Consider the following 1,153,433-nt stretch of genomic DNA (forward strand, 5'->3'; position numbering starts at 1 on the left):
TTAAAAGTGTTTTTCAAACAGTTTCATCCTGAACCTTCACTGAGAAATACATTTCATGTCAAAGTGTAGTACATATATTCATATACGTATATGAATGTATTGTGTATATATGAATATATATGAAATAAAAATTTCACAAAGCAATATTTTCCCTTATTATGGGCCAATTTACTCTACGTCCTACTCAACTCCACCGTGCGCCACTTATTTTTACTAAACCAAAAATCATGATTGGAACCCATGAAGTTTATTTCACAACCAATGGGTTGTTGTCTATAATTTGGTAAACATTGCCTTAAAGGATGGCAGGAGTGGGGGTACTTTGCACGATTAATATCACTTGATGGTTCCAGAAATTCTATGCTATAGGTGCCATTATCATCTCTGTTTTTCAGAAAAGAAGACTGAGACTTGGAGAGACTCGAGGTCATGCAGCTTTTAGGTAGTGCAATAGGGATTTGAACTCAGCACAATATGACTATGGAAAGGCCCAAGACCATGAAAAGGCACCGAGGGAGGAAACTGTCTGGGGCAATGTGCAGTTTGGCTGTAGTGTAGGGATAAGTAGGAAAATTGGGAGAGATGAGTATAAAAGGATACACATCATTATTATTTTTAAATAATTTAAGTAGAATTCGTCTCTGTCTTTAACCCTTTGTCTCATTCTTAACTTCTGCCTGGAAAATCTCCCTGCACTTTAGTCTGATTCTCCCATACCTGATTTGTAGTTATATCTATTAAGAAATACAATTCGACTCACAGGAGATAGGTAAAAACGTATGTTCTTTAATGCACAGGAAAATAGAAAAAAATTATGACACGAAGCCTGTTCTCAAAAAATCTTACTGTGCAGGCAGAACTTACATAGGTGAAATAACTACAGGTATATTAAACATACACACACACATACAGTGAAATGTTAATTTATTTTTTTAAATAAAATATGTAGGACAAATTATAGGTACACTTTGGTAGTCAATAGAGGGAGAAAACATTTCAGTTGGTTCTTGGAATGTTTAGGAAGTAGATGGGATTTGGAAGGACAATATAGAATGAAGATGTCATTTCAGGTAAGATAATGAGAAGTTGGAGCCCAGAGAATACTTGGGTAATGGGTGGTGATGGAAGGTAGAGAGATAAAGGGGATAGAAGGTGAAAGCAGCTGGAAGAGGTTAGAAGATGGCAGAGAGATTCAAGGCTGGGCCTGGGTTGTGGAGGACCATAAATGTTGTCTTAATTAAATTCTCATCTTCTATAATTAATAGTAATTGTGGACTATATAACTGATATATCTAAATGGAGAAGTTAATTCCTATATAGTAGAGAGAAAAAGTCTAAGTACAAAAACAAACCAAAAACCTAGTCTGTGTTTATAGTTTGAAAAGTTATCTGTTGCATCTTTTAAGTTAGTATTATTTAGACGAGAACACTGACATTTTGAACTGACCTGGGGACACTTCAGAGTTAATATATAGTGATTTTTGTATTTACATTTTGAAGAAATAATGAAACACTCTCATTTTTTCCCCCATGTTTCATTAAATGCCTCCTAAAGTAATGAAGCATAGTATTTTAGATTGTTGGGTTAGGGTTCTTAACAATGACTATTATTGCGACGGTAATGAAACCATGGATAACAATCATTTTCCTACTCCAAAAGTTATCATTTTAGTTCTGTGATGACTTGCTGGATTATTTGCCATTTATTTTTAATATAGTGCCTGACCAATAGAAAATAGATCTCAAAATAGCTTTTTTTGATTATTTATTCTTTACTTTCAGCACCAATAAAATGGAAAGAGTAATTCATGAAATAGATCCACTTTAGATGGCTATTTGCAGAAAGCAAAGCAAATATAAAAAGGTATCTTTAACAGCTTCCAAATTGGAAGACAACTGCCCTCACAGCTTCAATTGGAAATGTGCCTACAACAGCCTAGCACTCTCCTTCTAGGACTGGTCCAGTAGGAAAAGGATGGTTCTTGCTAATATTAAAGCATCAACTTGGTTACTAGTGGGGAGTATGTGTGATTGTGAAGAAAGTAACTAGCCATTATTTCATCTATTTTGTGTGAATACAGCTAAAAATGGTTTCACTGTCAAGCATTTATTCTCAAAATCTGTACCAGTCTGAAATATAGTCAATTCTTGTTTTTCATGATAGTTATGTTTTATAAAGTTGTTATGAACACTGAATTAGTGAATACCGAATCATTGCCCCTAGGAGAAATACAGGGTTAGGTTCCCGCGAGCCTCTGGTCACATTTTTGTCAACTGATTAATATAGAACCATGTTTTATGTGTGTTTCTGTTTAAAGACACCTTATTTAATTTATATTACCGATTCATTAACATTGAACTCTGCAGACAGAACTGTCACTCATGTTTCACAAAGCTTACTAACCTGAAGGGCTGTCCAATACACCCAAACATTGAAACCTGGAAGTGAAAGGGTAACGTGTGGAGTGTATCCCCTTCTTGTTAAAACAAATAGCAAACAAACAAAAAATGTATATGTACCTGTGTGTTTGTGTTTGCACAAGCACGCAGAACAGGGTTAAAATATAACACCAGACTGTTAGCATTATTTCAGGCCAGTAAAGGATGGAATGGGGAGACAAGTATTCACTTCATGCATCTTGTACTTTTACATGAAACATAAACATGTTTTCATAATGTAAATTTCCTACGTATTTTATAAAATTTAATTTTAAATTATTTATTTATTTATAAAAGAATAAAAGTGCCAATAAAATTAATAAGACATTGGCTCTCCTTAGCTAGGCAAAAGAAAACATAAAGAATTAAACCTAGGAGGCATTATATCTGTGACTACTAAGGAGAAGTTTTAAATTATTTAAATTAAATTAGAATTAGAAAGTAATGCTAATCGATTTGCAAATCTTGATAAAAGTTCAGTTTTATAGAAACTATAAATTATCAAAATGACTTGAGAAAAAATAGAAAACCTGGAAAAATAATAACAGTTAAAAAAATGAATAAGTTATGAAAGAATTACTTCTCCAAAGAGACTAAGCCTTGATGATTTTAGCAGCCAACACTTTTAAACAGCTGATTTCAATACCATAAAAACAGTCGAGGGAAGGAAAAACCTATAAAGCTACTTTATTCATTTCATTGAAATGGAAATATATATATAAGTGTGTGTCAAACACACACTGTGAAAAAGAATACATCTCTCACCTTGCTGGGAGAAAAGTGTGAAACTAGAGAACCAGAAACATTGAACAATGTTTGGAAGAAAAAGCAGACTGGATCAGAAGGGCATAGAAACCGGAGAAAGAAAAAATATCAGACACAGAAAAGAAATGTGCAGACTGAAACCACACTTTCCCCCATTGAAGCCCTCAGGCCACGTAAACTTGGAAAGGCTCATGTAATTCATAGAACAAAAATTGACCTTGAGTTCCAACTTGAAAAATATAACAATTTTAATCTTGTATGCATTGAATAATGTATATTAATAAACTTTATAGAACTAATAATAAATAATAAAAAAATAATAAAAATGACAGTGCTATAAGGAGAAATTGACAAACCTGCCAATATAACGGGAAACTTTTCAACTCTTGAGTAATTGATAGACGAGGCAGACAAAAAAAAATCAGAAAAGACACACAGGATTTAAATAACACAACTAATAAGTGCAATCTAATGGCCATTACTAAAATATTTATCCACGTATCTATCAGTCACGAGCCTACCAAGGAAACAGAAACCACGTTAAGTCTTTAAAATAGGAGCGAGGGGATTTAGTGCAAGAAATTGGTTACACATGTGATGGAGGAGTTGCAATAACAGATGGGTGTTGTTGAGCCGAGAGATTAGCAGCAGTGGGAAGCCACTGCCACTCCAAAGCCGGGATCAGTAATAACAGACAGCTTTTTCAAGCAGTTTTACCATAATTAGTTGGAGAGGGATTTGGGGGTCAGAGTTTGGGTTTGTTTTGCCTTTTTAAGGGATCTCTCCTCTTGCTCGTGGAGGAAGAGGCTCTGAGCCTCGTCTTCACTGCTGCTGCTGGAGGTTTGAGGTCCAGGGGGATAGCAGCTTAATGAAGAGCATATGGAGGCTCAGGTCTGCCTCTTTAATTTCTAAAAAAAATACCTAAATATATTATGTAAGGATCATTCTCTGAAACAAATCTGCAGATTGAAGCAGAAATATATTGTGTTCCAGAAAACTGTAATGTAGAAAGCCGAACACAGAGGCGTATCCTGGGGAAGTGGTTGAACTTCAAAGATGAAGGATTTCTTCAGGTATGCAGGCAGCAGTATCATAGCTCTCAACAGAGAAAGCTGTCAGGCTGGCCTCCAGCTCTCTCCAGGGTTGCTGGAGATGTTGGTGCTATGTTCTGAAGGAAAGAGCGACTGGGAACTAGCATCACACACCTTGTCTTTCAAGCACAACCAGCCACAAAACTTGGGGGTCCCAAAGCCAAATGAAAATGCGGGGCCCCTTATTTAAAAGAATACTAAGAATTTCAAGACTGTGACAACAGAACATTAAACCAAGCACAGGGTCCTTCTCAGTGAGGGACCTTGTGCAGTAGCACAGGTTGCACACTAACAAAGCCAGCCCTGCTTTCTAGTATAAAGGAAACACTCAGGCATACACACAAAATACAGTGTGAACCCTCTTCAGTAAATTATTTGGTGACATAAATCCAGAGATGAAGTCAAACATCAGAGATGACGTAGAAATGAAGACACTGCACTGGTGGTGAGCACTGAATTTATAAAAAACAAATACTAAACAACTTTGGGAATTATGGTTACAGAATATAAATATTTGACAATAAGAGGAAAAATGAAATTGCTAATGCACTTATCTAGCCCTGCAGGTAATCAGCTGATATTGCCTAAAAGTATGTTACGTATTTAATAAGACTAATCACTCCACACTCTCAATGTTTTATTTAGTATCTCTCCCTAATTTTACAGGGATCTTGCATTGGGAAGTATCTCATGGAATGGAGAAATATTTATGTGAAGTTTAAGGGATTTCATTGGCTTTACCTCGATTGATTTTTCTTCTATTAAATTCAGATAAATTACACAATACTTTTTATTAAAAATATATGACTTTTGTATCTTTATTTATTTTTAAATTAATTTTTATTGAAGTAACATTGGTTCATAACATTATATAAATTTCAGGTGTACATCATTATATTTCGACTTTTGTACAGACTACATCATGTTCACCACCAAAAGTCTAGTTGCCATCCATCACCATACACATGTGCCCCTTTACCCCTTTCGCCCTCCCCCGACCTCCCTTCCCCTCTGGTAACCACCAGTCTATTCGGTGTGTCTATGTGTTTGCTCATTGTTGTTTTATCTTCCACATATGAGTGAAATCATATGGTATTTGTCTTTCTTGATCTGATTTATTTCACTTAGCATAATACCCTCAAGCTGCATCCACGTTGTCACAAATGGGAAGATTTCATCTTTTTTATGGCTGAGTAGTATTCCATTGTGTGTTTGTATGTATGTATGTGTGTGTGTGTATGTGTGTGTATATATGTACATACACATCACATCTTTGTTATCTATTCATCCATTGATGGGCATTTAGGTTGTTTCCACATCTTTGCTATTGTGAATAATGCTGTAATGAACATAGGGGTGCATATATTTTTTCAAATTAGTGTTTTCATGTTCTTTGGATAAATACCCAGAAGTGGAATAGCTGGATCATACAGTAGTTCTATTTTTAATTTTTTGAGGACTCTCCATACTATTTTCTATAGTGGCTGCACCAATGTACATTACTACTAGTAGTGTATGAGGGTTCCCTTTTCTCCACATCTTCTCCAATACTTGTTATTTCTTCTCTTTTTAATAATAGCCATTCTGACAGATGTGAGGTGGATATCTCATTGTGGTTTTGATTTGCATTTCCCTAATAATTAGTGATGTTGAACATCTTCTCATGTGCCTGTTGGCCATCTGTATATCTTCTTTTGAAAAATGTCTGTGTAGATCCTCTGCCCATTTTTTATTTGGATTGTTTGGTTTTTTTGTTGTTGAGTTGTATGAGTTCTCTATATATTTTGGATATTAACCCCTTCTTGGATATATGATTTGCAAATATCTTCTCCCAATTGGTAGGTTGTCTTTTTGTTTCATTGATGTTTTCTTTTGCCATGCAGAAGCTTTTTAGTTTGATGTTTTCCCGTTTGTTTATTTTTTTCTTTTGTTTCCCTTGCCTGAAGAGACATACTCAAAAAGATGCTTCAGGCTCTCACCAACCACTCCCCCCCACACACAGTCCAGTTGCTTGGACAAATCTTGGACATGAGTAGCACCCAGCTGGTGAACTCTCACTTCATCACCACCTAGAAATTGGGGGTCTGGGGGATTTTATTGAGCAATTCCAGAATGCCAGGCAGCCTCTGTGTAGTCCTCTGGTGGTCCTGATACTGGAGCACCGGCTGCCCCATCTCAGGGTGCCCAGTGCTGACTGTCTCCTGCTGGACTGCCCAGACCCAGCATTGTGTGGAAAGAGGACTCTCATGGACTCCAGGTTCCCCAGGGACACAGCCAGCTCCAGGAGGGTATGCCCCCCTGGGGTGCTCTGGTTCAGTGTCATACTTGTGGCTGTGCAGCATGATCTCCAGTTCGCGATGTCAGTTCACCCAGAGCAGCCAGTGCAGTGGGAAGGCGGACCAGGTGGCGGTGCTGGGCCTCAGTGCTACATCCCTCATGGGCGAGTACAGCAAGGGTGGTTGCTTGGCCCCCAGTGGAATACTATTTGACCCTTAAAAGGAGTGAAGTAATAATACATACTACAACATGGATGAATCTTGAAAATATTATGCTAAGTAAAAGAAGGCAGTCACAAAAGACCACATATTATATGCTTCTATGTATATGAAATGTCCAGAATAGGGAAATCTGTAGAGGCAGAAAGTAGATTAGTGGTTGCCTAGGGATTGGGGGAAGGGCAGGTGGGAGGGTGATAGCCAAAGAGTATGGAGACATTTTAGGGTGGTGATGAAAATGTTCTAAAATTCACTGTGATGCTAAGTGCACAAATCTGTGAATACACTAAACACCATTGGCTGGTATAGTTTAAATGGGTGAACTGTATGGTATGTGAATCATATCTCAATAAAGTTGTAATAAACAAATATCAGAAAAAAAGAGTGTGAAGAATGTGGAAAAAATGAGAAGTTTCAGATACTATGATGAATAAATTGGGACAATGTCTGTGGAAAGCAGTTTAGTAGTACATGGTAAAATGAAAAGTCACATACTCTGTGGACGGAAATTCCACTTTTGTGTGTGTGATCTGGAGCAGTACCGCTCAATCCACCGTTAGATAAAGAGCTTGTAGCAGAATGTAAATCAGCGCATCACTTTCTTCCTCGAGAAAGTCTTTCTGTTCACTGTCAACTGAACTGAAAATTGTGCTTTGTGACCTCAGTGACCTGTTCTGTCACAGACTGCTTATCTGGCTGGGGACTGTAATCCTTTGTGGATGAACAGTCAGTTTGTGGACCACACTTTAAGTAGCCCCAGTCTAGAGAAACTTGCCCATGTGCACAAAGAAATATTATAAATAGTTACAGCATGTTATGATGGTGAAAAATTAGAAACAATCGAATATTCCATCAACAGTGAATGAATAAATAAATTGTGGAATATTGATTTAACAGATACTATACAGTCACTGAAAAGAATTTAATATATACTTATATAGGGATAAATAAAGTGTATAATTTTGAGTATAAAAAGAAAAATACAGAAGAATGTGAGGTAAGATACCATTTACATTAATAAAATATGATATTTAAATTACAAATCAATGCTCTTTTACACTCCTGGAAGGAGATATGTGTGTGCAATTTTTTTTTGATATGCTAGAAGATATATACTAGGTTCACAAGAGGGGCTACCTTTGGAGAAGACACCTTTGGGAAGGAGAGAATTCGGACTGGGAATAGAGGGCAAAGAGACTTCAATTTTATCCATAATGCTTTATTATATTTACTTTTTTAAAAAAAGGTTTAAATCAAATGTGTCAAAAATGTTAACAGCTTTCAATACTGGGTGGTTGGTTCGTGGATACTTGATATATGTTATTTGTACTTTTCTGTATTTTTAAATTTCTCAAGAAAAACAACACAATAAGGTGGCTGTACTTTTAGTAAATTGTGGCTGCACGTCACCCAGATATCTGCTCCAGTTATATTGAGAAACTGGAAGTGTGAAACTCCACCATCTGTTAAATAAAGCTTGACATCCATGGGTAGCACAGAAACATCCACGACTGACGTGGAAAGCAGATGACAGAGCAGATATAGTTGAGGACATTTAGACAACAGTAACCATTTGGGCAACAAATCCTGGAGACAAAACTCAGATTCCATCACAGAGTTGGGAGGACCATCTAGATCTTCAAGATGAAATTATCAGTGATATTGATTAAGGTTGCATATATGACTTTTCATTAATTTTTCTGCTGGGTGGGAAAAAAGGAGCTTTTTTAGCCAAATAAAACTTGTTAAAAGTGTAAGCTGTTCCAAGGAATCCGTATGTCTCTTCCAGTCTGTTATTACAGGATTAAAGTGTGGAGTGTGGGGAGGAACCCACCACCATTTGAAGAATCACAGCTTAAGCAGGCCCCCACCCACCCCCCACTAGAAATGAATTGTTTCTCTGACTCATCTTTTGTGCAAATTCATTAAAAGGCACTTATATGACTGTGAGGTTATTTCCTTGCTGAACTTTTGTGCCGGAGACCTGCTGAGAACTGACTATGGTGACAATTTCTGAAAGTAGGTGCTTGCTGTGTAAGTACTTCCCTTGGTAAATAATGCCCCAATTAATAGGTAACTGTGCAATCGCGCAGCCATTTTTTTTCCATTCAAAAAAAAAAATCAGATATACTTATATTCGAATTCCATTCATTGGTTTAAGGCAGATAAATCTACAAATCATTAAGTCACAATATTGATATCTCTATGTGATCATATTTATTAGAACTTTTAGATAAAATAAGTTTTGGGCTTTATTTATTAATTCAGTTCAACCAACTTTTATTTAGTCCTTACTAAGTGCTAGATACTTTGTAAGGTACTGAAAATGCAAAAATAGAAATTACATTTCTGACTTTTTAGGTGGTTGTCTGTCTTTAGGAAGACTGATACATAAAGACATTTACAGTTCAATAAGATATTAAAAGATAATATGACTCTGAACAATTTTAAGCCCCAAAGGGCAGGACTACTTTTTCCTTTTTCACAGCTATATTCTCAGAACTTAGCCTATTGCCTAAAGCATTGAATATATTGAATAAATACTTAGTTTATTAATGAGCAAAAGTACTGCAGAAGAGAAAGTGCTTACGATAGAAGCCCTTTTTATCAGATGTTATCAAGGACAGTTGATTAATCAAAAAGTTTGGTTGAAGTAGGTAGTCAAAGAAGAGAACACATACACACCTTAAGCATTTTATTTAAAATAAAACATCTTTTTTTGTTGTTTCTTGTTTTTTGTCAATCCTCTGAAAAAGGGCCAAGCTTTTTTGTGTCTAAGCCCACAGATTGGAAAACCGAGGCCTCCTTCTTGTATAAACCACCTCTATAACGAATCTTCTGTGACTTCCGGTTTCAATGTATTTACAGAGCAGTGAACCCAAAAAGACTCTTGTGAAGCACTCGAGTTCCCTATCCCTCTAGATTGTTCATTTTCCTCAAGTTTCACACTTGTTTTGCCTATTTAGTTTCTGCGTATTTTTTGTATTTTTGAAGACTTACCTACATTAGTCTTCTCAAAAGAGCATTCAAATTAGTTTTCAGAGAAATATATCTTTTGCCCATGCACATTTTCTTGGTTTGTGTAGCTTTAATTTAATTGTATGACTACAACAACACAAATCACTGGTCCAAGTGGTTTGAAGTGACTCTTGGTGGGCACATGCCAAGATGATGAGAGAAGCCAGCGGGAGCGCTGAAGAACACCCCAGAGGAGGCTGCCCTGGGTGTGCTGCGGCCATCACAGACAGAGGGACGAGCTGGTTAACATGGAGAGGTGGGGAGTGGAGATTGTTAAGAGAGACCATCTAATGTCAGATGAGTTGATGCCAAAGCCAAGTTTAAAAGATGATTAAGATTTGCTGGGTAGACTAGAAAGAAAGCTCTCCTCAAGAAGGGGACACTCTTGCAAAGAAACAAAGCTCTTAAGCAGGACTATGAGCTTTGGGGGAATCTGGCTTATTGGGTTGTATCCTTGTAAGAGTTCTTTTGAACAAGGAATTGCTTTTCCCAAGAGACAGATAACCAAGATTATCAACCCAATCTTTATTAAGGTGATTAACTGAGGTAATTAATATAGGTGCTATCTGCATGAACCTATTATTCACGTACCTTTCTACGGAGTTAACATTTGACTTTGCATGGGGAGGAAAGGAAGGAAGAAAGAAGAAGGTGGAGAGGGAGGAAGGGAAAATATATAAATTGATTTGATGATTGATTGATTGATACAAAATACTAATTCAAAGCAAAAATTTTCTACAAGAAAAATTCTGATCGACATGGTGCCGTACCCTGGTATGTTTATCTAGGGGTCTTTCATTTCATTAAAATTGCAAAAGCAACTTTAGAAATTATTTTGCTTGTTCCCATATGTATTCACTCTCACCCCACCCCACACACGCACACATATATATTCAATCTCTTTTTAAAAATATAATTTTATTTTAAAATATGACCATAAGATCTATCATAAGCTCATAATTTCAACATCATTATATTGTAAAAAATACAAACGATCATTATATTCTAACACCATACCTAAATTCCCATGAAGACCTTTTCCCCAGAAAAAAGGTATTTTATATGAAGGCTCATAAGATTTATAGAATATTATCATCAGATTATTAAAAAGCTGTAAAAGAGTGAGGATCATCCCTAACTGAAAGTTTTTCTTTAATTGAAAGGTCACAATTTTGTATTCCAAAGTAGGAAAGTGCATGAGCTGACCGAAAGTTTACTGTATAAATTGCTAGAATTTTTAGGTTTTTCCAGCAACTTCTTCTCTTATGATGCTTAAATTCTCCTGTCAGAAACCTTCCTCATGTTTCAAGACACCTAGTTTTTGCAGTAGGTTTTAGCAGGCCCATCTCAGATCGTACAGAAATATTTACTCCAAACCATGGAAACAAACAAATAGAAAACCAGATCATGGAAACAAATCTTCATTAAATCATCATTTTAGCTTCTAGAGTCCCTTTATTGCAACTAGAGAAGATCTGTTTTAATGCTTTCCTCAATTATTTATGGATAAGTAAGTATTTTAGTTTAATTTGTACAAAAATAAAACAGGGACATGCTCGTAAAGTTTAAAATTTCTGATGAGGAAAAACAGAGATTTCCATCCTGTCCATTTTTTACCCTTCATTTAAAAATCCTGTAGCCATTTTTCTCAGGAATTTATCTCACGTTTTAAAATAATAGTGTCAATGTTATTTCTTCATTTAAAATTTTAGATATCTGAGGATTCTTACTATGTTAGATGAGAACTTAGTTCTCTACCACCTCTCTCTCCTTTTCCCCACAATTCTCCATTGTCATCTTCATGGTTCCTATGCTGATGACTTACAAATATTATTCACAAGGGATCCACACTGTGCAATTATTATAATTCTTCGCTTGCACACCTTTTTGTTTTCCTGTAGTTAATAAATGCCTTATTTTATTTTATTTTTGTTTGCTGAGTTGGCTATGTCTGTACTGCTGATTTTTCTTTAAACTCTCCATGAGAACAGTAAAACTTCTCTGGCTAAACACCATTTCTTTTCCTTTTGGGGACATCTCTCTTGGAGTCTTCTGTTTTTCCGCTCCATTAGGGAAGCGTTGTGCTTAGATCTGCTGACTGGCTCTCATCCGGGGACTTTTCATCACCATCTTGTTGAATTCCTTTTTTTTTTTTTTTTTTTTTTGTGAGGAAGATCAGCCCTGAGCTAACATCCATGCCAATCCTCCTCTTTTTGCTGAGGAAGACCGGCCCTGAGCTAACATCTATTGCCAATCCTCCTCCTTTTTCTCCCCAAAGCCCCAGTAGATAGTTGTATGTCACAGTTGCACATCATCCTAGTTGCTGTGTGTGGGACACGGCCTCAGCATGGCCGGACAAGTGGTGCATCGGTGCGTGCCTGGGATCTGAACCCGGGCCGCCAGTAGAGGAGCGTGGGCACTCAACTGCTAAGCCACGGGGCCGGCCCCCATCTTGTGAATTCCTTTCTCCTCTCTCTCCCACATCCAAGACCCTGTTCATTAGATCACTCGTCTTTTCTCTCAGTGCACTCCCTTGCTTTGATGGAGCATATTCCCTCTCCCCCCGGAGTTCCCTGAGAAAGGTGTACAAGAAGTAAAAATTAGGAGACTGTGAAATAGGAAAATAATTTTGTTCACCTTTGTACTTTTTTCCCAGGTTGGCTGAGTACAGAATTCTGTGGTAGAAATCATTTCCTCCACAAGTTTGAACGCATGGCTTCACTGTGTTCTAGCTTTTAGTATTGTGTGAAGAAGTCCAATAACGTTATGATTCCTCATGTTTTGTATGTGACTGATTTTATTTTTTCTCTCCGTTAGCTTTTAGATTTTTTAAAAAATACACCTAGTGTTGTGAAATTTCTGGTGATGTGCCTTGGTAAGGTTTAATTTTCTTCATCATTTTGGATACTTAATGACCTCTTTCAATCTGTAAAACTCTGTCCTTCAGAGGAATTTCTTTTTAATACCATCCCCTCAATTTTCTCTTTCCCTCTATAATTCTTGATAGGCAGATGTTGGATTATCAGTCAGGAATGCATTCAGACTGCCCACAAACAAGAATAAAAAAATCAGGATTTTTCTCACATAAGAAATGTGGATAGAGGCTCAAAGATGACCAGGGACATATGTTTGTAAGATTTTTGGACTTTTCTTCATCTCTGTCAACTTAGTAAGAAAAGATGACTGCTGGCATCATATCTACTTTCCACACTAGAAAAAGGAGAAGGGAAATGGGTGAAGTACAATGCTGGCCAATTCTGTTCCCTTTAATCTGAAAAGTCAAATACTGTATAGATGGCCCTATATGGCAGACTTCCATAATAGTATCATATGGCCTCCATGAGTCCAATCACTGGCCAAAGCAATGAGATTACCATTACTGATTAAGACTGATTGCAATTCTTCCTCTGGAGGCTGGATTGGCATTTGTCTACATGAATGGGGCTTGTCAATGGTGGACTCCACTGTAGTGCAAGGACCAGCTGTTTTTGTCTGGGGACTCCCAGCACTCAAAACCTATATGTCTTTTATCTGAGAGTTATAAGTTTCCCCAATACTGAAGGATATGGGCCCCTTCCAGAAATCTCAAGAGAAAGGTGATGGAGGGCAGGGAAGAAGAGTATGGTAGGATGAAGATGGAGAGGTAAGCAAGAGCAGGATCATGCAGGATCTTGTGCTGGGAGATTATGGGAATGCAAAGATGTGCAGCACATGATCCCTGTCCTCAGGAAGGTTATAATCTCTCTGGAAGAATCATTATGAATTGAAGAAATCTTGATATAATGTAGTGCTAGAAAACTAGAGTCCATATTCTTAATTGCATTGTTTATTTTCCACTTAATAGCCTTCAAAGAAAAGGAAATGTTCTCATACCCCATGGTCACCACAATATAGCCACTATTGTGAAAGGCCAACTGGAGGTGATTGGGGATTTTTCTATGATCCATAGCTCTGGGGCAAAATGACGTGCAAATGTTCAAGCCAATTCCCCATGCCTAAGACCCAAAAACCTGTAAGGTTTCATTCCAAGTATCGAGGGAATCTTTTTTGTCACATCTCCCCATTTTATTTTTATTGAGGTCACATTTGTTTATAACATTATATAAATTTCAGGTATACATCATTATATTTTGACTTCTGTATAGATTGCACTGTGTCCACTACCAAAAGTCTAGTTGGCATCTGTCACCATACACGTGTGTTTTTTACCCCTTTCATTCTCCCCCCGTCCCCTTCTCCTCTGTTAACCCTCAATCTGTACTCTGTATCTATGTGTTAGTTTGTTTATCTTCTACTTATGAGTGAAGACATATGATAATTGTCTTTCTCCATCTGACTTATTTTGCTTAGCATAATATTCATCCATAATGTTCATCCATGGTTGTCACAAATGGCAAGATTTTGTCTTTTTTTATAGCTGAGTAGTATTCCATTGTATATATGTATATATACCACATCTTCTTTATACATTCATCCATTGATGGGCACTTACATTGCTTCCAAGTCTTGGCTATTGTGAAGAATGCTGCAATGAACAAAGGGGTGCATGTATCTTTTTGGATTAGTGTTTTTGTGTTCTTTGGATAAATACCCAGAAGTGGAATAGATGGATCATACGGTATTTCTATGTTTAATTTTTTGAGAAATCTCCATAATGTTTTCCATAAATGAATGGCTTTGGGAAAACTGGACAGCCACATGCAAGAGAATGAAAGTAGACCATTATCTTATACCATACACAAAAATTAATTAAAAATGGATTAAAGACTTGAATGTAAGACCTGAAACCATAAAACCCCTAAAAGGAAACATAGGCAGTACTCTCTTTGACATCGGTCTTAGCAGTATCTTTTTGAATATCATGTCTCCTCAGGCAAAAGAAACAAAAGAAAAAATAAACAAATGGGATTACATCAAACTAAAAAGCTTCTACATGGCAAAGGAAACCACTAACAAAATGAAAAGAAAACCTACCAACTGGTTTTGCAAATCATATATCCGATAAGGGGTTAATATTCATAACATATAAAGAAATCATACAACTCAAAACACCAACAAAAACAACCCTATCAAAAAATGAGCAGAGGATGTGAATAGATGTTTTTCCAAAGAAGACATACAGATGGCCAACAGGCACATGAAAAGGTGTTCAACATCACTAATTATTAGAGAAATGAAAATCAAAACTACAATGAGATATCACCTCACAACCATCAGAATGGCTATAATTAACAAGACAAGAAATAACAAGTGTTGGAGAGGATGTGGAAAAAAAGGAACCCTTGCTCCTGGTAGGAATGAAAATTGGTGCAGCCACAGGTCCCCTTTCCATCTCATAGGAGAATTGGCTCAAACTCTTGACTGACTACAGGGGCTGTCCATTTCAAATACATTTCAGGAACAACAGAGCCACCATATCAGCCCTGGAGAGCCTGCCTCCAGACTCTTTTCTCATGAAAGAAAAATGAACTATTTCTTTTTAGGTCACAATTATTTTTGTTTTCCATCACACTCTACTTAATCTAATCCTGTGCTATACATCATACAAGTAAAGGATTTCCTTAGTTGACGAATACTGAGCATATTATATATTTGAACATATACAAGCCAATTAATTTAAATTTTCTTAAAATATAAGATTAGAGACAAGAAAAATCTACCTTAGTACCAATTCATTTGTTTAGTAATACAATTCTGGATTTAAATAAATATCGAAAGCTTCACTTTCATAATATGATAAAATTTATTAAGATCTATTGAGTATTGAAAGATTCACAAATAGATTTTTTTTTAAGAAAAAAAATAAATGTTCTATATTCCAAAATTTAAGCTTTACCGGGGCAAGAATTTTCACCTGTTTTATTTCATAGTATCTCCCAAGGATCTCTCATTTAGTGAGAACTCAGTAAATGTTTTTGAACAAATGAATGAGCATATGTGGCAGTGCTGAGGTATTGCCAGGGTCAAGCAGAAGTTTTGTTTTACTACTATATTAAAAAATTTGGTTATTATATATCTAAATTTATATAGACATATATAATGAACACATATGCATATATAATTTATCCTTATTTTTAGTTAACATCTAATACATGTTTTAAAGTTGAATATAATTTTAAGGTGAAATTCATCAAGGAGAGTTTTCGTGGTGGAAAAAACAGTACAAGCAGAGGCTAAGGAATGAAAATACCTGACAGGATCTGTAGTTTTGAGCCTTGTAGGCCCTTATAAGCACCTGGAATTTATCTTGTGGGTAATGCGGTGGGGATGCACTGAAGGGTTTAACTAGAGCAGAGATGTGACCAGATCTGCACTTCAGATAGATGATGCTGATGGCCATGTCAGGGATGGGTTCAAAGGAGGCCAGGGGACTGGTGGAAGGCCCACTCTAAAGAAGTTTCTGTAAGACAAGAAAAGAGGATGGGATTGAGAAATATTTGGAAGACAATCCACAAGACTTAGTGATTTACTGTAGGATCAGAGTGAAGGATAAGAAGGTGTCAAGATCTCTGGGCAACTAAATGGCTTGTAGGACCACTCCTTGAGACAGAGGCTATAGGAAGAGGTTGGGGGTGAGGGTGTGAAAATGAGTTCAATTTTAAACACGATGCTCATGGGATATGTACTTGGAGATGTTTTGAACAGACAGATAAATGTAAAGTTTGCTGTAGAAGTTTATCTATAAACATATGGATAAAAATTGCCACGTATGTACTCACACACAAACACATACACACATTGTTATCCACAGCCACATGTAACTATATATTTATACGTGAAGATGCAGTGTATCTTACATACCTGTATATAGATGAATTTATCAGTTAGTACTGTTTATATAACCTTATATGAGAATTGAGTGAATGTTTAAATATTGAATTCACATATATGAAACAGAAATAACTATATATCTGTAACTTTGTATGTAGATATTTCATAGATATAGCACATACATATTGATATTCTAAAAGGTTACAATAGATAATATATTCTAGATGGTTAACTCTGGAAAGCCACAGTGGTAAAAAATGTCATATTACGAAATGCTTAAATTCAATGTTCTGCAAAACTCTTAGATTAGACACAAATATAAAGGATGAGAAATTCATGCAAAAATAGAGGAGGAAAGAAGGTACAGTGACTCAGTTGGAAGATGGGAGAATGCTGACAGGGCTGAAGCTTCTAAGGCCGTACACCAGGGCTTCACCGAGAACAGCGACTCCAGGATCCTACAGTCTCACCCAGGGTAAAACTGGGAGGCAAGTTTTGGTTGCCATATTGTGCAAGTGATTTTCAAAAATATATGCTTTCTTTTATAAGCACATTTTCTGTACTAGATATAGGGTCAAAGTTAGCATTAAATCCTAAGAGAAAACAGGGAAGAAACCTCTTATGAGCCTAGAAACAGTGTCACCTTCCTTTAAAAGCTGTTCTTTTTTGAATTTTCTACTTGTCAGCAGCATGGGACAAGGAAGATTATATTGTAGCCCCACCTTGTGGCTCTAATATGTAACATTAGGCGTAAAAAGCTAAAATCCACATTGGGAATATACATTTTCCAGTGATTTAACCTAAAATTTGTTATCTAAATCATCCCCCTTCCACTAGACCCCTCAGCTGGCATACACTACACACGCACACACATACTCTACCAGCCTTAATAATTGTTAATGACCTCACCTATCTGTGGCTTTTCCACTTTTCAGTGGGCTAAAATTTATACTTTAACAGGATTACAGTTTGGAATATAAAATTCCAATGCCTCTTCTCCACAAGTTTTTTTCTGTCCACCCCCCTCCCCAACCAAGATATCGCCCTTTTTGGAAAACTTAGTATTTAACCAGTTGAGTTTTAGAGTATTTGAAATTTTCACCTTCTCAAAAACTGAATCTTTGACTTACAGGAAATTTCTATATGGGGAGCCATGTGCATGACTAAAAAAATTTAAATTCTCAACTCTTTAGCATTTACAACGACTGTGCAAACCAGTCCACCCTCAATCCTCGTCATCCCTGAGCCCCTCACCATCGCCGGGGTGGTGGTGGAAACAACATGAGGGTCCGGCACCATCAGGCAGACAAATCACAGAATCTATAGTCATGTATCTACCATGTCCATTGATCAATATACTAAATAAAAATGAATGTAGCATGAACTGTGTTTCTATGAGAGAGACGTCAGAGATTTTGAGATGCATATCATTTATGATACTTGAGAATGTGAAGATTATTTTGCTTAGAATTCATGGTACCTTCTGAGATCAGCAAGGGTGGAGACATCTGTAGCTAATGAAATTGGAATTTTAAAGCAATATGAGTGATACACTTTGGGTTGTTTGGGACATGGCGGGGGGTAGAGATAGGCAAGCCAATAATCAATACTATTTCGTATTTAAAAAAGGAAAAGGAAATTATTGTTTTGCCATGCAAACTACAGATGATAAAGCTTGAAAGGAAACTCTTCCTGCATGGCAGCTATGACTTTCTAGGAGGGAGCGCAGATGCTGAGATTTCCATGTTTATCTAAATGAGCCCAGGATTAAAACTATCATGAAACACTGATCTAAGAATGGGGAACCCGCTGCCTACTTTAGACTCCCTATTTAAAGCCTTCATGAGGTTAGATATATATTAGAAAGTGTGTTGGTGCCAGGTCCAAAGAGAATAATCAGACCGTAAAAATGATCCCTTATTCATATTTCCAAACTGCACAAAAAATCATTTGATGTTTACATACTTTCCTCTGTGTTATGACATGTTATTTTCAGTCATACAACTCCTATATTACAATAGTTTTGTAGGACAGACCTCCTTAAGACCAAAGCTGCTATAAAATGTATTTTAAAAAATACCTTTTCCATTTTTTTCACCATGAAGGTAATAAGTTCTTAGTATAAACAAATAATTGCAAACGTTGATAAAGAGGAAAGTGAAAGTCCTCTTACGTAGAGTGAAGATTAGACATGGCTTGAAGGTGATGTGGTGATTTAAGCTCTCAGGAGCTTCACAATCTGACAGGGCCATTTTGCCGCAGCTCCAGCAGAAAGCCTGTGTCCAGACATTCGGCTTCTGCGGGCATCGCTGGGCCTGCCACTAGGGGGCAGACAAGCCTAGTTTTGTGATGGAGCCTTCTGCAAATGGGATTGAGGCTTCATATGATTTTTTGCAGATCTGACAAGGAAGAAAAAAAAAAAAACCCGAAAAACAAACCAAAAAACCTCGGCAACTTAAAACTAAAAATTAAAAAAAAAAAAAAGAAAACTGGGCTGTGTAGTTTTGCTCAATTCAATTAAAAGCCCTGACACCATACATTTTCATGAGTCTACATATGAGCAAACACCCCAGTGAAATAGAGTCTGAGGATGGGGATCCCAGGAGAGGATGAGCGAGGTGAAATGGCAGTAGGCTCCCTTGGGAAAGGACAGGGTGATATTGATACCCACAAACAGGAAGTATCATCGTGGCCCCTGTTGGAGTAAGAACATAGAGGGTAGCTTAATAAGTGGAGCCCTGGTCCAGGGTCAGCTCTCAGTGGGCTCATGGATCACACAGTGGTAGTTTTCTCGGTCTTGAAATGTATAATTGGAATGGACTTAGGTAGGTTGAAAGAAAAAATATAGGAAAGTTATACAGGAAAATGCTAAGAATAAGAAAGCTCGTGTGACCATGTTAACGCTAGACAAAGTGGACTTTAAGACAAGGAGTATTGCCAGAAGTACACAGAGGTACACATGCGAAGACAAAAGAGTCATTTCATCAGGAGAACATAACAGTCATCAATGTCTTTGCCTCAATAACGGACATATTTGCTTCAACATACTTGAAGCAAGCATTGACAGAACTAAAAGGAAAATAGAGAGCATATAATCAAAATTTGAGGCTTAACACCCTCTCTCAGAAATTGATAGAACCAGACAAATAATCAGTAAGGATATTAAAGATTCTAACAACAGTACCAACTTTGCCTTACACTCACAATGGCAGAACATTCAGTCTTTTCAAGAGAACATAAAATATTCACCAACATAGACCATATGTTGGCCCATTAAATAAGTTTCAAAAGATTACAGAGTATGTTTTCTGATGGCAGTGCAATTAAATTAAAAATCAATGACAATAATACACGTAAGAAAGCCCCAAATATTTGGAATCCACTGGGCAAAGAAGAAATCTCAAGGAAAATTGGAACATATTTCAAACTGAATAATAATAAAATACAGTATATCAAAAATTGAGGGGTGCAGCTAAGGTAGTGCTAAGTGGGAAATGCTTATATTTGAAAAGGAGATAAAGTTAACACCAATGATTTAAATACACCGTACAAAGCTAGAAACGGAATAGCATCTTAAACCTAAAGTAAGTGAAATGGAATAGTAAAAATAAGAGCAGAAATCACTGAAAAAGAAAAAAAGAGCAACAATAGAGAAAATTAAAGCCAGAAGATGGTTCTTTGAAAAGATTAATAAACTGAGAAATAGTACTATTTAAGAAAAAAAGAGAGAAAACAAAAATTACAAATATCAAGAATGAAAGATCATATCACTACGGATCCTACAATAATTGGAAGGATAGAAAGGGAATACTATGAATAACTTCATGCCAATATATTAAAAAAATTCAGATGAAAAATAAAATCTCCCAAATCTGATACAAAAGAAAGAAAATTTTACAAAGGAGATTGAATTTGCTCTAAAAACTTTCACACAAAGAAAACTTCAAACCCGGATAGTTTCACTGGTGAATTCTATCAAACATTTAAAGATGAAATCATGCCAATCTTACACAAACTCTTTCAGAGAGTAGAAGAAGAAGGAACACTTCCTAACTCACTTTATGAGGCCACCATCACCCAGCTATCAAAATCTAAAAGAAAAGATTTTACGAAAAAGAAAAATTACCGGCCAATATCCCTTAAGAACATACAAGTGAAAATCTTTAACATAAAATTAGCAAGCTGAATTCAGCAATATAAAAAAAGGAATACTTATGGAATGTATGTACTTACACTAAAAAAGTATTCTTTGTTTATCTGAAATCCAGTTTTAACCGGGTATTCTGTATTTTTACTTGATACGTCTGGTAACCCTAGGAGTTCGGGATGCCTGGACACATGCTGATGGTAATGTTCTTTAGGCTGTTGGAATGTATAGGTTGGACACAGGAGAAAGACCTGGCCCAAAGGCCAGGGCAGGACGGTCACCGTGGATTTGTTATTTTGCTAGAAAATCATTCCACAAAGTAAGCATCATCATTCAGTTTCAAACTAGTTGTGACCTAGAAATTAGTGTTCCTGAAGGAATAAAATTTTGAATATTATTTGAAATCAAAGGCTACCTCTTTGCTCCCCTTATAGCACTGAGCGTCACCCTCCAGCTGTCTTCTTACTACCAACCAGTTTGACCAAAACAGCCCACATCCAGAGGCAAGAACTGACATCTTGTCCTTGTGCCAAATGAGCTTCTGAAATCACAGGACCAAGTTAGAAAAGTGTACTGATTGTTCTTAGAAAAGTTTTCCACAGTGAACTCTGAAACAATATCTTTAAGTAGAGTATATTTCCTAACTACTCTAGGCAACAGAATTTACTAGAATATAAGTAAATATTTTGTAGTAGCAAATATTTTTAAAACCTCCAAAATTGATACATCTGTAGACAATTATAATTTAACAGGTATCCTATTACCCGATTACGGAAACATTCAAATAATTCATGATTTTATCCTAATGTTACTGAAAACAATGATCATGGGAATTTTTCATAGTAGGAGGATACTTTTTTGGGGGAAAAAGTGTACAAAGGTCACAGCCATATTTTCCAGGTTTGCCAGGGTTGTTTGTGCGTTCCTCCTGCCTTCACAGTGAAGGTGGGGTCCAGGGCCGTGTCTGGTTCCCTTCTGCATTCCCAGACCCAGCAGAGGTGCTCCGAATGCCTTTGCGTGAGCCTCATTTCCTCTGCTCTTGGTCCCACTCGCCAATACTGGACCTTCAGCCTCTGTAAATTCTCTCCCAGTTATTTCTAGGCATTACTAGAGAGTGTCTTGTATTTGCTCACAAACAAGTTCTGTTGACTCCAGCCCTGTGGCTCTGGCTTTCTATTTTCTAGCAGTTCTGCTCTGGTTGAGTCCTGGTGGCTGCGGGGAATGAGAAGGGCTCTGTGCTGATCACCGAGAAGCTCCTAACACCACGGTCCCCAGGCTCCCTCCTGGAGCTGCTGCTGCATCTGAGTTACCAGAGGGGCACCAGGTTGTCTGCTGTCCACTCTGTTCTGTGGGTGTGAAGTGGGAAGACGGAGTCTCTCCTGCTTTTGCGTAATTCTTTGTGTTCATGTCAAAGCAATGTTGTTTGTACCCAATGACTTATAGAGATTTTAGTAAATGAGCTCTCTTGCTCTCCACCATCTTTATCCCCAGTAGATAACGGTCAGTGCTAAGAGGCAACAGTGACATCTGCTGGTAAAGGGCAACGCTTTCTGCCACAACTAAGTTTTTTTGTCTTCCAGAGTTTATGAAACTCTTTGACGTCAGGTCAAGACAACACTGACCAATAAGCACAGGTCTAATCCCTGACTGGCCAGAATTATTTTATTTTTAAAGTGTTGTACTATATATTTTCCCTGTTAAGTAATGTTATTTACTATTTGAATAACATATATGGGAGATTCTAACCAAAATGGGTGAGCAGGTCAGGGAACTGCCTAGAGGACCCTGCATTTCTAGGATTTTTAAAAATTGAAAAATATTAATTTACCAGTCGTTTTGGTAATATGTAGAGCAAGTTTCAACCTACCATTCTACAAAAGCACAAAACAAACAAATGAACAACACGCCTGTACCACACTCTGCATGGTGATATAGAATGGTGATTAGATGTGTGGAGTCCAGAGCTGTAGAGACTGGGTTCAAATCCCAGCTCTGCCACTTAACTGGTACAACCTCAGGCAAGTAGCTGAATTTCTCTGTAACTCAGTTTTCTTGTCTATAAAGTGGGAATAAAGATAATAAAACCTGCCTCATAGGGTTGTCATGAGGATTAAACAAGCTAATATGTGCAAGTGCTTAGCATGGACCCTGGAATATAGTCACACTCTGTGAGTTTCAAGTATTATTATTTGATTTAAACAATGTTATGAAATGTTTCAGATTAATCCTGACTGCTTATCTGGGGAAGGGTTGGGAGTGAAATAAATAAAACAAAGAACTTCAGAAATATCAGATAGTTCATCATAATCAACATGAAAGCAAAATGGATCTTCCAGGCAATCCTAACATTTTTTTTTAAATTTGCATTTCACAGTTTTTTCTTTTTTGCTAGGAAAGATTCACCCTGAGCTACCATCTGTTGCCAATCTTCCTCTTTTTTTTCACTTTTTCTTTTTTTCCCCTCCTGAAAGCCCCGGTACATAGTTGTATATTATAGTTGTAAGTCCTTCTAGCTCTTCTTTGTGAGCGGCCACCACAGCATGGCAACTGACAGACGAGCGGTGTGGTTCTGTGCCCAGGGAACCGAACCTGGGCCACAGAAGCGGAGAACGCCGAAATTTAGCCACTAGGCCATGAGGGCTGGCTCAGGTAATCCTGACACTTACAAACTTTCTTGCAAACTTAAAACTAGAAATTATTTGCTTTTTTTAAAAGTTTTACAAATTGTTTTATTTTCACTAGCCACTGAATATACCGAAAAAAATCAAGAGAAAAAACAGAAAGTCATTTTTTGCATTGAGATAGAGTTCTCTTTCTTTTAGAATTCCAATTGAATGGTTTTATTTTATAATTTAAAAATAGCTTTATATTTTAAGTATGAACAGATATTAAATTCTAAATTAAATGTAAAACCTTAAATTAAGTATAAGCAGATGCCCAAGACCAGCATATTAAATGGCATCATTTGAATTACATTAATTGAAACTTTACCTAATACAAATAACCAATACAAGAGTGCTCCTTGATTAAGAATATTTTGTTCCCTACAGTAAGAGGCAAAAAAAAAAAAGTTGACAACAATAACAGAGAAAGTTGCCCTGTGGCCTACGCCTCTTTGTTGTTTTGAAGCGGGGGCTTGCACACATCTTGGGACCACAGCTGCGTTGGAGGTGCACAGACTCACAGAGAAGCAGAGCAGCATCCTGTCAATGTTTTTTTTAAACGAACAATATGGGGAAATTTTTTTTGCATTCTTAAGTTTTTATCAAACATATGCACAAGTAAAATTAGCAGAATTCCACACCTCCATGTGTCTAATGGAGTAATTCAGGTTGGTTTCAGAAGTACATTAAAAGACTAATATAAGAGGGCAAAAACTGACGAAGTTTGTACTAAAAGTGCCTTCAAATCTGTGTCAGGTCAAAAAGAGGCACCTCTCAAAAAATACTTGTCTTGCCAAAAAACTTGAACAACAAATTTTAATGTGTTCCAAGGACATACTCGAATAACTAACTGATAAACTGAAGTTAATCCAACTTTTATGATATTTAGATGAAAACATGGAAATGAAGGGCTTAGTGCTTTATTGTTTTTTTTGCTTTAAATATGAAGCAATTTTGATCAATTTATAAAGAATTTCATGGCAAAATACCAAAATGTCTGAGTTTATTGTTTGTTTCTAATTAAACTCATCTTCAAATGAGAAAAAAGAAGCAGCTATCTGCAGATTGGGCCCATCTACAACAGCAAATCTGGCATCAAAACACTCCAGCAGCCACTGCTCCATCCATCAGAAAATGTCTCTCTTGATTTTTTTCAGTATATTCAATGGCTAGTAAAAATAGAACAACTTGTAAACTTTTTAAAAAGCAAACAAAAATATCTCTGGATGAGATGCTTGACTAAGCACAGGCTGTCAGTTTTCTTGCACATTTAGGCCAGCCCTGAAGATGCCAGAAGAGAGACAGGAGATTGATAGAAGTACACAACGATACAAAATGCAGAATCAAAAGAAAAAGTGACTAAAAATATAACAGAGATTCTAAAAGTTTATATATATTTAAATATTATATATATAATGCATACAATATACACATATAAAATTATATATATATAACTAAATCACCATAACCTTGAAAATCTTGATGAAAAAGAGAAATTTCTAGCTAAAATGAGTTTTAGAAGTTGGCATAAGGAAAAATAGACATAGAAAATACAAATGGACTAAAAACCATTTAAATATTGATGTTGTAATATCCAAAAGCACCAAGCCAAAGAGTTTGTACAGGTGCATGCCACCAAGCTTTTAAGGGACAGGTCATCGTTGTCTTCTACGAACAGAAGTCAAGTGCTCTTTTCACCATGCCATGCAGCTATCTTTGAATATCTACTAGAAATAACAAACAATATAAATTACAACTCATATTAAAGGAATATCTCAATTTTCTTTACAACTGGTCTCTTAGAGTCTGACAGAGGTATCCCTATCCAAGGGCCTAACAGTAGCTTGGGCTTATGTCTCCTTTACTCAGACCTGGTTCATTTGAAGGAGTGAGTCCATGGCCACACCTTGAGTTAGAGCTGCTGACCCAACTAAAGCCAACAGATGAGACCACAACCTTCTTCATCTATTCAGGCACAGTTATTGATATGCAGACAGACATGCTGAGAAGTTTCTTAGCAGGAGGACTTTATGGGATCCTAATTAATTTAATAAACTGCACTTATGTACTATACCAGCTCAGCCTCACTTTCACAATATACAGCAGCAAAAATCACCTGCCAACCTTGGAACTGTGGGCTGAGTTCTTGTTAATTCATAGGTGGATCAATAAAGACAGTTTTCTAGTGGTCTTTGATATCAAACACATACATCAGCTAAACCTACTTACAGCTATGGGCCACAAAAGATGTGTGCTAACATATTCTCCGAACTAGGCAATTTTCTTATTATAGAATTATCCTTGGCCCTAATTCATCTAGATATGTAGGATAATACTGTGCTATTACTATACATTAAAATGCTTTTGAAGTTATAAACATTTATTCATTCCATAATCTTTTATATGGCCAACTATAGACTAGACCGAGTTCGAGATGCCAGGGAGAAACTGATGAACAGGACAGACAAGGTCCTTGCTTTTATCGAATTTATATTCCAATAGAAGAAGACAAACTAGTAACAAATAACACAGTTTCATATAATAAATAAAATGAAGAAAAAAAACTGGGTGATGAGTGATTTGATGGGCCTGGGGGAAGGTTAGATAGAGTGATATGGGAAGACATCTTGGAGGAGGTGGCGTTTGAACCAAAACCAAAGGTTGAGTACTTCAGAGTCATGGGAAGATCAGGCCAAACATATTCCAGACAGAACTATCAACAAGCCTCAGGGTCTAAGTTTGAATTGAGCTTGCTGTGTTCTAGAAACATCAACAACGCCAGAATACCTGGAGATACGAATGAGGGAAAGAGTACAGAGAGGTAGTTCGTGGCCCCATCACATAGGCCTCATGAGCCAAGGTGAGGAATACTGAGAAGATTGAGACATGAAGTGATGAGTTTTAATGCTAATTTATTTTAAAATAGTTTATTGTTACAAATTATTACAAGGAAGAAATGTTCCTTAGATTTCTTTCTAGGCTTAAAAGAACCTGCAATAGTCCTTTTATATGTGTCAATTTCATTCGCGATAAATGCGGGAGATTGGAGTGAAATAATTATCACAAGGTTGGTTAGTAAAAACCAATCTCCCACGACAAAATTAGTTAACAAGTTTTAGGTGGAAAAACATGGTTTTTGGCAACAAAACAATCTTAGAAAGGTGGTATCCTCTAGTAGACATTTTTAGTCTCAAAGACACATGTCAATAGTCCTGGAACTTTCTAGAACGTTTTCAAGATTACAGGAAAACTCTTTGACCTCTTTAGCAAATAGACAGATGGGAACTCACCAATAAAGACAAATGTATGAGCAGAGATTTCAACTAAATCTGTGGGTAACTAGTATGTACATTAGCTACATTTTCCTCTTATTTATCTAACAACAAGTAATGCTAGGTGAACAGTTTGTCTTCTCAAGCACCCATGTCAACAGTCTTCCATTCTCTCAAGATTTCTTGTTAAACTCTGAAAGGAGGCCTGGGGCTTCTAACTTCGTTTACATTTTCTGAATGAACAAATATGGGGTTTATAATTTACTCTTTCTGCAGATGTTTGATTTTATTCTAAGTGTAGCAGAAAGCCATTGGAAGTTTCTAAAGTAGAAGAGCAGTATGATGTAATTCATATTTTAAAAAGGTACAGTGGTATAGCTGCTGTCTGTAAAACTGATGTTAGTGGTCTAAGAGTGAAAGCAGAGAGACTGATGACGAGGTTACGGCAATTAAGTGTCAAATGGGTGACTCTGACTTGGGGTGGGTGTCGTGGTGATAAGTGATCAGCTTTGGTAAACATTTGGGGATTTGAGCCAATAGGACTTACTAATGGATTGGATGGGAACCTGGGAGAGGTGGTAGAAAGAGTGGAATCAGGAATGACTTATAAGTTTGGGGTTTGAGCAGTTGGATGAATGCTGCTAAGATTATAGGCGATGGAGAAGAGTTTGCAGGTGTGGAGCAGAATCAGAATTTCTGTTAGGTATCTGAAGTGGTCAATGAGACATCAAGATGGAGATGATTAATAGGTACTTCATTATATGTCTTTGGTAATTAGGGCATATTTCTGGGCAGATATAAATTTATTCCATAGGACTGAATGAGATTTTCTAGGGAGAGAGTGTAGATAGAAAAGAAAAGAGGACGAAGATTGAGCCCTGATGCATTTCAGCATTTACAGAACAGAAGGGCAGAAGGATCCAGCAAAATTGCCAAAAAGAAGAAGCCAACGAGGGGAAAGAATACCAGGAAAACGCAATGTCCCAGGAGACAAATGATTAAACTATAAAAAATGTGTGAGCTTGAGAGATTGCCCCTGGACAGAGGAGTCTGTGTGTTCTAGTCAGGACAGGTTCTGGGATGCCGCAGGAACAAATGGTCCAACAAACATTTATTTCTCACTCATCCTACACGTGCAGCTCAGGTTGGCTGGGCACTTTGTTCATTGTAGTCACTCAGGGACAAGGGCTGGTGGACCTTCTGTTTTGACATATACTTCCATGATTGACAGCGCAGGGGAAGAGGTACGTGGTTGTCAGGCATTGGCTCTTAAAGCTTTGCTTGGAAATGACACAGGTCACTTCCCCTCACATTTCATTGGTCAAAGGAATCAGAGCCACAGTTAACTTCAAACGAGTCCCCAAAGAAAATGAAAATGGGGTACCTGTAAACAGCCCTAGTGACTACCACCAGTAGGTTGCTGGTTTAAGCAGAACTGGGTTGGCAGTGGGGCTGTTCACCACTTATGGACGTTTAGAGGCCAGAAAAGATTTTAAAGGAGGTTCTGAGATTTATTTGCGTTTTCCCTGGCTTCAAAACTAGCTAGGATGGGTGACTTTCATCCATGTCACTTTACAGTGACAGTAGAAAATTCAGGATTGGTTAAAATTTCCAGTGCTTTCTCCTAAGAGTCGTCTCAGATGCTTAAGGACAACACCAACACTGCCTTAGGTATGAGTTCCCAGTCCACTCCCCGTGTATCAGGATCCAGTCAGGAGACCAGTATTTTAACAGAGAGAAGTTAATAGAAAGAACTGTTGACTAGATAAAAGGTGTTTAACTATAAAATGGAGTAAAAGAGAACTTTAAGGTTTAACAGGGGCTGTGACTGCAGATGGCAGTCACAAACATGGTGTCTAAGGGAAAAGTGGACAAGAAAGGAATCTGGAAACTTTGAGGAGGGCCCTGCAGGGCTGAGATTCAGACCTCTGGGCTGAAGGAGTGGTGGGTGGAGGAACACGCTGCCGCCCCTGAAAGAAGAAAGTCGCTGGAGACAACCTGCTCTGGAACCCTGAGAGCTGCAGCCACTGCATCTGCTGAACTCCTCTGGGTGGATCTCACGAGGAAAACAAAAGCAAATAAAAAGCATAGTCTTGTTGTAGGTTGAATTGTGTCCCCCCAAAAGATATATCGAAGTCCCAACCCCTGGTACCTGTGAATATGATTTTATTTGGAAATAGGGTTTTTGCAGATGTAATTAAGATATAAGACTAGATTAGGTCATGCTGGAGTAAGGTGAGTCCTTAATCCAATAGGACTGGTGTCCTCATAAGAAGAGGAGAAGAGACACAAAGTCAGATACACACAAAGGAAAGAACACCACATGAAGATACAGACACACATGGCCATGTGACGACGTGTGAGATTGGGGCAACACATTTGCAAGCCAACAGACGCCAAGGACTGCCGGAAACACCAGAAGCTGAGAGGCATGGAACAGATTCTCTTCTACAACCTTCAGAGAGAGCATGGTCCTGCAGACACTTAGCCTCCAGCATCTGGAGATGGAGGAGGACACATTTGTATCCCCTACAAATCCATTTAGCCAAAAGACCCTACATCTGAAGCAACTCCCAAATATCCAAATTAACATAAATCCTTAATCTTTTCAGCATGGCTACTAACAAATTGAACTTGAGGAGGAAAATAGAGCAGTCAATTAAAAAAAAAGAAAAAGAATGTTACATAACTACATCAACATAGCCAACACCAAAAACACCAGGCTGCTTTAGTTCTTCAAGAAAGTGCCTTCTGCTGCCTCTAACTTGCCTGGGTTGGAAATTTTTACTGCTCCCTGGACACACAGCACGTTTCCCACTAAACTAAGGGTCATTGGCAAGTCTATTTCACTCTCTTCTATTTATGTTAATGAGCTAAGTTTTAAAATGAAAAAAAGTTGGGACTTTTTTTGTTGTTGGAAACAAATTGGGACTCACTCTAGAAGACAGCTGGAGCAAGTTTGCTCAAGGAAACAACTTTAAGGAGGCTATAGAAATACAGATTCATCTCTGTTTTCCTTAAGCATGTTCATGCTCAGAATTCACAAGAGTTGACCCCACGGAGAGGGGCAGCATGAAAATTTTGGGTCTGTTAATGTACTGTGTATATTACAGGGCAATGGCTGGGTCCTGATGATGCCAGGACCCATCCTCACTAGATTAGATCCTAAAGGTTGGTCCCTAAAGACACCCACCTCTGTAATAGCAACTCCAGGTTGTTGAATGGCTACCATGCGCCAGACTCTGTACTAGGTATGGGGAATATAGTGGTAAAGCAGACAGACTTTTAGTGGGGAAGACAAGCTCCGATCAATAATTGCATGTGTGATGATCTTTCTGCATCTTGCTGTGTTTAGAGCTTCTGGAAAGCACTGGCATTCAGGTCATCCTGGGACTGGCCTGTGGTTCCTTGTTAGATCCTTAAAGGGCTCGTCTTAGTTCAAACTTGTTCTTGTGGAGCACACACATCCAAAACTCAGCATGCATCATATGGCTGCACACTGCAGGGTGTCTGATTTCCGCTGGCCACCAGGGGCTCTTTCGCCAAATCCCTGGCTGAATGTCAAATGTCCACTTCATCTATTCATCTATATCTCTTAGAAATTCATCTAAGAAAGTGCCTTGAAATCATCTGATCTTGAGTCACACCACTGTCATGCCGGGTTCTAAGGGAGCACTCTGCCAAAGGCAAAGATCTCTAAGATCTCTAATGGTAAAAGTCCATCAATAAGTGGTCACTCAAGAACCAAGTTCAGCTGCACAGGATTGGTATCCAATAAAGCATGTTGGGAGCCTGATTGAACAGACAACTCTTCAACAGGTAAACATTAAAAGAAAACTCATGAAAAAACTCGTCAGAGGGGCCAGCCCGGTGGTGTAGTGGTTAAGTACATGCGCTCCACTTCCGTGGCCTGGGGTTCGCAGGTTCGGATCCTGGGTGTGGACCTACACACCGCCTATCAAGCCATGCTGTGGCAGATGTCCCACATATAAAGTAGAGGAAGATGGGCACAGGTGTTAGCCCAGGGTCAATCTTCCTCAGCAAAAAGAGCAGGTTTGGCAACAGATGTTAGCTCAGGGCTGAACTTCCTCACACACAAAAAAACAAAAGCAACTCATCAGAAGAGCCATTCAGGGAAAAATACCCCATTTTCTGATATCAAGAGGAGATCTACGAAGTTTCAGCATTACTATCCCAAGCCCTTAAAATATGGCCTCTGTGTTTTGTGTGGCAACGTGGAGAGACAGAGCTGAAATGAACACAAGATAGTCATTAGCGGAGTCAGAAGTAGGACAGTCATGTCAAGTTTCCATTATTTTTGGAAGGAGGCGCCAAAAGACACAAGTAAAGTTTCAGGCACCAGTGAATGCTGTCAGACACTTGAAGAAGGAATACGGGATGGCTCTTAAGTTTATCATATTCTGCTCCAGAACAGCCTTCTCATTAAGACCTTTTCTGTTTTTTTAAATTGTACTGCCCCTTGGTGTGTTCAAATTGCTCTTTATCATCTGACATATTCTGACCTCCCCAAATCCAGAAATGGTATTAAATTCTATTTCATTATGCATGGCATTTTAAATATTGAGAACTTTCAGAGGGGGATCACATTAAGAAGGCTTAATTTTATGTTTAGGCCGTTACTAATGGCTTATTATAAACATAAAAGTAGGGCTCTGAGGGAAGGATACTCACATAGGGTCTTTGAGAGGATTACCATATTGATCACTTCCATAACTAAGTCCACTTAATTATTGTCTGTACTATATATTTAATACCAATAAAAGGAGATGGCCTGGTGTCAAGGTGAAGTTTGGATTCTGAAGTTAGACTTCATGGGTTTCATATTTTGGATCTGCCATTTTCCTATAGCTATGTGACCTTCAAAAGTTGTTTAAAATCACTGCATCTCATTACCTCATATGTAAAACAGGAATAATAAGAGAACCAACTTCATAGGGTGAAGTGTTATTTGTTATTAACAACACATAATGTGCAGATCTAAAAGAGCGTATTTATACCACATATAGAGCCTTTCCTCCCAACTAGGAAGGTGAGCTTATTTCAGATAGGCATGAAATCTTAAATATTTTTATTCCACACTGCCTGGCGTGGTTTTAGGCACTTGATAGTAATGCCTGACATTGCAATAGCCCTTAACAGTTTCCTTATGGCATATTATTATATGTTCAGTCTTCCCACAGACCGTGACGTAGGCAAGGAGGTATTTTTATCTCTAATTTATTATTGAGAAAACAGAAGCCTCCAGTGTTTCCATCTCTAATTTACTATTGAGAAAACAGAAGCCCCCAGAATTAAATAACTTGTCTAAGGTCATCCGGTTAGAAATATCCAGATCCAAACTCTGAACTACAGTTGTTGTTATTTCAAACTCAATGGCTGCCCCGTCCACATCACCAGCATGTTCTTTAGAAGGCTCCCTGTTAATATCTGTGGCCCGTTTTGGTTGATTGTTGGGAACACAAGGCATGGTGAACGCTGGGTGCCTGGGAAGGTTCCCCAAGGAGGATTTGTGAGACAGTGAGGATATAGTGCCTTTCCACAGTGTTCTAGACTCAGCTCTGCCCACTCGACTCACTCGACTTCAGGCACAATGCCTCTGGCACCATACCATAGCCAAAGGATAGGTCACAGAGAGAGACTGATAGCAAGAGCAGAGGCAGGTCCAAACTGGTCTCTGTTTATCCCTGCACACATGTGGAGCTGAGGTCAGTGCCCAAGGACGAGAAGAGGAAGGATGGTCGCTGCTGCTCGGACCTCAGAGCCCAGCACACTGTGCCCCTGAAGGCAACAGACCAGCTCTCATTCTTTGCTTCCAGAAAAATGGAAGAGGAGTGAGGATTTGTTTCCTAAGTCCTCACAGTAGATAAAGAGAAAAATATGGCTGCGATGCAGCTCACTGGAGAAACATATGCATGTGGCCCCAGTGTTATTTCTATTGATATGCAATGAGTTTATTCTCTGAAATAAGTTAAAGAAGTAAGCAGTAGTTGGCAACTGTCCTGCTATGTCTGAGGAGAGTAGATTATTTGCAAAGTCCTAGCATCCTCCTTGTCTCCAGTAATTTAATAAGACAAAAGCTTGAATTGTGCATAGAGCCAGCTTTAAAAATGTCAGTTACAAACAGATAACATGCCATCTCTGTTCTTGAGGAGGGAAAACGTGTTCCTGCTTTCTTCTGCTCTGTGTGTGTGTGTGTGTGTGCACGCACGTGTGTGTACACAATGCTGTGGAATGACCGCTTGGATCCTTTTGGGCAAATTTGCAGAAGTCTTTCTTCACAGTTCCCCTTTTGTCTCTCAAGGCATAGTTATTACATATTGTCCCCTTGTGGATGGAGGGTCATCCACTGCAGACAGAGTCCACCTGAGATGGAAGCCTCTAATAAATCACACATGTACAAATGCCATGTCCCAAAGACATCATCACTCAAGGCTCTGAGCTAGAATGACCCAGAATGAATAAAATGTGGTGGCTCTGCAACCTGAGACTCAAGGAGTCAAGAAGCTTACGTGCATGCAGTCATTCAGAGATAAAATGGTACCAGAAGCCAGAGATAATCCAGTTCATTCATAGCTTATAAAATTATTTTGTGGCATCGAACAGGGAACCAGAGGTGATAGAAGCCATCCCAATGAACTCAATCAAAGATAAACAAATTTTGATGTCCCCTGTAGCCTGTAAACACAAGAAATAGTGACTTAAATGTTTCTTCCCAGTCAAAACTTCTGAAATGTTCTTGACTTTGATCACTTTTCCAAGGTTGAACCTGAGGCAGTTAAACAAGTGATTTCCTAATTCAAGGCCAGGGTTGACTTCCCGGGTGTGTGATCTATGCAGTAGTCCAGGGGCCATGCTCAAAAGGGTCCCTCATTTGGTCTAATGTTCTGCTGTTGCTGTCTTGAAATTCTTAATAACGTTATCTTTGAACCTGTGTTGTGTAAGTGAAATATATTGGGACAATGGAGCGTGTGAGTGAGCAGAGGAGTTATGCACAATATGCGCGTCCGCTGCCAGTCCTTGCAGCCCTATTTACAAATAGCGTTCATGATGCTCAACGAGCAAAGAATGCTGGTGGGTCCACAAGGTGTGGGAGTTCAGTGCTTTAAGAAGTACAAGTGTTAGGTCTATGACTGGGTAAGAGGGTAAGACAGCTCCTATAGGCCATGTTTTCTGTTTGAACCAGAACTTGCTTCAGACCAGAAAGAAGGCACTGGCGTCTAATAAACACTAATGAGCAAGGAACACTATCATGTCATTTTTTACTTGTGTTACTTCCCTGAATAGGCCAATGACTGAAAATGTTGACTTGTCACCACTTGTCAAGCCACGCTGTGCTGCCATCCCATATAAAGTAGAGGAAGATGGGCATGGATGTTAGCCCAGGCCCAATCTTCCTCAGCAAAAAGAGGAGGATTGGCAGCGGATGTTAGCTCAGGGCTAATCTTCCTCACAAAAAAAAAAAAAAAGACACAAAACATGACAAATCAAGACAGAGACTGCGGAAGAAAGGAAAAAGCTTTATATTTTATTACCTTTAAAGGCATTTTTCTCCTGTTTTTTTGAACAAGAAGCCCCACATTTTCATTTTGTAATGGGCCCTGCAATTATATAGCTGACCTGCTCAAGGCCTAATAAGTGCACAGGTCCATGGTGCAAAAAGAGGCTGCACTGTGTCCACCCCAGGTAACAATGTCTGCTGAGAACACTGACCAAGAGCTCAGCTCCTTCAAAGCGCAGGTGAGTGAAGCCATTGGGCACATAGACGATAAAAACAAGGCTTCCCTGGAGTTGTCCTTTTATCATAACTGGTCTGCAAGGTTGCTTTTAGGAGGCAAGTCTTCCAGCACTCACCTCCATCTTTATACAGTCTCACACCCCCTGCTGTCTGCCCACAGGGGTGTCACTGTGATAGGACCACAGAGACCAAAGAAAATCAGGTTTGAAAGCAGTTAGGAGGGAATGGAGTGACAATATTTCTTTTTCAAATAAATATACAATAAAATAACCAAATATAGACATAGCTCTTCAAAGAACATCACTTCGAGATTTTGGCGACCTATTTGCCCCTAGTTAAAAATAAAATAAAACAGAAAGGTCAGATATAAAGGTTCAAAGGACATCTAAAACCACAGGACCGGTGATCAGTGTGCTGTGACATGGAGAGGAGGGTTAGGGAGGTTTGCAAAGGCCAAGAATAAACCACCTTTGTCGATTGAATAGAAATGAGTGAGTCATCTGTTCTCAAAGTATAGATTACCCAAACATACGATGCATTGTCTCTTCAATTACCACCAGGCAGTTGTAAGAATTTCACACAAGTCTGGATACACTTAAACTCATGGTTGGGATTAAAGCAGGATTTACAGTTAAAGAGGATTTAAAAAAATTTTTTTCAATTTAATGAAATATCAATCTGGTACAATTAGGAAGGGAGGAACAATAAACAGCTTCACAGTTTTAACTAACAATCATACATCAGTGCACAAAACAGAAAGGGCAGACTCCTGAGGACCGTCTGTGAAAAGCCAAAGGAAGTAAGAAATAGCTGCTACAATTAAATTACTTGTGTTTTTTTTTTTTGTAAGGAAGATCAGCCCTGAGCTAACATCCATGCTAATCCTCCTCTTTTTGCTGAGGAAGACCGGCCCTGAGCTAACATCTATTGCCAATCCTCCTCCTTTTTCTCCCCAAAGCCCCAGTAGATAGTTGTATGTCGTAGTTGCACCCCTTCTAGTTGCTGTATGTGGGACGCGGCCTCAGCATGGCCGGAGAAGCGATGCGTTGGTACGCGCCTGGGATCCGAACCTGAGCCGCCAGCAGCGGAGCATGCGCACTTAACCGCTAAGCCACGGGCCGGCCCCCAAATTACTTGTGTTTTTATTTTTTCTAAAAGTGGAGACTAAGACAAGCCACTCTAACGTTAAACACGATGCTATCTTTACATCTTAGTTACATCACATTTCATTTCAATCTCCTCTTATTCACACCAACTCCTCCACTCGCTGAGGTGATGAACTTGTCTGGCTTATTGTTCATAAAGGCCAGGCTAGTTGAAAATTATTTTGGGTTTCTTACTCAAATCAGATTTCAACTTTGATTTTTCAAAGGCTAATAGGTTAGTACAGTGGCCTGTTGTGTCAACAGGGCCCTAGAAAAAAATTAATCATGAAAGCAATAACCAAAGGTCAAAAGGAAGAAGCTGAAAATGCTGTAATAAAGAAATTACAGAGCCTGTTATGTGTGTTTCTAAGGCATTTTAATTCAAACGTAAAAGCATGATGAAGAAAATAAGATGATATTGCTCCATGTTGTTGCTAAAAGGGAAAAGTGACACTAGCGGGGTAGGGAAATGAATTTCAACAGCTCATGATGGCCTAATGTTCTCTAAAGAATCTAATGAAAGAGGAGAAATCCTAACAGATAGGAAGGGAAAGGAATCTCTGGCAACAAATTATGTTTTTAATGGTAGGTGAAGTTAATGCAATCAGCATTGGCTGCCATAGAGAATGCAAGCAATCATTACTTCAGCAACAAAGAATTTGAATCTCTGAACTTCTGTCAGAGTGTAAGTGTGATTACTGTTCTATTCATATGGTGAATAGAAGAAAGTAGGGATACAGAAGTTGAGAGCAATGCTGGAACAGTTTTCTTCATTCACTTAGAACTTAACCATCCTGTGCTGGTCATTAGTAAAGCTATCGAGGCGCATGAAAGTCACAAGTTGCATCATGGGACCTCAGCAAAGGAGAGAGCATGGAGGTTGTTTTACATGGTGAGTGTCTGTTTGTCTGCATGGATGGGGGGGCGTTCCTTCATGGTCTCAGGGGTGAAGACAAAGATCACGCTGGTGTAGTAAAGTTTCCCTTATGCTGGCAAGACACTTGGCACTGACCCCTGAATCTATTTGTCTTCCATAAACCAAGAAGATAGTTTAAGGAAGCATGTGATGCTGGCCCAACATTCTTTCCATAGTTTTGAAAGTCCAAAGAAGAAAACGAGGAAATTAAACATTAACCACCACCAAAAGTAAACATCAGAAGATGAAAACCTGAACAAACAAAATATAATGTATAATAAATATAACTTGATATGTAAATAATACAAGAAATATGAAAGACTGAATCTTTAAGATAACAACAACAGCAAAAAGTTGGTTCTTTTCTTCAAATAGTTTCCTGTGATATCCTTTTTTCTTAGTAGAAACTTGCTGATAAAATATTTGAACTAAATACCTGCCCAACAGAAAAACCAGTGGACAAGAAGGTGCTCAACCCATTTGAGATATCTTTTCTTACACTTGCCTACACAAACGCTTCCAACGGCTCCCCTTTGCTGGAATAATTAGATACAGACTCCTCACCAACATCTGTATTAGTTACCTATTGCTGCATAACAAATTACAACAAATTTAGTGGCTTAAAGCAACACACACTTAGGAGCAGGCCTGGTGGCATAGTGGTTAAGTTTGGCGTGCTCCACCTCGGCAGCCTGGGGTTTGTGGGTTCAGGTCCTGGGCACAGACCTACACCACTCATCAAGCCATGCAGTGGAGGTGTCCCACATACAAAATAGAGGAAGATGGGCATAGATGTTAGCTCAGGGCCAATCTTCCTCACCAAAAACAACAAAACCACCCCCACACATTTATTATCTCACAGTTTCTGTGAGTCTAGAGCTAGGAGTCCACGCACGGCTTAGCTGGTCCTCTGATCAGGGTTTCATCAGACTGAGATCAAGCTGTTGGCCACAGCTGGGTTCCCATCAGAGGCTCAGTGTGGCAGGATCCACTTCTAACCTCCCCAGGGTGTTGGCAGGAATAGTTTCCGTGTAGGCTCAGGATTCATGATTCACAGCAGCTTGCTTCTTCGGAGCTGAGGTTGGAGAGAGGGACTTCAGTCTCCCCACGATGCGCTCCTATGCTACTTTTTAGGATTCACTCATCCCCATTCTCTTCTAGATGTACATTCTTTCTTTTTTTTTTTAATATTCCAGGAAAACTGGCCTGTGTGCTATTACCTGAACATTTCCTTCAATTCTCAGCCTCCATATTTTTGCATAAATTGACCCCTCTTCCCGAAATTCCCTCTAAAAAACATCTAGCTTTGTCTAAATCCTACCCAAGGCCCGTCTCAAATGTGTGCCGTATTCCTTTTTGAAATGTAACATTTTGCTAATACTTCTCATGACACTTTTCAATCCCACCACTTAATTTTGGTTCATTTCAGAGGAATCATCTTTAAGAAGCACTGGCTGCTTCCCAAAACCTACATCCCAAGAAGAGGACTGGTCCATGGACTGAGCCCCAGACCAGGTCCTCGTGGCATTACTCCTCTCCTTTCCTCTGATTTTCCAGGCTTGTTTCATTTTCTCACTAAAGCTCTATATGACCTCCTCAGTTTGATGTAGATGCCTGGCTGTCCTGGCTGCCATGTGATTGGTTTTCCAAATACTTTCTCTGCTGCAAGTAAGACCTGCCCTTACCTGCTATGAATTGCCCTCCATTCAATCCTCTTACCTCCATTGAAAGACTTGGTTCTCATCCTCAGCTTGTCCCTTTGTTCAGGAAGTGCTCTAAATAGAGTGTGAGAATTACCTGGGGAACGCTTATAGTGCAAATCCCTGAGCCTCACTCCCAGAGTGCACATCCCATACATTCCGGTGTGGGCCCCAGGAATTTACATTTTTTTCAAGCACCATAGGGGCCTCTGATGCAGATAATCCATGATCTCACCCTGAGAAAAGGTTGTACCTATTTAACCCCACTTTCTGATTTCAAACCTTTCTCAGATTTTTAATGTTCCTTCTTCACTCTTGTCTCAATCTCAGCAGATGATTTAGCCCAGTGGTTATCAAGCTTTCCTTTATATTATAACCACTTGGGGAGCTTATAAAAATCCCAATACCCAACCCACTTCCCATACCAATTAAATCAAATCTTTTTTGGGGGGAGTTAATTATTTTTTAATCAAGGTACAAATACATACAATAAAATGCATAGATTTAAAGCATACAGTTCAATGAGTTTTGACAAATGTATTCATCTCAGTAACCCAACATCCTCATCAAGATTTAGGACTTTTACATCAACCTAGAAAGTTTCCTCTTGCTCATTTGAGTCAACATTCCCTCCCCAAAGCAACCACTATTCTAATTTTTATCCTCATAGAATTTTTTTTGCATGATCTCAATAGAATCATACAAAGTAGATTTCTTTGTTTCTGGCTTCTTTTGCTCAACATAATGGTTTTGAGATTTGTCCATGGTTGACATCAGTATTCTTTAAAATTTTGAAAATATTTACAATGCATAGTCAAATTTGAGAATCAAAATTTATCCTAATCATTTTCAACTTCATACACTGTGTTAACCTGGAGAGCTTTAAAAAATGCCAATCCTCATGCCCCTCTTCAGAGTTTATGATTTAATTGGTCTGGGGTGGGAGCCAAACATTGGTGTTCTTGAAAGCTCCCCAATTGATTCTAATTTTCTGCCAGCATTGAGAACCTCTGGACTAGCCTCAGAGATAATAAGATTCCACCCCAAGTTCATACAGATCTTCCCCATCCTTCTTTCTTATCTCAGAGGAATTGATGACCTTTCTCTTTTCCATTTGTGCTCCTGACTTAATAATAGTTACTATTTTATAAATGCTTACTATATGCTAATGGCTTTCTATATTTTTATCTCATTTATTCTTACAACATTCATGTTACCCCAGTTTGACAAATGAACAAAATGAGGTTTAAAGAGAGAAGCTGTATAGCTTGTGAAGGTAGGAGCCAGGATTCAAACATATGTTTATTATTTGCTGAGTCATACCTCCTAACTATTATCATGTCCCTGGTCCTTTAATTATCCCACTTCAATCTTTTCTTCTCCACTGGTTTTTTTATTTCCCTCAGTCAACACTAATACTTAGGTTTTTTCTACCCAAAAGAAAGAATAAACAAAAACTTTCCTTTGAACATGTCAGCCTTCAAGCTAGATCCTTATTTATTCCTATCACTCCCAAACACTTGTAACTGGCCATTTTACTTTTCCACGCGTTGCACAAACTAGCTTCAGCCCCTATCAAGTGACTGAAATGGTTCTCAGGTCACCAGTGATTTCCTAATTGTCCCATTCAATCTTTCAGCTTAGTTTTCATTCTGTTAAATTCTTGACCACTCCTTCCCCATGTTCTTTTTCATATGCTCAACTGATTGGAGAGAAGCCAGTGGGAGAGAGCTTGGTCTCAACTAGTAACTAAAACCTAAAAGAACTTAGTATTAATTAAGGTCAAATGAAGAATCAGATCCATGGTTATAGTAACAATTGCCTAATAACGATAGACAATTATAATTGCCTACTATGTACCTATCTAAGGAGCTGCACAAGATCCAAAGAGGAGAATATGAACTCCCCTCTCTTAAGATGTAGAGAATTTTGTTGATTAGAAAGACTCAAGTTTATAAAACCATTGTAGTTTATTATACTATTAAACAATTTTAAAGTGAATAAATGCTGGACTGTATGGTAAAGACTACAAGTACAGTAAGTAGTCAGAGGATAAAAAATATTCTGAGAAAGACACTCATAGAGTAGTTAGTATTTTATTAAGCCTTAAAGAAATTACAAGATTCAAGTCAGAAAGATGGGGCGAGAAGGACAGTCCCAGCAGGGACCCTGTTCCAGCAAAGGCAGTGATGAGCTCTATTTCTTGATGATGGCTTTCTCTATTCTCTGGTTTTTCTACACTCCTTTTCTTTACCACATTTCCTTTCATCTGCAATCTTCATTTCTCCCTGCTTCCATTGGTCTCCATTCTTCACATTAAAATTCCTCCTGAGCAGACTGGCAATCTCATCCTTAGCTGTGGCCATCCAGTGTAGCCCTACAGACTGCCTGGCTCTTTATCCATCTAGAAGACCCAAAACATCCCCCAGATTATACTGGGATTGGATCTAAGGATGGACAATCCAGTCACTCGTCTTCCCAACAGTTCTCTAAGTTCCCAGAAAAGCCCCTTGTCAAAGAAGTGTCTATAATACCAGATCATTTTGAAAACACTTAAAAATCATCAAATGTTCACATAGAAGCATAGCAGGTGACTCACACTGGAACAGCAATATCATATGTCCTTTTCTAAAAAGCAAAGCATTGAGTTTCTCTTAAGTTTTCCTAACTAAGATAGCTTTAATCTGGAATTGGCCTTAGACAGCGTCTCGTCCAACCTCTGCTTTTCCTAGATGGAGGCCTAGAAAGGGAATTTCCATTCCTAGCTATTTGAATTGCTTTCCAAACACTAAAATTCAGGCCTCAAACTTCTGGGACTCTCTCCACTATACCATAATGTCTTCCTCCTCACTGAAGAAATACTGTAGGAATCTGGAGGGCATTGCAATAGCTGAATTTGTTGCCTAGAAGAGCATAGATCAAAAACTTGCTTTATTTAAACAGTGCGTCTTCACTAAGAAATCCATTTGAAAGGCATTGGAAAACAAGTTAACCATTTTTTTTTTTTTAAATCAAGATAATTCACCTCATGGGAATACTGCTATCACACCAAGATGTATCATATTGTGGCCAAAGTTACAAAAAAGTTTGACAAGGCTATAAGTGGTGTTTCAAAATATATGTTTTGTTATTATTCGCATATGGTGAGGCCAACACATTAGGAGGCTATTGCCATTGAAAAGATAGTTTGCTATACTCACAGATCCCAAGAGGAAGGGGCATGGTCAGGAGGCAGCGGGAGAGGGGGGACTGTGGCAACAGCCTTTACTGTGGTTTCTGTGGGAAGGAACAGGCAAAGCAAGGGAATCAGGCTTAGGATGGCCAGTTTGAATCATCTCAGCAGGCTCTGGGGTGCAGGGGCTGCCCCTGTCCTGGGATGATTAGGGCAGGTGGATAGTGGCCCAGAGGGTGAGGGCCCAATAAAGGAGGTAGTTGGGGATATCGGCTCTGGACTGGTGGGTCTGCATTTGAAAGTACACTCTCTGGTGAGTTTATCAGCTCTAGGAATTGACCAATCCCGGGAGAGCCAGTCTCTCCTGGGTCAGCAAGACAGCAGATGTCAGAGCATCAGAATATAGAAAATAATAGATAACGGTTAATACAAATGGTCAGGAATGATGGAGAATGATAACCAGGGAAGAGAGGAACAGAATGGTCTACATTGTCACCAATGATTTGTTCCCATCTCACTCAACTCTGAGTAAGAACTAAAACTAGTTCAAATATATTACTCCTTCTTCTTCCCCCTGCCAACCCCCAACTCGATAATTAATAGCTGTCTGGAGAATGCTTCTTGAATCTGCCTTCTCTGGAGAGTTTCACAGGCTTTTTGGAGCAAGAGGCTTTAAGATGTCAGTGCTTCCTAATTAGAGTAATTCTGAGCATCCAGATTATCTGGGAAATATGCCCCATCGCCTGCTTCAAAGGAGCAATGGCAGCACATTGCAGGTGGCACCTGTGCCAGTCAAATAGCTGTGAATTTAAGTGTTGGAATCCTGTTCTATTGGGTGCTCGTTTTAAAGAAGAAAGCGCATTTCTGAATCTGGGCAAGAGACCAATTTTAAATGGGAGTTGAATTTTACTCTTACATAAGTCTTTGACTTAGGGTTGTTAAAAGACAACTTCAAGGTCCTGAATTTAAAACTTAAAACAGTCTAAATTAGTGACCTCATTTTCTAAGGTAAGTTGTTTTAAAGATATATAAATTATATTATTCTCTTTATTCAGAGATGCTTAAGATCTATATTGGTTCATATTTTATTTCATTTTATTTTCCTGAAAATGACTACTTTATACATAAAGACTTCAAGTTGTAGTAAGAAGTAATGTTTACAGTAAGACAAACATTAAAAGATAAAAAAGACAATTAGCTTATAAAAATCATCTTGTTGATGGAGCGATTTAGAGTGTTGGATTATTGTTTTCTGATAAAGCAATGGCTTCAGTCAAGCAACCCAGCCACCCCCAGCACAGAGTAGTAAGAACAGAGGCTAAAGCATTGGTCTTACACAAGTCTCCCAGGCCCTGTCTTCAGCCATATCACTTGAACCTCTCTAACTCTCAGTGTCCTCCTTTGTAAAGTGAGACCACAGGACTGGATTTTTTAACAAAAATTTTTAAATTGTGGTAAAATACACGTAACATAAAATTTACCATCATAACCCTTTTTAAGTATACAGTTGAGTGGCATTAAGTACATTCACATGGTTGTGCTACCATCACCACCGTCCATCTCCAGAACTCTTTTCATCTTGCAAAACTGAAACTCTATACCCATTAAGAACACATTTTTCCCATTCCCTCTACTTTCGGCCCCTGGCAACCTCCATTCCATTTTCTGTCTCTATGAATTTGACTACTCTAAGTATTTCATATAAGCAGAATCATACAGTATTTGTCCTTTCGTGACTGGCTTATTTCACTTAGCATAGTGTCCTCAAGCTTCGTTCATGTTGTAGCATGTGTCAGAATCTCCTTTCTTTCTAAGGCTGGATAATAGTCCATTGTACGTACATACTACGTTTTCTTTATCCATTCATCCACCTATGGACATTTGGTTGCTTCCACATTTTGGCTATTGTGAATAATGCTGCTATGAACATGGGTGTACAAATATCTCTTTGAATCACTGTTTTCAATTCTTTGGGGTGTATACCCAGAGTGAAATTGCTGGAACATATGGTAGTTCTATTATTTTTTTGAGGGTGGGAAATTTCATACTGTTTTCCATAGCAGCTGCGTCATTTTACATTTCCAGGACTGGATATTTTTAAATGTCCCTTCCATGTCTAAAATTCTAGGACCCAATACTTGTCTTTAAATAATCTCTTTAAGTCGTTTTCTCTTTACCTGGAAATCTTGATCATCAAGGGAAAATGCTCAAATGTCTTTTATCCAGAAAGCCTTTTCTGACTTCTCTTTCTCTTACTCTTGGGTTATGTTCTCTTACAGCACCCATTTACCAGGGTCAAACCCTAATAACTTTTACATTAATTGTTTATTTTTCTCGACAATGTGAGTTCCTGGAAGACAGAGACCATGTCTTATTTTTCTTTATCTCCTCAGTGCCTGATACAGAATAATCAAGCAACAAATGTCTGTCGAATGAATGTGTGGATGAATTGGAACAAAATAGGGTCAAATAATTCCAAACGATGAATTGAGGAAGTAATTAAAAATAGTAAAATGGGAGAATAATTTTTCCCTGAATGCAAAATATTTCCCTGGAGAGGCTGGGACCCAAATAATAGTGATAAGCATAATAATAAAAATACCTAACACAGTGCTGTCCCAACCATCAGTTGGGGAAGCTCTTCTCACTTGGGCTCTGGGGTGCCCAGTTTAACATTCTTTTTTTGTTTTTTTGTGAGGAAGATCAGCCCTGAGCTAACATCCGATGCCAATCCTCCTCTTTTTGCTGAGGAAGACTGGCCCTGGGCTAACATCTGTGTCCATCTTCCTCCACTTTATATGGGACGCCGCCACAGCATGGCTTGACAGGCGGTGCGTCGCTGCGCACCCGAGATCCGGGCCTTGGAACCCTGGGGCCACGGAAGCCAAGCGCCCGCCCTTCACAGCTACACCACCTGGCCGGCCCCCCGGTTTAACATTCTTGCTCCTGCTGGCTGGCATGCCCAGAGGATGGACTGGTTGTTTTCATGCCCATCAACAGGGCAGTGCAAAAGGGGCATTCAATGCCCATCCACGGTGGAATGTAGAAGGGGCTTCCTCCACGTGTCCCCACTAGGCAATAGAGAAAATTCGTCTTTGATGCTGGAAGGGACCTTAGAGTGCAATAATTCAGAGTCTTATTCCCTAGGATGATGTAGCTGAGTTGCAGAGAAGGGAAGAGGCTGTTCCCACGTCAAATGGCAAGAGGGCTGCGTCGTGGGTCTGGAGATGCAGGCACATGCTCTTCCCACAGTTACAAACTAGGTGGTTTAAAAATAGTTTGTGGAGGGCAGGCCCATAACTGGATATAGTGAAAAGACACTTCAGTGGAGGTCTCTAACTCGGAGGGCCAGAATTTAAGTTGCTTCTATCCCATACTAAATAAAAGGCTCTGACCTGTGGGCAAGCAGGGGATATTTCTGGACCCAAACAAGAAGACCGCAACCCTCCTGGGGCAAAAGCCCTCCTGCCAGGCTGTTTGTGCACCTCTGCCAATACTCCCTCTGGGCAGTTCCACGCCAACCCGCATGGAGGATGTCCAGAGATCCCCGGGAGTGGAAGCTGCTGTTCCCGTGTCGGCCTCGACGGTGCGCGAGGGAGGATGCTGTCCGTGTCTGCTGGGGCGGGACGGAGCAGGCACCCGCTCCCTGGGCTCCGAGGGGTGGGCGGGGCAGGGGCGGCGCGCGGGCCTCGGCTCCGACCGTCCAGTCGCCAGGGCGCAGCCGCGTTCCGACGGCCGCTCGGGGTGCACGGCGGCCGCGCCCGGTGCCAGGTGAGCGGCGGGGAGCGGGGCCCCGCGGGCCGGAGGGAGCTGGCTGCGGGGGCTTGCGCTGATCCGAGATTGGGGGAACACAGCCCCCGGGCACGTCCCTACGGCCAGACAGGGGGGCTGCCAGAGCAGGGGCCCCCAACTTCTCTCGGAGGCATCAGGAGCACCCCGCATCCTGGCAGGGGCAGTGGCGCATTTGGGGAAAATAAAAGCCTGGGATGGCCAGAGATTTGTCTCAGGGACGCCTGGAGAAGTTCATCTCATGCCTTTTTCACGACCAAGTGTGCGGTCTTTGGGGGCACTTTGGGGACAGAGAGCTCATCTCTGACACCGATTGATTCCACCCTCCGGATGCGTTCTTAGCTCACACTGTGTGGATGGTTCTGGGCTTTATGATTTTAGCCAAATCCAAAGACACTGCCCCCCAACCCCCGCCCCCCCCCGCCCCCAACAAACAAGCCAACAAAATCTTTCCCCCTGAAATGCCTTTCTTTTGTCCTGTTTTGTTTTGTTTGTTGCTATAGATTAAGCGAACTAGTTTAGGATTGTCTCTAAATCTCCAAATCGTATGTAAAATTTTCGTGTCCATACGTGCATTTCTCTGAGGAGAGCTTCCATAGATTTTATTTGATTCTCCCAAAGATCCAGTAGCTAAAGTCATAGCTTTGGGCCCCATCACCATGGCGAGTCCTAGCCGTCTTCAGTGTCCCCAAGTTGCGGTTCTTATTTGAAAGTTCAGACTGAGGGAAGAGTTGGGGAGAGGGCTTCCTTCAGGGTTCAGGGAGGACAACTTTCACCCACGTCACAAATTTGTCTAGGCTGGGAATTGGTCTGTTTTTCACTTGTATAAAATCAAATTAGTTTACAAATATGTAGACAAGGAAACCAAGATGAATCTTTGTGAATGAAATATCTATTCAAGTTTCTTCTTGGTAACCAAATGTGCCCCAGCTGTGAAGCTTCCAGGGTCTCTGAGGGAAGGTGAGAGGCGCAATGTTCCAAGTTTATACCCCCCTGGTCCACTGGCTGCTTGGGAAACAGAGGAGAGAATGGATGTTAACTCAGCCTTGGAGCAGCACCAGAAAACCCAGGGTGGCGGGGACGGGGAGGGGAGATGTGATGGGTTGGGGAGTTCTTGGATAAGGAGTTTACTACAAAATTAATAGATACTCTAGAAAAATTGCATTTCATCATTGATTCCACTTGTTCCCGCCAAATGGGCAAGAATGTTCTATGGATGTGAAGTAGTATATGCTGCCACTTGAATAGATTCCATTTCTGGTCCTGCCTTCTTTATCCACAGGAGCTGGGAATCCCAGTCTGTGAGGTTCTTGGGCAGCCTGGTGTTAGGACAGTGGCCCTCAAGCTGTGCGTTTCCCAAATGCTGATATCCTGCAGCTAGCCTCAAACAGTCACAATCTCTTCCCAATTTCAGAGGAAAAAATAGAGGCTAAAATGGTAAGTTTTTTCCTTTTTAAAATTTCCCCAAATCTTTGGTGCTCGCTTTTATTCGTGTGGCATCTAGTTTTGTTCACACATGTATCTGGTTATGTTGAAGCTTAATAAATCATGAATTCTAGTTATAATGAGTCCATTAGTTCTAGGTGGTCTGTAAGCTCCCTATGATTGAGATCCGCTCTTGTAGCCAAGAGTGAGGAATACACCATGTTGTTCTTGAACGTCCTTGGAGTCCTTGTGGACAGTTGGTGCTCTGGGTGGTAGCAGCGAGTTGCACAGGACTCTGGGGCTATCGAGGAAAGAAAATGCCTCCTTCTTCTTGGCTCACAGCCTGAGCAGTTTTTGTCTGCTGTTCTTAACTTCACCCCTATTTTGTAAACTCAGACCATTCTTTTGGTAAGGTTTATGGGAGAGGGGTTAAATTGCTTAGTCAACCCCTCTTCCCTAACTGGTCAGTCAGTCTTCATTAAATCCCAAGTTGAACTGTTGTTTTTCAAAACAATAAGGTGGTTGTTTCCACCTACAACCTGTCTTTTCCTGATATGATTATTGTTTAAAATGGTTCCATAACATGGCAGGGGTTTATTTGGCAATGACACAAATTAATTTTGCTCCTTACTGTAAAAGTCATTAAAAACCTAAACTTTCTATTTTTGGAACAATAGTTGCTGCTTCACTAGCCTTTCAGCACCAGATGAATTTTGCTGGTGTTACTCGCTGTTCTTTTATGTATTTAGCAAATATTTATCGAGCACCTTCTGTGTGTTGGCATCTGGGGTATGAGGTGACTTCATGTTTCTGCTTTCCAGAAGCTCACAGACAAGCAGTGTGGACTCGCATCTTGACTAGCTAAGAACTGACTTCAGGAAGGGCCACTTCAGGGACTTCCTGACTCTGACCATTCTCTTTCAGGTTTAAATTACTGCCCCCTATTCGTGCATGAGCTCGTTTAACGTGTTTGACCAAGGAAAAGGCTACCCACTGTGGTTTCCTGGCCTTGCAGCCCCTTACTGGTCAGCAGTGCCTGACTCCCATCACCCCCCGTGCTGTGTAGGTGGTAGTTCTATGAATAGCACTGCCAGTGAGAGTAAATTAACTTGACAAGAGAGAAATGTTTGCTTTCGATGGTAATACATCGTCCCAGGAGGACTGGCCTCTCCTCTTGAGGGTCCTAGCTGCCCAGTGGCAAGTTTCGCATCCCTGGGCTATTCTTTCCCCAATTCATATGGAATAAAAGTACTAAGTGTTTAAATGCACCCTAAGTGAGATCTGGAAAAGCATATTCAAGGCCAATCGACAGGGAAGGATTCTTCTAATGTTGGATTTGTTAAGTTGGGCCAGTCTGAAATACACCTCTGTACTATGCTGAGGAAAAGCTCGATAGTGTAGATTTTAGAACTAGATCATAGTAATAATAACGTCAGATCCCGATGGAGCACTTACTGTGTGCCCGGCACCCTTCAGAACACTTTATGTATATTAACTCATTTAATCCTCTCTCAATCCAGAGAGGTGGGGACTGTTATTATTGACATTTTAGCCCCCAGATCACATAATTTAGGATGTTTGATTTACTGAGCTTTTCTGGGATAAAGTCTCACTCGTTTTTGTTGTTATAGGGCACTTCTTTCCCTCTTGCCTCCTCATCATAAGAGGTGGCCCAGCCCTGCAGACAGACTGCCTGGTCTGTATCTTGGTTCACTACTAACTAGCAGTGTGACCTTGAGCAAGTCACTGCCTTCTCTGTGCCTCTGTTTCCTCATCTGTAAAATGGCGATGATGAAGCACTACCTCACCAGGTTATCATGAGGAATGAATGAATTTATGTTTATTGAAGTAAGACACTTAGAGGAGTGCTTTGCACACAGGAGGCACTATTATTTTTATTATTAGCTATTTTTTTCTTTCCAGTGTCATCTCCCAATGCCCCTAATATAGCAGCTGTGCTGAGCTGCTGAGAGCTCCCCTGGAACTCCTAAACTCTGTCATGTCTCAGTGCCTTTGCACTTGCTGTTCCCTTCACCTGGAATCCCTTTCCCTTCGTCTTGCTAGGTTCAGCTGAAATGTTCCCTCCTAAATGCCTTCCTTTCATGCCCTCTCCTGTTCTCCAAGTAGCTGCTCCTTCCCTTCTCTGTGATCTCGGTAGCCTGCTACATTCATCCATCAAAGGACTCACCCATTATCAACTACCCAGCATTATTGAGCATTTATTGTGTGCCAGTAGTATTCCAAGTTGTCTTGCTTTTTATGTGACAGCTTTTCATGTGTCTTGCTTTTTATATTGACAGCTCCATGAGGTAGGGTTATATTTTGTTAAAATTATTTCCATGTCCATCTCCCCCAGTAGACTATGATAGTGGCTCATACATCTGTGTGTGTTATTCTCTTAGTATCTCTCGGACCTGGCAGAGTCCCTCATTAATACACAGTGGGCGCTCCATACATGTCTAAGTGGATGCATTTTACCAACAGCTATTTACGTCGGAAAAAATAAACTAATTGTAAGTAACTTTTCTTTTAAATAATCTTCATGCTTTTTTTATTGCAGAAATTCACTGTCAAAATTTTAGAAAACATTGATAAGCAGGCAGAAGAAAGTGAAAATCCCACTCCTCCTGGTACCAGAGAGCTTAAGCAACTTGCTTAAGGACACACAGCTTCTCAAGCTCAGGCCTTCTGGCTTCAGAGCCCACGCTCTTAAGGCTGCATGATCCTGCTGCTCCTCAGCGTCCCCCCCAAACACCCCTACCCCTCCAACAAATTGTGTTAGCTATTAAAATGGGTTGGAAGAGCTGAAATTTGAAAATTAAATCTACCATACATATAATGTTGCAATGCGTGAGATCTACATTTAAAAAATTCCCAGTATTCAGTCTTTTCATGCCTTCACACTTCCTGTTTCATCAGTTACTTAGGGTAATCCAGATTGAAAGGCAGCACAGTGAGGTAGAAAGAGCATGGCTTCTAAGTCAGACATTGGATCCCAGCCACACCAGCAGACGTGTTACCAGGGACAGTTGCATAACCTCCCTCATTCTTAGTCTCTTCTGTAAAACAGAGATCGTGAGAAATACTTCTCAGTGTTTTGTCAAGTCTAAGGGTAACGTGGTGGTGACATGCTGGTGCTGGATTAGTGGAGGGTCTTGTTGTTAAGGCTCTCATGGTGATACCCTATGGCTTTGCCCAAACAGCAATCTGGTCAAGTTGTTTTCCACAGCTATATGTGGCTTTTTTTCCAATCCTTCATTTTAATTCTCATGGTAGTTTTAACTTTTATATTATTATTAGATGTCTTTAGTAACTTGCCTCACAGTCATTTTCTGAGAAATTCAGTCTCTTCTCCACAGGGCTCCTTTGAGATTAAAGAGAAAGAAGTGGTAAATTTAGGATGTCAGAGCAATTTTCACTTGAAAGTAGAACATTGTTTTCATTGTCCTATCATTAATGTTCTCCATTTTCCTTTATCAGCGAGTGACTTCTCAATCGATTGTATTGCCAAACTGAACTCTCTTGCATTCTTGCAAGATGAAAGGAGATGACCATGAATGAGCCGCTAGACGATGTTGCAAATGCTTCTGATTTCCCCGATTATGCAGCTGCTTTTGGAAATTGCACCAATGAGAAAATCTCACTCAAGAGGCACTACCTCCCTGTTATTTACAGCATCATCTTCCTGGTGGGCTTTCCAGGGAACGCGGTAGCAATTTCCACTTACATTTTCAAAATGCGGCCCTGGAAAAGCAGCACCATCATCATGCTGAACCTGGCCTGCACAGACCTGCTGTATCTAACCAGCCTCCCTTTCCTGATTCACTACTACGCCAGTGGCGAACACTGGATCTTTGGGGATTTCATGTGCAAGTTTATCCACTTCGGCTTCCATTTCAACCTGTACAGCAGCATCCTCTTCCTCACCTGTTTCAGCATCTTCCGCTACTTTGTGATCATTCATCCGATGAGCTGCTTTTCCATTCACAAAACTCGGTGGGCCGTGGTGGCCTGTGCTGTGGTGTGGGTCATTTCGCTGGTGGCCGTCATTCCCATGATCTTCCTGATCACATCAACCACCAGGGCCAATAGATCCGCCTGCCTTGACCTCACCAATTCGGATGACCTCACTACTATCAAGTGGTATAATCTAATTTTGACTGCAACCACTTTCTGCCTCCCCCTGCTGATCGTGACACTTTGCTATACGGTGATTATCTACACCCTAACCCAAGGACCTCGGACTCACAGCTGCCTTAAGCAGAAAGCTCGCAGGCTAACCATTCTGCTACTCCTCGTGTTTTATATATGTTTTTTACCCTTCCATATCTTGAGGGTCATTCGGATTGAATCTCGCCTGCTTTCCCTCAGCTGCTCCACAGAGACTCAGATCCACAAAGCTTACATCGTTTCTAGACCATTAACTGCCCTGAACACCTTTGGTAACCTGTTGCTGTATGTGGTGGTCAGCAGCAACTTTCAGCAGGCCATCTGCTCAATGGTGAGATGCAAAGCAAGGAGGGACTCAGAGGAGCCAAAGAACATCAGTCACTCAAACAACCCTTGATGTACTTCATTTATCAACCAAAGAGAAAAGCCTGCTGATACGTTACCTTTGACTTCTAAGAAGTCCAGAATATCTCCCTCAATGGAAGTCTTAGTAAATCTTGTGTATTCAGGTAATTGTGTGCCAAAGCCGGGCAGGGCTACTAGGAGCTCTTTGCAACGTGTTTATTGAGATCTTCCCTTGGGTAAGATGTAAGAATGGGATCCATGCATATCAGTAAAAGATTCGAATTTAAAACTGGAAGTATTGGGACTCAGGGCCGTGTCAGAGAACATCTAGGCTACCAACTTATTATGTATGTGTGGAAATTGACGTTCACCCACTTGCCTAGATCTCTCAGTAATTTATGCCGAGGTAGGAGAAAGCCCATTTTTCAGGCATAGCCACATGCTCCTTCATACTGGGCCCTATTTGTATAGAACCCCTAGACTATTCAAGCCATTATTTGTATCTTTTCCAATATTCATTATTTTTGTATTATGTATCTTTAAAAGTTTTTTTTGAACTTTCCTTCTAGATGATTAAACCACATTTTTCACCAGGCTTTAGTCAGTTTTGTAGATTAAAGCAAGCCTGCACGATACACTGGAGACAATTCAAAGATGTCAGTGCAAGTAGCTACAGATAATACCTGTAAGATATTTGGGGTATTATGTCTTTAGTGTTGTAGATCATTTTGTGTGTGTGTGTGTGGAGATCAGCCCTATGCTAGCATCCGCCAATCCTTCTTTTTTTTTTTTGCTGAGGAAGACTGGCCTTGGGCTAACATCCGTGCCCATCTTCCTCCACTTTATATGGGACGCCACCACAGCATGGTTTGCCAAGCAGTGTGTCGGTGTGTTCCCGGGATCCGAACCGGCGAACCCCGGGCCGCCACAGTGGAGTGCGTTCACTTAACTGCTTGCACCACCGGGCCGGCCTCTATTGTAGATCATTTTAAAAGCTGTTTTTGAATTTATAAAATTTATCAAGTTGTATTTGTGATTATCAACATGTCCTGGGGAAAGGGGGGCACTTTTTGGGGAACAGAAGTACTTTGAAATATCACGTATATATGGGGTGTTAAATGAAATCTAACGTTGCTTTGATTTCTGTGGGAAAGTACTCCAGGAAACACTAATTCTCTTTAGATACCTTTCCTTTAGTGATTATCATGAAAATATGATCTCTATTATAACAGCTAAAGCTATTTTTGAATTGTATATGAGCTTAATTATCGCAAAGTGTAAATATTTGAGAAAATGCGTGGATATTTAAAACCCTAGTAAATGTGTTGATACAATTAATAAACTAATTTAAAATCACTGAACAGGCTGGTAATATTTTTGTGTGAAAAAGCAGTTTTACCGCTATTATATTCCATGAAGCTTATGTTCTCCGTGTTTAGAGAATAAAAATAATTTTAAGAATCAGTTACAGAATAAGGCTGGAATAGAAGATTTAAACAGAAGAAAGGGTACCATAAGAACTCTTCCTGGTTTTCAGGTTCTTCTAGGACATTGCATCTCACTTAGAGCTAAGTGAGGATGTTCATCCTCTCTCTGCTAGGCATGCGGAGGAAGAAAGAGGGAAGCCAGTGGCTCTAAACATGAACCTTTCTGGATGATGGCACTCTCTCCACCCACCACCTTCTAAGCCATCTTCTTGGGGCCTTTCTGTGGTGTGTGGAATGAGCTATTTCACTAGGGCGCCTGACTTGCCCATGCATGCTGCTGCACGGCATGGAGTAGCATTCAGAGATCCACTTGGAACCTGGAAGCTCGGTCGGTAGCTTTCCTCTCCCCTCCCCCTAATGTCCAGCCAGCTCCTTGGCCATCACCAAAGTGGCCAGATTAGCTTTTAATCAATGCTGTTGTTAGGCTAGCCCTGAGCACAAACCCCTTTCCTTTCTATTTCTTCTTATTCCAAAGATTTCACCCACCAGAGAAAAGCCACCCCAATCTTCTTCATGTTTGTCTCAACTTGTCTCTGTAGCTTCTTTTTTCCTTTTCCTTCTTCCCACCAATTTAGAAAACAATAAATCATCTTTCTGATACTAAGTCTTCCACTGTGTCTTTGGTCCTTATTCTGCTCTTAGGGACTTGCTCCAACACTCAATCCCACTTTCTCAAATTTTTAACATTTCTACTGCCCTGGATAAGTGGCCTTAATTTTCCTTTATCTTCAAAATACCTTCCCTTGACTCAGCTGTTCTGTCATTCTCATATCTGACCTGCTCCCTGCAGTTATGGGTCAGATGCAGAAGACTGTCTGCCCTCCAGGGTTCTGCTGATGGAATATAATCACAAAGATCCAAGCTAAATTGGATTCAAAGGGTCAGTTTTATTTTCCAAAGTAAAGAGTTCTGGGCTAATTGTGTTGGAGGAAGCAGTTTGGAACTGAGGCCAAAAAAGAGATTGATGATATTTCTGAGACTAGAATGGGACTCCAATGACCTTGCCTCATACATCCAGTGGCAGGCAGAGAAAGTATAAGGACAAAAAAGACAGAGCTCTGACTATCTGCCGGAGAGGGAGCTGCCTGGTCTGCTGATCGCATGAGGACTGAAGCTCAAGTCAGCCTCACTATGCCTGAATGCAGGGAATCCAGAAAAACCTGTCCCGAACTTTGGAGACACAGTAACCCCTCCACTTTGTTTTTAGCTTTATATCGTGAAAATTTTCAAATAGTCGCAAAATTAGAGAAATTAGCAGATGACTTCACATACCCATGCCTTAATTTCACCAATAATCAACATCCTACCATTGTTATTTTATCTATCCCTTCCCACAATTTTTTGCTAGAATATTTACAAACAAATCCTGGAAAACATAGTAGTTTCACCCATAAACGCTTCAACATCAATCTCTTTCAAAACATATACAAAACCAAAACAAAATAAAAAATGGTTCATTAATATTATCTAATATCTAATCTGTATTTTCCTTCCCCTGGTTGCCTCAAAAGTGTCTATTTACAGTTGGTTTTATCAAATCAGGATCCAAACAAGGTCTATGCATTACCTTGATTGATAAGTTTATTAAATTTCTTTTAATCTATAAGAGTCACCCCTCCCTTTATTTATTGCCATTTATTTACGGAAGAAACCAAGTTGTTTGTCCTGTGGACTTTTCTACGTTGTGGGTTTGGCTGTTTGAATTCCATTTTGTTGTTTATCACGTTCCTCCATTCCCTGTATTTGCTGTGAATTGGAAGGTAGAGCTAGAGGTTGGACTAGAGGCAGATTCCTTCTTCCCTCTCTCTCTCCCTCCCTCTCTTCATTGGTACCTCCCCCCCTCCCTCCCTCCCTTCTCCCCTTCCTCCTCTCTTTTCTTTCTCAGAAGCACTTACCTGCCAGAGGAGGTGCCTAGTGTCTGACTACCCTCCATTTAATGACCGAGCGGGGGTTTTAGGATGTGTCAGCCTGATCCTTCTGTGATAAAGTTCTCCAACCTCCTTTGCCTTCATAGTGTATCCATCGGTGCTTATTGTTGTCTCCATCCACTAGGGTTTCACAATGGTGATTTTTAAAATTCTAACATTCTTCTGCTTTTGTTAGTTACAGCTTTTCTGTAAAGATCTTTGACTCATCAACTCTCTTTACCCCTTCCACTCTGAACACAGCTCCCACTGATCACACGTAGCTGCTCCTCCTCCTTTGGGAAGGTATAAGTGAGGGATGAAAAGAGTTCTGGAAGCTACATCTCCGGTATTTCCTCCACGGAAGTGTAAGTGTTGATAGAAATTTTGATAGAATTTCCTTTCCATATAGGCCAAATTTTTATCCTTGAACTCTTCAGGGTTAACAGCCGTGACTAAGATCCACAGGGTTGGAGCTGCGCCTGTCGGGAAGAAGGCCCTCAGAGGAGCTTGTCTTACTGCCTTTGTGTGTTCTCTTGGACACAGCAGGCCATTTGGGTTTTCCCTCAGAAGGCTCTGAGAAGGGATGGAACAAGATGTTAACAACTACAAAGCGGTGTACTGCTTGACGTCAAACATCACTTCTTGTTCTAATTTTGTTCTTAAATTCTACCCAGCAACACCATTCAATAAAATCCACATGATATTATACAATGATGCCAAATGATGTCAAGTGATACAAGGCCAGCAACATAAGAATGCCTGAGGGTGAGAGCCCCTTCCATTATTGAGTTCCCAGGAAGACATTAAATTATAATATGCGCTGGTCTGTTTTCTTTAAATTCTATTTTCCTTTCTGCCCTTCTATCTGATATTATCTATTGATCTGTCTTTTGTTAATCCCACCTTGTACTGTATTCAATTTGCCATTAAATCCATCCTTTGTATGCCTAATGTCAGATATTGTATTTTTTTTCATTTATAGGATGTACATTTGGTTCTCTTTATTAATTCAATCATTTTGGTGAATTTCTTTGTCTTTTAATCTATTTGTCCAATTTTTCCCATATTTTCTAGGACTGAATAATCATAGTTATTTTAAAGTTCTTATTCATCTACTCCAATAACTGAATTACTTTTTGCTCTGTTTCTATTGTCTGCCATTTTCCTCATGTTTATTATTCATGTGATCCTCTCTCCTTGCATGTCTATTAATTTTTGATTGAATGACAGAAATCGCCTATGAAAGAATCAAAGAGGCTTCCCTGAGAGGTTTTTATTTCAGATATTTTACTTTCCAACTGTAAATTTTCTATTTAATTTGACTTCTTTTCTCAAGTTTTCTCTTATTCACTAAATAAATCATATTTTCCTTTAACTCTTTAAACATTTAAATAGCTGTTTTAACATCTGTGTCTATTAAATCTAGCATCTGGTTTGTATAACTTTCCTCTGGATGCTGTAACAGATTACCACGAATTTAGTGGCTTAAAACAGCACAAACATGTTCTCTTTCAGAGGTCAGAAGTCTGAAATTGGTTTCCCTGGGTTAATGTCAAGGAAATGGCAGTCCTGCCTTACTTCTGGAAGCTCTAGAGGAGAAGCCATTTCCTTGTATTTTCCACCTTTTATAAGCCACCTGCATTCCTTGGCTCATGGTCCCGTCCATCTTCAAATCCAGCAGCATATCATCTTCAGATCTCTCTGACTTGTGCTTCTATCTGAACATTTCTCTCTAATTCTGATTCTCCTGCCTTCCTTTTATTGTAACTCTTGCGATTACATTAGGCCCACCCAGATAATCTAGGATAATCTCCTCATCTCAAAATCTGTAATTTAATCACACCTGCAAAATTCCTTTTACTATGTAACTTAATGTATTCACAGGTTCTGGGGATTAGGACGAGGACATCTTTGGAAGGCTATTATGCAGCCTACCCCAGTGATTTCTTAAAGGATAACTGGCTAAAGTAACAATAATAACAATGTAAAGTGACCTTGAAGTCAGTTTCTAATTGCTTTCTTTTTCTTGGCTACGGGACACGTTTTTCTGTTTGTGTGTCTAATGATTTTTTACTGAATACTGGATATTGTGAATAAATTATTGTAGAGACTCTAGATTATTCTATTATTGTTCTCTGAAGACTGTAGACTTTTTCTCTGATAGACCCACCAATTACTTGCTAATCACCTTGAAATTCTATTAACTTAATTTTACAATTTTTTAAGAACAGATTTGTGAAAAGCCCAAGATGTTTTCCAAGCCCTTCTAACACAACAGGACCTAATGGCCAAATTCTGTTTCTCCTGTGGTCTTGTCCAGACTTGGTTTTAGGGACTTTTTTAAAGCAGGCATAGAGTAGACTTTACTCTAGGGCATGGTCTTTACTCCTAAGGTACAGTTTTCTGCTGTCTCAGTGAAATGAGTTAATGGGATGTTAATGAGGTTTTTCCTCTCTAGTTGAACGAGAACACCGAGGTCCCTTAGCACTGCTTGACCACTAGTGTCTCTGATGCTATAACAGCCCCTTTTTGGTTAATCTCAAGTAGTCTCTCCCTGAAAACATAGCCCTTGGCCCAGGAATCATGGAGAATCTCTATATATTTCTGCCCCTACACTCCGCATGATTCCTTCATCGTTAGCGCTCCGCTTCAAATATTTTAGACATATCAACAATGTCAAACTCTGACCTCTGCCTCCTCAGCTCAGTGGGACCACCATGCTCTGCTTAGACTCCAGATCTCTTTACCACGGTCAGGAAATGATGCCTAGACAGAGAGCTAGGGTGATTGTGGGGCTCACAGTACATTGCTTTGTCTATTGTCCCATGCCCGAAAACATTGGATTCATATATTTTGTCGAGTCTTATTGTTGTTAACAGTGGGAGAGCCTCTCCATTATGTTCCACTATAATCTATCCCAAGTGAGGGAGCAGGACCCCTATGGAATGCTTCCTGCCTTTCCATTAATGCTTCTTTCTATTTACCTTTCTACAACGTGGTAGAGACTTCAATTTAAACATGGCAGTTCAATCACTGTTCTCCTCCCCAAAAATGACACTAAAATGACAATGGGAATATAACTATAAAAATATTGGAAATTTTGGAAACTGAAAAAGGATGGATGAATGGTGAAACCAAATGAAAACAAAGCTGGTAGTGGAGAGAATCCAGAGGCAGGCTTATGTATTCTGGTTGACTCCAAAATGCTCACAAATTGCAACTACCAGCCTCTGAAAGAGGGTTATAAGTGGGACTGACAATAGAAGGTTTGATTTAAAGCCCGAATAAGAAACAATTATATCCCTAGATACTTACCTTTATCCTGGACAAACCAATGACTGCCCCTTTTCCACACCAAGATAATTCTAAGCTTTTCATTCTGGGAGGTAGAACCAGAAAGACTCATGATTTGAGGACAATAGATACAATTAAAGACAATGTAAAACAGAGGTCCTAAATACTGAATAGAAACATTTGGCTCTGATAATACTGGCAACTCATGCTTACATTTCCTTGCAGAATATTTGTGCATTCTTCTCCAAGGAAATGGAAAATATAGCAATAACAGATACAACTATGTGGCACTAGCAATAAGCAGGCTGTTTTAATTGCTTTCTTCACAAACCCAGGCAGTCTGACTTCAGAGCCCACGTGTAGAACCACTACATTATGTTGACTTACACAAAAGGAGAGAAGATTCTAGACACTAACAGTCAGGGAACAGCTCAGCCTGCTCACCCACAGTGATGCCCACGAGTTGATCTGCCTTGTCAACTCAGCTTCTTAGCAACTTACTCTTCAGAAGGAGTGGACAGCCCCCAATAACGAGGCAACCGATGAACGTCTATAGTAGGAATCAGAGATGCCAAAATGAACACACAGGGAAACAGAAACACTGTAGGGAGCATAAGAAAATGTCAAAAAACCTATAATTGGTACTCTCAGAGACATCCTTAAGACAGATCAGGAGGTTCTAAAGGAATGACCATTCAAAGAACAAAAAAGGGCTCTTGGCTACTGAGCCTGGGAAATGAGTGGGGTTATGCCAAATGCCCTCCACTGAATGCCTACAACTGGATACGTGCTCTGCACCGGGAAGCTGGAAGCACTGCTGGCATCTTCCTTCAACTTATTCTGTTTGCTATCTAGAAGAAAATCTTAGAGGCCGGTAGTATATGCGGGGTTATTTCCTGCTTTCAATGTAGGTGAAGCATTCTCTGATTTTTTTAATTTTGTGTGCATTTCAGAGGTTATAGGGAAGAAGGTTTTTTAAAGTCCACCTAGAGCACCAAGTTTCTTGGAGTTGCTCTATTTCCTTATTTTTATTTTGTCTCTATGATTACATATTAGATGATGTAGGAGTATATGTTATATGATTACATAATAGCATACAAGTAGTTTTCCATGATTTGGAAATATGCTCATAGTCTGAACACATTGTTTTTCTGTCTGGAAATGCTCACTAACACTGCGTTAAAGTTTCTAAATGATGTTTTTGGATTAATCAAAGTACCTTCCACAAACATTTGAAAAATAAAATATAGATGCATAAAATATTCTTTATTCAATTTCTATCCTTGCTTTTTGAGCACAGAGATTTATAGAACAGAGGAATGTATGACCTACCTATTTAGGACTACAATATCAGTTTTAACTCCTATCCAGGTAAACTAATACCAGTACCTTTTGAACCCCTACTGTGCACAAAGTACTGGGCTATACCCTGGAGGTATAAACCTTACTAACAAACAATTCTACTTTCAAAAATACTACGATCTTGCAAACTAACTGCATTATTCATATGTGCCTTTTATGTTGAGTATTTATGTTAAGCTGCATTTACTTATCAAAACTCAATGAAATGTTTATCCAGTTCTTTTTGTCATTATAGTTTATCATTATTTTAGTCGTATTCTAAAGAGCTCAATCCAAACAGAACTTTTCAGGAACATAAATAATTATCTAAACCCTTCTTGTTAACAACCCTAAAGTGTGTTCTAAATGGTAAGTCCACAGAAATATCCTAGGGTGCTAATTGTACATGGTTAAATGGCCCCACATACCTGTTTAAATCCACCTGGGAGATGAACAATACAATAGTATTTCATATTACATACTTAATATTATCCCATTTTCAGAGGCAGTGTTATAAATATCTGAATCTTATGACAGTCAAGAAAAAAATCTACATATGTACCACAAACGATGCTCTGTGTATCAAATAACAAACTACCTCCTTCTTGCAAAACATTTTCTGATTCACATGGTCCATCTAAAAGTTTAAATAATAGTGCTGGGTTTTTTCTTTTTTTTTTTTTTTTTTTAAAGATTTTATTTATTTATTTTTTCCCCCCAAAGCCCCAGTAGATAGTTGTGTGTCACAGCTGCACATCCCTCTAGTTGCTGTATGTGGGACGCGGCCTCAGCATGGCCGGAGAAGCAGCGCGCCGGTGTGAGCCCGGGATCCGAACTCGGGTCGCCAGCAGTGGAGCGCGCTCACTTAACCACCAAGCCACGGGGCCGGCCCTGGGTTTTTTCTTTAACTTCAGGGGAAAACCCAGATATACTTATTAAAGAAATTAAAACAAGGCCAATGTTAAAGCCCTTTTCCAAATTTTAGCCATTCATGAAAACACTGCCAAAGTTCAGCTTTTGTGAATCTTTCTGCCACCACCCAGCCCAGGATAGCCAGTCCTACAACTTCTTTTTCTTATTCATGAGACACTTTGGGCACGTTATCATATAAGACTTGGATTCCCACACTTCCATGTCCATGTGTTCTTTTTCTCCCCAATGAGTGTATTAACTCCTCCAATGTATGATCACACTTACTTGTGTTTCCAGCTCCTGGCAATATGCTAAAGGTATGATACATAGAACAACGGCAAAAATGAGCCTCTTTTAGAATGAGAAATATCTGCTTTTTAATCCCAGTTCTTACTCAACCAATTTCCGGATATGGAAAATTCATGCTTAAATTGAGTCTTTGTATTGCCTTTGAAGATAATGGAAAAAAATTTCTGTTTCTGGTAACATGCTAGATTAATTCTACTATACAACATTCCAATTGGAAACAATGAAAATGGCTAAATATTTTCATAAACACCTATAAAAATGCTCACTGAGCTGGTCAGAAACTAAAGAATCCACAGAGGGAAAAAATAAATATAAAGGTGGGAAACTGGAAGACAGCAGGCAGCAAAAGCAGCAATTTTCCAAATAGTATCTACAAAATCCTGATGCTTTTGAGTCTAAGTTTCAACATCCGTGTTGAGATGAGTAGGGTGATCATACATCCTGGTTTCCCCAGGACAGTACTAGTTAATGCCTGTTGCCCTAGTGGAATTATTAACAGCATCCACTTTTGTTCTTAAAAGTGTCTAGAATGATGTATGGTCATCCTAGGTATAAGAGATAGGACATAATATATGGAACTCAAAAAGGTAGGGATCCTAATAGGAAATCTTTGCAAAACTCTGCACGTTAGTAGGCTCTGCTCTCCACATTAGACTGAATAGTAAATAAGGCTATGAAGCAGAAGGGATCACCTGTAAAATTGCCTGCATTTACTTTGACACTGGATAGAAGTAAAATGAATTTGCCCCTGAGAAATCATAGTCAGCAGCAAGCTCTCATGTAAATTTGCTTTTACCTGCATGTTAAAATTGAAGCTCAAGTGACGAATTGAATTTAAAGTGATTTCCAGATGGGTAGTACCACCAGACAACTGGCAGAAGCATATGTGAAAACTCTCTGAGGGAACACAGCTTTAACCCAGGTCTCCAAGAATTCCCATTGGTAAAGTTTCTAAGGAAAATGAGAAACACATTTAAAAAGAAATCACAAGAAATGCCAACAAAAAGGCACAATGGATAAACTACATCAGGATTAGAGGATAGGAGAATCAGACCATCAAAGATTTCATATGTGAGAAATATCAGACATAGATTGTAAAATAGAATGTCTATTTTGCCTAAAAATTAAACTTCTAGAAGTTTTGACTTCTAGAAATAGCCTATAATAAATTAAAATACAAAATTTTAATGGCTAGGTAAAACATAAGATTAGACACAGCAAAAAGAGAATTAATGAATTGGAAGTGAGATAAAAATCTCTCTGGAATGTAGCCCAAAGAAACAAGAAAATAAAAAATTGAAAGAGTTAGACCTGAAGTAGAGAGTGAGAAGGTCCAGCAATATACGAGCAGATTTTCAGAAGGAGATAAAAAAGAGAATGGGGAAAAAAACCCAAAACAGTTGGGTAATTCGGTCACAAGTCTTTATTGTATTAATTAACAAGCAAACAAGTGCATTATACAAAGGAAGGCTTTGCATAGAACAGTGGTGAAAATCTGTCATAAACTAAGGATTCTGATTAATTCAATTCTGTTTACCTGGGAGTTATAAAAGAGGAATAAATAATAAAATCAACTAATCCAAATGAAGTCAAGAAAGAAAAGGGAAAAAGAAACAGAAATTTGGGACAGATGGAGGCCATAAGATAGAAGAATAAATACAAATATGTCAGTAATCACAATGGAAAAAGAAACAGAAAAGTGGGACAGATGGAGGTCATAAGATGGAAGAATAAATACAAATATGTCAGTAATCACAATAAATGTGAACAGACTAAATATTCCAGTTAAAAAAACAAGACTATCAGACTACACTTTTAAGTAGAATAATCTATGCTCTTTTAAAGAGACACATCTAAAATATAAAACAACTTAAAATTTATGAAGAAACAAAAAATGGAACATACTTATAACAATGAAAGAAATAGAATGAGAAATTGTCTTGTCACAATAGAAGTTTATTACTCATTTTTAAAAATCAGTGTAGGTGTTCCTGATCAGAAGGTAGCTTTTGTCTACACAGCAATTCAGGGACCCAAACGCCTTTCAACACTTGACTCCTCTGTTGCCTCTGGCCTCAGAGTCTTCCTCTTAACCATACTCATCTTGACCACCTTTCTCACATTCCAATGGCAATAACTGGTCACGGTTCTCTTCAAATGGTCTGGTTGTAGATCCTCCTTATCTGGCTATTTAGGAATTAAAAGACTAGTTATTTGGTGACTGTCCCCATCCCCAATACATAAAGGCAAAGCAGATTAAAGATAACTTCAATATAAAAGCTCCTTCAGAAAAAGGAAAGGAGACAATAGTCAAGGGGATTTTGAAATCCTGCCATATAGGCATTTTGAAGACCCTGTTCCCTGACTGTGGTAGAATTTCCCTGATTAGACTCAATCCTGTTCTCTAGAAGAAACTTACTTTCCACTGTTCCCCACTGTCCAGGAGATTCTTCCTGATTCTTTCTCCTCTAAGGCAGTGGTTTCAAGCTTGAGCAAGCACCAGAATCCCCTGGAGGGCTTGACACAACACAGATTGCTGGGCTTCATCGCCAGGATTTCTGATTCAGTGAGTCTGGATAATTTGCATTTCTAACAAGTTCCTGGGTGATGGCGAGTCTGCTGGTTTGGGGACTACACTTTGGCAGAACCACTGCCCTAAGCCCCCATCTAAAATGGGCTGAAGCAATATATCCTCCTTGAGAGGGCTCTGTTTTCACTGCCAGTTTCCTGCTGGGGCAAGTTTGGAGGCATGAGTGTTATTTTATAGTCATAAGCTTTTTAAAGCCAGACTGCAGTTTATTTAGCAAGACAATTCCCACAGATACTTAGTAGGCTCCTCATCTATTTGCTTCCAGTAAATCTCACTTATGAATAACCACATTAGTTTTTCCCTGGACATAATACTCACTCTGATTTGTATCTTCGCTTTCTGCTCCCCACCTCCCACCATTGCCTCTCTCAGTGCAATGGGAGGTACCTTGAGGCCATCCCATAAAATAACCTTGAGTTGGAAAGAAATAATCTTAATCTGATTTTTGCCACAGGGTCTAATCCCTTTTTTGTAACTGAGAATTCCTAATGGATCTTTGTTGCTCGAAGTCCTTTTCATTCTAATTTTTTAATCCTGGTTAGAGTGCAGAAACAGTTAGCTTTGCCAATCCTTGAAACTCTAAATTTCTGGACTCTCTCCGTTCCTTTCCTTCTCTTCTCTCAAGCCAACCACTTATTCGTTGGACTCATCTTTTTCTTTTTATATCTTACTATGGGTAGTGAGTAGAAACCAATACACACTGATATTTCTAGCTCCTTCCAACTACTTCCTACAGAACTACACTTCTGCTAGGCACTTGATCTGCTTCCACAATTACAGAAGGTAAAGTTTTATGCTACTATGTAGTAGAGCTCTCTGTATTTCTGTCTGTCTTTATTTTTTTTCCTTGCTCCCTCCACCCATCCACTATGTCAATGTTATATATTTTAGCATTTGTTAAGGTACGTTCCCACTCCAAGATACCAATTTTGTATTGGTTAGGGTAATACTAGCTAATGAAACAAAATAGCCCAAAGATGTAGTGGCTAACACAATAGAAGTCCTTTTCTTGCTCAAGTTACTGCCCAACATAAGTGTTCCTGGTTGGCAGGCTATTTACCTACATGCAGTGATTCAAGCATCTATGTTCCATCTATCTGTGGCTTCGCTAAATCCTAGTATCCTGGAGTCCTTGCATCTTTGTGGGTGAGGAAAGAGAGAAGGCAAATGCTTCTTATATAAGTGCTGCATCACTTCTACACATATTCCGTTGGCAAGACCTAGTTGTACGGCCCCATCTAGATGCAGTGATAGGTTAACTAAGTGCTGACTGGGCAGCTACTTTCCAACAAAACTCTATCCTCTAAAAGGGGGAAGGCTTTGACAAGTTGGTGGACAGTTAGCTTTCTTTTCACAAATATAAAGGACAATACAATAACACTTTAGAAGATATAGGAGCCTATCTTTACAAATCTGGGAAGGAAAGATTTTCAAACAAGTCACAAAAAAAATACAAACCTTAAATAAATTATTGATAAATTCAACTACATAAAACTTTAATAGCTTCTATTCGTCAAAATACACCATAAAGAGAGCAAAAGTACAAGTCTCAAACTATCGTTGAAGGCTATCTGTTGAAGATATTTGCTATATAAACAACTGACCCTACATATCCAGAATATGCAGAGAACTCTTACAAGTAAATAAAAAAAACCACACAATTCAGTAGAATCATAAGTAAAAATACATAGATAGATATTTCCCAGAAAAAGTAGCACGAATGGCCCATAGATAGATGTATGGAAAGCTGCTTAAACTCGTTAGAATTCAGGGAAATGCAAAAGGAACTACAGTGAGGTGCCATTTCACATCTACCAGATTGGTAAGTGTTTGAAAGTTGGATAATACAAAGTATCAGTAAGGAGATGTAGCGAAGTGAATTCTCTTCCAGTACTGTTAGCAAAGGACGTTTATATGCTAATTTGTAAAACAGTTTGGCATTAGCTCATAAAGGTAGTGAGTACAAGGGTATTTGTTTTCTCATTCAATAGTAAACTGTATATCTAATATTTGTGTGTGGGTATATATGATCTGTTGCACAATATGAACATTTAAAACAATAATCTTTTGAAAATATGATGTAACAATTATGGAAAAGATGGTCTTGGTGGTCCCACCTTAACTGTTTTGGACACATTTTGTAACATATATTGTTTTTTCATTCTGCCTAGCTATTTAGAACTGCTGCTTTCTTCCATCCCTGTATAAGCAATGGATAACATTACTTCTTAGGCTAACGTGAAATGCCAGTCTGGACAAATCCACCTCATCATTTTAATCTTTGGAGGATTGGTGAATAAGAAAGTGAGAGTGCAGAGTAGTGAAACCTTATCCCTCCCAACATGCAGTCCCCTGGAGGAAACCCACGGAGGAAGCACACTTTCTATGTCAGGGAGGTTAATTAAGAAGAGTTGGTGTCATTTCCAATAATTACTAGGGATCAAAATTTATAGAAGGCACGACGAAGGCCTGGCAGCTGTACCAAAATAAATCTGCCTCTGACCACGCAGCCGCAGCTGTTACGTCTTAGAAGATATTTTTCAATTCACCTTGGCTTTTTGAAAGCCCAGGCATGAGCATAGCCTGATTCCTGCCAAGTTCACTGGACTTGAAAACAGGAAGAAGGGCCCCACAAAATGCTATGTGGCTCTACTCCGTGGCCTTAAAAACTGACGTGACTCATTTTCCATTTCTCAGAGGAGTGAATTTTAAAGCTTCTTCTCCAGGAGCCAGAATTTAAGGACAGAAATAAGCTCTTCTCCGTTAACTCTTCTCCGTAAACTGAAATAACTAGTTCTTATAATAAACTATAAAATGTAGCCTAAATGAGGCAGAATTTGCAACAGCGTGTGTTGAGGAGCACAGAAAAGGAGGTTGGAAAAATAAAGTGGAAGTTTGAACCTGTCTTTGTGGAACATGAGGTGAGGTGGTCCTAGAACCCGCCCCCCCAGCCCCCCAGCCTCCCCTCAGGGCAGGCCCTCCAGAAACCCCTTCAAATGCTTCACTCTGTGCACAGCAATCATTCCTTTCATCCCCCTCAGGCGAAATTTTCCTCCCTGGTTGTGTATCTTGCTTCAAATGCCAGAAACAAAACAACCACTAGAGGGCATAGAAAACCTTATGAAATAAAAGTGCCTCAGAGGAAATCCTCAGTACCTGAACAAACGAAAAGGGGGAAATGCTGTCTTAGCCAAATACAGCTGGGAAAGGCAGAAAGAATGCATTTTTTTTTAACACAATTTCATTATAAAATATGATTGTCCTTTTGGAATATGAATTAAATTTGCAAAATCATTAAATGTACATATCTTCCCATTGATGTGAAGCAATTTCTAACCTACCTTACAATTCAAATCAGCCTGCAGATATCAGTGGTTTTTTAAAATTTTCATCCAGAATGGTTCTTTATAAAAAGTAATGTAGTGGCTACTAAAGATTACAGCACTGTTGGTTTACAAAACCAATACCTTCCTAAATTTCTCTGCTTAGAAAAAATTCCAAGGGAGGCCTGAAAGAGAAGAGATGGGGTCTAGAGTGTGGAGATTATGTTGGGGAAATAGGATCCTCTGTGTTAGGAATCTGATGTGCCCTGGACTCACTGGGATATAAGGTAATGACCATGTGGCTAGCTAATCCTTTGATTGGTTGGTTTATAGACTTTGCTTGCATTGATACAGGGTGCTAGTGGTTGTCGTTGGTGGTGTTCGTCTTATATCTCTGTGTGTCTCTTTCCAGAATGTAAGAAATGCATATCAGCTTTGGAATCCTGCTTTGTGATAAAAATGTATTGCTAGATCAAGCTACAATTTCACTTGCTAACCAGATTCCCTCTGCGTCTACAGAAGTACAAATATCTCCGTATTACCAAAACCACTGTGAGCTACAAGCCAACTCTAATGAACATTGATGCATAAAGAAGACAAGAACCATCCCTGAGGCTGCACCTGCCTGGGAAAGGATGGAGAAGAGTGTGTGATCTGGAGAGGAGATGCTGAGGGAAGTTGTTTATTCCAACAGGTGATCGTTAGTTTTAAACCTGCAGGAAGAATGGAAGTCAAGGGAGGAATTGTCAAGAAAGAGTAAAAAACTTGTGAGTTATTTGGTTAAATGGAGTTTATGGCAGATTAGAAGGAAAAAGGAGAATGAAAAATGAACGAAGGGAGATACCCCATTCTAACAGAGTATATGTTGATAACATTTCAACATGGAGACTGCTTTATCTTTTGTCTTTGGGAATAAAAATTGGATGAAGTGCAGATGGAAGCTTTTGGATGAGACTCTCATCTCTAGTGACAGGTACAGTTTCCAGACCAAAGAATTCAGTGGAATCTCATCTAAAATTCCCTGGGGTGTCAGAGGAATCCCAAGTGAGCAGAAATAGTGAAGATTAAGTTTCCTCCTAAAAAGGCAGTCCTTGTGCTTCATTCTTGACTGTGTGCTTGGCTTGGCGTGTACTACAGTGATGTCATTTCAAATCAAAATTAAGAGGAACCATTAAACCACACAATAATGATGATGGTAATGATTATTATGATAGCAAATTATTTATAGTACTGGTTGTAAGCACTTTACATATATTAACTCATTTAATCCTTACAACAACCCTATGAATTAGCAATTATTATCATTATCCCCATTTTACAGATGGAACTGAAGCACAGAGAAATAAGGGACTTGTCCAAGGTCACTTAAGTAGTAAAGAGTGGAAATGGAATGGAACTCAAGCAATTCGACTTGGATCCCTGCACAAGTGAAAAAGAATACCTCATACAGAGCGAGCAGTGGACAAATGTTAGTTCTTGTTCTCTGCACACATTTTCATCCAGATTGTGCATCTTAAAATATAGAGTAGTACCTCAAATCGTTAAATTTAAGGAAACAGATCTCAACAATGTTCCTCATGTTTAAAGGAAATATTCCATAATTTTTCAGATTCCTAGTCACCTGGAAGGAGTTGTTTGGAGCAATCAGAAGAAGGCAAGTTCAGCCACTAGTGTCACCAACTCAACATCTCATCTCCTCCTTTATCTCATTCCCTCTTCTTCCTTTTCCTTTTCTAGGCCTTTCCTCATACTTACGTTGTATAAAATTTGCTCTCACCAAGAAGTTCAGAAACTTTAATAAGACTGATTTCATGCAGTGTTGAGTCTTTCTCTAAAGGCAAGTTTTCCTCCATTAATCATTTTCAAGTAGAGCTTAATTAAAAATTCTGTAACTTTGATCAAACCTAAAAAATCTCCCCAACCAGAAAAGATTGAGGGAGGATCCACGTGGCACTGTTTGTATTGGCATAGTTTGCCTATTACCATATCTCACCTCCAAATAAAACACTTTAAAATATAGATTTTATATCCAATCAAACCATATGAATTCAGGCCTGTTACTTGCCAGGTTTATCTGAGCGTAGGCCTAAAATTTCCTAATAATTTCTTTCAGATACTGCTTTAGACATTAAGAAGGTTTGAAAAAAACATTAAATAATTCCACTATTCTCACAAACATTTTCTGCTTTGGTAAATATACTTATTTTTCAGAAATATACACTATTTGTGTCAACATGTGATGGGTTTATTGTTGTCATTTTTTGATTAATAAATAAATTTAAAATTTTTTTCAGCTTTAGTTTCTAATATGCTATATATTGATAGATATTATCCACATTAACCAAAGCTCTTCTACATCCTCAGAACTTGTTTATGAGTGTAAAGTGGTCCTGAGACCAAAAAGTTTAAAGACGTCATCTTCAGACGACTGGCCTTAGTGGCCTCGACCTCAATGCCTTATCATAGGAAGGTGCTGTGCTGTAGTGCAAGGACCATGGCGTTGGAGTCTGTTGACTTGAATCTGATCATGACTCACTCGTTTACCAACTCTGTGATCTCACCTAAGTGACTTAGCATCCTGAGCCCTCCATCCCTTCACCTGTAACATGGAGATGATAATAACAACTACTTCTCAGGATGTTAGACAGCTGTGTGAATTGCCACAGATAATGTACCTAGCCCAGTGTCTGGAATATAGTAGGCAAGAAATACATAGTAGCTCCCTCTGTTTCCCTGGGTGCCTGTATCCACCCTACCGTTACATCATATTTTCTTTAAAATCTTTATTTTTCCCCCAATAGTACAACAACAACACTTGCTTATGTCTTTCTTAATTCTCTTTTCAAATCTCTCCTCGTAAGAAAATTTTCTAACCAAAATTATAGCTTACATTTATATAGTGCTTGTTGTGTGCTAGGCATGGCTCTACATATTTCATCTGTATTAATTCATTTCATCCCCACAACAAACCCAAGAGTTAGGAGCTATTATATATATAATTTTACACATTAATAAACTGAAACACAGATAGCAACTAAGATCACACAACAAGAAAGTGTTGGAGTAAGGACTTAAATTCAAGCTGTTTCCAGATCCTGTGTGCTTAACTTCTACTCATGGCACCAAAGATTCTATAATGGCACTTGAGGAACTCTGTGGGACTCCACTGGTTCTGTGTGCATCCAGTTAATATATGACTAATCACAAGTTGACTTAATCACATTAATATTTGCTCATTTTAGAAATTACAACAATGTCTTCTCTTTCTTTGCATCAATCTCTTCATTGCAAAACAGACAGACCTGCCACCATTTAAACAGTGTTGAACTAACCAACCCACTCCTGTTCTTCCAAACAACACCTCTTTGTGACTAGAGTTACTTAAACACAATCAGATAATTGCCTCTGGCAGATAAACAGAAGCATTTAATATTTTCTTTCCAAATAATTGCATTTTAATCAATTGATTGGACTAAGCCCTTGTCGTCGATTGCCACTTGACAGCCTATGTTGACCATCTTTAAATTGCCAGGTTTGGAGAGAATGGGACGTTGATATTTTTGCTTATATCGGCATGTTTGTATCCACAGATACTGGAACCTTTTTTTTTAATAACATAATTACATAAATGTCTACACACAGTGTATATACGCTCAAGTGGTAATTTCAAAACACATTGTAAATTTTAGAACAGACGCTACACAACTGCCAGAAGAGATCTGAACAAGCCATTGTTTGGTGCCATGAGAATACTTCTCTTAATTTGCTTTCTATTCTCACCTAGGTGTTAAATGACTGTTATTATTTGTGTCATCTCCAGCGCCTAATTAAGTTAATTCACAGCACCAAATATTTTTCTATGATAGGACATAACTTTTATTAGTTTCCCCAAGCTCAGTGAAAAGCTTAGATTCATAGACTGTTAAAGCTGGAGAGGCCCTGAGGGATCATCTCATTTACCCCTCTAATTTTACAGGTGGGGAAATTACCGGTATATGGTTCACAGTGGGAAAGGAGGCAGGGATCTGGAATAGGGGAAGGATGATATTTCTATTTCTTTTTCTAAATCTCCTTGCCAACTCTGGTGACCCTCTTTCTTTGGAATTCTTTTTCCTTTGTTCTGTTTTCTTTGATCTCTGTCCGTTTCTCTCAGTCTTGGTGCCATCTGAAACATTGGTCACAGTTCTGTCTCTTTCATACTGCAGAAGTTCCACTCACATGAAGCCACCACATGGAGTATTCACTTGGGGTAAGGGGGAATAATGGCATGGGGGGATTATGTCTCATGACCACATGGTAGACAAATGTAAGTTGAATATCAGATTCCTCTTTTCATACAAGTCTTTGCCCATTATGGCAAAATATGTTTCCACTTCCACCATGTTCTCTTGATCTCTTCAGCCCATACCCTCTGTTCTCTCCCAGCTCCATACTGCTTTTTTGGAGTCATAGTTCTTTAATCTGTCTCTATGTTGTTCCTGCTAGCCCATCCTCTTGAGGCCTTATTTTCTGTTAGTTGTGACTTTTAGTGTATTTTCCTAAATAAAAACAGTTCTTTCCCTAATAAGAGCTCTGGTGCCAGCAAGAAAATAATAAAAATTTTTTACCCAGTTATGTCTTAACTGAAACATATTTAAAGGGCATTTTGAACAATGAAGCAAAACTGCTTAATTCTACTAAGTAAGCTCAGGTAAGGCAACATTTGCTCTGGGAAATTAAGGAGGCAAGATTGGGGAGGAAAGCATATCAGGCAAATAGATCCACCTGGACACAAATATAGAACAAGGGGCAAACTGTAGGGCATGGAAGGTGCCTGAAGTTCACGGTTCCTATGGCAGTCAGAGAAGATGATAGGCAGGTGGATTAAGGGCAGATAGCAAAGGGTCTTTTATATCTTGCATTTAGTATGGGGAACACACAGTACCAGGGTCTGTTCCTCTGATCCTTTAACCCCTCTCCTAATCATGCTTATTCTCCATCCACTCTGGCGCTACCTTAGTCCAGGCCGCCATATCTTTTTCTCAGACTATTACTTTGTTTTGAGGTGCAGAGACACATAAGAACATGAAACATTAGGAAAATGGACTGTTAACTCAGGATAGAGTAAAAATGTGTGGAAGAGCGATAGGAAATGAGCTGAAGACACAAGCGGTGGCCAAGACTCTTTCCCAGGTTGGCTTTGCATCCACTCAACTCTCTTTTCATCCCAGATAACTAATGATCTACCCAAATCTATTTACTCAACCTCTGGGAGGAAACATTCTCACCATCAAAACCTTTCTCCCCACTCCCTTCTGAAAAACAATATGAACAATTTACAATTCTAGCAAATTTCCAATGTAGCATAAAATTTATTACAAAAATGAATATCAAAATAACAATATTTTATTGATAGAGATCAAAGAAACTAGTAGAGACACTCCACGTTTATAAGAACTGGTTTTAACAACGTTTAGTTATTCTAGACCATCTGTGCGAACATAGAAATAGCCTCATTATATGTAAACACAAAATAATAGTAGTTATTAAAATCTGATTCTCTTTGTAGTGTACTCAAACAAAATGAGAAGCAGAGAAGCTAAGGTACATTTTCTATGAATGTGGAATCAGGGAAATAATTAGACATGAAAAGAAACTGTAGAGCTTGAAAATTCTCTCTGGAATATCTAAAATTTTTATTAGAAAATCCAAGATGCCCCATAGATAAACCTAGCTATTGGTCTAACCTTAATCACTCTGCGCTGGCAACGTCCGGTACGAGGAAGTCCGCAGCTGGATTCATTGGAATCAGTAGGCTGTCTTTGGAAGTGTTCCCTGCCACACCTTGCTTTGCTGTTGTACTGATTGAGTGAGATTGTGTCTGTCAAAGTCCCTGACACCTACTAAGCCCATAGTAAATGGTAGCTTCCTGCCCTTGGTTGGGTGGGGAAAGGGCTCTACTACCTCCACTAGATTTTTACTTTCACAAGTTGTGTTTTGATTCTCATTGTGGTTGTCTGAAACATAACAACAGTTTGTTGGGTCCCTAGTCTCTGCCAGGCGCTGTACACAATATTTTTCATATTTAATTTCAATAGCCTCAGCTATTGAATGAATGCTCAAGACTATAGAATTAATGAGCTAAAGAGCCAATATTTAGTCCAGCTTCTTGGCTCTCCAAAGCTAGCCCTCTTCTTGCAGCTTTCTGTTCTCATACCATCAGCTTTTCCCTGTGGGACTTGTAAGCTAGTTAAAGAGCCGTAAAGCCTTTTCCTTGACATAGATTGAAAAAAGCTGTCCAACACTTTGAATTACCTAAGTTTGGATTTCACAGTTGAAGCATGTTTACTATTCAATCATTAGCTTTTGAAATTCCTTTGAAACAGGTAGTCCTCACTTTGCAGAAGCAAGCTGAAATCATGCAAAGTGATTTATTTTTTTATTGATGTTTTAATAGTTTTTAACATTGTGAAATTTTGAGTTGTACCTTTTTGTTTGTCCATGACCATATATATGTCTCCCTTCACCCCTTGTGCCCAACCCCCACCCCCATTGCCCCTGGTAACCACATTACAGTTTTCTCTGTCCATGTGTTGGTTTATATTCCACATATGAGTGAGATCATACAGTGTTTGTCTTTCTCTTTCTGGCTTACTTCACTTAACATAATACCCTCTAGGCCAATCCATGTTGTTGCAAATGGGACGATTTTGTCTTTTTGTATGGCTGAGTAGTATTCCATTGTATATATATACCACATTTTCTTGATCCAATCGTCAGTTGAGGGACACTTAGGTTGCTTCCACTTCTTGGCTATAGTGAATAATGCTGCAATGAACATAGGGGTGCATAAGCCTCTTTGGATTGTTGATTTCAGGTTCATTGGATAGATTCCCAGTAGTGGGATGGCTGGATCATTGGGTATCTCTATTTTTAATTCTTTGAGGAATGGACAGCCACATGCAAAAGAATGAAAGTGGACCATCTGCTATCGCCATTCACAAAAATTAACCCAAAATGGATCAAAGACCTGAAGGTGAGACCTGAAACTATAAAACTCATAGAAGAAAATATAGGCAACACACTATTTGACATTGGTCATAAAGGAATCTTTTCGGATGACATGCCTACCCAGACTAGGGAAACTACAGGAAAAATAAACAAGTGGGAATTTATCAGATTAAAGAGCTTCTATAAGACAAACAAAACCAGAATCAAGATGAACAGACAACTCACCAGCTGGGAGAGAATATTTGCAAAACATACATCTGACAAGGGGTTGATCTCCGTAATATATAAAGAACTCACACAACTGAACAACAAAAAAACAAACAACCCGATCAAAAAATGGGCAGAGGAAATGAACAGACACTTCTCCAAAGAAGATATACAGATGGCCAATAGGCACATGAAAAGATGTTCAACATCACTAATCATCAGGGAAATGCAAATCAAAACAACACTAAGATACCACCTCACGCCCGTTAGCATGGCTATAATCACCAAGACAAAAAACAACAAATGTTGGAAAGGATGTGGAGAAACAGGAACCCTTATACACAGCTGGTGGGAATGCAAACTGGTGCAGCCTCTATGGAAAACGGTATGGATATTCCTCAAAGAATTAAAAATAGAGATGCCCTATGATCCAGCCATGCAAAGTGATTTTAATAATCAATGGGAAAAATTATGATTGCTCCTTGATCTTTAAAAATTTTTCTTGAAACATTAAAAACTCTCTTATGTCAGTTGTAAACATAAAGAGAAATGATGAAAATAGTAAAACTAATATGTGTTTAGTATATTGTAATTAAAAACATTAGAAACGTTGAGAATGAAAGTGTTTTATTTCTTTGTAAAAAATGTATATCAATAGTAGTTTGAACAGTGCTTGCTTTCTTCTCATCATAGAACTTACAAAATGGAGCAAGCATCATTTCTATGCCTTGTTGAATTGTCAAACTCCTTTCTAAGCTTGGATCAGCTTTCAACGTTGTGTTCTTCGTGCCTTCAATGTCATGAACTATCTCTGAGAATTCCTTTAACGTGAAGTTTTTTTCTCAGCTTCACTTCCTCTGGGACATCTTTATGTTTTTATCACAATCACTTTCCTCATTTATGCTGATAAGTTCACTTTCATTAAATTCGTCTCATTGCATATTAAGAGTCTCTCAAATGGCAGCAGCATCAATATTCTCATGTCCAGCTATGGTTTCTATAACTCCATGTATGTTTGATTTGAATTTCGCTTCCAGTGTTATCAATTTTCATTTCTTTGTTGGCAATCTTTATTTATCAATTACCTCTTTAGATTACCTTCATTGGTAAAGGTGAATGTGTATAGACACATACAGAATACTGTAATGGGGGTATGTAAATCACTTTTAACTCTAATATAAAAATTAAAAGATATTCAGAATAACTACAAACTACAAATATGAAAATTTGTTAATGGATATACAATATAAAAAGACGTAAGTAGGACATCAATAACATAAAGGGTTGAGGGAGGAGAGGTAAAAGTGTAGAGATTTTGTGTGCAATTGGAGTTAAGTTGTTGTCGGCTTAAAATAGACAGTTGTAACTATAAGATTATGTAATCTTTTTCATGTTTTATGTAGGCCTCCTGGTAACTACAAAGAAAATATCTATAGTCAATACACAAAAGAAAAAGAGAAAGAAATCAAAGCATATCACTACAAAAAAATAAGCAAATCACAAAGGAAGATGGCAAGAGAGGAAGAGAGAGACAAAACAACCACCAATCAGGCAGAAGAAATTAACACAATGGCAATAGTAAGTCTGTATCTATCAATAATTCCTTTAAACATAAATGGATAAAGCTCTCCAATCAAAGATTTAGAGTGAAATCAGGAAGTGTGACGACTCCAGCTTTGTTCTTCTTGTCCACGATTGCTTTATCTATTCAAGGTGTTTTGCGGTTCTATACGAATGTTAGGATTTTTTTTTTCTACTTCTGTGGAAAATGCCATATGAATTTTGATATGGATTGCATTGAATCTGTAGATTGCTTTGGGTAGTATGGACATTTTAACAATATTAATTCTCCAATCAATGAACATGAGATATCTTTCCATTTATTTGTGTCTTCTTCAATTTGTTTCATAATGTTGTATAGTTTTCAGTGTATAGATCTTGCATGAATGGAAAGATTGTGTCTTCTTCAATTTCTTTCATCAATGTATAGCTCTTTCAATTCCTTGGTTAAATTTATTCCTAAGTATTTTATTCTCTTTGATGCTCTTGTAAATGATTTCAAATTATATTCAAAAGCTGTAGTAATAGAAAAGGTATGGGGGTCGCATAAAAATAGACACAAAACCAATGGAACAGAATAGAGAGCCCAGAAATAAATCCACACAGATACAGTGAACCAATCTTTGACAAAGGTGCCAAGAATACATAATGGGAAAGGGAAGTGTCTTCAAAAATGGTGTTGGAAAAACTGGATATCCAAATCAAAACAATGAAATTGGACCCTTATCTTACACCATACACAAAAATCAACTTAATATGGATTAAAGACTTAAACATAAGATCTGAAACTATAAAACTCCTAGAAGAAAGCCTAGGGGAAAAGCTTTTTGACATTGATTTTGGCAATGATTTCTTGGATATGACACCAAAAGCACAAGCAACAAAAGCAAAAATTAGACAAGTGGGACTACATCAAACTAAAAAGCTTTTGCACAACAATGGAAACAATCAACATAAGGACAAAGCAACCTATGGAATGAGAAAAAATATTTACACACCATATAGCTGATAGTGGGTTATTATCAAAAATATATAATGAACTCGTACAACTCTATGGCAAAGAAACAAATAACTCAATTTAAAAAATGGGCAAAAGACTTGAATAGACATTTTTCCAAAGGAGACACACAAATAGCCAAGAGGTATATGAAAAGATGCTCCATATCACTAATCATCAGGGAAATGCCAATCAAAATCACTATGAGATATCACCTTACGCCAGTTAGGATGGCTATTATCAAAAAAACCAAAAGACAACAAGAATTGATGAGGATGTGGAGAAAAGGGAACATTTACACACTGTTTGTGGGAATATAAAATGGTGAAGCTGCTATGGAAAACAGTATAGAGGGTCCTCAAAGAATTGAAAATAGAACTACCATATAATCCAGCAATCCCACTTCTGGATATATACCCCAAAGAACTGAAATCAGGATCTAAGTGCTATCTGCACCTCCATGTTCATTGCAGAACTATTCACAATAGCCACGGTATGGAAACAACCTAAGTGTCTGTCGATGGATGAATGGATAAAGAAAATGTGGTATATAGTCATGTTCAATGGAATACTATTCAGCCTTATAAAAGAAGGGAAGCCTGCCACTTGCGACAACATGAATGAACATGGAGGACATGCTAGGTGAAATAAGCCAATCACAGAAGAACACATACTGTATGATTCCACTTATATGACGTACCTAAAATAGTCAAACTTAAGGGAGCAGAGAATAGAATGGCAGTTACCAGAGGCCAAAGAGAGGAGAAAGTGTGGAGTTGTTCAATTGGTATAAAGTTCAGTTATGCAAGTTGAATAGTTCTAGAAATTTGCTGTACAGCATAGTGCCTGTAGTCAAGAATACTGTATCACACTCTTAAAAATTTGTGAAGCGGGTAGATCTCATGTCAAGGGTTCTTGCCAAAGAACAAAAAAAATCCCCAAAAGGGACACGAGGGAACTTGGGAGGTGTTGGATGTGTCTGTTATCTTGATTGTGGTGATGGTTGCATGGGTATATACATATGACTAAACTTATCAAATTGCATATATTAATTATGTATAGTTTATTGTATTTTAATTAGACTTCAATAAAGGTGTTTAAAAACACCCTGCTAAGTGCAGAAAAAGAAAAGCAAATTCCCTGGGGAACTTCAGAGCTTTGTTCCTGCTCTGGGTACCATGTGAAAGAGTCACCCTTAGTCTTTCACAACACAAATCTTTAAATCTGCTCTTTAGAGAATTATTTCCATGATCATGTATTTGCCCAGTTCTTGCAGTCAAAGAAAAAACTGCTTTCACTAATATTTACTTACTGCTGTTAACAGTCCTAAATTTTGAATGGCAGCTGGCCACGTCAGTGTTCACTGGGAGTTTTTATCTTCTTTTAGAGATGAATTTGTTTGACTATGTCATCCCAGACACTCTTTATGATAAGTCAAGATATTTGCTCATATAAATATTTCAGGAAGCAATACAAGGAGCCTCGGAAAGAATTCTTGAAGAAGAGATAGATTTAAATCCAGATTCTCCCCCGAGGACACTTAAATTCTTTCTTGCCATTCTTTAAACACAGTTCCAAAAGTACTTCATCAGTATAATCTCTCCAAATTTGAAGTGTTTTATGGACAGGGCCTAAAACGGGCCCCCCCAGGGGCTGACAGAATGGCTGCCCTGTCTTTAGAATGTGGCCTGTGACGGGGCATCTCGCTCTCATTGTTGTGTAGGGCCATGTTGCGATGGAACGTGGGAGAAAGCATTCAAAATTTATATCTTGGTATTTTGAAAAACCTTAATTACAAAAAAAGTGGTATTTTGACAATTCTTTCAACAATGTGGAGGAAAAGAGGTTTTATGTGCAAATCACTTATTTCTTTGATTATTCTAAGGTTCCTTGCATGTGTAGAGGATCTTGTCCCAGTGTGAGGCGAAGCACTTGGGCATTCAGGGGGAGGGAGGCGGTTCTGAGTTCCACAAGGCAGATTAGCTACAAGGATGTGCTTTAATAAAAGCAACAACAGGGGCCAAACTGCACAGTAGTGATTGTAAACTTTGTGCTTCCAAATTCTCCCAAGCTGTGGGATAGTGAAGATCCGGGCTGCCGTCTGTAAAACAAACAGGAATGGTTCCAGTTGTGTTCTCTCCTGTGCCACCTGCTTACTTCGTCAAAGGACTGAGGATAGAAAAAGTCAAATTTCAAATAAAATGCACATGTTCTCTTTTGGTAGATGGGGGGGGGGTGCATCTTGATGAGGAGGAGTGAGCTGTGTGCTTTCCCAAATGAACTTTTGCTGCAAGCCTCAATTTGTTTGTCTGGAAAATGGCAGTGCAATCATCTTCAGAGAAATTAATTGTTAGAAGTACTCTAAGTACTAAAAATAAAATTTAAAAAGGAAAAAAAGGTCCACAATAAAGCTATTAGTAAGTAAGTGTCAAAACCAGGGATAATTAAATTAATTTAACAGATATTTAATAGATAAATACTTTGTGCCAGGCAGGGCTATCTTGTATGATCGTGCAGCGTGTAGACTGCATAAAAGCACCCGGCTACTCACAAAGAAACCATATGGGCTAGCTGTGGCCATGGAGTCAGAAATGGTTTTCAGCTCTCGGGGTAAAATGGTGAACCAAATAGACAAAGCCTCTCTCCTAACAGAGCTTACATTTCTGTGGAGGACGTGGGCACGGTAGCAGGCAATTATATAACAGTGTGTTGGATGTTATGTAGATGGAGTGCCGTGGGCACACAAAAGAGGATCCTGATCCAGGTAGAGGCTTCCTGGAGAGGGTAGCGAACAGGCTGACACCAGAGGGTGAGTAGGATTTAGACAGACTCACAGACAGAATGTGGGCAATGAGAGTGTTTCAGACAGAGGGAAGGAGATTGGCAAAAACTCAAAAGTGCTACAGAGTTTGGTACTTTCAAGGCTTTGAATGAACTCCATTTTAGTTGGCGCATCAAGAGTAAGGGTAGAGAACGAGGCTGGAGAGGCAGGCAAGGGCTCGCTCATGCAGAGCTGGGTTGACCATTGTGGAGTGGTTGGAGCAGTGAGTGAATGTTTCTAAGCAGGAAGAGGGGTCAGGTGACGGGATCTGCATTTTGGAAAGACCATAAGGAGTGGCAGGTCCAGACTGATTTACGGGGAAGGAGAGGAAAGGGAGGACAGAAACGAGACCGCTCTGAATACACCCTACATTGTAATTTTTACTTTGGAGCCATGTACATACCTTATTTCAACAACATGTAAGTAAATTAAAAAGTAATTATTTAGAATTGAAAGTCAAAATGAAATGAATGGCCTTGACTATGTATCTATTTGGTGACAAAACCACACAGAGAAGAGTTATTCCAAGTGACTTTAAAAAAATAATTAATTGGTTGTCTGGCCCTAGCGGGATATACCCTGAGTAAGAAAGCACTGCAGAAAAAGTTCTGAAACTGTTTTCAGCAATCATTTTGTTGGAGGAAAAGTGAATATGATTATTCTGAGATTTTTTCTGTACAATACCAAGACATTTTGTGAACAGTATCAAATAAGTAATTATGCGAGCTTTTCAGCATAGTTGAAAGGAGATACAAATATATGATCAATGTGGTTAAATGAAAACTTTAAAGGCCTGAATTTGAATTGGAAGTATTACTATAAATTTATGCTGCATTTTTTATTTAACAAAAAATGTATTATTTCTACTATGTTCACTGAAAAGGCTAGAAACAATGACCAATCCATTTGCCGTGACACCACTAGTGCCCAGAATGTGGTCCATGTATACTAAAAGGAATCAGAAATCTTGTGAGAAACAAATTAACCTAGGTCTAAGGCAGGATATGTACAAAACGAGCCTGGAATATCTTTTCACACCAAAAGAGCCTAATTGAATTAACTCCTACTGGCCAAAGATGAGGAAATTTGACCATTAATAAGTACAATGGATTAAAACACAGTGTCTTAGTCCATTCGGGCTGCCATGACAGAAATACCATAGACTGGGTGGCTGATAAACCACAGAAATTACTCATAGTCCTGGAGGCTGAAAGTCAGAAATCATGGTGTCAGCATGCTCAGGTCTGATGAGGGCCTTCTTCTGAATTCTAGACTGCCTACTTCTCCTTGTATCCTCAGGTGGTGGAGAGCAGAGAGAGGAAGCAAGCTCTCTTGTCACTCTTATAAGGGCACTAATCCCATTCATGAGGGCTCACCTTCATGGCCACATCTAACCCTAATCACTCCCCAAAGGCCCCACCTCCTAATACTACCATATTAGGGGTAGGATTTCAAGATATGAATTTGGAGGGGACACATTCAGTCTATAACACACAGTAAATATGTTTAAATCCACGAATTCATAATGATATTAAAAAACAGTAAACAAACAAAACAAAACAACAACAAAACCCTCATTGGTCGGTATTGGAGGACGAGAATGACTGACCTAATGACCAAGGGTCCTTAAAGGCTTTAGACACAGCTGAAATCTTAGAGATGTACAGCAAGTCCCTGGAAACAGTGTTAGACCTCAGATGTAAGCAGTGTAACACACGTCTGTGGGGTTTCTGTTTTGCAATGCTTAAAAATCCCATTTACGCTCTGGGCCTGGGAGAAAGCCATTATTGCCTAAAGCATTAGGTCTCACTCACTGAGGTGACACCACCTTTCCTATTACAAATGGAACTAAAGCTCTCTTTGGGCCGCTACCAAAAATTTTCTAAGGAACATCCATCACATAAATGAGATTTCCTAATCGTTTAAGCACAAGGATTTTCCAGCATTCTAAAGAAATTGATTCCCCTCAGTTTAAATAAGAAAATGTGTCTTTCTTTTAAGATATAAACAGTGATAGCTACAGAAGTACTATATCAAACACAAAAAGGAATTTCACCCATTAAGTAATTTCCAGAGGTTGTCATTTTCTTAAAGGCCAAAAAAAAAAAAAAACTAATACAAGTTTTAGCTGATTGGGAAAATCTCGAATTTTGCTAATTTATGTCGTTGTTATTTCTTCTTTTTCCTCGAAAAATGGCAGCAAAAATAAAGAACGTTGTGAAGCTCTGTAAGGTAAAATAAAGTTACCAAGGAGAAACATATAGAGAGTTGCTAATCCTATGCGTTTAGTTGGTTAATTGATTGTTTTTTGGGCCAGCCCCCTGGCTTAGCGGTTAAGTACGCGCACTCCGCTACTGGCGGCCCGGGTTCAGATCCCAGGCGTGCACTGATGCACTGCTTCTCCGGCCATGCTGAGGCCGCGTCCCACATACAGCAACTAGAAGGATGTGCAACTATGACATACAACTATCTACTGGGGCTTTGGGGCAGAAAAAAAAGGAGGAGGATTGGCAATAGATGTTAGTTCAGAGCCGGTCCTCCTCAGCAAAAAGAGGAGGATTAGCATGGATGTTAGCTCAGGGCTGATCTTCCTCACAAAAATAAAATAAAATAAATAAATACATTGATTGTTTTTATTATATTTTTAAATGCAAGAAGAGTGACCTTAACTTGGGGATACCATAAGACATTGGGTGGCAAACCTAAGAAGTGACTCAATTTGTATTCAGAACCCTACAGACATCTTCCATTAGCCTTCGCCTTCTCCAGTTTAAGAGAGAGAGTTACTTGCACCTTAAATAGAAAAAGGACATCATCTTGCATTCTTAGTGCTCTTAATTAGTGTTTCTTACAAATCAATAAAGAAAAACAAATAAATAGAAAAAATGTGCAAGGGATGTAAAGCGGTGGTTCACAGAACGGGAAGTTGAAGGTCGGTAAGCACATCTCACTTATAGAGGGAGAAAAGAAGATGAAAACAGCAATATGTTGCCGTTTCACACCTGCCTAACAGATAGGCAAAAAATCAGAAGTCTGACCAACCGAGTCTGGGTGAGGATGTGGAGTAGCAGGAGCCCCACTCCCTGCTTGTGAGAGTAGAAATCAGCATGTGTATTTTGAAGGAGAATTTGGCATCATCTAGAAAAGCTGAATATTTTTTATTATGAGATATTTTGAGTATATAAAAAAGTAGGGAAAATATAACAAACATCTGTGCATCTACAACCCAGCATGAAAAACGCACACTGAAAATGCCCTGTATGTTTCTCCTTCTCATTCCCTTTCTCCTCCTCCCAGACAAAAACACTGTCTTGAATTTGATGTTTGTCATTCTAAAGCTATTTCACTACTTATGCACGCATCTTTACACCAAGTCCTTGAACTTTACATAAATGATATTATATTGTGTATTCCTTCCTGCAACTTGGTTGTTTTATTTTTGGTTTTTTGGGACTCATCATTACCTTTTTAGGATTTGTCCACGTATCCACTTTTCTATATATCCATGACATATGGAGCTGTAGTTTCTTCATTTTGACTTCTCATAGTGTTCCTTTGATAAATACACTGTAACTTATTTTTCAGTCCCCTACAGATGATCAATTAGTTTTATTTTACCAGGGTTTTTTGATATTATAAACAATACTGCAATAAGCATTCTTGTGTAGATACTTCCTGTGAAAGTGTGGGTGAGTTTTTCTGAGTGTGTATATACCCTAGAATGGAGTCGTTTAGCCCCAAATTTTTCAACCTTTAATATGCATTTGATTCTTTTAAAATGCAGATTCTGGTTCAGTAGGGCTGGGATGGGAACAGAGCCTCTGCATTCCCTACAAGCTCCAAGGTGATGCAAATGTCGCTGGTCCATGGACCACCTGGGGGTCTTATGAGATCTTGTAGATGTTTGCTTTCCAGGGAGCTTCTTAATACTTCCCAGTGCCCACCCATCGGCGAGCCTATAGTGTCCTCCTATATACCAGAAATGGAATTAGCCTGTTTTAATTACTCGTTAATACTGAATAGACCACTTATCACAATATAGCCTCTTCATTCAATTGAATGTAAATCATCAGGTTTTTAAGAGGTAGAATAAAGTTTCTTTACAAAATCTTAAAGTTTCCGTAAGACACACCTTGATTCTCACGCATGGGTGCAATCATATGTAAGCCTTGTCCAGGCACGGGTGCTGAGCTGTCCCTGAGCACATATAGTGCTGGTGTGAGAGGTTGTGATGACCATCGCCAGGTGAACAAAATGCTTTGTCCCTTGTCTTATATTTTATTCTCTTCACTGATTAGTGAAATGTTGTTGTTTGTGTGTGTTTTATTCTAATAAAAAGTAATTTATGCACTTGGCAATAAAAAATTAAACTGTGAAAAAGAACGAAAAGTCAATCTCTGCCCAGTCACATGATTAAGTTATATGAGATTGTCACACTCATCTTACTTGAGTTTCTTGCTCTCTTGCTGGCTTTGAGGAAGCAAACAGCCATGCTAAGGAACCCCACATGACAAAAACTGCATGCAGCCTCTAGGAGCTGATGGTGGCCCCCACTGACAGCCAGTGAGAAAGTAAAGCCCTCAGTCCTACAACCACAAGGAAGTGAATTCTGCCAACAACCATGTGAATTTGAAAGCAGATCCTTCTCCAGTCAAACCTTCAGATGAGAACACAGTCCTGCCTGCCACTTTGATTGAAGCCTTAGAGAGAACCCAACTATGCCACGCCCTGGCTCCAGACACACAGAAACTGCGAGATAATAAACATGTACTTTTCTGATCACTAAGTTTGTGATAATGTTGTTACACAGCAATAGAAAATCAATTCAATACCTTTTCATAAATGGTATATGTATGCAAAAGATTTATACAATTTTTTTGCTCCAGTCTTGGAAATTATTCAACACGGTCATATAAACATCCACTCTATTAATTGTTTTTGGCAGGAAAAGATTCACCCTGAGCTATCATCTGTTGCCAATCTCCCCCTTCTTTTTTTTTCCTCCCCAAAGCCCCAGTGCATGGTTGTATATCCTAGTTGTAAGTCCTTCTAGTTCTTCTATGTGAGCCGCCACCACAGCATGGCTACTGACAGACGGGTGGTGTGGTTCCATGACTGTGAAACGTACTCTAGTCGTGGAAGCAGTGAGAGCGCTGAACTTTAACCACTAGGCCATCAAGGCTGGCTCTATTCTGTTAATTTTTAATGGTGTCTTGTATTCCAGTGATTGAAGTTCCAAATTTTATTTAACCAGTCCCCCTTTAATGGACTTTTAGGTTGTTTTCCTGGGCCTTCAATAGATCCCATTCTGTCACCAGGAAAAATATGAAAAGTGGCTTCCAATGTCTAGAGACAGTAAACCATTTTTTAACAAATTTCTGCTGACCAGTCCTTTTTCTCTTTCTATCATTTCTTCCAGCTGAGGTTTTAATTAGGGTTACTAACCATTTCAGTTTGCTCAGGGATTTCTGGAATGCAGGACTTTCAGTGTTAAAACTGGGACAGCCCCAGGAAAAAAATGAGACAGTTGATCACCCTGTAATCCCTTTAAAAGTTCAAGTAGAAGAAAAAGGAGCCATTCTCAACAATTGCAGGCAACTTCCTCAAATCTCAGCCAACAGTGAAAGAAGTATATTCCCTCCACTTGGCAGACAGGCCCCCACATCTCAGCTTGGGGTTCCCTCTGAGGCCTCTGCTAAAAGTAGATATGCACCTGTCTTTATCCAATGAAAGAATGAAAGGAAGACTTCAGATTTTCACAACAATAGTCTACCTCTTTTTATCAGAAGAATAAACCACTCAACCTAAAAGAATAGTTATCCACACAGGGCTTGGATTATCATCTCCTAACACAGCAGCGTTCTTCTATTATCACCTAAATAAAGCTGCACCAAGCTGGAACAAATAGGCCAGGCAGAGAGAGTCTCCGAGAAATTAAAAGCTGTGAATTTTAAAGGCTTCAGGAAAGTGCTGCAGAGTGGCTGAAGCTGGAGTCAGACTGGCTAGAGGCCTTGAGCAAATGACCTCATGTCTCTGAATCTCAGTTTTCTCATCTGTATGGCCTAGTGCATGGTAGGTGGTTAATAAATACAGGTCCCACTCCTCTCCCTCTCCCAGGAGAGGACAAGTAGGTCACGCTGGATGGACAGTAGTGAACATGCATTCCCAAAGGGACAGACAAGCACATTGGAACTCAATGTCACTCAAAATATTAAGTGCCCTTGGAAAGGGGCACTGAGAGGACCCTCCAGAGAGCATGTGGCCCTGTTCCCTGCACTTGGAAAGGTGAAGAGCTAAGTTTACTGAGCACGTGTGTACTGTATCCAGAGACAGACATTGCAAATCTGCTCGGTAGCTCATTTGAGTGTTTCCACAAGGAATAGTGGCTAGGAAATGCTTTCTCATGCCCAATGGAAAGATTTCCTGCTTTAAGTTTACTACTTCATGTTGACTTATTGGTATTCAAAGCTATCGTTCTCCTTAGGAGGAAAAAGAAACCCACTTCCATATACTTGAAGACTGTAAATTAAAGCATCTTTCAGCCTTCTCTTTCTTGGACTCAAAAAACCCAATTCACATACCATTTCCTCAGGAGCAGCAAGTGTATTTGTGTGGCAGCTTTGGGCTCTCCAACCACAGCTGTCATTACACAGTCACGGTGCTCAGAGACTCCAGGAGGAAGCTGCTGCCTGTGCTTGCCAGTTCAGTGGTCAGGCTACGTGGGATAGAAAGGGGCCCCAGGCAATGGGCACCCTCCTTTTCTCCATGATACTCTTCAATAGAGACACAGATGCCTATGTGTTTGCTATTTTTATTTGTAAACGTCCTGTCTGCAGAAGGGCATTAAAAATAAAAAATTAAAAAAAAAACATATCTGTTGGGGAAGGAAAACAAAATTTTCAATTGAGAGAAATGAAAGGTTCCTGAGGATTACAGAAGGTCATTAAAGATTTTTAGAATTGACAGGAAACTAGAGTCTCACTTGTTTCACATCAGAAGGTGTTATCAAAAAGACAGCTGTGGTTAAACCACTGTTCCTGGACTGTGAGGACAAGGAAAGGAGCCAGAGAACTTGGGAGGAGCAGCAGACAGATTTCCCTTTGTCTGGGGGTTCAGACAGCAAGAAGAAACAAAGGGGGGGTAGCCTATTCTGATTCGTTCTCTACATTTTTTCCTCTTACCTCCCTCATTCCTCACTCCCACACCCTGGCTCTGAGACCTTTTAGTGATGGGCTTTCTGACCCTGCAAACCTATAATTTATATAGTCATCTTAGGAAGAAGCTAGGATTGCATCCTTGAAATGTCATTCAAGGTTTTTGCAGGAATCATTTTGGTCTCCTTGGTTACCTCAACCCATCCAGATGACGTGTGCATGTTTCACAAGTACACACTGAGAGGGGGCAGTTGAGAACTTTAAGTTTCAGGCAACAGGGTACAGACTACCCACATTCAACAGCAATAGCAGTAGAAAAGACAAACTTATATAGAGTTGGTAAGTAACTCAATAATGATGCTTATTTCCACTTTTGAATTTTTCACTGTCCTGTCATTCATTCATTTACTAGACATTTATTCAGCCCTACCCATCACGCCCCTCATGTTCCCACTTTCTTTGCAAACACCTTTAATTCCCTTGCTCCTCTGTGCCAGCCTGGTCAATACCAATACTGGAGAAACCTAATATCCACTTATCGCATTCCTGAAGCTGAGTAGCCAAACATTGGCTTAGCAAAGCACACAATTTCATGTGTTTGTCTCACTTTAATGCATGTTCATACATTTCAAATGGGCATACAATGCTGCTTGCTAATCTTATTATAGATCCCTAGCAGTCCTTTTCCATTCGTTCCCTAAACTGACTTTTAACACATTGCCCTCTACTCAAACCCTTTGCTTTCCCTACTCCCCTGGAACTCTCAACAGATGACCTTGCCCTAAAGTTCCAAGAGAAATTAGAAACAATGAAATAGGAATTCCTCCCCGTTCCCTCCACTAGATTCACCAACCTACAGAACATGAACCTAAACTCTTCACCTTGCCGTCAACTATCCCTGCTTCTGTCAACCCCATACCAACCATCCTCTCCTTCCGTCTCAAGAACTTCACTTGTCTAAGTATCCCTTCTCTCTCCTGCATCATTAGTTTCTTCTTTGTAGCAGATCATTCCAATGTGAAACAAAAGTGCCTCCAATCTTTAATACAATACCTAACAGAACCGCAAAACCCTCTCTTGACGATCTCCCTATAGCTACCAATCTATGTCCCCCCCTTACCCTCCCCGAGGAAACACTATGGAAGAGTTGTTCCGAGTTCCTGTCTTCACTCCACCCTGGCACTAACTGCTCATTCAAGTTCCCAATGCCCCTTACTTTGCCACACTCCTGCTCTATTTGTGCCTTACCTGATTTTGAAGCAGTGTTTGGTGCAATCGGCATTTCTCCTTTCTTCCAACACTTTTTCCCCTTGGCCTCTGTGATATCACGCTCTCCTGATTTTCCTTTACTTCATTGTGGCCTCTCATTCAGGCACATTTCATTCCAGTTGCTTTTGTTGACTCCTGGTCTTCTGCTTGGCCCTTAAATTTTGGAATGTTCCCGGGAATATGTCCCAAGACCCCTTCTCCTCCCAATCTATACTCTCCCTAGGTACTTCCAAGTGTCTCACTTAAAAGGCATTTATAGGATGAAAAGTCTCACATTTGTGAATATTCAGCTTTTTTAAATGCAAGACTCCTACATCTAACTGATTACTGTATACCTTTACTCAGCAACATGTCTCCCAATCTTTCCTATATTAGTAAGTGACACTTGGAACTGAAAGTCAAAAACAGGATGGAGTCCTTTTTTTTCCTCTTTCCCTTATCCCTTGTATCTAATCTGTTAGAAGGTTCTGAGGACTCATCATCCAGAACACATCCTCAATCAATCTGCTTCTCTCCATTTCTAATGCTACTATCTGAATGCAAGCTGCCATCACTACTTCTCTAGATTATTCCATTAGCCCCTCAATGATCTCCCTGCTTCCATGTGCCATACCTTGGAGCTACTGCAGGTTCAGTTCCAGACCACTGCAATAAAGAGAATATCGCAATATAGCGAGTCACATGAATTTTCTGATTTCCCAGTGCATATAAAAATTCTTTTACACTATACTGTAGTCTATTAAGTGTGCAATAGCGTTATGTCTGAAAAAACAATGTATATACCTTAACTTAAAAATACTTTATTGCTAAAAAATGCTAACCATCATCTGAGCCTTCATCGAGTCATAATCTTTTTGCTGGTGGAGAGTCTTGTAAAAAATGCAATATCTGTGAAGTACAATAAAGCGAAGTGCAGTGAAATGAGGTATGCCTGTATTACCTTTATCTTACACATAAGGAAACTAAAGCTCAAAAAGGTCAAATGACTTTATATACTCATTCAAAAATATTTCTGAGTACCTGCTTTGTGCTGCCAGATGCTTACCTAAGTTTCATGATAAATAAATGGCAGTGCCAGGTCTATCTGGCACTAAAGTCCTGTCCTCAGTCTCATACACCACATTGCTGTCAGGAACATATCAGAACACTCCCGCTAGAGCAAGAGACAAATACATAGAAAATAATCCCAGTACACAGTGTACAAATATACTGGTATGTAAATATATCATGTGCTTCCCAAAAGCAAAAATAGACTAACTCAGCCTGAGGGCTTTGGGAAGGTTTCCCAAGGGAGTCAAACTGATCTATGGGAAGTTCCCCCAAGGAGCCTGACCTCTTTTCCTTTACCAATGTGGCTTCTTCTACCCGGAATGCCTTGCAGTTCACACGCCTGGCTAAGGATTACTCAACTCTGCAAAAGCATCACCTTGTCTGGAAAGTCTTCCCTGGTCTCTCCATGTCGACTAAGGTTCCCCTTCCTCTGTGCTCCTTAGTTGTCTGGGTCTACTGTTATCATGATACTTATTACACTGTACTGCAATGTTGGGTTTATATTTATAAATAACTTTGTCAAATGCTTTCAAAAGTGTTAGGTATAATTGATAAATCTAGGTGTAGATACTTGAAAAATCCATAGGGGAAATTCTAAATATCTGACTTCTTTTGCAAAATCTGACACTCATAATCATGTTCTCCCTTACTAGCCTAAACTTCCTGAAAACAGAAGAAGTTATAAATGTTTATTGAATATGTGGTTGAATGGAAATGTAAGCTACATCAGTTCCTATACCAGTGTGGAAAACAAATGCAATCACTTCCCTTTGGTCTTCCCAAAGAATCATTTAAGACTCATTTGCCCTTCGTTGCAAGTGGTAGGGTGGTGGTGGTGACATTCCATAGGGCAAAACACAAATCTGAAACAACTTTTCTCTCTCCTCCAGGAAGTGGAGACCCTGTAATTGTGTGGCTGTGTTGCTGAGCTATCCCAGTCCTCAAAGGAAGTGAGAACTAGGTGTTTTGTTCTCATATATATACGTATTTTTTTTTTATTCAGAATGACTTGGGTTTTAGTTGTAATTGCTGTTGAAGCTCTTCATTCAAGGCTCTTCATCTGGAATGCACCTATGTTCAAACAAACAGATTTATGGATGCTTGCTTCTGCAAGGGAGACCACACACCACGGGGGCCTGCGGGCCATCTCAGTAAGAGAGTATGAGGAGGGCTTCATAACAGGATTTGGGCTTCTGCAAGGTGATTTTGGGGAGAGTACAAGGAAGCAGGGATATTCTCCGGATAGGGCACTATCAGAAAGCAGGGGTAATTCTATGATTGGATACCTTAATGAATTTTATTTGGAATCAGAAAAAATGGAGTGAAGTTAAAGCTTTAGCTAGTAAAGAAAAGGCAATCATTCAGGTTCACCAGGAGAAGGGGATGGTTTGGCCATTTCCGTGGTTTTCACCGTCCCCCTGTTTTTTGACATGATCACGGACTGGTCTTATTTTCATTCCACTTCAGCACCTTCTCTGCAGGTGGTGATCTGTGAGGTTGATTATGCTCCACAGGAGAAGACTGAGGCCTGGCTGTGAGTGCCAGATCAGCTGTTGACCATCAGGGGCTGCTTGTTCTCTTTCTCCTCGGCGCTTTATGTTATATGGGAAGACAGACAAGGCTTTCATATGGGATGATGAAGGGGAGAGGAGGTGGAGCCTACAGTGAGAAGGAGAGACCAGAACTTGAACCCCAGATAAAAGAGTGGTCCACCTTTGAGGCCACTGCCTGAGCAATGCCCATAGAATGTGCGGGGCAAAAATGGCTGCTGGGGCCTTGTTCAAGTTTCCAGAATGGCTGAGTCAGTTCTCACAAGTGATCCACTCAGTCATCAGCTGACTAGACACTTCATACTTAGAGACAGCAGGAATCAGCTGGTTTTTCAGGGGGCGACAGGCCACCAATGCCACCAGCCTTTGGTCCACCCCAGATTCTGAAGCTGGACTACTCAGGTTTAAATGCCGACACCACCACTCACTTCCTAGCTTTCCCCATCTACGCTCCATTTCCTCCTCTAACAATAGTGTACGCCTTGTAGGATTATTGCAAAGATTAAATGCATCCACACAGGTGAAATTCCTGGAACACAGCCTGGCACGTTGCTATCTATCTGTGTTAACCCTCATCCCCCAACCACACACACACACATTTCCAGAACCCCTGGGACCCCTGCAGGATAGGGAGGAGGGGCCCCTCCTACACCTGAACTTTGTGGTTAGACAAATGCAATTAGAGCTCCCGGGTGGGTCCTGGTGAGTGGACGGGTCTGTTATGTAGTAGTTGTGGAGCATGCAGGGGGCAGAGTCTGAATCTGGTAGGAGGGGTCTGAATTGCTCCTTCCAGCCCCAGGGCCCTGCATGGTGATACCTCTAAATCAGAGGTCTTGGAGCCACGTGCAGATAAACACACTCTTGAACGTAATGTGCCGTAAGTGCCATTTTTCCAGGCCTCTTTCTTCCAAATGTGCACTTTCACACACAATAGATCCCAATAAAGCCTGTAAAACTACCACAACTTTCCCATTTTAAGAAGGGACGGCTTCCAATTACAGGGAGGGGCTGTGCACAGCCAGCATTAATGCTGTAAATCAAGAGGATGGGCTGCGCATGCAGCGACTCCTTGCTTATGAGCTTTTAATGTCTTCTTCCGCCACTGTGGAATATGGTATTTACTCTCTGCCAGAGCTTTGGCTTCTGCCCTTTTACTGGCCATAAAAGTAATAGTCAATGTTTGCGCACAATGACAAATCAGACAAGGCAAATATTATACCTATGGAGTACAAATCCACCTGAACTCTTTTTGATCCCTTATCACAAGGTTATTTGGATGTGTCAGAGTTAAGAGGATTTGGTTCTTCTTCCTTATCAGTGCAAATCTTGCAAGCAAGCAGAGCAAATAGGCAAATACGGAGCTTGATTTGAGGGATACAGAGAAGGGCCTCTGTCCAACTCCCATCCTCCACAAATCCATCTCGCCCTTTGGCCTATTGCCTGATTTCAAATGCTACCCTTTGGGGGTATTTGCATTTCAAGTCATGGCAGCAACTTAAGGTGAAGGAATACACCTCTAGTAGTATAATTCGACATCAGTTAGTCTGTGGTGGAGCAACTTGCTTCAGCATGGCAGGTTGAGGCCCATGGATATCGAGCTACAATTTGCTATGCATGTGAAAGTGGATTAGGGCCCACTAGGATTTAATGATAGAGACAATTCCTTTTAGATCATGTGTCCCACTGTGACCACTACATTCTGCTTTGGCTCAGTTGCCTGCTTATGATTCTATATCTAAGCAAATAGCTGCCAACATGGATTGTGATGAAAAGAATTTAATTAGCAGCTTGATGAGAAGTCAGAAATTCTAACATCCCGCCTCCTAGGAACCTATGCCAATTCCAAGAAGCAAATTCCCAATTGGGTAGAATATCTAGGAGCTTGGAGATGGCTTTCCTAGGGCTGTGTTCTAAGGGAGGCTCATGCTCTGATCTTGGGAAAAGAAGCTGCAGACCAAAGTCAACTAGTAATCACGGCTCAACCACTATGGAAACAAAAGAATGGAACAAGATACTCCTGGAAGGATGGAGTCAAGGAGACATGACTCAAGGTCAAGAGATTCTACCTTGTCGTGAAGTCTGAAACATACCCTAAAGTACTTCATCTTAGGTAGTGAGAAATTATGAATGTGCTAATAAAGTACAGCTTTAACTCCAGGCACAATTGATTGCTTTACTCAAGAATACACAACCTGTGGGAGGTCAGCTGGAATTTTATTGGAAAATGACACATTTCAAGGCAGCTACTACATGTATTTCTGGTAGGCGAATCTCAATCAACCCACACTGCATTAATTTGTATACTGGATGTTAGAAATGGATTTTTATTGGTGAAAAATATTGACCTGTTGACTCATGTGAGAATTGTTAGAAATGCAACCCCATTGGTAAAATTCAAGGTTTCCAAGATATGTAGATGAGCTAAAATATTTTAGAGACACCCCTCCAACCCCTACATCTTGCATGGCTAGGGTATAAAACCTAGCAAGGCCTGTAGCCTGCTCTCTTAGGCATGGGCACCTGAAATCCCTAGGTGATCCTTTGTCTGGCCATCAGTTAGAAGGATTTCTGAATGGCTGACTAACTTTAGGGCCCAAAATACTGTTTCTGCAATGTTGCTGTGTTCGGCTCAAGAAAATCTTTCATGCAAAGTAAGGCCAGAAGACTTAAAAAGACTGAGATATGGAACTTCATTGAGCTTACTGAATATTTTGTGCAAATCATTTTTGCCTGCTTGCTTAATATTGATTTAATAAAAATCTTGCATGTGGATTAGCATTTATGACATGCTTTCTTTAGAATCTGGTAGTGAGGTTGGGGATGACTAGCTACCCTTTATCTACTTCAGTCATTTTTGGTCTCTACAAAACAAACAAACAAACAAAAACACAAAGTGTTGCACATGACCATTTTTTCAACTATACAAGATGTAGTTTGAAATCATTTTCTCGAAGGATAATTATATTACGCGATACGTAAATACCTTTCTAAATATAAGGATGTGTGGGAATATTTCTCTAGGGATATGGAGGACAGACAAGTGATTACAGGATGGGGTAAGAAGAAGCTTTGAGTCCTTGATGTGAAGATGGCATTGAAAGCAAGAGGAGCACTGGAGGGAGTCAGAGAGATAGGTGTTTGTCTTGGTTCTGCAACTAGGTATCTGTGGTTGGGTTTTCCTCTTGGACTTCATTATTCTCAGTAAAATAAGGAAGATGAATAGTAAAACCTCGAAGTTTCCCTCTGGTTCTCAAGTGCTATGCTCTCAGTTCCAGAAGCCCCAGAGGGTAGAAGCAAGCAGACCTCCCCACTTCTTAGGCAAGTCACCAGGAAGGTAGTTCCATCCCAACAGACTCACCTCCCTGTCTGAAGTTCAGCTAATTGGATTTGCACTTAGATGAACAATCCTCTTCAATACAGTATTATTGAAGGAGAGTGGGAAATTTTAACTATTCCCAAGCGAGTGGGAATGAATTTCATGGAATTGCTTACTTTCTGAAGCCTTGATAGTTCATGAACCAGAATGCTGACTGTTTTTCCCTGAGGGGAAAGGGAGGTGAGAAGGAGAAGAAGAGAGAGGTCATTTTGATCTATGGTACAGAACTGAGGATAGGAATGGGGGAGGGGTGTGTGCTGAGGGGAGTATAGGGCATGTGAGAGCATGAGCAGTGGTTAGTCAAAGCTTGGACATCCAAAATTTGCAGGTGTCCACGGAGTAGGAAAGAGAAATCAGGAAAGGAGAGATAACAAAGGCACATGTGGTTGCTTAGCAAATTTGCTTAGGGGTTACCTCTCCTCCCACAGGCCCAGCGCCATTACAAAAACCGCTGATGAACCCTGGACCTTGAGTTCAAGATTTCAGAGCAGAGAACTCTATTCAGAAGGGGAGAAGACTCCTCCGTCTTCAAATTCTCCAACCCTCCAGCTAGCTGCCACCTTTCCTGCAGAAGCTGCTGCTTCTTCCTTCTCTACTCTTTATTTTCATGAGCTGACTCATAGGGAAAGCCCAAGCTGGGCCTCACCCAGTTAAGGAGAGTGTGTGTGCAGAGCCATTTGGGGACGAGATCAGCTTCTCCTGCCTGCAGTTCAGAGGGAGCCTCCCTGTCTCATCTGGGCACCCCCAACAGAAGCTGACAGGCATCAAAGTTCCAGTGTTTGTGGCAATTCCAACATTCCAAACGCACTTCACAAATCTTGCTCAGAGAGCATGGGGCTGAGCAGCCTCAGAAACCCGAGTCATGGGAGAATCTTACAGTCCAGAAAGGGCAACAGCTGCCTTGTTTTCTTAGTGATCATTCAGCTGGTTACCTATCTCTTTCGCTGAGAACATCTTCCAGCAGCTTTCCATAACAAGGAGCATCAGAGGGAAATTAGAACCTTTGCATGTCTGAGCTCACTTTTATGCTTCCTGCTCACACTTTGTTGATCACTTAGTGGGTAGAGAATTCTGGATGGAAAATAATTTTCCATTATAATTTTGAGGTTGATGCTGTACTATCAGCTAGCTTGTAATGGTAGTATTGAGAGGTCTAAAGCCATTCTGACTCCTTACCCTTTGCTTTTTGTCCCTGGAGCATTTAGGGATATTTAATTACACTGTGGTGTTTTGAAATTTAGAAAGATATACCTTGGTGTTGGTGTCCTTGCTTTAATTATGGTGGAGACTCATTTTTGTCATTTCTCAGAAATTGATCGGATTTCATTGATCACTTCTCCATTTTCTCTGTTCTCCCTTCCTGGAATGCATTTATAGTTGGATGTTCTATGTCCTAACTTGATTATCTAATTTGCTTATATTTTCTTTTCCATTTTTCCAACTTTGTTTTGTTGTTATTCCACTTGGTGTTTTGTAAAAAGTATGTTTTCAATAATTTTTATGAAGTTATATTTTCATTCTCCTCAAAATACTCACTTTAGAGTTTATTCCTCACTTTTCTACCTCAGCCTATGCATTTTTGTCTTTTCAGTAGTGTCATTTCAGTCAAAAGATTCTCCGGAAAGATAAAGAAACACACCAAACAGATAAAACCCACAGACCATAAAAGTGTCTTAAAACTCTTGAAATAAACATGATACTCTTCTACTTCAATACCCCTTTGTGGCCACGTGGGTTGAAATATTCTTGTGGTTCCAGTGGCCCATATTCAAGGTTTTATCCTACCTCTAAAATTCTGATTCAACCAGAAGTATCAGGAAAGAATGGAGTTGTCACTGCATCCTCAATTGGAAGGATTATGCAATCATTGTAGCAAATCAGTGAGCAAGGCTGAACTAGTAGCTCCTTCAAGACATTGATTCAGACCATAGAAAATCAGCATTCCAGAGCACGGCAAGTGTAGAGTCATGACCCTTCTGCTCGGTTTCAGAATTATTTAAGTCACGACGCTTCATTTTCACCAACTACAGTGGATCAGAAAGGTCACTTAGAATTATCATTGCTATTGCAAACTTCCTTACTGGCAACCCAAGTTTAAAGTTTAATTATACCCATATCCAGGTACCTATACTCTGTTGACATTAATTATTGCAAGGAAATATATATATATTTTTCTCCTTTTTGCTTTCCTTTTGAGTATTAAGATCTGAATTCAGTAACTACAGAGCTGAGAATGCTTAAGCTTTTTTAGCCACAGGCAGTTCCCTATTTAAAAGATAGATTCCAAATTGGCATTTATCCCCAGTTCCACAGTTGGGGATTGGGTAGCAGCATGTAAGTGTCTCTCTGTCAGGAAAAAAGGAGCTCTTGGGGTCAAGGAGACCAGGAGAAAGCAAGGACAGAGGTTGGCAAGTTGTCTGAGAATTAAGGAGTTTCAAATATGTGCCTTTCTATCCCTGTAGACACAGTAGTAAAAGAAAAAGTGTTGGAAAGGCCCTATTCTCTCTGAGTATGAGAACTTTTTCTGTTTTGTGAGCCTGTCCACCGGGAAATCTGATTTTAGCAGGTAAATCATGTGGAAGGAGCCTTGACAGCTCTTTCTCATCCATTCCTTAACTTCACTCTGGAGATACAAATTTATTAATTTCATCAAGACCAAATATTTTCATCAGGATAATAATCAGATCCCATAACTATGCTTTCATACTTCTGGGAATTTATTTTAAGGAAATAATTCTAGGAAAGAAAATATAACTCTACCTGTCCTTTGCAGCAAAATTATTTATAATTGCAGGACCATTGAGATCAACCTTAGTGTCACACAAGGGGAATGGTAGGTAAATTATGCTATCTCCTTGATGGATTGTTAGCGATAATAATTATTAAAACCATGTTACAGTAAGAAAAGAGATTTACAGTTAAATTTTAGTGTGAAAACAAGAACACAAAATATCACCTATATCATTATTACAAATTTAAAAATGTATTCATATGGACCAGAAAGAGAAAAAAATGCAAAACCAAAAAATATTTATCAGCAGTTGCTGGTGGAAGTTCGATTGATCTCTTTTTGTTTCTCTTTTTGTTTTTTGTTTTGCAGGGAAAGTTTTGCCCTGAGCTAACATCTGCTGCCAATCTGCCTCTTTTCTTTTTTTGTTCCTTCACAAAGCCCCAGTGCATAGCTGTATATCCTAGGTGTAAGTCCTAGTTCTTCTATGAGAGCTGCTGTCACAGCATGGCTGCTGACAGATGGGTGGTGTGGTTCTGAGACCTGTAAGCAAACCTGGGCCACAGAAGCAGTGAGACCACCAGGCCATCAGGGCTGGCTGCGTCTCTCTTTGGTTTTCTTTGTCGAATTATTGTTACTATGTAGTCTGATTCTGGAACAGCTGCTCTGCAGAGAAGCAATTGCGAATCCCTGGTCTCTGACAATACTTCCTAGGTGTGTTTCATGCTCCAATAGGTCTAGGATGTTAAGCATTCCATGAAATCAACACAAAGCAAAACAAAGAAAAGATTTTGAGCAAATGAATGTTAAATCCATTTGTCCTCAAAAATGTCACTGTAGCACTCCTTAAAGCCTTCAAAATGCTAATATAGAACATGAGTCTCCCAGCAGGGAGATACATATGCAGCCTTTTCAAGACACATCAGGCCACAGATCGCCTCCCCCTCGCCGCCTCCTCAGCATTCTGTATGACCAGCGTTGTTGAGCAGGCTGTGAGTAATTTCTGGTTCTGCCTCGTGTAGTCACTTTGCTCTGACAGAACTAAGCAAGCACTTCTCCGGTGTTCGTAATGTAACATGGTAGCTGAGCAATTTCTTTTCACCTTCCAAGGTCTCACTCAAGTGTCGCATCTTCAGTGAAACCTTCCCAACCCTTCCCGCTCCCTCCGGGCAGAACTAATCCTCACTTCCACTCGGCTCCCATTCCACTTTGCCTTTTGTTGCAGCACATTGTATTCTGTGACCATTATTTGGGTCTGCTCTTCAGCTAAAAGAGTCGTCACTATGCTTCAGAATCAACTGAGAACCTTAACACCACTCAGACGCCCAGGCACCGCCCCCAGAGATTCAGTTCCGTGGAGTCTGGGGCGAGACGGCAGCACAGTCTGATTGAGGACCACGGAGCCAGGGAATCAGCTCCTCAAGGCCAGATTCAAGTTTTATTTATCTTTGTATTACTAGAGCCTGTCACTCATGGGTGGGCACAAACTTGCTAAATTAATGTGCCACAGGGAGAAAAACAAAAAAACGCTTGCTTAAAAACTAGTTATCTAATTCCTCTTAGTGAAATAATATGTTTTGATTAGCTAGATTCTTTCATTTGCCATTTTAGTTAAGGGAAGGTGGCTACCAAAGCATCTGAGAGATGAGAGGAGAAAGAACACAAAATGTCAGCAGTATGTGGGAAACCATGATGAGTGAGAAGTCCTCCACGAGAACCAAGATGTCTGAAGTTCAACATTAAGTTTTCTGTTCTGCCTCAATGCCAGACCTCGCTGTTGCTCTCCAACCTTAAGGAATGGGTATTTCAGCATAACGCTCCGCAGGTCAGCTGGTCAGGGCGTGGGCTGAGTGGACCCTCGAGTTATTGCCCAAAGGAAGATAGACCAGAGCCTGGATCAGGGCGAGGTGAGCGTGGTACTTGCCTCGGGCACCAAAAAAATTCAGTAATCTTGGTAAATACTATTTTAAGGCAATATTTTAAAAAATTGAAATGAAAGCAAAAACATCTATAATTAACAAAATATCCAAATTTTAAATAAAGACAGGATCAGTCACAGTGGTGTGCCTAACCATACCACAGCCTGAGGCAAAAGGAAAAATCAATAGTACCCTATCTTTATTTAAAACCGATATTATGTTCGTCACGGATTTTTGCATTAATTTTGGTTAATATATTGTACTAAATAGTATTTATCAAAAACTTTATCTTTCTCACTGAAGTATTTGGTGCTCCCTCGGTTTTGTGCCTGAAGCAAGTACCTCATTTGCTTCACCCTAGTCCCAACTCTCAGATGGACCCTTGGAAACTTCTCTGAAATTGGTCTTCCCACTTTGCAGAGGATGCTGTGATTGAGAACACACAATGCCCAATTAAATTCCAAGGAAGAAAGCTAACCAACAAATTCCTCTGATGTTATAGTATAAACCAACATCTATAGGCACATTATTTCTTCCAGAAGAAAACAGGTTATTTTCTGACAATAGAAGGCTTCAGACTGATCTGGGAAAGGATCCCGGCTAGACTAGCCTGCTTGATACAGACTGCGTGCAACCCTAATCTGGGGATGGTCTGGGAGTGGCAGAAATTGGAAGAGAGGGTAGTGAAACACAGCAGGCATACACCAAGGATCTGCTATAACACTGGCACATCTCTGAAACAGAAGAGCAGGGGGCTCCTATACTAGGATTGGTGTCTTGGGCACAGAACTTCAAATGCCTCAGTGCAAGGAGACTTCTGCCTTATAGCCCATGAATGTTTGTTAGGGTGAAATATAACAGGATTTGTAGGTGCAAATTTTGACTATACAACCAAAAGCAAGGAGAAAAACCACTGATGTATACTCATATCAGAGAGATCATTGCCAAGGGAAATACAAAAGAGCTGTCAAATACAGAAGTGGAATGAAGGGTTTCTGAGACTATTTTATGTGAAACTCTTTGGAATAAAATGAACTGGGGTGGCACAAGAGATTTACAGAAATTCCTGAAGTATTCTTTCCCGTGAAGTTACATTAGGATGAGGGAGTTTGGGAGACAGAATTGCTGATTTTAGGAAAAACCCAAAACAGCAGAGTCAGACCTGAAAGTGCAAAGCAGACAGAGATAGTGGGAGTCGCTGTGGGTGAAATTCAGCGACGGGAGAGCGTGTTCCCTGACACTGAGGGAAAAGATGCTATGCCCATCTTGACCCCCAGGCAGGGCGTTGTCCACTCTCTGCTGGAGCTGTGAGGCCAATAAACAGGATAGCTGCAACTCACTGGGCAGTCCTCCTCTCCTACTTAGGATCCCAGAGTTTGTAGGGAGTAGAAAAAGGTACAGGAGAGTGGGGACAGGACTACCCAGGGCTTGGGGACTCAGCAAGTCCCAGAGCCAACTGGTTAGAGCTCTGGATGTGGAGAGAGCATGCAGAGCTCCGAATGAGGAATGCTCGCTAGACAGAGCGCCCAGAGCACAAAGAGAATTGTCCTGCTCTGAATGGGATACGCAGAGAGCTTCCTGTAGAGAAGGAGCTGGCCAACCCTGTGAGGAGTGCTCTTGGCTTCAAGCCCCACCACCACCTGGAGGCTGAGCACCCAAACTTCCCCTCATAAAAAACCTGCTGGAAACTCCCATTCAGTATGAAACTAGGACCCCTAAGAAAAAAAGAGGGAATAAGAGCTGTGATAGAAGAGATCATGTGTAGGGAGTGGGAGAAATTCACTTCGTAGTTATGCTTAAATGCGCCGTTCATGGTCCACAAAACATGGATGATGCACACACATTGTTCGATGTGTATAAACCATTTCCGCACACACATTGTTCGATGTGTATAAACCATTTCCTCTTGGGGATCAACATGAACAACTACTCAGGTTCCCCAAATAGGTGATGTGTTTCTTTCTTCCACCCCCGCCCCCCCATTACTTGGGGGTAAAGATTTGAGAGGCTGATGCCCTTGCAGTGGTGGCAAAGATTTTGCTAAGAGGAGAATGTAGCAGAAAAAAAGAACAAAAACCAAAAACAACTATTGTTGGTACGTGTCAGCTGGTGGCAGAATTCCTTCCTACTGGGGTGAGGAAATTTTTTTTGTTTGTAGCAAGACACTTTGACAGATCGTTTTAATCTGAGTGAATGAGCACCCAGCCATGGCCTAGACAGTCAGGACAAACAGAGGGACTCATGTTGCTCTGCCTTGTAAAGTGGGAGATCATGTGAGTTTCAGGAAGTCGCCATGATGGATGGCACACACTGCTGGAGGATGGAGATGAAAGGAGATGCTAGAGGGAAGACTGAGAACAGGGTGAGTGCCTTTGGGGCCAAGGGAGAGAAACTCGCCAGGCTGAAACTCAGTCTAGAATAGGCTGTCCAATGCTCTATTTAAAGTTTTCTGCTGCACTTTGCTTTGCTGTCATCTCTAGCCTCACCCTCACTTACTCCACCACTGAAATCGTCACTGAAAATCTCTAAACACAAGTGGCTTTCGTGAATGATGTTTTAAAGGAAAAGCACAACAAAATCAAAAAGGGTTAGTAATCTCTGTTTGGGTTGATAGTAGGGTGAAAATGAAGTGAAATGAATAGCCACAGAATGTGAGCTTCAGGGGAAATTGAGAATGAAACTGAAATGAAATATTGAAGCAAAAAGAGACAAGAAGAAACAAAAGCCCTTGAGACCCCTTGGCCTGCGGCAGGTGGGAGATGCAGAAATGGGGAATGCAGTTCCCTCCTCATGTGAGATTGAAGCTCCACCTATCCCATTTCACTGTTACAGTAAAAAGTGACTCCTTCAGGCTGGCTGAGGGGAGGACTGACATAGAAACGAGAGCTTAAATGCCATCACGCGTCATATAATGGCATAATAGAGTTTCTTTTCCCCGAATAATAATAATGCACTTGACAAAAGGCTTTTACATGAGTAAAGAGAGTATAATTTCTGAATACTTAATGCAAAATTGCCATAGAATAAAATCATCACTAAATATGTAAATGCTCTTTACACGTGCTTATTACACCCATAACTCATCTCTTACATAATACGATCTCTGTGCCCTAATTTGTCACTTGGTCATGGGTTCCACAAATCAAAATCTGGGGCAGCTTCTCACAAAGAAGCAAGTTGATGAAATGCACAAAAAATATCTCCTTTCGCTGCTAACAGGAAGTTTCTGCATTTGGCCTTGTTGCTCTTGATCAGAGGAGGAATGATGGAGATCAGCCCCCTACAGAGAATTGACGTAACACCGGGCGGTAAAGGGCCATTTGGATTAAAGGTGAGTCCAAATATTCAGTTTCAAGTAGGGACCATCGGTCTCCATAGTCTCCTTTAAATGTAGTACTAAACAAAAGATTAAGAAATATTTTTAAAATTGCCCTTTATTCTTCGTGAACCAATTTTCTACTTTCTTATGAGGGCTGCTAAGGGACATTTATTATTTTAAAAAGAAAATAAAATGAAGCTGGCAAGAGCAGCCTCTCTTATGCTGACCCTCATTACTGTGTATTTTTTCACTTTCATCAAGGGACCTGCTATTCAAAGCACGGTCTGTGGACCTGCAGCCACCTGTGGACCAACCCAGACCATGTCCGATACTCCGAATCTCAGTCCCCACGCAGAGCTACTGCATCAGAATCTACGTTTTACCAGATTCCTGGGTGGATTGTATACACCTCTGTGGTGGTTTTATAACAGTGTCAGTTTGCTGCATTTCTCCGGTAGCACCCCAAATTAGCGTTGGCCAAAGGGCGATCTGCATGAGACTGACAAGGAGGAAGTGGGGCAGCATCCGTTGTTCTCTGAGGGTCCTCGTAGCTGCGGTGAGATATACAAATGCGTACTGTTGGGTTCCATCTTTTCCTCGCTGTTCTCCTCCACACTTAGCTCTTTTTCTGACTGACAGCCCTCCTAATCAAAGGAACTCCCAGTCCGCCTCCAGACATGGACTCAGACTTCATCAGCATCCCTTCTCCTTTCCACTGGCTTCCGAGATTTCCCAGAACGCTCCAACTTGTCCACGCAGGCCAAAGCTTCAAGAAGGTTCTTTAGTGACTTTTCTCTGATTCTTCAATTCCACTCACCGGACCTTACTTCTCAGCTCATCCCACAATTACAATAAGTCCAATTCCTAGAATAAACCCCTTACACTATAGCACTCATGGTGGTTTTGCTTTCCTGGTAGAACCCTCACTAATAATATAGTAAAGTTTGAGAAGCACTGGTCTAGGTTGCATAATGATTAACAAGAACCATTGCAAGTTACCCATTTTCAGCAAGCCCATAAGCCCGTCCCTTAGAGGGTTTATGGAACGAAGTAGGTGCTTTTCAAGCAGTGGGTCAGGGAGCGATGGAGGACTCTGGTAAATTTGGTGATTGGCTTTTGTTTATATTATTAGAACCAGTTAAGTGGAGACAGGACAGCCTAGGAAGGCTATTGTAGTCCCTTCAGCTGGTTGATTGTTCCAGCTCAGAAAAGGGAGAAGGTCAAAGGGAACTGTTCTCACTTTGAACACCTCCTTATCCTGATCTGTAAAGTTTTCCTGGTGCATTGTTGAGGATCAGCTGTGAGCTCTTTGAGTTCTGTGTTGATTAGGACTCTTTCTTTTGCAAGCAATAAAAACCAACTGAAAACCAGCCTGAGGTGGTTAAAAATACTGTTTTTTCTCACTTAACTAAAAAAAATTTCTTTTTGTTGGGGGAGGATTCAGTCGAGTTTCAGGCGTGATTTCATCCTGTGATTTAGATGATGTCATGAGGACTGAATTTCTTTCCACACCTCTGCTCTGTATCCTCCTATGTCGGCCTCATTTCTGGCAGGATTTCTTTCAATGGTTGCTGGGGACAGTTCATAGCTCTAAGTCCAATGGAACAAAAAAGCGAACACCTTCTGTCTGGTCATCCAGGAAAAAATTCTGAGATTAGCCTGATGGGACCTGATGGACTGGTTTGTATCACTTGGTTATCCATGACCCAACCACTTGGCCGGGGGAAGGGATGGTCTGATGGTCCAGGTCTAAGTCGTAGGCCTAGGTCCACCCTAGCAGCTGCAATTGGAAGAGTCTCCACCTGAAGTACCCTGCAGTCCTGGGGACTGATCACAAGCATGACAGAAGTGGTTCTTTACAGGAAGAATAAGGAATAGCTGTAGGCAAGCACAAATCACCACCACCACCATAATGAAGCCAATAGATGGCCACTTCAGGTTCATGCTGAAATACACTTTGGATTTTTCTGTATTAGGTTTCTAGAAAGGAAATATAATAGGACATCATGGTTTCTAAATTTTAAATTCATTAAATATTCGTAGTTTAAGTTTTGGGAAGTGTAGGAAAACATAAAAAAGAGAAAAAATGACAGTAATCTCACCACCAAGAGAAAATCACTGTAATCATGTAGGTGTGTAAACTTTTTTCCAAGTAATTTACTAGAGTATTTTCCATATCATTAAATGTACTTCTACACTGTGCTTTTCAATAGTTGCATAGTTTTCCATTGTATGCTTGTACTACACAACCAGTCCCATATTGAAAGATCTTTTTATTGTTTCTAAATTATGAACACTGTCTTTAAAATAATTACACAGAAATCTTTGTGAACATCTATAATAATTTCCACAGGATAAATGCCAAGCAGAGAACTTGTTGGGTTAAAAGGCATGAACATTTTCCAAATTTCCAACGTTTAGCCATCCATAAATGTTGTATCAATTTATGTTTCTATCAGATGTGCATTTTGCTGCTTCCTCAACAGTGATTATTAAAAGTATATTTTAAGCTTGCCAATTTGATAAGCAAAAATAATGTCATTTTTATTTTCCTTTGTATTACTTTGCAAAATTAAGAATACTTGTTCATATGAATGTTGGTGCTTCTGTATCTTTTTTTGTGAACTACTTCTTCAGGTCGTTTGCCTATTTTAAAAATTGGAGTATTCATCTTTTCCTGATTGTTTTGTTAAGCTCTTTGTATACTAGGGACATTAATTCTTTATAATATATGTTATAAATATTTTCCCCAGTTTAACATGTATTTTTAAATTATTTTTTAATGGAAATTCAGATATTTCCATAGACCAAACAATCTTTCTTTTTTCTTTAACACTACAGAGAAAGTAAATTAGGAGAGGCAGATAGGAAGTGTGGGGGTGAGGATGGGGTTGATTTCTATATTTTTCTTTCATTCTTCTCTACAATTTCCATTGATAAGTCTAAACAGCAGAAAAAAAAGTATAAAGGGAAGACATAGGGGGAAAGGGAAAGAATTGGCATTGAACAACTATTATATTCATTCAAAAGCGTGGAATGAAGAAAAATCTCCCAAAGTATCTGCAGAACAATCCTACCTTACGCACTTGGGCACATTTTTTTTTGAGGTCTAATTGACACAACTGTGTATTAGTTTCAGGTGTACAACACAATGATTCGATGCCTGTACATACTGCAAAATGATCACCACAACCACAAACAATCTTTACATTTATATAACTTGCCTTTAGTATCATTCTTAAAAAATGCCTCCTTCACTCCAATAAAGAGAAAAAAAACAGAAGAAAAAGTGGAAATTCCAAAGTCATTTGGCATTCCAGGCATTCTGTGCTGTTAAACAGTTATTATCTGCTGATATGAATTATACCAGTCACACTGCCATCCTTCCCAAGCTCCTTACCTAGGAAGGCAAAAGTTGTTGATAGCCATTTCTGACTACACTAATATTATTTTGCACTGTGTTTCTCATATGAATTTCGGTTTCTTTTCGTTTGGATCAATTCATTTCCAGGGATATGTGTGTCTGTTCTAGTCCCACAAACACATTGCTTAATAACCACCGCTTGGTAATATATTTTATTTCTTGCAAGTGCAAGTCACATCTTATTATTTTGATAATGTAAAATTTGACTATTTTATCATTATCTTTTTGAATACACTGTAGAATAATTTTGTCAAGCTAAACAAGTCCTTCTGAGATTTTTATTGGAATTAGTTTAAATTTATGAATTAACTTGGGGAAAAAGTATTTCTTCCCATCCAGTAGGATTTTGTACTCCTTTCTTTTTCTCAAAAAGCATCATCCCCCAAATTGAATGTGCTTTGAGCCCCATGAAGCCAAGGCACCCCTTCCTCTGACATCTAGAAATCTCAGGCCTGGGACTGACAACAGAGAAAAGCCTCATCTTTAGTCTTCCTGGCAGACCCAGTGACCCTTCTGGCATTGCCAAGGCTTTCCATTGAGGTCTGGGAAGCTCTCTGTAAAACTCTTCATAGCCAAATGAGATCTGACCTTGGAACCCCAGCCCTACCATGAGAAAGAGAGAGTAGCTACTAGCCCCTCCCCTGGTCTTCACTCTTAAAGGAAAGAAGATAATTTGCAGACACTAGGCCTAAAGCATGTTCCTCCAGGAAAGCTGGCCAGAACTCATTGTGGCAGAACTGGTCATTTTCTTCCACCTCAGAGCAAATTCTTTTAGAGCAGCAGGAAATGAAATGGTATTCACACTATCAATTACCCCAGCTGTTTACCTAATGAACTCAGCTGCAGAGACAGCCATTTTCAAGACCGAAAGAATATAATAAGCCCTTGGCAACCCTGCAGTAACAAGCACCTTGGCAAACTCAAGGTCTGAATTCACGCGATGACAGTCTAGCTGCCAGGAAGGTGCCATCCCATTATTGACTTATAATGCCATGTTATTTATTGAGATAATTATGCTTTTCTACCCCTCAGGGGCCCAGAATCAGGGAAAGTAAGCAATTTATTCTTATTCATTCAGCATGTGAGCAAATTTCAAATTAGAATAAATCTCTCCAAGATCTATTATACTACGAGGGGGCATCCTGCAGGTTTTGGTCCCTACCCCTAAATATTACAGTGGCTTAGAGTGCATTGTAGGACTCGGTGGGAAGTTGGTTCTTCTAAGTTCAGTGAAACAAATTTCTGTTTTGTCAGAGCAGTTTTGCCCGGAACTCACACTCACCGCCTGTAAATGTTAGTATCTTGTGCCTGCTCTCTGAGCATCTTTATAATATCGTATGTATTAAAATGAAATTTTAAAATAGCATTACATATATTCCCCATAACCCTGCAAAGGAGTTCTTATTGCAGATGAAGAAATGGAGGCTCAGAGTGGTTTGATGACTTCTTTGGTTGGACACAAGTTAATAATTTTCTTTTCACTGAATATAATTCACTTTTTACTTATTTAATTTCCTACCAGGCTCCCAAGTCCTTGAAATCACGCATCTTCTAGTTAGAGCTCATATAGGCTCTGGTATAGGTCCTGATATAAGGTGGGAGTTTAATAATTGTCTGTTGAATAGTGGGAAAATATTGCGCCAGAAGTCAGTAAAATGCTGGGATCCAATCTCAGTTCTAATAATTATTAGCCTGTGAACTTGGGTCTATCACTTTTCTCTGATCTTCAATTTCCTCATCTCCAAAATGAAGATAATAAAACCAAATAATACTAAACTTCTCTTTCTCTTTCTCACAGGTTTGTTGTAAGAATCAAATGAAATTTAGTGTAGGAAAGGGTTTTGAAATAAATTATATATATAGATAAAATGAAATCCATCTTACTAAATATTTCTTAATAGAAATCAACTAGATTAGAAGAGACCACTATAAATCATTGCTCTCATCCCTCTTAACATGCAGATCAGAGCCGTTTTCATGACATCAGGGTTTACCTAATCTATTCCAGTGGGCCTTTCTTTCTGATCAGCTGATCTCTAGGCTCTGGACACTTTTGAATTTGCAGTAGAAAGATCTCTGAATACAGAATCAAAATATTCAGGCTTAATACCTACTTCTCTAATAATAAACCATGTGGTCACGTTATTTAAGCCCTGGACTTCAGTTTTTATTTTCTTTTCTATAAAATAGTAGTGGTGATAGCGTTGGTTATGGCATATATGGAGGGAGGGAGTAGGGTGGGAAAGGATTTACTAGATTATCTCTAAATTATACTGCAGCTTTACTCTGCTATGATTCCATGTATGCCTTTGAGGTCTCGACATTATGGTCAAACTAGAGTTTAAAGAGAGTGGTGTGAATAAGACAGGATCCTCAGAGTTTGAGTCCTATGTATAAGCACACAGGGTCACCGATAAAGAGTGAGGATCAGGAATACTGTCTCACCTTCTGCCCCTAAAAGAAAGCATTTTACATATGGCAGCTGGGAGTAAATCCTGCCCCAGCCTTGGACCTACTTCCACGGAAGCTGGAGTTAGTTGGACTCCAAATCTATCACGAAGTACAGTCATTCCTCAGTATTTGTGGGAGATTGGTTCCAGGACACCCGTGGATACCAAAATCTGCGAATGCTCAAGTCCCTCATATGGAATGGTGTAGTATTTGCACATTCTCCAGTATACTTTAAATCATCTCTAGATTACTTATAACACCTAATACAATGTAGATGCTATGTAAATCGTTGTTATACTGCATTGTTTAGAGAATAATGACAAGAAAAAATTCTGAATATGTTTAGTACAGAAGCAACCATCACAGGCCTTTCAATCCGACATTAGTTAAATCCGTGGACACAGAACCCATGGATACCCAGGGCCAACTGTGCCTTCTAATTGGATGGCTTCCCCCTTAATGAGCTATTGGAGCTTGGGCAGCGAGGCCCTCCTGTCATGGCCTGAGTTATTGACTTCTTCAGTGGAGGAGGGTACTCAAGGGGATGTTGTCACGGGCATCCGAAGTGACTTTCTGAGGCCTAACTGTCAGCCCACTGCCGCTTTTGTCCTGCGCTGACCGTTACTCCAGTTCTTTCTCTTCCTGGAGGTGTCCCCGGCTCCTATCTTCTCATTTCCCTGATGAATACTGCCCAGAAGCTGCACCATCTCTGAGAAATTCATTACCTTTTTTGGCAGGCTTTGAACTTTGCTGTTTACTCAGAGGATGGGATCTAAAATAGAACTGGCCTACTTAGTAGTGGGAACAATACAAATTTCACAAAAATCAAAGTCCCATTTTCTATGTTGTATTTCACATGAATTCATGTGATTCACAGTAGTTGCTGTATTTTACCTTAAGAAATTGGTGCTTCGTGTGGAAAAAAATATACACTTGCAAAGTTTGCAGTGGAAATTTTCCCTGCATCAGCCATGCTCCTGCACTTCCGCGGGACCAGTTAGTTACAGACCCTGCTGAGACCTGATTCACATTCATGGTCAGAGAAAACAAGCCTCTTAAGACATCCTTGAACTTAAAGGCGAAGAAAAATGCCTTCAGCTCCAGAGTGCAGCTCAGAGCTACCAAATCTGTGAGAAAGCTGATGATGAAAGACAAAAACATTTTTTAGTCATGGATTTTATAAGCTAAACCCCAGGGATTAGTTCTTGGTGGTGGAATAATGTGAAAGGCACATGGGCAAACAGCCTGCTGAATAATTTTAATGGCCTTTCCTATGAATAAAATAGTTTTATTACTTTGTACCTTTGCTAAGGACCAGGGCGTAGGAAAAGGGAGGCAGGGCAGAAAAGATAGTTAGCTTTGACTCCAGTGGTGGAAAATATATTCCTAAAATAATCACACTGGGTTGTGGCATGTCACTGGAAGGACTATTTAAAAACAACAACAACAAACTGTAAATTACTGTGATCCAACATTAACTGGGGTCTCAGTACTGCCCGGCAACCTTATTTTTCCTTTTAGACTGCTGTCTTCATTGTTCAGGGTGGTTATTTTAAGTCTTCTCCACTTTCTCCAGGCACTCCATGTCACCTTCCCCATGGATTCCCCAAAGATGGCATTGGGTCCAAGTTCGTAGTAGAAACCAGGTCAGAACTCCCTAGACTTCTTGCCTCTCAACATGCAAACTTACCTTCACTGGTACCCCTACTAGTCAGCTAGGACTGCTGTAACAACAGACTACAAACAGTGTGGCTTAAACAACAGATATTTGTTTTCTCACAGTATTGGAGGCCCAAAGTCCAAGATCAAGGATTGGTTCCTTCTGAAGGTGCTGGTGAAGGACTTGTTTCAGTCTTCTCTCCTAAACTCTGATGGTTTGCTGGCAATGTTTGAAATTCCTTGGCTTCTCCTTCATCATCTTGATCTCTGCCTTCATCTTTATATGGTGTTCTCCTTGTACGTGCATGTCTGTGTCCAAATTTCCCCCTTATATAAGGACACTAAACGTATTGTATTAGGGACCCCCTACTCCAGGATGACCTCATCTTGACTAATTACAACTACAATGTCCTATTTCCAAATAAAGTCACATTCGGAGGCACTTGGATTAGGATGTCAGCATATGAATTTTAGGGAGACACGATTCAACCCATAACAGGTACCGATGCCTGATCTTTTCAGAAATACTCTTCCTCTTCTGTGTGACGACGCCCTGCACAGATGTTTTGGAGTCCAACCATCATGCCTCCTCAGAAACATTGCTTGATCAGGCACCACCTCTCTTTTCAATAGCTACAGTTTCTTCTTCTGTACCAACTCTTTCTAATCAGCCTTTAAACAGCTTCACTTCTTTCCCATTTCAAGAAACAACTGTAACAACAGCAGCTTTCCATGGACTTCACATCCCACTTTAGCTTTGGCCTTGCGCTGTCTTCAAATTCACAGCCCACATCAGCTCTCTCCACTCACTATCTCCTATTCACTCAGCTCAGAGACATCTGGCTTCCTCCCTCACCATGTCACTAAAACTGCTCTTGCTGAGAACAGTGGATGTCTTCTTTTTTGATAGATGTGATGGACAAGATGGGCTTCATCTTACCTGACTCTTCATCATGGCTTAATATTGGTGACCTACTCTGACATCTGGAAGCGTCACCTGTTTCAGCTTCCATGGCTCCCCAATCTGCTGACACCATATTGTCTTGGTTTTACTCATTATTGCCTAACATTTACCTTTTTAAAATTTCTGGAGGCTCTTGTGTATAGTTCTGCACTTGGTATCCAAGAAAGAAGAGCTTGGGACTGGGCAGACATTTGCCCAGCTGAGGATGTGATGAGAAATCAAGTGCCCAGGACTATTTAGCATGAGATATACATCCTGTAGCCATTTAGCAAACAGGTATAGGCTAAGTGACTACTCTCCTCTCTCAGGATAAAGGGTAAGATATCCCTGAAGTAAAATAGACACAGGTAGGCTTTCAGTGCTCCTTGCTACATGACGGTTACATGGTTCTATGATTAGCCTTACATGCGTCTGACCTTAAGGGCAAACAAGAGCACTGGTCACAGTTTTCAATAGTTCTTTGGAGGTTAACACACTGGCTTTCAGCAAGATTTGACACAGCACAGAACAAGGTGCCATGTTATTAACTACTCCAGAATTACAAATAGGTTTACAGTAGAACAGATCTGATTTGGAAACAACATAAAATGGAATGATCTATAATTTGCATTAAAAACAGATAACAAGAAAATATTGCCTTTGCCTGCAGCCTTTGTCCTAAAGGTCAAATTTATCAAATCCTCATTATTCTGGCTTTACCTCAAAGGCCCTGGGCCTTCTGTAGTTAGTCTCCTCACTTCTGTAGTCAGTGAGAGTCAAACACAGGCAGAGGTAAGACAGAGAAATGAGCTGAGATGCAGAGAAAGGAAATTCTCTGGACCTCCCTGCTGAGAGGTGATAGTCAGCCCTTCCTGGGGAGACATGGCAACCAGCCTGCAGGGTTCTGCTGCTTCAATGCAAAGACATTATCTGAAGCGTCTCCCCTGCTTACGGCTATTTCTCTTACTCTTACAGAAGTCCGTCCAGTAGCATACTTGCAATCCAGTGTTCTTCAACACCCACAGAAGACAAGACCCAAACAACTGCCATCTTTTCAAGTAGTAAAACTATCACCAGCATGCCACAGACATGGAAAGCAATATGACATAAGTACTATTTATATAAAGAGCTCCTGTGAATCAACAATACAACATAAATATCCTAGAGGAACTGGGCACAGAGCACAAACAGATAATCTACAAAAGAAGAAATGCAAATTTCTAATCTATATTGAGTAGATCCGAAAGTCACTAGTGAGCAAAGCAAAAATGAGCTTTTCGTGTCTCAGATTGGCAACGATTTGGAAAATATACATGAGTTTATGGTAAGACAAGCAAGCACTCTGGTACACTGTTAATGGAACTATCAATGGTATAACCTTTCAGGGGAGCAGTTTGGCAATATATACTAAGTGACTTCAAATGTTTCCTATCCTTTGAATCAGTCATTATCTTTCCAAGACATAGTCCAAAGGAAATAATCACACATGTAGACAAGGGTTCATGTGCAGAGAAGCTTATCACAATTAGCAAAAATTGGAAACCACATAAAGGTCTAATAAGAGAGTAATGGCTAAACAACATATGGTACATTGTGGAATATTATAAACCCATTATAAACAATGTTCACGAAGAGTATGAGAAAATGTTCAAGATATAATCTTAAGAGCACAAATTGGATAAATGGGCAAAGCTATGATTACACATTCCATAGAAGAAGAAGCCTCAGAGATATACAATTCTATGAAAAGCTGTTGAAACCTTGTAACAATCAGAACAATACAAATACAAATAAAAATGGGATACTGATTTACAGACATCAAAATAGTAGAAATTGACACAAAGTGTCACTAATGATGTGAGAACTTGAGTAATGCTGGAAAGCAAAATGGTGGTACTTAGAGAAGTTTCCTTTGTGAGGTCCCATGATCCAATAATTCCACTCACTCCTGGTTGTATATCACAAAGACATTCTTACACAGGTCCTTACAGGAACATATAAGAGATGTTTGTCATGATATTGCTTGCAGCAGCAAGAAGTTAGAGTAAGCCAAGTGTTCAACACTGGGGGAAAGAATAAGCAAAATGTAGTAAATGCATACTGTGAAGTGACAAAAATTAGATGATGTGTACCTCAATAAATCTGAAGAACATAGGAGTGAAAAAAGTAAAGACAATGAGATTTTAGTACAAATGTATATTAAAGAGCACACACATGAAGCAACACAACATATTTTTCAAGAACAGACTCATATATCAAAATCAGTAGGAAAGTATCTTCATCAGAAGGGAATAATAAAATAGTTATTATTATTATTATATTTATAATTATAATAGAAAAGGCCTTGCTGGGACTGATGTTCAGTGATGAAATCTTTGACAAATGAAAGGCATGATACATTCAACACACTGGTACCTGAGATTTTAAAAAGAAAAGAGTTGATATTCAACTCATATATCATCCAGTCCCAATTTTATAATAAATGTGCAAAAAACACTAGAAGGAAACAAAAACATTAAAATGTTAACAATGATAATCTTTGAAGGATGATTTGTTAACTGCCTTTTTTGTATTTGTAGCTAGGTGCCAAACTCTAGCCTGTAGTGTGTACAACTGTTGGGACTTGAAGAGGTTTGAGCATGGTAGGGTGAGACCGTATGACATGGGGTGAGCAAGTTAAGATTCCGTTTGAACCAGTGTTCTCATGGAAGAAGCCCAGAGCTCAAGCACAGAAGGAGCAGCAAATGTCCTCTGAAGACCCGTCCTATGGACATAAAGCTTAGGCCAAGAGAGAGAGCGGCCCCAGCTGGAAGACAAGAAGTCCTCTAGTGTGCAGTGCCTTGGTAAGAAGATTGGCCAGGGTGGCGGTGGGGCTTGCTCTCCACATTTGTGCATGAAACTCTCAGAGCGTGAGTTGCACTGAGGGTACTTTGGCAACTAGAAGACTCCAGAGCTCCAGTTCCTTAGGGAAGGGCTGTGAGAGGTCATCTAAAGAAGAGCCCAGGCGTCTCATCTTTCAGTTTTGTGGGGAGCTAATATCATGGGTGGCCAGATGAGGAAAGGGAATGGGTCAAAAGCCACAAATAATGGGCCAAGATAAACTGTGAGCATGAGTCCGGGTCCCCTGACCCCTTGGATTCCTAATACTGACTAGACATAAGAAGAAGGAGGGGACAATAATTGTTCAGAGATTTGAGAACTTGCTTTAGAGAGGAGGAGAAAAAACTAGTGACATACGAATTATTATTATTAATAGGCTTTCAGGTTGCATGAGCTGGAGAAATATGTTACATATTTTCTCTATTTTCTGAGCATTCTACTTGCAAAGAAAATTTATTGCTTTATAATGAAAAAACATTATAATAAATTAGAAAATAAAAATTTCAAGTATAAAAGAAAAACGCAGAGGCAGGTATTTCCAAGAAAAGTCCTGATAAATTATTCTTCTCGTTCTGGGCTTATACTGTCTGTGTCTGCTCTGTCATAGGCCTTGTGCTGGAGTCTGGGAAGAAGGGAAGGAAAGCACTGCCCTGCTTTCAAACAGCTCACAGTCTTGTTCTGGAAGAGTGTCTAAAAGTGGTTATTTTGATATAAGATATTTTAATTCTAGAGTTCAAGTTAAAGGAATATTTCTAGGGCTATAGATGTCACGTTGCGTGGAAGGCTGCATTCCTACCCAACCACTCTTAACAATTAAAAAGTTATACTACATATACTTTTCCTTCTGCAGCAGGAAAGAAAGAGGTCAGATTTATCATGGCATAACCATCTTCCATCTTCTTTCTGGCTAGTTTCTTGAGTCCCATAGCAACTAGCCTGTAGTCCTTACCCCACAGGTCTTCCACCCTCTTCCTTCTTCCTACATTCTGGAGCCAGGGCCAGACTTTGGTAATACTGATTGTCTCCGGTACTTCGCTTCCCTTTATCTGCCTCTTTTTCATTTCCCTGGTCTTCCTCTCCTCCCTCCCTAGTCCTCTCTCAATGCCCCCCACGGCCCATTCTGATACCCACATCCAACTTTCCACCATAGAGCCTCGCACTCCAATATCTTCTCTCCCTCCACTTTGATATTCTATCTCACAGTTATATTTGAATTTTTAAAGCACATATTTGTTATCACCAATGGATCTGTTAGGGGTGCTATATATTTTACTTATTTATTTGTTTTCTGCCTCTCCACACACTCTCTCCCACTCTTGAACCACAGTGTAAACTACACAATCAACTACACAGTGATTATTGTTTCTTATTCTCTGCTGTAGTTTCAGGTTCTAAAATCAATGCCTGGCTTATAGAGGAGGTGCTTAATATGCATTTGATGAAAGGATGAACGAATGAAAAAATGAATGGATTGAGGGAAATCATGTGGGGTAAAGGGAAGTTCCAAGCAGCCCTTACATAGGAACTGGTAGATGATTGGCCATTCCATTCACTCATTCATCAGCTATTTACAGAATACCCACTAAGTGTCACTCACTAGCACCAAGGATTCAGTGGTGAACTACACACAATTCTTGCCCTGGAGGAGCTCGCAGTCTACAAGGGAAGACAGGCCAATGGAAGCAAAATGATATGAAAAGTACTCTGAGTAACCCTGGAGTAGGAGCACAGAGGAAGGGCATCCAGTTGGGGGTTTCCATAAGGGCTTCAAATGTCTGCCTGAGGCTGAGAAGTGAGGAGAGTTCCAGAAAATAGGAGTGGAAGAGTTTGAAATAATGGCGTTTTGGGCAGAAGGAGAAACTGTGCCAAAGCTTGAAAGTGAGAGAAGATAGCATGTTCTGGGCTTGGTGCCGCACAACTCAAGGGGACTCAACGGGATGTCATTCATGTCCTGTTGTAAGTCAACAGCTCTCCCAGGCATCAACAAATATGCAGGAGCAAAGGCTGCCAGGGGCAGGGGCCAGGAGGCCACGGGAGAGCCTGGCACTTCGTAAAAGAGCTGGCTCTATCGTCAGAGAGAATAGAAGGCTTCAGGTTGGAAAGAAGGGGAGGATAGGGCTGATCTTCCTAAGAAGATGACCATGGATCAAATTGTAGAGAGCTTTCAGCAACAAGGAGGCACCCCTGACCATTTTATAGCAGCAGTGTGGCGTATGGAATACGCAGCCATGTGGGGAAATGAATATGACAACTGTTGGTGGGACTGACTGGGGGTCAGTGGCGGAGGAGGACTAGCTGAGAGTATCGAAATGGTTCAATTGTGAAGTGACTGAAGGTGTCAACCAGAATGGAGGCAGTGGGAGCAGAAACAAGGGCAAGGGTGGGTGAAGGGAGGGTTTCTGGGACCTGGTGACTAATGGTAGGCGAGAGTAAAGTAGATGTATGTGAGGAGCGTCTCTGCAAGCCTGGGCTCCAGGAGGATCATGGTGCCATGGTGGGAATGACGCAGGGAGCCAGAAGGAGGACGTGTTTGCCAACAATCAGCCGCTTGCAAGCGCCTGTCAGCCGTCTGAGCTGCTCTGTGACAACCCACATGACAAGAAATGTGTCGTGATGCAAATAACAAAAAAGGCTCAAAATACTCCTGCTCTCAGCATTTTAACAGAAGGTGAGAGATCTTACACCAAATGAACAAATCTCTAATTGTGGAATTGGTCATCTAGGAGCAAAATAAGGATATTTGGGGAGGGGAAAATAAATTTCAAAATCCCTCCAACTCGCAGTAAAATTCTTCAAATAAGATAGAGTGAATACACCTACCAGGATGGCTATAACACAAAAGATGGAAGATAAGTGCTGGTGAGGGTGTGGAGAAATTGAAACATCACTAGTGGGAAAGTAAAATGGTTTAGCTGCTGTGGAAACAGTTTGGTGGCCCCTCAAAAACATATAAATATAAAATTACCATATGACCCAGAAATTCCACTCCTAGGTGGATAGCCAAAACTGAAATCAGGGACTCAAACAGATACCTGTATGCCAGTGTTCATTGCAACATTATTCACAATAGCCAAAAGGCAGAAACAACCCACATCCTTCAACAGATAAGTGGATCAACAAAATGTGGGAGATACATACCGTGCAATATTATTCACCTTAAAAAGGAATGAAGTGCTGACACACGCTACAAAATGGATGAACCTTGAGGACATTATGCTAAGTGAAATAAGCCAGGCACAAAGGGACAAATATTGTATGATTCTATTTATGTGATTCCATTTACCTAGAATTGGCAAATTCATAGCACAATAAGTAGATTAGAGGTTACCAGGGACTGGAGAGAGAGGAGAATGGGAAGTTATTGCTTAATGCAGACAGCGTTTCTGTTTGGGGAGATGAAAAAGCTGTAGAAGTAGATAGTGGCGATGGTTACACAACATTGTGAATATAATTAATGCCACTAAATTGGACACTTAAAAGTGGTTAAAATAACAAATTCTGTATTATATATATTTTACCACAGTAAAAAAATTTTAAAAGTATGTTGACAAAATATGTGGGAAAATGTATTATAAAAGTACGTCAGGGAGTTAATATAAATACCGTGGGGTTTTTTTCTGGATTTTGTGATGTTTGAGGGAAAAATTTAAGGTTTCGTATTTTGTAATTTGTTGTGATTTCTTTTCTCATTTTGAATAAATTTTCACGTTGTAAAAAAAAAATAGAGCCAGTGAGCAGTTGATATAGTTGTAACAATACACTTGAAGAACGGCTGACTGTTGGACCTCAGTTTGTCGCGTTTAATCCCACAGCGACGTTGGGCCCGGGTCCTCTTTCCACGGGTGAGGAAAGGGAGCTCAGGAGGTAGAAGGGTTAGCCAGCAAGCTCCCAAATGGGAGTCTGATTCAGAAGCCTGTGCCTGTGGCTATCACCTCTCTTTGGAAAACTGCTACTTTAAACTATAATATGGCTGGAGAAAATAAACACTACACATATATTATTATATGCCAATAACTGAAATTTTTAGACTGGAAAGAGTAAGTTTTCCCTCTGGAAGAAAAAGCTGCCATCCCTTCCCATCCTGGCTTAGCCACTGACAAGTCATGGAGTGCTGGAAAAGCCATTTAGCTGCTCTGGGCCTCAGTGACAGCATCTGTAAGAGCCAAGTTGAGAATATTTATTGAGTGGCCACGAGGCACAAGACCCTGAATGAGGCACTGAAGGATACGGAGGCAGCGTCAACAGCTTTGCTCTCTGCGAACTCAGGATCTAGTTGAGAAGACAGAATCTAGCTGAGCAGAATGGAGAGACTCACAAACGACAGCCAAAGCCAGAGGACAGAACCATCAATTCTGTCTGGGGAGGCAACACTTGATGAAGTGTGAGAAGAAAATTGCTAGCGTATAACTGAGTCACCAGCCTTTGTTTCTTGGGGGTTCAGGGTGAGGGCTACTAGAAACAGTTAGTGAAATTGGTTTTTCTGGTTAGCTGGTTGGGTGAAGCCCCTGCTTTGCTCTCTTTCCTTCTCATTGTCTACTCGAATGATGTCAAGTGCTTGTAGGTGATTTATAGGGGATGGGAGAGGGGATGATCTATTCTCTATCCTTTGCATAGTACACGGGCAGCACACATACACACTTACTCATTCCAGAAAAGGTGAAGTGCTTTGCTTTCAGTTCTCCGTGGTAGAATGCCACCTAACAGAGCAGGAGAAGGGTAGGAGGCTAGCTGGGAGATTCTCACGTACGCTCACATCTGTGCATGCCCTTCCCACAGCCTCCCTGCCCCCACCACCCTGTGTCTCCATCCACCAGCACGTGGACTTTCTCTCACTCTCTCTCTTTCTCTCTCTCTCCCTCTCTCTCTCTGTTGTGACCCCACCCCTAAAACCTGTTTTCTTTAATTCCCTTATACCTGGGAGTCTTGACCTCCAGGATTCTCTGGCTGGCCCTTCCTCACTGTTTCTCCTCAGTCTCAGAAACCTTAGATAAGACCGGTGAGGCACTCTATTCCATTTTCCCTTTGTTTCTGCTGTTGGGTTGGTGGAAGTGGGTGTGAAGGCTCTTTGGGTCCTAAGAATGCAGGAAGCTGGAAAGGTCATTTTTACAGATAGGGATACAAAATGGCAGCCTTTTTTGTCTCTTCCTAACCTTTAATTATACCCCAAAGCCTCATTATGTGAACTTTATTTGCCTGTTATTAATTCTTGATTTTTTTCAAACTTTACCACTCAAAGGATCATAAATATAAGACTATCCCATCTCAGATACAAAGGAGAGAAGGGTATTTCTGGCAGGGAGAACAGAAGGAGCAAAGTAGAAGAGATGGGAATATACATGATACATCAATGGCATGGAAATAGTCTAATCCAACCAGCAAGTAGGGTCCCGGCAGATAGCGGCAGGAAATGAATTCTCAGCAGTAAGTTAGGGCTACTCTGTGAAAGATCTCAGGTGTTTCAATTACACATGGTGGCCTTCTTTCTGTAGTAAATGGGAGATAACAACGAAAAGGTTCTGGACAAGTGATGATATGATGTGTCCTTCTTTGGGTTAATTCTGATGGTTGTATAGAATAAATTAAAAGGGAGAGAATCTAGGAATCAATTATTTTCATTTATTCAACAAATATTTGTAAATTGCCTATAATGTCCCCGTCAGTATGCTAAACACTGAAACTAGACGGTGAACAAAATGGACAAAATTCTTGTCCTCACAGAGTTTAAAGGCTACAGGTTATAATACTGTAGGCTTGTTATGGTCTTCTATCGAGCAATGATGGTGGGAATAGATAGGAAATAGAGTATTCTGGAAGTTTAATTAACAGGATGTTGAAAGTTGGGGTATGAGAGAAGGTGGTAATATAGTTGACTGCTGTTAACTAAGGTAAGATACAGAGAATAAGAAGAAAGTTTTCTATAGATTTCAGAAGGGTATGTTATAGATGTACTAAGCATGAATATTTTATAGGGTATTTCTATGGTGGTGTCCATATGGCAGTTGGAAATGTGCCTGGAGTTTAGGAGACAGTTTGAGAACTACAGAGTTGAGAGACATCAAAATACAGGTGGCAACTAAAGCCCTGGGCAGAGATGGAGTCCTCCAGAAAGAATATGTAGTGTGAGAAGAAGAGAAATCAAAGCTCAGAACTTTTCTGAAGCTCAGAGCATGAAGCTCAGAACTTTTGACTTCAGGGTCAAAACCAAGAAATCAGTGAAAGACTGAGAGAGAGTAATCAAAGACGTAAGAGGAGAAGCAGAAGATATTGATGTTTTGGAACTCAGAGGCAAGTGGTTTAGTAAGGGATAGGTAGAGGTAAGTATGGGAGGAAGCTCAAGATGACTTAAGAGAAGGTCAGGCCAGCACAAAAGCCTTGAGAGAGCAGCTGCATTAGGGCAGAAAGATACAGTGGGGAAGCCTGATTTTACAAAAGGAGTGAAATAAAAGGGAGGTGAGGAAGTCCTAGAGGGCATTTTCCAACTCTGTATTTCTTAACTTGAGTCTAGATATACTAGAAATAGTAGTTTGCGTGCTCTGTGACTTCCTCTATGACACTTATTTGACAAAGTCCCTTTTCTATAATTTGCCCTATGAATCCCAAGAGACTAAATGTAGGGAGTGAAAAGAATCAAACTGCTTCCCAAGGCCAACAGGAAATGTCCAATTTGAGAGACGCCTTGTCCTCACTCCTCGAAGAGCTGGGTGCCTTGGATTCCCTCCCCACTGTCCATAGAAAGGACTCAAGTACTGCAGTGACTAAGTGCTAACGCAGCATCTTAGGACATGGCATGGACATGTTTCCCTCTTTCTCAGCAATACAAGGAAGTGGCCTCAGATTAAAGATAAAATTCTAATGAAGGCTTCTTTGTGGTCAAGATGACTAGAAGCTTTTTGACTGCAAAGCTGTTGAACATCATACAGAAAACTGGATCCCCTTGGACATGCCAACATCAGTATTTCTGAGGCATCATAAATCAGTAAATAATCTTTGGTTCAGAATATACTAAGTGAACCTCAGCTGAGAGCTCTTAAGTGGACAAGGCCTGCAGGAGATTTAAGGGATTAATAACTCAAACTTCCTCCAGTCCACATGATGACACAGCTTGATGCTGTCATAGGAACACCCAGTACCCCTTTTTGTTTATTGGAGTTAAATTGCCTCTTCCTTCCTCCCATGACAGTTTTCCACAAGTTTTGTGGTGAGCTTAATTTATTTGTTCAAGTCTGCCCCCTTCAGCTTTCCACAGAGGTTGCAAAATTAAAAGTTGTGGGGGGCCAGCCCCGTGGCTTGTCGGTTAAGTGCGCGTGCTCCGCTACTGGCGGCCCGGGTTCGGATCCCGGGTGTGCACTGATGCACTGCTTCTCCCGCCATGCTGAGGCCGCATCCCACATACAGCAACTAGAAGGATATGCAACTATGACGTACAACTATCTACTGGGTCTTTGGGGAAAAAAAGGAGGAGGATTGGCAATAGATGTTAGCTCAGAGCCGGTCTTCCTCAGCAAAAAGAGGAGGATTAGCATGGATGTTAGCTCAGGGCTGATCTTCCTCACAAAAAAAAAAAAAAAAAAGTTGTTGGTACCCATAACTGCCTGACCTTTTCAATTGGAAAAGTTCAGAGACTGGCCCATAGGGGCTAACAGGCAGTTCTACTAGGAGCAGCTGTTGCCTCAAAGAATCAGTGTAAATATTTCAACAGGTAAATAATCAGTCGGATATCTTGGGCCAACAAACTACAAATGTGGAGCAAGACACACGATGTCACAGGTGGAGTAAATTTAAAAGGAAAGCTACAGAAGTGACATTTTATAAGAATAAAACCTTGTCAGAAGAAGAGCTGTGAAATAGAATAATCTAAGTTCCAATAAATGGCTGCTTTTCAAGGGAACTCAATAGAACAAATGGAAGAACGTGTGAGGGCCTCCATTCATCCTGGGCTTTGCACTGTAAGTGCTACAGCATCATAGTGGCCAAATTTATTATTTAAAAACTACTCAAAAAAAGTTTTTTTTAGTCTTTAGGAGTTATTCGCCTGTTGAGTAGCCCAGTAGAAAAGAGACCGAGAAATGCTTTAGTGAATGAGGGAAAGAAAAGAAAGGCATGATTATGTGGCCTGAAAATCCCTCAAAAGTCTTGTAATCAAGAGAAATGAACAAAATGGAATGTATTGTGGCAGAAATCTTCATCATGAAAGTTCTATAAAAATAAAGGTGTGTGAGAATTGAGAGTACAGAAACACACCCATACATCCATGGGCAATTGATTTTCGACAAGGGTGCCAAGACCATTTGGTGGAGAAAAAAAGTCTCTTCAACAAATGGTGGTGGGACAACTAAATATCCACATGGAAAACAATTAAGTTGGATTCTTACCTCATATTATATACAAAAGTTCACTCAAAATGGATCAGTGACCTAAATAGAAAAGCTAAAACTATAGAACTCTTAGACAAAAACAGGGGTAAGTCTTCATGACCTTGGATTTGGCAACAGATTCTTAGATATGACACCAAAAACACAAAAAACAAAAGAAAAATAGATAAATTACACTTCATCAAAATTAAAAACTTTTGCACTTCAAAGGATGTTATCAAGAAAGTGAAAAGACAACCTACACCATGGAAGAAAACATTTGCAAATCATCTATTTGATAAGAGTTTAGTACACAGAATATGTAAAAAACATTTACAACTCAACAATAAAAAGATAAACAATCCATTTTAAAAAATGGGCAAAGGACTTGACTAGACATTTCTCCAAAGAAGCTATACAAATGGCCAACAAGCACATGAAAAGATGCTCAACATAATTAGTCATTAGGGAAATTCAAATCAAAACCACAATGAGATACCACTTTCCATTCACTAGAAAGGCTATAATAAAAAAAAGAAAAAGAAAATAACAAGTATTAGTGAGGATGTGGAGACATTGGGACCCTCGTACGTTGCTGATAGGAATATAAAAATGGTGCAGCTGCTGTGGAAATCAGTTTGGTGGCTCCTCAAAGAGTTAAACAGAATTATCATGTGACCTAGAAATTTCACTCCTAGGTATATGCTCAAAAGAATTGAAAACAGGCCCTCAAACAAATACGTGCACATTCATATTCATAGCAGCACTACTCACAGTAGCCCAAAGGTAGAAACAACACAAATGTCCATCAATGGATGGAGATAAACAAATTGTGGTATACACATATAATGGAATACTACTCAGCTATAAAAAGGAATGAAGTCCAGATATATGCTACAACAGGGATGAACCTCAAAAACATTATGCTAAGTGAAAGAAGTCAGACACAAAAGGCTACATATTGTATGATTCCATTTGTATGAGAAATTCAGAATAGGTAATCCATAGAGACAGAAAGCAAGTTGGTAGTTGCTTATGGTTTGGGGGAGGAGAGATTGAGGCCTAACTGTTTAAAGGGTATGAGGTTTCCTTTTGGGTGATGAAAATATTTTGGAACTAGATAGAGGTGGTGGTTGCACCATGTTGTGAATATACTAAATGCCACTGAGTTGTTCACTTTGAAATGGTTAATTTTATTTTATGTGAATTTCAATCCAAAATTTTTTTTAAAAAATAGAGAGGTATGGTTCATAAAATTGAAGAGTCCTGAACTCGTTACAGAATGACTTGGGCGTGCTCTTTTAGGAAACATTCAAGCCTTGTAATGTAAAGAAATGTGTTTCCACAGAGCTCGGCCCTAGGAAATATGTGAAGTGGCTTTTGAGACTTTTCCCTCCTCATTCCATGGCACAGAGGCTGTGGGTGGGTTATGGGGAGGTCTCTCTCTCACCATCAAGCTCACTTGGCTCTCTCTACCCACCCCATGCAGCAGAAGGGCCTCAGGTTACCACCTTGAACTCTCAATTTCATCCCCCCAGTAAATCTCACCTATCTTGCATGCCTTTAACTTGAGACTCCACAAAGTGACAACAGACAGTAACGGGCTTCTCAAGTAAACCAGTAAATTCATTCCTGCTATAGTATTGTACTTCTTCAAGGGGGTTAATCAGACTCATTCTTTAAGGTTTGGCCTAACCATTACCCTCTCTGGGAAGCCTTGCTAGTCTCCTTAGGCAGAATTCCTCCTTCTCTATGCTAGGTCAGCTGGTTCACGCTGTTAGTCTCACTGCGCTAGGCCATCTGTCAACACCCAGTGCCTAGCAGAGTGCCTGATCTATGAGGCAGATCAACGCAGTGCAGTTGGATTGAAAAACTCTTGCCGGGTAATATGTCTCAAACTCAGTGAAAAATGTACTTGTTCCTTAGCAATATATCCGTGTGTATGTGTGTGAGTATGAATATATTTGCTTGTGGAAGCCTTTTTATGAACATGAGTCAAATCATCTCACCAGATGACTCCTATCAATGCCTGTAGGTACATGTCTTGCTGCCACAGAATTCTTGCCCTTCAAAGAGTAAATTTATCAGTCAGAAACCAATTAATTTAACCTAATTCTGTCTTTAAAATAAATTGGGAGCTGCTTTATCTGAGGTTGGCTCTGAGATGGGGAGGGGGGGTAGGAGGGGGCTGTTGAAAAGTGTTTGACAAACAGCCAGTTGCTGGTTGCTGGAGAACCAAGGAGACCAGGAGGCAAAGGAAACCACCTACCACTCTGCACCTGGCTGTGATTCTGTCACCCAGACAGGCTAGACAGGCCATGGAGGGCTTGGAAGCTGTCAGCCTCTGGCAGCATCCTTCTGAGAGGGGAACTGGAGAAGGGGAGTGGAGAAATGCAAGAAAGGAAATGCAATCATTAAAGCAAAAATATCTTTCTATCCCCAAATCTAAAGTCAACCCAATTTACTTCAATTTTCTCGTTGTATAAACTCTGTCTGAAAAATGTCTGATTGTTCTGAAAGTGAATTCAGAAGCTTGTGTGGAATGTAGCTGGTTGCTGTGGAAGTATGAGGACACAGAAGACTAGGGGAATGAGCTGGGTCATTAGAGCATGCGTTTCAAGCACCCAGACATGGTGCTCCACAGAGCAGAGTGAGGGCCAATTTATTTAAACCAAAATTTGAGGTTTTTTACCTAAAGCTACTGCTGCTGCTGCTGCCCATAGCACACTTGGTTCTAAGAACTTCCAAAGACCTTGTAGTTTCTCTCTTCTACTAACCCTCTGTGGAGGAGCCATTTTATGTGTGTATTATGTGAATATGCTCTGCATTTGTTTTCATCGAATACTCGTGTTGGGCCTTACCCGCTCAGACCACTGGAAATCATTTCATTGTGTGGCATCCTGTTTCTTCACCTAGTTGACTCTTCTTAGGAAAGCCACTATGAAGAAAATGTTAATCAAGTTTGTGATATTGATAAGAAAAGATAAGAAGAAGCTGGAGTCCCCGGTGTGGGAGACACAGGGTAGGGTGAGCTGTCAGTAAGTGGGTACATTGTCACTACACAATTTTAAAACTATAGTAAAATCAGTCATTTTATTATAGCCATGTAGTTGCAATTCTAAACCATGTCAGTGTTAAAATAATCCTCCCTCCAGGGCCAATCAAACCATTGGCTTGAGTATAAGACCAAATTTAGCATGATCCTGAACTGCTCATTGTAAAGTATTTTTGAATGTCAAAACATGGAATATTAAGACCAAGAGGCAGTATAGGTATCATTTAATAACATCTCTTTCATTCTTCCTTCATTCCTTCTGTCATTAAACAAAAATCTGAATGGCTACTACTAGAGATGGCGTTTACCAAGACATGACCTTGCCATTGAGCAGCTTATAAGTCAGAGAAAGAGCGGTTAATGACTATCTCAAGGTCCCATGAATGCTGAGAGGCTGAGTCAAAGCAGAATCCATGATATTTTCAAACGACCTTCCTTCCCTAAGGGGTTTAGAGAAGCCAGAGCCCATGAACCACAGAAATGCCAGGCCTTGAGATACCTCCCAACCTTCCCCTCCACCAAAAAAAGTTTAAAATTTCTGGTATTTTTTACAAAAAATTTGTTCTAGGTTTTGCTTTTCCCATTTAGTATACAGATATTTCCTGGAACTTGGCAGTGGCTTCTCCATCCCCTGCAGCTTAGTATAGGGATTTTTTTTCCAGCAGCACAACTGCAAGTTCAAGTTTATGCTTCAAAGTTAGTGCTAACAGTTGTCTCCCCAGGTGCCTGAGCTGAGGCAACTCCCCCAACACCACCTCAAATGACTTTTAATTAAATCGAACTCAGTCAGTCATGACTTATGCTTTGTGCTTCTGTTTTCTACATCTAAAGTTCTATTTATAAACCATCTAGTCACATGGGCCACTGGATTTGGAACTTAATCAGAGCTTCGTATTAAGGTGTGGTTGCCCCAAACATATGCATCGCTTTCATACGAGGCAGGTTAATTAATTGCTTGTGAAGGGCCAATTGCACTTCCTCACCAGGTTGGTTGTTGATTCCATCTCAGGATGCATTTTGTCTAAAAGCCCACAGACCACTCCTTGGCCATTTCTCTTTGCTTAATGGTTAAGGTGTGTGTCGCCATCGGGGTGGGTTACAACAGCTGCCCCACGCCAGCCAGCGGCCATCAGTGACTCTAGACGTGTCCCAGGTCAATGCGCTGGGCTGTAATAACATTACAGCCTGCTGGCGGTATCAGTGTTCAAAGGTTTAGGCCCATTTCTCCTCCCATCTTGGATGGAAGCCAGCATTTAAATAAAAGAAAAAAAGAATAAGAAAAAGAAATCAAATAGAAATTCAACCACTGGAGTCAAGGGCAAGTGAAATTAATTTTAAAGGGCTGGCTTCAAGCCACAGGAACAAAGAAAGTTGAGATGGAAACTGTGCTTGAAGCTCTTGGTTAAATCGCAGCAGCTGTGGAGGAAGAGGTATATAGGGAGAAGGTGGGCAGAAATGCTTCATTTTTAGCATGCCCGGTGTACTGAAGACTAAGCCAGTGACACACTCTTTAAAATTAAAGAAAAATTGCTCCCAGAGTAGTTCTGTCTGCCTGAAATGTAAGCAAGAGGCACTAAAATCAGAGCAAACTGAGAGGGTAGTGGAAAGAAAAGCACAGCTATATCCTGCAATTCCACATTTTTCTTTTATTATTTGATTTCTCTAAAGTCATATAATTTGCACTGTATAAAGGAGATGTTCGAGTTTAGACATTACAACCCCATTTATATAATTGTATATAATTGACTGTAAACAATCTAAGATTTATTTTTTTTTTTAAAGATTTTATTTATTCAGTTTTTTCCCCCCAAAGCCCCAGTAGATAGCTGCATGTCATAGGTTCACATCCTTCTAGTTGCTGTACGTGGGACTCGGCCTCACGTTGGACGGAGAAGTGGTGCCTCGGGGCGCTCCCGGGATCCGAACCGGGGCCGCCAGCATCAGAGCGCGTGCACTTAACCGCTAAGCCACGGAGCCGGCCCCAATCTAAGATTTATTGAGAGGTGACATTGCTTTGTGGTTAGGGGAGCTGGTTCTAAAGCCAGAAGGTCTGAGTTCAAATGCTGCCTTTGCCACTTTCCAGCTGTGTGACTTCAGGCAAATCGCTTGACCTCTCTGAGCCTCAGTTTCTTAATCTGTAAAGTGGGAATCATAATAATAGTATCTAAGTCGTAGTACATAAAATGAGTGACATATGTAAGATGTGTAGGGCACTATTTGCGCATAATAAGTGCCATACAAAGGGTTTGCTGTTTGTCATTAAATGTTAATAATATTTTCAACTGCCTCTCTTAGTTATCTGTTTGATTTTCCTCAAAAATTATGAACATAAAATATTCAAGTGGGGAAAAAATTAATTTTGATCCATACTAATTGTATATACAAAAATTACTTTCAGGTAAATTGTAGGTATAAATACCAAAGTTTACACAATAAATCAAATCAAAAAAATATTTTCAGGACTGTGGTTAGGCAAAAAAAAAAAAAAAGTTTAAGCAGGACATATAAAGCATTAACCATTAAAAAAACCTGGGGGCCGGCCCCACGGCATAGCAATTGAGTGTGCGTGCTCTGCTGCTGGCGGCCCGGGTTCGGATCTGGGCGCACACTGACGCACTGCTTGTCAGGCCACACTGAGGCGGCATCCCATATAAAGTGGAGGAAGATGGGCACAGATGTTAGCCCAGGGCAGGTCTTCCTAAGCAAAAAGAGGAGGATTGGCATGGATGTTAGCTCAGGGCTGATCTTCCTCACAAAAAAAAAAAAAAGAACCTGAAAAATTTGACTACTTTAAAATGAAAAATTTCTGTTGCTTAAAAAACATGCCGAGAGAGGATAATGCAAGCTTCAGAGCGAGACAAGATAGTTGCAACACTACCAAGAACTCATCCAGAGTATGCAAAGAACTCCTACAATTCAGCAAGAAATTGTCAGACAGTACGATAGAAAATTGGACAAAAGACTTGAAGAGACACTTTACAAAAGACAACATCCAAATGCCCCATATAAAAAGGTACTCAACATCACTAGTCACCAGAGAAATTAAATGTTAACCACCTGAAAATCTCTTACATACCCAACTAGAATGGCTAAAAATAAAAAGATGAAAAACACCAAGTGCTGGTGAAGATGGAGAGCAGTTGGAACTCTTACACACTACTGGAGGGAGGGTATACGAGAACACGCGTTTTGGAAAACTGTTTGGCAGTATCTACTAAAACTGAAGCTATGTGTACCCTATGACACCAGTTACCAGAGGGGGCAAAAGCAGGGTTTCTGGAGGGCTGGTAATGTTTCATTTACTGATTTTGGTGATGATTTCAATGGTGTGTTCTTGTGAAAATTCATCGAGCTGTACACTCATGATTTGTACACTTCTTTATGTGTTATACTTCACTAAAGAAATTTTACTTAAAATTATTAAGGCTTTGGAAGTTAACAAATAAATGTGCTAAATAACAAATTTAACCCCTCAGATCTTAACATTTGGTTGTAATCTACTCACATCTAAATTGAACTGATTGTGCGTGTGTGTGTGTGTGTGTGTTACTAGAATGTGAGTTCCGTGAAGACAGGAGTTTTGACCATATGATGTGTGGCTCCTGTTTTCAGCCGCTTCAACAGTGTCTAATATGTAGTAGGCACTCAATAAATATTTGTTGAATGCATGAATAAAAAATGCCTTGCATTTGATAAATTAAAAGAAAGTTAATTTAATACTGTATTTGTGGGCCAGGAAAATGGAATGGGTTCCTTCCCAGGAGGTATAAATAATATGATTGATCTCCTTTTTATTTCCTCCAGCTAGTTTTTCTCAAGCAGCGTTCATAATTGGAGAGCATGATATATGAGTAACAATCAACAGTGGCAACCATGTGCAAGGCTATGAAACATAAAGGAAATTAATTTTGGAGCCCCTCAAGATATCTTGGTATCTATCACTTAACAGAACACATGCATTCCAGTAAGGAAAACTAAAGCAATTTCTTTGGTAATAGGAAATCTATTTTCTTATGGGACCTCTCAAAAGAAGTTGAATGGGTGTTTTCACGGAGAAATGTCCTACAATAAATGAGAGTTTGAAAAGTCTTTCTGTGGGGGCCGGCCCGATGGCATAGTGGTCAAGTTCGTGTGCTCTGCTTTGATGGCTCGGGGTTTGCAGGTTCAAATCTCGGACGCAGACATATGCACTGCTCATCAAACCATGTGTGGTGGTGTCCCACATGTAAAATAGAGGAAGATGGGCACAGATGTTAGCTCAGGGCTAACCTTCCTCACACACACACAAAAAAAGTCTTTATGTGAAGAAAGGCACAAGATGATGGTCAACTTCATGACATACTAGACATTAGAGTGCATAGAACAATGAATGTATGCCTTCTGGTCCTTGTCATTTCCACCTCATTTATTATGTATTTCCCAACTTTAGCGTTCTCTATATTCAATCAGGGAATGGATTTCTGTGAAATTCTGGCTTCCCTCCCTTCTGTTTAGGTTTGGGTATTTTCTGTACGTAATGAAGCTCAGGCATAGTAACGTGTATTAACAATGATGTCACATTCTAGCTTGAAAATCCTTCAAGTTTGAAGTCAAAAGTTGTGTGAAACAAATTTGTACTGTGGTAAATTCAAAATAGGGTAAATCGACTTTAATTTTTCTAGTGGATGAACATGCACAATTTGCACACACAGATGCTAAAGCAGTTAAGTCTGGGTGCCATCTGCGGGCCTAAGGCAACCACACATTCAGCAGTGGTCTTAGAATCTTAGGAGAGCGGGTTGGTCAGGCCAGAATCTGGATACATGTTCTGCTATTCCTGCTTAGAGAGTGACCATGGGCCAGTTTCCTCATTTGTAAAACAGAGATTAAAACTCCTAGCCTGGAGTTTTAGTGAGTTAGTGTACGTACACCACAGAGTAGAAGCTCAATAAGTAGTATCATCATCATCACCATCTGCATCCAGAAAGCCAGAAAGTAGCCAAGTACGTGAGCCCAGTGAATCCACAGTTACTGCTGGTTCCTGCCTAGATGGCACAGAACTTGCATTTAGTTTAGTTCTAGCTGAGTTAGTTTAGCAGCCTGGCCTGATGCATTAATCAGTTGGGGAGACCAGCTATTGTGGCTGCTGTTTCTGGCTCCGTCACTGAAGAGCAACTCATCTTTCCATCTGCAAAATGGGGCTGAACACCCACAGTCACTCACACCAGCCATTATTTCAACACTGCCCGTCTTGGAAACTGGCTGTGGAGTAAGCAGAATTAGCAAGGCAGTGAGGAGGTAAGAAGGCCCTTGGTTTGCTGGTTGGAAGCTGAGAGTTGGAAATAATTCTCTCTGATCTATTGCCTAAACAACACCATGAGCCAGCTGGCCTGAGAAGATAAGAGAATTGTTCTTCTCCAGGCTGGGTGATGCCATTACCTAAGAAGCAGTTGGGCAAGATGCTTAGCAGGCTGTGCTTTTACCGTGTGCCAAAGTCTGCCCGCGTTTCATCTGGATTCCAATTTTTCTCCTTTGAACATTCTAAATAAAAATTATTTTAGATCTTCCCTGGAGGAAGTAACCATAATTTCTCCAGCTCTTCTTAGACAGTTTGTTCTAAGTGTAAAGGATTGGAGCCGGTGTGGGAACAGACTTTGAATTAGCCAAATTTGAGAATGTAAAAAAAAATGCTTGTATTTTAAAAAGTGACTTGGAATCACTTTGGAAATAACAGTAGCTTTGCATAAATGCTATATTGGCCCTCAGACCCTCCTTCCTCTGTTTGTCAGTATGCCATTCTCTGCCTTAATAGAAGCAAAGGAGGACCTCTAAGAGGAAGAAGGGGAAGCAATTGGTTTTTACCTCTGCAGGATGGCAGCATAAGAATGGAATTGAGCATTGTGGTGGGTAACTTTGTGTCAACTTGGGTAGGCTGTGGTGCCCAGTTGTTTGGTCCAAGACAAATCTAGATGTTCCTGTGAAGGTATTTTTGAGATGTGATTAACAATTAAATCAATAGATACAATTTTGACACCAATTCCCATGTGTGTGTTGTCCGACACCACCGAGCAATTCTCTGACACCAGCCGGTGTCCTACAATTTAACTCAGTTCTGACACTATTCACCTGGAGATAGCATCAGGTCCCACAGGTTAAGGACTCAGTCCAGCAAGACTGTCCTCCCTTCAGATGTCAATCGCTAGTCCAGGTTGCCACCTGTACTTCTGCCCAACTGGTTGTAGATCGGAGGTTCCCACAACCCCCACCTTTAATTAATTTGCTACAGTAGTTCACAGAACTCAGAGAAACATTTTACTTACTAGATGACCAGTTTACTAGAAAAGAATATAATTCAGAACAGCCAGATGGAAGAGATACAGAGGGCGAGGTTATGTGGGAAGGAGCACAGAGCTTCTATGACATCTTCGAGCACACCGTTCTCCTTGAATCTCCACATGTTCACCAGCCCAGAAGCTCTTGCAACTTTGTCCTTCTGGGTTTTTATGGAGGCTTCATTACATAGCGATGATTGATTGAATCATTGGCCCTTGGGGATTGAACTCAAATCTCCAGCCCCTCTCCCCACTCCAGAAGTCAGGGGTGGGACTGAAAATTCCAATCTCTAATCACATGGTTGGTTCCTCTGATGACAAGCCCCCATCCTTAGGTGACCTAGGGGCATTCAAAAAGTCACTTTCTTTACACAATGTTACAAGCCAATATGACCTCAATTTAAAAAAAAAAAGCCACTTATCAATATAACGGAAGACATTTTTATGGCTCTTATCACTTAGGAAATTCCAAGGGTTTTAGGACCTCTGTGCCAGGGACAGGACAAAGATCATATATATATTTATTATAAATCACAATATCACAGTAGACTTTGAGTAAAACAGATTACCCTCCATATTGTGGGTAGGCCTCATCCAATCAGTTGGAGGCCTTAAGAGCAAAGACTGAGGTTTCTCTAAGTACGAATTCTCTCTAAGACTGCAACATAGAAACCTTGCCTGAGTTTCTAGTCTGCTGCCCTGAAGACTTTGGACTCAAGACTACAGCATCAACTCTTACTCGAGTCTCCAGCCTGCTGGCCTGCCCCACACATTTCAGACTTGCCAGTATATACATATTGAGAGAGAGGGAGAGAGAGTCCCCTATCAGTTCTGTTTCTCTGGAGAACCCTGACTGATACAAGCATTTTACTCTTATAGCAAAGGGGAGACGTGCTCTTCCCCAGCAGGTATGGCTGAAGGACTGCAAAAGGTAGCCACTCCAATACATCCCCCTCCTCTCCTTATCCCCCAGTCTACCAGTCAGACTGCAAATTCATTTTGGAAAGTCATTGAAAAAAACAACATTACCTATAGAATGCCATAGAGGTATCCTTACCCATTAGGTTGTTAGCTTGGCAAATTTCTCAGATTTGTTTGCTAGACCCTAGACCCTGAAGAGAGAGACATACTATTGACTCCTGAAAATGGAGTTATTTTCTGGTATTCACAAGCCCTGAGGGTCAGAGGCAGATAAGAGAAGTCTAAAAGGATGAAACAGGAGCTGGAATGGATGCCTAGAAGGAAGGTGAAAAGATACCAGGAAGACAATTTGGTATGTTTAATAACATTATGAATAATCAGCACTATAATATTGATAAATTCCAACCTGACCATCTAGTCACTGGGAGACAAATCCCAACTCAAGCACATCACATATGCAGCAGTGGCCAGCTGGGAGCCAAAACACTCAGGTGAAGCCCTACATCCCTGACCACTTCCAGCGATCTACTATTTACCTAAGCACGGAGCCCAGATAACCTCATTGCATTGGCCACGCTCAGGGACTTTGCTTTCTTGATATGGGAAGAGGCACTTTAGGGTCTTCCAGCTTTAAATCACTCACGCAATTTCTCCTTCCCCTAGTCTCATCCCCAGGAACCTAGACCCTATACTGCGGTGGGTTCTTTGCTTGGCAGTGAAACTTTTCCTCACAGTACTCAATATTTGGTCTCTCATCATTCTTTTTCTCTTTAAAAATAATTACCATTGATTTAGTTCCTATTCTCTTATCTTTATTTATAGCCCTTTGGAGTAAGTATTGCTTCATTTGGCAAATGAGGTAACTGAGGTTGAAAGAGCTCGCCCAAATGTTGGTGGACAGATTGGAGCCCAGCTTGGCTGAGGGCTGGTACTTGTGCTGAACCCCATGAGATTCCAGAAATGATAGACCCAAAAATGCCACAGCTGAGGAAACTTGGCCTAAGAGGGACTCTGTGGTAGGGCCCCCGTGCACAATGGGAAGTGAGAGGGGAAAGGAGTTATTTAAAATGAAAACCAAGGGCTCTTTATTCTATGAATTTAAATGCAGACATGACATTAACGGCAATGATAACCCAGGAACACTAACTCATTGCTCGTAATTAGACCTTGCACGTCTTGACTCTTTGACAGATGCAAAGAATTTCAAAATATAATTAAACTTTCTGATACCCTTGTGAGGAGGCGGCATCATATTCATTTTACAGATGGGTGAACGGAGGCCAACAGAAGACAAGTCTCTGAAAGTTAACTCATGAATCTGTGAGAAAACATTACGGAAACCCTGTGGTTCTTTACTCCTCTGTTCTCCAGCTCCAGCCAGCTCAGAGCAGTGGTCTAGAATTTATAGAGAAGGAATCAAGATTGAATGTTGTTAGGAAAACTTTCGCTCATACTTATCCATCAAAATATCTAAAGCAAATAGGTGAGGCAACAGAACAAAAGTCACTTCATATAGGCTTTAAGCCCCTGCATTAATTGCAGTGGATTTATCGAGGGTTTTTGCAAACTTGCTTGGTCATAGGATTCCCTGGTGGTATTTGTTAATGAGATACGTTTTCTGGATTCTCCTCCGGAGATTCCGATTTGGCAGGTCTACAGTGGATCCTAGGAATCTATTTTTGACAAGTTTCCAGGTAACTTTTTATAACCAAGCAGGTGTGGGAAACACTAGATTAATTTTTCTGTAAGTACCTCTAAAGCCTACTATTTATGTGCCTAGCACTGTGGTAGGTTCTGTCAGATATACTCAGAGTATAAGAAACAACCTCAAAAGTCCCTTTCTCCCCGTTATCCAATGTAATGGAGAATGCAACAAATGTTGTTTGCACACTTCCTCTACCGAAAGCCTTAGCTCTTTGGCTGGGAGCCACAGCAGTCATCAAGATGAAGAAGCCAGGAGAGACAGACAGCTAAACAATAACTGTGGTAGCATGAGATAATAATATAATAGAGGTCTGTACAAAGCATTCTGATGAGGGAGACAAGGGAGTAAATAAATCTGGCTGAAAGAAGAGAGGGGAAAGTACAGCAAGGGGAAGACCTATGAGCTGGGTTTTGAAGGAGGAATAAGAGTTTGTCCATTGGGAGCACATTACAGGGAAAACAGAATAACACGAGCAAAGAAATATAAGCATATGTGTGTGTACACATGTTTTAATCACGACTCTTTGGAGGAAGGGCAAGTGATAAGCATGATGAGAGCATGAGTCTGTGATGTGATGTAGGAAGAGCTGATTGCTAAGGGATTTTTTTAATGTCCTTGTATGTCTTGCTCATTCATTCAACAAATAGGTATTGAGTACCTGCTGGATGCCAAGCGGTGTTTTAGCTCTTGGTGATTTATCAGTTACAAACTAATTTTTCAAGATGCCTTTCCTTGTGAGTTTACATTCAAGTAGGGGGAGAAAATCAACAGACAAATAAAATATTGAGATGTCAGACGACAGTAAATGCCAAGGAGAAACAGAAGATAGAGGATAGGAAGAGGGAGTGCCTGTGGCTGTGGTTGTGCCCAGACAAGGCCTTGCTGAGAAGGTTATTTGATCTTTGCTCTGAAGGAGATGAGGAAGGGAGCCAAGTGGAGGAAGAATGTTCCAGACAGAGGGAAAAGCAAATGGAAAGGCCTTGAGCATGGAGTTTGCCTGGAGCCTCTGAGATACAGGAGGAGGCCAGCATGGCTGGAGTGGAGGAGGATGAGAGAGAGTGGTAGGAGATGAGGTTAATAAGGTGACAGTAGGCAGAGAGAAGGGGGGCCTGATTGTGAAGAGCCCTCTAAGCCATCTTGTGGATTTTTGGCTTTTATTCTGAGTGAGAAGGAAAACCACTGGATGCTTTTAAGTAGAGTGACAGGATCGGATTTTTGTTTAAAGATGTGTCACTCTGACTGCTGTGATGAGAACAGCATGTAGGGGCCAAGGACAGGTGATATGAAACCAGAGAAGAAACGACTGCAATGATCCAGGCTCCAGATGTTGGTGGCTTGGGCATGGGGTAGAAGCTGTGCAGGGGGGTACGAAATGGTAGAATGCTTGATGTCTTTTGGGATTTGTTAAAAGGGTAGATATGGTGCACGATGGAAAGAAGGAAGTTAAGGATATTGGGCCTCGTTCTAGACACTGTTGCAAGGGCATTACCTGATCTATGATTTTGTCTCTCTGGTTTTCACCTGGAGGGTAGGTGAAAGGCTATTATAACAAGCCAGGCATGAGTTAAGGAAGGTTGACCAAGACTGGGTCTCTGGGTTCCAAATACAGAATCTTGGTGAGAGAAGTTTTGGAGAAATGAGCTGCAGAATATGATGACAAATTAACTGTGTTTGGTGTGACTGGTACACGATGGAGAGAGAGTAAAAGTCAGATTCATGGCAGGAAAAAGAATGAGTTTGGCTTTGGTTTGTTGATTTTGAGATGTCTGTGATCTTTGGATGAGCAATCACTAAAAGACTATGAGCAATTTAGCTCTACCACTTGGGAAGGAGGACGTGGCTAGGAGGTTGTGGAGACAGCTAGTGATTTTGGATATTGCACACCAACTTTAAAATGAGACTTCTAGACCTTGCCAAGGATAATGATTTCTATAATATATAGTGCTATATTTCTAAATTTAAGCACCAGGGGAGCTTAGGAAATGCTTGGAGATAAAATAGTCCAGCAGAAATGAGCATGAATGTTGGGGATGGGTTGTGGGGGGAGTTGGGTGGGCTGTGAGAAATCCCCAGCCTCTTCAAAATGGTCATCCACTACAAGTAGCCTGCATTACCTGTGAGTTTTGTCTTTGCATGAGTGTAATAAACACATTCATAAATTGTCTTTGCATTTTTAAAGTATGTAACGGAGGTCCTTAGAAAAATCCACAAATAGGCCTTGAAGTCCTAATATGAGCCATATGGCATTATTTTTTCCCAGTGTGCTTACAGGATCAGAGGTTATTAATATCATAAATGTTTTCCTGATCAAGATAGGCCAAAGTGAATGGCCTTTTTACTGCAAGATGTCTGTGGTTTTGCAGTGGAGACGAATAATATATACAAATTCATGTTTTGAAGTTCCTTTGTTCGGGACGTTTGTCTCCTCAATTTGTGTACAGAGACTCATCCTTTGTTTCCCAAATGAATTAGAAGAAACGTCTGATGGAAATTTGCCATGAGCCTTATAGGATTAAACCATGGGGGAGGTTATTAATAGATTTCATTGTGGGCAACAATCTTTGCTCCAGGAAAGGTTATTAAAAAAGATCAGGCATCTCCTCAGCTTGTGAGAAGAATTCCCCATTGTCACTAACAGTGGCGTGACTATTGGCTGGAGGCAAATCCTTTTGTGTCCACCCTCTCATTTAGCTACACCAGCTCTGGAGGCCAGATCAGTTCAGAATATCCAAGAATTTTACATTTGCTAGAGAGCTGAAAACCGTACACCATATCTAAATATTGAAATTTCCATCGTAGCATAATTAAAAAATCAAAGCCACTCTAGCCCAGATAGGCGAGGCATCCTTAATTTTGGCAGCCCTAAAACAATCATCACCACCTTTGTGGGAGCTTTCACATCTATTGATCCCCCCAGTAGCCTAAAGCAGGTCACTGGGCAGAAGTGTACTGTGTTCTGGTGATCTGAGAACTTTGAAGAAGGAAATGGGAACCAGAGCTTCAGTCCTGGCTCTGTCACCAGTGGCCTCAAGCAAAAAAATCTTCCCAACGTCTATAAGCAATAATGGCCACTCTCTCTCATTCACAGGATTATGGTGAGGGGAAGTGAGACAGTATATCTAAAGTCATTTGAAAAAGAATACAGTCCTTTGATGTTTTCTCAAAGGGGAAAACAGAAAGATTTTGCTGATAATATTTGGGAGGTGAGGGAGGGAGCAACCAACTCAAGAATAGGGGAAGTTTTGTGCACACAGGGAAACACAGATAGATTCAAAGAGAGAGCAAGCCTGGCTAACTGTGGTGGGTGGCCTTCTAAAATGGCTCCCAGCAGTCCCTGTCTGCCGGTCTTCTTGCCCTTGTGGAATCTCTTTGCCTCGATTGTTGACTGAAGAGTGACTCGCTTCTAATGAACAGAAGATGGCCGAAGTGATGAGATGTCACTTCTGAGAGCAGGTTATAAGAGACTGTGACTTTTATCTTGCCTGAACTCTCTCACCCTACCTGCTGACTTTGATGAAGCCAGCTGCCATTTTGTGACCTGCCCTGTGGAGAGACTCACATAGCAAGAACCAAGGGTGGCCTCTGGCCAATAACCCACGAGGAACTGAAGTGGGAGTCTAAAAGCCATGAGAAACTGAAGCCGCCTACTACTATTGAGTGAGCTTTGAAGCAGATCCTGCCCCTTGAGCCTGGAGATAACCACAGCCCCAAGCGAAACCTTGATTGCAGTCTTGTGAGAGGTCGAGGGCTGGTGGGGCATCCAGCTCAGTCATGCCCAGATTCCTGACCCACAGAAACTGTAAGGTAATAAATGGGTATTGTATTAAGCTGCTAAGATTTGAAATCATTTCTTCCACAATAGATAACGAATACGCTGATTAAACTAGGATAACCTGGGATGGTTCTGAAGGAAAAGAAATGAAGGTTCTTATATAATGAACTGGGAAGTTTTAAACATGTGACCCAGACATGGAAGACCAGGGGGAAAAAAGGCTCTAAGAAGCACTGAGGCAGAGAATAAAGAGGGAAGTGTAGAAATAAATGACGATCAACCCAATGAGAAAAGCAGAGGCTACTTATTCAGAGCTTGCTGTACTAAGGGAGGCAGCCACCATCACTTGTGTTTGGCAGAGACTCAAGGGCAGGCAGAGGCATGGGGGAGCTTTCCAGTGGAGAAAGGGAAGGCTCCAGATGGGCCCTGGTTGGAGGCTGTGGCCTGGGGAAGCTGGAGGTGGGCTAACTAGTAGTGGGGTGTCCTGTGTGATTGATTACAGGTGCATATTTGTTTCTCTGGTTGGCCCCAAGTTGGAAGTGAGGGTAAAAATTAGGGAAGCTGTCAGTTATTTATCAAGTCCTGGCCATTTGGGGTCATTTGTTACAGGGATTATTGTTTGGTTTCCTGAATTGTTGCTAGAGATAGTGGCCTGACTTCCTTTAAGTCTGACATCACTGGCTGGCCTCCTGGGTTGCTGAGCTTAGATAATGGGCTGGTTGCTGCAGATTGTGGGTCAGAGTTCTGTTTTGCTATATGGTCTTGCCATTGTCTAGTTGTATATTCAGTCCCTCAGAAGGAAGAGTAGCTGTGAGGAAATGAGTTTCCTGAACCCAACCAAGGAGATTCCCACAAATGAACTTAAGACATCCCTAGTCACAGAAAAGGAAAGCATCAGGAGAACCTGCCACTTTTTCACAGACTCATAGATAAACCCACAGTGAGTACCACCGAGAATGGTTTTGGTGTATCGTGCTTCAGAAATCTGGACCTATGACAAGACACTGGTCCAACTCAAATTGCCTGTGACCGTGTTTCAGCCATACTTGTTATTCCTTTCGTTACCTGGATCTGATAGCAGGTTTCTACAATAGACTTTATGGTCTTTCATATCCTTTGCTCTCTGTCACGTTTCTTTCCATAGAGCCAGCATTTAAACGGACTCTTACCAAATGAGGGGTTACTTAAATGATGTTGTGCCAACCAAATAGCTATGTAGGAAAACAAGGCAACACAGAAAAAATTTTAAATGGACTCTTACCACTACATCTTTTTGTCTAGAACCAGTCCCAGGAGAGTCTTTACCTCCATGATCCTGAGCGGCAGTGTAGCTTTCTTTACTAGATCCCTTTTAATCCAATCTTTTTTCACAGTCAGACTCTGGAGAGGTTTTATTTTTTTCTTCCTTTTTCCTTGCCTTTTTACCTGCTGCTTAACTAGAAAATTACCTTCCACATAGGAAGGTAAATGCTATCTCATCCTGTTGCTAGGATAAAAATTATCTTGTAACTTTGCTCTGCTGGGCAAAAATCTACATCAGATCAACACTCACTCTTAGCAAGCTGTGACTTTCAGAAGGGGGACTAGGGTCTGGATAATAACAGCGGGGCTTGTAATCTTCCCCGTGCTAATGAGGGTCACATCCTACCTGACTTGTGGGCCTTCTGCAGAGAGAGCTAAAGCTTCTCCTTCTCTAATTAGCAACTGCTGATGGAGGGGGAAGCCTGCACCTTTAAAGGTATCCATTCTAGTGGTTTGAACAATGCAGAGAACAATTATTTGCAGGCCCAATGGCAAAGATGGTTAATTAAAACAGTGATGTTGCCGATAAGAGGAATGACAAACGGGGGTCCCTCATTAATGAGAATGGAGGCATTCTTTGCTCCCTTCTCCCCTTGCTCATCAGGAAATAGCAGAGCGGAGCCCCCAGGAGACTCCCGCTCAATTAGGCCCTGCAGGCAGTGGAAGCTGCCAAAGGCCCTCTGAAGAGAAAATTTAACCACCTAATTTGGGAGGGAAGGAGAGAGGGCACGGGCTTTAATGGAATATGCCACCGGCACTTCCAGGTCCATAGCTGATGGGCCGTGCCAGCTTGAAATTGTTCTCAAAAAGGCAGGAGTGTGGCATGAGAGAGAGATACGGGCTTTGAAGTCACACAGGCCTGTGCTGGGATCCATTCTAGCAATGTCACTCCACCTCTCAGAGCTTGTTTTCTCACTGAAAAACATAATGACAATGACCTCATCGAGTGCTGTGTGAGATTATATATGTGTGTGTAGGAGAGAGAGGGAGAGAGAGAGGGCGCACAGAGCACAGAGGTCATACAAGTAAAAACTGGCACCTTTCCTTTGCATCTCCTCATGTCTGATGGACTTTATCCCTCTCTGCTATCTCTTTTGCAGCCTGCCTCTTATGGTTGATAGGACCTGTTTACAGTGGTATACACTTTGCCCACTCACTGTTCCATTGAAAATATCCTAAAGACCTTTCTCGGGCATTTTGTGTTATTTCTTTTAGGGGCCAGCCCCTACAAACAAGAGCCATTCCTTCTCTTTCTTTATCATCTTCCTACCATCCATCCTCAACAGACCCCAAGTTGTCACATCTGAGTTGGACATCACCCCCTCCCCCACTAGCGCCAATAAGGGAGGGTCCTTGGAGGGACTCAGGGAACTAAAGAATCCTAAATCTTGCTCATTCATGTTTGGGGGAAACTTCATAGGTGCTGCCACCTTCTTCGTAAAGCAGAAGCATCTCACTATCTCCTTTTTGTTCTTTCCAACGACCCTGTGAGATCAGTAGGCTGGGAAGACTCCCAAAGTTTAATTAACTTGGCTAAAATCTAACTTTTAGGAAGAGGCAGAACTAAAGCCAGGTATTCCATTTTCTTTTTTCTGGAAATAACTAACATTGGACTCTGTATCACTTAGGATATGTTATGAAAATCTCAATGGCTTAAAACAACAAAGGTTTATTTCTCCCTGATGCTATATGTCCATCACAGGGCAGCTGGGGCTCTCCTCGCTGTCTCTCCCTGTAATCAGCTGCACTCTGTGACCCAGGCTGATGGAGCAGCTGTTCCTTGGAGTTTTGCTAACTGCCATGGCCGAGGGAAAGTCAAGCATGCTTAAGCACGCACTTGCTCTTAAAGCTTCAGCCTGGAAGTGACACATTTCACTCCACTCACATTTCATTGACCATGCCTGAGTTCAACAAGGCAGGGAAGTATAAACCTTGCAGAGAGAGGGGCAGGGATGTTGGTGACCAGTTACACTGTCTACCATCCATCCCATTGCTCTTTGTTTCAGTCCTTGGTGCTGTAGAGATGAGTGGAGATTGGAAGTGGTCTACTCACCTTAGATAGTGAATGTAGATATAGATGGAGGATTGTGGACCCCTCTTCATGCCCTTTGTTGGAAGCAGCAACAAAGGAAAGATATCAGCGGTAGTGTGTGCTTTGGAGGAGAAGGTGATACTTGAACTTGGCCATCAATAACATGTTTAAATCCTGGACTGAAAGTTAACATATTAGCAACTGCAAAAGGAGAAGCTATATGGGCTATGTTCCCACCTCTGGCCTCTTACCACAGAGAGTAAATCACTGTTCCAGGTACGAGAGTGGTCCAAAGCCACATGCCAATGTTTATGGTCTTCAATAGGAAGGCACTAATATGTCCCACTTTTTATGTTTGTTTGTTTTCTGAAAAGAAGAGAGAACTAAGTAACTTGCTAGTGAGAAAGGGCCACATTTTCTCCCTAAGAACATCAGAAATAGCATTTCTAGGTTGTTTAGTATTGATACAACAGAAGATGGCCAGGGCCTCAAGTCAAGAACCCAATGGCTGAGTTTTCCTAGAACTGGAGCTCCCCAAGGACAGGCCACATGACTTCTCCTTTGGCATCTGCAGTGCATGTTGTGTCTTCATCCCATAAAATTGGCTTGTTTGCAAAAAACAAAAAATAAGAACCCATAGCTTCTCCTTCCAGTTCTTGCAGCTTTTTCTACACAAATAAACATCAGCTATATTTACTTACCTACTTAGAGTCATACTTCACCTACTTCCAGGAGGATTTGAGGCAGGGTCCACTTTAAACTTAATATGAAATAGGAAAGCTAGAACTAAAACCAGAGCAGAGACTGCATGGTGGGAGCAAGGCAAATAGATGTTTCCACATCCCTGAAAATAGCTAACAACATTGAGCACTGACTTGACTCCATAGGTTCTAGGAGCTAGACACAAAAGGACCACGTTGGCCTCTTTGGGAGTGTCATGCATCTGACAGTCCACGTGATTATGCAGGTGAAGTGCCACTTGAGAGCTGTCCTCTCCTGCTTTGCTGGGACTACCTGCCCCCTGTCTGGAGGCTTAGGAAAGGCTGATTTATTAGTAGAATAGGTATGCACCTACCCTAGTACACCAGTCTACCCACCAACAGTGTACACAGCTCTCTCTCCATTCTGGCCCCTCCTTCCCTCCTAGCTAACTCTCATGGGGAGAAAAGAAGTCTGATCCATCTCCATGTTCAGAGGTTAGCTGAGAAGACCTTAAGTCATGACCTGATCTAGGGATTTTTGTTCAATTACATTCATCTAACATTTATTTATTGACTACATATTCAGAGCCTGGAAATACAGAGATGAAGAGGACAGAGGGTCTGAGCACGAACACCGATTGGCAGAACCATCCTAGATCCAGGCAACCAGGGCCCCCTTGCTTAGAGGGCCCACTCTGGTCCTCCTCCAGTCAAACCGCTCCCTGTGGGGAAGGATTCTGCAAGGCCAGGAGGGATGTGTGCAGTTGAAGCCTGTGACCCTCCTTCCTTCTGCTCCCTCTCCCTCACAGTGTGAGAGGGAACGGGGGATGGAAGATAGAGCAGGATGATCAGCAGGCCAGAGCCTCTATTGAAATGCTGGCCCCTTATCCTGAAAATGTGGGGATGGCCTCATGATTGGGCACTCTGGGAGGTGATGGTAGATGTTAGGTTAGAGGGGGGCAGATCCCAAGTCTAGAATGGATTTCTTTTTGCCAGCAAGGAGTTAATCCACCACTGTTACCTTTTTCTGATTGTTTGCGGGAAGATTTGATCATGAAAGGCCAATAAAAGTGTTCAAGAGTCTGATTCTCCTTGTCTATCTAAATTACCATCTCAGGAGGTAAAGCAAACCAATTTACCTTGAGGCTTTCATCAAAGAAATCCATAGACAATCCAGGAACCACATGCTAACAAGATAATGAGTCCTAAAGTAGGAAAACAAACTAAAAAGCCAAACTCAAACTAAAAGGTATTGCTTCATGATAAACTCCCACTTATTCAAGCAAAAGAATCCAAGGATAACAGTATCATGGGAAATACAAATATTGTGGTTAACTGAATGTTAGGTTAGGATTACCTGTCCTCACAGAATTAAATAGGGAAATATTAAAATTATACTAAACATAATTATATCCCTTCTTCTTTGTTGTTGACTTCACTAATTTTGGCAGGTTGCCCTTTTTTTTTTTTTAAGTTGCCAATATGTGCTTAGGGTCCCTCCTCCAAAGACTGGCTAATAAGTAGGACAAAATGTCGCCAGTGATCCCCTCCTTGTTATGACCAAAGATAGGCCCATAAGATCTTTCATTAGGGAGAGTCAGAAATGTCCCTACAGTCATGGCCTCCTGTGTATACTTCATGGCTTCATTGTTTTGTGATAGTATCTCGACATCTGATTGGACTCTTCTCAACTATTATCATTCTAGAATGTGTAGCTCACTAAAAAATTCCCTTTTAATAGAGAATTTCAATCTTCTTTGCTCTACTTTCTGTGTTGAGGGTAGGACAATAGTTGCCTACTCAACCAAAATGGTTGTCTTGCTTTTTGAGGTCCCCTACCTGAAGAATGTCCAGGTCTCTGCTATCCTTTAACTTATTCCCTTATCTTCTTAATCAATTCCATTCTTACTCACTAGATGATCCTTTTAGGCATTTTTCCCCCAGACCATTTGGGAGAATTCTCCAGGAATTTCATGTGACTAGAATAGAGGACAGATTTAAGTAGAGAGCAAGTTGGGGAGTGATGGGTCCTAAATGCTGTTCTACAGATTGGTTACCTGATCATGGAGATGAAGAGGACAGAGGGTCTCAGCATGAACACTAATTGACTGAACCATCCTAGACCCAGGCAACCAGGGCACCCCCTGCACAAAAGGCCCACTCTGGTTCTTTTCCAGTTGAGCCCCTCCCTGGAGGGAAGGATTCTGCAGGTCCAGAAGAGCTGTGTCAACAGATCACCATTGAGAAGGTTGAGGAGGGAAGTGATATGACCAGGTCTTTGAAAGGGAAGTCAGGCCCATAGGAAAGGTTTTGGAGGCTCAGAGAACAATTATTCATTATAGAACTTGGGCTTTGGGTTGAAGCAAAAGTGATTTCAAATCCTAGTTCCAATATTTATCAACTATGTATCCATTAGATGCTTGTTATTTACTTTCTCTAATACTCAATTTCCTAATTAGAAAAAGTCATAATGCCTCATAGTGTTGCTATGAAGGTTAAAATAGGCGTAAGGAACTTCTATTGGCAAATCAGATGGAACAGGTGGAAGGTCCAAACTGGGGGAGTGATTGTGGGAAGGGAGAGTAGGAGATGGACAGTGGAGATAGCATCACTAGGATAGGTAAGAGGAAATGGGGGTGACTAGGTGTTCTGCCTTGAGTGACCCCATAAGTTGTATGGCTCATGGCTGAATGGGGATTAAGGAAATACAGAAGGAAGCACAGATTTTTTCAGATGGAAAAGGAACAGATAATGAGTTTCATTTTGGATGAGTTGAATTGAGGGAGTGAGTGGAAGACATTTAGGTAAAGGTGTTCATTAGTTCACTAAAAGTAAGGCTATCTAGAGAGCACTGTCTATTTCAGACTCGTCAGAATATAGGTCATTGTGATCACTATGGGATTTGCTTAGCTTGCCCAAGAGGATAAGCTGAATTCATTCTCTTATTGATTCTTTCACCTCCTAGTTCACTCATCGAGTGTATGCTGAGTATCCACTATGTGCCAGGCTGAGTGCTATTAGACAATGGTGCACAGGCAGAAGTTGTCCTTGACCCACAGGAACTTAAGTCTAGGGTATAGGATCAAAGAGGGCACAGATGCCCCTTCCCTTCAATCCCTGGCAGCTAGGAGCCCAGGCCTGTGTACAGCTGGATGCCAGGATGCTGAGCTGGGCATGGCATGGGTAGAGCTGGTCTGTGGTTTGGGTCATGGCACAAGAGGAGGGAAGACTGTCCAGGCTGAGGGTGTCTGAGAACAGAGCAAAGTGCTGATCTGGAATAAACTGTGTAAAACACAGGACAAGAAAGGTGGAGTGTGCAGGTTCAGATGGTTGAGGGTGGAGAGATTCCCTGACATATTTCTGGGGGGCAAGGCAAGAGCCTTCTGCATGACACCTGTCACTTGGCCTGTGGATGCTAAAGAGATTGCTAAAAATATTACAGTGTTTTGGATCAGAAGGAACATATTCTTTTTTCTTTTTTTTGAGCTAACATCCATTGCCAATCCTCCTCACTTTTTTTTTTTTTTTTTTTGCTTGAGGAAGATTAGCCCTGAGCTAACATCCATGCCAATCTTCCTCTATTTTGTATGTGGGACACCACCACAACATTGCTGGTGAGTGGAGAAGGTCCACACCCAGGATACAAACCCACGAACCCAGGCCACTCAAGCGGAGTGCGTAGAACTTTAACCACTTGGCCACAAGGCCGGGCCCAGGACCCTATTTTTTTAACTTTAGCATCTAGCTTCCTGGCTTATAGAAAATTCTAGTGAATGCTTTTCAAAATGGAAAGAAGAAAGGAATACTAAAAAGAAAGGAAGGAAGGAGACATTGAAAAGAGTTAAATTAATATCATCCTGGGCTATAGATTTAGAAGATGGTAAGGAAGTTGTGGAATCTCTCCTGACCCTCTACCAAGTCATAGAAATTATTATGGAGGGTAAAAATTTGGTAATCTGAGTTTTGGGATTGTTGAAAATTATGAAAGCTTGCTCCAATGACTTTGAGTCAAATTGGTAACTAATAACACCAGGATGTGCAATGTCATAGTATGATGGTGAATGTATCATGTACCTTTTCTAAATTTCAGAATCTCACCTAGGGATGGCTTTCTCTCCTAGAGAGCAAAGAAAATGACGACATTAGGAGAGGATAGTGGCTCTTCAGCAGTGACTGAGATAATACATCGTGCTTAGCTTCTACCTTCACATGGGGAGCAATATGAGGGTGGTGGGGGGATTACTGGCTGCGACTTGCAGCTGCACTTGTGAATACTAACCATCAGTAGTGGCTTCTTAGGAGAACAGTAATATATATGCTTCTTCTTAAAACTTAACTGGCAGGCTTCCCGCAGGGCTCCTGGGAGTGATGCCCTGATTTGCAAGGACTTAATGACTTCTTGTCATCTAACACCTGTAGGCATAGAGACAGGTGGGGAGGGCATTAGCACCTGGCTGTGCCCCAGATAAAGTGAGCACCATGGATTTGTGAAGGCACTATCTTTCCTTTCCAGAAAAGAATTCCTTATGTTATGTTTATTCAATAACAGTTACCTTGATATAAAGACAGCCAGTGTTCTTACTCAGAAATATTTTTAAATGATATTCTTAAATTAAAAAAGAACCCTCCTACCTACTACAGAAGGTTACTTCATTACCTTTTTTGTGTGTATATTATGATGGGTTTAGTTAGTCATAAATTAAATTGAAACAATTGCATTTTTAGAGTCCTGATAAAATTTTCACTCCTTTAACTTTTTTCTCACTGTAATAGACATATTTACAGGAACTGATGACATCCTGAAAGCTAGCTGTCCCCATGGCTTTGAAACACCAATTTGTGAGTCCTAATTTCCTCTTTATCTTCATATCTTCTTATTTCACATGCGACAACCGTTTGAATAATTTAAATGATCAGATACATGCAAGCGTCACCCAGAAGCCTGAGGACTTTGACTTTTGAAAGTAACTCAGTAGGTCCACGTTAGGATGAGTATAACAATTTGCCTAATTTTTACTCTCTCACCTCCTTAGACATAGTTATAATAAACTATAATAACAGTATAACAACAACAATATGAATCTAAACTCCAAGATTATTTCTAATCCAGGGTTGTTACTTGAGGTGTTAAACAATCGGAAATAGGATGTGAGAAGCATATAAATGTTCCTTCAAATTACACGAAGGAAAGTCAAATAAATTTGGACGCAATCTTAACATCGATTCCAAAGAAATCATAGCCTATGAAAACAAGAGAAAATACAACAGAAAAGAAGCATAAGTAGTAGAAATCATAAAACAAGAAAACAACAGAAGATAGTAATTTATAAGTCAGTACAGTTCACAAACTAAAAGACAAAGACTCACACTACGTGAGGAAAAATTAAACTACATGTTAATTGCAAATTACAAAGAGTCAAAAATCATATTAAATGAAAGTAGAATTTAAAGCAAAAAGTATTAAATGATACAAAAGGGGTCATTTTAAATTGAATGGTAGCTCCCTTAGTAAAGAATATGGAAGTCATAAACACTAAATAGAAAATCACCAAAATATATAAGCTAAAAACTGTTATGAAATGATACACACTTATAGTGAGAGATTTTAGCGCACACTCTGTCTTTGATAAATAGTTATATATATATATGCGTTTATATGTGTGTTTATACATATGTGTAGTATAATTTAAATAATTATACACAAGGATATAGATGTAATATATAGTTATATGTATACAGTCATGCATCACTTATGACAGGATTCATCTGAAAAACATGTCATTAAGTAATTTTGTCACTGTGTGAACATCACAGAGTGTACTTACACAAACCTAGATGGTACAGCCTACTGCACACATAGGATCTATGGTGCCTATAGAACCACCATAAGATTATATGTTGTGTATGCAGTTCATCATCGACTGAAATGTCATTGTGCTGTGCATGACTGTAATTTATTTATACATATTTATATTATATAGAGAGATGTCTATATAATATATATAATTTAATAATGCAATCCATATTCTTTTCAGGTATCTATGAAATTTTTACAAAAATTGAACACATACAAAGCCCCAAAGGAACCTCAACAGAGTTTAGAAAGTAGCAACTGTGCAGGCACAATTACCTGAGCAGAAAATGTTGATTAAAAATTATAGGAGTAAAACAAGTTTGTCTCAAAATGAAGGGACACTCACAGCCAACAGTGAGAAGTTGAAATAAATTTCAATAGAAAAATTGAGTATAAGATAAACTGTCAATAAAAATGAAAGGTTAAGTATTAAGAGATAGATAAATTGGTATGATTTAAAATAAAAGATAGGGCCAGCCCGGTGGCGCAAGCAGTTAAGTTCACGCGCTCTGCTGCGGTGGCCCGGAGTTCGCCAGTTCGGATCCCAGGTGCGCACCCACGCACCACTTGGCAAGCCATGCTGTGGCAGCATCCCATATAAAGTGGAGGAAGATGGGCATGGATGTTAGCCCAGGGCCAATATTCCTCAGCAAAAAAAAAAAAAAAAAAAAAAAAGGAGGAGGATTGGCAGATGTTAGCTCAGGGCCAATCTTCCTCACAAAAAAAAAAAGATAAAAAATTAAACCAATGAAATAAAGGTTTGAAAGCCAAAAATAAAAAAAGAAAGAAAAATAAGAGGAAAAATCAAGTATAAATGTAAGATTAAAATTGAAAATGAAAATTAGGAAGTGGAAAGGTAAAGTAGAATATATAAAATATATGCCTAAATAGGAAAAGAAAAATATTATTCAAGGAATGAATACAAATTGGGAGGTTTATGAAAGAGATGAGCAAACAGAGAGAAAAGTCTGAAAAAGCAGAAAAGGAGTGAAACTTAATGGCAAAAATCTGTAGTCTTGAAATAGAAAAAAGGTGACGAAGTGCCGAATAGTGCAAAAGCAGCAGAAACAGAATCAAAGAGTTAAAAATTTAAGGTCAAACTTGTTTCTAGGAACTTTGAGCTAACACAGAGGCTTCTTACAACAATAAACAGCAGAAATGTTGGACGAAATATGCCAAAATAACTTAAAACGTAACTGAGCTCAAAAGACAGGAATGGAAATCTGCAGGTGCTGGAACAAGGAGGAAACTCAGCAGAAGGCTTCGGAGGCCAGAACGTGGGGTTCTATGGACGTCTAGGTTCCTGGAGAGCAGAGTCTGAGGTGGGGGTGTGTGAGCGGAAGGTTGACTGAGGACACACCTGTTGGCGAGGGAGGGCCGCAGGAGGGGGAGAGGCAGAGAGTGAATGGGGATGCTTTGTAGTGAAGTCCTCAGCTGATCCTACAGGGCACTTTGGACTGAGATGTCACCAGTCAAAAGACCTGGCCTTGGGGCCGGCCCAGTGGCATAGCGGTTGAGTGCACACGCTCCAGTTCGGCGGCCTGGGGTCCGCAGGTTCGGATCCCGGGCACCAACGGACACACCACTTGTCAAGCCATGCTGTGATGGTGTCCCATATAAAGTGGAGGAAGATGGGCACGGATGTTAGCCCAGGGCCAGTCTTCCTCAGCAAAAAGAGGAGGATTGGCAACAGATGTTAGCTCAGGGCTAATCTTCCTCACCAAAAAAAAAAAAAAGAAAAGAAAAAAAGACCTGGCCTTTACCTCCACAACAGCATCATTCAATACAGCCTCGTCCCAAATGTGGCATGACCTTGGGGGAGGGCAGGTCCTTGCGAGAGAGTAGCTAACACTCCCAGCATCTTGGGAAATGAGAGCTTCAGTTCAGGGTCAGGTAGGTGTTTCTGGAGAGACATATATAATTTTCTTTGATTATATGGATAACATTTATTTCAATTTTCTCACAATTCATTTAGCTGCATCTATGTAATTTTGACAATCTTCAATACATTTTCATTCCAAGTTGTTGGGAAGATACAACCAAGCAGTCCACTGTCCTCTCTCAACAGGTGAACGAAGACACTTATGTACATGCTGCTTCTGTGCAAATAAATTCATTTTAGTGATATTTATATTAGTGGAAAAATTGGAAATGACCAGAATGCCCAAAAATAGGGAAATGGTAAATTTATATGCAGCTATTAATTATATTTTCAAAGAATGGGTGTTAAGATGTTAATATATGTATTTATATTGCATGGATGGCATGATTCTGATTTCCTAAAATATTTGTTATTTAAAATTTTAGTCTAATTCCTAATGCATAAAAAATATGAAAGGAAATAGATCAAAATAATGTTGGAGTTCGACTCTCTAATTTACGGGCTTTTTAGTACCTTGTATTTTCCAAATTATCTAAGATCATATATTACTTTGTAATCATAAAAAACAATTACATTGTTTATAAAGTAAAGAAAAACTTGTGCTGAATTAGATTCCATTAATTTTAAAATTTATATTTGGTATGAAAACTGATGTGTGAGAATGAAACAGTACTATTTTGAGAACAGATTTTCAATAACATTTTGGACATTTTGCTCAATCTTATTTTCAACACTATTTTCAAACTGAATGGGGGGAAAGAAGTAAATCTTGAGGGTTCCTTAGTCCTTCTCTTATCTGAGGCTTTTCTTTCTTTTTTTTTTTGTGAGGAAGATCAGCCCTGAGCTAACATCCATGCTAATCCTCCTCTTTTTGCTGAGGAAGACTGGCCCTGAGCTAACCTCTATTGCCAATCCTCCTCCTTTTTCTCCCCAAAGCCCCAGTAGATAGTTGTATGTTGTAGTTGCACATCCTTCTAGTTGCTATATGTGGGACGCGGCCTCAGCACGGCCTGACAAGCGGTGCGTCGGTGCACGCCCGGTATCCAAACCCGGGCCGCCAGTAGCGGGGCGCGTGCACTTAACCGCTATGCCATGGGGCCGGCCCCCAAGGCTTTTTTGAAAGATGATTATTTTGATCTATTTCCTTTCATGATCTATTTCCAAAATGTTTTCCTCTCTATGTGTGTGTGTTTGTGTGTGTCTGTATGTAATTTCTACTGTCTTTTGGAGCCTTTCTTATGGCTACTTCAATTGTTCCAAGTCAAGTTCCCTTTGCATATGATTCTCACTTCATAGAGGGATGTGGTCAAATAACATTTTTCTAAGGCTCCGAATATCACTAACCTACAGCAAGGAAGGAATCCACAAATCCCACTTCTACAGAACAAAAAGAAAATGATAAATTGTGCCATTCAAGGGATTTTTGAACGAAGGAAGTTTTTCTCTACTAGAAGTTAATTTTCTCTTTCTTTGCTTATGCTATAGGGTCTAGTCATTTTTTAGAAATCTGGCAAACCATACACATTGAAATTGTGGCGAGACCCAAATTAGATTTCACTACTGTTGTTTGTGTTTTTCTTTTTCTGTTCTTTCTCTCTCTTCCCTTTTCTCCCTTCCTCCTTTTCTCCTTTCTGTCTTTTAGATTGATTTCCAAACTCCTTTGCTCCAATCTCTGTTTTCCTCTCCCACCACTTTTTCCCAAGTCTTTGCCTCATCTCTTCAGCTCCAGGGTGCTGTTCCACGTTTCACAGTGAATGTCAAGGTGCTGGGGTGGGCAGTGAATGGGAGAGTCACTAAGAACCATCCTTTTAGAAGCTTATGTGTTTGAGAGCCTGTGAAATCCTCCCTAGCCTCAGAGATTTTAAATTGTTTCGATCTATATTTTCTTTATCTTTTAGGCCTTTAAAGTTTCACATCCAATAACCAGATTTGTATCCAAAGCATGGATTTTTAGAGTTTGACAAAGCTGATCCTGTGGATTCAATTTCCATAAATCCCTTAAAGTGTTTAACCAACTTTTCTCATTTTGCAAAAATATCTAACAAAAGCACAGGGGAAAACAATTGTTCTTGACATCACAACAGTTTAATATGTTAACTTATTCATTAAATTGTGCTTCACATCAATGGAAATCCTCAGTTCTACAAACTATCATTTTTAAATAGCAATGAGGGTTGATAATGTCACAATACAATCTCCTAGTACCCGAATTCATACATATTGTTGCACAGAAACAAAAGGAAATATCTCTTAGGAGAAATAATTTACTATCTATTGAATAACTATCTTTACATTAAAATGGGGCACCAGATAGAAGTCCAGATTTTTTTCCAACATTTTTCATCTTTGATACATTAAGTGAAAAATAATGCAAGCAAAACCCAGAAAGTACTTCTGGGGGAAAAAAACAGAAGGATAAAAGAAAAGATGACCATATGATTAAAAAAATGACACGTTGGTGAGAGATAAACGTGATGAGGACTAAATCACACGAACTCTGCTTCCTTAGGACGCGGTTTTCCCCGGCAGAAACTGGGGTTTTTCAGGACTAACATCTGGCCCTTTGATGAGTTCCCACAGTGCAGCAGAACAGGTGACTCACAGAGGCTCCACTTAATGTGCCCAAGGATGACAGCACAGTCTTTTCTACAGACAACACAGGCTCAAGAAATATCTGTGCTTCTGTGTTCTCAGATCCGAGTTCTGTTACCTCGAGTCCCCGTCTGAAGTTCAGGGGCTTTTGTCTTGCAGATGTTGCTGGTGTTCAAAGCAAGGCTAATTTTCTGGAAATCTAGGCACCTCTGCAACGTAGGTTGGTACTGTCAGTGTGTGGTGAAGATAGGTCCATGTACACTCCATCCATCAGGCTACAAAACACACGGGTCTCAGAACCTGACCACTTGCACAGAAGGGCAATTCAGTTTTAGGGAGTTAGTTCAGAGGTGTCCAAGATGAATGTGCTGAGAAAATAGCTGGCTTACGTTCAGTAGAGATGGAGGAAGGGGATAAGAAGGAAGCCGTAAGTGCCTTGGAAAAAGACCCATGCATCCTTCCCAGAGATGACACAACTGCGTAGAGTCATCAGACTCAGCCAGCCCTAATACCCAGCCTGGAGATTTTCAGATGGAGTTCTGGTGCCCAGTCGAGGCACAATAACTATGGGAAAGGAAAACCTTAGAGACGCAGTTGTGATCAGACCAGGGTATTCTTTTTCTAAGTCCCACTCAGCTTCCCTTTTCATTCAACTCCTCCACCTTAGTCAGCCTTCACTTCAGTCTCTTAAACCATCCCAATGCTCTGCTCCTGTCTCAGGAGCCTCAGGCCCTTTTTGGCTCTTTCAAATGGCTAAAAGAATTATAGTCCACACGTCTCCAGCCTGCCCTTTTTCTTGAGGACAGAAACTATATATTAGTCATTTTGCTATTTTTTAGTATTTCCTGGCACATATTTAAGGCCTCATCTTTCCACTTTTGTCACACCTGCTTCCCTTTTAGAAGCCCTACTTTCCTCTATAGTTACCTCGACTCTTCCTACCCCCCACCTCTGCATGATCCCATTATACAGGACTTTCTTCTCAGCTAGAGGTCATAGTTGGAGAGGAATCAGATAGCCTTTCCGTGTGAAGGCATTAGCTTATGACAGCTTAAAGCATTTTCTCTCTCCGGCAAATGTGCAAAGGGACTCATTTAACACCAAATAAAACCTTTAAGAACCAAAGCAATAAGTTGCTGATAAAATTCCAGGGGCCTAGGGAAGCAGTAAAGAAGAAGGGAGACTTGTTGAGCAGGGGTTCTGTTGATCACTTCTTAAGCTTCACCATTCAGGCTGCTACTGAGTCTAAATATTTCTTTTTTTTTTTTTTTTTTTTTTAAAGATTTTATTTATTTATTTTTCCTCCAAAGCCCCAGTAGATAGTTGCATGTCATAGTTGCACATCCTTCCAGTTGCTGTATGTGGGACGCGGCCTCAGCATGGCCGGAGAAGCGGTGTGTTGGTGCGCACCCGGGATCCAAACCCGGGCCGCCAGCAGCGGAGCGCACGCACTTAACCGCTAAGCCACCGGGCCAGCCCAGATGGTAATAAATATTTCTAACACTGAGCTTCCCCAAGGAGTTGTGAGCACATTCCCTCAGCCTTCATTTTGAACAGTCTTTGGATCAGATGGGGTGGACATCCAGTTAGAGGTGTTGCGTGTCTCTGCTTCTCCATCTCCCCTGCAACACTGCCCATCTCTTGGACATTTCACTCCTGATAAGAGGCTCCCTCAGTGGAGGCAGGGGGGTTAAGGGCCAACTCTACCCATTTCCTTGGCATTTTCTAAGTCACTGAAGTTCCATGAGAAGGTCAAGGAGGATATAAATCAATAAATATTTAGATTTCATATTCTTGCAATACCCAATCCCAATACCCACGCTGAGCAGCATAAAGTATAGGAAAAGCTGTAAAGTCAAAAGACTGGGGCTCTGAGGAACTTTCTTGTTAGTAAACTAGAATCTTTGGGAAATCTTTCAACGTCTCTGAATCTCCACATCAAACTATCAAACGGGATAGTGAATAGAGGTTCTGTTTAACATATAAGAATGTAGCGAAGATCAAATGAGATACTAAATGTACAAATGTCTTGAAAAGCATTAAATACCATACAAAGTTATGAATTTTTAATCTTATCCTTTGCAAAACACATGACGAAACAGATGATGTTGAAAAACACTTGAAATATTTTTCAATTCCCTTTTGTGTCAGAGACTGATAGTTTTTATCAGTATTAATTTTCACATTGTTTCTTTAATAATAGAACCCTCATATTTATCAAGGCACGTGGCAATCATGAATAAAGACATTTCCTGGCCTTCTTTACAGCTAGTTGTAGCTAATGGCTAGGCTTTAGCCCATAAGATGTGACTGGAAGTGGTATGTGCAACTTCCCTCCATTTCCTTTCTGCTGTTTTCAATGTAAATGAGATGGCAGGAGCTGCAGCACCCATCTTGGACTGTGAGATGGAAGCTTGCACATTAGGATAAAGAGCAACAAGACAGAGCCTGGGTTTCTGGTCATGTCACACACCAGAGTTATCAAAGCAGTCTGTCTTTTAAGTAAGAGAGCAATAGCTTGAATCTTAATGAAGTCACTGTAGTTTTGAGTTTCTCTGTTAAGGCAGCCAAACGGGAATCCTCTCCAGTAGACTTATATTTATTTTGTAGTGATCTACGCTCACCTCCTGGCTAGGCCTATCTGGTAGACTTTCTTCCCCATATTAATACTATCTCTACTCAGACTTTTGAACAAGTCCTCGTATTTCAAACCTTTGATTAAACTGTTTATGACAGAGTTGTCTCCTTTAGATGATAAGAAACACACTTTTATAATTTAACTGATTGGTAATGTTATCAATTATTAGAGAACATATCCAAATAATTGTCAGGGCAAGTTTTTCTCTAGAAAGAGTAGCCTGCCAAAAAATTAGAAGGATATAGAATAGATAGTATGTATTTTAGTCCTTAATAATAAACATATATATACACACACACAAGGATACCTCATCCCAATCTGGTTACTGGAGCTGCCATTGCCAAGAGAAGGGAAAGAATGTCTACCTGGGAGTCCTAGGAGTCAATGGGATGTGGAACTACCAGGGGAATTCTTTTTTTTTTTGCCTCTTCTTGGGCTTTTAACACTAATGTATCTGAAATTGATTTGGTTTAGGATCTTAAGTCTGAAGGCTGCTGACTTCCCATAGATCCTTAGGCCCAGATGACTTCTGTTTGCATCACTTCTCTGAGCTTCACTCAGCATGTTGGTGTGCAGTCAATTTTCAGAGAACAAACTGCGTCCCTACCTCTTCATTTCTATCAACATAGGACCCCAAGGATATGACAAGCGCTGCTTTAGAATGAAATGATATGAGGAAGGAAACCCATGTCGGTCTTTTTAATTTGCTCAGCACTGGCCTCAGGCCAACACAAAGAGATGGTTTCTCCCCCGAACGTCCTGATATCTGGTCTCAAGTGGAGCACCATACATCATGACTTCAGCGGCAAGGCCATGGAAAGCCTTTTGATATAAATCCCGAGGTGCCTAAGGAACAGTGTGAAGTTAGCAGAGCCTGCTCCAAGTCTCAGCTATGCATGAATTCCCTGCCAAAATTTAAAATGAGTTTAAAAGAAACAATCCGAATGCTTTCTAACTTGTTTTGATTTTCCACATGACAAAATACTGGATTGTTATTGTGCATATGTGTGTGTGTGTGTGTATGTGTGTCACAGGGGCAGGCAGAAGGATAATTTGCAGTCCTGCCATTCTATGCAGAGTATTAGATCCTCACATTGAAACGTGAAGATAGAGAGAGAGAGATACTCCTTAATCCCAGCTGCAATCCTCCTTCCCTCCCTACTTTTGGAACAAATCATTGGAAAGGGAAACACTAATATTCTGTGAGCTTAATCTCTACCAACTAACAAGCAATATTTACATGGCCCTTTAACTCACCCTCATATATGGCTCAAGAATTGCCTAAAAAGTCATCAAACTCTCAGCTCATTGATGGGTCAGTGACATGGAGAGGGCTGGATTCACCCAAGGCAGCATGACTCTGGGTCACTGCTGGCTTGGTGCTGGCACACTTGTGCCACTCACAAGTGTTGGAGACAAATGCTTTTGGACAATAACAGCTGTCTTCTTCCTGACTGGCAGAAAGCTTTTATCCCATATGGAAAACATGATGGAGTTAAAAGAGCTTGCACTGTGCAGTCAGCCAGACCTAGCTACAATCCATGAGGAAGCTACTGTGTGTTTCAGTCTTCTCATTTATGAAATTGGGACTAATAATATCTACCTTGTTGTGAATAGATTTAAGGTATGAAAAGGGCCTCCCACAGTTCCTGGCATGAGTGAGGTCCCCAATCATGCCTTCCCTCCCATGACAGAGGAGGCCAAGTGTAGTGAGAGAAGGACCTAAGCCGCTTCTTCAAATGTCTCTTTGATGGAGACACTGGGCTCCCCTCCGTGCAGGCAGGCACTCCATGAATGCTTGTGGGTTGATTGACTCTCAACCCCAAAGAGAGTATTCTAAAGACTGAGCTGTGGCTTATGTAAAGCTGGCTTAAACATCAAACATGTTGGATATCAATGAAATCGGCTTTTCCATCTGATTTACGGGTTTCACTCATTTTGCCTTCAGCTCCTTGAAAGGATTGATCCAATCAATCTTTTGTGATACCTTCTACCCACTCTGATCCTTCTACTGAATGCTAGGTGAGAGCTTTCTATTCCTGCTTCCGTACGTCTCCCCGTACTATTCAACAAACTTTGTGTTATTGTAGTTGTGATTGGGAAAAGTGAAAATAAGAAGCCGTTGGCAATGCAGCACATTTTTTGGTCCAGTTTTATACACTCCAGCTTGATTTGCTGGCTGTAGCCATGGTCTCACAATAGGTAAAGTTCATGTGGGGATAAAAAGTTATCAGGCTGGAGATATTCAAGACATTAGGAAGGAGAATCTGTTTAAACTCCCTGGATAACCACCCCATTGAGTTCCGTGACTCCTGGCCTAAATCAGTTATTATTTGTTTAGTGACCTTGAATATATTTTGCGTACATGTTAGCTAAGCTCCTATTCTTTGGGCCAAATTCTTTCTAAATGTCTTTTCCCCTGTGATAGCAGAATTTCAAACTTGGCAGGGCCACACAAAAGATGACTGCTCCAAACAGGTAGAACTCTGAAAAAGTCTTTAAAAAACTAAGGTTCTGTAGCAGGAATGGAAACGTTAGACACATAGTTATCCTCTCCTTAATTTATCATTCATTCCTTACATTGAAAACAAAAATTGGTAAAGTGTGATCTCCTTAAGCATTAGTTAATAAGCACATTTTCTCCTAAATGCCCTATCAATTGTTCATTTCTCAGGGGCCACAGGCACCCCTGTTCTGAATCCACTAGCCATTTCCCTAAAAGACAGAGGAGGAAGCATGGATCAGGGCTAAGATGAGGGGCTTTGTGAAATGTGAGTCTCTAGTGACAGTCAATAGTAGGATAATCTTGTTTAAAAACAATTGCAACAACAAAACACGTTACTCTACTTATGATAGAAACCACATTCCATTAGAGTTCAAAGATGAGAGTCAACAGCCAAGTGAGGGCTGGCGGAATACCTCATCTAAGTGCTAAAAGGGACTTCTATTTCTCTCTTTAAATAGACCAATATTTCCATTACAGAGACAGTATGAAACAGATCTGTTTGAGCAGAACATCCAAGCCATAATTTGGCCTTTCATGTGTGCCTCTGTGTGTCCCAGTTGCTCAACGTATGACCTATGCTGCTGCAAAGGAGATTGCAAGGACTGTTTCCTTGCCGGAGCTTCTCTCCTTAACCTTCTAAAGTGGCCTAGATTGGATGCATTCCTATCCTATTTAATCTCACAGACTGAAAAACGTCAGGAAAAAAAGAACAAGATGGATCATCTCCACTGGATAAAGATGAAGACAAAGAGGAAGCAGGTTCCAAATTAAGCCACATACAGTCAGATGTCTTCAGAATGGTCCAATGTTCTCCAAGCTTACACCACAGAAGGCCAGTGCGCCTGCTTATCCTCCCCATCCCAAGGGAGGAGAGGGCAGGGGGTCACCATCTCACTACCTGGCTGTTGTAGTCCTCAGTGACAGCCCCCTCTGTGTTCCCACCCTCTTTAGGCCACCGGTGGCCCCTGTGCTCCCGCTGCAGCCTCCTCTCCTCTCGCCTCTTTTGCCGGTGCCTCTGGTGCTCTAGCTGCTTGGTGTGGCGGTAGCGCTGCTGGAAGAGATCTTTTGCATACTCATAAAGCTGCATGTCCAGGAAGTTTAGCTCCTCGATGCGCTGGCGGGCGCCCTCGTTGATCTCCACGTTGGAAGCCCGCGTGATGTTGAACTGCGTGAACGGGGAGATGAACTTGAGGTTGAATGTCCTCTCAAAGAGAAACTGTGTCTTCCTCTGGAATTCCGTGAGCCCGAAGAAGGCCATGTTCTTCAGGTTGTTTTTCGCGCTCTGCAACAGGATGGTGTTTCTTTCGCTCTCGTTCATGAAAGTCAAGTTGTAGCAGCCCACCAGGCTGAGGTCAGCCAGCATGCGCACTTGGCGGTTGTTGGCCAGGTTGTAGCTGCAGTCCATGAACTCCCGCAAGCTGACCCCAGACCAGTCGTCCCCAGGGTAGCAGGTAGGCAGTTCATCGGGGGTGGGGCTTCTCCCATCACACATGTGGAGGGAGGTTTTCCACGTGGCCCCTCTCTGGACGTGTTTCCACTCGCTCAGGTAACGTGACACTGGATCCCGCAACATTGTGATGTAATAGAAATTCCTGGAAGAAATTAGAGAAGAGTGTCAGTTGTTGACAATATAACTCTAGGATTCTGGACTTATGTGGTGTTTATATGAGCATTTAGTCAATGGGCTCCTCTGCCAAATGTTCCTGTGTGAGTGTTTGTCTGGATTTGCACCTATCAGACAAATGTCCCCATATGCACATGTTTCCATAAAGACGCATGGATCGGTTTTCAATACAAAGTTTGCTGGGTTTTTCCTCCCTGCACCAGTGTGAGGAGGGATGTGGTGGGGGCACTAGATCATTCTTTCATTCTGCAATTATTCAAGGATAAATTACTACTGGCAATAACAATACCTTACATTAAGAGAACACACCATGATTTTTGAAAGTTATTGCCTGTCTGATATTTTATTTGATCCTTACAACAAACCTTTGTAGTAGACATGGTACTATTTGATAAGGAAACATGCAAGGAAGTAAAGTGATTTATCCAAGGTCTTGAGACTAGAAAGGGCAAAGCTGGAAGCCAATGCTCCTTAATCTTTTCTCTTTACACTATATATATAGTATATATATGCTATTCTGGATCATGAGGTAGGTGGGCTTGGGGAAGGATGTGTTATATATGGAAACTAAACTAACATTTACTGAGCACCTTCTGTGTGCTAGGATCTCTGCTAAGTGCTTTACGGATACCAGCACAGATGATCCTCAACACGACTCTGTAAAATGGGTTTTATCATGACATCTTTTTTTTAAAAAAAGCTGAGAACACAGAGACTCAGAAAGGTGAAATATGTAGCGCAAGATCCTAAAGCAAGTTAATACTTGCAGTACAATCGAATCTAAGCCTATTTGATTTCAGAACCCCTGTGTTTTCCTGTGCACCATAGTGGTATTTTAAAAACAAAAATGGAACTACTATTTATTGAGTGCCTGTTAATTGTCAAGTGCTTTGGTTATTATAATTATAGGTCTTATCTCATCTAATGACATCTAATGGAATGTTAAGAAGAAAAATATTTTACAAATGGTTAGCTTCAGAGTGATCAGGTAAAGATCAGGGTACCTCTGGCTTAAAAGGGCAAAAGAAAGCAAGAAGAGAGTTGGAAAAGTAGACAGATAAAGACATAACAGTGGGCGTTAGAGGAAAGCAAATATCGATTCAAAAATAAGAAAAACTCTCATCATTTAAGCAGCCTACCAATGGTCTGTCCACCCGACTTCTGTCACCAGGAGTGCTCATGCAGAGCCTAGAGGTCCTTTTGACACAGAAGCCCAGAAAGGACCTACTGAGGAGCAGGTTGGACACGACACCTCCAAGCTGTCTTCAGTTCCAAGATCCCACTTCGCCCTTTTGTCCTTCCACGGAAGCCAATTTGATCCCAGTTTAATCCTAGTCCAGTCCTTGGCTCATTGAGGGGGCCAGCTCCAGAAATATAGGGTGGGTTCTATGAACTCAAGAGGACCCCTGGCCCAACAAACATAGTCCTGAAAAGTTCTGAAAAGAACACCAGGCTTCCCCGACCCCTATAGAAATGACTAAGTGCTGCAGAGAAGACTGGAGGCAAGGCTGGTGCTGAGTTGAACAGGGGATCTGCCAGGTAGGCCTGAACATGACCCAACTATACTGGATGGAAAGTACTCTTGCCCAGAGTGCCTGCCCTCAACTGGCTTGTGGAGAGCTGGGGCAAAGCTAGGTCATTTTCGCTTGATTCAGCTCAGTGTCTGCTCTTCAAAGAAGCTTGACCACTAAAATAAATACACATACATATGGATAAATGGATAGATGAATGGATGGATGGATGGATAGATAGATAGATACATAGATAGATACATAGATAGATAGATAGACAGATAATCTATTGAGTTATCTGTTGAATTGTGGTTATCACTGCATCACGTCATATTTTGTCAAACATCTGTGTTAGTGAAGGGAGCGTTGTAGGTATTACTCACCTGAATCACCTATATGCTGTTAGGGCATATGTTTGCACTTAAAGATAAATGGTGATGTGTCTTACTCTATATTTAAATCAAAGACCATTTTAACTCTGCATGGAAAAACAAAACAAAACCTGGAGGAGCTGGAGAATACCCCCCTTTATTCTCAGAGCACTCCACTCCACTGCTTGTTGAAGATCGAGGCTGTCACGTCAGGATAGGTTCTGAGTTGAAGAGAGCTGCTTTGTCACCACATTCCCAAAATCAGCTTCAGGGGAGAAATTTTATCATTGCTTGAAAATGAACAGTGAAGAGAGAAGAGGGAAAAGAAAACTGTGTCACATTTTGAGTGTGTGGGGGAAGTAAATGTCAATGGAGATGATGAGAAGCTCAACAGAGAAATTATGTCAATGGAAAAGAACAAATTCCTAATTCCCAAGGCAGAGAATCTGGCCTATAGAGGAGCTTAATAAATATATGAAGAAAAAACAAATTAATGAAGGTTTATTTTATCTTTAATGGAGATTCTTCATTCATTCAAGTCTAACTGATTGTTGCCCTTTAAGAAAAAATATTTTTTCCAAGGTTTGGGGGCAAAAGTTTTCTAATTTTGCTTTAAATTGCAATGATAAAATTTTATTTAGATAAACTCACCAAAACACTTCCCTGTGGACCAGAGGCCAAGACCCATGATGTTGCAAGCTTACTGCATGTCAGGTGTGGTGCTAAGGGCATAGCCTATTTCAAGAATCCCATGAGGTGAGCGCACATTATTATTTCCTTTTTTCACTAAGTGTTGAATAAATTCAGGACTTTGAGAGATGAAATAAGCTGCCAAAGATCATACTGACGGTAAGTTACAGAACTTGGATTTAACCCAGGTTTGGCTTACTTCAAGAAGTACTCTTAGTCACTGTATTATGAAGAGAGAAACCTCTTATTTCATAGGAAAAACTCGATCTAGTAGTACTTGCCTACTTGGTCAAGCTAAATTAGATTTTTAAAAATACATACCTAGTAAAAGCAATGGAAAAAATAAGGAATTTAAGGGTGCAATTTTTTTATGCCGACTTTTAAAAGGAATTGATGAACTATAATATTTAAAACTATACATTTACTGTATTCAGTTATTTTTAACGCCTAGCTATGACAGTTATGAAACTTCAAAATTCTAAGTACCATTTGCTTCCCTTTAAATCAGGAGGAGGACTTGACTGAATCTGCCACAGTCAGGCCAGCCTGAGCCCTTGCTTTGCCCATCACCATTTTACATCATTCTGTTGTCTTTCACTGTGACAGAACGACGGTTCCATCAGTGGAAGAAAATTTCCCAAAAGGTCAGTAGGGAAAGAAGAAAATGACTGACACAGCTTCTAGGCTTCACAAGGAAATGTTGATGATCCAGTTTTGCTCGGAGTGGATGTTACTACAGTTGAAAATTATATAACATGTCGTTATTAATCCCGCTTGGGTCCTATGGTTGAACTTGTTCACATTTCAATTCTACCAGCAGAGACTGAGTTTTATTTCACAGAACAATTGCGTAATAAATAGAGAAACAATAATAATGATGATGATGTAACTCAGGTGGGTTAAGGATGCCAAACACATCAGGACAGAAGAATCAAATCAGAGAGATCTTTGCATTGGGTCAAATAAGACCACAAATGGAAAATTTATAATTTCCATGTTAACTGGACAAAACAGAAAACACACAAAAATATTTAAGTAGAAAAGATGATTGACAATCAATTGGTAAGACTCAACCCCATTTTTGTGTCTCAAATTTAGACACGATCCATATTTTTAAAGTAATCATAAGAGTTGGAGGATTTTAGGGCTGGGAATTACCAGGGTTTGTGACATAAAAGTTAACTAGAACCTGCTCCTGGAATCTGAGAGGCTTTTGTCTCACTTGGGAAAATTGGCCACAGAGTTCCTGGTGCCTTCATTCCATTGGAAATGTACATAGTCTCAAAGCTGACTGAGACTGGCTTGGCTTAGAATGGTCTTGGTTTCAAATTTAACTTTATTCAATTTAACACTGCATTTAACAATGACTAGCCAAATTGCAGGGTGATGCTTACATGAGTAAAGTAAGTCCCAAATGTCTGCAAGTTCTACTAGCCAAATAGGTAAGAGGTCAATTTGTAGCTAAAACTCTGGCATCAGGGCATGAAAATGTACTAGTGGAACATTTATATTGATGTAGTACAAAGTCGTCCCATCTCATGGTTCTGGAACCCAGCGACTAATAGCATCTGGGTATTGCTTTAATCAGGCATATTCTTATGTATGTTTTGTATGTTCGTTTCAATCCTGCAAAGCAGTCAAAACAGAAAGTTAGAAAAATAGTAAAAATAAAACAATAGGGTAGGGGGCTGGCCCCGTGGCTTAGCGGCTAAGTGCGCGCGCTCAGCTACTGGCGGCCCGGGGTTCGGATCCCGGGCGCGCACCAACGCACCGCTGGTCAGGCCATGCTGAGGCGGAATCCCACATACAGCAACTAGAAGGATGTGCAACTATGACATACAACTATCTACTGGGGCTTTGGGGAAAAAAATGGAGGAGGATTTGTAATAGATGTTAGCTCAGAGCCGGTCTTCCTCAGCAAAAAGAGGAGGATTAGCATGGATGTTAGCTCAGGGCTGATCTTCCTCAAAAAAAAAAAAGAATGTACAGAGAGCAGAGTGGCCTAATTATATCAGGAAGTTCATGTCGTGCATTTAACTAAACTTTTTTTAATAAATGAATGAATGAAAGGAGAGCATAAGCTAGAACACGATGCTAAGGCCAAATTGTCATGGTCTCTGAAGGCAACTGTGAATTGCTAACAGGAAAAGTGCTGATTTAGAAAGATTCATTTGACAACAGTGTTTAGGAAGGACAAAGGTAGGCAGATACCAGGAGAGACATTTGGCAGCTGTGGTGAGAGACCAGCAGGGAAGAACCCAGAACCATCCGTGTTGATAAGAAAGAATCAGAGACAGATTCAAGAAACCTCATACGCCCACCTGTCATTGCTCCCTCCCCCTTCCTCATTGTCAGCTTCCTCTAAACTACCTTTTCCTCCTCCATATTTCCTTTTTCCCTTCTATCTAATCCTTCCTTTCTATTCTGCAGTGGAAAAGAGGCAGAGCTAGTACACTCATCAAAATGGTGGAATGAGGAATATAAGTCTCTGGAATCACTCTGCCTGTGGTGATTAAAAAAATATTCACTTTTATGAGTGAATTCACTTTTACGACTTGCCTAGCCAACAAAAACACGTCTGAAAGAATCTACAAAACGCTGAGTTCACAGGGGAGGTTTAACAAATATATTCCTTCTATCACTAGCTTAACCCTCATAAAATCAAGCAACAAAATTAATATCTCCACACTCCACAGTTCTGTGTTTTCAGAAAAAGCAGCTCAGGTCAGAACTCCTCCAGCCAGCCTTCTGTGATGTCCTCTGAGGAAGGGATTTCTGCCCCCCTGAAACTGTGCCTCTCCTGCTTTATCTTCATTCAGGTAACCAGTGAATGTCTTATCCCTTGAACAGGCGTTATGCTTTACTCATCTTTCGTCCCCCAGAGCATATGATACATGACCTTATGGGTCATGGATGTTCAGTTGTTCAATGTTTGTGGAATGAATAAATATATGAATTTCATCAGCCACTGTTTCAGGGATTTTGAAGGTGATGCCCCCAGAAAACTGAACTTGGTGCCTTAACCAACAGAAGTGGCCCAGGCTAATGGTTTCCCATAGCCTGGACCTTGTGAAATGTATGGGAAATAATCAATTTCTACTCCTTCCTCTTGCCCTACAGACTTTGAAATGAGTTGTCTCTACATAATCAAGTTTTGCCAGAGCTCAGTGTCTCACAAATAACACCGTGAGCGATTGTAAGGTAGACTTGGAGGCATCTGAAGGAGATCTTCGGTCCTCACCATGGATTATGCACAAACAACCAGTACATCTTACACATAAGCTGATGTGTGCATTTTCAAACTTGAAACTTCACTCCCCCTCCACCCTGCTGTACTGTGTGCTGGAGTCATTTTCCAAATGCTCAGAATAGATTTAATTTCTTGACTATCTTTAGATTCGCACACTCATTATGGGCTGCCCATTCTTCATTATCTCAATAGAGTATTATCTGCACTATACTGTATGTGATAGGGGAACTCGCAGCAGTTAGAGCTGGGCAATCACACTGCCCTTTGACACAGTGATGAAAAGGTCTTTTATTCGAGCCTTGAAAACAAATTAAGAAATTTAAGAATGATGTTCTAAGCAAATGGGAAATTGGGAACTATGATTGTTAAGTATCATAATAAAGAACTTTAGGAGGCCGACAATGGTGTGTGTCAGAGCGATTGGTTCCAAGGATGTCCAGTATTATGATGAGAAAATGGAAACATGGGCATGTTGTTATCTTACCTCACACAGAAGCCACCCAGCCCCGACCAAACTGCCATCACCTCCTCCCCCACGGTGCCCTCCAAAGCAGCCAGAGCCTTTTGGTTAAGGGATTTTTATTTTATTTACTGCCCAGAGATGTTGACTCTTTTCAGTTGGGAAAATAATGGTGAGAGGAATGCCCACAGTGCTGTCAGGAGGAGAGGGGCTCTGCATCCCTTTTCTTCACCTGTATACCTGACAACTTCAAAGAGAGAATTCTTTGGATGTAGCTGGTCTTTTTTTTTGATCATTGATCCTCCTGCACCCAGTTAGAAATGCAATGCATTGTCACTATGGAAAATATGAGCAATGCAAAACAGTAAAAAAGAAGAAAATAAAAATTACTTACAATCACTTCACTCAGATATAACCACAGGTAAATATACATATTTCTTTCTTTTACATATTTGAGATCATAATTTACATTATTTTTAACCTGTATTTTTAACTTAAAAACACAAGGTGAACATTTTTTACATTTTATTTAATATTCTTCCATAAGAGTATAATATTCCAAGTATAGATGCACCATAATTTATGTGACCAATTTCCCAGTTTTGGAGAATTAAACTGATTCTATTTGGCGGGATCCTACTATAAACAATAATCTGACAAACACCCTAAGCCATAAATATTTGTGCAGAGAATGAACTGCTAGAAGTAGAATTTCTAAATGAAGAGAACTTCCCCCATTTCATTGCCAAAATGCCAAAATATAGCCGACCACAGTCAGCATAGGAAAGGACAGGGCCATTCCATGAGGCCTAACATCATTGGGCACCAGGGGACAAGTCACCTGGAAGCCAAGGGAGGGCTGTGAAACAGGCTCCTGGCTCTGCTCCCTCCCAGCTGGACTAAGAAGGTGCCCTGCCCAATCATGAGCCTAAGATGGACATTCCAGGACGGCCAGGGTGAGGTTTGTGACATGGTGGTAAGAAAACATTCTTCCAAAAAGATTTGTTTACTTTGCACTTAATGTGCAGCTGGAATATCAAAGTAGAGACTAAACATTTGTGGAATCAAATCCCACTCATCAGCACTGCAGCTATATTAAAGCTGACATCTGGAGTAGAAAGATGGAGGTTCCTCACCCGATTATATTTGGAGCTGGTCCTCAAAGAAGCAGCCTCTTGAGAGGCAGATTTTCTGCAATGTCTAGGTGTCAGCTAACTTTAATCACGGGAAGTCACACAGGATAACTGAACTAACCAAACAAAAGCATGAAATAAGAGGCTTCTTGACATTACTGGTTATTTCTCAGTGATGATCAGTCCACCTCCCAACTTCCCTAAAGGAAGAGGTAGAATTTATCAATAAGATAAAATTTCAAATCCCATCATGTTGCTGCTTTATGTTGACATGAAACCTATGAGCCTCAAACTCACTAAAATGCCATGATTTTTGGGTGGTTGTCATATTTGCTTTCACTTTCCCCCAAATGGCTGCTGCAAGAATAAATTTCAGGGAATGCATGTTCCAGGGGCTTGTTTTTGCTATCTTGCTGAGTACAGTTCCTCCCAGTACAGTTTCGAACGTGCCAGGGAGGGTCCTGCTCTCATGCATTATTCAGGGATTTCCGTGATTATCTGGTTCAGAGGCTCCCTGCTTCCGCTGCCTCGCTGGGATTTGGGCATGAGGACATCTCAAGGTACTTTTCTCTGCAAAGCTGTGGTTTATGCATGTGGGCATCCACCTGAAGCCTGGAGCAGCCCCAGAGTGAGATAAGGCTCAATTCCGTCTTACCCGCAGCTCTAATCCCAGCCCAGCAAAGCGGAACACCAGATAGTACACTCAGATCGTGTTATTAGGCCATTCGTGTTCAGCCGTGCTCTCTTCTTAGCTAATTTCTCAGACGCTGCTTTTAGGGAATGTGAGAGTTACACAGGGTAGAGGCGACGAGGTGGCTCCATTGCAATTGTTTTGCGCTAGCCAATTTGGAAAGGAAAAGAAGTAAGTCAGGATATTTAAGAGCAAGGCGTGTGTTTCAATATTTAGGTTTTATATGTGACAGATTGACACAGATTTTCCTAAAACATCACAAGAAATAAAAAAGAAAAACCTCTGCCAGATTTTGCCATGTTCTTCTATAAAAAATTCTTCTGTGTTAGGATCTTCCTAGATTCTGCTATCCAGACTGAGCAATCACTTTAGCATATTTAACAAAATGCCTGAGAGATCCCCACTTGATTCCATCCATTGCCAGTTCTCAAAGAAAGAGTGCCTTGGAGGTCACCCCCCAGGCAATGATTAAGGAGCAAGCTAACTCAAAATACAGAAAGTTCCATGTGAAATAAGATTTGATATTAATAGCAATAATAATAATGGCTAACATTTAATAAGTGCATACTATACCCACGTACAGTTCTACGTGCTGTACTTGCAGTAAGCAATTTAGTCATCAAAACCACTCTTTGAGTTATGTAGGCTTTTAGATGATGTCTGTAATTTCACAAAGTGATGAAAGTTCTGACAGTCTCCTCCATCATCTTGCAAGCATCAGGCTGTCTTAGAGATGCAGTTTGTGACTTAATGCTGCAGTGGTCCAGGCTTTGCTGAAGTCAAAGCTCAGAAGCAAAATGAGCATCTCAGGGTTAAGGGATTTGTGTTGACCTGTGGGTGGGCAGCAGGAGATGAGAGTGAGGCAGCACATTGCAAGGTCGGGGAGACAGAGGGTGTCTAGCTCATCTCAGCCTCAGGAGTGTATGGGTCCAGAGGGTCCTCTAGATATTTACAGCTTAGAAGAAGTCCTAGAAACAATTTTCCTGAGCTCAGCATGCCACAAAACTGCACAATAAATTTACACTCAAGGAAAGGGGGTTAGAGACCAGGGGGAATTACTGCAGTTGCATTAGTTTTTAACACTCTCAAGGAATCTGGAAGCCAAAAGCTGGAGTAATCTCAGGACAATAAATAGCAACACAAAAGAATTCAGATAAAGCCAAAGCCAAAGCTCATGCAATGCCATAATTCTCTTTCTGGCTTTAAAATAGGTCTTTTTTGAAGACAATGCTACAAAGACTCAGAAATGTGTTCAAAGGAGGTTGCTGGATCCTGAAGTTGGCTATTACAAAGCCTTTATGCAGGAAGAGAAAATTCAAGAAAATGTAAGTCAAGCTCTACTCATTTGGACGGGGCATGAGTGCATAATTTCAAGCATGTTGGAAACTTCACTTAAGGTGCAGTGGAAAGAAAAGAGGTATGAAGTCAGAAAGATCTGGGTTTCAATTTCATGTCCACCTCACTCTGGTGTGACTTGGTTAGCTTATATGACCTCTGGGAGCCTTAGATTCCTCATCTAAATAGCCAAGGCATAAATGCTTCCTTCATAGGGTTGTTGGAATTGCTGAATAAGGTAATGAATATAAAGTGCTCAGCAGTAGCTGGTGTGGAGCAGATCCTCAACATACAAGCACAGCCTCCCCTTCAACAGCTTCCCTTCCTCCATGAATGTCAGAGCCTCCGAAACTACCCAAATCCAATGAAATTTTAAATATTAAACAAGCTGTGTTCATAATTAAAAAAAAATAGCTGATAGTGTTTTTCTATTTGTATGACATGTTTACAGTTTTCAAAACACTTTGCTCATCCATTATTTCATTTTATCCTCACTAAAAGATTATATCGGAGGCAGAATTTTTATAGATGAAGAAACTGATGCTCAGAGATATGAAAGGATGTTCCTGAGGTGAAACAACTCAGAAGTAGCAGAGCCGGGACTTCTCTTTTTCTTCTTCTTCAGCTACTATACTCATTTATTTGTTCATTTAAAAATACTTGTCGATTATGTCTTTCATGCCAAGCACTATGCTAGGTTCTTGGGTAAGACACAAGACACAGCCTGACTTCAAGGAGCTGACTGCGTAGTCATCTTTTGACGACCCCACACTGTTGTGTTTTGCTCTAATTAGTGACGTTAGAAAGAAAACACAAAATTATCACATTATTCTACAGTTTGGAGGTTTCACTGATGTGTACATTAGCTCATTTTCTCTTTGAAACTCATTGAAAAGGGTGACCCAGAAGAACTAGCCAGAAATGCCAAAATATGGATATACCCTCAGGTAATATTTAAAGTTATGGGAAAAAATCATCCTGAAATAATAAACTCTTATTTCTAAGTGGGCAGTGTTGTGGACTTCAATCCAGAGGCACATAAGGTCTGATCTCTCTTTTTGTGGTGCCAGTAGCCATTGATAATCATTCATCAGAGGACTGCAAAATGGTGATATTCAGATTCAATCATTTCTTCTTCATTTATCAGCTATTATGCTTCTATAAAGAGAAACTTCCCCTTATCAACTATTTGATACTTGAGGTATAGTTCATATAGCAAAGTAGATAGATGTTTGACTCATTTTATTTACAACTTTTCAAAAGAATAGGTTGCTTTCCTAGAATCTTCTAAAAGGGCCTTTTGTTTATGTTGTTTGTTTTTATATCGTTATGAGCTCACGACTCTAAACATATTGAATGAGCTTCAATACGCTACAGTCATTATCCTTACTGATGCTCAAATTATCTAATTTTTGGCCAGTAGGAGCTTATTCAAGATGGAACCAGAGTCATTCTGATACACTCTTGCAGCCATTTACGCATAGTCTTAAAGGATCTTGCACATTGCAAAAGTATTAAAAAAAAAACAAGAAAGATAGCGTTAGAGCTTGACATTTTCTACAGCTCCCAGAGAACAAAGTGACTGCTGCTCAGTATCTCATCCTGTCTCACATTACCTGTGCTCCACAGTCTTCTCCCTCACTCCCTACCAAGAGATTAACTGCTGTTTGCGCTAATTACCCCTGTGCATTGAAGGGGAAATAGACCAGATACCATCTTTAACTTTCATATGTTCTATCTAGGCCCAAACATCAGGGGTTTTCTCTTTCATTTTTCCTTCTCTTTTTACTCTTAAGCTCACAGACACAACATTTTCCTCCATGCTAGGAACAGTAGACAGGGCAAGCGATTCATTTGTGTCTAGATGCCAATGACACTCCACAGACTAACCTAGGAGAAACCAAATTATGCTGGAGGTAACAAGGAGCCCTGATCAGGTTCTCTCCAAAATCCACTTATTCACGATAATAGCCTGAGTTCCTTCCAGAAGTCTAGCTTACCACATGGACACTCAATGGGATCTTTCAGCTGTAGTGGGCTCTGAAGCACTGCTTCAATTCTGCCTGATTAATAAAGCAGTGACAGAAATTTAGAAAAATATATGCACAACATTTTAAATCCCCCAGAAAAAAAAAATCAATTCTTTCTGTCTAAACTTTGCCGTGGGGGCTTCCTTCATCAATTCAAGTATGGAGCCCAGTGACCTACTGTTGCAAATATTTTTCTTCGGGCATGGTTGAAGCACCAGAGAGGTAATAGCTTTCAACATCCATTTCTTAGAGATTTTAAAACACTCAAATGAGGACATTAATTTTCCCACTTTCCTCTGCTATATGTAAATCAGAGAAAATAATCTTTAAGATGTTCAAAATAAATGTAGCTTGGGGCTGCTCGAGGTGGCTTTTACATTTGCGCAATCAACACATGGATTAAAAATGAGGGCAGGCATCCCTTAAGAAGCAGAATAATGCAACTGTACTTCTCTTGCTCTGTGAACTTCCCTAAACATGCCCCCTCTGCATTTATTATGAATCTTGGTGATAAGAAACTGAATTTAATAATCAGAATAAAAGAAGTAGACTGTCTTTTTAAAATTGACACCGGCTACTATCTCTGAGTCCTCCATTGAAATGATGTGAAATATCCTGATGCTAATCTAAAATGAAAACCAATTCATTAGCGAGTAAACAAATGTAACCAAAAAGACAGGAAAAAAATCAACAAAAAACAGCAACAAAAAACCAGCTAAAAGCTTTTCATTGGTTTTCAGCGTAGGTTTATCATAGCCACAAGGGGGCTCTCAAATCTTTCCAAACACTAGGTAAGTGCTGAGAGCTGTTTTTCTAGTAATTAATTTCCACAAATCAATATTACCTATTAATGTACATTACAGAGACAAGCTACAGACTTCTGACACTTTACACTCAAGTTAGAGAGAGAATTTCCTATAAAAATTCTAGAGGCCTGCAGTGACTTTAAGTCAAAACGAAAAGGAGTTGCACCTGTGATTTCCTGTGGCTGCTCTAGCATAAAAAATCCCTACACTGCAAATTCCATCAAAGGTTAAAACTGAATTTGAAGCACTGTGTATGTAATGGAATACATTGACCTCTGATGGATTTTAAAGGCTCTCCGCCTCCTTCTGCCACATCATGCACCCCTAAAACAGCACTGGTGGCTGATACACAAAAGTTAAAGGGCAGTGACCCTTTCCTGGGGCAGTGGGGAGTTGCTGGGGTCATTAGTTCTGGAGGTTTTCAACTCATGCTGAGAGATTGATGGTGTTGATGGTGTTTACAGCCTGCACCACAAAAGACCATTGGAACGAGAGAGGGTATTTTAATGTTCTGTTCAAACCAGAAGACTGGGGCAGAATCTAGTGCCGCACTTGGGCAGAACGGGAGGTTTCAGCAAATATGGACAGACTGGAAACGCAGCTTTCTCCAATGCTCCGGCAGAAGAGAAAATACCATCTATCACCCCTACCACAGGGGAATATGGGAACGGAACAAAAGTGCTCCCTAAACATTCTATCTGGTTAGTTAAATATCAAAATATACTTTGTACAAACTCAGAAAGCACCTCTGAGCTTTGATATGAAATGACTTTTGAGGACTGCCTTTTCTGTAATGGTAAAGTATTCCCCAAGAAAGGTAAAGATGGTCCCAGTTCTGCCACAGGACAGGAGTACTTCCATGCCATGTTGGCGACGTATTCCTCCTTCTGGACAGCTTGTGCTCCTAGATCTTGGAACCTCGAAGAGGGGTGAGGGAGGGGGGGTGAGGGAAGAGGGAGGCACCTGCTCGGGCAGTGCAATTGTCCCCCTGATCCAAGTTTCCACACGTCATGCTCTCACATTCATTCACTTCTTGAAATTAAGAATTATCATAGAGACAATCCCTTGTTCAGGAAGGCCAGTGTTCTGCCTCTGACTCAGGCACCCAAGAGATGTGTTCTGGAAAAACAAAGTTCTCTCTCATGAAACCCTACACTGCTTGTCATATGCCCCCAACCAAATTGAACTAAACCTTGGTGTAAACTTTGTAGGTTTTAGCTAACATTTTTTAGAGTTAGTGCTTCCACAAATATAATTCCCAGTGTAGCAGTAGTCCCTCTTAATTTGCCTTAATCATTTCTTTTTAAGAATTTCAAAAGGTGCCCCCTAGGGGGCATCATGATTTTTTCCGTTTTAATCCAGACTTCCATTTAAATCCTTCCTCTTCCTCACTTTGCAAGTTACTTTTGTGCTTTCCCACATCTGTCCCAGAATACTTTCTCTCATTCGTGCACCCTCAGAAGGTTGACCTTCTAGTGAGACATCCTTTGTTAAAGCATGCCAGCCATGACCTGGGACTGAAGTTTAGTCTAGGGCATTTGTGTACAGGCAAGGGCCCAAAGCTGGATCCTGACTCAGAGCTCTGCCCCTCCAGAAGGGCGGCTAGGACTGAGGCACATCCTGTGAAGCAGGAGGATCAAGCATCAAGCAGGTAGAAACAGCCAGATCCTTAACAGATCACAGGGCATTCTGTTTTTGGACAAAGCACATCTAGCCAAGTTTAAGTATATTTTTTTGAAATACATTTTGATCTGTGTACTTAAAATAACTCAAAGTGGTAAAGAGAAGGGATTTCCCACCTCTAAGCAGAAGGCAAATGTTATAGACTGTATGTTTGTGTCCCCTTAAAATTCATATGTTGTAACTCTAACCCCCACTGGGATGGTATTAGGAGGTGTGGCCTTTGTGAGGTAATTAGGTTTAGGTAAAGTCACGAGGATGGAGCCCCCATGATGGGATTAGTGTTCTTATATGAAAAAGAGACCAGAGCTCACTCTTCCTGCCATATGAGGATAAAAGAAGATAGCTGTCTATAAACCAGGAAGAAGGCCCTCACCAGACACCAAATCTGCTGGCACCCTAATATTGAACTTTCCAGCCTCCAGAACTGTGAGAAATAAATTCCTGTTGTTTAAGCCACCCAGTCTATGGTATCTTGTTATAACAGCCTGAACTGACTATGACAGCAAATGTTGGTGTTTTAGAGAAAATAAGAGAACCTTTTCTCCACCATCCTTCCCCTCTCCTAGATCATCTGGTTACAATGGTATTTGGCCATGCTAACACCTGCTCTCTAAAGAAATTAAATGATCTGCCATGATGAGGTGGGGCTGAGGGTGAAGTTTTGGATGACTAGTCTTTCTCAGTTTAGAATTCACTAGCCCAACTGCTAGTTTTTACTAACCAACACAAAACACATTATTGGTCTCCCACTGAGAGGTGTTATGGGTTGAATTGTGTCCCCTCAAAAGATATTGAAATCCTAACCTCCAGTACCTGTGAATGTGACCTTATTTGGAAATAGGGTCTTTGTAGAGAATCAAGTTAAGATGAGGTCATTAGAGTGGGCCCTAATCCAATGTGTCTGATGTTTTTATAAAGAGGAGAATTCTGGACACAGAGACAGACAATGTGAAAAGGGAAGACAATGTGAAGACACATGGAGAAGATGGCCATATACAAGCCAAGGAAGTCTCAGGCTACCACAAGCTAGGAGAGAGGCATGGAACAGATTCTCCCTTAGAGCTCTGGGAAGGAACCAACCTTGTCAACACCTTGTTTTGGACTTCTAGACCCCAGAACTGTGAGAAAATAAATTTCTGTTGTTTAGACTACCCAGTTTGTGGTACTTTTCCTACAGCAGCCCTGGGAAACTAATTCAAGGGAGATATTTATTGGAGAAACAAATGAACATAATGGCAGGGGAAACCCACACTAGCTACCCACATTAACAAGCCTAGTTTTTATCTGTAAATATGAATGCACCATTAAGGATTATTAAACATTTGAGAAAAAAATGAATAAATAGAATAACTGCCTGGAAGAAATGGGTAATTTAAGAAAGAAAAGACAGCTTTAAAATATTGTGACTATCCTGAGAAGTTATTGCATTTATTAGACAAGAACAAGATAGTAGGAAAAAGAATAAGAAAGATTTCTTAGAAATTAATTTACACTCATATATATGTTGGGCCTGAAAAAAATCAATGCTGGGACAAATGATAGGGTCCAGGAAACCTTCCAGATGTGACAGGGACGGGGAAGATGATGAGAAATTAAATTAAGAGACAAGGAGATGGGTTCTGTAGGTCTAATATCCATCTAGAAAACATTCCTGATAGAGAGTAAAGAAAAACAAGAATCTACAGGGGAAGAAATAATAAAAGAAAAAATAGAATATTCCTCTAGTCTGAAAAAACATGAATGTTCAAATTGAAAAGGCATGTGGAATTCAGGGGGTATGAATGAAATTTTAGAACCCCAAAGATAAAAAGAATATCTATATAGCTTCGTGAGAGAAGTCACCTGAAAAGAGTTTAGACACCCGGAATAAAAATCAAATTGCCAACAATTTTCTTATTGGAACTCTGAATGCTAGAAACATTGAATCAGTGACTTCAAACTTCCAAGGGAAAATGATTTTAAACATTGAATTTTCAAATTTGTCAAATTATCAATCAAGCGTATGGGTAAAATAAAAAATATTGATATGCTAAGAAAATTTACCTCCTCTGCACTCTCTGTGTGAAAAAAGAAAATTATATTTGAGAAAACATCCCAATATAAGTAAAAAGAAAACCATAAAAAAAGAGGTGGGATCTAAGATACTGGTATTAACAGTCTGCAAGGGAAAGATTTACAAGGATGACAAGTTGGATAACTTCAAGAACATATGTGAGAGGAAAGTGATTCCCTTTCAACAAATACCAGGATTCATAGATGGAATATTTTACATAATAATGATGATAGAGGCATATAGGTCTTCTCTCCGTAAGATAAAAGAAAGGCAATTAGCAATTCCAAGAAAAACAAAAAGCTGAAAGAGAAAGTCACAACCAGTTGTGAAACAAATTAAAACATGGCACTGTTTTAAGGACTAAATGGAATGTATGAGAGGAGAATCCATTTGACTTTGATATGGGTTGGAGGAACCATTGTACATTCCCTTTTTTGTGAGTCCAATCACACCATTTGTGAATATTTACAAAGTCACATTATGCATATTGTTTATTAGCTTTTTAATTTTTCATTTTTAAAATCAGCCTACAGAACAAGTTTAGAAGCCTATGTTACATTTGTCATCCTTAAAAAATGAAATAGCCAGTTGTTTTACCAGCAAAACGAGTTTAATGGGGAATGGCAGAGGAATTGCAGTTCGGGACAAGCAGGCTATGGCAAACCATAGGCAAGACCAGAGAACAAAAAAGAGGGGTTTGCTTTTACAGAGGAAAGGAGGGAGTTGGGAGGAGCTGTTTTGAACAAAAGTCCAATGGAGGAGATAGAGTTCCAACTTCTCATTGACTGAGTGTGGTCGTTTCTCATTGACTGGGCTGTTGCTGGGTAAGGAGAAATCTTCCTTCCTCCTGCTGAGGTAAAAAAGTAAGGTTCTTCTTGTTGGGGATGAAAGGTACATCTCTTACTGTTTAGGATCTGCAGATGGCAATGGGTGGCAGCGTGTGAGAGCTCCCTGACTGCCTGACTCCATTTTAAATGAGGTTTCTTTTCTTTATTTTCACACATTGAAGACCAGAATGCAAAAGTTCACAAAAATCTTACAGAATGAAGGTAAGGCCAACAGATGTTAGAGGGTGGACTGAATTGAGGGGGGACAGAAGGAACTAAATATGCATTAATTTCCTCCTTTTCCATAGTGGAGAGTTAAGACATCTCTGGGTGATAGTGAAGGAAATTTATTCACTGAGTAACAAATCCTTGTTGAGCCCCTACATGGCAGAGGCAAGAATGGAAGCAGCACAGCAGTAAGGAGGCTGTGGTCCAGGGGTCTTATCTTTACTGGACAGTGACAATGTCAATGACAGAGTGCAGGATGCAGCATATGCTTCTCAAGAAGGAGACTTGCATGTTAATGCCTTTTGCCACTCGTGCATTCAGCCCAAATTATATCACATGGGACAGATTCTTTTCAAGTCGGATGTAGAGTTCACACCATACCCTTTTTCAGTGTTTTTTACATTTTCTCTCCTATTTTTGCTTTTATTCCTTTTTGTGAATCATAGAATAGCTGTGGGGTAGGTAAACCTGCTCTTATGCTACTATTTTTCTGGAAGTAAATTGCAAAATTTATCTTGATACCCAAATAGCCTCAGAAGCAAGGGCTTTATATATAGTTCTTCTGCCAGGCCAGAAATCAGATTAGAGAGCAGAGTTGATCTCACAGCTACTGTGGTCAGAGAAGAAGAACAGAAGGAAGAATGCCCTGCAATCACCTGAGTCCTCAGAAACTCTAATGATAGGAAGCTGATAACCCTACACCAGATTCCTTCAGGTTCAAATCTGCCAGGGTCACTGAAAACATGAAATGGTCCAGCAAATCCTAAATCAGGTATCAAAGATATGTCTCTACTGTCCAACACCAATGCCTAAGAGGTGTGTGTGTGTTCATTTTTAAATACAAAGATAATTTCTCATATTCAGAAGGAGAAAAGACACCGTGTGTGATCTTGTGATTTATAATAAGAAATATACATTTGGTCTTTCAGCTCCTGGCACACAGCTCCTAAAACCTTGGAAATTTCCTAAGTGATAAGAGCATAAAGGTGTCTTTTGTTACGTTAATGGAGTGACTTTTGGAAAGGTGGTAACCTAAGGATGGGGACTGGTTGACAGGAGAACCAATGCAATCATGTGATTAGAGAGCTGGAACTTTCAGTCTCAACCTACCCCTGTCTCCCCCTACCCCACCCAGGGAGGGGAGAGAGGCTTGAGATGGAATTCAATGCCAATGGCCAATGATTTAATCAATCATGCTTATGTAATGAAACCGCCATAAAAAACCAAAAGGACAGGCTTTGGAGAGCTTCCAGGTTGCTGAACACATGGAGACGTGGGGAGACTGGCACACTAGGAGAGGGCATGGGAGCTCCACGTCCTTTTCCATACCTTGTCTTATACATCTCTTCCATCTGTCTGTTCTTGGGTTATATCCTTTTATAATAAACCTAGTATTAATCTAGTAATCTAGTAAGTAAAATGTTTTTCTGAGTTTCGTGAGCTGCTCTAGCAAGTTAATTGAACCCAAGGAAGGGGCTGTGGGAAGCTGTTGATCAGAAGACCAGGTGACCATGTGGACTTGCAACTGGCATCTGAAGAGGGGCAAGGGAGGCAGTCTTGTGGGACTGAGCGCTTAGCCTGTGGGATCTGATGCTCTCTCCAGGTAGATATTGAGTTGAACTGTAGGACACCCAGCTGGTGTCAGAGAATTGCTTCGTGGTATGGAAAGCCCCCCACACACTGTGATTGGAATTAGAATTACATCATGATTGGTTGACAACTTTATAATGAGCAGAGCTTCACCTAATAGTTGGAGTAACCAACATCTCAAAGCCTGAAGAATAAAAGGTAAAGGTTAGCAAGCTAACAATTGTTAACAGGGAAAGTGCCCTTCTGTGTAGATCTTCATTGTCCTCATGTGCTAGTGAGGAGGAAAAAAATGTTGAAAGGTTGTTTTTGTGTGTGTGAGAAACAGTATCCAATAGTGTTTAATAACATTGTCTTGTTTTTTCGTAGTTTCATTGTTATGTATAAAGCGACACAGATTTTCCACTTAAGAGCAGCAATATGCAAGTTCCCCCCTTAAATACATTTATTGAGTTTTTTATTGATTTCATAATAGTTTATAACATTGTGAAATTTCAGTTGTACGTTATTATTTGTCAGTCACCATATAAATGTGCCCCTTCACCCCTTGTGCCCACACCTAACCCCTTCTCTCTGGTAACCACCAAACTGTTCTCTTTGTCCATGTGTTAGTTTATCTTCCACATATCAGTGAAATCATACAATGTTTGTCTTTCTCTGTCTTTCTTATTTTGCTTAAAATAATACCCTCCAGGTCCATCCATGTCGTTGCAAATGGGATGATTTTGTCTTTTTTTGATGGCTGAGTAGTATTCCATTGTGTGTGTGTGTATATATATATATATATATCACATCTTCTTTATCCAATCATCTGTTGATGGACACTTGGGTTGCTTCCATGTCTTGGCTATAGTGCATAATGCTGCAATGAACATAGGGGTGCATAACCTTCTTTGGATTGTTGATTTCAAGTTCTTTGGACAAATACCCAGTAATGGGATAGCTGGATCATAAGGTATTTCTATTTTTAATTTTTTGAGGAATCTCTGTACTGTTTTCCATAGAGGTTGCACCAGTTTACATCACCACCAGTAGTGAATGAGGGTTCCCTTTTCTCCACAACCTTTCCAACATTTGTTATTTTTTGTCTTGGTGATTACAGCCATTCTCACGGGTGTCAGGTGATATCTTAGTGTAGTTTTGATTTGCATTTCCCTGATGATTAGTGATGTTGAACATCTTATCATGTGCCTATTGGCCATCTGGAAAAATGTCTGTTCATGTCCTCTGCCCATTTTTTGATCAGGTTTTTTTTTGTTGTTCAGTTGTGTGAGTTCTTTGTATATTATGGAGATTAACTCCTTGTCAGATATATGATCTGCAAATATTTTCTCTCAGTTGGTGCGTTGTCTTTTCGTTTTGATCCTGGTTTCCTTTGGCTTGCAGAAGCTCTTCAGTCTGATAAAGTCTCACTCGTTTATTTTTTCTTTTGTTTCTCTTGTCCGAGTAGACATGGAATTAGAAAAGACCCCTCTAAGACCAATGTCAAAGAGTGTACTGCCTATATTTTCTTCTTAAAGGTTAACTTTAAGAGTCAACTTCAGAATTCTCCTCAGAAGGAGAACTGTTCTTGCTTAGTGACATATCTACATTGTGTGTGTTTTTATACAGAAGAAGCTCTGTGCTTAGCATGGATAAAGCTCTGTGCTTAGCATGGCCAGATAAAGCAAGGACTCAGATACTTTCTTGAATTTGGGGTAAGAGCAAGTAGGAAGGAAAGAGAAGTTTTGAGAGAGAAGGACAAGCATCATGGGGGAGGCATGGGGGGAAATATTGGCCAGCAGGAAGTCTCTGGTGACAGAGAGATTGAAAGATTTGAAAAACAGAGATGACTAATGTTAACTTTTAAATTGATTCCTGTGTGATTCTGTCTTGTAAGTGCTCCCCTGCCTATCCCCCGGGCCCTGATTCCAACTCTACCACCCCAGCCCACTTAGTAGACCCCAGCCTCACCCCCCCAGGCACATGCATTTTCTGGCCAAGACTCCCCCATTACCTAAGTCTCTTCTGAGCTTATTCCTTCTGATCTAATAGAAATTGAATTTGTTAGCTTGGCTGTGCCTCGGGCTTGGCACCCAGATATTCCTGGTTCCTTCACACCTCTATCTTCGATTTCAAGCCTTAATATTCTTCATATTTTAAACTTTTTTAAATTTTTAAAATTTTTTTTTATTTTATTTTCCCCCCAAAGCCCGAGTAGATAGTTGTATGTCATAGCTGCACATCCTTCTAGTTGCTGTATGTGGGACGTGGCCTCAGCATGGCCAGAGAAGCGGTGCGTCGGTGCGCGCCCAGGATCTGAACCCAGGCTGCCAGCAGCGGAGCGGGCGCACTTAACCACTAAGCCACAGGGCCGGCCCAATATTCTTCATATTTTAAACAAAATTTTCTTTTGGTGGTAAAAGACTAATTAAAATGGTAGGTATGAATGGTTATTTATTATATGTGTTCAACTTTCTAATTTGTTTTTAATGAGGTCTCCTATTCATATGTTTTTTATTCATTAATTCATTCAACAGATACTTACACACCTACCACGTTGCAGCCACTGTATGTTCTATTCTATGAAGTAATTCTCCCTTTTTGTACATTGTAATAAATGTATTTGCTTCCCAGGATAGAAATCGTTGAATAATATTAAGCTTTTCTTTGATATTCTTTTTACAAATAACTGCATTTTTCCTATTTACATAGAGCTCAAGACATTTTGAACATTTTCCAAAGATTCTTTAACACTCCAGCCAAGAAGGAGAAAAAGAATTGCTACTCTGATTCAAAGATGATTTAGGAACAGGGCCCAAATCACATCAGCTAAGTAGAAAAGCCCTTTAAAAATAGGACCATTTCTCCTCCATCCTCTTTGCCAAAGCAGCGCAGGGCGGGGTCTCCCAATGGTGCCTTATCACTTCCTAGCTAACATGCTGAACAGATATTTCCTTTGCAGCCCCGAGGTAAGTAACAAGAATGGCTTTTCATTTCTGCTGCTGGTTTTACACCAGTAAAAATGTTCATTTTACTTCATTAACAAGAAACAGATTTGTACTGTCTAGGGGCCTGCTGCTCCTTCATACAGAACATTGTTTCCTATCACTTGTCCTATACAGACCCAGCGGAGTTGGAGGTCTCTGGAGGATTTTTTTTGAGATGGCCCTCATTAGTAGTACTTAGTGTAGTGTTCTCAGCACAGAGGGCTGTAATTAAGCTGCAGGAAAATAAATTGTAATTCCTTATTTTGATGAACACACGTAATAGAAAAATTACCTAAGCTCTTTGGCTACATTTTTTGTAGTTGATTTTTTTGTGTGTTTTCTGGACAGTTTTCCATTAGGTAAAGGCCAAGTAGATTTCCTCAGCTCATAACACACACCCAAGCTCTAAGTTGGGAGAAAATTCCCCAGACTTAGGGCAACTCATATTTCCCCTCTATTTCAACTTAACGAATCCATTTTTAACGTTGTCCTATGATTTGCTCATTAGACGGCCACCACTTACTTGAAAAAATTATTTAACCTTTCTGAGCTTTACTTTCCTTGTGTCTAAATGGTGATCAAAATAGTAGCACCTCAAAGGGTTTCCTGTGAGCATTCAATGAAACACAATATGGAAAAATCTTAACACAGAGAAAGCGTTAAATGAAGGTCAGCTATTCTCATCATTCACAAGGTTTTATAATAATAATCATAATAATAAATGATAACAACCTAAACAGATACCATGGTTTGTGCCTGGTGAGGGGAGAAAATAGGTTGGCTTTCTCATTCCACCTCTTTGTCTCCCTCCCTCACTGAAGGGGTTTCTCTTAATATTGGTTAAGAGTCTGGAATATGATGGGGGCCATGTTTTCGTGATAGGAAGGGGCTACCAAACTTTCAAAGTAGGCCACCATGGTGATACCACCCTGTCCCTGCTCCTCTCATGTTGGGGAGTCAGGATGCTTCACTGTGACCTCCAGGTCTACACCATGTTCTCCAAATCAGCTTTTACTTGACTTCAGCCTTGCAGGGCATTGCATGCAGTCTCAGTACTTAATCAAGAGGAACTTTGGTTCCTGTTTGGCATATTTTCCTTGGTAAGGAACCCCAGTTGTAGCATTCTTGTGTGCTGGCCATAATCCCATCATAAGAGTACCAAAATCTCACTCCAAATCCCTGGCCCCAGGCACTGCTCCAAGCACTATGGAAACATAAACTCATGTAAACTCCATAATCCTCAGAGAGGAAGGTGTCATTATCTTTAACTTTTGGAGGATGAAGCCATGTCTAGAGAGGTTAGAGCCCCTGCCATGGAGCTTATAAGTTTTAGAACCAGCAGGTAAATCCAGGTCTGTCTGCAAAGCCGGTGTCTACAAGTCTTATATGGCTCTGTCTCATATGTACTAGGAATGATGACAAGTGCAAGGGATACTAAGATAATGAAAACACTGCCCTGCCTTCACAGAGCTCATGGTCAAGTCTAGGAGCTCAGAGTCAATACAGCTTCCCTCCAAGTATGGTCTGCAGACACCCTGCACACATGACCTGAGCTACTTCTTAATGTGGAGGTTCCTAGCCCCCTTGTCTTAGTCCATTGGAGCTGCTATAACAAAAATACCATAGACTGGGTGGCTTAAACAACAAACATTTATTTCTCACAGTTCTGGAGGTGGGAAGTACAAGATCAACAGGCTAGAAGATTGGGTGTCTAATAAGGACCACTTCCTGGTTCACAGATGGTCACCTTCTCACTGTGTTCTCACATGGCAGAAGGAATGAGAGAGCTCTCTGGGGGGTCTCTTCTAATGAGAGCACTAATCCCATTCATGAGGGCTCCACCCTCCTGACCTAATTATCTCCCAAAGGCCCCACCTCCTAATACCATCACATTGGGGGCTAGGATTTCAATATATGAGTTTGGGGGGGATACAAACATTTAGTCTGTAGTACCCCTCCTCCCCTATTCATGCTGAGTCAGAGTCCCTCTGATATGGACCTGAGGATTCTGCAATTTCTAATATGTCACCAGGTGATTCTTAAAGTAATTAAAAGTTGAAAACTACTAGTTTTAAATTTAAAAGTAAAAGATAAGACAAAATAAGAAATAGCATATTCTTAGGAAATTCCCCTAAAACATTATTCCATAAGGATGTTCTTTTTGTCAAACATATCTTCCTAATTCTTAGCCTGAATATTTTCTGGAGTTGCTTAAATCCACCAAACATAATTTTTAGTTAGGAAGAATCATGTTAGCATTGGATTACAATAAAAATTTTATTACTAGGCTTCACTTTAAAAAAAAGAGGACATTATTACAGGGCTAACAAGAACCATTACTCAAACATGATAAATGCAAAATCAGAGGTCCAAGAGCTTTTTCCTTGAGTCTAAAATATTAAGCCAATAGCTCAAATGGTTAGAGGTGAATCTATAAATCTCTTCAGATTAGCATGTATTTTTGTTTTGTTCTTTTTGTGGTTTAAAGGAGAGCCATGCCACCAGTTTAGGAAAAGTCTTTATCTTCTCATACCTCATTTGCACCCTGCAGTAGCCTGACTGTGCTCCCTTGTCTAATTCCCATGGATCATTGTCTTCATATGAATCATCAGGTTACCTCCTCACATCTAGCCTCCACTCAAAACCAGTAATAGGCTCTTGAAAGAAGTTCCCACTTCTTACTCTGATATGCAAAATTCTCTGCAATCTGGCCATTCTCATCTTTTTTTAGACTCTACTTCTTTTCAAACTTAACTTTTTTAAAGGAGTTGACCTACTTAAGATTATACATTCTCATATCTCTGCTTTCTCTTTTTCCTTTTCTCCTACAAGTGCTGAATCAGTAAGAATAGTCTGGGTTATCCGCAGTAACAAAGCAACCCCTAACTCTCAGTGGCTTAAGAAAACAAAGGCTTATTTTTTGCACAAATGGTGTGTCTACGGTGAGTTAGCACAGGGCTGGCCTCATCTTATATATTACAGAGTCAGTTGATGAAGGAGCCATTTTGTACATTGCTCAATAGAGAGGTCGGCAAGACTCAGATTGGCAATTAAATGCTCTGACCTGGAAGTGACACATGTCACTTTCGCTCTCCACTCATTCATCAGAACTAGCCACATGGGCCCATTCAACCACAGTGGAGTCAGGCTCTACAGTCCCACCAGTGGCTCAAATGGGAAAAAATATTGGTAAAAAGTGTTGATGACTAGCAAAAGACAGTACTTTTTCAAATCCTATCGCTACTAAAGGCTGAGCTCAAATACCTCCTCTGTTGCTTTTCCCACAAAGCCCAGCTGGATGGCAGTGGTGTCTTTTTCCCTTCATTCTTAGAACCTTTATTTTTTATTCCATTTATTTGGCATTGTCATATCTAAACATATTTTAAGTTATTGTTTCATGTATATATGTCTTATCTCCTCTGAGATCAGAAACTCTGTCGTTTTGGAAATCATTCACCTGATCTACCACAGTTAAGAGCACATAAAGATGTTTAATAGCATATCTACACATTGATTACTTTTCCAAATTACATTTAAAATATGGCATCTATCACATACACTTCCATTTTGTACCTATGTACATGAGAGCATTGAACTCCTTGTCTATGTAGTTTAATTCTTATGACAATCATTTCAAATACTATTTCCTTAGTTGTTGGTTTTATCAAGCACTTATATTTTATTGAACACTCATTAGATATTTTTTAATGTTTTGCATGTATCCCAAACACATAGGACAGTGCCTGACAAATCATAAGCATCCAATAAATATCTCATTGAATAATTTATTCTGTGTTCAAAATGACCCTAAAAGAAAGAATCCTCATTTTACAGATGAAGAAATTGATTGAGGCTTAGGGAAGTCTGGCAAACAGTGTAGTATAATATTCTTATAAAAATAAAGCTTCTTTTATCAAAACTATTAAAAGGATATTGTTTTGATTTAGGGTAGAATTGATATTCTCAAAACTTTTAAGTTGTTATTCTTGCTGGGTTCTTGATGACAGTCAAGAGAAGCCAACTCTAGCTAACTTAGGCAGAAGAGAAATTTTGGGGGTAGGAGGTAAATGAGAGCTTGTAAAAATGATGAACTACCTAAAGAATAGGTTCAGAAAGGAAAAGTAGGATCTAAGGGAGGCAAGGCCCAGCCGCAGTCCCACAGCAGGAAGTCTGCTGAGGAAGCCACTCCTGGTGACCTTCCCACTGGCCCCTGGCTCCCTGGCTGTGGGACTCTTCACCCTGCTGTAACTCCCTGACCATCCTCAACTCTTCTTGGACCTATGAGCCTCCTGAAGAATTGACAGGCTGATATAAGCCTGGTCGAGCCTTTTCACGTGTTTGTATCATAGATGCCCACTTGTACAAGATGGTGCCCTGCCTCTCTCCCACCTTGAGTATCCCCCAAATAAGAAGAGTAGTAAATGAACCAAATGAAAAATTTCCAATACAATTACATGGGTTGATCAGACTCCATGAGCTAGACTGGCATTCCTGACCTTGAATCAAAAACCTCTGATCAACATTTCTATCAGACATGAGAGCGTAGAAAGTGCTCCCCCATAAATGATCCCTCAGGGGTAGGTAGGACTGTTATTCTCACTTCATAATGAGAAAACAGAGTCTTAGGTAGGTTGCCTGACCAGAGCAACAACACAGAGTAACTTAGTGGAGGCAGAGCCTAAACTTAAGTCTTTCTCTTTCCAGACACTGTGTTCTTTTTACCACATAAAACTGCGTTTCAATCCATACTAGAATTCAGGGAAAATAGAAAAACTTTTATAAAAGATAGAACCAAGTTTTCTTTAGTTAGAACACTGCTTCCCAACTTCTTTCCTGTAATGGCACGTGTAGAAAATGATCACTATTGTGCAGACCTCTGGGGGAAAATGGATGAGACTGCTCAGGGAGGACATCACTTAAATCCAGATATCAGGTTCCACAGAAAGCTGAGGGCATCAGTATTTTAGATCATATTATGTTGGAAGCTCTGATATATAAAATAGCTACATGAAAAAAATTACAGAAGGTGTTTTCTAACCAATGTATCTGGTAGTATAATATTAGCTGATATAGCCCATGATCAGGGATAATCCCCAAAACACTGGTTTCATACCTACTACTGGCCAAACTGAGTGGTCAGGGCAGAGAAAGACAGGTCCACACGCTTGAAGAGCTCAGATTTTCATAGGAGACACAAAAAAGTAAACAGAAAAATACTGTATAGTGTGATGTGGCCACAAGTCAAGGAATGCCGGCAGCCACCAGAAGCTGGAAGAGGCAAGGAACAGATGCTTTCCTAGAACCTCTGCAGGGATCACAGCCCTGCTAACACCTTGATGCCTTGATTTTGGCTGACTGACTGTGCCTCCAGACACACAGTAGACCCCATGCTTGGAACTCACAGAGCCATTATGTCACGAGTAGTCAGGAAACTTCCAGAGGCTTCTACACCAACCACCTCATGGCCCCACTGTGTCAACTGTATGTGCCTACCTTCAAGATCTCCTTGCGAGCTTCGACTCTTTCATCCAAACCAGAGCTGATCAGTGATTTTTGTTTGATTTAAAAATTCTCCTTTTCAGATTTTTACCTTCCAAACTCCTCCCACAATTGTGAAAGTTCTTATTCCTACAATAAATTCCTTAATATGCACAGTGGTTTTGCTTCTCCGATTGAATCCTGACTGATCCATATACGTGAGCTGAGCTAGGCCCTAGCCAAATGCACTTGGAAGGAGGAGAAGGACATGAGCAAACGTACGAGATGGGAGAGCTAGGGGTGGCGGAGTGTGGTGACTGGTGTGGTTGAGAGAGGAAAGAGGGAGAAGCTTAGGATGACTCCTAGTTTTCTAGCTTGAGGTGGGGGGAGGGGAACGTGTGTTAGTTTCCTAGGGTTGCCATAACAAGGTACCACAAACTGAGAGTCTCAAACGAATTTATTGTGTCACAGTTCTGGGGCCAGAAGTCTGAGATCAAGGTGTCAGCAGGGCCACACTCCCTCTGAAGGTGCTAGGGAAGGATCTGTCCCAGGCCTCTCTCTCAGCTACCAGTGGTTTGCTGGCAATTGTTGGAGTTTCTTGGCTTGTAGATGTATCACCTTAATCTCTGCCTTCTGTCCACACGGTGTTTTCCCTGGGTGCGTGTCTGTGTGTTCCACTGTGCTTTATTTTAATTGCTTCTTTAATTATCAGTATCTATTAGTAGATCATATGCTCAATGATGAGAAGGCCTGGATCTATATTGTTCCCATTATGCCTCTAATACCTGGCATATCTCAATAAAATTTCTATGACTGTATGAAGATATAAATTAATTGGACTTTGATTATTCACTTTCCTGGGGCTTGGAAACATTTCAAAATTGTTTTATGAGGACTGTTTTGGTTCTGCCTATGGATGTTCTGTGAGTGAATTTACAGTGACCTGCTTGCTTATGAATCCTTGTCAGTCCCCACCAGGTTTATAAGATGGAATCAATCCCACTTCTAGCTATGGGTTGGACTTAACAACTGATATAGACATCTGTAATTTCAGGTATTTGTCAGGGAGCATAAATACTTAATAAAATCTCTTAAATAGAATTTGCGGAACATTTGCTTTGAGGATAGAACTACTCATGCCTCTAGATAAACTAAAATATATCCTTGGGTTAAGCCAAAGCATTAGAATCCTGCATACCTGGACAAAATTGTATAGCTTCTTATGGAATTTCTTTAACAAACTTTACTTGGACATAAATGTAACATTGTAACAACTTTATAGTTGTTTTAATGTTACCTAACTCACTTAGATTCACCATAAAAATATTTTTGAGGATATATGTCACATTGCATTGTGACCTCTTGTTGGTGACCCAGGGAGCAATATCAAATTACAAATTCTACTTCTTTTGGAAAATCTGTTTATTTTTATCATGTCATCAAATCGCGGTTTCCTTACCTGAAAGATGAGGACAGTAATTTATCTACATCACAGGGTTTGGGTCAAGATAAAATGGGATAATATCAACAAAATGCTTACTTAGCACAGTGCTTGGTGCATGGTAAGCAATTAATAAGTATTGATTATTTGTCACCATCATCATCATCACCATTGCTATCACCCTCTTGACATTTATGATTGGACAGCACCACGGTACCTTCCTAACCACTTCTACTAAGTAAAATTAATTTAGGGACAAAATAACCTAAACTTCATCTTAATTTTTCCTACTCTTACTTTTCCCTTGAACCAATTTCTCATTTACATATTTCTAAATATGTTTTTGTTCACACTTTTGGATGCTGGCTTATAATCTTTGTGGAACAAAGTGAGTTATTAATACATACATATGTACATACATTAGTTTTCAAAGGGCAAGATGGATCACAGAGAGGTGAAATGACTTGTACTCAAAGTAGCAAAGCAGGAGAAATTCCTGTGTTCTAAATCTTAGCTCTAGGCCTTTTTTCTCTAGAAAGCCACTGAAGCTTCTCTTTTGCAGAATTTCTATGCCATCCCATCAAAGAGTTTAATATGGTTTATGTCACATTCCATGCTACTTATTGTTGAAATAAAAGCTTTCCTTCTTGTTTGGCACAGAAACTGCATTGAAGGAAGGAAGGATGCTGAGAGTATAGATCACAACAGCAGGAAAGGAAGAAAGAATTTCTGGAGTGTTGTGTACTGCCTAGGTGACCTAAATATTGCACAGTGAACTGATTTAAGCAGGAATTTTATTATTATTTTTAAAGAAAGAAAAAGTTGATTTCTCTTTTTTCCCAAAGGTAGCTGTGATTAATCTGTGGGGGTACGAAGAGGGAGCAGCCAGACACAGAGCCCTTGAGGATTTATGGCTCTGTATGTATAATAAATATAAGTTTATAAATACATTTGTAAGCTCCAGGCTGTACCCTTAAACACTCAAGGCACCTCCCTCCTCCCTCTTTATACCACATGGCCTTAGAAGCCACATCAAGGACATTTGGGGCTACACCTGCCCTACATTTCTGTACAGAGATTGCTTTTGCTCTGTTCTGACCACTTTGGCTGCATATCTTTCCACTCCCACCACTACCACCCCCACCTCTGGCTTTACACTCATATTTTCTCCATTTAGACTTGGTAACTTGACTCTGAACCATTGCCTTGGCACAAGAGAACTGGAAACTGCGTGGGGAATACTGACACAAGCAACCGCTCCACTGCTCAGCTTTCGAGCTTACACACCCGTGTTTTAGGTGCTAGCCTCGCTCTGCCCAGGATCCCAGGATGTGCCAACAGGGACGGCCAGCCTCCTGCTAGAGTCAGAGGGAGAGATGGGTCCTACATACTTTTCCTTCAGCTAAGCTGCCCTATTGAGGGCAGGACCCACTTAATTCCCACAGTCTGTCCTGTTCTGCAGAACAGGAATCATGTAAGAAATGTCTTTTTTTGTATATTCTCCCCTACCCAAAACACACACCATCTAGAGGTATATTTCATATGACTTAATAAGTGCCTGTTTAAGCAGATTATAGAATAGAAACAGAATTACAGTTTTCCTCTCTTGCTGTCAAAGATGCTGGAATTACCCTTGCCTCAGCACAAAACTTCTTGCCTGCCCACTCTCAATATTAGATCTAAAACTATAAACAGGGGCCGCTCCCATGGCTTAGTGGTTAAGTGTGCGCGCTCCACTGCTGGTGGCCTGGGTTCAGATCCTGGGCGTGCACCAATGCACCGCTTGTCAGGCCGTGCTGTGGCGGCGTCCCACATAAACTGGAGGAAGATCGGCACGGATGTTAGCTCAGGGCCAGTCTTCCTCAGCAAAAACAGGAGGATTGGTATGGATGTTATGTCAGGGCTGATCTTCCTCACTAAATAAATAAATAAATGAATAAATAAATAAAATAAAACTATAAACAAATTCTGGTAAAATTTCAAATTTGAATATAGGCTGTTTGCCAGGAAATATTGAGTTCCAATCTGAGCTTTAACTCAGAGTCTCTTTTTGGTCTGAAAAGGGAAAAAACAAAACAAAACAAAACACATTTTCTCATCAATTTGTGCAAAGTCATTCTCATCTGCCCCTCTGGGTACAGTGAGGATTAATGGCTTCTGTTTCCTAACAATACCACTGTCCCTTCCCGGTAGTACGTTAGGGATATGGGCCCATGAGCTGCAAATGTTGCTCCAGTGGCCTTAAAGGATTAATATACCTTCCAAAGCCCTTAAGTTACTGGCACAAATCTGGCTCAAAGAGTTAATGGGCTAATTAGTTAATTGTCAACTCTGCAAAGATGAGAAGTATTGTTATTTTGCACTTTACTAAATTCTTGAGGATTAACAACTGTAGGGAGTAGATGCTAAGAGGATTTGAAAGAGGCTGGATGATGGTGACACACAATGCTGGCTCTTGTCAACAAACTCTTGTCCAGCCTATACTGGGGGAGTGAGGTGATGATGCCATTAATTATATCTCATGGGTAACTCTGACAACCAGAGCAATTGGGAAGAGACTAGATCCATCATGTAAAAGTCCTTTCCATGTGAGAGTGCCTATCCTAAAGTAAAATACAGAGTCACGTGGTACAGTAATTGTCAGTTTCCAAGTTACTGAGTGAGAGAGAGATTATGTAGTGATGGGTGAACTGGGGCCAGATTTGATCTGCAGCATAACTGGATGTGCAGAATGGTGAGGTACTTTATAGTGAGGCTTTATAATGCCACTTGAAAATATGGTTTACTTTAGAGCCAAAGAAAAGAGCATGGGTAAAGTATTTGAAAATGTGAATATTCTATGAATAAGAATGAGGTGAGACCAGCACAAGACATCTGAGTCACAGATACTATCAACAAGTGGAAGTCATTGGAAGATATTCAAATTGTTAGTTATGATCACAGATTATATAGCTCAGACAACTTGTTTCTAAGCAGAAAACTTTAAAATTGCATGAGCCTCTGGATGATTTGGGAATGTGTTCAATCCCTTAGCATACTAGTAGGTTTTGAAAAATTGGAAATCCTACAAAGAACAGTCACAGACCAAATGATGGATAATTAAGCATTCTTGGTACCACAGGAAGCATGTTTTATTTAAGGCTCTTGCCAACAAAGTAGCTAATTAGACTTTTGGAAAAAAAATGTGTACAAAGAACAGCTGAAAAGTTCTTAACTAAGTGATCTTTTGTTAAAAGGGAAAATGGCTTCAAAATGGAAAAGACACAAACACAAATGTGCAGTCACAGATATTGTGCCTGATATACTACCTGAGAAATGGAGTAGACCCTCTTGCTTGTCTATGCAATAGTCTTCTTCCTTTCTTTCATGAAAGTCCTGATTCAAGTCCTGATTTTCTTCTGGTCTCCCATCCTCTGCCCTTCCCCATGAATCAGGTAGATCCTGATAGGTCTAAGCCACTAATGATGGGTCCATTGCTGCCAAAGTGGGTAGTTTACAGGTGGGTATGTAGCCAGTTTTGTCAATGAGATGTGCGAGGATGTTTATTGGAGGGCTTCTGTTCCTTCCTGATAAATTTCATAAGTCAGAAATATCTCCTTTTCTATTGCCAGATGATGTTATACTTTGGTGTGCTTCTGTAACTACTTCAGTCATCTTGCAATTGTAAGGAGAAATACCCTTTAGATAAAGCTAACACAGACAGCGAAGAGAGAGCTGGAAGAGCTCCTGAACTTGCTATGACATACCTCTGGAAGCCCTTTCAGTGCAATGATAAATCTCATTATTTATTCCAGTTGAACTGACTTCTCTGTTGCTTGCAGCCAAAGGCACTCTACAAATCAAAAAGAAATGGTCATATCCTCACCTCTTAATAAGCATACAGTGTTACATTTAGCATAAATGTAAATGTAGCAAAAATGCTAAATGTAACTCTATACATTTATTAAGAGCATCAGCAATAGAGTCAGACACAGAGTTGGACCCTGACTCTGCCATTGACTGTATGAACTTGGATAAGTCACCTAAACTCTCTAAGCCTCAAGTTTCTGTCTATAAAGGGACAGTAACCACTATTTCCTAAGGCATTTGTAAAGATTATGTAAGACAATGCACGCAAAGTGTACTCAATAAATAATATCTGAAATACAAACATGCATACCTTCTAAAGGCAACTGGGACAGCTGTTTTCAAGTAGGAAACAAATCAAGTGAGAAAATAAACACCATTCAAGCAGCAGGATAAATAAAACTAGAAAGACATACGGTACATTGGACAGCCTCTGAGTATAGGACTTAAAGCCTATTTATTTTTTATACCCAATCCAGGATAAAGTGAAAAATATTGGTATTTTTTTCTGATCTCTTAGGAACCTGAAATCTGAGGGGAGGATCCTTGAGGAACCTAGGTAGGATCTGAGAGGTACTCAATGTTTCAGGTCATTGAGATTGTCAGCCAAGGATCAAACAATTAGACTGAGATGGAGCAGCCAGTGATGTAGATAGAACAAGAATAAATTGAATATGCTCACCCAGAAACCAAGAGAAGAAAGTGTTCATGAAGGATAGAGTGGACAACAGTGTTGAATGCTGTTAAGAGACTAAGCACTATGAGTACAGAGAAGTGAACATATGGATTTCTGTGGAGAAAGATGATGAAAACATGATTGGAGTGAGTTGAAGAGTAAATTAGGATTGAGAAAATGGAGAAAATGACTATACATACCTTTTATATTTTACTACAGCAGGATAAAAAGAAACAGGGAAGTAACTAGAGGGCTACCAAAGATGTTTTTTTCTTTCTTTCTTTTAAGATAAGATGTACTAGAACATGTCTACATGCTGATGGGAATGATGCACTAAAGAGGAAGAAATTGATGGAGCAGAGAGAAGGGAGATAATGGCAAGAATAAAGTTCTTGAGAAGGGGAGATAATGACGAGACATCTGGCCGTAGGTAGGAGCTGGGAAACTATTCCTTATAGTAAGATGAGAAGTACAGTGTGTCCAGACAGATGCAGAAACTTTGGTGAACTTGGTGATGGAAAATAAGTAGATTTCTATCTGTTGGCTTCTATCCTGGACAACATGATATAAAAGTCAAAAGACACAGAATTTCCCAGAAATGGGAAAGTGTTATACATTTACCTTGTTTCAGATTTCAAAGTTTTGACCTTGGGATAAAAGCATAGAATTCTGAGGAAGAAAAGTAGAAGTTGCTTCTATTTAGAGAACGTTCTAATAGCTCAGACGCTGAGCCACTTAGCTGAATAGCTTCTTTGGAGTAGATGCAATATAAATGTTTTGGGACCAGATAGTCACGAATTTAACAGGAAAACTAATTCTCTGGCTATTGTCTAACTACTTGGTGGCAGCACAATGTGGTAGAAAGAAAACAATTTGGGGTTAGAAGAAATGAGGTACATGACCAGCTTTAAAACTGACACACACCACGTAATATTGGAACAGTATTTTACCTTCTCTGCACTTCAATTTCGCTACGTATATATAAAATTATTATGACAATAATTTGGATCTCGCATAGTTTATATAAAAATCAAATTATATGAGAACAGCGATAATAATAATGCCCCTGATTGTAATAAGGGCTATTACTTATTGGGTGCCTTCTACGGGGCAGTCATTCTAAATTCTACTCTATGTACAGACTTTTATGGGTTGAACTCTGTCCCCTGCAAATTCATATGTTGAAGCCCTAATGCCCAGTCTCAGAATGTGACTGTATTTGGAGTCAAGGACTTTACAGAGGTGATTAAGTTAAAATGAAGTCATTTGGGTGGGCCCTAATCCAATATGACTGGTGTCCTTATAAGAAGAGGATATCTGGACACACAAAGGGCTGCACACACAGAGGAAAAGACCATGTGAGGACACAATGAGGAGGCAGCCATCTGCAAGCCAAGGAGAGAGGCCTCAAAAGAAACCAAACCTACTGATACTCTGATCTCAGACTTCCAGCCTCCAGAACTGTGAGAAAATAAATTGCTGTTGTCTAAGCCAACCAGTCTAAGGTATTTTGTTACAGCAACCCTAGCAAATGAATACATATATATATATATGTATTAGTATGTATGTATGTATATGTATTTTATATATATACATTGAGTGAGGACTCTGAGACTTAGAGAGTTTAAGTGACTTCTTTCAAGTCACATATGACAGGAAAATTCTTACAAAGTTCATATTAACTGCAGGATCCCTCTTAAAGGTAATCATAAAAAACTGAAGTCGCAGAAACAGAAATTTTTTTGAAAACTTTGTCTGTTTTCCAAAACCACACTCTTGGATTCCTAGCTTAGATGCTATGATTTCATAGCTTTTTGTTGTTGTTATTTTCAGAGCTCCAACAGCACTATCTCTTCCAAGTTTATTAGAATTTTTAAACTTCCTTCTTATTGCACCTTTTATTGGTCCTTCGTTGCAACTCTATCATTCAAACTCTATTAACCAGATTGTTTATTCTTTTGGCCTTTGTTCCCATCTCAGCTGGGATCACTCCAGGGGGTTGATGCTTGCCAGTTCTGCAATGAGGTGCTTAGATCAGAACTCTGAGTGGGTCCCCATTTACTGGGACAGCATTGCAATCAGATGGCGCCTATGACAGTGCAGCCTGGGACCACGTGGCTTTGCAAACATCTGTGCTTTCTGCTTTCTCCTGCAGCATTTCACTTCCATTAAAAGTGGATCTTCAAATCTCCCTTGTGTATCTGTGCCTGGGCACTGGGTGACTTCCAGTTGAAGGGTCAATAAATATAATTAAAAGGCTCATCCAACTGGATCTCATTCTCTGAATGCCTTCCCTTAGAGGGCCAACCCTCTCCATCTCATAAATGGATTTTTTAAAATATAAGGGCTTTGAAAGGTTGCAGATGTCCTCAGCCTATTGATTTGCATAGTTTAATGTCTGGTAAGTTGTAGTCGGGGTCCTCAAACTCATAAGGACACACCCTCACATGCAGAAAGTTAACCAATAATGTTCACTGCATTATTGCCTGTCCAATGGTCCCCTACTGAAGAAATAGTCATCTACTCAGCTCTCCTCATAGCCACGTAATAAGGCCACGACCCATCAGCAAATACCAGTGGGAGAAAAACACAGCACCAGCTGGTTTCTTGAGCAACTATTATATGACAGGGAATTTCTTTACATGCCTTAGTCCTATTTTTTACAAAAACACGGCAAGCTGCCAAATACTACTTCTCTCTCATTATTAAGGAAAGCTAAGCTTGGTGAATTTAAGTAATATATCCAAGGTCTCATTATTACAATGTGTCTGAGATTGCTCACCATTTTGAAGGCTCATGGCTTTTCATTCTATTAGATTTTTGTTCATCCAATCATCACTGACATTCCAAAAATATGAGTTTTCTTTAAAAAGTTACCCTTTGAAACTTCATTAAGTTGAATGGTGCTTTCTTATACCAACAGTCTGAGCTGCTCTCCTGCTTCAGAAGTTAAGATGTTCAGTGATCCTTTGAATTATTGGTTTATTGCCATATCATTCAAAAGAAATGACAGGATGGTTCATTTTAAAAATTTCTTTTGCGGCTGAGGTTTTGCCAAGATCTGTTTATCACTGTCATGTGGAAAAGGAAAATATGATGAGGCTTGAAACACTCAAATGTGAAGTTTCTTTTTTCCCATTCAAATAAGGGCCAGCAACAAATCAAAAGGCAAGATTTCATTTTCAGTGATTGACTTAGACAAACTTAAAGCTGAATAAATGCTGGATAAATTAAATGTGGTGACTGCTGCTTAAAATACGTGAATCTTAATGCTTCTGAAAGGTAACAGACATATTAGAAACAGATCTTCTATCAATACTAATGGTAATATCAAGGATTATGATAATGGTAATTTGAGTTAGTGTTGCCTTTTTCCTTCCCACTATCTCAAAGCCGTCAACAGATATACCAAGAAACAAAGAGCACAGCTGGACATGTACCGTGAGCACCATTGTGCTGGACCACTATGTCTCATCTCCAACAAGTAGCAGCCCCTCTAGAAAGAGCATCTCCTTGGCATTTGGTGGAGATTGCAAAGGAGTATTCAGTCAGATGCTTGTTGCCATGGGGATAAGAGTCAGGAAAAGAGCCACTCAGTGAAAACTGGTCTTCCAACATAAAACCCTTCCCTTTAGATATGATTTTCTTTGGGTTCTCTGGTGGCTAGGCTGAAAATAATTTGCAAAAAGTCAGAAACTTGAATGAATAAGAACATAACCTTTAAAAATATTTTTTATAGTTACATTCCTATTGAATTTTTGTTTGAAAAATATAAGGCAGATATTAATGAATGAGCAACAGAATCACCAAGTTTCTAAAATTTTGATAGCCTACCAGTCAAGAGAATGAAATTAGGATTCAGAGACTAGCTTCAAATCCTGTTTCTGCCACTTATTAGCTATGTGGACTTGAGGAAGTCACTTAACCTCTTTTGTCTTTAGTTTCCTCGACTATATGATGGAAATAATAATGTTTAACTTATAGAGCTATTGGAAGAAATAACAATCATAATGAATATCAAGCACATTTCAAGACTCTGGTACAAAGATGACATTAAAAATAGTAGATTTTAATATTAACATTGATTATTAATATTATTATAGTATTACGGTGATAAGACTGGATAATAATGTCATCAGTCAGTTAAAAAGGTAGGTTTATAATATACACTTCCAAAGATATTAAAGAGGATGAAAAAGAGTGAAGGGTTTGAGAGATAGCTAAACAACTTGTGCAGGAATGACTTTGACATAAATAGATTTATTGGAGAGTGGGATATTTAAGAAGAAACTAAACTGAACATTTAAAAAACCATATAGTAGGGTACTAAGGTGGAAGTCACAAATGAAAATCAATATGCTTTGCCAAATATATAAATAAGAAAATTCATCAGTTGGAAGAAGCATTGCTACAATGTGCATGTTGCTTCCATCTGGAAGAAAAATGCTAGAAAGAAACTTAATATTCATGACTGACACATTTTCTTTGTACTGTCAGTCAGCTGGAACCAAAATACACAGCTGGTTAGAAAGCCCATCTCTACTTCATGTTTCATCTGATGACCTTATACATCAAATCAAGAATTGTGGGCTGAAACAACACTCTTTATCCTAGTTTATTTTTTTCCAGAGGATGATACAGTGACCAAAATCTGCCACAATGTAGCCTGTTTCCTTTCTTCACCTTTCAAGTTCTTATCAGAAATCAACACCAGAATTCAAGAATATAAGTCCACTTATCAGCCCAAAAAATAAAGGAGAAAAAAAATACACACTTTGTCAAATATCTTATTTGCAGGCAAAATAATTTGTCAAATAGAAGATTCATTTTTGTTTTCAGAACACTGAAGTTATGTAGAAATATCTTAAAATACATTTTTTAGAAACTTGGGTATAAATATTCAGGAAATCTAAATGTTGGAAAGAATCTTCATTGTTAAAATGTGTCTATTTTTTATAGATTGTAAATTTCTGGAGTCAGAGCCAATATTTTAGTACACAGTTTCCTGGAATTGTAATCTGCATGAAGGATTATTTATCAGCTGGTTTTGCACATACATAGAACTCATTTGCCTAATTATAAGTTCAGGGCTATGCATTTTCACATAAGTGAGTGTCTAAAATTTTACTATTTAATCCGTCATCAGGGATTGAAATAAAGGAAGTGACACATGAAGGATGACACTGAAGTGTCTGGTCTCCTCAGAAAAAGAAAATCAGTGGCCATGGCCATTTGTCTGAGAGAGTGGAAGGTGTCATAAATGCAAAATCAGTAGAAACAAAAGCAGTCAGGTAAATCCCTGTTTAAATCTTCCTTAAGGATTCCATTCCTTCTTAGTGTGTCATTGTACTCAATCAATAGGAAAATATTTGGGTGGTGACAAAACTAAAATGAAATGCATTATTATCTTTAAACAATATTTTATGAGGAAGGTATTCTTAGAACCATAATAATACCCTTATTCCCTCTGGAGGTATTACTTAAAACTAGCATAGAAGTCCCAGAGCATTGTAGTGGAAATAAATTCCTAGCACTGGCCTTCTGAGAATTGACTGCAGATTTATATATCTTTGCTTGCTATGGTATGGAGCAGACTGTACAGATCCCGGACGACAGTGTGGTTGCGATCCTGCAGTATGAGAGATTTAATTAGACATAGAAGGTGCATTGCCTAATGATGGCTTTTCAAATTATCAAGGCACACACCGCAGTTCTCTGGCCCACACGCCGGAAGGAAGCGTGAGGTAAAAATCCCGTAAATCCCCTTTTGACATAATGGGATGCAGAAAAATCATGTTACCATTGGCAGGCTCACAACTTACCAACTCTCCTTCCCTAATGTCTGGGCTGTTTTGTATTTCACAGGTGATTGCTGCTTATTCTCTGTCTCCCAACTACCAGGTCTGCTGGCCACCACATTGATCAATTTAATACCTTAGTTAATTTCACCCCAGAATAATGTTTCTGTGTATAGAAGTCTAGACTCTATGGCAAGCAACAAACAACGAAGAGCTTCCAGGTAAGCAATGATATGGACGCTGGAATAATGAAGGGAGCCTCTCCAATCAAAAACCAGCCCCCACTTCCATGCCTTGTCAGTCCTGCCACCCAGGGGGAAGCAGTAATTCGAGCCCTGCTGTGAGCAGCTGTACTTCTCCATATAGCCTGTTGGAGTGGCCAGGTACAGAGAGGGTACCTCATTACCATGACTTTCGGACTGTAAGATAGAAATAATGTGAAATGAATCCTTTCAGCTAAAGGTCAGGGCTACAAGGGTATGTCGGCGGGATGCAAACTCACTTACTTCTCAGAGCTCAGCAATTTGCTTCATTTCCCTCCATCCTTCTAACTTACGAGGCCTGGATCACACATGACCAAAGAGAAGCAACTCTTGGTCACCTCAACAAATTGGTCTGGTGCCAGGAGGGAAGGAAAACTTGCTGATTAGAGAAGGATTGATGACTGCAAGTGTTTTCCAGGTATAAACCATCTGGGCAGGTGTCTTTTAAGTAAGATTAATAAACATATGTCACTGCAAGTTTCTCATTACATGAGGCATGATAATGGAGAATTAAAATTTTCAAGTCAAGCTGCCAGGCTGCCACAGAGCAAAATTTCTCTAGATAAATAAAGCCGTGCCAGCTCAGATAGGAAAAGCTGCTCATATTGCACCTGAAATATTTTATGCCCAATGTAAATAGTCCCCTTTCTCTCTGAAAAAATGAACTTAGACCAAAGGTCTCTCTGTCCAGACCAAAACACAGGTTATAGAATTTCCTCTCAATTGGCAATCTGTGCTCATATGACCAAAGCAACATCCTGGCCTCTAAGTTAATGACTGAAGCCAAGCAAGGGACTATTTTAGAGGCTCTCATCAGAAATCGGTGGCCAAGGGGCCGAAGAGATTAACAATTTCATAGGGCAACCACACAAAAGTCGAAGACTATGGTGACAAATGTACAAAGTGTTCTGTGGACACCAGAGGGGGACACACATGGTCAATTCAAAATTTAGTTTCTCCCAGAATGTCAAATGGGCCAGGTCTGTGAGCTCCCAGGGAACCATCTGAGCCATGGTTTGTGTTTCAAATTTGGGATCAAAGTGTATTTCCGTTGGACAGCTCATGTGTGTAAGTCTATCACTGATTAGTTTAAATCTTGCTATGAAACTGTGGGCAAACTCTTTTCACAAAGACTGTTAAGGGCTCAGAAAACAGAGTGTCAAATCTCCTTGTCCACAAAAGATAATTTTTAATTTTTCCATTTTCTTGAACTTGTAGTGGAATGACAATTCATTTTTCGCTTTAAATGTAGGGTAACGTGTGTGTTTGTGTGTGTATAATATATACACACATATATATGTATATAAAGTTATATGTATACATTATGCATGTACATATATAGTGCAATATATATGTTACCATATATATGGTATAGTACATGTTTGTGCATATACTATTTATATATAGAAATGTATAAGGACACAGAGAAATAACAACCATATTAATTTGCCTCATAAAACCATTATGTTGACGAAAAGTAGACAGGCAAACCCTTAACAAGGACTTACAGGAAGTCATCATTAATTTAAAACGGTTATCAGGAGCAGAACGTCAGAGATCTGAAATAACATGATGTTACTAGAGAATGGCATGAACTGTGAAATGAAAGCAGATTAAAGAGAAGGACAGACGAAGGAAGAAGTGGTCAGTGTCGTATCGTCAAGGTAAAGACACTCCTTTCTGCCCTACTTTGCCGTACACATAAAGGATTTTTGCATAACAACGAGAACGAGGGGCCGGCCCCGTGGCATAGTGGTTAAGTGGTCGCGCTCCGCTGCTGGCGGCCTGGGTTTGGGTCCCGGGAGTGCACTGAAGCACCGCTTGTCAGGCCATGCTTCGGCAGCGTCCCACATAAAGTGGAGGAAGATGGGCATGGATGTTAGCCCAGGGCCAGTCTTCCTCAGCAAAAAGAGAAGGATTGGCATGGATGTTAGCTCAGGGCTGATCTTCCTCACGCACACACACAAAAAAAGAATGAGAATGAGTGTTTTTTTCCCAGATTACATACATTATTACCTTTTAGAGCTTGGCATAGTTATGGTAACTAAATTTCATCCCATGTATCAAGTTTGATGGGTTGATGTGGCTGCCTGGACCCCTGTGTTGAGAAGGATTCTGAAGCTGTATCTGGGCTCAGAGACCAGAGATCATCAACAAATAATACCTGCTGTGGCTATAAGACAGGCAGATGGGGATTACACAACATACACTTGCCATCATTCCCTCTGTACCTAATAGGTGCTTATTACATGTTTATTATTGATAATAAAGAATGGAATATTAGCATGCAAGATGCCGGAAGACCAAAAGTCAGAAGTTAGAGGATGGCAAAAATTAGCACAGCAAGGAGAAGCTTCCTAATGAAATAGAGGTTCAACAAGGTTCAATAACTTGAAGAAATTGGCTGCTGCATGAGGAAGCCATCTCTCAACCTAAGAAGAATCTATTTTGCAGTGCAAAACTTGAGGACCTGCTATTAGAAATAGCAACTAAGGGCTAAAGGAAGAAGATTCCTTAGAAATGCACCTACTATTAGTGGTGGTGGCAGGGAGGAAAAGACCTCTAAAAACACTGTTTCATGAATAACAGTAATAATTTAGAGAATCAAAGTGTATATGCTCTCTTGTAATACTACAGAGTTTTTTTTACGGGGGAGGGAGTGGTACATTCAAGTGAAAGTTAGATAACTACTCATCAGAATTTTGTGAGGGAATTAAGTCATGAGATGGCCAGTCACTCTGAATCAAGGTGGGCACCATAATCACCTGTGGAGACAGTTATGAAGCCATATTACACAAATCTTGATGCACGGCACCCAGGAATGTGTATTTTATTATGTCCTCAAGAGATTCTGACACAGAGACAGTACTGAAAACAATGTTTTACAGAATGTCTTCTGAAGTTCAATTTGAACAGGCAAGATTTTGTAATAAATAAATAAAAATCATGTCTGTGTGAATACTTGGTACAGCACTTAGCATGCAGTAGGAACTAAATAAATACAGATTGAATCAGATTCTTAAGTTAGAATGCCTTGGATTTCCTTATTTCAAGTTTTCCCCTCATTTCTAAAAATGATTATAAGTATTGTATATAGCATGTTACTTAACATGTAGTCAGGACTCAGTAAATACTGGGTGAATTTGAATCTTGAGTTGGTTTTCAAGACTTCCTAATTTTGAGTATGATCCTCATTGAGTTAGTTCGTGGGACTTCCTAATTTTAAGTTTTTCCCTCATTTCTAACAATGATTATAGGTGTTGCATATAGTATAGAAGGATGTGCATGTGTGTGTATCATGCACACACTCATGTGTGCATGAGTGTGTATTTTAGAATCCTATTATGGAGTTAGTTTCCAGGAAACAAGACTGTACTAAACCACAAATCTTAAAAAGACAAAAGTACTTGTCCATTTTGTAGTCAGTCTTCAACAATGCTTATAACTGAAGAGGGATATCTAGTGTTTCTGCTGCTCAGACTGACATTTTCTAAAAAAAGATGAAATGATCCGAATAGGAAAAGTTGCACCTCAGAGTTCTTAACAAAGCTAATGTTTGCTTGCATTCTTTTGCTTAGGCTTAGAACCAATATCCATCCTTATTGGTTTCAGAGCTCATTTTAACTTAATTTGACTTGTGGATTATACTGTTATGTTGGAAAAACATAACACAACTTTAAAAGTCTTTCTTGAGTTTCCATTGCTGGTTAAAATGGAGTAAGCAGACCTTTCTCTGTCTCTGCTACTGAATACAACTCAAAATCTTTGACAGAAAACATGGAGTAATATTTGAGGATTCTGAAAAATCAATGATAACAGGCAGATTGGGGAAGCAAAACACATCTCAACATATCATCAAATCAGTGGGGACTTTCTTAATGTTTTTTGCCTCTGGTTTCTCTTGGCCTGGACTCAAAAGCAGTCTGAACACCCAGAGCTGCACACTGGGTACAAACAGAAAAATCTCCAACAGAAGCCTGCTTTTTATTATCTGAGGAGTGGGAAAGAGGCCCTGTGTGGGTCAGAGAGGGCAGGGGATGTCTTTGTTTTGTTTTTTTGAGGTTGTTCTCTCTTGCCCAAGCCTTCAGGCAATGCTATGGTTTAGGCAAGAGCCTAAAACTCTGAGAGGAGGAAACTTTCCCTCTGATCAGAGGAACTGTGGTCTTAAGAGCATGGACTAGGGATCCCCATTGCTTTTATTTTGCCACTTGGCCCCAGAGGAAGATTCAGGAAGTGTGTGACAGAGAAGTCAAATTAAGTCCTAGGTTTCTCCCCAGAAAGCCATGAAGTGGTGCTCTTCAGAGCAAGAGTGTATAAGAAAGATCCTAGAGAGGAAGTAGCCAAAGAAAGCAATCCCATAAAGTTTTGTATCAACTCCTGAACTCACCACCAAGCTTTCAATGAGTGGATCTGAATCTAGAGAGCTTTCCAAAGCTTTGAGAACTGAAGTATTAGATAGACAACTGCCCAGGTCCAAGACTGGCCAAGAGGAGCATCATATACATGACAGATCTGAAGAATATGGCACAGATTTTGTAAAATGAACTAACATTAGAAACACAGCACACAGAAGGTGGGTAGGAACTTTTGGCCTGAGCATAATCAGGGTAATTGCCTGCTAAACAAAAAATTCAACATTCTCCTTAGAGTCCCATAACATAACATTCAAACTCTCTGGGGTACAATCCCAAATTACTCAACATGTGAAGAATCAGGAAAATCTCAACATCTCTCAAAGATAAAGATAATCAAGAGATGCCAACCCTGAGATAAAACAGCTGTTGGAATTATCAACAAAGCCTTTAAAGCAACTATTGTAACCATGCTCCAAGAAGTAAGAGTGAACATTATTGAAATGAATGGAAAGACAGAAAGTCTCAGCAGAGATATAGGAGATATAAGGAAGATCAGATTAAAAGATTAGAATTAAAAAAACATAATACCCTAAAAAAATAAAACTCAATGAATGGACATAATAGCAGAGTGGTGATGATAGAGTGAAGTCAGTGAACTTAAAGACAGATTAACAGAAAGTATGCGATTTAAAAAATGGAGAGAAAAACATTGAAAAATTTGACCAGTATCTCAAGGATCCATGGGACAAAACCAGAAGGTATTTGTGTAATCAGAATCCCAGAATGAGAGTATAAAGTGTGGTGCAGAAAAATTACTTGAAGAAATAATGTCTGTAGACATCCAAAATTTGGTAGAAAACAAAGTTATAAGCTCATAAATCCCAAACAAGATAAACTAAAAAAATCCATACCCAGCTATATCATAATCCAACTGCTAAAGACTAAAGTCAAAGAAAAAAATCTTAAAAGCAATAAGAGAAAAGGATTGTATTACATACAGAGGAAGAATGATTCAAATGGCTGTGCGTTTCTCATAAGAAACTTGGAGGTCAGGAGGCAGAGCAATAGCATTTTTTAAATGTTTAAAGGAAAGTACTGTCAACCTAGAATTCTATATCCAGCTAAAATATGCTTCAAGAATAAAGGGGAAATGAAAACATTCTCAGAAGGAAAACTAAGAGAATATGTCAGCAGCAGCAGATCTGCTCTTAAAGACAAAATTCTTCAAAAGAAAGAGAAAGGATATCAGTGGGGAACTTGGAACTTCAGGAATGAAGGAAAAGCAACAGAAATGGTAGATATCTGACTAATACAATAAATGATTTTTCTCATCTTATTCTTTAAGTATGAATGATGGTTGAAGGCAAAGATTATAACATAGCCTGACTGGGCTTCAATGTACATAGATGATGACTGCAATGAAATGAATGAGTATGACAACAACATAAAAGGAGAAGGACAAAAGGACCTCTACGGTGGTAAAATTTCCACATTCCACTAGAAGTGATAAAATATTAATTATAAGTAGACTGTAAAATGTTATGTGTGTATATTGTAAACCTAGAAAACAATAAAAATTAATACACAAAGAAGTATTTAAATTCAATAGATAAACTAAAGTAGAATAATAAAAAATGTTCAAGTATTCTAGAAGGCAGGAATGGGGAAAGAGAAGAATGTAAAACCAAGGGAACAAACAAAAAAAACAAATAATAAAAATGGTAGACCCAGGGCCAACCCAGAGGCATAGTGGTTGGGTTCTTGCGCTTGGCTTCCGGAGCCTGGGGTACAGAGGTTCAGATTCCAGGCGCGGACCTACACACCACTCATCAAGCCATACTGTGACAACATCTCACATATAAAATAGAGGAAGATTGGCAGAGATGTTAGCTCTGGACCAATCTTCCTCACAAAAAACAAAAACAAAACCAAAAAAACAAAAAAATGGTAGACCTAAATCCAAGCATATTGATAATTACATCAAATGTAAATAGTCCACTCACCAATTAAAAGAGAAAGATCATCAGAATGGCAAAAAAGAAAAAATTCAATTATATACTAATACAACCTATTTTAAATTTTTTTGTGTGTGTGTGAGGAAGATCAGCCCCGAGCTAACATCCATGCCAATCCTCCTCCTCTTGCTGAGGAAGACCGGACCTGAGCTAACATTTTTGACGATCTTCCTCCACTTTATGTGGGATGACGCCGCCACAGCATGGCCGGAGAAGTGGTGCAGCAGTGCGTGCCTGGGATCCAAACCCAGGCCACCAACAGCGGAGCACGTGCACTTAACCGCTACTCCACGGGGACCGGGACGGCCCCCAACCTATTTTAAATATAATAGCATAGGTGATTTTCAAAGATATCCACACAAACACTAATCAAAAGAAACCTGGAGTGACTATATTAATTTCAGACACAGTAAATTTCAGGACAAAGAAAATTACCGGGGATAAAGAAGAAAATTACATAATGATAAGAGGGTCAATTCACCAAGAATACCTAATAATCCTAAATATGTATGCACCTAACAATAGTATTTCAAAAATCTTGAAGCAAAAACTGATTGAACGGAAAGGAGAAATGAACCATTCACAATTCAACACTTTCCCTTACCTATCACTATAACAAGTGGGCAGAACATTAGCAAGGATATAGAATTGAACATCATCATCGACCAATAGGATCTAATGGACATTTACAGAAGACCCCATGAAGAGCAGCACAATCACATGCTGAAAACTACAAAAGGCTGATGAAAGAAATCAAAGAACTAATAATTGACGTGACATACCGTGATCATAGAGTAGATGACTCAGTATAGTTAAGATGCCAATTTTCCTTAAATTGATCTATGCATTTAATGCAATTCCAATCAAAACCCCAGGAGGATGTCTTGTAGATATTGGCAAGCTGATTCTAAAATTTAAATGGAAATGCAAAATAGTATAGCCACGCCAAAACAATTTGGAAAAAGATCAATGTTGGAGGATTCATACTATTTAATTTTAAGACTTACTATAAACCTGTAGTAACCAAGATAGAATGGTTTTGGCAAAGGGGTAGACATATAGATCAATGGAACAGAACAGATAAGCCAGAAATAGACCCATACAAGGATGCTAAACTGATTTTTGATGAAGGTTCAAAAGCAATTCAGGAGGAAGAACAGTGTCTTCAAAAAATGGCATAGGAGCAACTGGACATCCATAAGCAAAAAAAAAAAAAAAGAACCTTGATCTAAACTTGAATCCTTATACAAAAATTAACTAAAAATGGATCATTGACTTAAATATAAAATGTAAAGCTAGAAATATAAAAATTTCTTATACAAGAAAACATAGATGAAAACCTTTCTAATGTTGGGTTAGGCAAAGAGTTCTCAGATAGAACACCAAAAGCACAATCCATAAGAAATAAATTGATAAATTGTACCTCATTAAAATTGAAAATTTTTGACAGTGCAACCAATACTGTCAAGAGAAAGATTAGACAAGCTATAAACTGGGATAAAATCTTTGCAAATTGCATGTCATACAAATAACTTGATTACAAAATACATAAAGAACTCTTACAATGCGATAATAAGACAAAGAATACAGTTTTTTTTAATGGGCAAAATATTGAACAGACATTTCAGTAAAGAAGATATACAGATGAAAATAAGCTTATGAAAAGATTCTCAACATTATTACTCATTAAATAAATGCAAATTAAAACCAAATGAAATACTACACGCCTATTAGAATGGCTAAAATAAATAAGTGCGCACACACATACATACACACATGCATAAACAATGATGCCAAGAGCTGGTAAGGATGAGAAACAACTGGAATTTTCATGTACTGCTTGTGAGAATGCAAACTGGTACAGCCACTCTGGGAAACACTTTGGCAGTTTCTTAATAAGCTAAACATACATTTACCACTCCTGTAGTAAGAACGGCCTGACCCAGCTATCTTACTCCTAAGTATTTACCCCAGAGAAATGAAAACTTAGGTTTACACAGAAACCTGTATACAAAAGTGTATAGCTGCTCAATCCATAATTGTCAAAAATTGGAAACAACCCAAACGTCATCAACAGGTGAACAAATAAACTGTGGTACAGTCATACAATGGAATATTACTCATTAATAACACAGAATAAACAATCAATATACACAACAAATTCAGTGGATCTCAAGGGAGTTATGTCAAAAGGTTACACATTGTATGACTCCATTTGCGACATTCTGAAAACGCAAAACTATAGTGATGGGGACAGATCAGTGGTTACCAGGGGTTGGATTAGGAGAAAGATTTGAATGAAAAAGAGCACTATGAGGGAGTTTTTGTTGTAGTTATGGAACTGTTTTGTGTCCAGATTGTAGAAACTATTAGAAGAACCTACACATGTGCTAAAATTCATATAATTTAAATTTACATCTAAAAAAGTCAATTTTACTGTATGTAAATTTAAAAAATAAAAAAATTTAAAAGAGTTATTTGATCATATGTCAAATTTTCCTGTTTGTAATGTTTTCCCATGCAAGTGTGTGTGTTTTCTACGTGTGTGTGTTTTGCCTCTGTGTGTAACTCTATTCACCCGTGTAACCACCAATAGGAGATCCTTACAGCCTACTGGAAGGAACACACGCTTTGGGGGCAAACCTGAATTTAAATTCTTGCCCGCAAACTTTATCCAATTATCAGTCAATATTTACTGAGCACCTCCTATATGCCAGGTATGTGCTAGGTTCTGAGAAGAGAAGGGTAAGTGAAACAGATGTTTTGATATCAAGGAATTTACAATCTTGTGAAGGAAACAAACAGTAAACAGATAAACACTGGAATAGATAAATAAAGAAGATTATAGACTGTGGTAAGTGCTATCCAGAAAATAAACAGGGTGATGAGCTACAGCAGACTGAGGGAGGGCCCGAGGGGACATTTGAGAGCTGAAGGATGACAAGGAACCATCCACACAAAGGGCTAGGGAAAGAGGCAATCCTGCTACAGGGAAAAGCCAGTGTAAGGGAGCAGAGGGAAGGAAGGGTGTGGAGAGTTCCAAGAACAATAAAGACACTGATGGGGCTGGAGTGCTACGAGGGGCAAAAAGGAGAGAGAGGAAACAGCCACGTTGTGGAATCTCGTGGACCACGGCATAAAGTCTGATTGATTTTAAGGGCAATGGGAAGCCACTGGCTTTTGTTGTTGTTTTTTGTTTTTTTAAGCAAGGGAGTAGCCATGATCTGGTTTATATTATCAATGTGACCTTTGGAAAGTTCTTAACTCTGACTCTTAGTTTCCACATACGCCAAGTGGGGATAATATCTACCAAGCAATATTTTTGTGAGAATTATATACATATGTGTATGTCTAGAATTGTGTAGGTTTTGGCAGGTGCTCAATAAAATATGGGCTTCCCTTTTTCCATTGTGTCTGCCCTCTCTCTGAGCGTATGTGTGCCCCTTTGTTGCTTTTCTGTTTGTCTGAGCCCCTCAGCTCTGTCTCTTTTTTCTGCCATTCCATCTTTTGCTTACTCTGTCTGACCTTGGAAAGAGAACCTACACAAGTCTTCCACCAGGAGCACAGTCAACTTTGCAATAGTGGGCTGGGAGACAGGCAGCTCCGATTCTGTTTGGTTAAGCCACATGTAATGGCTATTTTGGTAGATCACAACCGATTGAATTACGCTGAACCAGTTTCATGTGATTCAGCTTTGTAGCACACTAAAATGTGACCATCACTGATCCTGTTTCTTTATCTACTAGAGATTAGGTTATTTTTGAGAACCATTATGGTTCTAAATTCTGTGATTCTTATCAAGCCCATGTTCATCAAAGACACACCCATTCTCACTGGTATAAGTGAGCATTCATCTCTTTTGCACATTGCCTCGAAAACCAACAAATCGCTGGGGGGCTCTTTTCTGAGTCACAGCACCAATATACAAAAGAGCTTTTCCAAATACTGCGTCTATATCAAAAGCATTCAATCCTTGTTATCTTTTTATTTGGTAAATTTTATGGTTTCATTGCATGAAACACTATTTCTATCACTTCCTTGAGGATAGGCTTGATACAAGGTATAATGGAATTAGAGAATCAAGTGTAACTAATCCAGTCAGTTGATAAAGTTCTAGTTTTCATGTCCAATTGGAGGCACCTAATTTATAGATCCTTGAGGATAATATGTCGCATCTATAAAATGCATTTTGAACAATGCTTTTTAGCCTACTAACTAGTTGTTTGAAATAGAAATCCATTCTCCACTGCTTTTTAAGCAAAGCCAAGTCACTTTATCTGTCCACAAGCAAGAATAACATCATCACACTGAAGCGGAACACTGTCCTACAACATTGTGTGTGTGTGTGTATCACACTATATTTTAGCATATGCTATTTTATCCAGCTCTCTGCCTCTCCCTTGACACGAATAAATAGGTAAAAATTAAAAAGTTACACATCTCGAAAGCTCATTTCCTGAAGAGCAGGTTGCAACTCCTTTCCTTTTCTTCTTGTCTTTTCTATATCTGCTAACTCCACTTCTTGGAGCACCAACTTTCACCAGACAAGTCAGGTAAGTAGGTCATATTCATTTCCAAAGGGTTTTCATTACCACCATTAATCTTTCCCCAGATCCTCATGAGGAGATAAAGCATATATCAATACAAATAAACATGCAACTTATTTATTCATATCAAAGCTCCTTTTTTCTCAGCAGGAAGTGAATTTCAGCCTCAGTCTCCAATCTCCCAGTGGTGATGAATCAAAGGGCCCACAGTGGAAAGAGCTCGAAAATATTAAGATTTAGAAGGCCTCCAGGGCCTGGCTGCCCTCTGCTCTTTCTACTGAGTCTTTCTTTCTTCAGGGTGTTGTCATTAAGCTCATTGATAAGTGCTGGGGTGCAGCAGGGTGGGAGTTTCTGAAAATCAATGACACACCAAATATGATGGTTTTACAGCATCCTCTTCTCAACCCAATCAATAACAGCTTTAATGTGATCTCGTGATGCAAAGTTCTTACACACATTGCTGCCAGGCTCTGTCTGAGCACATCTCATCTTCCTATTCAAGAGTTCTCACTGTTGAAAACTGCATTGTTCATCACCCAGAAAAAGGAATTTGTTTGTATTGTCTCAAATTGCCTGACAAAGCTTCATTGGCTCCGTCCTGTCCCTACACTAAGATATCAATGCCTAAGCCATTGGAAGACTCTTTTCTTCCTTTCACAGAGAGAAGAAATACCTTTATTTTTCTAATGCTCAATAGCTATGGGTGGTGGTAAACAGTTGTGGGATTCACAATTTCTTAATAGGAAAATAGAAACTGTTTTGAATTTCAAACTCAGAGACAGAAATGAAGACAGGGCAGAAAATGCCAGAGATTGCTACAGCCTGTATAACACTTTTTAAAACATTCGATTAAAAAAATGAAAAATTCAGCCAGCCTTCTTGATGTTGAGCTGGTAGGGTGTCAATGCCCTAATAGGAGGAGAGGTGAGGAAAACAGAGTCATGACCCCGTATAGGGACAAATCAGCACAGTTCAGGAGTAAAAAGACTACCCATAGCTTTGGATTCCTAAGAAAGACACGGTCCCAACACACAGCCTTCACACACTGAGAGTAAGGGCTCACTCAGTGCCAGACATTCTGGTTTTTTTTGTGTGTGTGTGTCATATCCATGTATGTGCCTAACACTCTTAGTTCCTAAGACTCTTTGTTTCTTCAACACATAATTTGCTCTGTTTTGCCTTCATTGGATCACATAGTTCTGAATAATTTACTCAACTTATAAATTATTTCAGGTCTGGTGCCTCTGCCTGTTCTTGCAGATGAGAATTTCTGGCCTCTCAGAGTTCATCCTTCTGGCCAGAGATAGTGTCTACTCATGTTCTTTCCCTCCCTTCCTAACAGGGACCCAGAAATTCCAGCTTGAGGTATTTAGAGGGCTTCTCCTCTCTCTACTTGGAAGGAGTGATTTTAAGTGAATATCAGACAAGCCTTCAATAAAGCCCAAATTCCAAATCTCCCTTTGTACCTTCACCACTGTAGAGCTGGCTAATAGCCACTGAGCAGCTCACTGCCACATGTCCATGAGCAAGACACTAAAACTGAATAGGAACAAAGAAAATTCATTCTATCTGACAATGATGTGATGTGTACATGGCAACCATTGTGGAGAATATGGAGAAAATTGGCAATCTCAGACTCTGGGATAATTTTACTGCCTTCAGTTTCTTAAATAATTCAGTAGCCTTCTTTGCTTGAACATTAACATATATAAGCAGAGGAAATTGGGGGCAGCATCAGGGCTAGGTTGGTAAATTGATTATGTTCTCTGAAGAAAAGCATCAGACTCTGGAAAAAAACAGTATAGCTAAGACAAGCTTGAAAGTTCACAATCAATACAGATGCTAAGATATCACAAAATACGCCTTATCATTTCTATTTATTTTCCTAACAAATTTCTAAGTTATCTACAACCATTCCTGTTTCACATGAGAAGTTTATATTAAGGCTAAGTGGATATTGGACATGAGATAATTATTTGGGAACATACTTATGAAAATAAGTTTCCTTTTTCAGGGTTTTAGTCTGTGATTTTTCCTTCAAGGTTTGACAACTGACTAACAGTAATGCCAATAAACACCAACAATAACATATTTGTCTTTCCACTATAATAGCTAAGTGGAAGCAATTTTAGCTAAACATGATCATCCCTTGAAAACAAGATTTGGATTTGCGAGAAATAAAAAAAAAAGATTCACGTTTTCCCTAATAATGGGAAAGAGATTATTTTTGAGGCCCAAAGACAACATAAGTTGTTTTGAATTGAGTTTCATCTCATTATTGATCTATTTTCATTTGCCGAACTGCGGTGGAGTTACAATCTGCCCTGGTTTCCTGTTGAGGGGTTTATCTTTCCATTTTTATAGTACATGATTTTCAAAAGACTAAACTTCCAGAGCAATTTGTTTAAGAAGATACAGCTACTGAATATCAAGACCACTGAGAAACTGTCCTGAATACACTACAGCTTTTCCTGAGAACAAAGCTTTGTCCTTGGCTCTTCACCTCTGATAGCATTCTGGAGAATTTGGCTCAAGGCTGCTATGTAGAGTTGGGCAGGTTATTCACTGCACGAGGGCATCTGGCCAAGGGGTAAGGGGACTAAAATCAAGCCCATGTTCTGCTTGCTCAGCCGTGAACCCTGGTATTGGGCTGCATCCAAGTGGAAGAAGGAGTGCCTTTCACCAATTTGCACAAAGACATTTATGCACTAGTGGTGGCCCTTATTTAGCTTGGCGGCTAATATTCAGTAGGAAAACTCCAAAATGTGAAGATTAATTTTTGCTCTGTAAAGGACAGAAAGAAGAGAGAGTGTCTCCACAAGCAAGATGCAGGAATTGGAGATACGAAAGGAAGAATTCCTCATAGTCGGACAGATAAAGCTATCTGCCTCTGGATAAATCAAAATTAATTCCTTCTAGTCTCAGTTTCCTCATCAGTAAATTAGGTGGAATAATGTTTACATAGCAAGGTAAAGTGTATCATATGGTGGCTTGATAGGCCTGCAATACTTGGTGATAGTTGTTGCTGCTGCTGCTGTTTTATTGTGCTATGATTAATACCTCTTCCTTCCCTTACTCCCTAGAAAGATTGTCACTCTGCCAGAATCAGCTCATCCATACATCCACGTGCAGCTAGGAATACTCAAGAGCCAAGGACATGAGCTCAAATCCACTCTGTCTTCTGCCTGCTATACATATACAAGAGGGAGGCAGAGTCTTTCACTTTCCCTGAGAGAAGCTAGGGTGTGCTGCTGAAGACCTGACTTATTCTCCTTCTGGACTAGTTCTTAGCCAGAGGGAGACTCATGGCTGTGAACCCCTATAATTATAGGAAATATTTGAGTGTTCATGAGTCTTTGCAATCCTCTGATGGTGAGTCTCTAGCATTCACTCAATTCTGAAAGTGCCTCCCACTCAAAGGTTAAGAACATCAGCTCTAGACTAAAGAAAGTGAGGGAAGGAATTAAGGAAGATTATTTCTCCCTTATTCCAGGAAATGGAGTTCATATCTGGAATGAATGTGTCAAGAACTGGCTTGTCCAGCTCTTTGCTTCCTATTTATCTCTTACTATAAGATTCAGTTTGTCCATCCAAGGCTGCTGGTTCTTACTAATGCAGGACAATCACCCCTAACTTGAGCTGAAGCAAATACTTGGCAGAGTATCAAGAATATTTACTACTGCTTGCTATATGTGCTGTCAGCCTCTCTGCCTGGATCCTTAATCCCTACTATCCACTTTCTCTTCCCAGCTTCTTAGTCCTTGATACCTATTTTACTTTTTCTTTTTGGTATGTCCATTCTCCCCCAGTTCTAACTGTCATAGTTCCAGATCTGAGCCCTGCCGTGGGAATTGTGCCCCATGCTGGCCCCTGAGACCAATCTCTTCCATGCTTGCCCTCTGCCCACTCTGCTGTCTGATCTCCTGGTCCTAGCTCTTTGCTTTAGTCTCCTGCTCTACTCATACTGATAGGATCAAGCACAGACTTTTAAAATTAATCATGTTATTCAGCAATATATTCTAATAACCTCATTTCCATTCTGGGATTGAACAACAGGTCATTGAAGCCTGCAGTTCATGATTCATCTCGGCTTCTTTCCGGTCCCTCAACTTGAATTGCAATCTTGGTGAGCTAGACAACAAGGATTCAAATGCCCCTGCAAAAAACAGTGTTAAGGACGATCAAAGGTTTTAGTAAAGCAAATATACCTGCTTGATCTTGGGACAAGCCCAAAAGTCAAAGGGCCGTGAGTCATCTCACCTGTGTGTTCACGTGTGTTCATTGATCTGACCTCATGTTTACTCTTGCACAGTGTGTGGATCACTCTACAACTCTACGTTTTCATCTCTATTCCCTTTTTACATCCTGCATTTTCAACAACTATCACATTTGTCCTCGCATGGATTTTCTGCTAGCTCCTCATACTCAAAACGTTCAAATCCTCAATTCACTATCTTCCCCCAAAATGACCTCCAAACTCAGATGCATTTTTTACACTATAGTCAGAGTGATCTTTCCAATATGCAGCTCTGATGTAATTGCTGGTTATCTCAAAAATGCTCCAATAACATCCCATTCCCATAAAGCAAATTCCCATAGAGCGAATTCTATTTCCACTCCTATAGAAGGAATTCTCATACGACAATTCCAAACTTCTTCCATTCCTACAGAACAAATTCCAAACTTCTCAAGATGACATTCAAAACCATTGTCTGCTTGAGGAAGAAGGACGATGCTTCAGCCATCATTGCAATAACTTGGAGGGATGCTCTTCTTAATGAATGTTCATTGCATGCCCATTCATAAACATGGATGTACCTATATAACTTGATGCACCTGCATAACTTGATGCTCCTAACACCATATCTGGCTCATAGACAATACTTAATAATATCATTCTATTTCCTCATACCTGTGCCCTTAGGATAATTTTCAATATTTAACTCCAACACAGAATCTTTGATTTCTCCCTATTGATATTATAAATATATTTATATTATAATATTCTGAGTATTTGATGATCACGGCCCAACAACCACATGGCTTTTTTGCTCTGGGGTCCATTATCTTCCTCTGTCCAATATAAAATGCTCTCTTTGTTCTTCTTTAACTGGGTTTGGCTAGAGTGCAGAATAGCATTGTAATCTACCATTCATGTTCCTGGAATGCACTGGAATTAAGCATAACATAAGCCCTATTAAAATAAGGCATACCTTTACCTGTGGAAGGTGAATCTCCAGATTTGGAATGGGCAGGGGGCCAGCAGTAGCTGACCTAAGTAGCACCAATTCTGATAGCCTTGCTAAGTTTCACCTCACCCTTGAATCTCCCTCACCTTGATCAGTATGGCCTGCACCAACATCTTGGTTGCCAGATGTGTACTATTGCCTATATAAAAGTCCTGCCTATGCATGAACCCAAATATCTTCCCTTACTATCCCTTAGCAAAGCTGAAACATCATGGAATTAAAAAAAAAAGAAAGAAAGAAAGAAATGTTTCAGCAAATATGAAAGAACAAAAATATAACAAAGAACACAAAGCATAAACTTGGTCTTGATTGTACCATATAGATAGATTTGAGATAATTCATAGCTAGTATTTCACCATCACTGTTCACTGAACATCCTTGTTAGAATTAGAAGTCAAGGGGAAGATGGCCTCCTTGCAAAACACACATATGTATATATAGCACTTCCTAGTAGCCCTGCCTAAGGTCGATGCCTAATCTATTGAGGAGTTTTTTCAGTCAGGTTGTGATTATGAGCATCAAAAGCAGTCACGTCAGGATCTTCTCTTGCATGAGAGAGAATGGAATGCCTGCTGTGTAACAGGACAAAGCTGCCAAGATCTTGGAAGCCCTGGCACCTTGATGGAGGAAACCGTGAACATTTGTTTTCTGCAACTTTCCTAAAATGTACATATGCTCTCTCAATTCAGGGCTGGAATCAATAGGTTTCTCCTCCCCCAAAGCCTCAGCCATTTTTGGTCTGCTTATTTTATACTTCTATAAATAGCTGAGCGATTACATCATTAGAATGCTTATCCAGGTTTCCTGAATTCTTTCAAAAGATGACTCTTGCTTTCGATATATCATCGAATTTGCTGATCCAATGAGAGCTATTCTGCGAGTGGATTAACTACTGACTACAGTGCTACCCTTCTTTCAAAGACAACAACTGATAAAACGTGTAAACTCATCAAGACTACTCTTGATAGGGTGACCAGAACACCCACAGAAAAGACTTCTAAAGGATGTCCTCAGATCTTAGATCCCAACTCAAGCTGGATGAAAGCTAGCACTGTTTCAAACTCTTCTGTTGACTTCTGACAGTTACTACATAATAATTAATCAATTCATAATTCAGTACCAATCTATTGAGTACTCACTATGCCGTAGAATTTACTAGTTTTTTTCTAATATCTCCTTCCATTTCATCCCCACCAAGAAAATCAGGTGCTCTTTGTTTTGCGTTATAGTTTTCTATATATTGTGGAAAGCAAATTTTTGCCTTATAAACCGCTATTCGTGTGAAACATATAAAATATCCAATTAAGAATCACTTGGTTCTGTAAGGCAGGCATGTAAGTAAAACATGAAAGTGCTAGGTCTGACTTATATTTTCTAAGTTTCTGGTCATTTTAAAAATGAGAACGTGCCAGCATTAAAATTATACCCAAGAGAAATTGTTTGAGAATTGCTCAACAGCACAAAATACAATCAGGATCCATTTTCAGTTAATAAGTTCATCCACTGGAGCTCCAGTCTGGCTTCTACAAATAACTGGACTGCATCAGGCAGAGAAGCCAATATTTAGAGCCAATAGCTGTGTGCACATAGTTCTGGACAATTTATTATTCTGTACTGTAAATGGCTGGCCCATAATTCACAAGCTGAAAGTTAATGAGAATATCTGTCCCTAATACCCATAAGAAAGATAAGGACTGGTATAATGTGGTTAATCCAGGACTTCTGAGCCTTTCAAGGGCAGAAGTGAAAGCCTCTGACAGCAAAACGCAACGAGAAATATTGCACTGACCTACAGACTTCCTGTTCTCCCATCAAACCAACCCATGTGTACAGACATTAAGGAACAATTCATTCTGAATAACTGTTCCCAAAGAACTAGATCCTTTTTAATTGCTGGCATAATTAACTTAATGATATGATTATTAGCTCCAAGTAAGAAAGGGGTAGAGTAGCAATAGTAATTTATTTTTTTCTCATAACTTAGCTAGCAAAACTAGAATATATACATATAATTACAACATTTATAATATGCAAAACTACATATAAAATACATTTTCTCTATACATTCCATTCTAATATACATACTCTATTCAAAACTATATATGTGTATGTATGTGTATATATATAGATATATACATACAGAGTGGGGTGGATTGGAGTGAGAAACAAATTAAACAGGGGAAAGTCTCCCAAATGACTAATTGTTTATAAGTTTATCTGCTTTTATTACTAACCTTTAGAAAGTAAATATATGCTGGGGGTTTCATCAGAGTAGTAATAAACATTAATAATTACCAATTGACTAGAGGTTTTAAATGGTCCTTTTAAAGCAATGTGTCAGCAATACTGTGTTCCTAGCAAGCACAGAATGGATGTCTGCATTAACGGCTTCTCCTCTGTTTGGGGTTTTAAAGTCAGGGATGTTCTCAACGGTCTATCCTAATGGCCCTCTAACTCTCTTTGCTATTTCCTTGAAGGCAGTTGAAATGTCTTATAAAGAAGATGTGTTACCACTCTGTGCTGAAATGAACCTACCAAATCCCCCACCTTGAATAAAAGCAGATTGTGTGTGTGTGTGTGTGTGTGTGTGTGTGTGTGTGTGTGTGTATTGTTTTAGGTACCTGATAGCAAGGGGTTCTCCATGTGGGCCCCTCAGCCAGGAGCAGTTCTCCTCCAAGTGGTTCACGGAGGAGCAGCGTAAGTATCACCTCAGAGTTCATTAGAGCTGAAAATTCTCAGGTCCTTCCCATTGCCAATCTACTAAATTTCTGGAGTGGAGCCCAGGAATCTGTGTTTACAAGCTCTGTAGGTGATGTGTTTGCTCTCTAAAGTTTCTGAAGTATCAGTCTAGAGTTTTTCTTGACTCGATTTTGTGCTGTGAATAAAGTGGGTATAAGCAAGCAGACGGCAGAGACAAAATAACATGATTGCTGGCATTTTAGATTTTATATAAATGGCTCATAGGGTCAATGGCATTGCTTGTACACTAACCGAAGAGTCTGATATTGTTTTTTATGAAGGGCAAACTCAAGGGGTCCGAAAAAGTGGTATTAAGAGTCTTTTTTTCCCTTCCTGCATTGTGGCTTACGTGGCAGGAAAGAATTCATTTTATTCCAAGTTTAATCACACTTCAGTCAGACTACAAGAAATGGAGTTTGAGTATTCACGGTAAAATTCTGTATCCTTGAACAACTGTGTCTGAGGAGAAAAGAAGAAAAAGCTAGATAAGAATACAAAAGTGACATAGTTGGAGTTTGTGATCATTTGCTAAGAAAGGCTTATGTACGTGCTTAAATGCACCGCCTGCAAAAGGCAGGCCCCAAATCACTGTTGGTAATTACTTTTCTCCACGGTCAACTAGCTGAGGGAGTGACGCTAAGCATCCTCCCTTTTCCATAGACAGCGTTCATTCCCCTTTCGCTTAATCCGTTGCCTCCAAGGCAGTTAAGAGCAGTGTCTGCATGCTGATCAAGCGTGACCTACCTACCAAGCACCAGCAAGGTAAACAAAGAGAAGAAGTTGGAGCTAGGGATTGGAAAAGCAATGAAAGCATCTTCTCTCCACGTCCTTGGAAGAGTGTGAGTCTCTAAGACTGTTCTGTGACTGATTCGGTACATGTGTGTGGTGATGGGTTGTAATTAGTATTTTGGTGGTGAACATGATGTAATCTATGCAGAAATAGAAGTACAATGGTGTACACCTGAAATTTTTACAATGTTATAAACCAATGTTACTGCAATAAACAAAAAATTTATTAAAAAAAAAAAAAAAAAAAAAAAAGAGAGACAGGAAGCAAGGTACGGTGTGACCTCAGGGGTGTGTTCCCGTCCAGGTCCCAGCCTCATTCTTCTCAGCTAAAACGGGAGAGCAAAAATATTATGGTTTCCAAAGGCAGCAGCAGAACAAAGAAGTTACCTGATTTTAACATTAGCGCCTTCCAAGGATTCAAGGCATTCCTGATTCTAAAGCAGGCGTGGGTGATAAAGTTGTGTTGATGCTTTTCTTTTTTCACTCTTAGCTCAGAGTATGTACAGTAATTCATTTCTGGGCTGATTGAGATTTTGGCAATACATAAACCTGGCTGGCTTCATGCCACAGCCTGCATTCTGCAGTTCCCAGTCTGATTTCTTCATCCTGATCCACTCCACATGGCTTCAGGCACCATTTATCACCAAACACCACCCAGATCTCCAATGGCAGAAATTTTGTCAAAATCCATATTTGCCACAACATGCACATGCCCAGCTGTATGTCAGGGCTGCAGTTCAAGAGTTGATCAGCCCAACCTGGAAGCAGCGTACAAGATGTGTAACAGGTTACAAATGGGAGAAATTTCCTATGTTTTTGCAATTCCCACCCCCACCCCCCAAGAAAGCCACAGTTTCATAACTGCTCAATGTCACACATTTTTCCAAGCCAGTGGTAATGAGACCAAGGCAGGCAGAGTTTCTGTCAAATAGACTGAGACATAGATGATCTTCATTTTCTTAAACCTTAAGGGTGGGATGCATATGTGTATCTGTGTGTGTATGCACACATACACATGTGTGTGTACATGCGTGTTAGTCACAGTACGTCACATATAGAAGGTATTTGGTAAATGTTTGTTGAATGAATTATTGAAAATATTTGTTGAATACTTGCTATGTAACTAGCATTGTCCTGTAGTAGATGTGAAATGAGAAGACCATAGGTAGGATTTTGACGTGGGGCTCAGGATTCCAGGCATGATGGCATCACTGTAGTCGCACAGCTAATGGTTATTGATTAACTATAACTTAGTAAAGGAGCTCAAAGCATTTGATGAATAGATGCCGAAAAAATATAAGGAAATAATTATACTGTGCATAAAAATACACTAAAGTTACAAATAGCTTGAGGTGCTTCACATGTACATTAGCTCAATTCAAAAGCAAGAGATTTGCTGTACAACATGGTGCCTATAATTAGCAATATTGTATTGTGTACTTAAAAATTTAAGAGAGTAGAGCTCGTGTTAAGTGTTCTTACAATAACGGATAAAAATAAACAAATAAATGTATGTTATTCGTAGCAATTAAAAAAAAAAAGCAAGCTATTCCTGGAGTGAGTTACACCTATTTGTTAAACATATTAATTCTTTCAGATCAGTAGGGTTCTAACGGGACAAAGTTAGTGTATCATTTCTAGCAGGCAACTGGAAGAGGTCTCAAAAAATCTTGTTGAAGGGCAAATATCCTAGCTGGGAATGGCCTCATAGCTGTAAATTGTATTTTGGTGACAAAGGGGGGATTATTTTCATCAGAAAATAAAAAGGCTGAAGCTGGTTCAAGGTTACCTCAGAAATATTTGTGGTTTCTCCTCTGTGACACCCCAAAGGAAGCTTATCCTTAGGGAAAGCTGCAATTCTTTTGATGGATTACAAGTGAAAGGATTCCCCTTAAAGATGTTAGAGACTTTCCAAGTCCCACAAACAATTAGCTGCAATCATGTAATCAGTCATCTCCAAATGTTATCCCACCTACGCTCATAAAACTTCTACTTAACGATTTTGTCAGGCAACTCCCCCCAAGGGAATTTCTGCCTGAAGAAAGTAGGGGGGAAATAGACATATGCTACGAATCTTCCTAGTTAAGGGATTGAAATAACAAGCAAAAGACAATTAGCACATATAATCAGCACTTTGGAAATTTGCTGCCTTCCAGGTTTTAAAATTCTCCCTTTTAAGATGATTAACACCATACTGTCGCAATTACTTTTCAAGTGGATATAAACAGAAATTTAGCATTATATGATTTTTTCATCATTTGTTTTAGTTTGTAAACTGAGGTCCATAAATGTTTCTCACTGGATTATTAATTGTTGCCCTTTTATGTAAGTGGTAGGAAAAGAAAGGAAAATTCTAGTCTCTACGATTTTAACCTCTATTTTTGTTACTCTTTTTTCTTACAATCTCAGGGCTACAAAAAAGAATGAAGCAGAGACCAACTTGTAGTTCTGATTGATTAACAATAGGTTCTACTGCCAGTTTATGCTCAGAATGTGTACATGGAAATTTGGAAGAATTTGCCTCATATAATCAAATAAATATCAGCTTGTACCCTGATTTCATTAACTGTAACAGCATTTATTACAGTGTCATTTCTACATCTCAGATGAAGCTTTTATCTCAAAATAGAATATGTCGAGGGGCGGAGTCAAGATGGCGGCGTAGGCAGACTCTGAACTCACCTCCTCCCGTGGACACAGCCAATTTACAACTACTCGTGGAAAAATTACCCCTGAGACAGAACTGAAAACTGGATAAGAGGAACTCCTGCAACAACGGACAATCCTAACTGGGGTAGAAGAGGCAGAGACTCCCTTCTGGAGAGGAAAAACGCCGCCTTCACAAGCCGCCAGCGTCACGGCCGCCGGGAGCAGCGCACAGGTACCCAGCCTCCCTGGAGGCGCGGGGCCCTGAGCCGGGGAGCGCCCCCGCTGTGGGCATTTTGTGGACCCAGCACAATTGAGACCAGCAGCATAATATCTGACTTTGCCTGCTACTAAAGCATTGGGGAGTACCCCCAGAAAACCCGGTTCACAAAGAAACTAAAACTGGCTCTTAAAGGGCCCGCACACAAACTCACCCGTTCCAGAAAGCATCCTAAAATCACCAGAAAGAAAGGTGCACAGTGCTTCGGTGACAAGAGACTCACCTAATAGGCCCTGAGTGCATCTCGGTGAGGGGTGAGACCTCTCCAGGGACTGGGACATTGGCGGCGGCCATTGTTGTGGCCTGGTGTGAGCGTGCTGACACAGACGCCATTGGAGTTCTCCCTGAGACCTGCTAGCCCAGGGTCTGCTCCACCCGCTAGAGCACCGATTTAATCCAGCTCAGCCAGGGCAGGCAGCCCACCCTAGAGACTAGCCCCACCCAACAACAAGCCCTCAGGCAACGTGTGGGCCTGCATAGATTGGTGACTGGATTCTCTGCAGCCTGGCAACTGAGCTGACTTGAGCGGGACAGGGTGTGCACAAGGAGCGGGTGGAGAGTGTGGGGCGGTGGCAGAGTGTGTGGGGCTCCCGCCGTGGAGAGACTGGGTCCACTTGGGGAGGTCAGGGCACTCACACGGGGCAGGACTGTGTTGACTGTGTGTGTGGACCTGGGGGCGGCAGGGCTTCTCAGCCACAGAAGACTTGTACTTCTCAAAGACCCACATAGGAGGTTTGCTCCACCTTCCAAAACCTGAAACAACTGGGTGCTCCTGTGCCTGAGGCCAGCCCCACACAGCTGCAATCCTCAGAGAGCTGACAAGAGACCTAATAGGCTAGAGGCTTACAGCAATTGTAAGGCCCTGAGCCTAACAACCTGCCACGGTGGGGGCCTACTCACTTAAAAGAAATACTGCAACACAAATGTGGTATTAGAACTTGCAGCCAACTGTGCTGGGGCTCCCCACAGCTGATAAAGAGACTGAAGGGCCCACAACAACTACAAGCAGCTGAGCATTACAACAGCTGGCCAGGAGCATAACTCAGCCTCCCTGGGCACCTACAGGGAGAGCAAACAGGCCACAGCAGAAGGATACACGTAGCCCACATAGGGGTCACCCTGGAACATTGAGAACTGAGGGAAGCACACTGGAAGCCTCCTAAGCCATCACTTACATAAGGTCACCTATCCAAGAGCAGGAGACGTAGCTGACCTACCTAGTACGTGAGACACAAGCACAGGGAAAGAGGCAAAATGAAGAGGCAAAAGAATACATTCCAAGTAAGGGAACAGGACAAAACCCCAGAAAAGGAACTTAGTGAAACAGAAATGAGCAACCTACCCGACAGAGAGTTCAAACTAAGAGTGTTAAGGATGCTCACTGATCTGGGGAGAAGAATAGATGGACTCAGTGAGAATGTCAACAAAGAAATGGAAGATATAAAAAGAACCAATCAGAAATGAAGAATACAATACTGGAAATGAAAAACTCATTAGAGGGACTCAAAAGCAGAGTAGAGGATACAGAAGAACGGATCTGTGAGCTGGAAGAAAGACTAGAAGAAATTACCCAAGGTGAACAGGTAAAAGAGAAAAGAATTAAAAAGACTGAGGACAGTCTAAGGGACCTCTGGGACAACATCAAGCGCACTAACATCCGTGTTATAGGTGTCCCGGAAGGAGAAGAGCGAGACAAGGGGGCAGAGAATCTATTTCAAGAAATAATAGATGAAAACTTCCCTAACCTAAGGAAGGAAACAGACATCCAGGTACAGGAGGCACAGAGAGCCCCAAACAAGGTAAACCCAAAGAGGCCCACACCAAGACACATCATAATCAAAATGTCCAGAATTAAAGATAAAGAGAGAATCGTAAAAGCCGCAAGAGAATGTCAAGTTACATACAAAGGAAACCCCATAAGGCTATCAGCTGACTTCTCAGCAGAAACCTTACAGGCTAGAAGAGAATGGCATGATATATTTAAAGTGCTAAAAGGAAAAAACTTACAGCCAAGAATACTCTACCCAGCAAGGTTATCGTTCAAAATGGAAGGAGAGATCAAAATTTTCCCAGATAAGCAAAAATTAAAGGAGTTTGTCACCAAGAAACCAGTGTTACAAGAAATGTTAAAGGGACTGATTTAAGGGGAAAAGAGAAGACCACAAATAGGAAAAATTATCTATTTCCACGATTAGAACGTAATGGATACAAATGCACAAAAAGAGGTTGGATGTGATATCAAAAACATAAAAGGAGGGAGGAGGGTAGTTAAAGAGTACAGCTTTCAGACAGAGGTCAAACTAAAGTGACCATCAATTCTGTATAGAAGAAGAAAGGAACAGAGAAGGACTACTAAAACACTGAGGAAAAAAAAAACGTTAAAAAATGGCAGTAAGTACATACTTATCAATAGCTGCTTTAAATGTCAATGGACTAAATGCTCCAATTAAAAGGCATAGGGTGGCTGACTGGATAAAAACAAGACCCATATATATGCTGCATACAAGAGACACACTTCAGACCTAAAGACACTCACAAACTGAAAGTGAAGGGATGGAAAAAGATACTCCACGCAAATGGCAATGAAAAGAAAGCTGGGGTAGCAGTACTCATATCAGACAAAATAGACTTTAAAACAAAAACTGTAAAACGAGACAAAGAAGGGCATTACATAATGATCAAGGGAACAATCCAACAAGAGGATATAACACTTGTAAATATCTACGCACCCAATGTAGGTGCACCTAAATATATAAAGCAATTATTAACAGACATAAAAACAGAAATAGACAGTAACACAATAATAGTAGGGGACTTTAACACTCCACTTACACCAACGGATAGATCATCCAAACAGAAGATCAATAAGGAAACATTGGCCTTAAACGACACACTAGAACAGATGGACCTAGTAGATTTATACAGAGCATTCCATCCAAAAACCGAAGAATACACGTTCTTTTCAAATGCACATGGAACGTTCTCCAGGACTGATCACATATTAGGCCACAAAACAAGTCTCCATAAATTTAAGAAGATTGAAATAATACCAAGCATCTTTTCTGACCACAAAGGTATGAAACTAGAAATCAACTATAGGAAGAAAATCAGAAAAGCCACAAATACGTGGAGATTAAACAAAATGCTACTGAACAACGACTGGGTTAATGAAGAAATCAAAGAAGAAATCAAAAAATACCTGGAGACAAATGAAAATGAAAATACGACATGCCAGAATTTATGGGATACAGCAAAAGCGGTTCTAAGAGGGAAGTTTATAGCAATACAGGCCTATCTCAACAAACAAGAAAAATCTCAAATAAACAATCTAACAATGCACCTAAAGGAACTGGAAAAAGAAGAACAAACAAAGCCCAAAATCAGTAGAAGAAGGGAAATAATAAAAATCAGAGCAGAAATAAATGAAATAGAGACCAAAAACCAATAGAAAAATTAATAAAACCAAGAGCTGGTTCTTTGAAAAGATCAACAAAATAGACAAACCTTTAGCTAGACTCACCAAGAAAAAAGAGAGAAGGCACAAATAAGTAAAATCAGAAATGAAAGAGGAGAGGTTACAACAGACACCTCAGAAATACAAAAGATTATAAGAGAATACTATGAAAAACTATATGCCAACCAATTCGACAATCTGGAAGAAATGGATAAATTCTTAGAATCATACAACCTTCCAAAACTGGATCAAGAAGAAGTAGAGAATTTGAATAGACCAATCACCAGTAAGGAGATCGAAACAGTAATCACAAACCTCCCCAAAAATAAAAGTCCAGGACCAGACGGCTTCCCTGGTGAATTCTACCAAACATTCAAAGAAGACTTAATACCTATCCTTCTCAAACTCTTCCAAAAATTGAGGAGGGGGAAGCTCCTAACTCATTCTACGAAGCTGACATTACCCTGATACCAAAACCAGACAAGGACAACACAAAAAGAAAATTACAGGCCAATATCACTGATGAACATCGATGCGAAAATCCTCAACAAAATACTAGCAAATCGCATACAACAATACGTTAAAAAGATTATACACCATGATCAAGTGGGATTTATTCCAGGTATGCAGGGATGGTTTAACATTCGCAAATCAATCAACGTAATACACCACATTAATAAAATGAAGAACAAAAATCACATGATCATCTCAATAGATGCAGAGAAAGCATTTGACAAGATCCAGCATCCATTTATGATAAAAACTCTGAATAAAATGGGTATAGAAGGAAAGTATCTCAACATAATAAAGACCATATATGAGAAACCCACAGCTAATATCATCCTCAATGGTGAAAAACTGAAAGCTATCCCTCTAAGAACAGGAACCAGACAAGGATGCCCACTGTCACCACTCCTATTTAACATAGTATTGGAAGTCCTAGCCAGAGCAATCAGGCAAGAGAAAGAAATAAAAGGGATCCAAATTGGAAAGGAAGAAGTGAAACTGTCACTATTTGCAGATGACATGATTTTATATATAGAAAACCCTAAAGAATCCACCAGAAAACTTTTAGAAGTAATAAACGAATATGGTAAAGTTACAGGATACAAAATCAACATACAAAAATCAGTTGCATTTCTATACACTAACAACGAAGTAGCAGAAAGAGAAATTAAGAATACCATCCCATTTACAATTGCAACAAAAAGAATAAAATACCTAGGAATAAACTTAACCAAAGAGGTGAAAGATCTGTACACCGAAAACTATAAAACATTTCTGAAAGAAATTGAAGAAGACACAAAGAAATGGAAAGATATTCCGTGCTCTTGGATTGGAAGAATTAACATAGTTAAGATGTCCATACTTCCTAAAGCCATCTATAGATTCAATGCAATCCCTATCAAAGTTCCAACAACATTTTTCACAGAAATAGAACAAAGAATCCTAAAATTTATATGGAACAACAAAAGACCCCGAATAGCTAAAGGAATCCTGAGAAAAAAGAACAAAGCTGGAGGTATCACACTCCCTGATTTCAAAATATACTACAAAGCTATAGTAACCAAAACAGCATGGTACTGGCACAAAAACAGACACACAGATCAATGGAATAGAATCGAAAGCCCAGAAATAAACCCACACATCTATGGACAGCTAATCTTTGACAAAGGAGCCAAGAACATACAATGGGGAAAAGAAAGTCTCTTCAACAAATGGTGTTGGGAAAACTGGATAGCCATATGCCAAAAAATGAAAATAGACTCTTACCTTACACCATACACAAAAATTAACTCCAAATGGATTAAAGACTTGAATGTAAGACCTGAAACTGTGAAAGTTCTAGAAGAAAACATAGGCAGTACGCTCTTCGACATCAGTCTTAGCAACATCTTTTCAAACACCACATCTGACCGGGCAAGAGAAACAATAGAAAAAATAAACAAATGGGACTACATCAAACTAAAAAGCTTCTGCACAGCAAAGGAAACCATCAACAAAACGAAAAGACAACCTAACAATTGGGAGAAGATATTTGCAAACCATACATCTGATAAGGGCTTAATCTCCAAAATATATAAAGAACTCATGCATCTCAACAACAACAAAACTACCAACCCAATTAAAAAATGGGCAAAAGACCTGAACAGACATTTCTCCAAAGAAGATATACAGATGGCCAACAGACACATGAAAAGATGTTCAAAATCACTAACTATCAGGGAAATGCAAATCAAAACTACAATGAGATATCACCTCACGCCCGTCAGAATGGCTATAATTAACAAGACAGGAAACAACATGTGTTGGAGAGGATGTGGAGAGAAGGGAACTCCCATACACTGCTGGTGGGAGTGCAAACTGGTGCAGCCACTATGGAAAACAGTATGGAGATTCCTCAAAAAATCAACGATAGAACTACCATATGATCCAGCTATCCCACTGTTGGGTATTTATCCAAAGAACTTGAAAACACCAATTTGCAAAGGTACGTGCACCCCTGTGTTCATTGCAGCCTTATTCACGATAGCCAAGACTTGGAAGCAACCTAAGTGCCCATCAAGGGACGAATGGATAAAAAAGCTGTGGTATATATACACAATGGAATACTACTCAGCCATAAGAAACGATGAAATCCAGCCATTTGTGACAACATGGATGGACATTGAGGGCATGATGCAAAGTGAAATAAGTCAGAGGGAGAAGGTCAAATACCGTATGATTTCCTTCATTAAGTAGTAGATAATAACAACAATAAACAAACACATAGGGACAGAGATTGGATTGGTGGTTACCAGAGGGGAAGGGGGGAGGGAGGAGGGTGAAAGGGATAATTGGGTACATGTGTGTGGTGATGGGTTGTAATTAGTATTTTGGTGGTGAACATGATGTAATCTATGCAGAAATAGAAGTACAATGATGTACACCTGAAATTTTTACAATGTTATAAACCAATGTTACTGCAATAAACAAATAAAAAATGAAAAAAAAAATAGAATATGTCCTCATCTCTTTCTGAGACCTGCATCATAGTAAAACAGCTGCCAACACTCATAAAAGAAAAAAAAACTCTTTAAAACTCCGAGGCTATATTTAGTACACAAAGCTTTTGTTGAATACGTTACCATATTCTTTGTCAAACACTTGGTTCCAACATACAAGGTGAATATAAGAGAGGTACATTTTGCTAGATGGAGAAAAAGAGAGATGGCGAGAGAGAGGCACTGCTCACAGAATCCAAGGTAGTACTGCCAAACCCAAAAAATGTTCCTGGAAAAATTACAGAAATGCTGGTGCCAGAGGGATCTTACAGTCATCTAATGCAATCTCTCCACTCTAGAGAGGAGTAAACTAAGGCTGGAGCTGATAGAGATAATGTGCAGCTGTTGAGTGCTTGAAATATGGCTAGTGAGACTGAGAGGCTGAATTTTTAATTTTTGTTACTTTAAGTTCCAACTTCAATTTCAATAGGTTCATATGGCTAGTGGCTACCCTACTGGACAGCTCAGAGGTCCTTCCTATATCTTCCTCTTCAGCTGGGTTTAAAGACATGGCCAATGGGTCAAAACTCAAAAGAATTGAAAAGACAAAAGTCATTCACAATTAATGAAATCCCCAACACTTTCTGAAACCAACCACAAACATGATAGGTATTCCAGGGGAAAAGGATCAATAAAACAAAGACCTACAAAAATCAAAAACACTTGTGAGGACTTAAATTCTTCCTTGGGAGCTGAAAGGCTGAGAAAGAGCTGAAGTGGCACAAGAGAACAGCCGGGGACCAGACTTGTCATTTTGACCTCACAACTAGCAAGAATTCTGCCTGAACAGAAATGGTGTAAAGGAAAGCTTGTCGAGATGCAATCAACAATTAATATAAGGTGAGCCACTGAGCAAGATAGCAGGGTTGGAAAGACCAAGAAGATCATCCTGCCCACCTCCTTTCCTCATGATGCACGAAATCGATGCCAAGAGGATGATCGGGCAGAGGAAACTACTTAAGTATATTGGATTTTTATCGCTATGTTAGCAAGTTGGAGTATGACCTTGGGAAGCTCACTTAACTGGCTATCTCACTTGCCTCCTCTATTTAAAGAAATGATAATGAGACTTGGTTTCAGGTGCTTTGGGAAGCCCAAGATGAAAGTGTAAGATATAATCATCACTTGTTCCTTTTTCCCTTTTCCATCAGGCCATACTTCTCTCTCCTGTTAATAAGACCAATCACTTTCAAACCACAGTCTAGTTTCTTGTTATAGAATCGCTCTTTGAAAACAGTCAGGCTTAACACTTCTTTTAGCTTCTTTGAAAATATAACAATTGGAGCTAAAATTAGTGCTGTTCATGTACTCAATAGAAAAGGCTTTAAAATATTTAAAGAACAGGCACGACTACGTGAGGAAGTCTGTAGAATCTAAAGAAGTGAATGTGAGTAAACGTTGAATTAAGAATACTATGAACTATTCTTAATTAAAGTACGAATCATTGTGATTCTGTGGGTATAACTGCAAGTCTTGGTAATTTGTTCCATATCTACTATTTTTCTGCATGCCATGTTTTCCTTTAAAAATATGCTTATTTTCTAACTTCAAGGTTACCCGAGGATAATTATCTTTTTTTTTTTTTTTTTGGTGAGGAAGATCGGCCCTGAGCTAACATCCGATGGATGCCAATCCTTCTCTTTTAGCTGAGGAAGATTGGCCCTGGGCTAACATCCATGCCCATCTTCCTCTACTTTATATAGGATGCTGCCACAACATGGCTTGACAAGCAGTGTGTTGGTGCGTGCCCGGAATCCAAACCGCTGGACCCCAGGCAGCCCCAGCGGAGCACGCACACTTAACCGCTTGTGCCACCGGGCTGGCCCCAAGGATAATTATCTTTGAAAAGCATATTGTTGCAATATGACTTATGTTTTACTTTCTTGTCCAATTTTTTCCCATTTATTTATTTTTTATCTATTCAGGAAACTATATAGTGCTTGCTATATAGTCAACACTATTCTAAGCACTTTACAAATATTAACTCATTTAATCAACAAAGTTATAAGGTAGGTACCATTATCACCTCCAATTTATAGAGGGGAAACTGATGCAAAAGGAGGTTAAGAATCTTGTCCATGGAGCTCCTAATGATGGAGCTGGGATTCGAACCCAGTCAGTCTGGCTCTCTTAACCATTAGGCCACATTGCCTTAAATTAGATAGACACACGCCAAATTGAAAAATAATCTGTAAAATCAACTGGCTTGAAAAACTTTTTAGTGGTCTACATTTTTTTCTCAGTGCTGCTTCCCCACACCCTCTGTCTCTACTCGCACCTCATCTCCCAAAACTCTAAATGGACAATACATCATCTCATGTATATGAGTCACTTTGTCTCAAAAAGAGCTAAATCACCACTTGAACGAGGGCCATACCGGGAAAGAACATTGGTTCCAGTCTCTGTTTTTTATCTTTTTTATTGTTTCTGAAATTTAAAGCAGAGAAATGGAGAGAAGGCAGACTAAAAGAAAAGAAAGAGGTAGAAGGGATAAATGAAAGAGGAGAAAGAATAGTGGAAGGAATCAGGAAATGTAGGAAAGATGCAACACCTGTCAGCCTTGCAAAACCTCCTAAAATGCTCAGTTCTCACAAGATAAATTTAGTAACTGCTAATTATTTAGAGTCAGTTGACTTGAGTAGCTAAAGAACAGGTTGGACTTCAAATAAATATACCTTATTCTCCCAAAAAGAAGCAGTCTTGAATAAGGCCATTGAGCCAATGAATAATCCTTTGTTAATTTTATTCACAGGGTGCTAAGGACAAACTGAAGACTAGAGAAGAAGGCTCCAGCTGGAGTCTGCACAGAACCAGCCTACAGGAGAGATCGGTGCAACTGTAGACATCACCTTCCACTGCTGAGTAAACGCAATGTGAAAGGTTTAGGATTTGTGTCTTAACAACTCTCAATATTTAAAACATTTTTAATAACTCCTCCACTCTGATTTGATGGTATATATCTAAATATCTACATATTTTAATGGCAAGCAATATAATTTCTAATCTCGTTAGTATTTGTGTATACATATACATACACTAAAGCATAAAAATATAGTAAATATGTAGTTATATAGGTATATATGTAAATATATATTTACACACACATATATATACCATAATACTATACTCATTTAATTCATGTTTTATTAATTTTTATTTTTAAATTTATTATTTACTAGGCTCAGAGTTCAAGATACAGAATTGAGCAAACAATTTATATTTCTTTCCTCCCAAGGTCACATGGAATGACAGAAAAATGAATGCACTCTATGTGTACGTGTGTGTGTGTGTGTATCAACTTAAGTAAATCTCAAACACATGGAATCTAGTAAAAACAAGCACTTTGAAATATTATGTGTGCTCCATTCACAATATAATATTTATGTAAATGAAAACTCTCAAAACAATACTACATATTCATTCAATATATGAAATAAAAGTATGAACAGGGGCCGGCCTGGTGGCACAAGTGGTTAAGTGTGCGCATTCTGCTGCGGCAGCCCTGGGTTCGCCGGTTCGGATCCCGGGGGCACACGGACGCACCGCTTGTCAAGCCATGCTATGGCGGCATCCCATATAAAGTGGAGGAAGATGGGCACGGATGTTAGCCCAGGGCCAGTCTTCCTCAGCAAAAAGAGGAGGATTGGCAAATGTTAGCTCAGGGCTGATCTTCCTCAAAAAAAATAAAAAAGAAATAAATAAAAGAAATTAAAAAAAAGTATGAACAGATAAACTAGAAGAATGAATACCTAACTTACATGAGTGATTTCCTCTGGGAAGGAGGAAGATAAGATTGGGAAGGGACTCAAAGGGGCTTTCATCTTCATGTATTTTTTTAAATAATTATTGGAAACAAATTACAGCATTTGCTAATTCTGGGTGGTAGGCACATGGATGTTTATATTTTTCCTTACTTGAAAAAATATGGAATAATATTAATGGATATAACAGAGGTGGCATATATGCAACCCAACAACAGAAATCAAATTTGTCTTACCCAAGGGAGTCTCCAAGAGGCAACAGAGATAAGAACTGTCTTATCGAAGGAAGCCCCTGAACTAAATGAAAATATGAAATTACATATCAAAAAGAAAAGCAGGAATGGACTGGGGAGAAATCCTCAGGGTAATTAATCATATAACTGCTTAGGAAAGAGCTGGACCAGTGGATCTCCACTACAACCACATTCCCTGATAAACTGGAGCAATTCAGGGATACAGAGAAAACCCTAAAAGTTTTCAGAGAGAAAACCTAGTTTGCTTACAAAGGGAGAGGAGAAGATTGACATCAGCCTTCTCAGCAAGGGCACTGGATGCTAAAAGATAATGTTGCCAAGAATTCAAAGGACAGAAAGAAAATGAATTTTAATATAAAATTGTCTACCCATTCAATCTATAAGTGAAGTATAAAAACTCAGTAATTTTACTACTGAAAAAAAGAAGAAATGAAAGATAAACTTCTTTAGAAGGAATACAAGAAATTAAAAAGAAAAAAGAAGAAAGTAATTGAGCAATATGGAATTTAACATTTTTTAAAGTAACAGAGAGTTCATTAGACTGAGATATTTGAAAGAGTGTCCCTTAGCAATTTAATGGTTCAAGATGTATGATTTAATGATTTAAAGGTATATCATTATATTATCTTCACTATCAGTTCAAACACTCTTCTTGGTTCTATAGCAAATAAAGTTTCCCTACATAAACTTAATATTGTAAGTGCAGATTAAAAATAATATAATAATAAAAGTAATAATAGTAAAAATAATATAATAATTAAAAATAATAATAAAAGTAAAATTTAAAATCACTATTTAGACAAAGTATAAAATATTTAATTATTTTTGCAGAGCAGCATGTAAATTTTATAAAGCTTGACAAAGCAAACATAATCATTAACTAAATTAGTAGGTGGAAATAAAATAGAGGGATGAATATGAGTAGTAAATTCCTCAACTTTCACATCAGGGAGTCAATAAATTTCATATAAATGGATAAATCAAGAACTAGAAATAGGAGTATATAATTCATATCATAATTGTAACCATAAGAAGAGAAAATATTTTTTGAAAGGAACACTTAAGGAGTATAGAAAAAGAAAGCAAAGTAAAGAGAAGGAAGGAAATAATAAAGAGCAGAACACAGTGAAATAGGAAAAAAATCAACAGATGGAATTAACTAAGCTAAAATTTGGTTCTTTGAAAAGATTTAAAAAAATTTATAAACCCCTGGGCAAGATCAATCATGAAAAAAACAGAGAAAGCACAAATTTTCAATATCAGAAATAGTGGAGGAAGTCTCACTACTGATCTTTTAGATAGGAAGATTTAAAAAGAAATAATTTTATAGCAAAATATTTGACAACTTTGATGAAATAGACAAATTTCTTTCTTTTTTTTTTTTTTGTTTTGCTGAGTCAGATTCACCCTAAACTAACATCTGTTGCCAATCTTCCCCTTTTTGTATGTGAGCTGCCACCACAGCATGGCCACTGACAGATGAGTGGTGTAGGTCTCGGCCCGGGAACCAAACTCAGGTTGCCAAAGTGGAGCATGCTGAACTTAACCGCTAGGCCACTGGGGCTGGCTCTAGACAAATTTCTTGAAAAAACACCTTCTCAGGGCCGACCGCATGGCTTAGCGCTTAAGTGCACACGCTCCGCTACTAGCAGCCCGGGTTCGGATACTGGGAGTGCACCGACCCACCGCTTGTTGGGCCATGCTGAGGCAGCGTCCCACATACAGCAACTAGCAGGATGTGCAACTATGACATACAACTATCTACTGGGGCTTTGGGGAGAAAAAGGGAGAAAAAAAAAAAAGGAAGAGGATTGGCGATAGATGTTAGCTCAGGGCTGGTCTTCCTCAGCAAAAAGAGGGGGATTGACATAGATGTTAGCTCAGAGCTGATCTTCCTCCCCAAAAAAAAACAGAAACCCCTTTTCAAAATTGACACAAGAAAAGTAGAAAAGTTGAATAGCCCTAATATATATTAAAGGAAGTAAATTATAATCAAAGCCTGTCCATAAAGAAGACTTCAGCCCTGGGTAGATTAACTGGTCATTCTTTAACTCAAGGCAGAAATATCCGTTTATACAAAATGTTTTAGAAAATAGAGGAAAAGTGTATACACCTCTACACACGTTATGAGGTCAGCATAACTTTGTTACCAAAATCTGAGAGGCATTACAAGGAAAGAAAATTCCAAATCAATATTTTTCAAGAACATCAATACATACAAAATATTAGCAATTTGAAGCCACAATATACAAAAAAGATAACACAGCATGAACAAGTATGGCTTGTCCAGGGAATAGAAGATTTTTTTACTATTTGAAAATGAATCAATATAATTCACTATATTCATTAAATAAAGGAGGAAAATTATATGATCATATCAGTAGATGAAGGAAAAAATTGACAATATTTAATATCATTCATCATTTAAAAATTCCCAAATTACAAAAGTGGTTTGACAGTAGAAGTCCTTAAGTACAATTACCACAATCATAGGAAAAAGGGGGAAAAAAATCATATATCTTTTCAATAAATGAAGAAAAATCCTTGGTAAAATTGATTTATTCATGATAAATATTGTTAGTAAGCTAGAAATAAAAGAGAATTTCCTGAACCCAATCAAGAGTAGTTCCAAAAACCTAGATCAAAAACATTCTTACCAGTAAAATGTTAGAAGCAATCACTTTAAACTCAAGGGTAAGAGAAGTATGTCCACTATCTGCTTTTAGGCAAGTTGTATTAGAGGTCCTTGCTCGTGTAGTAACATGTGGAATATAAATTCAAAAATGCAAGAGCTGGAATGGGAAAAACAAAAATGTCCTTTTTCACAGATGATATAATATCTACACAGAAAATCCAAAATAATTGATAGAGATATTATTACCTTAATAAGACAGTTTAGCAATCTGGCTAGAAATAAGATCAATACACTTAATTTATACACCTTTGAAAACAATTGAGAAAATGTAGCTTTTTAAAGAAAGATAGCAGTTGAAATAGCAGCAGAAATATACAGTGTCTAAAAATCTAACAAGAGATGTAGAAGACTATTAAGGATACAATTTTACAACTTTATTGCAAGACATTAAAGAAGTCATAACTAAATGAAGAGATAAAACTTGTTCAGGGGCAGGAAGGCTCACTATCATAAAAGGTACAGTTCTCTCCAAACTTATCTAAAGATCCAAATTCCATCAGAGTTTTTTATAAAAGAAACTTACTTAGGTGATTCTGAAATGTACATTAAAAAATCAAAATAGCAAAGACTCCTAAAAAAGATGAATAGCTTGTGAAGACTTGCCCCATAATATTGATTTAAGGCTTTAGCAATTAAAACACTCTTAGATAATTACAGGGATAGATTAAAAAAAAAAAAAAAACACAGTGAAACTCAATAGAGAGACCAGATAGTTGATTTATGACAGAGATGGCAACACAAATCTCTAAGAGATGCCTCTTCAAGAACGTGCTTTGGGACAATTGGTTCGTGCCGTGAGGAAAGAAATGAAATTTGAACACTGCTTCTCACACCATTCACAAAAATTAATTCTACATGTTTTAAACATAAAAGACAAAATATTAAACTTTTTAGAAGACAATATAGGAAAATATCTTTATACTCCTGGAGATTGGAAAGAGTTTTTAAGAGTCACAAATTAAAAAAAAAGGAATTAATAGATACATTTAATTACATTAAATTAAGTACTTTTATCACCAAGAGATATTATGAAGATGGTGAAAGATAAGCCACAAACTGGGAGAAGATATTTACAACATACATAACTGACAAGGTATTTAGAATATGTACAGAAATCCTAAACATCAACATGAAAAAGACAAATGATTTAGCAGAAAAATGCACAAAAGACATGAATAAGCATCTCACATAGTGGGAAACACAAGTAATCTAAAAATTTATTTTAAATGCACAACTCAATTATTAATCAGGAAAACACAAAATAAGATCATAGCTAGATTCCATTTTACACTCACTATATTGGCAAAATAAAGGAGCTGTACACTATCAAATTTTGAAGAGTATGTGGAACAACAGAAAACTTTCCTACACTGCTAGGAGTGTTAATCGGTGTCAACACATTGGAAAACAATTTGGTATTACCTTATACTCCTAAACATGTGCACACCTTGAGGATGTGCTAATCCAGTACACAATGGTACATGAACAAGCATGGTAGTAAATAGCAAATACTTACTAAATGCTGCAAATAGCTCCAATATCCACCAAGGGAACAATGGATACACTAAAAATGGTTATAAAAAATGAATGTAGGGGCTGGCCTGGTGGCGCAAGCGGTTAAGTGCGCGTGCTCCACTGCGGCGGCCCGGGATTCACCAGTTCAGATCCTGGGAGCGCACCAACGCACTGCTTGGCAAGCCATGCTGTGGCGGCGTCCCATATAAAAAGTGGAGGAAGATGGCCATGGATGTTAGCCCACGGCCAGTCTTCCTCAGCAAAAAAAAAGAGGAGGATTGGCAGATGTTAGCTCAGGGCCAGTCTTCCTCACACACACACAAAAAAGAATGTAGCACGTGGATAAATCTTAGAAATGTATGTTGAATGATAAAAGCATCTCTGAAACGACTACATCGACTATGATACCACTATATAAACTCTAAAGAAAAGCCATGTAGTATTTAGGGAAACTTTTAGAAGTTTTAGACCTTTTAAAAAACCAAAAATTCTCTATTTCTATAATTCTAAAAATTCTATGTAATTCCTTATATATAGACATATCTTAGATCACATGTGTATATTTGTAATATGTGTATATGTATATATATTATATGTATTATACATAGGTATATATATCACATCAATTTTTTTTAAAGAGAGAAGATACAGTATACAACATATGTATACTATATATCTCTATCCTAGAAATCAGGTTTTATTCTTTCAAACACAAGATTCAAGAAACTCATTGCATTAGCTATGAATAATTACATGCCTACTTTTTTTAACATATTAGAAATCCAGGCTTCACTTAAAAATGTATTCACTTATATCAATTCCCATGTATATATAAGTGTATTAGTTTCCTAGGTCTGCCGTAACAAATTACCACAAACTTCGTGGCTTAAAACAACACAAATTTATTCTCTCACAGTTCTGGAGGCCAGAAGTCTGAAATCAGGGTGGTGTTGGGTCTGTGCTCCCTCTAGAGGCTGTAGGGCAAATTCTGTCCCTTCTGTCTCTGAGCTTCTGGTGGCTGTCTGCGTTCCTGGGCTTGTGGCTGCATGGCTCCAATCTCTGCCCCTATCTTACCAGCCCTTTCCTCTGTGTCTCTCTAATTTCCCTCTGTCTTTCTTATATAATGACAAGATTAGCTTTACAGCCCGCCCGCATAGTCCAGGATGATCTCATCTCAACATCTTTAACTTAATTACATTTGCAAAAACCTGATCTCCAAATAAAGTCATAGTCATAGGTTCCAAGTGGACATATCTTGGGTGCAGGGGCACCATTCAACCCATAACAGTAGGTAATCCACATACATTTGTTAAAATTAATAAAGAAAATCTCAATTAAAATTGGAGTTGGGAAGGTCTGTAGAGGGAGCTCTCATGCCCTACCACTCATCAATCACCCCAAACAGGAAGAGGTCAGTTACAGACCTCAACAGGAAGATGTCAGTTACTGGCCCCAACAGGAAGAGATGTACCTTGCACTCCTAAACAGGAAGCACAACTACTTTACTACTCCAGCAGGAGGAAGGAAGACTTCCTTCTTGCCCAGCAACAAGCCCAGCCAATGGAAAATGCCGCAGCTCAGCCAATGAGAAGCCCTTGTCATCTGAACTTTTACTTTCCTCCAATGAACTTTCATTTTTTCCTTGCTGAGGAATTTTGCATTTTTTCATGACTTCCTTTCTTTGTCTGGCCCTCTTTACTATAAAAGCCTTCCATGTTGTGTAACCCCTCAGATTATCTCTCTGCTTGCCTGAGGAGATGCTGCCCAATACATGAATTGTTTAATAAAGCCAATTAGATCTTCAAATTTACTAAGTTGAATTTTGTTTTTTAACACATTTTATTTTAAATATTATTTAAAAATCTGAGATAATATTCACAACATATGATGAGGGGGAAAAAAAGTTGTGTGATTCCCTTAATGCAAATATAGATAAAATATACATAGACGTCTGAAAAGGGTATGAGCCAGATTGTGATTCTCTCTGTATGGGAGAAAATAAGCAATTTTAATTTTACATTTTTTGGTATTGCTTGAAGGTGTTTCAGTGAACCTATAATTTTTTATAAATGCAAATATTTAAGCTCTTTTCACTTTAAAATGAAAATGCTATTGACATGTTTCTTTTTCATATTTTAAAATCTTCACCTACATCTCCACTTAGGTTGACAAAATTTTAAAGGTAGCTAATGATATTTCGCAGTATGCTATGTCATGGCTGGTCTCCTGCCTGTGGGGCAAAGTTTCCAGTCTTTCTTGAACATCTTCATGGTTAAATGCCTTCCAACCGAAGGCATAGGTGTTGGACTCAGACCTAAGTCCAAGGCCAGTGGAATATTTCTTTTTTAAAAAATAGCTGCTTCTTCTTTTGGTCAAAGGCATATAAAGCCTTTTAAAAGCATTATCTCATTAACAATAATACTCCTGTTGGTACAAAAAAAGAGTTATTGGGAGGAGGTATGTGGCAGTGACTTTATCTTCACTTCACTGTGAAAGATGGACAGGCATGTTGAAGAGGAAATGTGGCTTGTCAAGGTCACCCAGTGAGGAAGAGAAAGTCTAGGACTGGACCCAAGGTCATGGCCCACAGGCTTGTGTCACTGGAGAACGCAGTAGTGGAATACTGCATTTCTTATAATACCTGGTTTTCCCTGGGGCTTGTGCAGAACTAGGCAGCATGTAGAGGAGCAACTTAAAAAGAATGGTGGTTTTAGTTGGGCCATGTAACTATCACTTTTTGACTTTTTTACCAACTGCCAGCCTTGCAATGTGTGGTAATTGCTACAAGGTCTCTTCAATGGTACCAAGGTAATTTGAATATGTAAATGAGAGAGTTGGAAACTTTTGATTATTTCAACTGTCTTCCTGTTAAAGTGACAGCATTTATTATGGGCAAAATATAAAACCTGCAGTTACTAAAAACTCTTTACACAAAATAATATCTTCTTTGATTTAACTATAGAATAGCATACTCAGAGCCAAGAATTTTAATTTTGATTTATTCTCATGCTTATGGATTAGGGTAACTGATAAATCAGTTTACTTATTAACTCTGGATTACAATATCTAGGGATATTATGAATTAAATAATAAATTAAATGCAGCAAAATAAAGCGAAAGAGAGCAGAGAGGTAAATTTAGGAAAGATAAAAGTAGAAATTAACTAGAAAACTAAAAGACAATAGAGCTGAGTAAATAAAAATGTGAAATATACAGTCTTAACCAATCTGATAAAAAGAGGGAAATACAAACAATATTAGAAAAGTGGCATTACTACAGATACAAAAATGGTTTAAAAATTATAGGAGCATACTATGTACAACTTTATGCAAGTACATTTTAAAATATGCAGGAGCATACTATGTACAACTTTATGCAAGTACATTTTAAAATATGCAGGAATTAATGAAAATATAAATTACCAAAATTGATTCAAAAAGATTGAAAACACTTCAATGGATGAACGACCATAGATGAAATTAAAATTTAGACAAATCTCTATCCCTAATTTAGACTACCAACCTAGATAATTTTACAAGTGAAGACCAAAAACAGGGGAATGAAAAATACCTATCTTACCTAAACTACTCCAGAGCTTAGAAAAAGACAGAAAGTTTCTCATTCGTTCTACAATGCTTGTATAATATTGACCTCAAAACTGGACAAGGAGAGCACTCATGTACACACACACACACACTCTCCCAAAATTAATCTCATTTATGAATTAAATGCAAGAATCCTAAATAAAATATTAACAAAGTAAATCTAGCAGTGTATTGGCAAATTAATATACATATGCACTTATATGTATATATACATATATGTGTAATTATATATGTATATAATATACATATAAATGGCAAGACTTATTAGACTATATACATTGTACTTTTTTCAGTTAAAATGTGAAAAATACCTTGACTTAAACTCTTCAACAATAGTATTTATTAGTTGCACAGTATTCCATAGAAAGCACCAGTTTAAGGCAAGTTAAAGAAATGATTTATTTGTGTTGAACATAGAGTATATTTGCAGTGATATTAGGGAAGAAAACAAACACCTGACAGTTACCCATTTTATGCTGGTTTCAATAACTCCCCAAGCAACTGTGGAATCAACTGTTAATTTTCTATTTTAGTGAGAGACTAACGTGGCAGAGAGAAGAGATGGGCAGTGATAGGTAATTCTAAAGATCTGGTGAGCCAAAGTATTTAAATGTCTAGGCTATTTTTCTCCTAAACTAAAGGGTAATTGGAGAAGCAGAGGATAGGAGAGACCAGGAATGTGAGAGGGGCTACCAAATGCCAACTCAGAGGAAGACAATTAAAATGACAAGAACTTACACTATTACAGAGCAGCTAGTGCCAACCAGACTCGACCAGTTGCTATATAAAAGGAAAAAAAAAGCATGATTGCTATTAGTCATTTCACAAACATTTTTGAGGTTCTACTATAAGCCAAGCAGAGCAACAGGCAAGACACAATAACTTAATGAAGCTTGAAAATTTATGCTGTAATGGATGAGACCAGGCAAAACTTTCACGAAAAAGGAGAGTATATAAGGATTGCATGCAAAGTGGCTTAGCTCTGAGGAACTAAATACAACTGCATGAGTTAGAGTGATTGGTTCTGCAGAGGATTAGCCACAGTTAACTAATAAGCCAGCAACAAAAGCTTTTCCTTCATATTAATTGAGGACTTTTGCTTTTGGCTTGTGGTCTTCCTCTCTAACAGTATTAAAAGGTTTTGCCCCAATTCATAACACTCTACACTCCCAGGTCACAACAGTGCACAGTCCTGAGCCAACCCTGGTCAAGCAAGCATTGGATCCTCATTTTTCCATCCATACTGATTGGTCCAGGAGAGGACACAGGATCCAAGCAGGGCTATAGAAAATCTTGTCCTGGAAGTTGTATGTGGGCTTTGGAAGATACAAGTCCTCTTTATACTCTGCTTAACAAGGAAGTTGGAAATCTAAGGATGCCCATGGCCATCTTTCATCCCACATGGAGAGCACTTGTTTGTAACAGCAGAGGGTGAGGTAAATATGGAGTGAAAGAGACAAGCTAAGATGAGAGATGGTTCAAGACAAGTGCCCTACATCATGTGTGAAGGGAGATTCACTTCTAACCGTCCCACTTACGTGAGCCAATAAATTTGTTTTTTGCATTAGTTAAAATTTCTGACTCTTGCAATCAAATGCCTCTTGAATATATCTTCCTAATACCTACCTTGCTCATGAGAGACTTCCATATGTGAATGATTCATGCAACACCCTAAGCATCACCATTTTTTTTATTATACTGTCTCCAGTGGCCCTTAATCTCAATCTACCTCAACCACCACTGGACCTTTGTCATTACCCAGAACTGCACCACTATGAAATGCTATCCCTAATATCCCAATTTCTATTAATTATAGAGATACACATATTTATTAGTAGCTGGATTATGAAAAATCAACAGTGACAGATTCCATAATATATTTAGGTGTTATAAAGTTTTTAAAAGATTTTTTCTTACTTGGGGTACTAAAATTGAAAAAAACTCAAGTGTTCTATATAATTTCTAGCTAAGCATATGGCACATAAAAGAATAGATCTTGTTAATGATTTTCATTGCCCCTAATTTATTTATTTATCTTTTTTTATTATTTTTTGTGTGTGTGAGGAAGATCTGCCCTGAGTTAACATCTGCCAATCCTCCTCTTTTTTTTTTGCTGAGGAAGACTGGCCCTGGGCTAACATCCATGCCCATCTTCCTCTACTTTATATGGGATGCCGCCACAGCATGGCTTGACAAGCAGTGCATCGGTGTGCGCCCGGGATCCGAACCTGCAAACCCCGGGCCGCCGCAGCGGAGTGCATGCACTTAACCGCTTGCGCCACCAGGCTGGCCCCAGCCCCTAATTTAAAACACATGGTATTCTTATATATCAATGCGTCTTGAACCAAAATAGACAAAAAGGGAAAAGTGTATCATTCCAATCCTGCCAAAAGCTAAATATAATTGATCTTTTTTTCTTCACATTTCTTTTAGCCTTATGCTGCATTTTTAGGAAGCATATACAATTAATTGAAGCTGATGAGTGACTGAAATGTTTGAGAGCATTGGGATAATAGAGAGGTAAGGAGCTGGGCCACTGTTAATCATAACAACATCCCACTTAAAAGCCAGAATGCATCAGCAATCTGCTGTTGCCGTATTGATTTCACTTAGCCCTTCTGGATGGAATATCAGGGAGATTTTCCAACGTAGAATCAAGACAGATGGTGGGGAGGTTGGGAAAAAAATGTCTCGCAGTATAATGGAAGTCACAGCGAAGATTTTGAAAAATATTATTGTAATTCCTTGACAAACAACTGACATCAAACCAAAAACATCTATTAGTACCATGGCAAGAATCAACAGCATAAGAACTAGCATAAGAGTCTTCAGTGATGTTCACTAGCTACTTACTCTTTATCAATGATATTAGACCTTGCAGGACTATTGGTATGACTTCCTTATAAGTAGATTCCTAAAATCACTTTATAAATCAAATGATATAATACCATTAATTAGATTAGAGTTTCAGGGGAAATCTAGGCCTGAAAATGGAATTTTCAAAGTAATATTTAACTACAGAGCAAGTGTTTAAATGTTATATCTTTGAAAAAAAATGATCATTCATATTCATGAATCAAACATTTACAATGATGTCTCATGATTTCATATAAGATCAATATAAAAGCCAAAATCATGTTATTCTTGAGATGCAAAAACAATGGAAACCCAAACTCATATAGGAAACACACACCATTTTCTTTATTTGCCCCAAAGCATTGGACATAATTAGTTTAAACTAGTTAACTAAACTCTACCTTCCTTGCGTATATCTTTCACTTACTATCCTTTTCTTGATCTCTAGAATCTGAGAGGAACTAAGGTAATTGCTATTCTACGTACTTGCAAAAACTTGCCTGGTGAAAAAAAAAAATAGAATTTTGAGGTCAATGGTTTTAATCCAATTCTACTATATATTAAGTCTTTGACCTTAGACAGGTTACTTAACCTTTTAAACCTTCAATTCTTCAATGCAAAATTGGAATTACATCAAATAATGTTAAAGGTTATTAAGAAGATCAGATATATAATTATATAAAAGTGCCTGGATTAGTTCCCTTACTTTCCCTTAGTTTTGGCAAGAAAATACACTCTCTCTTTAAAGTGTAAGTGGGGCTGGATAATTTTGAAATGGGGTTTTTTGCGTCTTCAATTAGTCCAGAGCATTTCTTGGGTCTAGTCCTGATACTGGGGGATTGACTCCCTACTTATGCTCACTTTTTTTTTTAATAACTAGAGCTGACACTCTATGCCTGTAAGGAAGGCCAATTCAACCAGAAACTGCTGCTCCAACACATTGCTTGGGCTTTGTCTTTCTGCAGCAATGGAAAGCCTGAAGATGAAAGTGAGGCACCGGGAACAAGGCCAAGCAAGTAGAAGTGGGGTTCCAGCGGAATTTTGCTTCCACATCATGGCCAGCAGCCAGATGGCTACAAGAGCAATATTGGAGTCAAAGTAGAAAGTTTCAGGGGTGCTTATCAAACCACCTCAAGTGTGAGTCAAGCCAGAGACCTGTAATTTAATGCATTGAAATGAGTTCTGAGGTACTGAATATACACGAACTGTAATTGGCTCATACTGGAAATGCTTTGCCCTCCACAAAGAGCCTGACCTTGCCCTCCTCCATCATGCCAAAGCCAGTTTACTGAGGGAACTGAGACTCTGTTCAGGTTACTTTCACCACTTTTGGTGCATTGCCAAAACGTAAATGTCTCCGAGCTCTGCTCTGACACAGCTCCAGGAGAGATTTGATTCACATCTTTTAAATGAACGTGGAGTCACGTATGTCTAGCAAGATGAGGGATCATCACTTTTACAACTTGGTTGGGCACTGCCTTAAATTCTAGCACATTTTGTCACTACCATTGCTTTGTACTTTATTTGTTCCCTTTTTGCCTTCTGATCTCTTCCTACTTTCTCCTTTTGAGGTAGGTAAGTAGGTTCAGTTAATTGAGGCTATAATGTTTGAGCTGGAAGGCGCATTAGAAGATATTTATTTAAACTTCCTCATTTTTACAAAGGCCAAGAGGTCAGGAGTCTTGCAAAGGTCATGTGACTAGTGGTACAGATAGGAATAGAATTCAAATGTCTTGAAAGATCTTTTATACTTCAAAGCAACATATCTTCTCTTGGACATGAATCACACAATTTTCTGGGCACTTAGTAGACCTTCAACAATAAATGTTGGGTTAGTAGTTGTTCAACAAGTAATTGCCATGTAAGACATTTGCTCAGTAAAAAACTAGATTCCTCTGTGAAGTTGATGTAAAGCAGAAAATAATCTGATTTATATGTCATTTTCTCCCTGTTTCTCTAGATTTGAGAATTGTGAAACACAGCACAAGTGAGTAGAAAGAACTTAAGTGAAATGTGCTGGCAAATACACGGGCAACAGATTTGGTTTTGATAGGCAAATATGTTCATATTTTCCCCTTTCATCTTGCCTACTTGCCACTTCAGAAACTTCTGCCCCCTGGACTACAGTGCATTTGCTTATGCGAAGTTGATATTAAAAATCTGGTTCATCAAAAGAGGAAAAAAGACGATTGTCACAAGGGGAAGGCTTCTCAGAACTGAAGACAAGCTGCTCCTTTCCAACTGAAAATGTCAAACACTTATTCATATGGTTCTTACCAGACTTGATTTACATGAGCAACTGCCAATCCTTAACCTCCCCCTCATGCAAGTGCAAATGGGAAGCCACTAATATCGTGTTAGTTTTGTTTGATATCCTGAATAGAAAATCATTTCTTCCCTCCAGGTGGGACTTATTGATTTACCCTGTCGTTCAGTTCAAAATCTTCTAGTTTCTAAATATGTTTGTTGTTTACCTGTGGTGTTGTAAAAACATGATTATTTTCTTTATGGTTTTCTAGAAGTTTGGCTTTAAAGAAATAAACATTGCTTACAACTTCACTTGTAATTTGAATTCATATTTTCCAAGCCCAGTGAAAATTACACTCTTTACAGAAAGAGACAAAAATCAAAATAAGATAAAATTTCATTTGTACCATGCTTCCAAGCAATAATGTGGCTTGTATATTTAAATCTATGCATTTTCCTAAGAACGCAAATGTTTTAAATTTTTTACTTCTTGCCTTTACTAAATGATACATGACTTTTATAGAAATACTCTTTAAATGAGCATTCCTAGATAATAGGAGAATTAATAGAAAAATATGACATGTACATAGTTGAGGCAGATGAAAGCAAGGTTTTCAGTGAGAATGAAAAAAACAAAGAAGAAAAGAAAAAGGAACAAGCTTGGCCCTACAGAACGAGCCACTTGTTTCAGAAAGAGAAGAGGGAATCAGAAAGCATGATTTATAGTACCGTAGTTCAATAAATCATAGCCAAGAAAAAGAGTTATAAGGTACAAAACATTTCCTGTGATATACCTCTTCAAGCACCAGATTGACAAATCTTCAAAAATTAGACCCTACCCCCAAACGTATATTACAATAGAGAGCTGTCTTGAAACCTCCTGATTCACAACACCCTCATTGTCAAACTAACAAAGAAAAGACCACAAACTGTGTTTTGGTTTTATTTCATACAACACAGGGACTAAGAGCTCCAGAAAAACTATAAAGAAACATGCCCCCATTTCTCCACTTCAAAAAGAATAGAAAGATCAGTTATACTCTAAGCAGGATTTCCACTGTCATTACGGGATTTTACTCACAGTATGTAGCACTCCTACAAGAGAAGAATAAGGGATGTTTAATGGCCATGTTCTCTAGGGAAAGCTGGGTCATCTCAGAGCTCTCTCTCCCAATACAGCTGCTCAGTCCAAAGACTAACAAAGAGTCCGCACCAAGTCAATATCAGGACTGCCCCATGACTGTTCAACATCCTTAATATTTTTAAAGCGTAAATTTTGAACCTCTCACCTTTTTTCCAACTCACTTTTCCACATTAAATGACTTTCTTTTGAGATACTCCTGATGAATAACTCAGAACAAAGAATGGCTTGAGACAGCATAACAACCACTGGTTTGACGATAAGGAAACCCACCACCTGCACTAGTATTAATAAAATCAGACCTGATCATTGCTTGATTGGCAATGAAGCTGGAGAGGACTGGAGGTCTCCTCAGAGATCTCATATTCATTACTGCAGCCATATGAGGACATGTATTACCACTTTAAAAGAATCAGCCACATTTCTCTATTATCTTGGAAGATAGATAAGAAAAGGTTAGAGGGGACACAACATAATTTCCTGAGAAGATGCTCTCTCTACCCCAACACTGGCAATCTGAACTTGGTTTTATCAAGTTGCTGGTCCTTAGCATTCCCTCAATTAACATTCTGCTGGACTTAAATTGCAGCCTCATGATACTCAAGTTCATGAGCTATAGTGAAAACAGTTAGGATGTAATTTCCTACTGAAACATGTTTCATATAGAATGTGTCTTCATCTATAGCATTTTAATAGGAAAATGAAAATATCTCTAATCATGGGAATGTAACTCTATTTTATGAAAATGAACTCAGAAATTGGCATTTTCTAGGGGAAAAATGACCTCAGAAGTTAAAACAAGCCGGAATATTCCATTGAAACACCATGAACCTGAAATCGTGGTATTTAATTATGTGTTCTTGTTCCTTTAAAATATGCAGGAGTTGGAAATCTTACAGTTACGGGTAACAGAATAATGTGACTGTGGTGACCTCAAGGACATTTATTGTTAACATTCACCTGGCATATCTTTCTTCCTCCTTTCACTGTCAATCTTTCTCGGTCCTTATGTTTTCACTGTGTCATTTTATGTGTCACTTGTAAACAAAACATAGCTGAATTTTGGTTTTCTTTTATCCAAACTAATATCTCTGTATTTTATTTTATTTCATTATTTTATTTTTTTGTGAGGACAATTAGCCTTGAGCTAACATCTGTCACCAATCCTCCTCTTTTTTTGCTGAGGAAGACTGGCCCTGGGCTAACATCTGTGCCCATCTTCCTCCACTTTATATGGGACATCGTCACAGCATGGCTTGAGAAGCAATGTGTCGGTGCATGCCCAGGATCTGAACCTGTGAACCCCGGGCCGCTGAAGCGGAGCGCGCACACTTAACCGCTGCGCCACTGGGCCGGCCCCCAATATCTCTGTATTTTAAACTAGAGATTTTGTTCCTCTTATATCTATTGAGATTATTTATATATCTGGAATTATTTCTAATCATCTTATTTTGCTATTCCTATTGTTCTGATTTTATCTATGTTTCTTTTTTTTCTCCTTTTCTGCCATATTTTGGATTCAAATTTTTAAATTCCACTCCCTCACCTCCTACAACTGGTTAGGACATGACACACTCTATTTCTATTCTTTAGTAGCCACTTATATTAACTAGGATTTCCTCAGAGTAAGTGAAGCCCTTTGTACTTTTTTAACATCATCATAACTACTAGCTTCACACACCCTCTTTCAATGGGATACTGGTATAATTTCAAAGATGACAAGGCCCAGTCTTGCTTACAGAGACATGGGATATCTGTTAACCTTGTGAAACCAAGAATCACACAGAAGGCAGAGTAGCATAGGAGAGAAGCAAGTATGTCCATCATGCTCCCATACTTAGTCTGTGCTGAACTCATTCATCCATCCAGCCATGTATTTAATGAGCAGGTCTTTGCTGAGCACCTCTCATGCTATTTATACATTGCTTGATAATAAAAACAAATTGCTTTATATTTAAGGAGTTTGTCTTCGCTGACTATATTGTACATTTCAAAGGAAAAAAGACTTTGTCTTCTATTTATTTTCCATTCTGTCACTCAATGGTTCTCAAACCCTAGTGAGCATCAGAATCACCGAGTAAGTTTAACAGTCATGGGGGAGGCCTGGGGATTTGCATTTCTAACAAGCACTCTCTGAGATGAAGAGGAAGCACAATCACACTTGTATGGTCTGTCCTGTCCATTCTGCACATAGTGATGATCCATAAATGTTTGCCACGGTGAGGTAGATAGTTGCACTAGAACGGGGGGAAGTAGAAGTCTACTTGTCTACAAACCAGTAGCTCAAGTACTAGTGTACAAGTATCAGTGTACCACTAGCTCTTGATAGTGTGGTGTGCAGAATAAAAGTTAATCAAAAGTAACAGTAACCATGGTTACATTTTATCTTTATATTAGTCTGACTCATTTAATCCTATAAAGTTGTACCAAGAACCTGACTCTTTCAAAATCATCTCTGGCTGAGAAGCTCTCAGAATAGATTGGGTCAGGTAAGACAGCAAGGGAATCTTTGGGATTGTGAAAATGTTGCTCGGTGGCAAGAAAAAAAAATGCACATTAAGAGAATTTCAAGACTTTAATAACGCCACATAATGTCAAATGGCAGCCAATTATACACTTTCTAAAAGAAGACATATTTCTGGTGGCAGTAAATTGTTTTCCAGACAAAAAGTTACTTTTAAAAATAATAAAGAATGGATTGTTTCCCCTTGTGGGTTTATGTTTCAGTTGAAGGGGAAAATGCTTAATGCTAACAAAGCACCTCTGCTTAGCAACATCATAACTGCTACTTCTAACTTCCCACAATTACATACTGGCTGGTATCTGGCACTTGTTTAATCAAGTATTGTTTTCGCCCCAGTCTTATTGCCAGACACACTGAGTTGATCCATTTTGTGCACAGCTATCATCTGTTGTTCTAAGGCTGGCCTCTGCCTCCCTCTTAGAAGAGAAGGTGAAATCTTGTTGCTGTGGTTCAAGAGCTAATTTGACTTTGATCTCAAAAGCCCCATCTGTCTGGATACTACTTTTCTGCAAATTCTATTAAAAAGCAGGGCAATGGAATGCGAAAGGATGAACTAGTGATGGAGAATATCACCAAGCATATAAGCTCCTCCTTATTGACATATTAAGTTACCATATGATTAGTGAAGACATGACCAGAGCAAAGAGAGTGTTGGGCGATCTCAAATTGGTATGGAATTTTTCACACTCTTGGTTCAAAATCTGTTATTCCATCTCAACTCACAGTTGAGATTAGAGCCTTTACCTAACATTTAAAAACGGTTTGTAAATAATCTGATTGTTTTAAATATGTAACAGCATAAAAATCAAAGATTGAAAATGTATAGATTCCCCATTTGTCCCCCAGAAATTCAGTTACCCTCCTCAGAGAAGCCTTTGTCATTGTTCTCTGTGTATCTTTCCAGAACTATGCGATGCCCATATAAGGAATTCATAACCCTTTCAGCAAATATTTATTGAGCACTCAATATGTGTTGGGCATTGAATACGGTGCATACATCAGTGAACAAGAGTTACTATTCCTTGCCTTCAAGGAGCCTACATTCTAGTGTGGGGAGACAGGCAATGGATAAGATATATATGCTAATTTTGTAGTCTATTAGAAGATGATAATTACTACTGAGAAAATTCAAACAGGGAATGAGTGTGGGAAGTTTTGGGAAGGTGTAGAAATGGGTGGCAAAATTTAAGAGTGGTCAGAAAAAGCTTTACAAGTGACATTTGAACAGACTTGAAGGAGGAAAGAGAGTGAGCTCTGTGGATATTAGGGAAGAGCATTCAGGAAGAGTAAGTTTGGGAGCAAAGAGTGGGAAATTAGGTCAAGGTCCACAGTGGATCAAATCAGGCTGAGATTTGTCGCTATAATAAACCTGGCTTTTATTCTAAAGGAGATAGAGAGCCATCAGAGGGCTTTAAGCAAGGAGCGACATGATCTGACTTACATTTTGGCAGGATATCCTGGATGCTTTGTTGAGAATAACCTGAAGAGGACACCAAGAAGGACAGTGCACTAATACTGTCAAAAGATGATGACTGGTGACTTGGAGGCGGATGGCAGCAGTGGAGGTGGTGAGAAATGGTCAGATTCTGGATATACTTCGAAGGCAGAGTCAACAAGAATACACTATGGCTTGCATGTGGGCTGCAAGAGGAATTCGGGTGAGAATTAAGAATGACTCTAAGGATTTTAGCCAGAACAACTGAAAGAATGGAGGTGTCGTTACCTGAGATAGGTAGACTGAGGGAAGAATAGGTTTTGAGGGGGAAGATGAGAAGGTCAGTTTTATATATCCTCAGCTTGAGATGCTTATTAGACATCAAATTGGAGATGCTAGGCGAACAGTTGGCTATATGAGTATGAAACCAGAGAATAGATCTGAACTGGAGATAAAAATTTGAGGGTCAAAGGCAAATAGATGGTATTCAAAGCTGTGAATTTGGAGGAGACCCCAAGGAAGTGAATGTTGATAGAGAAGAGGAAGGGAAGAAGAATGCAGCCCTGGGAACCTCCGACAATTAGTAGTGAAAGAGATAAGGGGAAAAAGCAAAGAGACTGAGAAGGAGCAGCAATGGGAGGAGGAAAACCAGTGTGAGATGTCCTGGAAGCCAAGGGAAGAAACAAACGTCAAGGAGGAGGCAAGACAACTGGGTCTAATGCTGCTAAATGATTTATCAGGATCGAGGTCAATGGTAATATTGATGAGCAGAGTTTTAGTGGGACAAAAATGAATTAGAATGGATTGAGGGGTAAGAAACAGAAGAGAAACTGGAGAAAATGTGTATAGATTAAGTTTCTTGAGGAATTTTGCTGTAAGAGAAAGCCAAGAAAAGGGGTAATAACTAGAGGGAGAAAATGCGATCAAAGGAGATTTGTTGTTTTAATGGGATAAATAAAAAGCTTGTTTGAGTGCTCATGGTAACGATCTAATAAAGAGGGAAAATGTGTGTGTTTACACATATTCATTTTGTTGCTTATGATACATAGTTACACACTAATCTGAACTTTTTCCACTTAACGACAGTATTCTATCAAATTTAAGTTCTCACTGACCAGAAGATACACCATTACTATTTTACTGCTATGAAAGAAAAAAATATGCTGCCATTTAAATATGACAGGCCATTATTTGAAAGACACATCTTGATTTCAGAAATGTTAAAATGTGAAAAAAAAAAGTGCCTCTCATAAATAATGACATATGATCTGCATTTTGGTAATTTTTTCTGTCTCAATACAAAGAGAAAAGCATCTTTCATGTAAGGGTGCAGCATATTCCATTGTATCAGTGTACCATAGCTTATTTAACCAGTTCTTTTTGGGTGATGATTTACTTGTTTTCAATTCTTTGTCACTTGGTTTTAGGAGGCTTCCTTCTCTACAGAGTATAGGTGGGTTTTGGGTGGTATGTCTGAGATTCTTTCTCTCAGATGAGTTTAACCAGCTTAAACATAATTATATGATAGATACATTTAGTCTTAGCTCATCTTTTACTGCTTTACTTATTTTTTAATTACTCTATATGGTAGGAGAGAACACAGGTTCCATTTATTTAGTGCAGAGAACATGGGAAGTTTGGAAAAAGGTAAACGGGGCCTGCTCTTAAATGCTGGGGATGACAACGTTGGCTCTCTCTGCTCTTGGTTCCTCAGAATACAACATAGTGTTCTTTTTTTTGGTAAGGAAGATTGGCCCTGAGCTAACTTCTGTGCCAAACTTCTTCTGTTTTATATGTGGGTCACTGCCACAGCATGGCTTGACGAGTGGTGTATGTCCATGCCCAAGATCCGAACCCATGAACTCAGGCTGCCAAAGCAGAGCATGTTGAACTTAACCACTACACCACTGGGCCAGCCCCTACAACATAGTGTTCTGACCCAATACCTTTTGGTTCAATATCTTTTGAACAAGTGTTCACATTTTGTATTTAATGTCCTTCCTCATATATGTTGATGACTCTTTTATAGTGAATGTTTATAATGAATAAGAATGATTTAATTGGCAATAGGTATAGGTAACTTCTTTGATGAGAGTTATTGGACATGTTTCCTGATAACTTCCCAATACAATTCTCTACATTTCTGCACTTGCGTGGCTCCCTTCCCTGTCCACCCCCTACCCCACATTCAAAACACATCAGCCCTTCTCAGATTTTTAAAATAAAAATAATTTCACCTTTAGAGATTTTGTATGTTCCTCTGTTTTTTGCTGTAGATGATTTTCATCATCATGCATCTTCCTAGGCTCTTAAAAAAACTTGTGCAGGTAAATAGCACATTAGAACTTCTTGGCTAATGCACCCAGCTGAGCAGTCTACTGCATTGCACAATTGAAAGCCTGATGGCTTTACTTTTTTTGTCAACTTAATATATTATGTTCCTAATTTGAATGAGTATAAATGTCAAAATCCAGCATCCAAAATAGCCCCACAGCATCTCAACCTTCAGCTTTTGGGGAGAATGCCCGAGTTTGTTCTCTGAGATGCTTCTTAACCGCTAATGATTAGCACCTCAAAGCTTAGAGGCACTCGTGACTCCTCATCTGAAAAAAATGCCCATTAGCAGAAGCTACACTGGTGTGTGTGAATGAAGGAAAACAAATTTCTCCAGACACCATGCCCTGGCAAGAGAACCAAACGGTGGGTGTGCTGTCACTGGATCGTTCTCTGCATTAATGCTGCTCCAGGCATTGCTCATCTTAGTTTTGCATTAGCAAATAATCTTATTAAGAAGATGGTCATGATAGTGCTGATTGATGGAGAGGAAACATGCCTGGTTTAAAACACTCATAATTTATAATCAACTGTGCTTTAACAATGTAAAAATGTCATTTAAAATGCTGTGTATATTTAATCTATTTCTGAGGGAGCAATTACATCTATATGAAATTCTAGTGATTTGACTGTAACGTTCATCAAAGGATTCTCCATTTTAATTTCAGTCCCCTCCTCTTTAACAAATAGTTACTTTAATCTATAAGAACTACATTCTTGAATACTCAATGATCATTAAATGTCAGCGTCCGGATAAGGAAGGTGGGGCCAATGTAGGAACAATCATCGTTTTACCATTTCTCACTGCTAGACGTCTTTGAGCAATCCATTTTAGAATACTGTCCGGGCCGGCCCTGTGGCTTAGCAGTTGAGTGCGCGCGCTCCGCTGCTGGCGGCCCGGGTTCAGATCCCGGGTGCGCACTGACGTACCACTTCTCTGGCCATGCTGAGGCCGCGTCCCACATACAGCAACTAGAAGGATGTGCAGCTATGACATACAACTATCCACTGGGGCTTTGGGGGGAAAAAATAAAATAAATAAAATTTAAAAAAAAAAGAATACTGTCCTAAGAGGAGAGTCGATGACCAAGCTGGGAGAAAAGTCTTTTTCCCTTGCAGGAATAGTGCAGAGTATTTCCTTCAAGCAGCAAATATTGGCGAGTGCCTCCTGTGTGTTAGGCAATGTGCCAGATACTGCCAATATGTGTTGAAACGGCAGATTGGTCCCTGTCCTCGTAGAGCTCATGGTCTGAGGGAAGCGGCCAGATCATAAGTGAATAAGGGGGTTGGATTTGATTTCAAGTCAGTGAGAAGTCCCTGCAAGGTGTAAGCAACGGAGCCTCAGGATCTGATTTGCACTTCTAAACGGTTAAATCTGGCTGTTCTGTAAGCAGGGAACAGGAGGAGGGCTGAGTTGAAGCAGGGAGACTTCAAGTCCATGGCAGTGACTCAGCAAGGTACTGCGGTGGCAGTGGGTGGATTTGAAATATTCTTGAGAAACTGGCAATGCAACTTGCTATTGTTTGGGTGTGCAGGTGAAAAAGGAAGCCAGTCACAGGTCTCTTCTAAATTACAGGTTTGAGCAATGGGGCAGAGGAACCATTTCCTGAGATTAGGCAAAGGGGGCAGAAATGTATCCAGGGCCCATCATATGCCAAGAGTTTTCCTACAGCCTAATTTCCATTCTCTTTGACAATCACAAAACCTCATATGATGAAATATTATCATCCCCATATCGCTGATGAAGAAACTGAGGCTGAAAGGGGTTACATAACTTGCTTGAAGCCATTTATCTCATGAGCAATAGAGTCAGAATTCAACCCTACTCTGGCTTCTAAACTCATACTCTCCTCTCCTCTCCCCTCTGCCACTCTTGATATAGTTTAGAAGGACTTTTAAAATATGTTTTCTTCCTTTTTTCTCTTTAAATTATCTTCTCTTATGTCCTATGATAATTGGCGTTGGTCTTACTGTAAATATGGATTTCTTATAAGACATTTCAAATTCTATTAAGAATTTGGTAGGGTTATAAGGACGTCTTTAAAAACTAATTAATATTAAAGTTGCTATAGAATATATATGTATAATATACAGATATCTTTCTTGCTTATTGTCTACATCAGTACCTGGATTAAGATAGTATCTAAACTATCAAAAGAAATGTAGCTTCCTTAAATATTTAAAAAGACTAGAGAAAGTGGCTGAAAGCTGTTTTTAAAAATCTGTCACAAAAAACGATTTAGGTTCTTACTTTTTGGTAGGAACAGCCAAACACACTGAGTAAAGCAAATGGCAGACCTGGTGACCCAATTTAGTTCTAGTAATGTTTATCTAGAGCTTATTACGTGCAAGGCACTCTATTAAATTCTGAAACACCAATCACAAAATTAATTTAAAATGATTGAATATGAGCAATATCTGGAGGATTGGAAAGTGTCTGACAAATCCTCAAAAAAAATACTATGATAAAGGGCAACATGTTGAGCTGTAAGAAGATGACCAGGAGGGAGCCATGGGAATGAATGTCAGGTTTAGTTTGAGCTACAACTTTATTAATGATCTGGAAGAAGGTGTACATTTATGAAATTCCCAGATGCTACTAAATAGGGAATTGCCAAACACACCAATGAAAACAGAGATGATATCATGTGCAAAGGCTAATAATAATAGCAAGAAATAAAAGTTAGGCACACAGAAAAGATGTAACCGCCTGAAATTCCATGTTGAAAACCATCATATTCTACATAAAAAATAAAGATTCAAAAAAATAAATAAATGCTAATTAGATTGAGCATGTACCAGAGGTGAGAGAAACCAGTAAAACAATAAAATCCAAACAGACCAAGGTGTTATACATACAGAAAATGAAGAAGTTGGAAGAACAATTGCTAACCAAATAGACTAAAACTATTTTGAGATGTTTTGAGTCTAGAAAGCATAAAGTATTTTTAAAAGCCTCAAACAAGCAGTGAAACAAAAGTCAAGACTGAAATAGTTCACTGAATTAAGCATCTTATGCCAGGCAGGTTCTGCTTTGTCTTGTTTTTCGTAGTTCAGAGTGCAGGATGGCCCATACCTTCTCACTACTCTTTTGAAGGCAGAGCCTCTTTTTGCAACCATAGCAGCTGAGATGATTAGCTATTAGATGAATAGCACTACTTTTTAAAATTAGTGAAGGTTTTGTGCTCAAAGCACCTCTAGAGGTGGGGATTCCAGCCCAGAGTGGGCATTCTACTTGTTACTCTAGAGCAGAGATGCCCTCCCCACACCCCACCCCCACCACGGGCACTGTCATTAACCTCCGAAACTAGAATACTCCTTTTTTTCTCTCTGTCTCTCTGACATACTAATTTTATTATCCCAGTTTGTCCTTGGGTTAGACAATGAAAGGAGGTTTCAGCCCTTGCTCCTCAAGCACCCTCTGTGTATTCTCACAAGAGATGATTCATGGTGCTTGGTAAGACATGTATTACTCACCTAGAAAACTTAAAATTTGATGCTAAATAGATGTCTGGCTCCTTCTCTCTCTCTTTTCACTTACACCAAATGGAGGAGATAATTTCCATTACCACTAGCATTCTGTGTTATAATTTGGTTAGAAGTTGAACAGTAAGAACTATTTTTCTTTAACAGAACTAGCTTTTATTTGGCAGCAACTGTATGCTAGGCCCTTTGCACATATTAGTTTTTTTACACCCCGTAACAATCCTATGACATAAAGGTCACCAACTCCATTTTAAGAATGCACATCTTTTAACAAGATCCAGAAATCTCTCTCGCTCTCTTTCTCATTACACACACACACACACACACACACACACACACACAGAGGAAATTCAGTGAAGAAAGAACTGTCTTATCAAAAAATGGTTGTAGAACAACTGGATATCTCTCTGTAAAAAAAAAATAACAACTTTTATCCACATGTTGTACCTGTACAAAAATTAACTCAAAATGGATCATAATCCTAAGTGTAAAATCTAACACTCAAAAACTAATAGAAGAAAGCATAGCAGAAAATCCTTGTGGTCATGGTGAAGCTATGATTTCATAGATATCATCATAATCCATAAAAGAAAACATGATAAATTTTATTTACTTACAATTTTAAAATTCTGCTCTTTGAGATACTGCTAAGAGAATTAAAAGAGAAGCCAAACACTGGGAGAAAGTCTAAGTAAATCATGTACCTGACAAAGGATTTGTATCCAGAATATATAAGAACTTGTAAAACTCAATAATAAGAAAACAAATAACCCAATAAAAAATAGGCAAAAAATTTGAAGAGATGCTTTACTAAGGGAGATATATGAACAGCAAATAAGCACAAGAAAAGATACTCAACAGCATTAGTCATTAGGGAATGCAAATTGAAACCACAATCAGATACCATTACACATCTATCAGATACGTATCCCCAATACCAGACTCGGGGCCAGTGTGGAGTAAATGGGACTCCCATACACTTCTGGGGGGAACATAAAGTGGTCCAGCTGCTTTGGAAGACAGTTTCGCAGTTTCTAAAAAGTTAAACATATGCCTACTATGTGATCCCAGGTTTTTATTCAAGAGAAATAAAAACAAATGTTCATTCAGGGTTTGCATAAAATGTTCCCAGCAGCTTTATTTATAATATCCCCAAACTGGAAACAATCAAATTATCTACCAATTGTTAAACAGATAAACAAATTATATCTATACAATGAACTACTACTCAGCAACAAAAATGAATAAACCATTGATGCACACAAAATATGGATGAATCTCAAAATAATTATGTTCAGTGAAAAAAGCCAGACCAAAAAATAAAAAGTATATACTTTGTGATTTCATTCGTATAGTAGTCTCAAAAGTGAAAACTAATCTGTAGGCAGAGAAAGCAGACCAGCTTTGCCTGGATGAGTGCGGGAGGGGGGAGCCAATGAAAAGAATTACAAAAGGACGAAAGAGACTTTTGGAAGTGATGGATATGTTCACTGTCTTGACTGTTGTGTCAGATTCATAGTGCAAATATATGTCAAAATTTATCAAATTGAACATTTTAAATATGTGTAGTTTATTGTACGTCAATTATACCTCAATAAAGCTGTTTAAAAGTTACAGATATATCACCAAAGACTCCTACCTTATCCCACTCCCCCCCGCTTCCAAATATGTAATCACTATTAAAGTTGATATGTATCTACTTGATGCATTTTTTCTTACTTTTTCTACCTTTTTGTGTACCTATACAATACATACTACTGCTCTGTGTGTTTTAAGTGTACATAAATGTTAATATAATGCGCACGTTACTTTTTATCAGCTTTAATCTCTGCAGAGTGTTGTGAAAGATATATGAGCTACACTTCTGCAGCTAGACTGCCTTCTGGGAAGAAGCCAATATAATCTCAAGAGGGAAATAAAGCAGTGAAGAGAAAACTTTTTCTAAAATGGAAAAATGAGACTGAAAAAGAAAGGAAGAAACGAAAGATGTGATGAAAAACTTAAAAGAGAGGAGGCGAAAAGAAAGCCTAACAAAGTGTTTCACAATGAAACATCAAAAGAGTTCTAGAATCATAAAATAGAAATTAAAGGAATTTACGATGAGACCATTAAAAAGATCTAAAAAGAGCCCATAGGAAATGAAAGTAGGATAAAACAGAAATGTCATGGGAAATGCCTTACATAATAAACTGCTGGTTAAACAAAGACCATGTTGAAGTGTCGCGAGAAAGAAGGCACTTCCAGGCCAGGGTGTGGGGGGAGGTCCCCACAGCCTGGCTGTGAACGCACCACAGGAATTAACCAGTAAGCCCCAGCTGGAAGGTTCAGAAGACCTGCAAGGAGAGTTTATGGGTGCCAATAAAAAATGGATTGTGAGGACAGCTCAAGAGAACCAACATCTATTGAAAGTTTTATCATTCAGAATCAGCTGTAAGTGTCAGACAATCCAAAATAACAGTGGCTTAACAAGATGGACTTTGACTTCTCTCTTGCATAAAGGAAATCCAAAAGTAAGCAGTGCAGAGCTGGAAGGCCAGCTCCACAGAGCAGCAAAGAGCTGTCCAAGTGTCTTCTGCTCATTATGCCACCATCTCTAGGGTGGAGCCCTCCATCACGGTCCAGGGAGGCTGCTGAAGCACCTTATGAGGATCCCAGGATAGAGGAAGGAAGAAAGGGGAAAGAAAAAAGGGTGCACACCCACTGTTACCTCAGATTTTCTGGAACATGCCACCCAGCACTTCTGCTTTCATTTCATTGGCTGCAATTTTGTGTCATGTCCATGCCCATCTTCAAGGAAGGCTGCGAGTCGTAGTCATCATTTATAGTAGCCATGCACTAGCTAAAAATTAAGGTTCTGCCATTAAACAAGAAGAGTAGAACAGGGATATTGGGTACACAATTAGCTACAAACTCCTTTAGGCTGAGCATATATATATTTATATATTTTTAATTTTTATATAAACCCTACAAGATAAATATTATTATTCCCACTTTAGAGGTCAATAAAATGAGGTATTAAAAGTTCAAATAAATTATAGAAAGTCACAATAGGATTAAAATCTAGATCTGTCTGGCTCCAAAGTATATATTCTTTTCACTGTCAAAAATGGGAAATTGAAGAGTCATGATCCTAAGGAAAAGATTCTTGAGAAAAGTATAAATGTGAATGCAAAAAGGAGGCAGGAGACCCGAGCAGAATGATTAAAACTTTATTTTAAAAACAGGACCGTGTATTGATAATTTTATGATTTTGTTCTTTTTCATTTGTTTTATTTTTATTTTTTCTTTCTTTATTTTTTTCTCCCATTTTATTATGAAAATTTTTAAACATATAGAAAGAGTTGAAAGAATCATATAATTAACACTTATATACCCACACGCTACATTCTGTAATTAACACTTTGCTATATTTGCTTTTGTAAAAAATTATTTTATTGAGGTCATATTGGCTTATAACACTGTGTAAATTTCAGGTGTACATTATTAAATATCAGTTTCTGTATAGACTGCATCATGTTCACCACCAATATTCTAGTTTTGTTTTTTTTGCTGAGGAAGAGTCACCTTGAGCTAACATCTGTTATCAATCTTCCTCTTCTTGCTTTTGAGGAAGATTAGTCCTGAGCTAACATCTGTGCCAATCTTCCTCTATTTTTCTGTATGTGGGTCACAGCTACAGCATGGCTGCCAATGAGTGGCGTAGGTCCACACCCAGAAACTGAACCTGGGCCACCAAAGTAGAGCGCACTGAACTTAACCTCTAGGCCATGGAGCCAGCCCCAATAGTCTAGTTTTTATCTGCCACCAAACATATGTGCCCCTTGATGCCTTTTTCTCTCCCCCACCCCTTTCCCCTCAGGTAACCACTAATCTGTTCTCCTCATCCATGTCTTTGTTTATCTTCCATATACAAGCGAAATCATATGGTATTTGTCTTTCTCTATCTGGCTTATTTCACTTAACATAATATCCTCGGGGTCCATCCACTTTGTTGCAAATGCCACAATTTTGTTATTTTTAATGGCTGAGTAGTATTCCATTGTATATATATACACCACATCTTCTTTATCTATTCCTCCGTTGATGAGCACTTAGGTTCCTTCCACGTCTTGGCTATTGTGAATAATGCTGCAATGAACATAAGGATGCATAAATCTCTTTGAATTATTGATTCCATGTTCTTTGGATAAATACTCAGTAGTGGGATAGTTAGATCACATGGTATTTCTATTTTAAATTTTTTTGAGAAATCTCCATACTGTTTTCCATAGTGGCTGCACCAGTTGGCATTCCCACCAGAGTGTATGAGGGTTCCCCTTTCTCCACATCCTCACCAACCTTTGTAATGTCTTCTCTTGTTAATTGTAGCCATTCTGATGGATGTAAGGTGATGTCTCATTGTAGTTTTGATTTGCATTTCCCTAATAATTAGTGATGTCGAACATCTTTTCATGTACCTGTTGGCCATCTGTATATCTTCTTTGGAAAAATGTCTGTTCATATCCTCTGCCCATGTTTTGATCTGGTTATTTGCTTTTTTGTTGCCGAGTTGCATGAATTCTTTGCATATTTTGGAAATTATCCCTTTGTCAGATATATGATTTGCAAATATTTTCTCCCAGTTGCTGTGTTGTCTTTTCATTTTGTTCATGGTTTCCTTTGCCTTGCAAAAGCTTTTTAGTCTGATGTAGTCCCATTTGTTTATTTTTTCTTTTGTTTCCCCTGCCTGAGTAAACACGGTATTCAAAAAGATAGTGAGATATACCACAATCACAAAATGAGGAATAAAATTCACATGATCATCTCAATATATGCAGAGAAAGCATTTGACAAGATCCAACATCCATTTATGATTAAAACTCTCAATAAAATGGGTATAGAAGGAAAGTACCTCAACATAATAAAGGCCATAGATGACTAACCCACAGCCAACATCATACTTAATGGGGAAAAACTGAAAGCCATTCCTCTGAGAACAGGAACAAGACAAGGATTCCCACTCTCACCACTCTTATTTAACGTAGTACTGGAAGTTTTGGCCAGAGCAATTAGGCAAAAAAAAAAAAAAAAAAGAAATAAAAGGGATCCAAATTGGAAAGGAAAAAGTAAAACTCACTGTCTGTGGACAACATGAGTCTATATATAGAAAACCCTAAAGAATCCACCAGAAAACTGTTAGAAATAATCAACAACTACAGTAAAGTTGCAGGGTACAAACTCAACATACAAAAATCAGTTGCATTTCTATACACTAATAACAAACTAGCAGAAAGAGAAGTCAAGAATACAATCCCATTTATAACTGCAACAAAAAGAATAAAATATCTAGGAATAAATTTAACCAAGGAGGTAAAAGACCTATACACTGAAAACTATAAGATATTATTGAAAGAAATCAAAGAAGACAAAAAGAAATTGGAAAGATAGTCCATGCTCATGGATTGGAAGAATAAAGATAGTTAAAATGTTCATATTACCTAAAGCAATCTACAGATTCAATGCAATCCCAATCAGAATCCCAATGACATTCTTCATGGAAATAGAACAAAGAATCCTAAAACTTACATGAAACAACAAAAGACCCTGAATAGCCAAAGCAATCCTGAGAAAAAAGAACAAAGCTAGAAGTATCACAATCCCTGGCTTCAAAATATGCTACAAAACCGTAGTAATCAAAACAGCATGGTACTGGCAGAAAAGAAGACACACAGATGAATGGAACAGAATTGAAAGCCCAGAAATAAAACCACACATCGATAGACAGCCAGTCTTTGACAAAGAAGCCAAGAACATACAATGGAGAAAGGAAAGTCTCTTCAATAAAAGGTGTTGGAAAAACTGGACAGCCACGTGAAAAAGAGTGAAAGTAGACCGTTATCTTACACCATACACAAAAATTAACTCAAAACGGATTACAGACTTGAATGTGAGACCTGGAACCATAAAACTCCTAGAAGAAAATATAGGCAGTACACTCTTTGACATCGGTCTCAGCAGTATCATTTTTATTTTATTTTTTTTGACATTGAATACATTATTTTTAAATTTTTTACGTTTTGACCCCTGTCACCCATTTCTCCCACTCCCCACTCCCCCACCTCTGGCAACCACTAATCTGTTCTCTGAGATTGTTTATGTGTTTTTTTTTTTTAGCTTCTACATAGAAGAGAGATCATATGGTGTTTGCATTTTGCAGTCTGACATTTCACTTAGCATAATGCCTTCGAGGTCCATCCATGTTGTCACAAATAGCAAAATTTCACTCTTTTATATGGCTGAACAATATTCCATCGTATCTATGTACCACAATTTCTTTACCCATTCATCTATAAATGGACATTTAAGTCATTTCCATATCTTAGCTATTGTAAATAACGATGCAATGAACATGGGAGTGCCTATATCTTTTTGTTAGTGTTTTCATTTTCTTCTAATAAATATCCAGAAGTGGAATTGCTGGCTCATATGATAGTTCTATTTTTAATTTTTTGAGGAACCTCCATACTATTTTCCTTAGTGGATGCATCAATTTACATTCCACCAACAGTACACAAGGGTTCCCTTTTCTCCACATCCTCGCCAAAACTTACCTCTAGTGCTTTTGATAACGGCCATTCTAACAGGTGTGAGTGATAGTTCACTGTGGTTTTGATTTGCATCTCCCTGATGATTAGTGATGTTGAGCACCTTTTCAGGTACCTGTTGGCCATCTGTATCTCTTCTCAGATCTTTTGCTCATTTTTAATCAAATTTTTGGGTTTTTTGCTATTAAGTTGTATGAGTTTCCTATATATTTTGGATATTAACCCCTTATCAGATATATGATTTGCAAATATTTTCTCCCATTCAGTAGGTTGTCTTTTCATTTTGTTAATGGGTTCCTTTGTTGCGCAGGAGCTTTTTAGCTTGACGTAGTCTCACTTGTTTATTTTTTCTTTTGTTGCTCTTATTTTCGGTGTCAGATTGTTAAATAACAAATTGATAAGTGATGTCTATGAAATATTTTTGGCTTTTGTTAGTGAAAACCTGGGCCTTTAACATCTATTTTGTGTAAATTCCTAATCTCTTACTTATAAGCCAAATCCCCAATCTCTGAAAACCAAATTTTTTTTCCTTAATCATTTATTGGCAAAACGTGACTTAAACTCATGTGAGACTCTTCATATTTACTCTTTAACTTATTTTGTGTGACAGTTCATAAGTGTCACTGCAGCAATAGTAATGAGCTTGACTGCAGGCACTGCTATAAGCCCCTAGATGCTCTGTAATACCTGGTATATGTATAGTTTACCTTTAAAAGTCTGAAACTTTTTGTTTAAGAAATATTTCTGGCTGTAAGGGTTTGGAAAAGGTAATGTAGACTACATAAAAATATTTCTACCATTAAAAATCAAATAAGGTAATATCTGTGAAAATGCATGGGGATGAGTTGAGAAATTCACAAATGTGTAATATTTTACTATTAGTCCATGGCCAGATTGGCTCATTTGCCTTTAGCTTAGTAAATCAACACCTGAGGTTTGTGTTCTTCCATAAAAAGAATGTGTCTGTAAATTTATCTTGAAGATAAATTTGTTAGACATTATTATTATTAGATAAATATTGTGATTTATGCTAACATTCTAATTAGCTCAGTTCGATTTGGTTGTAGAAAAATCTTCCTCAGAGACAACACTTTATGTGTGCTTAATCCCTGAAGACTTCTGACTAGAACACAAATCACCCGCAGAGGCAAATATGAGGTCATTAAGCAGATAAAGATATAAAAATGCTGTGTCTTCTTCTAAAATAATGTCTAAGCACCTCGCACTCAGGTGATACGCACCATAAAAAACACATAAACACCTTGTTCTTCAACAAGAAGAATTATCATCAGCCTCAGTATATAGGCAATCAGCATGAGAGGGTCTTGAAGAATTTAAAACTCTGTTGCAGTCTGCTTGTTAATTCAGTTTCGAGGTCTCCGCTATCTACTCACCATGTGTCTTTCTACAAATTGTATGATTTTTCTTCAGTTCCTGCAGTGGTTATCATTGCATGGTCCCTCAATGAGCCCTTATAAAGATACGCAATGAAGAGAGAACAGGAAGATGTGCTAATATGAATTGTTCTTTTAATGACACTCTTAAATATGGGACATGAATGACATAAAACATTATTTCCTAAGTGAGCAGTAAACTTCAAAATACTACAAGGCACTTCCATGTCATCATCTTAGGAGCCAGAGGCTTATCAATACACAAGGATTATGAACAAAAGAAGAAAATCTTTATTTCCATATTGCTTTTCAACAACAAAAGAAATTTCCTTTCACAGTGCAATGTTGCCTTTTTACCATTTCCAGGATGAGGACAGAAGCAAAGGATGGTGAAATAGCAACAAAACAAGCTATCAGTGGCTTAATCAGTGATAATAACCATAGCTAACCAGCTAGGTTAGCTCACCTAAAAATAAATTAGAGAGAACATAGAAGACGCTAGCATGTTATGGAAAGGCCCCCTCTTAGTTCATTTCTTTTTCCTGACCCCCACAAACTCCAAAAGGCAAAAGAAAGCTAGTGCCAAACCCAAGGATGGTAGGAGGACGGACATGTGCTTCTCTAGCATGGATCTCCTCCCTGGGTGCTTTCAGGGGCTGCTTCAGACCAAGCAGATGCATCCTGTAGGGCTAGAGTCTCTCCTCTCTGTATTTCATTACGACCTACTACATGCAAGTTGCAGTGAGTAACACAAAAGGGAGGAAGACTGCCCTGGCCTTGTGGAGCTTATAGTCCATTTTTCTGAGATAAAAGTACAAGAACAAGACAAGTTCTATAGAAGGCAGTACACACGAGCAACAACCGGGTCTTAGAACCAGTATACACCACGGCATTTAGAGGAGAGGGAGATTATTTAGGATTCCTCAAGAAGGCAAGTGACTTCTTTTATCACTGTCTCCGGTGTCCCTGTGACCTAAAGGGAAGGCAGGAAGGAGAAGAAGTGGGGAAAAACAGGTGAGCCAGAACGGATGCTTTGGCATCTGGGGCCCCAAAGACGCACACTCCAATTCTCAGCACCTAGTCAGCAAAGGTGAGAGAGCACCCCTGAGGCCAGGGCTGCCTAGGAAGGTGCGAGTTCTTCAGCAGATAGGAGGGAAGGTAGAGACAGAGGATATTAGGGAGACTGGGTTCTCAAGGCAGTGGAGAGTGTGTGGGTATTCTTGTTCCGGGCTTAACTCAAAGAATCTCTAGGACAACTTTGTGGAAGGCAGATTCACAGTTGTAGGTAACACGATAGGTGCTAAATTATTTAACTACATTTTCTTTAGTCCTGAAAGCAAGAGCACCATAAACCTGTAGAAAGACTGATTCACTGAAAAAGCCAAGTGCAGATCACATAATGTAAAACAGTAATTATGCTGGCAATTACTCATTTTAAAGTCTAAGCAAGCTGGCTTTAATAAACCACAAACCACATATCACCAATAGTCTCCTTTTTATTACAATGAAATAGCACTTTTAAGCTTGTAATTGCTTTATAAACCTAGAAATAGAATGTTGATGAGATTATTTCCACAGGGTTCAAATATTTATGAAAATCCCAATAATTTTAAAAGTCAAAACACAAACATTACCAAAAAAAAAAACCCATAAAATAAAACAGTCTCTCCATTGCTTTTTCTATTGTCTTTAAACCAAGAATAAACTTGCCCTAATATTTGCTAGCTTCTTCAAGTAGGAGCTTCTTAGCTGCCGCTTCAAAGAGATTGTAGAGAAATTTGGATGGTATACGTCTGGGCTATTTCTAAAGGAACAAGCTTCTCTATTAAAGTGCACCTTTACTAAAGCTTTTTACTAAAAAACTTCATTGTTTAAAGAAAGATGTTATAGCTGGGAGGAGAGAGGGGATAAAAAGTGAAAGAGAAAGGAGGGGCAGATATGGCTGATGAATAAAGTGGAAATCGTAGCTACAATGGCTAATGTAGACTTTGACCAAATGTCTTAGTACGTTCAGGCTGCTATAACAAGTACCATAGTCTGGGTGGCTTAGAAACAACAGAAATTTATTTCTCACAGTTCAAAGGAAGCTGGAATTTCAAGATCAGGATGCCAGCATTGTCACGTCTGGTAAGGGTCCTTTTCCGGATTACAGACTGCTGAGTTCTCGTATCCTGACATGGTGGAGAGCAGAGAGAGGAAGCGAGCTCTCTCATGATTCCTATAAGGGCACTAATCCCATTCCATTGGTGAGGGCTCCACCCTCATGACCTCATCTAACCTTAATCACCTCCCCAAAACCCCACCTCCTAATACCATCACACTGAGGGGTAGGGTTTCAACATTTGAATTTGGGATGGTACACAAACCTTCAGTCCATAATACCAAATATAGGCATTGATTCATTCATGTCCCATTTAGCAGATTTTAATTAGGGCCTCTCCTGTGCCCAGCATTATTTTTTGGAAGTTATATCAGTAGTTATTCAATTCTTTCTCAAATTAAATCTCACATGACATCTGACTATATAAAACAGATTGAAGAGGTATTTTACAAAGCTAGGTGTATGTCATAAGTTCAAGTTTATAATCTTTATTTTGTATAGTCAGTCACCAAACAGTAAGGCTATTTTTATGAACCCTCCATTTTGAAATTTGTGGTTACAGAAGTCAGCATCCAATTTATTCTTGCCCCCTCCCTTTTACTCGTTGGTTCCATAATACAGAAAAAATCTTGATTCATGCCGAAAAGTAGTCACAGTTGGTAACAGTTCCTTAACAGCATGACAGCATGTCTTGTAATCTCATGGTACTCTTCAATTAAATAGAGGTGGGAGAAAAGCTTTGATGTGAGGTCTGCACAAAAATGATTTAACCTGGCATTTATTTATAGATTCCATAAGTCACTGCTAGAGATATAGCAGTGAGAAACTATCTTTGTCATCCTCGTGGAATTTAATTCTGGCAGGGGAGATAGACATTAAACAAAATTAATTCACAAATTATTATTTAATAATTATTATAATAAATGCTAAGGAGTGCTATTCGAGCAGGTGGCTGGGGTGCTGACCCAGACTGGGGATTGAGGAAATCTCAGGACTGGATGGCTGGTTGGATGTGGAAGCCTGGGAAGAGGGAGGTGTCAAGGACTACTGAGTGGACCCTGAGATGGGAACCCTGGGTGGAGGGGGTTTTTTCCTATCATTTTATTTTGCTGGGCAGGTGGAGTCGTATGTGCTGGCCTCCAGTGTGTTAAAATTTGGATATCACACCTCTGAGTGTATTTTACTATATTTTTAATTTACAGCTAAATGATGTATTAAAACATGAAATTTTCGCCCACACATGTGGAACTTCTAAAGCACCTCTCTGGGGTCCTCATGTCAGCTTCTCAGCAGAGATGTTTTTAGGGACACACACCAAAGTTAAGTCCAAGATCACCACTTCCAGCTTGACACCAGCAAGTTCTGTCTCATTTCTGAGTGTTGATTCCCCCTCTGTGAAATGAAAGCAATAAGGCCTACCTCACAGAGTTGTGAGGAATAAATAAAAGGAAATATGAAAGACACCTGGCACAGTACCTAGTAACTAATAGCCGCGTAATACATGTTCCATTTCAAGTTCCTTATCTCTTTCTTTATCCCTCTGCAAAACAAGAAGGAGGATACACACCTGCCAGGGTTGGTGTGAGGATTAAGTGCCATTTGCTACGTGAAAGCATGTAGAATGTGGTATACTCTCATAAAGTATTAGGGAAAAAAAAACTGGAAAACACATGAGAAATACGGTACTTCACACTTACTTGGGACCACTTGATTCTTCCCAGAACCTACTCCCTCTGAGCGCGTAATCTATCAATTATAGAAGGGCCAATGTGCTCCGCATTTGCCTACCTATGCTAGTCCCCAGTGGGCATTTGTCTGAGATTTGCTTCAGGCACCTGGACAGAAGAATCATAGGATCTGCCACACGAGTGTCCCTACTCGATGAAACTATACTTTCTTTCTCTTCCTTGACTACACGATTTTCAGATTTATAGCTTCAAAAATTGAGTGATGTACACCGCTCACAAATTACTCCCGGATATTTACTAACTTCCCATACACAAAGGACTAGATATTCTCGTGCTGCCCAATGTCCGTGTGATTTCCCACCAGAACCCCACAGTTCAGACTTTGGATTTGCTGCTGGACCCAAACGTCCTGGATGGAGGAAAGTAACACGAGGCGTTCTTCTGTTACAGTCCGGTGTTAGTTCACTGCTTTTGTGGCTAACATTTGCCTTTCTACTTGGCCCACTTACCCACGCTAATGCAGGGGTCAAGAGCATTTGCTGTCTTTACTCAAGTTTTGCTTTTCCTTTTCACTTTGCTTTTACCGTATGCTGTCCTTTAAAAGTCCGAAAACCACCTTGTGTCCTTTCTGGAACAAGAACAGATATTAAATGGCATAGAGATGGGAATATATTTAGATAGATGGATGTCTAGATAGATGCTAGACAGATAGATGCTAGGTAGATAGGCAGATAGATAGGAAGGAAGGAAGGTGATAAATAGAGTTGTGGGCAGAATTCTAAAGATGCTCCCCCCCCCCCAAAAGTCTCCTACCCTGGTTATTTAATCAAGCACTAATCTAGGTGCTGTTTTGAAGGGATTTTGCAGTGGTAATTAAAACCCCAGGTGGGCCTGATCTAATCACAGAAGCTCTTCAATCAAAGCAGAGAGATTTCTTCAGCTGATAGCAGAAGAGAAGTCAGAGATTTGAAGTTTGACGATGAGTGGGCCACGTGAGCAGAAATGCAGGTGGCAGCCAGGAGCAGAGAGCAACCCCTGGCTGACAACCAGCAATGGGACCTTATTCTTAAAACCACTAGGAACAGAATTCTGTTGGCCATGTAAATGAGCTTGGAAGCAGATCCTTTTCAGAGCCTCTAGACAACAACCCGGCCCAGCTAACACATTGATTTCGGTCTTATGAGATCCCAAAATAGAGAACCCATCTAGGTCCACCCAGACTTCTGACCTACAGAGCTGTGAGCTAAACTCGTGGTAATTTGTAATGGAGCAACATAAAACTAATACAGGTATCTACCTGTATAGACAGAAAGTCTACCTGTATAGACAGAAAGATATCACTGCCAGCATTTTGCATTAATTAAAATATTAGAGAGTTGAAATTAGTTACTCAGTGACATGTCATAGGAGGATGGTTTGGGGGTGAGTCTAGATCAAGTATACCCTCTTGGTTATTGCTAGAGACAGAATTTATGTGGTGCTCTTGGTTGTTATTTCTTCCAGAAAGATTTCAACCTCAGTTTAATCTAAAGCCAAAGATTCAAAAATTCATTTCACATGTCATTTAACAATGATGGGTTATGCTTTCAAGTAGTTTCTTTCTCCCAAGCTTTAGACTTCTAGTAGGCTCTTTTGGTTATCTGTCCAGATTAATTTCTACTTAAAAAAAGAAATCTTTCCTAATCATATCAGCCCCTCAAATGGAATGCTTGATATTATGGGACATTTGAACAATTCTAGGAAATAATAATGGGAGCTAATTCAAAAAATAAAGACAATTAAAATTTCCAGGAAAAGCAAAAAGCAATATGAGAAAAATAAAACCATGATCCACTATTTAGATCCATTTTAAACCACACTAAATAATCATAATAATATAAATATTCCTTATTGATTTTTCTCTTTTAGAACTAGCTCAGAGACAAAGCACAGAAGATTTAATTATGATTATGGAACAGAATGTAGATGTTATCAATCTGAATAATGTAAAAGCACAAAAGAACAAGTCTCAGAGCGGGAAGGAGAACAGAGCAGTAAGAGGAACCATCGTAGAAAGTGGAGGAGCAAGAAACACTGTAATGGATGGAACAAGAAATCAAGATTGACATATAACATGTTTCTTAAAACCCAACACGAACCAATAAAAAAATAAACATCTTGATATAACTATGTTTCAAATTGTGGAGGGAAGGCAGGAAGTGGTATAAGTGGGTACAATCATTAACTTTCATAATGGGAAATAGGTAATGTTTCAATTAGTAGGATTTTGATCTTACCTAGAGATAGAGCAGTCACTGCTAGAAGAAACAAACAGCTAAAGATGGTTAATAATGGTTGCCTTTCGGAGATGGTACAAGGAATGGTAAGGAGTCAGGAAGGGAACTATTATGTGTGTTCTTAAGTTTTAAATTAGAAATATTTCAAGAATTCAACATAAAAAAGAACAGATAACATAATCAACATCAAAGTACACTCAGCTTTATCAAATTTAGTATTTTCCCTTATTTGCTCCAGATTTCTTCTAAATTAAAAAACGTTAAAATGTTTTTTAATTAAAAAAAAGTAAAATACAACTGAAGAACCCAATGTACCTCTCTCATCCAGAGTTAAAGACTAGCTGAGGCCGGTGTTTCATTTCCTTGAATGTTTTGTTTTTCCTTTCATATGTATAAATCCATAGCATACACAGTATTATTTTGCATATTTTTAAACTTTAAATTACCAATTTGCCAATTTTTCCTTCAATATTATTTCTTTGAGATTTAGCCATGTTGATACCTGTAGCTCTGCTCCATTTGGGATGTTTGTTTGGTTTTGCTGTTTAGTATATTTAGCAAAATGCTATTTGCATCTTGTGACTACTCTATAAATTATTTATTAATTTTTCCATTAATGGACAGGTGGGCTGTTTCCAAATCTTCACCTTTATAAACAATCATGGATCTCCTTATATCTATTTGCGTATTGATACATATGTGCAAGGCTATTCTAGGCTAGGTAGCTAGCAGTGAGTTGCTAGACAGGAAGGCATGCACAACCTCAATGTTATCACATCTTATACTCACTTATCTACGGTAGCGATGCCAGCGAAAATTCCTACCAGCAACACATGTGTGTTCCTGTAGCTTCACAATCTTTCCAACTCTTGGCATTCTCAAACATTTTAATTTTGTGTACTTGATGACGTAAAATGACATGGCTTTGCTTTATTCTTCCTTCCTCTGGCCACTAGTAAGGAGAGCATCTTCTTATATGTTTATTGGATGTTTGGGTTTCCTCTTTTGTGAATATCCTCCTCCTACACTTCGCTCAATTTTCAATTCTGTTGTTTGTTTTTTCTTGGTAATATGTAGAAGTTATCTATACACTCAGGATACTAATCCTCTGTTGTAATATACATTACACATATCTTTTTCTAGATTGTCTTTCCACTGGGTGTGTGATGTATTTTTATATAGAAGTTATACATTTTAATATAGCCTAATTTATCCATCTTTTCCTTTCAAGTTTGTAGGGTTTTGTACCTTAAGAAATCTCTCCCTACCCAGAGGTCATAAAATATCCTCTGATATTTTCTTCCAAAAATTTTAATGTGTTTCATTTTCACATATAATTCTTTAATCCACATGGAAACTATCCAGGGCCTAGTGTGAGGTAAGGGTCTAATTTTGTCCTTGTGGATAACCAGTTATCCAAGCATTACTTCTTGACTTGCCCATTCCTTCACCATTGACATATATGCTACCCCTGTCATACCAAGTTTCCATACACGTGGAGGAGGTTTCTAGGCTCTGTGTTCTGTCCTAGTAATCATTTATTTTTCATCATTAGGTCTTCTGAAATATTTATTTTAACCATCTATGTATATTAACTTCAAAATAATGAACACTAATAAAAATAGGAAATCTAGGGAGACGGCCTCATGGCGTAGTGGTTGAGTCTGGTGCCCTCTGCTTCAGCGGCCCAGGTTTGCGGGTTCAGATCTCAGGCGCAGGCGTACACCACTCATCAGGCCATGCTGCGGCTGTGACCCACACACAAAGTAGAGGAAGACTGGCACAGATATTAGCTCAGAGCGAATCTTCCTCACCAAAAAAAAAAAAAAAAAAAACCTAATATTTTTTACTCTAAAAGTATAGAATTTTTACTTTTCTTTTGAAAGTGCTTTCAGTAAAACCACGGCTGGCTGCTTCTACCAAAGCACCACTTAAAGCTAATTACTTTTACAAATAGTCACAAAACTGTTGAACACACATGACTTGGAGAATATATTTTATTTAAAACATTGGGTAAATGACTGAAGTGCGTAATCTGCTCCCTTGGTATAAAACAAGATTCATATAAGGGAGGTGTTCAGGATCTATTCTTGGACAGGAGTTATAAACAGACTCTAATGCATCTTTTGGAGCCATTAAGCCTTGCCAGGTAAATAATGTGTGTTTTAAATATTCCTGAATCTATATTTACAGTCATATGATAAATGGTAATGGCTCCAAAGAGAAACGTTAAGATCTAATGGACATTTAAAACAGCTCCTCAATATGTATTTATGCAAGGGACCCAAAGAGACTCAAAAGCAGTTTAGTTCTATTTGATCAATGGCGATTAATGGTTTTGAAAGATGTAGAATATTTAGAGTCCAGATTTAAAACTCCTCTAACAAGCAGGCTTGCAAGCTTATGGTTATAAATGCTTCTTTGTAGCTTGGGACAGATGCGGAATTTTGAAAATATCCCATTACCATCACACCAAAAAAAGGCCAAGAAAATTTAGCACAGAAAAAGATGACATTTCACAATAGTAAAGTTGTGGTACCAAACAAGGAAAGCTGGTGCATCCTTTTTATATCCTGAAATGGATTTTCATTTTATGTTACTCAGTAGGAGTCATTTTAAAGACCATTTCTTCTGAAAATAAGCTTTGAAGCTTTACTGTTTTTAAAAATCTCATTTGATTCAGTTTGCACAGGCCATGGTTTCTATTTCTGTTCTTTTCTCCCTTTAGAATCACTTACATTTCCATTGCATCGTTTGAATGAAAGAATCAAATCACGCCTACTGAATCCTTTAAATGACCTGGATGTGTGGGGGGAGAGAGGATGTCCTAGAATCAGAATTTGCATCAGATTCTTGGAAAGCCTTTATTGGCTAAAAAGTGTCAGGGAACCGGGGGGACATTTGGAAGCTATCCAACAGTTGTCTATCAATGTATGAAATGGAGTCACCTTGACTGATTTGGATGGTAAGCCAACACTTCTTACTCTGGAAAAATGGCTATTTGACACTCCCAAAGCATTAAGGTGCAGTCTTGGTAGCTAATTCATTCTCTCACTATCTGGCCACACAACCCTCACCCTGGAATAATAGAGACTGTATGCTTTTGCTTGGGTGAGCTAATATCTCATTGAGTTCAGCACGTAGAATTCCCATCTAACAGAGTCTATCATTACAAAACTCAAAATTCCATAGCTCCAAATAATCAAATGATGCCCAACCCATCTGTTCCCTGCTTTACTGGCGTTCTAAGTTCTTACAAGACTGTCACATCAGGAACTATCTACAAAGATAGTGGTGTCAAGAAAGATAAATCTGTATCTCTTAGTGTTCATTAGTGTTCATGCCCTAAAACTCTGTTTAATTCTCTCTGCCATTCACCTTAGTTCAATTCAGTTCGATTTAGCCATTTTTCGTGAATCTAGGCAGTCCTTACACAATCCCCAATCTATAGTTCACTGAGTGAAGTGAAGAAAGATCAGGACCAGGTCATACAAATAGACAAGAAATGAAATCAGACCATTCCTGGCTTATGTATCTTTGGACAAATATGCCATATTAAAGTAAAGCATCTGTTATCCCAGAAAACTGGAGTTCTACCCAATTCATATATTTTATATTCTACTGAGGCAGAGAATCATAAGAAATCCTAACTTCACACATAGAATACTAAGTGATCTACTCAATCTATTGCAATTATACTCAATGTCATTCTTTATACAGGATATACCAGAGATGATAAAACAATTCAGGTTGCTCACAATCTGGATTATAAACTCACAAGGTAGGGATATAAATAAATATGGAGTCATAAAGAATAACCCACAGGGAGAGTGTGGCACAAAATATATTGGGAAACACACGGAAAGTCTGGAATGAGATGCACAATGACACATAAATAGAAAATATGTGGGAAGGCAGCCCCAAAAAAAGTCCTATGGATATGCAGGTGCTTAATGGATGGTGGCTTAATACAGAGACATCTTTAGAAGTTAGGAGAAAAAATATATGTATGCAAAGTAGAAACTAAGAGGTTCTTAGAAGGACATGAAATGACAAAAGCCAGAGAAAATGAAGACAGGCAAAGATGAGGACCATCTTGTCATAAGTGCTCATATTCTGCTTTCATATAGAGAATTATTTAATATATAAATGTTTCCCACATAAAAAATGATTCATCTCAATGTAAAATGTTTATTTCTTCTTATTTTATTACCACATATTACTTTATTAATAAATTATACATATATTTTGGAACTTATGCATTATGTATCATTAGAGTGCCTGGTTACTTTATTTTCACCACATAATTTTGTGACTGCTGGGTGTTCTGGCTGGCCAGGGTCTGAGAAGTTGGGAGAGTGGGTCATTCATGTTGGGCTATTAGGGAATATAGGCAGAGGTGTGGTCAACTAGGGGGAGACAGGCCAGACTGAGGTTACCAGCCAGTGCAGGTAAAGATCTAAGAAAGATGCCAAAGCTGAGTATGGAACACAGGTCACTCATCTCCCTTTGGACTGGGCAGGTTACGCACAAGGTGGGTTCAGATGCGGGACAGACTTAGGACAAAAGGTAATTTTTGTTGGTGAGATTAGTAAAAGACCAGTCAAGGTATGGAATCATTGAGAAATCTGAGAAAAATGTGCTATTCTGATACCAGCGTGGTCCATCCAGGTCCAACTGGCTAAGTTCACCCTGAGATGGCTCTCGAGGGATAATTCGTTTAGGCCTGGTTTCCCAAGGGTGAGGTACATTCAGCTTCCATCCAGAATTCTCCATGAGGTCCTCAGCACCACTGGGGAAGCATTTCTCTGCACACAGAGAACTTCCTGTGCCTCACTGGGGGTCTCTGAGCTTGGATTTGAGAGGGGCAGTTGCTTGGGAAGCAGCACCTGGCAGGAGGTGGAAGTATGACATGGGGGTCAGCCCACTGCAGTGGGGTCAGCCTGCTTCTCTTCAAGGCCAAAGGAGCCTGGAGGTGGACTGTGCCTGGTGCGTAGTAGGTGTTTAATAAACATTTGTTGAATTGCATATGAAAGAATGAGTTACCTACCTAATCTGCATATTTATTTGCAGAGAGAATCCCCACTGTTACTCATGTTCACCAGAGAAAGCCCAAGGCGTGATGGAGCCCAGTTTTACCGCTTTAGCCTTGGGACCTGAAGCAGTCAGTTCTGGGTGGACTGTGCTCAGAAAGCCTAGCTGGTGGGTGTGAGGTTCAGGGGTGATCCAGAGCCAGCTGCCTTCAGGCCCCCAAATGCATGTGGCCAGTTCAGGCTGAGACCTACACTATGTTTAAATATCTACATTTATTGTTAGCTGACACTGCTTAATACTTCATCCTATTTCCTTTGGCTGTCTTCTTAGCCATTTTCAAAATCTTGAATTATACATTTAGTAGGCTAATCATATATAGTGGGAAAATTAGAACAACAGTCATTGCAATAGTAACTAATACCACCAAGAGATTATTTACTATGCACCAGAATTATTTTGGCTACTGTACTTACCTTACCTCTCCAAGGGATTGAGAAGCAGCATGGAGTTGCAGTTAACGATGGAGACCGTAGACAGGTTCAAATACGGCTCTGCCACTTAAAGCCCTTTGTTTGAATTATAAATTATTTTCTTTACATCTTCTCCAAGTTACAAAATGGTAATTATAATAAGGAAGATGGAGCTTTCTATTTCAATTTACCACTTCACATAGATATTAAAATTAAACAGTATCTTAAAATGCTTCACCTTGAGTAATCTATTTGACATTTATTGATTGCTTACAGTCTGAGCTCAGGCTGCTACAACAAAGTACCACAGACTGGGTGGCTTAAACAACAAACATTTATTTCTCACAGTTCTGGAGGCTGGAAGTGTGTGTGAACATGAGAGAGAACGTAAGAGGGGGACACATGGAGCTGGGAAGGTGAAGAGATGATGTTTAGGAATAGGGTGTGGGAAGGGTATCCAAACATTTTCTCTCCTATCCTTTCTTCCATCCTATCAACAACTGAATAGCGTCTGCTTTGTAACATCACCTTTCCATGCCCTTGTCCCTCATTGATAGGCTTATCATTTTGCATCTCTTCCGATAATTTGTTGTGCTGGAAAACTGCTCCCCATATGAGTTGAAGAGAACAATCACATTCCTCCAGCTCAGTTGGTGTGGTCTGGGCCAGGATCCTTGGGTCCTTAAGCACTGAGCTGTTCTTCCCCTGGGGAATCCACATCTCTCCGGAGAGAACCAGGCTCTGGGCTGTGTATGAGGGTTGCTTAGTTAAATAAAAGCCTGACTTATGTGAGTGGAGAAGGCAAAGGCCATATGAGGAAGGAAAGAGAGAGGACAGCAGTATCAGCGATGGGAGAAGAAGTGAAGGAATTGCTAAGCAAATTGAATATTGTTGATATCATGTATCAATACTTTTCTGACCTTCCTCAGTGAGCCAATTAGCCTGACAGAGGCCAGAGAAAGAGATGGGTGCATTCTCAAATTGGACTATGCATGCCTTGCAAAGTCAGAATACTATTATTGAAAAATCCATGTTATATGCTATAAATACAAGGTCCAGACTTTCTTATGGTCTCATGTTTTTCAGAAACCTAATCCAAGGTCGTTAGCCATGCTCAGATAATTATGGGAAAAAAGTAAAGTGGCTTCTAAATGCAATGTTTATTCATTTTACATATACTGTGAAGTAGCAAACACATAAACAAGAGTCCTGGAATGATTTCTGGCCACTATTTTCTTGAACTCACGACACCAGCACTTAGTGTTTTTCTGCAGACTGGCTGAAAGGTTCACAAATCCAATATCCCCAGGAGTTATTTCATTAGATTTCCTCACTTTAAAGCCCATCTGGATGCCCTCATTCCTTTGCAACTCTTATTGACTGACGCTGATTATGCCATCAGCAAACCTCACTAACTCCAGCTCTTCATTTAGATCATTAATGGTCAATAGAGGGCCTGAGATGGTTCACTATTAACTTCTTTTCATTCAGAGGACTTTGTTTTTCACCGCATGCTTAGCTTGGCTTTCTACAGGAGAAAGAAGTGGAAAGTGAAATAAACAAATCCTGGATCCTACATTCTTCCTACATGTACATGAGCCCTAGGATTGTCAGGGCATCTCTACATGGCTGAACACACAAGAGTGCAGAGGAGAACATGTCCAGTGTGTTTGGCTCCCAGTGCACGCATGTAGAAGCCAGAAGGAGGTATGGCCAACATGAAGCACAGCCACAGCCTGCCACAGTACTTCTCCAGTGTCACCTCTTGGTCTCAGGCTGGCTGGATGCATCACAATGTCATGGGGAGGACTGACAAATGCAGATTTATGGGTCCCACCACAGAGATACTGATACAGTAGAACTGAAGTGGAGCTCAGGAGTCTTTTTTTTTTTTTTTTAAGCTACTTCTGTGATTTTAACGCAAAGCCAAGTTTGAGAACTGCTATTAAGGGAAGGTTTCAACATCTCTCCACTGCTCTAAAGTGCCACGGGTTAGAATGAGAAGGAAGATTATCTGTTGGTGCAGCCAGAACTGCTCAGTCCTGTGAGCGTTCTGAGCAGGTTAATAATTTGTCACTCCTCTAAACTAGTACTTCCTCTAAACTAACCGTCTTTAAATACGTTTTTTTACATTTATTTGTGGAAGAGGCAGAATGTTGCGCAGGGGATGGAAGGAGATGATGGGTTGTTGGGGACAGTGGTCAGCTTTACCTTCCTTGTCCTGAGAAATTCAGCTCTGGTCCCAGAGGTATAGGCCCCCCTGTTCCCCTTAGCAAGACAAAAGACCTGCAATTAAACAGACCTCCTGTCTTCAGAAGAAATTTACTTGACCATTAGTTGTTACCAAAGCCTGCCTCTTGGGGGCCTCAATACCAGCCCATTAAACTCATCATCTATACTTCTTAACTAACACAGTACTTTCCCTAGTCAATATAAGATTTTTCCTTGCTGTTACATTTCCAGTGATGTCTTAGCTTCCTGAGATGTTTTTCATGCCTTTTGGTTCAGAGACACAGTCTACTAACAGCTCTGCCTGCTCCTCAGTCCATCTCTGGGTATAACACATGACCCCAAACACAGCTTCCAGGGACCACCTGCTCATTTTCTGAGGGTGTGATCCTGGGAGAAGAGAAGCATGCTCATTTCCTTTCTGCTCTGTGGAGACAGATGTACTGAAAGAGGTAAGTTTCCTTATTTGTAAAGAGTAAAATGACAACTTAAGATTATATTTTGTGAGAAGTGCCGCAAGGAAAGGAGCCAATGGATTATTCTGAAAGAAAAGATTCCTAGATGCGCCTGGACTTGACAATTTCTTGTTCTGAAAGTGGAGAACTAGCTAGATATCTAGGAGGGAAAGAGGAAAAGAGAATAAGGACTAGGGAGAAGTGTCTGTCTCTGTCATCTTCCTTTGGCTGAAATAAGCAAGAGTTTAATGATGAGACCTATAGCTGGAGATTCAACGAGACCACCGTCACCTGTGCAGGTGTGCAGAGCACCAGTAGAGCGGATGGACAGATGCCTGAGTGAATTGCTGGAGCCTGAGCAGGCTGCTGAGCAGAAGGCGGCTCCTCATCTGTCGGGACTGATGGGAGAGTATGATTTTCTGCCTGCCTGTTAGGTTTCTCCTGCACTGCCGGCGAGGGCTTGCTTTGGGGAAAGAATGCATGAAGCAGCTCCCTGAGAAGGTAAGTCATGTAGAGGACCATGAGGCTTAAGCTGGAAGCCACCCACCTTCGAGTTTCACACGTGGGCGTACGGAAGGGCCAACAACATCTGGGTGCGAGGGAGGAGCACTGAGAGGCTGGGATGGCCCAGTGAGTTCCAGTGTCTTTTTGCAGCACCCTTACGTAATTTTTGATTTCAAACACTCTCAGGAAGGAAAATATGCTAAAATGCACAGTATTCCACAAATGATATCATCTGGAAGAATTTGAGTAAAAATCGCATTGACAGAAGAGTTAACCTGAATCATTATTTTGGCTAGTTTTACCCTTCTAAAAGTTATTGTTGCACTGGTTCATATGCAATTTTAAAAGTCCTAAGAAGTTAGAGGGAAAGGAGGGATGAAGAGACAGAGCACAGAGGATTTTTAGAGCAGGGAAATAATTCTGTATGATACAATAATGGTGGATAAATGACATTATACATTTGTCCAGACTTATGGAATGCACAACACCAAGAGTGAACCCTAACATAAACTATGGATTTTGGATAATAATGACATGTCAACATAGAGTCATTGATTGTAATGAATGTACCACTCTGGTGGGGGATGTTGATACTGGAGGAGGCTATGTATGTGTGGGGCTGAGGGGTATATGGGAAATTTCTGTACTTTTCACTCAGTTTTCCTGTGAACCTAAAATTGCTCTAAAAAATAAAGTCTATTTTTTAAAATACCCTAATAGAGTTTTTTTTAACAAGATTACTTGCTTAGACAGTTTCTGAAAAGAGGCCAGATAACACCCCCAGGGAATCCCAGGCAACTTGGGCCCTTAAAAGCTCCCTTCCCGTCCCTGATAGAGATCTCAGGTTGCCTATAAAGCTTAATTGCAGGTTCAGACACTTAGGAACTTGGGGGAGTTTAATTTCTCTCTCTTTTAGTCCTCTGACACAAATCTCCCTGAGGTCTGGTGTCCCAGTTTTTACAGTTTTCTCCCTCTCCCTCGTACCTGGCTTCTTCTCTGCTAAGTCCCATGAGATTGACTCTTCAGATGGCCTGGACCTGGTTTCTTACTCTATCTGCTCTTCAGCCCAGGCCATAGAGAATCCAACTCAAGAGCAACATCTTAATTCCAATACAGAATTTTGGACAGATTGCTTCTACATAGATTCAACAATCTAAATTTCTGATCTTTGCTCCTCATCAAATTATAACTTACTAGTCTATAATTATCTCTCCACTTTAGGCATCCACATCAATTTGACTGATCTGACTACTGATGTTTGCCCTAGACAAGCTGTTTAGGGCAGGCTAGCTTGAAAATGAGTCCTACTATCCTGACTAGATCTAGACTGTGGAGAACAAAAAGACTTCCAGGTTGAGATTTATTCTGGAGGTCGAGGGCAGAGACCATAGGAGTGTCAGGTGCAGAATCCCATCTAATCTGTGTAAGGTTGACCAGAGACATGGCTCACTGTCTGCTGATATTATATACCCCTGACGTTTTTTGTTTTGGGGCAGGTTGTGGAGTTGCTTGAGATATTTGGGGCTAATTAGAAATGGCTTCTTGGAACTACTTTGAGGGCAAGGACTAATAACAACATGTTTAAACCAAGTTCTTTGGTACAGAAGATATCTAACATTCTTTGTTAAGTGCCCCCATAGTGAAGAAAGTAATCCCAACAAATCCAGCAAACAGAACACAATAGAGCATTTGTCAGGAAGTAGTGGTAACATTGATGCCTGTGAATTTGCTGCATTTTCTTTGTTATCCCACTTTAAACATATGAAAATATTTGCAGCAATTTTATGCTGAACAAAAAGCAAGCGCTCAATCAGGCTAAGTGCCTCTGATGAGAGCATAACATTATTTTCATTCTCCATTTTTAATTAGGATGCACCGGAAAATTACAGGTTGGTTACTCTTCTCACAACTTTAACAAATGCAGATGAGTAGAGCTACTTCTCAGGTTGACACTGAAAGTTCTCAGTGCCGTTTGTTAAATACAGATCTTAAGCAAGCCAAGTAAAAGCATCAATGATGAGCAAGGCCATGTCAATAGATCATTTAGAAAAGTTAGTCTTTAGTGGAAGCTATCTCATAGATATACATGGTTCACTATTTGGAGACAGAAACTCTTCCTGGTAAAAGAGCTTATGCCCAGTAGTAGAAATTAATTTTAACATTAACGTAAGCAAATATGCACAATATACATAAACATTTTAAACCTGGAAGAGACCAGGCCTTAGAGATTCTATAGTTCAATCATTTTATTAGACAAAGAAAGAAGTTTTAGGCTAGTTGAATAGGCTAACTCAAAGTTACAGAGCAGAAAATAACAATAATAATAGCATCTCATGACTTTCACAGTTTAAAAACATTCCTGCTAGGGAAATTGAGGCTCACAGAATTTAATTGACTTGCCCAGGTCACTTACCCACTTCATCTTTCACTTCTTTTGCTCCATGTCCAGCTAATATGCCTTGTAAACTTGAATACTCTTGGTATTTCATGGGAGATATTTAAAAGTCCCTCAACGAGATTTAAATCTAATGATCTTTATTTTATTTCTCTTGGCCACTTTCTGAAATCAAAAGATTGAATGCTCCAAAGTCTTTTTTTTCTGTATATACAAGAAAGTGATTTGTTTAGTAGGTTTTCAATAGAGAAATGGGCAGCAGGTTTGATACAGCTGTTCTGATGCCCAAGGTGGCAGCAGCAAGAAAGGAGTGGACAATCCTCATTGTATCCTGGTAGTTTCAACATTATACTTTAAAAGTAAGGTAAGAATATGTCTTATTGGTTAATATGATGCATTTGGTTCATTTGCACACTCATTGACAGTATTTCCTTTAAAAATTGTCAACTGAACTACCTGGAAATATTGTCCCCAAAAGGCCACTTTGAACATGGAACCACCAGAAGAGTTTACTTGAAAGGCTCCAAAGACTGTGAATAAAGGCAGGAAAATCCTTGCAGATAAACCAGATTCATTTTGCATTATCTTACTAGGATGACTACAGACAGCTTTTGACATAAGAAGAATGGACTACATGTTCTTTCGTGGTCTCTTCTACATTTACGATTCTTCTTCACAACTAAAATGGAACAAACAACAAATATAGCCTCTAACTGATTTCACCTATATATTTAATGCCATAGATATTGCATAGCCACACTTACTGTTCTTCTCACCATCTTCCTCTTCACAGCCTCTCTCTGTCCATCTGCCTGTGAAGTCCAATGATCACCTTGATCCAGCCTCTACCCTTACATCCATTGTCTATACTCTATACTGTTTCCTTCGCCTCTCCTTGCCTATAGGTAATTCTTGCATATTTCTTGTCTTCCTCATTAAATTATAAATAATTTCATCATGGGAGTCCTTTTTATTTCCACCAAATGTCCAGTATCCGGTAGAGTGCTCTGAGTATTAAATTTTGACTGACTTTCCTTCTCAGCTCTGTGAGTTCCATAGCATTGGATTTTATTTTTGCTCCCAGAAAAAAAAAAAATCTAAGGCAAGTTAAATATGTATATTTAACCACTTCCAATGGTTATTTAAAATCCAGCCTATTCTAATTTTATTCTTAAATACCATAATTAGGATTTGTCTATACATATGTAGAATCTCAATGAGCTACCACATTATTCCATTAGTCACTCTCTACTTCTTCAGACCAGTAATTAACATTTCACCTGTCTCAAATTGCGCCTGGTGTCTTAGATGAAATGAAAACAAAGTGAAACGCTGGTTTTAATAATACACCATGCCAGTTCTCATGACAGAAATGTTGTGACTTTGATAAGTATAGTACTTCTTTTGTTAGATGGTAATTTTGATCGATAGATCAACTCAACTATTTAAAATAGCTGACTATTATCCAACATGATTCTTCCCCCAAAATCAGCTAAAATAAAATTGTTCTACTTATTATGATGATCAAAACGACTCTGTGAGTAAACCATTCACTCTTAAATTGTGACCATGTCATTCCAGGAGGTGAATTTCCACCAGCTCAATTGTTTCTTCTGGTGAACTAAATGAGACCCGGATGTCCCAATGCCCTTGCCTTATACGAGTAAGGAGTTTACACTCATTAAGTCATTATCTAGCCTAATGATTAAACCCAATGAAAGAAGAGTGAATCATTCGCTTTAGGGGAAGTGTGTCATCTATTTTAGGACAAAAGGAAACAATTTTGCAAGTGACCTTTTCCAGGGCAACATGCAGTTCCTTTGGGGCCGGAGGAATTAAGGTCTCTTCTTCCTTACAGTGAATAATTTTCCTCCTCCCCTACACAGACCTAGATACAGTCAGGTGACAAGCAAAGGACTCCAGTTGTTTCTTTTAGCTTTAGGAATAACAGATTTACTAATTTAGGTTTCATGTATTAAGATAAAAATCAGCATCCACAAAAATGTTGACAACAAACATGATAGGCTGTTTGAATAAAAAGAATTGAAAACAAATAATGTAAAGCTTTGGATATAACTATAAAAAAACAAATATGAAATAAATGCTCAGGTCCTGAGCAAGGGAGATATGTCTTAGGTACATACAAATGAAAAATAGTTTAGGAGCCTAGAGTGTCAATAAGTTCAATAAGATTCAGCAAAAACTATTGTCACCAAAGAAACTAATGCAATCTTAGTCTGCTGCTCAGCAGAAATAAAGTGTTTAAAAGAAGTTATGCAATAAACTGGCACTTTTAAGCACGGATTAGGCTATAGATGGTATTTGTGTTTGCTTCTGTGTATCACAGTTTAAAAAGTATAAAAACATATTATACCAGTCTCTGGAGAATATCAGAGTATAATATAAAAATACTCCAAAAACAAATGAAATAACCCATCACTCTACCATCCAAAGATAACTAGTAGCTAGTAGAATTCTGTGTTCAAAACCATTTTCCCTTATAGTTTTAGTTTAAAGACATTTTACCATTGTCTTCAAGCATGCGTTATTTGCTGATAAGACCTCTTTTAGTGGCTAGCTGTACTTTTGTTTAAATTTTCTTTTTACCTGGGAACTTTTAGGATATTTTCTTTATTTTTAGTGTTCTGAAATTTCACATTGATATGTCTAACTGTGGGCATTACCTCATTTGTCCTATTCAACACTCAGTGGAAACCTAACTGGAAGGATCTTGGCTCTGTTTAGCTCTAAAAATTTTCTTGCATTGTCTCTTTTCTGGTTTCTCCTGCTATATTTTCTCTTCTCTTTTGGTGGCACTTTTAATTGTCACATGTTTAAGTGAATGGGTCGATTTTAATGTCTCTAATATTTTATCTCATATTTTCCTACTGTTAGACTTTTATATTTTTGTGATGTATTTTCCTTTTTTTATACACTTATTAATTTCTAAAGGTACTTTTTTCCCTTCTTTCTCTTGTTCATGATATCTTGTTCTTATTTTACGATGTATTATCTTCTCAAATCTCCCTAAATATAATAGTTATAGTTATTGTAAGTTGTCTTCTGCTTCTTGAATTTCCTGTTTTCTCTAGGGCAGTTTTTCCATGTTCTTTTTCTTTTTTTTAAAATGCTGCATTCTTCTTTAAGTGTTGGAAGATTCTAATTGGCCATTTATATTTAAGGACTAGGAAATAAATAGAGGGGCTGCCTGAGAGGTGTGTGTGTGTCTGTGGACTGCACTTTTTCATTACGTTTTAGTTTAAGTGTGAGCAGATCTTGAACTCACTGTCAGGCTAGGGGTCTCTTCTAATTGCTAAATGAGGCAGGCTTTACTCTCATCTGCCAACACCCATGTTGGCTGTCCTAATTCTTCCCAGATGTTAGTTCTGCTTCCTCAGAGAAAAACTCTCTAATTTTTTGCTCAGGTTTAAAGGTTAGTTGTACAGTTAATTGTACTATTGTAAAAGAGCACAAGCAAGATAGATGCAAGCAGATCAGAAGACCTTTGGTAAATATCCACTTTTCTACCTCACTTCCCATTCCTGTCTAAAAACCATCCCTGGGGTTCTGCCAGGCTGATCAGCTCTTTCCTCTGTTGTCACCCAATCAGTGTATTATAGATGCTGGGACTTCCTCCTCTCTGATTTATCAGAGCACATTCTTCCATCCGTTTTCTGTCTTCTAGTGTGATAGTCAGTTTTACGTATCAATTTGGCTAGGCTTCAGTTCCCAGTTATTCAATCAAACACCAGTCTAGCAGTTGCTGTGAAGGTATTTGTAGAGAAGATTAAAAATACCACATCAATTGACTTTAAATAAGGGAGATTATCCTAGATAATCTGGGTGGGCCTGATTCAATTAGTTTAAAGCCCTTAGAGCAGAGCTGAGGCTTCCTTGAGAGAGAAGGTATTCTACCTGTTGACAGCAGCTTCAGTCTATGCCTGAGAGTTCCAGTCTGCCCTTCTCGACAGCCTGGCCTGCGGACTTCCAACCTGCCTAGTGAGCCACGATAGTTATATAAGACAGTTCCTTGCAATTAATCTCTTAATATATATCTCTTATTATTTCTCTGGTTGGACCCTGACATCTAGAAATCTGTTGAACTCTCTCACCCACTCAGAGACTCCAATCCCTATATAGTTCTCTTTACTGTTATAGATTTATACTACTAATTTTTTTTTTTTTTTTGAGGAAGATCAGCCCTGAGCTAACATCTGCCAATCCTCCTCTTTTTGCTGAGGAAGACTGGCCCTGGGCTAACATCCCAGTGCCCATCTTCCTCCACTTTATATGGGACGCTGCCACAGCATGGCTTGATAAGCAGTGTGTCGGTGCGCACCCAGGATCTGAACTGGCAAACCCCGGGCCGCCGCAGCGGAGTGAGCACACTTGACTGCTTGCGCCACTGGGCCGGCCCCTATACTACTAAATTTTAATAAATTATTGTGAAGAAAGAAGATATGAACATATATTCTAAGTCTACCACTTGGTGCCAGAAGCCTCTGATTATTTAATTCACTCACTGGTTTTGGATAGGTAGGTTTTTCCAAGTTTTCAACATCATCATTGTTATTATTACTATTAATGCTGTGCTGCACATCACTATGTATGAACTTTGTACGTCTCAATATTTCTTCACGCTAACCTCCTATAAGAGGAATTCTTGGATCAAAGGGTAAGCATGTTTTAAAATCTTTTGTTAGATATTGCCAAATTCTCCTGCAGGAATTTTATGCCTATTTCTCACTCCCACCTGCCATGTGTGAGAGTGGCCATCAAACTTTCCTAGGGGCCATGGAAGTGGAACACCTTCAAATGAGACTGTCGATTTCAAAGGATAGAATCAGAAGATGTCCTACATTCAGAAGAACTAGGTGTGGTTGACCTAGAGAAGACTCAGGTGGTATACGAGAGCAGTCATCAATATTTTGCCTCAAAGGAGTAAACCAGGACCAACAAACAGAATCTAAACAGAGAGAGATTTTTTTTCCTGGCCAACAGGAGAAAGAACATTAAATAAAAAATAATTTAAAAAGAAGATGGTAGTATCCTTAGATGAAATTGGTTTTCTCATCATTGGTCCTGTTCAAGCACTTAGCTGGTATGGTACCAAGCATCAAACAGCTGGGCCTTTGAACCAAAAGACTTTTAAGGATACTTCCAACCCGGAGCTTCTAGGTGTCTGTGTTTCTGTGCAGACTAATGTGTGTGTGTGTATGTGTGTATCCCTTATTTTGATATATCAAGTTGTTTTTTCCTTCCATGAGATTTAAAACTATGGCCAGGGAAAGAAGATATGACTGCCCGCAAATATGAGAAGGATTTTATTGCTCAAGATCAGTTGCTTTTAGAGTTTTAGGTCTGTAGGTTATAAACAGTTGTGAGGGCTGCAATGAATGTGTATTAAGGATCAAATCTGGGCCTGTGTAACTTTAATTTAAAGATGAGTCTGTGACAGGTCTAGAGCCAACTTCCAAATCAAAGATGTTCAGAGATTAAGAATGTGAATGTGAAAGCAGTCCATTCTGGCTTTAACATTCTTGAGGGATGGTCTCACACTAGCTCTGGCTAATTTCCCCCAAATGGTGCTTAGCCAATCATCATTTTACCAAGAGCATAAATAGCTGAAGCAATTTGGATTGTGCTGTAACTCCAATGCAACTCTAAAGAATCTGGTTAACTTTTTTTAAATGGCATAACAAAGTCACATATTTTGACATTAAAGAAGGTTGTTCTACGTTTATAAATGAAGTTGGGATCTGTTCCCCTATTTTTATTAAATGGGACAATAAGCTCTCTTGTCTTCACCTGTAGAGTAGAGAAAGCAGCCTTATCCACACAAAAGTGAGGTAATAAACGCAGGGTGAACTTCATCTCAAAGAACTAAAATGAAATTGTGGATTGGGGGTCATTGTTCCTGAGTGTGAAACCTAATTTTTCAAATGGGGATTATCATTTGGCCACAAATGGCCTCTTCAAGCAAAAATTCCAAAATGAGCTTGGTAAAATATAGACCGTGCCACGTCCCTCAAATAGTGCATTAGAAAATGCACCAGTCGAACAACATATTTTCTCCTACATAGTGATTTTTGAGAGTAGTAATTGGATTTGCATAATCCTGAATACAAGACATCAGATAAATAAAACACAAAAGAATTAATAGGAGACCAAAATTAGTAAATAAGTGAATGGAAAAATATACATTTTTGTTTACTCATTTGATCAATAATAGCTATGCCAGAAAAAGAAAAGAAGTGAAAAATGAACATCTGTTATTCCATGAAACATCATTAATATTCATATAGAAATAGTCGCTCCTGAATCATTCAGTATGGAATCTTAATGTAGTTTAATTATTTTCATCTTCAAGATTTGCACAAGCTCCCTGAAAGCAATCTGTGATTAAAGTTCCCAACAGATTCAGGAATCTGTAGCCGTCCTAATAGTGGCAAGTGTCCTTGAATAGACTATAAAATTGGCAAGGCTCTCAAGGCTACATAATTCTGCAGAAATTATTTCTTTCCTAGAAATATTTGTTCTTTGAATGAATCTGAAAATTTCAATCTTAGATGATTACTGAATGACCAATCTTCCGCATTCCAAGTACTAGTCTTTCTCTTAGCCATAGTAAATGTGATTTAGCTCAGTCAGGGCAGTAGGAGTAAAAGTACACCGTGTTTAGGCTTAGGCTCAAGTTTGAACCTTCCTTCTCTCACTTGCAAGTTGTGTGACCTTGAGTGTACTTCTCAAGTTTATTGTTTAACTTCTGCCTTCGTTTTTTTCTTCTGTAGAGTCAGAATATTAATACCTATCTAATTGTGATTGATTAGGGTAAAGTTAAATGAGATGAAATAGTCCCTCAATTAAGAGTTAGTTAAGAGCAGATACTCATGTAAGAGTTAATTTCTTTAGGGCACACATTCACCAAACTTGCTATTTTTCTTTAAAAATCTTCTCTTTGCTGAGTCATTGTTCCAATGATATAGGATGAGAAAAGGAAAAGAAAAAAAAAGGACAGAAAGAAAAGAAATAAAAAAGAGAAAAAGAAAAACTAAGCAGAATTGCCTGATCTGGCTAGTAAACTCAAAATATGCTAGGCCAATTTTGCCATCTTACAAAGTCAAAAATTTAAATTATCATGTGTTTGTTTAAATTCCAACCAATTGTCCCTTCCTTCTGTTCTCTATATATGACTACCAGTAGTAGGAAAAGATACAACGGGGTTCCTTCATTGGTCAACAATTTGAGAGACTATGGTGTTCAAATGAGCGAGGGTAGGGGCATATAGGAGCTGGCTATCAGTCTTACATTTAACACCCCACTTTAAATCCCTTACTTTCACTAGCCTGTCACAAGAGCAGTCATTTACACATGGCCCTCTGACAACTTATCAATCACGAGACAGCAGCAAATTAAATATTTTGGCTGAAAACACCCCCTCCTTATGTCAGGACACGTTAATTTGAAATGAACATTTTGCTGAGATGTGAAATAAAGCAGATCCATTAAAGGCTACTAGTCATGTGTTTTCATTTATTACTTTCTGATGTAGTATTTGCTGTTGTGCAGACACAGTAATAGTTGACCCGTGTGATGGATTCTCCACGGGACAGGAAGGGGACTGGAAATTCTAGAGGGCCTGCTGTGTGCCAAGGACCATGTTAGACACTTTACTTTTTATGTTTCCCTGTAATAATCTATTAAGTAGGCATTTATTCCCAACTTTGGAATTGAAAAATTTGAAACCTATCATTGTTGACAAGTGACAATAAGAAGAATAAAAGCCATGTTCAGATCTTTTTCCTTATATCTCTTGTGGGCATTCATTTCATAAGGGACAAGACTTTCCCATGTGTTTGGAATGGATTTTCTTATTTTCCTATCCCTAGGTAATTTCCATGCAGAGTAATGATCTCTGCACAGTGGCACTTTGAAAAGTGATCCAAAAAACGCATTTCAACAATTTCAGAAGTCCTTGACAGTGCTTGAAGGGTACCCTCTATCCAGGTAAATGAAGGTAAACATTACAAGATGCCAGAGCCAAGAGTACTTCCTCAGTATTCCTTCATGGTGTGGGAAATGACTTTCATTTCAGATGATCCATGAAGGTCCTAGGGAGCACACTAGAGATGTATGTGTTGTATTTATAAAATAACCTATTATCTGGTTTCAAATACCAAGTTGGAAGGGAGTCATGCAATAGTGTGTAGAAAAGCTTTTGTTATGAAAACTCAAAATACCAATCTATCAAACAAAGATGACTTGATTGCATTTCAAATAGTAAATCATACACAGCATACAATGTCTGCATATAAATTATAACCTGAGTAATGAAACCAAATCTCTAGTATTCTCGTACTTGTGCCTAATATTTGGAGTCCATCAGTTTTTGTTTCCAGTATTTTTTTTCTTAAGAATGACTTTTTCCTTTAAGTTTCTATTTCATTTCATTCAAAGATTCATTCATGCTTTTAAATCTAATATTGTAAGATGGGATGGTATGAAGCCCCCTTTGTAAGGACTGAGTCAAACACCTCAAATCTATGATGTAGCAATTTTTAGTGCTTTAGAGGGGCTTTCTGCCCACAGCACCCATCACAGGTTTTATTCACTGTAGTTCAAAACATGAGCAACTAAAGGACACCTAGCCTTTCTCAAAATGGGCCAATTTTCCCTGCTTGTACCCCCTCTCCTGTGAATCTTCAACCTAGTAGCAAGAATATGATATAACTAAATTATTGACTTTGATACAAAATCAAAGCTGGATGATGCATATTATAATAAAAAAGGAAGTGCATGTGGCCACCATCATCTGAAGTTAATATTACGTATCTTGACAAACAAACTTCAGGATGCTGAACAAAGAAAGAATAACCAAAGAAGCAGCCTTTCTCTTTATAGGAATAAGATGAACCAAAAATTGTACTGCATATCCTTCATACTTGTAAAGTAAGTACCCTATTTCTATATGGCAATCAACCACACAACCAAGGACAAAAGAATTCCCACAAATACAACTGATGGTCTTAATGACTAAGAACCAAAATTAACCCATTTTTTTGGAGATGCTTTTACTAGGTATAAGCTATGAAAGTGTGCCTGTCCTTATTCGCATCACTGACAGCATAGTTGGGAATATAGGGCGTGTACATAAACTACACCAGAATATAGGTTATAATAAAGCTAAATTTGCTACCAATCAGTAACTTAGGAACTTAGATGAGGGCCAGATATAGGAAATAAAGAAGAGCCTGGATTTTAGTGCCCAACAAATTTGAATCTAAATTCCAGTTCCTCCACTGACTAGCTGCCAGAGATTAGTGATACCTACCCTCCAGGACCCCTAAGAGGATTGGGAGTGATAATCTTTTGCTTGGTGCTGACCACGTGTACTGAGCTAACCCTTATAGATGCCATTTTATTTAACCCTCTGAACAACCCTGAAGTGTTATAGAAGGTTGTAAAATGTGCCCCATTTTACATAAGATGAAAATAGGACTCAGAGAAATCAAATAACTTGCCCAGGTCACACAATTGGTAAGCGGCAGAACACAGTCAAATGCTAAAGCATGAATCAACAACAACTGCTCTTCACTGTCTCATCACCAGCTTTCTCACGGGAAATACAAGGACCTAGCACAGGCCCTGGAGATCATAGGTGCTCTATAAATGGTGGCTCTTTGGACTGGGGTGATAGGAAAGTCTTTAAGGAGGGAAGAATTTCAGCTGGATTTGGAAGCATAAGCAAGATTCAAATTAACAGGCAGCAGTAGGAGGATGCTTAAATTTGGGGGGTCTTGGGTAAACAAGGATTGGCAAAGCATCCTTGGTTTGTCCTAAGCCAACCACAGTGGCTAGATGAAGGTATATGCCAGGGACTAGTGGGGCCCTTTGCATGGTGATGGCAGCTTATTTAATGAAGACTATAAACATATTACATCACACATGACCTATTTAAGGTCACCATAGAGGAGAGAGAGTTCATACACAACTGACAGACGCATAACTTCAAAATCACTCATTTACAAAAACACACTTAAATTCAGAGGTTGTGAATTTGACAGCTGATAGGGTTAGAATAAACCCCTCTATCAAGTGAGCATCTCTCCTCTAATATTCCTTTAGCAGTATCCTTCAAGACCTGAAAAGGTGGGGGCAGCAATTAAAAACAGAAGGAAGAAAGTACGTTCAATCTACCATCCTTTGGATCCACCCTAAATTAATCCTACCTCTTCATGCCATCAGCTGGATTAAGCCGCATCAATTACAAATAACAAATTCCATTAAAAAATACAAACAAATTTTATTTGCACATAAAGGAACAGCATCCAACCGAGCTCGCACAGCCTAGCTTAGTGCCACCAGGGGGAAGTTTGAACGGTTTTGGCCGACAAAATTGGAGCCAGAGTCAATTCCTTTCATAGACCTATTATCCAAATGGTGCGAATGAGGACTAAACCAGTGTTTGACTATCTCATTCACTGTTTTAGCCAATTTTTAGTGAGAAATTGCACTGTCAGTCATTGTGCCTCACTGGCTTTTTCTTCTTCATTTATTCCCCTAAAAAGACAGAGGGTCTCAATCCTTGACATCCTCCCAACATTTTACTACTCTATTCCCAATGCCACCAACCAGTACGGCAGCCCTTGTCCAGGATAATATTTAGATACATCCAGCCCATCATGCGAACTGCCTTTTGGATTGACATGCACACTACCAGATCATTTTAGAGATGGAAAGTGCTTCAAATTTTTCAGATTCGTATGTGAGTTGGAAATATGTAATCATTTCCGCCCTTCATTTCCTACAAATCTGAAATACCAAAGTGAGCTCAACTCTGGGCATGTTTAGAGACATTCTGCATATTGTAGTCATTCTTTAAATTCACCCTGTCTAGATGTGTTACAAACATAAGTTGCCCAAATTCAAAGTAATTGACTTTCAGCTAACTGTGATCAAATAACAAAAAAAGAACATGCCATATGTTACAGCATGAAAACCCACCCTAAATTCAGAAGTTTCCACCCCAAGGAAACTTTGAATAGCCTGCCTTGAAACCACACACGTATTCTACTGTGGATAAAAATAATGCATTCACTGGGGGAGGAGAGTGTAAATTTGTCTCACTGCACAGATTATTTTTTTAACAGAATTATTTTGTCTATTTGTTATACTGAAAATATTCACAAAATGAACATCTTACCATCATATTTGTACAAAGAAAATAAAGGTTCTTCTGGCTGTTTCAGAATACATTTGGTATTTGTTCAGCGTTTCTTTAGCGAAAAGGAGAAAAGAGAGACTGGAGGGATAGGAGCAGCAAGCATGCATAAATTAAATTGCACTTTTATCTCCAGTGAATATTAAATACCAAAACCCACATTTTAATATATCTGATTATCACATGTACTGAACTCCACAATGGGGAATACTGTAAAAAGTAACTATAGACCATAGATGCCAAATAAAATGTATCTATACCATACGGCTATGAAACCAATCCTCAACACCGACGTTATACAGAGTTATCTTCTAAGTCTATTTCCGTAATGGAAAAATGAAGCTCTAGAGCTATAATTTTACATAGGGACAATGATTAGAAGACTGGAACAAACATATGGCACTTTAGCTTTTCTTGACTGTAAGCGTGCTTGCTTTATCAAAGAGCTTTTTCTATTTTATTATTTAGTTGCACAGATCATGAGCTTGCTGATGGAAGAGGCTGTCTTGTGCATTCAGTGTCTTAGGAATGGAAGTTATTAGATGTACTAAATTAAAACAACAAAAACAGCAATAAAAAAACGACTATCAATCCTTCTCAGACGCGCCTAGCCAACACAAGATAGAACATTAAACCCGAATAGGTTCAGTTACCTTGCATTCAGTAGAAAACTACAATAACTCAAGACAGTTTTTAGGTGGCTTTGGCCTCTGAGCAGTATGTACTAAGCACCATTTCAGCACTATTTACACAGGTAATAAACCATAATTATTAAAGGGGAATAAATGCATTGCTGTGGGCTAAACCACAATCTGGTCTTCCCATCAATAAAAATATCTTTTCACTTGTGACAGTTATTTTCTTGGCTCGAAAGGTCACCATTTGCCTGAATAAATAGGTGAAGAGGAAGCTTTTCAAGCTGTGTTTATAAGGAAAATGAGACCCCAAATTGGAGGAGACGTGTATGGTAATGAGAAAGTGTGATGATGAGTTGTGTGTAACTGCAGTCAAACGCCTTCCCCCTCGTATGAAAATTTAATGATGGGTTACTTTTCCAGCGGGAAAGTAATAACCTAGGTGAGGAAAGTTGTACATTCCAAAAATGAAATTATTTTCAGTTTTAAAATATAACCCCAATGCTCTATACCTGCAATTTTGTCTGCCACTTTCATTAACCTAGCACATAGAATGAACATCTCATTCTCTGAATTACTCTCTGGCCCTTACAATTTGGCAGGGAGTTAGCCACCATGACATGGATGCGGATCACATTTCTTAGCTCATTGGAAGTTCTGGCAAATTATTCTGGGCAAATGAGGGAAAATAAGAATGAAATGCAGTAGTTATCATCTTTCCCCTGGTGTGTCTGTGTTTAAGAGATGATATTTGATCTGCATGAGGTATAATTCTCCTTCTTTTCCCTTTTAACCCCATCATGGAATAGGTATACTGTTAGTAGGTGGACATAAAGCATACACGTCACACTCCTACAGAATGGAAGATCTCAACTGCACAATGCCTCAAATATTGCTGACGCTCAGCATATGTTAATTGAATTAGTGAATTAATATCATGTTTGTGCTCTATGTAGTATCTAACACAGATACTACACGCTTGTAGGATGGAACCCACAACATAAATAACTGATTATAAATATAAATTTGTGCTTGTGATATAAACTTGAGTAAAGCTACAAAATACAATGTGGACTTTGTCCTTCCATGTTCCCATGCCAGATATTAATACTCCTTCCACAAGCACAATCAGTCGTCCTATTTCCATCTTTCTTATGACAAAAAAGCAAGAATGAGGTAATAAGAGAAATAAACTACCTGCATGTAATCCTTTTGATTTAAGTAAATAATCAATTTCTGCTCTATTTAGTGCCAAAATGATTGGTTTGACCTGCATTATTACTTTTCATTGGTTTGTTTTGGAATCATGGCAGAGAGAATAACAGATAAATAACACTTATCTATTAAAAATAGAAGACTGTCAGATTAAGAGAACCAGCCCCTGACAAATAGACCACTTCTGTGTGCTGTGTGCTGAATACTCATTTTATGTATTGATCATTTTTTTCCACCCATATGTCTTTGCTGAAAGCTAAAGAACCAAATAAAAAATGCTGTGCAAATATGTTTGTGTTATGTGTGCATACGTGTGTATATATATATATATGTATTTATCATATATACTATACACACTCATACAGCATTTTTCTACTGTGACTGTCCGAGCAACCAACTCTTAAATCATCTAGTAACTTCTTGCTTGGATGGGTCTTCTGATGGCATCCTTGTTGTCATATGCCACTGTGAATTGCATTGTAATTAGCTGTACATTTCATGTCACGGAGCTGCACTACCGAGTGATAACAGGTTAGGGCTGTCAGTTCAAGTGTCAAGAGTATGAAAGGATATTAAGTGCAGAGATGACAACACAATGGGAATACTTGAAATCCAGGAGACATTCAAAGTTTGGTCCTCTATCAAGCAACAGGCTACCTTTGCAAGAGAATCTATTTCTAGGATCCACTGGCCCACCAATATGTGCATACTGAGAACTTTGTTCTGAGGCTTGTGTTTTGGAGAAGCCTCTAAAATTATACACACAAGTCCCCCAGCCCTGACTCCACTTACATTTCTGACTGCAAATGAAGACTTCATTTCAAAAGTATTGGATGGTATCATATATTAATGCCAACATTTTATTTAGCTACTTAAAATAGTTCAAAAATTAGACATCTCCTATTGTCCCGCATGTGGTGTCCCTGGATAAACAGAAATGTAGTATAAAATAGACCACCTTTTGGAACATCCATGTAGAAACCAGTGAAAAGTGACATTATGAAAAAAATCAAAATACAAAAGAGAGACTAAGAGAAAAGATAATTATTTTTCCCAGATTCCTATAAATTATATATAATAGAAAATATAGAACTTTTTATTCTGATCAAAATAGTTTAGTTATTGAGGCAACAAATGCATGTGTAAAATCAAGATTTAATCAGTGCCACCCAAACCCACTTTATCCAAAATTACAATTGCTAAACTATCTCTGGATAGGTAAATATTAAAGGACTTGTAGAATGTGACTTAGCTCTCAACTTAACCTTCCAGGTTTCCCAGCATACAAAGATCATTTCAATTAGAGAGGTATGTAGAGTAATGTGGCATAGAAATGCCTACTTCTGCTAAAAACAAACACTAGCCTTCAAGTCCATCCATCCACGTTTCAATTGTTTTCAGATTCTCTGTGGTTGGTAATTCTTATACCCCAAAGTTTTTACAAACTGAAGATAGAAGTAATTGTGTTCTATTATTCTAAATGACTTAGGAATTGTTTAAGTTTTGTTTTTGTTATCATTACAGAAGGTTTTCCCCCCTACAGAAAAATGTAAGACTCTTGTGTAAGCAAATGATGGTCCAGTAACACCAATAGAAATTAAACACATGATGAGAGAGTATTTCCCCAGGACTGAAGATCATTTCACAACCATGTAATGACTTAGCCAAATAAACCCAAATCTATTAGCAGAAGTGGCTACCAATCTTGTTTCCCAGTGCTTTGGCTAGCACCTGCTTGGAACAAAATGACAACAAGTGAATTATGAATGTATTAAACCAATGATGAAATAATACCTGCTACCATTCATGCTCTTACGATGTCTTAATGAGCATGCAATAAACAGGAGATTGCTTTAGAGACTGTCACCATCAGTAAAAATTCTGCAAGGCACACTAAGGTTTAATTAAAACATCTAAATGTGGGAGAGAAACACAATTTGATAGATACATTTGAATATCATAGCATTGTCACTGAGCTTTTGTAATGAGATTAGATTCCTTCTTTAATTGACATTTCCAACTGAGGCACGAGTAAGACAGATTTAATGGGAGTAGTTATATATAGCTGGACTCTAGTAGGATGAACAAGTATTTGACATTTAAGTATTGTAAACGATGCATTATATGTTCCCCTCACTAACGCACTATCAATGTGAAGAAGGATAAGCAGATACTTTAAATATACAAGGCACAGAGAATAGCACAAGTGATGCAAATAAACCTCATGACAACACTGTTGCATCAAACAAATCTTCACGAAATCACTTCCATTCAATGCACATATGGTCTTATATAAAAAAGGAAAAAGCCTCACATAGACTCTCTAAAGGTAATTTAATTTCTGTGTATAAAAAGGAATGGGAGGATATAAAGTTGCTTCTAAAAGTGTGTCAAGGATTTTTTTTTAATAACACTAATAAGGTGCTTTTCTGGAATTATTTTCATTTGGCACTAACAAAAGACATGGGAAAAATCCATCAACTAACGCAAAGTTACATCATGATCAAGATAAAAGAAATAAACCCATCATTTATTTCAAAACATCAGTATGAGAGCTTCTTTCTTTATTGGCCTTTAATGAGGTCTCCACCATGAATTCACCTTAAGCACTTTAGTTTAATGAACAACATTTGCTATTATGAAGTCTCTTTTGTATCAGGTCTAAAATCCAGGTACCGCAGCTCCAGGAACTATGCACCGTCCACTGCATTCAGTTCTCTAAGAGTCACTGCAGCCTCTGGAGTCAAAGTCATTCCCTTCCATCTGCCCAATTACAGCTGGAGCTCCTCTGATAATTCAGCACGTCCCAAAGAATCATTGTGTTCCTACAAATCTTTAAACAAAACTGCATAGGAACAAAGGATAGACCAAACATAGGAATAAAACATTTAGCTTCAGGAGGCAAGGTTTTACTGAGCATGATGAATATAAAGAGAAAATAAATGATATGAAGACTGTATGCTTTAAAAAGATGTTATGATGCTACTTAAATATTTATGTACAAACACAATTTCAGTGAGTTTAGTATGTATTTGTGAATACAAAGTCATATATTTATTTGTAAATACATACATGTCTGCCTATGGACAGGCATCCTTAACATCTAGATTGAGCCTTGAGTATTAATTAACTTTTTTGGAGAGGAAAAATAATTAGTAAATTTATGAATTTTGTTTTATTAGTGCCCAAAATATTTTTGAAGCTCCCACTGTGGTCCGGACACAAAGATAAATAATACATTTCATTGGTCTCCAGCAGCTCAGTCTATGGGATAGATAAGAATATACTCAAGCAATTACATTAAATAGACCCTTGATTTTGCTTGGGTAGTCAGCCCAGGCTTTGCGCAAGGGCTAATGCTGAACTGAATACTAAAAGATGAGGAGCCATTTTTCACACAGATGGTGTGGAAGAGAAAGGAGAAAAGGAGATATCTAAATGAGGCATGAAAGAACAAGGGCTATTCAATAAATGGCCAGACGGGGCTGGCCCCTGGCTGAGTGGTTAAAGTTCTGCACACTCTGCTTGGGCAGCCTGGGTTTGTGGGCCTGGATCCTGGGTGCAGACCTACACCACTCGTCAGCCATGCTGTGGAGGCATCCCACATACAAGATAGAGGAAGATTGGCACAGATGTTAGCTCAGGGCGAATCTTCCTCACCAAAAAAAATAAAATAAAATAAAAACAAATGGCCCCAAGTCAGCAACTTCAGACTTATTCAGTGGTTTAAAAGTGGGCTACATAGAATCTCTCAGTGCAAGAGAAGCAGGGCAGGAAAGGGAAGAACAAGTGTTGGGGTTTCTGTCCCCCACCCCTGAGATCAACTGGAGCAGCCCCATTTCATTCATTTTTCATATCAGGTTTTAAATTGGATTTCCTTTGAAGTAGTCTGCTGCTAAGAAAATATATTGGAAAATTATTTCATTAGAAGCACATGGCCCATGGCGGGGCACCCTGGGGGTGATACTAAAAAGAATCTCTGTTAATTAAGAGACTTACATGCCCACTGAAGAGGTTTGGACTTTAATCTAGGGCAATAAGGCCAAGGAAGGGTGTAATCAGATTAGTGATATGATCAGTTTGGCTTTTTTTGGAAGGTAAGTTTAGTAGCAGCAGGATGGATGATGGTTTGCAGTGGGGGTAGAACGACAGAAGCTAAGAGATCCTGAGAGTCTAGAGCAAAGGAATCTCGGATGGAGAGATGTGTTGTCAGGCATTTGATCGGGGGGATGAGAGAGAAAGAACAGTCTACATCAATTTCCCAGATTTGACAAAAGTGACTGGTTGAAAAGAGATGTCATAATTCCTTATTTCACAAAGCATTCTTACCTTCATCAACATAAAGCATATTTTGGGGGCCTAGTTTTATTTCTAACACTCATGCATCTAGCCAATCCAAACAAAATTTATATGATCAAGTGTTATTATTCTTAATTGGAGCCAAAATTGTGTAGAACCCATATAAGCAGAGCCCACTATCCCAACTAGACAAAGGAGGCAACTACCTATATGGCACATTGTGATGATTTCAGGAAAAAACAACATAATGATGGTAAGTAGTTCCCCCTCTCATTTTACAGATTTTTAAACTGAGACCCAGAACACTTAAATACCTTATCCAAAATCATATAGCTGTTTGTGGTGAAGCCAGCATTCCAAATCATGTTTACGTAGCGCCAACGTCATCATGCTCTTTCTCTATCCTCTCCCACCCTACCTACACACTCCCAACTCTTCCCTATTATTTTTCATTATGCCTGGCATTCCAGCAATGACTTTTATGAAGTATAGAGTCTCCTGGAAATTTAAATATCCCTGAAGTGTGAAGAAAAGTATGCCCAGGGTTGGAGAAGGGGATGGTTGTACCAAGATGATGGGTCAGCCTCTAGTGCAACAGTCTTCTTCACAAGTTGGCTATGGTGGCCCATGAAGATATGACCAAGAGCTGTGGTCTTACCTCTTAGGAATATGGTGATGCTAAAACCTACCTCGGCTGTGCTAGTATCTTGTCTATGCCTCTGTTGAAATATATTCTACTGTACCTGTATAATGGAAGTGTCGTCTTCCCTGTGACCCTAGATTGGAGTGCTCTAAAGGATCTTAGTTCATCCCAGAAGAGGAGTCACTGAGTGCTTCACTGCCTGGCTTCTAATAACATTTAGCCTAAACTCATTCTCCCTACCCTCTCAGAGGAGTCTTCTGATCACATAGAGCTTACAAATATGCAGGAGGATTGACAGGTTACATTTATCCATATTGCAGGGGTTCTAATGCAGTGTAATATCTTTTGGGTTGTGGGGAGGTGTTGCTGATCCATGTGGTGATGAGATGACAAGATTCATGGATGCCATCAAGAAGCACAAAATTCGCTAAGAGGCCAAGGATTATGCAGCAGCCTGCTTGGGTCAGTTGTCCCCCAGAAAGAGACGCTGGGTGGGCCGAGGGCATTTCATAAAAACTTTCCCCATCCATAAACACTGGCATCTCCCAGGCAGTGACCTGTCCTGGAGGGCTGTGCTGGGTTGTGCTCAGGGGCTCTTTCCTCACAACCCAGAGCTGTATTCCTTTTCCCTCCCTTGCATTCCTTCCTCATGTTTCTACCACCTCTGCTTTTAGGTTGGAATAGGGCCTTTGGGGTCTTGGGAACTCCATTTCTTATTACGCCAAAACTCTCCCAATGGATTCCAATGCTCGCAAGGCCAGTACCTAGTGTCTTGGACCTTTTGATTCCATTATTGGATCCCAGCACATACCACATCTTTAAATGTTTGACGAATGAATGTATGACGTCTACCTCAAAGAAAGAAATGACAAAGAACAATCTGCTGCTGCCTACAGCATGGTTGCCACAGTAACCAGTGGGTGACCTCCATGAAAGAAGGTGTCTGTGGGGGCAGAAAGCTAGGGAAGAGCAGCATTTCGAGTGAGTTCCTCATAGGAAAACAAAAAGGAAGCACACCACAAAGAGTGGAGAGCAGCAGCAAGTGTTATGGATAACTATCTTTGGCTGGGCTTTGCAGCAATTGCTGAGGCGGGTTGGGATTTGAACATTCGAGTGGGTGTGAGTTGTGGGAGGGATAGGGAATGTGGGAGTTAATAAAGGCACCACATATGCACAGCTGAAGGTGTCTGTGTAGTCCTTTTACATTAAGAATCCATGTGGTTGCTGGGGGGAAGGGTAGGGAGGAGTTCCTTGTGTAGGCTCTTCGGGTGAGGCAGGCAAGGATGCTGCACCGGGCTTTAAACAAGCCTGGTCAGAACTTAAGGAGATGCTCATGTTTCTCAACATTAATTAATATTAATTAGTTAGTTCAATCATGAGTCAACTTTTGACCATTAAGATGCTCAGAACACAAAGATCAGTGCTGGTCCTAGCCAAGAGCCTAATAAGGAAACAGGTTGGTATCTGAAGATGATATCTCTATGTGGAAGCAAAATAACAAGCACAGAAGAACTTTGCTGAGGCCAGCCAGATGGGTGAGAGTGTGGCGAGGAAGAGAGCAGAGCCACAGCACATTGCGACCTACAGAAGCGACTTCTTTGTTCCATGACCAGTTAAGGAAATAGGTGTGATTTTCCTATCATCTCCACACTCAGGGTGAGTGTGGGGCTGACATTTTAATAAATTATTTTATAAAGAACAAAGCATCCATTTGAAATTCTGCTTTCTTTGTTCACTCTTCCTAAGGCTGTGAGGGCTGCACTAATATCTGAATTGATAAGAAAAATAAATAAATGATGAAGTGCATAGTGTGGTAATTAGCAGGTGCACAGTTAATGAAGTAAACCAGAATTTGAATCAAAGCAACTTGATATTATTGTCAATTCTTGGTGCTCTTGAGTTCAGAAGGCCAACCTTGCTTTTATCTGGTTTTAAGTATCAGCCAGAATGCTATAATAATATATTATAAATAGGAGTATTACCAAATATCGTAGGCTCGCGTCCTAAAAATATTTCTCTATGTTAAAGAACTCAGTATGAAACAATAAATAAATAAACATTTTGACCAAGTACAATATTCACTTAAATTTGAAATGAGATTTATGTGAGTCTCGTATGACTCAAGTTCTCAAGGAGAGAAAAGAGATGTAATCAAATATTTACAACACAATGTCAAAAGACATAAGAGAATTGAGCGCAAAGTGATATGGGCACAGAGCTGCTAATAATGTCTGAAAATAAATCTCTTTTAAAAAGAAATACGACATAGGGAATGAAAATGATATATAACCTTCTCTTTCACTTTAGTTTTTCTTGAACAAAAAAAAAATATGTGATATATATGTGTATATATGAAATGAAATTTAAAATGCCAAAAGGCATTCATGACCATAGTAGGAAGACCAGCCATTCACGTTCTGTTTAATAGAGAGGCTTTCAGTCCAGCCAGGAGCCACATCTGCTGGCAAAAAGTGGGGCAGACGCAAAGCCAACCAAAATGTCAACAAAAATCTGACTCACTTACCTCCTCTTTTAATGGTATTTCTTACCTTACATATTTATCCATCTTTGTTGGTAGAGAACAGGTATCCTATAATAATGCAAATCAACCCAAACAACCTGCTTTAATACAGTAAACTCTGACTCTCAAAAGACAAAAATGTAGATGTTCTTGTATTTTACTTCCATATAATGTAATCTAAGACCAGGTTGATGTGTCAAGCAATTTTTTCTTTTAATCTGAAAATTTCCCGAACCAACCATAGAGATGACCCATGCTCTGCCTCAGATATGCTGCACACATCATGATGCAGTATTGGACCCAAAGCAAATATAAAGCCAACTTTTCCCTACTACGACTTTGCCCCTCCTCCTGTTTCTAGTTCACTTGGAGAGATTTTCTAACTAAGAAAAGCTGCTGACCACCACACCCAAGAAGAGGGTTTTGGAAGAACCAAAATAACTTTTTGAGGAACAAATCACAGCCATCTAAATTACTCCTCTGACAGAGTAATGGATCTTACAGATGAAAGAGAGCAGAAAGTGTCATTTATCTTGACTTCAGAAGGCTTGTCAACTTTTCTTGGTCTTTTCTGAAGAACACAATCATAAATAATTTAGAAAATTGTGACTTAGACCTCAAAAACTTTGAGGTAGACAACCACAGCCTGAGAATGAGGATTTTAAAAAAAAAGTTGTCTGTGTCTCTTGGGAGTAGAATGGGAATCATAAAGCGATTTATCAAGGAAATTTATTGAGACTGGTACTACCTACAAATTGATATGAGTGATTCAGATCTTAGATAATTCTTCATTTAATTCAGTAAGTATACATTTGTTTAATGGAACTGTAATGGGGTTAAACATTGCACTGGGCATGTCAGCTGTGATGTTTGCACTCTGAGAGCTGGCTTCTGGTTCAAGAAGCTCTTCCCCCATAGAGCTTGTTATGGGTTGAATTGTGTCCCCCGAAAAGTTCATAATTTAAATTCCTAACCCCAGTAGCTTAGAATGTGACTGTATTTGGAGATACAGTCTTTAAAGAGGTAATTAACTTAAAATGAGGTGAGCTCTAATCCAATATGACTGGCATCCTTCTAGGAAATTTGGACACAGACACACACAGAGGGAAGATGATGTGAAGACACAGGGAGAAGATGGCTATCTACAAACCATGGAGAGAAGCCTGGAATAGATCCTTCCCTCACAGTTCTCAGAAGGAACCAACCCTACCAACACCTCAATCTTAGACTTCTAGCCTCTAGAATTGAGAGTAAATAAATTTCTGCTGTTTAAGCCACCCACTCTGTGGCACTTTGTTACAGCAGCCCTAGCAAACTCCTCCAGAGCCCTGTGCCAAGAAGCAGTTCTGTGTTCCCTGTGGTGCACAGGTGGTGCTTACTAGACCAGGGATTAGCAAGTGATGTGAAGGTAACTCGTCTATAGGCTGATTGACCCTATTAGGTGGCCAAGAGCACAGCTCTCAGCCCAACTGGACAATGATAGTGAGCTATCCAACCAGGCTGGCTCGCTCAGCATTCACACTGGTGGATACAGTAGATTGATAGTCAAAATCTACAGAAGGTGCAGACGCACACAGAAAAATACGACAGTGCAGGGAGAGAGATCATGTGGGCTGATAGTGAAAATTGGAGCAAGAGGTTACTCCCTCAAGCTGCTTCTGACTGATTTCCAAATCTGATTCCAATCCTCATTTAGCCTTACAATAATCTCTCCTGCCTTGTTCCTTTTCCTTTTCCACTTCATTTATTTATGTATTTATTTATTTACTTATTTATGGTGAGAACATTTAAGTTCTACTCTCTTAGCAAATTTCAGTTAATACAGTGTTATCAACTATAGTCACCATGTTATACATTAGATCCTCAGAACTTATTCATCGTATAGCTGAAAATTTGTACCATTTTACCAACCTCTCCCAATTTCCCCCACCCCCCAGCCCTTGGCAACCACCATTCTACTCTCTGTTTCTACAAGTATGATGTTTTTAGATTCCACATATAAGTGAGATCATACAGTATTTGTCTTTATCTGTCTGATTCATTTCACTTAGCATAATGACATCCATGTTGTCACAAATGGCAGGATTTCATTCTTCATTATGGCTGATTAATATTCCATTGTATACATATACCACATTTTCTTTATCCATTTATCCATCGATGGACACAGATTGTTTCTATGTCTTGGCTATTGTGAATAATGCTGCAATGAACATGAGAGTGCAGATGTCTCTTCAAGACAGTGATTTCATTTCCTTTGGATGTATACCTACAAGTCAGATTGCTGGATCATATGGTAGTTCTATTTTTAATTTTTTGAGAAACCTCAAAAAATTTCCACAGTAGCTGCACCAATTTACAATCCCACTAACAGTGCACCAGGGGTCTCTTTTCTCCACATCTTCAACAGCATTTGTTATCTCTTGTCTTTTTGATAATAGCCATTCTAACAGGTGTAAGGTGGTATCTCATTGTGGTTTTGATTTGCATTTCCCTGATGGTTAGTAATGTTGCGCACCTTTTCTTAAAACGTTCTTATGCAACCAAATGTCCAAGAGAGACTTGATCTTACATTGTTTTGAAATGAGAAAAACTGTTATTCCAGATGGTAGAAGGAGAAGTTTACAAATTGCAAACTAGATTTGCCTTTGGGAGAGATCATTCTTTATTTGAAAAGAAACATTTTTTCTCTTAAAAAAACTGGGACCTTTTCATTCTGCAAGTTCTGAGAAAGTTCCTGCCCATTTTACCATTTTATTCTGAGGAAGCACTATACTCAATGAAATAACCCAAATGTCCTTTCTTTAGAATGAAATAGTAAATGTATCTTTCAGTATTGGAAATTGTGTATAGAATATATATATATATTTAGAATATAGTGAAGAATTATTTCCCCTCAAAATTAGACAATATAGTTCTTGATTTTCTCAAATCTGAATTTAGCTTTAGATTTAGGGAGATCTAAATCTATAAAATTAAATTTATACTTAAAATTACAATTTACCCAAGGAATGTGTGTGTGTGTGTTGCTTTTGTTTGTTTGTTTACATTCTTATCCAAGCATTAGCTGCCCGAACGTCAGGAGTGGAGAGTGAACTCCTGCAATAAAGGCATGCAGCCTGAACTTCTCTTCATCTTAAACTGGAGGAAAGGCTGGGCACGATGCAGCAAAAGCTGGAATGGGTTATTTGGATGCTATTTTTACCATTATTTCAGACTAAGGTTAAATATGGTAAGTTAAATCCATGCATTTACCTCTGCTTTTTCCTGAAATGTGATTTTTTAAAATTTTTTTAAAACCATTAGAGAAATAAAAATGGCATAAACTCACAAGGATCTTTCTCTTGAGAAGGGGAAAGGAGACAACAGCAAGTAAGAGACATCAACTAAATTTTTTACAGCAGAGCTGAAGTATAAGTCTCTGGTGCGTGGGAGGGAGGAATGGGGATTGGGTAGGCCAAGAAGAAGTGAGCAGGTGAGCACTGCTGAACCACACAAAGGCTCTGAAATTGGAAGTGCTGTGGGCTTCTGAGGTTCTTCCTCCATCCTGAAAAAGGAACGTTTATTTCAGCTGAGACTAATTCAGAGTATGTGAACCCAGGAACATTGAGTCCATTTGAGGGCAATGGAAGAGAGGCCTAATGGAAGGACTAAGTGAAAGTCTGTTCATGAATGATGAGAAGCCTGGTCCCTTTCCCTACTCGGCTCCCACAATGCTAGCAGCCCGGCTCAACCTCCTCAGGAGGAAATTAGAGGGTTTCTCTCTCAGAAAAAGGGCCACATATATGGGGAAAAAAAGACTTAGAGAAATTGACACTTGGAGTTCATCCAGCAAAAAAAGCTAACTCACTTTGTGATAATCTCATTAGGTTATTATTACATTGCTATTAAGTATGAGCAAATATCCAGACATTTGAAGAAATCTTCCCACATGACAGAGAGAGGTAAAAACAAACTAGATTTTTTTAAAAAGGCACTTTTAGAAGAAAAAGTGATGATATAGAAAGTTAAAAAAAAAAAACTAATTGAAAAATCCTGAGATGAGAAAATATTGTGGTCATGAAACAAGAATTTGATGAGGAAGAACACTATATTAGACATTAAAATTTTAATATCAGAAATATAAAATATCAATGGGAGGATTAGAAATCTCTCAGGAACTGGAACAAAAAGTTCAAGAAACAGAAAACACACGAGAAAATATAACTAAATCAGAGGATTCACCTAGAACGACCTGGGAGAGTTGACAACCACCAAATAGGAGTTCTTGAAAAAGATAGGTGGCATACAGGAGGGAAAAGTCCAAAGAATCAATAAAGAAAATATCCTTGAAATAAAGGACATGAGTTTCTAGGTTAAATTGCCTACAAAGCAAAATGATCAACAAAAACTAACACCAAAACACATCGGAAACAAATTTCTGTTGTTTAAGCCACCCAGTCCGTGGTACTTTGTTACGGCAGCCCCAGTAAACTATTACATTTGGGAACTGCATGATGACAATTGTCCTATCGAGGACATGGAGCCAGGACACATCCTTACAGTTAGGCATTGATTTAGTTAAAGGGAACTGCCATTGTCAATCATCTTGGGAAGAGAGTAAATCCTGGTGCAGGAAATGAGCAGTCCTTGAAGTATACAAGAGAGAAGAGACTTCTGATTTGAATTCTAAAGAATTTGGGAGATGATGGGTGATGGCATTCAGGCCTGGACTCTAAGTTCTGAAAACAGTTGGAGTGTTCCCAGTAATGAGGTAAACTAGCAGCAAGGGAGTTGGCCCAGTAGATATTCTCTTAAGGTCAGATTTGGACAGAGGGGCTATCTTCTACTCATACTTATAAGCCACTCTTTGGTGATGTACTCTCATTATCCCTGTGAACTACTCTTAAATTTCATAGCCTGTTCTTCTTGCACTGGGGGTCTGATCTCAGATATTAGAAGGCATGGCCAAGGAACAGCCAGAGTGGAGCCATCAGTGGTGGACTCCTATGGAGGAGAGTTATGCTATCAGATCTTTGGCTGCACAAACAACACAATATTTTCCATTTCTGTTAGCTGCTCATTATCTAATTGGCACAGTGGGCCAAAAGGCCAAATCTCTTCCAAGGAACAATGGATTGTTCAACAGCCTGAGAAAATATCTGATTACCGGAAACAAAATTTGAGTCAAATATAATAGACAGAATAATTCAATATTTTATTTAATGAACCAAATCTCTAAACCTCCTCCATCTGTACCCGTATACCTGACATCCATCCAATAACCATAGATGACCTCTTCCTGAATGGATCTAGGATCAGTATGCCACTCATGTACCAGATGCCATCCCCTCTCCGGCACTTCCTTTCTCTCTAGCAGCATCATTTCTTCCTTCTACTGAATTATTTCCACTAGCATATATTCTTGCTACAAGATCCTATACCTTAAAAAATTTTATTCTTGATCTCACATTCCCCTCTGCTGTTCTCTGTTCCTCTTTATATTAAACTCGCTTAAAAGGATGTCTATATACACCTGCTCCGCTTTTCATCCACCATTCTCTCTTGAATCTACCTCAAATAGACTTTGTCCCTATTACACCACAAAAAATGACTTTGCCAAGGTCAACAAGGACCTCCTCTTACTCAACCTTTAAGCAGCATTAAGCACAGCTGGCCACTCCCATCTTCTTAAAGCAGTTTCTTTATTTGGTTTCCAGGACACCACATTCTCCTAATTTTTCTATTTCATCTCTGGCCTCGCTTCTTCTGAGTCTCCTTTGTTGGTTCATCCCCCTCTTTTCAGACCTCAAAATGTCGATGTGCTCCAGGGGCTCAGTTCTTTCTACATTACCTCCCTTTCTACATTTACCCTTAGGTGATCTCATACAATCCCCTGGCTTTGAAAATAATCTATAAAGTGATGGCTCTCAAATTTAGATCACTAGCCTCAATTTGTCTCCTCAACTCCACATCAGTGTATTCTATGCTCCTTAAGCCTCAATTTCCTGCTCCTCCTCCCAACCCCACTTCTCTCCCATTCTTCCCTGTCTTAAGGAACAGCAGCACAATTTTTGTTGTTGTTAGTGCCGTCGAGTGGATTCTGACTCCTAGAGACCCTGTGCACAGCAGAGCAGAACCCTGCCAGGTCCTTTTGCGCCACCCTCTCACCTTCCAGCGCTATATCAGACAATGCTCCATTGTTAGTCAGGGGGTTTTCAGTGCCAATTTTTTCAGAAGTAGGTGGCCAGGTCCTTCTTCCTAGTCTTAGCTGGGAAGCTCCGCTGAAACCTGTCTACCATGGGTGACCCTGCTAGTATTTGAAATACCGCTGGCATAGCTTTCAGCATCATAGCAACACACAGCCACCACATTATGACAACTGATAGGTGGGTGGTGTGTTTCCCTGGCCCGGAAATGAACCCTGGCGTGGCGAGGAGAGTGCCGAATCTTAACCACTAGAGCTGGCTAGTAACTCAATTGTCTAAGTCAATAAAACAGCCAAGATGACAATTCCCTACTATTTTTGCCTTAGGACATAAGGTCTTTATTATGGACCTCTTTTATTAGAGAATTTTTAAATATTTTAAAATACTACCCTTTTCAAAGCAGGACCCAGAGCAAAATAATGATATGAAAAAAAATTTTTTTGAAGTGTTAAAGAAAAAAGATTACTTCTATCCAAGTGTAGGAAAGTTGAAGAACCATGAAATTATGCATATTCTCTGGTTACCAACTTTTCAGAAATTAAAGAAGATACAGGTTTAAACCATCACTGGAGAGACTGAGAGGCATGAGGGAGGGCTTCTTCCATGTGAGCGCAGATGGGTCCTGACTAGAAATAGGCCACTAAGGAAGGGGCACCACATTGTCCCTCCAAGCGCTTACAAGACTTGAGTAGGCAACAATCCGTTCTGGAAGATCTCAAGACACCATGTCCTCCCTGGAGGGAGGAAGAAGGATCCAATGACCTCCTGAGGGCTCAAATAACTCCTAGATTTACAGTGCACCATTACATTACCACCACATTTTGACAACACAGTGCAAAACATTTAACATTAAACCAGTCGCCACCTGGGACCTTTCTTGGCCTAGGCAAACTCAGTAGCCACACAGGCTTTACACCCAAGAAGATGTTCACACAGGTGTGTGCCGCCACATAGTTTATTCTATTTTATTTTAATACATAGTGTCCTTCAAATTTCCTTTTAAGTCTACCACAAATAACAGGTTTTAGCACATCAGGTGATATTTTGCTTCCTGAAGCATTTAAATTAATTTTCTATTACCAATGCAAATGTGTACTTTCCAATTTACCCACTGCACAATAAAACCTAATTTAAAGCAATTAATGTTCATTAATGGCCCCATCTGCATGTTTATCACTTTATCCTTAAATACTTGAGACACGGTATCCATATTTTATAGCTCACTTCCCATCAGCAAGAATTCTTATCCTCAAGGGTAAATGTAAGACTAATGTGCCAGGATCTCATATCTTTGTAAGAAAACTACATTGCCTTTTTTTGGAAAAAGCTAGATGAACAGGTTGAATGTGCACTATACCAAATGTACCTAACAGAAAAAAAGAGGGTTTGTAGGTTTGTCCTCGTATCCTCAGTTCCCTCTGTTGTCTTCCTTTTTCCCGTGAACTGGTGTGGCACAGCAGTGAGTTGCGCCGCCTGGGTTCTGCAGCCCTCTGACAGGATTTAGCCAGGAATGCGATGGAATGCAGTGGGCAGCAGCACTGTGAGGTTTTCCTACCTTCCCTGGGTTCAGTAGGGCAATGCCTTGCAAGGAATGGGCCTGCGGGCATTGAGTCTTACGACGTCACAAAGCATTCTGAGCATGCGCATTAGCATCATCCAGGCATTACTTTGCTATTTATTAATTGTATTAACTGTGCATTTGAGGACATTGCTTAATCTTTTTGAGCATCCGTTTTCTCATCCTGCCTGATTTGGTTTTTCTCAGGACTTAATACTATAACATACTAAAGGATAAAAGTATTGTGTTGTGATTAAGAGCGTGGTCTCTGCAGGTCCAGATATCCTGGGTTCAAATCCTGGCTTCACTTATCGCCAGCTATGAGTGAGTGTGTGTGAGACCCCTCTGTGCCTTAGTTTCTTCCCTGCAAAATGGGCATCATAACAGTATCTCAAAGGGTTCTTGAAAGAATTAAAATGAGTTTATATATAAATAGCTTAAAACAGAGCTTGGCAAAGAGTTAAAGACTTGGTGAACATTAGGAAACAAAAAAAAACAGTAGGTATTTTGGAAATAACAGCTATTTTTATTAAGGGCTTTTCCCTAGAGTCAGTCTGTGATGCTAAAATGTGGCTTCTGGCCTTAGAGAGAAGAATTCTGGCACAAGGGCACACGCAGGTGGCTGGTCTCACCACCCGCTCCCATCCTAGAGGAAGGCATAGTAAGTACCCCTTCTGGGACACTGTTATGGCTAAAGCCCTGAAAGCCAAATGCATATATAAATCTTGCAAAAAAAAAAGAGAGAGAAGAAAAAATGTCAATAATATGTTTACACCATTGTAACAAGAAAAGCAAATGACTTGGATGGGATAATTTTTATACTGTTGCTGAACCAAGATCAACCCATCTGATTTCTCTATTCCTAAGGAAAAAAAAAAGAAAAGTTAATAAATGTTTCCACAAGTGTGATTTCAGTGAAATTTACATTTATGAGTCATTATCATTTTGGTGGAAGGCAAAATGATATTCGGCTTGTCACTGGAGGGGCAGATGGAGATGGAGTTTAGGAAGTTGACACACTAGCTGACAGAAATGAGTAAAATTTACGTTCCCAACAACCTAATGGCAAGCAATTATCTCTGAACTAGGATAACAAATGTGTTTTTTTACCCTCAAAAAATGACATACCTTATAGAAGTTTCCAGAAGGCATATTTTCTGTAAAGAAGCAACTGCTTCTGTATTCAACATTTAGCACAAGAGTTTAATTGGATACTGACCCTTTCAGAAGATTTCGTTACAAGTTAAAGTTAGATATTAAGAGAATAGAAAAATCTACCTGAAGCTGTCTGCTACTTTCTGTTATCTATTTCTCTGTTTAAATATTGCCTTACAAATGTACTTTTACTTCATATTCAATACTATTAATAGATTTTGGCATTAGCGAAATAGAAATTACTCTTTGCACAATCCATAGTCATACTATTTTATGAGTATCATAAATAAAACAAAAACAAGTGGAAATTTGGTGTTTATCTTGGCTTAAAAGACTATCTTAGCATGAGAAAGCCCTTTTTGATTCCATGACTAAATGACATCCTACATAACAAAAAAATTGGCAAATACACCGGTGTAATTCATCCCGGATGAAATTACATAATTAAAATGTATTAATATAAACCTTTATGACAACTTAAATGTCTTATAGTGTGAATTTCAAATGTTTTGACTCATAAATTTCTTCTACATAAAAAAGTAACCAAACTAGATGCACTGTCCCATCTACAAACTGCATATCTTGAAACATGATGAAATACATATATGAATGACTTTCATTTACTTATTTTCATAAGGACATAAAATACAATTACTATTTGATAAAGAAGTAGAATTTTGAAAATTAAGTTACACAGAAAGACCAAAAATATACATTCACAACCTGTTAGAGATGGAAATGACCATAGTTATTATCTGATTCAAATCACTTAAGTTAGAAATAAGGAAGCCAAAGCTCAAAATGTTGCTGTAACATTCTAACTGTGGTATTAAATAACAGCATGGTAAAGAGAAAAAGAAAATATCTTCAGGCATTTGAAAATTAACCATAACTCTATTTTAATAGTATTAACATCTTAATCTAACAAAAATATTAGAAGAAAGGTATACCAGAAAAAAATTAGCAGGAATGTGATGTAGTTCAATCAATTGAAGGTGGTCCTGTCAGATCAAAGGAAAGAGCAGAAGAAAGGAACAGGAAGAAAAGAAATAAAACTGAGCACCTGCCACATGTCAAAATCACAGTAACATAACTTATTCAAAAAGACAGTTTAAAATCTGTCTTAATACTTGCTAGTTGGCGTCCTTGGATGAATCAGGGCCTTTGAATCTCTGATCCCACATTTCAAAGTGAAGGTAATAATACCTAGAGCTATTGTGAGGACTAAACGAGATAGAGTAAGTAAAGTATTAAATTATTCATGCAGCATCGTAAGACTATACTGTACTCTTGGATCTTCAGATGGTTCTATCACTTAATGCTCATGGCCACACCACGGCACAAAGTCAGTGGCAGAAATGGGATTCAAGTTAGCCCTGTCTAGTCCAAAACTCAAGCAATTCTCATATCTTTAGCCTCAAGACATTTGTACATATTGGTTCCTTTGCTAGCAATTCTTTCCCCACTCTCCTACAATAAATGTCCTAGTGCCTGTTAAACCCTCTTTATTCTTCACAATTCATTTTATTTTATTTTATTTTTTTGAGTGCCAACCATCTAGTTCTTTTTTTTTTTAATTTTTTGTTTATTGCAGTAAAATTGGTTTATAACATTGTATAAATTTCAGCTGTACATCATTATACTCCTATTTCTGCATAGATTATATCATGTTCACCACCCAAATACTAATTACAACCCATCACCACATACATGTACCGAATTATCCCTTTCACCCTCCTCCCTCCCCCCATCCCCTCTGGTAACCACCAATCCAATCTCTGTCTCTATGTGTTTGTTTATTGTTATTATCTACTACTTAATGAAGGAAATCATATGGTATTTGACCTTCTCCCTCTGACTTATTTCACTTTGCATAATACCATCAATGTCCATCCATGTTATCACAAATGGCTGGATTTCATCATTTCTTATGGCTGAGTAGTATTCCATTGTGTATATATACCACATCTTCTTTATCCATTCGTCCCTTGATGGGCACTTAGGTGGCTTTCAAGTCTTGGCTATTGTGAATAACGCTGCAATGAAAACAGGGGTGCGTGTATCTTTATGCATTGGTGTTTTCAAGTTCTTTGGATAAATACCCAGCAGTGGAATAGCTGGATCATATGGTAGTTCTATCGTTGATTTTTTGAGGAATCTCCATACTGTTTTCCATAGTGGCTGCACCAGTTTGCACTCCCACCAGCAGTGTATGAGAGTTCCCTTCTCTCCACATCCTCTCCAACATATGTTGTTTCCTGTCTTGTTAATTATAGCCATTCTGACGGGCGTGAGATGATATCTCATTGTAGTTTTGATTTGCATTTCCCTGATAGTTAATGATTTTGAACATCTTTTCACGTGTCTGTTGGCCATCTATATATCTTCTTTGGAGAAATGTCTGTTCAGGTCTTTTGCCCATTTTTTAATTGGGTTGGTAGTTTTTTTGTTGTTGAGATGCATGAGTTCTTTATATATTTTGGAGATTAAGCCCTTATCAGATGTATGGTTTGCAAATATCTTCTCCCAATTGCTAGGTTGTCTTTTCGTTTTGTTGATGGTTTCCTTTGCTGTGCAGAAGACTTTTAGTTTGATGTAGTCCCATTTATTTATTTTTTCTATTGTTTCTCTTGCCCGGTCAGACCTGGTGTTTGAAAAGATGTTGCTAAGACCGATGTCAAAGAGTGTACTGCCTATGTTTTCTTCTAGAAGCTTCATAGCTTCAAGTCTTACATTCAAGTCTTTAATCCATTTGGAGTTAATTTTTGTGTATGGTGTAAGGTAAGGGTCTACGTTCATTTTTTTGCATGTGGCTATCCAGTTTTCCCAACACCATTTGTTGAAGAGACTTTCTTTTCTCCATTGTATGTTCTTGGCTCCTTTGTCGAAGATTAGCTGTCCATAGATGTGTGGGTTTATTTCTGGGCTTTTGATTCTATTCCATTGATCTGTGTGTCTGTTTTTGTGCCAGTACCATGCTGTTTTGGTTACTATAGCTTTGTAGTATATTTTGAAATCAGGGAGTGTGATACCTCCAGCTTTGTTCTTTTTTCTCAGGATTCCTTTAGCTATTCGGGGTCTTTTGTTGTTCCATATAAATTTTAGGATTCTTTGTTCTATTTCTGTGAAGAATGTTGTTGAAACTTTGATAGGGATTGCATTGAATCTATAGATGGCTTTAGGAAGTATGGACATCTTAACTATGTTAATTCTTCCAATCCAAGAGCATGGAATATCTTTCCATTTCTTTGTGTCTTCTTCAATTTCTTTCAGCACTGTTTTATAGTTTTCTGTGTATAGCTCTTTCACCTCTTTGGTTAAGTTTATTCCTAGGTATTTTATTCTTTTTGTTGCAATTGTAAATGGGATGGTATTCTTAATTTCTCTTTCTGCTACTTCGTTGTTAGTGTATAGAAATGCAACTGATTTTTGTATGTTGATATTGTATCCTGCAACTTTACCATATTCGTTTATTACTTCTAAAAGTTTTCTGGTGGATTCTTTAGGGTTTTCTATACATAAAATCATGTCATCTGCAAATAGCGACTGTTTCACTTCTTCCTTTCCAATTTGGATCCCTTTTATTTCTTTCTCTTGCCTGATTGCTCTGGCTAGGACTTCCAGTACTATGTTAAATAGGAGTGATGACAGTGGGTATCCTTGTCTGGTTCCTGTTCTTAGAGGGATAGCTTTCAGCTTTTCACCATTGAGGATGATATTACCTGTGGGTTTGTCACATATGGTCTTTATTATGTTGAGGTACTTTCCTTCTATACCCACTTTATTCAGATTTTTTATCATAAATGGATGCTGCATCTTGTCAAATGCTTTCTCTGCAACTATTGAGATGATCATGTGATTTTTATTCTTCATTTTATTAATGTGGTGTATCACGTTGATTGATTTGCAAATGTTAAACTATCCCTGCATACCTGGAATAAATTGACTTGATCATGGTGTATAATCTTTTGAACGTATTGTTGTATGCGATTTGCTAGTATTTTGTTGAGGATTTTTGCATAGATGTTCATCAGTGATATTGGCCTGTAATTTTCTTTTTTTGTGTTCTCCTTGTCTGGTTTTGGTATCAGGGTAATGTCCGCTTCGTAGAATGAGTTAGGGAGCTCTGCCCCTCCTCAATTTTTTGGAAGAGTTTGAGAAGGATAGGTATTAAGTCTTCTTTGAATGTTTGGTAGAATTCACCAGGGAAGCTGTCTGGTCCTGGACTTTTATTTTTGGGGAGCTTTGTGATTACTGTCTCGATCTCCTTACTGGTGATTGGTCTATTCAAATTCTCTACTTCTTCTTGATCCAGTTTTGGAAAGTTGTATGATTCTAAGAATTTATCCATTTCTTCCAGATTGTTGAATTGGTTGGCATATAGCTTTTCACAGTATTCTCTTATAATCTTTTGTATTTCTGAGGTGTCTGTTGTAATTTCTCCTCTTTCATTTCTGATTTTACTTATTTGTGCCTTCTCTCGTTTTTTCTTGGTGAGTCTAGCTAAAGGTTTGTCAATTTTGTTGATCTTTTCAAAGAACCAGCTCTTGGTTTTATTAATTTTTCTATTTTTTTTTTTTTTTTTTTGGTCTCTATTGCATTTATTTCTGCTCTGATTTTTATTATTTCCCTTCTTCTACTGATTTTGGGCTTGGTTTGTTCTTCTTTTTCCAGTTCCTTTAGGTGCATTGTTAGATTGTCTATTTGAGATTTTTCTTGTTTGTTGAGATAGGCCTGTATCGCTATAAACTTCCCTCTTAGAACCGCTTTTGCTGTATCCCATAAATTCTGGCATGTCGTATTTTCATTTTTATTTATCTCCAGGTATTTTTTGATTTCTTCTTTGATTTCTTCATTGACCCAGTCGTTGTTCAGTAGCATTTTGTTTAATCTCCACGTATTTGTGGCTTTTCTGATTTTCTTCCTATAGTTGATTTCTAGTTTCATACCATTGTGGTCAGAAAAGATGCTTGGTATTATTACAATCTTCTTAAATTTATGGAGACTTGTTTTGTGGTCTAACATGTAATCAATCTTGGAGAATGTTCCATGTGCATTTGAAAAGAATGTGCATTCTTTGGTTTTTGGATGGAATGCTCTGTATATATCTACTAGGTCCATCTGTTCTAGTGTGTCCTTTAAGGCCAATGTTTCCTTATTGATCTTCTGTTTGGATGATCTATCCGTTGGTGTAAGTGGAGTGTTAAAGTCCCCTACTATTATTGTGTTATTGTCTATTTCTGTTTTTATATCTGTTAATAATTGCTTTATATATTTAGGTGCACCTACATTGGGTGCGTAGATATTTACAAGTGTTATACCCTCTTGTTGGATTTTTCCCTTGATCATTATGTAATGCCCTTCTTTGTCTCTTTTTACACTTTTTGTTTTAAAGTCTATTGTGTCTCATATGAGTACTGCTACCCCAGCTTTCTTTTCATTGCCATTTGCGTGGAGCATCTTTTTCCATCCCTTCACTTTCAGTTTGTGAGTGTCTTTAGGTCTGAAGTGTGTCTCTTGTTTGCAGCGTATAAATGGGTCTTGTTTTTTTTATCCAATCAGCCACCCTATGCCTTTTAATTGGAGCATTTAGTCCATTGACATTTAAAGTAGCTATTGATAAGTATGTACTTACTGCCATTTTTTAACTTTTTTTTTCTTGGTGTTTTAGTAGTCCTTCTCTGTTCCTTCCTTCTTCTATACAGAATTGATGGTCTCTTTAGTTTGACCTCTGTCTGAAAGCTGTACTCTTTAACTCCCTTCCTCCCTCCTTTTATGTTTTTGATATCATATCTAACCTCTTTTTTGTGCATTTGTATCCAGTACCCTCTTATCATGGAAATAGATAATATTTCCTATTTGTGGTCTTCCCTTTTCCCCTTAAATAAGTCTCTTTAACATTTCTTGTAGCACTGGTCTTGGCGACAAACTCCTTTAATTGTTGCTTGTCTGGGAAATTTTTTATCTCTCCTTCCATTTTGAATGATAACATTGCTGGGTAGAGTATTCTCGGTTGTAAGTTTTTTCCTTTTAGCACTTTAAATATATCATGCCACTCTCTTCTAGCCTGTAAGGTTTCTGCTGAGAAGTCAGCTGATAGCCTTATGGGGTTTCCTTTGTATGTAACTTGACTTTCTCTTGTGGTTTTTAGGATTCTCTCTTTATCTTTAATTCTGGACGTTTTGATTATGATGCGTCTTGGTGTGGGCCTCTTTGGGTTTATCTTGTTTGGGGCTCTCTGTGCTTCCTGTACCTGGATGTCTGTTTCCTTCCTTAGGTTAGGGAAGTTTTCATCTATTATTTCTTGAAATAGATTCTCTGCCCCTTTGTCTCACTCTTCTCCTTCTGCGACACCTATAACACGGATGTTAGTGCACTTGATGTTGTCCCAGAGGTCCCTTAGACTATCCTCCCCTTTTTAACTCTTTTCTCTTTTACCGGTACAGCTTGGGTAATTTCTTCTAGTCTTTCGTCCAGCTCACAGATCCGTTCTTCTGTATCCTCTACTCTACTTTTGAGTCCCTCTAGTGAATTTTTCATTTCCAGTATTGTATTCTTCATTTCTGATTGGTTCTTTTTTATATCTTCCATTTCTTTGTTGACATTCTCACTGAGTTCATCTATTCTTCTCTCCACATCAGTGAGCATCCTTAACACTCTGTTTGAACTCTCTTTTGGGTAGGTTGCTCATTTCTGTTTCACTTAGTTCCTTTTCTGGGGTTTTGTCCTGTTCCCTTACTTGGAATGTATTCCTGTGCCTCCTCATTTTGCCTCTTTCCCTGTGCTTGTGTCTACGTATTAGGTAGGTCAGCTACGTCTCCTGCTCTTGGATAGGTGACCTTATGTAAGTGATGGCTTAGGAGGCCTGCAGTGTGCTTCCCTCAGTTCTCAATGTTCCAGGGGTGACCCCTATGTGGGCTACCTGTGTCCTTCTGCTGTGGCCTGTTTGCTCTCCCTGTAGGCACCCAGGGAGGCCAAGTTATGCTCCTGGCCAGCTGTTGTAATGCTCAGCTGTTTGTAGTTGCTGTGGGCCCTTCAGTCTCTTTATCAGGTGTGGGGAGCCCCAGCACAGTTGGCTACAAGTTCTAATACCACATTTGTGTTGCAGTATTTCTTTTAAGTGAGTAGGCCCCCAGTGTGGCAGGTTGTTAGGCTCAGGGCCTTACAATTTCTATAAGCCTCCAGCCTTTAGGTCTCTTGTCAGCTCTCTGAGGATTGCAGCTGGGTGGGGCTGGCCTCAGGCATGGGAGCACTCAATTGTTTCAAGCTTTGGAAGGTGGGGAAAACCCCCTATGTGGGTCTTTGAGAAGCACAAGTCTTCTGCAGCTGACAAGCCCTGCCGCCCACAGGTCCACACACACAGTCAACACAGTCCTGCCCCATGTGAGCGCCCTGACCTCCCGAAGCAGACCAAGTCTCTCCACGGCAGGAGCCCCACACACTCCACCACTGCCCCACACTCTCCACCTGCTCCTTGTGCACGCCCTGCCCCACTGAAGTCGGCTCAGTTGCCAGGCTGCAGAGAATCCAGTCACCAATCTATGCAGGCCCACAAGTTGCCTGAGGGCTTGTTGTTGGGTGGGGCCAGTCTCTAGGGTGGGCTGCCTGTCCTGGCTGAGCTGGATTAAATCAGTGCTCTAGTGGGTGGGGCAGACCTGGGCTAGCAGGCCCCAGGGAGACTCCAATGGCTTCTGTGTCAGCACGCCCACACCCGGTCACAACAATGGCCGCCGCCAATGTCCCAGTCCCTGGAGAGGTCTCACCTCTCACAGAGATGCACTCAGGGCCTATCAGGTGAGTCTCTTTTCACCAAAGCACTGTGCACCTTTCTTTCTGGTGATTTTAGGTTGCTTTCTGAAACGGGTGAGTTTGCCGGTGGGCCCTTTAAGAGCCGGTTTTAGTTTCTTTGTGAGCCAGCTTTTCTGGGGGTACTCCCCAATGTTTTAGTAGCATGCAAAGTCAGATATTATACCGCTTGTCTCGATTGTGCTGGGTCCACAAAATGCCCCCAGCAGGGGCGCTCCCGGCTCAGGGCCCCTCTCCTCCAGGGAGGGCTGCGTGCATTTGGGCTGCTCCCGGCAGCCGTGGCCGGCTTGTGAAGGCGGCGTTTTTCCTCTCCAGAAGGGAGTTTCTGCCTCTTCCACCTCAGTTAGGATTGTCCCTTGTTGCAGGAGTTCCTCTTATCCAGTTTTCAGTTCTGTCTCAGGGGTAATTTTTCCACGAGTAGTTATAAATTGGCTGTGTCCACGGGAGGAGGTGAGTTCAGAGTCTGCCTATGCCGCCATCTTGACTTCTTTCCCACAATTCATTTTAAATATAACTTTTTCAGTGAACTGTCCCGGAGCTTCTATTATACGTTCTCTTACTATTCTGATCTTTTTCCTTTGTTGTACTTATTAATAATTAAAGTTAGTTAATTAGTTTTCTAATTATTTTTAACTACCATCTCTCTGCTAAATGGTAAGCTCCAGGAGAGCAAGGGCCATTTCTTTCTTGCTGACCATCGTGTCTCCAGTCCCTAGGGAGCTCTCTATCACAATGTAGGCATTCAATGAAAATTTGTTGGATACATCAATGAATGGGTGAATGGATAAATGAAGAATGAAGAGGAGCTTTGGATTGGCAAATATTTCTGTTTGGTTTTGTTTATTAATGACAGAATATTGAACATGAGAAAGAAGCAGTGGACAATTTTAAGATACAATAGAGCAATTATGAGAGATTGAGTAAGGTCCCTGAAAACATCAAAGGATTTAATCCAGGGCACAGGAGCAAGAATCGCCCAAGAAAAAGAGGAGGAACAATTCTGACACTGTGGTAGGAAAGGAGATGGAAAGATCATTTTGGATGCAGAAATGTTTTCAAAGGAGATCCCTTCATGGACATTCTATTCTCTGTAAAGTAGGAGGTGGCATTTACATGTGAGAGAGAGGTGAGAGGAGGAAGATAGGGTTTCGAAGAGCTTAGTGAAGAGAATGGGAGAAGGTATGAGCGAGAGACACAGAACTGCCAGGAAGCATCAAGCAAGCGTTCAGCCAAAGTTAGAGACTACGAATTTTTAATGTTACCAATTTACACTGGCTTGGGTAGTATTTTCTGCTGCACAGTTCAGCAACTAGGGTCTTGGAGACAGATGGTTAGACTCCATATAAAGCTGATAGTGATGATGATGATGTGATGACAAACGTTGACTCACTGTTATTCTGTCAAGCACTGTGCAAAGCTGTTTCTATGAATTACCTCATTTATTATACATACACACACACGCACACACAATGTTGTATATATCAATTTTTCCAGATGAGAAGATTGAGACTTCTTTTTTATACAACTTCAGTAAGGTATAATTTACATACCATAAAGTCCACCCATTGCATATGTAGAATTAAATGATTTTTTATAAATTTATAGAGTTGGCAGCCATCACCACAAGTCAGTTTTAGACAATTTTCATCACTTCAAAAAATTCCCTTGAGCCTGATTGTACTCAGTTCTGCTTCAACCCCCAAACCCAGGCAACCACCTATCCACTATCTGTCTCAATAAATTTGCCTTTTCTGGACATCTCATATAAATGAAATCAAATAATATAGTAAAATGAAATTATTTGAATTATTTCATTTTATGAAATCTAATAATATAGTCGAATTTGTTTTTTTGTGTGGCTTCTTTCACTTAGGATAATGTTTTTTGTAGTTAATTCATGCTCTAGTATGTATCAGTATTTTGTTCCTTTTTTCATTGCTGAATAGCATTTAATTATATGGGTACACCACATTTTGAAATTCATAAGCATTTGGATTGTTTCCAGTTTTGGACTATTATGAATAATGTTGCAGTGAACATTCATGTACAATTCTTTGTGTGGACATATATTTTTACTTCTCTTGTGTAGATTCCTAGAAGTAGAATTTGGAATTGCAAGGCTGTGAGGTAAGGTTATGTTTAACTTTTTAGGAACCTGCCAGAATCTTTTCCAAAGCAGATGCATCATTGTATATCCCCACCAGAAATGTATATGTCAAGTGTGTCTTCTGTATCTATTGAGATGGTCATGTGGTTTCTGTTGTTTATTTTATTTATATGGTTATTACATTGGTTGATTTTCAGATGTAAAAAACTTTGCATTCCTAAAATAAATCCCACATGCTCATGGTATATAATCCTTTTTATATGCTACGGAATTTGTTTTGCTAATATTTTGTGAAGTTTTTCTTTTTGTGATGTTTTTGTCTGGCTTTGGTATCAGGGTAATTCTGGCCTGAAAAAAAAAAATGAGGTGAGAAGTGTTTCCTTCTCATCTATATTCTGAGTTTGTAAAAATTGGTATTTCTTCTTTGAATATTTGATAGAATGCACTAATTAAGACATGAGGGGCTGGGCTTTTGTTTGTGGGAAGATTTTAAATTACTAATTAAATTTCTTTCCTTGTTCCAGTCTTTTCTTATTTTCTATTTCTTCTTGAGTCCATTTTGGTAATTTGTAAACACACAATTTTCTCCTCTTACCTTTATTATTTCCTTCCTTCTGCTTACTCTGGATTAAGTTTTCTCTTCTTTTTCTAGTTTTTTAAGGTGGAACCTTAGGTTATGGGGGTTGGAAACTTTCTCCTTTGTTGTTATAAGCATTTAGAGTTATAAATTTCCCTCTAAGCACTGCTTTAGTTGAATTCCATAATTTTCCTCTGTTTTGTTTTAGTTTTCATTCAACTCAAAATAACTTTTGATTCCCCTTTTGGTTTCTTGTTTGACTCAAGGGTTATTTAGAAGTATATTAGTACCAAAATATTTGGCACAGATGTCTTTCTGTTGTGGATCTCTAATTTAATTTTGTTGTGGTCAAAAAACATACTTTGAGTGATTTCAGTTTTTAAAAAATGTATTGAGAATTATTGCATGGCCCAGCATATAGTCTACCCTAGAGACTATTCCATTCCAAACACGTGTATTCTGCAGTCCTTGAGTGGAATGTGCTATTAAGTCAGTTAATAACATTGGTTGATAATGTTGTTCAGTCTTTTATACCCTTGCTAATTTTCTGTCGAGTTACTTGTTATATCAATTATTGGAGTGAGGTATTGAAATCTCCAACTATTATTTTTTAATTATCTATTTCTCCTTTCAGTTCTGTTATTTTTGCTTCAAGTATTTGGGGTCTCTGTTATGAGGTGTATATGCATTTATAATTGTTATATCTTTCTAATGTATTGACCTTTTAACATTATGAAATGCCTCTCTTTGTTTCTAATGATATTTATTACATTAAAGTTTATTCTGTTTGATATTAATATAACCACTCCAGATCCATTATGTTTACTGTTTCATGGTATATCTTTTTCCAATGTTTACTCTCAAGCAATTTGTGTCTTTGCATCTAAGTTGCGTCTCTTCTAGACAGCATATAGACATCACAAAACACCAAAGGAAACTTTATTTTTTTCTCCTTAATTAGCACCTTGATGATTTACATTACAATGCTAACAAAGACACCATCTACCCTAGCCAAGCAGTTGTAAGAGTAGGTAACGAGATACAGAAGTTTTAACACTGTATTCTTTGGAAAATTTGGATACTTTTCCTTTTAGGTAACTCTGCAATGTGGAATTAAATGTTTTAACTGTTCTGGGAGAACATAGATGAATGATTTTGAGTTTCTCAGTCACTTTATCTTCTTTCACTGTGGTGTTGATGACTTCAGATACCCTATTAATTCTAAGGATGCAAGGAAAATTTAAAAACATTTCACTATATCATAATATTCCTTCACTGAAATTGAAGAATGCACTTTTCTCTTTTTGCTTACAACATTGTCAGCTAGGTCACTGACTGATATACCAATAGAGCAGGTATTTTACTTTTTATCCTTAACAATTTCCTAACTCTATTGGACACTGCACTGAGAGTTATGAAAATTGCTTCTTTTCAGCCACTACACGTGGACATTTTGTCTTCTCCTTGCTTACCAACAAGATATACTCTTCTCCCAAAGTCTGTGCTTTAGAAACACTTGTAATAATATATTTCAATCTCTATGAATCCAATTGCATCTAATTCTAACCATCTAATATTCGGAAATGCACTGTTTCCATGTCACCTAGGTTATGATTTCCACTGGCTGATATGTAATAAGAAGGACACTGTGTTGATTAAAATGTCACAGGGCTGGGACTGTGGTCTGAATAAATCCATATGTCTCTGAACCTCAGGAAGGTAGGACTGAGAACTATCCAAGGAGCTGAGTGTGAGGAGCAAGATCTTGAAATGAGTAAAGGCAGACACATCTTTGTTGATCTCTACCTTGGGCAGGTTGAAGATGTCGAAGTCACCACGTCTCCTACAGACCATTCTAAAATCTCTAAGAGGACTATCCTTCTGCAATGTCATTGCTAAAATTGCTAGTGTCCAAGCAATGCATAATTATCTGACTCCAACTATGGTGAATTTATGGACTGTTTTATTCTCTTCATTTTCCTAGGCCTTTGAATTTACGTCTCGGACACCTTCATTGATTTTTGCAATCTAGGCTAGCAAGTCTACCAGCCATGCCTCATCAGGTGACGACAAGAAGCAAGAGGAAACTCCTCTTGAAACTTCGCAATCATTTATTTGATTAACCCAACAATTACAGATTTAGGATGGCTCCAATTCTGGAGATATGGCAAGTACTTAACATATAAAAGTTACTACAATTTAAAGTTACTGAAGACTGGGGGTCTCTTCTGAATTAGAGACTTGTCGCAGATAAGATGTTTCCTTATGAATAGGCTAAAATGATTTTATGTCTGTCAAACAAGGTAAAATGATGCTATGTTTTTCAAACTTTTATTATTTATCAATAACAAAAATGTTTTTATCACAATTTACAATTTCCAAAGCACTCCTATGTCCATTAATATGCTTTAATCTTATTATAATTCCAGAAGGTAGGCGTTATTGCGCTGAAATTACAGCTGAGACTTATTCTGTACAGTTAATAAGTGGCAGAATCTTGATTGGAATTCAGTTCTTCTGACGCTGTATTAATGCACTTCACACTATACAATAGAAGTTCTCTTCATTAAAAATTTAATTGTTTTGTTATTTCTTACAGCATTTGTGTGGAACAAGGGTGCATAATGATTCAGTAAATGTAAGAGAGAAAATAAACTTAATAATTGAGTTTGCAAGACATAAGGGATTAAGGAAAGTTTAGCACATCTGTAAATTAAACCCTGTCTATCCATTAAAGGGCATTATGTTGAATATTTATTGTCATGAAAACATAACCATAACATACTAAGTGGAAAAAAATTTATAAAAGAGTGTGTAAACAGATTAGACCGTCCAGAAATAGATGCACACATATACAGTCAATTAATTTATGACAAAGATGCCATTAAAATTCAGTAGGAAAAGAATTTATTTTCAATAAATAGCTCTGGAGCAACTGGATATCTGTATGAGAAAAAAATGAACCCTGCCCCATTATTGCACATCATATTTAAAAATTAACATGAAGTGGCCTATGAATCTAAATGTGAATAAAAAACAATAAAATTTCTAGGAGAAAACAGAACATCTTCGTACCTTAGGATAAGAAACAATTTCTTAATTAGTACACAAAAGCAATATACATCAAAGGAAAAATGATGTTCTAGTTTATTAAATTTAAGAACTAATTTATCAAAAGACTCCAGGAAGAGAAAGAAAAAGTAATCCAAGGAGAGAAGATATTTATAATACATATATCCAATAAAAAACTTATATATAGTATATCTCAAAAACTCCTACAAACTAATAAGAAAAAGACAAACATATTTTTAAGTTGGACAAGAGTATTAAACAAGCACTATGCAAAAGACAATATCCAAATGACAAATTAGAAAAAAATCAATATAATTAATCATCAGTGAAATGCAAATGAAAATTACCATGCAATACAACTACATTCCTTTTAGAATAGCTAAATCCAAAAGACAAATAATACCACTTGTTGGCAAGAATGTGGGGGTCACTGGAACATTCATATCTTGCTGAAGCAAGTCTAAACTGGTGCAACAACTTTGGAAAATTGTGTGTCAGTACTTTCCTAGGATCCAGCAATCATACTCCTAAGCATGTGCTCAAGAGAAACAAGTGCATATATCCATCAAAAGACATATACGAGAATGTTCACAGAAGTCTTACTCATAATAGTCAGAAACTGGAAACCACCCAATATTTATCAATAGAAGAATACATAAATAAATTGTGGTATGCAATAGAATAGTAGATAGTATTAAAAATTTAACATGTTAATGACACATGAAATAATGTGAATAAATCTCATAAGACATTATGTTGAGGAGCCAGACACAAAAAAAGTTCATGGTATTATTCCATTTGTATGAACATCAAGAATAGGCACAATTAATCAATGGTGATTGAAGTGAAAAATCATTACCTCTAGGGGAAAGGACTACAGTTGAACATCCTAGAATGCCAGGAATGTTCTTGCTCTTGTTGTGGGTAACAGTTATATGTAACTGCAAAATCAGGTGTTGCCTCAGTTTCAATGTGCTTCCTTACGGCCAATGCCTCTTAATTGTTTTATTAACAATAAAGTAGCTGGCCTGACCAGCTACAGCTATGGCGTGCTGCTTTTTCTTCACAATTGTCTGGACGGTAATTTTGAATACTGAATTTCCACTTGTTAAAACAAAGTTTTAGAACAGACACTCTTCCACGCGCGCCCCCCCCACACCTTCAAGTCTTTTTCCACATCTATTGCCAGATAAGATTCTTCAAGACTCCACTGAATACTTCTGGTGTTAGCATGACCAGAGCCAGGTAGCTTCTTTACAAAAGCTCTCTCTGCAGAAGTCACCGACAGCATCTTTAAATCACCAGCACTCACAGCAAAGCATTTTTCAAACTTCCAAAAATTTCTTTTGAAACAATGACAGGATGCACTTGGGGATACTTGCTCTAGTCAGCCTCTTATAAGTGAATGAGTTCTAGATAATGTCTTTTTCCTTCTGCTTTTTAAAATTATCCTTGCTATTTTTATAATTTTGCTTTACAATAAATAAAAATAAGGAAAGAATATGTCTCTTTTTGCTTGTACTGAATAAACATTAGAACTGACTGGGGTCTACCTTTCTTGCTTTGCTGTTTGAGCCATGTGCCAGCAAAAAAAAAGCCACAGAGACTCATGCACGTGCATTCTCTCTCCCTCCTCACCCTTCCTCCCCCACCCCCACCCCCGTTTCTCACACACATACACTCTCATACACACATAAAATTAAAGAAGTCAGAATAATCCATTTGGCCAGGACACATCTAGGTTTTGACAACACGCATCGAGTGGAGAGGCATCCCAAATATGGCTTTAGAGAAACCACGAGACTGTTTTATGTATAATGTACATGAAACGAGTTGGTCTGCTATGAAATTTAAGGTTTAGAACCCGCCTAACGCTTGGAGCTGAGGACATCAGCCCTAGTTTCTCAGTACAGCCAGTTTGTTGGAGAATCCAATCAGGATCCCTATGGCATGTTTTTTGTCCCTCATTCTCCTTCTCCCAGTCCATTCCAAAGGGCTCAGAGTGGAACATTGGCCAAAGGAAAGAGTTTTATTGTAGCCCAGTTGTTGAGCCCAGAGCCTTGGTCCCAAACACACCTCTACCATACCATCATATTTTGGTTTAATTTAGTTTCCTGGCCCTTATTCTAGTTCCAAAGTGAGCAGAAGTTTGAAATATGTTCAGAATTAGTTCCAACAATGTATTTCTACTCATTCTTTTGGAAGATGAGTTTCCCCAATAACTTCTGAACCTGAACTTTTGATTTGTGATGGGAATAAAATGAGGCTTCCCTTAATAAATGAAAGGGTATATGATTGTTATATTGCAAAGCATCCTAAGAAATCATGGATGAAAACCGTTATTGGAGAATAAATTACTAATTGCATTAGTGGTCTGCTCTGCTCAACTCAGCATATAACTTTATACCTGGCATCTAGGCCCATTACTGTAATTTATTTTTCTTGCATTTTAAAAAATATCACATGAGTTATTTTTAATAATGCTTTTTCAAAAGCAGATCAAAGACAATCTTCATAATTCTCCTAGGTTATGAACAAAGCCACAGAAATATTAGTCTAAATTGGAAGCTCTTGAAGGGATTATGTCTACTGCTATGTTTTATACATTATCTAATTTCCTCTTGGCAACCACAGATTCTGAATTATAATTGTGGTTATCATAATAACAATGAAAATGGTGACATCTATTACAACCATGAACTATGCTCAGCCCACTCCTTTGTTCTTGAGATGCAGGATCACCTTTCAGAAGATGTAGAGAGCCCTGAACAGCCTGACGCAAGGTTAACAGACAAACAAGGTTGGGAGACATTCCTCCTCTCTATCACAGTGTTGTCTGACTGTCTTTCCTTTCCCAGCCATCCCCGCCCAATTTTCAGGAACAGAATATGCATCTGGTTAGCACGGAAGGGACAACATCTGTGGGTGTTTGGCAGTTTCATTTTACTCTTTATCCACAATGCCTGGTTTTCCTCAGCACTAGCAGTCGTGATATTCATCAGTCTACAATCAGAATTTTCTTCCTGGAGACAGCTCATTACAGATATACTATAGGATCTTCGAACAATCTTGTAAATGAAAGAACTAGTTCTTTTGTACGGGCTTCCAAGAAGACTAACTATTTTGGGATAGATACAAATGAAAAAGCCTAAGCGAAAATCAGCAGTCCTCCCTTTGATAGCCTGTTCACAATTTTTGAGTAAGAATTCAAAATGATGATGATGTTTTCTATGGCACTCACCCTCCTGGAGATAAGTAATAATCTCGTGCATTCCAAACACTTTGGTATTCCCCGTTGAACTAGACTTTGAAGCACGTTTTCTAACATATTGGAAATGTCCCGTGATTTAGCCTCCTTAAGGAAAGTTGACGACCTACCCACTGTCAGGGGTTCACAGTTTCTCTAGTCCCTGTCACCATGAGTGTGTTAGGATGAGAAATTCAGATGAACTGAAAAGCATAAAGTAAGGAACTAAGATGCTCATTTAGCTCTCCCCTTATGGATATTGACAGAGAGAAAATAAAAACTTAACAATGTCCTAAGGGCTCAGGTGATCTTTTCCCTCCACTTATAAACACCTCTAAAATAACGAAAATTTCTGGTGAGCCAGTGAAGACAGTCAAGAAGTTCCTTCTCCAACATTTTGTGATGTAAACTCTTGAGGGGAAAAATTGGTACTACCCTTGTCAAATTAAATAATCACTTCAGACATGTTAACTCCAGGCTTCTTTCTAATAACAACGGCTTTAGGAACAGGCACATCTAGTATATGTAAAAGAGATAAAGATGGGATGTGTGTTCGTACACTGACGATTAAAAATGAAACATAGAGAGTCTGGGTCACTGTAGATTTCTTTTATTTCAATCAGGATATTTATTTTTTGCAAGTGGTGAATTTAAAAACAAAAATTTCAAAAGATTTTACACATTGCCTACTATTCAGCCTCTGTTTCTTTGGGAGGGAATGGAAGATAAGAATCAAGCACACACTGTGAACAGACAATTGAGTTTTCTAATTCTCTGGGTTCAAGACTGGGATGAGTAATAAAGTGAACTTCCCCTGGCTCTGCATTCACCTCAGAAAAGATTTTAGCAAACACAAGACCCCAAATAGTACTGACATTAAACATTTTTTTTAAAAAAGCATTTCTATTTTCTTGCAGAGCAAACAGTCGACCACCAGAGTTTAGTCATCAATTCATTGATGACTATTATGATGCAATTGGAATTTTGTGACACCGTATAAAGTTCTCCTCACTTCCTCTATCAGTGCTGCTTGTTTTTATGGCATTTCTAAATAGCAAACAAATATGAGGTCGAAGATGGCCCAGCAATGCCTTTTAAAATTTACAGTTTTAGAGTAATTATGAGTCCTATTTCTGACTGCAGCAATATTTTCAGAAGCTATACCCTCAAAAAGGTCCTCAGAGATTGAAGGCACAATTCACATCACAGATTACCAAGCACCTATTTGACTGAAGCCAATCTGCCTTTCAAAAAACATACAAAACAATTTGTTCTAATGCCCTGTACAGTCAAGAACAAATAGGTGAGATGCTCTCAAACTGTAAGCCTGTATATCAACAATTCAATATAAGGTGACAATGGTATTTTAGCCATCAGCACCTTTTCTTGGTGTACCAAGTGCATCAAAGAAGAGCATATCTTAAAGATCAAGAATGAGAAAGCAAAAGATGAACAGAAGGGGGAAGGAAGGGAGAGAAGGACAGGAGGGAAGGGAAGAAGAGAAAAGAAAGGAAAAAGAAGAGAAGTGAAGAGAATGGAAGGAAAGGAAACAAAAAGTGTGTTTGTGCATCTCTTCCTAGGCCTCAACCATAGTTGGAGATTTACTGATTTGATGACTGGCAGGGAGTGAATTTTCTATGTTTGAATGAGAAAGAATGGATTTACACTCAGTGAAATCTGTTTTTCTCACAGAAGATTCATTTAGCATGCCCCAGCACTACGTTTCTCAATGCTCCACAAGGCCTAATCTCTTCCTGGAGAGATGGTTGCTCCTTGAGATGAAAAGAGTTAGGAACCAGTAAGAGGGTTGGCCTGACAGGCACAGTGTCAGAACATCTGTGACAAAGGGACAAGGGCAAGAATTGGAAAAGTGCCATTGTTTCTCATCCCCATCAGGAGGCATACAGAACACTCTCACAGCTCACAGAATGTTCCCCGTGCCAAGAGGCATCCAAGGGGCCTGTGCCAACATGTCACTGCTTTCACACACGGTCCACGTCCTGCACTAGACAGCCATGACACCATGATGCTTTGGCCTGTACTTTCTGTTAGTTAACTAGAGAGCTTTCTCAATACATTTAGCCCAAGGGAAGGAAACGGTATTAAGCTTCTACTTTGTACTAGGAACTGCATACCAAATTATATATATATCTATATACACAAATGCATATGTGGGTATATATGTTATATATATACCGGTTATATACATACACAGATGTGTTTATATATATGTATATAGAGAGAGACTGTACTATAGGACTGTATTATATAAAATAGTAGACATTTAATATTATATATATGTATTATATATATACATGTACACATATATATTATACGTATACACACACACACCAGGTACATAGTAGAAATTTAATACAGTATATTTGATACATTCACAGATGTGTGTATATATGTGTATGTTTATATATAGACTGTATTATATGACTGCATTATATATAATAGAATTTCATACAGTATATATATATATATAAATATATATATACACATACATATATATGAGACTATAACAGGCATTAAGCTTCTACATATCTGATATGTGTCATGACAGTAATATATGGAGCCAAATATGGATGCATTCATTCATTCAACAGGCATTTACTGAAGACCTTCCTATGAACAAAGAATTGGACCACATACTATGGGAATAGAAAGCCAAGGAGAAGATGGTTTCTGTGGTCCAAATGAACTTAAAGCCACATGAGGGAAAAGGCATGTAAATAACTCATTGAATACAAAACAGTATGAAGCAAGTACCCTGATATAGATAAAACCAGATGCTAACAATGACTGAAGGAAGGAGGGATTATTATGACATGGTCCAAGGGCGGAAGCAGACAGGGAAATATTTCCTGGAGATGCTTTTGGGCTCGTTTTAACAGCTGAAGAAGTAAGAGTTCTGCAAGCCAAAGAGAAATGTGAGCCAGAGCATGAGATGAGGAGGGTATAGGATGCTGAGGAATGGCAAGTAGATTCACTGACCCGGAGAGGAGGGTGCAGCAAGGGAGCCAAGGCAAGGATAGCAAGAGGGACAGGTTGTCTATCGTGTGGATACCATGTTGAGTCTAGATCAGAAAATGGGGCAATAACTGATATGATCAGGGATGATCATGTAAAAGACAAGGCATTTTAACTAAGTATTGAAAGATAAATATGATTTCTATAGTCAGAACTGTGATGAAAAGAACATTCCAGAAAAAGAGGATGGCATTAGGAAAGGGGTAGAGACAAGAATGTAATGTGGACTTAGAAAATGGTGAATGGTACAGCTAGGATAAGAAACTTTTGCTCATTCCTGGCACATACTAGGAGCTCAACAAATACGTGTTGAATGAATAAATAAGTGACTGATTATAGGGAAGTAAGGGAGAAAAAAGTTTCAAAACATGGGTTGGAGTCAAACCTTGAATGCTAGACTAATAAGTCAGGGCTTAATCCAGTAGGCAATGGGGACGCCCAAAAGGATTTTAAAAGGAAGGAGTGACAGGATCAACACTGTGATCTGGAAGATGAATCTGGTATTGAGATAAAGGATGGATTAGAGAAAGGATATTAGAAAGAACAGGCTATTCCTGAATCACTTCTAAAGTTAACAGGGATTTAGGTAATAGTAGGAATTTACTGGATAGAATGAACAGAAGAAACATCAGAAAGGCAGAATTATCTACCGTTATTACATAGCTTTACCAGACTTATCCATTCAGACATAGCAGGTTGTTGCAGGACAGTAAATATATACCACAAGACCTCCAGGCCTATTTTGGCCTGGGTTTTCACCCTTTGCATCCCCTCCTGCATCATTCTTGTATTTAAGTCTTCTGACCTTTTAGCTCTATCGGCTGTTTCCAGGCAAGTTTTCACATGCCTCTTGGACTTAAAGTGAATTCTACTTCCCAATTTGATATTCAGCACTCATCCTTGTACTCTTTCTGTTCCTTGTTGTTTCAGGTAAACATAACCCTCATCCCAGTCTCAGCCACTGGACCAAAACCCCAAAAGTAACCCACTTGTTAAGAACCTACCCTATTCCTCAAGCCCTTCGGAGCTCGAGGACTCACCAAGGAAGGACTTAAAAGAGGAAGGACTTCAGTATAGATTGGATGTGGGAAGGAAATAAAAGTCAAAGATGAACTGCCTTTCAAGGTAGATCATTCATTTATAGATATTTATAGAGTTTCCACTACATGTCAGCCATAGCTCTTCATGCTTGATATAAACCAGGGAACAAAACAGCCAACATTCCTGCTCTCATGTGGCTTAACTTTTGGTGGAGGAGAGAAATAATAAACAATAAACACGATAAATGTATAAATGATGTAGTATGTTTGAAGATGTTAGGTGCTATGGAAAAAGTAGAACAGGGTATCAGGGAATAATCACTGAGGGGAGAAGTGGGGAGGATGCCATATTGAATAAAGATGTCAGAGTAGGCGTTCTTGAGGAGGGGCGATATGAGCAAAGACTTGAATGTGATGGAGGGAACTAGTCAAGTGAGTATCTGAGGGAAGAAAATCCAGGCAGAAAGAATAACAGGAGCATGTCTAGCAAGTTCAATGAACAGCAGGAAGGCCAGTATAGCTACTTCAGAGTAAGTAAGAAGAGTATGATAGGAAATGAAATGACAGTAAATCCGGAGCAAATCTTGTAGGCTTTTACAGGCCATAGTAAGGACTTTGGCTTTCACTCTGAGTGAACTAGGAGCCAGTAGATCATTTGAGCCAAGGAGTAACATGATCTGATTTACACTTTCAGGGATCACTCTGTGCATTCAGGAAAAATTATAAAGGAGCAAAGATAGAAACAGGGAGATGCATGAAGAGGCTTCGGCAGTAATCCAAGTGAGACATGACAGTGGCAATGGAGGATACAACAATGGAGGTGGTGAGAAGTGAGCAGAATTGGGATATATTTTCATGGTAGAACCAACAGGATTTCCTCCTGAGAAATTGGATAGGAAGTGATTAGATTGGATAGGAAGAGTCAAAGGGATTTGTTTGGGGTTTTTTTGCCTGAACAACTAGAAAGATGGAATCGCTATAAACTGAGAGAGAGAGGACTGGGGTTGGAGCAGACTTGTGCAGACGATTAAGAGTGCAGTTCAGCATGTGTTGAGCTTGAGATATCCATTAGAAATCCAAGTGGAGATGTTAAATAGGCAATTAAATATAGGGATCTACAGAGAAGTCTGAGGTGGAGATGTAAATTGGGAAGTGCTCAGGATATAAACTGTATGTAAATCATGAGACAAGAAGAATTCCCAAAGAGGTAAGTGTAGATGTAGTAGAGAAAAGGACCAAGGACTGGGTCTAGAGACACTCAACATTAAGAGATTGAGTAGAATAATGGTGCTGTCCCTAAGGGAATAAGAGAAAATCTGAGTGTGGTGAGAGATGGCTGGTTCGATAAATGTGTTCTATTTTATACACGTTGTGTTTGAAGTGACACTACGAAAATCAGGTGACAGCTAATGGTGTGCTGGTAAATATTTTAACAACCAGTTCCAGGTGGGGGGAGTGTAATTTGTAGTACTTACCAATTTCTCTGGTTTAAATACTCCCATCATGGCCAATTTTGAGCTACCAACTTGAAGTCAGTGAATTTAGTGACAGCTAGAAATCTAGGACTAAAGACCAAAACAAAAATTTATTAAATATATTTTGAGAAATCATCTCTAGGAAGGGGAGAATTAAAGTCATTGGAAAGGATAAAATTTTCAGAAGATATATCATGATAAATAGGAGAAAACTAAAGGTAAGATGTGTAAGAGGCTCAGATTTCCAAGTGAAGAAAGCAAAATAAGAAGGTAAAGTAAGAAGCTAAACTCCAGAAAGGTTTTTCAAGCTAGGATTATTTTGCTACTGCCGGAAAGTGTCTCTTCTTTCTTTTTTTTCTAACTTTTTCCCTGGTAGATGAAAGTATATCAGACTCAGATAAGAATTTTTCCTTTTAGCCTCTCAGAGAATGGACACAAGTTACCCATCGTATCTATATAATGATTTCAGTTTGAACTTGTTTAAGAATAACTTTACTACTTTCAGCTTTGCTTAAAATAAAATGTCATCAGAATATCTACATACTCCAACATACACACCACTTCAATTTTCCAAATGGTCACTGTAGTTTCCTAGACGTGTTACAAAATTTTTTTTAAGTCAGTTAACATTTGGTACAAGGCATTGCATTTAACAGCCAAAAGGCCTGTTACACTGATTAATACTAAGAAAAGCCATTAGGAAAAGGCAGTGTCTAGACAACTTGCTTTGCGCAACTTCATTGATAAAGAACAGAATCAAAAGAGTATGGATAATTCTTAATTATTTAGATACAAATCATGCTATGGATAACCAGAGGAAGAAGAATCTGGCCACCTACTTGTGAAAAATTGGCCATGAAAACCCTATGAATAGCAGTGGAAACCTGTCTGATATAGGGCCAGAAGGTGAGAGGATGGCACAAAAAGAGTGGGAAGGCTTGCACTTTGCTATACACGGGGTCACTAGGAATCAGAATCAACTCCATGGCACTAACAACAAATGGATAACCAGACATATGTTATAACAATCAGACATATGATACAACTTTTTAAAAGCCCTATTTAGCTTTGAGGTATAGCATACGTGTGCTAATCACATTTCTAGAATTTTTCAGGACAATCTCATTGTCCTCATAAATGTATTTGTAATTGTCACACCACGCATTCTAATTTTTTTCTTTGGAAAACATGAACACTGTTAGCAGATCTGCTTCGGGCTAAATTAAATTTAGATTCCACCCCCAGTGTCTGCCGGATGGTGGAGAGCAGCCTACCTAAGGCTAAGAATTCGTTGTAGAAAAAGAACTAAAAACTAACCCACGTGCTCATCAGGTCTGCAGGCCTAGGGAAGCTCAGCTAGTTCAAGCTTGCTATAATACGAAATGTTTTCTCAAATTATAGTTGAACGTTCGCCTTAGTTCTTAGTAGCAACTTCGAATCAAAAGAGCTGTACGTTCTCAGGACATTGAAATTATGACTTGAAAAGAAAAGAAAAAAAAAAAACTCTAGTTATTGCATTTTTCCTGGACTGAAAATCAAGTTGAAGACAGTGAATCTCTTCCAAAAGCCAAGCGCGGCCTCTGGCTTGGGGTCCTTGTGCAATCTCCCTCAGGGCCCACACACGACATGAGGACAATACAGAGACGTGCATGTTCACATAATGGATCCACTTTCATCCATATAAAGGGATGAGGAAGTCTCAAATTATTAACAGTCCAGTGCTTTTACAGCTCCCACCTACCATGCACTTATCGCTGTCAGATTTCTCCTAATTGAATTACTGAGAGCAAACCAAATGACCTTAGTTGTCCAAGCACTATTTATCATGTTTTATTTTAAATGAATTACATTATTAAAAGAAAATATTCTCTGAATCCATTTTCCATCTTATAGTAATTACATCCATGGTGTCCTAATGTTTCTGTGACTTTTAAAGAAACAATTACTAACTTTCAATGTAGACAGTGACCTTGTTTGGATGACTCTGTCCCCTCGGGTGACCTTGAGGCAAAAATTATAGAAGCATCAATTGGCAAAGTTCGCCAGCATTCAGCAAAGTATGAAAAGGGTAAGAGCTCTTCATTTCCCAGCACTGGCATTCATCATGGAAAGACACATAAAAAGAAAGGGCAAATTCCAATGACATGCATCCAATAAATTGGAGACTCTTGTCACAGTAAACGCCAATTCAGCAGTTTATAATCATGATGCATAACAAGGCTACGTTACTTATTTTTCAATTCTCGAAACTGGGGCCTTTATTACTGGTCCTTCTGTTTCTTCCTTTATATCATTGAAAATTCTAAATTTTGTCTGCTATGAGATAATCTTTCTGAGTCTGTTGAATTTCATCTTGGCTATTAGCAACAAATTCTCTTTGTAATGGCATCCAATTAAGAATAATAGATTTTGAAGAAATCTGAAAGGTCACTTAGTTCCAAGTAGACCATTGTGCAAACTGAACTAGAGAGAAAAGAAACTACCAAATTGTTTATAAACTATTTGCAAGTATAACAAACCTGGAGCTTCTCCTAGCAATTTGCATGACATTTCCTCCCCTTTAAGCTGGGAAATGGGGTCCAAATACTCTTGCCTGAACTGGAGTTAATTTCAAAACCAACAATCAAAATGAATCATCATTCCTAGATATATTTATTTATGAACTAAAAGAGTTCATAGTTCAATACAGATTGCATCAGTGAATGGAGTGTCCACACTAAGTGATGTCCTCTATCAAGCGTGATTGATTTTTTTTCAGATAGTATGAATCCTATAACCAAAGTGCATATAATAAGGTCAAACACACTTATGGAGATTTCTGCACATGTTCAGGCACTCTCACCTCAATATTATATTTCACCTAAGTAGAATATGTGAGATAGAGCAGTAACATGGAGCAAACACTGGACAAAAGGAATCATGGGTATGGGGTTAAGGTCCAGCTCTCTGACTTTTATGAATTTCATTAGACAGTCACCCAAACTCCCTGAGCCTCAATTTCCTCATTCATAAAACTATTTCTAAAGTCATGATCCTATAGATCTATGTTGCTAAAAGTAAATACCAGATTAATAGCAGGATTTTTCTCCTCCTTCTCCTAAAACAAGACAAAGCAAAGCAAAAAAACCAAAAGCAGAAAAGGCAACAAGGACACAATTGGCTTTAGTTTATAGCAGAGATGGTGCTGAATTCTCCATCTTTGCAGTACCACTCCCCCCAGCACTGTGAGAGTATTTAGCACAGTGAGAAGCACTGTGGGGTTAACCCATGCTCAGACGTTCTGATGATGCTCTGAACCCTATTGAACAACACATTTTCTGAATCTCTTCATGGTTTATCTCTAGTGACTGAAGCACACATATTAGGATTTGAACAGTTAATATATCCGGTACAGGACTGATCCAGGTTATAAGGCAGAATATTTCCTCCACATACAACAGAATTTTCTTTGAGATTACCCTTCAAATAATTTCCATTTATGAAATTACGTCACCTCTGCAGAAAGATCCACAGAGGAAAACTGTTTCTAGAGATTTCTTTTCTGAAGCATGGTTTGCCTATTTGCTATACCCACAAGCGAACAAGAGGGTTTGATCATTTTGTTTTCTTAAGTTAGATGCTCCTATGATGTTACTGATCCTAAGGTATAGCCATGGGTTTCTGCTATTGATTTTCACATCCTATGTGGAGTTGGCTGGCCGCATGTTATAAAGCCAGTCCTCACCACATCCCACCAAGAATGTTAATCAGTTTTCCAGGCTGCTTCTACTCTCTGCACTCCACCCCCTAAGGCAGTGCCCTAATCATCCCACATGAGCCCTGACAGATCTCCAAGCCTACAGGCAATGGTGGACTCCAAAGTAGACCCACTAATAAGATGAAGGTCTCCTGCCCATATAATGCTATTTCAGGCATCTCAAGGGCTTCTCTGCCTTAAAATCAAAATTCTGCTTTTCTCACTGATGATTCAAATTCCTTTAAGAGAATAAAGACATGCTTTGATTCAGTACACATTTTCTTGGGAGAGGAAACATATGTCCTGAAATTTATATAATTGACTAATCTGACATAATTGATTAATATCAAATTCCTTCCTGAGGATGGACTTGGATGGGAAGCCCCACTGGCAGGTGAAATGGGAAAACTATAATAAAAGGAGGTGGAAGACAACAAATTTGCTTCCTTTTTGCTTCATTATCATTCATAAGATGATAATAATGATGTTCATCTTATGAGGTTATTGACCTAATTAATAACAATAAACAAACACCATTTATTGGGTCTTTCAATAGTCAGAGGTAGCATCAGTGAAAATACCAAATACAGTGAAAATACCAAAAAGCCCCTCCTCTATAAAAGCAATGAGAACACTGGCAAAAATAGTAAGAATTGACTTTTTCATAACTCTGAAAGTTAGCTAAAGATTGGTAGCAATTTATAAAGCATTAAAAAAAAGGATAAATCTCATTAAGAAGAGCAGGGTTTATGGTGTTTTAAGTCGCCCTATTCCCACCCCACCCCCAGATATGCAGTACTCTAAAAACCGACAGCCACAATCACAGTTAAAGCCAGCAGTCTGGCAGCCATTGGAAGGGCCAAAATAGAGTTGGAGCATCTTCAAAGCCCCATTCCTAGAGAACTTATCGTTATTTGACTTGTTTAGCGGTTCCCTGAAAGACCCCACTTGCAAAGCTGTTTTTATATGACTTAACTTGAAGTTCACTCAATGTGAAAAGGCTTTTTCCTGGGGCGGGGTGGGGGTTGCCAAAAAAAAAAAAAATCAGAGGCAATTGTTTAACATTGCAACTACCTGAGTCAGTGGGTAACAGCTGAGACAATAGGCTAAACAAAAAGCTTGAAAGGAAAAGATGGGGAATGATATGTCCATAGGAGGTTTTGAAAAGCTCCAACACATTCATGGTAATCTCAAAGCTCACAAGCACGTGTAGGATTGTGCCTATAGCCAGGACTGTGTGCAAGCTCAGGAAGACCTAAGAAAGTCTAATCTCTTGCTAAATTTGAGGCTCTGTGCAAGCAGAAAATGAAGGCTAAGAAGGAATAGCTTAGCTGAGTGTTGAAGGTGTTTCCCACACACTGGAGCCTTTGGCAAAGACTGGGGGATTAATTAGTTCCAGGCATTTAAGGAAATCTCCGCTTAATCCTTAGCTGACCATTAAGATAACTGAGCAGAGACTTCAGTGCCCAAGCACAAAAAAGAATACAGAATTTTTTCAGAAAAGTCACTAAACAATCAATAGCAACAGCAACAAACCCTGGGGAGTGGGGAGAATCTGATTTCCAGAGTTGCCGTATTTTATTAGCTAATGTCCAGTTTTCAACAAAAAGTAGGAGACAAGCAAAAAACCAAGAAGGTATGGTCCATACACATACAAGGAAAAAAAACAATCAAAAGAAACTGTCCTTGAGGCAGGCCAAATGTTGGGACTTACAATCAAGAATTTAAATCAGCTATTTTAGAAGCGGAGTCAAGATGGCGGCGTAGGCAGACTCGGAACTCACCTCCTCCCGTGGACACGACCAATTTACAACTACTCCTGGAAAAATTACCCCTGAGACAGAACTGAAAACTGGGTAAGAGGAACTCCTGCAACAACGGACAATCCTAAGTGAGGTGGAAGAGGCAGAAACTCCCTTCCGGAGAGGAAAAATGCCGCCTTCACAAGCCGCCAGCTTCATGGCCGCAGGGAGCAGCTCACAGGTACGCAGCCTCCCTGGAGGCGCGGGGCCCTGAGCCGGGGAGCGCCCCTGCTGGGGGCATTTTGTGGACCCAGCACAAACGAGACCAGCGGCATAATATCTGACTTTGCCTGCTACTAAAACACTGGGGAGCACCCCCAGAAAACCTGGTTCACAAAGAAACTAAAACTGGCTCTTAAAGGGCCCGTGAGCAAACTCACCCGTTTCAGAAAGCATCCTAAAATCACCAGAAAGAAAGGTGCACAGTGCTGTGGTGAAAAGAGACTCACCTAATAGGCCCTGAGTGCATCTCGGTGAGGGGTGAGACCTCTCCAGGGACTGGGACATTGGTGGTGGCCATTGTTGTGGCCTGGTGTGGGCGTGCTGACTCAGACGCCATTGGAGTCTCCCTGAGGCCTGCTAGCCCAGGGTCTGCCCCACCCACTAGAGCACCGATTTAATCCAGCTAAGCTACGGCAGGCAGCCCACCCTAGAGACTGGCCCCACCCAACAACAAGCCCTCAGGCAACTTGTGGGCCTGCATAGATTGGTGACTGGATTCTCTGCAGCCTGGCAACTGAGCCGACTTGAGCAGGGCAGGATGTGCACAAGGAGCGGGTGGAGAGTGTGGGGCGGTGGCAGAGTGTGTGGGGCTCCCGCCGTGGAGAGACTGGGTCCGCTTGGGGAGGTCAGGGTGCTCAGATGGGGCAGGACTGTGTTGACTGTGTGTGTGGACCTGTGGGCGGCAGGGTTTGTCAGGGGCAGAAGACTTGTGCTTCTCAAAGACCCACATACGAGGTTTGCCCCACCTTCCAAAGCCTGAAAAGATTGCATGCTCCTGTGCCTGAGGCCAGCCCCACCCAGCTGCAATCCTCAGAGAGCTGACAAGAGACCTAATAGGCTAGAGGCTTACAGCAATTGTAAGGCCCTGAGCCTAAGAACCTGCCACACTGGGGGCCTACTCACTTAAAAGAAATACTGCAACACAAATGTGGTATTAGAACTTGTAGCCAACTGTCCTGGGGCTCCCCACACCTGATAAAGAGAGTGAAGGGCCCACAACAACTACAAGCATCTGAGCATTACAACAGCTGGCCAGGAGCATAACTCAGCCTCCCTGGGCGCCTACAGGGAGAGCAAACAGGCCACAACAGAAGGACACACGTAGCCCACATAGGGGTCACCCCTGGAGCATTGAGAACTGAGGGAAGTACACTGGAAGCCTCCTAAGGCATCACTTACATAAGGTCACCTATCCAAGAGCAGGAGACGTAGCTGACCTACCTAATACGTAGACACAAGCACAGGGAAAGAGGCAAAATGAGGAGGCAAAAGAATACATTCCAAGTAAGGGAACAGGACAAAACCCCAGAAAAGGAACTAAGTGAAACAGAAATGAACAACATACTTGACAGTTCAAACTAAGAGTGTTAAGGATGCTCACTGATCTGGGGAGAAGAATAGATGAACTCAGTGAGAATGTCAACAAACAAATGGAAGATATAAAAAAGAACCAATCAGAAATGAAGAATACAATACTGGAAATGAAAAATTCATTAGAGGGACTCAAAAGCAGAGTAGAGGATACAGAAGAATGGATCTGTGAGCTGGAAGAAAGACTTGAAGAAATTACCCAAGGTGAACAGGTAAAAGAGAAAAGAATCAAAAAGAGTGAGGACAGTCTAAGGGACCTCTGGGACAACATCAAGCACACTAACATCCATGTTTTAGGTGTCCTGGAAGGAGAAGAGCGAGACAAGGGGGCAGAGAATCTATTTCAAGAAATAATAGATGAAAACTTCCCTAACCTAAGGAAGGAAACAGACATCCAGGTACAGGAATCACAGAGAGCCCCAAACAAGATAAACCAAAAGAGGCCCACACCAAGACGCATCATAATCAAAATGTCCAGAATTAAAGATAAAGAGAGAATCCTAAAAACCACAAGAGAATGTCAAGTTACATACAAAGGAAACCTCATAAGGCTATCAGCTGACTTCTCAGCAGAAACCTTACAGGCTAGAAGAGAATGGCATGATATATTTAAAGTGCTAAAAGGAAAAAACTTACAGCCAAGAATACTCTACCCAGCAAGGTTATCATTCAAAATGGAAGGAGAGATCAAAATGTTCCCAGACAAGCAAAAAATTAAAGGAGTTTGTCACCAAGAAACCAGTGCTACAAGAAATGTTAAAGGGACTGACTTAAGGGGAAAAGGGAAGACCACAAATAGGAAAAATTATCTATTTCCATGATTAGAACGTAATGGATACAAATACACAAAAAAGAGGTTAGATATCAAAAACATAACAGGAGGGAGGAGGGGAGTTAAGAGTACAGCTTTCAGACAGAGGTCAAACTAAAGAGACCATCAATTCTGTATAGAAGAAGAAAGGAACAGAGAAGGACTACTAAAACACTGAGAAAAAAAAAAAAGTTAAAAAATGTCAGTAAGTACATACTTATCAATAGCTACTTTAAACATCAATGGACTAAATGCTCCAATTAAAAGGCATAGGGTGGCTGATTGGATAAAAAAACAAGACCCATATATATGCTGCATACAAGAGACACACTTCAGACCTAAAAACATTCACAAACTTAAAGTGAAGGGATGGAAAAAGATACTCCACGCAAATGGCAATGAAAAGAAAGCTGGGGTAGCAGTACTCATATCAGACAAAATAGACTTTAAAACAAACTGTAAAAAGAGACAAAGAAGGGCATTATATAATGATCAAGGGAACAATCCAACAAGAGGATATAACACTTGTAAATATCTACGCACCCAATGTAGGTGCACCTAAATATATAAAGCAATTATTAACAGACATAAAAACAGAAATAGACAATAATACAATAATAGTAGGGGACTTTAACACTCCACTTACACCAACGGATAGATCATCCAAACAGAAGATCAATAAGGAAACATTGGCCTTAACACACTAGAACAGATGGACCTAGTAGATGTATACAGAGCATTCCATCCAAAAACTGAAGAATACACGTTCTTTTCAAATGCACATGGAACATTCTCCAGGATTGATCACATATTAGGCCACAAAACAAGTCTCCATAAATTTAAGAAGATTGAAATAATACCAAGCATCTTTTCTGACCACAACGGTATGAAACTAGAAATCAACTATAGGAAGAAAATCAGAAAAGCCACAAATACGTGGAGATTAAACAAAATGCTACTGAACAACGACTGGGTTAATGAAGAAATCAAAGAAGAAATCAAAAAATACCTGGAGATAAATAAAAATGAAAATATGACATGCCAGAATTATTGGGATACAGCAAAAGCGGTTCTAAGAGGGAAGTTTATAGCAATACAGGCCTATCTCAACAAACAAGAAAAATCTCAAATAGACAATCTAACAATGCACCTAAAGGAACTGGAAAAAGAAGAACAAACCAAGCCCAAAATCAGTAGAAGAAGGGAAATAATAAAAATCAGAGCAGAAATAAATGAAATAGAGACCAAAAAACAATAGAAAAATTAATAAAACCAAGAGCTGGTTCTTTGAAAAGATCAACAAAATTGACAAACCTTTAGCTAGACTCACCAAGAAAAAAAGAGAGAAGGCACAAATAAGTAAAATCAGAAATGAAAGAGGAGAGGTTACAACAGACATCTCAGAAATACAAAAGATTATAAGAGAATACTATGAAAAGCTATATGCCAACCAATTCGACAATCTGGAAGAAATGGATAAATTCTTAGAATCATACAACCTTCCAAAACTGGATCAAGAAGAAGTAGAGAATTTGAATAGACCAATCACCAGTAAGGAGATCGAAACAGTAATCACAAAGCTCCCCAAAAATAAAAGTCCAGGACCAGACAGCTTCCCTGGTGAATTCTACCAAACATTCAAAGAAGACTTAATACCTATCCTTCTCAAACTCTTCCAAAAAATTGAGGAGGGGGGGAAGCTCCCTAACTCATTCTACGAAGCTGACATTACCCTGATACCAAAACCAGACAAGGACAACACAAAAAAAGAAAATTATAGGCCAATATCACTGATGAACATCGATCCAAAAATCCTCAACAAAATACTAGCACATCGCATACAACAATATGTTGAAAAGATTATACACCATGATCAAGTGGGATTTATTCCAGGGATGCAGGGATGGTTGAACATTCACAAATCAATCAACGTAATACACCACGTTAATAAAATGAAGAATAAAAATCACATGATCATCTCAATAGATGCAGAGAAAGCATTTGACAAGATCCAGCATCCATTTATGATTAAAACTCTGAATAAAATGGGTATAGAAGGAAAGTATCTCAACATAATAAAGACCATATATGAGAAACCCACAGCTAATATCATCCTCAATGGTGAAAAACTGAAAGCCATCCCTCTAAGAACAGGAACCAGACAAGGATGCCCACTGTCACCACTCCTATTTAACATAGTACTGGAAGTCCTAGCCAGAGCAATCAGGCAAGAGAAAGAAATAAAAGGGATCCAAATTGGAAAGGAAGAAGTGAAACTGTCACTATTTGCAGATGACATGATTTTATATATAGAAAACCCTAAAGAATCCACCAGAAAACTTTTAGAAGTAATAAACGAATATGGTAAAGTTGCAGGATACAAAATCAACATACAAAAATCAGTTGTATTTCTGTACACTAACAACGAAGTAGCAGAAAGAGAAATTAAGAATACCATCCCATTTACAATTGCAACAAAAAGAATAAAATACCTAGGAATAAACTTAACCAAAGAGGTGAAAGATCTGTACACCGAAAACTATAAAACATTTCTGAAAGAAATTGAAGAAGACACAAAGAAATGGAAAGATATTCCGTGCTCTTGGATTGGAAGAATTAACATAGTTAAGATGTCCATACTTCCTAAAGCCATCTATAGATTCAATGCAATCCCTATCAAAGTTCCAACAACATTCTTCACAGAAATAGAACAAAGAATCCTAAAATTTATATGGAACAACAAAAGACCCCGAATAGCTAAAGGAATCCTGAGAAAAAAGAACAAAGCTGGAGGTATCACACTCCCTGATTTCAAAATATACTACAAAGCTATAGTAACCAAAACAGCATGGTACTGGCACAAAAACAGACACACAGATCAATGGAATAGAATCGAAAGCCCAGAAATAAACCCACACATCTATGGACAGCTAATCTTTGACAAAGGAGCCAAGAACATACAATGGGGAAAAGAAAGTCTCTTCAACAAATGGTGTTGGGAAAATTGGATAGCCATATGCAAAAAAAATGAAAGTAGACCCCTACCTTACACCATACACAAAAATTAACTCCAAATGGATTAAAGACTTGCATGTAAGACCTGAAACTGTGAAGCTTCTAGAAGAAAACATAGGCAGTACGCTCTTCGACATCGGTCTTAGCAACATCTTTTCAAACACCACATCTGACCGGGCAAGAGAAACAATAGAAAAAATAAACAAATGGGACTACATCAAACTAAAAAGCTTCTGCACAGCAAAGGAAACCATCAACAAAATGAAAAGACAACCTAACAATTGGGAGAAGATATTTGCAAACCATACATCTGATAAGGGCTTAATCTCCAAAATATATAAAGAACTCATGCATCTCAACAATAAAAAAACTACCAACCCAATTAAAAAATGGGCAAAAGACCTGAACAGACATTTCTCCAAAGAAGATATACAGATGGCCAACAGACACATGAAAAGATGTTCAAAATCATTAACTATCAGTGAAATGCAAATCAAAACTACAGTGAGATATCACCTCACGCCCGTCAGAATGGCTATAATTAACAAGACAGGAAACAACATGTGTTGGAGAGGATGTGGAGAGAAGGTATACACTGCTGGTGGGAGTGCAAACTGGTGCAGCCACTATGGAAAACAGTATAGAGATTCCTCAAAAAATCAAGGATAGAACTACCATATGATCCAGCTATTCCACTGTTGGGTATTTATCCAAAGAACTTGAAAACACCAATTTGTAAAGGTACATGCACCCCTGTGTTCATTGCAGCCTTATTCACGATAGCCAAGACTTGGAAGCAACCTAAGTGCCCATCAAGGGACGAATGGATAAAGAAGATGTGGTATATATACACAATGGAATACTACTCAGCCATAAGAAATGATGAAATCCAGGCATTTGTGACAACATGGATGGACATTGAGGGTATTATGCAAAGTGAAATAAGTCAGAGGGAGAAGGTCAAATACCGTATGATTTCCTTCCTTAAGTAGTAGATAGTAACAACAATAAACAAACGCATAGGGACAGAGATTCATTGGTGGTTACCAGAGGGGAAGGGGGGAGGGAGGAGGGTGAAAGGGATAATTCGGTACATGTGTGTGGTGATGGTTTGTAATTAGTATTTGGGTGGTGAATATGATGTAATCTATGCAGAAATAGAAGTACAATGATGTACGCCTGAAAATTTTACAATATCATAAACCAATATTACTGCAATAAAGAAAAAATTAAAAAAACAAATAAATAAATCAGCTATTTTAAATATCATCAAAGAACTAAAGTAAACCACATCTAAAGAACTAAAGGAAATGTGAGAATGATGTTTCACCAAATAGAGAACATAAATGAAAAGATAGAAATTATATTAAAAAAATAGAAATTCTGGAGATTAAAAGTATGGTAAATGAAATGAAAAATTCACTATAAGAGCTCAACAGCAGATTTAAGCAGCAGAATTAAAAATTAATGATCTTTAAGATAGGTCGATTATGATTATCTAGTGTATGGAACAGAAAAAATAGAATAAAGGAAAATTAACACAGCCTAAGAGCATCAAGCAGACCAACATGTGCATAATGGGAGTCCCAAAGGGAAAGAAGAGGGCAGAAGAAAGGGACAGAACGAATATTTGAAGAATTAATGGCTGAAACATCTCAAATTTAAGGAAATCCATTAATCTGTATGTTCAATAAGATCAATAAACTCCAAGTAAAATAAACTCAAAAAGATGCACAGTTAGAAGTGACATAATCAAATGGGTGAAAGCCAATGACAAAGGGAGAACCTTGAAAGTATCAAGAGAGAAGTGACTCATCATATACAAGGGATCCTGAATAAAGACTAACAGCTGATTTCTCATCAGAAACCATAGACACCAGAAGGCAATGAGATGACATAATCACAGTGCTGAAAGGAAAAGATTGTCAACCAAGAACTCCACATCCAGCAAAACTATCCTTAAAAATGAAGTAGAAATTAAGATATTCACAGATAAAAATTGGGAGAATTCATCTGGTTGCTTTTCTGCCATACAAGAAGCCCTTCAGGCTGAAATAAAAGGATGGTAGATAGTAACTTAAATTCACATAAAGACATAAAAAACATTGGTAAATGTAACTACATAGGTAAATATAAAAGACACTATAATATTTTTGTTTGTAATTTATTTTTCCTCCTATCTGATTTAAAATACAACTGCATAGGGCCAGCCCAGGTGGCCGAGTGGTTAAGTTCGGTGCTATCTGCTTTGGTGGCCCAGATTCAGTTCCTCGGTGCAGACCTATATCACTGGTCTGTCAGTGGCCATGCTGTGGTCATGGCTCACATAAAAGAAGAGGAAGATTGCAACAGATGTTAACTCAGGGCAAATCTTCATCAGCAAAAAAAATAAATAAAAATAAAACACAACTGCATAGAGTAATACTTATAAATATGTGTTGTTGGGCACAAAATAAATAAAGATATAATTTCTATCACAATAACATAAACAAAGGGAAAGAAATGGAGCTATATAGGAGCAAAGATCTGCATACTATTGAAATTGTATTGGTATAAATCCAAACTAAAATTGAGATGTTAATTATAATTCCCAAGGCAACCACCAAGACAATAACTCAAAGAAAATATAATAAAAGAAATAACAAGAAAATTAAAATAGTACACTAAAGAATATCTATGTAACACAAAATAAGGCTATAATGGGGAAAACATAAGACACATAGAAAACAAATAGCAAAATGGCAGTGTAAACTCTACCTTATCAGTAATTTCACTTAACATAAATGAATCGAATGCTCCAATTAAGAGAAAGAGATTGGCAGAATAGATGAGGAAAAAAATGTGATCCAATTATATGTTATCTACAAGAGACACACTTTCAAAGACATAAATAGGTTGGAAGTAAAAGAGATATATCATGCAAAGAGTAACCAAAAGAGAACTGCGATAGTTATACTAATATCAGACAAAATAGAATTTAAAACAAAGATTTTTACTAGGAACAAATAAGGACATCTTATAATGATAAAAGGGTCAATCCATCAAGAAGATATAGCAATTATAAACATATGTGCACCTAACAATAGAATCCCAAAATATATGTAGCAGAAACTGATGGAATTGAAGAGAGAAATAGATAGTGCAAAAATAATAGATGGAAACCTCAATAACCCACTTTCAATAATGTATAAAACAACTCACAGATGACCAAAAAGGAAATACAAATCTTGAACAACACTATAAACTAACTTGACCTAACAGACATCTTTTGAACACCTCTCAACAACAGAAGAATATGCATTCTTCTCAAGTGCACATGGAACATTCTCCAGGATACACCATATGTTGTGCCATAAAATAAGACTCAATAATTTTAAATCTATATTACAAAAATAGAATAAATTAGAAATCAATGGCCAGGAAATCTTTTAAGTGATTTACACGCATTACTTTACTTAATTCTACAAGTATCCTATGAAGTACAGTATGATTATATAGGAGATGTATGATTAGGTATAATAATTATCCACTTATTACAGATGAAGAAACTCCAGTAGAAAGGGTTATATAACTTGCCTAAGATCAAACACTTAATAAGAAACAAAGTTGGAAGCTAAACTTAATGTCTTTGTCATGTTTGAGGTCTCAGCTTAAATGTTGCCTCATTGGGGATACTTTACACCCAATCTATACAAGGTCCTTTCTGTAATTCACTTTCACACCATCCTATTCTCTTTCTTCACAGAACTTTTCACAATGTTAAGTTATATATACATAAGATAAGTCGTGTAAACAACTCATCCTGGTTTCCTGAGTCTTTCCTAGAATCGACATTGATAGTCCCAAGTACTGGAAATCTTCTCAATCCTGGGAAAACGAGGGTAGTTGGTCACACTGAGGAATGATGAGGATAACAGTGTTTCCTCACTGATGCCACACAACTAGGTGTTCCCTTAATTAGTGATAAGAGCTATTACCAAGGAGATAAGAGTGCTTCAGCCAACCTTCTTTCCCCTGACAACCTAAGTGGCTTTTAAACCACAGGAAGGTCTCTGTGTCTATCCACTGCAAGGCACCCATCTCAGTCACCATGGAAACACCATGTAGAAACTAAACACAGATAGGATTTCAATCCATGCTTCAGAAAAAAAAAAACAGAGACTCTGTGAGAAGGTCCTACCATTTTGGGAGGAAGAGAGAATGCATTATTGTTTGTTTACGTGTTTATTCTGCCTCTTCCCAAAAGCTATTTATTCCATAAGAACAGGGTCTCACACTTTGTTTTAATATGCAGCATCTAGCAAATGCCTGGCACCTGGTGAATATTTAATAAATATTGGAACCAATGAGCATGAGACTTCTAAGGCCTTGCTCGTAATTACCATCTATTACCTGCCTTGATTTAATACCTTAATTCTCCTGCCTTAATACAAATACAAGCTAATACTTTGAACTACTCACAACATCCCAGGCATGATGTTATCTCAATTAATCAACAGAACAGGCTTTTGAGGTAATTATTCCCATTTTCCAGATGAGGAAACTGAGGATAAGAAAGATTAAATGACTTTTCTAAGACCTCAAAGATGATCTCTATTTGATATACATATGTGTGCTGTAATTTCTCAACTTCATCATCCTTGTGGCAAGAAATATTTCTGTATTCACACAGTGTAAAACACAAAATACTAAGTGTGTAACAAATGTTCCTTATGTAGACCACTTCTCCATGCCTCCAATGTTGTTTACCATAACAATTCGTAGGCTAAATATTTTTCCTCTCTGACATAAAGGGCAGAGGGGACCCCAGCTGGATCCCTCTCCAATTAATGAAGTTCCAATTAACAAAGAGTTACGTAAAGCTACAGTGGTTGTAACAATAACCTCTGAATTCACCAAGCACTAGCAAATTTTGAGTCCACAATCACATAACTAGCCAACGTTTTTTTTTTCTTCTTCTAATTTCTAAGAGGCAACCAAGGAAACCACTTTCATTCCTTTTTTTTATTTCTTATTTTATTTTATTGTCCATAACCAACATGGCTCTAAAACTTCTCCTTTTTTCTTTTGGAAGAAAATCTTCAGATGTACATGCATGACATTTAAACTACCTAAAGCTGAATACGATTTATCTTCAAACAGCAGAGAGGAGGGAGGAGAGCAGAAATCTTCAAATATATATATATTCATAGCTAGCTTCTACTGAACTCCTGCCCTTGTCAACTTGTTTAAGAACACAATTTTCCAAATGCCACTGCTTTCTGCGATTCAGGGGAGGGTAAGAGAGCTCTTTCATTTCATTAGATTTGTGTCAACTCTATTCTGGTTTCTAGCAGTAGAAACTCCTGGAAAAATATGCTGAGCTTCCCTTCAGAGCTAGGCTGCTGCAACTCTGGCACCACAAAGCACCAAAAGTAAATAAAATGGCTCACGTTGTGCTCCGGGCACAAGGGGACCTGAGAGAGAGGATGAGAAATCCAGTTGATGTGCCCAGGCTCTACCTCCAATTGCATGCTGCTGTTTTCTCAATAGTCAGAGCTGCAGCCGTGGCCAAATTGCACACTTGGATCCAAATTCTCCCCTCAGCTCTGTATAGGCAACTTCATCCAAAGTCAGTAGGTGTGGAGCGCATATCTAAAAGTGACATTTGGCAAGAGCGCCGTTTAGTTCTCTTATCGACCACATACTCACCAAGCAGTAAGTGCCTTCCTACCAATCCCTGCACAAACGTGAGCCTGTCTGCTATTATCAGATGGCACTGCTTGCTGTACAATTTCCTCAGTTTTTAAAGCTTTTTGTGTTTTGCCAGTCAGGAGCACATTTTGCAAGTCCCTGGCAAAGACAAGTGTACTTTCTTCTTGGCTTAAACACTTGTGGAAGCCAGATGAAAGAAACAGCTCTCAGGGAAAGCTTGGGATTCCATCACCTCATCGATGAAGCAGTCCTCTGCCTCTCTAGTCAGGGTTTGAAGGGATTGTGTATCCTTAATTGAAGAAGTAAAAGTGCAGAAGAGGGTAAGTGAAGAAAAGAGCTGAAGGGTTGCCTCATCTGAGGAGTATTTTCTCATCCTTTCCTCTGCTCTTCTCTCTCAGGCAAATTGTCAGTTTCCGCATCCTGTGTGTATCTCACATGGTACTGGGTGGGGGTGGGATTTACTAGGTACATAGGTATCCCACTGTCCAACGTGGGCTCCCTGAGGCAAGACCAACACAGTGTTTATCTCCATATTTCTGGAATACAACAAGGGGTCTGGCAGTTAAGGTCAAGAAACATTTATTATTTAACTACTCTGTGTTAGGCATCATATCTCCTCCCACAGATAGGATGGGGCTGCATACTTCCTCCCCTGAGGAACTTAGAATCTAGTCAGGACATGGATGAATAAGCATAACATTTATGCACAAAGTAAGCAGAGGTTACATAGAGTATGACCAGGGTGCCAAAGGGAACACAGCAGATGGGTACGTAATCCTGTGGTAGAGTCAAGAAGACTGCTGGGAGAAGACATGCCAGAGCTGAGTCCTGAAAAATAAATAGGAATTAAGTCAAGAATTAGCAGAGAGGGGAGGGAGTTCTGCGCTGGGCAGCAGTGTGAACAAAGGCAAGAGGGCATGGAACAGCATGAGTGTGCAGGGACTTACCAGTGGTATGCCCTGCAAATTTCAAGTGCCAGGCTGGGAACAGTAGGCCATTAAGACTGGAGAGGTGGGCAATGTCAAGGTTATGAAGGACCTTTTGTGTGTGTGTGTGAGAAAGATTAGCCCTGAGCTAACACCTGTTGCCAATCCTCCACTTTTTTGCTGAGGAAGACTGGCCTTGGGCTAACATCTGTGCCCATCTTCCTCTACTTTATGTGGGACATCTGCCACAGCATGGCTTGATGAGCGGTGCTCAGATCCATGCCCAGGATCTGAACCTGTGAACCCCGGGCCACCAGAAGCCAAGAGCGCAAATCCAACCACTACGCCACCAGGCCAGCCCCAGGACATTTTTGTTTTAACTTAGTCATTTTTGAGAAAGATAGACATTGAAAGATTTCAACTCTAAGAGAAACAGACTCATATCTGTATTTTAAACAGTTTAAATCGGGGACTTAATAAAGGGCATGGATTTTATTTGGGCAATACTGAAAACAGGGAGCTCAACTGATAAGCAATTTATTCCTCTTGGTGAGAGACCATGGGAGCCTATATTAGGGCAGTGTTATTAGGGCTGAGAGTCAGACTACGCAAGAAACATTGACAAGGCAGAATGTGAAGGACGTTGTGTTGGGTTAGAGGCAGGAACTGAGTGTCTTGAGATACTCATCAGGCCTTGGGCTACATGAGCTTGAAGCTCAGAGGAGTCAGAGATTAAGAGTAAATTATGTGACTCTTAAATTTATAGGAGTAGAAGGAAATCATATGGTATTTGACCTTCTCCCTCTGACTTATTTCACTTTGCATTATACCCTCAATGTCCATCCATGTTGTCACAAATGGCTGGATTTCATCGTTTCTTATGGCTGAGTAGTATTCCATTGTGTATATATACCACAGCTTCTTTATCCATTCGTCCCTTGATGGGCACTTAGGTTGCTTCCAAGTCTTGGCTATTGTGAATAACGCTGCAATGAACACAGGGGTGCATGTACCTTTGCAAATAAACAAACACATAGGGACAGAGATTGGATTGGTGGTTACCAGAGGGGAAGGGGGGAGGGAGGATGGTGAAAGGGATAATTCGGTACATGTGTGTGGTGATGGGTTGTAATTAGTATTTTGGTGGTGAACATGATGTAATCTATGCAGAAATAGAAGTATAATGATGTACACCTGAAATTTTTACAATGTTATAAACCAATAAAAAAATAAATTACAAGAAAAAAAAATTTATATGAGTAGAAATAATCCTTGAGGAAAGATATTTCCCATGAGGAACTTGTTAAAAGAGATAAGCAGTAGTTGAGAATCTTTGGGATGATAAACACTGGTTAGATGTGAGTTGGGGAGCAGGTACCTCTGAAGGTGATGAGAAGGCATTTCAGGGACCTACATGTGAGACAAAGAGTGTGAGATCCTGGAGACTCAGCAGTAGAGATTTTCACAGAAAAGGTAGAAAACAGTGTTAATGCCACATTGCAGTAAAGTCACTATAGAGTAATGTCTAATTACTCAGTGCCTAGAGCTAAGTCCATTAAAACATCTCTGGGTCTTCATGTGCTCATCCTTGAATTGAAGTAATAGACTAACGCACATCTAAATTTTCTTCCACTTTAAAGTTTGTCTAGAGTCTTCACTCTCTAATACCTTTGGAGCATACTACATTCACTCAATAAGTGCTCAACAAAGATTTCAGTCAATAATTCAGTCCTTTGAGACCAAAAGTTTTATTCTTAAGCACACAGAACTGTGTGCTGTTTGTTCCTGAATCAAGCTGAGATTTATTTTGCTTTCTGCCATTGCACTTCATTTCTGCTTTCCCTGTTGTGTCTGTACATATGCCTTCACTTTATATTCCTGCTTTTCTCTCTGGAAGTCTGAGAAACACTGGTCCCTGCCAATGCGTATGCCCATGCTGACTGATCCATGGAATGGTACCGAAATCCACTCCTCCATATTTTGACTCACTGTAGGGAAGAGGCACACAGCCAACTTTACAGCTTCCAGGGTTAGAAGAGTGACAGGAAACCAAGATGAAAGAATTGGGAAAGAATTAGAAGAGGTTCTGATTACAAGTGTGGCTTGCAGCACAGTGAGAGGAGCAACACAAACAAATGACCTGGCTGATTTCACTGTAAACATGCACATCTCATTCACGTAGTCCCAGATTTTTACATCTACTAATGTCTTGCCTAGTGTATTCAGAGGATGCACCATATGGACAGACACAATGTTTTCCTTAATCCTTAGTGTAGTGTAGAGCCTGAACTATCACAGTTCCATCACCAACACTAACAATAAAAAGAAATGGTATTGCTGCTGAAAAACAGTGATTCGCTTTCAGTATGGAAGCTGCTGAGGGTAGGGATCCTGTTTATGTTATATACTGTTCTCAGAGCTCACCAGGCAGTGACTAAACGGCAAAACCAGAAATCCCATCTTCTTTCACTGATATCATACATTTAAGCCCTTAGTGGTTGCCTAAAGTCTGTGTTTCCAAGGGTTGGTGCTCTGGAACTGCTTTGCAAAGGTATTTTGAAAGATTGAATTGCAGAAAGCAAGCAATGTTTCAACGTTCCGAAATTAAGTTATATTAGGTGATATTCTGGGGCCCCTGAAAAACAACTGTGCACCAGTTGATATTCTTGAGTTGAAACAGCTCTCCATTAGACCCAATCAATGCAACAGCCCACTCACTCCTATCTCAACTAACCTGAGCTCTAACTTGCGCGGATTTCCAGATACATCTCCATTGGGCTTGACAAATGGCAGCCCTCCCCCTCTGCTTTGGCATTCATAGTCCCTTGGTTTTATTTCAAGGAGATTTTCATGAGCACCACGGCATTGATTCTGACATCCTATCATTGCTGGAAATGTTTAAGAAATATATGACATCTCTACAAAACTGAATTGAAATTAATTGGCTTTTTGAGAAATTCGCAATGTTATCTGGAGATATCCGGAGAAAACCTTGAGTTGATGTTTAAGAAATATGACATACAACAAAGTACACTGAAGTTAATTGCATTTTAGGAATTTTGCAACATGTCTCGGTTATCAGTAGATAACTAAGATGTTACAGACTGGGGCTGAGAACCAGTCTCTAATGATAACAGAATCTTCCTGGTAGTAAGGTTGGTGCAGAGAAAAAGGAAAATGGAATAAGCAGCTATTTCTTTTTCACACAAACAACATTGTTTACTCTTAGACCTTTCTTGTTTACCTCATTAAATTTTAAGACTATTGGACAAAGTTAGTGTGTCTTATGTTCTCAGTCTTGTGAGAATGAAATTTACAGTGTTCATTGCTGTTATTTCATGATAAAAAAAAAACATTTATTATTGCTATGCCCTTTAATCTAAACAGGGCCATGGGCTGCTAAACTTTTATTTTTAGAAATAGTGAAGAATTGATAGATGATACCCAGGCACAAAGGAGAGGAAATGTCCATAATCCAGGCTAGAATAAAACCACTCCGAAGGACTGAGAAATCTTGGGAAAAGATGAGCTGTTTTGTATACATCTGGCCCTGCCCTTGAAATTAAAGGGGGCTGCTTGAAATATTACCACTCCCTTCCCAGCTCACATGATTACAAGCCAGTTCTGTAGACCTTTATTTCCTTACAGGAAATTAGCAACAACCTCTAGCTCATCTGCATCTGCACTCTCACATTTAGAATGTTTCTGCCTTGATTTTACATTTAAGAGTACTGAAAACTATTGATTTCTAATTATAATGGTGAGCTTCTAAAAAATGTAAAACTCAATAAAATGAATTTCATTCCTATCCCTATTCCAACGAGCACTATAAAAAATAAGCCCATTTAGAGAGGACTTCCCGTTTCTGAAAGTATGGCAGGCTAAATGTTCGGTTTCCCTTTGAAAGCTCCAAAACCATTGAATAAAATCATTTTTAAAACACAGCTTTTTAAAGCCATCTCAGAACTCAGGAATAAAAGAATCCCAGATGAAGTGAATCACCCAAAATGAAATAAAAGCCAGACCCCAGAGAAGTAAGCCAGAATCAAAGCCTCAGCTGTCCTGAAGGTATTGGCAGAATCTCATGACCTTGACTCTCTATTTGGATGGCTTGTCAGGGCATAGAAGGTAAGGGATAAGAGCCAGGGTTTGCTCAGAGTGAGGAAGGTATTAGAGCTCTATGTAAAGCTGAGATTCCAAAGTAGAAGAGTAAATAAAACAATCCTCACCCTCAGGAAAGGAGAGTAAGGGAACTTGCCATCATAACTTGATGCTAGGTATGAGGAAAAATAAATTTCCCTGAGAATGAGTAGTCACAAGTCAATCCTTACAGAGAATATGGGATTTGTGACCCACATTTATGCTTTCTATGTGTATTGAAAATACAGAGAAAATAATTAAATCTGCAGCCAGATTGGTAGTGCCTGAGCATCCTCTCTAGAGGAACTCAATACCAAGCAGAAGCTCTAATAGTTCTCACAGATAATTCCAAGAAGAACAAGGAAATCACAATAAAAAAGATCACAACACACACAAAAACAGCACACCAAGAACAAGAGATGGCAGAACCATCACAAAGATCTGATATTGAATATATAATAATACTCACAATGTGAAAGAATTATATTTAATATGCTCTAAGAAGTAAAAGACAAAAACATGAAAAAATAAGGTGATATTTTAGAAAACAAATCAATTTTTAAAAGAATACACTGGACTTAATAATTTTTAAAATGAAACTTAGAACTCAATAGGATAAATTAGCAAATTCAACACAGCAGAAGAGAGGATTAATAAACTTGAAGATAAATCTGAAGTAATCAAACTTCAGAGAGACAAATATTAAAACAGAAAAAAGTTAAAAAGAGATAAAGAGGATAGGCTGAGAAAGTTTGAAGTACATCAGAGGGAGCTAACACATAAAATGGAGAGAATGGAATACTGAAAAGAATAATAACTAATATTTTCAACAATTTTTGGAAGATACTAAACTCATATCCAAGATGTTCAATGATTTCCAAGCAGACTAAGCAAAAAGAAATCCGCCCCTAGACATATTGAAAGTAAAAGCGTATACACTGAACATAAAGAAGAGATATTTAAAGGAAGTAGAGGAAAAAAGGAATATCACTTACAAAGGAACAATTGTACTGATGGCTGACTTCTCAGCACAGCAAGAGATACCAGAAGATAGAGTGCAATGCATGGAGATAAAGCAACCCTCGCCCTAGAATTTCATACTCACTACAACTAACTGTCAAGAACAAGGGCAAAATAAGGACATCTTCAGAGAAGCAAAACCTGTGAGAGTTCATCACTTACAGACTATCCCTAACTGAAAATCTAGAGAGCACACTTCAGGGAGAAAGAAAATTAGCCCAGATGGAAAGTCTAAAATGCAAAATGAGATTCTCAACAACACTATGAGTAAATATATGATAAATACAAACAAACATTGATCTATAAAGTAGTTTAATTTATGAAGATTAAAAAATATAGAATGTAATAAGTGGAAAATAATAGTATTTAAATTGGGAGGGCAATGATTAAAGCTAAAGCATTCTAAGGTTTTTGTATCATTAGGGATGAGAGTAGAGTTATGATTAATTTTAAGCGGTGCTAATTATGCATGTTAAAATATCCACAGTAACCACTAAAAATGGCATAAAGAGTAAACTTCAAAAATAACTAGAGAAATAAAATTCAAAAGGAAGCAAGAAATTAGGAAAAATTTAAAAACACAGCAAGTCAGGGGCCAGCCTGGTGGCGTAGCGGTTAAGTGCATGAGCTCCGCTTCGGCGGCCTGGAGTTCGCAGGTTTGGATCCCGGGTGCACACGGATGCACCACTTGTCAAGCTATGCTGTGGTGGCATTCCACATAAAGTAGAGGAAGATGGGCACGGATGTTAGCCCAGGGCCAATCTTCCTCAGCAAAAAGAGGAGGATTGGCATCGGATGTTATTCAGGGCTAATCTTCCTCACCAAAAAAAAAAAAAAAACAAGGCAAGTCATAAATTGAACAAAAAAAGGTAAAATAAAATCCCAATGAAATAACCTATCCAGTAATTTTTAAAAAGACTATTAGAGTAGACACACACATACTTCATTTATCTATATGTATACATACATACACACAAACATACACATACACACACACACATTCTGAGCAGGTGAGAATGCAAAAGGATGAAAACAATTATGTCAAACAAATACTAACCCAAAATACAAAGAGAAGAGACTTTAAGGGGAACAAGTATGAGCAGAGATAAATAAAGTCTCTTCATAATGATAAAAAGTTTAATTAACCAGTTAGGCTAGCAATTTGAGACTTACATGAAACATAATAATGTAGCTTTGAATTATATACATTAACAATTCACAGTTATACAAGGAGAAATTGAAAAATTCACCAAGATATTGGAAGCTTTTAATACAATCTCTCATTAATTAATAGATCAGGCAAACAAAAAAGCCAGCAAGGAGATGAAGATTTGAACAGCATAAACTTGATTTAAATGGACATATAGAACATAGAACACTGCAGCAAACAACTTCAGAATATACCTTCCTTTTAAGAACATATGAACTATTTATGAAAATTGCCCACATGAAAGACCATAAAATTGATTTCTATATATTTCAAATGATTGGTATCCTATAGACTGTATTCTATAAACATAAAATAATTAGGTTAAAAATCAAAACCAAAAAGATATCTAGGACAAGAACTATATATTTGGAAATTTACAAAAAACACATGGTTCTGAAAAACACATAGATCAAAGAAGAAATCATGATGGAAAATTTTTAAATGAATTTCTGAACGATAATTAAAATACTGCATATTAAAACTTGTGGGATTCAGCTAATAAGTACTGAGGAAAATTTATAGACATATGAATGTATTAAAAAGGATCAAATCTTTAAATTAATGAGCTAAGTGAACAGGAAACAATATTTCACCCAAGTACATACTACAGCTGTAAAGTGTCATAACCATCCCCTTCTTTGGGTGACTGCTACTTTTTACTCACTTAGATGCTTCATTCCCTAAAATTATTAACTATCAAAACTTTGTTTTTGGGAAATTATATCAGTAAAAGTAAAAACGAAACATCCCACTCTTGCCTAGAGGATCTAACACTTTGACACAGAGGCAGTCTCAATTTCCAATCCAGGTGCAGAGCTTCAAATAAGGGGCTTCTAGACACAACATTCTACATCTATCTTAACTTTGTGGTTTCCAAGGAAACAGGACCTCAGATCCACTTCACAGTCTAGACTTGATATTAAACCTTTTGCACACAGCCCTGCTTTGCTTTGAGCCTATCCAAACACTGCTTTATTTAAATTTAACCTAAACTTCATTATCCCTCAAAAGCCTATAATAACCTCTATCTTTACCTTTGTGTGGTGAGATGACCCACAGTTTCCCTGGCGGGCTGTCTCCCTCATTGCAATGGCACAACAAACCTGACTTTGCTGAATAAAAGCTCATTTCTGGTGATCTCAGGCTGACTGGCTAGGTCAGGAGGCAAGGTAAAGCAAACCAAATAAACCAAAATATAAAATTATATTCTTAGCATTTGCCAAAAGAGAGTTACATAGGGAGCAATACAAAACAGGTAAATGGTAGAATCATTGGGTTGGTCTGAAAGTAAATAGGTAAGGTTTCCATTGATGATAGCTTCTTGGAGAAGGCTAGTCTTGAAGAGAGAGAGAAAGAGGTTCCCTTATGCTCTATTAAGAACAAGGAACGAGCGGCAAAAGTGCTTAAAGATAAAGCCCCCTTGCTTCTGTTTGCAGCTACACATACACTTGCAGACAGGGACAGTTCCTTATTCAATGCAAGTGGCCCACAGGGCTCCCAGAAAATTGAGTGCAGCCTGAAACAAGTGCCAAAGCACATTCTGGGACCCAGCTGCTTCCCAGGTCTAGCGCTGAGCTCTTGGGCTGTATTTTCAGCAGCGAACTGACAGTCATAAATGTCAAGCCCTGATCAACATAATCCCCTTAGTTCTTCCAGCTTAGTTCAGAGCGAGTAAAGGTGGCATCAAAAAGATTTCCTATTTCGGAAAAAAAATAATTGCTAAACTGGGATTGGCATAATATTAGCAGTATTAACGTTCTATATAGCTTTTTTTAATCTCCAGCAGGTTCAAGATTACTTAAGCATTTGTGGGAATTAGACGTCTTTGTAATCAAGACAAAACACAACATTTCGGTGCCTTTTCTGATTACTAAGTATGGTTATTTTTCAGGTAGGGGAACTAATGAGAACATATCTGGCATAATGCCGCAGTAAAAATAAATTAAAAAGTGAAGCATAATGAAGATGTAGCTCTCTCAGATCCTCAGTTTCAAGAAACCCCTGCTTCCCCTCTTGCCTTCTTCAGGGCCTATAGCTTCAACCTTGAGCAACGACAGTCATACCCACAAGGCTGGGTTGTGACTCGAACTCAGAGCACTTTAGTAAGTAAACACTGAGGAAAACTACACATAAACCAAGCACAATTGCATTTTTAATAGCTTGAAAACTATTCAGGGGCCAGCCCGGTGGCGTAGCGGTTAATTTCATGCATTCCGCTTTGGGGGCCTGGGGTTCGCCAGTTCAGATCCTGGGCACGGACCTGCTCACCGCTCATCAAGCCATGCTGAGGTGGCGTCCCACATAGAAGAGCTACAACTCTACAACTATGATATACAACTATGTACTGGGGCTTTGGGGATAAAAAAAGAAAAAGAGGAAGATTGGCAACAGATGTTAGCACAGGACCAATCTTCCTCAAAAAAAAAAAAAAGACTTCTAGTTTTCAACTTTAGATTAACTAAACTAATCCTGGGCTCTACCAGTCCATGTGTATGCTCTTCTAAACATTTGCTTTAAATGCCAAATATGTTGATTTTCTTGACTAAACCATACTGAATAAAAAGCATCCAAGTGTGTGTTATGAGAGTTGATTCTAAGTCAAATATTGAGAAATTGAAGACACAACTTTCTTTTATAGCAACAGTTTTGGTGCTTTTAATAACTCAAGATAGGTCATGCATGGACACTGCCCATCCCCAATGGGTAACCTCATCACCAAACTGCATCGACTTTGCAGAAGACGCAAAGCATACCTCACCTGCCAATCTCTACAGGTGTCAGCCTTGCCTGAAGAACATGACAACCAGCTTCTCAGAAACAGAAGGGATCTGCCAATTAACCTACCTTGTATATTTCACAGACAGGAAATTTGAAAAGGTTTCAAGTCCCAAAGTTTTGTTGTTTACACCAATCGTGCCACTGATATGTTGCTGGGGTCTGCCACCTGTCAACGTTGTCCAACCTACCCAAATAGGAAGCTGTAAGGGTGCGTGTGCCATTATTGTAGAAGATGGGGTATTAAAATAAAAAATATTCCAGCTCTTTGATTTCCTCTGATTTTGTGGGTAATACAATAACCAGAATGAGATAGCTGAAACCAATAAAATCTGATTTATAGCATTAAAGGCAATCTTTATAGCACTTATTTATGGTACATTACATCTAAAATCCAATTTCACAGGCTGCTGTTTGAAACTTTCTGTTCAATCATAAATACACTACATATACTGTACCTCAGTGCCATAGAATCAGATTATATAAATGTCTGTATCCCCAGAAGGTGTTAAAATTCGGTTACTATGGTGGTGAGTGAGCTTAACAGTAATTTCCCTAACCAACTCTTCAACCAAAAAGACCCAGTCAGCACTTGATAAATACCGAAAATGCTAGCACTACTATCATTAAACCAAAAAAAAAATCACTGCTCAGATAAGTCTACATTCTGGAATGAAATTAATTGAAAAGAAGTCAGAGAGAAATGGGGTAATTGATGATGCTGAAGGATATGTGCATTAATGTCGTGGGTACATTTTCAACCCAATGAGCAAAAGCACTTCCTTGCACGACAGCATCAACATTAAGAAGAGATGCATGGCTAAGTCTACACATGCTACTTTGGAAATATAACCTTAAGTGTCTACATTCATATACTTCAGTAGAGAAGACTATCTTCTGTTCAATTACTATAATCATTGTCAAAGAGAGGGCAAAGAATACAATCTGACTTTCAGAGAACTGTCATTTGAATCTTAAGCAACTTCACATTGGTTTAAAAAGGTTTTTGTCTTAAAAAAAAAATCAACTTGCCATACACTTTGCTTGCCACATGTTAGATAAATGTAAATGGAGAGGCTGGAATTTTTGCCTGAACTGACAAGCGAGCAGACTCTTGCTTTGTGAGAAACTGCACCCCTCGGCACTAAAGTTTTGTTTCCTAAATACATTTCAACCTCATTGTCATCCAGCAACGTGGACCATGTACCCATTCCCTAGCGTATATGCTATGCTGGTAAGTCGTTCCAGAATACAATGCAGAACTCTAATGGAAATGACAAAAGTGGCAGGAATAGTGAAAAGACTGAATACCAACATAACTAACACTTACGAAGCCTCTGGCACGTGTCAAGCATCGTACTATGCCAGGAGTGCATCGGGATTCTATGGGGCCTGAAACTAACACAATTTGAGGGTCCTCCCTAAGAAAAAAAAACACAAACTTCAAATACAAAATTAGGTTCAAAACTTAATATTATTTAGAAGGGATTTGTACAAGTGAAGGCCCGACACTTGAGCCTCAATAGCGACCTGGTAAAAGCATCTCTGGATCTTGCTCTTTATATGCCATTGCTAATCCTTACAACAGCCCAGCAAGGTGGGCATTATTCTGTGGACGATGAAGCCGAGGCTCAGCAGGATTACCCTAGATGACTGAGTTAGGAATCCATCCACTGGGATGCAAGCTCACATTCGTCTACATTGAAACCCGTGTAGACGGTTGAGTTTCAGTTTAAATTAACTGAGGTTTGGGTTGAATCACCCGGACTTCCCTGAGCTGGGATGGTATTCTTAGTTGTTCGAGCGAGCCCCCAGAGAATTCTCCACATGGAAGGATGACCTAAGCAGTGGTGCTGCAACTTGAGCATGGATTAGAATCATCTGGAAGACTTCTGAACCCACAGTTTGCTGGGGCCCACCTCCAACGTTTCTCATCCAGCAGGTCTGGGTGGAGTCTGACAATTTCCCAGGTGATGTTGATGCTGCTGGTTTGGGACCATACTTTTAACCACTAGTTTTGACCTAGACAAATTGAGTCATTTCTAACATTCTATCCATCCATTATCTTCCTCCAGTGAAACCACAATTACTGTAGCTCAGGTTTACTCTCACGAGCTCAGCTAAAATAGAGCTAAACCCCATCCCTTCATGAAAGCCTTGGGCTGGATTAACAGCAGCTGGAATCCAAAAGATGCTGACAAGTCAAAACAATAGTGATGGATTATGTTGGAAGTATAGACTAATTCTTAAAAAGCGATTCAACCATGATAAACTCAATATATTTAAATTAGCCCCACCATGTACAATTTAAAATTGCTAAGTATCTGTAGTTAATGTAAACTCACAGAAATACCCTGATTTTTTTATAAACTAATAGAAAAATAGAATCAATGAATACAGTGAGAAGCCAAAGAAAGAGAATCACCAAGTAGGGGGAAAAAAAACTAAGAGACTAAGGGCATGAAATGTCATTTGAAATTGAGTTAGTAGAGTTTAATGAAGGTATTTAAATGCATTCTACAATAGAGTACAACTTACATTATGTATTTAAGTCTGATTCAATATAATAATGATGGGCTTTTATTACAGGATAGCTATTCAGTGACGGTTATGAAATGATTGTAGACAAATTATCTCTATGACATACTACAAAAGTCACATCGATAAATTAGTTTAAGATGCCAGCACTAAGTGTATTAAGGTTCAGAAGACTTCAGTTCATTCTGAACTTATGTCTCTTGAACATGTTTACGGAAAGAAGAGATGACCTTTTTGCCACTACTAACTCATGAATTATTCTGTAGTAAGCATCCTCTGTATTTGTTCTTTCATTGGAAGCCTATGAGGCTCTTTGTTTATTCAACAAAGAATTACTGACACCTACTAGATGCCAAGGATACACAAATTAATAAGATATTGATCCAGCCTTAAAGAATTAGTCAACTACATTATTTTCTGTTTACTCTACTTGAATAAAAGAAATAGAATTAATACAACTATCCAATACATCATCTCAGAGAGAGAAAAAAATAATTTGAGCTTGGGGTTCATGGAGCTTTTCTTCTGTTAGTTCTGTATGATCTATAGAAATGGATGGTCATAGATCCACGGTTTTCTCACATAGTGATCTTTCTATTGCAAAACAGACTAATTTCTAAGAAATGTTGTAAATATGGGTCCGGGTTAGAATATTTTCTGCTTTCAGGAGCAGAGGTTTGTAGGGGTTTGTGTGCATTAGTGTTTACATAGGAATTGTTTAAAGAATAGGAATTGTTGGTAGTGCCGATAACGAGAAGAAATTAAGAGTTTTTCCAAACAGAAACATAGATATCCAGAAAAGGAACCACTGATTTTCTGAGGAACTGGTAATAACATTCAGCCTTTGATCTGATATAAAAGAAAGTTCTGCATTCTGCTAGAAAATGTACCATCAGTGGCAATAAATCTTAGCTCTGATTTCCAGTCAATTATCTAGTTTATGAATCAGTACTCAAGAAAACGATGAATTCCCAACAATTTTTATGGGATATGGGTATCTTCACATATGAGAGATTCCATAAGAAAATAAATATATGCTCTATAATATCAATTTTTGATACCATTCTTGCTTTCTAACAATGACTTCTATAAATTTATTTTTCACTTAGAATTTCATAGGCAGAGAGTTCAAAAAATACTGTTTAGCTAAAAAAAACAAAAAACTTTTCCCAACTAGTGTCAACTCTGTTTCCATTAATCTGCAATATCTGGAAATAATTCTCTTGATCCTCTCTTAAAGTTGTTAGCAGAAAGTTTTTATTGAGTATAATTAAGAGAAATCAAAAATTCCTAATAGAAGCAGATCACTTAAAAACTGCAACTGCCTTACCAAAGTCAACTTCAGGTCACATATATCAAAGGTGCCAATGTCGATATGAAACAAGCTTTTGGTACCTTCCATTTGAAGATATGCTGCCCATTTGTAGAATGCCTAGGACGACATGTCCAAATGCGCTTCACAGGTGTCACAAGGTCTTAAAACTTTTCACGCTTCAACAAAATCTTCTAACAGATTCCTCTAATTGTTGTGTTTATTCAGCTTCATTTAGTTTCAAGTTCACAGCAAGTCTCAGAACTTTGAACTAAAAGAGACCTTGAAGATGATTTAGTCTCTTCCCTTCCAGCTCCCTTTCAGATATGATTTATTGAGACCCAGAAAAGTCTAGTGATATGTCCAGTGTCTATTTCTGGGTGATGAAAGGGCCAAGACTGATTGAAACCCTGGTCACATGACTCACTGTCCATTGGCATTGCTCTCACTATGCCATTTGATCAATGATATTTCATGATGCTCTGACACCTTCTGTGGAATTACATGCTCTCAACAGCTAAGGGCATTACATCCAGTCATTTGAAGAGTATGTAAAAAGAGAAGCAGTAATTTGTACACGGAATTCTGAACTAGCTACCCTTTATGTAACTCACAGAACTATTGCTAGGATTAACTGATATAAGGTAGGTAAACTGTTAAAGCAACTGATATAAGGTAGGTAAATTGTATAAAGCACGATACAATGTAAGCATGATATAAGTCCATAAAACCTAAAATGTTGTTATATGAAAATTTCTTAAAGAAAAACCTAGATGTCTTTCCAAAGATGTCTGGAATACCATAAAATATCTATGCCAAATTTTACCCACAAATAAAATGATGGATACATTTTAAAGGTATATTATAAATAAATGTTAAGAATAATCTTATTATAAAAATGTATCTGAGGGCCGGCCCAGTGGCTTAGCGGTTAAGTGTGCGCGCTCTGCTACTGGCGGCCCGGGTTCAGATCCCGGGCACGCACCGACGCACCGCTTGTTCGGCCGTGCTGAGGCCGCGTCCCTAGCGGCCTACAGCAACTAGAAGGATGTGCAACTATGACATACAACTATCTACTGGGGCTTTGGGGAGAAAAAGGAGGAGGACTGGCAATAGATGTTAGCTCAGAGCCGGTCTTCCTCAGCAAAAAGAGGAGGATTGGCATGAATGTTAGCTCAAGGCTGATCTTCCTCACACACACACACACACACAAAAAATGTATCTGAGATGGAAACAAACCTGAAATTCAGCAAAAACTTAACCAGCATTTGTAGAAATTTGGTTGCTTTCTAACACTGTACCAAAATGTCAATTCTACCCATAATCTCACATTTTCATAATTAAAAGGAAATACATTTTAAACCACATATAAAATGATAACACATTACTTTATTTCCTGTCAGCCATTTTTATACGTATGCAATTATGAGCCTTCAATGGTCTTATAGCAGTTTATCCAGTTAATAAGAAACTGGATTCTCACAAATTAATAGACTTTTTCCCCATGAAAGATCAACTTGAAGAAAGATTCACAACATGGTAAGTTTCCATTATTCATGCTTTTTTCTCTGTCTGAAAAGCCTTCTACCCACCATCATCACCAATACCCCCTGCCCTGAGTTGCCCCCACCCTGAGTCAGCCTTGCAAATACTCACTAACCTCTTAGGACACTGTGGGGGATCAGATTGGCCACCCTAAAATGTGTCTCTTTGCCTTGGCTTGATTATTTTTAAGAACAAAAGACTCTGAAAGAAACTTTGGCCTTCCCCCTAACTGTCTAAAGGAATTTAAGATAAAAGGCCTGTCCCCACGATGGGCCATCACCATGGATAACTCTGGGTATTGATAGACTGGGAGGGTCCTTGCTAAGCCTATTCTTATCAAAGCTCTGTTTACCAAATTCTTACTTTTCCATTTCCACATGAATTGCTCCTTCCCTTTTGAAGACCCAAACCACTACTCCCAACACCCTCCTTTGTCTTCAGCTGAAGATGGTATTTAAGATGAGAGCCTCTGCCATTTTGATGAGTTACTCAGTTTTCATGGGTCTCTCCCATGTGTACATGTTATAAAGCTTTGTTTGATTTTCTCCTGTTATTCTGTCTCATTCAATTTAATTCATAGCCCAGCCAGAAGGATCCAGAGGGTAGAGGATTTGTCTTCCTCCCCTACAATACCTAACACCCTCTCCTCTACCAAGCCTTCCCTGAAACCTCTCCCTCTCTACCCAATTCTCCAAACACATAGCTCTATGTCCCGTGTTGTGCCCAAGTGATAATTTTTGTGCTTACTTATTTACTAGTCTGTCCCCCGGACTGTGAACTTGCAGATGTAGGGATACCTTACAGGTGTTTATACTCACAGCACAGGGCTTGGCACTTGCCATAGCCCATATAAGCTTGTTCAGTTTGATAAAGCTAACATTCCTCATCCAATATCTTTTTATCGACTATTTCCCACAGTGCAATTAAAAGCAGGAAATTTTAGAGACAAGCTTCTTTTGATTAATTTGTTCAACTCAGCACATGACCATAAAAAAGCAGTCAAGTATTTAATATTTAGTATTTACTGCTGAGTTTACAATAACAGCATTTTAATAGAAAATGGAATCATGCAGGCTGATAAAAAAAATCCAGAGAGCTTAAAAAAGAAAAACTTAAGTGATACTCTCAAAAGAAATAGTATATGGTGATTGAACAAAAACAAACTTTCTGATTTTTATCTTCCTGTATTTCCAGCAGTTTCTGAACACTGGAAAGAGATGCTGTACCACCACCTCAAATTAATATAGCCAAAGTTTATTTATTCATTAAATACTGAGCCAGGCCACAACCTAGGTGCCAGGGAAGCAGCATTAGCAGTGAAAAAAAACTAAGTCCCTGCTTTCAAAAAACTTAGTGGCTGTGAAGAGGCCAGACTGCCTGGGTTTGAGTCCGAGCTCTACCATGTATGAGCTGTGAGATATTCTGTAATTTACTTCACCTCTCCATGCTGCAATTTTCTAGTCTATACAATGGGAATAATACTACCTATGTCATGGAGTTGTTATAAGTATTCAGTGAGTTATTTGTAAAGTTCTTTAAAGAGTGCCTGGCATATATGATTTAAGTGTTTGACAAAATTTAAAGGTGCTTAAATTCTACCAAAAAGAGACAGACGTGAAACACATACCTATATAATAGGTCACGTGGTGATAACTGCTGTGAAGAAATTAGAGGGGCAAGGGAATAGAGGATGGAGGTCATTGCTATTTTATACCAGGTAATCTCTCCCAGAGTGCCTCTCTGATAATGTGACTTTTGAGCAGAAACCTGAACAAGTGAGGAAGGAGCTCTGCAACTTCAGGATGAGCATTACAGGAAGAGGGACCGACAAGTGAAAGAGATCTGCAGAGGAAGATGTCTTGGAGCGTTGAAAGAACCATGGGAGACTAACAAGAGGCACTGAAGCAAAGCGAGTGAGGAGGAGAATGGTCAGAGGCCAGGTCAGAGCAGGAAATCCCATAGGCCCTTGCAGGTCATAGGAAAGATCACACATTTTAATCTGCTTGAGATGAGAAACCAGTAGAGGATTTAGAATGGAAGGGGGATGTTATTGGATTTTTCTGGTAAAAGAATAACTGTGGCTGCGTGTAAGGGAGAAACTTCAAGGGGGGGAGGGGTCAAGAGTAAAAACAGGAAGATCAATGGAGAAACAACTGACTAGGTGAGAGATGATGTGTCTTTGATGAAGATGGCAGTGGAGGAGAACATAAGAAGTGGCCAGGTTAGGGTTATTTTCTAGGTGTAGTCCTCAGGATTTCCCAACTCAGGGATGTAGGGTGCGAGACAGGAGTCCAGGATGACTCCAAGCTTTTTGCAATGATGGAGTCGGTATCAGACAAGATGTGCAAACTAAGAGAAAGTTGTATCTGACACAGGTCAGATCATTTTCCTCCTCAGAAATATTCAGTGGCCCCTGCTTACTTCGTGAAGCCCAGTCCCCTGGATGTTCTATTCAAGGTCCTGCTCATTGACACCAGTCTTGTCTCCATCCGTTTTGTCCATGCTCATTTTGCTCCAGTCAAGTTTGACCCATTGCTGGTCCCCAAACCTTCACAATTTGATGATTTTTTCATTATATTCCCTTTCCTGGAAGCACTTCCTCCTCTTGTGTGCCTAAGAAAGGTTACTTAGTCCTTCAGTGATTAACTTGAAATCCCAACTCTCCGATGAAGAGATGAAGAGAGGCTCCGATGAAGCCTTCTCTGATATTGCCTGGCAGAAAGCTTTGGGCTTTGTACTCTCGTCACACATATTTCACTTCACCTTAAATTATTTGACATAGTTGTTTGTTATTCTGTTTCATTGAATAGACTGAAAGCTCTGTGAAGGTAGAGAGCATACCTTATTTATGTCAGTAGGTCCACCATTTCTAACACACTGCTTGCATTAAATAAGCATTCATATTTTTGTTGAAATAAAACTAATTTTTGTACCTCTCAAAATATCTTTTGAAATGAAAACAAGTGCTCTTTTTAAAATGTTAATTTCATAATTTTATTTTTTACTTTATCAAATAAATGTCTATTTTTAAAATTTTCTATATAATCCAACTATTCCACTTCTGGGTGTTTACCCAAAGAACAGAAAAACACAAATGCATAAAGATATACGCACCCCTATGCTCATTGCAGCATTATTCACAATAGCCAAGACTTGGTAACAACCTAAGTGCCCATCAATGGATGAATGGATAAAGAAGATGTGGTATTTATACACAATGGAATATTACTCAGCCATTAAAAGATGAAATCTTGCCATTTGCAGCAACATGGGTGGATCTTGAGGGTATTGTGCTAAGTGAAATAAGTCAGATGGAGAAAGGCAAATACTGGATGATTTCACTCATAAGTGGAAGATAAAAACCACAACAGCAACCACCAAACATTAGATTGGTGGTTATCAGAGGGAAAAGGGGAGGGAGGAGGGTGAAAGGGGTAACAGGGCACATGTGTATGGTGACACATATTAATTAGCCTTTGGGTGGTGAACATCATGTAAACTACACAGAAATTGAAATATAATGATGTACACCTGAAATTCATATAATGTTATATAAGCCAATGTTATCTCAATAAAAAAAATAAAATGCTAAAAAATGAAACTTCAGAAAAGTTTATGAGAAAACGAAAAAATGCTTTTAATTTAAAATAAATAAAACCATAAGCATTTTCATTTAAAAATAAAAAATAATATGAAAAAATTTTCTTTATTTATAAAACATTGATAGGTAAATTGGAGAAGAAAAGAAAGGAAAGGAATAATGAAAGAGAGAACTGATGTGTCTCTGGTTTTTTGTTTTTGCTTTTTAGCCTGATACATTTCTTTGGCTGATCATGTAGGTATTACCCTTGAGCTTTACATGACAAGGTTAAAATTTTTTCTATGATATCCCAGTATATAGCTCAGGCACTATGCCTTAAGTTTTTAGTACAGCTACAAGCTTCTCTGGGGAACCAGCTGTAAGGCAAAGATTTGGTACTATCTGTCTCTTCCATTTCAGAAGACTACAAATTATGTGCTTTGAGGGAAGAGGAAGTAAAACATTGATTGTATAGAACATTTCAGTAGAGTAGAAGGTATTCTAATTAACATGATAATCAACACAGGCCTTTTCATTGGAACAAATTGTATAATCGAACATTCCTTATGGATTTTGATAAACATACTTTACTCTCTGAGACATTTCAAGCTTCTGGTGCTATTTCTCTCTTCTGAACACCAGGTATACCATTAAGGCAAAAGAACAAAGGAAGAACCCAACATTAACTTATAAATTAGCTATCAATTGATTATGTAAGGGAATAACACGAGCCCCTGACTCTTCTGGGTGCTAATTAGAATAAATCATACTGGGGACACTGGAAATCAGTAATGGCCTGAGAAATCCTCTATCATTTTTGATATTCAAGCATAAGCCTCACTCTCCATCCCGAATTTTTGCTTAAAAATAAAGAAATAATTCTACCTGGGGCAGGAAGATCACTAACTTTATTATATGAAATAGTTATCTTTTATTGAGCACAAACTCTGCCAGGCATAGAACCGAACATTTTATATATAAAATCTTAATCTTCACAACAATCCAGAGGGTAGCTAATTTTATCCCCCAGTGCATAAATTGAAGCTTGGAGAGATTAAGTAATTTCCCTAAGGCTAAAGAAGTCATTAACTGTAGGAGCTGGGATTTGAACCCAGACTATCTGATGCCCAGAATCATTCCTCTATGTTACTATCTACTTCCTGAGATCCACCTATGTGCCTGTGTGCCCTGCACTGTGCTGTCTCTAGGGACACGTTGGTGAAGAACAGCACAGTAACTGCTCCCATGGAGCTTACCTAATAGCTCAAGAGAGAAAGGAAAATGGCTCCTATCATGTATCTTTCTTGAAGATTTAAGAGGAAGGCTATATTGCCCTTCCTAGTTCATTTTCCATAATCACATTTTATTAGAAAAATTAAAGTATTGTATATTTCAAATTAAAGTATGTTTTAATGGAATTATTTCCATTTTATTCACAAGTAAATTTTCATAGAATATAATGATTTTTTCACCCTGTTATATTCCTGCTTTGTAACTGAAGAAAGTGTTCCTATGATCTTGGAAATATAAAACTCTTACCTGAGAGGACCTACTACTGATGAATCTACTGGCATTTATTAGGAGGCCATGTCAGAGGAGCTCTGGTCCTGGCATTGCCATGATGGACTCGGTTCTCTACTATGAGACGTACACCATACACATTCCTCAGTTTATAACAGAGTGTTGTCAATCAACACCCCATCTATTATCTATGCTATGTAGCTCATGGAAACATTTTGCAGTGTTCTCTCTCTGAACACAGCTTCCCAAAGACATCCATACAGTCTATTTTGAAACTAAATTTTACAAAGATGTAAAAAATTAAAAATAAAAATCCTCCAAGGTAGAACCCACAGAGAAAATCTCTCTTTACAATTTGGTGCTATTCATCCAGACATTTTTATAGTCATATTCAACCAAATAGAAATCCTTGACTTCTTTTGTTGGACCATTTAAAATATTGACTCATTTGATTTTTTCAAGTTTCTTTTTTGCTTAGTCTTTAAATTTTTTTTTTTAAAGATTTTATTTATTTTATTTTTCCCCCAAAGCCCCAGTGAATAGTTGTATGTCATAGCTGCACATCCTTCTAGTTGCTGTATGTGGGACACGGCCTTAGCATGGCCAGAGAAGCAGTGTGTTGGTGCACGCCCGGGATCCGAACCCGGGCCGCCAGCAGCAGAGCGCGAGCACTTAACCGCTAAGCCATGGGGCTGGCCCAGCTTAGTCTTTAAATTTAATGGAATTTTCTCTAGAAAAAAATTCATAATATATCATTTACTTTATGCATTGTGATGGAATAGTGCCAATTATACTAGATATTCTGGTTAGTAATGTGGGGAAGAATTGGGTGTGGGAGATCATATGAACAATGTGTGGGGCCCAAGAGACTTAGGAAAATATAAGTAAGTAATATTTCATCGATAAACTCTAAGGAGTAAATAAAAAGCTATGGCTTTAATTCATCCAGACCAATAGACAGTAGTTATAAGTGAAATCTGATAGATTAAAATATGTGCCTCTAAGATGGTTCATTTACTTTAGACACGATGATTAGTGTATTGTCATATTTTTCAAAATTTAGTCATTTTTTCAAAATAATATTAATGTAGGATAGGCTCCTGTAATCCACAGGAACATTGTTAGTAATTATTTTCCATTCCTTCTACACAATATACCCCTTATCTTTAAAGGGAATAATATATCTTTACTGATAGGTAAGAACACCCTCAGGTCCCAGAACCTACAAGAACTGGAGTGGAGGCTTTTAAAATCTGTTGATAAATTATTTAGAACCGACTGAGCTAGAAATCCACCAGAAGAGAAAATATTTGGTAAATGATGTAGAAATCTTAAAAATCGTCAATACTGGAATATTTTAAAGTCACTTCCCTTTTCTTCTCCACCTCTCATATCATCCATCAGTTCTCCAAATGTCAACTTGAACCCTCTGGCCAAAGCCTGTTTCAGGGAATCTACTTGTGGAAGAGGCACAGCAGGCATTAAAGATGCCATTAAACTGACATCTGCTTCCGGACACAGGAACCTTAAATGGCCCATAAACATATAATGTGTCATGCCAACTTAAGAGATATAAAAAGACAGAAGCAAGAAAACAGAAACAAATTAAAAACATACTTAAATGAAATTTTAATTTAAATGTTTGCACATGCACACATGCACACACATTAATATGCTCGAATTGTTTTAGATTCATAGCATTGAGTACAGAATTGGAATACCATAAGCTCCATCCTGATAGTGACATATGTTTTATATTATTTTTAAAGAACTAATCCTTACACTCTTTTTGCCAGGGCATTATATTATCATTATACCAAAGCCATTTACATCTCTGCAACCTTTGATCATACAGAGAAAGGTTCTTTCCTTGATTTTTTTCCAAATAAGCCCAAACATACATATCTTATAAAACAAAATACACATCACCCAATATGCATTGTCATCTCAAAGTACTGAAATACTTTCCCCAGCACCTTGATCCAAAAGATGCTCTCACTATCTCCATCTCTAAAATACACTTGAAATTAATGGAAAGTTGAATTACACCCACTGCCTCTATTTTTAAAAATATTTTTACAAAGTAGCAAATTGTTTCTACTCTGTGAAAATGATAGATTATTGTATAGTGTGAAAAAATTAATGAGCAGATGGAATACCAACCCATGATTCATTAAAATATTGCACTGGGTTAATTCAGCAAATAAAAATGGAGAAGAGAGCAGATGGCCATTTATAGTTCTCTTGATTTCTTAAACTACTTCTTTACAGCCAGAACTGCTCTTATATTTAACTTGAAATGCACAGCTCTTACCATATGCACAGTAAGCAAGCATTCATGTGACCTCATAAACTTCTCATATAACACAGCAATGATTTTTACGATTTAGTTAAAGGAATACTATATACACTTACAGAGTAAGTTATTCCCATATCCCCAATATTCTGGGGGATAATTTGAATTTCCTAGACTTGGTAGATCCTTGCCATCGTTATCTGGTCTGAAGTAGGTTCAAGTAGGCACAGGGGTAAAATTTCACAAAAGAAAAGGATCCGCTTTATTATAAATGCTGAAGGATGCCGAGCATACATAAAATTATTACAGAGTAGGCAGTGTTTCTCCTAAGGCAACACTTTTTCCATCATACCCTAATCCTATGAGTTACTGCCTTTTAAAAAATTCTATCATTATGTAGAGCAAATGGAACTCTCACACAAATAAATTGAATCGACCACTCTGGAAAACTGTCGGGCAGTATCTATTACAACTGATCATATACATATTCTATGGCCCAGCAATTCCACTCCTAGGTGTATACCCAACAGAAATGCAAGCATGTACTCACAGAAGAGACAGATAGAATTACTATTTGTAAAAGATCGAACTGGGAAACAACCCAGATGGAATCAATATATAAATTGTGACATATTTATACAATAATATAATTTAGATATATAATATACAATGAAAATCAATGAACTCCTGCTACAAAAGTAGCATGAGTAATGTCACAATGCCACAAACATAAAGTTGAGCAAAAGAAGGCAAACACAAGAGCATAGACTGTATAATTCCATTTATATAAACATCAAAGGTTGACAGACTCACTGTGTGATGATAGAAATCAGCATATGGAGCAGCGACGGGGACAGGAGGGGACTGTTGGGGGCTGGCCAGGCTCTATTTCTGATCTGGATGGTTGTTACATAGGTAGATTCCTATTGTGAAACTGTATTGAGTCGCACACTTATGATTTGCGAACTTCTTAGTAGGTATGATAGACTTTAATTTTTTTTTTAAGTTTACTTTAGAACACTATGAACACTATGATAAATGAACACTACGAAAGAAAGAAAGAACTCTTCTATATCAGTGCCAAGTATAGTGAAGAAATTATGCCGTGATTAATAGCAAGAATTACATTGCATCAGAGTGATATAACACAAGTGATATAATACAACAATATTATTCTAAGTTTTTTTTCATAGACTTCTCCAATGTCCATATTCAAAGAAAATCCTTGGAAGCTTCACTCGATGCTTTTAACCTGTTATAGAAGATGCGTGTCATTTCCCTCAAGCATTGGACCTTCCTCCTTTTGCTGAGTATCCTAACTGTCATTTGTGAGACTCCATTCCCCAATTCTCCCCCATGTGGTTTGTGCCCAGTGATGCTCTCCCCAGCTCTGCTGCTGAGCCCTGGGTGATTCAAGCTAGTGTTTCTCTTGGGAACAATGTTTTCATTGGGGCAGGACAATTCCTTGTTGTATGGGACTGACTCATGCACTGCAGCATGGATAGCTTCCCTGGACCTTACACAAGATGCCTGTCGCCTGTAGGGTCTGAAAGGCTTAATACACACACGTATCCTGGACTTCACCACTGGTCTTCTCTATAAAACATCAGAGACAAGAGATGGGGCATAATGTCTTGTTCATTGTTATTCCACCTAAGCCCAACCATGCCTGGGTCATGTTAGCTTTTCAATAAAGGTCATTTGAATTTATTTGGCATATATTCAATGAATGTTTATTGAGTGCCTTTATGTGCTAGGCATGGTTCTTGACAGTAGGGATACAGCAGTGAATAAAACAGACCAAATCTTGCACACATTGTTTCTCTTCTGGTAAGAGAGAGAGAATGAGATGATAAAACAGTAACAAAGGAACACAAACAGAAAAACTGCAGGTAATGATAAGTGCTCTGAAGTTAGGGAAATAGGATAATGCAATAGGAATAAAGTAGAAGAGGACTGGTTGCATCAGTGGTTCTCAACCAGGGGTGATTCTGCCCCTAGGGACATTTGATGAGGCACTTTTAATTGTCACAACTGAGAGCAGGTAGTGGATAGAGGCCAAGGATGCTGCTAAACATCTCACAATGCACAAGGCAACCCCTCCCCACAAAGAATTATCCAACCCAAAATGTCTATAGCGCCGAGGTTGAGAAACTCTACTTTAGATAGAGTGATCAGGGGAGGCCTCTCTGAGGAGGTCCCATTGGAGCTAAGACCTGAATGATGATAGAGAGCCAGGTGAGCAAAGATTTGGAGAAAGAGCATTCCAAGTCAAGGGAACAACAAGTGAAAAAGTCCTGAGGTGCATATCAGTTTGGGAAGTTTGAAGAAAATAAAGAAGAGTAAAGGGACTGAACTGGGCCAGGGAGAACAATGGTACATTCTATAAAAGTTTGGGCAGGAGGCATGGACTAGATCGTTTAGCCCCTTGCAAGTTATGCTAAGGAGTTTGAATTTTATTCTAAGTACAAAGGGAAGTCCCTAAAAAGTTTTAAGCAAGGAGATGACACAATCAGATTTTAAGAAATCACCCTGGCTGTTGTCTGTAGAATGGCTTGCAGAAGGGCAAAAGTGGAAACAAGGGGTGGGTAAGAAGACTATAGCAGTTGTCCAAGAGAAATAAGATGATGGCTTGGATATACGCATGCATAGAATTGCCAAACAAGATACAGGATGTCAAGCTAAATTTGGATTTCGGATAAACATAAATAAGTTTTGTATAAGTATATCTCATGCATTATTTGGGACATACTTATACAAAAAATTACTTGTTATTTATCTGAAATCCAAATTTAACTGGGCATCTTGTATTTTTATTTGCAAATCTGGCAATGCTATGCATGAATGGATGAAGATCTGCATAAGTAAACACAGAATAATATATATTTGGAAAATGAGCCAACCTGCTACATTTTTCAAATTCAAAAATAAAAGGTTCTGCATGAATGGTTTCTGTATGTGGAAGAGGCATATGTTCAAATAGATATTGTTTCTACAGGAGATCAATTAAGGACCTAATCAATTTTTACATTTACATGTCCCTCTCATTAGTTTAAAATCTCCAACCAGCTTCAGGTTATCCATCCAGTATCTCAGTGAAAGCTGGAACATATATAATAAATTGGTTCTCGTTGCCCCCTAAGCTGTTTTCTGTTCCCATCAACCTGGAAACAAAAGTTCAAAACCTTGAGGTAGGATTCTTGCATGATTTTTATTTTTATATGTGAACTAATAAAATTTCCAAGTTCTGACAATTCTTTTGCAATTTCTCCTAAATTCAATCCTCCTTTCCAGTTTCCATAGATCCATTTTTGTCTAGATCTGATTCCTGCGCATTTCTTGCATAGTTACTGGAGTCCTCTCTCTTATTCAGTGTTGTCATCATGTCACTCAGGTTTAGACCTTCCCATGTTTCTTATCATTGTAAAGAATTGTAGACTGGTCATTCTTAGGCTGTATCAGGCCAGCAGATATCTTTAATTTGGCTCACACAGTAGTAAAAAAGAGTCAATGCTTAAAATTGAGCATTTTCTTTAAAATCTGGGTGTCTGGCTGCGTTTGAAAGATCTGAAGATCTGGCCACACCAGATGTGCATTTACTCACGGCTACAACAGCTGGAGTTGAATAGAAACTTTCTTCTTTAGCCAGAACATATAGGTCCTCACCTGCTTAGGTGACTCAGCTGGCATCTGACGTTGTGACTGGAATTGGATTACCTGGAACACCTCCCCAGCAAGCACTGGGGACCTCTGAAAGCTCTGTTCTTGTCCCCCACTTCAGTCCAAACTCTCCATTAGGCCAATAGCCCCAACAATCTCATTTGGTCCCCTGCTCCTTCACCTCCAATAGCCAGGAAAACCTGAATCCACATTTTCTCTTCTTCAATCCAGAATTCTTTGTTTTGATTTCCGATTTCAAATTGGTTCAGAGCAATCTCAACAACATTGTTCATTATTTTGATTTTCTTTCTGAAAGTTCACATGCATAGATTCCCTAGGTGTGTCTTAGGCGCTTGTCTTATCTCATCAAGATTACTCTGTCAGCTCCCTGAGGACAAGAGCCCTCCCTGCTGCTGCTTCTAGCAGTTCTGGGCATCCCAAAAGCATGTGAAAGGTTGTTGTTGCGTGAAATGACTATACTGCAATCTAATCAGCATGTAAAGAGAAAAGTGGGCCTGAATTTATTCCTTTTTCTAATGGTATATAGGTATGGACTGAAACTGGTAATTTTTCCTGAAATCAACTATTAAAAAATAGCATATAAGAAATAGAAACTAAGCCAGGTCTTTTAAAGTTTCTGCTTAAAGTAATTTAATACAGCCCCTCTATTAAATCATATTATCTCATTTTATTCCACCGATATATTTGATTCTATGACCAATAAAAACTAAAAATTTCACTCATTTTGCTCTTACTTCTTATGAGATTAGTAAAACTCAGAGATCCAATTTTCCATCGTTTTAAGAAGGCTGATTATTTAAATGTTAAAGGCTTAAAATGAGGAAATAAAGCATTCTCTGGCTTTGTATGTATCTGTTAGAAACAAAAGGAAGAGATGAGAAGCCTGAATCCTAAGAAAAAAATTTCTCACTATGTGAGCAGATATTAAAACCCAATCCTTTTAAACTGGTATGAAAAAAACAATGTTTTAAATAATTTACTTAAATCATATACCTTTAAAAAGAGTAAGATTTAAAGAGAGAGGTCTAAAAATCAATATTGCCTCAATCAAAAAAAAGTTCTTTCCACACAATAATTACTTTTAAAGAAAATTTTTTAAAGGTTCAAAGTCAAAAAACAATTAGTAAGAAATCCACTCACAGTAGGGATCAGGAAACAATCTGTGTTTTCCTAAATCAGCTCCTCTTATGTGTCCTCAGGATCACAAGGCATGACAAATTTTAAGTGGGCTCACTGCCGAGAACTCATCCATGAGGTACAACCACTTCACACGCACACACAAAATCCGAAGTGATGAATAAAGTAGCAAATATGCATGGCTAAGCTGCTTCCATTGTGCAGTCAGTTAGCGAAGATGAAAGTAATACCAATAGAGACACAAATCTTTTAGGAAAGGCTCATACATTAATATATTATGTGAAATAATGGATCGTATTCTTCATAAACTTATATACATGTGGTTTGGAAGATGCTTATTCACTAATAAATAAGAAAAAAAAAAAGATTCCCCATTCAAATTGAATCTCTGGAGGCAGTATAGAAGAATTTGGGGGAAAAAAGATTCATACAAGGACATGTTTCTGATTAGGTTAAATCATACACATTTAGTGAATAAAAATCAAAGAAAATGTGAAAAATCAGTAAACAGAGAAAATTAATTATCAGTTCAAATATAAGATGGCAGCCCTTAATTATCCAATGGAGATTATATTGTTCATTACCCAGCACAAGACTTACTGATACCAGAGCATTTGCATAGAATCCTATCATATCGAATTAGCGCTTGGAAGGGATCTTAGCGAGTGTCTAAGACCTGCTGCTCTAGAAATACCACCAGGGAAACCCCATACAGTGACTTGCCCAAGGTCACTCAATTTGTCAGTGACAGAGAAAGGGCTAAAACTTAGGCTTCCTGGTTTAGAAAAAATACCAACATTTCTTTAATTAGCTGAGCTAATTATTTGCTCTGATGGCATCTTGTTTGTTGTTGGCTTTTGGGTTTCTTTGTTTAAATGAAAGGCTAAGCTAAATAGTCTATCTCTGTTCTAAGAAAGTTTGAGAGAGGGTTAAAAGCCTCTTTAGTTAGGATTATAAAAACACTATTCCCATCAAGAGTAGACCGGGAGATATTGAGCAGGGGACAGGATTAGGAAAGTGACTCTAAGAGATTCTCAGTGTCAACCTTACCTAAATATCTCTGAGCAAAGTGAGGCCCAGAGAGGTGATGCAGCTCGTTGGTGGCAGAAATGGAACTAGAATCCAGTACACCCATGTAGTTTGGGGTTCCTTCCTCTGCACTTGGTCCTCGAGTTGCATCTTCAGGCTGATGCTTCATTGTAACACTAAAAAGGAATTCTTCATTGAATAAATTAATCATATTAAATGTAAATGCAAATACCATACTCCAAAATCTGATATAGATGATGTTTTGATTATTCATTGCTATACAGTGTGTCTATTATTGCTGTTTGCAATTAGAATGGATTAACAGCCATTGCCTTAGCATAGGCTCACTGTCTTTAATGCACCAGTGCATCATGGGCAAACAAGGACCAGGCAGCACCAACAACTCACATACTCTAGAATTAAAAGTCATGTCAACACTGGCTGAACTAATGTACGAAAACTTCATTGACTCAGACCATTTGGGTGCAATGGGGTATGAGGCGGGGGCAAGCGAATTGATAAAACACAACGTCTGAAATTAAATACTTTAAAGCAATACGAATCAATTATTTTGAAGTAGTAAAAGGAACCACTTAACTACTGCCAAGTATAAGTCCTTCAGGGCTCTTTTTAATAACTCAATAACTCATATGTAATTAGCAGACAAATTGTTTATATGCAAATGACATTAGAAAGCATTAAAAAAAATACACATTAAAAATGTGCTGTCCAGGGGGCCGGCCCGGTGGCGCAAGCGGTTAAGTGCGCGCGCTCCGCTGCGGCGGCCCAGGGTTCCCCGGTTCGGATCCCGGGCGCGCACCACGCACGGCTTGTCAAACCATGCTGTGGCGGTGTCCCATGTAAAGTGGAGGAAGATGGACACAGATGTTAGCCCAGGGCCAGTCTTCCTCAGGAAAAAGAGGAGGATTGGCGGATGTTAGCCCAGGGCCGATCTTCCTCACAAAAAAAATTTAAAAAGTGCCGTCAAATCTTATTTGTTCCAAACTTCACGTGGAAAACTTTTCCCTAAGGACAGTAGAGAGGTAAAATTTAGTCTAGTTCTACTTAAATAATAAAAAAGTCTCATCGCAATAATGCTCTTACTACTATAAGAAGTGATAATAATAGTCAAAATAATTTGCTTCCACTCCTCATAGGGAGTCCATGCGTATTTTCTAATTTGTGCCCTAAAAGAGCTCTGTGCACTGAGGGTACATAGAGGTGAAGATCTAGAAGCAACTAAGTTCCACAGCCTAGACTAGAACCCAGGTCCTCTGACTCCTGCTAAGCAACTCTTTCACTCTTCCACATCCTCTCCATGATGGAGCACAGTGCTCTGGGTTAGCCCAGATGAGCTCTAATATCATTTTTCGCCCCAGATATTGGGGCGAAATTCAGGCAAATTTGTGGGTCTATATTTCTGTGGCTTTATGGGCACTATGATCTCAAAGACAAAGGTACACATTATACATATGTGTAACTGGGGCTTAAACTCACTGGCTTTCAGGGACTCTGGATTTCCCTCCAGTGGGTTGTTTTCAGTGTTTCATGGATCAGTACCTGTGTTCAGTACCTTCAATCTTTGTTGATATGAGGTAGGCATAAATACTCAAACTATCTTTGGTTCCCCCAACTCCTTTCCCTAAACACTCAGTTTAATTTATAAAGGAAACTGAGTCAACTATCCCTTAGTCATTCTAGTGGCAAGGAAAATGGTAGCTCCCTACATACCATTAACATTACCAAGACCTAAACTCATGGATAATCTTCTCTCCTCAGGCAACAATTACTGTAGCTTCACTTCAGCAAGGATAACAGAAACTCCAAAAGAAAGAATCTTGGAGATTAATTTGTTAAATGGAGAAACACAAGCATGATAAGGACAAGTGTTTATGCTGTTAACTTATTAATAAAGAGCAAGCTTAAATAAACATGCACTATTGTTCAATTGTAGAGTCTCTTTCACCTTATCCTATATATATGTCAATATTATGTTTATTATTGACCTTACTTACATTGCTATAGATATGATCTAAAACACGACTCAGTGGGAAGTTTCCTAACAGTGAAATGTCACTTCTTAGCCTTTGAATATGATAGAAGGGAAATCTTTCGCGATTGATATGTGTGCCCATGTCTAACTTGCCAATGACAGCAAATTAGGGCAACCAAATCAACTAATAATTGATCAACATGCAGAGTTGACTAATATGCATGCAGAGGAGAAAAGAAGCCTTGAACTTTAAATAATGCTGAGAATGGATTAAATGAGCACTGCTTACATCATTCTATTAGTCTTTTATCATTGACACTTTTCAGTTTGATTTCTCACCATGCATATTCTCCACCCCAGACCTCCTGAACTACTAACTCATGGTTGCTTCAACAACAATTTGCTTACCACTATTCCTTTGCAAATGATGTTTTCTCACCTAAAATAGCCCCTTTCTCCCTTCTCTTCTCTACCTACAGAATTCTACTCATCTTTAAAGACCCAGCTTACATGTCACCTCCTCAGAGAAGCCCTAAGTAAATGTACACTCATCTATATTCACAAGCACTTTGGTCAAACCATTACTATAGCACTGATCATAATCAGTAATTACTCGTTCAGCTATTTCATCCATTAGATTGCATGTTCTTCATGGGTAGGATCACTGTGTTATTCCTTGTTATATTTCTGCTACTCCTTAGTCACCTCCACTTACACTTTTACCCCTGCCAATATGCTTCTCAGTGTCTTGCACACTGTTGGGCATCAAGTAAGTTCTGTAAATGCTTATTGACTGAACCAGAGTAGGGGTGGCCAATGGATAGTCAGGATCTAATGGGTAATTAGATTCACGTGTGTTGAAAACCCTCCTAAACATAATGTGTTGACCCAAAGTCTCAACTCCCTGACCCTTCACTTAGTCTGTAAACCGGAGTGCATGAATCTTTGTTCATCCTTTTAATGTGCTATGCATTTAGATTTCAGCTTTACATTAATTTGGGATATTAATTCCACCAGCGTTTTTGATGGAAGCTATAATTTATATCACTGAAAAACCTTTCTGCAGCTTAATATTTGGAGGTGTAAGAATACATATGACATTAAGTATTAATTAGGCAAAGAGACATGAGTAAAGAAACTGTAATGTACATAAACTTAGGGCCAAAGTTAAGGCTAAAACATTTTACAATTAAAATAGGATTAAACGAACAAGTGTCACAGGTCATGCATTAATCAGAAAGGACGTAAACCAAACCAGAGGCACACATTGCTAAAAAAATATCCTCAACTCCCTGAAACACCTATAATTATTAATTATTTATAAACAACAACTGGAAGTGTTGACATTGTATATTCCCGTAAAATGAAACATAAAATAATAATGCCTCAATCTTATACAATCCCTTCAAGTTAATGATACAATTGAAAAAAGATCCTGTGAAATTTTAGGTGAGTAGACATTGATTACCACCTAGAAATGGCATCTATTGTGTTACTATCTCAGTCTTTTCTCTCATTAAATACTGTCTCTCTTCTTGACACTAATACTATAGAGAGACAGTATGAAGTGGCCGATCCAGCCCTGAGATTTAATCTTGACATGCCACAAACTTGCTGAGTGACCCTGAGAGAGGTTTGTATTGCTCCGGCCCTAAAGTTCCCACTTTAAATAAAAGGGCTAGAATAGTTCATCTTTATTTCCTTTCAATGAATAGTCAATCATTTCTATTTCTATGGTTTATTTGATTCATTTTCTCTGCTCTTACTCCTCACTCAGACAAAAATATTGGTGGTCTGATAAAAAACAAATGCAATTCTTAGCATATTTGGTAGCTGCAAAGTCAGTTTATTAAAAATGTTATTCATTGTGATGCTTCCAGGCTCAAGTAACAGAAAGTCTAACCTCGTGCAAAAGTATTATCTCATATAATAAGATAGCCACAGTGTGGATGGGCTCAAGGTTGGGCGAAAGATATCTCTGCTCTGCTATTCTGGATGTCAGTTTCTTCTTCAGACTGTGGTAAGTTGGCTATCCTAGATTCAAGGGTATAATGGCGAAGATGAAGACCAGACTCATCATGTCAAATCTCCTGGGAAAATGTCATCCTTCTCCTCTAAGCTAACAGACGATAGTTCAGAAAAGTATCTTCTCCTTTCAGTCATATTATTAAAGTAGTTTGGCAAGTAGCTATTGAACACCTAGTACCAGTCCAGTGTGATGCTAGGAACTGTTGGTGATACAATGAAAAGAAGTATAAAGGAAAACTCACCTATATTTCCTATCATTTTTTTTCAATTTCCATGTTTATTTTGATGAAATGGAGTGAAGTAACATCAAAATGGATTTTTTAAACTAGTTCATCAATACTCCCAACAGTACATTTTGAATGATCCATCTGTCTCACCTGATTCTTCAGGATTCATTCATCACGCGTTACTTTACAGGACCTGGTTCCGTGACAGGTATTCTATTCCATTGATCTGCTGGTCTATTTTTTACCCACTAATTACTATAGCTTAATTAAATTACACATTTAATTCTTCTAGTCTTATAGAAAGTGTTATTATCTCTAGGACTAGTCCCTACATATTATTTTTCCTTTCCAAAAGTTCCGAATTGTTTCACATCTTCTTGTTCTTTAAGATAAGAACGAAGTTCCGAATATTAATCTAATTTGTAAATGGAGATAAGCTTTATGAATCTGAAAAAAACAAACATCTACGAATGACCAATATGTCTTACTGCATGTCAATGCCTTCAAGTCAATAAAGTAAAAAAAAAAAATGAAAAAAAAAAAAAGGAAAACTCATTCAGTCTTTCCTTGTGGGATCATGACTAATTCAGAAAATGAAGTCTATCTGTTTTAGAGCCGGTAAGCAAGACAGAAATACTCTTTGCATAAGGTTAATCAGTCTCTAGCTGAATCTCCAGGTACAGTCAGACAGTGTGACCTCATTCTTACTCCTAGAACAGAACAAATTCCATACTGGTAAATTCCATACTTATGATTTTTTTTAATGAATTTATTATCATAGGCTATACTGACCTTGTTCTTGAAGTGACTAAAGTTCAGCAATGCAGAATGCATTTCAGATTGCAGTGGATTGCAACCAAGGGCTATTTGAAATGCCTAGAATAAAATTTTCAGCATGATAAACATAGTAAAACACGAAAACATAATCATAGCTGCTATAGATTAAAATATGGCATAAGGTATGTACAATCCATTCCCAAACCCATTGTTCTCAGATATAACCTGTTTATGTATTGGTAAATACTGTATTACAGTCTAAAAATGTCCTATGTGATGAAATAGTAATCATAATATCCAGGCACTTGAATGTAAAGATTCATAGAGTCAAATGGTAGTATTTGTTAAAAACACTGTAATATGAATACGTCACAGAATATTTAGCCACGTCCCTATCTTATATTTCCAACAACATTATAGTAACACTCACGTGGATGCCTTCTGGAGCATATAATTGACAGTTTCTCTGTGTTGGAGACATGGTAGTAGAACTCCTCCTGGGTCATAGGGTATGCACATATTTTATTTTCATAAATGCTGCCAAATTACCTTCCTAAATGCTTGTACTAATTCCCACCAGCTGTATATGAGAGTTTTTGTTTCACTACATTCTCATAAACACACGATATGATAATACATTTTAATTTTTACCAATCTGGTGGGCAAGAAGTGGCATCTCATTTTTGTCTTCATTTGTACTTCCCAGGTTCCCAATGAGATTAAACTTAAACACTTCCTATGTTCATTAGCCGTGATAAGCCTTTCTCCTAAAAAAATGCCTATTTGTTCTGTTTGCTCATTTTCCTATTAGGATATTTTCTACTTTATATTGACTTTATAAGTTTTTCATATATATGTTGGTTCTTGTGGGTTAAAGCCTTTTATTCCTTTACTCTCATTTCATTTTTTTCCAGCTTTATTGACATATGATTGACAAATATGAATTGTGTATATATTTTGGTTGTACCATATGATATTTTAAAGGAGTATAATGTGATGATTTAATATACATATACATTCTGAAATCATTACCATAATCAAGTTAACTCATACATCCATCATCTCACATAGGAGTGCAGATATCTCTTCAAAATACTGATTTTATTTCCTTTGGATATATAACCATAAGTGGAATGCTGGATCATATGGTAGTTCTATTTTTAATTTTTTGAGAAACCTCCATATTGCTTTCCATAATGGTTGTACCAATTTACATTCCTACCAACATTATTCAAGGGTTCCCTTTTCTCCACATCCTTGTCAGCACTTGTTATCTCTTGTCTTTTGGATAACAGCCATCCTAACAGGTGTAAGGTGATATCTCATTGTGGTTTTGATTTGCATTTCCCTGATGATTAATGAAATTGAACACCTTTTCATATACCTGTTGGCCATTGGTATGTCTTCTTTGGAAAAATGTCTGTTCAGGTTCTTTGACCATTTTTTAAGCAGGTTACTTGTTTTTTTGCTGTTGATTTATAGGAGTTCCCTATATATTTTGGATACTAACCCCTCAATAGTTATACGGTTTGTAAATATTTTCTCCCAATCCATAGGTTGCCTTGTCACTCTGTTGGTTGTTTCCTTTGCTTTACAGAGCTTTTTAGTTGGATGTAGTCACACTTATTTTTGCTTTTATTGCCCATGCTTTTGATGACATATCCAAAAAATCATTGCTGGTGTCAAGGAGCTTTTCCCCTATGTTTTCTCTAGGAATTTTCTGGTTTCAGGTCTTACATTTAAATCTTTAATCCATTTTGAGTTAACTTTTGTGTACGGCATAAGATAAGGGTCCAATTTCATTCTTTTGCATGTGGCTTTCCCAACACCATTTACTGAAGAGACTATTCTTTCCCCATTGTGTATTATTGGTGCCGTTGACAAGGATTAGTTGACCATGTATTCATGGGTTTATTTCTGGGCCCTCTATTCTGTTCCATTGGTCTACATGTCTGTTTTTATACCAGTACCCTGCTGTTTGTATTACTATAGTTTTATAATAAAGAAATAAAAAGCATCCAAACCAGAAAGGAGCAAGTTAAATTGACATGATCAATCTTATGTATAGAAAATCCTAAAGATCTCACCAAAAAACTGTTAGAACTAATAAATTCAGTAAAGTTGCAGGATACAAAATCAATACACAAAAATCAGTTGTGTTTCTGTAGAGTAACACTGAATTATCTAAAAAACAAATTAAGAAAACAATCCCTTTTACAATAGCATCAAGAAGAATAGAATATTTAGGAATAAATTTAACCAAGAAGGCAAAAGATCTGCTATAGTACACTGAAATAGTACTATAGGACTGTAGTATCTGATATAGCATCTGATCAGAAAGTACCTGATATGGTACACTGAAAACTATAAGACACTGATGAAAGAAATTGAAAAAGACATAAATAGATGGAAATATATATCATGTTCATGTATTGAAAGAATTAATATTGTCAAAATGCCCATATTACCCAAAGCAATCTACAGAGTCAATGCAATCTCTATCAAAATTCCAATGGCATTTTTCACAGAAATAGAAAAAAATAATTCTAAAAGTCCTATAGAACCACCACAAAGAATCCCAAATAGCCAAAACAATCTTGAGAAAGAAGAACAAAGCTAGAGGCATCATACTTCCTGATTTCCTTTATTCTCATTTTACAGTGGTTTTGGAAGGGGAGAAGAGATGAATGTATGTGGCCAATCCACTCTGTCAGCCAGTAGTCCTGAGCTCTGCATATTTAAGACCTCTTCACTCTGTCGTACATGCTGGTTTATATACCGTAGCCGAAGCTGGAAGGTTAGCATGGCCTCTGACCTGTCCCTCCAACATATCACCCACAATGGTACTTCTAATTGCCGCTCTCATCAAAGGGACAGATGGAGAGAATGCTTTTATTCTGCAAATACATGTGGAAAATGGATATTTTCCCATGGATTTAGTAGGAAATTTAGTTACTATGAGTTCTTTAAATAATTTGGATTTTTTATTTGTTCTATTCTTGATAGGTTTGAGCACCATCCCAGAAGTCAAGCGAGTACTTATTTAGGGTCATGAGGAATAGCTTGGCTGTTTTAAAACTGGGACTGGGGATGAGGGAAGATTCAGTGTAATGAGATAGTCTGTCATTTCTGTAGATTTAATTAAGAGCTCTTTATTTTAGATTTGCCCAGATCATTTCACGGAGAAACATCCCACATTAATTCTCATGACCTTGTGCTTCCTTTTTCTTTTATTTTCATGTGTATATTGCTATGGTTTTAAAGAGTCACTCCTAGTGAAACAGGGAATTTCTTCTTGTTTTGTGACTAAATGATACTGAAGCAGTATGCCAATGAGACATTCATTATGCAAGGTGCTGAGGCAAAGAGCCCAATGATTGGTGAAGGAAATCGAGCTTCATCTTTGGTATTTTAAACTACTTTCCAAGACAGATTATAGCAGTTCACCACAAAGGAAAAACAATAGTCTCAAGTAATTTTATAAGACAAAAGAATAGCAAGTATATACTATCTTCACTTAAAAACACATAAACTGCATGCAGTCTGAGTTTTTCCCAGAGTTCCTGAATAGTAGGAGAAAAGTTCTACAAAATGCATCAGCCAGAAGTACTGTGCTAAATTGCCCAATTACTCATGCTCTATAGAAACTTTCAAAATGCAGTTCACACCACTTGCTGAACTTGTTACCTCATTTTCAATTGCAAGGAACAACAAAGTAGCTTCTTTTTCCTATTTTTGGGGAGTGAAAAACGAGTTAGGTCATAAACTATATATGTATCATTATCATTTATATCTGAAGAGGGTATAGCCAATTATATTATGTCTTGTGTGTCTGCAGGGCAACAAATAGAGGCAGGAGAAAAGTCAAGACGGTATTCGCACACAGACTGGCCATACTGATATGGAACAGACTTCAGGCTCAGGGCAGAGCAGTGGGAGGCGAGCTGGTGTTTAGGGTGCATGAGAGGCTCCTTGGGCTCAATTCTCCTCCAAAAGCCCAGAAGGAGGCTGCATCATAATGGAAGGTGATGAATTTTGGCATCAGCCATGGCTCCCCAAAACATTAGCCATTAGCAAGGCACTTAACAGTATAAGAGAAAAGGGTATGATACTTCACAGGGACTCCATGAAGACTAAGAGATACAATCCGTGTAACACGGCCAGCACAATGTGCTGCACCTAATAAGTGCACAATTCAGTTCCTTCAAATCGCTCCTTTCGTGTTACATAATGGATCCCAGTTGTTAAACTGGGTGTCATTATTATGCTGGGATGATACACTAAAGAGCAGGGCACAGTTTCAAAACCTTTGAGCAGCTATATATAGAGTGACATGATTCTGTAGGACTATCACAGACCTCCTATAGCTGTATACCCAGTAGAGCCTCTGCCAGTAAGTTCTGCCAATTGTGATCAGCCCTTCCTTCCTTTTCTTATATACTTGAGATTCTTCCTCACAAATGTAACTTGAAGCATTTTTTTCCACTGCTACAAGACTTCTTCAAGCATAAAAGTAAATATCTGAAGATGGGGCAGCTCTCTCAAAAAAAATTTCTTTTAAAGACTAATGGGTGCTCGCTTCAGCAGCACATACACTAAAATTGGAAGGATACAGAGATTAGCGTGGCCTCTCCACAAAGAGAAATTCATGAAGCATTCCATATTTTTGTCAAATGACTATGTTGTACACCTGAAACTAACATAATATTGTATGTCAACTATACTTCAATAAAAAAAATAATGACTAATAAGTGTTTATGTTATAGGAGGAGGGATAAAAAAAAAATAACTTTCAAAGCAAAACAAAAGCTGTTGCTCTGTCACCATCTAAGACACCTGGGGTCTGATTGCTTTTTAAGGTTTTCTTCACTCCTTTATAATCTACATAAGTGTGATAGGTTCACAGTTTAATCAAGAATGGCGTCTGAGACAATGCTATAGAAAGAAAGTCAGCCTCATCTAAGCCACTGCCAGACCCTGCGTCATGGGATCCTTTTTATTACAACCTCTATATAAGATGATTAGAAGTTTGACTTATTAGAAAATATTTTATTGGGGCCAGCCCGGTGGCGCAAGTGGTTAAGTGCGCGCGCTGTGCTGCGGCGGCCCGGGGTTCACAGGTTCAGATCCCGGGCGTGCACCGACGCACCACTTGGCAAGCCATGCTGTGGCGGCGTCCCATATAAAGTAGAGGAAGATGGGCATGGCCAGTCTTCCTCAGCAAAAAAAGGAGGATTGGTAGATGTTAGCTCAGGGCCGATCTTCCTCACAAAAAAAAGAAAGAAAATATTTTATTGGTTGAATTGCTAACTAGCTTTCCATCCTTAGGCTCCTTTTCTGTTCTTTTAGCTGGATCCATTGCTCAATCTAGCCCTACATCCGGGAGGCAGCTCTTGCCTTCTCTTTCTCAGCCAGACCTCAGAAACCTCCGAGTTTCTTTCTGGATCCCTGACGTCAGCCTTTGCTGCTTTCTCTCTCTGCTTCCCTGACCTTTTGTGAACCAGAAACAAGGAGCCTCTTGCAGTTCCTCTAAGATCCCTGAGTCTCCTGACCCCCCACCACCTGCCACTCGGAGGGCTCCTGGCTCCGTACTTCTGGATGAAGGATGCTCACCCCACTCACATCGTCCTCCTGCCTGTGCATGTACACAATGAAACACCATTGATAATTTTACTGAAACTCAGTTGCTAGGAAAGATTTTTGTCTGTTATGATCCTGAAAGAAAGAGATTCAACTTCCTTGATCAGACCTTTGACTATATTTTAAAAATTTGAATTGTCAAAAACAATGTGATAAAGGCTGTTTAGAAATTTTCGGGAAATAAGTCTAAATTCACTGGTTAAACATTATCTCTGATGTTCATTATCTTATTTTTAAAGAGCTACCATTTATTGAGCACTTGCTAAGGACTTGGTGCTAAGGGTTTACTTAATACAAATCATCTCATTTAATTCTTGCAAGCTAACGTTATTCTCACTGGTAATTAAGTAACATGTCCAACATATGGCCAATAACAAATACAGTGCATATCTTTGAGCCCAAGCAAGCACACCCAGGAGCCCACAACTCAAAGCCCCACACCAACACCTTCTACAATAAATAATGTATCTGTCCTTCACTTAGGTTAGACAAGTTTCAGGGTTTGTTTCCAACTATAAGTCTGGGGAGGGCCTGGGCTGAAATTCTCATAGATCTCAACTTGGGAAATATGCACAAAGGAATCGTGAATACGTGCTTTTTGATTACGATGATAATAATTAAAAATAAAATTGTATGAATGATCATATGGAATACTGATTAGACCAGTTTAAAAAAAAACCCTATCACCTCTCCACTAAAGATACATTCTAGCATCTTGATGATTTAATAGAAGATTGTTACATTGCAATTCCCAGCTGCACAAAACCTATTCTCAAGCATGATCATTATAATCTCGTGCTTTATTAAACATCTGAAAGGAATGGCATAATGGTCCTTCAAGGACAGCTCCATTAGGAAAAAAAAAAATAGAATAATCTACAGTATAATGTGTTTAAAATGCTTTTTAAAATAGTGTTGTCATTAAGGTGATCAGCACCTGGGTTATTCTCATTGAAACAGCCTGAGGTCTGCTGATTAAAGAGAGAGCTACACCTGCTTTTCTTGGCCCATTAAATGAACCAAAGATATAATCTACACATGTCTTCATGTGGTCTAGTTTCATTAGGACGAAAATCTTCAAAAACCAGTTACATATCAGTGCAATAAACCAGGTTGGGAAATAAAGGAGTGGAATGATACGTAGCTTTATGGACCAATAAAATTTAATTGACTATATATATATTCACTTAGAAATTGGTCAAAATGGCCCCAAAATTCAGTTTGATGCAAATAGAGCTGCCTTCTAAAGTCAGAACATGATTTTCTAAAAGTTCACCCTTCTTCATCTTTTCTTGGCCAAAATTGTATCAGGCATTCAGAAGGAATCTTGCCCGACAGTTGATTAATATTCCCCAATTCGCGTCTAAGATTATAGGTGGAACTCTACTGGTCTGAAAAATGAATAATAAGATTAATAAAACTTATATTTCTATTGTGACATAAAATACACAAAAAACCTTCATGTCTGTTTCCATTTCAAAATTCCCACATCAACAATATTATGATTCCCATTTTTGAGGTGAGGAAGATAAGGATCAAAAAGATTACATGATTTGCCTGAGTTGACATGAAACCTAAATGGCTAAAAGAGGATTCCAAGCCAGAACTTTGAACTGGCCCTGGGCTCTTTATACTAGGCTATCTTATTTAAGTTAAAATTTTCCCCTTACCTGGTGCTTGCCATAAGTCCCAAATCCTCCAGAACATTATTACATGCTTTGTAAATGAATCTGTAAATGGTTTGTGAAAAATGAACCTCTTAGACTCAGCAGGCAGCCGGCAGTGATAGCTGTTCTCAGCCTGCTGTGAGACTTAAGGCAAGTTAGTAAATCTCTCTGAAACTTAACTTTCTCTTCTTAATATCAAAATAATAACAGACTTGCCTTTGAGAGAATCAACGGAATAGCATATCAGAGGAACTCTCACAGCACTTGGCACAGAGTGAGTTCTCAAAAACGACTATTTAATACGCATCTCAGTTTGAGCATTTGCAGAACCTACGTGATAATTAAAGCTGTGAATGTAGTTTTTTCTTTTCAAAGATGGGATTATTGGAGGTAAAATAAGTGGAGAGTGGACTCGATGGCATGCTCATTTATAAAACAGGAAATAGAAGAGCACTGGGAAGAGAAAGAAACAGGAAAAGAGCAAAAAAGATGAAACATAAAAGAGCAAAAAAGAAAAATAATGATACCTACACATATGCACATACCAGCCTATGGATGACAATTGAATGGCCCAAAGCAGATAGAATATTTACATATTTTTTAAATCCTCCTGCCCACACTATGAAATAGCTATTGTTGTTATTGTCCCCATTTTACAGAAGAGCAAATTGAAGGACGGAGAGGTTAAGAATGTTACCCAAGTCACACAGCCAGTAGATGACAGAGCTGAGATTCAAACCGTGTCTGTCTGCCTCTAGAGGCTGTGCTCTTTTTCCTGTGCTATTCTGCTCCTTGTCTAAGCTAGGAGTCAAAGGCAGCGGAGAGGTTGAGTGGGTACTGAAAATACTCAATTACTCAACTAGGGGATCTCTGCCTTGAAGGCAAAAACCACCTGAGTGTGCTATGGTTTGGACACACCTGGCCCGGTGCAGCAGGTCACTAAAAGCTTGGGACAACGGGACCACAATGCAGACACCGTTCTTCGTGTACTTGCCAAGATTGTTGAAGGATCACTTAGGTTGAGTGGTTGTGGCTGAAAGACATGGAACTTTCCCAGCAGTCCATTCTAAACATTGGGCATGTGAGGGCTGCCCCTTCATTGAAGGCTCAGGGAGGTCTGGGAGCGCTGGCTGCAGCACCTGCCAGGCTTTCTCCTTGCCATGGCATCCTCTGGGCTTTGTCTTCGGCTATTCTTTGCCCTTCTTACTCATCAGCACGGCCACTTCAGTTCATCCATCAGTAGCTGCTTTAGGCATCTCACTACCTGCCTTACCCACGCAGACTCCAACAGGTGGCGCCCTTCAGTACCGCCACTGTAGTTGGAACCAGTTCAGACAGGGTTGTATCTTGCTAGTTATGTGACCTTTAACCTCCTTGACTATGTCTCCATCTACAGAAGTTGGCCAACAGGACTTACCTCTCAGGGTAGGTGCAAAGGTACAATGAGATTATATCTGTGAAAATACCCGGCATTCTATAAACGTTTATTGGATCTGGACATCAGTAGCAAATATTACTTTATGAACAGCTGGGCGGACTGTTTCTAGACCCTCGCTGTTGGTGACTCCATCTCAACTTTAAAGATGACCTATAAATCACCTGGATTAAGTAGTTTAAGAAATTGGATGTGACATCAGATATAGGGCCATCTCTTTTCAGCATACGCAATGATGGCATTTTGCTGTAGCCACTGCCGCCAACAAAAATGAGTGCAGCCAAAATATCCTGAGCCATTATTATATATTGTTAATGTCACTTTTAACATGGGAAAACTGCTTTTCTGTCATTTTTATGAGTAATGACTCACCTGTGCCTGGGATGCAGTCACTATTTTGGCTTTTCTCATAGAAGTGGATGTTTTGGAACACAAAACGGTTGGTATCAGAATCAGGATAGATCTGCCTCACCCGTACTGTATCGTCCAATCAAGCCTCACCAACCAGATTACAATACACTCATGTTTGCAAAACAAATAATTTTCTCAATTAGCCCAAATGTATACCCAAGCAGAATTTTTTTTTTTTAAATGATCAATGGGTAATTCTGATTGACCAAGTTAGGGATAACGAGTTCTGGCCAAATCTGAGAGTGAATATGGAAATTTGAAGATGCCCATTTAGATAACAATTTCTAGGAATGGATACGTAAGAATGAGGGTAAAACCTAAATAAAATATTGTTTATGCTGAAAAGGAACTTTATTTTAAAGCTAAGGAACTGGGGGCCATAACTCAAAACAACGTAGTTATACATCTAGTAAGTACAAAAACTAGAAATAAAACTGGAGTCTTTTTCCTCCAAGTCTAGTGTTTTTTTTAAAAAAAGCATTTAAATATAGGGGCATGAAAACCTAAGGCAGATCTATTACTTTATGAACAACCAGGTCCCTCCTACCCTAACACCAGGGAGAGCCCAGCTGTACCTCTCTCCAAATTTATGAATAGCCTAGGAAGGGCCCATGGTCAGTAGTGGGTTGATCAAAAATCCATTTCCGGGGCTGGCCTGGTTGCATAGTGGTTAAGTTCGTGCGTGCTCTGCTTTGGTGGCCTGGGGTTCGAAGGTTTGGATCCCGGGCGCAAACCTATGCACCACTTATCAAGCCATGCTGTGGCAGGCGTCCCACATATAAAGTACAGGAAGATGGGCACAGACGTTAGCCCAGGACCAACCTTCTTCAGCAAAAGAGGAGGATTGGCAATGGATGTTAGCTCAGGGTGAATCTTCCTCACCAAAAAAAATTAAAAATAAAAAAATTCATTTCCATTGTACTAAGAAGGGTCTAGATTCAAGGGGCTAAACCAGAAAGCCACCTTGACTGACCTTCAGATTCTTCCTGAAATTTTCCATTTCTCCTTAATTCATATGCACAGGAGATCAAGATAACGATCTATGGTGCTAACTTAAGGTGCCTGAAATTCCCGGCAAATAAATTGTTTGAAGCAATTTTCTCACTAAAAAATCTAGAATTTATTATCTGTCTGGTATTTATTGTCATTGACATCTGTGAAGATTTTCAAACAAGAATGTATTGTCTTCCACATCTCGCTCCAGTTCAGTGCACTGTATTCCATTCAGGACTTTTTTTTTTTTAAAGAACCATCTGTTTAAAATGACTTTATTAATGCATTTTGGTGTATTTTTTGACATGTCTACAAATTACAGATCATAAATTTTCTAATAACAAATCGTTCATAGAGCTCTAAGCAGAACCTAACATAAGAATCTAAATATAGAAGTGGTATTTACATATGTACCCAAGTAATTCATACATAATAGAAGCCGTGTTCGCTGAAACCAAGATCAGCGGTAGATGAGCTCTAACACCCAATACAATGCAGCTACAGAGTTTCCATTAGGGTCTGGGGAACTCGGCCAGGTGTAGAAAGGCTGGATTGTACTCTCATTATACATCTCTATCTTATCTCATTATTTTCTTTAAAAATATCATATTTGACTTGAAGTTTAAGGCATATGTTTTCTGGAAAGTTTGTACTCGGACCATTATTCCCTTATCATGAACAATTTGACCACTGGCCCTGTTGCCATTGGTGTTCAAAAGAGCAGAAGGAGAATTAGGTCTAATACTCTTTATTTATAAATATCCACACTGCATCTCACTTTCTTCTGCAGATTGTAGAATTCTTCAATGACCACACTCCATTAAATCCCACAGCACCTTTTCTTATCTCATGACAGGAAGTACCTAAGGGGATTGGGACTAGGATGCTGGGTTACCTGCCTAGAGTACATGAGCTGCTGATGAGAGAGGGAGGGGCCCCTATGCCTAGAAGCTGCTGAGAATGGTCTTTGTTGCCATCTTACGAGGTTCCTTCCTTAACCCCAGGCACACCCATAAGCAGATTCTGCCCAGACTCTTCGCCAGAGAACCCAAATAAAACGTTATTTGTGCAGTGAACACTGAATTTGTTACAACAGAGACAGGGGACTTCTGTTTTTAGCTATTTACATTCTAAAAATGGATGTATGTACTTGTTTGGCTATGATACTCTTATTCATCTTGTTAACTTTTACTGTTGTATATATGTACATCCCATTGTAGTTTATTTACCCAAACATGTTTAAGTCATATATATATGTTTATATATATGTATGTATTTTTTTTTAATGGAGAGCAAGATATGATACCTTCTCCATGAAATCTCATCTCTTGGCTTGGTGACACTTATACGTTTATGGTTCTCATCTATTCTGAATGGTCCTTTCTCTGTTTCTTTTTCTTGTTCCTTGTTTTCCTTCTCTTAAATGAGTATGAAATTCAAGGTTTGACCTCTCTGCCTCAATCCCTAACATATCCCCTGGGCTGTGGCACCACATTCTAATTATCTCAACATGTTCGCATCTATTTCCAGTGATCTGCCTAATCAACGTATTTGTATTTCAGTCTTCGGCATTCATTACCTAGCCTAGTCAAATGCACGTGCGCACACAGACACACACACACACACACACACACACACACACAGGACCAACTCCTCCTTCTAATTTCCCTAATGCTATTTATTGTACCACTATTCTCTGAGTCAATCAGATTCAAACCCACAGCCATCTTTAATTCTTTTCTTTCCTTCACCAAATTGTTACCATCACGGGCACTTCATGATGGGGGCAGAGTTGCATATGCTTGCTGACATGGCCTTCGTCTTTGAGTCCTCATTTAATTCACTCTGAATACTACTAAACACCTCTTTGATTGTATTAATCTTATGCATAAAATATTCACTAAGGCTCTGGAACCACCACATGAAGCTTCAATGTAATTTAATGGAATTAATCTGACACTTAAGACTCTACCAAATGTAGGTATGTCTGTGCAAGGTTACCTTTCCATTCCAACCTTTTGTTTCCTTGTTCTCCTACATACCAACAAGCCTAGAAGATGCTTTCCTATTTGTACACCTGCTCTTCTCTCAGGTTTATCCCCTTTACCTACATCTACTGAAATTTTACCCTCCTCCAAGGCTCAACTCAAACAAAATTTCTTCTGAGAAGCCTCCCATGCATACTCCTGGGAACCTCTTTTTCTGCCCCTAAACTGCTGTGGCACTCCAGACAACTCATACCACATCTATGACACAGCACCTTGATTTGTCCTCATTTGTACCTTTGTCATACTTCATCACCATAGTGTCAGCATCTTGAGATGGAAACCTTGCTTTATTGACTACTGTAGCTCTGCAAGCATCCAATACATGGCCTTGTACATAGCAGGTAAGCATATGTTGAATTTTGAACAATGGGCATTTGAGTTCCCAGGAAGAGGGAGGAGGTGCTGTAAATCAGGAAATCGAGAGATCCCAAGGTAGAATTGACAGGGGATAAGAATTGACAGGGGATAATTTAAAATAAACTGTGCATGTGGGAGTTACACAGACTCCTTCAAAGATGCTTTAAGTTTCATGAAGCCCAGGATCTTCAGTGACCCCAATGTCCACGCCCCAAGGAGAATCCACTGATTCCTAATGTCAGGCTTACCTTTCCCAGCCTCAACCTCACTCCTCTCCCTGCGGCTGGACAACTCAAACCCTTGTTAGATTCCAAGGGCCTTTGCTAAAAGCTCTGCTCCAAATCTTTATTTCAGCCATTATAACTGGGCTTATCTCTTCTTCCACCTAATACTCCAGTCTGGTAGCTGAATTCCTTTGCTTTACGCTGTGTCTATGCCTTATTAATCTTCCCTATCCCCAGTCCACTGAGTTTTAGATTCTAGTTTGTGTTTCAGTACCATCCTCACACCTCCTCCAGCATAAACTCCTACACTTGAACCTCAGCCAGGTGCCGCCTACCTGCTGAAGTAGCTCTTGATACCAAGTGCTGGCCTCCTGTAAAGCCACTGCCATGCTCCAGCCACCTATCTAGATGCCCCCATCAGTCCTTACTATGAAGTCTCCCTTGTGCTAGCTCTTGTTGGCCTGGATATCTACTTTGGCAGCCCCAGGAGATTTACTCCAAGAGCAGGCAGCTGGATGTGTGTCCACAGTGCCAAAAGCACAGTGCCCATATGGGAAGGTCTGGATTAGAGCCCTGGACCCTTGCCCTCTGACCCTTCCTGTTCTGGTTGACCTGGCTCTGACCACAGATGTGACCAGTTGGCAGGAGGCCAGCTGTAGGGAACCCAGAAACACACAGCACAAACACCATGCCCCCTTCAGAGCAGTCAGGATCAGCTACTGCCTCCAGATTCTCCTGTCCTCAGGTTACCCCATAAGGCTGTGGTCAGAAAAATACCATGGAACACACTTCAGAAAAGTGGAACATTTTTAAGAGGAAAGATATGGAAAATATCATTACAAGCCGCTATACTTCCATAATAGGTGTATAGCATGCATCTAAGCAATAAATACATGCACTTTGAATTGCTCCAAAACCATTGAAATAAACAAATTTCATTTTTAATGTGTGCAATAAAGTTTTTCCCTAGGATATCATTAAGATTGCTGTAACTTTAAAAAAAAAAAATAACAACTGACTTGTTCTGTATTCCTACAGCTCAGAATAAATAGATCAACTAACTTTAAAGTTGGCAGGTTTACAGTTCTCACAGAGAGGAGAAATTAAAGCCAAACTGAAGATAAAAAAGTAAGTATTTTTTATATTTATGAAGTCTTAAAATTACAGAGCTGAACATACAAGGTCAATACAGAGCTGGCAGAGAGCTGAAGTTAGATATTTCCTACATTAGCTTTATTTCCTGAAGTGGGAGAGTGCGATCTAGGGGGTGGAGATGTGAGCTGAGTAGTAGATGAAGGATGGGCGTGGTTCCCACGCTCTCAGCAGACTGCTCCTCCTGAGCCAACATTTACAGGTAAATCCTCAACTCAATGCTTTGGCTAAATCACTTCCCAAAGATATGTCAAAATATGATTTATGAAATATAATGTTCTCTTGAGTATTTGCAAATTATCATGTCTTTATTTTGTAATTATTCTGTGTTTATTTTCTGTAGGAGTTGCATTTCCCTACCCATCAGCTCCACAGCACGAGATCTCTGCTTTCTTTCTTTAGGGGCATAATCCCAGTGATGACAAAGCGCCTGACATGGCAGTTTCTCAATAAAAACTCACTGAATGAATGAATACATTTTTACTCCTATGACTCCCATCAAGGGAGCTCACCAACCTTAGCATCTATTCATGCTCAAAAAAATGTTTTTTCTTCTTCACTAAATATATAAGGACATCCAAGCACTGTAATTTAAGGTGTTATTTTCAAAGGTAATATTTTATCACTTTGAGACCCTGTCTCTAAAGCATGAGTAAGAATATTAATCTTCCTTGTATTTGTCTCTCTAACCACTAGAAATTTATTAACATTTAATTGTCTTGAATTTGAATTTGGTTTCCAAGAAGCTTCAAAGAATCAACACACTCTGAGTAAATCCTTGTAAGATATTAGTTTTGGATCTCAAAGGATAGTTAATTTAGCTTGTTTACATGACAGATTTGGATAGAGTTAAAGGTTAAATTCTACCTTGAAAGTCTAAATATAACTGACAGTTGATATTAATAATTTTATAATTACTGAAACTATGATTAGAATTATCTAAATATCTTCTGCTACTAAAAAGTGTCATATGATTCCTACTCATTCTTCTAGGAGAGGACCTGACTTTTGAATTTTCATTACCCCTAAAATTATCAGCTTCAAAACAGCTTTTATGAAAAGAAATTAACATAAACCTTTAAATGAGGATTTTCTGAGCTTCTTGCTCATATAAAATTCAAAGTCAACAATGAAATTACCTAAATTAATCATTCCTTCATTCACTCAAAACATAAATATTGAATGTCTGGTGTGTTTTGTTTACTATGCTAAGTTCTGAGGATGCAGAAAAATAAAACCCATGAGATACTGTCCCCATCCTTGAGGAGTGTAGTGGGGGAGTCAGTTTTTATTTGTTGATTTAATAAGCATTGGTCTTTATGAAGACAATATGACTTGGGTTCACATTAGGCTTGAAGCTTCATGAGAGTAGGAGCTAGTCTGTGCTGCTCACTGTTGAATCTCTAATGTCAGGATATTAATAAGTATGTACTAATGTGTAATGCTTTCCAAGGTGCTATAGAAAGACAAATGTAGGAACAGAGAATAACACACAGTGTGACAAGTGAGATAATAAAGGAATGCACACGTTGCTTTATTGGCTAGAATGAATGCCTAAGTCGGGCTGCACAAGCCAGAGAAGGTCTGTCAGAGAAGACACCGTCGGGATGAATTATCAGCCAGGCATGAGAGGGTATTCGAGGCAGACAGAACAGCACGTGCCAAGACGTGGAAGCATGAGATAACACGGCATACTCTAAACCCACAAACGTTTTGGTACAGCTGGCAAGGAAATTTGAAGAGTGCTGGAGATATAATCAGGATTTTTCTTATAAACTGTTACCTAGGCAAAAATAATGCATCTGCAAGAAATCTAAGTAAAAAATTACTATGGGACTAAAGTGAATTTCTCATAATTATTTAATCAAAGGATAGAGGAATTTTCCCTATATCATTTACAAAGTTTAATTAAGAGTTTTCTTTTCAAATATTAGTATTTTTTATTACTTCCAGGAAAACAGCTTAACAATTTCTATATAAGCCTGGAATCAAATGAGAGCCACAGCTGTTCCTCAGTGTAATGAGGATTTAATATTCTAATCTTCTATAATCTGAAAAAGCCAGCTTCAAAAACTGCAAACCTCGCACCACCATTTCCCCCAGTCTGATAAACTATCTCAACTGCGTACTAAAAAAACATAAATAAATTAATACACGCATCCAACCAACAAATAAATGGTAGTTCTTGGAGGCTGTAGACGTTCTTTATTTTGTATGCACACCCAGGAATAATTTCTAGTGAGTGCTTCGGGAGATTAAAACCAAAAAAACAAGGGAGGTCTGGTCGCCCTTGGAGAAATGGAGGAGAAAAAACAGCCCTCTTCCTTCGGGACAGGACTATGGGGCTGAGGAATGGTGGGGACAAGGCACAATGCGATTCATAGGAAGGCAACCAGGGCACTAGTGTATCTCAAACTCAGCTGTGTGAGGAATGACTGAAGGTCTGGGATGTTTAGGTTGAAGAATTGTGTATAAAAGGAAATAATGATAACTTGTCTTCAAGTGTTTGTAGGGAAAGTGTGATGGTTAATTTTACGTGTCAGTTTGACTGGGCCAGAGGCTGCTCAGATATTTATTTGGATAAACACTATTCTGGGTGTTTCTGTAAGAGTATTTCTGGATGCAATTAACATTTTAATCAGTAGACTGAGTAAAGCAGATTGCTCTCTCTAGTGTGGGTGGGCCTCATCCAATCAGTTGAAGGACGTGTGACGAGAACAAAAGGCTGACCCTCCCCCAGTGAAGAGAGAATTCTCCTTCTGATGGCCTTCAGACTGAATTTGGCTCTTCCTGGTTCTACAGCAGCTTCCAGCCTTTGGACTTGAGCTGGAATACCAACTCCACAGATTTTGGACCCAGCCTACATTATCATGTAAGCCAATTCCTTACAATAAATCTCTATAGATAGATACATGGCGACACAGATAGAGATAAAGAGATAGATATACATATAGATATATCTCCTATTGGTTCTGTTTCTCTGGAGAACTCTAATACAGAAAGTAACAAAGAAAGGGGAATAGCATGAGAAAACATGAAAAGTTAAGAAAGTATAAGACATTTTTGGGTGACAGTGGATAGGTCAGTTTACATGAGTAGAGTTCTTATAGGGGCATTGTGGAGAAGAAGATGGAACAATTAGATGGGAGCCATGGGACTGATTCCTTCAGGTGTCCACATCACTGGATGTCTTTGGGTGGGGTGGGGATGTAATCAGCATGATGTTTTAGGCAGATGTGTCTGAATGCAGTGCATAACCTCCTGGAGGAGACAGAGTCTGGAGACCCCAGGTCCAGTCACACGCTGAGGAAGAGTGAGCTCCTCCATACAAACCCAAGTCTGAATCAAAAGAACTGGAAAATATTTGGAGCTAAAAATTAGGTTGGCCAACCTGGCAAGGGGGAGCCACACTTCAAGCGAAAAAAAATCATTGAACAAAATGGAAGACGACTGGAATTGTCTTTCTCTAAACATCACAATTTTGCAATTTTGGCACTTTTCTGCATTTCTTCTAAATAAAGCTGCACAGTAGAAGAGAATTGTCATGACTTCTTGGGTGCCTCTGTGACAGCTTCATCTTTCAAGCAAATCTCTAGAATAAAAAAGGGATTCTCAGGCCTTAAAACACCCCATGGTATTGTAAGTCTTTTAAGCCAAAACCAAACTATAGACTAAGCAACACTAAGCCCTAAAACTGGAACCTTCCCCATTGCAGTAGGTAAACACACTACTCATAGATACACTGGGCAAACCCCAAACAACTCAGACTACAAGCGAAGAAGAGGCAAAAACAAGCAAGGTGGCAGATAAAGTAGTGAGATTATATAAAGGGCAGAATAAATTGAAATGCTCTGCAGAAATACCTAAGTTGAATTCTCATTCTCTCTCTCTCTGTAGGCCTTTCACTTTTCGGACAACAAGGGAACCACTAAGGTTAGCCTTAAAAGAAACTATTCTATCATGTTTAAGTTTCAAAAGCAGTACAAGGAAAGCAATAAGTATCACGTTAATATAGTACCTCTAATGTGTCTCTAATGAAAGATATCGACCGATGGTAGACCTCTGTTTGCAGTGCTTTTTAAGGAATAATGAAATACTAGACCAAAAGGCTGGGCAAATCCAAAAAGGAGTAAAGAGACACTAGATCGCTGATGGATTTGCTATGAGCTGATTTTGGTACCAAGTTGATGTCCTGATGTTAACAGGTGTCTGAGCCACACCTGAATTTACCTTAACCTTCACCCTCGCCCCACACCACCCAGCTGTTCTCCCCAGGGTTAATTTCTCCTAGAGAATATTTCTTGTACCTTACTGAGAAGAGCTCTCCCCAGTATCTCCTCACATCCACTCTGCTCCCACAGCGCTTGTTAATAACAGCAAGCTTTCACCTAACTTGCTCCCATAAAATAGCCCAACTGTTCCCAGGGACAATGATGCCACAAGATTTTAAGAAGTAAAACCCAGACCACTATACTTTTTGCTTCTGTAATTTAATGTTTTCTTTCTGGCATCAGCGATGGGCTACCCACATCATATTTTCCTCCTGCTATTATTTGTAAAGGAATAAACGAAGGCCACATAGCTGGAACAACTGTGGACATTGCTGGCCCTCTAGGAGTTTTCCTTGCAATGTCCCAGGCCAATGCTGAAATACGTATTCTGGGGTAAATGCCCATTGTGACTTGGAAGTTTATTTTAAATTGAATCTTTAATATGCAAATGTGAGATTCACCTGGGGCACCATAAGAATGAAATCTATCCTCCATCCTGTCTTATGCGCTTACATTAAAGGGAAGAAGAGTAATTTTTAACACACCCCTACAATGGTTTTATGCAAATTCTTCAAGCTAGGCAAATTATTTTTGTGTTAAAATTTTTCAACCCCATAAAAACAGGAGTGAATTTATGTGGCATTTTTAAACGATGTTAGGCACATTGTAAAGCTATTTCATCTCATTTATAAAGAAGAGTGAACATAAAAAGAGGCCATGGCATAATTAATAGTGAAATGATTTATAGCACCAACTCCTTCTCCATACATATTTATGTATTTTCTGTAGTCTGGTGCAAGTTCTTCTCCTCCAGACCCCCAATCCCTGCTCTTGCCACAGGAGAGAAAATAGTATCAGGCGAAACTCACAATATGGAGCTTAAATTCTCTAACACACACACATATGCGCACACACACACTTGCCCCATACTCTTATAATGGTTCCCAAACCTGGCGGCCCACTAGAATTTCCTGGAGGGCCCTAGAAAATACTAATACCTGGGTTCCACCCCCAGAAGGTCTGCTCCAATTGGCTTGGGGGCTAGTCTGGGGCATTGAGATTTTTAAAAGGTCCTAGGTGAGGCTAATGTACAGTCCAGATTGAGATCTACTACATTAAAGTATTTTAAAATAATTAGGCAAAGCTACACCATGGAATTTAAATCACCACTCTTATTTAATAACTTGAAGAGGCCATGCTGTAGGTTGTTCAATTTCTAATTCACTGTGAAATTTATGCTTTATAGCAAATTCAACAAATATTACTTGAATACCTACTATGTGCCAGGCACTACAGTAGACCCTGGAGATAAAATAATTAATAAGACAGACATGCCCTATCTTCACACAGTGTAGAGTTCAGCAGATATTTGTGGGCAGCTTTTTCTCCTCCCTGTACTTCAATTAATGTTCTACCCATTCTTGATGGTTAGACTGTAACAGGAGGCTCTTGAAGTAGGAAATGGATTTTTCTACTTGGAACTTGTTTTCAAATTTCTTACAAATACAGATGAAAACTAGTGAACTCATATACCTTTATAACAGCAATAAGAACACAGATAATAAACTGATTTGAAACTAATTAACATTTCAAAGAATCCCTCAAAGATAAATAGGAAACATTATCTCTGTATGAAGATTTGATCTTCTGTTGTGAAGTTGATGAGAGAAATAAAAGTTCAGCACAAACTATACTTACCACTCTTAAGATAATAATAGTCAGATCTCCATCAGAAGTACTGAGTTACATCACTCTTCTCCTTCCCATGATGATTGATGTGGGTTTGAGTATAATTTGAAATAAGCTCTAAAATATTTCTTAAGCTTTTCAAAAGAGTAGTTTGGACTATAAAAGATGTGCAGAATAGTAAATATGCCAGCATCATTTGTAGGATGTCATTAATTTCTCTTGACTATGTTCAGCTGAGAAGTCTGCTCACAATGGTTTGATGAGGTAAATTGAAATAATTGCTCCATTCTTACATGGGAGAACACGAGCACAATGAGCAGAGTTATCAAACTCACAATCCAAATAAGTAGCAGAAATCTGAGCAAGAATTGATTCACAAGAAAAACAAATTTTGGTCTTTTTTTTTTTTTTGTGAGGAAGATCAGCCCTGAGCTAACATCCATGCCAATCCTCCTCGTTTTGCTGAGGAAGACCAGCTCTGAGCTAACATCCGAGCCGATCTTCCTCCACTTTATGTGGGACGCCGCCACAGCATGGCCTGACAAGCGGTGAGTCGGTGCACACCCAGGATCAGAACCCGGGCCGTCAGTAGTGGAGCACGCGCGCTTAACCGCTACACCATGGGGCCAGCCCAAATTTTAGTCTTGAATAGAGCCCACCACAACTTTCTCACGGCTGACACAAGCTGCATAAATAACGCCAGCAAGACTTAGATAGCAGTATACAGAGATGTTCTCAAACATTTCTATTATATATTCACCAGGCAAGGAGTGCATTTCTCATTTTGTAATTATCAAAAATCCCTATGGATCTCTCTAGAATACCAATTTTGAAAGAAACTTCTTTATTTTTATAATTTCCAAATATTCCTTCTAGCTCAAGCTTCATTTCAAAGCAATGCATATGTGAATTTCTAACAAGGTTCATTTTTAAATAGTATAATGAACCACGCAGTATAATGCCCAAGTCACTCCCAGATAGACTGCTGAAAGTTCCAGGCCAGTAGGAGATCACTTATCACGTCCCATCAGACATCCACCGTGAAAACGGCACTGCGGAAGTTGACACAAACAATACGCATGCACGGAAGGGTAGAAAGATGAGGACTCAAAGCTGGAAGATATTCATATTTTGGATTTTTCCATATTGTGAGTCAAGAAGGAAGACTAACAATGAGTTGTCTTGAAGATCATGATAACTAATATATGATCACAATAACAAAAACGAAATAAAGAACATAATAAGATCACAAACAACTAAGATCAATAACTAAAACAAAATAAAGATAACTGACAGTGATTGACATCTGTTCAAGCCCCTACTTGATCATTTTCAATGACAAAGTGCTCACCATGTTATTAGGGAACTTGTTCTACTGTTAGACTGTTCTAGTAAAGCACTGTCTGTCTGCCATCGGTGCTCTCATACAACAGTTTCTATCTATTCATTCTTCCATATGCTAGCCATGCAAACATTTGAAGAAACTTACCATGTTTGCCATAAGTCTTCTCTTTCTGTGTTAAATTCCTCAGTTCCTGAAACACTTCATTGTATTATATAGTTTTCAGATGCCCTTCCATTAAATTCAACTACTTTGAATGCTCTCTGGTTTGTCATTATCCCTGTCAGTGAGTTAGTCTCCAAACTAGACACAATATTCCAGATTTGAGCTTACCAGTGCAAATGTCTGTGGGAATATATCCTCCCTTGTTCTGGGCACTTACGTTTTTGTTGCTATGCCATGCTGTGGACATAGGGTAAGTTTGTGGTCTACTGGACCCTCAGGGTCTTTTTTCACATCAGTCATTGTCAAGTCAAGTCAGGTCTCCCCAACTCTGAACTAGTGTAGATAAGGTTTAGAATTCAGTACTTTACATTTATTCCTGTCATATTTCATATCTGTGGTTGAAACACATCATTCCATCCTATTAAGAAAAAATTTTGATTCTGTCATCTATTCTTGGCCTTGGCCTGTTCAACATTTTTTTAAAATAACTCATGAAGACAAGTTTTAAAATTTATTTGCCATCCTTCATAGTTTATGTCTTACACAAAACTCAGAAGTATGTTTTCTACGTGTTAATGAAGCACAATTCACCCACAATTTCCTGAAATGCTACTTTGACAGAAGAATAGATCTTGAAACTGATTCCCCTTATGCAATGATTATAGAATATCCCGGTCAAGATATTAATTTGGCTTCAGATTCAAGGGAAAATATATTAATTGCAAAGTTTTTGCTCAATATTTGCATAGCTAAGAGATGGCCCATATGGAGTCAGTGGGCCCTGGAATGTTTCCATTTTTTTATATTCCTACAGATTTCAGTGCAAAGATCAAACATTTGCAGAACAATAAAGTTCATGAAATTGTTCATAATCTCTCTTCTATGGGCAGGGGCAATTGTGAAGATTACGCTTCTCTTTCTCAAAGTATGCTTTGACCCTCTTATCTCTGAGAATTGTTCTTGAGGTTGAGTGCCTATTTGGATGTTGCAATTACCCAATGGATGACTACCAAGATGAGTAGACCTATGGTACGACATGCTGGCAAGGAGATCTTAAATCAACCACACCTGGGAGAAGGAGGTAGGTAAAGTCTCTCAGGGGATTATTCTAGACTGAGTAAATCAGGTATTGACTAGTGTACTGCTGGGAATGCTGTGTCTCAGATCGTCTGGAGGGGAGGTGGGAAGAGAGATAGAGTCCTGCCTGTGAGTGGGGGTGGCATTCTCTAAAGGGAGCCAAAGTATGGATGTGTAAAGATATGCATATAGACATGTGAAGAAGCAAAAGTATAGTGTCTTTTTTCTTCATAACACTAGTTGCTAACTGAAAGCATCATTTTTATTTGATCTTGGGGTTTTTTTAATCTTATTTATCTTGTTTATTTGATTCTTTTGAGCAGGGACTCCCATCATATTTTTTTCTCTTGTGTCCTAGCATCTAGAATTGTCCAGAGAGAGGCTCTCAATTACTGTGTGTGGCCACAAGGACATGTTGACAGACAGACTGAGACAGGGTGGGACTTGAAAGTGGCAGAGAAAGGACCTAGACTATGTCCCTGAGAGAAAATCCTTATTAAAGATTGAATCTTATTAGTCCTTTTCCCATTAGTGCACACCTGAACAGCCTGAGTGGTAGTCACGTGAGCAGTGAGGGGAGAGAGTGGTAGAGGTGAATGCAGTCACTTCCACGTTTACCACTCTGCTAAAGTTCATGACAAAGAAGATAGGGCAAATATAGGTGACTGTAGTCAGGAGGTGTCAGAAAGAGACCAAGGATAAAGTGAATGCCCCTGATTGTATTAGAAGTATGACATCAAGCTCCTCTTTCCCAAATATGCCAGAAGAGGTTGACTCTTGAAAGACTGTTACTTTAATTATGTATTTACGTAATCATGAATACAACTACCAAATGAGACTACGGATTACCTTTAAGGTGACATGAATCTAACATTTTACATATAGGTGATCAATTAAAAGAGTCCATCTGACTCTATTATCATGCTGTCCAATTTCTCCCTACTCACCACAAGCGTATCCACATTGGTAGGAAAGCTACTGGATATCTTAATAAAATAAAGAGATACTGTATCTATGGGTTATGGTTTTTCCTTTCATCTGCCTGTCCAGTAACTGTATCCACAAATGTGTGGAAGTAACTTTGTCATGTCTTATTCTTAACGTGCCAAGAACCATCTCTTTCTTATGTAATTGTTCAAATATAATTTGTTAAGTATTTGTTTCAGAAGTTTTTTTTTGCCCCTCGGGATCCTTGATTCAAAAAGGTTTCAGATCTATAGATATGCATAACTAATCCACAGGAGGTAAAATATATTTGATCCAATAACGCTAAGGAAAAAAGTAAAAAAAAAACTCTCAGGAAATGCACACTATGTTACACTTTACTCCTATAGTGTTACATTTCAACTGACATAAGCAGAGCAATTGGTAAGTTGTGGAACTGCCTCTAAGTCAAAGGATACAATGAGTTGTAGTGTACCAAGAAAATCACTGCATGAATAATTTAGCACTGATGAAGACACTTTATGTGTTGGGCCCCTGGGTGACTATTTTGGGCATCCCACAGTTGCAAGTCATGGCTAACGGGCAAACATTCCTATAGATTCCATGGGGTCACACAGCATCAGTGGGTTTGAGGAGGCACCTCCCATCTGCTTGCAAGCAGACATCATATCATATATCCCATTTTCAGAGGTTTCAGTAAAGTTATTATTCCCATTTTGCATTTTTACAGCACCTATAATCAGAGCTCCCAGGCACTATACCTTGTTAATTTATTACAGCCATTTCAATTTTGCTAGTTAACTCTCAGGTCTCCCTATGTGTTAAGCCCTAAAATCAGTAGGAAGAACTGAAACTCTGAGACACTCAAACCAGTGTACATACTTAGGAACCAGAAGACCTGGGTGCCAATACTGGTTTTTCCACTAATTGGCTCTATGACTAGCGGAAGTCACTTCTTATTTCTAGGTCAAAGTCTTCTCATGGGTACAACGTCAGGACTCTAATATCCTCTTCAGCTCTAAGACTTTCTGGTTTTGTATATCAGAGCTCTCAGGAAGACGTGTCTGACAGGTATCTGTGCATAGATATGGATTAATCTGTTCCTGAGGTCACTCTTACTCTACACTCTTTAAAGGTATCATCCATCCTGGTGCTTGGCAGCTGACAGCTCCCCATGGAGGACTCCGTGTCAAATCTAATTCCTTCAGTCCTCAGAAGCAGAAATAAATAGGAATGCCTAGGGCTAATTTAGATGTCCCAAGCTAAGCAAAGGGAACTGATTCCTTCATGAGATCTATTTTAGAGTAAAAATGGTTTGCAGAGTGCAGTGAGGAAATGACATTACATTACAAGAGCATGGGGCCGGCCCCGTGGCTTAGCGGTTAAGTGCGCATGCTCCGCTATTGGCGGCCTGGGTTCGGATCCCGGGTGGGCACCCAGGCACCGCTTCTCCAGCCATGCTGAGGCCGCATCCCACATACAGCAACTAGAAGGATGTGCAACTATGACATATAACTATCTACTGGGGCTTTGGGGAAAAAAAAAGGAGGAGGATTGGCAATAGATGTTAGCTCAGAGCTGGTCTTCTTCAGCAAAAAGAGGAGGATTAGCATGGATGTTAGCTCAGGGTCGATCTTCCTCACACACACAAAAAAAAAGTTACAAGAGCATGTTAGTAATTAATGGTATAGCTTAAAATGTCAATTTAAGAGATTATCCTCAGTGAGAAATCCATTAACCAAATTTAAACAACACTGACAAGGTCCCTTTGGTTGAGGGGGAATTGGGGAATTTGGGTTACATAGAGGGGGTCAGAAAATGCAGCTAAATGTTTCTTGCCCTTCACATGGTTACCATTTAGCAGATAAAATGAATCAAACATTTCAGTGAAGGGATAAGTTAAAAAAGAAAAATAGAGAAATGTATGAACTGCCAGCATGTGACAAATAGTTGGGAAATCTTGAATAAGTTTTATACCCAAGTGCTGTAACAACCTTAGAATGGATACTCAGGGAAAGGTAGAATTTGTTTTGGAAAGTGGCTTAGAGGAAATAAGTACAAAACATACATTGGAAAGTATTTGGAAAGAAATGCAATCAGGTTGAACTTTCCAGAGTTCATTGTATATTGAGGTCTAGAGCAGTACTTACCATACAGCAAGACCCAACCTGCCGGAAAATTTCAGAACTCTGCCTGACCACTTCAAAGTTAGTTTTCAATGTCACATCACCATAAAGGAATTCTCCATAGACATTGGGTTTTAGCCAGCAGCCACTGCCCCCTTGCCTGGCCTGTCAATGACCTATACCCAACACTCCACTCCTGTTACCTATTGGAGAGACCCTGAGAGTGAAGAAATAAAGTAGATTCTTATATGGAGAAGGTCCAGTCCCTGAGCTATAGGAACATACCAAGCACATTTATGGTGTAGGCCGCAAGAGAGAGGGCTGAGGGGGGTGGGAAGCGGGAAGTGCAAAATCAGAACAGTAGTTGAGGACATTATCTAGGGAGCAGTAGTTAAGGATATTATCCAGTAGAACAAATGGATGTGTTAAGATACCAAAGGGAGCCACTGTGGCTTTCTGAACCTAGGAGTGGTTACATGAGGGAAGTCAACATCTGCTATTAATTGGCCAATTATCCATTACAGGGTTTCCCTCTTCAATTTCAGGAATACATTAAAATGGAAAAAAAACAATGAAGAACCACCTGAAGTAAATAGACTTTAAAACGAGCACGCAAATTGAGTTGTGCAAATGCCTTGGTTGGGTTAGATTTTGCAGTCATTGCAGTCATATGAGAAATACAAATTTGGGCTCAGATTAAAGTTTATAGAGAAAACTAGTAAAATAATGAATGTTAGAACAGGATATAAACTGATAGGGAATTTTTTAGGTTTATGATTTCCCTATCTCCCCACCAGTCTGCCTACAGTGTAAAGCATCTACTTTGTGTCGACCACTCTTTTTCTAGATGGCTTGGGCATCTGCTCTGTCGGGGAATACTCTGTCGAGAAATCTTGGAGGAGTAAGCCCCTCTTATGCCTGCAGTGATACCACAACCTACAGAACCATGGGAGCAGGAAAATGCTGAGATCTTGCAAAACATATAGAACAAGAGAACTGCCCAAATAGAACTCACAGACCAGTTAGAGATGCAGGATCTCCTCTAACCCAAGTCCTCTGTAACCTACCTTCACCAAGAAACAGTGGAACTCGTCAAAAAAAAAAAAAATCTACTGAAAAAATAGAACTGGTAAAAATTTAGAGATAAGAATTTTCTAATTTAAGTCTTGAACTTTCTATATGATCTAAATATTGCTAAAATCAATTTCCACATACTCAAATATTTCACTAGGATATCTCATATTTTAAAACAAAACTATTTTCCTCGCAAATTGTTAATAAATTTATAATGCAAAAGATCTCTATAATTAATATATAAGGCAGGAGAGAGGCATGGTCATCATCATCTTTTTTTTTCTTCAAAGTGTGATTAGAATTACTTCATAAATTATTCACATGTTCTACTAGAATAATAAAACGACATCTCTTCCTACATAAATCACATTACTTATTTGGAATGTGTAGTAAAGTGCCTTTAATTTGTTGTTTTGGGGCAGGCCGGGTGGCATAGTTGTTAAATTCGTGTGCTCCGCTTCGGCAGCCTGGGGTTCACGGGTTCGGATCCCGGGCGCGGACAGACGTACGACTTGTCCAGCCATGCTGTGGCGGTGTCCCACATAAAGCAGAGGAAGATGGGCATGGATGTTAGCCCAGGGCCAATCTTCATCAGCAAAAAGAGGAGGATTGGCAATGGATGTTAGCTCAGGGCTAATCTTCCTCCCTCCTCCAAAAAAAAGAAAAGAAAAAGACGTTGTTTTGATAACAGGTAAGAGAAGGCACCCAGCTCTGACTAGTGTTTGGTTCATCCTATTTTGCAGTGTACAGTGCAAGCATCCCACTTGCATTAGCATCTGCTCCATCTGCACCTCTTCTATGTGGAGGATAACCTTTAAGGCACGCCAGGCCTTCAGCAGAATTGTGAAGCTGAAGGGATGAGTCTCTTTATCTCACTCCCTCCACCTTTTCTGGTACCCTCTTTCTCCCTTGAAAGCATCACTACCCACCCACAGCTCGCACCACCATGAACCTGTATCTTATCACAAGCCTCTGCAAACAGAGGCAGACTCTCTCCCGTGCTCATTTATAAAACAGATTTCTGACATCCAACCTACCATCAAAAATTTATCAATCCTAGCATTGGTTTATTTATTAAGTGCCCTTGCTTGAGACACATTAATGAAATTAACTGATCCCGGCTAAGACAATTTTTTTCTGTTGTATTATAATTAACATTTAACTATGTGACTAGCACCCTACTAGACATTAGGTAAGTCAGTGATACAAGGGTGTATAAAACATCTTCCCTCTCCTAAGAGAAGTTTATGATCTTATGATCTATAGGGAAAGAAACAAATTTGTATAATAGAATGAAGAGCCAGCCCTGGTGATCTGGTGGTTAAGATTTGGTGCTCTCATCACTACAGCCTGGGTTTGTTTCTGGCTCAGAGAACCACACCACCCATCTGTCAGTTGTCATACTGTGGCAGCTGCGTGTTGCTGTGATGCTGAAAGCTATGCCATGACTATTTCAAATACCACCAGGGTCACCCATGGTGGACAGGTTTCATCAGAGCTTCCAGACAAAGACAGAGAGTCTAGGGAAAAGGACCTGGCCACCCAAATTGGCCATGAAAACCCTATGAGTAATAGCAGAACACTGTCTGATATAGCACTGGAAGGTGAGAGGATGGCACAAAAAGATCGGGCAGAGTTCCACTCTGCTGTACATAGGGTCAGTAGGAGTTAGAATCCACTCAATGGCACAAAAAACAACAAGATAGAAAGAATGGTTTGAACAGGGGAGCAGCACAGAGAAATAAAGGCCCAATATGAGATGAACATGGAAGTAGATGTAACTGGGAATGGGGATCCCTTTTCAATCATGGCCCATACTAGAGAGTCTTCCTTGGGTCTTGCAGGCAAGAGAGAAGTGCTTTAGCCTAACTACCAGAGTATGGGCTTCTCAACAGCTTCTCATACCATACACAGAGTGCAGTGCCTGCCCAATGCTTAAAGAATGATTTTTTAAATAAGAAGCTAAAAAGGAGGACCATCAGGTATAGGTAAGTAGAAGATTTTCTCCAAAACAGTAGGCCATTGGCATTTTTCTGAAACCACACAACTTAGATAGCCTCTGCATGTGATAGCCTTTTTTTTTTTTTTTTTGCATAATCATCCATGGAGAAAGTACTGCTCATCACAGACTCTTTGAGATCCTCTCGGACCACATTCTACCTGGCCTAAAAAGAGGATGGCAAGTATCAATCTGTCTCTCAGGGGCCATAGTTTTCCACCTTGCTCGGCCAGCTGAAGTCAGCATTCCAGGCATCTCTTTGCCTCTCCCCACCTCAAGCACAGATGGAGAACAGCCACAATCTCCAGCTGTCTGGAAAGAAAGTAACGTCCTCAGCTAAGAATGCCCTTTCTATTCCATCATTCAAGATCTGTACTGAGTTTTTCTCTAAGCATCCCTGTGTATTATGCGTGTGGAGAGAGAGCATCTTGTTTTTATGTTGTCTATAATAAATTATAAGTGTAACAGCGGGAGCTTTTTCAATACTATTTGTAAATGCAGCCAGAGGCTATTAAGTGATTGGTGTATCAAATAAATATAATTAGTAAACAGCAAAATAACATGTTTGTAAACTGCCTTTGGAAATATGTGATTAGACCAAAGACAACGATTTCTGCCAAAGCTTCTAAGTGTTTCCGAGAGATATCAGGAAAATGCTTTAACAATTCCATAACAACTTTGAAAAATTTCTATGTAAATCTGCTAAGAAGGTAGACAGTACAGTTACTGAATTCAAACTCCTTTTGAGTGCTTCATATGGAAAATGTAAGTGCAGGCGTAGGCTTAAGTGTGCATCATCATTTTTTCAGGGGAGTTAAAATGTGCTTGATTATTGACTAGAAGTTTTTAAATTGGCATTTGATGAGGTTAAGAAGAGTTATAAATATACCTCCATGTGCAGAGTGCTCTCAGGCTATAGAGTTATTCTCAATTACTAACACTTAAAATTATTCCAGCAAGTCAATCAGTTTGGAGCAAGGTGAACTCATCCCGCCCTTCTCTCTTACTGGCATTATGAAAGGGAGTTTGCTCCTTACCAGTGGTGCTTCTCATTGTCTGGCAATGGAAACTGAAGAGTCACCCAAAACCTATTGATTCTTCCTCCGACAGATGTAGAGATGCTCATGTTTGTTCCTTACTCATCCTGTCTTATCTCATACCTGATTGCTGCAACCCCCTGCTTCATTCATTTCTCACATCTCAGCCTCTCACCCCCAATCCACACTAAGTACTCTTTCAAGAACTTCACTTTTATACATGACTTCCTGGTAAAGAATCAAAGTGGATCTCTACGCATACATATCGAGCTACAAGCTTAAACTCTACCTAGCTTTCAAGATTCTCTAAAATTTAGCTCTACTCATACCTCTATAAGTTAACTTTCTACTAACCCCCAATCAAACCTTCTACTCCAGTTGGGGTAGTCTCCTAAATATCTCCCCAGGGCCCACTCCCAGCTACACCTCCATTCCTCATGTCATTCAGGACTTTCTGCCTACAATGACTTGTCTTCTAAGACCTAGATATTTTCCCACTAAGTCAGATTTCTCCATATACATCTGAGTAGGCCCAACTTTGAAATTCTATGCTTTTATGATCTGTTCTGCATTTCTCTGGTATGTTGTTCCTCTATGCATCTCTTTTTCTTGTCTCCCCAGGCACTTAGAAACTCCTTCTGGGAAAAGAGCAAATTTTACGTCTCTTGCCTCCTCCATAATGCCAATACTGGTGCTGCGCAATGAGCATATATATAATAACTGTGATGATGATGACTATGACTACAATGGTAACTAATGTATATTGATTCTTTGCTTATGTGGCAGGCCCTGTGCTATCCAATGTTAATAAATCATTGCATTTAAATTTCATAACAACCACATGGGATAGCTATGATTAAATGTGTCATTTAAAACAAGAGAAAACAGAGGCATATGAAGGTCAGTTTGATCAGCTAGTCAGTTAATCAAAACCGAATTTCAAAGAGGTAGGTATACATAATTATCCTTGAGATATTTAATAATATGGTCAGCATATTCATCTTGAGTACATTCAGAAATATATGGTTCTTAATCCTATGATCAGAGCATTCAGCCAAATTTCATGAGCATTCATTTACTCACTCATTCATTCAATATACATTAATCAAGCCACCTCTATGTGCCATTGCTAATTTCTAAGTTATGGGGATTAAAAAAATCAATAAGATATGTCCCTGCCCTCAAACAGCTCACAATCTTGGCATTCCACAAATAACATCTATAGTCTTATTTCCGTTAAGTTGGAGCCTGCAGGAGAATAGCACGGGAGGCTAGAGAAGGAGCATTTTAAAAGGAATCAAGATCCAATAGTCATTTTAAGGTCTGGATTATCAATGCTTGGTAAGGTAAAAATTAATGAGAAAGGAAAAAGGTATATAGGGAAAAGACAGATTGGGTAAGTACCTGGGAGAGCTCTAACAGAATCTTCTGGAAGAGCAAAAACTGAGTGAGGATTTCTAGAAAAATAATCTCTAGACCCTGGGGCAGTGTACTAAAGCCCATATTTATCTGTCCATAGCAGAGGTGTGAATGTGTGCAAAGACCCCAAGGCCAGATCAAATGAGACTGTGCTTCTTTCTAGTTTGGGGGCCTCTGGGGATTACTTTAATACTAAGCACTCAGTGATCATGTTTGATGGCTTCTGCAGCCTCATTTATCAAGGATCTATAGTTAAATTTAATTTTCCTGTGAGTGGAGGACAGCCATGGCAGTCAGGCTCCTTGTTGCAGATCTGTCCCCGTTGATGCCTTCTGAAGTGGAAATGATGGATGCCACATGTTCTGGCTGTGATTAAATTTGCTTTGACAAAGCAGCATGGAAATCTGATTTTCAATAGACTTCTGCATTTCACCTAGTGCTGAGTAAACAGATACAGAACATAATGCTTACATGGCTGTCAGGCCAATAGCTAATTCATTGTGCCCATCTAATCAGGATGTCCATTAAATTATTATTTGTCAATAACATGCAGGATCATTTTTGAAACTCCGAGGAATAGGAAGCTTGTTTTTAAGTAAATGAACGTGGAGGGCTTGACAATGTCTGGGGATTTTCGTGGAAGGTCCAAATAACACATCAGCCTCCATGTCCCTACCCCGCTGAAGAATCAAAGCACTATTTAAGAAGTTTTTAGTTTCACTTCGCTTGGCTCCCATTTCAGATGCAAATAACATCATCCAATTACAACAGAGAATGAAGCTACAAACATCTACACTTTAGCTCCCCAGTTTATCTTTAAAGGAGAATGAAGCAGAAAATCACATTAAGTATGCATCTTATGTTAGAACTTTTAACCTCCTGCCTAGGAAAGCTGTGTGCAGACCACCTCCTGGAAAAGGCTTCCACTTTGGGGGAAACACTGAAGGGCTGTCTCGTGAGGCAGCACAAGTGGCAGAGACTAAGTAAGTGTTAACGCTTGTTCTTCTGTCCAATCAGTGGTGAAGTATAAAATCTGGGTTCCTTGTAACATCAGGAAAGGTCCTCTTTCTTATCTAGGACAACTTTTCCCCCCTTCAGCTGTGTTCCTAAACTCGGACCTACTCACTCTCAGTATTTTTTTACTTCCTGAAGTTCAGGCCAGTGTTTTCTCACCCTTCTGTGAGCCCTTCTAGAACATCTGGGCCTCCCTCAACACTCTCCTCTTAAATCAACTCCTTGCCAAGCACCCCATCATCCTGAAATATTTGCCAATGAACGCACAGAGCTCACATCTTTCATATTACTCAGGAGCTGAAAGCGCGCAGCATATTTGCATATCCACACCAGCTGAAAGAACTTGAGCAAGTTTCTTAAGCTCTCTAAGCCTTGTATTTCTCATTGGAAAACTAATATGTATATCAAAGTGCAGTTGCAAGGATTAAATGGAATAATGTATGTGTAGAAGAAACCATTTTTTTCCCTCATTAGTTACCCCTTGTGACCCATCACATAGGAATCCCCCTCTCTCAGAAGTACAGGAACACCAGCTATCAGTCTTCTTGTTAGCTATTCTTGCCTTTCCACAGAGAAGGGGGGACTGCATGGTGAGGCCTGGCTGTTCTTTGGATCCAGCTGGAGCAGCTCCTACCCCTGCTGGGAACAGTGTGGTGTCTGGAACGGCCTACTGTTCCCTGTCTGGTTCATCAGGTTTTGGAGGTAGGTATGTTTTATTGAGGAGAGAAGAAGGGATCACAGATTGACCTCAAGTCCAAGTTGTGTTCTTCCACCCAGCTTTACCTGTAATAAAACTGATACCCCATAGTTATGTTTATTTCTCAAAGGGGAAAGGACTTCAGGAGAGAGGCAGCGCGAATTATTCATTACATACATTGCCCCAACAACGATGACGGGCACATAGCAGCTATTCCATTTCTAGTGGAATTTAATAATAAACAAGTAATTCTATGAGATACAGAACGGCGGTGATGTTTCTTGTCTCATTTAGCCTTCACAACACCCCAGGTAGGCAGATAGGGCAAATAAAATCTCCATTTCACACGTGAGGAAACTGAGTTTCATAGATGTTTGGTGATTTGCTCAAGTTCACAAAACTAGTAGGATCCAGGACAAGAAGAAGCAGGGTTTGCAGTGTGTGCTCCAGTGCACTTGCCACGAGCACACTGCTTTCTTACTTTATGGGTGTCCAGGAGGGGCAGGATCCCTACAGCAGTCCCCTGGTTCTGAAAAATCCATTGGATCTCTCAGTGTAAGCTTTCTTTACAGCTTCCATGACCTCAGGCCACTGTGCTACTTTCCTTATTCTAAAGCATTTTTGTTGCCAAAACACTAGCACCCTCAAGGAAGTTGGCATTTCCATAATGCTTACCATAAAGATGACCATGGATTAGCAGATGCCCTGTCATAGATAGAAAGATGGTCCTAGCTACAATAGCAGTAATGGATCACAGTCCACCTTGTGCCCTGCTGAACTGCACTGGGAGAGCAATAAATATAAGAAATAGTTCAAGGCTTAATGTAATTAACATGAATCGAAATTTATGCTAACACCCGGCCAACACTGTGATACCCCTAGAACACTCCTCTTCTAAAGTTTGGGCTTGTAATGATCCTACAGTGACTACTTGGAAAAGAATCAAATCTTCCACAGTATGTCTGAAAGGCAATGAAGGATCATCTGTAAAGCATAGTTTAATCCAAGGAAAATCCCATTTTTCCAAATATCAATTTGCCACCCAGTCAGGAGAATTTGAATCTCTCAGATTCTGGCTGTGCAGACAAGTTGGAAAGTTGCAAACTTTTATTTTGTTGCAAACAAATTCATTGTTTATTAGGAGAGTGACTAGAACAATGATGAGGGCAGAGAAGAGGGAGAAAGTGGAAAGAAATATGGCTAGCAATACAGATTGGACAGTTTCTGATCAGCATTGAATGCCCCTATGAAGACGAGGCATTTACAAGCCATTTGGAGCCATCTAAACCCTTGCTACTCAGTGTGGTCAATGGACCAGCAGCATGGGATTCATGTGAAACTTGTTAGAAATGCAGAATCATCAGATCTACTAAATCAGAATCTGCGTTTTCCCAAGACCTAATGCACATTAAAATTTGAGAAGCATTCACTGGTTAGGGCTTAACAGATTTTAAAATTGATAGTATCAGATCTGTTTAAAGTCATGGTGGAGGGGGGAACAGTATGGGGATAAATTATCAGTAAGGAAAGACTACACCAGGGCAGCCAATTGGGCTTCTATCATAATAGTACAGGTGAGTGATGATAAAGACCAAACTGTTGTTTGAATGGAGGGAATAGTTTTGAAAAATATATCAGAAATAGAAAGAATGGATTTGGGGACTGATCAGATAAAGAACATCTGTGTAAAGGAGGAATTAAGATGAAGTTCTAAGGCTTCCATCTTGGGTTGTCTGTCAAATAAGGGCTTGTTCAACTTGTATTCATACCTGGAACAGAGAAGGCATACATTTTATATGAGTTGAATGACTGCATACACTACTAGGCCACAGGATTTCAAATTGTGTTCCATGAACACCTAGGAATCTGAAGAGGCCTTTCAAGAAACACCATGGAAAGAAGTCAGGTGGGTAGTGCTCCAAGTCCTTACTCCCAAACTTTGTGAAACATGCAACAACAACAACATACACATCATATTTTTCTTATCTTACAAATATGATTATAATCATATAATTTGAAGATCCAACTCTAATGTCTGGCCTATTGCCCTCTGTATTCTTGGATTCATGTTATTCCTTGAGGTATTGAGACAGATAGATAAAACTTGGACACACTTGGCCTTATTATTGGCAACCTCCAGAATAATGGAGAGGAGAAGTGAGCATTGTTTAGTGTAGGCAATTTGCTCTTAGATAACTAAAAGCTAAGGGTGATTCTATCTGAATTTATGCTAAGGGAATAATTCAATAGAAGAAAGCTGTTATAAATGTAAATATATTCAATGTGATTTATCTATAACATTAAAAAAATTAAAATCACCTAAATGTCTTATAAGCAAAAATCATAAATGAAATTATGGTGCTTTTGTTTTATAGACCAATATGTAAACTTGAAAATGATAGTTATGAAGATTAAGTCTCCACATGAAAAAAAAGTCTACAATAAAAAGAAAACCAAACGATGAAGAATATAAAATGTAAGATTGCTATGGTTGCAATTTTATAAATTCATGTATGCATGTGATCGAAAGGTAGAAAGGCATATGGATAAATAAGAATGAGGTAGAATATTACAGATATCTGAATCAACAGTAAATGTCGTTGGTTCTACCTTCAAAACATATTCTGAATCCAATGCATTCTTACCACATCTACCATCACTACCTTGATCCAAGATTCCATCTCTCCCAACTGGCTTCCATATCCTCTCTTGCAATCTATTCTCTCCTCTAGTAGCTACAGTAATATTTTGTATACAAATTAGATCTTGTCGTATCCTATCCCTAAATTCTACCTATAACTTCCCGTTATACTTAGAATACAATCCAAATTTCTAACTCTGAATCAGCAGTTCTCAAATTGGCCTGAGAAGCTCAAATTTTACCATTAGCAGCAATTAAATGCCTAAAAATTATTGAGGACCCCAAAGAGCTTTTGTTTATGTGGGTTATATCTACTGTATTTTACATTAAAACTGAGAAATATTAAAAATATTAATTTACTAATTTGTTTATAAATAACAAATTATTGCTTATAAATAGCAATAATAAATCCATTGCATGTTAACATACATAACACATTTTTATGGGGAAAAAAACTATACTAACTTCCCCTAAAAAAATCAGTGAGAAGAATGGCTTTGTTTTATATTTTGCAAGTCTCTTTTAATGTCTGGCTTAAAAGAAGATGGCTACATTATCATATCTGTTTCTGCATTTGATCTGTTTTGATCTGTTATTTGGGTTGAAGGATGTGAGAAAATCTGGCCTCCCACAAATGTGTAGTTGGAAAAGGAAGAAATATTTTAATGTCATTTTCAGATAATTGCAGACATTTTTCTTTGGTACTACATGCAAACTTGATGAGTGGTTGTGTCTTCATGGTTAGCTGCAACGTGGAATCTGAAGCTTTATCAATGGACGTTTTGTAAGGTATTATGGTGAAATACATTGGTCTGTCTTGCACTTTGAATGAATCTTCTACTCGGGCATGATTTTTGACAAGACACATTGGTCATTGGAAACTGTAAGTTTATTGAACTATGTAGAACCTCCAAATGTTTACATATTTCATACACAATATAAAAAAATCACGTTTGTTAATATTACCACCAATCTCATCAGTAAAACCTTTAAGTATTAGGCACCTGTCATGGACGCCAACACAGGTTTTCCAAAAGTTCTGATTTTCTGTTGAGAGCTCAAATTTTATCATTAGCAACAAATAACGTCTTTTGCCTTTTGAAGTGATAGACTCACTTTCGAAATGATGGGTTCATTTTTGAGAAACTGTCTGCCAAATACCTAAGTCTGAATAACCATAATTTGTAAGACATTATTCAAGTAAAAATGATGTTCCGTGAAAAACATTACCAGTTCAACTCACAATCAATTGCACAGTGCTTTTCCTTGGGACAACAGTCATATTTGGGACTGCAGAAGAATTGTTTAAACTGTACTTACCATTTCATTACAATGAATGTTAAAAAGATGTGTAGTCACAGCTCAAGATCTAATGCAATTAATAATTACACTGCCTTAGCAAGGTCATTCCTAAGTGAACCTGGCATTCTGTATACCAGTCCGGAATGGCAATGAAGATACAGTGACTACTACAGTTTAGCGCTCCTGCCTTGATAGGCACTGGAACTCCACCACTGCCTTTCCATCAGGAGTGCAAATATTAACACAGCAAAATAGTTTTGACCTTGCAGACACCCCTGAAAGGTGTTGGGACCCCCAGGGGTCTGTAAGCCACACTTTGAGAACAACCCTGCCCACTTCTCCAAGGTATTTCTTACCACTCTCCTGCCTCACTCTGCCCCAGCCACACTGGCTTTCTTGCTATTTCTTGAACACACTGAGCTTCTTCCTGCCTCGGGGCAGCTACATTTACAGTTTCCTCTGTTGGTGATGCTCCTACCTGCAGTGTTTACCTGGCTGGCTCCTCCTTATCACTTCCGCTTTCTCTCCAAGATGCTTTTCCTGATCCCCCCATCCATATTAGGCTCCACCTTCCCCAGCAGAGCCTCAGGAAATTTTCCACCCCCTTAGCCTGCTCTGGTTCTTCATGTCACTCATCACTAACCAGAATCCCATCAGGCATTTATTTGCTCACTTGTTGATTATCTGCCTCTCCCACTAAAGTAGAAGCTCCATGAGAGCTAGGACTTGGTTTTATTCACCGCTACAGCTCTAATGACTAGAAAAGTGCTTGACATATCATATTCAATAAATACTTGCTTTATGAATAAATTAATTTACTTAAAAAAAATCCCTTAAATGCTGTTGCTATGTTATTTTCCAATGAATAAAAGGAGAGTCTTCTGAGTCAGTGCTGTCCAACAAAAGGATAATGTGAGCCAGAGATGTAATTTTAGATGTTGTAGCAGCCACACTAAAAAAAGTAAAAAGAAACAGATGAAAATGATTTAATAATCTATTTTATTTAACCCAATATACCCAAAATATTATGATTTCAACATGTAATCAATATAAAAATTATTACTATGTGATACTGTCTTATTTTTCTAACTAAATCTTTAAAATCTGGTGTGTATTTTACATTTACAGAACATTTCCATTCAGATTAGCCACATTTCGAGTGCTCAATAGCCACCTGTGACAAGTGGCTACTGTGTTGGAGAGCACAGTCTAAGAAAAGATGAGGGGAAACTAGACTACAGCATTTGCTTTCTCCTAAACCTAATGGAAAGAAGACAAAAAATTACAAACAGCAACAAAAAATAATAATAATATTTACCAGCAGCAACCAAATAAAGGAAGAGTCCAACTTAATACCACGAGTTTTGCAAAAGTGGCGGCCATGAATGAGGCAGAAAATTTTGTCATAGCTCCACGCTTCTAACTATCCTTACCTCGACCCTTAGAAATGATACTAGGGAAAGGAGGTGAGTTCTCAATTTGCTCAGAATTTTCACTATTGCCTCCCAATTTGGAGAGATTAGAAGGAGATGAGCAGGCAGCCAAGCCCTTAAGTATCACTGTTGGGTCTCAGCAGAAATAAAATAAATCCTGCACAGCACCACACTGATTCGAGGGAGAAATTCTAAGTCTCCACATAGCATCCAGAGTGACCTTTCTAAAATGCATTTCTGCATTCGGAAGTCAAGATGGCGGCGTAGGCAGACCCTGAACTCACCTCCTCCCGCGGACACAGCCAATTTACAACTACTCGTGGAAAAATTACCCCTGAGACAGAACTGAAAACTGGATAAGAGGAACTTCTGCAACAACGGACAATCCTAACTGAGGGAGAAGACGCAGAAACTCCCTACTGGAGAGGAAAAAACGCCGCCTTCACAAGCCGCCAGCTTCACGGCCGCAGGGAGCAGCTCACAGGTACGCAGCCTCCCTGGAGGCGCGGGGCCCTGAGCCGGGAGCACCCCCGCTGTGGGTATTTTGTGGGCGCAGCACAATCGAGACGAGTGGCATAATATCTGACTGTGCCTGCTACTAAAACATTGGGGAGTACCCCCAGAAAAGCTGGTTCACAAAGACATTAAAACCGGCTCTTAAAGGACCCACGCGCAAACGACCCATTTCAGAAAGCATCCTAAAATCACCAGAAAGAAAGGTGCACAGTGCTTTGGTGAAAAGAGACTCACCTAATAGGCCCTGTGTGCATCTCCGTGAGAGGTGAGACCTCTCCAGGGACTGGGACATTGGCAGCGACCATTGTTGTGGCCTGGTGTGGGCATGCTGACACAGACGCCATTGGAGTTCTCCCTGAGGCCTGCTAGCCCAGGGTCTGCCCCACCTGCTAGAGCTCCGATCTAATCCAGCTCAGCCAGGGCAGGCAGCCCACCCTAGAGACTGGCCCCACCCAACAACAAGCCCTCAGGCAACTTGTGGGCCTGCATAGATTGGTGACTGGATTCTCTGCAGCCTGGCAACTGAGCTGACTTCAGTGGGGCAGGGTGTGCAGAAAGATCGGGTGGAGAGTGTGGGGCGGTGGTGGAGTGTGTGGGACTCCTGCCATGGAGAGACTGGGTCCAATTCGGGAGGTCGGGGGTGCGAACATGGGGCAGGACTGCGTTGACTGTGTGTGTGGACTTGTGGGCAGCAGGGCTTGTCAGCTGCAGAAGACTTGTGCTCCTCAAAGACCCACATAGGTGGGGTTTGCTCCACCTTCCAAAGCCTGAAACAATTGGGTGCTCCTGTGCCTGAGGCCAGCCCCACCCAGCTGCAATCCTCAGAGAAGTGACGAGAGACGTAAAGGCTGGAGGCTTATAGCAATTGTAAGGCCCTGAGCCTAACAACCTGCCATGCTGGGAGCCTACTCACTTAAAAGAATACTGCAACACAAATGTGGTATTAGAACTTGCAGCCAACTGTGCTGGGGCTCCCCACACCTGATAAAGAGACTGAAGGGCCCACAACAACTACAAGCAGCTGAGCATTACAACAGCTGGCCAGGAGCATAACTTGGCCTCCCTGGGCGCCTACAGGGAGAGCAAACAGGCCACAACAGAAGAACACACATAGCCCACATAGGGGTCACCCCTGGCACATTGAGAACTGAGGGAAGCACCCGGCAGGCCTCCTAAGCCATCACTTACATAAGGTCACCTATCCAAGTGCAGGAGACGTAGCTGACCTACCTAATACATAGTCACAAGCACAGAGAAAGAGGCAAAATGAGGAGGCAAAGGAACACATTCCAAGTAAGGGAACAGGACAAAACCCCAGAAAAGGAACTAAGTGAAACAGAAATGAGCAACCTACCCGACAGAGAGTTCAAACTAAGAGTGTTAAGGATGCTCACTGTGTGGGGAGAAGAATAGATGAACTCAGTGAGAATGTCAACAAAGAAATGGAAGATATAAAAAAGAACCAATCAGAAATGAAGAATACAATACTGGAAATGAAAAATTCACTAGAGGGACTCAAAAGCAGAGTAGAGGATATAGAAGAACGCATCTGTGAGCTGGACGAAAGACTAGAAGAAATTACCCAAGCTGAACAGGTAAAAGAGAAAAGAATTAAAAAGAGTGAGGACAGTCTAAGGGACCTCTGGGACAACATCAAGTGCACTGACATCCATGTTATAGGTGTCACAGAAGGAGAAGAGTGAGAGAAAGGGGCAGAGAATCTATTTCAAGAAATAATAGATGAAAACTTCCCTAACCTAAGGAAGGAAACAGACATCTAGGTACAGGAAGCACAGAGAGCCCCAAACAAGATAAACCCAAAGAGGCCCACACCAAGACACACCATAATCAAAATGTCCAGAATTAAAGATAAAGAGAGAATCCTAAAAGCCGCAAGAGAAAGTCAAGTTACATACAAAGGAAACTTCATAAGGCTATCAGCTGACTTCTCAGCAGAAACCTTACAGGCTAGAAGAGAGTGGCATGATATATTTAAAGTGCTAAAAGGAAAAAATTACAGCCAAGAATACTCTACCCAGCAAGGTTATCATTCAAAATGGAAGGAGAGATCAAAAATTTCCCAGACAAGCAAAACTTAAAGGAGTTTGTCACCAAGAAACCAGTGCTACAAGAAATGTTAAAGGGACTGATTTAAGGGGAAAAGAGAAGACCACAAATAGGAAAAATTATCTATTTCCATGATAAGAGGGTAATGGATACAAATGCACAAAAAAGAGGTTATATATGCTATCAAAAACATAAAAGGAGGGATGAGGGGAGTTAAAGAGTAGAGCTTTCAGACAGAGGTCAAACTAAAGAGAACATCAATTCTGTATAGAAGGAGGAACAGAGAAGGACTACTAAAACACTGAGAAAAATAAAGTTAAAAAAGGGCAGTAAGTACATACTTATCAATACCTACTTTAAACATCAATGGACTAAATGCTCCAATTAAAAGGCATAGGGTGGCTGATTGAATAAAAAAACAAGACCCATATATATGCTGCATACAAGAGACACACTTCAGACCTAAAGACACTCAGAAACTGGAAGTGAAGGGATGGAAAAAGATACTCCATGCAAATGGCAATGAAAAGAAAGCTGGGGTAGCAGTACTCATATCAGACAAAATAGACTAAAACACAAACTGTAAAAAGAGACAAAGAAGGTCATTACATAATGATCAAGGAAACAATTCAACAAGAGGCTATAACACTTCTAAATACCTACGCACCCAATGTAGGTGCACCTAAATATATAAAGCAATTATTAACAGACATAAAAACAGAAATAGTAACACAATAATAGTAGGGGACTTTAACACTCCACTTACACCAACGGATAGATCATCCAAACAGAAGATCAATAAGGAAACATTGGCCTTAAATGATACACTAGAACAAATGGACCTAGTAGATATATACAGAGCGTTCCATCCAAAAACCAAAGAATACACGTTCTTTTCAAATGCACATGGAACATTCTCCAGGATTGATCACATATTAGGCCACAAAACAAGTCTCCATAAATTTAAGAAGATTGAAATAATACCAAGCATCTTTTCTGACCACAATGGTATGCAACTAGAAAACAACTAGAAAGAAAATCAGAAAAGCCACAAATACGTGGAGATTAAACAAAATGCTACTGAACAACGACTGGGTCAATGAAGAAATCAAAAATACCTGGAGACAAATGAAAATGAAAATACGACATGCCAGAATTTATGGGATACAGCAAAAGCAGTTCTAAGAGGGAAGTTTATAGCAATACAGGCCTATCTCAACAAACAAGAAAAATCTCAAATAAACAATCTAACAATGCACCTAAAGGAACTGGAAAAAGAAGAACAAACAAAGCCCAAAATCAGTAGAAGAAGGGAAATAATAAAAATCAGAGCAGAAATAAATGAAATAGAGACCAAAAAAAAATAGAAAAAATTAATAAAACCAAGAGCTGGTTCTTTGAAAAGATCAACAAAATTGACAAACCTTTAGCTAGACTCACCAAGAAAAAAAGAGAGAAGGCACAAATAAGTAAAATCAGAAATGAAAGAGGAGAGGTTACAACAGACACCTCAGAAATACAAAAGATTATAAGAGAATACTATGAAAGGCTATATGCCAACCAATTCGACAATCTGGAAGAAATGGACAAATTCTTAGAATCATACAACCTTCCAAAACTGGATCAAGAAGAAGTAGAGAATTTGAATAGACCAATCACCAGTAAGGAGATTGAAACAGTAATCACAAACCTCCCCAAAAATAAAAGTCCAGGACCAGACGGCTTCCCTGGTGAATTCTACCAAACATTCAAAGAAGACTTAATACCTATCCTTCTCAAACTCTTCCAAAAAATTGAGGAGGAGGGAAAGCTCCCTAACTCATTCTATGAAGCCGACATTACCCTGATACCAAAACCAGACAAGGACAACACAAAAAAAGAAAATTATAGGCCAATATCACTGATGAACATCGATGCAAAAATCCTCAACAAAATACTAGCAAATCGCATACAACAATACGTTAAAAAGATTATACACCATGATCAAGTGGGATTTATTCCAGGTATACAGGGATGGTTTAACATTTGCAAATCAATCAACATGATACACCACATTAATAAAATGAAGAATAAAAATCACATGATCATCTCAATAGATGCAGAGAAAGCATTTGACAAGATGCAGCATCCATTTATGATAAAAAATCTGAATAAAGTGGGTATAGAAGGAAAGTACCTCAACATAATAAAGACCATATGTGACAAACCCACAGGTAATATCATCCTCAATGGTGAAAAGCTGAAAGCTATCCCTCTAAGAACAGGAACCAGACAAGGATACCCACTGTCACCACTCCTATTTAACATAGTACTGGAAGTCCTAGCCAGAGCAATCAGGCAAGAGAAAGAAATAAAAGGGATCCAAATTGGAAAGGAAGAAGTGAAACTGTCACTATTTGCAGATGACATGATTTTATATATAGAAAACCCTAAAGAATCCACCAGAAAACTTTTAGAAGTAATAAACAAATATGGTAAAGTTGCAGGATACAAAATCAACATACAAAAATCTGTTGCATTTCTATACACTAACAACGAAGTAACAGAAAGAGAAATTAAGAATACCATCCCATTTACAATTGCAACAAAAAGAATAAAATACCTAGGAATAAACTTAACCAAAGAGGTGAAAGAGCTGTACACGGAAAACTATAAAACATTCTGAAAGAAATTGAAGAAGACACAAAGAAGTGGAAAGATATTCCGTGCTCTTGGATTGGAAGAATTAACATAGTTAAGATGTCCATACTTCCTAAAGCCATCTATAGATTCAATGCAATCCCTATCAAAGTTCCAACAACATTTTTCACAGAAATAGAACCAAGAATCCTAAAATTTATATGGAACAACAAAAGACCCCGAATAAGTAAAGGAATCCTGAGAAAAAAGAACAAAGCTGGAGGTATCACATTCCCTGATTTCAAAATATACTACAATCCTATAGTAACCAAAACAGCATGGTACTGGCACAAAAACAGACACACAGATCAATGGAATAGAATCGAAAGCCCAGAAATAAACCCACACATCTATGGACAGCTAATCTTTGACAAAGGAGCCAAGAACATACAATGGAGAAAAGAAAGTCTCTTCAACAAATGGTGTTGGGAAAACTGGACAGCCACATGCAAAAAAATGAACGTAGACCCTTACCTTATACCATACACAGAAATTAACTCCAAATGGATTAAAGACTTGAATGTAAGATCTGAAACTTTGAAACTTCTAGAAGAAAACATAGGCAGTACACTCTTCGACATCAGTCTTAGCAACATACTTTCAAGCACCATGTCTGACCAGGGAAGAGAAACAATAGAAAAAATAAACAAATGGGACTACATCAAACTAAAAAGCTTCTGCACAGCAAAGGAAACCATCAACAAAACGAAAAGACAACCTAACAATTGGGAGAAGATATTTGCAAACCATACATCTGATAAGGGCTTAATCTCCAAAATATATAAAGAACTCATGCATCTCAACAACAAAAAAACTACCAACCCAATTAAAAAATGGGCAAAAGACCTGAACAGACATTTCTCCAAAGAAGATATACAGATGGCCAACAGACACATGAAAAGATGTTCAAAATCACTAACTATCAGGGAAATGCAAATCAAAACTACAATGAGATATCACCTCACGCCCGTCAGAATGGCTATAATTAACAAGACAGGAAACAACATGTGTTGGAGAGGTTGTGGAGAGAAGGGAACTCTCATACACTGCTGGTGGGAGTGCAAACTAGTGCAGCCACTATGGAAAACAGTATGGAGATTCCTCAAAAAATCAACCATAGAACTACCATATGATCCACCAATTCCACTGTTGGGTATTTATCCAAAGAACTTGAAAACACCAATTTGCAAAGGTACATGCACCCCTGTGTTCATTGCAGCCTTATTCACAATAGCCAAGACTTGGAAGCAACCTAAGTGCCCATCAAGGGACGAATGGATAAAAAAGCTGTGGTATATATACACAATGGAATACTACTCAGCCATAAGAAACGATGAAATCCAGCCATTTGTGACAACATGGATGGACATTGAGGGCATGATGCAAAGTGAGATAAGTCAGAGGGAGAAGGTCAAATACCGTATGATTTCCTTCAGTAAGTAGTAGATAATAACAACAATAAACAAACACATAGGGACAGAGATTGGATTGGTGGTTACCAGAGGGGAAGGGGGGAGGGAGGAAGGTGAAAGGGATAATTGGGTACATGTGTGTGGTGATGGGTTGTAATTAGTATTTTGGTGGTGAACATGATGTAATCTATGCAGAAATAGAGGTACAATGATGTACACCTGAAATTTTTACAATGTTATAAACCAATGTTACTGCAATAAACAAAAAATTAAAAAAAAAAAAAAAAAAAAAAAACATAGGAAAAAAGTAGCTACTCCATGCCTGGGTGATTAAGATGTAACATGAACAAGTACCAAGACTGGCAAAGTGTTAATAAGCTATCAGAAAGACCAAGATTTTCTTCCAAAAAGCTATTTCTAATCAGCTTTGAAGAAACTAAAATGGTGTCTCTGTATATGTGTTGGGGGTAGGGGGTAAGCCAGTGAGACCCTCTTAACAAGATGGGCCAGAAGGACGTTACATGTGCAGACTGAATCTTTACACTATATGAAGGCAAATAACTAGACTGTCAATTATATAATCCAAGCACTTAGTTAATCTAATAAACTAATATTATCTCTGAGAGAATTACTAAGCAAAGAAACTCAATTCTTCTCAAATGTTGCAGAGAAGCTCTTTCAAAATCTTTGGACAGTTGTAAAAAATAGACATAGAATAACTTTCATTGTATCAAACAATATTGATGGAAAACCATTCTCTTGTGGATTGTAATTAAAATTTTACTTTGAAACAGAAAAAAAAAAAAAAAAAAAAGGTAACCAAAAAAAGCCTAAATATAACAATAAAACAATCATCAGTTTAGAGAAGTATAGGGAAGGAAGGCTGGGAGAAATCAAATAATCCTTCATTTTTCATATTGGGGGTCAAAACGTAACATCTAAATTTTCCAAGTCAAGATCTAAGTATATACGCTTATAATTTAGCATCATGCAGATAACCATCAGCAGAACGAGGAACTTCATTTTCACAACAACTTTATGAGATAAGTGCTATTATTTTGCCTACTTTATGCATGAGGAAATTGATGCACGGCAAGGTTAAGTAATCTGCTTAAAGTCTTACAGCTAATAACTCACATAGGTGGGATATAAACTCATCTGGCCTGACTCCAAAGCTTGTGTTTATATCCATTATATCATGCTGCCTGCTAAGTTATAAATGGACAAATAAAGGTCACCTACCCAAGTAAGTTGAAACCACCCAAGGGCAGAACTATTTGTTACTCATCTTCATTTACCCCTTTCAGTGGCCAGTTCATTACACTGGAACCCAATAAATGGCCACTGGTCGGACCATGCCCAGAAATATCCATTCACTTGCTCTCCCAGGGGTAGGTCAGAACACATAAGAGTTCTGTTTAGACGCAGTCATTTAAAGCATAGAGACAAGACCTACCCCAAAATAACCAATCTCTGTCCTATAATTTAGGGGAAGTGTATAGGTCACTGAGTGAAGCCATAGCTCTTCTCCAGCAGACAGACAATCAAACACCATACCAATTTCCTACAAACCAATTAGGAAAATGTTGGCGTCAATGAGAACTGAGACCACCAGTCATTATCAAAGTGATTCAAATGGAGCATTAACCATGCTTTAGACCCAGAGGATTCTCCAGGCATTTCTCTGCCCTGCCCACTAAGAATACATCTTCTGAAAGCCAGGGCAAATGAACTCTATTACCTCATGCTAAGCAAATAGCTTTAAAACAAGTGTTTTATCATTTTAGACAACTTACCAATAAAAAATAAAATAAAACAGAATGCACGTATTTGGATCATAAACTCTCTATTCTAAAGTCATTTTCAGTCAGAATGTGAAAATAAATGTTTTCTAAAGACTTGTACATAGAAAGGATAGGGATAATGTTCCAGAACATAGAAACCTGTCCTTTTTAGAAATAAGTGAAATGATTTTAGCATGAGTGCTGCTCCATAAAACAACCTGAAAACTGTAAGATGACTTTGAATGAAGGAAAGGCATTATAAAAGGTAGACTAATAAATGAGAAGTTCAAAAATGTTAATAGACGTTTCCTTTTCACATGACAGTTGCATTTAATAGGAACACTATATAGCTGAATAATTAAATTATTGCTGCCTTAATCCAGACGTTCTAATTTCTACAACTTAAATATCTAGTTAAATACCCATTTAAGATAAATAGCTACTTCTACCAAGCAAGTAATACAAAAGAATGCTTGCAGAATTTATTTTTTACCACCTCAGAGGGAGGGAGGAGAAGTGGTGGTGAGGTACATAGGCTAATATTCTTATGTGATATTTTTTATAAATAGTTTCCAAATGGCTATACATATAACATACCTAACATACTATATAGATTAAATAAATAGTACTACTTTTCTGAATATCATGCTCTAAGCTACGAAATCAACTAGTACTATTCCAACTGCTTCCCATAAAAAAGGGAATAAGAATTAATTTGTAGTCATGTCCACTCCCTCATGTAAGACATATTTAATTAATATTCAAATGGTCTTAATCAGAAAGAAATTCAGAATGGTCTAGGTTTCATTGCTTTTCTTTCTTTTTTTTTTTTTCTTTTGGTGAGTAAGATTCGCCCCAAGCTAACATCCATTACCTATCTTCCTCTTTTTATTTTATTTTTTTTTTTTGGCTCGAGGAAGATTAACCCTGAGCTAACATCTGTGCCAATCTTCATCTATTTTGTATGTGGGGTGCCTCCACAGCATGGCCGACGAGAGGAGTGGGTCCGTGCCCGGGATCCGAACCTGCAAACCCAGGCTGAGGTGGAGCACACAGAAGTTGAACCACTCGGCCACGGGGCCAGCTCCTTCATTGCTTTTCTTTTAATAAAAATCTGTTTAGGAGATAGTGTCTCCATCACAGAGAAGGAAACATTTCAAGGAAACCCAAAATGATCAGGGAAAAGAGAGACTTTAATAAAGGTACAAGGACCACCACAATTATCTAAGCTTCTACATCAAGGAAAATTTAAAAGCCCATTGTGGTCAATTTGATTATTAAGTGCTCAACAGATGTGGGAATATAGAGATGAGAAGCATAGATTAAGTAAATAGGGCAGTATCAGCCACGTAGTAAGTATATAATATAAATGTCAATGCTGTTACTATCTTCATCATCATCTAGACTAACAATTGAGTACATTATAATAATGATGCAATACAATACCTGCCAAATGGAACTCCGCACAAAGTTGAAACAGGAGTTTATAGTACTAACAGCCTCTATCTGCTTTAGGGAGTCTGGATAGTCTCTTAGAGGAGGTAGCATTTAAGATGAAAGTAGGAAGAAGCCTAAGAGTTTGCAAATACAGGATCAGAGAAAAGGCATTCTAGCATATATAAAGGCACAAAACATGAATGCACTCAGCATGTGTAGAATGAATGAAGCAGAAGTGACCACTAAAAGGTAAACAAAGCCTTCCCCTCCGGCCTATCCTTAGCAAGGATCTCACTAGCTCTAGCTCACTGCCTCAAATGATGGTCTGATCCCCACAATTTGGACTAAGGGAGTCCTCCTGGGGGCTGCATACTGGTTTGATAAATGTATTGCTTTCTTCCATTCTTATAAAGGAATTACAAGATACTCCACAGATCTTATTTTTATTAGAGCTGCATGTTAGTGATTTATTCAAGTTTATCAATATTTGGTATTCATAAACAAACGTTACATTATTCCTAAAGTTAATGCGGACTCTAGTGAAGGAGTATAGCGAGGAGGGCAGCTGCCACACCAACTGTGAAGCTCTGTCCTCCGAGGCAAAGGTGCGCATCAAGATAGATTGAATTCTTACCAAGCTTAGAAAGCATGCTTTGTTTTTAGTGCATAATCAGTGTTGCCTTGAGGTAGCTCTGACTTTCAATTGCTATTCTAGGTTTTTTATTTTAAATTACTGTTAGTTTACCTTCATCATCATTAACACTTTTTCCCTGAATTGCTTGCTACTAGACAACATCACTTGAATGTCTAATAGAATCTCAAATTTAACTTGTCAGAAATCAAACTCTTTGATTAATAACACCACCTCAAAATAACTGTCAGTCAGTCAATAAAAGGTACTTCACTCAGAGTTACTGTATTAGTCTGCTCGAGCTGCCATAACAAAATACCACAAATTGGGTGGCTTAAAAAGCAGAAATTTATTTCTCACAGTTCTGGAGGCTGGAAGTCCAAAATCAAGGTGCCAGCAGGGTTGGGTTTTATTCTGAGGACTCTTCTCTTGGCTTGTCAATGCCCATGGTATGGTTGTGTGTTCACACAGCCTCATCTCTGCATGTGTGTGGAGAGAGAGATCTCTGTCTCTTCCTCTTCTTAGAAGGCCAACAATTCTATCAGATTAGGGCCCCACACTTAAGACCTCATTTAACCTTAATTACCTCCTAAAGCCCCATCTCCAAATGTAGTCACACTGAGGGTTAGGGTTTGAACATATGAATTTGGAGGGACACAGTTCAGTCCATAGCAGTCACTTATGGTAAACTGCATCACCATTCACTCCAATGATCAGGCCAAGAAAAACCTTGAAATAGTACACCTGTCAAACTTTTTATAGCTCATATTGAATTTATCACCAGATCCTGCCAGCTCTACCTTCAATATAAAGCCTAAATCCGGTAAATTCTACCCTGCTCCACTCTCATCACCCTAGGTCAGGCCTGTGTCATTTAACCTCAGGATTATTATGATTGTTTCCTATTTGTCCTCCCTCCACCCTCATTCTACCCCTGCCCTCCCAAAATCTATTCTCTACACAGCAGGGAGAGAGATCTTTTGAAAAACAAGGAATGTCCTATCACTCTCCTACTCCGATCCCCCACTGGCTTTCCATCCCACTGAGAATGAAACCCAAATCCTTACCACATCCCACAGGCTCATGAGCAGACTTCTGACCACCTTCCAACCTCATGTCCTCCCCCGCCCCCTCACCTTGCTACAACCACACTGCACTCCTTACGCTCCTCCACACACTTCAAGAACATTCCTGTCTTGGGGCCCCTGTGCTTACTCGCCCCTCTGCCTGGGAATCTTTCCCCCACATAGTCACATGGCTCTGTTTCTCATTTCATCTCACTCAATTTAGGTCTCTGCTTGAAGATGTCCTCCTAAGAGACCACTTCCCTGTTCAGCCTACTTAAAATGCCTGCTTACCTTAGTTTGCTCCCATAGTATTTTTTACAACACATGTTATTTATACTTATGTGTTTATTTGTTTATTATCTATCTATCCCTGCTGGAATGAAAGTTTTACAAGGCAGGGAGGTTCCCCTCCCCTCGCTCTCCTCCTTCTCCTCTTCTTAATCCTCCTCTTAGTCCTCCTTGTCTTCTTCCTCCTTCTTCTTCCCACTATATTCCTTCTGCCTACACTAGTACCTAGACCATACTATCTATTTAAGTAATGTATATTGAATAAATGAATGGATTTAGGTTGTTAGAGTTTCTTGGTTAGTCTTACAAAGTAGTGATATATATTGCATCAACATTACTTTAACCCATAATTTTTCAGTAACCGAACTTTAGGATATCTATGGGTTACAATTCAAATGTAAACCATCCAATTACTCACTCCTAAACTAAAGATGCAAACCACGGGCCAGTCCCAGTGGCCTAGTGGTTAAGTTCAGCATGCTCCACTTCAGTGGCCCGGGTTCGGTTCCCGGGCATGGACCTACACCACTTGTCTGTGAGTGGTCATGCTGTGGCAGTGGCTCACATACAAAAAAAGGAAGATTGGCAACAGATGTCAGCTCAGGTCAAATCTGCCTCAGCAGAAAAAAAAAAAAAAAAAGATGCAAATCTAACACTCAAAATTTTCTCATACTTGATCATTTTGTTTTTGTTGTTATTTTTCCACTGAAAAGTAGGGCCTGAGAACATGGACCACAGAGGATATTTGAGATCCATTGTGCTAACCTGTAACAAATAAATTCTCAGCAAAAATACTAATGAACAATCCTTAATAATTGAACATAAATATGTCCTTGTTTATGTATGTGTAGTTTGTGTAAAGTATGCAATATACATTATGAACATATCTACTACCTAACGTGAAGCCCTTACCAAGACGAGGGACCATCTGAGAGCAGATGCATACCTCCTCAGATCCCAAGCAGAACACAGATGTTCTCCAATTTACCCATACAGTCTTGAAAGAAATATTCAGGGATCCTTGGATTAGAGTAATGAGATCTAGAGTCATGGCAATATATAAGAAAGATGGGTAATGATTCTGTAAATCACAATTAGATACTATGAAACATCAGGGAAATATTGCTGGAGGAGAATCCATGCCACACATCTATTCCTATTGTTTACCATGAATCTTTTCTTCAGGGAGGCTATGGCATATAATGTATGGGAATGAAGAACACAGACATGCAAGAGCCACATGACAATAGTAAAATTTCAAGACCTAAAATGTTTTGCTCTGAGCCATAGCACCTCTTGAACTCCCAACCTGAGTGAGAAGAGGCTTCAGATTATTTCAGCTTCAAATACCCTGCTTTCATTGTCCACATGTGCTTTCCTTCAGCAAATAGCTGTCTCTATTACCAAAAGTAATCTCTAAAAGGATCCCGTAGCACAATTACGCACAAACTCTGGGAGAAGAGAGGAGGACAGGGACATAAGCAAAGGCACTTGGAGAACATACAACACGAGAGGCAATATCCAAGGAAACAGAGGCAAAGTTCAGATAGTTCTCTGTTGCCTCAAAGAAATTATTGACGGTATGATGGCTCTAAAGGAAAGAGCTCAAGAAAGAAATACAAGTGTTCAAGGAATATTTAAGACAACGGAAGGAAATTAAAAGTAAGCTGGCAGAGCTCAGACAAGATGTGGAAGGAAAAGAAACATAAAAAGATACAAAAAATTAGGATTAATACACATAAAAAGAATGTCAGGATCATGGTGAAAATCACACAAAACAAAACAGAAATTAACAAAGATATTTAAATGATTATGGCAATGAGCATAAACATGAAAACAAAGAAAACTCCAAATGAGTATTATGGGTATTCAAAAAGAAGAGAACAAGTAAAGGAAAAAAAGTGTTCAATGACATAATAGAAAATCTTTCCTAAAATAAAGACTTGAATCTCTAGATCTTGTCCCAGGAAAAAATGCACAGAAAGATCAAGGCCAAAATACATTGTGGAAAGCCATTGAACTTCAAGGATAAGGAGAGATATTATATAGATATCCATCAAAGGAGGGGAAAAAGAAGGCATTTAAAAGGGGAAAAATGCAGTTTGATTTCAGATTTATCCAAAGCAACACACATTGCTATGTAATAGTTAGAAGCCCACAGAATTTCAAGGGAAAGGAAAGGTTTTAGAATAATTTTAGAATCATCCAATTGGAGTAATAGAAAACATTCTAAAGCTTTCAAGAACAAAGGGAAGACAACTTCCATGAAGCTTTCCTTAAAACCACTGAGGAGCAGTACTATCATGGCTTCTGTAGTGGAAGTTCTGCCCATAGTGTAAGAAACAAAAAAAGAAATGAGAAGTTAAAGATCAGAAAAGAGAGAGAGAGAAAACAATCCTTATTATTTATAGATGATGTAATTGACCACAAAGAAAAACCAATAGAATCAACAAACTGCTAGAACTAGTAAGAGGGTTCTGTGAAGTTGACAGATACAAGACCAAATTATAAGAACAGTAACATTTTTCTACAATAACAGTAAACTACTAGAAAATATAACTAAGAATTAAAATCCTATTTACAATAACAATAAACTTATGAAATGTCCAGGAATTTTAAAAGAATTCATAAGTCTCATGTAGAAAAATTTTAAACCTACTGAAGGACTTAAAGAAGACAATAGATGGACAGTTTATCCTCTTGGATGAGAACATCTAATATTAAGAAGTCAATCTTTCCATAATAAATCTAAAATTCGATGCAACCAAAATCAGAATTCCAGCTGAATTTTTGGTGGCTTTTGATAAACTCAATCTAAAACTTATTTTTAAATTTCAATAAAAGTTGCAAGAATAGCTAGTTCAATATCATAAAAGAAAAGCAAAAGAAGGGGCACTTGCCCTAAGAGATATTTTTAAATCATGTCAAAGTCATAGTAATAAATACAATATGATACTGGGGCAAAAAAAAATGAGACTAAATATATAATCATATCTCTTTTTAATATAATAAAATTCGTACCTTAAATCAATCGATGAATATTAGTCTGCATAGTAGGCAATGTTGGGAAAATTAACTCTCTATAGGGAGAAAAAAAACTGTATTCCCATCTAACAGTGTGTAAAAAAGTGGATTTCAAACCGAAATGTAGAAATTAAAGAAATAAAATTAATAGCAAATAAAGTAGGAGATTGTCATAACCTAGCGATGCAGAAGGACTTCTCAAACATAAGCCTCAAAGCACTGACATAAAGCAATGTTGATGGATTTGATTAAATAAAAAATAAGAATTTCTGGTCAACTAAAGACACCATGTACAAAGTTAACAAGATAGACTGGAGATGTCTGCAGTCTGACATCAATAAGAGACTCATATCTAGAATGCCCACAAATCAAAATCAAAGGAACAAAATCAAGAAGCCACCCCAAAAAACATGCTAAGTAGATGTATAGGCAAATCAACAGAGGAAGAAATTCAAAGGCTAGCGAGCTCAAACTCATTAGTATTTAGAGAAATTCAAAATAAAATAACATTAAGCCATTCCTTTAAAGCCATCAGATTGACAAAAACTGGGAAGCTGCCTAATGCCAGCTGTTGGAGGGATGTGGGAATCAAAATCCTCATGTGCTACTGATAACGTTTACACAGCTGTAGGCATTCTGGAGCACAAACTGGCTGGTTAGACAAATCACTCACGTGGACACCTCTGACCCAGCAACTCCCAGGTATAAATTCCCGAGACATTCTCACACAGTTACATGAGGGAAAGCAAATCCATCTTAGCGTGGTTAGTGGCAGCAGAAAGTTGGATACAACCTAAGTTTCCATGAATACATCCTTTAAAATATAAAATGTGGAGAGGGACACTAAGGATAAGGTGACCATGCATCTCGGTGGCCTGGGTCAGCCCCATTGTATGTCTACTGTCCTGGTGTAATTATTAACAGGGGCCTTTTTAGCCTCAAAAGTGTCCCATTTTGGAAAATCAATTCCACATAATACTATTCAGAGATAAAAGCAACAAACTAACACAGATAAAACCTAAAAATATCATGTTGAATGAAGAAGCAAGAAATTCAATGAGGTTAGTACAACGTCACTTATGTAAAATATAACACTACATGTTTTTCAAGGAAGCAAACGCATAAGCATCAAACAAATGGGATATTCATCAAACACGTTAGAATGATTATCTACGGAGTAGGGAAAGGAGAATGAAATTAGGGAGTAAAAGAGAATAAATAATAATGACAACAATAACAAAAAAATGATAATAGTTTTTTTAAAAGAGGGATTGTATCACGTGAACTAAGGAACAAGATTAACCCATCCTCTAGAACTGACACCCAAAATGACAGAGGTGGGGGGATGGCTACTGCTTAACAGAGGCAGCCAGTTATGGAACGAATCAAAGCAAAAACTTAAAAATGGAAACCTACTAGCACAAAGGCTTGAGTTGAGCATTCTATTAAATATACCGTTACAATTATGAAACCATAGAGATTAATATTAGCCAGCAAAAGGCAAATGTTATCAACTTCAGTCATGTAAAATCCAATCGTGTAACTAATAAAAATAGTGGGTGGTAGGGTATAAAAGGGTAAAAGTGTGCTAACTTCTTCATCTTTCATAGCAGGGAGTGAATAAATAAAGTCTAAATTTCAAACATGTAGGTATAACAAGCATTTTAATTTCAACTTTTAAAGTTCTTCATTAACTCATTTTTAACTTTGGGTTCTTTCAGGTTCCAATATCCCTTGTGAAGGACTTACCTGAATTTCAACTCCTTTGGGTTCATTCAGCTTCTTTTGTTAACTTCAACTAAAATTCAACTGAATAGTTGATATTAAAATTGTATATATAGTATAATACATCCTAAAGTTATTTTGATTTTATCAACCTCACTATCTGCTTAGCACGACATCTGGAATGATGCTCACCAAATGTTAGCGATGATTATGCCTGAATGTTTATGTTCATTTTCCTTGTCTCTTTGTAACTGTAAAATTTTAAGATGCTTGTAACATTTTTACAGAAACAATAAAGTTATTACTAATAAAATGAGAGGAAAATAGTGAAGAAATGTTGACAATGATGGAACTGTTCTTATTAGCTGTTAGACTCTAAAAGTAAGTAGAGATATCGGAAAAAGAATCAAGCTCTGTATGCCAAGTTTCCCAGTGCCATATATTAATTGCAGAAAACTGAAAGCAAAAATGTTATTCTGGGTGAGATCCTAGTTGTAAAACTCCACCTCCTCTTCCAGAGATCAGATCTATCTTCTTAGGATCTCAGAAAGGCATAACCCAACCAGTGTCTGGCTTACTCCACTGTTCATTACTGGAAAGGCAAAAACAAAAGAGACAGCGAATGGAAACAGTGTCCAATTTGTCATCGACAGCCAACCAGTCTCCATTCTGCTCAGGACACACATCATTACATTTTACATTAAAAGGTAAGGTTAACCAAAATAGTGTCCATGATGGATGCACCAAATTGCCATGCAGAATTCTCCGACAGAGGCTGCAGAGAAGTAGTCCTTGATATTCAAAGTTATTTGAGTTAAATGAAGTCTGACGTAGTCCCACGTGGAAATAGTAACGAGAAACATTTTTTTCAGTCTATTAAATTTAATTCATTGTGTATGTTTTCCTTCCTTATCAGCAGTTCAAATTAATTTTTCTCATTTTCAACAGGCTGACAGTCTCCCACATCTTTAAATCCAAGCACACAATATTTGCTAGGACTAGCCATACCCATGGGTGTGGAAAACAACATGTTCATTCCATTAGGTCTTAGCAAGGCTCTATCAATTACACAAAATAATTTATCCCTCGACGATCAGGTACATCTGTATCTAACTCCTCCTGTCAATTTCCATTTCAGCAGAAGAAACTGTGATGTTCTTGGGAGAGGAGTGATTGGTTTTCAATTACACACTGCTACAGGTGGAAGTCTTCTGAAAACCATAATGCCAGCATATGGATAACCTGCGTGGCAGCATAATGATATTTGTGTGTACTTTACAAATGCTTATCCAGGACTATGACAATGTCATCAGTTTCACAGGGGGCAGAAACAACATGGATTTCTCCATTCACTGATTGCATTGAGCAGTGAAATAATGATCACCATCTAAATGGAAGGGCAGCACTCAATAGGAAAATAAGTGATAACTGCAAAGAAATGCCTCTTATCCTGTTTAAGAGATGAATTAATGACAGATGCAGCCTGTAGAGGCAGCCTCCACCAGAAGTTTCCCCACTCATATATAGTGGGCGGTGAAAATGCATTTGCCATTTTATCAGGAAAACTTCTGGAATCAGAAATGCTGTTTTTGAAAATTAGTACTCATTCCAACATCTCTCCACTTCATTTTTTCGTCTGCAAAATGAGGAAGCTGATGCTTTCTCATCTTACCTCTTAAGGGTATTTGGGGGAATAATGAAAGAATAGTGTAAAAGTAGTTAGAGCTTTTGGAAGCCAAGTTCTCTGCTAATCCAAGCTATTACTGTTATTATCACCACCAACTATACAGCAGTTTCAAATACTAAATCTAAAAGCTTTTTCAGACATCTATTATTCAAATATTATAAAAAAAATTCTGCATCATTTAGCTCCTTATTAGAGGTAGGTAAACTGAGACCTAAAAGGAATAAGAAACTTCCTCAAGGACACACAGTGGCAAAGCGGGTAAAGAAACAAAAATATCGATTCTGTATGCAATATCCCACAGACACAGTGGTAAAGTGAACCTCAGAACCATTCATATCAGAGAGAATCTGAACCAGCAGCTTCTAAATTAAAAAAAATCCAATTAAAAACACCAGTCCAGCAAAAATCTTACAGAAGCCCTTTGCAGAAAGAGTATGTATAAACCATTTTTTCCTACCATTTCCTTAGTTATATTTCTTGATGTGACACATATTTTTTATCGAGAGTCAACAAGAGAGTTGTGCTTTTAGGTATATATTTTCTCTGTGTGCTTAGGAAAGGATTTTTAAAACAGTCCTCAAAACTTCATCATTAAATACCCTGAGGTCTAACCATGTGACGTAGTCTTAATTTGCAATGTATTTTTAGCATAGATGAAGGTAAATAACTATCTTCCTGCAAATGTTATTTCCCTCAATTCATTTAAATTCAAGTGTTTTCAGAGTGCTTTGCATATGTTGGTATTCTCTGGGTGATGGAGAGGGCTGTAGGGGGATGTGTGGCCAAAAGGCACGTATAAATTAGAGCCCCATGCCACAAGTGGACGACACTCAGTTCCCATGGAACATTCCAACTTACAGCCTGAGTTATACTTCGAGAATTCTTAGAAATATCTCCCAAACACAGAGCTCCACCAAAAAGGACTCATTTCTGGGAGGAGTGTGGAAGAGCACTCCCACACAGGGGCCCTCTTTCATGACCCACTCGCTGTTCTCATTAGTAGTTTTTCATTTTAATGGAAGCCTGCTTGTTCATATTTTCGCGCATGTTTTTGATGGATTTAAACCGCAGCCTGCCAATCTTCTGGGATTTCTCCCATGTGATTACACAGGATGTAAAGTAGCAATTACAAAGGAATAAATTTGTTCCACATTAAAGATATTTTCAGCTGCTTTTGGAGATCATTTAGAAAATTTTGGAAATGTTTCCATCATGTTGGATAAGCATTATTTACACCCTCTTAGGGAGGATGTCACTAAAATTTAGTACTTGAGTACATAATGCAGTACTTTGGGGCAGAGTTTTTTCATTGGGGGCAATATTTCCCAAAAGTGGCAGGCAGAGAAGCCAGACTTTCAGTTGTTTATTATTTTGAATTTTATTTTTACATTTCACAGTTTCACCTTGAAATTCTAGTATTATTTTATTACCGTTGCATAAGAATTATACAACAGAATTTTATAAATTTCATACATTTTTTGTAAGCTGTTCAATCACAAATGAACTTCTTTGAAGTTGTGATTTGACACACGCTTATAAGAAACACATTGAAAGCAAAAAAAAATGAGCCTCGTTTTCTAAGGGGGAAAAGGTCGTATTTAATTACGTTAGGTAGTTCGGGACTAGGTCGAAGCAACGAGAGCCAGGGTGCCACTGAACGTCACTAAGGGAGGCACTGTGACGGTTTGTGCCTCCCCATCCTGCTGTACCATAACCACTTTTCCCCTCTCTCTCTCATTTTATTTTGGTGCTTCCCTATTTCTGACTCTGTCTCTCTGTCACTCAATGTCTCCTTTTCCTGTCTACATCCTCAGCCTTGCTGAATTCTGCTGGCAACAGTCACTGCTAAGCAATTGCTAACACCTACTCAGATCTGCTTCAGATATCTGCAGCTTCTGAGACCCCCCCACAATAAACACTAGTCACCACAGGCACCGGCCACCGGAGAGGCAAAGAGTGTAGTAGGTACAGGTGTGTGCTGCAGTGTTTGGAGTCATGCTGCCTGGGTGCAATCCCACCTCTGTCACTATGTGACCACTGGCCAACTTATTTCACTTTGCCATGCCTTAGTTCATCTTCTGTAAAGTGAGAATAACAGGAGCAACTAATTCATAAAGTTTTTGGAATCATTAAATGTCTTCATAGACATAAAGTATTTAGCACAAATGACACATAATGAGTGCTTAGCAAACGTGAGCTATCGTTATTAGTGCAAACCCCCTCTACTCTACTACCCCATTCAGGCTGGTTTCTTTGCTGTGCTAGAACACACCATGCTCACACACACCCCTCCCAAACAACGCTCCTTTGTGCTCCCTGGGTGGAATGCCTTCTTCATGTTCTTCCAGTTATAAATACTACCCTTCCTGTTAGGGTCGCCTCTGCCGTGAGCTGTTCTTGGGATATATTACGTCACAGTGATCTCTCCCTACTTCTTCTGTATCATTTACTCTTTCATATCTTTTCATTGTTAATTAGGTACTCTAATGTGCGTTTGTCTAATTGTTGTCCACATATTCATGTTATCTTCATAGCTAGACGACAGCTCTGACCTAGGTCTCATGCGACAGATGCTGACCAATGGGTAGTTCCAAACAGATGTTGATTCACTCCTTTGTGAACAGCCTAGGGGGATTTGCTGTGCCTTTAACAACACAAAAGAGAAGCTTTCCAAATTTTCTCTTTCTTTTCTTTTCATTCAGTCTTAGCATTTAGAAAGCTATGCATGCAAGAGAGGTTCCAAACATCACACAAAATGAAGCTCATTAAAAGCACATTTAAGATACAAAGTTCTTTTGTGAACAGCATAGATAGAAGGTAGATAGGATGTATGTGCTTTAGTTCAGTTACACTCCGTTTACAGTCAATTGACCTAATCAGGAATTCCCATTCTAGGGATGGTAGCTGACACCAGTCCGACCACCCTATAGAGGAGATTCTGTTATCTGTGCCTCAATCAACACCAAAAGCTCTGCTAATTCAAAAAATGAATGTCAGAAATGAGTTTTCATTGGTGAAATTCATGGTTTGTTCGTCTGCACTAAGGATATTGGAAGTGGGTTCTCATTGGTGTTCAAGACACGTGGTTTAGCTAAAATATTTTAGAAATATTCCCGTCCTTGAATGAACAACGTATAAGAAGTACTGAGGCCTATTACTTGTACTATGAGGGCCAGAGCCTGTTCCTGTTTCCAGACCTGGCCTTGGAAGACCTCTGGTTGCATAAAGCCACCTACAGAAACTTCTATAGAATCCTTACTCTGGAATATTGCATATCTGACTCCAGCGACTCTTTCTGGCAAGGTCATAGTGGAGCTCCTAAAAGAATGGAAAGCTGGGACTTCATCAAGCTTACAGCTCAGGCTGTATGTCTTCTTTGTCCCTGCTTGCTAATAAATAGGTGTTTTAAATAATAATAATAAAAAACTTCACTTGTGAGAAAATATCGGGAGGGAACCAGTACTTTGAAGCATTTCCCTCTATATATCTAAACTTCTGATCTATTCCCATTTAGAGTGTCCAAAACTGCCAAATGAAAGAAAAGAGTGTGACATAAGTGTGCACACACATGAACAATGTAGGATACGCTGCACTTTACTAACCAGAAAGCTGTGGGAATCAAATCAATCAATCAACTCATACTTACTGAGTGCCTGCTAGGTGCCCAGAATCATGAAACTACGAGATATCAGAAATTGGCATTTCAGATATCACCTAAAATAAATCTCCAATCTGGGCAGGAACAGTAAGCTAAATGAAAACTGCAGTCTACACAGTGAGGTTAGGGTACCTGAGGGTTGCTAGGACATTGTTATTTATTATTCCAGCTTTTCTTGAAGGGGAAAAGTTAGATATCTGTCATACAGGGCCTTAACACACAGTCATGATTTATGGTCCGTGTATTTGATTATAGGTCTAAGGAGAGAAGAAAAAGGTAGAAAAAATGTAAGTAAGAGTATCAGAAGCAACATGACAAGTCTCATTTTCCTTCAAATTTTGCTTCATCCACTATTATAATTTTATGCTAGATTACAGGAGTTTTCTGGTCTGTATGTGTCATAGGTCAAGCTCACAAATTGCTCAAGTCCTAATCAGCCAGCAATTCAACTGGACTCATTTGATGCTTTATAGGACTTAAGGTTCCTACATTCATCAGGATTTCTTAGCATATCAGAAGTGCAATAGATAAAATAGGAAAACAATAAACCCTGTGTAATGTGTTGTTCTTATTTCAGGAAGAGGCAGCATGCAAGATGGCTAGAAAGAACCCAGGCTCTCTGGCAGAACTTAGTTCAAATACTGGTTCATGGGGCACTCACTATGGGCTCTAGTTAGAGTCTCCGCTCTCAATGTTTTGAATGTACTAATCCCCACAACCGCCCTGTGAGTAGGTTACTAGTATTAACCCCATTTACAGAGCACAGCACAGTCACATAATAGGCCCAAGGACAGCAGCTAACGAGTGGCAGGAGCTGGAATTGGAGCCCAGGGAGTGTGGCTCTAGAATCGGTTCTCTTTACCACAGCATCTGCTCAGAGGATGAAATGAAAGTTAACATAAAAACTCTACACAGTAGTAGGCACTCAATACATTTTACTCTACTTTCCCTTGTTTAGCAGCCAATTTTATGTGCTATGGGTGCTCAAAGAATAGACACCCATCTGTTAAGCAAACAGACCATTAGGTTCTAAACAGCAGCACAGGCACAATATACTAATGATCTCATCAGCCACAGGCACCAGAACTGTCCTGGCAGGTGCAGGTTGAGATAGTTTCTCTCTCTCTTTCTCTCTCATCCTTTCACCCCCAGAAAACATTGTATAGTCAGAAGGTGTGTGGGCTCTATTTTTTTCTATCTCTATCCATCTCCTCCCATAATTCCTTCCACCCAAACTTTCACTCTACCAAAGAAAAATTGAGATTGCCAAGACATGTCATAGGTTGTAATGCATTTCACAACGGAGGAAGCCTACAAATGGTGAAAACATTTAAATAATATAGCCACAAATTTCTTTCTTGCAAGCCAACTACAGTTATGTTTATGGATCTAATATTATTGGCAGCTATATTTTAATAGATTTTATGTTGATCCTATACAGAATCATTAGATCTATGAATGGAAAGTCTCTCTAGAAAACATATGCCACAGAGTGCTAATCCATTAAATACAGGGCTTTTCACACCATTTCCAGGATGGCAGGTAGACTTGATGTGTTGTGATGGCATTCATCCTGAGCAGTGGCTGTCACCATGGCTCAGTCATGTCCCAAGACTTGTGGTTGGTCAAAAGCAGTTTACCCTGCAGTCACCATTCTCTCTCATCTGGATTACTGCAAGAGCTTCTACCTTTAACCCCCTTCTGTGTATTCTCACCACAGCAGACAGAGTGATCCTTTTAAAACAGAAGTCATTCCACTCACAGGCATATAAGAAAAAAATTGAAGACATATAACCAAACAAAAACTTGTACATGAATGCACATAGAAGAATTATACATAATAGCCAAAAGGTGGAAACAACCCAAATGTCCATCAACTGATGAATGGATAAACACACTATGGTATATCCATATACATAATGGAATATTATTTGGCAATAAAAAGGAATGAAGTACTGATATATGCCACAACATGGATGGACCCTGAAAACCTACCACATGGATGCTAAGTGAAAGAAGCCAGTCACAAATGACAACACATTGTTCCGTTTATAGGGAACATCCAGAATAGGTAAATCCATTGAGATAGAAAGCAGATCAGGGGCAGGGAGAGGGGGACTGGGACTGACTGCTAATAGTTACATGGTTTCCTTTGGGGGTGATAAAATGTTATGAAATTAGATAGTGATGATGTTGCACAACTCTGTAAATACACTAAAAATCACCGAATTTTACACTTTAAAAGTGTGAGTTTTATGATATGTGAATTGTATCCCAATAAAGCTGTTATTAAAGAAGAAATAAAAAACAGAAGTCAGATCATGCTCTTTTTCTATTAAAACAATTCAGTGGCTCTACAGCCCATTCAGCGTAAAAGCCAATGTCCTTGCAGTAATGTCCAAGGCCTTACATGATCTGCCCTCCCATTCACATTCTGACCTCATCTCCCACTGCTCTCCCTTTTGCTCACTCAATTCCGGCCACACTGGCCTCTTGGCTCTCCTTGAACAGGTCAGCACACTCATGCCTCAGGGCCTTCTCCCAGGCTATTCATGCTGCCCAGAAGCTGATCCCCAGATAGCACAGGTCCGCTTCTTTCACCTCCTTCAAGTCTTTGCTCAAATGTCACCTCAGTGAGGACTTAACCCGCGTACTCTACTTAAAACTGCTGTCCTTACCTGCCTATCTCTCTAATTCTGTCTTATTTTTCCCAATTGCCCTTATTGCCTTTAAATCCACTAAATAATTTACTTAACTAGGATGTTTATTGTCTGTCTCCTTCCACTAGAATGTAAGCTCCATCTGGATTCAGATCTGTGGCTCTTCTATTCACATCTATACCCCCATGACCCAGAAGAGTGCCTGAGACATAGAACGTGCTCAGCAAGCACTTGTTGAAGAAATAAATGAACAATCTTTCCAATTTAATTCTCTCCATCACAAATGGTCCACACTGACCCAAATGATAGAAAATTCATAAGAATCCAGAAGAGGAGAAATCTTACTTCACACATTCTGTTGAACCAGGATTACTCAGTCTTCTCTAGATGCCACTCAATATTCCCAATCACAAATTAGAAGGAATATAACGTAAAGGAGATTTAATTCAGCTCAACCAATAATTAAGAACTGGGGACACCAGCTACACAAGAAGGGCAGGATCACTGCCCTTGTGAATTTCACACTTCATTGTAAAAGATACAAGTTGAATAAGTAACTAAAAGTACGTGACGTTACAAAGGGTTAGTATGGGTTGCTGTGGGAAGATATGACACAGGAACTCATCTGTCTAAATCTTCAGGGAATAAGATCAACAATAAACCAATAAATAAAATATTAGCGGTAGAATGAAAGTAGACCCTTACCTTACACCATACACAAAAATTAACTCCAAATGGATTAAAGAGTTGAATGTAAGACCTGAAACTATGAAACTTCTAGAAGAAAACATAGGCAGCACGCTCTTCAACATCTGTCTTAGCAACATATTTTCAAACACCATGTCTGACCGGGCAAGAGAAACAATAGAAAAAATAAACAAATGGGACTACATCAAACTAAAAAGCTTCTGCACAGCAAAGGAAACCATCAACAAAACAAAAAGACAACCTAACAATTGGGAGAAGATATTTGCAAACCATACATCTGATAAGGGCTTAATCTCCAAAATATATAAAGAACTCATGCATCTCAACAACAAAAAAGCTAACAACTCAATTAAAAAATGGGCAAAAGACCTGAACAGAAATTTCTCCAAAGAAGATATACAGATGGCCAACAGACACATGAAAAGATGTTCAAAATCATTAACTATCAGGGAAATGCAAATCAAAACTACAATGAGATATCACCTCACGCCCGTCAGAATGGCTATAATTAACAAGACAGGAAACAACATGTGTTGGAGAGGATGTGGAGAGAAGGGAACTCTCATACACAGCTGGTGGGAGTGCAAACTGGTGCAGCCTCTATGGAAAACAGTATGGAGATTCCTCAAAAAATCAAGGATAGAACTACCATATGATCCAGCTATTCCACTGTTGGGTATTTATCCAAAGAACTTGAAAACACCAATTTGTAAAGGTACATGCACCCCTGTGTTCATTGCAGCGTTATTCACAATAGCCAAGACTTGGAAGCAACCTAAGTGCCCATCAAGGGACGAATGGATAAAGAAGATGTGGTATATATACACAATGGAATACTACTCAGCCATAAGAAATGATGAAATCCAGCCATTTGTGACAACATGGATGGACATTTCGAGTATTATGCAAAGCAAAATAAGTCAGAGGGAGAAGGTCAAATACCGTATGATTTCCTTCATTAAGTAGTAGATAACAACAACAATAAACAAACACATAGAGACAGAGATTGGATTGGTGGTTACCAGAGGGGAAGGAGGGAGGGGGGAGGGCGAAAGGGATAATTCGGCACATGTGTGTGGTGATGGGTTGTAATTAGTATTTGGGTGGTGAACATGATGTAATCTATGCAGAAATAGAAGTATAATGATGTACACCTGAAATTTATACAATGTTATAAACCAATGTTACTGCAATAAACAAAAAATTAAAAAAAATATATTAGCAGTAGAAATGCTATGCAGAGAATGGAAATCTGGTGATGTAATAGGGGCTGGGTGGTGACTTTGAGTAGACAAGGAAGGTAGGCCTCTATCAAGAGGGGACATTTACTGAGACTGAAAAGACAAGAAGAAGCCAGTCTAAAGAGGCCCTGAGGTGTGTGACAAGCACGTTAAGAAGGTCAGTAAGGCTGAGCCTAAAGCCACCGGAGAAAGGAACATGTGATAGGGCTGGAGAGGTAGGCAGGGGACAGATTTGAGCCAGCTCTGAAGCCTCATGGAGGATTTGATAACATTACCCTATGGGCAATGCAAAACTGCTGCAGGGATACAAGCAGGACACAATTGACACAATCAGATTTTACTTTTAAATGATCACTTTGTGTGCTTTATGGTGAAAAAATTGTATGAGAAGTCTGAGAGTAGGAACTGGGGGAGTAGCTAGAAAGCTGTTGCAATCATATACTCAAGGGAAGATGGTTGCTTTGGCATATATGCAGGAAGCACTGTGACTTAATAAGCTATTCATTAAATGAGAGCCAGGGAGTGATTTAAAGATGGCACTAATTATGCATCAATATAGAATATCTCACAGCCTATATCCCACATTTCTCAGAGATGGTCATGAGTCTACAGGATCAACCCTCTCAGTTAATGAGTCAGAACTCACCAAGGCAGGTGGTAATATTAGCAGTCCTGTACCCACCAGACTGTGAGGTCTGCTGTAAGGGCACGCATATATGCCCTTCTGCCTACCAATGGCTCCCTTCTCCTGTCATCTGATGTGTTTCCCTTATTCATGCTCTATTTTTCTGGATGGACTGGAGATCTGCCCTTGAATACCCTAACTAACCCTTGCCACCCTACCACATGTCCTGGCCTGTGATGGAGTGATGGCAACTCCTTGCTGTCATGCCCCACGCCCTCAATCAGACCAGTTTGGGTATTCTCTCCAGACTGAGTCAAGTCCAAACTACCCCAGCTCCCTTGAACACCACCATTGGAGCAGCAAGTTACTCCCTTGGGGTAGCCCTGAATTTATGTTAGCCTCCCAGAAGGTGGTTATGTCTGGTCCTGGCTTTCTCTCCATCACCATTGACCAGTACCTCTGAGGTCCTAAGAAAGTTTACTGAAACTATCATAGGTATCAGCCCCTGCTTCAGTTGTCTGTCACTATGCAATAAGTCACCTAAAGTGGAGTGGCTTAAAAAACAACAACATATTCTTCTTATGATTCTGCAATCTGGGCTGGGCTCAACAGGGTTGTGAATTTTCTGCTCCATAAGGTGTCTTCTGGTGTTGGAACGTCTGAGATGAGTTTTCATTCATGTGTCGGGCTTCTCTCCTGGGATGGCTAGAAAAGTTGGAAAGCGGTGTGGGGGCAGGCATATCTCTTTCCGCACGGCCTCTCCATGAGGCTCATTTGGGCATTGTAGTCTCAAGTAGTCAGATCTCTTACTTGACAGCTGCTTCCAAAAGGGAAGAAGACCCAGAATGTCACGTCTGCCATATTCTGCTGGTCAAAGCCAGTCAGAAGGCTAGCCCATTTAAGGAGAGGGAACAGACCCCACCTCTTGATGAGTAAAGCAGCATGAGTATACAAGGCGGAAGGAGTTGATGGTGGCCATCTTTGGAAATAAGCTCCCAGAGCTTCACAGAGTAATTTCTAGGAACTCTCCCCACAGTCTTCACTCCATTCCCAGGAAGAATTAAATCTGCCCCAAATGAAAGGTAAAAAGAACACCAGGGATAAAATGTAGTCACTGGATTCAGGAGTGGAACATTTAGGAACAGGATAAAAAGGATTTTAGGTGGAGCGCCGCCCTGTTCTTGGAACTCTTTTTACTGTGGTGAGTGCTCTTTGGCTCACTGCCCTTTCTTCTCACCTCTTCCTCTAATCTGTCCCCAAATAGCAAGGCAGTCCTGGGACCACCTCCCACTTATGAGTCCTTCTACCCATTATGAGGCCTCTGCCCATTGCCCCTGGACGGCCTAGTTAACCAGGGAGGCTCAGCCAAGGACATCTCAGAGCAGGACTGCTCAAACCTGCCTTGTGTCCAGGCTTCATGCTGAGGGGTGAGAGGAACCACTGTCCTGTTCAGGAAGGTAGAAGCTATCTGAGAATAAGTTCAAACCTTAATGAGTTAAAAAAAAAAAAAAAGGTGCTTTGTTCCATAGGTATATTTTCCACAAATCTAGCATTAGAGGTATGCAAAAGGATGTATTCAAGAACACTAAGATTCAGGTCTTAGCCACACATGGAACTAACAATTTGCGGCCTTATGGAGTCATATCAATTACACTCCCCCTGCCTTAGGCCGGAATGATATTAGAGTCTTCATTAAATGGCTCTTTAAGTAAAGAGGCAATATGCTCTTTTCATTAAGCTCTTAATAATCTTAGCTTGAACGGGACTAAAGAAATCACTAAAGGAAGACATCAACAAAACAAAAACAATCTCTCTACCTACTCTGTGGCTATTTTCCTCATCAACTCTTTCCACCTAGGATAGAAAACCACAAACTCTCAGTGTTTAAGGCATGGTTAAAATTCCAAGGAGGTAATGGTAAAGTAAAGGCATTTTCTCTTAATGAAGTCTATTATAAAATATTGGAATAGGAGAACTACTAATTAGCCAAAAAGTAAAAAATTTTTTTAAAAGGGAGGGATATTTCCTACAGGTGGCAACAATTCTCAAAACAAAAGTCCTCATGACATAGCATCCTCTATGCTAGTACTGAAAGAGAGAGAACTTCTCATTCCATTAACAAATTCTGCACCAATAAATTCTCGAACCCATTTAATAAGAACTAGGCGTTATAAATGGGTTGTGGAAAAAACCCATCCCTCAGGGTGATTGTGGAAAAATAAATAGTATAATATCAGTCAGGAGGAGTGAAAGAGATGTTAACACAGAATAAGAAGAAAAGCGGCAGGCCGGCTAGGGGAGGAAAGAAGCAGCAGTGAGAACACGAGAAAGGGAAGGATTGGCATAAAGTGGCCAGACACACCACTGCATGCAGTCAAACTTGATTTGTCTTTATGGCAAAAATATTCCTAATTGCAATCCTGCATAACTTAATGACGGGAATACAATATGGGAAACGCATTGTTAGGCGATTTCATCATTGTGCAAACATCATAGAGTGTACTTACACAACCCTAGATGGTACAGCCTACCACACACCTAGGCGGTACTACTATCTGGTATTAATGGGACCACTATCATATATGTGGTCCATTGTTGACTAAAATGTCGTTATGAGGAGCACAGCTGTATCCTTCATATTGCTATATTCCTTACGCATGTATCAAAGAGAGGTCTCAAAGAAAGGTATCTCAACAATACTAGTTATGCTGAAACATAGATTATTAGTGGGACCAGTAGCAACATAGCAGTCAATTTTATCCCATTACCTATTTGTTAATACCCCATACTAATGGGTTTCCTCCAGTATATCTGCTGGGGCATGTGCTCAAAAGCATACTTTCTCTTTTTCTTATCCCTTCCCTTGCGTGTGTATATGTTTTTGGCGATTCTGAAACTTGGTGTTGCAAAATTCCCAATGGACACTACCTAGCTTCAGAGATTGGGATTTAGCAATCACATGGCAGTTCCAGGTATCTCTAATTGTAATAAACTCCGAAGGTTATTCTGATACACCACAAATGGAGGATCATTGGTACAGTGGAAATACTTGAACAGAAATTAAGGACAGTATGCTTGAGTCCTAATTCTCAATTAACGGCTTTTAAGCAATGACCATGAGATCTTAGGTAATTCACTCAGCTATTCGGAAAAAATTATAATAATAGTTATTCCTTATATTTGCTTAAAATATGAGATATTGACATTCATACTTTAATAAATCATAATATGTCTCCCCTATGCCTGTCTCTATCTTTTTATCATCCTACTACTCTGACTTTCAGCACATGTCATTTGAATTTAAAAACACATGACCATTATAAAAACAAGAAAGAGAGGCCAGCCCAGTGGCGTAGTGGTTAAGTTCGCATGCTCTGCTTCGGCAGCCCAGGGTTCACAGGTTTGGATCCCAGGCATGGACCTACACACCTCTCATCAAGCCATGCTGTGGTGGCGGCCAAAATACAAAATAGAGAAAGATGAGCACAGATGTTAGCTCAGGGCTAATCTACCTCAGCAAAAAGAGGAAAAATTGGCAACAGAGGTTAGCTCAGGGCCAATCTACCTCACCAAAAAAAAAAATAATAATAACAAGAAAGAGAAAGTTACTCCTTTTTTCAGAGATTTTTGGCAAAACAAAACCACAACACATTTAATATTTTGCTATTGAGTAAACGTTGTTCTTTTCATATGTTGGGATAGTGCTCATCATATATAAAGGTCAAGAGGATAACATTAATTTTTTGAACTGATGAGTGCCAATACCACTCCGAAGAAAAGTTACCCCACACTGTGCCACATACTGACACAGAAAAATATAACATTGATCCTGAGAAAGGTTGTGAAGAATAAATGCAATAATGAGTCACTTAAACCCTGTAAAACATTCTAAAACCTAGATGATTATCATTCTCAGGTATATATGTAGCAAAGTACTCTACTATGATTTTTTAAAATATTCTATTGAGAGAGGTGTCAGAGAATTACTTTGAAATCCTTGAGGGAAACCTTGAGAAGGATGACTAGAGGGATGGCCAGTATCATTAAGGTAACCTCCCTCAGAATGGACTGTTTCGGAAATGGGTATAGTCAGATCTTTGTGATTTAAAAACAAAAAGAGAGAAAAGCTGCCTGGTATCTACATATATGTCTCCAGAGGCAATGAGGGAAGAGTGGTTCTAGTTCTGAAATGGGACTAAATGAACTGAATAGCAAGAACCACGACCTTGGGACACCAAGTGAAGGGCAACTTTTTCCGAGCATGGCTCTGAGAAATTAAAGTTGTCCTCGCTCAAAAGTCAACATTGGCAGAGTGCCCTTGGCCAGTGTGGAGATGTGAATTAGCAGCATCTGTCAGAGCAGGGAGCATGATTTTGTCAACAGCCACCCAACTTGGCAGCCGCAAGCAATAACATTAGCAAACTGAACAGGATTCAATCTCTCCTCTCTTATAATGGAAATTGAACTGACCTTTTGGCCACCATTTGGACTGGATAAGCCCTCAGGTTTCATGGAAATTTTAAGAGAGGAAGGATCCCCGAAAGGGAAGATACTGTACTTCCTGTCAATATATATAAGAAGAATTCAATCAATTTTAATTTGTGTTTAAAAGTCATGGAGAAGTTCAAACTCAGTTATATACCCCCAAATATGTACTAGGGTCTCAGTAAAGGCCATTCTTCAAAAAAATAAAATTTCCTATTAGAAATGGTGAAGATATCTTGGGACTGATCATCTATCTGTAGACACTAGGACTAAAACTCTACAAGGAATAATACAGATGTAGAATGCCCAGAAAGGCAAAGTACTCAACTTGCTAAGGAGGAATTGAAGGATGTGCACCCTAACATAGGACCAAGTCAGAGTCAGGGAGGAAGACATACCTATGGCACAGACTGGTATCACACAAGAACCCTAAGCCCAGTCTCTGGCAACTGGTATATGTTCCTTAATAGAACCAGTTTTGAAGTAAAATGAGATGCTAAACTCTCTAAAGTTGGCTGAAAGAATTGAGATTTCTGTGCAGGTGCTGTAGAAAGAGTGCCACTGCCTGGCGAATGTGTGGATTTAGCAGCAAAAGCAGTGAGAATGAATGAAGGTCCTGGAGAATGTGGACTAACCAGGAAAATGACGGCATCTGTGAAATAGGAGTCGAGACACAGTAGCAGTACCGGGCAGAACAACAACAACAGCAGCAATCTGACCTATCAACAATCCACAAGTAAGAAAGGAAAAGAGAAATCAGGAGGTTTCATCCTCTAGAATATACATACACCCTTGAGAAGGATAAATGTAGAGGCCTCCAGAGTCATTAAGGTCTCTCACACAGGGAACCAGAATTGGAGCCCCAGTTACAAAGTCTGGGTTGAGACTAGACCTATTACCTTTTTCTTAAACAAGCTTTTAATTTTTCTGCTTGATATAGACTTAGAAAATAAGAGTTTAATGGAGAAATAAACCACCGGTGATGATGAAGCCTACTGAGCTACTGTGAAGATTACCATAAATGACACAGCAAGATAGTAGCCTTCATTTCCAAGGCCATACCCTCACAATATTAGGTAGCCAGGCTGACACAAATAAATGCTTGCTAAATATGATATATTTACTTACAATGGGCCATCAAGCTTTACAGATCACACACTAACAACATGGGAAGCAGAAGAGCCGTACAAGAGTGCCCAGCTGCAATTATTAGAGAAGGGTGAGATTTCCAGTGCTGGGCAAGAAAAATGTATGATATTTTCAACTCAGTTGAACTCAATTAATTTTTATGTGCCAGGCACAACTGTGTACCAAGTACCTCCAAAAGAGGCACAGACAAAGAAAACAAGGTAAGAATATAACTTGGGTGAATGCTGAATGCTATAGCCAATTACTGGGCAGAAGTTAGAGTGAGGAGTGACTAAGGAAAAGGAAGATTTGTGTTTGTTTATATCAATTACCTGGGTAAAGAGGATAGTTGGGGAAGTACCATGGGAAGATTTATTAATAAACATTAGTAATGATTCATATTGTACAATGAATTAATTCTCTGGGTGGAAGACAATAAGCAAGTGAAAAAAATGTTGCCCGGGAGATTCTTGAGACACACCTATCAGCAAGAGCAGCTGGAACTGAGAGATCTGGAAATGGGAGCAAAATGAGCACAGGCGTCATGACCATGGCTCACTGAAGGGTCTAGCATATGACTGAGTCTAGGAGAGGTCATGTGCATAGGGTTGGCTGGTGGGGTATAACAGCTAGGGTACAACTTGTCACCAGACCTGGCCCAGTGGGACCCACATGCCTGCTAGTGTGCAGGCTGGGGAGGTAGGTGGGTAGTGACAGACAATCCATTTACAAAAGATGTCACGTTTAGGGGCAGACAGCTGGGAACCTCCACTTTCACTATGCTCCTCTCAGAGTCTCATAACCATACATCTGCACTGTTCTGGGTGTTTTATGCACAGTAATACTAGAATTATAAAGTTAATAATAACCCTGTAATAGGACAATCCCCTTCCTCCCTTTGAAAACAAAGTATCTTTTCACTTTTCTGGCTCTTTCATTATTGGTAGTAAGAAATGTGTCCCTGAGTCCCTCTGATCTGCTACGGAACACTGAAACAATTACCATGGGAAGAAATACCAGATGGTATGCATATGGCTTTGGGAACAACTTTCACCAATGGTCACTTTGGGTTTTTTCTAGCTTTTCAAAATGTGTTTAGTGAACAGAAAATAATGAAACAATTCCCTCAAATAAATGGAATCTCTCTTGAATTTAATTAGCTGAAGTATAATATTCAGATTAATATGGATTTTCTTCAGAACTGGTCCAAGAAGGTAAATTATGTTAAGAACTAACTTACACCCTATTGTCTCTCGGCCTGGTTATCAAGGAAGTCATTGCGGTAAGTGTTCAGAACGGCTCACAAGCCACACACTCATGTCTTAAATACACAGTAGCAATAAGGGCCCTTGTATGGTTCACTATAGATGGCTCATCCAGGCTGTCCAGATGCAATTCAATATTGATTGCTTATACAACAAATAGCACAATATGCTCCAAGACTTGAAGCAGCATAGCCTGACTGTGTTGATACAATAATAGAAACAGTGCGTGGGGTTATCAACAAGCTTGCCTACTACCCTGCAAATGCTGTGAAAAGACCTATATTTAATGGATTACCACTCTACAGATATTCTGGGGAGTTCTATTTATAGACCAGATGATACAGGCAAACCAATAAAATGTCTCTCAAGTGACTTCATAACCATGAAATACAATTGGTTAGTACTTGGAAAGACAGAGTCTGTAACCATGTCATTTAAACATCCTCAGCATTTTCAGCACTGTAATACACATATTAATATTTTAAATGCATTCTTAGTCTGGTCAATGCAAAATAGTCATCTCATAAATCTTTCAGCATTGCAATACTGTTTTCATTTTAATCATTTTAATACCCCTAAAATTCTGCCCTACACATTTGTTTTTATTTATGACCCTTAAAAATACATTGAGGGGGGCGGAGTCAAGATGGCGGCGTAGGCAGACTCTGAACTCACCTCCTCCCGTGGACACAGCCAATTTACAACTACTCGTGGAAAAATTACCCCTGAGACAGAACTGAAAACTGGATAAGAGGAACTCCTGCAACAACGGACAATCCTAACTGGAGTAGAAGAGGCAGAGACTCCCTTCCGGAGAGGAAAAACGCCGCCTTCACAAGCCGCCAGCTTCACAGCTGCCGGGAGCAGCTCACAGGTACGCAGCCTCCCTGGAGGCGCGGGGCCCTGAGCCGGGGAGCGCCCCCGCTGTGGGCATTTTGTGGACCCAGCACAATTGAGACCAGCAGCATAATATCTGACTTTGCCTGCTACTAAAGCATTGGGTAGCACCCCCAGAAAACCCGGTTCACAAAGAAACTAAAACTGGCTCTTAAAGGGCCCGCGCACAAACTCACCCGTTCCAGAAAGCATCCTAAAATCACCAGAAAGAAAGGTGCACAGTGCTTCGGTGACAAGAGACTCACCTAATAGGCCCTGAGTGCATCTTGGTGAGGGGTGAGACCTCTCCAGGGACTGGGACATTGGCGGCGGCCATTGTTGTGGCCTGGTGTGAGCGTGCTGACACAGACGCCATTGGAGTTCTCCCTGAGACCTGCTAGCCCAGGGTCTGCTCCACCCGCTAGAGCACCGATTTAATCCAGCTCAGCCAGGGCAGGCAGCCCACCCTAGAGACTAGCCCCACCCAACAACAAGCCCTCAGGCAACGTGTGGGCCTGCATAGATTGGTGACTGGATTCTCTGCAGCCTGGCAACTGAGCTGACTTGAGCGGGGCAGGGTGTGCACAAGGAGCGGGTGGAGAGTGTGGGGCAGTGGCAGAGTGTGTGGGGCTCCCGCCGTGGAGAGACTGGGTCCACTTGGGGAGGTCGGGGCGCGCACACGGGGCAGGACTGTGTTGACTGTGTGTGTGGACCTGTGGGCGGCAGGGCTTCTCAGCCACAGAAGACTTGTACTTCTCAAAGACCCACATAGGAGGTTTGCTCCACCTTCCAAAACCTGAAACAATTGGGTGCTCCTGTGCCTGAGGCCAGCCCCACCCAGCTGCAATCCTCAGAGAGCTGACAAGAGACCTAATAGGCTAGAGGCTTACAGCAATTGTAAGGCCCTGAGCCTAACGACCTGCCACGCTGGGGGCCTACTCACTTAAAAGAAATACTGCAACACAAATGTGGTATTAGAACTTGCAGCCAACTGTGCTGGGGCTCCCCACAGCTGATAAAGAGACTGAAGGGCCCACAACAACTACAAGCAGCTGAGCATTACAACAGCTGGCCAGGAGCATAACTCAGCCTCCCTGGGAGCCTACAGGGAGAGCAAACAGGCCACAGCAGAAGGATACACATAGCCCAAATAGGGGTCACCCCTGGAACATTGAGAACTGAGGGAAGCACACTGGAAGCCTCCTAAGCCATCACTTACATAAGGTCACCTATCCAAGAGCAGGAGACGTAGCTGACCTACCTAATACGTAGACACAAGCACAGGGAAAGAGGCAAAATGAAGAGGCAAAAGAATACATTCCAAGTAAGGGAACAGGACAAAACCCCAGAAAAGGAACTTAGTGAAACAGAAATGAGCAACCTACCCGACAGAGAGTTCAAACTAAGAGTGTTAAGGATGCTCACTGATCTGGGGAGAAGAATAGATGGACTCAGTGAGAATGTCAACAAAGAAATGGAAGATATAAAAAACAACCAATCAGAAATGAAGAATACAATACTGGAAATGAAAAACTCATTAGAAGGACTCAAAAGCAGAGTAGAGGATACAGAAGAACGGATCTGTGAGCTGGAAGAAAGACTAGAAGAAATTACCCAAGTTGAACAGGTAAAAGAGAAAAGAATTAAAAAGAGTGAGGACAGTCTAAGGGACCTCTGGGACAACATCAAGCGCACTAACATCCGTGTTATAGGTGTCCCGGAAGGAGAAGAGCGAGACAAGGGGGCAGAGAATCTATTTCAAGAAATAATAGATGAAAACTTCCCTAACCTAAGGAAGGAAACAGACATCCAGGTACAGGAGGCACAGAGAGCCCCAAACAAGATAAACCCAAAGAGGCCCACACCAAGACACATCATAATCAAAATGTCCAGAATTAAAGATAAAGAGAGAATCCTAAAAGCCGCAAGAGAATGTCAAGTTACATACAAAGGAAACCCCATAAGGCTATCAGCTGACTTTTCAGCAGAAACCTTACAGGCTAGAAGAGAATGGCATGATATATTTAAAGTGCTAAAAGGAAAAAACTTACAGCCAAGAATACTCTACCCAGCAAGGTTATCGTTCAAAATGGAAGGAGAGATCAAAATTTTCCCAGATAAGCAAAAATTAAAGGAGTTTGTCACCAAGAAACCAGTGTTACAAGAAATGTTAAAGGGACTGATTTAAGGGGAAAAGAGAAGACCACAAATAGGAAAAATTATCTATTTCCACGATTAGAACGTAATGGATACAAATGCACAAAAAAGAGGTTGGATATGATATTAAAACATAAAAGGAGGGAGGAGGGTAGTTAAAGAGTACAGCTTTCAGACAGAGGTCAAACTAAAGTGACCATCAATTCTGTATAGAAGAAGTAAGGAACAGAGAAGGACTACTAAAACACTGAGAAAAAAGTTAAAAAATGGCAGTAAGTACATACTTATCAATAGCTACTTTAAATGTCAATGGACTAAATGCTCCAATTAAAAGGCATAGGGTGGCTGACTGGATAAAAAAACAAGACCCATATATATGCTGCATACAAGAGACACACTTCAGACCTAAAGACACTCACAAACTGAAAGTGAAGGGATGGAAAAAGATACTCCACGCAAATGGCAATGAAAAGAAAGCTGGGGTAGCAGTACTCATATCAGACAAAATAGACTTTAAAACAAAAACTGTAAAACGAGACAAAGAAGGGCATTACATAATGATCAAGGGAACAATCCAACAAGAGGATATAACACTTGTAAATATCTACGCACTCCAATGTAGGTGCACCTAAATATATAAAGCAATTATTAACAGACATAAAAACAGAAATAGACAGTAACACAATAATAGTAGGGGACTTTAACACTCCACTTACACCAACGGATAGATCATCCAAACAGAAGATCAATAAGGAAACATTGGCCTTAAACGACACACTAGAACAGATGGACCTAGTAGATATATACAGAGCATTCCATCCAAAAACCAAAGAATACACGTTCTTTTCAAATGCACATGGAACGTTCTCCAGGATTGATCACATATTAGGCCACAAAACAAGTCTCCATAAATTTAAGAAGATTGAAATAATACCAAGCATCTTTTCTGACCACAAAGGTATGAAACTAGAAATCAACTATAGGAAGAAAATCAGAAAAGCCACAAATACATGGAGATTAAACAAAATGCTACTGAACAACTACTGGGTTAATGAAGAAATCAAAGAAGAAATCAAAAAATACCTGGAGACAAATGAAAATGAAAATACGACATGCCAGAATTTATGGGATACAGCAAAAGCGGTTCTAAGAGGGAAGTTTATAGCAATACAGGCCTATCTCAACAAACAAGAAAAATCTCAAATAAACAATCTAAGAATGCACCTAAAGGAACTGGAAAAAGAAGAACAAACAAAGCCCAAAATCAGTAGAAGAAGGGAAATAATAAAAATCAGAGCAGAAATAAATGAAATAGGGACCAAAAAAACCATAGAAAAAATTAATAAAACCAAGAGCTGGTTCTTTGAAAAGATCAACAAAATTGACAAACCTTTAGCTAGACTCACCAAGAAAAAAAGAGAGAAGGCACAAATAAGTAAAATCAGAAATGAAAGAGGAGAGGTTACAACAGACACCTCAGAAATACAAAAGATTATAAGAGAATACTATGAAAAACTATATGCCAACCAATTCGACAATCTGGAAGAAATGGATAAATTCTTAGAATCACACAACCTTCCAAAACTGGATCAAGAAGAAGTAGAGAATTTGAATAGACCAATCACCAGTAAGGAGATCGAAACAGTAATCACAAAGCTCCCCAAAAATAAAAGTCCAGGACCAGACGGCTTCCCTGGTGAATTCTACCAAACATTCAAAGAAGACTTAATACCTATCCTTCTCAAACTCTTCCAAAAAATTGAGGAGCGGGGGAAGCTCCCTAACTCATTCTACGAAGCTGACATTACCCTGATACCAAAATCAGACAAGGACAACACAAAAAAAGAAAATTACAGGCCAATATCACTGATGAACATCGATGCGAAAATCCTCAACAAAATACTAGCAAATCGCATACAACAATACGTTAAAAAGATTATACACCATGATCAAGTGGGATTTATTCCAGGTATGCAGGGATGGTTTAACATTCGCAAATCAATCAACGTAATACACCACATTAATAAAATGAAGAACAAAAATCACATGATCATCTCAATAGATGCAGAGAAAGCATTTGACAAGATCCAGCATCCATTTATGATAAAAACTCTGAATAAAATGGGTATAGAAGGAAAGTACCTCAACATAATAAAGACCATATATGAGAAACCCACAGCTAATATCATCCTCAATGGTGAAAAGCTGAAAGCTATCCCTCTAAGAACAGGAACCAGACAAGGATGCCCACTGTCACCACTCCTATTTAACATAGTATTGGAAGTCCTAGCCAGAGCAATCAGGCAAGAGAAAGAAATAAAAGGGATCCAAATTGGAAAGGAAGAAGTGAAACTGTCACTATTTGCAGATGACATGATTTTATATATAGAAAATCCGAAAGAATCCACCAGAAAACTTTTAGAAGTAATAAACGAATATGGTAAAGTTGCAGGATATAAAATCAACATACAAAAATCAGTTGCATTTCTGTACACTAACAACGAAGTAGCAGAAAGAGAAATTAAGAATACCATCCCATTTACAATTGCAACAAAAAGAATAAAATACCTAGGAATAAACTTAACCAAAGAGGTGAAAGATCTGTACACCGAAAACTATAAAACATTTCTGAAAGAAATTGAAGAAGTCACAAAGAAATGGAAAGATATTCCGTGCTCTTGGATTGGAAGAATTAACATAGTTAAGATGTCCATACTTCCTAAAGCCATCTATAGATTCAATGCAATCCCTATCAAAGTTCCAACAACATTTTTCACAGAAATAGAACAAAGAATCCTAAAATTTATATGGAACAACAAAAGACCCCGAATAGCTAAAGGAATCCTGAGAAAAAAGAACAAAGCTGGAGGTATCACACTCCCTGATTTCAAAATATACTACAAAGCTATAGTAACCAAAACAGCATGGTACTGGCACAAAAACAGACACACAGATCAATGGAATAGAATCGAAAGCCCAGAAATAAACCCACACATCTATGGACAGCTAATCTTTGACAAAGGAGCCAAGAACATACAATGGGGAAAAGAAAGTCTCTTCAACAAATGGTGTTGGGAAAACTGGATAGCCATATGCAAAAAAATGAAAGTAGACTCTTACCTTACACCATACACAAAAATTAACTCCAAATGGATTAAAGACTTGAATGTAAGACCTGAAACTTTGAAAGTTCTAGAAGAAAACATAGGCAGTACGCTCTTCGACATCAGTCTTAGCAACATCTTTTCAAACACCACATCTGACCGGGCAAGAGAAACAATAGAAAAAATAAACAAATGGGACTACATCAAACTAAAAACTTCTGCACAGCAAAGGAAACCATCAACAAAACGAAAAGACAACCTAACAATTGGGAGAAGATATTTGCAAACCATACATCTGATAAGGGCTTAATCTCCAAAATATATAAAGAACTCATGCATCTCAACAACAACAAAACTACCAACCCAATTAAAAAATGGGCAAAAGACCTGAACAGACATTTCTCCAAAGAAGATATACAGATGGCCAACAGACACATGAAAAGATGTTCAAAATCACTAACTATCAGGGAAATGCAAATCAAAACTACAATGAGATATCACCTCACGCCCGTCAGAATGGCTATAATTAACAAGACAGGAAACAACATGTGTTGGAGAGGTTGTGGAGAGAAGGGAACTCTCATACACTGCTGGTGGGAGTGCAAACTGGTGCAGCCACTATGGAAAACAGTATGGAGATTCCTCAAAAAATCAAGGATAGAACTACCATATGATCCAGCTATTCCACTGTTGGGTATTTATCCAAAGAACTTGAAAACACCAATTTGCAAAGGTACATGCACCCCTGTGTTCATTGTAGCCTTATTCACGATAGCCAAGACTTGGAAGCAACCTAAGTGCCCATCAAGGGACGAATGGATAAAAAAGCTGTGGTATATATACACAATGGAATACTACTCAGCCATAAGAAACGATGAAATCCAGCCATTTGTGACAACATGGATGGACATTGAGGGCATGATGCGAAGTGAAATAAGTCAGAGGGAGAAGGTCAAATACCGTATGATTTCCTTCATTAAGTAGTAGATAATAACAACAATAAACAAACACATAGGGACAGAGATTGGATTGGTGGTTACCAGAGGGGAAGGGGGGAGGGAGGAGGGTGAAAGGGATAATTGGGTACATGTGTGTGGTGATGGGTTGTAATTAGTATTTTGGTGGTGAACATGATGTAATCTATGCAGAAATAGAAGTACAAAAAAAAAAAATACATTGAAAATATTTGTTTGTAGTTGAACTCCTGTGACAATTCAGACTTCAGTTCATTCTCTGAGGTTTAGGTTAGAGTGCACATGCTCCACTTTCTTCTTTAGGATCCATATGTCAGATGCCCTTATTCTTCCATAAACTGGAAACATGTAAAGCTCTAGAATTAAGATTCTGGGTCTGAACTTATTATGGATGTTTTCCTATTTAATTAAGCTCAGCTGCTGCTAAATCCAAATATGTTTTAACGAATCTAACTCCATGAACTGGTACCATTGATTATAATTATTGCCTATATAACTGAAAGATCTACTCCTCAGAAGTGTAATATACTTGTCTCCGTATGAGGCTATTTGATGCCTCTCTGGATTTGTTGTATATGTCAAGGAAGCCTCAGAGCTGAGTATGAGTGGAAGGACTGGATGGCGCCAATTTGCTCTACATAAGAAAAGAGAGTAAAATTTATTTCTGTACATAAGGAGGAAGGTGCAGAAGCGAGAAGAAGAGAGAAAAAAAGATTGGCTGAGCTACACGGAGGAGGACATTTTAAGAATAGTATTATTTGATATACTATGATATAAATACCCTTTCCCCAAAATTTCAACAAAATCTGCTCCAAATACATAAGAAGTATAGGAGTACATATGCATTCATGCACGTGTGATCTAAACAAGTTAACACCAGTGCCTGGCACTTGGGAAATCTTAAAGAAGGTTAGCTCGCATTATGATTCATATTAATATTATTTACCATTTACAATGCCACCTAAAGATACAGACTCACATAAACACACATAAGCAGTGCTACTAAAATGACTGGTTATTTTTAGAAAACAGGGAAAAATATAGGAAAAAAAAATTCCTGGCACAAAATCTTGCGAGTTTATTGTGTGTCTTGATGAATTAAGAGCCATCGAGTAACACGAAGAGCTATTTACTAACTGTAGTTTATTCTGTAAGTAGTCATTTTGCTATAAAAAGCCTGGATAAAAGCTGAAGATATAACATTAAATCATAACTTCAAAGGCAGTTCTTTAGGGACAAAAGCTAATAGAGGCCAGAAATGCTATTTCCTCTTACTTCAACATAAAGATATATCTTAGAGAACCTAAAGGAATGGTTTGGTTAATATCCCCATTGTAATATCATTTATTATTTCTCATGACTATTTCTGAGCATCACACACATTGCTAATCTGCCTCCTCAGTAAATAAGGTACACAAACCCCAAAGACCACCCTACTGTCTTAGACGTATAGTACCACATGCATACATTTTTGAAATTTTTTGTATCTATTTTCCCTAAGAAGTTAAAAAAAAAAAGAAATGCTTTTTAAGGATTCCAAAATTTTGTGGTTACTGATGCGAAACATATCCACATGTACCAAAAGGAAGATTGATGTGGAAGCATTCAAAGTGACCAAGAATATTATTTTAATTACGTGTGTCACACTTTAATAAGAAAAACTACCATATAGCTGGTGGTGATTATTCACAATATAAAAGATTTGATAGACAAAAGGTTTCATGGTCATGTTCTTACTCACCAAGTTCATTTTCCTGATCTTTATAAATAGCCAACTACTTGACGGAGATAAAGTAGAGAACAAAGGAAGCCCATCTTTGAAAACATAAGGCAGAGTTGCGAACGGACATTCAATCAGAAGTTGTGGCAGAAGTCAATGGGGAATGATGAACCAACTTACAGGCTAATTTTCAGGAACCCATTCCTCTTACTAAAGTGCCTTGATTTACAAATACCAACGCACGATCTAAATAACACCATATAGTTTGTATCATCAATAAAAAAGATTTCACCTTAGAGGCATCCGCTGATATCCTAAGAGATATCAGTTTTACAAGTATGGGAGCATATTCTCAGCATATTAAAATACAGCAGTGGAACAGATAAGTAATGTTTGTTTTTGCTAAATATGACTGAAGCACAGAAGAAAATATAAACAGTAAAATTGTCCTTTCTTACCTGTTATGGGAGAGAAGAAGCCAAGTTCACAGGGTCCATACACATCCGAAGAGAGAAAGCCGAAGGAGGAGAAAAAAAGACAAAGGATCATTTTGGGTAAAACTAAAGTGTAAGTAACAATAAAAATGAAACACTTTTCAAGAAAACCATCCCAAAAGCATCTATTGTGTGTATTTGTTCAGTTAAATAATATTTTTCTGCCAGGTAAACATGAGTTAATTTGTCTATGATGTGGTTGATCTCTCATACCACACACTCTCAGGGGGTACAGAGCTGTTTCTAATCACAACAATAGATCTACAAAACAAGTCTCACGTTTTAAACATAATTCAACTACAGAAATCTTAGCAGAAAACAGTGAACATGACTTATGATATGAATGTGACACAGTCAGCTGCAGAAACTCTGTAGTCATGTTCAAAATCACATTTAAAAGGGAATATGAGCCAAATGTAAGTAATCCAAATGCAACCCAAGATCTAATTATTTGTTCCACTTTTAAAAAATATTGATTGTAATCTCTTAAATATTCTGGGAGCCAATGCTAGGAGTCATGGCATATAGACACCAAACATAGCCTTTGCCCTTTAACATCTAATATCCTACACGAACATGACATTCATATCATATAAATGGTTGTAAGTGGAGATCACCCATGAGGTCTGCATTTGAGATCACCAGAAGGATCTCCTGAGGCCAGCCACACCAATAAGCATTAGTCTCTGTTAAAATTCTTTGTTTTTCCTTTGCAGGGATATCACACTTGGAAATGAAATTTAAGTGCAGAGTATTTTCTAAGATTATTTAGCAGTCACCTATCAAGACCTCTAAAGTGATGGCTTACAACCTCAAGCCAAGGTCAACTCAACATGTGCCCTAGGAAACCTCAAATATCCCCCATGCAATTTTACCTTTCTAAATAATGTAGCTCTACTAGAGTTTTCTTATTTTTTCCATTTTCTTATCCATTTTATTTTATTTTGGGGGAGAACAGGAAAATCCACATACAAAAAAACTCAGATCTCCATTTAGAAACAAACAAAATTCAACTCTGGTGAGTTTGAGATACTTCACAACAATCTGACCATAATTGAACAGGGTCCAGAATTATCCATCTTATCCTTATTCACCTAATGTGTATTCTTTCCAGAAAATGTCTCACCTGTTAAAGTTCCCAGTCACTCTGTCCCTTTATCCAACTTTTGCCAGATTTTACATTCCCTAAACTAGAAATCCCGCCTATTTGTGAAGTCTGACCCAACGGTATCTTAGCTACGAAATAATACCAGTCATCCTAATTTACTGCCCTTATAGTTGCAGATGTCATAGATCAGATGAAGGCTGTTCTAATTCCCCAGGCTCCCCAGCCACTGATATTAAACACTTTGTACCTCTAATCTATCTATTCAAGGGCTCCTACTGTACAGAGAATTAACAAGGAAGTATTTATACTTCTACAAAGAATTGGGGAGCTATGAGGTATCTTAGACTACGTGAACTAGGTCAAAACAACTCCATATGTGTTCATAACACTAATGTTCATTCTTTCATTCACAGCTTTCCTTCCATTCATTCATTTACTCAATAACAATTTAATGATCATTCACTATGTTCCAGGCACCTGTGTTAGGCACAAATGTTTAAAAAGGTATGAAACTAAAAAATTTCTCTCAAGGATGCTCATCTCTTGAGTGAGACAAGTAGCCTACAAAGAGACACAGTAATATAATGTAGTGAGAGACATAATAGTGAACCAAAGAAACATGTACTCCAAATTTCTCAAATTGAATATATTTACTAATCTTGAGAGTATACTTTATCCTTCCTTCACTATAAAGCTAAACATCTCTTTTAAAAATAAAAATCTGATGATGTCACAATCCTTATTTAAAATGCTTTAGCCACTCCACATGACCTTGCATGTATGGTCCATACGGCCTCAGGTGCCCTGGCTTTGTCCACCTCTCCTACCTCATCCCAAACCACTGCCCCCTTGTTCTCTGAGCTCCAAACATGTTGTCATCCTTTCAGTTTTTCAAAGATATCAGACTCTTTCCACCACTGGGCCTTTGTACCTGCTCTTCCCTCTTAGTGCAATACTCTCCTCATAAGCTCCACCTTTCATCTGGGTAATTCCTACTGACCCTTCCCATCTCTAGGATCACTTCACTGATTACCATATCCTCAAAATCTGGTCATTTCCATAGTTAAATGCATTGATAAAATCATACTCCTTTCCTTCACAACTTAGATCTCAGTTTGATTTCATATTTTCATTAGTGTGATTAACTCACTAGTGACTGTAAGTTCCATGAAATGGAGACAACACTTGCTTTTGCTTATTAATATTATCTTCAGTACCTAGTATCTGGCACACCACAAGTACTAAATAAACATTACTTATTACCAAATCTATTGATGGATTAAGAACCTCTTTTAGTGTATGGCATGCTTAAAGTAATACTAGGATAATACTAGGAACCTTTGTTGGGAGTCATCAAATAAGCCAGAAAAAAAGTAATCAGTATTTAAGGCATGGGCATAACTGAAATATACAGTTATTCTGTATATTCTCTATTTAACAATTTTTCCTAGGGTCTTTAAATGTAATGATATTAACAACCAAAAGGAACACACCCATGCAGACTAATCTCTCTGTTTAGTTTTATACTTTCCTATAGATTTCTATTTTATCTACTTATATTTAGTGTTTGATTGAACTTGAAGTAGGGAAAGACAATTGCTGTATAGGACTGAAGGAAAGTCATTTTGAAAGCTGCTCAGGATCTAGACAGATTAAGGTGCCTTAGCCCAGGAAATAACCTTAATCAAGTCATTTGATTGTTAGGGGCTTCTAACAGCTCTGCCGAGGAGACCAAACAAGAAGTTAGTCCTCGTAGGACAGAAAAACGCTATATCCAACCTGAGCTTTATGGAAAATAAAAAAAGCAGGAATGTGAATCCTAAGATATTGAAAAATATTGTCATATGAGCAGAAAATGCATTCTGTTTGGTTTCAAGGAGCCAGATTTGAAAGCTAATGATCTCAGTATCAGAACCAGCCTCCCAATCAGCCTCCACTGGGAGGTATGGCAAAGAAAGCAGATTGACAGACCAAAATAATGAGCCTGCAGTTGCCCCAGGAGAAAGGACCCTGAAGATCAGTGTTACAGGTAACCAGGAAATATCATCGCCAGTGTAGAAATAGATAACTCTCTGGGTTATTATTAATAGGAATATTTATAAAGCGTCCACAGTGTACAAGAGGTGCTGTGAATAATATATTTGAGGACAAGAAGGGAGAAAGAGGAGTATTTTGCTGAAACTTTCAGCAATAGTAACGGATCACCACCCCCACCCCCATCCCCATTTGTATTCTTTTATTTTTGGAGTTGAGGAAGCACGGAGGGTGGAGATCTAAGAGCAGAGAAGTGAGCATGTTGTGAAGAGGACAGAGGTGAGTAGGACACAGAACAAAGAAGGGAAGAAAAGAACAAAGGTGAGCGAGGTGAGAGCAGAGGCAGAGAAAGAGAATTGTGAAAAATAATTAGTTTCCCTTTAGAGCTCGTCACAGAGTGCTTTCCAGTTTCCAAAGCACTTCACACACGACTTTATCCCGCCTCACATCAAGCCTGTGAGACAGACCGTGCAGGGATCACCACCCTGGTTCTTCTTTTCTAGAAGATCCCCCAAGGCTCAGAGAGGATGCAAGTCACCCAAAGTCCCAGAACCAGCGAGCGGAGGAGCAGGATGGATCTGCATCGTTTTCAGACAGCAGAATGCATCTGGGGAGGACAACAAAGAAACTCCACATTTTGAGGTTGGTAGAGCTTGAGCCTGTGGAACTGCTGGTACTAGTAGCAGCCTGGGGGTTAAGCAGAGCTGCTTCTGGGAAAGAAGAAATCCTTTAAGTCTTATTTTTCTACTCGTAACTCATTCTGCAAACACTTACTGCAAACCTACTATGGGCCTACTCTAGAGAAAAGTGAATCCTGAATCCTCCCTAAGAAGAAAGTACCACTTCCCTCTCTGCTTACAAAGGAAGAAAAGTAAAAGCACAGCTCTTGTTGTGACTGCTTTTTGTAATCAACAAACACATTTTTCAAATTCTCATTTTACATTATAAGCTTTTCTCAACAGCCTTGACGAGAATTCTAGATCATGTGCTCTTGGATTTCAGAAAGTTTGTCTGACTTTGATTTTTTTTTTTTTTTTTTTTAAAGATTTTATTTATTCATTTTTTTCCCCCCAAAGCCGCAGTAGATAGTTGTATGTCATAGGTTCACATCCTTCTAGTTGCTGTACGTGGGACTCGGCCTCGCGTTGGACGGAGAAGTGGTGCCTCAGGGCGCGCCCGGGATCCGAACCCGGGCCGCCAGCATCAGAGCGCGCGCACTTAACCGCTAAGCCACAGAGCCGGCCCATGTCTGACTTTGATTTAATTGATGTCTAAGGCATAGGACAGAGAAGTCCGTGATGTGCTTGGTGGTTGATTCAGATCCTGAAATTTATTATGGAGAGGAAATAAAGAAATTCTCATTCCCTATTAAAACCCTAAGTCTCATGTTATAAAATAGAAAATAAGGGGTTGTAGGTGAAGAAGATATTTTTGTGATTAATCAATCTCATTTATGGTTTGGAATGAATCTAAACAAAAAGTGTCCAAATCACTTAGTTTCTCTTCGGCACACTGCCGTTTCCAAGTGTATGGAAACATTTCATTAGCACTAGGCACCGTGGGCCCCACAGTATACTGAGGCCACACTCAGCTGAACCCACAATCCAGAGCAGTCCACACAAAGATGGAGGACTGCTGATGAGTCACTTCCCAATATTGAACTAAACTTCCCCATAAACCATTTTTAAAGGGAGACTCACACCAAGATGGCAGAAGGCGGGCAGGAATGGAGGTGGGGAGGAGCGAGGTGGAGAGGGAAAGCCCCAGAGGCCTAAAGGACTCAGTGATATACAAAGAGACACTCTAAGAAACATTGCATTGTCTGCAGGACAAAGCGTCAAGTTCTCGTGGTCGGCAATACTAGTGTGATCCCGCCATTGGGTGGTCCCATATGACCAGCTCTAGCCAGCGAGATGAAAGCAGATTGCAGTGGGTCACTTCCCGGCTAAGGCCACTAAAAGCTCAAGCACAGCTCCCTCGTCTTCCTCTGCCCCTTCATGGTGATCGCAGAGGAGTTCTCCTGTTGAGATGGCGCTAACACAAGGTTGAAGCAACTGGATCACTGAGCCCGCAGGACAATTCCCGAAAAGCGTCGCCTAGACCTACAATGGCCTCTATGTGAAAGAGAAATAAGCTTTTATTATGCTAAGGAGTTTTGGATGCTGTTTTTTACACCAGTGTGACTTACTTTAACTTGACTAATTCAGTCCACTTGTCCCTATTATTAATCACCAAGTTCTCTTAATTCCATCTCATTTCTCAAATCCATCTAATTCTAACCACTGTCACTACCTTAAAGAGGGTTATCATCCCCTCTGACCTGTATTAATGGAAGAGATCTTCCCTGCCTCTGGGCTTGACCCATTCTAATCTATTCTCCTGTACAGCCAGAGTCATCTTTCTGAAGTGAAAACTGGAGCTTTTTGTTCGCTTCTCTAAAATCATTCAATGGTTCCCCATTGTTCCAAGGATAAAATGCAAACTCCTTCAAGGCCCTCCCTAATCAGACCTCTGTTTACCTCTCCATTCTCCTCTCTTGACATTCCATTCTCTATGCCTCAGTCCTATAAATATCTGCTCTCCCTGGAACTACCGAGGCATAGACTCATTATTCCTTCTTCCTAGAACACTGTTATCCACCCTGCCCAACTTTCTCTAGGGTAATTCCTGAGAAACCTGTTCAGGCAACACCTCCTTTCCTGACTTCTCAAGGCTGAATTGAGTGTTCCAGACTCAACCTCTGCTCACCCCTGTTAATGACCACTTCTTCAGAATATATAATTGCCTGTCTCATTGACACTCCTGTGCTAGAGGGAGAGCTCCTTGACACAGGGATGGTTTTCTAGTCATCACTCTATCCTCAGGGCCTAGCACACAGTAGATTTTTAACAAGTATTAGTCAAATGAATACATAAATGCATGAATGCTTAAATCCAAGATGCCTGTCTCCTAGCTTCCCTTCTCAGTTTTATTCCCTTCTTGGTTATCTCAGGCATAGAACAAAAAGTATTAGAAAGGATTTAAAGTCTGATCAATCTGGCTTTAAATTCTTCCTCTACCACTTGGAAACTGTGTGACCCCAGGTAAATAATCTAATCTTTCTTAGCCCTCAAATCTCCATTTGTGAAATGGGAGTAATCACATTTCCATTATGGAGTTGTAAAAATTGGAGTTGTGAACATAAAACAGCCACAGAGTAAGAGGTACAAAGCACACGCTAAATCTAAATGGTAGGTATAATATTATTCTTGTTATTATTATTATTATTGATCATATAAAAACTAGTCTGATGGCAGCAATGGAAATGCACTTACTTGGAATTGAGATCAGCTTTCATTTCCAGCAGGAACAAAGAGTAAACAATTATGCTGGAAATGAGTCTAAAGAACCATAGGGGGCATAATGGACTTCTCTCAACTCCCCCGCCAGATTCCTCTGTCCTCCTCATCCTTTATATTTTTCTAAATACATTAATTTTTAAGCCACTCCAAATGTTCCTTCCTTTTTTGCCTCTTACGACTGCTGCCATTACTCCCTGCATTCTCCACGTTCTTTTCTCTGGCCATTCTTAAAACTCCTCTCTGCACATTTCCCCTTTCCTATCCCTGGCCAAGAAGAAGCAGGCAATTAATGAACACAAGTAAGATTGAACAATCTATCCTCATTTAAAACACTAAGTCTTAATTCCAGGTCTACAAAAGCCTACATCAGTCATTCATTCAACACACACTGATTGAGTACCCACTGATATAGGCCTGGGGCACTGAGCTAGGGGCTATTTTTTCTCTAAGCAAACATTAGCTAGTTACAAACTACCAGCCATACCTAATTAGAATAAAATTTCTTGGAGAAAAAGTTGGTCTCCCTTCCATACTCAGTCTGTCTTGATACCCAGACAGAAAGAGGATTTTTTTGTTTTGTTTTGTTATTGTTTTTAATAAATCATGTAGCAAACTGGCAGTACAGTATTTAATTTTCAGCATGTATGAGACTTGCTTTTTAGTCATGAAAATTAGCCAGTCCTTTGATTGAACCAAAGACACCAGGGCATGCATGCATGGATGTCAGCTCTGCTGCTCTAAGAACCTGAACCAATCAACACATAAATGCATTTATCTCTTTAACCTAAGAATCTCGCAGGTGTCAATAAAGCATATTATTGAGCATTGTCACATATTAAAGGACATGGTAATTTTTTAATTTTTTAGTTTGTGTAACTTGAGGTTGTCATTGCTAATGAGGTCTAATGACCAAAATGAAAAGTCAGTTAATATTCCTCCCTTCTTCCCCTATCCCATCCCCCCCCCCACCAAACTGCCTTCCGTATAAATGAAATGAGGCAATAGTATCCTGGAGAGTGTGCTGCTCAGGAATCCCAAAGCCTTACCTTCCAGCAGCGCTAGTGAGAGTGTGATATGCAGGGGAAATCAGCCTCCGGTAGTCTCTGGGTCCTCATGAGGAAAATGGAAAGAAATGATACATGACCAATGTAGCAACTAAAAGGAGTTGATTTTTAAAAAACAACACACACAAGAAGTTGACAAGTAACTAACCTTTCTCAGTAACTCATGTCCAATACTAAAACAGCCCTGACTTTCAGAAAGTTCCTCCTTACAGTTGACTCCAACCTCGGTATGTGTGAAATGCTCTGAATTATTTAGAGGAACTCAAGGACACTATCAAATCAAGGTGTTGTCATTGTAAGCTCCACTCCATCGTCCTTTGATATGAACTCTTCCTCAGAAACTGGTTTCCCATCATTAACAGCACAAGTATATTTCCTTTTCTATGATTCAGGATACTACACCACCAATAAACCCCAGCCTAGTGAGCCACGTTTGGCAACATTCACAAGATCTAATGCACCAGCAGTAGTAAATGGTCTCAAGCAATGATTCAGGTCTTAGTTCTCTGTCTCCTTCGGCAACCCATCCACTGGATTTGTCTAGGGATCCTGCATAGCTGTGGAGGGAAATTAACCTAATTATCTGTGCTCTTGGAGTGTTAAGGCTCCAGCAAAGACAAAGATAGCTTCTCATCATGTCTGTGTCAGATTAATTGCTTAAATTTAAGAGCTTTCACAGCTATGAAGAAGCACCATTCATCCCTTTCAACAAAAGAATAGTTACCTCTTATTTTCAGATGGTAGTTGTTTTCTTCAAGTAAAAAATCTACCAGCTGCCAAGGTTACTGTGCATCTCAGCCCGTGAGGTTACGTTCTTCTAAAGCCGTTTGAATATGAAAGTTGAGAGACCAGTGTGGTGTTTGTTTGTTTCACAGTTCTACCTGCCTTTCCTCCTTTCAGCCATGTGAGGATTTTCAGATGAAGTTAAGCTAATTATCACAAGTTCTATTTCAACTTCTGAATTCCTCATTTTGGAATATGACGACAGATGTCTTTGCGCCTTACCACGTTTACCAAGGGACAAAGTTACAATGATTTCATCTGATCTTTTTTTCCTGGGACCATTGTTGAATGAGTGAAGTCCCTAATTAACTAGTACACACCATTAGTGGAACAAATGCAGAACAATTCAGGAGGGTTTTGTTTTTTCTTTATAATACTGGTCGATGGGTAATGCCACTGTTTTCTCAGGGCTATATTCTAGCCGAATAGCTTCTGCTGACATGTGCTGTAACAGACTGCTGATGGTCAAGGAGCAGGCTGAGGTTTCCAGGAAAATAAAAGAAACCTTGCAAAAACTACCTTCAAGGACATGTTACATATTTATTATCAAGCAACTAAACTATTGTGTTTGTATTAGTGCCTAAGGCCTTAAGGAAAACGTTCATTTGTGGAACCTATTTTAATAACTGCTATCAACCTCCTGTCATCTCTGTTTCGCGTGCCCAGAGCTATACAAGCACATACTGTCCTGTTAAAAGGCATTGCTTAGACCAGGGAGCAGGCTTGAAGTCATCGTCCACCTTCTTGGTCCAAAAGCAAAAAAGTAGAAGACTGAAGAGTAACAATAGCTCAGAGGATTGTACATGTTCTAAACCCGAGAATGTTCAGGATACTTTGGTATTGGATATTGGAGCGGGACTTTCCAAACGCAAAATATAAATTAAAAGGTCTATTTAGGATCAAAAAAACAGCCTCACTGGTGAGAAGATAGAGTTGTACTTTAGCCTTGAACCTGCTTTTTCTACTTAGGGAAATTCCTCTAACTGTTGACTGCTTCCCTATAAGGTAATATGTTTCAATAGCCAATCAATAGACAAAACATTTAGGATTTTGAGTTCTCATCCAAGCATTGCATTTAGCTTCTATCTGATCTTATACAATTTTTAAAAATATCCTATGCCTTAGTTTCTCATCTGAAAATTAAAAACACAAAGAGCAATCCAATGATTATTTGAAAGCAATAACTAAAACAAGTTCTAGCTAGAGACAATAATTGTTGTAGGTTACTAAGATTTTCTTTTCATCCTTTTCACATTAATTTGAACAGGCCTCCCTGGAACCAACATTCCAGAGAGGTCACAATTTCTGGGTTTCAGATTTCTTTTCATTACAGCCAAATTATTCTTCCACCTAGTGTGGTGACCAAAAACATGCAAAGAAGGCCAGATGATTAACTCATTACATTAAACTTATATTACTGTAGACTAAATGCTATTTTTTTCTTTGCATTCTCACAAAAACATCGATGCAGTAACTTTGTGTTAAGCCAAAGATATCTCCTAAATCTTATAATTAGGCCCACCCAGATTTGACACTACTCACTTCCCAGGGCCCTACACTTGCTCTTCATCTATAGACCTGTCACCAGTCCTTTTTTCTTTCTTTTTTTTTTTTTTTTGTGAGGAAGATCAGCCCTGAGCTAACATCCGATGCCAATCCTCCTCTTTTTGCCGAGGAGGACTGACCCTGGGCTAAAATCCGTGCCCATCTTCCTCCACTTTATATGGGATACTGCCACAGCATGGCTTGACAAGCGGTGCGTCAGTGCACGCCCAGGATCCGAACCTGCAAACCCTCGGGCTGCTGAAACGGAGCACACGCACTTAACAGCTATGCCACTGGGCTGGCCCCAGTCCCTTTTTCTTTTAAACATTTCCTATCCATCTGAACACAATCACTCACATCTGTTAGCTAACCTATTCAACCCTAATACCATCATCCCCATCCATCCTTTGCATCAGACACTCTCTCTAATATGAGGAGCAAGCGTCATCTTCCGCAAGCCTGTTTCATCTCACTGCGCTCCTCTCCAAACCTAACACATTGCCATCACTAACAATGTCCTGTGATTAAAGAAACTGTCACTTTGTACTGTGCTTGATGTAGAGCAGTAACATTAAGATGTGTCCAACAGGGGAAAAGAAAATTGAAGGAGGGGTGTATATAAAATGAAGAGGATTCATTGACCAGCAAAAATCAATGAAGCAAAAATGGGCCATTTTCCTCTCATTGATTTTCACTGCTCCTTGTATGTTGACAGCCATCTCTGCAACTTGCCACTCCTTTTGTAGTTCCCAGGGAGGCCCTGTGACAACATGGGAATGCTCAACACACTTGGCACGGCCCTTCCCATTCCACCAGGTTATAACAACAGACTGGAAAGAAATTCTCAGTGAGGAAACAACTACAGTTTCTCACTTAAGACTAAATTGCAGCCAACACATTCGTGAGCAACACTGTCCTCACGGATTCTGATGAAATCACACGGCGGCCCTCGCTCAGTGGCCTCTTGACTTTGTCTGGTCACGTTCTCAGTTATGCTGTCCTGTGGGAACCAAGACCTAGCCTCTTCTGGACTCAACCTCCCAGCATTCTAGAGAAATCGCATTTTACAAAAAGTGCCATCCATCATCTGCAAAAGCCAGGAAGTTTAAGTCCCTGCCAAGATCAGGGGCAGATATTCTGAGTAATTGGATGCTGCCTCTGTAACCTAACTGCCGCCCAAGCAGCTGGAGATGAGAGGTGAGGTGATGAGAAACTTTCCCGGAAGAGGCTGCGCTGCCAGACACTTCGGATTCCATCTCAGAGGCAATCAGGTGTGTGTCAAATTCCCTACCTATTTTTAAACAGCACATGCATTCTAAAACAAGTCAGCATATACTTTTTTAAGAAGTTATTTACCATGATGTGTCATGCAGTCACTTAGGCTCTAGAGAAGTCAGATAAAGATAAACTCCTTTTGATACATGCCTAGAATATGGAGGAACTCAGCCCCGGCAACAGTCATCGCCCTTTGTTTTTCTAATAAGAAAATGACCTAATGACAGCTAAGTCCCCATTTCCTTATTAGCATTCCACCAGGGGTACTCAAGGCTGTGCATTTAACTACATCAGTCAATAACAGGGCAAGAGTGCTCCTGTGTAATTAAACCTGCCCACGTTCAGACAGATATCACTAGGCAAGGTAGTAGCCACAAAATATTTACAGGGAAGTGGGAAGGGCACAAACTTGGCTTTGGAAAGGGACTTATGGTTTGAGCATGTGCTTGCAGTCCTAAATATCTAGCTGCTCTCAATGAAAGAGTAATGCTTACAAAATTGAGCCAAGAATGGCATATCGGTTAAGGTCTAGCATCTCTTAATTATAGAAACAAGATATTCTTAACATAAGCTTACTGGATGACGCCAGTGAATGAGCTGTCCCACAAGTAACCAACCACCACCTTTCCTTCCTTCTTTCTATCCTCTCTTCCTCCCTTCCTTCCACCTTCTTGCCTTTTCATTCTTCTCCTTTCCTTGCACAAACACTGATTGAATGTCTATATGTGTCAAGTCCTGTGCTAGTTTGAAGGGACACAAGTTGACGAAGGTATTACGATAGCCCTTGAGGAACTTTTCATTCTGTCTGGAGAAACAGACAGTTAAAGCAACAATATAGCATGGAGGGATAATTACAATGATAGAGGTAAACACAAGACGCTAAGAAGCACAGAGCAGGGCATCAATGTCAGTTTGATAGAATCATGGAGGCTTCTAGGAAGAGGTCTTTTCTTGACCTTAGTTTTGAAGGTTAATAAGGAATTAGCTAGATGAAGAAGGGGAAGAAAGTCAGAAAGAACAGCATCCAAAAAGGTGTAAAACATGCTATGTTCAACAGTGATTCGATTTGGCTTGAGCCAAACTGTACATATATGAGGCCAAATGAAAGAGGAATGAAGCTCAAGACATCAGCCAGAGGCAGTTACAGACCTAAAAATCTAGCATACTTAGCTAAAGAATTTGAACTTTGCCTTAAAAACTAAAAATTCATTGAAATCATTTTAGCAATTGAGGACTATAGTAGTTGAGCTTACCCTGTCTCTGGCTTTAAACTGTAGGATAGGACAGTTGTCACTTCTGAGCCCAGGCCTGCAGAAGCATCCTATATTTGTGCTCAGGATTCTGGCTGGGAGGAGCAAGCCCCAGATAGCCTCTGTCCCTTCAGCCCACGTCCTGGAATGAGCAGACCCAAACCTGTTTGCACCAAGCCCAACCAAACTCAGACAAAATCAGCCCAAACTGAATGGCTCCTACAGACCCATAAGCAAGAAAAATACATGCACGTTGCTGAGAACCCCTGAGATCTGGGCCATGTTCATTACACTGCCTTATTGTAGCAATAACTGACTGATAGAAGTACTGCGTCCATTCTCCCCACTTTTTTAACCAAAATAATAAGGTGATGGTCAACTCAGTCTTGAAAAAGAACTCATTTTAGATAAAAATAACTCTTTTGATAAGGACAATATATCCCATGTGGGAAGAAGGAAAGTATAGAGGAATGTTGAAGCTATGCTGGATAAAATCACCTTCGTCAGTGAGAAATATTAGTGTTTTGAGAGTTTAGATTGCCCAAGGAAATGAGAGAATACCGGGAGAGAGACGTTCAATCGTTCATCAGGTTTTTAAGTGAGCACTGAAGTGAACATCTACCAGAGTGCTTGCCTGGCTCATGTGAGCAGCCCACAACACCCTCAGGGTGCGTCCCCGGAAGCCGTGTTTCTACCACTTGCCCCCGCGGCCCTGGCATAAAGGACAGGAACTGAGGGTGAAAAACTCAGAGGAGGGAGAGGGAAGCCACTAAGCAGGGAAAGCTAGAACAGAGGGAAAAAATGGGGCCAAAACACAGAAAGAAGCAGAAGCTAGGAGTTATTTGGCCCCAGAGGGCAGAGTATATCCAAGATAAATTGTCTTGGTTCCTACACTTGTCTCTTCCAGTCCTCAGTCCCCACAAGGCCTGGTGGCATTTCCTGCTTTTTCACCCTGTAACTCTGAATCATCATCATAAATTCCATTTTTGCTTAAGCTCAAGTGAGATCTGTTGCTTGAAGCCAAAAGAAACTTGAGAAAAACAGGATCTACGATGTGCCATACATGCGTTAAGCATGAGGGGTACAAAGGAACCAGGACGAATAAGTGAATAGACATTTTCAAACAGTTTCTAAGTTATGATGGAAATGCAGATGCTATGGGAATACTTTCCCAGACTTGGAGGGGTCCAGAATATCATCTTGGAGGAACTGATATTTAAGCTAAATATCAGTTGAATAGCTCACCAGAGAGTGTATAATCGACAAGGTCAAATGCGATCTAGGTGGCCAGTAAGAATCTGAGAAATGGCTTCTCAGTGGAGCAAAAAAGAGCATTGGCTAAGAATGAGAGAAATTTTGTGGAATAGTCAAGACAGAAGCCAGACTGCAGTGGGCTGAAGAGAAGAGTGAAAAGGAGAAACAAGGGAGGATTCATGGCCAGGGCTTTGGAGAGAGGGGTACGTGGGAAGGAACTGAGAAGTTGTTTGTCATCGTTGTTGTCTAAGTGGGAAAGGTTTCACATTCCAGCTATGAGGCATGGGTGTCACAGACTGACACATCTAGAAGAGGACATCTTTTGTGGGCAATGATGAGCAGAAGGAACAGTACAATGAAATTGGGAAATAATGTGCCAAGAAGATAAAGATAGCCCACTCAGAATGTGCAAGTTTAGTCAAACTAAACTGTTCTTATTATAAACCAACTGCTTCGGAGGAAATTATTTTGGGGGAAGAAATGCATTGTCATCCTCAAATGGAATGCCTGAAAACTAATTACTATTCCTAACTTATTCATCCCCAATGCCTCACCAACATGATCCTTCTGTAATAGATTCATATTTCAAAATGTAGAATGAAAAAAAAATATGCCAACTAGCAATGACACAGACACAATCCTCTAGGTATAACAGCAATTGGAAAAGCGAATATGGAGAGATTTTTAACACTACTAAATTTACAGGGTTGATTTCCTTTTATAACTCTCATTTCCCAAGGGTACTGAATGTGTACCAAACAAATAATTGCAAATTTATTTTATGTTGTCTTTGAAGAATCTTCTATATGTATGTAGCATATTTGATTAAGACGTCTCTTGTTAAAATTAATTGTAGTTTTAGAGAAAGGAAAATAGTAGCACAGAAAGAGAACTACCTGTTGTGAAATTAGCAGAGCATAGAAATAAAGAAAAGTATTGCACCAACCATATTTCTTAGAACCTTAATTGGGATGTTTTTAAACCACTGCCATGACCTTGCCACCACCATCATCACTGCCATTACTACTGACACCACCATCACCACCACCACCATCACCATCATCACCACCATCATCATCATCACCACCATCACCACCACCACCATCACCATCATCATCATCACCACCACCATCACCACCACCATCACCATCATCATCACCATCATCATCATCACCACCACCATCACCACCATTACCACCACCACCATCATCACTACCACCACTTCCACCACCATCACCACTGCTATCTCTACCAATATCATCACCACCAGCTAATTTCCTAACGTGATTTCTGAACCATAAGTTACTATTTGAATCAATAATTTTAGAAATGACTCATTCAATTGCAAAAAATTCTGTGCTACTTTTTCTCCTGCAACTCCTTCCCTGCTCTGTTTGTATAAGAAATATACAAATGCAGGCCAGCGGCAGAGGGAGAAGTGGAGAATTAAGCCTCAGTGTGAGGGGTGGAGGAGCAGGACGCCAAATAACCGTGCTGCACAAATGACCTGACTTTCAAAGCACGTTGGCCTGCTACAGGATGGATTTTTGATAGGAACTTACAAAAATAGCATGTGCATCCAGGGCTTTATTTTTAATGTCCCAGCATTGATCAAAAAAAAGGGATTCAACTAAGCCAATGACGGAGAAAACTAATTTCATGGTAAAATAATTCTAAAATGTATTTAAGGTGCACTGGCAAGGCCATTTTCAAAGAAATCTGCATTACAAAACATGCAAGGGAATTGAAGACTCCATTCAGACAACCTCCAGCTGCTAAAGAAAAACTGCTATTCTTTAGCTCTTTCCCACTGTTTCATGTAAACAGTTTTATGAGGGAGAAAAAGCTTCCTTACCACAACTGCCCTTGTCAAAAGAAAGGCATAGCATGGTGTAAATATTTTGTTTTGTTTCTTTCATTAGCAAGTATTTCTTTTCTCTAGTAAAAGACATGAATAAACAAGAAGAAAATAGTGGTGCTGAAATTATTTACTAGCTTCCTTGAAGGAGATCAATATGGAAAAGTAATCGAAAATGGTCTTTTTTGGCCTTGCCAAAGAGAGGAGCTCAGTGAAGGCTTATCTTTACGTGAAGTGGTGTATTTTACATTTAATGCCGAAAGACCCAAGATAAATATTTTACTTCTTAGAAATATCTAAAATTCTAAATTATGGCTCCCATGCTTCTGCAAACAGGGCTCCATAGTACACGTACAGTAAATTTTTCTTGTTGTTTATGATAACACCTTGCCCCACCATGGGTGTTGGGTGGACTTACACTTGCAGTGGGAACTATCATTCTAACACAGCCTTATATTAGCATGTCTATTACCTGTTTTCTTTGCAGAAAAAGGAGATGTGATTGATCGCATAATGATGTACGTGTGTGTGTGTAACCTGTTAAAATTTGAATGGCCACACAAAATCATTCAATTAAATGGCCACACAACCAAATAAATGTTCCATCAGTTCAACTTCTGTGTTCTTATTCACATTTATTTCAATTTAAAGACACCCAATTTCTTGCTTTCTGGGCCTTCTCATAATTTATGAGAAAAATAAAATGCCCATTCAAGATGCCTGCACATCATGCCATATATTGTTTGTACATTTGTTTCTAAGCCTGATTTGTCATTTTTTAAACTTAAGGCTTGAAGGTATCATTTAGGATTATGCACAGCAATTTCTGACATTTTAAAATGCAAATAGCTGCCGGAAAAAAGTCAACCACAAAGTATGTTTAAAGAAAATAGAAGTTTTAATCATTAGGAAGACACAGCCCTTGGATGTTAACATAAAGAAACACAGGACTGAATAACACTGAATACACCACCCCAGGAACGGGTCTCTAGTGAAGTAAGTTCCAAATTCCTCAGTTTCGGTTGGAATCTTGACGCTGACTAGTCCTGTTTCAGTCCATACGTAGTACCCCTTGCACCAACCTTGTTCTCTGCTTTTTTTTTTTTTTTTTTTTGATTCTAGATGATCTTTATTTTTTTTTTTTCATTTTAATTTTTTTGTTTATTGCAGTAACATTGGTTTATAACATTGCAAAAATTTCAGGTGTACATCATTGTACTTCTATTTCTGCATGGACTACATCATGTTCACCACCAATGCACTAAATACAACCCATCACCACACACACGTGCGAATTATCCCTTTCACCCTCCTCCCTCCCCCCTTCCCCTCTGGTAACCACCAATCCAATCTCTGTCCCTATGTGTTTGTTTATTGTTGTTATTATCTACTACTTAATGAAGGAAATCATACGGTATTTGGCCTTCTCCCTCTGACTTATTTCACTTTGCATTATACACTCAATGTCCATCCATGTTGTCACAAATGGCTGGATTTCGTCGTTTCTTATGGCTGAGTAGTATTCCATTGTGTATATATACCACAGCTTCTTTATCCATTCGTCCTTTGATGGGCACTTAGGTTGCTTCCAAGTCTTGGCTATCGTGAATAAGGCTGCAATGAACACAGGGGTGCATGTACCTTTGCAACATCTTTTCAAACACCACATCTGACCGGGCAAGAGAAACAATAGAAAAAATAAACAAATGGGACTACATCAAACTAAAAAGCTTCTGCACAGCAAAGGAAACCATCAACAAAACAAAAAGACAACCTAACAATTGGGAGAAGATATTTGCAAACCATACATCTGATAAGGGCTTAATCTCCAAAATATATAAAGAACTCATGCATCTCAACAACAAAAGAACTACCAACCCAATTAAAAAATGGGCAAAAGACCTGAACAGACATTTCTCCAAAGAAGATATACAGATGGCCAACAGACACACGAAAAGATGTTCAAAATCACTAACTATCAGGGAAATGCAAATCAAAACTACAATGAGATATCACCTCACGCCCGTCAGAATGGCTATAATTAACAAGACAGGAAACAACATGTGTTGGAGAGGATGTGGAGAGAAGGGAACTCTCATACACTGCTGGTGGGAGTGCAAACTGGTGCAGCCACTATGGAAAACAGTATGGAGATTCCTCAAAAAATCAACGATAGAACTACCATATGATCCAGCTATTCCACTGTTGGGTATTTATCCAAAGAACTTGAAAACACCAATTTGCAAAGGTACATGTTCTCTGCTTTATTTTGCAGTGAACTTGAATGCCATGTGCATAGTTAGTACAGTGGGTCTAGAGTAGGGCTACTCAGTTTTTAAATTCTAACTGTACCCTTTAGTAGTTTATATGAATTTGGGCATAGGATTTGACTTCCCTGTCTCAAAATCCTCATTTGCAAAATGGTACCAAATAGTACCCATGAAATATAGTTTTTATGAAGACTAGATGAGTTAATATATGAAGACTACTTATCATATAGGAAATGCTAAATTCATTCTGTGGTTGTAATTATCATTTATTATAATAAAATACTATTCTTTTAAACAAATATTGTATATATTTAAGGTGAACAATCTGATATGTTTTTTTGTCATTGTGTGGTAAAAGAATTTGAAATCTACTCTCTTAGCTAATGCAGTATTACTAACTATAGTCATCATGCTCTACATTAGATCTCTAGACTTACTCATCCAGCATAACAGCAACTTTGTAACCTTTGACCAATATCCCCCCATTTCCCCCACCTCCCCGTTCCAGTAACCACCATTGTATTCTCTGCTTCTATGTATTTGACTTTTTTAGATTCCACATATAAGTGCAATCATGCAGTATTTTTCTTCCTGGGTCTAGCCTATTACACTTAGCATAATGTCCTCCAGGTTCATACATGTCGTTGCAAATGTCAGAATCTTCTTTTGTAAGGCTGAATAATATTCCACTGTATGTATATATACTACAGTTTTTTTATTCATTCATCCATTGATCAACACTTAGTTGTTTCCATATCTTGGCTATTGTGAATAATGCTGCAATGGCACCAAAAGCTTAGGCAACAAAAGCAAAAATAAATAAGTGAGATGACATCAAACTAACTAAAATGCTTCTGCACAGCAAAGGAAAAAATCAACAAAATAAAAAGGCAACATATGGATTGGAGAACATATTTTCAAACCATATATCTGATAAAAAGTTAATCCAAAGTATATAAGGAACTCCTACAACTCAATAGGAAAAAAACAACCCAGTTAAAAAATGGACAAAGGACCTGAATTGACATTTTTCCAAAAAAGACATACAAATGGCCAACAGGTGTATGAAAGGTGTTCAACATCACTAATTATCAAGGAAATTCAAATCAAAACCATGATGAGATATCATCTCACACCTGTTAGGATGGCTATTATCAAAAAGATAACAGACAAGTGCTGGCTCTGGTAAGGATGCAGAGAAAAGGGATCCTTGTACACTGTAGGTGGGAATGTAGATTGGTACAGACACTATGGAAAACAACATGGAGGTTCCTCAAAAAATTGAAAATAGAGCTACCGTATGATCCAGCAACCCCACTTCTGGGTATATACCCAAAGGAAATGAAATCAGTACCTCGAAGAGACATCTGTGCCCCCATGTTCATTGCAGCGTTATTCATAATAATTATTCAATTATTATTATTAACATGGCTATTTGTCCCTTTAGATTATAGGTTCTCTGAGGAAAAGGAACAGGCCTTGTAGATTTGTGTAGTTTACACAGTGCTTTATACATGGCAGGTGCTCAACAAATTAAACCTGTCTAGCCTCTGGTTTTCATTAGAAACTCTACTGAGGTACAGATAAAAATGACCAGGAGGACAATTATAAAAGAATAATGAGAATTCCAAAAATATCCCATTTTGCAGCATGATCTTGCTTCTCTTTTCCTGTGAGACTAATTAAAGAGAAACAGGACTAAGGACAGACTTAAGCAGAGGACGGTGCCAACTGCTAAGATGGCATTCCTACGGGTTGTCCTGCAGTCTTTTCCTTTCACATCACGTCAAATGGTGATGCTTGAGGGATACCTTTCCATTTAGAGGCAAAAAGAACACAAGAAGAGTTGGAAAGTGTAATCACATTTTGAAACTTACCATAAGCAACAAGGATGAAATTTGTGTGTGCGATACGTTGAGCTCAAGCAAGCATGGTAGACTCAGAGCAGAAAAGTTAAGTGCAACCACTGATATGCAAACAAACCCCTAGACAGACCACCGAATGTCCACCCAGACTGTGCCCCTTTCTCTGCCCAAAATGAAAAGCAGAGCATGATGTCAAGTTCAGGGAGAAAAAGCAAAAAACCTGGAAAACCACAAATTCAGTCTGAGTCTGAATAAATTTGTCTCCCATTCAACTTGCAGATGGAAGTCAGAAAGAACAAACTAAAAACATATATGGAAAGGTGAAATCATTGAAACAAAGGAAACCAGCTTCAAGTGAGACTGCATATTTTTTCTAACTTTCTTCCCTAACATTTCTTGCTAAGAAGTGTAAAAAACATCAAATTCTACTCAGGGGGCACCACCTTTTTCTTCTACCACCAGGAAGCTTTCATATGTGATGCCTGTGCCCCTCCCATAGAAGAATTTTTTTCCAATTTAAAAAATGATAACATGGTGTGTGTTATTTCTTTTCAATTATTGTTTTCATTTGAAAAACTTAAACAGAAAAATTCAAAGAAAAAAATTAAAATTATCTGTAATTCTATGGCTCAGAGACAGTATTATTAATATTCTGCCTTATTGTTTAATTTTTAAAATTATATTATTGTAAAATTGACCACAATATATGTAGAACATATGAACGTTTTAAAGAATTATAACAAAGTAAACACCTATGTCCCCACGTTGAAAAGTAGAAACCTGTACCACACCTTTGAAGCTCCTCGTTGCTCCAATTCCCATCAGACCACCCTCCTCATCATACCCCCATCCTTTCTCCCTGAGCCTAACATCTGTTTTGCCATCTGTGGGTTGCATCCCTAAATAACATATTAAAAGTTTTGTTTGTTAACTTTACACAAATGAAACCATATAGCATGTATTATCAGAGGCTTGCTTCTTTTCATTCATCATGATGTCTGTGTAAGATTCATCCACGTTAAGGCATGAGCTGAGTTTCAGTTATTTTCATTGCTGTGTAGTATCCCATTGAATGAATAGCCCCATGTATTTCTTGATTCTACCACTGATGGCCATTTGGGTTGTTTCCATGTTTTGCTGTTAAGAATATTTTTACATGTGTTTCCTGGTGTAATTATGCAAATGGTCTCTAGGGTTTCCACATAGAAGTGAGGTTGCTGGGTTCGAGTTAGGTACAGGTTCAAATTTACTAAGTAATACCAAAGTGTTTTCCAGAGTAGTTACACCAATTTTTACTCCCAATAGAAGTGGATAAGAGTCTCCATCTACAACCTAACACTTCTTGTTATCTAACTTCTTAATTTTTGCCAATTTGGTGGGTGTCTATAGTTTTAATATTGACTAACTATTGAGTTGGAGCATCTTTTTCTGTTAGCTTTGCCATTCGAGTTTCTCCCTCTGTCTCTGTGAGTGTGCATGAGTGTGAAGTGTCTTGCAATATCACAGTTTATCATGGATATTGTGGATAACTACACTCATGCATTGCTTAACAACAGGGATACATTCTGAGAAATACATCCTTAGGTGGTTTCGTCATCGTGCGAACATCATAGGGTATACTTACACAAATCTAGATGGTTTTGCCTACTACACACCTTGGCTCTATGGTACTAATCTTATGGGACCACCATGGTACATGTTGTCCATCATTGACTGAAACGTCTTCATTATGCAGCACATGACTGTATGTGCTGTTTTCAAATTAATCAAGGAAATAGGAACCTTCTCTGACCATCTATGCCTTTAAAACTTAAAATAAATATGGCAATGATTAGAAAAAAATATCATGGTCAATGGCACCACTATTGACACAATTGCCCAAATTAGAACTGGAAATCACTTTACTCCTCCCACTTTCCATTACTCTACCTTCCAGTAGGTGATCAAATTCTATTAAGGCTACTTCTTAATTCCGTCTTCTTAACTTCATTAGGTCTAGAAAACTGGCTCCTCTCCTTCCATGATGTAAATATATAGGTATGTATATATATGTTCTACTTTTTGAGAGACTTCTAGGTTGTTTCCACTTTTTAGCTACTACAAACTGGGATGTTATGAATGTTTTCGTATAACAGTGTGTAAGCATTTCTCTAGGATGTATATTAAAAAGTGGTATATAGAATTTAGGGAGTGTATGAGCATTTAAGGTTACTAAGAAATCCCAAAAGTGAATAGGGGTTGTCCGTTGCTGTCACAACCTCACGGCACTTTTTCTTTTAGTAGCTTTAGTGGGTGGATAAAGGTATCTCACCGTGTTTTTAATTTTCATTTCCCTGACTAATAATATTATTTCACATTCTATCATATGTTTGTGAGTCTCTTAATTTTCTCTTTTTTTAATTTCTATTTTTCTATTGGATTGTCTTTTTCTTACTGATTTGAGGAAGTTCTTTATGTTATCTGGATACTAGTTATTTTCCAGTTGTATGTGTTGCCAGTTTGTGGCTTGTCTTTTCACTCTGCTTACAGTGTCTTTAGATAAAGAATATCTTAATTTTAATATAGTCAAATTAAATCCTTACCTAATGGTCTATATTTTTGTGTCTTGCATTATTTGTGTCTTTAAGAAATATTTTCCCATCCTGTGGTCATAAAAATATAACCCTGTATTTTCTTCTAAACATTTTACACTTTCCTCTTTCACTTCTAAAATTTTAATCCCTTTAATTTACTTTTTGTAAGGAGATAGGCACCCAATTTCAATCACATGATTAACTAATCATTTGCCCTTATACCATTTACAATTACCGCTGTTCTGCAATGCTATCTCATTATACATAAAGCGTTCATATACACCTGGATCTACTGGGACACTACATTTTACTCCATAGTTCTACGTATCCAACCCTGTACATTGTCTAAATTGGAATATAGACTTAAATAATCCTGATTATTTGAAAGAGTTTGCCTCACCTTGTTCTTCTTCATGGGTATCTTGGGTATTCCTTGAACTTTCCTTTTTCAAATAAATTCTTTTTTAATTTTATCTCATTACACAAATACACGCAACTCTGTTGAGGTTTTTATTAAATTGGCATTGAATCTATAAATCAGCTTGGGAAAAATTAACATCTTCCTATCTAGGAGTATGATATAATGCTCCATTTATTTATATCTTTTTGCAATAAAATTTATAATCTTCTATATTTGTTCTCTAGTTCTATCTGTCTAGCCTCACACATCATCTAAATGAGAATATAATATTACAAAACTTGTTAGACTTATTTCTTGTTACTTTATATATGTTGTTACAATAACTCTTGGGCGTTCACATATAGAAACGCAACTCACTTTTACATCTTGATTTTATATCCAGAAACTTGCTAACTGTCTTATTAATTCGAGTAATTCATTTATAGATCTTTTTGAGTTTTCTACATAGATAAACTTTGAACAACGACAGTTTTGTTTCTTCTTTCCAATTCTGTTTTTCTTTGTCTTATTACTTGGCTAAAACCTCCAGTACAACATTGAATAGAAGTGGTGACAGTAGGCATTTTTATCTTGTTCTTGACCTTAAAAAGAGAGCTTTCAACATTTCAGCGTTAGGTGAATGTTTGCTGTAGGTTTTGTATAGATGCCTTTTACCAAACTAACAAAGTTTCATTATTCTCCTAGTTTGCCAAGTATTATTCTTTTTTTAGTCATAAATAGATGGCTGAGGTTTATCAAATTCTTTTTTTCCTGAGTCCATTGGGAGTCTAAAAAAATTCTTTAATATGTTTTGTGTGATATATTGTATTAATCAATTTCCTAATACTAAATAAACCTTGCATTTCTGAGATAACATTATACACTTTCTTTTTAGAAGTCTCTGGACTTCACGTGCTACAACTTTAATTAGATATTTGTACCCATATTCATGAGGATAATTTTTCTTTCTTCTAATCTACTTGCCTCCTTGCCAGGTTTCTGTATCAAGGTTACACTTGCCTCCTATAATAAGTTTGGGATTGCTCCCTCTTCTTTCTTCTTAGAAAGAGCTTGCATAACATTGGCATTACTCATTCCCCAACTATCTGGTAGAGCCACTTAGCCCTGATGTGAAGGTTCAAGGCCTCACAGATTTGGCAGAAACCGACTTTGGAGCTCACCCTCTTTGCAGAATTCCAGCTTTCACTTTAGTTTCGGTTTATTCAGATTTATTCCTTTTGTGTTAGCTCAGCAATACATTTTAAAAGATTTTTAAAATATATTTTCACCAGCCTATGGTTATTTTAATCAGGTGGTCTTTCATACTGTCAGAAATGGATATCGAAGTGGCTCTGTTCTACTAATAACATTTGACCTGTCCTTACTTCTGAGATCATGTCTACTCAAGCCCACCTACCATAGGCCATTTCTACTCTGGCATGTAGTAGAGGCTCAGGGAATGTTTATTAAGTGAACAAATGAATGCTACAACTGTGTTAAACATATTTTGTTGTTGTGCTTATCACAATACATTATAATTTTTACTTACATATTTATCACTCCTGCTGAACTGTCAGCTTTTGAAGGATATGAAGCTGTTTATATCTGTTTATATGTCTTCTTATCCCCAATGTCTAGCACATAAATATACTGAATAAATGAGTGAATAATACACAGATAAATCAATCACTGTAGTTAATTTGAATATATGTAGGTTAAATTTTACCCAGATGCTTTTTAATTTGCTGACAAATAGGTAATTAATACAGTGCAAGGAAACCAAGATGTAAATTATTGAATTCTGCAGCAATGTAAATTTACTGTCATTTAATTGGGTTTATCTCCCATTTTGTAGAGTTGCTTATGTAAATCTCAGATAATTAAAAGCCTACAGTGAGCTGTCCAATAGCACTTAGGATGCTTTTTTTGTTTCTGCCCCCAGGCATCTTGTTTTTGGCAATAGATGTCCGGCTCACACGCATTGTTTCAACATAAGTTATATTTCTTGACAAGATACTCTGAACTTGAAAGAAGGGATTCAAGTAGGCCTCTGCCGAGTAGGCACGCTGCCAGACGTACTTCCTTAACCAAAAACTACCTGGAAACAGAAGTTAGAGTCATATGAACTATCTAATTCTTAAAGCCACTATTATGTGAAGCAATGGCCTCCCATAGTTTACTACTAAGTGTAAAAATGTAAAACATCAATACTCATGCACATCTATTTCTCTGAAGAAACATAAATGCATCTTCAATAACTGAAAACATCTAGTCTTAAAGGGTGTGTAGACCCAGGGCAATGGCTGAGTGACCCTACTGTCTTCAAAGTCTGAAAACAGCTAGAGAGCTCAGAGAAGATAGACCAGTTAAATATATATTTATAAAACATTATGGAGTCCACAGAAAATATATGAGCCCTGAGAAGAAAAATGTTCCATGAGGAAGGTTAGTTACCAAACTAAAAGATATTTTTCCCCATATATAAAACCATCAACAATTTTAAATAACAAGTAGAAGAATTTCAAACAAATAAATTACTTCCATAAACTCCTTTAATTTCTTTAAATTCCTGTAAATGTCTGATAGTCTGAAGCCAGACTTCTCTGTCCATTGTTGGGTTTGCTTTCTGTTCCCACAGACTACTAATGACACAGTGGCTGAATTAAAACACACAGAAGAATGGTTCAATCCTGGGGAAAACAACATCCTTTCACAGAAATTATTTTTTGGCTGTTGTGTCACATATAATATCTTTGCTCTATCTTGAGCTCCAGGTAAAAGAATCTAATGAAATTCTCGTCTTTAATAATTGCAATATAGCTACTCAAAAACATTTAAAATAAACCAATTTGCTCATTAATTGTCATTACAGTTACAAAGAGAATCAAGCAAATAACCTTTCAAAATGTTTTTCAGGTCAGACTTCAAATCACGCCTGCAACTTTCAAACACTGAATTTTAAAAAGTGGTTTACAAATATATGCACACACTGTAACCAGTGAATTAAAGCAGATCTTAATTACACTATTATTCAATTTATCATTTTTAAGTTACAAAAGAAAATGTGAGCACTGATCAATCTCTTTACAGCCTGGAGAGCATCATTCCTGGGAAGGCGCTCTAGCCATTTGTGTGTCTAAAGCTAAGAAAGGAGCCTACTATGCAATCTTACCGAGAATTGTTGAAAATAAGAGGAAAATTAAAATCACCATTTTATCCCAATGAATATGTAGGAATGAACACACTGCAACACAGCAACAGCAGAAATACCAGAGTCCGTCTTTATTCCAAAACTGAATGCCTAGTCCTGATATCAAGGATATTAACTAACCTGTTTAGAATTGTACCAGTATTTTCAGATATATTCAGTATTTCTCCTTATTGCTTTATACTCTACCCTGATATCAGTATGACTTTCACAGTTTGTTGGGCTTTTCCGATGCAATGACCAAGATGATCTTCATTATAAGCAACTCCATGATGATCTTAACATCTCTTTTTTGAAGTCATTCACGTCTTTTGGGTTCAGAACAAGATAAAATGTATATATTTTTCTTCCTTTGCTTGATGACTCCTATACAAATTTACTTGTTTTTTCTTCCTCATTTATAATAAAACTAATAAAATTCAAATGAGTGTGAATTATAACCTTAGAAGAACACCTACTGCCACGTTCCCGTGTCACTCCCATCAAGACCAATTACAAACCGTGAGTGCTCTCCCCCTTTTCACATCACCTCTTTCTTACAAACCTCTTCATTCTGATCAGTGTCTACTGCAATCTCCATTTCCCTGATGGTTTTAATAATGTCCCAGCTCCCTCAGAATACGTATACCAGGAAATGGAAATATGATCTGGGAATTTCAAATCTCAAACCACAATTCAAAGATAATTTTTTTTTTTGTCTTGAGAACCTGACAAATGTAACAGATTGGGCAGGACAGTCTCCTAGAACCTATTCCAAATGTTAAGAAAGTCAAATCAGAGCCAGAGCACCTTGAGTCTGAAATGCAGCTGCCTGAAAAGGCTTTGTCCCTTCTCGATTACTTCCTCCTCCTTTGAGTGAGTCCGAACTTTATCTTAGCACTCAAAGAAATGGCTCCATTAGAAGAACTGAGCAGAAAATACCTAAGAAAAACTTCTTTGAGTGTTTTGTTATAAGACGGAAGAATCATAAATCAGACATCACACAGCCAATCCATACACCTTATATCATTTTGTTACTATAAGTATGATTATATGAATAAATACTTAAAATAGAAAAATACAATTTGGTATTCCTAATATGCAGTGTATTGTTGATTCCAAGTTATCAACCAGTTACCCTTGAGCAGAGTAAGGGCTCAGCAGATGTTTTTTGAATGACTAAAGGTAAGACCGCAGTGTGAGAATACAGAATACAAAACAGGAGCTGTGTTCACCTGGATAATAATAAAAGAAAACACAACGCATGCTATTAGCCAAAATAGTTCTTATATTTTTTATTCTATTTTTCCCCAGTTCCTAAAACTATATGCAATACTACAGAAAAAAAAAAAGTTATCTAGCAGAATATGGTGGAATAGGAGTATTATCAACTAGCTACTGAAACCAGCAGCTAAGGCCCTCTCAGCATTCTCATTGAGGGAAGAAAAAAAAAACTCAAAGAACACTTGACATGTTAAAAAAAAAAAAAAGAAGGTAAAGAAAAACAAATTTTACTGTGAAAAATACCTACATGCAATTTATACCTTAATTAAAATATTTTAAATCTTCTTACTCAAGAGTTTCTAATCATGAGATTTCCAAGTCTAAATTAACAGAGCTGCTTCTCCTTGATACAGAAATAGGTTCCTATTGATCAAATTCAGCAGAGGGCAAACTAAGCAGTCCTGTCTGCCCATCTGTATGTGTTCCGCTAGCTCAGAATATCCCTAAAGAGGAACAGAAGTGCTTGGAATCAATACTGTCCAATCCAATTTTTTTCAGGGCTATCAAAGAGAGTTCGGTAATTAAGAAGCAATTCCATTTAAATGTCTAGCACCTATACTATAATCAACAGGGACTCAGATGATTCTCTGTTTCTGAAATACCATTTATGTGTTCACTTTGTACACCACATTTATGTAACCGCCACATTGTCACCAAGCAAAATAACCATCTTCTCCTTCTACCACCTGAGCTGCCAGAATTTGCAAGTTCAAGGAAATCACTTTATGCTGTTTGAGGTTTGGGATTCCTTTAAAGAGGTCCATGCTAGGATTATGAAGCTTGTGATGGTAAGCATTTTTGCAATTTAAGCTAAATGTTTTAAACATAACTGTCAATCTGACCACATTCAAATGACAGAAATTTTCCCTGAAAGGGATGAATAAATAAGTGTTCGACCCCTGAAATACACTTCAGAGCAAGGATAAAATAAGAGGAGGGATTCTAACCAGGGTCATTAAGAATCAGTAACCAGGGGTCGGCCGGTGGCGCGAGCGGTTAAGTGCACGCACTGTGCTGCGGCGGCCCGGAGTTCGCCAGTTCGGATCCTGGGTGTGCACTGGTGCACCGCTTGGCAAGCCATGCTGTGGCAGCGTCCCATATAAAGTGGAGGAAGATAGGCACGGATGTTAGCCCAGGGCCAGTCTTCCTCAGTAAAAAAAGAGGAGGATTGGCAGATGTTAGCTCAGGTCTGGTCCTCCTCATGAAAAAAAAAGAGTCAGTCTCCATGTAACTGATGGAATTTAAAATTATACATATCAGCATTTTTTGCCTATTATTTTGCTACTTTATTAAAATATTGCAAATACAAATTCTAGAGATTAAAAATTGCACATACTAGGGATTGTTATGGTAATAACTCAGAAAGATTAATTTACTTCATAAACATGCAATCATTATAAATATGTATAAAGGCTACATTTCCCAAAGAAAAACTCTAGACAGCAACCAAGTACTTAATCTGAGATTGAAAAAATACCAAAAATCAGGACTACAGAGTAAAATCCATGACTCATGCCAAAAAAAATTTAGATGTAAATATAAGTAAAGTTTTATAATTTCATATAAATGAAAGACCAAGAAAACCTCATTTTAAATACCACAATCACCAGAGGAAAATAAAGCTTTTGCCAAGCTCCTAATTATATAAGTCACTTTCTCAGATGAATTTAAAATAAGACAGAAGTGAAAACTTCCTCTAAGAATTCAAAATCTAAGACTGTCAGGGTTGACAAAGTTAAGGACATGTATGACAGATATACATAATAGATATTAACAGAACATATAAATAAGATTAAATATCATATAACTCATCACCAAGAAAAATGCATTTGCTTATCACTTACGAAAATGCATTTACACATCAGTAATTTGTGTAATTTGAGGTGGAGGGTTGCTGGATTCAAATCTGGACATAATGGGCCACTTTGCCTCATCTGAAAACTGATTACAAAGGATAATGCATGTCCTGATTAATCTACTCATCTTCCTCTTTACACAGTAGAAATGATTTATAACAAAGGGTCAAAATGCTGATTATACAGCTAGATCAATCTACTCTTCTTCAGTTTTACATGGCAGTAATTATAACAAAAGGGTCAAAATACTGATTATACAATCACTCTGTACATGGTGTTCTTACTGTATTCATTCCACTCCACCCAGATAATAAGACAAAATAAATTTGTTCTTTCAAAAATTTACCTTGAAGAGTCAAGTTTTTATAATTCCATTGAAGTCTCAGAGTCCAACTAAATATGCATGTAAGAAAAAGCATTCAGAGAAGCTGACTCTTCCACAAAAGATAATACAGGAACAACTCAGAGATTATATTTAACTCAAGAGGTCCAGGTTTGCCATCAGCTTTTAAAAGATATTTTTCTACATTTTTCCACAGCAATTACACTGGCCTGATTACTTCTGTTTTGCAGAAGTACAGGCTTTCTGTTTCCATTATACAACCAGCATTTAAAGAGTTTTAAACTGACCTAAAATCTAGGAAATAACTTGACCATGGATAAATATTTCACGTTGGTTTACAAGAAAGGCAAAGTTCTAAATTATCTAATCACTAAAATTTTATTCTGAAACTATACTGAAAGTACTAAAAGTAGCCAGTTATTTGAGTTCAAGTCTTACAAGCACCTAATTTCTTTTAAACTTGTTTCATCCATCAGGCACTGGGGACACAAATGTTGCCTACACAGTAGATACTCAATAAGGGTTTTTTTTTTAATTTTGTGTTTATTGCAGTAACATTGGTTTATGACATTGTATAAATTTCAAGTGTACATCATTATACTTCTATTTCTGCATAGATTACATCATGTTCACCACCAAAATACTAATTACAACCCATCACCACACACATGTGCCGAATCATCCCTTTCGAATTCTCCCCCTTTCCCCTCCAGTAACCACCAATCCAATCTCTGTCTCTATGTGTTTGTTTGTTGTTGTTATTATCTACTACTTAATGAGGGAAATCGTACAGTATTTGACTTCTCCCTCTGACTTATTTCACTTTGCATAATACCCCCAATGTCCATCCGTGTTGTCACAAATGGCTGGATTTCATCATTTCTTATGGCTGAGTAGTATTCCATTGTGTATATATACCACATCTTCTTTATCCATTCGTCCCTTGATGGGCACTTAGGTTGCTTCCAAGTCTTGGCTATTGTGATCAATAAGGGTATGATAGACTGACGGACGCTCAATCATCCCCTTGCAGTGGTGAAAACATTATTCTATGAGATGTGGTATATATACACAATGGAATACTACTCAGCCATAAGAAACGATGAAATCCAGCCATTTGTGACAACATGGATGGACATTGAGGGTATAATGCAAAGTGAAATAAGTCAGAGGGAGAAGGTCAAATACCGTATGATTTCCTTCATTAAGTAGTAGATAATAACAACAATAAACAAACACATAGAGACAGAGATTGGATTGGTGGTTACCAGAGGGGAAGGGGGGAGGGAGGAGGGTGAAAGGGATAATTCGGTACATGTGTGTGGTGATGGGTTGTAATTAGTATTTTGGTGGTGAACATGATGTAATCTATGCAGAAATAGAAGTATAATGATGTACACCTGAAATTTTTACAATGTTATAAACCAATGTTACTGCAATAAACAAAAAATTAAAAAAAAAGAAAAATAAAAAAAAAGAAAAAAGAAAAGAAAACATTATTCTATGAAGCTAACATTTATTGGGGCTGCTCTTACCCTGTAAAGACACCTTGCTTTATTCTACTTCATTTTGACATCATGCCAAATGAATAAATTTTAAAGCAAAGTGGTCTTGCTTAATATACTTTAGTAAAATTAGTAGTCAGACTGACAGACAAAAAGGTAGAGGAGATAGCTGAGTCCTGATCCAGAGAGAAGGAAGAGGAGGAATTTACATCTCTCATCCTCCCACACAGTTAATTCCTTGAACTTCAATTTATTTCAGCCTATCAAGGATATTGTATATTCCTCTGCTTGGCTGCATGAAGACAGACATCACATTTTTTAGGGTTCAATAACATCATTCCTCAGTAATAACGGAAGTGGCAGAAATAAAATAAGAGGAGAACTACAAAATTAGCTACTAGACTCGAAGTCTTGAAATGCCAGCACTCCTGCTCTTCCTAACCTCTGTCCTCAAGATATGAGGATTCTACTGTCCATAGTGACCCACAGTCACACTGGCTGCAAATTTCTCTTTTCTAATGCAAATGAATCTCTCCATTCATTAAGAAAAACCCTAAATGATTTAGGTTGTAAGCAGAAAGCCCTGCTACTTTAGCAGACACCCATCCAAATGAAGACAGAACATCACACATGAGCAGATTTTAGTGCTATAATCGATGCAACTTAAAAACATTGATCTGACACATGTTTAATATTATGAATAATCATTGTGCTGCATGGTAATTAGGGATAAATCTAAGTCATTCACATAAATGACTAAAATTAATGTTAGGTTTACACAGCAAAATAGAATTTTCATAGTACTACAATTTTCATTAAATTACTCCCCAAATCAATGTCTGCTATCATATACAGTAGCTCTTATACCCACATTGAAAAGGCAAAGGTCTCAAATCCTAGCTCCTCATGGCTGGTGGACACTTCCACCCTGTATCACCATAGACCCCACTATGATCTCCTTAATGACCCAGAGCTGCGGCACATCAGTTCCTAACACACGCCCTAATCTCCAGATCTTTGATCCACAGGCCCTATGAAAGCACCTATTGTAACACATTCAACTGTTGACAGTATCTACTCTTGACAGCCAAAGAGGCAACATTACTAAGAAGTGGAAACCCTGGGCTCAGAAGGGCAGGAGTGAGCTAGCTGGGGGTCGGAGAGTAGAGATGAGAGCAAGAGAGAGATTCTTCTCCTTTCCTCTCAACTTCTCTCAAAGATCTTATACAATTCCTTCCAATAATACCCAACAAGGCAAGATAAGGAGCATAAAATTAAGGTGAGGAGACTCAGAAAGGGAAGTGTAGTTCTCCTTAAGACACTGTTTTCTACATCAATGTTTTGATCAAACCTGGTTCTTAACCATAGCCAGCAAAAGTTGGTCAAGAAATATTTAAATTTTCCGGACTACTCAGAGGTGGAGGTGAGAAGGATTTTTATGTGCTAGGGGGTGCTGTAATGCAATCCTAGTTTCCTGTTGTTGATGTCCAGGTGTGTAATGACTTTTGAGCCCTTTCAAATGAGCAAAGTAACCAGTGGCTAATGAGATGATATGTGGCTGCAATAAAAATATTATACTAGCACCAGTTTTCTCCTACCTCCACGTGCTACTAAAAGAACACCTCAGATACACTGTGCAGAAGAGGATTGAGGTAGGGCCCAGTCACTTTCACTTGGCAGCGTTGAGAGACAATTCTCCAAGGTGTTTCTGCACATCTTGTATCAGCTTTTGTAACGGCCTAACTTTTCAAGAGTGTTTGTATGGTAAACAGCTCTAGAAGATAAAGATAGTGTCTCCCTCCAGGGCAAAGGTTTGTCAGGTTTACACACAGTCCATTATAAAATATTGGGTTTCTGGGGCAGTCTGGTGTCGCAAAAGGTTAAGTGCGCGCGCTCTGCTGCAGCGGCCTGGGGTTCGCTGGTTCAGATCCCGGGGGCGCACTGACACACCACTTGGCAAGCCATGCTGTGGTGGCATCCCATATAAAGTGGAGGCAGATGGGCGTGGATGTTAGCCCAGGGCCAGTCTTCCTCAGCAAAAAGAGGAGGATTGGCAGATGTTAGCTCAAGGCCAATCTTCCTCACAAAAAAAAAATATATATATATTTTAAAAATAAATAAATAAGTAAAATATTGGATTTCCTACACCCAGGGGTCCTCAGATGTGCCACAAACCCACTGTGTGCACATCATCTATATGTGCCGCTCCTCATCACCCTTTGGGACTTGGTGGGTGAGAGGGCTAGGGGAAGAGGTGGGAAGAAGAGGAACCAAAGCAACCATGAAGCTCATAACATCTGTCATGCCATGAATAATAAAGTCTTTTGTCTCTGAACCAAGGGTCTCATATCTTTTGCCAGCATCCACGAAACTTTGGCAGGATAACTTGTTACCTTGCAAGTAGAGTAAAATCTCATCACTATAAGAGTAAAGTCTAATCCCTGTAGCAGGGTAGGAAGTTGCTATGGATTCTCCAGCCCCTGAAGAAAAAAATATAGGAGTATGTCTTATCCCAGTATAGGTAGTTCTGGTACTGAAGGGAGAATAAAGAGCCAGGTAAGAAAGAACTTCTCCAGACTTTGGGGACAGCCATATTGCCCCCAAATAATCTAATAATTCCCTTTATTGTACATTAGAAAAATGTATATTACTTTAAGACACAAGACTTCTTTTTATTCCTGATAGAATGGTTAGTAATTCGGATAAAACTAAAACACATTCAGAAAACTAAGATAATCTTCCTAAAACTCATTTTTATTTATTTATTTTTGTGTGTGTGTAAAGAAGATCAGCCCTGTGCTAATATCTGCCAATCTTCCTCTTTTGCTGAGGAAGACTGGCCCTGGGCTAACATCCGTGCCCATCTTCCTCCACTTTGTATGGGATGCCGCCACAGCATGGCTTGCCAAGTGGTGCGTCGGTGCACACCAAGGATCTGAACCCGCGAACCCCGGGACACTGCAGCGGTGCGCATGCACTTAACTGTTTGTGCCACCGGGCCGGCCCTCTAAAACTCATTTTTAAAAAGAAAACTACAATGACATTAAAAATCAGATTTTTTATTGCCTCATATTAATCTGCAGTCTGCCCACAAAATATTAACGTTAAGCTCAATCATTTTCCTGTCACTGTTTTTTTTTTTCTTCTTTTGAAGTGAGATTCAAATTTACAGAACCTTTATAATTCCCTGGAGTATAGAAAAATGTCTCTTTCAACACGGGTTTCTACTGCTCAGCTGTCATTTGGTTGGAGCACAAACTCAATGGTATTGTTCCAAAAGATGGCTATTTACCCTCAAGTTCTGAGCCTCTATGAATTTCACAGGTTTACTATACAGATTCTGCTGATGATTATGGTTCTCTTTGGTTAATTAACGCTCTGCAACATTTAATTTTGCATTACATAAATACCAGCAAAGAGAGTGAAAAATAAAACTAGATGCAAATTTTATGCTCATTGCAATGCACAAATTAGGCCATAGAAAAATCCCTGGCTGGACTCAGAGTTTTCTTGTGCCAACTAGAGCCTCCAAAAAAGTGTTAAATTATTTTTCGCCAATTCAACGGAGGTAAAAACGCTCACATAAAAACCAGACTAAACAAAAACAAGTCAATGAGGCTGCTACACATAAAGCTTTATACAAATGAAGGACTGTCAAAACATTTCAAAATGTCAGAAATTCATTTAGAAATTTACAGTACCTAAAAATAAAAAAAACAAAAACCCTCCAGGTATAAATTTCTTTTCTGTAAATTTAGTCCCAACCTCTCATTATCACAAAAATATCTGTCTTCTCAATTTCTAGAACCACACCTCTAATGTTAATTTGTGGAGGACAAGCAGTCTGCCAGTATCATGTCCCAAAGGTGGCCTCCTTGATCACGGTATTTGAAGATGATGGCCTAGAAGGACAAAACTGTACACAAAAACAATCAATCCTGCACAAGGCGGCTTTTCAGAATCCTTTTTAGACATGCCTAAATCAGAGATGCATTTGTGTTAGTTAATCACTGCTAATGAAGCTTGAGCAGAGAACTCAAACTTCAATATTTAGCCAAAATTCTGAAGTGCAGCATCTAAATTAAACTAATGCCATTGCTTGGAAAGCTAAGATAAGGCATTTTTACATATTCTAGATTCGATGCAAACACTCAGGCCTGGATAATATGACCATATGTGTTACCCTTTAGACCAGAGCAAAACAGAAACACAGAGATAAAACCATCCTTGCTTATATTGTAAATTCAAAATAAAAGCATATTTTGGCTTTTATCTAAGGATAAAATTATGTTATCTATGTCAACATCATTGAGGTTTTTTCTTTTTAATTGCTGAAAAATGGATAATGTGACTACCATCTATCCTTTCTTTTTTCCTCTCTAATATCAGGTGATTTTTAATATGTTGGAGGAAATAATGTTCTGTGCAATGTGAAAAAGAGCCAGAAATAAAATAAGTATAGTTGCAGCCGTAGTAGACAAAATCTGCTTCATAATATTGGTTGGTCTTTTGACATGGCAGATTGGCTGTTGGTTCCAGCTGGGGCCTTCACATGGGGGTTTGAAGAGTCCCCATTATGACTTCACAAGCCACAGCCAAGTGTTTGTCTAGCGCCAGAATACTTGATACCCGCCCAGACTGTTTTGCCAATAACATAATTTCACCTCTTTAGCAGAGATGCCAAATGCTCTATGACAGGCTACAACTGCACTTTCGCCCCATCTACTTCATAACGAGCAAGGACAGTGCCTGCCTTTCCTTCAGCAGAGAAAATATTGCTAGAGCATAATTTCTTATTAATCATAGGCTCAGTTTCTAAGGACAGTTAGCCAGAAACCTCTTGGGCAATTCATATGCTCAAGACAATCATCTCAACTTCTTGTATGACTGGTAAATATTTGTACTGAAGAATGAAAGATAGATGGCCAGTCTCCAAGACATGGGAAAAATACTCAATAGTCATTCCAATCCGGTCAGAAAAAAAAGCATAGAGGTAGGAAAGCAGGATCTCTATTCAACATAAAATGTTTAAAGACATCTTTATCTAAAAATAAGCAGATCTCACAATGATTCTATAAAAAGTCAACTATGGTGAGATATTTCACAAACATCAATGTTCTGTTGAGATGAATAGAAAAGTTTTTAAATAAGTTTCAAAACAAATCATAAAAGCTCCTAAGGCAAATACCAGTGGGAAAACAAGAAAGTAACAGTCCATCAAAAAGGCTCATAAAACTGATAAAAAGCCAGTGGTACACCCAAAAAAATGATTTTGTTTGAGCCAACTCATTTATTAGAACTACCTATCTCTTGGAGAGCAAGTTTCCAGATTCACTGAACTACCACTGAGCAAAACATTTGGTTGAGGTCAGAGTAAGGCAGGCACCACATGGAATGACTAGTGGGGTCTTTGGGAGCAGAAGGCATAAATATGGGGAAAGGACAGGAATACAAATTACTCACTAACCTGGGGCTGCTCTGTGATGTGTTTTTTAAAATCCAGACTATATATCAGTAGTTTTCATCAGTCCAATTAGAGTTTTAAAAGGAAATATACTGTAATGCATAACACTTTTATCTGCACAAAATTGTAACTTTCAAATTCTATGATCCCTTTTTATATAGGAGAAGGGCGACAGAAGCACCCAACATTGTTCACTGTCTTTGAACATGTTCCTAAGAAGTACATCTATTGTGATAAATAGCTAGATGGCCTACTACCTTCAATCTCTTTAAGAAAGAACATCCAGATTGGCAGTCTTCTGAAGATTTAAAGATAGATAGATAGATAGATAGATAGATAGATAGATAGATAGATAGATAGATATAGATATATACATATATATATACACATATGAGAGTAGGGTCTTCTGGAGATAAATATATGTATATGTGTGTGTATTTATTTATTTATTTCAGATTTAGCATGGGCCCACCCTATAAAAAGGCCTGTCTAAGTGTGTTATTTGGTAACAATGGAGCCATAGTCCATGAGGTGGAGTTGAGTAAGGGAGACAGGAGACCGAATCACAAGAAGCATCCTCTCTTATAGGTGGAACTGGAATCATGCAGACTTGCAGCAGAGACAATTTTTATTTCTCCCAGCTTGGCATAATAGATGTCATAAAGAGCATTAACAGTGTCTTCCTGGGATGAAAGAGGAGAGAGGATCTTTTTTGGACAATACTTCATACTCAGCATGACCATTCTAAAGGCTTCCAGACTATGACCATTCATTCCAAAGGTGGGAAAAAAAGACAAAATTTTACACCTAATCTAAAAATTATGCTCATGCTATGTCTGCTAAAGTGCTAGGCATGACATATAAAGATGAAGAAAACAAATATTCTCATAGTCTAATGGAGACAGGCAATTAAACTTAATTGCAATACAATCTAAGTGCTACGTAGAACCATGGAAATAAAGAGGAAGGGCACTCTGCTGGGGAGGGCTTGGGCTTTGGGTGGGAATGCTCCCCAGGGGAGGCCCTCTAGAGTTGAGTCTAGAAAATCAAATGGATGGGGAGGAAGTGAAACTGCAGGAGCATTAGATAGAGGGAAAAGGCCCAGGGGCAAAAGAGAACGTGATTCATTAGAAGCACAAGTGGCTTTAGGGTGGACAAGAATTTTTTTTTTAGTATTTCTTGGGTACCATGTATTGCAGTAGACAGAAATATCCAGAAGAAAGCTTCGTTCAGAAGACTGGCAAGAAATGAGTACTGAAAGTTAAGCCAGATGCAGACTGAGACGAGCATTGGGTGCCATTCTAAGTATTTTGGTCTTTAGTGCAGGTGATTTAAAAGCCATGGAAAATTTTTAAGCAAGGGGAAAATACGATCACATTTGCATAGGAAACAGACATTTGGTGGCATATATGGGAATGGTGACAATAGTTAATTATTTATATATAATTAAGTGGATCTATATAAGAAGCATAGAGTTTAAGACTGTAAGATGTATGTTTAGTGGGCTAATTTTTAAACACAACCCAGAAGCTTTGTGCCAAGAGAGAAAGTAAGTTATATAACCCTCAAGTTTTCAGTCCAGAACTAAAGATAAGAGGATATGGGAAGAGGAATAGCTCTGGCTTCAACCAGCTGCATTTCCTGCACCATGGACAATTAGGTGAAGAGTCTCCACAGTGGTAAAACTCAGTTGTGTCTTCAGGAAGAAGAGCACCACCTCCTCAGATTCTAATTAGGTGAAAATGAAGAAAACACTCTGGAGATAGGAGTACAGAAGCGTAGGCCTTCTGGGAGCTGAGAGTCAAGACACAAAGGGGAAGAATGGGGGAGGAGGGAGGCTGGAGGAAGGGACTGGCTTTGGACAGTTAGGAATGGGGAGAATGCGGGAAAGCTGATGACCTTGTTACATCGGTGCATTCTATCTCCAGAAACCCCTCAGCTTTAGTAAACTTGTTGAATGGGACTAAAGTAAGAGTTGATATGCTTTCCTAAATGTCCTTATCTGGGGACCAGGGGAGGCCCAGAATGGAAGATGGAATATAGAGAATGGAATGCAAGGTAACCAGATTTTTGCAAGGAGACCCAATAAGTGACTACTGCAATAGTCCAGATATTGAAGGCTGTAGCTAGGAAATGGATGAATTGCAGATTAAAGAGGTAGAAGAAACGAGGACTTGGGGAACACCTAAAAACAGAGGTGTGGAAATGAGAGGACTTCTAGGTTTCTGGCTGGATAATAAGGTCAAGGTCGATGCTAGTCTCACTAACGGAACAAAGGAATGCAGGAAAAGGACCACATTTAGAGAGCCAATTGCTTGCCTTTCTGGACTTCAGTTTCCTTTCCACATCTGTAGAATGAGGGCATTATCCTGGTGGGCCCTAACATCCATGCCAGCATTGGCTGTCTCGGCAAATAAGAATTCATCTAGAACATTCCATTTCGACTAATGGATCTCACCCACACAGCTCTCCTGGACCCATCAACATGCTTATTCTTTTCCACTGCCAAAGCTGTGGGTGAATTCAGTAAAAAAAAAAAAACCCTGGGATAGAAATAACGAAGCCCAGTTCAAGGGTGTTAGGAGTGCCACATACTCTTTTCTAAGAGGGAGGTCACAGCACAGACCTTGTCAATCATATTCCCTTATCATTATGAGAGGAGAAAAATACTCCCACTTGTAAACCTGCATCAATCTTCTCACACATAGAGAATTCTTTCATTATTAAATAGCAGCAGTCATAGAAAAGCATACATATTTGAAGGTGTTACAGTTAAGTAGGGCAATATGCATAGCAGGAGGCTGCTGATTAAATTTAGCCTCTGTTCACTGGTCTAAGAAGAAATCCTGTCCATAAAAAACAATTAACTTACTTTGAAACTCATAATTTTTCACAAAATGTATAGATGTTGGGGCTGGCCCGGCAATGTAGTGGTTAAATGCATGTGCTAAGCTTCAGCGGCCCAAGGGTTCACAGTTTGGGATCCCAGGCGCGCACCCACGCATCGCTTGTCAGGCCATGCTGTGGCGGCGTCCCATACTAAGTGGAGGAAAATGGGCACAGATGTTAGCCTAGGGCCGGTCTTCCTCAGCAAAAAGAGGAGGATTGGCATCGGATGTTAGCTCAGGGCTAATCTTCCTCACACACACACAAAAAAAGTATAGATGTTAAGGTTGATAGATGACTTACACGAATTCCATAAACAAAATGTTTTTTTATTTAAAAAATCTAACAATGTAATTTTTTAAATTATTATTTCTATCAAAGTGATATGAAGGAAAATATATAATACTGTGGACTCTCACAGGCTTATTTTAAGTCTTTAATAAGCAATGTGGTAATAATGGGTTTTAGTTGCTCTTTAAAAAAGGCATTTTAGGTTTAATAAAATACAATCTATAAAACTTCAAACTATTTTTTTAAAACATAAATGTTAAATATAAATGAATAAAACCTATTTGGTTGTCATATACTCTGGTTACCAACACTGATGTCAAGCATCACTCTGACATGCTTTTTATTCAACTGATTCTTTTAGTTCATAAAAAAATGTAATAGCTTCAGTGTTTTCTTCTTCAGTAAACACTGAGTGATACCTGGTTCAATGCTTTTCAGCACAAAATTACGCTGAAGAAAGGCCAATGTAATAGGCTTGACCTATTATTTTTACCTATTTCTTTCCAATTTCCACAACCAATTGTAGCATCCAACATCTCTAATGCAGGGTAATTCATTTCTGACTCTACAATTGACCCCTAACTGTGCCGAGGTCATTCACTATATTTGATACCCCCATTTTTTTTAACAACTTCTCCTTACATTTAGATTATGCTTTTATTTAGACAGGGTATAGGATGCTCTAAATCTTCTTATCTTCAAAGAATATGTTTACAAGCTTCAAGTGCAGTTTGAAAATGAGAAAATAAATCTTTAAAAATGCTGTTTCATCAGACGTCATCCATTCAGCCAATTTAGAAGAAACTACCAAATGAAACCTTTGGGCTCACGCCACTATCCCAAGAGATATCACATATATAAATAGCATAGTAACAATATCTGTTTTATATACCATATAATTGTATACTTGATCATGTTCAAATCCTTTTATTGTCCACAAAAAGGTAAACTCTACTGAATATATTCCTACTTAAGAAACCCTATCATTCAGGTAGCACACTGAACCCAGACAGCACAATGTAAAATGTCACTTACATACAAACTCACTTGTGTTCTACATGAATAATAAAATTTCAAGATTTTAGCATTAAGAAATTAAGATTGATTACTTAATTATTAGGCTGTTTTTGATACTCAAATTTTGTTCAGCTCACAGAAACTAGAGTGAGATCTCACTATTTAAGTCAATTTTAATTAAACATGTAATGTCCATTAGCGAGAAGTCCTCATTATAATAGAACTTCCTTTTTGGCTTGTTCCTGTATCAGGGCTCATTCCAGAATAACCAGTTAGTGCTTTGAAATATACATGCCATATGACAAAGCCTGTGACTCTGGTCATTCCCCAGAAGCCATATGGTCTAACTGTGCCAAATTGTATAGCGCTTCCCTTCAAATACTCCAACCCCATGGACCCACTGCATTAGGTTATTTATTTATTTATTTATTTATTTATTTATTTTGTGAGGAAGATCAGCCCTGAGTTAACATCCATGCTAATCCTCCTCTTTTTGCTGAGGAAGACCGGCTCTGAGCTAACATCTATTGTCAATCCTCCTCCTTTTTTTCCCCAAAGCCCCAGTAGATAGTTGTATGTCATAGTTGCACATCATTCTAGTTGCTGTATGTGGGACGCGGCCTCAGCATGGCCGGAGAAGCGGTGCGTAGGTGCGCGCCCGGGATCCAAACCCAGGCAGCCAGTGGCGGAGGGTGCGCACTTAACTGCTAAGCCACGGGTCCGGCCCCAGGTAATTTATTTTTAAATTTTGATCAAAGTCACATGCCCATGACTTAAAATGAAAGTAGCCCAGAACGATCTATAATAAAAAGAAGAGGCTCCTGCCCCACACTCTATACTTTTCTCCACCTCTCCTCATCAGTTTCTTCTAGCTGTTACAGAAATATGTAATATGGGAATAATAATAGTGTAAGTAGTGCATAGTGAGGGGTAAATGAGTATATGACAGGATCATAGTATACACAATGGAAGCATAATCTGTGATGACAATACTTTTACAGTATCAGGATGGACAATACCAAGATCTACAACAGTTATATTCTGCCCTATAACAAGAATTAAGCCTTTGCCTACAGGCTGACTCCAGAAGCTGAACACTAGTCAAGATTACGTACTTTATTATAACTGTGGGGAAATTCTTTACTTCTCTATTCAAGCAGCATATGTTTACTGAGTACCTACTATAGGCCAGACACTCTTTGACATGCTGGGAATAGAGTGGTGAACCGGACTAATAAGGTGCTTACATTCTAGCAAGGAAGAACAATAAATAAGTAAACAAATAAACAACATAATTTTAAATACAAATTGGTGTTATGGTTCCCTGTCACACACTAAGACTTCTAAAAGAAAATGTTGAAAGAATTATTCCTGGTTCTTTTTTTTTTCCACAGACCATGATTGCTCAAAATCAACCAACAGTTTAGTTTGCTTCACATTTACATGATGCTTTCCTGTATATTTTTCCTTTCTTTGTCCTTGTTGGAAGTATACATTTTTCACCTTGTCCCTAATATCATTCAATTTACTCATCCTTTCTGTTGATGGAAACCTTTCCCATTTTTCTTGAAGCCCAATAATCTCCTAATCTATTTTGGGCAGGTTATTTCATATTTGAACCATGATTTTCTTGTAAAACTTTTTTTTTGAATTTCATACGCTCTATTTCTTTATTATATTCTCAAATATCTTTATTACTGTTAATTTTACTCTTTATCATATTAAATTCATCATTTTCCCAGACTCCTACCTTGTGAAATCCTCTTTTCTCTTCTCCCATCTGGTCTCCCTGGGTGTGCTAGAGAAATGTCCTCACTGTTTTTTTGAAAGCCATAACTTTTTAGAATTCTCATCTTCTTTTTGCTACTACACATTGTCAAGGAACTTCCTAAGAGTGCATGTCTGAAATGACTTTACCTTGGCCTCCTGATTGATAATGTATTTGGATGTAGTATTCTTGGCTGAAAATCTTTCCTTTCAGATTTCAAAGTCAATGTTCCATTGAATTCTAGGATCCAGTGTGCTGATGAGCAGTCAGAGGAAAATTGGATTTTTTTTTTCTTTTAGGTAGTAAGTTTAATTCTCTCTATTAACCTTGATGTCCTAAATTTTTAAAATGATGCTGTTACTCTGCCCTATTTTCAATGTGAAAATTTGTGACAATTTTTAACTCTGGGAAATTTTCTTATATTATATAATATTTATTCCCATCAATTTTTTTTCACTTATTAATTCCTGGAATTCCTATTAGTTAAACATTGGACATTTCTTATTGACTTCTATGTCTCTCATCTCTCTCTCATGTTTCCAGTTTCTTGTCTTTTCATTTTATATTCTTGCAGACTTCCTAAATTTAATTTCTAAATCTCCTATTGTATTTTGTATACCAATAATAATTTTTTTTATTTTCAGGAGCTCTTTCCCATTCTCTAATTATTCACTTTTATAGTGTCTTGTTCCTGTTTTATGGATGTAATATCCCAAGTCTATCTAAGGACACCAATTATAAGTCTTTTATTTTCCATGTGTTCTGAACTCTGAATTGCCTGCTTTCTTTAGGGTCAGTTTTCCCATACTTTTTTGTAGGCTTTTCCTAACTAACATTGAAGACTTTCTTTAGACATCTTGTGATTCTTTGTTGTTCATTCATAATAATAATGGAGACTCTGTGGTCATGGATGAGACTTGTCAATTGGAAAATTTCACTTTAGGGTAAGCAAGTGAGTAGTAATCAATGAGGCAACGGGTCCCGAAGTACCACCATGTGGAAAGCTTTACTTTGTGGGACAATAACCCCTCCATTAGTTTCCTTGGTTCTCCTCCCCGAAAAAATATGTCCAATTTTTTTTTTTAAAGTTCACTCTCTATTTTGTATCTACCTAGAAATAAATGCTGGAGAAAAGAGGGTGGCAGTGAAGGGATTAATTAATCTACTTAGTGGTCTCTGCTTTCAGTTGCATGTCTCATTCTTTACCCCTTCTTATAGTCTCTAAGGCTACAGTCTTGCTAGGATTCTTTAGGTCAAACCACTGTAGCCTCCAGTGCCCTAGAGGCCACCTATAATCATAATATTTTAAATCAGGAAAGGCATCAGAATTCTGAACCACCTGACCACACAGATGATTTCTCAATATTCTTGAGAAGTTTCATTAGAATCACCTAGAGGCATTATTGGTCTGGAACAATTGCAAGGTCTTTGAACGGAGTCAATATATTTTTATTAAAGTGGCACTCATTGTCAACCAACTCCCCTGAATAAGAAATGTAAATAGCATTGGAATGCCCAAGTAGCTACTCTACGATGAGCTAAAGTGGGTCAAACATAAGCCAAATAAGAAAAGAGAGAGAGAGAAAGAAGGAAAAGAAAAGACAAGACTAGAAGTTATGAGATCTGGGTGTGGATTCTGGCTCCATCCCTAACTAGCTATGAGACCCTAAGTAAGTCGTTTCACCTCTCCGGACAGTATCTGTAAAACAAGAACTTCACATGAGAATAAGCAGCATGATGAAATGCTAAGTCCCAGTCTGAGATTTTTGTCAGAATATGGTTAAAATTTATGCATATAGTAATCCTATTAAATGTTCTTGTTTTACAGACCAAAGGTGGAGGAGAAAGGAAATCAAATTATTATACAACAAATAGAGTATATTGAGACACAGGAACCAGCTTGAACTGAAAACAGACATCAGTCCCTCAACACAGTGGAGTACATACTGAATGAATGAACAAGTGGCAAGAAATATACGTTTAGAGCAGTGAAACTCTTAAAAGATGAATGTTGCTGACATTTGTAAAGAGTAAAAAGTCATGACATCATAACAGAGTGTCCCCCAGCGAGTTCACTGTTGAAAGTGTTACTCCTCTCTAAGACAGGTTGGAAATTTCCAATAACATTTGTCTGTGCCTCTAACTGTCAAAGGAATTTATTGTGCATTTACACAAGCAAGAAAGAAAAATTAGAAAAGAGACCAATCCTCATACTTTTTAACATGAGAAGTATCCCCAGCAGAGTTACCGGGAAAACAAAAGTTCCCCTTAAATAATTTAAGTGCCTTTTCATCGGATATATTGAACCATCAATAGTAGTTCTCTTTTCCCTAGCATATCATGAACTGACTAGAGCAAGAAAGATACCAAATAAGAAAAGGAAAAGATTTAATCTAGCATAATAAATCTATCTTTGCATTCAAACATTCCCTTCATTTCTGAAAACAGATGTTGATAGCTCCTACCAGCCCTGTTTCTGATCACTTTTTTCCATCCCAAACAGTAATGAGGAATCAGAGTTGTCAAATCCTCTGAATTTAATCCAAGAATTAAGCACTCTTGAGTGTCCAGCGGTACAGAGCTCCTCTGGGTTGGAGATATGGTGGAGATGGTGGGGAAGAATGGAAATGAGAAAGAAACAATAACACTTTCCTTGCCTCCAGAAAATGTACAATCCTGAAGGCAAAGAGGACAAAACATTGAAGAGGCTGAATAACGAAATAAAGCAGCTGATAATGAAATTCAGCAACTAGTAAGCAACCTCAGTGAATAACAGGAACAACAAGGGACCGAGACTGGAGAAGGAAGAGATCAGTGTAGCCTGGGAAGTCAGGGCAATCTCTGGGAAGGAGGGAAAAATTAACCTCATGCAAGAGAATGGGCTTGATGTGGTTATGTGTGAAGAGGCGAGAGGCATCTTGAGTTGGTAAACTCAGCACTTAAAGAGCAGAACTAAGTAGGTTAGTAAAGGGACAAAGAGGGAAGAGACCACAGAGTGGCTTAAGTTGCTTGAGGAACACTCTTCTGACATATTTATAACTACCATGGCCTTCTAAAGCACTGCTCTGAGGCCTGTTCCCACAATGAATTTGTGAGGATACCAAGAACGGCTAAAAGAGAAAAATAGAAAAAAGTAGGCCCTTTTTGTCCCCTTTAGTATCTTCCACTTGGAACTTTATCAATAAATATATTTGAGTGTGTATTTTTGCTACTGGGTTGTATTAGTTTTTTACGGTCACCACAACAAGACAGTTGGGTGGCTTAAACAATAGAAATTTATTTTCTCACAGTTCTAGAGGCTGGAAGTCCAAGATCAAGGTGTCAGCAGGTTGGTTTCTCCTGAGGCCTCTCTCATTGGTTTGCATATGGCTGCCACCTTCTCACTGTGTCCTAGCGTGGTCTTTCCTCTGCACACACATATCCCTGGTATCTCTCTGTGTCTTCAAATTTCCTCCTCTCATAAGGACACCAGTCAGATTGAATTAAGCCCACCCTAAAGGCCTCATTTTGACTTAATAAGCTCTTTAAAGACCCTATCTCCAAATATAGTTACATTCTGAGGTACTAGGGGTTAGGGTTCCAACATATGAATTTAGGGAAAAACAACTCGATATGTTTTTTATAAGTTTTTTAATTATTAGAGAAATCACATTGATAACTGTGTAGAATATTATTAAACACAGCATGATACAATGGACATAGTTATAAATGTGAAATGTAATTTAAAAATATGGATTTACATAAAAGTACATATAAATACATTACCATTTAAACAATTCAACTCCAAAATCTTGCAAGACAGAGGAGTTACAAATTTAAACCAGGAAATGATAATGTTTATCTTCGATTTCCCTTCCATTGTACTGATGAAATATCTCAATAGATAAATTTAGTGGTAAGATAAATTTATCATTTTGATAAAACAAATGACTGTGTCTTAGAAAAATGTAAGGCAGAATAATGTAGCAGAAAGAGCCATGGATTAGGATTTGGGCATTCTACATTCTTGTTTGAGGCAGAAGAAGAGACATCTGAAAAAACAAGAAAAAAAAGAGGAATTAGGAAAGAACAATAATTTAGAAGCCAAAGAGATTAGAGATTCTAAGAAGAAGTCAGCCAAGAGTCCACTGCTGTGAACAGATCAGACAAATGAGGCTTGTGAAGACTCTATTTGACATTGCACTTTGAAGTTCACTCCTGACCTTCAGAAAAGTAATGTTAGTAAAGTCGAGACAGTTAAAGGCAGATTTAATGGGTTGAGAAGTGGATAGGATATAAAGTATAGAGATTTAGTGATTTTTTTAAGTTTGGCTTTTTTTTTTTTAAGTCTAACCACTGGAGAAATGTGGTGGTGGCTTAGGGGAAGACGGAACAAAAGGAGTCTTTTCTTTTTTTTTGTTGTTTGGTCAGATGAAACTAGAGTTTGTTTCCAGGTTTATGGAAAGGATCCCGCTTAGAAGTAGGGTTTGAAGGATCAAAGGAGTGAGGGAATTCTCCATGTATTCTTCTAACCAACGTGTGAGAACCTCCCAGCACTGTCTTTGTCATTCTCTGCCCTCAAGGGATTGGGATACAAACAATTACCCTAAGTTACTTGTTTTAATGGCCGTATGCCCAGCTGAAAAGGGCACACAGGGAAAGGAGCACCTTAGTGTCCTCGGGGAGCCTGAGAAGGCCTCTCAAAGAAGAAAAGTGGGAGCGGAGCCTTGCAGGCTGAGTAGTGTGTCAGGTTAACAAAAGAGAGGAAGCATGTCATGGAGAACAGTCTATGCAAAATCAGAGTCATGGAAAAATACAGACTCCATGGAGGAGTTCACCTTGGAATGGAATGGAGATACTTCTGTCTCGGAGAGGAAGGGAAAAAGGAAACATGGAAAATGATATGGTCAAGTTTTGAGAATGAATGGAGAAAAAATGAGGGGAATTTTTGTCTAGGGGCCTCCATTTTCTCAATTTTCTTCTTAAACCACAATAGCTGTGGGCCAAATTTAACTACCACATTTTGAATTTTCACTTTTAAAACTACCAAAGTGCTTGAAGGGATTGTTTAGCATCAAACATTCACACCCTCAGAAAAAGAGAAAATAAGATGGATTGGGTAGAGGATAGGTTTGAAACTTTACCTAGAGAGAAAGGCAAAAAATTCAAGTCAGGCAGACAAAATGGTTCCATCCATCATGACAAACAAGTCAGTTCTAGGTGCTAAAAGGCAGTATTTGATCAAGAAAGAGGACATCAAATCTAAATTTTTTCAATTAACCTTTCTTATAATTTATGAAGAGAATTAGTCAAGAAACTAATAATCTTACAGGGGAGATAAAACATGAACAAAAAATATTGGTTTGTAAATAGGAATATGATAAGTACAGAAAAGATAAGGAATGTTCAGTCTTCATAAAAGCAATCAAAGTTAATCCTATCTAGGGATCAGATCATCCAGAAAAGCTCCAGAGGAAATGTGGGAAGCTTGGGGAGAGACTCATGGATCTTAGCAGAGTTGGTAAGGTCAAGATCTGGTAAGATTAGAATCAGAGCCACAAGCAACAAGAAGGGACTGTGATAAGGAGCCACCCCTAAGACTTCCTAGTACCCTTCAGAACTAGTCTTCAAGTTTGGATGAACCTGACCTGTAAGCAGAAGCCAATCTGTCATCTGACTGGAGGGCAAAGGTACTCTTGGGAGTCATTCGGACAACTAAGCCCCAGGCTGAGGTAGCCACCAGTCAAGAAAGGCAGGGAGCTGAGACAATCACTGTGATAACTAGGTTTGATGTACAGCAAAATAAGATGAAAAAACCTGCTTGGTGTATTCATTTGCTAGGACTGCCATAAGTCCCACAGATTGGGTGGCTTAAACAACAAATTTACTTTCTCACAATTCTGGAGGCTAGAAGGCTGAGATGAAGGTGTCGGTAGGGTTGGTTTCCTCTGAGACTTCTCTCCTTGGATTGTAGATGGCCGTCTTCTCCCTGTACGTTCATATCATCTTCCCTCTGTGTATGTCTGTGTGCTCAAATTTTCTCTTCTTATAAGAATACCAGGCATATTGGATTAGGGCCCATCCTAACGACCTCATTTTAATTTAATTACCTCTCTAAAGACTCTATCTCCAAATACAGTCACATTCTGAGGTACTTGGGGTTAGAACTTCAACATGTGAATTTAGGAGGGACACAATTCAGCCCACAACAGGTGGTAATTACAGGATTTTTTTTAAAAGGCACCAAGTAATCAATCTGGTCAAAATTTAGTCATAGGCATACTTGCCTAGCTTTGGAAAATACAGCAATATTCGAATGACATTCTCCACTATATAAAGATGTCACCCTTGCTCAGCACAGGAACTAGAACACTAAGTACAACTTTGTTATAGACTCTTTCTTAACAGAACTGAGAATTTTATTATCATCCAATTATTTTACCTCAAATAAAAACATAGAACACAGAAGCAGTGAAAAAAAATGTGTTTTTTTTTTTAAAAAGAAAAAAAAATAACAAATCTAAATAGCCTGTGGCTTTGGCTAATTCCCAGCTTCATTTTTCTTACTATTCACTAGCCAAATAGGCCTACTTAGGATTTAAAGACAAAAAGAGGAAAAAGAATTGCCATGCGCTCTTCACTTATGATTTTCAACATTTTAAAAAGAGCTTAAAGACCTTTTCTTTTATATAAGTGCCAGTAATTGTCTTTATAGTTTTATTGGTATTAATTTCATACAGCTCATTTAGAATGCCAAGCCACATATGCGACATAGTAATAAAGTTATTATTACTGCATAGAGATATAATTGTAAGTAATTTTGATTCTCTCATTTTTGTCCTCTCACTTTCTTCTCATTTCTGCCCACGATTTATAAGAATGAAGATGAGTTTGCTGACCTTTCGCCAAAGAGCATTTAGCATGAAGAAACTGATGATTTCATCCTGATCATGGCCTGTGAAACTTTTATTTTCTAGCTCCATTAGCTTTTTCAGAGTAAGTCTGATTACAATATTACTGAATTACAAATAAACTTCTAAATTCAGAGGAGAATGCAAATGCTACAAAACAGTAAATAATTTAAATAATATGGAGCCCCTTTTAGCTAACGAACCATAATTCAATAAGATGGTTTTTCCTTTATTAACAATATACTACAGAAGATATTATTTAAAAGAAAAGAACAAAGGGATAAGAGGAAAAATAAAATTTCTCATCATTTGTTAAAGATGTGATGACATACATCATTAAATATAATACAATAAAGTTTCTCAGTATTAGTTCAACAAGTTAAAATACATAGTATATGTAATCTACGCCCACTGGGGCAATTTGCATATTTCTACAGGCTTCATTAGCCATAATTTCGAAGGACTTTGTGAATCTATTAATTCTTACATAAGAGAGCACACTAGCTGACCCATGGTAGGGATGAGGTACCATTTTGGCAAATATTTTAGTTTCAAATATAAAGGGAAAAAGGCAAAAAAAAATGGAAAGTCCTATTTCCAGGCCATGTGCTGGGGAGAGAGCAGAGTAATACTCTCTTCTGGGTAGAGAGATTTGAATCTGGATTCTTAAAAAGGGGAAAAAAAACACTAATTTCAAAACTTGTACTGTGGGGGGATGAGATGGGATGAGTGAGATGTATCTTTAGTGTTGACCACACCTTTGTTCTGGGAAAGACGCAGACCATTAAGTTAAACAAATGTAAAACAAAGAACATATTGGACAGTGAAAGTTTGAGAAGCTGGGGCTTTGAGGAACTAAGTTGGCCTGTAAGAGATGATTATGTAATGGGCAAGAGTTGCATCTGCAAACACAGTCTTTTGATTGGAGAAATAGTGCTTGCCAGTCATTATTTGTTCTTGTGGGCAAGTGTATGTTTTATTCAAGCTGTTTGCTCACAGGTAAGCAGAGCCTGAGAACATTCAGATGGTGGAAGATCTTTGAATAGAAACTGGACCAAGCTTGACAAAGCTCAACCTAGAATTCCAACACATGCGTTCTGTAAAAATTAAATCTACATTCAGAAATGTCTAAATTAAAGGACCTGTCCTTTGCTTTTGTAATTTAGAAGATGTGAGAAAGAAGTTTAGTAATGTAGGTCTACAGCTTTCTGGAATGTGACTGTCTTTTGGGGGAGAAAGGTTAAAACCGTACCTCTGTGAGTAGAGGATGGGATCTGAAGGGATTGGGCATTCCTACTGTCAATCATCCAGGAGAGACAGACAGCGAGACTTGGAGGGTGGGACTAAACTGAGAAGAGAGGAACTCCATCTTCTCTCTTTGTGTTGTTTTCTTAGGCCTGGACCCCAAAGAATCTACCTTAGGGGTAGACATACATTGTGGAGGAAATATGCCCTTGAAACATGGAGACAGGCAAGGAGCTGGCAAAAGAGAACCCTGTGAACAACAGGGTGACATTGTGTGGCTGAGCAGGGAAGCAGCTCCAGATGGAATGGCTGAATGGACCCATAACCTTTGAGAGGAGGCATAGCTAGTGGCAAATGAGAAATCCGTCTGGGTGGTGCACTTTCCCTGGGCCACCTCGGACTTTGTGCTGTAGGGAATGACTGGAAGTCCCAGGTGGTAAAGAGAAGAGCAGGGCCCTCTGAAACTAGCATAGAGGGCAATGGTACAGCAGCAAGAGCCTAGATGCCAACACAAGTGGATACTTGGAATGGAGGCTCTAATCATGGCGATGGTGAGGACTGAATTCTTACGCTCTGCAGTGGAACAAGGGGTCAGATAGTGCCCAGGCTGGCATCAGACGCTCATGGAGATACTGTCCTGGAAAAATATTAGATAAGGGAAGTAATGCTGAAGAATCCATAAGGGAGAGAGTTCACTTACTACAGCTTTCCAGGCAAAGGGAGCAGTCTGAGTTTAACTGTTCAGTGTGACATCATTTGTATTCCCCATGCTGGAAGGCCTGAGAGACATCTGCATTACACTTAAAATAAATAATTCCTATGAAGCCAGAAATTAGGGTTATTCTAATTTCATGGATGGGAAATTGAAAGAATGAAACTAAAAAGGGTAATACCCCAAATGAGAGCTCAATGCTTCTAACATCCACAGCTACGCTAAGACACTGGCTGCAATGCTGTCTCGGAGAGTGAATACACAGCAGGTACACTGCATCAAATTGTGAAATCACAGCGATCCACGTCAGTTTAGATTCTATGAGCGAGCCGCTAGATTTCACCATGCCTTTCCGTCAGGGTTTATTATCTGTTAAGGGGTTTAAATCTACAATAGAAAAACATTTCTGTGAAATCCAGTAACACACAGTGGTTAACCATAGCTGAGTTTTATAAACGGTGATTTCTCAACTAATACATGCTTTTCCCCAAACACAAACCCCTGCATTATTCTGATAGGAAAAAGAGTTTACCACGTCCCTATAATTTTCTATTGAACCTACAGCATATCTGCTTTACCTGGATTCTTAGAAGGTTAGGAATTTAAGCCCCCAAACCACTTTGTGATTGAAAATGTAAAGTCTTAGAGCTAAAAGGACTGGAAATACTATTTCCCTGGACTTCATATGAATACCACATATATACTAATTCAGGTTTAGCAGAGAACACTGAACTCTTGAGACACCTTTAAGATATGAAATTATCCAGGAGAGAAAGCAACAATCAATCGAATTAACAATTATTGAGTGTCAAGCCCTCCTCTCAATCTGCTAAATTTATATTACTAAATCTGCTTAAATGACTTATAGTAGCTCATTTAGTCCTTAAAAATAATGAAGCCAATAGTGTCATCATAGGGGTTAAGTTCTTTGTCCAAGATCATACAGCTGAATGGTAGAGCTGGTATGCAAAACAGGTGTTTCTACCTCCAGCACCAATGTTCTTTTCATAATATGATGCTTCTTCCATCTGTAACATTTCTGGTATTTAACCATTGTTTCTGTCAGAAAATTTTTATTCTATTCTAATCTAAATCTGATTCATTGCCATTTAAGCCTGTTTACTTGAAATCTGTTCTTGTAAAGTTTTGAAACAGCTGGTCACTGTCCTTGGTTTAAGAACTCCCTAGCATACAGTACTTAGAGATAATTAAATCTCCCATCAGCAATTTCTTCTTTTGGCTGAATAAGCCTTTTTCAATGTTTCCTTAAAAAGATTTCTTGCACCTTTAAATATCTCGCAGCATCCCCATATCATGTTGACTTTTACAGCTGGAATACCAGCACATGATTTTTTCTAGAGTCATTTATAACTCCAAGGACCAATCCTTCCCCCCAGCCCCCTCATGTTCTTTATCCAACTGTCTCTTGTTTAATGCTTAAGCAGCTTGGTTCTCCCGTTGAGCATTTTGTCCTCATTGAGTTTCATTATGTTTGCTGTGACCGTTCTCTCCAATTTGCCAAGAAGCTGCTTCTATTTCTGAGGAGCCCTGCAGATCCACCGTCCTGGTAAAATCCTTTGCCTCTTCTATTTTAGTATATGTCCCTACTTCAGAAGCACCTGTTATGGGCTAAATTGTGTCCTCCTCCCCCTTAAAATCCATATGTTGATGTCCTAACCCCCAGGTTCCTCAGAATGTAACTATGATTGGAATTAGGGCATTTAAAGGTAATTAAAGTTAAATGAAGTCATCAGGGTGGACTTTAATCAAATATGACTGGTGTCCTTATAAGAAGAGGAGATTAGGACACAGACACATGCACAGAGTAAAGACCATGTGAAGATATTATAAAAAGACAGCCATCTACAAGTTAACAAGAGACTCCTCAAAAGAAACCAACCCTACTGACACCTTGATCTCAGACTTCTAGCACCCACAATTATGAGAAAATAAATTTCTGTTGTTTAAGCCACCCAGTCTGTGGTACTTATGTCAGCCCTTGGAAACTAATACAGCTCCCTGTAATACGTCTTGTTTCACTAACTATATTATTAATTACGTGAAGAACCCCACACATGCCAATATCATGTACCCCTACCAATGAAAAGAGCACATCACTTCTGTGATATTCATGTCAAAAATGTACCAACTCAATCTATCCATGTCCAGGCATCCACCAGTCATAAATTGAGAGACACTCTACAAAATAACTAACCAGCAATCTCCAAAGTGTCAAAGTCATGAAAGCAAAGAAAGACCCAGAAGTGCCACAGAATGGAAAAAAGTAAGGAAATATGACAACTAAATGCAATGTGGGTTCCTGGATTGGATCCTGGGACCAAAAAAGGATGTTAGTGGAAAACTGGTGAAATCGGAATAAAGCCTATTCTTTAGTTAATAGCATTGTACCAATGTTGATTTCTTAGTTTTTATAAAGGTATTATTGTTATGCAAGATGTTAACATTAGGGAAAGCTGAGCAAAGTGTATATGGAAACTCTCAGTTCTATCAATACTCAGCTTGCAATATTTTTGTAATCCTAAAATTGTTTCAAAATAAAAAGTAAAATAATAATAAATGCACAATAATAAATAATATACCACAATATAAATAATAAATAGTTTATCATAATATAAAAAAATTATAAAATTATTTTTAGGTACTTAGACTATAAAATAATACACATTGTAAATAAAATAAATGAAGCAATAAATAACCACTAGGAGAGAAAAACACATATTTAATCCTCTGAAATAAACTCTATATTAAAGAAAGAAGGAGAGAAAGAAAGAGCTAATATTCATTGAGATCTACTGGACGATAAGCCCAAGCACTTAATCCTCACAACACTGTAAAATGTGACAAGTGATGAATCTAAGGTCACAGAACAAGCAAAAGACCTGAATTTCAGACCCAAGTCCTTTTAAATCCAATGCACTATGCTTGTTCTACTGGTTAGGTAATAATTTATGTCCCCACCAACTAAACATTCATGTCATCATAGCTGTTCTAACTCTGTGGTTCCCATTCTTGACTGCACATTGGAATCACTTGGGGAGCTTTAAAAACTCCTGAGGCCCAGATCCCGTCCCAGGAGATTCTGATGTAATTGTTTTGGGGTTCAACCCAATCTTAGGATTTTTAAAAATCTCCCCAGATAATTCAACGTGTAGAGAACAACAACTCTACTAGTTTATCAATGTTAAAGTCATATAGAACAGAACTAAAACTTTCCCAAAGACAGGGTAGTCATATCTATCATTTGTCAGGAGTAAGCATATAACACCAAAATCAATTAAGTTTGACTTGTGCAACATATTCTTTATGGGAACAACAGGAGAAGAAGAAATTCTTTAAAAGACACCTGGAGAACAGGGAGCAGCTTTAGAAGGGCTGTCATTAGCTAATTGCATACAGTGCCAAGAATTTAGAGGCAGTTGACTAAAGAGATAAATCTCAAAACTCTTCCAATACAGAGAAGAAAGTAGCAATCTTTTGACTAGTAGAAGTCAAATAACTTACCGTCTTTGATTTTAATTTCTTCTGGTCCCTTTAAAATGGCAAAGGGAAACTATTAAGCTATGTAAGACTCTAATTGAAAATAAACATTTTCCTACTTTTGAGTGGAATTAAAGCTGGGAAAAACTGAATAGCTTCAAGGTGAGGAATGAAAACAGAAAGCACCATCAAGAAGGCTGCAATGAGGGTATTTGGAAACCATTCTGTTTGCTGAATTGTCAGCCATGCAAGCACTTACAGACAATTACAACCTTAGAAAACAAATAAAAAGTGTGTAAGTAGGCACTTTGATACTTCTTCCTAATTATAGGGTTTACGAGCTGGATTCTAAAAACACAAATAAAGGCAATGCGAACAATAGTAACCCTGAAATGAGGTTATGAAGCTTATTAGCTTTACATAATTACACAGCTGTGACAGGTTGAAGAGACCCCCCCCCCCCGCCTGAAGCACGGTTGCTCTCCTTTTCTCTACTGGGTCTCAGAGCAAAGGTGCCACCTTTTTATTTTAGCTTTTTTAAAAAATACAATTTAGGTTGAATCATATGGAACTGCCAATATTTGACCTATGAAAATGGCAGTTCCATATTTTGAGCTACAATATGAAGCTCTCCTTCATCTCCCTTGAGTTTCTCAGGGGTACAGACTTATTTTTCCAGAGGCTTTGAAACATTCATAGCACCAACCACAAAGCTGTGAATAATAGAGCAGGCCTAGTAAAGGTGCATGCAATAAATGAAAGAAAGTCCCCTACCTATAGAGAAAGACTGTATTTTCTAACTTCTTATCAATTGAAAAGCCCCAGAAACCACCACTTGTGATATATATCCCAAATAAATTTTCATTCTTGTAATTGGCCCGGATACCAAATTACACCTGCAAATCAGCTGACTGTCTGAGGTTGGCAGAGAATGATTATTTACTATCCTTCCTGATTTGTTTGTGAAGTGCTTTGGAAAGCCAGCAGGGTTAGGAGTCATTCACTGTAATTGCACACACACAAAAAGGCTTGTAATTAACAATTTTACATATCCATGACCTACAAATGCTAATGACTGATTTTGCATTTTTTTAAATATAAGAAAGAAAATCAAGGAAAACAAGAGCCTGAGATGAACTCAGTTGTCTAAATTTTTTTTTGAAAGAAACTTGTGTATGAACTCCTATGTCACATAAATATTTTATCTTTGAAAAGTCAAATAGGGACTTAGCAGATTTTTTTCATATATGCCAGGGAGAGATTTCTCTAGGAAACTTCGTTCAAAGGAAGAGCTGCAAAGATCTTCAGGCAGCAAAATGCAGGATGCAATAATAAAAGCTCACATTTATTTAGTGCTTGCCATGTTTACTGTTCTAGTGCTTTGAATGTATTAGCTACTTAATCCTTAAAACCATCTGAAGAGGCTGGTACTGTGTTTATTTCATTTAGTGGAGAAGTGAGAGGCTTCAACGGGTCATTTGCCCAAAGCCACATGCTTCTTAAAAGGCAGAGCCTGGGCGCTGTCCCAGGTGGTCTCTCCCCCACAGCAAGTGCTCAGATTCATGACTCTCCTGCCTGACATGGTAGCTTACACCAGCCAACCACAGCTTCTCGCCCTATATCCCTCCAAAACCTGCTACACTGCATCCACAATAATATTCCAGAATTACATAACTCAGTTGTGCTTTCTTTTGATGTGTATAATAGGTTAATAGCACCTATCTTGAGTGTTGCTTGATGACAAAAAAAAAACGAGAGGCATCCATCTTCCAAACAGGCATACATTATAAGTTTCTTTTATTATGTTTATCACTTCAGGGTTTATTGCAAGTACATTGTGTAAAAGAACACTTGTCAAAAAACATTGAATGTACACTGTGTTTCTAAGTGAAATGCTAGCAAATGGCATTAGAGTTTATAATTATTTTAATGTATATGATCATGTTTTGTGTTTGGAAACCGATTAATTGAAATCATTTACAGGTATAATCATTAAACAAGAATTGGTTGGACTCACATTTTATCAAAATAAGAGTGACTATAAATTGAGACGTCTTAATTTTAATTGTAAATATTCCATTGTTCTGGAATTCATTTGTTGGGTAATGTCAATGGCATGGAAAAATTTATCTCTAATAAATGTGGTCATAGTAACTGGATTTCATAACACTGAACTAGTTGGAGAATGACGATGCTTTACAGGAAACATACACTTACAATATGAATAGTCTCTGGGGCAGTTTTGAATCCAGTCTTTATGAAGTGTAAAATTGGGATAACAGGCTTAGAGTATTTAATGCAGGTGAATAATTTGGATTATTGCAGCCAAGATACAATTGCATGTTTGGAGAATGAAGTAAGTTTGGAACCCCACAGGTTGTGTTATTATGTAGTCACCTGGAGTACTGCAGTGGCCTCATAATTGGTCTCCCTAATTCCATGTTATTTGCCCCCTGTAGTCTATTCTCAACACAGCAGCCAGTAAAAATGTAAGTTAGATTAGTTACTCTCCTGAAGTGTACCATCACAGGGAGAATAAAATATAAATTCCTTACAATGGCCAACAAGGTCCAGCCTCCGTTCTGCTCCACCACACTGGCCTCAGTGTCAGTCCTCACACTTGCCATGTGGGCTCCCATCACAGAGCCTTTGTACCTGCTGTTCCCTCTGCCTGAAATGCTCTTTCTGAAGAATTTCAAATGGCTGCTACTCTCACTTCATCCAGGTGCTCAAACGTCACCTCCCCAGAGGCCCTGGCCATCCACCCCATCTTAGAGTCACCCTCACCCACCCCACCATTCTCTCCAGGCAATTGACCCACTTTATTTCTCACTTACTTTTCACTCCCTGAGAGCATGTACCATTTGTTTATTTGTTTATTTCCTGTCTTCCTCACTAGAAAATAAATTCACTGAGGGCAGGGACTTTTTCTTGGATCCAGGATCCAGAACAGTGTTAAGCATGTAACAGGCATCCTCTAAAAATTTTCGGAATGAATGAATGAATCTGAAAAATTGAGTGAAAGTTTATGAATGAATATCCCATTTTGATATAAATTGAAATACCAGAATTAGAATGAAGATGGGACCCTCATCCTTAAGGAAAGCAGAGTTTGCAAATTTGTGGATTCTATCTGGATGACCACTTTCCCAAAACTCATAAAATCTTGGAGAAAATATATAAGCTCCTGTAAAATAAGAAAGGAAAACTTTTTGCATTTTTCTATTACCCATTGATGATTTTTGTTTCAATTATATATTTATTTCATTTTAGTGCTGTTACTTACTGTTAAATACGTATGCTTCCTTTAATGTCCACATTAGAAGTATATTACTTAACATTATGACAGTATTATATAAGGTAGGTGGTAGGGCTAGATCCTTAAGAAAGCAGGTAAAAAGGAGAAAACATACTTTAAAAGTAAAAGATAAATGGGAGTATTTATTTTTTATTACTACCTCTTGCTAGTCTGTTATTTTGGGTCCCTCCTATCATATGCTTTACTAGCTTGCATGTAATTCCAAGAGTATACACATACCTTACTTAGCAGTGGCGGATAGTGTATGCGTTCCTAGAGAGGAGCCCAAGAGAATTAGCTCTAATGCAAGTCACAGGACATGAAGTCTTCGTGGAGATGCATCACACAGTGGCAGTTGTTCCTTCATCCTCCTCAAAATCTCCTGGAATCACGACACACTTTCCACCATAGTTTCTTCCAGACACCATTCTTAACTGTTGAACATCCTGCCCATTCTGCAGGGATGTATATGTACCTTTCATAATGTCAAGGGACTTCCACCAATCCCTAATTTCCTAATAAATATTATCTTCTATTTTCTAGAACATCACTTGGAGGCCTCTCAAGCCGCTCTAAAGCCCACATTTCAACATCTAAAAGGATACTCTTGCTTTGCAGAAAATTTCACCAAAGTACAAAACACATGACAAAGAGAAAGGACACTGCAGACCAAACTACATGTGTTACAGAACCCACTCAACTCAGAATAGGGCTCATTGGCTACGAGTTTGCAGTATGATGAGCTAATGCAGTCTGGACAGGAGTCGATGGCACAGTCTGCCATAGCTCTCACAGGCTGAGAGTGCATGGCAAAGGGGATAGATTAACAGTGTGCTGTAATTCTGTTTTAATTACAAAAATACTTCTAAGATAAATAGTGCTAAAATGAATCAATGTTACGCAGGGAAGCACGAAACGTGCAATATATTCAGAAGGAGGTGACAATTGTTTCACGAACGATGAAATAAGTTACATAAAGATATGAAAAACTGAATTGTGGAGAAAATGAGCCAAGGCACAAAAACATGCATTTATTGAAATAAACATTTACTTATCTATGTGCCAAAGAGGGGCATTCAACCAATAACGAGACTTGTAAACTAGACTTATATAGATGAGAAGACATTGTTCTTGACCTTGAAGAGCTTATGACCTAGCATGAAAAATAGATATGCAAACAAACAAACAATATGTTGACTGTTTTACAACAGCTGTTTGTAAAATACTATGGGAACATGGAGGTAGGAGACATCAAATTCTCCTTGGTGAGTCAGGAACACCTCTACTAAAGATTACTAACATAGAACCTGAGGCAAGTGCACGTAATTGGGCGAATCAGGCACAGAGCACTTTCCAGGCAGAAGGAACAGCAAGTGCCAACGTGAGAAGGAAAATGGCACATTCAGGTGACTGTATGCGGTTGAGTATAGGAGAGGTCAGATCATAAAAGGTCTTATGTACTATGCTGGTGCTTTTGTAAATACTACACCACAGAACCTGGCTTTTCTCTGTCCAGGCCCAATGAAATGCAAAATGGTCAAATTTGCTCTTGTTTTTTTTTTTAATTGGCTGTTCCATTTTCTCCCTACATTTTTATGCAGCTTCAGTATTAAGGTCTCCTCTTGCTACAGATACTTGAAGGATGATTTCACATCAAACTAGAAAAGGAACTCATAATTAGCAATTTACATTTGTTGACTAATTACATTTTAACTGAAAAGCATTCACACTAAATTGTTAACAATTGAATATTTTTATGATCTTTTCCTTGCCTCTATAATTACGCAATGAAAGGCTTTTCTCCTCAATAAAGGAATTTCAGGCATCTGCCTGTTCAATTGACACTTGAAAAAAAGTCAGATTTAAAATCTGTAAAAAGCCTCAAGACAGTTAAATCAATTAAGAAGGCATTTCTGGGGGCCCTCTGTGCCCTGGTGCTGAGCTTTAGGCTTCCAAAGATGCAGGCGTGGGTCAAGGTCCTGCTGCCAGTCAGCTGGGAAGGGCTTAGTCTTCAGGAACCTGAGGCCAGCAGGTTTGGGGTATGCAGTGACTCAGGGAAGCTGGGAGTTAGAGCTGAGAAATAGGAACGTGGCACAATGCAGAGAGGCCCGCTGCTGTCTGGTAGAGTACAGAAGGCTTGTTTTCTCGTGTTTCCACACACTATCACTGCTTCTGTCCTCTCTTCCAGCCATTCCTTCTCTAGCTCAGTATTCACAACCCATGGGACACCGTCAGAACGAGCACGTGGGCTGATGGAATCATTGAACCATTTGCATTTCTTGTAGCTCCTACTAGGACACAGGCAGAGAGAGGAGGTCTGGATTGCTGATCCCAGCACTTGGGGAGAGAAGGGCTTATCTTGCCTCCCTGCTCTGAGCCTGAAACCACATTCCCAGTTTTGGATTACAACTTGTCCTGGCTAAATCCACAGCTCAGAACCCACTGAGAAAGACAGAAGACACGATTTAACATGTATGTATGTATACAACCGATCCACATTATTTGCAGATTCCATATTTGTAAAACCACTCACTCGCTAAAATTTATTTGTGACACCAAAATCAATACTCTCTGTGCTTCTGTGGTCATTGAGACTGCATGCTCAGAGTGGCAAAAAATTTGAGTTGCCCAATGTGCATGTTTCCCACTGAGGCCAAACAAGGCAATGCCCTGCCTTCTTATTTCAGGTCTCATGCTGCAAACAAGTATCTTTCTCGTGATCTATTTAGTGCCATGTTTTTTTTACATTTTTGGGCTTTTTGTTGGTAATTTTGCTGCTTAAATTGGCTCCCAAGTGTAGAGCTGAAGTGCTGTCGGGTGTTCCTAAGCATGAGAAGGCTGTGATGCGCCTTACAGAGAAAATACCTGTGTTAGATAATCTTCCTTTCAGGTATGAGTTACAATACTGTTGGTTGTGAATTCAATGTCAATGAATCAACGATAGATATTAAATAAGGTGTCTTTAAATAGAAACATACGTAAAACAAGATTGTGTATTGATCAGTTGATGAAAATCCTGGGACAGAGGCTTGCAGGAATCTAAACCTGCATTTCCCCTAGGAGCAATTAGTATTCACTAATTCAGTGTTCACAGCAACTTTATAGAACATAACTACCACAAATAATGAGAATAGATTCTCTCCATATATACATAGATACACATACAAACACATATGTATATATGTGAAATTGACTATATATACATACGTAAATATATTTATATAGTACATGTTATGTTATATGATGTTATATTTTTTTCATTATGCTGGGCCCTCTGTAGATGGCGGTCAACAAACCAGATATGGCTCCACCTGTCGTGGACATTAAAGTCTAGTAAAGCTGTAAAAGTATTAATTAGCAAGCCCCTTTGGGCTGCTGAATGGAAAGCCACATTCCCTAATCAGCTTCATCAGCAGCAAAACGATGTGTTTATCTTCATTGATTCCTCTCTCTCTCTCAACTGGCTATGAAACAGGGCAAGGAATGAGTGTTGCAATAGAATGTAAGCTCAATGGAGCAGGGGTCTTTGCTTACTTTGCTCTGAACCCCCAGTTCTTAACATGGGTACCTTGTACATAGTGGATGCTTACTAAATGAATAAATTTATTGGTCCACTAAATGTGTACCTGTTAGCTGTATAGCTGGTACCTGTAAGAAAAGAGAGCAGAAGCAAACTGCAAAATAAAACTGCAAAACATATTCACTTATCTGGTAATAATTCTAATTCCTGCCCCCTTGCTAAGAATTTTTGAATGTGTGCTGGCAGCAGAAAGGTTACCCCATGCCTCTGCTGATAAGCAAGCAGGCAGGCCCTCTGAGGGACAATGGAAATCAGTAAATGAGCTATCCAAAAAAATGTTTAGCTAGTTTCTGTTCTAAAGAATTCTTCTTTGTGACTATCCAATACATTTACGTTGTCCAATCAACCAATTTATTGAGTTCAGTTGCTCAGTAAATTTGGCCTGTATGACCAGCAATGAAAATGCTTTAAGCATTTCAGAGATGAACAATAATAGTAAATATCATTAATGAAAAAATCATCCATACATTGTTTTTGTTGTTTTTTTATTCATAACCCTAGCTTATTGACTGAAAAATTTACATCATTCCAGCTATTAATCTTAGTATTGGGCTAAATAGGGTATCCCCTAACCCAACTATGCAAATGACTAAAAAATTTAAACAGAAAAATATTTTTTTCAATTGACTGCAAATATATTTTAATGCATGCATCCCAAGACATTGGCAACACCAACTGGATGAGAAGAGGCAGTTTGGCCAGATGCCATTTTGCCACTAACTAAAAAAGCTAAGGACTGCTCTGCAAATCTCCTAAATAAAAAAGCAATCTAGTTTCTGGCAAGAAGATCAGCAATGGCCATTTCATATAAATGAATCTGTCATGATTTCATTTGTGCACAAGCTCGATCATCCAAAAGAGCAGAAACAGCAGGCCGTGGTGTGGCTTTCCTTTATCTGTTTTTGATAGACTGCTTCTCCCTTTCCTGCCCCAGATGATGACTGCCATCAATGAAAAACTGTGCTGCGAAATTGCAAGAAAATTATTCTCCATTTTAATAGTCAACCAATTTACCAAAGAGAAATTGTACCTTTTATTTTGTTAGTGCTTTACAGATACGTAACACAAGATCCAGCAAAAATGCGATCTTCTCTCACTATATCTTCATCAAAATAAGGTAAGTGGAGTATGGCAGGCTATAAAGCACAGTCTTTGCTTATTGGTATGCCCACCCGTTCCAGATCACTTGCAGGGCTGCCAGTAACAGAAGGAAGTGGCATAAACGAAACATGTCTTTTTTCAGTAAGATTCTCTTGCAAGATCCACAGAGAACATCAACCATTATTTTCTCAAGTCAATCAAAGGTCTTCTGTGCCAATATGCACATCTCGCCAGCTATGCAAGCTGGTCTTATTTCCCCCAACTCTGGCTCTTCCAGTCACGTGGTGCCTAAGCAGCTTCATTAGGCAGAACCAGCAAAGACAGAGTTCAGAAATGGTGTGCCCTTCATTCCAAATAAAAGCAGAGCACTTTATTTTTTCTTTCCCTCAAAAGGCAATGAAAATTGCTCTAGCTTAGCAAGAGGATAATGGAAGTGCATCACTGAGCTATGAGAGGCTTAAGAGTTGTATTATACTGTGTCCTTTTCATCAACACGACGTGGGGGCTCCTCACGGATTCCTGAGATTTCCCAGGCGAAGGAGTGAGATGACTTTACCTCCCTCCCTCTCCTCATCTGCTCCCACCCCATCTGTACTGAACATCATGTTCCCAGACAACTTCCCTCAGGAACTGTAATTTTCTGATTAATGCTACACTGTGAGAAGATTCAGAATGGTTGAGCAGGTCATCCCATTCCCTAAAGAGCCATAATTGTAAGGCAGCAATATCCGAGCCTGAATTGTTTCAGTTACGTGTAAAATATCCTATTTTTAAATCTACCCTTTTGTGTAGTTAATTATCATAGCTATGCAGGCTAAGTTAAGAAAAATAAAATTTGTTAAATCCTTAAGAAATGCTTTGGTTTGGGTTTTTTTTTTTTAAGGGACGGGGAGATTAATTTCTTGCTCAAATATCACAGGGTTCTAAGAAAGGCTCCATCACTTCTTATAAAATATATCATTTTTTGAACACCTAAGAGTCACTTTTGTGCAAATTGAAAACAAGGCCATTTTTATTCAGCAAGAAGTAGCACTATGTTGAGAAAGAGCACCAGAACATGAATCAATGAGTTTAAGTTGAAGTTGAAATCACAAAACTAACTAAAATTTGGCTTTGAGTAAATATACCTCTTTGGATCCCATATTTTGCATACACAAATTAAAAGGTCAGACTAAATGATGTGAAGATCCCTTCAAAGTCTAAAATTCTATTATTCTAATCAGCTAAGGAGCAATATAAATAAAATCATTTCTTAATTGTTTAACATTTAGTAAACTACAATGAAATAAATTTTCTCCTTGTAGGACTGGTCTATGTGAAAATTTTATTTTATTTTTTATTTTATCTCCTCAAACGCATTATAAAAATAGCTTCTTTCTTAAAGGTGTGACTAAACAAGGCCATTAGTTGTCAGTTTTGACTTTGCCATCCTATGAAAGAAATTTGGCTATTGTTCAGTTTAATTTATGTAACACTTTGTTGCTAGTTTTTAACATAATTGCAAACATGATATGCATTCATAATTGAAACCTAACCTCTAACGGTCTATTTTTCATCTCATCAAAAACTAGTTTTAGGAAGAAAGGAATTCCACCACAGATTTTGGTAAGTCAAATGCTAGACAGCGGCAGTAATCACAATTATTCATAGGACAACTATACTAGGCCTCATTAGCTAGTAAGGCTCTAGAAGGAGGATGTTTGCAAATGTTAGGAGATAGATTTAGACCCAAAACACAAATCATAACAATTATCACATGATATTATTCAAGCCTTCAATATCCACCAATTATTATATTATTTGCACAACTTAACCTTTATAAGTAAATTCAAGAAGGATTTGAGAAGTGAAACAAAACCAAACATGTAGTGAATACCTGAATGCTGTTGAAATTTAGTAAAAATTTCTTCTGAAAATTAAGTTTTGCTGCAATAATCTCTATAAATTCTCACATTTAATATTCTGTAAGAATTAGCAGATAGTTTGAAAATTCTTAAATGATATCGCATAAAACAACACACTGGTTTTCTATCTCTTTCACCCCCAGTCTCTTCTCTGACCACGTTTACTAAGATTATCCTTCATACCACAATGGTACCAGTTTATTTTCTGCTCATTCTAAAGATAAAATTGTGTGCTTTAACCAATTAAGTTTTACACTGTGTATACCCTTTCACTGTATTTCTAGATTACTTTCAGAAGCGTTCAAGGTCCCGTTACTCATAAATTTAAGAAACACTTTGACTAATCAATGAATAATATTCATAAAGAGATGAAACGACATTGAGTCTGAGGTTGGAATCTCAAATTCCAATTAAAAACAACGTCAGCTGATAATGAGATTAAAACACAGAAAACATCCTTTCAAAAAGGCCCTTCAAATAAGAGAAGGCTCACATAACATGCATATGTGTTCCTGTGTCTACGGCGCATTGATGGACCTGTTCTCTGGGCCTGAAACAAAGGCAGTCCATTTTCACTCTCAGGAGTAGACAGAAAGTAACAGAGGGAGAGAGTGATTTGGGAAAAGGGAAGATCAGATGCTGCACAAAGAGTCTCTCTCTATTTCATTCTTTCTACTTTCTTTCTTCAATTGTTCATTCAATAAATATTGATTAAACACTACGTCTATGGCTTATGTTTACATTTATATATATACACACACATATATATTACATATGCAAAAACATATTCCAAAATGAAAATTTGTAGTTTTAATGGAATTTATTTCCTATGAAAACTGACCATTTCAAACTGAGCTGGAGATGTTTCTCTTGAACGCCTATAAATTACTGAAAGAAAGAGATCCAATCAAAACTATCCCGTACTTTCCTCACTCATCTTCTCTGTGGCTTTTTACATTCTCTTATTGCAATAATTTAATATTGTAACAATCTCTCATTAATAATCTCTTATTAAATTCTCTTTCCTATGACTTCTATATAGATTCTCTTGATTCTCCCCTTAGCTCTCTGGACATTGCAGATGACCATTTCTATCCAAAAATCTTCTCAATCCATCTTATTCTCTAAATGTCAACATTCCCCACAATTGTATCAGCCACCCTGTTTTCTTTATACAAACTCTCCCTGGGATGTGCTCTCATCCCCAACCTTGACTTAGAATCTTTGTCTCCAATCTAGATCTGCTTCCTGGGCCCCAAAGACATTTTCAGTCCACTGGTGGACCTCTCTTCTCAGAAATACCTCATGCCTGCCACCTTCCTCTGTTTCCTAATCTATTTCTCCTTCTACACTTCCTGTCTGCATAAAGAGCTCCACCACTCCTCTGTGACCAACGCTGAAACTTCAAGTCACCTTATTCCTTCCTCTCATTCAACCCTCCCTTACTCATTTATCATCTAGTCCTGTTGTTTCTGTCTTTTTTACATTTCAACTCCATCTCCTATTCCTCCCTATTGCCACTTGCTTTGCTCACGTCCTTATTATTTCTCATTTGAATTTCTGCAACACCTAACTGATCATCCTGCCTCTAGTCAGATTTCCCACCAATTCATCTTCCAGGTTGGTAGTGGAGCGGCCTTTCTAAAACATAAATCTGAGCGTGTCACTCCTGTTCTATGCAACCTGAATGGCTCTCGTATCTTGGAAGATGAAATCTTGGTTCAATACAGAAATCAGACCTTGTGCACTTCTTTGACTCATCTTCTGCCATTCCCCTACAACCTCTTTTGGCTCCAGTCCCACCAAAATTCTTGAATTCCCACAATTTGCCATATTACATCACCCATCTGAGCATTTACAAATATCCTTCCTCTGCTTAGGATATTCTTCTCCCCATTTCAGCCTATTTAAGTCCTAAAATATTTTCCATGAAAACTCTTCTGACTCCTGTGTCTGGTTTAGAAGCACTTTCTCTGTAACCACCTGCCCCCTAACTGGCAGTGGGGACATTGGAGAAGCAGTTTTCTCACCCTCCAGATCGCTGCATAAAAATCTTCACTGAAGGTTGGGGGATCTGTATTCTACTCTTCTCCAAACAAAATCTTTTGCCTTTTATTCATCAAATGTCAAAACTGGTTGATATCTTCAACACACAGACCATTTTTAAAAATGATTTTTTTTGCTTGTTCTGGAATATCTTATTGTGCATCTTAGTTTTACCCTTGACTCTAGTTGACCTTCACTTGGTTGATTTTTTTGCCTAAATCCCACCAATGATGGTGTGTGTGTTTTCTGATAATGAAGTCAAAGAATTTTATTCTGGAAATTCAATATCCTCATTCCTAGCTATGAGCACCAGAGTTTGTATAAAATTTCAAATTGTGTAGCAAAGCATTTCTCACTAAGAATTTTTTTTTTAAGAATTATTGTTTTATTCTCCTATCATTTCTTAACTATAGTGAATTTGGAAAATATGACCTTCATAATGTAACTAAAGTTAGACCACCATGATTAGCATTTAAATGTATTTGCTTGCAGTTTTTTTTTATCTATATTCCTATTTTAACAAGGTGATACTATTCTCTATGCATGTGCTACTTATTTAATAGAATGTTACAAGGCACTTCTTGTATCATTAAATATTACATCTAAATGTGGCTAACTAATATTTCATTGGATACAATTAGAATAATTTGGCTAACAATAATTATGATTAACAAACCATAATTTGACACTTCCCTACTATAGACGTTTAATTTTTTTCAATTTTTCACAATTGGAGGTAACACTGCAACAAATATCCCAACAGTACACTAGAGTGTTCTTTCACAATTTCTCCCCAGGACAAAGGTTTTTGTTTTTTAAAATCATTATCAATTTGTTAGGTAACATGAGGCATCTCATTATGGTTTTAATTTTTATTTCTTGAGTATCAGCGAAGTTGTACATGTTTTTACATGCTTATTAATTTGTATTCCTTTGGAAAATTGCTTGCTCATTTCTTCTGCCCATTTTCAATTGGTAAATTTGAATTTACTTACTGATTTGTAAAACACTTTAATATTATATTACATTATAGTATAATATCATGGATCTCAATCAACTGATGCATGTTTTGTAAGTGTTTTTCACAATTTGCCATTTGCTTTTCAACTTTGTGCAGGGTATCTTTTGAGTCTTTTGATTTATAGAAGCTGTAAATATTTATGTAGTCAAATCCATCATTATTTTCATTGCTCCTTTCACTGCTTTTATATACAGAACGTCTTTCTACACACAAATATGAGGAAAATATTAACCTTATGGTGTTTTTATGATTTCTTTTCCTTTTGTTTTTTTTTTACACTTAACCCTGTAATCCATCTGGCATTCACACTGAAATACTCTTTGAGGTGAAAATGGAACTTTTTTTCCCCATTAAAATTATCCTCATGTCTACTTATTGAATAAACCTTTATTTTTGCACTTATTTTTAAGACTATATTATCATAGACTATTTTATTTTGTGTAATAGACCCTTTTAGGATCTTTCTGTTTCTGGATTCATTTTCAGATCTTACTGATTTTGTGTCCTTGAACAAGTCAGTTCACTTCTTGATGTCTAATTCCATTATCTGCAAAACACAGCTAGATCTACCTGCAGATCATTTTAAAGGTTACAGATGATTCTTATGAAATGCTTATCACAGCACATGGAAAGTTAGAAGCTCACAATAAATAGAAGTTCCTACTTATTGTTTTATTCTATTTTTTTTTTTTTTCGTGAGGAAGATCAGCCCTGAGCTAACATCCATGCCAATCCTCCACTTTTTGCTGAGGAAGACTGGCCCTGAGCTAACATCTGTGCCTATCTTCCTCCACTTTATGTGGGACACCTCCACAGCATGGCCTGACAAGTGGTGCCTCGGTGCGCGCCCCGGATCTGAACCCGGCCACCAGCAGCGGAGCGCGCACACTTAACCGCTACACCATGGGGCCCACCCGTATTGTTTTATTTTTTAGTGATCTACATCTTTTCTTGTGCCAGTACCACAATGACAAACACATTTTGAAATTTACCATTTGCTCTGACACATCAGCCACGAGAAAACTCTGACATGTTTACCTACCACATAAACATAACTATCAACACTCTCCACCCAGGTGTCATAAATTTAACAAATATTTGAGCACCTACAATGTGCAAGACACTGTATTAGGCATTGCTTCTGTTATGCACAATGTAAATGCAATATTTGTTTATTCAATCAAGCATTTATTAGCTCCTGCTATGATCAGACACATTGCTAGGGACTGAATACAAGCGTGGGCTATTTTGTCCGAATTCCCCATACAAATCTGACCCTGTGCACGTCAGATATGAACAAATGTTCCCATTTGAGGAATTCATTGAGATAATTTCCCTTCAATATTCAACTCAAACACCTTTTCTTTCATGAAGTCTTCCCTGATTTCTCCATTTTGTTTACTTGGAATCCTCTTGCTGTTTCTCTTCATTTCTCCTTTATAGTAGCCCAAGTGGCACATTTCTCTGGCCTCCCAGAGCATTTGCACAAAGTTCTATTAGAGGATTTTTGTCTCGAAGCTGTGTTTATCTGTACACCCACGTGTCTCTCATCCCCTTGGATTCTCTCCTCCTCAAGGTCAGAGCTATATCTTTTTCACATTTTTATCCCTAGCAAACCACCACCCATTCAGTAATGAGTACATACAAATGATGCTCAGTTTCTTTCCTCATTCAAGATGTGTTAGTTGAATGAACTTATCATATTGCATCTCATATTTTAGCTACATGTATATATGTGCAACGTGTTCCGGGTTGGGGAATAGTTTTTATTCATTTTTGTATATCCAACTAGATCATATTGGTCCTCATGTAGTGAAGCATAAATATTGCACTTTACTTATATACCATCTATTTTGAAATATGAATACTGGGGGAAGAATAGGACATACTTACCATTATCAGTATTGAAAACAATACTAAAAATCCCAAATATTATCAATATTTAAGTTTGAGTTGTAACTGAATTCTGAGTCTTGAAATTTTATTTAACTCCTAGAACTCTTGTTATCTCCATCATTTACTAAATATTTTTTATTATTGTCTTTTATCATTTCACTTATTATTTAAATTCAGTATAATTCTTGAACTTTTCAAATGTTCAGATCTTATCCTCCCATCTACAATGTAATGGAAGTTCCTTACAGACAAGGACAATTTCTTAGTCTGCTTTACATGTCCCACAGCACCCAGCACAGTGTCTTGATCTTCCTAGGTCATCAAAACTCTTATTTATTGATTTAAGTAATTAGCATTTTACTCAGGGATATATTTAACAGATTACCAAAGCGATTACAACCTATCCAGCCCGGTGTTCTAGAATCAATTTTGTTCTCAGAACCCCACAGCCCTGACTTACTTATTCAATAAGTAATTTTGAGGGCGTGAAAGACACTGTGCCAGGCATGGGATATAAAAAACAAACATCTGTTGAGCTACTATATGCACTTGATATTGGGTGCTTCACATGGTCTTGCTCATTTAATGATCACAACTCTATGAGATGGATATTATGATGATTCGCATCTCACCAGTAAACAAACAAAGTTTAATAAAGCTGCCTAATTTAAACAGGTAATGAATTGCTGAGCAAAGATATTATTCCAATCTAACATCTTAACCATTATGCTATACTGCCTATAGAGGTATATAAGGATTTATCACTGAAGAGACAAATTATGGTGTATCTTTCACCAGATGAAATTGATAGAAACTTTATAAATAGCTCTTCCCTTTTAAGCTTAAAATTTCACAAAGAATATTTTGTTTCAATGTGAAGAAATTATTGCATTAAGTTTTAATATTAACAAATATATCCATTTCGAAGATGTTCCCTGGATTTAGAGTCAGATACTATAAAATAATGTAACATTTTATAAATCACTACACTGTAGAATGTTAATACAAATATCTAGAGGCTGAAGTGGAGCATAATTATTAGGATACAGCTTCCACTGAAATCAAGACAACTGTATTTCAAATGTACAGTTGTATATCTATCTTGTCTGTAGAAAATGTTTAATAAGTGTTGACCTAATGAGTCAATATGGAAAAAGTACATAAGCGATTTCCTCCACAACATCCCAAGAAAAGAATATGGACTGTGCCAAATCAAAAAGCTATTTAGAGTAACTTCTAACAACTAAAGATTCTAAATATCTGATTTGCACCTTTATCTAACTCAGAGATCTGCATTCTCTCTACCTGCTAGGGCATGAAGGCATGCTATACTTACATAAATTGTCAGTGTTGCTCTTTTATATTTTACAATTCTTGTTGCCTGAAAAGAACGCTAACTGCATTTTTAAAAATCAAGCTATTCCAAAGAAAATTGAGAATAAATATAGAGTCAATTCTTACCTTCCTGTTAGACTTGTCTAGGCCAAACAGCTCCCTGGTTCTGAAATGCAAATGATAGCTAAAACATCCTGCTAATCCCAAAGTTCCAATGCAAGATGGATATACATGGCACTTCAGTGTTCCAGTTTATAGCTAATGGATAGCACTGGTATTTTCACAGACATGACAACAAACTAAGTGCTACAATTTCATGAAGCTAAACAAAAGGTAGAGGAATAGGTAATAGTTGTGTTCACTAGAAATTGAGAAGAAAGAAATCAGTATCATTGAGCCTAAGAATTATGGCACAAGGTCTTTTACTCTTCAAAGTACTAGTTGAATGTTTTCTATTTTCATATTAAGGAGCTGTCACAATTATCTGTGTGTGATACCAGATTAATGTCTGAATAAAAATATTAAACCAATTAGAAAAGGCTGAGATTGTAATTAAACTGAACTAAGCCAAAATAAACACAACAGTTTAATGCCATTAGTACTCTAGCTCCTTAAACAGTTGTAGAACCTAGCATAAAAGGATTACAAATTTCAAAGAAATTAAATTAATCACATAACTGAAAAGTGAATTGGAAAAAGAAAATCCCAAACTCTTATTAAACAAACGTGAGAATTTTATTTTTTATTGGTCTAAGTTTCCAAAGTTGGAAGGTTCCCTTTCTTGCTGGCGAAGTAAATTCGTTCAAAACTCACCCCTGAGAGGTTATAAATGTGAATGACTCTTTAAAAAGTAACTAAAGACTATACCAAGTGCACTTGGAGGAAAATGTAAGCAATTCTCAGAAATCCTATTATTCCTCCAAACATGTCCCTTTTGTAGTGCAGGCCTTTGAACGCCAGTGGAAACAATTATTCCAAAGATTCCTGTCTTACTATGCCATAGGCAATCTTCTTCCATAAGAAAGGCAATTTACACCTGCAAAGGAGGTAGAAAATGCAGCAACGCTGTGAATGTACTTACTATGTAAGAAAAAGGGTTTGTCGTGTGCTACCAAGAAAGATCATTATTAAGAAGTACTTAAGTCTGGTAGACAGCTCTTGAATCTGATTTTACTCCGTTAACTGATGTTCCTTGTGTATCTACTAGAAGCAAGGCATGGTGCTAGATCCAAAAGGTACAAAAATGAAAAGATAATGGATCCTTCCATCTAGGAGTTCCCATCAACCATGACTAAACATGGTAACATCACATCTCCACATATTGCACCACCTTCATATCGTTTATCCCCCCAAAATAAAACACTAACAGTTATTAATATTACAAATGTCAATCAATTAAAAATTTACGCAGCTGTCTGTATGAACTAAGTTTTCAAACGTTTGTACAAATGATGGTATACACCATAAAATACAGAAAGAGCCCTAAACTTGGAAAAAGAAAAAATACATATACAAAATTTGGCTCCTCAGATGTTCCCTGCCCTTGGGTGTCTCTGGATATAGTACAGCATTTTATTACCCAACCTTGCTTCCCGCAGCACTCCACTGTCCTCTAATTCACTGTGGCTTTAGTGTGAGGTGTTGCTACACTGTTGCTGTTTTTAAGGCGCTGACATTTTGTGAGCTTCTTGGCCCTTGGCCGGATTTGGTATGAAGAATGCCTCAATTTTTCCTTCCAAACTTTTCTTCCTATGTTGCTTTATAAAATGTCTTCCATCCCTCTCATGCCACAATTTTCACTTACTCAAGATTTTTTTCCCAATCCTTCAACACACTGACAGACGAGAGACTGCAACAAAAAGTTCAGAAATATATCAGCCCACTCTTTAAAATGTTAAGTAATGTCTCTCACTGTCTTCAAGTAAAAGGGGAATATTGAGCCAGGTCTCTCCAGGACAGGCACTGCCTCCTGAGAGCATATTAGACTCTTTCAGAAACTACCTTATAATTTTTGGGTCACACAGTATAACACTAAATTGTATCCTGGGGGCATATAAGGCACAGAGCAGCCTCCAAAGGAATTCCTCTTCTTCCTAGGGAATAAGGGTTTTTTCCCCCCCTAAAATGAAATCATTGGAGGATGACTTCCTCAGTCTTTTATATGGGATTTGGAAAGACTGCTAAGTGTTAAAAGGTATGGACTTTTAGAAATGTTTTTAATTGCATATGAACAACAGATGCTGAAAGACATCACTATTCTGCAGAAACAGTTCATTTTAAAATAAATCAATTAGAAGACGTTACTGAAGACAAATAAAAATATCGAGATATTTCTCATTTATATTCAAAGCTAAGGATTAGGAGAACAACCCAATTACTCATCCAATCTGCCCATTTAAGCACCTGTCAACTAAAGGGATTAATATGCCTTATGTTTATGGAATTAGGGGCAGCTCTGTCACAGTCTTTGCCTGAGAATCATTAACAAACACATTTTCTAAGTACGTATTAACATTTCTTAGCTGTCACTACTGTAACAACCCTGGTACAAGCTAATGAAAGCATTCAACATTCTCAGCTACATTATTGTACATAGAAGGTAATGCCTCCCCCCAAAAAAAGACAGTTGCTCCCCCCACCTAAAAACAAAAACAAGCCAGTTGTTGCAAATACCCAATTCATAGAAACTAATTATTCTCTCATATTCTCACAGGGATTTTTTTCTACTTGAAGAGACAAATTAAAACAAGTGTGGGAAGGAAATGATTAAGTCACAAAAGTATAAAAACGTAGAGAACTATATAATGTAGAATCTGAGTTACCAGAAATACCATATGTAGCATCTGTAAACGATTATCACTCTCAGATGGTAGCAACACCTGCTTTGGCTCTGGTTTTGGTGTGAAACTCTGAAACAAAGGTATTGATACTTTACTCAGTCTATTTGAGGATAAGTAAACCACTTTGGCAGTGATTTCCTTCCATTCACAAGTGGAATAAATATATAATAAATGTGCCATACGTATGCAAATAATTTGATTGTTATATAAGTATTCAAATCACACAAAAATAATCAATAATAAAAACAAACAAAGCAATTAAATATTGGCAAAAGACCTGAATAGACACTTCACCAAAGAAGATGTATGAATGGCCAATAAGTTCATGAAAAGAAGCTCCTCATCATTAGTCAACAGGGAAATGGAAATGAAAACTGTAATGAGATCCTCTTCACGCCCACTAGAATGGCTGAAATGGCAGACTGACGTCAGTGAGGACATGCGGCAACTGGAAATCTCATACATTGCTGGTGAGAATATCAAAAGGGTAAATCCATTTTGGAAACTTACTTTCTTAAAAAGCTAACTTGTGCCTACCCTATGATCCAGGGATTTCACTCCTAGGTGTTCCCCAAGAGAGAGGAAAACATATATCCACAAAAAGATGTATATAAGAATATGCACTGCAGTTTCATTCAAAAGAGCCCCCAAACTAGAAACAACCCAAATGTTTATCAATAGGAGAATGCATAAACAAGTTATATATTCATATAATGGAATACCACTCAGCAATGAAAAGCACTGAAGTACTGACACATGCAACAACGTGGGTGAGTGTCAAAAATATGTTGCAGAAAAGAGGCAAGACACAAAAGAGTACTTATTCTAGGATTCCATTCATCTGGAGTTCTATAACAGGGAAAACAAATCTTTGGTGATAGAAGTCAGAGTAATTTTTTCTCTGGGAGACAGGGGATTTACTGCAAAGGGGCACAAGGAACTTTCTGGGGTGATATAAATGTTCAATATTTTAATTGGAGTGTGAATTACGTGAGTGTTTATGGTTGTCAAAAGTCATCCAATTGCACACTTAAAATTGTACGTTTTGTTGCATGCAAATTATGCCTCAATAAACAAATACAGACCTAAAAATTGTCAGTCACATTTACATTGACCACTTCAAACAATCCAATGATAATAACTAAAACTTATATAGTTGTATATATGCCAGACTGTTCTAAGCAGTTTACATATATTATCTCACTTAACCTACCTAAAAATCTTATGAAGTAATGCTATTGTTATCCTCATTATATACATAAGGATCTGAGGGGCTAAGTAATTTGACCCAAGGTCTCATAGGTTATACATCCACATATCTTATGTAGAAAGTTAATAGGTCTAAACATATCTTACACCAACTTCAAAGAGTCCTAAGTAGTTCAGAGAGTTTGGGCTGATGAGATCTTTAACTCACAAACTACTGAATTAGTATTATAAATGGTTACATGGTAAATAAAAAAGTCATTATAAAGTATTTCGGATTCATGAATGTGTATGTTTATGACAATTATAACTCTCAACAAATAAAGCTATACAAAACTGAGAAACGATAGTTTTTACCAAGATTCATTGAGTACACTCAGGCACTTTCAGCCTGTAGAGGCAGGACAGATGGGCGTAGCTCTGGGACAGTTATCAGTTTACTAAGGGACATCCAGCAAGGAGTCCTGATACAGCTGGCATTTTGAATGGTGACTTGGATGATGAGAAAACAAAGAATGCTTATTAAGTCGGTATTGACACCCAAATCGGAGGGCTGAGAGGGTCGGACACAGTTTCAAACGACCCCTACAAGTGGGACTGAAAATAGGATGATGCTCAATTGCAACAAAGATAAATCTTTTCAATTAGGGAAAGAAAAAAACCCATGAGGTACAAAAAAGAGGAAAGTCTTCTGATAAAAGATTCCCAGTAAAAGGAGGGTGCAGCCTCTTATGTACTCTCCCAGTCTCCACATCATTTTAATTACTCTGATGTCTTCCCTATACTTGCTTAAAATAACTAAACATTTAATAATCAATTTATTTTAAGTTAGAGATACTCAGTTTCACATTCAAATAATTTCATTCCAGAAAAGCGTGCTTAAAAAAAATTTTTTTTTTAGATTTTAGCTCTTTACACCGTCTGTTTCTATCTTCATTATCTTGCAAATTAACACTCTGGGTTTGGAAAGCAGGGGGTGGGTTACTCCTAGGAGGAGGGAAAGAAGACGCCCTGAAATCCTGATGGAGTATAACTCAAGGACATCACAGTGACAAGATGTGACGGGAGGAACAAAGTATACAAGCCACAATGTATTTTCCTGCTCCTGAGTTTGTCAGAGAATTATCCTAATCTCCCAGTTCCAAAACCACAAAGCCCTGCACCATTGGTGGGATTTTCCTTCAGCCATTCAATCTCAATGCATCTTCCCTTGTCACTCCTTCCTGTGACCTCATCTTCCCATCAGCATCCTTTCCTAATACGCTCCTGTTATTAGGTCTCTAATTACAGCCATTACCAACTCCCCAGTTCGCATCAACTGTGACAAATTCCTGCTATCACCCCTCTAATTATATCCATTACCCACTTCCCTATCCACACTAACCAATTAATTAGTTAATCAGTTAACAAACATGAAGTTCATACCTATCAAGGCACATTACTAGATACTGGTGGGGGAGGGGAATAAAAATTTGTATGTGACACTTTTCCCCAGATTCAAGGAATGTACAGTCTATTTAGGGAGTCAAGAGTATGCGTGTGTGTGGTTTGGTGTGTGTGTGTGATTTCAGCACTACCAAATCAAAGGGAGCATTTCTGCTGTGTTGAAATGAGCAGAGGCAGCCCTCGTTGAAGAGATGGAGGACTTGAGCTTCCCTGTCAGAAGGAAGAGCAGAGTTCAAATTTGTGAGTCTGTGAGTTGTGTAAACAAAACCCAGAGGTGGAAATGATAAGGCCAGTCTCCCCTGAAAAGAAAGTTTGAGTCCTGGAGCAGACAGTCACAGAGCTGAAGCAGTAGATTAGGCCAGATCACTGAGGAAAGACCTTAAATAGCAGGGCGTAGAATTTTTACTTATTCTGTAGGCACAATGAGTCAATGACTCAATGGATATTGCACCCCCTACAGTACACCCACAAGTAAACTTATTAAACTTGGGTCTCCCAATCCTAAATCAGAAGCCAATCTGGGCCAGCACTGTGGCTTAGTGGTTAAGTGTGAGTGCTCTGCTACTGGCAGCCCGGGTTTGGATCCCGGGCACGCACCGATGCACTGCTTGTCCAGCCATGCTGAGGCCACGTCCCACATACAGCAACTAGAAGGATGTGCAACTATGACATACAACTATCTACTGGGGCTTTGGGGAAAAAAAAAGGAGGAGGATTGGCAATAGATGTTAGCTCAGAGCCGGTCTTTCTCAGCAAAAAGAGGAGCTCAGGGCTGATCTTCCTCACACAAAAAAATAAAAAAAAATAAAAAAAAGAAGCCAATCTATTGACAGCCCTTGAGAAGAGGAACGGCATGGCAATGGCTTCAACCAGTGGACAGGGGTGACTCTTGGATACCTCCAGGCCCATCTCCCCTCTGGCAACTATCAGGATCTTCTATAATGGGTAGGGCTCTGGCTAACACTAAAGTATTTTCTTTGTATTTGTACAATGCAACTATAAACAGACAATATAAGAGATATTTATATAAATTAAGGACCTCTTTCAGTGCAAACTTATAAAACTCTCAGCGAAAATTTCATAATGCACAGAGGCAGTGGACTGTAGTGTAAAGGTGATTCAATTTTCTCATCTATAAAATAAAAGGGTTAGACTAACTCTAACATCTCTTTGAGTTTAAAAGGGTCTATTTTATCTCTGTAATCTCACTCACATTTTAAATTTGTTGCTAATTAAAAATTATTAATAGTCCTTTGAAAACAAAAAACTAGCTGTTATTTTGCTCTAATTACAATTTTAAATTTAAGATATACCTTAATGTCTAATACTAATATGGAAAAGATGGGTCAAAGTTAGACAGGTATTCAGAAACTTGAATAGATGTGAGTATTAGTTATCTATTTTTGTGTAACAAATTACCACAAATGTGGTAATAAATGTGGCTTAAAACAACACACATTTATTATCTGGAAGTTTCTGGGGGTCAGGAGTCTGGGAACAGTATACTGCGTCCTCACTTAGGGTCTCACAAGGCTGTAACTATGCTGTCAGCCAGGCTGCATTCATTTCTGAAGCTCAGGGTCCTCTTCCAAGCTCATGTGGTAGTTGGTAACATCCAGTCCCTGAAATGCCTATCTACTTGCCGGATGTCTCAGTTCCGAGAGGCTGTCTTCACTTCCAGGTCACATGGCCTTCTCTGTTGGTCTCTCACAACATCAGGGCCAAGCAGGAGAATCTGGCACTCCCATGTTCTTAGACAAAGTCTTACATAATATAAAATATCCACAGGAGGGACATCCTATCACCTTTGCTAAATTGTATTTGCTAGAAGCAAGTCACAACTTCTACCCACTGCTGAAGGGCAGTGGATTATATAAGGGCATGACTCACTGGGGGTTCACCTGAGGATGTGTTTCCAAAATGTGAAATGTAAAACAATTGTATTACTACAGCAACCTAACTTCCTTCAGTCAATTAAGAAAACAATTTTTAATGGATACTTAAGAACTAAAATGAGAATGGAAGGATGCTATTGGAAAACTTTAGTAGCCATGACAAGAAGAAGAGTAAAAAGCATATGCTCAGCGCTTCTATGTAATGGGCATTGTACACATATTATTACATTTAATACTCACAATAAGTCTATGAGGTGGGATTACTATCCCCATCTTACAGTAAGAAAAGTGAAGCAAATATAGGTTAAGTGGCTTGCAGGAGTCCACACAACTAACCTGCTCAGAACCCATAAATTCAGCTTCCTGTTCAGCAGCAAAGGGAATGTCTAGTGGTTTTGTAAATCTAACAACTAGATTACTCAGCAAATCATTATAGCCCCAAGCCTCAGTTTTCTCGTCTATAAAAAGGGGAAGATAATGATACCTGGTCTAGAAATCTACTAATGTTGCTGTGAGGATAAAAAGATAATAGAATATGTAAAGCACTTCACTCAAAAACTGACAGCTGGTAAATGCTTGATACATGGTATCATTGCTGTTCTATTGTAAGTTTGAGTAAACTCTAAAATATTATATATATAAGTACAGGTACAGGTAAGGATGATGAATTCGATGGCTTCTTATGTTTTATTTGTTTTTATTGGCAGGAAATTTTCAGGAATCTTTAGTAATCAGCCCACTACATTCCTATGGTTAAAAGGCCCTGGAGGAATAAAGAAGAATAAATATTCCATCTATCTTTCTGTAGGAGAAGCAATAAAACTCTCTTATCCACAAATAAATTGAAATGTAAAAGACTTTTTTTAACAATTCATATTGGTGGTTCAGAGACGTGGCCTGCTTATATGCTTGATAAGAATGTTTGAGTTAGCCTTTGTTAAAATGTCAAATATTAAGAGAGACAAAAATGGATTATTCAAAAGAATGAATGGATCAAAGAAAAAAAACAAGATATTCAGAAATATTTAATAATATGCTAGTAACATTACAGGACATTATAAAAGGTAAGTCATCCTTAATAAGTCTACAATGTGCCTTAAAATTAGATACTATATTGTAAATTGTCTGGTCTAAAAAGGCAGTTATTTCTGAGACAAGCAATGACTACATATTTCCCCTTGAATTCCTTGGCTTTACTTTTGCTATACACTTGTTTTTCATTTTTAAGTATTCCTAGTCAATAAATGTTGTCACCATTTATAAGTGTTGACTTACCATAGGGGATACTCGCAAATAGGCATTCATTGCTCTTGCCCAAAGGCCACCTTTAGAATAGAGGCAGGAGGAACAAAAGCAGTGCTGGGCTGGTAAATGTTTAACAAACAGTCTCTGGGGGGGAACTGCTCGTCAATTGCCATGGCCAATTTCAAGCTAGGAATAGGATGCCACCACTGATTGCAAGGTGGGAAGAGGTGGCTCCGGCACAGGGCCCTAATGGAAAGATCAAAAGGAAGCCATCAACAGGACAATAAAATTCAGTTTAAAGTAGTACAACCTATATATCTATATGCTGAGGCTTTGGAATTTGCAAACTGGGCTGAGCAACATTAACTTGGGAGACTTCTAGAGGAAGTATAGGACTTTTCAAAGGGAAGGACTGGAAAGAAACTAATTAAACATACTACATATTCTATAAACGTTCTCTCAGGTAATCCTTGATTAACCACAGAAGGTAGGTATCATTTCCCCCATTTTACAGATAAGAAAACAGAGGCTCAAGCAAATGTCTTCATAGCTAGTAAGTGGCGGATCCTTCCATCCTTTCGTCCCTTCAGTACCTCTTCCCCACTTTTCTTCCTTTCTTTCTCTTTCCTTTCTTCCCTCCCTCTTTCCCTCTCTCCCTCCTTCTATCCCTTATGGCCCTCCTCTACTAAATACTCATCTAGTGTTTACTATGCCCAAGACCGTGTGCCTAGAACCAAGCATGTAAAAGTAAATAAGTAAATGTAAAAAAACTCCTGTCTTCAAGGAGTCAACACTATTGAGACTGGGAGAGGTCAAGACAGACAAAAAACAGTTTTAATGAGATAAGTGCAATGATAGCAATGTGAATAGGCATGCTGGGATAGAGCACATGAGGTAGGGGCCACTACTGAAGTCAATATTCAAAGTCCAGTTTCTGGGTGCTTTCTGTTAATGCATTGAGAGTCTGACATGCTGGGAGGAAAGAGCCACATGGGACCCGAAAGAGAGAGAGAAAATATATTCATATTGTAACAGCAGACTTAGCACTAAACCACCAACTTAGAATTGAGAATAGAGTTTAGTCTGCCATTAAAGATAAATTTGACTTAACTAGTTCGTTTATTACAAAATAGAAACAATTACAGTTGCTAGAAACTTCACAGGGATGCTGCAATAGTAATAAACACTCCTCTTTGTTGTTCTCCAGAAGTACTATAAAAAATTTTTATAATAGTATTATTACAAAAAAATAATTTATCTTTTAACTCAGATACTGGAAAAAGAAATAGAGTCTCTCCAACATCCTCTGGAGCAAACAGAAATTTTCCAAATAATATAAGTGCTTTAGCCAGAAGCATTCCATTTGAGATGACTACAAAGCAATAAATGAACAAATGAAAACAATAGAAAGATCTTCTTGGTGTAAATAGGGAGAGGCAGTGATTATCTTAACAGTTCACCCAACTTCACTACTTATTTTTTTTTTCCTACAGTTAATAAAAGAAATCCATTAGTTTTCACACTGTATATAAAACTGAATGATTCTGAGAATTTGCTAGTACAATTCGCTCACCTTTGTGTATATTTTTTCTTCAAAAGACCTAAGCCTCACTTCGTACAAAAATGAGTTTGAATTTGCAGTATTCTTATACTATTCTGTATCATAGTACTAGACAATGTACCATAAGGCAGGGAAAACTCAGATAATAAGATCACATTCTAAGCTCTTTATTACAAAGATTATTGGCAAAAAGCTATATTCATGCCTTTCTTCACGTCTGCACAATGAGGATTATACAATTTTATACAAACCATATTTCTACTAGATATGCTCCATGTCACCTCTAAAGTTAATTTATCAAACTTTAGGTGTAGTTTTACGAAAATGATATCATGCTGATTTAAAACTGAGACTACAAAAGATACAAGAGCCCCAACCCTGTTGAGAGTCAAAACGAGGGCCGGCCCTGTGGCTTGGTGGTTAAGTGCGCGCGCTGCAATGCTGGCGGCCCGGGTTCGGATCCCGGGTGCGCATCGAGGCACCACTTCTCCGTCCATCCTGAGGCCGAGTCCCACATGCCGCAACTAGAAGGATGTGCAGCTATGACGTACAACTGTCTGCTGGGGCTTTGGGGGGAAAAAATAAAATAAATAAAATCTTAAAAAAAAAAAAAAAAGTCTCAGAACTTAAAACACACAGTTTAAAAAAAAAAAAAAAAAAACGAAAGCAGGACAGCAGTTCAGATTGGAAGAGAAGCTTAATCCCCAGCTAGAGCCTGAAAAAGGGGCCATACCCACTTATCCCAGGATGCACTAGAGCCCTAAATACTACTGAACTCTTGATTACCAGCTGTGGCCATTCCATTCTAGAACAAATCAGGAAAACCGGCTGAGCCTGTCTCCAACTAAAGCGCTCCTCTCAGTGGACATTAAGGGCCACAGGCACAGCGATGGAGAAGCTCACGTGGTAAAGACGCAGAGCTGCAGCTACAACCAGACATCTGGTTTACCCTGCTTCTTCAGAGCAGGTAGAGAGAGAAAGCTGAGAGCACAGAGGTTACAATCTGCCAAGACAGGTTGAGAATATAGAAAAAAAGCATATTCCAGTTGCTCTATATTTGCCTAATCATTTAAAATCGACACATTATACAAAATTTCATAGGACATATGACTAAGATCATTCCTTCTCCACACTGGAGGTCAACTGATCCTTTCAGAACCCACATATGCTTACGTAACCCTTATGCTTTAAACTCCTGATGGGCCTCCTACTGCTTGTAGGGTAATGACCAAAACCATGGACATTGCCTTCAAGTCCCTGAGGGTCTGCTTTCTTCTACCTCCAGCCTCTTCTCATATCAATCTCCCCTGTACTTACTGCTCTTCAGCCATAACAGTTATTTTCAGTTCTTTAAATATGCCATACTCTTATCCTGACAAAGGGCCTTTGCACAAGCTGTGCACCCATTTGGTATACTCAAAACTCTCCCCTACCCCCATTCCAACCTCATTCACCAAGTTAATTCCCACTAATCCTTCAGATTTCAGATCACGTGTCACTTCTTCAGGACACTATTATTTCCTTCAAACTCACTCTCTAGGTAAGGAATATTTGTTACAGGCTTTCATTGAATTGTGTTCCTCTCCTCCAAGTCCTATTTGTTTCATTAGCGTAGCTAATTATTAAGAGTCCACCCCTGTTGTGGATTAGGACACGGGCTTCATCCTCTCCCTGCTCATCATTGCATCTCCATCACTGACCATCATGCCTGGCACAGAGGAGATATTCAGTAATCATTTATTAACTGGATTAGTTAATCAATCAGTCCTTTCTTGTGCGGTAGGACCCAGGTCAAAGGACAGATTATAGTAGAGCCTCACTGGAAATTTGTAAGGCAGTCAGCCTACAAGTACGTATTGAAGTAAATTATGTATACCACATACAAAATGCGTAATGAAGTATTGATCTGTGACTGTAGTCTTTCTTCTGAAGTAGAGAGAGCGAATAAAGATGTCAGAAGAGAATGATGAAGGGAGGGGAATGGACAAAGCTGGGAAAGCAGTTGGAGCAGCAGAGAGTGGATGTTATTCGTTCAAGTCGAACTGTAAACACATTGTACTAACCCATCTTCACATTTGTGCAACATAGTTCAAGTTACAGACACATTCCACACCCGTTATTTCACTCTTTATTCTCTTTCCTCTCAACAATCAGGCGAGGTGGGCAGGGTAGGTATTATTCATATCCATTTTAAGAATGATTAAGTGATCTTAAGGAATGATTTCTCTAAAAGCTCAGAGGAAAAGCCAGGGCTTGAACAGGTCTTCAATGCCTGGCTCCCTTCTCTTCCCACACACAGCGCTAATTCACAAGTGTGTCCTATTACTTGCTCTGAGAAAATGTAAAACTATTCTTATTTTCAAAAAGGAATTTCAGCAGATTCCCTTATTGAGATTGCAGGAATGAAATTCTGTCCCTCATGAACCACTAAACTTGAGGAGGAGGGGAAGCTATGGATGCAACTCATTTATTCATTTGGCCTTCTACCTAATATTTACAGTGAATTCTCATTATTCACAGTAGTTATGTTCCAAAAAGTCACTGCAAACACTGAAATAGCAAATATCGAATCACTGCTCCTAGGAGAAATAGAGGATTAAGTTCCTATGAGTCTGTGGGCACAACATTTTCATCACTAATCAATACATTACTTTGTTTTATGTGTGTTTCTGTTTAAAGACACCTCATTTTAATGTATATTCTTGATTCATTAACATTGAATTCACGGCCCACAGCACTGTAGATCATGCCTGAACAAGCCTTATTTAACACACGTATTTTCTCCATAAGGCACATCACGGCCTTCTTGCACATAGCGACACCAGATAGCCCTACAGCATGATGTTTGGGGGTCATTTTAAACAAGAAAATCACCAACAAAATGCACAAAATGTGAAAAATGGGGCACTAAATAGACTCCTAAAAGGACATTTATTTACAGTATATAAGCTGAAACAATAATGCAGAGTGTCACCCTGTTTGACCCCAGGAATATGCATTTCAGGTGACAAATTTTGTGCTGCTCTGTGCATGTCTGTGAATGACCATTAAAGCTCCCCAAAGGGCCGGCCCCATGGCTTAGCAGTTAAGTGCGCGCGCTCTGCTGCTGGCAGCCTGGGTTGGGATCCTGGGCACGCACCGATGCACCGCTTGTCAGGCCATGCTGAGGCCGCGTCCAACATAAAGTGGAGGAAGATCGGCCTGGTTGTTAGCTCAGAGCCAGTCTTCCTCGACAAAAAGAGGAGGATTGGCATGGATGTTAGCTCAGGGCTGATCTTCCTCACACACACACAAAAAAAAAGCTCCATGAGTGTTTATTTTGAGGGTTCAAATAAATGCCAGCACGTAGGTGAATTCTCAAATACAGAATCCACGAATAATGAAGATCAACTGTATTTGAGCTCCTCAAGGTGCAAGATGATGGGGATACATAGCCAAAAAAAATAGGTCTCTTAACTTACATATACTGAGAGTAAAAAATAACCAATAAGAATGCAATTCTATCGAGTGAGCCTAGAGGAAGAAGTACACCCTGAAAATGAAGGTATTTGCTGGACTTCTTCGTGGGAGTAAGGAGGAGGGGGAATTGGAGAGGAGGTCCAAAAGATTACATGGACAGAGATGTGCACTGTGGCTAGGGCGTTAGGCATTGGGGATCAGTGAGGAAAAAAGTAAAACATGGGGTAAAGAAGCAAGGAACATGTGTGTGAATGCAATGGAACTAGAACTTTAGCCTCTCGATGATGGGGAACAAATGACAGGTTTTAAGCCATGCAGTGATTGGAAATTTCAAAAAATAAGTTGGCGATGTTAAGGAAGCCGAACTGCATAGGATTGGGGGAGGACAGAGACTGGTGGCCAGTTAAGAGGCTGTTGCAAAAGTCAGCCCAGATGTGATACAGCCTGAACTGGAACAGCTGTGGGGAAAGGGGAATGAACCCTTAAACCTCAAACAAAGGGTCAACATTGATTTACCGTTGAGGTAAAATCAACAGGGTTTGGTGACAGATTGAGTGTGGTAGATGAGAGAAAGGGAAGAATCTGTCGAAGATTGGAAGAATGATCTAAGATTATTGCACGGTACCTTTAAAGATCTCAAATATTTTTAATATCTATGAGCCCTTGTATGCAGATTGTGACCCTCTCATGGAAGGAGATGATTCAGTTCATGCTTATTGAACTGAATTAACTATCTTATACAATATTTTGAGTGTAACTAAAATTACAGATAATTTTAAATAAAAAAGAGTTAGTTTGTATCAATACCAAAAACATTCTTAAATTTCACTGAAATTAAAATTAAAAGAAAAATAAATTATTTCAGCCCTGAAGAGACATTGTCATTGATACTATAAAAAAGGGTAGGAAGCAAGAAAAGAAATTACAAACCAAGTTCAAAAGTGACAGTTTGGTTTTTGGTGACCTCTTAGCTATCTGCCTCTTTGCTGAGTTTGTCTTCAGTAAGCATAAAATTATTTAAAATATTATGTTTTCTCCTGGAATGTGGAAAGAGTAATGGCTTAGAGACAGGAAACCAGAGTTCAAACCTTGATTTTGTCACTGTTAAAATCTTGGCCAAGTCCCTTCTATCTAGTCTTGAGTTTCCTCATTCATAAAATAAAGGGTTTCAGCTAGATGGTTTTTAAGGTCTCCTCCATTTCTTATAATCTTTCATCCATGGTGCTAATTAAGAGCTTAAATATTATACAGTTATATTCTCATACATAGTGCTTTTCATAGAGGAAAGGTAAGTTTAGGGGATGGGAATTCAGTAATTACCTTACTAGATAAATGCATAGATAATTTTTTTTTAAATGCTAGGCCTTGGTGTGTTCCATACAGAGAAAAAAATCCTGTATATATCCACTGTGGTAGGTGTTTAAAATAATTAAAAATTGTTTATATCAATTTGGTGTACATATCTATCTCTAACCTAGAAATTTATTGAAAATTTAACAATTCATAAGATTTCCACAAAGCTTTCCCAGCTATGTTAGGTTAAGGATGTAGCTAATGGTAAGAAGTTTCGGGAACTTTTAAAAAGTATAGGATGAATGACATGTTTTCCTTTTCTATTGTCAGAAATTTTAGGTATAACCACATTTTTCATCAGCTCTAGGCCTACTGGCCCATTCTAATTTGAAGGTTTGTTTACACAACCTGCTTTGTTTACAGAGGCCTTTGAAATTATTTTAGTTAATTATTCCTTATAAGTACCATCTTGTTTAGTAAATTAATATTGCCTTAGCATATTCATGAAGAATATATTTATTAGGCATAAATATGATGGCAATTCTTCAGAAACTATATGACACACCATCTTTGTGAATATTAAACTCTTCTAATTACAATCCATGGACTTACTACTCTTAGAACCATGTCTAACTTATTACTCAAATAACTCAATATGGCTATTTTGATTCATTCTGGATACCCATATAGAATTCTTTCACTCCAAGGTTAAACTTCGTACATGCAAATGTAACACACACTAATTTGGATGTGACCAAAAGTACTTGATTAAATACCTTGAGGTTTATTTTCCAGCAAACAAACCACAGATAAATCTACAGCAGTCAAGGCAGACCAGAGGGTAGCTGACAGCTTAAAGGCCAAATGGTTGTTTTATATCAGAATGGGTGGTAAATCCACTGCTGGGGGCTCTATGGCTCTACAACTCAGAGGCCAAGGCTACACCAGATGGCCAGCAATCAAGAGGCCTGGCACAGTCACCTGCAAATGGTCCCTAATGCAAAAAGTGGGAGAAAAGACAGGCTTTATGAACTCCCTGTTAGAGCATCATGTAAAGCTTCTGCACATTGGTCAATCCAAAATAAATAAATAAATGAACAGACAAGCAAAAAAATAGTGATGCGTGAAAGCTTTACTCTTAGTAATTGACTGATTTTGCGTGGGTAGACAATATTTGGGGCCTTGAGGTAACTGGAGTGATTCAGTTGGTCTCTGACTGTAAACATGTTTTTCTCTTAATGTAGAATAGAGTACAATGCAAAATTTAAGAACTCTACATAAAACACCAGTCTCCCCACTGAATTCTGTTCAACATGGATTTTGGCTGTATTATAATCCTCTGCATTCTAATCCATCTTTCTGATTGCCAAAAGAAAATGTTTTAACCAACATGCACAGACGGATGATAAATAGCGGCATGACAAGAATGATTCCTGTACAGAACAGCATGATGGTTCAACCACCTAATCTTCTATGTAGACAAAGTGTTTAAATGACTAACTTTGCAAGTGTGGATTATTTGCTTTGAAGATCATCCATGGTTAATTTAAAAATCTGAATCACTCAACATAGTCCTGATTATCTTTTCACAATGTTCAAGTTTATACTCAGGGAACACCAACTGATCACGGTCTTAGACAAACATAATAAGGATGATATAAAAGGATGATTTTTCAAAAGTCATATAATGCATTCCAAAGCTATATACTAATGTATTATCTATAGCACGGCTTCTTTTCAATGCAGAAGACTGTCAAGAGTTACCTTCATTTGAAAAAGAGGCAAAAGGCTTTAAAATAAAGAAAGCATTACAAAAACAGAATCAACTTATAACTGTTTCTTAAGCATTTGCCTCTGGTCTTGCACTGTGCTGAGTAATATAACAGACAAGAAAAAAATGGTAAAAGATATACATCTGTGATAAGGAAGTTAGAATCTTATTGGACAAGAAGACTTACATACACTAAAAAAATTATAGCATCTTACACGGCTGAACATTAGTAATCAAAGTAAGCTTACCGTTTATAGACAGTAGGGCTACAGAAATTCAGGAAAGACAAGATCATTGTAAGCAGGGTTAATCAGGGAAGATTTCTTGCAGGGTATGGATCATGGAGATGCCCTGGAAGGAAAATCTCCTACTTCCTTCCTTCACCCAGATCACCTGGCACAGTAAAAGGATCACATAACAAGTTTCTGAATTTAACTGAAGGGAATATAGAGTTTTCAATAACAAAATAGAAGTGAGAGAACATTCAAGCCAAGAGAGCAACATGAAGAAAGCAGTGAAAAGAGTAACAAGTCAATATCACCTATATAGTATTTTTGCTAAAATCTTTAACTGGTATAGAATCATGAGGAAACCATCAGACAAATCCAAATAGACAAACATCCTACAAAACACTGGATGTGTACTCTTCAAAAATACCTATGCCATGAGAGACAAAACATCACACAGGAGTTTTCTAGATTAAAGGATACTAAAGAGACATAACTACCTAATGCAATGCAATTCCTTGACCAGATCCTGGAGAGAGTTAAAACAGTTATACAGGACTTTTTTCCCCCCAAAGTTGGAGAAACGTGAATATAGACCGCATTTTAGATAATATTACCAAATCAGCGCTGAATTCTTGGACGTGATCATGATTGTGTAGGAGAACGTCCCTATTTTTAAGAGACGCAGCTGATGTATTTAGGGGTGATGTATCATGTCTGCAACGTGGTCTCAAATGGTTCCGTAAAAAAACAAATCTATAAATAAACACACACCCACGAAGAGAGAGATAAAGCAAATGTGGCTTTGGTGAATCTTAGTGAAATAAATAGTTGTGTGAGAGAAATGAGTCAGATGGGACTAGATTAGGTGGATGGATGGCACTGAGAAGTGACGGGACTGGGACTAAGATCTGTGAATAGGGAAGGAGTGAACAACTGATGGAGATCTTTGAATTACAAAATGAGGAACTTAGCCTTGACTTGGAAAAATGATAAGGACACAGAGTACACAATAGCCTTTGGCTTAAAAGTAAAACAATGACTTTACACATCAGGAAAATAAATATGGCAGCACTTGGCAGAAAGCACTAAAAAAAGGAATGATTTGAAGGTCAATTAGAAGAGTCTCTCATAATAACCAAAGGGACATAATAAAAGCTTGAATGAAGCAGAAGAATGAAAAGGCAAGGATAGATCCAGGAATCAGGAGGAAATATAGGTGTAGATGGATTGTTTACACGGATGATGAATTAATCTAGGATTGTTTTCCTCACCAGCCTCCCCCAAAACCTAAGGCAGACCTCATCATCTCTGCTGGTTCCACTAGAACTTGACCGTGGCAAGACTCCACTCTGGCTGAGCTCTTTCACACAGGATTCAAAGCCTCAACCACAAGTAACCTCCAATAAGCAGCAAGCTTTGGGAGAACACGGACTGTATCTGTCTAGTTTAACATCAATGCCCAGCATCTACACACAAATCAAAGGGAAAGTAACAAACCGGAATCAAAGGAGAGGATGCGGTCAAAAATGCCTGTGAGATCGCCGATATGGAGGCTGAGAGAAGTGGAGACATCTGGAAGAAGAGCTCGCTTGGAGTGAAGGCATTATTATCCATGTTATTTCAGAGGTAAGAGTATGTCAGTGGAATGGAGAAGTCCCAGGTTATATCAGGAACTGTCTGCAGCAACAGTTTTCTTCTCAGATTGTTTTTGGTATGGCTTTGTTTAAAATACAGTAGATACAGTTACATACTTAGTTTGTTTGACTTCCTGTCAAATCAATATTTATTCATACAAATCAATCTTGTGGCTTTGTCCCTGAAAGCATTTGGTCACTCTGTGTCACTATAAAGCAACTTGCAAAGGTTTTTTCTCCAATGGATCTTTTCTTTTCCTACACAATTTATTTCTGTTCTTCTCTTTTCTTATTACCTAATTCATTTTTGTTTAGATTTTAATTTCTTTACAGACAAATCATGCTAGAACTTTGATTTGTGTATTTTTCTGCATGCATTATATGTACAAAAATAAGAGCTCAGATGGACCTGGGTTTAGAATCCTGGATCAGCTACCTGCTAGATAAATGACTTGGACAAGTTATTTAACTTCTAGAAAATGGATATACCAATACACACTTCATACATATCTTAATTAAATAAGATAATTCATGCAAATTATAGTACCTGAAAAAGAGTAAGCATTGAAAAAATAATTATTGTTACTACAATAATTGTCCTTGGTATTAATTATACTTCACCAAATAAGATAACAATCCTGTGACCAATGATAGCACTACTATACACTTACAGATTAAGAGATGGACACAGAGTTTCAAAGAACAAATTTTGAGGACCATTGTCCAAACCCTCTAATTCCATCAATGTCCATAGAGACTAAGTAACCTCTGTAAGTAACACAGCTTATACATGGTAGAGATCCAGTCCATCCAGGGTCTTTTGTCTTCCAAGCCAGGGATTGCTTTACCCACTTTCTCACAGTGCTTTACCCACTATCCAGCTGGAGAAGAGCTGGAATTACTACCACTATGCTTTTAACACATTCCTACAACCCATGCTATGCTGCAATGCGAACAAGTTAGCAAAGAAGAATGTTAATTGAGGTCTTATGAACATGAAATAGTTGCGGGCAGAGAAAGACTTAATCTTTTTAAGGGCAATGAAGTGTTTTTTAACAAATATTGACACATATTCTTTTTTGGAGCTAGAATTTCTCCCTAGGGAAAACTTATTTTATTTTATTTTTATTTATTTATTTTTTGTGTGAGGAAGACTGGCCCTGAGCTAACAGCCATTGCCAATCCTCCTCTTTTTGCTGAGGAAGATTGGCCTTGGGCTAACATCCATGCCCATCTTCCTCTACTTTATATGGGACGCTGCCACAGCATGGCTTGATAAGTGGTGCATTGGTCCACGCCCAGGATCCAAACCTGTGAACCCGCAGGCTGCCGAAGCAGAGCGCGTGACCTTAATCGCTACACCACCTGGCCAGCCCTGTAGGGAAAACTTATTTTAATCTGGAAAGAACCACTTTAATAGCCCTTTTTAATTATAGGAATCCAAAGCAAGTTCCCAATGCTTTACCTTTGGGACTTAAACTTAACTAGAATCTGAGCTTGAGTTAGTAAGTGGATGGAATTGCTTTGTGCTTCACCCATAGCCATTGGTATAAGAGGTTAGAGGCTGTCGAAAAGGGGTTGAACACATTTGCATCTTAGGGGTCTTCTGGGATGAAAGGTATTGAGAACTCAAAGCCTTCTCTCTGATGCTCAGTGTCACTGAACCCTGTTGAGTTAGCCCTGACTAAAGCCAAGTTGGAGAAGCTCCTGAGATCAAATTTACCTCTGGCTAGGCATAACACAAGGGTAGGGAAGGAGCACTCCCACCCACAGCCACAGCCACAGCAGTGGACAGGGCTACTTAGCAATAGCAAAAACTCTTGTCGGCAAAGGAAGCAATACTCCCAACTGCCTGGACTTCATGGAAGACAAGACCAATGAGGACTGGCCTTTGGTTTTCAGTAACCACCCTTGACAGTCTTGGATATAACATAGCAGGAGTTCCTGAGGAGGAGCAAAACTAGACTCAGTGCAGGTAAGGCAGGAGCTCAGGGTTATCATTTGAATGCCAAAATAAATATACCTTTATTTGTAGTCACAAGCTGAAAGACTAAGGACACCTCACTGTAACATCATATAGGTTATATTAATAGAATCATCTATGGCTCAGTTGGAGACCCCTTTCCACAAATATAACTTCAAGGTCTCAAAGAGCCTCCACCTTTCATGGTTCACTTCTGCCTCTAGTAGCTTATGGAGTTCTCAAGAGGTGTCCCTGTGTGGTCCAAGCTCCCCCAGGTGCTGTCTCAGTGCCACCTCTGGGCTGCTGTGAGCCACCATTTGCCCTGGACTGTCTTCCTTTCTTCAGTGTTTCTTCTCAGGCTGCTCTGGGGCACAGGAACCCTGCCCCAGATAGTTGATGCTCTCTCAGGCTGCACTGACCTGCCTTACATGGCTCAGGGCTCCCCCAGGCTTGCGCTTCATCCTGACCTCTGATCTCCTTCAGACACTATCTGTCCACTAACATTCACCCCGAGGCTAACTCGCTGCTCTTGCCACTTTGTGTTCACCTCTCTTGGCCAAATAGGAACGGCTCCCTTCCTCTGTGTTCTCCTCTCTTTGAGAGGTCGCACTACAGAGCTGTTTGGTCCCCAGGATTTGATCCTTTTAGGTTTTACACCAATAGGTGTTCACCCCTCAGGTTGTGTACAAACTATCAAGGGCCTGGCAAAGAGTGGGATCAATGAACAACCTCAGAAACACAACACCCCTTTGAGCTTCAGCCTCTGTTGCCAAGTGGCTCACTGTTCCAGAAACTTCTTTTCCCAGGATGGATTCTTATAATCTCCTTTGTAAGGACTCTTCTTTCTGAGTCCCTCTCTCCCATTCTCACTCCATCCATCACCTCTCAGACTTGCCTCTATGTGGCTGAATGTCAATGTGTATCACTGACACTGAGGTGGTTTTTTCTACATTAGGTCCCTTAGCCCCATACAAAGCAGTTGGTATAAATATACATCATGGTATGGGGGTGGATTGTTGGCCTTTCACGTCTAGTCTGTAGATTCATCAAGGATATGCTATTATATGCACACTCATACACACAAACACACAAAGCAAAAAATTTAAAAATATATCTATGTATTCTTTCACTTTCATGTACATTAATAGAAAGTACCAAAAAAGAAAATAAAACTAAATTATAAATTAATCCTAGATTGAGGGAAGTAGCAAGTAGAGAGAAGAAATGTCCTTAATTATGTAGTTCTTTATAACTTTGACATTATTTGTCAGATGCAAATATTGATCTGAGAAGTAAACCAGCATGATCAGCCATAAACATTAACTGATGTCTGCTACCTACAAAGTTAACTTTATTATATTCACCCTTTACTGGAAGTGCATGGCCCCTGGGCTTCAATTACTAAAGCAATATGACCAAGTTTGACGGTTATGCTAGTTATAGTATCATAAATCTTACTAAAACTCATTAACTTTCTATATTGATACATAGTCCTTGACTCTAAAGAAAGAAAGGAAGTTTCAGTAAGAATGTAAGAAGACTTGACTTAGGTAATGGAGTTTACCAAGGTATTTTTTTCAGAATATCATTATCAGAATACAGGCAATATTTTCTCAATCATATTCAGTAACGACTTAATAACACTGCATGTTTGTGGAGTATGTAGTTAACAAGACATGTTCATTTAAAGTCATATCTCTTTTATAAAGGAAGAAACGTAGTTGCAATGAGATAAAAGTGAATTTCTCAGAGTCACAGAGTATGGCGTAAGACCTAAAATTAAATTTCAATATGATGTGCTGCCTTGACATCTGGTAAAATTGGGGGGGCCTTGAATGACTAACTGGAACTTCCTCTCTCCACTCTGCATCCATAGAAAAGGTCCTCTAGCCAAACAACCCTCCTTATCAAAGGGCCCAAGCATGGTTCTTGCTCCTCTCTGAGGAGCAGGTTTCAGTTCCCTGCCAGTGCACAAAATTGTTCAAACAAGCCAATCACATCCTCCCCCAGGAGCCAGGAGACACCCTACCTTCTTGATACTACCAAGCCTGCCTCCCACGCTCCTGGATGTTCATTCTCTTCCTGAGTGCAACCCCTGTGTGACCCTGCGTGGTGCAATGTCCTCCTCCCCAGGCTGTGAGTATATATAACTAAGAAACTGCTCTCAATCTCATCTGTCCAGCGTTAGGTGTCCTGTGTTTGGCCATCCCCATCCCCATTGGGTGAGAAATGCCTCACTCACCAACCAGGTGGAGAGGAGGCAATCAAAACACAGAGCAAGCGCATGGCAGAGAGGCTCCAGGCCAAGCTTTCTAGCCCCACAACCACAGCTATTCCACTCCTCAGAGCCATCCCCACACATGATGACAGTCAGCACTTAGTGAGAAATTTCTATGTGCCACACTCTGTGGTGAGCTCTTTACATGTATTATCTCATTTAAGCCTCACAACTATCCGTGAGGTAGGTATTATCACTCTTCCCATTTTACAGACAACGAGATTAAAGCACAAAGTTGAGTACCCAGCTAGTGAGTAATGAAGCTGAGAGCCCAGAGCCTGCACTTTTAACCCCACTACCAAAAGAACTATTCACCTCAATATGAATGAGTCCTCTGGTAAATGGATTTCATGGAAACAATCTGTCACCAGATGAAAAGAGCTGAAAAATATAAGTTTATGAATACAAAGTTGGGTTTTCAAAGGGGGTAGGTCTTTGCTGTGGGATTCATAACTCCCGCTAGACTTCCGGAAGTTGGAAGAGGGCAGGGATGGTGTCTCATTAACTGCTGTATGCCCAGCACATTGGACAGCACCTGGTACTCGGTTACCTCAAGTACCAGGTGCTTGAATGCCTCAAGTCCATTCTTCAGTAATATTCTTCACCTCATTTGTGGAAACATGATTAGGAGTTCTCTGTTCTTGTTCTAATCTTCCCCAATATTGTTAAATAACATGAACAAGACTAACTTTATAAGTGACAATTCAGCCTATTAATCCCATCAAAACTTAGCAAATAAAGTAAAATAGGCTTTCTTTGGAGATTTCCCAGCTGTAAAGGAGGAAAAATTCTACCAGGTATTTTATTGTATCTCTCCTTCTGTTAACCTAAGTTTCATGTTATTCTATAATAAAATGTTTGTCTGATTTTGACTAACTCTGGTCTTTAACACACTGCTTTGTATACCTATTCTGGATTTTCTCTCCCTCTTCAATGGTGTCACTTTTTCATCACAGTCACTTAATTTCCTTGTTCTTTTTATAACAATGCTGAAATTGTTTTGACTGAAGATGTGCATCAGATGGAAACAGCACAGATGTCAGCACCTGTATGCTAAGTCTGTGCCTTAATGTATAATTTGGCTCATTATTTTACATATTTTACATCCATATTAGGAATTGTTGCTTCTTTATTTGGAGAAAATATCTGAAGAACTACTGCCTTTATTTCTTTTGTAGAACTCCTGTTATTCGTTAGTGCTCATAACTCTGTGCCTGGGAGATCTCATTAAATACAGCAAAAATACTTGAGAACTACCACCAATAATTACATATGTGTGTGTGTGTTTTTCATTTAACATTAAGCTACATTTTCTTAAAAAGAACAACCCCTTAACTTTGAAAAGTCAAAGTTTCTAGGGAAAGGGAGAGAGGATAAGAGGGAATAAATATGCATTTACAGAGAATGTACTACATTCCAGGAATTTACAATATTTCTATGACTTCCTCACAATAATTCTGTGACATTGGTACTGTTCTCCCCATTTTATAGATGAGGAGCTAGAGCTTCATAAAGGCTAAGGAACTTGCTAAAGATTATAGATAATGACATAATCAATAAATGTCATAGATGCTGGTAAAAGACAGAACAAGGATTCAATACCTGGTATGTCAGGCTCTTGCCATGCTACTAGGCTTGGATATTTTTGAAGCAATGCAATTTCTTCCTAACAAATCGTTATAGTCCATTTTGAGAGCATGACATACCAATGTCATGTGAATGTGACACTAAAGAACAAACGTATCTCTGGATTGAATCACTTTGACATCTGACTGCTTGACATGAAGGATAACACAATGACTCCCAAGCACTTGTCTGTTTACCATGAGCCCCTTACAAGAGTTTACAGTAACAAATTAGCATCTGTAGTTAATAATCCAAAAGCAATTTTAGATATCAATCCATAAAAAGCACAAATGTATTTGTAGCATATTTGCACATTTGTTCTACAAAAGATAAAATACACTTGTATCCTAGTTAAGCTATAGAGGCAAGTTTATTTTTCTTTACTTAGCTTAGTCCCTAAGATATTATTATCCACCCTTTTTAACTCCATCTACTCTTATGACTCGAGTCACACCACCTACTTGGTGGAAGCCTAGATTTTGTTGATCATTTGGAGTTCCATATGCTTCTGCGGGCATGGTTACCATACTGCCTGACTTGCAAAGTTCAGAAAACAGATTAATAAGGAAATGAAATGCCAGGAACTCAAAATACTGAAGACAAAATATGTAAATAAACCCAGAGAGAAATGTTGGCTGAAATTGTCATTGAAATATAGCCTGAAAAACATATACACACAGAGAAGCTTTTCTCTTCACAGGGCCTCTGGCATCACTAATTGGATGCTAGTATCACAAACAGTAATAGTTATAAAGAAAATTTTCACCAGTAACATCTAAGTTGTCTAAGTCTATGGAATATATTTTCCACATCAAGTAAATACCAGCATTCAATTTTCATTCAAGGTCAAGTGTAGTTAGTATATTACAATTTTCTAGAGTTTAGGTGGCACATGTTAATTGGCTTTTATTTCATGTTGAGAGATTTTAATAGCAATAAAGACAAATAATTGGGAACCAAAATAAGCACCCTGCTATACACACTGACCCAGGTCATGGGCTTGAAGATAGAGATTCTTAGAGAGATCATGATCATTTATTAAATGTGCTTTACTATAGAGCAATTTGACCCACTCAGGAAGATTAATTCATTCAAAGACTATTTTTTTGGACATCCATCTTTATACTCTCCTAAGCATTGGGATACAGCAGAAACAACTGAGATATAGCAAAAATAACCACAGAAGATTCCTACCCTCAAAGTACTTATATTGTAGGATGCAGAGTGGAGGTAGACAATAAAAAGAAAACAAGGAAGCGAGATCATTAAAGATTATGACAAAGGCTATAAAGAAAATGAACCAAGTGATGGGAAGCAACTAGGAGTCAGAGGTGAGTGGATGAAGGGGCAGGTCTTTATGGAGTGGTCAGGCAATGCCTACTGAGAAGGTGGCATTTTTGCTAAGTCTTGAAGAATGAGAAGAAACAAGGAAAGGGAAGAGCCAGAAGAATGGCACGTGGAGCAGAGGGAAGTGCAAATGCAAAGACCTTGAAGCAAGAAAGAGCTTTCTACGTTCATAGAAAAGAGAGGGTGCCAATGTGGCTAGAATGTGGTGGCTTATGATGAAGTTGAAGAGGTAGGCAGGGACAGATCTTCCTTGTGTGACGTGGAAGACTTAGAAATGATAAAGATAGGTAAAAGTTCCTTGTGACTTGGTTCACATATAAAATTAATGCAGTCTGTCTGGGCCAGCTAGTGAGTTAGAAGAAAAAAATAATAATAAAATTTTAGAATTGGAGGGGAATTCATGGATTATCTATTCCACCCCTTGTTAAGGCCCAGAGAAGGGACAGTAGGGTCAGTGAGGAGAGAAATCAGGACTCCAGGTTCTCTGAAGTCTAGTGACATTTTCTTGATGTCCACAGGCTTAGGGTTTTTACCACTTGAGACTCTAATGGTTTTATTCTCGTCCTTGTCCCAGAGCAAACATCTACTGGCTGCAGACAGCTGTTTTTGAAGATGGAAATTAAAAAGAACAAGAGAGCAATACCACAGGCCTACAGGACAAATGTCTTGAAGGCCCTCACGATTTGCTCTTTCTTAGAAAAACTACAGCTTGGAACAGGCTCTACAGAAGGGGGCAGGGACAAAGATTCAGCGAGTGCCTCAAAAAGGAGAAATTTGATGAAATGACAGAGAATGGGAAATCCCACAAGATGAAATAGCCTTAAGCAGCAGAAATCATTAGCTAAAGTTGGAAAAGACATGAAGTTTGCCAGAGATATAAAATAAATATATGAAAAACACATTAAAGATAACCTTAACAAATTCAATATTAAAAGAAATCTCCAACTTTTTTGTGTGTGCGTGAGGGAGATCAGCCCTGAGCTAACATCCATGCTAATCCTCCTCTTTTTGCTGAGGAAGACCGGCTCTGAGCTAACATCTATTGCCAATCCTCCTCCTTTTTTTCTCCCCAAAGCCCCAGTAGATAGTTGTATGTCATAGTTGCATATCCTTCTAGTTGCTGTATGTGGGACACGGCCTCAGCATGGCCGGAGAAGCCGTGCGTCGGTGTGCGCTCAGGATCTGAACCTGGGCCTCCAGAAGCGGAGTGCATGCACTTAACCGCTAAGCCACCAGGCCAGCCCCAGAGATCTCCAATTATTGATTGTCCATTAGGTCAGATTCTCTTCCCAATGTATTTTAAAACCCTTTTTAGTTCTTTTTTTGACTAACCAATACAAACAAACAAAAAATACTATAGAGAGTAAAACAATAATATAAGGACACATGGTAGGATACTTACTTCAGGAAAAGATTAATATGTGTTAAGACAGGCCCTCTCTTTCTGGAGAGTCTGAGCTTGGACTGGTCTGCTCAAGGTGTTTACCTGCTTGGGGGCAAGAAGCTGGACCAAATAACTTTATAAGTAATGCTCCTTCTAAAAAAACTAATTCATTTTGTTCTCCCTGAATGCATAGCGTGATTAACAGGGTCAAAATTCTATAAGAGAGAAGGAAAGCAGATTTAAACTAACATCATGACAAAATAAGATAGCTGCAACTCAGAAGTTGTGATAGTCAGACACAGCAGTGTTTTTAATGTCGATATCAGTGTGTCAGGCAAACCATGATTTGTATACCCCCAGGATTACATTTGGAAAAACCCAGCCATTTATTTCAATCAAATTGATGAGAAGAGACACGATTGAAATAAGCAGAGAATGCTTGAGGAAGATTTTGCTTAACACTCACAGCTTCACATAAAAGAGTCCTCTTACATCTCCTTAAATCACATATTTGTTAACAACATGAACAAAAATTTAAATGGCCCGGTTTTCAAACTGGTGAGGAATGCAAGTAATGAGACACAGAAAATAGAAAGCTCACCCTTCAGAAAACTTCATATCAATGTTAGATTGACAAATTATTTAAGCAACAATTGCTATTTATATTCATTCTTATTCTTGTAATAAAAATAATATATAGCCAAAATCCTTTTTAAAAATATGTTTTTAAGAAATGTATATATATTGCTATGCAATTTATGTGTACACTATGCATGGTCTCCAAATGTTGGAATATTTGAAGACCATGAACTTTAGTTTCAGGAAGCTATCTTTAGTGGGTTGAATGGTGGCCCTCAAAATGATATGTCCACATCCTAACCTCCAGGAACCTATGAATGTGATCTTATTTGGAAAAAGGGTCTTTGTAGACATAATTAGAGATCTCAAGATGAGATCATCTTGGATTATTCAAGTGAGTCCTAAATCCAATGACAAGTGTCCTTATAAGAGACACCCAGAGGAGCAATGTGGAGAGAAGGAGAGAGGGCTGTGCCAAGATGGAGACAGAGACTGGAGTGAGGCAGCCACAAGCCAAAGGACGCCTGGAGCCACCAGAAGCTGAAGAGGCAAGGAAGGCGTTTCCTCTAGAGCCTTCAGAGGGAGCACAGCTCTGCCCCCACCTTGACTTTGGACTTCTGGTCTCCAAAACTGTGAGAGAACAAATTCCCTTGTTGTAAGCCACCAAGTTTGTGGTAATTCATTATTGTAGCCCTAGAAAACTAACATAGTGTCTTTCTGCTCTTTTTCTTAAGGACTATAAAAGCACTACTGTGACATTAAAGAAAGGTTTGACCAGAAGATCAAGACCAATCATCTATATGCTCAACAACCTAATATAACAGGTATTTTTATTTTAGCATACTCCTGTTGACCCTTTGTCTGTATACTTACACTGTTGTACTCAAATTGAGCATGTGATGTTTCATTGTCCTTTTTTCACTAAACACCACATCATAAGCATTTTCATTGTGTCTATAATGGTCTTCAAATGTATTTTAATTTCTGTATAAATTCCACTGAATTTATGCACCATATATTACTTTAATATTTTGCAAGTTTTGAAGATCGGGACTGATGGTTATATTACTAACAAATGATTTTCAACAATGGTCAGACACAAGACCTAGATATTTTTGATGCAAAAAAATATATATATCACTTGAATCGTGCACAGAGAACCAACAGTCAATCACCTAACAAGTATTTCTTGAGCATCTACTAAGTATAGGCACTGTTCCAGGTCTTAGGAATGTTGCGAACATGAAGGAATATGAAGAAAGTATATGGGCTTTTGCTTTATATGACAGACAAAAGGCGAACTCATAAAACAGTTAACACGTTTTATAAATACAGTAAACTGATAAAATTGATCAACAAAGAAGGAATAGAACTCTTAGCAAACTAGAAATGGAAAGGGACTTCCCAAAGATAATAGAAGGCAGCTCTCAAAACTCTACAGCAAACTTCATGCTTCATTGGTAAAATGTTAGGAGCATCTCCTTTAAAACCAGCAAGAACAAAATAATATTGTCTGTCACCACTTTGACTTAACATTGTACCAGAAGTCCTAAAAGCACTAAAAGACGAGGAAAAGAAAATACAGGATTGAAAAAAAGAAAACTAGAATAATTTGCAAATCATGTGACTAACTCTATAGAAAACCCTCCAAATATGTACAGACAAATTATTAGAACGAATGAATTTAGCAAGAAGGCTGGATATAAGACATTAGGGTACCATACAATTTCTTAAAGAAGGTACAGAAAGCATAGTTATAAAAGAAAAAACTATGATTTTGACTATGTAAAAATTAATCATTTCTCATTAAGACACCATAGAATAACATTGGTAACAAATGAAATCGATATTTCCACATATATTGCTTGCTAGGAATTAATATTAGAAATGTATAAAGAAGAACCACATGTTGTTAAGGAAATAAAAAACAACCATTAGAAAAATGGGCAAAAAAATTGAACTGGTCTTTCATGGAAGAGATAACTCAAATAGAAAATAAACATGTTAAAAGATGTTTAGCAATCAGAAAAAAGCCAGCTAAGACCACCATGAAATATCAATTTATATACATTAGATTGGCAACAATTCTAAAGGCTTATAATAGCATGTGTTCATGACGTGGAGTGGAGTAGAGTAACATGTAACCCGATATCCAATGCCAAGAGGATGACTAAATCAAACTACACTATGTTCACACAAAATGGAATACTACACAGCAATGAAAATGAATGGAAATACAGCTATGCAGAGCAGAAATGACACAGAAACAATTTCAAGTGGAAAGAAAACAAACTGCATAAAATAACATAGATTATATTATATTTATAATGCTCAAAATTCAGCAAAACTAAATAATATATTGCTTAGTAATATATGCATAAAGTAATAATAATAAATATTTTTAAAATAGGAATGATGAAGAAAAATCCATAACACTGATTACCCTTGAGGGAATCAGGAGATATAAGATTTTAGTGGAACACATAAACAAGTTCAGTAGTAATGGTAATATTCTAGTTCTTAAGCTAGATAATTTGTTCATGGGTTTTGATATTATTGTTATGCTTTACGACTTACTTATATGTTACATAAATTTTTCATGTATTGCAAATGTTACATAACTTTTTTTTTTTTAGATTTTATTTATTTATATTTTCCCCCCAAAGCCCCAGTCGATAGTTGTGTGTCATAGCTGCACATCCTTCTAGTTGCTGTATGTGGGACGCGGCCTCAGCATGGCCGGAGAAGCGGTGCGTCGGTGCGAGCCCGGGATCCGAACCCGGGTCGCCAGCAGTGGAGCGCGCTCACTTAACCACCAAGCCACGGGGCCGGCCCTACATAACTTTTTTTAAAGAAAAAGTAGGAATAAATGAAAGACCTGACAAAATTTCATTGTTCTAAGGGGAGAAAAAAAAGTTGCAAACAAACAATTACAATATATTGCTGCCGAAAATAAAGCTAACTGTAGACCACTAGGTCTATATACATATAGTTTTCTATATATAGTTTTCAACCCTGGCTGTACATTACAATCACTTGGGGTGGTGGAGATTTTTAAAAAGAGCAAACCCCACCTGAGATCAAATAAATCGAAATTTATGGGGCTGGAAACCAGTCATCAATTTGTTTCCTTTCTTTTGTGTTTACTTCCACCATTTGCCAGATGATTCTAATGTGAAGCCAGGGTGACAAATCACTGATCGACATGAAGCATCTTATTTTCTGTTGAGAAACTGAGGCGAGAGAGAAGTGACTCCTATATTAGCAGAGCTTCAAACCATCCACTAACTCGTCAATATGATTAAACTGTCACGAAATATCACCAAACTTCTACTAAAACTAAAAAATGGGGGTGGAACGAGCACAACATTAAAAAAAGATCTCCTTCTGAAAATAGTCCCCAGTGCTCTGGCATTCTAGCTCTCCCCACACATTTTCTCCAGGCGAAAATTATATAAAGCCTCCTCTTTTGTTCCCTCCCTTTCTTGAGTGGGGGGGCGGGCCCACCCTGCTTTAGACCCTGTGCTCCACTTCGTGCTTATTGAAGTGCAGCAGAGCCCTAGAAATCACCCTGAAGAGGTGTCTAACAGCCTCATCCCCGCGCTTATCAGTCTTTTTGTGCAACTGCTGCCCAGATGACAGGGGCCAGTGAGGTGCTGACAAATGTACAGGGCTGGCTAGAAGGAGCACAGATAAAAAATATAACTTTCAGCATCTTCTTTCCCTAGGCTTTGCCCAGAAAGTCTTCAGTGACGGCTCAAACGATGGCCATATCGTGGGATGCCAGACCGTACTCACACCAAGTCATCAGACCACTGTTAACAACACCTTAGGCAATTGGGTATATTAAGGCATCTGCTTTCTGCTTCACTGTGCAGAAAACTGGGGAAGGAGGGGGTGAGCTTTTGATTCAGTAACCAAATATCCTTCTGCCCATTCTCCTGCAGTCAGTTCTGACAGGGAATCAGCCCATCGCCGCTAGGGAGTTTTGCTCAAAGTATTTTTGGTCCCTCTCTCTAACATGCTGCAGGAGGGTTAGCCCCCACTAATGGAGAATTTGGTTTCTGTTCTAGGGGAAGAAATTATCGTGCTGAAATGCACTGGGTCCACATCATCTTTCCATGATTATGAGTGCACACACACCCCACTTCCACGCCCCCTCCCCAAACACACAACCTCAAGGACTCACCATTTTTCTCTCACAGACTTAATCCTTCCAACTCCAAACACAGTACCCTGTGATGGAATTGTACGTCTCTCCTAGATCCCAGTGATATTAAGATAAATGTTTCCTGGGGTGAAACATGTCCTTTACACATGTACGCCAAGAAATAGGAATTAGCAAGTTTGTAAAGACTTAGATTGTTATTAATATAAACATTGGCAGGTGTCAACAGTTTTGATGTGTCCTGCTCTTGAACCTTTACGAAACGCTTACAATATCCTAACTAACTTACTTGAAGTTAGTCTCCTTTTATTTCCCTGGCAAACCCAGAATGCTTTGTCTAAACTCAAAAACAAAAGAGAAAGAGAAAAATGGATGGAATAATCCCCAACAGACAAATTCTATATAATTGATAGTTGACTAAGAAGAGAAAATGCAGAAATATGACTGACAAAAATCGAATTTTTACTCAGTTTTATTATGTTTCTGTTAAAATGAAGAATTATATTGTAGATCCTGAATTATACCATGTAATTTAAAATGAAGGAGAAAATTATGGTTTTTTAAAAGCTCTAAACATCAGGCTTGCTGGCTGGACTCTGGATTAATGCCTGTGATGTGAGAGGACTTTTTTTCATTGAACGTGTCTACCAGCTGGATTGAAAACATGCTTCTTCAAATATAGTAAAGCTTAATATAATAGGTATTGATATACGATGTTCTTTGCTACAAGGCAGCCTTCTTTTTATACTAAGCTCTGAAAATGTTGTTATTTATAAGCACCGCATCTTCAATCCAAATAGGCTGGCCCTGTGACTGGGGAGCCCTTTATTCTGGAGTGGGTAATAGGTTTCAGCCTGCAAGTGCAGAAGGAGAACCTCAATTTAGTGAACTATTGTGCATAACAAAGGAGAGAGAAACTTAGCGTGTCTGAGGAAGGCAAAAAAGAAGTAGCCAGCAATGCTAGGCTCTGTGTGGGGTGGGGCGGGTGGGGGTGGGGGTGAAGCAACCATAGGGAACCTGGACCAAAACCAAGTAGGAAATTTGGGGGGTTTTTTGGAGGGAAATATTGTGCTCTGTGAACTCTCTTTGACCTCATACATCTAAGGGAAAAAAACTAAAAATCGTGAAATCATTGTTAACATCTAAGAGGTGGACCCGTCTTAAAAAACCAGAAAAAGAGCTAGTAAGAACTGAGAAGCAGGAAATTAGGACTTTGTCTTAGAAAATAAGCATAGTAAGATTGTACCAGCATCACAGTCATCAGCTACGATTTGAGTCAAGTGAGGATCAATATTTAATTAAACACAGTAAGCACAGGGAACAAAACATGCAGACATCAGATTTGCAAAAATAAATTTGAACCCTATCATCCTGCAATCAAAAGATTTAAAAATGCAAGCACTCTTATCATTCATTTTTCAATAAATATTGTTTTTATAATATCACCGTTATCTAAGAATATAATCTTAGCATTATATAAAGCTTTACCATCTAGAATTAAGGTATTTGTTTTACTTTAGCTTTTCTTTTACAAAAATATTTTTAAATATCACTACTAATCTACATTATAACAAGTATCTTCCTTCATACAACAGGAAAACGCAAATTGTAATTATTTGCAGCTCAGTTTAGCAACTTATTCTTTAAAGTCATGTTTCTTAAGTGATGGTTCTTGGACCACTCATTCCAGAATCATCTGGGGTACTGATGTCTGGGTCTCACCCCCAGAATTCTGATGTAATGGATCTGGGGTCCAGCCCAGGCATGGGGAATTTTTTAAATTCTCGCTAGGAAATTTTGATGTGCACTCAAGATTCAGAGCCACTTCTCTAGACTCACTAAAGAAGAATTTCTGGGCATGGGCCCTAGAATCTGCAGCCTTATAAGGTCCTCGGTGATTCCTAAACACAATAAATTATAAGAATATGAAAAAATGTTTTTGATTTACACGTACCTGAAAAGGATTCAAAGATATTCAAGTGTATAACAAAATTTAGTATCCTCCATTCCTTTAGTCCCTCCCCAGAGAAGGAACAGAACTAATTCAGTAGTAGATACGATCATTTTAAATATCTCTGTAAAATGCCTTAGTGTTTCCAAAGGATTTCTTTGTAATTTATCTCATTTAATATGACAACAACTTTGTGAGGTAGTCATGTTATGTTCCTCATTTTATGAGTTATGATCCTCATTTTTAAACGTTAGCAAATTTAGGTTTAGGGGTTTTGACGGACCCAGAGTGAATTAGCTAGCAAGCTGTAAAATTGGAACACAAAAATCCCAATTTCTTCCTGAAATATCTGCTCTTTCTCCTATATGCCTGATGACCACATATTTTAGAAAGAAATCATAGTTCTGGGCCTGATAAAGGTACTAAACTTGAAAATATTCACACTTCATACTCATGGCCTCTTCTTCCTGTTTAGACACTTACAAATAATCGTTTTAGAAACAATAACATTTACATAGTGCCTGCTACCTGTCACAGTCAACAAAGTGTTTTCACAAGGAAAAGTCATAGAATATAAACCGAATAATGTTAACAAGTATAGTTTTGAACTCCTTATTTATAGACCTTTTGTTTTTACCCATGACTCCCCAATGCCTAGAACAGAGCAGAAAAAGAGAAAGAATCCGATCAATACGTATTAAATGAGGTCAAGCCTAATACTGGTACCCTGTCTCACACCGTTTTGGTCAGGCTGGCACCGAACATTTGAAAAGAACACTACAAGAACATTCATAGCCACAAAACACATCCTTTTAGATTGATTTTGTACCCTGCAACTTTGCTGTAGTTGTTGATTATTTCTAATAGTTTTCCAACAGATTCTTCAGGGTTTTCTATATATAAAATCATGTCATCTGCAAATAGTGAGAGTTTCACTTCTTCATTACCTATTTGGATTCCTTTTATTCCTTTTTCTTGCCTAATTGCTCTGGCCAAAACCTCCAGTACTATGTTGAACAGGAGTGGTGAGAGTGGGCAGCCCTGCCTCGTTCCTGTTCTCAGAGGAATGGCTTTCAGTCTTTCCTCGTTGAGTATGATGTTGGCTGTGGGTTTGTCATAAATAGCCTTTATTTAGGCTTCTATTCCCATTTTGTTGAGAGTTTTTATCATAAATGGATGTTGTATCTTGTCAAATGCCTTCTCTGCGTCTATTGAGATGACCATGTGGTTTTTATTCTTTGTTTTGTTGATGTAATGTATCACGTTGATTGATTTGCGGATGTTGAACCATCCCTGCGTCTCTGGTATAAACCCCCCTTGATCATGGTGTGTGATCTTTTTAATGTATTGCTGTATTCGGTTTGCCAATATTTTGTTGAGGATTTTTGCATCTATGTTCATCAGCGATATTGGCCTGTAATTTTCTTTCTTCCTATTGTCTTTGTCTGGTTTTGGTATCAGGGTGATGTTGGCCTCGTAGAATGATTTAGGAAGTGTTCCATCTTCCTCTATTTTTTGGAATAGTTTGAGAAGGATGGGTATTAAATCTTCTTTGAATGTTTTGTAAAATTCACCGGAGAAGCCATCTGGTTCTGGACTTGTATTTTTTTGGGATGTTTTTGATTACTATTTCAATCTCTTTACTTGTGATTGGTCTATTCAGATTCTCCATTTCTTCTTGGTTCAGTTTTGGGAGCTTGTATGAGTCTAAGAATTTATCCATTTCTTCTAGATTGTCCAATTTGTTGGCATATAATTTCTCATAGCATTCTCTTATAATCCTCTGTATTTCCATGGTATCGTTGTAATTTCTCCTCTTTCATTTCTAATTTTATTTACTTGGGCCTTTTCTCTTTTTTTCTTAGTAAGCCTGGCTAAGAGTTTGCCGATTTTGTTTATTTTCTCAAAGAACCAACTCTTTGTGTCATTAATCCTTTCTACTGTTTTTTTTGGTCTCAATTTCATTTATTTCTCCTCTGATTTTTATTATTTCTCTCCTTCTCCTGACTTTGGGCTTTGTTTGTTCTTCTTTTTCTAGTTCTGTTAGGTGTAATTTAAGGTTGCTTATTTGGGCTTTTTCTTGTTTGTTAAGGTGGGCTTGTATCGCTATGAGTTTCCCTCTCAGGACTGCTTTTGCTGCATCCCATATGGTTTGGTACGGCATATTTTCATTCTCATTTGTTTCCAGATAGTTTTTGATTTCTCCTTTAATTTCATCAATGATCCATTGGTTGTTCAGTAGCATGTTGTTTAATCTCCACATTTTTGTCACTTTCCCAGTTTTTTTTTTTTTTTGTGGTTCATTTCCAGTTTCATAGCATTATGGTCTGAAAAGATGCTTGTTATGATTTCAATCTTCTTAAATTTATTGAGGCTTGCTTTGTTTCCCAACATATGGTCTATCCTTGAGAATGTTCCATGCGTGCTTGAGAAGAATGTGTAGTCAGCTGTTTTTGGATGGAGTGCTCTGTATATGTCTACTAGGTCCATCTCATCCAGTTTTTCATTTAAGTCTACTATTTCTTTATTGACTTTTTGTCTGGATGATCTATCCATTGATGTAAGTGGGGTATTAAGATCCCCTACTATTATTGTGTTGTTGTTAATGTCTCCTTTTAGGTATGTTAATAGTTGCTTTATGTACATCGGTGCTCCTAAGTTGGGTGCATATATATTTATAAGTGATATATCTTCTTGGTGGAGTGTCCCTTTTATCATTATATATTTCCCTTCTTTGTCTTTCGTAACCTGTTTTATCTTGAAGTCTACTTTGTCTGATATGAGTATGGCAACACCTGCTTTCTTGTGTTTGCCATTAGCTTGGAGTATTGTCTTCCATCCTTTCACTCTGAGCCTGTGCTTGTCTTTAGTGCTGAGATGTGTTTCCTGGAGGCAGCATATTGTTGGGTCTTGCTTTTAATCCATCCTGCCACTCTGTATCTTTTGATTGGAGAGTTAAATCCATTTACATTTAGGGTAATTATTGATATATGAGGGCGTAATGTTGCTGTTTTGTCACTTATTTTCTGGTTCTTTTGCGTTTTCTTTGTTTCTTGTCCCATTTGTTTTGGACTGCCAATTCAGTTTGGTTGTTCTGTCTTATGACTCTTCTAGTTTTCTCTTTGTTTATCCTATGTGGTTTTGTTTCATTTATTTGTTTAGTGGTTACCTTGAGGTTTGTGTAAAAAATCTTGTGTATGAGATATTCCATTATCTGATGGCCTCCTATTTCCTTATACTAAGTCAATTCAATCACTTTCCTCTTCCCCTTCTAAGTCGTTCTTGTTATACCTTATTCTATCTTGTGTTGTGGCTGTGTGTTTACAGTGATGAGGTTAAATTTATTTTTGGTGAATTCCTTCCTTTGATCCTTGATTTTAGTATTTAAGTGGTTGCTAACCTATTCCGGTAAAGATCTACTATTTTTTTGAGTTTATCTACCTATTTTTCTCCTTGCTCCAAGCTTTGTATTCCCTTTCTCTTCTTTTTTTCAGGCCTGAGGGCCTTCTTGAGTATTTCTTGTAGTGGGGGTCTCGTGGCCACGAACTCCCTTAGCTTTTGTTTATCTGGGAGAGTTACTATTTCTCCATCATATTTGAAGGATATTTTTGCTGGATAGAGTATTCTTGGCTGAATGTTTTTGTCTTTCAGTATTTTGAATATATCATTCCAGTCTCTCCTGGCCTGTAAAGTTTCTGTTGAGAAATCCTCCGGGAGCCTGATGGGAGTTCCTTTGTACGTTATTTTTTGTTTTTGTCTAGCTGCCCTTAACATTGTTTCTTTGTCATTGACTCTGGCTAACCTTACCACTAGGTGTCGTGGAGTGGGCCTTTGCCTGTTGGTATATTTAGGCGACCTGTTGGCTTCGCTTACTGGTATTTCTTGCTCCTTCCCCAGATTTGGGAAATTCTCAGCTATTATTTCCTTGAATAGGCTCTCTGTTCCTCTTTCCCTCTCTTCTCCCTCAGGAATACCTATAATTCTTATGTTACATTTCCTAATAGAGTCAGATATTTCTCAGAGACTTTCTTCATTTCTTTTTAGTCTTAGTTCTCTCTCTTCTTCCATCTGGAGCATATCTATATTCCTATCCTCTAAAATGCTAATTCTTTCCTCCATATTGTCAGCTCTGTTCTTCAAAGATTCCAGGTTCTCCTTTATCTCCTTCATTGTGTTCTTCATCTCCTTCAGCCCTGACTGGTTTTTCTTTACGATTTCAATTTCTTTTGTGAAGAAACTCCTAATCTCATTGAATTGTTTGTCTGTGTTGTCTCGTATTTTGTTGAGTGTTTTTATGATAGCTATTTTGAAATCTCTGTCGTGTAGATTATGGATTTCTGTGTCTTCAGGGTTAGTTTCTGGGTGCTTGTCATTTTCCTTCTGGTCTGGTGATTTCATGTATCTTTGCATTGTGGTTCCTGTGTTGCCTTTGTTTTTCCTCATCCTGGAAATCTCTGGTTGCAATTTCTACCCACTCCTGCTGTGTGCTGGTAAAGGGCTGTGTAATCTAAGCCCCCTGTGCTCTGCCTTGGTTTTTCCGCTGCTGCAATTCGCGGGTTGGATGGCTTGGTCTGGTCTGGTCAGCTGAGCTGCAGGGTCCAGTTTGCAGGGAGGGGGGGGCTCTCTCTTTTGCCCTCTGGGTCCCTGGCATGGGGGGCTTCTCATTCGCCCCTCATTATCCACTCTCTGGGGTGCTCGGATGTTGATGGTAGCCCTCTGGCTCTTCTGAGTCCTCTGTGTGGGAGTTTCCCACTGGCTGAGAGAGCCCGAAGAGCTATGGTTTCCCTGCAGAGAGCCACCCCTACCTGCTCTCTGGGAGCCGCGGGGATCGCTGATCTGATGGGGAGGGAGAGGCGTTCTCCTTACCTCTCCCCACTTCCTCTGGGGGCCCAGCACGTTCCACTCTCAGATGTGCAGCAGTGTGGAACTTTCCGATCTAGCTTTTCACTGTCTGGGATTCCGGTGTTGGTCTGTGACTGTTCCTTTTGTTGTATCTTATCGGGGGAAGAGTTCACAGGAAAGCTCACTCCGCCATGATGCTGACGTCACTCCAAAACACATCCTATTAGATTAAACCACACCCAGAATCTCCATGTGGCACAAGGGTGGCATATTCTGAAAAGGAGTGTGTTACGGTGGAATATTTGAGAGTCGAGTAAGGGGGAGTTTGCTTCCCAGCTCCAGCAAACTACATCTAAAATATCTCTGCCTGGACTTCTGTCATTTGACACATGGACATTCTGACCCAAAACTTAGCCCAAACTTGACCTAGCAAAAGAGAGTGTCGAGTCCAACTACACAGGATCCCTTTGGAGGGAAAGGAAGAATCTGTTTCAAAGAATGTGTAGCATGTCCCTTTAAATAAGTACTTATAAATTCCAAAAAACAGTTTATCAGCCCTTGGCAATTCTGTATTATATAATGTTTACTACCTAGAAGGGAGATTATGACTAAGTTTTAAAATAAATTGAGATAATCTATTCCTTCCTCTTGGTCTGACATAATCCTGTGTTACGTCTAGGATAAGCAGAAACAACCATTGACTTAAAGTCTTAAAATATTTTTCTTCCAATATTTTCTCTTCTCCTTTTTTTTATTGTGGTAAAATATACATAACATAAGATTTACCAATTTAACCATTTTTAGTGTACAGTTTAGTGGCATTTAGTATATTCACAATGCTGTGCAACCATCACCCTATCCATTTCCAAAACTTGCTCATCATCTGAAACAGAAACTCTGTATTCATTAAGCAATAACTCTTTGCCCTCTGCCACCAGTCCCTTGTAACCTCTTTTCTTTCTGTCTCTATGAGTTTGCTTATTCTAGCTACCTCATACAAGTGGAATCATACAAAATTTGTCCTTTTGAGTCTGGCTTATTTCACTTAGCATAATGTCTTTAAGATTCATCCATGTTGTAGTATGTATCAGAATATCATTCCTTTTTAAGGCTGAATAATATCCCATTGTATGTATATACCACAATTTGTTTAACCATTCATCTGTCGATGGACATTTGAGCTCTTTCTATCTTTTGGCTATTTTGAATAATGCTGCAATGAACACGGGTGTACAAGTATCTGTTTGAGTTCCTAAATTCAACTCTTTCGGGCATATGCCTGGAAGTGGAATTACTGGATCCTATGGTAGCTCCACTTTTAATTTTTTGAGGAGTCACCAAACAAACTATTTTCCGTGGTCACTACACCATATTACACTCCCTCAAGCAATGCAGAAGGGTTCCAATTTCTCCACGTCCTAGCCAACATTTCTTTTTCTTTTTTTTTTTTTTACAGCCATCCTAATGGGTATGCTTCCAAAATTTTTATAAACTGTTTTCAAGCATGTTGAGTAAAATAAATTCTTAATTCATTTAACATCCAATATTCACCAAAATAAAAATTAAAAAGGCTATTTTATGAGGGTGGATTTTCTTTTCTTATATTTTTCTTTTATGTTACAGTTTTTAACAGTAATGCCAATGAGGAGGAGAATACCATGTCGTCTCTTTCTCTATTTCCCAAAATATATCAAAATTGATTATATAATGTTTATTGAGCCCTAAAACTTGCTGAATGGAACACATACAAATAAAGGGACACTTTTCCTCTCATCCATAACTTGACAAAGTATCATGATAAAAAATACCTCAATCTTTTGACTCTTCCATTCTCTCTGAATTTTATGATTAAGGGGTATTTCATGGTGATATTCTGAAAAGGCTGATAGCTGCTGTTGGATACCTGTAACCACACAAGCATTCAGAAGATAAGGCTTTAGGAGGATGCATAGTAAGGTGAATGTTGTACAGATTGGGGTAAATGCCTTTGGATTTAGCAATCCAGTTTCACTGGGAAATTAATATTTTTGTTGTGGCAGAGAAGGCTAGCTGTCTACCACAATCCTTTCCCCTCTGCCATGTTTCCCAGTGCTCTTGCAGCTGTGTGTGGTCATGCAATTAGTCCTTGCCAATTAAGTCTGAGGGAATGATGCGTGCCACTTCTGGGTCAAGAATCTTTTCTTTGGGGCCGGCCCAGTGGCCTAGTGCTTAAGCCTGCGCACTCCGCTGCGGTGGCCCAGAGTTCAGATCCCGGGCGCACACCGATGCACCACTTGTCAAGCCATGCTGTGGCAGTGTCCCATATAAAGTGGAGGAAGATGGGCACGGATGTTAGCCAGGGCCAGTCTTCCTCAGCAAAAAGAGGAGGATTCATGACAAATGTTAGCTCAGGGCTGATGTTTCTTGCAAAAAAAAAAAAAAAAAACAAGAATCTTTTCTTTAAATTTTAGTTTTAAAATAACTATAGATTCACAGGAAGTTGCAAGAAAAACTGTACAAGAAGATTCCATGCCCCCTTCACCCAGCCTTTCCCGCTGGTAACATCCTGCATAACTCTAAAAAGCTAGAAATTGACATTTGTACAATCCATAGTATGTGTTCAGATTTATCAGCATTCGTTTGTGTGTGTGTATGTGTGTAGTTCCATGCAATTTGACCACATGTGTAGCTTCATGTAACGGTAGCAGTACCACCCTAATCAAATCACAGAACCGTCCTGTCACCATGCTACACTTTTCTGGTCACAATCTCCCTCTCTCATCCCTAACCCCTGCCAACCATTAATCTGTTCTCTACATCTATAATTTTGCTATCTCAAGAATGTCTTATAAATGGAATCATTCAGTATGTAATCTTTTAGGACCAGCTTTTTTCACTCAGCATAATGCCTTTAAGATTCATCGAATTTGTTGCATATATCAATAGTTTATTGCTTTTTATTGCTGAGTAGTATCCCATAGTACGGATCTGTCACTGTTTAACTATTAACCCACTGAACGACATGTGGGTTGTTTCCAAATTTCAGCTATTATAAATAATAAAGCTGCTTATAAACATTGCACATTGGGGCCAGCCCAGTGGTGTAGTGGTTAAGTTCTTGAGCTCATCTTTGGCGGCCTGGGGTTTCATGGGTTCGGATCCCAGGCACAGACCTGTACACTGCTCACCAGGTCATGCTGTGGTGGCGTCCCATATACAAAATAGAGGAAGATGGGCACGCTCAGGGCTAATCTTCCAGCAAAAAGAGGAGGATTGGCAACAGATGTTAGCTCAGGGCCGATCTTCCTCACAAAACAAACAAACAAAAAACATTGCACATGTGTTTTCATTTCTCTGGGATAAATGTCCATGAGCTAAGCATTTTCATAAGCAGGTATGCCTCTTCCACTGTCTTTTTTCCTTCCACCAGTGGGATGCAAACGACGACAGGGCACTAGGCAGGACAGAGAGAGTCACAGAACGGAAGGAGCCTGGATTCTGAATCACTGAGTGAAGGAGAGCCTCGTATGGCTCAGGAATACTCCCCTTAGACTGTTCAATAAACTAGAAATAAACTTTTATTGTGTTTGGGTCTGTTACAGCAGTTCAGCCTATCTCATCTTATACCACTAACAAACTAAACAATCCCAACTAATACAATACATTCTAACCTAGAATTAAATCTATTTTCTGTAAATAAATTATATCCAATAAGAATATTTTTTAATTTTAACTATTTTGTTAGAAATCTTTATAAAACATTATTTATGTGATTTATTTATTTAGAAAATAAAATCATCATTACCGAATAATCACAGCAGTAATATGGGCTGTGCAGGTAATCCCTACATGAGATGACCCCCAAGAGAGTGGCTTATTCGATTCTGGGTTTCATTTGTCTCCCTCTAATATTATTCTTCCACCAGATTTAACATGCAGCTTCTGCTCTCCTGTTCCCTAGCACAGTGGTTCTCAAACCTGAGCTGCATCAGGATCACCTGGAGGGCTTGCTACACCCAAACTGCCTCGCCCACTGTAGGGGCACTAGCCTGAGTGCCCTTTAACAGCCATCTGTCCTTCTGGCCCCCTTCTGAGCAGGATGCCCAGCTGTTGGGATTTGTAACAATGCTGGGCCTGACCAGCCCGATCTTACCCTATCTCACTCAAAGAACATCACGTCCTAAAGTAACACAATGTCCCTCCACGTGAGTTACTGTTCCTGGGAATGCTGGCCATACCAGGGACAGCCTGTCTTGGCAAGCATATAGCCTTTGTGCCCCCGCCTATATAAGCAACCCCCTCTCCACCCATGGTTGCGGGTGTACACTTCCATCCAGCCAGCCACTAGTGGACATCCCTGTAAGTAACTCCCAATAAACCTATATGTCTTGTTTGCCATCTCCAGGTCTTTTCCTCCATCTCTCCACAACCTATCCCACACTGCTTACCCAACCGGGTGTGTGGCCAGACACCCACCCCCAGAGTTTCTGGTTCATTTGCACTTTTAACAAATATCCCAAATGATGCTGAAGCTATTGGTCTAGCAACTCCATTTTGAGAACCACTGACCTAAAAAATCAGAAAAATCAACTTCCAATGTTTTTCAAATATCTGCAGCAAGACACTGAAAAACTTCATGAGTGTGTCTCTAATGCGTAAGTTGCATCTGGGAGCCAGACTTTCTAGCACCCACTTTGGCTACAGAGGAACTGGATTTTGCTGTTGTTTGTTTTGTTTTTCACTTGCTTCCAGCTTCTCATGGAATCTTGGCAGTCAGACCTTAAAGATTGTCTAGTCAAACCTCTTCCCAAAGCAAGAATCTCCTCTACATCCAAAATAAGCCAGCAGCCACTTTCTGTTTTTAGAACTTCCAGGGAAGGTCACTTACCCTTGCATTGTTTTCAAAGAGCTGAGGCTGTCAGCTGGGAAAAGGCTAGTTGGGTGTTACTTTAAAATGATGTGAAGGATCCAAAACTCAGACATGGGAGGATGAAATCATCTTAGCTCTCCCTAACAGCTTTTTAAAAGGAATCTTTAAAAAGTTCTTTTTTTTCTATTATACATTATTCAGAGTAAGGGGAAATAAAGTCATTTTTAAAAAGCCAAAAACATTTTTATAGTAGGATCAGCAGACCCTTGTGATAAAGTAAAGCCTCAGGAGATTGGGCTGGAATCAGAGTCTTCTACAGATGACTAATGTCACTTAATTACTGTTAGCCCGGACTTCTTCATTTGCAATACGGGGATAAAAGCATGCCTCTTACTACTCACAGGTGCACCACATCAAATAATGTACATCAAAGCACTCTCTAAACTGGGATAATCAACCCGTTAGCTATTAATAGCCTAATTATTCATATTATCATTTTAATTAATATACCATTCTTACATAATGTTTCCTATAATATTTTAGTCTCTTGTTTAAGCACTCAAATATCTGGTATATAAATACGCTTTTCCTTCCTCTTGCACTTTTTTTTAATTATACATAAACATCATAAATCAGGGCTGTCTCTGTCTCCCAAGAATTTCAAAATAACTGTGATGTTCCTACCTCTCTTAACCTCTCTACAGCTGTTCATAAAGATGGCTGCCCCAAACTCAAGCCTACCCACCTTGGTATCCATAGAAGCCTAGCTTGACAGGATATTAGCAGCTCTCTTTCTGATAGCAGGTGATAGAAATTTTTTCAGTGCCCTCCCCTGCCTCCTCCTGCCTGTATTAATATCAGAGATTTGCCTCGCTTCTCTGCTCCTTTCCCACAACCAGCTTGAAGGTCAAATCTTCCTCAAAGCCCTAGACGGATTCAACACTAATCCCATTTGTCCTGCACCCCAACAAAAGAGCACTGAGAAAGACATTTCCCCATTCCCCTATTTTTGTCACTAGGTCCTACAAAATATCCAAAGGATGCCCACCCGTTTGGCCCAGGTGCTCAGGTATACTGGGCCTTTTTGTTCCCTCCCTACCAAGTGGAGTCTCTTTTCACTTGAAACATCAAAGCTCTTTTAACCTCAAAGTGGAGTCTCTTTTAACCACCCCAGGAAGGTCCCTAGCTGTGTCTCTTTTGGATTGTGCCAGCACCCAATCCTTCAACAATGGGTCTAGCCCCCGCTCTCCCAGACTCTGCTTGGGAGTAGCTATGGCCAGGCATACTATTCACTTCATCCCTACCCTGTCGTCCTGAAGTGTGTCCTCTCTATCTGGACGACCTAGACCAAGTCACTTCCCAGACTTGCCCTTGGACTCAGCCCTGCCCAGTGGTGGGATGGTGGCTCTAGTGTGTCCCTGTCCCTCTACCCCATGCCCACTCCTGTCTTCATTGCTGGCTTGTCCTCTGCTGAGCCTTCCCTGGGCCCAGGTTGGAGGGGCTTTACCAACCCCCAGTGGGGACTAGTTATGGATAGAATTGTTTTGCAACTTGTTATCTTTGGAGGTGTTAATCCGTTTTCTGCTGCTCTACCTTATTAGGCCAAAGCTCTGCAGTTTTACAGTGCCTTCAGCATGTTCAGACCAATGGCAGAAAGAACTCCAGAATCTGTGTGCTGTCCCCCATCCATTGCAGCCCAACCACTGGTGGCCATTCCTGACAACTTATGTGTCAATGAGAAGACCCATCAATGTCATTCACTGAAGGCTTGTTAAAGTCAAATTGCTGGGCCCCACTCCCAGAGTTGCTGATTCATTTGCATTTCTAACAAGTTTCCCCGAAGCTGGTCAGAGAACCAGTTAATGGCTACAAGAAAAACTTTAATGAGAAACAAAGGTTTTCTAAAAGTGTACTGATTAATTAATCTGCCTATATAACTAGACAGTTTTCCACATTCCTACACAGAAATCCAATCCAAAAATTTTAAAAGCAAATGTGTTTATGAAAAACTGTTCAATACTCTGATTGCCAGTCAGTTCTGGAGCACAAATAATCCTGTCAAATGTACAAGCAGTTTTAGGAGGAAAAAGGTGACCATGGGTAAAGCTGCCTCAAAAGTACATTCATTCACATTAACCATCATAATTTGTTTCTAGTAAAAATAAAGAATCTCATTCATCTAGTTAGGTCCTTCCCAAGCCCCATGCCCCAAACACTGTACCATCCCCCTGATGGCAAAGATGAAGTCAGCACCAAGGACCTACTAATGCAGCCATCAGAACTAGTGTGATCCCTACTTAACATTTTTCTTTTCATTTTGCAAAATTTCAAACCTAGAGAATATTATAATAAACACCAATGTACCCTAGATTCATCAGTTATTTTTTGCCACATTTGCTTTCTCTATATATATTTTTTCTTCCTTGCTTAATCATTTGAAGGTTGATTGCAGACATCAAATTGCATATTCTAAGAATAAAAATATTTTCCTAAATATCTACAGAATCATTATTACACCTAAGAAAACTAACGTTAATTCAATTTATGATCCAATATACAATCTATATTCAAATTGTTCCAATTGCTCCCAAAGCCCCAAAACGCCTTTGGTAGTTTTCTCTCCCTTTTATTTTTAATCCAGCATCCAAATTTCATGCATTGCATTTCATTGTTAGGTCTCCCTAATCTTTTTAATTTAAATATTCCCTCTGCTTTTTTTGTGTTTCATGATATTAATGTTTTTAAAGAATCTAGGCCAGCTGTCTGTCACAATGTCCCACTTTCTGGATTTTTCTGATTGTTCCCTCATGATTAGATTTGGTTTAACGTATTTGGCATGAACATTATCTAGGTGATATTACATCAAATAAGGAGACATATGATACCAGATTGTTCTACTACTGGGGATACAAAAGTTTGATCACATGGATAAGGTGATTTCCACTGTACACATACATTTGGTATTTTGTAATAGATAAGTAATCTGTGAGAAGATACTTTGAACCATGTGAATATCCTGTTCCCCACCACCTTTCTCCAAAAGGTTTAGTATCCCCTGACCATCCTTGACTTGTCAATTATCGAATTGGGGATTGCAACACTGAAATTTTCTTATTCTATCTTTTCTTCTATATCTATTAGTTAGCATTCTTCTGTAAAAAAGGGATCTATATATAAACAAATATGAGATATAGTGATATGTCACTGTAGACTCATGCTTTTACTTTTTGTTTAATGTGCTACAATCCATTATTATAATTATTCTTTTTTGATGTTCAAATTGTCCAGATTTGGCTAGTTATATCTACTTCATGCCAATTCCTAAAGGTGGACACATTCTCACTTTGGTTAATTTTTTGTTGAGTTGCTTAAATTTTTCAAAGGACTCTCATTTTAAATGGATTTTGATATTTTCTATGAGAAACTATTTACATAGTTTAGGTAGGTGGGTTAATTATTGATCATCTGAAGGAAGCTTGAATCAGAATAGTCAGGGTAGTACACTTGGAAGTACTGACATACCATATGGCTTTATATGTGGTAGCAAGTAGTTCTTTAATTCAATTTTAAAGGGGTTTATTTCAGGGTATTTTATTTAAATAAAACTATTAATTCTAAGAGTAAAGAGGTATTAAAAATTAACCACAATCTCACAACTCTTACATTACCTTTTCTTTTCTATTTTAAGTCACCTCTATACATTTTACATTATTGTCATAATAATTACACACATTATTATTTGTTGTTTTCATCTAACAAACAATAACATTTTTTAATTTTTCAGAGGGACCAGACATAAACTTGAAGATACATGGAGTTTCACATCATATATTGTAAAACCAAATCCTATCACAGGCTAAATTTCTTAATTATTAATTAATTTTTAATGACATAGATACATGACAGAAAAAGGAAGTCAAAGAGTACAGGATGGAATATAATGAAATGACATTTTCCTTCTATTCAAGACCCTGTCTGTCCTTCCTCAAAGTCATCTACTTTTCACAGCTTCTTGTGTTTCCTTCCAGAAATTTCAAATTCATAAAAATAAGTGTAGGTGAACCCTCTGTTGCTGTCATTGCTAAACAAATTGGAATTTACAGCAACCAGTGTTCTGCATTTGACTGGTTCCCTGAACCAAATTTGAGAAACTTTTCACGTCAGAACACCCCAGTCAGCTAACTCACTTTAATGGACATATGCCTAGTTCTTTACTGTGTAGTTAGACCATAATTTATTTAACCAGTTCCATATTGATTGACAGTTTTCATTTCTTTATTTGCTTGTTTTTTACTGTTGCAAGCAATTGTGTAACAAACATAACTGTACATATATCTTTGGGCACATGTGAGAGTATGCATTTAGAATAAATATCTAGTAGTAAAATGACTTGGTCAAAAGATCAGGGTATATTTTATTTTGAGAGATACTGTCAGTAGGTATGAAAGTTATCTCTTCCCCTACACCCTTGGTAATACTATAGAGTAGCAAAATTCTAATCTCTGCCATATGCCAATGTGGTAAGTAAAAGTTAAGTTTAATTTCTTTAAATATGAGATGAGCATTTCTCATCTTCATAACCCTCTATATTTTTTGTCAATCTCCATCTCTGTGATTTTCCATTGATTTGTATGTCTGTCCTTTATGAGTTTGTAAGAAGTCTTTATAAATGAGGAAATTAGAGCTTTGTCAGTTGCAGCAGTGAAAGGATATCTTTTTCCCTAGTTTGATTCGTTATGGTATATTTTCCATATGTAGTCAAATTGATCACTATCTTGTTATATGACTTATTGGTTAGGAAAGCTTTCCCCACTTGTTATTAAAAACAGTTTGGTAACATTTTCTTCTAGTACTTTTATGTTTTCATAGTTTTATATTATAGTACTTTATCCATGGAAATTGGGTGTAAAGAATGATTGAAGCTAACTTTTTTTTTCCCAAGTGGCTAGCCAGGCTGTCACAATACCATTTATTGAATTGTCCCCACTAATCTGAAATGTCAACCATATTCCACACTAAATTCTCCCATGTATTTGAACCTATGTCTAGACTCCATTTGGTTCCACTAATTTGTCTCTCTGTTGCTATAACAGAACTGTTTTCATTACAGAAGATTTAAGTATGTACTGGGTCTAGTAGGCACCCCCTCCCTTTCCACTTAGAGTTGAAGACTTGGGCTCTAGGGTCACACTACCTGGGTCCAAACTCTGCCTCTGCTACTTACTGTGAGAACTTTGACAAGTTATCTAAATTCTTTGTGCCTCCATTTCCTCATCTGTAATGAGGATAGTAATAACAATTGCCCCATAGGGCTGTTAGCAGGCATAACCGATATAATTCATACAGAATGCTTACAATCATGCCTGGTAAAGAGTAAGTTTTTAATAAATGTTAACTTTTTCCTTCCAGAAAATTTTCTGGCTATTCTCAGATTTTTATTTCTCCATATGAATATCAGGATTGATTTGCCAATTTTCAAACATTCTGCAGTAGCCAGCTTCCAAGATAGTCCCCAGTGATTCATGGCTCCTAGAATTCCTGCTCTTGGGTAGTCTTCTCTCACATTAACTGGGACTGAGCTATGTAACCAAGAGGACATTGCAGAAATGACAGTGTGTGACATGCAAAGCTAGGTCACAAAAGGCATTGCTGCTTCCACCTTATCCTCTCTCTTGGATCACTAGCTCTGGGAGAAGCCAGCTACCATGTTGTAAAGACATTTAAGAAGCCTCTGGAGAGAGACTCACATGGAAGGAACTGAAGCTTCCTGCCAACAACCATGGCCACGAGAGTGAACTATAGTGGAAGCAAATCTTCCAGCCCAAGTCAAGCCTTCAAATGAACACAGCCTTGGCTGCAACATCATGAGAGACTCCAGCCCAGAACCACCCAACTAAGTAGCTTCCACATTCCTGACACACATAAACTGTGTGAAATAATAAACACTCGTTGTTTTAAGTGACTAAGTTTGAGTTAATTTTGTTATGCAGCGATATATAACTAATACATCTTCCTATTAGCAATTTACTGGAAAGGCATTGAATTTATAGACTCATTTATAGAAACTGACCTCTTTGCAATATTGAACATTCATATGCAAGTAGAACTTCTGTCTTTCCATTGAGTCAAGATTTTTTTTTTAAATCCAGTAGATATTTTAAGTCTTATTCATCTACATCTGGTACATTTCCCTTATTATTTTTGTTGCTATTATATTTCCTTCTATTTTATTCTCTAAATGGTATTGATACTATCAATTTTAATGCTATTAATCTTCTGTTAACTTTGTAACCAGCCAACTTGCCGAATTTTGCCATTTTTCTAGTAGCTAGACAACTGATTGGGATTTTTCAAGTGTATAATCATATCAATTCAAATAATGATAATTTTGTCTCATATTTTCCTTTTTATAGCTATTATTTCCTTATAGCTATTATTTTGTAATTGCATTAGCTGAAGTAATAAATATTAGCCCTAAAAATGTGTTATGCCAGAAGACATTATAAACCATCAGTATTTATCAGTTTGATTTCTTCCGTTATTCTGAATATTCTAATAGTCAAAGACTGCCACCTTCCCCAATTTGGTTGAAATGCTTAACATTTTTATTTAATAACATTCCATTTTTAATACACATGTTAATAATTAATTTTTTAATTACACTAAATCAAACCTTACTTTCAAGTTCTTAGTAATATGACTAAAAAATGTAAGAGATGACAGTCATTGTTGTCACAGTTCACTATCTGTCATTTATTAGCCTTAATCCTACTTGACCTTTAACCAAAAGACTTAATTATCCTTCTAACCCAAGGAAAGTAGATATCAGAACTACAGAAACAAACAAAAACGTGCTTCTAAATGAAAAAGGTTAAAATTTAGAGGGAGCAACATCTTGACATTGCTTAGGAAAATAAAATCTTCCCAAACAAATTTTTCTTTTAATAACTTTCAAAAGTAATGCAATTTCTGAAATATTTAAGTTGAAAGATGATTTCAAGATGGAACAGGATAGGGAGGAAGCAATGGGGAGCATTTTTGAGACCCAGGAAAATGAGAATGCTAGAGGGGAACTGATAAATTGATTTTTAATAGTGTTAAAACCTTGCAAACCCTCTCTCCTCATTGTACTGCACTAAGAGAATACACTAGCAGGTGTTAAAACACCCTCCAAGGATTTTCAATTTTATTATTATATTCATGTGAAGGAAAGGAAAGCCAAAATAACACCTAGGTAAGTAAAAGGTTCATTATTACCTAGAGTTGCTTAGTGTCAATTTTTTCCTTATCTACGTTTCACAGAAGAACATCTAGCACTTTATGCAGAAGGCAAAATCAACATATAAGTTTAGTGTTGGAGACCCCACATTTTACAGATTCTAATTCTGGAAACATTATCTTGCATATAAATGATAATTCTGCTTGAAAAGACCCTCTTCTGTGCTTTACAGACGAATGTTATGCCAAGACTTTCCAAAGTAACTTATCACAATGCCAGATTTATAAGCAGGTTTGATCAACACTAGCAGAATCATCTCACACCAAACATTACAGGATTTACAAGACTACAGACTGTGACGGTAACATGTAAGCCGGCTTTTTCTGTGCTTAACTTGGAACCACAGATGTGTTCAGCTCACAATTTTCAAGTTTTAACATCTGTTGTGAGCATGATGAAAAACAACAGGCTTGGGAAATTGGATTTGTTTCAACACTAATTTCAGAGGCCTGACTCGATATAGCTACAGGAGTGATATGAATAATGGCAAGAACAAGAAAACTATTTAAACCAGGTGAGGAAATTTGTGATTGTTGGGACTCTGCAGATTTGGAGTCTACAGTTAGGACGCTGCAGAATATTCTTTACAAATACCCAGCTATTCCCTTCAGAAGCGCAGTGTAAGATTTATTGCAGCACCTTCATCAACAACTAAGGAGAACGGGTTTCATCTTCACTTTCTATACCATCTGAACTGGGATTATATGATTTCCTTTGAAACAAATACTCTGTTGATTTTCTGTACCCCCTATCACAACTCCAGTCAACATTTAAACCAACAACGTTACGTATTTGGTTTTTATATGAATAGATTCTCCTTAGTCTTTGCTTAGCAAACATATCAAGGTCTTAGCATTAACAATTCAGACACATTTTCCTTGTAAAATTTTCTCTTCCTCTTTTATTTCTGCTGAACTGAAATCAACAAGGCGGCTTAAATTTTTGTCTTTCGTTGCAACAAAGTACAACAACACATATTTGGAAAATAAACTTGCTTTAAAGAAAGATGATTGGCAAGCTACAACTTGTACCAGGCTGCACCAGCAATATACTTTCAGGAGTGGAATGAATCTCAATCTTCATGGGCTTGAAATCTAATACCCCTGGATATTTCCTTTTTCAGGAGGTGTTGTGACATTCTATTTAAATTTTTGAAAATGATATGCAGCACTTTTGGAGAAAGTTGTTTGGAAAAGGAGAGAAAAAAACTTAAGCCAAGAACAATATAACTCCAAAACAAACAAAAAACCATCACATTAACTTCCTTAAAAATATAGAACCCGCAGACACACTTGACTCTTGATTTGCTTATTTGAAATTATGGAGAAAAGCTGAAAACCTGAGAACAGGTTGTTTTATTTTTTGACTTTAACTTATCAGACCAATCCCCATTAATAACTCAGAAAATTGCACTAATACTTTAAGATTATTGCAAATTCAGAAGAAAATTAAAGTCAAACATTGGACTGAATATGAAATCAAATCTTTCATTTAAGTTTACAAATTTCTGTTTACAGGGAGCATAACGTTTATGGTGTCAACGGTCAGTCAAGGACAGAGTGTTATAAATTGTCATGAAATTTTAATTTTGTAAACCCTAAACTTATTGAATCTCTTTCCCTGTTGGTTGTCTGTATTCAAAACATCCCTGACTTGTATCCATGACATAATCAAAAAAACTCAACTGCCACATGTGACTAAGGACACTTTGACTAGTTATTAGGCTTTTCTTCACTTTTATTCCTCTTTGAAAAATATGTCAAATCTTCAAGAGCAGTGTGGCCTGAAGAGATCTAGACATAAAGAGACGGCTGTTCCTGTAAGTGCCCACCACTCTGAAGAGTGCCTTGGCAAATCAGTGGAGAGCTTTCTGAAGGTGGGCTATTCTAACTACCCTGGATGCTGGTTCTCTGGTGGCAAAGTAGATGCCTGCAGCCCTTGTGAAGACAAGTTCAAGTCCCTCTGTGGGCGAGCCTTTTACAACACAACATTTAGCAATTTTTCATTGAATCCACAAGTACGGACGTTCATTTCAATAACCTTGACAAATAGTTCTTTGGGAAAAAAAGCTATGGAAGGCATATTTGCCAATTATGTGACAATCAGAGTTAAGTTTCATCTTACATGGTTAGTCATTGATTAGTACTATTTCAAATGCTGAAGTACTTTGAGGCACATTCCCTCAGACCCTCTAAACATGATACAACCATGGCTTTCAGTGTTATGTGAATAGCTAACACATTCTGATGCTGAGTAATTGGAACTATAATAATAGATCCTAGACCTCACTCTAATGGATTTTGAATGTTACACCTCCCTAGACGGCTTTCTCTTTTGCAGAATCTATATCCAACACTCTTGAATTTTCCAGTAGAGTGCTGCTGTAATACTGCATAAAAACAAGTGTTAGTGGTTTTCCATGACCTATAGATTTTCTGAGACAAGCACCTCCTCCCACAGTTTTGCTGACTCCATTGGTAAGAATTCTCTCATTGCATATTATTGACATTGAAGTTTACTTACTTCTTCAACAAATACTTACTGAGTGCTTTCTCTACACCAAAGAGTGTGCTAGGTGCTAGAGAAGGAGGATGGATAAAAGATTTATACTCCTTGCCTTAATGGGCCCAAAGCCAATTGGGAGATAGCAATAATTAAAGAATAGCTCTTCAGTATAAGCATTCTGGAATGGAAATCACGTAGTGTGAGCACCCAGCCTAGTCGTGATGGAAGAGGCAAAATGAAGAAGGGAGTCAGGTAAATTATCTGGAGGGAGTGTCATTTAATTGGGATCTAGAAGGTGATTGGGAAAAAAGAGATACACCAAAAGAAGGCAGAAAATAGGAGTGGAATTTTTCCTAACCACAGACATGTATAATCATGTTCTGTTCCTCTGAATTCTAAGGCCAAAAACAATGTGGTATTACTGCCCAGCATCTTTCCTAATTATACTATTAATATCTATTAATGCTAACTGTGGTCCAGTCAGAAGGAAGGAATTTATTATAGATTCCAAATATCAGGCAATCCCACAGTATAAAATTTAAAAATTCCCCCAAACTGCAAAGTTGGAATATGTACACAGGGATGCTTTCATCAGGCTACTGGTTTCATTTATGAAATTCAATTGTCTGAACAATGACTGATGAAACAATAATAATTTAATCAAGCCTGGGTCTTAGGTGGAAAAGAAATAGCAAAAGAACATAATGAGGCACGAATATGATTGGGATAAATGGTCAACCATTACATACTTTTGTTGGCAATGCCATCATATGTTTCTTGACAGAATGGAAGCTTGGGCAGGGAAGAAGGCTATATCAGTTATCTATTTCTGCACCACAAATTACCACTAAACTTAGCAGCTTAAAACAATGCCCACTTGTTATCTCATAGCTTCTGTGGATCAGGAATCCAGGCACAGCTTATCTGGATCTTCTGCTTTGAAGGTGTCAAAGCTGGGGTATCATCTGTAGCCTTGACTTTAGGAGGACCCACTTCAAGCTTAGGTAGTTGTTTGCAGGATTGAGTTCCTTACTGATTGTGGGCTGGAAGCCACCCTCAGTTCCTTGCCATAGGGACATCTCCAACGTGACAGCTTGTTTCATCAAATCATATAAGCAGAGAAACCAATAGAGTCCACTATCAAGATAAAAGTTACGATCTCTTATAACCTAATCAGGAAGTGACAATCCTTCGCTGTTACTATATTCTGTATGTTAGAAGAAAGTTACTCAAGGGGAGAAGATTACATAAGGCCATTAATACCAGGAGGCTAGGGGGACCATGTAAGAGGCTGTCTGCCTTGCAGGATGATTGATGGTCCCACTTTTAGTGTGTCTCAGGTCAGCGTAAAGTATGCTTAAGTTTTAGCACATTTCCAATTCTCTAGCAAGAATACACAAACATGGAATTATAATACCTGTTTTTCTTGGCTTTATTTTTTTAAGCCTTGCAGGACATTTGGTCCTATCCAAAATGTTCAATAATACATTTTGGACAGGAACAAATGTCATAATACATTTGGTCCGTGCCCAAATGTACTTGATATTTGGTCCTGTCCAAAATGTGCATAAGACATTTGGTCCATCAGACATTTGGTCCACACCAAAAAGTCCTTGATATCTGGTTATATTTGGTTTTGTCTAAAACAGTCAGGGAGATATTTGGTCTATGCCAAAAGATCCTTGATATTTGGTCCTGTCCAAAACCATTTGGCATGGACCAAATATGCTGATGGATGTTTTGGACAGGACCAAATATCAAGGACCTTTTGGTGTGGACCAAATGTCTTATGGACATTTTGGATAGGACCAAATGTTTGCTAATCTTTTAAAGTAATATTTAGCAAGGTCACAAGCATAGCTGCTTCCAACAGAGAATTTTATCACAGATAAGCAATCAAAAATACCTTACTTTCTCCATATAGGATAGAAATGTATGACATGGTAAACACTGTCCTCCAGTACACATGAAGGAAACAGTAGGAAATGTAAATGGTAAATATGGGTGTGGCAAAAATGAATTCTACTGGCCAAATAAAATTCTTGCATACCTACTGGCTTTTGAAATCCATTGGCAACATAACATTCTCATATTATTCCAATAAATATTAGGCACTGTGTACATGCACACACACTTAAAAATTAATCTAGTCACTAAGACAAACATGCTTTAGAAAAAAGCTGTCTAGCCTGATAAGAACAGTGCTCTGAAACTAAAATATGAATAGGAATATTTCAGGTAAATTGTTAGAGGCTATATTTTGTTTTCTAAGTAATTGCATTTCTCAAGGATTGATGATAGCCTTATGAAAAACAAGGCACTATGAGCTTACTTTAAGGAAGATTTCTCCCGGAGGCTGCCTAATTCAATGTCGATAGATTTCTAAAACAAAACAAACATCAAAATGTCTCTTAGCACCCCTCACTCTAGTGTGTTTCTCAGATGCTGCCTTAATCCGTGCTGTGGGGTGAGATTATTACTAACCTAAATGTTTCTTCAACATGAAACCTGAAGATAATTTTACTAGAAAATGTGACCATGTTCTACTACTTTTGTTCAAATCTGATCCTCACACAATTGAAAAAGAATTTCCTGTTTTGTCTTATTATTTACATGTGGACAAGCAAATAATAAGAGAGAAAGCCAAAATTTCATGCTATAAGATACCTCATCTATCTATGGGCAAAACAGGCATTTGTGTAATATCCCAAATAAGCAGATTCATCACATTGATCTTAGGACGGTATTCTAGAAGACCAATGACATTGTTCACAAGCAATGACCTGCATTAAACAGAAACATCCAATGTGAAAGTAACATCAAAAGGAGGAACTGAAATACAAACCAAACACTTCTTTGCAATAGAGGACACTTCAGGGTCAGTGTATGCTACTAACAACCACAGGAGATAGTACAAATTCAATAAACCTACCAAAATGCAATATACTCACTCACGGTATTTAAAAAGTCGCCAGTCAATAACAAAGAGAAAGAGCAATGGCTATGCATAACCAAATCTATAAATATTCATTGGGCAGGATAGTGTCCTTGGATACAAAGATCATAAACTTTGGTGTCCCAAATTTCTATCAACTACCAACTGTCTGACCTTGGGCAGCAAGTCTTCTAAATAATCTGGGAAATGACAATTATACCTACTTCTCAGAAGATACTTAAATAAGCATCCCTTTCCTTCTGATTATTTCTATAGTTTTTTCAGTTTCTTTTCATTATAAGTAAAATGTATGAGTAAGGAAAGATTATACTGATTGTTGAAGAATTAGTTAGAAAAATTACTATATTCTTTGATCCCCAATTTCCTCATCTGTAAAATGAGGATGAAAATAATGCCTATCTTAGGACAACCTTATAGAGTTCTTATGAAGATTAAAGTGTTAATATTTTTAAAAAGCTTCATCTGGCACCTACATACACACACCTATATAACATATACTATATAGGTGTATGTTCAATAAACTAAAAATAAATAAAACACAATGAATGGATGAATAAAGGATACTATGAATAAGGAGTTACAGGAAAGAAATAAGGGGAGTGGAAAGATAATTAAAAGTTTAAGAGCTAGAAGGAAAAGATAATGGGAGATGTGGTCATGAGAATAATAACCTTGCTCCCCTCCCCAGCAAAGATGTCAATGTCCTATCTCCAGAACCTAGGAATATGTTATATAATATGGCAAAGGTGGATTAAGGTTGCTAATCAACTGACCTTAAAACAGAGATCATCCTGGATCATCCAGGTGGACCCAATGTAATCACAAGGGTCCTTAAGAGTGGAAGAGAGAGGCCTAAGGGGAAGTCAGAGTGATGCAATGTGAGGACTGGACCTTCCATTGCTGGCTTTGAAGATGGAAGAGGGCCACAAGCCAAGGAATGTGGGAAGTTTCTAGAAGCTGGAAAAGGCAAGAAAATGTATACTCCCCTTAAGCCTCAAGAAAAGAATGAAGCCTTGTCAACACCTTGATTTTAGCCCAGTGAGACAAGTGTTGGAATTTTGACCTATAGCTACTACATTTGTTTTGTTTTAAGCCATTAAGTCTGTAGTATTTGTTACAACAGCAATTGGAAACTAATACAGGAAGGGTGAGGAGTAACAAGATAGCATATCTCTCAGGCCAAAAAGGAACAAACTAATGAATCTGGTTGTCTTTGACGCTGAAGAGTAAGAAACCCCTTTTATTAATACACAATTCCCTTTGGATGAAAGGAAAGGTTCCATGACCCTTGGCTAGTTTGGCTGTTATGACAAATCCCTTTAAGAGAAAAGAAAAGCAGTGCAATATTGAGAACAGACTACAGATGTAGAGTCTGAACGGCATTTAGCCCTGAAATACTTAGAAATCCTTTCAGAAGTATATCAGTTATCTCTAAATTAGAGTCACAGATGGAAGCATTTCTTCCTGAGTAACACAAAGCCCAACAACAGTGAGAAGAACAGAATTGTGCCCAGATAAATGATCTGCACTTGACACAGCATGGCCTCTCTCTAGATAGGGTGAAATTTTTAGCTGATAATTAAGCACCAAATGAACCATTTGAAAATTTCAGTGCCATGAGCAGAAGAAAATTAAATTAAATCAGAATTAACGTATTAGGTCTGGGTTGAGTAAAGACAGATTATTGCTTTGTCTGGATTCTGTCTTGTTAAGGAGAAGCTATTCTTCAAAATATCTAACTCTAAAACACAATTGATAGGATGATATTAGCAAGTAAACATGATAATTGAATCATTTAAGTTCAAACTAATGTGCAACAGAATGTTCTATTAGTTACAAGAGCAATGCTTCAAGGGAACTATATGAATGTGTTTGTTATTCAGTTCAACTCAACACCTACTGTTGAGCCAGGCATAATATTAGATGCTTAAACTTTAAAACTAATAAGATACAGTCCTTACCCTTCATGGAATTCATAGTCTAGAGGAAGGAGATGTGGTAAACAAATAAATATAATAATATGCAAAGAAATACAAACTGCCATTGAATCTCAAATCATGAGAGTCCAAATTTGGAAAGTAACCATTTGCCCATAGATGCCTCAATCTGTGAATGACAGAGTTTTTTTAAAAATTTAAATCAATAAGTTCTTAATATTATTTTCACCATAGATCCCTCCGTGAATCTGATGAAAATCATGGACCTTTTTTGGATAGAAGACTAATGAGTCTGGTTGTCACTGATGCTGAAGAATAAGAAACCCCTTCTATTAGTACATAATTACCTTTGGATAAAAGAAAAGTTCAATGGTGGAGAGAGGGTAACAAATACAAACATATTCACACATGGATGCATTCAATTTCAGAATGTTCATCTGAACTCCTGATTCAGAGCATCCTATATCAACTGAAGATATGTAAGTTACAAATCATCTCTACATATGGTAATTAAAATTGACACACTAAATAATTATCTTAAGCAAAGTTTATAAAAAATTTTATACTAATGGTACAGAAGAATGAAAATGCATCCCATGGAGTTCGGGAGCCCTCCCAAACTTCCAAGCAAGACGTATTCTCAAAGTTTCAATTTTTAGTTTTTACAAGTCCACAAGAATTTTTAGCCAATTCCATAACATATTCACTTTTTATTATAAAAAAATGGTTTAATTACATTTAAGAAATACTTACTATAGCCCTCCAATCTCTATTTCTCAGCCCCCATATCTCTCCAAAAGAAAAAATTTTTTTCTAGTAAAGTTGACACCACAGGTAGATATGCAAAGCGTCGTATTCACCCTAGGGCTTCACAATACCCCAGGGCACATTACCATACATCCCCAGGGTAAGAGTACCTCAGATTGAAAAGAACCATGAAGAATTTGTTAGAGTGGTCTCTTCATGAAAAGGAATTTGTACATAATATAATTTACAAAATATAATAAATTTATATATGGGCTATATCCAACATACTGAAAACTATCCACATATATGTAGGCACATATACTTATAAACTGCTTCATTTTAAGGTTCACATGGTGCAACGTTGCCCACATGAAGAAAAACTAGTCCTTCTACAGAATGAAATAAGAGCCCTTCCCAAGATAGACAAGAAGCATTCCTCAAGTTTAAAATAAAGTGATTTTTAATTGGATTAAAATTTTAAATTTATTTTATTGTTTTAATCTGTATGTTAAAAATGTAATTTAAAAATTAGCACCATTAATATTTTAACCCACTTTTTAAACATAGTAAATGTTTTTGAAAGCCATACATCAGATTTTTTCTTCCCCATTTGAAAACTGGCCAAATTCTGCACACACATCTAAATGAAAAGGAGAACATTTTATAGATTACTTTTGTCCTATAGAAAATGAATGGCATTTTCCCCTAACACTGCAGAGGCCTACTTGGGAATAAATGGCTGATTTTTTCACATATAACCAGAAAAGAATGAATTACAAAGACTTTTTTGTTAGTTTAGCCATTATGTCTGAGAATGAAACACCCAACATTTCTCTAAAAAATAATCTGGAAGCTAAGAAAATCCAAAACATTTTTTTTTTCTTTTTTGCAAACATTAACTTAAAAATGGAATTAGTGGGGCCAGTCCTAGGCATAGTGGTTAAGTTCGGCACGCTCCACTTTGGCAGCCCAGGTTCGTGGGTTCAGATCCTGAGCACGAACCTACACCACACAACAGCCATGCTGTGGTGGCAACCCACATACAAAGTAGAGGAAGACTGGCACAGACGTTAGCTCAGGGAAAATCTTCCTCAGAAAAATAAAAAGAATGGAATTAGTGATAAGTATATATCCATTCAAAAACATTCACTGAGGGGCCGGCCCGGTGGCGTAGCGGTAAAGTTCACACGTTCCTCTTCGGTGGTCCAGGGTTCGCTGGTTCAGATCCTGGGTGTGGATCTACTCACTGCTCATCAAGCCATGCTGAGGTGGTGTCCCACATAGAAGAACTATAACTCTACAACTATGATATACAACTATGTATTGGGGCTTTGGGGAGAAAAAAGAAAAAAAAGGAGGAAGATTAGCAACAGATGTTACAGCAGGGCCAATGTTCCTCAAGAAAACAAAAAAGAAACTAAAAAAAAATAAAATGTTAAAAAAAAATTTCACTGAACATCTATTACACAGCACTGTGTTAGGCCATGAGACCAGAGTTATAAAATGCACTGTGATGTGCAGGCAGAGTACAGCATTTGATCTGAGAAACAGACACGTAAACAAAACACCATGGGAGAAGTGTTGGCATGCTTAGGAAACCTTAGACTGATTCCAAGGACCCCAGCCATGCCCACCTATTTCTGCACATCTCAGTACCTAGGGCAGCAGTGTGCCTGCCTCTGCAGTGTGATTGTTGTCAGAATCAAATCAACCTAGCTAACACTGACTGCTTGGTCCCTCTGTGCCAGGTAATCTGCTAGGCGCTTCACATACGCTACCCCATACAATCTTCACATCATCCTTATGAGGTAGGGATTATTATCATCTTCACTTTATATTTGAAGAAAATACAGCTTAGAGAGGTTAACACACCCAAGGGTACACAAGGTAAATGACAGAGCTTAAGTTTGTACCCTGGTCCATCTCCTTCCAAATCCTCTGCCCTGAATCAACCAGCAGCTGCCCCCTAACGTGTACGGTGTCGTTTGGATTGTGCTGCTTTTTCTTTTCACATACTGAATTTGTTTCTGCAACCAGCTCCAAGTCCAGGACCTCCGGGTGACATGTTGTCCACTTCTTAGATCCTGACAGAGCTCTCTGTGATTTAGCAACACGTGGCTTAATGATAAATGATCTTTTTCCAACATACTCAATATACAATAGTCAACAAGGACATAATAACAGCAATTTTTAAAAGAAAAAGGAAAAACTAATTCATAAAAAGGGAGACTGTAAAACACTGCACAGAGCTTTGTGGTCCACATTATTCATCATACCCCGCTGGACAGAAAGAGCTAGGACTCCTGTCCTGGATATGAGAGTTTGTTCTTCATCAGCAAACTTGTCAACCACAATTCTGCTCTCTGGAAAGACGTTCTTGATCCTTTCTCTTCCAGAGTCTGTGGTTATACCCACAAGGAGCATCATCCTTTTCCACTGTCCTCCAAATCCACACATGAGATGACTATTAAGAAACCCCTTTTCAAGATTTGAATAGTAACCCATTGTTAGTTCAAATTGAAGAGGGGTGGTGAGGGGAGAGCTGAGGATTGTTTTAGGAGATGAAAAGTCATATGTGAGTTTCTTTGGCAAGCCACCTCTTCAATAACTTAATAAACTCTTGGTCTAGTTGATGCCTAGATAATCTTTACTTCTGGGAACTGCAGTCTCCCTACCACAGGCTTTGGGCCCTGCCCATCCTTTGTCTTTCAGTTTAGAGGCCTCTACTTTGAGGCAATCAGAAACCATAGCCTTGGGCAGGGAAGGACCCCCAGAATGCCTTCTTTTCCCTCAGGCCTGATCACCTTGCAGGTCCACATGCTTAAAGAGAGGATTTGGGAGATCCTGACAGCTCAGGCTCATTTCGATTCCCGTTAAACATCCACGTCCCTGCCTCTGCTTGCTTTAGGGAGAGAATGTGGCTTTTTAATCAACTGACACAGATTTCGGGCCCTAGCCAAAGATGGTATCTTTTCAAAAAACTAATTATTCTTGTGCCTCTTTTTTTTTTTTAAAATAGATCACCTTCAGCTCCATATTTTCTCTTTCTTGTAGGTTTCACCAAAGGCTCCACAGAGGACCCAGCACACTCAGCATCCTGAGTTTTCCTACTATTTCCCTAAAGCCCTAGCCTTGGCAGGCACAGAACATCTAGATCCCAACGTACAACAGGCAGCAGTTTAACTGCCTGTTTTGCAAACACATAACAAAAATCACCCATTTTTGAACCCAGAAATAAAGGGCGACTCCCTACCCCTTGACTATCCAAGACCCCAAAAGCAAGGAGCCTTGTTTTCAAAGAGAATTTCAACATAATAACGTTCCTCCAGAAATGTAGATGGAACCCATACAGGTACCGCCATTCCCTCCTGAATCCTGCTACATAACAAGAAAGGGGTACCAGTAGTGTAGCCTGCAACTAAAGAGTTGAAGAGAGAAACACTAGAGTAACTGACACCTACGAAGCTGACACCTAAGCTGGCAGGAGGCAGCCCTAAAGCTGGAGATTTCATACCCCATAACCCCAGGAATTAGAAGCACCAGAAATCTCTGAAAGTAGGGAACTATATGGACAGGGAACCATACGGACAGCTGACAGATATTGGTAATATCAGGTCTCCAGATCCTCTCTCTCCAACTCTTCCTGGACAGGTGACTGCCTCTCTCATGCTTCAGCAGAAAACTGGCAGATTACTCTGGAGGTATTGAAAGAGAAGGGCTCTGAACTCCGGTAAGTACTGTACCCCGAAAACCAGGGAGATGTGAAAATCTACAAAGAACTCTGGGCAGCCCCAAAGTTCTCTTCCCTCACTAGCTCCCAGAATACTGCAGCCATGCATGTACCTCCCCTGTGAACTGACAACCCAAGAGAAAAAGACCTACACATCCTGAAAGTTGGCAGTCCCCCAACAACATGGCTCATCAGTCACTTTTAAGTTTTCCAATTAGCCTTTTCATGTCTCACCCTTAGACAGCAATTTCAGCCAAAGACCGCCAAACATTTAAGGAATTCCCGTAAAAAAACTGAGGCCCAAAGTAATCAAAATAAAACAGGAACCTAGAGGTAGCAAAGATAATGAAGAATAAATCTGTAAAATTCTATTATAAATATCCCTAGAGGCATAAGAAAAGGTATCGCATCTATAAAAAAGAGAAAGGAGATTATAAAAATATTCAGGAAACAAGTGTTCCCAGTGGTCTGATGTCCCCAACAGAAAAGAATTCTTAAAAATTATAATTTGATAGCACAAATTAAAAAATTAACTAAAGGGTTGGAAAATAAAGTTGAGGAAATCCTCCAGAAAAATAAGTCAAATAATTGGAAAAGGGGGAAATTATAAGGAAATTAGGTAATCATCCAGAAATTCCTACTTGCAAAAACATATGCTCCAGAAAAAAAGAGAAAATGGAGAAGGAGAAATTAACAAAGAAGAAGATTTTTTTATTGTTCCAGATTCTAGAAGATGAATTTCCAAAATGAGAGAACTCATTGAATGCCTAGCTAAAAGAATGAAAAAATACCTACCCCAACGCACATCATCTAATGCACATTATCTAATTCGTCATCTATTGCACCTCATCATGAAATATCAGAACACTGGAAACTACAATGTTCCAAGTGAGAAGAGGTGAGGTCACAACATAGGATCAGAAATGAGAACATCCTCAGATACCTCAATATCACCATTGGAAACTAGAAACAATCAAAACGTGTTTTCCAAGTCAGAGTAGGAGAAAATTTTATATCCCATGAACCCTTTCTCAGGATGATACTAGAGGATGTGTCCCACCAAAATGAGGAAGTAAACTTAGAAAAAGGGAATCAAGGAAATAAGGGATTCACGATAAGCGATAGGTCATGGGAATTGCTGGCATAATGGAGCACAGAGACTCTGAAATGAAGCTGACAGCAAAATCCAGAAGAAATTTCTTCAAGAGAAAAATAAAACTGATCAATTATTTCATATGTTTGGATGTACTGAGAAGAGATTCATACTTCTGTCAGAATTGAGAATAATGTAGTAACTGGTCATAGAAAACTGATCAAAGGAGAAATGAGACAACTATTAATTTCAGGAAGAAGAAAAGGTTACGCAATTATACTATGTTTCTCGGCTGATCTGTGAGTAATAGTTTTTAAAATAGTACAATCCCAAAGATTGCCTTAATAATATTACAATAATAACTTTAAACGTTTGTACATGTAAATTCAGGATGAAGACGTAAGGCTAAAGTCTTATCTTTCTTCTATAACAGTATATCAATTTTCTAGAGCTATGTGACATAAGAAAACATATATTGGCCTCTGCTCCTGGTTCCTGGCAGAGCTCTTAAAACCCTTGTAATTTCCTAAGTGATAAAAGCACTAGGAGCATCTTTTGTGCTAATATTTGGTCTTTGACCCCAGTTCCTGACACAGAGCTCCTGAATCCCTTGGAATTTCCTGATAGGAGTATCTTGTTCTAATGAGCTTCAGGATGGGGGCTGGTCACCAGAAAGACCAAGCCATGATTAGATGCTTAGAATTTTCCACCTCGCCCTTCATGCTCTGGGAAGGGGAGAGGGACTGGAGATTGACTTAATGATCCATAACGCCTACACAATAAAGCTCCTGTGCTCGAGACCCTTTCAGCTTCTGTCCCTGTGGAGTTGGGGTGTGTCTTCACCCTCCTGGTAGGTGAATGTGTTCACCAACCCAGAAGCTCTCTAAACCTTGTACTTTTGAGATATTTATGGAGACTTCATGACGCCCCTCCTTGGATTTGACTGTTTGCCAGCTCACAGAACTCAGGGAAACATTTCCTTACATTTACTAAATATGATAAAGGATATAGCTGAACAGCCAGATGAAGAGATACACAGTGTCACAGAGAATTGCTTGGGGTGGTAAAAAACAAAAGCCACACATTTGGCGTCAGAAGTGTTGTGAGTGTGGTAGTGTGAGAGTAAAGCAGAAACACAAGAGGAGTGTGTTTTTCCTACTTGGGCTGCCATAACAAATACCACAGGCTGGGAGGCTTAAACAACAGAAATTTATTTCCTCACAGTTGTGGAGGCTAGAAGTCTGAGATGAGGGTGTCAGCAGGGTTGGTTTCATTCCAAAGCCTCTCTCCTTGGCTTGTAGATGGCCAGTTTCTTCAGGTGTCTCCACATGGTCTTCCCCTTGTGAATGTTCCTGTCCTAATCTCCTCTTCTTATAAGGACACCAGTCAGATTGGATTAGGGTCCACCCTAAGGGCTTCATTTTGACTTAATCACCTCTTTAAAGGCCCTGTCTCTAAATATAGCCACACTCTGACATATTGGAGGTTAGGGCTTCAATACACAAATTTTGTGAGGGCACAATTCAGCCCATAACAACCAGTAGGTCAGTAGATAATAATCTAAAACTGAAAAATCGTGATATTAGAAACATGGAGGCAAATAGCAGAAGAAGCTCAAAGAATTCAAAGTAGTTGTCTCTGCAGAGTGGGGAATCAGGTGAACAGAGGATGAAAAGGAATTACTTTCCTGTTATAAGTCTTATAGAACTAGTTGTCTTTTTTAAAAGCATATATTTAAATATACTAAAAATAAAGAAATTGGAATATTTCAATATAAAAATAATTACTAAAAGGTGATTAATAACCAAAAATATATCATTACCAATTAGTCAAAACTTTTAGCTTATTACCAGATGCTTGGGGTGCGATAATTTATGACATTCAAAGCACAAATAACTAAGAAAATGGTAATAAACTAACCAGAACTCACAGAGTTTTAAAATGTCAAACACTTAGGTTTATTACTTCCCAGGCACCAATAATCTAAAGAAAGGCCAAGTCTATAAGACAGCGTGAGCCTGATCAAAGAAGAGATTATTCTACCTCTGACATACACGCAAGGAGTATTTTTCTTTGTTTTCTATACATCTTTTGAAAAAAACAAGAGAGTCAATTATGCAAGCCATTAATATCCTATCAAAGAAGACTCTATCAAAGATGCTGGGGGAAATAAATCTAGAGAGAAGCATTATACCAATCCCCATCTGATTTATAAAACTACGCTCTGTAGGCAGCAACTTAGTTGACTGGGGCCATGAGTACCAGCCCAAACTGCTCCCTCATAGATGCCTTATTCCGGAAGTTAGAATCACCATGGAAATCTTCACCCAGCTGTAGCTAAAAGGGAGTTGGTGTGGGCAGTAAGTAGAGTCCTATTTACAGTGGTACCAGAGAAACAAAGACACAAGGGATGAAAAGGGAGGCTCATGCTATTGGGACAAGCTATTGCGCTGCTCAGTTGGCACAGCAGTCAAGCATGTCACTGGGGCCACAATACCACCCAGGCTGATCACTGAGGTCTGTTCAATCCACTGATTGAATGTCTGGTATGGTATTTATGGTAAATATACCATCACTTGGGACACCCCCTGTTCAAAAACAGGCCTGAGTGACTCCAGAGACTTTTCAACGTCTTTAAACCTGCAAGTGTTCCTGTGACAGCGTACTCTGAATATGGTTTCTATCTTATTGGTTGGAACAGTCCCAAGGCTCTCCTGCTTATGGGGATGGCCCTCAATAAGCATATGACACCTCCTGCACCAGCCACCCCCAATTAGCAACAACCAACACTCTCTCACATCAACAAGATCCTCAGCCCCCGTGGGACGTCAAGATGCCCAGAGCTGTCCACTGGCCAATATGCACACAAGTTTTGGGCGGTGTTGGGTGGTGCTTTCTAAGGTCTTTGAGTTCCTTGAATACCTGTCCTCCCCTGCCACTCACCAACACATGGCAGAGCCATGAAGCATCAAGTAGGTACTTGAACAACTATAAAGAACTTATACCTACTGTAATATAGTTTTGGGGATTTTTTAAATGCTGTTTTGATCCAATTTTGAGACACTGGCTAGAGGCCAGTCAACTCTCCTTCTTGCCCAGCTAATTAAGTCCATATCCCAGCCATTTCCCTTATCAGGCTCTCACATCTTGGGCTACGATGCACCTGTCCTAATTGCTCCAGGGCCACTAGGGACAGTTGGGATGGCCCTGAGCCCACAGAATTATTCAAATTATCGAATTCACAGAGAACCCATGAAACCTAGCTAACTCCACTCCACTTGCCATGCATAAGCTGCCCCGTGCAGCTCCATGTCGTTGTTATCCTGTCCCTGGGAACAACCCCCTGTGTAGCCCTGCCTGGCAGCCTGCTCTTCTTTGGAGCTGTAAGTAACAAAGAGTTCAGCCTTCATCTATCCGAGGGTCAATGTGCTCCGTTCCACCATCAAAAGAATCTTTAAACTTTATAAAGTGACTACCCCCAAATCCACATCTTACAGAATTTGCTTATAATGACATACTGCATCCTTCTACTCCAGACACAATGAAGGCTTCCATCCCTGACAATTTCTTCTGCAAATCCCAGAACTACTGTTACTCCAAAAGCTTGTCAGCAGCTGGGGAAAGCTACAGGCTTCCCCAAAGCCCTCAGTCCAGTCCAGTACCACAGACATCCAAGAAGAGAGGAGAGACTTGGCACCCAGGCTGTTCCCCTCCCCCCAGGTCACCTTTTCTTTGCTTGTACCTGACCTTTACCACAAGTCTTAACAGTAGACAACTCTACAGTTATACTTTAGGTTAATGATCTGCCAAGAAAGGACGCAAGTATTCAGCGGAAGCCGCCCTGCACCCTTTACCCTGAATTATAAACACGGAATCTTTGCAGAAAGCCTCCTCTGCTTTGATTCTGAGCTCAGCTGTCATACATGCAATTATGGTCCTAAATATCAGCGGATGACCCAAAATAAGTACCAGCAATGTGCCTGCATTTCCATTTCCTTTGCTCAAGTAGATGTCAAATAAATGTTGACTTATGTGGCACTGACAGAACATATAAATGGGCAACTACGAAGTCAATGCATATTTGAGATACTAAGCAATCCCCTGCACAAAATGTGAAAAGCCTTCAATTTTGTTTTGTTGCAATCCCTTAAGACATAGTGGCATTCTCCAAATTCTCACAGATCGAGCAGAATGTTTTCAAATGAGATGTCCAAAGAGGGCCTCTAACGATTAAGGGAAACTACAGCCAGTAGCAGAGCAAGACAGAATGCCCACCTAAAACAAGAGGACATTTTAAATGGTGCCAGGCACACTCTAAATCCTCGGGAGAAAGAATGATGTATCTAAACTTCGTCAGGCTCCACAAAGACTGTCAAGAGGCAAATTAAACAGATTGTTAGAGTTTTATAGATGACAAAAGTGAAATCAAAAAGGTGAAGAGACTTCCTCAAGGTCACCAGTTAGTTGGTAGTAAAACTAGAGCTGGAACTAAGATCCAAAATTTACAAAGTCTGCAAGAGCCATGTATACGCAGACCTTCAGTACTGTGATGTATTATACAAAACTGTCATGTACCTTTAAGAGTAACAAAATTTAAAATTATAATAGAAAACTTGGGGAAAAGACACCTGAAACATGAAAGAAAGTAATCAAATACATCAGATGTGTTTAAAATTATGGATCTTCATGAATAGAGTAAATTGGATGATATTCAATATTATTACTTGAGTATAGTTTTCCCATTGTCTCTAGTCTATAATCCACTTAGTATACAAGGTTCCTTCCAAGTTCATTATCACTATGGAATTTTAAGCCACTGATCTCTTCTTAGATCTTTTCTTTCTTACAATAATTTCAAACTAAATTAAGCATTTTAAAAATACAGTTTTGTGTATATATTACCATATCTTATGATGCATAGTGAATACAGGAGGGAAAAGATTTTAACATACAAAACCACTTCTTACTAACATTAAAGTCTGTCAATTTAAACAAATTTCACAAAGTCTTAAAAACTTTCTCAACCAATTTAAATGACCAAATTTAGCCCCTCAAAGAATAACCCTTACTTCCAGACTCCTTTCATAGTCCCAGTAGTTAATGTTAAATTTTTAAGATTGTGTAAAAATATTACCTTACCTCGGAAAACTCTGAAGGGGTATCATTTATCTGAGTTGCATTTGTAAAGCAATATTTATCAAAAATACTTCTTAAAGCCTAGCACTAGACATAATCTGTCCTTTTATTTGTAAAGTCAGCCCTCTAAATGATGCATTTAAAAAAGCAGTAAAACATACTTTTCATTAAATGTCTGAGAATGTTACCATACACCCATGATTTTACTAGTGAATAAGTGACCGATGGAAATTTTCTCTAGATAATTAAAATCCAAAGCTCTGGGATTTAAATAAATTATCAGTCCTAAAATAATATACCCAAGCTATAGAGTAATAAAATTAAAATAAGGTAATGTTATTAGTTTTCTAGGGGTGCCATAACAAAGTACCACAGACTATGTGGCTTAAACAACAGAAATTTATTGTCTCACAATTCTGGAGCCTGGAAATCTGAAATATAGTCATGTGCCACATAACGACCTTTCAGTCAATGAAAGAAACATATACAATGGTGGTCCCATAAGATTAGTACCATATACCCTAGGTGTGTAGTAGGCTATCTCATCTAGATTTGTGTAAGTACACCCTATGATGTTCGTGCAACCATGAGATCACCCAATGACACATTTCTCAGAACATAGCCCCGTTAAGTGATGCATGACTTTAAAGGTGTTGGCAGGATTAGCTCCTTCTGAAGGCTAAGGGAGAATCCCTTTCAGCCCTCTCTCCTAGTTTCTGGTAGCCTCAGGCATTCCTCGGATTGTAGATGGTGTTCTTGTGTCTTCACATCATCTTCCCTCTATATGTGCCTCTGTGTTCAGATTTCCCCTTCCTAGAAAGACACAGTCATTAGATTAAGGTCCTAATGATCTCATCTTAACCTGATCATCTGCAAAAAATCGATTTCCAAATAAGGTCACATTCACACGTACTGAGGGTTAGGACTCCAATATATCTTTTGGGAGGGGGACACGATTCAACCCATAACAGGTACTAACTAAATATCATGAAATCCCACAGCACTGGCAATCTTTTCCCTTAGAATTCTTTAATTTACCAAAATTAAGTAAAAGGGTACTTTATGCCCCTATCCTAAAGATATTTATGAGGCCATCAATCCTATTGGTGAAGCTACTAGCCACATAATAAAGCTTTTGAAGATGTCTAAAGGAGGAGTTTCTGCAACTTCTGTCAGCCTATTCGTGCTCAACAGCTGCCTCTGTCAGTTTCCTCCTGGCATCTAGCTTTCTACCCTCTACTGCTGCAATTCTTTGTGGCAAGCAAAGAGGCACAGAGGATTGATTACATATCCCTCAGTTTCTCAGTGTGGTTCACTTAAAGGAGACTTGTCACCTCACATCCTTTATGGAAAGAGGTAGGTTACAAGAAGAAGACCCAATTTAAATCCAAATGGTATTCATGTGGCAAATATTTATTGAGTTCTTATGAGGCCAGGCACTGTTTTTGATGTTGAATGAAATGGACAAAAATCCCTGCCCTTATGACATTTATATTCTACTGGGGAAGGGCATAGAAAATAAACAAATTAAGATGTAAAATATACAGCATGTTAGGTGGTTATAAATGCTATACAAAATAAAGAAGGAAGGAAAATAGAAAGTGCCAGAAGGCAGCAGATTGCAGCTTGAAGTAGATTCTTCAGAGAAGGTGATGCTGAGTGAAGACAGAAAGGATGCTGGGAGCAAACACTCTCAGCAGAAGGAATAGGAAGAGGAAAGACCCTGAGGAGAGTTTGTGTTCCAGGAACAGCAAGGAGGCCAGTGTCTCTGGAACAGAGTGAAGCGGCCGCTAGAAGATTCAAAGTAGAGGGATTGAAGAACATTTTTTTCTTAGTATTCTATTGCATTAAATAAGAAAGCCAAAAGAAAACAACCGTATATTTCTTTTTAAAAAAGTTGAATTTACTAGACAGTGCCCAAAAAAGAATGCTGATTACTCATCATAACCAGGAAAAGATGAGAAGAAGTAATCATGGAAAACTAGGACCTAGACCAAGGAAATGGTCCTTGCTGCATACCCCAGCCCCGGGAAGGGGTCAAAAATCTATATTATAGGATCCAAAGGTGTGAGGCAAACATCAGTCTGGTAGGGACCATCATCAGTGCCAAACTGACCTGCCATGATGGGCCTCAGCACAGAGGCAGCAGGATCACCAAGGCATCAAAGGTTTTAGACAACAGATTGATCCAAGATCCCACTCACTCTGGGAAATCGGGGTCCCAGCATCCTCGCTCTTCCCTGACTCTGGGATGCTGGGACCAGCCTGAAACCCTCCAACTAGCTCCTGGGCCAGGCATGTAAAAGTCAGCTCAAATGCCATCATGAATAAAAATAAATAAAACACTCTAATGCCAGAGAAAAATCAAAATGGGAATCAGCATTGTGATGAAGCTCAACCCAATCTCAAAGATAAAACGGCCCATTTTCAAACTTTCTGTGTTTCTTTGTCAGCTCTCTGTACACATTTATGCCTCAGCACTGCCTATTTCCATAACAACACTGCTATGCACAAATGTGAAGAGCGAGTAAAACTAGAACTGAATGTTCTCACATCTCAATGAAAACTTTGGGGTGGGAGACAATATAACACAAAGCACTGTGAAGGTCTGGAATCTCTTCCTCCAACAGTCCCCTTTGGGTCAAAAAACACATTCAAATGTACTTGGAGCTATGAATGAGAAGTAAACAACAATTTCAGAATCCAAAGGGGAAGAACATAAGACAAGCATTTTGCTAAGAAAACAGTAAGTAAAAGATCAAAGTGTTCATGTAGGCATGAGAGTGACTTTTCAGGACAAAAGAAGGAGGGTTCCACATGAAGCTGCATATTAATTCTCCAAAACACAGCACCAAGACACGATGTCATGGGGTTCTCCAATAGATTTCTTTCTTTTCAAAAGGAGTCATTTGAGGAGTAACCAAAAACCCCGCCGCCCTTGCCATTGAAGCACTCAACGGCAAACGTCATCAGAAGCCAAAACCACAGACTCATATCTGATGTCCTCAGAGAACAAAGGAAAGCACTTTCTGAGGCATAAATCTTGTTTTTCCAATGTCAGAGAGCTCTGGTATTGGTAAAATTTCTGACTCCCAGCAAAAAGTTATAGACTGACTGTTCTCAAGTCCATAAAACCAAATCTTAAAATGTACCTGCAAAAGTCCTAACAAGTTTGATAATTATTGCTTCTGGTGTTGACATTGTAATGTTGAGGCTAAAGGTAGATTTTTATTCTAGTGTGGCTCAACAATTAAAAGCAAAGGACATGGAGTGATTGGAACCCTCATACACTGCTGTTGGGAGTGGAAATTGGTGCAGCTGCTGTGGGAAACAGTCTGGCAGTTCCTCAAAAGATGAAACATAGAGTTCCCATATGACTCGCAATTCCATTTCTAGGTATATACCCAAGAGAAAAGAAAACATACACCCCTGCAAAAATATGTACATGAATGTTCATAGCAGCATTATTGATAATAGCCAAAACATACAAACAACCTAAACATTCATCAACCGATGAGTGGATAAACTGTGGTATCTCCATACAGAGGAATATTATTCGACAATAAAATGAAGTATCAATACATGCTACAACATGGATGAACCTTGAAAACATGGGTAAAGAAGCTAGTTACAAAAGATTACATATTTTTTATTCCGTTTATATGAAAAGTCTATAATAGGCAAATCCATCGAGACAGAAAGTAGATTAGTGGTTGTCAAGTGATGGGGGAGGTTGGAGGGAAATGGAGAGTGACTGCTAATGGACACGGGGTTTCTTTTTGGGTTGATGAAAATGTTCTAAAATTGATTGTGGTGATGATTGTACAACTCTGTGAAGAACTAAAAACCAATGAACTATATACTTTCAATGGATGAATTGTATGGTATATCTCAATAAAGCTATTATTTTAAAAAGTGAAGGACAAATATTAAGCTGGAATTAACATTATCCTTTGTGAATATCTGTATGCCAAAAATTGTTTTTTCTTTGAATATCATCATTAGAACTTGGACTTAACAGGTAACCAACATCTAAAGAGTGATTCTTTGTGACTTAAGAATGCCTGTCCATTTTTTCCATGTTGCTTTATATATAATATAGAAAGTTGGGAAAAAAGAGAAGGGGGTAGGCGTGTTTGTTCATATGAGGAGAAGAAATGTCCAGAAGCCAGAAAAGTAGCATCTGCTCCTGTTGGCTGTGACTAAAATTAAGCTCTAATTTAGCTTTCAGCTAAAATTATCATAATTGAAATAAAACTAACAAACTGGATGTGACTTGCAATTTTCTCATCATTTAGGGGAGAAGAGGCCAAACGGTCAGTTCTGAATAATGGGCTTCTCCCCTGAAGGGTGGCCTTATGGTTTTGGATGGACAAAGACTCTCTCCATTGATCGAACTACACTTCTTCCCAGATGCTCCAAATCCATGATAAATAAATTGTATTTGGAGAAAACCCAAGGAAGCAATGGAGATGAGCACTCTAGGATAGCTTGGAACCTAACGAAATTGTTTTTTTCTATATTTGACTATTCTTTTTTGGTTCTTTCTTAAGGAGAGACTTGCACACACTCGCAATCATACTCACATACCCACACACACTCACACACACACACCAATAGGGTGTGTGTGTATAATCTTATTCCTATAGTGATCCTCAAGTTCTAGTTTAAGAAAACAAAACAGCACTTATCACAAATATGTGCTCCAAATATGTATTCAATACAAATTGTAAATATTAACACAATAACGATGATTTTAAAAATACAACCAGAAGTGAGCACTCCAGGGTTCTGGAAAGAAGCCAAGTGCTGAAGTATGTCTGGCTTGTTCCACAATGGTGTCAACTCCTCGTTTTCTTACAAAAGGAAAAAAGGGAACATGGTTTTATTATAAAGAAAACCCACTGACTTCATACACAGCTTGGAAAAAGTCACATCTCTCTTGGGTATCTATTTTACCTATTCAAAGGACTAGCAAGCTTGCCATTGAAAATTCAGAGGAATACAAATATGCTCAGCTGAAAGATACTAAGTCTGTGAAAATACATATTCATATGATGAACACAAATAGTCCTTTATAAACAAAATGGCATTTTCATTTGTTATATTGGGTGACAAGGAAAATCAAGTAAAAAGAAAAGAAATTAAAGCATACACATGGGGAAATTACCCTATATTATAGAAAGCTTTAATTTCATCATGAGCTTTGAAACATTCTGGATGAAAGATTTGTCGGATTTTTTTCATGTTTAATTTCTGAAAGAGTATCTTACCTAAAAACCTAAATGCAGGGGGCCAGCCCTGTGGCGCAAGTAGTTAAGTGCATGCGCTCCGCTGCAGCAGCCCAGAGTTTGCCAGTTCAGATCCCTGGCGTGCACCGACACACCGCTTCTCAAGCCACGTTGTGGCGGCGTCCCATATAAAGTAGAGGAAGATGGGCATGGATGTTAGTCCAGGGCCAGTCTTCCTCAGCAAAAAAAGAGGAGGATTGGCAGGTGTTAGCTCAGGGCCGATCTTCCTCACAAAAAATAAATACATAAATAAATAAAATAAAAACCTAAATGCAAACTATGGCAGAGTTATCATTCTGAATGTAAATAAAGTGTTTAAAAGCATATTCTTACACTTCAAGTAATAGATCCCTAGCCATCAGGTTAAATAATGTGTTATGTTTATTCTTATTTATTCTGAAACTATTAATAATAATTGGCTATATTTAAACTTTTCTATTTCCACAGAAATGATAATGGTCTGTTTCTTTTTCTTTGTAATGGCTTGGGTCATAACCAACCAATATCAGTTGTCAAGATCTTAGAGAAATATGTCTGAACCTCCCAGGAATAATTAATCTAAATCCTCTGTGCAGACACTGAGTGTAGTATGATATGAGTCACTGATTTTCTCCTCTACAGTTGATATATTCAGCAAGAAGAAAGACTTCTTGTTTAGTAGCAATCGTACTTTATTTTTTCCCAAGGTCAAATACATTTAGATAAGATTTGTTCATCCACAGACAGATCTAATGCTAGACTTCAGAAATTTAAGAATTTCTGATACATTCTGCTTTGTTGACATTTGTGTATTATTGATGTATTTTATTTGTTTTTGGCTTTTGTTGCCTAATTTATGTATTTATGATACTTTGAAATATACATATGAAAGAGTATGTGAAAATGTATAAATGTAATTGTATAGTTTAAGGAACAGTAATAAAATCAAATACTTGCATCTGACTCTCAGACCAAGAAGCAGAACATTCCCATACATCTTAAAATTATTTTTACTACTTTTGTATATAACCTTAAACAATTCATAGTTTGATTTTACCTGTTCTTATACTTTACTTAAATGGAATAACACTAATTATACTCTCTTCTGAGAAATTTTTTTTCATTCCACAATATGTTTTTGAAATTCATCCATGTTGATGAGTGTAGCTATTGTTTATGATGTTAGTTTATTTTTCACACAAAATATCAACCCCATCCAAAGATGTATACGGTAGTCCCCCCTTATCTGCAGTTTTGCTTTCCAAAGCTTCAGTTACTCATGGTCAAGTATGGTCTGAAAATATTAAATAGAAAATTCGAAAAATAAATAATTCATAAGTTGTAAATTGTGCACCATTCTACGTAGTGTGATGAAACCTCGTGCCCTCCTGCTCTGTCCCGCTGGGGATGTGAATCATCCCTTTGTCCAGAGGATCCACACTATATATGCTACCCACCCTAGTCACTTAGTAGCCATCTAGGTTATCAGATTGAATGTCTGGGTAACACAGTGCTTGTGTTCAAGGTGCCCTTATTTTACTTAACAGTGGCCCCAAAACACAAGAATAATGATGCTGGCAATTCAGATATGCCAAAGAGAAGCCATAAAGTGCTTTCTTTAAGTGAAGAGGTAAAAGTTCTCAACTTAACGAGGAAAGAAAAAAAATCCTATACTGAGGTTGCTAAGATCTATGGTAACTTTTATTACAGTACATTAATTGTTCTACCTTATTATTAGTCATTGTTAATCTCCCACTGTGCCTAATTTATAAATTAAACTTTATCATAGGTATGTATGCATAGAAAAAAACGTAGTATATGTATGGTGTGGTACTATCTTTGGTTCAGGGATCTATTGGGGGTCTTGGAATGTAGCCCCTGTGGATAAGAGGGGACTACTGTAGACTGATTTGCCTCTTTGGAATAGAATAAGCATTAGATGACTGGGCCCAGTCTGTTGAACCCAGCAATGTTGATTCACATGACGTCAAAGACATGAAGTATATAGTTCTCCATTTCTCTCTTTCTTCCTCTTCCTCTGCACCCCACCCTGACATCCCCCCTCCAAAAAAAGCCGTTTCTTGTGGATCTACTCCAGTTTTTCTTATCTTGGAATGCTTAGAACAACAACAACAAAAAATACAGCATTAGGATTCAGAAAACAGGTAGAGCCAACTGAGAAAATGCTAAAAAAAATTTTTGCTGTATAGTTCTTTTCTCCTGCTCAATCATACCACCAGAAATAGCTAGCAACAGCTGCATCTTGCCACCTGGTTCTTACCTCCTAGTGACCACATTGCTAAAGGAAGGTTTGCAAGAAAGCGTGAAGCTAGCCTTGAGCTGCTAGAAGAAGATATGTTTGAGTTAGAGCAGAAGTGAATGAAAATGCTATCCTCTTAACAGCTGCCCCAGAGACTTGGGTTTGGGAAAATATCTTGATAGGTTAATCGATGGACTGGTGAAAATCCGAGAGTGTGGATCTGCAGAAGTGAAGGTTAAATTTTTTCTAATACTTAGCATTAGAAAGAATCATAAATTGGGGGTATTAGGAGAAGAGTTGGGAAAAAGAGAGGAGCCAGGAAGTTGACGTAAGGCTGGAGCAACATTTGGGGTAAAGGTACTCAGGAAAAGTATTCCTGATGATGGGATAGATGAGTGATTTTTAAGAAAAGGTATGGAAAATAATAAAGTTAAATTTATTTACATTGTTGGATACAAATCTCCCAACATTGTAGTAAAATGTGTTATAAACAACAACTGCCTTGTGTGAGTGGTTTTCCTTCTGGAAATTAAATAAGAGAATGAATTTCACATCTGGGTTGATGTGAGGAGAACAAAAACAGCAAGCATGGCATGTAAATATGACCCATAAACCGCTAAACCTCTGAAAACAGGAGATTGGAAACAGAGGTGAACCTGAGAACCACACTTGTATTTCAGCCTGGAAAAGGCCAAAAAGCTTGGGGAGGGTTTTGGACACATGCTTCGCATGCAGTGGTGGTTCAAGTCAATCTTATCTACAACTAAAGAGACAAGGAGACTCCAATTGACGCCTGGGTGGGGTAGAATAAGAATATATTGACCTCCTTCTGGGAACATCATAAAATTAGAAAACAAGGCAAGATTATGAACCATAAGGTGCTATTTCTGTGACACAAGGTAAGAAAGTAATAGGAGTTCAGAAAGGGAATACATCAGCTAGGAGCAGAATATTTGAAACCATCATGCAGGACATAAATTTGTACCAGACTTGCGAAGAATCTCTGGCACCTAGGAAGATGGGCAGAAAGAGGGAGGACATTGTGGGGAGGAAATGGAGAAGAACTGCATGAACATATTCATACATAAATGAGAACTGACTATGACTGAATGAAATCAGTGCTAAATGGAGGTATAAATAATATGGGGAAATCCAGAGAAAGGGATGGTTAATTTTGTCTGACAGAAGAGCTCTCTAAAGAGGTAGCTTTAGAGCCCTTAAGAATGATAAGGATTTAAATGGGACAGACAATGGAGGAGAATTTCTGTTTCTCACAAGATAGCAGATAAAATAAACTTCCTAAAAATGTTGGATAAAATTCTTTTTTAAAAAATCCATTCTTGAGCTAGCCCTGATGGCTAAGTTCCATGTGCTCTGCTTCTCCGGCCCAGGTTCAGTTCCTGGCCACGGAACCACACCACTCACCTGTCAGTAGCCATGCTGTGGCAGCGGCTCACACAGAAGAACCAGAAAAACTTAGAACTATACACAACTATGTACTGGGGCTTTGAGGGGGAAAAAAAGAAGAAAAAAGGAGGAATATTGGCAACAGATGTTAGCTTAGGGCAAATCTTCCCCTGCAAAAATAATAATAATAATAATCCATTCTAGTGCATGGCTGAGCTTGCAAGACAGTAAGAAAACAAAGGAAATCCTAGGAAGATAATAGAAACCAAAAATCCAAGGAGGTAAGCAGGCTCTCAATTCAGCAACTATCCTAAGGCACTTTCCAGTTCCCAGTAACCTAGACTGAAAGCAGTCTATAGGCAAACACTACCCAAAAGGAAAGTGATATTGTTGTTTATACTAACTTATATTAACTTAAAATGTATTTACATTTGAAGGCAATAAGAAATTTTAGTGAAAATGAAAATAAGTACATAATGCTAAAAGATTCAATCCTCCAGGAAGATGTAATAATTCTAAACTTGTATACAGCTAATAACATAAATTCCAAATAAATAAAGCAATATTTGACAGAACTAAAGAAAGAACTTGAAAGATTCAATATAATATCGGGAGATTTTTAACAGAGATCATTCAGTAACTAACTGACGACATAGAACAAGAACAGCTACAAGTAAACTAAAACAGATATAAAACAATTTGAATGAAATTTATAAACTTAATATAATTTATACACATAATTTATACACATACATCTGTGGAACATTTATAAATACTGATCAAATACCAGGCCATAAAATGTCGGTACATATTTCAAGTGATGGATATTATACATCTCACGTTCTATAACCACAATAATGTAATCAAGTGAAAAACCAGTAAGAAAGAAAACTAGAATAAAATATCATGCTTGGTGATTTTTTAAATATATAAATAACTCACAGGACAAATAATGAACTGTAATGGAACCTGGAAAATATTACATATCAAAACCTGATAAATCCAACTAAATCATTACTTAGAAAGAAATTTATAAATGTAAATGTTTGTATTAGAAAGGAAGGGCTGGGCCAGCCCTGGAGGCCTAGTGGTTTAGTTCAGCATGCTCCACTTCAGCAGCCTGGTTCGGTTCCCAGGTGTGGACCTACACCACTCGTCTATCAGTGGCTATGTTGTGGTGGCAGGTCACATACAAAAAGAGGAAGATTGGTAGCAGATGTTAGCTCAGGGTGAATCTTCCTCAGCAAAAAAAAAAAAAAAAAAAAGGGCTGAATATTATTGGGCTAAGCATCCAATTTAAGAATTAACAGAAAAAAAGCCAAAGAAGTTGAAAGGCAGTGTCGAGTCAGGTTGTAATGTGCTGGATGGAGAACTAGGAAGCTCTATTTTACTCTCCAGCTAATACAGAATGTGTGTGCTTTTCGGGAGGGGATATGTGTTGTACCAGCTGGGAATCTTTGTGTTGTAGATGACAAAAAAAAACAACTCAAAGTGGATTAAACAAAAAAAAGGAAGTTACTGGTTGATGAAAATGAAAAGGCCAACAGAGATTTATTTAGGGGCTCAAACAGTACACCCAGAACCCACTCCCTCTCCGTCGTGAAGCCCCCACTCCTCCACACTGGCTTTATTCTCAAGTTCTACTTCGGGGCTAGATGGTTGCCAAGATCCACAGACCCACATCTTCCCTGGATTTACACAGTCCCAGAAATACCTCACTGTATCTCACGTGCCATCTCTGAATCAATTACTCTGGACAGGACATTGCAAAATGTTCTATTTGGGCAGGCCTGAATCATGTCCACCTCAAATATATGGACCTCAAATATATGATATGTGTGCAGAAGAGAGAGTGTGGTTTCTCAAAGAAAAGCCAGTTTCCTTTTAACAAGACGGGTGATGGATTCCTTCCAGCCGAGAAATGAATCACCATTTCCACCTGCTTTAAACCCATGTTTCCTGTGTTTCCTGTGACAACTCCGGTGGTAGCAGCAAAGAAGGGGTGGAGCGGTGGCCTCTTTGCTTTGACCAACTTCATCTCCTACCTTGTCCTCTTCGTTTAAGACTTCTGGAAAGTGTCCCCCCCAGAGTGCCAAAGTTTAAATTTCACTTGTGTTGATGACTTGAGAGATACGTGTATTCTGGCATCCACAGTTACAGAGGCTGTGGCAGATGAAATGAGAGGACAGAAATGAGAGAACAGATAGGATATCAACATTACCAAGGTTTGTCATTAAGCCTCACAAATCTACCTTCTCTGGCAATCCCTGACAATGAGCTAGAGTTAGATACTTGAATTCCTTTCATAAATGTGATACATAATATGGTGGTATGTTACACCTTAGTGTCAAATATGAAAACTAGTCATCAAATTTACTCATTAGGATACTTTTCGTTTATTTGTCTTCTTGGTTTCGTTAGAGTTATCTGGACCTAAGGTAAAAATATTGTTGAATTTCCACTTATAAATCTGATTACATGATTTTGAGGGTTTTTTGTTTTTTTTTTTTTTTTGGTGAGGGGTGGTTATAGGGATCCACTTAGTTCATACTGGGAAGGGTAGGTGCAGCACAAAACAACATAATAATTGCCAGGAACCCTCTAGCTTCCAACAAAACAAAAATATTTTTATAAGTGAACTATAGTTAAGTGAATATCAAAGGTAACCCTGTAAGGAAAAAGAACTCAAAAGGGAAGAACTCAAAAAAATGTCTCATGCAATGTGGAGAGTGTGTGAATATAGATGTGCACGTGTTTTTGTGTGCATGTGTGTGTGTGTGTGTGCGTGTGTGTGTGTGTGTAAAGAGGGGGAGGGGAGAAAGGGAGGCAGCCACAAACCTCCCTTCATTGTCCTTGTTAATTGTAGGGATAACATGGGCACCTCCCATTTCTTTCATCACTGGCTGGAAGAGTTAACTCGTTTTCTCCAGCTCATCTATATTCTGAATCCTTCCAATTTCCTATCTGTACCCAAAAAGTGGAGACATCCCTTCAGCCTGCTGCAATCCTAGGACTTTCAAGCAAAGGATAGATTCATTGACAATGGAAGCATAGGGTCCTCACAACACAATGATAAACAAAATTTCGTTTCAATGATGTTTAAATTATTCTAATGTCACTGAAGAAGATTGCTCTCTCTGTTGGGTATATGTGTATATACATATATGTATATGTACGCACGTGTATGTGTATATGTTTGTGTTTATATTTAAATGTTTGAAGAAAGATAATCAGCCTGACAAAATGCAAAGAACATCTTCAAAGAGAAAGACCTTCTGAGTACTGGTCACTATAGATATGTATATATTGGGGAGAGAAGGGGCTTATAAACAACAGAAATGTATTTCTCACAATTCTGGAGGCTGGAAGTTCAAGCTCAGAGTGCCAGCATGGTCAGGTTCTGATGAAAGCCCTCTGTCAGGCTGCAGACTGCCCACTTCTCTCGGTGTCCTCATATGATGGAAGGGGCATATTTTTTTTAATATAGATTTGAAGAGCAGATTTTAAAAATACAGATTTTAATAGCAGAAAGAAGAAAATAAAACCCTCTAAGATCTACCACCCAGGAACAATCACTGCAGATAATTCAAGGATATCTTTCCTTATTTTATGCATTTAGAAACATTTTATTTATCTGAAGTATATTTAATTACATACTATATACTACTGTACATAAGTTTTGTAATCTACTTTCCCACTTAATATTTTTCACTATTGATTTTCTCTAACAATATTCCTCTCATTTAAAGTCTGTTACTATGGTTAAAAATAAAGACATTAATGTGTTTTTAAATTTTAAAACAGTGAATGCAGAGTTGATTAGGAACATATGTTCTTATTTAATTTTTTATCAAAATTTAATTCAAATGATAAAGCACAGAGAGAATATGTGATTGACAAACTCTGGACTTTTCACCAAAACAACTACTCTTTAACTCAGTCATTTTTAATCTTGTTTAAGCCACAGACCTCTTTGAGAATCCAGTAAAAGCTTTGATCCTCTCTCCAGAAAAACACACATGCATGCAACATTTTGCAAACTATTTCAAAGAGTCTGTATTAAACCCATCTATGGAACCCCAGTTAGCTACAGAACTTGGTTTAAGTACCCTCGCATATGTGAAAATTTTGCTGCTAAATAAACTAACCTTACTCAGAACAGGAATTCAATGAAATATTTCTAATAAATCAGCATCAACCTTTTAAAATGTTACATTTACATTTTTATACAGTTAAAAATGAAGCCTCCAGTCATTTTGATCATCATCGATGGTGACTATCATCTTCCAATTAGATAGTATTTATTGAGCACTATCTATGTGCCATGCTCAGCATGGAACCAAGCAGATGCTAAAATAGATGCCCCCTCCCTCAAAATGTGTAACTGAGAAAAACAAACAATAAAAACCAGAAGGTGATGAACGCTAAATTAAAAATAGGTCAAAGTGCTATGCCATCCCAGTGCCTAACCTAGAACAATATTAGAATAAAATTTGAGGAAAATAAATATTTGAAAACTATGCCAAGTGTATATTTGACCAGAAAATTAACTTAGAAAATATTTTGAATTAGTTTTTCCACAGTTGAAGACTGTGTAAATATTTTGTACAAATATAGAGGAAACATGACAAATATAATTTTTCTTTCCTTCCCTCTAGACAAAGGTTAATTTTCCTAATCTTTCCCACAAATTCCTTGGGTTCCTATCAGTAAAACTCTCTTCAGTCAACATATGTATGCAATTTTGCTATTGTAACGGACTATATTATGCAGGCCACAAGACAGCAAAATTGTCACGGACAGAATCTTCACTTCCTAGAATAGATGCATATTTATGAAGCTGTGAACTTGAAAAGAACAAGCTAATCTTAACCAAACATGGCTGTTGAGAGGGGTTCTTGCTGGGTCCCAGACGTAAGAGTGTACAGGAAGAAAATAGGAATGGAATGGAAATGGAAACAAGAATGAAAATGGCACCTCAGAAATTACCTTAGCCTCTAACTTCCCGAAGTTAATGTCTTGCACTATCTTTTACATATGTCTGCCGCCTGATGCAATACCTACTAATTAATTACAGAAAGAGAAGAGGAAAGAATGCTGATTATTTTAATGCCCTTTATATTAATTTCTAAGCTGTCTACAACTCAGATGCCTTATCTTGGATATTGGGTTCCCCGTATTTTCTGTTTTCCTAATGCCTCACATCTACAGCATTGTCTTGGTACCAGCAATAAATATTTTCTGCCTAATTATAATTATTTGAATAAGAAGAACTGAAATGAATCTCAATTACTCTTCTCGTAGGATAATGAATACCAAATTCGAAGATCATCAGAAATGCTTTCAACAAAGCAGTATAGAAGGCATCGATTGTATTCCTTTTATTGTAACGTCTAATGTCAGTTAAGTAAAATGAAAATGATCTAAGAAATCAGTCCCCTAAATATAAGAATAACTATCTTCTTAAAAATTGAAAAGTGTCTATCAAGTGTTACACTAACATTTTAATAAATGCTTTCTCTAATCTTACTGATCACCATATTAAAGTAGTAGTTAAATGCCATTACTTCTCGGTATTGATACCCTCGACTCTTCATCTTATCTCTCTCTTTAAAATAAATTAGTTCTTCATTTCTCAACAACTGATGGAAGTAATGTGAATCCAAAAAGCAGCAATTATGCAAAAACTAAAGTCAAAACAGTTTTCTTTTTTTTTCCCCCTCTCTAACAGCTTGTAAGCATAATTAATCAAATCAAGCTTCCCTCTCGTGGAGAACTGTAATTTCAAAAAGCAAATTATAGCATTCTTGCAATAGCACATATAGAGTATATTAAGAAAATATGTATATAAAGTAGGAGTTTGTTATTGGTAATAAATTTTATTTTATTAAATCCCACTCTGCATCATGAATATTCATATTATACATACTGCCCATTGAAGGAGCTATCTCATTATTAGGAACTTTGAATAACTCAAAACAATAAATTAAAACATTTCCTGTGTCACAGTAAATCAATCAAAAGAACAAAATTAATGGACACCTCATCCTCAGAAATAATCTCAAACACATCTAATGTGCTATATTAGTAAGTATACTTTGGTGGGTGTTTTTAACAGACTCATTGCACACATGTAAAAACAAAAAGTAGCATTAAAAAAATAACTGTCGATAGTGTTCCATAATGTCCGCAATTAGGATATTACCAACTTCTAGTGAGATAAGCTTTTTTTTCAATTTTTCCGGGGAATAAGATTTAATAATTACTCCTATTGTTTGCAGAAATATATGGACATCACTCCCTCAGTTTTGAAGATTCGCTATGTCTACGTGTCTAAATAATTGCCAAAGATAACAAATGCAGGCAAAACAGTGAAATAGTAATTTGCTACCCAAGATATGATATTAAAGAGAGCACTTTCTTTCATTGAAGCATATCTTAAAACCCTTCCTCTTTCTTAAAGCCTTTCTAGGCTAATTGAATGTATAAGATTTACAGAAAATTTATGGCTTACTACCACTCTTTCCCATATAATTATTCCCCTGGCAGTTATAATGCTATTAAATCATCTATTTGATGTATGCATTTTTTATTTTAACATTGATTGAACTGTCTGCATCTTCCCTGTATTTATTTGAATCAATGTGTCCTGTCTACTCTGTACCTAACCCAGGACGAGCTCCAAATAAGGCACTTGCAAAAGCTGCCTGGTATAAATGATGACGATGACAATCATTTGTTAAGGTAAAGATTTCTTATCATCTAGAACCCAGTTTTATAGGGAGGTAAATATATTTTCTCCTAAAAGTGAAGAGCTTATTTATTTGGGTTAAACACTTCCTGATGGAAATCCTGGAACACAAAAAGAAGCTATCGACTTGCACACTGAAGAAAGAAGGGCATATGTGCAGAGGAAGCAGACAAGCTTCCTGAAAGAAGAAACTGACTCAAAGAGAAAAGTCCCTCACCAGCAGTCAACGGGACTCTTGCGGTGCTCCTGGAAAGGAGAAACTACCAACGAGCACTTTTGCTCTAAGAGGGACAGTATTTAACTCACCTTCATACAGATCATCTGAAGCAAAAATCATTCAAACTCATTTTCACTAAGAGGGAATAATAAACCATGAACTAGATAACAATTCATAGCAAGGCATGGAACAAACCAATCTTGAATCAATTAGGAAAAATGTCCAAGGTATATTATGTATATTCTTGTGGGGTACATGTAGATTGCAGTACAAACCACTAATAATTATTTTTATGTATAACAATTGCTAAGGATATTAAATTAGGTATTATTTACATGAGATTTGGTATTAGATTCTAAAATCAGTTACATATTATTTTATATAAATATGATCATGTAAAAGATCTTACATTATTTTCGTTTTCATATATATTACAAATCCCATATGCAATATGCATATTTACACAGTATAATCTGTACAGATGCTAAAGCATAAATTGTATAATTTCTGCAAATACAGTTGTCTAAAATTTGATGAGAAGAATAAAGAATTATGCAAGTTAGAAAACTCCATAAATGATGCATTTTATGTGTTCTTTGTTTTTCAACAAAAATTTGCTATCAAAGTATACTGTTCATAAATATAAAAATTAAAACATTCATGAAGTACCTTAAAACTAGATGTTTACTTAGGGGATAAATTTTTCAGAAATATTTATAAATATATCAAGCAAATATGAACGATAATATTTGACAACCAAGTTTATCATTGTCAATAGTGTTCCCATAAAATTTTTTTTCCAAATAAAAAAGCCATTAGGTTTTCCAGCCATAACAAGATCCAGGTACACAATATCCTTGAGAATTACTTTCAGAGAAATTATTAGATACCTCTGATCTCTTGATAAATCAATAAATGTGGAAACATGGAAAATTCAGAGCAGGAAAATTATTAGAAAAACATCCAGTGGTGACTGTCATGTAATTAAGTTTTGAAGACTTCCAACCTATAGATCTTATTCTCTGTCCTCTTCCCCAGGCAATCAATGAGTTCACAGTGCCCTCCAAAGACATCCTTGGTTCCAAAATGATCAATCTTCCACTCTCCCACCATCATCAGCCCCATTAACTAAGGCAGGTCTCCATTAGATGATCACTTGATTAGACCTTGGCACTAATGTATAACAAATAATTAAATGCTCCTTAGGTCTAATCATGTCTCTGATGCAAAGAAAGGCATTTTAAATCAAATAAAAATCTAAATGGAGAATTAGAGAGAAAATATCTAGAACCAGAAGAGACTCTAAAGCCCTTTGCTGTTTATTCTAGATGAGATGCAACTCCACCCTCAAAATAATCCACTAAGGAATATAATTCATCAATGACTAAATAGTAATATAAATGCCAATTAAAATGGAATCTGCACTAGGTAGAAAACATGCACCAAAGTTGAATATATTTGAAAGCTGCAAATTACATTTTTAAGCTAAATCTTCCTAGGTCTATTCATTAAAATCTCATGAGAATCTGATAAAACATTACAAAACAAAGTGAGAAAAAATCATGGTGAAAATAAGTGCAAAACCCTAACTCAATTCTTTCACAGATTTATCATTTTTTCAAATTCCTACATACTACCATATTTTCTCAGTTCTCAGATATCCTTCCAGTGCCATACAGGCTTTCACTCTTATCCAGACTGCGTTTCCCTCTCCATTTTGTTTGTTTATGTTCCTCAAGGTCAAGGATTCTTCACTCATCCCCACAAGGCCACAGCATGGCTCATGCAATAACTATTTGTTATTGAAACGAATGCAGCATTTCACCCTCAGTTGGAAAGTGGGCTAACCATTTTTCGAAAAAGCAACGATAGCCCCATTTCCTTCCCATACGACTAGATTGGAAATGACAGTGTGCAGCCATTAAGGTCACAACACAGAAGAATGAGAGTTGGCCCAGTTCTCTAAGGCCCCCTCTAGATATAAAGTTCTCTGATTCTTCAATAAAAGAGTGAATTTAGATCTTGCTCTTTCCTGGCCCTGTGAATTTAATATTCACAAAATTATTAAAATAGAGCATAGATCTTTATAGAATTTTAGGCATCAAAATGTATCTGAAATAATAGTATTAAACTATATTTTAACAGAATTAGTGTCTTTTTTAAATGATAGAAATTTCTAACTCAACATTCCAGATGGAAATTTCTAATTCAACATTGCAGAGTAGTGGTCAGAAAACTTTTACTGTAAAGGGCCAGATAATGAATATTTTAGGCATTGTGGATCATATAGTCTCTATCATAACTACTCAACTCTACCTTTGTAGCACCGAAATAGTCATAAGTAATATGCAAATGAATGGGCATGGTTGTGTTCCAATAAAAGTTCATTTACAAAATCAGGAAGTGGGCCAGATTAGGTCTGAGGGCTGTAGCTTGCCAACCCCTGTTCTCAGACAAAATTATAGGCTTATAGAACCTTAGAAAAAGAGTTAGCACTACAGATTATCTAGTTTAGCAACTTTTCTTGTAATCAAATTATTATATAGCAATGATTGCCTTTGTAAAATACACATTTCATTGAAGAGAATTTCTAAACAAAAAGAAGAAAGAAGAAAGCAAAAGTCAGTTCTATTCTCTACACTGAGATTGCTACTGTTAACGCTTTGGTATTTGTCCTTCTAGTCATTATGTGTAAATCTCATATGTATAAATTTCACATTTTTTTCACATTACACATGTATTTTCCTGTAAAGTAACTATCACACTACACATGCAATTTTGTGAACCATTTATCTAACTTCTCATAAGCATTTACTCACATCCTTAAATAATCTTCAAGAGTATAATTCTAAAAGGCTACATAATTTTATCATCAGCTGCATATACCATAAGTTATTTAATCAGTCCCTTAATACTAGACATTCTTTTCCAGTTGCTATGCTATTATAAATAACTAGACAATGGAATCTCCTTGTGCATAAATTTCCGTATGACAATCTGATTACTTCCCTATGGTAAATTCCTAGAAAGGAAATTGTGAAGTCAAAAAGTATGAAAAACATATTTTTTTAAATTTTGTAGCTTTTGATACATATTGCCAGATTGCTCTCTTGGGTGGATTTATCAACTTACACCTCCATCACCAGTGAACTGCAATACCCATTGCCATGCAATCTTATGATGTTCTTTCTTTTTCTGATTTTGGCTAATTTGATATGCTTAATATGCTATCATATTATAATTTAACATGCATTAAAGACTGGACATTTTTCCTAATTTTGGAAAATTATTTCTTATTTTGTGCATTTCAGCTCTCCCTTGAAAGGCAAGGAAAATACCGAGGTTCAGAGGGGTTAAATGTTGTCTCAGGGTCACAAATTTAGAGAAAGACAGATCCAGACGCAGAAGTCAAGTCTTTGGCTGATAGGCCAAAGCTCTTCCCATTGCACTTTGCTACCCCCACATTACCCATCTATAGCCTGTACATTTGGATCAGTCCATCAGGACCCGAAAATCATTTCCAGTTCATCTTATTACTTAGGGTTCGAGTGCAAGATAACCAATAAACTTTCTTTTTCCTTTGTTCTTTCTTCTTACTAAAGTGTTTCAGACCAAGGTCTTACTGTAAAAGCAAATTTTATAGTGAGTTGGTTTATGTTTTTTTTAATTTAATTTGCATATTGAAGAAGGATTAAAAGTTAACATTGTGAATAAATATATCAGATACAATATTTATTTCCAATGTCATATGCTTTGTTCTTAGAGATGACCACACATCTTGGTTTGGCCAGGGACTACCTCAGTTAACACCTCTTATCCAGTATAATAATTAACTGCGCCCTCTTTCATTCTCAGAAATTTTCCCATTTGGAAGAGAATGTTAATCATAGGTGTTCTTGAGAACCACTGCATAGCAAAAGCAAGTGTCTCTTTCTTCTAGAACACTAGACTTTACTGACTTCTTTGTAATGGTGCTTCTGGTATTTTTCAACATCTATGCAAAGTATAGTCTAATCAACATTCTAAAAAATATTTCTCATGAAGTCATTATAGTTACTAATATTAAAAATCTTTCAAAGTAAATTAAATGATTCATTTTGATCATTAATTAATTTTTAGTTTTGCAACCTAATAGAGAAAACATGATTATTTTGTGAACAGATTGAGGTATACATATTTTTTTATCTAAGACCATAAAGTGACTTGATAAAAAGACCCCAGATACGTAATAAATATTCATTTTCTCTAAATTTTTTTTCATGAAAGAATGACTAATCTCTTCCACTAACTTAAGAGTTCTGGAAATTTCTATAGATGAGTGATTTCATATCACAATTTGGAATATTTTAGTTGTCTTGTCTGGGTTATCCCATTACTATCTTCCTTCAAAATATCAATGTCACAGTGATTTTTTTCTTCAATGCAAACCTGAGTATGCCACTGTGCTAAATGCTTCATGGGCTCCTGGTAGCCTTCATACTAAAGTGCAATTTCTAGCTTATTCCCCAAGTCCTTTCATAATTTGGACTTGCTGCCTCTATAGCCTTACCCTTTGACACTCTACCTAACAACCACTGCGTGCTTTCTCATGTTATTGTGCTTTCCTCACTCTGTTCCATGGTCCTAGGATGCCCTTCACAATCAGTCCCATTTGGTGGCCATTTTCTCTATGCATGGTGACTTTTACATATCTTTCTAGACTTTGCTCAGGTGGCACCATCTGCGGGAAGCACTCTATGAACAGGATCTGGTACCACTTCTCTGAGTTCCTTCTCTGAAAAATCCCAAATAACAACTAACACATATTTATTCAGCGTCAGCTATGTACAGGCATTGTGCTAGATGCCAAGGAATGCAGCTTGAATAAGACAGACACAATCCTACCTTCATGGAGTCTTACATTCTAAACTTACATTATGTCGCCATATTTTCATTGTTGCTTTACTTGGTTACCTTAGCCAATAGATTGCAAACTCCATGCAAGAAGAGACTATCTTGCTTGTCTTTGAATTTCCCAGGGCCTGGACTAAGGCTTGGAATTTAGTAGGAGTTTATCCTACCAAAAGAAATAGCCCAAAGAAACACGACATCTGGACTTCTAGTTTCTCCGGGGTAAAAAAATCAGAAACAATTATTAAAACAGAAGAGCTGGGTGAATTAGTATGTTTAAACTTCAAGCTTACTTAAAAAATCAAATATTTCAAAATATATTTTTCTCTACCATTATTGAACTTACTGGTTGAAAAGGCATATTGCTTTTCCCTCATCTCCAATAGGTGTTGCTAATCTTCATGTTTTTTTCCTGTAATATGAAATTTCTTCCACTTAATTCCAGGTGTTTGGTAGAAGTGAAAACTGCCACGACAATGAATAGGTACTCAGCTTCACTTCTGCTGAGCTGTTAGTTCCTGCCCTTAAAATTGGTAGGGGACACAAAGGTCAAACACGATAACCTCGTTCCTTGTGACAGGTCAACTAATATCTATAAAGTTGAAATGGAGTTCTGTAATAAAAAATTTTTGCAATTACTATAGAACAATTTGGGTGCTGCTTTGTCTTGACTTAGGTAGCAGACTATTAGAGATGTCTCTGGATTCACAGAATGTGCACAAGAAGAGGGCAAAGCACTCAGCCTTAGAGGACCCTCTGTGAAATGAACAAATACAAACCTGTGTTTGAACTGAGAGCTAGTGTTCTTTGTCAATGAGCCTAAGGAGAAAACGTACCTTACAACTCTCATCTCAGCATAAAGCCTTCTAATAACCTGTAATTGTAGGTTTTTTTGCCTTTCCCATTTCCATTTCTCCATTTACTTCCTCCCACTATGTACTACGTGTTTTGTGTGTGCACATGCAAACCCATGGTCATACTTACTTCCTCCCACTATGTACTACGTGTTTTGTGTGTGCACATGCAAACTCATGGTCATACGAGTGCAAACACACCTCTGTTCACCTCATTTGAAACTTTCTATTTCCTCTTTATGGAAAATCCTGACACCTTAGCATTTAAGCACACCAAAGAAGAATCCGTGAAATAACCGCTGTTCAACAAGGTATCTCTCTATGTTTAAATTTAACTTGAGCATTTCAGTAATTGTCTAAACACATCATATCTAACCAGCTAAAATAAGAAATTAATCACTTCCCCATCCTAATCCAGAGTACATTAATAGAACAGCCAAATTAGCAGGTGTCTCTAAGAAATTTCCATTTAAAATAGGTGTAGCTTTGTAAATAATGTTGAATGAAAAGTTTAAACTTGGAAATAAGTGATTCCATTCATTTATTCATTCAAAATACACGTGTTGAGCATGTACTGAATACAAGGTTATGTGGTAGGCATTGTGGAGAATAGGAGAAGCTGAATCAGCAATAAATTGTTACCAAGGAGCTCCTCCTCCAGTAGGCAAGATTAGGAATGCCAGTAGAAGTGATGATAAAGTGTTCTAGGAATGCAGATCAGGCATGAGCATGGCACACTGGGGGGATTAGAAATGACTTCGTCTGGGACACAGCTTTTGTCTAGATGCTCAAAGGTTGTTACAGATGAGGGAGAGCAACATGACTCTTAGAAGAAGAGCATCAGGACAGGCAGGAAGTAAGCAAAGCAAAATACAGAGAATTAATTCCATTTGCATGAATCACTGACAGAAGGAACACTCAGGACTAACACTGGCAAACTAGATTTGGGCCAAATCATGGTGCACCTTGAACACCAAGCAAAGAACTTTATTTACTTTAACTACACTCTATCGGAAAACCACTGAAGTTTTTTGAGCAAGGATCCAGCGTTCGGCTTCAGCTTAGTTAATTTGATAGAAGAAGAGATATTTCTTCCTCTGAGAAGAGTGGAAAAAAAGAAAACAGGTGAACTATAGAGAAATTTAGAGGTAGAAAGAGGGAAGTCAAGAAAACCACCTAAATTTTTACAGTAAAATAAGTTGGTCATTGCAGAAAGCAAGTAGATATGGATGAAGTTACAATCCAATGCTGAAAGGGAGTATGATTATAAAGACTTGTGGATTTATTAGGAATATGTTAGAGTAAGAGGAAAGTTAAAAAAGCGTTTGTTGGAAATACAGTTGAGAAGGTAGATAGGAGCCAGTCTATGATAAGCCATTGAACAAAATGCTAAGAACTCTGACTTTAATACAGTGTAGAATAGGAAGACAATTCCTCTACCCTCTAGGTCCTTCTGGCTGGCCTAAGAATTAAATTGACATGAGACAGAATAACAAAGAAAATCAAACCAAGCTTTATAACATGCATACACGGGAAAAACCCAGGAAAGCTGAGTAACTCAGTAGAATAGCCGAGGTTGCCACTTAGATACCATCTTCAGCTAAAGACAAAGGAGGATGTCGGGGGTGGGGAGAATCAGTTTTGGGAGAGTACCAGAAAAGCACAGTAAACAAGAGTAAGGTTATTATGCAGATTTAAGTTCTTGCCTTCCGCATTGATAAGAATTGCTAGAGATAAGGTCATCCTCCTCTTCCTTGTACAGAGAGGGAGACATCTTTACAAATGGAGGTTTCCCTGACAAATGTGAATGTCTCTTACAAAGGGTAACTTCTGTGTGGTTTCAGAGTTTCTCCCATGTCTGCAGTTTTTTAAAAATAACCAGCCCAAAATAATCCTCACGTCAAAGAGACACATCTTGAGATGGCAAATTTTGCTCCCCTACAACAGCAAGTCAGGGGAATATAGCATAACATGATCAAATGTGCATTTAGGAAGATGACCCTAGTAGAGGCATTGAGGATAAAGAGGAGAGGGGATAAACCGGAGACAATAAGACCAGTTTGCAGGCTAATGCAATCAACTAGGTGAGAGAAGAGGATATTCAATTAATTGTGTTAATAAAACAAAGCATAATCAGTTTAGAATATGGAGAAGGGTAGATCCAGCAAAAGTAGCGAAAGTGTTCCTTGTAAAACATTTCAATGAAACTATATAACTTAAAGACATTTCATATTATAAATAGATGCAAATTGGAAAACATTTGAACCCATTCACTCAAAGTAGGCAAAAAAAGGAATTTCAGGGTAAGGGAATCATGATCTTAGCCCTTTAAAGTCACTCTAATAGCTACGTAAATAGCAAATTATTTTATTAATTCTATAATAAAAAAATATCTTGGAAAATGTTGATATTTTCTAAACACTGGGAATTTTGTGCCAGCTTTTCTCTCCATAGTTCTGCAGTTCACAAAGAAACGCAGACTGCCATTGACTTCCAGGAGTCTTTTCTTGAGGGTTATCTAGGTATCTAAAAAAGATTAGCTATTCCAAGAATCCATTTTTAAATCTCTAAGTCTAAACTCTCACTAAGCTAGAAGGAATGGGAGCTGATCATTCCTCTAGGGAAAAGCTGATAGATATTTTTTATTTTAATACTATAAATTTAAAGGAATCACAAGGCCATTGAAGAAATCCTTTTAAGAATATAGAGTATAAATGGAATTCTATAGCATATGGGTCATTCAGGTATTTACAGTTCAGAGCAATGCTGTCCAATAGTGATACCGGCTCAACACAAAGTTGACATAAAGGAAGCTATATTGTAGAAAAGCAACCCTATTGTAACTTTCAATGACCTCTGATTAACTAACCCAGACAAGCTCTGTAGATTTTATGGCCCCTCCCAACTGCTATAAGTTGATAACTTTGTTCTTTTGAGCTCCTTAGGAATGTGATGACCCCCGGGCAGAGAGTCTATGCTGATAGCCATCATCAATGACAACTGAAAGATCAGGGTATAGGGCATTGCTCCAGTCTCTGATGCATATCAAGTAAAACAAAAGACTAGCAGGAACTAGGAACAGACGTCTGCCCCAACCTGGTAATCAGATGGATGCCACCACCCTGAGATCAGATAGATGCCACCACTCGGAGACCAGCTGCCTCCCCCATCTGGAGACCAGTCCCATATACAACTAGCCTGTAGTCTTTGTTCTGTAAGATGGTTCTTTTGGACATTAGTTGGCCATCTTCCCCCTCGCGAGCAAGCTGTAATAAAAAGTCCTTTCTCTCCTACCACCTTGCCTCTTGACTATTGGCATGTCTTGCGGCGAGCAGATGACTCCCGCCCTTGGGCGGTGTCGGGGGAAGAGGGAGAATCTCCCTCTGCCCTTTCCCTTAAGGTTCTTCTGGCTGGCCAAATAATTAACAAGACAGGTTAGCAGGAGAAAATAATACCAAGTTTATTAACATGTATACATGGGAGAAACTCAGAAATGAGCAACTCGTCCCTCTGTCTAGGCTGCTTGCTTAAGTATTGCAGCTAAAGGCGAGGAACGTGTTGGGGGTGGGTAGTGGCCTGGGACTTCAGAGGGCAGGAGGACAATTCTTTTCAAGGTCATCTATAGATAATGTGGTCAGGGAGAGACAGAGTTTTTGATAAAAGAGGCTTGGTGCCTTTGCTGTTGTAACCTCTATCCTACATTATCTTTATAGCCATCATGATAGAAGATCTGTTCCAGGAAGGAGCCACCATGTCAAATTCTTTAGGCAGTTAGTGGGAGAGGTCAAATGTCCCTCAGAGAAAACAATCAAGGTAAAGAGATATATTTTAGGATGGCCAAATCTTGATCTCCCACAGCGGTAACAATAGGACTTTCTGAAATGATGGAAATGTTCTATGTTCACATTATTCAATACAGTAGCCACTAACCACATGTAGCTACTGAGCACTTGAAATGTGGCCAGTGTGACTAAGAAACCAAATTTTGAATTTTATTTAAATTTAAATTTAAATAAGTACATTTGGCTGGCTCCTGTGTCGAGGGCTCAGGTCTAGACTAAACTATGGGCACACCCTTGGAAACCCAATCCCAAGGATTTGATAACAGCAGAAAATTCTATTAACATGTCTCCAAAGGAAGAAAAGTAGGTCCTCCATTAGCAATTTGTTTATGGGAAATCAGAGCCTCTCCTATTTGTGTAACTACAGTCATTCTTTAATGACACTGAGCTAATCAAACCATGATGGTTCCCATTGCAAACTCAAGCCAGCAGCTCACATCAGATATCCTTGTTAGCGCATGCTAATGCTTTCCATTTTATACTTACTAAACACCAAAACCTTCCACAGAACAAAAAGTATAAATACAAAGTTCAATAAAGCCTGGCAGGCTTTTAATAAGACACATGGGAACATACTAATCCAGATTTCTGTAGGCAGATACATCATAAAAGGTTAATCAAAGTGCTGGGCAATGTGGTAACATCTGTATCAGGCTCAGCATTATTTTTTTTTAAAGAGAGCTCAACATCTGCACTGTGGGCCAGGACTGCTCCTTGGGGAAAACCTTGAGCCTTAAAACAGAAAGATTTGCAACTGCATCAACTGTTGTTATGTTAACATGGCTTCTCTTCAGCAACCACTTCTAAATCAGGATGACACTTGGGGGAACAAAAGGAAAACACCTCTATGTTCAGATATTGAATATTTTTCTTTGTAAAAAAAAAAACTTAAGTGAACGTAAACTATTAAAGATATATTATCTCTGTTAAAAAAGGAAAATATTTGAGATATTATTATCATCAAATTAATAAGGTTTAAATGGAAGTATTTTCATTCTACTTATTATATGTAACCTGTTTAAAAGGTACAAAATACCTGGCTACAGCCATCTGGTCAAACAGCTGGAGTGTAAAGCCTGTCCATTGATTACCCTCTCGTGATTGTTACCACGACCCTGGTTTTAACCATGTGGGAGATCAAGATTTGGCCACCCTGAAATATATCTCTTTACCTTGATTGTTTTCTCTTATGGACATTTGACCTCCCCCACTAACTGCCTAAAAAATTTGACGTAGTAACTCCTTCCTGGAACAGATCTTCTGTCTGATAGCTGTAATATAATGTAAAATAGATGTTACAATAGGAAAGGCACCAACAAGCCCATCTAATTGGAAGTTCTGTCTCTCTGGCCACATTCTCTGGATGGCCCTGAGAGGAGTTGCCAGACACACATTTACGTTTATAAGGGAAATCTCCATTTGTAAAGGTATCTCCCTCTCTGTATTGGGAAGAGGGGGAATGACCTCATTTCTAGAAACTTATCCATGTGGAAATTGAGGCCTTAAGTCTGCATAATAACCTTACTCTTGTTTACTGTGCTTTAGTGGTAATCTCCTGTAACTGACTCCCCCCACCCCCAACATCCTCCTTTGTCTTTAGCTGAACATGGTATTTAAGATGAGAATTTCTGCTTTTGTGCTGAGAAATGCAATATCCCTGGTTTCTCCCATGTATACATGTTATTAAACTTGGTATTATTTTCTCCTGCTAACCTGTCTTGTTAATTATTTGGCCAGCCATAAGAACCTTAAGGGAAAGGGCAGAGGGGGATTCTCCCTCTTCCCCCACAACCACATACTATTTATTAAAAAAACAACTGATTACAAAAATCCAATTGTTTTGTTTCTTGCTATGACTCCTTTAAAATAACTCTCATTCTATTCACACAACTAACAAAGGAAAATTTAAATTACAAAGAAACACAGCAATGATATTAAGGATCAGGCCTGGTTTCCATCACATGCCTTCATTCTATGTGGTATTTACAACATATAAATACATGCTCCTCAATTAGGGAAAAAAAGCCCTCTTTGATTACCAACATCCAAATTTTTATTACCTTAAACATACAGTCCATAACATCAGAGTATTTCTAAAGAATCTGAAAAGTAAAGTTGCCCTACAAATGGTCAGAGAATAAAACAACCTCCTTTAGGCTATTTCATGTAAGTATATAAGCTTATAATTGCAGTCTTCTTTCACAAACTCTAATTTGAATACTATTTCCACCAATTTCTTCACCCATCTATATTGTTCTATTTAGGTTAACTCCACTGGGATAAGAAAATGACCGTTTTTGTTTCTGTTTTTTTATTTTCACTTAAGGTATTGCTTGTAAACCAAGAAATAACATTGTAGTAACTGCAGCCACATTGATTTATTACTTTATACCATAAATTAGGAATATAAATGCACAGACGTATTGCTGAAATATCAACAGAAGGGGTTCAAGATACCTATATAGAAACTGTTCTGAAACCAACCTAAATATTGTATTAGTAACAAATAATGATCATAATATCAGTTCCCTAAATAACCATTCACATTAGAATAATGTATATAATTCTCTGTAAAGAATTCTCACTGTAAAGAATCTTGCCTACAGACAAGAAGGAATAAATGCCAAAACAAGCATTACCAAATCCATTTAAGTTTGAAAACCCAAGAAAGGTAACGCCACTCCTCTAGATGTTAATAGTGCCATTATTGGCTCCCTAAGCCACAATAGATCTTATATCTTGAACTATAATTTAAACATACTGCCACCACCATACAACCTCAAGACTCCTGAAAATGCCAAGAAAAGTTTATAGACAGCTAATATCCTCTGTCGCCCCCTTTCCTCAATCTGGGGAATTTCTTTTTTTTTTTTTTTTAAAGATTTTATTTATTCAGTTTTTTTCCCCCCAAAGCCCCAGTAGACAGTTGTACGTCATAGGTTCACATCCTTCTAGTTGCTGTACGTGGGACCCGGCCTCGCGTTGGACGGAGAAGCGGTGCCTCGGGGCGCTCCCGGGATCCGAACCCGGGCCGCCAGCATCAGAGCGCGCGCACCTAACCGCCAAGCCACGGGGCCGGCCCCAATCTGGGGAATTTCTAATGAGATGAAGTTGGCCTCAGTTTCCTGTGAACACCTTACATCTCAGCCTCCAGTATTCTGCATCACGGAGACAGTGGTTTCTGGACAATATCCAGTTTATTTTCTTACCAATATTCTCCAAAGGTGATATCAAAATTAATCCTAAACAGCTTAACAGCTGGTTGTGACCTGAATATCTGATAATCATGTCTTCATAATATTGCTAAAGAAAAATATTTAATATTTTTAAATATTGCATTAATGACAACATAGTGACTCTGGATAAATACCCCTCTACAGGCAAACCTGTGAAGGGTACATATGTACATGTGTATGTGTGTGTATTATCTGGTGTGAGCTTATATGCATTATATGTGTACATGTATGTATGTACACATATGGAAATTTCTTATGAGAGTCACCTAGAAATCAGGTCATCTAAGATCACTATATGAAAATATGATGCTTTCTGTCTCTCTATACCTGAAGGAGTCCGTGAAAAGTTAAGTTGGATATACCCAACTGTTGTGTCTAAATCTACCAAGGGTTGTTCCCTTGCTCTGAACTTTAAAAATTAGGCCTAAGATCATAGAAAAGCTCTAAAAGCACCAGTACTGGAGCAGAAGACTATTAGCAGCCCTGACCTGCAGAAACTGTTATTAGATTTGCTATTTTTTTCAGAAGAAATATCAAATAACTGTTACATAAAATCTCCAAAATATATTGAATGATTAAGCTCCTAACGGAACTTAATTGGTTAATAATTTTACAAGTTGTTCTTGCTCTATTTCAAGGCACTACTGTTTCATAAATATCTATATTACCTTTTATTAATAATATAAATCTTGATTTGGTGGAGAAGGGTGTCATACCTTCTTAATATCTCTACATTCTCTCAGTTTTAAAGAGAAACCGCAGGACATCATTATCACTGAAGGTCATCATCCATTAGTTGTAAAATAAACCTGTGGCTTGAAAATTAGGACATGATAATATAACATATAAAAGCAGCAATTCAGGTTTAGCATAAATTATTTTGTCTGTGCAATATTTTAAGTTCTTTAGAATTTTCATTCTAAAATTTGAAATCATTTGAAATGGAACAAAACAGAAAAATTGTTTTTCTTTTATAGTTGATAATTAGGAAGAAGATTAAAGTTATTCTAATAATCTTGCTATTTATTCACCAAGTTCAATTCTGCATTAGAATGAGTTCGCCTTGGGGACAGAGATTTTATCTCTCTTGGTCCCCAGTGCCTATATGGTGTCCGGCACAGTGGCGAGCTCAATAAATATTTGTCAATCTATTGACTTTATTTATTTAGCTGAAGTATTCTGTATATAGTTTTGTACTTTTAACAGAAATTTAACTAAAAGTAAGAATTTAAAATACATATATTTCTTTCTATAGATTAAAAAATGTCCTGAATAATCAAAAACGGTTTGGCTTTAGCAAAGCATTTTTAATTTAAATGGCTGTTTTTAATAACAAACATTTGAACAGACATAACCCCCTAAATCCATGATGAATCAATGTATGGCTTGGAGGAGGACTAAAATTAAAATTACTTTAACAAGATTTACCTTGTTAAAATAAAATAACTGCCTATCACTGCCTTTTAGGTAGAAATACTAAATGAATACCAAAAATATCAAAATTAAATATCACTTGAAAGTAACATAAACTTGCTAAAATTATACATATGTACTTCTCTGACTTTTGATGACTTCATATTAGCATTATATGCCAGTGGTCCTATATTGGCTTACATTGAACACCATTCTCAAATAAGTTAACAAGTCTTTTATAATGAAAGTGTGCCATGATATGGGAATTATATTTCAAAACTCCTCTTAGATATTTACAATCTCAGAAGTCAAGATTTTCTAAACATATTTAATCACACACACAAAAAAACTGTAGCACAATTCTTAGCATCTTGCAATATAACTTTCCATGGAACACCAGTTTGACAAATGAAACAGAGTATGTACTCAATAAAGACTCAATGGTACGAACAAGAACGTGCTTTCTGCCAAAAAAACAATCACTGGCATCTTTCTGGATGGTGAATCAGATCATTCTTTTACATCAATTTCATTTGAATGGAATCCTACCTAGATGAGCCTTTCAAAATCAATTACGTTTTTGTTTTAATTTCCCTAGCAGTATTTCTTTTTCCAGTTTTAAGTCATTAACAGAAAGCTCCATCATAGCACAAAGCAATATTTCAATAACTCTTCTCATCACTAGATCAAGAAACTTTTTATCTTCTGAGAATACAATTTTTTGAATAAATGCATTTATCTTATTCACTTGTCAGGACCATCAATGTTTTTACAAAGAACAAAGTTTATTATCAAACTAAATCCCAATCAGACACTTTAAATTCCCAACAAGATTTCTCTACCTTCCCCCTAACACATTGATTTTTCTTATTTCCTAGTCCACACTCAAGAAGATAACAGTTCCCATCATATCTCAATACATGGGCCACACCAAGGCTGCTGAGAAGTCAGGAGAGCCTCTTTCTAGCTCCTCACACAACCACTAACCTTTGTCACCAACACTAACTAAGACTAAAGCTGGCAGCATCTAGCCTTTATTCTTGTATCATGACCATTTATTCATTTAACAAATATTTATTGAGCATCTACTATATGCCAGACACTGTTATAGGCCTGGGGATACAGTAGTGAATGAAACACATAGGGCCTTCATAGGGCCCACTTTCAATGAGAGAAACAGATTGTAAACAAAATAAATAAGTAAAATATATAGTATGTGATATTAGTAAATGTTAAAAATAAAAGAAAAATAGGAAACATAGAGGGATATAAAATGTCACGGGTAGGAGTTTGAAAATTTGTAAAGAGTGATCAGGAAAGTCCTCACTGAAAAGATGACTTTTGAATAGATGATGAGAAAGAAAGCAAGGGAAAAAGTGGAGCACATAGCTGGGAAGAGGACATTATTTAGCAAGTGCAAAGGCCCTGAGGTAGAATGTGCTTGGCCTGTGAGAAGAATAGTGGGGAGGTTATGTGGCTGGAGCTAGAAGGACAAAGGAACCCACATTATATGGGGCTTTACAGGTCATTGTAAGGACTTTAGCTTTTTCTCTAAGGGAGATGGGAAGTCACAGGTGGGTTTTGAGCAGAGGATTGACATGCTTTCACTTCTATTTTAATGGGATACTCTGGCTCCTTCAATGCGAATAGACTCAGAGTAGGGGGAGAGTAGAAGTAGGGAGGGCAATTCAAAGGCTACTTCCTCCTAATCCAGGCATTAGAGAGACGATGGTAGCATTAGCTACAGCAGTGGCAGTAGGAGGTACATGAAAGATAGATGAATAACTGAGGTTTGGGCAGTTCTTGACTCTCTCCTCTTACTGTGGCAGATGCCTTGAATAATAAATCTACTGAGGAGGTCAATCGCCCATTTGAATTTGTACTTCTTTGAAATGCCTTTTTATTCCTTTCTGCTACCATTTTGGATACAAATCTTCTGCTCCTCCTCAGATCCCCGCCTCTGAGAGCCCACTAACACCACTGGGGTCCAGCCAGTCACTAGCTCTGCATGTGTCAGGCCATCCCCCTGGTCACTACTGTGCTGGGCTGACCGGGTATATGCTCAGAGTTTTTGGGTCCTTTGTTACTTCCAGGCTAGAGCGCAACTCCTCAATGAGGAACTCGAGAATTGACATCTGGAGGAGCCATGAAAGCCGTCTAATGACGCACTCACAAAGCTAACCGCCCATTGGGCAAGCATTGACCAATAGGAAACAAGACACAGAAGGGCTCTAGGCAGATAAATTCCCCCTCCCACCTCCCTCCCACGGACTTCTCCAAGCGGCGTTCTCCTTGTACCTCCTCTGAGAAGTCCCATATGCTGAGCAAATGCACCTGGACCTGCTGTGTCTTATTTTGACCACATCACTTCAATCGCATCACATCTTCCCTTGCTTCTCTTCCTTTAATCCTCACCGTTGCTAACCTGGGTCTGCACCTCACAAATAAAGCATTAGCACTTTAATCCTGCCTCAGATTCTACTTTCTTGGGAAAGTGGGCTAAGAGAGCCATCAACTTGTCAGACTTCTTTGATTATTTTTTTCTTTAATTTTTTATTGCGGTAACATTGATTTATAACACTATATAAATTTCAGGTGTTCATCACTATATTTCGAATTCTGTGTAGACTACATTGTGTTCACAACCCAAAGTCTAGTTGCCATTCGTCACCGTACACACGTGCCCTTTTATTCCTTTCACCCTCCCTCCTCCCCCCTTTCCCTCCAGTAACCACCAATCTATTCTCTTTGATTATTATTATTATGTTCACATGTCATATACATTGGAAATAACTTCTCAAGCTATGGCCTATGTCTTTGTAGCCTCTGTCATACTCAATTTTTTCATTTTTATGTAGCCAAAGTGTTTTCTTTAATAGCTTCTAGACTTCTTGTCTTGGCTAGAAAGTTCTCCACAATCTGCACGTTAACACATGAACTATTAATTTTCTTCTAGAATTTTATTTTTAAATTTAAATCTTTTACTCAACTGAAATTAATTTTATATATGTATGAAGTAATGGTACCAATTTATTGTGATTTCCAGTTGTGTGAGCACAATTTATTAAATAAATCGTCCTTTTCATAGTGAAATAAAATGTCAGCTTAATCAGATATGAAGTTTCCATATATACTGAAATCTATTTCAGGATACTTAGTCTAGTCTACCCATCTATTTCCACACCATATTGTTGTTTTTACAGTTGTTTTATAGTATGTTTTGGTATCTGGTAAGAAAAATGACTCTTCATTATTCTTTTTCATATTTTAATCTTTTCTCAAATATTTATTGTTCCTAACCTGGAAAGTTTTTTTTATTTAATTCTAAAAATAACTTGAAATTTTAAGTGAAATTGCATTTAATTTACATATTATGAATAGGATATTAGTCCTTTAGTTTATGTCTTATTTTATATCCTTCAATACTACCTTATGATTTCATTCATACGAATTATGTGATATTCTTGGTAAAATTATCCCTAAGTATTTTACATTTTTTGTCATTCCTGTGCCTGAGATACTTTTACTATTTCCATTTTTAAGTGGTTTTTAGTATAAAAAATTTTTACTGTTTTTCTTATAATCAGGATCTTTATAAAGTTCCCTCATCAAGTCTAGTCACTTTTACTAGCATATCTTAGGGTTTCTAGGCATAGAAAAAATATCTTCAGGAAAAAAAGATCTTACTTTTTCTTTATATTTATAGCTATTATTTTATTTTCATGACTTTTTGCATTTACTTCAACCTACAAAACAAGGTTAAGTAATAACAGCAATAGAAGACATCCTTTTTTGGAACAACCAAAGACCCTGAATAGCCAAAGCAATCCTGTGAAAAAAAGAATAACGCTGGAGACATCACACTCCCTGATTTCAAAGTATACTACAAAGCTGTAGTAATCAAAACACTATGGTACGGACAGGAAAACAAACACATAGATCCATGGAACAGAATCGAGAGCCCAGAAATAAGCCCTACATTTATGGACAGATAATTTTTGACAAAGGAGCTGAGAACAGACAATGAAGAAAGGAAAGGCTCTTCAATAAATAGTGTTGGGAAAACTGGACAGCCACATGCAGAAGAATGAAAGTGGACCATTATGTTACACTATACACAAAAATTAATTCAAGATGGGTTAAAGACTTGAATATAAGATCTGAAACCATAAAAATCCTAGAAGAAAACATAGGTAGTACACTCTTTGACATCAGTCTTAGCAGTATCTTTTTGAATATGTCTCCTCAGGCAAGGGAAACAAAAGCAAAAATAAACACATGGGACTATATCAAACTAAGAAGCTTCTGCACAGAAAAAGAAAGCATCAACAAAATGAGAGGACAACATATTGATTAGGAGAAGATATTTGCAAATCATATATCAGATAATGGGTTAATATCCAAAAATATATAAAGAACTCATACAACTCAACAACAAAAAAAACCCAAACAATCCAATTAAGAAATGGACAGAGGGCCCGCCCCCTGGCATAGCAGTTAAGCGCAGGCGCTCTGCTGCTAGCGGCCTGGGTTCGGATCACAGGCGTGCACCGATGCACCTCTTGTCAGGCCATGTTGTGGCGGCGTCCCATATAAAGTGGAGGAAGATGGGCACGGATGTTAGCTCAGGGCCTGTCTTCCTCAGCAAAAAGAGGAGGATTGGCATGGATGTTAGCTCAGGGCTGATCTTCCCACTAAATAAATAAATAAATAAAATAAAATAAATGGACAGAGGATCTGAACAGACATTTCTCCAAAGATATACAGATGGCCAACAGGCACAAGAAAAGATGTTCAACATCAATTGCAAGGGAAATGCAAATCAAAACAACAATGAGATATCACCTCATGCCCGTCAGAATGGCTATTATTAAAAAGACAAGAAATAACAAGTGTTGGAGAGGATGTGGGAAAAGGAAACCCTCATATACTGCTGGTGGGAATGTCAACCGGTACAGCCACTCTGGAAAACAGTATGGAGATTACTCAAAAAATTAAAAATAAGGGCCAGCCCAGTGGCGTAGTGGTTAAGTGCGTGCGCTCCACTTTGGCAGCCCAGGGTTTGTAGGTTCAGATCCTGGGCATGCACCAATGCACGCACTGATGCACCACTTGTCAAGCCAGGCTGTGGCAGCGTCCCATATAAAAGAGAGGAAGATGGGCACCGATGTTAGCCCAGGGCCAATCTTCCTCAGCAAAAAGAGGAGGATTGGCGTCGGATGTTAGCTCAGGGCTGATCTTCCTCACAAAAGAAAAAAAATTAAAAATAGAACTACCATATGGTCCTGCTATTCCACTTCTTGCTATTTATCCAAAGGATACAAAAACACTAATTTTTAAAGATATTTGCATTCCTATGTTTAGTGCAGCATTATTCACAATAGCCAAGACTTGGAAACAACCTAAGTGCCCATCAACAGATGAATGGATAAAGAAGATGTGGTATATATATGTACAACAGAATACTACTCAGTCATAAAAAAAGATGAAATCTTGCCATTTGCAACAACATGGATGGACTTTGAGGGTATTATGCTAAGTGAAATAAGTCAGACGAAGAAAGACAAATACTATATGATTGCACTTATATGTGAAAGATAAACAAACAACAACAACAAACACAAAGATACAGAGAACAGATTGGTGGTTACCAGAAGGGAAAGGGGTAGGGGGAGGGTAAAAGGGGTAAAAAGGCACATTCGTACAGTGACTGATGGCAACTAGACTTATAAAAGAGAAAGAAGGGATCCTTTTCTCTATCCTGATTTCAATGAATATGAACTTAGTGTTTTACTATTTAGGATGATGTTTGCTATTGGTCTTAGTAAATAGTCTTTATCATACTATAGTATTTTCCTTTTTTTCCCATTTTGCTTAATTTTTTATTAGGGATGGCTGCTAAATTTGTCAGAAACATTTTCAAAGAATGTATGGATTTTTCTCCTTTAATGGGTTGATGCAGTAAATTATATTAATAGTTTTCCAGATACCCAATCCATCCTTATATTCCTAGAATTAACCCTAGGTGGTCATCATGCATATTTTTTAATACATTACTGCATTGCTGGATTCTAGCTGGTAACATTTGGAATAATCTAGTCCAAAATACAAATATTTTTTTAAATAATCACCATAATAAACTATAAAAAACCTATTTAAACCCGAGTTTTTTATAATTTAAAAGGTAAAATAAAATGTAAACCAACCCATAAGAACAAATTCATATGTACATACCTATAACAAAGGGAAAAGTCGACAACAGAGAACATAATTTTCAAATTGAGTTCAGAGAAGAATGACATCAGTGGTTCTCAAACTTAAGCATGGATCAAAATCACTCCAAGGACTTGTTAAAACACAGATTGGCAGGCCCCACGCCCCCAAAGTTTCTCATTCTGTAAATCCAGGGGGATGCCTAAGAATTTGCATTTCTAACAAGTTTCCAAATTGTGCTGATGCTGCTGGTCCAGGGACTACATTTTGAGAACCTCTGCAGCATAGCACTCGAAACTTAAAACTTTCTAATTGCTTAAACTTTGAAGCTTCAGCCTCAACATCTGAAAAATGGAGATAACCGTCATTCCTCATAGGATTACTGTGAGAATTAGACAATCTAGTGCATGCAAAGGATTTAAACGAGCCTAGCACATAGTAAACATTAAATAAATTGTTAGTTGTTGTCATTTCTCACTAAGAAAGTAAAGAATTAAAGAATAAAGAGGAAGAGGGAGAGGGAAGGAATAAGAGCTAGGAAGGAAGGCAAACACAACATCCAATGCCTGTTAACGATTGCTATTTTATGTCAATATCTAACGTAAAAATTAATGGCAAGAAGAATCAAATTAAGAGAAGAGTAGGAACACTCGTCTCTGTGAGGACAAAAAATACTGTAATGATTTTCAGTAGAGACTCTTAAATTCCCTGAAAAGAAAAATAAAATAAGTCATCAATGTTACTTTAAATTTGATGTTAGGTATTATTCCATTTTGAAATTTTCGCTAAATTACTTTCCACATATAGCTCAATATTAAGTAATGACTTTCATTAAGCTATATGTGGATAATGCTCTTTAAAGATCTTAAAATATCTCTGAAGAGATAATGTTCCTTAAGGATCCTAAAATAGCCAAATATTAAAATATTTCAAGGTATTATATAAGATTTTCCTGTATATTTTTATGGTTGAGGCTACTTGAAATGAGGTAAATCAGATTTATTTCATAGATATTAAACATTTGGAAGTGCACTTTAATTAAAAAGATTCATTTCGATTTTTAATTAGGAATTGGATAGGGACTTGTAGGATGTTATATAGAAGCTCATCTAATTTACTTTTATGAGAAAACGTTGGGGATTAGGGAATATGACTGTTGGAGTCAATTTCTACTGTCATGCCTTGGCCACAAAAATCTCTTTGTACTCTGAGGTCCTCCTGAGAAGAGGCTGTGCCCAGGAGGTGCTGCCATGGGAGCTGGGGGATTCGATTTCTCTCCCAGATCTCTCTTGCCTGCTTCACACAGCTCAGTCTGGCAACTCCTCCTCACAACACACACACATACACATACCATCTCTCCTCAGGCATAAAGACAGGCTTTTGTACTGTCCTGAAATCAGGAGAGTTAAGTGTTAAAACTCCGAGTCTTCCTCTCCACTCAGCTGCCAGGGCAATGGAGCCAAGCATCTATAAGCATATCTCCCATCAAGAGAGTGAAGGGGCCTTTTCTGAGGAGCGTGAATTGCCCAAGAGAAAAGACTTAAGGATCCTAAACTAAATTTTTGGAATGAACATTTACTTAGCTATAATCAGTGTGAAGTCTTTGGAGTATATCATATCCTACTGGATATCTTTCCTGTTATCCTTTTATCATATTGATCTAGATATTCTACTTATATGTGTTTTAAAAAATATAGTCTATAGCAATTTGGGGATCTGCTGTTTCACTTAATGTATTGTGAACATTTTTACATCATGTTAAATATTATTTGGTATTATTTTAAATGGCTACATCCACAAGCCTCCACCTCCCCCACACATACACCCAGAGCTTTCAATCATTTTAGGTAGGGAGAAAATAGGAGGACATTCTAAATGAGAGTGATTTAAGGGTTAAAGGATTAAGACTTAAATAGTTCAATGAGAAGAAGAGAGAGAGGTTAAAATAAAGGATAAGAAGGAGAGAACTAACTGGTTAAGCTACCCAGAAAGCAACTCACTCTGCTCTGTGAGATTGCCATATATCAGACAATGTCAGCCTCAAGATGGAGTGGCCAACTTGGCCACTCCCTGGGAAGAATGAAGCCAACACCAAGGAAAACAGAACTGAGCCACAGAAAAGAGGAGGACAGCAGGAGTTGATAACTTGATTAAGGCCTGGATCTATCCATGCCTGAAGCTAAAGAACCATAAGAATTTGCCAGTCATATGAGTACAGCAATTCCCCTTTTGGCTTAAACTGATTTGAGATGAGTTTCTGTCACTTACAGCTAAAAGACACCTTGTTCTTGGGGGCCACCTCATGGCCTAGTGGTTAAGTTCGGCACACTCTGCTTCAGTGGCCCAGGTTTGGTTCCCGGGTGTGGACCTACACCACCTGTAGGCGGCCATGCTGTGGCAGCAACCCACATACAAAACAGAGGAAGATTGGCACAGATGTTAGCTCAGGGCAAATCTTCCTCAAGCAAAAAGAGGAAGATTGGCAACGGATGTTAGCTCAGGGTGAATAAAATAGACACCTTATCCTTTAATTAAACTTCAACTCTTTTATCTCCAAACAAACTAGAAAAACTCTCAAATCCACAATACACCTATCAAATTCATCATTATTTAGAGTAATGGTAAATATTGTGTGAAGTAATTCGAGTTACTCCTCAGAACACTAATTTCTCTCACCAAGGCAGACAACTACTAGAACCTAAGAGCTCAATTCCCTATTCTGTACCACTTTATTAAACAACATGTAATATGTGGTGATATTTTCCATTTTTTCAAAGGCTAAATGGCCCTTATAGTGAAAGCTGATTGTAGTTTCATAGTTTAACATTGTGAATTCCGAAGAAGAATAAATAGCACTAAGGAACAAGTATCTTTTAGTTTTACTCTAAATTTACTCTCTGAAAGTAAAATTATTGCTAAAGATTATATCTTTAAGAGGATCAGAAGTGTCACTGCTCCTTGAAATTTATGTGCTGGGGAACATGAGGATGATAAATCATCGGTATATCAGAGTTGTAGATCTTCCAGCTGAATCACATTGAAGAGGTGCTCCAAGTTCTGTCACCCAGCCTCCTGTTCTTTCCTCACAGGTTTATTATCACATACTATCAGGACCTTACCAAAGCCAAAGGTTCATGCAGTGGTGAAGTGCAAGACTAACAAGTAAAAACATACATTCAGTCTTAGAGCTGTCATATATTAAGATATACATAGCAAACATACATTACCATTGCCTGAAAATCCCAATTTTCCAAAAAAGATGATCAGTATTCTCTCTACAGGAACTGTGATAGAGAAACATCCAACCAAGCATCAACTGGGGGAAACATGGTTTAATATTAGCCAAGAGGTTTTAAGACAAGGACATTGCTCATCATTGCTCTTAGGTTAAAGGGAGCCAGCTCCATAATTCTTTTCACAATCTCCATCTTCCCACTAAGGTTTGGGGGAAAAAATAAATATAATGAAAATGTATGTTTTCAGGAAGGTATGCCTGAACTTAAATAAATAAACTATTTATTTTAGAGTAAGCCACCATCTATTAATTGTGAATAATCTATACCCTCTATAACTTTGCTAGTCAAAGTGTGACACAAACCAGTAACACGAACTAGACCTGGGAGCCTGTTAGAAATGCAGAGCCTCAGGTCCCACTACAGATGTACTGAATCAGAATCCAAATTCTAACAAGTTCCCAAGATAATTTGTGTTCATGTTAAAGTTTAAAAAGCACTGATCTATAAGGAGCAAATCACAGAAATTCCTCAAAAACATCATTTTGTCTGAAAAAAAACCAAATCATAGAAAATTATACACATCAATACCCATTTCGAGACTACAAAACGAACAAAACTAAATGGTATATTGTTTAGAGATTCAAATTTACGTGATAAAAGTAAAAATTAAAAAGCAATTTAGGACATTGGTTACCTCTAGGGGTGAAGGAGGTACAGAGATGGAGTAGGAAAAGAAGACAAGATAAGACAACAGTATTGTTCTCGTTCATAATTGAACGGGTGGATTCACAGGTGTTCCTGTTATTATTATGCTACATATACTTTGTATATTCAAATATTACATAACGAACATTTTCAAAAGTGAAGAAACATAACCTCAACTAGAATGAAAATAATGTTTTGTAGTCATAACAGCTTTTGCACAGACCAGGTATAGGAGAATTGAAAAGGACTCACTTAGCAGCTTGTAGAGCAAGAAGAAAAATAATTTAATTCAGATGGGTATTTAAGAATGCTTTGTTACTTAAGAGTGGAAATGTAACAAATAACGAATACATAAATACACTGATAGATCAAATATTTGCTTGCATTTTTCTTCAAGGAAAAAGAAACCTACCCAGCATCACTAACATCTCTCCGAAACGTGAGAAGCAAATGGTGAGTCTGGGACAGCAGATGCCTGGAACACAGTGAAGAAGAGATATTCAAGAGATGCTGAGCCAGGTTATCCATCAGGGACTTTTGGAACGAGGGAGAGCTGTAGAGTGAATGGATAAGCCAGCCAACAATGATGCCCTCAGGGAACCAGACATGTGTTCCTCATTTGCAATTTTGCATTAAAGAATAACACATTTTAAAAATCCATGCTCACGACAACCCTTTGTGTAAACCCTGAATTGTAACACTCTGCTTGCAAGGAAAGCAACCTGAGTCCACAAATACGCCTCCAGTTTTCATGATACACATCCTAACCTGCACGTTGTTTCACAAACTTGCTTTCAGGTCTGGTGCCTCACGAGAAAGTGAATCTTCAAACCATGGATCCCATGTTTCTCACAAAAACTTTACATGAAATTTATATACTCTTTAACATACATAGAGCTCCCTAATCCTGACATTGAGAGGCAGAGGCGAACCTAAATAGATATTGTGATCAGAAGATGTAGGTTTAATTCCTGGCATCCCATGGCATGGGGAAAAACCATTGGGTAAGTTGGCTCACCCCACTAAACCTCATGCATTCCTCATTGGTTAACTGAGTAAACCAAGCTTTTCCCCTGTCCTGTGGACCCAATATTCAATAGGCATAGATGTATCTCCTGAAACATCTTCTCTGATCTTCACCTACGTCACTATTTCTCAACTTCTTGAATATTGACTTTCACCTATTGTTAGTTTGTGCTTCTGCCAAAGCACATCCAGCTGGACTCCTTCTGGCCATCTGACCTTGACTGGACTTCCTGACCACTGACCTTCTCTTTCTTCCATGGGATACTGACTCCAGAAGAGTCACCTCATCCTTCCACGCTATTCAGATCTTCCCATGCCTATGCATAATTGGCCCCAGGGTGAGGACTCACAGCATGCTTTATTCCTGTTTTTGCAAACCAGATTAGGTGTGCAAAGCAGGTGTGAAGGCACTTTGAAGAGTCTAGAATAGTTACTGAGAAGAATTAGGAGATTAAAATACAGCAGAGATTAACCTATCTGAAGGATTTATAAAATTTATTAAAATGAATGATTTTTCCCACTTATCACAGAATTTTAGAACTTCACATTAGTATTATCAAAACCAGAAGTCATAAGTCCAGCTATATCACCAAATGGACCCACTAGAAGATTCTTATTACAAATCTTCTTAAGCTTTTCCTGTAGCATTGATTAGATATGATCTTAATTTCCATGAGAACAACAGTTATGCAAAATACGATGACCATAGTTACTTAACGCTTTATGAGGGAAGTCCAAAAGAATTCAAAGCTCCAAGTAACCTTGGAGAGAATCCAATATAACTCCTTTGTTTTCCATTTTTGGAAATATGCTTATGATCATATAACTACTACTAGAACCAGAACTAGAATCCAAGTCTCTGTCTAAATATAATTCCAGTAATTTTATGATGTCTAGTAAGTGCTTCTGAATGCAGGCAATTTAACCACTTCAGACTGGTGACAACTAATGCTATTTTTAAAGCCATCAGGACCAAAATTTCACAATGGTCCTCAGAATTCTGTTGTAGTGCTAGAGTGATATTACTATGGGTCTTTCTCCTCATAGTTCTCTAAATCACTCTTATTGCAATTTTACCTATTTTCTTTTGTTGGTACTGAAAAACGCATGCACATTTGTTTTTATTCCTCACCACTGCAACACTCAGATTTATGAGAAATTGGCTGGTTTTCTTCACACAGCTCAAGGCATTAACCATCCTTAAAGATAAAAATTCCTGTTGCTACCCTGGAGTATGCTAAATAGAGCTGCCCTTAAGAGAAGCAGTATTATCAGAATACAATGTTATAAACCAATGTCACTGCAATAAACAAAAAATTTAAAAAAAAAAGAAACCAATCCAGTCGGCCCTCCATATCCCCAGGTTCCACATCCGTGGATTCAACCAACCACGGATTGAAAGGCCTACGATGGTCACATCTGTACTGAACACATACAGACTTTTTTTTCTTGTCATTATTCCCTAAACAATACAGTGTAACAGCTATTTACATAGCATTTACATTGTATTAGGTATTATAAGTAACCTAGAGATGATTTAAAGTATATGGGAAGATCTGCGTAGGCTATATGCAAATACTACATCATTTTATATAAGGGACTTGAGCATCCGAGGATTTTGGTATCTGTGGGGGGTCCTGGAACCAATTCCCCATGGATTTCAAGGGATGACTATACCTACAATTGAGAGCACTTGTACTTGTTACTTTGATGTGAATCTTATATTGAAACCACCATTTGTTTTATAAAGATATGGTATCTGAATATGTGTGGTTTGTCTCTCTGGATTGTCAGTCACGTGGACCTCTTATTCTATTTCAATATTAGCTCTTGCTTCAGAAAATAACTATCATATTGAAGTACACCAGTCTAAATTTTGCTTAGGCCACAAAGCCTCTTTTCAGATAGACTATACTAGACCTATCCTCCAGGTTACTCTCCAGCTAAAAATACATCTAGCAGGTTTTGTGTTATGTGATACAAGACAGACAAAAGTATAATTCATTTTATATTGATTTCAAAATATATACTCTCCCACAACTCTCTGATTGTTCAAACAATTTAGTGAAAACCTACTTTTCTATTTCATTTGCTGCTGAATGGAACACATCCTGAATTTATCACCTCTTCTCTCTTTACAGTGAGTCCCTCAAGTTAATCAATCAATCCATTTACAGTATAATTCCTGATAGATTACAGTTACACATCACTTCACTGATAGGAATAATAAAGCTAGAATGGAGAAATGGTAGATATTTTTTAAGTGGACAGAAAAACAAAAGGTTTCATTGGCGATTTTTGGCAAATATATCTTCAAAGACTAGAATATGCAGCCAAAATGAAATGGTTCATTTCTCAAAGAAAAAACATTTCATCACAGCCATTAACCACCAGGTAAGAGACATGTCAAAAAAGAAAATTTCAGTGACACATCACTTTTGCAGAACCATCCGGGAGCTAATACTGTGCACAAAACAAGCTTCGTGTTGACAGACAATAAGAACCAGCCAGTGTAATATATTGTCAAGCTACTGATTGAGGGCACCAAGGCAAAGAACTGACAAACCCAGAAGCTATGTCCGCAAACAATTGAAGCCACAAGAGCAAAAACTGACAACATTTTAGGGAGTTGTGCTTCCCCTGCCATTCGTTATACAATTTAATAATTTTCCAAAATGTATTAGATCTCTTACAAAAGTAAAATATGAATAATCTTTAAAAAATTAAGTTAAAGTGGCACAAAAATATGGTTTTATGAGATGACACTGAGAAGAAACCCTTATGTACCAAACAACTGAAGACACAATGGAGAATTTCCAACCACCACCAAATTATGCTTGACAGAATGAAAGAAACACACTGATTGAATGTCAATGACTACCCTTTTTGCGTGACATTCAAAAGACAAAAGAGGAGTTATGAGATAAAGAAGGCAAGAAAGAAGAAAGGAGAACAAAGCAGGGAAGAAAGCAGATTGGCGGCTAACAGAAACAGCAGAATTCATTGGCAGGAATGGCCACGGCTAGGGTCTAGATAAATCCTACTTAGCTTTTAGTTCTAAAATTGGCAATTCACTTTCTGAAACAAGCCTTGTCTGGCCCCTCTAAACAAGATTAAATTTTCCTCATAACACTTTCAGGGTGCTCTCATACACCCTGAAATGCACCCTTTGTATTGTTTATAATTTGCATAATTATTTGTTTAATGTTTATAGTCTCCTACCGCTTAATTATAAGATCCATAATGATAGAAACCATATCTATCTCCAAATCCACACTACGTAGCATATAGTATATATGCTCAACAAATACTAGAATAAATGAATTAAATATAATCATTAACGTAACTATTTGGAGAGGCAGCATAGCATAAGGATTAAAGGCAAAAACTCTGGAGCCTGACTACCTGGATTTGAACTCCGTTTCTGCCATTCACTATCCATATGAATTTTGGCAAGTTTCTTAACCTGTGACTTTTTGTTTTCTCGGTGCCAAATGAGGTTAATAATGGTACTTTCCTCACAGGGTTATGGAAATTAAAGTCATCAATATTTGTGAAGTATTTAAAACAGTGAATAGTCATATTAATCACTATATTAGTATTAGTTAAATAATTACATTTGAATGTTAATAAAACATATTTGTAAACAATAAGAATTGAATTTTTAAATACGTTAACTGTGCATCCAACTTTGGTATTCCCTAGTTCAACAGACACTACTACCAACAACACGACATGCTCTAACCAATATAATTGTAAAGAGCAAAAGTAAAATTCCTCCACTGAGATTTCAAATAACTTGTTAAAAATTACCTCTAAGTGCCCAAACAATAACAAGTAATATGCAGGAAAAGCCATAAAAATGGATGAGAGAGTGACATCAGCAAAAATGGAGGAGTAAAGATCTCCAAAAATTCTCTCTCCATAAAAGCAAAGAGAAAATTGGCAAAAATTGTCAAAAACAACTTTCTCAGGGCCGGCCCCATGGCATGGCAGTTAAGCGTGTGTGCTCCGCTGCTGGTGGCCCAGGTTCGGATCCTGGGCGCACATCGATGCACTGCTTGTCAGGCCATGCTGTGGCAGCGTCCCAGATAAAGTGGAGGAAGATGGGCACCGATGTTAGCTCAGGGCCAGTCTTCCTCAGCAAAAAAAGAGGAGGATTGGCATGGATGTTAGCTCAGGGCTGATCTCTCTCACCAAAAAAAAAAAAGAAACCTTTCTCAGAACTCTGCAAATTAACCAAATGCTTGCAAGAACCTGGGAAGCATTTCTTCAAGAAGAACAGCTAAATATCAACAAGAATGTGGAGGCATTTTGACTTGCCATCCCCTGCCCTCCAGCTCACATTTGGGTTGAAAATCAGCAGCTGGCAGCCACCAGAGGGAAACTGGAGCTCTTTCAAGGCTATATTCCCAAAGAATTGTCATTATTTGACCTGGGTGGTGCTTCTCTGGAAAATCCCCCTTGAAAGTCTTTCTGTATTTGACCTGACTCAAAGCTTACCCAATGCAAAAACACTTTTCCCAAAAATACTTTTCTCTTGAAGGTGTGGGAGATCAAGATTTGGCCACCCTGAAATATATCTCTTTACCTTGATTGTTTTCTCTGAGGGACATTTGACCTCCCCCAATGCCTAAAGAATTTGACATGGTGGCTCCTTCCTGGAACAGATCTTCTATCATGATGGCTATAAAGATAATGTAGGATAGAGGTTACAATAGCAAAGGCACCAAGCCTCTTTTATCAAAAAACTCTGTCTCTCCCTGACCACATTATCTATAGCTGACCCCAAAAAGAATTGTCCTCCTGCCCTCTGAAGTCCCAGGCCACTACCCACCCCCAACACGCTCCTCGCCTTTAGCTGCAATACTTAAGCAAGCAGCTTAGACAGAGGGACGAGTTGCTCATTTCTGAGTTTCTCCCATGTATACATGTTATTAAACTTGGTATTATTTTCTCCCGCTAACCTGTCTTGTTGATTATTTGGCCAGCCATAAGAACCTTAAGGAAAAGGGCAGAGGGAGATTCTCCCTCTTCCCCCGACAAAGGTGTTTGTCAATAGCAATTACAGAAAATTGTCCAAGTTTGTGGCAGCCTGAGGCGGTAGACAACAGCTGGGGAAAATAATAGACTAACTAAAAAGCCTAAAAGGAAATTCTGGGGAATGAGACATCCATGGGGGCTTTGAAAAGCTCCAACATATTCCTGGGAAACTAGAAGGCCATGAACATTTGTAGGGCTGTGCCTATGTCCAGGGCTGAATGTATGCTCAGGAATGACACATGAGGCTCTTCTGGCTCATCTGAAGGCTCTGTGCGAGCAGGAAGTGAAGACTAAGACAGAGTTGTAAACTGCCTAGCTGAGTGTTGAAGCTGTGCCCCAACATGCACAAGGACCTCCTAGGCAAAGACTAGGAGACTCATTGGTTCAAGGCATTTAAGAAAATCCCTGTCCAATCATTTGCTAAACTAAGAAGAAACTTCACAGGCCACATAAAACAAAAAATATAGACTTTACAGTATTGGTTCAGAAAAATCACTAAACAACAAACAAAAAACTACTACAACAAACAGTAACGATAACAAATCCTGAAGAAGGGGGAAGGAATATGATTTCCAGATTTTCCCATTATATTTAAAATGTTTAATTTTCATCAAAAAAATTGTGAGACATGAAAAGAAACAAGAAAGTATGATGCAAACACAGGAAAAAAAATCAATCAATAGAAACTGTCTCTGAGGCAGGCCACATGTTGGACTTACTACAAAGACTTTAAATCAGCTATTTTAAATACGGTCCAAGAACTAAAAGAAACCATATCTAAAGAAATAAAGGAAAGTCGGAGAATGATGTCCTAAGTAAGGTGAGATAGAAATTATGAAAGAGATAGAAATTATGAAAAAGGACCAAATAGACATGTTGGAGGTTGAAAACTACAATAACTGAAATGAAAAATTCACTAGAGGGGCTCAACATTAGATTTGAGCAGGAAGAAAAACAAATCAGTGAACCTGAAGATAAGTCAATTGAAATTATCCAGTCTGAGTAACAGACAAAGAATGAAGAAAAATGAAGCAGAGTCTCAGAGACCTGTGGGACACTGTCAAGCATACCAACATATGCACATGGTATGACCCAAAAGGAAAGGAGAGAGAGAAAGAATATTTGAAGAAATAATTGCCCAAAACTTCCCAAATTTAATGAAAAACGTTAATCTACACACAAGAAACACAACAAATTCCAAGTAGGATAAATGCAAAGAGATTCACACCTAGACACATCATAATTAAACATTCAAAAGAAAAAGATAGAATCTTGAAAGCACTGAGAAGCAGCTCATCACATACAAGGGATCCTCAATGAGATTAACAGCCAGTTTCTCATCAGAGACCATGAAGGCTAAAAAGCAGTGGGATGACATATTCAATGCACTGAAAGAAAAAGAAACTGTCAAACTAGCATTCTATGTCCAACAAAACTATCCGTCAAAAATGAAGTTGAAATTAAGGCATTTGCAGATAAACAAAAACTGAGACGATTCATCACTAGCAGACCTACCTTATAAGAAACACTAAAGGGAGCCCTTCAGGCTGAAACGAAGGACATTAGAGGGTAACAGAAAGAAAGAAAGAGAGAGAGAGAGGCAGAGACAGAAAGACAGACAGAAAGAATGAATACTGGTAAAGGAAACTATATAAGTAAATATAAAAGACAGCATAAATGTATTTTTGTTGGTGATATTTCGCTTGTTCCTATCTGATTTAAAATGCAACTTCATAAAGAAATACATATATAATGAGAACAGCACAAAAAAGGGAGTGGGAAATGGAGCTATATAGAAGTAAAGTTGATTTACAATACTGATATTAAGTTGGTATTAATCCAAACTACATTGTTATAAATTATTACGTTAATTGTAATCCCCAGGGCAACCACTAAGAAAATAATTCAAAAATATGTAGTAAAAGAAATGACAAGGGAATTAAAATAGTACACTAGAAAATATCTATTGAACACAAAAGAAAGCAGTAAAGGAGGAATAGAGGAACAAAAACGACAAGACATATAGAAAACTAAAAACTAAAAACAATCTTTGCCTTTAATTGGAGTGTTCAGTCCATTTACATTTAATGTAATTACTGATATAGTAGGATTTACTTCAAAAGAAAGTTGGAATGACTACTAATATCGGATAAAATAGATTTTAAGACAAAAATTGTTACTACAAACAAAGCAGGATATATTACAATGATAAAAGAGTCAATCCATGAAGAAAATATATGAAATTATTAGAAATTATATGAAAATATAAGAAATTATAAACATAGACAAACTTAACAGAGCCCCAAAATACACGAAGCAAAAACTGACGGAAATGAAGGGAGAAATAGATAATTCAACAATAACAGTTGGAGACTTCAATATCCCACTTTCAATAATGGATAGAACAACTAGATAAAAAATGAAGGCACAGAAAATTTTGAACACTATAAACACACTAGACCTAACAGACATCTATAGAACGCTCCACACAACACCACCAGAATAGACATTCTCCCCAAGTACACAGGAAACATACTTCAGGATATACCATATGTTAGGACATAAAGCAAGTCTCATAAATTTTAAAGGATTAAAATCATCATGTGTATTCTCTGACCACAACTAAGTTAAATAAGTAATACCTATTCACTCTTTAATATAAGTGGAGACACTCTGAGGTAGAGAATGAGCCTCATCCGGGGCTTCTTGTTCCTGGTGTTTCCTTACATGGAATGCCTCCCTCTACTCTTCTGCTGATCTAAATTCTATCCATCTATGTTGGGATATAGGGTGGGTTACTCTAACAGGAAGACTCAAAATAACAATGGCTTAAACAAGATATTAGTTTATTTCTCTTACATATAAAATTCTCAGCTGGCATGATGACTCTCTTTGATGTGAGTGACAGAGGCTCAGGCTTCTTCTATCTTGTTATCTGCTATAGTCACATGACTCCAATATCATCGCCCAAGATCGCTGCTCCACCTCCTAGCTATTTTATCTGTGTCCCACCCACTAAGATTGACAAAAAGTAGTAATGAGTGGGCATACTTTTCGGCTCAATCACATGATCTAGAAACTACACACACAGTTCTACTTACAACCCATTGTACAGAACTTGGTCCCATGGCCACATGTAGATGCCGGAGGCCTGAGAAGTGTAGCCGTCAACTGGGCAGCTAAATTCTATTCCTACCTAACAAGGGAAGAACAGATATTGGGGAACACTAGCAGTCTCAGCCACACCATCCCTCAAGTCTCCACTCAAGTTCCATGTCCTCCAAGGAGCTCAAAGACTACTCAAGCTTTCTTACATTTCTGAAATTACTCTACAAACAATCAGTTAATATGACACTTTGAAAGTCAGTTATTCTCTGATTGTTTCACGCATGTCTAGTCTGTCTGTTCCTCCGTTTATGTTGTAAGGTCTTTGAGAATAGAATCCATACCCTAGGCTGCTTTCGACTCACTTCACTGCCTCCATGGTGCCTGGGACAGTGTTGGAAATATACTGGGTACTACTATATTATTACTTGATGGTTAAAGTAAAACGGGTAAAATACCTGAAGAACACAAAATTACATTAACATTTCAATAAATGTGTTCTGAAAAGGTATTGAAAATGTGATTACTGAAACTCATGAGTAAATTGATAACTTGTAGTTCCTCCTAAATACAGCTAAAATCATTTATAAGGCTTTGAATAAGGTTAGATAACCTATTTCTTATATCATTGTAACCATTAAAAAAAAAACTAAGGTTAAAATTACAGCTGATTCGTTTTATTCACAGCTGATTAATTACAAGACTTGATCAAAATTAAGCAGTTGATGTGAAACTTCAAAAGAAATTATTGATTCTTCTCATGAGTAATAGCCAATTAAAACAGTATGGTGCAAGACTGCTCTAGTTCTTAGTATTCTAATTTTGGATTTTTTTGTCTTCATTTTTTTAAACAAAGAACATTATATAAAGACTTCAAATTAGCTCTTGGCTTTTCCTTTTCAATATCAACCACTTACCAACTGCCAATCATTTTGCTGAACCTTCTTTAAAAAAGAGTTTTGCCAGTGGCAACGCAAATGAAGAGAGATGATGAGATAATCATAGCAAAATCTCACTCCAGTGTGCTGCCTTTTCTTCCCTGATGAAAACCCCACAGGGCACTGTTACATGGGAAAAGGACATGATGATTCAAACACGGGAAACTGTTTCTTGTCGTACAAACAAAATACGAGAGCCCCTAAAAGATGAGGCTTCTGAACAAAACAAGTTTAGAGTATTAAGATTGTTGTAGGTCTTGAATTCCAGACATCCTACTGGCAGTTCTACTTTTGGGGGGAAATTGAAATATGGAGCTTATTATATAAATGGCAGATTCCAAGAAGGATCTCCTAAGACATGGTAGCCATGTCTTTAGAATATCTCCTATATTAAGTAATTCATTATTATTTAAGAAAAATTAAAAGCACAAGGCTATCAGAATTAGTCCATGCACTGAAGGTTCTTGAAGTCTCTACATAAGTCATTTCATTTTCCATTCCCAGAAACTAAGTACTTTTTTCCATAGCTGACCACAGTCCAAACAGTCTATTGCTGTATGTTTTTCAATTATTATGAAAATAGTATTCTGGCATTAAAGGAAAGTAACTTACCCATTAGTCTATCACCTAAATATAACTGTCTTCATATTTGCATTGTCTCCTAGCCTTTATTCATGTTTTTCCATAGCTGTAATTATAATAGTATAAATATGATTTTATGTTCTATTTTCTTCACTTTGAATTTGTGACATTTTCATGTTGATATATAATCATCACAGTTATAATTTTAATGAATGCATATACTCCATTTAATTAGTACAATATACTTAACCATCACTCTTTCAGGGACATTTGCAGAATCTGTCACCTTTCTGAAGACTTGTGTTTTTTGAAAGACGGTATTTGCTGAGCATCTACTCCAGGCTCCACATTATAAGAGAAGTGGTGAGAAATACCCAGAAGGATAACACATGATCCCTGATTGCAACCAAGTTATACAGCAGATGAGATAAGACAAAAGCAGAGGATAAAACTCAAGCAAGACTTCAGGGGAAAGCTAGATCCCTTGAGCTAGTCAAGGAAGGCTCCATCGGGTAGGTTGAACTTGTGTGGGGCCTGGAAATATGAAGAGAGAGTGTTTGGATGGGTAGAGAGATGTAGGAAGGACATTCTAGAAAGGGAAAAAGGTTATTTGAATATGTCAAAACAGGAGCTTTGGCAAGAGTGGTGAAATCTTCCCCAGGTTGCAGCAGGATTAGACCTGTAGACATTTCATCCATTCCAGTTGTGAGGCTAATGGGATTTAGGAACAGAGAACTGGGTAGGTGACTCACTCTCTTGGCAGTGTTTGTCCAACAAGAGTGGGGAGGGAGACAAAGACTCATAGGTAATTTCTCTCTTACCAATGTGTCCCTTAGCTCTTTTCCTTCATCATGTAGTTTCATTAAAATCACTGCAATACATAGGTGTAGCTCACAACATAATTAGGGTAAAACCACTTGATGGTCTATTTTTTAGGAATTAAAATATGAAGAATATCACAACATGGAAAATATTCACTATATATCGCTAAGTAGAACACCAAATATAAAATTGCATTTAAACCACTATCATATAAAAGCAAATACGGACATAAAAATAAAAATGACTATATTTGGGTCTTGGATTATAACTTAACCTAAGGAAGGAGGTAAAAGGATCAGAGGCCCCCTTCTCATGGAGAGTTGGTTGATCAAGATTATAGAAATTATTTTTTGATAGAAATCTCGATGTATACCTCCAATGAAATGAAATAACTAACCTCTATACAGCATCTTATACAAGATATTTTCACATGCTTTACTGTATTGAGTCCTCACAACAACTGTGAGGTAAATACGGTGAATATTTATATTAGTCCCATTTTCTAAATATAGAAACTAAGGCTCAGAAAGTTTCCAACTTGCTGAGCATCACACATCCAGTAAGGTGCTGAACTAGATAGAGCTCCTGGCCAGGTTTAGGTACGTGCTCAATAAATGTTTCCTGGGTGTTGAAGGTTAAAGCTAATTGGTGGGAAAGATTAGGCAATGGGATCAGAGAGTGGCTTTATGGTTCCAGATATCTGGCCTGTTGGGAGCAGGGTACCAGTCAGGGTAGTGTTCTGGGTCCTGCCAGCAACTGAGGGCAGCCAGAGGCTATCCAGGCATGATGGGATCAACAAGGCATGATGGAACCGTCGGCTGATCCTAATGGAAGCAAGCCAACTCACTCCTACCCCACATCCACAAGGCTATGTCCAGGCTGGGCTTAACAGGCATGAAGAAGGGCCAGCCCGGTGGTGCAAGCGGTTAAGTGCACGCGCTCCGCTGTGGCGGCCCGGGGTTCGCATGTTGGGATCCCCGGCGTGCACCGACGCACCGCTTATCAAGCCATGCTGTGACAGCGTCCCATATAAAGTGGAGGAAGATGGGCACGGATGTTAGCCCAGGGCCAGTCTTCCTCACCAAAAAAAAGAGGAGGATTAGCACTGGATGTTAGCTCAGGGCTTATCTTCCTTAAAAAAAGAAAAAAAAAGGCATGAAGAAACTTTGCAAACCTAATAATATGTATGCTTGGGAATTAATTCAGAACCACCACCACCACACAAAAAAAAAGAAGAATGTTACTGGCATTTAGATTATTTAACTTCACAGCTACTGACATTTCAGAAAAGCCATGATTGTCACCTGGAGCCTTACATAAAAGCTAGAGAAAACAAAGGAACACAACTTTAGTAAACAAAGATTTCAAAGAAGAATGCTTTTAACCAAAATGATAGCTTATGGATGTGTTTCAGTCCTTTTACATACTGAATTTTTACTCTAAATACATATCCATTCTTAACATCATGTAGGTAACTAGAGAAAATGTGATACTTTTACTTTAGAAACATTTTTCTATTCATTAGAAATTTCAACAGAAATGGGGAAAAAATGAATACATGGAAATTCTCTGAAAATGCACTGCCTGTTACTGTATGACTCAAATTCCCCCAAATAATTATTGGTAGGGTCCATTGCCATCTAGTTGTGTAAACATAAATGAGCCCAAGATAACACCCAAAGCTCAAAGAGTAATGACAAAGGTGGAAGAGATGGTCTAGTCAGGCATGAAATTGATTTTATAATAATACATATCTGTTGCCTTCCACATGCTAAGTAAATAATTCTGAAGCAGGGGGTAAAGATAATAAAAACAAAATCATTAACTGCTTCTACTAAATCAAACACAGAAAGAAACCCATTGCCATGTTGACCCTGAAGCCTGTTTAATGGCTAATTAAAGCAATTATTTTCATCATGACACAGCCCTTAATCATAGGTACCTTCAGAGCTGTGGGAGAGTTTGGCTGGTAACCTTGTTGGGAGTGGGCTTTCTACTATACCCCCCAAGTTTACATGGAAAATATGGGAGACACTGCGCTCAGGAGAGGAGGACAGTGGGGCATGAACCCAGTGCTGGAGCCAGGAACCGAATCATAGACCCCGCAATCTGACCCTTGAAGGCAGGCTTAAGATGACGTACTCTAACTCTTTAGTTGTTTTGTTTTTTTTTTAAAGGACTAAGTTAGCTAATTGCAGATAATGGAAGTTTATGGCCAGCTTTAAAAAGTCACCTGGAATGTCATTATGTCATTTATGTTCCCACAGCTCAGCCTGGTTGATTAGAAAATAATTCTACAGAGAGCAGAATTTCTGGTTCAATGCCCAGGTGGGTCGGTTAGCTATACTCAGTCCCTTGGCCCCACAACTCATCATTTTTCCACCCAGCTATTTTCAAATGTGAGGCTTTTATCCAAAAGGAATCACAAAAGAGAATATGGAGAGAAAAAGAATGTTATAAATTTTTACAAATTCCAGCAATATCTCCAGAAAAGCTCTGAGCAACTGCTTTATTAGTGGTGTCTGCCCACATCCATGAGCACATGTGAAGTAACATCTAGTGTTTTTTTGTCTTCCTACCACCCCACTCTTCTTTTCAAAGCTGTTCCTCTCCTTATCCCAATGTAGTTCCCAGGGACAATGCCCTGTCCCTGGGAACATTGGTCCTTGGTCCTAAATGACTGAACCTCCTGGTCTCAGCTGGTTGGTTAAGAGGTCGACACCTTTCCAAAACTGAGCCAAACAGAAATCCTTGCCTGGGATTTTTGAAATTGGATTCAGAGAACACCTGTAAGTCTGTCCTTCTTGGTGATGGAAGCAGTCAGACTTAGAATTTAGGAGTTGCTCGTGGCCATAGTTTGCCCCTCTATGGAGGAAATTTGGCTTTAGTGAGAAGCAGTGAGGCCTCCACACAGAGAGAAGTAGAGACAGAAGGTGGAAGCAAAGGGCCTGGCAGCATTCGACGGACCCCCCAGCTCTGGTTGTGCCTGAGGCTGGGCTCCATCTGTACCCTCCTATTGTTTTATTTTATAACATTTCTTGGATTCCAAGTGCTGCTAAATTCCTTTGTTTTTGCCTCAATGAGTTTGAGTTGAGTTTCTGTCACTTGCAATCCAAATAATAGTATGCACTCATCTAAAGGCAATAAATCAAAACAAGAGAATGTCACTTTTAGTTCTGGTATTGACTCCATGTACCAGTCTGGATAGGAGACTATGCTGCAGTAAAAAACAACCCCAATATTAGTAGCTTAAAATAACAAAGAATTAGTTCTAAGTGACTATATGTCCCTGTTTGCTCAGGACAGTTCTGGTTTATGCCTCTTGTCTCAACCAAATTATTAATAGAGCCTCCTCTAAATCTCAGAAGTGTTCTGGTTTGAATGAAAAATTATATGGTCACATTATTTATTTCTCTCTTATCCTACCTATTCAATACACGAGGCCCAGGCTGATAGAATGGTCACTATCTGGGATATTGCCAGTCCACATAGTAGAGGGAAAAGAGAGTTCTAGTGTCTTAAACTAGAATTAAATGCTCCAGACTAGAAATGTCATCTAGAAGCATCATGTCCGCTAACAACTCATTGGCCAGAGCTAGTCACAGCCCCACCTCATCGTGAGGGGCCAAGAACTCAAATTATTTGGTGAACAGTACTAATGACTTCCAAACTCAAACTCTCTCTTATTGTATATTTTTAAATCTACAATTCTTACTCATCTTTTCTAATGGACTATTATGTAGGTCCTTAGATTAGATTAGATTATTTTAACTTATTCTTCCTTTTCCAAATTTATCTCTGTGACAACCTGCATTATTTCATATGACATTAATTGGACGCCTTTTTGTTAAACATGGTGCTAACCCTTGAAGGATAACATGATGAATAAGACATGATCCCTGCCCCCAGAAACTTAAAGCACTTTTTAGTATTCTTTAGAGTATCTTTTAGTTCATTATACCAGTAATTTACTAAGTGATTCCTTTATGAACTGCCAGAGTTAATATCCCCAAGGTATGGTTCACTCACCTGGTAAGACCTACTAAAGAAAATCTCTATGCAAATTTAATATAGTTTATTCTCCTAATTTAATTTTAACTGTATATCTTATATTCTTTTACAATGAAAACTCTTATCTTAATTAAATAATCATAATACAAAAAATCCTAATATAAAGCGCTTTCAATGTCCCTTACACAGAATTGACTTTCCCATTATACCTAGTGGAACTCCCTCCCCCATCCAGAATTTTCTGTCTACTACTACTAGGGCACTCAAAACTTAACATTTCTTGTTATGACTAAAGCTGAAACTACTTCAAGATGTTCTTATTCTTGTTGCGTAAACTGTAAACAGGAATTGGGGCGGAGGAATTCATACACTTCTTGCCAGAGATGCAAAAGCAGAAAATGTGCATCTGGTGTCAGAACTGGAACTTGAAGTACGTTATTTCGCAGAGTATTCTATAAGGTGGTGAGCTGTTACATTATTAGTGCTATATTTTAACAACATTATGAGTGAAATGGGCTTTTATGGACCAGTCTAGAGACCTCATCACCATTTATAGGCAGAAATATGTTTTAAATTCCAAGCAACTAAGTTATACATTGACTTTCAGAATACTATTTCATAAGTTGGTTCATCTGAATTCTACATGTACTAAATAAGGATAATTGGGTGAGATGTCCAAATAAATCCTTTCTTTAAAGTGCATTACTCTTTATCATGGCTGTATTATATACTTTCAACACCTGGGCCTCAATCATTTAACCAACGTGTACTGAGCACCTCCTATGAGCAAGAGAATATTCTAGGTGCTAGTGATATGTTAGTGAGCAAGAGAGAGAGATTGTCTATCATCATCTTGGTATTATCTCTGCTCCCTTCTGCAGATTCTCTGCATTGCAGAGAACCCTGAAACCAGATTCTTCAGAATGCCCTTCCCAGCATGGCACCAGGTTAGTGTCAGCCAAAGAGAGGTGCCCACTGGGATTTGGACATCTCTGGCGGCAGTTGCAGGCAGAGTCATGGGCAAAAGTCTCATTCTTGAGAATCCCTAAGATCAGCAGAGGCAGTTCCCACTGAGACTGGGAGATTTGTGGAGACAGCTTCTGGGTAGGTTCCTACAAGTCAACAGCACCCAATCATCTGCTTCCACGACCTTCTAGAGTGGTGTAAGCCTCTAGTTCCTTGCATAAAGCCCTTCCTATTTGGATCACCTGGGTGGCTTCTGTTGCCCCCTACCCCAAATGACTGATAGAGCAAGGCAAACACAGTCCACGCCTTTACATGCTCACATCTCACGGAGAAGAGAGACATTTAATAACTGATTACACACATAATTATGCGATTGTCAGTGGTGTGTGGTAGCCAGCTTTTACCAGTTATCAGAGCTGTTTGCTAAATTTTCAGAATTTTACAAGCCAGTCATTAAACATAGTCAACACTAAAAATTAAATTATACAAACTTTCAATTAATTATATGAAAAACAAAAGTAATAAATACGTTAAGCTCACCATTTCCTAATTAATTTACTATTTTCTATGCTCTTGAAGTTACTTAAATACATATTTGCATCTTTATGGTGCAAATCCTATATAACAGTTTGCTACTGTGCATCTTCTCAATTCTGCATTCAATGATGTCACATTGGTAGCTTGATATCACCATGCTGGGAGCATTTACACCACTGAAATCAGTAAACACTACAAATCAGGGCATCCCCTACTCAACAGAGCTGGTTGTTAAACATTTACCAAAACATCACTAGTAATTGTGATAAGTATCAGAAATATAAGTACATACTATCATAAAACGGGGAGACTCCACCACAACCAGGGGTCTCAAAGAAACTTCCTGAAGGAAGTGATACTTGAGTTGAGAAACACAAGTCAGTTAGGTTTAGGGGTAGGGAAGAGCATTCTGGGAAAAGGAAAAGCATATATAAACTCTGTGAGGAGGGAAAGATCTCGGTCCTGGCAAACAACTGAAAAGCTGACAGGGATCAAATGCAAAGAGAGAGTGTACGTCATTTAGCTCCATTCTGTTCAACCTTCCTGTCTTGCCAGTCACCATGGTCTGCCTTACAGTGCTGTTATCTGTGCATTTCTTATCCCTGTCATTCAACACACAATTTTGGTAAAAGACAGATCATGTCTTCTTTATCTTCCCATTGCCAGGTGCCTACCACAGCTCCTTACATACCCTGAGCATATTTCTAAATGAATGATTGAATGAATCCTCATAACACTAAACTCAGTAAACATAAATATTCAAATCCCCAGAAATGAAGATTAAATTCATAATTCAACTTATTTAATTAAATTAAGCAAAAATAATAGGATTTAAGTGAAAAGGCACAATCTAATGTATATAAGCACTAACTTTAAGTTATAAAAAACCAAAACTTAAATAATAACTTGAATGTATTCAACTTAAACAAAAATATTAAAGGATGATGGGTGTATTAGTCTGCTTGGGCTGCCATAACAAAATACCATAGACCAGGGGCTTATACAACAGGAATTTATTTCTCACAATTCTGGAGGCTGAGAAGTCCAAGATCAAGGTACTAGAAGGTAGGTTTCATTTTGAGGCCTCTTCTCTTGGCTTGTAGACAGCTGTTGTCTCACCATGTGCTCACATGACCTCTTCTGTGTGTACAAGTGGACAAAGAGAGAGATCTCTCATATCTCCTCCTCTTTTATAAGGACACCAGCCCTATCTGTCAGATCAGGGCTTCACCCTCATGACCTCACTTAATCTTAATCACCCCCTTACAGGCCCTATTTCCAATGTAGTCACATGGGGATTAAGACTTCATCATGTAAATGTGGGAGCGGGGACAGAATTCAGTCCATAGCAATATGGTTTAATATAAGAACATATATCAGATATTTTGTTCGAGGATACAAAAAAATCCTTTCTAAAATTACATCAATAATCATGGTAGCCATTACTGGATATGGATATAAGATAGTCTCTATTATACAAAACTGAAATATTCCAACTTGAAATGGTATAATTTAGTTATACCATTATGTTATATATACTACATCTTGTATATTATATATAACGACATGAAAAATTTGAAGTAATATAACCCTACACACACACACACACACACACACACACACACACACACACTTTAAAAACTATCCATGAATCACATCCCTTCAAAGCTGGCAGTTGAATAAGTTGACCACAGACAGCATCTCTTTCATTCCTACAAGGCAGCAGCACTTTGGCTGGTAAGCAGAAATATCAGAAATGAAAGTATCCCATGAAACACATGGGGCTTTGTAGCCTAGGAACATTCCTGAATGATTTTGTGACTATTGTACTATTATTTTAATGTTCAGCGCTATTATAATCTATAATTGTTTTTATATCCCATAACAACATCCCAAAATGCATTGAATAGTGATGCTGTTAAATGTGCCCCCCAAATCAAAAGCCACAGAGTGAAATCAGATGTGACAAAAAGCTATGAAAAGGATCAAAGTTTTATAGTTTATTTATTCATGTGTTATTTTTATGTTATTTGATATACATAAAAAGTATATTTAAAAGTAAAATTACACTACAATTGTGGTAAATTTATGAAGTCTGGGAACACATCCCCCTGCATTATGATTTATTACAATAGGAAAATTAGCGTTGAATTATGTGAGTTTTGAAAAACGCAAGGTCTTTATGAACCTATTCCTCACATAAAATGTGACTGCCTCATGCATACAACTGAGAAGCATGGACATCTCTGAACCCCGAGGCAGGGCGGGGGGAGCCACCGTGCTGCTTTCCATGAAACATTTGTCCTGCCTGTTCAGAAATGTACATCTCTGTGATTATTTAAATAATACATAATAGAAAAATTGTATCCACTTCCTAGAAGTAGCACCAGGTTGGAATTGAGAAAATAATATAGTGAATTCTAGATCCAAAGGAAAGTTGTCTTTAGCTCTACCTGAGCTTTTGTTCTCAAGTCATTTGATATGTGAGACACACCTCCACCCAGAATCATTAATGTGCAATTTTGCCAGGAAGCAAGGGGATAAGCAAGATTATCTGATGTCTTTTGCAGTCTGATAAATGTAGGTAATTGTTGGCAGTTCAAAACACAGCTATGTTAGATTTCATCTTTTGTTGAGCCTAGCCCCTCTGCTCTAATCAACTACCTCAGCCAGTTGGAGAATCATCTGATAAACCTTGTTGGTCTCTGGCTCTCTGCACACAATCCCTTCCTCCCAGCAAGACTGATCAGAATGCAGCCAAGAGCAACCAGACTATGTTTTCGGGTCAATGGTGGGAGCCCAGCTACACCTGGTTATCTGTCTTAAAGCCTGATTCTTTCTCCACCCCTAACTCTTCCCTTGATAAGCCCATTCCTTTGAGCTCTTTCATGGCCTCAATACCCAGATCTATTTCATATCCATTCCTTCCTATCAGTAAGGTCCTCACACGTTCATCACAAAAGTAACCAATTTCCCAGCAGGGCCAATGTGACCACTGCAAACTCCCTCCCCCCAAACACACAGACACACACAATTTTTGATATTTCAGCCTAACAGAATTTCTCACTCTAACTGGAACCACCTTGCAAATGTTATAATATAGCACTTACAAAATCAGTCTCAGACTCTAAATACAAAACAGTTTATATTAGCATGAAGAAAATTAAAAGATGCAACCTAATAGTTGAGTTCATTATGTTACTTAAGGTAACCACATGGTATTTCCACTGTACAGTGCCTTGACAAAGTCTGGCAGATTTTTAATAACATAGAAGCTATTAATGCAGTCAGAAGAACAGATTTTCTTCTTTCCCACTGAGAAAAAGCAGAAAGGAAAATACTTAAGTATAAACCAGAGGAGGCTTAGTTAAACTTAAAGATTTAGAAATTACTATATGGGATTAGGTGAAGAAATCTAAAATATTCTTTCCTCTTGATATGTAAGAAGAGAAATGGCTGTCTATCAGGATTGCTTAGAAAATACAATGCAAGACAGCCAGACTGACAGTTCCTTTGAGGCAGGCTCCATATTTATTTTGTTCACTTTTGATATATCAGTAACTGGAATGTATGTGGCATACAGATATTTACTGAACAGACATTCAAACAATATTTGTTGAGGGGCCGGCCTGGTGACACAAGCAGTTGAGTGCGCGCAATCTGCTGCGGCGGCCCGGGGTTCACCGGTTCTGATCCCGGGTGCGCACCGATGCACCACTTGGCAAGCCATGCTGCGGCAGCATCCCATATAAAGTGGAGGAAGATGGGCATGGATGTTGGCCCAGGCCAGTCTTCCTCAGCAAAAAAAAAGAGGAGGATTGGCAGATGTTGGCACAGGGCTGATCTTCCTCACAAAAAAAAAAAATTGTTGAAAGATTGAATGCCTCATCAAAATCTGAAGTCAAATATGTTATAGTGTATCCATTTTAGCCAATCCTCATAACTGTTGAAAGTGAGAGAGATCTTAGAAATCTAAAGTGATGTGTCCACAGTCAAACGGTGGCAGACCTGAAACTTGGGTCTCTCAGTCCTGAGTCCTGTGAATTAAACAACCATGGAACTCTGTCCAAGGAAGAAGAATTAACAACTTATATTCTCCCCAGAACGTCAGAAGAATCAACATATGAGTGCCCTGAGTCTCAATAATGGGCAGTAGATTCAGATCAACCAAACTAAACACTTTGTGTCCACTACTAGCCAAGCATTACAGTGGTGCTCTTGCATACATGGTTATTATGTAAACATCTAGACTATTCTGTGAGGTACAGATTGTTATCTCCATTTTTGGGACAAAGAAAAAGCCACAGAGAAGTTAAGCAAACTGCCTAATGTTCCTCAGTTAGTAGAGATTTGAAGCTAGATATTTTGATTCTGCTTCAGTTCTCCTTCTACCATATCTTGAGAAACCATCAAATTCAATGAACGATTAAATGAAATAACCATCTATTTCATTATCCAGATGAGGACACTTTTTGAGAATGAAAGGGCTATGACAGCAAGCATAAACTGCCTCTGTCTTGCACAAAATTGGAGAAAGATCACCCTGGTCCTGTCCTTTGATCCTTCCCTTCAACAGAGCATGTCTGCAAGTTCACTTTAATCCTAAATCACTGCATCATAAAGCTTGACTGCTTTCGGATCAGCCTATGTGTCTGCGGTTCTTACAATTCCTAAGTAGGAATTTTCACTTTGCATACTATAAAAGTAGCTGGAGTGTTTGAAGGGATTCTAAGTGAATCAGAGTCAATAGTGTTGTGGTGTATTAATTAAACTAGGATTGCTTAAAGAAAGTCCATTTGTATTCAAAATTCCCAAGGAACAGTAAACCCTTTTCCTGTTTAGGGTGATATCAATAGTGCTTTGCAGGGGAACTGAGAGAGGGATGGAAGTAGGTTAGATGCTAAGACTCCAATTTCTTACACAGCACTGCAATGTCATTCTATATTTATATAATGGCTTTGGGTTGGGAATTGGAAAAGAAGGGGTTATTAGCTGGGTAGCTTCTCAGTGAATGGTAGAAAATGTCAATTTCCACTTATTATTGCTTAATTAGAACTTTGTAAAAGTTATTTTCAGATTTCAGCATTTTGAAATGTCAACTTGTAACACTTGCAAATAATTTTTAAAAACCTGTGCAAACTAAGCCTTACACCTTTGCCTTTTAGAAATAACCCGTGGTGACACTGGGCTGCTCTGGAGAACTGCAAAGCCTCTCATCTCCCCAGAGCTCACTTCCTTGTGCTGTAAAATAAAGCTGAGAAAAGGCTTGAATTGGAGTTCCACAGGATGAGTTCAGAGTCCATCAGTTTACTTTCTTCAGCCATCCGTGAGGGTCTAACTCCACTTAATTATAGACAGGGTGTCTTTAAAGAGAGACCAGGTTAATCATTCCATTCATCCTAATTTTCTTTATATTTTTCACCTGCTAATAATTATCTTTTTTTTCCTCACCTTCATTTCAGTAGAGCCCAATAGTTCAACAGCCCTTCTCAATGTCTCAGGGATGAAGGTACCTAGTTGTGATGTAGTTGACATCTTACTTCTGAAACATTCCTGAATGATAGTTGTGATTCACCATTCTGATGACCTTCATTCATCCTAGATAAACACCACAAGGGATAAATCTTCTCACTGTCATAGTAATGTACATCTACTTTCTAAGATGATTCTAGGACTCTCATTGCACCTTTATAAATGCAGTTGATCCTGCTCTCAGTTTCTTCTGTGAGAAACTTGGTTCAGGCGACCTGTGTACTTGCTGTAAATCCCTAACACATTCACCAGACCTGACTGAAGTGGATTAGTCTAAGACCATAAAATACCTTTATTTTCATATTTCAATGTCAAAAAAAAATCAGGGACCACTTTCCCTACCCACAGCCTTACAGATTTCTATCTTCACACCACTTACCAAGCTTTGAAGAATAGCATTTGAAAGACCCAGAAGTTCAAATGCTTCAGTCCCCCAACTTTGTAGATAAGAAAGCTAAACCCAAACAGGGCTGAGTGACTCAGGCACAATCATTCAGCTGCCAGAGCTGAAGAAAACACGTTTCCTGTGCCTTCCACTTCACCATGCCATCTCCTCACTCTCACTGTGTTCTCTTGTATTCATAGACATTTAATACTGAAAAATCTATTATCAGGGATATTTGCTAACATTTTAAAAACAGCAGTGTACAACCAATTTTATTTTTTCATTCACAGCTCCATATCCCCTTTTTCAATCAGTGCTTTCCTATATCTCATTTTAGTCCAACAATTTGAACCATTACTTACAAATATATACCTAAAAAATTGTACTACTTTAAAGTGTTTATATTAGCTTTCCAACTACTAAATGATCAATTTCTGTTGTATTTTATTAAACTTATTGGTATTTACTAATGAATTTCTGTGAGACTAAATATAAAATTTTTAGGGTACAACTCAAAGACCTTTTGAAAGTAATGGATTTGTTAAATTGAATAAGCTTCAAAAAAATAATAGCCCCAAATATATGAATTTCTGTTCTTGTAAATAAACCCCATTTGGCTTTTAAGCCCAGGATATCACCCTTTGTAAAGGGTATTCAAATAAGAGGCAAACAGACCAAACTATAAGAGAATTCACTCAATGAAAAGAAAATACTTGTAAGGCCACTCGAGCCAGGAATCTAAGAAAGGAGCTGCCAAACGATTTAAGCAAGGACATCAAAGAATATTCACATATAGTAGTAGTATTGAATTTTTTGCTTTGTTTTAAATGGTGATAGTAACAAAAGATACAATAAATGAAAGGCTCAGATTTTTGACTCACTTTGTGTATCTACAGAATTCAGAACAATATAATCATCACCCAAGTGATGGAACAACCAAGAAAGTAATATTTTATGGAAAATATTGCTATGCATCCAAATCGTGGTTTAATACAGCCATGGGTTTAAACCTTATATTGTAATACAAATTCAATTGGAACTAATAAACAAGAACAAAATTTTACCCCTCCTCTTTATCTAGGGCAACTCTCTGACAGAGATGCCAATCAATGGTTACTTTTTTTCCCTAATTGAACAACTGCAAGTAGAAAAGGGAGAAGTAAGATGGATGGAAAATACAAAATTAAATGATCAAAGTTAAATGTTTGTAAAGACATGAGCTAGAAAGAACCAAAGAAAAATTAAAAGGATGATATATTAGAGTGGTGGCTTTCAGATGTTAAAGCCTGTCTTTATAGTTAAGTTAGAAAACTTGAAGGAAATACAAAATATTCTCCATGGCTCTTAAAATATCGAAGAATCTCTACTGGTACAACTCAAATCTGAATTGGATTTCTCTAGATTTTGCATCCAATCAGTCCCAAAGTCCTATCATTCTCATATCCTAAGATCTTTTGAATCTATCCCATTGCTCTTCCCAGAGCCACTGTGTGCTCCCACATCTTTCTCTGTCTCACTTGGAATACCACAATAGTCACCTAGCTGACCCTGTATGTGGTAGCCAGAGGGCCCTATCTAAATTTGGTCCCATCCATCCTTGCTAAAAATCCTCTGAAGGCTCTTCATCATCTTTAGGATAAGGTTCAGGTGCCTGAACATATCTTACAAGACATGCCATAATTTGTCCCTCTCCCTACATTTTCACCCCAGATTCCACCATGCCCTGCCTTCCCCAGCCCCAAAAATAACAAACACACACTTTCTGCTTTCCAGATATGCAAATACACAGAACACAGCATGCTTTCTCCTCTCCCTGAGTTCTTGCACATGCAATTCCCTATATGTAGAGGGCCCTTCCCCCCACTATATCTGCTGGGTGGACTTAGCTCAAATATCTCTCCTGTGAAGCTTACCCAGACTTGCCCAGTGGGTGTGAGGCACATCTTCATTTGTGCGCCCAGAGTGCTTTTTACAGACTCTACAATGCACTCATTATAATGTATATTTTCTCCTTCTAGTCTATAAGCCCCTATATGGAGGGAACCATGCCATGCTCATCTCTATTTCTCAAGTTCTTAGCACAGTAACTGACATAGAATGGTGACTTAATTAATGGTTGATGAATGAATGGATTTAGTTAGACCATTATTCATTCAATATTGAATAAATATCTCTTTAATATCTACTATATTTCAGACACTGTATTGGGGATATACTAACAAAAAGGCATGGTCTCTATGATCAAGAAACAGTCCTAATAAACGGTAGGGAAAAGGAAATTGCCTATACCAAGGGCCACTAAGTGCAACTGCTTTGACATATATGATCTCATTTAATCCTTATTCTGACTGCATGAAGGGGTGTCAATCCCCCTGCACAGATAGGCTCTGAGAGCTTAACAAATTGTTGAGGCTCATACAGTTGATCCCAGAGCCAGAATTTCAATACAATTCTACCCAGCTCCAAAGCCCATACCCCTTTCTTCTGTGTCTTTGAATTTTTCTAATGTTTACATTCCTTGGGTTCTTTGTTGTTGATTTGTTTTTTTACATCTGACATGAGAACGGGGAAGCAGATAATAAGATGACCTTGCTCAGCTCACTCTGTAGCAGTGATTCTGAGACCATTCCATCCAGGACTTAGAAGCAGGCATTGCCAGATGCTGTACTGTCAGTTCTATGAATGTTTCCATTTTCCGGTTTCCTTCAGAGAATTGAACAATAGACATACTAAATCCACTATGATCTCATCCAGACTTCAATAAAGAACTATTACTTCAAAACCTCTAAGTCCTGAGGCTGGACCACTGTATTTAAATGATATAGTGAATTGCCAAAATCAAATGGAATTTAATATTTTATGACAATGATTAAAATATTGATGATAGCAATGACAATATTAACAACAAAAATGATTGCAGAGACATCCCTGCAAAATTCAATGGCACTCAAAGAAAAAAGTAAAGAAAAAATTACATTTGTCTCTTGGGTTCATTATCCCAGTAAAATAGCGGCTCTTGTAACACAGAGATTTCCATCTTTAAATCTCCTGTGGAATGTATTTCCTACTGTTCTCTTGAATGCCCCAGTGCTGTCAATAGGCCTCACTTTTCTTTTGTTCTTTCCTTTACTCCCATATTTATGCCTGTGAGCATTTCAAGCTTAATATCACCAGAAGCTTTATTTATATTTTTTTACTACAAATATTTATATAGTTCGTGGTAAGTATCACACATTGTTAGAAGCATTTTACAAATATTAATTCATTTAATCTTCGCAACATTGCTATGAAGTAGCTACTATTATTATCTCCATATTATTAATGAAGAAACTGAAGGGAAAAACTTTAAGTCACTTGCCATGGGTCACAAAATTGATAAGTGGGCAGAGCAAGGGTTCAGACCCAGGCAGTCTGGCAGCTAGAGTCTTTATTCTAACCACCAGGCTAGGCTGTCTCTCAGATAAATATGATGATCCATATAGCAATCCTCAAAAGGAATATCAGCATGGATCATTGGAAAACTGCAAATAATATCTGAATAATCTTTGGCTTTGAATCATACAGCTTTATATTCCAGGAGCTATTGTGAGACTAATTAATTGCCTCCTGTGGATACGCAGTAGGTAGATGGTGAAGGCTCTTCTGGGACCAAGGGTACTAAGATTAGGAAAGGGGCATTCTCTGATCTCTGGATAAACCCATTAATCTCAAGGTTCCAGGACCATTGCTCAATTAAGGACAGACAAGAGGTGCTAAACACCTGCCTCCAGAAGGATCCCAAAAGCTTTTGAAAAAGGCTGTCCTCGGGAGTAAGTCCACTCATGCTGAGAATGTGGTTATGACATTAATTCAACAGAAAAAGAAAGCCCTTTTGAGAAATGCTCCACTTTAAATTAAACCAGATACCAAAGGAAGAATATCAACCACAAACAGGGTGACCATCTATTTCCATTTCCCCGGGACAATACCAGATTTCACCTGTGGTCCAGCCATAAATATTCATAGCACGCTCTTTCACTCTCAAAAGCATACTGGTTTGGGTGATAAAATATGTCACAACCTTCACCATGGATAAACAAGTGTTGGTTGTAACTCTTAATACATCCAGGGGAGAACTATCTCTGCAGATAAGCATGCACAGCTTATCTAAAAATCTCTAAACTTAGCATATCTGTTTCTCAAATCTTCATCTTCAATTCAATTCAATTACTAAATCACTTTCACCATCCTAACCAGGGAAAAATTAACAACAACAAAAAATACTTCTTAATTATGTAACAACCTGTACAAAGCCCCATAAAGGCATGAAAGACATGGTCCCTGCTCTCCAGGGGTGCACCATTCGCTGGATAAGTAGAGGCTGAAGATCCATTGCAGCCCCCCATCATGCAGCCAGCGCTGTGCTAAACTCTGTGAGCACACTACCGAATCCTCACAGCAGCCCTGTGAGACGGGAATCAGTATTCTCTTTTTAGAAAAAGAAAAACTGAGGCTCAGAGGTCATTGTTGAACTGATAAAGTATATTAATAATTTGGACACTTTTGAAATAAGGTGAAATTTTTAGCTCCCCTCTCTACCACACTTTTGAGATGATGCAATGTTTTAATATACACGTGACAAGAGTCTTCAAGATCTGTACAACCCTGAATTTCATTTATTATACAGTGGAACTCCATTCCCTCTCTAGTACCAATTCTGCATGCATATATCACCTGAGGAAACACCAGGCTAAGGTATGGCCTGACAGCACTACCACTGTCTATACAACAGCATTTGTGCAAGCATTTGAATATTTAGTTGCTTTTTCCTTTTCTGTTTTTATACAGCAGAGTGCAAGACAGAAAAATGAAAATGTTAACAATTTAGGAAATGTGTGTTATCGTTAAGCATGCCAAAAGCAAGACATCAAAAGCTCATGATACATGAGTTGGTCAATTGTGAGTTTATTTGTGAAGCAAATAGCAATTATCTGATGATATACATGAAATGATGGAACTAGGGTCAAACATTGTGTCTACAATTTGAAGTGTAAGGGTAGAGAAAATGGAGATATTTGTAAATTTGTGAATTAAGAATCAATATCAGAAAAGTATTTAAGTGATTCGGATGCAAAGAGAAACTCAGAAATCACTAGCTCAGTTGATATGGATAAAGTTTCCTACAGATTTCTTATCAAGAGAAGATGAAGGTTAGTTTCAACTTTTCCCAGCACATTTTGTATGAAAGTCAGTAAATCCCCGTAAAGTCAGCATCAAAATTGCCTGCTGAATCCCCTGAAAAATTACAACCAGAAAGCTTGCCCCACTGTTAAAATACATTTCTTCTGTCTCCTAAAGTCACGCCAAGTAAATTAAGAGATCTAAAACCTTAGGTAGGAAATTATTTTTAAAATAAATTCACATTACACATATTTAATGCTTAATATAGTTTTTAGTACATTAGACAAACATACATACATGGTAAAATTTGAAAAGAAAAACCTAGGGCCTACATACCATACTTGATGCCATAATTAGGGATTTTATAACATTTTCACTTCTATCTCCTGTCTCTCCTCAGCTGCCTGCTATTAACCTGCTGGTCTGTGTTACTCAGCTTTTGTACTTGTTTCCATCCTTGTTTTCAGGGAGACATTCTGTAATAAAAATGGATAAAAACTGTTTGCTCTCACAGTAAGCCTGTGGTAGAGGAGGCCCCATGGCCCTAGTTTAGACCACGAACTTCCTGCGGGTAGAGATTCATTCGTCTCAGAGACTTCAGTGCTTTGCCCTGTTCCAGCTAGGTGGCGGATATTAATTGCTTGTTGAATGAATTTTTAAAAGAGTCTAAAAAGTTAAGAATACTTCCAAAAGTAAGAAAAACAGAATGTCTTTTCCAACCTAACTTTCACTATTTACTTTGACTCACTCTTTTTGCAATTGGTTTTTAAACAGCTGAAATCCACTTATAATTCTCGCTGAATGTTGGCTTTCTATTCATGCTATGAAAAAAGCTACAAGGTCAGGAATCAACCTAGTCAGCTTTTTTCTTCTGGTTTTCAGAACATACAGTCTTCTCTTTTCTGGAACAACTTGAAGTTCCTTCTTCTAAGACAAATTTTTTCCTTTGAGGCAGAAAGTCTCCTTTCTTTGGTTCCTCCAAGCTAGACAGTTTCTGAGCTGCTCTCTGGAGTCTGCCCATCCCTTTGAGGTTTTCCACATCTTTATACCTTAGAGGCCTAACATGACATCACTTTCTTCAGCTGATTCCAACTGAGTTCTTCCAGCGGCAACTGTGAAGATTAACTACAAATTGTCTTTTTAAAGGGCCAGGCTTTTTGGAAGTAAGGTAGATTGCTAAGCACTAATCAGGAGGGCTGTCCACTAAGTATTTGTTAAAAGGAAAAAGTATATTACAGAGCAATATGCCCTTTTGTGGAAAAATTATATTGATAATAATCTGTTTCCATCCAGAAAATTGAAGGATACTTTCCAAATATTGGAATTAAGGGCAAGACTTGCCCTTTTCACTTTCCGCACTTGTACAATGTTTGAAAGTTTAACAATAAGCACATATTTCTTTTGTAATTAAAGCAATAAAGCAGAAGTGGTTAGGTTTTCAGTAGGTGATGCCTTCTATATGCAGGGTCCTGTCCTAGACACCAGACATACAGAGATAAATTAAGTGTGGCCCCACCACAGAAGAGTTCACTATCTCAGGGAAATGCACACACACAATCAGCAATACTATCATCATTTTGATCTGGAACCATAGGAGTAAATAAATATTAGCTATTTAATACCTAGAAAGAAAATAATGTACTCACTGGTGCCACTGAATCCTGTAAAGGAATTTACAGGGAAAAGAAAGATGAAAAGTCAGCTGGTTTTTGGTGGAACATACACACGCTCTCTAGACAATAAGGGCTGGATTCAAATCCTTGCTACATCTTATACCCTCCATTAGACATCAAGCAAATCACCTAACCTCTTAGAGCAGTGGTTCTCAAAATCTAATATGCAAAGTCTAATATATGAAAAGATGATTGTAAAAATATGCAGATTCCTGGAGAATATCTCTGGAGTTTCTGATTCATTAGGTCTTGGACAGGGCCCAGGAAACTGCATTTCAACAAACACCACCGATGATTCTGGTGCAGATGATCCACGGATCACACTCTGACAAACATTGGCGGGGAGCCCCAGTTTCGCCATCTGAAAACACATGTTAATGCCTACCTTCTTTAGGTTTCTGTGGCACACAAATCAAACCTAATAAGGGTGGTTCTATTTTTCTATAACCTAGAAGTCTGTAAAGATGCTTTTGAGATGTAGATGGAAACAGCTGGAAGCCAATCCTCTCTGCAATGGGAGTTTTTCAACTGCCCAACAACTAGTCAGATTTTCCAAAGCATGGAGGAGTTGGAGGCTGTATCAGTTTCCTAGAGCTACTGTAACAAATTACCATAAACTTGGTGACTTAAAACAACAGAAATTTATTCTCTCACATTTCTGAAGGCTGGAAGTTCAAAATCAAGGTGTCGGCAGGGCCACATTCCTCTGAAGGCTCTAGCGGAGAATTCTTGCTTGCCTCTTACATCTTTACATGGCCTTATCCTCTGGGCTTCTCTTCTATCTCTTATAAGGACACTTGTCATTGGATTTAGGGCCCACACAGGTAATCAAGGGTGATCTCATCTCAAGATCCTTAATTTAATTATACCTGCAAAGATACTTTTTCCAAATAAGGTCACATTTGTAGGTTCCAAGAGTTAGGACATGGACATATCTTTTTGAGGGCCACCCTTCAACCCACTACAGGGGTTTAATGGGTTTTTTTCTCTCTCTGGTTCTATAACCTGACCTCTGCAGAAGTAATTCAGTTTCTAGATCATCTTTCATCCTGCACAAACTGTAGAGCCCCAGACATGGCATACAGCCTCTATCTCCACATTTAAAAAACATTTTTTTATTGTGGTAAAATATCCATAATATAAAATATACCATTTTAACCATTTTAAGTATACAGTTCAATGGCATTAAGTACATTCATATTGTTGTGTAAACATCACCACCATCCACCTCCAGAACTTTCCCATCATCCCAAACTGAACTCCTTAAATATATATATCCCTTAAATAATAACTTCACATTTCACCCTTCCCCTACCTCCTGGTAACCTCTAATCTACTTTCTGTCTCTAGAAATTTCACTACTTTAGGTACCTCATATAAGTAGAATCATACAGTATTTGTCCTTTTGTGGCTGGCTTATTTCACTTAGCATAATGTCCTCAAGGTTCATCCATGTTGTAGCATGTGTAAGAACTTCATTCCTTTTTAAGGCTGAATAATACTCCATTGTATGTATATACCACACTTTGTTTATTCATTCATCATTGATGGACATTTGTGTTGCTTCCACCTTTTGGCTAGTGTAAATAATGCTGCCCTAATCTAATTGTCTCTAAATTTTGACATGGAAAAAGTTCACCCACAGAAGGCTGTTGTGTATGCAGCAGATTTTATTGGAGCAATGAAGACATTTATATTGCAAAGAAATAAACAACCTAAATTTGGGTATCAAGACAAACTGTCCTTACAAAGTCCTTTGGCCCTTTCTGCCAACTCTGTTTCCACTTCTCTGTCAGTTTTCCAGCCACTTTCTCCCTTCCCTCTCCTTCCTCTCTCCTCCTACTCCTTTTCTCTCTTCCCTTCTAACCTCAAATGTCTGTTCATCATGTATTCAGGGTGATTTAGCTACCTTTTATCAGCTCGTCTTCTGTCAACCTTTTTTCTCAGGGTCTCAATTTGCAGCATCAATTGGTTTAAGGGCATTTTCCTAGGCAAAGTCCACTGCCTCCCAAGAGGGATTTCTGGAGCCCACTGTTAAGATAATAGATTTCCTCCCTGCTATGTTACACTTGAACACAAGTGTAGACAAATGTAGAAATGTAGCTTTGTGACACAAATGTAGAAAAGCAGCTAGTTGAAAATGGAAGACAGGAGGATGAGAAAGAGAACAAACAGGGTTCCAGATGAAGAGTTCAGCAGATGAATGAGAACGAAAGTTGATTTCAGGGGAGAGAGGAAAGAGAAGACCAAGGACAATGATCCTTCAGAAGACAGGAGGAAGAATGCAGCTAGCAATTGAGAAAACTGTCAAGAAATCCATAAAAGGTTATAAATGTATTGATTGATAGGCTAAATAGCCACATCAATTAGACTAGATGGTAAATGTGAAGATTAGTCAGGCAAAAGATCAAGACAACTACACTAGTATAGGCTACTATAGAATTTATATGTGTATGTGTTCAGAAAAAGGAAGGAAGGAAGGGAGGAAGGGAGGGAGGGAGGAAGGAGGGAGGGAGAGAGGGAGGGAGGAAGGGAGGGAGGAAGGAGCGAGGGAGAGAGGGAGGAAGGAAGGCAGGAAGGCAGGAAGGAGGACTGAAGGACTGGAAAGTGGTTCTGCGGTGCAGCATGAGAAAGAAAAGTTCTTCTGGAAGATTTTTCTTAAAAGTTAATATTTTAAATATTACCACAGGAAAAGAAAACATCTGATTGGCTTTCCAAAATGTGGCCCTTCCCGCCACGGAGAAATGAAATACAAAAGAATCTCTCTAAAATCTGTCTAAATCTCTACACACCCTCACGAAAACATGAATACTTTGCTCTAGCCTTTTCTTTTTGTGCAACCCAGTCCTCTAGGTTTGTTTTTAGCACACGCTAAGCGAAATCAATTACCATTCCCAAGAAATAGTCCCACTGAAAAATTATTTTTGAAGCCTGTCACATCTTTTACACTATCTGGCCCATAAAATTATAAATCCTCTCCCAATGGAAATCCATTCCAATGCGAGGAAGAAGCCCAAGTTCTATGCAGTACAATCTTCTCCAGGGATCTGAAGACAATTTCACTCTTCTGTTTTTAAATATCTTGAAAAGTCCTTACATTTGCTTGAGAGGGCAGATTGATGTTCCCTCCACACACACACATACAAAGGAAATAAACACAGTGAATTTAGAGGAGCTACAGGGGCAGCTTCTGTGGTAAATATTTCAATCAAGTCTATATTTGTAAACCTTTTTTGAAGTATCTGCCTTAAAATCATATAATCTAAAAACCAGGATAAAGAAATCGACTTCAATAAGCCATATCATCCCTGATTCCACAGGACTGCCCCCAGGCCAGAGCAAAAAGGTAGCTGCCTAACCATTTTTTAAAATAACCATGGCAACTGTCCTTGATAATGTATTTCAATGTTTCGACCTATTAGCATCAAAAAGTTCATCTCGATAGCTAACCTAATTTTCTTCAATTGCAAAATGATATCATTCGCAGGCAAGGAGGGAAGAAAAGAACAAAGAATTCTGAGTCAGAGAACTTGGTTTCTCATCCTATATTTGCTGGGTAACTTCATGCTAATTATGGGTCTCTGTTTCCTAACTGTTAAATTACTGGACTAGATGGTCTTTACAGATATGGCTCTGCTCTATGAGAGAGAAACTAACTGGTTACCACAGGCCAAACAAAACAGTCATTCATATATGTATGTAAGATACACATATGATTAGTAGTTTAGGTAGCTTTCTTTCACTCAGACTGACCAATCCTAATCTTTTTTAACATTTCCAAAACTCTATTCAGCTTGTTTGTTCTTATAGAGAATAATATTTTTGACATATTAACTGATGCGGTTTTTCCTTCTATATTTCCTATTAGCCCAGGACACTCCTCCAGTCTCACGTTATTGCAATCTAGGAGACAGGTAGGCATTTGAGAGTTTCTATTTCAGAGAAGAACCAAAGAAGCAAATTCTTGACTTTTGCATCTAAAAAGCCAAGAACTAGCATGGACAAGAGACTTACTTGGAAGAAGAATATGCTGTTTCCCAACCCAACAGGAGACTACTTCAGTTCGCATGGGGTGTCTAGGAACACTAGATCAGCCTAGGGAGTACCGCATGGGTGAGGAGGTGGCTCCAAGGGAGATCTAGACCCTGCAGACCTTATAATCAGAACAAAGAAGGTTTGCAGCATGCTGTAGTGACCAACACATAGGGTCCAGGGAGAGGACCAGAGTGGACCCTCATGTCTTGGCATCTGCAAGGTCCCTCCAAATTAGTTGGAACTACGAAAAAGTGGCAACCATGAGCTGACCGAGGAAACTCTGAATTGACAACTATTATCTTGAATTGTCAAAACACTTGAAATGGAAAAAATTAAGTTACATCTATCGGAGCCCCTAAGGCTGTGGTCTTAATACCATACCTCTTGTGCTCTTCTCTGACTGATTCAATTCTCTGAATCTTGCATAAGTAGGAAGGTCCAAACTAGACATGATGACTGAGGAGCCGGCTCTTAAGTCGAGTCTGAGAATAATCTTTTGTTTGCAATGCCATATTGTTGATTCCAAATCAGCATTGGAAGCCTGATTTCGATCATCTGAGATGATTTAGCAATAGCACACATAGTTAGTGCCACAATAGCTGATCTCATTCGTCTAAGCAGGTTATGAAGTAAAATTTCACTGCTGCTGGAAGAGATTAAAATTAATGTTCAGTACATGCTGTGACTTCCTAGCATAGACAAGTAAATAACATTTAAAGTTAATAGGTAGTAGCAGCAACAACTATTTTACTTTCAAACACAGTTATACCTACCTTAGAGAGAAAATGTAATATATCCAGATTTCCCTCGAGGGAAACTGACAACAGTTCATTATCTATGTACGGAATATATCATATTTGGCAGACTTCTGTTATGGGCCACCCATAGACTTCAATCCCTAGTGGAATGCACCTCAATAATTAGCACCAGAGGCTTCAAATTTCAATTCTATTTCTTCTGGTAAGAGTTTAAAACTAGCTTGTATAATCCTCTTCCCAACTGTGAATTACCTAGAACTAGATGAAGAACAGTTGTTATTTTTCCCCTTTGATTAATACCAAAATAGATGGAATGCATCACAACTCAATGTGCTTTGTATTGTGATAGCATTAAGCATTTCTGATTCATCACAATGACATCTCCTATTCCTGTAAAGCTTTTAGGAAATCAATTGCATCAGTTAGAAGTAAATTAGCACAGCTTCTTGATTGCTTTAACATAGTGGTCATAATTACAGAAAAAACAAAAATTCCCTTTTCATACAAAAGACCTCCACTCTGCAATTGCTACCAGGATTTCTATTACAAAACTGATTTTGATACAATAAGTTTATTTTAGCATAAAGTCATTAGAACAAAGTAATCACTTCATCAACCCCCCTCCCGACTCAGTACACCTAAGAGGTTTTCTAACGCCACAGAGCTGCAGTTCAAGAGTGTGCACTATTGAATTCATATCATTGCATTCACAACGGCGGAGGCTAAAAAGAAAAAATCCTACAGCTCTGAATAATTACTGTTTTTTCATTGACCCTGCATGTAAGGGTGATGTAATGTCCCCAAAGGGACGGTTAAAATACTGTACTAAAGTTCAGACGAGCTTTTTAAAGCAGCTTTATTATCTTTCTACATTCATTTTAATTCGAACAAATTAAAATTCTCAATGTGCTCTTTTTCACTTTGTTTATCCTGAAGGCCACAGCTCTCAACATAAAGGCTTATCAGGAGATAATGACATTTCCAGAATCTAGGCAGATCCCTCCTCTCCACCTCCCTAAAAAAAAAAAGTGAAAAGTTTCTAAGGGATTAGTGGATACAGCTAAGCCAATTTATTTTCAACCTAGGTACTCAGATAAGTCAAATATAAGTGTGATAATATTAACCAATTTGGCGAGCATCCTGGGGAAAATTTAAACTCACAATTTTTTTAAAGAGCATCTAATATCTTCCAAAGAACTACTAATTTGTATGTAAAGATGTTCATACTTAAAATAAAAGCTGTTGTGACTGGATGTAGCTGAAAAGACACCACAGTCCCACCCCCAGTATGCTCACAAATTTAAATGATTGTCTAATTACACCAGCAGCAGCTATTAGCAGCCTTGTCAATTATTTAAAACTCTGACAGCTTTGTCGTTCCAAAAAGAGCTATCCTATTCCCAAAGGGCCAGTCAATAGAGTGGTATCAAGGTAGTTTAACAAAAAGTTTCATTAGTCAAAATAAAATTCAACAACCATGGTAGATCAACATAGCTTAGTATGGCTGAGCATTATGCTGAGCATCTTGAGAATATCAAAGACGTTTAAAATATGATCCATGCCCTTAAGGATCTTATAGTTTGCTAAGAAAACCAAGAACAATCAAGAAACAATCAGCAAATAAAAATGGAATTTTTGCACTAATATTTGTCATATAGATCTTCACTGTCCCATACAGCAGCCACTAGCTACCTATGGCTCTTAGCACTTGAAATGTGTCTAGTCTAAATTGAGATACGCTGTAAATGTAAAATACACACTAGATTTCAAAGACTTAATACAAAAAAAGGATATAAAATATCTTAATAATTTTGTATCAATCACATGTTAAAGTAAGTATCTTGATATATTGGGTTAAATAAAGCATGTCAAAATTAATTTCAACTGTTTCTTCTTTTGTAAACATGGCTACTAGAAAAACAAAAATTACATACGTGAGTTGCATTTGTGGTTTCTATTCTTTTTCTCCTGGACAGTGATGGTATAGATTACAAGTACAAGTAGAGTTCGGAAAATTCATGGAGGGCTGGCGTTTAAAGGATCCAGAGGACTTTGGTAGATGGAGTTAGGAGGGAGACATGTTCCAGGCGGTAGCTGCAATGTTAAATTCTAGGGGAAGAGAGGAGATTGGCCTGGAAGTGCATTTGAGGGTTTGGATATTTGGGTTATGACCAAGTTTTGGGGTCAGGCAGAGGGGCATACACACACACTTTTCCTAACTTCTCATCTTACCTCTGGTGCACTTTATAAGCAAACTCAATGTATGGAGATACCACAGAGAAGTATAAGGTAAGTTTCTAAAATCTTCAGTGGGAAATCAATAAGTTGAGATCCTATCTGCCATTCCCGAAAGTAACCTTGGTAAATGATTTACCATCTCTGCCTCTGATTACGTCCACGGTCCCTTAATATTAAGAAATTTCTCATGTTTTTCTTAATGCCTATGTTATGTATTGACCTTAAGAATTTCCTGCCAATAAGTGCTTGAAGAACATCACATACCAAACAGATAGATATCACTCTAGGATCATAGTCAGCCAACCCTGAGACTGGCTTCTCAGTCATCAGTTGAAGCTCCTGTTCTCCACAAGAGCTAGTTCAAACATTATACTGTCTTTGACCATCCTTCCTCACCCTCCCTGCACTCTCTTACATGGCCTAATCTCCAATCTCATAGAGACAAACTACAAACCTATATCCAGCAAACCTTTTCTTGCTCCCTTTCCTTGTTACACTGGTGAAGGGACAAGGATCCTTGAATAATGACGCTTCTGGGGCCCTAACCTATGCCCTTTTCTCTTTTTACCCTCCTTTCCCTTCCTAGACCAGTGATCCTCAAACTTTTGATCACATATACCTACTAAAATGATATTGAAAAACTCTCTCATATCTTTAAGTTGACATCCAAAAATTACCACATAACTTCACACAGGATATCATTGGCAAACGATATAAAGCCTTCATTTTGTAAATTTTCTAACATTTAAAAATATAACTGTTACTTCATTCTTTTAAACATGTCCAGTGTTTAAAACGTGTTAAATCACCCTAGTGATTTCATTCCCACCTTCATACAGTTAAAAAATACATGAATAAGCTCTTCTTTAACATTAGAAAACGTTACATCATTCCTTTTTCTCTTGGAATTCATAATTCTGTTCTACTTCTCCAACAAAATTTCAACCCAATGTAATATATTTTATGCTTAAAAGTCTTTTATTGATCACCTTATCATACATCTCTGCAAAAAAATACGTTGGTGAATTTAATTTTTTTTAATCTCCTGGGACTATAAGTTTCCAAGTGATAACATTTTTCTTCTGGATTGAGTTCTCATTAAATTACCACTATACACAATTGATAAACACAATGTAACATATTTTATATTTTGACAGATATTTATTAATTATACAAAACAGAATTTAGATGGAACTATTAATTAAAATTGTTTTTATTATTTTCAATTATTTCATGAGTGCATGGATAATATAACTTATTGCTAGAATGAGACAATGTTCTGCATCAAGTTTATTCCTGTTTTTCATTTTTTATGTAAATGTCTAGAATATTTTTTACATATATAGGTAGATAGAAATGGAAGGAGTTTTACTATAGCAATGTCATTCAATTCTCTAAACTCCTTCTGAGTTATATGCCAAAAATCAGTGATCTGTATCAAAAATTACTTTTAATGATCTGTCAGCTGACAGTTCTATTAGGCATTCCTTTCAATTCATGGAAAGAAAAAACAACAACAACAACAGAAAGTACCTGAGTTGCAAAAGGATTTATTATCCATTTGAGTCACTCACTTTCTCCACATAAATGCTATTGCTTTTGTGGGGGGCCACAGAGGCACCATGGCAAGTAGGAATAAATTGCAGGCCAGCCCTTCTTTTGTCAATGGGAAAAGAACTCCGTAAAAGGAGATGTGGGGAAGAAGAACCTACTTGACCACAGAAGGATTCTCAGGAATATTGATCTTAGGAAGACAACATATGGAAGTTGAGGACCTAGCAATTGGATTCCCTTAAAATTATCTGTGTGCCCACATAAGCCTTGGAGTCCTTATGTACCCCCAGAAGTACATGTACCTTAGTTTGAAGACCACTGCTGTAGGCCTTTCACTGATTCCTATAGTTCAACGACAATATGTCTAAATGCTGATAACTCTCAAACGTATATCAGTCCACTCTCCTGAGATTCAGAACCACCTATCTATCTACTGACCGATTGGCCATCCTAACTCATAGACATTCCTGGCTCTATCCACTTGTCTCTATCCCCCCCTGCACTTACCCATGTTTTCTTGCCTGGAATGCCATATTAACATTCTCACTAACTCGTCTCCCTACATCCAGTCTTATTTCCTTCCCACTCATTATCCACACTACAGCTAGAATGGATAAAATAAAAGGATAGAATAAAATTGGATCATGTTCTGACTCTCCTTAAAATCTTTAGTGGTGTCTCAGCATTTAGGATAAAGTACAAACTCCTTTATTATGACTCACAAGGCAATCCAAATCTCCTGGAGCATCTCTGCCACTTTTCTTAACACTCTAAACTCCAGCCAGTCTGGACTTCTTTCCATTTTTCCAAGGCTACAGGACCTACATACATGCTCTTTCCTCTGTCCCCTTTGCCTAACTCCTATTTAAATGAAAGTCTTAATTTAACTGTTATTTCTTCCAGGAAGCCTTCCCTGATCTCTGTGTTAGGTTAGATGCAGAGAATGCTCCTGTGATATTTTTATTCCTCTGTCACAGCATGTATCACATGTTGCTGAAGCAACCTGTTTAATGCTTCATTTCACCTTGAGACTCTCAACTTTACACTGCAAGGACCATATCAATCTTACATACCTAGTACTGAACCTTAAATATTTTCTATATCTAGTACTGAGCCTGAAATATTGTGGGTGCTACATAAATGAATACTTGGTGAATAAAAACATTTTCTTATTAATTCATAACCATAATTTTATTATCTGTATATTCATCATTCCCTAACCCAAAATTCGTTTGAAATATGTCATTCTCCATTATCACATGAAGCCAAGTTCAGAGTTCCTTTCTGATGACTCATAAAAGCATCAACTATTTCAAAGTAACTAAATATAGAGATCTAAGTACGAAGAGTTTGCTTGTCTATTGTTTAAAGGTGCTGTTAAGGAAAAAGCCAGCTCTTTTGAAAGGACACTAATGGTAGCTTTTACCAGATAGAATCAGGTTAGCCATCTACATGAATCCAAGTAGGGAATTTCATTGTAAAGGTTTTCCTTCCCTGAATATTCTAAAGAGGCTTAAAATAGAAGTTATTAATTTCTGACAAATTTCCATATATTATATTCATGTCTGCCTTGCCTCTTATATATAAACTCTTTGTGTGATAACATTCATTATTTTTATCTGCATGCTCACAGTAATTGACTATTAAGTATTTCAAATTTCTTTTGTACAGTGAAAATTACCAAAAACAAATGTACAATTGGCTTTAATAAAACAAATGAGTGCATTGCAAAAAGTAATGTATTTGCTAAGAATACAGTTAAATTGTTTTCTCTAACAGTGTTTGCCTTATTAAACCACCCATCACAATTGCCTTTATGGATAGCATCTTTCCTATAAAGTAGTGCAACATGATAAGCCAACTGCTGCTAAGTGATCAATTTCATTTATGTAGCCAGATGAAGGGATGTCTCTCCTATCAACACTCTAAGGCATAAGACAATCACCAAGGGAATTCTTTGATAATCAATAAGCATCAGTCATGAAAAAGAGTTAACTTTCGTAATAACCATTTCCATGCTATGCTTTCATGTACTCACTGGTCTCTATGTAGATACTGAGGACCCGATATCTGCACAAACTTTCTCAACTTCAATGTCTTTGTGATTTCTGTTCTGTATTCTATCCTGAGTAGTTTTATGAATTCTATTTTTGAGTCAGGTTGCCTGAAGAGATTTTTTAAGTATAAGATCTCCCACAAAAGGTAGAGAATATTGAGCTCCCAATATTCTTTCCTCAGACCTTTGCACTGCCCTATTTCCTCATCCTCACAAAGATATAATCATTTTGTCATTTTTCTAGGTCTAAACTTTGCCGTTGTATTTTCCATTTCCTCATATTGTGCTGCCAATCCTTACCACTTATCCTGTGTCACCCAGGCATCATTGTAATCATCTTACAATCTAGATCATTTTTATCCTTTCTCTTCACATCGGCACCAAATAGAACCAACGCTTGGCAAATATTCATCTATTCATTCATTTCACAAATATCTATTGAAAGCACACCATCTAGTACGAACAAGCACAGTGCTCGGTACTGGGGTGAAACAGTGATCAGAGGAGACTTCAACCCTGACCTCAAGGAGCTACCAGCCTAGCAGAGGGGACAGACACACAATAAACAGGTAACTATACATAATTTGAGATCATAAGTGTTGTAAACTAAAATGGTTCTGTGCCAGAAAATAAGGAAGGAGATAAGATCTACTTTTAGCAGGAGGTTGAGGAAAAGCCTCTTGGAATTAATTACATTTAATCTGAAACCTAAAAAATGAGGTCTCAGTAGCAAAGGGGAGAGAGACACAAAATAAGTTTGGAATGATAGACCAAAGAGCCTTGTAGGCCATAGTAAGGAGATTACAGTTCATCTAAGAGGCAAAAATCAGATTTAACTTGAAAAAAGAAGGCACTTTTGGCTGAAGAATGGGTGAAAGGTGGCAAGATTGGGAGCAGAGAGAGTTAGGGGGCTGTGGCAGTAGCCCAAATAAGGGACTATGTGGTGTGGCTTAGGATGCTGATGATAGAAATAGACAGTAATAGAAGGTTTTGAGATATATAGAAGGTAAAAGCTATAGATTTTGGTGATAAATTGAATGGGAGAAGTGACAGGGATGAATTAAGGATGAGTCCCAGTGTTTTCCTCAACAACTGGACAGATGGTCATAGTCCTGACTGAGATAAGGAAGATTGAGAGAGGAACAGATTTGGAGGAGGATGGAACCCAAGGTTCCATTTTGGGCATGTTAAGCTTGACAAGCCTGTAAGACCATCAACTGCAGATGTCAAGATGGCAGTTGGAGACAATATTAAATTAACAAGTAGAGAGTGATATCTATTAGAGAAAGTGTAGAGACAGAGGGGGGAAAAGGGCCCAGTTTTAGCCAACAGGAACACCAAAATTTTGAGGCAAAGTAATGAAAAATCATCAAGTGAGATAAGAATAAACCAGAAGAGTCTGAGCTTAAAGAAGCCAAAATGAGACAGTGTTTCAAGAAGGTAGTGGTCAACTGAATCCAGAGCTGAGTGATGTCTGAGAACAAAAAAAGCAAAGATGTGGCCACTGAATTAGGCCATGTGAAGGTCATTCATGACCTCAGCAGTTACAGCTGAGTGTTGAAGTTAAAAACAAGATTTTGGAGGTGAAGCATTAGAGATAATATGTGTAGACAGTTTTCTAAAGAGGGTGATTACTAAGAAAACAGGAATGGAGCAGATGTTCAAGGGGAATAGAAGGCCAAAAATTTTAGGTTTGTTTTTATACACTTACTGGTAATGAGGAAGAGATCAATGATGCAAGGAGAAGGGATAAGTTAGAGAAGGAAATTCCTGCAGAAGACAGAAAATTAGGACTAGAATCCAGTGGAAAGTAAAAGAACTGACTTTTACAGGAAGAGGAGAGATATTTCGTCTATTGTACTAAGAGGGAGGAATAATGCAAGTGAGTTTATAGATTTGGTAATGAGAAGACAAATAAGTGTCTTCCCGATTGCTTCTATCTTCTCAATGATGTAAGAAGCAAGGTCACTAGCTGTAAGAGAAGTGGGAAGAAGAGGTCTGAGAGGTTTGAGGAGAGCAGATGATAGGACACAGCCATTTCAAGAAGTGGGGAAGGGAGTCTACTAGAGAAATATAGTAGGATAGCAGTTGTGTGCTGGCTCTTGATGTTTGTGACCCTGCATTTAAAATTAAACCAGGCAGCCCTCCTGTGTGTTTTTTCTTCAGGAATATTCAGCTGCTGGGGTGGTGACAAGGAGATGGTGAATGACAGATTCAAGATGTCAGAGTTTTTCTAGAGATAAATAACAGAGGAAGAAAGGTAAAAGAAACTGAGGGATTTTTCAAGGAAGTTATTAGGTACACAACCGTGGAATCTAAGCTGGGTAAGGAGGAAAACAAAGAGAGTGTGGTGGAGGTGATGAATGGACAGTGAGCATGTATCGTGGGGGGCAGTAGAAAAGATGATTGGGAAGGTAGAAGAACCAAGTTGGATGAGTGAATGGGTGTTATAGTCACTGAGACTAGAACAATGACAGGGTTTGGGGAGGGAATAAGACTGAATTAGGAGCTAAAATCTTCAATGAATGAAGGATGATCAGGAGATCAGTAGATGACAGCATGGATTTGGATGAAGCTGGTATACCTATGTGTTGTAACACTTAAAGGAACAGTAGGAAAAAACAAGGAAAAAATCCATGCCTCCCCACACTTTTTTTTTTTTTTAACATTTCATTGAAACTTTTTTATTGGCCTTTTAGACAGAAACAGGGTCACAGAGGATGACCCTATCATACTTCCTCAAGAACCAGTGCATGGCCTCCTCTTTCCTGATTTTGTGTTTGACCCCTAAGCAGCCTGTCCTGCATTTGAGGTACTCAGGCTATGAGTGAGAAGACAGTTTCTACTTGATGGCGCTATAGAGAAGCCCATCTTCAAACACCAACTGACTGCCTACTCGACATAGTACAAATCCTTGTTATCTTGCGGCTCAACCATAGAACTTCTTAAAAGCCAAATTTCCAGACAGTCCTCTAATATACATTTTTCTATTAGTGATCATAATGATGAAATATCCAGTATCCACCCATACATTCAGATATATTTTTTTCCCATATTGTACAAACAGTTTGGGAAACTACCTCTTTTCTGCTTAACAATATATCGTAAAGATTTTCCAACAACATTAAATATTCTTCTACAACAAGATTGTAATAAATTCATTGTATTACACTGGATAAATTAGCTGAGATTTATTTAAGCAATGTGCTGTTATTATATGTCTAGGTTGTTTCCAAATTTGGGATATTACAAACAATGCTGTAATGAACATCCATAGGCATGAATCTTTGAAGATATCTCTAATTATTATTACCTATAATAAATCCCTTGAAGTAGTATTATTTGGTCATAGAAAATGGATGTTTTTAAGGTTTTTGCGACATATCATCCAACTATCTTCAAAGATCGTTTGTATAAGCGGCATCTTAGCCTTCCCTTGTACCTTGCCAAGCTTGGGTATATTCTTTGTTTCCTTCCTTTCTTTCTTTTTATAGATGAAAAAACAAGGACCCAAAAGGAAGATTCTTGCTTATAAGTCAGCATCCATTCCAGAACCTGGGTGTGCTGATGTGCCAAGGCCTGTCCGTTCCGCCATGCAGTAGGTAACAACATTCCCTGCACACACTAAGATGCCTTCCTCTAGCTTCTTTCTGTTCCTGCATCCTAAATGCTAATTACCTTCCCTGCTGTCACTTGACCATGTCAAACCTTTACACAAAATCTCCTCAAAGCTCCCTGGATTAAATTTAAATTCCTTCACAATTTTTATTTCCTATTCACAGACTTGCTCAGACCCCATCCCTAATCTCCTAGAACCAAGCCATTATTAGCTTGGTTCCCAACTTCTCCAAATCCCCCACTCCCATCAAATTTAATTTCTGGAGGAAAGCTTCTGGGGAAACACAAATCGCTATCATTTCATCTTTTTCTATTGTGTTTCATTATCTCTTTTATTATTTTCCCTATTTCCTTCTATGCTTTCCCTCTTCCTCATAACTGGTTTCATTTTGATTTGTTAGGTATCTTTGCCAGTCCTCATCACTGTATCTCTTTCCATTTCAGATTTATTTTGCTGGAGCTCTTCAAACTATAGTATCTTTCTTAGGTATTTCAAACCCTTTATGGTAAAATGAATGCTCTATACTTGTCAAGTTCAAAACTACATTTCCCACTGGCTATTGCTTTCATTAGGACAGTAATAGTTACTACACAAAACTAATGGATTATAAAAAGAACAAAGAACCAATATTGCAATATTATAATATCCTACCCATTCCAGTAGACATGACAAGCCTTTTGCATGGGTATATTATATAGCTTAAAAAGAAAAGGGTCTTTTTCTGGATGGAAATTCTACTCTTGATAGCCTGATAGTGGTCCCACTTACGACAGAAGTTAGAACTTCATTCTATTGTAATTTTCTGTTTTCCAATTTGTAGGAAAAAGAAATATTTCTATACCACAATTAGAGGAAAATACATTATTTAAATAAAATCCAGTGCTACAATAAGGGAAAACAGATGTATCAATCAAGCAATAGATTCTTCTGCATTGTCATTCAAAAAGAATGCCTAAAATGCTTATCAAAATTATGGAATTAATTCTGTAAAATTTTCTTGTTTGGTATACATAAAATAAGCAGACCTCTTCTTTGGCTGACCAAGATGATGCACAGTATAAAAGATACTGGGCCTAAATACTCCAACACATCCACCCTGGGATCAGGTTGGCCAATTCCCTTCCCACCAACTTTTTTACCCAAGTCTGTCAGAACCCCTAGACCAGTCAACAGCATCTCCGCCCCTTCTCCTTGTGGTCATCTTTCGGCACTGCCTCAAGGGTAATCATCTTTAGATACCAATCATTTTTCCCTTCCCATCTTCTTACTGCTTTTCCCTTCCTCCTGGATCCTCCCACAGCCAATTCCCCTCCAATCCTTGTCTCTGGGCTCTCTGGAAACACCCCTGCCCACCCTCACTCTCCCCCCCACACTCCTGCATATTTTTAAGCTTATCTCAGAATGCTGGGATTCCTCCCAACCCTATCCAGGTCCTGCTTTTCTCAGAATTCGTTTTCCCCTTTTAGCCATCTCTAGTGGAGACTGCTCACTCTCTCACACCCTGTACACAAGCATTCTGTGCAGCATTTTCTCTGCCATTTCCAAGCAATACTTCTCCACCCTTGTATCACACTTCTGCTCCTCAGAGGCTCATGGCATCTGCCTATCCCATCTCCAACACCTTCTTTACCTCGTTATTATGATCCTATGATCACTCTCACAACCGATGAGGGCTTTGGCATCTTTCTCTAGTCCTCAACTCTGCCATCCATCTGAACACTTCTTTAGCAACCCACTTCGACAGCCACTGTTGGATGTTGTCATCTCTCAAGCTACCCCACCTCTGTCATCATTTTATACGGCAAATTCACACTCTCAGAGTCTCCACACAATCTCCTGACATTCCGTTTTCTCACTTGTACACCTTAAACCTCCCTCCTGCGTCTACAAGCTCTAACTTTCCAAATCAAGAATAAATCAAAATCTACCACACCCCTCTTCGGTCCAACTAGCTATGTTCACCCCCATTACACCCAAGCGGACAAACACAGCTGGAAACAGCACACAATCATTCTTGTTGGTGCCATCAATGTTTTAATTTCCAATTTTAGGAGGAAAAACAGCTTTTATTTGCCCCTTATGACAGGGGCCTAGGCTGGCTTCAGAGGGCCTTAATCCCCCTTTATTCTCTATCATCACTCCTCATCAAAGCCTCTCCCCCACATAAATATATACTCTAAGTAAAAATAGTGAGAATATGCAAGTGCAGCTTCTAGAAAATACCCTAGTTTCTTGCTACTCTAGGTTAAGTGCACGGACCTGTAGCACTTAGGTGCTTGTAAGAAATTGAGGATATCAAGCCCTACCCAAGACCTAATAAGTCAAAATCTGCATATTAACAAGATCCCCAAATGATCCACAAACACATTAAAGCTTATGAAAAGTACTGCCCTTTACTCCAATCCCTCCCCCAGCACACACACACTATGTAGAAACTATGGGGGCTTCACTGGAACAGTCCCTTCCCTGCACTCCTAACTGACTACTTCCATCTTACTCTTTACAGTTCTTTTTCCACCTCACCTGGATTAGATGGCCTTACCACCTCCTTTATAGACAAGATGTAGGTCATCAGGTGCTCGCTCCCTCAGCTTCTTAATCCCCAACCTCCAAATTTGTCAATCTCCACAAGTATCCTCATCTCTTTCTGTTCATCTTGGATTCCCCTCCTATCCACAGTAATCCCTCCTCTCCCTCCTATTCCCTTCAGGATCTTGCTCCATGAAGTAACCTCCCTTCTCCACTGTGTCAGGAATCCATTGGTCTTTACTCTTGACTGGCCCCATCATCTCAGCCTGAAAACATGCTCAGATACTGCCCACCTTTTACAAAGCTTCTCTTGACCTTGAATCCCCCTTTAAATATCACCTTGTCATTCTCTTTAATTCCGTTTTCTTGAAAGATGCCTACACTCGTGCCTCCACTTTCTCTGTTCCCATCCTATCTTCCCTTGGCTTCCATGCAGCTCTCCTACTCTTCGCTGGATATTGGCCTCCACCATAGTTCCACCCTTGGACCTCATCTTCTCACATGGCTCAGCCTCCCTGCCCAGTTTCCTCAGCTCTAAAGGCTTCAACTACAATTTCAGACTGATTGACTCCTAAATCTGCATCTCCAGACCCATATTTCACCCACAGGGCTGGATAGTTACACTTGGAACCTCGAATTCAACCAAAAACTGAATTTATCTTTTGTCCCATTAAATCAATCCACTGATCCCCATCTGGCTGATGATCATATCATCTATACAGTTTCCAAACCAGCACTTTGAGAGTTTTCTAAGGCTTCTCCATCACCTCCTGTTTCTCTCTTCATTCCCATTATCACTGCCTGTTTAACTTTACATCCCTTTTCACATGGATTAAAACAATGGATTCTTAAATTGTTTCCCTGCCAATCCACCTTCTACACTGTGCCCAAAGAGATGACCAACCTGGTCACATCACTACTCTGCTCAGGGTCCTTCAACAACTCACCATTACCCATAGGATAAAGTTCAAATCCCTTAATATGACATGGAAGACCTTTCAAAATCCTACCTCTGATAATTTGTTAGACTCTTTTCCTTAAAGGATCCAACATGCTCTTCCTATACTCTAGTCATGTTGAGTTACTTGCATTTTCTGAACATACCACATGCTTTCCCAACTCTATCCCTGCTGTTGAGACTACTCTCTCCCAGCAGGTTACCTCATACTCATCAATTCAGACACAGCTCTAATGTTGCCCCTCTATGAATTGTCTCCTTGCCCTAGCCCCTCAAGCAGAGTTCAGCACCTCTCCTGGTGTGCTCTCTTTGCAAATTATATATCCTTTTATTTTAGCACTTATATCTCTGTGGTACTAAGAGCCTAAATGGGGTCTCCTCTTGAGACAGGGAGACCCTAGAAGGCTGTAAATTATCTTCTATTCTAGTCTTTATATTCCCACTATCTAGCCTTTATGCACTGAATTGTGTCCCCCCAAAATTCATATATTGACCCTAACCCCTCAACGTAGTGGCATTTGGAGGTGGGGCCTTTGGGAGGTAATCAGATTTAGATGAAGTAACAAGGGTGGGGTCCTCATGATTGGATTAGTGACCTTATAAGAAGAGGCACCAGAGATCTTGCTTCCTCTGTCTCTGTTTCTGTCTCTGTCTCTGTCTCTGTCTATGTCTCTGTCTCTCTCTCTGCCATGTGAGGACACTAAAAAGATGGCTGTCTGCAAGCCAAGAAGAGATCCTTACAAGGAACGAAATCTGCTGCCGCCTTGATCTTGGATGTCCCAGCCTCTAGAACTATGAGAAATAAATGTCCGTTATTTAATGCACCCAGGCTATGGTATTGTGTTGTAGCTCCTCAAGCTGACTAATACACCAGAACATTTCTCAGCTCATAGAAGGTAGTACAATAAATGATTATTGAATGGCCACACGTTTACACAGGAGTGAAAAACGCAACGTGCCATCCAACAACAAAGTGACAAGCCTCACAAAATCAGAGGAAAAGAAGCAGTACCTCTCCTGGGTTTACAGCATAGAACATGGCACGCAAACGGAACTGATAATTTTGCTTTTGGGTATATTTGTGGCTACAGAAAAGAGCAAAACCAAACCTTGAAGTGGCTTAAGTTTTGGTTCTCTGTCGCCTCCTGAAACTCTTCCTAAATTCAAAAAGCATCTTCTCCCAGTTCTTGTCTGAGCTGCATGTCTCCCAGAACCTCTGCCTTCTCAAGATGCCCTCTCCACCCACACTGCTCCCCCCACACCAACACCCACACTCCTCTGTGACAATGGCTTCTCCTGAACTCATCGCTCCCTCTCCCTGGTCCCTCTTCCTCCTTCCTGGGCTGGCTAGAGAACTAGTATGGTTGAGTTTTAGCATTTAATTACATTCTCTTTTATAATATTGATATGTCTTTTTGCAATTGACTTTTTCTCCACCTGAATGAGAAGTTCCTTGAAGGCAGGGACAACACTTAATATTTTCTGTGTGTCTACTCTAGCACTAAACACAACACTAATTATGTGGTATAGAGTTTCATGAAATGCATTAGAATGGGGTCAGTAAACTGCGGCTCACAGGCCAAAATGGGCCCACTGCCTGTTTTTGTCTGACCCACAAGCTAAGAATATTTTTCACATTTCTAATTGGTTGCAAAAAAACACAAAATGAAAAGAAGAATATTCATGGCATGTGAAAATTAAATGAAATTCAAATTTCAGTATCCATACATAAAGTTGTGTTGGAACCCAGCCACACTTAGTCATGTATGTCTTGTCTGTGTCTGCTCTCATGTCACAACAGTGGCTAAGTAGTTGCAACAGAGACCATATGGCCCACAAAGCCTGAAATATTTACTATTTTATCCTTTATAGACAAAGTTTGCTAATCTCTGCATTAGAAAGTTGAAGCAATGAATTAAGTTCACTAAGATTGTTGAAATATTTCCCCCAAAATACCTTCCCCCCAAAAGAAACACTTAAAAATGAGTAAGTAAAGAAAAAAATTACGAGTCTTCTCTTGGCATACCCAATTGCGGAACTGCCCATGGCATAATCTGATGCTGTGAGATCACAGAGCAACTTGAATTTAGCAGAGAAGGTCATGTCCCTGTATCATTGTGCACTAAAAATCTGTCTAAATGTGAAGCAGTAAGCAGTGAAGGCATCCTGAACATTCCTTACCTAGACAATCTATATTGAAATTAATGTAAGAAGACATAAAAGAGCTGTGTTTCCAGCAGTTTAAACCCATGTTGTGCAGAAGGAATATGAATCATGGATTGGAAACAATGAAGCTTCTTGTCTAATTAATCATTTTTATGCACTTGTCTTTCACTGCAGGATAGAGATCAGTAAAAAATGACTCAAAAGAGCTGAAACTTCCATAGCTGCCTCTGCCTCCCACAACACTGTGAATAAATGAAAGTTAAAGCCAGTGGTGTCACAGCACAGAGATACTTTGATCAAACGATGAGAAATGCAGAACTTGGAGACTTGACTAAGTTAACAAAGTGCTGCCTTTACCTCATTGTAACATCTGTACTTGTCCAACCAGGGCCATATAGGTGCCAACACATTAACTCCATCGCCTTCCTACCTGAAATCTCAGCTTAATTAGGACCATTTATCAAAATGACACCTGTTTTCGAGGCCAGATCAAATTGATTACCGTCGTTCTGCTGGATCTCCACAAATGCTGTGTCAAGTATCTATTTTTAGAGCGAAAGATGGGTAAATATTTATCCCAAAGTTTGTAGTGAATACAGGATGTTGACAAAAAACATATATATCTGACACATGAAAAACATCCATACTTAAAAAGTAAAATCATATTTTTACTTTTGCATGGAACATGCAAAATATGGGATCCTGCAAAATCAATGTTTTAGGGCTTATTCTTTCAAAGACATTGGCTAAAAGCAGTTCTAGCTTGTGCCAAGATAAAGTGACTAATTCCAACAACCATGGATTTAACTGGCCACAATGTTAAATATAATAAAAATATTTATGCAGACAGAACACTAACTAGATAAAGTCACCATGAAGCATCAAGATTACTCAATTAATATGAATGATGTTAAGATGAGCTGACTCCAATCAATAAAACCCACTGTTAAAATGCTTTAAAAAATATCCTTTCATATCTTGGTTTGATATTTCATTTTACTGTATGTATGTGTCACACATGTGCATTCATACCAAGGTGTCTAACCTAGATTAAGGCCTCCAAAGAATAACTGTGCCATTATATTTCTGTAAATAGAAAAATATTACACTATGCATGACAGAAATTGAAACGATAAAGTCTATTGTCCCATTTAAATGGTATGTGTTTAGAAGAGAGTTCATATTTTTTAACAAAAATATAAACAACAACAACAAAACAAAAGATAATGTAATGCCTTAATTTCCTCATCTAAATCCTGAAACTGTTCAAGGTATTTCCCATTTGAAATATACGTAAATCTAGTTGTTAGTTGTTTTTAAATGCTCTAAATTCCTTAAGTTAGTCCATCAAATCCATTTTTAAGAGTGCCATGCCCTCTCCAAACTAAAGTGACACTCTGCTTGGGTCTTCATTTAATCTTCATTATTGCCACTACCATACCCAGACTCAACAAAAAGCATTTACCAAAGATCAGCCAAGTAAACCAAATTTCCCAACATATTATCCCAGGACTCACTATAATAAATGATTATGTGCTTGTCAGCTACTTTTCTAAAAAGTCTCCTTGCTCTTTTAGGTTCCCTTCTTATTTTTTACCCCAGTTGAAGTACATTTTCTCCTCTTGCTTAAATCTTAAGATACTTAAAATCATCCATGTTAGTTATTCACAAAGAGAAAATAGAGATATGAAAACCAAAAAATCTAGGTAAATAGAATTGCCAGACAAAGGGCTAATATGAAAGAAAAGTAGCAGTCAGTTTGTAAACTGATCACTTATGAAAACAGGAGAGTAAAGTTATTAAAATGAAATGTTATATCAGTGGTATCCTGATGCAAACAGGGATGGATGTACAAAGAACTTTAAGATAGACTGCTTTCCTTTTCCAGCACTGCTCCTTCTATTAAAGAAAAAAAAAAAAGAGGGACAAATTCAACATAATTACCTAAAATAATCCTATCTATGCAGTGAGAAAAATACTAAAATGTATGATGTTCATTTCCAGTAAAAATGTTCCACGTTGGGAAGAAACATGGCTTTTAGAATATTGAAGTCTTCTTAATCTGTGGACTTTGGAAATTATTTGATAATTCATGAAAAGGTTTCCAAAAGGAATATTTCCAGAATACCTCATTGTTTGCACCTCCTAGTGTAGGTAATCTGTAATAACAGCATCAGCATTTCTACATACTTATGTCCCCCAGATAATTTAAATAGGCCAAAGTGGATTCAATACACATTTACCTCTCAAATGGCCTTGCATATAAGTATACCTGTCAGGTATGACCAATTAAGTCTACTGTCTACAAAGGATATCCATGACCAAAATTCACATTTTAAGCTCCCAAAATACTTAACACACTTGGAGAAAACGGTTTATTCTTAGTGACTCCCTCAATTGCCAACTTACAAGCTAATATATTGCTGTGCATAAACCATGCATTCAACTTCAGAATAATTCAATTACCCTTTGGAAAAATTAAATGCAGTCCCAGTAACAATGCAAACATGCTCTACTTAAACATAAAAGCCTGCCCAAATTATTTAAGAATAGCCTAAAAGAAATCTAAGTAAATGGATGACGGAGAGGACATTCATTTTTAGAGAGTGTAAGATTCTTACCAGAAGAACCCTGTAGAAAGATCACTGGTCTAAGGAATCAGGAAACAATTAGTTGACCCCGTAACCTTGGGCTAAGCACTGGCTATCTCTAACCCAATGTTCCTTTATCCTAAAACAAAGATAATTTATATTCTGTCTAGAACATAGGACTGTGAACATACATAAAAATGAAGGTTTTGTTAATTTCTAATAGGTGCCAAACAGCTAATCTCAAACTCGTCATGTTAGAATTTGGTACAAGCTTCAAGATTTTACTCTTCCCTGTCCAAACCAGCAGTGCACATGAGGGGGCTCCGGAGTCTCATTTGCAATCATTAGCCTTAAGAACCACAAGATAACTGAAAGCACCGTAGAGGATAATAAGCTGACATAGAAATTAGAACATCTTGAAAACCCACAGGTAACATGTAAAAGGAGTTATGGGTGCCACTACGATGGACAGCTTGCTGCTATGGGGCTGAGTCACGCTCTTATACATTCAGTTAATTTATACTCTGCAAAAAGGAAAAGAGGAGAGGAAAGAGAAGAATCTAAGTGATTGAAATATTCTGCTTCAGATTACATCAAGAACTAGCTTCCATCTGAAAGAAATTGCCATGGCTTAGAGAGATTGGAGTCCCTCAATCAGATATCCAAGGATAGTATTTCTGATCTTTTATGGTAGAACTATTAGGGTCAGTTATATAGTTATTGCCAAAAATTGTAGTGTATAGGTTATTGCAACATCTAAGAAATTTTCTTCCTTCTACTACCACCCCCCAAGTTAGACACAAATAAAGGAATAACCTAAAAAATGAAAAACAGAAAAGTTTTTCCCTGCACCCATTCCAGAAAGAACATCCAAGGGGTTATTTTGCATCACCACAAAGTATAGGTATACTGTTCTGAAAGCAATTGCTCTGGCCCCATCCATAAATGTCTATACTAGAGATGGTTCTTGGATTCAGGCCCAGACCGGGGCATCAGAAAGACACTCTGCATACCTCAACCCTGCCAACTCCAATGTGGAAATTAGCCAAATGGTGTCAATGGCGGTTTGAGCCACTGGGGGGGGCAACCATGTTACAAAAAGCATTGGAACAGGTTGTCTTATTCTAGAGTTGGGGGCTGTGCTGTCCAATGCAACAAGAAGGCCTGTGTGTCACCTGTGTGTCCAATACAACAAGAAGGCCTGTGTGAGGCCTGTTTGTCACCTCAGCAGCAGGGCATTTGCTAGACAGCCACCAACACACTTCCTATTGCAAAATAAGGGTGACTCATCATCCATCCATCTCTGCTTCCCTCCTCCCACTTCGCTCACGACTTATCCCATTCTTATCCTGATTGGATTACACAACTGACACACTAATACTGAACATCAAACCAGAAAGAAAATTGTTTACTTTGATGAAATAAAATATTCCAAGACAAGTATGGCTTACAACAATAAGAGGCTACTTAACACACAAATGCATTCTACAAGTCATAAACAAATACTAGGGCATATTACATGGTTACACTCCATTTCTAAACCAAAACACATAACACCTTCAGTTTTGCAGTTTCAAGAGATGACACTGCCAGAGAAGCTCCTGGCTTGACCCCTTTTACCAAGTTCGTATCCATAAACACCACTGAAACAGACATCACAAGCCACAAGAAGAGTCATCCCTTCCACAAAAAGGAGTCCTATCATTAAACCATGTGAGTGGAAGCACGCTTCCAGATAAATGAGAAATTAATTTCTAAGAGGAAAGGAAGGGCAATCCATGAAATTAATGGCATAGAAGTCCCAAGTTTTAAACTACCTAATTATGCATCTAAAATTCGCAAACACACAATACTTCTCTGTAAATAAATTCATTTTCATTATTCCACTACTAATTCAGCTATTGGGGCAATTACTAGTTGTTAGGCCTGAATAATATGTTTCTGTTTAAACGGTAGTGCTCTAGGAGAGAAATCCTCCAGGAAGGAGGTAAAACGACCAAGCCCGTTTACCTAGTATGAGTTCAGTGGGCAATTTTCATTAAAGAAAGTTTGGGACTGGTGTTAGCTTACACTGATCTTGTTAACTCCTTGCCTGGATATTGACCTTGCTCTAACTATTTTGCCTCTGGTTTTCTCTGAGCTTTACGATGTTCTTTAATTTCCTGTGCTATTAATCTTCAGCCCAAGGAAAGTGGAGCTGATGCTGTACCACAAGAAATGTTGCTCATCACCTTTCCATGCAGACATCCTGTAGCATCTTATAAGGTCTGGAAATTATTAAAGTCCATTTCAAGGCCTTTACTCCTTTGTCTTACGTGATTTGTGTCTTGTTAGAAAGGAAATAAATTTATTCCCTGTTACATCATAGAGTGTCTAAAAGGAAAATCATATTTACTTCAGCATCTCTAGATTGTCTTATGAACTTTTAAACAAAGAATCGAGATTGGCATTTTATGGTTGCCCACGGAAAAATAACCTCGATTTTATCCAATCCCAGCGTCAATTTCACCACCTGTATTTCAGAATTTGAGCAATTTTAAAGTCAACATGCTACGGTTTATTGTTCAAGCATCTAGAATCAATTATAAAATTAAAAATTACACCTAAGTTATCACCCTAAAATAAAATTTAATATTACAGTAGTCCCTCCTCATTCACAGTTTTGCTTTCCGCGGTTTCAGCTACCCCCGGGGCAACCTCGGTCAGAAAGTATTAAATAGAAAATTTCAGAAATAAACAATTCATAAGTTTTAAATTGAGTGCTGTTCTGAGTAGCATGATGAAATCTCACACCGTCCTGCTCCATCCCACATGGGACGTGAATCTTGTCTTTGGCCAACGTATCCACGCTGTATACACTAGCCACCCCTTAGTCACTTAGAAGCTACCTTGGTTATCAGATCAACTGTATCGGTATCACAGTGCTTATGTTTAAGTAACCCTAATTTTACCTAATAATGGCCCCAAAGCGCAAGAGTAGTGATGCTGGCAGTTCAGACATGCCAAAGAGAAGCCATCAAGTGCTTCCTTTAAGTGAAAATGTGAAAGGTCTTGACTTAATAAGGAAAGAAAAAAAATCATATGCTGAGGTTGCTAAGATCTATGGTAACTTTTATTACCAAATATTGTTATAATTGTTCTATTTTATTATTAGTTGTTGTTAATCTCTTACGGTGCCTAACACAAACTTAATCATAGGTATGTATGTTTAGGAAAAAACATAGTATATATAGGGTCTGGTACTACCTGCGGTTTCAGGCATCCACTGGGGGTCTTGGAACGTATTCCCCATGGATAAGGGAGGACTACTGTATAATCAAAGTCGATTGGTCTTTTTCCATTTTGAGAGGGAGAATATAATTATTTTTTTCAGTCATCCATGCTAAAGAGACAAATAACCTGATGTAGGGGCTACATCTTATTCATCTTTGTATCCCATCACCCCAGTACATGGAATCTGTCTATAGCCTCTCTCCCTCCGATCCATGAGATTTTTGGAAGCATCTCTTACCTTGCTAGACTCTGGAGGCCACCAGTTTATCCATGCCACTCCTTGCTGTTGGCACCATGTCTTTCCTCTACTGTTTGCTGCCTGCTGAATGAACCTTATTTAGGGCATTTACCTGAGTCCATTCCTCAAAATCCTGCCTCCTCCCATAATACTACAGTTCAATAGAATTTGGATAACAAATTAACTCCACTAATATTTGTTGGAATCCATCATGAGCATTGTTCTCGGTGCCTGGAACACCATAGTATTTAAGACAATTACAATCCCTAGCTTGAATTCCACAGATAGGAATAAGCCATAAGCAATGAAACAAATAAATGACAATTTCAGGGAGTGGTGATCACCTAGCAATGTTCCAGGATTGGTACTGCTTTTCCGTGACCAGTGATTTGAGTAATAGTCATAAGTACCCCAGACAGATAGATGGTAATTTGATTATTATTTCCCAAAAAGACTTTCCCTGACCCTAACTGCTTTCCAATCCATCAAAAAAGAAGCGTGTCACTAACTGGTTTCCCATCAACAAACAGCACCTATTTTCCCAAAAATGTTTTTGTTTTTTTTGTTTTGTTTTATGGTGGTGGGAAGGCAGGAAAAGCATTTGAGACACAGTGAAGGAGAATTTTCATTTTTATTAGCTGTTCCTGTCTGTTCATTTCAACCTAATGTGTAATAATATTTAAGATGTTCAAATGTTAAAATATTTTAAGTCCATCAGTCAGGATTGTAGCAGGAATAGAAGGAACACTTGGACCCAGTAACATGAGGGAAATTGAGGAAAGGGACTTCCTACAAATACAAATCCGGGTGCAGGGCAAATAGGGAAGGTGCACGGATGGTGCACTACCCTGAGACCAGTGACAGTGGGGCTGTCACCACCACAGGCCTGAAGGGAAAGATGTGGAGTGGTTATGGGGACCTGGAGCAAGCCTATGTGTGGAGAGAGCTGCCTGATAGGTGCTATGACCTTGGGTCAAGGGGCAAAGCCAGCCCATGACAACCCTTGACTTCACGTTTCCCCCTCTCTCCATCTCCTACTGATGCTCCCCATTGGCCAAACTCAACAGTAAGTCAGAGGTCAAGGAATGCCTTGGCATGGTCTGTACAGGTCAGCTTCCCAGGTGTTATGGACTAAATGTTTGTGTCCCCTCAAAATTCATATGCTGAAGCCCTAACTCTCAATGTGATGGTATTTGGAGGTGGGGTCTTTGGGAGGTAAATAGGGTCGAATGAGGTCATGAGAGTGGGGCCCTCACTATGGGATTACACCAGGAGACACTAGAGAGTTTGCTCTCTCTCCACACCCATGCACCAAGAAAAGGCCGTGTGAACACACATTGAGAAGGCTCCCATCTGCAAGCCAGGAAAAGAGCCCTCACCAAACACCAAATCCTGCTGAACCCTGAGCCTGGACTTTCCAGCCTCCACAACTGTGAGAAAATAAATCTCTGTTGTTTACACCACCCAGTCTATTTTATTTTGTTATGCAGCCTGAACTGACTAATATACCAGGAGACAAAGCAGGCAGAGAAGGGCAAAAAGTGAGTCTCGAGAGGCAGGCAGACAATACTCGGCATGGTCAGATGTATTTTATAAATTAAAAGTTATCACTAGCAGGGCCGGCCTGGTGGCATAGTGGTTAAGTTCACATGCTCTTCTTCGGCGGCCTGGGGTTCACAGGTTTGGATCCCAGGAGCAGACCTACAGACTGCTCATCAAGCCATGCTGTGGCGGTGTCCCATATACAAAATGGAGGAAGATTGGCACAGATGTTAGCAAAGTGACAATCTTCCTCAAGCAAAAAGAGGAGAATTGGCAACAGATTTTACCTCAGGGCCAATCTTCCTCACCAAAAAAAGAAAAAAAAAGTTATCAGATAATGGCTCAAAGTATGGGCTTGTTGATATTTTAATTATTAATTCAGTCAGATAACATGTTATTGCTAAATATGTTGTGTATTGAATACACCTAAATCCACCTAAAGAAAGAAGCCTTCATCAATTTTCCTTTGCCAGCTGGCAAATACTTAACAGTCAAGTAAAAACTTTTAAAGGAGTTGGCAAAACAAATGCTCATTTGTGCTCTGGTATTATTACAGTTTTAAGAATATTTTTTGATATTTAATATCCTTCTTTTTTTTTTTTTTTGAGGAAGATTCGCCCTGAGCTAACATCTGTTGCCAGTCTTCCTCCTTTTTTCCTTTTTTCCCCCCAAAACCCCAGTAGATAGTTGTATGTCATAGTTGTACACCCTTCTAGTTGCTCTACATGGGATGCCACTTCACCATGGCTTGATGAGTGGTGAGTAGGTCCACACCCAGGATCTGAACCAGCGAACTCCCAGCCGCCGAAGTGGAGTGTGCAAACTTAACCACGGGGCCATCTCCTGATATTTAATTTCTTAATGAGATGAGTGTTTTATGTTGGACTGTCATGGTTTCAGGAACCATACATTTACCCCCAAACAGGATGCTTCAACCCTGAGGCATAAAAAAATGGGAAAATCATGACACTGCCAGACCACATTAATTTCAACAATTACAGAATTAAATTCATGAAGCTAGTGGAACAGCCTTAAAATTTTACATCATATGGCATAGCTATCTAATATGTGAATTTACAGAAGCCCAGGGCCAGATAAAATGTCACAGATTTATTAGGGGATATAAAACTATTAACAGGAAAAGAAGTTAAAGTTTCTTTAAAGTTTTTTTTTTTTAAGATGAAATGTCTGTATGGAGCAGATCACCACAAACAACCTAGTTAGCTCAAATAAGTTGATAGTTTAGAGAAACAGAAAATCACCACCATTTCTAATTAAAGCTCTTTAAGAGGCAGAAAAACGAAAGGTGACTTTAGATGTCTCTGAGATAACTGCTCTACCTTACACCCTTAAAAAAATGTCTTTCTTTACAACTTAAAAGCCAAGAAAACAAATCAGAAAATTTAAAACTTTAATGATGCTTTAAAATTGTCTATTTAAAAAGGTCTTTCAAGAATATTTTCCCTCAAGATGATCTTTCACAAAAATCTTAAAAATGTATCTAATACCATGTTTATTATCTGCAGAGAAAGGATGACAAATAAAATTTATTAAGCAACTATTATGTGCCAAATTCTATGTTGGCTGCTTTACATATATCATTTCATCTCATCCTAACAACCACTCTCCAAGATAAACATTATTTTCACCATCTCATAAAGGCATCTGCAGTCTGCTTTGTCCATCTCCAATTCACCAGAACCTAAAAGAGTGCATGGTACCTAGGCGGAACTCGATAATTGTTCTTGGAATGAATGAATATATGAATGAATGAATGATGCTATTAAAGTTTAAGAATCCTACCTATGGTAATAGGATTACCTATGAGCTCATATTTGTCTATCTCCATCATCCATGCTTTTATCAACATGCCATGTTGAAAGAATAGGGTTCAAAATACAGTGGCAGGAAATAATCACCACAAAATATTGTTCTCAGGAAATGCAACCTCTATCACCTCTAGCAATATGTTCATGTTATTTAGATGATGTTCCATCTGTAAAATACTTTCACAGGGATGATAAAACTATATTGGAAGGGAAAATGAACAAGAGAGAAGGAAAGAAAAACGCCAAGAATTTCACAGGGCAATTATCTAAGGTGGGAACTTTAGGCAGAGGTGAAAAAGAAAAAGACCATCTGGGAGCCAGGTAAGCTATTCAAGATAGTATTGTTCTGGAAACTTATACTTATATGTAAGGTCTTAATTTAGGCAGACTATTCCAGGGGAAGATGTATGGGAACTTTCCAGAGGTCACAGCTGGTCCCAGAGCACCCTCATGTGAAAAGAAGCAGCTCTATAAAGGGATGGCTTGGGGAGCCACTGGTGCCTTTGTGGGAAAAAGAAAATGGCACACCAGACTCAACCATGAGCTCTAGGTCCTTGACTAAAAATGTCCATTGAAAAGTAGTGGGCTGGGGACTGGAGGGAAAATCAAAGCTGGCAATAAAGACTGTCCCGCCAAGAGCAGCCAAAGCCGTGATGAAGAAAGAATGGTGCACATTCATACTTGGTTCAGCATCAGGAAAGCCCATCTGTGAAGTGATGGACAGCAGCAAATAATATCAGACAGCACAAGACAAAAATACTCAGAAGCTCCTTAAACTGCAGCCCTTTAACAGATGCCTTCCTAATTAAGTGGGGCCATGCCGCATTTCTTCCTCGCAGTCTCCATCTCCGGCTAGTTCCTGCGTTTAAACATATCTTTAATGCTTGTCGTCTCCCCACATGGCAACAAGTGACTTGGGTATCTGACATTCCGTAACTGGCAGTTCCTGGAGGATATGTGAGGTCCTAGAAACAGCCACATTAGGAGAGAGAGAAAGACGTTGTACGCAGACATTCTCTGCCAGATCTCATCCCTCGGCCCCTCCAGGTCTTTCAACCTTTCTCCACCCTGCTCTCTGCCCTGATGCTCACATGTATGGACGACGGCAAGGGACCCTCTTCCCCCCCGCTGCCACTTGGAGTTGGCAGATGGAGAGCCCTGGCAGGAGACTAGAAGGAGGGAGGAGACCGAGGCCTGGGTATTTATTCTCCTGGCTCCTACCCTGCGAGGTCCCCTCTTGCTGCTGTGTCCCTCACCTGACAGTCATTGGTCCTCCTCAGGTGGCCTGCTCTACACAGCTCTCTCTCCTCTGGTTTCAGTATCCTCCTCCATCCCGCCTCCCTCCCTGGTCTCTGTATCTGTGGACAAACAGATGGTGAAGAGCATGGCTGCTGCTGGTCCTGAGTCCCTGAATTATCTGTAGATCTTCTATTCTGTATCTCTATAAGGAGTCATTCATACACGAATTCACCTTGAATTATTTTAACTTGAGAGTACCATCTCCTTCATATCTTTCATATTAGTACCTTGACTCATATAAATTTATTCATTCATTCATCAAATATTTATTAAATACCTATTGTGTGCCAGGCATTATTCTATGTGCTGGAAATACAGCAGTAAATAAGACGGGCAAAGAAATATATATACACACATGTGTATACAAATATATACACATATATACATATACATACACTACGTATATACATATGTATACATATACATATACCATGTATATATATACATACACATGTATATACATATGTATACACATACACACACACATATATAGTCACACACACAAACACACACACCTACTGCTTCTCCACAGTATAACATAGTTATTAACAGTACAAACTCTGAAGTTAAACTATCTGGTTTCAAATTCCTGCACTATTCTTAATTAACTGTAAGATTTGGCAAGAATTTACTTAACCTCTCTGTGCCTCGGTTTATTCATTTGTAAAATAAAAGATCAGATATATAGTTAGATGGATGGATGATAGGATCTACTTCCCTAGGTTGCTGAGAGGACTGAGTAAGATAATACAAGTGAAGGCCTTAGTGATAAGTGCCCAATAATCCCTGAATAAATGCAGATATCTTTTATTATCTCCTGGAACCTACCTTCTGACATAGGGGGATAGATGAGTATCAGTTTTACCAGTCTCAATTACACCATAAATAGGCAATGAAGACCTTGAGCACAGTACTTTAATTCTCTGAGATTCAGTTTTCTCGTCCATTAAATAAGGAAAATAAACCCTACCCTGCAGTTTGGGGAAGAATTAAATTAGACTGTATATGTAACACACCTAACACAATGTGTCACTCAATAAGTGCTCACTGTCTTCTATCCCTTTACCCCTTAATTCAGATCTCTTGCTCTTAGACTAGATATGATGTTCAAATCGGCTTCTCTCCTGGACTGAACCCTGGAAAATTGCTGGCTTCAGTCTTGCTCCCCGGCATCCCACAACTGCACCAAGGCAGGAGAGCACAGGCATTTGGAGAATTGGGTGACTAGGGCCCCAGAAACACATCCTGGAGTTGCAGGCAGAGCAAGAATTAGAGGGTGGAGACATAGGCAGTTCTGTAGGCAGAGAGGACCAAGGTATCAGGGACCCAGGGGCAGGAGTATGGAGGGCAGGGAAAACAAGGCAAGAGTCGACAGAAAATTAGACTGTTGTGCTAATTGTGTTTTCTTTTCCTTCCCTTTTGTTTTCCCTCTATTTTTAGTGAAAGTTCCTTTGAAAATGGTAACCTATCTTAGTGTGCTAAGAGAAAACAGGAAGTGGCAGACTAGCAACGCTGAGGCCAGGATAGTAGATGCTAACAGAGGTCACCTCTATGGTGGGAGGGGGGACTAGGATGGAGGCAGCCTTCAACTCTCTCTAGGAGGAGCTGTTTGCCAGATTGCGTGCCCCACCACCACCTCTCCCAACCCCTTCCACCCCGTGATGACACATCATTTCTCAGCAAAGGAAAAATCTAAAGCAAATATGGGAATACATTAGCTCGTGTTGTTGAGTCATAGGTGTCTCATGTTATTTTCTATACTTCTTTGTATGTATGAAATATTATAAAAATTAAGATAAAACTCCACCTTGGGAAAGAATCAGAATTTTCAACAAATGGTAAGCACAATAATATTCCTCTAATTATTATTTATCAGAGAGAGGAAAAAATGTAGGAAATCTTTAGTGGCCAATATTGAGGCTCAGTGACTCATGGAGCGCCCATTCAGTAGAATATTATGCAGTCAGTAAAAGGACTGCTTATAGTGTAGGGTTATGTGAAAAAGTAGAACCAAAAATTTATATGCAATACAAACAAATAAAATACACTAGAATGTCAGCATTGATTGCCCAGAAATTGCACAATAATGGTAACAGTTAATATTTACTATGTATGTAGTATGCTTTATTTTATGTTGTTCATGTAAGTTAACTTACATAATTCTCAGAACCCCATGATTAAATACTACTATTATTCCCATTTTATGAATGAGGAAACTGAGAAGTTAAAGAACTTGTGAAACATTATACAATTTGCAAGTGGTAGAAATGGGATTTGAGCACAGGCAGTTAGTTCTAGAAGCATGCTCTTAACTGCTATGCTATACCACCTCCCATAAACAGGCTAACAATAACAATAGCTACCAATTGTGAAGGGCAGCAATCATCTCGGTTAATCTCACAACAACCCTCTGTGTAGATATTATTAACCCCATTAAAAAGATGAAAAACTCAGCATTAGAGTGGGCTAAGTGGTTCATCCAAAGACACAAAGCCAGGAACTGAGAAATCAAATCACAACCCACATCCTAATCATGGCACTATACGTTAATTCTTCTTTGTACCATTTTCTAAATCTTCTACAATGAGCACATATTACTTTGATAAAAAAAATAAAGGAAAAAAAGAACAAAAAAATCCAAAAGAAAAGCTACTACTTTTAACAACAAAAAAATTTAAACTACAAAGTAACATAACATTTTAGATAAAAAACAAAGTTTAAACCCCCATTTTATAGCTTCCTAATAAGTCTTTTTTAATATTCATTTCTCACATTACTGTAAAAGAGTCCATACAATTTTATACCACCAAGAAATAATTTTGACTGGTAACTCTTGGGAAAGGCAAAATGTCTTTATATGATTAGTTGGATAAACCCACTGCCATCGGCAGTTCACATCTAAAATTCAATTTAATGGAATGACCAATGATTTTCTCTCCAAGTTATCCAAGTTGTGTCTCATTACCCATTAACAACCAAGAATTACTAATCGCTGAGTGAACTGAAAGCCATACATAGGCACAGATGCATCACTAAAACAGAGTCCTGCTTCCTTGGAGAATACTGCTTATACGTGGCATCACAAATTGGACAAAACGGGTCCATGATATTTTGAAGCTGCTGTTGTGATGCAGACGGAAAGAGATATGAACGGCCTGAAAAGCAAGCTGCTTTTATCACCATCCGTGCACTATCCCAAAACCTTGCTCCAGCTCTGAACACCCCCATGCTCCCACTCCAGTAAAATGGGTCTCGAGGTAGAGTAGGGGTGACGGAAGGGGTGGGGATTAGACACAATTTGTCAGACTAACTGCATAAAGGCTGGTACCAAATATCTACCACTGCTCAGCCCACCATTCTAGGCAGCATGTCTCTCTGTTTCTCAAAATTCAGTTGTATTTCAATGGTTTAAACCTCAAATTCTTAATTTTATTCTTAAAGTTATAATGGTCTTTATTTACTTTCAAAAAATAAACCTCTTTGCTTGATTACCTTTTTAAAATTTTAGAGATAGATATTTCTACTATTTGTGGTCTCCTAATTATGCTAACTGGAGAGATATTCAGGTCATAAGGTTACCTAATGGGAGCTCCAGGCTCAGTTAAATTTCAGCCAGCTCTGGGCCCTCAATAATGTACATCCACAATATTTAACAAATTCCTCTAAAATAATGGTTCCGGGGGATAGGTGGCCTACCCTTAGAGGCTAATCCAGTTAATACAGCTTTATAAGCAATAAAGCTTTTTTAAAAAAAATTTAATAAGATGGTAAATTTTATTTACCAGAACTCCAGGGATCTGGAGGAAACAGATCAGCACGGCGGGGCTACTCCCCAAGAGAGCAGCAGTCAGAAATGAGGTGAGATTATACTTCATGGGGCCTTGGTAGGGTACATGAGCATGTACCCTCATGTAATTCCTCCTTACCACCGCCTCCACCCACCCCATCACCAAATGAAATCTTGCAAAAGTTACTGACTCACAAAAATGTGGAGCATGAGTAGATTTCTTCTAGAAATGGTCCAAACGTAGAATTCTAGATTCTGGCCTGACTGGTGCAGACTTATAAACGAGTGACACATGGTTTATAAGATTATACAGTTAGAACATAGCTACAAAAATACAAACTCCAGAAACAAAAGAACAGAGAGTAAAACTCTAGGAGAGTTTGTTAATGACCTCGAGTTAGGAAACGATATCTTAAAGAAGAAACTAAAAGGAAAAGATTGATAAAATAGGTTAATTAAATGTAAAAATTACAGTTCAACCAAAGACATCATTTTTAAAAAGTGAATAGAGAAACCATAGATTAGGGAAAATATCTTTGTTATACATGTAGCAAAGGATTAGAACCCAGAATATATAAAGAATTCTTACAAATCAATAAGAGAAAGATCACCACTGTTGTGGACTGAATGTTCGTACCCCCTTAAATTCATATGTTGAAATCCCAACCCCCAATGTGATAGTATTAGGAGGTGGAGCCTTTGGAAGGCAAGTAGGTCAAAAGGGTACAGTCCTCATGAATGAGATTAGTGCCCTTTAAAAGGGACCCCAGAGGGGCCAGCCCAGTGGCATAGTGGGTAAGTTCAGCGAGCTCCGCTATGGCAGCCAGAGGTTCACGGGTTCAGATCCCAGGCACGGACCTACAGCACTCATCAAGCCATGCTGTGGTGGCAACTCACATACAAAGTAGAGGAAGATGGGCTCAGATGTTAGCTCAGGGACAATCTTCCTCAAGCAAAAAGAGGAGGACTGGCAACAGGTGTTAGCTCAGGGCCAATCTTCCTCACAAAAAAATAAAAATAGGGACCCCAGAGAGCTCTCTTGCTCTCTCTCCACCACGTGAGGACACAAAAAGAAGTCGGCAGTCTGCAACCTGGAAGAGGGCCCTCACCAGAACCCGACCATGCTGGCACCCTGATCTCAGATTTCCAGCCTCCAGAACTGTTAGAAATAAATTTCCATTGTTTATAAGCCACCCAGTCCATGGTATATTTGTTACAGCAAACTGAACGAAGACAACCACCAAAAAGGCAAAGGCTATTAAAAAATAATTCATTGAAGAAAAAACTTAAATGACCAGTAATCATATGAAAAGATGATTAACCTTATTAGTTATCAAGAAAGAGTTAATAAAAAATATGAGACACTATTTTATATGCACCAGACTGACAACTAAAATTAAAATTAAAAAGTCTAACAATACCACTGCTGGTAAGGATATGGAGCAACTAGAATTCTTATACACTGTTGATGCAAGCATAAACTGAGCAATTTGGCAATGTTTAGTCAAGTTAAAGATACGTATGCCCTATGACCCAGCAATTCTACTCCTAGGTAGAGGCCCTAGAGAAAATCTCAGATGTGTGTACATGGAAACGCGTACTGCATCATCTGTTTTTGGAAAATCTAAATGCTCATCAACAAGAGAAAAGGTAAATAAAATCTGTTAAATTCATACAATGCAAGCATATAGTGCAATAAAAATAAACCATATCTATATGTATTAACGTGATCAATCTCTAAAATACAATGTTAAGCTAAAAAGTGGATTGTGAAAGTATAGCAGGCATCATGATGTCTTTTATATTAAGTTTTTAAAATATGCAAAACGATCATCTCATTTTTTTAGATATGCATGTATAATGTAGTAAAAGTATAAAAATATGCAGAAAATGATCACACCAAACTCAAGTTAGTGATTGCACCTGGGAGAAAGGTCATGAGGAGGTTCCACAGGGATCTTCAACTGTTTTTGTCAGGTTTTATGCCTTAAACTGAGGATTTAAGGATGTTGTTAATATTATTCTCTGTACTTCTTTATAGGTATAAAATATTTAACAATAAAAAACAGAGTAAAAGAACCCCACTAATCAAGGTAGGTGTAGTGGGTGAAATGAAAATATAGAGGACGTATAGCATATGACACATATACTCTGTAATAGTATTTCAGTATCAGAATATCCAAACTTAGCATTTGGGACCCATTTGTAAAAGTGAATGCATTTTGCTTATCTCTGAAAATGACTAAATGTATATAACTTAAGCATGTATGTACTAGATCCACACACAAAAGAGATTCCAGGAATTTTCCTAAGTTTCTCTTCTTTTGTAGGGGGGCACCGTTTTTGAGTGATTCAGATACACACTGAGACTCACTATTCACTGACGTCAAAATGTCCTGCGCTGAGGCAGGAGTCAGTTATGCATCACAGAGCAGGGGACGTTAATTACCATGGTCTTCACCTTAACTGCCATATCACAGGTAGGAAAAGGGAGGCCCCACAGAAGCACAATGCAGAATCTTTAGGTCTGGATAGAACAAATGGTTATGAATATATTCCCAGCAAATTCGGAGAAAAGGGCAAAGGAGCACAGCGACCACATAAAGAATAATATATGTGGACACATTAGTGGTGCCCATGAATCACACCCTTTTCATGGCGACACGATGGGAAATAGATGACAAGTACATGTATAAGTGGGCCAAAATTTTAAGGAAAATCTGTGGCTGTCTTATGAAAACCCCAACGGGTTAAATTGGATTTTTTTCCTTTGAAAAGTCAATATTTGGATTTGTGAAGTCCAAGATAAGCCAGTACAAAATAGCATAAAAATCCCTTGACCTAACTCACAGTTTATACATTAAGTCAAACTAAAAATAAGTTATCAGCTGCTCTGTCAGTATAGAAAAATCAATATTTTCCTATCATACCATCTGCTTTAGCAGTGCAAGTTAATAAATTTGGCTGGTGAAATTTTCTCCTCTCTTTGGATTCGGGAGAGAGAAAATATATTTTCAATAGTTAATCTAGTCACTTACTATATAGAGCAATGAAAAATGAAATACTATTATTTGAACATGTGAGTTTGCCATGTTTGATAATAGAATTCTGCACTGCTGAAGTCACAAGCCTGTATTACATCTGTGATTCAGTGCACTCTGCCCCAGTCCTCCTGCTTCCCAACTTCTTGCCCCCTTTGCCCCCCAAAAAAGCATCAGCCAATCAAGAGAATAAAATAACCCAAACTCTAGGAAATAACTTAACATTTGGGACCTGTTTTCAAACGTGAATGTATTTTGTTTTTCTCTGAAAATGTAAAATTGGCTACATTTATATAACTTGAACACATATGGGCTAGATTTACAAATAGAGTCAGAGAATTTTCCTAATTTTCTCGAATTTCATAGGAAGACTTTTTTTTATACTCTTTTTTTTTTTTTTTTTTTTTTTTTTTTTTGGTGAGGAAGATTGTCGCTGAGCTAACATCTGTGCCAATCCTCCTCCATTTTGTATGTGGAACGCCTCCACAGCATGGCTTGATGAGTGGTATAGGTCCATGTCCAGGATCCAAACTTGCAAACCCTGGCCCACCAAAGCAGAACATGCGAACCCAACCACTATGCCACCGGGCCATCCCCTGTAAGAAGACATTCTTATTGACACACACCCACTGACATTCATCATACCTTGATAATATGTACCTTGTGAAGAAAATAAGTTAAATATGACTTTAACTTTTAAACCACAGACAAATAATCCAAAATGGAAATAGACTTTTATAGGAATTTTCAAAACAATGAAATACATATTGCGTACCTACTTCATGCCTAGCATATATAATGACTTCATGTTTTCTTATATGTGCTGCTATAATACCCAGGCATTAAAACTGTTGCCAGTATTTCAATTCAATTCCTCTTTTATAATATTTCAAAAATTCTACCAAAAGCTTTCTTTTAATTTTTACCCTAGAGATATTTTCCTATTAATGTGCCTGGCAGCAACGGACCAGTCAGATAAAAGGTCCTTTTGATGTAAGTTTTTAAGTTAGTACAGTATATCCAAATTGGATCATCCTAATCATGAAAGACTCTGGTTTGAGAAATTGTGAAATTAACAGAACTTTCTTGCTTCTGGTATACTCTACGATGTAAAGAAAATTGTCTAGCCATTCTGTAACTTTCTTTCCAGTTGCCGTTTATCTCATCCTCTGGGGTTGTTGAGAATTAATATCTATAAAAGCTTTTGTGTTTTCTTGACAAAAAGAGAGTAAATGAAAGAAAAGCAGCAGTACATCACTGCAATGTGTAGACATTTAGGTAGTTCTGTGAAACCTGAATGTAAAATTTTAAGTTTCCCAGAAACACAATATAAAGACAGCCACCTATGGTGCCGTACTTCCACAAGAAAATAGCATCCTCTTTATTATCTTTTTTTTGTCCTACAGGAGAAAAATATAAATATTTTTGGAGTAAGAAAGTATCTAATAAAATAGTAAAAAGCAATATATTTAAAGGTTTTCAACATGTTCACAATATAAAAGACATTTAGACGATACATAACTCCATTCTCTGAAAATTGGAGCAGCTAATTCAGTCCTGCGAAGTACTGAACTGGGATTCAACAAGCCTGTTGTACATCTACTTATGTAAACATGAAAGAGTAAGCTGAGAATTGCGGCCATGGTGTAATCACTAGAGGTGGTCACGGTGACCCAACTCCAGAGGTACTGTGGACCACGGTTTAGAGCAGGATGGGTGGGTGAGGCAAGACTGGCTGAGAACTGATAGCGGTAAGGTTTCCGGAAGCCCAAGACTCAGAAGTTTATCCTACCAGCCAAATAATAAAAATAAAGATAATAATAACCATAATGTTGATGATGACATAAACAGGCAATTAAGTTGGTGTCATAGAAGAAAAAACACAGGAAGACATTTGTTCTCCTTGACTTCTACTAAGGCTATGGGAATGTGAGTAGGGGGTTGCCAAATAATTAGGAGACCCAAGATCATATCTCAGGACACGCCAAAGATGACAAAATTGACTGATTCCACAGTGACTAGCAGTGAAGTACACTCTCTTGGAAGGTTATAAGGAAAAATCCCGTCTCTTCCTAGTAACCACAAGTTGGGTAAAGGACATTCAATGTTTGAAACTTTAGAAACACGAAAATACTTTGAAATAAAGACATTTGGCTTACATTTGTCACTTCCTTATTTCCAAATATAAATTATTTTCTGCTTTTGAAACTTTTTCTGAAAACTTGTCCCAAGCATTGGCAAGGGTTTGGGCATACCAAAACAGAACACATAGAGAAAGAGAGATATCCCAACCAAAGCAGTATTCCATAAGACCATCCAGTCAACAAAAATTTATTGAGCACCTACTGTATTCTATAGCAGTGAACAAGGCAAACAGGGCTGTTCTCATAGAGGTACAATCTACTAAGGGGAGGCAGCCAATGAACAAACAAATAAATAGGCATGATATTTTCAGACAGTGACAATTCAACAAAGGAAATTAAGAAGGACAATGCGACCAAGTCTGGCAAGAGGTAATGCTGCATCACTGTATATAGGGTGGTCACAAAAGCCCCTCTGAACTGGAGCCAAGACCTGAACACTAAGGAGGCGGCAGAGTAATGGCAAGTACAATATCCCTAGGCTGGATCAAGATTGGAGTATTTGAGGATGTAAAAGCCTGGGTGGGTGAGTGGCATGAGAAGAGGTCAGGAAGATGGCAGGGGCCACATGGGGAACCTGTAGAAGAGCCTGCTGACAACGCATAGTCAAATGTTATTTATTTGCTACAAATTCTCCCCAAAAGACACCAGCTACTTTTGCAACTGTTAGACTCACTATTCCTAAATCCAGCTATTCTCATGGATCCTTGTCCATAACAGATGATGGGCTTGGGGAAGAGTCTAGGAATAAACAATAACCGAGTGATTTTTTTCTCACAGGCAACCAGTAAATAGTTGGAAAGCAACAACCACATGTTACATGATGGTGCCCTTATACAGCATTTATTCAATGACCTCAGGCCTTCTCTACAAAATCCAGCATGGTTGAGTGGCAAGAACACTGGCCTACAAGTTCTAGCATGAGCCCTGCCATTGCGAACCCATGATTTCTGTAAACTGGTTAACATCTCATTTTCTCAATTCCCTCACTTGTAAGAGCAAGGGATTGTATAGGTAATCTGTCTTTTCATCTTTACTACTACATTGACTTCAACATTACATCTCTATTGCTATAGTCAATCCGTACCCAAAACTTGCTTATTTATAGTTTAAAAGCCTAATTTAGTATTGTGTCTCAAGCCAAATTAAAAAATCAGAAATAATCTGTTATACAATTTTGGAGAGTACATAAACTCGTGAGGTTAATAAGGGGCTCAGTGAAGCAGTAATTTAAAAAACAGTAGCTTAAGTTCCTAAAAAGTGTTCCTGCTAATTTCTCTACATGTTCTATATTTCTAACATGTTTGTACATGGAAAAAGTCTGCCTTATTATCTGTGGTATTAACAACTATTCCCAAAATAATGGAAGTAAACAAAGAACAATAATAATTCTCAGTTCACCTAGTGCCCTTTTAGCTGAGGATATCAAAGTACATTATTTACATAAAAGCAAATAAAAGGATTACCACCACTTAGCACTGGCTAATGCGTTTTGAGTAAAACATCAAAGGAAAATTCCATACCATCCTTACACAATGGTTCCTCCCAACCTCAAATGCATTATATAAAAAACAAAGTTATTAATCCTCAGACCTCAACAATAATCAGCCTAGTCATCAAAAGGAAAGAAAACATTTTATTCTAAAATCCTTGATACTACTTAGTCTCTGAAGAATCAGTTGAACCCTAGGAAATTAGGCAGGATGTTAAAATGTTAAACGTACATTTCTAGTAATCTCATTTCTTATAATTCATCTTACAGAAATAATTGCTTAAATATGCGCATATCTAGAGACAAGGGAGCTCAGTGCAGCACTGCAAGTAATAGCAAAAATTCAGACACAGCCTAAAAGTCCACCAATAGCAAAATGATTCAATAAGGTGTGACCTATACATATAATAGATCCTTTGTAGCCATGAAAAGAATGATTTTTTAATGGGAAAACATCTACAATATATTAAATGAAAAATGCAAGTTGAAGACCAATATAGTATTTAGCATGAATGAATGTAGGAGGGAAATCAAGAATATGTGGAGAAAGGCATTTTAATATTTTATTATTTTAGAATTATAAAAGTAATATATACTTTTGAAATATTCAAAAAATAAAGCCACAGATGAAACTATAGCAGTGGTTTGGTATATGTCATCTATTCTGTTTTTTTAATGATCTGCCAATATCTGCACATTTTTAATCAGATTTAAATCTTTTGACACATATTAATCTAAAACTTGCTTTTAAGCCTTCAAACCACCCTCTTTTAATAATCATATGACAGTTTATAGTGTGAATGTACCGAAACTTATTCAACTGGTCTCTTTTTGATGGATATGAATATCTAGCTTGCTTCCTTTTTTTTTTGCTTTACAATCATATGTAATATTTTAAGCTATGGGTATGAATATAGATACTATACAGATAGCAATCTCTGAGATATGAGATTAGAGGGATGTATAGAGACTGGCTTATTTCATTTCCTTATATAATACCAAAAAAGGGGTAGAATTCTGAGTGGTATCTCCTAATTTCATGTATTTTTCAGATACTTTCAATTTGAACCCTACTTTGAACTCAACTTCACTAGGAAAGTATGCAAGACTAAATCCACTGCCTGTGTTTCCCTCTAAGCTTCATCCAAGGTATTTGGATACAGTATATGGCTTCTAGCATCCTTCCCACATCAAGAAGTCAGCTTATAAGAAAGGAGTCCCAGTAAGAAGGGGGCGTGAAGCTCTAATTTGGAAATACAGAAAGCAGATGGTAGAAATAAATTAATTTCAAAACAGATTAAATCTAGTCTAGAATAGTTTAACAGTATGGGGTTTATATTAAAAGGAAGGATCAAGCCCAAAATGCCTCATAAGGAGAAATGTGGCTGGCACCATAAATAAAAGACAGACTAAAATGAATGAAGGAGTGAATGGATTGGATTAATGAGTTGGATGAATGGGAGAAAGCCTTTATCATTGATCAGTCTCTTGAATCTTCTCCACAACCTATGATGAATTTGCCTCCTAAATTCATCTCGGAGCTTATCACACGCTAAAAAAGATCTCTGACAAATCAGATGCATAACAATAAAGAGCAGAACTGAGAATTTCCAGAAACTGTTCCAGTCTTTCTACTCTGGTGACCTGAGTAATTTCCACAATAAGCAAGTCAGTTCTAAATCCTCAGCAAATCCAGCAGGATTGGAGTATCTAATCTTTGAGATCGGTTCCTAAAATCTTGAGAAGTGAAAATTCCTTGGGAGTTCTTGGGATAGTAGACATAATGGAAAGAAAGTAACACAGATCAGAGTTGTCTGCCTTCTTAGGGGAATCCTGAAAGGAAAAGTTGTAGTTGGATGGGAGTGGCTGTTCTAATTCAATATGTTTGGGTTGTATCAGGGATCCTGAAGTGTAGATTATCATAGGGCAGTGAGCAAGGTGCCACAGCACCATGAGATGGAGGATATGACCTGCAATATCAATTTGAGATGGGACAGCAGTGTCAATGGTTGTAGATGGTTAGGGTAGGGAATTAGGACTGAGGCATTTGATGAAATCTGTGCAGTGACATAAAGAGGAAGTGGATTGCAGAGGGGAGAGAAGCTAGAAAGCATTAAAACCTTTGATCAGGAATTTCGAATGGATGTGAGGAGTACCTGAACAAGGAAAAGACATTTCCTCTTCACCCCCTTTCATCATTTCATGGGGTATCAAGGCATTAAAATGCAGTTCTCTGGTGTGATTCATTATAACAAGTTTCATTGGTGTCAGAACAATTCATTTTTTAAAAGACATTAAAAAGAGGATTTAGGGGATGAAATAATCTTCTATAGCCACTGCAATGTATCATGGTACTCAGCAATACGCAGGTGTTAATCTTAGAGTGCTTATTTTAAAACACATCTATGTTTTAGAACCATCTATGAGATGGTTTGGCTGTTTAAACTCACCACGATTTTGATTTTAACTGTTTGTTTCATTTTATTTCACAATATACAAATTCTTAATTTTAAGGTCACAATTCCTTTGATACAAGCATCCAGTATTTGTGCCAAATTATTATATACATATATGTATATGCACATAATACATATACAAACAAGTATTTTTTGTGCATTTGCAACATTGGACAAGTTCAATGAATATATAGAGGGAAATCTATTTTATACTGAAACCTGAAATGAAACTGTGCTACTCTTATTACCTAATAAATATTAAATATCTACCCTTATTGACTTCATGAAAAAAGCATTCATACAGTTTCCACATGGTGCTTGCTTAGTGTTACAAAAGCAAGCAAGACAGAGAGTCCTCAGCTCATTATGTAGTATCTTTCCATTCATATTTGAAGCTTACAGTCTAACAATAGTGCTAACACTATTGTTAAACGTATATTATATGTTTCATAGAGCCATGTACCTTGAGCACTGGAAGGATCCTGTACAAGAAGAATTAAAAATTAATGTAGCATCATTCATGCAACGGCACCAAAACACAACTCTCCATAAAAATGATGGATTCTCACTTTCTTATATCAATTTCTAAATATTTCTATTCTGTTAAATTTCTTGTGGATTTCACAAGTAAAGACCAATATTAGTCACAGAAACCTGGAGTGGAAGATATCATTATTCTAACTAGCCTAATCTAGGATGGCTTCTTCCATGCAAGGGATTTAGAAATTTGAAATGGAAACTAATTGGAAAGCAGATCTGCTCTCATCTGAATTTCTGATGATGCCATTTTTCAGGTCAAGCTTCCTTTTAGGTAAGGAATTTTGCCCCTTATATCAGGTCCCAAACAGCTCCATCTACTTAGCCACCATCATCAGAAATTCTAAGACACACCGGAGCTCAGAGTGAAACAGTGCATCTGCATACAGCCATCTGAGGGATGCACACCCAGTCCTATGCACAGCTGGGATGTGGTAATAGATGCTTGGAAGGCTGTCATTTATCAATTGTGTCTCTAATCTCAGAGATAACCAGGAAGAATACCTTGGCCACCTGTCACGAACTCACAGCATAAGTTTTCTGGCCTGGGCTTTGTCCCGACAGGCCCATAGGTAGCACCAGAACACATACAAAAAGGGAATGGTGGGATCACAATAGGGATAGGGATGAAAGAAAGATATAGTCCAAGGCAAAGTTGGATCATATATTGAACAAAAGGTAACTTGTGAAAAATTCGAAATGAGAGACATCCTGGATCGGACATAAGGTATACCCTGTAGTCATCCATTCAATAAATACAGCCAAGCACTGTTCTAAGTACTTAAAATACATTAGTGAGCAAAACATAGATCTTTGCCCTTGTGTAGCTTGGGGAAGACATACAAAAGCAAGAGATATAATAAATAAGAAAATAATATAGTTATAAAATAATAAATAATATGATAAGCAGAATAAGGAGAATTAGGCATGCCAGGATTTGGAGGGGAGGGGGGGAAGATGCCAAGTTGTAACTTTAGATAGGATAGTCAAGTTAGGCCTTACTGTGAGAATATGACATTTGAGCATAAACTTAAGGAAGACTTAAGGGAATTAACCATGTGAATATCCAGGGGAGGAGCTGTCCAGGTAGAAGGAGCTGCCAGTGCAAAGTCCTAAGGCAGGAGCATGCCAGGTCTGTTGAAAAAGGCCTGGGTGGCTACAGTTAAGAAAGTAGGGGAGAGAGTGGGAGGAGATGAGATCACAAAGGTAGCAGGACTCAGATCATGTGGGCCTTGAGAACCATTGTAGGGGTACGGATTTTACTGGGAGGGAAATGGGCAGCCATTAGAGTTGACCATATAGAGCTCCAATGATTAAGTCCACTTGCTGGCTCCACCCCCAAATATGGAAAACATTTTTGGGACATTGGGGCAAAGAGCTGAAATATCTTTGCAAATTCCAGTTCTAATACTTTATCTTAAGCGAAGTAAATTTTAAGCGAGTGTATGGAACTAAGCATGGTGTGTAGTTTTTGAAGACGTTTTATTCGGAGACTTGAAACACGTGGATGTAATTCATTATTGGTGTCAAAAATATTTTTCTATTCCTAGAAGAGGCATAGAAGACTGTTAATCTGAGAAAGTTTAATTTTAATCTTATTCTCATTTGGCCTGCTAGTAAACTATTCAAATAATCCTATTAAACAAGAATCTGCATGTCCTTTGACTCTGATACTGGCTAAAGGGCATTACTAGGCTTTTCTCTAACAAAAATTAATAAAATTGTCAGTGGGTTGTTTCCTGGTAGGTCTATCTTCTAAATTTCAGGTCTAATTTTAAGATAAAGTATATTACAATTTGCAAGAGTCTCAGCCTTGTCTTAGAACAAGCTATAGTCTAGCTTTTAAAATTAAAAATGAAATGATATACACAGAAGTGATGCAGAAATCAGAACCAAAAAAATCAATGGCTAATATTCAGTTATTAAAATGAATTAATGCTGACTAGGCACTTGGCTACATAATAGCCCACTAATTCCCACCCAGTGAGCTTATAATTAATTTTGAAAATAATATAATTGAGATCCCAGGGACAATATGTAACTATCAAGAGATCCTATGTGGTTGTTCCCTTTTTAAGTAAATCAAACTACACCTCTATACAAAAATCTCGCCTTCCCTATAATTGTTCAGTCATATACACAGAGACTACAATTTCATGTTGCCAAAGCCCTATTTTAACTCAATAAAGCAAATTAATTTACATATTGTTAATGATTAGGTATACTTTAGCCCTAAAAGCCAAAGAAAGTTCCCAGGATCTACTTATCAAATATATTCAGATCATCTGTCCTATCATCAATGAACCAGTCCTTGGTGAATCATACAGATCCATCTGGAGGTCACATGGAGAAGAGTAATACAGTAGTCTCCCTTTATTCTCCGTTTTGCTTTCCACAGTTTCAGTTACTCCCAGTCAACTGTGGTCCAAAAATATTAAATGGAAAATTCCAGAGATAAACAATTCTTAAGTTTTAAACTGCACACCGTTCTGAGTAGCATGATGAAATATCATCAAGTCATCCTGCTCTGTCTCACCTGGGACATGAATCATCCCTTTGTCCAGAGGATCCACACTGTATACACTACCTGCCCATTAGCCACTTAGTAGCCATCTCGGTTATCAGATCGACTGTCGCAGTATCATAGTGCTTGTGTTCAAGTAACCCTTACTTTACTTAATAATGGCCCAACAGCGCAAGAGTAGTGATGCTGGCAATTCAGATACGCCAAAGCGAAGCCATAAGGTGCTTCCTTTAAATGAAAAGGTGAAAGTTCTTGATTTAATAAGGAAAGAAAAAAAATCATATGCTGAGGTTGCTAAAATCTATGGTAACTTTTATTACAGTATATTGTTATAATAGATCAATTTATTATTACAATAACAATATTATTATTGTTGTTAATCTCTTACTGTGCCAAATTTACAAATTAAATTTTATCATAGGTATGTATGTATAGGAAAAAACACAGTATACATAGGGTTAGTACTATTTGCCATTTCAGGCATCCAGTGGGGGTCTTGGACCATATCCTCCATGGATGGGGGGGACTACTGTAGATCCAGTGACATAAGCCTCATGATAGTGCAGAAACACTAGTCAGGAAGTTGCATTTTGGAGCAAGGATGGCACTTCCTAACCCTGAGAAACAAAGGCTGTGATAGGATGGGCAGCTGGCCATTGAGAGGGCTATGGGAGAAGCCACATCCTTGGAGACCAGCCAGATTTCAACTCAAGGTAAGGAGATGGGTAAAATATTTGGAGATGTGAAAGGAATAGAGAAAGAGAAGAGTGGAGGGTTGATTCATAAAGACAATAGTTTAGGCATGATGAGTGACCAGAGGAGCTTGTGTTTGTAACTCTGATCAAAGGAAAACAGGCATGTGGAGCATGAATATATTTAGCCCCACAGTATTTGGGAGTCATGAACAACCAGACTTGAAAAAACTCCACTGTGGCCCACATCACATGCCCAGGAGCTACGGTGTGAAGCTGGACTTTGATTTTCCTAGCGTCCACTGCAGGGGTCGTTGGTAGCAATGAGCAAATATAAGCCACATGGTAGGTTGTTTGCACATCTGGTTGGCACTTCCCAAAGCTGGGCCCACTGCTGTCACTCTCAATGGCTTCATGATTGACAGAGGTCAGACAATGAATGGGTGAGCCACGAGGCTAATGCTGATTCTTATATCTTGGAACCAGTGGTGGCTGGGGATGACCTGCTAGTACAGGAAGCCTGTTCACCCGTCTGTCCCCTTTACACCTTGGACTCTTGAGTGCCCAGAGTTCCTCTGTCCTCTCCTCAGGACCCTGGATCCTTGGGCAGATTTTCTGGTGTGTGTTTGGCACTTCATGCCTGTTTGCACTCTCTCTTGTGCCTTTTCTCTCCTACTTTATATTTTTATAGTTTTCTTCTAGATGCTGTTTTGCTTAACTGTAGACTTAACATAGACTTAAACACATAGACTGTTTTGTTGTATGTAATTCGCGACATAAAAGACAGAAGTTTCTTTCTTTCTTACATAAAAGTAATCCAGGGAGGCAATTCAGAGCTGGTATGAAGCTTCATGGTGTCATCAGGTTTCCTAGTACATGGCTTCCACCCTCAAGATCATGATGTCTGAGTTGCAGGCCAGGAGAAAAGTCAGAACGGAGAAAGGCATTCAACTGAGTCAGGTCCCTTTAACCAATGTTCTCAAAAGCCTCACTCAACACTTGACTCACAACTCACCATCCAGAATTGTTACATGGCCACATCTAGCTGCAAGGAAGACTGAGAAAAACCATCTGTCTCAGATGGCAGTATGGATAGCTTAATATTGGGGTCCTGTAACAAGGAAAGAAGGAGAAATGATTAGTGGGTAGAAACTGGCTGTGTCTGCCACATCTGTGGAGCTCTGCTTCACTTGTGATCCTCTTGAGAAAGACACCTCCGAGATCTTCCATGCTCACCTAGGATAGCTCTCCCCAGATGGGCACTACTGTGCTATAGGGTGAGGATTCACACCATTGTCTTCCTAAGTCCTTGCTCCGAGCTGCACAGTTACCAAAGTCACCAACCATCATCAATATGGTCCTCAAGACAGGGAAATCATTCATCAGTTTTATGGCCTTGGAAAGTTATTTATTCTCTCTATGCTATTTAGCATCAACTGTACAAGAGAATAATAAATACCTACGGTATAGGGCCATTGTGGGGATTTTGGTCAACACAGTACATTTTCCCTTCCTGTCTGATTTACCTTCCAGACAGTAGAGAGTCAAGGGGACATATTGAGGAGGGGCATTTAGGGAGACGCCAATCAAAAACCCAACAGACAATATACATGGGTCAAAATCCAAATAAGCAAGGCAAAGAGAGACAGACCAGCTTAGAAACCAAAGTGATGAGGACAGCAGACACCCTCTAAGAGGAGAGATTTGAATAGGAAGGTAGGAGGCAGGCCCTAGCAATTCTGTGGCCCACCAGTGGTGGCTGCCTCAGCCTTTTATAGGGATTGCAGAGAGGAAGCAGTTAATGTGTCGACCCAGCGTGACACTCCGTACTAAATCACTCTTCACTTTCCCTCACATCTATGCTCTCAGGAACACACTGGAAGAGTACAAAATTATGCCTTATACTTCAGGAAAAAGCACACAAGTAAAAGCAGATCTAAAATAGAAAGAAATCATTTGGTTCCTGAGATTGATGAACTCAAGCCTATTCTTAAGAGCAAAAATAAAATTGCTTTAAACTAACATTCATCAAGAGCATATTTTACTATGTGCCACGCACTGCTCAAAATATTCTGGGTGCTTTATTTCATTTAATCTCATAATAACTTTATGTGAGGGATACAATAATATCCCTGTTTGGCAAACAAGGAAACTGAGGCACAGATGGGTTAAATTACTTTAAGCAGTCTATGAACACCTGGAATGACTGGGGGCTGGGTGACAATTTATGGAAATGGACCAAGTGATGCTTTTCAGGCACTGGCTCTACCACAAATCCTCAATGATATTGACCACCTGGCAAGGAACTCACATCCAACCTTATAACCCTAAAAAACAAAGTCCAGAGTGATCATCCAGGGCCATGTTTTATATCAAGCAATAGAGCCCCACGCACAGTGCTGCTTGCAGTTACTCACAACGAAGTCGTAGTTCCTTCCTGACAGAATTTATGCACACACTTGAAGATATGTAGGGCTGTGAAGATGGATTAAGCATGCCACTGGGAGTGCACTTATGCACAGAAATGAGAAGATGCTCTGGAAAGGATAAACTATTTCTGCAAAGAGTTTTTTTTTTAAACCTTCGAAGCTATACAGTAGTTCCTTTTATCAAGCAAAAGCTCAAAGATGGCATTAAAGATTTTCTCTGTTATTCATTGCTATTTTCAGGAAGCAGGGAAGTCTGCAAAAAACATGTTTCATCTTCCAATTTGACATCCTCAAATAATATAATTTCCTACGTGGGTCTGTTAATGTTATTTTTGTTTCCCTTTTTAGTTTTGACATTTCAAAAAGAAAATCCTTGAAACTAATAGACGAATCTTGAACTAGTAACAGAGAAAGCATCATTTTTCCGCCAACATATTGCTCTCTTGAAGGAATCAATAAAATTGCATTTTAAAATAACCATCACACATAATATTCACATTAATTCCATGAGTAGCACACGACCTCTAAGTTTAATCAATAACAAAATGTTAATTAAAGTTTGGAAATGGGATCAATTTACCTAATAGGAATGATAGATAACTGTTATAAGAAAGGCTAAAGGGAATAAAAAGAAATGGGGAACATAATAAGATGGATTTTCTGAGTAAAAAGATAAGTCTAGAAAATAGAGACTTCCATATTTCCCTGGGTTTATAATTGACAAAATGCACCAAAGGAATTATTTTAAAAATTCAGAGACCAGGACTAAATATCTTCAAACGTATTCTGTCTTTTTTACATCTCACTTTTTGGTTTGGTTCCATGGCAATCAGGTGTAGGCAGACACAATACACTTCCTGTGAGCAGATTTTTGGGTCGTCTTCATTTTACAATATTATAGGGATAATGAGATGAGGACGCCAGGGAAGCAATTGCAATCTGTGAAATGGCAGCAAGTAAAGGGGACCAAAGCTTTCAGAATGGGCTGGGGAAAACCCTCCTCATAGAATTGTTGTGCAGATTAAAGGAGAATTATATAAAGCTCTGAGCACAGTGCCTAGCACACTGTAAATGTCCCATAGCTCATGTCTATTGTTATTATTACTGAAAAGCAACAAAATTATTCCTAGAATGCACATTTTGAAGCTTCATCGGCTCCTCAAGGAGTTCCACATAATGAAGTAGCAGATTACCAAGTGTATTAATTAGCTCTGGTGTCCTGAAAGAGTTTATTCAATTTCCAAAATAATAAGATGGCTAGAAAGGGGCTTGATGAAATCCCATAAGAAATTTCACTACCCCTGTTTCTATATGCCCTGTACACTTAAACAATGCACACTCAAATATAAATGCCAACTCTAAGACATAGGCTAGGTCATTATTGTTTTCAGCCTCTCTTTCTCTCTCTCTTTGATTTCTTTTTAAAATCTCTAACATCTTCTCCAGTTTTGAAGGGGGTGCCCATAATCGGTATCATCCTAAACATTTAAGACATATCCACAACACAGTCTCTAACCTCTTCAAATCGATTCCCATTCTGAGAGTTCAGCATTTTTGTTTAACCCGAATTTCTCCATCACCTGTTCACAGCTGTCTTAGAAAACTCACACCAAAGCTCCCTTCACTATTCATATCCTCTGTCTTTATGCAACCACCTGTTCCCGTGTTTTAGTTATTTACACTACCTTAATGACAGTTGCAAGAAATACAGAATAAAGTACCCATTGGGAACTTGAAAATGCTGGTTGAATGGAATTGAACTGTCTAGCAACGTTCCTTCTGATTTCTTTAAACTTTCAGTAGATGATTCTACCCCAGCAATAAAAATATGAGCAATTTTGTTAGTGACAGAGTAGAGGAGGGAAAATCCATTGGGTTCATCTGATCCCACCTAAAACCTAAGAAGAGAGATCTCTGGGCCATGGCTCTCTCATTTGGCTCTAAACAGAAACGTGGAGCCAAAGGCATCAAAGGACCAGAGGAAGCACTAGAGATAGGACTGGAGTGGAAGCAATGGACTTGACACTTCTGTAATCTGCTGAGAGAGGAGTACGCAGCATTGAAGGGGGCAGGATATTCCAAGACCTCTTGGAAGACTCTTAATGCCATAATACTTCTGGGAGAGCTCAGAAAAACTTTCCCTCAACCTTGCCACATATTGTCCCATTTTTCAGTTCTTCCCAACCTTATGCTCATTCTAATTGAATATAATTCCATACTAATTTGCTATCAATATTGCCTTTTAAAAATCATCATATTTGGTCAACATTATAACCCTTGATGAACACATTCATATCTCTACTTTAGTACTAATGATAACAGTAACATGTCAGGCACTTTTCTAAGCACTTTCATTATCTCATTTAATCCTCACAGCAATGCTAAGTGAAATAAGCCAGACAGAGAAAGACAAATGCTGCACAGTATCATTTATATGTGGAATCTAAAAAAAGAGTCAAATTCATAGAAACAGAGAGTAGAAAGGTGGTTGCCAGGGACTGGGAATGGGGAAATAAAGAGAGGTTGGTAACAGGGTACAAACTTTCAGCTATGAGATGAATAAGGTCTGAGGATCTGACTTATATGAATGAGGTGACTACAGTTGATAACAGTGCATTATATAATTGACATTTGCTGAGAGAGTGGAACTTCAATATTCTTACCAAAAATATGTGAGGTGATGGATGTGTTAATTAACTAAATGGAAGGAATCCTTTCACAATGTATACATATATCAAATCACTATGATGTGCACTTTAAATATCTTACAATTTTCTCAATTATACCTCATTAAAGCTGAAATTTTTTTTTTAATCCTCATACCAATTCTACAAAGCGGGCACTACTGGTTTTATCATTCAACAGAGGATAAGTACGTTGCCTAAGGCCACAATGAGAAAATGCTAGAGCTAGATTTGAACCCAGCTCTCTGGCTCCTGAACGTGCGCTGGGTGAGTCACTCAGCCAAAGTCACAGAGTGAGCAATAAGATTCAAACCTGGTGATCTGACCTCAGGCTCAATATTCCCTCTGCTACCCTGAGCTACCTTTTGCTCTCCCTCTCTCAAAGTGATGCTCCCTTTTTCTTTCTATTTGCCTAACTCTACTTCTGTTTCAAGAAACGACTTACATCCATCCACTTTATTTAACTCAGCTAGCTTTCGTACAGCACCTTTCATTAACAAAGCACTGGTTGACTCATTGAAGAAAAGATCCTCTTTCCTCATATTTTTGGCCACTTGAATTACACATGTATATTCATTCATTCAATCAACAAATAATTTTAAATATCTGCTAGTGGTAGGCACTGTGCTAAGCCCTGAGACACAAAATTGAATAAGACAGACAGAGTCACACTCTGATTGGCAAGATGATGAGTAAAATACAGATGCTAAAACAAGAAGTAATGACACAAGAGGCAATATGCACGTATAGAGAGGTAATTAACCCAGACTGAGTTGTCAGGGAGGAAAAACACTACTTACTGTAGGAGTTGGAGGGTTAATTGAAGTCATTCAGGTATGGGACTAGGGAAGAAACAGAATGCACAGGGACTAAGCGTGCCTGGTCATGGAGGTGAGAGGACTATAATACCTTCAGAGAATGACAAGTATGTAGTGTAGTAGGGCTGAAAGACACAACTCCTGTGTGTATGTGCAGGGTGGGGGTGGAAGGCTGGAATATAAGGCAATTGGAAGCACTGAAGGAAGGTCTTTGTGCTGGGATTGACTTGATCCAAGTTGCATTTTAGAAAGATCATTCTGGCGGTAAGGTGGAGACCAGCCAGGAAGTGAGCAAGTCTAGAGGCAGAAAGACCAACCAGAAGGCACCCTGAATGGCAATGGTGTGGACTGGGGATGTGGCAGTGAAGTAGTGAGGTGAGTGGAACTGAGAAGTTTTTGGAAAACAGAAAGAGAAAGTCACAGAGATTGATTGGACACAGGAATGAAGAAGAAGGAGGAATCAAGGATAATGCCCACGCTTCCGGCTTAATGGTGGGGCGGCATGAATGGCCTCTCAACAAACTTGGACCAGCCTTCAAAACCCATCATGTCTGGGTCGTGGCCACTTCTCCCCCCCACCTAGTTTAGTGTCACTCGCCAGACTGCCCTTCTGTACGCTCCTGCAGACCTCAAGTTTGTTCCCACCTTTAGGTCTTTTCACTAGCTTTTCCCTGTGCCTAAAGTAGACTCTCCCCAGATCTTTACATTGCTGGTTCATTCTTGTCACTCAGGTCCCTACTGAATGCCACATTCTTAAGGGAACTTCCTTGACCACTCTGTTATTTTACCTTACAGTACTTCTCACTATCTGTATTTAGTTTCTTTGTTACTTATTACCTACTTATTGCTGTCTCCCCACTTCTATGTCTATGCTCTATGACAGCAAGAAGCTTGTTTTGTTCATTGCTGAATCTCCAACATCTCAAACAGCACCTAGCAGATGGTAAGTACTCAGTAAATACTTGTTGAATGAATAAATAAATGAGTGGGCACTCATAGCGACAGTAGGCTCGGGAGGCATGAAGAGTTCAATTTTGACGTGAAGTACTAGAGGGGTATTACCAATAAAAGTATGGGTCTCCATCTGGAAGGTAGTTACTATGCAGCTCAGAACAGAGTCTGTGCCTGAGAATGGATTCAGTCATCAACATAGAGATGGTAACTGAATCCATGAGACTGAAAGAGAATGCCCAGGCAGACAGCAAGAAAGAAGGCAAGGGAGAATTGCACCTAGAACAGTACCTGGCACACAGTAAATACTTAGTATTCATTGCACAAATTAACAAATGAGTGAATGGATATATTATAGTTACTTGCACACACATGTGATCTTATATACCACTATCTAAATTTCATTTGGACATCAAGTTTGACTATTTATCTTTTTAACACTTATGGTCTACTATACGGTTCAATAAATGCCAGGTGAGGAAATTCACAATATATTATGAATTTTTATCACCATTTTATTCCCTCGCTGAGTCCAGAAGATTTGAGTGAATGTTTGATGGATTGTATCATTGCTCACAAATATCCACTCTCCCCTCTTGCCACTGACCCACCCCTGACCCGTGGAATTGGCCATGTGATTTGCTTCAGCCAATGGCCTATGAGCAGACATGATGTACATCACATCATGTCATGGCTTTAAATCCAATTGTGTAGTCAATTCAGCCTCTTGGGTCACACTCACTGCCAGGAGATGTTACAAATAGGAGCTGCTTCTTTCAGTCTGTGTTCCAGAATGATAATACTCATGGAATAGACCCACAATCATCTGGCAGCCTGGACAAAAGCCACAGCAAATCCACAGCCACAAGTAACACAAGTAAGAAGCAAATTTTTGCTGGTGTAAACCACTGAGCTTTGAGGGTTATTACTGCAGCAAAAGTTGATTGATTCTTGGACTCCCGGAAGACATTAAATGCCTCTGGGATGAAAGTAAGGGAGTGTGAACCTCATAGACAAGGATCTCATAGATAAATTTCTTATAAAATAACTCTCCTGAGGAATAGCCCTACCTCTCTGCCTAGAAGGGAGTTCAAGTCAAGAGGATGCGATTTTTACATTACTCAGTAGAACTGAAAACTAACGGATGAATATTCCAGGAATCTATATTCATTACTAAATGGGATTCAATTTGCATCTGCTATTGTAGACTTTATTATGACCCCTATGGTCTGTTTCCCTATCTTGCATTCAGCCCCCACTTGCCAACTCTGTTTTGGATGTTTTCATTTTTAAGGCTACAGTACTTAAGCCCCTCTGGAAGAAAACTCGATGAAACTATAAACATAAAGAAGTATTAAAATTAAAATAATGATAATTGAATAATAAATTTTCATTTCTTTTACAGTCCTATAATTCATACAGATTTAATCAAGTCATGAAATTTTATTTATAGAAAATTTTAGATGAAAAATAAACTGAAATACATTTTCCATTCTTGCTTAATTAAAATGATTCCCTCAAATAAGACAATATAAATGTTTGTATTAAGAAGCTTATTGTTGCTGGCTATAGCTACATATTTTTTATGATGTGACAATAAGGATCTTACCATTGTATCAAAAGTTAAATAAAATATGAAATAGTATATTGGGAGAAAGCTTTCAAATTAGCATACAAGTAACCTAGACTCTCACATCCATATCCTTTAATGAACTCCTCCAATTATGGACAATAAATATCCTAAATGGAGTCATCTGGTAACAATAATAACAATACTTATTGATAACTATAATGATAAAGCAAACTTACAAAGAAAATGGGTTAAGAATTACTTTGCAGTGATTCATAGTTTACAGAGGAAAAGAAATGCCATTCTGAAGAGTAATATGCCAGAGGTCATACACGGCACTTTATACATATTCCCTTTTGTTAACAATATCTAAATAAGAAGCATGACATTACCTCTGTCTTACTGATGAGGTAAATGACCCAAAAAAGATTAAGAAACTTGACCAAGGTTTTACTTAATTTTCTAGAAATTTTACTCCGATTTTGAAACAAAAACAATGTTATATATAAATTATAATGAAGACTGATATTTAACTTTATCTAAAAATTACTGTGGATATCATACTTACTAAACTATAACCCTATATATCATACCACATCAAGTTCTCTAAAGTTGGTTATAAACCCACAGAATATATGGTAAACAACATTTGTGATAGGATTTAAGTGATCATCCCAGGGATGTGGGCAAGTTGCAACTCCCATGACCCAGTGCTGCAGAAGGAAGGGAAAAACACCAGAAAATAGACATATAACTGTTTTTATACCATACATACTGTAAGTCATTCTGTGTATAACCAGCAGCACTCTGCAAATGAAATGAGGGGAACTTGAATGGCTAAAATTTGGCGGTTGCCGGAAGAGGATCAACATAGATACCAATCTCTGCTTAGAAGAATGTAAGCTCATTCACAGGTATTCATTATCGATGGAGGGAAAGAAATTGTCACTGAATTCTGCTACTTGGGTAGCAAGCTCTTTGACAGCAGCTTGACAGATAAAGAAGTAGCCAGCCAAATCAGAAAAGTCAACATGTCCTTCAGCAGGCTGGAGACAGAACAGAACACCAACATGGCATTGATCTACCAATCAAAGGGTAGTTCCTGATGTCAAATCCACCATGTGTCAAGGTAGTTGAGATCTGCCATCAATAACACATTTAGAGTCTTGCAAACTGGTCATAAGAACACTGAGCCATGCTTCACTAAGGAGAGTCACGCAGCCAACAATCGAGTGCCAGGACCTATTATGTAACCCAATGTGAAGCCACAGGGCACTGTGGTCACATCACAGGAAACCTGGGCTTTGGAATCAGATAGACCTGGATCCTAAACTGGCTCTGCCACTTAGTAACTGGGAGATCCTGGGCAAATTGTTTGGCACTCTGAGTCTCAATTTCCTCATCTGTAAAATGGGGATAATGCCTTACCTTTCTGGCAAAGAATCAATGAGAAAGCATAGGTAAGATGTCTGGCATTTAGAAAGTGCTCAGTAAATGACAGTTATTTATGTTATTAATCATTTGATCAGCTTGGTAGTGGTGCTCTCAGCAGTATTTTTACTCTTAACCAAACATGGGATAGAAATGTGATATCACAAAAGTTGCTGCAAGGTGAACAGAATTCAGGCAAGTACAAAAGACAGCAGAAAAATGTTTTAAAGGCACACGGAAGCACAACCTCAAAGAGTGTGCTTTTCTCTGCAAAATGCTGATAAGCAGTAGCTGGTGCTGCCACCAAGCTAGAAAACGTGTTAGGATGCCTCCCTTGTAGCAACGGTATTAGATAGATTGTGAGAACGAAAGCTTGGGCCCCTAGTAAATCAGATCTGATCATAGTTAAGAGAGTCCTGTGCCACAAGCCAAGAAACAGTTTTCATAGCAAATTACATCGCAGAAACTGTTAATCACAGTCGCCTCTTCAATCACATCCACCCTCACGGCTAGCACATCACGGGTAGCATCGTCTTTGAACCTGAAGGACAATAAAATGAAAATGCTCCATCGGTCCATTGTGAATAAAAGTGAAGAACAGACACTGAGAGTTATGAGTATTCACACATAGACCTAAAAAAGGAAAAGAGACCTATATATTAGAAAGTCAGATTAGAAATAGATATTTGAAGGAACATTCAGGAAAAAAAAATGTAGCTTCCCTCAGAGAAGTGTTTTACACATTTCCCCACAGAGTCAAAAATAATAGAAAATGGTGACCCTGATGTACACGATTTACTTGGATTTTCAAATATCTTTAGATTAAGGCTGTAAGTTCTAGGGTGTTTTATACCCACACACAAAGGTCTCTTTAGTGGAAAGGCAACCAGACATTACTTTGAATCACATCAAACTTTCAAGACCCGTTGACGTAACCACCACCGGGTGCATAATAATGTAAAGTCAAAGTTTGAACTTGTGTACGTGTGCCATAGGCTCAGCAGGAGAAAGGTCACCAGAGACAGGTTAAAGAAACATTCAGTCCTCGCCTACAATCACATGGGCTGTCTCCTTCAGAATTCCTGCTGGTCAGGGAGATGCAACAGGGCAAATTCTAATGAAATCCCAGAGCTCCGCCGTTCTCAGACTGTGAACCTTAGATGATGGAGCATGTATTCTTTGTGCTCTGAGCCATCTTACTTTTCTTCTTTCTTTTTTCACAAAGGGAACACACTTTGGGAGACCTCGTCTGTTTTCACTGCACATAAGAAAGGTGATGCCTCAAGAAAAAACAGCCAGACTAGTTTGCTCACTGTCAGGAGGAAAATAATTATATATACACGTATATATCTATGTGTGTATACACACAAATATATATACATGTATCCATATACATGTATGCATGCACACATATGTATATGTGTGTTTGTGTATATACACATACACTCATTATATACATACAGTCATGCGCCACATAATGATGTTTCAGTCAACAATGGACCACATATACGACACTGCTCCCATAAGATTAGTACCATACAGCCTAGGTGTATAGCAGCCTATAACATCTAGGTTTGTGTAAGTACACTCTATGATGTTTGCACAACAATGAAATTGCCTAACGATGCATTTCTCAGAACATATCCCCATTGTTAAGTGACATGTGACTGTATATACATATATAATATATACACATAAAATATATACACACGTACATATAAACTCATATACACAGATGTACATAGACATACTTATATATATGTACTCATACACACATATACATACAGTATATGACTTCATTTAGACCTACTCCACTTTTTTATCATCTCTGCCCAATTTGGGAGGAGCAAATGGACTCTATATGTGTGAACAAATGTTTCCAACTGCAAACATCACATGGTAAATGCCCTCACATGATCAAAAGCAGGTTCAGCAAAAACAAACAGAAAGAGACATGGAGTCAAATTCAGAATGCTAAATAATTTCAAGAGCCTTTATTTTCTCCGCCTCTAAATTCAAGCAAAATATGTGATTTTGGAATTGAACAACTGCTACTGAAAAAATTAAGTGGAGTATATATTTGTGTGTTTTTGTATACCGCCCAGGTGCTCAATCTATTAATATGTAAGAAAATGCAACAAACTTACATAGGTAAAGCTCACCATGATTAAAAATCATAACGATAAGAATGTATGTTTTTACAGCAATTTAGAATGTACGCAATGCTGTCCCTCAGCTGTGGGACAGTGAGGAGGCAGCTGTAGCGCCAAAGACAGAATAACAGACACGCAGCCAATCGGCTCAGTCTGAGTCCCCGCTTTGCCTCTCACCAGCTCTGGAATATGGGCAACGAAGTTCCTCTTCTCTAAAATGCAGATAATCATACCTACTTTTCCAGGTAGCTATGAGGCATAAATAAGAAAACACTTGGTAAACGTTAAAGTACTCTACAAATAAGAAATAGAAACACACAATCTTTATAACTACTCTAAAGTGGATGGGACAGGCATTATTATCCCAATTTCACAGTAAGAAACTCAGCATGGTCACATGACAGACAAACAGCGTACTACAACCACCACATTGGTGACTGACTGATCCTAGCTTGCTTCTTTTAAAGTACAATTCTTCATTTTGATTATTAGTTATTAAGATCATATATTTTAAATTATGTTTGAAACAAACCACAAATACATAATTTCTTCAAATCCATGTTTTTACAGTATCATGATGCGCTATGTAATATATCCAAAACATTTAAAGAAATTAGTTTTAAACTGTGAAAGTGAAAAATGTTGCACAAATATTTATTTTTGTTCATTCATTCAATAAATTCGTTGAATATATACCACGTTCTGTACCCCATGCCAGGACTCTGGGGGTTTAGCAGAGAAGATAAGATCCCTGCCCTCATGGAGTTTGTATTCTCCTGGAAAAGTCAGTAATCAACTAAAAAACAAGAAAGGGACATAATGTGGTAAGTGTGCTGAAGGAAATAAATGGAGGGGGGGTGAGAGAGAGAATATCTGAGGCTAAGGTGGAAAGGGAGCGAGGAAGGACATGCTAGAACAGATGGTGGGAGATGTGACCTTGGCAGGAAGATCTGAAGGACTAGAAGGGCAGCCTAGTGAAATCATGGAGGAAGAATGTTTCATGCAGAAGGAGCATCAAAAAAAGGCAGGAAAAGATTTAGTTGGAGACCAGTTAGCAGGTTATCAGAGGAGTCCAGGGGAGAGAGGATGGAGTCTCATCTAGAACCATTGTGGCAGAGACCGAAAGCAGTGGATGGAGTAGAGAGATATTTTGGGAGTAGAACCACCTAGACTTGGGGATGGATTGGATGTGTGGGATGAGAGAAAGGGAAGATACAAACTTTGCATTTGAGAACCTGGGACAATGTTTTGTAGGTAATAATTAGAAAAGATAAGATTAGATATCTAGTTGAGGAGAGAAAAATCTAGATACAATAAAAGGCATGTTAGGATACTTTTTTATTATTATTATTTTTAATTGTGGAAAAATACACATAACATAAATTTTACCATCTTAACCATTTTTAAGTGTACGGTTCAGTGGCATTAAGTACATCCACATTGTTGTGAAACCATCACCACCATCCATCTCCAGGACTCTTTTCATCTTGCAAAACTGAAACTCTGTATCCATTAAACAATAACTCCCCATCCCCACCTCTTCTCTGCCCCTGGTGACCACCATTCTACTTTCTGTCTCTATGAATTTGACTACTCTAAGTACTTCATATAAGTGGAATCATATAGTATTTGCCCTTTCATGACTGGCTTATTTCATTTAGCATAATGCCCTCAAGTTTCATCCATAGTGTAGCATGTGTCAGAATTCCCTTTAGAGAAGATATATTTGTGATGTGGCCCTTGAAACACTAATGGAGCCTGAAGCAAGGTCTATCTGGGCCTCAAACTGAAAGACGCAGAGAGGAGCTGTGTTCAGCTAGGCTCTCTCATGGAGTTATAATTGAAAGAGGATGGGGGCTAATACATAACCCTTAGAACTGGTGAGGAGAACTGATAAACACTTCCAGGTACCCACAGCAATTTCCCCTAAGACACATTGAGTAAAGTGAAGATCATCCAGAGACTTCTCCACCTGAAGCATCTAAGTGTCTCTGAGTCACTGGCACTGGGATGTGACCCTGTGGAAATCAACATGTTTCATTTTAGTCTCTCTCACTGAACATGAGGCTGGACCTAGACAATAGCAAAGTTGAAGAAAAAGCAACTTCTACACAAGTTTTCCCCCCAAAGGCTTTAAAATAGCACTCTGTAATTTCCAAGCTTATATTTCAATTCAATCATTTTCCAAGAAAATGGAGGTTATCAGAATCATTGTTATTATCCACAACATTTGGTAACAGAAAAACAACAGGGCCATGTCCATGTTCGCCCCTATTGCCATCTAGAATCAGCTCTCAAACAATTTCTATCACTTCTTTAATTCACCCAGGAGGACCCTACTGACAACAGCTATCCTCCACAAAATGGAAATTCTTAATCTCCAAATAGTGGATAAAGAAAGAAATTGCAGAAGACTTTGAAAAGGAAGCTAACAATTTCGGTTTGAGTGACTGGACTGGCTATTTTTCTGCTATTCTGTTTGATTTGATTCCTAATCTCACAAAGTTCTGTAGTTCAGACGAGAGCCTTCAGAGATAAGAAGGTAAGACTGTGACATTATTTTACAACTAAATACTAGTAGGAGGAATTTTGTTAAAAGGATTTTATTTGCTTACTCACAACAGGTATATTACATTTGATGTTTTGTCTGCTGCAGATTGCAAAGAATTCTATGCCTTTCATCATAACAGGTACTGAATAAGAAGAAAAGGAAAAGTAAAGAATCAAGTTCTTTACAATCTGCAGCAGATATAACAGCAAATGTAGTATAATTAAACTAAAACAAAATCAATACTCCTCTTCACTAACATTGTACTTCACAAACTGAAGAATATTATCCATGAATATCTAATTGCAGTTTTTCCCTCATGAAGTTCTATTTTGAAACCTCTGCCAAACTGAAATTGAGCTCCCTGATCACATTAGTGAGCAGAATTATTTTAGGAATAAAGGATTCTTGTTTTAGATCATTAAGACATTGCCTTTATGGCCCAGCATACTTTCAGCAATTGCTGGAATCACTGTGCCCCAGAAGTCATAATGAATCGCAGGGTTCAACATCATTTTAGGAAAAGTCAAGGGCTGACAATACAGCAAAGCCTCAGAAACTCAAATTAACTGAATGGATCAATTCATGAAAAATGTTATTTTGGAAATCTTTTATATGAACAGCATGGTCTAGTCTCAAGAGGTGTAGATCGATAGCCCCAAATGCTAAGTCTGATGTTCTGATTCCTTCACCACCTAGTTGTGTGGTTACATGAGTCCCCGAAATTCCAGGCTGCAGCTTCTCATCTAACAAAATTTCTTTTCCTAACTCATAGGCTTAAAGAGCAGATCAAACAAAACAGGGTAGGTGTAAGAGCTTTTACAGCCAGAAATTACTAAACCTATAGGGTATTATTAAGTAAAAATAACTACTGAGTAAAAATCATCAAGTAAAAATCCTGTGGTAGCCTACAGTAAAAATAAATAGATAAACTGAAACAAACCAGGACAGAGGTGTGGATATAAATCCAGAAGCTCTTTTTAAGTCTAGAGAAACAGTTTCCAAGGGGTGGGAGTTTAGAGGCGTGGATTCCGTTCTGGGAGAGGCTAGAGTGATCACAAGAGTTCTGAAATGGAAGTGAACATCTCCATCTCGGATCAGCCTTCCGGGGCCTATCACACCTCCTGTGTAGTTTCAAGACAGGGATTTCCTTGGGCCGGCCCCGTGGCTTAGCGGTTAAGTGCGTGCACTCCGCTACTGGCGGCCCGGGGTTCGGATCCCGGGCGCACACCGACGCACCGCTTCTCCAGCCACCGACGCACTGCTTCTCCAGCCATGCTGAGGCCGCGTCCCACATACAGCAACCAGAATATGCAACTATGACATACAACTATCTAGTGGGCTTTGGGGATAAAAAAGGAGGAGGACTGGCAACAGATGTTAGCTCAGAGCTAGTCTTCCTCAGCAAAAAAAAGAGGAGGATTAGCATGGATGTTAGCTCAGGGCTGATCTTCCTCACCAAAAAAAAAAAAAAAAAAAAGACAGGGATTTCCAGCAAGAGATTCTGAAAAGCATACCATCTGCAACTCTGCTGGAGAAGGTCTGTGAAGATGCCGGAGGACAGCAAGATAACTTGGAAGCTTCTGGCTACTGAACTCAAACAAGGCAGAAAAATCTCTACTGTCTTGAGGAAAATATTTGGAGGAAAGTTTTTCCAGTCATTGCTAACTATGATAATTGCATCTGACATTTTAGGAGCACGACTCAATAGCTAAAACATGTAAATGTAAATGACTTGCAGTAAGAAATATAAACGGGCATACGTTCAAAAACCAATTGCTTCTCTCCTGAGGAAATGTGCCTCCAAAGTTTCTCAAAGTTGCAAGTTAAAAAAAAAATCTGAAATATACCATGGATTTTGAGCAGGAACCTTTTTTTCAAATATAGTACCAAATATTACAGAAAACGAAATCTCTAATTTCGATTATATTGAGTAACTTTTGTAATACAATAACAAGTATTTCTCTACTACATGCAGAGTATATTTAACAACTGAAATCCAGTCAGCCACTATGTTCACTAAATAACAAATGCATGTGATAATAGAACATTAATATTAGCATCTGAAGGAGAATTTTTTTTTATTGAGGTAACATTGGTTTATAACATTATATAAGTTTCAGGTGAACATCATTATGTTTCCACTTCTGTATACACTACATTGTATTTAACACCAAAAGTCTGGTTTCTATCTATCACCATACACGTGCCCCTTTATCCCTTTTGCTCTCCCCCCAGCCCCATTCTCCTCTGGTAACCACCAATCTGTTTTCTGTATCTATGTTTTTGTTGTTGTTTGGTATTTTTTTCTGTCTTCCACATATGAGTGAAATCATATGGTGATTTGTCTTTCTCTGTCTGACTTATTTTGCTTAGCATAATACCCTCAAGGTTCATCCATGTTGTCACAAATGGTAAGATTTCATCTTTTTTAATGGCTGAGTAGTATTCCATTGTATATATATACCACATCTTCTTTACCTATTCATCCATCAATGGGCGCTTAGGATGTTTCCATGTCTTGGCTATTATAAATAATACTGCAATAAACATAGGAGTGCACATATCTTTCTGAATTAGTGTTTTTGTATTCTTTGGATAAATACCCAGAAGTGGTATCCATAGTTCTATGATCCAGCTATTCTATTTTTAATAGTAGTTCTATTTTTAATTTTTTGAGGTATCTCCATACTGTTCTCCATAGTGGCTGCACCAGTTTACAATCTCTATCAAAATCCCAACAATATTTTTCACAAAAATAGAACAAAGAATCTTAAAACTTATGTGGAACAACAAAAGGCTCCAAATAGCCAAAGCAATCCTGAGAAAAAAGAACAAAGTTGAAGGTATCACACTCCCTGATTTCAAAGTACACTGCAAAGCTATAGTAATCAAAACAGCATGGCACTAGCAGAAAGACAGACACACAGATCAATGGAACAGAATTGAGAGCCCAGAAATAAGCCTACACATCTATGGACAGCTAATTTTTGACAAAGGAGCCAAAAACATACAATGGAGAAAGGAAAGTCTCTTCAATAAATGGTGCTGGGAAAACTGGACAGCCACATGCAAAAAAATGAAAGTATACCATTATCTTACACCATACACAAAAATTAACTCAAAATGGATGAAAGACATAAATGTAAGACCTGAAACCATTAAACTCGTAGAAGAAAACACAGGCTGTATGCTCTTCAACATCAGTCTTAGCAATATCTTTTGCAATATGTCTCCTCAAGCAAAGGAAATAAAAGCAAAAATTAAAAAAATGGGACAACATCAAACTAAAAAGCTTTTGTACAGCAAAGGAAACCATCAACAAAACAAAAAGGCAACTTACTGATCGGGAGAACATATTTGCAAATCATACATCCAATAGGGGGTTAATATCCAAAATACATAAAGAACTCAGACTACTCAACAAAAAAACAAACGACCCAATCAAAAAATGGCAAAAGGATCTGAATAGACATTTTTCCAAAGAAGATGTAAAGATGGCGAACAGGGACATGAAAAGACGTTCGACATCACTAATTATTAGGGAAGTGCAAATCAAAACCACAATGAGATATAACTTCATGCCTGTCAGAATAGCTATTATTAAAAAGACAAAAAATAAGTATTGGAGAGGATGTGGAGAAAAGGAAGCCCGGGCCGGCCCCGTGGCTTAGCGGTTAAGTGCGCGCGCTCCGCTGCTGGCGGCCTGGGTTCGGATCCCGGGCGCGCACCGATGCACCGCTTCTCCGGCCATGCTGAGGCCGTGTCCCACATACAGCAACTAGAAGGATGTGCAGCTATGACATACAACTATCTACTGGGGCTTTGGGGGGAAAAAACAAATAAATAAAATTATTAAAAAAAAAAAAGAAAAGGAAACCCTTGTACCCTGCTGGTGAGAATGTTATTTTTAAAAAATTAAGTATGTCATGGTAAATGAACTCTCCATAGCACCATACCAAATGTAGTCATAATTCTGTTTCCATATACCTGTTTATAAACTATCCACATAAGAAAGAAATAAATGAAGGAGGGAAGAAGGGAACAAAAAAAGGCAGGCAAGCAAGCTTTATATTTGATGCTTTGATACAATTGTTGTGGTTAGTTTAAATCTTAGACTCACCACTTGAAAGCTATGAACAAATTATTTAATGTCTTTAAGTCTTAGGGCCTTAATCTGCAGTAGAATAAAGGTAGGAAAGGTACCTGCCTCATAGAATTGTTATGAGGACTAAATAAATTACTCCATGTACAAGACTTGGCTCGGTGCCAGCTACATATAGGTACTCAATCATTCTTATAGTTTATATGTCAAATGCTTGCTATAAAGTAATTAATCTCATGGTTTTCAAGATTCTATTGATATCAAGAACAGTTGAAAAGGTTTTATAAATATTTATTAACCTTTTCTTTTTGTTATGGTTCTACTAGTACACGTTTTCATTTAATGAAGAAAACATTCACAAAATTACCTTTTCCCTTTTAACGGTTACACGGCATAGTAATTTAACTAATTTTTTTATGTTAATCTCTGATTGATTTAATCCCCTATTCCAGCTTTTTTATATCATCCACAACCTAAAATGAGCATCCTTTGCACAATTTCCTGATTTTTCTTTAGCACATATCCCTAGAAATAGTACTATTAGTTCTAAAGAACCATATATTCTGGTATACACTGCCAGATTTTTCTCTGAAGTTTGGACTAACTTTCACTTCCTCTAATAGTGAATGACAATGCCAGTTTCTCCACAGCCTCCCAATAAATGGACATTATCACTATTTTAACACTTACCAATCTGATGATATTAAAATCTGTTTCCGTGTATTTATCTTCCAGTGAATTGAGCATATCTTCATATGCTTTCAACTTTGTTCATCCTTAACTGTGAGAATTTCCTCTTCAAGCCTTTTGACTGTTTTCCTATTATTTCTCTTTCTAATGAGCTGTTCATCTTTTCCTTAATGATTTAGAAAAAAATTTTATACAAGTATATTTATCAGAACTGGGTTTGTGTGTGTGTCTGGCAGAAACACAAATACAAACAATCACAAGCAAAGAAAGGGAATTTCTGGTAAATGTAACTACAATGCAGGAGGAGCACTGAGGTGCCAATCTCGGGGCTGACTGGCACCAGCAAATCGAATGGCACCAGGACTTTCTCCGCATCCACTTGTCTTACCTCTGCTTTTCTTGTGCACATTGTCTTAATTCTCTTCATTTCTTTTTTTTTTTAATTGCGGTCATATTGGTTTATAACATTGTGTAATTTCAGGTGGACCTTGAGGGTGTTATGTTAAGCGAAATAAGCCAGACAGAGAAAGACAAACACCATGTGATTTCACTCCTATGTGGAAGATAAATAAACACACGGATAAAGAGAAAAGATTAGTGGTTACCAGAGAAAAAGGCAGTGGCAGGGAGGGCGAAAGGGGTCAAGGGGCACATATGTGTGGTGACACATAAAAACTAGACTATTGGGGGTGAGCAAGATGCAGTCTATACAGAAACCCTTTCTTACTTCTGTCTTTCCAGAAGGAACCCCTAAAGTTTTATGAATAAAAGCTACTTTTTTATTTTCAAAAGCAACCCAAAAAATGTAATTGAGGTGGAAGAGTTCTAACAATAAGGCTCAATATCAGAGAAGGGAGATAGGAATAATTTTCACTCTCCTCCCAGTAGGAAGCTGACAAATATGGCAGAAGGCATCAAGCTGCCGGCTGAGAGAGCCACAGTGTAGCACAAGGCATGTGACCATCTGCTTTGGAGCCCCTCACTACTGCACACAACGTGTGTTTTTTTGGTTGGCTGATTTGGGGGTGCATGTCTGTGTGTGTGTGTGTAGTTAAAAAGTCACATAATTGCATCCTAAAATCAGGAAACATAAAACATATACATAAGGGTTTGGAAGGTAGGAAAGAATAATACATAATAAATTAATTTCATTTCAAAACTAATGGAAGACATAGACAACTATAATCTCAGCCAGACTGTGGTGAGTACTGTTTTAGAGATGCCAAGTAAAAGGTGATAATATTGAGATAAATTGGTTTGACCCTGTACATTGGCCCTAGGGAGATGAAGGGGCCATGGGTGACCTCTGCAAGATTCTGAACTCCATGAATGCAGGGACCATGTCTATCTCATTCACCACAGGGTCCCCAGCACCTAGCACAGAGCCTGGTAGATGTAGGCACTGGTAAGTATGTGTTGAATGAATGACTGGATAAATAACAATTTCAAGATTATGAGCCCACAGAGTGAAAAGATAGCATTACCAGGTACTTCAATGGAAAATACAAAGATGATGCTGGTTTGCAGCAGGCAGAATGGGAAGGATAGAGTCTGGTGACTGATGCAGTGAGTTTGCTGATGTTTTTGCAGAATACAGAGTTAATAGTGATCTTCAACAGTACAGTCTTATTAGAGTGGTGAAAGAACTCAGTTTAAATGGGATTCAAACTATTAAAAATATAGTCTGGATTTCTTTTTTCAAAGACACTTTGTCCAGAACACACTCATACTCAACTCTCACTTTTCTATCCACTACAACGGAGACTTTATCCACGCAGCTTTACCATCTTATTTTACTACTTAGTCGAGTTTGCATTTCCCAGTCTGGAAATTTCACTGTTCAAACCTGTTTCTTTATTACCTCTGTAAAAATATGAGAGTTTCTGCAGATAGTGTTTTATTAATCCACTAACTTCACCCACTGAAAAACTCATTTATTTCCTTAGTGTTAGCCACTCTCTCCATTTCTTAGTATTTGGCTCAAAGCCAATATAATTCAGCTTTTAAAATGTTCCTCTATACAAAACCTGGTCAATAACTGTTAGAAATCTAAATGAAAGATCCAGCTTTAGTTTTAACTTCATCAGACGTGTGCTTCATGAGGCAATAGTGTCTTTCCCCAGAGGAGAATGCCAACCTTCCATATTCTCTACTCCTGCCTGTAAAGAAGTATTCCTGGTCTGCAAAAGAGCAAGAACAGAGCTATTTCCTGGGCCTCTGATGGGAATGATACTTGGAAACAGAGAGATTCACTCCAAACTAAGAGATCTCAGGTAGAATGTGTCCCCAGTGGACTGTGTGGTAATCAGCCTAACTTACTGAAGGACATTTTCAGAACATTTTCCACCCTCAAAGAGACTGACAGCCAGGACATTTGCCCCAAAATGAAACCTAAGATCTGCTTTGCAAAGAATTTACTAATGCATATTATTGTTCCAGGGCAGGAGTGGGTGTCCCCAAAGTGAAGTCCTCCTTCTTCTGGCATTTGAACAAGCATGGCATATCCCGTACACCCTCAAGTGCAGTCTGCCAGTTAAAACTCCCCATCCATCTACACAGAGCTCAAAGTCAGCCCTCCTCACAGGGAAGAGGCCTGAAGGATAAAAGTCCCAATGAATCACCAAAGAAACCCATGCTGCCTACCTATTTTTAACCCAAACTTGTTTTTCATTCTTTATTCTTTTATATTTTTAATTGGGAAAAATTCTGAACATGTACAAAGGTAGAGAGTCCTCCCCATGTACCCCAAAAGTATTAATTCATGGCCAATCTCATTCCCTATATACCCCAACCTACTTCCCCAATCCACGAAATTGTTTAGAAATTCCCATTCTACTACTCCATCATTAAACATTTAGGTTTGTATCTCTAAAAGACAAGGATTCCCCTTTTAAATCAAAACCACAATACCTAAGTCACAGCACCCCAAAATCAACAATTCCTTGATATCATCACTCAGTGTATGCACACTTGATTGTCCTATAAATTATCCTTTTAAAAATAAAATTTGTTTATTTGAATCGGTACCAAAACAAGGAGGATGCATTATGATTGGTTGATAAGTCTCTTGGTTTCTTATAGTCTAAAGATTTCCTCTCTGTCTCCTTTTTAATTCTCTACAAATTAAATTTGTTGATGAAATCACATTGTTTGTCCTGTAGAGTTTCTTAAAGTCTGGATTTTGCTGACTGCCTACCCACGGTGTCACTTAACATACTCCTTTATTGTCCATATTTCCTGTACATTGATAGATTTCTTGGAATCTTGATATGATACTAGCTTTTTTTTTGTCTTTTTTTGGCAAGACCACTTCAAACATGATGGGTGTACTTCCATCAGGGGATACATAATGTCTGGTTGTCTCTCTTTTTGCAAAGTTGGCAGCCATTGATAATCAGGGCCAAAATCAAGTCATTCATTAGAGTCACATAAAGGTGATATTCTCATTCTACCGTTCCTTCTTCATTCATTATCTGGAATACTTCTATAAAGATAAGCTTCCTCTCATCAAATATTTGGTTATCTTGGGTACTGTTTATATAAGAAAGGCAAGATAAATGCTAAATTCTTTCCCTTTATTCACCAGTTTCAAAAAAAAATGAGTTTTGCATCTTACAAAAGTGATCCATGAATTTTGGGCAGCTTTTTGGTGGGGGTAGTTGTTTGTTTTATTATGAATCCATGGATTTAAACATATTTGATATGTTTAAATTCATTGTAGGTATTCTTTTTGATGTGTAAACTGTCCCAGCTTTGTCCAGCAGGAGCCTATACAAGTTGACTCCTGAATCCATTTGACACCACCCTAGCATCTTTGATAGCTGCCTTGCTTTCTACAATGACAAGATATCATAGGTTCATCTTGTATATTTCTTAGCCCTGACCAGAGAATCAGCCATTTCTTCAAGGAATTCTTTCATTTTAGTGAAAGACGGTATTTAGAGACAACAACATAGGTGCTGGGGGGTGTTCATTCTTACTGGGTTGGTCACTGTTTCTGCAGTATTTGGTGGAGACAGCTAGTAATACATACATACAATCATGCAGGAATGCATACATACACATAAATACATGCACATATATACACAAAATACCTCATGAGTTCATAATGATACTTCCAATTCAAAATCAGAACTACAGAACTTTAACTTAATCTCATTCATCTCATATCTCTTAAAACCCATCCTTCATGCCAAAAATCCCAGTCCTCAATAATACCAACATAATTACTAGTTTTCTCTATTGTATATTGTACAAACAACAGTCTTGGAATACTAATTTTGAGACTACCATCAACAATATAATTGCTGAAAACAGTTTAAGATTTTTTGCAATTAGTTTCATCCTTGGGGCACATCTATTTAAGGATATACAGATCATGGTGTTTTAAAGCACTTGGAAAAGTTCGTCCCTATGTGGTTATGTTGCCAACTGAATATACAATCAAATGCATTTATTTCATTTTATTACTGATTTTGGGAGATTATCTTTGAAAATTTAATTTTGTATTATAATTACATAAAACATATACATGGTTCCAAAGTCAAATTTACAAAAGAACATAACTTTATTCCCTCTCTCCCCAAAAGCTAACTTCTTAAATTTCATGGTTTATCCTTCCATTTCTTAAAATATAAGCACATGTGTATATATCTCCCCTTTCTCAGTAAATAGCATCAAACTATACACACTTTTTTCACCTTGCCTTTTTTTTAACCTAACAATATATCCCATAGATCACTCCAAAAATATATAGAGAGAGATCTTCCTAATATCTTTTTTATAGTATCACAGTACTCCATTCTGAAGATGTTCCATAATTTATTCAACCAGTCCCCTATTGGGACTGGTCGGGTTATTTCCAATCTTTTACAACTACAAATAGTGCTGCAAACATAGCCTTGATCATACATATTTTCATACTTTTGCCATTTCCTACAAGTGGGTAGTCCTTCATTTTAAAATATAAACAGAGAAATAAATGTCATCAAAAAATTTAAAAATAAAAAGCAAAACATAAGCAGACTGAGGGGTAGGGAGATTAAAAACTGACTCCAGAGGAAGTGAAAACAATAATTTCAAAATCTAATTAGCATCCTCAGAATCAAGAGGATATTGCAGTTATAAAGTGAGAATAAACTGCTTTGAAAATGTGAGATATGAGAAAACAAGAGTGAAATTAGATTTTATTTTAGCCAAATTCAATAGAAAGCCTGGAATATTAAATTGAAAAAAGTCTGACAAAATATAGAACTAATAGTCAAAAAGGTTAAAAATATGACAGAAAAGTTAATAGGCTTAGAGGATCAATTCAGATCCCACAACTATCTATTTTCCAGGGAAAGAGAACAAAGAAGGAAAGAGGAGGAAATAATTTTTTTTTAATAGACAAAATCTTCCCAAAGTTGATGACAGGACTGAAAAGACCCACCAAGTGTCAAACAGATCACAAACTGATCTGTTTGTGAAATTATGAACCCCAAAGAAAAAGAAAAATATTTTTAAATTCTCAAAAAAAGGAAAAAAACTACTATGAACGGAGAAGAATCAGACTGGTATCAGACTGCTCATAAACAATACTGGATGATAGAAAAAAAATGTACTATTACCTTCCAAGTTCCAAGGGAAACTTAGTTCAAGCCCCTATATCTGCTCCCACCGAAACATTCATTTTAAAGTAAATGTTAAATAAGAAGACAAAATACTTTTTTTAAGTTCTTTTTTTTTTTGTTTTGCTGGGAAAGATTCGCCATGAGCTAACAACTGTTGCCAATCTTCCTCTCTTTTTTTTTTCCCTCCCCAAAGCCCCAGGACATAGTTGTAAATTCTACTTATAAGTCCTTCCAGTTCTTCTATGTGAGCTGTGGCCACAGCATGCCTACTGACAGAGGAGTGATGTGGTTCCACGCCCAGGAACCAAACCCGGGCCGCCAAAGCCAAGTGCGTCGAACTTTAACCACTAGGCCGTCACGGCTGCTCCAAAATAAAGACATTTATAATAACGTAAGGACACAGGCATGTATTCCCCCACCCATACACCCTTTATGAGAAAATTACAAAAGGACTCAAAGAAACGGAGCACAGAGGATCCAAGAAAGAAGTAAACTAACCCAGCAATGCCATGAAAAGAAATCCTAAGATGACAGATGTGCCAACCAAAAATAACGTCTTTAAGATGAGAACAGTGTCTATTTAATAAAACCCATAATTTTTAAACTGGAAGACTTAATGGTATGGGGAAGAAGGCTTATATTCATGGTGACAACAAGCACAAAGCAAAACCACTAGAAACTCCAGGAAAAATAGGAAGTTATGCCGTAAAGCCATGGTCTAAATTTGAAGCAAACTGAAACTTTGGCCTGATTCTGAGGAACTAATACAGAATTTTTAAAGAGACAGAGGGAAATATCCTTTTGAATGTAATTCTTGGACATTCTCCCTTGAGAAACAAGAGTTCAGTTCCACAGGATTACATTCTTCTCCAAAGGTCAAATCATATGGTTGATTCTACAGTAAATAACACTTACTTGATCATAATTTATAAATGTCGTTTACTGGTTTTCAGTTTTCAACTATTTAAATATATAAATCCTGATAATATAAAAGTAATTAAACTAAGGGTGGAAAGAGAGAAAGTCGTCTAAAGATGTTAATTTTATATTAAAGTTAGAAACTCCAACTGAAGATCTAAAAATAATATAGATGGGTATAGGAGGTCAAAGGTACAAACTTCTAGTTATAAGATAAATAAGTCCTGGGGATATAATGTACAGGGTGGTGACTATAGTTAATAATACTGTATTGTATATTTGAAAGTTGCTAAGAGAGTAGATCTTAAAAGTTCTCACCACAAGAAAAAAAAATGTGTAACAATGTTTGGTGACGGATGCTAACTAGACTCATTGTGATCATTTTGCAATATACACAAACATTGAATCATTATGTTGTACACCTGAAACTAATATAATGTTATAGTCAATTATATCTCAATTAAAAAATTTAAAAAACATAAAAATAAAAAACCAAAAAATTATATATATTATAAAATAATATATATATAAAATTTTGGAGGGGAGAGAGGTAAATGTGTGAGATAAATTCCTCTCCTATGATTGGGATTCACTAGATACTGTCTAAAGTTGATAAATATAAATAAAATATAAATTTTAAAAAATTCACTAGATATTGTCTGAAGTTCACAAATATAAATAAAATAGTATAAATGTATAAACAGAAAAATCTGGAGGCGATTGTCTCTGGGGAGTAGTACTGGAGTTAGAAAGCCATGTACTTTTCATTTAATACCATTCTGCACACTTAGAATTTTTTCATAATGATACTTTAATTAAAAATAAGAGAATGAATAAATACATGTGAGCTGGTATTTATATGCTTTCATTTGCAATGTTTCCCAGAGCATTGAGGAACTGATCTGCTGAAAACCTTCTAAGAGTGGTGTTAACAGGTGATAATTTACTGTCATGACCAAAACACGGTGTGACAAGCATCATTTACCCAGAGCTAACACACTCTCCTTGGAGCTTGCTCAGCATCCTTCTGTACATCACTCTCTTGCTCTCTTTTCCATTTAACTGATCATAATAACAATAATTAAAATACATTACTATCTCTTATATATTGTCTTTATTATATGATCCCTTTTCTGTACTTAAAATTCAAGTGAGTGGAATAATTTACATTTCTTTCACAGAAAGTGAAATTAAGTTGTTTAATTTGGGAAGCTATTCCCAGTTGATTTTTCTCTTATTTACTAGTTGGCAATTAAAATGAAAATGATCTCTCTTTCTTTTTTTTATCGCGGTAACATTGGTTTATAACATCATATAAATTTCAGGTGTACATCATTATATTTCCATTTCTGTGTAGACTACATCACGTTCACCACTCAAAGACTAATTACCATCCATCACCATACACATGTGACCAGTCACCCCTTTCACCCTCCTCCCTCCCCACTTGCCCCGGGTAACCACCAATCTAATCTCTTTATCTATGGGTTTGCTTCTTGTTGTTGTTGTTGTTGTTTTTATCTTCTATTTATGAGTGATCTTTTACCAAGATCAGCATCCTTACAACTACTCATTTGTACTCTTTATCAGATAGATTGTTTATCTCTGTTTCATTTAGTTCTTTTTCTGAGGATTTGTCCTGTTCCCTTGTCTGTAACATATTCCTTTGTATCCTCATTTTGCCTATTTCTCTGTGCTTATATCTAAGGTAGATCAGCTATATCTCCCAATCTTGGGAAAGTGACCTTATGTAAGAGATGCCTCTTGAGGCCCAGCAGTGTGCTTCCCTCTCATCACCAGTTCCAAATGTTCCAGGAGTGTCTCCTGTGTGGGATACATGTGTCCTTCTGTTGTGGTGGATTGCTCTTACTGCAGGTGCATGGGGAGGCTAGGCTGTCACCCTGGCCCAGCTGGTTGGAAGGCTCAGCCGCATGTGGCTGCTATGGTCCCTTCAATCACTTTATTGGGTGGGAGGAGCCCTAGAACAGTTGGTTGCAAGGTCTAATAGCACATTCCTGCTGCAGTTTTGCTGTTAAGTGAATAGGTCCCCAGCACGACTGGTTGCTAGGCTCAGGGGCTCACAATTGATATAGGCCTCAGGTCTGCAAGGCTGTTGTCAGCACTCTCAGGAGTGCAGCTGGGTGGGGCCAGCCCCAGGTGTGAAAGCACACAATTGTTTCAGGCTTTGGTAGGCAGGGCAGATCCCCTATGTGGCTATTTGAGAAGCACAAGTCTGCTGCAGCTGACTTGCCCCACTGCCTGCAGGCCTACGCACCCACTCAACACAGTCCTGCCCCATGAGCATGCCCTGCCTTGCCGAAGCAGACCCACTCACCCTGCTGAAGAGGTCCCACATGCTCCACCAAGGCAGGCCCACCTCTCGCACATGGCACATGTCCTACCTCGCAGAGGTGGAACCACTCGCCCTGCTGCAGAAGTCTCACACACCCTACCTATGTGGGCCCACACGTTGCCCCAGGGCTTGCTGGTGGGTGGGGCCAGTCCCTAGGGTGGGCTGCCTACCCTGGCTGAGCTGGATTAAATTGGTGCTGTGGTGGGTGGGGCAAACCCCTGCACTAACAGGCCAGGGGAAGAACTGCAATGGCATCTGCCAGCGTCTGTGTCAGCACGCCTGTACTAGGTCACAATAATGGCTGCCACCAATGTCTCAGTCCCTCGGGAGGTGGTCTCAGCCGCCTCCTGTCTCCCTTAGATGCACCCAGAGCCTATCAAGTGAGTCTCTTTCACCAAAGGATTGTGTACCTTTCTTTCTGGTGATTTTGTGTTGCTTTCCAGATGGGTGAATTTGTGCATGGGCCCTTTGAGAGCAGGCTTTTCTTTCTCTTATGTTTGACAGCTTTTCTGGGGGTATACCCCATTGTTTTTAATAGTCAGCAAAGCCAGATATTATGAGACTCATCTCAGTTGTGCTGAGTTCAAAAGCTGCTTATTGTGGCAAAGCTCTCCCGCTCTGATCCCTCACTCCTCCAGGAAAATCTACGTACCTTAGGACTGCTCCTGGCCATGAAGCACTGTGGCTAGAATGTAGCTTTTTCCTCTCCAAAAAGGTATTTCTGCCTCTTCCACCTCAGTCAGCCTTATAAATGGTTGTGGGGGTTCTTTTATCCAGTTTCCAGTTCTCTCTCAGGGGTAATTGTTCCATGAGTAGTTGTAAATTAGTTGTGTCCATAGGAAGAGGTGAGTTCACAGTCCTCCTATGCCACCATCTTACCAGCAATCTCCCTCTCTCCCTCTTTCTTGAACTAAATAAATATTATTGTCTTCTAGATCCCATTTTTTTTCTAATCTGAGAATTCATTTCTTCAAAGAAGCCAAGTCTTCCTTGTCCTTGGAGAAATCCTTTTCTTCTACCACATTAGGCAATGTTTGCTTGAGTATTCAATGATTCCACCCCTATAATAAGTTTTATCTCCTTGATAAGTATATAAATGATACTGATCTTTCTGTAGTTCCCAAGTTCTTTATAGATGGGAGTTAATGTTAGAAAATTTCTGGTATTCAGACACAATGATATATCAACTCACATACTTTGACAAATACGTTACAAACTTTATCCTTGAATTAATTCAAGACCTTTGGTTTTATTGCATCAGTTCTTTGATTAGAGTGATTTGAATTCCCACTAAGGTCTTATTTTATAACTGTGTTACAGTGGAAAAGTCCCTGTGAGACTCAGTTTCTTCCTCCATAAAATAAAAATGATACCACCAATTGCACAGAGTTACATCCCTGACCACTCTATCTAAAATGACATCTCCCTCTTTCTCTTTCTCCTTTTATCTGATATATTTTTCTTAATCATAGCACTTATCTCTATCTGCTATTACTCTGTATATCTATTCCTTGTTTACTACCTGTCTCCCATACTGGATTGTAAGTTTCTTGAGGATAGGGCTCCATCTGTTTTGTTCACATCTATATCTGCAGCCTTTAAAATAATGCTTAGCACATAGCAGCTGCTCAATAAATGTTTCTTGAATGAATGGTTGAATGAGGAGTTATTGCTGAATGGTAGAAATGAGACAACATATGTAAAATGCGTGGTACTGTTAGGAGGTAAATACTCATTAAGTTGTCTGAACCCCACTACTTCATAAGCAGAACTACTAAGTTTATTTGTTTGTTTGTTTATTGCCTAGGGGCAACATGAAAAAAATTACTAAGAAACTAAGGGCTCCATGAACAGATGAAGCTTGGAAACCTCTACTGTACAAGTTACAGACACACCACACTATCGCACAAAGAGCCGAAAATAAAACTATTAATTTGCCAAGAAGTTCTAATATATTGTGAGATTGGCTGGAGGCCCACTGAGAGAAGAATATTGTCAAAGAATAAAGATATTCAAGAAACCAGAGAAGCCGGAGCAAGCTTTTTGGACGCTGAATCAAAGAGTGTGCAAATGAAACCCTCAGAAGGTATTCCATTCCACAAGAACAACCCTGCAACTGGGCCATGCTTACCTATGAACAAAGAAAGAAAGAAAAGGCATTTTGAACACACCATGCCAACTCCAAACTGTGAAACTACTCATGCAGGACAGATGCAAGAGGTGGGCGATGAGAAGAGGTAAACAGAGGAAGAGGAGGGAGGAGACTGATAATAAATTTGTGGAAATTCAGGATTTCATGTATTTTGCCCTCAACCACCTTCTGTAAGGTTTCATATTAATAAAATAATATCGGCTTTTTAATTCAACATCTGAGCTTTTCCTGTGATACCTTATCCTAAAACTATGTGATTTAGTGGTGTTAACCAAAAATGTTAGTTCTACATTTCTTCATTAAAAGGTATTCATCTAATCTATATGTAGATATATTTACAGTATCTCTTATTATAGTCTGGCCTGAGATTAAATCTTTCCCAATCCTTTTTTTAAAATAATTTTAATACAATTTCATTGGCCCACATGTGTGTGTGAGTGTGTGTATGTTTTAAAAACTATAAACCCTTTAATTATTCCTATTTTTCAGAGATTCAACACAGTTCCCTCCACCAAGTTTCTGTGCTACATCAAGGCCTCACTTGCTGTCACTTGTCTAACTAATCATTTTGGGTTTTTTTAGGTTTCCAGAATATAAAAGCATTCACACCACCACCACTTATCCCCCAGGCCCCCGATCCCATGCCTATCAGTTACATAGTTAAATGGGTTCACTATTTTCTCCTCCGCATGTTCCTCCTCCATAGCACTGAGTTCCCCTTGACAGTGCCAGTGAGGCCTTTATCAATCTGTGTCTTAAGTTTTTCCTTACTCATCAGCTTTTCTCCAGTTGTTAGCTTTTAAAAAAATCCTCCATTTTTAAACTTCAGGAGATCTGCAAACTTAAGACAATTCCTTGGCTGCATCTTTGCTCCGGCAGGAACAGCTCACTAACAGGATCACATGAAATGACTTATTTTCAGGCAAGACGAAGAAAATGTAAGTAGGCTGAACTGCACCGATACCAAGCTGCTGTTCTCCATTTACAGTTTTCTCAGGGCTGGCCCCGTGGCTTAGCAGTTAAGTGCACACGCTCCGCTGCTGGCGACCCGGGTTCCGATCCCGGGCACGCACCGAGGCACCGCTTCTCTGGCCATGCTGAGGCCGCGTCCCGCATGCAGCAGCTAGAAGGATGTACAGCTATGACATACAGCTATCTACTGGGGCTTTGGGGGTAAAATAAATAAATAAATAAAATCTATAAAATAAAATAAAGTTTTCTCTTCCCTTGGAGGCAGCAGGCCGGGTTCAAATGCTAGCATCACCATTTATTAACTTGTCACCTTACGAAGGTCACTGAAACTTCCTGATTCCCAGTGTCCTCATCTGTAAGATGGTGACAATAATACCTTTTTCAGCTGATGGTGAAGATCGAATATAAATGAGTGACAGGTAGTAAACAGCATATAGTAAGTGTCTTCTTTCCCTTTTCCCTTCTTGTGGTGTTTACTCTTGATAGCGTTAATTGTTAATCAATTAAACACTTAAGTTATCAGTATGGATTATGTGATGGTCCTGAAACAATACAAGCGGAAACATTAAAATACAAATCAGGTCGTTTTATTTTTATCATAAGCAAGTTTTAACTCTTCCTCATAGCCATGCTCCCATCCTTCACCAATACTATAGACAATAATTTTAACTAGGCAGGTTAACAAAAATATGCTAAATAAGGAAAACAGGCTTATTTAGACAGCTACTCTTGTTTCTGAGCACTTCTTTCCTCATCTTGTGTCCCTACAGATTTTGAGAGCTAGCTCATTGTTGGAAGGAGATCAGCAGAGAGCATGTGCAGTATTAAAAATACTCCTGTTGGAGCCTGGAGCTGGCGTGATGGATTATATAGTTGCTCAAGGTTCCTTTCCACTCTGTGAGTCCATAACTCTACCAAGACAACTTCTAAAATTCCAATGCTACCAAACAATTTTCCTACAGCAGTATTATTTAAATAAGGGACTTTGATTTATATGGAAAAGGCAGGATTGTCCTCAGTCTAAACCAGAATGAGAGAAAAACACTGCACTGGAAATCAGAAACTTAGAATTAAAACCCCACTTCACTGATCATCGGTCACCTGATCTGAAAAATGTGGGCTGAGCTCAGCAAACTCTTATATTTCACTTCAACTTTGAAATTCCGATTCTGGGATAAGGTTACTGCCCATCACAGTGCTAGGTAAAACAGCAGGCCATAAATAAAGACGTGAGAACCACTACACCTTCAGAAGTGGTCTGTAACTTTCAGCACTGGTTATCTCTGAGAGAGGGCTGGGGGTGGAGAACAATAATTAAAGAAACAAAAAACAGACATGGATTAGGATCATTAGATTCTTCCTGCTCTCTATTCTAAAATAGTAACTTTAAATAATTGGTCAAAGATGTGACTTTGTGTACCAGAAACATTCAGAAAAGGACTCACGTATGTCTTAAAGATAATGATCCTTCATATCAATAATGCTGTTTTCTTTGGGGGCTCAGAAATTATCCAAACTGCTGGCTGCCTTAGCCATATTTCCTTCTAGACAGCACATACACTTCCTCCTCGCAAGCCCTAGAGAATGGTTAATTAGCACCATCATAGGCCCAAAATAAATAGAAGACTAGTCCTCACTGTCTAAAGGCCCAGATTATTTTAATATTCCAAGAGTAACCAAGGCAACCAGAGTTTAAGAAACATAACATTACTGCCAATAAAACTTTCTGATTTGTTTGATTTTGTAAGACAGTTATTCATTAAAACTGAAAAAAAAAATGATGTTAAGTTTTAATGACAGTTGGAAAAATTTTCAGTATTAACTTCCAGCTTTGTAATCTAACTAAACTCACACCAATAAAATCTTAATCATCATCGAGCACTTCACATGTACACACACACGCACACATGCATGCACAGTATATTTATATATCAGAGATACCACATCTTTAGGCATATATTTATAAATAGGCCCAAAGAGAAATTTCCATAGAAATGTTCATTTCCGTAAACATCCTCCCATACTGCATGACACTTGTGTATAACATTTTAATTAATTACCTATTCATGAAACACTTGGGTACTTGCATGATTCAGCATGGTTAATGCAGTGTTAGCGTGAGGACATAGTAAAGATTGTCTAATAAACCCTTCCTCAAGATGTTTCGTATTTGCAAAGCACTGCAGCTCAGTAAGTGACCCAGCGGCCTCGCAGAGATGCTCCGATCTGTCTGCACAAGATCCAGCCTCTTCCATCACTGTTTGGTTTAGGCCAGGAGAGCCACATGGGAGATCCTCAGGCTACGAGGAAAGAGAGTGAAAGCATACAGTACTCTGCAGCCCCCAGAAGCCAACTCAAAAATAGATCCGTGTCCTTCCTCCTGAACAAATACTGGAATTATGATTGCTGTGGAGAAATACTCTGAAGAGGGGAAAGAAGAGTTAAAGATGTCCCTTTCCTAATAATTGCTACCATTTATTCAGGCCTACTGTGGGCCAGCTCTGTGCACTCTACAGACTTTATCTGATACATTCTCCAACCTCCCTGCGAAATATGCATGAAAACTCCAGTTTTCTGATGGGAAGCCTGGAGCTCAGGTAGATAAGGGGCAGGGACCTGAACCCTAGTTTCTGCAGCTTCAAAGACTGCCCCTTTGCTTCTCCTTTAAAGGAACTAAGTTAAGAAATCTATACCGTTAAGAAAGATTTTTACATTCCTAGTTGATAGACATGAGAGGTTTTGAGAGCTTCACTCATCCATTCACCCTATCTCAGTCCAAGAAGCTTAGAGGAGGGAGAGTTTCCCCCACAAGGTGTTGGCTGACCACTCAGAGACCTGTGAGGCTGTACCAGTGAGCTGGGGGGTTAGAGAAGGAAGTGGGTGGTCAGAGTAGTCTAGTGGTTTGTTGTCCATCAAAGGGTCCCATAGAAGAGATAGGACAGAAGTGGGTAAACAATTGCCACAAATTTCTTCACAACCACTCCATCCTTTGGGTAGTGGACATTAGTGGTTGCATGTTTCTTTTGTGTTTTGCTTTGCTTTACTTTGCTTTGCTTTGTCTATCCAACCTTCTCTTTGGGTGGGTAGGTAGGGCGTTATCTCTAATTATGTTCAGTCTTGGTGGAACTCATTACCCCATTTCCCATTACCAAAGCCATAGTTGGAGCCCAGCCCCTCCCTACTACCCAGGGGCCAGTGCCTGGGGGTGCGAGAGAGATAAACCCCTCCTACTACCCAAGGCCATGGTATGGGTGTGTGAGATAATTCACCCTCTCCCCATTTCCCAGGGGCCAGGGCCAGGTTGTCTGAGAGAGATAACCCCCTTCTCACTATCCGAGGTGTGTGGCCTTGGCTCTGCCAATGAGATATTCCAGCCCAGGCTTTGCTTTGAAGCAAAACTGGAGGAGTGGTCAGCCTTTATTCATGGCAGCTACAGAAGTGTCTGGTGGCAGCCACATCTTTGTCTAGCAGTGACAAAGATCTGTCTATACTGTCCCTGCCAAAAGATGAGGGACTGCCTTCTCAGGACCTGCTGTGTATGTTCTTCAAATCTGGTTCTTCAGCTCCCATAAATTCTGCGAGCCCCCAGTAGCTTACAAAAAGGCATTTTTCTGCTTAAGGCAGCCAGCATTGGTTTCTGTTACTTGCAATCAAGCAAAGGACTCACACACAAACACACACACACACACACCTCTATGCTGTGGTAGATTGTATTATTGTTCTTAAATGTTGACCAAGAGGGCTTTAACATTCCCCTCAGCTTTATAAACTTTAGACAGACTTCTTCCTGACTCTAGGCCCCTGACCTCCCGTTTCTTAGAAACATTTACTTTAGAAAACTTGTAACTGTAAATTCTTTCTCTGCCCCTTTGAGATGTAAACCTTTTTAAAAGCCTCTTGCCAGTTTTGCAACCCAGGAACGTTTCGCAAGGACCTGGGAGCCATCTCTTTGAAATGCAATCCTCAAGGAAGTTAGGGCCCTTATCTCCCAGTCTCTGTGGGAGGGCAGAGTGCAGGAGCCTAACTCAGGTGGGTGCCTTGCTCCAAGTTGTAAAACTATCTCTTGTCATGAAGATAGGAGAAAATTTACTTGTTCTTTTGGTAAGGCCAACTAGCAAACACAGATGGCCAACAATCCCCCTGCTCCCACTCCAGCTCTTAAAAACCCTCCTTCCCTTTGTTTCAGTGGAGTTGAGTGCAGGCTGTGTTCAGGTCTCTTTCTCCTATTACAATAGCCTTGAGTAAAGTCTTCCTTGCCTGGTGAACTTTGTCCAGTGTTAATTTTGCTTTGACAATATTCACTGCCCCTCCCTAAGAGAGAACCATATTCCTCCCCCCACTGACACCAGGTTTGGCCCATGAACTTGCTCTGGTCAATGAAAAGTGAGCTGAAGGAATACACTACTTCCAGGAAAAAGCTCTGGGACCTAGCCTGTAGTTTGCCCAGTCTTCCCTTTCCCAGACAGAGGCTGATCCATCCATCTGAGATCTCAGGTGAAGACAACAGGAGCACAATAGAGCTGATCCATGTGTGCACATGCAGCACGAGCACGGGCATCCTGGCAGTTGTAAGCCACTGAGACGTTGGTATCATTTGTTACCACAGCACAGCCAGCAGTCTTCACTAGTCACATACCCTTTCTGGCATTTGGCACTGCAAAAGGGACACTCTGGACTGAACCAATTGTCTCCTGGAAGCCTGCCCTCTTACATTGCCTTCCATAAACTGGTGGTGAGCTTCAGAAGTCCTCCTGGACAGGGCACTCCAGAGGGAGTGCAGGGCAAACCATGGGCTTTAAAAGCAGCACATGTACTGCACCAAACGAGGTAAGCGTGTACGAACAAGACGCCAACAGAGGCCTCAGGACACTCTCAGGTGATGTTTCAAGGAAGCCTTTTTGCAATGTTATTCTACTCAGGGGCCGGCCCTGTGGCCTAGCGGTTAAGTGCGTGCGCTCCGCTGCTGGCGGCCTGGGTTCGGATCCCAGGTGTGCACCGATGCACCGCTTGTCAGGCCATGCTGTGGCGGCGTCCCACATAAAGTGGAGGAAGATGGGCACGGATGTTAGCTTAGGGCCAGTCTTCCTCAGCAAAAAGAGGAGGATTGGCAGGGATGTTAGCTTAGGGCTGATCTTCCTCACAAAAAAAGAAAAAAAAAATTCTGCTCACATTCTCCTTAAAGGAATTTTGAAAAAAATTATGCACCCTCTTTACATATTATTAAATTGTCTCCCAAAATTTTTCATCGTAAGTTTAAAGTTAAATTTTTGTTAATAGGAGAAATGAAATATCAAATATTTTATAAGTCAAAATAAGATGATCAACTTTGAAATCAATATTTCATGACATGCTTTGATAAAACAGGTTTTAACTATTAAATTGAAAACTAAATCTAAAAGGAACCACATGAAATATGTATTTTTGGTTTTATCCAATATATCTTTAAAACTTTGTTAGTCCTGGAAAACATGAATGTTATTTTTTTAAAAATTGGCACCACTAACCTGTTTTGCAAAGCCCAGCTTCATCCTCATCAGAAATATATGTAAGATACAGAAAAGCAAGAAACCCACCAGGTTTAAGTTTCCCTGATTAATAGGAAAACTAATATTTCTAATCATTTTTTTTTGGTGCATGGGAGGTTTCTAATCCTGGGGCAAATGTACTATATTAACACTTTAGCTGGGTGAACAGTAGGCCTTTGTTTTGTAAAGTGAGAGAAGGAATATGCAAAGCAGACACTTTCTCAGGCAATTTTAGAAAGGAATAAATGTGGAAGTTGAGAACCAAAACTATCCATGCCTGAGTACGCTTGGAAAGTGTGCCTGCCCCCTTGAAGAATACGTTTTATATACATATAAAACACAGTTGGTGTGTATGTGACAAGAAGCAGATGGGCAAGCTAACTCCCATGGGTGCTTTCTGGATTGACAAAACAAGTTTGAGCAGACAGCCTATTCCCATTTGAAGTGACTCTTCCCCAAAACTGAGAGGAAGGCCTCACTGCAATGGCACCCACAGCAGCTGCACCAGGAATCATTTCTGAAGCACCACTGACGACGAGAACTGTGTTCCCAGAACTCAAATCATGTATCTTAGAATGCCAACAAGATCATAAAATGTTTTCCCAGTCCTATACATATTTAAGAACTCGTGGGTAATATATCTAAACTCTACTAAAAAGACCCCTGCTAGCAACTACACTTTTGAGTAAAGAACTGTCAACACTGGCAGATTCAGAACTTCTGCTGAGAAGAATTTACCACAACAGAGTGATCTAAGTACATCATGTCACGCAGTAGTAGTTTAATAATGATATATTCCCAGGCTAGGGGGAGAAAAGGTTTTTTATTAAGCTATGGATACATTAAATATCACTATAAATTAATCCTATAATATTATTACAATGGCATTTTCTGAACAGAGCACTATAGTTCAACAAACCACCTGGGGAGGCAGCAAGGAAAATATTATATACTGGTCTGGTTTTCAAAAAAAAAAAAAAAACTATCTCAGAAAGGCTTGCATACCAAAATGCACTGAAATGGCACAGAAAAAAAATATCATATTTATATGCCCACTGCCCCATGAAAGCAGCAAGTTACTCCAAACACCAAAGAACAGCTCCATAAAATCAATAACTCTCCTCCTTTCTTAAGAATTGATGACTATGATGATTCTAGTCTTGTTAGAAGTTTGGGGTCACATCCTAAAATAAGGTTTTATACATGTTGACATCAGATTATTTGGAAGATCTCTGATTTATTCAGTAGCTGTAATGATTTAATCATACATTTCTTTTGGGAAAGGGGTGAGGTAGAACAACAAAAAAAAGCCACATTACTGTTTATATGGAAAAGCATTAATAATAACCAAATGCAATGGTTAATTACCATATCAAACATAAACTAAACAACATAATCCAAACACAAAATATGAAAAAGAACTGCTAGATAACATAAAATGCATTGCCTTTCATCTTAACTGTGATAAATTTTTAATGGGACAGACCTCTTTGTACCGCAATCAACTTTGATTTAATAAAGTGAAACCACATAGTATACCAATTGTTTATCAAATAGAATTCTTCATACCACATTTCATTGCATTTTCCATTATATTATGCGCTTGAATTCCTTCAAGTACTGCCTCTGTGATCTCTTCCCTACCTCTCCTCTGACCTTCCAGACTTAAAGATTCTAGTCCTGGATAAGAACGTCCACATAGCTATTTTTCCTGCATTTCCAAACTAAAAGGTCCAAAACCAGACTGAGGTGCCTTGCCCACAACTTGTTTTTTCTTCCTATATTCAGTTGCCCCTTCGCCTACCTATTTACTCCCTTAGGATCCTCTTCAACTCTCCCATTTTCACACTCTTTATCCAGACATTTGACGAGGGCTCCAAGTTTCTCACACACTGAACCATTCTACTCAACAATTCAATTCATTCTTTTACATTCCCATTACTCCACCTTTCCTCCTTTTTTGTCTTTTGACCTTTGTACTTTCATCTCATTGGATGGATGTTGGAATTTAGGAATCCATCCTCCACATCACTTAAATTTTCTCTCATTTTTTTCCGTATTTTTATCTCTGCTGCATTCTGGAAAAATTCCTTAGGTTGATCTTTCAAATCACTAGTTTATTATTAAGCTGTTTCCAGGCTGTTACATAGCCTATCAGCTATGTTTTCATTTTAATAATTTTATTGTGTATTTCCAAGATCTCTAAATGGGTTCTTCATAAGTGTCTATTATTCTGTAAATGCTTGTTTTGGTTGTAAAAATGTGAAGACATTTATCACCCTGAAGATACTAAATATGTTCATTTTAAAGTCTTTTTTCAGGTTTCTCTATTTCCTCAGGAAATAGAGTTTGTGCTGAGTAATTGTGATCTCTTTCATGATAGTGGCCTTCCTCAGGTCTTTTAATTCCTACTGACTTCCTCTTTTGTGTGAGAAAATTTCCCCTGTGCTCTATGCTTAACCCCATCTGCTTCCTTCTTTTAGCAGAGATATATATTTGTCGGTTTTATAATCTTCCCTTTTACATGTTTTTCTGAGTTTGATGTGGGAAGGGAGGATTTCAGTATATGCTTTCTTTATCAATCTTGAACTCAAGGTCTCATCAGCTATTCAGGGGATTTTGGCAATAGCCTCCTAAGTCATCTCTTCTTCCCCGGCCTCCTAAGTTACACTGCAACCAGGGCTATCTTCAAAGGTTCTGCTAAAGACCTGACCATTGAGTTTGGTGTTATTCTTTCACCTAAAGAGCAGTAAAACGTGTTCCTAGATCCTTCCCTCAAGAACTCTGTTGTATGGATCTTAGCAGAGACTATAAAGGGTAAACTCCCTAAATTTTAGCCCCATCTCCTTTTCCAACACACTTCCCTACTGCATCTCTTCACAAACACTACCCTCTAACCATCCCAACTACTCAGATTCTACACCATTTCATGCTTCCCCGCCTTTGCTGAAGCTCAATTCACTTCCACATCCCACTCACTTGCCAAGATCCAGATAAAATCCTGCTATCTCTTCTATGAAACCTTCCATAGATTATGGACATTTCATTATCTGGGCCTCCATAAGATATTACCCATATCCTTATTAGTGTACTTATCTCATTGTGCCTTAAGGCATTAGAATCCCCAATGAGGCCATAAAATCTTGAGGTGAAGGTTATTTGTTATTTCTTTCCATATTTCAAGCAGCACCTAGAACAATGTTCAGCATATAATAGGCACTCAACAACTTTATTTTAAATAACAGATGACCCCTGTTCCAATGACCAGAAATTCTATTTGGAAAATATATATTCATAAAATTAAATTCAAGGAATTAAAGGAAGTGAAGACATTCAAACTAGATTCAGTATCATAGCTTTAGATTGTAGGAAAAAGAAATTTCCTCTTCTTGAAATTCTGAACCTGCACCAGCCCCAAGTACCTCCTTCCTTTCTAAAAAGCCCCCAGTGATAGCCCAGTCCTTTGGGTTCTAGTGCATGCCCGCACGCCTCTTTCATTGCATTTACCACCCTAAAGTGCAACAGTCTGTGTATCCGTCTACCCCACTAGATTATATCCCCTCTGAGAGCAGAAACCAGATACAGTGTTTATCAGAGAATAAATAAAAGTATGTTAACTAAATAAATGCTTAAATACCACATTTTCCCTTATATGTCCTCAGAATAGTCCTGAGCTATAAGGAAAGCTGTTATTATTCTCATTTTCCAATAGATAAACCAGAGCAAATGGAAGTTAAATGAACTCATGGTCACAGGAGAAATGAACTTGGTAGCATAATTTAGATCTTCTTGAAATTAATCACCACCTTTCTGTATACTCTTACATAATACAATGCATCCATGGTCAGGAATGTAAGAATGGGACAACTTGGATCTCTTTACAGAAAGGAAATAGCCCTCACAATAACATAATGATTAAGCTGACCTTTATAACCCACAGAGTTCTGTTTCATCCATTCACTCAATTCTGAGAGCTTCCAGAACGTAACTAATATTATAAACAAAGTAGTCATCCATACACTGATTAGCACAGCATCATCATTTCTACGTGCCCAGGACAACCATATTAATTTAACCTGTTCAGAAGGACTTTAAAAAGCTATCAACATCACCAGATTTAGTGTATGTTAATTTCTACCACATTCAGCATTTTCATTACACACAACATCCTCTACTAAAAACAAGATGCTTCTCCTAAAACCTCACATAGCTATTTAGATTTTCACTTATTATTGCTCTTATTATTCATTTTATTAGCCATTTATTGAGTGTTTACTATGTGCCAGGTATGTTGCTAGGGGCTACATAAATCATCTCATTTACTCCTCATAAAAATATTATGAATTAGGTACTATCATGACTGCATTTTAAAAATGAGAACTGGGGCTCACAGATATAATATGCCCAAGGTCATGCAGCTAATAAGAGATGGAGCTTGGAATAGTTCCTAGTCCTTTCTGGTGCCTCAGTCCTGGCTCCTACCGACTACAGACACTGCTTCACATTAGTGTCCACTTGAAGGATATATTTGATCAGATATTCTCATAAGTTTGACATTATCATCAAATTGAACTGTATGAAATTGCTATATTTGTAGATCAAAAGTGGCCAAATGGTTCAACCTAATACAACGAACTTAAGACATTAATATCTGCAGCTTTTATGTATTATTTTCTTTTTATTTTGTATAGTATATGTACTTAATGAATCCTGAAATCATTATTACAAATTACAGTATAACCATTAAGACATAAACTCCAGTCAGTCCTTTTAGTAATTCCCCAATTCTGATTGCAGATTGATTATATGAGAGACATAGTGGAAATACGTGGCCAGGAATTCTCCCCCTAAGAAAATCCTTTCCAGATTAGCACATGCTAGAGCTACGGACAACGACTGGTTTCTGCAAATCGGCAATGATTTATTCATATGGTATCTTCATTTCCCTTACAATGCAAACAGAAAGACTAAAAATTCTAAGAAAAGAGAATAAAATAAAATAAATGCTAGCATTTGCTAGCATTTGGGAGCAAATACTCCCTTTGGCAAGAGTTCAAAAACAAGGGCATTTATGCAATTCACTCTCCTCTTTTTCACCTTCATTGATCCTTGTGTCTTTCCTTCCTGTCTTAGAGGAAAAAGTGTCCTGCTTCTCCAAGAACTAATCCTCCCATTTGTGCTCTTTATCCCAACCTCCTCTGCAAATTCTCCCCTGTCTGTATCCTCCGCTGCTTCCTCCCTCCCTCCTGGCTTTAGCTCTCAGATCAAACACAACATGCTCAGTTCTCTTGTATCTGCAGACACACAACCCCTTCCCTCAGAACTCTCCTTCCCTTCTTTCTCTTCTCTTCCTGCCAAAAGGATTAACCAAGTGATACGTTCTACCTATACGTCCTCACCTCCCACCCACTCATCATCCCAAAGCAGCTTGGCTGTTGCTCTCACTTCCCTGAAATCCTTCTCAGGGATGTCACCAGTGACCCCCCAATGACTGGTCCCTTCCTACTTGATCTCTCCCTAGCTTGTGTTAATGTTGTCTCTTCCCTCCTCGAACGCTCTCTCTCAGACTCATTAATACTAAACTTTCCAGGTTGTCTTCCTACCTCTATGACTGCTCCTCTCCAAGCCTTCCTTCTTTCTCTGTCTTATTTACAGGTTTCTTCCTTGCCCTTTTTTCCAAGAGTTCAAGCTTCTCCTCATTTTTCTTCTAACTTTACTCTCCCCTTCTCTTCCCAATATATCCCGGGATGTGGACCCGGGATATATTTGAAGTGGACCTCAAAATGCTCAAAGCCACATTAGCTTTTCAGTCCTCAAACCCACTTCTTTTTGCCCTAAATTAGATCCAGTCCATCTCCCAAGCAGAAATTACTCAGTCATTTTGAAATCCTTTCCTTACCTTCTTCTGCAGCCTCATCTCTTATCACCACTCGTATGCAGTCAAGCAATCATGGAGACACACCAGAGTCCTCATCCTGGATGGCCCCAGCTTTTATCTTTATACATATTGTTTCCTTCACTTAATATAGCCCTTAAGCTTCAGATTTCTGCTTGTCACATACTTTGTGACACTTTCTCTACTCTTCCTAAGAATATTCATTTCCTCCTCAAGGTTCCCAAAGCACTTTGTATATAATTTACAGCTTTATAATTTTTTATTATTATTTTTATTTTATTATAATTATTAAATTTTTTCTGGTACAGTTTATATATAACCCTATTCAGAGGTAAGGGCTTATATTAAGTGATTTTGTTCGGTCCCTTGAACACTAATAATTTATTACTTAAGACACCAAAAAATAATTCCAAGAGGTAATTAACATTTTTATTTTATTTTTTTCCTCCTGAAATAAATATCTTATCACAAAATATGACCCTTTAAGATTCTTATCCAGAGAAGGTTACCTCCACTGAACAATAAAACAGCTTCTCTTGAGAACACCCATCAGTTTCCCAAGTCAGCCAACTGCTCACCACTGCTTTCTTAACTCCTCCTTTAACAGTCCAAAATGACAAATTAATGCACAGCTCCCTGGGCAAACACTTCACTGCTTTCTGAAATGTCAGTGTAGAGGCCTATTCCTACTTGGTTTTGCCTCATTTTAAACCAATAGAAATATCTCTTCCTGCCAGCTTACCTTTTGTTTTATAAAATTCTTTTTCTCCTTTCTTATTTTTCAGGATATAATTTCTGTGCTAAACTTTCCCTAATTTCTAAACTTTTGGGAGTAAAAATCTCTATAATTTCATTATCCTGTTGAATGGCAGAAAGAAGAAACTGAGTTCCAAGTAAGGTGGCAATAAAAAATGCAACCTGGAAGAATTGCAGCCAAAGACTTTCCCAACGATAACATTTACTAAATGGCATCAAATACTAAGGAAATAAGAAAGTAGGGTAGTGATTAAAGACATTATTATCTAACTTTAATCCTCATCAAAACCCTTCAAGGTAAATGTCATTATCCTTTTTAAACAGATCAATAAACTGAGGTTCAGAGAAGTTCAGAAATTGCCCAGGGTCACCCAGATAATAAATGGGAGCTTCCTGCCATATGTGGGAGCGACCTGAAGTAATTTTCACAGGAAAAACTGACCAGCCTGAAGGTCACTGCCTCTGCTCAGTGGCATGTGCTTCCTGGTGAGGCACCATTATTCCCATAAGAGATTGTCAGGTCTATCCTCTGCCTGCATTCACACTGCACACTGTGCTAAGAGCCTTAACAGGTTTTTCCATTTAAGTACTGAATGAGTTATGAACGGGGCAATACTATTTATTGCCCTACAGATAAGGAAACAAAGCTCAGGACCTAGAGTTCAGGAACGAACCCGATGTCTCCCAGTTGGTGGAGCTGACTAACTGCTGCCTCCTTTGACTGTCGACATGGCCAACACTGCCCTAAACCGGCAGGACCCTGCCTGAGAATATCACTAGGAACTCGGCTCTACCACTCTGAAATTTGATTGTAACATGTCATATTCAATCCAATCGGTCTTCTAGGTGTTCTAAAACATATCCTCCTATCGTGCCACCTAATCAGAGAGCCGCGTACCTTTAACTCTCTGGATTTCTCATAGCAATGCCTGCCCTCACTGAGCCACCTTTGGGTTTTCAGCCACTGTTTGCACTGAGGGACACTGTGAGAAACAGCAGGTGCAGTGGTAAAGCACCCTTGGTCTGAAACCAGGCTGCTAGGCTCCAATCCCAGGTCTGCCATGTACTTTGTGAATTAGGTGAGTCACTTAGACTCTCTGTGTCTCAACTTACTCACCTGTAAAATGGGGATTATGGCCCCACCTATCTCCAAGAGCTTCTTCGATTATTTAGTGAGTTAACACCTATAGAGTGCTCAGAATAGTGCCTATGACATAATAAAGTTCAACAAATATTAGCTGGATGTTTTCCAGATTGTTAGATGACTCCATATTGTGAGAAGAGAGAAACAGAGGGAAAATCATGAGAACGTAGCTTCACAGAAGCTGAAGGGAAGGCATGTTTAAAGCAGTGAAAAATTATGTTCCTGATCCTTTCAAAGGTCACTTTATTAGTCTGCTCAGGCTGCTATAAAAATACCACAGACTAGGTGACTTAAACAACAGAAATTTATTTTCTCACAGTTCTAGAGGCTGAAAAGTCCAAGATCAAGATACCAGCAGGGTTGGTGTCTGGTGAGAGCTCTCCCCTTGGGTTGCAGACAGACGCCTTCTTTCTCTGGGTTCCCATGGCCTTTCCTCAGTGCGTGTGCACAGGGAGAGAGACCTCGAGCTCTCTGATGTTTCCCCTTGTAAGGACACTAATCCTATTAGATCAGGGCCCCACCCTTATGGCCTCAATTAACCTTAATTACCTCCTCAGAGCCCCCATCTCCAAATACAGCCACAAAGGGAGTTGAGCTTCCACTCATGAATTCTGGGGGGACACAAACATTCATCCATAACAGTCACTGAAAAAGCTACCTTTGGGTTTGGCTAAAAGGAGGTCTTCGGTGAGCTTTAAAAAACGTTTTCATGACTCTATAACTTATTCACCAAACAATGTAGCATGTTTATGATTCCTCTCTATTTATTCAGGGAAACATTTTTGGAAGATTAAATGCAATCCTAAATTTCATATATTTTGACAGAAAAATAGCATGATAAGTTACAGATCAAGATAAACTAACCATACTTATGTTGTTGGCCATGGAAGATAGAAGTACTTGGTATATACAGAAATATTTTTCCTGTTATCAGTTTTTTGTTATTAAAAGTTACTGCCAGTCTTAGCCTTTAAAAAAAATCTTCAACCTTTTTTAAAGGAAAACTTGCCAGAATAGCATGGACATGAATTTTCATTGTATAAATTATCCCAATCAAAATTTGTATTAACCTCTGACATCTTCATCCTCCACTAGTGCTGAATCTAGGGCTAATTAATACCTATTTAAGCATTCATGTTTTGCCCTAGAGGCAAAGATAAACTTGTCCACAAGGCAAGAATGCATTTGCCCAATAGTAAATCTCAACGAGGAGAATCTCTTTGGGGATCTCTTTTAATTTTATAAAACATTTTGTATAAAATATAACAATAGCAAAAAAAATTTGGAGAACATACAAAGGGAAAAAAATTCATGATATCACCTCTATTAGGTAATCATTACTGTTATTTGGGCTTTTCCTTCAAGTTTTTTTCTATGTGTATTTTTATAAAACTTTAATTATGGCATATACATAATTTTATATTCTGTTTTTCTCAACACTACTATAAGCATTTTTAAAGTTGGTACATAGCCATATATATATATATATATATATATATATATATATATATATACACACATGGTTCTCTGGTTAGGTGGCATATATATATATATATATATATATACACACACACACACACACACATGTGTATGTGTGTAGCCATATATATATGTAATACACATGTATTGACCACACAATATATAACTGAAAGATTAACTTAACCATTTCCATGGTGGCAAACATTAATATTGCTTCTAGTCTTCATAACTTGAAATAACATTATGATGAACATTTTCCTGCATATACCTTTTCCTACCTTTGTATTATTTTCTTAGGTTTAATTTCCAAAGGTAAAATTGGAGGTCTATGGGTATAAATATTTATATGACTCTTGAGACATATTCTCAAACTGCCTCTAAAAGGGCTGTACCAATTTTACTGCCACCAATAATCTAGGTGAGTAATCAGTGTCACTAGACCCTGATTCTCAATAGGAAAAAGTTCTCGTATCACAGTAGGCAAGAAATAAAATAAGTACTTTGCTGTGTTAATTTTTACTTCCTTTATTACAGAGAATATCTTTCTTCTCATGGTTATTTTCCAGTTTTACTTTGCCTTTGTGAGTCATCTATTCATTATATTTATCTATTCTTCTATTAGAACCCTCACTTTTTTTCGTTGATTTGTATGAGGTCATCTCCTTTACTCATAAAAACATTTCATACTAAAAGTAAGAATATTAGACGGATCCTTGCCATTTTGCTGATGTTATACTAAGCTGAATAGTGACATCACAGTCACCAATAAACAGAAATTAAAATATTTTAGGAACACTTCACCGAGTTCTGAGATTATTTGAGGGACAATGTGGAGGCTGTAAAAGTCTTTACTTTCGCTGAAACTTACCTGTTATAATTATACTTATCTTTTAAAATTAAAATAAAGAGTTATTTTACAAACATGGCAGGCCAGCCAATTAAAGACAAATTTTTCTTATTTCTTATCCCTCCCTGACCTTGAATTGTTGAAACAATTCAATGAATGCAAATAAAACTGATGATTCTGCCACTCTAAAACTGATGCTTACACTAAATCTCAAATTGCCTGACATTATTTAATATAAGCATTATTATTAATCACCTCCATGCACGGAAAAATTACTAAGTGCCTGATAGTGTGTGAAGTGTTTTAGATAAATTATCTCATTTTATTCTCAAAACAAACTTTTGAGGTGGGTATTAGCTGCTCCACTTTACAACTGAGAAAACATGGGTTCAGAATGGCTAACCACCCAGCCAAGGCCAGTCAGCCCGCAGGTGATGGAGAGGGATGCAAACCCAGGGCCTGTGGCCCTCACCACTCAGCATCCGGCCTTATATTAATGCAGCCCTCGCCATGGCAATATTCTGTACTAATAGTGATGAAAAAAACTCCGCAATGCACATTTTATCCATTTAGCACATATCTTCTGGTTGGAAATTCCTCAAATGATACCTCAAGGTTAACACCACTGATTTCATGTCTAAAGTTTAGCCTCTTTAACTTACTAAAATTTAAAACAGAATTTTTCATACTGGTAGTTTTAATAGCAGAAATAACATTTATATAAATATTATAAAATTCTCAAATTAAATACTTTGCTTGCTTTTGACATATTTTGCATACAGAACATTAGGTTGATCCGGGTAAACTATATGTTCCTGGGAACTGACCCAATTGCCACATCTTCTCACCATTTTCAGAGGAAGTACAATCCACCTCCCATACAGTAGAGGAAAGGATGGGTACAAGAACTCCAGCCCAGCTGGTGGGGAGATGTCCCGAGTGGAAACCAAGGTGTCTCTCCAGCAGAATATCCCTGGCAGCCAACGGATTTAGTAGGTTATTCTCAATGTTTGGTAATCTACACTCTGATCCTGATGATTGAACTAGTGCTTCTGAACTGTAATTCATCTTACATGCTCTAATCAGTAACAACTCAACACCTGTAACGAGGGCTAACAGGATCAAGGCAGCGTCTAGGCCACTGTGGAGAAGACACAGACAAGATCCACACGCTGCCTTCAAGGGCTTTACAATTTAGAGGTGTGTGTGAATGTGTGTGTCCACGTGCTCATGCTGGGCAGGGATGTGAGTAGAGTAAGACTTGTATACAAGGTAAATACCTTAAGTCAGGTACCCCAATGCACCTGGAGATTCAAATGAAGGTGAGAGAGCACCCAAATGGGGGAATAGGAAAAAGCTTCAAGAGGAGATGGTATTCTAGGTGCCACTGAAGAGTGGTTGACAATTTAACAGGTAGCAAAGGGAAAGAGGGAGGCGATTTCAAGGAAAGGAATCAGTATGAGTTAAACTGAGGATGCAGGAAAGTGCAGAGTGTTTTTGGAGAATCATAAGCAGTTGGGCTGGGCTAGAGCACAGAGTATGTGTATGAGAATTGTGAGAACTAAGGCTGGAAAAGGACAGGAGAGCCAAGTCATGGATGACCTTGACTGCCTGAGGCAAGCTTTGGAGATTTAATTGAGAGAAGCCATTGGAGGTTTTTGAGCAAGAGAGCAATAAGATCAGAAATGCAACTTACAAATGGAATAGATCACATAGGGAATCAAATAGAAGCAGATAAAACAGCCTGGTGTTAGGGAATGTAGAAAAAAAAAGGAAGGGGCCAATTAGACATATATTCTAATATCTCAGCTAGAAAGAGCAGGAGTCTGAAATAGGGAGTGGCAATAATAACAAAAACAAGACTTGAGAAACATTTTATCCCATAAAGTCTCAGTGTTTGTGGCTACCTGGATACAGGGGAAATGGCGAGTCAAAGGAACTTTATACCTTGACGTTGAGAGATGGAAAAGAAATAAAGTACTCAAGAGCAGATTGTTTTGGAGATAAATAGATGATTAGATAAATTTTGAATATGGTGATTGTTATGGGTTGAACTGTGCCTCCTCCTCCCTGAAAAGATATGTTGAAGTTCTAACCCCCAGTATCTCAGAATGCGACCTTATTTGGAAATAGAGTCGTTGCAGGTGTAATTAGTTAAGATGAGGTCATCCTGGAGTAGAGTGGGCCCTTAATCCAATATGACTGGTGTCCTGATAAGAAGAGAAGAGAGAGACACAGGGAGGCGAAAGCCATGTGAAGAGACAGACATACGCAAGGAAGATGGCCATGGACAGTTGAGGCAGAGATTGGAGTCATGCAGCTGCAAACTAAGGAATGCCAAGGATTGCTGTCAAACATCAGAAGCCAGAAGAGGCAGAGAAAGATTCTCTCCTACAGGTTTCAGAGGGAGCATGGCTCTGTAGACACCTTGATTGCAGACTTCCGACCTCCAGAACTGTGAGACAACATATATCTGGTGTTTTAAGCCAACCACTTCATGGTACTTTGTCATGGCAGCCCTAGGAAATTAATACAGTGATTTTTAAAAATAATACTTACTGTATTTTTTTTTGTAAATGCACAAGAGTCACCTATGATCCCTGCACCAAACGGTAGCCACTGTTGACAGTAGGTGTATATCCACCCAGACTGTGTGTGTGTGTGTGTGTGTGTGTGTGTGTGTGTATAATTTTAAAAATGGAATCTGCATTGTTCATACTATTTTCTATTCAGATATTCTTTTTTTTTTTTTTTTTTAATTTTTTGTTTATTGCAGTAACATTGGTTTATAACATTGTAAAAATTTCAGGTGTACATCATTGTACCTCTATTTCTGCATAGATTACATCATGTTCACCACCAAAATACTAATTACAACCCATCACCACACACATGTACCCAATTATCCCTTTCACCCTCCTCCCTCCCCCCTTCCCCTCTGGTAACCACCAATCCAATCTCTGTCCCTATGTGTTTGTTTATTGTTGTTATTATCTACTACTTAATGAAGGAAATCATACGGTATTTGACCTTCTCCCTCTGACTTATTTCACTTTGCATCATGCCCTCAATGTCCATCCATGTTGTCACAAATGGCTGGATTTCATCGTTTCTTATGGCTGAGTAGTATTCCATTGTGTATATATACCACAGCTTCTTTATCCATTCGTCCCTTGATGGGCACTTAGGTTGCTTCCAAGTCTTGGCTATTGTGAATAAGGCTGCAATGAACACAGGGGTGCATGTACCTTTGCAAATTGGTGTTTTCAAGTTCTTTGGATAAATACCCAACAGTGGAATAGCTGGATCATATGGTAGTTCTATCGTTGATTTTTTGAGGAATCTCCATACTGTTTTCCATAGTGGCTGCACCAGTTTGCACTCCCACCAGCAGTGTATGAGAGTTCCCTTCTCTCCACAACCTCTCCAACACATGTTGTTTCCTGTCTTGTTAATTATAGCCATTCTGACGGGCGTGAGGTGATATCTCATTGTAGTTTTGATTTGCATTTCCCTGATAGTTAGTGATTTTGAACATTTTTTCATGTGTCTGTTGGCCATCTGTATATCTTCTTTGGAGAAATGTCTGTTCAGGTCTTTTGCCCATTTTTTAATTGGGTTGGTAGTTTTTTTGTTGTTGAGATGCATGAGTTCTTTATATATTTTGGAGATTAAGCCCTTATCAGATGTATGGTTTGCAAATATCTTCTCCCAATTGTTAGGTTGTCTTTTCGTTTTGTTGATGGTTTCCTTTGCTGTGCAGAAGCTTTTTAGTTTGATGTAGTCCCATTTGTTTATTTTTCCTATTGTTTCTCTTGCCCGGTCAGATGTGGTGTTTGAAAAGATGTTGCTAAGACTGATGTCGAAGAGCGTACTGCCTATGTTTTCTTCTAGAACTTTCACAGTTTCAGGTCTTACATTCAAGTCTTTAATCCATTTGGAGTTAATTTTTGTGTATGGTGTAAGGTAAGAGTCTACTTTCATTTTTTTGCATATGGCTATCCAGTTTTCCCAACACCATTTGTTGAAGAGACTTTCTTTTCCCCATTGTATGTTCTTGGCTCCTTTGTCAAAGATTAGCTGTCCATAGATGTGTGGGTTTATTTCTGGGCTTTCGATTCTATTCCATTGATCTGTGTGTCTGTTTTTGTGCCAGTACCATGCTGTTTTGGTTACTATAGCTTTGTAGTATATTTTGAAATCAGGGAGTGTGATACCTCCAGCTTTGTTCTTTTTTCTCAGGATTCCTTTAGCTATTCGGGGTCTTTTGTTGTTCCATATAAATTTTAGGATTCTTTGTTCTATTTCTGTGAAAAATGTTGTTGGAACTTTGATAGGGATTGCATTGAATCTATAGATGGCTTTAGGAAGTATGGACATCTTAACTATGTTAATTCTTCCAATCCAAGAGCACGGAATATCTTTCCATTTCTTTGTGTCTTCTTCAATTTCTTTCAGAAATGTTTTATAGTTTTCGTGTACAGATCTTTCACCTCTTTGGTTAAGTTTATTCCTAGGTATTTTATTCTTTTGTTGCAATTGTAAATGGGATGGTATTCTTAATTTCTCTTTCTGCTACTTTGTTGTTAGTGTACAGAAATGCAACTGATTTTTGTATGTTGATTTTGTATCCTGCAACTTTCCCATATTCGTTTATTACTTCTAAAAGTTTTCTGGTGGATTCTTTAGGGTTTTCTATATATAAAATCATGTCATCTGCAAATAGTGACAGTTTCACTTCTTCCTTTCCAATTTGGATCCCTTTTATTTCTTTCTCTTGCCTGATTGCTCTGGCTAGGACTTCCAATACTATGTTAAATAGGAGTGGTGACAGTGGGCATCCTTGTCTGGTTCCTGTTCTTAGAGGGATAGCTTTCAGTTTTTCACCATTGAGGATGATATTAGCTGTGGGTTTCTCATATATGGTCTTTATTATGTTGAGGTACTTTCCTTCTATACCCATTTTATTCAGAGTTTTTATCATAAATGGATGCTGGATCTTGTCAAATGCTTTCTCTGCATCTATTGAGATGATCATGTGATTTTTGTTCTTCATTTTATTAATGTGGTGTATTACGTTGATTGATTTGCGAATGTTAAACCATCCCTGCATACCTGGAATAAATCCCACTTGATCATGGTGTATAATCTTTTTAACGTATTGTTGTATGCGATTTGCTAGTATTTTGTTGAGGATTTTTGCATCGATGTTCATCAGTGATATTGGCCTGTAATTTTCTTTTTTTGTGTTGTCCTTGTCTGGTTTTGGTATCAGGGTAATGTCAGCTTCGTAGAATGAGTTAGGGAGCTTCCCCCCCTCCTCAATTTTTTGGAAGAGTTTGAGAAGGATAGGTATTAAGTCTTCTTTGAATGTTTGGTAGAATTCACCAGGGAAGCTGTCTGGTCCTGGACTTTTATTTTTGGGGAGGTTTTTGATTACTGTTTCGATCTCCTTACTGGTGATTGGTCTATTCAAATTCTCTTCTTCTTCTTGATCCAGTTTTGGAAGGTTGTATGATTCTAAGAATTTATCCATTTCTTCCAGATTGTCGAATTGGTTGGCATATAGTTTTTCATAGTATTCTCTTATAATCTTTTGTATTTCTGAGGTGTCTGTTGTAACCTCTCCTCTTTCATTTCTGATTTTACTTATTTGTGCCTTCTCTCTTTTTTTCTTGGTGAGTCTAGCTAAAGGTTTGTCTATTTTGTTGATCTTTTCAAAGAACCAGCTCTTGGTTTTATTAATTTTTCTATTGTTTTTTGGTCTCTATTTCATTTATTTCTGCTCTGATTTTTATTATTTCCCTTCTTCTACTGATTTTGGGCTTGGTTTGTTCTTCTTTTTCCAGTTCCTTTAGGTGCATTGTTAGATTGTTTATTTGAGATTTTTCTTGTTTGTTGAGATAGGCCTGTATTGCTATAAACTTCCCTCTTAGAACCGCTTTTGCTGTATCCCATAAATTCTGGTATGTCGTATTTTCATTTTCATTTGTCTCCAGGTATTTTTTGATTTCTTCTTTGATTTCTTCATTAACCCAGTCGTTGTTCAGTAGCATTTTGTTTAATCTCCATGTATTTGTGGCTTTTCTGATTTTCTTCCTATAGTTGATTTCTAGTTTCATGCCTTTGTGGTCAGAAAAGATGCTTGGTATTATTTCAATCTTCTTAAATTTATGGAGACTTGTTTTGTGGCCTAATATGTGATCAATCCTGGAGAACGTTCCATGTGCATTTGAAAAGAACGTGTATTCTTCGGTTTTTGGATGGAATGCTCTGTATATATCTACTAGGTCCATCTGTTCTAGTGTGTCGTTTAAGGCCAATGTTTCCTTATTGATCTTCTGTTTGGATGATCTATCCGTTGGTGTAAGTGGAGTGTTAAAGTCCCCTACTATTATTGTGTTACTGTCTATTTCTGTTTTTATGTCTGTTAATAATTGCTTTATATATTTAGGTGCACCTACATTGGGTGCGTAGATATTTACAAGTGTTATATCCTCTTGTCGGATTGTTCCCTTGATCATTATGTAATGCCCTTCTTTGTCTCGTTTTACAGTTTTTGTTTTAAAGTCTATTTTGTCTGATATGAGTACTGCTACCCCAGCTTTCTTTTCATTGCCATTTGCGTGGAGTATCTTTTTCCATCCCTTCACTTTCAGTTTGTGAGTGTCTTTAGGTCTGAAGTGTGTCTCTTGTATGCAGCATATATATGGGTCTTGTTTTTATCCAGTCAGCCACCCTATGCCTTTTAATTGGAGCATTTAGTCCATTGACGTTTAAAGTAGCTATTGATAAGTATGTACTTACTGCCATTTTTTAACTTTTTTTTTTTTTTTTTTTTTTTCCTCAGTGTTTTAGTAGTCCTTCTCTGTTCCTTTCTTCTTCTATACAGGATTGATGGTCACTTTAGTTTGACCTCTGTCTGAAAGCTGTACTCTTTAACTACCCTCCTCCCTCCTTTTATGTTTTTGATATCATATCCAACCTCTTTTTTGTGCATTTGTATCCATTACGTTCTAATCGTGGAAATAGATAATTTTTCCTATTTGTGGTCTTCTCTTTTCCCCTTAAATCAGTCCCTTTAACATTTCTTGTAACACTGGTTTCTTGGTGACAAACTCCTTTAATTTTTGCTTATCTGGGAAAATTTTGATCTCTCCTTCCATTTTGAATGATAACCTTGCTGGGTAGAGTATTCTTGGCTGTAAGTTTTTCCTTTTAGCACTTTAAATATATCATGCCATTCTCTTCTAGCCTGTAAGGTTTCTGCTGAGAAGTCAGCTGATAGCCTTATGGGGTTTCCTTTGTATGTAACTTGACATTCTCTTGCGGCTTTTAGGATTCTCTCTTTATCTTTAATTCTGGACATTCTGATTATGATGTGTCTTGGTGTGGGCCTCTTTGGGTTTATCTTGTTTGGGGCTCTCTGTGCCTCCTGTACCTGGATGTCTGTTTCCTTCCTTAGGTTAGGGAAGTTTTCATCTATTATTTCTTGAAATAGATTCTCTGCCCCCTTGTCTCGCTCTTCTCCTTCCGGGACACCTATAACACGGATGTTAGTGCGCTTTGATGTTGTCCCAGAGGTCCCTTAGACTGTCCTCTTTCTTTTTAATTCTTTTCTCTTTTACCTGTTCACCTTGGGTAATTTCTTCTAGTCTTTCTTCCAGCTCACAGATCCGTTCTTCTGTATCCTCTACTCTGCTTTTGAGTCCCTCTAATGAGTTTTTCATTTCCAGTATTGTATTCTTCATTTCTGCTTGGTTCTTTTTATATCTTCCATTTCTTTGTTGACATTCTCACTGAGTCCATCTATTCTTCTCCCCAGATCAGTGAGCATCCTTAACACTCTTAGTTTGAACTCTCTGTCGGGTAGGTTGCTCATTTCTGTTTCACTAAGTTCCTTTTCTGGGGTTTTGTCCTGTTCCCTTACTTGGAATGTATTCTTTTGCCTCTTCATTTTGCCTCTTTCCCTGTGCTTGTGTCTACGTATTAGGTAGGTCAGCTACGTCTCCTGCTCTTGGATAGGTGACCTTATGTAAGTGATGGCTTAGGAGGCTTCCAGTGTGCTTCCCTCAGTTCTCAATGTTCCAGGGGTGACCCCTAAGTGGGCTACGTGTATCCTTCTGCTGTGGCCTGTTTGCTCTCCCTGTAGGCGCCCAGGGAGGCTGAGTTATGCTCCTGGCCAGCTGTTGTAATGCTCAGCTGCTTGTAGTTGTTGTGGGCCCTTCAGTCTCTTTATCAGCTGTGGGGAGCCCCAGCACAGTTGGCTGCAAGTTCTAATACCACATTTGTGTTGCAGTATTTCTTTTAAGTGAGTAGGCCCCCACCGTGGCAGGTTGTTAGGCTCAGGGCCTTACAATTGCTGTAAGCCTCTAGCCTATTAGGTCTCTTGTCAGCTCTCTGAGGATTGCAGCTGGGAGGGGCTGGCCTCAGGCACAGGAGCACCCAATTGTTTCAGGTTTTGGAAGGTGGAGCAAACCTCCTATGTGGGTCTTTGAGAAGTACAAGTCTTCTGTGGCTGAGAAGCCCTGCCGCCCACAGGTCCACACACACAGTCAACACAGTCCTGCCCGTGTGAGAGCCCCGACCTCCCCAAGTGGACCCAGTCTCTCCACGGCGGGAGCCCCACACACTCTGCCACCGCCCCACACTCTCCACCCGCTCCTTGTGCACACCCTGCCCCGCTCAAGTCAGCTCAGTTGCCAGGCTGCAGAGAATCCAGTCACCAATCTATGCAGGCCCACACGTTGCCTGAGGGCTTGTTGTTGGGTGGGGCTAGTCTCTAGGGTGGGCTGCCTGCCCTGGCTGAGCTGGATTAAATCGGTGCTCTAGCGGGTGGGGCAGACCCTGGGCTAGCAGGTCTCAGGGAGAACTCCAATGGCGTCTGTGTCAGCACGCTCACACCAGGCCACAATGGCCGCCGCCAATGTCCCAGTCCCTGGAGAGGTCTCACCCCTCACCGAGATGCACTCAGGGCCTATTAGGTGAGTCTCTTGTCACCGAAGCACCGTGCACCTTTCTTTCTGGTGATTTTAGGATGCTTTCTGGAACGGGTGAGTTTGTGCGCGGGCCCTTTAAGAGCCAGTTTTAGTTTCTTTGTGAACCGGGTTTTCTGGGGGTACTCCCCAATGCTTTAGTAGCAGGCAAAGTCAGATATTATGCTGCTGGTCTCAATTGTGCTGGGTCCACAAAATGCCCACAGCGGGGGCGCTCCCCGGCTCAGGGCCCCGCGCCTCCAGGGAGGCTGCGTACCTGTGAGCTGCTCGCGGCGGCCGTGAAGCTGGCGGCTTGTGAAGGTGGCGTTTTTCCTCTCCAGAAGGGAGTCTCTGCCTCTTCTACCCCAGTTAGGATTGTCCGTTGTTGCAGGAGTTCCTCTTATCCAGTTTTCAGTTCTGTCTCAGGGGTAATTTTTCCACGAGTAGTTGTAAATTGGCTGTGTCCACGGGAGGAGGTGAGTTCAGAGTCTGCCTACGCCGCCATCTTGACTCCCACTGTTCTATTCAGATATTCTTTATTTAGCTGACTGGCTAGTATTATATCACACGGATATCCCACAATTTAATCAATTTCCTATTGATGGACATCTTTAGTGTCTATGAGGCATCTACTTAGAATATATTCAAGCCATTAACCTATGCCAAAGGGAAATGGTGATAGATTTGCTATCCACACTTCCTCACTCAAGTTCCCCTTAAGAATATGGAGATAGATAAGTACATACACACACACACACACACACACACACACACACACACACATACAGGGTTTGGTACATTCAGATCTTTTACTTAGATTCTTCATCATAAATTTTCAGAAAGAGAATTCAAAAGAGGATCAGAGTGCCTGAGAGGGTCCCTCATGGGCATCTAGCCTAGGGCAACATGAGGACAGAAAGTTGGAGTGTCCTGCCCAAAGTCACAGGGAGAAGCACGTGGACAGGGCCCCAATCTCATTTGCAATGCTATTACTGCTCAATGAGCTGCTTTTATGACACAGGAACTATTTTTAAAACTGGTGTGGACCTTCCTCTAGAGCTTCTAGATAAAGCGTAGACCTTCTCCAGAAATCTATTTCTGTTTCACTAGTTTTTAAAAACCCGAATATATTCTATCAAAATTCCACCCCTAGTGAAACTAGTTGTCTTCCAAAGACTGTCTTCAGATAACTAGTTGTTTTGAGACAACATGTCTCATCCTCCATGGACTGATTGAGTCATTCTCAGACATCTTAAGAAAAAATGTATTCTAAATTACATGTATAGGCATTATTCAGCTACAGATGAACAATCTTTGCAGCTCTTCATGGAAGTTTGCCAGGTTCTTCAAATCGCTATAATTGTAAAATATAAAGTTGTACACTGTATTCTGTCATGGACATAATAAAAAGCTGTCTTTTCAGGGGAGGATTAGCTAATTTTTAAAATATACATTATATTTTCTTTAATTGATCCAAATAAGATGTTTGCTTTTCAAAAATCAGACTAGGGTGCTGTCATGGGTTCATCTTTCGGTTCACTCCTCTCTGATGCCCTGGCAGCTTTAGCACACAGACTGGATTTTCTCACTTGAGGCAGATCTATAATTCTTATTGTGAATGCAAGTCACTTTAAAATGAGGTGACTTAGTATCCTGATACAGGAAAATGGGGAGTCACACTATTGTGGCTACAATGAAAAAAGAAAGAAAGCTATAAAAATGAGGACACTTTTAAAAAATGATCATGAACTACTTTCATAATAAAAAATAAACTTTCATTTTGTGTGCTCTGACATAAAGCATAATGAAGCAGGCACTAACAGTTCACAGTGATCTAAAAATCACTAAGAATAGTTTTCTACTGTAACAAAAAGGTGTTATTTTTAGCACCTCAGAGCCAGATCATCAATAATTGGCATTCTAATTTGAAAGTCATCAGGATCTGTTTGTTTAAATGATCTTTGATCAATTCCCTGCCAAGTCTAGTTTGTTTCCCTGCCCTTCAACCACAGTTTCCTATTCCATTTTCCAAATTATACACTATATTTCATCATGAAGGCTAAATTTTCTTAAAGAAACAACTGAATTCTGCTTTTTGTTTTGGTGCCAATTCTTTTTCTTTGCATCTAATAAAGTGGATGCGTTTTCTCTGTCTTCCTTGCATCTCATACATACCTAAAGAATATTTTTTGTCATTTTTGGTGCATTTCACCTTCTAGTCACCATATGTTTCCTGGTTTTATCCTTACATGCCTTCATTGGTTTGCCTTATTTCTGGTTTAATACTCCTCTCTAATCCTTACTCTTTTGGGCATTTCAAATCTGCAGCTCTGTGCAGCGACCCAGGTCCCACCTTGTCCTCTTCGTCCCCTTGCCACCCTTACAAGTGTTGCTTTAAGAAATGTTATAAACCAATGTTACCGCAATAAAAATATATATATATTAAAAAAATAATCTAGTTTGCATGGATCCTTCCACTTAGAGGTCCTTTTCTTATATTTTATTATAGCTTACTGAAGTTTACTTTCCTGAAATTCATTTTCTTTAGATTGCTGTTTTCACTTCTTTGATGTTTACACAAAGACTACCAATCTTTAAATGCATTTTCTTAATTAACTGAAATGTTCATTAAAGAAATAGCTTTTGTAGGCAGGTCAGAGGTCAATAGTAGCTAAATACCAGCACAACCTCACCTCTGGTTTTTGCTCTCTCTCACCAGACCCCAGCAAGAGGTGTTTCTACCTACCTATATTCCAGATACACTCTCCTGCCTTTAATCCATTAACTGTGCTATAATCCTCTCGTTAAATAAACAGTTTTGTCCCATACGCACTTAGGATGACAGTGAGTCTTCAGTCTCATTATGACTTATCAAGACAGCTGAAATCTGGCCACATCTGTAAGAGATAGTTAATAAACTAGTCAAAGGGCAGGTTGGCTATCCATAAGTGATTCTGAGTAAACTGAAAAATAAAGGGTAAAAAACATACAGCCTTAATTTATCACTGAAAGTGGATTTCTTACAAATGACACTTCCTACAGAGATTAATAATTAAGTCAATCCTTTATTATGTGCTCCATTGATCACTATCAAGAATGACAAAACCTATTTGCCCTTTTTTCAATTAAAATATGTGGAAGTAAGTACAGAAATTTGAGAAAACGAAAGTTTGACTTTGAAAAGGCCCCTCAACCATACCTAGTCACTTTGTTGGCTTTTCTTCACCTCTCAGCATCTCAATTCCTTATCTGGAAATACAGTGAACTTTTCTAGCGGTGTTGATGATAGATGGTACACTGACCTTCGGCAGCTTGGTTCTCCCAGTTCTGCCGCTTTCCACTTGATTCACGGTTCAACTCCATTTAACAATTCAACACTAGCTAATGCAGTTGTTTCCTTATTAACGGCACTAGGCCCTGTGTTCTCTGAATTTTTTAAACTAACTTTAAATAAACCAGAACATACTTGAAAAACAAATTTTCCAAGAGATTTCTGCACAAAGTGACTACACCTGGGCATGAATTAGTTTATAAAATTGTTTTTGTCCCAGGCTAGTGCGAGAGCCCTGGGAAGTAAAGACAAGCGGGCACAAGAAGGAGACATAATCTCTGTGACATGATTTATAACTGTATCTTGAAGAATCCCAAAAATATATTAGAGAACATCTGTCAGATGTTTCTGTTTGATTTCTTTAAACATAAAGGTTTTCTAATATATTTAAATTTCTACTTTTTAAAAAGAATTTTGTATACAACCAATTTCAGGATCACATCTAGTCCATAAGGTACATAAATTGAGATCTTGTTACACATGACTATTTGATAGTGAACACAACCTGAAGAAAAATTGGGGTCTCTAGACTTCTCACCTTGAATTCTGTCTCCTGTTTATCTCTTATTTCTGGTGGCGATCTTCTATGCATCAAATAAAAGTGACACGTGTTTTTCTACAACTTAGAATTGCCAGCTTCATAGAATTATGTGACTAATGGGTCATTACATTTGCGTATTAAAACTTTAGCCACTGATATTTCTGATAACTACTTTTTGTTGTATACTTAGCAATCTTAATATAATCACGTAATGGGTCTCCAGTATTGAATATGTTCTAATAAACTGAGAGATGCACGCAGGTAAAAATTATGAATATGCTATGTACCAGATTTTAACATATATTATTATTAATTCTCACAACAACTCTGTATAATAAATATTTTATCCTCCATGAACGGATGAAGAAATAGAGGCTAATAAATTAAACTAGCTTGCCAAAGTCATATGGTTAGTAATAGCAGAGCTGGGATTTGAACTCCACTGTGTCTAATTTCAAAGCTTTTCACTATATCATGCTGCCTTTATTTTCAATTAGGTTTAGGACTCCCTAAGTTCATGGAAGACACACATACCATAAATTAAAATCAACAGTACACTGAAAACCTGATTTTAACTAACAGCTTTTGGACAAAACATTTTCCTAATGTTAATAAGAAAAACACTGACTCATCTAACTTCTGTTTTGTCAAGCGCTTCCCTCTATCACCCAAGCCCATTACGATGCTGGTAAGCACTAATGTGAACAGAAGGTAGACAACAGGCAGAGACAGAAGAGAAACAGAGGGTCTGAATAATCTACAATGGGGCAACCATCTCTAAACAATCAAGAGTAAACTGAATTAAATGATCTGTTTAGAATCTGTCTAGAAAGGGAAAATAATCCATTTTCAATCACAAGGAACAGTCTTTCTTATTTTTTCAGTAAACTGTATTCATTTTAAAAGTGAAAAATGATCTCAAGTACTTCAATCATACTAAGTATTTTTAGACATTTCTTCAACTTAAATAATTTAAAGATTCAACTCTAATCACTTGCAGTAAACTACTTAACAAGTATTTAAGGTTATCCTTGAAACCACTCTGTCTGTTAATATATACATAGCAGATCATTTGCCTAAATATAGAGTGAGTGAGGAACATTTATGTATCCAAGTTTTTGTTTTGATCTCTGAAAAGTTTTTGGGAGCTCTGTAAATTTTGAGAGCTTATTATCTTATTTCATAGTGATATTGGCTTCATTATGCAATGAGAGTGACGCATTCAATCGCTGCTATCGATAGGATCTGTGTTCATCCATAGAGACATTTCAAATGAAGTGAAAAACATTTGCAGACTACATTACGTTATGATAGTGAATGATTTTAAAAGATGTCAAGTTCTGCTTAAGGAGTTTTATATGAAATAGCATTTATATTAGAGAAAGGTTTGGGGGAGGTGAAAGATGTAAGTCGTCAGAAATTTCATTTATTTTTAAATACAATTAAGCTCTCAGAAAGCATCAGCACTTTAACTTTGAAATATCTTTTTTTAAAGACATTACTGAAATATCATATTACTGTTTCTTGATTTTCTAATGCACCTCTGAAAATGAATTCGCTTTAATAAATGGGAGGATATGTGAAGAAAAACAGACTAGAAGCACGAAGGAAGGATAAAATGTTTAATTGCATTAATTGTACTTTCATGATATGCCATTGTTTCTGACATATATTTACCACATTTATAAACTTCTAGACAATACTAAGACGTGGTCATGTGCATCAGAATTGTCTGTAGCCAAAATTCACATACCTTTTCGTCACAGGTAAATCGAAGTGCAATATATACTCTTCTGATTGTGCAAAGTATCATCCACGTCCTTGTGAATATTTTATTTCCTGTAATATCATCAGTTTACACTTTGGTTAAGGGCTGAAATAACTGCCTTAGAAGTTATTGACTTGATACCAGATTCTCTTCAATGAGTCTCATTTTACCTACACTAATCCTGGAATTTAGATGCAAAATAATAAATTACTTCTTTGGAAAAAGTGTTTTCCAGGAGAATGACCTATCCAAAAGTGGGAAATAACAATACTACTAAAAATATGTGATTATTTTCATATATTTTTCATAGAATACAATCTTTTTTTAAATGACCTAAACACCAATTTTAATGGAAATTGATAACTATATTGATCTGTGCTGTCACTCATTTCCTTCTAGTATACTAATGGATAAAAATACAACTTGAAAATATTCATTTCTTCAGGCTCAAAGCAGATACTTGGTTTAAGGTCTAAGTAATACACCCAAAAAATGCACTAAACATTATGTGCCTTGTGAACAGAGACATTACTTGCTTATTTTTGTATTTTTCATAGCGCTCAGCAGAGTTCTACTAACACATGATAAGCAATTACTATTTTGTTAAATTGAGAAGTAAAAATAAATATATAAACTTTGTAAATCTTGTTTATGTTACACATGCTAAGTTCTATGCAAAACTCAAGAAGAAAAATTACTCCTTACTATGAACATTATTTATAAAAAATGATAATTTGCTTACATCTAATAAATTATTTTAATTTATAATGTGTGTTTTTGCTGAATCTTTCAATACTTCAGGAAAAAAGTTTTTATTCCCAACTGACAATAGGGAGCAGCAGCTCATCCTTAATTCATTAAGCGCCATTTTTTACCCGCTTACATTTGTCAAATTATAGGATTCATTATAACAGGGATGTAGAGTTATGGCTTTAGCTCTTTTTGTTCTAATCCTTTTTTCATGTATTCTTTCTTTTGATTTGTGACCTTCATTATCAAGAGAGCTCACTTAATGCTTTCAGTTCAGTTCCAGAAGGATAAGCAGTCAGATACTGTAGGAATTATTTTACATACCATAGTTATTAAGATGATTACTCAGACAAATTATATTAATATCCAAGGCTCTCCAATACTTCGAGGAAAAAGAAAATGCTTCTTTATCAGAATTTTTCCTTTAGCATAGAGAATACATTCTTAACCATTTACAGTTAAAATCCCCAGTTGTAAGTTTCCTCCGCCAAGTAGAAATGCATTATGGTTGGTTTAGACATAGATCACCTAGTTCATACATTTCCTTTTTTTCTGATTGTAAAATAATGTATTCTGATTTCACTAAATTTAGAAAATAGAAAATGTATAAATTAAATAAAATCACCCGTAATCCCACATACCCAGAAATAACCACATCATTTTAATGTTTCCTTCATCTTTTTTCTATTCACATTAAAGGTGTTTTGTGTATGTAAATTTGCGATTATTCTACATTTATAATTTTATATCATTTTCACCTAACACTATATCATGAGTACTTCCCCTGTAATTAAATATTCTTCAAAAGCGTTATTTTAATTTTAGCAGAATATAAATGTACCATAACTTATTTTAACATCCCTTTACTAAAACTTTACAAAATGCAAACTAATCTAGAGTGACAGAAAGCTAATCAGTGGTTGCTGTGGGTGAGGGAAAGATAGGACAAGGGAGAAAAATTTTAAAGAGGTGCAAGGAAACTTTTGGAGATGACAGATATGTTCATCATCTTGGTTGTGGTGACGGTTTCATGGTACATACATATGTCAAAACGTATCAAATTTTATATACTTTATTCACAGTTATCGTATGTCAACTATGGTTCAATAAAACTGATAAAAATTTTAAAAACTTCTCTCATTGTTGCACACTATTTTGGTTCCAATGTTTAGCCATTATAAATAAAGTGTTAACAAATATAATTCACCACTTTATTTCAAAGAAAATATAACTTTGTACATTTAAAGATTATTCATAGATTTGATGAAGAGATATTTCAATTCTTGTGCAATTCACAACAGATTTTATTAAATTTTTCTGAAACTCATTTTACTAAAATATTTGCTACACCTCTTAAGTTTAGGACTAAAAAGCATTTGGGGCAAAATTAGGTAAACTGTTAATTGCTATCATTAGAGCTCACATTCATTGAAGACTTTCCATGAGCTAGACACTGTATTAGCATTTTACATTACACAGCAATTATCTTCTTACTTGTTTCTTTCAATAAAAATAGGCAAAATGAAGTAAAAATATGACAATACTAAGTAATGAGGTCAGGAAGAATCTTACCTACAGAATCCAAAGTCCTTCGGATATGTTCAGCATTGTTCCTCTAGATGTCAAGAAACAAAATCTCCAGAGGGGTGAATGGATAAACTATGCATTCATACAATGAAATGCAATAAAAAGGAATAAACTACTGATACCTGCAATAACATGGATGATGATCCTCCAAAACATTATGGTGAGTGAGGAAAGCCAGACACAAATGAGTACATGTTGTATGGTTCCATCTATATGAAGCCTAAGAACAGGAAAATCTAATCTATAGCTACAGAAGTCAGAAGGAGGTTGATCTATGGGGTGACGATGGAGAAGATGTCAATTAAAAGGGGCATGAAGGAACTTCCAGGAAATGGCTACACAGGTATATATATTTGTCAAAACTCACACTAAACATATAAGATCGTGCATTTTATTATACATTACTAATTCTCATTAAAGAAATTTGGAATAAAATAAATCTCTGGAAAGCTAAGAATTAACTTTAAAATGATTCCAATCCATTGCTCATACCTTTTGCTTAATATGACCCTGACTTACATTCAATGAATCCCACTGGATACCGGAACAACCACCACCACCTGAATGGCATATAACCAATGATGATGCTGAGGAGAAAGGATTTCCTTTTCACTATTAAAAGAATTAAAATTAGATGAGGAAACCTATTTCAAATTCAAATACCCTACTTGAAATAAGCTAATCAGATCATTTAAAATCCAATTTAAAGGCCGGAGGTAAAAATGAACATAATGCCAAAGAATCACAGAACCTTCTAACCTCCCTCTAAAATTAGCCTATCATGGTCCACTTTGAAGCAGCATGTCGTGTGGTTAAACAGTTTTCATATTGGAATTGTTTTCTTCCAGAAACACAGCCAAAGCTCGCTCCCTGTATATTTTACCCATTGCATCTAATTCTGCCCTAGTTAGCAACCCCCTCTTCCACGGCAGCCCTAGGGATATCTGCCAATAGCAAGTAAATTTCCTTTAAGTTCCTGTATAATCAGACCAAGTGATTCCCTCAACTGTTCCTCATACAGCACGATTTTATTTTTATTTTTTTTTTTTAAAGATTTTATTTATTCATTTTTTTCCCCCCAAAGCCCCAGTAGATAGTTGTATGTCATAGGTTCACATCCTTCTAGTTGCTGTACGTGGGACTCGGCCTCGCGTTGGACGGAGAAGTGGTGCCTCGGGGCGCTCCCGGGATCCGAACCCGGGCTGCCAGCATCAGAGCGCACGCACTTAACCGCTAAGCCACGGAGCCGGCCCTACAGCACGATTTTAAGTTACCTCACCATTCTACTTTTAAAAGATATGTCCCAGAACAGACTTACGATTCCCTACGTGGTCTGATCTGAACAGAGAGTAGCTGAGTTCTACATTCATTCATCCATACCTCTATTTCATGTTTTAAAAAAAGAAAAGGGAAGGAAATCTCTCAGTGATAATCAAAGCCCTCATGCTCCCCATAATGTGAGAATGAAGGCAGAAGACAGACACACCCAGGATTCTCCCATAAAACTGCTAAGAGAGGTGGTAGGTCGAACTCAACATACAAAGTAACTGAGGTTTCAGGAGCATGACTGGGGTCTCACTATAAAGCTTCCTTCCAGAATGGTCTTTTGGAAGTTTCCTCAGCAAAGTCAGGCCTCACAGGTGCCCTTCCCCTGCTGAACTCTTTTTGAGTAATGCAGCACACTGTTGAACAACTTGTCATCCCAATGCTTGTGTCAGAGAGAATGGTTACGAGAATATCCAGCTCCCAATAGACAACTGGCCAATATGGGATGGAAGGAAAGAAAAAATTACTAATTCTAGTATAAAATGGGCCTCTTCCATAAAGAGGATCCTTATTGGCCTTGGATAAGAAATCTATTATATGCAACTCTGCAGTAATCAATGACAACATTTGTTTTCCTGGAGAACCAACATTGAAGGGAAATAGAGAGATATTCTACAAACCCAAAGGAGTAACTGTTAAGGACAATCAGGAGAAAAACATCCAAACTCTGTGATTACTGAGAAGAATTTCTTTGCAATTTTCACCCCCAACAAAATGCTTACGTGTCTGTAATTTTTTTAAAAAATAGTAATAAATTAAAGAAATAGACTATAACAAGAAACAGACAAATAAATAACATGAAAGGGTTTGGAAGATTACAATGAACAGAATTAGTACAATTAAAACCTATAAAATAGATAAAACCAAAACCTCAAAATGAAAAGAGAAAAAATATTATACTGCTAAAAAGATAAATGGGTAAAAAATAATAATCAGAAAAAAAGAGCAAAATAAAAAATATCAAGGGGCCGGCCCAGTGGTGCAGCAGTTAAGTGCGTGCACTCGGCTTCGGTGGCCCCGGGTTCACGGGTTCGGATCCCAGGCGCGCACTGACGCACCGCTCATCAAGCCACGCTGTGGCGGCGTCCCATATAAAATAAAGGAAGATGGGCACGGATGTTAGCCCAGGGCCAGTCTTCCTCGGCAAAAAGAGAAGGATTGGCATGGATGTTAGCTCAGGGCTGATAGTCCTCACAAAAAAAAAAAAATATATATCAAAGATAGAAAAATATCCCAAGCAATAAGTGAACTAACAAACTAAGACAAACAACCTGAAGGAGAATAAATGGAAACGGTTTCAATCAATAGAACAGATTCTTTAAATAGTAAAGTAAGATATACACTTCTCTTAGATGCACTTAAGAACGTGTTTTGAGTTCATTGTAAAGGCAGGAGATCTCCTGCAGATCTGACCTTCCAAGACTTACAGTTCCTGGCAAAGGATTTCAAGACAGTTTTAATGGAAAGCTGAGGGCAGTGAACTGATGAAAGCCTAGAAAAGATCACAAACAGCACACTTCTCCTGGGAGATGCTCACCCAAGCCCTGACATCAACTGGCCCTCAAATACCTTGCTTGTAGGTAGGGAGAGGGAAGTGAGAGAATGACTAAAATGCAGCTAGCTGAGATGGGCTGCAGGGCCATAGCAGGGAGTTTGGGGGTTTGGCAAATTGCTTAAACATTTCGAATATCTACAGGGAGTGAGGCATCAGACAGCAGGAGGTTGAAAATTTGAGAGCAGTGATACTCGAAGGAGGAAGTTCCAGGCTAGACAGGAGAGGATAAAGAGCTCAGAGAAAGCTGCAGAGAAATTCATTAAATGTAAATCCTTTTATAAGCAATTTTTAATGCAATACTACAGAGCTCACTGTAAAGCCCATGGCTTAACCAATAGGGCCAATAATGAATACAGATTTGGAGATATAGTTGCTCCTGGCATTACTTCAAGAAAAAGGAATCAGGGAAAGACAAGTTTACAATGGTTGGTTAGGTAAGTTATTTCTCCCCATGTTATTCACCCCATGTTCTGGAGACCCTAAAACCTTCTCCAACTAGGATCTGGTAACCCCTCTCCAATGACAGCATATATAATTAATCACTTTCCCAGAAATGACATTTTGCCTGTAGAACAACATAATTTATTTTAATGGTAGTAAATCCTAACCCATGCAAAGAGTCTAATTGGGGCCAGCCTGGTGGCATAATGGTTAAGTTCACACGCTCCGCCTCGGCAGCCCGGGGTTCGCAGGCTCAGATCCCGGGTGCGGACCTACACACCACTTATCAAGCCATGCTGTGGCAGGCATCCCACATATAAAGTAGAGGAACATGGGCACAGTTAGCCCAGGGCCAATCTCCCTCAGCAAGAAGAGGAGCATTGGCAACAGATGTTAGCTTAGGGCTGATCTGCCTTACCAAAAAAAAAAAAAAAAAAGTCTAATTAACCTCTCAGGCATGGTTCCTTCTGGGTCAATTCAAAGTAGTAGCCAAGAGTATTCCCAATGTCTCTTAATAGTCTAGGGTTCCAGGCCACCTTAAGTGGAGGGTGGAGCTCCCTCCCTATACACACACGTGCCCTTTCAACTGAAGCACAGCAGTTCTGCTATTATCTCCTTCAAAATTCCTAAATAACAAAAAAAGATTCCCTGCCAAATAAAGTTTGGAAAACCCTAGGATAAGTCATTGTATTTACCAAGAAGTTACCATCCTTCTCTCCAAAATTACATATTCTTCATTTTTGGTGGAAATATCTTTAGAATTCTTTGCTATTATTTTCTCCTCTCAAACTACAGAGCTAGATGAGTCAGTCTAACACTCTGCATAAAGAACTGCAATTTAAGACACACTGTATTACTTTGCTAGGGCTGCCTTAACAAAGTACCACAAACCAGGTGGCTTAAACAACAGAAATCTATTGTCTCACAGTTCTGGATTCTAGAAGTCTGAGATTGAGCTATTGGTAGAGTTGGTTCCTTCTGTGGGCTGTGAGGGAAAGATCTGTTCTAGGTTTCTCTCCTGGGCTTGTAGATGGCTGTCTTCGTGCTCACAGGGAGAATGCCATTCTTGGAAAAGACCCTATTTTCAAATCAGGTCACATTCTGAGTAGTAAAGTGGGGGGTGGGGGGAGCATTGTAATATATGGATTTTAGGGTGACACCCATAACACATACCATTGTACATATGACCACTGTTGTTACTCAAGATAATGATTCAGATGAATTTTTAAAGATAGGACTAAATCCTCCAAATTAACTTTGATTCTTGGTTCCCAGTCATTCTTGGTTCCATACCAAGCGAACAAAGAGACAGATCGCAGGGACTTTAAATGACTTTACTGTAATATCACCACAAGAGTCAGAATAGACCATATTTCAACAACTCAAACTCCAAATTATGTAAAAAAACTATGCTGTAGCTTCTACCCTCTGTAATTTAGTTGTCAGATTATCTGGATGCAACCGTGCCTGCCATTGCTTCCTCCTTGAGAAGTAAGAAATTATCTTCTTGCAAAAACCAAACAATCATGGCCAGAATAAACCACTCTCAATATTGCCTACAACACCACCAAAATTGTCATTTTCAAGAACAACTTTGAAGGAGATATTATAGAAAGTGAGACAGAGAAAATTTTATTTCCAGAATTATTCTGAGGAAAAGCACAGAAAAAAAAATACTTTGATGACCCTCTTAGAATGAAAGGAAAGATCCCAGGCACACTCAAATTAAAAAATGACTGTTATTAAGCTTTATGCATCAAACAAGGAGGGGAATGTGTGTAGCTCTTAGCAGAGAGAGGGAATAGGAATGAGGGGAAGACAGAGGAGAGACAGGGGCAGGGAAAGTGGAGAATGTGGAGACGTAGGGAGGCTGCATGGCATAAGAGGTAATTCCCACGTGAACCCCCGAATCGCCAGTCAACTAAGAAATGGAAGTGGGCATTCTGGGGACTTGAAAGGAGCTAGGAGCTGAGCTTTGCATCTACAGGGGCAAAACCACTAAGCACACTCCTGGAGGAGCCAGGTAGGGAGGAGTACCTCAGCTGACATCTGGGCTACAGAAATAGCTTCTTCTATCTAGTTATCTCAGGATGAACTTTAAGGCTAACCCACCCTGGGCGCATCAAGATACAGCACTGCTCAAAGACAAGGACTGTCCATGAGAGGACATCTATGGGATGAACAATCAGAAAATCCCTGCCCTGGAAATATTCTGGGCCACCACATTGCTAGTACCTCATGAGACACAACCTAACATATAATCAACTCTACTAGTTATAAGCATGTTCAAAGCTGCTTTTAGAAGAAAGTTCTGATCATACCTGTGGGTCCTTCTGCAGCCAGGAAGCTTACACATTAACTAGAAAATACAGGTAAAGCATTTACATTTCCACAACAAAATGTTGGTTTTCCTACCATAGCACAGTACCTGACATAAGTAAGCACTCGATAAATGTGCATCAGAATCAATACAGGAATGTTCACACAATACAGATTCCCAGCCCCCAGCCCAAACATACTGACTCAGAAACTCAGGGATAGGGTTGGGTATACACATTTAAGTGATTCTGTGGTAGTAGGTGTGGGGATCTTATTTCAAAACCTCTAGGAATATGCTAGCTGTCAGCTCCTCGTGCTTCTCTACGCTTGAACTCTAAAGCAGTGCAAATCACCAAAACATTACATGTCTAGTTGGCCTCACTTGGCTTCCTAATCAATCAACGGGCACACAAGGCATAGATGAAAACAAGAAAATGTGTGAAATCTTTCAAGGAGAGTGCCTAGAATAAGAGCAGAACTAAGGACACGTATCTAAATAACACCAGAATTTGAAGGGCATCTGAAGCAAAAAGAGAAGTTTAGAAAGACACAAAAGAGAATAGTCAGAGAGATAAAAGGAGACTCAGGAAAGCCTGATAACAGATAGCTTCAAACAGTCATTAATTGATCACATAAAGGAATAGCAAGTATCCGTTGGAATTAGCATATTAGATGTCATTAGCAACTTCAGCAAGAGCAATTCTACTGGAGTGGTAGAGTTTGAAAGCCAACTGCAGTACACTGAAGAGTGAACAGACAGTAAGGAGACTAGAAGCAAGTGCAGAAGAGTTGAGAAGTTGGAATAAGATGGAACAGAGTGAGACATGCTCAGTGAAGATGAATAACAATAACTTGAGAGACACTTGAGATCCTTTCAAAGAAAGGAGATATTAGGGATTCAGAAGGAAGAGGTCACTGTTGATGGAGCAAATACACAGAGGAGGTGAGAGATCGGAGCAAGGGCTCAGGTGGGTGGCTTGGTAGGAAACAGAGAGCCAGACACTTCATTGTCTTTGACTGGAGAAAATAAGATGAGTGGAATGTAGCCAAATTTTTAGGTGGAAGTGGGAAGAAGTGAGGATAACCTTGATAGATCTGATTTTCTTGATGTAGCAGAAAACAAAGGCCATTTGTTGAGAATGAGAAGTAGGAGTTGGAGGGGAGACGTTGAAGGGGGAGCCTAGAGAGGTGAAACTTTGGACTCATTACCAATGAGAGAATAAGTAAAAGGATAAAGTGACGACATTGAGGCTCAGCTGATCCAGAATCCCATGATCATGTCATGGCAAGATCCTGCACAGTTGTGTGATTTTCTCCAACAGGGTTCAGCAAATAGGGTGAGGGTGACAGGAAGCAAACTGTAGCATCAACCCTGATTCCAGAATTTGCAGAGTGGGATACAGCAGAAGGATAAGTGTAGCACAGCTAAAGATGCTGGTGAAAGAATAGTTTGGATGATAAACCATATAGCCTCTACTAGGTTGGGAAGGAACAGAGGTCAAGAGGGGACTAATTGGTAGATGAGGCAAAAGGAGAGAGGCTAAGAGATTAATGGTCTACTTGAAGTCAACGAGCAGGTATAGTGGAAGTGGAATCATGAGAGAGGAAGGAAGGAAGCACATGCACTTACAGAACTAAAATTAAATAGCCATGGTCATTGGCTAAAATGGCCTAACAGAACTTTGTCCACATGCTGTTACTTGTGTAATTCTACCAAGTCAATTATAGATGACCACATTAAGTGATTCTGCATATGTTATAAAAACTGCAATTGAAGATCCTACCGTCATGTTGCTTATTTTTGTTTTGTTTATACCATCCCTTATACTATGCAGGATTTGGGTGGTTTTTATACAAAGTTACAAAAATGTACCATGATAGAATAAATTTAAAATAAGTAAGAGAGATGGAGCAATGGGTTAATAAAGCTAAGCAAATGAGATGGAACTGGAATTGAGATTGGTCTATGAAGCTTAATGCTCCCTAAATTAAGATCAATGCAATAAATTCTTCTTAGAATTTGGTGCCATTTAAAAGTGTCCTCCTAACACACTAGTATACTTCCTACTTTTAAACAAGGAGAGTCATTTAACTCATCACATTTCCATTTGGATCTTGACTCCAGCAAACTTGGAAGTAAATATTTTCCCCAGTTGTAATAACTATCCTTAACCCAGGTTTTTCTATTAAAACTAATACCTGCCTTCATTATTTATATCTTGCTCTTTATCTTTGATCTAATAGATTTTTCTGGAATTTTTAATTGCATGCCACTTCAAACACTGTTGGAATAGGTGCAACATAAATTATAAGTAAATATTCAGACATCTCACTCCTAATAGTACTCCAGATAACCACTGAACCTTTACTTAAAACTGCTAGCTCCAGGGCCGGCCCCGTGGCTTAGCAGTTAAGTGCGCGCGCTCTGCTGCTGCCGGACCAGGTTCGGATCCCGGGCGTGCACCAACACACTGCTTCTCCAGCCATGCTGAGGCCGTGTCCCACATACAGCAACTAGAAGGATGTGCAGCTATGACATACAACTATCTACTGGGCTTTGGGGGAACAAAATAAATAAATAAAAATTATAAAAAAAAAAAAAAAAAAAACTGCTAGCTCCATACTTAATTTCAAACCCTAAAAATCATTTCTCAAGTTATCTCACTCTAAAATCATCTATCTTACTTTTCTACATATGGCAGAATGTGACAAAGTGAAATATCCTCCATGAGTTTGGCATATCACTACATTTATTAGTCTATATTCAGGAATGGAGTATCAGTGATAACATTGTGTACATTAAACCTGTAATAAGTTTTATTGCTTATCAGCACTCTGTACTACCTGCCACTATTTATTTGTATCCTGTCATCTAAAGCAAAAATCTTTAATAGCCAGTACTAAGTCAGGTGTGGTTAGGTAACAAAACCGCTTATTTACACCCTGTCTTAATGCAGATGACTCAATAAATCATTAAAATATGTCTTTACCTGGTTATGCCTCTGGCGTGTGACCCACTGGCCTCTGGCTCAAGTGTAGAAATTCAAGGCTAACCACAAATACCATACCAAAGAATTATGCATTGTCACTGATGTTAGATGTTTATAGGCTTTTTAGGTCAAAGTTGCTTATACATTCCATTACTGAAAAAGAATAAAACAATATCTACCTTATTTTTTCTCTTTGTCTTATTTTATTTATCTATTTCACATCTATTCAATTAAACAAGGAATGGGAAGGGCCAAAATAGGGAAGGAGGCTGGGGGGGCCCGTGAAGCTTGGCTAAATGATTTTGTCCACTGGGACCTTTAATGCCTGGAATCAGCTCTCCCATTAATGTCTCCAGTGGTCTCCTTCTCCTAAAGGATGGCCCTCTTGAGATGGTTAATAACTTCACACCTAAAATCGCTGTTCCTGGCTATTCAGTGGAACAACAGACTAGAAATTGCCATCAAGAGAGCAATAAGCCCCACTTCTAAAAACTATTAAGGAAAGCTCCTGAACATTTTACTTTCTTTTCTTTTTAATATCTGGGATGATTCAGTCCCTATATGACAAATATGAGAGCTTAAATCCATGATCTTCAACAGGCTTAACCTTATGCTATCGGTCAAACCTCCGAATCAGCCCATGCATGCGACAACTAACATTTCAATAAGCTCCTTCATTTTTAATTTTCTAAAACAACCAGGTGGTCCTTTTCTATAATGTTTCCAAAAGGGAGGCACAATAGAAGACCCTTATCTACACTATTTTGAACTCTCAACAAACTAGCTTCTCTGGAGAAAGCTTCAAAAGGAGTTTTTCCACCATATAAATCTTTTATGTGCATCCCTCACTCATGAAAATTAAGGGATAGCTGGTATAAAGTCAATCAGAGCCATAACAGCTTTGCCCTTTTCACAAAAGATATAATACCCAACTCCTTTGGCAATAAACCCTAGTTGATAATTCCAGACCCCTTCAAGGGAAGAGAATTTATATTTACTCCAGTCACACTCAATGCCAGATTTCCAGGAGTGGTTTTCCTCAATAATGGAAACTAGTTGAGAAGAGTCTCATGAGTTGACATGAAACAGTTCAAAATAAACTAACCAGTACAAAAAGCCTGAGCATTGGCTCCAATTTTCCCTTTCAAAAACCTTTTCTGATACCTTTACCAAAAAAAAAATCACCCATTCACAAGACCATTTGTCCAACACTCACTTGAGTACTGAATTAAAAACTCCATTCAATCCGAATCCTTTTTACTCACCAGTTCATGGTAGGTGAGGAAATCTATTGCATTTGAATAATATGTGCTTGCTCTATTATTTAAGAATACCCAATTCTTCTAAAACAGATAAGCACAACAAATGGAACATAAGAAACTCAAGAAATGTTACGCATAGATAATAAGTAAGCTAATAGCTTAAGAGAAGAGGCAAAATTTATAGGATGAATTAAGTATAGATAATGAGCACCTTGTGAGACACAGACATGTGATGTGTTAAATATAGATAGTAAGTTAGTAACCTGTAAGACATGTTAAAGATAGAATAAATGGAATGTGTGATGGAACAAGTAAAAGTATTACTTTTTGATTGGAAGGTTCAGCAAGACCAAGTCATAAAGCAAAATCACACCATTCTGGGCTGACAACTATGTTATCCTTAAATCACTATCAAATATGGGTCAGTTCTGGCCTCACAAGTGCTCTCTTCAAAAGAATGCAGATAAAACCCAAAGATGTTCAGTAGTAGGCTAACTGGCAAGATAAGGCTATCGGCAGGTGTACTTGCCCTTGCATGTGTCTGATGGAGCAAGTGTGTCCCCCAAGACACCTCTACCTGGTAGGGACCCCTTCCTCAAACCCCTCTTGTCCTCATAACCACACCACCAGTTTGGAGGCTGATGCAGTAAAGAAAGAGATAAGATATATAAATATTGTATAACCCAGAATTCAGGTCGTGGGTTTCCTTTCATCCCACTTCCATACTCTCCTAAGTGCATTAACTCACCCCATCTTTTTCCTCTTGATTCTCATTATATGTTCTAAATTGATTTAATAAACCATGTGATTGCAGTGTCTTAATTTTGTTGGTGAGTTTTTCTGTTCAGTGGTCTCTGGTAGTATATTGGGAGACTACCATTGCATCAGTGTAATTTCCCATACAAGTGAGTGGGGAAATATATTAGGTTAAGTGGAAAATATGCAACATATTTGGTTAGAGGGTTTGCAAAAGTATAATCACAGGATTATATTAATTGAAATATAACATATCACAATGACAGATTTAGAAGAACATGTCCGAACATTGTTTTGTGACAACTGAAGATAACAGTCAAAGACAAAAGTGTGAAGAAGCAAATGCATATAGCCAAGTGTCTGGGCTTCTGAGACCAGATGCAAATGCAGATAGGTAGGTGTACCGGCTCCTGAGACCAAATCCTGGCTCCACCACTTCCTATCTTTGTGACCTTGGGCAAATTTCCTCTCTGTGCCTTAATTTCCTCATTTGCAAAATAGGCATAACAATAGTATTAAAATAAATAATAGTAACCCCTACCTGAAAGGGTTATTTTGACAATTAAAGGAATTACCAGTATGTAAATCTCTTACAACAGCCAGATCATAGGAAATGCTTTATATTTTTTAGCTATTGAAAAACAAAGAATGAAAGTTAGAAAGTATGACCAAAGGGAACAAACTCTTGTAATGACAACGGGTTGCACAAACATTACTTCTCATTCACAGTAATGAGACTCTTCTCATGCTAATGCCATTATAATGGGTAAAAATCACAGCATATAAAGCAATAGTAAGTAACCAATATAGAGTAACATGTAGTCTTGTGAGTTCCTCTTCAGAGTTGGAATGGATTTTAGGAGGGCTTGAGTACAGGACAAAGAGTGAGTTCATTTGGGGAAGGGCTTGGGTGGTAAATGAAAGGTGACTCAGCAGCTAGAAAACTGGGGCCCAGGACCAGTGGCGCCTCCAAATAGAGTGACCACAGCCAATAAAAATAAGCCAAGTGTACATGAATCTCATGAACTCATACTCATACTCATAACCACTGCTACCAGGAAGAGACCTTGGATGAGAGGAGAAGTGAGCTCAGTCTTTCAGTGGCTGTTATGAACTGGCCTGGGCTATGGGCAATGGTGGCCATCCGCTGCCTCATTTGCTTTCTCCACTCTTTGGTGGCATCACAGAACTTCTAGCTACCTAGAGGGAAGGAGAATGGTCACAAGGTGTTAACATACATTATAATCCAATAATAGCAATGAGTATGCCTTTTCTACAGACATGTCCATTCTGCACCTCTCAGGGTGACACTCACCTCAAATCATCCTAGCCTCCCTCTACATTGGCTTGGCTCCTTGATAAGCCTCTAATAAACTGTACCAAGGAGCCCATAAAATCTACCTGGTTGGATCTACCTGGTTGGATATATCTCAATTCAGCTAAATTAATTATGCCTAAATTCAAAGTATTAGTAAATCAGCAACTCTGAAATTGCATACTTTTAAAACCCCAAAGGGAAATGAAAGCATTTCTAAAACCTTAGGGTAGTTGGGAATACACTTACAAATAACTTAAAATATTCTCCAGATAAGTGTGCAAATGAATTTAAATCCTCTGTGACCAGTTTTAACAGCATCTATTTTAGGAGGTCTGGTATTTGGAAAATGAAATTCTTGGTGCCCAAGTTTTATTAGTCATTTTCTCTATCCAGCCCAGGCCAGATAATTTCATAATAGGTCAATGGGTCTCCATCAGTTTTGGAGCCTCCTATGTTCATCACAAAGCTTATTCATCCAGATGACACTGACCTGCTACATCTTAATGTATAACTTTCTAATGTTCTTATAATACATGTCCTTTAGCTACGTCAGCCTCACATATTTTATACATTCTAACTAATTTTGTCATGTTAGGCCTCCTGTGTACCAGAGCTGGCAATGGTTCTGCCAAGCTCCATGCATAGAATTTAAATTGAAAAAAAAAAATGCTTATAATTGTGTATTTTTCATGAAGAAGCATAGTTGCTTACGTCACAGGAAGAAATACCAAGTTAAATGGATTTTTTCTTCAAAAAAATTAACATTTATAGATTTTTGTCTCCTGATAAAATTTGAAAAATTCAGAAAAATATAATAAAGAAAATAAAAGTTGTCCAAAATATCTCTAACCAGAGACAAACAGTTTTAACAATATGATGTTTAGAAAACAAATTGGAGAAAATTACAAACATACATTTATATATTTTTTAGATAACAGGAGTCAGAGCATACAGAATATTTTATAAACTGCTTTTTCAGTTATTAATATATTGTGAGCATTTTTTTCATACCCTTAAAATATTCAAGAATATGCTTTAAATGACTGCAAAAACTGCACAGTCCTTGAATTCGTCTCCTAGGGCTGCCATAACAAAGTACCCCAAACTGGGTGGCTTAAAACAATAGAAATTTATTCTTTCACAGGTCTGGAGGCTAGAAATCTGAAATCGACACCTTGCCATGCTGCCTCTGAAATCCATTAGGGAATCCTTCCTCGCCTTCTTCCTAGCTTCAGGTGTTGCTGGAAATCTTGGACATTCCTGGGCTTGTAGCAGCATAACTCCAATCCTTGCCTTACTTGTCACCTGTGTGTCTCTCTGTCTTCACATGGCCATCCTCTCATAAGGACACCACTCATATTGGATTAGGCGCCCACCCTACTCCAGTATGACCTCATCTTAACTAATTATATCTGCAACCACCCTATTTCCAAATAAAGTCACATTCTGAGGTACTAAGAGTCAGTATGACAACGTATTTTCTGGGAGAGCAACCTCTACAAGTCCCATATGGTAGAACACAGTTTCTTTTATATTCTTTTTTATTTCTTTGTTATTATATTTAAAGCCACAAGTTGTCTGTAAAAGTAATTTTAATCGCGATGTAATATTTCAGGACTCATTAGTCCTCACAACAACCTCATACCCATTTTACAGAGTGAAAATTGAACAGAAATATTCAATAACTGCCCAAGGGCACTCAGATCTACATGGAAGAGCTGCCAGGCCTTCTGGTTCCAGAGTCTTTGGGATTAACCATACTCTAATAGGAAATGGGGTAACTCAATGCAAATTTCATTTAATCAAGGGGCCAAAATGATTGATCACTGAGTAATCAGGCATTCTTTACCTCAATCCTTAAGTATTTTAGACCATCTTAAAATTTACCTTCCCTTAAAATTTGTCTTGAATCTCAATTCTGCTATCCTAAACTCTAATAATACAACAATATCTGGCATCCAAATCTATACAATTTATAAAATGCATCAATATCTATTGTATTTAATTCTATTTAACGAAGAGAGGTTATAATTGTTAGCATACTTAGTAAGATCATTCTGGATAAAAATAGTACTCTCTTTTTCCCAGCTTTCTTCTAATGTCTCCCATTATTTTAAATTCCTTTAAATAGCTTTTATAGCCTGAATTAAATTAATTGGCAGTTATTTAATGCTATTTTACTATTTCTAAAGAGATTAATTTTTATTATATTTTATAGCTATATGAAGCACTAGAGACTATGGATTTATTTTATGTTATAATTTTGCTGAATTCTTATTACTTTAATAGTTTTTAGTTGATTTCTCAGGGTTTTCTATATACATAATCATGTATGCATTTAGTAATATAATTTATTCATCTAATCCTTCATATTTTTTCCACTCATAGTCCTGAGGCAAGCATCTCTAATACTGTTAATTCAGAGTATTGATAGAAGGCATTTCAACATTTTTCCTAGTTCTCTCTTCATAACTTCTCCTTTTCCAGGTTAGAAGTCTCTACTTCCTTCCTCTGGTTTTCATCATCATTTTTTCTTTTGGTGTCTGTATTAGTTTGCTAGGGCTGCCATAACAGTACCACAGACAAGGTGAAATAAACAACAGAAATGTATTTCTTCACAGTTCTGGAGGCTAGAAGTCCAAGATCAAGAAGTTGGCAGGGTTGGTTTCATTCTGAAGCCTTTTTCTTTAGCTTGTAGATGGCCATCTTCCCCCTTTGTCTTCACACGGTCTTCCCTCTGTCTGTGTCCTAATCTCCTCTTCTGATAAGGACACCAGTCATATTGGATTAGGACCCCCTGCAATGACCTCCTTTAACCTTAATTACTTCTTTAAAGGCCCTTTCTCCAAATACAATCACATTCTGAGGTACCAGGGTTAAGACTTCAACATATGAATTTGGGGGAAACACAATTCAGCCCACAACAGAGTCCCTATCCTTCACAGATTTTTCTCAATCTATTTTCCAGATTCATGCAGTCTATTACATGTTTTTAATTCAATCACTTAGTGTTACAGTTTACAACTAACGTAAATCTTTACTTCAGTGCTCTAAGCCTATCCTTTGTAGCCTGTCTTCTTTTCGGGCATTCCTGCAGCATTTCCACATGCTGCAGTCATTCATCATCACTGCATATTTTTATAGATATTATGTCTTCTTTTCTGTCTTCTCAAGTGGGTATCATCATTCAATCTTATCTCTTTGTGGTTCTTGATATTTGTTTTCCACCTCTACCGGTGCAAAGGCCTGGTCCTGCAAACGTGTTCTTCCTCATCGGTATTAAAATACTTTCACAGTGATATCTGTTTTTTTTATTTTAAATTTTCATTTATTGTTTTCCAAGGTTATTTTCCCTTTGTGATACTTACTATGATTTTCGTAATTCTTCTGCTATCATTTTGATATGTTTAGACCACAGGGGGCATTTTACAATGTTAATCCTTTCTGCATTTTCCTGGAAGTCCTTGTCTTATGAAATATTCAGGCCAAAATAGTCTTTCATGCTACAGGAATCAGGACTCTTAGAACTCCATTCACAACGACTCTCAAAGCACTTAAGGAGGTAAGAAGCAAGGAGAGAGAAAGGGAAGAGAATTACATTACTAATACCTACTACATCCTAGAAACTTCATTTCACAACCTCATTTAATAGCCAATCCTAAAAATTGGATTAAATTATCTATCTCATTTTACAGATGAGTCAATTGAGGCTCAGGGAACATAATGACTTTCTCAAATTCATATATGTAGTAAATGATAAAGCTCAGAGTCAAAATTAATTTGTATACTCCAAAACCTATGCTTTTCCCATGACTTCATACAAACTCCCATCAATCCTCCAATACATTTTTACCTAACTTCAAGTTCCCCTGAGCCTCTCTGAATAAGTAGAAAGATGAGAATACAATTCAGGAGCCAACAAAATTACAATAGGATGGTGGTTCTGCCACCTGCACCTCTTCAGCCTTCCTCTTTAATCAACAGTTTAAAATAGTGGTGTGCAGGCATTCCTTGGAAAATTTATTGCAATTTAGCACTTGCTATGATGAGTGAGCCAGCAGATATTTGAAAGTTCAGTTCAACAAGCATGTATTGAGCACTTTCTGTAAGCCAGACACCATGCCAGTTGCTTAGAATACATGGGTGAATAGGACAGCCATGTGCCATTGGAAAACTCATGGTTTGGGAATTGAGTAGGGAGGGGTGACTGCCACACATTAAACATATTTTGGAGAGTTTGCCACACTGTTGTTCCCTCCTCAAAGAACCTGCCCCAGGCTACATCTCTACTGATTAGGAGACAACCGTGTGCACCTCATCACCAGGATACTCCCTCCCACCACCCCTACACCCCAATTGGGTCATGTCAGGTGAGCTAGTCAGATTTCTCAGCCGAAAATTTATAATTAGGCCTATAAGAAGCAAGTCAGGTAGTAGCAGTGTAAAAGATGCCAATAAATGAAGAGAACATGCAGTTGTGTCAACGAAGGAGAACTAGGGTTCATGCACTCCTGCTGCCCAGTTCCCGAAGTTCACCAGACTCTTCCTGGCACCTATCGTTCTACTGTCCGCTTTCCAGAGATGTTGCTGTGGCTTGTCAGCATCTTAAATAAACACCACTCTAAGTGTGAGCTAGTTAGATTGATTTCTGTCACTTGGAAGTAGGCGAGCTCCAACTACTGCAAAAATGTAACTATAATGTGATAAACACTGTGACAGACATATTCAACAGGGTTCCATGTTTATGCCAAGAAAGAGCCCCTGACCCAGCCTCAACAGACGGCACCTCAACTGAGTCCTGAAAAACTTGTAGGCTGAACAAAGGGACAGAGGTGGAGGGAGGGAGATGAGGCCCCAGGTAGGTACAAGGTCAAGGAGGAACAATTCCTATGGTTACCTAACTATTAAGCCAGATCATCAGAAAGCCACATATCTGGGCAATTCAGTCAAAAATATATATTGATTGCCTACCATGAACCAGCATGCTATAGAAATAGGTAAAACTAGAGTCCTTGTACTAAAGGAAGTCACAGCCCTGTGCCAACAGCTTTGCTCTCCACACAAAGACTTATGAGAAGTCAATGCCTATTTATTAGGCCTTGGGTGATGGTATTTTGTGAGAGGAACAGTGTTTTGTTTATTTGGGGATTTTTACACCCTTTTATATCTTATTAGAATCAACATTATACTAATAGCTATTACTGACACAGTTCTTTATATATGCCAGGTACTTTTGTAAGCACTTTACAAGTATTAACTCATGTAATTCTCACAACTCTATAATGCAGGTACTATTATTATCCCCATTTTACAGATGAGCAGACTGAGGCACAAAAATGGTAAGTAACTTTCCCCACAGCTAGTAAGTAGAAGAACCAGGATATGTACCCAGCAATGTGAGGATCCACATTTTTAACCAATATTCCACACTGCTTTTAATAATAATAAAGCAAATAGGAATAAAATTAAAATTACCCACACTTTCATAAATTTTTTTTCATTTTATTATGTTCTCTTGTAGAACTCACAATAAGGATACAAAGCTGATCACTGACTAGATACTACTTAGTATCTTCTTTAATTTAGCAATGCCTCAAAATTGCCTAATCTGCTGATCTTCATAATTATCATTTTAATGGGGAGATAATATTCCACCAATTTGTTTAAGAAAGTCATTAATCCTTTCCTGTCATACTTTGTATGTTTTTCCTCAATCTGTTTACTGGGAAGTGAGCTTTCCAAGGTCCTAGAAAGCCAGGTGCTAAGACACTGCTCAGTGACAACTGGGCTCTGAGTCGGCTTTCTCCCCATAGATGAAGCTGCGACCTTGAGGAGGCTGAGTTTGGCTCAAGAACCAGGAAAGCTTGATATTTGTAAATGCCTCCTTAAATTTAAGGGAATCAACTTCTGGGTAATTTATCCCTGGTTGGTGATTTAAGCCCCGAGTATAAAAGAGCTGAGGGGCAGTAAGACTGGAGCTTCTCAGATCTGAAGGGACCCCACGGGGTCCACCAGTGCCACCAGCAGCAGCCCCAACACCCACTCCTCACTAGGAGCTCTGCAGACAGGAGACAGCCATTGGAACCACTGCCTCTGCTCCTGCTCTGTGTAACCTCCTCATCCCAATAAAAGCCCGCATCCTCAGCCAAATAAATCAGGAGCATAACAGTGCTTACAGTGGTGTGTGCATGTCCATGGTATTTCTGCCAACCCAGACCCACAGAAACTCTGCCTCTTCTTTCTCATTTTATTTGTTATGTTGTTCTCACTGTACACGTTTCACATTTTTAACATAGATAAATCTTTCAGGCTTTCCTTGTGCTTTCTTTTTTCCCTTCATATTTTGGAAAGTATCATTCTTTCCAAGGTACTCAAACATGCCCAATTTTATATCATCCCAAAGTTTATATTATTTTTTATGTTTAACCACTGAATCCAGCTGCAACATAGTTTGTTACATAATATGAGATATAGCTCTAAAAGAGTTTGCCGTGTTTCTAGATGTTGTTGGGAAACTGGTTATTAGATGAGTATTCCTCTCCCATTGTTCTGTGATAACTACTACTTCACACATTCATTTCATAGACATAATTGTATCAATTTCTGGGGCTTTCTGCCCAATTTATGTATATTTCTAGCTATGCATCAATAGATACAGTTTTAATTATTGTTTCTAACATGGTTTATATCTGGGACTAATGCCACCTCATCACTATTCTTCTTCAGTAATATTTCTGGAATCCTGTGGGGTTTTTTTCAGAAGGTTTTACAATGATTTTTGTCAAGAAAAGCCCTAGTAGATTTTTTATTCTTAAATTTATAAATTAACTTGATAAAAATTTACAGTCTTTACAATATTCATTCTTATTCAGGAAACATTTTTCTATTCATTCGCACTTTAATTATGTCTCTAATGAAGTGCTGTAGTTTTCTTGATACAGGTCACAATGATCCCTAACGAAGCTAATTCCTAAGTGTTTTCTATCTCTGTCACTATAGTAAATGAATTTTTTTCATTATATTCTTTAGTCACTCACAGCTGATATACCAAAATCTGCTTTACGGAGGTGATGTAAATAACAGTCTTCTGAAGAATGTTTCTATATCTTCCACAAAGCCATTGTGAAAACATTGTTTGTGATGTCATCTCATGTCCCTTTAAGCAGTAAATTCCTTCCTAAGGTCAGAAAAAGGAGGGGTTTTTTTCCTGAGACAAACTTAACCCAATGACAAAGGCCCTCTAAGTATTTTATTTTTTGTCTTAGCAGCCAAGACATTAAAAGTTGAAGTTCATGTTTAACTGCACAAATGAACTAAACTTAGATGCCTGGCACACACATTTTTCTATTCCTTTTAATTGGTTCTCGTTTTATTCATATTTTTAATTGTCGTATTTTAATTCTGTAATCCACCTCAAATTGTCTTTGGAGGTAGGCAGTTAGCTTAGGAAGGTTATGTACCTTAATATGCACATTCAGAAGTAATTAAGCTATATGATAATTGAAAAGTATTGTTCATCTGTTCCTAATTATATATGCTAGAAACGGAGTAATCAACCTTTTTCCTTCAGGACACACTGTAAATCTACTCCTTTGTATGCCACTCAAGAAAGCATTTACAGAACATGAGAGTGATCCCCTGGGTCACCTTGAGTCCTCTTTACTTTAAAAGAAAAATATAATCATTTTTCATAAACTTTGGTACTTCCAATATTTTTAGTAATAAATCATTTATGGTACAACTTAACAACTGGACAATGTGCAGCAAACAGCATGTCATCAAGACACAGCTGGGACAGAAATGGGTGAGGAATGGGGAGAAAATGCTTTTGGAGAAGTTCCTTGACAAGGTTAAGTCAGTCATGCACAGTTCTTGAACCATACTTCTGATGTCTTTACCGTACCCTTTAGGAAAATTAGCCACTCTTTATTCTGAGTTCTGATCACCCTTTATAATTACTCCATTTCCTCCAAGGAAGACATTCCTGCCCCCACAGGCTTGCCTTATCCCTTTATTGTGCTCCCACTGCACCTATGTTAAGGCACATCCCCTGTTACATGACAGTTGTCCATTTTTTAATCTGTCCACCGTAAGTTCCTTGAGACCAGGGACAATGTCTGATTCACCTTTTCATCTCCAGTGCCTAGCACAGTACCCTGCACTTCCAACCTACTCACATCGTATCTCAGTTGTTCAGATTGTTGTCTCCCATCAAGAAAGACAGCATTTATCAGCAGGGCCTTAGCCACCTCTGCATGCCCACACTTGTCCTATTACTGAACATTAAGTGTAAGGACTTAATAAATATTGGTTGTTGTGCACCTTCACCATTTGTACCTTCCTATTCCAGCTTTCTGGGGCTACTTTTGGATCTTCATTCCCAGGTTCTTCCCTGGTCCCTCTCAACCTTTCTGACACCTCAAACTCACTAACACCAGTGTAACTTATTGTACTGCCTCCAACCATTCTCCAGAACAGAACCAGAGGATATCAGATTCTGAATAAATGTAAGTAGTTCTCCTAAAGTGGAAAGAAGCTTTAGACACAACACAGGCCAATCTGTCTACAAATGAGGCCCCTCCCACATGTAAGCAATGCATAACCTTTTGGAAACCATAATAATTATCCCCTAATGCATCCTCCTCCCTGCCCATCTCATCAAAACCACAAGCAGTCTGAAATAGGCTAACCCTCCTTTGTGAATGTGGGTTGTCTCCTTGAGAAACCTTTATTTCTCGAAACCTATCTACTCACATACTGACATATGACCTGCTGAGTCATAGTTTGTTTCTGGATTCAACGGTCCAGCTCACATTCAACTGTCAGATTTTAATTCCTGTGAGGTCACCCATTCACTAGAAAATCTCGTGTATCCGACAAAGGTAGGGACAGAGCTGTCTCTCACAAGGGAAGTTGTCAGATAACAGAATCTCGGTCGCTTTGGCATAAAGGCTTAAAATAAAAAATTATTTTAGATAGAAAACTACAAATATTATTCACATTTCTACTTCCATAAAGAGAGAATGCTAAATGTTTCTTAATAACTGTAAGCGAATGATATACACAAAAGGAGTGAAAGTCATAGGACTTAACCTTTCATAGAATGCTGCCCTCTGACCTCCTTACTATCCTGGAGTTCCTATGCTACCCTATCCCAATGAGATACTGAAGGGTGAGGAGCTTTTGCCCTTTTCCGCAGAGCGATATTTGGGTTCTTCCATCTCTTTCTTTAATTTCCTATCACCACTTCTTTTCTATCTTATTTCTATTTTCTGTTCTCTTCTCTCCCCTCTGTCCCTTTCCTTCTTAGTTCACCATAGTCCCGAAAAAGTCAACAGCTTAGAAGTTTGACTTGAGGAATTATATGTCCACAGTCTTCTGGAGCATGTCATTCTTCAGCACCCTTTGCTCATGGTTCTACCACCACGGACCTCCTGGCCCTCCAGTGCCAGGCTCTCTACTTTCCCCTCCAACTCTACTTTTATCATTTTTCTTGACTTCAACATTCACAAGGATACTCCATCCAACATCTTGTTCCCACCATTCTTCCACCTCCTTAGCTCCAATGATCATGTCTTGCCCTACCTCAAGCACCCAGTCACATAGATCATACAAGTAACATCACCCACTCTAGCACCTCTACTTCAAAAACTCTGTTCTCTGACCATCATCTCCCATAGTCCAGCACACTCACACCAGCACCTACTACAATTCCCCAGCAAGATCTCTACCATGAACCCTAACACATACTATTGACCCTACCACTTTTCTTATTATCTATCACCCACCCTTGTAGCCTCGCTTGTCTCCTAACCACCCTAAATTACAGGATCTGGCACTATAAATGCTCCCTTGCAAATATGCATAACTCCCTGGCTCCTCCCTTGGTAAAACTCTAATCCTGGTTAAACCCAACTGTGCACTTCCTCCATGCCTCCACCAGAGCAGCTTAATGTTGCTGAAGAAAATCACAGAATCATGCTAACTGGACTGGTTTCAAATTTATAATCACAGGTCTCAAAACAGAACTCAATATTGCCAGACTGCTTACTTCTCTAGGAAATTTGTTTTCCCAACTTCTGAGATAATTATTCACACTTTCTCTGCTCTCCTCAAATTTCCAACATTTCTTCCTCTCCTCCCCACTCTCAGCTAATGACCTTGCTTCGTACTTCATAGAGAAAAGAGATGCAGTGAGATTATAGCAACCTTGTCTTTCAACTATCAATTCACTAACCTTCCTGTATCTATATTCAAAGACTCTGCCTTCATTTCGTTAAAAACGGAAGAAGATAGATGAGATCCTGTGTTCTGTGATCAGATCATCTCTCATCTTCTTAAAAACATCACTCCTACAATCATCCCTCTTTGCTTTATCATTCCTGTTAGCATTCAAACATGGCTCAGCATCTCTCACAAAGTTGCAGTCAAGCTGTTGGCCAAGGCTGTAGTCTCTGAACACTAGACAGGGGCTGAAGGATCCCCTGCCGAGCTCACTCACACTGCTATTGGCAGGAGGTTTCAGTTCCTTGCCGTATGGGCCTTTCTACAATGCTGCTGAGAACACTGCTTTACCTAGAGCAAGTGATGAGACAGAGAAGAGAGAGAGAGAAAACACCAAAACAGAAGCCACAATCCTTTTATAACCTAACCTCAGAAACGGCATCTCATCCCTTCGGCTGTATTCTTTTTTTTTTTTTTTTTTTTTGTGAGGAAGGTCAGCCCTGAGCTAACATCCATGCTAATCCTCCTCTTTTTGCTGAGGAAGACCGGCTCTGAGCTAACATCTATTGCCAATCCTCCTCCTTTTTTTCCCCAAAGCCCCAGTAGATAGTTGTATGTCATAGTTGGACATCATTCTAGTTGCTGCATGTGAGACGCGGCCTCAGCATGGCCGGAGAAGCAGTGTGTTGGTGGCGCCCAGGATCCGAACCAGGGCCGCCAGTAGCGGAGCACACGCACTTAACCGCTAAGCCACGGGGCCGGCCCCCCTTCGGCTGTATTCTATTCATTAGAATCAAATCACTAAAGTCGATCTAGAGGCAGAGAGAGCAATTAAGCTTTACCTCTTGAAGAGCAGAGTAGAAGAGAATTTATGAACATATTTGTAAAATCATCACTGTTTAAGAATTTAAAGTAATTGTAAAAGCGGTACTGAATAAAAAATAATTTCCTCAGTCCACCATATATTCAGGGCCTTCTATACACTGCCCTACATCAATCCCAATATTGCCCTTTTCAATATCTCTTCAGCCAATTCAACCCTTTGCTATGTGCCTTGTTCATTCCTGAAAATATTCACACTCTTTCTTTTAGTATATCTTCTTCGGAACTTTTATATATGGTTCTGAATACAATACCGTGAATTGACTTAAATGTTGTGATGTAAATATTTCCAAGCCATTTTGTCTATGACTTACATAACTATGATTTCATTCCTTGAGAGCCAGGACCAAGGCTTCTCCTCAATCTATATCCCCATAGTGCCTGGTATTGGGCTATGCACAACCATGAATGAATCAATCGATCTAGCTGGCTAGCTAGCTATAGAAAGAAAATGACTTCAAAATAATATTAGGTATTATTATATCTCTCTTGTCAACCAATCAATGTTTTTACATTGTTTAATTTATAAGGAATTGGCTGTCTCAGGTTTTGCTTGGTGCCACAGCTCTACAACCCCTCCTTTTTCTCTTTCCCTCCTCCTTCATCCATATCTTCCTGTAGTTCAGAACCGGCTGACTTGAAGGTTTAGTCCCACTCCAATCTCTGGAACCAATCCACAGTCCTGACCACGGATGTGAGAGCACTGATTAGTCTAATCCCGTGATTAGTCTCATCCACTAATCTAATCCACTGATTAGTCTCAACTTGGTCTCGCACTTGTACTCTGATCACTGGCTTCCACACTGCTTCAGAACCCACTTTGTACCATTTTTATGCTTTTGACTAACTAGATTCTTTGTCCTATGTTTGAGTTCCATTCTTGATAACTGCTTTAAGGATCCTCGGAGATTTGTTTTAATCACATATGGTAAGAAAAGCAGACACAGAAATGACTGTCACGAAGGAAGAAGTTTTCAATACTCACAGACCCCTAGAGACAGGAGGCAGGGCATACCACATGGGAAAGTACCAGGGTCGGTCAGGAAGCAGGGGAAGCAGGGGGAAAACCTGGGCCTTTATTGTGGCTTCTGGGGGAAGGAAAGAGTGAGGCAGGGTAAGCAGGTTTAGCACTGCTAGTTTGAATAATTTCAGCAGGCTGTAGGGGGTAGGGACTGTCCTGAGTTGTCTGGTACCTGGCCCAGGGGTGATTAAGGCAGGGGGGACAGTGGCCTGGAGTATAAGAGTTTGACAAAAGAAGTGGTTGGGGGTATGGGCTGTGGATTGGTTGGTTTGCATATGGAAGGCACGCTCATTTACTGTCTCTAGGAATTAGCTAACCCTGGAAAAGCAATCTCTCCAGGGTCAACAAGGCCCCAGATGTCAAAGTATGAAATACAAAAGCTATCAATTGTGGTTATTACAGTAACCCACCTAGGTCTACCTTGGTTCTGCCTTGCTCCTGCCGGTACTCTTACCACCTGCCCAGATACACACAATATTAGCACAGCCTAGGGATTAAGAGATATGGTTCTGAAATCAGATACATTTGGGTTAAAATACCTAACTGCTCCACCAATGATTAGTTTTGCAACCATGGGCAAGTCACTTAATATCCCTAAACCTCGTTTTCTCATCTGTATAATGGAGAGGATAATAGTACCCACTTAATGCAGGTACTTACATACATAAAGCACTTTGCCTAGAGCAGAGTAAGTTATCAAAATGTGACAGCAATAATTACTATTTCTTCTCCCTCTGGATTTCCCTGAAACTGTATTGTATGTGATTGATACATAGTAGACACTCAATAAATGTATGCTGAAGTTGACTGAACCAACAAAGGAATGAATGAAAAAAATCAATGAAAAGTCCCAGTTCTTTGACCAATCATAGAAATGCAACACTTTCAGCAGATGTCAGTTAGAATAATTGATAGGCTAGAACTTAGAAGTGAGGCCTGGATTTGAAGTCTAGCTTTACAATTTAATCCCACATGTCTCTCTAAAACAGGATGGAGATACAATTGGTAGCCTCTCCAACATGCATCCCCCTTTCCCTTGCTGAGAGAGCCCCGATTTTGTTCTGCTATCCACTTGTGATTCAGGGAAGGGCAATCCTATCCCCATCCTCAGGGACAAATCCTGGAGGTCCCATTCTCATTGCCAGTGACTGGTTTACAGATGGGAATGTAGCCCTTTCTACTCTAGTCTTGTCTGTTTGGCCAGAAATTCTGCCTGAAGAGCTGCAGACTTCTTGCAACCATGAGAGAGGCACCCTGTGGCCCAAGTCAGAAAGCTCAGGGCGGCAGGGTAAAGATGTGAAAAACCCCTGGGTCCTCAGTAAAATAACAATAGCTAACATTTAATAAGTGCTTACTATACTTCACGTATTCTCGTAAATGTCTGTGTGCGTTAACTCAAATGATCCTCATCACTAATACCAGGTAGGAATGTTTTTATCACTGTTTTACAGATTGAGAAACTGAGGCCTAAAGAATTTATGCAATTTGTGCAAGGTCACATAGTAATAAGTGGTAGAGTCAGGATTTAAACCCATAGTTGGGCTTCAGACTTATGTTCTTTGCCTTTTTGCTTTACTACATCTGGAAAACGCTATTGAGACAGAATCAACCACTTCTCTCTGGGCATGTTATGAGATTTAAAATGTCTTATTATTGAGCCAATTTGGACTTCAGTTTTTGTTAAGTTTAGCTGATGGCATCCTAATAAATATACTCAAATTCTTGAGGAGACTTCTATATGCCTCATAGGGTTGTTGTTAAGAGTTCAATAAATGATAATGCCCCCTCTCTTCTTCTGGATCACCTCCTACTGCCAGTCATCACACCTCTCATGGTTTTCCATCAGCTTACTGAACCTCTTCCAAGACTCCACTCCAACCCAGGAGCTGTGTGTACTTCTAGGTCTCCACCCATACAAATATGTGTATCCTCCTGGAAGTGCTAGGCACACCTCACGTATGAAAACCAACTCATTACTAAGCAAAATCATTCTGCTAATAGATCTTTATTATAATGCAAACTCTAGATTCTGGAAGATTTTATTTTCTATTCTAAAGTAACTTCTTGTTTTCTTTGTAATTAGCCGCAAAACCAAGTATGTAGTGAATAGCTCGGTGGATTATCACATCCTAAATCAGCTTAAATGAAGAAGAGTTACATTCTCAGCTCACTTTCAGGACATATTAACTGATAGCTATAATTTATAGCTGTCAGATGAAAATAATGATAAAGTCATGAATACAAAATTTAAAATACCAATTTTAGGATAACTTCCTCAAAAGGGTGAAGCAATGGAAAAAAAAAAAACACTTGTGCATCTTGATCTGTGCCAAATCCCTGGAAAAAAGGTTTCCTGATAGTCTAAGGAACAGACTTATGCATTTCAATAAGACTTTTATGATATATTATGTCCTGTTTTAAAAGAAACTGCTCATTACTCTAACAAATTGTTGAGCGGAATGTGTAGTTTGCATAGTTTTCAACTGCATCTTTGTCATTCCCAATTTTTGAAACTCTCTGTAAAAGCTGAATTATATATTCATTGCATTTCCAAAATCCAACTTTCCTTCCTTTTCCATTCTATATCAAAAGGCTTCTCACCATCAATATAAATTTAAATTTGTATAATATTTTATACTTTACAAAGTGTCTTCAGAGTCATTTCCTTAACCCACAACAACTCTAAAAATGGAGATAGGATGCGTATTTTTACCCAAATTGTCCAATAAATTAGTAAATTTATGTATGCTTGCTTGCTTTCACTCTTTCATTTATTCAGTCAACATTTATTTGACAGCCATTATGTACCAGGCACTATTCTAGGCACTGAGGATGCAGAAGAGAAGAAAACCATCACCATCTTCAGGAAACTCACATTTTGGCAGGAAGGCCACACAATAAATAAGTAAACAAATAAATGAAGAAGCCTGGATTCAAACTCTGGTTGCTTGATTACAAATTTAGAGCTCTTTTCAGGATACCACTCTGCCTCCCTGGTCCAAATTAGCTGATGCAAAAATCCTCTTTGCCATGATTTTGGCAGTTTGATTTCTTGGACTCAAATCTCTTTGGGTTTCTCAATGGTCTCAGATTTTTCCCACTCCTTCAAAGAAATTCAGTGCACAACTGTCAAAACAGTGTTTAAAAACTACCACATTCAGAGCACTATTAAATTCGGTTAGGGAAGACCATCCCCTATCCCCCCAAAACAAGAGAAACATGGATTTAAAAATTAACTTTGAAAAGGAGACATGGGGCTGGTCTGGTGGTATAGTGGTTAAGTTCACACGTTCTGCTCCGGCAGCCCAGGGTTTGCCGGCTCGGATCCTGGGCGCAGACCTATTCACCGCTCATCAAGCCATGCTGAGGCAGCATCCCATACAGAAGAACTAGAAGGACCTATAACTAGAATATACAACTATGTACTGGGGCTTTGGGGAGAAAAAAGAAAAAGAGAAAGATTGGCAACAGGTGTTAGCTCAGGGCCAATCTCCCTCAAAAAAAAGGTCATTTTTTTAAAAAAAGGAGATATATACATACCAGGAAAAATATATACACATAAAATTTTAAAGTATAAATTAATACCTTGCAAGAATCTACTCATTTGGTTAGCAGTTGTCTGGCTACACAGTGTTTCATAGGCCAGTATTTCAAACGACTCCCCTTTGCCTGTTTTCCATCTCACAGCACTCGAGAGTAGGTTAACTTGTTCCATGTATCATTAGTAATTCATGGCTTATTTGTGAAAGTGCAGGGACAGCACTACTACAGACCTAATACAATGAATATCTTATTAGGAAGAAATTAACAAATGAATTGTTGCCAATCGATAGGTGTTGAGGAGAAAATTACAATGATAGTAAAGCCTAAATAATTTATACACAATATTGATTTTTTCATTACATTAATTATTCTTTACAACACATATAAGGACCTTGGAGAATAAAACTTTTAAAGCATAGAAATTTATCTGCAATGGTGTTGTAGGCTTAAGCCTGAATTTAAAAGGTAAAGAATGGGCCATGAGAGTTGACAAATATTTTTAGATTAAAAATGCATCAGATAGGGCCAGCCCCGTGGCTTAGTGGTTAAGTGCGCGCGCTCCGCTGCTAGCGGCCCGGGTTTGGATCCCGGGCGCTCACCGAGGCACCGCTTCTCCGGCCATGCTGAGGCCGCGTCCCACATACAGCAACTAGAAGGATGTGCAACTATGATGTACAACTATCTACTGGGGCTTTGGGGGAAAAATAAATAAAAAATTTAAAAAAATAAAAAAATAAAATAATAAATGCATCAGATAAATTTGATACTTCCAAGGTACCTAAGTTCCTTCATGTTGTCAGATGTTTTTTATACATAATACTTTTGATACTTATTTATCAATAGAAGTACTGATACTTATTTATAAACAGAAGTATTGATCAATAGAAATATTAGAAATAGAACTATCCATTGATCCACCTCTTTCATCGCATATACGGAAGACACGATGACAAACTCAATGGTGCTATGTGGGAAAGAAAACCTCCCCTGACACCTCTCCCACATTCTTTAAGGCAATTGGACTTAAATCCAGTGGAAGAGTGCAGGCTCCTTAGAGCTAGTAACTTTCATAGCCAGCAGAAAACAATTCCTGAGGCAATTTTATCATGGCAAGTAAGTTTCATACAGAGGCTAGGGCCTGAAGATGATCCTTGTGTTTACAGATCATTGCTAAGTCTAGCCATGTCACGAAATGGTATCCCAGAGAACAAAAGTGTGCAAAGGGGGGCTGTGAAAAAGAGGATGGAGGTTGGTATGTTCACGGATGACGTTGTTCCCAGCAACTCAAAATGCCCTCCTATGGATGCGAGAAATGAACTTAACGCACATGCACCAATCCCAATAGATGTACTCGGAGCAGATACTGCACTGAATATTGTTTTTGTCATCTACAAATACATATGTTGAATAGTGTTTTGCTCGTGGCATTTTGACTCTTGGAAATAAAGCAGTGAATTGATAGTTATTCTGTCACGTTTTCTCAGATACCAACTTTACTGAACTATTTTTCAGTATCTAATGTTAGGAGATTCCATGTTCATAATTTTATGCACAGAGAGGTGCATGTATGTATACTTTCAAGCATATCATATCTCCCCCAAAATAAATATGGAAACAGTGTTTCAAAAATCCTTTCAAATTAAAATTAGAAACATTATAATAGTTTCAAATGTGATACAATTTTTTTCTTCCCTCACATTTTACCTTCAGAGACTTTTAGCCATATAAATATTACTTTTAATGTTCTTAACAGTCTTGGAAGAAATATCTAAGCAACAGAAAGCATCTCATCTCATAAACATGCTACAGCCAGTTTTGCAAACTGTTTTGTCATGCCTTAACTAATATTCTTACATAACTTCAAATTCATAAAATACCACACACAGATAGAAAATGTGTGTTGTATACTATGCATCGAATTACAGATCTAACTGCCTAAATCTGTCACTATTACCAGCTGATTCTGGGGTACTAAGGTGACAAAACACTTGAATTTAGCGTTATTTTTATAACTCAGCAAAAAGTCACTTGTCTATGGTGACTGCTCCATTGCTGAGCACTGTTTGCTGCGTTAACCATTCCTTAGGTGGAGGCTAATGGTCCATACAGAAAACATGCAGTACAGGTACGAAAAGAAAGGGTATTTACGTGTAGAACTGAACGGGGCATTCATAAAATGAATTAGAAGAAATATTTTAAGGCACTGTGCTAGTTATTCTTCATTTTCATCCGTCCCACCCCTGCAACTCCAAATCTATTCTCCATCTTTCTCTGCCTTGCTGAAAGGTATGGAGCATATCAACTAGCTCTCTTTTTCTTTAGCTTCCAGGTGGACGCAGCCAATGAAAGACAATGGAAGGAGATGGACTGGTGGGAGGAGAAAGGGTCAAGATATTTCCTCCCCCAGCCCTTCCTCTCTGCCTCAGCTCCATACTTCTGGCAGTAGCGGCTTTTTACAAACAGCTCCTATGAGGAAGCCCTTCCTACCACTGAGACTGTAGCTCCTGTCAGGCTCTCGCCGACAGTGGATGCTGACAAGATGGGTTCTCTCCCTCTTCCACTTCAGGCCCAGGAAGGGTTAACAGTTTCCCCTTGTTACTAGTTGCAAGGTACCTCAGGTCCAATGTTGGTGCCTCTACCCCATCCATACCTCTGTAACTAGTCCTTCTGCAATCCCAGAGTGTGCCCCTGCTTGCTGCCAGGATCCTAACTAATACAGCTCCAATGTTTTAAAACAGCAACCTTCTACAAAAAAAGGATGTATAAGTAAATTAAAAAAACCATCAGCAGCATTTAAATACACCGGCGCTCCGAGTCAGACAGCCTCCTGGATAGTTGATTACTTCCCATAAATGTACTAATGAGACAAACATTGCATACAAGATAAATTTCTGACCTCTACTTTCAATATTACCTTCTTTCTGATTCAGTTCTTTTAGGACTTCATTCTTCACCTTGACTACCTCTGTCCCTCTTCTGTCCCTCCTCTGTAGCATCCTTCTAATTTACACTCTACATTATCACTGTCTGTTCTCTCTGCCTCGGCATGTCACCTTGTTCTCCACTGTACTATCAGGATCTTAACCTTCAGATTTGCACACACACGGTAAGTTACCGCATATCTATGTTTAAAGTCACGTTGACTATTCTTTCTAGGTCTGTTTTCACTTTTGAAGTAAAGCTATTAAAATTCTACAAGTTCCTAATTAGAGTCCACAAAATATAGAAGCTATCATCCAGGTTTGCAGTCAGACATCCATAACCTTGAATTCTTTGGAAGAACTACTCTGTAAAATCGAATAAACAAATATGGAGGACATCAAGGTGGTGAGCATTTCTACTCTCTTGGGTTTATAAAGAAACTAGAATGCAGGGGGCACCATGAACGTACAGTGTTAAGTGCAAGGTTCTGACAACAAATGACAGGGTACTTACCAATAAAAGCATGGGAAGATGTTAATAATCACAATGAACTACAAATATTTATGTGCCCACAGGCAACTAATGCAATTTCACCGTAGGATTGCTTCATTTATGAATTTAATTGTATGTGTTTAAACATTTTTGTTGCTGTTTCATTAATTTCCCATAGAAAAATAACATCATATGCTAAAGAAAAGAAAGACTGCAAGTTTCCATCTAATTGCATTCATTAAGTGCCCACCAAGTGTCAATGGTATCCTAAGAATTAACAGTTGCTTTTATCATTTATGGCTTTTCTCTCGCATCACAGCTTGCAAGTTCATTCTTGCATCATTCAAGATGAAAAGTTACAGATTCAAAAAGGATAGTACAGGTTCACCTATCATTTTATTTTTATACAAAACAGTATGGATATATAGGATGAGTTCCATGACAAAATAATAATGGCTGACTCTTATATGAGTCAGGCTCTGTCCAAAGAGTGCCATGTGTATTATCACCATGAGATAGTACTATTATTCCCCCCATCTTCCAGAGAAGGAAATTGAAGGAGAGAGCAGGTAACTAACCTATTCAGGGTTCTGTGACAGTAAGTGGTTGAGCCAGATTAAAATCCAGCTAGTCTGACTTCACAGCTCATGCTCTTAAACATTATTGTAGTTACATTCATCAATTGGGCATCAGCACAATTTTCAGTGATTTTCAGGGGCTGATAAATTTGTCACTGATTTCTTCCAATGTCTCTGGAGGACTTTTTTCCTAACTCAGGGTCTCCTCCCACTGCTCTCCAGTCTCACAATCTCTAACTACAACCACCTCGACCACCTGACTTGGGACCAGTAGTAATCCAGAGTCTACATTATTTATACTTTTCTCATCCTCCCATCCTACATCAAAGTTTCCATGCTCTCCATTAAGGCTGATTTTTACCTAAAATGTGAATGAATGATGAGATTAACCCTCCCAAGAGGCAAGTACATCTGTTTGTACCCAAAAGAACTTCTGATTTTTGGCATACTGTCTAAGAGGAGAAATCTTCTTGAAAGGTCCAATAAACCTTGGCCTCTGTACTTACTTTTGCTCCTCTTCTAGAGAATCAGAGGAGTTGACATCTTGCTAATTATGGAAAGCCACTACTAACAATTAGAATTTGCACCTAAAATAAGAGTTACGCTACAAAATGTTTGATGATTCCATCTTTTAAAGAATCACAATCTTGTTAAGTTATGCTGATATTTTTACAAGGTATTCTAGAACATACCATATATTTTTAGCTGACATGTATTAAGCATCTTCTATAGGTCAGTCTTTGTGCTGGGAACTTCACCTGTGTTTTACTGACCAACTGTATTTGCTAGCGGAAGATATAAACAAATAATATTATCTAAGATAAATGTTTAGTACACTTTCCAACAAAATGTAGTTAAATGCTGAGCTATAATTAAAACAAAGTTATATCAGTCAATTAAAATCAACAGAGAATTCATACATGATATCTATAATTTATCAAACAAGATAATTGATTACTACAAAACATTAATTTGGTTTCCCCATTTAATTGTTTTCATACTAAACCTATTTCTTGGCCCAATAATTTATTTCATGACTCTTAAAATCACAATAAGATTTGCCAGTCTCAATTAAACCTGTTTAATTCATTATCAAGCATAAATAACTTCCAAATGCCATAAGCTTCTGATTGTCCTTAGTCAAAATGAGATGATAATAATTAGCTTTTGAGAATAATAATATGAGTCTAAGATTAAGCAAATCCACATTGTTAGTGACTAAATTTACCTAGCTTCCAATTATTAAAGGAACATTTATATTTCTCTAACATCAACTCTTTCAAAAATCCCAAGGTGGGCCGGCCCCGTGGCTTGGTGGTTGAGTGAGCGCGCTCCACTGCTGGCGACCCGGGTTCGGATCCCGGGCTCGCACCGACGCGCTGCTTCTCCGGCCATGCTGAGGCCGCGTCCCACGTACAGCAACTAGAAGGATGTGCAGCTATGACACACAACTATCTACTGGGGCTTTGGGGGGAAAAAATAAATAAATAAAATCTTTAAAAAAAAATAAAAAATCCCAAGGTAACCAGCCAGAAAAAGGCAGAAAAATAAATCATCTATTACCATTTACTACTTCCAGTTTTATCTTCACAACTCAAAAAACTGAATGGGTTTAATTTGACCTTCTTCTGATTTATAGCAAATATTTGTGGTTTGAACCAGAAGCAGTACTGTAAGAGATCCCGTAATGAACACATAAGTGGCTATGGCATATAGACAGAACAATCTCTTATCTCCTTAGTCTTACACTGCACACAAACCTGATGGTGAAAATTAACCTTCTTTGCAGTTCAACATTTCTAATTAGAAGAGACATCAAAAAGATTATGCTTTAGAAAGCACTATGGGCCATAATATTCTAGATAGTCTTTGAAACAGAGTTCTGCAGCCTCCTTATATATTTTAGCCTGCTGCCTAAAGGAAAAGCAATAACCAGATGATGTTTTAAAGTGGTTATGGCTTTTTGTGGCAAGTTGTGTTATATTTTCTCATCTTACCTTTTTATACTTATTATTAAGAAGCAGACGTTCTAGTACACAGGACCTATTTACTGCGCTTGGCCCTGAATGCATAAAGCAGTCTATGCCATCAGACCATGCTTTACCAAAAGTTCCCTTAGTAGAATATTTACAAATGTTTGAGAACTGACTAGTTCATTTATGATCCCTTTTTTCGGAAGTTGATTTTGTTTTCTCTGCATAGGGCAGGAGAGGGGAAAAGAAGGAAGATACTCTGAACTCAGCTTAGATTAGAACACAAAACTCTAAAATAAAAGGCCATACAGGGTAAGCCCTTCCCCAGAAAGAAATTCCTTTCATAACATCAGTGGTTAATCAGCCATGGCTAAAGTTTTCACCGCCGGGGAGCACACCACTTCACAAAAGAGTTCATTCTCATTTTAGACAGTTATAAATTTTATGAAGTTCTTTCTTACTCTGAGTTGATATCCTTATCCCATTTATCCTAGTTCCGTCCTCTGGAGAAATACAAAATAAGTCTCCTCCATCTTCCACATCTTCCTCCTTTGAGCATTTGAAGGCAACTTTTATGCCTCTTTATTTTCCCCATCTCTATATTAAATATTATCAGTTCTTTCAATTATTCTACATATGACATGGTTCCCAGATGCTGCAAATAAATTGGTGTTGTAGTTTGGCTTAAAAATGTTCCCAAATGGAATGCAAAGAAGAGATCTGAAGTGTCATTTATTTCTCACTTATTTACACCTATATAACTGAAACAACTAGAAGGACTGTCCAGAACCCAATGGTCCACCCAGGAGCCATATCTATGCTAGCTCTCCTTCTTGTGATAACAGACACACACACACACACACACACACACACACAGAGTCATGGGGATGGTTCTGTGATGTAAAGTGGGTTGGAGAGCCTCGTCTCCTTGGCCACACTGATTGGCTGAAAGAATAGTGACAAGTTCCAAGCTGGACTAATCAGAGTCATTCCTCAAGATTTCAAACTGGAACTCAGACAAGGCCTGTTTTCCTCTTGGCTTATGGAGCTATTAGATATGATAGCCATTTACCCACTTAGTGGCATAAGCCAATTTGGTAGAATGAAGGCAATACGCAAAGGAGTGTAGGGAGAGAAACCCCAAATCTCCAGTTGCAGTCATTCTTGAAACCAACTCTACCCCTACCTTTCCTGTGGTCTGGTTATTTAAGCCAATAATTCCTCTCTGGCTAAATTAAGTTAAAGTTAGGTTTGTATCATTCACAACACAGAGCGTCCTATCTAATTCAATATTCATAAGGTTCCAACTACCCTAACAAGACCAATAAAATGTGGGTCATAAAAGAGAAAAACTGCCATCCCACCCTACAGAAGGTATACATTAAATCTCTTCCCAGCATTTCAGAGATACTCTTATAAGAGCGATACTCACCAAAGAAGATCAAGGTCTATCTTCCTTGATAGCCTAAGCTCCACAGGGCTGACACTATTCGTTCAAAACCGTATTCCTAGAACTATCACAGTGCCTGGCACATAGGAAGTGCTTACGACACTCTCCGCTATACTTTTCGTAGTAAACAGAAGAAACAGTAGGCAAAACATTGAATATAAATTACCAAAATGAAGATACCAGTTCCCTGGGGAAACCTTAGATGTATCATTTCACCTCCTTAGAGTTAAATTACCCACTTACAGTATAAATTGTGGGACTAGATTATCTCTTCAGTCTTTTTAACCCATGGAAAAAAAATGCTGTGATTCTATCCACACTCAACAATGGTAAAGAAGTCTTCTAAAGACCTGGGCATGCAGATAAAGGGGAAATACACAGTAATAAAGGAGGAAGCATAAAGATAATAAGAAAGAATAACCTACCAAAGAAGTAATTGGGGGAAAAAAGCAAAACAATAATAATAGGAAGAAATCATCAGTAATATGATAAAAGAAGTCATTCAGATGTGCCATCTTCCTATTAGCTTCCTATCTTATTCTAACCAATTTCTGTGATCAGAAATGCCCTCTGCACAAGATCCTAACTGCCAGCCCCAGAGCTTTGCCCCTTCCAGGGCCCACATAATCCATATGATGGCTCCTTCAACCTCACCATGCATCTCCTTTCAGAGCTGGCTTCTCGCTTCTACCTTTAGTGCTAGATGTTCCTACCTCCTCTCTCACCATTCCAGACAGTTTTTCTTGTCACCAACAGAATAAATACCCAATTATATCCTATGTCCTCCATCCCTGTTCCCATCCTGTCCCCTGCAATGACTGATGCCGAAATGTTCATAATTTTCTGTTTATTTCTTAACTTTGGAACTTAGGATTCTGTTTTGATACAAATAATCATACAACAGCATCTCTATAAATTAAGGTGACCCATTTACACTGAGCTGCTCTAAGGAACTGACCTCAGATCTTTTTTGTGCAAGAAAGCCTTGATTAGGGAAAATATTATTATCACAATTAACAACTAATGTCTTAGTATTACTGTATACCTGCATATTAAGTATTAAGTACCACATATTGGCATATTATACTATGCATAGATACTACGCTAAGCATTTCGCATGCATTTGGTCATTCAGTTCTCATAACACCTCTACGAGAGAAGCACTAATTATTACCTATGCTTTAAAGATGCAGAAGCTGAGGCTCAGAAAGCGTAACTGACTCCTGGTTACACAGCTAGTAAGCACAAAAGCCATATCCCTCTGACTCCAGAGTCTTTGCTCTTACCATTACATGACCCACAAGGGCACTGATTCTTGTGAGAAATGGAGAGGGGGTGCCTTGGGGGGGATCAAAAGCAAAGAGATTAGGGAACTAAAATCAACATGATCTAGTCTCAATTTTGCTTAGAGTCAGCCCTATTTGAAGAAGAACCTTGGTCCCATTATGTAGCAATAGATTATCTGCCATTTTGCATTGTGGAAATGTACCTTCCATTATCCAGACTAATCTAGTTGACTGTAGAATGCTATACACAGACATTCCAATGACAGACAAGTAATTCAATCTTCTCTGTGAGGAAGATGCTACTGAACATCTCTTCAACTTTTTCCCTATAGCTTTTGATGCAGGACACCTCACATAAACCACAACTATTCCATTCTACCACATCTAGAGAAGAAAAGTAATTGAGAAGGGGAGAGTGGAGGAGGAGGAAAAGGAAGAAGGATCATAAAAAGTGGTACCAAAAAAACATACTATCACAAAAATTAAAAAGAAAAAGCAAGCCAGTGCAGCGTGATTATCTGATAACTTGTGATTCAGGGAGTAATGAGTGTTCATGGTCCATCGCTAAACAAAGAAAATCATTTGACTGTGCAATAGAAACCATATGTTTAAATAGCCAAGGTGGAATTTTCCTACGTCACAGAGTAGACAGATATTGAGAATTTCCTATAAAAGTGAGATCTTACTGCTGTAATCTATGCAGGGTCTGTAGCAGCAGCATCATTTCATCACTAAGCAATAATCCAATTATTTTTAGATTCCATAATTTCTAATTCCTTCAAAATCTTCATCTATCCACTATGGCTTTTATATACATTGGTAGAAAATAATGCTGATCCCCATTGAAGAGCCATTACATGTTTCTATTTGATAATCAAAGACTCTAGTTTTAGTGAAATGGAAACTGGACATCAGACCAGCAAACTCTTGGGGTCAATCAAGAGTTAAAACATAAAGGTCTAAATATAAAAAGTACAATTTGAGGTGAAAAGTAGCAGAGATTGTCTCTCACTGAAATAATAGTCTTGTATGTCAGAAAGTTTGGAAGTAATACTTAATTGAAAAACTGTTTTAAGCTAAAATAGAGTGGCAGGATCTAAAATACTACACAATTAGAAATCTTTAAAAGTAAAAGGTCCTTAAAATATACTAAGGAAGGAGTCTAATGCCTTCATTCCCACCCAGCCCAAACAGTTTCTTATTCTAACCAACTTCCTTTAAACAGTGAAAGGAGCAAGGAGGAGAGAAAGTATTTGAAAAATTGCCAGAATAAAAAATCCCATAATGAAATTTTGCTCATTCTTGGAGAAATGAGGTAGAATTAGATGCTTCAGTGGTGGTGAATTCCAGAATCTGGGTAGCTTCCAGTAAATGAAGCTTTCCATAATGTCAAATGCAAAAGCTATCTGATATCAACACATTGAGCTTGAGCTTTTAAATTCCTACTTCCTTACACCAAATTGCTTGAAACCTTTAAGATAAAAACTTCAATATACACCTTTCCAAGCTTTTAATATTTTAGTCCCTTGAGCAAACACGTCAGATTAATCTTCAAATTGCAATGGACAGAAAGAACATTCAATCAAATTCTTAAGTCCATGCCTCTCTCAAAAGATGTTAATAATGTAAGCAGTTTCATTGGTAGTAAGATTTCAAACTTTCCTAATTCTCAGCAGTATTACTATTTAAAAGTGGGGGGTGGGGCAGAGAAAGCCATTCTATCCTGAGGGATTTTACCTATTATATTCTTGTACCCACTTAGCATTTAGCACACTGCCAGGCACACAGTAGGCATTTAACAAATACTTTGGAATGAGTTGGTGGACTGTCGTGGGGAGAGTGGAAATCTTGCTGCGAACAGCATGAGTCCAAATCCTGGCATTGCTCAGCAACAAAGACAATCTCCAGAATTAGGGTTATCGAGGTAGAGCAGGAATTTTGAAAGTGTATCTTCAAATCGGCATCCAGAGGATTGTTTCCTGAGCTGGCACGCAGCCACCCAAGAGCCACTTATAGAGGGATTAGACTCGTCTCTGGCTTCAGCATGCCTGGAAAACTCCCGCCCTGCCTCTCTACGCCAAGCTCCCCTGCCTTTTACTAGGTTTGGGTTTCCACTCACAGAACTTAGGTATAAGATTTGCCCTCGCTGGTCTAACCCAGGCTTTCTCGCCATTCTACGGTTTTCCCAGCGTCCGCTCCGAGGGAGGCCACACTGTGCTAGGCACAAGGAAGGACACACACGACGGCTCCGGACACCTTTGAAGGTGAAAGTGGGGCGGCGGGAAGCGATGGGGAGTGGGGAGGAGCGAGTTCAAGACCAGGGCACTATCCAGAGGTTTCTTATCCCTCTCCCAAAACCAATGCCCCAATCCCTGGAAGACGCTGGGGAACCCCCAGCACGCCCAGGGAGCGCAGGGCCGCCCGGGGTCGGGACTGGGTGAGAGGGGCAGGAAGCGACACGGGGCAGGGGACAGTACCTGGTGTGGCTGTGGTTGCGGGGACAGTCTTTCTTCTCCATGATGGCCGGCACACAGTTGGTGAGCTCCGTCCAGTCGGCGTGCAGCCCGCAGCTCCAGCCGGTGGAGAAGCGGGAGAAGAGCCACGTCTCCTTCTTGCCCGGTCGGTGGCAGGTGCACTTCTTCTGGCCCGCTTTGCAGCTACACGGCTGCTCCAGCCGGATGTTCTTCACCAGGTGCCGGCCGAACGTGGTGCCCCCGGTCTTCTGGATGTGCAGGAACACGATCACGTCGCGCCCTTTGATGTTGAAATCCACGAAGCGGGTCAGGTCCTTCAGGGTGAAGTTAAAGCGCGGCACGAACCGGGGCAGGGAGCCGTTCTCGGGGGCCTCGGGGTCCGGCTCCTCTTCTTCCGTTTCCTCTTCCTCCTCAGGGTCTCCCGGCTCCTGGTCCTCGTCCTCCGGCGCCGCGACCCCCCGCAGCCCCGCGGGCGGCCCCCGGGGCGGTGGGGGCAGCTGGGGCCGCCGCTCCCACTCCTCGAGCGGCGCCTGTGCCCGGCGGGCGGGCGCCGGGGCGGCAGGCTGGCCGGCCTCCCCCGCGCGGGGCTGCTCCCCGAAGTTGGCACAGGAGCTGGTGCAGGAGGGGGACACGTACTGGTACATGATGACCACGAAGAGGAGAGTGAGCACCGGCGTCAGCAGCCACTTGTTGAACCTTTCATCCATGGTCCCGCTCTCAGGCCGGCAGACGAAGCGGCGGCGGCAGCGGCGCGGACAGGCGCCGGCTCGGAAGTTTCGGGGACTCCGGGGCGCGGCTCCGAGCCCGCCGCTCCTCCATGCCCCTGACGCCGAGGCGTGCGGCTGGCTGGCGGCCCCGCGGCACTCGGGGGCTGGCGGAGCCCGGGCCTGCGAGCCGAACGGGGAGGCGGGCGCCGGCGCGCGGCTGCGGCTGCGGCGTGGGGCGCCCTGCGCTCCCGGGGGCGCCCGGCTCGGCCGGCTCCCTGCTCCCGCCCGGGCGCGGCGCGCGCTCTCAGGCGACGCGGGGCATCCCGCCGCCGGCGCTCAGGCGCTGGGGAGCGCGGCTCGGGTCCTGGACCTGCCCCGGGCGGCCGGGCAGCTGGGCAGCTGCGGCCGCGAGCGCAGGGGCTGCATGAGGCTCGCCAGGGCGCCGGCCAAGGGCGAAGGCGCGGCCCGGCCCCGCCGCCCCGGCCGGCCGCGGGCACCGCGCCCCGCACGCGCGCCCGGCGCCTCTGCCCTCAGGGCGCGGGGCGCGGGAGCCGCGAGGGCGGACAGCGCCCGCCGCAAGTTTGCCGAGAAGCCCCCGCGGCGGCTGCGGGCGAGGCGCCTGTGCGGAGCCGCCTCTCCGGGCGAGTCGCACTGCTGCTCCGGGTCGGTCCGCCCAGGCGCGGGCACGCAGACACACTCGCACACACTGGCTGGCACCGCCACAACCCGCCAGCCGGTGTGACAGGAGCCTTGCTACCCGCAGCAAAAACCTGCCCTAGGTACGGAGCATGCGCCAAAGCCTTCTCCAGCCCCGGAGGAGTTTCCAGGGGAGGAGTCGCTGCTCCGCGGGGCTCCGAGGAGGCAGCGGGGGTGGGAATCCCTTCAGCCCAGAGCGAGGATAGATTTGGGGGAAAGGCAAAGGCGGAGCGAGGAGAGGCCCGAGGAGAGCGTCGCTGGCGCTGATCTGAGACCTCCAAAGCCGCAGTTTCTCAGTCTGAGTGGACAGACATCTGGCCGGCCTATTTGCAGGGATAACACCTGCACGCTGCTGGGCGGACCCACCCAAATAGGACTTCACACGAGTTGGCTGGTCCCTTGTCGGCAGGGGAAATTGGCTCCAGCCTGCTTTTAATTTCTACCCAAGACATTCTAACTGGTGCTCAAGTTTTATTTCAGTCCTTCCTTAACTACAAATTTGGTGTGCCCAACTCTACAACTTTTTTCAACCAGCATCCAGTCATCAATGATCCATTAGGCGCCTACTGTATATCAGGCTCTGTGTTCCACACACACTTCATTTCTTCCAGCACCAGACCATCCAGCCCACAACCATGCAGTTCTTAAAACATAAGAGGAGTTTATGGGTCAGCTCCTAAAATCCATCCTACTAATACACATTGAGCTCCTAAATGTGCAAGATTCTCTCCTTCCTCCCAATATAGACAGTGAGACCTACACTTAACTGTATTTCATAAGCTAAATAAACTCTTGTTTATGTGCAGATGTTTTTTAAAACTTTATTTTTCAAGCATCTAAATTTTGCATTTACCTGAGAACCAAATCTTTGTTTAATAATAGTTTCTGTTTTTCAGATAATGAATAGGTGTACCATCCAATTGAAGTAACTGCCCCTCCACAATCCCTGGACCTGCTTGACCCAAGAGGAGAGTGGCAGTATATTGAAGGTGGAGACAATGCAGCTGGATTCCCCGGTGCAAGCAAACATGTCCCTCCTGGCCACGCTGCCAGTCCCAGTCCACCACACCTGGCATTCCATGCCGTCATAGCAGCCAAGCTTCCCACCAGGCCTTTTTAAGGATCTATGCGATACTTGTCTCTTCCTGAGACACTGTGATGATCCTTTCCATTTGTCCCTTTCACGGCTATCAGTGAAGATCCAGATCTCTTTCAGGGATGCTAATGCTTTCCCATAGAAGTTATTTTTATTGTTCTAGGCAGGTGAGATTCTTCTCAACAGAGCTTCCCTCCTCTGCTTCCTTTCCTCTTTTCAACTCTATAAACAACCACAAACAGTGCCCTTCCTGATCCTGTATGACCCTATATTAGTAAGAAAGGTGTTGGGTAAGATGAGTCAGCTTCTTTAAAGCTTACTTGATTCTATTTCTTTTTCTCTCACTTAAAGTTTAAAATCCTATCAATGGCATCACACTACTCTCCAAAGCAAGAAATTGATAGAACAAAAACCCAATAAAACCCACCAATTGTTTCCTGAGTGCATCTAGCTAATGGTGGTGCCTATTTTAAAAAACATACCTTTGCTTTGGCAAAGTAAAAATTCATTATATTTTTATATTACTTTATTTGAGAAATTTCTCATTTTCTATAAAAACACTTGATATCACATGGATAAATATAACCTTGTTAGCTACCCAAATGCATAACCTGAGTGCTGGTGGCAATATGTATAGTAGAAAGCACTTTCCTAGCCATTATCTCATTTGCTTCTCAGAACAATACTCTAAGGAGAAAAGAGAAGTATAATATACCATTTCAGAGATGAGGAAACTGAACCAAGGAAAACCAGGTGAAAGCACAGCCAGGATTAGAAGCCACTAACATCCCTGAAACACATTCAAATCGCCATTGAAGAAATCCAATGAACACAAACAACAGAGCCCGTAATTCCTCTATCCCCTCTTGAGACTCTGATTCAAGAGGCAGGAAGAGACAACAGAATTGCAATAGAACAATTAAATTATTTTCCCTCTCCTTCTGGCTTTATAGGCAAAGCTGAGAAATCTCTACATCTCGCAGTATTTTGGCACCTCGTCTGTGAGTTTCCAGATAAACAGGGGAAAGACAATAACAATCTTAACATGATTATATCATTGTCAAAAGATGTTATTTAGGAGAATTTCAGAAGAAGAGATTAGAACAAATACAACAGCTATGTTGCTAATAAAATGCCTGTTTCCATAAATAAGTGCACCTTTAACCCTTTTTGAAGAACATTATTCCAGAAGATGTTTTTGCTTTCAGCAAAATAACTAATGGATCACCACCATTTCCTTGAGGTAACCACAAGGAAAGCAATACATAGAATCAAACAATTACATAGATAATTCAGGCATGTACCCAAGTGTTCGTTTTTAATGATAGGTAACTGTGGTTGTGTAAACACAGTCTGTCCCAGATGTGGTCTCCCTATTACAGTTGTGGAACTTGGTGGGAACCTAATCAAAGCTCTTAAATCACGCAATAAACAGGCTTCCTTATCTAGAAGGGCAGACCTCACATTCAGGGGAAAATGAATAGAAACTTTCTAAAATTGAATGCTCTCCAGGTGAAAAGAAAAAACATGTTTGCATTCAGCCTACTATAGTTACTCCACGATGACACCAGCTGGCAATTGTTTCTGCCTAACAGATTGCAGCTACTATGATTCCTACACCAATTATTAAAATAATAAAAATAATGTTTTCAAAGAGCTTTCTTCCACTTCCTTTGCCAGTCTAGCAATGAGCTTAACACTATCTGGGAAGCAATTTGTTCACCTAATTTTATGCCTTAATAAGCTTTACTACAATTATTTTCTTGCCTGATTCTTTCTCTGCCTTCCCTTTAGTACTCTTCCTCCCTGTTCTTCTCAGATGTTCTCAAACCCGTTAACAACATTGCACTCCCCTGGAATTCAAACTTTTGATTAGAACAGTCCCCATTTAATCAAGTTCAATTGGGAGATAAAATTGCATCTCAACTTCTCTATTTTCCCTTTGGTGCCAGAAACTGCCTTTGAGAACGTTGAGGAAACCCTGGAGAGATTAACAACCCAAACAATCACACAGAATAATTTTGGATCGTCTGCATTTGCACACAGGAAGATATAGATATGAATGCTCCTCCATACAGATGAAAAACAAAATAGAATATGTAAGTCAATGGCAGTGTGAATCTCTCCTTCAAGAATACAAAGTGCTCTTATACACTGAAATGACGTTTTTTTCATTTTTGTAAACAAACCAAAAAAAAAAGCCCCCACGGTAAGCAGTTTTACAGATAATCAGCAAAGCAGTAGCTTTCTTTTTCCTGAGGAAGTTAAGCAGATGAGTTTGTATAGGCAGGGCAAACTGCAGAAAGAACTGATATACACTGAATGTATTCCAGTTCACTACATGATTGTAACTTTGGGGCACTCATAACCCTACATACTGCTTCACACAAAGTTCTATTTATATGAACAATTCATTCTTTGCTTTATTGTATAATACTTACAAGTGATGAATGGAAACTATGCTACCTGTATGCATGATGTATTCATTAACTCAGTATAGTGTAAGCAGTTGCAATGATCTTTTCATAGTCGATATTCACTTATTTCTTCAACAAGACCTTGTTAAGCACTTTCTGTATTCCGGGTGCTGTTCTGAGTGCTTTGGATACAACATTAAACAAGACCAGTAAGGATCCTGCCTTCATATATCTTACATTCCAATGGTGGAAACATAAATAATGAATAAGTACACAAGATTCATTCATTTAATCCAAAGATTATTTGCATTATTGACCCCCTACTAGGTACCAGGTACTTTTGGATATTTGGGATACATTAGTGAACACCGAAGACAATAATTTTTGCCCTTAAGAGTTTAAATGCCAGCAGGGTAAAATAACCAGGCCTTGTAGACCATTGTAAGAATTTTACTCTGAAAGAAATGGGGAAGCACTGCAGGATTTTAACAGTTTTAAACGAGTCATTTTGACTGTTTTGTTGAGAACAGACTGTAAGAAAGCAAGTGTAGAAGCAGGAAAACCAGGTAAGTGGCTATTCGGTAACGAAGACAGACTGGTAGCAGAGGAGGTGGTAGCAAGTGGTCACACTGCTTGCATTTTTAAGACAGAACCATCAGTGTTTCCTGGTAGATTGAATATGGGGTATAAGAGGAGGGGAGAGCCAAGGATGATGCCAAGGTTTAGGGCCTATGCAACTGGAAGGACAGAGTTGCCATCAACTAGGATATCAACTGAGATCATTACAAGTGCTATCGGGGTAAATAAGGAGGGTGATGTGACAAAGAATAAACAGCAGCAGTGGAGAGAAGGAGGTAGTCCTTTCCATTGGGCAGTCAGAAAAGACTGTTGCTATACAGAGGCAAAAGGGCTGAGCCCTGAAGGATTAGAATGAACCACCCATGCCAAACATCCTGGAGAAGAGCTTTCTAAGCAGAACAACAGCAAGTGCAAATGTCCAGAGTAGGAAAGACCCTGGTGGGCTCAAGGTAGAGAAAGGACATTAGACAGGGTGGTTGGGGGCAGATCATTCAGAGCCATGATAACGGGTACGAAGGAGCACTGGGAGAATTTTAAGCGAGGAAATATGACTGATAGACGTTAAAAACTCACTCGGCTCCATGAAGAATGGATTAGGATTAGGAAGGATAAGAAAGAAGGCAGAGAAACCAGTTAGGAGGCTAGTGCAGTTTTCCAGGCAAGAGATGATGAGGGCTTAGACGAGGATGGGAGCAAGGGAGAAAATAATTTATAGTCATGAGTCCACAAACTCGACATGCAACAATATAAATTTATTCATTTTCTAATAACAGAATGAAATTTTGCCATTAAAATTCCATTTCCTGAGATAGAGGAAAATGAAAAGCATCCAACTTAAGTTAGCTCAGTCACTTCTCAGTTAATCTCTGTCTCTTTGGGGTTATAGTCAAGTTCATGCTTCTCCCCTGCCCTTTCTCTTGCCTTCCTCTAGGGTGACCTAAGCTAAAGGAGTTTATGTAGCATCTTTGCACTGGCTGAAGGAGATGTGGTCTGTGGGGAGTATCCTGTTCCCACAGCCCTCCCCCCACGTGTAGTTAGTCTCCTCTGGACTCAGATGTAGGTCTTGATTTCTGCTGGATCATCTGATGCCCTGTTATACCCTCAGCCATCATGTCCACATGATCTGCACCTTACTCAACTGAATCAATAGGCCTTTTCTATCTGCCAGTGCATTCAGCTTTTCTATGGCCTTTTCTCAGGGGCATGTTTGCACATAAAGCAGTCATTTTCAACCCCATCAGACCCAACACTCATTTTTTGGGTTGAACAAATATTTTGAAATAATCCCTTTAATAATCTCAACTTAAATGTCATAGATATAGAACCAACCTACACACATAATTTTGCAAAATTAACATAAAATGCCCTAATTGTAATGTAGAGGAGATATAAAAAGAAAGTAATTAATGATAGAACACTGTACGTTTCAACACGTAAATGCTCAGACCTGCCTAGAGTAGACAACATAAAGAAGTGGCCAGATGTTTGTGTCTCTTAAATAACTTGTTCGGACATAAGAGAAGGAAGATCAGAAGCCACGCCTTTCAAGAAGAAATTGAAAGAGCAGAGGTATTAGTGGATACTAGAATTAAAAACAGTGGTAGGATAAGAATAGACTTGACTTATAAATATACATATGATAAGAAAAAGAGGGGAATAACCTTAAATGAAGCAGAGATCACACACCAACACAAATTACAGATTTTTGGAGTGAAGAAAACAGGGAAGTATGATTCTCATAAATGAGCTAGGTTTTCTTTTTAAATCTCAGGTCAAAATACTTCTCTATAATATAAAATATCTCAAAAAACATACTTTCCATCTTGAAATCCTACTACACATCAAAGCTAATCTGATTTCTGAACGTAGTGGAATATTTGAAAGGCACATGGAGGCAAGACAATTCTATCATTGTAACCACAAATACATGCCAATAGAGATTCCCCATCATTGTGAGAAGCCCAAACACCCTCCTAGGCATGAATGCCACCCCCACTGAGAATCTAGTAACTACCCTTCCTTTCCTCAGTCAAAATAAATCAGTTTGGGAGAGATAAAAGGCCAAATCAGTACAGATTTTTTATCACTCAGTCAGATTTGGCTTTGGATAGATAAAGCCACACTTCTAAACTTTTTTAAATTGTTCCCATTTTTTTCTTAAAAAGTTTGATTTTGCTTTTGAAACCAAGACTTGCAGACATTAATTACCCAAGGCCGCATAGCTAGTAAGTGACAGTACTTAGATTTGAAGTAGGTGGTCTGACTCGGAGAGAAGTGACTGGATTCAAGATAGATGCTGGAAGCCTAATCAATAGGACTTGCTGAAAGATTGGATAAGGGGGAGTGAACAAGGGATGAATCAAAGATGATTCTGAGGTTTGTCATTTGAGCTACTGGAAGGCTGACAATTCTATTTACTGAAAAGGGGGAAATGAGAGAGAAACCGGCTAGGAGGCTGGGGATTCAGGAAGGGTGAATTCTGAGTTCTGCTTTGGATAACTTAAGTGTAAAATACTAATGAGACAGCCAGCCAAATGGAGATATCAAACAGCTGGATATCAGATATGACTAGATAGGAGATAAAATTGTGGTGGTTTTACTACCATAGGTAACACATAACATGAGTGCTCTGTAAATATTTGTTGAAAGAATCTGTGAAAGACTAAGTAAGCAATTACTGTGGTCCAAGAGAGAAATGAGACGCAAACAAAAAGAATGGCAGTAGAGCAAAAGAGCAGAAATTTGAGAAACATTCCAGAGGTAGAATCAATAGGATCTAGTAACTAAGTATGAAGAGGCGAGAGAGGAGGAAATTGAGGATGACTCAACGTAACCTAGCTTGGAAAGCTACATGGATGGTAATGTCATTAATGTGGGAGGAGAAATAGATGAAGGATTGGGAGGGAAAATCAATGTAGATAATTATTAGTTTTCTCAGCAAATTAAAATGTTTGCATTTTTCAAATGGGTTTGAGCTTCAAATAGTTTACATTTCATTTTAAGGAAGCAGGCTTTAAAAATATACTTTCATTTTTCTGCAGCAAGACAGATAACCTTAGTTTAATTATTAGCTTTGGAAAGAAAAGTCTAGGTAGAAGTATATTTTGTAAAGACTATTTTTTCTTTCCTAATGTTTCATATGATAAATCAGGATGCAATCCTCCTCTTTTCTACATTGGCAATGAATTTTATCCTCTCTCCCTCTCAATCTCTCTCTCTCTTGCTGTCGATAGATAGACAGACAGACAGATAGATACATACATACATACATACATACATACATACATACATACATACATAGAAAGATAGATAGATAGATAGATAGATAGATAGATAGATAGATAGATAGATAGATAGGTAGATAGATGTAGCTCTATCTCTATCTCTCTATCTATCTCTCTATATCATAAGAAATCAAGTATCTGAAGCAGGCTCTAGGAGACACTGTGGTAGTTGTTCTTTGTCCCCTTAGGATGGCATTTTCCAACAACACAGAAAGATAATCTGTAGCCTCCCTGAGGGCAGACTTTAATTTGGACTTTATCTTTTTAAAGCACTTCCACAGTGCTTCACACTTAATAGGTATATGAATAAATGTTCTTTGAATAAGTTAAGAAATAAATATGCTCTCCTTTTCAATTGCCAGATGAGTTTCCACAGACTCCCTCGCTCACATATGCCTAGCCTCAAACCCCTGACACTTCTTGCTCGTGTCTTATCTAAGGTAGAAATGAGCATTGACTCCCTTGGCAAATCATTCAATTGTGTTCCTCTTACTGATAACAGTCTTTTTAGTACGGCCTTTTGCTACCGTTTCAACTAATGTTCCTGTGGTCTGCTGAATTATACCAAAAAAAACACAAAATTCTATTACATGTATGTGAATATATGTATTCATTTATCAAAAAGACTGGCCACCTTGCAACGGAAGCATATTACCTATCAGGCAAAATTATTTTCGCTATCTTCTAATGATTATTATATAGAATATTATTATCTTCAAAACTGTCATAATTATTTCCTTTTTTCCCCCTGAGGAATCAGGCAGTAAATACTTATTGGCCTCAGATCATTTTCTTAAAGTTTTGAATTCTGCTTATTATTGTTCTAGTTTTCTATTTTATCAAGAAAGCATATTCTAAATGTAAAAATAAAACAGTTTAATGTGGCTATCAACCTGCCTACCCAAACCCAAGTCAAGGTCCTACACACAACCTCAGAAGTGCATATCCATTTTTATTCAGTTAATTAATGTAAGTATTTGTTTTTAAAATCATGCTGTGAAATGCATGGTTTTTTTAATCCAATTAATTCTTAATTGTGCTCCAGACACCCAAACTCAATATACTTTTTTGCACAAAAAGTCGTTTCACAACAGTTGCTCTTTCATTTCTCCTCCCTCCATAGAACATAGCTGTCTACTGATCATTCTTTCCTGTGAATTGCTCTTAAGCATTTAATGCTAATTCTTCCCAACTATTGTTAGTTAAATGTTGCTCTTGTGATTTTATAAGGCAATGATACATCATTTAAGCTCTAACTCTAAGGTGCTGTCCTAATGTAGCAAATGCAAAAACATCTCATTCTTTTGAAAAAAAGGAAATTGAAACATCTGTCTTTCTGGGCCTTTGTTGTGAGAAGTTCTCTTTGCTAAAAGCACAAAATGGCAGAGCAAGACAAAATGATCATGTGCTTCACATGTTGGCTCCTTATCCGTAGCAAGTGCACCACCCAAGGAGGAGAGGGCTGAGGAGGTTTGTTTGCTTGTGGAGAGTTAACACCAACACTAGATCTTTGACTACTTCTCTTCCCTGGGTCTGTTTTACCAGCTCCTCTTCTACCACTTATCCGTGTATGCGTATGTTATCTGTCTAGCCTCTACTATCACTCTACTATACTCCAATGGCAAAGACCCATACCTCCCCACCACACACACACACACACACACACACACACTTTCTATTCCTGGCAGCCTTCCATCAGGAATACTTTTCCACATCCTGTCCACCTGATTATCCAGCTTACCTTTCCACACTCCAGCTGAAACATTTCCTCTTCTGTAAAGCGATTTGGACACTCCATAATCCTTCTGTTACAAGTAAAGTTAATTATTCCTTCCTCTGTTCCACCTCACTGCAGTTATGTAGCTCTATTCCCATACTGGGTATTTAAATTATGTTTATATGACTGACTCTTAAGTGAGATTGTGAACTCCTTGTGGGCAGGCACTATTGATTATTAATATCTGTATTTATCCAGCTGAGGTAGGCAGAATTCCAAGGTGACTCCCAATGGCCCTTGCCCTTGTACAGTCCCATTCTGTTGAGTGTGGGCAGAAGCTGTGATTATGTTATGTTATATGGCAAAAGGGAGATAATCCTGGTTGCAACTGAGTCCTTTCACAGCAGAAAGTTTTCTCCAGCTGGCTGCAGAGGACGAAGCCAGAGAGATTCATTCCTGCTGACCTGGAAGAAGCAGCAATAGTCATGTGGTGAAATGCCCGTGGGGACTATGTGGCAAGGAATTGCAAGCAGCCTCTAGGAGCTGAGAGCAGTCCCTGACCAACAGCCTTCAAACCTCAATCACACAGCCTCAAGAAGCCGAATTCTGCCAAAACCTGAATGAGCTTGGAAACAGATTCTTCCTCAGCACCCTCAAATAGGAAGTTGACCCAGCTGACCCTTGATTTTAGCATTGTGAGACCCTGAGCAGAGAACCCAGCCATGACATACATGCCTGGACTTATGACCTACAGAACTATGACCTACAAACTGCATTGTTATAGGTCACTATGTTTATGGTAATTTGTTACATTGCAATGGAAAGTAATACACAAGCCCACTGTCTGTACATACGGAAATATTGGCTGGTTAGTTGTTGGGTTGATGGTTTGAATTAATAAATAAAGTTATGGAAGGAAGGAAGGAAGGAGAAAAAGAGAAGGGAGAAAGAAACATACTATTTAGAAAAAGGGTTTGTACTGTGGCTCATTCAAGTGCAAATGAATTTTCTGGGAATGAATAGACAATTTCTTAGAATGATTGATGGGTCTTTCTGAGCTGAACAAGTGTGGCAGACATATTAAGTCTGCTTAGATTAGTTTTTTTCTGTTCATGTTTCCTAACTTCCATCCCATTCCTCATCCCTAATCTATCCTTGCCCATTTTGTCATCCCTATGCTGACCCCAACTTGTCTGGTGAAAAGGAAAAACACAGCCCTAACAACTATGAGCTGGTAGCTGATCTAGTTTTGACTAGCTGGGCCATTGTGTTTTCCTGTTGAATATAAACAGCTTCACATAATGTCAACATCAGGAGAGGACTCTCCATGATTATGAACAAGACAAAAACAGGACCACTCTGTAAACAGGCCTGAACAGAGATCAAAACAAAGACACTGTGCAATCACAAAACGACCAAACATCTCCATCTCCCAGAAAATATGAATGACAACTGCTTCTTTTCCAATGACAACTTTAGCTCTGCTCTATTCCTCCTGCCCCCTAAATAAGAAGTACTAAGATAGTCACTTACCTAATTGTCCTGCTTTCTGAAAGACCCAATCCAAACCTCTGCTCCTTTGAATCCTCCCTTTTGGGAGGATTAACACATGCCCAAATCTTACAGTAAGTCCCTTCTAACTTCCTCTTCTCAAGACAATCCATGGGTCCCCATGGTGTGTTGTCTCCTTAGCTACAGCAAGCGATAAACTCATCTTCCTTTTACTACGAGTCTGTTCCTGGTGGTCTCTAGCTGATGGGCCTCCACAGAGGTGAGGATGTCTATGGTAAACACTTTTTGGATGCAATGCCATCAATGTCTAATGATTCATCGTTGGGGCATGTCAAAGTCAGAATAGCTGAATCTAAAAGTTTGCATCAAATAGTCAAGCACTCCCTTCTCCTAAGCTTAGGGCACTTGAGACTTATCTACAACCGCAAGCTCTCAGGAGCTGGTTTCCCTTGTCCAATAATGACCAAACGCAGGAGATGACTGACTATCACAGTGGTGACTCAGCATCAAATTAGGATTGCAGTTAATCCGATCATGCATCATGTCCAAATTCAGTTCCCTTGCTCCTTCCTCATTCCCAAGCCCCCAAAACTCTCTACCCCAAAAGCCACAGTGCACAAACCATGCTTGACTCTGCGTTGGTCCCTATTCCTAAGGGGTAAGAGGGGAAGAAATTCCCTGAGCAAGCTTCAGAGCACATAAAGCATATAGGTTTGGATTGAGGCCAAGGGCAGGAGTTTAATTGTTGTTAATTTTATTTGGGGAGAAACTTAGCTTGTAGCTATGAATTTTTCTCAGAATGAAGACTTATGATAGAATCAAACAGGTAAATATGTGATGAACAGGACTCAAGATAGGCAGGTGAGCTAGGCTCAGATTTGATTGACAATCAAATGTCTGTTCCAGGTAAACATACAAGGAAAGGCTGGGAAGGATGGGGTAGGGTGAGTCTTTGAGTTTTGACTCTATTGGATGAACAATAGAACCATGTTGGGAGCTCTAAAAAAATTCTACTATCCAGGCTGCATCCCAGACCAATTAAATCAGGATCTGGGCATCATAATTTTTTAAATTCCCCGAGTGATTCCACTGGCAAGCCAAGGTTGAGGACCACTGCTCTAAACAAAAGACTGGAGCCTTTTCCCCCATTTGGCCCTGCTCCTGGCTGGCCCTTCTTGCAAATAAAAGGTCCAGGCTTTTCCAGGTGGGTGTTGATTTCCAAGCTGACTATTGATTCCTCCAAGAATCAGTTTGATGACCTTGTTCATGGTGGATAACAGCACTAAGTTTTAGAAATCCAAAGGCTCAGCAGAAAGGGATGGTTGTTTCTCTGAGAGTGGGTTATGGATTTCTCTATGGCCTCATATGTTTTTCATCAAATTGGGGAGCTAGAGCCTGAAAGCTTGATGCCCCACTGGATTGTGGGCTACTCAGGGGCAGAGTCTATGCCTTCCCTTCTTTGGATTAGTTCTAGTACCTAGTTCAATGACTGCCACTCAAGAGGTGCTTCTTGTCTAACTGAATGAATGAATCAATGATTTTTACCTGGGTCTCTCTCCTTTTTCTGTGCCACACCCTCCACTGGGTTATGCATAATTGCCATAGGTGATCTGAGCTCTGTGACTACTCCTTTCACTCTTTTGTCAAAGTTTCTCAAAGCTCAGGCTTAGGCCCTCTTCTCTTCTCACTCTAAACCCTCTTCACCAAAAGCCTCACCTGTGCCCCTCGCATTAACCTACCACTCATACAGCAGTGACTCCAAGACCTCTCTGCATCTCCAATCCAAACCTCTCCCCTCAACTGCACCTGCGTGTAGCCAAGTGCCTTCTCAATATCTCTAACTGGGTGCTTTACTAACATCTCCAACTCAACATGTCCATAACGAAATCCATGATGTTTCCCTTGGGTGTGCCCCAAGTCAATGGCAAAACCATCTTAAGCCAGAAACCTGAGAGTCATCCCTGACAATTCTTCTTCCTCACCCCTCATAGGCAATCCATTTTCAAATCCTATAGATTTTTATCTTCTAAATACTTCTCAGAATATTTTTCTTTCCATTAGCATGATAAGCTACTATTATCCCCTGCTTTGGCTCACAATTCTAACTGGTCTCCCTGTTTCTGCATCTTTCGATCTATTCTATACCTTGAAGTTGTAACACTCTTTTCACATATCTGATCATATCATTCCCCTGTTTACAATACCTCAGGAGCTTCTCATTGCTTTTAAGATAATGACCTAAATCCTTAACTGGCCCTCAAGACTCTTCCCATTCCCACCTTGCCCTCCCCTCGTTCTCTGCACTATAGTCACACTGGTCTTCTTTTATTATCTAGAATTCACCATGAATATTGCATCCTGCCTCAGGACCTTTGCACATACTGTTTCTCTACTAGAACACGACTTCCTCCCCCCAGTTCAACAAGTTAATTTCTACTCATCCATCAGATCTCAGTGCAAATATCACTTCTTCAGAGAAATTCTTCTTGATCCATTCCACCACTATATCTAATCCTTCTCTTATGTAGCACTTCCTTTCTAGCACCATATATCTTCATCCCATAACATTTTAGCTATCTTTAATTATACATTTATTTGTATATTACTTGATTAATTTCCATCTTCTTTACTAGACATATGTTCCAAAGGGCAGTGATGATGCTTTCACTCATCATTGTGACTCTACTGGCTAGGATAGCGCCTGGCACAAGGTAGACACTTAATAAATATTTGCTGAATGAATGAATCTAGACTTTCTGAATATCCATACCCTTCTTGTCTCAAGAGACTGACATTTTACTCTGTCTTGATGTGCATATATTAGGAAGACTGACATTCCCCTTTTTGACAAGAGACAGCTCAATTTGTATTTGGACAGAGGAAGTTAATAAAGTCTTCTTGCGTTTTTAGGATGCCTGTTTATTGTGTCCTAAAGTCTCTTTTTCCTTTTTAGCCTCTTGTGTCTTAGGTGTATTATCTGCCCCTATAGACTCTCCAGAATCCCTCACTAACTCTTCTAGAAGTGGCTTAGTACAAATGTCACTTGTGAACTAGAGACTAATTTATTACTGTATCCCTAGTAACCTCTAGGGGGCACCAAAAATAATAGTTATTTCAGCCAAGTCCTCTAAAGGAATTTGCTCAACGTTCTCTAAAATAGCAAAAAGAAAGCAAGTTTGTATAACACCATATGCTACAGGGTTATATTTATAATATCCCTTTTCTGTGTTCTGAGATAAGGCATGAGTCTACTCTCCCTGTTGGCTCTGCCTAAATGCCTCTCCTTGACTCCTTGGGGCTTCCCAAATGTTTTCCCTGCACCATCCATTACTATAGAGGGCCATGAATGAGCATCCCAAGTGGTTTGGGTCAAGCTTAAAATGGCTTACTGCAAACAGCAACTTTCTTGGCAAAGCTTGTATTTATCTTAGAAACTTTATGCAAATGCTTTGTTTTATTCCATAAAATATTCTAGTATGCTTTAATTTTAAAATATTTTGCCCACAACACTTTGACGAAAAGTGATACGCCCAAATGGTATGCCTATCTTGTAGTTTTGCATAACCCTTGACACAACTCTCCACAAGCTGCTATATATACACCAGTTTTGCAACAATGCTGTGAAGTTACAGTATATATTCATTTTTAAACATTAATTATATCATATACACAAAAGTGTACATGACATATAAGTACAGTTTTAAAAATCCACCACCTGGGCCGGTCCCATGGCTTAGCGGTTAAGTGCGCGCGCTCCGCTGCTGGCGGCCCGGGTTCGGATCCTGGGCGCGCACCGACACACCGCTTCTCCGGCCATGCTGATGCCATGTCCCACATACCTCAACTGGAAGGATGTGCAGCTATGACATACAACTATCTACTGGGGCTTTGGGGGAAAATAAATAAATAAATAAAATCTTTAAAAAAAACAAAATCCACCAACAAGCTTAAGATATAAAATATTATCTGTATCTTTGAAGCCCTGTTATTCCTACCTAAACTTCCCTTCCTTTCCATCTCTTCAAAGATGTATAAAGTTTACTTCTTAAACTTTGTGTTAACATTCTCTATTTTTTTATATTTTAACACTATACGTACATCTTTCAACAACATGTTCTATTTTATCTGCTTTTTAACTTTGTGTAAGGGGACTCATCCTGTACATATTTTTCTCTGACTTGGTTTTTCACTAATCACTGTGTTTTTTAAGATTAATCTATGTTTATATATATAGTTATTGTTCACTCATTTTCTCTGGGTTACTATTATTTCTTCCAAGCAGTGTCTCAATCAGAATTTCTCTTCTTACTTCTTGCCAGAGGGCACAGGGACAATATGAAAACTGAGAAATGTGTACAGCCATAAGTATCCATTCTTTCCACAACGGAAATATGGAAAGTGCCTCTAATTATCACTTCAGGTTACTTACATTTTCTGATTCTGGAGTAATTTGCATTTCACAATTCTTCTTTTTATTTAAGACAAAGATAGATAACAGCATGGACTCCCTTCTGTTCAGATAAAAATCTTGAGAATGACAGTTTTGCTGTCTTTCACTTCCACACAATTTTATTTTGTAAATATATTTCCCAAATGGATGAGCACCTATTATAATTTAGTTATTGAAATACAAATAGTATCCTCTAAAGAATTTCTTGATTACTTTTCCATCTTGCTTGTTTTAGAACTATATTGACGATTGCAATTTGTTATTACCAATGTTACCTTTCAATGTTATACTATGAGAAGGAAATTTTACCCACAAAAGAGCTCTATAAAAATAACTCACGAATTATAAAATAAGATGCAAGTAAAAAACTACATTTGATGAGCCAGGCATGCACTGTTCCATAGATGTTGACTGAGGATCTGCTAAATGTACTGACCCAGGATCTAGCTGGGACTCAGAGATGGATAGAACAGGGTCTCTTCATAGGAAGGGCTCGCACTCTCTCAGCAGAGAGAGACCTGCCTATGTGGCTCTAATACTAGGCAGTGAGTGATGAGGGACTTGAAAGAGCTGCCAACAAAGTGCAGGAATAGGAATTAAAGAGAAAATAATTTCCAGCCGGGGAGTCAGAGAAGGCTTTAAGGGTAAGACGGCATTTAAACTTGGGAAGGCTGGTTGGATTTTGACAGCCGAGGGGAACGGAAATGATACAGGACATTAAGGCTGAGACGGTGCAAGTACAAGTGCAGAGGAAAGAAGGGGCAAAAAGTTCAGGAAGCAGTGAATAGTCTCATCTGGCTGTAGGAGAGAATTTAGAGGACAGGAAAGGAAATGATTCCCCTTTTTTAATAATTTTTGTCATGCTGTTTCTTCTTTGGGTCTTAGTGAGTCACCTCTGCTCTTACCTAATGCCCAGCTACTTGTGGTGACATAACAGATGCACAGACGCACACACACACATATGCAATCTGACTTTTTCAGTAGTTTGGTTGGAAATGTAGATATGGGAATTACATCATGCACCCCATAGCAACAAATCTTCATTTTACATGTCCTGTCCTCCAGAAGTCCCAGGTACCCTTTAGCTCCACACTTCTGCAGACCTACCCTCCTCTTCCCTCTCCCATCCCCCTGATGGCTATTGCCTCTCTAGTAGATTTTTCCTTCTTTATTTTCCTTCCCTTTTTATCATGAAGAGCCATCTGGCTTTCAGTTTCTCCAGTTTTTCTTCCTACCCAGGAGCAAAGAAGGCCTGGTAGCTTCAGAAAACAGGAAGAGGAGGAAGATAAGGAGAAAAAGAGAGAGGAAGAGGAGATGGAGAGGGGAAAGAAAAGGAAGAAGGACAAAGAGAGGAAAGAAAGGTAACTAATTTCTTCCTAGAAAGATGGTAGGGCGAGGATATAAAAATGTACACTTTAAATTTTCTCTGAACAGTCACAAAACTTGATTTAATCTCCAGCATTCAGACAATGTAGATGAATTGGAGGGCATCAGGATCCTCCAAGTATCCAACAACATTCGTTGATATTATGACTTCAATACTGGTATCACGTTTTCATTTTTAAAAATCCTCCACTAGTTGTCTCTACCATCATTCTGGTTTGTTTATGCTGGATTCCTACCACTCCATTTGCAATAGCCTTTGCTGTCCTTTACTTTCTACCACATACATTGCTTCTTGCTGATTTTTCCCATGGGTGACATAGTCAAGCAGACCATGTTTTGAATATTCAATGCTCAATGTGTGCAATGAAAACCTAGAACAAGAGAAACAGCTGTCAACAACTCTACAAAATTCTGTTTCTTGGATTAAGATCATAGGATACACCTGCAGATAAATGTTATTACATCTTTTTTTCCTTTGCGTACACGTATTAAGCAAAGACATATTGTAGTCATTGATTCCCACAAACTCTGTTAATAACCGACAGCATGAGGTGCGTGCAAGTGGAAGGTAGTTAAGCACAACCTGCTACTGCCAAGAACAGTCCCCTGGAGCCTCTCCTACCTAATCGTTTACTCTTACAAATACACAAGACAAGAAAGTCAGTGCAGAACTAATGTAAAACCCAGGGGGCAGAAAGCAATAGGAAACTCAACTACTTAAGCTTCCTGACTCTCTGGGGGAAATCACTTCTCAACAATTACAGAACATTTTGCTAGCTTCATCTCCTCCAAGCCAAGAAACACAATAGTTTTTGATTAATAAGCAAAAGAGAAAGTGGAAATGGTGAAATTAAAATAGCAAACTTTGCATTATATTTGTTGATTAAGTAATGGTCTATTCCTTTTTCTTAGAACAGCCTACTAAAGAATTTACACATCCATTTGGAAATATGGACTTTCCAAATTCAAAGAGAGTGCTTTATATAATACCAAGTTTTAGACATCTTCAATGGGAGACATCATTATTGGTTATCATCGTTTCAAAATATATATTATCCAGCTGCTATGCCTAAAAAGGCATTCCTTGGCTGAAGTTGACTTATTAAGAATATCAAAGACACCCAGGAAACTTGGGAATCACCAACTAGTAAATTGTTATCACTTTTATGACTTGTGGCATTGTTGGAGGAGGTCATTGAGAGGATGTGACCACTGGTTGACCCATGTGAGCTGGACCTGGGCAACTGGAGGCTCCACACCTCCTCTCTGGTCCTTGGAATGTACATTCCACCCACCGTTCCCACAGTAGGAGCCATTTCAAGGACACAGCCGTGAGAGAGGAAGATGTTGTTGAGACCATGTGGACTGAATTCGTGACTGAACCCAGTTCAGGCCTCTACATAAACTTTGAAGATTTTGGCAGGTGTTTGTGGAGATCTGCTTGTCTTGCAGCTGCCCATAACAAGCCTCAAAGTAAATTCCCTTGCTTATTAAAACTGTCCCCTACCAATCTGAAGTGGTCTGCCTCTTTCTCTGGTCTCTCTGTGTATGGAGGCCAGTTTCAGATTTCAACTGGGGAACTCCCAAGATTTTGAACCGATAGGTCTGTGTGTACATGTACTAACCTAAGAAAAAGGGTCTTAGCTGTTGCAAGATCTGAAGAAAACAGGATATTTACGGAAATTGTTAAGGAAAAATCACTTTGTCCATGAATAAATATTCTCTTGATATGAGAGGCTGGGTGATGTACTAGAAAAAGCACCTGGCTTGGAGTTAGACAAGACCAGGCTCTCTCACTGGCTGAGCGATCTTGATTGAGGGAATAAACACCTTCGCTTCTGTAACATGGAGACAGTCCTCCCCATATCCTATATCACAGTGGGATTGAAAGGTTTGGAAGAGTGGACCTTTGAAAAATGTCTGTTCCCCTTTTTCCTCTCTTTGCTATCCTTGACCAGTTAGCATGTTCCAAACATTTCCATTTTCTTGGTAAAGAATGAAAAACTTGTCTCTCGAGTGAAACTAATTTCTGCACAATGTTGGAAAATGCTCAAAGCAGCACAGCAGCCTTTAGTTGGGAGTACTTGTGTTTGCTTGATTGCTTGATATGGGAGCAAAGGAGAGAGCTTCAAGATTGGTGTGATTTTTATTCTGCCAAGAGAAAACCAGAAGATCCTTTATCTTCCCTTCTCCTCATTCAGAAAACAAACTTAGGTCTAATATTCAATTATATTTAACGACTCGGAGAATGGGACGAAGACAGTATGTGACAATACTGAAGGTTTCCATCTTTGTTCTGAATCCTCCATTTAAGGAACAGACTGACACCAGGGATATATAGTCTAGAAAACTGAGATTCTCCTGAGGAAAATGACTGCATATTTCAGGTAAACACTATGGAACTGAATTCTGTGAGTGCTTTTAGGCAAAGTGTTAAAAGCAAATAAGAACTTGATCATTGTCCCTTTATGTCTTTTATAATTTTATGTCCACCATAGATATCATGAATATTTCCAAAGTATTCAATTCAGTAAGATATTCTCCATTTTTGAGCCATTCTGTAAAGATCATAAATATTAGATTATCCCACATTTTTTGTCCCACTCCCTAGTGGGACATTTTGGCAAAATATTTATATTGAAATAATAAAATTTCTGTAGGGACAAGTCCATCACTGGTCCAACAGATCACATTCAGTAGAGAATATGAAACCATTGGCACAGATCTTGTTCCAACTTCAGCCTTAAATGTTCACACATATAATTCTCAATACACCCTTTTGCATTTCAAATAGTTAAGTTTTTCCTCACTTTTTTACCTGACTCAAAATACGCTGAGTGCTTTTATTTATTCATTACTTTTTTTAATTGTGGTAAAATGAATATAACATAAAACTGGTGTGACCTTGAGTAAGTCACTTGACCTTTCCTATTTCTCAGATTTTTCTCATTATTTGGATTCCAAACTCTGCCATTTATGCCCTAAATCTTTACATGGAGATATGGACTAATCAAGAATTCAGCTGACCCTACAATTCTACAGGGCTTCTGGACCTAGTCTTTAGTACAAAAGCCTCAAAGACTTGCCTTTGGTGGATATATTACATAAGTATCTAGAGACGACAGATTATGGCTTAATTCATTCTTCCACCACCACAAAGTGCAGGCCACCAGCACTTTGTTGACAATCTGGAGGAAACTCTCACTGACCATTTCCCCACCTCATCACCATAACCAACTCCATGTTCATTTCCTTCAAGCCTCTGTTGCTTACAGCCCCACTCCTTGTTCCAATTGATACTGGTATTTTGGGTGCAAGGAACATAGAGTCAGTTCACTTCATATTAGATGGAAATAAGGAGACTGTGAAGCTCAGTCACATTAGAATCCAGAAGTCAAACAACCAGTCCTCATGAGAGAACAGGAAGCTTAGCTGAGGTGACTCATAAAGGCTGATTCCTTTCCTAGGGCTGCCATAACAAAGTCACAAACTGAGTGGCTTACAACAACAGAAATGCATCATCTCATAGTTCTGGAGGCTAGAAGTCAGAAATCAATGTGTCTGAAACCTGTAAGGGAGAATTCTTCCTTGCCTCTTCCTAGCTTCTGGTTGTTTGCTGGCAATCCTTGGCATTTCTTGGCTTGCAGCTTCAGTGCTTCAATCTCTGCCTCCATTGTCACATGGCATCTTTCCCTTGTGTATCTATGTCTTCACATGGTGTTCTTCTTCTCTTCTTATAAGGACACCAGTCATATTAGATAAGGGCCCACCCTAACGACCTCATCTTAACTTGATTACATCTGCAAAGACCCTATTTCACAATAAAGTCACACTCACAGGTACTAGGGGTTAGGACTTCAACACATCTTTTGGGAGACACAACTCAACCCATAACAGAGACTGACCTGGATGGTTGTTTAGGACCAGCTCTAGCAACTAGTTTACCTTGCTGCCATCTCAAGGAACAAGATTTTGTTGCAGTATTCCCCTATTGACATGCTTCAGCTTCTTTATTTTCATCTTTTTAAGAATTTTGTTCCATCCACCAACTGCTCAGCTTTCCCTGAATCTCACATTCTAAATCAATGAGAGAATATGATTATTCTAATGAGATGCCTACTCTTCTCTTGTGCAAAACCCTCAATCCCAATCACCACTAAGGTCTTTGACAAGTCTATATATTCAGGAAACCTGGGTAAGGTGTCCCCACCTATTTGTTACCTCAGCTGTGGCCAAGGGAACAAGTTGTGAGATGTCACTACAGTCACTTACACTTATGCAATCATCTAGGGCTACTTTGCTTAGCAAGGGACCCTGTGCAGGAAACGATTGGCTGTCCAGAACACAAAAAAAGCTTTTAAGTATAGAATAAAATTTTTCATAATTTAATAATTTTTATAATTCTAAGTTTCATCTTAGAAATTTATGCCTAATACTTTAAGAATGTAAGTTATGAAATTTAAAGAATTCATACATGCACCATAAATCCACCTTGCCAGAGAGATGTATCATGATATAAATTTAACATACAATGCAGTTATTCATAACTATCTGTATGTTAATGCTGCTTAGGGAATCATAATTTTTAATTACTTGAATTTTACACATTTAAATTTGCATATATATTATTATATTAGTTCAGCTTTAAAGACTATATATGTACTATATATATGTGAAACATTATAATGTGTATGTGTATAATTATAATTGAACTCAAGGGATCCCCATAATGATTCAATAAAAGAGAGGAAAAAAATCAAAGCCAAACGCAATAAATCCATTTTAATTATATGTTTAATAGCTGTGGCTGCAGGGTTTTTTATACATATTCATTCATGTGTGCCTTTTATATTTTGCATTGACTTGAAAGCTGTTTCTTCGATGTTTTATATTTATGACCCATGTAAATCAACTCAGTTGAAAATTTTACATATTCAAATTAATGTGAAAAGATATAAGATGTTCATTTTCATTATTGAAAAGTAATTTTTACATGTTCACCATAGTTATGCTCAATATAAGCGATTGCATGGACTCAACGATTAAAGGACTGTAACTTAAATGCTCTGGTTAAAATCATGAAATTGATAAGTTGTTATATAAAAACGTTTTTGAGAAGAAAGTATTTAACTCATAAGGGACTCTTTAGTCTACCAATTTGAAATGCTATAATCAGAGTGCGATTTATTATATTTCCCAAAGCGTGAATCAAATATCCTGATTTCTTGATAATGTTTTGGTTTTCGTTATTAGTGTATTTTTGTTTTACTACATTTGAAATATATGAGGGTTTGATTTTAATAGGCATATGAGCCTCAACCATCATTTGGTTAAAGCTGAATATAATACTAGAACTTGGGCAATATGTCTTTCCTAAACTCTCTGGAAATTCTGTATCCAGAAATTGCAGTGGTGCATTCAATAGCAGCAAATGGAGAATAATGTTACTGCTCGTTTTTGCTTGAGTCTGGTGTAGTCTCCATTTATACATGGCATGAGAGAGCCATCTACAGAAAGTTTACAGAAAGTTGAGAAAAGAACTGTCTTCTACAATAAGAACAGAAAGTCTGAGCATGTCTGTTAAGAGACATCACTCTGGGGTGACATGTTAACCATTCTGCCGTCACACAGTGGACATGGGATTGGAGCCTGGAATGGGCTCAGACAATATTAGGCAGCTCTTGGAGGGACTTAAAACCACTTTGTCATAGTAATACAGGCCAACATTCACTCTGGTCTAAGGTCCACAAAGATCTGATGTCAGGCCAGGAAAAGCAGGCAATCACCAAGAGTCTGGGACAGTAAAATCAGGAAGCAAGCCATGGTTTTGACACAGGACGCCTTGGGCCAGCATGAAAAGGACTGTTTAAGACTCTATCTTATCTTTGAGGCAGTTTCCCTCCAAGATCATGAACCCCAAATTTCTGAGGAGGTGCTGCTTTTTTTTGGTGGAAATGTGAGTACAACTTCGTCAGAATTTTGGTAGCTTCTCTGTTAACTGGTGTCAGCTGCTCTCTCCTGGCTCCCTGACATTTGTTTTGGTGGAGTCTTGGAGAAATGGCTCTGTGAGCACATTTGCTTTAACAGTTATTTTTATGACTGGCTATTTATCTTTCACCCGAACTGGACTGAACCCCTTAAGGGTAGGGTTTTTTTATTTGTTTTTTGTTTGGTTTGGTTATTAGTTTGTATATTCGGTTGACTGGTTGGTTGGTTGGTTGGTTGGTGGGTGAGTAGGTGGGTCAGTCGGTTGGTTTATCATTGAATCCCCACGGGTTTGCTCAGGGCTTGTAGTAGGGGTTCAATAAATGTTGAATGAATGAACCCTTGCATCAATGAATGGAAGTGCCTCCCTATTATGCCTAAATCTAGAGTGATCCAAGACCTGAACATTGACAGGGTAGGCATGACAGCCATACCAAATAAACTAAAAGCTCAATACAAACAATGCTTGCTATGTAAATGCATCTTCAAGTCCCCTAGTTCTCCTTCTCACTAGATTGCTGTCCCCATGCCCCTTTGATATAGAAACTTTAGAGGAGCAGAAATAATCAAAATGATACTATTTAATATAAATGATAGTGAACACTTACTGAGGGTCATGTGCTTGAGGTAGCAACTATTATTTTGCCTATTCTACAGATTCATTCATTCAAAAATTATTTGATATATTTATACATTTTTCAATAATATTTACCTGGTTTTGATAATTGTGCTATGGTTATGTAAGATGTTAACATTTGGGGATGATGGGTGAAGGGTAAATGGAACTCCATGTTACTTTTGCAACTTTTTTGTAAGTTTGAAAATTTTTCAAAATGAAAAGTTAAAAAAAAAAAGGCATTATTTTGAGCACTCTCTGGGCTAAGTGGTGTTCTAAGCCCTGGGGACAGAGTGTGAAAAGAACCAAGTCCCTGTTCATGGAATTTAGAAACTGAGACAGGGCACTTACTCTAGAGCCCATATTCATAGTCATTAAGCTATAGTACACTCATAATATCATATAAGGAAAATTAAGTATGTTGTGCAGGAAAACTGAATTGTGCAAATAGAATGCAGGGAATAACTTGTATGGATAGGGGTTATGATTCATTTATAAATATCATGAGACAGAAATGGCACCAAATGATGTTGTTAGGATCAAATCTCATTTTAAGCTCTCTCCTAGCTTATAATATATTTGACTTTTTATTTTGAAAAATTTTAATTATACAAAAAACTTGAAAGAATAGTACAAATGAACTTCTATAAATTCTTCACTTAGTTTCAACAATTTTAACATGTTGCCAAATATATGCACCTTTTTTTTGAATCATTTGAAAGTATGTTACATTTTAAACTTCATGCATCTCCTAAAAATAAGTCTATTTCTCCTATATAACCACAGTTTTCTTATCACGACTATGAAAACAATCCTACGATTTAACTAAATATCCAGTTTATATTCAAATTTCCTCCCAGTTTTCCCCAAAATGTCCCTAATAGCTATTTGTTTTTTCAAACAGGGATCCAATCAAAGCTCACACATTGTATTTTGTTTTTATGTCTCTTGAATCTCTTTTAATCTAGGATGGCACCGTCATTTCTCCCCTTAGGACATTAACCTTCAAAAGTTCAGACCAGTTTTATTGTAGAATGACCCCACACCCTGAACATTCAATTGTTTCTCGTAATGTTGTTTAACTTGTTCCTCTCTTCCCTGATTTCCTGAAAAGTGGAAGATAGTTTTAGAGATTTGAATAGACTCAGGTTTAACATTTTGGCTAAAAATACTTCATAAGTGATGTTGTGTACATCTGATTGCACCTCATCAGAGGACACATGACATCACGTTGTTCACTCTATGGGATAATATATTTGATCATTCGGTTAAGGCAGTGTCCCCAGATCACTCTTGTACAGATACAGTTTTCCCTTTGCAATGAATAAGTAAACTCTGGGGTGATATTTTGGCACTGTTCAAATGTAACGTTCCCCAAAATCATTATACCCAATGGTTTCAGGATCTATTCATGAGTCATGTCTGAATCAAGTATTACATTGAGGGTTTCAAATGATGGTTTTCTGATGTTACCATCCCTTCTACATTTATTAGCTTTCCTTCTCCCATCACTTCCATTCCTATCCCTTCTCCCCCACTTTCTTATCATTATGGAACTAAGAATATTTTTTATTCAATGCACTATAATTAATTACTGTCATCTTTCATTTCAGATTATCATAAATTTGGCTAGTGGGAGACTCCTCAAGCTTTCTTGCCTATTTGAATTGCAGCTCATCACTCGACTCTTATTTTATAACTTTTTATCTCTGAAGTATTCTTTACTGGGAGTATTAAGTGCCCCCTTTCCCTATTCTCCTATTGTGTGTTGCTTACATCTCCATTATCATAATTAACATTTTTGCATGATAATTATTTATAGGTTTCTCTCTCCACTAACCTCTAAGGAGACCTGAGAGAAGAGACATATTTATACTTGATATCCCCAATACTCAGCATAGTGCCTGGTGAATACGTATTCTGACTGATGGAATGAATCGATGATTTCTCTTGTCTGGCTTATCATTCCTCTTCAAGTTTTTTCTCTTTTTTTTTCCTTTGTTTTTCTTTTTTCCTATTTTCTTTTATTTCAGTTTTATGGAGGTATAACTGACATATATAATTGTAAGATATTTAAAGTATACATCATGGTGATTTGATACACGTATACATTATGAAAGGATTCCCCCATCTACTTAATTAACACATCCATTACCTCAAATATTCATCTTTCTTTCTTCCTTTGTTTCCTTCTTCTTGTAAGTTTGTAAGTAAGAACATTTAAGTTCTACTCTTTTAGCAAATTTCAGTTGTACAATACAGCGTTATCAACTATAGTCACCACGTTATACATTAGATGCTCAGACCTTATTCATCTTATAGCTGAAAGCTTGTACCCTTTTGCCAACCTCTCCCTACTTCCCCCACTCCTCAGCCCCTAGCAACCACTCTTCTACTCTCTGTTTCTCCGAGTTTGACTTTCTTTTCCCTTTGTTTTTAGATTTCACATATAAGTGATACCATGCAGCAGTTGTCTTTCTCTGGCTTATTTCACTTAGCATAATGCCCTCAAGGTCTATCCATGTTGTCGCAAATGGCAGGATTTCCTTCTTTCTCATGGTTAAATAATATTCCATTGTGTGTGTGTGTGTGTGTGTGTGTGTGTGTGTGTGTGTATATATATATAGCACATCTTCTTTATCCATTCATTCACTGATGGACACTTAGGTTGCTCTCCTTTTACCGTGTCTTGGTTCCATACTTATTACACTATCAAGGGGCAAGACTATTTTGCAAGAGGAAGAATAACGTCTTTGGGAGTTTTAAAGATATGGTGCCTGTCTAAAACATCCAGTGATGTCCTTATGGAGCTTTTTCAGATCTTTTCTATGTAGTCCAAGAACTTCAGACTCAAGCACTTATGCTACTTTCTTATTGGTCTCCCTTAGTTCCCAGGTAAATCACTGGGATCAGAAAATGAAGGTGATGACAATGTCCTATTTCTAGTTTTCTGTGACATAGCAAAGAACTTTTCTTGATAATAAGGCTTTGTGCTCTGGACTGTATAAGAATCCTCAGTTCCAACCAATTACTGACCCAATTAAAGGCATATTTTAGTGCCACAATTGATAGTAACCAATTTTAAAGGATAAATTAACATTCCTTTCTTACAGAATTGAACTGCCTCACGGTTAATAATTTAGGTGAATAATTTCTGATGAACACTGCCTGAAATGGCTTCTACAACTGGCACAATACCATTATCAGTGACAAAATGCTGATGTCTTCTTTTACCTCCACAAAACCACAAACGATGTTTCTCTCCCAGCAATTAATCATGGACTAGTTGGATATCACTATCAGGGACTTTTTTTTTTTTTTTGAGGAAGATTAGCCCTGAGCTAACATCTGTTGCCAATCTTCCTCTTTTTTGCTGAGGAAGATTGGCTCTGGTCTACCATCCGTGCCCATCTTCCTCCACTTTATATGGTACACCGCCACAGCATGGCTTGATAAGTGGTGCATCTATCTGCACCCAGGATCTGAACCTGCGAACCCTGGGCCGCCAAAGTGGAGCACACGAACTTAACCGTACGCCACCTGGCTGGCCCACTATCAGGGACTTTTTAAACTGAGTCAACAAAAAATAATAGCTAACAGTAGTTTATGGAGTACTCTATACTTTCAGAGTGCTTTCAAATACCTTATTTTATTTTAATCTTCTTCAAAAACATCCACGTTTTGAGCCCAGATCCATATATCCAATTATCCATAAGCTATCTCCATTTGGATTCCTCACAAGTGCCTCAAACTCAATATGTGCCAAACTCACCAGTTCTCCTGGCTCAATGAATGCCAATACTATCTACCAACTTGCCCAAGCCAGAGTTCTGAGGATCATCACTCACATCACTATTTCTTTAATGTGTCCTTCCCCCAAACATTCAATCAACAAAGATTTTTCATTCTGACTTCCTAATATTTTGAAATCTGCCCATCTCCTTGCCACACTGCACCTCAAATTCAGTATGTCCAACACTGAAATCATCTCTTCTCCTAAAATCTGTTCCATCTTCTCGGTGAATAGAACCACATCCATCCAGTTGTCAAAGCCAGAAAACTGTATGTCAGTCCGGATCCCTCATACTCCATATAAACCAGACATGCATGTGAGTTTCTTCTTTTCCAGCCCGACTCCAGTGCCTTGGTGACTCTTCATCCTCTCTTACTTGAACTATTTCAATCATCTCTTTACCAGTCTTTGGGGCTCAAGTTACTTCATATTGCTGCAGAGTAATCTTTCTATCACATATGTCTGATAATACACTCCTCACTTTAAACTATTCCCAAAAGTAGCATAGACTTATGGTTCAAAACAAATAAAACTAATTTATTTGGTAAGAATTAATATTAGTGGTTAGTTTTGGGGAGAAAGCTATTGGTATTAGGAGGCAGGAGGGGTACAGCCAATATGTACCACTTTTTAATCCTAGTGGAAATTACATGAGTGTGACAGATATATGAAAATTCATTGAGCTGTACAAGTATGATGTGGGCACTTTTCTGTATATATGTTTTTCTTCAATTAAAAAGTTAATTAAAAAACACAAGCGATTGATCAGCCAGTTATCCTCATATCAGTTTTGAGCAACAGCTTCAGTTTTTTATAAACCACTTCATCATGGTGAGTTTCATTTTTAATCACTTTCAGAACCAAAAGTGTTCTGGTCTCAATAGTTATCATCACTGACCAGCAGAAAGTCACACACTCATCCTTATTTATTACAGATAGTTGGGATCTATCGATTTGTTTTATGACATTGTGATAATGTGCCACCTCGCTGTGAAACAGTCTCTCTTCCAATGGGCAACAGTTCCTCCACTCTAGGGGATGATTCCTGTCATTTTTGCCATCACACTTGTTTAATGCCTCTGTGAGGCAGTTCTGTGAGACAGAGAGACATTTTGGTATCACTAGCATCAATATGCTGATACAGGCTCAACTCCATGCCAGCTGGTATTACTATTCAACTCTTCCAGCGTGGCTGAATTAGAGATAAATATGAAAGCCAAATGCTTAAATACAAATCCAGACAAAACAGCAGAGAAACTGGTAAGCAAAGAGACACCTTCTGAGTCAATGGCAGAAATTATTCTGATATTTTGAATTATAGGAACTTGGAACATAAATTTTAGGTGAAGATATGACTTATAATTCTCAGTAGGATTTAATAAAAATTCACATTATTGTTCCCACCAATTTGGGAAATGTATGAATAGAAAACTCTGCTACATGAGCACTAAAGTTATAACAATAAGAAAGTTAATCTCATAAAGCATCTATTAATGATAAAATACATTATAACTGTAATATAATATAACAAATATATAATATGATAATGTAATTATATATTTGCATTTTAGGGCCTACCATGTACTAGGTATGCATAAGGCATTTTAAAATAGACATTATTTTATTTAATGTAGTTTTACATATATTTCTTGTGATGTATCACAATGAAGTAAAATCAGTGAGAAGTTCATCTAAGTCAGTGCTACTGTTCTGAGTTTTTATCCTCTCTTTGTTGTTTTTTGAGTATCCATAAAGTGCCCACATTGGCAGTTTAAACTTAATTATTATAGTCACATATGTTAATATATTAACATAATGCACGAAAACCCCTATGTCCTGAATCCAGCTCCCTAGTAGCCACCTGTCAGGAAATTTTGCCACATCTGACTGATGTTCTCCATCCAGTCATAATGTAACCTCTGGTCCATATTTACCTATTGCCTAGCCTCCTCCAAGGTGTTTCTGAGAAGTACATCCATATGCATCCCGTCTATCTTTAGAAGCATCAGGCCCAGATGTTCTGGATGCCAAATGATTCAAAATTTTAAAAATCTCTGAGACATGACACCAGAGGGCTAGTCTAGTGGGTGGTTATACAGTTCAAGGGAGGAAGCAGGATCACTGAGCTAAAGGTGTTGATGTGAGGAGACAAGGCTAAACTACATGGAAAAGAGTATAGAAGCCAAGGATGGATAACACAGGGACCTTGTTAAGCAGAATAACCTGTGCCCTCTCAGGATATGCTCCAGGTCCCTTTTTCTTCCAGTGTAGTTGCAACTGGGAGTCGTGAATGACCTTTGAACAGACCAAACAGCTCTTTCAAACAGAACTCCAGCATCTCTAGCTTAGGTTTGGAAATGCATTCACACTAAATTAAAAATGAATGATGTCAGATGAACAGTGGAAGCGGAAATGAGAAGAGGGAAGAGAAAACAGAAAGATACTGTGCCCCAAAGTGAAATGGAGACAAAAATGAAAATAAATAAAAAGGTTTACCAAGTGTGATGACATTGTAAAACCTCCTCTCACGTTCTCTCCATCTCTCTGCCCCCTCAGTATCTCCATCTGACATAATATACACAAAAAATAAACTCCTTATTTGATGTGCTACTTAAACTGCCTCCATGCTTCTTGCTTTCTTTTCTAGAATCCCCCCTTGGTAATTCTAGAGCTGAAATATGCACTCTGAACCAGATGAGAGGGTAAATGGGAAGAATGAATTTCTCTGGTCTTCCTTTTGCTAGGCAAGAATAATCAAATTTTGGCTTTTGAAATGAAACAAATTGTTATTTGATTATATTAAGATCAGCTGCTGGGTCAGGAGGATTTTTAAACCAAAATTATACAAATGACGTACATTTTCTTGGCTCATGATACTTGATACAACTAATTTTAGACAGTGATTTTTAGCACTTGCAGCTGCAAATATAACAGATTCAAGATAACAATCAACACTAAATTTTGATATTTTGCTACTTCTGAATTATAGTATTTTTGAAATAAAGGCACTTCTTAATTTACTGCAATTTGACTTTCAAGTGATTCTTCAACCAATTAAACACACATTATGGTACTTATATTAGACTAGAAGACATTTACTTATGGTAGACAGTCCATTTCCTTATGTTGCCTTACAAATTATCCTCTGGCTTCTAGAATCTCACTTCCTCTAGTTTCCAGGCTAATTCACTGCCTCCAAATGAAACACTGAAAGTAGAAAGGATACACAGGTATAACAAACAGCCTGTTGTCTATACAATACAATACACATCACTCCCTGATTCCTTAGTAAGAGAATCCTGATTTTGTTGGGAGAGATAGGGAAAATGTGCCCAGCTATCAAATTACATTTCCCAGACTCTCATCATGCAAGAGATGGCCAGGTGGCAGAGAACAGCTAATGAGAGATCAGAGAAAGTCATTTGATAGGGCTTCCGGGAAAGTTTATTAAACACAGCCAACTCAATTGGCACCCAGGTTTTGCCTTTTGTCCTTTCTGTTTCCTCTTCCTCCTGCCAGAAATATATAAATGATGCCTGGAGATACAGGAGCCATCTGTGATGATGAGGTTAAAATCCACACACTAAAGATGGCAGAACAAAAAGACACAAAAGATTCATCACATTTGAGCTGTCATAGCAGCTCCAGACTGCTTATTTCCAGTTTCACGAGACAAAATACAATCTCTTACTAGTTTAAGTTACTCTTTGGGGGGTGTTGATATTGTCAGCCTAACTCAATCTAAGTGATAGATTGAGAGATAATGTGAGTGAAGCACTGACAGAGGGACAAAAACAAAGGAGAGTGCCTTGTACTTACACAATTATGGAAATTATTTGCTTGAGTAGCTCATAAATTAGCTGTGGAATTAGTTTCAAAGTTTGTGTTTTAAAAAGACTTTAATTAGGGAAAAGCAAATCAAGACCACAATGAGATATCACCTCACCCCCATTAGGATGGCTACCAAAAAGAAAACAGAAACACTTGTATACTGTTGGTGGGAACGTAAAATGCTACAGCCACTATGGAAAACAGTATGGTGGTTCCTCAAAAAATTTTAAATAGAATTTGCATATGATCCAGCAATTCTACTTCTGGGTATATATCCAAAAGAATTGAAAGCAGGGACTCCAAGAGACACCTGTATTCATAGCAGCTTTATTCACAATAGCCAAAAGATGGAAGCAACCCAAGTGTCCAACAGTAGATGAAAGGATAAACAAAATGTGGTACATCCATACAATGGAATATTACTCAACCTTAAAAAGGAAGGAAATTCTGACACATGCTGTAGCATGCATGAACCTTGAGGACATTATGCTCAATGAAATAAGCCAGCCATAAAAAGACAAATACTGCATGATTCCACTTATATGAGGTAACCAGAGTAGTCAAATTCACAAGGACAGAAAGTAGAATGGTGGTTGCCAGGGGCTGGAAGAAGGGAGAAGTGGGAAGTTTTTGTTTAATGGATACAGAGTTTCAGTTTTGCAAAATGAAAAAGTTCTGGAGATTGGTTGCACAACAATGCGAATGTACTTAACACTACTGAACTATACACTTAAAAATGGCTGAGATGGTAAATTTTATATTATGTGTATTTTACCACAACTAAAAAAAATATTTTTACCAGTTGTAGCATCTGATAAGTATATATCTACCGAAGAGGGCCTTTCTAGGATGTTTGTTTAAATAGGTAAATTCTGGAATGTTTGTTTAAAAAATTAACTTCATTGCTTTATAGTCATTTTGTGTATTCTTTCCATTGAAAGCACTGAAAATAACTGACAAAAAGAAAAACCAAATATTGTAGAGAAGTTACAATTCTATTTCATTCCTCATTTAATAGTCAGGAAATATTAGCTGAGCACTTACTATGAGCTAAACCCCATGCAAGGACTAGAGATCCATGGTGACTAAGACATTATCTCTATATCCCAGTAGAATAGAAAAGGCGTGGGCTTTGCTGTCAGACCAGATGCAAAAAAAGAAAGTGAATTCTAGCCAAAGCATGCCAAAGGTATAACATGCACATAAGCAGAGTACTGTACACGAAAGGGCTTGGTAAGTTGAGAGAAGGGAAAATAATTTTAAGAATAAGGAATATGGTAACGAGATTGAGGACAAACATGTATAAGTAAAATAGAGTCAGAGTGTTAACTTAAAAGTTTTTCTTAAACACAAGGAAAATAAAATATCTATAGAAAGATTCCCTAAAAACTTACATATTCTAGGAGAGAGAATTTCTAATCAGCATAATAGGACTTAGAACACCAGCAGAGGATCTTCTAGAAAATGAAAAAGCCATGGCCAATATCCAACTAAACATTTAAAATCTAAAAGTGTGTCAAGCAGTATATGTGTAAGGAATTTCAATTTAATTCTATAGGCAATGGAGAAGCATGAGTTTTTTAAACAAGATATTGACATAATTTGTTTTGCTTTTTATACTACTTTGTAAAAATTATGAACTATATCACTAACAAGTGAAATCCATGTACTGGCCACATTTCTTAAGCAGATTGTTAACCAATATCTCTGAATCTCGCTGTGGGCCCATCTTTGGTCTCTTCTTTTTTCTCACCCAGAGATAATCAATATACGGAATTTTGTTAATCATTCCCTTGATTTCATTAGAGTTGGCATATATCCTTAAAGGTTATATCATTAGTACCATTTGGTTTTGAATCTTATGTAACAGAGTCTTAGTATATGTATTCTTTTGTGACTTGCTTTTTCATTGACATTATGTTTTTGAGATTCATCCATGTTTATCTATATTCTTCTGACTCATTTATTGTCGCTGCTGTTTAGTATCCCATTGAACAAATAAGCCACAATTTATTTTGTCATTCTACTTCAATGGGCATTTGAGCTGTGTCCAGTTTTTTGTTATTACAAACAATAATTCCATAAGCTTTCTTGTACAGGTTTCCTGCGGAACTTTCTCTAGAGCAAAGGTTGGCATACTATGGCCCATGGGCCGAATATGGAGAACCCACAAGTTCAGAATGGTTTTCACATTTTTAAATTTAAAAAAAAGCAAACGAAGAATAATATTTCATAATGTGTGAAAATATACAATTCAGTGCCCATAAATAAAGTTTTTTGGAACATATGCACGTCCATCTGTTTACCTATTGTCTATGGCTGCATTCATGCTACAATGGCAAAGCTGTCGTCTAAGTCGTCTATACTTCCTTCAAAGCATAGTCATACCACCTATTCTGTGAGGCTTTTCTTGAGACTGCCTCCTCCTTTATTTCCTGTCATATTTCTTGTGACCTGCAATCCTTTAGCTCTTGTCACATAAAACTTCTCCTTATATGTAATTTACTTTTTATGTACTGTACCACCTTCCCAACCAAATGACAAAGTCACTTACTGTTTGAGACCATGTTTCGTGATATAAATGTAAAGCAGCTGCTCTATAAATACTTATTTTTGTTGTTAATAATCATGATAGTACTTTTCAGATGCTTCCCTAGGGACTGAAAGAATTTGTGTAGCTTCTTAAAGTGCTGGATTTAAACTCAGGAAATAATTTTAATGAGAAAATTTGCTAAAGCTGTTTGTTCATTTATCTGTTCAAAAATATTTCTTAAAAATGTATCTTCTTCTCCTGGACTTCCATAGAATTTTATTAACTTTTCTTGTAATAATGTATTGGATTATGTTCTTATATCCTTACTATACCATAAGCCCTTTGAAGACATTGACTGTTTTATTCATCTCAGTCTTCTTTACCAATATATGATACAGTCACCTTCCCATAGATGATATACAATATATTTTGAATGAATTAATGAGTTTGTGCACATAACTGTACTAACCTCTACTGGAAGATGTAAAAGCAGAACATATGTTTCTTTGTCTTCCACCAACATGTTTCAATCCTATATGTTTTGTTGAAGAAACAAATAATAGAAGCAACAGAATACTGACTTAGGAACCTTTGAACACATAACTATAAAATACTGACTGTGTATGTAAGTATAGAAGGTTGTCGTTACATAGCAGATTTCAAGTATTTATACCATCCTAAATGATTAATTTAAAAATTATATATTTCTCATGGGACCAGCCCGGTGGTGCAAGCGGTTAAGTGTGCGCACTCCACTGCGGTGGCCCGGGGTTCACCGGTTCAGATCTCGGGTGCGCACCAACGCAGCGCTTGTCAGGCCATGCTGTGGCGGCGTCCCATATAAAGTGGAGGAAGATGGGCGCGGATGTTAGCCCAGGGCCAGTCTTCCTCAGCAAAAAAGAGGAGGATTGGCAGATGTTAGCACAGGGCTGATCTCCTCACAAAAAAAGAAAAAAAAATTAAAAAAAAATTATATATTTCTCATACTTAATTTGCTATTTGAAAGTCACTGGATTTCATCAAATTAAAAAAATTTTCATCAAACATTCTTGGAGTTAGACATTTGTGAGGCACATGTAATCTATTTTAAATAAAATATGCAAACTTATAAATAGCAAATCTACTTTCACTTAAATAAAAGAAACTAAACCATTACTCATTTGATTATGATTTTGGTATAATCTTGCTTAGGGAGTAGAAATATAACAAATTATATAAGTCTATAAATTCTTCCCAACTAGAATGGAGCAAAGGACACTTCTGTGTCTTTAAAATATTCAAATAAAAAAGTGAGAATAGGGTCTTTCTTATACTAACGGAAATCAGGAAGACTTACATGGTGCTTTTTAAAAATCCATTTCAGCTGTGGGACTTTATTTAGGTGGAGAAAATTAAAGTTTTATTACATTATATGATAATTTGGCAGTAACTTTACCCTCACGTAGCACCACTATTTTCATTAAATAAAGTCTATGCTGTACCTTAAAAAAAATTTCAAGATGATTTATTCTATTAAACACAATATTCTTATCATAAAACACTCATTAATCACTTCTTCCACATAAAAGGAAAACTTCTATCATCATCAATTCTCATTCATAAATCCTAATGTGAATACTTTGAATAACATTTTGCTAAAAAATATAAAAGTACAATTCTGTTCCTGAACTACACTCAGTTCATAGCCAATCTGTGCCAAAAGCTTATTGACAATGGATGTTAGAATACTTGGCTGCCTCACTAACTTGAATGACCTTTGCTGAGTTACTCAATTTTTGCATTTTAGTTTTTCTATCTGTACACAGAAATTACATAGAGAAAAGACCTTAAATATCAGTCCTACTCTTTTGTTCTACAGATGAGGAAACAAGTCCAGGGATGACCCATGTGAGGAATATTTCAAACTCACTTAAATTTCTAGGAAAATACTATGTAAGTTAAAGTGTATAATAATTATGTAATTAAATGACCCTAAATTAGATTAATTTCATTCTCTTTAAAAGAGAAATGTAGCATTCCTAACTATTCTGAACTCAAATATACTAGAATGTATATTAACATACATTTTAGTAGTGTCCTTTAACATTGTATTTTATGTGACTTTTTATATGGCAAATCATTTCTTAAAGATTTGCGACCTATCAGATATGGTGACATTTAAGACATTCACTGTCAATATTTTATTTCCTTCATCCCACAATTTCAGTCAAAAATTTAGTCCAAAAATAAGTGGAAATGAAGAGTTAATTAAAGCAAATACTTGTAAAAGACTCATAATATATTTTTCAATTATGCTCCTAGATAGAAATTAAGCTCCTTATTCACCCACCTTTGCTTTCTGCCTACCTATCCATAAAATAAGGAGTCTTCAATATTTATGGAGCCCCAATAACATGGATTGTGCTAGGTACTGCAAGGGATGCTAAAAATGAATAAGACATGAGCCCTCAGGGAATTTCATCCCTAGTAGGAGAAATAATTAAGAACTGTATTCAAACTCTAAAGTGAGAATTATAAGCAGTATATGACAGTTAAAATAAAGAGTTTATGGGAATTTAAAGGAGGGAGAGATCACACCAAGTAAGATAAATCAGCAAATGAAAGCTAAACTTAGGAAGTGAGACCTGAGCAGCATTTCCACAGCAGGGTCTTTTAAGGAAAAGTATACACTAAGCAAATGAGGGGAAATTAAAAACAGTGGAGTGCTCACGTTTAGGCAACTTCAAGAGATCCAGATTCCCTACAGGGAAAGGGAGTAATAGGAGAAAAAAAAAGAATGGATCAGTGCATCCTCCTAAACTATCTTCTCAGCTGCTGCTTCTCTTTACCATATATTTTAATATTTATAACGAATTTACTCTCTTCTGAATAGAAAAAGAATCAATCCTGACTAGGAGTCAGAATCTTGAGGCTCCACCTCTGCCCAGTTAAATAAAACTGAACATTTTGATTTGATGAATCATATGTACTGGAAAGCCAGTTAACTCGGTTGCAAGGTTTTGTCCTTGAGCCTCATGTACTAAGTGCATGAGCTTTGGGGTCAGTGCTTGGCTGAAATGGAGACTCAGTCACAGCTGTGTGATTTAGGCTGATAATGACCAAAGCAACTATCACTCTTCTACGCATTTTCACCTGTAATCCTGAAAAATCAGCTTTTCTCAAACTTTAATGCGCACAAATATCACCTGAGGTTCCTGTTAAACTGGGGATTCGGCTTCAGTCGGTCTAGGATGGGGCCCGAGAGGCTGCATTTCTAATGAGCTCACAGGTGATGCTGACGCTGCTGGTCTGTGGACCACTTTTGAGGCCCGCAAAGGCTAAAGGCGTGGTTCCCAGCCAGCAGTATCAGCGTCAGCTGGGAACTTGACAGACGTGAAATACAAATTCTTGGACCCCACACCAGACCTACTGAATCAGAAACGCTGGCATGAGGCCCAGCACCGTGTGTTTTAACAAGCCCTCCAGGTGACGTCACTGGTTTTAGCACATGATTGTACACTGGAATCACCTGGGTTGGGGGGAGGGTTAAATACTAGTGACGACCGAATCTCACCCCCACATTCCCCTGTAATTGGTGCGTGGTGTGGTCTGGGCATGGGGCTTTCTACAGGCTCTACCTGGTGAATAATATGCAATAAAATTTGAGAATTCCGTGACGTAGGTCCTTGAACTCTAATGGGCCTTACTTTCGGCCTGTGTAAACGCGGATAATATGCACACTGGTTCCAGCCTTCGCTTCCAGATTTTGGCATCTCCAGCCTGCCTTAGCCGGCCGCAATCCCAGTTCGGTCTCGGGGAGCCCCCCCTCCCGCCCTATGCCCCACAACCTCTGTCTGAGAACGGGAGGTCCCGCTTGCCGACGCGTCCCAGCATCAGCCACTCCGCTCCGCATCCCGGCGCCGCGCGCACCTACGTGGCTCAGTGCTGGGATCGCGTCTGCCGGCGGGGGCGCCCAGGACGGCGCCAGAGCGGGACGCGCATGCGCCTGGCGCAAGCCAAGCCCCGTCCAGAGTAACGGACTCGAGCTCCCCCCACCGGAAGTGGGCGTCCGCGCGGCGGGAGGAGCTGGCTGTAGCGTGGCGGCTGCGGGCTGTGGGCGCCGGGTCCGAGGGGCTCGCGCTTCCCTCTCCGCGGGATGGCAAAGGCAGCCAATGTGGCGCGGCTGCTCTTGGGCTCCTCGACGCTGTGGCTCTTGCTGCTCGGCTTTGGGACGGCCTCCGCGTCCAAGGCGGTGACGGCCCACTTGGCCGCGAAGTGGCCCGAGACCCCGCTGCTGCTGGAGGCCAGGTGGGTGCGGGCCGGACCGTCTGGCGAGCCCAGCGCGGAGGGAAGGTCCGGCGGGGCCAGGGGCGCGCTGGGACCCTGAGGGCCCCTCGGACGCCGACTCTTCGCCGGCCCCGGGCGCGGGATCCTTGCACCGCTGCTCCAGGCGCCCTCGTGCTTGGCCCTCGAGCATCACCTCCGCTGCTACCCCGCGCGCAGCACTCAGCTTGCAGTTCTTTTCCCCCGCAGTTCCTCCTTTGCCTCATCCACGGTTTTTAAAATTGAGGGGCTTTTGTTTAATTCTTTTAGATTTTGTTAGCATTTACGAAAGAAAAGGAAGAATGGGAGGTGGAATGTGGCGTTTAATGCAAGCACTTCAATTGATGTAGGCAGTTCTTTTTAGGAAAATGGTACTTGAAGCAGCTAGTTTCGTAATGATAACATCATTGGGTCAGCTCCTAGGCTTCCTGTGGAGAAGACACTTTCCCGCACGTTATTATCTCTTGCCAAAACTCCTCCACTGGAGTTAGTTCATAACGTATCATTTACCGTGCAGAAACAAAACCTGTAGCTATTGAATTTTGCTCTATTTCAGTAGTTAAAATTTGAAAGCTCTTTCCTTTAGCCAACATGAAGTTTTCACGCCAGTTGCTTTTGTCCGTTCACGAAGCAACAGCTTATGGTCCTAAAAAGAGACTCTGTCACCCACATTACGTTTCATATATAATGTACTAAAAGTGTTTTTTTAATTGAGATATAATTGACATAACGTTGTATTCGTTTCAGGTGTTCAACATAATGACTAGATATTTGTATATATTGTGAAATGATCATCACAATAAGTCTCGTTAACAACCTTCGCCATATATAGTTAGAAAAATTTTCTTTTCTTGTGATGGGAACTTTTAAGATCTACTCTCTTAGCAACTTTAAGATACAGTCATCCCACCATATCCGTGGGAGATTGGTTCCAGGAACCCCTGCAGATACCAAAATCCACTGATGCTCAAGTCCCGTGTATAAAATGGTGTAGTACAATGAATATCATGATATTGTTAACCATAGTCACCGTGCTGGACATTATATCCCGATGACATTTATTTTATAATTGAAAGTTTGTACCTATTGACCACCTTCACTTATTTCACCCACTTGTCTGCCTGCCTCTGGCAACCATCAATTTGTTCTCTGTATATGAGCTTTTTTCTTTTTTTTTTTTTTTGAGATTCTAATATAAGCGAGATCATATGATATTTGTCTTTCTCTGTCTGACTTATTTCACTTAGTATAATGCCCTCATGGGCTATCCATGTTGTCACAAATGGCAGGATTTCCTTCTCCTTTTATGGCTGATTAATATTTCATTGTATATATATGCCACATTATCCATTCATCCATCAGTGGACACTTAGGTTGTTTCCATATTTTGGCTATTGTAAATAATGCTACAGTGAACATAGGAGTGCTCATATCTTTTCAAGTTAGTGTTTTCACATCCTTTGGATAAATACCCAGAAGTGGAATTGCTGGATCATATGGTGGTTCTTTTTAAAATTTTTTGAGGAACCTGCATACTGTTTTCTATAGTGGCTGCACCACTTTACATTCCCACCAACAGTGTACAGGGTTCCCTTTTCTCCACATCCTCGTGAACACTTGTTATTGCTTGTCTTTTTGCTAATAGCCATTCTAAACACGTGTGAGGTGGTATCTCATTGTAATTTTGATTTGCATTTCGCTGATGATTAATGATCTTGAGCACCTTTTCTTTTTCTTTTTTTTTGCTGAGGAAGATTCGCCCTGAGCTAACATCTGTTGCCAGTCTTCCTCTATTTTGTATGTGAGCCGCCATCACAGCATGGCCACTGATAGACAAGTGGTGTGGGTCTGGGTTTGGTTCCTGAGCATGGCTGCTGAAACAGAGCACTCTGAACTTAACCACTAGGCCACCAGGGGTGGCCCTTGAGCACCTTTTCATTTACCTGTTGACAATGTGTATGTCTTCTTTGGAAAAATGTCTATTCAGATCCTCTGCCCATTTTTTTAATTGGATCATTTTTTTTGCTATTGAGTTGTATATTTTGGATATTAACTCCTTGTCAGATATATGATTTGCAAGTATTTTCTCCCATTTAGATAGGTTGCCGTTTCATTTTGTTGATGATTTCTTTCACTGTGCAGAGTTTTTAGTTTGATGTAGTCCCACTTGTTTATTTTTACTTCTGTTGCCTTTGCTTTTCCTATCAAATCCAAAAAATCATCGCCAAGAATGATGTCTAGGAGCTTACTACCTATGTTTTCTTCTAGGAGTTTTATCGTTTTAGGTCTTAGTTTCAAGTCTTTAATCCATTTTAAGTTGTTTTTTGTGTATAGTGTAAGACGGTGGTCCAGTTTCATTCTTTTGCGTGTGAGTGTCCAGTTTTCCCAACACCATTTATTGAAGAGACTGTCCTTTCCCCCTTGTGTGTTTTTGGCTCCTTTGTCATAAATTAATTCACCATACATACGTGGGTTATTTCTGGACTCTCTATTCTCTTTCATTGATCTATGTGTCTGTTTTTATGCCAGTACCATACTGTTTTGATTATTATAGCTTTGTAATATACTTTGAAATCAGAGAATCTGATGTCTCTAGCTTTGTTTTTTCTCAAGGTTGCTTTGGCTAATTGAGGTTTTTTGTGGTTACAAACAAATTTAGGATTGTTTGTTCTATTTCTGTGAAAAATGGCATTGGAATTTTGATAGGGGTTGCGTTGAATCTGTGGATTGCTTTTGGGTTGTACTGACATTTTAACAAAGTTAATTCTTCCAATCTGTGAGCACAGAGTATCGTTCCATTTATTTCTGTCTTCAGTTTCTTTCATCAGTGTGTTATAGTTTTCAGTGTACAGGTCTTTCACCACCTTGGTTAAATTTATTCCTAGGTTTTTTTTTTTTTTCCTGATAGAATTGTTTTCTTAATTTCTCTTTCTGATAATTCTTATTAGTGTATAGAAACAAAACAAATTTTTGTTTATTGATTTTGTATCCTGCCACTTTACTGCATTTGTTAGTTGTAACCATTTTTTGGTGGCCTCTTTTAGGGTTTCTATATATTATTTTACATCATTTGCAAATAGTGATGGTTTTACTTCTTCCCTTCTGATTTGGATGCCATTTATTTCTTTTTCTTGCCTAATTGCTCTGGCTAGGACTTCAAGTACTAGGTTGAATAAAAGTAGTGAGAGTGGGCATCTTTGTCTTGTTTCTGATATTGGAGGAAGAGCTTTTAGCTCTTCACTGTTAGCTATGGTATTACCTATGGACTTGTCATATATAGCCTTTATTGTGTTGAGGTACATTCCCTCTATATCCACTTTGTTGAGAGTTTTTATCATAAATGGGTATTGAATTTTGTCAAATGTTTTTTCTGCATCTATTGATGATCATATGATTTTTATCCTTCATTTTGTTAGTGTTTCACATTGATTTGGAGATGTTGAACCATCCATGCATTCCTGTAATAAATCCCACTTGACTATGGTGTATGATCCTTTTAATGTGTTGTTGAATTTGGTTCGCTAATATTTTGTTGAGGATCGAGCGTCTATGTTCATCAGATATTGGCGTAATTATCTGGTGGTGTTCTTGTCTGGTTTTGGTATCAGGGTAATGCTGGCCTCATAAAATGAGTTTGGAAGTATTCCTTCCCCTTCTGTTTTTTGGAAGAGTTTGAGAAGAATTCGTATTCTTTAAATGTTTGGTAGAATTCACCAGTGAAGCCGTCTAGTCCTGGACTTTTGTTTGTTGAGAGGTTTTCCTTACTGATTCAATCTCCTTACTAGTAATTGATCTGTTCAGATTTTCTGTTTCTTTATGAGTCAATCCTGGTAGGTTGTATGTTTCTAGGAATTTATCCATTTCTTATAGGTTCTCCAATTTGTAGGTGTATAATTGTTCATAGTAGTCTCTTATGATCGTTTCTATTTCTTTCATATCAGATGTAATAAAACAGTTTTACTTGAATAAAAGATTCTAGCTTAAATATGTTCCTTTCCTCTATCTTTTCCCTAGTTTCTCCCAGAGCTTGCATGGATCTGATCCCGTACTCAGTTCCAAATCAGCCTAGCTTCTTGCAACACTAGACTGGTAGTTGCAGTGTTGTCCTGATTTCTACTTGCCTCAAGAGTCTTAGAGCTGGAACTCTGTAGAATGCTCCTTAAAGGTCCTTCACTATCTAGCTGCAGTCTGTTGTACCAATCTCATCGCTTGTAGTGGATTGAATGGCAGATCCCAAAAAGATATGTCCACATTCTAACCCCTGAACCTGTGAATGTTACTTTATTTGGAAAGTGGATCTTTGCAGATGTAAAGTTAAGGGTCTTTGTGTGTGTGTGTGTGTGTGTGTGTGTGTGTGTGTGTGTTTATTGTGGTAACATTGGTTTATAACATTGTATAAATTTCAGGTGTACATCATTATACTTCTGTTTCTGCATGGATTACATCATGTTCACCACCCAAATACTAATTACAATCCATCACCACACACATGTGCCTAATTATCCCTTTCACCCTCCTCCCTCCCCCCTTCCCCTCTGGTAACCATCAGTCCAGTCTCTGTCTCTATGTGTTTGTTTGTCGTTGTTATCTGCTACTTAATGAGTGAGATCATATGGTATTTGACCTTCTCCCTCTGACTTATTCCACTTTGCATAATACCCTCAGTGTCCATCCGTGTTGTCACAAATGGCTGGATTTCATCATTTCTTATGGCTGAGTAGTATTCCATTGTGTATATGTACCATATCATCTTTATCCATTTGTCCCTTGATGGGTACTTAGGTTGTTTCCAAGTCTTGGCTATTGTGAATATAAGTTAAGGGTCTTGACATAAGATATCATGAATTATCTGGATGGGTGCTAAATCCAGTGCCATTTTAAGAGACAGAGGAGAAGACCCAGACAAGAAGGAGAAGGCCATGTGAACAGAGGCAGAGATTGGATTGATGTAGCCACAAGCCAATGAACGAACACCAGAAGCCTCCAGAAGCTGGAAGAGGCAAAGAAAAATTCTCCCCTAGAGCCTTTGGAGGGAGCATTGCCCTACTAGTACCTTGATGTTGGGCTTCTGGCCTCCAAACTGTGAGACAGTAAGTTTCTGTTGTTTTAAGTCAACAAGTTTTTGGTAATTTGTTACAGCAGCCCTAGGAAACTAATACAGATTTGGTAACTTGAAGTGGGTGCTGCTGTAACAAATACCTAAAAATGTAGAAATAGCTGTTGAATGGGGCAGAAGGTGGAAGAGTTTTGAGAAATTTGGTAGAAGCAGCTTAGATTGTCTTGAGAAGACTGTTGGCAGAAATATAGACATTAAAGGTGATTCTGGTAAAGACTTAGAAGAAAGTGAGCCTGGTCGAAAAAGCTTCTGTCATCTTAGAGAATACTTAAATCATCATGAATAGAATGTTGGTAGAAATATGAACATTAAAGGCACTTCTGGCAAGGACTCAGAAGGAAATGAGGGATGTGTTATTGGAAATGAAGAAAGATGACTCTTGTTATATAGTGGCAGAAAACTGGCTGAGTTGGATTCTAAAGTTGTGTGGAAAACAGAACTTGCAAGCGATGAACTTAGATAGTTAGCCGAGGAGATTTCCAAGCAAAGTATTAAAGATGTCACCTGGTTTTTCCTTACTGCTTATAGTAAAATGCAAGAAGAAAGAGAGAAATTGAAGAAGGAACTGTTAAAGAAAAAGGAATCAGCATTTGATAATTTGGGAGGGTCTCAGCCTATTCAGATTGCAGAGGATGCTAAAAATTAGGAAACTCATTGTTGAGAATGCATGCTCTGGAAAGAAGGCCAGATGTTTTGCTGTGTAGGTTAGGTGTGTGGCTCATGGATCCACTCATCTATCTCAGCAGAAGCCAGGAACAGAGATGGGCTTATCTAGGAAGGATCTGTTGAGGATCCTTGTGTAATAGCATGACCCTGCTGAGATACACGAGAGACACACAAGGATTTTGATTATGTTGTATCAGGAGAAACACTGCCAGCTTGGCTCAGAAGGGACAGAGACAGGATGAAAAGAGAGAAGGCTGTCAGACTTCCACAATTGTATAGGCAGGAAATTGACAGATAGAACTACTTGGCTGCAAGCCTGTGCTACCCTGGGGCTGATTCGATGATGTAGTGGTTAAGTTCACCCGCTCCGCTTCTGCAGCCTGGGGTTCACAGGTTCGGATCCTGGGTGCGGACCTATGCACTGCTTATCAAGCCACGCTGTGGCAGGTGTCCCACATATAAAGTAGAGGAAGATGGGCACGGATGTTAGCCCAGGGCCAATCTTCCTCAGCCAAGGGAGGAGGATTGGCAACAGATGTTAGCTCAGGGCTAGTCTTCCTCACCAAAAAAAAAAAGTGCTACCCTTCAAGGAAAAGGAAGAATAACACTAAGGGCAGAGCCTTGGCAGGCAGCACAGAGGGTAGAGCAATAAGCCATAAGCCACAGAGAATTATGCTCAGGGCTTGAAACCTAATAGAATTTGTTCTGCTGGATTTGACACTTGCTTGGGACAGATGACTCCTTCATTCTTTCTAATTTCTCCCTTTTGAAATTGGGATGTCTGTCTTTGGAATTTGGAGGAATGCCTGTCTCACCAGTGCATTTTGGAAGCAGATTTGTTTTCTAGTTTCACAGCTCCACATACAGGGAAGAATTTTGCCCCAGGATGGATCATAGCCAGGGTCTCACTCGTACCTTGTTTAGATGATCTACATGATGAGATTTGAGACTTCTGATGATATTTACTTGAGCCTTTGGATTTAGAGATGATGTTATAGTGGGTTGAGATTACATTGGGGGATGTTGGGATGGGGTGAATGTATTTTGTATATGGGACAAACGTGGATTTTAGGGAGCCAGAGACTGGAATGTAGTGGCTTGAAAGGTGGCCTCTGCAAAAGACAAATCCACATTCTAACCTCTGGAACCTGTTGTGTTTACCTTGACAAAAAATAGAATCCAGATTTTTGGCCTCCAGAACTGTGAGAGAATAAATTTCTCTTGTTTTAAGCCACTAAGTTTGTGGTAACTTATTGTGATAGCCCTAGGAAAGTAATATAACACTCTACTACAATCTTTTCCTCATTGATACCTTATTTGTGGACATATTACTCTCTCTTTGCCTGATCCTTTCCCCTGATAAAACAAACATATTATGTTCTCATAACATTTGGTCAATACTTTTGTAATAATCTTTATTGTAAGCATTTGAGCATGGCCCTCTGATGGTTACTGTGTAGGAAACAAAGATGAATAAGGTATGTCCCTTACCTCAAGAAGTTTATAATTTAGTACTGTTTACTAGGGATGATTATAGGCTGATGAGCTTAAATTTTTACAACACATATACCCTAACTTATACATTTAAACTGCATTCATTCCACTGCTGTTGCTCTTGGTGAAAATATTGTTTGGAATTCCACTTATAATTACTGTCATGCTCTTTAGTACATATAAAAACACCCTCTATAGAAATAATTTTTTTTCTCTGTGGTAGAATTTTTTGGGGGAAACATTGTTATTTGGAACTAAATATTGTATAAGACAAGTGAACAAATTGGAAATGGCAGTTTTTTGGGGTTTTCCCTTTTTTAAACTGTGACCAAAGGTAATATCTTATCTTTTGGCAGGTGAGGCACTGATTTAGATGGTCTCTCAAAGATATTTCCTTCTCTAAGATTAATGATGAGTTACTGACAAATTGCCCTGAAAGTAATTCCAGAAGAGTTCCAAAAGTGCTTAGAGCAGTGGTATATTGAAGGAATAAATGTAAGTGAATACTTTCTTAAAGTGATCACTTAAGTATGAAGGATCATACTTAGATGTATGCATTCTGGCATGTGGAAGAAGTGTTTTACCTTTGGTTGCACAGTATACGAGCACGTCTATAGTTGTTTCGTCAAGTCACTTGGGTATTAAATGTTGCTCCCTGCTTTTCTTTAGGTTTTGTACCATCCCTGCCCTTTTCAGGTCACATCCTATTTAGTGTTTCCCTTTGCTTCCTCTGCTTTTAGCTTCTTTTCTTTTTCGTTGAGTTGGATGCCATTAATAGCAAGAGTTGTTGTCAAGTTACTTATTGCTTTAAATTCCTATGCTTGTCATCTTTATGTTGATGAATTAATCAGTTTTTCTCACCTCCTTTTCCCCCTTTGGTGACCATTTCAGACTCACAACGGTGTTACTCTGCATGTGTCTTGGATATCCTCAACACTTTCCATTTATATTATGCATTAGTTGAAGTTTACCAAGGCTAGAGAGAAAGATAAGGTGGGCGATAACAAAGAGTCTGTACCATCTATTTGGTGGCTGTTTTCTTTCTGGTTCAAATAGTTGAATCTACTTGTTTTAGATGTCTTGCACTTTGTTCTATACAGGGCTGAATAACCTTTCACTTATTTCATTGTTTCCAAAAGATTTTAAATGGCTTTGGCCATTTTTTCTTACCTGTACTCTGTGGAAAAATAGAAGTTTCTTTGGTCTTCAAGGCAAAAGACCTAATGTGATACACTGACTTCCTATTAATTTTTTTATTATTAAGGTAGTTTGTTTTAAATAATAGATTTTGTCCACAAATAAGTAGCTAAGTAAAAATAATAAGTGATATGACTTTTCGAAAGTGTTTATAGAATCAGTTTTTGTGAAAAACAGGCAGTCTGTTTTATTTTATTTTTTTTTCTTTTTGCCTTTAACACTCTCTTCATTGCCATTAAATTATACTTCTCAGTGGTATTTCACATGGAGAAACAAAATAAATTATCCATTTTTTAGTTGTAGCAAGTAATGAGGAAAATTCAGAAATAATTTCTCATGCAGTCTTTTCTGGTCATGATTATATGCTTGTAGTTGAAAATGATACCTCAGGTAAGAGTCATCAATTTGTTCTCTTTCTGTGTTATTATAAATGGAAATCAGTAACTTGACATTAGTTTTTAGAGCTTTTTGTTTTTACCATATGTTATAATTTGGTTCTAAAATACAGTTTATAGTATCTAAACCATTTTTCATTTCTATCTAGTAACTGATTACTTTTTTTTTAATAGTGAATTTATGGCAGAAGAAAGTAATGAAAAATTTTGGCAGTTTTTGGAAACTGTGAAAGAATTAGCAATTTATAAGCAAACAGGTAGGTGATATGTCTATTTTAACTTATAAGATTTGTATTTATGTGCATACATTGGGTATATTTATTGTTTTTAATGGTAAAGGTTAAATGTAAATGCTTAATTGGATTAGTAAATCCAAATACTAATTTGAAAGTTGTTTTAATGGAAACTATTCTGAGCATCCATTTCCAAAAATATAAGGCTTTGATACTTTATTATGAGGAAACTCATATAATTAGCAATGTTTGGATATTGCATTATAATCAAGAAGTAGAAATTGTTGAATTATGGTTTTCTTTTTACCTAGATTTCTTTGAAATAATATTAGTTCTGCATCTAGTAATACTGAATTTTTTTTTGCCAGACTGCTTTTACTCTTAAACTCTTAAAGAGATTTTTAATACTTACCCTCAACAAGTCAGGTAACCTGTGTGCTTTCATTTCACTATCTAGAAAATGGAGTTAGTCATTCCTACTTTTTTAATATATATGAGAATGTATATATATGTGTGTGTGTGTGTATATATATGTATATACACACATGCACATATAAATATCTTTAGAATGAACAAGTATTTATTAATGTGTTTCTCAGAGAAGGTCAGTAGATTAAAGATACTGAAATTAGGTTTTAGCGGCCGAGACCAAAAGGTCGATTATTAATTATTATAAAGAAAGATTAGTTATTTTCCTATCTCTACAGAGAATAGAATAAATTATATTAACATGGAATCCCTCAAGAGGGAATTCTTTAGCCTTTTAGACATAGAGAAAACTTCTTTACTGTGGTGATTAAAGAGTTTATGATTTTATCCCTGAGTGTAAATGTATGATAAACAACAGTTTTGAATGTTTTAAGTGTTCTTTTACTGGAATCTGTTTGGCTCAAGTGTCCTTGAAGTTCAGCAATTTTATGATTTCATGAGATAGGTTTAAAAAAATAAAGAGAACAAACATGCCTTTAATGATATTTTAAACCGAAATATTTCCAAAAACAGGTAAATTTTGCTCTGTCAAAAAAATTGTACTGAAAAGCTTATTTAACAATCATTATTTGAGTCACAAGAAATACTATGCACTGCTTTAGATCCTGGGAATACAAAGATGAATAAATGTGATCTGTGTTCTCTGGACTTTGTAGTATGATGGACACAGCAAGACAGCTAAGTGTACTGTTAGGTGATAAGAGCTTTAATAGGGATATGCATAACACGGGAGCACATAAAAAAGGCACCTAGTCAGTATTTCAGAGAGAGCAGGGCAGCCTTTCCAGTGGTGAATGCTGGAGTTGAGTTTGGATGATAGGATTTAGCCAGCTGGTAGGGAAGGGAGAAGAGCAGAAGAGACAGGAAGGAAATGTGCAGAGGACCTTTGGCCACTTAGAAATCTATTTTCAAATCAATGGGAAATTGTTGTTTGTTGCCTTTATATTTGTCCTGGTGATTTTAGTTTTGGTATTTGAGGTAAGAATAGGCTAGATTAATATGTCAGGTTTTCATGATAGTTAAAAAATCCAACACCAGATTTCCTGGTTCACACCTAAAATCCTGAGTATATCTAGCCCAAATCTGTTGTTCTCAGTACATGCTTTATGGCCTTATTCAGTGCCACTTTCCATTGGAAAAACAATGTTGGAAATTACTCTTGTAAATTTTGAACTCTTATTAAATATATCAGCGTATTTTTTACCTAATGAAATGGCATACCTGGACAAGCTGGTGGCAGATCATTAATAAGTTGGAATTTAAGCTCAGGAATACCTAAGCTCTACTTTAAGCATATACTGTAGGAGGTATGTGTATTTCAGGGTTGAACCTAAAAGAAATTGTGTTAAATAAGAATTACTAACAATGAAAATATAATTCTATTGAACTTAGAGTGGTGAGAGTCAGATGCATATGCTGGGTCATTGCTGACCTTGTTAGGTGTAGGAAAGAATGGTGTATAGGAATTAAATATGTTAACAACTATCAGATTTTACTGAATTTGTTTTCAAGACATTATCCTAGAGGAAACGTTTTATATCCTCAGTTACTGGTAATTTTTTAGGTTATCGAATTTCCATGAGACCCTCTAAACACTCTTTACTGAGGAGTAATTCCGGTGATCTACTTGCCTAAAAAAGTTGTAAATATTGAACATTTAATTTTTTTAATTCAGTTACTAGTTTCATGCCATTTAGTGATAACACTTTATGTGCCAGCAAAGTAAGACCTTTTAAACATTGAATTCCCTGTTTCTTAACCATTTTATGTGGTTCTGCCACAGAGTTATGTATTTATTGATGCCTCAAGATTCAAATGGCATCATATTAGCTAACCTGTCTAGTTTTGTATGGTGAGTTGGAAATGTCAGCCAAGATTTTTCTGACTCCCAAGTCCCTATTTATTTTTACTTCTCCACATGCTCAGCATTTAAGAATCTCGTTCTCAGGTCCTTGAGGATATTAATGGTTTCTACACAAGTCAAGTTGCTTGTATATTTCAATGGAAAGATTGTCAGAAAATGTTATGACATTGCTAACTCAAAGTGGGTTTGGGATAGGAAGATGATTGCAGTTTGGATGTGTCACATTTGAAATGCTTGTGGAATATCCAAGTAAAGATAGCCAATAAGCTGATATATGAGTAAGAGATTTAGGGGGAAAAAAAAGAATCTAGGCTAAAGAGTAGGATTTGGGAGTTATCAACTCAAGAAGGTAATTGAAGTTATAGGGAGAAGGTATAGAATGAGAAGAAAATAGGTCCCAAGGGCAGAACCCTAAAGAACACCAATGTTTAAACTATAACCGGGGGAAGACACAGAATAGAGACCTAAGGAGTGCTGTAGAGGTAGGTGTGAAAACCTGGAAAGTGTGATGTCATGAAAGCCAGGAAAATATTAAGTGGTAAGTGACAGATGTTATCAAATACTATAGACAGATGAAGTAATATGAATATTAAGCTTTTAACAACAGAAAAATTATTGGTGGCTTTGGTGAGAGCGATTTCACTGGTATGGAAATCAAAACTACAGTAGGTTGAGCCATGACTAGAAGTTGAGGAAGTCGATATAAGTATTGTTAAGTCTTTCAGAATTGACTGTGAAGCACATAAGATGAATCAGTAGCTGACTGAAGGCTACTGCTGCTTTTTTCTCCATTTTTGAAGATGAGAGTGATTTATATATCTTAAATTCCAGTAGGCAAAAATAGAGTAAAAGGTGAGGTTGAAGATAAAGGAAGGATATTGAAAGGGTAAAATTATCATCAGCAGGTTAGTTGGTGAGCATGAAGTTAGTTGTTTTAAAACATCAGTCCAATGCATCCATCTCATGATTGAGACAATCATGTAACTAAGCCTTAGTTACAGATGTTTCCTTTCTATAAACCCTTGAATCCTGCATCCGTCACTATATTAGAGACAACCTTAACAGTGACCTTGACAAAATTTGATGTCTGTTGTCACACACTACTCTCATTTGTTTATGTTGACTCTCTTCTCTGTTTTCATGGATAACCAGTCCCCTTTTGACTGAGGTAGTCTTATTTTAGATATGTTATTACACTAATTTTGGCTATTTTCTTGTTGGCCCTATAGCTATTATGTTTTTTTAAAGATAACATCTCTTCTCTGATCTGTTTTGTGAATTGCTTTTACTGTTGAAGGTGAATCTTATTTGCATTACTTTTTGATTCTTGTGGGGAAACTCACCATAACTTCCTGAGAAGTCACCTATAGGTTGTTAAAGAAGTAAGAGTGAATATGCACACCTACTCTCATATGATGACTCTTTAAAGTTACTGGACTAGAAAAGTATTACTGCCTAGAATGAAGAGACCTATTCAATTCTTAAATATTAATTCGAAAAATGTATTGAATACCTATTTTGTGTGTCAAGAATGGAAAGGTACCATTGAAAGGCTAGAAAAGATTCCTGCCTTCACAGTTTATAGCTTAATGGAAAGGACAGCATTAAGCAAGTAATTATACAAATATTTTTAATTACAGTTTTGAGCCTTGATCTAGAGATGGTATAGAGTCTCATCAGAGTGTATAGCAGGATCTTAGGAGGTCAGGGAAAACTCTTTCTAAAACAAATGACATTTAAGCTGAGATTTGCTGAATAGAAGTTGGCTTAACATGCACCCCCTACCCTCCTGCAGTTCATCCCAAAGCAATAATGTGTGAAGGCCCTAAGTTGTTAGCCTCCTCTTTCTTTAGATAGTCTCTGTTGGTTCCCTATAAGCAGTATTGAAATGACTAGTGATCCTTTCTTCCCCTCACCACCATCTGATTTAGTTCACAAATATTCTTTCTTTTTTTTTTTTTGGTGAAGAAGATTGCCCTTGAGCTAACATCTGTTGCCAGTCTTCCTCTTTTTTTTTGTTTGAGGAAGATTGTCCCTAAGCTAACATCTGTGTCAGTCTTCCTCTATTTTGTATGTGGGATGCCGCCAGAGTGTGGCTTGATGAGCAGTGTGTAGGTCTGTGCCTGGGATCCAAACTGGCAAACCCCAGGCTGCCACAGCAGGGCGTGCAAACTCAAGCACTGCGCCACCAGGCTGGCCCCTACAAGTATTCTTAGTCTTTATCTTTGTATGCATAAGTATGCATAATCCTCTACCACTTGCTTTGTTGGCTTCAATGATATTCTTTTATTCCCAGCTGATATTGATGAGGAATTGCTGAGCTTGTTTTACTTTCCACCTAATTTCCCTGTTGTAGCATTTTTGTTAGTGGTATATTTTCCGTATCACCAGAGCATACAACATTTACAGTCTTTTGTAAATCTTAACTCCTTAATTTAGTCTTATTTCTACAGTTAAGTATAGTCAGAGCTCACCATCAAACTTTATGCTGCAGTTTCTTCAATTATTTCTTGGTTATATAAAGTTTGCTCTCTCGTTGACACCTCATGAATAACTCCTAGGAATAAGGGCCTTGAGTTCTTCACATACATAACTATTTATGTGTGAATGTTAAACTTCAGATTTTTAACTTTAGGGTCCCATAGTTTTACTAGAAAATGTTGCAGGGCTGACCATTCTGAGTCTTTATTCTTAGATGTGTAGATTCATTACTCCTTTTAATTCTGGAGAGTTTTCTTGGGTTATAGTTTTCTTTGTTCATTCGGTTCTAGTCCCTTGATTTTCCACTTTAGGGTTACAATTATATATATTGTAGATCTCCTTTGCCTGACTTCTGTATCTGTCATTTCTCTCAAGTCTTTTTTTTCATCTTCTCCTCTTCTTTTTATTTCTGTTTCATTTTCTTCACATTTTCCCTGCATATTCTCTGTTTCTTTTACTCTGTTTTCCATGCTGTCTTTTTATTCTTGTGTTATTTCTAATTTAGTCTGTATTTTCTAGGTTTTTTGGTTCTTTCCTCAGTTCTTTCAGAAATATTTTCATATCCCCCTGTTCCCTGTTTTTTGGTCATCTCATGTCTGACCTTTTTATCAAGAGCTGTAAAGTCGCTGAGATTTTTATGCTACTTGCAAGCTAAAAACTTAGCTTCTCACGGTTTCAAAGATCAGATACACATATGACATGTGACATGAGACTTCTGGATCAGAGCTGGAAGACTTTATAGCTGACCAGGGGAATCTCTTGAGTGGCCCGTAGCTCTCTTATCAGCCCGGACCCACTACAATAACTCTGAGTCTTTCTACTGTCATCTTTGAAAGGATGTAAGGTTGACATGATAGACTGTAGGGGTGATTGAATCATAAGGTGGTTGTAGTTCTGCATTATGTGCTTCATCCTCTCATCTGCCAAGCAAACCAAAGTTCTAATGATTTGCTGGCCTTCTGACCATGGTGGTCACAAATTTCCTTCCTTTCTCCCTCGGCTTAGGTGTGCATCTCTGTACCTGTTGTCTCAAGACAAACCTTACTGTAACCCAAGACAGGTCTTTGTACTTGGCACAGTGGAGTGGACTTGAAGCTGACAGAACAATTGATGAGGAAGTCCATTTGCGTGGAGGAGAGTTAACAACTAAGACATCATTTGGGCAAATGCTTGTGAATCTACTGCCCAGTTCTTAGCCTGTAACCTCCCCCTTGTTTTCTTTTCATTAACAGGCTATAAAGTGGAGGAGCATTTATTGACTGATTGACCATAGAATTTTGTCATAATGTCCGCTATCAATTTACAAGGACTTCCCTCAAATCCTGTTAATTGGCCTGTGGGGCTGGGCCTTTTCTCCTCCAAAAATCCATGTATCGGTTATCATTCCATCTTTGTTGTCAAATCTGTCAAGTACTGTGAAGGATCTGAGATTTTACCCTACTTGCATGCTAGCAGATTAGTTTCATGAATGCTGCGGAAGACATGAGACCCCTGGATCAGAGACAAAAGACTTTTACTCAAAGCAGAAGCAATAACCATGATGTCCACATATTTGTGCTGGTTCCCTGAGCCCTGGTTCACATAGGACAACATAGACTGCCACATGACACCTGCACCATGAATGGGTTGCAGTAAGTAGAGGAACCAAGGGAGAGCCCAGTGCCTTTTAAACAAGTAGTAAACATTATAGCAATCAACAAACAATCCAGTCTCCCTTGCCTCCCCCAAGTGTCTCCTTCCAGTCAACATCCTTTTTCTTCCTCCTAGAAGGAGAATCTCTGGTCTTACGTGCCACTTTTGTCTTTCCTTTTCACATCAGGGAACTCGGATCTATGGGTAACTGTTCTGGATCTACCCCAAATCTGTTCTTTTGTGTGAAAAGTTTCCATCAGTTGGTAGCCAGTGCCAAGGACTAAGGAGAGAAGAAATGACCAGGGAATGTCCAGGGACCAACCTATGGATATCTGTACCAGCTAAACTCTAGAGCTGCTCTGTTGTTACCTTACCACCTCTAGCTGGCAGTGGAATGGTACTGCATTTTTCTTACACAGTGGCAACCATGCAGACAATGATTATACTCAGAGCAGTGTAGAGAAAAGAAAGGGACAAAAAAAGATCATTCTCTCCCTGCTTGTCTCCATTAGAGCCACCAGGCCCTCTTCAGCTCTTAGGCTGGCATTCTCTTCTGCCCTCTCCCATCCAAATGAACTCTGTCCCCCAAGGAGTGTCCAAGAGTTTTTAAATTAAATTGTCAGATTCATCCTTCTCTTTTGTGTCTATGTAATCTTTGGAGATGGGTTTAAAGGAGGGAACCAGCAGTTCAGGTTAGTTTGTTCCAGACAAGAAGACATTTCTCTTGTTCTTTAAGGTCTGGTTCAAATTCTGTCTCGTAAAGTATTCTGGACACATTAATTACGCTTGGCCATGTGTACCAATTCTCAGTAGAATTTATTCATACATGTAATTCAAAATGTATTAGCTGTCATATTGTTCTTTAATTTTTTTGTGCTATACTTAGTCTCCTCTTAAGTTGTAGGTAGGCCCTGTATCTTTTCTGTGTATTATAACTTCACAACCTTGGAGTGAATTGGTCTGATATGCTGGCATCTTCCAAATAGATTTTAATGGCAAGATAATTTTCACCTGGTCTTGTATTGATTGCTTGGACTTCACTGGAAGATATAAATGAAATTAATATAACAGAGATCTTGATTTTCCATTTTTCTCTAACACTATCCATAACCAAACTTAAGATATGATTATATGATGTTAAGTTAGCTTTACAGTGAGAGATGTGCCATTGTGTTGAGTATGAAATAATAACATTCTTTTCTTTTGAATTCTTTTTATAGAATCAGATTATTCTTATTACAACTTAATCCTGAAGAAAGCTGGACAATTCTTAGACGATTTACATATCAATCTCTTAAAATTTGCTTTCTCTATAAGGGCATACTCTCCAGCTATTCAGATGTTTCAACAGGTATGTAAAATTACCCAAACTATATTTGACAAAGAAGCATGCTAGTAATGTACATAAATCTATCTTAATGTGAATGTCTTTGGTTCAAAAGGATCTAAAAACTTATAATACCTGGTTCCATAGCCTATCGTTGATTATATTGTCGTTGTTATCATTGGTTATAATATAATTGAATATATTATGTTATTTTTTATTTGGGATAAGGAAATTATGAGGAAAAATCACTATTGAAATGCACTATAATTAAAATTTTAATTGAATGGAACTTTTTCAACAACTTTGAAGCATGTGTTTCCTACTATAAAGTTGATTTTGTTAAAATATTTGATTCTGCCTGCATATAGATATTTTTTTACTTTAATTAGGGCAATAACTTAATAGTAGTTGCTGAGTTATTTTAATCAAAGTAATGTGTGAGTTTTTTGAATCATATTGTAATTATCAACTACTTTAGCTAAATATAATCTTTGAAATTTTAGATTGCAGCTGATGAGCCACCACCAGATGGCTGTGATGCATTTGTGGTTATCCATAAGAAGCACACTTGTAAAATTAATGAGATTAAAAAGCTGCTGAAGAAGGCTACTTCAAGGTACATTAATGGTAGCCTGTAGTGAAAGAAGTGGTTTATAAAACTAGATGGTGGTTGAAATAGCAGAAATTTCTTATAATACAAAATTTTAATATTTGAAGACATTGTGTATTAAAGAATGTGCTCTGTGTTGAAAAACTGAATATATCTGAGCTGGTAGTCTAAGTCCTTTCCTAAAATATGTAAGTGCTTTCAATATTTGTCCTGATTAGCCTTTGATTTTAGAATATAAATTATATCAAAATACTATAAAAAAATATGAGATACATGTTTTATATAAACAAAAATTGGTTTTTCAAATAAACACACAAAACTGTAGATTTATTTGGACTATATCTCTTTAAATATAAATTGTGTACCTTGGGAATAAGAAATTAATAATAAAAACAATAATATGGATTTGCTTTTTTTTTTGTGAGGAAGATCGGCCCTGAGTTAACATCTGCCAATCCTCCTCTTTTTGCTGAGGAAGACTGGCCCTGAGCTAACATCCGTGCCTGTCTTCCTCCACTTTATATGGGACGCCGCCACAGCATGGCTCGCCAAGCGGTGCGTCTGTGCATGCCTGGGATCTGAACCAGTGAACCCCAGGCCGCCTCAGCGGAACATGCGCACTTAACCACTTGCGCCACCGGGCCAGCCCCTGGATTTGCTTTTTTATAATGTATTACTCAACATTTTTTTTTTTTTTTTTTTTTTTACTTCTTCCAGGTATTTAATACAAATGAATACAGGATGTAGGAAGGAAATTATTAATTTATTAGTTACTTTTACAGAGTAATACCTACCAGTGTATGTTTTACTGCCTAATTGTTTATTCTTTAAAAAGTATTCATTGTTTCTCTAATTTTGAAAGAGCACTTTATATATTAAACAGTAATATATATTTAGTAATTCATACTAATACTTCTCTTATTTGTTGGAAACCTTTTCTAATATTTTCTTATTTCATACTAACTTTAATATACAGAAAGCTTTTATTTTTATGTAGCCATATTTTTCTTTTATGTATGTTTTATACTTACACAGTTTTTCCCAAATCTGAGTGAGAGATTTCACTAAACTTTTCCAGGAGCTTTCTCAAAGTTTTTCCTCTTACCCTAAACTTTTAATCCATCTGTAAATTGTTTTCATCAGAAGGTAGGGATCCAGTCAGATCTTTGCTGATCAGGTGGCTAGTCAGTTATTATATTCATTATATTTATGTTACGGTCTATGTTATAGCTATTTGTTCTGTACCGTTATCTGTTTCTTGTAGCAGGGCCATGCTGTTTTAGTATTTATTGCTTTATAGTATGTTCTAGTATCTCACAGGATAATTTCCTCTTCACTGCTGCTTTTTTCCCCCCAAAATTTCTTCGCTTTTTGTTCTTGTTGATGCTTTCAAACTAACATTAGAGTTCTTTTTCTCCTGCCAACTTGCCTCTCTAAAGAGCCTGGGTAGGGTTTTAATTAGAATTATATTAAATCTATTGGTTAATTTAAGAATTTAAATCTTTATTATATTCAATCTCTCAATAGATAACATGGTGCCTTCTGTTCATACTTTCTTTTAAAACTTTAAAGTTTTATAATTTTCTATGTTTTTAAAATCAGAAATAATTGTTTTATCAATTTTTTTTTTTTACCTATTGAGATAAATACAAAGTTTTTCTTATTGCACATATTATATATTATGGTGATATATTTTGAAATAGACCTTCTTTGCATTTCTAGGGAAAACTATTTGTTAATGATGTGGGATTATCTTAATTTCTGTTCAATTAAGATTGCTTATGTTTTTATTAAAATTCATGTTTCTATTTTTAATAAGTGAGATTAGATTTTATTTAAATTAATGTTTTTCCACTATTATTATGCCATTTTTATTTGCCAAATTATTTTGCCATTTTTTTCCATCAGAGTCATTCTAGCTTCATATAGTGAATTAGGCAACCATGTTATTCTGTAAGAGTTAATATAGCATAGAAATTATCTATTCCTTTATAGCATTAATAGACTAACTATGAAATTGTCAACCCTAGTGTGTTTTTTTTCCTTTCCTAGTGTGTTTTTACAGGTAATTGTGGTAACTTTTAAAATTTATTATATTGTTATTGATTTCTGGCGTCTGACTTTATAATTTTCTTATAGAAACTAATATTAAATTAAAATCAAGTTAAATATTAAATCTAAAATTAAATTAAGATTTACCAAAAAAACCCATTAACATCAAGCTTTTGGGATGGGCAACTTGGCATGGACCCTGTGAGTCCTTGCATGTTCTTGCTTGGTCTGACCAGTAAAAAATGCAAGACCCTGACCGCTCTTTACCTGAGCAATTTCTTAGGGTTGTATTTGCAGCGAGCAACCTTGAGGAATGAGGTAACGTTTCTCTTTGGAAAGAATAGCAGGCTTGTTTACTGCTTGCTACAAAACAGTGGTTTCCCAAGTACAGTGTTCCTCAGCTGCAGCATACACCTGCTGTTTGTGGAGTATCCACTTAGGTCCATATTTTGTTACCCTCTGTGGAAGTTGAGGGGGGCAGGCATAATGCTCATGCTGCTTGTATGCCATGAGCGGTAAAGTCCTTTGTCTTTGAGACCAAGAGTCTCATGTCTTCTGCCAGAATCCATGAAATGAAAAAAGGCTAACTTATTACTTTGTAAGTAGGGCAAAATCAAACCTTAGACCTCTTACAGTTCTTGACAGTTTTAGAAACAAAGGTGGGACATTGACAGACACATGACTTTCTGGAAGAAGAAGGACAGGGGTCCCGTGTGTTGGAGAGACAGAAGCTCAACATTTAAATTTCTTTCCTACTGCTCCCCTCTCTGCCTGCCATTCTGCACTCCCTGTGCTCCTTGCTAGGTGATAGCAGTCTTCTGATAACTGTTACTGTAGCCCTGACACATGCCTACACAATTCAGTGTGCTTTTATTGTTTTGGCTCCCGCATCTGAATGTGTAACTGGTATTGATATTGTACATGGTATACGGTGAATGCTGTGAGTGCTCTTCAAGTCTAGAGGGAGACATTCTCATTCAGGGACTACCACATGACTTGTACTGTCTACTCCCAAGTGGTCCAGCAGAAACAACATAGAATCCCAGGAAGAGAAAGGGAAAATCATACCTTTAAGTTACAGACTTCATGACTGCTGAACACCCAAGGAGGCAGTTTCCAAGTACGACAGCACCACCTGCCAGACTCAGCCATCCAGTACACCCCTTTTTAAAAAGAGCTGCTCTTAGGGGTTACTAAGCGCTTGTTGAAACCGGACGCCTGACTCAGGGAAGACTTGTGACTCGAACATCTGATGTTTACATTCTGGCATTGGTCTACTAGGATTCAATGACTAACGAGATGGGAGGGACCCAGCAAGTCTCTCTGGTCAAATGGAAATGGTATATTCAAGAGCTAAGTTGCTTCAACCTAGCACAATCTTAGGTTTACAAGAAAAAGTGGCAACTACCCCTTTGGGACAAACCGTATGGTCCATTCCACTACCTGAAGTAAAGTTTCTGGCTCAATGGGGCCTCAGTTCCCAGTGCTTTCCCTTAATGCCTGGGCCAGGTTACTGATATGTTCACCGAAGTTGAAAGCTGGTGGTGTCTTTGGGCCTCTGCTGCTGTTCATCCAAGCTCCGGCTACGTAAGACCAAAAGCAGATGTGGTCACTCCATTCAAGGCAGAATTCAAGGCAGTCCTCATATCCCTGACCAATCTCTGACCTCTTGATGAAGCTTCCTACATTTATACTGACTCTTAGGCTATTGCCGATGGCCTACCTCTCTGATCCGCCACTTGGAAGACTACCAGCTGGCAGACTAAAGTACCACTCTTTGGGACTGTACACTGTAAGAATAAAATGCAGCTGCCAATATGACAGTCTGGGTTACTTCTGTAGATGCACACAGTCCAGGCCCATTCTCTGATGGGTCTGAATGGAGTCAAGCTGCTTATCAAGACTGCAGCATCCAGATTGCTGCCATTGCTACCTGGAGCCACCATTGCATAGGAAAGAAAACACATTTACCATTAAAACTGGGAGCACAATAAAGGACTATTTGTTTCTGATGTAAAATCTACCACAGTATACCCGACTTGTAACTTCTGCCCAGAAATGGTTTATTTGTCTTGTGGTAAAGGAGTCCACATTGCACTGGACCCCCACCCACTCCTGGCAAACTGACTATGTCAGACCTTGGATCCTGTTCTCAGTGCTCCCATTGGTGCCTCATCACTATTGATACTTTTTCAGGTTATGCTTTTGCTATTTAAGTCTAATCAGCTAACTCTAGCCATAGCACGTGAACTTGAAACTAAACTGTTATATTTCTGGCTTTCCAGATCATCTACAGTCTGACAGTTACACACATTATTTCACAGAGGGCAGCAACATTAGGTCAACAGTCAAAGTATTCAGTGGACATTCCACGTTCTGTACCATCCACAGGAATCTGGTTTTGTGAGCACACTGGAATGGCCTCTTCAAAAATTAATTAAAAAAGACTGAGTTAATGATCTAAAGACCTTAGTAGGGCAGTTTGATCTCTGAATGTGACCATCCTCAGAAAGGTTTCATCTCTTAGCTACCTCCTGTGAAATGATAAGATGAAAGAGGTAGGAGATTACATAGACCTATTCAGGATTCTGCCCTGATCATTGCTGGGCATGGCGCATCCTTCCTTCCCCCAACAGCAACCTGAGATCAGCCTGGTTGGTTCAGGCTCCATATGCTAGCCCAGCCAGAAAGGGCTTAAGGGATTCAAACTTTGATTTTGGTCCAGCTCCCTGGATTGTTTTGTTGGAAAGACGTGGTCCTAGATCGTGAAGATAACCACTTGGTTGAGTTCACTGCTTACTAAGTCGTCCTACACTGGCCCATACAGGCCAAGGTGGGGACATAATAGGTCTTTGTAAACTTTGTAAAAATGCCCTTCTCACTTGGACCTGACTCTTCCAGATGAAAGAAAGGTCTGGGTGTAAATAGAGGATGATTAGCAAATAGGTGAAATTGTAGGTATTGGGATGGGACACATCAATTTCAGGGCTATTGAGGGAGAACCTCAACCCTAACACCTTACCTTAGGCCCTGGAGGGTGCAGGAAGGGGAAAAATTAATTTTATCTTTGATCCTAGATCCAGCACAGCAGCCAAAACAATCATATGGTCTGCCTGAGTCAACCAGCAGCTGTGGCTGGCAATCTGATCTGCTGCTAGGTTTGTCATCTCCTCTATGTGCTATGTGAACATGGCCAGTCCTGCTCCATCACTTGTGCCCGACTCACATCAGTAGCAGCTCCTGAGCATAGATTTCCCCTCCCCTAAATTCGTGTATAAACGTGTGGATTGGCACAACCTTGTTTTAATCTTAATGATACAAATTCATATACTTCTGTTCCCTGAGCAGTCTTAGGTAATGCCGTGTATGGTGATTGAGGCTGCAACTACTAGGTGCAAGTTTAACAATTTTGGAACTGGAGTGATGTGTGCCACTTTCAGATTATGTTTGTATTTGGGGCAAGTGGGCACAGGCTGTTTCCACTGGAGATGGAGGTTGCTTTTTTGGCCTATTTATTGCCCCCAGTAAATGTTTGCAATGACAGCAAAGATCAGCAGGTTGCTATAAACTCTCTTGTGCAGGTTGTACTACATCTTATCTGTCTGAGATAGGACATACTTATCCCCTTGGGACTTATTCACAGTTGGCTGAATCTGGGACCCAGTGGGTATGGTTGAGATTCATACTGCAGTTGGGTCTCATTCTGCTGCTTGGAGTCCTGTTGATAGTAGCCTTAATTAAGTGCTGTATGAGACAAATTGAACACATCTAGTCTCATCCTCTGTTGGTCATCAGAAAGGCTGATGAGTAGCATAGTCATAAAAATTTGAGTTTGGTCAAGAATTTGTCAAGCCAAAGGGTGGATTGTTGAGAGGCACTCTGCCATAGCCCCTGAATGTCTTTCTGGGTATGTCAAGACTGCAAGGCCTTGACTGCTCTTTACCCAGGCCGTTTCTCAGGGTTGTTTGCAGCAAGTGACTTTGAGGGATGAGTTAATGTCTCCCTCTGGGACAAAGAGCAGGTTGCTTACTGCTTATTATAAAATGATGGGTTCCCCAAGCTCAGTGTTCCTTAGCTGTGATGCATAGCCTCTGCGTGAGTAGCATTCTTTTGGGTCCATTTTCATTTCTGTGGAATATGGGGGCCATGGGGATCTGATGCAAACATGCTAATGCTCATGTTGCTTTTGTGCCATGAGTAGTAAAGTTCTCTGATTCTGACCTAGGAGTCTCATGTCTTCTGCCAGAATCCATGAAACAGTAAAAGGCAAACTTAATAGCTTGTAAGTAAAGTGAAATCAATTCCCTAGCTTGACAGAAGCTATATATAGCATTAGGTTAATACATTTTTTTCTTTCGGTTTTTCTGAGGTTCTTATGAACCTCAGCCATATAATTCTTGGTTTATGACACACTATCAACATTGGTCCATGGTGGTCCATTAAGTAATTTATGTATTTAATATTATTAAATTATTTAATGAAATAATTTATGTATTTACATATGTATTTACAGTAGCATGAGTGTTTTAATTTTTTCCTCTCTGTAGACATCTTTCTCATTCCTAAATTTTCTTCAGTTTTCCTTTTTTTTTTTCCAGATTAGATTTTTATGTGTGTTTTTTTAAAGAAATACTGATAGATTTATATTCTACCTGTTTTGTTGTTGTTCTAATCTAGTACTTTTTGCATTCATATTATTTGCTTCTTTTTGCTTTGGTTAAGCTAAACACTTGGTTTATTGTCCTTTTCCTCTTTTCAATCATAACACATTTAGGGCATCAAAGTTGCCTTTCTTTATTATGTGGTATTCTTATTCTCATTTTCCCATTTTCCTTAAAAAAAAAACACCTCCTTAATAGTAGTTTTATTTCCTTGTTCGGGGCATGGGGAGAAAGTTATACTCCCTTAGGATGGTAATGATTGTTGTTACTTTCTCCCAAATATATAAATCACATTTTAGTATAATATGTGTCAAGTTTTGGGGCAGATCCAGACCGTGGATCTTCAAACCATGAAATAGCAAGTAGGGAAGAGTTGAAGAAATATTCTGCCTTTTTTTTTTTTTTGGTGAGAAAGAGTAGCCCTGAGCTAACATCTGTGCCCATCTTCCTCTATTTTGTATGTGGGTCACCACCACAGCATGGCTTGATGAGTGGTGTAGGTCTGCACCCAGAATCTGAACCCACGAACCTGGGCCACCAAAGCGGAGCATGCCAAACTTAACCACTACACCACTGGGCTGGCCCTTGCCTTTCTTTTTGACTAGTACATTGTTGTGTTTCAAGTGGTAAGGTATTATGTTTTAATTAGTAAGGCTGACCATCAGTTATGATTCTAAGTTAGACTGTGTAGATTTTATAGTTAGTGGGTTTTGCTCCCAAATTATGGTATAAGGTTGCTGTTAGTTTTCAACTTCGTTAAGAGTTTTTGTCTTTTTCTGTGTCTTTGAAAATATTACTGGAGATTCTGAGAAATGTAGTCTTAGGGACTGCTTTTGAAATGCACTTCAAATCAGCATGACTCTCTTCTTTGTAACTGTAAACTTTTTGTCCAAAATGGAAAGCTGTATTTTTAAAGTAAGAAAAAAAAATTATATGTGGTCATTATAAAAGAATTGCAGTACTTCAGAAAAATGCAAAGTAGAAAGGGAAAATGATCCATAATGCTGTTAACAGTTTGGTATGTTCTTTTCTTTTTTAATGCATGTATTCACATGCAAATATATTCTTTTTTTTTTTTACCCAACATGGGATTGTGCTATAAAGGGTATCTTAGAACCTTCCTCCACTAAATTATACATCCTTATATGCCTTACATATAAATAAATATATATATAGGTATGCTTTGTCATTATGAAGCAGGACCCATATGTATTGTTTGTTGTATTTCCACCTGACACATAGTAGATGCTCAAAAATATTTATCGAATAATACTATAATCAAATGAACAAGTACATTTAATTACCCCACCCCTTGTGATGGATATAAGGTATTTTACATTTTTCTTCTATTATAAACACTGTCTATTTGAATGTCCTTGTACATATATCTTTATACAGTAATCTTGACGTTGTCTTAGATAAATTTCTACAACTAGAATCACTGGGTAAATAAGTATGCATTTTAAATTGGTACACACTTAAGAATTCTTCTTCAGAAAGCTGGTTATGTTTTACACTCCATTTCTAACATTTTCACCAATGCTAATTTGTATTATCTCCCTTTATAATCTTAGTCAATTCAATAAGTAAAAATTTCTGTTTTTAAGTGTAATCTATACAATTGTTAAAGACTGTGTCTTTTACCCAGTAATTCTCTATAGGTGTAGGGTAGTTTTTTTTTTTACCTCTGCTATATCCAAGGAGTTCCTGAATTAATCATAGAAGCAAACTTTGAAAGGTAGTGTGTATGGGTGTAGGAAGGTGCCCTCTGTTACAGACTCATAAACAAATGGTAGATGAGCCCTTACCTTTGTCTCTGGAAAAGATTCCATTTCTAATAATTTTCTCTTTTATATTCAACCTCAAGGTTTATCTACTAGCATTGTTTCTAATGCAACCTTTTCAATAACCAACAGTAGTCAAGTATTTGGAAACATTATCTTTTAGACTAATATTAAAATTTAAGATACCCTATATAAATTACTAAATGTACTGCTACAGTACTGATTTGATAAAAATCATTTTTTAAATGATAATCTATTTGATTTAGTGCCATTTGAGTTCCAAGATATCAGTTAAAATTAATGAGAATGGTTTTAATAATTTCATCTAGTTTAAGATTCTTTTTTACTTCTCTTTTTAAATGTGAAGTATGATTTTAGTGTTATATTCTTTTGCTTTTATTAACAGGATCCTATAAAGAATGGCAACTACTTCGGTGTCTCTTGTTTTGTACATGCATGTCTCTTAATCTGTTGCAGAAGAGATTAATAGTGAGGTCAGATCTTATTTTGGGCTGATAAAATTCTATTTGTTTTATGTTTCAAATATCCAAATATTGACAGTAATATTTTAAAAATCAATTCTTGTGTTAAATAGTAATCATTAAATCAAATGAAAGTAGATGAATATATAAAACTTTTATACTTCAAAAAAGTTTATTAAAATCAGCAAGTGTATGAGTGTGTGTACGTGCTATAAGAGCCAAGCTGTAAACCACTGTAAAGACGCTTGAATTGACGTAATTTTATAAACTTGAAATAAACACAATACTCCATACTGATGTCAAGTAATGTCACAAACGTTAAGCCAAATAATTAGTGGAAAGTTTTCATTATTCTGTTAGTAAGATTTGTTGAGCACTTGAGTGATTTTGATTTAAAGTGAGTTAAGTCAATAGTTAGGAACAATAGTAATTCAGCCATTTTTTAAATGTAAAAGTTAGTTTATCTCCATTGGCAGGTCTTATTCTGTAAGAATTAAACAAAATAGAAATTTGAATCTCTCTATTGGAAGATATAATCTATATATGTGCATTTTCTAGCCATATCAGAAAACTAAATAGTTACCTTATTTACCATAGAAAAGATGTCATAGAAACTATGTCTCTAAATAAGTTTATCGTGAATATTATAGTAATATTTCTCGTGGAATAACAGTGTTTATCACCAAAAGATTTTATTAATTTTAGTTAGCTCAAATAAGTAATAGAATATTATTTTTGAATTTTCATATTTAAATTTATACTTCTTAGTAAAAAGACTCAATTTCCATTTTAAATTTTAATTTTGAGACTTTTCATTCTTACTGTGTGCAGGTTAATATGTAACTACTGTGGGAGAATTTAAAAATGTAAAGACAATATTATCTACTTCTGCCTACAAAATAATTTTCCTTACATACAAAACAACATAATAAACATAATAAGATATGATGTGATAAAAACATGCTGTGAAATTTTATACTTATATGTCAATAAATGAAAAAAATCCTATACACATCTAGTGTATGAAACCTGAGAGAATCAATAGAAAGTGACTTAAAATTTCAGTATGTTCATCTGAGTGCAGAATTTGTCCTTTTAATTTTTTGATGCATTTTATGTTAACTTACACCAAAAGTACATGTTCCCAATGTATTAAGTTTAAATGTTAAAAATTAGAATAGTACAGCATGTACATGTAGCAAATTATAAGATTCTCTTTTATTCTAGACTTCTAGAGCTTCTCCCCAGAGGCAACCAGTGCTATCGAGTTCTTGTATATCCTTCTAGAAATAGTCAAGGTATATATCATCATAATTACATAGATAAACACCTCCTACTTTTATCATTAATGGTGATATACCATGCAACATTTAGTTCCTTCCTTTTTTCCCTTGACAGTGTTCTTGATGGATATTGTAGGTAAGTGGAGGTTTGCAAGAGTGAGAGAAAGAAGATCATTTCTTGAGCACCAATTTTATGCTTTATGCTCTGCTAGATGATTTGCAAGTCACTTTGGTAAATCCACAGGACACTCCTAGGAAGTAGCTGGAATTCCTCCTCTTGAACAGATGAAGAAGTAGGCCCAAGAGAGATCAAATCACTTGCCCAGGGTCACAAAGCTAATAAATAGTTAAGCTAGAACTGGAATCCAATTCTGCCTAATTTCAAAACCCAGAGTCTTTTCACTAGCATGCTGTAGCATTGCTATTCATGTCCTTTTTCCCTCTCTCCTTTTCTTAGTATTTGCTGTTTGAGGGTAGTAAATGACAAAGATTATAGAGATCTGAATTCATTAAATAAAAGGTTATTTCTCAACTCTTTTGTTATTCTTAGCTTTATTATTTCTTCTTTTTTTTTTCTACCTATGTAAATTGTTAAAAGATGTGGGCTTAGAAATTCCGTAGACGTGAGATGAAATTCTGGCTTTCTATTTGATCTTCTCCTGAATATTTAACTTGTCTGAGTCTCAGCAACTGTAAAAGTTCAAGTAAATGACAATGACTATCTAAAGGAATTATTGTGAGGATAGAATTTACTAATATATGTAAAGAATCAAGCACAGTGCCTGGCTAAAAGGTATCAGTCTGTTAATGATGATAGGGCCAGACCCCAGGACTTTTCTGTTTCTTCGATTATCCTTGAAGATTTACTGAGTTGTTATTCATATTAAGTGCTGATAATCTTTGTACCATATAGTGCCTTTTTTTTTTTTAAATATTTGGAACTTGTTTCAGAAAATGTGAGCTATAATGAAAAATTATATTCTTCTAGTTGAAGAAAATATAAATTTTATTTCATTGAAAAATATGTTGCTCTTATATTTTATGGTTTAAAGATAGTGAACCTTGTTGGAAGATAAATATTTTTAATATTCAATTTTGGGTTAACCAAATTTCTTTTTTTTCTTTTCTGTCATTTAATAGAAGTTATGTGCACAGTCACCACAAGAAATTTAAATTCTTTTTTTGTGATTATTTATATATAAATATAGATATATAATATATATTCCTGTAAGTTGTTTGGTAAGCAGAAATTACAAAGTGGCATCATATATTTCTCATACGCTCTTTACTTGCAAGTCTTTTAAAAGTTTGTGTTTTGTTTTCATTTTAGGCCCAGACCATATCTGTTTAAAGGAGATCATAAATTTCCTACAAACAAAGAGAACTTACCAGTGATTATTCTCTATGCAGAAATGGGTACCAGAGCATTTGGTAAATTTCACACAGTATTGTCTGAAAAAGCTCAAAATGGGGAAATTCTGTATGTTCTTCGGCATTATATTCAGGTACCTGTTTGTTTTATCCAAGATTATTTTGGCTATAAAAAGTATGTTTTATGATAATTTCCTTACTAGATTTTACGTAATAATTTCCACCAGAACAGTTATTTAAAAATTAGCGCAACTATCAAATGTGAATTTTATGTGGAAAAATATATTGGGATTCTATGTCTTTTCTGGGAGTATCATGTTTATATTCCTTTCCCTTATCATATATCTGGGACATATTTAAAACTTGGATAAAAAACAAAACCATACTTCAATAACATGTGTATAATATTTGCTAGGATTCGTAAGTAGTTATTTTTGATGAAAATATACCCCAATGAGGAAATCTGATTTACTTGATATATTGATAGTATATATTAGTTCAAAGTGCTAAGCATGGTATAGGAATGTTCTTAACTCTATTTCTTTGGACAGCTGACTACTTTCTTATTCAAGTTTCTGGTCAAATGTGTTGTATTATCCCCCACTTTCCCAACCTCTCATTGCTATCACACTCTATTGCATTATTCTGTTTTAATGACTTTGTAGCACTTATTACTGTATCTCAAATTTTCTCTCTTTAACACCTGCACCCCCCCGGCATACACACAACCAAACTCGCACACATTCACGCTAGAATATAATAGCCATTAGAGGAAGGACTTTGCTTCGTTTACTGCTACATTCCCAACATGGAAAGAGTGTTTTACTTTGCATTTCCCAAAATATTAATGATTTGCATATTAATGTTTAAGATAATAAAAGCATTACAAATATACTTGTTAATTGCCTACCCATATCCTTTGCCTGTTTTTATATTGGATTTTTGGTGTGTTTTTTCCCTCATTTATAGATTTTTAAAAATATATTCTGAAAACTAATCTTTTCTTCCATACTTTGCAAACATCTTCTAGTGTATTTCTGGTCTTCTAGTATTAAAGAAAATTATTTATGACATCTTTTGTTCAGCACAAGTGTTAATTGTGATGTAGTCAAAATTATCCAACTTTTCTTTAATGGTTTCCTTCATAATGTTATAAAGACATTCTTCTATATTATCTTGGGAGAATTAAAATGCTGTTCTTTATACTTTGATCTTTAATCCATTTGGAATGTATTTGAATATGTTGTGAGGTAGAGATATAATTCTAGTTTTTCTGTATGGAAAATCCTTGGTCCCCAAATAATTCATTGAACAGTTAACTCTTTATTCTGTGCCATCATATACTAAGTTTTCATACAGGCATGTATGTTTTTAGACTCTATTCTAGTCCAATAATTTGTCTATTCTGCACAAATATAACATCATTTTAATCACAGTAGCTTTAAAATCTAGAGGAATTTTGAGAAAGAAGAACAAAGCTGGAGGCATCACACTTCCTGATTTCAAACTATATTAAAAAACTATAGTAATTAGAACAGTATGGTATTGGCATAAAAATAGACACATAGATCAATGGAACAGAATAGAGTCAAGAAATAAACCCATACATATATGATCAACTAATATTTGACAAGGGAGCCAAGAATACTCAGTGGGGAATAGATAGTCTCGTCAATAAACGGTGCTGGGAAAACTGAATAATCACACGCGAAAGAATGAAACTAGACCCCCTATCTTACACCACTCACAAAAATTAACTCAAAATGGATTAAAAACTTGTGTAAAACCTGAAACCATAAAACTCCCAGAAGAAAACATAGGGAAAAAGCTCCATGACGTTGGTCTTGTCAATGATTTTTTGGATTTGATACCAAAAGCACAGGCAACAAAAGCAAAAATAAAGAAGTGGGATTACATCAAGCTAAAAAGCATCTGCACAGCAAAGGAAACCATCAACCAAATGAAAAGGCAACCTATTGAATCTATATCTGATAAGGGATTAATATCCAAAATATATAAGAAACTCATACAACTCAAAAGAAAAAAAATCCAATTAAAAATTGGACAAAGGACCTGAATAGACATTTTTCCAAAGGAGACATACAAATGGCCAATAGGTACATGAAAAGGTGTTGAACATCACTAATCATCAGGGAAATGTAAATCAAAAGCACAATGAGATACTACCTCACACCTGTTAGAAGGGCTGTTATGAAAAAGACAAGAGATAAGTGTTGGTGAGGATGTGGAGAAAAGGGAACCCTTGTCTAACATTGGTGGGAATGTACATTGGTGCAGTCACCATAGAAAATAGTATGGAAGTTCCTCAAAAAGTTAAAAATAGAACTTCCATATGATCCAGCAATTCCAATTCTGGGTATATATCCCAAAGAAATGAAATCACCATCTGAAAAAGATAACTGCACTATCGTGTTCATTGCAGTGTTACTTACAATAGCAAGACATGGGTGCAACCTAAGTGACCATCAATGGATGGATGGATAAAGAAAATATATGTATATAACACACACACGCACATATATATATGTATACACACACACATGTATAATGGAATATATTGGAATATATATGTATTGGAATGTGGTGTGTGTATATATATATATATGATACGTGTATATTAGAATTATAATGGAATATTATTCAACCTTAAAAAAGAAGGAAATCCTGCCATTTGCAACAACGTGAATGGACCTTGAGGGTATTATTCTAAGTGAAATAAGTCAGACAGAGAAAGACAAATACTGTATGATATCACTTATATGTGGAATCCAAAAGAAAACCAAACTTATAAACATAGAGGACAGATGGTTGATTGCAGGGAGTGTGGGGGGGATGATGGTCGAAGATGGTAAAGGTTCAAACTTCTAGTTTTAGGATAAACAAGTTCTATGGATGTAATGTATAGCATGGTGACTATAGTTAACAATACTATACTGTATATTTAAAAGTTTCTGAGAGAGTAGATCTTAAAAATTCTCACCACAAGAAAAAAACCTGTAACTATGTGAGGTATGGATGTTAACTAAACTTATTGTGGTAATCATTTCATAATATATACATATATCAAATCATTATGTTGTACACCTTAAACTAATACAATGTTATATATCAATTATATCAGAATAGTAATGGAAGTGGGAGATCGAACTATATGTTTATCTTTTTAAAAAATGTCCCCCAGGTGATTCTAATATGCCCCCACAGGTGATATGCTCATCTATTGAGAATCAGTGTCCCAAGTTATTCTTTGGAGAATGTGACCATTAAATATACTTCTGTGAAATCATACTAGCCTACTCTTTGGGCACTTTGTAGCATCAAATTATAGCCTTCTATTTAATGAATGACATATTGCACATTCAAAATAGTTATATTGTAAATCTAGTCAATATGTAATTTTAATAAAAATGGACTTATTTATGCTGCCTTTTGAACAGATGCCTTTTTGTAGGGAAAGAAGAAATAGAAAAATGAAGAAAGATTCGTCTCACCAGTTGATTTAGCTTATTAGCATTTTTGGTGTGCAAATCCAAACTTACTAAACTATAACTCAATTTTATATTAATACATTTTCAAATGGAGAAAGTAAATATGAATTTAATAAACATTTATCTTTATGACCGAGGAGCTAATATTATCCAGAACTGATAATGGAAATTGGTTATATCAAATTGCATTTCTTTTCTGAACTGTAACAAGATATGTGGACTTAGAGCTTCAATTTGCTTAGCTACTAACTGATTGTCTTTTGAGGGGATAGTCAAAATGTATTTTTAAATTGAGCTGTATGAAATTGAAAACCCCTTAAAAGATTTTCAACTTTGTCAGATTACTATAATTATAAACCACCTAGTTGCCTTATGCTATCTTTCATTATAGCATGTGCCTGAGAAATTAGCAAATTAAATTTTAGTGTGGGCAGCAATGTTAAATACTTGTCTGCATATCTGAAACTAATTCTTACATCATCTTATTTGGAAATAGAACAGTCCAGGAATAGTCACTCTGGTCCTGTGCTTACTTTTAAGGCTAGAGGAGAAGTTTAGAGTGGAAAGAAGAGTATAAAAAGAGTAATACCCTATTAAGGTTCTCCTTCCCTCTGATCTCACCTCTTCCTCTATCACGTTTGGGATTGCACAACTGCCCCTGTGCCAACCTGAATTAACCAAAGACACATAAGGTCTTTGAGGGAGTTTGCTGAGCACTAAGTTAAACTAGTTTCCTGACCTGGGAAAGAATATGCCAAATGATAGTGAGTGTAGCACAACTGATAAGAATTTCAGTCTGGAAGCTAGAAAGAACCTTGGACATCTTTTTAAAATATTATGTATATTCATCCAGGTTGCTTACCTTTTGAAAAAATGTGGTGAGTTCTCTTCCTTGGTGGGGTAATCTCTAGAAGTACATTTTATATTTCACCTTTATAGAAAGGGGGAAATTAGGTACCAAAATTCTGATCATAAATAGTTCAGACAACCCAGTTTTAGGCAATTTTTGCCCTTCATTGCAAGAATAGATATTAATTTCTGGCATTTGGTATATTTTAATCATTGAGAAACATGAAGAAAATTAATCAGGTTGTTCAAGGCACTGAGTTTTTTTTGTCTCCTTTTCTTCTACTTTCCAGTATTTGCTTTTGGCAACAGTCTAGTTGTCCTACATCTAGACAATTGCAAATGAATAACGTTTGCTGGGTTAGCAAATCTTGCGTAGTTCCCCAAAAGGAGTACAGTTTTGTTGAAACTTGATTGTATTGGATCCTCTGTTAATTAACTCATGGGAGAGATGGGAAGATTACCGTGTATAACCAAAAAAAATCAGATATGTCTTCATTGTAAAAGGGTAATTAAAACAGTAGAGTTATGACAGAGCTTTTAGAAAGTAAACAAGTCATCATTGACCAAATAAATTCTGGTTCCTTGATAGACTATCTAGAGAAAGTATAAATAGCCCTCAAATAATAATATTAGTGATTTATCCTAATGTCCTAATGCACAGTCATACTGAATATAAAAGAAGATGTTTGGCTAAATATTTTCTCTTTTTTAAAATAAATGTGTTTGAACAGAAACCAGTCTCACAGAAAACGTACTTATCTGGCTATGGTGTGGAGCTAGCAATCAAGAGTACAGAATACAAAGCATTGGATGATACCCAAGTTAAAAGTAAGTTTTCTTTCTGTACTTGAGTAGAATGAAAATTTGGAGGCTTACACACTTTGTTTTTAAAAAATTTAATGACTGTAATCCTACACATGTTAATTTGAGGCTGGAGAATTTAATTTGAGGTTTGGAATTTAATTTTAAACTAAAAAATATATTTCATATTGTGCTCTCAAAAACTTCTTTAAAAAATGCAAATAGCATGTTATTTTGCTTATACCTAGTGGCTTCCCAACCGTTTAAGCAACATATAAAAAATGATAATATATGTAAGGTACAATGAGGCAATAGGTGAGGCTGCTTGTGGCTAGAGGTGACTGGCCCATGCTGTGCCCAGCCACCTCTGGGTGGGGGGTCAGCTTTCTAAGGGGATCAGTAGCTCAGAAAACCTGAAATATATGGGTAACATAGTGCCTTAGGAAGCTTTGTCTGAAGGATTTCTTTATAATGCAGTTAGGATGATGGTGTTGTGTTGTTGGTTTTTTTTTTTTTTGAACTGAGATGGGAGAGACCTGTGAATTGTTTGTTTAGATGAGGTAAATTGATTAGATTTGTGGTCTGCAAACCAATTATCTGTCTGTAGTTCTATGTTCTAAATGCATGCTTACAGATTGAACTTCTTATGATGAAAATATGACTTTGTGACTCCACTGTTAAAATCTCTTAGTGGCTCCTTGTAACCTCCCTCATGAATTCAAGTATGATAGCATAAAAAAGAAAGCTTTTCAGGGGTCCAGCCCAATGGCCTAGTTGGTAAGTTCGGTGCAGTCCACTTCGGTGGCCCAGGTTTGGTTCCTGGGTGCAGACGTGCACCACTCATTGGCGGCCATGCTGTGGCAGCAACCCACATAGAAAATAGAGGAAGATTGGCGCAGATATTAGTTCAGGGTGAATCTTCCTCAAGCAAAAAGGGAAGATTGGCAATGGATGTTAGCTCAGGGCAAATCTTCCTCAGCAAAAAAAAAAAAAAAAAAAGAAAGAAAGCTTTTCACATTCTGGCTTCTTTCTTCCTTATCACCCTCCCTCAGCCCTCTCTCATTTGTACCCTCTGGTCTTGCAACACTAAACTGCTATACAGAAGAATTTTCTGTTCCCTGGATACCTCCATGTTGGGCTCTGAGCCAAGCCTTCATCACCACTGTAGAGTACTTTCATCTCTTAGCATAATTGGTTCCTTCTGCCTGAAACCTTCCTCCATCTCCCACCTCTTTCATTTCATCTAAGGACTGCTCATCTATATATATCATATATATGTCATATATATCATCTGTATATATGTATAGATGATATATGAGAGTCATATATATCAGTCAGTACCTCTGAGATGGCTGCCTATCTTCCTGCTCTGTCAGAGGATAGTTTTCCCTTTTCTATATCCCATATATTCTGTGCTTTCTCTCATAAAAGTTTTACACACTCTATTAAAATTATCTATTTGTCTCTCTCCTTTTCCATCAAGCGGAGTTTGTGTCTTTGACATCTCTCCTCCTGGTGTCTGTGCTGGCAGGCATCAGGCATCATCCTAGGCAGTCGATAAATGTTTGCCTGATGGCTGAATGAAAGGGAGCAAAAGGAAGATGAGATCAGAGCACCCAGGGTTTCAGTTGTGGTCCCAGAGATGCCGACTGCAGAAGAGTAGGAGGGGAGAGGTGGACTTCATGAGCTCTGGTACACTGATGGAGAGCAGCGCAGGCTGTAGGAAGTCACAGATTCTTACAGTCCCAGAGTACCCTTCACATAGACCACTCAGCTCACTATATATTATAATTATTAGATAAGTAAAGGAGAAGAGAAAGGGAAGGAAAAGGAATATAAAATAGTATGCCCTTATTCTTTGAGGCCATGAGTTTTGGTGTCTTTCTGAAGGTTTCCTGATTAATTTTATAGCCGTCAGAAATACGCATTCGCTCCTATGTTTGTTAGGGTGTGTATCTCTTGCCTGGCTTAAGAGCTGAACCCAAGATTTGTTGCAGGCCCTTTGGTTTATCATTTAGGTTATAAAATAGAACTTGACTATGAAATTGTCTATAGAGCCTTTATTATAGTTGTTACATATTTAATACTCACGCCCATTTAAAGAGACCACTCTCAGGAATACATCATGTGCACTTGCATGTGTCATTAAGCTCATCCATGAAGGAAAAACAAGGTGAAACACATGAAATTTGATTTCATTTTGAGTTCTTCTAATTTTTGATTATAAATTCCTTTCCCAGTCTGAAACTATGTTTTGTTTTTGTTTCCAAAATATAGCTGTGACTAATACTACTGTAGATGATGAGACTGAAACAAAAGAAGTTCAGGGATTTCTGTTTGGGAAACTAAAGTAAGTCTGAATTGAAATGAAATTGTATTACTATACGCTTAAGTTTGTTCTTAAAGGAATTAATTCAGTATGCTGCGTTGGTATATGTTTCACATTTTTAAAATATACATATAATTGTTTTTATTACAAAAGTAGGGCTGGCCCAGTGGTGTAGTGGGTTAACTTCGCACGCTCCACTTCAGCGGCCCGGGGTTCACAGGTTTGGATCCCGGGTGCAGACCTACACACCGCTTATCAAGCCATGCTGTGGCAGGCGTCCCACATATAAAGTAGAGGAAGATGGGCACAGATGTTAGGTCAGGGCCAGTCTTCCTCAGCAAAAAGAGGAGTATTGGCAACAGATGTTAGCTCAGGGCTCATCTTCCTCACCAAAAAACAGTAATACGTGGTTAATACAAAAAAGCACAAAATTGAAAATAATCACTAATTCCACAGGATGATGAGTATGGTTAGAAAAATAGGAATTGAAAATAATCAAAGTTTTCTCTGGCAAAAAACTGAAACAAAGCTTTATAGAATCTTTTACAGATCTAATGGGTTACAAAAATCATGGTTAATATTGGATCTTTAGCATGCAAAAATCAAAATTTTTATGACTCAAAAGACGAGATTTATTTCCCTAAATTTCTGTGACACGGATTAGTATATTAAAAACCTTTTAACATTTGATCTTAATTTCATATACTACTATAAGTAACCTTTCAAAAATTAAAATTGTGCCCCCCTCCTTCTTTTTTCCTGCATCACTGATTGAAGACAAGGAATAGGATGGTGAGTGCTCTCTGAATACTCATGAATGGGGATCGTTATGGTTTTGTGTGTGCTTTCCTTTATTTACAGGAGAAAGTTTGTCATTCCATTAAAAATACAAAACTAATTAAAAGTAAAGGACTATTTTTATTAATACTAAATAAGAACTAAACATATTACAAATATTTATAAAGGGCACCAAGGTCAATTCTCCTAATGAGTAGATAAGAGTAGAGTGAGGGGAACATTTTTGGAGACTATGCTAATTTATACAGATGACTGAGTTATATTTCTTAAGTATATTGGCCAAGCGGTATACTAGTGGCCTTAAAAAGTTAATGCGTCTTACAAAACGGATTTACTCTCCGTAAGGTTTTTATTTAGTGGATGACAATACATTTTTATTCCATTTTCAGCTGTGTCTCAACATCTTCGAATCCATACTTCTATTCTTTTTTAAACATATCCTTTTATGGGAATAAATTATTCATCTTCCAAAAGGCCTTTGGAACTCTGGGATGTTAGTTTTTTGAAAGAGGGAAATACTCAAAGTTAGTTTTTACACAATTACTCAATTGATTTAGGCAAAAACCCTTTGCTTTGAGTTATTTTATGAATAATGTATTTTTGCCTGAATTACATAAATAATTGTAGCAGTAAAATTATCATTAAGGTTATGATTAAATATGAAAAGCAATATAATAGCTCTTATAAACTTAATATTACTCTGTAACTTAAAATATTGAGAAAGGAGGGGTTAATCTAATTAACAGTGAACTTTTCAGAATAAGTTCTATTGTTTTTTCACTATAAGATTGGTCATAGTCTTGATTCATTTTCAAAATGTGGTCCCACATTGTAATAAAATTGCAAGATATTGTCATTGTAGAATATTTATTGTTAACTATAAGATTGATGCATTTCTCTATATATGTTCTGTATATTTATTTTTCATTTCACTTTTTGAAAGCTTCATTTCTCTTTACTGTTGAAAATATGTGTTTTATAAGTTGTGCTGTTAGCTAGATAAAAATTTTTTTAAAAGAATTCTATTTAAATTTGAAATGGCACTATGTCTTGATTTCATGGGAGATAGAAGAAAGAAGATTATGGTTTAGGTTATATGTGTAGTAAAATGTCATTCTACTACATTATTATTTGGCACCCTTTAAAAGATATCTGGATGTATTTAGTAATAGGCAAAATTTATTAATTTTTTAAAAATTAATTTCTTAAGTTAATTAAAATAAACTTAAATTAAAAATTAAGTTTTTTAAAAGTTCCAAGATGAAACTTCTCAGAACTAAACTCTAAGATTGTATGGAAGCATTAGTGTCTCTCCTTCTGAAATAGTTTTTGTTTTAAATTATAAAAACAATACTTGTGGTTTATAAAATGTTAAAATAAAAAGTATATATCAGGGGCCGGCCCCGTGGCTTAGTGGTTAAGTGAGCGCGCTCCACTGCTGGCGACCCGGGTTCGGATCCCGGGCTCACACCGACGCGCTGCTTCTCCGGCCATGCTGAGGCCGCGTCCCACATACAGCAACTAGAAGGATGTGCAGCTATGACACACAGCTATCTACTGGGGCTTTGGGGGGAAAAAATAAATAAATAAAATCTTAAAAAAAAATAAATAAAAAGAAGTAAAAATTCTTTTCAAAAAAAAAGTATATATCATAAAACCTAAGAATTCTGCCCTCACCCTTGGATCCCCTATAGGTAATGTTAACATGTTAACAATTGAGAGTACATCCCTCTAGGTTTTGTTTTGTTTTGTTTTGTTTCCTATATTGAAAAAAGTAGACGTATATATCTCCCTCATTATTTTTATGTGCTGAGAATATAGCTCCATCACAATTTATTATTATTTTAATGATGAACAATTTCTGTATAATTATTTGGAAGAGTTAATTTCAAAAATATACTGCTTGTATAATGATTTGTATTAGGTGATGATAATTAACATTACTTAATATTCTAATACAGAGAAAGATATTCAGATCTTAAAGATAATCTGACAGCATTCCAAAAATACCTGATTGAGAGTAACAAAGAAATGATGCCTTTGAAAGTCTGGGAACTACAAGGTATAGTATTTTGGTACTTTAACACAGCGTTTTGATAACTGATCTCTGTTTTGTTAAATAAGCTTTTATGTGACATGATATAAATTATTTCATAGACAATAATAATTACTAGTGATGTGAATAATGTAAGTTATTACATTACTTTTTATGAAAATATATATTTAATTAAAAGGTTCTCTATCAAGCAAATCATATTTTTATGTTTGTAAGACTTGATTATATGATTAGATAATTATCTAATCATTTTTAAAGTGTACATGATGTATCTTATAGGTTCATCTTCAAGTATTAAATCACATTTCAGAGAATCTATAACATTGGTTAAAAATCCTGATTAGTAGGTCAGGAGAAATCAGAACTAAATCTTAGTTTTCTTCTCTTTAAAATTTTGATCTTGATAGACCATTGCATGTTTCACTGTTAGCTTAGAGCAGCTTCTGTTCTGACATCCTATAGGCAGATATTTTGTGACCAAAATTTAGTTTGGATTGAACTGTAAGTCCTTTTCAGTTTGTAATTTTTTTGAGTTATTTGTAATTTTTAATAGGTCATGGGGACATGTCATTTTTTGGGTAATCCATAACTTTTATGACATGTCTCATCAACTTTTTTAATGTAACAGCTTATTGAGATATAATTGACATACTGTACAATTCACCCATTTAAAGTATACCATTCAATGAGTTTTGAGTATATTGTCCAAGTTCTTTAACTGTCACCACAGTCAATTTTACAGTATTTTCATCACCCCTAAAAGAAACTAATGGGGGCTGGCCCAGTGGCATAGCAGTTAAGTTCACGCCCTCCACTTCAGTGGCTTGTGGTTTGCTGGTTCGGATACTGGGCACAGACCTACACACCGCTCAGCAAACCATGCTGAGGCGGCGTCCCACATAGAGCAACTAGAAGGATGTACGACTATGACATACAACTATCTACTGGGGCTTTGGAGAGAAAAAAGGAAAAAAGGAGGAAGGTTGGCAACAGATGTTAGGTCAGGGCCAATCTTCTTCTTCAAAAAAAAAACAGTTAAAAAAAAAGAAAGAAACTAATGTACCCATTAAGAGTCACTCCCCATTTCCTCCGAACTCCTCCAGCTGTAGGCAAGCACCAATCTACTTTCTTCTCCTTCAAAATATTCTCAAAGCGACCCATAATTTAGAAAATTGTTAAGTGAAAGGGTACTTTTGAAGGCTTATAAACAGATCATACATAGCCAGTTTAGTTTTAATTAACTTCCCTAATACCTGTGTAAGATATATTTGAGTGGACTGGAAACAGGAAGTCTAGTTAAGACATCATTGAAATAGTGTTATGAGAGATTGAACTATGTGGTAAAAGGCATAGAAAAAAAGGCTGGATTTGGCAAATATTTAAGAGGTAAAAGGAGTCAAAGATGACTTTAAGATTTCCAGCTTTGAACCTGAGCGGAGAGAATATAAAATATGTAAGGTGGTTTTGAGGCTGAATATGGGGCCCAGAAATAATGAGACCAGCGTTAAAAAGAATGACTTAAAGTGACTGTGACGTATCCAGATGACAGGGCCAGTGATGGGGTGAATATCAAGTCCTTCAGCTGAAAGGAGAGGATTTAAAAAGTTGAAAATCTTAGCACAAAGGTTTTGAAAGGAGGGGGTGCTAACTGAAAGCATAGAGTGACCAAATCGGTGCATGAGGGAGAGTGCTGTGGGCCCTTCCACACGGGGGAAGTAGAGCCCGGGAAGAAGCCATGGTGGAATGAGAAATGGAAGAGCGCATGATAGAAGCTAACGGGGATAGATCTTTAAGAAAGAGAAAGTGATCAGTACTTTTTCTTTTCTTTTTTTTTTGGTTGATTCAATAAATATTTATTGAATGTCTACTAGGTGTCAGTCGTGTCCCTATATCCATGGTTTTATAATTGTTGACTGGGACCTACAATACGAAATATATTTTGTTATCAAGCCCCATACACAGTGTATAATATATGAATACATAGATATGCTTAAAACTAAATGCTTCAGCATACAATATTTATGTTTACTACATTTTATTCACTCTGACAAAACTTTTTTTTTTTCTCGTGAGGAAGGTTAGCTCTGAGGTAACATCCGATGCCAACCCTCCTCTTTTTTCTAAGGAAGATTGGCCCTGGGCTAACATCTGTGCCCATCTTCCTCGACTTTATATGGGACACCGCCACAGCATGGCTTGATAAACAGTGCATTGGTCCGCGCCCGGGGTCCGAACCTGCAAACTCCTGGCCACCGCAGTGGAGCACATGCACTTAACTGCTACACCACCTGGCCGGCCCCTGACAAAACTTTTTTATTCTATCCTGTTCATTAGAAAAAAAAATGTTTCCCATTAATCTGATTTCACTACTAACTAATGGGATCCAACTGACATTTTGAAAAACACTAGATTCTGAAGATAAAATGATCAGCTAAAATAGATACCATGTTTCTTCAAAGGTTCTTAGAGAAACATAAATCAAATAATTTTAAAAACCAGTGTTTAGAGCTAAACATCTAATAGCAGGGACACGTCCTGATTCCAAATTACAAAAATATAAGGTAGAACATTAAAAATAAAAACCAATATAAAAATTACCATTGTAATTGCTGCAAAGTAAAGGTATGTGGACTTAAGAAGGGTACATGCCAGGAAGATCTGAACTGGGTGGGGTGGTGGGGAGGGAAAGGGAACAGAAGGGGAGGCTTCTTCAACAAGTAGTGATTGAGATCTGAGGAAGGGTTGGAATAAATTTGAAGGTGGGTTATTTAGAGAGAATATCAGAGATCTTTTGAGAGGTTGGAAATGGAGGGTGAAGGGGGAGATGTCAAGAACAACTGCTAGATTCATGGTTTGCCCAGCTGGATGGACAGTGGTGGTATTTGCTGAAAAGAGATGACTAAAGAGGACAGATTTGGGCAAAGATGGGGCGGGACTATCACCAATTTGTTATTAAACATGCTGCTTTTGAAGTGTCCAAGTGGTAAGACAATTAAATATGGGAATCTGGATTTCAGAAGGCAAAGTCTAGGACTTAAATAACAATTTGAGTCATCTAGGTAAGGAACAGTTTAGAAAAAATGTTAATAAAATCTGATAACAGCATATTAATTTACTTGTTATTTATACTCTGATGTCATGAGTGAATTTTCAGGGGCTTCCAAATAAATTGTGTGCAGAAAATTGGTCAAGTGAAGGAGAATTACATTCATGTTATTAAAAGTTTTGAAAGACTAATTGTGCTATCAAACCTGAGTAAAAGATAGTTGTCCATGAAGATGATGATGATGATTGACGATGATAAAAATATTAGCCAATATTATGTGTCTGGCACGGTATTAGGCTCTTTATATGCATTATCCTAATTAATTTTTAAGAACTTAACTGAGGTAGATATCCCACTTTTCCAGATGAGGAAACTAAGAAATGAACACACAGAATAATTAGTCCAAGGTCACAGGGTCACAAATCTAATAAACCACAAATCAGAGATACTTAAAATGAGTAGGTCTGTCTCATTTTAGAGCCTAAATTCTTTCTTCCCCACTATATTTTACTATTTTTGCGTATAACATTGTACAGCCAACTACTGTCTGGCAAGGTCTTTGATCAATCATTTGCTTTCCTCAAAAGAAATACTCTTTTATGAATTGTTACACCATATCAATCGTATTAAATTTTCTCACCTAAAAAATCATACATTCCTAAATATATACACAACAATTAAAAATTATGTGGCTTGTAAATGCCTTTAATAGCAATAGAATAATAAGAAACTTACATAAAGGATCTTATTTGTAGTTTTACTATTCATTCATCTTTATTGAGCATCTACTTATATATCAGGTACTTTTTTTTTTTTTTTGCCGAGATCATTTAAGTTCTACTCTCTTAGCAAATTTCAGTTATGCAATACAGTATTATCGACTATAGTCACCATGTTACACATTAGATCCTCAGACCTCATTCATCTCATAGCTGAAAGTTTATACACTTTTACTAGCCTCTTCCTATTTCCCCCAGCCCCTGGCAACCACTTTTCTACTCTGTTTCTGTGAGTTAGACTATTTTTTTAGATTCTATATATAAGTGATACTATGTAGTATCTGTCTTTGTCTGGCTTATTTCACTTAGCATAATGCCTCCAGGTTCACCCAGGTTGTCTGAAATAGCAGAATTCCCCCTCCTTTTTTACGACTGAATAATATTCCGTTGTGTATATACACTACATTGTCTTTATCCATTCATCTCTTGACAGAAGCTTAGGTTGTTTCCATACCTTGGCTATTGTGAATAATGCTGCAGTGAACATGGGAGTACAGCTCTCTCTTCAAAATAGTGATTTCATTTCCCTTGGATATATACCCAGAAGTGGGACTGCAGGGTCATATGGTAGTGCTATTTTTAATTTCTTGAGGAATCTCCATGATGTTTTCCATAGTGTCTATACCAGTTTACATGAGTTCCTTGTATATTTTAGATAGTAACCCCTTATCAGATCTATGATTTGCAGATATTTTATCCCATTCCATAGATTGCCTTTTCATTATGTTAATGATTTCCTTCCTGTGCAGAAGCTTTTGTATGTATATACGAGTATGGTATAGTCGCACTTGTTTGTTTTTGCTTCTATTGTCTTTGTTTTTGGTGTCAAACCCAAAAAGTCATTGCCAAGACCAATGTCGAGGAGCTTACCCCTATGTTTTTTAGGATTTTTATGGTTTCAAGTCTTTGTTTTTGTTTTAATATAATTTTATTTATTTATTTATTTTTTCCCCCCACAGCCCCAGTAGATAGTTGTATGTCATAGCTGCACATCCTTCTAGTTGCTGTATGTGGGACGCGGCCTCAGCATGGCCAGAGAAGCGATGTGTCAGTGTGCGCCCGGGATCCGAACCCGGGCCGCCAGCAGCGGAGCGCGCTCACTTAACCGCTAAGCCACAGGGCCGGCCCCTGTAGTTTCAAGTCTTAAGTTCAATTCTTGAATCCATTTTGAGTTGATTTTTGTGAGTGGTGAAAGATAGGGGTCCAGTTTCATTCTTTTGCATGTCGATATCCAGTTTTCCCAGCACCATTTATTGAATAAAAAGTCAGTACTTTTTCTTTGCAGGAAATGATCCTATTGCAAAAGGATCCTGGTAAGATAAGGACTGAAAAATGTCCACATTATGTTTGGCCATTAGGAGATGGTAGTGAGCACTGGTGGTCACTGCAGTGCTGGGGGCTGGAAACATGCTGAGGTCCATTGAGGAAATTCTATTTAAAGTTATTCAGCTGGGAAGTGATATAGAGCTGAAATTTGAACCCTGGTCTGTTAGACTCTACCATCCCATGGAAGCTACCCTAAGAAAATCTTTTTCTAGGCTTTGACTCCAAGCTGATCCACCACTTCATACTGAGAACGTGGAAACAAAACTAGCCTTGTTACGGTACATTGGTTATTGTACTAGGATTTGCTAAGCTGAGATTCCACCTCTAGTGAAATGTTAAAGAGAAACAATATGCTTCACTATTAGGTAATGAAGGAATTCAGTTTTAAAATCTTTTCTGACTCTTGACAAAGTAATGAGACTAAGATTACTGCTTCTAACATATTGGAGACTGACTCCAGTAAGCCACACACATTTTCCTTTCCAGAGAACTGTCATTTCAGGTAAAATAATGCTGAGTTTAGGATTTTATTTTTATTGTAGTATAAAGGTAGAAGAGAGTTGAAAGAGAAAGGGAATGTTTCATAATTTATAGAGTTAAACACATTTGGTCTTTCTTTAACTTCTTTTCAGAATTGGCTCTTTAAAGCTTTTCCTTCCTTTTGTTATTCTTTTTATCAAAGCTTCTTGCTGCATGTTTTGTTTAACCTAAGTATAGAAAAAACAGCTTTGCATCAGCGTTTCATATCTCTCTTTTTGAAGTAATACTGTAATTTTTGGAAAACAAGTAATAGGTATTAAGTGATAATTACTCATTCATACAAAGGTAAGGCTTCCCTTAATTGGACGTTAAGTGATAGCTTTCCATTTAAAACTTTTGAAAAATGCTAAATATAAGAGTAAGAATGTTAACATGTCTGTATATGAATATATGGCAAGAAGGGTTGAGTAAATTATTTAAATTACATGAAAATGTCTATAAAGTTCTGACATTATGCTAGAATCCTTAATGATATTTTTTTCCTTCCAGATCTTAGTTTTCAAGCAGCTTCTCGAATAATGTCCACTCCGGTTTATGATGCCGTAAAATTAATGAAAGACATTTCACAGAACTTCCCCATAAGAGCCAGGTACATTAAAGTTTATTGGTTTGATTATAGCCAGAACTCTTTTCATTAAATAAATTTTATGAAAATAGCTGATTTAATTTAACATAATGATGTCTGTTAATTCTAGTATGTATAGTGTTTATGAAATCAAGGCCTTTCTTCATTATGTATGTTGAGTTTTTTACTAGAGCAATATTGGCTTCTGCATGCATGTGTGTACATACTACAGAATAGAACTTGAATTAGAGGCAAATGGAAAGGAAAAAATAATTTATTTTAAAAATTATTTAAACGTAAACAGTGAAATGTGGTAATCAAGAAAAATCTTGTTTAAACAATAAATAATAAAGGAGTATTTTTCTCTTTCCCATATGGAAAATGATGAAAAGTATTATTCTAAATAGATTTATGCCCAGAGTATGGCCAAATCATGTTCTTGCCCTTTCAGATTCCAAACAATTAGTAATGGCTTAATTGTATGGAATATTTTCTGAAATTCTTTTTTGCCAATTGGATATCTAATTGAACTGCTTCCAGAAATATTGATGTTACACTAAACACATCTTCAGTTCAGTACATAATACGTTTGCATATCTAAAAGTAACCAGTACATACAATTCAAGTTACCATGTATTGTAAGGATTTGCAAAATAGCAAGATGTTGATGCATTTGTATTCTAGTTAGGAATGACAGAATATAAAATTGTAAGCAACCAGTAAAATATAAAATAAGTTAGCTTATACTGAAGACATACAACATGTGACAAGTACAACAATAGTGTTTTATTGAGAGGAATTGGAGAGCATCCTTGTGCTTTCAGCATCCCTTCATAAGCAGTGGATGATTGCTAGGCCTCTGTTGTCTCAAACACTATTTTGTACATTTATCACAGAACAAATTACTGAATCTTAAATCTAGATATTCTTTACCTTTGTAAAACAAATAAATAGTACCTAATTGGCCACAAGAGACCAAGAATCTTTTAATAGTGCACTGAAAATAGAGAGGTTGTCACCTGATTTATAGATTAAGAATGAATATATTGATATATTCATATCAATATATTTATATCAATATATATAAAACTGCCTCTTTTAGGCAATTTTAAAGTCAAGAATTTGAGAAGTCAGTATTTATATACTAAAACATGAAATCTATATATGTGAGTGTAAATGTATATGTTTAAGCCACACTGCTGTTAAGTAACAGTAGCTTTTGAAATTACTAGATCAAATACAAATAAAGTAAAATAATTTTAGTTTTAAGAAGACACTTGCTTTGCTCTTTTAACTGTAAGTCAGGGGTTCTGTTGCTAGACTCTGCTCTTAATTTGTGGTTGGTCATTAAAAAAATTTGCACACTATGCTAACACTGCTTAATGGCTAAATTGTAGGCTTAAGCCTGCCTCTGAAGCCGTTCAGTAGACAGTCAGTAACTGTTGAAATATTTACTAAATGAACGAAAAATTTGCATTGTCAAATTTTCAGTTGTAATTTCTCCCAAATGCTGCCAAATTTTCAAAGATGATACACACTTACTGTGGATTGTTTTAAGATACACCTCTCTGCCTGAGTTTAAGTAAAAACAGAACTTTGAATTAATAGTCTTTTAATTTTTAAATCATTTTCATGTATGCATAAAATTGACATATATGTATAACTAATAAGCATTTTTAGGAGTTAGCAAGTCAAATACAGTTAACAGACTTAAAAACATTTCTGCTCTGTCTTCAAATTATAAGGGAGTTATAAGCTCTTCAAGAGTGAGTGTGTGAAGTCAGTATTACCGGTATTTTAGGACTTATATACTTTGGTAAAGATCCCAGGTTAACTGAAATTCTTGATGTACAAATATTCCGAAAATTGCCTGTTTGCGTTGACACATATGATGACTTTGGTAATTTCATACAAAATTTCCCTTTATGGGCAAAACAACACAAAATAGCATTTTCAATCAAATGTTTTTGAAAAATAAGTACCATTTAGTGGTAAACAAGGTCTGACAATATTTAGTACATAAAGTTAGTGCACATGAACTTTTTTTTTTTTTTTTTTTGTGAGGAGATCAGCCCTGAGCTAACATCTGCCAATCCTCTTTTTTTGCTGAGGAAGACTGGCCCTGGGCTAACATCCGTGCCCATCTTCCTCCACTTTATATGGGACACTGCCACAGCATGGCTTGTCAAGCGGTGCGTCGGTGCGCGCCCGCGATCCGAACCGGTGAACCCTGGGCCGCCACAGCGGAGCGCATACACTTAACTGCTTGCGACACCGGGCTGGCCCCAGTGCACATGAACTTTTGATGATCTCTATTCCACCCTAATCAAATACCCTTGTCAAATGAAAGCCATAGCACCACTTGTCAAATCTGCTATAATGGGAGTGTACACCTGTCACTCATGAAGCCTTTAGAGTTTTTAATTTCTTACAGAAAGTATTATATTACATTGACTTATAGGTTAGTCCTAAACATTTAAGGAAGAATGAATTATATCAATATTTATTTTCCCAGATCTCTGACCAGAATTGCTGTAAATCAACATATGAGAGAAGAAATACAGGAAAATCAAAAGGTTTGTTTGAATTCTTCTTTTAAAAAATTTATTACGCTAATATCACTATTTCAGACTTTGGATGTAATTTTCATACAAAAAATAAAAACAGCTGCAAACTTCTTATCTGTATTCAAAGCAGAAAGAGGCAGGAAGATGGTATCAACCACATTCATCCTCATGAAAGCCTTCCTTGAACACTTCAGCCAACTTTGACTTTCATCTCATTGGCCAAAATTTTGTGATGTGGCTATCCCTAGCAGCAACGGAGGCTAGCAAGTTAGTGTTTACTTTTCTAGTAATTGAGGGAAGCAGAGAAGTAGGTTAGGGATGGTGCTAGATTAGCCAGCCAAGAGTGCCTGTCACACTGAGACAGAGTAAGTTCTCAATAAATGTCAGCTGTTTTGATGACAAACAACTACAGTGACGATAATGAAGTAGACGCATAGTTCATTGGAGCATGGGTGTTAGGAATCATGACACATCATCCCTACCCAGGATGTTCTTTACCCCACTGACCCCCTCACAAATTCTTGGTTATCCTTCAAAACTGAGTTGTGGTATTAACTCCTTTCTGTAATTTTCCTAATTGCTCTTACCATTCTTAAAGCTGAATGGATTGTCTTCTTATAAGAGCTCCTGTATTTATTTGTTTGAATGATGCCACCTGCAATAAGAAAGGAAGAGAAGGTGGGAAAGAAAAAGGAGGAAAAAGAAAGGAATGCCAGAATGTTAGTGACTTCACACAATCCAATTTATTTTTTGCTTATTTAACAGTCCAAGGCGGTGTTCCTGGTCATCAGAGTTTTGCTCTATGTGGTGATTTAGAGTACAGAGGCTGGAGGGTTTCACAAGGTTAAAGAGGAAATATTGTGGGAATAAAAGAGATAATTGGAAGGACTGAAGATCCAAATCACCAAATGGGATCATTTCAAAGGTAGACCTAGACCAGTGTGATGACATAATCATGGGGTGACAGCCAGAGCTAGTTGCTGAAGTAGAGTGGAAGTGAAAGTTAGTAGAAATGAGTAAATCAGGAAACTCTGAATCTAGGGCCTTGAATGAATACAGTATGTGGCACACAGCATTCCCTCAGAAATGTTTATTGAATTGAAAACTTCTGAATGTTTAAATGTCATCTATAATACATTTTATATTTAGCAATATGTAGTTTTTAAGATGTTGTATATATTGTAGCAGTTATTAATATCCCAGTGTGTAAACTGAGATCTAGTGATTTCTTCTGGGTCACAAGACAGAATCAGAATTTGTGCCCTGACCTCCGGTTCATTTCAGAACCATTTAATAAGTGTTCAAGTGCTAAACACCTTGCCAAGTGATTGGAAAACAGAGACATTTGAGAAGACTAAGAAATTTGACCTAGTCACCTGTCGTCTAAAGATTCCTTGATGACTCCTATTTCCAGAAGAACAACATACAAAATGCTAGAGAGATGTATTTAAATAAAACCAGGTGGGTAAGGAGAGTCTGGTGTAGACTGTCAGCTCCCCCACAAAAATCCCTGGAAAACCTGTTGATCAAGCAAAGCTGAGTTTAGTAAACGGTGCAGTCAGGGAGAACAGCACCTTGCTAGAACTTTGTTAGTGTCTCAAAAGGAGGATGTTAGAGTAGATTATTTCTAGGGTTCTGGGTCTCTGTTCAAGTGGTTTAAGTTGGGTCTTTCAAGGTGAGGAGTTGTTTGGGATTGGGTAAAGTTTGTCACATGGTAGTTTATTATTCGTGAACACAAAAGTGATGGTTTGGATGAGCAAACTGTTGTCTGCTAAGCAAGCTCTTTGCCCAGATGAGATAACTCTCCAGATTTATAAACCAGACTGTTCTAGATTTGCCTGGAAAAATAGGTTTGCAAGAATTTCCTGAAGCAAATGGTTCTTTATTCATTTATAGCTTTATCTTCCTGGATAAGAATTTCCTGTAATAATTAAGAGATGTTGGCCCAGGTGATCTCAGTTCTCAGTCACAGTCGTTGAAATATATTGACATAGGTGGTCTCATTTCTCACTGGGAAGGCAGGAGATGATTCAAGAGGTAGATGATAGCTAGACAGAAGAGTGGGGAGAGACAGTGTTACTTTCCCTATAGTGCTTTATGACCAAAGGTTTGTTATTACTAGTAGGTAGCAAGTCATAGGAAAGGACTATGCTTAGTCCGAGCTTACAATTTAAGCTCGATTTATTTGCAGATGGAAAACATGAATTTCTGAGATGGATTATGTTATTGTTCACAAATAGTCACTGTCTTCTCTCTGTTGGAGGATTCTTCTTCTCTGCCCCTGTGATGTTGGTTGATGCCATGTGATTTTCTTTAGCTAATGTAAAATGAGTAGATACATATGTCATATCCAAGCAGAAGCCTTGAGTGCAACTGTATTGTTTGGTTGCCATCTTGCTTCTGTTATCTATCACAAGAGGCACGTCCCTGCTGCCCTGGTCTCGCTTCTGAAATGAAAAAGGCCCTGGAACAGAGCCAAAGAGCACCTGAACCTGTGAATATGTGATGTGAGCAACAAATAAATGTTTCTTGTAGTAAGCCATGTGTGATTTTGGGATTCTTTATATTAGGAACTTGGTTATAGTAACAACCATCAAATATATTAAATTTTATGTTACTTTTTCATTTGTTAAATCATATTTTACCTTATGCTCTAGAAACTATAAAAAAAAATCTTCTATGTTTGAAAGAAATCCAGAAATAATTCTGGAAATAGAATGAAACAAACAGTGATTTTAGGAATATTAAAAGAAGTGGAAGAATAAAATAGCTGTAAAAGAAATGAGAGCAGAAGTTCTAGGCTCAATTGCTAGTTACTACCTTTCAGAAAGTCATCTTTTACAAACGTCTTCTGTAAAATGTAACTAATTATACAGTATAAATTACAACAATCTTTGAACATATTTTGTAAATATATACGACTATAAGATGGCAGAAATAGTGGAAACAGTCAAAATGATGAGTTTAAGGTTAAAGTTATTAAAAAAGGTTATTCTAATATTGCATTTTAAAATATCTTTTATTTACATTATCTAGAATTCTCTCAATCCTAGTATTTTCTCCATCCCCTCATTTTTTCAGTAATTATTTGGATCTTTAAAATTTTAGTGTCATCTTTATTATTTGCATAACTTAGTATTTTGTTATCAACTTGGCTAGAGAGGCTGGTTGTAGTTCATTTTATTTAGCCATATCATATTATGAATCAAAGCTGGCCTAAGTTGACACTTTGTTATTCAATTAAGAATATAGCGATTGGTTCCAATAAGAATATGACTGCAGTCCAATTCAAAACGGTCCCATTTATTCTCCTTACAATCATACATAGCAACAAAGAGAATGAGTGAAATTCATACGTAGCAGCAAGGAGAATGAAATAACATTTTTAGCAAAACTAGCAGAAAGCAGAACCCCACCAACTCTAGATTTGGTGCGTGCTGGAAAATGCCCAACACCAGTAGAGCTGAAGTGTAAAGCTTGCAGTCGTGGGGAGGGGAAGAAGGGAAAGGTGCAGGGGGTCCTTGCAGTGACAGCCCCAGAAATCATCAGCAAGTAGTCATACTCAGAGAGAGAGCTCCACTCTGAGTAGGAGTGTATGGACAGGACTAAAAACAAGCAGGAGAGGGCACGTGTGCTGAGGGAGGTAGAGAGAGAAGTCATGCAGAGTGCATGGAAGTGGCAGATTTAGGAAAACTCGGCTAGTAAGAGAGGGGACGGCTCACCCAAAAGACAAGGGCAGTATCCTCTTGTGGCAAAATGAAGAAAAAAAGTGGCTGGTGATCAGAACCTTTGAACAAGGTTAATATTTGAGAATCTAAGGAAGATTGCCTGCATTAGGTGACTCAACTTAAACTGTTGATCACTGTAAGGAAACTTCAAGCCAAGAAACGGAGAACTGATTTTATCCCTTGCTCTCCAAAACAATCTCCCCTGCTAATATCTGGTCCCAGAAAATCTAAGTGATTCAAATATCATTAATCAAAAAGGTAAAGCTACTACATCCATGTAAAGATCTTACTGTATAAGGGGGAGAAAAAGCAGCAAAACTACATTGTAGATGAAGAAACCTCACTAAGCAGAGAAAAATTGCAATACAACATTTGGACGTGTGCTTAAAAGGTTAATGAAGCTGAGAAGCCACATGCAATGCAGAAATACGGTAATTGACAGTAAAGATGGACAGAGAATAAGCAGTGATGCCCAGACAGCAATGGAATGTGAAACCAGAACAGGAACAACTTTTCAAAGGTATAGAAAGTAAAGATAAAACCATTTGAGAAATAAAAACAAATTACAAGTGGCTCAAGGGAGAACTGACCTTATAGAAAACACAGTGGAACACATAGTAGATAGGAATAAGAAATGCAAAGAAAGAAAAACAAATAGATAGAAAGGATTCAAGAGAAAACGATAAATAAAAGGCAAGTAAAGGAAATCCAGCATTCCTATCCTAGAGTCCCTGAAACAGAAAAATGAAACAGACAGAACATGCTTAAAGCTACAAGTAGAAAATTTTCTGAAATAAAAGAAGACCTGAATCTACATATTAAGAGGGTACACTGTATAATTGGGAAAATTAACCAAGAATGGTCAAAACAAAGACATAGGCTATTGAACTTTATAGGAAATAAAGGGAATTATTTGTACATTTAATAAAAGATCATAAGGAAAGAAAATCAGATTGGCATCAGACTTCTCAAAAACATTCAATAACAAGAAACAGTGGAGCTCCACCTACAAGATGTTTAAGGAAAGAAAAACTGTCCTTCAAGCTGTCTTTCAGGTAGACATGGATATATGGGCTACAAAAATGTTGAACATCAAGAATTCAGGGAATATTGCTCTCAGGAGCACTTGCTGAGGAATTTCTTCCAACCAGGAACTGATTGAAGATACTTTGGCAGAATAACTGCCTATTGGGCCTTGAATGTGTTTATTGTACAACTAAAACTAAAAGGAAGGTGAGGGAATGGGTGATAGTGTAGTATGCAAATAGCACCTACTCTGACAATGATAAAATATTGCTACTAATAAAAATAGAGAGGAGGTAGAAAATAGAGTAAACTTGCTGATTGCCTTAACTCAAATACTTGGGAATCAAAGGGTATGATTAAAGCTGAAAAGTCAAGCAATAGAAGCCTAAACATATTTAAAGTACATAGTTAACTGCTAATGAATATAAAACTATTGAGTAAAATTAAGCTGTGCAAGAGAAGGAGAGGCAGCAGGAGGAGGTTAGAAGCTAATTTTGTTGTTTGTAACAAAATCATTAGATATCATTTAAAGAAAGAGATGACCGAGCGTATTACATGAAGATACAAGTTTAATAGTAATTATTGGAACAAAAGTCTAAATCTTCCCAAGTATGAAAAGAACTTAACACACACACAAAAAAAGAAAACAAACCATTTGTGAAAGACGTTTTAAAAATACATTTAGAAAGAGTAAATACAGCATGAAAGAATGACAATTGAGGCTAACCATATCTGTGAAATCAATAAAATGGAAATAAGCTTAGCTAACATGTTAGCAAAATTTTTCAGTGTGGATCATTAGGCAGATACAATGTATGTGAAATAAAAACTCTTAAAGTAATTAAGAAATGTTAAAAACTAAAGGCTGGGCAAAGGTGTACCAGTCAAATACTGCGTTGTAGGGGTAGTGATCTTAATACCCTCAAGCTAAATTTAGGCCTAAAAACATTAATGAGCAAAAAATGGCCCTTTGTAATACTAAGGCACAATGAAAATATAGCAATTACTAATATCCTTATCTCAAAACACTGTAGCAACATTCATGAAACAAACTGCTGGAGATGGAGGGAGAAAGAGAGTTTACCTCTCTAAGATTGATGAAATAGTCAAAAAATAAGTAAAGATATAGGAGACGAAACAACATTAGTAATGTGATAGGTCTTATGGATATATAACAAATTTTGTATACTGTTAATAGAGAAAATATGCCTTTTTACAAGTTTTTATGGAGTAATAATGACAAAAAAATCCAGAAAGTAGATATTATAGAAAAAAACATTCAGTGCAATCAAACTAGAAATCAATAACAAAATCAGAAAAAAAGGGCTTATTCACTTGGAGATTAAAGGCTCTGTGTACTCTTAAGTAGAGGGGAAAATAAAATACATATCAAAATTGAAATATTTCATGATAACATTTAAAAACACAAGATATTAGAATCTTTGGGACACAAATAAAACAAAGTTCAGAGAAAAGCCTCAAATTTTTACATCAGTAAAAATGCAAGAATAAAAATACATGAATATAGGACCTAAAAAGTTAGGAAAAGAGCAATCAAGAAAACCAAGAAAGCAGGAGAAATTAATACAGATAAAAATTAATACATTACAAGACAAAAATAGTAAAACTAAAGATTTAAAAGGGTAATATAATCAAATGAAGTTTATCTGCGGAATGCAAGGATGGTTCAACATGGGGAAATCTATTCATATAATATCATCATTAGATCTTAGTTGTAAAGTAGTATGATCATCTCCATAGATGCTGAAAAGCATTTTAAAAAATTCAAGACCTATTCCTGATTGTAAAAAAACACTTTATAAGGGAATTGATTATACTTCCTTAATGTGATTGAAAGTGTGTGCCTGTGTATTTGTGTTTATCTCAGCTTAAAAACCAGCATCTTACTAATTAAAAAATACTAGGGGCATTGTATTATTTTATTAGTTAGTCAAGAGAAATATGTTAAAAGTATAAACATTGGGAAAAAATAAGGTGTAAGAGAATCAACTGAAAAACCAAAAACTATAGATAGAAACGTGTATTAGTCTGCTCAGGCTGCCGCAGACTGAGTGGCTTAAACAATAAAAATTTATTTTCCCACAGTTCTGGAGGCCGTAAGTCCCAGATCATGGTTTTGGCAGATTCTGTTTCTGGTGAGAACTCTCTTCCTGGCTTATATACAGATGGCCAGCTTCTTGCTATTTCTTCACATGGCTTTTCCTCTGTGCACACGCAGTGCACCACCCTTATGACCTCATTTCACCTTAAGTACTTCCCTGAAGGCCCCATGTCCAAATACAGTCACATTGGGGTTAGGGCTTCAACATTTGAATTTAGGGGGGAACATACTTCAGTCCACAACAAAAGGTAAATAGGTTATACAATATATAAAAATCAGTAGGCTCCAATAACAACTATTGAGAAGATAATAATGTAAGAAAAGGCTCCATTTGCAATAGCAACACAAACAGTATCTAGGAATAAACTAAACAAGTATAAAGGGAAAAATTTGAAACACTCTTTGAGAGCTATTGAAAAACATACATGGAGAGGGAGTTAAGATGGCGGCGTAGGCAGACTCGGAACTCACCTCCTCCCGTGGACACAGCCAATTTACAACTACTCGTGGAAAAATTACCCCTGAGACAGAACTGAAAACTGGATAAGAGGAACTCCTGCAACAACGGACAATCCTAACTGAGGTGGAAGAGGCAGAGACTCCCTTCTGGAGAGGAAAAACGCCGCCTTCACAAGCCGCCAGCTTCCCGGCCGCCGGGAGCAGCTCACAGGTACGCAGCCTCCTTGGAGGCGGGGGGCCCTGAGCCGGGGAGCGCCCCCGCTGTGGGCATTTTGTGGACCCAGCACAATCGAGACCAGCGGCATAATATCTGACTTTGCCTGCTACTAAAGCATTGGGGAACACCCCCAGAAAACCCGGTTCACAAAGAAACTAAAACTGGCTCTTAAAGGGCCCGCGCGCAAACTCACCCGTTTCAGAAAGCATCCTAAAATCACCAGAAAGAAAGGTGCACAGTGCTGCGGTGAAAAGAGACTCACCTAATAGGCCCTGAGTGCATCTCGGTGAGGGGTGAGACCTCTCCAGGGACTGGGACATTGGCGGCAGCCATTGTTGTGGCCTGGTGTGGGCGTGCTGACACAGACGCCATTGGAGTTCTCCCTGAGGCCTGCTAGCCCAGGGTCTGCCCCACCAGCTAGAGCACTGATTTAATCCAGCTCAGCCAGGGCAGGCAGCCCACCCTAGAGACTGGCCCCACCCAACAACAAGCCCTCAGGCAACTTGTGGGCCTGCATAGATTGGTGACTGGATTCTCTGCAGCCTGGCAACTGAGCCGACTTGAGCAGGGCAGGGTGTGCACAAGGAGCGGGTGGAGAGTGTGGGGGGGGTGGCGGAGTGTGTGGGCCTCCCGCCATGGAGAGACTGGGTCCGCTTGGGGAGGTCGGGGCGCTCACACGGGGCAGGACTGTGTTGACTGTGTGTGGACCTGTGGGCGGCAGGGTTTGTCAGCTGCGGAAGACTTGTGCTTCTCAAAGACCCACACAGGGGGTTTGCCCCACCTTCCAAAGCCTGAAACGATTGGGTGCTCCTGTGCCTGAGGCCAGCCCCACCCAGCTGCAATCCTCAGAGAGCTGACAAGAGACCTAATAGGCTAGAGGCTTACAGCAGTTGTAAGGCCCTGAGCCTAACAACCTGCTATGCTGGGGGCCTACTCACTTAAAAGAAATACTGCAACACAAATGTGGTATTAGAACTTGCAGCCAACTGTGCTGGGGCTCCCCACACCTGATAAAGAGACTGAAGGGCCCACAACAACTACAAGCAGCTGAGCATTACAACAGCTGGCCAGGTGCATAACTCAGCCTCCCTGGGCACCTACAGGGAGAGCAAACAGGCCACAACAGAAGGACACACGTAGCCCACATAGGGGTCACCCCTGGAACATTGAGAACTGAGGGAAGCACACTGGAAGCCTCCGAAGGCATCACTTACATAAGGTCACCTATCCAAGAGCAGGAGACGTAGCTGACCTACCTAATACGTAGACACAAGCACAGGGAAAGAGGCAAAATGAGGAGGCAAAAGAATACATTCCAAGTAAGGGAACAGGACAAAACCCCAGAAAAGGAACTAAGTGAAACAGAAATGAGCAACCTACCTGACAGAGAGTTCAAACTAAGGGTGTTAAGGATGCTCACAGATCTGGGGAGAAGAATGGATGAACTCAGTGAGAATGTCAACAAAGAAATGGAAGATATAAAAAAGAACCAATCAGAAATGAAGAATACAATACTGGAAATGAAAAATTCATTAGAGGGACTCAAAAGCAGAGTAGAGGATACAGAAGAACGGATCTGTGAACTGGACGAAAGACTAGAAAAAATTATCCAAGGTGAACAGGTAAAAGAGAAAAGAATTAAAAAGAGTGAAGACAGTCTAAGGGACCTCTGGGACAACATCAAGCGCACTAACATCCGTGTTATAGGTGTCCCGGAAGGAGAAGAGCGAGACAAGGGGGCAGAGAATCTATTTCAAGAAATAATAGATGAAAACTTCCCTAACCTAAGGAAGGAAACAGACATCCAGGTACAGGAAGCACAGAGAGCCCCAAACAAGATAAACCCAAAGAGGCCCACACCAAGACACATCATAATCAAAATGTCCAGAATTAAAGAGAGAATCCTAAAAGCCACAAGACAATCTCAAGTTACGTACAAAGGAAACCCCATAAGGCTATCAGCTGACTTCTCAGCAGAAACCTTACAGGCTAGAAGAGAATGGCATGATATATTTAAAGTGCTAAAAGGAAAAAACTTACAGCCAAGAATACTCTACCCAGCAAGGTTATCATCACCCAGCAAGGTTATCATTCAAAATGGAAGGAGAGATCAAAATTTTCCCAGATAAGCAAAAATTAGAGTTTGTCACCAAAAAACCAGTGCTACAAGAAATGTTAAAGGGACTGATTTAAGGGGAAAAGAGAAGACCACAAATAGGAAAAATTATCTATTTCCATGATTAGAACATAATGGATACAAATACACAAAAAAGAGGTTAGATATGATATCAAAAACATAGGGAGGAGGGGAGTTAAGAGTACAGCTTTCAGATAGAGGTCAGACTAAAGTGACCATCAATTCTGTATAGAAGAAGAAAGGAACAGAGAAGGACAACTAAAACACTGAGAAAAAAAAAAAAAGTTAAAAAATGACAGTAAGTACATACCTATCAATAGCTACTTTAAACATCAATGGACTAAATGCTCCAATTAAAAGGCATAGGGTGGCTGACTGGATAAAAAAACAAGACCCATATATATGCTGCATACAAGAGACACACTTCAGACCTAAAGACACTCACAAACTGAAAGTGAAGGGATGGAAAAAGATACTCCACGCAAATGGCAATGAAAAGAAAGCTGGGGTAGCAGTACTCATATCAGACAAAATAGACTTTAAAACAAAAACTGTAAAAAGAGACAAAGAAGGGCATTACATAATGATCAAGGGAACAATCCAACAAGAGGATATAACACTTGTAAATATCTACACACCCAATGTAGGTGCACCTAAATATATAAAGCAATTATTAACAGACATAAAAACAGAAATAGACAGTAACACAATAATAGTAGGGGACTTTAACACTCCACTTACAGCAGTGGATAGATCATCCAAACAGAAGATCAATAAGGAAACATTGGCCTTAAACGACACACTAGAACAGATGGACCTAGTAGATATATACAGAGCATTCCATCCAAAAACCGAAGAATACACGTTCTTTTCAAATGCACATGGAACGTTCTCCAGGATTGATCACATGTTAGGCCACAAAACAAGTCTCCATAAATTTAAGAAGATTGAAATAATACCAAGCATCTTTTCTGACCACAATGGTATGAAACTAGAAATCAATTATAGGAAGAAAATCAGAAAAGCCACAAATACGTGGAGATTAAACAAAATGCTACTGAACAATGACTGGGTTAACGAAGAAATCAAAGAAGAAATCAAAAAATACCTGGAGACAAATGAAAATGAAAATACGACATGCCAGAATTTATGGGATACAGCAAAAGCGGTTCTAAGAGGGAAGTTTATAGCGATACAGGCCTATCTCAACAAACAAGAAAAATCTCAAATAAACAATCTAACAATGCACCTAAAGGAACTGGAAAAAGAAGAACAAACCAAGCCCAAAATCAGTAGAAGAAGGGAAATAATAAAAATCAGAGCAGAAATAAATGAAATAGAGACAAAAAAAAACAATAGAAAAATTAATAAAACCAAGAGCTGGTTCTTTGAAAAGGTCAACAAAATTGACAAATCTTTAGCTAGACTCACCAAGAAAAAAAGAGAGAAGTCACAAATAAGTAAAATCAGAAATGAAAGAGGAGAGGTTACGACAGACACCTCAGAAATACAAAAGATTATAAGAGAATACTATGAAAAGCTATATGCCAACCAATTCGACAATCTGGAAGAAATGGATAAATTCTTAGAATCATACAACCTTCCAAAACTGGATCAAGAAGAAGTAGAGAATTTGAATAGACCAATCACCAGTAAGGAGATTGAAACAGTAATCACAAACCTCCCCAAAAATAAAAGTCCAGGACCAGACGGCTTCCCTGGTGAATTCTACCAAACATTCAAAGAAGACTTAATACCTATCCTTCTCAAACTCTTCCAAAAAATTGAGGAGGGGGGGAAGCTCCCTACCTCATTCTACGAAGCTGACATTACCCTGATACCAAAACCAGACAAGGACAACACGAAAAAAGAAAATTACAGGCCAATATCACTGATGAACATCGATGCAAAAATCCTCAACAAAATACTATCAAATCGCATACAACAATATGTTAAAAAGATTATACACCATGATCAAGTGGGATTTATTCCAGGGATGCAGGGATGGTTTAACATTCGCAAATCAATCAACGTAATACACCACATTAATAAAATGAAGAATAAAAATCACATGATCATCTCAATAGATGCAGAGAAAGCATTTGACAAGATACAGCATCCATTTATGATAAAAACTCTGAATAAAATGGGTATAGAAGGAAAGTATCTCAACATAATAAAGACCATATATGAGAAACCCACAGCTAATATCATCCTCAATGGTGAAAAACTGAAAGCCATCCCTCTAAGAACAGGAACCAGACAAGGATGCCCACTGTCACCACTCCTATTTAACATAGTACTGGAAGTCCTAGCCAGAGCAATCAGGCAAGAGAAAGAAATAAAAGGGATCCAAATTGGAAAGGAAGAAGTGAAACTGTCACTATTTGCAGATGACATGATTTTATATATAGAAAACCCTAAAGAATCCACCAGAAAACTTTTAGAAGTAATAAACGAATATGGTAAAGTTGCAGGATACAAAATCAACATACAAAAATCAGTTGCATTTCTGTACACTAACAACGAAGTAGCAGAAAGAGAAATTAAGAATACCATCCCATTTACGATTGCAACAAAAAGAATAAAATACCTAGGAATAAACTTAACCAAAGAGGTGAAAGATCTGTACACCGAAAACTATAAAACATTTCTGAAAGAAATTGAAGAAGACACAAAGAAATGGAAAGATATTCCGTGCTCTTGGATTGGAAGAATTAACATAGTTAAGATGTCCATACTTCCTAAAGCCATCTATAGATTCAATGCAATCCCTATCAAAGTTCCAACAACATTTTTCACAGAAATAGAACAAAGAATCCTAAAATTTATATGGAACAACAAAAGACCCCGAATAGCTAAAGGAATCCTGAGAAAAAAGAACAAAGCTGGAGGTATCACACTCCCTGATTTCAAAATATACTACAAAGCTATAGTAACCAAAACAGCATGGTAGTGGCACAAAAACAGACACACAGATCAATGGAATAGAATCGAAAGCCCGGAAATAAACCCACACATCTATGGACAGCTAATCTTTGACAAAGGAGCCAAGAACATACAATGGGGAAAAGAAAGTCTCTTCAACAAATGGTGTTGGGAAAACTGGATAGCCATATGCAAAAAAATGAAAGTAGACCCTTACCTTACACCATACACAAAAATTAACTCCAAATGTATTAAAGACTTGAATGTAAGACCTGAAACTGTGAAACTTCTAGAGGAAAACATAGGCAGTACGCTCTTTGACGTCGGTCTTAGCAACATCTTTTCAAACACCACGTCTGACCGGGCAAGAGAAACAATAGAAAAAATAAACAAATGGGACTACATCAAACTAAAAAGCTTCTGCACAGCAAAGGAAACCATCAGCAAAACGAAAAGACAACCTAACAATTGGGAGAAGATATTTGCAAACCATACTTCTGATAAGGGCTTAATCTCCAAAATATATAAAGAACTCCTGCATCTTAACAACAAAAAAACTACCAACCCAATTAAAAAATGGGCAAAAGACCTGAACAGACATTTCTCCAAAGAAGATATACAGATGGCCAACAGACACATGAAAAGATGTTCAAAATCACTAACTATCAGGGAAGTGCAAATCAAAACTACAATGAGATATCACCTCACGCCCGTCAGAATGGCTATAATTAACAAGTCAGGAAACAACATGTGTTGGAGAGGATGTGGAGAGAAGGGAACTCTCATACACTGCTGGTGGGAATGCAAACTGGTGCAGCCACTATGGAAAACAGTATGGAGATTCCTCAAAAAATCAACGATAGAACTACCATATGATCCAGCTATTCCACTGTTGGGTATTTATCCAAAGAACTTGAAAACACCAATTTGTAAAGGTACTTGCACCCCTGTGTTCATTGCAGCGTTATTCACAATAGCCAAGACTTGGAAGCAACCTAAGTGCCCATCAAGGGACAAATGGATAAAGAAGCTGTGGTATATATACACAATGGAATACTACTCAGCCATAAGAAACGATGAAATCCAGCCATTTGTGACAACATGGATGGACATTGAGGGTATAATGCAAAGTGAAATAAGTCAGAGGGAGAAGGTCAAATACCATATGATTTCCTTCATTAAGTAGTAGATAATAACAACAATAAACAAACACATAGGGACAGAGATTGGATTGGTGGTTACCAGAGGGGAAGTGGGGAGGGAGGAGGGTGAAAGGGATACTTCAGCACATGTGTGTGGTGATGGGTTGTAATTAGTATTTGGGTGGTGAACATGATGTAATCTATGCAAAAATAGAAGTACAATGATGTACACCTGAAATTTTTTACAATGTCATAAACCTATGTTACTGCAATAAACAAAAATTAAAAAAGAAAAACATACATGTTCTTGTATTAGAAGATTACATGAAATCAATTCTAAGTTAATTTATGAATGTAATCAGAACCTAATAAAAATACCAACAGTTTCTTTTTTTCCTGAAACTTCATGCAATGAGTCTGAAAATTCATGTGGAAAAAATAATCCAAGAATAATAGGAATACTCTGAAAAATTAAAAGAGCAATAGGGACCTGCTCCATGTGGGTACCAGCACAGGCTGTTCATGCTGTCATGGACTGTCACTCTTTGTGCTGGCCACCAGCTGCTCCAACCCAATCAGCACTATTGGGCCACCCACTGCCATCACCTTTTCCACGTCTCATCATTTGGAATTAGCAGTGAAACAATTTTGAAATAAGCTTTGATTTCTGAGCAAGAAAGCATGAATTTAATCAGCAAGCTAAATAATCCTGACATTGTTTATGGTCATCTTGTTTAGCTGCCTCTTTCGGAGCACACTGAGAGAAAGACAGGGATGGTAATGGCTTTCAGGTTATTAATCTCAGGTAAATGTGTTTGGACTAGTAGTCGTGTTACCCACTACCACGTGGGGTGTGTGGAAGGTCACTAAACAAACTGGAGTTCCAACCTTGGAGAAGAGGGTGGTTGTGACTGGAAGGTCAGAAAATCTTGGAGTGTCTCTTGCAGTGTTACTGAACGTGGATTGGGCACATGAATGCCCTGGAAGTATGTCACTGCCACAACATCTCATCCGTACACACCAAGGAGTACAATTCCTGCAAAACATGTAAACAGTTTACACACAAAAAAGAGATAATAGTGGTCTTTAAATATATAGAAAGATGATCTGTCTTCACTCATAAGAGAAATACAGATCGGAATTAAACTGAGACACCAGATTTTAAAAATTCAAAAATTTGATACTGCACTGTGTTGGCAAGCCTATCTTTCTTTTGTGTAAGAAAGCAGGGAAAGCAAGATATATATTTGTATGTATTAGTGTTGCGTAAAGGGACACCAGAAGGATGAGCAAGAAATTTTGAAAAAAATATGGTTACCTCTGTGGGCCACGGATAAGGGCTGGGAGACAGAGAGGAAGGTGCCGGAACGAGCACAAGAATTCTTTGTGTGTAGATTTTTATATAGTTCTGACTTTGGACTCATGCAAAGATTATTCAGAAGATATTATGACTATGCTGAAGTTGTATGAGTGAATTTGGATTTGGTTTTATTCAGGAGGCAGCTGCTTTAACTCCAAAGTATAACCAATTTCCCTTTGAAGTTCATAATTCTTATTATTTTGCTCAAAGACTGTCCAGAATCTACTTTTGGTGATTTTAAATTCAGTGTCAATCCAATGTGTCTGTTATTGTTTACTGTAAGAACTGTTAAATTATAATCCATAGCATTTTTTGTTTGGGGGGAAAAATGGAGATATGGTCAGGTGGTCCGGTAACTTTTTTTTTTTTTTTTTTGCTTCAGCAATGTGAAACAGATTGTTTCAATTCAATAATTACATAATAAACCAAATGCAGATATTCAAATATAAAACCCAAATAAAAGATTACACCTAATCCAAATAAAAGCTTATGCCTTTTTTAATTATGTAAACTAATTACTTAGAATGTGTGAAAATTTTAGAGTTTTAGAGAAATTCCCTAGATTAGAATATCCTCTCCAAAAGTTTTTCTGTAAAACTTTTTTTTAGAATCTTTTCTCTCATCACTCATCCTGAAAAAAACAAAAAACCGTCCTATATTAAGATTTACATCTGATTTGACTTCAAATTTTAAGTTCAGAATGCACCTAGTATCAGCTTAGCGACCTCCAGACATGTTTATAAACCAGTTTACCATTATGAAGCTCAACCAGTCTTCTGAGATCCAATTAGTTGGAGTTTTTTTAGCTTCAGGTAATGGCCCACCTCCATTGGTCGTTAAAGGGGTACACTGCAATACATTATTCCGTCTTTTTTTGAATGAGGTCATATTTCTCTACAGGGATTTGTATCTGCTTCTGCTCAAAGCCTGAGAGCTCTCCCATCTTAATTCCACTTTAAATAAAAAGCCTGTATATATTTTTTGGACCTTAAAAATAGTGTGAAATCAAGCCTCAAAGTCATATGAAGCTAAACCAGATGCCATGAGTTGTTATGGAAGATTTGTTCTTCCTCCACCAGGAACCACGGTGAGATGGGCAAGTGTCTGTGCTATTTCTGCAGGGCATTTTGTTTTCTAGGTCACCTTTTCATTTTGAGTGTAGCACTTATTTGTGTGCACAAGAGTATCTCTGACTCTACTCCCTGCCCCGTGTGGGCCCCAAGCTTTGCCTCCTGCTGAGACTGGCCCTTAAAAACCCAAGCTTTAGGCCACCTAGGAAGCCCGAGAGATTTCCTCAGGACAGAGCCCTCAGTGTTTGTTACATCCTTGGACTCGTATTCCCACTTCTTCTCTGCCCTTAGACGAAGTCTTTACTTTTAAAAGCTGAATCATTCATTTAGAGGGCATTGTTAATGTTTTAATCTAGCGTTTTTGATGTTTTCTACATTTTAGTAGGAGGATTTCAGGTTCTCTGGTTCATCATATAGCTAGAAACTTTATTCTTACCTCTTGATTTGAGAAACACTGCCTTAAATCTGCCTTAAATTATACACTCAGGGTAATTTGCCAGGATTTAAGACTGCTCTTCTGAGGGGTAGGAGAAAGAATTTGTCAGCACCAGTCTCTAGTAGACTGACAGTATTTCAGCAATCAAGTTCACTGAGTTCAATTTATTACCCTTTTTTGAGCATCTTCTTTGTTCAAGGCACTGTGCCTGGCATAGAAATTCTTGAGGCAATCAGCAATTTAGTGTGGGTCTGTGTGCTTGATATGCTTTCTACTTAGAGTGGAGGTGCCTAAAATGATGAAGTGCTGGAGAGAGCTTGAGACAGTGTGTATGATGGTTCAATGCAAGTTTGGGGAAAATTGGCAGTGAATTCACTAGGCATCTGTAGATTTTGAAGTTAGAATGCAGATTTCTTAGAATAAGTAACTATTTGATCAAAAGGCACAGAAATAGCTGAAGACAAATCAAAATTTTACCTATGAACCTTCAAAGTTTCTCGTATTAAGGTTTAATCTCTTGCCAGTATTCTATAGTAATCAAGTGGAAATATTTTCTATCCTGTTTCTCCCCTCCCTTCTCTGTATGTATCTCACCTGTCATGGTGAGTGATAACCATACAGAAAAATTCACCTCTGTCAAGCTTTCTCTGAATCTCTTCAAGTTAGTTGCATCATCTGCCTGTCCAGAATAATTTATACACATCTCTATTAGGTCACTTATCATGTGATGTTATTGAAATACACTATTTTAAAATTGTTTTTCCTCCTAAACCAATTTGCCTACCCAGATAATAGTAATGATAAAAGCTTCATTTGTGAGTATTGTATATGTGACTAGACTCAGGTATATATTACATTTAAACTTTATAACAAACTTGTGAGATAGATATGAGTACTCCATTTTACAGATGAGGAAACTGAGACTTATGGAAGCTAAGTAAATTTGCCCAAATCTTACTACTAGTAAGTAGCAAGACACTAGGATTTAAAGCAGATCTAACTCCCTCACCACCGTCTTAATAACTAAGCTGTACTGGCAAGGACATTACCTTTTAACTTTTGTTACTGCTCCGGCGAGCACTCGGGAAGTCTTTACTGAATGGAAAGACAGTGAACGTTGAAACACTGCTTTAATGGAATCCTTTATGGAGGGACCTCCAAATATTTACACATACACCAAAGTTTTGAGTCCAAGGGATATCAAGGATATCAAGGAAAGTGCCAACTATCAAATTCTAAGTGTGCACGCACATACACACACACACACGCAATATAAAATGTAGTAGGCATGCAGTCCTTGTAGCATTAGAACTTTAATAGCACATATTGCAAAATCAAAATATTCAGGTTTTTGTGTCTCTAACCTATCGTAAGAGTCCTATCACTTAGATGAGGGGTGGGCAGACTACTGCCCACCTATAGGCCAAATCTGGCCTGCCACCTGTTTTTATAAATAAATGTTTTGTTGAAACATAGTCATGCCCGTGTGTTTACATGTTGTCTGTGGCTGCTTTCATGCTACAAGAGCAGAGCTGACTGGTTGCAAGAGAGATGATATGGCTGGCAAAGCGTAAAATATAGACTGTCTGACTACAGAAAGTTTGCCGACTCCTGACATGGGTAACTATTGTTATGTGACTTGGTTAACTCTTTTTCTGCTCTATTTCAAGAATCTTCACTATAGATTCGAAATTCAGCCAGGCGATGCTTGCCTATTTATAAATGGACTTCGTGTTGATATGGATACTTATGATCCTTTTAGGTAAGTATGGAATTTTGAATTATTGATACAAACTAACTATGGTTTATATAGAGGTAAATATTGTCCTCAAGTTAGTATTTGTCAAAATGCAAATAATCACTTTAAAGGTAAAGTAAATAAATGTTTTTGATTGTGCAAAACAACTCTATTTTGGTAGAATACTCTCTTAAGTCTTAGAATGTCAAAACTGGGAGAGACCTTGGAGACATTTGTTCAGATGTGAAACTGAAGTTCCTGAATCTTAGACCTGGTACTTATCCCGTTGTTTGAAACTGTCTTTCATTGAATAGTAGGTTTATTCTTTAGTGGGAAGTGCCTTGGGACTGGACTGAGCAGCCAGGGAGCTCTCCCCTCCAGAAAGGAACTGAAAGGAACACGAGATGTTTCCCTAGAAGAAAGAAATCAACAGGAAGAATTTAAAGTACTTGTATCTGTCAGAAAAGAAATTTGAAGTTATAGAAGGCAGGGTGCTATCTATTTCCTTATGTCAAAAAAAAAAAATCTTCAAAACTGCTCTAGGGCAGAATTAGAAAGTCTTTTATTTATCATGGCCATTGGCCCATAAATTAAAGGCATGGGCCGAACAGAAGAGAAATCTAATTGAGTTTATTTTACTTTTAAAGAGAAGCATAAAGGTACTTTAAAAATTAATATTTAGGGGCCAGTCCTGTGGCTTAGTGGTTGAAGTTCAGTGCATTCTGCTTCAGTGGCCCGGGTCAACAGGTTCAGATCCCCATTGCAGACTTGTCAGCCAGGCTGTGGCGGCGACCCACATACGAAATAGAGGAAGACTGACAAAGATGTTAGCTCAGGGCTAATCTTCCTCAAGCAAAAAAAGAGGAGGATTGGCAGTGAATGTTAGAGGAAATCTTCCTCAGCAAAAACTATAAATAAGTAATATTTAGAATATAAGATAAATTTAGTAAACAATACTTTAGTTCAGATATTCAGTTTTAATTCAATTGAATGTACTTTGTATATTGTATATTTTAACTTAATTAAATGTTTATTTTATTTTAAGTTTGGAAATATATAGGAAAATACAGGAAAGATTGAGAAGTAGAGTAGTTCAGTTGGGGGTTTTCTCTTTATTTAGTTGAATTCTTGGACCTAGTGTTGGAGAAATGATAACCTAAGATAGATATATATGATAAGTACTACACATAGAAAGGGTAAAGCAGTTGTTAGCTCCTGGTCTGTAGACTTCAGAGGGACAAAAATTATATCTGTGCTAAGAAAAAGTGAACACGGGTTTAAAAGAGAGAGTGAAATGGTATGTAGATTTTGGAACGTTTTCTGTGGCAGTGTATGGGGAAATTTTCAAAGCAGGAACTTTTTGACAGGTAATTTAGAAGGCTGTAGGTTATTCAGGAAATACAACCCCCTTGGCTCCTCCACCTGGTAATTAGTCATCAGCAGGATGTGTGATACATTTTTGTTCTTCATTGATGTGATCACTAGTTGCAGCTACTATAATTCCCTTAAAGGATGAAAAGAAAGTATGTGAGGATATTTATATCTTTTGACATTTTTAGCACAAAATAAACAATCAAAGAGGTTCTCAGAAAAAGATCAGAACATGTAGAATAAAATCAGTGTGAAGAGATTGATGAATGGAAGAAAATGATGCAGGAGAGAGGGGAGGAGGGAAAATGTCAAATTACTGAAGTTACACCTGGATCGAGGGAGAGGTCCTGTGCAACTGGTACTTCAGAATTGTCCACTTGGGGAAGAAAGTGAGTGGGTAATTATTCTGCACTTCCTTCCTATCTCCTGTCTCTCCTTGCGTTTTGGGGTTGTGGTGATACCATGCCCCATGGCCTAGCCCTTCTTCCTCTGATCCTGGAAGTAGTGGGAGGAGCCACAGGCTCCCTGGGTCAGGTCAGCATTGGTTCAGTCAAGACTCTGCCAAGCCTACGTGTGGTCCCCAAAGGAGGCCAAGACAGTGGGAGGTGGGGCAGTGACCAGGGAGAAAGACGGGTAGGACTAAGTAAATTTGGGGAGTTCCATAAATGGTGTCTTATATATCTACTTTAGAGCTGCTAACATCTTTGTCTCTAAGCAGTCACCTTAGCCACAGACTTGACCAGACAGAAACTGGTACAAATTGAATATTACTCATTTTATTAGTTTGTTAGTTTGTCTGTTCCTACTTAAGTAGTGTCACTACAGTATTACTACCAGAAAGAAAGAATAGCCAAGGTGTCTTGATATCCCCACTTCTGTAGTTTTTTCTGTATCTTAATAAAGTTATCTGGCTCAGAATTCTTTTGAGCTCTTGATAAATATATATTTGTAATGCAAGCAACATTAAAATTCAATATTAGAAAATGAATTCACTATTAAAATTCAATTCAGTAAATATCTGAGTGCCTACTATGCTATAGAAACTGCTAGCTATTGGGGGTAGTGGTGAACAAGACAGAAATAAGTGAAATTTACAGTCTAATGGGATAACTGATATTAAATAAATAATTCGAGTGTGATAAGGTTTATAAAAAAGAAAGTGCAGTGCTTTAGCAGTGTATCACTCCAGAGATTTAAACTAGTTCTTGATGAAACATGGGGACAGTGGATATCAGATCTTTTCAAGGAAGTGATATTTAAGCTAAGACTTAAAGGATGAATCAGGCAAAGTGAAGATTGAAGATTCTTCAAGCATGGCATATGTGAGAAAATGAAGAGTCTAGTATGGCCAGACTGTGGGATGAGGAGGAGCTGGAAGAAGCTGAGGTCACACGGGTGGGCAAGGATCAGATTGTGGAACATGGTTTTGGATTTTGGCCTTTTATCTGAAGGGCAGGAGAAGCCAGTGAAGGGTTCTAAGCAAATCTAAAGATAGTAACTATTTAAAAGAGAAGCATGAGAAATGATTTTAATTATTTCAAAATTCATAGATACAACGAAATTTCCTGATAAATTAACCTGGCATATTAAAGAACTGGTTTTTTAAAATCAGTATCCAAAATTTAAGATTTGAGAAGAGCTAGGAAGAAACTAATGCTTGTTGAGGAGCAACTGTGCGCCCAGTAGTAAATTATTTTAATCCTAATACCTTATAAAGTGATTATTACTATTGTCTTTTTATAGATGGGGAAACGCAGACTCAGAGAGATCTCACGCAGATAGGAACACAGCTAGCAAATAATAGGATTTGAAATCTCATGCCCTTTCCAGTGTACCATGTAACTCCACCTAGTTTTTCTGTTGGTGGGTTTCCTTAGAAGCTAGGTTGAGATAACAAAGATGAGAGTTACAAGACCTCTGGGGAATATTAAAATTCTATTACACAAAAAAATCAATAAACGTCATTTAATTTTTAAAATGGAGAAAACATCGGCAAAGCAATCCAAAATTCTTGTTTTACAAATGAGAAAATTTAAACTAAAGGGGTTAAGAATTTCAAGAAGCCACATGTGACGTAGTGTTAAAGCCTAGATTAAATCTTATTATTAGATTGGTAATTTGTGATATTTAAGCTAGTGCTCTTTATCACACTCATCTCCTAATAGGTCTGGAGGCTGGTAAAAAGTTTGCTTTGTAAAGCAGTGGTCAAAACTGTCTAGGATACAGAGGTGCACAGCTGAAGTCATACAGGCCAGCTTGAAATACTTATGAGACAGCTTTCTTAAGAGTTCAGATATTAGATCTCTACTGTGTGTGTGTGTGTGTGTGTGTGTGTGTGTGTGTGTGTGTGTGTGTGTGTGTGTGTGTGTGTGTGTGTGTGTGTGTGTGTGTGTGTGTGTGTGTGTGTGTGTGTGTGTGTGTGTGTGTGTGTGTGTGTGTGTGAGGAAGATTAGCCCTGAGCTAACATCTGTTGCCAATCCTCCTCTTTTTGCTGAGGAAGATTGGCCTTGAGCTAACATCCGTGCCCATTTTCCTCTACTTTATATGTGGGACGCCTGCCATAGCATGGCTTGATAAGCAGTGCGTAGATCCACACCCGGGCTCCGAACCTGCGAACCCCAGGACACCGAAGCGGAGCGCGCGAACTTAAACCACTACACCACCGGGCTAGCCTCTAGATCTCTACTTTTTAAATGGAGATCTCTATAATCCTCCCTGAGCACTGTATTTTGAAATCCATATTTTGCTTTATTCTGATTCTATTCATTTCTGAAAGGCGAAATAATTTTCATGACTCAATTTTTTAATGAAGCACTTAGGTTGAATATTATAAGTGTGAATTTTTTTTTTTTTTTTTTTTTTGTGAGGAGATCAGCCCTGTGCTAACATCCGCCAATCCTCCTCTTTTTTTGCTGAGGAAGACTGCCCTGGGCTAACATCTGTGCCCATCTTCCTCCACTTTATATGGGATGCCGCCACAGCATGGCTTGCCAAGCAGTGCGTCGGTGCGCGCCCGGGATCCGAACCAGCGAACCCCGGGCCGCCGCAGCGGAGCGCGCGCACCTAACCGCTTGCGCCACCGGGCCGGCCCCTATAAGTGTGAATTTTAACACTTGGTTTCAAAAAGTAATAAAATTTCTCCTTGCCTAGTAAATTTTTACCTTTTCAGACATTTTTACCTTTTACTACAGTCCATAAAGCCTTATCTTTACAGATACAGGGAAGCACTGCATTCCTATAGCACTCATATCCCAGCTCTGAGACTCCACTAGATGAGGGACCTGGGCAGGAGACTTCACCTGTCTTAGCCTCAGGTGCAGCATTTGAACTTCCTGAGGTGGTCATGAGACTCGGAGGAGCTCTGTTTGAAAAGTACTTGACACTTACCTGGCACACAGTACAAGCTTGATAGTAGTTTGAAGAGTCAAATTGCACACACTTTTTGTCAATAGGGTAATTTTTGACGATGTTTTTATTTTTAGCAGTAACACTTTCTGTCATGTTTGAGCTATCACATTATTATATAAGTAGAAATTTTAATATGTATTCTAAACAGATGTGAACTTTCATGCTTTAATGAGGCTTCCTCTGTATTAAAATTGTATATTTTAGGTTATGTTTCATGTTGTTTTTGTAGAAGATTTATCAAAAGAGTGACCTAATACATTTTTCCCTTCATTTTTGGCTTGCTCAGGGGTGAGCATATCCTCACTTTTTTGGCAAGGAATATAATAAAGATAACTTGTTTTATCTTTTAAATAGTAAGATTTTGTTACCACTAAAAGAACAAAACAAAACAAAAAAACCTCAATATAAGTTTACCCTGGATAACTGATTAGAAGAACTTCTTGTCTTATTTGTTAATGAGTTTAATTTCATAATATATTTTCTTGCTATTAATGAAAATACGAATGAAACTTGATTCTAATGCTCTGAGAAAGCTATAAACTTTAAAGGATTTTTTTTTAATTTTGGCAAGTTGGAATAAAACATTTCTTTGCTTTTAACCAAAGTCTTTTGGATATGCTGAAACTAGAAGGAAAAATGATGAATGGCCTTCACAATCTTGGGATCAATGGAGAAGATATGAGCAAATTTTTAAAATTAAATTCACATGTTTGGGACTCTACTTATGCATTAGACATTAGGCATTCTTCTATAATGGTAAGTGCTCATGTAATTCCTTGTTTAAATCCTTTAGTAGATATAAGACTTAACATAAAACCAAGTACTGGCGGGCTTTAGAATAAATTTAAGTATTTTGAAATAGGTTGTAGGAGGACCCAGTGAGAAGAAAAAGTAAAAATATAGACTCATCCCCTCTCACTCTTGGACTTCTTTCCCCCTCCTTGTGTTCTCTGTATTCCCTCGCAAGAACACCCACTTCCTCTCTTTAAGTATCTTTCCATTAAATATGAAAACAAAGCAAACAAGAACAACAAAGTAATCACGTGAACAACAGCAATAATGAAACACAAAATAGTTAAAATCTGAGGATATAGGACTACCACCTTAATGTAATGAAAGTCTTGCCTAGACAACTTGCAGCGGCCTCCTCACATTCTGGTCTATGTGTTAGAGCCTGAGTGAATTCTTCACAATCCGATCACATCGCTCTCCCTTGCCTAAAGCATAAAACAGTCCTTGCTGTGGCCTGTGAAGCTGTAAATGGCCTAGTCCCTTTTTTCATTTCTTAGACTGGGAAATATTCTTTTCACCATATCCCTTGTCTCTTGCTTGGAAAGCAGTTTTTCCTCCCTCTATCCAGTCAGTTCCTACTCTTCTTTTCAGAGTTAAGCTCCAAACAATACTTCCTGAGAGAAGCTTCTCCTAACTATCCAGATTAGGTGATTTTTTCATGTAGAGACGTACCTCGGAGATATTGCAGGTTTAGTTCCAGGCCACCACAAAAAAGTGAATATCACAGTAAATCAAGTGCCACAGATTTTTTGATTTCCTAATGCATATAAAAGTTATGTTTACACTATAGTCTATTAAGTGTTCATAGCATTATGTCTAAAAAAATAATGTACATACCTTAATTTAAAAATACTTTATGGCTAAAAAATGCTAACCATCATCTGAGCCTTCAGCAAGTCGTAATGTTTTTGTTGGTGGAGGGTCTTACCTTGCTGTTGATGGCCGCTGACTGATCAGGGTGTGCTTGCTGAAGGTTAGAGTGGCTGTGGCAATTTCTTAAGATAAAACAACAATGAAGTTTGCATCAATTGACTCTTCCTTTCACAATTTCTCTGTAGCATTTGATGCTATTTGATAGTATTTTACCTACAGTAGAACTTCTTTCAAAATTGGAGCCAGTCCTCTCACACTCTGCCACTGCTTTATCAACTAAATTTATGTAATGTTCTAGATCTTTTGTTGTCATTTCAACAATCTTCATCAGGAGTAGATTCCATCTCAAGAAACCACTTTCTTTGCTCATCCAGAAGAAGCAACTCTTCATCTGTTAAAGTTTTATCATGAGATTGCAGCAATTCAGTGAGGTCTTCAGGCTCCACTTCTAATTCTAGTTCTCCTGCTATTTCCACCACATCCGCACTTACTTCTTCCACTTAAGTCTTGAAGCCTCAAAGTCATCCATGAGGGTTGGAATTAATTACTGTTGATATTTTGGCCTCTTCCCACGAATCACAAATGTTCTTAATGGCATCTAGAATGGTGAATCCTTTTCAGAAGGTTTTCAAATGATTTTGCCCAGATCCATCAGAGGAATCACTGGCTATGGCAGCTGTAGCCTTACAAAGTGTATTTCTTAAAGAATAAGAGTTGAGAGTCAAAATTACTCCTTGATCCACGGGCTGCAGAATGATGTTGTGTTAGCAGGCATGAAAACAACATTAATCTCATTGTACATCTCCATTAGAGCTCTTGGGTGACCAGGTGGATTGTCAGTAAGCAGTAATATTTTGAAAGGAATCTTTTTCTGAGCAGCAGTTCTCAACAGTTGGCTCACAATATTCAGTAAACCATGTTGTAAACAGATGTGCTGTCAGCCAGGGTTATGGTTCCATTTATAGAGCACAGGTAGAGTAGCTTTAGACCCTAATTCTTAAGGGTCCTAGGATTTTTGGAGTGGTGAATGAGCATGGGCTTCAACTTAAAGTCACTAGCTGCATTAGCTCCTAATAAGAGAGTCAGCCTGTCCTTTGAAGCTTTGAAGCCAGGTATTAACTTCTTTCTAGCTATGCAAGTCCTAGATGGCATCTTCTCCCATTATAAGGCTGTTTTATCTACATTGAAAATCTGTTGTTCAGTGTAAACACCTGATTAATTATCTTAGCTAGATCTTCTGGATAACTTGGTGTAGCTTCTACATCAGCACTTGCTTCTTTACCTTCCTTACTAAGGACATGTCTTCCTCACTAAAATTAATCATTTCTAGCTTTTGACTTAAAGTGAGAGATGTGCAACTCTTCCTTTCACTTCAATACTTAGAGGCCATCATAGGGTTATTAATTGGCGTAATTTCTATATTGTTGTGTCTCAGGGAATAGGGAGGCTCAAGGAGAGAGAGAGGGGAACAGCTGGTCAGTGGAGTAGTCAGAACACACACATTTGTTGATTAAGTTCACCGTCTTATATGGGCGTGGTTCATGGCACCCCAAAACAATTACAATAGTAGCATCAAAGACCACTGATCACAGGTCACCATAACAAATATGGTAATAATGAAAAAGTTTGAAATATTGCAAGAATTACCAGGATGTGACACAGAGACACAAAGTGAGCAAATGCGGTTGGAAAAGTGGCACCAATAGACTCAGTCAACACAGAGTTGCCCCAAACCTTCAATTTGTAAAAAACACAATGTCTGCAAAGCGCAATAAAGCAAAGTGCTATAAAATGAGATATGCCTGTACACATTGTGTCAAGGAGTCCCTGAGATTACCCTCAGGTTCGGTGATTTGCTAAAAGGATTCAAAAGGCCCAGAAGTTGGTATACTCATGGTTACGTTTTATTAGAGCAAAAGAATACAAGCAATATCAGCAGAGTGAGAACGGGCATGGGGTGAAGTCCAGAGGAAACTAGATGCAAGTTTCCAAGAATTCGCTCCTAGTGGAGTTGTCCAGGACATGCTTCATTCAACATGTGACGATACGTGCAAAGAGCTACCTGCTGGGGAAGCTCACTTGAGCCCGGGGGTCCAGGGGTTTGAAAAGGGGTCTGTCATATAGGCATGTAATGGCTATGTGACTTGTCTGAGTCACTAAGGCTCCAGACCCTCAGAGGAGAAGCAGGTGTTCATCATAAATCATATGGTTTGTATAAACTCTACAAACTGCTGCAGCATGCGGCAAGGCCCTGAGCATGCAAAAAGCCCTTATCAATCAGAACATTCCAAGAGCTCAATTCCCAGGAGCCAATCTGCAGAACCTCTGTCACAAAAACAGACCCTTCTTGGGAATGTGCAAGGTGTGAGCAACCAAGGCCTGCTGAGTTAACACTTTCACACACACACACGTGTGTATATATACGTATTTATTATATGTGATAGAACTACCAATCTCTCCATATACTTAGCACAGTTATAATTTTACATTTATCCTCTGATTCTCTGATGGCTTTGTTTCTTACTAGACTATATAAAACTTCTTTAAGGTAGGAATTTTACCCACTTTTTTCTCTCACCGTTATATCCCTGGTTTTAGTAGAAAGTCAATAAATATAAATATTCCTTGAATGAATAAGTAAATATTTATCTCAAACCAACATAAAACATAACTTTTAACAATGAAAATCTGGGAGCGTTCCAGTTACAACATAATCAATATAAGTATGTCCATATCACCATTATGACTTAACATTATTATAATAAGTATAACTATTAGAAATGAGAAAATAAAAATATTGCATGACATAAAGATTATGTAACTAAAACTCCCCAAGGAAAGCCATTATCATTAATAAGAGATTTTAGTAAAGTGAGTTTGAAGTGACAGTAAACAGATCAAAAGCTTTTTTCCCAAAAACCTTTTGGAAGATGTAATGATTTATTCATAATATAAAAATTTAAATACCTTGATAATATCTTAATAACTTCTATGTAATAAAATAATCTTAATAACTAGTAATAAAAACTGCAACGTAACTGAGGAGATATAAAAGGATAAAAGGACACATGGAAAGAGAGTGTTAATTGGCCTAGCCTTTTAAAAAATTATGGCTGTTTTACCCTTACAGTGCTCATATACTTTGCTCTGGTAATTTTGCTGGCAACTACCATAAAGAAATAGTAGGAAATGGGGAATAATTTTTATATCCAAAGCTATGATCATCACTGCATGTTGTTAAAACAAATAAAATAGAAATGAATTAGGTTCTATGACAGAGAAATGTTATAAATTGTATATCCACATAATCAAGTATTATTCAGCCATTAAAATTATGTTTATGAATATCTTTTAATAACCAGGGACAATGGCTGTGTTCTCATGTTAAATAAAAAATAGAAAGTTATATGATACTATCATGTGAAAAGATGGACAGAGGATCAGAAGGAAATATATCAAAATGTTATTAAGGGATGATGTGGTTTAATGGGTAGTTGGGTTTTTTCCTTCATACTTTTCTGTAAATTCCAAATTTTTAACAGTGGATATGTATTACTTATCAGAAAAAAAAAGTTTTTAAGGGAAAAAAACCGTAACCTCTTTAAATGTCTTGCTAATTGTTTCCTATAAAAATTTAGGGGATTCCTTCTGAAGTATCTCAGTTATTACAGTTACTTTTATCCTACCTGACAGCCTTTCCACTTATAAATTCAGTCCACCCTCTAAGAATCGTAGAACGATAACAGCAGCAAAGAAGTGCCGTATTCCCTGAATATCAAAGACCTCAGACTCAGGAAAAATCACATAAGTTATTAGCTGCCGTTGATATTTTCTAGAACACTAAGTGACTTGTTATAAATGTTTATTGTAACTGTTTTTTACTACTCTTTAGACTATGTTCTCTCATTGGCTAGATTTTACCTTTACTTGGATTTTTTTGTGTGTGTGTGAGGAAGATTAGCCCTGAGCTAACATCTGTTGCCAATCCTCCTCTTTTTGCTGAGGAAGATTGGCCCTGGGCTAACATCCATGCCTGTCTTCCTCTCCTTTATATGGGACGCCACCACAGCGTGGCTTGACAAACAGCACATCGGTGCGCACCCAGGATCCAAACCTGCGAACCGCGGGCCACTGAAGCAGAGCGTGCACACTTAACTGCTACACCACCGGGCTGGCCCCCACTTGGATATCTTTAAGCCTAATAATGGAGTCTTTTCTAAAAATGTTTTATCAGAAAAAGGAATGACCATCTTGGTAATCATAATACTTTGTGCTTTTTAAGTATTTATCTTTTTTAGCCTTTGAAGAAGAATGCTGGAAGTGTGAGTCACACTGAGAAGATGAGGGAAGTAATTTTCAAGGCTATTCTGGACATAAGAAACAGATCTATAAAGCAACTTTGCAGCTCCATTTATAAAATAACATCCTGGTCCTCTAAGTTAAATGGCAGTAGAGGACAGTCACTCGTGGGGTGGAGCAGCCCTGATGCTGTTCCCACTGCCCCCACCCTCCTCAAAGTCACATTTCCCTGGGCTGAAATCTCCTACTGTGGTGCTCCTATAAAGTCTCCTGCTCTCTTCCCCAACTCTTGGACACCTTCAGGAGGCGTTCTTTTCCAAGGAACTTCTGTCTGACAGTGTCACAAAGTAATTTTTTATTGAATTAAAATATATGTAATATAAGATATGCTCTTTTAACCATTTTAAGTGTGTAATTCACTGTCATTAAGTACATTCACAAGGTTGGACAACCATCACCATTATCCATTTCCAGAACTTTTCATCATTCCTAACAGTAGATATAAAGGCCAGAGTTAGGACTAACAGGACCAGTGAGGTAGATGATTGGAATGTCAACGCCAGTTCTGCATGCAGCTTGTGAGGCCGCTCTTCCAGCTGTTGATGCTTCTGTAGGTTTGCTTGAGACTAAAGAGAGGGCACTTAGGTCTCTCTGGGCCTATTCGTTGTGATTTCCGGTGTTGTTTCAGTAGTTCTCCAGATAGATCAGGCTATTATCTCGATTAGTTTACCCAACACCCATGTTATAAATAAGGCTATAAATAGCTTTCTAACTTTATTATTTGTGATGAGAATCACGCAGGGCACTAGTTTCAAATGGAGATTCCCAGGGCCTGTTCTGAGATTCTGATTTAGTAGGTCTGAAGTAGGGCCAAGGAATCCACATTTTAAATAAACACCTCCAGCTGTTTTGATCCACATTAAAAGTGACTCTACTGCCAATCATTAATCAAGTTCAGTGGGACTGATACATAAAGCATAAGGCCAGTTTCTCACTTAAAGCAAGAAACATAACTGACCACTGAGGGGATCAGATAGTCACATCCTCTACTTGGTGCCTTCTCCTCCTCTGGCCTGGGATCCCCATAGAAGAACAATTAACTAATCTAGACACTGCTGACTGAGTCTACAGAGATTTCCAGTTCACAGGGGGTTCCTGCCGTATTGTGAGGATCTTTAGAACTGTTCCCGTTACCCTCACATCTTGGCAAGAATTACCTCAGAAGCATAAACAAGATACACTGCTCCTGACTTTTGCAGGGAGGCCAAAGTTCTCCCTTCAATCTCTGTACTACCCAGGCAAATTATAGTGGAAATAAGCTAATCCCAGATCCCCATCACACTTGTTAACCACTAACATAGAAATTGTTGCAACTGTCCACCATTATCCCTCCGCAGATGTCTTAGGGACATCTTAAGTATGGCTAGAATTGAGTTAACTCCCTCTCTACTTTCCTGTCCTCTCTGCTGGAAAAGCCTACTTCTGTTAGAGCCTAATATCTCAGTGCTGATATGGTGTTCCTTTATGAAAGGCATGAATTATCCTAGATTCCTCCCTCTTACTCATCCCTCTTTGTGTGTGTCTCTTGATTCTGACTTCTCTCTAAAGTCACTGCCTCTGACTTAGTTAAGCACTAAAAATGCACATCTAACTTACTGCAAAAGCCTCCTAATTTCTTCAAGCATTGCTTTGTCCCATTCTTTCTCTCCTCCAGAACTTTCAGTGTCATGTGTGTTAGACCTTTTGCCTGTGTCGCTCATCTCTCTTACACTGTTTCAATTTTGCATAATCTTTTTCTCTAGCACATTAGTTAATATATATTCTATTGATCTGTTATTCAGTCTACTAATCCCTGTCTCTTCTTCCAGTCTGTAATTAAACTTGCCTAATAAGTTCTTTTTTTTTTTTTTTTTGCTGAGAAAGACCGGCTCTGAGCTAACATCTATTGCCAATCCTCCTTCTTTTTTTTTCTCTCCCCCAAAGCCCCAGTAGATAGTTGTATGTCATAGTTGCACATCCTTCTAGTTGCTGTATGTGGGACGCGGCCTCAGCATGGCCGGAGAAGTGGTGCGTCGATGTGTGCCCAGGATCCGAACCCGGGCCGCCAGAAGTGGAGCGTGTGCACTTAACCGCTAAGCCACGGAGCCGGCCCCCTAATAAGTTTTTACTGTTGTTAATTACAGACGCGGTTTTTAAATTCTAGAATGTCCTTTTGGTTATTTTGTTAATAGATTTTCATTCTCTGTTAAAATTTTCCATCTTTCCATGTATTTTTGTTCTTTTAATAATATATATTCGTAGTTATTTTAAAGTTTTTGCTCAAGTCCCTTTCTATTGTGTTTTTTGTCTTGCATTTTATGTGGTTCTTTTCTTTTTGTGTGACAGTTTTTGATAAAAGCCAGAAATTGCTGATGAAAAGTTATAGCAGCAAAGAGTCGGAAGGTTTGTTCTGGCAGTCCAAGTAGAGGTGCTCACTTGATTCTGTTGAGGGCTTGTTTTTAGGCTTTGTGTGAACTCTTCTATTTTGTCTCTTACTCCTAAGGTCTGGCTCTACTGGGTCTCAAATGACAGTACAGTGTCAGTACTCAAATGACAGTACAGTGTTTAGCAAAGTCCCTTCACCTTGAACTCTGACCTATGTCTCCTCAGTACCGTGTTATGGCTGCAGCTTCAACCTCCTAGGTTCTGTTTTCTCCTGGCATTTTGGGGAGGGGGTTGCCATGTGTATGTGCGGGTTAGCAGTCAGCAAATGAGAGGAATTTGTGTGGTGCTGCTTTGGTTTCTTCCTTGCAGTTTCCTCTCCCCTTGGTTCCGCCTTGCCTCACACCCCACCGCTTTGGCAACCCTAACTTGGACTTCTCTCTCCAGCCCAATATGACTGTCCCTTTCTATTTGAGTTCTCTTCCTCCAGGCTGCACTTTGGAAAATGCCCCCAGGGACAGCGTTGAGGAGAATGTGGAGCTTGCCTCTGACACCTCCTGGTCTCAAGGGTTGTAGCTCCTCAGTCCTTGACTCTTGGTTGACCCCACCTCCATGCCTCTGAACAGTGCCTTATATGTCTCTCCGGCTTTCATCATTGTTTCAGGCGGGAGGGTTAGTCTAACATAGTTCATTCCATCTTGATTAGAGGTAAACATCCAACGTGTCGGTTTTATAATATAACTTTTATAACTTTTATATTTTATTTTCCTTATGTCCAATCCTTTAAATTTGAGAGGGGAAGTGGAGGGCCTCATTACCTTCTATACTGCTGATAATTAAGATAAATACTTATCTCTTGTAAACGGTTTATAGAGAGTAATTTTTATACAATTTTATTTTTTAATATGAAAAACAAACATGAGTAAAAGGAGTCAGTTGTTTTAGGGGGAAGGCTTAATGTAAAAGGCCACGGTGATATAAAATTGTTGTTCATAGTGTGTCCCTTAATTTAAAGTATATTCAACTGGCTTCCTGTATTTAATCAGAAATATAGAAAATCTTTGTATATTTTCACTTGTCGTTTGATAGAGTGAAATCTGGCTTTGAAAATGATTTAAGTATTAATATAGCTTTTACAGATTTGTGGATTCTTTTCTAGTGGATTAATGACTTAGAAAATGATAATTTGTATGTTACGTGGCCTGCAAGTTGCCAGGAGCTTCTGAAGCCAATATTCCCTGGAGGTATACCTTCCATAAGGCGTAATTTTCATAATTTGGTGAGTTTTGTATTTTGGCATTTTGTATACATCTTTTATAAAGATATCAACATTGTTTTTGGATTACCCTTGTTCTTGGTAAATACATCTGAGTAATAAGGAAGGAAATATTTGTCTGATGCAACAAGCTTGAGGTGGCATGGCTGGCCTGGTTATCAAAAGCTAGCAATGTCACGTAATCTGCCTCTTATTATTTAGCCCTCATGTACTTTTATAATACCAATATTAAGTTGATGGGTTACTTTTACATTTTCTGAAAGGAATTTATGATCTAACTTTTCTTCCTTCTTTATTACAAAGAACTAATGATGAAAGTTTAGTACATTTCAGGGAAAAATACAAAAATACCACTTTATCATCTATGCATATAAGTTCATTATTACAATATTAAACAACCTTATAGAACTTTGAAATATGGAGAAAACACCTAGGGCTTTATTTTTTCACATAGGAAGTGAATATTTTATTTCCTACACCAACCTAGAGCAAACAGTTATGTTAATGCTATTTTTTGTTGGTCAGAATTTAATTTCTATTTCTTTTTTAAAAAAATTTATCACAAGGGGCCGGCCCGGTGGCGCAAGCAGTTAGGTGTGTGCGCTCCGCTGCGGCGGCCCAGGGTTTGCCAGTTCAGATCCCGGGTGCACACCAACGCACCGCTTGGCATCCCATATAAAGTAGAGAGAGATGGGCACGGATGTTGGCCCAGGGCCGGTCTTTCTCAGCAAAAAAAAAAAAAAAGAGGAGCGTTCGCAGATGTTGGTGCAGGGCTGATCTGCCTCACACACACAAAAAAAATTTATCACAAAAAATCCAGTGAAAATTTATAATAACGTATTTCACTTCTCGTAAAAAACATTTCCTTTGTGCTGGGCTTCAAAAAGAAAAGTAATCTCTCTTTAAATTCTATGTATTATTATACTTGGATGTGCCGCCTTTAGAAATTCCTCATAAACTATGAAATTCTTTCTTATATGCATACCTCAAAATTCTTTAGAATTGCTAGACATTTCTAAAAAAATTGTACCCTGAATTTCATACTTTTAGCTATAGAAATTAGACTAACCTTGAATTTTATGAAAATTCTAAAATGTTAAAACAAAATTGTGATTATAGATTATCTACTTTCTTTTAGGTTCTGTTTGTTGATCCTGCTCAAGAATATGCCTTGGATTTTATAAAGCTTGCCAAACTTTTCTATTATCATAAAACTCCTCTTAGGTAATTGTCAATTTATAACATTAAATTGTCAACTGAAGGAAATCCAGTGATGTTCATGTTGTGTTACATGGAATATTAATATGGAATTCAAAGCATTGGTTGTCTCTAATACCTGACACAACATAGCTGTGTGTTGTGAAGTATCATATACTTTTATAATAGACTCTGTTAATCAAAGCTGCTTGGTAATCTTGTTTACCCTGTTACCTTCCTGAGAGAATGATCTGATCACTTTGGGTACTTAAAGATGGATCTGTTTCCCTGTGGTTAAAAGTACACTTTACCTTTTTTTTTTTTTTTCCCAGTAAAACAGATCATTTGATAATGTCACCACTAGAGAGAGTTTGACATTTTGGAGGAATCCAGTAGCTATGAGGATTTTGGTGAATAGGCATTACAAATCAAACCTTTTCAAGTAATAATATTCCCCTTTCGCCCATCTGCTAACACATTTCCTCCATCTAGATGTTGTAGTCTAATAATGTTTAAAAGTCGTGGTTTATTGTGGTTTAAGAGGTAGTTGTGACATTCCTTATTCATCTTCTTTTCCCAGAATTGGTTTTGTGTTCATTGTTAATACAGATGATGAAGTTGACGGAACAAAGGATGCTGGAGTTGCTTTTTGGCGAGCTTTCAACTATATTGCAGAAGAACATGATGCATCACAAGCATTTGTTTCCATGCTAAAAGTGAGTTTATACACTAGGTATAATTTCTTTAGAGTGTATACTGGGTTTTTTTTTTTCTGTATTACTACAATTGTTATTATTTATTTTAACATTTCAAAGTTTATAAAAACTATTGTGGGAATTAATACAGATGATGAATTTGATTCTTGCAACTCCCAACTGAAGTACAAAGTATTGTCCCCAATATAAATTAGGCAACTGGGGTTCTGCCAAAATATATGAATTTATTTAGGTTTACCCAGCCAATAAAGGAATTTAAATTGTATTTGTAAGTTTAGAGGAAAACATATTAATAGAAATGATTAGTCAGGGAAGAATTCTCGAACTAGGTCTTGAATAAAATGAACAGAAAAGATTATTGCAAAGTTAAATATTCTAAATGACAAAGTATATAAACACTTCCTAGAGAATTTCAAAGGAGGAGGAGATCACAACAGCAAATTGGTGTGGAAATGGTAAGGTTGAGACTGAGTCTGACAAAGAGATTGTGTAAGAAAAGTCAGAAATTGGTAAGAACCTGATTAAGGAAGTACAAGAGATAGGAAGATTATTTCATAGTTGAGGTTTTGAAACTCTATTATGACTCATCATGGAAATATAAATGTATTAAAGAACTATATTGTTATTATTAAGAAAGTCAAGTTATAGCTTAAAAAAGTAACTTCTGTTCATTTACATATTCATTGGTCTTTAGCCTGTCAACCATTATTATAACAAGGAATGGTTCTTCTTCAAACTGAGAACAAAATTACCAAAGCAGTGTAAATTTTCTCCCCTATTTCTGTGGCCCCCAGGAGAACCACTAAATGCTTCACTGTCCTGGGGTATAGAAACTATACCTCCGTGACTTGGGGATACATTTTAATCTGTAAAATAGTGCAGTGGAATACATGTCAATATTGGATTTCAGTCTATTAGTTTTACTAATTGATTGGTGTAAGAGTTTATAAGGGATTTAGTCAAATTGACATATCTTTTATTAATGTCCAGCTACCTTATTATAAAAGGATCAGTATGATGTTCAAAATTAAGAAACTTGAAGACTTTCCGAAATTATCTTTACCTAAGTTATCTTAGTTATCTCTATTGAATCTCTATTCTGTAAGCATTTTGTATCAGACATTAATTTGCATGTGATGGCATATTAGTCACTTGCCTTTTGAATTATCTACTATGATGTTCAGCACAGTACTATAATCTCTTGGAAAACCAAATTACACTTAAAACCATAGGATTCAGTACAAAGCAGCATAAAAGTAAGTATTGAATATGTGCCACAGCCTATAAGTTGTGCTAAGCAATTAGAAGAAGAAGGAGAGGAAAAAATAAATGAGGAAGGAATGTTTAGAGAAGGATATTAGAATCCCCTGGGGTCTGGAGTGTGAGAATATTGGTGGTTATTCAAACTACATATGCTATGACCCCCAAATTTTTGTATCTCATAGAAAAGTAAAACATTATTGAGCTAACATCCTTTATATGACTTAGTTTCACTAATTCAGAATAATTTGAGCAAAATCTAGTCTTTTAGTAAAATTCATGAATTATAAAATCTCTTTAGTAGTGTTTCATTACTTTCAATGAGCAAATTATTTTATCTAAATTAAATAATTTGAAAATACAGCCTCAGGAGAGAGGAGGAATATCATGGAAGGCCAAAATCATAATAAAAGTATCTAAAAATTATTGAAATGTGATAGAGAATTATGGTACAGTGCAATATTTGCAGTAAAATAATCTGACTTTGTTTCTCAGTTCTGCTGCACAGTGACTATACAAACTTACAAGTAATTTGATTTTTTCTCCCTACCTTACTAAGATTAAGACAAAAAAATGTATGTTACGTACTTAATGAATTTTTGATGAATACATGTTTGAGAATTTAAAAGCACTGTAAGATTTTAACTTTTGGCCATGATGGAGAAACTGACAACAGATTAGCCATCCCACAATAAGCAATTATAAAACTGGACAAAGTACATGAAATAAGTCTGTTTTCAGACGTTCAACAAGAGGTAACATAAACTATGATCTTTGCAAAAAGATGTGTCTTTGAATATATAAAGATATTCACAGATAAAGAATGAGAGAATTCTTTGCTGCGTCAGAAGAAATACTAAAGTAAATCCTTTAGGCTGAAAGGAAATTTCGCTAGATGGTAACTCAGATGCACAGGAAGAAATGAAATGACAACAGTAAATAAAATGTACGTATATGAGTAGATATAGAAGGCTGTATGAATATATTTTTCTCTTCTCTTCTTTAAATCACACAAGATTGAGTAAAACATAAATCCTAATTTATATAGATGTAATACATATGACAGTAATTGTACAAAGGAGCAGAAGATGAAATGGATCTGTTTTGGAATTTAAATTCTATATTTTGGGGCCGGCCTGGTGGCTCAAGTGGTTAAAGTGTGTGCGCTCCGCTGCGGCAGCCCGGAGTTCGCTGGTTCAGGTCCCGGGCGCGCACCAATGTGCTGCTTGTCAAGCCATGCTGTGGCGGCGTCCCATATAAAGTGGAGGAAGATGGGCATGGATGTTAGCCCAGGGCCAGTCTTCCTCAGCAAAAAGAGGAGGATTGGCAGATGTTAGCTCAGGGCTGATCTTGCTCAAAAAAAAAAAAAAAAAAAAAAAAATTCTATATTTTGTCAATATTAAGTTAGGATTAATAGGAAGTAGGTTGTGGTAATTCCTGATGAATATTTTAATTCCTGGAGTAACCACAAAGAAAATAAGTTTAAAAAAAAGCTTTAAAATCAAAAGAAGCATTGAAATGGTACACTAAGAGATATCTATTAAGCACAAAGAAAGCAGTAAAGGAAGAAGTAATGACCAAAAGACACACGTGATATGTAGAAAACAAATAACAAAATGGCACAAGTTAATCCAACCGTATCAGTAATTAAGTATGAGTAAATTAAACTTAAGCATACTAGAAGAATGGATGTAAAAAGATGGAAAATTATACACAAGAAAAATATTCAACAATATAGAAGAAATAGATCAATTCCTAGAAACATACAACCTACCAAAACTGAATCATGGGGAAACAGAAAATGTGAACAGACCAATTACTAGTAAGGAGATTGAATCAGGAATCAAAAACCTCCCAACAAACAAAAGTCTAGGACCGGATGGCTTCACTAGTGAATTCTACCAAACAATTAAAGAAGAATTAACACCAGTTCTTCTCAGACTCTTCCAAAAAATAGAAGGGGAGGCAACACTTTCAAATTTATTTTATAAGGCCAGCATTACCCTGATATCCAAGCCAGACAAGGACACTATAAAAAATGAAAATTACAGGCCAATATCCCTGATGAACATAGATGCAAAAATCCTCAACAAAATCTTAGCAAACTGAATTCAACAGTACATTAAAAGGATCATACACGATCAAGTGAGATTTATTCCTGGGCTGCAAGCATGGTTCAACATCCACAAATCAGTAAATGTGATATACCACATTAACAAAATGAAGGATTAAATGATATGATCTTCTCAATAGATGCAGAAAAAGAATTTGATAAAATTCAACATCTTTTCATGATAAAAACTGTCAACAAATTGGGTATAGAAGGAATGTACCTCAATGTAATAAAAGCCGTACATGAAAAGCCCACAGTTAACATCATAATCAATAGTGAGAAACTGAAAGCTTTTCCTCTAAGATCATGAACAAGACAAGGGTGCCCACTCTAACCACTCTTATTCAACATGATACTTGAAGTCCTAGCCAGAGATTTAGGTGAGAACAATAAATAAAAGGCATCCAAATCAGAAAGGAAGAAGTAAAATTGTCTTTGCACACGACACAATCTCATACATAGAAAACCCTAAAGACTCCACCAAAAATCTGTTACAACTAATAAACAAATTCCATAAAGTGGCAAGATAGAAAAAATCAGTTACATTTCTGTACACTAACAAAAAACTATCAGAGAAATTAAGTAAACAATCCCATTTACAGTAGCATCAAAAAGAATAAAGTACTTAAATTTTAAGGCGGTGAAAGATCTTTTCACTGAAAATTATAAAACACTGGTGAAAGAAATTAAAGAAGAGGCAAATAAATGGAAAGATATTCTGTGTTTATGGATTACAGAATTAATATTGTTAAATTGTCCATACTACAGGATTCAATGCAATCTACAGATTCAATGCAATCTCTATTAAAATTCCAGTAGCATCAGAAATAGAAAAAACAATCCTAAAATTTATGTGGAACCACAAAAATCCTGGAATAGCCAAGGCAATCTTGAGAAAGAAGAACAAAGCTGGAGGCATCACAATTCCTGATTTCAGTCTATTTATTACAAAGCTATAGTAATCAAAACAGTATGGTACTGGCACAAAAACAGACACACATCAATGGAGCAGAATCAAGAATCCAGAAATAAATCCATGCATATATGGTCAACTAATTTGCAACAAGGGAACCAAGAATACACAATGGGGAAAGGATAGTTTCTTCAATAAATGGTGTTGGGACAACTGAATATCCACATGCAGAATGATGAAACTGGACCCCTATACCATACACAAAAATAAGCTCAAATTACAGATTAAAGAGTTGAACATAAGACCTGAAACTGTAAAGAAACTTTCCTTAAAGAAAATATAGGGGGTAAACTCCTTGATGTTGATCTTGGCCATTTTTTTTTTTGTTTGACAGCATAATCAAAGGCAACAAATGCAAAAATAAAATGGTTCTATATCTAACTAAAATGCTACTGCACAGCAAAGGAAACCATTAAGAAAATGAAATGGGAGCCTATGGAATGGAAGAAAATATTTGCAAACCACATATCCAATCAGGGGTTATTATCCAAAATATACAAGGAATTCATACAACTCAATAGCAAAAAATAAATAAATAATTAAAAAATGAAGAGGCCAGCCCGGTGGTGTAGTGGTTAAGTTCACGCACTCTGCTTCAGCGGCCTGGGGTTTGTGGGTTTGGATCCCAGGTGTGGACCTATACACTGCTCATCAAGCCATGCTGTGGTGGCATCCCACATACAAAATAGAGGAAGACTGGCCCAGATGTTAGCTCAGGGTGAATCTTCCTCAAGCAAAAAGAGGAAGATTGGCGAGATGTTAGCTCAGGGCCAATTTTCTTCACCCACAAAAAAAAAAAAAAAAAAAAGAGCAAAGGACCTGAATAGACATCTTTCCAAAGAAGATGTACAGAAGGCCAACAGATACTCAAAAAGGTACTCAACATAATTAATCATCAGGGAAATGCAAATCAAAACCACAATGAGATATCACCTCACACCTATTAGGGTGTCTGTTATCACAAAGACAAGAGACAACAATTGCTGGCAAGGATGTGGAGAAAAGGGAACCCTTATATACACTCTTGGTGGGAATGTAAACTGGGAAAGCCACTATGGAAAACAGTGTGAAGGTTCCTCAAGAAATTAAAAATAGGACTGCCATATGAAGCAGCAGTCACACTTCTGGGTGTGTATCCAAAGGAAATGAAATCAGTATCTTGAGGAGATAGCTCTACTCCCATGTTCATTACAGCAGCATTCACAATAAAGGTATGAAAACAACCTAAGTGTCCATCGACAGATGAATGGATAAAATAATATATATACAATAATAATATGTATATAATGGAATATTATTCAACCTTAAAAAAGAAGGAAATACTGCTGTTAATGATAACATGGATGAAGCTAGAGAGTGTTATGCTAAGTAAACTATATCAGGCAGAGAAAGATGAATACTGTATAATATTCCTTATATGTGGAATCTAAAAAAGCTGAACTCATGGAAACAGAGAATAGAAAAGTGGTTGTCAGGGGCTGGGAGATGGGGGAAATGAAGAGATGTTGGTCAAAGGGTATACATTTACAGTTATAAGAGAAATAAGTTCTGGGGATCTAATGTACAGCAAGATGACTATGGTTGATGATAATACTGTATTGTATAATTGAAATTTGCTAAAGAGTAGAATTTAAGTGTTCTCTCCAAAAAAGAACAAAAAAAGATAAATAGATGATGGATGTGTTAACTTGATAGTGGGAATCCTTTCACAGTATATGTGTTTATCAAATCATCATGTTGTACATTTTAAATATATTACCATTTTATTTGTCAATTATACCTCAATAAAGCTGAAAAAATAAAATAGAAAAATAAATAAAATTTATATGGAAGACTCAAGACCTCAAATTGCTGAGAATATCTTGAGGAAGAATAAAGTGATGAGACTTGCCATATGAGATAACAAGATATGTAAAGTTATATTAAGACTGCACAGTATTGGTTCAAGGGAAACATATATAGACCAAAGGGACATATGGGGCCTCTAAAACTGAAGAATTCAGAAGTGGCGTTACAGTAAGTAGGTATGGACTTTCAGCAACTGGTGGCTGGACGTTTGATTCTGCCAGTGCAAACAGATAAAATCTCACACCTTATGTAAAAATCATTTCAATTAGCTTAAAAGCTTAGTGTGAAAAACAAAGCATTGAAACTTTTGGAAGAAATTAAGACCCAAAAGGAAGTAAACCCCAAAAGGGTTTCCTCAATAAGACTTAAAAAGCGATGAGTCTGAAGGAAAATACTGATAAATGTAGCTATAATACAAATGAAAACTGATGTTCATCAAAAGATAGCATAAAGAAGTTAGGAGATAAAAGTTTCAAGCAAGATAAGTATTTGTAATACATGTAATCAACAAAAGATTTATATTCCATGATATAAAGATTTCCTACAAATCAAAAAAAAAATAAAACTCAAGAAATACATAAAAGTATTTGTTTAAAAATACAAAAGGATACATTAATGGTAAATAATTATTGAAATTATTGAGGTAAATAAATATGTATTACAATTAATAATAAATAAGATAGTTATCTCAGAAATCAGAAAAATGCAGATAAAGACTACCCTGAGGGCCGGCCCCGTGGCTTAGCGGTTAAGTGCGCGAGGTCCACTGCTGGCGGCCTGGGTTCGGTCCTGGGCGTGCACCGACGCACCCCTTCTCCGGCCATGCTGAGGCCGCGTCCCACATACAGCAACTAGAAGGAGGTGCAGCTATGACATACAACTATCTGCTGGGGCTTTGGCGGAATAAATAAATAAATTATTTAAAAAAAAAAAAGACTACCCTGAGATATTATTTTATACCCTGTAATTTGGCAGTAATTAAGAAAGCTGGCAATATCATATGTTACTGAGAATGTAGAGCAATGGGAACACCTTTGCACTGTTACACTGCCTGTAGGAATATGAATTGGCACAACCACATTGAAAAACAATCTGGTAGTACTTCAGAATTTGAAGTTAAATTTGCATATCTCCTAGACACACACAAACCCCCTAAGAGAAACTCTTGTACCTGTGCCATAGGAGACTATTCTTAGCATCCACAGTAGCAACAAACTGGAAGTGACCCATCTATATATCTCAGTAGTGAAACAGCTGGGTAAAATGTGGTCTGTTGACATAATGGAACATGATATGCAAGAGCATGGCTGTATTTGAAGCAGAATGAAGTTATAGAAGGCTAACATATTACCATACACTTTTTAAAGCTCAAGAGCAAACGAAACTAAATACAGTGCATAGGGATACATTCAGATAAAATTCTAGAACTTAAAAGGTCAGGGACTGGCAAACACAAACAGTATGATGCTTGCGTCTGGAGAGCAGGGGGAGATGGGATTGGGAGAGAAGTGTTTCGCCAGTATCAGGGATGTTCCAGTTCCTGGGTTATGTGGCTTGTTCATGGGGATTATTCATTTTATTATGTATGCCTTATAACATATATGTTACATACATTCATTTTTTCTTACCAAGTTACATAGCTGTTTTTAAAATTAAAAAATGTATAAGAAGATGGAGTCATTATATATCTAAGTAGCTTAAGCAAGAGAATCTGACTACCTTAGATCCCTTAGGAAGTCTAATCTTTTAAAAAGAATAATTAGTAAATGTCTAATCTCAGTGGCTTTTCATATATAACTTTTGCTTTGTTCAAAAATCTCATTTTTCTAATCCCTATTTATGTTTTACAGAAGACTGAACTTTTTGCTTTTTTTTTTTTCTTACTAAGATCATAGTATGTTTTGCTTTGATAGGAGAAAACTTGCTCCTGTATTGAGAAACTCATAAAACTCTGTGGTCTAATTGCAGACCTGTGACTCTTCTTAAAGGAATAGGTTCCAAAGTTTACTGTGATAAAAGGAAAGCAAAGAAGAATGCTAATTCCTTGCTATGAGGAATAATATGGGGATTCTGTCAGCCATAGTATGAGGATTGTCTTTGGCAATAATGATTTAAGTGAATTGGGACTAAAAATAATATTCTTAATTGATACATCAAAATGCTAGCTAATGGCATTTGTACTTACTACTTGTTCTTTCTGCTTGGAAGGTTCTTTCCCCAAAACGTCTTAACACTAGCTTAGTGTTCATATGTATGTCTTGGCTAGGTCATCTGCTCAGATGCCTTCTCTCTTGACTCTCTTGATGCAAAACTGTTTTTTTCCCCATGCCTAGAACATGCCTGGGTCATAGTGGAGGATCTATAATCAAGGAAGAAATGAAACAATAAAGGAGTAACAGCTTACATTATGCAAGTGCGTTTAAAACATTTGAGACTGGGGGAAGAATGGAGGAACAGAGAAAACTAGTCATATTTACTGAAAAGCAATCAGAAATGAAAATAAAGCATTTCTGAAATGTCATGTAAAATATTTTATACATATCTTTTTAAATAAAGGTAACCATTATTTTACTGAGAATCGCAGTATCTAGTATGATCAAAATAGAGTATAACATATAAATTTGTTATGGTATTTTTGAAAGCTATAGAATATTCACAAAACTATTCTTATTAGAAGATGTATTATATGGTTGAAATGATTTATTTATCTGTATGTGTGGAATGTGTGTGTGTGTGTTTATATATATATAGTATCCTTAGAGCTTACAAAATATAAAATGTGTTCTTTATTTTATAAATCTATCTGCATGTTAAGGGAACGAAAGAAAACTAATTGCTGTAAGATCAAAGTTAATTATAATATCTTTATTTCCACAGATGTACCAAAAAGTAAAGAATCAAAACATACTCACTGTGGACAGTGTGAAGAGTGTTCTCCAAAATAAATTTCCTCAAGCTGATACTGGGGATATTTTAGGAATTCATTCTAAATATGATGACAAAAGAAAGGTAAGTTGGCATGAAAATTTTCAAAAATATGATCCCAGAACCTTTTATTATAATCTCATGAGTAAATTATCTCAATATATTTAACTCATGATTTGTATTTTAGTCACTCAGAAGGGAAATTTTAGACTTTTGAATGACATGAGTTGTATACAGTATTAAGTTGCCACTATTGACTTTTTGAAAAGTATGAAAGAGTAATTCTCAGGATTTACATGATAGAAAACTTGAATGTAGAATCTTAAAGAATGTAATTTGTGCTTTCTTAGGAAGAAATAGAAAGCTGGCTTTTTAGATAAATGCTAGGACAAGAACCAAACTTAGGAAAATGTAGCATCATTGGGGTTGAATTTCTAATGCTTATATGGATCTCAAGTTTTCTAAATGGGTTTTTGCATTTTATAAGAGTTTTTTAAAAAGCAGATCTGGGGGCCGGCCCGGTGGCTTAGTGATTAAGTTCGCGTGCTCCTCATTGGCAGCCTGGGGTTCACAGGTTCGGATCCTGGGCGCAGACCTATGCACTGCTTATCAAGCCATGCTGTGGCAGGTGTCTCACATATAAAGTAGAGGAAGATGGGCACAGATGTTACCCCAGGGCCAATCTTCCTCAGCAAAAAGGGGAAGATTGGCAACAGATGTTAGCTCAGGGCTAATCTTCCTCACCAAAAAAGAAAAAAAAAACAGATCTGTTCCTGTCACTGTTGTATGCAATATCCCTCCATAGTAAAAGTGAAGTTCTGGATCGTTAGTGTTGTAAAGATCCTACTGGGTTTGGCCCCTATTTAATTCTTCAGTCTCATCTTTCACTGCTCTTTTCCTTACTCTTTCTGTTCCAGCTGCACTGGCACTATTTCAGCTTCTTGAATGGGTCACCCTCTCATCAGAGGGACTTCACGTACTTGTTCTTCTCTGTGTTTGTGGATACTCCCTCCCTTTTCTTCCTAGCTCGAACTTACTTATCTTTAGCTCTTGGCTTTAATGTTACTTTGGGGGAAAAGTATCACTTGTGGGAAAAACTTCTGGGAAGCATTTTCTAATCCCCTAAATGAGATTAAGTTACTCATGCTAACTGCTGTGCTGAAAGAATACTGTATGCTCCCTCATCATGTGCTAATTATAAATAATTTCAGTACCTGTCCTCTCACTAGACTGTATCCTCCATGAGAGCAGGAATGTATCTTGTTGGATGTTGTAGGCCCAGTGCCCTGTGAGTGGAACATAGTATGTAATCAATAAATATCTACTGAATGAATTAATGAGGAGGCAAGGCAAAGAGTGAGGGTGTGTGTGATAGGAATGGAACTTCAAGAGAGCAATGAAGTTTTAGAAATTGATGCTTTGGGGACTAGGAAAGGGAGTAGAGTAAAAATATATAAAAGAATTGCTATGATGCTGAAATTGCTTACCATAAATTTACAGGATCATCAGTCTCTTCACTTTTAAAGAAAGTCCAAAATATGCAGATGAGTGAAGGAAGGTAACTAGATAAAGTACACTAAAGTTGAATTTCATAGGTTGGGTATGGTGTTAGCATAAGTGGCGGAAAGAATAGCCCATCAGTGAGATATATGGGGTGCAGGCTGCACTGAAAAGGAAGCGAAGCCAGGAAACCAAAGGTCCTGTGGTCTCGATGCAATTTGAAAAGCCAGTGTGTTAGGAATTATGGATTTTTTTTTTTTGGTTATTAAGAATGGTTTTCCAAATAGTTATTTTTGAAATGAGAAGGGGTTTCTGTGGTTTTTTTCCATTATTATATTTTCATATAATTAAAAAACAAAACTAAAAAGCAACCGTGATGACCTTTCTTTTAGGGCCAAGTTACATAGTGGCATCTCTTTTAATAAAGTTATTCATGGCACTAAGGAAATTTAGAAAGGAAATTATTTTTTTACAAGTACTTTACACATATTCTGAATTATGGGGAGAAGGAACAAAAATTTCCTATAATGATTATTTAAGCTCATGAAATAGAAAAACAATGAGTTTTTATATACTAGGGATCCTGTTTGCACAGGTTGAAAGCAGAAGTTTGCACCATTTGGGTTTTAATATCAGCCAATAGTGAGTGTTAATTATATAAGTCCTGGAAGTAATTCCATACTTGCACATTACATGTTATGTTTTTGTTTTTCTTTCTCTTTTTTTTTTTTTTTTGTAGAAATGGTCTCTCTTCTGCTTGCTACTAAGTGGTAGAACACAATTTCTCTTCAGACCTTACCTTCCTTAAAGACTGATACTTTTGCAAATATCATATCTCTTAAGCATGACAGATAGATACATAATGACGATACTAAGAATCACTTCTCATTCAAGAGTAAAAATTTTTTTCTGGTTGATTTGCCCTTTTTTTTTTATTAATCTGAAACCACTTATTTGATTTTTCACTAAGTTGTTATATATGCTTTGTTTCTTAAGAAACCTCTTCTGATTCAAATTAATTATAGCATTTAAAGCCTTTAATAACACCTGTGTACCTGAGGCTATTAAGTGCATTTAAATAAAATACATTCCTAAGAACAGCTAGATAAAAAATATTCAAGGTGTTTAATTTCAATATATTTATTAAAACGTTTGAAATATTGTTCATAATCTAACTTGTATATGGAAAGAAATGGATTCATTTATTCATGTCTATTCTAGGTAAATGCAGCAGCAGTATATGCTGTGATACAAATGCTTTTTTTGTTTTTTTAATTGCTCTCCTTTCTTTTTTTTTTGATGAAGATTGGCCCTGTGCTAACATCTGTTGCCGGTCTTCTTTTTTTCTTTTTTCTCCCCAAAGCCCCACTACATAGTTGTGTATCATAGTTGTAGAGTTGTAGCTCTTCTATATGGGACGCCACCTCAGCATGGCTTGATGAGCAATGAGTAGGTCTGCGCCCAGGATCCGAACCAGCGAACCCCGGGCTGCCAAAACGGGACATGCAAACTTAACCACTACACCACTGGCCGGCCCCTACAGATGCTTTTAAGTTGAGATAATATTATATGGCCAAAATGTACTATTTATTATCAGTTGCCGTAAAATATCATCTGAACACCACCATGTTATCCTTAAATATCGTTATTCACAACTCAATATTACTGTTTCCTATTAACTGCCTTTTTTATAGATATGTAGATATAAATTTCCTTTCTAACTGGACTGTAAGTACTTCAAGAAAAGGAATCTTGTCTTACTATTCTTTATTCCTCAAGTTGTGTGGTGCATGCCTTAACTTTTTTGCTGAGTTTCTGTTATAGTCGTTGAGGATTGAGCTCTCTTCCACCTCCCTGCCTTCGCTTGGTCTCCCCTAGTCCAGTGGTTATTACTTGAAATATTTAAAAACTGTTGTGGCTTCGAGCAACCAATCAGAAAGTTTCAGAGCAGATCCTAGAGCTGGAGTAGAGTCTTGGAGGCCCTGGTGCTGAGGCAATTACTAACCCTGTAGTGGCTGGATCATGTTGACATGGAGGGTCTGGGAAAGAGGTCAAGGTGGTTCTCATGGGGGAAATCACGTTCCCAAGACAGCAGTTATTTACTGGCTGGTACAGAAGTATTTCAATACATTAAGAGTTGGTAAGGCCTGTACAGTGCAAACCAGCTGATTGTCAGATCTGTTGTTCACACACTTTGGTTAATTTAGTGTATGTGTGACTTTTTAAGAATTCCTTGCTAATAAGTCAAATACTATGATTGTCTTTCCATTTTTTAACGACTTTTTTTAGCTTTAAGAATTACTCCATTTTTTTACCCATGTGCGTAGTTTCTACCTATTGCAAATGTATCCAGATAGTCAAGAGATTGGTCAGATAACCGATCCAGAATGTTCCTTACAGACAATCATAGCATGAACAAACCAGCCCCTTCCCTCACACACACCAGCCCCAAGAAGGCCCTTCTTCAGCCATGCCTGCCCTTTCTCTGAACTGGACTGGTTGTCTCCAGACCTGAAGCTCAGCTGTCATTTCTGGATCTGCCTTTGCTGCTTTGCTTCATAGGGTCTCTGCTTCTCTCTGGTTTCCTGAACACTATGCCTTTCCTCTTTTTGATTTATTTCTGTTTTTATTTCTCTCTCAAGCAAATATGCGTGAGAGAAAAATTATTTGAACTCTTTTTTTATTTAAAAATCTTATTTTATATTTGCATATTATTGATAGTTGGACTGGGTGATCGTTTTCCTTCCAGAGTTTGAATGTTTTCTTCTACTATCTCCTGGCTCTTAATAAGCTACTGAGACGAATGAGACCATTCTGATTTTGATTCCTTTGTCTTTCCACTTGCTTGATTGATTGGTTTTTCCTGTTTGAAAGCTTTTAGGATCTTTTTATCCCTGGTGTTTGGAAATTTCGTGATGTTGTACCTCTGTCTTGATCCTCTTTCACTCAGTGTATTGGATATTTGGTGAGCCTCTTCTAATGGAGATTCCTGTCCGTCAATTCTGGGAATTCTTTTGTTATTTCTCTAATGCTTTCTTTTCCTTTATTTTCTCTGTTTATTCTGAATTTTCTGAGTTGAATCTCTATTTACTTTTTCTTCTTTTTTTATTCCTTTGTCTTTTTTTATTTTTTTAAATTTTCTGGAGATCTTTTTTGTATTCTGTTCCTTTTTTGTAGCATCCAGTTTTTCTTTCATGGGCACAATATCTTTTTTTATCTAAGAGTATTAATTTTTTGATGTTTTGTTCTGCTGACTGCATTCTCTGCCTTCTATAGCTTCCTTTTTTTCCATTCATTTTGATTTTTCTCTTTTGTGTTTGAAGAATTTGTCAGGTGTCTTATGATGTCTGATTATCTTTCACATGTAAGAATGAAACCCTAAAAGGTAGATTATAAATAAATGGATTTTGTTGGTTGGTGGGCCTCACTTGGGGAGCTGAGCTGAATTTTTTCAATTAAAGGACCAACAAAGGTCTTTTCTAAACTGACAATCTGTTGCAGCATTCAATTTCTTCAAATGAGAGTTCTTTATTTTCCTCTTAGAAGGAATATATGTGGCAAATGAGAGGACTTAGATACAGTAAGTGAGGATAAATCTAAAAACAGGGTGGGGTAATGGGCTGGGTGTGAAGGAATGTGAACTTTCCTTTAATCTCCTGTCTGGTTTTCATCCCCTTTCTCATCCCAGTCTTCCCCTGTGCCTGGAATCCTTACTCTAGAGCCTTCATGACTCAGTTTTAACAGAGAATAAGGAAAAGCAGAATAGTTTGGCTTTTCAGGCTTGAGAGAGGGGCTTTGATATGCAGCTGCTCTGTATACAGACCCTCAACAAGTTTCCGCATTTTCTGCTCTGCTCCTATCCTCTCCTTCTAAGATACCAAGTGTCTCTAGGTCTTTAGCCTTCTGAAAATATTGACATTCCTTTCTGTCTGCACAGGTGTGACTTGCCTTTCTACTTCGGTCATCAATTCTTTATCTTTTGTCCTTTCTCTTTATCTTTGTAGGCTCGTATCTTTTTATTGTTTTTATTATCAACATTGTGGTCATCATGATTTTTATTATATTCTCATTTTAGTGAAATTTGTGAGGAGAGATGAGCATGTGATAAATCTACTGTATTTACTTAGAAACCCACTTTTACTCTTTATCAAGTTAAGCAGTGAAATGAGTATTTTTTTTATGTTACCATTTTAAGATATCTGCAGTCATTTTCTCTTGAAATTATGAAAAATGTTAAGGATTTTTGTAAAGACTAAGAATGGGATGCAGTCCTCAGAAGTATTAAGTTCTGTTTTTTTAGTATGTGAGTATGGTCTTCTGTTTTCTCCCTCTTTACTCCTTTGTCCCCCAAGACTGTCCTGAAATGATGATATCTTCAGTCTCTTTCTCCGTTTTTCCCAAGTCTGCTTAATCTCCAGTTTAAACTGGACTCTGTATTACTTGACAATCCTTCACTTGTGCTTGCTCTTCTCCCCTCACTATTCCTCCCAAAAGTTATTCTAAACATTCAAGAGCCTTTAAGCCCCTTTTTCTACCTTTGTCTTCATGCTGAGAAAATCATGCTGACTTCTACATCACAAACATAATAAATGCATTTAGGCCTTTATTCCCTAAACTCATATTTCTGTAATTTGCTCTCTCCATTCAAACTTTATCTGTACTTTCTTTTTTTTTTTTTTTTTTTTTTTTAAAGATTTTATTTATTTTATTTTTTCCCCCCAAAGCCCCAGTAGATAGTTGCATGTCATAGCTGCACACCCTTCTAGTTGCTGTATGTGGGACTCGGCCTCAGGATGGATGGAGAAGTGGTGCCTCGATGCGCACCCGGGATCCGAACCCGGGCCGCCAGCATCGCAGCGCGCGCACTTAACCACCAAGCCACAGGGCCGGCCCTGTACTTTCAACAAATATTTTTTGAGTACTTATAATGTTCTAGGCACAGGAGGTAAAAGAATAGAGTACAAGAAAGATCTCTTGAAAATTAAAAATAAAATAAAAATTTAATAGAACAGAGAGACAAAAAAAGACAGAAATGAAAAATAAGAATAAAAGGTAAACAATTAGAGATTCAATCCATAAAATTCAGAAAGAACAGAGAAAGAAAGGAGAGGAAAGCATCAGAGAAATAACACAAAGAAATTCCCAAAAGTGATGGACATGAGTCTTCATTGGAAGGGGCCCGGCAAATACATGACACACAGAATGAAAGAGGAGCACCCTGGGGGATGGGGATAAGGAAGACTTCTCTGAAGCAGTGACATTTAAGCCGAGTCCTGAAGTAGGAGGAAGAGTTGGATAAAAGAAAACAAGGAAGTGGTGGGAGATTAACATTTCAGAGAAAAATGTTAGGAGGTCCTGAGTTGCAAAGGAACTAAGAGAAATTGGTGTTGCTGTCCTATAGGTAGGAAGCATGTGTTGTGTTTGTGTTGTGGAGGGAAGTTCTTAGATGAGGCTGGGGAGGTAAGCAAGGGGCCTGATTACACAGGGTCTTGTGAACAATATTTAATTTGAAGTCTGTAGAACAGAAGACCTTGGCAACAGTGAAAAACCTGAAAAGATATTAAGCAGTGAAGTGACAGTGACATGCATTTTTTTTCAAAGAGCGTTCTCCATTGTTGAGAATGGCTTGTTGGAGGGTAAAAGTGTATGTGGTGAGATGAGTTAGGAAACATGTAGGTGAGAGATAGGCTAAGAGGCTTTCGGAAGTAGAGGCAGAGAAACATGGACACAGTCAAGTTATATAGGAAGTACAATCCAGGACCTGCTGCTGGATTGGATAGGGTAGAAGGGAGATGAGAAGTTGTCAAGGACAACTCCCAGGGTTCAGTTGAGCTGGGAGGGTTGTGATGCCACTGCCAAGATGGAAAGGAGCGGAGGAGAAACCGAGTGGGAAGTAAGATCAGAAGTTCAGTTTTTCACATATTGAATTTGAGGTGCCTGTGAGATTTCCAGAGGAGATGTGAAATAAGAGATTGGATATAGGTGTCTGTAGCTCAGAAGAGAGGTGTGGGCAAAAAGTATAAAATTCAGTGTCATTGGCTTATTTGTGGTAATTAAAGCTTTTAGAATTGACAGGTTGCCTAATTGGAAATTAATAGAGTAAATCAGAAGAGAGCCTGTATTTCAAGCAGGGACCTCTTTCTAGAGGTCCAGACCCGTGTATTCAGCTGCCTAGTGGATTGCCCACAAGCAGCTTAAATCAAAAAAATCTAAAACCAAGCCCATTATCTTCATTGTTACCCCAAACCTTTTTTTTTTATGCCCTTTCCTAGGGCATAGCACTGTCATTCTCCCAGGCCACCTGTGCTGGAAGCCTGATAGTCATCCTAAACGACTTCTTTTCCCTCATACTTTCCCAAACAGTAGATCAAGTTCTGTTATTTCCACCAGCTAAATAATTCAGAAACTGCCTCAGTCTCTCCTTGCCTGTTACCACTGATTTTTGTTCAACTCTTGCTTTTTCTTTCCCATACTGTTGCAGTAGCCCTGACCCAGCATCCCCAGTGCATGCTCTCCCACCCTTGTCCTTCACATTGTTGCCACTCTCTTCTTTTTCAAATAAGCAAATCTGATCATGTTATTTGTCATGAACCCTCTTCCTAGATAGAATTGACCCTGCCCTCCTTGGTATCCTGGATACTAAATTCACACTTGTGTTTAATATATCCATGTCTCCCTCTGTTAAACTATAAGTTTCCTTCAGATAGACTTTGCATATCATTTATATGCATTCATAAGACTGATACACAGTAAGTGCCCAATAAATCCAGAGATAATATAGTGGTTAAGAGTTCAGACTCTCGGTCAGATCTAAGTACGAATTCTGTTTCCAAAATGTAGTAGCTGTGTGGCATTAGAAGTAACTTCATCTCTCTCTGTTTCATCATCTGTAAAATGGATATAATAGGAGTACTTGGCTTCATAGAGTGATTGTGAAAATGTTGCCTATAATAGTAATTACGATAATACATAGTATTGAATAGCAAATGAATTAATTGTTTAGTGACGCTTTATCATTCATAAAATAAAATCCAGATGTTGAGGACCTTCATGATCTGGCCTCTACCTGTCCCTTCTGACCCCATACCTGACAGCTCTCCCCGATATATAACTCTCCCCACTGTAAAAACAGCAAATTACCTGCCATTGCCTAAATATGCTGTATTCTCTCTTCCCCTCCGTTCCTTGCTGTGCTGTACCTTTTCACTTGGAATGCCTTTCTCCACTTTATCTCCCAGCAAATTTTTACTCACCCTTTAAGACTTTCAGTGTCACTCTGTAACAGAGTCCTTCTCTGATCCCTTCCTCTCCACAATGAAGCTTGGTTAGATGCTTCTTTTCCTAGGCTCCCATAGCACCTTGTACCTCCCTCTATTTTGTTTGTATATGTGTGAACCCCTTGAGGGCAGATTTTCAGCTCTGTATTCACAGGGTCTAGCCTAACGCTGGTGACATGAATTCAGTAAATATTTATTAAACAAATGAATACATGGATGAATGAATCTCTGATGCAGGTAAATGCGTTTTTTCAAAAAGTAAATGTCACACTGTGTATCAAGGATCAGCAAACTACAGCCCCTGGGCCAAATCCAGGCCTCCCACTGCCTTTTGTTGATAAGTACAGTTTTGGGGAGACATAGCCATTTTCATTCGTCTTGTGTTGTGTATCACTGCTTTTGCACTATAACTTCACAATTGAGTGGTCGTGAAAGAGACTAGATGGTTCACAAAGCCTAAAATATGTACTACCTGGCCCTTTACAGAAAGTTTCCTGACTTTTGCTCTATGTAAGTACATTACTTTCCTTTAAATAATGTTTGGAAAGGACAGGTAAAATTAGCATAATTAACATTTTTTCTATAGAATATAAAAATGTGGCCTTGTTCTTTTCTTTTTCTTGTTTATTTCTTTTTCAGAGAGCCATATTCTGTTTAACTCTCAGATATTTTTTAATTGAATAGGCAGGAGCAAGCTTTTATGAGATGACTGGCCTGGGTCCTTTGCCTCAAGCTCTTTATAATGGTGAATCCTTTAACCATGAAGAGCTGAATAATAAAGAACTAGAAAAGGCTGTTCTTCACAGAATGATGGATACAGCTGTATATTTACAAAGGGAAGTTTTTATGGTAGGTAAGCATTTATGAGAAAATATATGATGAATGATATTTATAAATGATTTTTTGTATTAAATAATACAAAAGTAATAGCAAAAGTTAATTTTATAAAAATTTCCATCCTGATAATTTAGTAGTGATTTTAAAAGTAATACTTAATTAGGGGCCAGCCTAGTGGGGCAAGCAGTTAAGTGTGCACGCTCCGCTGCGGCAGCCCGGGGTTTGCCAGTTCGGATCCCGGGCGAGCACCAACACACCGTTTGTCAAGCCATGCTGTGGCGGCATCCCATATAAAGTGGAGGAAGATGGGCATGGATGTTAGCCCAGGGCCAGTCTTCCTCAGCAAAAAAGAGGAGGATTGGCAGATATTAGCTCAGGGCCAATCTTCCTCACACACACACAAAAAAGTAATAATTAAATTTATCTATGCATAATTACATCTAAAAATTGCTTAATTGGAAAGAAATTCAAAGTTTTACAGGAAAATTTATTATAAGAATCCTAAATTGCATATTATTTATTGATTTTTTTAGGTTAAGTAGTCTTTAAATATATTCTCTGCATAACTTTAAAACATGTGCATATAAATTGCCTATATTACCTAAGTAATATTTTTGTTATTTTAGGGCAGGTTAAATGATCAGACAAGTGCAGTTGATTTCCTTATGGATAAAAATAACGTTGTACCCCGTATAAATCCTTTGATTTTGCACACCAAAAGGCAGTACCTTAATTTAATATCTACATCAGGTAAAATAATCCTTCCATATACTTTTCTACAAATTCTTATTGAGTTGTGAATGTTTTATTAATTTATTATTTAACATTTAATATTAAAATTTTCAGTAACTGCCGATATTGAAGATTTTTCTACGTTCTCTTTCTTGGATTCACAAGATAAGACTGCTGTAATTGCAAAGAGCATGTATTATTTAACCCAAGAAGGTAAATAAGCATCTTTTATTTTCCTGAATTTAATCCTAAAGTAGCAAAAACTTGTAATTTTAGTAAGATGCTTGCATAATACATTTTTACAAGTTGATATTTGACTAGAGGCCTGGTTTTCAATTTATGAGTTTGTAATTTATTAGGATATAAGGATTGTGCTGAGAAAATGATACCTCTTGTTCTAATCATATATGAAAAGGGTTTTTTGCCTTTTTTTTAAAGCAAGCTATTTCATTTTTCACCTTTTTAAGAAAGTGATAAAACCCTTTCAAGACTATATAAACTGATATCTTATCAGGCAGGAATAAAAGTATAATTCCCAGATCAGAGGAGAATAGTTCTGCACTCTGATTAAACAACACTGGGATGTTTTGCTTAGGTTGGGGGTCACAACCAAAGGAGGAGAGACCAAGACAGGAACATATTTGGAAATAAGGATTTAGCCTAGAAAGGAAATCGGCAGTGGGGCCATAGATTTGTTAGGTACCATGAACTGTTGAGATAGAAGAAGACAATTAGAGTTTGGTTGGTGTTGGTTTTGCTTTGTTTTGTTTGACCTGCTTTGCTCTAGAGAGAAAAAGGAGAGCCAATACATGAGAAGGCTGATTTTTATCTCAGTATAAAGCAGTAGCTTCCTAACAATGAGAGTGATCTAAAGATGGAATGAACTATGTAGTAAGGTGCAAATTTTTATGTATGAGAGAGATTTAAGCAGAGGCTACACACCGGTTTTTGAGAATGCTGTGGAGTGACTCCAAGTTTGGACCAGATGGCCCCTGAATTACTTTATAACAGACCCATGATTTTATATTCATAAAGTGGTCTGTCTACAAGAAATCCAACAAACAATAAAATATAATGCAGTTCCATGTTATGGCAGGCTAACATCCTGAATGTGTCAAGTGAGGGGAAAGGAGACAGAGAAATAGGGAATAAAAAATAGGAGAGATGCTGGCCCGGTGGCGCAAGCGGTTAAGTGCGGAGTTCACCAGTTCGGATCCCGGGCGCGCACTGCTGCACTGCTTGGCAAGCCATGCTGTGGCGGCGTCCCATATAAAGTGGAGGAAGATGGGCACAGATGTTAGCCTAGGGCCAGTCTTCCTCAGCAAAAAAAGGAGGATTGGCAGATGTTAGCACAGGGCTCATCTCCTCACAAAAAAAAAGAGAGAAAAAATAGGAGAAACATTTATCAGGTCTGGGTTCTATTTTGAAAATTGCCTCCGAGTATCAGAATAAGCTAGCCTATAATTAATGCCCTTTGGTTAAATCTCTTGCAATTTAAAAGAATACTTTATTAAGTGAGAAACACCTAATTTCCTCCTATTTGCAGTTATGTAAATGTGTAAAGAAATAATAGAGTTGTGAGAAATTTACTTAGCACTTTTGAAATATTTCTCAGTTTACTAGCTGTGATGGTAACAGTGCTGACATTAAGAAGGCATCAGAATTCTTTACCTTCCTTTTTTGAAAAGATTGTGCTACTGCCTTGCTTTTTTTTTTTTTTCCCCTGTCTTACTCTTAAGTTGCTTCTGAGGATTGCAAGTGGAATCAATGTTACCCTTCTTATTGTTACAGTTTTGAATAGTTAGATATTACTGAGTATGGTAATAACTGTAGCTTCACATCTATTCAGGAGTAAGTTTTTGGAATAGCAAATTTTTTACAATTGTTTTAAGTGGGTCATGTGATATAAAGGACTAGTTTTTCTGCAGTTTTTAATGATGGCCAGACAAGTAGTATTTCAGGTGTTATACGCTGAGGCTGTATGAAATTAAACTCACTTAACTGTGACTTCAGAATTAAAAACTGTTTCTTCCTGTGGCTTCCAAATTTTCAAATTTTTCTGAAAAAAAAATTGTATTGATGTTGTTGGCACGAGATGAGGTGAATTAGACTAAGTTAATGATCTCTAGGTGTTTTGAAATAAATGAATCATAAGCTAATAAAATATTATTGTTTCAATATCTACTAATAAGCTTTATTGTATCTGGTTTTACATATATATGGGGTATAAGTATCAATTTTTTTTTTTTACAAGTATAGCTGGAAGGCAGTTTTGTTTGCCAACACTGGAACCATGATAAGCGTAATACAGTTTTTGTTGACTGGTAAAAGTAACCACAGATATGTTCCTTAGGGGCTATTCTTTCTTCTGGGTAACTGAGTTTATATAAAGCTTATATAATGAATTACTTACTCTTCTATCATTTTTATATATATGTCAGTGTGTATGTATATAATTTTTAGCAATATTTGCTTATTTTGGGAAGGATTAACTGTAATATTTATTTTTTATGTATTTTGTTAACTGGAAATGTCCCCAGCTTTTAGTTAGACTTTAAAAAGAATTGTTTTGACTAAACTATTTGAAACTTGCAGATTATGATGTAGTTTCTTCAGTTACTCTCTGGATTATTGCTGATTTTGACAAACCGTCTGGGAGAAAACTGCTTTTTAATGCATTAAAGCACATGGTGAGTATTTAGATATTCTTACTACGATAATTTTAATTTGTTAATTTCGAGAAAGTATTATGAAGAACATGCATTAAATCTTTATTTCCATCCATGTTAACATTTTAAGTACCTTAAGTTGGTTAGAACGTGGTGCTGAGGAGACTAAGACAGGAATTCAAATTCAGTGTCCATGTAAGAGATAACTTTGCCCAGGAAAAGAAAAACCTATGTGTCTTCTATGATTCGTGACCTATATATTCTCTGCTAGTCCTTTCTATTGGACGTATACGTGTCTAATAGTGTGTACAGACTGAATGATTGTGGCCCCCCCCAAATTCCTATGTTCAAATCTGTGTTCAAATACCCCATGTCCTAGTATTTGGAGGTGGGGTTTGGTAGGTAATTAGGTCATGAGGGTGGAGTCCTCATGAATGGGTTTAGTGCCCTTTATTAATAAAGATGTCACAGAGCTAGCTCCCTCGCTTTCCGTCATGTGAGGCTACAACAAGAAGTCGGCCGTCTGCAACCCAGAAGAGGGTTCTCACCAGAACCTGACCATGCTGGCACCCTCATCTCAGATTTCCAGTCTCCAGAACTGTGAGAAATAAATTTCTGTTGTTTTGGTTACTTTGTTGTAGTGGCCTGAACTGCCTAAGGCATAGTGGTTATAAATAGGCTGTTAAAACAGAGTGAATGGTTCTAGATCCTACCACTACCTCAGTGACCCCAAATCTACTTTTTACCAACAACAGTTTGTAATAGCCATTTTTATCATATTATTAGGCAGTGCTTTCTTTTCTCTGATTATTTAAGCAAAACTAAATAAGTTTATCTTACTGAAGAGTATTTTAAGCCTTAAGTCAACCTTAATTTTTCTTGTTATTAGATCATTACAAACCATACTTCAGTAGAATACATTTCTATATTTATTTAAAAGTACTCTTTTATAACCTTCTGTATTTCTAAAGGAACATAAAAGTCTGTCTAGATAAAAACACCTAAGAAACATAAGCCAAAATATTTTATGAAATTGTTTTGTATTAGCTAAGTGTACATTTATTGCTGTATAACAGACTACCCCATAAGTTAATGGCTTCACACAATAACCATTTATTTTCTCAGTTTCTGGAGTGTAAGAAATCAGGAGTGGCTTAGCTGAGTAATTGTGGCTTAGGGTTTCTCTTGAGGGTGCAGTCAGGATTTTGGCTACAGTCATATGAAGGCTTGACTGGTGCTGGAGGGTGAACTTCTAAGATGACTTATTTGCATGGCTCTTGGCAGGAGGCCTCAGTTTTTTGCTGGCTGGTAACAGAATGCTTCATTCCATTGCCACAAAGACCTCTTTTTAGTGTGACTTAAGTATATCCTCATAACAACATGACAGCTGGCTTTCCCCAGAATGAATGATAAAGAGATATAGACAGAAGCCACAATGTCTTTTATGACCTAGTCTCAGAAGTCACACACTACACTTTCACAATATCTTGTTTGTTACGCAGACCACTTCTATTCAGTATGAGGAGGAACTATACAAAAGCCTGAGTACAAGAGGTGGGGATCATTGGGGGCCATCTTGGAGGCTGGCTACCACATTAAGAATAATTAATATATTTTAAATGAAACATCATAACATCTGCTAGAAGAATTTTCATACCATATTAGACAATCTCAGAACACATTCTGGCTTTTCACAGTGGTCTACAGACCAGCACATTTCAAAAAAGGTTGTTTGGGATCTATGGAGCAACCGTCACTTCTGCCTTCTCTTTCTTCTCCAGAATTTCTGGTAGCATGTAAGAGGCTTGCAAACTGCCTTTCCCCAGTAGTTACAATGTATGTGGCTCTCCCACTATGCATATGTGGGTATGTTTAATGGTGTTCCACAGTCTTCTGAGGATCTATTCATTTTTTTTACATTCTGTTTTTCAGATTGTATAATCGCTATTGATGTATTTATTTTTTATTTATTTATTTTTTTTGTGAGGAAGATCAGCCCTGAGCTAACATCCATGCCAATACTCCTCTTTTTGCTGGGGAAGACTGGCCCTGGGCTAACAATTGTGCCTATCTTCCTCCACTTTTATATGGGACGCTGCCACAGCATGGCCTGACAAGCAGTGCATCGGTGCGCGCACGAGATCCGAACCCGGGCCGCCAGCAGCAGAGTGCCCGCACTTAACCACTATGCCTCAGGCCGGCCCCTTGATTTATTTTTAAATTCAATGATTCTTTCTTCTGCCAACTCAAATCTATTGAACCCCTCTGGTGAATTTTTCATTTCAGTTATTGTACTTTTCAACACCAGAATTTCCATTTCGTTCTTTCTTATAATTTCTATCTCTTTTTTATTATTATCTATGTAATAAGTTATTATCATATCTTCCTTTAATTCTTTAGACATGGTTTCCTTTAGTTCTTTGAACACATTTATATGTTTGCTAAGTCCAACATCCAAGACCCCTCAACGACAGTTTCTAATGCCTGTGTTTTTTTCTTTGTGTAAATCACACTCTCCTCCTGTTCCATTGCATGTCTCATAATTTTTTATTGAAAAGCAAACATTTTAGAGAATACACTGTAGCACATTTGGGTACTGATACCCCTTTATCCCCAGGGCTACTTGTTGTTTGTTTGCTTGATCATTTGTTTATTTGTTTTGTGATGTGACTGAACTAATCCTGTAGTCTGTTTCCCTCTCATTATATATCTCTGATGTTCCTGCTCAGATTTTTTTTCCTTGTTTTTATCTTTTATTTTAGATTCCTACAGACTGTCTCTGGGTCAGCAGAAGCCACTTAATGGTCAAAGGTTGTGCTTAAGTCCTCGTAGCCAGTTCAATTTTCACCCTTTACTCTTGGATGTGTATTTGACTTAGAAACTACTTTTACAGTTCAAAGATTTTATGATTTTGCCCACATTCACCCATGGAATAGTATCTTGGAATTTCCCTTTCTAATTACTCCTGAGAAGATTCAACTTTTGGCTGCACACAGTCTTCCAGACTGCCCAGGATGAGTTTAATTTTATTTTTAAAACTTACTTCCTAGAAGTTCCCCCTGGATCAGAAACTTTTTATTCAGCAGTGTTTAATCAGGGAATGCTTTCAAGGTGGTTCATGCCCATTCTGATTTTCCTGACTGGGGCCAGGATAGCATATGTGCAGTTTTACAGACCCTCAGGGACGAGTGTGATGCCAGGACAGCTCTTCCTGTCTATCTCTTTCTCTTATTCTATTAAACTTCTGGCTGCTCTGCCATTTCACTTAATATATTTTGCCTGGAGAACCATATAAAAACAGGCCCCAGGTGAGATTTCACCCACAGGCTGTAATTTGCTGACTCCTGATCTAGTTCATTAATTGATTTATCTGTGATATCATTCTTATTTTAATTCTTTCCAGTATTGTATTTTGAGTCTCTTTATTTCATTTCAGGCAGCTTGTTGTTAATTTCTGCCGTTACCTCACTTGGGCCTCTCCTTATGGCTCCCTGGGTCTGTTTTTTGGAGGCTGTGTTTTCTTTTCATTGCTACACAAAATTCAAAAGACTAATGTAATGAGCACTTATATACCTAACACCTAGATTCTCTAATTGTTAACATCTTGCCATATTTGTCTTATCTAATTATCTGTTTGGGGGGGTGGAGGGGCAGGAATGGTCTAGATCATTTTCAAGTAAGTTGTAGAAATCAGCCTATATCAACTCTTAGTACTACAACATGCATTTCCCAAGAATAAGGGTATTCTTCTACATAACTGCAATACCACTCTCACATCATGAGTACTAAGTCTATATTGAATCGTTCCCACAAACATGTATTTTCTTTTTTCAAACCAGGATGCAAACAGGTTTCCCACAATGCATTTCACTGTTACATTTCATCAGTTTCTTATATGGTAGAAAAGTCCCTCACACATTTTTTTGTATTGACTTTTTAGAGACCAAGGTAGTTGCTTTGTAGAAAAATCCCAGATTCTGAATTTCACAGATAGTTTCCCTGTAGTATTGTTGACTTATTCTTCTTGTTCTTATATTTCCTCTATGCTAGAAGTTATATCTGAAGTTTAATTAGATGCAGCTTTAACATGTTCTGGCAAGAAGACTTCATCTTGTTATATTATTGAGCCTCTCCTTATGGCCTTCTTGTTATTGAAGCACATGACTGTCAGGTTGTCTCACTATACATTTAAATCATGCAGTGTTGATAGCCGAATCTCTACTTTGTAAATGTGTCTTCCTTTTTCGAATAGGAATTAATCTACTAAGGGATATTTTGACACTGTGTGAATATTGTGTTGCCCACAATTTTTCACCTAATGCTTTTAGGATCTATTGATGATGCTTGTCTGAATAAGTTATTTTATTTTTGGTTGCAAAAGAGAGATTATTCTTCATTTATTAGCTGGTAGGCTTCTCATATAAGAGATTTTTCCCTTATCAACTGAGGATGACATGAAATAAAATTCTCCCTAAAAATCCAGAGGAAATTCTCTATTCTTTATATTTAGATACTAATTTTCAGAGAAGGGAGATGGTGCAGTAGTCACCTCTTGGTGGCAGATACTCTTTTTTCTCTTTTATTTTCAAGTATCTTTTTGCTCATGGATTTTTTTTCAGTGTCTTCTGTCATTTACATACATGATTCTTTTAGTGCTGACAGTGCCCCACTGTGGCTAGTGAACCCTGTGAAGCTGACTCCTGTGTCCTTTTTCTGAGCACTTTCTTGCTTTCTGACAAGCAAAGTGTCCCTTTTTCACCCTGTATTCTCCCTGTCTCAGATCTGTAATTTGCCATTTGTCCAAAGAACTCTAACTCCTTTTTGTGGGAAACAGTAGTTAGAAAACCAGATCTGGGCGCTAAGGGTACTCACTGTTATTAGTGTGTCATTGCTTCCAGGCCATTTTAGTGGCCAGAGTGTAATCTGTGTTTTCTACAAATTTTTTCCTGTGGAAAAGCATTTTCATAATAATTCACCTGGGAGCATAGGCTCGAAGTTTATAAAGCAGAATTTGACAAAACTTAAGTGAGAAACAAACGAAACCATGAATCATATGAAATTTTAACACCCCTCTCAGTAACAGGTAGAACAAGTACACAGAAAATCAGTAGGGATATGTAGAAGATTCGAATAACAAGATCATCAAACTTGACCTAATGGGCATTGGCAGAAAAGTGCACAATGCATAGTATATGTTCTTGCGAAGCGCAAATGTAACATTTAAAGAACACTTGTAGATGCTGGGCTATATAAAGCAAGTCTCATAAAATTTTCAAGGATTGAAATCATGCAAAGTATATTCTCTGACTATAGTATAATTAAGTTAGAAATCAATAACCAAAAGAAAACTAGAACATCTCTTTCTTTTGGAAATTAAGAAATGTTTCTGTGTAACCTTTTGGTACAAAAATGCACATTTGAAAATATTTTTGAAATGAAAATTTAAATGACGTTAAAACTTGATACAACTAAATCTGTGTGCTCTGAAAAAAAAGGCTGAAAAATCAATCATCTAAGCACAAATCTTAAAATTTAAAAACAGCAACTTAAACTTCTATCAAAGGAAAGGGAAGGCTAAGGTGAAGATAAGAACAGAAAGTAATGAAATAGAATAAAAACATATGGTAGTTAAGGTCCACAAAGTCAAAAGCTGTTTCTTTGAAAAGACTAATAGACTTGATTAAACACCTGGTAAAACTGGTCAAGAAAAATGGAGAAGCAGACCCAAGCAATCAATGCCATAACTGAAAGAGGAGGTGTTACTTAAGACCTGTGGACATGACAGAGGTAGGAAGAAAATATTTTTAATTATTGAAGGGATTAAATCTATAATTTAAACTGTTCAAAAGAGAAAACTCCAGACCTATATGATCATACTAGTAAACTATACCAAGCATCAATCTAACACAGATTTTTTTCCAGGGAATAGAAAAGTAAGCAGTACATCCCAACTCATTTTACAAGGCCAGCATTACTTCACAACCTTCAAATGCCTAAAAGGGCATTATATAAAAATAGAAAAATATAGGCCAATCTTTCTCATGAGCATAGATGCAAAAATCCTATACAAGTGAAGAAAGGAATAAACAAACAGTATAAAAATCAAAAAGGAAAAATTAAAATGGTACTTTTTTCAAAATTGTTTATATAGAAAATATATATGAATCCACATATAAATTATTAGAATTAACTTTTTAGTTGAACCAGGTTGCTGAATAATATGTCAGTACATAAGAATTAATTCTAAGAGTTGCAACAAACAAGAAATGCATTTTAAATAAAGATGTCACTTATAATTGTGTCAAAAATATCAAATACTAGGAATAAATATAATAAAATATGTTTAAGACTTTTACACAATAAAATGTTATTGAGAGAAAATTCAGAAGTCTTGCATGAATGGAGAGAGATACCATAATTGTGAATTGAAAGACTCAATATTGTAAAGATGTCATTTCTCCCAAAATTGATGTATAGCTTCAGTGAAATTCCAGTATGAATCTCAGCGTTTTTATGGAAATTGTCAAACTGATTCTCAATTTTATATAGAAATTCAAAGGACCAAGAATAGCTAAATTACTCTTAAAGAAGAAGGTGGGGTAATTGCCCTGCTAGATATTAAGATCTTCTATAAAGCTATATAACTGAAGACAATTTGGTAGTAGCACAAGGATAGAAAAATAGAGCAATGGAAAAAGAATAGAAGACCCAGAAACAGACTCACGCATATATTACACTTGCTTTATGATAAAGTTGGTCTTACAGAGCAGTAAGGGTAGTCTTTTAAACTTTCTTCTTTTCACATCATACACAAAAATCAATTCCAGATGGATTATAGATCTGAACATAAAAAGCAAAACAGTAAAGCTTCTCAAAGATAACATAGATTATGACTTCAGAGTAGGGAAAGATTTCTAAAACAGAACGCAAAACCCAGTAGCCATGAAGTAAAATACCAATAAATTCAACTACATTAAAATTAAGGACTGTTTTTTTTATCAGAACACACACCATCAAGAGAATAAAAAGGCAAGTCACAGAATAGCAGAAGTTATCTGTACACATATAACCAAAAAAGTACTCAAGTCTTAGAAATCAAAATCCTATAAGTCAGTAAGGAAAAGATAATTATCTTCAATAAAATACTAGCAGAAGATTGAACAGGCAAATCAGAAAAGAGGCCAATGACATGTTAAAGGATGTTTAATATAATTAGTGATGAGAAAAATCAAACTAAACCCTGATAAGATATCTTTACATATCTACCAGAATGATTTAATTTAAAAAGTCTGACAATACAAAATGGTTATGCGGCTGTGAGGTAGTGGAACTCTCATATGTTGCTGGTGGGAGTGAAAACTAATCCAACTATTTTTGAAAAACTGTTCAACATTTTCTAAAGTTGAAGGTATGCATAGTCTGTTGTAGACCACCAAACTGAAACAAGTTCAGACGTCCAGCATCAGTAGAATGGATAAAAGAGAGTATGTTCATACTGTGGAATTCTGTACAGTGCCAAAAAAAAAAAAAAAGGAACTACAGCTACAGAAAACAGTCTTGATGAATCTCACAACCATTATGTGGAGTGGAAAAGAGCACAAAAGAATATATACTGTATGATTACATTTACATGAAGTTCGAAATAGATTGCAAGCTTAGATGGTAAACTATAAAGAAAAGCAAGAACATTATTACCATAAATGGCAGAATAGTGGTTGTCTTTAGAAAAGTGGAAAGGTGTAGTGATTGATAGGGAATATGAGAGAGACCTTTGGGTTGCTGGCAATGTTCTATTTCATGAATGTGAAATATGAATATGACCTGGGTGGTGGTTTTATGGGTTAATTCACTGAGCTCTGCATTTTTGTTTCGTGTATGTTTTATGTGTGTTATTTCACGCACACACATACACAAAAAGAAGTTAAGGTATTGCATTACAAAAAAATTATTATACAAAGAGGTGAAGCAATTAGAGTTACTAAAATGATTGTTTTTAGGCTATTTCCATGGTGTACAGTCAACATAGACTCTGACAGTGAAAGGTGCTATATGGGAAAGTGAACAAACTTGATTGGAAACTTCAACTGTGAAAAGGTATGTACAACTCTGATCTTTTTCACCTATCCATGTGTTTTGCAGAAAACAAGTGTTCATAGTCGGTTGGGGGTTATTTATAATCCTACATCAAAAATAAATGAAGAGAACACAGCTATTTCTAGAGGAATTTTGGCAGCTTTTCTGACACAGAAAAACAGCTTTTTGAGAAACTTTCTCAGGAAACTGGCAAAGGAAGAAACTGCTACAGCTATTTACTCTGGAGATAAAATTAAAACATTTCTCACTGAGGTTAGTAGCTGTTTCTTTGAAATAATAAATGAGTGTCTTTTGCATATTTTAAAAGTATTGGAGTGTACTTGGAGATATCATGTTACTGAAAACATCAATAAATAAGTATAATCAGTTGGGGATAACAAACATTCCTTTACAATGGGAAAAGATAAATGTTAAGTGATGTGACTTTGCATAGAGATATTTAACAAATCAAATTTCATATATTTCACCTACTACTTCATGATCCTTAAAGTTGATGGCATTCTAGTTAGGATATGTACTTAAGTGAAGAACTGGGAGTTAAAGGATTATGTAAATAATCCTCAGGTATTTCACTGAAGGGGTCCAGTATGGGGGAAATTCCAAAGATAGAAGGTGATCCTTTGGAAGAAAGATTCATTAATCCATTCAAAAAATATTTATTGATTGACTACCAGACAATAGAGATATACTTGTGAACATGGCAGAGACAGTCCCTGCTCTTGTGGAGCTTACACTGTAGGGAAAGACAGACAAGCTGAGTGGTATTGGAAAAATATAAAGAAACATAAGAAGGCCGATAGTTTGAGGGTTGCTTTTTTACTGGAGTGGTCAGAGAAGGCATCTCTAAAGACCTTATGTTTGAGCAGAGCTCTGAATGAAACGAGAAATCAAGCTGTGGAAAGTCTGTGAGAAGAATGTTCCAGGTTCAAGAACACAGCAAGTCTAAAGGCCTGACACAGAGACTGTCATGCCAGCTTTGAGGTATAGGCAGATCGTTATGACCCAAATAGAGTGATGTGGAGAGTACTAGGAGATGAGGTCAGAAACATAACGCCAGATATTTCAAGCACTTGTAGGCCGTGGTGAGGAGTTGAAATTTTTTCTGACTATAATGGGAATCCATTGAGGAATCTTGAAGTGAATAATCTTTAAAAAGATGACTCTGGATGCCATGTGAAGATTTGATAGTAGGTATAAAAGAGTGGAAATAGGATGAACAATTAGAATGCTATTGCAATAATCTAGGCAAGAAATAATAGTGTCTGGACTAGAGAGTAGTGGTAGAGATGGTGAGATAGTTGATACATAATATTTATTACAACTATATCAACAGGATTAGCTGATCAATTATATATGACATGTGACAGTAATATCCTAGGATTTTGGTTAGAACAGCTATAACTAATGGTGGTGTCTTTTTTTGAGTGGGGGAAGTCTAGATGAAGAGAAGACTTGGACACTTAAAAGATCGAGTTAAGTTTTGTATATGTGAAGTTAGAGATGCCTGTTGGACATTCAAGTGGAGATGTTGAGTTGACAATTAAGTAAGTGAATGTAGAAATCAAAGGAGGATTATAATGTCATTTTTTTTGATAGTCAATTTAAGACTCATCAACATTATATGTAATTTAAAGCTAAGAAACTAGATGAGATACCTCAGAAGTGAGTGAGGGGATGGAAAACAGAGGGACTGAAAATGGAGCCCTGGTACATTCCAACATGTAGAGGTACAAAAGAAAAGGATGATCCAGTAAAGGAGACAGATGGAACAGCCAGTGAATTAAGAAGATAACCAGGAGAGTATGATATCCTGAAAGCCAGTTGGAGAAACTGTTTCAAGGAAGGGCTGATCACCTATGCCAGATGTTCCTGAAATTAGGCTTCATAATTGACCATTTTATTTGTTAAAGTGGTCATTGGTGACTTTGATAGGAACAGTTTCAGTGGAGGGGTATGTATACAAGTGAATTAGATTCAAGAGAAAATGAGAAATCAGGATAGAGACAGCGAATATAGGTAGCTCTTTTAAGAAACTTTTTTATATGGGTAACAGAAATATTCTGTAGCTAGAATAGGGTTTGAGGTCAAGAAAGGATTTCTGAATCTGGGAGATGTCACTATTATGTATGCTAATGGAGACAGTCCATTCAAACAATGAGAATGGATGATAGAGGCGAGCAAAGTGGGAGCAAAGTTCTTGAGCAGAACTTTGCTGGGATCCAAAGCACAGGTGTAAAGTGTTGGTCTTAAGAACAGGAATCTATTTTAACCAGAAGAAAGGCAGAATATGTGGGTACAGATGTAGAAGGGTAGATTTATTTGGTGGTAGCAAGACGGAGTACTTCTCTTCTGATTGCTTTCATTTTCAAAAAAGTCAGGTAATTAGCTAAGTATTAGAGGGAGTAGGTGCTACTAGAGGTTTGAGGAAAGAGGAGAAAATGTCAAATATTTTTCTGTTATTCTGAGAGTGAAAAAGTGAATTAAATATGTTGTGTGGGAAGATTTCTGAGAGCCCACATGAGGTGAATGACCATAAATTGAAAGTGAGAACAGCATCGGTTGCATGATTTTCTCTAGCTGTGTAAACACTGTTTGGATCCAGTTGCAGAGAAAGCAAAGTTGTGCTTAACCAGAGTTGGGGTTTTGCCACGTCAGTATAACTGGAGGAAGCATTCAAGGGAGCTAAGCATGGAAGGCTTTTGTTGTAGTAAAGGACTCTGGAGTATAACTGAGTTAGGAGGAAAATTACGATAAGAGAAGTATGATGGACAATAAATAAGTGGTAGGGTCAATGGACTGAAGGGGTTGCGTAATAGTTGGTCTGGTGACACTGGAATGAATGAGCTGAAAGTTCAGGAGCTTGTGATCAGAGGGGGTGATTGAGATGGAGATTTTGGAAGTAAGAAGGATCTAGGGCCGTACTGTACTAGCTACATGTGGCTATTTTAAACTTAAATTTTAAATTCAGTTCCTCAGTCGTACTAGCCACATTTCAAGTGCTCAGTAACCATCTGTGGCTGTGGCTACCATATTGGACAGTGCAGGGGAACATTTCTGTCATCACAAGAGTGCCCAGGAACTTGTTAGAAATTCAGAATTGAAGTCCGCACCCTAGATCTACTGAAATAGAATCTGCATTTTAACAAGGCACCCAAGTGATTTGTATGCACATTTAAGTTTGATAATAACTGATATGGAGAAGTGTGTCTTAGTATGAAGGTGTAAAGAACCTGTTTACAGTTTATTTTCTATGAATGTCTATATATTTTTTGACTCCAAGGGTTACTTTTGTATTTCAAAAGTTAAATGTGCTATTACTAAAATAGTTTTGTGGGATTGGTATAATGGGGTGAGATAGGGTATTTCTATTTTAAACACTTTTTTATTGAGCACATCAAAATGGGGGTACTGAGTTCAGAATTTAATAAAAATTTTATTTCATTTCTTTAATATTAAATTTTACTTAAATTGATGTTCCTTAGCATTTTACTAATTAATAATCCACCTGAAATTCTCAAAGAATGAAAACAAACTGTATCTGCTTGTAACAAGATTTACAAATATTGTAATTGACTTGGCAAAGGAAGATTTTTTTAATGTGGTTTCAGAAGGAAATAATACTTTTTAAAATCACGGTTTAGTATAATTTAAAATTTTATACTAACATTAATAAAGTAGGCATTGTTAAGAAAATGATTTAATATGTTTACTGTTCTCTTGTAAGTTTCATCATTCTTATGCTTTAGGGGATGGATAAGAATGCTTTTGAGAAAAAATATAATACCATTGGAGTGAATATTTTCCGAACTCACCAGTTGTTCTGTCAAGATGTACTCAAATTGCGTCCTGGAGAAATAGGTGTTGTCAGCAATGGGAAAGTAAGTAGGAAAAGCCATTGCTCACTTTGCTCAGTGACACTGTGATACAGGGGTCTCAGACTTTTCTGTCACAACACACATGATGCAGCACATGCAGAGGACAGTGCTCACATGCCAGACACACCAAACAGGTCTCAGCATCAAGAAAATGGCGCTGGGATGTCCAGTTCATGGCGCACTGCCTGTTACTTGACCCCTTCCCCTGTTGATGATAACGTTGAATGCAAGTAAGGAAGGATGTTCTTGTGGGGCTGACTTATTTTGTTCTAATATAAGTATTAGAATAAACAACTTAGTACACATGACACCATTGTCATTAAGAACCACTACTGTAGTAGATGTAGAAAGTACATTGTGACATTTTCTCTTCTTGTGGCTTTTCTCTACAATTGATTATGTTAAATAGCAATATGATTAAGTTAAGTAATGATACAATACTTTTGTAAGTTTTGAAGTATAAAGTACTATTTATAAATATAATCTTTAAAAATCTATAGGAAAATCATTCTTACTCCCACTATCCTAATAAAATTTATTATTAATAATTTATTGTTTCACCTTCTAACCCTTTTTTCTACCCTACATAGCTATTTCTGGTTTTTGAAAATATATAATTTTAATCCTACTATATATATGTAATTTTATGTCATGCTTTTTTCTCTTAGTATATCACAAACATTTTTCTGATTAAAGAGTCTTTATTAGACACACAAAATTAGCGGATAATATCTACTTATTAATATTTTTTAAGTTAGACACAAAATTAGTGGATAATATCTACTTATTAATATTTTTTAAGTATGATAGTCTGGTTTTATTTCTCAGGAATGATTTAAGTTTAAAAAAATTGAATCTGGTGGTTAGATTTATTAGGATATCAACTAATGCAAAGTGTTTGACATAGCCCTGCTTGAACTATCAAATTATATATCCCCAAATCGTGTTCAGAGCTCTAATACACTCTTAATGTGTTCTTTGTTTTCTACATTTTTATGAGCTCTGTTCACCTGTGTGTTTTACTTCCATATCATTATCCCCTTAAAATTACGCTTCTTTATTCCATCTTATCCGAATCTGTAAATAATAGGAGTTGGAGAATTGTGAGGGACTCTTCCCTCTGCTGCCATAGATCAAATATATCTGCTTCAGTGTAACGTTTTGTTTTTTGTTTTTTTTTAGTGAAGAACACTAGCCCTGAGCTAACATCTGTTGCCCATCCGCCTCTTTTTGCTGAGGAAGATTAGCCTTGGGCTAACATCCATGCCCATTTTCCTCTACTTTATATGTGGGACACCTGCCACAGCATGGCTTGATAAGTGGCGTGTAGGTCCGCACCTGGGATCCAAACCTGTGAACCCCGGGCTGCCAAAGCAGAGTGCACAAACTTAACCACTATGCCACTGGGCTGGCCCCAGTGTAACAGTTTTTGAGCTGACTAATTGTGTTAGCTGCTAGTCAATTAGACCTAGGTTCAAAGTCTGTGTACAGTGCTATTTTACAACTTGGCAACAATGGTTGCCATTTATTATTACAGTAATATAAAGTATTAGTGAATTTTTATAGTGAGCTATGTTGAAGCCCAGAAATAGCATTGCTTTTTCTCTTTAATAATTTCTTTGGGAGGAAATATAGCTTTTTAGAAGAGTTTTAAACTATATGGCTACCTCTGGCTCTGTCAGGCATTTTAAGAGAGAAAGAGGAAAAAAATTACACCAGCTGTATCTAGTACCTTGCCTTTTGGTGTACATTTTACAGAAGCTACCTTATGTTTTCTTTGTCATGTATTTAATATATGTTTAATATAATTCATATATTATCAATATTAGTGATAAAAAATATTAGTTATAGTTATATTCATCTTATTTCTCCTAGAACTATGTTTCCTTCTCATTTTCCTTGAAATTGACAAAAACATTCAAATATTAGTTTCTCACCTGCTGTGAACCAAACATTCTTCTAGGTTCTGAGAGTACTATAGTGAAGAAACATGTTTTCGTAGAGTTTACATTTTGGTGGGCAGAGAAAGATAACAAATAGCATCCTTACTGATAAGGTGTCATTTGGACAGAGAACCAAGGGAGGTGAGGAGGGAGCAAGCCACGTCGAATATCTGGAAGAAGAATATTCTAGGCAGAGGGAACAGTGAGTGCAAAGGTCCTGAGATGAGATCATGTCTGTGTGTTGTAGGCATAGTAGGCATGCAAGAGAGTAGTCAGGATGAGCCAGCCCTGATGGCCTGGTGTTTACAGTTCAGCGCGTTCTGCTTGGACAGCCCAGGTTCAGTTCCTGGTGTGGAACCACACCACCCATCTGTCAATAGCCATGCTGTGGTGGCAGCTCACATACAAGAACTAGAAGGACCTACAACTAGAATATAAAACTATATACTGGGGCCTTGAGGAGGAAAAAAAAAGAGTAGTCAGGAGAGTAGTTGAGAGAAGTAGCTGGGGGCCAGATAATGTAGGGTTCAATAGGCAGTGTGGGGACTCCTGCTCTACCCTGAATGAGTTGCGAAGCTTGTAGTTCTGGGCAGAGGATTGACGTGATCTGGCTTATGTTTTATTTGGATCACTAGTGGCTGTTACATTGAGAAGAGACTGTAGGGGGTCAGGAAACCAGTTAGGAGCTATTGTAGTAGTCTAAGTGAGAGATAATGGTGGCTTGGACCAGAATGGCTCTAGTGGAAGTAGTGAGAAGTGGATGTGGGATATATTTTGGAGGAAGAGTGAACGGGAATTGCTGACAGACTTGATGTGGGATGTGAGAGAACTATGTAACTAGCAGAATGGAGTTGCCATGTAGTAAGGTGAGGAAAACTGCAGGAGGAGTGGAGTTCAGGAGGAGTGGAAAGGGAAAGAGAATTCAGCTCTGGACGTATTAAGAGTTCATTGTTGAGCTCTGGACCTCCAAGCAGACTTGTTGAGTCAGCAGTTGAACATAGGAGTTGAATTCAGGGGGGAGATTGGAGCTAGAAATAGTGTAAAGTCAAATTATGTTGACTTTTTGTGTTGATTACTAGAAAATTGTAATTTTGATTATCTTTTTTTGTAGAACTGTGGTTTGAATAGAAAAGTACGATATATCCAAAAATAAGTACTGTGGTTTATGAGCTATAACGTAATACTTAGCTTATTACTCTGTCTCATTGTAATGCTATAAAGCACAATAATCACAGCAATTGTAGTAGATAGTTATCATTCTAAATGAAATAGTTTAATGCTTGAAATAATTCTGACATTTTAGAATCAATCTTCATTCTGAACCTGTCCAAACGTTTACATTAGAATTGGAACATATTTGAAGTTGAAATTATTTATAAATGATCATAATTGGGGTGCTGATGATTATCTCATACTTTCTTAACTGATATGCTGAAGAATTATGTATGTTAATATTAAACAAAACCCTAAATAATGCTGTTGCTATAATTACATTAAATTTATTTTTACCACACTACCTATTTACTAATTTCTGAAAGCCAGGGGGTAGCAGAGAGTAGGGAAACAAGCAAGGCCTTTTTTTTCCAGCCAGACAAATCTGGATTCAAATTCCAGTTGCACTGTTAATTATGTGACCTCTGTGAGACTTTGTTTCTGCACTTGGACAGGGGGAATAGTAATAGTCTGTTTCACAGAGTTGTGAGAGATTAAATATACTTAACTCCTGTTTCTCTTTAAATATTTGAGGGCTGTCATGGGAAATGGTGGGCACCTTTGTAGACTTGATTTGTGTTACACTTGATGGGAGTCAGTATAGAATCAGGACCAGTTGATCAAACTTCCATGAGTGGAGAGAGATTTTTAACTCCGGGTGTGGATGAACACTCTGAGAGTTTTCCCAAATTTTAATGAGCTGTCAAAGGAAGTAATGCATTTCTGTTACAGCAGTTATTCTGTATAACTGAAAAATCACATTTCCAAAATGTTGGAAAGAAGATTTAAGCACCTGATAGGTTTTATTGTACTATTACATGATTTTCAAGTTTAATGTTCCTTTTCCCAACTCGGACATTATGTGATTTTATACTATTTAAATTACTTTATTACAAATTTTATATTCAGCTTTAAGTAGAAGAACTAAGACACAAAAGGATCAAGTTTCTCCTAACTATTTGAGGCTGTACTTAAAAAAGTGAAATAGAGCTGGTTCTCTGGTGAATTTAATTGGTAAGGATCACCAGTCTTGTTAACCCCTTAGGAAAACAATTTGAGATTTCCTTATTTCCTTATTCTGAGTTATTAACAAAACCACTCAAGTCACTAGAGGTGATATAGTTAAATTCAACTATTTTCCAGGCCTCTCCTATTCGTAGTCGAAAAAATATAACATTGAAAGTGCTTTCAAAGTCACCTTAAAAACTAAAAAACAAATGCCACCCAAAAAAAAAAGTTACCTTACGAATGATATCAAATCTTAAGGCAATGAAATATTCATATGTGTACTTTTAGTTTTATAGTGACTAGTTTTGCATTTTTAAGAGCCCATGTTTTATGTTTAAGGTTAAACATGGTATTTGTTTAGCTGTAATGCCATCCTTCCAGCTAATATCTCCTATGATATGAGCAAATGAAAAAGATCCAAGAACTATACTTCATTAATTTTTAGAAAATATTAATTGCAGAAGCATATGAAGGGGAAGTGAGAAGATGTGCTGCAACCATTTCACTGTGGTCTTTTTACCAAGAAAAAAAAATATTCTGGTTGACATGTTTTCTAATTGTTTGTTGTTAACTATAATTGTTTAGAGCGTAACACTGTGCCAGGCTCACCTCCTACATCAGGGCTTGTTTCATGAGATTCTGATGTAGTAGCTTCCTCAGAAAGTGCTAATAGTAGTGGAGTTGGTGGTGGTTGTGATGGGATAGCCATCCTGAGAAATTAGGTATGGACACTGTGATAACTCCCCCTCTGTAGTTAGTGGATTAAAGCTAACCTACGTGACCTTGCTGTGCGCCACACTGTTATACATCAGTTACGTGAAGATTGGTTGGTATTATTAAGTAATTATGTGATTTGTCTCTCGGTTTTTGCTCTTCTATGCCTTGCTTATGTATTAATTCATATCTACATAGTGTAGACTACATTTACAGATGAATAGAAAATTGAAATTAAAAGATTTGTAAAGTATAGACAATTGCTTTCATAATTTACTTTAGAATGAAAAGCCTTAGGTTTTTGGAAGCATTATGTTTCAAAGTAAAACTTGCAAATGGAAATAATTTGCTACTTTTCAATTTTGTCAGTTTAATTTTGGTATTTATGTAAATATTATTTGTAATATCAAAATGAGGAAATATTTTTCTCTTCTTTGTCTCCTAATGGATTTAGTAAATAGTGGGATTAATAGCCACCATCTGTTTAATCTCTAATCAGTTTTTGCTTAAAGAAATATCTATTTGATGAGAAAATATTTTCCTCAAACTGGTATCTTCTAGAAGATATACAATAATATAACTGCTTTTATTTTAAGTTCTTAGGACCTATAGATGAAAATTTGTATGCAGAAGATTTTCACTTGTTGGAAAAGATAACGTTTACTAATGTAGTAGAGAAAATTAAAGGCATTGTTGAAAGTATGGAAATCAACTCAAAGAAGTAAGTTTAAATTCATAAGAGCAATTCATTTTGGGGTTTGGTATTTTGCATCTTATTTTTTCTTTTTAAGATTAGAAAATGTTTCAAATACATACACAAGTAAAGATATAATAAAACACATATAGAGAATATAAAGAAATAATAAAAGATATACATTTACTCACCACCACCCAACTGTAGATGTTAATATTTTGTTTTATTTGCCTTGGATCTGACTGTCTCTTTGTTTCTTACCCACCCATCCCATTCTCCTCCCTCCCCAAGAGGTAACCATTTTCCAAAATGTTGTGTGCCTGATTCCCATATTTGTGTTCATAGTTTTGCTTCATGTGTAAATATCTATTATTAGTGTTTATTGTGTTGAAAGCCTTGACTTTTTTAGAGAAATGCTATTATACTGTAGGCTCCCTTTGCAGTCTGCTTCCATAGGCGCTTTATCCACGTTCATGTATATAGAGCTAGCTTATTCATTTTTATTCCTTTTTAGTATTTCATTTTATGAGTATACTGCAGTTCATTTATACATCCATTACTGAGGTACAGTTAACTTGGCTTTAGTTTTTTACTGTTACGGAAATGCTATAATGAACCTGCTTTAAACATCTCCTTTTGCAATGTGTGAGTTTCTCTGGAGTAGACGAGAGGGTTGTAGGGTATGTGCATCTTCAGTTCTACCAGATATTCCTAAATTCTGTCCTTTAAAGTAGTTGCAACAGTTAACACTCCCACCAGAAATGTATAATAGTTCCTGTTTCCCCAAGTCCTCGCCAGTACTTGGTGTTATCTGCCTCAGTTTTTTTTCTCTGATGGATGTGAAATTGTATCTTGTTTTATTTTCATTTCTTTGACATCTAGTAAAGTTGAGTATCTTTTCATATGATTATTTTCATTCATATTTGCTCGTCTGTGAAATACCCGTTCATGTCTTTTGCTTAGTTATCTGTTGGGTTATTTTCTTCTTTTAGTGATTTGTAATATATTCTCTATAATTCTGTATACTAATCTTTATCAATTATATGTGATACAAATATAATATTCCAGTTTGTGACTTGAATATTTACTTTTTCATTGTCATTTTACCACATACACAGAAGTTTTTTATTTTACTGTCAAAATATTATCGGGGTTTTTCCTTCATAGTTTGTCTATGTCTACATAAGTGAGGGAGTTTGTGTGTGTGTGTGTGTGTGTGTGTGTGTGTGTATGGGTTGTATAAGAATTTTTCTTAGTCTGAGTTCATAAAGATATTCTCCCTTATTTATTCTAAAAGTTTTATGGTTTTGCTTTTTTTCTGATTTATATCTTTAATTCTTCTTGAATCTTTATACTGTTCCAATGGTGTATTGCCTCGTGCCAGTCCCACATTGCAGTTACCACAGCTTTATAATCAATTTTGATATCAGATAGTGAAAATTCCCCCTACTTCCTCTTCTTCAAAACTGTCTTGGCTGTTTTTCTCTACTTGATTTTCCGTATAAATATGATTAGGACCAGTATAACAAGTTCAACAAAAAACTCTCCTGGAATTTTTATGGGAATTTCTTTGAATTTATAGGTTAGTTTAAGGAGAATTGCCATTTTTATATAATATTAAATTATCCCATCCAGTAAATATATACATATATTATTTGTATGTAGTTATATAAATGTATATATAGTATATATTTATAATATAAATAATATACAGGTATATAACTGATATATACGGTATATAGTTTATATATAAATATATATGAGAATATGTAGGTGGGTAGATAGGTAGGTAGACAGACAGACATGCTTGTTTAGTGTTCCTTTTAGATCCTTCAGTAAAGCTTCCATTTTTTTCCATGAAGTCTTATACGTGTGTTTTTAGATTTATTCTCTAGTACTTTATACTTTTAGCTCATATTGTAAATGGTGTATTTTAAATTACATTTTCAAATTGTTTACTGATAAATTACAGGAACAGTATTAAGTTTCTGTGTTAATCTCCCTTGCTGGACTCTCTTATTTGTTTGTAACATTTTGTCTAATATAAGACACTCATATCATTTGTGAATTATAACAGCTTTGTTCCTTAACTTCCAGTTTTTAAATATCTCATCTATGTTGGCCTTTCTCTTGTTTTAGTTTGCTCGATTTAGTAAGAGCTATATCTGTTTTACTAGTCTTTTCATATATGTAGGACATGAGGACATGACAGGCTCTTAATTGTTTTTTGTTTGTTTTTATCAATTTCAGTTCTTTATTATTTCTTTTTAATCTGTTCTTTTTTATAAACTTCTCAAGTTGGATTCTTAGCTTATTAATGTCACATTTTTTCTTTCATGTTCTTAAATTACAGGCTTGAAATTTCTCTCTAAGCACTTATTTAGCTGTATCACAGAAGTTTTGATTTATAATTATTTCATTATGATTCAGTGCTAAATATTTTCAAATTTCTGTTTTTATTTTTAAAAGTATTTTTTTATTTTTTTGGAATATTTTGAAATATTTAGAATGTTAGCTTCCTGAAGGCAAGTTGTCTATTTTTTTCATTTTTTAAAACTCTCCTGTACATAGAATTGTGCGTAGGTCTTGTTAGGCACTTAGTAATATTTATTGAATAAATAAATAAAGTGTGTTTTATAAATTTTAAAAGGCACAGTGTGTAATTGATTTCCAGTTTATTTATTTATTTATTTATTGTGTGTGTGTGTGTGTGTGTGTGTGTGTGTGTGTGTGTGAGGAAGATTAGCCCTGAGCTAACATCTATTGCCAATCCTCCTCTTTTTGCTGAGGAAGATTGGCCCTGGGCCAACATCCGTGCCTATCTTCCTCTACTTTATATGGGATGCTGCCACAGCATGGCTTGACAAGCGGTGTGTCGTTGCGCGCCCAAGATCCGAACCTGCAAACCCTGGGCCGTGGCAGCAGAGCGCACACACTTAACTGCTACGCCACTGGGCTGGCCCCTCCAGTTTATTTTGAACTATGATTAGAGGACATGGATAAGTTATTTGGTATTTATTTCTCCTAATTTTGTGAGACAGAGTTAATTTTTATCATTGTTTCATACTTAATTTTTTTAAAAAAGACATTCTCTAATTGTGTGGAAGATTATATATATATTAGGTTGAATGTGTTCTTTTTTCATATCATCAAGATACTGAATTTTTCTTTATCTGTTGGTTAGTAGGAGAAGTTTGTTAAACACCACTAGGATTCTGGGTTTATCATTTAATTCTTGTAGTTTTTTCAATTTTTGTTTTAAATATTTTGAGCTATATGTTGTTATGTATACCCTGTTTCAGAATTATCTTTCTAGTGAATTATTCCTTTCATCATTATATAAATTACTCTTTTCCTAATAAGGATTTTATCTTAAATTATATGAGGTCTGATATTTAAGCCACATCAACATTCTTTTTGGTTAATATTTTTCTGTTATATCTTTCTCTGTCCTTTACTTTCAGTGTATCCATGCATCTCAACAGCATACAGCTATACTTTGGGGGTGGTTATCTTGCCAGAACTAAAAGTTCTGATTCTTAGTCTTGAATACAGAATTCTGGTCCAGATGAAACGGATGCCTTACTTAATCTATCATTTAGGAAATGATATTTCTTAAAAATTCATCATTTAGGAAATTACTTTGATAGAAAATAATAAATGTTTGTAAATTAGTCAAGTAAGGGCTTTTCTGCACTGAAGAGCTAATATCCATAGTTATTTTCAAATGGAATAAAACTAAAGAAAACTTCAAAAAGCAAAAAAAAGTTAGAATTTTATAATTAATTTAGGTCTAGTATATGTTGAAAAGCATATAGTTCAGTAATTATTTCTTGACTTTTGTAAATATGCTAACGTTTCAGAGCTAATTTTTTTAACCTTGTTTGGTAAAAATTATAATTGTAGTTTTAAGTTCAGGAAGCTATTTTAGCCACTTTAAAAGCACATTTCATACCAAAACCACCAACAAAATAACAAAAACCAATAACATTCAACCAGAGGGTGTCCCCTGTAATTGTCTTAACTTGCACACAAATAATGCCAAACAAGTTATGTTGTAATTAGAATGTTCACTTAACTCTGAACATACATTAAAAGTATGCATGTTTTTCAAAAGTTAGTTAACTAGGAAGGCAGAACTCTGAATGCCAAAAAGAGAATCCTTGGAATCATTATCCCAAGGAGCACATAAACTCTATTTCTCTAACGGAGTGATGAGAAAAACTGACCTGGATAGCTGAAAATTCAGCAGAGAATCTAAGAAAAGGTTTGGGCCTCAAAGATTTTCCTTTTCTCGTCTTCCTCTCCTGTCAGTACATACGTACTACTTTATAATTTTATTTATTTATTTTTCCCCCAAAGCCCCAGTAGATAGTTGTATGTCATAGCTGCACATCCTTCTAGTTGCTGTATGTGGGACGCGGCCTCAGCATGGGGGGAGAAGCGGTGCGTTGGTGTGCGCCCGGGATCCAAACCCGGGCCACCAGCGGCGGAGCACGCGCACTTAACTGCCAAGCCACAGGGCCGGCCCGATACGTACTACTTTAAGCAGTCAGCCCAGTTTAAGAAACATGGAGAGCATGTTGACCATAAATATTTCCTCCAATTTTACATATTAGAGATTATGTGGCTAATAAGTAGATACCTTTGAAAGAGTTTATGAATAGAGATTATGGCTTTGATTAATTCATTCATTTGATATGTTTATTAAGTAGCCATTAAATGCAATGCTCTGTGAAAGATATGGTAGGTATTACAAATAGAAATTATAATATAAAGTCCTACATTTCAGGACTTTATAGTTCAGTGAAAGATGATATATTAGAAAGATACAAGGCTCTCAGCTACTCTGAATCTAAATTTCTTTATTTATAAAATGGAGATGCCTATCTTTTCTTTTTCTTTCTTTTTTTTAAGGAAAGTTCAACCAACATTTTCTGTCCCAACATATCATTGAACATATAATACATTTTTGCTGTCATGGATTTTCAAATTTGGTTATATTTAATCTAGATATGTATTTCGTGCAGTCTTAATTAGTTTTCAAACTCATTTGAAACCATGGAAATCTGAGCTTCTTAACTGTATGAAAAATTCTTTGAAAGTAGGTATCATATTATTTACTTTTTGTTCTTCCTGCCCTTCTTTCTTTTCTACATGGGCCCCAATGCTTGGACATATAACCAGCACTCAGCAAGTATTGACTTGAATGGGATGATTCACCATATTCTTATAGACACTGTTGAGAACATTACTTATAAGTGTTTAAAGATCATATCAATGATAAGAGAAAGTAGGATGATTTTAAAAGCAACAGTCATCTTAACTTTGAACTGACAGATTTACTTACAAGTTTGGAAGAAAAATCATTTATATAAAGTTTGTCTATTGGAGATATTTTAAATTAAAGTCCCCTTACTCGAGGCACTAATTATAATATAAAATACAGACCTTTCTCTTCCCGAATCATTCATACATTGTTTATCTTGTTTATCTAGCATGAGTGACCTCATTATGAAAGTTGACGCCCTTGTTTCCTCTTTGCCTAAACGAGCATCTCGGTATGATGTCACATTTCTGAAAGAGAATCACAGGTAAGAATGTAGTAGTGCTGTGTTTTCTGTCACTGCATCCTGTACTCAATTACGGTTTCCGTTTGTATTCATAATATAGCAAAATTTAAAGTAGAATTAAAAGTTCTGTGTTAGAGAATAAAGTATTTGGCAAGATTAGGAAAAGAAATTCCAGTTAATTGTATATTCTAATAAATAAAGGATGATATATATAGGATATGAAGTTTCAAGTAAGTGATATACAGTATGATTTGTCGTATCTTTCTTTCATGCTCAAGATCATTTGGAATTTTTGTCCTATCTTGGAATAATCATTATAAATGATAATATCTTTATATTCTCAATGTATAAAAGACTCAGTTACTAAAGAATTTTGATTCGTAAAATGTAGACATGTCCCAAATGTAGCCTGTCCCAAAATGTGTTCTATGGAACACTACTCTGAGATGTTGGCAGATATGTTCTGAGGGAAAAACTGTTCTCTGGTCAGCTTAGTTTAGAGAACACTGTGTTCTTGGCCAGAGGGGAGGGGGAGATTTTCAGTTTGCATCAGCATATTAACAGTTTATGAGGTATGGGGTAGTTAAAACAAAAGAAAAGTTTGTTTTGGGCCGGCCCCATGGCTTAGGGGTTAAGTGCGCAGGCTCCGCTGCTGGCAGCCTGGGTTTGGATCCCGGGCACACACCGATGCACCGCTTCTCCAGCCGTGCTGAGGCCGAGTCCCACATACAGCAACTAGAAGGATGTGCAGCTATGACATACAACTATCTACTGGGGCTTAGGGGGAAAAAAATAAATAAATAAAATTAAAAAAAAAAAAAAAAAGTTTGTTTTTGGTTAATTCAGTAGTTGGGCAACTTATTTATCCATGGGACACTTTTTTTATTAAAAAGTTATTGTTTCAGGGGCCGGCCCGGTGGCGCAAGTGGTTAAGTGCGCGCGCTCCGCTGTGGCGGCCCGGGGTTCGCTGGTTCGGATCCCGGGCGCGCACCGACGCATTGCTTGGCAAGCCATGCTGTGGCGGCGTCCCATATAAAGTGGAGGAGGATGGGCACAGATGTTAGCCCAGGGCAGTCTTCCTCAGCAAAAGAAGAGGAGGATTGGCGGATGTTAGCACAGGGCTGATCTCCTCACAAAAAAAAAAAAAAAAAAGTTATTGTTTCATAAAAATTAGGTTTCTGAAGACAGCCATCAGAGAAATACTGTTCTAGAATAATAAACTAGTTTATAATTTCATTATATAATACAACTCCTCTAAGATATTTGAAATAAAATTCATCAAACTCTATCTACGTACATACAATTATCTGTGTCCCCAGAAGAGAACCTTTGTTTTGTTTTGAATTAAGGACCACTTAAAATTGGGGGAAAAAATCAGTTATACATTATGTAACTAAACGATAGACATGTTTTATTAAATGATCTTTTTCTTTGTGTGTGTGTGTGTGTGTGTGTGTGTGTGTGTGTGTGTGTGTGTGTGAGGAAGATCAGCCCTGAGCTAACATCCATGCCAATCCTCCTCTTTTTGCTAAGGAAGACGGGCTCTGAGCTAACATCTATTGCCAATCCTCCTCCTTTTTTTTTCTTTCCCCAAAGCCCCAGTAGCTAGTTGTATGTCATAGTTGCACATCCTTCTGGTTGCTGTATGTGGGACACAGCCTCAGCATGGCCGGAGAAGCAGTGCATCGGTGCACGCCCGGGATCCAAACTCAGGCCACCAGTAGTGGAGCGTCCGCACTTAACCGCTAAGCCACGGGGCCAGCCCAAAAATGATCTTTTTCTACCCACTTCTCCTATAAAACTAAATTGAGACAAATTAACACAAACTTTAAATGACTGACACCTTTTTGTAAGTTTCCTGGTAGATGCAATCTTACATCGCTTATGCTTACTATTAGAAGATACCACGTGCTTTAGCTGTAGAAAGTCTGTCTTTTGAGATGTCTTCACACATGTATAGGGTTATCATTCTCAGGGAAAATTACTATCTAAAGAGAAATTATCTAGCACTGTGACAAATGAAGTCTTCATTTTCTTTTTCAGATAAGTGAGATTCAATACTTTTAAGTGTTTTAAACACATCTAATGGAATTCTTTTTAGAAACATTTTTGATTTCTTAAATACCACGTGCCGAAGTAATTTAACACAAATCATTCAAAACTATCATTGTAAACATTAGTCACTGTAATGTTCTATGAAGTTATACTTAGGAATTTTGATGTGTTTGGAACTATTTACTCCCACATTAAATGTCTGAAACATTTGATCTGTCCTGGTTTATTGTTGTTGTAGTCTGCTTTCTTTCTCTAGCTTTCAGTATCAGGAGTCAATGTGTCCTGCTGCTTTTAAGCCTACTGCCTTATTTTATGTGGAGGGAAGGATGTGATATGACTTTGTGACAGTGGTTTGCAATTCTCCAATTTTTTTCTGTTTATTTCTGGGGCATTAATATAAATATTTGTAAGTGGATATGTAGTAAATATGTATTGGCATGCATCTGTGTTTATGCATTAATATGTACTCATCTAATGCCTGCCTCTGTTTAACGTACAAAGTCAGTAATCCACCATTTTCTGAGTTCATGTATATAATTTTGTTTTCTATGTGTTTACACGTGTTGGTATGATATATTTATCTAGATCGACTTTGGTTGTTTGGCATAGCGTGAGCTTTCTTGTCAAAAAAATCCAGTATTTGAATCCTAATGTACTGCTTATTTAGCTGTGTGACCTCTCTTAGCCTCAGTTTCTTTTTTTTTTTTTTAAAGATTTTTTTTTTCCCCCTAAAGCCCCAGTAGATAGTTGTATGTCATAGCTGCACATCCTTCCAGTTGCTGCATGTGGGATGCGGCCTCAGCATGGCTGGAGAAGCAGCATGTCAGCGCGCGCCCGGGATCCGAACCCGGGCTGCCAGCAGTGGAGTGCGCACACTTAACCGCCAAGCCACGGGGCCGGTCCAGCCTCAGTTTCTTAGTCTATAAAATATAGATGATAATCCCTATCCTTCAGGGGTTTTATGAGTTACAGGCCTACTGCCTTGAATATAGTAGATATTTAATGCATTGTAACTAGCTGTTATGCATATTTGTTACACAAATAATGACATTCCTCTCACAACTTGGAAATAAGAGAAGTAAGATTGAACCTGAAAGTTCAACCATAAAATCAACTCACATTAATCAGGGGAGAAATGTGAATACCTACCTTAAATGTAGGATCAAGGCCAGCAAGACTTAATTTATTGAAGAAACAATGACTTTGTTGGATTTTATTTTTGTTGGAAGCCTAGGAAAAGTAGAACGAAGCACATTAGCAATACTGGACTACATAGTCAGGGTCAGAGCAGTAGAAACATTGTTATATGTGTGCGTGTGTGTGTATATGTGTGTGCATGTGTATATGGAGAGTGTATAGATAAGAATTTATTTATTTGAAATATTTTAAAATATTTTAAATATTTATTTTAAATAAATAAAAGAATTGTTATAAGATTTGACCTTACACAGTTGTGGGAGCTGGTTAAGCAGCCTCTGTAAGGCTATTGACTTCTGATACTGGAGCTTGAAGTTCACAAGGCAGACTATGAGGAAGGAAAGGTGGTTGTAAAGAGGGGGGATCAAGAGCAAGCTGGAACCCCATAAGGATGGGCTGAAACCTGTGTCAGCTCTTATTGCCTCTGACCTTGGTATGTAGTGGGCGTCCTGCAGAAAATGGGAACCCTTTGTCACAAAGCTAAACACACACTTGTGACCCAGGAATCAGAGAAGTAGGGGAGAGTCCTGGGGAAGGTAGAACCAGCTGGTGCCTCATGCCAAGAAGGTGAGTCAGCAGGTCAGTGACAAGGTGGGTGAGCTACAAAATGGCTGCTGCCCCTCTTCTGCCCTCCACACCTCCTGCGAATCTCTTGTGGCCCACCCAAACCAGAAATGTGAGGGAAAGGGAATTCTGGAAGATGTAGTTCAGCCTAGCAAAGTTGACGCGTTATAAAGCTACTGCATGGACCAAGATTCCAAGGATTTGCTCTGCCAGGCCTCAGTGGTGTGATGGAGTTAGTAAGTCAGTTTAACCATAATCATGTGTTTGATTCCTCAGTGATTTCTAAGCCTTTATTCTTTGTTAGAAATCCTCGTTATTTGTAAGAGTAGCTATACTACTTTTTTTTGATACTACTATTACAGATTCCCTGAGCTCATGCAGTGTCTTAAAATTATTATCTTTAGTAATTGTCTCTAGAAATACCATTCTTTGTCTATCAAAGAGTTTGCTTCTGATTTTTTCCTATCAGGGAAAATTATAATAATATTTTATAGTACAGTTCAGTTTTATACATAAATTTCTGCATAACGTCACACTTAATTTTTTAAAATGTTGGTGAACCTTTGGAAATTGATACTAGGATAGTATAGTATGCTACAGAGATGAGCAAAACCTTCAAGTCACTTTTCATTTTAATTTATATATTTTCAGTATTTCTTTAGTTATGTAGGTATATTATTTCATGAGAATATGTATATATTTCTATAATCACATTGAAAAATTCAATTATAGCTTTTTAGTGATGTATAATATACAATATTTTTTATGCAGCATTATATCTTTGACACTCTGCTTTTGTCTATATGAAGCCAATATGTTAAAAGTTATAAATATATTATTGCTGTATTAATATATTTGATTGTTCTTAATTCCTCCTTATAAATTTAAATTTTTATTAGAATATTTAAATTTAACAAGATAACTTATGGATTGTTTGCAAATGGAGAAAGAAAAGGGTAGTAGTAAATTGAAATCTGAAAGAAGTGAAAAATGAAAAGCACAGTTACATTTTTCTCAGCCCTGAAGGATCTCTGTTGAATTTCTGTATTACCTATGGCCTTCTCTTCACAACATGTAGATTTGATATTCTTCCAATATCTTTGCCAAAAGCAAAAATAGCAACCCTAACCTGTCACCCCGTCATCCCAGGAACTTGCAGTGACAGATGCAAGTGGTGTGATGCTAAAGGTCTTGAAGAAGGCCTTGCAGACCACTGGAGCAGCGGCCGGCCTGCCTGCCTGCCTTGAGCACGCCACAAATTTAGCTCTAAGTTCTCCAGTTTACACGGTTCAAAAAGTTCACAAATGAAAACAAATGAGTCATTCAGGTGAAGTGTAACTAACTATTCTTGGGAGGACAGAAATTTCTCTTAGGAATCTTCATAAAGAGACTACTGTATAACAAGCAGTGTCTTCAACATCCTTAAAGTAGATGATTTGACCTATTTTTATACGTAAACTGATAGCATCATAAAATTAATTCAGTAAAACAACTCTCCACAAAATGAATACAATATTGGCTGAGTAGCCAGCTTTTCTACTGCTTTGACGTGTTTGAAATGTGTTTAGCACAACCATGTGCCACACAACGACATTTTGGTCAATGGACCGCATAGATGACAGTGGTCCCATAGGATTAGTACCATATGGCCTAGGAATGTAGTAGGCATACCACCCAGCTTTGTGTAAGTACACTCTATGATGTTTGCACAAAGATGAAATCAGCTAACGACACATTTCTCAGAACATATCCCCGTCGTTAAGTAACATATGACTGTATATCTGTAAGAGTTGATGAACTTTGTATACCTCAAGCTGTTCTTCACTGTTTTTTCTCTGAGTTAAGCTTTTAATAATTATTGACTGTCAGTGTGCTTGACATTATTCTTCCTGGCTAATGGCAAGAAGTGTAGCAATAGTTTTTTGGCGATTGAGTAGAAATCCATTGCCTTAAAAAGGTGATGTAGGTAGAGTTAGCATCTTTTTGTTAATGTTGCATGAGAAAACGGATGCTCCATTTCCATTCTTAGATGAATCATTGTGATACCTAGTAATAGGCTCAGGATTCTGCTCAGAAAATTGTCCTGAGTCCACACCAACACATGTATAAATAGATGATGGGGACTATGGAATTCTGATTCGTACAAAGAAAAGGCAATAGTCTGGGGGGAAAACCTTCAAGTAGCAGTAAACAGATGCCTACTTGCGCCGTAATAACATCTCAGAAAGCTTACAGAAAATGACTTGTTTTGAGTAGTGCTACAAGGATGGCAGTAATCTGTAAAATTTTCATCAAGATAACTAAAGGAATTAACCATTGTAGATAGTCTCTTTAACTTAAAACATCTGATTTGTATCTCTTATTTCTAGCAATAGTTATCCAGCAGGATCTGTTACCTGATTCTGCCGCTCCTATTTAACATAATCAGATAATATCAACTGCATATACAATGAAATGTCTTTCATTTCTCTACATCAGAGGACCCATATCTGGAGTGAGTTTTTCATTAGCTTTTATTTAATTGCTGAGAAATTAATCCTTTCACTGCAAAAAGTCTAGATATTGATAGTCTGTGTACCAAAGAAGACTAATATCCCTGTAATTTTACGGGTGTACATTTTGATTTGGTAATGTTTTTCCCTTTGTAATATGTAAAATATTTAATTCATACATCTCAAAAAAACTGACTTCCTGTATTATTACAGTGTTAAAACAGTTATTCAATTGGAATATTCTGTACCTTTAATTAAATATATACTTTAAACTTTTAATTATATTAAAGATAGAATTGATTATCTCCTACTGGCCTTTTTGGTGCTTTTAATGATTTTCTCAACATTTTTCTTTCAAGATTAGTCCATCTTCTAACTTAGAACTTAGATCAATGAAAGACAAAGTGGACAGGGAGGAGGAGGTGAGGAGAGGATGACTGGGGTTAAAATAAAGTATGATAAATTTGGATGTTTGTTTCTGAATTTTCCTGTTATAATATGTTGGGTTTTTTTAAATATTAAATTTAATAAAAGTACTGAATAGTTAATTTTATCATTTTCATATCTGAGAAAATATATTCAACTAACACAAAAACATCTTGGTTTTATTTTTTATATTGTATGATCCATGAGAATTTGGGGGGCTGAAAATTATCAGAATTTTCACTATATTAGTATTGTTCTTTGAAGAGTTTTCTAAAATCACTTGTTCGTAAAATCTTACTTTCATTTTCTCCAATTGTTTCTAGTTTTCTAATGTATTGAACAAGAACGTTAGACTTTCAAATTTAGATTTTCTTCTTTGAAATAACCAGAATTTTTTTAATCTAGTGAGAAAGAAAGCAATTTATAAGAATGTATATAGCTAAGATTAAGATTAATTAGGCACTTGAATAAATTTAACTGATCATCTTTCATCTTATTTTCTATTTTCCTAGCATTATAAAGATCAATCCTCAGGAGAATGATATGTTCTTTGATGTCATTGCTATTGTTGATCCATTGACAAGAGAAGCACAGAAAATGTCACAGTTATTGATCGTAAGATAATATAATATTTTATATTTACATATTATATACTACTTTTATTTCAAAATTTATAATCTTTTCAAGTCTTTTCGAGTATAATCAAATATTTGTGCTCTTGATTCTTTGTTCCATACAGCATTTTAAATAATTCGTCATATTTCAATGTAGAAAATGAATGATAGAGCTGTGCACAGGGTGTTATGGCAGTACCAAGTTTAGGTGTTGCTATGGATTTAACTGTTGTCCCCCTCTCCCCTAAAATTCATATATTAGAGCCCCGACCCCCATGTGACTGTATTTGGGAATAGGGCCTTTAGGAGGTAATTAAGGTTAAGTGAGATTTTACGGATTGGGTTCTAATCCAGTAGGATTGATAGCCTCATAAGAAGAGGAGGAGGGAGCCGGCCTCATGGCCGAGTGGTTAAAGTTCTGCGTGCTCTGCTTCGGCAGCCCAGGTTCTCAGGTTCAGATCCCGGGCGCAAACCTACACCACTTATCACGCCATGGTGTGGCAGCGACCCGCATACAAAATAGAGCAAGATTGGCACAGGGCTAATGTTAGCTCAGGGCTAATCTTCCCCAAGCCAAAAAAAAAGAGGAGGCTTGGCAACGGATGTTAGCTCAGGGCAAATCTCCCTCAGAGAGGAAAGAAAAAAAAAAAGAAAGGAGAGGAGGCGAGAAAGAGATCTCTTTCTGTCTTTACACGCATAAAGAAGAGATTGATTGAGCACACTGTGACTTGGCTACTGCCTACAAAACAGGAAGAGAGCCCTCGCCAGAAACTGAACCTACCAGCACCTTGATCTAAAATAAATAAATTTCTGTTGTTTAAGCCACCCAGTCTGTGGTATTTTGTAATGGCAGTCTGAGCAGACTAATACACGTGTCTTCCTGTCTTCGTTTTTCCCCAGGTGTGGAGAATGGCTTCTGGAGAAGCTGATGCCTAAGCTTAATTAGTTAAAGTGTAATAAGTAACATTAGGCAAACAGTTGAAGCTAAGGGATGAGGGAACATGAAGGTTGTATTCAATAGGCTTGGCCACAGCAACAATACCTTCAAGACTGAAGTTTATTTCTCTCATCTCAAAGTCCAAGTGTAACCGCCTAGAGTTGCTTAAAGACAGGTCCACGGTGTGAGGGACTCAGGCACCTTCCGTCTGGTTGTTCAGCCATTGTCATGAAGCAGCTTCTGTCTAGTGGTTTAAGATCACTAGTCAAGGGCCCAACATCATCTCTGTATTTCTGCCAACAGGAAGGGGAGAACAAGGGCACAACCCTGAAGTTGGACATGGTCCACCCAGTCACACCTCACTGACCAGAATGTAGCCTGTCATCTGGCTACACCCAGCCACAAGGGAGGGTGGAGACTATGCATAAACCTGAAAGTAGGGGAGAATGAATTTTAGAAGACAACTAGCAGACTCTGAGAGGATATTATGTGGCTTATCATTGTACTGAAAATTTTAAAGGTTCAAATTGTGATGTAGCTTGCAGTAGTTAGATTTTAATAAACCAGTTACATTGGAAGACTATGTATTTTTTCTAGTAATGTTCAAAATTTTGGAGTATCCTACTTGAAATTACTCATTTCTATTTTTAGTACACCTGGTACATAGGAAATGCTCAATAAATGTTAGCTATTAATATGACAATATCAAATATGGGAATTTTTTTTGTGATAGGTACTTGGCAAGATGATCAACATGAAGGTGAAGTTGTTCATGAACTGCAGGGGTAAGCTTTCAGAGGCCCCTTTAAAGAGGTGAGTCTAAGTGAACATAATTTCATTTTCAAAGATTTGCAAATGCTGAGATGAAAAAAGAGACCGTAATTACTGGACCTGTTTTTATTTTTTCTTTGCAAGATACTTAACTGAAATAGATCAGAAGGTCAGAGATAGTTTATTAACCTTAATTGTTATAAAATTAAAATAACTTAACCAGTAAAATTGATCCAATCTAATTGCAGAATTTACATGGATGTATGTGTATCCTTGGGTATTTTTGAAAATGTGATCCAGAAATACCTGTTTAGAAATATATAAAGGGGAAATAAGATTGAATTAAACCGGTTATTTTTGGTTTTGCTATGCTTTTAAAACTTCAGAGGTGAATTATGAAAATGATATTTATTATATCATCACATTTATTATTTGAGGGTATTGAGATGTAATTAGTTTAGAATAATCTTTCAGTGGTATAGAAAATGTTTACTGTTACATGCAAATATTCCTTGTTAATACGGTTCTGTTGAAATAATATTGTCTCTCAAGTGGGGACAAAAACATACCCTTCCTCTTCTTTCTGAATCAGAATCACTGTCATTTTGAGCCACTCTTATTGATAGGAATGTACAGTATCTTTCAGATGTCATGGGGCAAAAAAAAAGGCTTGTTAATGTGCTTTTCTCTGTATAATTTGATTATGTAACTCTAAACAAAAAATATGCATACACACATGAGACGGAAAAGTTGCATTCAGTTAATCCCTTACTGGTTGAGTTGTATTTGTTATAATTGATAAACATACTATAGATTATTGCCTTGAGCAGATATTTTAAACAGGGTAAATATTTTTTAATATTTAGAAAGTAATAAAATGGTAAATGTAGAAAATTTACATGAAAGTTTAGGGTACGTTCATTCTTTTCCTGAGACTCTTGTCCTCGTATCTCATTTAATTTTCATACTTCTCATTTATGGTTCTGCATTTCAGATGTCATCACGTCTGTCTAAATCTGAGCAAAAGCTTTCATCTTGTTTTAACCACGAATCAAGAGATCTGTTAGCCCCATGAGTACAGAATTTTTATTCACATGAGTAGGGATCCTCTCTGTAGCATCTCTGTGAAGCTTTGGGATACATAATAAAGAGTAGGAATATTGACTGTAAGCACGTATAATCTGTTACGGGGGAAAGAACTTGGCTTCTCAAAGGTGAAATAACACCTATGTACCAGATAGATGCTTTGAGTGGTTAATAATACTGCACAAGACAAAAACTGTTCAGCTGTTTTTAAACTGTGAGTTCAACAGAATCTTATTTAGTCAGTAGTATGTATCAGGCAAACTGGTTGACACATTAATTCCCAGCCCTTTGCTTTTAGAATCCTGTCTCTCCCTCAGAGAGGATAGAGGCTGTTGGTGGGAATTCCCTCACTTCCCCCCGGTCTCCTGTGCCTCCCCAGCCTTCCTGTGTGGTAGGGGTAGAATGTGCTCTCTCCCCTCTTGGTTAAGGTGGGTACTCCCTCTCTGTTTTGATCCCATGCTCCTCTGTTTGTTCCGGATCCTTGCTTTATCACAGAGTCCCTTGTTCTGTGTCTTTAACCTCTCTACTAACCTCTTTCTTTCAGTCCTAAGAGTTGTTCAATTTAAAAAAAGAAATAAACTGTTCCCTTAACTTCCTCTCCTCTAGAGCCCTGATCCTCTTCTCCACTCTTTCTCATCTCAGCTTCTTCGAAGACTGGCCATACGCCCCTTTGTCTCTCATTCACTGTACCTCCCACTGCAGTTTGGCTTTAACTTCCTCTTTGCCACTGAATCATTTTCACTAAATCGCAAAGAAATTGTTATTTGCAACATCCATGGCATACATCTTACCTGATGACATTTCCACTGCATTTGACAAACCAGGTGCTTGTTTTGCACCTTTACTTCATGACTGTTCTCTCTGGTATCCCCTCGCGCCCCTCTTCCTTTTTGACTCTACCTGCCTGCTGTAGGCAGCTTGGGACATGGCTGCGTTGATTACCACCTCCTGGGATGCACACACTGTGTAGATTATTCGTGAGCATGGGCTACACCCAGTGATTTGCTTCTAATCAACAGAATGTAGCAAAAGTGCTGGAATGTCTCTTATGCAATTAGGTTATAAAAGATTGTGACTTTTGTCTTGCTGGCACTCTCTCTCTCTTGCTCTTGAGTGCTTGTCTCAGAGCAAGGAACTTGGCGGTGCCCTTGTAGCAAGGAACTGTGGGCAGTCTCCAGCCAATAACTAGTGAGGAACTGCAGCCCTTATTCCAGTGCCCCTGGAGGAACTGCCTGAGCCTGGAGGTAGATCCTTCCCCTCTCCAGCCTTGAGCTAACTACAGCACAGCTGACACCCTGATTGCAGTCTCAAAATAGTGACAGTCACTATTCCTAATAATATAACTACTTCTTATTATGCATGATGTTGGGGGATAAGGCTGAGAGACATTAAAACTTCAGGTACTTCTAAAAGCTCTGTTAATAAGCAGCTGCTTTCAACTCAACCTGTTTGTTTTTAATTGAAATTTTAAAATTGGTACCAGAGTTTAGCTTGAATCTTACTTGCTTTTTGGTTATCATTTCTCTTCATGTATTTAGTGGTGCTAAGAGCTAATATAATGGCTGAAAAATAGACCATGGTCAAATTTAAAGGAGAATCAGTGAATACAGATCATAAACTACTAGAACCTGCATAAGCCAGTATGTCTTAAAGGGATTTTAATCATGTTCATTAAGAAATAATTAACAAGGGTGTATAATATACAATCTTATAGTAGATAATAGTGTAAACAAAATAATTGTCTACCATTTACAAGCATTAACTCTTCTGCAGTATACTGTGTTTTTAATCTTTTTAATTTAAGACTTTCTGGTCATGTTTTTAAGCCATTTTCAGTTTTAAAATATTTTAAACCGAAGAAATCTCAATTTTGGTCACAGTATGTATTTTTATTTATATTCTATCAACAGCTTTTACCGTTTTGTTCTGGAACCAGAACTGATGTTAATGGCTAATGACAGTATTGGACCAGTGGCAAAATTCTTGGATATCCCAGAATCACCCCTTCTAACCCTCAACATGATTACTCCTGAAGGCTGGTTGGTAGATACAGTACACAGCAACTGTGACCTTGATAATATTCACTTAAAGGATGTAAGTTATCACGTAAAGTTATATAAAGAAAGATGAATAGGATAAATTCTTATCAGCTATGGTAACTGTAGCAAGTGAGTGGTCCTACTGTGGCTACTCACCAAAATTTTCTTCTTTATGATTCCAGGTCCTGATCTAGTCTTTCCTTTGATTTTTGAGTTTCCCTAAATTCCAAATTCAGCTTCTCTAGTTTTCCAGGTTCCTAGATGCCCCTGCCTTCTTTGTTGCTTCAGACCCCTGGTTCACAGATGCTACTCTAAGGTGAACAATGTAGAAAATATGGAGATGGGTGCATGGCAACTTAGGACAACACAATTAAGTACCTGTTTTGCCCTTCAGGTTTTGTTTTTAACTCAGAAAGGAGCAGTTCCATCTGAAACTCTTTTTTGCTCCATAGCTCATTGTCAGAGAAAGCAGTCCTAATGAGATTAGGGGTGAAAGCAGGAAAGAGAGCTCGCTCATATACTGTAGGCTGGGTGCATTGCTTCCCATCGCCTCCACCATGATCCTTGTCCAGTAATTGACCAGACTTCTTTTCCCCACCTGTTGTCATTCCACCCTCAGCACAAAAAAGGGGAGACTATTTTAAAATATACTGAGTCTTTCAAAGTATTACATTCAATATGGGAAAGAGATTCAGAAACCACAAAAAACAGAAGAATTTTGGGGGAATTTACCTAGAGAACAGGTATCCGGAAACTGGAGAGAAAATACGTCCTTCTCGCTGTCCTCCCTCTTGCCTGGTTCTGCACAGCCTCTGACCTATTTCCAACTCTGTTTGACAAGCTGCTTCGGAATGAGGTCATTGCCTTGACCTAGGCATAAACATTGTACCTCTAATAATTTGGTTAAGATTGTTCATTGTAATTGTTTCTCATGTGTTACCTTTTGTCTAAAGATTTTCCTTTTAGGCAAGTTTCTTCTGATCCGCTCATGAGTAGATTCTGTGGGACCCTAACTCGCTTCCCTGGAACATACTCACTGATACCCCCAACTTTACCCACCTAGGGAAGAACCTAAAACTCAGGCATAGCAATCTTCTAAATCAGTCCTTCAGATCTAGGGAAAGAAGAGAAAGACAGAAAAATAATAAAATCCACGAGGGAAAATTCAGAAATGAACTTGGCAAGAAGTAAAAAAAAAAAAAAATCCTGTTTTCTTCATGATCAGTTGGATCTCTTAAATGAGTCTATTGGATTCTTCATTAAGAGAGGTCAGAAACATGTATCAATAGGATAACTTTAAAGATTCTAACCAAAGGGTAAAAAGTTTGTGGTGGGAGAATTAGTGCAGTTTAGAAAAGATTTTGAATTGAGTCTTCTGGTGAAAAATTTCAGCAACTATTAAATAATTAATGGAGATTAAATATTTTTTGTTGTGAGTGGCAAATATAGCAATGTCTTTTTTGAAGCTATTTAAATGAACAGTAGCTATATTTATTTTAGAAGACTAAAATAAAAAGAAATAATTTCTTCTGTCCTCATATATTATATGAATAAACAGAAGGAAATTATAAATTCTAGCAGCTGTGGAAGTTAACCCATCTCTAAGGCTCTTCTCTTTCACTGTGTGCTGTGAATACTTAGAATATTACCTGCAGCTATCCGAGAAGAATATGAAATAACAAAGTAAATACACTTTCTAGGATAGAAAGAAGGAGTAGTAGGTAAAGGAAAACAGTGCACCCTGGCAAAAATGAGACTAATGAGAGATTTGTCACTACATACTAGCTCACAAAAGTACTGCTTGCTGCATCTAATTCCTGAACATTATATAAACACCTAAAAAAAGCTTGATCTAGAAAAAGTCTTCTTTACCAGGAGTTTGTTCATCACACAACTACTGTTAATGATGCCATAATTAAAGGTGACAAAGGTGGGTTACAGGAAAGCTTAAAGTGAGAGTTACTTTTACCTAGAGTTCAGGGGTTGTTCTCAGAGCTTGTTAGATCTGCATCCAAAGACACCAATTCTAATTAATCACAGCCTGTGTCTGAAAGATATCGAAATACCCGAAAGAGAAGTGATTGTTTACGCAGTAAAAAGGAAGTGAGTAAATAAAAGATTGCTAAAGGAAAATAGGGTGTGGCTATGTTAAAAGAGATTCACAGAAAAAATGTATTCAGACCTTCTGAAGTATAAATAGTTTAGATATCAATTTTATTGATGAGGCATTCATTACCAATGTAATTGTTGAAGGATTCCTATTTGACTGCCATAGATGACTTACATGAAAGCAAATGTTAATCTTTACAATTAAACATATACTTTGTCTAAGGAAAGAAACTGACTTAACTATTCAGCCACAGAACAATACAATAAACACTTCTATTTAGTAATATTAATATGCACCCAAAGTTATGTTTGAAGGGTATTAAATTCATGTCTCATATCAACAGCTAATATTTAGAACAGATAAATTAAAATATAAAGATGTAAACATCAAAAATAGATCACTAGCTTTTATATTCTTGCTGAAAATAACCTTAATAATAGGAACTAATTTAACTTGAAGCACCTTTACGAAATGATTAGAAAACTTAAAATATTCACTAGAAAGAACTCTTTAAAAAACAAATTGGCTGTTTTTGGTGTTGTGGTTTGAATAAGTCAATAGAATTGATGTCTTATACAAATATATAGGGACAAGAGGAATTTTCACATTAATATATTATAAAATGAATATATTATTAGTTATAAACTGATTGAATGTATCTGGACTCTGCCCTAATTCATAATTCTAATCTAATTCATAATAAAAAATAGTTAAGCTTTACTTCCTAATCACTTTGGGCAACAATTTTGTTGTCTATAGAATGAAGGAATTGAACTAGGTTTTCTCTATGATTTCTCTCTAACTTTTAATATTCTCCTATTCTGAGACTATCCCATGTAAATCTTGCCATTCAAAATGCTGTAAGGACTGTGGACACAGGTTAATGAAGTATACGAGGTTCATCACTAAAAGAGTAATAGTTCAACAGCCAGTTCAGAACCCAACTAAATGTTGAAACGAATACTGTTTTCAAAGAAGTTACCCATTTCTTGTTCTTAAAAACAGTAAAATTATGAGAACTAGACTCAATAAAAAATGCTGTAGATAAGTACTGTAATTATTTCTGTGGTAATTACAGTTAAAAAACGATATAATAGAGGACATTTTCAAATACTCTATATCCTAAAAATACTAAACAATAATGTCAAAAACCTCATTTGTTTTTCAATAATGACAAACAATATATAGTGAAATAAAATTAGAAATAGATAGCATCACTGTCTTATCCGCTCAACAAAATTGCCAAACTATGTAAAAATCACTTACCATTTGATTTATTTTCATGTTTGGTTATGTTTTTCATATAAAGTAGAGAAAAAGCTTCATCCCTGAAATATTTATTATAAAACTTGCAATAGACGAAAATCTGGAAACAGTTGAAGTGTCCAGCCATTTAAAAGGATGTTTATAGAGATAGGGACATGTCTTGGAAAACTATATTTAATGAAAAGCAGGTTACACTTTCTTAGAAAAAAAATTTATGCAAAGAGAGAGAAATCAGTGAGTCAATGTGTATGTGAATGTTTAGTCTGTAGATGATTTCTTTTTTTTCTCTTTTCCGCTTTCTTATATTTTTAAAATTTTCTTTAATGAGCATATGTTAGAGTGGAAAACAATTAAACATTAATTTTTAAAAATTACAAGAAAGGCAATAGATGATAAGTTGGCTTTCTTGCCAGATCTGAAGTGGGAGCTCTAGGGCAACAGCAAATGAAGCAGCTCCTTTGAGGAGTTTCCTATCTAAATCTGTCTTGAAGAGATCTTTGAATACTACAACTCACAGGGCACCCATCCCTGCTCACATCTTTCCTGATTGTGATATTGGTGCATATAGCATGAGGTAGGAGTAGAGCTGATGTCATGGGAAAAGAAAAAAATGCTCATCATGAACTTTGCTCTTCAAGAAATTGATTCAACCACTAAGTTCACTCATGTAAAAGAAAGACTTGAAGTTGCCCCCCAAAATACATTGACTAATATTAAAATAATCACATTTATTTCTTATAAAGTTTGTATTATGAGAATTACTGATACCAAAAACAATGACATATTTTCTCCATAGATTGAGAGAACTGTTACAGCAGAATATGAACTAGAATATCTACTACTTGAAGGACACTGCTTTGATATAATAACAGAACAACCTCCTCGGGGTCTGCAGTTTACACTAGGCACAAAAAATAAACCTGTCGTGGTTGATACAATAGTGATGGCCAATCTTGTAAGTATTATAAGTACTTAATTTATGGTATTATATGTTTTGGTGAAATCCTCTAAGTTTTCCTAATAATAAGGTGAAATAATTTTTATCCTGCTATTGCTGAACAGCTCCCCAAAAACAAAATTGAATCCTTAAATAAGATAATTAAATAAAACAAAAATGAAGGGAATCATACTCTCAGAATGTGCTTTTACAGGTTATTGCAAAACCTTCTTCCTTGAAATTCATTTATAGAATTCATTCCACAGTTAGTAAATGCTTTCTTAGATGATTCATGTATAATCTTTATTGAACAGTTGGATATGTTTTTAGTCATATAACTGGGATCATATTTTTCTCATCTTAAAAGGGATATTTTCAATTAAAAGCAAACCCAGGTGCTTGGATCCTGAAGTTACGCCAAGGAAAATCTGAAGATATTTATCAAATAGTTGGGTGAGCCATATAAACCCCTTTTAAATTTTTATATGTGAATAAGTTTTTAGTGTGATATAACCAAGGTCATCAAAACAACTAAAGTGTTCACAAATACCATTACTATAAAACAAAAACTACTTATAAAACTGTGACATTTGTTCCTATCAGTTTTATTTCAAAAATATAAAAGATATGCCTAAAGTATATATCTTGTTCTGTATCTCCTTTACTTAACTGTTTTCTATAGAATTTGCCATGTATTACCATAATTAATATATTTATCTTTTAATGACAATATAGTATGTATTAGATCTTATATAACAAAGCTGTTATCCATGGGTTATGTTCAGTTTTTCGTTTTTATAAATAAGAATTGGTTTCTTTCACAGTAACTTCCCTGCTCATCAGTGAGCACAGTATAAAGCAGACAGCATCAAACTTTTTCTATTAGGAGCCAGTAGTAAATAGTTAATGTTTGAGGGAACATATGATTTTTGTCAATATTCTTTTTTTTAACAACCATTTTAAAATGTAAAAACCATTTTTAGGTCAGGGGCCATAAAAAATAGGCCACCAGCCTGATTTCACTTGCCAGCTATAGTTTGCCAATCCCTGGTAAAGTCTTTTTTATACCCCTTAATAAATATCTATAGTTTTCCTTTATTTCAATAAATATTTATTGAGCACCTATTATTATACCAAGCACTGTGGTCAACAAAGATAGTATAGGGTTAGGGATTATTGTACCTTTTTTTCGCTACTTTTTTTCCTTTTCCTTATACTGTGCCTAGCACCTAAAGTCAGTCAACAAGTATGCTTAATAATCAATGCACACAAAGCTGGGAATGCTTAATTCTGTGATGAGAAGGAGGATGGAGGAAGTGTGTTGACATTAGAATAAGATAGTACCTCAAGAGAAGGTAGAAGAATTATAGGAACTTACTGCTAGTAATACCATAGGCAAAATATTCCAGGAAGAGGATAAAGGTACAAATGTCTCATCTAAAATTCTTAGGACCATATGTGTTTCAGAATTTAGAATTTTTCAGATTTTAGAAAGTTAATATAGTACCTACATCATATATTGTGACACATTGAGCAGGATCTAAGAAAGCATTTCATTAAGCAAACATCATTTCTATTGCAAAACGTATGAATATTCATACTAAAAGAGTATGTTAGGACTATAAAAGAAAACGAAAAGACAAGTCACAGACTGGGAGAAAAATCTTTACCAAGCATATATCCAACAAAGAATTTATATGTAGAATGTATAAAGAACTATCAAAACTCAACAATAAGAAAACAACCTGATAATTTACAAAAGACTTGAACAGACACTTCATCTGAGAAAGAAAAATGGATGGCAAATAAGCACATAAAAAAGATAGTCAACATCGTTAGTTATTAGGAAAATGCACATTTAAATAACAATGAGATACTGCCACACATCTATTAGAATATCTAGCATTAAAAAGACTGACGCTACCAAGTGCCAGTGAGGATATGAAGCAACAGGAACTGTCATACACTACCAGTGGGAATGTAGAATAGCACAACCACTTTGGAACAGTTTGGCAGGTCCTTAAAAATTTAAATACTCACATGATCCAGGGATTTCACTCATAGGTATTTACCCAAGATAAAGGGAAATATATGTTCACACAAGGACTTGTACATTAGTGTTCACAGCAGCTTTATTTGTAACTGCCAGGCCCTGGAAACAATCCAAATGTTAACAAGTGAAGGAATAATCAAAATGTGGTATATCCATATAATGGATTCCTACCCAGCACTATATAAGGGTGAACTATTGATACACGCAGTCACCCAGATGAATCTCAAAAATAATTATGCTGAATAAAATAAGTGAGGCAAAAAAAAAAAGAGAGAGAATACTTACTGTATGGTTCCTTTTATAAGTTGTAAAACACTAGGTAATACGAACTATAGTGACAGACATCACATGACTAGTTGCTTGGGGATGGGAGGTGGGTGGTCAGGTGAAAGCAGAGGACAATATTGGAGATAAGCAGGTGAACAAAATACAGTTCCTACCCTTCCACAGCTCATTTCAGTAGGAGAGACAGTTAAGAAAATGAGTGACTATTAATAAATTATAAATGCTTTAAAAGAGTGTTATGGTGGTACAGAAAATAAGCAAAATACACTGTAACGTTTCTGTTGACTCTTCTTATAAAAACTATGGTTTCAAGGTACGATTTCAAGAACCATTCATGCTTTGCTTCAGCCTCTTGGATCTTGTGCGAAGTGTATTGCCAGGAACTCAGTGTTCCTAAATCTGCCACTACTGTTTCACCATTGTCTTTTTGCAAAGGGAAAGAAAGCCCTTTGGAATTAGATAAACTGTAATTCAAATCCCTCTCTGCCACCAGCTGTCTGGTTGACCTTGCATACATTTCTTTACCACCTGGAGTCTTTATTTCCTCATAACAAGAGGGGGTAATTCTACTTACCCTGTGGGGTCTTGGTGAGGACTAAATGAGATAATCGTCATAGGATGCCATGTCTCACATATTGAGTAAATGTCCATTTCCTCCCCACTTACTCCTCTTCCTTCTTTACAAATTACAATTCTGTAAATTACTTTATATTATGTAATATATGTACAATATGTTTCTTATATATAACATGTATAATATATATTATGTAAAACTGTACATTATATTAGGTTTTATTTTATCTTCTTTACCATTATTTGCTATCTATAAATGGATGGTTTAGGGAGAAAATAGCCCCTGATGATCATTATATTTTATGTACCACTAACATTATTAGTGGAAAACTGGTTTTTATTATTCACAATTAGACGACTTTTGGTAATAGAAATAATTTTAAATTTATTTGTATTACTTATAAACAATAAAACCATAAGCTTCTCTCAATCATAATTAACTCCAAATGTGAATAATATGTCACAAGATATCCAGAATGGAGAAAACATAAATGATGCTACTCTGTAATAAAATTTCTTTGAAATTAAAGTATCAGTAATGAAAAACAGCTCAATATAAAATATGATAAAAATAGAAATTCTGTTTATCCCAATTTATGATTTAATTCTGATTGATATTACATTTATATTTAGGAAAAATGTTCTTGAAATATGCTGAAAAGCTAAGCTAAAATAATATTGACATAGGTTTCTAAGTCCAGATTTTAAAACCATGACTAAATAATTTGATATATTAAAGTTTGGCTTTTTGTTTATTATGCATAATCCTCATGTGTACTTTTTATGTCTCTCCATCTTTTTGTAATCTTTAACTGCTGATCATCTGCCTATACTCAATGTTGACTGCTATTTACCTTGAATACAAAAGTACTCAATAAAATTAGTCTCTCCTAGAAAAGAAAATCTTTGTAATTCTACTAAAATTAGGCAAGTGCTGCTTCTCAGATTTTCCTAATTAAATTGTAGAGAATAATGGATACTTTATATATATGGCTTCAATATGCTAAATTATATGCTAGCCTTTTCACTTGAAATCTTCAGAAAAACATTGCCAAATTGATATTTGTACATAATTTTAGTTTGGTACCTTTGAGACTAAACTGCTTCTACATTTTATACAGGAGGCAGGAGAGATTTCGAACAAGGCTTTCCATTCTTTCTCCACAGTTCCTTGAGCTGGACCCTTTGTAAGCTAGCTTTGCACTGTCTGACCCTGGCAGTGGTTAAAGCTCCCTCTTTGTGGAGCGCTTCTGTGAACTCTTAGAAAGCCTCTATTGCAGCACCTTGCTCTCTTTTGATTCTCTGGTCCCCATTGGTGCGTCTCTGTTCCAGTCGGCTTTTCTAACAACTCCCTCAGTCTCTGGGCATCCAGAGACTGGATGGTTATACCTGCAGCCTATTTTTGCTGAGGTCTCCTCATATCTCCAGGTTGCCATACTGGCAGGAGGTATGCCTGCTCCTTGCTAATAACAAAAGCAAATCTCTCTCCTGCTTGGCTACATCTGATCCATGGGAAATACTTACACATCACTTGCCCAGAAAACTCTAGGAGTTCAGGCCAGTCTCAAAGGCAATAGTACTCTCCTGGATTACAATAATAAATCAGTCTTCAAATATCATATCCTAGTCCGTGGTCCACTTTAACTTTCCCAAATATGAGCCAGACGCGGTCCTCCGTGTCTCCCAACTTCAGAAAATACATTGCAAAGTGCTTTTCCTTTAAAGCATCTACCTTATAAGTGAGCGCGCTCCACTGCTGGCGACCCGGGTTCGGATCCCGGGCGCGCACCGACGCGCTGCTTCTCCAGCCATGCTGAGGCCGCGTCCCACATACAGCAACTAGAAGGATGTGCAGCTATGACACACAACTATCTACTGGGCTTTGGGGGGAAAAAATAAATAAATAAAATCTTTAAAGCATCTACCTTACTGAGTTTAGGACTAGAAGGTAATACTCTTCCGCACCTCTCTCCCAGAGGATGTAGTTGTGGGGACTCACAGCCTGGCAATAGCTCTCTCCAGAGACATTCTTCAGCTTCATCTCACACAGTCCCTTCCCTGAAAGCTGTCTTACTGATGCCTCAGTTGAAGCATTCTAGCATCCTTTTACTACCCCTACCAAAGAATCTTCTCTTTAGTTCTTTACCATCACATTACCATTAGTTAAATGTAAGTTTGACTAAATTCACTATTGATCATAGTTTTTATGTATGTCTTTTGATTTTTCACGATCATTTTTTGTTTGGGTGGCTGGCTTCTCATCTCAAAGAAGAATTTTTTTTTTTTTAATTTTATTTATTTATTTATTTTTTCCCCCAAAGCTCCAGTAGATAGTTGTATGTCATAGCTGCACATCCTTCTAGTTGCTGTATGTGGGACGCGGCCTCAGCATGGCCAGAGAAGCGGTGCGTCGGTGCGCGCCCGGGATCGAACCCGGGCTGCCAGCAGCAGAGCGCGTGCACTTAACCGCTAAACCACGGGGCAGGCCCTCAAAGAAGAATTTAACACAGGAAAATGGACTCTTGACTGTGTTAGGAAGGATTGGAGGAGCAGGCTCTCTAGGAGGGCTAGCCCCCAGGAATGGCTCACAGAACAAAGCCAGGGAACTGACCAACCAGAAAGAGCCAGTACCTCTCCCATTATCAGAAAACTGAGAAAGCACAAAGCTGCTACTACCAGCATGTCAGCTGGCTCTCTGTAACCTGAAAGCTAAGAGATTGCACACTGGAACGCTACTGTAGAAAACCTCTATGTCTCTATGACTTTGCTTGCCAAAAGGAACTAGCCAAGCATGTTGCCCCTACCTCACTTCTAAATTCCAAATCACATGCAAGTATATCTCTCTCTTTAGCAGAATCTAATTATCAACCAGAGCTGTAGCTGCAAAAGAATCTAGGAACAAAAACAAAAAAGAGTTTTTAGCTTTCTGACTTCTGCAATATATGCTAAAAGGTAGAATGGATGTTGCCTGCCATATCATAATGTGCACCCAATTTCTATGAATATTTTTTTCCAGAAACATTAGTGGTATACTCTTGATCCTAAAGCCCTGAAAATTTTTTGCTTTTTGTAAGTATTGATAAAAGCATTATAATTTTCCTCAGAATGCTTGAAACAAGGCTTCATCATTGTCTTCTGCCATCAAGTGTTGTGGAGAAGAAATGAGAGGCAGCGTGATTTACTTGTCCTCTACAAAAATTTAAAAGATATGTATATTTAGAATTCCAGGAAAAATGTCCTTTTTTAAAAAATAATGCTTTCTGAAATGTAGTGAATCCTTTCATTTTGAAGTAAATGGCTTTTACTGAGATACAATATTCTCTCAAATCTCATTGGGAATATCCATTATTTGAATGCTCTCCTTTTTTTCCTGCATTAATTCCTCACCAGTGCAGTCCATGTCCTCTGACTGCTTAGCTTGTTTTCTTCATTTAAGCTGCCGACCGTCCTCACGTTTCCAGTGATTTTCAGTTGCTTAGGGTTACTTACAAAGGCCTGGTGGTGTGGTGATGGAGAGCCAGACTACCTGGGCTCAGTTCGTACCCTCCTCAAAGGATGGTTGTATGGATTAAATGAGTTAACGTCTATACCGGGCTTGAAATAGTGCCTGAGATAGAGTAAGAGTCTTCATCACTCCTACCTCTCCCACCTGGTGGGACTGGAGAGCGGTGGATTTAGATCTTATACAGGTTTACCTGGCTCTGCCTTGGTCTCAGTGGACAGTGGATTTGATGGCTAAAGTTGCTGATGCCCTTGAGCAATGTTTGGGTCTGGAAGCTCTTGAAAGTTTTTAAGAAATTGGACACTTCTGCTACATAAGTTGGAACGCTTTCTATTTTCTAATGATAGTTGTTGGGCAGGGCTGTGCCTTCTACTTTGGTTTAGCCACCTCAGCTGGGGAGCTGAAAGTAAGAGGGAGTCAAAAGTGTGTGTGAGTCAGCATAGCACTAGAATCCCCAGATTTTCATTTTAGAAAAATATTCAAGTGTATGTTATAAATCTGAACTCAAATTCTTTCTGATTGCTTCCCCCTTTGAGAAAATTCAATTTTATTGTAAATGTTTTTTATGGTAGCATGTTTTAGTATATAGTGAGAATAGTATAAAAATAGTTATTGATCAAAGCTGTCATATTTGATTTATGCAGTTTTGAAAATTAGACAATGAAATACATTATGTATAATATAAAATAGAAACATTCAAGTGATCCAGATGGACATCATAGATTCATTTTCAGTCTTATGAGTTTAACAATGCACTTTAAATTTTGGTATTTGAAGTTGGATGTTGAAAAGTTGGACAGGGTAGAATTCCTTTGCTTATGATATATAAATGACTTATCTTAAAGTCTAGAAAATGCTCCGTATTTTAATTATCATTGTAGTATATCAAAGAGATATTAAAGATTTCACTTTTGTGATAATCTTGGTATACAACAACAAAGATAAGCAATAATTTGAGTTTCTGAGTGATTAGGCAATATCGAATTTAGTGAGTTACTTTTATACCATTTTAATTTGGATTAAGTTAAAATTGATTAGATAATTTTGAAAATGATAATGTATTACAGCATATCTGAATTGACTATAGAAACAGCAAATATGATATATACACAAGTGATATTATACTTATGTTTACTGCAGAATGAATTTATTCTGTTATTTATACCATCATAATTGTATGTCTTTTCTTAAATTGGTTATAGACATTTTCATGTTTTTCTACTTTTAGGCACGGAGGAACTGACTCTCAACCAGACGTAGGAGATGTCATTGTTGTGTTAAACAGCTTCAAGAGCAAAATACTGGAAGTACAAGTGTGTGAGGCAGAAGCTTTTTATAGGCTTTCTTCTTAATATTAAGAATTATCTTTTTGTCCTTAATTAATTGATTAATTTTTATTTAACAACTAATTTTACTACCTAGAATGTCATGTTGGAACTCTGGCAATGCAAGGAAGAAGAGGGTTAAGTTCATGAAAGGAAAGCAGAGAGCTTAAAGATAGAAGAAAAAGAATTTTTTTTTAAGTTACAATGTGTCTAATATATCTACTGTATCTGTAGCCAGATAATACTACAAATTATCTAGAGATGAGATCAGGAACCCAGGTTGAAAAGTTAGCCCTGAAAATAAAAAGTGATATTTGTTTTCTTACAAAAAACAAAACAAAGAGCCGGCCCAGTGGTGTAGTGGTTAAGTTCATGGGCTCCACTTCAGCAGCCCAGGGTTCGCGGGTTCGGATCTCAGGCGCGGACCTACGCACCATTTATCAAGCCGTGCTGTGGCGGTGTCTCACGTACAAAAAATAGAGGAAGATTGGTACAGATGTTAGCTCAGGGACAATCTTTCTCACCAAAAAATGAACAAAAACAAAACCAAACAAAAAACAACAGAGAGAAAAAGAGTTTTTAATGATGGCAGGTTTTGTTCTTTTAGACCAACCCACCTACTTAAAACTAGTAAAAATGTTGGGTAAAATGTTTTTTAAAAATCTTAAAAGTAGTGAAGAACTTTAATGAACAGTAATGAAATAATAAGGATAATAAGGAAATACAAAATGAAAATTAAAGGGAAAATAAGAACCTAGTGAAATAAGCAAGCACAGAAGCTTCTCTTGTCCCAAGAAAGCTGCTATTGCCCTGAGACATTTGTCTGTCCTGGTACACTTGAACTATCATTTTGATTTAATTTGCAGGGTGATGGGGACAGAAACTAAAACCCTGGACCCACATAAAGTGGGTAATCTATTAGAAGACCCTCTACAATAATCTGGCTATAGCTTCAGGGTAAGGATGAACCATAGTAAATTATCCCACACAGTCCTTTAGCCCAAGTTTTTATCACCTAAGTAGTCCAGGGAACTCTGAGCCTTAAGTTTGCATTTAACTTTATAGTTCCTGATTGATAAGGTTATACATGCATCTGGCAAAAATATCCATATATCTGTGGAATAAGATTACAGTATTCAAATACACAAAGAAAACTGGCAGAAACAGAAAACAACAGAAAGCAGATACACAAACACTGCATATATTAGCATTATTGACACAGACTCTGAAAAAACTATGCTTACAGTATTTAAATAAATAAAAGACAAGCTTGAAAACAATTGCAGGGAACAGGAAACTGTAAAAAATACATCTAATTTTATTTAACAGTAGAACTTCTAAAACTGAGCAATAGAATAACCAAAATTAAGAATTCACTGGATGACTTTAACATGCCTGAAGAGAGAATTAGTGAGTTGGAGAATAAACCAGAAAACAGTATCCCAAATACAACAGGGACGTTAAGAAAAAAAAGAGGAAAATACAGCAGAGAGCATAAAAGGAATAGAGAATAGAGTAAAAAATCTAAGATACCAGGATTGCATTTAAACCTGGCTCCGCCACTCACTAGCTGTGTGACCTCTTATTTTTCTCATCTATCAAATGGAGTTAATAATAGAACCTACCTTATATGTCTGTTATAAGGATAAGATAGATAGATAGCTTTGTAAAGTGCTTTATAAGTGTTGAGTAAATAAAATCAGTTTAAATGGAGTTTCAGAAGATGTTGAAAGAATGAATGAGGGTACAGGTATTATTTGAAGCAATAATGGCTGAGAATTTTCATGAATTTCAAGATATCAATTTGCATATTCAAGAAGTCCAGTGATTCCTAGGCAAGGTAATTAAAAGGAAATCCATACAAGAATCTTATTGATAAAACTGTGGAAAACCAAAGACAAAGAGAAATCTTAGGAGTAAGCAGAGGAAAAAAGAAAAATTACCTTCAAAGAGTTATAGTTAGTCTAACAGTGGATTTTTCAGCAATAACAGTGAAAGCCAGAAGATACTAGAATGATATTTAAAAGCACTAAATGAAAAAAGGATTGCCAACCTAGAATAATTTACCCCAAAAAGATATCTTTCAGGAGGAAACATAAAACAAGGTATTTTCAGACAAATTAAAAAACTGAATTTGCCACAGCACACTCACACTAAAAGAAATTCTAGAAGATGTACTTCAGGCAGAAAAAAAGTTATCTCAGATGGAAAGTCTGAGTTTGAGAAAAGAATGAAGAGAAAAGAAAATGGCAAATATGTGAATGAATCTATGAACAGTGAGTATATAAAACAAAAGTAATATCTTAGAATTTTTAAAATATGTAGAATTGAAAAACATAACAAAAGCATTTAAGCAGTAAGATAAATAGGGTTGTTTGCAATAACACATAAAGTTCTTATATTGACCAGGGTGAGGGTAATGATTACTTTTAGACTTTAGGGAAAATATGAATTATTAATTTAAGATAACCACTAAAAGAATAGAAACAAGACATATTGTCATAGTAAAGAAAAATGGAATGAAATAATATAAAGAGACTAAGAAAGGAGAAGAAATAAAGCAGAGCATATGGGACATAGAGGACTCACAAAATAGTAAGTTAGAATTTAATCCAATTACATTAAATGTAAATGGACTAAATGTTCCAATTAAAAGACGAAGATTGTTATGCTGGATTTTAAAAAAATTCCAACTATACATTGTTTGCAGAAAACACACCTAATATATAAGAATACAGCTTCATGGTGAGGATGAAAATAAAATACAAGTGTGGCAAAAGTATAATAGGTCAATACTAACCTAAACAAAGCTTGTATAACTATACTAACATCAGAGATATTAGACATTAAGACAAATAACATTATTAAAAGATCATTTTATAGATAAGGCAGAAATAGAATTAAAAAGAGAAATTGACAATTGTCTGTCATATTGGGATAGTTTTAACACACATCTCTCAGTACTTGATAGAACAAGTGAACTGAAAAGTCAATAGAGATATAGAAGATTTGAACAGTGTGATTATAAATCTTCACCTAATAGACATATAGAACACAACACCCAATAACACCAAATGAACAATATTTCAAATGCACAGAAAACATTGATAAAAATAAGCTTTACATTTAGTTGAAAAGCAAGTTTCAACAAATTTCAGAAGAATAAAATCATACAGAGTATGTTCTCTATCTATAATGCAGTAGAGTAGAAATTAATATCCAGAGATAACTAGGAAATACCCGTATGGTTGGAATCTCTAAGATCCAATAACAATAGTCTACCAAAGCTCTCATCTTATATATTGCCTACATCCTAAACTGTTTCACCAAATTATACCTTGCATCCCACATCATAAGCTGTTCATAATCACTCTACTATTTATCCTGTGGTCAGTTGTACATGTAGCTCACACTCATATTTGATACTTTCTCCTATATTGACCTTGGCTTCCTTTCTCAATAATAACTTACACTCTCCTTGAATACATTTCCTTCTGGCCATTCGAGGTGAAAAATCCCATGAAACCCAGACCAGCTGCTTGAGATACTAACTCAGCGCGAGCCTTTAGGACCAGCATTCCAGCTAGTTTTGTCCTAGCCCTGCAAACAGGAGGAAAAAACTGTTTCTGTCAGTGTGGTGGGGGGGAGGGAGAGGGAGCAGCAATTCCATCTTTGAGCAGTTATAAGTTTTCTTGAGATGAAATTTTGCACTCTGAATTGCTTATAATTTGACCTGTTGGTCTGTAGGATAGAGCAGGGCTAAGTCTTTGACCCATCAAATCTTTGAGGGTAATAGTCCTGCCCTACTTGAATCAAACATTCTACAGCCTAACTACCTAGGTCCTTCCATTGTTTTTTAGTAACGTTGTTTTATCTCCTCACAGTCTGTGTCTCAGAATTACACAAAAAGATAGAAAAAAGGGAGGAGAAAAGATAAGCAAAACAGAGGATCAGCTCATGAACTCATGAACAGTATCACACTAATAGGAACTCCAGAAAGAAGGAACAGAGAAAATGGAAGAGGGAAAGTATTCCACAAATAAAGAGAGAGAAAAATATTCATATTGAAAGGGTTCACAAATTAGGATGTGTGAAAAATGGCCCACATAAGATCCTAATAACTACCAAGGAGAAAAGGCAGGTCACTGCAATACAGTGACGCTAACACTGGCATCAGACTTTTCATTTTCAAAATGGATGTTAACAGCAAAACAAAGCCTTTAATGTTTTGAGGAAAATTATTTTGAGCCTAGGATTCTTTAGCCAAATTCATAGCCAGATGTGAAGGCAGTTATTTTCTGAAGTATGAAGATTTAGAAAAATTATTTTTCACACCCCTTCTTGAAGATGTTTGCCAGCACAATGAAGATGAAGACCAAGAAAGAGAAAGATAGGTAGTGAAAATCCATGCAAAGAAGGCCTGGAAAGAAACAGGCAGTTAATTGTTGAGCTCGAAGAAAAATGTATTCAAGAAAACAGGAATTCTAGACAATTAAGTAACATGTGTAATAAACTGGAAAATATTAACATGCGTAATAAACTGGAAAATATTAGTTATGTGGTAAAGAAGAAATATGTCTCACCACGAGAAAAAATAGATACAATAAAATTTCAAGAAAAAGTACTTCCTTGTTGGAAAGTAAGAAAGCAGAATCCATCTGAACTAGCAAGAGTCTTCTATGAGTGGCACAGTGGACACATCATTGTAACTGTACAGAGGAAATATAATTGTAGTAGCCTTTCAGACTCTTCAGTGAGGAGTATTTACATTGTCACAATAAGCACTTTTTACTGATTTTCAAGTTGTGGAATAAACATGGCAAAATGCAAAAGATATAATTATGTTTACCTAAATAAATGTAAATATATATACTATGCTAAAGTAAGGGTTTAGCTAATTTAAGTTGGGAGGTGGAGGGAAAAGGTGGAGATATTAGTATCTTTATCTTATAAACAGGGTATGCAAGGTATATTGAAATTGTTAGAATAAAAAATAGAGATTTAGGGGCCGGCCCCGTGGCCTAGCAGTTAAGTGTGCGTGCTCCGCTGCTGATGGCCCGGGTTCAGATCCCGGGCATGCACCAAGGCACCACTTGTCAAGCCATACTGTGGCAGCGTCCCATATAAAGTGGAGGAAGATGGGCACAGATGTTAGCCCAGGGCCAGTCTTCCTCAGCAAAAAGAGGAGGATTAGCATGGATGTTAGCTCAGGGCTGATCTTCCTCACAAAAAAAAAAAAAAATAGAGATTTAAATATTATTTAAAGTTACAAAAATACTCAGTAGAAGAATTAATTATAAAGATATTACTACCAAAAAGGGGAAGGGAAGCGTGATATGAATGAGTTAATCATCTATCATCACAAAGAATGGATAATGTCTAAACTCTCTGAATCCAGATATACTAGTAGGTAACATCTAAAGTTGATAAATCAGTAAATACAAGTATAACCCCATTAGTTAGCAGTATGGAGGTAACAACCAAAATAACTGAAAACAACGGGGGCCGGCCCTGTGGCGTAGCAGTTAAGTGTGCGTGCTCTGCTGCTGGCAGCCTGGGTTTGGATCCTGGGCGCGCACCGATGCACCACTTGTCAGACCATGCTGTGGCGGCGTCCCATATAAAGTGGAGGAAGATGGGCACAGATGTTAGCCCAGGGCCAGTCTTCCTCAGCAAAAAGAGGAGAATTGGCATGGACGTTAGCTCAGGGCTGATCTTCCTCACAAAAAAAAAAAAAAGAGAACTGAAGACAAGAGGTTGAACCAGATTGTGTCTATAATGTACTAAGATCTTCCGTGGCTTCGTTTACTGCAACTACCTTAAGTTTACAAGGGTCGCTTTGCCCAATATGTTTCACTTTCTAACCATGCAGCATATTACTTAAAGCTGCAAAATTCTAAAATTTTTCTTTACCATGCCATCTAGGTGCAAAAAAAGCCAGACCAAATTAAGGAAGATGTCCTTAGTGATGAGGATGAAAAAAAAGGAATGTGGGATTCCATTAAAAGGTAATTACAAATGAATATTTTAACATGCATGTAAGTGTAGATCCATCAGGAGTCTAGTATGTGGAAGCCCTGCAGGTGGTGAACATTTAAGTAAAGCACAGATCCTCTCCTCTAGGAAGGATAAGATAGATGCCTAAATGTTAATAGTACAAGATAGGAAGCTGGAGCTGTCAGACAGCTGCAAACAAAGTGCTCTACAAACCAAGGGAGAAAAGGGCTGTATCCAGTTAGGAGGAACTTCAGAAAAGACTCCTTGGAGAGTTGTGTGGCCAAGATGTATTCTAAAGGATGGACAGGGTTTCAAAAGTTGAAGATAGAGTGAAAGTACTTGGTTATGTGAAGTCAAAAAGATTGAATATGTTCCTCAAGGAACAGAAAGTAGCCCAGGTTAGCTGGGACATTGACTATAATAATCTGTAAGTTAGGTTAGGACCTATATTAGTTAATCAAAAAAGGAATATATTGGCTCACATATCTGAAGAGTCCAGGATGACTCTTTGGGCATTTTGACGATGTGATCTAGAAAGTTTCTCTCTCTCTCTCTCTATTTGATTATCTGTGCCTCCTTCATTTTCAGATAAACTTTTATAAGGAAAAGTTTGCCATCTCCAGTGGAAAGAGGTTGCTTCTTTCTAAATAGTACCAGCAAAAGTTCTAAGGCTGACTCACTGGTCCAGCTCTAGCCATGTGTCCCGAACTGAACTTTTCACTATGACTGACTGACCAAGCTTGGGTCATATGCCTGCCTCTAGAGGCAGTGAGAAGGCTGTCCCACCTAAACCTCATAGAATGAAATTTGAGGAGGAATGGTCTCTCACCTCCCATCCCCACACTGGCCCAAAATACCAGGTTATTATTACTAGAAGTGTAAAGGATGTTAGGCAAAAACAAAAGCTGTCTGCTGTAGATCCACATTGTAGAGAACTTTGAAAGTCTATTTTAGAGATTTGAACTTAATTTGAGTTATGATGAAGCAGCATTGATCATTTTTATCAAGGATAAGAAATAGAAACATTAGGCCAAACAGGCTTAACGACCTAAGCAGATTGTGTTATACCAATCAGAAGCACTCCCATCGTTTTGTATTTCACCCAATTTAGGCCTCTTTTTCTGTAGTTGACTCCTTGTTTGATAAGAAGAATCATGTTACTGTCCCAGTATGTGTATTGAGCTAGTTACTGACAGAGAAAGACTCAAGCCCACTCACTTTGAAATGATTTGGAAAGTAGGTATGTTTGACAGGGGATAATGAAACAGAATCTGGACATTTTAGAGAGTATCTGTCTGTGACCTTCCATTAAAACCAGAAGGTAGAGACAAGAATGAATGAAGATAACTGTTCAATTATGGCACAGCCACTTGCTATACAAAAAGGATACCAAAACCAAGGCAGTGCTTTGTGTTAGAAAGAAGGTAAGTTTGGGAGATGGTAACTCCTCCAGATATGTAAGCGTTGTGTATATTATAATGCTTTCATTTGCATCTTAGTTTTAATCCTAACCCAGAGTGATTTTGTCCCCCACTGAATCAACCATATGTGTTTTTTTATTTGGGGGATTATAATAAGAAAAGATTTGAAAAATGCTTCTGTCATAACAATTCCTATTTGGTAAAATAAATTCTATGATGGTTATAAATTGTTTAGTTTTCCAAATTTTAGTCATTCTAAATACCTGTGCATATAAAAATGAGATTTTTAAGTAAATAAGATTTTTAAATGGGAAAAACCAGAAATTATACTTTATGAGCACCCCAAATAAAAGATTCAGTCACTTTTATGTATGAGATGGGGCATATCATATAAAAGCTGGTATGGGTCTAAATAGTGTTGAAAATAACAACTGGTCCCAGGTGAAGTGACTGTGATGTAATCCAGTGAGTGGATGTGACTCCCTAGTGCTCCCTTGTTCCTCATGGGGGCACACCCAAGGTACAGAGATCTCCGGCTCTAAATTGTAGGCGCCTTTTATAACATTTTATCCTGGGGGGAGCCACATGGGCAGTACTCAAGGACCTACCCTATTACCACCTATGAAAATTCTTGCTGTGCCATATTATGCACTTGTACCTTCTGTTTCTCCCCTCATTATTGGCCTGTTTAATATAAAGTCTCAGTACATTAGATGTTGGCATGCCGTAACTCATTCTTTGTTTTCAAAACAACTTTTTTGTATGTGTGTGAGAAAGACTGGCTCTGAGCTAACGTCCATTGCCAATCCTCCTCTTTTTGCTGAGGAGGATTAGCCCTGAGCTAACAGCTGTACCCATCTTCCTCTATTTTGTACGTGGGATGCCGCCACAGCATGGCCTGACAAGTGGTGCATAGGTCCGCGCCTGGGATCCAAACCCACAAGCCCTGGGCCGCCAAAGTGGAGCATGTGATCTTAACCTCTATGCCACCGGGCCGGCCCCTCAAAACAACTTCTGTAACTCACAAAGATTCAAAGATATTACCTCATTAACCTGTAATTGCATTCTATGTTATAAATTTTTTAAAATCATAAAATTTTGTTATATTATCACGTTTTAATATTAATAATTCATAATTGTTAGGAGAACTTGTTTATAGTGTAATAATTATTACTTTGAAAGCATTCCTATTTTTATTGCTTATCAAATTTAATATTTTATTTAGTTATATAAAGTTTGCAGATGTGTATTATGAAACTGTCAACCACTACTTTTTTATTCCAAGTTTCACAAGAAGATTGCATAAAGAAAAAGACAAAAAGGAAACAGACATTCTAAACATTTTTTCAGTTGCTTCTGGCCATTTATATGAACGCTTTTTAAGGTAGGTATATTTTTTATCTAATGTTTTGAAAACTAATACATTTACATGGTTCAAAAAGAATTTCAAAAGTTCAAAAGAGTAAAATAATGTGCAGTGAAAAAAATCTCCCACCTCTGTTTCCTTGATACCCAGGTCCCTATCCTGTAGGAAACCAATATTATTACTTTCATTTCCTGCCAAAGATATGTATAGACAAGCAAATATATATATAGAGAGAGATTTAACTTCTTTTTACCCAAATAGTAACAAAGTTTATACTGCTCTGTACCTTGCTTTTTTTTAACCTAGAATTATGAGGGAAATATGTTTTTTAAATACATTGAAATTTCATGAGTTTGATTGATTTGGAATATCAGTGTTCTTGAAGGCTAGAAAATGAACATATTTAGTAACAAGATGATCTGTGAGAAAAATCATATATAGTAAATTTTCATTTTCCAGTGAAGGAACACCTTGTTTCATAAAAAGGAGGAGGGGGGATGAGAGGAGGAAAGCATATTTACAAACTACAAAGGGCTATTTTTAAACTATTTTTATAGAAGGATCACAGAGAATGCCTCAAAAATGTTTGAATATGTGTTGATGTTTTAAGATGGAACGTCTGTATCTTCTCCAGTCAGAGGTCTAGGATAGCAAAACAAGTGACCTGTCAGCTTGTCAACGCTTCGTTTCGCACACATGATATTAATGACACAGTGAGAGAGCCAAGATTAGACTGTAGTTCAGCTAAACAAGACTGTTTCAGACTAGCTTCTTTCTTTGTCAGCTGGAACAAACAAAAAGCAATCTATTTCGTCTGTCAGGTATGTGTGTGTGTGTGTGTGTGTGTGTGTGTGTGTGTGTGTGTATATATATATATACACACACATGTCCTCATACCTTACATGCTTGATGAGCAGCCATAATATTTGAAGGTACTTCAGTCTATTTCTCCATAATTCATGGTGAAAAACTTCTAATTATTACCTTTAAATATTTAAAAACCTTAAGAAAAGTAGGATGAACTACTATTAATGTTAGTTTTTTGTATTTAATGTTCTTTTATACAGAATTATGATGCTTTCTGTTTTACGTAACACCAAAACACCAGTGAAATTCTGGTTTCTAAAAAATTATCTCTCACCAACATTTAAAGTAAGTGTATTAATCTTTTTATTATAGAATGGTTAATGTTTGAATAGTAAATTCTTTATATCATTTTAAGTTCATATAACATTCCTCTTTTCAGAATGAGTCTTTTTACATGTGTATTTACTCAAATTACTATTTTTAATCAGTTTTAAAACTTTGGTATTCAGTATTTTTTACCTAGCTTAAGAAAAATTCTCTGCTGTTTTTATTTAAAGAATTGTTTAAAAGGACAGGAGATGGTTTATTTTTAAATAAACTCAAAATCAGAAGGATCGGTGGTTTTTCATGATAATGAAGATAATTAAATAAAATTTGGCAATGAAAATATGTACAGTTTGTCAATAAAAAGAGTTGGATTCTGTCATATTTTGACAAAGATAGACTGGAAGAGTAGTTTCCAGAAAATATGAAAACTGCCATAGAAAATAGTTTGATATTACCGAGAACAATAGGCTCTTTTATCTTTGTACAGCACATTGATTGCTGTGGTAGTTAGGGCACTGTATTTGGAAGTCTGAGGCAGTTTATATTTAGAAGTTTTCACATGACCTGTTGGATTACCCTTTACTCAGCCCCACACTCCTGCTGCAAAGTGTACCCGGTTTCTTCCTACAAATTAATCAGATTCCATGAAAATTAGGATCTTATTCAACACCAGTTTAAAGGAGTCTTCTATTTCTAGACCAAAACCAGTGGTAAAAGCAGAAATAAAACTAGCCATCCATGCTTTTATTCCTTAATATTGTCAGGCGCATTGCTAAGTACTTTACCTACATTATTCAATTGCTCTTCGTAAAATATTATTCCCACAGAATCAAGACTCAGAAATTACATTACTGGCTTGCACAGTTGGGAAGTATCCAAGACCACCACCCTTAGGTTCAGTAACTCACCAGAAGGACTCACAGAGCTCAGAAAAGGAATTATACTCACAGTTATGGCTTATTACAGCACAAGGATACAGATGAAAATCAGCAAAGCAGAGAGACACGTTAGAGCAGGGTCCAGGGGAGGCCAGACCCAGAGCTTCCAATTGTCCTCTCCACAGAGCTTATTTCTCCCAGCAGAAATGCGTGACAATACACGTGGAGTATTGCCAGCCATGGAAGCTCGCTCAAACTTTGGTGTCCAGAGCTTTTATTGGAGGGTAGCCTCATAGACCCACCTGACGCCACTGTGGCTGACCTTAGCCTCCAGCCCCACCAGAGGTTGAGCTGATACCTTGTGACCCAGGGTCCCCACCATAGGTCACATTGTTAGCATAAGCTATCTGATGTGGCCCAAGGTCCCCAGGTAAACAAAAACATTCTTATCAGGCTGGGTTTAAGTTTATAAAATTTCATCAAAGCTGCGCACTTATGTGTGTGGGTAGAGGTTACCTCCCAGGAGCCTCGGGCAAAAGGCTCAACCTTTCTTTGAGCAAGATTTGTCCTTTATAGCATAGGCCTGAGATCAAACAGCAAATTGAGAACATAGCTGAGATTTGAACCCGAGCATTCTGACCTCAAAGCCCTGGTGCTTGACCTTTACGTAACAACTCCTCTGCCCGCCCCACCCCCCAACCAAGAGTGCTGCCTCCTGTGCTCATCTGGCAGTAGACAAAAAACTGAAAAGAACCCATAAATACGGACAAGAGCTAGTCTGTATTTAGAAACAAATATGTTGTCCTACTAGGCAAACACTGCCTAGGGGAACTTAACTCTACATAAACCGAGATAATACAATCTAGAGATTCTCTTAGCAGGAAATGATATTATTCACTAGAACTATAGTGCTATGTCTGGGTAAAAGCCTTGCTCCACTACATGGCCAAAAGTAATACCATATCTGAAATAGTTTTTCCTTTCTTTTTATAATATATTCCTTTCCCTCAAAATTTTTATTTTTAAGTTTTTAAAATTTTTAAAAACTTTTCAGTGAAATAGAATGTGTACAAGTCATAAGTGTGCAGCTTTGACAGATTTTTATAAACTTTAAACACCTGTGTAACCAGCAGCCAGATACAGAAACAGAAATTACTAGTACTCTAGATCCTTTCCCTCCAATTTTAAAAATTCTTCCTCTCTTCCTTCAAATCTTTGTTGAATTATACCTGCTTCGGGAATAATCCTTTCCTGGCTGTACTATGTAAAATTGCAATCCCTTCTGATCTTTCACACTCTTTCCCTTTTCTTTTTATTTTTCTCCATAGTACTGTCTTCTGTAGATAATTGCTAATTTCATTTATTTTCTACCTACCACCCCTAAAATGTAAGCCTTGTGGGGGCCATGATTCTCATCTCTTTGTTCGCTACTGTATCCCTATAGCCTAGAACAGTGCCTGGCACATAGAGCCAGCTCAGTGGATAATTTTTAACACATATTTGCTGAATAAAAAAAAAATTGGGGGGCTGGCCCAGTAGCGGTTGGGTTCTCGTGCTCTGCTTTGGCGGCCCAAGGTTCACAGGTTCAAATCCTGGGCATGGACCTGTGCACCACTCATCAAGCCATGCTGTGGCAGCATCCCATGTACAAAATAGAGGAAGATGGGCACAGATGTTAGCTCAGGGCCAATCTTCTTCACACACAAAAAAAAAAATTTTCTCTCTAATTTCTTCTAATATTTTTCTTTTTTAATTTTAAAACCAAAGCAATGATTCCCAGAAACTGTTTTAGCCATAATTTCAACATTTCAATTCACAGATAAAACTGACACTTATAGCAAGGAACACAATTTAAATCTACATTTTTCTTACAAAAGCAGGGAGAAAAATTAAACTAAGCATATAACCACAACTAGTTACAGATGGTAATTGATGAGATGAATGCAAATTCTATATTTGCTGACCCATTTTTCCCCACTCCTTTACCATCCTCCCTCTCAATGTGGGGGCTCTTGAACCAAACCTATAGCCAACAGTGTATTTCATTAACTCCTCTAGTTTAAATAAAATAAGATACTCTAAGCCTATAAGACACTGAATCAAATATCAGATATTGAGACCATAATAACTACCTTGTATTTTTAATCCTTGAATTACATAGTCATAAATCTCAAACATGAAACTCATGTAGAGAATCTAATTTATCAATCTGTAACTCACTTTGTGTTTTTTGTACACCCTATTCATCTTTGTATCTCTCTGACCAACTGACATGTTGACAAATACACAAAATGTCTGATGTGTAGATGTTCCAAGATCCAGGGGCTTTTCCTCCTATAGTCAAGTTTTCTCAAGTCAAACATTAGTAGTAAAAGTAGGGGAACATTTACCATAGTTAATAAGCTTGCTAGTTAATCTAGTGTGTCTATTTTTTAATGTCATTAAATTATATAGTTTTATGTATTCTTGTATTTTTATATTTGTCATCATTTTCATATTTCTCATTAATAGGTATAAGTTGTAGAAGTAGTAATGTACCAATTAGTTTGTAACAATTATAGTAAACTCTACCTTTTAGAATGTAAAATGTTAATTGTTTCTCTAAGACAAAAACTACTTTCTCTTCCTTGAACATACTCTTTGATTTGTGTGTATGTGTATGTTTTTAGGAGGTAATTCCCCACATGGCTAAGAAATATGGATTCCAGTATGAACTAGTCCAATATAGGTGGCCCCGTTGGCTTCATCAACAGACTGAAAAACAAAGGATTATTTGGGGTTACAAAATTCTTTTTCTTGATGTCCTTTTTCCTCTAGCAGTGGACAAAATCATCTTTGTTGATGCTGACCAGGTAAGATTAACTATTGTTTTTAGTACTTAGAACAGTAATATGTAAATATTAATGCACAAGTTAATATTTATATTTAGGACAAAAAGTATATTTTTAAATCCTATATTAGAATTTACTTCTATTCTAAACTTTATTGTTATTTTTGTATTTTCCAAATTGATAAATATGAATCATTATAATTAAAAACTAAGAAAACAGGCAAATATGGGTGATGAGGTAAGCATTTCCATATATACTGTCTAACATAAAATTTATTTCTCCTACTTTCCCACAACATTTCCTGGAATATTTTTCCAGCAGGCTGGAGTCTATTAAGAATGTAACATACTAACGTTATTTCATTAAAGCCATTGAGGATAATCAGGAGATTTTTCTTTATGTCTGAAACTAATATTTGCCGATATACAATAATGTAGATTTACTATAAAAATAATTTTGAATTATTACTCCATACCTTGAGAAACTAAGAGCTGTGCACTTATGTAATATTTAATTCCTTCCCAAAATACATTTTGTTTAAAATATCTTGATTAAAAATGATGTAACAAACTATTCTTATTAATGAGTAAAACCACTGTCATATAGACTAAGTATATAAATTTTAGGTTTCTTTTAATCTATAAGAACAAGAGAAAAAAATGGAAGCTTAATAAACTCATACTGCACAAAAGAACTGTGAGGAAAATGCAGTTCTCTATATTTCTACAAAAAGGTAATGATGATTTGAGATTCACATAAAAAGGGCTCATATTATTTTATAGTCTTCATCAGAGAAACTATTTTAATTATTTAGATTGTGAGACATGACCTAAAAGAACTTCGAGATTTCAATCTGGATGGAGCTCCTTATGGGTATACTCCGTTTTGTGATAGCCGCACTGAAATGGATGGATACCGCTTCTGGAAAACAGGATACTGGGCATCACATCTTTTAAGAAGGAAATATCATATCAGGTAAGAAAATTCATACTCTTAATAAATAACTTATTGAATCACTATGCTCAGTTTTCTTAGAAGTTATACAAAAATGGCAACCAATTGTATAGTGCTTATTACATGCCAGCAGTCACTCTTGTTTTTTGGGGGGTTTTTTTTGTGAGGAAGATTAGCCCTGAGCTAACATCCGATGCCACTCCGCCTCTTTTTGCTGAGGAAGGTTGGCCCTGGGCTAACATCCATGCCCATCTTCCTCTCGTTTGTATGGGACTCCGCCACAGCATGCCTTGACAAGCAGTGCGTTGGGGGTCCGCGCCCTGGATCCGAACCTGCAAACCCTGGGCCGCCGAAGCAGAGTGTGCACACTTAACCGCTGCACCACCAGGCCAGCCCCGCCAGTCGCTCTTATAAGACTTTATGTATATATTAACTCATAAAATCTCTATGACAACCTTTTGAGATACTGTTATTATCCCCATTTTATAGATGTGGATACCAAGGCATACAACATTTATGTAACTTGCCCAGGCTTATGCTGTTAGTACATAGCTGAGCCAGGAGTTAAACCCAAGTAATATGGCTCAAGTATATGCTACTAACTACTGCAGAAGATTTAAACTGGGTTGATCACATAACAAGATAAAGATACTGTCTTCAAGCTGTTATTGTTTTGGGGCCATGAGTTTCATGAGATCTTGGGAAAACCCGAGGTGACCCTAAGAGGATATGGATCCTAACAGTATTATAACCAACTTCAAACCTTGGAAACAATATTAGACATTGGGAGCAAATTTATGAAAGGATTCATTGTTATTAGACCCAAGGATATTTAAAGTTAATACCATTACTGTAGACAATCACTGACGGAAAGTAAAATGCATAAACAACATAGGCTATCAAGGAGTATTCCTTTTTTGCAGTGCCTTGTATGTAGTGGATCTCAAGAAGTTCAGGAGAATTGCGGCAGGTGACAGGCTCCGGGGCCAGTACCAGGCTCTCAGTCAAGATCCAAACAGCCTTTCAAACCTAGATCAGGTAAGTGGAATGTCCATAGAATGATTTTCAGTACAAAGATGTAGACTGCCCCAACTCCCTGCTTGTAAACTTCAGAATCTTACATTTTCAACCTCTTTCTCCCCTTTATGCAATTCTCTGTTGGATATCTCAGCTTACATATAATTTTTTCACTTCCAGCTCAACATTTTCAAAACTAATAGTATTTTATCTTCACTTTTCCATCCTTAAACCTCTTCTTCACCTTATCTCACTTAGTTACTCGCTTTTTCTTACTCGCTTCCATCATCATTAAACATGTTTCTCTCTCTGATCTTTAAGACAAACTCCTATCCTCCTGTCCGCCGCCTGGCTACTGATTTACATTTTGTTTTTCCTAACAGACTAACACTTTTTTCCTTCATATCCCACTAATTTCTAGATTCACCTAACCTGGTAAGGTGAACCTCGCAGAGTTATGTGGATAAGAAGCACAACTTCCCCATGAGGGTCACTGGGAGTCATGATAAGCAGGCCCACTTCTACTTTGCCCCCTTGGACCCATGTAGTTTTTTCCAGATGATATCACGGCGCCATGTAATGGTTGGTGATTTAGAATGTAATGCCGCGTCTGGAGAATGGCCCCTCACTCTTGTAGGGTATTGTCTCCAAGGTAGCACCTCTGTGTGCCGTCAGTAAACCATTGCATTGCTCTGTCAGGCAAGCAGCTTCTAGGTGGTACAGTATGTGACAGGACCATGGGATCTCTTGGTCATGTGCCCTCTGCCAGCTTCCTTGCTATAAAGTGGGTCTCTTGGTCTAATGCAGTATTACATGGAATCCTATGTCAGTGGGTAGCCCTGAAGCCCTTGGATAATGGTTCTGGCTAAGTCTCTGAGAGCAGGAAAGGCAAACCCATACACAGAGTATGTGTATATTCTAGTTCAGAAGAATCTATGCTCCTTCCAGGGTAGAAAGAGTCCAGTGTAGTCAGCTTGCCACCAGACAGTTGATTTGTCTTTGCAAAGTATAAGTGCTGCATCAGAAGCTCAGTGTTTGTCTCTGCTGTTGACAGCTGTAAGAACTAGATCAGCCTTGGTTAAGTGGGAGCCCATGCAGTTGGGCCCATACATAGGCTCTATCCCTGCCATCATGACTACTCCCTTCATGTACTTGTTATGCCATTGGAGTGGCCGATGACCAAAGCTGGCTGACATCAACAGGCCACACCGTTCTGTCTGGTTGGTCATTTAGTACTGCTTCTGTGTTGAATGCTTTCTGGTGGATATTTAACATGCAGTGTGCAAAGATCTTGACAGTTTTTGCCACCTCATAGGTTCATTTATAAGCCTCTACCCCAGAGTTTCTTGTCCTTAATCTTCCTCTTTCTGGGTCCCTGACCAATCAGCCAAGCCATTCACCGTTTCACATGAACTTATATATGTTTTAGGCTTATGCTACTTCTCTTTACATACAAAGTACATGAAAAGGTGCATCATCTGAAGCAGTTAAAACAATTCTTAGAGATAAATTAATAGCACTAAGTACCTCTATTAGAAGAGAAAAAAGTCTCAAATAACCTCAGCATCTACCTAGAAACTAGAAAAAAAAAAAGCCAATTAAAACCAAAGTATGTATAATTAAGATTACAGTGGAAATCAGTGAAATGAAAAAACAGAAAAATGATGTTTTCATAGATTTTCTTACAAAGCCAAAACTGGTTCTTTGAGAAAATTAACAAAACTTATAAACCTCTAGCCAGACTGATCAGAAGAAAGATAAAAGACACAAATTACTAATATAGAAATGAGAGATATGACAGCACAATATCTACAGCTATTAAAAGAATAATGAGGGACTATTATAAACAACTTTATGGTAATAAAGTCAACAATTTCTAGGAAATGGACAAATTACTTAGAAGACACAAACTACCAAAATGCACTCAAAATGAAATAGATAACCCGAATAGCCCTGTATCAATTGAAGAAATTGAATTTAGTTTAAATCTCCAGGCCCAGATAGCTTCATTAGTAAATTCTGCCAAACATTAAAGAAAGAAATAATACCAGTTCCACACAAACTCTGCCAGAAAATCAAAGAGGAGGGGATACTTCTCAGCTTATTCTATGAAGCCAACATTCCCTTGACATCAAGACCAGACAAAGACATTACAAGAAAGGGAAATTACAGACCAATATTCCTCATGAACTGGTGTAAAAATATTTAATAAAATTTCAGGAAACCAAATACAGCAATATATAAAAAAGACCCTATATCATGACTAAATGGACTTTACCCCAGGAATGCAAGGTTCATTCAGTATTGAAATATCAATCAATGTAATTCACTATATTAACAGACTGAAAAAGAAAAACCATGTGACCAGCTAAATAGGTGCAAAAGAGTATTTGATATACTCCAATATCCATTCCTAATAAAAACTCTCAGCGAACTAGGACAGGAAGGGAACTTCCTCAACCTAATAAAAGACGTCTATGAAAAACCTATAGCTAACATCATACTTAATGGTGAAAGACTGAATACTTTGCCCCTAAGATCAGAAGCAAAGCAGGAATATCCACTCACCATTTCTATTCAACATTTTACAGCAAGTCAGGAAAAGGAATAAAAGGCATCCAGATTGGCAAGGAATAAGTAAGTGTCTTTTTTTTTTTTTTTCAGACAATATGATCATCTATGTAGAAAACCATATATAATCTAATAAAAAGCTATAAGGAACTAACAAATGTGTTTAGCAATGTGCAAGATACAAGATCAATATATGAAAATCAATTCTACTTCTGTGTACTAGCAACAAACAATTGGAAATTGAAATTAAAAAGATGATGCTATTTCTAACAGCATTTTTTAAATTAACCACAACAATCAATCAGACTTAAGATGTATAGACTGAAAACTCTGAAACACTGCTGAGAGAGATTAAAGATCATCTAAATAAGTAGAGAGATCTACCTTGTTCATGAGTCAGAATATTTAATACTGTTAAGATGTGATTTCTCCCCAAATTGATCTCTAGATTTAATGCAGTTCAATAAAAGTATAGGCTTTTTTCCCTATAGACTTTCTTGTATCCACTGACAAAGTTGATGCTAAAGTTTATATAGAAATGCAATAGACCTAAAATAACCAAAACAACTTTGAAAAAGAACAGAGTTTGAGGTCTTATACTATCTGATTTCAAAACTTAATATGAAGCTACTGTAATCAAAACAGTGTGATTTGATGTAAAGATAGACAGTTCAGTCCATGAATCAGAATAGAGAATCTAGAATTAGACCCGTAAATATGATCGGTTGACTTTTGACAAAGGTGCACAGGCAGTGCGGTGGAGAAAAGATAGCCTTTTCACCAAGTGGTACTGGAACAATTAGACATCTATATGCAAAGCAAAAACCTCCAATTGGTAACACACACCATATACAAAAATTGACTGAAAACACATCATAGATCTAAAGCTAAAATGTAAAACTATAAAACTTTTAGAAGAAGATAGAAGAAAATCTCTATGGCATTGGATTATGCAGAGATTTTCTTTTTTTTCCCAGATATGATGTTAAAGGCACAATTCACAAAAGAAAAAAATTGATAAATATATAAAGAACTTTCAAAACTCACTAATAAGAAAGTCAACGATCTGATTTTTTTTTAATCATATTTTAACAGACCCTTCACCGGAGATGATGATCAAGTGACAGTGAGCTCATGAAATGATGCTAAAGCTCATTAGCTGATAGGGAAATGAAAATTAAAACTACACACCTATTAAAATGGTTAACATTAAAAAGACTGACTGTGCCAGTGTTGACAAGGATGTGCAGCAGCTAGAACTCTCATACATTGCTGATGAGAATGTAAAATGGTAGAGCCATTTTGAGAAACTATTTTGTGATTTCTTATAAATTTAAACTTACACCTACCATGTGACCAGTCATTCCACTGCAAGGTATTTACCCAAGAGAAATGAAAGCATATGTCTACACAAGGGCTTGTGCATGAATAATCATAGTAGCTTTATTTGTAAAAACTAAAACCTGGAAACAACCTTGTATTAGATATCTATTGCTACATAACAACTTACCCCAAAACGTAGCAACTTAAATAACACACAGTTTCTGTGGGCAGGAATCAGGCCTGACTTCCCTTGGTGTTCTGCTTCACAGTCTTGCAGAAGGCTGCAATCATTGTGTTGACCCAGGGACTGCCATCTAATCTGAAGATTTGACTGGGCAAGGTCACTCACATGGTTGTGGGCAGGATTCACTTTTTCAAGAACTGTTTCACTGCAGGCGTTATTTCCTTGCTTGCTGTTGACCTCAGGCAATCATCAGTTTCTTGCCAGATGACCTTCTCCATTAAGGCAAACATGCCAGAGGGTCAGAGGAGAGAGAATGCCAGCAAAACAGAAGTCACAGTCTTTTGTAATCTAATCACAGAACTGATATCCCATTACTTTTGCCATATTCTGTTAGAAGGAAGTCACGAGATCCAACCACACTCCAGGAGAAAGAATTACACAAGAGAATGGATACCAGGAGGCAGGGATCACTGGGAGCCATATCAGAAGCTGCCTACCACAAACCCAAATGTCTATCAAGAGGAGATTGGATAAAAAGATTGTGATATATCCATAGAATGTAATACTACTCAACAGTCAAAAGAAATGAATTTTTCATAGATATGACATGGATGAATCTAAAAATAATTATGCTGATCTAAAGCCAAGCCAAAAAGTATACATATTGTGTGATCTATTTATATAAAATTCTATAAAATGCAGGCTAATCCATAGTGACAAAAAGCACTTCATGCTTGCCCAGGAACTGGGTAGGGTGAACGTGGGAAGGACAGGAGGAAAGGATTGCAAAAGGGCACAAGGAAACTTGAGGATGATGGATATATTCAACGATCTTGATTGTGGTCATGGTGTCATAGGAATATTTATATGCAAAACTTATCACACTGTACCCTTTACATATGCACAGTGAGTAGACTAGCATAGGGTTAGATGTATAGATCAATGGACTAGAATTGAGCATCCGGAAATAAACCCATGCATCAGTGGTCACTTGATCTTTGACAAGCATGCCAGGATAATTTAATGGGGAAAGAATAGCTTTTTTACCAAAGGTGCTGGAACAACAGGCTATCCACATGTAAAGAATGAAGTTGGATCCCTACCTCACACCATATACAAAAATTAACTCAAAAAGGATCAAAGGCCTGAATAGAAGAGCTAAAACTATAAAACTCTTAGAAAATATTGGCATAAATCTTTGTGACTTTGGATTAGGCAATAATTTCTTAAGCAACAAAAGAAAAAGATAAATAGGACTGCATCAAAATTAAAAACTTTTGTGCATTAAAGGACACAAGAAAGTGAAAAGACAACACACAGAATGGGAGAAAACATTTCCAAGTCATATACTGATAAAAAGACTAGTATCCAGAACATATAAAGAGCTCTTATGACTCAATAACAAAAAGACAAATAACCAGTTTAAAAAATGGTCAAAGGATTTAAATAGATATTTTTCCAAAGAAGATATACAAGTGGCCAATAAATATTTGAAAAGATGCTCCAGTGTCATTGGTAATTAAGAACTGCAAATCAAAACTACAATGAGATACCACTTCATACCCACTAGGATGGCTATAATAAAAAATGATGGACAATAAAAGCATTGGCAAGGATATGGAGAAATTGGAACCATCATCCACTGCTGATATGAATGTAAAATAGCGTAACCAATTTGGAAAACAGTTTGGCAGGTCCTCAATAAGTTAAACATAGAGTTACCATATGATTCTGCAATTCCAACCCTGGGTATATACCCAGGAGAATTGAAAACATAGGTCTACACAAAAACTTGTACACAAATGTTTATAGCAGCATTATTCATAGGAGCTGGAAAGTGGAAACAACCCAAATGCCCATAAATTGATGAATGGTTAAACAAAATGTGGTATATCTGTACAATGGAATATTATTAAGCCATAAAAAGGAATGAAGTACTAATACATGTTACAACAAGGATGGATCTTGAAAACATTATGCTAAGTGAAAGAAGCCAGACATAAGAGAAGACTTCATGTTATATGATTTTATTTATGTGGAAAGGTCAGACTAGACAAATCCACAGAGAGAAAAAGTACATTATTGGTTACACAGGGAGTAAGGGAGAATATAAGAGGAGAATGCCTGAAATAGTCAGCTAAGAAAGTGTTAGAACAGAACAGACATATGTATATATTGTCTGACAGCATTAAGGTCCCCCTTAAGATTCATATTCGTGAGGTTAAAATGAAAACAGTCTACATGGGTTGTGTGTGTGTCTGTGTGTTTTACCAGCCGTGTTTGGTTGCATGAATACAAGTGCAGAGGTTTGGATTTAACCAGGACTATAATTTTGCCAAGTGCGTACCACTAAGTGAGAGAAGAGTAAGACGATGGAGAGTATATTCAAGAAATTAACTATAATGATTAACCATGGAAGTTAAGCCACGTAAGTGAGGGAGCAAAGACATCAGGGAGTGAGGGACAATGAAATACTAGAAGAATCAGTTGATTGGAGGTCCCAGTGAGGGTCAAAGGGTATTGATATCTGAGTACTTGAAGGAGTGAACTGAAAATCAAGAGGTAGTCAGAGAGTGGGAGCATGAAATTGAAATTACATAGGACTTGGCTAGGACATGACCATGGGAGAAAGTGGCTGAGATAAGATGACAGACCGGGTTATTTAAGGAATGGATTCCAAGAATAAGGGTGTTGGAAAAAATTAAGCTTTTTTTTTCATAGATTTTTTTTTTAGATCACTTAGGTTTACAGAAAAAAATTGAGCAGAAAGTACAAAGAATTCTCATATTTTGGGACTGTCTGTTCTATTCCACTAGTCTTTTGTCTATTCTTTTGCCAAAACCACATTGTCTTAATTACTATAGATTTTAATAGTATGACTTCAAGTTCAGTAGTGTCCTTCTCTGACTTTCTTCTTCAATATTGTGTTGACTATTCTGGGTCTTTTGCCTTTCCATATAAACTTTAGTATGTGTTGGTCGATATCCACAAAATAATTTTCTGGGACTTTGATTGGGATTGTGTTGAATCTGTAGATCGAGTTGGGAAGAATTGACATCTTAACAGTATTGAGTATTCCTATCCATGAACATGGAATATCTCTCCATTTATTTAGATCTTCCTAGATTTCTTTCATCAGAATTCTGTAGTTTTCCTCACGTGGAGCAACATATTTTGCTAGGTTTTTGTGGGTTTTTTCGGTGCTAATGTAAAGGATACTGTGTTTCTAATTTCAAATTCTAATTATTCATTGCTGGTATATAGTAATTGACTTTTGTATATTAACCTTGTATTGTAAAACCTTGCTGTAATTGCTTCTTAGTTCCAGGGTTTTTTTTGTTAATTTGGGGGATTTTCTGCATAAACAATACTGTCATCTGTGAACAAAGACTGGTTTATTGCTTCCTTTCCAAACCAATCTGTATACCTTTTATTTCCTTTTCTTGTCGCATCTGCTGGGACTTCTAGTTTGATGTTTAATAAGAGTGTGAAGAGAAGAACCTGAAAATTATTAATCTTGAAGCGTAAATAGAACAACTAACACATATACCCCTCGTGGCCTCTGGGAGAGAGAAGGAGCATGGCCTTTGCTCTGGAATGTAAACAGATTCTCTGGGGAGAGGTGGGAAAGGGCTCTACAACCCCTGGCATATGAACAAATAGCTCTGGGAAAGGCATGTCTAAGTCTCTCCAGAGGTCTCTCTCTCTAACTTATTAGGCTCGTTTCCCACTTAAACATCCTTTAACCCAGGTGCCAGAAATCTTTACTTAGAAAGCCCTAAGCATGCAGAAATGTTTTTGAAAATATTCATGGAGCATTATTTCCTAACAGGGAAATGAAAGGTCACCTCAGAATCTGGAGGGTGTGGTGGTGACTGACATAAACAGTAATAGAAGGCACAGTGTGAGGGATTAATCTTGGAGTTTCAAGGGAGATAGAGGTAGTGAGGCTGTCCATTTGGAGGAGTGTGGAGTGGTGGGTTTGTGGGCCTCCCTCTTCATCCCTGATGCTAGGGGGGAAGTCCAGGGCAGGTATGGGCTTGGTTCTAGTGCGTGGGTTCGTTCATGGCACAAGGTGATTGGGTCAGTTAAGTATTTAAAGCTTAAAAATGTAGAGATATCTCAGATTTGTTTATGTTTTCTAGGATCTGTTTATAATCTAAATGACACATTCAACTTCTTTCACTCTGACTCTAATTTCTACACCTCTTTGTGTAAATCATTTTTTTTTGTAGGATCTTCCCAATAATATGATTTACCAAGTCGCCATTAAGTCTCTTCCTCAAGACTGGCTGTGGTGTGAAACCTGGTGTGATGATGAGTCCAAAGAAAGAGCTAAAACAATTGATCTGGTGAGTGTCTGTGTTCTCATTTGTATATAAGCAAGTATGAGAATGTTCAAATAGAAATACTTTTCTGTTTTACAAATGGAATGGCACACATACGGCACACTGCTGCTTAGCCTTTTATTTACTATTACATTTACTTGGGTTGGCAAGTATAGGGCTGTGTTAGAGGTCCCCCAAGACCACCCCAGGTTTGATGATTCGCTAAGAGGACTCACAGGACTCAGAATATTGTCATGCTCAGGCTGTGATTTATTCCAGTGAAAGGATACAAAGCAAAGTCAGCAAAGGGAAAAGGCACACGGGGTGAAGTCCAGAGGAAACCAAGTGCAAGCTACCAAGAGTCCTCTCCCTGTGCAGTTACACAGGAGAAGCCTAATTCCTTAAGCTGTGAAGAATTCCACTATACATGTGAAATGTCATCTACCAGGGAAGCTTATTAGAAGCCAAAGCCCAGGCTTCTTATTGGGGGCTGGTCATGTAACCCCCTCTGCCTGGCACATACCCAAATTCCCAGCATCCAGAAGGAGAGCAGGTGTTCAGCATAAACGGTATTGTTTGCACAGTTTCGGCACAGTGAGCCATTCTTATCAGGGAATGGTGGGAACACTCCTGAAACCCAAGTTCCCAGACGCCAGCCAGGGGCCAGTCTTGCAAGCAGTCCTCTCTAAGAATAGCAGTCTCAGGCCCGCTATGTTAACTCTCTTCTACACAAGGGCTTTTGAGAGAAAGGCCATGAGCGGGCTGAAATGTTTGTGGATTAGCTGTCATCTTAATATGTCTTCAGTTTAGTTCTCCTGCCAATACTTTTCCCAAATAAAGACAGCCAAAATAATTCTGTGTCTGCTTCAATTATCCTATACATGTCTATTTTTCTTCCTTACTCATTTTTAAGAAATGTTTTTCTTAGATTTTCATTTTAAGCAGTTTGACTCTGCTACACAGTTAACTCTCCTAGACATGAAATATTTCCAACTAATTTATTGTCCTACTATCTAGAACTTACATTCCAATACTATATTGTCTTTAATAGTTACATTATTCTTTTTCTGACCATATTGTTTTTATATGCTAATTTAAGTATAAAATAATTGTATACAAAATTTTCACTGAAAAGTAAAGTAAAAATTTTAGAATTCTTACAGTTTTGAGCTAAATAAGACAGGACAATAAAAAATAAGGATATTTTTCCAGATATGTGTAGAAATGTATAGAAAAAAAAGTAGCATGCCAACATGTTGGAATGCAATCATAGGTGACAGAATGTAGCAGAAACAAGTAAGGTGGCATTGTTAAGAAGAAAGCAAGGGCATTTTGTAAAGAGAGGTGAGGAACATTACTGCACATAACTCATAAGATGTTGTTAAGGTTGTATTGTGTTAAGCTTGGGTGACATAAGGTCTCCTTGGGACCTTTAATACTTAGGTTAACATGAACTGCTCTAACAAACCCCCAATTTCAGTGGTTTCACACTCACCCAAGTACAGACCTAAGAGGGTGTCCTGTCAGTGAGCAGCTTCCCTGTACATCGTGACTCAGGGACCAGTCTCCATCCATCTGTGGCTTCTTCATCCTCTTGGGTCCTCTCATCATCAGTATTCATGTGGAGCCGATCTGTCCAGTGTGACAGCCACTTGCCACACATGGCCGTTGAGCACTTAAAATGTTGGTAGTCTGACTTGAGCTGTGAGGTGTAAAATACACACCAGATTTTGAAGACTGAGCACAATAAAAAGAATACAAAAATATCTCATTACTAATTTTTATATTGATTACATATTGACTGATAACATTTTGGGTATATTGGGTTAAATAAAATATAGTATTAAAATTTATTTCACCTATTCCTTTTACATTGTTACATATGTGGCTACTGGAAAATTTAAAATTACACACATGATTTCCATCGTATTTCTGTTGGATGGTGTTGATCTGGAGGGAAGGGGAAAAGGAGTGTGGGGGATGCATCCTGACTCCTAAAGGCCCCCTGGTGGGAATTGGTTGTGTGGCCACATCTAGATGTCAGAGGAGCTGAGAAACGTCATTCCTGGGTGGGTAGCGAAGAAAGACGGGTGGCATAAATTTTGGTGGGCAGCCTAACCATCTCTCTCACAAGAAACACTTAAAAATGAAAGAACATGCTGTTTTTGGCCATCATCTTGGGGAAAAAAGTTAAGGGAATGCAGAAAAATCCAAAGGAAATAGCCTAACAGAGAGGAAAAAGCATGATTAGTGGTATTGAAGGTGAGAATGAGAGTGTTTATGAATGTCATGATATTATCTCAACTCTCTATTTCAATTAAGGTTTCTCAACCTGATCATTATTGACATTTGGGACCACATAATTGTTGTGGAGGAACTGTCTTGTGCATTGTAGGATGCTTAGCAGCATCCCTGGCCTCTAGATGGCAGTAGCACCCCGGCACCCCTCAGTCATGACAACCAAGAAAAACCGTCCCCAGACCTTGCCAAAGCCTCCTGAGGGGTGCGATCCCCCCATTTAAGAACTACTGATATAGATTGTAACAACAACCAAAAAATATAGCATGAAAAACTAAGGAAAACATAGTATTTTTATTTTAGTAGTTTCTGACACCATTAAAAAGAGAAAATAGTTCCATTGTCTTCACGTTATAGAACACAATTGCCTGTAAAGTTAATTTCTGCAAAGAAAATCCTGTTTTTTGCTTACTTCGGGAATATATTACTGTAGGAAAAAAATCCACAATGGAATGACTGAAAATATTTGGTGAGGAAAGGATTAAGACAACAAGGTCATGGCTTGTAACTAACAGCCTTCTAGGCATTAAGGGGAAGGCAAGTTATGGCAAACACAAGAAAATGTCACGAAGAAGTGAGCTTCAAGACGCACTCTGTGTTAATGCTTTATAGGAGCAGAAGGGACGCCTGTGTAACTTGGTGAGGTTTATGCTCCTCCCATCATCTTGCCTGTCTCAGTCAACAGCATCTCCATTCTTTATGTTGCTCAAGCCAAAGACGCGGGGGTCATCTTTGATGCCTCTCTTTTCTCACAGCTCACAGCCAACTCATTAGCAGATCTTGTCAGCTGTACCTTCAAGTATATCCAGAATCAGATTCTTCTCAACCTTCTCGTATACGTTTTGCCATTTAACCTTTATTTAATTTCCCAAGAAACTCTATAGTAGGACCAATTGCTAACTAAGTAGTTTAAATTGATTATATATTAGAGGAACCTCTTGAGATGATCTTGTTTTAGTTTCCCTCTTTGCAAATGAAGAGACTAAGATTCCCCCATGCGCACACAAAGTTGAGTGACATGTACAGATGTCACTGCCAGTTAAGTGTGGAGTTGTAACTGTGAGGACTGGGGATCCACGTCCACTGGTTTTCCACTGTGCTTATTAAGCAGACTAGTTAAATATTTCTAAGGCTTGGGAATTTTTGGATTACTCTGAATTTCATAACTACCAGTATTTTGACAAATGAGTTCTAGTTAACTGATTTTTAATATCATCACAATTGCTAATTATAACAGAGGCATATGAAGGGGAATGGATGCTTTTGCTGAAGAAACTCGAGACATTTCTAAAGGCTGACAAATAGTTTTATCTGTGGAAAACATAAAGTATATAAAACCAGATTTTTAGTCCAAAGAAAAAGCAAGAAAATATTTATTAGTATAGTCTGCTGTGTTCTTTTACAGAATGGTCATGTAATTAGATCTGTCAAAACATTTTACAGAGTTGTTTGACAGACTTCTTTTGAACCATCAGTATCTTTAAACAATTTTTACTTAAATTTCTGGTTGAGATATTTGCATTAAATACTTACTGCTTACGTAAACTGTGATTTGTCATTTCACTTGATCCTTTCACCATTAGACTGATTCCAGTATTTCAGGTACCTAGTACTCAGGGCTCTGCTTTGTAAAAATTGCATTTTGTTTGCTCAGTGACACAGCAGTGTCCTCAATTATTTCCTTTATGTTTCCTGGAGCATGGTTTTTCATTAACAAAACTTTATTTAAACTTTTAGTGCAATAATCCCAAAACAAAAGAACCCAAACTGAAAGCTGCTGCCAGGATTGCCCCAGAATGGGTGGAGTACGATGCTGAGATACGACAGCTGTTAGATCGCCTGGAAAACGAGAAGAAAAATGCAAGTGAGTCGTCATTCTGCAGTGGTGTAGGAACCGTATGTTGCATTACGTGAAATAAGAATAGATTACAAACTCATTTCTTAGTGATCAAATGATTAGGTCATAATTTCTTTAGGGACGTCTGGGTACGATTAAGAATTTCATTTATGCTCACAGATTTAAAACTTGGATAGAAAACCTATTCCCCCACAGATGTAGCTTCCATTTCTGTCACCCCATAGATGGGTAGGATAGCATCAGCCTCCCGACACAAGATAGAGGTGAAAATAAAAAGAAAAGAAACGCTTGTCTTGGGCTGGCCCCGTGGCTTAGCGGTTAAGTGCGTGTGCTCTGCTGCTGGCGGCCCGGGTTTGGATCCCGGGCGCGCACTGACACACCGCTTCTCTGGCCATGCTGAGGCCGCGTCCCACATACAGCAACTAGAAGAATGTGCAGCTATGACATACAACTATCTACTGGGGCTTTGGGGGGAAAAATAAATAAATAAAATCTTTAAAAAAAAAAAAAGAAACGCTTGTCTTTAAGATCACGCTGACTCGCCTAAATGTGAAAATCCAAGTCTTGACGTTTAATAGAAGCCTGTGTATCCAACTAACAATAAAAAATAAAAAAAGTAATCTCAGACATAATGTAAGTTTCTCTATGGAAACCTAGTCCTGTTCTAGTAGCCTTAGTCATGGGCTGGAGGGTGACTTGAATTTGATTTGTTCCCATTTCTTACATTAAAAAAACTATGGTTACCTTGGCATTTCATCATCCTACATAAACCTTCAACAAGTACGTGTTGAGTGTTCTTTCAAAGCTAATGTAAACTTCTTTATTCCCTCATAATTCCCTTTCCTCATCAGTGCCTGTCTCTCTCGAACGTTCTTTACTATTTTAAGACAGAGGAAGAAGGGTGGGAAGGAAAGAAAGCAAAAAAGGAAGGAAGAGAGGAAAATTTACATAATTACCTCACACAAAAATTTTTAAATGCACAAAACATTGAGATGAAATGTTTCTCTTATCAAATTGGAAAGTTAGAGTGTTGACAAGTGCGCACTCTCACGTACATATACATATAGTAGCTGAATAAATTAAGGAAATTTTACATTGTGTAAAACTTAAAATATATACGCCCTTTGACCTAGCAATTCACTTCAAGAAATTTACATTTAAAAAATAAAAATGATGTATGTATACTGTGTTTATTGTAGCATTGTTCTTAATAATGAAATAGAAATCTGTCCATCAATAGAGAATTGATTACATAAACATTGATACATGCAATGAAATGTAGTGTAGCCTTTCAAGAGAATTGAGATAGATGTATTTGTGCTGACAGTATATTTTTACATTAAAAAATAAGTTCTAGAATAATATTTATAATATGATTGACCCTATCTTAATTAAAGAAAAATTGCATGTTTATGTGTTTGTGTATGGTTATGTGTATAAATAAGAGAAATTTTACAAAAGAGATTATTGGATTTTTCACTTAAATTTTAATTACAGTTGTAAGACGTGTTCATTATAAACATTAAAATAACATGGAAGTATATGGAATAAAATTGCAAGTCCCCTTTTATTTACTCAAACCCAGAGAGGCAACCATTTTTAAGGCTATGGTGTATATTTTTTTTTTACTAAGTTGTGCGTTTCTCTTATTATAAGTTGTATTCATTTGCTGGGGTTGCTGTAACACAGTACCACAAACTAGGTGGCTTAAACAAAAAAAATTGTTTGTCTCACAGTTCTGGAAGCAAAGTGTCGTCAGGGTTGGTTTGTTCTGAAGGCTGGGAAGGGAAGATCTGTTCCAGGCCTCTCTCCTTGATTTGTAAATGGCTGTCTTCTTCCTGTGTCTCTTCACATTATCTTCCTTCTGTACGAGTCTGTGCCCATGTTTCCTCTTCCTATAAGGACACCAGTCATGTGGATTAGGGTCTACCCTAATAACCTCATTTTAATTTGATTACCTCTGTGAAGACCCTGTCTCCACATAAGGTCACATTCTGAAGTACTGGAGGTTAGGAGTCCAGCATGTGAATTTTAGGGGTGACAAAATTCAACCCATAACATGAATAAAGTTGAGACTCTTGTCATATGTTTAAGGGCTGTCTGTATTTCTTATGTTTTTCAACTGTTTGTTCTTATCCTTTGCTCTTTTTTCCTAAAGGATTGTTGTCCAACACGAAAAAAATTAATAATCATTATTCCACAGATTTGTGTTGCCATCTTTGTCATATACTAAATTCCTATATCATTTATGTCTTATTTGGCACTTTTTATTCTGCGCCATTGGTCTCTGTCTATGCATGTGCCCATCACACGCTACTTTAATTATGGAAGATTGACAGCATGTTTTCATAACAAGTAGAGCTCATCACCCCTCATTGCTCTTCTTTGTTGTTCTTTTCCTGGGTGTCCTTGTTTGTGTATTTTTCCATAAAAGTCTCAGAATCAGCTTATCTAGTTCCAGATGTTTTCCTGGAGTTTTTGGGGGAGGAAGGGAGTAGTAGGGGGAGGCAGAGGGAGGATTGCATTAAATTTATTAGTTAGCTTAGGGAGTATTGACATCTTCATGAAGACTGTTCTTCTTGTCTAAGAACATGTTGTGTCTTTCTGCAAATCCAGGTCCAGTTTCATTTTAATCATATAGATTTTATACATATCTTTTTAAGCTTATTCCTAGGAATTTTACCTTTTTGTTACTACTATAAATAGAATTTTCTCTTCCGGTATATCTTCTTACAGGTGCTTACTTGTACATAGAAAGACTATTCTGTTTATGAAGTTTTATTTCCAATGATCATATTGAATTCTCATATTGTTTATAGTAAGGTTTCACTTGATTCTCTTGAGTTTGTCCAGGAATACACACATCTTATCTGCAAACAAAAATGATTTTTCCTCTTTCTAATTCTTATACCTCACACTGCTTTCTCTTGTCTAATTGCTTTGGCTGATATATCTAACACAATGTTGACAATGGCGGTAGTAGGCCTCCTTTCTTTTTCTCGTGTTGCCTGGCCAACCTTCTGCGTTTCCCCATTAAGTAAGATAGTAGCTTTGGACTAAAAAACAGATATTTTATCATATCGAGGAAATAGCCATTGATTCCTATTTTAATAAGTTTTTTTATCAAGAATGGGTGGCATTTTATCAACTGCCTCTTCAACAGAAATAGAGGTGACTATTCAACATTCATTATCATACATAGTCACAAAATAATTTTTTTGTGTGTTGAGAACTTTTAAGATCTACTCTCTTAGCAACTTTCAAATATACAATACAGTATTATTAACTACAGTCATGTGCCACATAACGACATTTCAGTCAACAACGGACCACATATACAACAGTGGTCCCGTAAGATTAGTACCATATAGCCTAGCTGTGTAATAGGACACACCATCTAGATTTGAGTAATTAGACTCTATGATATTTGCGCAATGAGGAAATCGCCTAATGATGCGTTTCTTAGAACATATCCCCATCGTTGACACATGATTGTGTATTCACGATGCTGTATAATACATCCCCATAACTTATTTATTTTATAACTGGAAGTTTGTATCTTTGACCTCCTTCACCCATTTTGCCCATCCCCCACCCCCATCTCTGGCAACCACCAGTCTGTTCTCTGTATTTGTGAGCTCAGTTTTTTTTAGAATCCACATATAAGTGAGATCATATGGTATTTGTCTCTCTCTGTCTGACTTATTTCACTAAGCATAATGCCCTTAAGGTTCATCCATTTTGTCACACATGGCAAAATTTCTTTCTTTTTTATAGCTGAAAAATGTCCTATTGTATATATATGCCACATTTTCTTTATCCATTCATCCATTCATGGTCACTTAGATTGCTTCCACGTCTTGGCAATTGTAAATAATGCTGTCATGAATGTGGGAATGCATATGTCTTTTCGAGTTAGTGTTTTCATTTCCTTTGGATAAATACCCAGAAGTGGAATTTCTAGATCATATGATAGTTCTATTTTTAATTTTTTGAGGAACATCAGTAATGTTTTCCAGAGTGGTTGCACCAATTTACATTCCCGCCAGCAATGCACAAGGGTTCCCTTTTCTCCACATCCTTGCCAATACTTAGTTCGTGTCTTTTTGATAATAGCCGTTCTAACAGGTGTGAGGTGATAGCTCATTGTGGTTTTCATTTGCATTTGCCTGATGGTTAGTGATATTGAACACTTTTTCATGTAGCTGTTGGCCATCTGTCTGTCTTTGGAAAAAATGTCCACTCAGATCCTCTGCCCATTTTTTAATAGGATTGTTTGTTTTTCTGCTGTTGAGTTATATGAGTTCTTTCTGTATTTTGGATATCAACTCCATATCAGACATATGATTTGCAGATGTTTTCTCCCATTCCATAGGTTGCCTTTTCATTTTGTTGATGGTTTCCTTTGCTTGGAAAAGGTTTTTAGTTTGATGTAGTTCTACTTGTTTATTTTTGCTTTTGGTATCAAATCCAAAAAATTATCACCAAGGCCAATGCCAGGGAGCTTACCACCTATATTTTCTTCTGGGAGTTTTATGGTTTGGGGTCTTACGTTCAAGTCTTTAACCCATTTTTGGTTGATTTTTGTATATGGTATAAGATAGGGTTCCAGGTTCATTCTTTTGCATGGTGCTGTCCACTTTTCCCAGCACCATTTATTGAAGAGACTGTCTTTTCCCCATTGTATATTCTTGGCTCCTGTGTTTTAAATCAATTGACCATAAATACATGGGTTTATTTCTGGGTCTCTGTTCTGTTGCATTGACCTGTGTGTCTGTTTTTTTGCTAATACCATACTATTTTGATTACTGTAGCTTTGTAATGTAGTTTGAAATGAGGGAGTGTGATGCCTCTAGCGTTATTCCTCCTTGTCAAGATTGCTTTGGCTATTCAGGGTCTTTTGTGGTTCCATACAAATTTAAGGATTGTTTGTTCTATTTCTATGAAAGATGCCACCGGAGTTTTGATAGGGATTACATTGAATCTGTAGATTGCTTTGGGTAGTATGGACATAAAATATTAATTCTTCTAATCCATGAGCATGGAATATCTTTCCATTTATTTGTGTCTTCAATTTCTTTCATTAACGTCCTAAAGTTTTCAGTGCACAGATCTTTCACCCCCTTGGTTAAATTTATTCCTTTTTTTTTTTGACCCAGTTGTAAGTGGGATTGTTTTCTCAATTTCTCTTTCTGATAGTTTGTTATTAGTCTATAGAAATGCAACAGATTTTTGTATATTGATTTTGTATCCTGCAACTTAGTTCATTTATTAGTTCTGATAGTTTTTTGATGGAGTCTTTAGGGTTTTCTATATATAATCATTTGCAAACAGTGACAATTTACTTCTTCCCCTCTGATTTGATGGCCTTTTATTTATTTTTCTTCCCTAATTGCTCTGGCTAGGACTTTCAATACTATGTAGAATAAACGTGGTGAGAGTGGGCATCCTTGTCTTGTCTCTGATTTTAGAGGAAAAGTTTCCAGCTTTTCACCATAAAGTATGATGTTACCTGTGGGTTTGTCGTATGTGGCCTTCATTAAGTTGAGGTATGTTCTCTCTGTACTACCTTGTTGAGAGTTTTTATCATAAATGGATGTTGGATTTTTTCAAATGCTTTTTCTGCAGCTGTTGAAATAATCATATGATTTTTTATCCTTCATTTTGCTAATGTGGTGTATCACATTGATTGATTTGCAGATGTTGAACTCAACATCCTTGCATCCCTTGATCGTGGCATATGATCCTTTTAATGTATTGTGAAATTGGTTTGCTAATATTTTGTTGAGGGTTTTTGCATCTGTGTTCATCAGGGATATTGGCCTATCATTTTCTTTTCTTGTAGCATCCTTGTCTGCTTTTGGTATCAGGGTAGCTAACACTGGCCTTGTAAAATGAGTTTGGACATGTTCCCTCTTCTTCTGTTTTTTGGAAGAGTTTGAGAAGTATTGGTATTAATTCTTAAAGTATTTGGTAGAATTCACCAGAGTAGCCATCTGGCCCTGGACTTTTGTTTGTTGGGAGGTTTTGGATTATTGACTCAATCTCCTTACTAGTAATTAGTCTGTTCAGATTTTCTGTTTCTTCATAATTCAGTCTTGTTAGGTTGTATGTTTCTAGGAATTTATCCATTTCTTCTAGATTGTCCAATTTGTTGATATATAATTGTTCATAGTAGTCTCTTATGATTCTTTGTATTTCTGTGGTTATATATGTTTTTTATATTTCCTAATCTTCCCACTGTGTTCTGGGAAAATTTTTTACTTTATCTTCAACCCTCTATTGATCTTTTTTTGTGTGTGTGTGTGACGAAGATCAGCCCTGAGCTAACATCCATTGCCAATCCTCCTCTTTTTGCTGAGGAAGATTGGTCCTGGGCTAACATCCGTGCCCATCTTCCTCTGCTTTCTATGGGACCCTGCCACAGCATGGCTTGACCAGCGGTGCATCGGTGAACACCCGGGATCCGAACCTGTGAACCCCGGGCCGCCAAAGTGGATTGCGTGCACTTAACCGCTTGCGCCACTGAGCCGGACCCTATTGATCTTTTTTTAAGTGGGGCAATCACGTCTTAATTTCCAACAGATCTTTCTTTTTCCTGCTTGCTTCCTTTTAATTTCAGTTTGTTCTTGTTTTATGGCTTCATTGACTTTTCAGTTATCTCTGGAAAATATTAATTAGAATTGTTTTAAGTATCTCTTTGGTTCTCTTGGTTTTCTTTGTTTCCATTGGGTGAGTTGTATTGTGTGTTCATCTTAGTCATTTTTTCCTTTGCTATTGGTCTTCCTCAAATGCCTGGAGATCTGGACCCTTTGTGTATATTTAAGAATGAAAGATTGGATTGGTCGGTGTAGATAGCCTGCATGGGTTTCCTTGGCCATGGTGTAGATGTGTCTCTTTTCTCCAATAAGCTTCTTCCCTGAATGGGAGTATTCATTGGTAGCTCTGGGTACATAGGCATGGTGTGGAACTGGCAGGCTTCTCTTCAGGTGTATGGGCACGTAACAGATCAAAGCTTGTCCCACACACCACCCAGGGCAAAAGCCAAAATGAAGGCACTTTACACAAGAGTATCAACACCCATAAGAAAATCTCTCTCAATAAATTGTTCAATTTTTTTTTCAAAACCAGTCTTCCACTTTTTATTTTGAAGTAAACACCAGGTTGTCAGTTTCTTCTGAGATGCAGAAGAAATAATGAGTGGGGAGCCGACAGGCACAGATTTTCCAGACAGTCCTTCAGTTAATTACTTCACTGTCTGACTCGCTCCCCACCAGTGTTTTCTGCTAGGAGCCTCTCCTAGGCTCCTCTGTCAGGAAAATAAACTCATCATCTCAGCTGTGTATTTATGTATTCAGCTGTATATTCTGTTTTCCTCTTTTAGAAATTCATTGATAACTTTGCCCCAATAGTGTCTCGTAACCACTTCCCATTCTCATTATTGTTATTCCTTCATATATTTATTGTCTTTCAAATAAAATTTAGTGAAAAGAGAATCATAGTCTGCCATCTTGAATTATGGAACAGGATGCATTTAAATTGTATTTTAATTAATTTCTGCCTGAAAATATCATTTTGAATTCTCAGTGTTCTTAAATCAGTTGGTATGTGACAGCTCAATGATGCAGAAGGATAAGCCGTTTTGTTCTCTAAATCTTCGTTAGTATTGATTCTCGCATTTGTGTGGTACTTACGTCTGTGTTTAAATGCTCTGTCCTCCCATCTTAGAAGAGGACCCTATATGTCTTCTGCTCTTTGTTGTTTCATTACATTAATGACAGAATACTTTGTGCGTGGTGAATAATGTATTAGTGTTTTCCAAGGCCTCCATTTCCAGGCAAGGAGCTAGGTCCTAGAGATAACAAAGATAAATAAGGTATGGCCCTTGTCTTATAGACTCATGGAAGCTCACTTCTAGATGGGTAAAAAGGCGAGTAGTTATGATACAATTTAATAGAAACCATAATGTACAAAGAGCTATTCTCATGTCACATAATGAAGCAAGTAGGTACTAAACTAACAAAAGGATCCTCAGTCAGCACCTGTGCTTTTTCAGTATCCCATACCTCAGTGAGATTTAAGCGCTGATATTTAAAATTTCCAGAACTAAATAAACTTTCCTCTCCTACAGTTTTGACACACGATGAACTCTAGCACTGGCTCATATGAGAAAGAAGATGAAAATATGATGAGAATTCTGCCACCTGCTGGGGAAGTGTGGAACTACTGCTAAGACTTCTGGAAGTTTTGTTAATGATCAGTGACATATTCTTCAATTTAAAAAAAATTATTTAAAAATACGTACACTTAATGTATTGAGTAAGTTTAAGTTATATAAGAAATGACCATTGAGTATTTAAAACTAGATTGTTCCTTTTTCCTTATTGCTTAAAACACTGGATTTTCACCAGTGAAAGTGATAATTTTGCCAGATAACCCGATAGAAGAACATATCTGACTAGCTGGTCCTCATGGATTTTTATCAAACCATCTATATCTTAGTGTATTCCAGAGAATTAAAGAGAAATCTGTTTTGTGTTTTTTCTTCTGAGAAAGAAAAAGGACTTGTGTTTATCTCTGAATAATAAAACAAGTTAAGCCCATTTATCCCTTAACAGTTGTTTTAAAATGGAAGTAGTGTCTCACTGTAATCATTTATTTTATTTGTCTTAAAGCATATGATGTTTTATTCCTATGCTGTATTTGTATTTTTTTAATGTTTCTCATTTTTATTCATAAAATGATATTTGTGGGCTTATGGGGTACATATGTATTCTTTTTAGAAAAGAACTGGCTGCTTTTACTTAGAAACTAAGTTAACAATGTAAACTATTTGTTTTCCTGCTGTGTATTAATAATGGATAAATAGGAATAGTAAATATTCAAAAACTATCCAGCTATTCTAGAATCATAGGATCTTGGGACTGGAAGAGACCTCAGTGTCACTTGGACCCCGTGCCCTGAAGAAGCTGATGCAGTAGGGCTGAGGTGAGCATGGGACATCATGAGTGTTTAAAAAGCTCTCCAGGTGACTGTGTTGATTAGTGAGGTGTGGGGAACAGTCTATAGAGTTTAGCCCCCGGCCAGTGTGCCAGCCTCCCTTACAAGGCCCTGGAGGTGGAGCCTTGGGCCATCCTGGAAACCTCCAGGGCGACAGGGAACTGCCTCGAGAGACAGGCTGGTCCATTGGACAGCTCCGTACAGAGGTCCACAGTGAGGCAGAAGCTGTCCACCGCAATCTTGACTCTTGCTCCTTTGAGCTCTTCCCAATAAGTCTGATCCTCCTCTTTTTGACAGCACAGCTGTAGAGTATTTTTATTTATTTATTTATTTATTTTTGTGAGGAAGATCAGCCCTGAGCTAACATCCATGCTAATCCTCCTCGTTTTGCTGAGGAAGACTGGCTCTGAGCTAACATCTATTGCCAATCCTCCTCCTCCTTTTTTTCCCCCCCAAAGCTCCAGTAGATAGCTGTATGTCATAGCTGCACATCCTTCTAGTTGCTGTATGTGGGACGCAGCCCCAGCATGGCCGGAGAAGCGGTACGTCGGTGCTCGCCCGGGATCCGAACCCGGGCCGCCAGCAGCGGAGTGCGCGCACTTAACCGCTAAGCCACGGGGCTGGCCCTATAGAGTATTTTAAAGTAACTGCTCTGGGCGGGGCTGGCCCTATAGAGTATTTTTTTTTTTTTTTTTTTTTTTTAAAGATTTTATTTATTTTTTGCCCCCAAAGCCCCAGTAGATAGTTGTATGTCACAGCTGCACACCCTGCTAGTTGCTGTATGTGGGACTCGGCCTCAGGATGGACAGAGAAGTGGTGCCTCGATGCGCACCCGGGATCCGAACCCGGGCCGCCAGCATCGCAGCGCGCGCACTTAACCACCAAGCCACAGGGCCGGCCCCCTATAGAGTATTTTAAAGTAACTGCTCTGGGCGGGGGCTGGCCCTATAGAGTATTTTAAAGTAACTGCTCTGGGCGGGGGCTGGCCCTATAGAGTATTTTAAAGTAACTGCTCTGGGCGGGGGCTGGCCCTATAGAGTATTTTAAAGTAACTGCTCTGGGCGGGGGCTGGCCCTATAGAGTATTTTAAAGTAACTGCTCTGGGCCGGCCCCATGGCTTAGCGGTTAAGTGCGCCCGCTCCGCTGCTGGCGGCCCGGGTTCGGATCCCGGGCGAGCACCGACGTACCGCTTCTCCGGCCATGCTGGGGCTGCGTCCCACATACAGCAACTAGAAGGATGTGCAGCTATGACATACAGCTATCTACTGGAGCTTTGGGGGGAAAAAAAATAAATAAAAATTATAAAAAAAAATCTTGCTGAGTAAAGTAACTGCTCTGCTCCCAGCAGCTTCATCCACTCCTAATGAGAGATCACAAGACCTCCCTCTCCCCATCACCCTTTGTTACTTGTCTGTGATAAAGTGGAGTTCTTCGGGTGTGCCTGCCCTGATGGACCTCAGTTATTCCTGTGGGTGCCCCTAAGGGATCCTAAGGGATGCTGTCAAAGGCTACAGTGGGAACTTGGCCTGGGGGCCCAACTCCACACTGTTCTCTGGCCCCCTGCTCTTTGGAGTCAGGCATCATGTCTGGGCGTGATGAGAGGGAAGAGACCCTGTAAGCTGCTGGCTTAGGCCAGATGCTCCAACCCAGCTGACCGAGGTCTGCTGTGGTGTTTGGAGCAGAAGCCCCAACTGACTGTTAAGATGGTATGTTGTTTTCCTTTATTATCAGCCTCTGTTTTCACTTCTATAAGAATCATGTGGGAAAAAGGATCGGCCAGGCAGAGGCACCTGATTCTCATGCTTCCTGCTGACTACTGTCTGCAATCTGCTAGATTCTGTAGTTCACAGAGTATAAACTGAAATTGCAGAATAATGTCAACAGTCCTGATGGCTCCCCTCCCAGTTAGCATCTTTAATTTACACGTCTCATTTCCAGTTAAGTGCTACCTTATATCTGAAAATCCAGATAAGATACTTCTTTACAGGGAGATTCTTTTATAAAATGACTCATTTTAAAATTCTTATGTCAAGTGCATATAAACTGCTGTGCCGTACAACACGCTGCCCTTCTCAGAGGCACATGGGAGCTGAGCTACAGGTCTGCCTCGAGCGTGTGGCAGCACTTGCAGAGAAAGCCACCAGCCCATTGAGCTAGAGAGACCTGAAGGTAGCCCGAGGGCTTTTAACATACATTCTGGACCCTGAATTCTGGTTTTCAAGTGCAGGCCAGATAGAAAATTTTAACAAAAATCAAATCCTGGCAGGGACAAAAACCATATTTTCCATCTGTGAGAAGTTATATCCACTTCTCTTTCTCCCTCCTTAGAGGAAAGCGTCAGAACAGAGTTTATCTGAAAATTGGGAGATTCTAAGCTTTAACCATGTAAAGGCATGTAAGTTTTAGATAATAGAGTAAACCCAGAATGTGAGACTGAAGACAATCCAGAGTCTTCATACCACTGATGCTTAGATACGAAAGGCTAGATTTTGGAAGTGCCCATCCTTTGGCCCCAGTTATCCTCATGTCCAGAGAACAATGTTGCACCTAGAGAGATAGAGTAGAATACTTCCAGAAAGCACGACAGGCCATGTCAGCCTGGAGTTACAGATAAAATCAGGCTTTTTCTTAATATGAAAAATGTAGTTTGACTGAGTAGGAGCCTGCCCAAAGAAATAGTTGCTCCTACGTGCCAGGTTCCAGCTCCAGCACCTGAGAAACAACCAGACAGCAAGTTGCCACTGCCCAGAAGAGGCTCCAGGGACCCAGCAGAAGAGTTTTAGAGGCCGTAGGTACACGTCAAGTCAGAATATCCTTCAGTGACTAAAGCATCGCTAAGAGAATTTTCTTCTGTGAGACAGAGCAGCAAAGAAGTTAGTGACATTTAATTTCCCACTAGAACAAATAAGACTTCATTGAAAGACTCTGACATATGTCTCAGATCCCCAGGTCCAGAGATCAAATGAAAGGTGCTAATGGATCCAGGCTCAGTACCATGAAGTCTAAGTTACTATCCAGCCCCTGCCTTGCCCGCTTCTGTGCCTTGACTTGGTAGACTTAGGGGCTCCACTCACTTCCAAAGAACTAGTCAATTTGTTAAAATCTTACCTTCAGTGGCAAAGTGAGGGAGGAGAGGCACAAAGGTCCAGGCCTTTGATGATTGAAGTTCAAGTTACAGGAAACTTTGTGACTTAAAGGTGCATGTTCATGTGTGCAAGCCCATCCTGTAACCACTCTAAACAGTAAGTCTTGAAGTCGTGAAGTGAATGGGACAGCTGTTTCCCATTTTGTAGTTTATTAGCCCAGCTTATCAAATATAAACTTCTGTTTTCTGAGAAATTCTAGAGTGAAGCCTCTTGATTTAGAACTTACTGATAACATCTTTGGAAAATAATCTTGTCCCCTACAGTTCATAATTACTTGAATTTAACAAGTTTACTTTAGGGCCGGCCCCGTGGCGTAACGGTTAAGTGCACACGCTCAGCTGCTGGCGGCCCGAGTTCGGATCCTGGTTGCTCACTGAGGCACCACTTATCAGGCCATGCTGTGGCGGCGGCCCACATAAAGTGGAGGAAGATGGGCACAGATGTTAACTCAGAGCCGGTCTTCCTCAGCAAAAAGAGGAGGATTGGCATGGATGTTAGCTCAAGGCTGATCTTCCTCACAAAAAAAAAAAAAAGTTTGCTTCAATCATATGGACCTGCCCAATATATAAGGTTTGTATCCTACCTGATATGACTTCACTTTAAAGGTTTTGATTAGAATTGAGGGAAGAAAAATTACTCAAATTTTAAAAGACTGGTTCAAAACCAAAACATTTGAATGACAAAGGCTCCAGATCAACCTTATGTTTAATTTAAAATTTGGGGGGAAGGTAGAGAAGGAATCATTATGGCACTAGACTTATTAAGATGAATTTTTTGAAGTAACTATCACTAATTTTACAGTGGGATATCTAGTCTAAAGCATCAGACTCCTGTCCTTGCAAAAGCTGTGAACCCACCACTGCTCCATAGCCTTGGCCTCTGTTTACTCACGTCTCCTTTGACCAGAAAAAGGTTCCATCTGAATAAGGCCAATAATATAGGTCTCCGCAACCTGAACAAATCCAACAAATATTTAAGTACCTACTGTGTGCCAGGCTGTCCTTTTGAAGTTACTAAACCAGTATAAATGGCATTAAATAAATATCCCAATGAAAATGCTATGAAGAGAAGTGTCTGGAAAGGCCTAAAGAAGTGACATTTAGGATAAAACCTGAAGTTGGTATAAGCACTAGAGAGGCGAAAGCATAGCAGGGAGGTAGTTTTGTTGAGGACGAGGAAAAGGCCATCAGGTTGGAGCCGGGGTGCACAAGGACATGCAGGTGAGTCTAAACCATGTGAAGAGCTTTGGTGATTTGATCCTAGAGTGCAGTGATGGGCTTTAACGTCCATTAACGTTAATCCAAAATTGCTCAGTGAATATTTTTATGCCTGCATTGTTCCTAATAGTTATATTTACACATAACATCAGTACTTACTCTGTCAGGTTAAAGCTCTTGGAAAAGAACAAATAGCCTCATTTGGGATTTGATAATGCCATTTTTCTTCATTGCACGGCACCTATAAGAAACCTCCCTGGTGTAAGGCCATAAGCCCTCCCTGCGTGTTGACATCGCAGAGTGCATCCAGTAGGAGGAGAGAGGCAATTTTGTTTGCACTAGAATTGTACAATTGTAGAATGAAATCTTTCCACTTCATGACATTTAAGTAACTTAACAAAGGCATAAATGTTGCAGGAAACAACATCGCAACAGGTGGTATATATGAAGGAGTATTAATAAAATCCTAAGAAAAACCTAATACAGTGAAACGGTAATTGTTAGAAGAGTTATCCTTTGCTATCTTCAAAGCATCTTCCACACCTGAGAGAAAAACCACATCCATTTAGGGAAACCAGTGTAAGGAAAAAAATCCTTTACATACTTACATACAAATGACAAACTGTGCTCAAGCATACACCTATAGAATAGAAATCTGTAACAAGGAAATATGCAGATACCAAAAAGACTTAGAACAATTTAAATCCACTAAGAAAAGCTGCAAGCAATGGTTTCTCCTTCATGGTTTTTAGCAATTTCCTCAGAAAGACCTTGGAACTGATTTTCCCAGTGGCCCTTCCAAATCCAGCTGCTAAGTCCCTGGGATTGTCTGTCTAAACCAGAAGTGACGTCTAGCAGAGTGACCCCTTAGTGAATGAAGGTTGGAAACATTCACAAGACTGCAGCCTTGCAGTTGTCACCTGGATGCCTCCTTGTTAGGAACTGAATCCTAGTGTAAGGCAGTGACAAATAAATTTGCATGTTATGCTTCTGTTGACCATCTATTCTCAAGGAAGGATTTCCTCAGCAGGTAAAGGTTTGCAGAGTTTAGGGTCCCCAGGGTGTAACCTGTATGCCTTAAGATTATAATGATGATTGGATTTTTTTTTTTTTTCCCATCATCAAACACGATTCGGGCATGGAGGTAGGGAGGGGGAGGGGATGAGTGCTTGCCAAGTCATAACTCCTGGGGATCTGGGAAGAGAGCCTGGATCTTCTTCCCTTCCTCCCCTCTTCTCCCGGCAGCCTGTGCGGATATTTCCATTGTCTTTAGACTAAGGCTTGATTGCTCATATACTGCAAAATATCATGAATTGACTATCAAGATTTGGAAACTTTGCACTTTCTGGGAAAGTTCTATGTAAGTATTCTAGCTGTCCTTTTAGGATATGCAGAACGTATAACTGAGAAGAACGAATGAGACTTGGGCAGCAGTGTCCGTCCTGGTCCCCCAGTCCCCCACCCCACTTTCAGGACCTTAACAGAAATGTGCAAATGCTAGTATAAAGGAGAAAGTCTCCAAACAAAGCCAATATAAGTATTAGATTTTAATAGTACTGCAATTGAAGAAGTGTCCCCTTTAAGGCCTAGCTGTCCTAGGACTTTCAGGGTTAAGAGATTTTAGCCATTTCTGCTTTTTGTGCTCTGACTTAAACTAATAAGGAGGAGCCCTTTTGTCTCCTCATTGACTGATTATGTGTAAAGCAGAGTTGGAAACAGACTTGTCCAAAAGACTAAAAATGAAAAAAAAGCAAGAAGGTACTGATTTGACCATAAATATTTTTATTAAATGTGAAAATACACGGGCATAAAAATAGTACCCATATTTGTAGACATGTCTGAGACCCATTTCAATTAATTTTCAGTTTTTTTTATTAAAACACTAAATTGAGATGGATTAAGTTACTTAGTTTTGTCGCATTCAAAACCAACTATAGCCTCACGGTAGGAGTAATATTTTAACATCAGACATCTCCAGTTTTTACCTACTCCACGCTCTGCTTTCCACTGCCAGTGAGAGGGTCAACCAAGACGAGTGCAACAAAACCTGGTACTAGACACAGAGCCACGCAGTGGCTAATTTTACTCTTAAATCATTCAACAAATGAGATCATCCATAAAAATATTATCCCCACCTAATAATGTCATTTGCAATTACAGAATAAACTCTGCTACTAAAAAGGAATGATCTTAGAATAAGCATATTGTTTGTTGACAAATTAGCATTTGCCTTCCTCCTTCCTTTATAAATATGGAAAAGTCAATTACATTCAACAAAGTTGCATGAATTTCCCTAGGTTTTACGGCTGATGTGTACTTAATGAAAACTTGCTGCAAGGCCCATCACCAGTGCCCTATACCTTTTACAGCAGTCGGCTCTAACACAGACCTGACTGAGGAGCCATTTTTAACCTAAGCATCTTAGGCATTTTTTTCATAAGTGTCACATACAAATTCATGCCTTTAAAGGTGAAATCTTTCCTTTTCTACCATGAATAGAAAATGGTGCCAATTTCAAATTGTGATTCTGTTAGCTTTTTTGTCTACTTGGTTATCAGTAGTATTTTTCTCTTAAAAAAACTGTGGGTTTTTACAAAAAATTGTGGGTTTTTACATTCCATGATCAGTCCCAAAAAGTTCTGTTTTCATACTGATATTTAAAATAAACTTTTAATACTGTCTAAAGAGAAAGACATTTTAAAATTAGTATTATGTTACATCCAATTCATATTAGTAAACCATTGAAGCTGTTTTCAAGTTTTCATTTATCCATGATAAGAAAGCATAAACTTTCAAAATTGGGTAATAATTTACCTCTTTTTAGAACTTGTTCACGTGTATAGGCTGATGTGTGTAATACCTGCTGCTGTGGAAAATGTCCACAATGTACAGACCAGCGATACTTCACTTCTGGAGCTCACCAGAAAAGAAGGGAGGCGTTTACAAAGGGAACGTAATACAGCTAAGGCTAGGTACCCCTCTGATTTTACTTTTCCAGAAAGAGCCACAAAGGCTACTAGGCAACTGCAGTCCCCAAAAACAGAAACTGGAAACCGGTAAGTAGAAGTAGCCCAAAAACAAATCAAATGCTTCTTCAGTCACACACTCCTCATTGCTCAATGAGCTCCACCATCAGGCTGGCAGGAGGAAGGACTTTCCCTTCACACACCCGGAGTTCTCAGTCACTGTCAGGGAACGCATGAATGACTGCCCTTCCACTGAGCTGGATACCAGAAGACCGCTGACCCCTGTCAAGGCTGAAAGTTCAAGGTCATTATCTTCTTCCTTAATCAGCAAAGCAACAGACTCCAGAGACTTAATATCTCAGTGGCGTTGGCAGGTGGCACCATAGCTTCCCCTCTTTCACTGAAAACAAGCAAGTAACTGCACGTTTCAGTTACAGTTAAATCCACTAAATGAAATCCACAGCAAGACTTGAGGAACAGGAATTATGGTCATTACAAGTGGAGAAAAAACAATGCAAACAACCCTCTGGGCAGCAGGCCGGCAGGCAGCGAGGGAACAGGTGCGGGGACACATCTCCCGTGCAGCCCAGCCCTCAACCATCTGACTCCCTCTGGCTCCTTGTTGGCAACTTTTCGTCCTCTCCTCCGAATGGAAAGGCAAGTGATTTGATATTCCCTTTGTTCAGATTCTGTGTGAAAATTCTTTTGAAAGTAGGTAGAGGCCCTTGCTAGATTTCAAAGAGGTCACAGTGACATCATATATGAAAGAACCAGATTGAAAAAAAACGTTGCTATAACTAGTGAAGTAGTGAGATTACTGAGATTAAACAAAAAGGCATTTCCCTTGGAAATTATTTTCACACTGGTTTGAATTTTGAGACATTAAAATAAAATGAAAGCTACAAGCTGTTCACTAGTTTTCAAAATGCAGTTAAGTTTATTGGTAAGAAATAGACTTTTAAATAGATGCAAAAAGCACTTAACGTGTTTTACTCAACTATGTGATTTCTCTGAGTTTAAAAAATTTTTTTCCACATATGTTTCAGGATAACTATAAAAGAAAATGATTTGTGCTTGGCTATTGCAGACATTAGTGGTCAGGATGCCTCCCACAACTAAAATGAAAATGCTTGATTTCATACAAATAATATATTATTAGACCCTGCTTAAAATGCTTCAAAATGCTCTAAGGCAAAAACAAAAAACCTTTCCAGAATAAAGGTAATAATTCTTATCTAAAGTAATTCTCTTAGATTTTAAATGCAGCATCATTAGTTCCATAAATATTTAATGTTCTTAACACTCCTTTTTTAGGGAAAAAATTATCCAGTATACAAAGAGTGAATAGTTCAATTCTTAAAAGGTAAGCAGAAGGTACTCCAAGAAGAGATGCCCTCTCGAGAGTGGAAATACAGCCAGAACTAAGTAGATGTGTAAACCTGTACTTTCTTATAGGCAGGAGGAACATGCAGAGGCATCAGGTCTGGTGAAGGGGCAGGGCTGCTGTCCACCCCCACCTCAAACAGGGCCCACGTGGGAGTCACTGCAGTCCTAGAGGCTCGGCCAGGACGGAGGAGAAGCTGCCCACTGTATTCATTAAAAGTGGGAAACATGGCATTCTGTTTATTTATGTTGACTGTGCAACTTTACATTTCTAAGCCAATGCTGTTACAGGAAATTCTGTTTAATTCACAACTTCAGTTGTTAAAGCATTTCATTCTGCACTTCAGCAATATTATTTTAAATAATACCACTGCAATATTATCTAAAGCTATTTTATATATTACTTATCTTTTAGTTAATTTGTTGTGTTTCGTATTAAACAAAAGGGCCCATAGGTTTTTACAATTAATTCTGTTTCGGTAGTTTTCAGTATTCTCTTGCAGGTACTGAACAAAAAAACCATAAAATATATGCTTAACATCAATCCAAAGTTTAAACCTGGCTATATCAACAACCATTTGGTGCAGGTTTTCTAAAAGATGCGCTCTGTCCCTCCTTCAATGACAGCCACGTTTGGGCCAGTAGAGATGGAAACGCATGTAGATTAAAGGAGGCTCTGAAATTTAACAGATAGTTGCAAGTGACTGGACTGACCAAAACCTCAGCAAAGTTGTCCCCAAGAACATACAGCTCAAAATGTTAATATTCTCTTTAAGAATCCTGAAATACAACCCATTCTCATGAAGATTATAGCTCCTTACACGTGTAGCACTGACATACTATGCAAGACTGTGAAGAAAAGAATAATTTCTACATGCTCCAGGGTAGAAAAATGCAAAATATGTGAGCACTTGCACAGGTGAGTCTGCCTCAGACCACTTCTTCCAGACACTCCAACAGACACAGGCTGCTTTGTCAGACATGGAACCATTCCTCACCTCCCTGCCCTCGCAAACCCATCAACCTCAAGTCTAAAATGGATAAGAACAGATTTTTCCTCTTAAAACAACTCTTTGGTCATGGACAAACTGAAAGATTTGAAATTTTTTTCATTAGGATCCCGGAACAAGGTTTCTTTGTTTTTAATCTTTAAAAAAAATTAAGAAGACCAGAAAAACAGCTGGTTTAATTGAAGTGGAATTTAAACCTAAAAGGTCCGCCTGAACTGAAGGGATTGAACCCCTGCCATGAGTTCCAGCTTCTGTGGAAAGGGCTGCCACCGCCTCCTTGTTGGCTCTCTGCATCCAGGGGATCTTCTCCGTCGTCAAACTTCTTCCTCATTTCTATAAAAGAAACCAGCAAATTAAGACCTAGGTGTTGACTAAGGTATAGGGGAGGAGTTGTGCCCAATACTCTAAACGAAGCTCTCCCATTCCCACCCAGATCAGAGGTTTGGTCTCAGAGAAAGAGACTCCAGAAACCCAAGTCTCAGAGAAGGGAGTGAGGTTCAGAGGTGAAAACGGGTACTCAATGAAATTCTTCCCTGGAAAAAATGAATAATTGCAGAGAAAGAGACCTCCAAAAGTCATGTTCTTCTGACCGAACAGCCATGTCACCATCCTAACCCCAATAAGGAAGTCAGCCAGGCACAACCTCATCAACCCATGAAGCGTTTGATCAGCTTTCTAGTGCTTCACTGCTACATCTGAACAGAACTAGGGTTCCTCAGACCTGAGGGGAGGGAGGCCTCCTAGTGCACAGTCCAGGAGGCTACCTCCACTGCTGTGCCTGTCAGCGCTGAGGAAAGTCCCTGACGAAACAGAGACCAGGGCCAACCAACGGGAGAAAGGAACACTGCAGGTGGCAGAGAGCAGGCTAATATCCTCAGAGGGACTAGAAAAAGCTATTTCATCCTTAAAATAAGAACAGGGGTTAAGAAAAAGGAACAGAACAAAAAAGACCTCTTAGTATTTAAAAATGCAGCTCTTTTCTCAATTGTGCCTTTGTAACTGTCAGCCCCAACTCCCTGGGCTAGTGCCCTGCTACCCTCAGAGCTCAGCTCCAGAGCCCGCCTCCCCTAAGATTCCTAACCACCCATCTGATGTAGCTGCCCCACCTGTGCCCCACACAAGGGAAGAGGACAGAAGCATTCAAGGGATGTTGTAGGCACTCGATATGTGTTGAATAAAAGAACAAACAGTTATGTATCCTACTGTACCTGTTTAAGTACATTTCTGTTTTTCTTACTGGATTATAAATTACTTGAGAACAAAGGATCATTTAACTTGATTTCCAAAGCATACGTAGGTGTTCAAAAAAGATTTGTCAAATGGGCATAAAACAATTTCCTTCTATTTTTGTTGAATTTGTCTAGCTCAAGTCATAGTTTCTGTTCCCACTGACATGGAAAGCCACAAAAAAGCAGTAGGTATTAGCTCAACATTAAATTTCCCCTGGAAATGTCCAAGCATTGTTCAGCGTTACCTAAATTCTTGTCTCCCTCTTATTTTCCAGGCCATTTTAGGATATGATAAAAACATTTCTAGCAACGAGTAAGTCTAATGATCTTTTGATTTAGGGCATGATCCCTGGGGCGCACACTCACAGAGGCAGGCAGCCCCTGGGCTAGGTATATGCTCTTCTCGCACCACTGGACATTCCACCCTGGCATCCTGTTTCCTAATTAAGCTTCTGTAAATTTGCTAGAATCCATCACTGATTGGGAAGTTGGACGGAACCTAAGAGATCCCGCTCACTGTTGTACTTTCATATCACAGGTGAAAAAAACAGAGGCCCAAAAAATTCTAGTAACTTGTTCAAGTAGAGATAAGATTCAAACTCAGGCCTTCTGATTCCACGTTTGATGGTCTTTCCCCTGCACTGTGCATATGAGGGTCCCCGAGTCTGATGGGGGCAGACATAAAACTGGACTTCTGACCCTGCAAGGCCAGCCACCAGTCACCAGCTCCCGAGGTGAGCCCACCACGCTCTCCACCTCCCACTTCTGACACTGCCTCTCAGGTGGACAAAGGAATAGAGCTAGTAAGTCGCCAATCACTGATTCCACCACTCCAAGAGAACAGAAACGTTAAACGCAGAGTATACCTGGATCAGAGAGGACTTCTTTAGCAGCTGCTATGTCGATGAACTTTTTCTCAGCTTTTTTCTTTTCTTCTTCATTCTGGAAGTTATCTGGGTGCCACTGCATTGCTAATTTTCGGTATGCTTTAATGATTTCTTGCTTTTTGGCATTTCTAAGGGGTGATAAAAATTAACTATCATGAGTTAAGAAGCGTCCATCACACTGCCACAAAATACTAAAAGAGAGTGCTAAGATCCCACTAGGAAATGAGCAACCTGGTTTTCCTAATAGTGCCAGTGGTGTCACAGGCTGAACGTGTGACAGACAGTTCTAGATGATCATTAAAGCTGGATACTTGTTCACTAAGATTAGAATCTCACTGGGAATAAATTAAAGTACTCCTGATTTTTACAATTTTCCCATAAAAAAAATCACATAGACTCATTTTTAAACTTTCTGAATTTCCAAGCTACCATGATTCAATTCTTAGCATTAAAAAAGATACTTTGACCCTTTCTATCTTGCTTCTGGATTAGCTTACTTAATAAGAACAAAGTTTCAGACTTTTGATTGAAAGACTGATGGTTTCCTTGTTCAGGGAAGGTGGCTCTTATATAAAAGCACATATTGAGTAAATTATGTATCTCCCAGTGCCTGCAAGTTAATTCTAAAAGTGCCACTTTATTTTTAGGCCTAAAGGAGTTTTCTTTTCCTCGTCCCCTCTCTCTCTTCTATCCCCACCAACACAAAGCTCACTCCTACCTCTTTACCCTTCTTAAAAAATCTAGGCCTAGCACCTATTTGTGCTACGGTGTCATATCTTTGTCACTAACTACTAATTCTGCATCGCTGCATTACTCATCTCTATCAAAGAAATTTATCTGTAACACTCAAAATAGCTTTATGATGTTAAAGATTGTTAGAGTTTAATCTATGACTGAAATTACATAAGGAAAAGAATCAGAGAGAAAAAAAGAGCAATGATTAGCTTTAAAACAGAGTTGGTTAAAAATAACTATGCAAATTTTGAATTAATAATTCACCTTTTTACTCCCAAGATTTTATAATAATCTCGTTTCTGCGACTGTTTCAATAGTCTTTGCGCTTTCTCTAGACCTTCCCGAATCTGCTGATCGTTTTCATTGTGTTCCTGAGCAGTTTCGTAATCCTGAATAGCTGTCAAAATATGTTTAAGAAAATACTGTTAAGAGGAATTATAATTTGGGACCTTTACTTATCCTGCAGATTTGATACCAAGGTCATCCTCAGCCCCTTCACTCTTTTGCCATTACAGCTAAGAGCCCAAGAAGTGATATCACCTTCATAATTTTGTTCACAAACTTATAAAAGGCATAATTAAGGCTGAAGGTAGGTGGCTCACTACTCCCATTCAATAAAACTCACTGCTCTTTGTTCATCTGCCCACCCTCCCACATGATCTTCCCACACCTTTGACTTAATATCAGCACTTTATCACAGACTAACCTTACCATCACTAAGATTGAGGTGGTTGTCACAGAGGAAAATAAGACAGTGGCAAAGCAATCTGTATGGTCAGGTCCACAGTTCAGAAGAATCAGAGGCTTAGAAAGGGGGCAAGAGGAACCACCAGCCATCAGAGTGACTAAATCACCCACAGGTTTCAACACAAACTAGCACAAACCTGATTTTTTTTGAAGTGTCAACCAAAACTGAAAACACACACAGGCCTGGTATGGGAAGTCTGATGACATCTACATTACATCTTTTCTTTTCTTTTAGATTATTTTAAATATTTAGAAAATAAAAGGCATCTGGATATCTAATGTTATGCAGAAAAGAGTCAAAATAGCAGGCCTGAGACTGTTATCCTTAGACAGCCCTGCTTGCAAGGTTGGCCCCTGGCTGGCGTCTGGAAAGTTGGATTTCAGGAGTGTTCCCAACACTCCCTGATAAGCATGGCTCACCATGCCTAATCTGTTTGTAGAGACAATGTGGTTTATGCTAAACATCTTCTTTCCTTCTGGGAGTCTGGAATTTTAGTATGAGTTGGGCAGAAGATGCCTGCCTGACTAGCCCCCAGTAAAAACCCAGGGCACTGGGTCTCTAACAAGCTTCCCTGGTAGCCAACACTTCACACATGTTGAGGAATTAAGCTTGTCCTGTATGGTATCACAGAGACTCTGAATCTTCCACCTGGCTTCCTCTGGCTTTTGCCCCCTGCACCTTTTCTCTTTGCTGATCTTGTTTTGTAGCCTTTCACTAGAACAAGTCTTAGCCCTGAATACAACTACATGCTGAGTCCCACGTGTCCTACCGAATCACCAAATCCGAGGGTGGTCCTGAGACACACCAAAACAAACTGTTCTCAATGTTCTCCCTGGACAGAGAACTCAAATAACAATGGCTGGGTTCAAATTCTAGTTTTTATGAAAATGCATTCCACTGTGTAAAAATACACATTTCTGGGTAACATGCCTGAGCATTCATCTTGGCAACAGCTAATTCTAGAAGGGGTTTGGGAAGGCACCTTGGGTAGATTAAAATGAGAAACATATTAGAATAAGATCGACAAATTTAGTTAGCCTGAGCTACACAGAAGAATGAACTAGCCCTACCTTTGGCCCATGGGCAAGCTTTTATCCTAATTCCTGCCTAAATGCATTAATATTAAATATTAATATGAAACATGAAATATTACTGTCACCCAACCCACGTGACATCATAAAATACCTTTCCAATTTAGTACACAAACACAAAACCATTATAAATAGTAGTGAGGTTTACCTTTGCAGTTAATACCCACAGCACTTGGTATCACAGACTAGTAAGGAAATGTATTTTGAAGGAATTTAATACAAAGGGAAAATGTTTCAATATACTTAATTTTGCTACTTATGCAAACTCTACATTTAAAACATGATTTCATTCTTAAAAGTTCAGAGTATCTTCTCCAAAGCAGTCTTCTATATATCCTATCTCTTATTAAAACTTAAGGTAATACATTTTTCCCAATAAAGGAAAAATATAATATTATAGGTTGTTTCCTAAAATCACATGATTACAGGTAGGTAACTAATCAGAAACTAAATATGGATGATGTAAGACTTCCCTTGGACATAAACTAGATAGATCATTTTCTTTTTTTTTTTTTAAAGATTTTATTTATTCAGTTTTTTCCCCCCAAAGCCCCAGTAGATAGTTGCATGCCATAGGTTCACATCCTTCTAGTTGCTGTACGTGGGACTCGGCCTCACGTTGGACGGAGAAGTGGTGCCTCGGGGCGCTCCCGGGATCCGAACCCGGGCCGCCAGCATCAGAGCGCGCACACTTAACCGCCAAGCCACGGAGCCAGCCCTAGATAGATCATTTTCAATTCTATTTTCTCAGATTCCACTCTCTAAGGTGGACTCTTCAAAAAACGTAAACTACACTCAATTATACCATACCACAATTGAGCAGCCATGAAAAGCAAAATAAGCCAGAAATATTAAGGCCCTGAATGAACAGTATATTACATATTACTCACTTTCTAACATCTGAATCTAAAAAATCTTATCCTTCCCCAGTTCTTTTTCTTCCATATTCCCCTCCCTCAATTCTTAAGGAGCAACACAAACAACCAGATCAAGATGGCAGACAGGAAGCAAAGGAGTTCGCTTGCCCTCTGTCCCACTATCCCACCGAAATAACAAAAATAAAAAATAATATAACCATGGCAGCACTAAAACAACAGGAGACCAGAAATTCTGATAAATTTCTGGAAGAAAGCAAATGGGATCATATTAATAATGAATAACCTAAGTAGAGAGAAGCACAATCCAAATACACACTGAAAGAGCCCTCACCAGATTTGGAAGCCATTCTTTTTGGCCAAGGATCCTCAGTTTAGCAAGCAGGAGTAGCTTTAAGGCAATCATCAGGACAGCTCGTGAGATGACTAAGGAATGGCTAGGTAGGCTCTCCCCTGTATGTGGAGCAGCTGGCTACAGCACATTAACCCCAGGCAGGGCCCAAGAACCCGCTCTAAGCAGAATGGAAGATGTGCATTTGGAAGGTCCCTGATGTGGCTGCTGGGACCAGGAAGAGAAGCAGACTCGAGCCCATGGGCACTCAAGGCCTTTACAACAGACCTGCAACAAAGGAAAATCAGTTCCACTCAGAATTTAAATACACCAAAGGACTCCACCTGATACATAAAATAAGTAAAGTCCTGCTCATTTTGACAACTAGGCAAGATGGCAAGTGCCACAGGGGAAGTCTCCCTGTGAATAGGTCCTACCCACTTAAAGACAGCTGTAAGCTCTCCAGTGCAGAGAAGCATTTGAAAGACGGATATACATGCTGCAAATGACTCCCCTCTCTCACACTCGACCAATCCATTAGCAATCCCAAATGGCTTCCCTTCAAAATACATCCAGAATTTAACACTTCTCACCATTCCCACAGTGACCACTGTGATGCAGTCCATCATTAATACACCTGAAAGCTGTAAGAGCTTCATAACAGCTGCTCCCAACTTCCACCCCTATTCCTCTAAAAGTCTATTCTCAATACAGGGACCTTAGAGATCCTTTTAAAGAGTACACCAGACCTCCACTATAAATATGCCCCATGGAACACCAACTTCTCCTCCTGGATAATATACAAAACAAACAAGGAAAATGGGGGGGAGGGGGAGTTTCATTTTCAGCAAAACAATTCAAGGAATCTGTACAAGGGCTACTAAAATTAGCTAATAGCCATGATCCCAAGATGAGAGAGGGAAGCAAATAATGAGAAAGCCCAATGGCAAAAGATCACAGGAGATGCCAGCAAAATATACCTTCTGTGAGTATGGGCTCACCCTCACGTGAGTGACAATGTGTATCCTTTACATATTAGAAGAACCATGAAATCTAGAGCAGAAATAGTGGAGACAAAGCAGAGGCCTTACTGGGAAGAAGGCAGGAAGAAGGGGAGAATACGATGAGCGAGAGTAGATAGCCCCGGGCATCACGTCTCAGGAAACGCGAGCAACTGTGTGCTCTGAAGGTGAGGGGCTCACCCTGAAGTGCAAAAGATACACCCCTTTGGTGTAGCAAAGGAAGTGGGCAGAGGGGCAGCAGGGCTGGCAGCAGACGACCTCCTGGACACGGCTGGGTTCAGAGAAGCAGAGAGGGCAGGGCTATACAGAAAGGCCATTTTAGCAGGAAGCAGAGTGTCTGTGGAAACAGTGAAGCAGAGAGTATTGCAAGTGTTAAGCAGGGAAGGCTGCCCTGTCCCCAGCGCCCCTTTACACACACACTCCCCATGGGACTTTCCCACAAAGAGCTAGGGCAGGGTAATGCCAGTCATTTTATGATGAGTAATGAATTTTTTAAAAAATAGCACAGCACCAATTCAAAGATATTTAATTTTTAAATTAAAACAGGAAAAGAGAACCAAAACTTACCTGATGAACATGCATCAGAACAGCATAGCCAAGGAATACATGAAAATTCTGAGTAAACATTATGGCATGAATTTTTAAAACTTAATCCAATCACCTCTATTAAGAGTAATCACAAAGCAGAATAAGAACTCAGCAAAGAGATAGTGAGACATGGAAGAGATAAAAATGTGAATAGTCAGAACTTGGGAAAAGTAAGAACAAATCAAAACTATCATAGAACTGAAGAAGAAAAATGAGAAGAAGCACAAGGAATAAGCATTTGGGAAAAATTAAGGACCTAACAAAACGAAATGGAAATAGTTTAAAAAACTAGAGAAAAAAATTACAGCTATAGATGACAAGCAAAGAGAACACAACCTCTGCATAACTCGATTTTTGAAGCAGAAAACCAAACCAATAGACTAGAACAAAATAATTCAGATTAAATTTAAGAAGACTTTCCTGAAATAAAAGATGAATCTATATATTAAAAGGGCACAGTAGGGGCCAGGGAAAACTGGATGAGAATGGTCAACATTAAGATATATCCTAGTACACTTAGCACAGTTGAAAGATAAGGGCTCTCTGGGCAGCCAGACTAAAAACAAAAAACCTGGCCCCAGATTTTCCATAGCAATATTCAGTGGCAGAAGACAATGGAACAATAACTACAAGCTATACAGAAAAAGTGTGAACAAAGGATTTTATTATCTAGCCAAGCCATCCTTCAAGTGCAAAAGGTAGAAACAGCTTTGAACATAGAAGAAATCAGAAAAACAATTTCCCAGGAGCCCCTCAAGGAAACTACTCCTATAGGATGAACTCGCCAAAAGAAGGCTAGAGAAACCACAGCCAGAGGAGGGATGGCACACGTTGAAGATATGTAATGTAGAACTGAGACTAAAACAAACCAGGAAATTACTGTAATTGGGTAAAATGTAGGCCCTGACAATGCAGAAGGGATACAGCTAAAAAAAAAATGGGAGAAGAATGGGAAGAGAAGATGAGAAACTAAGTTCATTAATTCCCACCAATTATACCGCTGAAGCAATAAGAAAACATCACCCACTGATAAGTCAAAAGTAAATACTAGAGAGAATTGTATCAACAATTATTAAGTGGTAGAGGAAAAGGGAAGAAGAGGAAGAAACATGCTAATATTGTTCCCCACTGTAGGAAACTAATAGATATTTCCCAAAGAAAGAGGGCTAAGTTAATAAAACTATAAAAACAACCAAGAAGAAAAATACAAACCTTCTTAAATATCAAAATAGTACACAAAATAATACAGGCCAAATAACAAAAATTCTCAGCAAAACAGAATGACAGGACTCAGACCAAACTGTCTTATCAATAAGCATAAATGTGCTTAACTCACCTATTTACAAGAATTTCATACTGGATCACAAAGCAAAACCCAACTCTATACAAGAGACACACCCAAAACAAAGTGATGCCAAAAAGTTGACAAAAGTGTGGTCAAAGTTTCCCCAGGCAAGTTCAAATAAAGTTTGGTTCACATCTTAACATCAGATAGTTAGAATTTAGGTCTAAAACATTAAATAGAGGGGAAAAAAGGGGGACTTTATAATGTTAAAGGCTAGAAATCATAATGAAGACACATGATGAATATCTGTGCATCAAATAAAACAACAGCAACATTTATAAAGCAAAAATTATAAGAGATACCAGGAGAGACCTAAACATACTAGTGGAGGGAAACTTTTACCTCTCTGTAGGAAAAAAAAGGCAAGAAAAGGAAGACCACAATATAAAGTAGATCTGATTGATATGCCAAATTCTATCCCAGAAGCAAGAAAGTACACCTACTTTCAAGTCCCTCTGACTCATGCAGTGGGCCATTTCAGGTCAAAAAGAAAACAGTAATAAATTCCAAAAAATAGAAGTAGTAAAACATTCTTTGATCACAATGTTATAACACTAGAAATTAGTAATAAATCAAAAAATAAAAGGAATTTCCCACCTAGAAATTTTTAAACTCTCCAACAACTCTTAAGACAAAGAAGACATATAAAAATAAAAATTGCAAACGATCTAGAAAATAATAATAATGAAAACACTCCCTTCCAGAACCTATAGGACATAGCTAAAGCAGTGCGAAGAGGTCAATTAATAGCCTTAATGGTTCAATAAAAATTAAAGAAGAATAATGAATTAATTAATCATGTGATTCAAAGTTAGGAAAAAAATTGAAGGTGAACTGTAGGACAAACAGAAATTAATGAAACAAAAAAAGAATAGAACTGGTAAGTTCAGCTTATTTCTTGGCAAAAATCAATCAACACCTCTAACAATCAAGAGTAGGAAGCAAGCTCAAATACAAAAAATAAGAAATAAGTGAGAAATAACCATAAAGACAGAAGAAATTAAAATAATGAGACTACCTTGCTAAATTCTGCACAAATAAATTTGAAAACTCAAGAGAGTAACTCAAACTGAGCCCAAAGAAGACAGAAAATCTAAACAGAACAATTTTCACAAAAAAGTTGTCAGAAAGCCACTTCTCAATAAAGCAGCAAGGTTTCCATGGAGATTCCACAACACTAAAAAAGGAAAACTTCCAAATAACTACAAAAAGACTACCCTAATTAATAGTTTGCTATATATAAAAGTCTGGGTTGAAAATCATTCTTCCTCAGAATTTTTTGAGAATATTGCAATACTCCCTTCTGGAATTGAAAGGAGGAGGAGGAGAAGGAGTTCATCAGGAGAATTTAACAGTCATACATGTGTAGGCTACTAACAGCACAGTTTCAAAATGCATGAAGGAAAAATGGACAATATTAAAGGGAAAGATAGGAAAGTTTGCAATTTCCACAACAGCTAATTAAAGATATTAACAACTCTCCCCTGTCAGCAACTGATGGGAAACTAACAGAAACATTACACCCAACAACTGCAGAATACACATTATTTTCAAGTGCACACAGAACATTCAGCAAGATAGATCCCATGCTGCACTACAAAACAAGTTTACATAAATCTAAAAGGAAACAAATCTAAATAAATTTAAAAGGAAGGAAATTACATAGAGTATGTTCTCTGAGCACAAGGGAATTAAATTAGAAATCAATAATAAGGTAACTAGGAAACCACCAAATACTTTAAAATTAAACAAAACACATCTAAATAATCCATGCATCGAAGAAATCAGAAGGGAAATAAAAATACATTTCAAACCAAATGATAATGAATATAAAACAATATGAGAAGTGCAGCTTGAAATGCTTATATTAAAAAAAGAAAAAAGAGGCCTAAAATCAATGATAAGTCAACCCTTAAGAAGCTGGAAAAGCACAAAGTAAACGCAAAGTAAGTCAAAGGAAGGAAATAAAGAGAAGAAATCAATGAAATAATACAGAAAAATCAAAGAAAACATTAAAAAATCCATTAGTTGGTTCCTTCAAAAGCCCAACAAATATGACCAAACTCTAACTGCACTGGAAGGGGAAAAAAAGAAAATACAAATTATCACTATAAGAAATGAACAAAGAATCATCAATTCAGAAATTACAGACATTAAAAGAGTAAGATAATACAAACTTCATACCAACAAATTCAGCAATGTAGATGAAATGGACCAATTCCTTGAAAGACACAACCTACAAAAACTAACAAAGGATGAAACAGAAAATATGAATAGCCCTATATTGATTAAAGAAACTGAATTTGTTGTCAAAAACCTTCCTACTAAGAAAACTGCAGGACCAAGATGGTTTCACTGGTGAATTCTCTCATACTTTAAAGGAGAAATAACACCAATGTTAAACAACTCTTTCAGAAAATAGAGGAAAAGGGAAGAATTTCTAACTAACTGAGTCCAGCACACCCTCAACACTAAAATCTGACAAACATATTACAAAAAAGAAGTTACAGAGCAATATCCCTCAATATAGATGCACACTTCTTAAAATATTAGCAAATCAAATCCAGCAATATCTAAAAAGGATCATACATCATGTCCAAGAATGGTTTATCCCAATAATTCAAGGTTGATTTAACTTTAGAAATATCAATGTAATTTATCAAAATAACAGGATAAAGGAGAAAAACACAAATATATACATAACTTCTACAACTCAATAACAAAAAGAAACAAATTTTGTTAAATAGGTAAATATTTGAACACTTCACCAAGGAAGATATTTGACTATATAAGCAGCACATGAAAAAGTATTCAACAACCTTAGTCATCAAACATATTAAAGCCACAATGAGATACTACCAACACACACCAAAATGTATAAAATTTAAAAAACTGAGAACACCACACATTTGCAAGGATGTAGAGCAACTGGAACTCTCATACTTTACTGGTGGGAGTGGAAAATGTAAATTACTTTTTAGAAAAGGGTCTAGCAGTTTCTGTTAAAACTAAGCGCACACCTTACCCTATGACTCAGCAATTCCACCCCTAGACATTTACACAAGATAAATGAAAACATATGTCTAAAAAAAGACTTGTAGAATAATGTTCATAGCAACTTTTTTCATGATAACTAAAATCTGCCCATGTGGCCATCAATATGAGCATGGATAAACAAAGTGTGGTATAGTCATAAAACAGAATACTCTTCAAGGATAAGATTAATGGTGAAATATTGAATGCTCTCTCTTCTTTTATAGTAGAAAAGAAATAACAGTGCTTCCAGCCCACTATCCATTTTAAAATCGAGTTTTACTGGAGCACAGTCATGTGTGTGTGTTTGTGTGTTTTCTATGGCTGCTCTTGCACTGCAGTGGCAGAGGTGAGTAGTGGCAACAGAGACTGCAGGGCGCTCAGAGCCTACAATGTTTACTCTGGCCCTTTACAGAAAAGTTTACCAATTTCTCCTTTTCAGCAACAAAAAAAGGAATGAACTACCAATGCATGTAACAACATGAATAAATCTCAAAAACATGCTGAATGAAAGAAGTCTGATGCAGAAGAGGACATACAATATGGTTCTATTGATATGAAGATGCAGAACTGGCAAAACTAATCTATGATGGAGAAAATCAGAACAATGGCTGCCTGCTGGGGGCAGGATGGGGACTGACTGCTGAGGGACAAGAGGATAATGTAATGTTCTGTATCTTGATAGGAGTTGGGCTTTGACAAAGACTCTCTTTTGACCAAAACTTCAGTCAGGCTCCTCTGAGCGAGTACTCTTTCTGACTAAGGCCCAACCTTGGGCTTCCCTCTCTGTCCCTGTAGAATCTAGTTTAAGCAAGAATCCTGTGAAGTCAAGTTTAGCTAAAATCCCCCACCCTTGGTATCTGACCAAATTTGCATTTGATATCTGATCAAGCTCCTCATCCCCTACCCTGGCCTGCCTTCAGCAAGAATTTAATTGAGTCCATTTAGCAAGAATCGCCCTTTTCCCTAATGTTTCCTCTTAGTAATTTTCCATCCACTGACCCACCCTGCTCCTTGGTTATAAATACCCACTCGTCTTTGTTGGAGTCAGAGTTGAGCCCAGTCTCTCTCTCTCACTGCAAGACCCCACTGCAGTGTCCCTATACCTGTCATGACAGTCCCCCCCTTGAAGGGTCTTCCTTAAGGTCTTTAACAAGTGTCATGAATAATTATTCTCTTTAAAAGGCTGTAATGGGTATCAGAACACAGGGCAGGTATCCCCAAGATTTGTGCATTTCATTGTGTCTAAAATCACTCACCCCCCCGAAAAAAAAAGAAAAAAAAGGAAGACAGTAAACAAATTCTGGTTAATGATATGCAAGTTGAAGTATTTAGGGAAAAGTAAACTAAAGTCTACAACTTTTTTTTGAAATGCATCTAAAAGAAAATGAACTGACAGATAAATGGAAGGATAGAGAGAGGATAAATGTGATAAAACATAATAAAACGTTAATTTTAGAATCTAGATGGTGAGGACATGAGTGTTTGCTATAAAATTCTTTCAACTTCTCCCTATATTTGAAATTTCTCCTAATAAAATGTTGAGGGGAATGTTTACCTGCTATGAGATGTCAGAATAATAGACAATGAAAATAAAAAGTTTTCTACCACTACATTTTATACATATTTATCCTTAAACAACAAAGGGAAAGTTTTAGCCAAGAACCTTTATAATATAGTCTCATTACTAGCACAGAAGTATAAGAGAACTGTGAGCTATTTCGACATGAAAGAGAGCTGAACAATTTAAGTCAAACTTCCTACAGTAGACCACATTCTAACACCAGACTCTGAAGGCAAGCCTAGCCTAACCATTATATTTTAGGCTGATTTAAACAGAAAAGAGACAAACTATGTTTAATTCTGTACACAGGGACATAACGTGGCCTGCACTCTAACTGAATCTGATACATCAATGTGCTCTATACACATGTTTTGTTGAAATTTCTATAGTGGAAAAGAGATAATAGTGCTAACAGTAAAATACAAAAAGAGAATTCCTGCTCATGTCAGATTATAAAACTTAAAATTTTGTACTATAAATTCTCTATCAATAGTTAAGAAATATCACCAATTGTATTCAAAGCACTGGAGTAGACAAACACAAATATAGGCTGGTGGAAATGCAAATAGTGCAACCACTATGGAAAGAAATATGGTGGTTCCTCAAAAAATTAAAAATTAAATTACCATACGATCCAGCAATTTCACTTCTGGGTATATACCCAGAAGGCCTGAAAGGAGGGTCTTGAAGAAGTATTTGTACACTCACGTTCTACTGAGTGAAATTCCCTAATATCGGTCCTGATAATTCTATCACAAGCCCAAAATGAATACATTTCCATGTTCCATTATTTACTAACCTAAACCTAGTTTTTCTTCATTCATTATATATCTACCATCATTTTAAACTGCTGATTTTAAAAAAAGGTAAAACCAGCAAAGAGAATGTGGAAAGCCTTCATATTTTAACTCAGGATTTCAACATATTATTATTTAACCTAGTTAAAAGATTATTACTCATTGACATCATTTGGTAAACTTCTGATTCAAATCCAAACAAGTCAAGTAATACCTCTCAGTTTCAACTATACAGGCTTTCCTCCCCACTCCCCCAAATTTAGAGACCTACCAACCCATTCTTTCTCTCTCCATGCTTAATTTCCATACTTAAGACTCAAACAACCATTTTACTCTTGTAAAACCATAATTCAGAAAGATTCCCCAGTGTATAATCTAAACCGCCAAAAAGACAAAGAATAAACTCCTATTTAAAAGAAATTTTTATTTCATTGTGGTTTTGATTTGCATTTCCCTGATGATTAGTGATGTTCTGCATCTTTTTATGTGCCTGTTGGCCATCTGTATATCTTCTTTGGAGAAATGTCTATTCAAGTCCTCTGCCCACCTTTTAATCAGGTTTTTTTTTAATATTAAGTTGTGTAAGTTCTTTATATATTTTGGATATTAATCCCTTATCAGATGTATCATTTGCAAATATCTTCTCCCACGCAATAGGTTACCTTTTCATTTTGTTGATGGTTTCCTTCACTGTGCAAAAGCTTTTTAGTTTGATGTAATGGGATGTACTCCCATTTCTTATTTTTGCTTTTGTTGCCCTTGCCTGAGGAGATTGGTCCAAACAAATATTGCTAAGACCAATGTCAAAGAGCTGACTGCCTACGTTTTCTTCTAGGAGTTTTATGGTTTCAGGTCTTACATTCAAGTCTTTAATCCATTTTTAATTTATTTTTGTATATGATGTAAGATAGTGGTCCAGTTTCATTCTTTTGCATGTGGCTGTCCAGTTTTCCCAACACCACTTATTGAAGAGACTGTCTTTTCCCCGTTGTATATTTTTGCCTCCACCTATCAGAATGGCTATCATCAAAACGACAAAAAATAACAAATGTTGGTGAGGATGTAGAGAAAAGGGAACCCTTGTACCCTGTTGGTGGGAATGTAAATTGGTGCAGCCACTATGGAAAACAGTATGGAGGTTCCTCAAAAAATTAAAAATAGAACTACCGTATGATCCAGCAATTCCACTTCTGAGTATTTATCCAAAGAAAATGAAAACACTAATTCAAAGAGATATAGGCGCCCCTATGTTCACTGCATCATTACTCATAATAGCCAAGATACGGAAGCAACCTAAGTGTCCATCACTAGATAAATGAATAAAGAACATACATATACACACACAATGGAATATTACTTAGCCATAAAAAAAGAATGAAATCTTGCCATTTGCAACAACATGGACAATGGACCTAGAGGGTGTTATGCTAAGTGAAATAAGTCAGACAGAGAAAGACAAATACTGCATGATTTCACTTATATGTGAAATCTAAAAAACAAAACAAACGAACAAACAAAACAAAAAAACACTCAAGAGATACAGGAAACAAACTGGTGTTTACCAGAGAGGGGAGGGGTTGGAGGGCGGGCAAAATAGGTGAAGGGGATTAAGAGGTACAAACCTCCAGTTATCAAATAAATAGGTCATGGGGATGTAAGGTACAGCATAGGGAATATAGTCAACAATACTGTAATAACTTTGTATGGTGACAGATGGTAACTAGACTTATCGTGCTGATCATTTTGTAATGCTTATAAATACCAAATCACTATGCTATATACCTGAAACTAACAGGATACTGTACGTAAATTATACGTCAATAAAAAATAAAATTTTAGGGGCCGGTCCCATGGCTTAGTGGTTAAGTGCGTGCGTTCCGCTACTGGCGGCCCGGGTTCGGATTCTGGGCGCGCACCAACGCACCACTTGTCCGGCCATGCTGAGGCAGCATCCCACATACAGCAACTAGCAGGATGTGCAACTATGACATACAACTATCTACTGGGGCTTTGGGGAGAAAAAGGGGGGAAAAAAAAAAGGAGGAGGATTGGCAACAGATGTTAGCTCAGGGCTGGTCTTCCTCAGCAAAACGAGGAGGACTGGCATGGATACAAAAAAAATAAAATTTTAAAGAAAAAACAGGCTTCAAAGACAGATCTATTCTTAGTAGTAAGCATCTTTTTCTTTAAGAATTAAGTTGTCAACTTTCCCCAAAAAATAAGTCAGTTTAACATTCAAGTTACAAAGGCATCTTTCAAATTATATTTAGCAGTCTACAGGATTTAACCATTTTACAACTAAGCTTTTTTTGTGTGTGTGAGGAAGATCGGCCCTGAGCTAACATCTGCCAGTCCTCCTCTTTTTGCTCAGGAAGACTGGCCCTGAGCTCACATCCATGCCCATCTTCCTCCACTTTATATGGGACGCCACCACAGCATGGCTTGACAAGTGGTGCGTCGGTGCATGCCCGGGATCCGAACCGGCGAACCCCGGGCAGCCGCAGCGGAGCGCGCACACTTAACTGCTTGCGCCACTGGGCTGGCCCCCAACTAAGCTTTTTATATTCTTCTACAGCATCTCTAATTTCACAGTTAGAGCTGAGGGTTTAGATAGAGATGACAAAGTGCCTTTGATGAAGAGTTCCAAAAACTAACTGGAATGCAAAATCCTAGTAGAGAGAGTAGCTCAAAAGTGAAAAGAACAAGTAAGCTAAAGGGATCTTCTATGTAAATTATCCGCCTTATTGAAGCATTCTTATGAATATTAAAATTTATCATTTTGATTGCATGCATTTCAAGCCTCAATCAGACCTTAAGGACTATACTACAAAAATGTCCCACAAACAGTAGTAACTAGAATTATCACTCCCAGGAAACTGCTTAGGAGCAAAATTCTTTTCAACTCAGGAAAAGCAGGAAAAAAGTGAATTATCAGTTTGCCTTAAAAAAGAGTATCACAAACCTTTCTTAATTATAAGTGGAGCTACCTCCTTCTTAGTATAGGTTTTATCATTGTTGCAGATGCATCCTTACTGCATTTAAAACTTTATCCATGATTACCACTTATGATTACTTTCACATGACGTTAAAATTTAATACATATTATTTTAATAGCTGCATACTTTTTTATTAAATATCAGCACTTAATTAAAAAAAAAGAAAAAGAGTATCACAAACCAAGTTTCACCAGAAAAATACTCTTACTGTTTTCAATTTAAAATGTTTTACCTGATTTGAAACAAAAACCTTGCAATAAGGGCTATCAGGCCCACTTCTTCTTTTAAAAATTATCTCATTTAAACGTTCATAGCATATTGTCACGTGAAAAAGAGTCACAAAACAATATATATGAAAGGATTCTGTTTTTCAAAAAATGTATATTACTGTGTATTCCTTAGCTATCTTCCAAAAATAGGGTACTACCTTTATTCGAGGTCCTTACAAATAGCAGGAAACTCTGTTCCTTCAACTTGAACAAAGTAGGGTAGGCAGCTATGCTAACATTACTAAACAGCTTAGGGGTCACAGGTGATCATTTTTTAGTTAGGCATATATGACATATATATCTACACTATATGTATAATATGTATACCATCTATATGCAAAGAATATGTACATATACATTTATATGCATAAAATATAGACTAATATGTATATAAGCATAGACAAAAATCTGAAAGATATAAATCCAAAATGAACAGTGATTACCTCTAGATGATATGAGATCTATAATTTATTTTTTTTTTTTTTTAAAGATTTTATTTATTTATTTTTTACCCCCAAAGCCCCAGTAGATAGTTGTATGTCATAGCTGCACATCCTTCCAGTTGCTGTATGTGGGACTCGGCCCCAGGATGAATGGAGAAGTGGTGCCTCGGTGCGCACCCGGGATCCGAACCCGGGCCGCCAGCATCGGAGCGCGTGCCCTTAACCACCAAGCCACGGGGCCGGCCCCGAGATCTATAATTTAAATTTTCTATTTTATCTATCTTTTCTAACTTGTCTACAACAAAGAAAGTTAAAATTTTTATTTTTATATTCTCTGAACTAGTTTCAACTGCAGAACTCTTTCTTCATATGGTAAACCTTTCGAGTATCACTAAGGGAGAATAATTTTCAGGTTCTCTGCTGTTTTTCTAAAATTGCCAATATTTCTAGGTACTCTGGTAAACTTGTTCTAAACAAAAGGATGTTAAACATGTGCTAATTTCATATACATCAACTTTTAGATGCTGCAGATCAAACTCCTTAAAGATTTACCTTCATCATACATTTCTTCTATTAAATAGGCTTCTGCTCGATCCTTCAGAGCATTCACATTGTCAGGTTCCATCTGTAAAACTTCAGAACACACTCGAATGGCTTCAACAGGCTTCTCATCCTAAAAGTAAATGTGAGAAAAGTATTTATGGTTGTTATTCCACATGCTAAGTTCTTACATTTCTGGGAACAAGTCAACTGTTACCTTAGAAAAGCAGTGGCAAATTCTTTCTTTTGAACGAATTGTATATTCAGAAACACTTGGCTCTGTTTTCATGACAGATTCATATTTGCTGGTCGCATCGGTGTACCTATCAAATGAGCAAATCATGATGAGTAACAATGAAATTCTATCTCCAGAGCTAAGGAAAGGACCCTCTACTCTTCACTATATGTTGCTTAATCAATTCACCTGAATGAGTACGTGCCTTCAAACACAGCTTTTACCTTATTATCTAGAGTGGCGAGGAAGGTACTCCCTTGCAATTAAGAGTTGGGAGATAAAACACACGACCAAGAAAATGTACATGGATAAATCAAAGCATATGTGTGAGTACCAAGCAAACTAAATGATGAATTTCTTTCCAGAAAAACACTCATAATTTTGAAACTAAGTAAGACATCTTATTAAAGTCTGACTTACACAGAGCACTTTTAGCAAAACAGAGATCAGGTTTTATTTCTTTATCACTACATACTTTCACTACATGAAATAATGGAGTCATTATTTTATATAACGAATGTCAATATTCACAACTAAGTACAACATAGTTCCTTGCAGAAGGAAACTACTTAAATTCCCAACTTTACTAGCTTTCTAAGAATAATAAAAGCTATTTCAGCACTTTTTTTAAACTGGTGAAAAGTAGTAGTCATGTTATGCACTCTTACTTTCCTCAGTAGTGGCAAACTAAAAGATATATTTCTATGCCATTGTGCACATTATTCCCAAAGTGCTGCAATCTTCACATTTAAATGCTGATGTATTATAACACAGGTTTAAATATAACATTTAAAACAAAAGCTAGCTATCAGTGTCAAAATCCTAGTTGGGATATTGTTCTATAGTTTTCCAAGATGGTACAATTGTAGGAAACTGCACAGAGTATGCAAGACGTCACTTTATTTCTTACAACTACATGTGAAACTACAATTAGCTTAAAATAAAAAGTTCAATTAGAAAATATTGTACTTCACTTAAAAAAAAAAGCTAGCTTCTGGAAAGGTGGAATAGGTGTACTTTCCCCAATTCCTCTAAATACCTGTCTAAAGACCCTAGACATTACATATTTTCAAAAATATAAAAAGACTCAGAAAAGGGGAGAGAAGAAGGAAGACCAGCTAGAGACCTTGGGACCTGAGGAAAAACTTGGGCAAGTTCCTTGGGTTTCTTTTTGCTTCAGATGCCTCAGACTTGGAGATGAAGAAGCCAGCAACCCAGAAATGCCAATGGATGCAGACAAAAAGCCAGCAAGAGCCTGCTCTCTCCCAAGACAGAGGACCTAGAAAGAGCAGCCTAGAAAGACAGAAAACTTTTTGACAATAACAGCTCTACTCTAGCCAAACACCACAGAGAAAACTATGGCCCCACATCCACCAATGCCAGCAGGTCGAGTGGAGAGCCTAGACTTCTTCCCTGGTGAGGCTGTAACAAGGTGTGCCCACACCCCTGCCAAGGAGGTGTCAGAGAAGGCCAAGTGGGGATCCAGGACTTTCATCCACGGCCAGAAATGAGTCCCCAAAACTCTCACCTGCACCAAGCGCAGTGAGAAGCCCCACACCTGGAGTAGCAACGAAAGCCAAGTGGGGAACTTCTACTGCCACCTGGTAACAACAAGGTGGTGCCCACCCTCACTTTGCTGAAACAGTGTCAGAAAAAGCCAGCCAAAAGAGAAGATTTAAATAAAAAAACAGAGTTATATTATAAAATGAAAATGTCCAGGTTTCAATTAAAAACCACTCATCATACCAAGAAACAGGAAGATCTCAAACTGAATGAGAAAAGACAATAAATTCCAACACCAAGAGGAGAGAGATGTTAGAACCAAGAGAGAGATGTTAGAATTATCTGACAAAGATTTTAAAGCAGCCACAAGAAATGTAGCAATGAGAAACATGCTTAAAGCAAATGAAAAAATAGAATGCCTCAGCAAAGAAATACAGAGTCTCAGCAAAGAAACAGAAGATATAAAACTGAAAAATATAAAAACTGAAATAAACAGCTCACTGAAAGCTCCCTCAACAGCAGAATGTAGGGGACAGAGAAAAGAATCAATGAATTGGAACAACAGAAATTACCAAATCTGAACAACAGAGAGAAAATAAGTTGAAAAAAAATGAACAGAGGCTCAAGGACCTGTGGGGCTATACCAAAGGTCTAACATTTATATTAATCGGAGTGTAAGAAGGAAAGGAGAGAGAGGGCAGGGGTGAAAAAGTACTCCAAGGAATAATGGCTGGAAACTTCCCAAATTTGACGAGACATAAACCTATATATTCTAGAAGCTAAGTGAACTCCAAATAGGATAAACACAAAGAAATCCATGCTGAGATACAACATAATTAAACTTCAAAAAATGAAAGAAAGGAAAAAATCTTGACAGCAGTCAGAGGAAAATGACACATTACCTTTAGGGGGAAAAAATACTTAGAATGACAATAGATTTCTCATCAGAAACCATGGAGGACAGAAAGAAGTGGCACAATCTTTTTCAGGTGCTGTAACAAAGGAACTGTTAACCCAGAATCCTATACTGCGAGAAAATCTCTGTATCCTCTGTACACATCTGTATCCCTCTAGATACAATATTATCTTTTAATAATCAATTTATATGCCTGTCTCCTACACTAAACTATAAGCTTCTTAAGACCAAAAACTATAATCATATTCATTTCTGCAGCCCCAGTACACAGTCAGTGCCTGATACAGGAGAAACTCAATAAATATTTGGTGAAATATAAATAAATCTGCTGTTAAAAATACTATGCAGTTAGCATTATTTATATTCTGCCTTATTCAAAAAATGTACAATTGTGGTAGTTTTGCTAAGACCCAGTACCATCTGAGATACTCCACCTTCAATGGCTAAGGAGTAAAAGAGCGAGCAGTTCAATTTTTCTTTTGTGCTCACAACAAGACATACAAGGGAAAGCAGAATAGTCTAGACAAGCATATTCTTACCTGCCATCTCTGATGAGCTCTTCAGCTGACTCAATCAGCTTATTAAGTTTCTTTACTTGTTTATAGTGTGCAAAACACCTTTTATGATCCTGGTCAAGTTTAAGACATTCACGAACTTCACTGCTCATGTATTAAAAAGAGGAAAATACTCCAAGTTAAAATAATCAATAAGTGGTTTTCCATACTAAATACAGAAATCACAATGAAAAGTATTTTTTGTTTGTAACAATTAAAACATACTGACAATAATTTACCATATACTTTTATATATGGCATTGCACCATGCACATACTTATTAATTCAAATTCAAATGACTTAAGAAGAGTTATACATTAAACACTCCATTTTGCTTTTGCAAATATAATAGCCCTCATTTATTTTAATAAGCATACTCCATGAAAATAAATTATGTGGAAGTAGAATAACTTAGAGACAACGGAAAATATATAGATATAAAATATAAAACCAGGCTTAACCATAATTTTATTAATTTAAAATTAAAAATAAAAAGAGAATGAGATTATCTTACTGCTAACAATAAAAAGATGATGAGATGTGCATGTTACTAGAACTGACCTGAGGGACAGTTCATGGTCGCCTAGTTGATAGTATAATGTGCTGATTTTATAAAAAGCCTCAGTATTATCATTCTTCAATTTTGATGCAGCTTTTAAGTCACTTATCGCTTTCCTAGGTTCCCCTTCTTTTATAAAACATTCAGCTCGAAGTTCCCGTAGTTCTGCATCCCAAACACAAACCTTGAGAAACAAGAGAACTAGACTTTAAGAAAGCAACAGTAAATGATATGCATTCGCACTTGCATCCCACATATTTTATCTACATAGTTATCAACATAAAACATCTTCAATTAACATGATAACTTCTATATTGTAAATAGTATTAAAAAGTCTCAGGCAATATAGATGTGACAAAATAATTTCTACAGGGATTTCTTAAATAAATTCTAATGGGGTAAGGGATATATATACTAACAAGGCCCTTTTCCTACCCCCTTCAATTACATAATTCCAAAACTCTGAAAATAAGAAAACATGGCATTTACTACTAGAAGATGGTTCCCAGTGAATCGTATTTAATTTTGAAGAGAATATTGACTAATCAGATTTTTGTACTTAAACAATTTTAATTTCTAGTCTCAAAAAATAAAATCTAGTCTCTAAATTCACAAAATATTTTTATTCTGCTAATAACCAATGAAATTCTCTTTTGTAAAATGTCACCTCCTTGAAATTAAATTTTCACATTATAAAAATAAAGAAAAGAGAAAAACAATGTGAGAAGGTTGAGGCTTCACCTTTTCTATTTTATCAAAGTTGACAATATTTAGCAAACACACTATTCTTCAAAATATAAACCCAAAAGCTCACCAATAAGACCTGTGGCAGTATCTTCACATATTTCTTAGAGCTGTTCTAAAGTCATGTCAACTTTTCACATATATTAAGATATCAAAATCAACATTGTACATAAATGAAATATCATAGACAATAAGCTAGGTCAAAATGAATAGTCTGACTATTAGAAGATAAAAATTATAACCTTATACTTCCTTAATAAAGCATTAACAAAATAACTTAGTAAAATGTGAATTCCGCTGGACCACATCACACGATTTCCTCTACAAAATTATCAAAGAAGTGTCCACTCACATACAAGTTTACGGCCAAGATTAAATGAAACTGTCCATCAAAGCACTGTGAAAATGATAACATGAATTGTGACTGCTTCCATTTGAATATTTTAGTAGACTTTCTTCTGAAACCATTTGTCATTAAGTCCCTCAGAGACAAGGAAACTCTAGACTTAGGTTTCCCTACCTAGACCCCCCGGGATCCTATCAACTCGTCATCTGCCTTCTTCCCTAGAAGCTTCCCACTCTAAATACTCCTCCTTCCTCCCAAGCATTATTTTTTCCTTTTTCTTCAACCAACTCTTTCATCTTCTACCTCTTTATCTAACCTCTAGAGTTTTCTTCCCCCAAAAACTGCAAAATCAAACAAAAATAGCAAAGCAAGCAATGTATAAAAACAGGTAACTCCAGCTCCACAGCCCACTGAGTACACATACTGAAAACCTCAGTTCCAAATTTTGTTCTACGTACACAGACACCACCTTTCAATTAAGAGCTGAAAGATCAAGGACCAATCTGATTTTACCCTAACTAGGTTTTCTGTGATATATAACACGCCAAAGTGTATAAACATGTCTTATGGTAAAAAGCAGTAAGTGTCAGGCTTGTCACCTTCAATATCCAGCAAACTTACCTCTAAAATCTTATCAAGGAAGGTTATAGCAGCAGTATAATCCGAGCTTTCAAAAGCATCAAGTGCTAGTGAACGCAAACGCTGCATTTCATCAGATTTTATAAGTTGGGCCTGGGCTTCCTTTTCTTCATTTTCACTTGGATTTGATTTGAGCTATAACAATAAAAAAAAATTAAATTAAACAGGATTTTTAATCTCTTAAATCTAATACCCATAAAATACACAATGATCTGACCACTGCAAATAACTTAAGTTCACTGGGGAAAGGACAGAGACACTGGCTGTCCACTGACTTGCCCCCTGATGCTGATCACAGCGGGAAGCAGCAGCGAAGGCATCTTTATCTCCACCGACATGGTGCACAGGAGCAAGCAGTGGAGCTCGAGTCAAAAGACCTGAGCTCCCCAAAACGTACCAGGAAGCAAATATATTTAGGAATGTGAAAGGGTAGAGAAGAAGGAAGAAAGGAAAGCACCTTTCTTACTTTCTTACATATAGCTCTGCAAAATAACTTGAATTTTATATATTTTGCCTTCTAGTTATATTTCCTAAGTATTTATTTTTAAGTATAAAATGATTTTATCAAAATAATGAAAAACATAGGGAAAATGAAGGAGAACATGTTTTTTTACAGGTTATATGATAGAAAAAGATTTGATACCAGAGGGGTTAAGGTTAACAAGAAAGGAAGAATTTACAGGGAAAAGTAAGAGAGTAATACCTTATTAAAAGGCTTATGACACAATTTTAAGAGGTTTACACATCGTCTCTTTTTTTAACAACTTTATCAAGGTATAATTTACATACCACAAACTTCACTCATTTTGAGTATACAATTCTACAATTTCTAATAAATTTACCACTTATACAACCATCACCATGGTTTTAGACCATTTCTGTCACATGACAGAAATGTCAATGACAGTAAATGTCATTTCTGTCATTTACTTCTGTCAGAAGTAAAATCCCTTCTGCCTGCTTACAGTTCATACCTGCTCCCAGCCCAACTTCATGCACAGTGGCTCTTAATTTCTTCCTCCAGATGGAAAGTCTTAAGCATAATGGCTCAGAAAAATTGGATGCCTACATTAAAAAGCTACTAAATTTTTTTGGAACTTCTTTAAGATTACCATTTATATGTAATAATTTCTGAAATCTAATATTCTTACTACGATGGGAATTGTAGTTGATGGGTTCCAATTTGGGGTGAGGTGCAGACAATGGTAGATTATTTCTAGAAATGTCTCTCCTTCAATTGACTGATCATACTGCCTCCCCTTTGAGTTGATTCATTTTTTAAAAACTCCCCCAATAGCTACCTGGTAGGAGAGAACACTCCAAACAAGAAACCTTTAGATTATTTCTTGGTAGAGGCTTTATATTTAGCCAATTGGTTTTTAGGATACTTTAGGTATTCTATTTTGTCTGTTTAACCCTTGGCTTTTGAAGGAATGGACAGGACTCCAAGTATTCACAGGCAACTTGGAATTGGTAACCTCAGCTCAGTCTGGGGGAGGATTTTCCGTGCATGATTGAATGATCCAGGTTGAAGGGAGCTGCTTTAGGGCCTTGGCATGCTTGTCTATGTCTGTTTTATCATCCTCAGGGTGGTCCTGAATACTTCTGACAGACCACATCGGAAAAGTATAAATGCATGTGCCCTGTCACTTTGGCTAAAAGTAGAAGTTTAATGATAACTTGTTCCCAATATGTACACTATTGCTCCCTTTTGGATAGAATGTATTAGAGACTGCCTCTTCTGGATGGAATTTACATTTTTCCTCTTTTCTCTCCAAAACTTTAGAGTCTAGTGTCTTCCACACAGTTTCTCTTGTTGGAAAGTGAGGAGAAAGCCCTAAATCTCAAGATTGAGGATGGAGGGCTCAGCCTCACTCAGGACTCAGACAACAGGATTGGGAAAGAGGGAGTGAGCTCAGGTCATCTGGGCCTCTTTGGGGCCAGGAGGGAGGTAAGAAGGGGGGGAGGGATAAGGAGAGGGAAGAGATTCTTCCAAGGAGGTAAGAAAGGAGTTTGAGAAACAAACTAAGGACTTATTTATAACCCTGGAGAGTTTCAAAGATTAAGGGAGATGAAGATTTTCACTCTTACCACAAGGCTGCTGACTCCTCCCAATTGCCCTCCCATGTTCCAGGATATTTACATGTGGAGATTCCTGCTGATATTTCCCTCCCTCCTTTTCTCATGTTTCTTGATACCCCTTCTCTTCTTTAGTGTTTTATATTTCTGACCCTTTCTTCCAAACTTCTACCTATGACAATATTTTATTTCTTACCATTTGTATGGTCACTGAGCTTTTGGGTAAAAACCCGTTAATAGCCATGGGATAGGCTTGTTGAAAGATGTGAGCTGCCCTCTAACCTAATCTAAATACACCCCTATTTCAGGGACCTCAAATGAAAACAGTGGGTTGGTAGTTAAGGTGGGCAGACTTCTAAGATGGCCCCAGGTGATCCCCACCTTGTGGAATTCGTGCTTTTGTGTGATCCCCTCCCCTAGAGTATGGGACGGAGCTGGTAACTCCTTTTAACAAACAGAATGACAAAGGTGATAGGATGTCACTTCCTTAATCAGGTACAAAACACTGTGACTTCCATCTTGCTAGCACTCTCTCTTGCTGGCAATCTCTTGCCTTCTCACCTGCTCACTCTGATGAAGCAAGCTGCCATACTGTGAGATACTTCATGGAGAGGCCCATGTAAGAAAGAACCAGGGAAGCCTCTCATTAAAAGCTCAGAAAAAACAGAAGCATCAGTGTTAATAGCTCAAGAGAAACTAAATCCTGCCAACAACCAAGTGAGTTTGGAAGCAGTTCCTTCACCAACCGAGCCTACAGATAATATTGCATCTATCTGACACCTTGACTATAGCCTGTGAGAGACCCTGGAGCAAAGGACCAGGACCAGGGCAGCTATGCCTGCCCAGATTCCTGTCCCCATGAACAGAGATCATAAATGTGGGTTGCTTTAAGCTACTAACTTTGAGTAATTTGTTATGCAGCAACAGATAATACAGCAGTTTTACCATTTCTCAATGGCCAGGTTTTGAATATTTCCACACAGATTTTTGTATTATTAATGTTCTAAAATAAAGTCTAAATGGGGGAAAAAAAAAAAAAACTAAGCCTAATCCTGACTTTATCACTTCATGTTATCTGCATTTTCTTCACCAATAAAAGGGGAATAATACCTACACCCTGAATAGTAGTCACTGAGAAATTAAAAAGATAATGTAATACATAGCAAGTACTCCAAAAAATGCTAATAAAAATTCCAACCTTGGGGCCGGCCCGGTGGCATAGTGGTTAAGCGCGGGCGCTCCAGTGCGGCAACCCAGGGCTCAGATCCCAAGCGCGCACCAACGCACCGCTTGTCAAGCCATGCTGTGGTGGCATCCCATATAAAGTAGAGGAAGATGGGCACGGATGTTAGCCCAGGGCCAATCTTCCTCAGCAAAAAGAGGAGGATTGGTGACAGATGTTAGCTCAGGGCTAATCTTCCTCACAAAAAAAAAAAAAAATTCCAACCACCTTTTGTGGCTTTTCTATAATATATAAATTCAAAATGAGGAGAGAATGCAAAAGATGTAATACATACTTTAAAAGGAGGTTCAATTTATTTCCCATTGCATTTTGTATCAGCCAACTTAAACTGGGTACCCTCTATTAAAGTTACAGCAATTAAAGTCCTAGAATAATAAAACCTCAGTTTAACTTCTCTTAGATCAAAACAAAATTAGACTTTGGCATAAAGTACATTCACTGAACTGCCTGTCTCAAGAAATTAATCTTTCTAATCCTATTATATTTAATTATAGTTTTGGGAGGTAAGTAGCACAAATTTAAATTTTTCATTTGATATTATTTGATGACATAGAAAAATATGTAATATTTGAGGTACATTACAGCATCCTCCAGTGACTTCTAGAATTTGCCTTCACAAATTCTTTCTGCAATCTTTGTTAAGGGAACTATACAAAAAATAATACTAACTTGAATGGCACGGGGCCGGCCCCGTGGCTTGGAGGTTAAGTGCGTGCGCTGCGCTGCTGGTGGCCCAGGGTTCGGATCCCCAGCGCGCACCGACGCACCGCTTCTCTGGCCATGCTGAGGCCGCGTCCCACATACAGCAACTAGAAGGATGTGCAGCTGTGACATACAACTATCTAATGGGGCTTTGGGGGGAAAAAATAAATTTAAATAAATAAATAAATAAATAAATAAAATAAAATCTTTAACTTGAATGGCAAAAAAAAAAAAAAAAGAATAAATAAAGACCTAATTTTTGAAAAATAATAGAGTATCCAAATCAGGGGGTGAGAGGTTGAGTAAATGCATTCTAAGGTCCTTGTATTTTTCTGGAGGAAGCTAAAGATATTGATTACCTTTAAATCTTATTAAGCATGCAGGTTAAAATTCCTGAGGTAATGACTAAAAGAAAAAGACATAGTATGTGTAACAGCATAGAAAGAACAGAATAAGGAAGAAAAATCAAAATGAATTGGGGGAGGGGGGAAAGAATAGGAGGGAGGGAAGAGAAGGGTGGACTGACAGAAAAGAAATAGTTGGATAATAGAATCTAACAGAAATATACACAAAAGATGTAAAACTGCATTTCTTACACCAACCATGTCAGCAAAAATTACACTGTTCATATCAAGTGTTGTTGAAAATGTGGAGCACATGGAACTCTCCTATGCTGCTGGTGGGAATATAAATTTGGATAACCACTTAAAGGGACAGTGCCAAATTGCTCAGTCAGGTTAAAAATGCCCATAACTTTCAAAGCAGCAATTATCCTCTTAGGTATATATCCTACAGCAGTGATTCTCAGAGTCTGATCCAGGGACCCCTGGAATCCTTAATATCCTTTCAGGGGTCTGCAGGGACAAAAGCATATATGGATAAAATATAAAGAACCCATTTAAAGCGTAAGATAAACCAACGGATTTCATTATAACAAAGTACTAAACATTCACTGATAAGATTTCAGAGTCTACACTGCAACTAACCTATAACCACTAGTGGAGTTTTGGTATAACACCAAAGAATACCCACAATTCTCTAAAAAGACTATTAAAATAGTCTTCCTTTTCCAACTGCTTATATGTATGGGACCAGATTTTCTTCAATAATACTTCAACCAAAATATAAATCAGATCTTGGAATCCGGTTGTCTTCATAAGCCAGATATTAAAGAAATTCACAAAAACGTAAAATAATACCACTCATTACTAAATTTTTAGTTGTTTTTGAAAATATAGTTGTTTTTCATGCAAGAACAAAGTTATTTATATTAACATGTAGTGGGTTTATTATTACTTTTACATGAATAAACATTTTTTAAATTTCTAAAATTAATTTATAATACCATAAACACTGATAAACAAAAGCTCTTTAGAGTCCTCAATATTTAACCGTATAGTGGGATCCTGAGACCAAGCCTGAGAACTGCTGCCCTAGAGAGATTCAGCATGTGCAAAGAAAATGGACAAGAATGTTCACGGGGCCAGCCCGACGGCGCAAGCGGTTAAGTGTGCGTGCTCTGCTGCGGCAGCCCAGGGTTCACCAGTTCAGATCCTGGGCACGCACTGATGCACCACTTGTCAAGCCATGTTGTGGCGGCATCCCATATAAAGTGGAAGAAGATGGGCACGGATGTTAGCCCAGGACCAATCTTCCTCATCAAAAAAAAAAAGAGGAGGATTGGCAGATGTTAGCTCAGGGCCAATCCTCCTCACAAAAAAAATAAAATAAAATAAAAATAAATAAAAAAAGAATGTTCATTGAACCTGGCAGAGTATGAACTCAAATATCTGTTAAATTCATAAATAAAACTTACCAGAAATGAAGCAGGGAAATGTGAGAATATAGTTAATTTCTCCTAACTGTAACACACAAAAACAATATCTTCAAGATTCCAAAAGACTCTCATTCCATCTGGCAATTTTAATCAAACCAACCCATTTCTCAAGTTCCATCTCCTCCAAGCTTCCCTAACTGTTCTATATTACAGTAGTAATCACCCTTCTCTAAATGTTTAAATCACTTAAGAAACTCTTAACAATGGAAGTAAGCTAAGAAATCATCTTGCCCAATCAACTCTCACTTTATAAATGAAAATACTGAGTCTCACAAATGGTAAGTAACTTGCGCAGCATCACACAGCTAATCAGGAGACAAAGTGAGGTGGGTCTCCCAACCTCCGGCCATGTGTCATTCTCAATCTTAATGAGCTATCTTATCTAGATAACTAATATGTCACTTCTTACAAATGTCCCTGTACTGTTAATTTTTCACATATTTAGGGCTTACTTCTTCCAACTAAAGTGTAAACTGCTGAAGAGCAGAATGAACAGTCTTAATGCCTTCTTTGCATACCTATATTTCTTTTTCATTTAATACTATTACCCAGGAGCTAGGTTTTACTGTCTCCAATTTACAACTAAAGAAATTGAATGATTATGTAACTTGCCAGAAGTCTTGCTTAACTTCAAACTAAGGTCTCTATCTCCAAAGCCCACGCTTTGGATGATGGTGACGATGGTCAATTTATTTGAGAGCTTTACTTACTGAGAGCTTTCTACGCTCCAGGCACTATTCTAAGTACAGCTAAAACCCTAAAGGACATTTCAGATGATCTCTATTTTACACAGGAGGAAACTGCGGCTCAAAGTCATTTCCAGAGCCCACATTCTGCACCATTCCTTCTTATGTGTACACTGACCTCAGACTGCAACTGCCTATTTGACATCTCCTATGGGACACTCTAAATGGCATCTCAATAACAAGGCCAACAGAGTTCCACTTCCCATCTCCAACCCACTGCCACCACCCAGTCCCCCAATCCTCTTCAATAAATGGCTCTTCTTTATTATTTAAGCCAAATCCTAGGGGTCATGCTAAATTCCTCTTTCCCTTATGTAATTATAAGTCTGACTCCATTTTATTGCTGACATCTTTTAAGCCTCACCCTGCCCTCTTCTCTTTCTGCCTCACATCTGAACAATGATTAAGTGAAATAATCCATGCAAATCACTTAGCAACATGCCCCACACATCCTGAGTGCTGTGTAAACCGTGGCTGAAGTACAAAGTCAGTTCTAAAACTCAAGGTTCCTGTCTCTGTTCCAAAGCTTTTCTTTTTCTTCAGAACTTGTTGTATACAACTTTACAAAAGGGAAAATAGCTATAAACTTTAAATAATTGTCACTTATACCAATTAGCACACACAAAAGTTTTCTGTAGTTATAAAGAACATTTACATACAATTTTTATTTTGCCTTTTAATTGACTTTATTTTGTATGTCTGGGTCTATAAATCCACACCATACACAAACAATTCTTGTTAATGAATATTATTCTATCCTATTGGCACAAATTTCTAATAATTTCCAAAACAAACAGAGCTCCAGTAAGTATCTTTGCACAAAATGTTTTTCTTTCACAATACTTACTGCCAGATTTTTCTACAAAGCTGTTTATAATTTGCAATGTCAACAGCATTATATGATTGGTAAAATTTCCTTAAAGTTCCATCAATATTAGGCTCTATATTACTTATTTATTTTTGCTAAACATAACAGACAGTGGTCCCTCCGAACAGTTCTAGTGTTCATCTCTTCATTTAGAAAGACTGAACACTGTAGACATTGGCTTCAGATCTATATCCCTTGTGTTGTCCACGATTACATTATCATTTGTCCAATAGAATCTAGGTTCCAAATGCTTAAAATTTAATCAATTTTATATATGTTAACTCCTAAGTTCTTTTCAATATTCCCATTTCATGATCCTGTCTCCCTCTCTGCCCACATACCTTTAGGAGACACTGTATTTACTGTTCAGACAAAGCATATGCATGTAAGATTCTCTAGTTATTAATCTGAATTTTAAGTCCAGGTATTCCAGGTAACCTAAATTTACTTCAAATAAACCTTAACATAAAATACTTCTGAAATGCATCAATTCTGCACTTGTATTTTTCCCTAAACCAAATCCAATCTAATTATAATTATTCTGACACACAACAAAATTGCCATTACATAAATTTTTAAGACGGCTTCTGCAGTGTTAAGATTTAACATGGTCTCCCATCTGATGCCCATTAAGATTTCTCTCACAGAATTAAGTACAAGGTGAGCACCTTCCTGATGAAATAATCACAAAAATATTATTCAATGTGAAAATTGAAATTAAAAACACAATGCCATTTAAAATCATTCCAAAGAAGACCTAAACAAATGGGGAGGCAATACTATGTTCATGGTTGAAAGGCTCAACATAATAAAGATGTCAATTTTCCCCAAACTGACCTATAGGTTTACTGCAATTTCTATCAAAATATCAGCAAGGCTTTTTGTAGACACAGACAAGTTTATCTAAATTTACATGGAAAGGCACAGGCCAGAAAATAACTAAAGCAATCTTGACAGAGAAGAATAAAGTGGGGAGGAATCATTCTACTGCTATTAAGGCTTGCTATATAGCTACAATAATCAAGAGAGTGTAGGAATGGCAGAGGGATAAACACAATAGATCAGTGGAACAGAATAGAGAACCCAGAAATACATCACACAAGTACAGCCAACTGATTTTTTTTTTTTTTGCTGAGGAAGATTGGCCCTGAGCTGACATCTGTTGCCAATCTTCCTCTCTTTGCTTGAGGAAGATTCACCCTGAGCTAACACCTGTGTGAATCTTCCTCTATTTTGTATGTGGGTCGCCACCACAGCATGGGTGACGAGTGGTGTAGGTTCGCACCTGGGATCCAAACCTTCGAACCGGGGCCACTGAAGTGGATGGAGCATGCCAAACTTAACAACTAGGCCACAGGGCTGGCCTCAACTGATTATTTTTAAAGGTGGAAAAGAAATTCAACAAATGAAGGAAAGCCTTTTTAAAATATGGTGTTGGAACAATGGGACATCCAAAGGCAAAACAAGTGAACTTTGACCTAAACGGCACACATTATACAAAAATTAACTCAAGACATATCACAGACTTTAATGTAAAACATAAAACCATAAAACTTTTAGAAGGTAACATAGGAGAAAATCTTTGGAAGCTAGGGCTTGATGAACAGTTCTTACAGATGACATCAAAAGCACAATCCACAGAAGAAAAAAGAAAATCAATAATTGGACCTCATCAAAATTAAAAACTTCTGCTCTGTGACAGATCCTGTGAAGAGGATGAAAAGATGAGCTACAGACTGGGAGAAAATATTTGCAACCACATATGTGATAAAGTATCTAAAATATACAAAGAACTCCCAAAACACAATAGTAAAAAAGCAAACAACCCAATTAGAATACGGGCAGAACACAGGAACAGACATTTCACTGAAAAGGATGTACAGATGGCAAATAAGCACATGAATAGATCGTTAGCCATTAAGGAAATGTAAATTAAAACAGCAATGAGCTATCACTACATATCTCTCAGAGTGGCTAAAATGAAAAACAGTGACAATACCAAATGCTGACGAGGACGCAAACAAATGTAAAATGGCACAGTCACTCTGGAAAGCAATCTGGCGGTTTCTTATAAAACTATACATGCAATTACCATACAACCTAGTAACTGCACTCCTGGGCATTTATCCCAGGGAAATGAAAACTTATGCTCACACTAAATCCTGCATGAGAATGTTCACAGCAGTTTTATTTGTAATAGCCAAAAAGTGGAAACTACCCAAATGTCCATCAACTGATAAATAGATAAATAAAATGTGCCATACACATACCATGGAATCCTCAGTAATTAAAAGGAACAAGCTAAGTTACATATGCAACAATCTGGATGAATCTCCAGGGAATTATGCTGAATAAAAAAAGTCAGTCCCAAAAGATTACATAACATTTGAATCCATGTATGAAACATTTTTTGAGATGTCAAAATTTAAGAAATGAATAACAAATTAGTGGTTGCCAGGAGTTACGGACGAGGGGCCAGAGCAGTATGGGAAGGAAGTGGCTGTGGTTATACAAGGGCAACAGGAGGGATCCTGGCGGCAACAGAACTGTTCAGTATCTTGACTGCAGTGGTGGATACATGAAAATGTGTACAGAATTAAGTATACACACAGAAATGAATACTAGTAAAACTGAGGAAATCTGAATAGACTAGTAGATTGTATCAATGTTAATATCTTGGTTGTAATATTGTACTATTGTTTTACAAGATGTTATCATTGGGGGAAACTGGGTATTGGGTAAAGGGTACACAGGATCTCTCTGCGTTATTAATTACAATTGCATGGAAATCTATAATTATCTCAATAAAAATTTCAATTAAAAACAAAAAATCATTCAACACAGATACACATTCTCATGGAAGAATCCTATAACAATAATAACAAGGGCAGTTTTAAGAACACACTAGCAGAAGCATGATTGTCAGAAAACAATCTAAAGTGGAAAGTCTCATGAAAGTCCCCCTTCTTGTCTCTGAAAGGTTTTAACATTGATCACAGAAAAGACATTAACTCAGGACACACTCAAAGTTCCCAAAACTCACTTTTCCAAAACGATACATCAAATGCCCAGTAAGGATCAATTTGTGCTAAAGCAAATCATGTTATTTCTAAAAGGCTACTCTAATGTTGTAATTAGAAAAAAATTCTAAGTAATAGATGTAAGCACTTGTTAAAAAGAAGGAAACATATTCTTACGTTTTATCATTCATTCATTCGACAAATTTTTATACAACCCTTGCTAAGTACAAAGGAATGGGCTAGGGAAAGGTTACTCCAGCACCACTGCCTCCCCAAGACCTATCCTTCAGCCTGCTCTCAAGCATCTTCCCCACCAGCAGAGGAGATCAGATAAACATAAACTGACATCCAATTTTATTAAGACCATGAGACAGCTTCTGATTCAATACAATTAAGTCTAATGTTTCTTGGATTTGTCTGCTTATGACTGAGTATTATAACAAAGGTTATGAAAATGTCAGAAATTTTAGTTTTATTTTCATAGTGGTTAGCGTCATACTAACTAAGCATTTTGACGAACTACAAAAAATGCAAATAATGAACAATGGATTATATATTTGCCCTTTCTAGACCACTCCAGAAACAAATCCATGTAGAAGAAAAATGCAGGTCTTAAAACAAGCCCAATGAGGGCATAAAGACACTGGCTAGCTGTCTCTCTCCAAATCATTTTTTAGGATATACCTCCTTCCATTACATGTAATCTGTAACATCCTTCCAACAAATCCAAAACACTTTACACTTTGTTAAGTAGCCATATGGACGACTGCAAAATTCCCTTTTAAGAATCTGTTTCATTATTCCTTTCAAATCAAATCAAGGGTTTCCCAAGTCACTTATAGGACTTTTGGAATAGCTCAGCTGACATCTCTAGATTCTCATGGAGAACAAAGCAGAACACGTGAGCTACACAAACTGAGTTAGGATTATATATCTATTCCACACACTTTACTTTCCATCTATTAAAGTGATTCTTTGATGTCAGCCACTAAGCATTAATACAGGAACTGTGATTCTTATAACACAAATCAAACAATTCTCCCGTTTAGCTATAAAAATATTATTAAATGTCTTAATATAAAAAAATAAGTCCAATATGTTCACTCAAAATATCATCTTCATAGAGCCAAATACAAATTGAACTTAACATACCACTTTTTTAAAATCATCTTCTGCCTCATCGAGTTTTCCTTGTTTGAGTAGTAAGTGACCTCTCTGTAACCTTGCCTAGAAAAAAAAAAAAGAACAGATGTCCTGAGTACTATGCATTTCTCAATTTTCTTTAAACACAGAAAATAAAACTAAATAAGCTAATGAAATATTTATTTTTCCAATGCCCATTTGACTTGGCACTCTGAGAATAATTCTGGGAACCAATGAATGTTTTTAATCTTTGTTAAAGGATGCTTTCTTAAAAATGCTTGTTGCTATACCCCAAAAAATCAAAAATGTAGCCACACAAAAACTTGTTCATGAATGTTCATAGCTATAGCCAAAAAGTATAAAAAAACAAATTTCCATCAATGAATAAATCAAAAAAAAATATGATATATCCATACAATGTAATATTATTCAGCCATAAAAAGGAATGAAATTCTGATACATGCTACAACGTGGATGAACCGTGAGAACATTACACCAAGTGAATGTAGCCAGACAGAAAAGGCCACATATTGTGTGAATTCATTTATATGAAATATCCCAAATAGGCAAATCCATAGAGACAGATAAGTGGTTGCCAAAGGCTGAGGAGTGACTGCTAATGAGTACAGGGTTTCTTTTGGGGATGATAAAAATGTTCTGGAACTAGATAGCGGTGATGCTTGCACAATCTTGTGACTATACTAAAATCCACTGAATTATACACTTCAAAAAAGAGTAAATTTGATGGTATGTGAATTAGACATGAATTAAAACAAAATACTTTTGCCATCATAATAACTTTTTGCCACTACAATAAAAGTTGCATAATTTGGGACTTTACCAATCAAAACTCTGGAAATAGTTGTGTTTTTTTATTAACTCTCACTGCAAATATCTACTCCACTATAACCAGAATAACAATGCTTCTTTCCTTTTAACACGCGTCATTTTCTCCCCCCATCATCTCTGATATTCCTCTTATGTGCATAATCCCATCTCTTCCAAGAATACCAACTCTCTGATGACCAACATCTACCATAAGACAGAAATCACATCAATAGTCCACTAAAAGTTATATATTACTTTTACTGTACATACAATTTCCCTAATCCTCTGTTAAAAAGCAAGAGGAAAGCCACTTCAATTAGCTAATAGCTACTATAATACAAGAAAAATGAGCTATATAACCTTTGTGACATGTTGTGCTTAGTTGGGTAAAGTAACAAAGAAAAATTTGACGCTTGGGAATTCCATCTTAAAATAATAGTAATATTTCAAACTAAACATTCACCCATATCTAATCAGTTATCTCAAATCCTTTTTTGGAATACAGCAGGATATAAACAATAAATGAATTACCAAATTAATTGTGAAATCATCTCATTGGTCCTATTATTTTAAGCCATTACAGTGACCTGCCAATCATCAGGATATCCCATTAGACTGTAAATTCCTCCCCCTCTGAAGCTTGGGTGTTGTTTCAGAGGAGGACTCTGTCTAATTCAGCATTGTACTCTTACCACAAACCACTGCTTAATTGAGCTATCCCTTCTTCTTTATTCTTCCTGCTACAGATAACTGGTAATTGAAACTGTCACCAGTCACCTGATAGCCTCTTAATTCACCAGAACAGTCTCTTAATCAACTTTTTCAGTTTCACATCTTGCCCTACACTCCATCATCCACACAGACATCTTTCTTTTTTTTTTTTTTTAAGCTTTTTTTTGTTTGTGAGGAAGATCAGCCCTGTGCTAACATCTGCCAATCCTCCTGTTTTTTTTGCTGAGGAAGATTGGCCCTGGGCTAACATCCGTGCCCATCTTCCTCCACTTTATATGGGACACCGCCACAGCACGGCTTGCCAAGCAGCACATCGGCACACGCCTGGGATCCAAACTGGCGAACCCCGGGCCACCGCAGCCAAGCGCACACACTTAACCGCTTGCACCACCAGGCAGGCCCCACACAGACATCTTTCTAAACCACAAAGCTAACAGCACTGCCAAGCTTCTAAAAATCACCTACTGCACCCACTGATCCTCTTTCACACAGACCTTTGATTCCAGGGGCTTTGAATTTCTCTTGCTGCCCAGGCTGCTACATCATAGTGGCGTTCTATACCCTCTAACTTTGCCTAGCACGCCAACCCTCACCTTAAGAAACAAATTACCTCTTCCAAGTTCCCTTAAATTCTCCTTTAAAAAAAGTTTAGATGCACTTACTGCAGTGAAATCCATCTTCAATTCAATCACTTTAGTTAAATCAGGAAGTGCTGCTTTTGATTTGCCCATAGCTAAAAAGACAGTAGCTCTTCGATAGTAAGCAATATAGTTATCAGGGTCACCATCTGAAAATTAAAATAAATATTAGCTCTCAGTAATTTACTCAAAAAATCAAATGACCTGAACATTATCAGAGTTTGCAATTCTATTAAGAAAGGCATTAAGAAAATAATTTCTTCTTCAATAATGGGTCATGTCATCTAGCAAGATCACTACAGATAAAACCAGAACAAGGGTCAGCAAACTGTAGCCTTTGAGCCAAATCCAACACACAAACTTCAAGTTAAGAATATACTTTACATTTTTAAACAGTTGTCCAAAAAACAGAAAAATATGCAACAAAGACTGGATGCAAAGCCCAAATTATTTATTATCCAGCCCTTTAGAGAAGTTTGCCAACCTCTGGTCTAGAATATTAACTATATTCAACTCATAACTTATATAAGTATGCAATTCAGTCTCTGCCTTCGCTGAAATTTTAAGTGAAATACTGATTGACCTTGTGGACTATGCCCTTATTCACAGAATTTTAGAACATTATAGATTTCCAATTAAATTGACATATTGAATGTGCAATCTCTGCTCCCTCACCAACTCCAACTAAAATGGCAGTGAAGGTACAAACCATAGGACAAATGAGGGGAATGGAAATGAGAGTGAGACTAGAGAAGTTCACATCTGAAAGAAGGAAAACAGATGATGAGTTAGGTTTTTGAGCAATTCCACTCTGCCAGCACCTACAAAGTGGGACAAGGAGTGAATTCAACTAGAAGCAAATCTTGTACTATTGAACAATTCTTCTAGAAAGCAATTTAAAAATATATATATATGTGTCTGTGTGTGTATATATATCAAGAATCTTAAAAATGATCTTGACCAAATCCAACCATCTATCTTAAAAAAATAAATATTTATGTATACAGATGTCCATCATTTTAAGATTTACAACTAAAACACCCTAAAAGTTCTACCCCCAAAGGTCTTATCATTTGCAAAACATTACAATATGGAAATCTATATGGCAGGATAGTATATAATCATTTAAAATTACAGTTTTGACTAGTTGTTAACGGCACTGAAAACTACCTGAAGTACTGCTGGAGGAAGGTGGGGCAGGAGGAGAGAACAGGCTATGAAACCATAGACGAAAGAGGACATACAAATGGCCACTAAGCACATGCACAGATGCTCAACATCACTAATCATTAGGGAAATGCAGATCAAACCCATATTAAGATAGCACTTCATACCCCTTAGGATGGAAGGAAGGGAGGGAGGGAGGAAATAACAAGTATTAGGATGTGGAGAAACTAGAGCCTTTGTGAACGGCTAGAGGGAATGTAAAATGGTACAGCTGCTGCAGAAAACAGTATGGTGATTCCTCAAAAATTAAACATAGAATTACCATATGAACCACCAATTTCACTTCTGGGTATATACCCAAAAGAACTGAAAGCAGAGTTCAAACAGATATTTGTACACCCATGTTCATAGCAGCATTATTCACAATAGCGCAAAGGTGGAAACAACCCAAATGTCCATCAGTGCATGAATGGATAAACAAAATGTGATATATACATACAATGGAATATTATTCAGCCTTAAAAAGGAATGAAATTATGATACATGCTACAACATGGAGGAACCTTGAAGACATTATCCTAAGCCAGACACAAAAGGACAAATATTTTATGATTCCACTTCTATGAAGTATCTAGAGTAGTCAAATTTATAGAGACAGAAATTAGAACGGTTGCCAGGGGTGGGAAGGGAGGGGCATCAGAAATGGGAAACAATTGTTTAATGGGTACAGAGTTTCAGTTTTGGATGATGAAAAAGTTCTGGAGGTGGATGGTGGTGATGGTTGCACAACAACGTGAATGCACTTAATGCCACTGAACTACAAACTCAAAAATGGTAAAAATGGTAAATTTTTTATGTATACTTCATTAAAATAAAAAAGTAAAAGAATGAGACAGTCAGAAAAAAAGGACTATTTTGAAAAAATAAGAAAACTGGGCATTTTAACAATAAAAAAACTTTATCTTTTTCTTAAATCTAAAACAAAAACAAAACCCACATATGATCCCAGCCAAGCATCACTGAAATTGCTTTCCTGATCAATTTCAGCTGGAAAGCGCGGAAAGAAGAGCCAAGTCAGTAGCCTGTATATAGGGTTTTTCCTACAAAATACTGTAATTAGCTTGAAGAAAGAGTAAGAAAGAGAGTAACTACATTTAGAGCATACCTGACATAGAATATTTTTAGGTTCAGTTTATATTTGATTTAGAATATGCAATAAATTAAAAATAAACGGGTCTGGTCAGCAAAACTGGCCATAAAAATGATTTGCTACCTGGAGTGACGTCAGCATCATGGCGGAGTGAGCTTTCCCGTGAATTCTTCCCCCACAAGATACAACAAAAGCAACAGCCACAGACCAACAACGGAATCCCAGACAGTGAAAACCTAGAGCGGAGGGATCCACACTGCCACACATCTGAGAGCGGAACGTGCTGGGCCCCCGGAGGAAGTGGGGAGAGGTAAGGAGAACTCCTCTCCCTCCCCATCAGATCAGCGATCCTGGTCCGCGCGGCTCCCGAGAGGGGGGAGGGGCGGCCGGGCGGGGAAACCGTGGCTCTTCGGACTCTCTCAGCCAGTGGGAAACTCCCGCACAGAGGACTCAGAGGAGCCACAGGGCTACCATCAACATCTGAGCACCCCAGAGAGCGGATAAAGAGGGGCAAACGAGAAGCCTCTCACGTCAGGGACCCAGAGGGCAAAAGAGAGAGCTCCCCCCTCCCCACAACCCGGAGTCTGCAGCTCGACCAGACCAGACCTAGCGATCCAAGGCAGACCTGATCAAACTGGACTGGACCCGTGGATCGCAGCGGGGGAAAAAAGAAAAAACAAAACTGCGGATCGCAGCAGAAAAACCGGGGCAGAGTGCAGGGGGCTTAGACTACACAGCCCTTTACCACCAGACAGTGGTGGCAGGTGGAAATTGCAACCAGAGACTTCCAGGATGAGGAAAAACAAAACCAACACAGGAACCACAATGCAAAAATATATGAAATCACCAGACCAGAAACAAAATGACAAGCACCCAGAAATCAACCCCGAAGACACAGAAATCCATAAACTAAATGACAGAGATTTCAAAATAGCTATCATAAAAACACTCAACGAAATACGAGACAACACAGACAAACAATTCAATGAGATTAGGAGTTTCTTCACAAAAGAGATTGAAATCATAAAGAAAAACCAATCAGTGCTGATGGAGATGAAGAACACAATGGAGGAGATAAAGGAGAATCTGGAATCTTTAAAGAACAGAGCTGACAATATGGAGGAAAGAATTAGTACTTTAGAGGATAGGAATACAGATATACTCCAGATGGAAGAAGAGAGAGAACTAAAGACTAAAAAGAAATGAAGAAAGACTCTGAGAAATATCTGACTCTATTAGAAAATGTAACATAAGAATTATAGGTATTCCTGAGGGAGAGGAGAGGGAAAGAGGAACAGAGAGCCTATTCAAGGAAATAATAGCTGAAAATTTCCCAAATCTGGGGAAGGAGCAGGAAATACCAGTAAGCGAAGCCAACAGGACACCTATATATATTAACAGACAAAGGCCATCACCACGACACCTAGTGGTAAGGCTAGCCAGGGTCAACGACAAAGAAACAATATTAAGGGCAGCTAGACAAAAACAAAAAATAACGTACAAAGGAACTCCCATCAGGCTCTCAGCGGATTTCTCAACAGAAACTTTTCAGGCTAGAAGAGACTGGAATGATATATTCAAAATACTGAAAGACAAAAACTTTCAGCCAAGAATACTCTATCCAGCAAAAATATCCTTCAAATATGATGGAGAAATAGTAACTCTCCCAGATAAACAAAAGCTAAGGGAGTTCATGGCCACGAGACCCCCACTACAAGAAATACTCAAGAAGGCCCTCAGGCCTGAAAAAAAGAAGAGAAAGGGAACACAAAGCTTGGAGGAAGGAGAAAAGTAGGTAGACAAAATCAGAGAAATAGTAGATCTTTACCGGAATAGGTTAGCAACCACTTAAATACTAAACTCAAAGATCAAAGGAAGAAATTCACCAAAAATAAATTTAACCTCATCACTGTAAACACACAGCCACAACACAAGATAGAATAAGGTATAACAAGAGCAACTTAGAAGGGGAAGAGGAAAGTGACTGAATTGACTTAGTATAAGGAAATAGGAGGCTATCAGATAATGGACTATCTCATACACAAGATTTTTTGCCCAAACCTCAAGGTAACCACTAAACAAATAATCAAAGCAAAACCACATATGATAAACAAAGAGAAAACTAGAAGAATCATAAGACAGAACAACCAAACTGAATTGGCAGTCCAAAACAAATGGGACAAGAAACAAAGGAAATGCAAAAGAACCAGAAAATAAGTGACAAAACAGCAACATTAAGCCCTCATATTTCAATAATTACCCTAAATGTAAATGGATTTAACTCTCCAATCAAAAGATACAGAGTGGCAGGATGGATTAAAAAGCAAGACCCAACAATATGCTGCCTTCAGGAAACATATCTTAGCACTAAAGACAAGCACAGGCTCAGAGTGAAAGGATGGAAGACAATACTCCAAGCTAATGGCAAACAAAAGAAAGCAGGTGTTGCCATACTCATATCAGACAAAGTAGACTTCAAGATAAAACAGGTTAAGAAAGACAAAGAAGGGAAATATATAATGATAAAAGGGACACTACATCAAGAAGACATATCACTTATAAATATATATGCACCCAACATAGGAGCACCAATGTACATAAAGCAACTATTAACAAACCTAAAAGGAGAAATCAACAACAACACAATAATAGTAGGGGATCTCAACACCCCACTTACAGCAATGGATAGATCATCCAGACAAAAAGTTAATAAAGAAATATTAGACTTAAATGAAAAACTGGACGAGATGGACCTAGTAGACATATACAGAGCACTCCACCCAAAAACAGCTGACTACACATTCTTCTCAAGCGCGCATGGAACATTCTCTAGGATAGACCATATGTTGGGAAACAAAGCAAGCCTCAATAAATTTAAGAAGATTGAAATCATAACAAGCATCTTTTCAGACCATAAGGCTATGAAACTGGAAATCAACCAGGAAAAAAAAACTGGGAAAGTGACAAAAATGTGGAGATTAAACAACATGCTACTGAACAACCAATGGATCATTGATGAAATTAAAGGAGAAATCAAAAACTATCTGGAAACAAACGAAAATGATAACATGCCATATCAAACCATATGGGATGCAGCAAAAGCGGTCCTGAGAGGGAAACTCATAGCGATACAAGCCCACCTTAACAAACAAGAAAAAGCCCTAATAGGCAACCTTAAATTACACCTAACAGAACTAGAAAAAGAAGAACAAACAAAGCCCAAAGCCAGCAGAAGGAGAGAAATAATAAAAATCAGAGCAGAAATAAATGATATTCAGACCAAAAAAACAGTAGAAAGGATTAATGAAACAAAGAGTTGGTTCTTTGAGAAGATAAACAAAATAGACAAACCCTTAGCCAGGCTTACTAAGAAAAAAAGAGAAAAGGCTCAAGTAAATAAAATTAGAAATGAAAGAGGAGAAATTACAACGGATACCATGGAAATACAGAGGATTATAAGAGAATACTATGAGAAATTATATGCCAACAAATTGGACAATCTAGAAGAAATGGATAAATTCTTAGACTTATACAACCTCCCAAAATTGAACCAAGAAGAAATGGAGAATCTGAATAGACCAATAACAAGTAAAGAGATTGAAATAGTAATCAAAAACCTCCCAAAAATAAAAGTCCAGGACCAGATGGCTTCTCCAGTGAATTTTACCAAACATTCAAAGAAGATTTAATACCCATCCTCCTCAAACTATTCCAAAAAATAGAGGAAGATGGAACACTTCCTGAATCATTCTATGAGGCCAACATCACCCTGATACCAAAACCAGACAAAGACAATACAAAGAAAGAAAATTACAGGCCAATATCGCTGATGAACATTGATGCAAAAATCCTCAACAAAATATTGGCAAACCGAATACAACAATATATTAAAAAGATCATACACCATGATCAAGTGGGATTTATACCAGAGACGCAGGGATGGTTCAACATCCGCAAATCAATCAACGTGATACATCACATCAACAAAACAAAGAATAAAAACCACATGATCGTCTCAATAGACGCAGAGAAGGCATTTGACAAGATACAACATCCATTTATGATAAAAACTCTCAATAAAATGGGAATAGAAGGAAAGTACCTCAACATAATAAAGGCCATATATGACAAACCCACAGCTAACATCATACTCAACGGGAAAGACTGAAAGCCATTCCTCTGAGAACAGGAACGAGGCAGGGCTGCCCACTCTCACCACTCCTGTTCAACATAGTACTGGAGGTTTTGGCCAGAGCAATTAGGCAAGAAAAAGGAATAAAAGGAATCCAAATAGGTAACGAAGAAGTGAAACTCTCACTATTTGCAGATGACATGATTGTATATATAGAAAACCCTAAAGAATCTGTTGGAAAACTGTTAGAAACAATCAACAACTACAGCAAAGTTGCAGGGTACAAAATCAATCTACAAAAATCAGTTGCATTTCTATATGCTAATAATGAACTAACAGAAAGAGAGCTCAAAAAGATAATACCATTTACAATTGCATCAAAAAGAATAAAATACCTAGGAATAAATCTTACCAAGGAGGTGAAGGACCTATACAATGAGAACTACAAGACATTATTGAGGGAAATCCACGATGACATAAAGAAATGGAAAGATATCCCATGCACGTGGATTGGAAGAATAAACATAGTTAAAATGTCTATATTACCTAAAGCAATCTACAGATTCAATGCAATCCCAATCAGAATCCCAATGACATTCTTCACAGAAATAGAAAAAAGAATACTAAAATTCATATGGGGCAACAAAAGACCCCAAATAGCTAAAGAAATCCTAAAGAAAAAGAACAAAGCAGGAGGCATCACAATTCCTGACTTCAAAACATACTACAAAGCAATAGTAATCAAAACAGCATGGTACTGGTACAAAAACAGACACACAGATCAATGGAACAGAATTGAAAGCCCAGAAATAAAACCACACATATACGGACAGCTAATTTTCGACAAAGGTGCTAAGAACATGCAATGGAGAAAGGAAAGTCTCTTCAATAAATGGGGTTGGGAAAACTGGACAGCCACATGCAAAAGAATGAAAGTGGACCATGTGCTATCGCCATTCACAAAAATTAACTCAAAATGGATCAAAGACCTGAAGGTGAGACCTGATACTATAAAACTCATAGAAGAAAATATAGACAACACACTATTTGACATTGGTTTTAAAGGAATCTTTTCGGATGACATGCCTACCCAGACTAGGGAAACTAAAGAAAAAATAAACAAGTGGGACTTTATCAGATTAAAGAGCTTTTATAAGACAAATGAAACCAGAATCAAGATGAACAACCAACCAACCAGCTGGGAGAGAATATTTGCAAAACATACATCTGACAAGGGGTTGATCTCCATAATATATAAAGAACTCACACAATTGAACAACAAAAAAACAAACAACCCGATCAAAAAATGGGCAGAGGAAATGAACAGACACTTCTCCAAGGAAGATATACAGATGGCCAATAGGCACATGAAAAGATGCTCAACATCACTAATCATCAGGGAAATGCAAATCAAAACAACACTAAGATACCACCTCACGCCTGTTAGAATGGGTATAATCACCAAGACAAAAAACAACAAATGTTGGAGAGGATGTGGAGAAACAGGAACCCTCATACACAGCTGGTGGGAATGCAAATTGGTGCAGCCTCTATGGAAAACGGTATGGAGATTCCTCAAAGAATTAAAAATAGAGATGCCCTATGATCCAGCCATCCCACTACTGGGAATCTATCCAACGCACCTGAAATCAACAATCCAAAGAGGCTTATGCACCCCTATGTTCACTGCAGCATTATTCACCATAGCCAAGAAGTGGAAGCAACCTAAGTGTCCCTCGACTGACGACTGGATTAAGAAAATGTGGTATATATATACAATGGAATACTACTCAGCCATAAAAAAAGACAAAATCGTCCCATTTGCAACAACATGGATGGGCCTGGAGCATATTATGTTAAGTGAAATAAGCCAGAAAGAGAAAGACAAACACTGTATGATCTCACTCATATGTGGAACATAAACCAACACATGGACAGAGAAAACGGGACTGTGGTTACCAGGGCAGTGGGGGTGGGGGGTGGGGGGTGGGGGGTGGGCACAAGGGGTGAAGGGAGTCATATATGTGGTGATGGACAAACAAAAATGTACAACCCAAAATTTCACAATGTTAGAAACCATTAAAACATCAATAAAAAAAATAAATAAATAAATAAAGTGCTACAAACCAAAAAAAAAAAAAAATGATTTGCTACCTGATTACTGAAACTTAAGTGCCTGCCCCTAAAAGCAGAAGGAAATTTGCTACATGTCAACAGCAGTTATCTGGGCAGAGAGACTGGATTTTCTTCTTTGTATTATCCATATATTCCAAAATGTTTCACAATGAATATGGATTACTTTTATATTCATTAATTAAAAAAAAAACCTCAAGTTCTCCAGAATTTATTCACTCTAAGCAGAGAATAAGAAATACTGAAAATAACATGATTTAAGGTCTGGAGTTTATACCACAAATGACTTATTTGATTACATATGTGAAAATAAACCTTCCATTACCTCAATTTCCATAACATTCTTTTTTTTTTTTTTTTTAATTTTATTTATTTATTTATTTTTTCCCCCAAAGCCCCAGTAGATAGTTGTACGTTGTAGCTGCACATCCTTCTAGTTGCTGTATGTGGGACGCGGCCTCAGCATGGCTGGAGAAGCGGTGCGTCGGTGCGCGCCCGGGATCCGAACCCGGGCCGCCAGCAGCTGAGCGCGCGCACTTAACCGCTAAGCCATGGCGCCGGCCCCATAACATTCTATAATACGTATCTCTTACTGCACCTAACACTTACCATTACCTCCCAATATCACTTATTTATATACACACCTCAGTCTAGAGAAAATAAATTCCTTGCGTGAATTCATTTTTGTGTCTCCATAGCACCTGGCCCAAATGAAAGGAAATGGAAACAAATTCCTGATAACTGCAACAAAGGACACTCCCACGCCAACGCTAACACTGAGATCTGCCTGGGACAAGCAAGGGACCTGAAGAAGTCAGCACAGATATGGCTCTTAGACAGACGTGTCTCACCAGGATATTCCGATCATTCTCCCACATGAAATTAGCAACGGCATTTTCAAAAACAGATGTTGCTTATTTTGAACTCTGTATGAAGTTCTTCCAAGAACAGAAGAATGCTTATTGCTAGCTTCGGGTATCTTATCAAGAAAGCATCTTCAGGAAAAATTGCACTGAACTCCTATTTGGGAAAAAACCTGACCATTTCAGTCCACGCAGAAAAACCTCCGAAGAGGATTGTATATGATTTAGCTTTTGTATTAAGTATCTGATTACACACATACAACAAAGTCTACATAAAATATTTGAGGCATAAAATAAGTGAAAGGGGTTCACTTTCACTTATTTTACTATTCAGTTTTCAAGTATTTTTAAGATAATGAAATGGGATTAAAACCCCAATTTATATCAATCAACCTACAAAAATAAGAAATCAAATGACAATGGCTCAACTATGAATCAAGAATCAATTTGCTAAGGGATGATTAGGCACATGTGTGTGGTGATAGACTGTAATTAGTATTCGGGTGGTGGACATGATGTAATCTATGCAGATACAGAAGTATAATGATGTACACATGAAATTTATACAATGTTATAAAGCAATGTGATAGCAATTAAAAAAAAAAAAGAATCAATTTGCTTATTTGCTTAGCGGTATAGGGTCACCCGAATGGCAAATCAAAATAGCCTTCCCTGGCTCTTCCTCTTAAAATACCAACAGTTCCTAGAACTAGTATCCATTCCTATATCATTGTGTACGAAGTAGCAACTGAACAAGGACTAGTTTAAGAAATCCACGCTTAGTTTCTCACAATACAAGATTTACAAGATTTAATGACCTTGAAAATAATCACTTTTCCTACTATCCATTAAATATACAATTGTTGTTAGTGCCATAGACTCTTAACTCCTAGCGACCCTGTGTACAGCAGAGTGGAAGCCAGCCTGGCCTTTTTGCACCATCCTTATCACCTTCCAGCGCTATATCAGACAATGCTCCGTTACTATTCATAGGGTTTCACGGCCAATTTTTTCAGAAGTGGCTGGCCAGGTCCTTCTTCCTAGTCTGTCTCCGTGTGGAAGCTCTGCTGAAACCTGTCCACCATGGGTAACCCTGCTGGTATTTAAAATCCCAGTGCCATAGCTTTCAGCATCACAGCAACACACAGACAGGTGGTGTGGTTCCCTGACTGAGAAACTAACCTGGGCCACGGCAGTGAGCGCTGTATCTTAACCACTGGACCACCACAGCTGGCCTTCACCACAGTTCATTATTTACATTACTTGCAAGCCTACATACAGAAATACTAGATTTCATTTGAAAACATGTCATTCAAATTGTTATACTAGTTTACTGCAAATTTGAACATGGGAGATAGACTTAAGGTCTAATCCTAAAACTACCAAACAATTCAAATATGAGAAAATTAACCCTAATAAAGAAAATACAATCACTATCTGGAGAAAATACATCCGAAAGCAAATTACAAGCGATGTTGTAAACAGTGGTAGTGGGAAGCAGAAAGACCACCACCCCTGCCTAAATACAAAAAATTTTTTTGTCTTGCTCCCAGCTAACCCAACTCTACCCTTCATTCAAACTTCTACTGAGCACCCACCAGAGATTAAAATAATAACAATAATAATAATAACATAGTATCTATCCTTAAGAAGTTCACAATCTTCTGAACTGGAATGTGACCTCACTAGAGTCCTCTTTGTTTCCTTCCGTCTGAACGTGAACAGTAATGTCCATCGTCATTTCACAAGTGAGGTTCAAATGCAATTAGAAAGCACCATGATATATTTAAGTGACAAATAAATGTAGACATGGATTTTGCTTTTCGATTTAGCAAAACTATGTAAGTGTGATACTGGTTTTCTTACCAAGCAAATGGAGAAACCCATCATTTCAGACATGTCCACCATTTAATCCGCCACTTTAGACATTCACTCATGCCCGACACACCTAAGACATTCTGTAAGGTCTATCAAAAAAAATGGTTTCAGGGGCGAGCCGGTGGTGTAGCAGTTAAGTTCACGTGCTCCACTTCAGTGGCCCAGGGTTCGCAAGTTCAGATCCCAGGCGCAGACCAACGCACCACTTGTCAGGCCACGGTGTGGCGGCATCGCATATAACGTAGAGGAAGATGGGCACAGATGTCAGCCCAGGACCAATCTTTCTCAGCAAAAAGAGGAGGATTGGCAACGGATGTTAGCTCAGCGCTAATCTTCCTTACAAAAAAAAAAAAATGGTTTCAGACCCTAGGATTCATTATCCCCATAAGACCATGCTGTGAGAATGAGAGGTGGGCCATGTTCACATCCGCACTGCAGTTTTCACTAATGACAAATCTCTAAACAAAACTGCATCTGACTACTTCATAACACTGAAATAGATGCAACTGTTTCAGAAGACTATTTGGAAAGTCATAACCAACACTCTTCCTCAAATCACAGTTTCCAACAGATCAATAACATTTCCCAATCCATTCAAAATCTTAAAACTCCTGCCAAAAAACATTTATATGTCAGATACAAAAAAATTTCAAACCAAATCTGTACCACAACATAGAAATAATTATTTGCACTGCTATTGAGTTTAAATACATAAACGTTTTATTGCATAAAAATGTAATCATAAAACACACCATGCCCAAGTAATTTTGAAAATATATCAAGTAATTTTTCAAAAATAAAAATGGAAGAAATAATGTCACAACCATAAATAACGTCAGCTGTAGCATTACAACAAAAAATGATTCGCTGATACTCACAATGCTACTAGCCAAACTCTATTACAAACTTTAACATCAATTTCTAATCACAGGAGGAGTTAAAGAAACAAAGTACATTATAAAATTTAGAAGTTGGGAAGCATAACTTTTTTTTTTTTTTTTTTGGTGAGGATGATTAGCCCTGAGCTAACATCCACTGCCAATCCTCCTCTTTTTACTGAGGAAGATTGGCCCTGGGCTAACATCCGTGCCCATCTTCCTCTACTTTCTATGGTACACCGCCACAGCATGGCTTGACAAGCGGTGCATTGGTCCACGCCAGGGAACCCCAGGCTGCCGAAGCGGAGCGAGCGAACTTAACCACTGCACCACCGGGTCGGCCCCACGGGAAGCATAAACATTTTAATACATGAATTAACATTTAATGAACTTTGTATATGGTCAGTTTAAAGCAATGTATTAAAACATGGATGATATTTTACCACAAAAGTCGGCATACATTTTACAGTAGAGTACAGCTCCATGACCTACAGGAGTAAGTGCTTGTAGGACTAAGTAACTTGTTAGTCTAAAAGTCAGGAGACCTGGACTAATTCACTGCCAGTGAGAGGCTCTCACTAACTCACTGGGTTACCTAAAGCAGTAAACGTGGCCATACTAAATATCTAATGTTTGGTAAATGAGACAACTGAAATAGAGGATCAACAGTTCTATTCTGATAAACACACATAAGAGATTCAACAGGTCACGACACAACATCACCCCAATCACTATCTACTGTATATTCCCATCATATACAATTTAAACTTTATTTTCTATAGTTAGTTATGAACAATCTGTGTTTTACATACACTAAAATGATGAATGTCTCAAACTACACAGGTCTTCCTCAGAAATTATAATATGTGCACCTTTTGAGAATCACTGCTACTCGCCAAATTATGATGAACATTGCTATTTGAATTCTGAATGCACTAGCAGTGTTTCACTTTCTCCCTTTACCGAATTTCACAAACAAATTACCATGTTTTAGCTTTATTAATTTACATCTTTCTGTGAAGACAATAATATTTTACTGGATATTTTGGGCAAGAGCTATCTTAAGAATTCTAGTATAGCAGGGAAGCTAAAGAGAAATAGGCAGTCATTTTAAACTACTTTAACAATATGCCGTAGCCCTTAATGTTTCTGCTAAATGTGAGATTAAAGAAAGCAAATAATAAAGTAAAAAATATGGAGACAGTATGAGTTTCTGAAAATATTCTTGCGGTAGTAGGGAAGAATCAATACATTTTTTAAGACATGCTTTATGTAAGACAACTGAAAATTTTGTAATTACCATACAGCAGCACTGAAGACAGTTTGAATCACCAGAAAAAGCATGGACTGAATGATGACATGGGCATACAGTATACAATCTCTAGTGAAAAGAAACTTGTGCAAATTGTTGTCCCAATTAGCTACCACTTCCCAAGGTGACCTAATCACTGAAATGAAAAAAACTTCCTAAAAGAAACTCCAGATAGTTAAGAAAACTCTATTAACATATCAAATCTGCTTTTATAAAAGCCTTAATTTTCAGAGACACCAAAATTATACTTATTTCTATATACCTTCAATGTGTGATTGCATCCTATTTTCAAATACATCTTTATATACACATTATTCTCACCTAATCTTCACAAAAATTCCTTTTTTTGGGTGGCACAGTGAAAGCTGCTGGGAATACGCAAGTAATTTCTTTAAGCTTACATGTTCTTACCTAACTTGACCAATTTCACAGGATTATCAAGCAGCAAAGCCAAGATTAAAATGTAGGTTTCCTATTATTCCACAGAGCTAATAACATCAGTAATAAAAATCTGAGTTTAAGGGGCCGGCCCGGTGGCGCAAGAGGTTGGGTGTGCGCGCTCTGCTGCGGCGGCCCGGGGTTCACTGGTTCGGATCCCAGGCGCGCACCGACGCACCGCTTGGCAAGCCATGCTGTGGCAGCGTCCCATATAAAGTGGAGGAAGATGGGCACGGATGTTAGCCCAGGGCCAGTCTTCCTCAGCAAAAAGAGGAGGATTGGCAGATGTTAGCTCAGGGCTGAACTTCCTCACAAAAAAAAAAAAAAATCTGAGTTTAAGGAAAAGCATGAAGAAAAATGTTGACAAACCAAAACCTAACTAAATTTTAGTTATATGTAAATTACAACAACAGGATAATTGTTCTGGTGAGCAGAACTGTATCTTATGAAAAATACACCACCTCATTACCCTGCAGGTTGACTTGTCACTCTTAACCATCCCAAATAAAGGTGAGAACATATAAGTAAATAAACAAAGACTCAGGAATGTCAATGCTAAAAAGTCCTAGCACAAAACTGTATGCTGTGACTCATAAGAAAACCCTTTAAGCCCTCACGTAGAACCTATTTATTCTGTTCATCTCGTGTCTCACAGTCTCAACAGATTAAAAGCTGCAAAGAGAGTTGATGCTACAGACAGACACAAGTAAGCAGTGAGAAGTATCAGCCTAAGGGGTGGTGGGAGTTTGACCAACACTGAAGAGGCAATGAACCGCAGGATTCCCCAAGGGCCTCAAGATAAAGTAACTACTATATTGATTATCTCAGGTCAAGAAAATTAAACTGTATTCAGTGAAATCTGTTTAAGAAGGCAGAAAACTATATAATACATTGAGAAATTTTACTGTCAAAATTATCCTGAATTATTCTTGTTCTTACAGTAGTGAGTCTCAGTTACCTGGAAAATTCTCTCATGTTAGATACATATGCATTCAAGTGTCACACATTTATTTTATTAATCTATTTCACCCAAAATCCTGCAAATATTTTTAAATGTTTTATTTAAACATTAAATAGTTTTTATTTTAAATGTTATCCAAAAAAAGAGCTATTAATTAGAATTCACTAAGAAGGCCACTGATGGCGCCCGCCCAGTGGCGCAGTGGTTAAGTTCACGCACTCTGCTTTGGCAGCCTTCATGCGTTCAGATCCTGGGCACGGACCTACACACCGCTCAACAGGCCATGCTGTGGCAGCGTCCCACATACAAAACAGAGGAAGACTGGCACAGATGTTAGCTCAGCGACAATCTTCCTCAAGCAAAATGAGGAAGACTGGCAACAGGTGTTAGCTCAGGGCCAATCTTTCTCACCAAAAGAAAAAAAAAGATGGCCACTGAGTGTTTTGGTTCCAAGATACAAACCTACTGCAGCATGAAACTGAGATAAAGCATCAGCTAGCTGTCCCGCTGCAAGTAATTTCTTGCCCAATTCAAGATGTTTCTCAACATCTGCATTTACTCCACATTCAGCACCTGAAAACAAATTAAAAAATAAATTAACTTTCCACGAACAAAGATTTAATTCTAAAGAATAAAATGTTAAAAATATAGTTATCTGCCTCAGTCATCTACTCAGATGAGAAAAGTCACAGAAGCTGAAAAGTGACCTAGAGAAAGTAACAATAAAGTATAAACAGTGCTTCATTTTATAGAATGTAAGCAACTCAAAAATATACCCATATCAACCTCATCAGTCAAAAGAACGTAACCAGTCTACAAAATACAAAGGAAACTGCACAACACAGTAGTAGTAAAAATATGTTAAACCACCAAATTAGGATTGCTTTGTTAAACTAGAATCTCACTTTAATATTATAGAGTCCACTATAATATTTAAGTACTTACTAAGCATCTACAATGCACTCGGCACTGTTCTAGCTATTTGGGATAAGTGAGCAAAACACACAAAAACCTCTGCCCCTCATGGCGCCTGACATTATGGTGGGCGGAGACAGACATAAGAAATAAATAAATCACACAGTTTTTTAGGTAAAGTACTACGGAAAAAGTAGAGCTGTGTGAGAGGGGTCACGAGTGCTGGGGATTTCAGTACTAAATAAGGTGGGCAAGGGCAGGCCTCACTGAGAAGCTGACATATGAGCAAAGGCTTACCGGAAGAAGGTGAGGAACTCACCATGCAGACAGCTAGGAAAAGAGCTTTCCAGGAAGGAGGAGCAGCCAGTGGGAGGGCCCTAAGTCGAGAGAATGCTGGGTATGCTCCAGAAACAGCAGGGAGACCAGGATGGCTACCACAGAGCCAACAAGGGAGATAGCAGTGTAAGACAAGGTCCCGACCATGTACAGTTTTGGTTTTACTCTAGGTAAAATGGGGAACTACTGAGGAATTGTGAGTAGAATAATACGATCTGACTGACCAGGCCAATTATCAGTGGATTGCCTCTCTGCCCTGAATTCATTCCTCAGTACTTCGTTGTAAAAACGGACTGGAGTTTCTAAGCATTTCTTCTTTACACTGAGCACAATGCTATGCTCTGTCAGTAAAGGGCACTGAAGGGGCACGGCAGGAAGGACACCTTCTGGTTCCCATTGCTGCCTTTACTTTCCTCTGGCTCCTGCTGCCTGGTCTGCCATGCAGCGTCTGCTGCATGGTGTGTGGCGGGAGGATATCCAGTGGTGCCCTGCCCTAGCCATAAGCCCAGGGGTCCAGTCCCTCAGCCACCTGGCAGCCTTGACCAGACACCACCTCCCAACGAAGACACCATGCACTCCAGGCTTCACACCTACAACAGCACCCCAACTTCCCCCACACACAGGCCAACCACCTAAGAGAGCTGTTTCCTGCTTTCCCAGGTACTGTGGACAGCTCTGGCCCTGGCAACTCAACAAACTTGTCTACCAGCAAACTTGGGCTGCAACTATACCTTCTCCAGTGAGGTCTGAAGCCGAGCACTGAGGAGGGGGTCCTCCCCTCCAAGCTGGCCCTTCCTTGGGGACTGTCTCTCAGCCCTAGAACATCCTTTAGAGTTCTCTTTACATCTTCATAGTTACTCTCTCATCATAACTTAACAATTCTTTATATTAAACTTTCTCTTTTTAAATTACTAGGTAGTTTCTGTCTCCTGAATGGACTCTGACTTATCCACAATTGGTACTGGGAGTGGTCCCAGGAGGCAATAAGCAGACCCAAAAAGATAGGATTTGAGAGTTATTTTGGTCATGCCCTTGAGATTGAGTGCAGTGCTGAACTCCTTGTCGATGAGAAATAAGATGTCACTAATCCCTAGCAGGTATTGGAATCATAATCAAGATACAACTTCTGGTTGACAGTAATGAAGTGCTAACTGAGGCACATGCCTTGGAAACCCAAGTGGCAGCTGCACTTGACCGGGATGGCGGTAACGATGAAAATAAGGACAGTGGCGTGGAGTGAATTCTTTGAGTGCACTAGCGCACTCACACAGAGAAGCTTACATCTCTCAGCTCGAGCCACAGTCTGAGAGCTTCCACAGTAGCCCTAAAACAACCTCTTTTTTGTAGCCACAAAGCTGATTTAGCTGAAAAATAAACACAAAATTTACTTTTGAGGGTTGTGGAATTAAAACAACAGTTGAATTCACAGTCTCACCAAGTTTCTTCTGTGAAATTTAGGGTATGCATTAGTAAAGAATGGGATCCTAAAACTTAAAATGGAGACAACTGGTTGGACCCAGATGAAACTGACCAACTTTAAACCTCCAAGTCCTTCTGAGTCACCCTAACCATTCCCATTGTCACTATACAGATATACACTATGACCCCCCAAAATAGCTTACACACCAAAGGATTCCAAGACTTTGCTGATAAACTTGCAGAAAACCACAGAACATGTGTGGGAATGGATTCTAAAGGTGTTAGACTAAGGAGAGTGGACTATAACCTTATATCTGCTCTAATTCATTGGTATGTGCCACCTACCAGAGCAGAGGTCAGCAAACTGTTTTTATTAATAAAATTTTACTGGAACACGGACATGCCAATTTACTATTTACTGCTTTCATGCTACAATGGCAAAGTTGAGTAGCTCTGACAAAAACCAAATGGCCCGCAAAACCTAAAATATTTACTATCTGACCCTTTACAGAAATGATTTGCCAACTCCTATACTAGAGATCCCAGATTTAATATACTAGCTCATGCAGCTGGAGGTGGCTCTAACAACTTACTTGATTGGCTGATTAAAACTTGGACTCAACAACATCCTATATTTAATAAGGCTGAGATTCCAGAGAGTTTCCCTTGCATGATAAGAAGGCTCATCTAAAGGCTTAGAGAGGTGGGAATGCTGTTGAACTTCTCATGTATGACCTACACACCAACCTCCCACCTATGATCCATGAGAGGGCCCAGAAGACACTCCCTTTACTAAAGCGTTGAGGAATATATTAGTGAGGGACTACCTGCAACCTTTTCAAAGCTCTGTGGTCACTCCCCTTTGTAGGTCAGGTATGACTATCGGCGACGTCACCATTGAGATGGGCTTCCTGATTTCAATGGTGATGATGGGATCCTGGAGCAGCAGAAGCTTAAGTAGCAGCACTTAACCATCACAGCCTAGGTAGGCACATTAACTGTGAAGGGCATCCACCACAGAGGAGACTCTTAATCATCAGGTGGATAAAATGACATGCCCTGTGGAGTCAGTCGACTTCCTTCCCCACCCCACCAGTGCTTGCGCAAAGGACCCACGAACAAAGTGGAGGCTATGAACAGGCTCAAAAACACAAACTACTCCTTACCAAAGCTGATCTGGCTGAAGCTACTGCTGAGTGCCTAACCTGCCAACACCAGACACCCACCTTAAGTTCTCAACACGGCACCATGGAGGGCACGGGAGTGGCGGGGTACCAACCAGCTACCTGATTGCAGATTGATTACACTGGTTCTCTTCCATTAGGGATCACCTTCGCATATTCAGGATACGAATTTGCCTGTAAAGCTTCTGCCAGCACCACCATTCACCGATTCACAGAATGCATTATTCACCATCATGGCATTCCATACAGCTTTGTATCTAATTAAGAAACTCATTTCACAGCAAAGGAAGTACCGCAATGTGCTCATGCTCATGGAATTAACTAGTCTTACCACATACTCCATCACGCAGAAGCAGCAGGCCCATTTGAAAAGTGGAATGGCAGCACTAGTTGGGAGACAAAAACCTGAAAAATTATTTTACAGGCTGCAGGTTATGCCAGACTATCCTATGGTGCTATCTCCCCTACAGCCAGAATACATGGGTCCAGGAATCAAGAAGTAGAAGTGGGAGTGGTTCCTCTCATTATTACACCTAATAACCCACTTGCAAAATGTTTGCTTCTAGTCCTGGCAACTTGAGCTCTGATTGTCTGGAGATCTTAGTCCCCAAAGGGGAAACGCTTCTATAAGAGGACACAACAATGGTTCCAGTGATTTGAAAGATGAGACTCCCACCTCACCATTTTGTACTCCTTATGCCACTGAAACCAACAGGCCAAAAAAAGAAAAAATGGTTAATCTACTGGCTGGAGAAACGATCCCAATTACTAAGGAGAAATGGGGATTGCTGCTATACAACGCTGGCAAAGAGGGCTACATCCGGAACCCAGATGATTCTCTAGGGTCTTAGTAACTCTATGTCCAATACTAACAACTAATGAAAAACTATAGCAACCAAAAAACAGAACAATTAAGCACTCAGACCCTTCAGGAATGCAAGTTCGGGTCACACCATCAGGTAAAGAAGTGAGAGTAGCTGAGGTCAAGAGAAGTATGGAACAGATAGCTGAAGAGGGAAGCCATATATATCAACTATGACCTCATGACCAATTACAGACACAAGGACTGCAGTAGCCTCGCATGGTTTCTCTTTGCTTATTATACACATGTGTTTATTGTATATACAGTCAATCCTCACAATTCACAGAGTCTGTATTTGTGAACGTGCCCATTCACTAAAATTCATTTGTAACCCCCTAAAATTCATTTGCAATCCTCAAATTAATTCTCAGGGTGCCTTGGGAGTCATTTGCAGACATGTGCAAGTGCAGAATGGCGAAACACTTGACTCACTCAAAGTGCACATTCCCAGCTGAAGTCAAACAAGGTGATGCTCTGCCTTCTTGTTCTAGCTCTCATATTATAAACGAGCGTCCTTTTCACAGTATACTTAGTGTCACGTTTTTCACATTTTTGTGCTTTTTGTTGGTGATTTCACTGTTAAAATGGCCCCCAAGTGTAGTGCTGCCTAATGTTCCTAAGGGCAAGAGGCTGCGATGTGCCTTTCAGAGAAAATATATGTGTTAGATAAGCTTCCTTCAGGCATGAAGGATACTGCTGTTTGCCATGAGGTCAATGTTAATAAATCAACAATATATTAAATAAGATATTTTTAAACAGAAACACACATAAAACAAGGTTATGTTTTGATCTGTTGACAAAAATATAGTGACCTGAGGCCCTGTGGGATCTTAACCCTGTATTTCCTCCTAAGAGCAACAGTTCAAGATTTGCTAATTCAATGTTCACAATGACTTTATGGAACATAATTAGCATGAATAATGCAAATCAACTGTACTGACCATATTTTCTCTAATTCTCACTTTTATTTTATACACAAGTTGTTGGAATTAACAATTTAGTCTAAATATAACTGAATACTGAGTGGGACAGCGATGGAATAAGAGTAGTAATTAATATAGCCAGTAATGGACACAACGACTGCTGGAACTGTGTCTTCTCAGTTGGAGTACAGGTGAGAATCTCTTCACTATTTATAAGAACAGCTACATCTTGTTAGATAGAAAATCGAGTTGTTTTGTTGTAATGGAGTTCAAATGTGTGTAGAAGGGTACATGTGTATATGGGAACTAACGAGCCAAAGCATCTCTCTTTTATAGTGAACATGAAGGGACACGGCAGGAAAAAAAATCAGAACAGTCATCACTTGTGAGGGTGGGAGAAAGGACAGGGAAGAAGCACGAGTGAACTTTCTGGGGTGTTGATAATGTTCTAATCTTGATAGAGGTTTAGGTTACACAGGTATACGCAGCTATCAAAACTCAGCAAATATATATATTTAAAATATGGACATCTTACTGTACATAAATTTTACATCCAAAAAAAGCTGCTGATGATATGCATGTTAAAGTATTTAGGGGCATGTATACTGATATTATTTTCAAATGCATTTAAAAAAAAGAATTAATGGATGGAGAAATGCCCAGATGGATATGTGTTAAAAACAAGTATAGTAATTACATTAATGGTAGAATCTAGGCTACAGGTATCAGAATGTACACTACAAAATTGTTTCAACTTTGCAAAATGTTTAATAATAAACATTCCGGAACAGCTGGGAAAATATACAATATAATAAGTTATGATGAGAGGAATACACACAGGGCACTTTAAGGGCACAAGTTAAGGCACCTAACACCTATAGTTTAAACAAAATTTAAAATTCGATTTCTCAGTCACTCTAGTCACAGTTTAAGTGCCAGATAGCTAGTGGCTAGTGTATGGAAAAGTATGGATGTTACAGAACATTTCCCATCATCACAGAAGGTTCTATTGGACAGCGCTGGGGGAGGTGGGGGGCAGGGTTCCCTGAGGTTTCAGGAAAAATGGGAAGGATACCACCTATGTGAAAAGGGAAACCAACATTCTAAACACAAAGAACATCATATTTAAATGCCCAGAAGTCAGAGAATTAACGAGACTTTCAGAGAAATTAAAGTTCAGTATTTCAGCTAGCTCTCCTCTCCATCATGATTTAATTATTCTGAAGTGGGTCACTTTAACTGCTAGGTGATTCTAGTAAACAGCCAGAAGGGAAGGAAACCAATAAGGTATCTATTACAATAATCCAGGTGACGTGATGGTGACTCGACTATGGAGAAGCAGCAGTGGAAATAGAGAAAAATAGACTGCTTAGAGAAATACAAGAAAGAAAGAAGACTACACATGGCTTATGTTAACTGGATGTGGCGGTTAAGTGAAGAAAAAGCAGGAGTCCAGGATGATACCCTGAGCAACTTTAGCAGTTGCCTGCCATTTAAGTTATCGAAAGCAACTGAATTCCTTATTTCATCTACTACAGGAAAAAGCTGAATGAAATTCACTTTATCTTGCTATTTGCCCTACTAAACAAAGTAGCTTTTTCAGCTTTTCATATTCCTAGTCTGCAGTTTCTGTGTAGTGTCTTACTACTAACCTTGGCTGTCTGTTGGTCCCCTCTGTACAAGGAAGGAAGGGGAAAACAGGAGAGAGGGAGGGAGGAAACCTTAACTTCGTGGTCTCAAAAACTCAGGATCCTGCAGAGCCCAATTTGTTTTGGGCAACAATGTGAAGACGTCTAACCTATTTACGAGTGTGTGGGTAACATCTGGAGAAATTAGTCTGGGGTTTTCAGTGAGCTAGGAAAGCACTTTATTTTTTCCCATTTAAAATGAGGGTATAGGCTTCTGCTCTGGGAAAACTCATTATGCAATATAAATTTGGAAACCGACTATACTCAGATAGTGCAGGTCAATGTAGTTCCATCCAACGCCACACCATATCCAAAAATATAACCTGCTTTTTGTAATGAAGATTATGGAAACTAATTTGTTTCATTTAACAAATGTTACTGTATATGTATTATGTATAAAACTGTGGCCATAACAGAGATGAACACGGTAGTCTCTTCCAAAGAGGCAACAGGATCCTGTAGGCTTTAGCCCTGTATTGAGAATGCCCTAGCTGGAGGGTTCTCATCACTGACTGGAGAGAGACAGGCTGTTTTCTAGTATTACACTGGAGTCTCTGTCACATACTGAAGTATTTACAGAATATATAATACGAAGAATGGGACTGACTTCAAGATAATCTTCCAGTGGAGGATGAAAGTATAGATGAAACAAGAATGGCATGTGTTGATAATTTTTGAAACTGAGTGACAGTACACAGTGGAACATGATACAATTCCTTCTACTTCGGTATATTTTTAAGATTTTCCAAAATCAAGTTTTGTTTTTTGTTTTTTTTTTTTTTGTGAGGAAGATCAGCCCTGAGCTAACATCTGTGCTAATCCTCCTCTTTTTGCTGAGGAAGACCGGCGCTGAGCTAACATCTATTGCCAATCCTTCTCCTTTTTTCTTCCCCAAAGTCCCAGTAGATAGTTGTATGTCATAGTTGCACATCCTTCTAGTTGCTGTATGTGGGACGCCGCCTCAGCATGGCCGGACAAGTGGTGCGTCAGTGCGCGTCCAGATCCGAACCCGGGCAGCCAGTGGCGGAGCACGTGCACTTAAGCACTAAGCCACGGGGCGGGCCCTAAAATCAAGTTTTTTAAATTTAAAATTTAAATCCCTTCGACAGAGATTGCATTGGTGGTTGCCGGGGTGGTGAGGGGGATGGTTAGGTACGTGTGTGTGGTCATGGGTTGTAGTTGGTGTTTTGGTGGTGAACATGATGTAATCTGTGCAGAACTGGAGGTGTAGTAATGTACACCTGAAATTTTTACAATGTTGTAAACCAATGTTACTGCAATAAACAAAAAATTAAAAAAAATAAAAAATAAAAAAATAAAGATTGATGATTAAAAAAAAAAAATTTTAAATCCCTTCAGTGAAAACTAGCTGATAAAAATTACTTCTTACATTAGAAAAATAAATTTAGAAGAAAGTAAACCACTTCTTACATTAGAAAAATAAATTTAGAAGAAAGTAAACCACAGGGACTACTAGATCAAGACAGCCAACTGAGCACATGAGCCTACCTCCCAACATAGCCAAATTCTAGAAATGATAGAAGCTATTTAAAGAGATAAATGCATAACCTTGCTGGGGAAAAAAAAAATTAAAGAAGAAGGAGGCCATCAAAAAAACAGAAATTTTAGATAAAGTCTCAAAACATAAAAAGGGCAGGATTGGATTGGTGGGCAAAATCACATCCAAACACCCTCCCAGGGGAAGTGTGCCCGTGAGGCGGCTACAGTTCTGAGTGCTCCAAAGTCTAATACAAGGAAAAGGAAGGGGCCCTGGGGATTTCCCAGCCTCCAGCCAGGCTATCAGCCTTCTCCCACAACCAGCATTCAAAGACTGGCAATGAGCAATTCTGAAATACAAAGATGATCATAAAATCAATCCTTAAGACTAAGACCAAGTAAGAGAATTAAAGGAAGAAAAATCAGTGTTTGATTTAAAACATGAATGAGGAAGAGGGCATCCTGAATAACAAGAAGCCTCTAGCATGCCAAAATATGACCAGAAAAGGAGCACAAAACAAGTGCACAGGACGGCGGTGGGACCAAGCTCAACTTTAAGGAATCCAAAGGCAGCTCCATCAAGTTAAGAAGGATAGCAGACGTACGCAAGATAGATCACATTGGGCCTTGCAGGCCATGGTAAGAAATCTAGATTTTATTCTAAGTGCATAGAGAAGTCATCAGAATGGGTTTTACCAAGGAACTGACTATCTGATTTACATTTTAAAAAGATCACTTTGGCTGCAATGTGGAAAACAGATTGGAGGCTAGACCAGAATGGAAAGAACTGTGGTGGTGTGAACTAAGGATAGCAAGTTGCATTAGAGTATATATATTCTGATTTCATGTATGCTTTAAAAAGAAGATATAACATGTATTTCTGTGTTGTTTAACTTTTTCCAGTAAGAATGTATTCACGTACTACTTACAAAAATTTAACAAACTAAGACTGAGGAACGTATTTAGTTAGAGATGTTGCTGATTAAATAATCACTTGCAATTGAAAACTCTTAAAGAATATTTGTAAACACTATAGACATATCATATTTTACTATGAAGCAGCCAATTAAGTCAGGAAAGAAAAGCAAAGTAAACCTGCCTCAAATGTTTTTGTTAAACTATAGTTCAAAGGTATAGCATTATAATATCAGATACTACAGGGAACACAGGTGATACAGAAACTAAAATTTAAAACTGTCCTTATGTTCTATAGATACTAAAATATTTATGAATGAAATGATGGCACGTGTGATATGTTTCAAAATAATCCATGGGTGTGGATGAAATAAGATCAGTCATGAGTTGGTAACTGTTAAACCTGAGAGACGGGTACGGGGGGTTCATTATACCACTGCCCACTTTTGTTAAGTGTGTGAAATTTTCCACAGTAAGTTCTATATTAAATCCCTTTCAGGGATTAGAGGTGGGGAAATTAAAACAGTTAAAGATAATTCATTTTGATTTTTTAAGGATAATTTTTTTACATAATATACATCCATAAACATTTACAGTTCCTAGTGTAAAATAGAAAAGACCGTGCATCACTCCTGGAGAGAGAAACGTGTACAAAAACTGTGGTAAAATTATACTAGAGAACGAACTAGAGATCAAATAAGAATGGTGAAAGTGCTGTGTGTGGGCTATGGAACAGCCAGCCTATTACTGTATACAATTAATTACAGGAGTATGTTGATGGGTATCTGTGTGTTCTCAAGATGTGGGGGGTAGTCTTCAAAACAGCATGAAGATTTCAAACGTTTCCCTACTACATTTTCTCAAAGGGGAGATCAGACTAATGTACTGAATAGAGGATTCCAGATTGCTGGAGGAGGGAACAAATTTGGGTACAAGATAAACCATTAGCCAAGTGCTTTCCTCAAGCAACCATGAAAATGTTTAACAGGAAAGATGTTATACAGAAGGCATTAAGAAACTGCTATATGCTGGATACTTTCAGTGTTTTTCACTTAATTTTCACAACACTAGAAAGTAAACATCTTTCATACTTTTATAACTGAGGAAACTGAGGCTCAAAGAAGTTACCCATCCTGCCTGAAGACTCACAGTAACTGTTCAAAACAAGATTCAATTCCACAGCCCAGCTTTCTTTTCAGGACAGCACATGATTGTTTTCCCCATACAAATCAGGTTCAGCTTTCCACAGTTACTAAGCCTTGCATGCTTCACTCACTCAACCCATGATTTAATGTAACATTTTAGCCACAATTGCTTCCAACCTCACAGGTTGAACCTGAAGTCCAGTGGGAGGCAAGAAGGCATTTGCAAAGTTCTTTGAACTGCTATGTCAGGTTATGTCAGGCTCGACATTCTTCACTGAGAGTCCTCGAGGTTTCCTGCTCCACAGTGCTTGGACAGAACTCAGCCCTTGTCCTCCACCTGGCCGGCCCTCCACCACCTCCTCACAGCGCCCTCCAATGGCCCCTTCTCAGCCATCAACCACAATTACCACATCCCACTAGCAGGTGCGCCAGAACTACCACCAGGACTTAGAGGCCACCATCAACTGCCAGATCAACCTGGAGCTCTATGCCTCCTACATCTACCTGTCCATGTCTTGCTACTTTGACCCTCATGGTGTGGCTTTGAAGAACTTTGCCAAATATTTTCTTCACCAATTTCATGAGGAGAGGGAACATGCTGAGAAACTGATGAAGAAGCTGTAGAACCAACGAGGTGGCCAAATCCCGAAAAAATCCCGAATTCTTCAGGATATCAAGAAACCAAACTGTGATGCCTGGGAGAGCCAGTCGAATGCAATGAACTGTGTGTTACACTTGGAAAAATACATAAATCAGTCACTACTGACCAACTGGCCACTGACAAAAACAATTCCCACTTCTGTGACTTCATTTAGACTCACTACCTGAATGAGCAGGTGAAACCAATCAAAGAACTGGGTGACCATATAACCAATCTGTGCAAGATGGGGGCCCCAAAATCTGGCATAGTCGAGTCCTGGGAAGACAGTGACAACAAGAGCTAAGGCTTAGGCTGGCTTCCCATAGCCACAGGATTGAATTCCCTGGTCACCAAGGCAGAGCATGCATGCTGGGGTTACCTTTACCTCTTCTATAAGCTGTACCAAAAGATCCATTTAAGTTCTTTCATTTGTTCCATTCCTTCAAATACAGTAATTTGGCACTCCCCCCCAAAAAGAGTTATGTCATACTGTCACCCCAAAGATTGGGTTACTCTTCAAACTAAATTTCTCTTGCCTTCTAGGATTAAAAGAGGTATCCAGCATTTCTCTGTCCCTTCTGAATAAAACTCAGATCTGTATTATGTTACAATTTCATCCGATATAATTTTTCTGTTTAATAACGTGATAAGTAAATACCACCTCCTCTGTGAAAATTTCTTTGGTCACATTTCCATAACAGAACCTGCCACAATGTAAGGGTTGGTTGTGTAGGCCCCTTTCTCCCAGCAAGAGATGGTGTGCCTCCTAACTGGGATCTTCCCTTACCTTCCTCCAAATTCAGCACCCAGGCCGCTGCCCAGAGCAATTCTTCCAAAATGCACTCCTAATAAAGATTCTGCACCATTTTCCTATCACTGGCTAGATTAAATCTAAATCCCTTCAGATATAAAGGCAAACAAGACCACCGTGATCAGGTCCCATGGTGAGTCCAGCCTCCTTATCCCTCACCCCTCCACCTCTTACTTCATGCCCTATAACACAATGACCCCGCCGGACTCCCCTGAACACACTATGTTCTTATGCCACATCCCTTTGCACTTGCTCTTCCATGAAAAGGCCTTCTCCACTTGCCCACCTGGAAAATTTCTACTCCCCCATCAGGATTCTGCCCTCAAACACTGGCTCCTTTGTGAAACCTTCCCCAACTACTTCAGTGAGACGGTGGGAAAAAGCCCCTTCTACGCTCCTACTAAACCTGGCATCCCCACACTCACAAGTACAGGACTTCACTTTGCAATACCACTGTATCAATACTGACCTTCACAGTTTGCCTGCCTCTCACAACCCCCAACTGCCCAACCCAAGTCAGAAGCAAGTATGACAGAAAGAACTGCCTTTTCTTCTCTATATCACCTAGCTCAGCACCTTGCACAAAGTGGGCACTCAATATTTACTGAATGAACGTAACTATTTTCCTTCTTACTTAAACATATTATAATTCATCAGAATAATAGAATCTAAGATATATAATAACAATTATCAAATCAAACTGATACTACCAAAGACTGATAAAGACAATAATATATATAAAAAAAAATTATTTGTAAATTTTGGCTGTTTTTGCAATATGTCAACTCTATTTTGAGCCATGGGTAATTTTTATTCCTATGCCACATCCTGGGAGGCAGTGACACCAAGAGCTGTCTCCTATTTTCTGAGAGAGAACGCAACCAAACATCGTGTCATTTCCTAATCAGCATTAAACAATAGGTTTCTCCTTAGACAAGCATAACCACAGGTCAGCACAATATACAGGAAGGGCAGGAAAAAAGGTGAGGAAGCTCAGTCTTTCATTATAGTTAGTATTAGAATCTGTCATATTTTGGAGAACAAAAAATAAAGAATTTTAAGAAACGTAAAGTTGAGGGCTTAAAAGTATGATGTGGTGAGACTAACAATCAAGATCGGAAAAACCAGACTGAAAAAGGCAAGAATTGGTGATCAAAATGCTAGGGTTCAAGCTAAAGCCAGATGACAGAGCCAGTAGCAAGCCCAGGGGTAGCCGTTCAGGTTGGAGCACTTAGAACGTGAGGGAGGCTGAAAACCGTAAGATCATTCTACAAAGGAACACGAGGCAAAAAAGACCAAGTACTGTCTATAAAAGATCCGATGAATCCAAGATCCAAGCAAGATGGGGCAGGGTTTGAAAGAAGTCGCACAGCAGAAACATAAAAAACAGTGGAATCTGGCCACAGAAAGACAGCCAGAACTTCATTATCTTAGCAATTCCATAGTCAAGTGAGGACCAATGACAAAATGGTTTCAATAAAAATACACTGAGCTGGAAACCCTAAGCACCTCTTTCCAATCATGCTGACCTTAAAAGTGGTTTAGTCTACACAGCCAAACAGAAAGGAAGAAAAGGCTTAGTTATGTATATCTGAACAATGATATCTGAACAATGTCTGTACTAAAATCTTCCCGAGTGAACTAGGAAAATAAAATCTATTGGGTAAGCAGCTTTGCTCAATTTCAATGCACCTTAACTGTCTTTGCTTCAATTAACTGTGAAGGCATACATGTTGCTATGGGATTCCTTGCTCAAGGAATTTCTACTTGGAAAATACATTTGGGAAAGTCCTTGCAAAAAACAACTCAAATAGTCAACTTCACTCATCCATTTAAAAGATATTTATTGCACATCTACTTCATGTCAACATGTTTTAGGTACAGAGACAAGAGCTCTTTCCATAAAGCTTATATTGTAGAGGGAACAGATAGACAAGAAAAATAAGTGAGATGATTCCAACAGCGTTAAGTTTTATGAAGAAAATACAAAAAGGTAAAGGGAGAGTATTAACTGAAGGAGAGAGTGCTTTTGTGTGTGTGTGTGTGTGTGTGTGTGTGAGGAAGATCAGCCCTGAGCTAACATCCGATGCCAATCCTCTTTTTAACAAGGAATATTGGCCCTGGACTAACATCCGTGTGCATCTTCCTCTACTTTATATGGGACGCTGCCACAGCATGGCTTGACAAGCAGTCCGTCATTGCACGCCCGGGATCCAAACCTGCAAACCCCAGGCGCCGAAGCAGAGTGCACGCACTTACCTGCTGTGCCACCGAGCCAGCCCCCCAGAGTGCTTTTTAACATTGTGTCAGGGCAGGCCTCTCCGAAACATGAATGCTCATTTGAAGATAGATCTCAGAGAAGACCTTTCCAGAAGACTGTGGGAACAGCAAGAATAAAGACCCCTAGTCAGGGGGGACCGGCCCCATGGCGTAAGTGCTCGCGCTCCGCTGCTGGCGGCCAGGGTTTGGATCCCCGGCATACACCGATTCACCGCTTGTCAGGCCATGCCGTGGCGCGTCCCATATAAAGTGGAGGAAGATAGGCACGGATGTTAGCCCAGGGCCAGTCTTCCTCAGCAAAAAGAGCAGGATTGGCATGGATGTTAGCTCAGGGCTGCTATTCCTCACACACAGAAAAAAGACCCTTAGAAATGAGCTTGGCATTTGGAAGTAAAAGAAGTTGATGTGGTAGGAGCTTGTGATGGAGGGGAAGATTAAGATGAAAAGAGATATAAGTAAACAGGAGTCAGATATATAAGGCTTTGCAGTATTAGTAGAGTCAGATATTGAGGGAGAACAGAAGATCAGGAAATAGAGACTACCAACAATTCTTTAAAATCCTGCTGTCCAGGGCCAGCCCCCATGGCCTAGTGGTTAAGTCCAGCGTGCTCGCTTCAGTAGCCTGGGTTTGGTTCCCCAGGCACGGACCTACACTGGTGGTCACTGGCCATGCTGTGGCGGCAGCCCACAGACAAAACAGAGGAAGATTTGCCACAGATGTTAGCTCAGGGGGGCATCTTCCTCAGCAAAAAAAAAAAAAAAAATACTGCTGTCCAGAGAAGCAAAGATACAGTTCAGTAGCTGAAGGAACACAACATCAAAGAACAGTTTAAGACAGAAACACTACAGCATGTCGGAGTGCTGATGTCAATGATCCAGCAGACGAGAAGAAAGTGATGACACTGGGAAGAAACGATAACTGGAGGAGTAATATTTTCAGAAGACGTGAGAAAATGGTATCCAGGGCATAAGTGTAGGGATTGGATTTTGCCAGGAATAGAGATGCTTTATCCACTTTAACATAAGGAAAGTAGTAGAATGGGTAGAGATACAGGTAGACTAGTGAATTTAGTGATAGAAAGGAGAAGAAACTACTCTGTGATAGCTTTCATTTTCTCAATAAAGACAAGGTCTAAAAGAATGAGGTAAAGGAAGAGAGGAAAGGGGGTTTAAATTGGAGATTTAAGGAAAGAGGAAAAGATTTGAAATACTGATTTTCAAGAACAGACAAACTAGGGCATTATAGGAACATTGGCAGTATTGAGTGTGCATTTGAAATTGAGATTATGTGCTTAAAACGAGACCAGTTGGCAAGGTGATCTCCATTTTCTCTATCCATGTTCAGCTCTAAGGTACAACAAACAAGTTGGCCAAGTTGGATTTAATCAGTGTCGAGTTTTGCCAAGTGAGTAAAACAAAAGAATACAGGAGCAAGGAAATTAAAGGGTGTTTGCAATGGAGTGACTGCAAGATGGACCACCAAATCTAAACTGACAAAGGAGGGAAGAGGACATGGATGCTTCACAAAGCACATCTTATACCCCCAAGCGGTCTGTAAACTCAACGACAAAAACCATGAGTTCTTCTATACTATGTATAACTCACCAAAGAAGACTACAGCGTAAGCCTCTCCTGAAGGATTAAATGAGTCTTCCCCATGTGCCAAAACTCCAAATAACACAAACTCATCAGATTTAAAAAAAAAAAAAAAAAAGGAGCTTTCTAAACATCTTAAAAGAAAAATAAATCTATGGTTGCAATGTTTTAGTTCTAAACAGCAGATGACTGGGTTCCCACAATATTTTCATATAAACAAAGATTAATTGCTGGACATTAATCAAAGGAAAACCATGGCAAAAGAAATTAAACTTAACCACAATTAATTCACTTCATTCTGGAAAATAAAGCCTAATTACTACAGGGCATCCGATCTCAGAACAACTCCCCCTTTCTCACAGAATCAAAACTACTGCATTTCCAGGCACTCTTGCAGCAAATGCTAACTAGTCGAGTGAACTGGAACTTCGACACTACTGCCAACTATAGCCTACCTCATTAAAAATAGTTTAAAATAATTCCAGAAGCTATCTGAATATCTGCTAGAATATTTAGTTTATATAAATTACTGAAAGTCACTCATTTTCCCTACTTTATTTATTCTTTCCATAATTAAATAATGTCAAGAAAATCCTAGGGGATACAAAACATACTTTTAGTAGGTTAGGTCCATATAAAAATTATCACTATCTTTTATACTTATAGATTTTCAACTACTCTTTTCCCTGTGGCCAAATATATGATTTAGTCAGGTCAGTTCAGTGAAATAAAGAAAAATTGGGTCTAGGTAGCACATTAAGGAAGAAAAAGAGATAAAAGAGGGTTTGGTTCCCAGGCTGTGTTCCTACTCAAAACACCACATAGAACAAACCATTAGCAAAGAATTAAAACAGCTTCTTTATGTGTAACACGAGAACACTGAAGTAGATAATACTAAAGTTTTCTTTCTGATCCAAAAATTCTATTCCTAATCTAGTGCTTTGGACTTCCCTCTTTCAAAGGCCTTTTCAAAAGGGGGTGCGCTAAAAGATGTAATCTTTCAATTCATAAGCCTGTTACGCAGGTTCTTTCTCTGGATTACAATTATCAGAAAAGTCTGGAAAAAAACAAAGACAAACATTTTTAAATCAGAAAAAAATAGGCCAACTAAACTAATTATTGGTGACACCCTCCATCATACGCAATTCTTTTTGTCACATTCACTCTTCTCAGACCCATTCTCCACTCTCTTTCCTCTCTCCAAGCGTCAGGCCGAGTAGTGAAATCATGCAGACCTGAGTGCCTCCAGGAGGACTCGGAGGTTATCGAACCCAGACACAGAACTTATTAGGGAAAACAGGAGCTAATAGTTTGCTAATGCAAGTCAGAGGTTCTTATCTTTATATCCCCATCACCAAATTTAGTGTCTATTACATAGCACACACCTAATCTAATTCCTCTATATAACTTATTACATCAGTGATTCTCACTAGTGGGTTCTTTTTAGACATGCAAAATTTCATGTCCCACCCAGACCTACTGAATCAGAAACTCTGGGAGTGGGGCCCAGCGCTCTGTTTTAAAGATTTTATTTATTTATTTTTTTCCCTCCAAAGCCCCAGTAGATTGTTGCATGTCATAGCTGCACATCCTTCTAGTTGCTGTATGTGGGACGCGGCCTCAGCATGGCCGGAGAAGCGGTGCGTCCGTGCACGCCCGGGATCCGAACCCGGGCCGCCAGCAGCGGAGCCCGTGCACTTAACCGCTAAGCCACGGGGCCGGCCCCTAGCGCTCTGTTTTAAAAAGCCCTCCAGGTGAGATTCTGATACATACTCAAGTTTGAGAACCACTATATTAAACATAACAGGAAATCACCTTCCTCTTCATTACTGCTTTGGCAAAAAAAAAAAAAAAAAAATGCTGCTTTTTCTCAGCTGCCACCACTTACAAATGCTTGGGCCCACAGGATGCTGTTAACCACTTCTATCTCCAGCCTGCAAACAAGATGAACTTTAAAGTCAAATACCTTGAGTTCAATTTATGGCCCTTAGAGTTAACAGCTATGTGACCTTATACAAGTTAGTTAAACTCCTGAAGCCTCAGTTTCCTCATCTGTAGGAATAAGAGTAGGAATAATATCAGATAGCTCCATAAATAAGATAGCTTACCAAACGGTGCCTGGCACCCAACAGACCTTCAATAAATTTAAGATCTTTTTCCTTTCTTCCCTACCACCTTTACCAAGTTCCTGCTACTTTACACAAGCAATGCTCCAAGACAGCACTCTGGCACTCCTCTGAGAAACATCACCAATGCCTCCTATACAGAAAAATGTCTCCTATACAGAAAAGATCTCTAATGAGGTTTCTCTTATGAAAAATACCACAGGAGAGAAGTGAAGTGTTCAAGTCCTACAGAATCATATACAGAACAGCAATTCTAAAGAGGTAGTCCAAAAGACAGTGGGAAAAGCAAACCATACAAAAATGTGCACCTTTGTAACTTAAAAAAATTGGTATTTTCATAGGCAACTTTCTGCTAACATAGGCAATTTTCTCTTAAGTGCTCAAAATAAATCATTACTGGTAACTGGACATAAATGTTATACTTGGAGGGGAGGTAGCATTAGAAAACGCAAGACAACTAGAATACATGGCCCATAGTAAAGTGGTCCAGGCATTCAAATTTCAATTCCCTAAATTTTCTGGGGCAACCTCACTGTCAATTTCTCTGTCCCAATGTTACCACACTACATGTTCTGATTTTGGGCTCAAAAAAATATGGTGACGAGGGAAACCAAAAAAAGAAATAAAAACACTGCCCTGAATGAGAACTAAAAACTGGAGAGTATTACTTTCTTTTAAAATAGTTGAGAATTTTGAGGGGATTTTACAGGACACAATTCCCAACCTCAGCCCTTCCCTCCCTCTAAGCCCAATATTATTAAGTCTCCTATTAAAATGTCTAATTTGACCGCCTTGACTACTAACCCTTTTCACGGAGATGAAAATAGATCAGCGCAAGTGATATATCAGTATACTCGAATATTTCGCATAGTAACCAAGCTAGGCGCATTCGTTCAACTGGCGTTTTCAGCTTTAATTCTCACTCCTCCCGCTGACATCTAAGATGCGACAGCCCTCTATTTTTGCTATTCTGTTAGGGTAGCCAACATTCCAATCCGTAGGACTGAAGGGAAGTTTACGCGTTCGTACTTTTTTCAGGGGACCTTGTTTTCAGAGCACTCGGAAAAAGCAAGCCAGCCCTAAGCTGAATGTCACCACGCTGGGAGTGTAAAACCACCAACTTGAAGTGCCTGGCCCTCCCGGAGCTCGAGTTCGAGCCCCGGCTCTCGAACGCACCAACCTAACAACTTCCATACAGGACACGGAGTATAGTACGGGGAGGGTTACTCACTTGTAACAGGCAACACTGTCCCCTCCACTTCACCCAGCTGGACCCACCCTCCTCCCCTGAACTCCAAAGCGACAGACGCCTCCCCTTTGGCCACCTTTACCGCCTCCTCCCAGCACCACTGACCAACAGTGTCCCCAGGCTCCAAGCGAGGGTCCCGAGTGAGGCCAGGACCCGACGGCTGCCCAAGTCTCCGCGACCCAGGACGCTGCAGAAGTCGCCGCCCGCTGCCCCGCTGCCCCCGCCCCCTCCGACCCCTTCGGTCCCGCTCCTCACTCCAAAGGCGCCGTCCCGGCCCCGCGGCCCGCCGCTCCCGGCACCTCTTCCCCCGACAAACCCGGAACCCGGCGCCGGCCGCCACCCAGGGGCGGGCTCAGGCGCAGCCGGGCCGCGGAGTCCCCGGCTCCCGCCCCACGGCCCGGGCCGCCCTGAGGCTCGCGCCCGGGCGCAGGCGGGGAAGCGCCGGGGGGCCTGGGTCTGGCCAGGGCAGGACAGGACTCACCTTCGTACTGCAGGTCGACCAGGACCAGCAGGAAGGGGAACACCGAGCCCAGCCGGCTGGTCACAGAGCCGGGGGCCACCATGTCCGAGGGCGCGGGCGGTGAGAAGGAACAAGGGTGCGGGGCCCAGCAGTCCCCGCCGGCACTCAAGCTGCAGCTGCGCCCGCCCGCCGTTCGCTCTCGCTCAGGCCTAAGGGGTGGCTGGCGGCCAGCGGAGGAAGGCAGCGGTGGGCGGGGCCCAGACGACGCTACGCCCCGAGCGCCGCCGCCGTCCAATCGCCTTCTTCCTGGCCGCTCTCTTACTGGGCTCGCCGGGGTCGTGGTTCGCGCTGATAGGCTGCGGAAGCCGTCGCCCCGCCCCCGCTGTGATAGGATAACGTGGAAGCACGAAACGAGGCTGCGTCCGCCGGTCGTGGAGCTGTCAGGGAGCTCCACACCGCTGCGGTTTGGCGGAGGGAGGTGGCCGCCGAGTCCGCATGCGCAGGCCACGAAAGCCTTTTTGGGTCGCTCCCGGCACGCTAGGTGGGCCAGGAGGAGGCTTTCAGCAATCCGAGGTGTTCCGGTGAGGAAAGGGAAGCCGCGCGCCCGAATGAGAAGGCCAAACCTGGTCCCGGGAAGGCTGAGGGGAGCCTTAAAGCGCCTAGAATGGAGGCCTCGGAATGGACCGGAGAACACGACGAGTCTCAGAGCCTGCTCCCTCCCGCTGAGCGTCTGGGAACAAACACAGACCGAACTGAAGAGTGCGCGGGAAACGGCCAGGGGAAGCTGGGCTCGTAAAGTAGGGTGAGCTGATGGAGCCCGGAGCATTTCAGGGGCTGCCAGAGAAGAGCATTCGGGACCTACGGCGGGTAAGTGAGCGTGGCTTGGAAGTTTGGGGACCCCCTCCCCGCGACTGTCCAGCGGACCGGCGTGCCCAGAAAAGAAAGCAATTCCGGAAGATTCCGTGAAGAAGAATCCAGGGCGGCACAGAGCTTAAGAGGGCACAGCGTTCTTGAGAGTGCAGCCAACGTCCACTGTAAGGAGAAGAGGAGAGGCCTGTTGGAGTGGACCTTGTCTTCCGTGCTCCTCAGAGGAAACTCAGCAAGAGACAGAGGAACCTGAACAAGATCAAGTGCAAGTTACTCAGTTTGGCGTTAAGTCTGTTCACGGCCTCTTCCTCTGGCGTCCCCAACACAACCCAACACGCACACTATGTGCCAGTGGTGTTTCACCTGGGGTAAAACCGTCGTGCTCTTCTGTGTTAAGCATTGACAAGTGCAGACTTATTACTTTACCAGTAAGTATGTATTTGCCACTTTGGTGCTACGTTACACTTTAAAAGAACTCAAGAATTATAAATAGCGTGGTGAATTTGTGATGTCCTGAAGACGCTCCAAGGAGAGTAAAAGCAGAGAGGCTTGTCACAAAGGAGATGGTTTCCAGGGGAAAAAGAAAACTGAGTTCTTGACTAGTGGTGGTGGAAAGCAATGTAATATAATGTGAAGGCTTCTATTCCAAAGGAACTACTACGAAGGAAATGGTTTCTAGAAACGAACAAACAAACAAAAAACTGAGTTGCTGAATAGTTGTGGTGCAAAGCAGTATAATAAAATATGAAGAGGAGAGGATTCAGATCCAAGAAATATAATTCCACACCATGGCTATTATCTAAGTTATCTTCATCTGAGAAGTGAATATGATCCTGATAGCATCCAAGGTTTGTTCTGAGGTTTAATGATTATAAAGTATTATACAAATGTTACTCATCCTTCTAACAAGAGCAGAATCATGAAGAGACTCCTCTCCAGCAACTCCCTGGGATTTGGGGGGGGGCAGGGAGGGGTGCCCTTTTCCTCATTGACATCACAAGGCTCTGTTAGTGGAAAAAAATGGAAGGTGATTTCACTGTCCTCAGTAGTTAGTGAAGACATCATCCAAATGAGGTACCATGGCTAAGGCAGCCAACAAAATGCTGAATGTAATGAGGAAATCCTGAGTTTTGTAAACAAATAGTACTACACTGGGAGTTATCACCTGGATGGTGGCTGTGATTCTAGTCTTAACAAAAAAGCAGAGTTAAAGAAGTTCTAAGGATGGAAAGTAAAAATGATTAAGGAGATGAAAGACTTTCTGTTATGGAAAATAAAAATAGCAAGGGTCTTCAGTGTTGAGTGATTTCAAAAATTCATTGATCAAATTATGTAACTATGAATCCTAAAGTCTTAAAACTAAGCTTTACAAAGTATCTCTTGAAAGAGATCATTTTGCAACAAAGAAGGAAACATTACTTAGCAATAAATATAGAATGCTAAAATAACATTTATATGTATAAATGCTTGGGAATGTTTCCTCCCATGTTCATCTGGATATGGTTTTCACCTGATCACTCTTGCCAATAAAATCAAAGTAATCAGTGATTGTAGGAAAAATTACTATAAGTATGGTTTGTGTTTATCAGCATTTATTTATGCAATCCTTTTTAAAATTAAGCATGGGGCCGGCCCCATGGCTTAGCGGTTAAGTGCGCGTGCTCCGCTGCTGGTGGCCAGGGTTCGGATCCCGGGCGTGCACGGACGCACTGCTTCTCTGGCCATGCTGAGGCCGCGTCCCACATACAGCAACTAGAAGGATGTGCAGCTATGACATACAACAATCTACTGGGGCTTTGGGGGGAAAATAAATAAATAAAATCTTTAAAAAAAAAATTTAAGCATGAACACTACTGTAATTAGTAGTACCTATTATAATAGCAAAATACTTAAAACAACGATAGAATGTTTAAGTAAATACCACAATATCTAAAACTAGGAATATTATATAATTTCTAATATTATATATTGGTCTATGTTTATTGGCCAGGAAAAATAACGTTGCTAGAGTAGTGTTCAGATCTAGAACACATTTTGGAGGTAAAGGAGATAAGATTTGCTGATGGATTAGCTATGGGGAGAAATAAATGTCCAGAAGCAAGTATGATACTTAGAAACACCTTTTTGCACCAAATTAAAAACAAAATAGGCAGCATTATAGTTAATATAATGAATGCTGCAATATACATCGTCCTGCATTATCTTTATGAACTTGTGCTTTTATTTCTATAAAAGGGATTTCTGAAAGTAGGATTGCGTGGTCAAACAATGCACACATTTAAAATGTTAAGATATCAGATTATTTTCCTTGTAAGTCAGGGTAATTTATATTCCTAACAGCTATTTATGTCCCCACATCCTCACCATCACTAGATATTAATTGATTTTCATAGTTTTTGCCAATATAATGAGTAAAAAATTACCCTTCTATGTCAAGTTTACTACTTGTTTGCCAGGATTTGGGGATTCTGTTCAAACTTTGGTGTCCTCATGTGAAATTTGGCTTTAAAACCATGTCCTGTTTTCTCTCTGCTTGTCTGCCCTATTTTATGTTGTTTGTTGGCTTCTGGCCACATCACTCTAATCTCTGCTTCCTTTGTCCCATCACTTTCACTTTTGACCTTGCTTTCCTCTTATAAGAATCTTTGTAATTAATTATTTAGGGCCTACCTGGAAAATCCAGGATATTCGCTCTCTTCAACATCCTCAGTTTAATCTCATCTGCAAAATCCCTTTTGCCATACAAGATAACGTTGACAGGGGATCAGAATGTAGATACCTTTGGGGGAACACTGTTCAGCCTAACATGATACCCTCCCCACTTCAGGACGTAGAACTTAGTTCCCCTGGCCCTTGAGTGTGGGCTGGACTTAATGACTAACTTCCAAAGAATAGAGTGTGGAAAGGGGAGAGAGAAGTAACTTTACAGTGGAGAAACCTGCAAATACTACCTTGACCAGGTGGTCGAGGTTAATATTACCAATGATAAATTATGTTGATCCCCTGTACCCCCAATATCATGTGATGAGAAGGGCACTTCACCTCTGTGGTATTCTTTCCAAAAATCTATAGCTCAGTCTAAACGTGAAAAAAAACCACATAACCCAAAATTGAAGGACATTCTATAAAATACTTGACAAATACTCCTCAAAACTGTCAAGATCGTGAAAAACAAGAAAAGACTAAGAAGCTGTAACAGACCAGAGGAAACTAAGGAGACGTGATGAGTGAACCAAATGTATTGTGTTAAACTGGATCCTGGAATAGAAAATGGACATTATTGGGAAAATTACTGAAATCCTAATAGAGTCTCAAATTTAGTTAATAGTAATGTACTGTTGTTACATTCTTTTTTTTTTAAAGATTTTATTTATTTATTTTTTCCCCCCAAAGCCCCAGTAGATAATTGTATGTCATAGCTGCACATCCTTCTAGTTGCTGTATGTGGGACTCGGCCTCAGGATGGACGGAGAAGTGGTGCCTCCGTGCGCGCCCGGGATCCGAACCCGGGCCACCAGCATCGGAGCGCGTGCACTTAACCACCAAGCCACGGGGCCGGCCTGTTGTTACATTCTTATTTTAATCAATGTACCATGATTATGTAAGATTTTAACAATAGGGGAAAATAAGTGAGGTGTGTTCAGGACCTCTCTTGGCATGTATTTTGGTAGTAATGGGATAGACGGTACTGGGCCAAGTGGGTAATCAGGTTATCTTCATTCAGTTAATTACTACTTAATTGCAATACAAAAGTATAGCCTAAAATGTTTTTGATAGCTGTTTAGGCTCTGGAAAGACCAACTGGCAAGGGAACACAAAAGGTTTGCTTGTTGAACCTCTATTACAAATTCATAACAATGATATGAAAACTAAAATGAGAAGACAGGCAAACAAAAGGACCTAGCTGGAGTCTTAAACCAAAATAAATATTCCAGGGCCAGCCCGGTGGCATAGTGGTTAAGTTCCCGCGCTCCACTTTGAAAGCCCGGGGCTCCCAGGTTTGGATCTTGGGCGTGGACCCACACACTACTTATCGAGCCATGCTGTGGCAGGCATCCCACGTAGAAAGTAGAGGAAGATGGGCATGGATGTTAGCCCAGGACCAATATTCCTCAGCAAAAAGAGAAGGATTGGCAACAGGTGTTAGCTCAGGGCTAATCTTCCTCACCAAAAATAAAAAGATAAATGTTTCCATGGACTAGAAATGGAAAAAAAACCACCACAAAGTCCTGTGTAAGCAGAAACCAGGGGAATGCTAGCCTATGTTTTAGATCTAGGAAGGGACCAAGAGTAATCCAGAGACAGTCTCCTTGTTCTCCTGCTGCTTGACACCACCACCAGAGGTAGCTCTATTACAGCTACTTGTTTACATGGAATTGAAGAAACCTAGGAATAGCGAATTAAGCTGCTCCTGACTGGCTCTGCAGTCAACCTGGAATTGCCATGATAACACAGGAGAGAGTGAGCATAGAGAGAAAGAAAATTGGAAAAACAGGAAAGCAGATAAACAAAAACTTACGTTTCCACTCAAAATAGAACTGCAAAATAAAATTTCAAAACATATCAAGAAAGGCAACAAATCAACAATTGAACCTAAACTCAAGAGGAAATTCATTTTATAGACTAATGCTAGCAGACATAAAAAAAAATCACATCCATAAATACAAGAAAGTATGGAACAAAACTGACATAAATGAAATGAGAAAAGGTGGATGTAAAAAATAACTGTATTAATATCCTGGGGCTGCCATAATAAGTTACCACAAACTGGGTGGTTTGAAACAACAGAAACTTATTCTGTCATAGTTCTGGAAACTAGAAGTCTAAAATCAAGCTGTCGATGCCATACTCTCTGAAGGCTCTAGGAAAGAATCCTTCCTTGGGACCGGCCTAGTAGCAGTGTGGTTGAGTTCGTGCTCTCCACTTCAGCCGCCCAGGGTTCACAGGTTCAGATCCTGGGCATGGAGCTACACACTGCTCATGAAGCCATGCTGTGGCAGTGTTCCCCTTACAAAGTGGAGGAAGAATGGTGCAGATGTTAGCTCAGGGACAGTCTTCATCAAGCAAAACAAAGGAAGATTGGCAACAGATGTTGGCTCAGGGCCAATCGTCCTCACCAAAAAAGAAGAATCCTTCCTTGCTTTTTCCTCATTTCTGGTGGCTCCTGGCAATTCTTGGCATTCCTTAGCTTGTGGCTGCATCATTCTACTCTCTGCCTCCATCTTTGCCTGGCATTCTTCTGTGTGTCCTCTCCTTTTCTTCTTAACTACTTACATCTGCAAAGACCCTAATTCCAAGTAGTCACATTCTGAGACTGAGTGGACATGAATTTTGGGATGAGAAGCACTATTTAATCCACCACAATAATTAATAAATAATCTTGGAAATTAAACTACTCCCTGAAATTTTTTAAAAAATCCTAATATACTGTACACACACAAACTTAACAGATGGAATACACTCTACAACACAAAGAGAATAATTAGAAGACATTTTAAAACATATCACTGTCAGGAACTCTTAGACCAGGCACACACAAAAATCTTAGTAAGAATTGGAAACGCTTAAAAAATTTGAGCAAAAATTTAACAAGCTTTTTCTAACACTTTAATAGCTCTATATGTAAGGAAAGAGAGAGATGATGATCTGCCTAGCAAATAGGAAATTTTTTTCAAGTACTCATGGAACGTTTACAAAAATCTACCAACTAGTTCACAGAGGAAGTTTTACAATTTCCTAAGAATTATTATCATACATTTCATGTTCTCTAACCATAATGCAAGTAAATTGAAAATCAACAATAAACAGATTTTTCCAAGTCATATGTTTGGAAACAAAAAGTATCTCTAAATTAGTCATGATAAAGACAAGATCATCACAAAAATTCCAAATTATGCAAAACTAGATGATGATGAAATGCTACATTATCATAATTTGTGGAATACTGGTAAAGCAAGTATTTAGAGGGAAATTTAGAGCCTTAAATTCTTTCAGTTAAAAACCAAAAAAAAGGAAAACAAGTGAATTACACATTAAGCTCAGGATGCTAGAAACACTACGGAGCAAGAATAAAGAAACAAGGTAAGAAATAATGAAAATATGAGCAGAAATTACTGTATTGTGGTGGCAAAGAAATATGAAGAATTTAAATCAAATAGCTAGTTGTTAATAACAGTTATAAAATAGACAAAAATAGAGAAAACTTCAAAAAATAGAGAAAAGGCATATATTAGAATTTAAAAGGAGGCACACAACTACACATATGATAGAGATGTTTTAATTTATAAGATAAAAGATTGAATGTCTTTTGCCAATAAATTTGAAAATGGAGATGAAAAAGAAAAATAGAATACCTGAATAAGCCAATAGCTATTAAAGTAAATTAGTAATTATACATCTCACCCTAAAAAAAGTCACCTGTCCCCCACAGATTTGTAATCCCTGTCTTATACAAAGTATTTTAGAGTGTTTTACAAAAAAGAGGAAAATCTTTCCAACTCATTTTAGGGGGCTTGATGCTAAAACCGGAAAGAAAAGAAAATCAGCAACCAAGTTATGAGGATAGGGAAAGCAATCTTAAGTGGAATATGTCCAAATCATATTCAGTAATTAAAAAAAAGATAACCAAGAAGGCGTTATCAAAGATACAAAGATTGATCAACATCAAAAGGTCTTTTAATGAAATACATCAAATCAACAGGTGGATGAAAAATCATTTTTACAGATTGAATAAATCCTTAGATAAAATACAGCACTCATTCATGTTTAAAAGAAAAAAGATCTCAGCATAAAATGGATGCAAACTACCTTAACTTGGTAATTGGTATTTATCAAAACTTCTGTTTTGAGGATGGTAGTGTCAAATCAGTATCTCCTTCTTTCCCTCTTGGAAATCACCCAAAGCCACACAAGAACAACAAATAAAAAACAGAAAAGCAAATTACAACCTAAACAAAATGTAGGAGACTGTTGAAACTCCATTTCCCGTAGTAAGTGGAAGCAATGCCAAACTAGAGGAATCAGAGGATGCCTGCTAATGCACATCTCAAGAAAAGATGCCAAGATACTTCTCAAGGGTTAGAGGCATATCCTGTAGCACAAAACCCAAATACCTTGCTTGCAAAAAGGAGAATGAGATGCACTGGTTGGTGACAGAAACTAGTTAGGACAAACTTTGATTCCGAGAAGCAAAAGATATGGGCTTGAAAGATGATTCACTTATTTATTAATTGTCATTTCCAGGAAGCAATATATCCCCATTGCAGACTAAGAGAAGAGAAACTTTACATGATGAACAGCATCATGGCTACCTGGTCTCCCTTTGCACAAGAGAAATAAAAGCTAGATTAATTCTTACAAAAACTTGGATCATAAGAAAAATTATGGCTTGTGTGGAGCACAGCCCAATCTCTTCCTCTATACAAACTTTCTAAAAAAAGCAATTTTAGGAAAAATTCACCTCCTTCAATGATAAGTTATCAAAAAAGATAGAATCAAATGGCCAATAAGCACAGGAAAAGGTACTCAACACGATTTGTAATCAGGGAAATGCAAATTAAAACCATAATGAGATACCACTACACACCCACCAGAATGGCTTAGAATGAAAAACAATTAAGAATACCAAGTGTTGCAAGCATTTGGAGCAACTGGCACTCTCATACATTGCTGGTGGGAAATGGTATAACTACTTTATTATTTTTTTATATATATATATTTTAAAGGTAATCTTTTTATTTATTTATTTATTTACCCCAAAGCCCCAGTAGATAGCTGTATGTCATAGTTGCACATCCTTCTAGTTGCTGTATGTGGGACGCTGCCTCAGCATGGCCAGAGAAGCGGTGCGTCGGTGCACGCCCTGGATCCGAACCCGGGCCGCCAGCAGCGGAGCTCTGGCGCTTAACCGCTAAGCCACGGGGGTGGCCCGGTATAACTACTTTAATAAAACTGTTTGGTAATGTGTTAGAAAGTTAAACCTATATGTACTTGATGAGTTAGCAATTCCTAGGTATTGATCTTAGAGAAATGAAAACATACGTCCACAAAAAGCCTTGTACAATAATGTTCACTGCAGCTTTATTTATAATAGCCACAAACTGAAAAAGCCTCATTCTCCATCAAGGGGAAAATGGATTAAAAAAAAAAACTGTGATAAATTCATTCATATGATTTTTTATTTTATTTTTTTATTTTTTCCCCCCAAAGCCCCGGTAGATAGTTGTATGTCATAGATGCACATCCTTCTAGTTGCTGTACATGGGATGCGACCTCAGCATGGCCAGAGAAGCGGTACGTCGGTGCGCGCCCGGGATCCGAACCCGGGCCGCCAGCAGCGGAGCGCACTCACTTAACCACCAAGCCAAGGGGCCGGCCCTCATTCATATGATTTTTAAAATGCAAACACAAAAGACTATGTACTGTAACAGTGATGTGAATATACTTAATACTGAACCATATATTTAAAAATGGTTAAAATGGTAAATTTTTATGTATATTTTACAATTTAAAAAATAATAAAAAAGACTATGTACTGTATAATTCCATTTGCATGAATAAATTCAAGAAGAAACAACAGTAATCTGTAGTGATAGGAGTCAGAATAGAAATTATCTCTGGGTAGGGGGCATTATCTGTGAAGGGAATAAGGCAGCCTTCATATTGGAAATGTCCTATATTTTGATCTGATCACAGATCGCTATATAGTAATGTGTTATATATATTTTGTGTGATATATGTAATGCATAGTTAGTATCTAACACTTTCCTGTATATATGCAATATATCAAAAGAACAAAGCAGTGACAAAGAGCCTAGGAAAGAAATAGAGAAATAAAACTGAAATGAATTGAGAGCTGACAGAACTCAGGAAAGAAGTGGAAGAAAGAAGCCATGACAGCAATGAAGGTCAAGTTGGAAAGGAAAATTGTGCTGAAAACCTAGTAAGCGACAGAGGGTATAGGAATGAGAAAAGTAAGCAAAATGAAATTAAATAAAATGTTAAAAATGATTAAAATGTGACTGGTGGCTGCATGGCTGTGTTAACTTCGTGATAATTCAATGAGCTATACATTTACCATTTATGTGGTTTGCTATATGTATATTATACTTGAATAGAAATGTTTAGTAAAACAAGGATTGGCAGAAAAAGAATTGATGTGAAAGACAAGCAAACAATATGCAATTATACACACATTTCAGAGTTCCCAAAGGAGAAATGGAAATAAGGGGAGAGAACAAGTATATCAACATATAAGAAAAATATCCAAGAATAAAGGAGGACTTGAATCTGCACATTAAAATAACACTTTTATTTGTACCAGGAAAAATTGTCTCAGAACTGTCAATCATGAAACATATCCATCTAAAATTAATTTTTTCAGAATTCTAAAGAAAAAGAAAGAATACTATGGACAGCCAGACAAAAAGTTCAAGTCATTTATAAGAGCAAATAAATTTAGAATGGTCAGTCATTTCTAAACATTCACTGCTATAAGACAATTGAGCAAAACAGAATAAAGGCTACAGATGGGCAATTTTGGATGTGCAAGAACATGAGAATATTGTTCCTGTGAGTCATTCTTGAAGAAATTTTTTCTGGGTTCATATATCATTATATTTGCCTCCAAGAAAAATAGTCTCATGGGGATTCTCCTATAGTTAGATCATTTTCCACCCCCTTTGTCACAATCCAGAATTTCTAGTCCTCCATCAGACCTGGTTGGATTCATCACTGTCAGGGCCCCATTATGATAGCTGATATAATTACTGAAATTTCATTTAAAAAGAAATGTGTTTACACATATAAATTTTATTTTATATTTTTTAATTTTTATAAATTTAAAATTTATAAATTTTATTTTGACATAATTTTACACTTAAATGTTACAAGGATCTTCTCCCTGTCCTCCATGCAGTCACCTGGATTGAGGATGTGATTGTGGGAACTGCAGCACTCATCTGCTACCACAAGGAGGTAGGACACATCCAGCGTTGTCACAGAGAGCTGGAAGAAGCTTGGGTGCCTGGTAATTTCTGTAGCCCCACACTGCCTCCTTCTGGACTTCCTTTAAATGAGACAAATAAATTTATATCCTATTTTAAACAGTTACAAAGCTAGTGTAAAATATCCTCATAGACCCTTCATCCAGAGTCCCCAGTTTGCTACGTTTGCTTTATCATTCTCTCTTTCTCTCTCTTCTGATCTATTTGAAAGTTGCAGGAATGATGCCCTGTATCCCTAAATATTTCAGTGTGTATTTCCCAAAAACAAAAACATTCTCTTTCATAACCACAATACAGCTATCAAAATTGAGAAAATAATATTGATACAATGCTCAATACTTTTGGTATTAGATTTTATTAAAATTTTGCCATTTATCTCAATAATATCCTTGATAGAAAATGAAAATCTCAGATCACGACCTGTATTCAGTTGTCATGTCTCTTAAATTCCCTTAATTTGGAATGATACCTCAGTCTTTCCTTGTCTTTTGTGACCTTGACACTTTTGATGATTACTGGCCAGTTTTATTTTGTAGAATGTCTCTCAATTTGGGTTTGCAAATCGCTTATTACAATTTTTTTTATACTTGATCTTCCATAAAAAAGGAACATTTTCATTTTCTCAATGAACTTAAAAGGATATTTTAACACATTGGGATACATTTAATTACCAGATCCTTTCATTTCAACAAGTACTGAACCCCTTCTCAGTGAACTCATTGTATCATGTCCTCCCAGCAGTTCAGGTGATTTTGTCTTGCCCCAAGCTATCCTTGGCATTCCTCAGGGTGTTTTGTTTTGTTTTCATCAGCTCTTCCTCTGATGTTCTATTGGATCTATTACTGTCATCTCTATGATTGATCTCAAAGGGCAGCCTGATATGCCTATACATCTTGGCTCAGATATGGACAAATTTTTCACCCAATTAGGTCAGCTAAATTTGTTATAAAGGTCCTTTCCTGGAAAGCTAAGGGGAAAAGCAAAACACTTGCCCCTAAAAGAAAGAAAGTACTAAACCCAGATATTCTGAAATATTTTGAGCAGTCTCCCTATTCCTACATAAGTCTAGCCATAGATTGGTTTGGATGATGGAAGTTATCCATCAAAAACTGTAGGCCCCTCTCTTTGCCTTAGTGCTGTCTAGGTGAGTTGCCACATCAAGCTGCTCAAAGTTTTAGCCTAATCTGGTTTCCTGTTGGCACCATTCAGACTGTTAAATCTTAATCTTCTTTGTAGATCCCAAGTAGTTCTTCACAACCCTGAACTACGTTATAGTTCTATAGTCGATTGTATTATTATTCCCATTATTTGCTCCCCCTATAAAAAGAGGAGCATTACATTCATGTCTGTAGCCCTGTGAATTTCAGTGATTTGTTTTGAGAGGAGTACACTTCCCTGCCCTGTTCACATTGGGTTTTATCACATGATTTGCTTTGGCTATTGAATGTGAGTAGAAGTGCTCTACTTCCCAGCAGAGATTTCAAGAGCCAATGTATGACTTCGCTATTCTGCCAAAAGAAGAGCATGTCCCAGATAGGGGCTGCTTCTTTTGTCTGGATCCTGTAAGGAGACCACCTGGAGCAAAGCCACAGCAAACATACAACAGAGGCAAAACATAAACAATAGACCTTTCTATCATAAATATATTCTGGAGATTGTTTGTTACTTCAGCATAATCTGGTGAAAGCCAACAAATACAATTTCTGCTTGCCAGCCACTCTGGCATTAGTAGACTGTATATTGGTTCCTGAGACCCATCTTACCCATTTGAAATCAAGACTTGATGTGTATGCTTGAGAGAGGGAGTCTTTCAAAGGGATCAGGGCCAAGAATAAGAACCAGTTCTTGAACCTGCCTCCTCTTACCATTGCAAGTAAAGCTAAAATTAGAACGGAGGAAAACAAGAGAGAAGGAAAAACTGAGCAATGGCATATATCTCTAAAAAGATGGGAAAATTCTCATGAAAGTGTTTGTTTTTCTATCCTTTTCTAAGCAACAATCACTGTCCTGCCTTGTGGAGCTGTTTAGGATCCTAGAGTCCGGATAAAGAAAACTAAGATCCCAGAATCTGGATGGGGAAGCTACTGGTGTGGAAGAAAGTATCTCCCTGAGAGAGGGAAATCCAGATTATTCCAAGGGGGGATGTAAAAGTGCTATCCTTTGTTCTGCCTTGTCTGCATCTCAAATCTTGAATCTTCAGGTCAGGGAGAGAGAACATCTTCAAGAAAGGATCAGGATCCCTTTCCTAAAGGCCAGATCATAGAGCAGGTGGTAAAGGGGGAGAGTTGATGATGATCATATTAGACATCTGTTACTTTTCTGCTCAGAATATCTTCCTTTTGGGAACTGTCACTCCCCGCTCCACACAGTTTTGTTGGGTACTGTACCATTGATGGGTATCTCCACCACAGCCCCTTCTGCTACCACTACCACCATAGAAGCCCATCAGAAACACTGGCCCAAGCTAGGCCCATCACATTCTTTCTCATAGGAATTTGAATCTTGAGCAGAATTTCAAACAACTCAAGGTAGATGGGGCTGGATTATCTTTGTGGCAGTGAGATTGCCCCTGAGTTACAGAGAACTCTGGAGCTAACCCGGTTACTGTCTTTCACGAGGCCTGATTGTTCAAGTTCCCCTTTGATATTGTGAGCTATACAATATCCTGTCAGTAACCTCAGCCCTTTAAGTTAACAGAATCAGTTTCTGTTATTGACAAGCAAAGAACCTTAACTAAAATGGAAACTGGTGCCTGAGAATGGGAACCCTTGGAAATGGGGGGTGTTTGGAATTAGTTATTTGGCCAATATAAGGCAAAAGACTCTGAGGCTCCCATTAGCATTCACTGGAAAAATTTGTCCACTAAAGTTGGGGCCCTGGGAGCTAAGTAGTTGTTGCCACTCAATAATTTAAAGGGATGAAGAACGCTAGACAATTAGGCATAGTGACTGTTTTTCACTTAATGTATAACTTAAGAGAACAAGATCAAATCTCACAATGTCACCTTGGCAATATTCCAGTTCTATGACTTTGATGAAAAAAATCAATTCCTATCTAAAGCTGTAAGACTGAGGACATACAAAACCAAACCCGGCATCTGATTTTGTGAGTTGGAGTCACAGTCGTTCTAAGTCTTTCATTTGAAGGTTGGAGAACTGATCAGAAGACAGTGGATCCTGACAAATGGAAATGTCAACATTTAAGAGGATTTGTAAGACTGAATGCAGTGGTTCTCAAAGTGGGGTCCCCAGACCAGTGGCATCACTTGGGAACTTGTTAGAAAGGCAAATTTTCTGGCCCCAGGCCAGACTTACTAAATCAGAAACTCTAGGGATGGGTACAGTTGTCTGTGTTTAATACGTCTTCCAGGGGACTCTGGTGAAATTTGAGAGCAATTGCCGTAGAGGATCTGAAGTCTTCAAACCATCCTGAAATAACTCCTCACTCTGCTCTCTTCAGCTGACGAAGTTTGCCACTTTTGCATGTGAGAACTAATAATTTCCCTCTCAGGAGCCAAGCCACACTGTTGCTATGGCAACCAGAATACAAATTTAGCATGGGCTTGGGAGAGGCAATCCCTAATATTGGTACAGAAGAGTTAGAAATCTAGAAGAAGTTGTAGAAATTTGCTAATTTATATCCCCCCCCAAAACTGGTAGAATGTTTGTGGGAATAGATTTTTTATTTGTTTGTTTGTTTTGTGAGGAAGATCAGCCCTGAGCTAACATCCATGCCAATCCTCCTCTTTTTTTTTTTACTGAGGAAGACCGGCCCTGAGGTAACATCTATTGCCAAGCCTCCTCCTTTTTTTTTTTTTTTCCCTTTTTCTCCCCAAAGCCCCAGTAGACAGTTGTATGTCACAGTTGCACATCCTTCTAGTTGCTGTATGTGGGACGCCGCCTCAGCATGGCCGGACAAGTGGTGCGTAGGTGCGCGCCCGGGATCCGACCCTGGGCCGCCAGTGGCGGAGCTTGCGCACTTAACCGCCAAGCCAAGGGGCCGGCCCAGTAGGAATAGATTTTGAGGTTGCTGGATCAAGAAGCATGGTCTCTATTTTGGATCAGGCCAAATGTACAGATATGGACACTTCCCAGAGATTGTGTATTCAGTGTGTAACCAGTTGGGGAAAAGACTGTTCAATGTAAATGTGCACTGGACTTTGTCCCACAACAAATTACTTCCCCAAAGTCAGAAATCCCTTAACAAGTATAAAGGAAGGAATTCAAAGACTTCAGGAAAAGGGAATAAAGGATTGGATAGATTACGCTCATCTAGTCCAAGCACCTCTTCACCATATCTTTGATAGAAATTTTTATTTTAGTAATAAAAAACATAGATTGATAAGGAGTATCAGTATGGTTTTAGTGTAGGAAATTGAAGCGATTCTAGGTAGTTGAATCAGTAAGGTAATTCCATCCAATTGGAAGCTGGCAAAATCATTGAAAAGGCTAAGCAGTGTGCAATGGAGTGGGGCAGCACAGGGCCTGTGAAGTTCAGGAGTTTGATCCCCTGATAAAAAAGCCAGTGCAGCCACTGCTGTCTCAACAGCCGCTTGACGTGTTGAAAGTTGTGACTAGACATGAAGTTCAGCTGCTGCCTTTACCCTCTGACACTGATCTGCATGACCTTGCTTGCCAGTAAAAATAACATTGGGAAAATGACATGGACAGCAATAACAAAATGGAGTAACATATGTCAGGGCTTCCAAAATGGAGTTGGGAGGCCATTAAGGAAGTGAGACTTATGCATGTACACTTCTCTGCCCAAATGGAATGTGACTTTTGAACTGTGCCTCACTGTTGTTATCTTGACCTTCCTTTAAGAAAAAGAAAATGCTTACTCCTATAGAAAAATGCTTACTCTCATAGATGAGAACTTTTTGCCTTAGAGATGGTCTTAGCAACCAGTCACGCATAGCCAAGGAATAACAGTTGTTGCCAGCACCAATCACAGGTCTTGCAAAACAACCCGTGTGATTTATCTCTTTTTGTCTTTATAAGCCCTTGCCTTCTTTGTCTTCTCCAGAGCATATTTTGGGTTTTTGCGTAAATTTGTGTCTCCCGAATTGCAATTCTAATTGCCCAAATAAATACCTATTGTTTAAATTGCAGTGATTTTTCCTCAGTCCACGTTTCTTGGCATAGTCAGCAGGATCCAGAGCAACTGACCCCGCCCCCCACCCCACGCCACCATGGACATGCAGAGAGTATCTCGAAAAGACCCTTGTTCTCCAGCATTTCCACAGGCCAGCCTCAGAATTCCGGCGGTAAGTTCTCCTGGATCCGAATCTCTTATTTTTCTTATAGTTGAGGTTCAGACCAGATTTTATTTGGGCAGACTAACCAGTTCTGTCCTCACTGCTTTGGAGGGGAGGATTTCTGTCCTCACCTTAACTAAGCATAGGATTCTGGTTCAAGGATGTCTTTTCCACCCTCACTCTTTAGGAGGGGAAGATTCTGTCCTTGTCTTAACTAGGTGGAGGCTTCACATTTACGGACTTTTCTGGTAGCTCTACTAATTTTTTGCTTTATTAAAGAGGCCACATTCCCTTACAGTTCGAAATTCGGCTGTTCTTGATAACCAACAGAGACCCCTTAGCCCCTCCTGTCATCTAAATGACGATCCTCTGATCCGAAGATAAGAGACATTGCTCCTTCTAGCCCCTTTCCGGGTGTTTCTAGGTGACTAGAAACCTAGGGGAAGTGTCAGGACTCTGTCTGTGAAGTGCAGCAGTCTCCTAAGGTCTCCCAACTGAAGAACATACAATGTTCCTGGGTCAGAAGGAACTCCATGAGCTCGTCTGGGAGGTGCATATAAAGGACTAATCATCCTAGTACCTTGAGCAACCTGACACCACCTGGTGTCCAGGATTTTCCGAGACACATAAGAGAGAGACCAACAGCCCATTGGTGACATTCTGGGAAGTGGTCCTCACAAGCAGCACATACCCGACCCTAAACACATAACCTCCTGCCTTGGTCACCCAATCACAGCCTTCTCTAAACGGGGAACAATCACAAATGATCACCTCTCTCGGGACCCCCAGCTAGATGTAAGTTTAAAGAATATGGTCCCTCTTCTTGTAAATTTTTGCTTTGATGGACCCATATTACCCGGGATGATTTAAAACTTCATTGGCCAAGATGAGGAACTTTTGATATTCCAAAATTAGTTTATTTAGACACACAATTAGAAAAAGTTTACAAAACTAGGAAAAATGAATGGGAAGTCTATTTTAATTGGTACCTAGAGGCCTCTGAGAGAAATGCTGAAAAAATTGCTTCCCTTCAGGCAGTTATCTTGAAACATTCAGAAGCTAATTCAGATCTCTCTAAGAAACTTGGAGAACAAGAGAAATCCATGGAAGCTTCACAAACTCCACCTCCTCCTCAAACTCCTTGCTGTCCTTCTGCTCTGCCTTCTTTGACTCCTCCTCCTTTATTCCCTTCCCTGGCTGAACTCTCTTTTTACCCCCAAGACCCTGAGCCTCCCTCAGATCTCACAGAATCCCCAACCAAGCCCCTGTTGACCTTCCTGTTCTTACTGCTCCTTTTAAAATTAAACCTGGGGAGACAGGAGTTGCCCAAACCTCCCTTACGCGCTGGTCAAAAGCTGAATTACAGGCCATAGCTAGGGAATTTCCCAAGGCCAATGAAGATCCCCACAAGTTTGCTGAAGAATCTAACATTATGATCCAAACATATGGACCCAGTTTCTCTGATCAATACTAATTATAATGCTGGTTGGCGAAGGTCAGGCCAGAAACTGGATGCAACTAGATGCAAATGAGATAACCTCATAGATTTTTCCAAATGAAGGGCCACAGATAGAACTGAGGTACTTAAATTGGGGAGCAGATTTTATGAGACTACTCCTAAAGCTTTCCCAAAACCTATAAACTGGAAAAAAGTCCAACAGAGCATCCAAAATCCTGATGAATCTGTTCTCAACTACTATAATAGATGAGAAACTACTTTTGTTGAAATCTCTGTCTGGCCTTTCTGCCATCGATCCAGCCACTTACACCATATTTAACTCCACCTTTCTTGGTGGCTTAGATGAAGAACTATCACTACTGATAAAACGAACCCATCTAAATTTGCAAACTATGCAAACTCCTGTTCTAGTTAATCTGGCTAATCAGGTAGCCCGAACTATCCAGGGAAGTAATAAAAAGAAGGCTGCACAGATTATAAGCCTCCAACTTCAGTAGTTAACCACTAATCAACATGAACCCCCTTTCCAATGTCCTAGTTCTGCTTCAAGGGGTTGATGTTACTACGGTAAAAAGCTAGGATGTTTTATTTTTTAAAAAAAATTTTTTTTTTTTTTTTTTTTTTTTTTGGTGAGAGAGATTGGCCCTGAGCTAACATCTGTGCCAATCTTCCTCTATTTTGTATGTGGGACACCACCACAGCTTGGCTTGACGAGGCGTGTAGGTCCATGCCCAGGATCCAAACTGGTGAACACCAGGCTGCCAAACCAGAGCACGCAAACTTAACCACTATGTCACCAGGCCAGCCCCTAAAAAAGGTGGGACGTTTTAAAAGGGACTGTTTTAAATTTAAAGGGTTGACTCAAGGAAGAGATAACCATCCCCCTTTGGATTCATCACAACCATCTAAAAACTCCTTACATCCATCTTCACAATAGCAGTGCTCCAAGGGCTTACAGGGGACTTTTTTTCCTCCTCCAAGTGAATACCTTGGGGGAAATTGATGTCACCATTGGAGGAGAGGTTACCAAAAGCCTTATAGACACAGGGGCCACCTGTTCCATTTGAAACCCCACCAACCTCTCTTGTCACCTCTCTCTGAGTATTCAAACTAGACAAATGATTGGGGTTCCTAATCACTCTATGACAATCTTCTAAGTCCCTTCTTATTCTGTTCCCACTAGGGCCCATTCAGGGGTGTCATCCTTTCCTTTTAGTTTCTTCAGCTCTCATCCACCTACTAGGATTAGATTTTCTTGAGTCACATCAGGCACATATTTCTTTCTCTCAAAAGGAGGAAATATTTTTAAATCTTGAACTCCCAAATGTAGATCCTCAAGAAGATCCCGACATTTCAATATCTATCCCCATCCTTTCCCTACAGACCCATAATTCAGAACCTTTCCTGGACACTGTCCCTGAATCCCTTTGGTCAGACTTCCACCAATATTGGGAGCATATATTCTGCACTGCCCATTAAAATCCAAATAGATGGAAGGAAACCCCTAACTAACATAAAGCAATACCCCTTGAACCCTGAGGCAATCTAAGGTATAAAACCCATAATCGAAGACAATTTAAAAAAAGGATTGATTATCCTTTGTCCTAGCCCATGTAATACTCCTATCCTCCCCGTTTGAAAACCCCATGGGAGGGGATGGAAGTCTGTTCAGGATCTCAGGGCAAAAAATAATATTGCTGTTCCCCCACACCCTGTGCTGCCTAATCCACACCCTCTCCCCACAGCCATCCCTCCTATTGCCCTATTACCTCCTATTACCCACCTCAATAGTTTACTTCTTATTTTCACCTCCTCTAAATTTCATATAAAATAGGCTAAAACTTAGCCACAAAGGTTTAGTTCTAATAACCCTTTCATAATAACCATCTAAAATTATTGCCACCATCTCAAGGGTACAAATATGTTTTAGTAATGGTTTGTATATTTTCCCACTGGGTTGACGCTTTCCTATGTCTTAGAGCTATGGCCTCAGCAGCAGGAAAGATATTGTTAGAAAAAATTATTCCAAATTGGGAAATACTCTCGGAACTTTACAGTGACCAAGGGACCTGTTTTACCAGACAAATATTACAA

At 38.2% G+C, this 1,153,433-nt stretch overlaps 5 protein-coding genes, 1 long non-coding RNA gene and 3 pseudogenes across 7 annotated transcripts; 5 read left to right on the plus strand and 4 right to left on the minus strand.

Moving 5' to 3' along the window:
- The first annotated feature begins 46,423 nt into the window (after nt 1–46,423).
- OXGR1 (oxoglutarate receptor 1) lies at nt 46,424–51,590 on the plus strand. The gene is made up of 3 exons (XM_004423120.3): nt 46,424–46,576; nt 48,967–49,077; nt 50,045–51,590. Exon 3 carries the CDS (start codon nt 50,112–50,114, stop codon nt 51,129–51,131), a length of 1,020 nt encoding a protein of 339 aa, XP_004423177.1. The 5' UTR covers nt 46,424–46,576; nt 48,967–49,077; nt 50,045–50,111; the 3' UTR covers nt 51,132–51,590.
- Nucleotides 51,591–150,504: 98,914 nt separating this feature from the next.
- On the minus strand, nt 150,505–219,881 carry HS6ST3 (heparan sulfate 6-O-sulfotransferase 3). The gene is made up of 2 exons (XM_087435912.1): nt 219,755–219,881; nt 150,505–157,753 (listed from the first exon to the last, which is right to left on the minus strand). The coding sequence occupies exons 1-2, from the start codon at nt 219,862–219,864 to the stop codon at nt 157,045–157,047; spliced, it is 819 nt and encodes a 272-aa protein (XP_087292038.1). The 5' UTR covers nt 219,865–219,881; the 3' UTR covers nt 150,505–157,044.
- Nucleotides 219,882–294,374: 74,493 nt separating this feature from the next.
- On the minus strand, nt 294,375–823,667 carry LOC147916061 (heparan-sulfate 6-O-sulfotransferase 3-like). Its single transcript, XM_087435911.1, has 3 exons — nt 822,690–823,667; nt 376,190–376,344; nt 294,375–294,928 (listed from the first exon to the last, which is right to left on the minus strand). Exons 1-3 carry the CDS (start codon nt 823,391–823,393, stop codon nt 294,909–294,911), a joined length of 879 nt encoding a protein of 292 aa, XP_087292037.1. The 5' UTR covers nt 823,394–823,667; the 3' UTR covers nt 294,375–294,908.
- LOC106800688 (ubiquitin-conjugating enzyme E2 variant 3 pseudogene) lies at nt 319,729–323,300 on the minus strand (annotated as a pseudogene).
- LOC147916062 (U6 spliceosomal RNA) lies at nt 385,765–385,861 on the plus strand (annotated as a pseudogene).
- Nucleotides 454,117–469,891, plus strand: LOC147916063 (uncharacterized). The gene is made up of 3 exons (XR_015553388.1): nt 454,117–454,312; nt 466,409–466,547; nt 467,734–469,891. It is a non-coding gene; the product is annotated as an uncharacterized LOC147916063 (long non-coding RNA).
- A 37,678-nt stretch (nt 823,668–861,345) lies between the features above and the next one.
- On the plus strand, nt 861,346–1,051,003 carry UGGT2 (UDP-glucose glycoprotein glucosyltransferase 2). Of its 2 annotated transcripts, none has more exons than XM_087435913.1 (39): nt 861,346–861,575; nt 870,633–870,715; nt 878,378–878,508; nt 878,988–879,100; nt 890,687–890,861; nt 895,817–895,913; nt 898,164–898,236; nt 900,975–901,075; nt 907,250–907,349; nt 909,841–909,901; nt 928,188–928,279; nt 933,640–933,790; nt 942,579–942,698; nt 943,834–943,919; nt 944,473–944,608; nt 953,680–953,811; nt 963,189–963,353; nt 963,968–964,091; nt 964,188–964,286; nt 966,669–966,763; nt 974,882–975,088; nt 978,583–978,714; nt 984,185–984,309; nt 989,781–989,876; nt 997,102–997,204; nt 998,874–998,953; nt 1,001,908–1,002,091; nt 1,006,209–1,006,367; nt 1,006,717–1,006,802; nt 1,013,991–1,014,075; nt 1,020,013–1,020,095; nt 1,022,731–1,022,889; nt 1,023,939–1,024,023; nt 1,027,553–1,027,735; nt 1,028,529–1,028,689; nt 1,029,592–1,029,706; nt 1,037,999–1,038,115; nt 1,042,127–1,042,253; nt 1,050,379–1,051,003. In XM_087435913.1, the coding sequence occupies exons 1-39, from the start codon at nt 861,424–861,426 to the stop codon at nt 1,050,399–1,050,401; spliced, it is 4,596 nt and encodes a 1,531-aa protein (XP_087292039.1). In that variant the 5' UTR covers nt 861,346–861,423; the 3' UTR covers nt 1,050,402–1,051,003. The 2 variants fall into 2 exon arrangements, with proteins under 2 accessions (XP_087292039.1, XP_004423176.1); XM_004423119.3 differs by having other exon boundaries at nt 1,022,791–1,022,889.
- Nucleotides 1,051,004–1,057,372: 6,369 nt separating this feature from the next.
- Nucleotides 1,057,373–1,133,969, minus strand: DNAJC3 (DnaJ heat shock protein family (Hsp40) member C3). The gene is made up of 12 exons (XM_004423118.3): nt 1,133,774–1,133,969; nt 1,114,169–1,114,279; nt 1,098,819–1,098,943; nt 1,096,606–1,096,680; nt 1,084,941–1,085,093; nt 1,083,232–1,083,413; nt 1,082,656–1,082,775; nt 1,079,680–1,079,785; nt 1,079,475–1,079,595; nt 1,064,085–1,064,217; nt 1,063,065–1,063,213; nt 1,057,373–1,061,302 (listed from the first exon to the last, which is right to left on the minus strand). Exons 1-12 carry the CDS (start codon nt 1,133,853–1,133,855, stop codon nt 1,061,145–1,061,147), a joined length of 1,515 nt encoding a protein of 504 aa, XP_004423175.1. The 5' UTR covers nt 1,133,856–1,133,969; the 3' UTR covers nt 1,057,373–1,061,144.
- Nucleotides 1,124,931–1,125,541, plus strand: LOC106800684 (ferritin heavy chain pseudogene; annotated as a pseudogene).
- Nucleotides 1,133,970–1,153,433: the final 19,464 nt, after the last annotated feature.

This window comes from Ceratotherium simum, chromosome 10, assembly GCF_057802395.1.
Source record: "Ceratotherium simum simum isolate JZ-2026a chromosome 10, ASM5780239v1, whole genome shotgun sequence".
Taxonomy (NCBI): Eukaryota; Metazoa; Chordata; class Mammalia; order Perissodactyla; family Rhinocerotidae; genus Ceratotherium; species Ceratotherium simum.

Excerpts from the sequence above, each read along its gene's own strand:
- OXGR1 (XM_004423120.3), top strand. The coding sequence starts at position 50,112 with ATGACCATGAATGAGCCGCTAGACGATGTTGCAAATGCTTCTGATTTC.
- HS6ST3 (XM_087435912.1), bottom strand. The coding sequence starts at position 219,864 with ATGGCGTCTGTGTCAGCACGCTCACACCAGGCCACAACAATGGCCGCC. Across the intron at positions 157,754-219,754 it reads ATGCACTCAGGGCCTATTAG|GAATTTCTATTACATCACAA; the intron begins GTGAGTCTCTTG and ends AATTTCTTCCAG.
- LOC147916061 (XM_087435911.1), bottom strand. The coding sequence starts at position 823,393 with ATGGATGAAAGGTTCAACAAGTGGCTGCTGACGCCGGTGCTCACTCTC. Across the intron at positions 376,345-822,689 it reads CGCAACCACAGCCACACCAG|TGTTACAATGAAGCATCAGC; the intron begins GTACTGTCCCCT and ends ATTCCTTTTTAG. Across the intron at positions 294,929-376,189 it reads CTTTGCTCAGAGATATTTAG|TTTTGTTTAAAGATTTGTAG; the intron begins GTAAGGTTGACA and ends GTTCCTATGCAG.
- UGGT2 (XM_087435913.1), top strand. The coding sequence starts at position 861,424 with ATGGCAAAGGCAGCCAATGTGGCGCGGCTGCTCTTGGGCTCCTCGACG. Across the intron at positions 943,920-944,472 it reads TATCATAAAACTCCTCTTAG|AATTGGTTTTGTGTTCATTG; the intron begins GTAATTGTCAAT and ends TTCTTTTCCCAG. Across the intron at positions 944,609-953,679 it reads CATTTGTTTCCATGCTAAAA|ATGTACCAAAAAGTAAAGAA; the intron begins GTGAGTTTATAC and ends TTATTTCCACAG.
- DNAJC3 (XM_004423118.3), bottom strand. The coding sequence starts at position 1,133,855 with ATGGTGGCCCCCGGCTCTGTGACCAGCCGGCTGGGCTCGGTGTTCCCC. Across the intron at positions 1,098,944-1,114,168 it reads TCAGTTTCATGCTGCAGTAG|ATGGTGACCCTGATAACTAT; the intron begins GTTTGTATCTTG and ends TTTAATTTTCAG. Across the intron at positions 1,083,414-1,084,940 it reads TCCTTGATAAGATTTTAGAG|GTTTGTGTTTGGGATGCAGA; the intron begins GTAAGTTTGCTG and ends TTGTTTCTCAAG.